Consider the following 836417-nt stretch of genomic DNA (forward strand, 5'->3'; position numbering starts at 1 on the left):
TGCCAACAGACACTTGGGAGAAGTGTATGGTGTTTCCTGAAACATCTAAAAAACAAAGCAACAGAGCCTAGGGCACTGCCACTTATGGTCCTATAGCTTAGGGAAATTAAAATCAAAAAGACACAGCCACCCCAAAGTTTGGGACGCCTCTGTTTACAAGAACCTCGTTTACAGTACAAGTTCAACATTGCAGAAAGTGAAAAATGGATAAAGAAGTTGTGGTATTTACTTACAAAGCAATATCACTCAGCAATGAAATCTATGTCATCAGGCCCTTAGCATCACAATGAGTGGATTCAGGTATGATGATTCTACCTGAAATAAGTCACACAGAAAAAGAAACGTCATAAGATATCAGTAATACACGGAATGTAAACCTGGCTACACAGGAACTGAATTACAGAACAGAACAGGGTCTCAAATTTAGAAAACCAACTTATGCTTGCTTAAGGGTAAAGGTGAGTTGGAGTGCTGCATAAAACCAGAGATTGAAATGAGCACAGATAAAGTTCCTTAAGTCAAATATGGAATAGACAAGAGCTACTCCTTGCTCAACGAAATGGACTCAACACCGCATATTAAACGCCTAAGAATGTACCTGACTAGTAAGTATCGTAAAACCTATGGATTGCTATGTCTCCAAAAGAGAATCAAGCATGTGTACAGGGGCATAAACGCAGCAGTGATAGGATTGGAGAGGTTCGGTGAGCAAATGAAGACCCTTTGAAGTCATATTGCATGGTACCCATTACACGGGTCTCAACTCTCCAGGTTTAAGGTATTCTTCCTTCAGCTAAAACATGCATGTGGAACCCAAGTATGATCAACCATGTGAACGGGAGACGTGTTCAAATATGTCTCAGTTTTCCTCCCCTGGTACTCGGGTGCAACATTCCAGACGCTTTACTAACACTCTCCCCACTTGGAGAGTCAGCGCCTTTAACCTCCTGTTTGGCCCAGTTTGCAATTTCTGCGGAAGATGAACAGGAATAGCGAGAACCAATGAGAGGCTAGCTGGAGGTGTCTGGACGGGCAAATTTAACTCTCATTTCCCACCAGGAAGAGGAATTAACCAAAGGCTCAGCGTGCCGTACCAGAACCAGATTAGGGCCTGAAGCCATCCTGCGGTGTTGCGGCCAGCTCAAAAGAAAGCGAGTTGAAGAAAGGAGCTCAGGGGCACTGTAATTCACAAACCTGCAGAGTTATAAATGACAGCTATCGTCCAAAAATAGACTGAAGTAAGGCTGCCAAGAGGACTTGAAAGCGGGGCAGAATTGCAGGAAACCGATTTCAGGAGGTAGACTGGAATTGCATTGAAAGCATAGGAAAAGAGGCAGAACGTCCACAATGATGCACTTGGCCAAAAAGGGCGTATGCGTTTTTTCCTGAATATATTCAGGAAAAAACGCATACGCCCTTTTTGGCCAACCAAGCAAGCTTGCAAAGGAAATCTGCACTACAATGAAGTCTCACTTCCCCCCGGTCAAAAGGGCCATCTGAAAAAAGTGTAAAATCCAGAAAGACAAGACAGGCCATGGAGAACTGGGAGCCTTGTTATGCTGATGGGCGGGATGTAAATTGCCAACAACCACTCGGGAGAAGTGTATGGTGTTTCCTGAAACATCTAAAAAACAAAGCAACAGAACCTAGGGCACTTCCACTTATGGTCCTATAGCTTAGGGAAATTAAAATCAAAAAGACACAGCCACCCCAAAGTTTGGAACGGATCTGTTTACAATAACCTCGTTTACAGTACAAGTTCAACATCGCAGAAAGTGAAAAATGGATAAAGAAGTTGTGGTATTTACTTACAAAGCAATATCACTCAGCAATGAAATCTGTGTCATCAGGCCCTTAGCAGCACAATGAGTGGATTCAGGTACGATGATTCTAACTGAAATAAGTCACACAGAAAAAGAAACATCATAAGATATCACTAATACACGGAATGTAAACTTGGCTACACAGGAACTGAATTCCAAAACAGAACAGGGTCTCAAATTTAGAAAACCAACTTATGCTTGCTTAAGGGGAAAGGTGAGTTGGGGTGCTGCATAAAACCAGAGATTGAAATGAGCACAGATAAAGTTCCTTAAGCCAAATATGGAATAGACAAGAGCTACTCCTTGCTCAACGAAATGGACTCAACACCCCATATTAAACGCCTAAGAATGTACCTGACTAGTAAGTATCTTAAAACCTATGGATTGCTATGTCTCCAAAAGAGAATCAAGCGTGTGTACAGGGGCATAAACGCAGCAGTGATAGGATTGGAGAGGTTCGGTGATCAAATGAAGACCCTTTGAAGTCATATTGCATGGTACCCATTACACGGGTCTCAACTCTCCAGGTTTAAGGTATTCTTCCTTCAGCTAAAACATGCATGTGGAACCCAAGTATGATCAACCATGTGAACGGGAGACGTGTTCAAATATGTCTCAGTTTTCCTCCACTGGTACTCGGGTGCAACATTCCAGACGCTTTACTAACACTCTCCCCACTTGGAGAGTCAGCGCCTTTAACCTCCTGTTTGGCCCAGTTTGCAATTTCTGCGGAAGATGAACAGGAATAGCGAGAACCAATGAGAGGCTAGCTGGAGGTGTCTGGACGGGCAAATTTAACTCTCATTTCCCACCAGGAAGAGGAAATAACCAAAGGCTCAGCATGCCGTACTGGAACCAGATTAGGGCCTGAAGACATCCTGCGGTGTTGCGGCCAGGTCACAAGAAAGCGAGTTGAAGAAAGGAGCTCAGGGGCACTGTAATTCACAAACCTGCAGAGTTATAAATGACAGCTATCGTCCAAAAATAGACTGAAGTAAGGCTGCCAAGAGGACTTGAAAGCGGGGCAGAATTGCAGGAAACCGATTTCAGGAGGTAGACTGGAATTGCATTGAAAGCATAGGAAAAGAGGCAGAACGTCCACAATGATGCACTTGGCCAAAAAGGGCGTATGCGTTTTTTCCTGAATATATTCAGGAGAAAACGCATACGCCATTTTTGGCCACCCAAGCAAGCTTGCAAAGGAAATCTGCAGTACAATGAAGTCTCACTTCCCCCCGGTCAAAAGGGCCATCTGAAAAAAGTGTAAAATCCAGAAAGGCAGGACAGGCCATGGAGAACTGGGAGCCTTGTTATGCTGATGGGCGGGATGTAAATTGCCAACAGACACTTGGGAGAAGTGTATGGTGTTTCCTGAAACATCTAAAAAACAAAGCAACAGAGCCTAGGGCACTGCCACTTATGGTCCTATAGCTTAGGGAAATTAAAATCAAAAAGACACAGCCACCCCAAAGTTTGGGACGCCTCTGTTTACAAGAACCTCGTTTACAGTACAAGTTCAACATCGCAGAAAGTGAGAAATGGATAAAGAAGTTGTGGTATTTACTTACAAAGCAATATCACTCAGCAATGAAATCTATGTCATCAGGCCCTTAGCATCACAATGAGTGGATTCAGGTATGATGATTCTACCTGAAATAAGTCACACAGAAAAAGAAACGTCATAAGATATCAGTAATACACGGAATGTAAACCTGGCTACACAGGAACTGAATTACAGAACAGAACAGGGTCTCAAATTTAGAAAACCAACTTATGCTTGCTTAAGGGTAAAGGTGAGTTGGAGTGCTGCATAAAACCAGAGATTGAAATGAGCACAGATAAAGTTCCTTAAGTCAAATATGGAATAGACAAGAGCTACTCCTTGCTCAACGAAATGGACTCAACACCGCATATTAAACGCCTAAGAATGTACCTGACTAGTAAGTATCGTAAAACCTATGGATTGCTATGTCTCCAAAAGAGAATCAAGCATGTGTACAGGGGCATAAACGCAGCAGTGATAGGATTGGAGAGGTTCGGTGAGCAAATGAAGACCCTTTGAAGTCATATTGCATGGTACCCATTACACGGGTCTCCACTCTCCAGGTTTAAGGTATTCTTCCTTCAGCTAAAACATGCATGTGGAACCCAAGTATGATCAACCATGTGAACGGGAGACGTGTTCAAATATGTCTCAGTTTTCCTCCCCTGGTACTCGGGTGCAACATTCCAGACGCTTTACTAACACTCTCCCCACTTGGAGAGTCAGCGCCTTTAACCTCCTGTTTGGCCCAGTTTGCATATTCTGCGGAAGATGAACAGGAATAGCGAGAACCAATGAGAGGCTAGCTGGAGGTGTCTGGACGGGCAAATTTAACTCTCATTTCCCACCAGGAAGAGGAATTAACCAAAGGCTCAGCGTGCCGTACCGGAACCAGATTAGGGCCTGAAGCCATCCTGCGGTGTTGCGGCCAGCTCAAAAGAAAGCGAGTTGAAGAAAGGAGCTCAGGGGCACTGTAATTCACAAACCTGCAGAGTTATAAATGACAGCTATCGTCCAAAAATAGACTGAAGTAAGGCTGCCAAGAGGACTTGAAAGCGGGGCAGAATTGCAGGAAACCGATTTCAGGAGGTAGACTGGAATTGCATTGAAAGCATAGGAAAAGAGGCAGAACGTCCACAATGATGCACTTGGCCAAAAAGGGCGTATGCGTTTTTTCCTGAATATATTCAGGAAAAAACGCATACGCCCTTTTTGGCCAACCAAGCAAGCTTGCAAAGGAAATCTGCACTACAATGAAGTCTCACTTCCCCCCGGTCAAAAGGGCCATCTGAAAAAAGTGTAAAATCCAGAAAGACAAGACAGGCCATGGAGAACTGGGAGCCTTGTTATGCTGATGGGCGGGATGTAAATTGCCAACAACCACTCGGGAGAAGTGTATGGTGTTTCCTGAAACATCTAAAAAACAAAGCAACAGAGCCTAGGGCACTGCCACTTATGGTCTTATAGCTTAGGGAAATTAAAATCAAAAAGACACAGCCACCCCAAAGTTTGGGACGCCTCTGTTTACAAGAACCTCGTTTACAGTACAAGTTCAACATCGCAGAAAGTGAAAAATGGATAAAGAAGTTGTGGTATTTACTTACAAAGCAATATCACTCAGCAATGAAATCTATGTCATCAGGCCCTTAGCATCACAATGAGTGGATTCAGGTATGATGATTCTACCTGAAATAAGTCACACAGAAAAAGAAACATCATAAGATATCAGTAATACACGGAATGTAAACTTGGCTACACAGGAACTGAATTACAGAACAGAACAGGGTCTCAAATTTAGAAAACCAACTTATGCTTGCTTAAGGGTAAAGGTGAGTTGGGGTGCTGCATAAAACCAGAGATTGAAATGAGCACAGATAAAGTTCCTTAAACCAAATATGGAATAGACAAGAGCTACTCCTTGCTCAACGAAATGGACTCAACACCGCATATTAAACGCCTAAGAATGTACCTGACTAGTAAGTATCGTAAAACCTATGGATTGCTATGTCTCCAAAAGAGAATCAAGCATGTGTACAGGGGCATAAACGCAGCAGTGATAGGATTGGAGAGGTTCGGTGAGCAAATGAAGACCCTTTGAAGTCATATTGCATGGTACCCATTACACGGGTCTCAACTCTCCAGGTTTAAGGTATTCTTCCTTCAGCTAAAACATGCATGTGGAACCCAAGTATGATCAACCATGTGAACGGGAGACATGTTCAAATATGTCTCAGTTTTCCTCCCCTGGTACTCGGGTGCAACATTCCAGACGCTTTACTAACACTCTCCCCACTTGGAGAGTCAGCGCCTTTAACCTCCTGTTTGGCCCAGTTTGCAATTTCTGCGGAAGATGAACAGGAATAGCGAGAACCAATGAGAGACTAGCTGGAGGTGTCTGGACGGGCAAATTTAACTCTCATTTCCCACCAGGAAGAGGAATTAACCAAAGGCTCAGCGTGCCGTGCCGGAACCAGATTAGGGCCTGAAGCCATCCTGCGGTGTTGCGGCCAGGTCACAAGAAAGCGAGTTGAAGAAAGGAGCTCAGGGGCACTGTAATTCACAAACCTGCAGAGTTATAAATGACAGCTATCGTCCAAAAATAGACTGAAGTAAGGCTGCCAAGAGGACTTGAAAGCGGGGCAGAATTGCAGGAAACCGATTTCAGGAGGTAGACTGGAATTGCATTGAAAGCATAGGAAAAGAGGCAGAACGTCCACAATGATGCACTTGGCCAAAAAGGGCGTATGCGTTTTTTCCTGAATATATTCAGGAAAAAACGCATACGCCCTTTTTGGCCAACCAAGCAAGCTTGCAAAGGAAATCTGCACTACAATGAAGTCTCACTTCCCCCCGGTCAAAAGGGCCATCTGAAAAAAGTGTAAAATCCAGAAAGGGAGGACAGGCCATGGAGAACTGGGAGCCTTGTTATGCTGATGGGCGGGATGTAAATTGCCAACAGACACTCGGGAGAAGTGTATGGTGTTTCCTGAAACATCTAAAAAACAAAGCAACAGAGCCTAGGGCACTGCCACTTATGGTCCTATAGCTTAGGGAAATTAAAATCAAAAAGACACAGCCACCCCAAAGTTTGGGACGCCTCTGTTTACAAGAACCTCGTTTACAGTACAAGTTCAACATCGCAGAAAGTGAAAAATGGATAAAGAAGTTGTGGTATTTACTTACAAAGCAATATCACTCAGCAATGAAATCTATGTCATCAGGCCCTTAGCATCACAATGAGTGGATTCAGGTATGATGATTCTACCTGAAATAAGTCACACAGAAAAAGAAACATCATAAGATATCAGTAATACACGGAATGTAAACTTGGCTACACAGGAACTGAATTACAGAACAGAACAGGGTCTCGAATTTAGAAAACCAACTTATGCTTGCTTAAGGGTAAAGGTGAGTTGGGGTGCTGCATAAAACCAGAGATTGAAATGAGCACAGATAAAGTTCCTTAAACCAAATATGGAATAGACAAGAGCTACTCCTTGCTCAACGAAATGGACTCAACACCGCATATTAAACGCCTAAGAATGTACCTGACTAGTAAGTATCGTAAAACCTATGGATTGCTATGTCTCCAAAAGAGAATCAAGCATATGTACAGGGGCATAAACGCAGCAGTGATAGGATTGGAGAGGTTCGGTGAGCAAATGAAGACCCTTTGAAGTCATATTGCATGGTACCCATTACACGGGTCTCAACTCTCCAGGTTTAAGGTATTCTTCCTTCAGCTAACACATGCATGTGGAACCCAAGTATGATCAACCATGTGAACGGGAGACGTGTTCAAATATGTCTCAGTTTTCCTCCCCTGGTACTCGGGTGCAACATTCCAGACGTTTTACTAACACTCTCCCCACTTGGAGAGTCAGCGCCTTTAACCTCCTGTTTGGCCCAGTTTGCAATTTCTGCGGAAGATGAACAGGAATAGCGAGAACCAATGAGAGGCTAGCTGGAGGTGTCTGGACGGGCAAATTTAACTCTCATTTCCCACCAGGAAGAGGAAATAACCAAAGGCTCAGCGTGCCGTACCGGAACCAGATTAGGGCCTGAAGCCATCCTGCGGTGTTGCGGCCAGCTCAAAAGAAAGCGAGTTGAAGAAAGGAGCTCAGGGGCACTGTAATTCACAAACCTGCAGAGTTATAAATGACAGCTATCGTCCAAAAATAGACTGAAGTAAGGCTGCCAAGAGGACTTGAAAGCGGGGCAGAATTGCAGGAAACCGATTTCAGGAGGTAGACTGGAATTGCATTGAAAGCATAGGAAAAGAGGCAGAACGTCCACAATGATGCACTTGGCCAAAAAGGGCGTATGCGTTTTTTCCTGAATATATTCAGGAAAAAACGCATACGCCCTTTTTGGCCAACCAAGCAAGCTTGCAAAGGAAATCTGCACTACAATGAAGTCTCACTTCCCCCCGGTCAAAAGGGCCATCTGAAAAAAGTGTAAAATCCAGAAAGGCAGGACAGGCCATGGAGAACTGGGAGCCTTGTTATGCTGATGGGCGGGATGTAAATTGCCAACAACCACTCGGGAGAAGTGTATGGTGTTTCCTGAAACATCTAAAAAACAAAGCAACAGAGCCTAGGGCACTTCCACTTATGGTCCTATAGCTTAGGGAAATTAAAATCAAAAAGACACAGCCACCCCAAAGTTTGGAATGGCTCTGTTTACAAGAACCTCGTTTACAGTACAAGTTCAACATCGCAGAAAGTGAAAAATGGATAAAGAAGTTGTGGTATTTACTTACAAAGCAATATCACTCAGCAATGAAATCTGTGTCATCAGGCCCTTAACAGCACAATGAGTGGATTCAGGTATGATGATTCTAACTGAAATAAGTCACACAGAAAAAGAAACATCATAAGATATCAGTAATACACGGAATGTAAACTTGGCTACACAGGAACTGAATTACAGAACAGAACAGGGTCTCAAATTTAGAAAACCAACTTATTCTTGCTTAAGGGTAAAGGTGAGTTGGGGTGCTGCATAAAAACAGAGATTGAAATGAGCACAGATAAAGTTCCTTAAGCCAAATATGGAATAGACAAGAGCTACTCCTTGCTCAGTGAAATTGACTCAACACCGCATATTAAACGCCTAAGAATGTACCTGACTAGTAAGTATCTTAAAACCTATGGATTGCTATGTCTCCGAAAGAGAATCAAGCATGTGTACAGGGGCATAAACGCAGCAGTGATAGGATTGGAGAGGTTCGGTGAGCAAATGAAGACCCTTTGAAGTCATATTGCATGGTTCGCATTACACGGGTCTCAACTCTCCAGGTAAGGTATTCTTCCTTCAGCTAAAACATGCATGTGGAACCTAGAGTATGATCAACCATGTGATCGGGAGACGTGTTCAAATATGTCTCAGTTTTCCTCCCCTGGTACTCGGGTGCAACATTCCAGACGCTTTAATAACACTCTCCCGACTTGGAGAGTCAGTCCCTTTAACCTCCTGTTTGGCCCAGTTTGCAATTTCTGCGGAAGATGAACAGGAATAGCGAGAACCAATGAGAGACTAGCTGGAGGTGTCTGGACGGGCAAATTTAACTCTCATTTCCCACCAGGAAGAGGAATTAACCGAAGGCTCAGCATGCCGGGCCAGAACCAGATTAAGGCCTGAAGCCATCCTGCGGTGTTGCGGCCAGGTCACATGAAAGCGAGTTGAAGAAAGGAGCTCAGGGGCACTGTAATTCACAAACCTGCAGAGTTATAAATGAGAGCTATCGTCCAAAAATAGACTGAAGTAAGGCTGCGAAGAGGACTTGAAAGCGGGGCAGAATTGCAGGAAACCGATTTCAGGAGGTAGACTGGAATTGCATTGAAAGCATAGGAAAAGAGGCAGAACGTCCACAATGATGCACTTGGCCAAAAAGGGCGTATGCGTTTTTTCCTGAATATATTCAGGAAAAAACGCATACGCCCTTTTTGGCCAACCAAGCAAGCTTGCAAAGGAAATCTGCACTACAATGAAGTCTCACTTCCCCCCGGTCAAAAGGGCCATCTGAAAAAAGTGTAAAATCCAGAAAGACAAGACAGGCCATGGAGAACTGGGAGCCTTGTTATGCTGATGGGCGGGATGTAAATTGCCAACAACCACTCGGGAGAAGTGTATGGTGTTTCCTGAAACATGTAAAAAACAAAGCAACAGAACCTAGGGCACTTCCACTTATGGTCCTATAGCTTAGGGAAATTAAAATCAAAAAGACACAGCCACCCCAAAGTTTGGAACGGATCTGTTTACAAGAACCTCGTTTACAGTACAAGTTCAACATCGCAGAAAGTGAAAAATGGATAAAGAAGTTGTGTTATTTACTTACAAAGCAATATCACTCAGCAATGAAATCTGTGTCATCAGGCCCTTAGCAGCACAATGAGTGGATTCAGGTACGATGATTCTAACTGAAATAAGTCACACAGAAAAAGAAACATCATAAGATATCACTAATACACGGAATGTAAACTTGGCTACACAGGAACTGAATTCCAAAACAGAACAGGGTCTCAAATTTAGAAAACCAACTTATGCTTGCTTAAGGGTAAAGGTGAGTTGGGGTGCTGCATAAAACCAGAGATTGAAATGAGCACAGATAAAGTTCCTTAAGCCAAATATGGAATAGACAAGAGCTACTCCTTGCTCAACGAAATGGACTCAACACCCCATATTAAACGCCTAAGAATGTACCTGACTAGTAAGTATCTTAAAACCTATGGATTGCTATGTCTCCAAAAGAGAATCAAGCGTGTGTACAGGGGCATAAACGCAGCAGTGATAGGATTGGAGAGGTTCGGTGAGCAAATGAAGACCCTTTGAAGTCATATTGCATGGTACCCATTCCACGGGTCTCAACTCTCCAGGTTTAAGGTATTCTTCCTTCAGCTAAAACATGCATGTGGAACCTAGAGTATGATCAACCATGTGATCGGGAGACGTGTTCAAATATGTCTCAGTTTTCCTCCCCTGGTGCTCGGGGGCAACATTCCAGACGCTTAACTAACACTCTCCTGACTTGGAGAGTCAGTCCCTTTAACCTCCTGTTTGGCCCAGTTTGCAATTTCTGCGGAAGATGAACAGGAATAGCGAGAACCAATGAGAGACTAGCTGGAGGTGTCTGGACGGGCAAATTTAACTCTCATTTCCCACCAGGAAGAGGAATTAACCAAAGGCTCAGCATGCCGGGCCGGAACCAGATTAGGGCCTGAAGCCATCCTGCGGTGTTGCGGCCAGGTCACAAGAAAGCGTGTTGAAGAAAGGAGCTCAGGGGCACTGTAATTCACAAACCTGCAGAGTTATAAATGACAGCTATTGTCCAAAAATAGACTGAAGTAAGGCTGCCAAGAGGACTTGAAAGCGGGGCAGAATTGCAAGAAACCGATTTCAGGAGGTAGACTGGAATTGCATTGAAAGCGTAGGAAAAGAGGCAGAGCGTCCACAATGATACACTTGGCCAAAAAGGGCGTATGCGTTTTTTCCTGAATATATTCAGGAAAAAACGCATACGCCCTTTTTGGCCAACCAAGCAAGCTTGCAAAGGAAATCTGCACTACAATGAAGTCTCACTTCCCCCCGGTCTAAAGGGCCATCTGAAAAAAGTGTAAAATCCAGAAAGGCAGGACAGGCCATGGAGAACTGGGAGCCTTGTTATGCTGATGGGCGGGATGTAAATTGCCAACAGACACTCGGGAGAAGTGTATGGTGTTTCCTGAAACATCTAAAAAACAAAGCAACAGAGCCTAGGGCACTGCCACTTATGGTCCTATGGCTTAGGGAAATTAAAATCAAAAAGACACAGCCACCCCAAAGTTTGGAACGGCTCTGTTTACAAGAACCTCGTTTACAGTACAAGTTCAACATCCCAGAAAGTGAAAAATGGATAAAGAAGTTGTGGTATTTACTTACAAAGCAATATCACTCAGCAATGAAATCTGTGTCATCAGGCCCTTAGCATCACAATGAGTGGATTCAGGTATGATGTTTCTAACTGAAATAAGTCACACAGAAAAAGAAACATCATAAGATATTAGTAATACACGGAATGTAAACTTGGCTACACAGGAACTGAATTACAGAACAGAACAGGGTCTCAAATTTAGAAAACCAACTTATGCTTGCTTAAGGGTAAATGTGAGTTGGGGTGCTGCATAAAACCAGAGATTGAAATGAGCACAGATAAAGTTCCTTAAGTCAAATATGGAATAGACAAGAGCTACTCCTTGCTCAACGAAATGGACTCAACACCGCATATTAAACGCCTAAGAATGTACCTGACTAGTAAATATCGTAAAACCTATGGATTGCTATGTCTCCAAAAGAGAATCAAGCGTGTGTACAGGGACATAAACGCAGCAGTGATAGGATTGGAGAGGTTTGGTGAGCAAATGAAGACCCTTTGAAGTCATATTGCATGGTACCCATTACACGGGTCTCAACTCTCCAGGTTTAAGGTATTCTTCCTTCAGCTAAAACATGCATGTGGAACCCAAGTATGATCAACCATGTGAACGGGAGACGTGTTCAAATATGTCTCAGTTTTCCTCCCCTGGTACTCGGGTGCAACATTCCAGACGCTTTACTAACACTCTCCCCACTTGGAGAGTCAGCGCCTTTAACCTCCTGTTTGGCCCAGTTTGCAATTTCTGCGGAAGATGAACAGGAATAGCGAGAACCAATGAGAGGCTAGCTGGAGGTGTCTGGACGGGCAAATTTAACTCTCATTTCCCACCAGGAAGAGGAAATAACCAAAGGCTCAGCGTGCCGTACCGGAACCAGATTAGGGCCTGAAGCCATCCTGCGGTGTTGCGGCCAGCTCAAAAGAAAGCGAGTTGAAGAAAGGATCTCAGGGGCACTGTAATTCACAAACCTGCAGAGTTATAAATGACAGCTATCGTCCAAAAATAGACTGAAGTAAGGCTGCCAAGAGGACTTGAAAGCGGGGCAGAATTGCAGGAACCGATTTCAGGAGGTAGACTGGAATTGCATTGAAAGCATAGGAAAAGAGGCAGAACGTCCACAATGATGCACTTGGCCAAAAAGGGCGTATGCGTTTTTTCCTGAATATATTCAGGAAAAAACGCATACGCCCTTTTTGGCCAACCAAGCAAGCTTGCAAAGGAAATCTGCACTACAATGAAGTCTCACTTCCCCCCGGTCAAAAGGGCCATCTGAAAAAAGTGTAAAATCCAGAAAGGCAGGACAGGCCATGGAGAACTGGGAGCCTTGTTATGCTGATGGGCGGGATGTAAATTGCCAACAACCACTCGGGAGAAGTGTATGGTGTTTCCTGAAACATCTAAAAAACAAAGCAACAGAACCTAGGGCACTTCCACTTATGGTCCTATAGCTTAGGGAAATTAAAATCAAAAAGACACAGCCACCCCAAAGTTTGGAACGGCTCTGTTTACAAGAACCTCGTTTACAGTACAAGTTCAACATCGCAGAAAGTGAAAAATGGATAAAGAAATTGTGGTATTTACTTACGAAGTAATATCACTCAGCAATGAAATCTGTGTCATCAGGCCCTTAGCAGCACAATGAGTGGATTGAGGTATGATGATTCTAACTGAAGTAAGTCACACAGAAAAAGAAACATCATAAGATATCAGTAATACACGGAATGTAAACTTGGCTACACAGGAACTGAATTACAGAACAGAACAGGGTTTCAAATTTAGAAAACCAACTTATGCTTGCTTAAGGGGAAAGGTGAGTTGGGGTGCTGCATAAAAACAGAGATTGAAATGAGCACAGATAAAGTTCCTTAAGCCAAATATGGAATAGACAAGAACTACTCCTTGCTCAACGAAATGGACTCAACACCGCATATTAAACGCCTAAGAATGTACCTGACTAGTAAGTATCTTAAAACCTATGGATTGCTATGTCTCCGAAGGAGAATCAAGCATGTGTACAGGGGCATAAACGCAGCAGTGATAGGATTGGAGAGGTTCGGTGAGCAAATGAAGACCCTTTGAAGTCATATTGCATGGTACCCATTCCACGGGTTCCAACTACCCAGGTTTTAGGTATTCTTCCTTCAGCTAAAACATGCATGTGGAACCCAAGTATGATCAACCATGTGAACGGGAGACGTGTTCAAATATGTCTCAGTTTTCCTCCCCTGGTACTCGGGTGCAGCATTCCAGACGCTTTACTAACACTCTCCCCACTTGGAGAGTAAGCGCCTTTAACCTCCTGTTTGGCCCAGTTTGCAATTTCTGCGGAAGATGAACAGGAATAGCGAGAACCAATGAGAGGCTAGCTGGAGGTGTCTGGACGGGCAAATTTAACTCTCATTTCCCACCAGGAAGAGGAAATAACCAAAGGCTCAGCGTGCCGTGCCGGAACCAGATTAGGGCCTGAAGCCATCCTGCGGTGTTGCGGCCAGCTCAAAAGAAAGTGAGTTGAACAAAGGAGCTCAGGGGCACTGTAATTCACAAACCTGCAGAGTTATAAATGACAGCTATCGTCCAAAAATAGACTGAAGTAAGGCTGCCAAGAGGACTTGAAAGCGGGGCAGAATTGCAGGAAACCGATTTCAGGAGGTAGACTGGAATTGCATTGAAAGCATAGGAAAAGAGGCAGAACGTCCACAATGATGCACTTGGCCAAAAAGGGCGTATGCGTTTTTTCCTGAATATATTCAGGAAAAAACGCATACGCCCTTTTTGGCCAACCAAGCAAGCTTGCAAAGGAAATCTGCACTACAATGAAGTCTCACTTCCCCCCGGTCAAAAGGGCCATCTGAAAAAAGTGTAAAATCCAGAAAGGCAGGACAGGCCATGGAGAACTGGGAGCCTTGTTATGCTGATGGGCGGGATGTAAATTGCCAACAACCACTCGGGAGAAGTGTATGGTGTTTCCTGAAACATCTAAAAAACAAAGCAACAGAACCTAGGGCACTTCCACTTATGGTCCTATAGCTTAGGGAAATTAAAATCAAAAAGACACAGCCACCCCAAAGTTTGGAACGGCTCTGTTTACAAGAACCTCGTTTACAGTACAAGTTCAACATCGCAGAAAGTGAAAAATGGATAAAGAAGTTGTGGTATTTACTTACAAAGCAATATCACTCAGCAATGAAATCTGTGTCATCAGGCCCTTAGAAGCACAATGAGTGGATTCAGGTATGATGATTCTAACAGAAGTAAGTCACACAGAAAAAGAAACATCATAAGATATCAGTAATACACGGAATGTAAACTTGGCTACACAGGAACTGAATTACAGAACAGGACAGGTTCTCAAATTTAGAAAACCAACTTATGCTTGCTTAAGGGTAAAGGTGAGTTGGGGTGCTGCATAAAACCAGAGATTGAAATGAGCACAGATAAAGTTCCTTAAGTCAAATATGGAATAGACAAGAGCTACTCCTTGCTCAATGAAATGGACTCAACACCGCATATTAAATGCCTAAGAATGTACCTGACTAGTAAGTATCTTAAAAACCTATGGATTGCTATGTCTCCGAAAGAGAATCAAGCATGTGTACAGGGGCATAAACGCAGCAGTGATAGGATTGGAGAGGTTCGGTGAGCAAATGAAGACCCTTTGAAGTCATATTGCATGGTACCCATTACACGGGTCTTAACTCTCCAGGTTTAAGGTATTCTTCCTTCAACTAAAACATGCATGTGGAACCCAAGTATGATCAACCATGTGAACGGGAGACGTGTTCAAATATGTCTCAGTTTTCCTCCCCTGGTACTCGGGTGCAACATTCCAGACGCTTTACTAACACTCTCCCCACTTGGAGAGTCAGCGCCTTTAACCTCCTGTTTGGCCCAGTTTGCAATTTCTGCGGAAGATGAACAGGAATAGCGAGAACCAATGAGAGACTAGCTGAAGGTGTCTGGACGGGCAAATTTAACTCTCATTTCCCACCAGGAAAAGGAAATATCCAAAGGCTCAGCGTGCCGTGCCGGAACCAGATTAGGGCCTGAAGCCATCCTGCGGTGTTGCTGCCAGGTCACAAGAAAGCAAGTTGAAGAAAGGAGCTCAGGGGCACTGTAATGCACAAACCTGCAGAGTTATAAATGACAGCTATCCTCCAAAAATAGACTGAAGTAAGGCTGCCAAGAGGACTTGAAAGCAGGGCAGAATTGCAGGAAACCGATTTCAGGAGGTAGACTGGAATTGCATTGAAAGCATAGGAAAAGAGGCAGAACGTCCACAATGATGCACTTGGCCAAAAAGGGCGTATGCGTTTTTTCCTGAATATATTCAGGAAAAAACGCATACGCCCTTTTTGGCCAACCAAGCAAGCTTGCAAAGGAAATCTGCACTACAATGAAGTCTCACATCCCCCCGGTCAAAAGGGCCATCTGAAAAAAGTGTAAAATCCAGAAAGGCAGGACAGGCCATGGAGAACTGGGAGTCTTGTTATGCTGATGGGCGGGATGTAAAAACGCATACGCCCTTTTTGGTCAACCAAGCAAGCTTGCAAAGGAAATCTGCACTACAATGAAGTCTCACTTCCCCCAGGTCAAAAGGGCCATCTGAAAAAAGTATAAAATCCAGAAAGGCAGGACAGGCCATGGAGAACTGGGAGCCTTGTTATGCTGATGGGCGGGATGTAAATTGCCAACAGACACTCGGGAGAAGTGTATGGTGTTTCCTGAAACATCTAAAAAACAAAGCAACAGAGCCTAGGGCACTGCCACTTATGGTCCTATAGCTTAGGGAAATTAAAATCAAAAAGACACAGCCACCCCAAAGTTTGGGACGCCTCTGTTTACAAGAACCTCGTTTACAGTACAAGTTCAACATCGCAGAAAGTGAAAAATGGATAAATAAGTTGTGGTATTTACTTACAAAGCAATATCACTCAGCAATGAAATCTGGGTCATCAGGCCCTTAGCAGCACAATGAGTGGATTCAGGTATGATGATTCTAACTGAAATAAGTCACACAGAAAAAGAAACATCATAAGATATCAGTAATACACGGAATGTAAACTTGGCTACACAGGAACTGAATTACAGAACAGAACAGGGTCTCAAATTTAGAAAACCAACTTATGCTTGCTTAAGGGTAAAGGTGAGTTTGGGTGCTGCATAAAACCAGAGATTGAAATGAGCACAGATAAAGTTCCTTAAGTCAAATATGGAATAGACAAGAGCTACTCCTTGCTCAACGAAATGGACTCAACACCGCATATTAAACGCCTAAGAATGTACCTGACTAGTAAGTATCGTAAAACCTATGGATTGCTATGTCTCCGAAAGAGAATCAAGCATGTGTACAGGGGCATAAACGCAGCAGTGATAGGATTGGAGAGGTTCGGTGAGCAAATGAAGACCCTTTGAAGTCATATTGCATGGTACCCATTACACGGGTCTCAACTCTCCAGGTTTAAGGTATTCTTCCTTCAGCTAAAACATGCATGTGGAACCCAAGTATGATCAACCATGTGAACGGGAGACGTGTTCAAATATGTCTCAGTTTTCCTCCCCTGGTACTCGGGTGCAACATTCCAGACGCTTTACTAACACTCTCCCCACTTGGAGAGTCAGCGCCTTTAACCTCCTGTTTGGCCCAGTTTGCAATTTCTGCGGAAGATGAACAGGAATAGCGAGAACCAATGAGAGGCTAGCTGAAGGTGTCTGGACGGGCAAATTTAACTCTCATTTCCCACCAGGAAGAGGAATTAACCAAATGTTCAGCGTGCCGTGCCGGAACCAGATTAGGGCCTGAAGCCATCCTGCGGTGTTGCGGCCAGGTCACAAGAAAGCAAGTTGAAGAAAGGAGCTCAGGGGCACTGTAATTCACAAACCTGCAGAGTTATAAATGACAGCTATCGTCCAAAAATAGACTGAAGTAAGGCTGCCAAGAGGACTTGAAAGCGGGGCAGAATTGCAGGAAACCGATTTCAGGAGGTAGACTGGAATTGCATTGAAAGCATAGGAAAAGAGGCAGAACGTCCACAATGATGCACTTGGCCAAAAAGGGCGTATGCGTTTTTTCCTGAATATATTCAGGAAAAAACGCATACGCCCTTTTTGGCCAACCAAGCAAGCTTGCAAAGGAAATCTGCACTACAATGAAGTCTCACTTCCCCCCGGTCAAAAGGGCCATCTGAAAAAAGTGTAAAATCCAGAAAGGCAGGACAGGCCATGGAGAACTGGGAGCCTTGTTATGCTGATGGGCGGGATGTAAATTGCCAACAACCACTCGGGAGAAGTGTATGGTGTTTCCTGAAACATCTAAAAAACAAAGCAACAGAACCTAGGGCACTTCCACTTATGGTCCTATAGCTTAGGGAAATTAAAATCAAAAAGACACAGCCACACCAAAGTTTGGAACGGCTCTGTTTACAAGAACCTCGTTTACAGTACAAGTTCAACATCGCAGAAATTGAAAAATGGATAAAGAAGTTGTGGTATTTACTTACAAAGCAATATCACTCAGCAATGAAATCTGTGTCATCAGGCCCTTAGCAGCACAATGAGTGGATTCAGGTATGATGATTCTAACTGAAATAAGTCACACAGAAAAAGAAACATCATAAGATATCAGTAATACACGGAATGTAAACTTGGCTACACAGGAACTGAATTACAGAACAGAACAGGGTCTCAAATTTAGAAAACCAACTTATTCTTGCTTAAGGGTAAAGGTGAGTTGGGGTGCTGCATAAAACCAGAGATTGAAATGAGCACAGATAAAGTTCCTTAAGCCAAATATGGTATAGACAAGAGCTACTCCTTGCTCAACGAAATGGACTCAACACCCCATATTAAACGCCTAAGAATGTACCTGACTAGTAAGTATCTTAAAACCTATGGATTGCTATGTCTCCGAAAGAGAATCAAGCATGTGTACAGGGGCATAAACGCAGCAGTGATAGGATTGGAGAGGTTCGGTGAGCAAATGAAGACCCTTTGAAGTCATATTGCAAGGTACCCATTCCACGGGTTTCAACTACCCAGGTTTAAGGTATTCTTCCTTCAGCTAAAACATGCATGTGGAACCTAGAGTATGATCAACCATGTGATCGGGAGACGTGTTCAAATATGTCTCAGTTTTCCTCCCCTGGTACTCGGGTGCAACATTCCAGACGCTTTACTAACACTCTCCCCACTTGGAGAGTCAGTCCCTTTAACCTCCTGTTTGGCCCAGTTTGCAATTTCTGCGGAAGATGAACAGGAATAGCGAGAACCAATGAGAGGCTAGCTGGAGGTGTCTGGACGGGCAAATTTAACTCTCATTTGTCACCAGGAAGAGGAATTAACCAAAGGCTCAGTGTGCCGGGCCGGAACCAGATTAGGGCCTGAAGCCATCCTGCGGTGTTGCGGCCAGGTCACAAGAAAGCGAGTTGAAGAAAGGAGCTCAGGGGCACTGTAATTCACAAACCTGCAGAGTTATAAATGACAGCTATCATCCAAAAATAGACTGAAGTAAGGCTGCCAAGAGGACTTGAAAGCGGGGCAGAATTGCAGGAAACCGATTTCAGGAGGTAGACTGGAATTGCATTGAAAGCATAGGAAAAGAGGCAGAACGTCCACAATGATGCACTTGGCCAAAAAGGGCGTATGCGTTTTTTCCTGAATATATTCAGGAAAAAACGCATACGCCCTTTTTGGCCAACCAAGCAAGCTTGCAAAGGAAATCTGCACTACAATGAAGTCTCACTTCCCCCCGGTCAAAAGGGCCATCTGAAAAAAGTGTAAAATCCCGAAAGGCAGGACAGGCCATGGAGAACTGGGAGCCTTGTTATGCTGATGGGCGGGATGTAAATTGCCAACAGACACTCGGGAGAAGTGTATGGTGTTTCCTGAAACATCTAAAAAACAAAGCAACAGAGCCTAGGGCACTGCCACTTATGGTCCTATAGCTTAGGGAAATTAAAATCAAAAAGACACAGCCACCCCAAAGTTTGGGACGCCTCTGTTTACAAGAACCTCGTTTACAGTACAAGTTCAACATCGCAGAAAGTGAAAAATGGATAAAGAAGTTGTGGTATTTACTTACAAAGCAATATCACTCAGCAATGAAATCTGTGTCATCAGGCCCTTAGAAGCACAATGAGTGGATTCAGGTATGATGATTCTAACAGAAGTAAGTCACACAGAAAAAGAAACATCATAAGATATCAGTAATACACGGAATGTAAACTTGGCTACACAGGAACTGAATTACAGAACAGGACAGGGTCTCAAATTTAGAAAACCAACTTATGCTTGCTTAAGGGTAAAGGTGAGTTGGGGTGCTGCATAAAACCAGAGATTGAAATGAGCACAGATAAAGTTCCTTAAGTCAAATATGGAATAGACAAGAGCTACTCCTTGCTCAACGAAATGGACTCAACACCGCATATTAAATGCCTAAGAATGTACCTGACTAGTAAGTATCTTAAAAACCTATGGATTGCTATGTCTCCGAAAGAGAATCAAGCATGTGTACAGGGGCATAAACGCAGCAGTGATAGGATTGGAGAGGTTCGGTGAGCAAATGAAGACCCTTTGAAGTCATATTGCATGGTACCCATTACACGGGTCTTAACTCTCCAGGTTTAAGGTATTCTTCCTTCAACTAAAACATGCATGTGGAACCCAAGTATGATCAACCATGTGAACGGGAGACGTGTTCAAATATGTCTCAGTTTTCCTCCCCTGGTACTCGGGTGCAACATTCCAGACGCTTTACTAACACTCTCCCCACTTGGAGAGTCAGCGCCTTTAACCTCCTGTTTGGCCCAGTTTGCAATTTCTGCGGAAGATGAACAGGAATAGCGAGAACCAATGAGAGACTAGCTGAAGGTGTCTGGACGGGCAAATTTAACTCTCATTTCCCACCAGGAAAAGGAAATATCCAAAGGCTCAGCGTGCCGTGCCGGAACCAGATTAGGGCCTGAAGCCATCCTGCGGTGTTGCGGCCAGGTCACAAGAAAGCAAGTTGAAGAAAGGAGCTCAGGGGCACTGTAATGCACAAACCTGCAGAGTTATAAATGACAGCTATCCTCCAAAAATAGACTGAAGTAAGGCTGCCAAGAGGACTTGAAAGCAGGGCAGAATTGCAGGAAACCGATTTCAGGAGGTAGACTGGAATTGCACTGAAAGCATAGGAAAAGAGGCAGAACGTCCACAATGATGCACTTGGCCAAAAAGGGCGTATGCGTTTTTTCCTGAATATATTCAGGAAAAAACGCATACGCCCTTTTTGGCCAACCAAGCAAGCTTGCAAAGGAAATCTGCACTACAATGAAGTCTCACATCCCCCCGGTCAAAAGGGCCATCTGAAAAAAGTGTAAAATCCAGAAAGGCAGGACAGGCCATGGAGAACTGGGAGTCTTGTTATGCTGATGGGCGGGATGTAAAAACGCATACGCCCTTTTTGGTCAACCAAGCAAGCTTGCAAAGGAAATCTGCACTACAATGAAGTCTCACTTCCCCCAGGTCAAAAGGGCCATCTGAAAAAAGTATAAAATCCAGAAAGGCAGGACAGGCCATGGAGAACTGGGAGCCTTGTTATGCTGATGGGCGGGATGTAAATTGCCAACAACCACTCGGGAGAAGTGTATGGTGTTTCCTGAAACATCTAAAAAACAAAGCAACAGAGCCTAGGGCACTGCCACTTATGGTCCTATAGCTTAGGGAAATTAAAATCAAAAAGACACAGCCACCCCAAAGTTTGGGACGCCTCTGTTTACAAGAACCTCGTTTACAGTACAAGTTCAACATCGCAGAAAGTGAAAAATGGATAAAGAAGTTGTGGTATTTACTTACAAAGCAATATCACTCAGCAATGAAATCTGTGTCATCAGGCCCTTAGCAGCACAATGAGTGGATTCAGGTATGATGATTCTAACTGAAATAAGTCACACAGAAAAAGAAACATCATAAGATATCAGTAATACACGGAATGTAAACTTGGCTACACAGGAACTGAATTACAGAACAGAACAGGGTCTCAAATTTAGAAAACCAACTTATGCTTGCTTAAGGGTAAAGGTGAGTTTGGGTGCTGCATAAAACCAGAGATTGAAATGAGCACAGATAAAGTTCCTTAAGTCAAATATGGAATAGACAAGAGCTACTCCTTGCTCAACGAAATGGACTCAACACCGCATATTAAACGCCTAAGAATGTACCTGACTAGTAAGTATCGTAAAACCTATGGATTGCTATGTCTCCGAAAGAGAATCAAGCATGTGTACAGGGGCATAAACGCAGCAGTGATAGGATTGGAGAGGTTCGGTGAGCAAATGAAGACCCTTTGAAGTCATATTGCATGGTACCCATTACACGGGTCTCAACTCTCCAGGTTTAAGGTATTCTTCCTTCAGCTAAAACATGCATGTGGAACCCAAGTATGATCAACCATGTGAACGGGAGACGTGTTCAAATATGTCTCAGTTTTCCTCCCCTGGTACTCGGGTGCAACATTCCAGACGCTTTACTAACACTCTCCCCACTTGGAGAGTCAGCGCCTTTAACCTCCTGTTTGGCCCAGTTTGCAATTTCTGCGGAAGATGAACAGGAATAGCGAGAACCAATGAGAGGCTAGCTGAAGGTGTCTGGACGGGCAAATTTAACTCTCATTTCCCACCAGGAAGAGGAATTAACCAAATGTTCAGCGTGCCGTGCCGGAACCAGATTAGGGCCTGAAGCCATCCTGCGGTGTTGCGGCCAGGTCACAAGAAAGCAAGTTGAAGAAAGGAGCTCAGGGGCACTGTAATTCACAAACCTGCAGAGTTATAAATGACAGCTATCGTCCAAAAATAGACTGAAGTAAGGCTGCCAAGAGGACTTGAAAGCGGGGCAGAATTGCAGGAAACCGATTTCAGGAGGTAGACTGGAATTGCATTGAAAGCATAGGAAAAGAGGCAGAACGTCCACAATGATGCACTTGGCCAAAAAGGGCGTATGCGTTTTTTCCTGAATATATTCAGGAAAAAACGCATACGCCCTTTTTGGCCAACCAAGCAAGCTTGCAAAGGAAATCTGCACTACAATGAAGTCTCACTTCCCCCCGGTCAAAAGGGCCATCTGAAAAAAGTGTAAAATCCAGAAAGGCAGGACAGGCCATGGAGAACTGGGAGCCTTGTTATGCTGATGGGCGGGATGTAAATTGCCAACAACCACTCGGGAGAAGTGTATGGTGTTTCCTGAAACATCTAAAAAACAAAGCAACAGAACCTAGGGCACTTCCACTTATGGTCCTATAGCTTAGGGAAATTAAAATCAAAAAGACACAGCCACACCAAAGTTTGGAACGGCTCTGTTTACAAGAACCTCGTTTACAGTACAAGTTCAACATCGCAGAAATTGAAAAATGGATAAAGAAGTTGTGGTATTTACTTACAAAGCAATATCACTCAGCAATGAAATCTGTGTCATCAGGCCCTTAGCAGCACAATGAGTGGATTCAGGTATGATGATTCTAACTGAAATAAGTCACACAGAAAAAGAAACATCATAAGATATCAGTAATACACGGAATGTAAACTTGGCTACACAGGAACTGAATTACAGAACAGAACAGGGTCTCAAATTTAGAAAACCAACTTATTCTTGCTTAAGGGTAAAGGTGAGTTGGGGTGCTGCATAAAACCAGAGATTGAAATGAGCACAGATAAAGTTCCTTAAGCCAAATATGGTATAGACAAGAGCTACTCCTTGCTCAACGAAATGGACTCAACACCCCATATTAAACGCCTAAGAATGTACCTGACTAGTAAGTATCTTAAAACCTATGGATTGCTATGTCTCCGAAAGAGAATCAAGCATGTGTACAGGGGCATAAACGCAGCAGTGATAGGATTGGAGAGGTTCGGTGAGCAAATGAAGACCCTTTGAAGTCATATTGCAAGGTACCCATTCCACGGGTTTCAACTACCCAGGTTTAAGGTATTCTTCCTTCAGCTAAAACATGCATGTGGAACCTAGAGTATGATCAACCATGTGATCGGGAGACGTGTTCAAATATGTCTCAGTTTTCCTCCCCTGGTACTCGGGTGCAACATTCCAGACGCTTTACTAACACTCTCCCCACTTGGAGAGTCAGTCCCTTTAACCTCCTGTTTGGCCCAGTTTGCAATTTCTGCGGAAGATGAACAGGAATAGCGAGAACCAATGAGAGGCTAGCTGGAGGTGTCTGGACGGGCAAATTTAACTCTCATTTGCCACCAGGAAGAGGAATTAACCAAAGGCTCAGCGTGCCGGGCCGGAACCAGATTAGGGCCTGAAGCCATCCTGCGGTGTTGCGGCCAGGTCACAAGAAAGCGAGTTGAAGAAAGGAGCTCAGGGGCACTGTAATTCACAAACCTGCAGAGTTATAAATGACAGCTATCGTCCAAAAATAGACTGAAGTAAGGCTGCCAAGAGGACTTGAAAGCGGGGCAGAATTGCAGGAAACCGATTTCAGGAGGTAGACTGGAATTGCATTGAAAGCATAGGAAAAGAGGCAGAACGTCCACAATGATGCACTTGGCCAAAAAGGGCGTATGCGTTTTTTCCTGAATATATTCAGGAAAAAACGCATACGCCCTTTTTGGCCAACCAAGCAAGCTTGCAAAGGAAATCTGCACTACAATGAAGTCTCACTTCCCCCCGGTCAAAAGGGCCATCTGAAAAAAGTGTAAAATCCCGAAAGGCAGGACAGGCCATGGAGAACTGGGAGCCTTGTTATGCTGATGGGCGGGATGTAAATTGCCAACAGACACTCGGGAGAAGTGTATGGTGTTTCCTGAAACATCTAAAAAACAAAGCAACAGAGCCTAGGGCACTGCCACTTATGGTCCTATAGCTTAGGGAAATTAAAATCAAAAAGACACAGCCACCCCAAAGTTTGGGACGCCTCTGTTTACAAGAACCTCGTTTACAGTACAAGTTCAACATCGCAGAAAGTGAAAAATGGATAAAGAAGTTGTGGTATTTACTTACAAAGCAATATCACTCAACAATGAAATCTATGTCATCAGGCCCTTAGCATCACAATGAGTGGATTCAGGTATGATGATTCTAACTGAAATAAGTCACACAGAAAAAGAAACATCATAAGATATCAGTAATACACGGAATGTAAACTTGGCTACACAGGAACTGAATTACAGAACAGAACAGGGTCTCAAATTTAGAAAACCAACTTATGCTTGCTTAAGGGTAAAGGTGAGTTGGGGTGCTGCATAAAACCAGAGATTGAAATGAGCACACGTAAAGTTCCTTAAGTCAAATACGGAATAGACAAGAGCTACTCCTTGCTCAACGAAATGGACTCAACACCGCATATTAAACGCCTAAGAATGTACCTGACTAGTAAGTATCATAAAACCTATGGATTGCTATGTCTCCAAAAGAGAATCAAGCATGTGTACAGGGGCATAAACGCAGCAGTGATAGGATTGGAGAGGTTCGGTGAGCAAATGAAGACCCTTTGAAGTCATATTGCATGGTACCCATTACACGGGTCTTAACTCTCCAGGTTTAAGGTATTCTTCCTTCAGCTAAAACATGCATGTGGAACCCAAGTATGATCAACCATGTGAACGGGAGACGTGTTCAAATATGTCTCAGTTTTCCTCCCCTGGTACTCGGGTGCAACATTCCAGACGCTTTACTAACACTCTCCCCACTTGGAGAGTCAGCGCCTTTAACCTCCTGTTTGGCCCAGTTTGCAATTTCTGCGGAAGATGAACAGGAATAGCGAGAACCAATGAGAGGCTAGCTGAAGGTGTCTGGACGGGCAAATTTAACTCTCATTTCCCACCAGGAAGAGGAAATAACCAAAGGCTCAGCGTGCCGTGCCGGAACCAGATTAGGGCCTGAAGCCATCCTGCGGTGTTGCGGCCAGGTCACAAGAAAGCAAGTTGAAGAAAGGAGCTCAGGGGCACTGTAATTCACAAACCTGCAGAGTTATAAATGACAGCTATCGTCCAAAAATAGACTGAAGTAAGGCTGCCAAGAGGACTTGAAAGCGGGGCAGAATTGCAGGAAACCGATTTCAGGAGGTAGACTGGAATTGCATTGAAAGCATAGGAAAAGAGGCAGAACGTCCACAATGATGCACTTGGCCAAAAAGGGCGTATGCGTTTTTTCCTGAATATATTCAGGAAAAAACGCATACGCCCTTTTTGGCCAACCAAGCAAGCTTGCAAAGGAAATCTGCACTACAATGAAGTCTCACTTCCCCCCGGTCAAAAGGGCCATCTGAAAAAAGTGTAAAATCCAGAAAGGCAGGACAGGCCATGGAGAACTGGGAGCCTTGTTATGCTGATGGGCGGGATGTAAATTGCCAACAACCACTCGGGAGAAGTGTATGGTGTTTCCTGAAACATCTAAAAAACAAAGCAACAGAACCTAGGGCACTTCCACTTATGGTCCTATAGCTTAGGGAAATTAAAATCAAAAAGACACAGCCACCCCAAAATTTGGAACGGCTCTGTTTACAAGAACCTCGTTTACAGTACAAGTTCAACATCGCAGAAAGTGAAAAATGGATAAAGAAGTTGTGGTATTTACTTACAAAGCAATATCACTCAGCAATGAAATCTGTGTCATCAGGCCCTTAGCAGCACAATGAGTGGATTCAGGTATGATGATTCTAACTGAAATAAGTCACACAGAAAAAGAAACATCATAAGATATCAGTAATACACGGAATGGAAACTTGGCTACACAGGAACTGAATTACAGAACAGAACAGGGTCTCAAATTTAGAAAACCAACTTATTCTTGCTTAAGGGTAAAGGTGAGTTGGGGTGCTGCATAAAACCAGAGATTGAAATGAGCACAGATAAAGTTCCTTAAGCCAAATATGGAATAGACAAGAGCTACTCCTTGCTCAACGAAATGGACTCAACACCCCATATTAAACGCCTAAGAATGTACCTGACTAGTAAGTATCTTAAAACCTATGGATTGCTATGTCTCCGAAAGAGAATCAAGCATGTGTACAGGGGCATAAACGCAGCAGTGATAGGATTGGAGAGGTTCGGTGAGCAAATGAAGACCCTTTGAAGTCATATTGCATGGTACCCATTACACGGGTCTCAACTCTCCAGCTTTAAGGTATTCTTCCTTCAGCTAAAACATGCATGTGGAACCCAAGTATGATCAACCATGTGAACGGGAGACCTGTTCAAATATGTCTCAGTTTTCCCCCCCTGGTACTCGGGTGCAACATTCCAGACGCTTTACTAACACTCTCCCCACTTGGAGAGTCAGCGCCTTTAACCTCCTGTTTGGCCCAGTTTGCAATTTCTGCGGAAGATGAACAGGAATAGCGAGAACCAATGAGAGACTAGCTGGAGGTGTCTGGACGGGCAAATTTAACTCTCATTTCCCACCAGGAAGAGGAAATAACCAAAGGCTCAGCGTGCCGTGCCGGAACCAGATTAGGGCGTGAAGCCATCCTGCGGTGTTGCGGCCATGTCACAAGAAAGCAAATTGAAGAAAGTAGCTCAGGGGCACTGTAATTCACAAACCTGCAGAGTTATAAATGACAGCTATCGTCCAAAAATAGACTGAAGTAAGGCTGACAAGAGGACTTGAAAGCGGGGCAGAATTGCAGGAAACCGATTTCAGGAGGTAGACTGGAATTGCATTGAAAGCATAGGAAAAGAGGCAGAACGTCCACAATGATGCACTTGGCCAAAAAGGGCGTATGCGTTTTTTCCTGAATATATTCAGGAAAAAACGCATACGCCCTTTTTGGCCAACCAAGCAAGCTTGCAAAGGAAATCTGCACTACAATGAAGTCTCACTTCCCCCCGGTCAAAAGGGCCATCTGAAAAAAGTGTAAAATCCCGAAAGGCAGGACAGGCCATGGAGAACTGGGAGCCTTGTTATGCTGATGGGCGGGATGTAAATTGCCAACAGACACTCGGGAGAAGTGTATGGTGTTTCCTGAAACATCTAAAAAACAAAGCAACAGAGCCTAGGGCACTGCCACTTATGGTCCTATAGCTTAGGGAAATTAAAATCAAAAAGACACAGCCACACCAAAGTTTGGAACGGCTCTGTTTACAAGAACCTCGTTTACAGTACAAGTTCAACATCGCAGAAATTGAAAAATGGATAAAGAAGTTGTGGTATTTACTTACAAAGCAATATCACTCAGCAATGAAATCTGTGTCATCAGGCCCTTAGCAGCACAATGAGTGGATTCAGGTATGATGATTCTAACTGAAATAAGTCACACAGAAAAAGAAACATCATAAGATATCAGTAATACACGGAATGTAAACTTGGCTACACAGGAACTGAATTACAGAACAGAACAGGGTCTCAAATTTAGAAAACCAACTTATTCTTGCTTAAGGGTAAAGGTGAGTTGGGGTGCTGCATAAAACCAGAGATTGAAATGAGCACAGATAAAGTTCCTTAAGCCAAATATGGTATAGACAAGAGCTACTCCTTGCTCAACGAAATGGACTCAACACCCCATATTAAACGCCTAAGAATGTACCTGACTAGTAAGTATCTTAAAACCTATGGATTGCTATGTCTCCGAAAGAGAATCAAGCATGTGTACAGGGGCATAAACGCAGCAGTGATAGGATTGGAGAGGTTCGGTGAGCAAATGAAGACCCTTTGAAGTCATATTGCAAGGTACCCATTCCACGGGTTTCAACTACCCAGGTTTAAGGTATTCTTCCTTCAGCTAAAACATGCATGTGGAACCTAGAGTATGATCAACCATGTGATCGGGAGACGTGTTCAAATATGTCTCAGTTTTCCTCCCCTGGTACTCGGGTGCAACATTCCAGACGCTTTACTAACACTCTCCCCACTTGGAGAGTCAGTCCCTTTAACCTCCTGTTTGGCCCAGTTTGCAATTTCTGCGGAAGATGAACAGGAATAGCGAGAACCAATGAGAGGCTAGCTGGAGGTGTCTGGACGGGCAAATTTAACTCTCATTTGTCACCAGGAAGAGGAATTAACCAAAGGCTCAGTGTGCCGGGCCGGAACCAGATTAGGGCCTGAAGCCATCCTGCGGTGTTGCGGCCAGGTCACAAGAAAGCGAGTTGAAGAAAGGAGCTCAGGGGCACTGTAATTCACAAACCTGCAGAGTTATAAATGACAGCTATCATCCAAAAATAGACTGAAGTAAGGCTGCCAAGAGGACTTGAAAGCGGGGCAGAATTGCAGGAAACCGATTTCAGGAGGTAGACTGGAATTGCATTGAAAGCATAGGAAAAGAGGCAGAACGTCCACAATGATGCACTTGGCCAAAAAGGGCGTATGCGTTTTTTCCTGAATATATTCAGGAAAAAACGCATACGCCCTTTTTGGCCAACCAAGCAAGCTTGCAAAGGAAATCTGCACTACAATGAAGTCTCACTTCCCCCCGGTCAAAAGGGCCATCTGAAAAAAGTGTAAAATCCCGAAAGGCAGGACAGGCCATGGACAACTGGGAGCCTTGTTATGCTGATGGGCGGGATGTAAATTGCCAACAGACACTCGGGAGAAGTGTATGGTGTTTCCTGAAACATCTAAAAAACAAAGCAACAGAGCCTAGGGCACTGCCACTTATGGTCCTATAGCTTAGGGAAATTAAAATCAAAAAGACACAGCCACCCCAAAGTTTGGGACGCCTCTGTTTACAAGAACCTCGTTTACAGTACAAGTTCAACATCGCAGAAAGTGAAAAATGGATAAAGAAGTTGTGGTATTTACTTACAAAGCAATATCACTCAGCAATGAAATCTGTGTCATCAGGCCCTTAGAAGCACAATGAGTGGATTCAGGTATGATGATTCTAACAGAAGTAAGTCACACAGAAAAAGAAACATCATAAGATATCAGTAATACACGGAATGTAAACTTGGCTACACAGGAACTGAATTACAGAACAGGACAGGGTCTCAAATTTAGAAAACCAACTTATGCTTGCTTAAGGGTAAAGGTGAGTTGGGGTGCTGCATAAAACCAGAGATTGAAATGAGCACAGATAAAGTTCCTTAAGTCAAATATGGAATAGACAAGAGCTACTCCTTGCTCAACGAAATGGACTCAACACCGCATATTAAATGCCTAAGAATGTACCTGACTAGTAAGTATCTTAAAAACCTATGGATTGCTATGTCTCCGAAAGAGAATCAAGCATGTGTACAGGGGCATAAACGCAGCAGTGATAGGATTGGAGAGGTTCGGTGAGCAAATGAAGACCCTTTGAAGTCATATTGCATGGTACCCATTACACGGGTCTTAACTCTCCAGGTTTAAGGTATTCTTCCTTCAACTAAAACATGCATGTGGAACCCAAGTATGATCAACCATGTGAACGGGAGACGTGTTCAAATATGTCTCAGTTTTCCTCCCCTGGTACTCGGGTGCAACATTCCAGACGCTTTACTAACACTCTCCCCACTTGGAGAGTCAGCGCCTTTAACCTCCTGTTTGGCCCAGTTTGCAATTTCTGCGGAAGATGAACAGGAATAGCGAGAACCAATGAGAGACTAGCTGAAGGTGTCTGGACGGGCAAATTTAACTCTCATTTCCCACCAGGAAAAGGAAATATCCAAAGGCTCAGCGTGCCGTGCCGGAACCAGATTAGGGCCTGAAGCCATCCTGCGGTGTTGCGGCCAGGTCACAAGAAAGCAAGTTGAAGAAAGGAGCTCAGGGGCACTGTAATGCACAAACCTGCAGAGTTATAAATGACAGCTATCCTCCAAAAATAGACTGAAGTAAGGCTGCCAAGAGGACTTGAAAGCAGGGCAGAATTGCAGGAAACCGATTTCAGGAGGTAGACTGGAATTGCACTGAAAGCATAGGAAAAGAGGCAGAACGTCCACAATGATGCACTTGGCCAAAAAGGGCGTATGCGTTTTTTCCTGAATATATTCAGGAAAAAACGCATACGCCCTTTTTGGCCAACCAAGCAAGCTTGCAAAGGAAATCTGCACTACAATGAAGTCTCACATCCCCCCGGTCAAAAGGGCCATCTGAAAAAAGTATAAAATCCAGAAAGGCAGGACAGGCCATGGAGAACTGGGAGCCTTGTTATGCTGATGGGCGGGATGTAAATTGCCAACAACCACTCGGGAGAAGTGTATGGTGTTTCCTGAAACATCTAAAAAACAAAGCAACAGAGCCTAGGGCACTGCCACTTATGGTCCTATAGCTTAGGGAAATTAAAATCAAAAAGACACAGCCACCCCAAAGTTTGGGACGCCTCTGTTTACAAGAACCTCGTTTACAGTACAAGTTCAACATCGCAGAAAGTGAAAAATGGATAAAGAAGTTGTGGTATTTACTTACAAAGCAATATCACTCAGCAATGAAATCTGTGTCATCAGGCCCTTAGCAGCACAATGAGTGGATTCAGGTATGATGATTCTAACTGAAATAAGTCACACAGAAAAAGAAACATCATAAGATATCAGTAATACACGGAATGTAAACTTGGCTACACAGGAACTGAATTACAGAACAGAACAGGGTCTCAAATTTAGAAAACCAACTTATGCTTGCTTAAGGGTAAAGGTGAGTTGGGGTGCTGCATAAAACCAGAGATTGAAATGAGCACAGATAAAGTTCCTTAAGTCAAATATGGAATAGACAAGAGCTACTCCTTGCTCAACGAAATGGACTCAACACCGCATATTAAACGCCTAAGAATGTACCTGACTAGTAAGTATCGTAAAACCTATGGATTGCTATGTCTCCGAAAGAGAATCAAGCATGTGTACAGGGGCATAAACGCAGCAGTGATAGGATTGGAGAGGTTCGGTGAGCAAATGAAGACCCTTTGAAGTCATATTGCATGGTACCCATTACACGGGTCTCAACTCTCCAGGTTTAAGGTATTCTTCCTTCAGCTAAAACATGCATGTGGAACCCAAGTATGATCAACCATGTGAACGGGAGACGTGTTCAAATATGTCTCAGTTTTCCTCCCCTGGTACTCGGGTGCAACATTCCAGACGCTTTACTAACACTCTCCCCACTTGGAGAGTCAGCGCCTTTAACCTCCTGTTTGGCCCAGTTTGCAATTTCTGCGGAAGATGAACAGGAATAGCGAGAACCAATGAGAGGCTAGCTGAAGGTGTCTGGACGGGCAAATTTAACTCTCATTTCCCACCAGGAAGAGGAATTAACCAAATGTTCAGCGTGCCGTGCCGGAACCAGATTAGGGCCTGAAGCCATCCTGCGGTGTTGCGGCCAGGTCACAAGAAAGCAAGTTGAAGAAAGGAGCTCAGGGGCACTGTAATTCACAAACCTGCAGAGTTATAAATGACAGCTATCGTCCAAAAATAGACTGAAGTAAGGCTGCCAAGAGGACTTGAAAGCGGGGCAGAATTGCAGGAAACCGATTTCAGGAGGTAGACTGGAATTGCATTGAAAGCATAGGAAAAGAGGCAGAACGTCCACAATGATGCACTTGGCCAAAAAGGGCGTATGCGTTTTTTCCTGAATATATTCAGGAAAAAACGCATACGCCCTTTTTGGCCAACCAAGCAAGCTTGCAAAGGAAATCTGCACTACAATGAAGTCTCACTTCCCCCCGGTCAAAAGGGCCATCTGAAAAAAGTGTAAAATCCAGAAAGGCAGGACAGGCCATGGAGAACTGGGAGCCTTGTTATGCTGATGGGCGGGATGTAAATTGCCAACAACCACTCGGGAGAAGTGTATGGTGTTTCCTGAAACATCTAAAAAACAAAGCAACAGAACCTAGGGCACTTCCACTTATGGTCCTATAGCTTAGGGAAATTAAAATCAAAAAGACACAGCCACACCAAAGTTTGGAACGGCTCTGTTTACAAGAACCTCGTTTACAGTACAAGTTCAACATCGCAGAAATTGAAAAATGGATAAAGAAGTTGTGGTATTTACTTACAAAGCAATATCACTCAGCAATGAAATCTGTGTCATCAGGCCCTTAGCAGCACAATGAGTGGATTCAGGTATGATGATTCTAACTGAAATAAGTCACACAGAAAAAGAAACATCATAAGATATCAGTAATACACGGAATGTAAACTTGGCTACACAGGAACTGAATTACAGAACAGAACAGGGTCTCAAATTTAGAAAACCAACTTATTCTTGCTTAAGGGTAAAGGTGAGTTGGGGTGCTGCATAAAACCAGAGATTGAAATGAGCACAGATAAAGTTCCTTAAGCCAAATATGGTATAGACAAGAGCTACTCCTTGCTCAACGAAATGGACTCAACACCCCATATTAAACGCCTAAGAATGTACCTGACTAGTAAGTATCTTAAAACCTATGGATTGCTATGTCTCCGAAAGAGAATCAAGCATGTGTACAGGGGCATAAACGCAGCAGTGATAGGATTGGAGAGGTTCGGTGAGCAAATGAAGACCCTTTGAAGTCATATTGCAAGGTACCCATTCCACGGGTTTCAACTACCCAGGTTTAAGGTATTCTTCCTTCAGCTAAAACATGCATGTGGAACCTAGAGTATGATCAACCATGTGATCGGGAGACGTGTTCAAATATGTCTCAGTTTTCCTCCCCTGGTACTCGGGTGCAACATTCCAGACGCTTTACTAACACTCTCCCCACTTGGAGAGTCAGTCCCTTTAACCTCCTGTTTGGCCCAGTTTGCAATTTCTGCGGAAGATGAACAGGAATAGCGAGAACCAATGAGAGGCTAGCTGGAGGTGTCTGGACGGGCAAATTTAACTCTCATTTGCCACCAGGAAGAGGAATTAACCAAAGGCTCAGCGTGCCGGGCCGGAACCAGATTAGGGCCTGAAGCCATCCTGCGGTGTTGCGGCCAGGTCACAAGAAAGCGAGTTGAAGAAAGGAGCTCAGGGGCACTGTAATTCACAAACCTGCAGAGTTATAAATGACAGCTATCGTCCAAAAATAGACTGAAGTAAGGCTGCCAAGAGGACTTGAAAGCGGGGCAGAATTGCAGGAAACCGATTTCAGGAGGTAGACTGGAATTGCATTGAAAGCATAGGAAAAGAGGCAGAACGTCCACAATGATGCACTTGGCCAAAAAGGGCGTATGCGTTTTTTCCTGAATATATTCAGGAAAAAACGCATACGCCCTTTTTGGCCAACCAAGCAAGCTTGCAAAGGAAATCTGCACTACAATGAAGTCTCACTTCCCCCCGGTCAAAAGGGCCATCTGAAAAAAGTGTAAAATCCCGAAAGGCAGGACAGGCCATGGAGAACTGGGAGCCTTGTTATGCTGATGGGCGGGATGTAAATTGCCAACAGACACTCGGGAGAAGTGTATGGTGTTTCCTGAAACATCTAAAAAACAAAGCAACAGAGCCTAGGGCACTGCCACTTATGGTCCTATAGCTTAGGGAAATTAAAATCAAAAAGACACAGCCACCCCAAAGTTTGGGACGCCTCTGTTTACAAGAACCTCGTTTACAGTACAAGTTCAACATCGCAGAAAGTGAAAAATGGATAAAGAAGTTGTGGTATTTACTTACAAAGCAATATCACTCAACAATGAAATCTATGTCATCAGGCCCTTAGCATCACAATGAGTGGATTCAGGTATGATGATTCTAACTGAAATAAGTCACACAGAAAAAGAAACATCATAAGATATCAGTAATACACGGAATGTAAACTTGGCTACACAGGAACTGAATTACAGAACAGAACAGGGTCTCAAATTTAGAAAACCAACTTATGCTTGCTTAAGGGTAAAGGTGAGTTGGGGTGCTGCATAAAACCAGAGATTGAAATGAGCACACGTAAAGTTCCTTAAGTCAAATACGGAATAGACAAGAGCTACTCCTTGCTCAACGAAATGGACTCAACACCGCATATTAAACGCCTAAGAATGTACCTGACTAGTAAGTATCATAAAACCTATGGATTGCTATGTCTCCAAAAGAGAATCAAGCATGTGTACAGGGGCATAAACGCAGCAGTGATAGGATTGGAGAGGTTCGGTGAGCAAATGAAGACCCTTTGAAGTCATATTGCATGGTACCCATTACACGGGTCTTAACTCTCCAGGTTTAAGGTATTCTTCCTTCAGCTAAAACATGCATGTGGAACCCAAGTATGATCAACCATGTGAACGGGAGACGTGTTCAAATATGTCTCAGTTTTCCTCCCCTGGTACTCGGGTGCAACATTCCAGACGCTTTACTAACACTCTCCCCACTTGGAGAGTCAGCGCCTTTAACCTCCTGTTTGGCCCAGTTTGCAATTTCTGCGGAAGATGAACAGGAATAGCGAGAACCAATGAGAGGCTAGCTGAAGGTGTCTGGACGGGCAAATTTAACTCTCATTTCCCACCAGGAAGAGGAAATAACCAAAGGCTCAGCGTGCCGTGCCGGAACCAGATTAGGGCCTGAAGCCATCCTGCGGTGTTGCGGCCAGGTCACAAGAAAGCAAGTTGAAGAAAGGAGCTCAGGGGCACTGTAATTCACAAACCTGCAGAGTTATAAATGACAGCTATCGTCCAAAAATAGACTGAAGTAAGGCTGCCAAGAGGACTTGAAAGCGGGGCAGAATTGCAGGAAACCGATTTCAGGAGGTAGACTGGAATTGCATTGAAAGCATAGGAAAAGAGGCAGAACGTCCACAATGATGCACTTGGCCAAAAAGGGCGTATGCGTTTTTTCCTGAATATATTCAGGAAAAAACGCATACGCCCTTTTTGGCCAACCAAGCAAGCTTGCAAAGGAAATCTGCACTACAATGAAGTCTCACTTCCCCCCGGTCAAAAGGGCCATCTGAAAAAAGTGTAAAATCCAGAAAGGCAGGACAGGCCATGGAGAACTGGGAGCCTTGTTATGCTGATGGGCGGGATGTAAATTGCCAACAACCACTCGGGAGAAGTGTATGGTGTTTCCTGAAACATCTAAAAAACAAAGCAACAGAACCTAGGGCACTTCCACTTATGGTCCTATAGCTTAGGGAAATTAAAATCAAAAAGACACAGCCACCCCAAAATTTGGAACGGCTCTGTTTACAAGAACCTCGTTTACAGTACAAGTTCAACATCGCAGAAAGTGAAAAATGGATAAAGAAGTTGTGGTATTTACTTACAAAGCAATATCACTCAGCAATGAAATCTGTGTCATCAGGCCCTTAGCAGCACAATGAGTGGATTCAGGTATGATGATTCTAACTGAAATAAGTCACACAGAAAAAGAAACATCATAAGATATCAGTAATACACGGAATGGAAACTTGGCTACACAGGAACTGAATTACAGAACAGAACAGGGTCTCAAATTTAGAAAACCAACTTATTCTTGCTTAAGGGTAAAGGTGAGTTGGGGTGCTGCATAAAACCAGAGATTGAAATGAGCACAGATAAAGTTCCTTAAGCCAAATATGGAATAGACAAGAGCTACTCCTTGCTCAACGAAATGGACTCAACACCCCATATTAAACGCCTAAGAATGTACCTGACTAGTAAGTATCTTAAAACCTATGGATTGCTATGTCTCCGAAAGAGAATCAAGCATGTGTACAGGGGCATAAACGCAGCAGTGATAGGATTGGAGAGGTTCGGTGAGCAAATGAAGACCCTTTGAAGTCATATTGCATGGTACCCATTACACGGGTCTCAACTCTCCAGCTTTAAGGTATTCTTCCTTCAGCTAAAACATGCATGTGGAACCCAAGTATGATCAACCATGTGAACGGGAGACCTGTTCAAATATGTCTCAGTTTTCCCCCCCTGGTACTCGGGTGCAACATTCCAGACGCTTTACTAACACTCTCCCCACTTGGAGAGTCAGCGCCTTTAACCTCCTGTTTGGCCCAGTTTGCAATTTCTGCGGAAGATGAACAGGAATAGCGAGAACCAATGAGAGACTAGCTGGAGGTGTCTGGACGGGCAAATTTAACTCTCATTTCCCACCAGGAAGAGGAAATAACCAAAGGCTCAGCGTGCCGTGCCGGAACCAGATTAGGGCGTGAAGCCATCCTGCGGTGTTGCGGCCAGGTCACAAGAAAGCAAATTGAAGAAAGTAGCTCAGGGGCACTGTAATTCACAAACCTGCAGAGTTATAAATGACAGCTATCGTCCAAAAATAGACTGAAGTAAGGCTGACAAGAGGACTTGAAAGCGGGGCAGAATTGCAGGAAACCGATTTCAGGAGGTAGACTGGAATTGCATTGAAAGCATAGGAAAAGAGGCAGAACGTCCACAATGATGCACTTGGCCAAAAAGGGCGTATGCGTTTTTTCCTGAATATATTCAGGAAAAAACGCATACGCCCTTTTTGGCCAACCAAGCAAGCTTGCAAAGGAAATCTGCACTACAATGAAGTCTCACTTCCCCCCGGTCAAAAGGGCCATCTGAAAAAAGTGTAAAATCCAGAAAGGCAGGACAGGCCATGGACAACTGGGAGCCTTGTTATGCTGATGGGCGGGATGTAAATTGCCAACAGACACTTGGGAGAAGTGTATGGTGTTTCCTGAAACATCTAAAAAACAAAGCAACAGAGCCTAGGGCACTTCCACTTATGGTCCTATAGCTTAGGGAAATTAAAATCAAAAAGACACAGCCACCCCAAAGTTTGGGACGCCTCTGTTTACAAGAACCTCATTTACAGTACAAGTTCAACATCGCAGAAAGTGAAAAATGGATAAAGAAGTTGTGGTATTCACTTACAAAGCAATATCACTCAGCAATGAAATCTATGTCATCAGGCCCTTAGCAGCACAATGAGTGGATTCAGGTATGATGATTCTAACTGAAATAAGTCACACAGAAAAAGAAACATCATAAGATATCAGTAATACACGGAATGGAAACTTGGCTACACAGGAACTGAATTACAGAACAGAACAGGGTCTCAAATTTAGAAAAACAACTTATGCTTGCTTAAGGGTAAAGGTGAGTTGGGGTGCTGCATAAAACCAGAGATTGAAATGAGCACAGATGAAGTTCCTTAAGCCAAATATGGAATAGACTAGAGCTACTCCTTGCTCAACGAAATGGACTCAACACCGCATATTAAACGCCTAAGAATGTACCTGACTTGTAAGTATCTTAAAACCTATGGATTGCTATGTCTCCGAAAGAGAATCAAGCATGTGTACAGGGGCATAAACGCAGCAGTGATAGGATTGGAGAGGTGCGGTGAGCAAATGAAGACCCTTTGAAGTCATATTGCATGGTACCCATTACACGGGTTCCAACTACCCAGGTTTAAGGTATTCTTCCTTCAGCTAAAACATGCATGTGGAACCTAGAGTATGATCAACCATGTGATCGGGAGACATGTTCAAATATGTCTCAGTTTTCCTCCCCTGGTCCTCGGGTGCAACATTCCAGACGCTTTACTAACACTCTCCCCACTTGGAGAGTCAGTCCCTTTAACCTCCTGTTTGGCCCAGTTTGCAATTTCTGCGGAACATGAACAGGAATAGCGAGAAACAATGAGAGGCTAGCTGGAGGTGTCTGGACGGGCAAATTTAACTCTCATTTGCCACCAGGAAGAGGAATTAACCAAAGGCTCAGCGTGCCGTGCCGGAACCAGATTAGGGCCTGAAGCCATCCTGCGGTGTTGCGGCCAGGTCACAAGAAAGCGAGTTGAAGAAAGGAGCTCAGGGGCACTGTAATTCACAAACCTGCAGAGTTATAAATGACAGCTATCGTCCAAAAATAGACTGAAGTAAGGCTGCCAAGAGGACTTGAAAGCGGAGCAGAATTGCAGGAATCCGATTTCAGGAGGTAGACTGGAATTGCATTGAAAGCATAGGAAAAGAGGTAGAACGTCCACAATGATGCACTTGGCCAAAAAGGGCGTATGCGTTTTTTCCTGAATATATTCAGGAAAAAACGCATACGCCCTTTTTGGCCAACCAAGCAAGCTTGCAAAGGAAATCTGCACTACAATGAAGTCTCACTTCCCCCTGGTCAAAAGGGCCATCTGATAAAAGTGTAAAATCCAGAAAGGCAGGACAGGCCATGGAGAACTGGGAGCCTTGTTATGCTGATGGGCGGGATGTAAATTGCCAACAGACACTCGGGAGAAGTGTATGGTGTTTCCTGAAACATCTAAAAAACAAAGCAACAGAGCCTAGGGCAATGCCACTTATGGTCCTATAGATTAGGGAAATTAAAATCAAAAAGACACAGCCACCCCAATGTTTGGAACGGCTCTGTTTACAAGAACCTCGTTTACAGTACAAGTTCAACATCGCAGAAAGTGAAAAATGGATAAAGAATTTGTGGTATTTACTTACAAAGCAATATCACTCAGCAATGAAATCTATGTCATCAGGCCCTTAGCATCACAATGAGTAGATTCAGGTATGATGATTCTAACTGAAATAAGTCACACAGAAAAAGAAACATCATAAGATATCAGTAATACACGGAATGGAAACTTGGCTACACAGGAACTGAATTACAGAACAGAACAGGGTCTCAAATTTAGAAACCCAACTTATGCTTGCTTAAGGGGAAAGGTGAGTTGGGGTGCTGCATAAAACCAGAGATTGAAATGAGCACAGATAAAGTTCCTTAAGTCAAATATGGAATAGACAAGAGCTACTCCTTGCTCAACGAAATGGACTCAACACCGCATATTAAACGCCTAAGAATGTACCTGACTAGTAAGTATCGTAAAACCTATGGATTGCTATGTCTCCGAAAGAGAATCAAGCATGTGTACAGGGGCATAAACGCAGCAGTGATAGGATTGGAGAGGTTCGGTGAGCAAATGAAGACCCTTTGAAGTCATATTGCATGGTACCCATTCCACGGGTCTCAACTCTCCAGGTTTAAGGTATTCTTCCTTCAGCTAAAACATGCATGTGGAACCTAGAGTATGATCAACCATGTGATCGGGAGACATGTTCAAATATGTCTCAGTTTTCCTCCCCTGGTCCTCGGGTGCAACATTCCAGACGCTTTACTAACACTCTCCCCACTTGGAGAGTCAGTCCCTTTAACCTCCTGTTTGGCCCAGTTTGCAATTTCTGCGGAACATGAACAGGAATAGCGAGAAACAATGAGAGGCTAGCTGGAGGTGTCTGGACGGGCAAATTTAACTCTCATTTGCCACCAGGAAGAGGAATTAACCAAAGGCTCAGCGTGCCGTGCCGGAACCAGATTAGGGCCTGAAGCCATCCTGCGGTGTTGCGGCCAGGTCACAAGAAAGCGAGTTGAAGAAAGGAGCTCAGGGGCACTGTAATTCACAAACCTGCAGAGTTATAAATGACAGCTATCGTCCAAAAATAGACTGAAGTAAGGCTGCCAAGAGGACTTGAAAGCGGGGCAGAATTGCAGGAAACCGATTTCAGGAGGTAGACTGGAATTGCATTGAAAGCATAGGAAAAGAGGCAGAACGTCCACAATGATGCACTTGGCCAAAAAGGGCGTATGCGTTTTTTCCTGAATATATTCAGGAAAAAACGCATACGCCCTTTTTGGCCAACCAAGCAAGCTTGCAAAGGAAATCTGCACTACAATGAAGTCTCACTTCCCCCCCGGTCAAAAGGGCCATCTGAAAAAAGTGTAAAATCCAGAAAGGCAGGACAGGCCATGGAGAACTGGGAGCCTTGTTATGCTGATGGGCGGGATGTAAATTGCCAACAACCACTCGGGAGAAGTGTATGGTGTTTCCTGAAACATCTAAAAAACAAAGCAACAGAACCTAGGGCACTTCCACTTATGGTCCTATAGCTTAGGGAAATTAAAATCAAAAAGACACAGCCACACCAAAGTTTGGAACGGCTCTGTTTACAAGAACCTCGTTTACAGTACAAGTTCAACATCGCAGAAAGTGAAAAATGGATAAAGAAGTTGTGGTATTTACTTACAAAGCAATATCACTCAGCAATGAAATCTGTGTCATCAGGCCCTTAGCAGTACAATGAGTGGATTCAGGTATGATGATTCTAACTGAAATAAGTCACACAGAAAAAGAAACATCATAAGATATCAGTAATACACGGAATGGAAACTTGGCTACACAGGAACTGAATTACAGAACAGAACAGGGTCTCAAATTTAGAAAACCAACTTATTCTTGCTTAAGGGTAAAGGTGAGTTGGGGTGCTGCATAAAACCAGAGATTGAAATGAGCACAGATAAAGTTCCTTAAGCCAAATATGGTATAGACAAGAGCTACTCCTTGCTCAACGAAATGGACTCAACACCCCATATTAAACGCCTAAGAATGTACCTGACTAGTAAGTATCTTAAAACCTATGGATTGCTATGTCTCCAAAAGAGAATCAAGCATGTGTACAGGGGCATAAACGCAGCAGTGATAGGATTGGAGAGGTTCGGTGAGCAAATGAAGACCCTTTGAAGTCATATTGCATGGTACCCATTCCACGGGTTTCAACTACCCAGGTTTAAGGTATTCTTCCTTCAGCTAAAACATGCATGTGGAACCTAGAGTATGATCAACCATGTGATCGGGAGATGTGTTCAAATATGTCTCAGTTTTCCTCCCCTGGTACTCGGGTGCAACATTCCAGACGCTTTACTAACACTCTCCCCACTTGCAGAGTCAGTCCCTTTAACCTCCTGTTTGGCCCAGTTTGCAATTTCTGCGGAAGATGAACAGGAATAGCGAGAACCAATGAGAGGCTAGCTGGAGGTGTCTGGACGGGCAAATTTAACTCTCATTTCCCACCAGGAAGAGGAATTAACCAAAGGCTCAGCGTGCCGTGCCGGAACCAGATTAGGGCGTGAAGCCATCCTGCGGTGTTGCGGCCAGGTCACAAGAAAGCGAGTTGAAGAAAGGAGCTCAGGGGCACTGTAATTCACAAACCTGCAGAGTTATAAATGACCGCTATCGTCCAAAAATAGACTGAAGTAAGGCTGCCAAGAGGACTTGAAAGCGGGGCAGAATTGCAGGAAACCGATTTCAGGAGGTAGACTGGAATTGCATTGAAAGCATAGGAAAAGAGGCAGAACGTCCACAATGATGCACTTGGCCAAAAAGGGCGTATGCGTTTTTTCCTGAATATATTCAGGAAAAAACGCATACGCCCTTTTTGGCCAACCAAGCAAGCTTGCAAAGGAAATCTGCACTACAATGAAGTCTCACTTCCCCCCGGTCAAAAGGGCCATCTGAAAAAAGTGTAAAATCCAGAAAGGCAGGACAGGCCATGGAGAACTGGGAGCCTTGTTATGCTGATGGGCGGGATGTAAATTGCCAACAACCACTCGGGAGAAGTGTATGGTGTTTCCTGAAACATCTAAAAAACAAAGCAACAGAACCTAGGGCACTGCCACTTATGGTCCTATAGCTTAGGGAAATTAAAATCAAAAAGACACAGCCACCCCAAAGTTTGGAACGGCTCTGTTTACAAGAACCTCGTTTACAGTACAAGTTCAACATCGCAGAAAGTGAAAAATGGATAAAGAAGTTGTGGTATTTACTTACAAAGCAATATCACTCAGCAATGAAATCTGTGTCATCAGGCCCTTAGCAGCACAATGAGTGGATTCAGGTATGATGATTCTAACTGAAATAAGTCACACAGAAAAAGAAACATCATAGGATATCAGTAATACACGGAATGGAAACTTGGCTACACAGGAACTGAATTACAGAACAGAACAGGGTCTCAAATTTAGAAAACCAACTTATTCTTGCTTAAGGGTAAAGGTGAGTTGGGGTGCTGCATAAAACCAGAGATTGAAATGAGCACAGATAAAGTTCCTTAAGCCAAATATGGAATAGACAAGAGCTTCTCCTTGCTCAATGAAATGGACTCAACACCGCATATTAAACGCCTAAGAATGTACCTGACTTGTAAGTATCTTAAAACCTATGGATTGCTATGTCTCCGAAAGAGAATCAAGCATGTGTACAGGGGCATAAACGCAGCAGTGATAGGATTGGAGAGGTTCGGTGAGCAAATGAAGACCCTTTGAAGTCATATTGCATGGTACCCATTCCACGGGTTTCAACTACCCAGGTTTAAGGTATTCTTCCTTCAGCTAAAACATGCATGTGGAACCCAAGTATGATCAACCATGTGAACGGGAGACGTGTTCAAATATGTCTCAGTTTTCCTCCCCTGGTACTCGGGTGCAACATTCCAGACGCTTTACTAACACTCTCCCCACTTGGAGAGTCAGTCCCTTTAACCTCCTGTTTGGCCCAGTTTGCAATTTCTGCGGAAGATGAACAGGAATAGCGAGAACCAATGAGAGGCTAGCTGGAGGTGTCTGGACGGGCAAATTTAACTCTCATTTCCCACCAGGAAGAGGAATTAACCAAAGGCTCAGCATGCCGGGCCGGAACCAGATTAGGGCCTGAAGCCATCCTGCGGTGTTGCGGCCAGGTCACAAGAAAGCGAGTTGAAGAAAGGAGCTCAGGGGCACTGTAATTCACAAACCTGCAGAGTTATAAATGACAGCTATCGTCCAAAAATAGACTGAAGTAAGGCTGCCAAGAGGACTTGAAAGCGGGGCAGAATTGCAGGAAACCGATTTCAGGAGGTAGACTGGAATTGCATTGAAAGCATAGGAAAAGAGGCAGAACGTCCACAATGATGCACTTGGCCAAAAAGGGCGTATGCGTTTTTTCCTGAATATATTCAGGAAAAAACGCATACGCCCTTTTTGGCCAACCAAGCAAGCTTGCAAAGGAAATCTGCACTACAATGAAGTCTCACTTCCCCCGGTCAAAAGGGCCATCTGAAAAAAGTGTAAAATCCAGAAAGGCAGGACAGGCCATGGAGAACTGGGAGCCTTGTTATGCTGATGGGTGGGATGTAAATTGCCAACAACCACTCGGGAGAAGTGTATGGTGTTTCCTGAAACATCTAAAAAACAAAGCAACAGAGCCTAGGGCACTGCCACTTATGGTCCTATAGCTTAGGGAAATTAAAATCAAAAAGACACAGCCACCCCAAAGTTTGGGACGCCTCTGTTTACAAGAACCTCGTTTACAGTACAAGTTCAACATCGCAGAAAGTGAAAAATGGATAAAGAAGTTGTGGTATTTACTTACAAAGCAATATCACTCAGCAATGAAATCTATGTCATCAGGCCCTTAGCAGCACAATGAGTGGATTCAGGTATGATGATTCTAACTGAAATAAGTCACACAGAAAAAGAAACATCATAAGATATCAGTAATACACGGAATGTAAACTTGGCTACACAGGAACTGAATTACAGAACAGAACAGGGTCTCAAATTTAGAAAACCAACTTATGCTTGCTTAAGGGTAAAGGTGAGTTGAGGGGCTGCATAAAACCAGAGATTGAAATGAGCACAGATAAAGTTCCTTAAGTCAAATATGGAATAGACAAGAGCTACTCCTTGCTCAACGAAATGGACTCAACACCGCATATTAAACGCCTAAGAATGTACCTGACTAGTAAGTATCTTAAAACCTATGGGTTGCTATGACTCCGAAAGAGAATCAAGCATGTGTACAGGGGCATAAACGCAGCAGTGATAGGATTGGAGAGGTTCGGTGAGCAAATGAAGACCCTTTGAAGTCATATTGCATGGTACCCATTACACGGGTCTCAACTCTCCAGGTTTAAGGTATTCTTCCTTCAGCTAAAACATGCATGTGGAACCCAAGTATGATCAACCATGTGAACGGGAGACGTGTTCAAATATGTCTCAGTTTTCCTCCCCTGGTACTCGGGTGCAACATTCCAGACGCTTTACTAACACAATCCCCACTTGGAGAGTCAGCGCCTTTAACCTCCTGTTTGGCCCAGTTTGCAATTTCTGCGGAAGATGAACAGGAATAGCGAGAACCAATGAGAGACTAGCTGGAGGTGTCTGGACGGGCAAATTTAACTCATTTCCCACCAGGAAGAGGAATTAACCAAAGGCTCAGCATGCCGGGCCGGAACCAGATTAGGGCCTGAAGCCATCCTGCGGTGTTGCGGCCAGGTCACAAGAAAGCGAGTTGAAGAAAGGAGCTCAGGGGCACTGTAATTCACAAACCTGCAGAGTTATAAATGACAGCTATCGTCCAAAAATAGACTGAAGTAAGGCTGCCAAGAGGACTTGAAAGCGGGGCAGAATTGCAGGAAACCGATTTCAGGAGGTAGACTGGAATTGCATTGAAAGCATAGGAAAAGAGGCAGAACGTCCACAATGATGCACTTGGCCAAAAAGGGCGTATGCGTTTTTTCCTGAATATATTCAGGAAAAAACGCATACGCCCTTTTTGGCCAACCAAGCAAGCTTGCAAAGGAAATCTGCACTACAATGAAGTCTCACTTCCCCCCGGTCAAAAGGGCCATCTGAAAAAAGTGTAAAATCCAGAAAGGCAACAGGCCATTGAGAACTGGGAACCTTGTTATGCTGATGGGCGGGATGTAAATTGCCAACAGACACTTGGGAGAAGTGTATGGTGTTTCCTGAAACATCTAAAAAACAAAGCAACAGAGCCTAGGGCACTGCCACTTATGGTCCTATAGCTTAGGGAAATTAAAATCAAAAAGACACAGCCACCCCAAAGTTTGGAACGGCTCTGTTTACAAGAACCTCGTTTACAGTACAAGTTCAACATCGCAGAAAGTGAAAAATGGATAAAGAAGTTGTGGTATTTACTTACAAAGCAATATCACTCAGCAATGAAATCTATGTCATCAGGCCCTTAGCATCACAATGAGTGGATTCAGGTATGATGATTCTAACTGAAATAAGTCACACAGAAAAAGAAACATCATAAGATATCAGTAATACACGGAATGTAAACTTGGCTACACAGGAACTGAATTACAGAACAGAACAGGGTCTCAAATTTAGAAAACCAACTTATGCTTGCTTAAGGGTAAAGGTGAGTTGGGGTGCTACATAAAACCAGAGATTGAAATGAGCACAGATAAAGTTCCTTAAGTCAAATATGAAATAGACAAGAGCTACTCCTTGCTCAACGAAATGGACTCAACACCGCATATTAAACGCCTAAGAATGTACCTGACTAGTAAGTATCGTAAAACCTATGGATTGCTATGTCTCCAAAAGAGAATCAAGCATGTGTACAGGGGCATAAACGCAGCAGTGATAGGATTGGAGAGGTTCGGTGAGCAAATGAAGACCCTTTGAAGTCATATTGCATGGTACCCATTACACGGGTCTCAACTCTCCAGGTTTAAGGTATTCTTCCTTCAGCTAAAACATGCATGTGGAACCCAAGTATGATCAACCATGTGAACGGGAGACGTGTTCAAATATGTCTCAGTTTTCCTCCCCTGGTACTCGGGTGCAACATTCCAGACGCTTTACTAACACTCTCCCCACTTGGAGAGTCAGCGCCTTTAACCTCCTGTTTGGCCCAGTTTGCAATTTCTGCGGAAGATGAACAGGAATAGCGAGAACCAATGAGAGGCTAGCTGGAGGTGTCTAGACGGGCAAATTTAACTCTCATTTCCCACCAGGAAGAGGAATTAACCAAAGGCTCAGCATGCCGGGCCGGAACCAGATTAGGGCCTGAAGCCATCCTGCGGTGTTGCGGCCAGGTCACAAGAAAGCGAGTTGAAGAAAGGAGCTCAGGGGCACTGTAATTCACAAACCTGCAGAGTTATAAATGACAGCTATCGTCCAAAAATAGACTGAAGTAAGGCTGCCAAGAGGACTTGAAAGCGGGGCAGAATTGCAGGAAACCGATTTCAGGAGGTAGACTGGAATTGCATTGAAAGCATAGGAAAAGAGGCAGAACGTCCACAATGATGCACTTGGCCAGAAAGGGCGTATGCATTTTTTCCTGAATATATTCAGGAAAAAACGCATACGCCCTTTTTGGCCAACCAAGCAAGCTTGCAAAGGAAATCTGCACTACAATGAAGTCTCACTTCCCCCCGGTCAAAAGGGCCATCTGAAAAAAGTGTAAAATCCAGAAAGGCAACAGGCCATTGAGAACTGGGAACCTTGTTATGCTGATGGGCGGGATGTAAATTGCCAACAGACACTTGGGAGAAGTGTATGGTGTTTCCTGAAACATCTAAAAAACAAAGCAACAGAGCCTAGGGCACTTCCAATTATGGTCCTATAGCTTAGGGAAATTAAAATCAAAAAGACACAGCCACCCCAAAGTTTGGAACGGCTCTGTTTACAAGAACCTCGTTTACAGTACAAGTTCAACATCGCAGAAAGTGAAAAATGGATAAAGAAGTTGTGGTATTCACTTACAAAGCAATATCACTCAGCAATGAAATCTATGTCAACAGGCCCTTAGCAGCACAATGAGTGGATTCAGGTATGATGATTCTAACTGAAATAAGTCACACAGAAAAAGAAACATCATAAGATATCAGTAATACACGGAATGGAAACTTGGCTACACAGGAACTGAATTACAGAACAGAACAGGGTCTCAAATTTAGAAAAACAACTTATGCTTGCTTAAGGGTAAAGGTGAGTTGGGGTGCTGCATAAAACCAGAGATTGGAATGAGCACAGATAAAGTTCCTTAAGTCAAATATGGAATAGACAAGAGCTACTCCTTGCTCAACGAAATGGACTCAACACCGCATATTACACGCCTAAGAATGTACCTGACTTGTAAGTATCTTAAAACCTATGGATTGCTATGTCTCCAAAAGAGAATCAACCATGTGTACAGGGGCATAAACGCAGCAGTGATAGGATTGGAGAGGTTCGGTGAGCAAATGAAGACCCTTTGAAGTCATATTGCATGGTACCCATTCCACGGGTTTCAACTACCCAGGTTTAAGGTATTCTTCCTTCAGCTAAAACATGCATGTGGAACCCAAATATGATCAACCATGTGAACGGGAGACGTGTTCAAATATGTCTCAGTTTTCCTCCCCTGGTACTCGGGTGCAACATTCCAGACGCTTTACTAACACTCTCCCCACTTGGAGAGTCAGCGCCTTTAACCTCCTGTTTGGCCCAGTTTGCAATTTCTGCGGAAGATGAACAGGAATAGCGAGAACCAATGAGAGGCTAGCTGGAGGTGTCTAGACGGGCAAATTTAACTCTCATTTCCCACCAGGAAGAGGAATTAACCAAAGGCTCAGCATGCCGGGCCGGAACCAGATTAGGGCCTGAAGCCATCCTGCGGTGTTGCGGCCAGGTCACAAGAAAGCGAGTTGAAGAAAGGAGCTCAGGGGCACTGTAATTCACAAACCTGCAGAGTTATAAATGACAGCTATCGTCCAAAAATAGACTGAAGTAAGGCTGCCAAGAGGACTTGAAAGCGGGGCAGAATTGCAGGAATCCGATTTCAGGAGGTAGACTGGAATTGCATTGAAAGCATAGGAAAAGAGGCAGAACGTCCACAATGATGCACTTGGCCAAAAAGGGCGTATGCGTTTTTTCCTGAATATATTCAGGAAAAAACGCATACGCCCTTTTTGGCCAACCAAGCAAGCTTGCAAAGGAAATCTGCACTACAATGAAGTCTCACTTCCCCCCGGTCAAAAGGGCCATCTGAAAAAAGTGTAAAATCCAGAAAGGCAACAGGCCATTGAGAACTGGGAACCTTGTTATGCTGATGGGCGGGATGTAAATTGCCAACAGACACTTGGGAGAAGTGTATGGTGTTTCCTGAAACATCTAAAAAACAAAGCAACAGAGCCTAGGGCACTTCCACTTATGGTCCTATAGCTTAGGGAAATTAAAATCAAAAAGACACAGCCACCCCAAAGTTTGGAACGGCTCTGTTTACAAGAACCTCGTTTACAGTACAAGTTCAACATCGCAGAAAGTGAAAAATGGATAAAGAAGTTGTGGTATTCACTTACAAAGCAATATCACTCAGCAATGAAATCTATGTCAACAGGCCCTTAGCAGCACAATGAGTGGATGCAGGTATGATGATTCTAACTGAAATAAGTCACACAGAAAAAGAAACATCATAAGATATCAGTAATACACGGAATGGAAACTTGGCTACACAGGAACTGAATTACAGAACAGAACAGGGTCTCAAATTTAGAAAAACAACTTATGCTTGCTTAAGGGTAAAGGTGAGTTGGGGTGCTGCATAAAACCAGAGATTGGAATGAGCACAGATAAAGTTCCTTAAGTCAAATATGGAATAGACAAGAGCTACTCCTTGCTCAACGAAATGGACTCAACACCGCATATTACACGCCTAAGAATGTACCTGACTTGTAAGTATCTTAAAACCTATGGATTGCTATGTCTCCAAAAGAGAATCAAGCATGTGTACAGGGGCATAAACGCAGCAGTGATAGGATTGGAGAGGTTCGGTGAGCAAATGAAGACCCTTTGAAGTCATATTGCATGGTACCCATTCCACGGGTTTCAACTACCCAGGTTTAAGGTATTCTTCCTTCAGCTAAAACATGCATGTGGAACCTAGAGTATGATCAACCATGTGATCGGGAGACGTGTTCAAATATGTCTCAGTTTTCCTCCCCTGGTACTCGGGTGCAACATTCCAGACGCTTTACTAACACTCTCCCCACTTGGAGAGTCAGTCCCTTTAACCTCCTGTGTGGCCCAGTTTGCAATTTCTGCGGAAGATGAACAGGAATAGTGAGAACCAATGAGAGGCTAGCTGGAGGTGTCTGGACGGGCAAATTTAACTCTCATTTCCCACCAGGAAGAGGAATTAACCAAAGGCTCAGCATGCCGGGCCGGAACCAGATTAGGGCCTGAAGCCATCCTGCGGTGTTGCGGCCAGGTCACAAGAAAGCGAGTTGAAGAAAGGAGCTCAGGGGCACTGTAATTCACAAACCTGCAGAGTTATAAATGACAGCTATCGTCCAAAAATAGACTGAAGTAAGGCTGCCAAGAGGACTTGAAAGCGGGGCAGAATTGCAGGAAACCGATTTCAGGAGGTAGACTGGAATTGCATTGAAAGCATAGGAAAAGAGGCAGAACGTCCACAATGATGCACTTGGCCAAAAAGGGCGTATGCGTTTTTTCCTGAATATATTCAGGAAAAAACGCATACGCCCTTTTTGGCCAACCAAGCAAGCTTGCAAAGGAAATCTGCACTACAATGAAGTCTCACTTCCCCCCAGTCAAAAGGGCCATCTGAAAAAAGTGTAAAATCCAGAAAGGTAGGACAGGCCATGGAGAACTGGGAGCCTTGTTATGCTGATGGGCGGGATGTAAATTGCCAACAGACACTCGGGAGAAGTGTATGGTGTTTCCTGAAACATCTAAAAAACAAAGCAACAGAGCCTAGGGCACTGCCACTTATGGTCCTATAGCTTAGGGAAATTAAATTCAAAAAGACACAGCCACCCCAAAGTTTGGGACGCCTCTGTTTACAAGAACCTCGTTTACAGTACAAGTTCAACATCGCAGAAAGTGAAAAATGGATAAAGAAGTTGTGGTATTTACTTACAAAGCAATATCACTCAGCAATGAAATCTATGTCATCAGGCCCTTAGCATCACAATGAGTGGATTCAGGTATGATGATTCTAACTGAAATAAGTCACACAGAAAAAGAAACATCATAAGATATCAGTAATACACGGAATGTAAACTTGGCTACACAGGAACTGAATTACAGAACAGAACAGGGTCTCAAATTTAGAAAACCAACTTATGCTTGCTTAAGGGTAAAGGTGAGTTGGGGTGCTGCATAAAACCAGAGATTGAAATGAGCACAGATAAAGTTCCTTAAGTCAAATATGGAATAGACAAGAGCTACTCCTTGCTCAACGAAATGGACTCAACACCGCATATTAAACGCCTAAGAATGTACCTGACTAGTAAGTATCGTAAAACCTATGGATTGCTATGTCTCCAAAAGAGAACCAAGCATGTGTACAGGGGCATAAACGCAGCAGTGATAGGATTGGAGAGGTTCGGTGAGCAAATGAAGACCCTTTGAAGTCATATTGCATGGTACCCATTCCACGGGTCTCAACTCTCCAGGTTTAAGGTATTCTTCCTTCAGCTAAAACATGCATGTGGAACCCAAGTATGATCAACCATGTGAACGGGAGACGTGTTCAAATATGTCTCAGTTTTCCTCCCCTGGTACTCGGGTGCAACATTCCAGACGCTTTACTAACACTCTCCCCACTTGGAGAGTCAGCGCCTTTAACCTCCTGTTTGGCCCAGTTTGCAATTTCTGCGGAAGATGAACAGGAATAGCGAGAACCAATGAGAGGCTAGCTGGAGGTGTCTGGACGGGCAAATTATTCCTGAATATATTCAGGAAAAAACGCATACGCCCTTTTTGGCCAACCAAGCAAGCTTGCAAAGGAAATCTGCACTACAATGAAGTCTCACTTCCCCCCGGTCAAAAGGGCCATCTGAAAAAAGTGTAAAATCCGGAAAGGCAGGACAGGCCATGGAGAACTGGGAGCCTTGTTATGCTGATGGGTGGGATGTAAATTGCCAACAGACACTCGGGAGAAGTGTATGGTGTTTCCTGAAACATCTAAAAAACAAAGCAACAGAGCCTAGGGCACTGCCGCTTATGGTCCTATAGCTTAGGGAAATTAAAATCAAAAAGACACAGCCACCCCAAAGTTTGGGACGCCTCTGTTTACAAGAACCTCGTTTACAGTACAAGTTCAACATCGCAGAAAGTGAAAAATGGATAAAGAAGTTGTGGTATTTACTTACAAAGCAATATCACTCAGCAATGAAATCTATGTCATCAGGCCCTTAGCATCACAATGAGTGGATTCAGGTATGATGATTCTAACTGAAATAAGTCACACAGAAAAAGAAACATCATAAGATATCAGTAATACACGGAATGGAAACTTGGCTACACAGGAACTGAATTACAGAACAGAACAGGGTCTCAAATTTAGAAAACCAACTTATGCTTGCTTAAGGGTAAAGGTGAGTTGGGGTGCTGCATAAAACCAGAGATTGAAATGAGCACAGATAAAGTTCCTTAAGTCAAATATGGAATAGACAAGAGCTACTCCTTGCTCAACGAAATGGACTCAACACCGCATATTAAACGCCTAAGAATGTACCTGACTAGTAAGTATTGTAAAACCTATGGATTGCTATGTTCCAAAAGAGAATCAAGCATGTGTACAGGGGCATAAACGCAGCAGTGATAGGATTGGAGAGGTTCGGTGAGCAAATGAAGACCCTTTGAAGTCATATTGCATGGTACCCATTCCACGGGTCTCAACTCTCCAGGTTTAAGGTATTCTTCCTTCAGCTAAAACATGCATGTGGAACCCAAGAATGATCAACCATGTGAAAGGGAGACGTGTTGAAATATGTCTCAGTTTTCCTCCCCTGATACTCGGGTGCAACATTCCAGACGCTTTACTAACACTCTCCCCACTTGGAGAGTCAGCGCCTTTAACCTCCTGTTTGGCCCAGTTTGCAATTTCTGCGGAAGATGAACAGGAATAGCGAGAACCAATGAGAGGCTAGCTGGAGGTGTCTGGACGGGCAAATTTAACTCTCATTTCCCACCAGGAAGAGGAAATAACCAAAGGCTCAGCGTGCCGTGCCGGAACCAGATTAGGGCCTGAAGCCATCCTGCGGTGTTGCGGCCAGCTCAAAAGAAAGCGAGTTGAAGAAAGGAGCTCAGGGGCACTGTAATTCACAAACCTGCAGAGTTATAAATGACAGCTATCGTCCAAAAATAGACTGAAGTAAGGCTGCCAAGAGGACTTGAAAGCGGGGCAGAATTGCAGGAAACCGATTTCAGGAGGTAGACTGGAATTGCATTGAAAGCATAGGAAAAGAGGCAGAACGTCCACAATGATGCACTTGGCCAAAAAGGGCGTATGCGTTTTTTCCTGAATATATTCAGGAAAAAACGCATACGCCCTTTTTGGCCAACCAAGCAAGCTTGCAAAGGAAATCTGCACTACAATGAAGTCTCACTTCCCCCCGGTCAAAAGGGCCATCTGAAAAAAGTGTAAAATCCAGAAAGGCAGGACAGGCCATGGAGAACTGGGAGCCTTGTTATGCTGATGGGCGGGATGTAAATTGCCAACAACCACTCGGGAGAAGTGTATGGTGTTTCCTGAAACATCTAAAAAACAAAGCAACAGAGCCTAGGGCACTGCCACTTATGGTCCTATAGCTTAGGGAAATTAAAATCAAAAAGACACAGCCACCCCAAAGTTTGGGACGCCTCTGTTTACAAGAACCTCGTTTACAGTACAAGTTCAACATCGCAGAAAGTGAAAAATGGATAAAGAAGTTGTGGTATTTACTTACAAAGCAATATCACTCAGCAATGAAATCTATGTCATCAGGCCCTTAGCATCACAATGAGTGGATTCAGGTATGATGATTCTAACTGAAATAAGTCACACAGAAAAAGAAACATCATAAGATATCAGTAATACACGGAATGTAAACTTGGCTACACAGGAACTGAATTACAGAACAGAACAGGGTCTCAAATTTAGAAAACCAACTTATGCTTGCTTAAGGGTAAAGGTGAGTTGGGGTGCTGCATAAAACCAGAGATTGAAATGAGCACAGATAAAGTTCCTTAAGTCAAATATGGAATAGACAAGAGCTACTCCTTGCTCAACGAAATGGACTCAACACCGCATATTAAACGCCTAAGAATGTACCTGACTAGTAAGTATCGTAAAACCTATGGATTGCTATGTCTCCAAAAGAGAACCAAGCATGTGTACAGGGGCATAAACGCAGCAGTGATAGGATTGGAGAGGTTCGGTGAGCAAATGAAGACCCTTTGAAGTCATATTGCATGGTACCCATTCCACGGGTCTCAACTCTCCAGGTTTAAGGTATTCTTCCTTCAGCTAAAACATGCATGTGGAACCCAAGTATGATCAACCATGTGAACGGGAGACGTGTTCAAATATGTCTCAGTTTTCCTCCCCTGGTACTCGGGTGCAACATTCCAGACGCTTTACTAACACTCTCCCCACTTGGAGAGTCAGCGCCTTTAACCTCCTGTTTGGCCCAGTTTGCAATTTCTGCGGAAGATGAACAGGAATAGCGAGAACCAATGAGAGGCTAGCTGGAGGTGTCTGGACGGGCAAATTATTCCTGAATATATTCAGGAAAAAACGCATACGCCCTTTTTGGCAAACCAAGCAAGCTTGCAAAGGAAATCTGCACTACAATGAAGTCTCACTTCCCCCCGGTCAAAAGGGCCATCTGAAAAAAGTGTAAAATCCGGAAAGGCAGGACAGGCCATGGAGAACTGGGAGCCTTGTTATGCTGATAGGCGGGATGTAAATTGCCAACAGACACTCGGGAGAAGTGTATGGTGTTTCCTGAAACATCTAAAAAACAAAGCAACAGAGCCTAGGGCACTGCCGCTTATGGTCCTATAGCTTAGGGAAATTAAAATCAAAAAGACACAGCCACCCCAAAGTTTGGGACGCCTCTGTTTACAAGAACCTCGTTTACAGTACAAGTTCAACATCGCAGAAAGTGAAAAATGGATAAAGAAGTTGTGGTATTTACTTACAAAGCAATATCACTCAGCAATGAAATCTATGTCATCAGGCCCTTAGCATCACAATGAGTGGATTCAGGTATGATGATTCTAACTGAAATAAGTCACACAGAAAAAGAAACATCATAAGATATCAGTAATACACGGAATGGAAACTTGGCTACACAGGAACTGAATTACAGAACAGAACAGGGTCTCAAATTTAGAAAACCAACTTATGCTTGCTTAAGGGTAAAGGTGAGTTGGGGTGCTGCATAAAACCAGAGATTGAAATGAGCACAGATAAAGTTCCTTAAGTCAAATATGGAATAGACAAGAGCTACTCCTTGCTCAACGAAATGGACTCAACACCGCATATTAAACGCCTAAGAACGTACCTGACTAGTAAGTATTGTAAAACCTATGGATTGCTATGTTCCAAAAGAGAATCAAGCATGTGTACAGGGGCATAAACGCAGCAGTGATAGGATTGGAGAGGTTCGGTGAGCAAATGAAGACCCTTTGAAGTCATATTGCATGGTACCCATTCCACGGGTCTCAACTCTCCAGGTTTAAGGTATTCTTCCTTCAGCTAAAACATGCATGTGGAACCCAAGAATGATCAACCATGTGAAAGGGAGACGTGTTCAAATATGTCTCAGTTTTCCTCCTCTGATACTCGGGTGCAACATTCCAGACGCTTTACTAACACTCTCCCCACTTGGAGAGTCAGCGCCTTTAACCTCCTGTTTGGCCCAGTTTGCAATTTCTGCGGAAGATGAACAGGAATAGCGAGAACCAATGAGAGGCTAGCTGGAGGTGTCTGGACGGGCAAATTTAACTCTCATTTCCCACCAGGAAGAGGAAATAACCAAAGGCTCAGCGTGCCGTGCCGGAACCAGATTAGGGCCTGAAGCCATCCTGCGGTGTTGCGGCCAGCTCAAAAGAAAGCGAGTTGAAGAAAGGAGCTCAGGGGCACTGTAATTCACAAACCTGCAGAGTTATAAATGACAGCTATCGTCCAAAAATAGACTGAAGTAAGGCTGCCAAGAGGACTTGAAAGCGGGGCAGAATTGCAGGAAACCGATTTCAGGAGGTAGACTGGAATTGCATTGAAAGCATAGGAAAAGAGGCAGAACGTCCACAATGATGCACTTGGCCAAAAAGGGCGTATGCGTTTTTTCCTGAATATATTCAGGAAAAAACGCATACGCCCTTTTTGGCCAACCAAGCAAGCTTGCAAAGGAAATCTGCACTACAATGAAGTCTCACTTCCCCCCGGTCAAAAGGGCCATCTGAAAAAAGTGTAAAATCCAGAAAGGCAGGACAGGCCATGGAGAACTGGGAGCCTTGTTATGCTGATGGGCGGGATGTAAATTGCCAACAACCACTCGGGAGAAGTGTATGGTGTTTCCTGAAACATCTAAAAAACAAAGCAACAGAACCTAGGGCACTTCCACTTATGGTCCTATAGCTTAGGGAAATTAAAATCAAAAAGACACAGCCACCCCAAAGTTTGGAACGGCTCTGTTTACAAGAACCTCGTTTACAGTACAAGTTCAACATCGCAGAAAGTGAAAAATGGATAAAGAAGTTGTGGTATTTACTTACAAAGCAATATCACTCAGCAATGAAATCTGTGTCATCAGGCCCTTAGCAGCACAATGAGTGGATTCAGGTATGATGATTCTAACTGAAGTAAGTCACACAGAAAAAGAAACATCATAAGATATCAGTAATACACGGAATGTAAACTTGGCTACACAGGAACTGAATTACCGAACAGAAAAGGGTCTCAAATTTAGAAAACCAACTTATGCTTGCTTAAGGGTAAAGGTGAGTTGGGGTGCTGCATAAAACCAGAGATTGAAATGAGCACAGATAAAGTTCCTTAAGTCAAATATGGAATAGACAAGAGCTACTCCTTGCTCAACGAAATGGACTCAACACCGCATATTAAACGCCTAAGAATGTACCTGACTAGTAAGTATCGTAAAACCTATGGATTGCTATGTCTCCGAAAGAGAATCAAGCATGTGTACAGGGGCATAAACGAAGCAGTGATAGGATTGGAGAGGTTTGGTGAGCAAGTGTAGACCCTTTGATGTCATATTGCATGGTACCCATTACACGGGTCTCAACTCTCCAGGTTTAAGGTATTCTTCCTTCAGCTAAAACATGCATGTGGAACCCAAGTATGATGAACCATGTGAACGGGAGAGGTGTTCAAATATGTCTCAGTTTTCCTCCCCTGGTACTCGGGTGCAACATTACAGATGCTTTACTAACACTCTCCCCACTTGGAGAGTCAGCGCCTTTAACCTCCTGTTTGGCCCAGTTTGCAATTTCTGCGGAAGATGAACAGGAATAGCGAGAACCAATGAGAGGCTAGCTGGAGGTGTCTGGACGGGCAAATTTAACTCTCATTTCCCACCAGGAAGAGGAAATAACCAAAGGCTCAGCGTGCCGTGCCGGAACCAGATTAGGGCCTGAAGCCATCCTGCGGTGTTGCGGCCATGTCACAAGAAAGCGAGTTGAAGAAAGGAGCTCAGGGGCACTGTAATTCACAAACCTGCAGAGTTATAAATGACAGCTATCGTCCAAAAATAGACTGAAGTAAGGCTGCCAAGAGGACTTGAAAGCGGGGCAGAATTGCAGGAAACCGATTTCAGGAGGTAGACTGGAATTGCATTGAAAGCATAGGAAAAGAGGCAGAACGTCCACAATGATGCACTTGGCCAAAAAGGGCATATGCATTTTTTCCTGAATATATTCAGGAAAAAACGCATACGCCCTTTTTGGCCAACCAAGCAAGCTTGCAAAGGAAATCTGCACTACAATGAAGTCTCACTTCCCCCCGGTCAAAAGGGCCATCTGAAAAAAGTGTAAAATCCAGAAAGGCAACAGGCCATTGAGAACTGGGAACCTTGTTATGCTGATGGGCGGGATGTAAATTGCCAACAGACACTTGGGAGAAGTGTATGGTGTTTCCTGAAACATCTAAAAAACAAAGCAACAGAGCCTAGGGCACTTCCAATTATGGTCCTATAGCTTAGGGAAATTAAAATCAAAAAGACACAGCCACCCCAAAGTTTGGAACGGCTCTGTTTACAAGAACCTCGTTTACAGTACAAGTTCAACATCGCAGAAAGTGAAAAATGGATAAAGAAGTTGTGGTATTCACTTACAAAGCAATATCACTCAGCAATGAAATCTATGTCAACAGGCCCTTAGCAGCACAATGAGTGGATTCAGGTATGATGATTCTAACTGAAATAAGTCACACAGAAAAAGAAACATCATAAGATATCAGTAATACACGGAATGGAAACTTGGCTACACAGGAATTGAATTACAGAACAGAACAGGGTCTCAAATTTAGAAAAACAACTTATGCTTGCTTAAGGGTAAAGGTGAGTTGGGGTGCTGCATAAAACCAGAGATTGGAATGAGCACAGATAAAGTTCCTTAAGTCAAATATGGAATAGACAAGAGCTACTCCTTGCTCAACGAAATGGACTCAACACCGCATATTACACGCCTAAGAATGTACCTGACTTGTAAGTATCTTAAAACCTATGGATTGCTATGTCTCCAAAAGAGAATCAACCATGTGTACAGGGGCATAAACGCAGCAGTGATAGGATTGGAGAGGTTCGGTGAGCAAATGAAGACCCTTTGAAGTCATATTGCATGGTACCCATTCCACGGGTTTCAACTACCCAGGTTTAAGGTATTCTTCCTTCAGCTAAAACATGCATGTGGAACCCAAATATGATCAACCATGTGAACGGGAGACGTGTTCAAATATGTCTCAGTTTTCCTCCCCTGGTACTCGGGTGCAACATTCCAGACGCTTTACTAACACTCTCCCCACTTGGAGAGTCAGCGCCTTTAACCTCCTGTTTGGCCCAGTTTGCAATTTCTGCGGAAGATGAACAGGAATAGCGAGAACCAATGAGAGGCTAGCTGGAGGTGTCTAGACGGGCAAATTTAACTCTCATTTCCCACCAGGAAGAGGAATTAACCAAAGGCTCAGCATGCCGGGCCGGAACCAGATTAGGGCCTGAAGCCATCCTGCGGTGTTGCGGCCAGGTCACAAGAAAGCGAGTTGAAGAAAGGAGCTCAGGGGCACTGTAATTCACAAACCTGCAGAGTTATAAATGACAGCTATCGTCCAAAAATAGACTGAAGTAAGGCTGCCAAGAGGACTTGAAAGCGGGGCAGAATTGCAGGAATCCGATTTCAGGAGGTAGACTGGAATTGCATTGAAAGCATAGGAAAAGAGGCAGAACGTCCACAATGATGCACTTGGCCAAAAAGGGCGTATGCGTTTTTTCCTGAATATATTCAGGAAAAAACGCATACGCCCTTTTTGGCCAACCAAGCAAGCTTGCAAAGGAAATCTGCACTACAATGAAGTCTCACTTCCCCCCGGTCAAAAGGGCCATCTGAAAAAAGTGTAAAATCCAGAAAGGCAACAGGCCATTGAGAACTGGGAACCTTGTTATGCTGATGGGCGGGATGTAAATTGCCAACAGACACTCGGGAGAAGTGTATGGTGTTTCCTGAAACATCTAAAAAACAAAGCAACAGAGCCTAGGGCACTGCCACTTATGGTCCTATAGCTTAGGGAAATTAAAATCAAAAAGACACAGCCACCCCAAAGTTTGGGACGCCTCTGTTTACAAGAACCTCGTTTACAGTACAAGTTCAACATCGCAGAAAGTGAAAAATGGATAAAGAAGTTGTGGTATTTACTTACAAAGCAATATCACTCAGCAATGAAATCTATGTCATCAGGCCCTTAGCATCACAATGAGTGGATTCAGGTATGATGATTCTAACTGAAATAAGTCACACAGAAAAAGAAACATCATAAGATATCAGTAATACACGGAATGTAAACTTGGCTACACAGGAACTGAATTACAGAACAGAACAGGGTCTCAAATTTAGAAACCAACTTATGCTTGCTTAAGGGTAAAGGTGAGTTGGGGTGCTGCATAAAACCAGAGATTGAAATGAGCACAGATAAAGTTCCTTAAGTCAAATATGGAATAGACAAGAGCTACTCCTTGCTCAACGAAATGGACTCAACACCGCATATTAAACGCCTAAGAATGTACCTGACTAGTAAGTATCGTAAAACCTATGGATTGCTATGTCTCCAAAAGAGAACCAAGCATGTGTACAGGGGCATAAACGCAGCAGTGATAGGATTGGAGAGGTTCGGTGAGCAAATGAAGACCCTTTGAAGTCATATTGCATGGTACCCATTCCACGGGTCTCAACTCTCCAGGTTTAAGGTATTCTTCCTTCAGCTAAAACATGCATGTGGAACCCAAGTATGATCAACCATGTGAACGGGAGACGTGTTCAAATATGTCTCAGTTTTCCTCCCCTGGTACTCGGGTGCAACATTCCAGACGCTTTACTAACACTCTCCCCACTTGGAGAGTCAGCGCCTTTAACCTCCTGTTTGGCCCAGTTTGCAATTTCTGCGGAAGATGAACAGGAATAGCGAGAACCAATGAGAGGCTAGCTGGAGGTGTCTGGACGGGCAAATTATTCCTGAATATATTCAGGAAAAAACGCATACGCCCTTTTTGGCAAACCAAGCAAGCTTGCAAAGGAAATCTGCACTACAATGAAGTCTCACTTCCCCCCGTTCAAAAGGGCCATCTGAAAAAAGTGTAAAATCCGGAAAGGCAGGACAGGCCATGGAGAACTGGGAGCCTTGTTATGCTGATGGGCGGGATGTAAATTGCCAACAGACACTCGGGAGAAGTGTATGGTGTTTCCTGAAACATCTAAAAAACAAAGCAACAGAGCCTAGGGCACTGCCGCTTATGGTCCTATAGCTTAGGGAAATTAAAATCAAAAAGACACAGCCACCCCAAAGTTTGGGACGCCTCTGTTTACAAGAACCTCGTTTACAGTACAAGTTCAACATCGCAGAAAGTGAAAAATGGATAAAGAAGTTGTGGTATTTACTTACAAAGCAATATCACTCAGCAATGAAATCTATGTCATCAGGCCCTTAGCATCACAATGAGTGGATTCAGGTATGATGATTCTAACTGAAATAAGTCACACAGAAAAAGAAACATCATAAGATATCAGTAATACACGGAATGGAAACTTGGCTACACAGGAACTGAATTACAGAACAGAACAGGGTCTCAAATTTAGAAAACCAACTTATGCTTGCTTAAGGGTAAAGGTGAGTTGGGGTGCTGCATAAAACCAGAGATTGAAATGAGCACAGATAAAGTTCCTTAAGTCAAATATGGAATAGACAAGAGCTACTCCTTGCTCAACGAAATGGACTCAACACCGCATATTAAACGCCTAAGAATGTACCTGACTAGTAAGTATTGTAAAACCTATGGATTGCTATGTTCCAAAAGAGAATCAAGCATGTGTACAGGGGCATAAACGCAGCAGTGATAGGATTGGAGAGGTTCGGTGAGCAAATGAAGACCCTTTGAAGTCATATTGCATGGTACCCATTCCACGGGTCTCAACTCTCCAGGTTTAAGGTATTCTTCCTTCAGCTAAAACATGCATGTGGAACCCAAGAATGATCAACCATGTGAAAGGGAGACGTGTTCAAATATGTCTCAGTTTTCCTCCCCTGATACTCGGGTGCAACATTCCAGACGCTTTACTAACACTCTCCCCACTTGGAGAGTCAGCGCCTTTAACCTCCTGTTTGGCCCAGTTTGCAATTTCTGCGGAAGATGAACAGGAATAGCGAGAACCAATGAGAGGCTAGCTGGAGGTGTCTGGACGGGCAAATTTAACTCTCATTTCCCACCAGGAAGAGGAAATAACCAAAGGCTCAGCGTGCCGTGCCGGAACCAGATTAGGGCCTGAAGCCATCCTGCGGTGTTGCGGCCAGCTCAAAAGAAAGCGAGTTGAAGAAAGGAGCTCAGGGGCACTGTAATTCACAAACCTGCAGAGTTATAAATGACAGCTATCGTCCAAAAATAGACTGAAGTAAGGCTGCCAAGAGGACTTGAAAGCGGGGCAGAATTGCAGGAAACCGATTTCAGGAGGTAGACTGGAATTGCATTGAAAGCATAGGAAAAGAGGCAGAACGTCCACAATGATGCACTTGGCCAAAAAGGGCGTATGCGTTTTTTCCTGAATATATTCAGGAAAAAACGCATACGCCCTTTTTGGCCAACCAAGCAAGCTTGCAAAGGAAATCTGCACTACAATGAAGTCTCACTTCCCCCCGGTCAAAAGGGCCATCTGAAAAAAGTGTAAAATCCAGAAAGGCAGGACAGGCCATGGAGAACTGGGAGCCTTGTTATGCTGATGGGCGGGATGTAAATTGCCAACAACCACTCGGGAGAAGTGTATGGTGTTTCCTGAAACATCTAAAAAACAAAGCAACAGAACCTAGGGCACTTCCACTTATGGTCCTATAGCTTAGGGAAATTAAAATCAAAAAGACACAGCCACCCCAAAGTTTGGAACGGCTCTGTTTACAAGAACCTCGTTTACAGTACAAGTTCAACATCGCAGAAAGTGAAAAATGGATAAAGAAGTTGTGGTATTTACTTACAAAGCAATATCACTCAGCAATGAAATCTGTGTCATCAGGCCCTTAGCAGCACAATGAGTGGATTCAGGTATGATGATTCTAACTGAAGTAAGTCACACAGAAAAAGAAACATCATAAGATATCAGTAATACACGGAATGTAAACTTGGCTACACAGGAACTGAATTACCGAACAGAAAAGGGTCTCAAATTTAGAAAACCAACTTATGCTTGCTTAAGGGTAAAGGTGAGTTGGGGTGCTGCATAAAACCAGAGATTGAAATGAGCACAGATAAAGTTCCTTAAGTCAAATATGGAATAGACAAGAGCTACTCCTTGCTCAACGAAATGGACTCAACACCGCATATTAAACGCCTAAGAATGTACCTGACTAGTAAGTATCGTAAAACCTATGGATTGCTATGTCTCCGAAAGAGAATCAAGCATGTGTACAGGGGCATAAACGAAGCAGTGATAGGATTGGAGAGGTTTGGTGAGCAAGTGTAGACCCTTTGATGTCATATTGCATGGTACCCATTACACGGGTCTCAACTCTCCAGGTTTAAGGTATTCTTCCTTCAGCTAAAACATGCATGTGGAACCCAAGTATGATGAACCATGTGAACGGGAGAGGTGTTCAAATATGTCTCAGTTTTCCTCCCCTGGTACTCGGGTGCAACATTACAGATGCTTTACTAACACTCTCCCCACTTGGAGAGTCAGCGCCTTTAACCTCCTGTTTGGCCCAGTTTGCAATTTCTGCGGAAGATGAACAGGAATAGCGAGAACCAATGAGAGGCTAGCTGGAGGTGTCTGGACGGGCAAATTTAACTCTCATTTCCCACCAGGAAGAGGAAATAACCAAAGGCTCAGCGTGCCGTGCCGGAACCAGATTAGGGCCTGAAGCCATCCTGCGGTGTTGCGGCCATGTCACAAGAAAGCGAGTTGAAGAAAGGAGCTCAGGGGCACTGTAATTCACAAACCTGCAGAGTTATAAATGACAGCTATCGTCCAAAAATAGACTGAAGTAAGGCTGCCAAGAGGACTTGAAAGCGGGGCAGAATTGCAGGAAACCGATTTCAGGAGGTAGACTGGAATTGCATTGAAAGCATAGGAAAAGAGGCAGAACGTCCACAATGATGCACTTGGCCAAAAAGGGCGTATGCATTTTTTCCTGAATATATTCAGGAAAAAACGCATACGCCCTTTTTGGCCAACCAAGCAAGCTTGCAAAGGAAATCTGCACTACAATGAAGTCTCACTTCCCCCCGGTCAAAAGGGCCATCTGAAAAAAGTGTAAAATCCAGAAAGGCAACAGGCCATTGAGAACTGGGAACCTTGTTATGCTGATGGGCGGGATGTAAATTGCCAACAGACACTTGGGAGAAGTGTATGGTGTTTCCTGAAACATCTAAAAAACAAAGCAACAGAGCCTAGGGCACTTCCAATTATGGTCCTATAGCTTAGGGAAATTAAAATCAAAAAGACACAGCCACCCCAAAGTTTGGAACGGCTCTGTTTACAAGAACCTCGTTTACAGTACAAGTTCAACATCGCAGAAAGTGAAAAATGGATAAAGAAGTTGTGGTATTCACTTACAAAGCAATATCACTCAGCAATGAAATCTATGTCAACAGGCCCTTAGCAGCACAATGAGTGGATTCAGGTATGATGATTCTAACTGAAATAAGTCACACAGAAAAAGAAACATCATAAGATATCAGTAATACACGGAATGGAAACTTGGCTACACAGGAATTGAATTACAGAACAGAACAGGGTCTCAAATTTAGAAAAACAACTTATGCTTGCTTAAGGGTAAAGGTGAGTTGGGGTGCTGCATAAAACCAGAGATTGGAATGAGCACAGATAAAGTTCCTTAAGTCAAATATGGAATAGACAAGAGCTACTCCTTGCTCAACGAAATGGACTCAACACCGCATATTACACGCCTAAGAATGTACCTGACTTTTAAGTATCTTAAAACCTATGGATTGCTATGTCTCCAAAAGAGAATCAACCATGTGTACAGGGGCATAAACGCAGCAGTGATAGGATTGGAGAGGTTCGGTGAGCAAATGAAGACCCTTTGAAGTCATATTGCATGGTACCCATTCCACGGGTTTCAACTACCCAGGTTTAAGGTATTCTTCCTTCAGCTAATACATGCATGTGGAACCCAAATATGATCAACCATGTGAACGGGAGACGTGTTCAAATATGTCTCAGTTTTCCTCCCCTGGTACTCGGGTGCAACATTCCAGACGCTTTACTAACACTCTCCCCACTTGGAGAGTCAGCGCCTTTAACCTCCTGTTTGGCCCAGTTTGCAATTTCTGCGGAAGATGAACAGGAATAGCGAGAACCAATGAGAGGCTAGCTGGAGGTGTCTAGACGGGCAAATTTAACTCTCATTTCCCACCAGGAAGAGGAATTAACCAAAGGCTCAGCATGCCGGGCCGGAACCAGATTAGGGCCTGAAGCCATCCTGCGGTGTTGCGGCCAGGTCACAAGAAAGCGAGTTGAAGAAAGGAGCTCAGGGGCACTGTAATTCACAAACCTGCAGAGTTATAAATGACAGCTATCGTCCAAAAATAGACTGAAGTAAGGCTGCCAAGAGGACTTGAAAGCGGGGCAGAATTGCAGGAATCCGATTTCAGGAGGTAGACTGGAATTGCATTGAAAGCATAGGAAAAGAGGCAGAACGTCCACAATGATGCACTTGGCCAAAAAGGGCGTATGCGTTTTTTCCTGAATATATTCAGGAAAAAACGCATACGCCCTTTTTGGCCAACCAAGCAAGCTTGCAAAGGAAATCTGCACTACAATGAAGTCTCACTTCCCCCCGGTCAAAAGGGCCATCTGAAAAAAGTGTAAAATCCAGAAAGGCAACAGGCCATTGAGAACTGGGAACCTTGTTATGCTGATGGGCGGGATGTAAATTGCCAACAGACACTTGGGAGAAGTGTATGGTGTTTCCTGAAACATCTAAAAAACAAAGCAACAGAGCCTAGGGCACTTCCACTTATGGTCCTATAGCTTAGGGAAATTAAAATCAAAAAGACACAGCCACCCCAAAGTTTGGAACGGCTCTGTTTACAAGAACCTCGTTTACAGTACAAGTTCAACATCGCAGAAAGTGAAAAATGGATAAAGAAGTTGTGGTATTCACTTACAAAGCAATATCACTCAGCAATGAAATCTATGTCAACAGGCCCTTAGCAGCACAATGAGTGGATGCAGGTATGATGATTCTAACTGAAATAAGTCACACAGAAAAAGAAACATCATAAGATATCAGTAATACACGGAATGGAAACTTGGCTACACAGGAACTGAATTACAGAACAGAACAGGGTCTCAAATTTAGAAAAACAACTTATGCTTGCTTAAGGGTAAAGGTGAGTTGGGGTGCTGCATAAAACCAGAGATTGGAATGAGCACAGATAAAGTTCCTTAAGTCAAATATGGAATAGACAAGAGCTACTCCTTGCTCAACGAAATGGACTCAACACCGCATATTACACGCCTAAGAATGTACCTGACTTGTAAGTATCTTAAAACCTATGGATTGCTATGTCTCCAAAAGAGAATCAAGCATGTGTACAGGGGCATAAACGCAGCAGTGATAGGATTGGAGAGGTTCGGTGAGCAAATGAAGACCCTTTGAAGTCATATTGCATGGTACCCATTCCACGGGTTTCAACTACCCAGGTTTAAGGTATTCTTCCTTCAGCTAAAACATGCATGTGGAACCTAGAGTATGATCAACCATGTGATCGGGAGACGTGTTCAAATATGTCTCAGTTTTCCTCCCCTGGTACTCGGGTGCAACATTCCAGACGCTTTACTAACACTCTCCCCACTTGGAGAGTCAGTCCCTTTAACCTCCTGTTTGGCCCAGTTTGCAATTTCTGCGGAAGATGAACAGGAATAGTGAGAACCAATGAGAGGCTAGCTGGAGGTGTCTGGACGGGCAAATTTAACTCTCATTTCCCACCAGGAAGAGGAATTAACCAAAGGCTCAGCATGCCGGGCCGGAACCAGATTAGGGCCTGAAGCCATCCTGCGGTGTTGCGGCCAGGTCACAAGAAAGCGAGTTGAAGAAAGGAGCTCAGGGGCACTGTAATTCACAAACCTGCAGAGTTATAAATGACAGCTATCGTCCAAAAATAGACTGAAGTAAGGCTGCCAAGAGGACTTGAAAGCGGGGCAGAATTGCAGGAAACCGATTTCAGGAGGTAGACTGGAATTGCATTGAAAGCATAGGAAAAGAGGCAGAACGTCCACAATGATGCACTTGGCCAAAAAGGGCGTATGCGTTTTTTCCTGAATATATTCAGGAAAAAACGCATACGCCCTTTTTGGCCAACCAAGCAAGCTTGCAAAGGAAATCTGCACTACAATGAAGTCTCACTTCCCCCCAGTCAAAAGGGCCATCTGAAAAAAGTGTAAAATCCAGAAAGGTAGGACAGGCCATGGAGAACTGGGAGCCTTGTTATGCTGATGGGCGGGATGTAAATTGCCAACAGACACTCGGGAGAAGTGTATGGTGTTTCCTGAAACATCTAAAAAACAAAGCAACAGAGCCTAGGGCACTGCCACTTATGGTCCTATAGCTTAGGGAAATTAAAATCAAAAAGACACAGCCACCCCAAAGTTTGGGACGCCTCTGTTTACAAGAACCTCGTTTACAGTACAAGTTCAACATCGCAGAAAGTGAAAAATGGATAAAGAAGTTGTGGTATTTACTTACAAAGCAATATCACTCAGCAATGAAATCTATGTCATCAGGCCCTTAGCATCACAATGAGTGGATTCAGGTATGATGATTCTAACTGAAATAAGTCACACAGAAAAAGAAACATCATAAGATATCAGTAATACACGGAATGTAAACTTGGCTACACAGGAACTGAATTACAGAACAGAACAGGGTCTCAAATTTAGAAAACCAACTTATGCTTGCTTAAGGGTAAAGGTGAGTTGGGGTGCTGCATAAAACCAGAGATTGAAATGAGCACAGATAAAGTTCCTTAAGTCAAATATGGAATAGACAAGAGCTACTCCTTGCTCAACGAAATGGACTCAACACCGCATATTAAACGCCTAAGAATGTACCTGACTAGTAAGTATCGTAAAACCTATGGATTGCTATGTCTCCAAAAGAGAACCAAGCATGTGTACAGGGGCATAAACGCAGCAGTGATAGGATTGGAGAGGTTCGGTGAGCAAATGAAGACCCTTTGAAGTCATATTGCATGGTACCCATTCCACGGGTCTCAACTCTCCAGGTTTAAGGTATTCTTCCTTCAGCTAAAACATGCATGTGGAACCCAAGTATGATCAACCATGTGAACGGGAGACGTGTTCAAATATGTCTCAGTTTTCCTCCCCTGGTACTCGGGTGCAACATTCCAGACGCTTTACTAACACTCTCCCCACTTGGAGAGTCAGCGCCTTTAACCTCCTGTTTGGCCCAGTTTGCAATTTCTGCGGAAGATGAACAGGAATAGCGAGAACCAATGAGAGGCTAGCTGGAGGTGTCTGGACGGGCAAATTATTCCTGAATATATTCAGGAAAAAACGCATACGCCCTTTTTGGCCAACCAAGCAAGCTTGCAAAGGAAATCTGCACTACAATGAAGTCTCACTTCCCCCCGGTCAAAAGGGCCATCTGAAAAAAGTGTAAAATCCGGAAAGGCAGGACAGGCCATGGAGAACTGGGAGCCTTGTTATGCTGATGGGCGGGATGTAAATTGCCAACAGACACTCGGGAGAAGTGTATGGTGTTTCCTGAAACATCTAAAAAACAAAGCAACAGAGCCTAGGGCACTGCCGCTTATGGTCCTATAGCTTAGGGAAATTAAAATCAAAAAGACACAGCCACCCCAAAGTTTGGGACGCCTCTGTTTACAAGAACCTCGTTTACAGTACAAGTTCAACATCGCAGAAAGTGAAAAATGGATAAAGAAGTTGTGGTATTTACTTACAAAGCAATATCACTCAGCAATGAAATCTATGTCATCAGGCCCTTAGCATCACAATGAGTGGATTCAGGTATGATGATTCTAACTGAAATAAGTCACACAGAAAAAGAAACATCATAAGATATCAGTAATACACGGAATGGAAACTTGGCTACACAGGAACTGAATTACAGAACAGAACAGGGTCTCAAATTTAGAAAACCAACTTATGCTTGCTTAAGGGTAAAGGTGAGTTGGGGTGCTGCATAAAACCAGAGATTGAAATGAGCACAGATAAAGTTCCTTAAGTCAAATATGGAATAGACAAGAGCTACTCCTTGCTCAACGAAATGGACTCAACACCGCATATTAAACGCCTAAGAATGTACCTGACTAGTAAGTATCGTAAAACCTATGGATTGCTATGTCTCCGAAAGAGAATCAAGCATGTGTACAGGGGCATAAACGCAGCAGTGATAGGATTGCAGAGGTGCGGTGAGCAAATGAAGACCCTTTGAAGTCATATTGCATGGTACCCATTACACGGGTTTCAACTACCCAGGTTTAAGGTATTCTTCCTTCAGCTAAAACATGCATGTGGAACCTAGAGTATGATCAACCATGTGATCGGGAGACGTGTTCAAATATGTCTCAGTTTTCCTCCCCTGGTACTCGGGTGCAACATTCCAGACGCTTTACTAACACTCTCCCCACTTGGAGAGTCAGTCCCTTTAACCTCCTGTTTGGCCCAGTTTGCAATTTCTGCGGAAGATGAACAGGAATAGCGAGAACCAATGAGAGGCTAGCTGGAGGTGTCTGGACGGGCAAATTTAACTCTCATTTCCCACCAGGAAGAGGAATTAACCAAAGGCTCAGCATGCCGGGCCGGAACCAGATTAGGGCCTGAAGCCATCCTGCGGTGTTGCGGCCAGGTCACAAGAAAGCGAGTTGAAGAAAGGAGCTCAGGGGCACTGTAATTCACAAACCTGCAGAGTTATAAATGACAGCTATCGTCCAAAAATAGACTGAAGTAAGGCTGCCAAGAGGACTTGAAAGCGGGGCAGAATTGCAGGAAACCGATTTCAGGAGGTAGACTGGAATTGCATTGAAAGCATAGGAAAAGAGGCAGAACGTCCACAATGATGCACTTGGCCAAAAAGGGCGTATGCGTTTTTTCCTGAATATATTCAGGAAAAAACGCATACGCCCTTTTTGGCCAACCAAGCAAGCTTGCAAAGGAAATCTGCACTACAATGAAGTCTCACTTCCCCCCGGCCAAAAGGGCCATCTGAAAAAAGTGTAAAATCCAGAAAGGCAACAGGCCATTGAGAACTGGGAGCCTTGTTATGCTGATGGGCGGGATGTAAATTGCCAACAGACACTTGGGAGAAGTGTATGGTGTTTCCTGAAACATCTAAAAAACAAAGCAACAGAGCCTAGGGCACTTCCACATATGGTCCTATAGCTTAGGGAAATTAAAATCAAAAAGACACAGCCACCCCAAAGTTTGGAACGGCTCTGTTTACAAGAACCTCGTTTACAGTACAAGTTCAACATCGCAGAAAGTGAAAAATGGATAAAGAAGTTGTGGTATTTACTTACAAAGCAATATCACTCAGCAATGAAATCTGTGTCATCAGGCCCTTAGCAGCACAATGAGTGGATTCAGGTATGATGATTCTAACTGAAATAAGTCACACAGAAAAAGAAACATCATAAGATATCAGTAATACACGGAATGTAAACTTGGCTACACAGGAACTGAATTACAGAACAGAACAGGGTCTCAAATTTAGAAAACCAACTTATTCTTGCTTAAGGGTAAAGGTGAGTTGGTGTGCTGCATAAAACCAGAGATTGAAATGAGCACAGATAAAGTTCCTTAAGCCAAATATGGAATAGACAAGAGCTACTCCTTGCTCAACGAAATGGACTCAACACCGCATATTAAACGCCTAAGAATGTACCTGACTAGTAAGTATCTTAAAACCTATGGATTGCTATGTCTCCGAAAGAGAATCAAGCATGTGTACAGGGGCATAAATGCAGCAGTGATAGGATTGGAGAGGTTCGGTGAGCAAATGAAGACCCTTTGAAGTCATATTGCATGGTACCCATTCCACGGGTTTCAACTACCCAGGTTTAAGGTATTCTTCCTTCAGCTAAAACATGCATGTGGAACCTAGAGTATGATCAACCATGTGATCGGGAGACGTGTTCAAATATGTCTCAGTTTTCCTCCCCTGGTACTCGGGTGCAACATTCCAGACGCTTTACTAACACTCTCCCCACTTGGAGAGTCAGTCCCTTTAACCTCCTGTTTGGCCCAGTTTGCAATTTCTGCGGAAGATGAACAGGAATAGCGAGAACCAATGAGAGGCTAGCTGGAGGTGTCTGGACGGGCAAATTTAACTCTCATTTCCCACCAGGAAGAGGAAATAACCAAAGGCTCAGCGTGCCTTGCCGGAACCAGATTAGGGCCTGAAGCCATCCTGCGGTGTTGCGGCCAGGTCACAAGAAAGCGAGTTGAAGAAAGGAGCTCAGGGGCACTGTAATTCACAAACCTGCAGAGTTATAAATGACAGCTATCGTCCAAAAATAGACTGAAGTAAGGCTGCCAAGAGGACTTGAAAGCGGGGCAGAATTGCAGGAAACCGATTTCAGGAGGTAGACTGGAATTGCATTGAAAGCATAGGAAAAGAGGCAGAACGTCCACAATGATGCACTTGGCCAAAAAGGGCGTATGCGTTTTTTCCTGAATATATTCAGGAAAAAACGCATACGCCCTTTTTGGCCAACCAAGCAAGCTTGCAAAGGAAATCTGCACTACAATGAAGTCTCACTTCCCCCCGGTCAAAAGGGCCATCTGAAAAAAGTGTAAAATCCAGAAAGGCAGGACAGGCCATGGAGAACTGGGAGCCTTGTTATGCTGATGGGCGGGATGTAAATTGCCAACAACCACTCGGGAGAAGTGTATGGTGTTTCCTGAAACATGTAAAAAACAAAGCAACAGAACCTAGGGCACTTCCACTTATGGTCCTATAGCTTAGGGAAATTAAAATCAAAAAGACACAGCCACCCCAAAGTTTGGAACGGCTCTGTTTACAAGAACCTCGTTTACAGTACAAGTTCAACATCGCAGAAATTGAAAAATGGATAAAGAAGTTGTGGTATTTACTTACAAAGCAATATCACTCAGCAATGAAATCTGTGTCATCAGGCCCTTAGCAGCACAATGAGTGGATTCAGGTATGATGATTCTAACTGAAGTAAGTCACACAGAAAAAGAAACATCATAAGATATCAGTAATACACGGAATGTAAACTTGGCTACACAGGAACTGAATTACAGAACAGAAAAGGGTCTCAAATTTAGAAAACCAACTTATTCTTGCTTAAGGGTAAAGGTGAGTTGGTGTGCTGCATAAAACCAGAGATTGAAATGAGCACAGATAAAGTTCCTTAAGCCAAATATGGAATAGACAAGAGCTACTCCTTGCTCAACGAAATGGACTCAACACCCCATATTAAACGCCTAAGAATGTACCTGACTAGTAAGTATCTTAAAACCTATGGATTGCTATGTCTCCGAAAGAGAATCAAGCATGTGTACAGGGGCATAAACGAAGCAGTGATAGGATTGGAGAGGTGCGGTGAGCAAATGAAGACCCTTTGAAGTCATATTGCATGGTACCCATTCCACGGGTTTCAACTACCCAGGTTTAAGGTATTCTTCCTTCAGCTAAAACATGCATGTGGAACCTAGAGTATGATCAACCATGTGATCGGGAGACGTGTTTAAATATGTCTCAGTTTTCCTCCCCTGGTACTCGGGTGCAACATTCCAGACGCTTTACTAACACTCTCCCCACTTGGAGAGTCAGTCCCTTTAACCTCCTGTTTGGCCCAATTTGCAATTTCTGCGGAAGATGAACAGGAATAGCGAGAACCAATGAGAGACTAGCTGGAGGTGTCTGGACGGGCAAATTTAACTCTCATTTCCCACCAGGAAGAGGAATTAACCAAAGGCTCAGCATGCCGGGCCGGAACCAGATTAGGGCCTGAAGCCATCCTGCGGTGTTGCGGCCAGGTCACAAGAAAGCGAGTTGAAGAAAGGAGCTCAGGGGCACTGTAATTCACAAACCTGCAGAGTTATAAATGACAGCTATCGTCCAAAAATAGACTGAAGTAAGGCTGCCAAGAGGACTTGAAAGCGGGGCAGAATTGCAGGACACCGATTTCAAGAGGTAGACTGGAATTGCATTGAAAGCATAGGAAAAGAGGCAGAACGTCCACAATGATGCACTTGGCCAAAAAGGGCGTATGCGTTTTTTCCTGAATATATTCAGGAAAAAACGCATACGCCCTTTTTGGCCAACCAAGCAAGCTTGCAAAGGAAATCTGCACTACAATGAAGTCTCACTTCCCCCCGGTCAAAAGGGCCATCTGAAAAAAGTGTAAAATCCAGAAAGGCAGGACAGGCCATGGAGAACTGGGAGCCTTGTTATGCTGATGGGCGGGATGTAAATTGCCAACAACCACTCGGGAGAAGTGTATGGTGTTTTCTGAAACATGTAAAAAACAAAGCAACAGAACCTAGGGCACTTCCACTTATGGTCCTATAGCTTAGGGAAATTAAAATCAAAAAGACACAGCCACCCCAAAGTTTGGAACGGCTCTGTTTACAAGAACCTCGTTTACAGTACAAGTTCAACATCGCAGAAAGTGAAAAATGGATAAAGAAGTTGTGGTATTTACTTACAAAGCAATATCACTCAGCAATGAAATCTGTGTCATCAGGCCCTTAGCAGCACAATGAGTGGATTCAGGTATGATGATTCTAACTGAAATAAGTCACACAGAAAAAGAAACATCATAAGATATCAGTAATACACGGAATGTAAACTTGGCTACACAGGAACTGAATTACAGAACTGAACAGGGTCTCAAATTTAGAAAAACAACTTATGCTTGCTAAAGGGTAAAGGTGAGTTGGGGTGCTGCATAAAACCAGAGATTGAAATGAGCACAGATAAAGTTCCTTAAGCCAAATATGGAATAGACAAGAGCTACTCCTTGCTCAACGAAATGGACTCAACACCGCATATTAAACGCCTAAGAATGTACCTGACTAGTAAGTATCTTAAAACCTATGGATTGCTATGTCTCCGAAAGAGAATCAAGCATGTGTACAGGGGCATAAATGCAGCAGTGATAGGATTGGAGAGGTTCGGTGAGCAAATGAAGACCCTTTGAAGTCATATTGCATGGTACCCATTCCACGGGTTTCAACTACCCAGGTTTAAGGTATTCTTCCTTCAGCTAAAACATGCATGTGGAACCCAAGTATGATGAACCATGTGAACGGGAGAGGTGTTCAAATATGTCTCAGTTTTCCTCCCCTGGTACTCGGGTGCAACATTACAGATGCTTTACTAACACTCTCCCCACTTGGAGAGTCAGCGCCTTTAACCTCCTGTTTGGCCCAGTTTGCAATTTCTGCGGAAGATGAACAGGAATAGCGAGAACCAATGAGAGGCTAGCTGGAGGTGTCTGGACGGGCAAATTTAACTCTCATTTCCCACCAGGAAGAGGAAATAACCAAAGGCTCAGCATGCCGTACCGGAACCAGATTAGGGCCTGAAGCCATCCTGCTGTGTTGCGGCCAGCTCAAAAGAAAGCGAGTTGAAGAAAGGAGCTCAGGGGCACTGTAATTCACAAACCTGCAGAGTTATAAATGACAGCTATCGTCCAAAAATAGACTGAAGTAAGGCTGCCAAGAGGACTTGAAAGCGGGGCAGAATTGCAGGAAACCGATTTCAGGAGGTAGACTGGAATTGCATTGAAAGCATAGGAAAAGAGGCAGAACGTCCACAATGATGCACTTGGCCAAAAAGGGCGTATGCGTTTTTTCCTGAATATATTCAGGAAAAAACGCATACGCCCTTTTTGGCCAACCAAGCAAGCTTGCAAAGGAAATCTGCACTACAATGAAGTCTCACTTCCCCCCGGTCAAAAGGGCCATCTGAAAAATGTGTAAAATCCAGAAAGGCAGGACAGGCCATGGAGAACTGGGAGCCTTGTTATGCTGATGGGCGGGATGTAAATTGCCAACAACCACTCGGGAGACTTGTATGGTGTTTCCTGAAACATCTAAAAAACAAAGCAACAGAGCCTAGGGCACTTCCACTTATGGTCCTATAGCTTAGAGAAATTAAAATCAAAAAGACACAGCCACCCCAAAGTTTGGAACGGCTCTGTTTACAAGAACCTCGTTTACAGTACAAGTTCAACATCGCAGAAAGTGAAAAATGGATAAATAAGTTGTGGTATTTACTTACAAAGCAATATCACTCAGCAATGAAATCTGTGTCATCAGGCCCTTAGCAGCACAATGAGTGGATTCAGGTATGATGATTCTAACTGAAATAAGTCACACAGAAAAAGAAACATCATAAGATATCAGTAATACACGGAATGGAAACTTGGCTACACAGGAACTGAATTACAGAACAGAACAGGGTCTCAAATTTAGAAAAACAACTTATGCTTGCTTAAGAGTAACGGTGAGTTGGGGTGCTGCATAAAACCAGAGATTGAAATGAGCACAGATAAAGTTCCTTAAGCCAAATATGGAATAGACAAGAGCTACTCCTTGCTCAACGAAATGGACTCAACACCGCATATTAAACACCTAAGAATGTACCTGACTTGTAAGTATCTTAAAACCTATGGATTGCTATGTCTCCGAAAGAGAATCAAGCATGTGTACAGGGGCATAAACGCAGCAGTGATAGGATTGGAGAGGTGCGGTGAGCAAATGAAGACCCTTTGAAGTCATATTGCATGGTACCCATTACACGGGTTTCAACTACCCAGGTTTAAGGTATTCTTCCTTCAGCTAAAACATGCATGTGGAACCTAGAGTATGATCAACCATGTGATCGGGAGACGTGTTCAAATATGTCTCAGTTTTCCTCCCCTGGTACTCGGGTGCAACATTCCAGACGCTTTACTAACACTCTCCCCACTTGGAGAGTCAGTCCCTTTAACCTCCTGTTTGGCCCAGTTTGCAATTTCTGCGGAAGATGAACAGGAATAGCGAGAACCAATGAGAGGCTAGCTGGAGGTGTCTGAACGGGCAAATTTAACTCTCATTTCCCACCAGGAAGAGGAATTAACCAAAGGCTCAGCATGCCGGGCCGGAACCAGATTAGGGCCTGAAGCCATCCTGCGGTGTTGCGGCCAGGTCACAAGAAAGCGAGTTGAAGAAAGGAGCTCAGGGGCACTGTAATTCACAAACCTGCAGAGTTATAAATGACAGCTATCGTCCAAAAATAGACTGAAGTAAGGCTGCCAAGAGGACTTGAAAGCGGGGCAGAATTGCAGGAAACCGATTTCAGGAGGTAGACTGGAATTGCATTGAAAGCATAGGAAAAGAGGCAGAACGTCCACAATGATGCACTTGGCCAAAAAGGGCGTACGCGTTTTTTCCTGAATATATTCAGGAAAAAACGCATACGCGCTTTTTGGCCAACCAAGCAAGCTTGCAAAGGAAATCTGCACTACAATGAAGGCTCACTTCCCCCCGGTCAAAAGGGCCATCTGAAAAAAGTGTAAAATCCAGAAAGGCAACAGGCCATTGAGAACTGGGAGCCTTGTTATGCTGATGGGCGGGATGTAAATTGCCAACAGACACATGGGAGAAGTGTATGGTGTTTCCTGAAACATCTAAAAAACAAAGCAACAGAGCCTAGGGCACTGCCACTTATGGTCCTATAGCTTAGGGAAATTAAAATCAAAAAGACACAGCCACCCCAAAGTTTGGAACGGCTCTGTTTACAAGAACCTCGTTTACAGTACAAGTTCAACATCGCAGAAAGTGAAAAATGGATAAAGAAGTTGTGGTATTTACTTACAAAGCAATATCACTCAGCAATGAAATCTGTGTCATCAGGCCCTTAGCAGCACAATGAGTGGATTCAGGTATGATGATTCTAACTGAAGTAAGTCACACAGAAAAAGAAACATCATAAGATATCAGTAATACACAGAATGTAAACTTGGCTACACAGGAACTGAATTACAGAACAGAACAGGGTCTCAAATTTAGAAAACCAACTTATTCTTGCGTAAGGGTAAAGGTGAGTTGGGGTGCTGCATAAAACCAGAGATTGAAATGACCACAGATAAAGTTCCTTAAGCCAAATATGGAATAGACAAGAGCTACTCCTTGCTCAACGAAATGGACTCAACACCCCATATTAAACGCCTAAGAATGTACCTGACTAGTAAGTATCTTAAAACCTATGGATTGCTATGTCTCCGAAAGAGAATCAAGCATGTGTACAGGGGCATAAACGCAGCAGTGATAGGATTGGAGAGGTTCGGTGAGCAAATGAAGACCCTTTGAAGTCATATTGCATGGTACCCATTACACGGGTTTCAACTACCCAGGTTTAAGGTATTCTTCCTTCAGCTAAAACATGCATGTGGAACCTAGAGTATGATCAACCATGTGATCGGGAGACGTGTTTAAATATGTCTCAGTTTTCCTCCCCTGGTACTCGGGTGCAACATTCCAGACGCTTTACTAACACTCTCCGCACTTGGAGAGTCAGTCCCTTTAACCTCCTGTTTGGCCCAGTTTGCAATTTCTGCGGAAGATGAACAGGAATAGCGAGAACCAATGAGAGGCTAGCTGGAGGTGTCTGGACGGGCAAATTTAACTCTCATTTCCCACCAGGAAGAGGAATTAACCAAAGGCTCAGCGTGCCGTGCCGGAACCAGATTAGGGCCTGAAGCCATCCTGCGGTGTTGCGGCCAGGTCACAAGAAAGCAAGTTGAAGAAAGGAGCTCAGGGGCACTGTAATGCACAAACCTGCAGAGTTATAAATGACAGCTATCGTCCAAAAATAGACTGAAGTAAGACTGCCAAGAGGACTTGAAAGAGGGGCAGAATTGCAGGAAACCGATTTCAGGAGGTAGACTGGAATTGCATTGAAAGCATAGGAAAAGAGGCAGAACGTCCACAATGATGCACTTGGCCAAAAAGGGCGTATGCGTTTTCTCCTGAATATATTCAGGAAAAAACGCATACGCCCTTTTTGGCCAACCAAGCAAGCTTGCAAAGGAAATCTGCACTACAATGAAGTCTCACTTCCCCCCGGCCAAAAGGGCCATCTGAAAAAAGTGTAAAATCCAGAAAGGCAACAGGCCATTGAGAACTGGGAGCCTTGTTATGCTGATGGGCGGGATGTAAATTGCCAACAGACACTCGGGAGAAGTGTATGGTGTTTCCTGAAACATCTTAAAAACAAAGCAACAGAGCCTAGGGCACTGCCACTTATGGTCCTATAGCTTAGGGAAATTAAAATCAAAAAGACACAGCCACCCCAAAGTTTGGAAAGGCTCTGTTTACAAGAACCTCGTTTACAGTACAAGTTCAACATCGCAGAAAGTGAAAAATGGATAAAGAAGTTGTGGTATTTACTTACAAAGCAATATCACTCAGCAATGAAATCTGTGTCATCAGGCCCGTAGCAGCACAATGAGTGGATTCAGGTATGATGATTCTAACTGAAATAAGTCACACAGAAAAAGAAACATCATAAGATATCAGTAATACACGGAATGGAAACTTGGCTACACAGGAACTGAATTACAGAACAGAACAGGGTCTCAAATTTAGAAAACCAACTTATGCTTGCTTAAGGGTAAAGGTGAGTTGGGGTGCTGCATAAAACCAGAGATTGAAATGAGCACAGATAAAGTTCCTTAAGCCAAATATGGAATAGACAAGAGCTACTCCTTGCTCAACGAAATGGACTCAACACCCCATATTAAACGCCTAAGAATGTACCTGACTAGTAAGTATCTTAAAACCTATGGATTGCTATGTCTCCGAAAGAGAATCAAGCATGTGTACAGGGGCATAAACGCAGCAGTGATAGGATTGGAGAGGTTCGGTGAGCAAATGAAGACCCTTTGAAGTCATATTGCATGGTACCCATTACACGGGTTTCAACTACCCAGGTTTAAGGTATTCTTCCTTCAGCTAAAACATGCATGTGGAACCTAGAGTATGATCAACCATGTGATCGGGAGACGTGTTTAAATATGTCTCAGTTTTCCTCCCCTGGTACTCGGGTGCAACATTCCAGACGCTTTACTAACACTCTCCCCACTTGGAGAGTCAGTCCCTTTAACCTCCTGTTTGGCCCAGTTTGCAATTTCTGCGGAAGATGAACAGGTATAGCGAGAACCAATGAGAGACTAGCTGGGGGTGTCTGGACGGGCAAATTTAACTCTCATTTCCCACCAGGAAGAGGAATTAACCAAAGGCTCAGCATGCCGGGCCGGAACCAGATTAGGGCCTGAAGCCATCCTGCGGTGTTGCGGCCAGGTCACAAGAAAGCGAGTTGAAGAAAGGAGCTCAGGGGCACTGTAATTCACAAACCTGCAGAGTTATAAATGACAGCTATCGTCCAAAAATAGACTGAAGTAAGGCTGCCAAGAGGACTTGAAAGCGGGGCAGAATTGCAGGACACCGATTTCAAGAGGTAGACTGGAATTGCATTGAAAGCATAGGAAAAGAGGCAGAACGTCCACAATGATGCACTTGGCCAAAAAGGGCGTATGCGTTTTTTCCTGAATATATTCAGGAAAAAACGCATACGCACTTTTTGGCCAACCAAGCAAGCTTGCAAAGGGAATCTGCACTACAATGAAGTCTCACTTCCCCCCGGTCAAAAGGGCCATCTGAAAAAAGTGTAAAATCCAGAAAGGCAGGACAGGCCATGGAGAACTGGGAGCCTTGTTATGCTGATGGGCGGGATGTAAATTGCCAACAGACACTCCGGAGGAGTGTATGGTGTTTCCTGAAACATCTAAAAAACAAAGCAACAGAGCCTAGGGCACTGCCACTTATGGTCCTATAGCTTAGGGAAATTAAAATCAAAAAGACACAGCCACCCCAAAGTTTGGAACGGCTCTGTTTACAAGAACCTCGTTTACAGTACAAGTTCAACATCGCAGAAAGTGAAAAATGGATAAAGAAGTTGTGGTATTTACTTACAAAGCAATATCACTCAGCAATGAAATCTGTGTCATCAGGCCCTTAGCAGCACAATGAGTGGATTCAGGTATGATGATTCTAACTGAAATAAGTCACACAGAAAAAGAAACATCATAAGATATCAGTAATACACGGAATGTAAACTTGGCTACACAGGAACTGAATTACAGAACAGAACAGGGTCTCAAATTTAGAAAACCAACTTATTCTTGCTTAAGGGTAAAGGTGAGTTGGGGTGCTGCATAAAACCAGAGATTGAAATGAGCACAGATAAAGTTCCTTAAGCCAAATATGGAATAGACAAGAGCTACTCCTTGCTCAACGAAATGGACTCAACACCCCATATTAAACGCCTAAGTATGTACCTGACTAGTAAGTATCTTAAAACCTATGGATTGCTATGTCTCCGAAAGAGAATAAAGCATGTATACAGGGGCATAAATGCAGCAGTGATAGGATTGGAGAGGTTCGGTGAGCAAATGAAGACCCTTTGAAGTCATATTGCATGGTACCCATTCCACGGGTTTCAACTACCCAGGTTTAAGGTATTCTTCCTTCAGCTAAAACATGCATGTGGAACCTAGAGTATGATCAACCATGTGATCGGGAGATGTGTTCAAATATGTCTCAGTTTTCCTCCCCTGGTACTCGGGTGCAACATTCCAGACGCTTTACGAACACTCTCCCCACTTGGAGAGTCAGTCCCTTTAACCTCCTGTTTGGCCCAGTTTGCAATTTCTGCGGAAGATGAACAGGAATAGCGAGAACCAATGAGAGGCTAGCTGGAGGTGTCTGGACGGGCAAATTTAACTCTCATTTCCCACCAGGAAGAGGAATTAACCAAAGGCTCAGCGTGCCGTGCCGGAACCAGATTAGGGCCTGAAGCCATCCTGCGGTGTTGCGGCCAGGTCACAAGAAAGCAAGTTGAAGAAAGGAGCTCAGGGGCACTGTAATGCACAAACCTGCAGAGTTATAAATGACAGCTATCGTCCAAAAATAGACTGAAGTAAGACTGCCAAGAGGACTTGAAAGCGGGGCAGAATTGCAGGAAACCGATTTCAGGAGGTAGACTGGAATTGCATTGAAAGCATAGGAAAAGAGGCAGAACGTCCACAATGATGCACTTGGCCAAAAAGGGCGTATGCGTTTTTTCCTGAATATATTCAGGAAAAAACGCATACGCCCTTTTTGGCCAACCAAGCAAGCTTGCAAAGGAAATCTGCACTACAATGAAGTCTCACTTCCCCCCGGCCAAAAGGGCCATCTGAAAAAAGTGTAAAATCCAGAAAGGCAACAGGCCATTGAGAACTGGGAGCCTTGTTATGCTGATGGGCGGGATGTAAATTGCCAACAGACACTCGGGAGAAGTGTATGGTGTTTCCTGAAACATCTAAAAAACAAAGCAACAGAGCCTAGGGCACTTCCACTTATGGTCCTATAGCTTAGGGAAATTAAAATAAAAAAGACACAGCCACCCCAAAGTTTGGAAAGGCTCTGTTTACAAGAACCTCGTTTACAGTACAAGTTCAACATCGCAGAAAGTGAAAAATGGATAAAGAAGTTGTGGTATTTACTTACAAAGCAATATCACTCAGCAATGAAATCTGTGTCATCAGGCCCGTAGCAGCACAATGAGTGGATTCAGGTATGATGATTCTAACTGAAATAAGTCACACAGAAAAAGAAACATCATAAGATATCAGTAATACACGGAATGGAAACTTGGCTACACAGGAACTGAATTACAGAACAGAACAGGGTCTCAAATTTAGAAAACCAACTTATGCTTGCTTAAGGGTAAAGGTGAGTTGGGGTGCTGCATAAAACCAGAGATTGAAATGAGCACAGATAAAGTTCCTTAAGTCAAATATGGAATAGACAAGAGCTACTCCTTGCTCAACGAAATGGACTCAACACCCCATATTAAACGCCTAAGAATGTACCTGACTAGTAAGTATCTTAAAACCTATGGATTGCTATGTCTCCGAAAGAGAATCAAGCATGTGTACAGGGGCATAAACGCAGCAGTGATAGGATTGGAGAGGTGCGGTGAGCAAATGAAGACCCTTTGAAGTCATATTGCATGGTACCCATTCCACGGGTTTCAACTACCCAGGTTTAAGGTATTCTTCCTTCAGCTAAAACATGCATGTGGAACCTAGAGTATGATCAACCATGTGATCGGGAGACGTGTTCAAATATGTCTCAGTTTTCCTCCCCTGGTACTCGGGTGCAACATTCCAGACGCTTTACTAACACTCTCCCCACTTGGAGAGTCAGTCCCTTTAACCTCCTGTTTGGCCCAGTTTGCAATTTCTGTGGAAGATGAACAGGAATAGCGAGAACCAATGAGAGGCTAGCTGGAGGTGTCTGGACGGGCAAATTTAACTCTCATTTCCCACCAGGAAGAGGAATTAACCAAAGGCTCAGCATGCCGGGCCGGAACCAGATTAGGGCCTGAAGCCATCCTGCGGTGTTGCGGCCAGGTCACAAGAAAGCGAGTTGAAGAAAGGAGCTCAGGGGCACTGTAATTCACAAACCTGCAGAGTTATAAATGACAGCTATCGTCCAAAAATAGACTGAAGTAAGGCTGCCAAGAGGACTTGAAAGCGGGGCAGAATTGCAGGAAACCGATTTCAGGAGGTAGACTGGAATTGCATTGAAAGCATAGGAAAAGAGGCAGAACGTCCACAATGATGCACTTGGCCAAAAAGGGCATATGCGTTTTTTCCTGAATATATTCAGGAAAAAACGCATACGCCCTTTTTGGCCAACCAAGCAAGCTTGCAAAGGAAATCTGCACTACAATGAAGTCTCACTTCCCCCCGGCCAAAAGGGCCATCTGAAAAAAGTGTAAAATCCAGAAAGGCAACAGGCCATTGAGAACTGGGAGCCTTGTTATGCTGATGGGCGGGATGTAAATTGCCAACAGACACTTGGGAGAAGTGTATGGTGTTTCCTGAAACATCTAAAAAACAAAGCAACAGAGCCTAGGGCACTGCCACTTATGGTCCTATAGCTTAGGGAAATTAAAATCAAAAAGACACAGCCACCCCAAAGTTTGGAACGGCTCTGTTTACAAGAACCTCGTTTACAGTACAAGTTCAACATCGCAGAAAGTGAAAAATGGATAAAGAAGTTGTGGTATTTACTTACAAAGCAATATCACTCAGCAATGAAATCTGTGTCATTAGGCCCGTAGCAGCACAATGAGTGGATTCAGGTATGATGATTCTAACTGAAGTAAGTCACACAGAAAAAGAAACATCATAAGATATCAGTAATACACGGAATGTAAACTTGGCTACACAGGAACTGAATTACAGAACAGAACAGGGACTCAAATTTAGAAAACCAACTTATGCTTGCTTAAGGGTAAAGGTGAGTTTGGGTGCTGCATAAGACCAGAGATTGAAATGAGCACAGATAAAGTTCCTTAAGTCAAATATGGAATAGACAAGAGCTACTCCTTGCTCAACGAAATGGACTCAACACCGCATATTAAACGCCTAAGAATGTACCTGACTACTAAGTATCTTAAAACCTATGGATTGCTATGTCTCCGAAAGAGAATCAAGCATGTGTACAGGGGCATAAACGCAGCAGTGATAGGATTGGAGAGGTTCGGTGAGCAAATGAAGACCCTTTGAAGTCATATTGCATGGTACCCATTCCACGGGTTTCAACTACCCAGGTTTAAGGTATTCTTCCTTCAGCTAAAACATGCATGTGGAACCTAGAGTATGATCAACCATGTGATCGGGAGACGTGTTCAAATATGTCAGTTTTCGTACCCTGGTACTCGGGTGCAACATTCCAGACGCTTTACTAACACTCTCCCGACTTGGAGAGTCAGTCCCTTTAACCTCCTGTTTGGCCCAGTTTGCAATTTCTGCGGAAGATGAACAGGAATAGCGAGAACCAATGAGAGGCTAGCTGGAGGTGTCTGGACGGGCAAATTTAACTCTCATTTCCCACCAGGAAGAGGAAATAACCAAAGGCTCAGCGTGCCGTACCGGAACCAGATTAGGGCCTGAAGCCATCCTGCGGTGTTGCGGCCAGCTCAAAAGAAAGCGAGTTGAAGAAAGGAGCTCAGGGGCACTGTAATTCACAAACCTGCAGAGTTATAAATGACAGCTATCGTCCAAAAATAGACTGAAGTAAGGCTGCCAAGAGGACTTGAAAGCGGGGCAGAATTGCAGGAAACCGATTTCAGGAGGTAGACTGGAATTGCACTGAAAGCATAGGAAAAGAGGCAGAACGTCCACAATGATGCACTTGGCCAAAAAGGGCGTATGCGTTTTTTCCTGAATATATTCAGGAAAAAACGCATACGCCCTTTTTGGCCAACCAAGCAAGCTTGCAAAGGAAATCTGCACTACAATGAAGTCTCACTTCCCCCCGGTCAAAAGGGCCATCTGAAAAAAGTGTAAAATCCAGAAAGGCAGGACAGGCCATGCAGAACTGGGAGCCTTGTTATACTGATGGGCGGAATGTAAATTGCCAACAGACACTCGGGAGAAGTGTATGGTGTTTCCTGAAACATCTAAAAAACAAAGCAACAGAACCTAGGGCACTTCCACTTATGGTCCTATAGCTTAGGGAAATTAAAATCAAAAAGACACAGCCACCCCAAAGTTTGGAACGGCTCTGTTTACAAGAACCTCGTTTACAGTACAAGTTCAACATCGCAGAAAGTGAAAAATGGATAAAGAAGTTGTGGTATTTACTTACAAAGCAATATCACTCAGCAATGAAATCTGTGTCATCAGGCCCTTAGCAGCACAATGAGTGGATTCAGGTATGATGATTCTAACTGAAGTAAGTCACACAGAAAAAGAAACATCATAAGATATCAGTAATACACGGAATGGAAACTTGGCTACACAGGAACTGAATTACAGAACAGAACAGGGTCTCAAATTTAGAAAAACAACTTATGCTTGCTTAAGGGGAAAGGTGAGTTGGGGTGCTGCATAAAACCAGAGATTGAAATGAGCACAGATAAAGTTCCTTAAGTCAAATATGGAATAGACAAGAGCTACTCCTTGCTCAACGAAATGGACTCAACATCGCATATTAAACGCCTAAGAATGTACCTGACTAGTAAGTATCTTAAAACCTATGGATTGCTATGTCTCCGAAAGAGAATCAAGCATGTGTACAGGGGCATAAACGCAGCAGTGATAGGATTGGAGAGGTTCGGTGAGCAAATGAAGACCCTTTGAAGTCATATTGCATGGTACCCATTACACGGGTCTTAACTCTCCAGGTTTAAGGTATTCTTCCTTCAGCTAAAACATGCATGTGGAACCCAAGTATGATCAACCATGTGAACGGGAGACGTGTTCAAATATGTCTCAGTTTTCCTCCCCTGGTACTCGGGTGCAACATTCCAGATGCTTTAATAACACTCTCCCCACTTGGAGAGTCAGCGCCTTTAACCTCCTGTTTGGCCCAGTTTGCAATATCTGCGGAAGATGAACAGGAATAGCGAGAACCAATGAGAGGCTAGCTGGAGGTGTCTGGACGGGCAAATTTAACTCTCATTTCCCACCAGGAAGAGGAAATAACCAAAGGCTCAGCGTGCCGTGCCGGAACCAGATTAGGGCCTGAAGCCATCCTGCGGTGTTGCGGCCAGGTCACAAGAAAGCAAGTTGAAGAAAGGAGCTCAGGGGCACTGTAATGCACAAACCTGCAGAGTTATAAATGACAGCTATCGTCCAAAAATAGACTGAAGTAAGGCTGCCAAGAGGACTTGAAAGCGGGGCAGAATTGCAGGAAACCGATTTCAGGAGGTAGACTGGAATTGCATTGAAAGCATAGGAAAAGAGGCAGAACGTCCACAATGATGCACTTGGCCAAAAAGGGCGTATGCGTTTTTTCCTGAATATATTCAGGAAAAAACGCATACGCCCTTTTTGGCAAACCAAGCAAGCTTGCAAAGGAAATCTGCACTACAATGAAGTCTCACTTCCCCCCGGTCAAAAGGGCCATCTGAAAAAAGTGTAAAATCCAGAAAGACAAGACAGGCCATGGAGAACTGGGAGCCTTGTTATGCTGATGGGCGGGATGTAAACTGCCAACAACCACTCGGGAGAAGTATATGGTGTTTCCTGAAACATCTAAAAAACAAAGCAACAGAACCTAGGGCACTTCCACTTATGGTCCTATAGCTTAGGGAAATTAAAATCAAAAAGACACAGCCACCCCAAAGTTTGGAACGGATCTGTTTACAAGAACCTCGTTTACAGTACAAGTTCAACATCGCAGAAAGTGAAAAATGGATAAAGAAGTTGTGGTATTTACTTACAAAGCAATATCACTCAGCAATGAAATCTGTGTCATCAGGCCCTTAGCAGCACAATGAGTGGATTCAGGTACGATGATTCTAACTGAAATAAGTCACACAGAAAAAGAAACATCATAAGATATCAGTAATACACGGAATGTAAACTTGGCTACACAGGAACTGAATTACAGAACAGAACAGGGTCTCAAATTTAGAAAACCAACTTATGCTTGCTTAAGGGTAAAGGTGAGTTGGGGTGCTGCATAAAACCAGAGATTGAAATGAGCACAGATAAAGTTCCTTAAGCCAAATATGGAATAGACAAGAGCTACTCCTTGCTCAACGAAATGGACTCAACACCCCATATTAAACGCCTAAGAATGTACCTGACTAGTAAGTATCTTAAAACCTATGGATTGCTATGTCTCCAAAAGAGAATCAAGCGTGTGTACAGGGGCATAAACGAAGCAGTGATAGGATTGGAGAGGTTTGGTGAGCAAATGAAGACCCTTTGAAATCATATTGCATGGTACCCATTACACGGGTCTCAACTCTCCAGGTTTAAGGTATTCTTCCTTCAGCTAAAACATGCATGTGGAACCCAAGTATGATCAACCATGTGAACGGGAGACGTGTTCAAATATGTCTCAGTTTTCCTCCCCTGGTACTCGGGTGCAACATTCCAGACGCTTTACTAACACTCTCCCCACTTGGAGAGTCAGCGCCTTTAACCTCCTGTTTGGCCCAGTTTGCAATTTCTGCGGAAGATGAACAGGAATAGCGAGAACCAATGAGAGGCTAGCTGGAGGTGTCTGGACGGGCAAATTTAACTCTCATTTCCCACCAGGAAGAGGAAATAACCAAAGGCTCAGCGTGCCGTACCGGAACCAGATTAGGGCCTGAAGCCATCCTGCGGTGTTGCGGCCAGCTCAAAAGAAAGCGAGTTGAAGAAAGGAGCTCAGGGGCACTGTAATTCACAAACCTGCAGAGTTATAAATGACAGCTATCGTCCAAAAATAGACTGAAGTAAGGCTGCCAAGAGGACTTGAAAGCGGGGCAGAATTGCAGGAAACCGATTTCAGGAGGTAGACTGGAATTGCATTGAAAGCATAGGAAAAGAGGCAGAACGTCCACAATGATGCACTTGGCCAAAAAGGGCGTATGCGTTTTTTCCTGAATATATTCAGGAAAAAACGCATACACACTTTTTGGCCAACCAAGCAAGCTTGCAAAGGGAATCTGCACTACAATGAAGTCTCACTTCCCCCCGGTCAAAAGGGCCATCTGAAAAAAGTGTAAAATCCAGAAAGGCAGGACAGGCCATGGAGAACTGGGAGCCTTGTTATGCTGATGGGCGGGATGTAAATTGCCAACAGACACTCGGGAGAAGTGTATGGTGTTTCCTGAAACATCTAAAAAACAAAGCAACAGAGCCTAGGGCACTGCCACTTATGGTCCTATAGCTTAGGGAAATTAAAATCAAAAAGACACAGCCACCCCAAAGTTTGGAACGGCTCTGTTTACAAGAACCTCGTTTACAGTACAAGTTCAACATCGCAGAAAGTGAAAAATGGATAAAGAAGTTGTGGTATTTACTTACAAAGCAATATCACTCAGCAATGAAATCTGTGTCATTAGGCCCGTAGCAGCACAATGAGTGGATTCAGGTATGATGATTCTAACTGAAGTAAGTCACACAGAAAAAGAAACATCATAAGATATCAGTAATACACGGAATGTAAACTTGGCTACACAGGAACTGAATTACAGAACAGAACAGGGACTCAAATTTAGAAAACCAACTTATGCTTGCTTAAGGGTAAAGGTGAGTTTGGGTGCTGCATAAGACCAGAGATTGAAATGAGCACAGATAAAGTTCCTTAAGTCAAATATGGAATAGACAAGAGCTACTCCTTGCTCAACGAAATGGACTCAACACCGCATATTAAACGCCTAAGAATGTACCTGACTACTAAGTATCTTAAAACCTATGGATTGCTATGTCTCCGAAAGAGAATCAAGCATGTGTACAGGGGCATAAACGCAGCAGTGATAGGATTGGAGAGGTTCGGTGAGCAAATGAAGACCCTTTGAAGTCATATTGCATGGTACCCATTCCACGGGTTTCAACTACCCAGGTTTAAGGTATTCTTCCTTCAGCTAAAACATGCATGTGGAACCTAGAGTATGATCAACCATGTGATCGGGAGACGTGTTCAAATATGTCAGTTTTCGTACCCTGGTACTCGGGTGCAACATTCCAGACGCTTTACTAACACTCTCCCGACTTGGAGAGTCAGTCCCTTTAACCTCCTGTTTGGCCCAGTTTGCAATTTCTGCGGAAGATGAACAGGAATAGCGAGAACCAATGAGAGGCTAGCTGGAGGTGTCTGGACGGGCAAATTTAACTCTCATTTCCCACCAGGAAGAGGAAATAACCAAAGGCTCAGCGTGCCGTACCGGAACCAGATTAGGGCCTGAAGCCATCCTGCGGTGTTGCGGCCAGCTCAAAAGAAAGCGAGTTGAAGAAAGGAGCTCAGGGGCACTGTAATTCACAAACCTGCAGAGTTATAAATGACAGCTATCGTCCAAAAATAGACTGAAGTAAGGCTGCCAAGAGGACTTGAAAGCGGGGCAGAATTGCAGGAAACCGATTTCAGGAGGTAGACTGGAATTGCACTGAAAGCATAGGAAAAGAGGCAGAACGTCCACAATGATGCACTTGGCCAAAAAGGGCGTATGCGTTTTTTCCTGAATATATTCAGGAAAAAACGCATACGCCCTTTTTGGCCAACCAAGCAAGCTTGCAAAGGAAATCTGCACTACAATGAAGTCTCACTTCCCCCCGGTCAAAAGGGCCATCTGAAAAAAGTGTAAAATCCAGAAAGGCAGGACAGGCCATGCAGAACTGGGAGCCTTGTTATACTGATGGGCGGAATGTAAATTGCCAACAGACACTCGGGAGAAGTGTATGGTGTTTCCTGAAACATCTAAAAAACAAAGCAACAGAACCTAGGGCACTTCCACTTATGGTCCTATAGCTTAGGGAAATTAAAATCAAAAAGACACAGCCACCCCAAAGTTTGGAACGGCTCTGTTTACAAGAACCTCGTTTACAGTACAAGTTCAACATCGCAGAAAGTGAAAAATGGATAAAGAAGTTGTGGTATTTACTTACAAAGCAATATCACTCAGCAATGAAATCTGTGTCATCAGGCCCTTAGCAGCACAATGAGTGGATTCAGGTATGATGATTCTAACTGAAGTAAGTCACACAGAAAAAGAAACATCATAAGATATCAGTAATACACGGAATGGAAACTTGGCTACACAGGAACTGAATTACAGAACAGAACAGGGTCTCAAATTTAGAAAAACAACTTATGCTTGCTTAAGGGGAAAGGTGAGTTGGGGTGCTGCATAAAACCAGAGATTGAAATGAGCACAGATAAAGTTCCTTAAGTCAAATATGGAATAGACAAGAGCTACTCCTTGCTCAACGAAATGGACTCAACATCGCATATTAAACGCCTAAGAATGTACCTGACTAGTAAGTATCTTAAAACCTATGGATTGCTATGTCTCCGAAAGAGAATCAAGCATGTGTACAGGGGCATAAACGCAGCAGTGATAGGATTGGAGAGGTTCGGTGAGCAAATGAAGACCCTTTGAAGTCATATTGCATGGTACCCATTACACGGGTCTTAACTCTCCAGGTTTAAGGTATTCTTCCTTCAGCTAAAACATGCATGTGGAACCCAAGTATGATCAACCATGTGAACGGGAGACGTGTTCAAATATGTCTCAGTTTTCCTCCCCTGGTACTCGGGTGCAACATTCCAGATGCTTTAATAACACTCTCCCCACTTGGAGAGTCAGCGCCTTTAACCTCCTGTTTGGCCCAGTTTGCAATATCTGCGGAAGATGAACAGGAATAGCGAGAACCAATGAGAGGCTAGCTGGAGGTGTCTGGACGGGCAAATTTAACTCTCATTTCCCACCAGGAAGAGGAAATAACCAAAGGCTCAGCGTGCCGTGCCGGAACCAGATTAGGGCCTGAAGCCATCCTGCGGTGTTGCGGCCAGGTCACAAGAAAGCAAGTTGAAGAAAGGAGCTCAGGGGCACTGTAATGCACAAACCTGCAGAGTTATAAATGACAGCTATCGTCCAAAAATAGACTGAAGTAAGGCTGCCAAGAGGACTTGAAAGCGGGGCAGAATTGCAGGAAACCGATTTCAGGAGGTAGACTGGAATTGCATTGAAAGCATAGGAAAAGAGGCAGAACGTCCACAATGATGCACTTGGCCAAAAAGGGCGTATGCGTTTTTTCCTGAATATATTCAGGAAAAAACGCATACGCCCTTTTTGGCAAACCAAGCAAGCTTGCAAAGGAAATCTGCACTACAATGAAGTCTCACTTCCCCCCGGTCAAAAGGGCCATCTGAAAAAAGTGTAAAATCCAGAAAGACAAGACAGGCCATGGAGAACTGGGAGCCTTGTTATGCTGATGGGCGGGATGTAAACTGCCAACAACCACTCGGGAGAAGTATATGGTGTTTCCTGAAACATCTAAAAAACAAAGCAACAGAACCTAGGGCACTTCCACTTATGGTCCTATAGCTTAGGGAAATTAAAATCAAAAAGACACAGCCACCCCAAAGTTTGGAACGGATCTGTTTACAAGAACCTCGTTTACAGTACAAGTTCAACATCGCAGAAAGTGAAAAATGGATAAAGAAGTTGTGGTATTTACTTACAAAGCAATATCACTCAGCAATGAAATCTGTGTCATCAGGCCCTTAGCAGCACAATGAGTGGATTCAGGTACGATGATTCTAACTGAAATAAGTCACACAGAAAAAGAAACATCATAAGATATCAGTAATACACGGAATGTAAACTTGGCTACACAGGAACTGAATTACAGAACAGAACAGGGTCTCAAATTTAGAAAACCAACTTATGCTTGCTTAAGGGTAAAGGTGAGTTGGGGTGCTGCATAAAACCAGAGATTGAAATGAGCACAGATAAAGTTCCTTAAGCCAAATATGGAATAGACAAGAGCTACTCCTTGCTCAACGAAATGGACTCAACACCCCATATTAAACGCCTAAGAATGTACCTGACTAGTAAGTATCTTAAAACCTATGGATTGCTATGTCTCCAAAAGAGAATCAAGCGTGTGTACAGGGGCATAAACGAAGCAGTGATAGGATTGGAGAGGTTTGGTGAGCAAATGAAGACCCTTTGAAGTCATATTGCATGGTACCCATTACACGGGTCTCAACTCTCCAGGTTTAAGGTATTCTTCCTTCAGCTAAAACATGCATGTGGAACCCAAGTATGATCAACCATGTGAACGGGAGACGTGTTCAAATATGTCTCAGTTTTCCTCCCCTGGTACTCGGGTGCAACATTCCAGACGCTTTACTAACACTCTCCCCACTTGGAGAGTCAGCGCCTTTAACCTCCTGTTTGGCCCAGTTTGCAATTTCTGCGGAAGATGAACAGGAATAGCGAGAACCAATGAGAGGCTAGCTGGAGGTGTCTGGACGGGCAAATTTAACTCTCATTTCCCACCAGGAAGAGGAAATAACCAAAGGCTCAGCGTGCCGTACCGGAACCAGATTAGGGCCTGAAGCCATCCTGCGGTGTTGCGGCCAGCTCAAAAGAAAGCGAGTTGAAGAAAGGAGCTCAGGGGCACTGTAATTCACAAACCTGCAGAGTTATAAATGACAGCTATCGTCCAAAAATAGACTGAAGTAAGGCTGCCAAGAGGACTTGAAAGCGGGGCAGAATTGCAGGAAACCGATTTCAGGAGGTAGACTGGAATTGCATTGAAAGCATAGGAAAAGAGGCAGAACGTCCACAATGATGCACTTGGCCAAAAAGGGCGTATGCGTTTTTTCCTGAATATATTCAGGAAAAAACGCATACACACTTTTTGGCCAACCAAGCAAGCTTGCAAAGGGAATCTGCACTACAATGAAGTCTCACTTCCCCCCGGTCAAAAGGGCCATCTGAAAAAAGTGTAAAATCCAGAAAGGCAGGACAGGCCATGGAGAACTGGGAGCCTTGTTATGCTGATGGGCGGGATGTAAATTGCCAACAGACACTCGGGAGAAGTGTATGGTGTTTCCTGAAACATCTAAAAAACAAAGCAACAGAGCCTAGGGCACTGCCACTTATGGTCCTATAGCTTAGGGAAATTAAAATCAAAAAGACACAGCCACCCCAAAGTTTGGGACGCCTCTGTTTACAAGAACCTCGTTTACAGTACAAGTTCAACATCGCAGAAAGTGAAAAATGGATAAAGAAGTTGTGGTATTTACTTACAAAGCAATATCACTCAGCAATGAAATCTATGTCATCAGGCCCTTAGCATCACAATGAGTGGATTCAGGTATGATGATTCTACCTGAAATAAGTCACACAGAAAAAGAAACATCATAAGATATCAGTAATACACGGAATGTAAACTTGGCTACACAGGAACTGAATTACAGAACAGAACAGGGTCTCAAATTTAGAAAACCAACTTATGCTTGCTTAAGGGTAAAGGTGAGTTGGGGTGCTGCATAAAACCAGAGATTGAAATGAGCACAGATAAAGTTCCTTAAGTCAAATATGGAATAGACAAGAGCTACTCCTTGCTCAACGAAATGGACTCAACACCCCATATTAAACGCCTAAGAATGTACCTGACTAGTAAGTATCTTAAAACCTATGGATTGCTATGTCTCCAAAAGAGAATCAAGCGTGTGTACAGGGGCATAAACGCAGCAGTGATAGGATTGGAGAGGTTCGGTGAGCAAATGAAGACCCTTTGAAGTCATATTGCATGGTACCCATTACACGGGTCTCAACTCTCCAGGTTTAAGGTATTCTTCCTTCAGCTAAAACATGCATGTGGAACCCAAGTATGATCAACCATGTGAACGGGAGACGTGTTCAAATATGTCTCAGTTTTCCTCCCCTGGTACTCGGGTGCAACATTCCAGACGCTTTACTAACACTCTCCCCACTTGGACAGTCAGCGCCTTTAACCTCCTGTTTGGCCCAGTTTGCAATTTCTGCGGAAGATGAACAGGAATAGCGAGAACCAATGAGAGGCTAGCTGGAGGTGTCTGGACGGGCAAATTTAACTCTCATTTCCCACCAGGAAGAGGAAATAACCAAAGGCTCAGCGTGCCGTACCAGAACCAGATTAGGGCCTGAAGCCATCTTGCAGTGTTGCGGCCAGCTCAAAAGAAAGCGAGTTGAAGAAAGGAGCTCAGGGGCACTGTAATTCACAAACCTGCAGAGTTATAAATGACAGCTATCGTCCAAAAATAGACTGAAGTAAGGCTGCCAAGAGGACTTGAAAGCGGGGCAGAATTGCAGGAAACCGATTTCAGGAGGTAGACTGGAATTGCATTGAAAGCATAGGAAAAGAGGCAGAACGTCCACAATGATGCACTTGGCCAAAAAGGGCGTATGCGTTTTTTCCTGAATATATTCAGGAAAAAACGCATACGCCCTTTTTGGCCAACCAAGCAAGCTTGCAAAGGAAATCTGCACTACAATGAAGTCTCACTTCCCCCCGGTCAAAAGGGCCATCTGAAAAAAGTGTAAAATCCAGAAAGACAAGACAGGCCATGGAGAACTGGGAGCCTTGTTATGCTGATGGGCGGGATGTAAATTGCCAACAACCACTCGGGAAAAGTGTATGGTGTTTCCTGAAACATCTAAAAAACAAAGCAACAGAACCTAGGGCACTTCCACTTATGGTCCTATAGCTTAGGGAAATTAAAATCAAAAAGACACAGCCACCCCAAAGTTTGGAACGGATCTGTTTACAAGAACCTCGTTTACAGTACAAGTTCAACATCGCAGAAAGTGAAAAATGGATAAAGAAGTTGTGGTATTTACTTACAAAGCAATATCACTCAGCAATGAAATCTGTGTCATCAGGCCCTTAGCAGCACAATGAGTGGATTCAGGTACGATGATTCTAACTGAAATAAGTCACACAGAAAAAGAAACATCATAAGATATCACTAATACACGGAATGTAAACTTGGCTACACAGGAACTGAATTCCAAAACAGAACAGGGTCTCAAATTTAGAAAACCAACTTATGCTTGCTTAAGGGTAAAGGTGAGTTGGGGTGCTGCATAAAACGAGAGATTGAAATGAGCACAGATAAAGTTCCTTAAGCCAAATATGGAATAGACAAGAGCTACTCCTTGCTCAACGAAATGGACTCAACACCCCATATTAAACGCCTAAGAATGTACCTGACTAGTAAGTATCTTAAAACCTATGGATTGCTATGTCTCCAAAAGAGAATCAAGCGTGTGTACAGGGGCATAAACGCAGCAGTGATAGGATTGGAGAGGTTCGGTGAGCAAATGAAGACCCTTTGAAGTCATATTGTATGGTACGCATTACACGGGTCTCAACTCTCCAGGTTTAAGGTATTCTTCCTTCAGCTAAAACATGCATGTGGAACCCAAGTATGATCAACCATGTGAACGGGAGACGTGTTCAAATATGTCTCAGTTTTCCTCCCCTGGTACTCGGGTGCAACATTCCAGACGCTTTACTAACACTCTCCCCACTTGGAGAGTCAGCGCCTTTAACCTCCTGTTTGGCCCAGTTTGCAATTTCTGCGGAAGATGAACAGGAATAGCGAGAACCAATGAGAGACTAGCTGGAGGTGTCTGGACGGGCAAATTTAACTCTCATTTCCCACCAGGAAGAGGAATTAACCAAAGGCTCAGCGTGCCGTGCCGGAACCAGATTAGGGCCTGAAGCCATCCTGCGGTGTTGCGGCCAGGTCACAAGAAAGCGAGTTGAAGAAAGGAGCTCAGGGGCACTGTAATTCACAAACCTGCAGAGTTATAAATGACAGCTATCGTCCAAAAATAGACTGAAGTAAGGCTGCCAAGAGGACTTGAAAGCGGGGCAGAATTGCAGGAAACCGATTTCAGGAGGTAGACTGGAATTGCATTGAAAGCATAGGAAAAGAGGCAGAACGTCCACAATGATGCACTTGGCCAAAAAGGGCGTATGCGTTTTGTCCTGAATATATTCAGGAAAAAACGCATACGCCCTTTTTGGCCAACCAAGCAAGCTTGCAAAGGAAATCTGCACTACAATGAAGTCTCACTTCCCCCCGGTCAAAAGGGCCATCTGAAAAAAGTGTAAAATCCAGAAAGGGAGGACAGGTCATGGAGAACTGGGAGCCTTGTTATGCTGATGGGCGGGATGTAAATTGCCAACAGACACTCGGGAGAAGTGTATGGTGTTTCCTGAAACATCTAAAAAACAAAGCAACAGAGCCTAGGGCACTGCCACTTATGGTCCTATAGCTTAGGGAAATTAAAATCAAAAAGACACAGCCACCCCAAAGTTTGGGACGCCTCTGTTTACAAGAACCTCGTTTACAGTACAAGTTCAACATCGCAGAAAGTGAAAAATGGATAAAGAAGTTGTGGTATTTACTTACAAAGCAATATCACTCAGCAATGAAATCTATGTCATCAGGCCCTTAGCATCACAATGAGTGGATTCAGGTATGATGATTCTACCTGAAATAAGTGACACAGAAAAAGAAACATCATAAGATATCAGTAATACACGGAATGTAAACTTGGCTACACAGGAACTGAATTACAGAACAGAACAGGGTCTCAAATTTAGAAAACCAACTTATGCTTGCTTAAGGGTAAAGGTGAGTTGGGGTGCTGCATAAAACCAGAGATTGAAATGAGCACAGATAAAGTTCCTTAAGTCAAATATGGAATAGACAAGAGCTACTCCTTGCTCAACGAAATGGACTCAACACCGCATATTAAACGCCTAAGAATGTACCTGACTAGTAAGTATCGTAAAACCTATGGATTGCTATGTCTCCAAAAGAGAATCAAGCATGTGTACAGGGGCATAAACGCAGCAGTGATAGGATTGGAGAGGTTCGGTGAGCAAATGAAGACCCTTTGAAGTCATATTGCATGGTACCCATTCCACGGTTTCAACTACCCAGGTTTTAGGTATTCTTCCTTCAGCTAAAACATGCATGTGGAACCTAGAGTATGATCAACCATGTGAACGGGAGACGTGTTCAAATATGTCTCAGTTTTCCTCCCCTGGTACTCGGGTGCAACATTCCAGATGCTTTACTAACACTCTCCCCACTTGGAGAGTCAGCGCCTTTAACCTCCTGTTTGGCCCAGTTTGCAATTTCTGCGGAAGATGAACAGGAATAGCGAGAACCAATGAGAGGCTAGCTGGAGGTGTCTGGACGGGCAGATTTAACTCTCATTTCCCACCAGGAAGAGGAAATAACCAAAGGCTCAGCGTGCCGTACCGGAACCAGATTAGGGCCTGAAGCCATCCTGCGGTGTTGCGGCCAGCTCAAAAGAAAGCGAGTTGAAGAAAGGAGCTCAGGGGCACTTTAATTCACAAACCTGCAGAGTTATAAATGACAGCTATCGTCCAAAAATAGACTGAAGTAAGGCTGCCAAGAGGACTTGAAAGCGGGGCAGAATTGCAGGAAACCGATTTCAGGAGGTAGACTGGAATTGCATTGAAAGCATAGGAAAAGAGGCAGAATGTCCACAATGATGCACTTGGCCAAAAAGGGCGTATGCGTTTTTTCCTGAATATATTCAGGAAAAAACGCATACGCCCTTTTTGGCCAACCAAGCAAGCTTGCAAAGGAAATCTGCACTACAATGAAGTCTCACTTCCCCCAGGTCAAAAGGGCCATCTGAAAAAAGTGTAAAATCCAGAAAGGCAGGACAGGCCATGGAGAACTCGGAGTCTTGTTATGCTGATGGGCGGGATGTAAAAACGCATACGCCCTTTTTGGCCAACCAAGCAAGCTTGCAAAGGAAATCTGCACTACAATGAAGTCTCACTTCCCCCAGGTCAAAAGGGCCATCTGAAAAAAGTGTAAAATCCAGAAAGGCAGGACAGGCCATGGAGAACTGGGAGCCTTGTTATGCTGATGGGCGGGATGTAAATTGCCAACAACCACTCGGGAGAAGTGTATGGTGTTTCCTGAAACATCTAAAAAACAAAGCAACAGAACCTAGGGCACTTCCACTTATGGTCCTATAGCTTAGGGAAATTAAAATCAAAAAGACACAGCCACCCCAAAGTTTGGAACGGCTCTGTTTACAAGAACCTCGTTTACAGTACAAGTTCAACATCGCAGAAAGTGAAAAATGGATAAAGAAGTTGTGGTATTTACTTACAAAGCAATATCACTCAGCAATGAAATCTGTGTCATCAGGCCCTTAGCAGCACAATGAGTGGATTCAGGTATGATGATTCTAACTGAAATAAGTCACACAGAAAAAGAAACATCATAAGATATCAGTAATACACGGAATGTAAACTTGGCTACACAGGAACTGAATTACAGAACAGAACAGGGTCTCAAATTTAGAAAACCAACTTATGCTTGCTTAAGGGGAAAGGTGAGTTGGGGTGCTGCATAAAACCAGAGATTGAAATGAGCACAGATAAAGTTCATTAGGCCAAATATGGAATAGACAAGAGCTACTCCTTGCTCAACGAAATGGACTCAACACCGCATATTAAACGCCTAAGAATGTACCTGACTAGTAAGTATCTTAAAACCTATAGATTGCTATGTCTCCGAAAGAGAATCAAGCATGTGTACAGGGGCATAAACGCAGCAGTGATAGGATTCGAGAGGTTCGGTGAGCAAATGAAGACCCTTTGAAGTCATATTGCATGGTACCCATTCCACGGGTTTCAACTACCCAGGTTTTAGGTATTCATCCTTCAGCTAAAACATGCATGTGGAACCCAGAGTATGATCAACCATGTGATCGGGAGACGTGTTCAAATATGTCTCAGTTTTCCTCCCCTGGTACTCGGGTGCAACATTCCAGACGCTTTACTAACACTCTCCCCACTTGGAGAGTCAGCGCCTTTAACCTCCTGTTTGGCACAGTTTGCAATTTCTGCGGAAGATGAACAGGAATAGTGAGAACCAATGAGAGGCTAGCTGGAGGTGTCTGGACGGGCAAATTTAACTCTCATTTCCCACCATGAGGAGGAAATAACCAAAGGCTCAGCGTGCCGTGCCAGAACCAGATTAGGGCCTGAAGCCATCCTGCGGTGTTGCGGCCAGGTCACAAGAAAGCGAGTTGAAGAAAGGAGCTCAGGGGCACTGTAATTCACAAAGCTGCAGAGTTATAAATGACAGCTATCGTCCAAAAATAGACTGAAGTAAGGCTGCCAAGAGGACTTGAAAGCGGGGCAGAATTGCAGGAAACCGATTTCAGGAGGTAGACTGGAATTGCATTGAAAGCATAGGAAAAGAGGCAGAACGTCCACAATGATGCACTTGGCCAAAAAGGGCGTATGCATTTTTTCCTGAATATATTCAGGAAAAAACGCATACGCCCTTTTTGGCCAACCAAGCAAGCTTGCAAAGGAAATCTGCACTACAATGAAGTCTCACTTCCCCCCGGTCAAAAGGGCCATCTGAAAAAAGTGTAAAATCCAGAAAGGCAGGACAGGCCATGGAGAACTGGGAGCCTTGTTATGCTGATGGGCGGGATGTAAATTGCCAACAGACACTAGGGAGAAGTGTATGGTGTTTCCTGAAACATCTAAAAAACAAAGCAACAGAGCCTAGGGCACTGCCACTTATGGTCCTATAGCTTAGGGAAATTAAAATAAAAAAGACACAGCCACCCCAAAGTTTGGGACGTCTCTGTTTACAAGAACCTCGTTTACAGTACAAGTTCAACATCCCAGAAAGTGAAAAATGGATAAAGAAGTTGTGGTATTTACTTACAAAGCAATATCACTGAGCAATGAAATCTATGTCATCAGGCCCTTAGCATCACAATGAGTGGATTCAGGTATGATGATTCTAACTGAAATAAGTCACACAGAAAAAGAAACATCATAAGATATCAGTAATACACGGAATGTAAACTTGGCTACACAGGAACTGAATTACAGAACAGAACAGGGTCTCAAATTTAGAAAACCAACTTATGCTTGCTTAAGGGTAAAGGTGAGTTGGGGTGCTGCATAAAACCAGAGATTGAAATGAGCACAGATAAAGTTCCTTAAGTCAAATATGGAATAGACAAGAGCTACTCCTTGCTCAACGAAATGGACTCAACACCGCATATTAAACGCCTAAGAATGTACCTGACTAGTAAGTATCGTAAAACCTATGGATTGCTATGTCTCCAAAAGAGAATCAAGCATGTGTACAGGGGCATAAACGCAGCAGTGATAGGATTGGAGAGGTTCGGTGAGCAAATGAAGACCCTTTGAAGTCATATTGCATGGTACCCATTCCACGGTTTCAACTACCCAGGTTTTAGGTATTCTTCCTTCAGCTAAAACATGCATGTGGAACCTAGAGTATGATCAACCATGTGAACGGGAGACGTGTTCAAATATGTCTCAGTTTTCCTCCCCTGGTACTCGGGTGCAACATTCCAGATGCTTTACTAACACTCTCCCCACTTGGAGAGTCAGCGCCTTTAACCTCCTGTTTGGCCCAGTTTGCAATTTCTGCGGAAGATGAACAGGAATAGCGAGAACCAATGAGAGGCTAGCTGGAGGTGTCTGGACGGGCAGATTTAACTCTCATTTCCCACCAGGAAGAGGAAATAACCAAAGGCTCAGCGTGCCGTACCGGAACCAGATTAGGGCCTGAAGCCATCCTGCGGTGTTGCGGCCAGCTCAAAAGAAAGCGAGTTGAAGAAAGGAGCTCAGGGGCACTTTAATTCACAAACCTGCAGAGTTATAAATGACAGCTATCGTCCAAAAATAGACTGAAGTAAGGCTGCCAAGAGGACTTGAAAGCGGGGCAGAATTGCAGGAAACCGATTTCAGGAGGTAGACTGGAATTGCATTGAAAGCATAGGAAAAGAGGCAGAATGTCCACAATGATGCACTTGGCCAAAAAGGGCGTATGCGTTTTTTCCTGAATATATTCAGGAAAAAACGCATACGCCCTTTTTGGCCAACCAAGCAAGCTTGCAAAGGAAATCTGCACTACAATGAAGTCTCACTTCCCCCAGGTCAAAAGGGCCATCTGAAAAAAGTGTAAAATCCAGAAAGGCAGGACAGGCCATGGAGAACTCGGAGTCTTGTTATGCTGATGGGCGGGATGTAAAAACGCATACGCCCTTTTTGGCCAACCAAGCAAGCTTGCAAAGGAAATCTGCACTACAATGAAGTCTCACTTCCCCCAGGTCAAAAGGGCCATCTGAAAAAAGTGTAAAATCCAGAAAGGCAGGACAGGCCATGGAGAACTGGGAGCCTTGTTATGCTGATGGGCGGGATGTAAATTGCCAACAACCACTCGGGAGAAGTGTATGGTGTTTCCTGAAACATCTAAAAAACAAAGCAACAGAACCTAGGGCACTTCCACTTATGGTCCTATAGCTTAGGGAAATTAAAATCAAAAAGACACAGCCACCCCAAAGTTTGGAACGGCTCTGTTTACAAGAACCTCGTTTACAGTACAAGTTCAACATCGCAGAAAGTGAAAAATGGATAAAGAAGTTGTGGTATTTACTTACAAAGCAATATCACTCAGCAATGAAATCTGTGTCATCAGGCCCTTAGCAGCACAATGAGTGGATTCAGGTATGATGATTCTAACTGAAATAAGTCACACAGAAAAAGAAACATCATAAGATATCAGTAATACACGGAATGTAAACTTGGCTACACAGGAACTGAATTACAGAACAGAACAGGGTCTCAAATTTAGAAAACCAACTTATGCTTGCTTAAGGGGAAAGGTGAGTTGGGGTGCTGCATAAAACCAGAGATTGAAATGAGCACAGATAAAGTTCATTAGGCCAAATATGGAATAGACAAGAGCTACTCCTTGCTCAACGAAATGGACTCAACACCGCATATTAAACGCCTAAGAATGTACCTGACTAGTAAGTATCTTAAAACCTATAGATTGCTATGTCTCCGAAAGAGAATCAAGCATGTGTACAGGGGCATAAACGCAGCAGTGATAGGATTCGAGAGGTTCGGTGAGCAAATGAAGACCCTTTGAAGTCATATTGCATGGTACCCATTCCACGGGTTTCAACTACCCAGGTTTTAGGTATTCATCCTTCAGCTAAAACATGCATGTGGAACCCAGAGTATGATCAACCATGTGATCGGGAGACGTGTTCAAATATGTCTCAGTTTTCCTCCCCTGGTACTCGGGTGCAACATTCCAGACGCTTTACTAACACTCTCCCCACTTGGAGAGTCAGCGCCTTTAACCTCCTGTTTGGCACAGTTTGCAATTTCTGCGGAAGATGAACAGGAATAGTGAGAACCAATGAGAGGCTAGCTGGAGGTGTCTGGACGGGCAAATTTAACTCTCATTTCCCACCATGAGGAGGAAATAACCAAAGGCTCAGCGTGCCGTGCCAGAACCAGATTAGGGCCTGAAGCCATCCTGCGGTGTTGCGGCCAGGTCACAAGAAAGCGAGTTGAAGAAAGGAGCTCAGGGGCACTGTAATTCACAAAGCTGCAGAGTTATAAATGACAGCTATCGTCCAAAAATAGACTGAAGTAAGGCTGCCAAGAGGACTTGAAAGCGGGGCAGAATTGCAGGAAACCGATTTCAGGAGGTAGACTGGAATTGCATTGAAAGCATAGGAAAAGAGGCAGAACGTCCACAATGATGCACTTGGCCAAAAAGGGCGTATGCGTTTTTTCCTGAATATATTCAGGAAAAAACGCATACGCCCTTTTTGGCCAACCAAGCAAGCTTGCAAAGGAAATCTGCACTACAATGAAGTCTCACTTCCCCCCGGTCAAAAGGGCCATCTGAAAAAAGTGTAAAATCCAGAAAGGCAGGACAGGCCATGGAGAACTGGGAGCCTTGTTATGCTGATGGGCGGGATGTAAATTGCCAACAGACACTAGGGAGAAGTGTATGGTGTTTCCTGAAACATCTAAAAAACAAAGCAACAGAGCCTAGGGCACTGCCACTTATGGTCCTATAGCTTAGGGAAATTAAAATAAAAAAGACACAGCCACCCCAAAGTTTGGGACGTCTCTGTTTACAAGAACCTCGTTTACAGTACAAGTTCAACATCCCAGAAAGTGAAAAATGGATAAAGAAGTTGTGGTATTTACTTACAAAGCAATATCACTGAGCAATGAAATCTATGTCATCAGGCCCTTAGCATCACAATGAGTGGATTCAGGTATGATGATTCTAACTGAAATAAGTCACACAGAAAAAGAAACATCATAAGATATCAGTAATACACGGAATGTAAACTTGGCTACACAGGAACTGAATTACAGAACAGAACAGGGTCTCAAATTTAGAAAACCAACTTATGCTTGCTTAAGGGTAAAGGTGAGTTGGGGTGCTGCATAAAACCAGAGATTGAAATGAGCACAGATAAAGTTCCTTAAGTCAAATATGGAATAGACAAGAGCTACTCCTTGCTCAACGAAATGGACTCAACACCGCATATTAAACGCCTAAGAATGTACCTGACTAGTAAGTATCGTAAAACCTATGGATTTCTATGTCTCCAAAAGAGAATCAAGCATGTGTACAGGGGCATAAACGCAGCAGTGATAGGATTGGAGAGGTTCGGTGAGCAAATGAAGACCCTTTGAAGTCATATTGCATGGTACCCATTACACGGGTCTGAACTCTCCAGGTTTAAGGTATTCTTTCTTCAGCTAAAACATGCATGTGGAACCCAAGTATGATCAACCATGTGAACGGGAGACGTGTTCAAATATGTCTCAGTTTTCCTCCCATGGTACTCGGGTGCAACATTCCAGACGCTTTACTAACACTCTCCCCACTTGGAGAGTCAGTGCCTTTAACCTCCTGTTTGGCCCAGTTTGCAATTTCTGCGGAAGATGAACAGGAATAGCGAGAACCAATGAGAGGCTAGCTGGAGGTGTCTGGACGGGCAAATTTAACTCTCATTTCCCACCAGGAAGAGGAAATAAACAAAGGCTCAGCGTGCCGTACCGGAACCAGATTAGGGCCTGAAGCCATCCTGCGGTGTTGCGGCCAGCTCAAAAGAAAGCGAGTTGAAGAAAGGAGCTCGGGGGCACTGTAATTCACAAACCTGCAGAGTTATAAATGACAGCTATCGTCCAAAAATAAACTGAAGTAAGGCTGCCAAGAGGACTTGAAAGCGGGGCAGAATTGCAGGAAACCGATTTCAGGAGGTAGACTGGAATTGCATTGAAAGCATAGGAAAAGAGGCAGAACGTCCACAATGATGCACTTGGCCAAAAAGGGAGTATGCGTTTTTTCCTGAATATATTCAGGAAAAAACGCATACGCCCTTTTTGGCCAACCAAGCAAGCTTGCAAAGGAAATCTGCACTACAATGAAGTCTCACTTCCCCCCGGTCAAAAGGGCCATCTGAAAAAAGTGTAAAATCCAGAAAGGCAGGACAGGCCATGGAGAACTGGGAGCCTTGTTATGCTGATGGGCGGGATGTAAATTGCCAACAACCACTCGGGAGAAGTGTATGGTGTTTCCTGAAACATCTAAAAAACAAAGCAACAGAACCTAGGGCACTTCCACTTATGGTCCTATAGCTTAGGGAAATTAAAATCAAAAAGACACAGCCACCCCAAAGTTTGGGACGTCTCTGTTTACAAGAACCTCGTCTACAGTACAAGTTCAACATCGCAGAAAGTGAAAAATGGATAAAAAAGTTGTGGTATTTACTTACAAAGCAATATCACTCAGCAATGAAATCTGTGTCATCAGGCCCTTAGCAGCACAATGTGTGGATTCAGGTATGATGATTCTAACTGAAATAAGTCACACAGAAAAAGAAACATCATAAGATATCAGTAATACATGGAATGTAAACTTGGCTACACAGGAACTGAATTACAGAACAGAACAGGGTCTCAAATTTAGAAAACCAACTTATGCTTGCTTAAGGGTAAAGGTGAGTTGGGGTGCTGTATAAAACCAGAGATTGAAATGAGCACAGATAAAGTTCCTTAAGTCAAATATGGAATAGACAAGAGCTACTCCTTGCTCAACGAAATGGACTCAACACCGCATATTAAACGCCTAAGAATGTACCTGACTAGTAAGTATCTTAAAACCTATGGATTGCTGTGTCTCCGAAAGAGAATGAAGCATGTGTACAGGGGCATAAACGCAGCAGTGATAGGATTGGAGAGGTTCGGTGAGCAAATGAAGACCCTATGAAGTCATATTGCATGGTACCCATTACACGGGTCTCAACTCTCCAGGTTTAAGGTATTCTTCCTTCAGCTAAAACATGCATGTGGAACCCAAGTATGATCAACCATGTGAACGGGAGACGTGTTCAAATATGTCTCAGTTTTCCTCCCCTGGTACTCGGGTGCAACATTCCAGACGCTTTACTAACACTCTCCCCACTTGGAGAGTCAGCGCCTTTAACCTCCTGTTTGGTCCAGTTTGCAATTTCTGCGGAAGATGAACAGGAATAGCGAGAACCAATGAGAGACTAGCTGGAGGTGTCTGGACGGGCAAATTTAACTCTCATTTCCCACCAGGAAGAGGAAATAACCAAAGGCTCAGCGTGCCGTGCCGGAACCAGATTAGGGCGTGAAGCCATCCTGCGGTGTTGCGGCCAGGTCACAAGAAAGCAAGTTGAAGAAAGGAGTTCAGGGGCACTGTAATTCACAAACCTGCAGAGTTATAAATGACAGCTATCGTCCAAAAATAGACTGAAGTAAGGCTGCCAAGAGGACTTGAAAGCGGGGCAGAATTGCAGGAAACCGATTTCAGGAGGTAGACTGGAATTGCATTGAAAGCATAGGAAAAGAGGCAGAACGTCCACAATGATGCACTTGGCCAAAAAGGGCGTATGCGTTTTTTCCTGAATATATTCAGGAAAAAACGCATACGCCCTTTTTGGCCAACCAAGCAAGCTTGCAAAGGAAATCTGCACTACAATGAAGTCTCACTTCCCCCCGGTCAAAAGGGCCATCTGAAAAAAGTGTAAAATCCAGAAAGGCAGGACAGGCCATGGAGAACTGGGAGCCTTGTTATGCTGATGGGCGGGATGTAAATTGCCAACAACCACTCGGGAGAAGTGTATGGTGTTTCCTGAAACATCTAAAAAACAAAGCAACAGAACCTAGGGCACTTCCACTTATGGTCCTATAGCTTAGGGAAATTAAAATAAAAAAGACACAGCCACACCAAAGTTTGGAACGGCTCTGTTTACAAGAACCTCGTTTACAGTACAAGTTCAACATCGCAGAAAGTGAAAAATGGATAAAGAAGTTGTGGTATTTACTTACAAAGCAATATCACTCAGCAATGAAATCTGTGTCATCAGGCCCTTAGCAGCACAATGAGTGGATTCAGGTATGATGATTCTAACTGAAATAAGTCACACAGAAAAAGAAACATCATAGGATATCAGTAATACACGGAATGGAAACTTGGCTACACAGGAACTGAATTACAGAACAGAACAGGGTCTCAAATTTAGAAAACCAACTTATTCTTGCTTAAGGGTAAAGGTGAGTTGGGGTGCTGCATAAAACCAGAGATTGAAATGAGCACAGATAAAGTTCCTTAAGCCAAATATGGAATAGACAAGAGCTACTCCTTGCTCAACGAAATGGACTCAACACCCCATATTAAACGCCTAAGAATGTACCTGACTAGTAAGTATCTTAAAACCTATGGATTGCTATGTCTCCGAAAGAGAATCAAGCATGTGTACAGGGGCATAAACGCAGCAGTGATAGGATTGGAGAGGTTCGGTGAGCAAATGAAGACCCTTTGAAGTCATATTGCATGGTACCCATTCCACGGGTTTCAACTACCCAGGTTTAAGGTATTCTTCCTTCAGCTAAAACATGCATGTGGAACCTAGAGTATGATCAACCATGTGATCGGGAGACGTGTTCAAATATGTCTCAGTTTTCCTCCCCTGGTACTCGGGTGCAACATTCCAGACGCTTTACTAACATTCTCCCCACTTGGAGAGTCAGTCCCTTTAACCTCCTGTTTGGCCCAGTTTGCAATTTCTGCGGAAGATGAACAGGAATAGCGAGAACCAATGAGAGGCTAGCTGGAGGTGTCTGGACGGGCAAATTTAACTCTCATTTCCCACCAGGAAGAGGAATTAACCAAAGGCTCAGCGTGCCGGGCTGGAACCAGATTAGGGCCTGAAGCCATCCTGCGGTGTTGCGGCCAGGTCACAAGAAATCGAGTTGAAGAAAGGAGCTCAGGGGCACTGTAATTCACAAACCTGCAGAGTTATAAATGACAGCTATCGTCCAAAAATAGACTGAAGTAAGGCTGCCAAGAGGACTTGAAAGCGGGGCAGAATTGCAGGAAACCAATTTCAGAAGGTAGACTGGAATTGCATTGAAAGCATAGGAAAAGAGGCAGAACGTCCACAATGATGCACTTGGCCAAAAAGGGCGTATGCGTTTTTTCCTGAATATATTCAAGAAAAAACGCATACGCCCTTTTTGGCCAACCAAGCAAGCTTGCAAAGGAAATCTGCACTACAATGAAGTCTCACTTCCCCCCCGGTCAAAAGGGCCATCTGAAAAAAGTGTAAAATCCAGAAAGGCAACAGGCCATTGAGAACTGGGAGCCTTGTTATGCTGATGGGCGGGATGTAAATTGCCAACAGACACTAGGGAGAAGTGTATGGTGTTTCCTATAACATCTAAAAAACAAAGCAACAGAACCTAGGGCACTTCCACTTATGGTCCTATAGCTTAGGGAAATTAAAATAAAAAAGACACAGCCACACCAAAGTTTGGAACGGCTCTGTTTACAAGAACCTCTTTACAGTACAAGTTCAACATCGCAGAAAGTGAAAAATGGATAAAGAAGTTGTGGTATTTACTTACAAAGCAATATCACTCAGCAATGAAATCTATGTCATCAGGCCCTTAGCAGCACAATGAGTGGATTCAGGTATGATGATTCTAACTGAAATAAGTCACACAGAAAAAGAAACATCATAAGATATCAGTAATACACGGAATGGAAACTTGGCTACACAGGAACTGAATTACAGAACAGAACAGGTTCTCAAATTTAGAAAACCAACTTATGCTTGCTTAAGGGGAAAGGTGAGTTGGGGTGCTGCATAAAACCAGAGATTGAAATGAGCACAGATAAAGTTCCTTAAGTCAAATATGGAATAGACAAGAGCTACTCCTTGCTCAACGAAATGGACTCAACACCGCATATTAAACGCCTAAGAATGTACCTGACTAGTAAGTATCGTAAAACCTATGGATTGCTATGTCTCCGAAAGAGAATCACGCATGTGTACAGGGGCATAAACGCAGCAGTGATAGGATTGGAGAGGTTCGGTGAGCAAATGAAGACCCTTTGAAGTCATATTGCATGGTACCCATTACACGGGTCTCAACTCTCCAGGTTTAAGGTATTCTTCCTTCAGCTAAAACATGCATGTGGAACCCAAGTATGATCAACCATGTGAACGGGAGACGTGTTCAAATATGTCTCAGTTTTCCTCCCCTGGTACTCGGGTGCAACATTCCAGACGCTTTACTAACACTCTCCCCACTTGGAGAGTCAGCGCCTTTAACCTCCTGTTTGGCCCAGTTTGCAATTTCTGTGGAAGATGAACAGGAATAGCGAGAACCAATGAGAGGCTAGCTGAAGGTGTCTGGACGGGCAAATTTAACTCTCATTTCCCACCAGGAAGAGGAAATAACCAAAGGCTCAGCGTGCCGTGACGGAACCAGATTAGGGCCTGAAGCCATTATGAGGTGTTGCGGCCAGGTCACAAGAAAGCAAGTTGAAGAAAGGAGCTCAGGGGCACTGTAATGCACAAACCTGCAGAGTTATAAATGACAGCTATCGTCCAAAAATAGACTGAAGTAAGGCTGCCAAGAGGACTTGAAAGCGGGGCAGAATTGCAGGAAACCAATTTCAGAAGGTAGACTGGAATTGCATTGAAAGCATAGGAAAAGAGGCAGAACGTCCACAATGATGCACTTGGCCAAAAAGGGCGTATGCGTTTTTTCCTGAATATATTCAGGAAAAAACGCATACGCCCTTTTTGGCCAACCAAGCAAGCTTGCAAAGGAAATCTGCACTACAATGAAGTCTCACTTCCCCCCCGGTCAAATGGGCCATCTGAAAAAAGTGTAAAATCCAGAAAGGCAACAGGCCATTGAGAACTGGGAGCCTTGTTATGCTGATGGGCGGGATGTAAATTGCCAACAGACACTTGGGAGAAGTGTATGGTGTTTCCTGAAACATCTAAAAAACAAAGCAACAGAGCCTAGGGCACTTCCACTTATGGTCCTATAGCTTAGGGAAATTAAAATCAAAAAGACACAGCCACCCCAAAGTTTGGGACGCCTCTGTTTACAAGAACCTCGTTTACAGTACAAGTTCAACATCGCAGAAAGTGAAAAATGGATAAAGAAGTTGTGGTATTCACTTACAAAGCAATATCACTCAGCAATGAAATCTATGTCATCAGGCCCTTAGCAGCACAATGAGTGGATTCAGGTATGATGATTCTAACGGAAATAAGTCACACAGAAAAAGAAACATCATAAGATATCAGTAATACACGGAATGGAAACTTGGCTACACAGGAACTGAATTACAGAACAGAACAGGGTCTCAAATTTAGAAAACCAACTTATGCTTGCTTAAGGGGAAAGGTGAGTTGGGGTGCTGCATAAAACCAGAGATTGAAATGAGCACAGATAAAGTTCCTTAAGCCAAATATGGAATAGACAAGAGCTACTCCTTGCTCAACGAAATGGACTCAACACCCCATATTAAACGCCTAAGAATGTACCTGACTAGTAAGTATCTTAAAACCTATGGATTGCTATGTCTCCGAAAGAGAATCAAGCATGTGTACAGGGGCATAAACGCAGCAGTGATAGGATTGGAGAGGTTCGGTGAGCAAATGAAGACCCTTTGAAGTCATATTGCATGGTACCCATTCCACGGATTTCAACTACCCAGGTTTAAGGTATTCTTCCTTCAGCTAAAACATGCATGTGGAACCTAGAGTATGATCAACCATGTGATCGGGAGACGTGTTCAAATATGTCTCAGTTTTCCTCCCCTGGTACTCGGGTGCAACATTCCAGACGCTTTACTAACACTCTCCCCACTTGGAGAGTCAGTCCCTTTAACCTCCTGTTTGGCCCAGTTTGCAATTTCTGCGGAAGATGAACAGGAATAGCGAGAACCAATGAGAGGCTAGCTGGAGGTGTCTGGACGGGCAAATTTAACTCTCATTTCCCACCAGGAAGAGGAATTAACCAAAGGCTCAGCGTGCCGGGCTGGAACCAGATTAGGGCCTGAAGCCATCCTGCGGTGTTGCGGCCAGGTCACAAGAAATCGAGTTGAAGAAAGGAGCTCAGGGGCACTGTAATTCACAAACCTGCAGAGTTATAAATGACAGCTATCGTCCAAAAATAGACTGAAGTAAGGCTGCCAAGAGGACTTGAAAGCGGGGCAGAATTGCAGGACACCGATTTCAAGAGGTAGACTGGAATTGCATTGAAAGCATAGGAAAAGAGGCAGAACGTCCACAATGATGCACTTGGCCAAAAAGGGCGTATGCGTTTTTTCCTGAATATATTCAGGAAAAAACGCATACGCCCTTTTTGGCCAACCAAGCAAGCTTGCAAAGGAAATCTGCACTACAATGAAGTCTCACTTCCCCCCCGGTCAAAAGGGCCATCTGAAAAAAGTGTAAAATCCAGAAAGGCAACAGGCCATTGAGAACTGGGAGCCTTGTTATGCTGATGGGCGGGATGTAAATTGCCAACAGACACTTGGGAGAAGTGTATGGTGTTTCCTGAAACATCTAAAAAACAAAGCAACAGAACCTAGGGCACTTCCACTTATGGTCCTATAGCTTAGGGAAATTAAAATAAAAAAGACACAGCCACCCCAAAGTTTGGAACGGCTCTGTTTACAAGAACCTCGTTTACAGTACAAGTTCAACATCGCAGAAAGTGAAAAATGGATAAAGAAGTTGTGGTATTTACTTACAAAGCAATATCACTCAGCAATGAAATCTGTGTCATCAGGCCCTTAACAGCACAATGAGTGGATTCAGGTATGATGATTCTAACTGAAGTAAGTCACACAGAAAAAGAAACATCATAAGATATCAGTAATACACGGAATGTAAACTTGGCTACACAGGAACTGAATTACAGAACAGAACAGGGTCTCAAATTTAGAAAACCAACTTATGCTTGCTTAAGGGTAAAGGTGAGTTGGGGTGCTGCATAAAACCAGAGACTGAAATGAGCACAGATAAAGTTCCTTAAGTCAAATATGGAATAGACAAGAGCTACTCCTTGCTCAACGAAATGGACTCAACACCACATATTAAACGCCTAAGAATGTACCTGACTAGTAAGTATCTTAAAACCTATGGATTGCTATGTCTCCGAAGGAGAATCAAGCATGTGTACAGGGGCATAACCGCAGCAGTGATAGGATTGGAGAGGTTCGGTGAGCAAATGAAGACCCTTTGAAGTCATATTGCATGGTACCCATTACACGGGTCTTAACTCTCCAGGTTTAAGGTATTCTTCCTTCAGCTAAAACATGCATGTGGAACCCAAGTATGATCAACCATGTGAACGGGAGACGTGTTCAAATATGTCTCAGTTTTCCTCCCCTGGTACTCGGGTGCAACATTCCAGACGCTTTACTAACACTCTCCCCACTTGGAGAGTCAGTCCCTTTAACCTCCTGTTTGGCCCAGTTTGCAATTTCTGCGGAAGATGAACAGGAATAGCGAGAACCAATGAGAGGCTAGCTGGAGGTGTCTGGACGGGCAAATTTAACTCTCATTTCCCACCAGGAAGAGGAATTAACCAAAGGCTCAGCGTGCCGGGCTGGAACCAGATTAGGGCCTGAAGCCATCCTGCGGTGTTGCGGCCAGGTCACAAGAAATCGAGTTGAAGAAAGGAGCTCAGGGGCACTGTAATTCACAAACCTGCAGAGTTATAAATGACAGCTATCGTCCAAAAATAGACTGAAGTAAGGCTGCCAAGAGGACTTGAATGCGGGGCAGAATTGCAGGAAACCAATTTCAGAAGGTAGACTGGAATTGCATTGAAAGCATAGGAAAAGAGGCAGAACGTCCACAATGATGCACTTGGCCAAAAAGGGCGTATGCGTTTTTTCCTGAATATATTCAGGAAAAAATGCATACGCCCTTTTTGGCCAACCAAGCAAGCTTGCAAAGGAAATCTGCACTACAATGAAGTCTCACTTACCCCCCGGTCAAAAGGGCCATCTGAAAAAAGTGTAAAATCCAGAAAGGCAACAGGCCATTGAGAACTGGGAGCCTTGTTATGCTGATGGGCGGGATGTAAATTGCCAACAGACACTTGGGAGAAGTGTATGGTGTTTCCTGAAACATCTAAAAAACAAAGCAACAGAGCCTAGGGCACTTCCACTTATGGTCCTATAGCTTAGGGAAATTAAAATCAAAAAGACACAGCCACCCCAAAGTTTGGGACGCCTCTGTTTACAAGAACCTCGTTTACAGTACAAGTTCAACATCGCAGAAAGTGAAAAATGGATAAAGAAGTTGTGGTATTCACTTACAAAGCAATATCACTCAGCAATGAAATCTATGTCATCAGGCCCTTAGCAGCACAATGAGTGGATTCAGGTATGATGATTCTAACTGAAATAAGTCACACAGAAAAAGAAACATCATAAGATATCAGTAATACACGGAATGGAAACTTGGCTACACAGGAACTGAATTACAGAACAGAACAGGGTCTCAAATTTAGAAAAACAACTTATGCTTGCTTAAGGGTAAAGGTGAGTTGGGGTGCTGCATAAAACCAGAGATTGAAATGAGCACAGATAAAGTTCCTTAAGCCAAATATGGAATAGACAAGAGCTACTCCTTGCTCAACGAAATGGACTCAACACCGCATATTAAACGCCTAAGAATGTACCTGACTTGTAAGTATCTTAAAACCTATGGATTGCTATGGCTCCGAAAGAGAATCAAGCATGTGTACAGGGGCATAAACGCAGCAGTGATAGGATTGGAGAGGTTCGGTGAGCAAATGAAGACCCTTTGAAGTCATATTGCATGGTACCCATTCCACGGGTTTCAACTACCCAGGTTTAAGGTATTCTTCCTTCAGCTAAAACATGCATGTGGAACCTAGAGTATGATCAACCATGTGATCGGGAGACATGTTCAAATATGTCTCAGTTTTCCTCCCCTGGTACTCGGGTGCAACATTCCAGACGCTTTACTAACACTCTCCCCACTTGGAGAGTCAGTCCCTTTAACCTCCTGTTTGGCCCAGTTTGCAATTTCTGCGGAAGATGAACAGGAATAGCGAGAAATAATGAGAGGCTAGCTGGAGGTGTCTGGACGGGCAAATTTAACTCTCATTTCCCACCAGGAAGAGGAAATAACCAAAGGCTCAGCGTGCCGTGCCGGAACCAGATTACGGCCTGAAGCCATCCTGCGGTGTTGCGGCCAGGTCACAAGAAAGCGAGTTGAAGAAAGGAGCTCAGGGGCACTGTAATTCACAAACCTGCAGAGTTATAAATGACAGCTATCGTCCAAAAATAGACTGAAGTAAGGCTGCCAAGAGGACTTGAAAGCAGGGCAGAATTGCAGGAAACCAATTTCAGGAGGTAGACTGGAATTGCATTGAAAGCATAGGAAAAGAGGCAGAACGTCCACAATGATGCACTTGGCCAAAAAGGGCGTATGCGTTTTTTCCTGAATATATTCAGGAAAAAACGCACACGCCCTTTTTGGCCAACCAAGCAAGCTTGCAAAGGAAATCTGCACTACAATGAAGTCTCACTTCCCCCCGGTCAAAAGGGCCATATGAAAAAAGTGTAAAATCCAGAAAGGGAGGACAGGCCATGGAGAACTGGGAGCCTTGTTATGCTGATGGGCGGGATGTAAATTGCCAACAACCACTCGGGAGAAGTGTATGGTGTTTCCTGAAACATCTAAAAAACAAAGCAACAGAACCTAGGGCACTTCCACTTATGGTCCTATAGCTTAGGGAAATTAAAATAAAAAAGACACAGCCACCCCAAAGTTTGGAACGGCTCTGTTTACAAGAACCTCGTTTACAGTACAAGTTCAACATCGCAGAAAGTGAAAAATGGATAAAGAAGTTGTGGTATTTACTTACAAAGCAATATCACTCAGCAATGAAATCTGTGTCATCAGGCCCTTAACAGCACAATGAGTGGATTCAGGTATGATGATTCTAACTGAAGTAAGTCACACAGAAAAAGAAACATCATAAGATATCAGTAATACACGGAATGTAAACTTGGCTACACAGGAACTGAATTACAGAACAGAACAGGGTCTCAAATTTAGAAAACCAACTTATGCTTGCTTAAGGGTAAAGGTGAGTTGGGGTGCTGCATAAAACCAGAGACTGAAATGAGCACAGATAAAGTTCCTTAAGTCAAATATGGAATAGACAAGAGCTACTCCTTGCTCAACGAAATGGACTCAACACCACATATTAAACGCCTAAGAATGTACCTGACTAGTAAGTATCTTAAAACCTATGGATTGCTATGTCTCCGAAGGAGAATCAAGCATGTGTACAGGGGCATAACCGCAGCAGTGATAGGATTGGAGAGGTTCGGTGAGCAAATGAAGACCCTTTGAAGTCATATTGCATGGTACCCATTCCACGTGTTTCAACTACCCAGGTTTAAGGTATTCTTCCTTCAGCTAAAACATGCATGTGGAACCTACAGTATGATCAACCATGTGATCGGGAGACGTGTTCAAATATGTCTCAGTTTTCCTCCCCTGGTACTCGGGTGCAACATTCCAGACGCTTTACTAAGACTCTCCCGACTTGGAGAGTCAGTGCCTTTAACCTCCTGTTTGGCCCAGTTTGCAATTTCTGCGGAAGATGAACAGGAATAACGAGAACCAATGAGAGGCTAGCTGGAGGTGTCTGGACGGGCAAATTTAACTCTCATTTCCCACCAGGAAGAGGAATTAACCAAAGGCTCAGCATGCCGGGCCGGAACCAGATTAGGGCCTGAAGCCATCCTGCGGTGTTGCGGCCAGGTCACAAGAAAGCGAGTTGAAGAAAGGAGCTCAGGAGCACTGTAATTCACAAACCTGCAGAGTTATAAATGACAGCTATCGTCCAAAAATAGACTGAAGTAAGGCTGTCAAGAGGACTTGAAAGCGGGGCAGAATTGCAGGAAACCGATTTCAGGAGGTAGACTGGAATTGCATTGAAAGCATAGGAAAAGAGGCAGAACGTCCACAATGATGCACTTGGCCAGGAAGGGAGTATGCGTTTTTTCCTGAATATATTCAGGAAAAAACGCATACGCCCTTTCTGGCCAACCAAGCAAGCTTGCAAAGGAAATCTGCACTACAATGAAGTCTCACTTCCCCCCGGTCAAAAGGGCCATCTGAAAAAAGTGTAAAATCCAGAAAGGCAACAGGCCATTGAGAACTGGGAGCCTTTTTATGCTGATGGGCGGGATGTAAATTGCCAACAGACACTTGGGAGAAGTGTATGGTGTTTCCTGAAACATCTAAAAAACAAAGCAACAGAGCCTAGGGCACTTCCACTTATGGTCCTATAGCTTAGGGAAATTAAAATCAAAAAGACACAGCCACCCCAAAGTTTGGGACGCCTCTGTTTACAAGAACCTCGTTTACAGTACAAGTTCAACATCGCAGAAAGTGAAAAATGGATAAAGAAGTTGTGGTATTTACTTACAAAGCAATATCACTCAGCAATGAAATCTATGTCATCAGGCCGTTAGCATCACAATGAGTGGATTCAGGTATGATGATTCTAACTGAAATAAGTCACACAGAAAAAGAAACATCATAAGATATCAGTAATACACGGAATGTAAACTTGGCTACACAGGAACTGAATTACAGAACAGAACAGGGTCTCAAATTTAGAAAACCAACTTATGCTTGCTTAAGGGTAAAGGTGAGTTAGGGTGCTGCATAAAACCAGAGATTGAAATGAGCACAGATAAAGTTCCTTAAGTCAAATATGGAATAGACAAGAGCTACTCCTTGCTCAACGAAATGGACTCAACACCGCATATTAAACGCCTAAGAATGTACCTGACTAGTAAGTATCGTAAAACCTATGGATTGCTATGTCTCCGAAAGAGAATCAAGCATGTGTACAGGGGCATAAACGCAGCAGTGATAGGATTGGAGAGGTGCGGTGAGCAAATGAAGACCCTTTGAAGTCATATTGCATGGTACCCATTACACGGGTCTCAACTCTCCAGGTTTAAGGTATTCTTCCTTCAGCTAAAACATGCATGTGGAACCCAAGTATGATCAACCATGTGAACGGGAGATGTGTTCAAATATGTGTCAGTTTTCCTCCCCTGGTACTCGGGTGCAACATTCCAGACGCTTTACTAACACTCTCCCCACTTGGAGAGTCAGCGCCTTTAACCTCCTGTTTGGCCCAGTTTGCAATTTCTGCGGAAGATGAACAGGAATAGCGAGAACCAATGAGAGGCTAGCTGGAGGTGTCTGGACGGGCAAATTTAACTCTCATTTCCCACCAGGAAGAGGAAATAACCAAAGGCTGAGCGTACCGTACCGGAACCAGATTAGGGCCTGAAGCCATCCTGCGGTGTTGCGGCCAGGTCACAAGAAAGCGAGTTGAAGAAAGGAGCTCAGGGGCACTGTAATTCACAAACCTGCAGAGTTATAAATGACAGCTATCGTCCAAAAATAGACTGAAGTAAGGCTGCCAAGAGGACTTGAAAGCGGGGCAGAATTGCAGGAAACCGATTTCAGGAGGTAGACTGGAATTGCATTGAAAGCATAGGAAAAGAGGCAGAACGTCCACAATGATGCACTTGGCCAAAAAGGGCGTATGCGTTTTTTCCTGAATATATTCAGGAAAAAACGCATACGCCCTTTTTGGCCAACCAAGCAAGCTTGCAAAGGAAATCTGCACTACAATGAAGTCTCACTTCCCCCCGGTCAAAAGGGCCATCTGAAAAAAGTGTAAAATCCAGAAAGGCAGGACAGGCCATGGAGAACTGGGAGCCTTGTTATGCTGATGGGCGGGATGTAAATTGCCAACAGACACTCGGGAGAAGTGTATGGTGTTTCCTGAAACATCTAAAAAACAAAGCAACAGAACCTAGGGCACTTCCACTTATGGTCCTATAGCTTAGGGAAATTAAAATAAAAAAGACACAGCCACCCCAAAGTTTGGAACGGCTCTGTTTACAAGAACCTCGTTTACAGTACAAGTTCAACATCGCAGAAAGTGAAAAATGGATAAAGAAGTTGTGGTATTTACTTACAAAGCAATATCACTCAGCAATGAAATCTGTGTCATCAGGCCCTTAGCAGCACAATGAGTGGATTCAGGTATGATGATTCTAACTGAAGTAAGTCACACAGAAAAAGAAACATCATAAGATATCAGTAATACACGGAATGTAAACTTGGCTACACAGGAACTGAATTACAGAACAGAACAGGGTCTCAAATTTAGAAAACCAACATATGCTTGCTTAAGGGTAAAGGTGAGTTGGGGTGCTGCATAAAACCAGAGATTGAAATGAGCACAGATAAAGTTCCTTAAGTCAAATATGGAATAGACAAGAGCTACTCCTTGCTCAACGAAATGGACTCAACACCGCATATTAAACGCCTAAGAATGTACCTGACTAGTAAGTATCTTAAAACCTATGGATTGCTATGTCTCCGAAAGAGAATCAAGCATGTGTACAGGGGCATAAACGCAGCAGTGATAGGATTGGAGAGGTTCGGTGAGAAAATGAAGACCCTTTGAAGTCATATTGCATGGTACCCATTACACGGGTCTTAACTCTCCAGGTTTAAGGTATTCTTCCTTCAGCTAAAACATGCATGTGGAACCCAAGTATGATCAACCATGTGAACGGGAGACGTGTTCAAATATGTCTCAGTTTTCCTCCCCTGGTACTCGGGTGCAACATTCCAGATGCTTTACTAACACTCTCCCCACTTGGAGAGTCAGCGCCTTTAACCTCCTGTTTGGCCCAGTTTGCAATTTCTGCGGAAGATGAACAGGAATAGCGAGAACCAATGAGAGACTAGCTGGAGGTGTCTGGACGGGCAAATTTAACTCTCATTTCCCACCAGGAAGAGGAAATAACCAAAGGCTCAGCGTGCCGTGCCGGAACCAGATTGGGGCCTGAAGCCATCCTGCGGTGTTGCGGCCAGGTCACAAGAAAGCGAGTTGAAGAAAGGAGCTCAGGGGCACTGTAATTCACAAACCTGCAGAGTTATAAATGACAGCTATCGTCCAAAAATAGACTGAAGTAAGGCTGCCAAGAGGACTTGAAAGCGGGGCAGAATTGCAGGAAACCGATTTCAGGAGGTAGACTGGAATTGCATTGAAAGCATAGGAAAAGAGGCAGAACGTCCACAATGATGCACTTGGCCAAAAAGGGCATATGCGTTTTTTCCTGAATATATTCAGGAAAAAACGCATACGCCCTTTATGGCCAACCAAGCAAGCTTGCAAAGGAAATCTGCACTACAATGAAGTCTCACTTCCCCCCGGTCAAAAGGGCCATCTGAAAAAAGTGTAAAATCCAGAAAGGCAGGACAGGCCATGGAGAACTGGCAGCCTTGTTATGCTGATGGGCGGGATGTAAATTGCCAACAGACACTAGGGAGAAGTGTATGGTGTTTCCTATAACATCTAAAAAACAAAGCAACAGAACCTAGGGCACTTCCACTTATGGTCCTATAGCTTAGGGAAATTAAAATCAAAAAGACACAGCCACCCCAAAGTTTGGAACGGCTCTGTTTACAAGAACCTCTTTACAGTACAAGTTCAACATCGCAGAAAGTGAAAAATGGATAAAGAAGTTGTGGTATTTACTTACAAAGCAATATCACTCAGCAATGAAATCTGTGTCATCAGGCCCTTAGCAGCACAATGAGTGGATTCAGGTATGATGATTCTAACTGAAATAAGTCACACAGAAAAAGAAACATCATAAGATATCAGTAATACACGGAATGGAAACTTGGCTACACAGGAACTGAATTACAGAACAGAACAGGTTCTCAAATTTAGAAAACCAACTTATGCTTGCTTAAGGGGAAAGGTGAGTTGGGGTGCTGCATAAAACCAGAGATTGAAATGAGCACAGATAAAGTTCCTTAAGTCAAATATGGAATAGACAAGAGCTACTCCTTGCTCAACGAAATGGACTCAACACCGCATATTAAACGCCTAAGAATGTACCTGACTAGTAAGTATCGTAAAACCTATGGATTGCTATGTCTCCGAAAGAGAATCACGCATGTGTACAGGGGCATAAACGCAGCAGTGATAGGATTGGAGAGGTTCGGTGAGCAAATGAAGACCCTTTGAAGTCATATTGCATGGTACCCATTACACGGGTCTCAACTCTCCAGGTTTAAGGTATTCTTCCTTCAGCTAAAACATGCATGTGGAACCCAAGTATGATCAACCATGTGAACGGGAGACGTGTTCAAATATGTCTCAGTTTTCCTCCCCTGGTACTCGGGTGCAACATTCCAGACGCTTTACTAACACTCTCCCCACTTGGAGAGTCAGCGCCTTTAACCTCCTGTTTGGCCCAGTTTGCAATTTCTGTGGAAGATGAACAGGAATAGCGAGAACCAATGAGAGGCTAGCTGGAGGTGTCTGGACGGGCAAATTTAACTCTCATTTCCCACCAGGAAGAGGAAATAACCAAAGGCTGAGCGTACCGTACCGGAACCAGATTAGGGCCTGAAGCCATCCTGTGGTGTTGCGGCCAGGTCACAAGAAAGCGAGTTGAAGAAAGGAGCTCAGGGGCACTGTAATTCACAAACCTGCAGAGTTATAAATGACAGCTATCGTCCAAAAATAGACTGAAGTAAGGCTGCCAAGAGGACTTGAAAGCGGGGCAGAATTGCAGGAAACCGATTTCAGGAGGTAGACTGGAATTGCATTGAAAGCATAGGAAAAGAGGCAGAACGTCCACAATGATGCACTTGGCCAAAAAGGGCGTATGCGTTTTTTCCTGAATATATTCAGGAAAAAACGCATACGCCCTTTTTGGCCAACCAAGCAAGCTTGCAAAGGAAATCTGCACTACAATGAAGTCTCACTTCCCCCCGGTCAAAAGGGCCATCTGAAAAAAGTGTAAAATCCAGAAAGGCAGGACAGGCCATGGAGAACTGGGAGCCTTGTTATGCTGATGGGCGGGATGTAAATTGCCAACAGACACTCGGGAGAAGTGTATGGTGTTTCCTGAAACATCTAAAAAACAAAGCAACAGAACCTAGGGCACTTCCACTTATGGTCCTATAGCTTAGGGAAATTAAAATAAAAAAGACACAGCCACCCCAAAGTTTGGAACGGCTCTGTTTACAAGAACCTCGTTTACAGTACAAGTTCAACATCGCAGAAAGTGAAAAATGGATAAAGAAGTTGTGGTATTTACTTACAAAGCAATATCACTCAGCAATGAAATCTGTGTCATCAGGCCCTTAGCAGCACAATGAGTGGATTCAGGTATGATGATTCTAACTGAAGTAAGTCACACAGAAAAAGAAACATCATAAGATATCAGTAATACACGGAATGTAAACTTGGCTACACAGGAACTGAATTACAGAACAGAACAGGGTCTCAAATTTAGAAAACCAACATATGCTTGCTTAAGGGTAAAGGTGAGTTGGGGTGCTGCATAAAACCAGAGATTGAAATGAGCACAGATAAAGTTCCTTAAGTCAAATATGGAATAGACAAGAGCTACTCCTTGCTCAACGAAATGGACTCAACACCGCATATTAAACGCCTAAGAATGTACCTGACTAGTAAGTATCTTAAAACCTATGGATTGCTATGTCTCCGAAAGAGAATCAAGCATGTGTACAGGGGCATAAACGCAGCAGTGATAGGATTGGAGAGGTTCGGTGAGAAAATGAAGACCCTTTGAAGTCATATTGCATGGTACCCATTACACGGGTCTTAACTCTCCAGGTTTAAGGTATTCTTCCTTCAGCTAAAACATGCATGTGGAACCCAAGTATGATCAACCATGTGAACGGGAGACGTGTTCAAATATGTCTCAGTTTTCCTCCCCTGGTACTCGGGTGCAACATTCCAGATGCTTTACTAACACTCTCCCCACTTGGAGAGTCAGCGCCTTTAACCTCCTGTTTGGCCCAGTTTGCAATTTCTGCGGAAGATGAACAGGAATAGCGAGAACCAATGAGAGACTAGCTGGAGGTGTCTGGACGGGCAAATTTAACTCTCATTTCCCACCAGGAAGAGGAAATAACCAAAGGCTCAGCGTGCCGTGCCGGAACCAGATTGGGGCCTGAAGCCATCCTGCGGTGTTGCGGCCAGGTCACAAGAAAGCGAGTTGAAGAAAGGAGCTCAGGGGCACTGTAATTCACAAACCTGCAGAGTTATAAATGACAGCTATCGTCCAAAAATAGACTGAAGTAAGGCTGCCAAGAGGACTTGAAAGCGGGGCAGAATTGCAGGAAACCGATTTCAGGAGGTAGACTGGAATTGCATTGAAAGCATAGGAAAAGAGGCAGAACGTCCACAATGATGCACTTGGCCAAAAAGGGCATATGCGTTTTTTCCTGAATATATTCAGGAAAAAACGCATACGCCCTTTATGGCCAACCAAGCAAGCTTGCAAAGGAAATCTGCACTACAATGAAGTCTCACTTCCCCCCGGTCAAAAGGGCCATCTGAAAAAAGTGTAAAATCCAGAAAGGCAGGACAGGCCATGGAGAACTGGCAGCCTTGTTATGCTGATGGGCGGGATGTAAATTGCCAACAGACACTAGGGAGAAGTGTATGGTGTTTCCTATAACATCTAAAAAACAAAGCAACAGAACCTAGGGCACTTCCACTTATGGTCCTATAGCTTAGGGAAATTAAAATCAAAAAGACACAGCCACCCCAAAGTTTGGAACGGCTCTGTTTACAAGAACCTCTTTACAGTACAAGTTCAACATCGCAGAAAGTGAAAAATGGATAAAGAAGTTGTGGTATTTACTTACAAAGCAATATCACTCAGCAATGAAATCTGTGTCATCAGGCCCTTAGCAGCACAATGAGTGGATTCAGGTATGATGATTCTAACTGAAATAAGTCACACAGAAAAAGAAACATCATAAGATATCAGTAATACACGGAATGGAAACTTGGCTACACAGGAACTGAATTACAGAACAGAACAGGTTCTCAAATTTAGAAAACCAACTTATGCTTGCTTAAGGGGAAAGGTGAGTTGGGGTGCTGCATAAAACCAGAGATTGAAATGAGCACAGATAAAGTTCCTTAAGTCAAATATGGAATAGACAAGAGCTACTCCTTGCTCAACGAAATGGACTCAACACCGCATATTAAACGCCTAAGAATGTACCTGACTAGTAAGTATCGTAAAACCTATGGATTGCTATGTCTCCGAAAGAGAATCACGCATGTGTACAGGGGCATAAACGCAGCAGTGATAGGATTGGAGAGGTTCGGTGAGCAAATGAAGACCCTTTGAAGTCATATTGCATGGTACCCATTACACGGGTCTCAACTCTCCAGGTTTAAGGTATTCTTCCTTCAGCTAAAACATGCATGTGGAACCCAAGTATGATCAACCATGTGAACGGGAGACGTGTTCAAATATGTCTCAGTTTTCCTCCCCTGGTACTCGGGTGCAACATTCCAGACGCTTTACTAACACTCTCCCCACTTGGAGAGTCAGCGCCTTTAACCTCCTGTTTGGCCCAGTTTGCAATTTCTGTGGAAGATGAACAGGAATAGCGAGAACCAATGAGAGGCTAGCTGGAGGTGTCTGGACGGGCAAATTTAACTCTCATTTCCCACCAGGAAGAGGAAATAACCAAAGGCTGAGCGTACCGTACCGGAACCAGATTAGGGCCTGAAGCCATCCTGTGGTGTTGCGGCCAGGTCACAAGAAAGCGAGTTGAAGAAAGGAGCTCAGGGGCACTGTAATTCACAAACCTGCAGAGTTATAAATGACAGCTATCGTCCAAAAATAGACTGAAGTAAGGCTGCCAAGAGGACTTGAAAGCGGGGCAGAATTGCAGGAAACCGATTTCAGGAGGTAGACTGGAATTGCATTGAAAGCATAGGAAAAGAGGCAGAACGTCCACAATGATGCACTTGGCCAAAAAGGGCGTATGCGTTTTTTCCTGAATATATTCAGGAAAAAACGCATACGCCCTTTTTGGCCAACCAAGCAAGCTTGCAAAGGAAATCTGCACTACAATGAAGTCTCACTTCCCCCCGGTCAAAAGGGCCATCTGAAAAAAGTGTAAAATCCAGAAAGGCAGGACAGGCCATGGAGAACTGGGAGCCTTGTTATGCTGATGGGCGGGATGTAAATTGCCAACAGACACTCGGGAGAAGTGTATGGTGTTTCCTGAAACATCTAAAAAACAAAGCAACAGAACCTAGGGCACTTCCACTTATGGTCCTATAGCTTAGGGAAATTAAAATAAAAAAGACACAGCCACCCCAAAGTTTGGAACGGCTCTGTTTACAAGAACCTCGTTTACAGTACAAGTTCAACATCGCAGAAAGTGAAAAATGGATAAAGAAGTTGTGGTATTTACTTACAAAGCAATATCACTCAGCAATGAAATCTGTGTCATCAGGCCCTTAGCAGCACAATGAGTGGATTCAGGTATGATGATTCTAACTGAAGTAAGTCACACAGAAAAAGAAACATCATAAGATATCAGTAATACACGGAATGTAAACTTGGCTACACAGGAACTGAATTACAGAACAGAACAGGGTCTCAAATTTAGAAAACCAACATATGCTTGCTTAAGGGTAAAGGTGAGTTGGGGTGCTGCATAAAACCAGAGATTGAAATGAGCACAGATAAAGTTCCTTAAGTCAAATATGGAATAGACAAGAGCTACTCCTTGCTCAACGAAATGGACTCAACACCGCATATTAAACGCCTAAGAATGTACCTGACTAGTAAGTATCTTAAAACCTATGGATTGCTATGTCTCCGAAAGAGAATCAAGCATGTGTACAGGGGCATAAACGCAGCAGTGATAGGATTGGAGAGGTTCGGTGAGAAAATGAAGACCCTTTGAAGTCATATTGCATGGTACCCATTACACGGGTCTTAACTCTCCAGGTTTAAGGTATTCTTCCTTCAGCTAAAACATGCATGTGGAACCCAAGTATGATCAACCATGTGAACGGGAGACGTGTTCAAATATGTCTCAGTTTTCCTCCCCTGGTACTCGGGTGCAACATTCCAGATGCTTTACTAACACTCTCCCCACTTGGAGAGTCAGCGCCTTTAACCTCCTGTTTGGCCCAGTTTGCAATTTCTGCGGAAGATGAACAGGAATAGCGAGAACCAATGAGAGACTAGCTGGAGGTGTCTGGACGGGCAAATTTAACTCTCATTTCCCACCAGGAAGAGGAAATAACCAAAGGCTCAGCGTGCCGTGCCGGAACCAGATTGGGGCCTGAAGCCATCCTGCGGTGTTGCGGCCAGGTCACAAGAAAGCGAGTTGAAGAAAGGAGCTCAGGGGCACTGTAATTCACAAACCTGCAGAGTTATAAATGACAGCTATCGTCCAAAAATAGACTGAAGTAAGGCTGCCAAGAGGACTTGAAAGCGGGGCAGAATTGCAGGAAACCGATTTCAGGAGGTAGACTGGAATTGCATTGAAAGCATAGGAAAAGAGGCAGAACGTCCACAATGATGCACTTGGCCAAAAAGGGCGTATGCGTTTTTTCCTGAATATATTCAGGAAAAAACGCATACGCCCTTTTTGGCCAACCAAGCAAGCTTGCAAAGGAAATCTGCACTACAATGAAGTCTCACTTCCCCCCGGTCAAAAGGGCCATCTGAAAAAAGTGTAAAATCCAGAAAGGCAGGACAGGCCATGGAGAACTGGCAGCCTTGTTATGCTGATGGGCGGGATGTAAATTGCCAACAGACACTCGGGAGAAGTGTATGGTGTTTCCTGAAACATCTAAAAAACAAAGCAACAGAACCTAGGGCACTTCCACTTATGGTCCTATAGCTTAGGGAAATTAAAATAAAAAAGACACAGCCACCCCAAAGTTTGGAACGGCTCTGTTTACAAGAACCTCGTTTACAGTACAAGTTCAACATCGCAGAAAGTGAAAAATGGATAAAGAAGTTGTGGTATTTACTTACAAAGCAATATCACTCAGCAATGAAATCTGTGTCATCAGGCCCTTAGCAGCACAATGAGTGGATTCAGGTATGATGATTCTAACTGAAGTAAGTCACACAGAAAAAGAAACATCATAAGATATCAGTAATACACGGAATGTAAACTTGGCTACACAGGAACTGAATTACAGAACAGAACAGGGTCTCAAATTTAGAAAACCAACATATGCTTGCTTAAGGGTAAAGGTGAGTTGGGGTGCTGCATAAAACCAGAGATTGAAATGAGCACAGATAAAGTTCCTTAAGTCAAATATGGAATAGACAAGAGCTACTCCTTGCTCAACGAAATGGACTCAACACCGCATATTAAACGCCTAAGAATGTACCTGACTAGTAAGTATCTTAAAACCTATGGATTGCTATGTCTCCGAAAGAGAATCAAGCATGTGTACAGGGGCATAAACGCAGCAGTGATAGGATTGGAGAGGTTCGGTGAGAAAATGAAGACCCTTTGAAGTCATATTGCATGGTACCCATTACACGGGTCTTAACTCTCCAGGTTTAAGGTATTCTTCCTTCAGCTAAAACATGCATGTGGAACCCAAGTATGATCAACCATGTGAACGGGAGACGTGTTCAAATATGTCTCAGTTTTCCTCCCCTGGTACTCGGGTGCAACATTCCAGATGCTTTACTAACACTCTCCCCACTTGGAGAGTCAGCGCCTTTAACCTCCTGTTTGGCCCAGTTTGCAATTTCTGCGGAAGATGAACAGGAATAGCGAGAACCAATGAGAGACTAGCTGGAGGTGTCTGGACGGGCAAATTTAACTCTCATTTCCCACCAGGAAGAGGAAATAACCAAAGGCTCAGCGTGCCGTGCCGGAACCAGATTGGGGCCTGAAGCCATCCTGCGGTGTTGCGGCCAGGTCACAAGAAAGCGAGTTGAAGAAAGGAGCTCAGGGGCACTGTAATTCACAAACCTGCAGAGTTATAAATGACAGCTATCGTCCAAAAATAGACTGAAGTAAGGCTGCCAAGAGGACTTGAAAGCGGGGCAGAATTGCAGGAAACCGATTTCAGGAGGTAGACTGGAATTGCATTGAAAGCATAGGAAAAGAGGCAGAACGTCCACAATGATGCACTTGGCCAAAAAGGGCGTATGCGTTTTTTCCTGAATATATTCAGGAAAAAACGCATACGCCCTTTATGGCCAACCAAGCAAGCTTGCAAAGGAAATCTGCACTACAATGAAGTCTCACTTCCCCCCGGTCAAAAGGGCCATCTGAAAAAAGTGTAAAATCCAGAAAGGCAGGACAGGCCATGGAGAACTGGCAGCCTTGTTATGCTGATGGGCGGGATGTAAATTGCCAACAGACACTAGGGAGAAGTGTATGGTGTTTCCTATAACATCTAAAAAACAAAGCAACAGAACCTAGGGCACTTCCACTTATGGTCCTATAGCTTAGGGAAATTAAAATCAAAAAGACACAGCCACCCCAAAGTTTGGAACGGCTCTGTTTACAAGAACCTCTTTACAGTACAAGTTCAACATCGCAGAAAGTGAAAAATGGATAAAGAAGTTGTGGTATTTACTTACAAAGCAATATCACTCAGCAATGAAATCTGTGTCATCAGGCCCTTAGCAGCACAATGAGTGGATTCAGGTATGATGATTCTAACTGAAATAAGTCACACAGAAAAAGAAACATCATAAGATATCAGTAATACACGGAATGGAAACTTGGCTACACAGGAACTGAATTACAGAACAGAACAGGTTCTCAAATTTAGAAAACCAACTTATGCTTGCTTAAGGGGAAAGGTGAGTTGGGGTGCTGCATAAAACCAGAGATTGAAATGAGCTCACATAAAGTTCCTTAAGTCAAATACGGAATAGACAAGAGCTACTCCTTGCTCAAAGAAATGGACTCAACACCGCATATTAAACGCCTAAGAATGTACCTGACTAGTAAGTATCGTAAAACCTATGGATTGCTATGTCTACAAAAGAGAATCCAGCATGTGTACAGGGGCATAAACGCAGCAGTGATAGGATTGGAGAGGTTCGGTGAGCAAATGAAGACCCTTTGAAGTCATATTGCATGGTACCCATTACACGGGTCTTAACTCTCCAGGTTTAAGGTATTCTTCCTTCAGCTAAAACATGCATGTGGAACCCAAGTATGATCAACCATGTGAACGGGAGACGTGTTCAAATATGTCTCAGTTTTCCTCCCCTGGTACTCGGGTGCAACATTCCAGACGCTTTACTAACACTCTCCCCACTTGGAGAGTCAGCGCCTTTAACCTCCTGTTTGGCCCAGTTTGCAATTTCTGCGGAAGATGAACAGGAATAGCGAGAACCAATGAGAGGCTAGCTGAAGGTGTCTGGACGGGCAAATTTAACTCTCATTTCCCACCAGGAAGAGGAAATAACCAAAGGCTCAGCATGCCGTGCCGGAACCAGATTAGGGCCTGAAGCCATCCTGCGGTGTTGCGGCCAGGTCACAAGAAAGCAAGTTGAAGAAAGGAGCTCAGGGGCACTGTAATTCACAAACCTGCAGAGTTATAAATGACAGCTATCGTCCAAAAATAGACTGAAGTAAGGCTGCCAAGAGGACTTGAAAGCGGGGCAGAATTGCAGGAAACCGATTTCAGGAGGTAGACTGGAATTGCATTGAAAGCATAGGAAAAGAGGCAGAACGTCCACAATGATGCACTTGGCCAAAAAGGGCGTATGCGTTTTTTCCTGAATATATTCAGGAAAAAACGCATACGCCCTTTTTGGCCAACCAAGCAAGCTTGCAAAGGAAATCTGCACTACAATGAAGTCTCACTTCCCCCCGGTCAAAAGGGCCATCTGAAAAAAGTGTAAAATCCAGAAAGTTAGGACAGGCCATGGAGAACTGGGAGCCTTGTTATGCTGATGGGCGGGATGTAAATTGCCAACAACCACTCGGGAGAAGTGTATGGTGTTTCCTGAAACATCTAAAAAACAAAGCAACAGAACCTAGGGCACTTCCACTTATGGTCCTATAGCTTAGGGAAATTAAAATCAAAAAGACACAGCCACCCCAAAGTTTGGAACGGCTCTGTTTACAAGAACCTCGTTTACAGTACAAGTTCAACATCGCAGAAAGTGAAAAATGGATAAAGAAGTTGTGGTATTTACTTACAAAGCAATATCACTCAGCAATGAAATCTGTGTCATCAGGCCCTTAGCAGCACAATGAGTGGATTCAGGTATGATGATTCTAACTGAAATAAGTCACACAGAAAAAGAAACATCATAAGATATCAGTAATACACGGAATGTAAACTTGGCTACACAGGAACTGAATTACAGAACAGAGCAGGGTCTCAAATTTAGAAAACCAACTTATTCTTGCTTAAGGGTAAAGGTGAGTTGGGGTGCTGCATAAAACCAGAGATTGAAATGAGCACAGATAAAGTTCCTTAAGCCAAATATGGAATAGACAAGAGCTACTCCTTGCTCAACGAAATGGACTCAACACCCCATATTAAACGCCTAAGAATGTACCTGACTAATAAGTATCTTAAAACCTATGGATTGCTATGTCTCCGAAAGAGAATCAAGCATGTGTACAGGGGCATAAACGCAGCAGTGATAGGATTGGAGAGGTTCGGTGAGCAAATGAAGACCCTTTGAAGTCATATTGCATGGTACCCATTCCACGGGTTTCAACTACCCAGGTTTAAGGTATTCTTCCTTCAGCTAAAACATGCATGTGGAACCTAGAGTATGATCAACCATGTGATCGGGAGACGTGTTCAAATATGTCTCAGTTTTCCTCCCATGGTACTCGGGTGCAACATTCCAGACGCTTTACTAACACTCTCCCCACTTGGAGAGTCAGTCCCTTTAACCTCCTGTTTGGCCCAGTTTGCAATTTCTGCGGAAGATGAACAGGAATAGCGAGAACCAATGAGAGGCTAGCTGGAGGTGTCTGGACGGGCAAATTTAACTCTCATTTCCCACCAGGAAGAGGAAATAAACAAAGGCTCAGCGTGCCGTACCGGAACCAGATTAGGGCCTGAAGCCATCCTGCGGTGTTGCGGCCAGCTCAAAAGAAAGCGAGTTGAAGAAAGGAGCTCAGGGGCACTGTAATTCACAAACCTGCAGAGTTATAAATGACAGCTATCGTCCAAAAATAAACTGAAGTAAGGCTGCCAAGAGGACTTGAAAGCGGGGCAGAATTGCAGGAAACCGATTTCAGGAGGTAGACTGGAATTGCATTGAAAGCATAGGAAAAGAGGCAGAACGTCCACAATGATGCACTTGGCCAAAAAGGGCGTATGCGTTTTTTCCTGAATATATTCAGGAAAAAACGCATACGCCCTTTTTGGCCAACCAAGCAAGCTTGCAAAGGAAATCTGCACTACAATGAAGTCTCACTTCCCCCCGGTCAAAAGGGCCATCTGAAAAAAGTGTAAAATCCAGAAAGGCAGGACAGGCCATGGAGAACTGGAAGCCTTGTTATGCTGATGGGCGGGATGTAAATTGCCAACAACCACTCGGGAGAAGTGTATGGTGTTTCCTGAAACATCTAAAAAACAAAGCAACAGAACCTAGGGCACTTCCACTTATGGTCCTATAGCTTAGGGAAATTAAAATCAAAAAGACACAGCCACCCCAAAGTTTGGAACGGCTCTGTTTACAAGAACCTCGTCTACAGTACAAGTTCAACATCGCAGAAAGTGAAAAATGGATAAAGAAGTTGTGGTATTTACTTACAAAGCAATATCACTCAGCAATGAAATCTGTGTCATCAGGCCCTTAGCAGCACAATGAGTGGATTCAGGTATGATGATTCTAACTGAAGTAATTCACACAGAAAAAGAAACATCATAAGATATCAGTAATACATGGAATGTAAACTTGGCTACACAGGAACTGAATTACAGAACAGAACAGGGTCTCAAATTTAGAAAACCAACTTATGCTTGCTTAAGGGTAAAGGTGAGTTGGGGTGCTGTATAAAACCAGAGATTGAAATGAGCACAGATAAAGTTCCTTAAGTCAAATATGGAATAGACAAGAGCTACTCCTTGCTCAACGAAATGGACTCAACACCGCATATTAAACGCCTAAGAATGTACCTGACTAGTAAGTATCTTAAAACCTATGGGTTGCTATGACTCCGAAAGAGAATCAAGCATGTGTACAGGGGCATAAACGCAGCAGTGATAGGATTGGAGAGGTTCGGTGAGCAAATGAAGACCCTTTGAAGTCATATTGCATGGTACCCATTACACGGGTCTCAACTCTCCAGGTTTAAGGTATTCTTCCTTCAGCTAAAACATGCATGTGGAACCCAAGTATGATCAACCATGTGAACGGGAGACGTGTTCAAATATGTCTCAGTTTTCCTCCCCTGGTACTCGGGTGCAACATTCCAGACGCTTTACTAACACAATCCCCACTTGGAGAGTCAGCGCCTTTAACCTCCTGTTTGGCCCAGTTTGCAATTTCTGCGGAAGATGAACAGGAATAGCGAGAACCAATGAGAGACTAGCTGGAGGTGTCTGGACGGGCAAATTTAAGTCTCATTTCCCACCAAGAAGAGGAAATAACAAAAGGCTCAGCGTGCCGTGCCGGAACCAGATTAGGGCCTGAAGCCATCCTGCGGTGTTGCGGCCAGGTCACAAGAAAGCAAGTTGAAGAAAGGAGCTCAGGGGCACTGTAATTCACAAACCTGCAGAGTTATAAATGACAGCTATCGTCCAAAAATAGACTGAAGTAAGGCTGCCAAGAGGACTTGAAAGCGGGGCAGAATTGCAGGAAACCGATTTCAGGAGGTAGACTGGAATTGCATTGAAAGCATAGGAAAAGAGGCAGAACGTCCACAATGATGCACTTGGCCAAAAAGGGCGTATGCGTTTTTTCCTGAATATATTCAGGAAAAAACGCATACGCCCTTTTTGGCCAACCAAGCAAGCTTGCAAAGGAAATCTGCACTACAATGAAGTCTCACTTCCCCCCGGTCAAAAGGGCCATCTGAAAAAAGTGTAAAATCCAGAAAGGCAGGACAGGCCATGGAGAACTGGGAGCCTTGTTATGCTGATGGGCGGGATGTAAATTGCCAACAACCACTCGGGAGAAGTGTATGGTGTTTCCTGAAACATCTAAAAAACAAAGCAACAGAACCTAGGGCACTTCCACTTATGGTCCTATAGCTTAGGGAAATTAAAATCAAAAAGACACAGCCACACCAAAGTTTGGAACGGCTCTGTTTACAAGAACCTCGTTTACAGTACAAGTTCAACATCGCAGAAAGTGAAAAATGGATAAAGAAGTTGTGGTATTTACTTACAAAGCAATATCACTCAGCAATGAAATCTGTGTCATCAGGCCCTTAGCAGCACAATGAGTGGATTCAGGTATGATGATTCTAACTGAAATAAGTCACACAGAAAAAGAAACATCATAAGATATCAGTAATACACGGAATGGAAACTTGGCTACACAGGAACTGAATTACAGAACAGAACAGGGTCTCAAATTTAGAAAACCAACTTATTCTTGCTTAAGGGTAAAGGTGAGTTGGGGTGCTGCATAAAACCAGAGATTGAAATGAGCACAGATAAAGTTCCTTAAGCCAAATATGGTATAGACAAGAGCTACTCCTTGCTCAACGAAATGGACTCAACACCCCATATTAAACGCCTAAGAATGTACCTGACTAGTAAGTATCTTAAAACCTATGGATTGCTATGTCTCCGAAAGAGAATCAAGCATGTGTACAGGGGCATAAACGCAGCAGTGATAGGATTGGAGAGGTTCGGTGAGCAAATGAAGACCCTTTGAAGTCATATTGCATGGTACCCATTCCACGGGTTTCAACTACCCAGGTTTAAGGTATTCTTCCTTCAGCTAAAACATGCATGTGGAACCCAAGTATGATCAACCATGTGATCGGGAGACGTGTTCAAATATGTCTCAGTTTTCCTCCCCTGGTACTCGGGTGCAACATTCCAGATGCTTTACTAACACTCTCCCCACTTGGAGAGTCAGTCCCTTTAACCTCCTGTTTGGCCCAGTTTGCAATTTCTGCGGAAGATGAACAGGAATAGCGAGAACCAATGAGAGGCTAGCTGGAGGTGTCTGGACGGGCAAATTTAACTCTCATTTCCCACCAGGAAGAGGAATTAACCAAAGGCTCAGCGTGCCGGGCCGGAACCAGATTAGGGCCTGAAGCCATCCTGCGGTGTTGCGGCCAGCTCAAAAGAAAGCGAGTTGAAGAAAGGAGCTCAGGGGCACTGTAATTCACAAACCTGCAGAGTTATAAATGACAGCTATCGTCCAAAAATAGACTGAAGTAAGGCTGCCAAGAGGACTTGAAAGCGGGGCAGAATTGCAGGAAACCGATTTCAGGAGGTAGACTGGAATTGCATTGAAAGCATAGGAAAAGAGGCAGAACGTCCACAATGATGCACTTGGCCAAAAAGGGCGTATGCGTTTTTTCCTGAATATATTCAGGAAAAAACGCATACGCCCTTTTTGGCCAACCAAGCAAGCTTGCAAAGGAAATCTGCACTACAATGAAGTCTCACTTTCCCCCGGTCAAAAGGGCCATCTGAAAAAAGTGTAAAATCCAGAAAGGCAGGACAGGCCATGGAGAACTGGGAGCCTTGTTATGCTGATGGGCGGGATGTAAATTGCCAACAACCACTCGGGAGAAGTGTATGGTGTTTCCTGAAACATCTAAAAAACAAAGCAACAGAACCTAGGGCACTTCCACTTATGGTCCTATAGCTTAGGGAAATTAAAATCAAAAAGACACAGCCACCCCAAAGTTTGGAACGGCTCTGTTTACAAGAACCTCGTCTACAGTACAAGTTCAACATCGCAGAAAGTGAAAAATGGATAAAGAAGTTGTGGTATTTACTTACAAAGCAATATCACTCAGCAATGAAATCTGTGTCATCAGGCCCTTAGCAGCACAATGAGTGGATTCAGGTATGATGATTCTAACTGAAGTAATTCACACAGAAAAAGAAACATCATAAGATATCAGTAATACATGGAATGTAAACTTGGCTACACAGGAACTGAATTACAGAACAGAACAGGGTCTCAAATTTAGAAAACCAACTTATGCTTGCTTAAGGGTAAAGGTGAGTTGGGGTGCTGTATAAAACCAGAGATTGAAATGAGCACAGATAAAGTTCCTTAAGTCAAATATGGAATAGACAAGAGCTACTCCTTGCTCAACGAAATGGACTCAACACCGCATATTAAACGCCTAAGAATGTACCTGACTAGTAAGTATCTTAAAACCTATGGATTGCTATGTCTCCGAAAGAGAATCAAGCATGTGTACAGGGGCATAAACGCAGCAGTGATAGGATTGGAGAGGTTCGGTGAGCAAATGAAGACCCTTTGAAGTCATATTGCATGGTACCCATTCCACGGGTCTCAACTCTCCAGGTTTAAGGTATTCTTCCTTCAGCTAAAACATGCATGTGGAACCCAAGTATGATCAACCATGTGAACGGGAGACGTGTTCAAATATGTCTCAGTTTTCCTCCCCTGGTACTCGGGTGCAACATTCCAGACGCTTTACTAACACTCTCCCCACTTGGAGAGTCAGCGCCTTTAACCTCCTGTTTGGCCCAGTTTGCAATTTCTGCGGAAGATGAACAGGAATAGCGAGAACCAATGAGAGCCTAGCTGGAGTTGTCTGGACGGGCAAATTTAACTCTCATTTCCCACCAGGAAGAGGAAATAACCAAAGGCTCAGCGTGCCGTACCGGAACCAGATTAGGGCCTGAAGCCATCCTGCAGTGTTGCGTCCAGCTCAAAAGAAAGCGAGTTGAAGAAAGGAGCTCAGGGGCACTGTAATTCACAAACCTGCAGAGTTATAAATGACAGCTATCGTCCAAAAATAGACTGAAGTAAGGCTGCCAAGAGGACTTGAAAGCGGGGCAGAATTGCAGGAAACCGATTTCAGGAGGTAGACTGGAATTGCATTGAAAGCATAGGAAAAGAGGCAGAACGTCCACAATGATGCACTTGGCCAAAAAGGGCGTATGCGTTTTTTCCTGAATATATTCAGGAAAAAACGCATACGCCCTTTTTGGCCAACCAAGCAAGCTTGCAAAGGAAATCTGCACTACAATGAAGTCTCACTTCCCCCCGGTCAAAAGGGCCATCTGAAAAAAGGGTAAAATCCAGAAAGGCAACAGGCCATGGAGAACTCGGAGTCTTGTTATGCTGATGGGCGGGATGTAAATTGCCAACAGACACTTGGGAGAAGTGTATGGTGTTTCCTGAAACATCTAAAAAACAAAGCAACAGAGCCTAGGGCACTTCCACTTATGGTCCTATAGCTTAGGGAAATTAAAATCAAAAAGACACAGTCACCCCAAAGTTTGGAACGGCTCTGTTTACAAGAACCTCGTTTACAGTACAAGTTCAACATCGCAGAAAGTGAAAAATGGATAAAGAAGTTGTGGTATTTACTTACAAAGCAATATCACTCAGCAATGAAATCCATGTCATCAGGCCCTTAGCTGTACAATGAGTGGCTTCAGGTATGATGATTCTAACTGAAATAAGTCACACAGAAAAAGAAACATCATAAGATATCAGTAATACACGGAATGGAAACTTGGCTACACAGGAACTGAATTACAGAACAGAACAGGGTCTCAAATTTAGAAAAACAACTTATGCTTGCTTAAGGGTAAAGGTGAGTTGGGGTGCTGCATAAAACCAGAGATTGAAATGAGCACAGATAAAGTTCCTTAAGCCAAATATGGAATAGACAAGAGCTACTCCTTGCTCAACGAAATGGACTCAACACCGCATATTAAACGCCTAAGAATGTACCTGAATTGTAAGTATCTTAAAACCTATGGATTGCTATGTCTCCGAAAGAGAATCAAGCATGTGTACAGGGGCATAAACGCAGCAGTGATAGGATTGGAGAGGTTCGCTGAGCAAATGAAGACCCTTTGAAGTCATGTTGCATGGTACCCATTCCACGGGTTTCAACTACCCAGGTTTAAGGTATTCTTCCTTCAGCTAAAACATGCATGTGGAACCTAGAGTATGATCAACCATGTGATCGGGAGACGTGTTCAAATATGTCTCAGTTTTCCTCCCCTGGTACTCGGGTGCAACATTCCACACGCTTTACTAACACTCTCCCCACTTGGAGAGTCAGTCCCTTTAACCTCCTGTTTGGCCCAGTTTGCAATTTCTGCGGAAGATGAACAGGAATAGCGAGAACCAATGAGAGGCTAGCTGGAGGTGTCTGGACGGGCAAATTTAACTCTCATTTCCCACCAGGAAGAGGAATTAACCAAAGGCTCAGCATGCCGGGCCGGAACCAGATTAGGGCCTGAAGCCATCCTGCGGTGTTGCGGCCAGGTCACAAGAAAGCGAGTTGAAGAAAGGAGCTCAGGGGCACTGTAATTCACAAACCTGCAGAGTTATAAATGACAGCTATCATCCAAAAATAGACTGAAGTAAGGCTGCCAAGAGGACTTGAAAGCGGGGCAGAATTGCAGGAAACCGATTTCAGGAGGTAGACTGGAATTGCATTGAAAGCATAGGAAAAGAGGCAGAACGTCCACAATGATGCACTTGGCCAAAAAGGGCGTATGCGTTTTTTCCTGAATATATTCAGGAAAAAACGCATACGCCCTTTTTGGCCAACCAAGCAAGCTTGCAAAGGAAATCTGCACTACAATGAAGTCTCACTTCCCCGCGGTCAAAAGGGCCATCTGAAAAAAGTGTAAAATCCAGAAAGGCAGGACAGGCCATGGAGAACTGGGAGCCTTGTTATGCTGATGGGCGGGATGTAAATTGCCAACAGACACTCGGGAGAAGTGTATGGTGTTTCCTGAAACATCTAAAAAACAAAGCAACAGAGCCTAGGGCACTGCCACTTATGGTCCTATAGCTTAGGGAAATTAAAATCAAAAAGACACAGCCACCCCAATGTTTGGGACGCCTCTGTTTACAAGAACCTCGTTTACAGTACAAGTTCAACATCGCAGAAAGTGAAAAATGGATAAAGAAGTTGTGGTATTTACTTACAAAGCAATATCACTCAGCAATGAAATCTATGTCATCAGGCCCTTAGCATCACAATGAGTGGATTCAGGTATGTTGATTCTAACTGAAATAAGTCACACAGAAAAAGAAACATCATAAGATATCAGTAATACACGGAATGTAAACTTGGCTACACAGGAACTGAATTACAGAACAGAACAGGGTATCAAATTTAGAAAACCAACTTATGCTTGCTTAAGGGTAAAGGTGAGTTGAGGTGCTGCATAAAACCAGAGATTGAAATGAGCACAGATAAAGTTCCTTAAGTCAAATATGGAATAGACAAGAGCTACTCCTTGCTCAACGAAATGGACTCAACACCGCATATTAAACGCCTAAGAATGTACCTGACTAGTAAGTATCGTAAAACCTATGGATTGCTATGTCTCCAAAAGAGAATCAAGCATGTGTACAGGGGCATAAACGCAGCAGTGATAGGATTGGAGAGGTTCGGTGAGCAAATGAAGACCCTTTGAAGTCATATTGCATGGTACCCATTACACGGGTCTCAACTCTCCAGGTTTAAGGTATTCTTCCTTCAGCTAAAACATGCATGTGGAACCTAGAGTATGATCAACCATGTGAACGGGAGACGTGTTCAAATATGTCTCAGTTTTCCTCCCCTGGTACTCGGGTGCAACATTCCAGACGCTTTACTAACACTCTCCCCACTTGGAGAGTCAGCGCCTTTAACCTCCTGTTTGGCCCAGTTTGCAATTTCTGCGGAAGATGAACAGGAATAGCGAGAACCAATGAGAGGCTAGCTGGAGGTGTCTGGACGGGCAAATTTAACTCTCATTTCCCACCAGGAAAAGGAAATAATGAAAGGCTCATCATGCCGTGCCGGAACCAGATTAGGGCCTGAAGCCATCCTGCAGTGTTGCGGCCAGGTCACAAGAAAGCGAGTTGAAGAAAGGAGCTCAGGGGCACTGTAATTCACAAACCTGCAGAGTTATAAATGACAGCTATCGTCCAAAAATAGACTGAAGTAAGGCTGCCAAGAGGACTTGAAAGCGGGGCAGAATTGCAGGAAACCGATTTCAGGAGGTAGACTGGAATTGCATTGAAAGCATAGGAAAAGAGGCAGAACGTCCACAATGATGCACTTGGCCAAAAAGGGCGTATGCGTCAGGAAAAAACGCATACGCCCTTTTTGGCCAACCAAGCAAGCTTGCAAAGGAAATCTGCACTACAATGAAGTCTCACTTCCCCCCGGTCAAAAGGGCCATCTGAAAAAAGTGTAAAATCCAGAAAGGCAGGACAGACCATGGAGAACTGGGAGCCTTGTTATGCTGATGGGCGGGATGTAAATTGCCAACAACCACTCGGGAGAAGTGTATGGTGTTTCCTGAAACATCTAAAAAACAAAGCAACAGAACCTAGGGCACTTCCACTTATGGTCCTATAGCTTAGGGAAATTAAAATCAAAAAGACACAGCCACCCCAAAGTTTGGAACGGCTCTGTTTACAAGAACCTCGTTTACAGTACAAGTTCAACATCGCAGAAAGTGAAAAATGGATAAAGAAGTTGTGGTATTTACTTACAAAGCAATATCACTCAGCAATGAAATCTGTGTCATCAGGCCCTTAGCAGCACAATAAGTGGATTCAGGTATGATGATTCTAACTGAAATAAGTCACACAGAAAAAGAAACATCATAAGATATCAGTAATACACGGAATGTAAACTTGGCTACACAGGAACTGAATTACAGAACAGAACAGGGTCTCAAATTTAGAAAACCAACTTATTCTTGCTTAAGGGTAAAGGTGAGTTGGGGTGCTGCATAAAACCAGAGATTGAAATGAGCACAGATAAAGTTCCTTAAGCCAAATATGGAATAGACAAGAGCTACTCCTTGCTCAATGAAATGGACTCAACACCGCATATTAAACGCCTAAGAATGTACCTGACTTTAAGTATCTTAAAACCTATGGATTGCTATGTCTCCGAAAGAGAATCAAGCATGTGTACAGGGGCATAAACGCAGCAGTGATAGGATTGGAGAGGTTCGGTGAGCAAATGAAGACCCTTTGAAATCATATTGCATGGTACCCATTCCACGGGTTTCAACTACCCAGGTTTAAGTTATTCTTCCTTCAGCTAAAACATGCATGTGGAACCTAGAGTATGATCAACCATGTGATCGGGAGACGTGTTCAAATATGTCCGTTTTCCTCCCCTGGTACTCGGGTGCAACATTCCAGACGCTTTACTAACACTCTCCCCACTTCGAGAGTCAGTCTCTTTAACCTCCTGTTTGGCCCAGTTTGCAATTTCTGCGGAAGATGAACAGGAATAGCGAGAACCAATGAGAGGCTAGCTGGAGGTGTCTGGACGGGCAAATTTAACTCTCATTTCCCACCAGGAAGAGGAATTAACCAAAGGCTCAGCATGCCGGGCCGGAACCAGATTAGGGCCTGAAGCCATCCTGCGGTGTTGCGGACAGGTCACAAGAAAGCGCGTTGAAGAAAGGAGCTCACGGGCACTGTAATTCACAAACCTGCAGAGTTATAAATGACAGCTATCGTCCAAAAATAGACTGAAGTAAGGCTGCCAAGAGGACTTGAAAGCGGGGCAGAATTGCAGGAAACCGATTTCAGGAGGTAGACTGGAATTGCATTGAAAGCATAGGAAAAGAGGCAGAACGTCCACAATGATGCACTTGGCCAAAAAGGGCGTATGCGTTTTTTCCTGAATATATTCAGGAAAAAACGCATACGCCCTTTTTGGCCAACCAAGCAAGCTTGCAAAGGAAATCTGCACTACAATGAAGTCTCACTTCCCCCCGGTCAAAAGGGCCATCTGAAAAAAGTGTAAAATCCAGAAAGGCAACAGGCCATGGAGAACTGGGAACCTTGTTATGCTGATGGAGGGGCTGTAAATTGCCAACAGACACTTGGGAGAAGTGTATGGTGTTTCCTGAAACATCTAAAAAACAAAGCAACAGAGCCTAGGGCACTTCCACTTATGGTCCTATAGCTTAGGGAAATTAAAATCAAAAAGACACAGCCACCCCAAAGTTTGGAACGGCTCTGTTTACAAGAACCTCGTTTGAAGTACAAGTTCAACATCGCAGAAAGTGAAAAATGGATAAAGAAGTTGTGGTATTTACTTACAAAGCAATATCACTCAGCAATGAAATCTATGTCATCAGGCCCTTTGCATCACAATGAGTGGATTCAGGTATGATGATTCTAACTGAAATAAGTCACACAGAAAAAGAAACATCATAAGATATCAGTAATACACGGAATGGAAACTTGGCTACACAGGAACTGAATTACAGAACAGAACAGGGTCTCAAATTTAGAAAACCAACTTATGCTTGCTTAAGGGTAAAGGTGAGTTGGGGTGCTACATAAAACCAGATATTGAAATGAGCACAGATAAAGTTCCTTAAGTCAAATATGAAATAGACAAGAGCTACTCCTTGCTCAACGAAATGGACTCAACACCGCATATTAAACGCCTAAGAATGTACCTGACTAGTAAGTATCGTAAAACCTATGGATTGCTATGTCTCCAAAAGAGAATCAAGCATGTGTACAGGGGCATAAACGCAGCAGTGATAGGATTGGAGAGGTTCGGTGAGCAAATGAAGACCCTTTGAAGTCATATTGCATGGTACCCATTACACGGGTCTCAACTCTCCAGGTTTAAGGTATTCTTCCTTCAGCTAAAACATGCATGTGGAACCCAAGTATGATCAACCATGTGAACGGGAGACGTGTTCAAATATGTCTCAGTTTTCCTCCCCTGGTACTCGGGTGCAACATTCCAGACGCTTTACTAACACTCTCCCCACTTGGAGAGTCAGCGCCTTTAACCTCCTGTTTGGCCCAGTTTGCAATTTCTGCGGAAGATGAACAGGAATAGCGAGAACCAATGAGAGGCTAGCTGGAGGTGTCTAGACGGGCAAATTTAACTCTCATTTCCCACCAGGAAGAGGAATTAACCAAAGGCTCAGCATGCCGGGCCGGAACCAGATTAGGGCCTGAAGCCATCCTGCGGTGTTGCGGCCAGGTCACAAGAAAGCGAGTTGAAGAAAGGAGCTCAGGGGCACTGTAATTCACAAACCTGCAGAGTTATAAATGACAGCTATCGTCCAAAAATAGACTGAAGTAAGGCTGCCAAGAGGACTTGAAAGCGGGGCAGAATTGCAGGAAACCGATTTCAGGAGGTAGACTGGAATTGCATTGAAAGCATAGGAAAAGAGGCAGAACGTCCACAATGATGCACTTGGCCAAAAAGGGCGTATGCGTCAGGAAAAAACGCATACGCCCTTTTTGGCCAACCAAGCAAGCTTGCAAAGGAAATCTGCACTACAATGAAGTCTCACTTCCCCCCGGTCAAAAGGGCCATCTGAAAAAAGTGTAAAATCCAGAAAGGCAGGACAGACCATGGAGAACTGGGAGCCTTGTTATGCTGATGGGCGGGATGTAAATTGCCAACAACCACTCGGGAGAAGTGTATGGTGTTTCCTGAAACATCTAAAAAACAAAGCAACAGAACCTAGGGCACTTCCACTTATGGTCCTATAGCTTAGGGAAATTAAAATCAAAAAGACACAGCCACCCCAAAGTTTGGAACGGCTCTGTTTACAAGAACCTCGTTTACAGTACAAGTTCAACATCGCAGAAAGTGAAAAATGGATAAAGAAGTTGTGGTATTTACTTACAAAGCAATATCACTCAGCAATGAAATCTGTGTCATCAGGCCCTTAGCAGCACAATAAGTGGATTCAGGTATGATGATTCTAACTGAAATAAGTCACACAGAAAAAGAAACATCATAAGATATCAGTAATACACGGAATGGAAACTTGGCTACACAGGAACTGAATTACAGAACAGAACAGGGTCTCAAATTTAGAAAACCAACTTATTCTTGCTTAAGGGTAAAGGTGAGTTGGGGTGCTGCATAAAACCAGAGATTGAAATGAGCACAGATAAAGTTCCTTAAGCCAAATATGGAATAGACAAGAGCTACTCCTTGCTCAATGAAATGGACTCAACACCGCATATTAAACGCCTAAGAATGTACCTGACTTGTAAGTATCTTAAAACCTATGGATTGCTATGTCTCCAAAAGAGAATCAAGCATGTGTACAGGGGCATAAACGCAGCAGTGATAGGATTGGAGAGGTTCGGTGAGCAAATGAAGACCCTTTGAAATCATATTGCATGGTACCCATTCCACGGGTTTCAACTACCCAGGTTTAAGTTATTCTTCCTTCAGCTAAAACATGCATGTGGAACCTAGAGTATGATCAACCATGTGATCGGGAGACGTGTTCAAATATGTCCGTTTTCCTCCCCTGGTACTCGGGTGCAACATTCCAGACGCTTTACTAACACTCTCCCCACTTGGCGAGTCAGTCTCTTTAACCTCCTGTTTGGCCCAGTTTGCAATTTCTGCGGAAGATGAACAGGAATAGCGAGAACCAATGAGAGGCTAGCTGGGGGTGTCTGGACGGGCAAATTTAACTCTCATTTCCCACCAGGAAGAGGAATTAACCAAAGGCTCAGCATGCCGGGCCGGAACCAGATTAGGGCCTGAAGCCATCCTGCGGTGTTGCGGACAGGTCACAAGAAAGCGAGTTGAAGAAAGGAGCTCAGGGGCACTGTAATTCACAAACCTGCAGAGTTATAAATGACAGCTATCGTCTAAAAATAGACTGAAGTAAGGCTGCCAAGAGGACTTGAAAGCGGGGCAGAATTGCAGGAAACCGATTTCAAGAGGTAGACTGCAATTGCATTGAAAGCATAGGAAAAGAGGCAGAACGTCCACAATGATGCACTTGGCCAAAAAGGGCGTATGCGTTTTTTCCTGAATATATTCAGGAAAAAACGCATACGCCCTTTTTGGCCAACCAAGCAAGCTTGCAAAGGAAATCTGCACTACAATGAAGTCTCACTTCCCCCGGTCAAAAGGGCCATCTGGAAAAAGTGTAAAATCCAGAAAGGCAGGACAGGCCATGGAGAACTGGGAGCCTTGTTATGCTGATGGGCGGGATTTAAATTGCCAACAGACACTTGGGAGAAGTGTATGGTGTTTCCTGAAACATCTAAAAAACAAAGCAACAGAGCCTAGGGCACTGCCACTTATGGTCCTATAGCTTAGGGAAATTAAAATCAAAAAGACACAGCCACCCCAAAGTTTGGGACGCCTCTGTTTACAAGAACCTCGTTTGAAGTACAAGTTCAACATCGCAGAAAGTGAAAAATGGATAAAGAAGTTGTGGTATTTACTTACAAAGCAATATCACTCAGCAATGAAATCTATGTCATCAGGCCCTTAGCATCACAATGAGTGGATTCAGGTATGATGATTCTAACTGAAATAAGTCACACAGAAAAAAAACATCATAAGATATCAGTAATACACGGAATGTAAACTTGGCTACACAGGAACTGAATTACAGAACAGAACAGGGTCTCAAATTTAGAAAACCAACTTATGCTTGCTTAAGTGTAAAGGTGAGTTGGGGTGCTGCATAAAACCAGAGATTGAAATGAGCACAGATAAAGTTCCTTAAGTCAAATATGGAATAGACAAGAGCTACTCCTTGCTCAACGAAATGGACTCAACACCGCATATTAAACGCCTAAGAATGTACCTGACTAGTAAGTATCGTAAAACCTATGGATTGCTATGTCTCCAAAAGAGAATCAAGCATGTGTACAGGGGCATAAACGCAGCAGTGATAGGATTGGAGAGGTTCGGTGAGCAAATGAAGACCCTTTGAAGTCATATTGCATGGTACCCATTACACGGGTCTCAACTCTCCAGGTTTAAGGTATTCTTCCTTCAGCTAAAACATGCATGTGGAACCCAAGTATGATCAACCATGTGAACGGGAGACGTGTTCAAATATGTCTCAGTTTTCCTCCCCTGGTACTCGGGTGCAACATTCCAGACGCTTTACTAACACTCTCCCCACTTGGAGAGTCAGCGCCTTTAACCTCCTGTTTGGCCCAGTTTGCAATTTCTGCGGAAGATGAACAGGAATAGCGAGAACCAATGAGAGACTAGCTGAAGGTGTCTGGACGGGCAAATTTAACTCTCATTTCCCACCAGGAAGAGGAAATAACCAAAGGCTCAGCGTGCCGTGCCGGAACCAGATTAGGGCGTGAAGCCATCCTGCGGTGTTGCGACCAGGTCACAAGAAAGCAAGTTGAAGAAAGGAGCTCGGGGGCACTGTAATTCACAAACCTGCAGAGTTATAAATGACAGCTATCGTCCAAAAATAGACTGAAGTAAGGCTGCCAAGAGGACTTGAAAGCGGGGCAGAATTGCAGGAAACCGATTTCAGGAGGTAGACTGGAATTGCATTGAAAGCATAGGAAAAGAGGCAGAACGTCCACAATGATGCACTTGGCCAAAAAGGGCGTATGCGTTTTTTCCTGAATATATTCAGGAAAAAACGCATACGCCCTTTTTGGCCAACCAAGCAAGCTTGCAAAGGAAATCTGCACTACAATGAAGTCTCACTTCCCCCCGGTCAAAAGGGCCATCTGAAAAAAGTGTAAAATCCAGAAAGGCAACAGGCCATTGAGAACTGGGAGCCTTGTTATGCTGATGGGCGGGATGTAAATTGCCAACAGACACTTGGGAGAAGTGTATGGTGTTTCCTGAAACATCTAAAAAACAAAGCAACAGAGCCTAGGGCACTTCCACTTATGGTCCTATAGCTTAGGGAAATTAAAATCAAAAAGACACAGCCACCCCAAAGTCTGGGACGCCTCTGTTTACAAGAACCTCGTTTACAGTACAAGTTCAACATCGCAGAAAGTGAAAAATGGATAAAGAAGTTGTGGTATTCACTTACAAAGCAATATCACTCAGCAATGAAATCTATGTCATCAGGCCCTTAGCAGCACAATGAGTGGATTCAGGTATGATGATTCTAACTGAAATAAGTCACACAGAAAAAGAAACATCATAAGATATCAGTAATACACGGAATGGAAACTTGGCTACACAGGAACTGAATTACAGAACAGAACAGGGTCTCAAATTTAGAAAAACAACTTATGCTTGCTTAAGGGTAAAGGTGAGTTGGGGTGCTGCATAAAACCAGAGATTGAAATGAGCACAGATAAAGTTCCTTAAGCCAAATATGGAATAGACAAGAGCTACTCCTTGCTCAACGAAATGGACTCAACACCGCATATTAAACGCCTAAGAATGTACCTGACTTGTAAGTATCTTAAAACCTATGGATTGCTATGTCTCCGAAAGAGAATCAAGCATGTGTACAGGGGTATAAACACAGCAGTGATAGGATTGGAGAGGTTCGGTGAGCAAATGAAGACCCTTTGAAGTCATATTGCATGGTACCCATTCCACGGGTTTCAACTACCCAGGTTTAAGGTATTCTTCCTTCAGCTAAAACATGCATGTGGAACCTAGAGTATGATCAACCATGTGATCGGGAGACATGTTCAAATATGTCTCAGTTTTCCTCCCCTGGTACTCGGGTGCAACATTCCAGACGCTTTACTAACACTCTCCCGACTTGGAGAGTCATTCCCTTTAACCTCCTGTTTGGCCCAGTTTGCAATTTCTGCGGAACATGAACAGGAATAGCGAGAACAAATGAGAGGCTAGCTGGAGGTGTCTGGACGGGCAAATTTAACTCTCATTTGCCACCAGGAAGAGGAATTAACCAAAGGCTCAGCGTGCCGTGCCGGAACCAGAGTAGGGCCTGAAGCCATCCTGCGGTGTTGCGGCCAGGTCACAAGAAAGCGAGTTGAAGAAAGGAGCTCAGGGGCACTGTAATTCACAAACCTGCAGAGTTATAAATGACAGCTATCGTCCAAAAATAGACTGAAGTAAGGCTGCCAAGAGGACTTGAAAGCAGGGCGAAATGCAGGAATCCGATTTCAGGAGGTAGACTGGAATTGCATTGAAAGCATAGGAAAAGAGGCAGAACGTCCACAATGATGCACTTGGCCAAAAAGGGCGTATGCGTTTTTTCCTGAATATATTCAGGAAAAAACGCATACGCCCTTTTTGGCCAACCAAGCAAGCTTGCAAAGGAAATCTGCACTACAATGAAGTCTCACTTCCCCCGGTCAAAAAGGCCATCTGGAAAAAGTGTAAAATCCAGAAAGGCAGGACAGGCCATGGAGAACTGGGAGCCTTGTTATGCTGATGGGCGGGATGTAAATTGCCAACAGACACTTGGGAGAAGTGTATGGTGTTTCCTGAAACATCTAAAAAACAAAGCAACAGAGCCTAGGGCACTGCCACTTATGGTCCTATAGCTTAGGGAAATTAAAATCAAAAAGACACAGCCACCCCAAAGTTTGGAACGGCTCTGTTTACAAGAACCTCGTTTACAGTACAAGTTCAACATCGCAGAAAGTGAAAAATGGATAAAGAAGTTGTGGTATTTACTTACAAAGCAATATCACTCAGCAATGAAATCTGTGTCATCAGGCCCTTAGCAGCACAATGAGTGGATTCAGGTATGATGATTCTAACTGAAGTAATTCACACAGAAAAAGAAACATCATAAGATATCAGTAATACACGGAATGGAAACTTGGCTACACAGGAACTGAATTACAGAACAGAACAGGGTCTCAAATTTAGAAAACCAACTTATTCTTGCTTAAGGGTAAAGGTGAGTTGGGGTGCTGCATAAAACCAGAGATTGAAATGAGCACAGATAAAGTTCCTTAAGCCAAATATGGAATAGACAAGAGCTACTCCTTGCTCAACGAAATGGACTGAACACCCCATATTAAACGCCTAAGAATGTACCTGACTAGTAAGTATCTTAAAACCTATGGATTGCTATGTCTCCGAAAGAGAATCAAGCATGTGTACAGGGGCATAAACGCAGCAGTGATAGGATTGGAGAGGTGCGGTGAGCAAATGAAGACCCTTTGAAGTCATATTGCATGGTACCCATTCCACGGGTTTCAACTACCCAGGTTTAAGGTATTCTTCCTTCAGCTAAAACATGAATGTGGAACCTAGAGTATGATCAACCATGTGATCGGGAGACGTGTTCAAATGTGTCTCAGTTTTCCTCCCCTGGTACTCGGGTGCAACATTCCAGACGCTTTACTAACACTCTCCCCACTTGGAGAGTCAGTCCCTTTAACCTCCTGTTTGGCCCAGTTTGCAATTTCTGCGGAAGATGAACAGGAATAGCGAGAACCAATGAGAGGCTAGCTGGAGGTGTCTGGACGGGCGAATTTAACTCTCATTTCCCACCAGGAAGAGGAAATAAACAAAGGCTCAACGTGCCGTACCGGAACCAGATTAGGGCCTGAAGCCATCCTGCGGTGTTGCGGCCAGCTCAAAAGAAAGCGAGTTGAAGAAAGGAGCTCAGGGGCACTGTAATTCACAAACCTGCAGAGTTATAAATGACAGCTATCATCCAAAAATAAACTGAAGTAAGGCTGCCAAGAGGACTTGAAAGCGGGGCAGAATTGCAGGAAACCGATTTCAGGAGGTAGACTGGAATTGCATTGAAAGCATAGGAAAAGAGGCAGAACGTCCACAATGATGCACTTGGCCAAAAAGGGCGTATGCGTTTTTTCCTGAATATATTCAGGAAAAAACGCATACGCCCTTTTTGGCCAACCAAGCAAGCTTGCAAAGGAAATCTGCACTACAATGAAGTCTCACTTCCCCCCGGTCAAAAGGGCCATCTGAAAAAAGTGTAAAATCCAGAAAGGCAGGACAGGCCATGGAGAACTGGGAGCCTTGTTATGCTGATGGGCGGGATGTAAATTGCCAACAACCACTCGGGAGAAGTGTATGGTGTTTCCTGAAACATCTAAAAAACAAAGCAACAGAACCTAGGGCACTTCCACTTATGGTCCTATAGCTTAGGGAAATTAAAATCAAAAAGACACAGCCACCCCAAAGTTTGGAACGGCTCTGTTTACAAGAACCTCGTTTACAGTACAAGTTCAACATCGCAGAAAGTGAAAAATGGATAAAGAAGTTGTGGTATTTACTTACAAAGCAATATCACTCAGCAATGAAATCTGTGTCATCAGGCCCTTAGCAGCACAATGAGTGGATTCAGGTATGATGATTCTAACTGAAGTAATTCACACAGAAAAAGAAACATCATAAGTTATCAGTAATACACGGAATGGAAACTTGGCTACACAGGAACTGAATTACAGAACAGAACAGGGTCTCAAATTTAGAAAACCAACTTATGCTTGCTTAAGGGTAAAGGTGAGTTGGGGTGCTGTATAAAACCAGAGATTGAAATGAGCACAGATAAAGTTCCTTAAGTCAAATATGGAATAGACAAGAGCTACTCCTTGCTCAACGAAATGGACTCAACACCGCATATTAAACGCCTAAGAATGTACCTGACTAGTAAGTATCTTAAAACCTATGGATTGCTATGTCTCCAAAAGAGAATCAAGCATGTGTACAGGGGCATAAACGCAGCAGTGATAGGATTGGAGAGGTTCGGTGAGCAAATGAAGACCCTTTGAAGTCATATTGCATGGTACCCATTACACGGGTCTCAACTCTCCAGGTTTAAGGTATTCTTCCTTCAGCTAAAACATGCATGTGGAACCCAAGTATGATCAACCATGTGAACGGGAGACGTGTTCAAATATGTCTCAGTTTTCCTCCCCTGGTACTCGGGTGCAACATTCCAGACGCTTTACTAACACTCTCCCCACTTGGAGAGTCAGCGCCTTTAACCTCCTGTTTGGCCCAGTTTGCAATTTCTGCGGAAGATGAACAGGAATAGCGAGAACCAATGAGAGACTAGCTGAAGGTGTCTGGACGGGCAAATTTAACTCTCATTTCCCACCAGGAAGAGGAAATAACCAAAGGCTCAGCGTGCCGTGCCGGAACCAGATTAGGGCGTGAAGCCATCCTGCGGTGTTGCGACCAGGTCACAAGAAAGCAAGTTGAAGAAAGGAGCTCGGGGGCACTGTAATTCACAAACCTGCAGAGTTATAAATGACAGCTATCGTCCAAAAATAGACTGAAGTAAGGCTGCCAAGAGGACTTGAAAGCGGGGCAGAATTGCAGGAAACCGATTTCAGGAGGTAGACTGGAATTGCATTGAAAGCATAGGAAAAGAGGCAGAACGTCCACAATGATGCACTTGGCCAAAAAGGGCGTATGCGTTTTTTCCTGAATATATTCAGGAAAAAACGCATACGCCCTTTTTGGCCAACCAAGCAAGCTTGCAAAGGAAATCTGCACTACAATGAAGTCTCACTTCCCCCCGGTCAAAAGGGCCATCTGAAAAAAGTGTAAAATCCAGAAAGGCAACAGGCCATTGAGAACTGGGAGCCTTGTTATGCTGATGGGCGGGATGTAAATTGCCAACAGACACTTGGGAGAAGTGTATGGTGTTTCCTGAAACATCTAAAAAACAAAGCAACAGAGCCTAGGGCACTTCCACTTATGGTCCTATAGCTTAGGGAAATTAAAATCAAAAAGACACAGCCACCCCAAAGTCTGGGACGCCTCTGTTTACAAGAACCTCGTTTACAGTACAAGTTCAACATCGCAGAAAGTGAAAAATGGATAAAGAAGTTGTGGTATTCACTTACAAAGCAATATCACTCAGCAATGAAATCTATGTCATCAGGCCCTTAGCAGCACAATGAGTGGATTCAGGTATGATGATTCTAACTGAAATAAGTCACACAGAAAAAGAAACATCATAAGATATCAGTAATACACGGAATGGAAACTTGGCTACACAGGAACTGAATTACAGAACAGAACAGGGTCTCAAATTTAGAAAAACAACTTATGCTTGCTTAAGGGTAAAGGTGAGTTGGGGTGCTGCATAAAACCAGAGATTGAAATGAGCACAGATAAAGTTCCTTAAGCCAAATATGGAATAGACAAGAGCTACTCCTTGCTCAACGAAATGGACTCAACACCGCATATTAAACGCCTAAGAATGTACCTGACTTGTAAGTATCTTAAAACCTATGGATTGCTATGTCTCCGAAAGAGAATCAAGCATGTGTACAGGGGTATAAACACAGCAGTGATAGGATTGGAGAGGTTCGGTGAGCAAATGAAGACCCTTTGAAGTCATATTGCATGGTACCCATTCCACGGGTTTCAACTACCCAGGTTTAAGGTATTCTTCCTTCAGCTAAAACATGCATGTGGAACCTAGAGTATGATCAACCATGTGATCGGGAGACATGTTCAAATATGTCTCAGTTTTCCTCCCCTGGTACTCGGGTGCAACATTCCAGACGCTTTACTAACACTCTCCCGACTTGGAGAGTCATTCCCTTTAACCTCCTGTTTGGCCCAGTTTGCAATTTCTGCGGAACATGAACAGGAATAGCGAGAACAAATGAGAGGCTAGCTGGAGGTGTCTGGACGGGCAAATTTAACTCTCATTTGCCACCAGGAAGAGGAATTAACCAAAGGCTCAGCGTGCCGTGCCGGAACCAGAGTAGGGCCTGAAGCCATCCTGCGGTGTTGCGGCCAGGTCACAAGAAAGCGAGTTGAAGAAAGGAGCTCAGGGGCACTGTAATTCACAAACCTGCAGAGTTATAAATGACAGCTATCGTCCAAAAATAGACTGAAGTAAGGCTGCCAAGAGGACTTGAAAGCAGGGCGAAATGCAGGAATCCGATTTCAGGAGGTAGACTGGAATTGCATTGAAAGCATAGGAAAAGAGGCAGAACGTCCACAATGATGCACTTGGCCAAAAAGGGCGTATGCGTTTTTTCCTGAATATATTCAGGAAAAAACGCATACGCCCTTTTTGGCCAACCAAGCAAGCTTGCAAAGGAAATCTGCACTACAATGAAGTCTCACTTCCCCGCGGTCAAAAGGGTCATCTGAAAAAAGTGTAAAATCCAGAAAGGCAACAGGCCATTGAGAACTGTGAACCTTGTTATGCTGATGGGCGGGATGTAAATTGCCAACAGACACTCGGGAGAAGTGTATGGTGTTTCCTGAAACATCTAAAAAACAAAGCAACAGAGCCTAGGGCACTTCCACTTATGGTCCTATAGCTTAGGGAAATTAAAATCAAAAAGACACAGCCACCCCAAAGTTTGGAATGGCTCTGTTTACAAGAACCTCGTTTACAGTACAAGTTCAACATCGCAGAAAGTGAAAAATGGATAAAGAAGTTGTGGTATTCACTTACAAAGCAATATCACTCAGCAATGAAATCTATGTCAACAGGCCCTTAGCAGCACAATGAGTGGATTCAGGTATGATGATTCTAACTGAAATAAGTCACACAGAAAAAGAAACATCATAAGATATCAGTAATACACGGAATGGAAACTTGGCTACACAGGAACTGAATTACAGAACAGAACAGGGTCTCAAATTTAGAAAAACAACTTATGCTTGCTTAAGGGTAAAGGTGAGTTGGGGTGCTGCATAAAACCAGAGATTGGAATGAGCACAGATAAAGTTCCTTAAGCCAAATATGGAATAGACAAGAGCTACTCCTTGCTCAACGAAATGGACTCAACACCGCATATTAAACGCCTAAGAATGTACCTGACTTGTAAGTATCTTAAAACCTATGGATTGCTATGTCTCCAAAAGAGAATCAAGCATGTGTACAGGGGCATAAACGCAGCAGTGATAGGATTGGAGAGGTTCGGTGAGCAAATGAAGACCCTTTGAAGTCATATTGCATGGTACCCATTCCACGGGTTTCAACTACCCAGGTTTAAGGTATTCTTCCTTCAGCTAAAACATGCATGTGGAACCTAGAGTATGATCAACCATGTGATCGGGAGACGTGTTCAAATATGTCTCAGTTTTCCTCCCCTGGTACTCGGGTGCAACATTCCAGACGCTTTACTAACACTCTCCCCACTTGGAGAGTCAGTCCCTTTAACCTCCTGTTTGGCCCAGTTTGCAATTTCTGCGGAAGATGAACAGGAATAGTGAGAACCAATGAGAGGCTAGCTGGAGGTGTCTGGACGGGCAAATTTAACTCTCATTTCCCACCAGGAAGAGGAATTAACCAAAGGCTCAGCATGCCGGGCCGGAACCAGATTAGGGCCTGAAGCCATCCTGCGGTGTTGCGGCCAGGTCACAAGAAAGCGAGTTGAAGAAAGGAGCTCAGGGGCACTGTAATTCACAAACCTGCAGAGTTATAAATGACAGCTATCGTCCAAAAATAGACTGAAGTAAGGCTGCCAAGAGGACTTGAAAGCGGGGCAGAATTGCAGGAAACCGATTTCAGGAGGTAGACTGGAATTGCATTGAAAGCATAGGAAAAGAGGCAGAACGTCCACAATGATGCACTTGGCCAAAAAGGGCGTATGCGTTTTTTCCTGAATATATTCAGGAAAAAACGCATACGCCCTTTTTGGCCAACCAAGCAAGCTTGCAAAGGAAATCTGCACTACAATGAAGTCTCACTTCCCCCGGTCAAAAAGGCCATCTGGAAAAAGTGTAAAATCCAGAAAGGCAGGACAGGCCATGGAGAACTGGGAGCCTTGTTATGCTGATGGGCGGGATGTAAATTGCCAACAGACACTTGGGAGAAGTGTATGGTGTTTCCTGAAACATCTAAAAAACAAAGCAACAGAGCCTAGGGCACTGCCACTTATGGTCCTATAGCTTAGGGAAATTAAAATCAAAAAGACACAGCCACCCCAAAGTTTGGAACGGCTCTGTTTACAAGAACCTCGTTTACAGTACAAGTTCAACATCGCAGAAAGTGAAAAATGGATAAAGAAGTTGTGGTATTTACTTACAAAGCAATATCACTCAGCAATGAAATCTGTGTCATCAGGCCCTTAGCAGCACAATGAGTGGATTCAGGTATGATGATTCTAACTGAAGTAATTCACACAGAAAAAGAAACATCATAAGATATCAGTAATACACGGAATGGAAACTTGGCTACACAGGAACTGAATTACAGAACAGAACAGGGTCTCAAATTTAGAAAACCAACTTATTCTTGCTTAAGGGTAAAGGTGAGTTGGGGTGCTGCATAAAACCAGAGATTGAAATGAGCACAGATAAAGTTCCTTAAGCCAAATATGGAATAGACAAGAGCTACTCCTTGCTCAACGAAATGGACTGAACACCCCATATTAAACGCCTAAGAATGTACCTGACTAGTAAGTATCTTAAAACCTATGGATTGCTATGTCTCCGAAAGAGAATCAAGCATGTGTACAGGGGCATAAACGCAGCAGTGATAGGATTGGAGAGGTTCGGTGAGCAAATGAAGACCCTTTGAAGTCATATTGCATGGTACCCATTCCACGGGTTTCAACTACCCAGGTTTAAGGTATTCTTCCTTCAGCTAAAACATGAATGTGGAACCTAGAGTATGATCAACCATGTGATCGGGAGACGTGTTCAAATGTGTCTCAGTTTTCCTCCCCTGGTACTCGGGTGCAACATTCCAGACGCTTTACTAACACTCTCCCCACTTGGAGAGTCAGTCCCTTTAACCTCCTGTTTGGCCCAGTTTGCAATTTCTGCGGAAGATGAACAGGAATAGCGAGAACCAATGAGAGGCTAGCTGGAGGTGTCTGGACGGGCGAATTTAACTCTCATTTCCCACCAGGAAGAGGAAATAAACAAAGGCTCAACGTGCCGTACCGGAACCAGATTAGGGCCTGAAGCCATCCTGCGGTGTTGCGGCCAGCTCAAAAGAAAGCGAGTTGAAGAAAGGAGCTCAGGGGCACTGTAATTCACAAACCTGCAGAGTTATAAATGACAGCTATCATCCAAAAATAAACTGAAGTAAGGCTGCCAAGAGGACTTGAAAGCGGGGCAGAATTGCAGGAAACCGATTTCAGGAGGTAGACTGGAATTGCATTGAAAGCATAGGAAAAGAGGCAGAACGTCCACAATGATGCACTTGGCCAAAAAGGGCGTATGCGTTTTTTCCTGAATATATTCAGGAAAAAACGCATACGCCCTTTTTGGCCAACCAAGCAAGCTTGCAAAGGAAATCTGCACTACAATGAAGTCTCACTTCCCCCCGGTCAAAAGGGCCATCTGAAAAAAGTGTAAAATCCAGAAAGGCAGGACAGGCCATGGAGAACTGGGAGCCTTGTTATGCTGATGGGCGGGATGTAAATTGCCAACAACCACTCGGGAGAAGTGTATGGTGTTTCCTGAAACATCTAAAAAACAAAGCAACAGAACCTAGGGCACTTCCACTTATGGTCCTATAGCTTAGGGAAATTAAAATCAAAAAGACACAGCCACCCCAAAGTTTGGAACGGCTCTGTTTACAAGAACCTCGTTTACAGTACAAGTTCAACATCGCAGAAAGTGAAAAATGGATAAAGAAGTTGTGGTATTTACTTACAAAGCAATATCACTCAGCAATGAAATCTGTGTCATCAGGCCCTTAGCAGCACAATGAGTGGATTCAGGTATGATGATTCTAACTGAAGTAATTCACACAGAAAAAGAAACATCATAAGTTATCAGTAATACACGGAATGGAAACTTGGCTACACAGGAACTGAATTACAGAACAGAACAGGGTCTCAAATTTAGAAAACCAACTTATGCTTGCTTAAGGGTAAAGGTGAGTTGGGGTGCTGTATAAAACCAGAGATTGAAATGAGCACAGATAAAGTTCCTTAAGTCAAATATGGAATAGACAAGAGCTACTCCTTGCTCAACGAAATGGACTCAACACCGCATATTAAACGCCTAAGAATGTACCTGACTAGTAAGTATCTTAAAACCTATGGATTGCTATGTCTCCAAAAGAGAATCAAGCATGTGTACAGGGGCATAAACGCAGCAGTGATAGGATTGGAGAGGTTCGGTGAGCAAATGAAGACCCTTTGAAGTCATATTGCATGGTACCCATTACACGGGTCTCAACTCTCCAGGTTTAAGGTATTCTTCCTTCAGCTAAAACATGCATGTGGAACCCAAGTATGATCAACCATGTGAACGGGAGACGTGTTCAAATATGTCTCAGTTTTCCTCCCCTGGTACTCGGGTGCAACATTCCAGACGCTTTACTAACACTCTCCCCACTTGGAGAGTCAGCGCCTTTAACCTCCTGTTTGGCCCAGTTTGCAATTTCTGCGGAAGATGAACAGGAATAGCGAGAACCAATGAGAGACTAGCTGAAGGTGTCTGGACGGGCAAATTTAACTCTCATTTCCCACCAGGAAGAGGAAATAACCAAAGGCTCAGCGTGCCGTGCCGGAACCAGATTAGGGCGTGAAGCCATCCTGCGGTGTTGCGACCAGGTCACAAGAAAGCAAGTTGAAGAAAGGAGCTCGGGGGCACTGTAATTCACAAACCTGCAGAGTTATAAATGACAGCTATCGTCCAAAAATAGACTGAAGTAAGGCTGCCAAGAGGACTTGAAAGCGGGGCAGAATTGCAGGAAACCGATTTCAGGAGGTAGACTGGAATTGCATTGAAAGCATAGGAAAAGAGGCAGAACGTCCACAATGATGCACTTGGCCAAAAAGGGCGTATGCGTTTTTTCCTGAATATATTCAGGAAAAAACGCATACGCCCTTTTTGGCCAACCAAGCAAGCTTGCAAAGGAAATCTGCACTACAATGAAGTCTCACTTCCCCCCGGTCAAAAGGGCCATCTGAAAAAAGTGTAAAATCCAGAAAGGCAACAGGCCATTGAGAACTGGGAGCCTTGTTATGCTGATGGGCGGGATGTAAATTGCCAACAGACACTTGGGAGAAGTGTATGGTGTTTCCTGAAACATCTAAAAAACAAAGCAACAGAGCCTAGGGCACTTCCACTTATGGTCCTATAGCTTAGGGAAATTAAAATCAAAAAGACACAGCCACCCCAAAGTCTGGGACGCCTCTGTTTACAAGAACCTCGTTTACAGTACAAGTTCAACATCGCAGAAAGTGAAAAATGGATAAAGAAGTTGTGGTATTCACTTACAAAGCAATATCACTCAGCAATGAAATCTATGTCATCAGGCCCTTAGCAGCACAATGAGTGGATTCAGGTATGATGATTCTAACTGAAATAAGTCACACAGAAAAAGAAACATCATAAGATATCAGTAATACACGGAATGGAAACTTGGCTACACAGGAACTGAATTACAGAACAGAACAGGGTCTCAAATTTAGAAAAACAACTTATGCTTGCTTAAGGGTAAAGGTGAGTTGGGGTGCTGCATAAAACCAGAGATTGAAATGAGCACAGATAAAGTTCCTTAAGCCAAATATGGAATAGACAAGAGCTACTCCTTGCTCAACGAAATGGACTCAACACCGCATATTAAACGCCTAAGAATGTACCTGACTTGTAAGTATCTTAAAACCTATGGATTGCTATGTCTCCGAAAGAGAATCAAGCATGTGTACAGGGGTATAAACACAGCAGTGATAGGATTGGAGAGGTTCGGTGAGCAAATGAAGACCCTTTGAAGTCATATTGCATGGTACCCATTCCACGGGTTTCAACTACCCAGGTTTAAGGTATTCTTCCTTCAGCTAAAACATGCATGTGGAACCTAGAGTATGATCAACCATGTGATCGGGAGACATGTTCAAATATGTCTCAGTTTTCCTCCCCTGGTACTCGGGTGCAACATTCCAGACGCTTTACTAACACTCTCCCGACTTGGAGAGTCATTCCCTTTAACCTCCTGTTTGGCCCAGTTTGCAATTTCTGCGGAACATGAACAGGAATAGCGAGAACAAATGAGAGGCTAGCTGGAGGTGTCTGGACGGGCAAATTTAACTCTCATTTGCCACCAGGAAGAGGAATTAACCAAAGGCTCAGCGTGCCGTGCCGGAACCAGAGTAGGGCCTGAAGCCATCCTGCGGTGTTGCGGCCAGGTCACAAGAAAGCGAGTTGAAGAAAGGAGCTCAGGGGCACTGTAATTCACAAACCTGCAGAGTTATAAATGACAGCTATCGTCCAAAAATAGACTGAAGTAAGGCTGCCAAGAGGACTTGAAAGCAGGGCGAAATGCAGGAATCCGATTTCAGGAGGTAGACTGGAATTGCATTGAAAGCATAGGAAAAGAGGCAGAACGTCCACAATGATGCACTTGGCCAAAAAGGGCGTATGCGTTTTTTCCTGAATATATTCAGGAAAAAACGCATACGCCCTTTTTGGCCAACCAAGCAAGCTTGCAAAGGAAATCTGCACTACAATGAAGTCTCACTTCCCCGCGGTCAAAAGGGTCATCTGAAAAAAGTGTAAAATCCAGAAAGGCAACAGGCCATTGAGAACTGTGAACCTTGTTATGCTGATGGGCGGGATGTAAATTGCCAACAGACACTCGGGAGAAGTGTATGGTGTTTCCTGAAACATCTAAAAAACAAAGCAACAGAGCCTAGGGCACTTCCACTTATGGTCCTATAGCTTAGGGAAATTAAAATCAAAAAGACACAGCCACCCCAAAGTTTGGAATGGCTCTGTTTACAAGAACCTCGTTTACAGTACAAGTTCAACATCGCAGAAAGTGAAAAATGGATAAAGAAGTTGTGGTATTCACTTACAAAGCAATATCACTCAGCAATGAAATCTATGTCAACAGGCCCTTAGCAGCACAATGAGTGGATTCAGGTATGATGATTCTAACTGAAATAAGTCACACAGAAAAAGAAACATCATAAGATATCAGTAATACACGGAATGGAAACTTGGCTACACAGGAACTGAATTACAGAACAGAACAGGGTCTCAAATTTAGAAAAACAACTTATGCTTGCTTAAGGGTAAAGGTGAGTTGGGGTGCTGCATAAAACCAGAGATTGGAATGAGCACAGATAAAGTTCCTTAAGCCAAATATGGAATAGACAAGAGCTACTCCTTGCTCAACGAAATGGACTCAACACCGCATATTAAACGCCTAAGAATGTACCTGACTTGTAAGTATCTTAAAACCTATGGATTGCTATGTCTCCAAAAGAGAATCAAGCATGTGTACAGGGGCATAAACGCAGCAGTGATAGGATTGGAGAGGTTCGGTGAGCAAATGAAGACCCTTTGAAGTCATATTGCATGGTACCCATTCCACGGGTTTCAACTACCCAGGTTTAAGGTATTCTTCCTTCAGCTAAAACATGCATGTGGAACCTAGAGTATGATCAACCATGTGATCGGGAGACGTGTTCAAATATGTCTCAGTTTTCCTCCCCTGGTACTCGGGTGCAACATTCCAGACGCTTTACTAACACTCTCCCCACTTGGAGAGTCAGTCCCTTTAACCTCCTGTTTGGCCCAGTTTGCAATTTCTGCGGAAGATGAACAGGAATAGTGAGAACCAATGAGAGGCTAGCTGGAGGTGTCTGGACGGGCAAATTTAACTCTCATTTCCCACCAGGAAGAGGAATTAACCAAAGGCTCAGCATGCCGGGCCGGAACCAGATTAGGGCCTGAAGCCATCCTGCGGTGTTGCGGCCAGGTCACAAGAAAGCGAGTTGAAGAAAGGAGCTCAGGGGCACTGTAATTCACAAACCTGCAGAGTTATAAATGACAGCTATCGTCCAAAAATAGACTGAAGTAAGGCTGCCAAGAGGACTTGAAAGCGGGGCAGAATTGCAGGAAACCGATTTCAGGAGGTAGACTGGAATTGCATTGAAAGCATAGGAAAAGAGGCAGAACGTCCACAATGATGCACTTGGCCAAAAAGGGCGTATGCGTTTTTTCCTGAATATATTCAGGAAAAAACGCATACGCCCTTTTTGGCCAACCAAGCAAGCTTGCAAAGGAAATCTGCACTACAATGAAGTCTCACTTCCCCCGGTCAAAAAGGCCATCTGGAAAAAGTGTAAAATCCAGAAAGGCAGGACAGGCCATGGAGAACTGGGAGCCTTGTTATGCTGATGGGCGGGATGTAAATTGCCAACAGACACTTGGGAGAAGTGTATGGTGTTTCCTGAAACATCTAAAAAACAAAGCAACAGAGCCTAGGGCACTGCCACTTATGGTCCTATAGCTTAGGGAAATTAAAATCAAAAAGACACAGCCACCCCAAAGTTTGGAACGGCTCTGTTTACAAGAACCTCGTTTACAGTACAAGTTCAACATCGCAGAAAGTGAAAAATGGATAAAGAAGTTGTGGTATTTACTTACAAAGCAATATCACTCAGCAATGAAATCTGTGTCATCAGGCCCTTAGCAGCACAATGAGTGGATTCAGGTATGATGATTCTAACTGAAGTAATTCACACAGAAAAAGAAACATCATAAGATATCAGTAATACACGGAATGGAAACTTGGCTACACAGGAACTGAATTACAGAACAGAACAGGGTCTCAAATTTAGAAAACCAACTTATTCTTGCTTAAGGGTAAAGGTGAGTTGGGGTGCTGCATAAAACCAGAGATTGAAATGAGCACAGATAAAGTTCCTTAAGCCAAATATGGAATAGACAAGAGCTACTCCTTGCTCAACGAAATGGACTGAACACCCCATATTAAACGCCTAAGAATGTACCTGACTAGTAAGTATCTTAAAACCTATGGATTGCTATGTCTCCGAAAGAGAATCAAGCATGTGTACAGGGGCATAAACGCAGCAGTGATAGGATTGGAGAGGTTCGGTGAGCAAATGAAGACCCTTTGAAGTCATATTGCATGGTACCCATTCCACGGGTTTCAACTACCCAGGTTTAAGGTATTCTTCCTTCAGCTAAAACATGCATGTGGAACCTAGAGTATGATCAACCATGTGATCGGGAGACGTGTTCAAATATGTCTCAGTTTTCCTCCCCTGGTACTCGGGTGCAACATTCCAGACGCTTTACTAACACTCTCCCCACTTGGAGAGTCAGTCCCTTTAACCTCCTGTTTGGCCCAGTTTGCAATTTCTGCAGAAGATGAACAGGAATAGCGAGAACCAATGAGAGGCTAGCTGGAGGTGTCTGGACGGGCGAATTTAACTCTCATTTCCCACCAGGAAGAGGAAATAAACAAAGGCTCAGCGTGCCGTACCGGAACCAGATTAGGGCCTGAAGCCATCCTGCGGTGTTGCGGCCAGCTCAAAAGAAAGCGAGTTGAAGAAAGGAGCTCAGGGGCACTGTAATTCACAAACCTGCAGAGTTATAAATGACAGCTATCGTCCAAAAATAAACTGAAGTAAGGCTGCCAAGAGGACTTGAAAGCGGGGCAGAATTGCAGGAAACCGATTTCAGGAGGTAGACTGGAATTGCATTGAAAGCATAGGAAAAGAGGCAGAACGTCCACAATGATGCACTTGGCCAAAAAGGGCGTATGCGTTTTTTCCTGAATATATTCAGGAAAAAACGCATACGCCCTTTTTGGCCAACCAAGCAAGCTTGCAAAGGAAATCTGCACTACAATGAAGTCTCACTTCCCCCCGGTCAAAAGGGCCATCTGAAAAAAGTGTAAAATCCAGAAAGGCAGGACAGGCCATGGAGAACTGGGAGCCTTGTTATGCTGATGGGCGGGATGTAAATTGCCAACAACCACTCGGGAGAAGTGTATGGTGTTTCCTGAAACATCTAAAAAACAAAGCAACAGAACCTAGGGCACTTCCACTTATGGTCCTATAGCTTAGGGAAATTAAAATCAAAAAGACACAGCCACCCCAAAGTTTGGAACGGCTCTGTTTACAAGAACCTCGTCTACAGTACAAGTTCAACATCGCAGAAAGTGAAAAATGGATAAAGAAGTTGTGGTATTTACTTACAAAGCAATATCACTCAGCAAAGAAATCTGTGTCATCAGGCCCTTAGCAGCACAATGAGTGGATTCAGGTATGATGATTCTAACTGAAGTAATTCACACAGAAAAAGAAACATCATAAGATATCAGTAATACATGGAATGTAAACTTGGCTACACAGGAACTGAATTACAGAACAGAACAGGGTCTCAAATTTAGAAAACCAACTTATGCTTGCTTAAGGGTAAAGGTGAGTTGGGGTGCTGTATAAAACCAGAGATTGAAATGAGCACAGATAAAGTTCCTTAAGTCAAATATGGAATAGACAAGAGCTACTCCTTGCTCAGCGAAATGGACTCAACACCGCATATTAAACGCCTAAGAATGTACCTGACTAGTAAGTATCTTAAAACCTATGGATTGCTATGTCTCCGAAAGAGAATCAAGCATGTGTACAGGGGCATAAACGCAGCAGTGATAGGATTGGAGAGGTTCGGTGAGCAAATGAAGACCCTTTGAAGTCATATTGCATGGTACCCATTACACGGGTCTCAACTCTCCAGGTTTAAGGTATTCTTCCTTCAGCTAAAACATGCATGTGGAACCCAAGTATGATCAACCATGTGAACGGGAGACGTGTTCAAATATGTCTCAGTTTTCCTCCCCTGGTACTCGGGTGCAACATTCCAGACGCTTTACTAACACTCTCCCCACTTGGAGAGTCAGCGCCTTTAACCTCCTGTTTGGCCCAGTTTGCAATTTCTGCGGAAGATGAACAGGAATAGCGAGAACCAATGAGAGACTAGCTGAAGGTGTCTGGACGGGCAAATTTAACTCTCATTTCCCACCAGGAAGAGGAATTAACCAAAGGCTCAGCGTGCCGGGCCGGAACCAGATTAGGGCCTGAAGCCATCCTGCGGTGTTGCGGCCAGGTCACAAGAAATCGAGTTGAAGAAAGGAGCTCAGGGGCACTGTAATTCACAAACCTGCAGAGTTATAAATGACAGCTATCGTCCAAAAATAGACTGAAGTAAGGCTGCCAAGAGGACTTGAAAGCGGGGCAGAATTGCAGGAAACCAATTTCAGAAGGTAGACTGGAATTGCATTGAAAGCATAGGAAAAGAGGCAGAACGTCCACAATGATGCACTTGGCCAAAAAGGGCGTATGCGTTTTTTCCTGAATATATTCAGGAAAAAACGCATACGCCCTTTTTGGCCAACCAAGCAAGCTTGCAAAGGAAATCTGCACTACAATGAAGTCTCACTTCCCCCCGGTCAAAAGGGCCATCTGAAAAAAGTGTAAAATCCAGAAAGGCAACAGGCCATTGAGAACTGGGAGCCTTGTTATGCTGATGGGCGGGATGTAAATTGCCAACAGACACTTGGGAGAAGTGTATGGTGTTTCCTGAAACATCTAAAAAACAAAGCAACAGAGCCTAGGGCACTTCCACTTATGGTCCTATAGCTTAGGGAAATTAAAATCAAAAAGACACAGCCACCCCAAAGTCTGGGACACCTCTGTTTACAAGAACCTCGTTTACAGTACAAGTTCAACATCGCAGAAAGTGAAAAATGGATAAAGAAGTTGTGGTATTCACTTACAAAGCAATATCACTCAGCAATGAAATCTATGTCATCAGGCCCTTAGCAGCACAATGAGTGGATTCAGGTATGATGATTCTAACTGAAATAAGTCACACAGAAAAAGAAACATCATAAGATATCAGTAATACACGGAATGGAAACTTGGCTACACAGGAACTGAATTACAGAACAGAACAGGGTCTCAAATTTAGAAAAACAACTTATGCTTGCTTAAGGGTAAAGGTGAGTTGGGGTGCTGCATAAAACCAGAGATTGAAATGAGCACAGATAAAGTTCCTTAAGCCAAATATGGAATAGACAAGAGCTACTCCTTGCTCAACGAAATGGACTCAACACCGCATATTAAACGCCTAAGAATGTACCTGACTTGTAAGTATCTTAAAACCTATGGATTGCTATGTCTCCGAAAGAGAATCAAGCATGTGTACAGGGGCATAAACGCAGCAGTGATAGGATTGGAGAGGTTCGGTGAGCAAATGAAGACCCTTTGAAGTCATATTGCATGGTACCCATTACACGGGTCTCAACTCTCCAGGTTTAAGGTATTCTTCCTTCAGCTAAAACATGCATGTGGAACCCAAGTATGATCAACCATGTGAACGGGAGACGTGTTCAAATATGTCTCAGTTTTCCTCCCCTGGTACTCGGGTGCAACATTCCAGACGCTTTACTAACACTCTCCCCACTTGGAGAGTCAGCGCCTTTAACCTCCTGTTTGGCCCAGTTTGCAATTTCTGCGGAAGATGAACAGGAATAGCGAGAACCAATGAGAGGCTAGCTGAAGGTGTCTGGACGGGCAAATTTAACTCTCATTTCCCACCAGGAAGAGGAAATAACCAAAGGCTCAGCGTGCCGTGCCGGAACCAGATTAGGGCCTGAAGCCATTCTGCGGTGTTGCGGCCAGGTCACAAGAAAGCAAGTTGAAGAAAGGAGCTCAGGGGCACTGTAATTCACAAACCTGCAGAGTTATAAATGACAGCTATCGTCCAAAAATAGACTGAAGTAAGGCTGCCAAGAGGACTTGAAAGCGGGGCAGAATTGCAGGAAACCGATTTCAGGAGGTAGACTGGAATTGCATTGAAAGCATAGGAAAAGAGGCAGAACGTCCACAATGATGCACTTGGCCAAAAAGGGCGTATGCGTTTTTTCCTGAATATATTCAGGAAAAAACGCATACGCCCTTTTTGGCCAACCAAGCAAGCTTGCAAAGGAAATCTGCACTACAATGAAGTCTCACTTCCCCCCGGTCAAAAGGGCCATCTGAAAAAAGTGTAAAATCCAGAAAGGCAGGACAGGCCATGGAGAACTGGGAGCCTTGTTATGCTGATGGGCGGGATGTAAATTGCCAACAACCACTCGGGAGAAGTGTATGGTGTTTCCTGAAACATCTAAAAAACAAAGCAACAGAACCTAGGGCACTTCCACTTATGGTCCTATAGCTTAGGGAAATTAAAATCAAAAAGACACAGCCACCCCAAAGTTTGGAACGGCTCTGTTTACAAGAACCTCGTTTACAGTACAAGTTCAACATCGCAGAAAGTGAAAAATGGATAAAGAAGTTGTGGTATTTACTTACAAAGCAATATCACTCAGCAATGAAATCTGTGTCATCAGGCCCTTAGCAGCACAATGAGTGGATTCAGGTATGATGATTCTAACTGAAATAAGTCACACAGAAAAAGAAACATCATAAGATATCAGTAATACACGGAATGGAAACTTGGCTACACAGGAACTGAATTACAGAACAGAACAGGGTCTCAAATTTAGAAAACCAACTTATTCTTGCTTAAGGGTAAAGGTGAGTTGGGGTGCTGCATAAAACCAGAGATTGAAATGAGCACAGATAAAGTTCCTTAAGTCAAATATGGAATAGACAAGAGCTACTCCTTGCTCAACGAAATGGACTCAACACCCCATATTAAACGCCTAAGAATGTACCTGACTAGTAAGTATCTTAAAACCTATGGATTGCTATGTCTCCGAAAGAGAATCAAGCATGTGTACAGGTGCATAAACGCAGCAGTGATAGGATTGGAGAGGTTCGGTGAGCAAATGAAGACCCTTTGAAGTCATATTGCATGGTACCCATTCCACGGGTTTCAACTACCCAGGTTTAAGGTATTCTTCCTTCAGCTAAAACATGCATGTGGAACCTAGAGTATGATCAACCATGTGATCGGGAGACGTGTTCAAATATGTCTCAGTTTTCCTCCCCTGGTACTCGGGTGCAACATTCCAGACGCTTTACTAACACTCTCCCCACTTGGAGAGTCAGTCCCTTTAACCTCCTGTTTGGCCCAGTTTGCAATTTCTGCGGAAGATGAACAGGAATAGCGAGAACCAATGAGAGGCTAGCTGGAGGTGTCTGGACGGGCAAATTTAACTCTCATTTCCCACCAGGAAGAGGAATTAACCAAAGGCTCAGCGTGCCGGGTCGGAACCAGATTAGGGCCTGAAGCCATCCTGCGGTGTTGCGGCCAGGTCACAAGAAAGCGAGTTGAAGAAAGGAGCTCAGGGGCACTGTAATTCACAAACCTGCAGAGTTATAAATGACAGCTATCGTCCAAAAATAGACTGAAGTAAGGCTGCCAAGAGGACTTGAAAGCGGGGCAGAATTGCAGGAAACCGATTTCAGGAGGTAGACTGGAATTGCATTGAAAGCATAGGAAAAGAGGCAGAACGTCCACAATGATGCACTTGGCCAAAAAGGGCGTATGCGTTTTTTCCTGAATATATTCAGGAAAAAACGCATACGCCCTTTTTGGCCAACCAAGCAAGCTTGCAAAGGAAATCTGCACTACAATGAAGTCTCACTTCCCCCGGTCAAAAAGGCCATCTGGAAAAAGTGTAAAATCCAGAAAGGCAGGACAGGCCATGGAGAACTGGGAGCCTTGTTATGCTGATGGGCGGGATGTAAATTGCCAACAGACACTTGGGAGAAGTGTATGGTGTTTCCTGAAACATCTAAAAAACAAAGCAACAGAGCCTAGGGCACTGCCACTTATGGTCCTATAGCTTAGGGAAATTAAAATCAAAAAGACACAGCCACCCCAAAGTTTGGAACGGCTCTGTTTACAAGAACCTCGTTTACAGTACAAGTTCAACATCGCAGAAAGTGAAAAATGGATAAAGAAGTTGTGGTATTTACTTACAAAGCAATATCACTCAGCAATGAAATCTGTGTCATCAGGCCCTTAGCAGCACAATGAGTGGATTCAGGTATGATGATTCTAACTGAAGTAATTCACACAGAAAAAGAAACATCATAAGATATCAGTAATACACGGAATGGAAACTTGGCTACACAGGAACTGAATTACAGAACAGAACAGGGTCTCAAATTTAGAAAACCAACTTATTCTTGCTTAAGGGTAAAGGTGAGTTGGGGTGCTGCATAAAACCAGAGATTGAAATGAGCACAGATAAAGTTCCTTAAGCCAAATATGGAATAGACAAGAGCTACTCCTTGCTCAACGAAATGGACTGAACACCCCATATTAAACGCCTAAGAATGTACCTGACTAGTAAGTATCTTAAAACCTATGGATTGCTATGTCTCCGAAAGAGAATCAAGCATGTGTACAGGGGCATAAACGCAGCAGTGATAGGATTGGAGAGGTTCGGTGAGCAAATGAAGACCCTTTGAAGTCATATTGCATGGTACCCATTCCACGGGTTTCAACTACCCAGGTTTAAGGTATTCTTCCTTCAGCTAAAACATGCATGTGGAACCTAGAGTATGATCAACCATGTGATCGGGAGACGTGTTCAAATATGTCTCAGTTTTCCTCCCCTGGTACTCGGGTGCAACATTCCAGACGCTTTACTAACACTCTCCCCACTTGGAGAGTCAGTCCCTTTAACCTCCTGTTTGGCCCAGTTTGCAATTTCTGCGGAAGATGAACAGGAATAGCGAGAACCAATGAGAGGCTAGCTGGAGGTGTCTGGACGGGCGAATTTAACTCTCATTTCCCACCAGGAAGAGGAAATAAACAAAGGCTCAGCATGCCGTACCGGAACCAGATTAGGGCCTGAAGCCATCCTGCGGTGTTGCGGCCAGCTCAAAAGAAAGCGAGTTGAAGAAAGGAGCTCAGGGGCACTGTAATTCACAAACCTGCAGAGTTATAAATGACAGCTATCGTCCAAAAATAAACTGAAGTAAGGCTGCCAAGAGGACTTGAAAGCGGGGCAGAATTGCAGGAAACCGATTTCAGGAGGTAGACTGGAATTGCATTGAAAGCATAGGAAAAGAGGCAGAACGTCCACAATGATGCACTTGGCCAAAAAGGGCGTATGCGTTTTTTCCTGAATATATTCAGGAAAAAACGCATACGCCCTTTTTGGCCAACCAAGCAAGCTTGCAAAGGAAATCTGCACTACAATGAAGTCTCACTTCCCCCCGGTCAAAAGGGCCATCTGAAAAAAGTGTAAAATCCAGAAAGGCAGGACAGGCCATGGAGAACTGGGAGCCTTGTTATGCTGATGGGCGGGATGTAAATTGCCAACAACCACTCGGGAGAAGTGTATGGTGTTTCCTGAAACATCTAAAAAACAAAGCAACAGAACCTAGGGCACTTCCACTTATGGTCCTATAGCTTAGGGAAATTAAAATCAAAAAGACACAGCCACCCCAAAGTTTGGAACGGCTCTGTTTACAAGAACCTCGTCTACAGTACAAGTTCAACATCGCAGAAAGTGAAAAATGGATAAAGAAGTTGTGGTATTTACTTACAAAGCAATATCACTCAGCAAAGAAATCTGTGTCATCAGGCCCTTAGCAGCACAATGAGTGGATTCAGGTATGATGATTCTAACTGAAGTAATTCACACAGAAAAAGAAACATCATAAGATATCAGTAATACATGGAATGTAAACTTGGCTACACAGGAACTGAATTACAGAACAGAACAGGGTCTCAAATTTAGAAAACCAACTTATGCTTGCTTAAGGGTAAAGGTGAGTTGGGGTGCTGTATAAAACCAGAGATTGAAATGAGCACAGATAAAGTTCCTTAAGTCAAATATGGAATAGACAAGAGCTACTCCTTGCTCAACGAAATGGACTCAACACCGCATATTAAACGCCTAAGAATGTACCTGACTAGTAAGTATCTTAAAACCTATGGATTGCTATGTCTCCGAAAGAGAATCAAGCATGTGTACAGGGGCATAAACGCAGCAGTGATAGGATTGGAGAGGTTCGGTGAGCAAATGAAGACCCTTTGAAGTCATATTGCATGGTACCCATTACACGGGTCTCAACTCTCCAGGTTTAAGGTATTCTTCCTTCAGCTAAAACATGCATGTGGAACCCAAGTATGATCAACCATGTGAACGGGAGACGTGTTCAAATATGTCTCAGTTTTCCTCCCCTGGTACTCGGGTGCAACATTCCAGACGCTTTACTAACACTCTCCCCACTTGGAGAGTCAGCGCCTTTAACCTCCTGTTTGGCCCAGTTTGCAATTTCTGCGGAAGATGAACAGGAATAGCGAGAACCAATGAGAGACTAGCTGAAGGTGTCTGGACGGGCAAATTTAACTCTCATTTCCCACCAGGAAGAGGAATTAACCAAAGGCTCAGCGTGCCGGGCCGGAACCAGATTAGGGCCTGAAGCCATCCTGCGGTGTTGCGGCCAGGTCACAAGAAATCGAGTTGAAGAAAGGAGCTCAGGGGCACTGTAATTCACAAACCTGCAGAGTTATAAATGACAGCTATCGTCCAAAAATAGACTGAAGTAAGGCTGCCAAGAGGACTTGAAAGCGGGGCAGAATTGCAGGAAACCAATTTCAGAAGGTAGACTGGAATTGCATTGAAAGCATAGGAAAAGAGGCAGAACGTCCACAATGATGCACTTGGCCAAAAAGGGCGTATGCGTTTTTTCCTGAATATATTCAGGAAAAAACGCATACGCCCTTTTTGGCCAACCAAGCAAGCTTGCAAAGGAAATCTGCACTACAATGAAGTCTCACTTCCCCCCGGTCAAAAGGGCCATCTGAAAAAAGTGTAAAATCCAGAAAGGCAACAGGCCATTGAGAACTGGGAGCCTTGTTATGCTGATGGGCGGGATGTAAATTGCCAACAGACACTTGGGAGAAGTGTATGGTGTTTCCTGAAACATCTAAAAAACAAAGCAACAGAGCCTAGGGCACTTCCACTTATGGTCCTATAGCTTAGGGAAATTAAAATCAAAAAGACACAGCCACCCCAAAGTCTGGGACACCTCTGTTTACAAGAACCTCGTTTACAGTACAAGTTCAACATCGCAGAAAGTGAAAAATGGATAAAGAAGTTGTGGTATTCACTTACAAAGCAATATCACTCAGCAATGAAATCTATGTCATCAGGCCCTTAGCAGCACAATGAGTGGATTCAGGTATGATGATTCTAACTGAAATAAGTCACACAGAAAAAGAAACATCATAAGATATCAGTAATACACGGAATGGAAACTTGGCTACACAGGAACTGAATTACAGAACAGAACAGGGTCTCAAATTTAGAAAAACAACTTATGCTTGCTTAAGGGTAAAGGTGAGTTGGGGTGCTGCATAAAACCAGAGATTGAAATGAGCACAGATAAAGTTCCTTAAGCCAAATATGGAATAGACAAGAGCTACTCCTTGCTCAACGAAATGGACTCAACACCGCATATTAAACGCCTAAGAATGTACCTGACTTGTAAGTATCTTAAAACCTATGGATTGCTATGTCTCCGAAAGAGAATCAAGCATGTGTACAGGGGCATAAACGCAGCAGTGATAGGATTGGAGAGGTTCGGTGAGCAAATGAAGACCCTTTGAAGTCATATTGCATGGTACCCATTACACGGGTCTCAACTCTCCAGGTTTAAGGTATTCTTCCTTCAGCTAAAACATGCATGTGGAACCCAAGTATGATCAACCATGTGAACGGGAGACGTGTTCAAATATGTCTCAGTTTTCCTCCCCTGGTACTCGGGTGCAACATTCCAGACGCTTTACTAACACTCTCCCCACTTGGAGAGTCAGCGCCTTTAACCTCCTGTTTGGCCCAGTTTGCAATTTCTGCGGAAGATGAACAGGAATAGCGAGAACCAATGAGAGGCTAGCTGAAGGTGTCTGGACGGGCAAATTTAACTCTCATTTCCCACCAGGAAGAGGAAATAACCAAAGGCTCAGCGTGCCGTGCCGGAACCAGATTAGGGCCTGAAGCCATTCTGCGGTGTTGCGGCCAGGTCACAAGAAAGCAAGTTGAAGAAAGGAGCTCAGGGGCACTGTAATTCACAAACCTGCAGAGTTATAAATGACAGCTATCGTCCAAAAATAGACTGAAGTAAGGCTGCCAAGAGGACTTGAAAGCGGGGCAGAATTGCAGGAAACCGATTTCAGGAGGTAGACTGGAATTGCATTGAAAGCATAGGAAAAGAGGCAGAACGTCCACAATGATGCACTTGGCCAAAAAGGGCGTATGCGTTTTTTCCTGAATATATTCAGGAAAAAACGCATACGCCCTTTTTGGCCAACCAAGCAAGCTTGCAAAGGAAATCTGCACTACAATGAAGTCTCACTTCCCCCCGGTCAAAAGGGCCATCTGAAAAAAGTGTAAAATCCAGAAAGGCAGGACAGGCCATGGAGAACTGGGAGCCTTGTTATGCTGATGGGCGGGATGTAAATTGCCAACAACCACTCGGGAGAAGTGTATGGTGTTTCCTGAAACATCTAAAAAACAAAGCAACAGAACCTAGGGCACTTCCACTTATGGTCCTATAGCTTAGGGAAATTAAAATCAAAAAGACACAGCCACCCCAAAGTTTGGAACGGCTCTGTTTACAAGAACCTCGTTTACAGTACAAGTTCAACATCGCAGAAAGTGAAAAATGGATAAAGAAGTTGTGGTATTTACTTACAAAGCAATATCACTCAGCAATGAAATCTGTGTCATCAGGCCCTTAGCAGCACAATGAGTGGATTCAGGTATGATGATTCTAACTGAAATAAGTCACACAGAAAAAGAAACATCATAAGATATCAGTAATACACGGAATGGAAACTTGGCTACACAGGAACTGAATTACAGAACAGAACAGGGTCTCAAATTTAGAAAACCAACTTATTCTTGCTTAAGGGTAAAGGTGAGTTGGGGTGCTGCATAAAACCAGAGATTGAAATGAGCACAGATAAAGTTCCTTAAGTCAAATATGGAATAGACAAGAGCTACTCCTTGCTCAACGAAATGGACTCAACACCCCATATTAAACGCCTAAGAATGTACCTGACTAGTAAGTATCTTAAAACCTATGGATTGCTATGTCTCCGAAAGAGAATCAAGCATGTGTACAGGTGCATAAACGCAGCAGTGATAGGATTGGAGAGGTTCGGTGAGCAAATGAAGACCCTTTGAAGTCATATTGCATGGTACCCATTCCACGGGTTTCAACTACCCAGGTTTAAGGTATTCTTCCTTCAGCTAAAACATGCATGTGGAACCTAGAGTATGATCAACCATGTGATCGGGAGACGTGTTCAAATATGTCTCAGTTTTCCTCCCCTGGTACTCGGGTGCAACATTCCAGACGCTTTACTAACACTCTCCCCACTTGGAGAGTCAGTCCCTTTAACCTCCTGTTTGGCCCAGTTTGCAATTTCTGCGGAAGATGAACAGGAATAGCGAGAACCAATGAGAGGCTAGCTGGAGGTGTCTGGACGGGCAAATTTAACTCTCATTTCCCACCAGGAAGAGGAATTAACCAAAGGCTCAGCGTGCCGGGTCGGAACCAGATTAGGGCCTGAAGCCATCCTGCGGTGTTGCGGCCAGGTCACAAGAAAGCGAGTTGAAGAAAGGAGCTCAGGGGCACTGTAATTCACAAACCTGCAGAGTTATAAATGACAGCTATCGTCCAAAAATAGACTGAAGTAAGGCTGCCAAGAGGACTTGAAAGCGGGGCAGAATTGCAGGAAACCGATTTCAGGAGGTAGACTGGAATTGCATTGAAAGCATAGGAAAAGAGGCAGAACGTCCACAATGATGCACTTGGCCAAAAAGGGCGTATGCGTTTTTTCCTGAATATATTCAGGAAAAAACGCATACGCCCTTTTTGGCCAACCAAGCAAGCTTGCAAAGGAAATCTGCACTACAATGAAGTCTCACTTCCCCCCGGTCAAAAGGGCCATCTGGAAAAAGTGTAAAATCCAGAAAGGCAGGACAGGCCATGGAGAACTGGGAGCCTTGTTATGCTGATGGGCGGCATGTAAATTGCCAACAGACACTTGGGAGAAGTGTATGGTGTTTCCTGAAACATCTAAAAAACAAAGCAACAGAGCCTAGGGCACTGCCACTTATGGTCCTATAGCTTAGGGAAATTAAAATCAAAAAGACACAGCCACCCCAAAGTTTGGAACGGCTCTGTTTACAAGAACCTCGTCTACAGTACAAGTTCAACATCGCAGAAAGTGAAAAATGGATAAAGAAGTTGTGGTATTTAGTTACAAAGCAATATCACTCAGCAAAGAAATCTGTGTCATCAGGCCCTTAGCAGCACAATGAGTGGATTCAGGTATGATGATTCTAACTGAAGTAATTCACACAGAAAAAGAAACATCATAAGATATCAGTAATACATGGAATGTAAACTTGGCTACACAGGAACTGAATTACAGAACAGAACAGGGTCTCAAATTTAGAAAACCAACTTATGCTTGCTTAAGGGTAAAGGTGAGTTGGGGTGCTGTATAAAACCAGAGATTGAAATGAGCACAGATAAAGTTCCTTAAGCCAAATATGGAATAGACAAGAGCTACTCCTTGCTCAACGAAATGGACTCAACACCGCATATTAAACGCCTAAGAATGTACCTGACTAGTAAGTATCTTAAAACCTATGGATTGCTATGTCTCCGAAAGAGAATCAAGCATGTGTACAGGGGCATAAACGCAGCAGTGATAGGATTGGAGAGGTTCGGTGAGCAAATGAAGACCCTTTGAAGTCATATTGCATGGTACCCATTCCACGGGTCTCAACTCTCCAGGTTTAAGGTATTCTTCCTTCAGCTAAAACATGCATGTGGAACCCAAGTATGATCAACCATGTGATCGGGAGACGTGTTCAAATATGTCTCAGTTTTCCCCCCCTGGTACTCGGGTGCAACATTCCAGACGCTTTACTAACACTCTCCCCACTTGGAGAGTCAGCGCCTTTAACCTCCTGTTTGGCCCAGTTTGCAATTTCTGCGGAAGATGAACAGGAATAGCGAGAACCAATGAGAGACTAGCTGGAGGTGTCTGGACGGGCAAATTTAACTCTCATTTCCCACCAGGAAGAGGAATTAACCAAAGGCTCAGCGTGCCGTGCCGGAACCAGATTAGGGCCTGAAGCCATCCTGCGGTGTTGCGGCCAGGTCACAAGAAAGCAAGTTGAAGAAAGGAGCTCAGGGGCACTGTAATTCACAAACCTGCAGAGTTATAAATGACAGCTATCGTCCAAAAATAGACTGAAGTAAGGCTGCCAAGAGGACTTGAAAGCGGGGCAGAATTGCAGGAAACCGATTTCAGGAGGTAGACTGGAATTGCATTGAAAGCATAGGAAAAGAGGCAGAACGTCCACAATGATGCACTTGGCCAAAAAGGGCATATGCGTTTTTTCCTGAATATATTCAGGAAAAAACGCATACGCCCTTTTTGGCCAACCAAGCAAGCTTGCAAAGGAAATCTGCACTACAATGAAGTCTCACTTCCCCCCGGTCAAAAGGGCCATCTGAAAAAAGTGTAAAATCCAGAAAGGCAGGACAGGCCATGGAGAACTGGGAGCCTTGTTATGCTGATGGGCGGGATGTAAATTGCCAACAACCACTCGGGAGAAGTGTATGGTGTTTCCTGAAACATCTAAAAAACAAAGCAACAGAACCTAGGGCACTTCCACTTATGGTCCTATAGCTTAGGGAAATTAAAATCAAAAAGACACAGCCACCCCAAAGTTTGGAACGGCTCTGTTTACAAGAACCTCGTCTACAGTACAAGTTCAACATCGCAGAAAGTGAAAAATGGATAAAGAAGTTGTGGTATTTACTTACAAAGCAATATCACTCAGCAATGAAATCTGTGTCATCAGGCCCTTAGCAGCACAATGAGTGGATTCAGGTATGATGATTCTAACTGAAGTAATTCACACAGAAAAAGAAACATCATAAGATATCAGTAATACATGGAATGTAAACTTGGCTACACAGGAACTGAATTACAGAACAGAACAGGGTCTCAAATTTAGAAAACCAACTTATGCTTGCTTAAGGGTAAAGGTGAGTTGGGGTGCTGTATAAAACCAGAGATTGAAATGAGCACAGATAAAGTTCCTTAAGCCAAATATGGAATAGACAAGAGCTACTCCTTGCTCAACGAAATGGACTCAACACCGCATATTAAACGCCTAAGAATGTACCTGACTAGTAAGTATCTTAAAACCTATGGATTGCTATGTCTCCGAAAGAGAATCAAGCATGTGTACAGGGGCATAAACGCAGCAGTGATAGGATTGGAGAGGTTCGGTGAGCAAATGAAGACCCTTTGAAGTCATATTGCATGGTACCCATTCCACGGGTCTCAACTCTCCAGGTTTAAGGTATTCTTCCTTCAGCTAAAACATGCATGTGGAACCCAAGTATGATCAACCATGTGATCGGGAGACGTGTTCAAATATGTCTCAGTTTTCCCCCCCTGGTACTCGGGTGCAACATTCCAGACGCTTTACTAACACTCTCCCCACTTGGAGAGTCAGCGCCTTTAACCTCCTGTTTGGCCCAGTTTGCAATTTCTGCGGAAGATGAACAGGAATAGCGAGAACCAATGAGAGACTAGCTGGAGGTGTCTGGACGGGCAAATTTAACTCTCATTTCCCACCAGGAAGAGGAATTAACCAAAGGCTCAGCGTGCCGTGCCGGAACCAGATTAGGGCCTGAAGCCATCCTGCGGTGTTGCGGCCAGGTCACAAGAAAGCAAGTTGAAGAAAGGAGCTCAGGGGCACTGTAATTCACAAACCTGCAGAGTTATAAATGACAGCTATCGTCCAAAAATAGACTGAAGTAAGGCTGCCAAGAGGACTTGAAAGCGGGGCAGAATTGCAGGAAACCGATTTCAGGAGGTAGACTGGAATTGCATTGAAAGCATAGGAAAAGAGGCAGAACGTCCACAATGATGCACTTGGCCAAAAAGGGCATATGCGTTTTTTCCTGAATATATTCAGGAAAAAACGCATACGCCCTTTTTGGCCAACCAAGCAAGCTTGCAAAGGAAATCTGCACTACAATGAAGTCTCACTTCCCCCCGGTCAAAAGGGCCATCTGAAAAAAGTGTAAAATCCAGAAAGGCAGGACAGGCCATGGAGAACTGGGAGCCTTGTTATGCTGATGGGCGGGATGTAAATTGCCAACAACCACTCGGGAGAAGTGTATGGTGTTTCCTGAAACATCTAAAAAACAAAGCAACAGAACCTAGGGCACTTCCACTTATGGTCCTATAGCTTAGGGAAATTAAAATCAAAAAGACACAGCCACCCCAAAGTTTGGAACGGCTCTGTTTACAAGAACCTCGTTTACAGTACAAGTTCAACATCGCAGAAAGTGAAAAATGGATAAAGAAGTTGTGGTATTTACTTACAAAGCAATATCACTCAGCAATGAAATCTGTGTCATCAGGCCCTTAGCAGCACAATGAGTGGATTCAGGTATGATGATTCTAACTGAAATAAGTCACACAGAAAAAGAAACATCATAGGATATCAGTAATACACGGAATGGAAACTTGGCTACACAGGAACTGAATTACAGAACAGAACAGGGTCTCAAATTTAGAAAACCAACTTATTCTTGCTTAAGGGTAAAGGTGAGTTGGGGTGCTGCATAAAACCAGAGATTGAAATGAGCACAGATAAAGTTCCTTAAGTCAAATATGGAATAGACAAGAGCTACTCCTTGCTCAACGAAATGGACTCAACACCCCATATTAAACGCCTAAGAATGTACCTGACTAGTAAGTATCTTAAAACCTATGGATTGCTATGTCTCCGAAAGAGAATCAAGCATGTGTACAGGGGCATAAACGCAGCAGTGATAGGATTGGAGAGGTTCGGTGAGCAAATGAAGACCCTTTCAAGTCATATTGCATGGTACCCATTCCACGGGTTTCAACTACCCAGGTTTAAGGTATTCTTCCTTCAGCTAAAACATGCATGTGGAACCTAGAGTATGATCAACCATGTGATCGGGAGACGTGTTCAAATATGTCTCAGTTTTCCTCCCCTGGTACTCGGGTGCAACATTCCAGACGCTTTACTAACACTCTCCCCACTTGGAGAGTCAGTCCCTTTAACCTCCTGTTTGGCCCAGTTTGCAATTTCTGCGGAAGATGAACAGGAATAGCGAGAACCAATGAGAGGCTAGCTGGAGGTGTCTGGACGGGCAAATTTAACTCTCATTTCCCACCAGGAAGAGGAATTAACGAAAGGCTCAGAGTGCGGGGCCAGAACCAGATTAGGGCCTGAAGCCATCCTGCGTTGTTGCGGCCAGGTCACAAGAAATCGAGTTGAAGAAAGGAGCTCAGGGGCACTGTAATTCACAAACCTGCAGAGTTATAAATGACAGCTATCGTCCAAAAATAGACTGAAGTAAGGCTGCCAAGAGGACTTGAAAGCGGGGCAGAATTGCAGGAAACCAATTTCAGAAGGTAGACTGGAATTGCATTGAAAGCATAGGAAAAGAGGCAGAACGTCCACAATGATGCACTTGGCCAAAAAGGGCATATGCGTTTTTTCCTGAATATATTCAGGAAAAAACGCATATGCCCTTTTTGGCCAACCAAGCAAGCTTGCAAAGGAAATCTGCACTACAATGAAGTCTCACTTCCCCGCGGTCAAAAGGGCCATCTGAAAAAAGTGTAAAATCCAGAAAGGCAGGACAGGCCATGGAGAACTGGGAGCCTTGTTATGCTGATGGGCGGGATGTAAATTGCCAACAGACACTCGGGAGAAGTGTATGGTGTTTCCTGAAACATCTAAAAAACAAAGCAACAGAGCCTAGGGCACTGCCACTTATGGTCCTATAGCTTAGGGAAATTAAAATCAAAAAGACACAGCCACCCCAAAGTTTGGGACGCCTCTGTTTACAAGAACCTCGTTTACAGTACAAGTTCAACATCGCAGAAAGTGAAAAATGGATAAAGAAGTTGTGGTATTTACTTACAAAGCAATATCACTCAGCAATGAAATCTATGTCATCAGGCCCTTAGCATCACAATGAGTGGATTCAGGTATGATGACTCTAACTGAAATAAGTCACACAGAAAAAGAAACATCATAAGATATCAGTAATACACGGAATGTAAACTTGGCTACACAGGAACTGAATTACAGAACAGAACAGGGTCTCAAATTTAGAAAACCAACTTATGCTTGCTTAAGGGTAAAGGTGAGTTGAGGTGCTGCATAAAACCAGAGATTGAAATGAGCACAGATAAAGTTCCTTAAGTCAAATATGGAATAGACAAGAGCTACTCCTTGCTCAACGAAATGGACTCAACACCGCATATTAAACGCCTAAGAATGTACCTGACTAGTAAGTATCGTAAAACCTATGGATTGCTATGTCTCCAAAAGAGAATCAACATGTGTACAGGGGCATAAACGCAGCAGTGATAGGATTGGAGAGGTTCGGTGAGCAAATGAAGACCCTTTGAAGTCATATTGCATGGTACCCATTCCTCGGGTCTCAACTCTCCAGGTTTAAGGTATTCTTCCTTCAGCTAAAACATGCATGTGGAACCCAAGTATGATCAACCATGTGAACGGGAGACGTGTTCAAATATGTCTCAGTTTTCCTCCCCTGGTACTCGGGTGCAACATTCCAGACGCTTTACTAACACTCTCCCCACTTGGAGAGTCAGCGCCTTTAACCTCCTGTTTGGCCCAGTTTGCAATTTCTGCGGAAGATGAACAGGAATAGCGAGAACCAATGAGAGGCTAGCTGGAGGTGTCTGGACGGGCAAATTTAACTCTCATTTCCCACCAGGAAGAGGAAATAACCAAAGGCTCAGCGTGCCGTACCGGAACCAGATTAGGGCCTGAAGCCATCCTGCGGTGTTGCGGCCAGCTCAAAAGAAAGAGAGTTGAAGAAAGGAGCTCAGGGGCACTGTAATTCACAAACCTGCAGAGTTATAAATGACAGCTATCGTCCGAAAATAGACTGAAGTAAGGCTGCCAAGAGGACTTGAAAGCGGGGCAGAATTGCAGGAAACCGATTTCAGGAGGTAGACTGGAATTGCATTGAAAGCATAGGAAAAGAGGCAGAACGTCCACAATGATGCACTTGGCCAAAAAGGGCGTATGCGTCAGGAAAAAACGCATACGCCCTTTTTGGCCAACCAAGCAAGCTTGCAAAGGAAATCTGCACTACATTGAAGTCTCACTTCCCCCCGGTCAAAAGGGCCATCTGAAAAAAGTGTAAAATCCAGAAAGGCAGGACAGGCCATGGAGAACTGGGAGCCTTGTTATGCTGATGGGCGGGATGTAAATTGCCAACAACCACTCGGGAGAAGTGTATGGTGTTTCCTGAAACATCTAAAAAACAAAGCAACAGAACCTAGGGCACTTCCACTTATGGTCCTATAGCTTAGGGAAATTAAAATCAAAAAGACACAGCCACCCCAAAGTTTGGAACGGCTCTGTTTACAAGAACCTCGTCTACAGTACAAGTTCAACATCGCAGAAAGTGAAAAATGGATAAAGAAGTTGTGGTATTTACTTACAAAGCAATATCACTCAGCAATGAAATCTGTGTCATCAGGCCCTTAGCAGCACAATGAGTGGATTCAGGTATGATGATTCTAACTGAAGTAATTCACACAGAAAAAGAAACATCATAAGATATCAGTAATACATGGAATGTAAACTTGGCTACACAGGAACTGAATTACAGAACAGAACAGGGTCTCAAATTTAGAAAACCAACTTATGCTTGCTTAAGGGTAAAGGTGAGTTGGGGTGCTGCATAAAACCAGAGATTGAAATGAGCACAGATAAAGTTCCTTAAGCCAAATATGGAATAGACAAGAGCTACTCCTTGCTCAACGAAATGGACTCAACACCGCATATTAAACGCCTAAGAATGTACCTGACTAGTAAGTATCTTAAAACCTATGGATTGCTATGTCTCCGAAAGAGAATCAAGCATGTGTACAGGGGCATAAACGCAGCAGTGATAGGATTGGAGAGGTTCGGTGAGCAAATGAAGACCCTTTGAAGTCATATTGCATGGTACCCATTCCACGGGTCTCAACTCTCCAGGTTTAAGGTATTCTTCCTTCAGCTAAAACATGCATGTGGAACCCAAGTATGATCAACCATGTGATCGGGTGACGTGTTCAAATATGTCTCAGTTTTCCCCCCCTGGTACTCGGGTGCAACATTCCAGACGCTTTACAAACACTCTCCCCACTTGGAGAGTCAGCGCCTTTAACCTCCTGTTTGGCCCAGTTTGCAATTTCTGCGGAAGATGAACAGGAATAGCGAGAACCAATGAGAGGCTAGCTGAAGGTGTCTGGACGGGCAAATTTAACTCTCATTTCCCACCAGGAAGAGGAAATAACCAAAGGCTCAGCGTGCCGGGTCGGAACCAGATTAGGGCCTGAAGCCATCCTGCGGTGTTGCGGCCAGGTCACAAGAAAGCGAGTTGAAGAAAGGAGCTCAGGGGCACTGTAATTCACAAACCTGCAGAGTTATAAATGACAGCTATCGTCCAAAAATAGACTGAAGTAAGGCTGCCAAGAGGACTTGAAAGCGGGGCAGAATTGCAGGAAACCGATTTCAGGAGGTAGACTGGAATTGCATTGAAAGCATAGGAAAAGAGGCAGAACGTCCACAATGATGCACTTGGCCAAAAAGGGCGTATGCGTTTTTTCCTGAATATATTCAGGAAAAAACGCATACGCCCTTTTTGGCCAACCAAGCAAGCTTGCAAAGGAAATCTGCACTACAATGAAGTCTCACTTCCCCCCGGTCAAAAGGGCCATCTGGAAAAAGTGTAAAATCCAGAAAGGCAGGACAGGCCATGGAGAACTGGGAGCCTTGTTATGCTGATGGGCGGCATGTAAATTGCCAACAGACACTTGGGAGAAGTGTATGGTGTTTCCTGAAACATCTAAAAAACAAAGCAACAGAGCCTAGGGCACTGCCACTTATGGTCCTATAGCTTAGGGAAATTAAAATCAAAAAGACACAGCCACCCCAAAGTTTGGAACGGCTCTGTTTACAAGAACCTCGTCTACAGTACAAGTTCAACATCGCAGAAAGTGAAAAATGGATAAAGAAGTTGTGGTATTTACTTACAAAGCAATATCACTCAGCAATGAAATCTGTGTCATCAGGCCCTTAGCAGCACAATGAGTGGATTCAGGTATGATGATTCTAACTGAAGTAATTCACACAGAAAAAGAAACATCATAAGATATCAGTAATACATGGAATGTAAACTTGGCTACACAGGAACTGAATTACAGAACAGAACAGGGTCTCAAATTTAGAAAACCAACTTATGCTTGCTTAAGGGTAAAGGTGAGTTGGGGTGCTGCATAAAACCAGAGATTGAAATGAGCACAGATAAAGTTCCTTAAGCCAAATATGGAATAGACAAGAGCTACTCCTTGCTCAACGAAATGGACTCAACACCGCATATTAAACGCCTAAGAATGTACCTGACTAGTAAGTATCTTAAAACCTATGGATTGCTATGTCTCCGAAAGAGAATCAAGCATGTGTACAGGGGCATAAACGCAGCAGTGATAGGATTGGAGAGGTTCGGTGAGCAAATGAAGACCCTTTGAAGTCATATTGCATGGTACCCATTCCACGGGTCTCAACTCTCCAGGTTTAAGGTATTCTTCCTTCAGCTAAAACATGCATGTGGAACCCAAGTATGATCAACCATGTGATCGGGAGACGTGTTCAAATATGTCTCAGTTTTCCCCCCCTGGTACTCGGGTGCAACATTCCAGACGCTTTACTAACACTCTCCCCACTTGGAGAGTCAGCGCCTTTAACCTCCTGTTTGGCCCAGTTTGCAATTTCTGCGGAAGATGAACTGGAATAGCGAGAACCAATGAGAGGCTAGCTGAAGGTGTCTGGACGGGCAAATTTAACTCTCATTTCCCACCAGGAAGAGGAAATAACCAAAGGCTCAGCGTGCCGTGCCGGAACCAGATTAGGGCCTGAAGCCATCCTGCGGTGTTGCGGCCAGGTCACAAGAAAGCAAGTTGAAGAAAGGAGCTCAGGGGCACTGTAATTCACAAACCTGCAGAGTTATAAATGACAGCTATCGTCCAAAAATAGACTGAAGTAAGGCTGCCAAGAGGACTTGAAAGCGGGGCAGAATTGCAGGAAACCGATTTCAGGAGGTAGACTGGAATTGCATTGAAAGCATAGGAAAAGAGGCAGAACGTCCACAATGATGCACTTGGCCAAAAAGGGCGTATGCGTTTTTTCCTGAATATATTCAGGAAAAAACGCATACGCCCTTTTTGGCCAACCAAGCAAGCTTGCAAAGGAAATCTGCACTACAATGAAGTCTCACTTCCCCCCGGTCAAAAGGGCCATCTGAAAAAAGTGTAAAATCCAGAAAGGCAGGACAGGCCATGGAGAACTGGGAGCCTTGTTATGCTGATGGGCGGGATGTAAATTGCCAACAACCACTCGGGAGAAGTGTATGGTGTTTCCTGAAACATCTAAAAAACAAAGCAACAGAACCTAGGGCACTTCCACTTATGGTCCTATAGCTTAGGGAAATTAAAATCAAAAAGACACAGCCACCCCAAAGTTTGGAACGGCTCTGTTTACAAGAACCTCGTCTACAGTACAAGTTCAACATCGCAGAAAGTGAAAAATGGATAAAGAAGTTGTGGTATTTACTTACAAAGCAATATCACTCAGCAATGAAATCTGTGTCATCAGGCCCTTAGCAGCACAATGAGTGGATTCAGGTATGATGATTCTAACTGAAGTAATTCACACAGAAAAAGAAACATCATAAGATATCAGTAATACATGGAATGTAAACTTGGCTACACAGGAACTGAATTACAGAACAGAACAGGGTCTCAAATTTAGAAAACCAACTTATGCTTGCTTAAGGGTAAAGGTGAGTTGGGGTGCTGTATAAAACCAGAGATTGAAATGAGCACAGATAAAGTTCCTTAAGCCAAATATGGAATAGACAAGAGCTACTCCTTGCTCAACGAAATGGACTCAACACCGCATATTAAACGCCTAAGAATGTACCTGACTAGTAAGTATCTTAAAACCTATGGATTGCTATGTCTCCGAAAGAGAATCAAGCATGTGTACAGGGGTATAAACGCAGCAGTGATAGGATTGGAGAGGTTCGGTGAGCAAATGAAGACCCTTTGAAGTCATATTGCATGGTACCCATTCCACGGGTCTCAACTCTCCAGGTTTAAGGTATTCTTCCTTCAGCTAAAACATGCATGTGGAACCCAAGTATGATCAACCATGTGATCGGGAGACGTGTTCAAATATGTCTCAGTTTTCCCCCCCTGGTACTCGGGTGCAACATTCCAGACGCTTTACTAACACTCTCCCCACTTGGAGAGTCAGCGCCTTTAACCTCCTGTTTGGCCCAGTTTGCAATTTCTGCGGAAGATGAACAGGAATAGCGAGAACCAATGAGAGACTAGCTGGAGGTGTCTGGACGGGCAAATTTAACTCTCATTTCCCACCAGGAAGAGGAATTAACCAAAGGCTCAGCGTGCCGTGCCGGAACCAGATTAGGGCCTGAAGCCATCCTGCGGTGTTGCGGCCAGGTCACAAGAAAGCAAGTTGAAGAAAGGAGCTCAGGGGCACTGTAATTCACAAACCTGCAGAGTTATAAATGACAGCTATCGTCCGAAAATAGACTGAAGTAAGGCTGCCAAGAGGACTTGAAAGCGGGGCAGAATTGCAGGAAACCGATTTCAGGAGGTAGACTGGAATTGCATTGAAAGCATAGGAAAAGAGGCAGAACGTCCACAATGATGCACTTGGCCAAAAAGGGCGTATGCGTCAGGAAAAAACGCATACGCCCTTTTTGGCCAACCAAGCAAGCTTGCAAAGTAAATCTGCACTACATTGAAGTCTCACTTCCCCCCGGTCAAAAGGGCCATCTGAAAAAAGTGTAAAATCCAGAAAGGCAGGACAGGCCATGGAGAACTGGGAGCCTTGTTATGCTGATGGGCGGGATGTAAATTGCCAACAACCACTCGGGAGAAGTGTATGGTGTTTCCTGAAACATCTAAAAAACAAAGCAACAGAACCTAGGGCACTTCCACTTATGGTCCTATAGCTTAGGGAAATTAAAATCAAAAAGACACAGCCACCCCAAAGTTTGGAACGGCTCTGTTTACAAGAACCTCGTCTACAGTACAAGTTCAACATCGCAGAAAGTGAAAAATGGATAAAGAAGTTGTGGTATTTACTTACAAAGCAATATCACTCAGCAATGAAATCTGTGTCATCAGGCCCTTAGCAGCACAATGAGTGGATTCAGGTATGATGATTCTAACTGAAGTAATTCACACAGAAAAAGAAACATCATAAGATATCAGTAATACATGGAATGTAAACTTGGCTACACAGGAACTGAATTACAGAACAGAACAGGGTCTCAAATTTAGAAAACCAACTTATGCTTGCTTAAGGGTAAAGGTGAGTTGGGGTGCTGCATAAAACCAGAGATTGAAATGAGCACAGATAAAGTTCCTTAAGCCAAATATGGAATAGACAAGAGCTACTCCTTGCTCAACGAAATGGACTCAACACCGCATATTAAACGCCTAAGAATGTACCTGACTAGTAAGTATCTTAAAACCTATGGATTGCTATGTCTCCGAAAGAGAATCAAGCATGTGTACAGGGGCATAAACGCAGCAGTGATAGGATTGGAGAGGTTCGGTGAGCAAATGAAGACCCTTTGAAGTCATATTGCATGGTACCCATTCCACGGGTCTCAACTCTCCAGGTTTAAGGTATTCTTCCTTCAGCTAAAACATGCATGTGGAACCCAAGTATGATCAACCATGTGATCGGGTGACGTGTTCAAATATGTCTCAGTTTTCCCCCCCTGGTACTCGGGTGCAACATTCCAGACGCTTTACAAACACTCTCCCCACTTGGAGAGTCAGCGCCTTTAACCTCCTGTTTGGCCCAGTTTGCAATTTCTGCGGAAGATGAACAGGAATAGCGAGAACCAATGAGAGGCTAGCTGAAGGTGTCTGGACGGGCAAATTTAACTCTCATTTCCCACCAGGAAGAGGAAATAACCAAAGGCTCAGCGTGCCGGGTCGGAACCAGATTAGGGCCTGAAGCCATCCTGCGGTGTTGCGGCCAGGTCACAAGAAAGCGAGTTGAAGAAAGGAGCTCAGGGGCACTGTAATTCACAAACCTGCAGAGTTATAAATGACAGCTATCGTCCAAAAATAGACTGAAGTAAGGCTGCCAAGAGGACTTGAAAGCGGGGCAGAATTGCAGGAAACCGATTTCAGGAGGTAGACTGGAATTGCATTGAAAGCATAGGAAAAGAGGCAGAACGTCCACAATGATGCACTTGGCCAAAAAGGGCGTATGCGTTTTTTCCTGAATATATTCAGGAAAAAACGCATACGCCCTTTTTGGCCAACCAAGCAAGCTTGCAAAGGAAATCTGCACTACAATGAAGTCTCACTTCCCCCCGGTCAAAAGGGCCATCTGGAAAAAGTGTAAAATCCAGAAAGGCAGGACAGGCCATGGAGAACTGGGAGCCTTGTTATGCTGATGGGCGGCATGTAAATTGCCAACAGACACTTGGGAGAAGTGTATGGTGTTTCCTGAAACATCTAAAAAACAAAGCAACAGAGCCTAGGGCACTGCCACTTATGGTCCTATAGCTTAGGGAAATTAAAATCAAAAAGACACAGCCACCCCAAAGTTTGGAACGGCTCTGTTTACAAGAACCTCGTCTACAGTACAAGTTCAACATCGCAGAAAGTGAAAAATGGATAAAGAAGTTGTGGTATTTACTTACAAAGCAATATCACTCAGCAATGAAATCTGTGTCATCAGGCCCTTAGCAGCACAATGAGTGGATTCAGGTATGATGATTCTAACTGAAGTAATTCACACAGAAAAAGAAACATCATAAGATATCAGTAATACATGGAATGTAAACTTGGCTACACAGGAACTGAATTACAGAACAGAACAGGGTCTCAAATTTAGAAAACCAACTTATGCTTGCTTAAGGGTAAAGGTGAGTTGGGGTGCTGCATAAAACCAGAGATTGAAATGAGCACAGATAAAGTTCCTTAAGCCAAATATGGAATAGACAAGAGCTACTCCTTGCTCAACGAAATGGACTCAACACCGCATATTAAACGCCTAAGAATGTACCTGACTAGTAAGTATCTTAAAACCTATGGATTGCTATGTCTCCGAAAGAGAATCAAGCATGTGTACAGGGGCATAAACGCAGCAGTGATAGGATTGGAGAGGTTCGGTGAGCAAATGAAGACCCTTTGAAGTCATATTGCATGGTACCCATTCCACGGGTCTCAACTCTCCAGGTTTAAGGTATTCTTCCTTCAGCTAAAACATGCATGTGGAACCCAAGTATGATCAACCATGTGATCGGGAGACGTGTTCAAATATGTCTCAGTTTTCCCCCCCTGGTACTCGGGTGCAACATTCCAGACGCTTTACTAACACTCTCCCCACTTGGAGAGTCAGCGCCTTTAACCTCCTGTTTGGCCCAGTTTGCAATTTCTGCGCAAGATGAACTGGAATAGCGAGAACCAATGAGAGGCTAGCTGAAGGTGTCTGGACGGGCAAATTTAACTCTCATTTCCCACCAGGAAGAGGAAATAACCAAAGGCTCAGCGTGCCGTGCCGGAACCAGATTAGGGCCTGAAGCCATCCTGCGGTGTTGCGGCCAGGTCACAAGAAAGCAAGTTGAAGAAAGGAGCTCAGGGGCACTGTAATTCACAAACCTGCAGAGTTATAAATGACAGCTATCGTCCAAAAATAGACTGAAGTAAGGCTGCCAAGAGGACTTGAAAGCGGGGCAGAATTGCAGGAAACCGATTTCAGGAGGTAGACTGGAATTGCATTGAAAGCATAGGAAAAGAGGCAGAACGTCCACAATGATGCACTTGGCCAAAAAGGGCGTATGCGTTTTTTCCTGAATATATTCAGGAAAAAACGCATACGCCCTTTTTGGCCAACCAAGCAAGCTTGCAAAGGAAATCTGCACTACAATGAAGTCTCACTTCCCCCCGGTCAAAAGGGCCATCTGAAAAAAGTGTAAAATCCAGAAAGGCAGGACAGGCCATGGAGAACTGGGAGCCTTGTTATGCTGATGGGCGGGATGTAAATTGCCAACAACCACTCGGGAGAAGTGTATGGTGTTTCCTGAAACATCTAAAAAACAAAGCAACAGAACCTAGGGCACTTCCACTTATGGTCCTATAGCTTAGGGAAATTAAAATCAAAAAGACACAGCCACCCCAAAGTTTGGAACGGCTCTGTTTACAAGAACCTCGTCTACAGTACAAGTTCAACATCGCAGAAAGTGAAAAATGGATAAAGAAGTTGTGGTATTTACTTACAAAGCAATATCACTCAGCAATGAAATCTGTGTCATCAGGCCCTTAGCAGCACAATGAGTGGATTCAGGTATGATGATTCTAACTGAAGTAATTCACACAGAAAAAGAAACATCATAAGATATCAGTAATACATGGAATGTAAACTTGGCTACACAGGAACTGAATTACAGAACAGAACAGGGTCTCAAATTTAGAAAACCAACTTATGCTTGCTTAAGGGTAAAGGTGAGTTGGGGTGCTGTATAAAACCAGAGATTGAAATGAGCACAGATAAAGTTCCTTAAGCCAAATATGGAATAGACAAGAGCTACTCCTTGCTCAACGAAATGGACTCAACACCGCATATTAAACGCCTAAGAATGTACCTGACTAGTAAGTATCTTAAAACCTATGGATTGCTATGTCTCCGAAAGAGAATCAAGCATGTGTACAGGGGTATAAACGCAGCAGTGATAGGATTGGAGAGGTTCGGTGAGCAAATGAAGACCCTTTGAAGTCATATTGCATGGTACCCATTCCACGGGTCTCAACTCTCCAGGTTTAAGGTATTCTTCCTTCAGCTAAAACATGCATGTGGAACCCAAGTATGATCAACCATGTGATCGGGAGACGTGTTCAAATATGTCTCAGTTTTCCCCCCCTGGTACTCGGGTGCAACATTCCAGACGCTTTACTAACACTCTCCCCACTTGGAGAGTCAGCGCCTTTAACCTCCTGTTTGGCCCAGTTTGCAATTTCTGCGGAAGATGAACAGGAATAGCGAGAACCAATGAGAGACTAGCTGGAGGTGTCTGGACGGGCAAATTTAACTCTCATTTCCCACCAGGAAGAGGAATTAACCAAAGGCTCAGCGTGCCGTGCCGGAACCAGATTAGGGCCTGAAGCCATCCTGCGGTGTTGCGGCCAGGTCACAAGAAAGCAAGTTGAAGAAAGGAGCTCAGGGGCACTGTAATTCACAAACCTGCAGAGTTATAAATGACAGCTATCGTCCAAAAATAGACTGAAGTAAGGCTGCCAAGAGGACTTGAAAGCGGGGCAGAATTGCAGGAAACCGATTTCAGGAGGTAGACTGGAATTGCATTGAAAGCATAGGAAAAGAGGCAGAACGTCCACAATGATGCACTTGGCCAAAAAGGGCATATGCGTTTTTTCCTGAATATATTCAGGAAAAAACGCATACGCCCTTTTTGGCCAACCAAGCAAGCTTGCAAAGGAAATCTGCACTACAATGAAGTCTCACTTCCCCCCGGTCAAAAGGGCCATCTGAAAAAAGTGTAAAATCCAGAAAGGCAGGACAGGCCATGGAGAACTGGGAGCCTTGTTATGCTGATGGGCGGGATGTAAATTGCCAACAACCACTCGGGAGAAGTGTATGGTGTTTCCTGAAACATCTAAAAAACAAAGCAACAGAACCTAGGGCACTTCCACTTATGGTCCTATAGCTTAGGGAAATTAAAATCAAAAAGACACAGCCACCCCAAAGTTTGGAACGGCTCTGTTTACAAGAACCTCGTTTACAGTACAAGTTCAACATCGCAGAAAGTGAAAAATGGATAAAGAAGTTGTGGTATTTACTTACAAAGCAATATCACTCAGCAATGAAATCTGTGTCATCAGGCCCTTAGCAGCACAATGAGTGGATTCAGGTATGATGATTCTAACTGAAATAAGTCACACAGAAAAAGAAACATCATAGGATATCAGTAATACACGGAATGGAAACTTGGCTACACAGGAACTGAATTACAGAACAGAACAGGGTCTCAAATTTAGAAAACCAACTTATTCTTGCTTAAGGGTAAAGGTGAGTTGGGGTGCTGCATAAAACCAGAGATTGAAATGAGCACAGATAAAGTTCCTTAAGTCAAATATGGAATAGACAAGAGCTACTCCTTGCTCAACGAAATGGACTCAACACCCCATATTAAACGCCTAAGAATGTACCTGACTAGTAAGTATCTTAAAACCTATGGATTGCTATGTCTCCGAAAGAGAATCAAGCATGTGTACAGGGGCATAAACGCAGCAGTGATAGGATTGGAGAGGTTCGGTGAGCAAATGAAGACCCTTTCAAGTCATATTGCATGGTACCCATTCCACGGGTTTCAACTACCCAGGTTTAAGGTATTCTTCCTTCAGCTAAAACATGCATGTGGAACCTAGAGTATGATCAACCATGTGATCGGGAGACGTGTTCAAATATGTCTCAGTTTTCCTCCCCTGGTACTCGGGTGCAACATTCCAGACGCTTTACTAACACTCTCCCCACTTGGAGAGTCAGTCCCTTTAACCTCCTGTTTGGCCCAGTTTGCAATTTCTGCGGAAGATGAACAGGAATAGCGAGAACCAATGAGAGGCTAGCTGGAGGTGTCTGGACGGGCAAATTTAACTCTCATTTCCCACCAGGAAGAGGAATTAACGAAAGGCTCAGAGTGCCGGGCCGGAACCAGATTAGGGCCTGAAGCCATCCTGCGGTGTTGCGGCCAGGTCACAAGAAATCGAGTTGAAGAAAGGAGCTCAGGGGCACTGTAATTCACAAACCTGCAGAGTTATAAATGACAGCTATCGTCCAAAAATAGACTGAAGTAAGGCTGCCAAGAGGACTTGAAAGCGGGGCAGAATTGCAGGAAACCGATTTCAGAAGGTAGACTGGAATTGCATTGAAAGCATAGGAAAAGAGGCAGAACGTCCACAATGATGCACTTGGCCAAAAAGGGCATATGCGTTTTTTCCTGAATATATTCAGGAAAAAACGCATATGCCCTTTTTGGCCAACCAAGCAAGCTTGCAAAGGAAATCTGCACTACAATGAAGTCTCACTTCCCCGCGGTCAAAAGGGCCATCTGAAAAAAGTGTAAAATCCAGAAAGGCAGGACAGGCCATGGAGAACTGGGAGCCTTGTTATGCTGATGGGCGGGATGTAAATTGCCAACAGACACTCGGGAGAAGTGTATGGTGTTTCCTGAAACATCTAAAAAACAAAGCAACAGAGCCTAGGGCACTGCCACTTATGGTCCTATAGCTTAGGGAAATTAAAATCAAAAAGACACAGCCACCCCAAAGTTTGGGACGCCTCTGTTTACAAGAACCTCGTTTACAGTACAAGTTCAACATCGCAGAAAGTGAAAAATGGATAAAGAAGTTGTGGTATTTACTTACAAAGCAATATCACTCAGCAATGAAATCTATGTCATCAGGCCCTTAGCATCACAATGAGTGGATTCAGGTATGATGACTCTGACTGAAATAAGTCACACAGAAAAAGAAACATCATAAGATATCAGTAATACACGGAATGTAAACTTGGCTACACAGGAACTGAATTACAGAACAGAACAGGGTCTCAAATTTAGAAAACCAACTTATGCTTGCTTAAGGGTAAAGGTGAGTTGAGGTGCTGCATAAAACCAGAGATTGAAATGAGCACAGATAAAGTTCCTTAAGTCAGATATGGAATAGACAAGAGCTACTCCTTGCTCAACGAAATGGACTCAACACCGCATATTAAACGCCTAAGAATGTACCTGACTAGTAAGTATCGTAAAACCTATGGATTGCTATGTCTCCAAAAGAGAATCAACATGTGTACAGGGGCATAAACGCAGCAGTGATAGGATTGGAGAGGTTCGGTGAGCAAATGAAGACCCTTTGAAGTCATATTGCATGGTACCCATTCCTCGGGTCTCAACTCTCCAGGTTTAAGGTATTCTTCCTTCAGCTAAAACATGCATGTGGAACCCAAGTATGATCAACCATGTGAACGGGAGACGTGTTCAAATATGTCTCAGTTTTCCTCCCCTGGTACTCGGGTGCAACATTCCAGACGCTTTACTAACACTCTCCCCACTTGGAGAGTCAGCGCCTTTAACCTCCTGTTTGGCCCAGTTTGCAATTTCTGCGGAAGATGAACAGGAATAGCGAGAACCAATGAGAGGCTAGCTGGAGGTGTCTGGACGGGCAAATTTAACTCTCATTTCCCACCAGGAAGAGGAAATAACCAAAGGCTCAGCGTGCCGTACCGGAACCAGATTAGGGCCTGAAGCCATCCTGCGGTGTTGCGGCCAGCTCAAAAGAAAGCGAGTTGAAGAAAGGAGCTCAGGGGCACTGTAATTCACAAACCTGCAGAGTTATAAATGACAGCTATCGTCCAAAAATAGACTGAAGTAAGGCTGCCAAGAGGACTTGAAAGCGGGGCAGAATTGCAGGAAACCGATTTCAGAAGGTAGACTGGAATTGCATTGAAAGCATAGGAAAAGAGGTAGAACGTCCACAATGATGCACTTGGCCAAAAAGGGCATATGCGTCAGGAAAAAACGCATACGCCCTTTTTGGCCAACCAAGCAAGCTTGCAAAGGAAATCTGCACTACAATGAAGTCTCACTTCCCCCCGGTCAAAAGGGCCATCTGAAAAAAGTGTAAAATCCAGAAAGGCAGGACAGACCATGGAGAAATGGGAGCCTTGTTATGCTGATGGGCGGGATGTAAATTGCCAACAACCACTCGGGAGAAGTGTATGGTGTTTCCTGAAACATCTAAAAAACAAAGCAACAGAACCTAGGGCACTTCCACTTATGGTCCTATAGCTTAGGGAAATTAAAATCAAAAAGACACAGCCACCCCAAAGTTTGGAACGGCTCTGTTTACAAGAACCTCGTTTACAGTACAAGTTCAACATCGCAGAAAGTGAAAAATGGATAAAGAAGTTGTGGTATTTACTTACAAAGCAATATCACTCAGCAATGAAATCTGTGTCATCAGGCCCTTAGCAGCACAATAAGTGGATTCAGGTATGATGATTCTAACTGAAATAAGTCACACAGAAAAAGAAACATCATAAGATATCAGTAATACACGGAATGGAAACTTGGCTACACAGGAACTGAATTACAGAACAGAACAGGGTCTCAAATTTAGAAAACCAACTTATTCTTGCTTAAGGGTAAAGGTGAGTTGGGGTGCTGCATAAAACCAGAGATTGAAATGAGCACAGATAAAGTTCCTTAAGCCAAATATGGAATAGACAAGAGCTACTCCTTGCTCAATGAAATGGACTCAACACCGCATATTAAACGCCTAAGAATGTACCTGATTTGTAAGTATCTTAAAACCTATGGATTGCTATGTCTCCGAAAGAGAATCAAGCATGTGTACAGGGGCATAAACGCAGCAGTGATAGGATTGGAGAGGTTCGGTGAGCAAATGAAGACCCTTTGAAATCATATTGCATGGTACCCATTCCACGGGTTTCAACTACCCAGGTTTAAGTTATTCTTCCTTCAGCTAAAACATGCATGTGGAACCTAGAGTATGATCAACCATGTGATCGGGAGACGTGTTCAAATATGTCCGTTTTCCTCCCCTGGTACTCGGGTGCAACATTCCAGACGCTTTACTAACACTCTCCCCACTTGGAGAGTCAGTCTCTTTAACCTCCTGTTTGGCCCAGTTTGCAATTTCTGCGGAAGATGAACAGGAATAGCGAGAACCAATGAGAGGCTAGCTGGAGGTGTCTGGACGGGCAAATTTAACTCTCATTTCCCACCAGGAAGAGGAATTAACCAAAGGCTCAGCATGCCGGGCCGGAACCAGATTAGGGCCTGAAGCCATCCTGCGGTGTTGCGGCCAGGTCACAAGAAAGCGAGTTGAAGAAAGGAGCTCAGGGGCACTGTAATTCACAAACCTGCAGAGTTATAAATGACAGCTATCGTCCAAAAATAGACTGAAGTAAGGCTGCCAAGAGGACTTGAAAGCGGGGCAGAATTGCAGGAAACCGATTTCAGGAGGTAGACTGCAATTGCATTGAAAGCATAGGAAAAGAGGCAGAACGTCCACAATGATGCACTTGACCAAAAAGGGCGTATGCGTTTTTTCCTGAATATATTCAGGAAAAAACGCATACGCCCTTTTTGGCCAACCAAGCAAGCTTGCAAAGGAAATCTGCACTACAATGAAGTCTCACTTCCCCCCGGTCAAAAGGGCCATCTGAAAAAAGTGTAAAATCCAGAAAGGCAGGACAGGCCATGGAGAACTGGGAGCCTTGTTATGCTGATGGGCGGGATGTAAATTGCCAACAGACACTCGGGAGAAGTGTATGGTGTTTCCTGAAACATCTGAAAAACAAAGCAACAGAGCCTAGGGCACTGCCACTTATGGTCCTATAGCTTAGGGAAATTAAAATCAAAAAGACACAGCCACCCCAAAGTTTGGAACGGCTCTGTTTACAAGAACCTCGTTTACAGTACAAGTTCAACATCACAGAAAGTGAAAAATGGATAAAGAAGTTGTGGTATTCACTTACAAAGCAATATCACTCAGCAATGAAATCTATGTCATCAGGCCCTTTGCATCACAATGAGTGGATTCAGGTATGATGATTCTAACTGAAATAAGTCACACAGAAAAAGAAACATCATAAGATATCAGTAATACACGGAATGTAAACTTGGCTACACAGGAACTGAATTACAGAACAGAACAGGGTCTCAAATTTAGAAAACCAACTTATGCTTGCTTAAGGGGAAAGGTGAGTTGGGGTGCTGCATAAAACCAGAGATTGAAATGAGCACAGATAAAGTTCCTTAAGTCAAATATGAAATAGACAAGAGCTATTCCTTGCTCAACGAAATGGGCTGAACACCGCATATTAAACGCCTAAGAATGTACCTGACTAGTAAGTATCGTAAAACCTATGGATTGCTATGTCTCCAAAAGAGAATCAAGCATGTGTACAGGGGCATAAACACAGCAGTGATAGGATTGGAGAGGTTCGGTGAGCAAATGAAGACCCTTTGAAGTCATATTGCATGGTACCCATTACACGGGTCTCAACTCTCCAGGTTTAAGGTATTCTTCCTTCAGCTAAAACATGCATGTGGAACCCAAGTATGATCAACCATGTGAACGGGAGACGTGTTCAAATATGTCTCAGTTTTCCTCCCCTGGTACTCGGGTGCAACATTCCAGACGCTTTACTAACACTCTCCCCACTTGGAGAGTCAGCGCCTTTAACCTCCTGTTTGGCCCAGTTTGCAATTTCTGCGGAAGATGAACAGGAATAGCGAGAACCAATGAGAGGCTAGCTGGAGGTGTCTGGACTGGCAAATTTAACTCTCATTTCCCACCAGGAAGAGGAATTAACCAAAGGCTCAGCATGCCGGGCCGGAACCAGATTAGGGCCTGAAGCCATCCTGCGGTGTTGCGGCCAGGTCACAAGAAAGCGAGTTGAAGAAAGGAGCTCAGGGGCACTGTAATTCACAAACCTGCAGAGTTATAAATGACAGCTATCGTCCAAAAATAGACTGAAGTAAGGCTGCCAAGAGGACTTGAAAGCGGGGCAGAATTGCAGGAAACCGATTTCAGGAGGTAGACTGGAATTGCATTGAAAGCATAGGAAAAGAGGCAGAACGTCCACAATGATGCACTTGGCCAAAAAGGGCGTATGCGTTTTTTCCTGAATATATTCAGGAAAAAACGCATACGCCCTTTTTGGCCAACCAAGCAAGCTTGCAAAGGAAATCTGCACTACAATGAAGTCTCACTTCCCCCCGGTCAAAAGGGCCATCTGAAAAAAGTGTAAAATCCAGAAAGGCAACAGGCCATTGAGAACTGGGAACCTTGTTATGCTGATGGGCGGGATGTAAATTGCCAACAGACACTTGGGAGAAGTGTATGGTGTTTCCTGAAACATCTAAAAAACAAAGCAACAGAGCCTAGGGCACTTCCACTTATGGTCCTATAGCTTAGGGAAATTAAAATCAAAAAGACACAGCCACACCAAAGTTTGGAACGGCTCTGTTTACAAGAACCTCGTTTACAGTACAAGTTCAACATCACAGGAAGTGAAAAATGGATAAAGAAGTTGTGGTATTCACTTACAAAACAATATCACTCAGCAATGAAATCTATGTCAACAGGCCCTTAGCAGCACAATGAGTGGATTCAGGTATGATGATTCTAACTGAAATAAGTCACACAGAAAAAGAAACATCATAAGATATCAGTAATACACGGAATGTAAACTTGGCTACACAGGAACTGAATTACAGAACAGAACAGGGTCTCAAATTTAGAAAAACAACTTATGCTTGCTTTAGGGTAAAGGTGAGTTGGGGTGCTGCATAAAACCAGAGATTGGAATGAGCACAGATAAAGTTCCTTAAGCCAAATATGGAATAGACAAGAGCTACTCCTTGCTCAACGAAATGGACTCAACACCGCATATTAAACGCCTAAGAATGTACCTGACTTGTAAGTATCTTAAAACCTATGGATTGCTATGTCTCCAAAAGAGAATCAAGCATGTGTACAGGGGCATAAACGCAGCAGTGATAGGATTGGAGAGGTTCGGTGAGCAAATGAAGACCCTTTGAAGTCATATTGCATGGTACCCATTCCACGGGTTTCTACTACCCAGGTTTAAGGTATTCTTCCTTCAGCTAAAACATGCATGTGGAACCTAGAGTATGATCAACCATGTGATCGGGAGACGTGTTCAAATATGTCTCAGTTTTCCTCCCCTGGTACTCGGGTGCAACATTCCAGACGCTTTACTAACACTCTCCCCACTTGGAGAGTCAGTCCCTTTAACCTCCTGTTTGGCCCAGTTTGCAATTTCTGCGGAAGATGAACAGGAATAGCGAGAACCAATGAGAGGCTAGCTGGAGGTGTCTGGACGGGCAAATTTAACTCTCATTTCTCACCAGGAAGAGGAATTAACCAAAGGCTCAGCATGCCGGGCCCGAACCAGATTAGGGCCTGAAGCCATCCTGCGGTGCTGCGGCCAGGTCACAAGAAAGCGAGTTGAAGAAAGGAGCTCAGGGGCACTGTAATTCACAAACCTGCAGAGTTATAAATGACAGCTATCGTCCAAAAATAGACTGAAGTAAGGCTGCCAAGAGGACTTGAAAGCGGGGCAGAATTGCAGGAAACCGATTTCAGGAGGTAGACTGCAATTGCATTGAAAGCATAGGAAAAGAGGCAGAACGTCCACAATGATGCACTTGGCCAAAAAGGGCGTATGCGTTTTTTCCTGAATATATTCAGGAAAAAACGCATACGCCCTTTTTGGCCAACCAAGCAAGCTTGCAAAGGAAATCTGCACTACAATGAAGTCTCACTTCCCCTGGTCAAAAGGGCCATCTGGAAAAAGTGTAAAATCCACAAAGGCAGGACAGGCCATGGAGAACTGGGAGCCTTGTTATGCTGATGGGCGGGATGTAAATTGCCAACAGACACTTGGGAGAAGTGTATGGTGTTTCCTGAAACATCTAAAAAACAAAGCAACAGAGCCTAGGGCACTGCCACTTATGGTCCTATAGCTTAGGGAAATTAAAATCAAAAAGACACAGCCACCCCAAAGTTTGGGACGCCTCTGTTTACAAGAACCTCGTTTACAGTACAAGTTCAACATCGCAGAAAGTGAAAAATGGATAAAGAAGTTGTGGTATTTACTTACAAAGCAATATCACTCAGCAATGAAATCTATGTCATCAGGCCCTTAGCATCACAATGAGTGGATTCAGGTATGATGATTCTAACTGAAATAAGTCACACAGAAAAAAAACATCATAAGATATCAGTAATACACGGAATGTAAACTTGGCTACACAGGAACTGAATTACAGAACAGAACAGGGTCTCAAATTTAGAAAACCAACTTATGCTTGCTTAAGGGTAAAGGTGAGTTGAGGTGCTGCATAAAACCAGAGATTGAAATGAGCACAGATAAAGTTCCTTAAGTCAAATATGGAATAGACAAGAGCTACTCCTTGCTCAACGAAATGGACTCAACACCGCATATTAAACGCCTAAGAATGTACCTGACTAGTAAGTATCGTAAAACCTATGGATTGCTATGTCTCCAAAAGAGAATCAAGCATGTGTACAGGGGCATAAACGCAGCAGTGATAGGATTGGAGAGGTTCGGTGAGCAAATGAAGACCCTTTGAAGTCATATTGCATGGTACCCATTACACGGGTCTCAACTCTCCAGGTTTAAGGTATTCTTCCTTCAGCTAAAACATGCATGTGGAACCCAAGTATGATCAACCATGTGAACGGGAGACGTGTTCAAATATGTCTCAGTTTTCCTCCCCTGGTACTCGGGTGCAACATTCCAGACGCTTTACTAACACTCTCCCCACTTGGAGAGTCAGCGCCTTTAACCTCCTGTTTGGCCCAGTTTGCAATTTCTGCGGAAGATGAACAGGAATAGCGAGAACCAATGAGAGGCTAGCTGGAGGTGTCTGGACGGGCAAATTATTCCTGAATATATTCAGGAAAAAACGCATACGCCCTTTTTGGCCAACCAAGCAAGCTTGCAAAGGAAATCTGCACTACAATGAAGTCTCACTTCCCCCCGGTCAAAAGGGCCATCTGAAAAAAGTGTAAAATCCAGAAAGGCAGGACAGGCCATGGAGAACTGGGAACCTTGTTATGCTGATGGGCGGGATGTAAATTGCCAACAGACACTTGGGAGAAGTGTATGGTGTTTCCTGAAACATCTAAAAAACACAGCAACAGAGCCTAGGGCACTTCCACTTATGGTCCTATAGCTTAGGGAAATTAAAATCAAAAAGACACAGCCACCCCAAACTTTCGAACGGCTCTGTTTACAAGAACCTCGTTTACAGTACAAGTTCAACATCGCAGAAAGTGAAAAATGGATAAAGAAGTTGTGGTATTTACTTACAAAGCAATATCACTCAGCAATGAAATCTGTGTCATCAGGCCCTTAGCAGCACAATGAGTGGATTCAGGTATGATGATTCTAACTGAAATAAGTCACACAGAAAAAGAAACATCATAAGATATCAGTAATACACGGAATGTAAACTTGGCTACACAGGAACTGAATTACAGAACAGAACAGGGTCTCAAATTTAGAAAACCAACTTATGCTTGCTTAAGGGTAAAGGTGAGTTGGGGTGCTGCATAAAACCAGAGATTGAAATGAGCACAGATAAAGTTCCTTAAGTCAAATATGGAATAGACAAGAGCTACTCCTTGCTCAACGAAATGGACTCAACACCGCATATTAAACGCCTAAGAATGTACCTGACTAGTAAGTATCGTAAAACCTATGGATTGCTATGTCTCCAAAAGAGAATCAAGCATGTGTACAGGGGCATAAACGCAGCAGTGATAGGATTGGAGAGGTTCGGTGAGCAAATGAAGACCCTTTGAAGTCATATTGCATGGTACCCATTACACGGGTCTCAACTCTCCAGGTTTAAGGTATTCTTCCTTCAGCTAAAACATGCATGTGGAACCCAAGTATGATCAACCATGTGAACGGGAGACGTGTTCAAATATGTCTCAGTTTTCCTCCCCTGGTACTCGGGTGCAACATTCCAGACGCTTCACTAACACTCTCCCCACTTGGAGAGTCAGCGCCTTTAACCTCCTGTTTGGCCCAGTTTGCAATTTCTGCGGAAGATGAACAGGAATAGCGAGAACCAATGAGAGGCTAGCTGGAGGTGTCTGGACGGGCAAATTATTCCTGAATATATTCAGGAAAAAACGCATACGCCCTTTTTGGCCAACCAAGCAAGCTTGCAAAGGAAATCTGCACTACAATGAAGTCTCACTTCCCCCGGTCAAAAGGGCCATCTGAAAAAAGTGTAAAATCCGGAAAGGCAGGACAGGCCATGGAGAACTGGGAGCCTTGTTATGCTGATGGGCGGGATGTAAATTGCCAACAGACACTCGGGAGAAGTGTATGGTGTTTCCTGAAACATCTAAAAAACAAAGCAACAGAGCCTAGGGCACTGCCGCTTATGGTCCTATAGCTTAGGGAAATTAAAATCAAAAAGACACAGCCACCCCAAAGTTTGGGACGCCTCTGTTTACAAGAACCTCGTTTACAGTACAAGTTCAACATCGCAGAAAGTGAAAAATGGATAAAGAAGTTGTGGTATTTACTTACAAAGCAATATCACTCAGCAATGAAATCTATGTCATCAGGCCCTTAGCATCACAATGAGTGGATTCAGGTATGATGATTCTAACTGAAATAAGTCACACAGAAAAAGAAACATCATAAGATATCAGTAATACACGGAATGGAAACTTGGCTACACAGGAACTGAATTACAGAACAGAATAGTGTCTCAAATTTAGAAAACCAACTTATGCTTGCTTAAGGGTAAAGGTGAGTTGGGGTGCTGCATAAAACCAGAGATTGAAATGAGCACAGATAAAGTTCCTTAAGTCAAATATGGAATAGACAAGAGCTACTCCTTGCTCAACGAAATGGACTCAACACCGCATATTAAACGCCTAAGAATGTACCTGACTAGTAAGTATTGTAAAACCTATGGATTGCTATGTCTCCAAAAGAGAATCAAGCATGTGTACAGGGGCATAAACGCAGCAGTGATAGGATTGGAGAGGTTCGGTGAGCAAATGAAGACCCTTTGAAGTCATATTGCATGGTACCCATTCATCGGGTCTCAACTCTCCAGGTTTAAGGTATTCTTCCTTCAGGTAAAACATGCATGTGGAACCCAAGAATGATCAACCATGTGAACGGGAGACGTGTTCAAATATGTCTCAGTTTTCCTCCCCTGATACTCGGGTGCAACATTCCAGACGCTTTACTAACACTCTCCCCACTTGGAGAGTCAGCGCCTTTAACCTCCTGTTTGGCCCAGTTTGCAATTTCTGCGGAAGATGAACAGGAATAGCGAGAACCAATGAGAGGCTAGCTGCAGGTGTCTGGACGGGCAAATTTAACTCTCATTTCCCACCAGGAAGAGGAAATAACCAAAGGCTCAGCGTGCCGTACCGGAACCAGATTAGGGCCTGAAGCCATCCTGCGGTGTGGCGGCCAGCTCAAAAGAAAGCGAGTTGAAGAAAGGAGCTCAGGGGCACTGTAATTCACAAACCTGCAGAGTTATAAATGACAGCTATCGTCCAAAAATAGACGGAAGTAAGGCTGCCAAGAGGACTTGAAAGCGGGGCAGAATTGCAGGAAACCGATTTCAGGAGGTAGACTGGAATTGCATTGAAAGCATAGGAAAAGAGGCAGAACGTCCACAATGATGCACTTGGCCAAAAAGGGCGTATGCGTTTTTTCCTGAATATATTCAGGAAAAAACGCATACGCCCTTTTTGGCCAACCAAGCAAGATTGCAAAGGAAATCTGCACTACAATGAAGTCTCACTTCCCCCCGGTCAAAAGGGCCATCTGAAAAAAGTGTAAAATCCAGAAAGGCAGGACAGGCCATGGAGAACTGGGAGCCTTGTTATGCTGATGAGCGGGATGTAAATTGCCAACAACCACTCGGGAGAAGTGTACGGTGTTTCCTGAAACATCTAAAAAACAAAGCAACAGAACCTAGGGCACTTCCACTTATGGTCCTATAGCTTAGGGAAATTAAAATCAAAAAGACACAGCCACCCCAAAGTTTGGAACGGCTCTGTTTACAAGAACCTCGTTTACAGTACAAGTTCAACATCGCAGAAAGTGAAAAATGGATAAAGAACTTGTGGTATTTACTTACAAAGCAATATCACTCAGCAATGAAATCTGTGTCATCAGGCCCTTAGCAGCACAATGAGTGGATTCAGGTATGATGATTCTAACTGAAATAAGTCACACAGAAAAAGAAACATCATAAGATATCAGTAATACAGGGAATGGAAACTTGGCTACACAGGAACTGAATTACAGAACAGAACAGGGTCTCAAATTTAGAAAACCAACTTATGCTTGCTTAAGGGTAAAGGTGAGTTGGGGTGCTGCATAAAACCAGAGATTGAAATGAGCACAGATAAAGTTCCTTAAGCCAAATATGGAATAGACAAGAGCTACTCCTTGCTCAACGAAATGGACTCAACACCCCATATTAAACGCCTAAGAATGTACCTGACTAGTAAGTATCTTAAAACCTATGGATTGCTATGTCTCCGAAAGAGAATCAAGCATGTGTACAGGGGCATAAACGCAGCAGTGATAGGATTGGAGAGGTGCGGTGAGCAAATGAAGACCCTTTGAAGTCATATTGCATGGTACCCATTCCACGGGTTTCAACTACCCACGTTTTAGGTATTCTTCCTTCAGCTAAAACATGCATGTGGAACCCAAGTATGATCAACCATGTGATCGGGAGACGTGTTCAAATATGTCTCAGTTTTCCTCCCCTGGTACTCGGGTGCAACATTCCAGACGCTTTACTAACACTCTCCCCACTTGGAGAGTCAGCGCCTTTAACCTCCTGTTTGGCACAGTTTGCAATTTCTGCGGAAGATGAACAGGAATAGCGAGAACCAATGAGAGGCTAGCTGGAGGTGTCTGGACGGGCAAATTTAACTCTCATTTCCCACCAGGAAGAGGAAATAACCAAAGGCTCAGCGTGCCGTACCGGAACCAGATTAGGGCCTGAAGCCATCCTGTGGTGTTGCGGCCAGGTCACAAGAAAGCGAGTTGAAGAAAGGAGCTCAGGGGCACTGTAATTCACAAACCTGCAGAGTTATAAATGACAGCTATCGTCCAAAAATATACTGAAGTAAGGCTGCCAAGAGGACTTCAAAGCGGGGCAGAATTGCAGGAAACCGATTTCAGGAGGTAGACTGGAATTGCAATGAAAGCATAGGAAAAGAGGCAGAACGTCCACAATGATGCACTTGGCCAAAAAGGGCCTATGCGTTTTTTCCTGAATATATTCAGGAAAAAACGCATACGCCCTTTTTGGCCAACCAAGCAAGCTTGCAAAGGAAATCTGCACTACAATGAAGTCTCACTTCCCCCCGGTCAAAAGGGCCATCTGAAAAAAGTGTAAAATCCAGAAAGGCAGGACAGGCCATGGAGAACTGGGAGCCTTGTTATGATGATGGGCGGGATGTAAATTGCCAACAGACACTCGGGAGAAGTGTATGGTGTTTCCTGAAACATCTAAAAAACAAAGCAACAGAGCCTAGGGCACTGCCACTTATGGTCCTATAGCTTAGGGAAATTAAAATCAAAAAGACACAGCCACCCCAAAGTTTGGGACGCCTCTGTTTACAAGAACCTCGTTTACAGTACAAGTTCAACATCGCAGAAAGTGAAAAATGGATAAAGAAGTTGTGGTATTTACTTACAAAGCAATACCACTCAGCAATGAAATCTGTGTCATCAGGCCCTTAGCAGCACAATGAGTGGATTCAGGTATGATGATTCTAACTGAAGTAAGTCACACAGAAAAAGAAACATCATAAGATATCAGTAATACACGGAATGGAAACTTGGCTACACAGGAACTGAATTACAGAACAGAAAAGGGTCTCAAATTTAGAAAACCAACTTATGCTTGCTTAAGGGTAAAGGTGAGTTGGGGTGCTGCATAAAACCAGAGATTGAAATGAGCACAGATAAAGTTCCTTAAGTCAAATATGGAATAGACAAGAGCTACTCCTTGCTCAACTAAATGGACTCAACACCGCATATTAAACGCCTAAGAATGTACCTGACTTGTAAGTATCTTAAAATCTATGGATTGCTATGTCTCCGAAAGAGAATCAAGCATGTGTACAGGGGCATAAACGCAGCAGTGATAGGATTGGAGAGGTTCGGTGAGCAAATGAAGACCTTTGAAGTCATATTGCATGGTACCCATTACACGGGTTTCAACTACCCAGGTTTAAGGTATTCTTCCTTCAGCTAAAACATGCATGTGGAACCCAAGTATGATCAACCATGTGAACGGGAGACGTGTTCAAATATGTCTCAGTTTTCCTCCCCTGGTACTCGGGTGCAACATTCCAGACGCTTTACTAACACTCTCCCCACTTGGAGAGTCAGCGCCTTTAACCTCCTGTTTGGCCCAGTTTGCAATTTCTGCGGAAGATGAACAGGAATAGCGAGAACCAATGAGAGACTAGCTGGAGGTGTCTGGACGGGCAAATTTAACTCTCATTTCCCACCAGGAAAAGGAAATAACCAAAGGCTCAGCGTGCCGTGCCGGAACCAGATTAGGGCCTGAAGCCATCCTGCGGTGTTGCGGCCAGGTCACAAGAAAGCAAGTTGAATAAAGGAGCTCAGGGGCACTGTAATTCACAAACCTGCAGAGTTATAAATGACAGCTATCGTCCAAAATAGACTGAAGTAAGGCTGCCAAGAGGACTTGAAAGCGGGGCAGAATTGCAGGAAACCGATTTCAGGAGGTAGACTGGAATTGCATTGAAAGCATAGGAAAAGAGGCAGAACGTCCACAATGATGCACTTGGCCAAAAAGGGCGTATGCGTTTTTTCCTGAATATATTCAGGAAAAAACGCATACGCCCTTTTTGGCCAACCAAGCAAGCTTGCAAAGGAAATCTGCACTACAATGAAGTCTCACTTCCCCTGGTCAAAAGGGCCATCTGGAAAAAGTGTAAAATCCAGAAAGGCAGGACAGGCCATGGAGAACTGGGAGCCTTGTTATGCTGATGGGCGGGATGTAAATTGCCAACAGACACTTGGGAGAAGTGTATGGTGTTTCCTGAAACATCTAAAAAACACAGCAACAGAGCCTAGGGCACTTCCACTTATGGTCCTATAGCTTAGGGAAATTAAAATCAAAAAGACACAGCCACCCCAAACTTTCGAACGGCTCTGTTTACAAGAACCTCGTTTACAGTACAAGTTCAACATCGCAGAAAGTGAAAAATGGATAAAGAAGTTGTGGTATTTACTTACAAAGCAATATCACTCAGCAATGAAATCTGTGTCATCAGGCCCTTAGCAGCACAATGAGTGGATTCAGGTATGATGATTCTAACTGAAATAAGTCACACAGAAAAAGAAACATCATAAGATATCAGTAATACACGGAATGTAAACTTGGCTACACAGGAACTGAATTACAGAACAGAACAGGGTCTCAAATTTAGAAAACCAACTTATGCTTGCTTAAGGGTAAAGGTGAGTTGGGGTGCTGCATAAAACCAGAGATTGAAATGAGCACAGATAAAGTTCCTTAAGTCAAATATGGAATAGACAAGAGCTACTCCTTGCTCAACGAAATGGACTCAACACCGCATATTAAACGCCTAAGAATGTACCTGACTAGTAAGTATCGTAAAACCTATGGATTGCTATGTCTCCAAAAGAGAATCAAGCATGTGTACAGGGGCATAAACGCAGCAGTGATAGGATTGGAGAGGTTCGGTGAGCAAATGAAGACCCTTTGAAGTCATATTGCATGGTACCCATTACACGGGTCTCAACTCTCCAGGTTTAAGGTATTCTTCCTTCAGCTAAAACATGCATGTGGAACCCAAGTATGATCAACCATGTGAACGGGAGACGTGTTCAAATATGTCTCAGTTTTCCTCCCCTGGTACTCGGGTGCAACATTCCAGACGCTTCACTAACACTCTCCCCACTTGGAGAGTCAGCGCCTTTAACCTCCTGTTTGGCCCAGTTTGCAATTTCTGCGGAAGATGAACAGGAATAGCGAGAACCAATGAGAGGCTAGCTGGAGGTGTCTGGACGGGCAAATTATTCCTGAATATATTCAGGAAAAAACGCATACGCCCTTTTTGGCCAACCAAGCAAGCTTGCAAAGGAAATCTGCACTACAATGAAGTCTCACTTCCCCCCGGTCAAAAGGGCCATCTGAAAAAAGTGTAAAATCCGGAAAGGCAGGACAGGCCATGGAGAACTGGGAGCCTTGTTATGCTGATGGGCGGGATGTAAATTGCCAACAGACACTCGGGAGAAGTGTATGGTGTTTCCTGAAACATCTAAAAAACAAAGCAACAGAGCCTAGGGCACTGCCGCTTATGGTCCTATAGCTTAGGGAAATTAAAATCAAAAAGACACAGCCACCCCAAAGTTTGGGACGCCTCTGTTTACAAGAACCTCGTTTACAGTACAAGTTCAACATCGCAGAAAGTGAAAAATGGATAAAGAAGTTGTGGTATTTACTTACAAAGCAATATCACTCAGCAATGAAATCTATGTCATCAGGCCCTTAGCATCACAATGAGTGGATTCAGGTATGATGATTCTAACTGAAATAAGTCACACAGAAAAAGAAACATCATAAGATATCAGTAATACACGGAATGGAAACTTGGCTACACAGGAACTGAATTACAGAACAGAATAGTGTCTCAAATTTAGAAAACCAACTTATGCTTGCTTAAGGGTAAAGGTGAGTTGGGGTGCTGCATAAAACCAGAGATTGAAATGAGCACAGATAAAGTTCCTTAAGTCAAATATGGAATAGACAAGAGCTACTCCTTGCTCAACGAAATGGACTCAACACCGCATATTAAACGCCTAAGAATGTACCTGACTAGTAAGTATTGTAAAACCTATGGATTGCTATGTCTCCAAAAGAGAATCAAGCATGTGTACAGGGGCATAAACGCAGCAGTGATAGGATTGGAGAGGTTCGGTGAGCAAATGAAGACCCTTTGAAGTCATATTGCATGGTACCCATTCATCGGGTCTCAACTCTCCAGGTTTAAGGTATTCTTCCTTCAGGTAAAACATGCATGTGGAACCCAAGAATGATCAACCATGTGAACGGGAGACGTGTTCAAATATGTCTCAGTTTTCCTCCCCTGATACTCGGGTGCAACATTCCAGACGCTTTACTAACACTCTCCCCACTTGGAGAGTCAGCGCCTTTAACCTCCTGTTTGGCCCAGTTTGCAATTTCTGCGGAAGATGAACAGGAATAGCGAGAACCAATGAGAGGCTAGCTGCAGGTGTCTGGACGGGCAAATTTAACTCTCATTTCCCACCAGGAAGAGGAAATAACCAAAGGCTCAGCGTGCCGTACCGGAACCAGATTAGGGCCTGAAGCCATCCTGCGGTGTGGCGGCCAGCTCAAAAGAAAGCGAGTTGAAGAAAGGAGCTCAGGGGCACTGTAATTCACAAACCTGCAGAGTTATAAATGACAGCTATCGTCCAAAAATAGACGGAAGTAAGGCTGCCAAGAGGACTTGAAAGCGGGGCAGAATTGCAGGAAACCGATTTCAGGAGGTAGACTGGAATTGCATTGAAAGCATAGGAAAAGAGGCAGAACGTCCACAATGATGCACTTGGCCAAAAAGGGCGTATGCGTTTTTTCCTGAATATATTCAGGAAAAAACGCATACGCCCTTTTTGGCCAACCAAGCAAGATTGCAAAGGAAATCTGCACTACAATGAAGTCTCACTTCCCCCCGGTCAAAAGGGCCATCTGAAAAAAGTGTAAAATCCAGAAAGGCAGGACAGGCCATGGAGAACTGGGAGCCTTGTTATGCTGATGAGCGGGATGTAAATTGCCAACAACCACTCGGGAGAAGTGTACGGTGTTTCCTGAAACATCTAAAAAACAAAGCAACAGAACCTAGGGCACTTCCACTTATGGTCCTATAGCTTAGGGAAATTAAAATCAAAAAGACACAGCCACCCCAAAGTTTGGAACGGCTCTGTTTACAAGAACCTCGTTTACAGTACAAGTTCAACATCGCAGAAAGTGAAAAATGGATAAAGAACTTGTGGTATTTACTTACAAAGCAATATCACTCAGCAATGAAATCTGTGTCATCAGGCCCTTAGCAGCACAATGAGTGGATTCAGGTATGATGATTCTAACTGAAATAAGTCACACAGAAAAAGAAACATCATAAGATATCAGTAATACAGGGAATGGAAACTTGGCTACACAGGAACTGAATTACAGAACAGAACAGGGTCTCAAATTTAGAAAACCAACTTATGCTTGCTTAAGGGTAAAGGTGAGTTGGGGTGCTGCATAAAACCAGAGATTGAAATGAGCACAGATAAAGTTCCTTAAGCCAAATATGGAATAGACAAGAGCTACTCCTTGCTCAACGAAATGGACTCAACACCCCATATTAAACGCCTAAGAATGTACCTGACTAGTAAGTATCTTAAAACCTATGGATTGCTATGTCTCCGAAAGAGAATCAAGCATGTGTACAGGGGCATAAACGCAGCAGTGATAGGATTGGAGAGGTGCGGTGAGCAAATGAAGACCCTTTGAAGTCATATTGCATGGTACCCATTCCACGGGTTTCAACTACCCACGTTTTAGGTATTCTTCCTTCAGCTAAAACATGCATGTGGAACCCAAGTATGATCAACCATGTGATCGGGAGACGTGTTCAAATATGTCTCAGTTTTCCTCCCCTGGTACTCGGGTGCAACATTCCAGACGCTTTACTAACACTCTCCCCACTTGGAGAGTCAGCGCCTTTAACCTCCTGTTTGGCACAGTTTGCAATTTCTGCGGAAGATGAACAGGAATAGCGAGAACCAATGAGAGGCTAGCTGGAGGTGTCTGGACGGGCAAATTTAACTCTCATTTCCCACCAGGAAGAGGAAATAACCAAAGGCTCAGCGTGCCGTACCGGAACCAGATTAGGGCCTGAAGCCATCCTGTGGTGTTGCGGCCAGGTCACAAGAAAGCGAGTTGAAGAAAGGAGCTCAGGGGCACTGTAATTCACAAACCTGCAGAGTTATAAATGACAGCTATCGTCCAAAAATATACTGAAGTAAGGCTGCCAAGAGGACTTCAAAGCGGGGCAGAATTGCAGGAAACCGATTTCAGGAGGTAGACTGGAATTGCAATGAAAGCATAGGAAAAGAGGCAGAACGTCCACAATGATGCACTTGGCCAAAAAGGGCCTATGCGTTTTTTCCTGAATATATTCAGGAAAAAACGCATACGCCCTTTTTGGCCAACCAAGCAAGCTTGCAAAGGAAATCTGCACTACAATGAAGTCTCACTTCCCCCCGGTCAAAAGGGCCATCTGAAAAAAGTGTAAAATCCAGAAAGGCAGGACAGGCCATGGAGAACTGGGAGCCTTGTTATGATGATGGGCGGGATGTAAATTGCCAACAGACACTCGGGAGAAGTGTATGGTGTTTCCTGAAACATCTAAAAAACAAAGCAACAGAGCCTAGGGCACTGCCACTTATGGTCCTATAGCTTAGGGAAATTAAAATCAAAAAGACACAGCCACCCCAAAGTTTGGGACGCCTCTGTTTACAAGAACCTCGTTTACAGTACAAGTTCAACATCGCAGAAAGTGAAAAATGGATAAAGAAGTTGTGGTATTTACTTACAAAGCAATACAACTCAGCAATGAAATCTATGTCATCAGGCCCTTAGCAGCACAATGAGTGGATTCAGGTATGATGATTCTAACTGAAGTAAGTCACACAGAAAAAGAAACATCATAAGATATCAGTAATACACGGAATGGAAACTTGGCTACACAGGAACTGAATTACAGAACAGAAAAGGGTCTCAAATTTAGAAAACCAACTTATGCTTGCTTAAGGGTAAAGGTGAGTTGGGGTGCTGCATAAAACCAGAGATTGAAATGAGCACAGATAAAGTTCCTTAAGTCAAATATGGAATAGACAAGAGCTACTCCTTGCTCAACTAAATGGACTCAACACCGCATATTAAACGCCTAAGAATGTACCTGACTTGTAAGTATCTTAAAATCTATGGATTGCTATGTCTCCGAAAGAGAATCAAGCATGTGTACAGGGGCATAAACGCAGCAGTGATAGGATTGGAGAGGTTCGGTGAGCAAATGAAGACCTTTGAAGTCATATTGCATGGTACCCATTACACGGGTTTCAACTACCCAGGTTTAAGGTATTCTTCCTTCAGCTAAAACATGCATGTGGAACCCAAGTATGATCAACCATGTGAACGGGAGACGTGTTCAAATATGTCTCAGTTTTCCTCCCCTGGTACTCGGGTGCAACATTCCAGACGCTTTACTAACACTCTCCCCACTTGGAGAGTCAGCGCCTTTAACCTCCTGTTTGGCCCAGTTTGCAATTTCTGCGGAAGATGAACAGGAATAGCGAGAACCAATGAGAGACTAGCTGGAGGTGTCTGGACGGGCAAATTTAACTCTCATTTCCCACCAGGAAAAGGAAATAACCAAAGGCTCAGCGTGCCGTGCCGGAACCAGATTAGGGCCTGAAGCCATCCTGCGGTGTTGCGGCCAGGTCACAAGAAAGCAAGTTGAATAAAGGAGCTCAGGGGCACTGTAATTCACAAACCTGCAGAGTTATAAATGACAGCTATCGTCCAAAATAGACTGAAGTAAGGCTGCCAAGAGGACTTGAAAGCGGGGCAGAATTGCAGGAAACCGATTTCAGGAGGTAGACTGGAATTGCATTGAAAGCATAGGAAAAGAGGCAGAATGTCCACAATGATGCACTTGGCCAAAAAGGGCGTATGCGTTTTTTCCTGAATATATTCAGGAAAAAACGCATACGCCCTTTTTGGCCAACCAAGCAAGCTTGCAAAGGAAATCTGCACTACAATGAAGTCTCACTTCCCCCCGGTCAAAAGGGCCATCTGAAAAAAGTGTAAAATCCAGAAAGGCAGGACAGGCCATGGAGAACTGGGAGCCTTGTTATGCTGATGGGCGGGATGTAAATTGCCAACAACCACTCGGGAGAAGTGTATGGTGTTTCCTGAAACATCTAAAAAACAAAGCAACAGAACCTAGGGCACTTCCACTTATGGTCCTATAGCTTAGGGAAATTAAAATCAAAAAGACACAGCCACCCCAAAGTTTGGAACGGCTCTGTTTACAAGAACCTCGTTTACAGTACAAGTTCAACATCGCAGAAAGTGAAAAATGGATAAAGAAGTTGTGGTATTTACTTACAAAGCAATATCACTCAGCAATGAAATCTGTGTCATCAGGCCCTTAGCAGCACAATGAGTGGATTCAGGTATGATGATTCTAACTGAAGTAAGTCACACAGAAAAAGAAACATCATAAGATATCAGTAATACACGGAATGTAAACTTGGCTACACAGGAACTGAATTACAGAACAGAACAGGGTCTCAAATTTAGAAAACCAACTTATTCTTGCTTAAGGGTAAAGGTGAGGTGGGGTGCTGCATAAAACCAGAGATTGAAATGAGCACAGATAAAGTTCCTTAAGTCAAATATGGAATAGACAAGAGCTACTCCTTGCTCAACGAAATGGACTCAACACCGCATATTAAACGCCTAAGAATGTACCTGACTAGTAAGTATCTTAAAACCTATGGATTGCTATGTCTCCGAAAGAGAATCAAGCATGTGTACAGGGGCATAAACGCAGCAGTGATAGGATTGGAGAGGTTCGGTGAGCAAATGAAGACCCTTTGAAGTCATATTGCATGGTACCCATTACACGGGTCTCAACTCTCCAGGTTTAAGGTATTCTTCCTTCAGCTAAAACATGCATGTGGAACCCAAGTATGATCAACCATGTGAATGGGAGACGTGTTCAAATAAGTCTCAGTTTTCCTCCCCTGGTACTCGGGTGCAACATTGAAGACGCTTTACTAACACTCTCCCCACTTGGAGAGTCAGCGCCTTTAACCTCCTGTTTGGCCCAGTTTGCAATTTCTGCGGAAGATGAACAGGAATAGCGAGAACCAATGAGAGACTAGCTGGAGGTGTCTGGACGGGAAAATTTAACTCTCATTTCCCACCAGGAAAAGGAAATAACCAAAGGCTCAGCGTGCCGTGCCGGAACCAGATTAGGGCCTGAAGCCATCCTGCGGTGTTGCGGCCAGGTCACAAGAAAGCAAGTTGAAGAAAGGAGCTCAGGGGCACTGTAATTCACAAATCTGCAGAGTTATAAATGACAGCTATCATCCAAAATAGACTGAAGTGAGGCTGTCAAGAGGACTTGAAAGCGGGGCAGAATTGCAGGAAACCGATTTCAGGAGGTAGACTGGAATTGCATTGAAAGCATAGGAAAAGAGGCAGAACGTCCACAATGATGCACTTGGCCAAAAAGGGCGTATGCGTTTTTTCCTGAATATATTCAGGAAAAAACGCATACGCCCTTTTTGGCCAACCAAGCAAGCTTGCAAAGGAAATCTGCACTACAATGAAGTCTCACATCCCCCCGGTCAAAAGGGCCATCTGAAAAAAGTGTAAAATCCAGAAAGGCAGGACAGGCCATGGAGAACTGGGAGCCTTGTTATGCTGATGGGCGGGATGTAAATTGCCAACAACCACTCGGGAGAAGTGTATGGTGTTTCCTGAAACATCTAAAAAACAAAGCAACAGAACCTAGGGCACTTCCACTTATGGTCCTATAGCTTAGGGAAATTAAAATCAAAAAGACACAGCCACCCCAAAGTTTGGAACGGCTCTGTTTACGAGAACCTCGTTTACAGTACAAGTTCAACATCGCAGAAAGTGAAAAATGGATAAAGAAGTTGTGGTATTTACTTACAAAGCAATATCACTCAGCAATGAAATCTGTGTCATCAGGCCCGTAGCAGCACAATGAGTGGATTCAGGTATGATGATTCTAACTGAAATAAGTCACACAGAAAAAGAAACATCATAAGATATCAGTAATACACGGAATGTAAACTTGGCTACACAGGAACTGAATTACAGAACAGAACAGGGTCTCAAATTTAGAAAACCAACTTATTCTTGCTTAAGGGTAAAGGTGAGTTGGGGTGCTGCATAAAACCAGAGATTGAAATGAGCACAGATAAAGTTCCTTAAGCCAAATATGGAATAGACAAGAGCTACTCCTTGCTCAACGAAATGGACTCAACACCCCATATTAAACGCCTAAGAATGTTCCTGACTAGTAAGTATCTTAAAACCTATGGATTGCTATGTCTCCGAAAGAGAATCAAGCATGTGTACAGGGGCATAAACGCAGCAGTGATAGGATTGGAGAGGTTCGGTGAGCAAATGAAGACCCTTTGAAGTCATATTGCATGGTACCCATTCCACGGGTTTCAACTACCCAGGTTTAAGGTATTCTTCCTTCAGCTAAAACATGCATGTGGAACCTAGAGTATGATCAACCATGTGATCGGGAGACGTGTTCAAATATGTCTCAGTTTTCCTCCCCTAGTACTCCGGTGCAACATTCCAGACGCTTTACTAACACTCTCCCGACTTGGAGAGTCAGTCCCTTTAACCTCCTGTTTGGCCCAGTTTGCAATTTCTGCGGAAGATGAACAGGAATAGCGAGAACCAATGAGAGACTAGCTGGAGGTGTCTGGACGGGCAAATTTAACTCTCATTTCCCACCAGGAAGAGGCATTAACCAAAGGCTCAGCGTGCCGTGCCGGAACCAGATTAGGGCCTGAAGCCATCCTGCGGTGTTGCGGCCAGGTCACAAGAAAGCGAGTTGAAGAAAGGAGCTCAGGGGCACTGTAATTCACAAACCTGCAGAGTTATAAATGACAGCTATCGTCCAAAAATAGACTGAAGTAAGGCTGCCAAGAGGACTTGAAAGCGGGGCAGAATTGCAGGAAACCGATTTCAGGAGGTAGACTGGAATTGCATTGAAAGCATAGGAAAAGAGGCAGAACGTCCACAATGATGCACTTGGCCAAAAAGGGCGTATGCGTTTTTTCCTGAATATATTCAGGAAAAAACGCATACGCCCTTTTTGGCCAACCAAGCAAGCTTGCAAAGGAAATCTGCACTACAATGAAGTCTCACTTCCCCCCGGGCAAAAGGGCCATCTGAAAAAAGTGTAAAATCCAGAAAGGCAACAGGCCATTGAGAACTGGGAGCCTTGTTATGCTGATGGGCGGGATGTAAATTGCCAACAGACACTTGGGAGAAGTGTATGGTGTTTCCTGAAACATCTAAAAAACAAAGCAACAGAGCCTAGGGCACTTCCACTTATGGTCCTATAGCTTAGGGAAATTAAAATCAAAAAGACACAGCCACCCCAAAATTTGGAACGGCTCTGTTTACAAGAACCTCGTTTACAGTACAAGTTCAACATCGCAGAAAGTGAAAAATGGATAAAGAACTTGTGGTACTTACGTACAATGCAGTATCACTCAGCAATGAAATCTATGTCATCAGGCCCGTAGCAGCATAATGAGTAGATTCAGGTACGATGATTCTAACTGAAATAAGTCACACAGAAAAAGAAACATCATAAGATATCAGTAATACACGGAATGTAAACTTGGCTACACAGGAACTGAATTCCAAAACAGAACAGGTTCTCAAATTTAGAAAACCAACTTATGCTTGCTTAAGGGGAAAGGTGAGTTGGGTTGCTGCATAAAACCAGAGATTGAAATGAGCACAGATAAAGTTCCTTAAGCCAAATATGGTATAGACAAGAGCTACTCCTTGCTCAACGAAATGGACTCAACACCGCATATTAAACGCCTAAGAATGTACCTGACTAGTAAGTATCTTAAAACCTATGGATTGCTATGTCTCCGAAAGAGAATCAAGCATGTGTACAGGGGCATAAACGCAGCAGTGATAGGATTGGAGAGGTTCGGTGAGCAAATGAAGACCCTTTGAAGTCATATTGCATGGTACCCATTCCACGGGTTTCAACTACCCAGGTTTTAGGTATTCTTCCTTCAGCTAAAACATGCATGTGGAACCCAGAGTATGATCAACCATGTGATCGGGAGACGTGTTCAAATATGTCTCAGTTTTCCTCCCCTGGTACTCGGGTGTAACATTCCAGACGCTTTACTAACACTCTCCCCACTTGGAGAGTCAGCGCCTTTAACCTCCTGTTTGGCACAGTTTGCAATTTCTGCGGAAGATGAACAGGAATAGCGAGAACCAATGAGAGGCTAGCTGGAGGTGTCTGGACGGGCAAATTTAACTCTCATTTCCCACCAGGAAGAGGAAATAACCAAAGGCTCAGCGTGCCGTACCGGAACCAGATTAGGGCCTGAAGCCATCATGCCGTGTTGCGGCCAGCTCAAAAGAAAGCGAGTTGAAGAAAGGAGCTCAGGGGCACTGTAATTCACAAACCTGCAGAGTTATAAATGACAGCTATCGTCCAAAAATAGACTGAAGTAAGGCTGCCAAGAGGACTTGAAAGCGGGGCAGAATTGCAGGAAACCGATTTCAGGAGGTAGACTGGAATTGCATTGAAAGCATAGGAAAAGAGGCAGAACGTCCACAATGATGCACTTGGCCAAAAAGGGCGTATGCGTTTTTTCCTGAATATATTCAGGAAAAAACGCATACGCCCTTTTTGGCCAACCAAGCAAGCTTGCAAAGGAAATCTGCACTACAATGAAGTCTCACTTCCCCCCGGTCAAAAGGGCCATCTGAAAAAAGTGTAAAATCCAGAAAGGCAGGACAGGCCATGGAGAACTGGGAGCCTTGTTATGCTGATGGGCGGGATGTAAATTGCCAACAACCACTCGGGAGAAGTGTATGGTGTTTCCTGAAACATCTAAAAAACAAAGCAACAGAACCTAGGGCACTTCCACTTATGGTCCTATAGCTTAGGGAAATTAAAATCAAAAAGACACAGCCACCCCAAAGTTTGGAACGGCTCTGTTTACAAGAACCTCGTTTAAAGTACAAGTTCAACATCGCAGAAAGTGAAAAATGGATAAAGAAGATGTGGTATTTACTTACAAAGCAATATCACTCAGCAATGAAATCTGTGTCATCAGGCACTTAGCAGCACAATGAGTGGATTCAGGTAGGATGATTGTAACTGAAGTAAGTCACACAGAAAAAGAAACATCATAAGATATCAGTAATACACGGAATGTAAACTTGGCTACACAGGAACTGAATTACAGAACAGAACAGGGTCTCAAATTTAGAAAACCAACTTATGCTTGCTTAAGGCTAAAGGTGAGGTGGGGTGCTGCATAAAACCAGAGATTGAAATGAGCACAGATAAAGTTCCTTAAGTCAAATATGGAATAGACAAGAGCTACTCCTTGCTCAACGAAATGGACTCAACACCGCATATTAAACGCCTAAGAATGTACCTGACTAGTAAGTATCGTAAAACCTATGGATTGCTATGTCTCCAAAAGAGAATCAAGCATGTGTACAGGGGCATAAACGCAGCAGTGATAGGATTGGAGAGGTTCGGTGAGCAAATGAAGACCCTTTGAAGTCATATTGCATGGTACCCATTCCACGGGTCTCAACTCTCCAGGTTTAAGGTATTCTTCCTTCAGCTAAAACATGCATGTGGAACCCAAGTATGATCAACCATGTGAACGGGAGACGTGTTCAAATATGTCTCAGTTTTCCTCCCCTGGTACTCGGGTGCAACATTCCAGACGCTTTACTAACACTCTCCCCACTTGGAGAGTCAGTGCCTTTAACCTCCTGTTTGGCCCAGTTTGCAATTTCTGCGGAAGATGAACAGGAATAGCGAGAACCAATGAGAGGCTAGCTGGAGGTGTCTGGACGGGCAAATTTAACTCTCATTTCCCACCAGGAAGAGGAAATAACCAAAGGCTCAGCGTGCCGTACCGGAACCAGATTAGGGCCTGAAGCCATCCTGCGGTGTTGCGGCCAGGTCACAAGAAAGCGAGTTGAAGAAAGGAGCTCAGGGGCACTGTAATTCACAAACCTGCAGAGTTATAAATGACAGCTATCGTCCAAAAATAGACTGAAGTAAGGCTGCCAAGAGGACTTGAAAGCGGGGCAGAATTGCAGGAAACCGATTTCAGGAGGTAGACTGGAATTGCATTGAAAGCATAGGAAAAGAGGCAGAACGTCCACAATGATGCACTTGGCCAAAAAGGGCGTATGCGTTTTTTCCTGAATATATTCAGGAAAAAACGCATACGCCCTTTTTGGCCAACCAAGCAAGCTTGCAAAGGAAATCTGCACTACAATGAAGTCTCACTTCCCCCCGGTCAAAAGGGCCATCTGAAAAAAGTGTAAAATCCAGAAAGGCAGGACAGGCCATGGAGAACTGGGAGCCTTGTTATGCTGATGGGCGGGATGTAAATTGCCAACAACTACTCGGGAGAAGTGTATGGTGTTTCCTGAAACATCTAAAAAACAAAGCAACAGAACCTAGGGCACTTCCACTTATGGTCCTATAGCTTAGGGAAATTAAAATCAAAAAGACACAGCCACCCCAAAGTTTGGAACGGCTCTGTTTACAAGAACCTCGTTTACAGTACAAGTTCAACATCGCAGAAAGTGAAAAATGGATAAAGAAGTTGTGGTATTTACTTACAAAGCAATATCACTCAGCAATGAAATCTGTGTCATCAGGCCCTTAGCAGCACAATGAGTGGATTCAGGTATGATGATTCTAACTGAAATAAGTCACACAGAAAAAGAAACATCATAAGATATCAGTAATACACGGAATGGAAACTTGGCTACACAGGAACTGAATTACAGAACAGAACAGGGTTTCAAATTTAGAAAAACAACTTATTCTTGCTTAAGGGTAAAGGTGAGGTGGGGTGCTGCATAAAACCAGAGATTGAAATGAGCACAGATAAAGTTCCTTAAGCCAAATATGGAATAGACAAGAGCTACTCCTTGCTCAACGAAATGGACTCAACACCGCATATTAAACGCCTAAGAATGTACCTGACTAGTAAGTATCTTAAAACCTATGGATTGCTATGTCTCCGAAAGAGAATCAAGCATGTGTACAGGGGCATAAACGCAGCAGTGATAGGATTGGAGAGGTTCGGTGAGCAAATGAAGACCCTTTGAAGTCATATTGCATGGTACCCATTACACGGGTCTTAACTCTCCAGGTTTAAGGTATTCTTCCTTCAGCTAAAACATGCATGTGGAACCCAAGTATGATCAACCATGTGAACGGGAGACGTGTTCAAATATGTCTCAGTTTTCCTCCCCTAGTACTCGGGTGCAACATTCCAGACGCTTTACTAACACTCTCCCCACTTGGAGAGTCAGTCCCTTTAACCTCCTGTTTGGCCCAGTTTGCAATTTCTGCGGAAGATGAACAGGAATAGCGAGAACCAATGAGAGGCTAGCTGGAGGTGTCTGGACGGGCAAATTTAACTCTCATTTCCCACCAGGAAGAGGAATTAACCAAAGGCTCAGCATGCCGGGCCGGAACCAGATTAGGGCCTGAAGCCATCCTGCGGTGTTGCGGCCAGGTCACAAGAAAGCGAGTTGAAGAAAGGAGCTCAGGGGCACTGTAATTCACAAACCTGCAGAGTTATAAATGACAGCTATCGTCCAAAAATAGACTGAAGTAAGGCTGCCAAGAGGACTTGAAAGCGGGGCAGAATTGCAGGAAACCGATTTCAGGAGGTAGACTGGAATTGCATTGAAAGCATAGGAAAAGAGGCAGAACGTCCACAATGATGCACTTGGCCAAAAAGGGCGTATGCGTTTTTTCCTGAATATATTCAGGAAAAAACGCATACGCCCTTTTTGGCCAACCAAGCAAGCTTGCAAAGGAAATCTGCACTACAATGAAGTCTCACTTCCCCCCGGTCAAAAGGGCCATCTGAAAAAAGTGTAAAATCCAGAAAGGCAGGACAGGCCATGGAGAACTGGGAGCCTTGTTATGCTGATGGGCGGGATGTAAATTGCCAACAACTACTCGGGAGAAGTGTATGGTGTTTCCTGAAACATCTAAAAAACAAAGCAACAGAACCTAGGGCACTTCCACTTATGGTCCTATAGCTTAGGGAAATTAAAATCAAAAAGACACAGCCACCCCAAAGTTTGGAACGGCTCTGTTTACAAGAACCTCGTTTACAGTACAAGTTCAACATCGCAGAAAGTGAAAAATGGATAAAGAAGTTGTGGTATTTACTTACAAAGCAATATCACTCAGCAATGAAATCTGTGTCATCAGGCCCTTAGCAGCACAATGAGTGGATTCAGGTATGATGATTCTAACTGAAATAAGTCACACAGAAAAAGAAACATCATAAGATATCAGTAATACACGGAATGGAAACTTGGCTACACAGGAACTGAATTACAGAACAGAACAGGGTTTCAAATTTAGAAAAACAACTTATTCTTGCTTAAGGGTAAAGGTGAGGTGGGGTGCTGCATAAAACCAGAGATTGAAATGAGCACAGATAAAGTTCCTTAAGCCAAATATGGAATAGACAAGAGCTACTCCTTGCTCAACGAAATGGACTCAACACCGCATATTAAACGCCTAAGAATGTACCTGACTAGTAAGTATCTTAAAACCTATGGATTGCTATGTCTCCAAAAGAGAATCAAGCATGTGTACAGGGGCATAAACGCAGCAGTGATAGGATTGGAGAGGTTCGGTGAGCAAATGAAGACCCTTTGAAGTCATATTGCATGGTACCCATTACACGGGTCTTAACTCTCCAGGTTTAAGGTATTCTTCCTTCAGCTAAATCATGCATGTGGAACCCAAGTATGATCAACCATGTGAACGGGAGACGTGTTCAAATATGTCTCAGTTTTCCTCCCCTAGTACTCGGGTGCAACATTCCAGACGCTTTACTAACACTCTCCCCACTTGGAGAGTCAGTCCCTTTAACCTCCTGTTTGGCCCAGTTTGCAATTTCTGCGGAAGATGAACAGGAATAGCGAGAACCAATGAGAGGCTAGCTGGAGGTGTCTGGACGGGCAAATTTAACTCTCATTTCCCACCAGGAAGAGGAATTAACCAAAGGCTCAGCATGCCGGGCCGGAACCAGATTAGGGCCTGAAGCCATCCTGCGGTGTTGCGGCCAGGTCACAAGAAAGCGAGTTGAACAAAGGAGCTCAGGGGCACTGTAATTCACAAACCTGCAGAGTTATAAATGACAGCTATCGTCCAAAAATAGACTGAAGTAAGGCTGCCAAGAGGACTTGAAAGCGGGGCAGAATTGCAGGAAACAGATTTCAGGAGGTAGACTGGAATTGCATTGAAAGCATAGGAAAAGAGGCAGAACGTCCACAATGATGCACTTGGCCAAAAAGGGCGTATGCGTTTTATCCTGAATATATTCAGGAAAAAACGCATACGCCCTTTTTGGCCAACCAAGCAAGCTTGCAAAGGAAATCTGCACTACAATGAAGTCTCACTTCCCCCCGGTCAAAAGGGCCACCTGAAAAAAGTGTAAAATCCAGAAAGGCAACAGGCCATGGAGAACTGGGAGCCTTGTTATGCTGATGGGCGGGATGTAAATTGCCAACAGACACTTGGGAGAAGTGTATGGTGTTTCCTGAAACATCTAAAAAACAAAGCAACAGAGCCTAGGGCACTGCCACTTATGGTCCTATAGCTTAGGGAAATTAAATTCAAAAAGACACAGCCACCCCAAAGTTTGGAACGGCTCTGTTTACAAGAACCTCGTTTACAGTACAAGTTCAACATCGCAGAAAGTGAAAAATGGATAAAGAAGTTGTGGTATTCACTTACAAAGCAATATCACTCAGCAATGAAATCTATGTCATCAGGCCCTTAGCAGCACAATGAGTGGATTCAGGTATGATGATTCTAACTGAAATAAGTCACACAGAAAAAGAAACATCATAAGATATCAGTAATACACGGAATGTAAACTTGGCTACACAGGAACTGAATTACAGAACAGAACAGGGTCTCAAATTTAGAAAAACAACTTATGCTTGCTTAAGGGTAAAGGTGAGTTGGGGTGCTGCATAAAACCAGAGATTGAAATGAGCACAGATAAAGTTCCTTAAGCCAAATATGGAATAGACCAGAGCTACTCCTTGCTCAACGAAATGGACTCAACACCGCATATTAAACGCCTAAGAATGTACCTGACTAGTAAGTATCTTAAAACCTATGGATTGCTATGTCTCCGAAAGAGAATCAAGCATGTGTACAGGGGCATAAACGCAGCAGTGATAGGATTGGAGAGGTTCGGTGAGCAAATGAAGACCCTTTGAAGTCATATTGCATGGTACCCATTCCACGGGTTTCAACTACCCAGGTTTTAGGTATTCTTCCTTCAGCTAAAACATGCATGTGGAACCCAAGTATGATCAACCATGTGAACGGGAGACGTGTTCAAATATGTCTCAGTTTTTCTCCCCTGGTACTCGGGTGCAACATTCCAGACGCTTTACTAACACTCTCCCCACTTGGAGAGTCAGCGCCTTTAACCTCCTGTTTGGCCCAGTTTGCAATTTCTGCGGAAGATGAACAGGAATAGCGAGAACCAATGAGAGGCTAGCTGAAGGTGTCTGGACGGGCAAATTTAACTCTCATTTCCCGCCAGGAAAAGGAAATAACCAAAGGTTCAGCGTGCCGTGCCGGAACCAGATTAGGGCCTGAAGCCATCCTGTGGTGTTGCGGCCAGGTCACAAGAAAGCAAGTTGAAGAAAGGAGCTCAGGGGCACTGTAATGCACAAACCTGCAGAGTTATAAATGACAGCTATCGTCCAAAAATAGACTGAAGTAAGGCTGCCAAGAGGACTTGAAAGCGGGGCAGAATTGCAGGAAACCGATTTCAGGAGGTAGACTGGAATTGCATTGAAAGCATAGGAAAAGAGGCAGAACGTCCACAATGATGCACTTGGCCAAAAAGGGCGTATGCGTTTTTTCCTGAATATATTCAGGAAAAAACGCATACGCCCTTTTTGGCCAACCAAGCAAGCTTGCAAAGGAAATCTGCACTACAATGAAGTCTCACTTCCCCCCGGTCAAAAGGGCCATCTGAAAAAAGTGTAAAATCCAGAAAGGCAGGACAGGCCATGGAGAACTGGGAGCCTTGTTATGCTGATGGGCGGGATGTAAATTGCCAACAACCACTCGGGAGAAGTGTATGGTGTTTCCTGAAACATCTAAAAAACAAAGCAACAGAACCTAGGGCACTTCCACTTATGGTCCTATAGCTTAGGGAAATTAAAATCAAAAAGACACAGCCACCCCAAAGTTTGGAACGGCTCCGTTTACAAGAACCTCGTTTACAGTACAAGTTCAACATCGCAGAAAGTGAAAAATGGATAAAGAAGTTGTGGTATTTACTTACAAAGCAATATCACTCAGCAATGAAATCTGTGTCATCAGGCCCTTAGCAGCACAATGAGTGGATTCAGGTATGATGATTCTAACTGAAGTAAGTCACACAGAAAAAGAAACATCATAAGATATCAGTAATACACGGAATGTAAACTTGGCTACACAGGAACTGAATTACAGAACAGAACAGGGTCTCAAATTTAGAAAACCAACTTATGCTTGCTTAAGGGGAAAGGTGAGTTGGGGTGCTGCATAAAACCAGAGATTGAAATGAGCACAGATAAAGTTCCTTAAGTCAAATATGGAATAGACAAGAGCTACTCCTTGCTCAACGAAATGGACTCAACACCGCATATTAAACGCCTAAGAATGTACCTGACTAGTAAGTATCTTAAAACCTATGGATTGCTATGTCTCCAAAAGAGAATCAAGCATGTGTACAGGGGCATAAACGCAGCAGTGATAGGATTGGAGAGGTTCGGTGAGCAAATGAAGACCCTTTGAAGTCATATTGCATGGTACCCATTACACGGGTCTTAACTCTCCAGATTTAAGGTATTCTTCCTTCAGCTAAAACATGCATGTGGAACCCAAGTATGATCAACCATGTGAACGGGAGACGTGTTCAAATATGTCTCAGTTTTCCTCCCATGGTACTCGGGTGCAACATTCCAGACGCTTTACTAACACTCTCCCCACTTGGAGAGTCAGCGCCTTTAACCTCCTGTTTGGCCCAGTTTGCAATTTCTGCGGAAGATGAACAGGAATAGCGAGAACCAATGAGAGACTAGCTGGAGGTGTCTGGACGGGCAAATTTAACTCTCATTTCCCACCAGGAAAAGGAAATAACCAAAGGTTCAGCGTGCCGTGCCGGAACCAGATTAGGGCCTGAAGCCATCCTGTGGTGTTGCGGCCAGGTCACAAGAAAGCAAGTTGAAGAAAGGAGCTCAGGGGCACTGTAATGCACAAACCTGCAGAGTTATAAATGACAGCTATCGTCCAAAAATAGACTGAAGTAAGGCTGCCAAGAGGACTTGAAAGCGGGGCAGAATTGCAGGAAACCGATTTCAGGAGGTAGACTGGAATTGCATTGAAAGCATAGGAAAAGAGGCAGAACGTCCACAATGATGCACTTGGCCAAAAAGGGCGTATGCGTTTTTTCCTGAATATATTCAGGAAAAAACGCATACGCCCTTTTTGGCCAACCAAGCAAGCTTGCAAAGGAAATCTGCACTACAATGAAGTCTCACTTCCCCCCGGTCAAAAGGGCCATCTGAAAAAAGTGTAAAATCCAGAAAGGCAGGACAGGCCATCGAGAACTGGGAGCCTTGTTATGCTGATGGGCGGGATGTAAATTGCCAACAACCACTCGGGAGAAGTGTATGGTGTTTCCTGAAACATCTAAAAAACAAAGCAACAGAACCTAGGGCACTTCCACTTATGGTCCTATAGCTTAGGGAAATTAAATTCAAAAAGACACAGCCACCCCAAAGTTTGGAACGGCTCCGTTTACAAGAACCTCGTTTACAGTACAAGTTCAACATCGCAGAAAGTGAAAAATGGATAAAGAAGTTGTGGTATTTACTTACAAAGCAATATCACTCAGCAATGAAATCTGTGTCATCAGGCCCTTAGCAGCACAATGAGTGGATTCAGGTATGATGATTCTAACTGAAGTAAGTCACACAGAAAAAGAAACATCATAAGATATCAGTAATACACGGAATGTAAACTTGGCTACACAGGAACTGAATTACAGAACAGAACAGGGTCTCAAATTTAGAAAACCAACTTATGCTTGCTTAAGGGGAAAGGTGAGTTGGGGTGCTGCATAAAACCAGAGATTGAAATGAGCACAGATAAAGTTCCTTAAGTCAAATATGGAATAGACAAGAGCTACTCCTTGCTCAACGAAATGGACTCAACACCGCATATTAAACGCCTAAGAATGTACCTGACTAGTAAGTATCTTAAAACCTATGGATTGCTATGTCTCCAAAAGAGAATCAAGCATGTGTACAGGGGCATAAACGAAGCAGTGATAGGATTGGAGAGGTTCGGTGAGCAAATGAAGACCCTTTGAAGTCATATTGCATGGTACCCATTACACGGGTCTCAACTCTCCAGGTTTAAGGTATTCTTCCTTCAGCTAAAACATGCATGTGGAACCCAAGTATGATCAACCATGTGAACGGGAGACGTGTTCAAATATGTCTCAGTTTTCCTCCCCTGGTACTCGGGTGCAACATTCCAGACGCTTTACTAACACTCTCCCGACTTGGAGAGTCAGTCCCTTTAACCTCCTGTTTGGCCCAGTTTGCAATTTCTGCGGAAGATGAACAGGAATACCGAGAACCAATGAGAGACTAGCTGGAGGAGTCTGGACGGGCAAATTTAACTCTCATTTCCCACCAGGAAGAGGAATTAACCAAAGGCTCAGCATGCCGTGCCGGAACCAGATTAGGGCCTGAAGCCATCCTGCGGTGTTGCGGCCAGCTCAAAAGAAAGCGAGTTGAAGAAAGGAGCTCAGGGGCACTGTAATTCACAAACCTGCAGAGTTATAAATGACAGCTATCGTCCAAAAATAGACTGAAGTAAGGCTGCCAAGAGGACTTGAAAGCGGGGCAGAATTGCAGGAAACCGATTTCAGGAGGTAGACTGGAATTGCATTGAAAGCATAGGAAAAGAGGCAGAACGTCCACAATGATGCACTTGGCCAAAAAGAGCGTATGCGTTTTTTCCTGAATATATTCAGGAAAAACAGCATACGCCCTTTTTGGCCAACCAAGCAAGCTTGCAAAGGAAATCTGCACTACAATGAAGTCTCACTTCCCCCCGGTCAAAAGGGCCATCTGAAAAAAGTGTAAAATCCAGAAAGGCAGGACAGGCCATGGAGAACTGGGAGCCTTGTTATGCTGATGGGCAGGATGTAAATTGCCAACAGACACTCGGGAGAAGTGTATGGTGTTTCCTGAAACATCTAAAAAACAAAGCAACAGAGCCTAGGGCACTGCCACTTATGGTCCTATAGCTTAGGGAAATTAAAATCAAAAAGACACAGCCACCCCAAAGTTTGGGACGCCTCTGTTTACAAGAACCTCGTTTACAGTACAAGTTCAACATCGCAGAAAGTGAAAAATGGATAAAGAAGTTGTGGTATTTACTTACAAAGCAATATCACTCAGCAATGAAATCTATGTCATCAGGCCCTTAGCATCACAATGAGTGGATTCAGGTATGATGATTCTAACTGAAATAAGTCACACAGAAAAAGAAACATCATAAGATATCAGTAATACACGGAATGTAAACTTGGCTACACAGGAACAGAATTACAGAACAGAACAGGGTCTCAAATTTAGAAAACCAACTTATGCTTGCTTAAGGGTAAAGGTGAGTTGGGGTGCTGCATAAAACCAGAGACTGAAATGAGCACAGATAAAGTTCCTTAAGTCAAATATGGAATAGACAAGAGCTACTCCTTGCTCAACGAAATGGACTCAACACCGCATATTAAACGCCTAAGAATGTACCTGACTAGTAAGTATCGGAAAACCTATGGATTGCTATGTCTCCGAAAGAGAATCAAGCATGTGTACAGGGGCATAAACGCAGCAGTGATAGGATTGGAGAGGTTCGGTGAGCAAATGAAGACCCTTTGAAGTCATATTGCATGGTACCCATTACACGGGTCTTAACTCTCCAGGTTTAAGGTATTCTTCCTTCAGCTAAAACATGCATGTGGAACCCAAGTATGATCAACCATGTGAACGGGAGACGTGTTCAAATATGTCTCAGTTTTCCTCCCCTGGTACTCGGGTGCAACATTCCAGACGCTTTACTAACACTCTCCCGACTTGGAGAGTCAGCGCCTTTAACCTCCTGTTTGGCCCAGTTTGCAATTTCTGCGGAAGATGAACAGGAATAGCGAGAACCAATGAGAGACTAGCTGGAGGTGTCTGGACGGGCAAATTTAACTCTCATTTCCCACCAGGAAGAGGAAATAACCAAAGGCTCAGCGTGCCGTGCCGGAACCAGATTAGGGCCTGAAGCCATCCTGCGGTGTTGCGGCCAGGTCACAAGAAAGCGAGTTGAACAAAGGAGCTCAGGGGCACTGTAATTCACAAACCTGCAGAGTTATAAATGACAGCTATCGTCCAAAAATAGACTGAAGTAAGGCTGCCAAGAGGACTTGAAAGCGGGGCAGAATTGCAGGAAACCGATTTCAGGAGGTAGACTGGAATTGCACTGAAAGCATAGGAAAAGAGGCAGAACGTCCACAATGATGCACTTGGCCAAAAAGGGAGTATGCGTTTTTTCCTGAATATATTCAGGAAAAAACGCGTACGCCCTTTTTGGCCAACCAAGCAAGCTTGCAAAGGAAATCTGCACTACAATGAAGTCTCACTTCCCCCCGGTCAAAAGGGCCATCTGAAAAAAGTGTAAAATCCAGAAAGGCAGGACAGGCCATGGAGAACTGGGAGCCTTGTTATGCTGATGGGCGGGATGTAAATTGCCAACAACCACTCGGGAGAAGTATATGGTGTTTCCTGAAACATCTAAAAAACAAAGCAACAGAACCTAGGGCACTTCCACTTATGGTCCTATAGCTTAGGGAAATTAAAATCAAAAAGACACAGCCACCCCAAAGTTTGGAACGCCTCTGTTTACAAGAACCTCGTTTACAGTACAAGTTCAACATCGCAGAAAGTGAAAAATGGATAAAGAAGTTGTGGTATTTACTTACAGAGCAATATCACTCAGCAATGAAATCTATGTCATCAGGCCCTTAGCAGCACAATGAGTGGATTCAGGTATGATGATTCTAACTGAAATAAGTCACACAGAAAAAGAAACATCATAAGTTATCACTAATACACGGAATGTAAACTTGGCTACACAGGAACTGAATTCCAAAACAGAACAGGGTCTCAAATTTAGAAAACCAACTTATGCTTGCTTAAGTGTAAAGGTGAGTTGGGGTGCTGCATAAAACCAGAGATTGAAATGAGCACAGATAAAGTTCCTTAAGTCAAATATGGAATAGACAAGAGCTACTCCTTGCTCAACGAAATGGACTCAACACCGCATATTAAACGCCTAAGAATGTACCTGACTAGTAAGTATCTTAAAACCTATGGATTGCTATGTCTCCGAAAGAGAATCAAGCATGTGTACAGGGGCATAAATGCAGCAGTGATAGGATTGGAGAGGTTCGGTGAGCAAATGAAGACCCTTTGAAGTCATATTGCATGGTACCCATTCCACGGGTTTCAACTACCCAGGTTTAAGGTATTCTTCCTTCAGCTAAAACATGCATGTGGAACCCAAGTATGATCAACCATGTGAACGGGAGACGTGTTCAAATATGTCTCAGTTTTCCTCCCCTGGTACTCGGGTGCAACATTCCAGACGCTTTACTAACACTCTCCCGACTTGGAGAGTCAGTCCCTTTAACCTCCTGTTTGGCCCAGTTTGCAATTTCTGCGGAAGATGAACAGGAATACCGAGAACCAATGAGAGACTAGCTGGAGGAGTCTGGACGGGCAAATTTAACTCTCATTTCCCACCAGGAAGAGGAATTAACCAAAGGCTCAGCATGCCGTGCCGGAACCAGATTAGGGCCTGAAGCCATCCTGCGGTGTTGCGGCCAGCTCAAAAGAAAGCGAGTTGAAGAAAGGAGCTCAGGGGCACTGTAATTCACAAACCTGCAGAGTTATAAATGACAGCTATCGTCCAAAAATAGACTGAAGTAAGGCTGCCAAGAGGACTTGAAAGCGGGGCAGAATTGCAGGAAACCGATTTCAGGAGGTAGACTGGAATTGCATTGAAAGCATAGGAAAAGAGGCAGAACGTCCACAATGATGCACTTGGCCAAAAAGAGCGTATGCATTTTTTCCTGAATATATTCAGGAAAAACAGCATACGCCCTTTTTGGCCAACCAAGCAAGCTTGCAAAGGAAATCTGCACTACAATGAAGTCTCACTTCCCCCCGGTCAAAAGGGCCATCTGAAAAAAGTGTAAAATCCAGAAAGGCAGGACAGGCCATGGAGAACTGGGAGCCTTGTTATGCTGATGGGCAGGATGTAAATTGCCAACAGACACTCGGGAGAAGTGTATGGTGTTTCCTGAAACATCTAAAAAACAAAGCAACAGAGCCTAGGGCACTGCCACTTATGGTCCTATAGCTTAGGGAAATTAAAATCAAAAAGACACAGCCACCCCAAAGTTTGGGACGCCTCTGTTTACAAGAACCTCGTTTACAGTACAAGTTCAACATCGCAGAAAGTGAAAAATGGATAAAGAAGTTGTGGTATTTACTTACAAAGCAATATCACTCAGCAATGAAATCTATGTCATCAGGCCCTTAGCATCACAATGAGTGGATTCAGGTATGATGATTCTAACTGAAATAAGTCACACAGAAAAAGAAACATCATAAGATATCAGTAATACACGGAATGTAAACTTGGCTACACAGGAACAGAATTACAGAACAGAACAGGGTCTCAAATTTAGAAAACCAACTTATGCTTGCTTAAGGGTAAAGGTGAGTTGGGGTGCTGCATAAAACCAGAGACTGAAATGAGCACAGATAAAGTTCCTTAAGTCAAATATGGAATAGACAAGAGCTACTCCTTGCTCAACGAAATGGACTCAACACCGCATATTAAACGCCTAAGAATGTACCTGACTAGTAAGTATCGGAAAACCTATGGATTGCTATGTCTCCAAAAGAGAATCAAGCATGTGTACAGGGGCATAAACGCAGCAGTGATAGGATTGGAGAGGTTCGGTGAGCAAATGAAGACTCTTTGAAGTCATATTGCATGGTACCCATTACACGGGTCTTAACTCTCCAGGTTTAAGGTATTCTTCCTTCAGCTAAAACATGCATGTGGAACCCAAGTATGATCAACCATGTGAACGGGAGACGTGTTCAAATATGTCTCAGTTTTCCTCCCCTGGTACTCGGGTGCAACATTCCAGACGCTTTACTAACACTCTCCCGACTTGGAGAGTCAGCGCCTTTAACCTCCTGTTTGGCCCAGTTTGCAATTTCTGCGGAAGATGAACAGGAATAGCGAGAACCAATGAGAGACTAGCTGGAGGTGTCTGGACGGGCAAATTTAACTCTCATTTCCCACCAGGAAGAGGAAATAACCAAAGGCTCAGCGTGCCGTGCCGGAACCAGATTAGGGCCTGAAGCCATCCTGCGGTGTTGCGGCCAGGTCACAAGAAAGCGAGTTGAACAAAGGAGCTCAGGGGCACTGTAATTCACAAACCTGCAGAGTTATAAATGACAGCTATCGTCCAAAAATAGACTGAAGTAAGGCTGCCAAGAGGACTTGAAAGCGGGGCAGAATTGCAGGAAACCGATTTTAGGAGGTAGAGTGGAATTGCACTGAAAGCATAGGAAAAGAGGCAGAACGTCCACAATGATGCACTTGGCCAAAAAGGGAGTATGCGTTTTTTCCTGAATATATTCAGGAAAAAACGCGTACGCCCTTTTTGGCCAACCAAGCAAGCTTGCAAAGGAAATCTGCACTACAATGAAGTCTCACTTCCCCCCGGTCAAAAGGGCCATCTGAAAAAAGTGTAAAATCCAGAAAGGCAGGACAGGCCATGGAGAACTGGGAGCCTTGTTATGCTGATGGGCGGGATGTAAATTGCCAACAACCACTCGGGAGAAGTATATGGTGTTTCCTGAAACATCTAAAAAACAAAGCAACAGAACCTAGGGCACTTCCACTTATGGTCCTATAGCTTAGGGAAATTAAAATCAAAAAGACACAGCCACCCCAAAGTTTGGAACGCCTCTGTTTACAAGAACCTCGTTTACAGTACAAGTTCAACATCGCAGAAAGTGAAAAATGGATAAAGAAGTTGTGGTATTTACTTACAGAGCAATATCACTCAGCAATGAAATCTATGTCATCAGGCCCTTAGCAGCACAATGAGTGGATTCAGGTATGATGATTCTACCTGAAATAAGTCACACAGAAAAAGAAACATCATAAGATATCACTAATACACGGAATGTAAACTTGGCTACACAGGAACTGAATTCCAAAACAGAACAGGGTCTCAAATTTAGAAAACCAACTTATGCTTGCTTAAGTGTAAAGGTGAGTTGGGGTGCTGCATAAAACCAGAGATTGAAATGAGCACAGATAAAGTTCCTTAAGTCAAATATGGAATAGACAAGAGCTACTCCTTGCTCAACGAAATGGACTCAACACCGCATATTAAACGCCTAAGAATGTACCTGACTAGTAAGTATCTTAAAACCTATGGATTGCTATGTCTCCGAAAGAGAATCAAGCATGTGTACAGGGGCATAAATGCAGCAGTGATAGGATTGGAGAGGTTCGGTGAGCAAATGAAGACCCTTTGAAGTCATATTGCATGGTACCCATTCCACGGGTTTCAACTACCCAGGTTTAAGGTATTCTTCCTTCAGCTAAAACATGCATGTGGAACCTAGAGTATGATCAACCATGTGATCGGGAGACGTGTTCAAATATGTCTCAGTTTTCCTCCCCTGGTACTCGGGTGCAACATTCCAGACGCTTTACTAACACTCTCCCCACTTGGAGAGTCAGTCCCTTTAACCTCCTGTTTGGCCCAGTTTGCAATTTCTGTGGAAGATGAACAGGAATAGCGAGAACCAATGAGAGGCTAGCTGGAGGTGTCTGGACGGGCAAATTTAACTCTCATTTCCCACCAGGAAGAGGAATTAACCAAAGGCTCAGCGTGCCGTGCCGGAACCAGATTAGGGCCTGAAGCCATCCTGCGGTGTTGCGGCCAGCTCAAAAGAAAGCGAGTTGAAGAAAGGAGCTCAGGGGCACTGTAATTCACAAACCTGCAGAGTTATAAATGACAGCTATCGTCCAAAAATAGACTGAAGTAAGGCTGCCAAGAGGACTTGAAAGCGGGGCAGAATTGCAGGAAACCAATTTCAGGAGGTAGACTGGAATTGCATTGAAAGCATAGGAAAAGAGGCAGAACGTCCACAATGATGCACTTGGCCAAAAAGGGCATATGCGTTTTTTCCTGAATATATTCAGGAAAAAACTCATACGCCCTTTTTGGCCAACCAAGCAAGCTTGCAAAGGAAATCTGCACTACAATGAAGTCTCACTTCCCCCCGGTCAAAAGGGCCATCTGAAAAAAGTGTAAAATCCAGAAAGGCAGGACAGGCCATGGAGAACTGGGAGCCTTGTTATGCTGATGGGCGGGATGTAAATTGCCAACAGACACTCCGGAGAAGTGTATGGTGTTTCCTGAAACATCTAAAAAACAAAGCAACAGAGCCTAGGGCACTGCCACTTATGGTCCTATAGCTTAGGGAAATTAAAATCAAAAAGACACAGCCACCCCAAAGTTTGGAACGGCTCTGTTTACAAGAACCTCGTTTACAGTACAAGTTCAACATCGCAGAAAGTGAAAAATGGATAAAGAAGTTGTGGTATTTACTTACAAAGCAATATCACTCAGCAATGAAATCTGTGTCATCAGGCCCGTAGCAGCACAATGAGTGGATTCAGGTATGATGATTCTAACTGAAATAAGTCACACAGAAAAGAAACATCATAAGATATCAGTAATACACGGAATGTAAACTTGGCTACACAGGAACTGAATTACAGAACAGAACAGGGTCTCAAATTTAGAAAACCAACTTATGCTTGCTTAAGGGGAAAGGTGAGTTGGGGTGCTGCATAAAAGCAGAGATTGAAATGAGCACAGATAAAGTTCCTTAAGCCAAATATGGAATAGACAAGAGCTACTCCTTGCTCAACGAAATGGACTCAACACCCCATATTAAACGCCTAAGAATGTACCTGACTAGTAAGTATCTTAAAACCTATGGATTGCTATGTTTCCAAAAGAGAATCAAGCGTGTGTACAGGGGCATAAACGCAGCAGTGATAGGATTGGAGAGGTTCGGTGAGCAAATGAAGACCCTTTGAAGTCATATTGCATGGTACCCATTACACGGGTCTGAACTCTCCAGGTTTAAGGTATTCTTCCTTCAGCTAAAACATGCATGTGGAACCCAAGTATGATCAACCATGTGAACGGGAGACGTGTTCAAATATGTCTCAGTTTTCCTCCCCTGGTACTCGGGTGCAACATTCCAGACGCTTTACTAACACTCTCCCCACTTGGAGAGTCAGCGCCTTTAACCTCCTGTTTGGCCCAGTTTGCAATTTCTGCGGAAGATGAACAGGAATAGCGAGAACCAATGAGAGACTAGCTGGAGGTGTCTGGACGGGCAAATTTAACTCTCATTTCCCATCAGGAAGAGGAAATAACCAAAGGCTCAGCGTGCCGTACCGGAACCAGATTAGGGCCTGAAGCCATCCTGCGGTGTTGCGGCCAGCTCAAAAGAAAGCGAGTTGAAGAAAGGAGCTCAGGGGCACTGTAATTCACAAACCTGCAGAGTTATAAATGACAGCTATCGTCCAAAAATAGACTGAAGTAAGGCTGCCAAGAGGACTTGAAAGCGGGGCAGAATTGCAGGAAACCGATTTCAGGAGGTAGACTGGAATTGCATTGAAAGCATAGGAAAAGAGGCAGAACGTCCACAATGATGCACTTGGCCAAAAAGGGCGTATGCGTTTTTTCCTGAATATATTCAGGAAAAAACGCATACGCCCTTTTTGGCCAACCAAGCAAGCTTGCAAAGGAAATCTGCACTACAATGAAGTCTCACTTCCCCCCGGTCAAAAGGGCCATCTGAAAAAAGTGTAAAATCCAGAAAGGCAACAGGCCATTGAGAACTGGGAGCCTTGTTATGCTGATGGGCGGGATGTAAATTGCCAACAGACACTTGGGAGAAGTGTATGGTGTTTCCTGAAACATCTAAAAAACAAAGCAACAGAGCCTAGGGCATTGCCACTTATGGTCCTATAGCTTAGGGAAATTAAAATCAAAAAGACACAGCCACCCCAAACTTTCGAACGGCTCTGTTTACAAGAACCTCGTTTACAGTACAAGTTCAACATCGCAGAAAGTGAAAAATGGATAAAGAAGTTGTGGTATTTACTTACAAAGCAATATCACTCAGCAATGAAATCTGTGTCATCAGGCCCGTAGCAGCACAATGAGTGGATTCAGGTATGATGATTCTAACTGAAATAAGTCACACAGAAAAGAAACATCATAAGATATCAGTAATACACGGAATGTAAACTTGGCTACACAGGAACTGAATTACAGAACAGAACAGGGTCTCAAATTTAGAAAACCAACTTATGCTTGCTTAAGGGTAAAGGAGAGTTGCGGTGCTGCATAAAACCAGAGATTGAAATGAGCACAGATAAAGTTCCTTAAGTCAAATATGGAATAGACAAGAGCTACTCCTTGCTCAAAGAAATGTACTCAACACCGCATATTAAACGCCTAAGAATGTACCTGACTAGTAAGTATCGGAAAACCTATGGATTGCTATGTCTCCAAAAGAGAATCAAGCATGTGTACAGGGGCATAAACGCAGCAGTGATAGGATTGGAGAGGTTCGGTGAGCAAATGAAGACCCTTTGAAGTCATATTGCATGGTACGCATTACAAGGGTCTCAACTCTCCAGGTTTAAGGTATTCTTCCTTCAGCTAAAACATGCATGTGGAACCTAGAGTATGATCAACCATGTGATCGGGAGACGTGTTCAAATATGTCTCAGTTTTCCTCCCCTGGTACTCGGGTGCAACATTCCAGACGCTTTACTAACCCTCTCCCGACTTGGAGAGTCAGTCCCTTTAACCTCCTGTTTGGCCCAGTTTGCAATTTCTGCGGAAGATGAACAGGAATAGCGAGAACCAATGAGAGACTAGCTGGAGGTGTCTGGACGGGCAAATTTAACTCTCATTTCTCACCAGGAAGAGGAATTAACCAAAGGCTCAGCGTGCCGTGCCAGAACCAGATTATGGCCTGAAGCCATCCTGCGGTGTTGCGGCCAGGTCACAAGAAAGCAAGTTGAAGAAAGGAGCTCAGGGGCACTGTAATTCACAAACCTGCAGACTTATAAATGACAGCTATCGTCCAAAAATAGACTGAAGTAAGGCTGCCAAGAGGACTTGAAAGCGGGGCAGAATTGCAGGAAACCGATTTCAGGATGTAGACTGGAATTGCATTGAAAGCATAGGAAAAGAGGCAGAACGTCCACAATGATGCACTTGGCCAAAAAGGGCGTATGCGTTTTTTCCTGAATATATTCAGGAAAAAACGCATACGCCCTTTTTGGCCAACCAAGCAAGCTTGCAAAGGAAATCTGCACTACAATGAAGTCTCACTTCCCCCCGGTCAAAAGGGCCATCTGAAAAAAGTGTAAAATCCAGAAAGACAAGACAGGCCATGGAGAACTGGGAGCCTTGTTATGCTGATGGGCGGGATGTAAATTGCCAACAACCACTCGGGAGAAGTGTATGGTGTTTCCGGAAACATCTAAAAAACAAAGCAACAGAGCCTAGGGCACTTCCACTTATGGTCCTATAGCTTAGGGAAATTAAAATCAAAAAGACACAGCCACCCCAAAGTTTGGAACGGCTCTGTTTACAAGAACCTCGTTTACAGTACAAGTTCAACATCGCAGAAAGTGAAAAATGGATAAAGAAGTTGTGGTATTCACTTACAAAGCAATATCACTCAGCAATGAAATCTATGTCATCAGGCCCTTAGCAGCACAATGAGTGGATTCAGGTATAATGATTCTAACTGAAATAAGTCACACAGAAAAAGAAACATCATAAGATATCAGTAATACACGGAATGTAAACTTGGCTACACAGGAACTGAATTACAGAACAGAACAGGGTCTCAAATTTAGAAAACCAACTTATGCTTGCTTAAGGGTAAAGGTGAGTTGGGGTGCTGCATAAAACCAGAGATTGAAATGAGCACAGATAAAGTTCCTTAAGCCAAATATGGAATAGACAAGAGCTACTCCTTGCTCAACGAAATGGACTCAACACCGCATATTAAACGCCTAAGAATGTACCTGACTAGTAAGTATCTTAAAACCTATGGATTGCTATGTCTCCAAAAGAGAATCAAGCATGTGTACAGGGGCATAAACGCAGCAGTGATAGGATTGGAGAGGTTCGGTGAGCAAATGAAGACCCTTTGAAGTCATATTGCATGGTACCCATTCCACGGGTTTCAACTACCCAGGTTTAAGGTATTCTTCCTTCAGCTAAAACATGCATGTGCAACCTAGAGTATGATCAACCATGTGATCGGGAGACGTGTTCAAATATGTCTCAGTTTTCCTCCCCTGGTACTCGGGTGCAACATTCCAGACGCTTTACTAACACTCTCCCCACTTGGAGAGTCAGTCCCTTTAACCTCCTGTTTGGCCCAGTTTGCAATTTCTGCGGAAGATGAACAGGAATAGGGAGAACCAATGAGAGACTAGCTGGAGGTGTCTGGACGGGCAAATTTAACTCTCATTTCCCACCAGGAAGAGGAATTAACCAAAGGCTCAGCATGCCGGGCCGGAACCAGATTAGGGCCTGAAGCCATCCTGCGGTGTTGCGGCCAGGTCACAAGAAAGCGAGTTGAAGAAAGGAGCTCAGGGGCACTGTAATTCACAAACCTGCAGAGTTATAAATGACAGCTATCGTCCAAAAATAGACTGAAGTAAGGCTGCCAAGAGGACTTGAAAGCGGGGCAGAATTGCAGGAAACCGATTTCAGGAGGTAGACTGGAATTGCATTGAAAGCATAGGAAAAGAGGCAGAACGTCCACAATGATGCACTTGGCCAAAAAGGGCGTATGCGTTTTTTCCTGAATATATTCAGGAAAAAACGCATACGCCCTTTTTGGCCAACCAAGCAAGCTTGCAAAGGAAATCTGCACTACAATGAAGTCTCACTTCCCCCCGGTCAAAAGGGCCATCTGAAAAAAGTGTAAAATCCAGAAAGGCAGGACAGGCCATGGAGAACTGGGAGCCTTGTTATGCTGATGGGCGGGATGTAAATTGCCAACAACCACTCGGGAGAAGTGTATGGTGTTTCCTGAAACATCTAAAAAACAAAGCAACAGAACCTAGGGCACTTCCACTTATGGTCCTATAGCTTAGGGAAATTAAAATCAAAAAGACACAGCCACCCCAAAGTTTGGAACGGCTCCGTTTACAAGAACCTCGTTTACAGTACAAGTTCAACATCGCAGAAAGTGAAAAATGGAGAAAGAAGTTGTGGTATTTACTTACAAAGCAATATCACTCAGCAATGAAATCTGTGTCATCAGGCCCTTAGCAGCACAATGAGTGGATTCAGGTATGATGATTCTAACTGAAATAAGTCACACAGAAAAAGAAACATCATAAGATATCAGTAATACACGGAATGTAAACTTGGCTACACAGGAACTGAAATACAGAACAGAACAGGGTCTCAAATTTAGAAAACCAACTTATGCTTGCTTAAGGGGAAAGGTGAGTTGGGGTGCTGCATAAAACCAGAGATTGAAATGAGCACAGATAAAGTTCCTTTAGCCAAATATGGAATAGACAAGAGCTACTCCTTGCTCAACGAAATGGACTCAACACCGCATATTAAACGCCTAAGAATGTACCTGACTAGTAAGTATCTTAAAACCTATGGATTGCTATGTCTCCAAAAGAGAATCAAGCATGTGTACAGGGGCATAAACGCAGCAGTGATAGGATTGGAGAGGTTCGGTGAGCAAATGAAGACCCTTTGAAGTCATATTGCATGGTACCCATTACACGGGTCTCAACTCTCCAGGTTTAAGGTATTCTTCCTTCAGCTAAAACATGCATGTGGAACCCAGAGTATGATCAACCATGTGAACGGGAGACGTGTTCAAATATGTCTCAGTTTTCCTCCCCTGGTACTCGGGTGCAACATTCCAGACGCTTTACTAACACTCTCCCCACTTGGAGAGTCAGTCGCTTTAACCTCCTGTTTGGCCCAGTTTGCAATTTCTGCGGAAGATGAACAGGAATAGCGAGAACCAATGAGAGGCTAGCTGGAGGTGTCTGGACAGGCAAATTTAACTCTCATTTCCCACCAGGAAGAGGAATTAACCAAAGGCTCAGCATGCCGGGCCGGAACAAGATTAGGGCCTGAAGCCATCCAGCGGTGTTGCGGCCAGGTCACAAGAAAGCGAGTTGAAGAAAGGAGCTCAGGGGCACTGTAATTCACAAACCTGCAGAGTTATAAATGGCAGCTATCGTCCAAAAATAGACTGAAGTAAGGCTGCCAAGAGGACTTGAAAGCGGGGCAGAATTGCAGGAAACCGATTTCAGGAGGTAGACTGGAATTGCATTGAAAGCATAGGAAAAGAGGCAGAACGTCCACAATGATGCACTTGGCCAAAAAGGGCCTATGCGTTTTTTCCTGAATATATTCAGGAAAAAACGCATACGCCCTTTTTGGCCAACCAAGCAAGCTTGCAAAGGAAATCTGCACTACAATGAAGTCTCACTTCCCCCCGGTCAAAAGGGCCATCTGAAAAAAGTGTAAAATCCAGAAAGGCAGGACAGGCCATGGAGAACTGGGAGCCTTGTTATGCTGATGGGCAGGATGTAAATTGCCAACAACCACTCGGGAGAAGTGTATGGTGTTTCCTGAAACATCTAAAAAACAAAGCAACAGAACCTAGGGCACTTCCACTTATGGTCCTATAGCTTAGGGAAATTAAAATCAAAAAGACACAGCCACCCCAAAGTTTGGAACGGCTCTGTTTACAAGAACCTCGTTTACAGTACAAGTTCAACATCGCAGAAAGTGAAAAATGGATAAAGAAGTTGTGGTATTTACTTACAAAGCAATATCACTCAGCAATGAAATCTGTGTCATCAGGCCCTTAGCAGCACAATGAGTGGATTCAGGTATGATGATTCTAACTGAAATAAGTCACACAGAAAAAGAAACATCATAAGATATCAGTAATACACGGAATGTAAACTTGGCTACACAGGAACTGAATTACAGAACAGAACAGGGTCTCAAATTTAGAAAACCAACTTATGCTTGCTTAAGGGTAAAGGTGAGTTGGGGTGCTGCATAAAACCAGAGATTGAAATGAGCACAGATAAAGTTCCTTAAGCCAAATATGGAATAGACAAGAGCTACTCCTTGCTCAACGAAATGGACTCAACACCGCATATTAAACGCCTAAGAATGTACCTGACTAGTAAGTATCTTAAAACCTATGGATTGCTATGTCTCCGAAAGAGAATCAAGCATGTGTACAGGGGCATAAACGCAGCAGTGATAGGATTGGAGAGGTTCGGTGAGCAAATGAAGACCCTTTGAAGTCATATTGCATGGTACCCATTCCACGGGTTTCAACTACCCAGGTTTAAGGTATTCTTCCTTCAGCTAAAACATGCATGTGGAACCTAGAGTATGATCAACCATGTGATCGGGAGACGTGTTCAAATATGTCTCAGTTTTCCTCCCCTGGTACTCGGGTGCAACATTCCAGACGCTTTACTAACACTCTCCCCACTTGGAGAGTCAGTCCCTTTAACCTCCTGTTTGGCCCAGTTTGCAATTTCTGCGGAAGATGAACAGGAATAGCGAGAACCAATGAGAGACTAGCTAGAGGTGTCTGGACAGGCAAATTTAACTCTCATTTCCCACCAGGAAGAGGAATTAACCAAAGGCTCAGCGTGCCGTACCGGAACCAGATTAGGGCCTGAAGCCATCCTGCGGTGTTGCGGCCAGCTCACAAGAAAGCGAGTTGAAGAAAGGAGCTCAGGGGCACTGTAATTCACAAACCTGCAGAGTTATAAATGACAGCTATCGACCAAAAATAGACTGAAGTAAGGCTGCCAAGAGGACTTGAAAGCAGGGCAGAATTGCAGGAAACCGATTTCAGGAGGTAGACTGGAATTGCATTGAAAGCATAGGAAAAGAGGCAGAACGTCCACAATGATGCACTTGGCCAAAAAGGGCGTATGCGTTTTTTCCTGAATATATTCAGGAAAAAACGCATACGCCCTTTTTGGCCAACCAAGCAAGCTTGCAAAGGAAATCTGCACTACAATGAAGTTTCACTTCCCCCCGGTCAAAAGGGCCATCTGAAAAAAGTGTAAAATCCAGAAAGGCAGGACAGGCCATGGAGAACTGGGAGCCTTGTTATGCTGATGGGCGGGATGTAAATTGCCAACAACCACTCGGGAGAAGTGTATGGTGTTTCCTGAAACATCTAAAAAACAAAGCAACAGAACCTAGGGCACTTCCACTTATGGTCCTATAGCTTAGGGAAATTAAAATCAAAAAGACACAGCCACCCCAAAGTTTGGAACGGCTCTGTTTACAAGAACCTCGTTTCCAGTACAAGTTCAACATCGCAGAAAGTGAAAAATGGATAAAGAAGTTGTGGTATTTACTTACAAAGCAATATCACTCAACAATGAAATCTGTGTCATCAGGCCCTTAGCAGCACAATGAGTGGATTCAGGTATGATGATTCTAACTGAAATAAGTCACACAGAAAAAGAAACATCATAAGATATCAGTAATACACGGAATGTAAACTTGGCTACACAGGAACTGAATTACAGAACAGAACAGGGTCTCAAATTTAGAAAACCATCTTATGCTTGCTTAAGGGTAAAGGTGAGTTGGGGTGCTGTATAAAACCAGAGATTGAAATGAGCACAGATAAAGTTCCTTAAGCCAAATATGGAATAGACAAGAGCTACTCCTTGCTCAACGAAATGGACTCAACACCCCATATTAAACGCCTAAGAATGTACCTGACTAGTAAGTATCTTAAAACCTATGGATTGCTATGTCTCCGAAAGAGAATCAAGCATGTGTACAGGGGCATAAATGCAGCAGTGATAGGATTGGAGAGGTTCGGTGAGCAAATGAAGACTCTTTGAAGTCATATTGCATGGTACCCATTCCACGGGTTTCAACTACCGAGGTTTAAGGTATTCTTCCTTCAGCTAAAACATGCATGTGGAACCTAGAGTATGATCAACCATGTGATCGGGAGATGTGTTCAAATATGTCTCAGTTTTCCTCCCCTGGTACTCGGGTGCAACATTCCAGACGCTTTACTAACACTCTCCCCACTTGGAGAGTCAGTCCCTTTAACCTCCTGTTTGGCCCAGTTTGCAATTTCTGCGGAAGATGAACAGGAATAGCGAGAACCAATGAGAGGCTAGCTGGAGGTGTCTGGACGGGCAAATTTATCTCTCATTTCCCACCAGGAAGAGGAATTAACCAAAGGCTCAGCATGCCGGGCCGGAACCAGATTAGGGCCTGAAGCCATCCTGCGGTGTTGCGGCCAGGTCACAAGAAAGCGATTTGAAGAAAGGAGCTCAGGGGCACTGTAATTCACAAACCTGCAGAGTTATAAATGACAACTATCGTCCAAAAATAAACTGAAGTAAGGCTGCCAAGAGGACTTGAAAGCGGGGCAGAATTGCAGGAAACCGATTTCAGGAGGTAGACTGGAATTGCATTGAAAGCATAGGAAAAGAGGCAGAACGTCCACAATGATGCACTTGGCCAAAAAGGGCGTATGCGTTTTTTCCTGAATATATTCAGGAAAAAACGCATACGCCCTTTTTGGCCAACCAAGCAAGCTTGCAAAGGAAATCTGCACTACAATGAAGTCTCACTTCCCCCTGGTCAAAAGGGCCATCTGAAAAAAGTGTAAAATCCAGAAAGGCAGGACAGGCCATGGAGAACTGGGAGCCTTGTTATGCTGATGGGCGGGATGTAAATTGCCAACAACCACTCGGGAGAAGTGTATGGTGTTTCCTGAAACATCTAAAAAACAAAGCAACAGAGCCTAGGGCACTGCCACTTATGGTCCTATAGCTTAGGGAAATTAAAATCAAAAAGACACAGCCACCCCAAAGTTTGGGACGGCTCTGTTTACAAGAACCTCGTTTACAGTACAAGTTCAACATCGCAGAAAGTGAAAAATGGAGAAAGAAGTTGTGGTATTTACTTACAAAGCAATATCACTCAGCAATGAAATCTGTGTCATCAGGCACTTAGCAGCACAATGAGTGGATTCAGGTATGATGATTCTAACTGAAATAAGTCACACAGAAAAAGAAACATCATAAGATATCAGTAATACACGGAATGTAAACTTGGCTACACAGGAACTGAATTACAGAACAGAACAGGGTCTCAAATTTAGAAAACCAACTTATGCTTGCTTAAGGGTAAAGGTGAGTTGGGGTGCTGCATAAAACCAGAGATTGAAATGAGCACAGATAAAGTTCCTTAAGCCAAATATGGAATAGACAAGAGCTACTCCTTGCTCAACGAAATGGACTCAACACCGCATATTAAACGCCTAAGAATGTACCTGACTAGTAAGTATCTTAAAACCTATGGATTGCTATGTCTCCGAAAGAGAATCAAGCATGTGTACAGGGGCATAAACGCAGCAGTGATAGGATTGGAGAGGTTCGGTGAGCAAATGAAGACCCTTTGAAGTCATATTGCATGGTACCCATTACACGGGTCTCAACTCTCCAGGTTTAAGGTATTCTTCCTTCAGCTAAAACATGCATGTGGAACCCAGAGTATGATCAACCATGTGAACGGGAGACGTGTTCAAATATGTCTCAGTTTTCCTCCCCTGGTACTCGGGTGCAACATTCCAGACGCTTTACTAACACTCTCCCCACTTGGAGAGTCAGTCGCTTTAACCTCCTGTTTGGCCCAGTTTGCAATTTCTGCGGAAGATGAACAGGAATAGCGAGAACCAATGAGAGGCTAGCTGGAGGTGTCTGGACAGGCAAATTTAACTCTCATTTCCCACCAGGAAGAGGAATTAACCAAAGGCTCAGCATGCCGGGCCGGAACAAGATTAGGGCCTGAAGCCATCCAGCGGTGTTGCGGCCAGGTCACAAGAAAGCGAGTTGAAGAAAGGAGCTCAGGGGCACTGTAATTCACAAACCTGCAGAGTTATAAATGGCAGCTATCGTCCAAAAATAGACTGAAGTAAGGCTGCCAAGAGGACTTGAAAGCGGGGCAGAATTGCAGGAAACCGATTTCAGGAGGTAGACTGGAATTGCATTGAAAGCATAGGAAAAGAGGCAGAACGTCCACAATGATGCACTTGGCCAAAAAGGGCCTATGCGTTTTTTCCTGAATATATTCAGGAAAAAACGCATACGCCCTTTTTGGCCAACCAAGCAAGCTTGCAAAGGAAATCTGCACTACAATGAAGTCTCACTTCCCCCCGGTCAAAAGGGCCATCTGAAAAAAGTGTAAAATCCAGAAAGGCAGGACAGGCCATGGAGAACTGGGAGCCTTGTTATGCTGATGGGCAGGATGTAAATTGCCAACAACCACTCGGGAGAAGTGTATGGTGTTTCCTGAAACATCTAAAAAACAAAGCAACAGAACCTAGGGCACTTCCACTTATGGTCCTATAGCTTAGGGAAATTAAAATCAAAAAGACACAGCCACCCCAAAGTTTGGAACGGCTCTGTTTACAAGAACCTCGTTTACAGTACAAGTTCAACATCGCAGAAAGTGAAAAATGGATAAAGAAGTTGTGGTATTTACTTACAAAGCAATATCACTCAGCAATGAAATCTGTGTCATCAGGCCCTTAGCAGCACAATGAGTGGATTCAGGTATGATGATTCTAACTGAAATAAGTCACACAGAAAAAGAAACATCATAAGATATCAGTAATACACGGAATGTAAACTTGGCTACACAGGAACTGAATTACAGAACAGAACAGGGTCTCAAATTTAGAAAACCAACTTATGCTTGCTTAAGGGTAAAGGTGAGTTGGGGTGCTGCATAAAACCAGAGATTGAAATGAGCACAGATAAAGTTCCTTAAGCCAAATATGGAATAGACAAGAGCTACTCCTTGCTCAACGAAATGGACTCAACACCGCATATTAAACGCCTAAGAATGTACCTGACTAGTAAGTATCTTAAAACCTATGGATTGCTATGTCTCCGAAAGAGAATCAAGCATGTGTACAGGGGCATAAACGCAGCAGTGATAGGATTGGAGAGGTTCGGTGAGCAAATGAAGACCCTTTGAAGTCATATTGCATGGTACCCATTCCACGGGTTTCAACTACCCAGGTTTAAGGTATTCTTCCTTCAGCTAAAACATGCATGTGGAACCTAGAGTATGATCAACCATGTGATCGGGAGACGTGTTCAAATATGTCTCAGTTTTCCTCCCCTGGTACTCGGGTGCAACATTCCAGACGCTTTACTAACACTCTCCCCACTTGGAGAGTCAGTCCCTTTAACCTCCTGTTTGGCCCAGTTTGCAATTTCTGCGGAAGATGAACAGGAATAGCGAGAACCAATGAGAGACTAGCTAGAGGTGTCTGGACAGGCAAATTTAACTCTCATTTCCCACCAGGAAGAGGAATTAACCAAAGGCTCAGCGTGCCGTACCGGAACCAGATTAGGGCCTGAAGCCATCCTGCGGTGTTGCGGCCAGCTCACAAGAAAGCGAGTTGAAGAAAGGAGCTCAGGGGCACTGTAATTCACAAACCTGCAGAGTTATAAATGACAGCTATCGACCAAAAATAGACTGAAGTAAGGCTGCCAAGAGGACTTGAAAGCAGGGCAGAATTGCAGGAAACCGATTTCAGGAGGTAGACTGGAATTGCATTGAAAGCATAGGAAAAGAGGCAGAACGTCCACAATGATGCACTTGGCCAAAAAGGGCGTATGCGTTTTTTCCTGAATATATTCAGGAAAAAACGCATACGCCCTTTTTGGCCAACCAAGCAAGCTTGCAAAGGAAATCTGCACTACAATGAAGTTTCACTTCCCCCCGGTCAAAAGGGCCATCTGAAAAAAGTGTAAAATCCAGAAAGGCAGGACAGGCCATGGAGAACTGGGAGCCTTGTTATGCTGATGGGCGGGATGTAAATTGCCAACAACCACTCGGGAGAAGTGTATGGTGTTTCCTGAAACATCTAAAAAACAAAGCAACAGAACCTAGGGCACTTCCACTTATGGTCCTATAGCTTAGGGAAATTAAAATCAAAAAGACACAGCCACCCCAAAGTTTGGAACGGCTCTGTTTACAAGAACCTCGTTTCCAGTACAAGTTCAACATCGCAGAAAGTGAAAAATGGATAAAGAAGTTGTGGTATTTACTTACAAAGCAATATCACTCAACAATGAAATCTGTGTCATCAGGCCCTTAGCAGCACAATGAGTGGATTCAGGTATGATGATTCTAACTGAAATAAGTCACACAGAAAAAGAAACATCATAAGATATCAGTAATACACGGAATGTAAACTTGGCTACACAGGAACTGAATTACAGAACAGAACAGGGTCTCAAATTTAGAAAACCATCTTATGCTTGCTTAAGGGTAAAGGTGAGTTGGGGTGCTGTATAAAACCAGAGATTGAAATGAGCACAGATAAAGTTCCTTAAGCCAAATATGGAATAGACAAGAGCTACTCCTTGCTCAACGAAATGGACTCAACACCCCATATTAAACGCCTAAGAATGTACCTGACTAGTAAGTATCTTAAAACCTATGGATTGCTATGTCTCCGAAAGAGAATCAAGCATGTGTACAGGGGCATAAATGCAGCAGTGATAGGATTGGAGAGGTTCGGTGAGCAAATGAAGACTCTTTGAAGTCATATTGCATGGTACCCATTCCACGGGTTTCAACTACCGAGGTTTAAGGTATTCTTCCTTCAGCTAAAACATGCATGTGGAACCTAGAGTATGATCAACCATGTGATCGGGAGATGTGTTCAAATATGTCTCAGTTTTCCTCCCCTGGTACTCGGGTGCAACATTCCAGACGCTTTACTAACACTCTCCCCACTTGGAGAGTCAGTCCCTTTAACCTCCTGTTTGGCCCAGTTTGCAATTTCTGCGGAAGATGAACAGGAATAGCGAGAACCAATGAGAGGCTAGCTGGAGGTGTCTGGACGGGCAAATTTATCTCTCATTTCCCACCAGGAAGAGGAATTAACCAAAGGCTCAGCATGCCGGGCCGGAACCAGATTAGGGCCTGAAGCCATCCTGCGGTGTTGCGGCCAGGTCACAAGAAAGCGATTTGAAGAAAGGAGCTCAGGGGCACTGTAATTCACAAACCTGCAGAGTTATAAATGACAACTATCGTCCAAAAATAGACTGAAGTAAGGCTGCCAAGAGGACTTGAAAGCGGGGCAGAATTGCAGGAAACCGATTTCAGGAGGTAGACTGGAATTGCATTGAAAGCATAGGAAAAGAGGCAGAACGTCCACAATGATGCACTTGGCCAAAAAGGGCGTATGCGTTTTTTCCTGAATATATTCAGGAAAAAACGCATACGCCCTTTTTGGCCAACCAAGCAAGCTTGCAAAGGAAATCTGCACTACAATGAAGTCTCACTTCCCCCTGGTCAAAAGGGCCATCTGAAAAAAGTGTAAAATCCAGAAAGGCAGGACAGGCCATGGAGAACTGGGAGCCTTGTTATGCTGATGGGCGGGATGTAAATTGCCAACAACCACTCGGGAGAAGTGTATGGTGTTTCCTGAAACATCTAAAAAACAAAGCAACAGAGCCTAGGGCACTGCCACTTATGGTCCTATAGCTTAGGGAAATTAAAATCAAAAAGACACAGCCACCCCAAAGTTTGGGACGGCTCTGTTTACAAGAACCTCGTTTACAGTACAAGTTCAACATCGCAGAAAGTGAAAAATGGAGAAAGAAGTTGTGGTATTTACTTACAAAGCAATATCACTCAGCAATGAAATCTGTGTCATCAGGCACTTAGCAGCACAATGAGTGGATTCAGGTATGATGATTCTAACTGAAATAAGTCACACAGAAAAAGAAACATCATAAGATATCAGTAATACACGGAATGTAAACTTGGCTACACAGGAACTGAATTACAGAACAGAACAGGGTCTCAAATTTAGAAAACCAACTTATGCTTGCTTAAGGGTAAAGGTGAGTTGGGGTGCTGCATAAAACCAGAGATTGAAATGAGCACAGATAAAGTTCCTTAAGCCAAATATGGAATAGACAAGAGCTACTCCTTGCTCAACGAAATGGACTCAACACCGCATATTAAACGCCTAAGAATGTACCTGACTAGTAAGTATCTTAAAACCTATGGATTGCTATGTCTCCGAAAGAGAATCAAGCATGTGTACAGGGGCATAAACGCAGCAGTGATAGGATTGGAGAGGTTCGGTGAGCAAATGAAGACCCTTTGAAGTCATATTGCATGGTACCCATTCCACGGGTTTCAACTACCCAGGTTTAAGGTATTCTTCCTTCAGCTAAAACATGCATGTGGAACCTAGAGTATGATCAACCATGTGATCGGGAGACGTGTTCAAATATGTCTCAGTTTTCCTCCCCTGGTACTCGGGTGCAACATTCCAGACGCTTTACTAACACTCTCCCCACTTGGAGAGTCAGTCCCTTTAACCTCCTGTTTGGCCCAGTTTGCAATTTCTGCGGAAGATGAACAGGAATAGCGAGAACCAATGAGAGACTAGCTAGAGGTGTCTGGACAGGCAAATTTAACTCTCATTTCCCACCAGGAAGAGGAATTAACCAAAGGCTCAGCGTGCCGTACCGGAACCAGATTAGGGCCTGAAGCCATCCTGCGGTGTTGCGGCCAGCTCACAAGAAAGCGAGTTGAAGAAAGGAGCTCAGGGGCACTGTAATTCACAAACCTGCAGAGTTATAAATGACAGCTATCGACCAAAAATAGACTGAAGTAAGGCTGCCAAGAGGACTTGAAAGCGGGGCAGAATTGCAGGAAACCGATTTCAGGAGGTAGACTGGAATTGCATTGAAAGCATAGGAAAAGAGGCAGAACGTCCACAATGATGCACTTGGCCAAAAAGGGCGTATGCGTTTTTTCCTGAATATATTCAGGAAAAAACGCATACGCCCTTTTTGGCCAACCAAGCAAGCTTGCAAAGGAAATCTGCACTACAATGAAGTCTCACTTCCCCCCGGTCAAAAGGGCCATCTGAAAAAAGTGTAAAATCCAGAAAGGCAGGACAGGCCATGGAGAACTGGGAGCCTTGTTATGCTGATGGGCGGGATGTAAATTGCCAACAACCACTCGGGAGAAGTGTATGGTGTTTCCTGAAACATCTAAAAAACAAAGCAACAGAACCTAGGGCACTTCCACTTATGGTCCTATAGCTTAGGGAAATTAAAATCAAAAAGACACAGCCACCCCAAAGTTTGGAACGGCTCTGTTTACAAGAACCTCGTTTACAGTACAAGTTCAACATCGCAGAAAGTGAAAAATGGATAAAGAAGTTGTGGTATTTACTTACAAAGCAATATCACTCAGCAATGAAATCTGTGTCATCAGGCCCTTAGCAGCACAATGAGTGGATTCAGGTATGATGATTCTAACTGAAATAAGTCACACAGAAAAAGAAACATCATAAGATATCAGTAATACACGGAATGTAAACTTGGCTACACAGGAACTGAATTACAGAACAGAACAGGGTCTCAAATTTAGAAAACCAACTTATGCTTGCTTAAGGGTAAAGGTGAGTTGGGGTGCTGCATAAAACCAGAGATTGAAATGAGCACAGATAAAGTTCCTTAAGCCAAATATGGAATAGACAAGAGCTACTCCTTGCTCAACGAAATGGACTCAACACCCCATATTAAACGCCTAAGAATGTACCTGACTAGTAAGTATCTTAAAACCTATGGATTGCTATGTCTCTGAAAGAGAATCAAGCATGTGTACAGGGGCATAAATGCAGCAGTGATAGGATTGGAGAGGTTCGGTGAGCAAATGAAGACTCTTTGAAGTCATATTGCATGGTACCCATTCCACGGGTTTCAACTACCGAGGTTTAAGGTATTCTTCCTTCAGCTAAAACATGCATGTGGAACCTAGAGTATGATCAACCATGTGATCGGGAGATGTGTTCAAATATGTCTCAGTTTTCCTCCCCTGGTACTCGGGTGCAACATTCCAGACGCTTTACTAACACTCTCCCCACTTGGAGAGTCAGTCCCTTTAACCTCCTGTTTGGCCCAGTTTGCAATTTCTGCGGAAGATGAACAGGAATAGCGAGAACCAATGAGAGGCTAGCTGGAGGTGTCTGGACGGGCAAATTTAACTCTCATTTCCCACCAGGAAGAGGAATTAACCAAAGGCTCAGCATGCCGGGCCGGAACCAGATTAGGGCCTGAAGCCATCCTGCGGTGTTGCGGCCAGGTCACAAGAAAGCGAGTTGAAGAAAGGAGTTCAGGGGCACTGTAATTCACAAACCTGCAGAGTTATAAATGACAGCTATCGTCCAAAAATAGACTGAAGTAAGGCTGCCAAGAGGACTTGAAAGCGGGGCAGAATTGCAGGAAACCGATTTCAGGAGGTAGACTGGAAATGCATTGAAAGCATAGGAAAAGAGGCAGAACGTCCACAATGATGCACTTGGCCAAAAAGGGCGTATGCGTTTTTTCCTGAATATATTCAGGAAAAAACGCATACGCCCTTTTTGGCCAACCAAGCAAGCTTGCAAAGGAAATCTGCACTACAATGAAGTCTCACTTCCCCCTGGTCAAAAGGGCCATCTGAAAAAAGTGTAAAATCCAGAAAGGCAGGACAGGCCATGGAGAACTGGGAGCCTTGTTATGCTGATGGGCGGGATGTAAATTGCCAACAGACACTGGGGAGAAATGTATGGTGTTTCCTGAAACATCTAAAAAACAAAGCAACAGAGCCTAGGGCACTGCCACTTATGGTCCTATAGCTTAGGGAAATTAAAATCAAAAAGACACAGCCACCCCAAAGTTTGGGACGGCTCTGTTTACAAGAACATCGTTTACAGTACAAGTTCAACATCGCAGAAAGTGAAAAATGGATAAAGAAGTTGTGGTATTTACTTACAAAGCAATATCACTCAGCAATGAAATCTATGTCATCAGGCTCTTAGCAACACAATGAGTGGATTCAGGTATGATGATTCTAACTGAAGTAAGTCACACAGAAAAAGAAACATCATAAGATATAAGTAATACACGGAATGTAAACTTGGCTACACAGGAACTGAATTACAGAACAGAACAGGGTCTCAAATTTAGAAAACCAACTTATGCTTGCTTAAGGGTAAAGGTGAGTTGGGGTGCTGCATAAAACCAGAGATTGAAATGAGCACAGTTAAAGTTCCTTAAGTCAAATATGGAATAGACAAGAGCTACTCCTTGCTCAACGAAATGGACTCAACACCGCATATTAAACGCCTAAGAATGTACCTGACTAGTAAGTATCTTAAAACCTATGGATTGCTATGTCTCCGAAAGAGAATCAAGCATGTGTACAGGGGCATAAACGCAGCAGTGATAGGATTGGAGAGGTTCGGTGAGCAAATGAAGACCCTTTGAAGTCATATTGCATGGTACCCATTACACGGGTCTTAACTCTCCAGGTTTAAGGTATTCTTCCTTCAGCTAAAACATGCATGTGGAACCCAAGTATGATCAACCATGTGAACGGGAGACGTGTTCAAATATGTCTCAGTTTTCCTCCCCTGGTACTCGGGTGCAACATTCCAGACGCTTTACTAACACTCTCCCCACTTGGAGAGTCAGCGCCTTTAACCTCCTGTTTGGCCCAGTTTGCAATTTCTGCGGAAGATGAACAGGAATAGCGAGAACCAATGAGAGGCTAGCTGGAGGTGTCTGGATGGGCAAATTTAACTCTCATTTCCCACCAGGAAGAGGAAATAACCAAAGGTTCAGCGTGCCGTACCGGAACCAGATTAGGGCCTGAAGCCATCCTGCGGTGTTGCGGCCAGCTCACAAGAAAGCAAGTTGAAGAAAGGAGCTCAGGGGCACTGTAATTCACAAACCTGCAGAGTTATAAATGACAGCTATCGTCCAAAAATATACTGAAGTAAGGCTGCCAAGAGGACTTGAAAGCGGGGCAGAATTGCAGGAAACCGATTTCAGGAGGTAGACTGGAATTGTATGGAAAGCATAGGAAAAGAGGCAGAACGTCCACAATGATGCACTTGGCCAAAAAGGGCGTATGCATTTTTTCCTGAATATATTCAGGAAAAAACGCATACGCGCTTTTTGGCCAACCAAGCAAGCTTGCAAAGGAAATCTGCACTACAATGAAGTCTCACTTCCCCCTGGTCAAAAGGGCCATCTGAAAAAAGTGTAAAATCCAGAAAGGCAGGACAGGCCATGGAGAACTGGGAGCCTTGTTATGCTGATGGGCGGGATGTAAATTGCCAACAACCACTCGGGAGAAGTGTATGGTGTTTCCTGAAACATCTAAAAAACAAAGCAACAGAGCCTAGGGCACTTCCACTTATGGTCCTATAGCTTAGGGAATTTAAAATCAAAAAGACACAGCCACCCCAAAGTTTGGAAAGGCTCCGTTTACAAGAACCTCGTTTACAGTACAAGTTCAACATCGCAGAAAGTGAAAAATGGAGAAAGAAGTTGTGGTATTTACTTACAAAGCAATATCACTCAGCAATGAAATCTGTGTCATCAGGCCCTTAGCAGCACAATGAGTGGATTCAGGTATGATGATTCTAACTGAAATAAGTCACACAGAAAAAGAAACATCATAAGATATCAGTAATACACGGAATGTAAACTTGGCTACACAGGAACTGAATTACAGAACAGAACAGGGTCTCTAATTTAGAAAACCAACTTATGCTTGCTTAAGGGTTAAGGTGAGTTGGGGTGCTGCATAAAACCAGAGATTGAAATGAGCACAGATAAAGTTCCTTAAGTCAAATATGGAATAGACAAGAGCTACTCCTTGCTCAACGAAATGGACTCAACACCGCATATTAAACGCCTAAGAATGTACCTGACTAGTAAGTATCTTAAAACCTATGGATTGCTATGTCTCCGAAAGAGAATCAAGCATGTGTACAGGGGCATAAACGCAGCAGTGATAGGATTGGAGAGGTTCGGTGAGCAAATGAAGACACTTTGAAGTCATATTGCATGGTACCCATTACACGGGTCTTAACTCTCCAGGTTTAAGGTATTCTTCCTTCAGCTAAAACATGCATGTGGAACCCAAGTATGATCAACCATGTGAACGGGAGACGTGTTCAAATATGTCTCAGTTTTCCTCCCCTGGTACTCGGGTGCAACATTCCAGACGCTTTACTAACACTCTCCCCACTTGGAGAGTCAGCGCCTTTAACCTCCTGTTTGGCCCAGTTTGCAATTTCTGCGGAAGATGAACAGGAATAGCGAGAACCAATGAGAGGCTAGCTGGAGGTGTCTGGACGGGCAAATTTAACTCTCATTTCCCACCAGGAAGAGGAAATAACCAAAGGCTCAGCGTGCCGTACCGGAACCAGATTAGGGCCTGAAGACATCCTGCGGTGTTGCGGTCAGCTCACATGAAAGCAAGTTGAAGAAAGGAGCTCAGGGGCACTGTAATTCACAAACCTGCAGAGTTATAAATGACAGCTATCGTCCAAAAATATACTGAAGTAAGGCTGCCAAGAGGACTGGAAAGCGGGGCAGAATTGCAGGAAACCGATTTCAGGAGGTAGACTGGAATTGTATGGAAAGCATAGGAAAAGAGGCAGAACGTCCACAATGATGCACTTGGCCAAAAAGGGCGTATGCGTTTTTTCCTGAATATATTCAGGAAAAAACGCATACGCCCTTTTTGGCCAACCAAGCAAGCTTGCAAAGGAAATCTGCACTACAATGAAGTCTCACTTCCCACTGGTCAAAAGGGCCATCTGAAAAAAGTGTAAAATCCAGAAAGGCAGGACAGGCCATGGAGAACTGGGAGCCTTGTTATGCTGATGGGCGGGATGTAAATTGCCAACAACCACTCGGGAGAAGTGTATGGTGTTTCCTGAAACATCTAAAAAACAAAGCAACAGAACCTAGGGCACTTCCACTTATGGTCATATAGCTTAGGGAAATTAAAATCAAAAACACACAGCCACCCCAAAGTTTGGAACGGCTCTGTTTACAAGAACCTAGTTTACAGTACAAGTTCAACATTGCAGAAAGTGAAAAATGGATAAAGAAGTTGTGGTATTTACTTACAAAGCAATATCACTCAGCAATGAAATCTATGTCATCAGGCTCTTAGCAGCACAATGAGTGGATTCAGGTATGATGATTCTAACTGAAGTAAGTCACACAGAAAAAGAAACATCATAAGATATCAGTAATACACGGAATGTAAACTTGGCTACACAGGAACTGAATTACAGAACAGAACAGGGTCTCAAATTTAGAAAACCAACTTATGCTTGCTTAAGGGGAAAGGTGAGTTGGGGTGCTGCATAAAACCAGAGATTGAAATGAGCACAGATAAAGTTCCTTAAGTCAAATATGGAATAGACAAGAGCTACTCCTTGCTCAACGAAATGGACTCAACACCGCATATTAAACGCCTAAGAATGTACCTGACTAGTAAGTATCTTAAAACCTATGGATTGCTATGTCTCCGAAAGAGAATCAAGCATGTGTACAGGGGCATAAACGCAGCAGTGATAGGATTGGAGAGGTTCGGTGAGCAAATGAAGACCCTTTGAAGTCATATTGCATGGTACCCATTACACGGGTCTTAACTCTCCAGGTTTAAGGTATTCTTCCTTCAGCTAAAACATGCATGTGGAACCCAAGTATGATCAACCATGTGAACGGGAGACGTGTTCAAATATGTCTCAGTTTTCCTCCCCTGGTACTCGGGTGCAACATTCCAGACGCTTTACTAACAGTCTCCCCACTTGGAGAGTCAGCGCCTTTAACATCCTGTTTGGCCCAGTTTGCAATTTCTGCGGAAGATGAACAGGAATAGCGAGAACCAATGAGAGACTAGCTGGAGGTGTCTGGACGGGCAAATTTAACTCTCATTTCCCACCAGGAAGAGGAATTAACCAAAGGCTCAGCGTGCCGTGCCGGAACCAGATTAGCGCCTGAAGCCATCCTGCGGTGTTGCGGCCAGGTCACAAGAAAGCAAGTTGAAGAAATGAGCTCAGGGGCACTGTAATTCACAAACCTGCAGAGTTATAAATGACAGCTATCATCCAAAAATAGACTGAAGTAAGGCTGGCAAGAGGACTTCAAAGCGGGGCAGAATTGCAGGAAACCGATTTCAGGAGGTAGACTGGAATTGCATTGAAAGCATAGGAAAAGAGGCAGAACGTCCACAATGATGCACTTGGCCAAAAAGGGCGTATGCGTTTTTTCCTGAATATATTCAGGAAAAAACGCATACGCCCTTTTTGGCCAACCAAGCAAACTTGCAAAGGAAATCTGCACTACAATGAAGTCTCACTTCCCTCTGCTCAAAAGGGCCATCTGAAAAAAGTGTAAAATCCAGAAAGGCAGGACAGGCCATGGAGAACTGAGAGCCTTGTTATGCTGATGGGCGGGATGTAAATTGCCAACAGACACTTGGGAGAAGTGTATGGTGTTTCCTGAAACATCTAAAAAACAAAGCAACAGAGCCTAGGGCACTTCCACTTATGGTCCTATAGCTTAGGGAAATTAAAATCAAAAAGACACAGCCAGCCCAAAATTTGGAACGGCTCTGTTTACAACAACCTCGTTTACAGTACAAGTTCAACATCGCAGAAAGTGAAAAATGGAGAAAGAAGTTGTGGTATTTACTTACAAAGCAATATCACTCAGCAATGAAATCTGTGTCATCAGGCCCTTAGCAGCACAATGAGTGGATTCAGGTATGATGATTCTAACTGAAATAAGTCACACAGAAAAAGAAACATCATAAGATATCACTAATACACGGAATGTAAACTTGGCTACACAGGAACTGAATTACAGAACAGAACAGGGTCTCTAATTTAGAAAACCAACTTATGCTTGCTTAAGGGTAAAGGTGAGTTGGGGTGCTGCATAAAACCAGAGATTGAAATGAGCACAGATAAAGTTCCTTAAGTCAAATATGGAATAGACAAGAGCTACTCATTGCTCAACGAAATGGACTCAACACCGCATATTAAACGCCTAAGAATGTACCTGACTAGTAAGTATCTTAAAACCTATGGATTGCTATGTATCCGAAAGAGAATCAAGCATGTGTACAGGGGCATAAACGCAGCAGTGATAGGATTGGAGAGGTTCGGTGAGCAAATGAAGACACTTTGAAGTCATATTGCATGGTACCCATTACACGGGTCTTAACTCTCCAGGTTTAAGGTATTCTTCCTTCAGCTAAAACATGCATGTGGAACCCAAGTATGATCAACCATGTGAACGGGAGACGTGTTCAAATATGTCTCAGTTTTCCTCCCCTGGTACTCGGGTGCAACATTCCAGACGCTTTACTAACACTCTCCCCACTTGGAGAGTCAGCGCCTTTAACCTCCTGTTTGGCCCAGTTTGCAATTTCTGCGGAAGATGAACAGGAATAGTGAGAACCAATGAGAGGCTAGCTGGAGGTGTCTGGACGGGCAAATTTAACTCTCATTTCCCACCAGGAAGAGGAAATAACCAAAGGCTCAGCGTGCCGTACCGGAACCAGATTAGGGCCTGAAGCCATCCTGCGGTGTTGCGGCCAGCTCACAAGAAAGCAAGTTGAAGAAAGGAGCTCAGGGGCACTGTAATTCACAAACCTGCAGAGTTATAAATGACAGCTATCGTCCAAAAATATACTGAAGTAAGGCTGCCAAGAGGACTTGAAAGCGGGGCAGAATTGCAGGAAACCGATTTCAGGAGGTAGACTGGAATTGTATGGAAAGCATAGGAAAAGAGGCAGAACGTCCACAATGATGCACTTGGCCAAAAAGGGCGTATGCATTTTTTCCTGAATATATTCAGGAAAAAACGCATACGCCCTTTTTGGCCAACCAAGCAAGCTTGCAAAGGAAATCTGCACTACAATGAAGTCTCACTTCCCCCTGGTCAAAAGGGCCATCTGAAAAAAGTGTAAAATCCAGAAAGGCAGGACAGGCCATGGAGAACTGGGAGCCTTGTTATGCTGATGGGCGGGATGTAAATTGCCAACAACCACTCGGGAGAAGTGTATGGTGTTTCCTGAAACATCTAAAAAACAAAGCAACAGAGCCTAGGGCACTTCCACTTATGGTCCTATAGCTTAGGGAATTTAAAATCAAAAAGACACAGCCACCCCAAAGTTTCGAAAGGCTCTGTTTACAAGAACCTCGTTTACAGTACAAGTTCAACATCGCAGAAAGTGAAAAATGGAGAAAGAAGTTGTGGTATTTACTTACAAAGCAATATCACTCAGCAATGAAATCTGTGTCATCAGGCCCTTAGCAGCACAATGAGTGGATTCAGGTATGATGATTCTAACTGAAATAAGTCACACAGAAAAAGAAACATCATAAGATATCAGTAATACACGGAATGTAAACTTGGCTACACAGGAACTGAATTACAGAACAGAACAGGGTCTCAAATTTAGAAAACCAACTTATTCTTGCTTAAGGGTAAAGGTGAGTTGGGGTGCTGCATAAAACCAGAGATTGAAATGAGCACAGATAAAGTTCCTTAAGCCAAATATGGAATAGACAAGAGCTACTCCTTGCTCAACGAAATGGACTCAACACCCCATATTAAACGCCTAAGAATGTACCTGACTAGTAAGTATCTTAAAACCTATGGATTGCTATGTCGCCGAAACAGAATCAAGCATGTGTACAGGGGCATAAATGCAGCAGTGATAGGATTGGAGAGGTTCGGTGAGCAAATGAAGACCCTTTGAAGTCATATTGCATGGTACCCATTCCACGGGTTTCAACTACCCAGGTTTAAGGTATTCTTCCTTCAGCTAAAACATGCATGTGGAACCTAGAGTATGATCAACCATGTGATCGGGAGATGTGTTCAAATATGTCTCAGTTTTCCTCCCCTGGTACTCGGGTACAACATTCCAGACGCTTTACTAACACTCTCCCCACTTGGAGAGTCAGTCCCTTTAACCTCCTGTTTGGCCCAGTTTGCAATTTCTGCGGAAGATGAACAGGAATAGCGAGAACCAATGAGAGGCTAGCTGGAGGTGTCTGGACGGGCAAATTTAACTCTCATTTTCCACCAGGAAGAGGAATTAACCAAAGGCTCAGCATGCCGGGCCGGAACAAGATTAGGGCCTGAAGCCATCCTGCGGTGTTGCGGCCAGGTCACAAGAAAGCGAGTTGAAGAAAGGAGCTCAGGGGCACTGTAATTCACAAACCTGCAGAGTTATAAATGACAGCTATCGTCCAAAAATAGACTGAAGTAAGGCTGCCAAGAGGACTTGAAAGCGGGGCAGAATTGCAGGAAACCGATTTCAGGAGGTAGACTGGAATTGCATTGAAAGCATAGGAAAAGAGGCAGAACGTCCACAATGATGCACTTGGCCAAAAAGGGCGTATGCGTTTTTTCCTGAATATATTCAGGAAAAAACGCATACGCCCTTTTTGGCCAACCAAGCAAGCTTGCAAAGGAAATCTGCACTACAATGAAGTCTCACTTCCCCCCGGTCAAAAGGGCCATCTGAAAAAAGTGTAAAATCCAGAAAGGCAGGACAGGCCATGGAGAACTGGGAGCCTTGTTATGCTGATGGGCGGGATGTAAATTGCCAACAGACACTCGGGAGAAGTGTATGGTGTTTCCTGAAACATCTAAAAAACAAAGCAACAGAGCCTAGGGCACTGCCACTTATGGTCCTATAGCTTAGGGAAATTAAAATCAAAAAGACACAGCCACCCCAAAGTTTGGGACGGCTCTGTTTACAAGAACCTCGTTTACAGTACAAGTTCAACATCGCAGAAAGTGAAAAATGGAGAAAGAAGTTGTGGTATTTACTTACAAAGCAATATCACTCAGCAATGAAATCTGTGTCATCAGGCCCTTAGCAGCACAATGAGTGGATTCAGGTATGATGATTCTAACTGAAGTAAGTCACACAGAAAAAGAAACATCATAAGATATCAGTAATACACGGAATGTAAACTTGGCTACACAGGAACTGAATTACAGAACAGAACAGGGTCTCAAATTTAGAAAACCAACTTATGCTTGCTTAAGGGTAAAGGTGAGTTGGGGTGCTGCATAAAACCAGAGATTGAAATGAGCACAGATAAAATTCCTTAAGTCAAATATGGAATAGACAAGAGCTACTCCTTGCTCAATGAAATGGACTCAACACCCCATATTAAACGCCTAAGAATGTACCTGACTAGTAAGTATCTTAAAACCTATGGATTGCTATGTCTCCGAAAGAGAATCAAGCATGTGTACAGGGGCATAAACGCAGCAGTGATAGGATTGGAGAGGTTCGGTGAGCAAATGAAGACCCTTTGAAGTCATATTGCATGGTACCCATTCCACGGGTTTCAACTACCCAGGTTTAAGGTATTCTTCCTTCAGCTAAAACATGCATGTGGAACCCAGAGTATGATCAACCATGTGATCGGGAGACGTGTTCAAATATGTCTCAGTTTTCCTCCCCTGGTACTCGGGTGCAACATTCCAGACGCTTTACTAACACTCTCCCCACTTGGAGAGTCAGTCCCTTTAACCTCCTGTTTGGCCCAGTTTGCAATTTCTGCGGAAGATGAACAGGAATAGCAAGAACCAATGAGAGGCTAGCTGGAGGTGTCTGGACGGGCAAATTTAACTCTCATTTCCCACCAGGAAGAGGAAATAACCAAAGGCTCAGCGTGCCGTACCGGAACCAGATTAGGGCCTGAAGCCATCCTGCGGTGTTGCGGCCACCTCAAAAGAAACCGAGTTGAAGAAAGGAGCTCAGGGGCACTATAATTCACAAACCTGCAGAGTTATAAATGACAGCTATCGTCCAAAAATATACTGAAGTAAGGCTGCCAAGAGGACTTGAAAGCGGGGCAGAATTGCAGGAAACCGATTTCAGGAGGTAGACTGGAATTGCATTGAAAGCATAGGAAAAGAGGCAGAACGTCCACAATGATGCACTTGGCCAAAAAGGGCGTATGCGTTTTTTCCTGAATATATTCAGGAAAAAACGCATACGCCCTTTTTGGCCAACCAAGCAAGCTTGCAAAGGAAATCTGCACTACAATGAAGTCTCACTTCCCCCCGGTCAAAAGGGCCATCTGAAAAAAGTGTAAAATCCAGAAAGGCAGGACAGGCCATGGAGAACTGGGAGCCTTGTTATGCTGATGGGCGGGATGTAAATTGCCAACAACCACTCGGGAGAAGTGTATGGTGTTTCCTGAAACATCTAAAAAACAAAGCAACAGAACCTAGGGCACTTCCACTTATGGTCCTATAGCTTAGGGAAATTAAAATCAAAAAGACACAGCCACCCCAAAGTTTGGAACGGCTCTGTTTACAAGAACCTCGTTTACAGTACAAGTTCAACATCGCAGAAAGTGAAAAATGGATAAAGAAGTTGTGGTATTTACTTACAAAGCAATATCACTCAGCAATGAAATCTGTGTCATCAGGCCCTTAGCAGCACAATGAGTGGATTCAGGTATGATGATTCTAACTGAAATAAGTCACACAGAAAAAGAAACATCATAAGATATCAGTAATACACGGAATGTAAACTTGGCTACACAGGAACTGAATTACAGAACAGAACAGGGTCTCAAATTTAGAAAACCAACTTATTCTTGCTTAAGGGTAAAGGTGAGTTGGGGTGCTGCATAAAACCAGAGATTGAAATGAGCACAGATAAAGTTCCTTAAGCCAAATATGGAATAGACAAGAGCTACTCCTTGCTCAACGAAATGGACTCAACACCCCATATTAAACGCCTAAGAATGTACCTGACTAGTAAGTATCTTAAAACCTATGGATTGCTATGTCACCGAAAGAGAATCAAGCATGTGTACAGGGGCATAAATGCAGCAGTGATAGGATTGGAGAGGTTTGGTGAGCAAATGAAGACCCTTTGAAGTCATATTGCATGGTACCCATTCCACGGGTTTCAACTACCCAGGTTTAAGGTATTCTTCCTTCAGCTAAAACATGCATGTGGAACCTAGAGTATGATCAACCATGTGATCGGGAGATGTGTTCAAATATGTCTCAGTTTTCCTCCCCTGGTACTCGGGTACAACATTCCAGACGCTTTACTAACACTCTCCCCACTTGGAGAGTCAGTCCCTTTAACCTCCTGTTTGGCCCAGTTTGCAATTTCTGCGGAAGATGAACAGGAATAGCGAGAACCAATGAGAGGCTAGCTGGAGGTGTCTGGACGGGCAAATTTAACTCTCATTTTCCACCAGGAAGAGGAATTAACCAAAGGCTCAGCATGCCGGGCCGGAACCAGATTAGGGCCTGAAGCCATCCTGCGGTGTTGAGGCCAGGTCACAAGAAAGCGAGTTGAAGAAAGGAGCTCAGGGGCACTGTAATTCACAAACCTGCAGAGTTATAAATGACAGCTATCGTCCAAAAATAGACTGAAGTAAGGCTGCCAAGAGGACTTGAAAGCGGGGCAGAATTGCAGGAAACCGATTTCAGGAGGTAGACTGGAATTGCATTGAAAGCATAGGAAAAGAGGCAGAACGTCCACAATGATGCACTTGGCCAAAAAGGGCGTATGCGTTTTTTCCTGAATATATTCAGGAAAAAACGCATACGCCCTTTTTGGCCAACCAAGCAAGCTTGCAAAGGAAATCTGCACTACAATGAAGTCTCACTTCCCCCCGGTCAAAAGGGCCATCTGAAAAAAGTGTAAAATCCAGAAAGGCAGGACAGGCCATGGAGAACTGGGAGCCTTGTTATGCTGATGGGCGGGATGTAAATTGCCAACAGACACTCGGGAGAAGTGTATGGTGTTTCCTGAAACATCTAAAAAACAAAGCAACAGAGCCTAGGGCACTGCCACTTATGGTCCTATAGCTTAGGGAAATTAAAATCAAAAAGACACAGCCACCCCAAAGTTTGGGACGGCTCTGTTTACAAGAACCTCGTTTACAGTACAAGTTCAACATCGCAGAAAGTGAAAAATGGAGAAAGAAGTTGTGGTATTTACTTACAAAGCAATATCACTCAGCAATGAAATCTGTGTCATCAGGCACTTAGCAGCACAATGAGTGGATTCAGGTATGATGATTCTAACTGAAGTAAGTCACACAGAAAAAGAAACATCATAAGATATCAGTAATACACGGAATGTAAACTTGGCTACACAGGAAATGAATTACAGTACAGAACAGGGTCTCAAATTTAGAAAACCAACTTATGCTTGCTTAAGGGTAAAGGTGAGTTGGGGTGCTGCATAAAACCAGAGATTGAAATGAGCACAGATAAAGTTCCTTAAGTCAAATATGGAATAGACAAGAGCTACTCCTTGCTCAACGAAATGGACTCAACACCGCATATTAAACGCCTAAGAATGTACCTGACTAGTAAGTATCTTAAAACCTATGGATTGCTATGTCTCCGAAAGAGAATCAAGCATGTGTACAGGGGCATAAACGCAGCAGTGATAGGATTGGAGAGGTTCGGTGAGCAAATGAAGACCCTTTGAAGTCATATTGCATGGTACCCATTTCACGGGTCTTAACTCTCCAGGTTTAAGGTATTCTTCCTTCAGCTAAAACATGCATGTGGAACCCAAGTATGATCAACCATGTGAACGGGAGACGTGTTCAAATATGTCTCAGTTTTCCTCCCCTGGTACTCGGGTGCAACATTCCAGACGCTTTACTAACACTCTCCCCACTTGGAGAGTCAGCGCCTTTAACCTCCTGTTTGGCCCAGTTTGCAATTTCTGCGGAAGATGAACAGGAATAGCGAGAACCAATGAGAGACTAGCTGGAGGTGTCTGGACGGGCAAATTTAACTCTCATTTCCCACCAGGAAGAGGAAATAACCAAAGGCTCAGCGTGCCGTGCCGGAACCAGATTAGGGCCTGAAGCCATCCTGCGGTGTTGCGGCCAGCTCACAAGAAAGCAAGTTGAAGAAAGGAGCTCAGGGGCACTGTAATTCACAAACCTGCAGAGTTATAAATGACAGCTATCGTCCAAAAATACACTGAAGTAAGGCTGCCAAGAGGACTTGAAAGCGGGGCAGAATTGCAGGAAACCGATTTCAGGAGGTAGACTGGAATTGTATGGAAAGCATAGGAAAAGAGGCAGAACGTCCACAATGATGCACTTGGCCAAAAAGGGCGTATGCATTTTTTCCTGAATATATTCAGGAAAAAACGCATACGCCCTTTTTGGCCAACCAAGCAAGCTTGCAAAGGAAATCTGCACTACAATGAAGTCTCACTTCCCCCTGGTCAAAAGGGCCATCTGAAAAAAGTGTAAAATCCAGAAAGGCAGGACAGGCCATGGAGAACTGGGAGCCTTGTTATGCTGATGGGCGGGATGTAAATTGCCAACAACCACTCGGGAGAAGTGTATGGTGTTTCCTGAAACATCTAAAAAACAAAGCAACAGAGCCTAGGGCACTTCCACTTATGGTCCTATAGCTTAGGGAATTTAAAATCAAAAAGACACAGCCACCCCAAAGTTTCGAAAGGCTCTGTTTACAAGAACCTCGTTTACAGTACAAGTTCAACATCGCAGAAAGTGAAAAATGGAGAAAGAAGTTGTGGTATTTACTTACAAAGCAATATCACTCAGCAATGAAATCTGTGTCATCAGGCACTTAGCAGCACAATGAGTGGATTCAGGTATGATGATTCTAACTGAAATAAGTCACACAGAAAAAGAAACATCATAAGATATCAGTAATACACGGAATGTAAACTTGGCTACACAGGAACTGAATTACAGAACAGAACAGGGTCTCAAATTTAGAAAACCAACTTATGCTTGCTTAAGGGTAAAGGTGAGTTGGGGTGCTGCATAAAACCAGAGATTGAAATGAGCACAGATAAAGTTCCTTAAGCCAAATATGGAATAGACAAGAGCTACTCCTTGCTCAATGAAATGGACTCAACACCCCATATTAAACGCCTAAGAATGTACCTGACTAGTAAGTATCTTAAAACCTATGGATTGCTATGTCTCCGAAAGAGAATCAAGCATGTGTACAGGGGCATAAACGCAGCAGTGATAGGATTGGAGAGGTTCGGTGAGCAAATGAAGACCCTTTGAAGTCATATTGCATGGTACCCATTCCACGGGTTTCAACTACCCAGGTTTAAGGTATTCTTCCTTCAGCTAAAACATGCATGTGGAACCCAGAGTATGATCAACCATGTGATCGGGAGACGTGTTCAAATATGTCTCAGTTTTCCTCCCCTGGTACTCGGGTGCAACATTCCAGACGCTTTACTAACACTCTCCCCACTTGGAGAGTCAGTCCCTTTAACCTCCTGTTTGGCCCAGTTTGCAATTTCTGCGGAAGATGAACAGGAATAGCGAGAACCAATGAGAGGCTAGCTGGAGGTGTCTGGACGGGCAAATTTAACTCTCATTTCCCACCAGGAAGAGGAAATAACCAAAGGCTCAGCGTGCCGTAACGGAACCAGATTAGGGCCTGAAGCCATCCTGCGGTGTTGCGGCCACCTCAAAAGAAACCGAGTTGAAGAAAGGAGCTCAGGGGCACTATAATTCACAAACCTGCAGAGTTATAAATGACAGCTATCGTCCAAAAATATACTGAAGTAAGGCTGCCAAGAGGACTTGAAAGCGGGGCAGAATTGCAGGAAACCGATTTCAGGAGGTAGACTGGAATTGCATTGAAAGCATAGGAAAAGAGGCAGAACGTCCACAATGATGCACTTGGCCAAAAAGGGCGTATGCGTTTTTTCCTGAATATATTCAGGAAAAAACGCATACGCCCTTTTTGGCCAACCAAGCAAGCTTGCAAAGGAAATCTGCACTACAATGAAGTCTCACTTCACCCCGGTCAAAAGGGCCATCTGAAAAAAGTGTAAAATCCAGAAAGGCAGGACAGGCCATGGAGAACTGGGAGCCTTGTTATGCTGATGGGCGGGATGTAAATTGCCAACAACCACTCGGGAGAAGTGTATGGTGTTTCCTGAAACATCTAAAAAACAAAGCAACAGAACCTAGGGCACTTCCACTTATGGTCCTATAGCTTAGGGAAATTAAAATCAAAAAGACACAGCCACCCCAAAGTTTGGAACGGCTCTGTTTACAAGAACCTCGTTTACAGTACAAGTTCAACATCGCAGAAAGTGAAAAATGGATAAAGAAGTTGTGGTATTTACTTACAAAGCAATATCACTCAGCAATGAAATCTGTGTCATCAGGCCCTTAGCAGCACAATGAGTGGATTCAGGTATGATGATTCTAACTGAAATAAGTCACACAGAAAAAGAAACATCATAAGATATCAGTAATACACGGAATGTAAACTTGGCTACACAGGAACTGAATTACAGAACAGAACAGGGTCTCAAATTTAGAAAACCAACTTATTCTTGCTTAAGGGTAAAGGTGAGTTGGGGTGCTGCATAAAACCAGAGATTGAAATGAGCACAGATAAAGTTCCTTAAGCCAAATATGGAATAGACAAGAGCTACTCCTTGCTCAACGAAATGGACTCAACACCCCATATTAAACGCCTAAGAATGTACCTGACTAGTAAGTATCTTAAAACCTATGGATTGCTATGTCACCGAAAGAGAATCAAGCATGTGTACAGGGGCATAAATGCAGCAGTGATAGGATTGGAGAGGTTTGGTGAGCAAATGAAGACCCTTTGAAGTCATATTGCATGGTACCCATTCCACGGGTTTCAACTACCCAGGTTTAAGGTATTCTTCCTTCAGCTAAAACATGCATGTGGAACCTAGAGTATGATCAACCATGTGATCGGGAGATGTGTTCAAATATGTCTCAGTTTTCCTCCCCTGGTACTCGGGTACAACATTCCAGACGCTTTACTAACACTCTCCCCACTTGGAGAGTCAGTCCCTTTAACCTCCTGTTTGGCCCAGTTTGCAATTTCTGCGGAAGATGAACAGGAATAGCGAGAACCAATGAGAGGCTAGCTGGAGGTGTCTGGACGGGCAAATTTAACTCTCATTTTCCACCAGGAAGAGGAATTAACCAAAGGCTCAGCATGCCGGGCCGGAACCAGATTAGGGCCTGAAGCCATCCTGCGGTGTTGCGGCCAGGTCACAAGAAAGCGAGTTGAAGAAAGGAGCTCAGGGGCACTGTAATTCACAAACCTGCAGAGTTATAAATGACAGCTATCGTCCAAAAATAGACTGAAGTAAGGCTGCCAAGAGGACTTGAAAGCGGGGCAGAATTGCAGGAAACCGATTTCAGGAGGTAGACTGGAATTGCATTGAAAGCATAGGAAAAGAGGCAGAACGTCCACAATGATGCACTTGGCCAAAAAGGGCATATGCGTTTTTTCCTGAATATATTCAGGAAAAAACGCATACGCCCTTTTTGGCCAACCAAGCAAGCTTGCAAAGGAAATCTGCACTACAATGAAGTCTCACTTCCCCCCGGTCAAAAGGGCCATCTGAAAAAAGTGTAAAATCCAGAAAGGCAGGACAGGCCATGGAGAACTGGGAGCCTTGTTATGCTGATGGGCGGGATGTAAATTGCCAACAGACACTCGGGAGAAGTGTATGGTGTTTCCTGAAACATCTAAAAAACAAAGCAACAGAGCCTAGGGCACTGCCACTTATGGTCCTATAGCTTAGGGAAATTAAAATCAAAAAGACACAGCCACCCCAAAGTTTGGGACGGCTCTGTTTACAAGAACCTCGTTTACAGTACAAGTTCAACATCGCAGAAAGTGAAAAATGGAGAAAGAAGTTGTGGTATTTACTTACAAAGCAATATCACTCAGCAATGAAATCTGTGTCATCAGGCCCTTAGCAGCACAATGAGTGGATTCAGGTATGATGATTCTAACTGAAGTAAGTCACACAGAAAAAGAAACATCATAAGATATCAGTAATACACGGAATGTAAACTTGGCTACACAGGAACTGAATTACAGAACAGAACAGGGTCTCAAATTTAGAAAACCAACTTATGCTTGCTTAAGGGTAAAGGTGAGTTGGGGTGCTGCATAAAACCAGAGATTGAAATGAGCACAGATAAAATTCCTTAAGTCAAATATGGAATAGACAAGAGCTACTCCTTGCTCAATGAAATGGACTCAACACCCCATATTAAACGCCTAAGAATGTACCTGACTAGTAAGTATCTTAAAACCTATGGATTGCTATGTCTCCGAAAGAGAATCAAGCATGTGTACAGGGGCATAAACGCAGCAGTGATAGGATTGGAGAGGTTCGGTGAGCAAATGAAGACCCTTTGAAGTCATATTGCATGGTACCCATTCCACGGGTTTCAACTACCCAGGTTTAAGGTATTCTTCCTTCAGCTAAAACATGCATGTGGAACCCAGAGTATGATCAATCATGTGATCGGGAGACGTGTTCAAATATGTCTCAGTTTTCCTCCCCTGGTACTCGGGTGCAACATTCCAGACGCTTTACTAACACTCTCCCCACTTGGAGAGTCAGTCCCTTTAACCTCCTGTTTGGCCCAGTTTGCAATTTCTGCGGAAGATGAACAGGAATAGCAAGAACCAATGAGAGGCTAGCTGGAGGTGTCTGGACGGGCAAATTTAACTCTCATTTCCCACCAGGAAGAGGAAATAACCAAAGGCTCAGCGTGCCGTACCGGAACCAGATTAGGGCCTGAAGCCATCCTGCGGTGTTGCGGCCACCTCAAAAGAAACCGTGTTGAAGAAAGGAGCTCAGGGGCACTATAATTCACAAACCTGCAGAGTTATAAATGACAGCTATCGTCCAAAAATATACTGAAGTAAGGCTGCCAAGAGGACTTGAAAGCGGGGCAGAATTGCAGGAAACCGATTTCAGGAGGTAGACTGGAATTGCATTGAAAGCATAGGAAAAGAGGCAGAACGTCCACAATGATGCACTTGGCCGAAAAGGGCGTATGCGTTTTTTCCTGAATATATTCAGGAAAAAACGCATACGCCCTTTTTGGCCAACCAAGCAAGCTTGCAAAGGAAATCTGCACTACAATGAAGTCTCACTTCCCCCCGGTCAAAAGGGCCATCTGAAAAAAGTGTAAAATCCAGAAAGGCAGGACAGGCCATGGAGAACTGGGAGCCTTGTTATGCTGATGGGCGGGATGTAAATTGCCAACAACCACTCGGGAGAAGTGTATGGTGTTTCCTGAAACATCTAAAAAACAAAGCAACAGAACCTAGGGCACTTCCACTTATGGTCCTATAGCTTAGGGAAATTAAAATCTAAAAGACACAGCCACCCCAAAGTTTGGAACGGCTCTGTTTACAAGAACCTCGTTTACAGTACAAGTTCAACATCGCAGAAAGTGAAAAATGGATAAAGAAGTTGTGGTATTTACTTACAAAGCAATATCACTCAGCAATGAAATCTGTGTCATCAGGCCCTTAGCAGCACAATGAGTGGATTCAGGTATGATGATTCTAACTGAAATAAGTCACACAGAAAAAGAAACATCATAAGATATCAGTAATACACGGAATGTAAACTTGGCTACACAGGAACTGAATTACAGAACAGAACAGGGTCTCAAATTTAGAAAACCAACTTATTCTTGCTTAAGGGTAAAGGTGAGTTGGGGTGCTGCATAAAACCAGAGATTGAAATGAGCACAGATAAAGTTCCTTAAGCCAAATATGGAATAGACAAGAGCTACTCCTTGCTCAACGAAATGGACTCAACACCCCATATTAAACGCCTAAGAATGTACCTGACTAGTAAGTATCTTAAAACCTATGGATTGCTATGTCTCCGAAAGAGAATCAAGCATGTGTACAGGGGCATAAATGCAGCAGTGATAGGATTGGAGAGGTTCGGTGAGCAAATGAAGACCCTTTGAAGTCATATTGCATGGTACCATTCCACGGGTTTCAACTACCCAGGTTTAAGGTATTCTTCCTTCAGCTAAAACATGCATGTGGAACCTAGAGTATGATCAACCATGTGATCGGGAGATGTGTTCAAATATGTCTCAGTTTTCCTCCCCTGGTACTCGGGTACAACATTCCAGACGCTTTACTAACACTCTCCCCACTTGGAGAGTCAGTGCCTTTAACCTCCTGTTTGGCCCAGTTTGCAATTTCTGCGGAAGATGAACAGGAATAGCGAGAACCAATGAGAGGCTAGCTGGAGGTGTCTGGACGGGCAAATTTAACTCTCATTTTCCACCAGGAAGAGGAATTAACCAAAGGCTCAGCATGCCGGGCCGGAACCAGATTAGGGCCTGAAGCCATCCTGCGGTGTTGAGGCCAGGTCACAAGAAAGCGAGTTGAAGAAAGGAGCTCAGGGGCACTGTAATTCACAAACCTGCAGAGTTATAAATGACAGCTATCGTCCAAAAATAGACTGAAGTAAGGCTGCCAAGAGGACTTGAAAGCGGGGCAGAATTGCAGGAAACCGATTTCAGGAGGTAGACTGGAATTGCATTGAAAGCATAGGAAAAGAGGCAGAACGTCCACAATGATGCACTTGGCCAAAAAGGGCGTATGCGTTTTTTCCTGAATATATTCAGGAAAAAACGCATACGCCCTTTTTGGCCAACCAAGCAAGCTTGCAAAGGAAATCTGCACTACAATGAAGTCTCACTTCCCCCCGGTCAAAAGGGCCATCTGAAAAAAGTGTAAAATCCAGAAAGGCAGGACAGGCCATGGAGAACTGGGAGCCTTGTTATGCTGATGGGCGGGATGTAAATTGCCAACAGACACTCGGGAGAAGTGTATGGTGTTTCCTGAAACATCTAAAAAACAAAGCAACAGAGCCTAGGGCACTGCCACTTATGGTCCTATAGCTTAGGGAAATTAAAATCAAAAAGACACAGCCACCCCAAAGTTTGGGACGGCTCTGTTTACAAGAACCTCGTTTACAGTACAAGTTCAACATCGCAGAAAGTGAAAAATGGATAAAGAAGTTGTGGTATTTACTTACAAAGCAATATCACTCAGCAATGAAATCTGTGTCATCAGGCACTTAGCAGCACAATGAGTGGATTCAGGTATGATGATTCTAACTGAAGTAAGTCACACAGAAAAAGAAACATCATAAGATATCAGTAATACACGGAATGTAAACTTGGCTACACAGGAAATGAATTACAGTACAGAACAGGGTCTCAAATTTAGAAAACCAACTTATGCTTGCTTAAGGGTAAAGGTGAGTTGGGGTGCTGCATAAAACCAGAGATTGAAATGAGCACAGATAAAGTTCCTTAAGTCAAATATGGAATAGACAAGAGCTACTCCTTGCTCAACGAAATGGACTCAACACCGCATATTAAACGCCTAAGAATGTACCTGACTAGTAAGTATCTTAAAACCTATGGATTGCTATGTCTCCGAAAGAGAATCAAGCATGTGTACAGGGGCATAAACGCAGCAGTGATAGGATTGGAGAGGTTCGGTGAGCAAATGAAGACCCTTTGAAGTCATATTGCATGGTACCCATTTCACGGGTCTTAACTCTCCAGGTTTAAGGTATTCTTCCTTCAGCTAAAACATGCATGTGGAACCCAAGTATGATCAACCATGTGAACGGGAGACGTGTTCAAATATGTCTCAGTTTTCCTCCCCTGGTACTCGGGTGCAACATTCCAGACGCTTTACTAACACTCTCCCCACTTGGAGAGTCAGCGCCTTTAACCTCCTGTTTGGCCCAGTTTGCAATTTCTGCGGAAGATGAACAGGAATAGCGAGAACCAATGAGAGACTAGCTGGAGGTGTCTGGACGGGCAAATTTAACTCTCATTTCCCACCAGGAAGAGGAAATAACCAAAGGCTCAGCGTGCCGTGCCGGAACCAGATTAGGGCCTGAAGCCATCCTGCGGTGTTGCGGCCAGGTCACAAGAAAGCAAGTTGAAGAAAGGACCTCAGGGGCACTGTAATTCACAAACCTGCAGAGTTATAAATGACAGCTATCGTCCAAAAATAGACTGAAGTAAGGCTGCCAAGAGGACTTGAAAGCGGGGCAGAATTGCAGGAAACCGATTTCAGGAGGTAGACTGGAATTGCACTGAAAGCATAGGAAAAGAGGCAGAACGTCCACAATGATGCACTTGGCCAAAAAGGGCGTATGCGTTTTTTCCTGAATATATTCAGGAAAAAACGCATACGCCCTTTTTGGCCAACCAAGCAAGCTTGCAAAGGAAATCTGCACTACAATGAAGTTTCACTTCCCCCCGGTCAAAAGGGCCATCTGAAAAAAGTGTAAAATCCAGAAAGGCAGGACAGGCCATGGAGAACTGGGAGCCTTGTTATGCTGATGGGCGGGATGTAAATTGCCAACAACCACTCGGGAGAAGTGTATGGTGTTTCCTGAAACATCTAAAAAACAAAGCAACAGAGCCTAGGGCACTTCCACTTATGGTCCTATAGCTTAGGGAAATTAAAATCAAAAAGACACAGCCACCCCAAAGTTTGGGACGCCTCCGTTTACAAGAACCTCGTTTACCGTACAAGTTCAATATCACAGAAAGTGAAAAATGGATAAAGAACTTGTGGTACTTACGTACAATGCAGTATCACTCAGCAATGAAATCTATGTCATGAGGCCCGTAGCAGCATAATGAGTGGATTCAGGTACGATGATTCTAACGGAAATAAGTCACACAGAAAAAGAAACATCATAAGATATCAGTAATACACGGAATGTAAACTTGGCTACACAGGAACTGCATTCCAAAACAGAAGAGGGTCTCAAATTTAGAAAACCAACTTATGCTTGCTTAAGGGGAAAGGTGAGTTGGGGTGCTGCATAAAACCAGAGATTGAAATGAGCACAGATAAAGTTCCTTTAGCCAAATATGGAATAGACAAGAGCTACTCCTTGCTCAACGAAATGGACTCAACACCGCATATTAAACGCCTAAGAATGTACCTGACTAGTAAGTATCTTAAAACCTATGGATTGCTATGTCTCCAAAAGAGAATCAAGCATGTGTACAGGGGCATAAACGCAGCAGTGATAGGATTGGAGAGGTTCGGTGAGCAAATGAAGACCCTTTGAAGTCATATTGCATGGTACCCATTCCACGGGTTTCAACTACCCAGGTTTTAGGTATTCTTCCTTCAGCTAAAATATGCATGTGGAACCCAAGTATGATCAACCATGTGATCGGGAGACGTGTTCAAATATGTCTCAGTTTTCATACCCTGGTACTCGGGTGCAACATTCCAGACGCTTTACTAACACTCTCCCGACTTGGAGAGTCAGTCCCTTTAACCTCCTGTTTGGCCCAGTTTGCAATTTCTGCGGAAGATGAACAGGAATAGCGAGAACCAATGAGAGGCTAGCTGGAGGTGTCTGGACGGGCAAATTTAACTCTCATTTCCCACCAGGAAGAGGAAATAACCAAAGGCTCAGCGTGCCGTACCGGAACCAGATTAGGGCCTGAAGCCATCATGCGGTGTTGCGGCCAGCTCAAAAGAAAGCGAGTTGAAGAAAGGAGCTCAGGGGCACTGTAATTCACAAACCTGCAGAGTTATAAATGACAGCTATCGTCCAAAAATAGACTGAAGTAAGGCTGCCAAGAGGACTTGAAAGCGGGGCAGAATTGCAGGAAACCGATTTCAGGAGGTAGACTGGAATTGCATTGAAAGCATAGGAAAAGAGGCAGAACGTCCACAATGATGCACTTGGCCAAAAAGGGCCTATGCGTTTTTTCCTGAATATATTCAGGAAAAAACGCATAGGCCCTTTTTGGCCAACCAAGCAAGCTTGCAAAGGAAATCTGCACTACAATGAAGTCTCACTTCCCCCCGGTCAAAAGGGCCATCTGAAAAAAGTGTAAAATCCAGAAAGGCAGGACAGGCCATGGAGAACTGGGAGCCTTGTTATGCTGATGGGCGGGATGTAAATTGCCAACAACCACTCGGGAGAAGTGTATGGTGTTTCCTGAAACATCTAAAAAACAAAGCAACAGAACCTAGGGCACTTCCACTTATGGTCCTATAGCTTAGGGAAATTAAAATCAAAAAGACACAGCCACCCCAAAGTTTGGAACGGCTCTGTTTACAAGAACCTCGTTTACAGTACAAGTTCAACATCGCAGAAAGTGAAAAATGGATAAAGAAGTTGTGGTATTTACTTACAAAGCAATATCACTCAGCAATGAAATCTGTGTCATCAGGCCCTTAGCAGCACAATGAGTGGATTCAGGTATGATGATTCTAACTGAAATAAGTCACACAGGAAAAGAAACATCATAAGATATCAGTAATACACGGAATGTAAACTTGGCTACACAGGAACTGAATTACAGAACAGAACAGGGTCTCAAATTTAGAAAACCAACTTATTCTTGCTTAAGGGTAAAGGTGAGTTGGGGTGCTGCATAAAACCAGAGATTGAAATGAGCACAGATAAAGTTCCTTTAGCCAAATATGGAATAGACAAGAGCTACTCCTTGCTCAACGAAATGGACTCAACACCGCATATTAAACGCCTAAGAATGTACCTGAGTAGTAAGTATCTTAAAACCTATGGATTGCTATGTCTCCGAAAGAGAATCAAGCATGTGTACAGGGGCATAAACGCAGCAGTGATAAGACTGGAGAGGTTCGGTGAGCAAATGAAGACCCTTTGAAGTCATATTGCATGGTACCCATTCCACGGGTTTCAACTACCCAGGTTTAAGGTATTCTTCCTTCAGCTAAAACATGCATGTGGAACCTAGAGTATGATCAACCATGTGATCGGGAGACGTGTTCAAATATGTCTCAGTTTTCCTCCCCTGGTACTCGGGTGCAACATTCCAGACGCTTTACTAACACTCTCCCCACTTGGAGAGTCAGTCCCTTTAACCTCCTGTTGGCCCAGTTTGCAATTTCTGCGGAAGATGAACAGGAATAGCAAGAACCAATGAGAGGCTAGCTGGAGGTGTCTGGACGGGCAAATTTAACTCTCATTTCCCACCAGGAAGAGGAATTAACCAAAGGCTCAGCATGCCGGGCTGGAACCAGATTAGGGCCTGAAGCCATCCTGCGGTGTTGCGGCCAGGTCACAAGAAAGCGAGTTGAAGACAGGAGCTCTGGGGCACTGTAATTCACAAACCTGCAGAGTTATAAATGACAGCTATCGTCCAAAAATAGACTGAAGTAAGGCTGCCAAGAGGACTTGAAAGCGGGGCAGAATTGCAGGAAACCGATTTCAGGAGGTAGACTGGAATTGCACTGAAAGCATAGGAAAAGAGGCAGAACGTCCACAATGATGCACTTGGCCAAAAAGGGCGTATGCGTTTTTTCCTGAATATATTCAGGAAAAAACGCATACGCCCTTTTTGGCCAACCAAGCAAGCTTGCAAAGGAAATCTGCACTACAATGAAGTTTCACTTCCCCCCGGTCAAAAGGGCCATCTGAAAAAAGTGTAAAATCCAGAAAGGCAGGACAGGCCATGCAGAACTGGGAGCCTTGTTATGCTGATGGGCGGGATGTAAATTGCCAACAACCACTCGGGAGAAGTGTATGGTGTTTCCTGAAACATCTAAAAAACAAAGCAACAGAGCCTAGGGCACTTCCACTTATGGTCCTATAGCTTAGGGAAATTAAAATCAAAAAGACACAGCCACCCCAAAGTTTGGGACGCCTCCGTTTACAAGAACCTCGTTTACCGTACAAGTTCAATATCACAGAAAGTGAAAAATGGATAAAGAACTTGTGGTACTTACGTACAATGCAGTATCACTCAGCAATGAAATCTATGTCATCAGGCCCATAGCAGCATAATGAGTGGATTCAGGTACGATGATTCTAACTGAAATAAGTCACACAGAAAAAGAAACATCATAAGATATCAGTAATACACGGAATGTAAACTTGGCTACACAGGAACTGCATTCCAAAACAGAAGAGGGTCTCAAATTTAGAAAACCAACTTATGCTTGCTTAAGGGTAAAGGTGAGTTGGGGTGCTGCATAAAACCAGAGATTGAAATGAGCACAGATAAAGTTCCTTAAGTCAAATATGGAATAGACAAGAGCTACTCCTTGCTCAATGAAATGGACTCAACACCCCATATTAAACGCCTAAGAATGTACCTGACTAGTAAGTATCTTAAAACCTATGGATTGCTATGTCTCCAAAAGAGAATCAAGCATGTGTACAGGGGCATAAACGCAGCAGTGATAGGATTGGAGAGGTTCGGTGAGCAAATGAAGACCCTTTGAAGTCATATTGCATGGTACCCATTCCACGGGTTTCAACTACCCAGGTTTTAGGTATTCTTCCTTCAGCTAAAATATGCATGTGGAACCCAGAGTATGATCAACCATGTGATTGGGAGACGTGTTCAAATATGTCTCAGTTTTCCTCCCCTGGTACTCGGGTGCAACATTCCAGACGCTTTACTAACACTCTCCCGACTTGGAGAGTCAGTCCCTTTAACCTCCTGTTTGGCCCAGTTTGCAATTTCTGCGGAAGATGAACAGGAATAGCGAGAACCAATGAGAGGCTAGCTGGAGGTGTCTGGACGGGCAAATTTAACTCTCATTTCCCACCAGGAAGAGGAAATAACCAAAGGCTCAGCGTGCCGTACCGGAACCAGATTAGGGCCTGAAGCCATCATGCGGTGTTGCGGCCAGCTCAAAAGAAAGCGAGTTGAAGAAAGGAGCTCAGGGGCACTGTAATTCACAAACCTGCAGAGTTATAAATGACAGCTATCGTCCAAAAATAGACTGAAGTAAGGCTGCCAAGAGGACTTGAAAGCGGGGCAGAATTGCAGGAAACCGATTTCAGGAGGTAGACTGGAATTGCATTGAAAGCATAGGAAAAGAGGCAGAACGTCCACAATGATGCACTTGGCCAAAAAGGGCCTATGCGTTTTTTCCTGAATATATTCAGGAAAAAACGCATACGCCCTTTTTGGCCAACCAAGCAAGCTTGCAAAGGAAATCTGCACTACAATGAAGTCTCACTTCCCCCCGGTCAAAAGGGCCATCTGAAAAAAGTGTAAAATCCAGAAAGGCAGGACAGGCCATGGAGAACTGGGAGCCTTGTTATGCTGATGGGCGGGATGTAAATTGCCAACAACCACTCGGGAGAAGTGTATGGTGTTTCCTGAAACATCTAAAAAACAAAGCAACAGAACCTAGGGCACTTTCACTTATGGTCCTATAGCTTAGGGAAATTAAAATCAAAAAGACACAGCCACCCCAAAGTTTGGAACGGCTCTGTTTACAAGAACCTCGTTTACAGTACAAGTTCAACATCACAGAAAGTGAAAAATGGATAAAGAAGTTGTGGTATTTACTTACAAAGCAATATCACTCAGCAATGAAATCTGTGTCATCAGGCCCTTAGCAGCACAATGAGTGGATTCAGGTATGATGATTCTAACTGAAATAAGTCACACAGGAAAAGAAACATCATAAGATATCAGTAATACACGGAATGTAAACTTGGTTACACAGGAACTGAATTACAGAACAGAACAGGGTCTCAAATTTAGAAAACCAACTTATTCTTGCTTAAGGGTAAAGGTGAGTTGGGGTGCTGCATAAAACCAGAGATTGAAATGAGCACAGATAAAGTTCCTTTAGCCAAATATGGAATAGACAAGAGCTACTCCTTGCTCAACGAAATGGACTCAACACCGCATATTAAACGCCTAAGAATGTACCTGAGTAGTAAGTATCTTAAAACCTATGGATTGCTATGTCTCCGAAAGAGAATCAAGCATGTGTACAGGGGCATAAACGCAGCAGTGATAAGACTGGAGAGGTTCGGTGAGCAAATGAAGACCCTTTGAAGTCATATTGCATGGTACCCATTCCACGGGTTTCAACTACCCAGGTTTAAGGTATTCTTCCTTCAGCTAAAACATGCATGTGGAACCTAGAGTATGATCAACCATGTGATCGGGAGACGTGTTCAAATATGTCTCAGTTTTCCTCCCCTGGTACTCGGGTGCAACATTCCAGACGCTTTACTAACACTCTCCCCACTTGGAGAGTCAGTCCCTTTAACCTCCTGTTGGCCCAGTTTGCAATTTCTGCGGAAGATGAACAGGAATAGCAAGAACCAATGAGAGGCTAGCTGGAGGTGTCTGGACGGGCAAATTTAACTCTCATTTCCCACCAGGAAGAGGAATTAACCAAAGGCTCAGCATGCCGGGCTGGAACCAGATTAGGGCCTGAAGCCATCCTGCGGTGTTGCGGCCAGGTCACAAGAAAGCGAGTTGAAGACAGGAGCTCTGGGGCACTGTAATTCACAAACCTGCAGAGTTATAAATGACAGCTATCGTCCAAAAATAGACTGAAGTAAGGCTGCCAAGAGGACTTGAAAGCGGGGCAGAATTGCAGGAAACCGATTTCAGGAGGTAGACTGGAATTGCATTGAAAGCATAGGAAAAGAGGCAGAACGTCCACAATGATGCACTTGGCCAAAAAGGGCGTATGCGTTTTTTCCTGAATATATTCAGGAAAAAACGCATACGCCCTTTTTGGCCAACCAAGCAAGCTTGCAAAGGAAATCTGCACTACAATGAAGTTTCACTTCCCCCCGGTCAAAAGGGCCATCTGAAAAAAGTGTAAAATCCAGAAAGGCAGGACAGGCCATGGAGAACTGGGAGCCTTGTTATGCTGATGGGCGGGATGTAAATTGCCAACAACCACTCGGGAGAAGTGTATGGTGTTTCCTGAAACATCTAAAAAACAAAGCAACAGAGCCTAGGGCACTTCCACTTATGGTCCTATAGCTTAGGGAAATTAAAATCAAAAAGACACAGCCACCCCAAAGTTTGGGACGCCTCCGTTTACAAGAACCTCGTTTACCATACAAGTTCAATATCACAGAAAGTGAAAAATGGATAAAGAACTTGTGGTACTTACGTACAATGCAGTATCACTCAGCAATGAAATCTATGTCATGAGGCCCGTAGCAGCATAATGAGTGGATTCAGGTACGATGATTCTAACTGAAATAAGTCACACAGAAAAAGAAACATCATAAGATATCAGTAATACACGGAATGTAAACTTGGCTACACAGGAACTGCATTCCAAAACAGAAGAGGGTCTCAAATATAGAAAACCAACTTATGCTTGCTTAAGGGGAAAGGTGAGTTGGGGTGCTGCATAAAACCAGAGATTGAAATGAGCACAGATAAAGTTCCTTTAGCCAAATATGGAATAGACAAGAGCTACTCCTTGCTCAACGAAATGGACTCAACACCGCATATTAAACGCCTAAGAATGTACCTGACTAGTAAGTATCTTAAAACCTATGGATTGCTATGTCTCCAAAAGAGAATCAAGCATGTGTACAGGGGCATAAACGCAGCAGTGATAGGATTGGAGAGGTTCGGTGAGCAAATGAAGACCCTTTGAAGTCATATTGCATGGTACCCATTACACGGGTCTCAACTCTCCAGGTTTAAGGTATTCTTCCTTCAGCTAAAACATGCATGTGGAACCCAGAGTATGATCAACCATGTGATCGGGAGACGTGTTCAAATATGTCTCAGTTTTCCTCCCCTGGTACTCGGGTGCAACATTCCAGACGCTTTACTAACACTCTCCCGACTTGGAGAGTCAGTCCCTTTAACCTCCTGTTTGGCCCAGTTTGCAATTTCTGCGGAAGATGAACAGGAATAGCGAGAACCAATGAGAGGCTAGCTGGAGGTGTCTGGACGGGCAAATTTAACTCTCATTTCCCACCAGGAAGAGGAAATAACCAAAGGCTCAGCGTGCCGTACCGGAACCAGATTAGGGCCTGAAGCCATCATGCGGTGTTGCGGCCAGCTCAAAAGAAAGCGAGTTGAAGAAAGGAGCTCAGGGGCACTGTAATTCACAAACCTGCAGAGTTATAAATGACAGCTATCGTCCAAAAATAGACTGAAGTAAGGCTGCCAAGAGGACTTGAAAGCGGGGCAGAATTGCAGGAAACCGATTTCAGGAGGTAGACTGGAATTGCATTGAAAGCATAGGAAAAGAGGCAGAACGTCCACAATGATGCACTTGGCCAAAAAGGGCCTATGCGTTTTTTCCTGAATATATTCAGGAAAAAACGCATACGCCCTTTTTGGCCAACCAAGCAAGCTTGCAAAGGAAATCTGCACTACAATGAAGTCTCACTTCCCCCCGGTCAAAAGGGCCATCTGAAAAAAGTGTAAAATCCAGAAAGGCAGGACAGGCCATGGAGAACTGGGAGCCTTGTTATGCTGATGGGCGGGATGTAAATTGCCAACAACCACTCGGGAGAAGTGTATGGTGTTTCCTGAAACATCTAAAAAACAAAGCAACAGAACCTAGGGCACTTCCACTTATGGTCCTATAGCTTAGGGAAATTAAAATCAAAAAGACACAGCCACCCCAAAGTTTGGAACGGCTCTGTTTACAAGAACCTCGTTTACAGTACAAGTTCAACATCGCAGAAAGTGAAAAATGGATAAAGAAGTTGTGGTATTTACTTACAAAGCAATATCACTCAGCAATGAAATCTGTGTCATCAGGCCCTTAGCAGCACAATGAGTGGATTCAGGTATGATGATTCTAACTGAAATAAGTCACACAGGAAAAGAAACATCATAAGATATCAGTAATACACGGAATGTAAACTTGGCTACACAGGAACTGAATTACAGAACAGAACAGGGTCTCAAATTTAGAAAACCAACTTATTCTTGCTTAAGGGTAAAGGTGAGTTGGGGTGCTGCATAAAACCAGAGATTGAAATGAGCACAGATAAAGTTCCTTTAGCCAAATATGGAATAGACAAGAGCTACTCCTTGCTCAACGAAATGGACTCAACACCGCATATTAAACGCCTAAGAATGTACCTGAGTAGTAAGTATCTTAAAACCTATGGATTGCTATGTCTCCGAAAGAGAATCAAGCATGTGTACAGGGGCATAAACGCAGCAGTGATAAGACTGGAGAGGTTCGGTGAGCAAATGAAGACCCTTTGAAGTCATATTGCATGGTACCCATTCCACGGGTTTCAACTACCCAGGTTTAAGGTATTCTTCCTTCAGCTAAAACATGCATGTGGAACCTAGAGTATGATCAACCATGTGATCGGGAGACGTGTTCAAATATGTCTCAGTTTTCCTCCCCTGGTACTTGGGTGCAACATTCCAGACGCTTTACTAACACTCTCCCCACTTGGAGAGTCAGTCCCTTTAACCTCCTGTTGGCCCAGTTTGCAATTTCTGCGGAAGATGGACAGGAATAGCAAGAACCAATGAGAGGCTAGCTGGAGGTGTCTGGACGGGCAAATTTAACTCTCATTTCCCACCAGGAAGAGGAATTAACCAAAGGCTCAGCATGCCGGGCTGGAACCAGATTAGGGCCTGAAGCCATCCTGCGGTGTTGCGGCCAGGTCACAAGAAAGCGAGTTGAAGACAGGAGCTCTGGGGCACTGTAATTCACAAACCTGCAGAGTTATAAATGACAGCTATCGTCCAAAAATAGACTGAAGTAAGGCTGCCAAGAGGACTTGAAAGCGGGGCAGAATTGCAGGAAACCGATTTCAGGAGGTAGACTGGAATTGCACTGAAAGCATAGGAAAAGAGGCAGAACGTCCACAATGATGCACTTGGCCAAAAAGGGCGTATGCGTTTTTTCCTGAATATATTCAGGAAAAAACGCATACGCCCTTTTTGGCCAACCAAGCAAGCTTGCAAAGGAAATTTGCACTACAATGAAGTTTCACTTCCCCCCGGTCAAAAGGGCCATCTGAAAAAAGTGTAAAATCCAGAAAGGCAGGACAGGCCATGGAGAACTGGGAGCCTTGTTATGCTGATGGGCGGGATGTAAATTGCCAACAACCACTCGGGAGAAGTGTATGGTGTTTCCTGAAACATCTAAAAAACAAAGCAACAGAGCCTAGGGCACTTCCACTTATGGTCCTATAGCTTAGGGAAATTAAAATCAAAAAGACACAGCCACCCCAAAGTTTGGGACGCCTCCGTTTACAAGAACCTCGTTTACCGAACAAGTTCAATATCACAGAAAGTGAAAAATGGATAAAGAACTTGTGGTACTTACGTACAATGCAGTATCACTCAGCAATGAAATCTATGTCATCAGACCCATAGCAGCATAATGAGTGGATTCAGGTACGATGATTCTAACTGAAATAAGTCACACAGAAAAAGAAACATCATAAGATATCCCTAATACACGGAATGTAAACTTGGCTGCACAGGAACTGCATTCCAAAACAGAAGAGGGTCTCAAATTTAGAAAACCAACTTATGCTTGCTTAAGGGGAAAGGTGAGTTGGGGTGCTGCATAAAACCAGAGATTGAAATGAGCACAGATAAAGTTCCTTAAGCCAAATATGGAATAGACAAGAGCTACTCCTTGCTCAATGAAATGGACTCAACACCGCATATTAAACGCCTAAGAATGTACCTGACTAGTAAGTATCTTAAAACCTATGGATTGCTATGTCTCCAAAAGAGAATCAAGCATGTGTACAGGGGCATAAACGCAGCAGTGATAGGATTGGAGAGGTTCGGTAAGCAAATGAAGACCCTTTGAAGTCATATTGCATGGTACCCATTCCACGGGTTTCAACTACCCAGGTTTTAGGTATTCTTCCTTCAGCTAAAATATGCATGTGGAACCCAGAGTATGATCAACCATGTGATCGGGAGACGTGTTCAAATATGTCTCAGTTTTCCTCCCCTGGTACTCGGGTGCAACATTCCAGACGCTTTACTAACACTCTCCCGACTTGGAGAGTCAGTCCCTTTAACCTCCTGTTTGGCACAGTTTGCAATTTCTGCGGAAGATGAACAGCAATAGCGAGAACCAATGAGAGGCTAGCTGGAGGTGTCTGGACGGGCAAATTTAACTCTCATTTCCCACCAGGAAGAGGAAATAACCAAAGGCTCAGCGTGCCGTACCGGAACCAGATTAGGGCCTGAAGCCATCATGCGGTGTTGCGGCCAGCTCAAAAGAAAGCGAGTTGAAGAAAGGAGCTCAGGGGCACTGTAATTCACAAACCTGCAGAGTTATAAATGACAGCTATCGTCCAAAAATAGACTGAAGTAAGGCTGCCAAGAGGACTTGAAAGCGGGGCAGAATTGCAGGAAACCGATTTCAGGAGGTAGACTGGAATTGCATTGAAAGCATAGGAAAAGAGGCAGAACGTCCACAATGATGCACTTGGCCAAAAAGGGCCTATGCGTTTTTTCCTGAATATATTCAGGAAAAAACGCATACGCCCTTTTTGGCCAACCAAGCAAGCTTGCAAAGGAAATCTGCACTACAATGAAGTCTCACTTCCCCCCGGTCAAAAGGGCCATCTGAAAAAAGTGTAAAATCCAGAAAGGCAGGACAGGCCATGGAGAACTGGGAGCCTTGTTATGCTGATGGGCGGGATGTAAATTGCCAACAACCACTCGGGAGAAGTGTATGGTGTTTCCTGAAACATCTAAAAAACAAAGCAACAGAACCTAGGGCACTTCCACTTATGGTCCTATAGCTTAGGGAAATTAAAATCAAAAAGACACAGCCACCCCAAAGTTTGGAACGGCTCTGTTTACAAGAACCTCGTTTACAGTACAAGTTCAACATCGCAGAAAGTGAAAAATGGATAAAGAAGTTGTGGTATTTACTTACAAAGCAATATCACTCAGCAATGAAATCTGTATCATCAGGCCCTTAGCAGCACAATGAGTGGATTCAGGTATGATGATTCTAACTGAAATAAGTCACACAGAAAAAGAAACATCATAAGATATCAGTAATACATGGAATGTAAACTTGGCTACACAGGAACTGAATTACAGAACAGAACAGGGTCTCAAATTTAGAAAACCAACTTATGCTTGCTTAAGGGGAAAGGTGAGTTGGGGTGCTGCATAAAACGAGAGATTGAAATGAGCACAGATAAAGTTCCTTAAGTCAAATATGGAATAGACAAGAGCTACTCCTTGCTCAACGAAATGGACTCAACACCGCATATTAAACGCCTAAGAATGTACCTAAGTAGTAAGTATCTTAAAACCTATGGATTGCTATGTCTCCGAAAGAGAATCAAGCATGTGTACAGGGGCATAAACACAGCAGTGATAAGACTGGAGAGGTTCGGTGAGCAAATGAAGACCCTTTGAAGTCATATTGCATGGTACCCATTCCACGGGTTTCAACTACCCAGGTTTAAGGTATTCTTCCTTCAGCTAAAACATGCATGTGGAACCTAGAGTATGATCAACCATGTGATCGGGAGACGTGTTCAAATATGTCTCAGTTTTCCTCCCCTGGTACTCGGGTGCAACATTCCAGACGCTTTACTAACACTCTCCCCACTTGGAGAGTCAGTCCCTTTAACCTCCTGTTGGCCCAGTTTGCAATTTCTGCGGAAGATGAACAGGAATAGCAAGAACCAATGAGAGGCTAGCTGGAGGTGTCTGGACGGGCAAATTTAACTCTCATTTCCCACCAGGAAGAGGAATTAACCAAAGGCTCAGCATGCCGGGCTGGAACCAGATTAGGGCCTGAAGCCATCCTGCGGTGTTGCGGCCAGGTCACAAGAAAGCGAGTTGAAGACAGGAGCTCTGGGGCACTGTAATTCACAAACCTGCAGAGTTATAAATGACAGCTATCGTCCAAAAATAGACTGAAGTAAGGCTGCCAAGAGGACTTGAAAGCGGGGCAGAATTGCAGGAAACCGATTTCAGGAGGTAGACTGGAATTGCATTGAAAGCATAGGAAAAGAGGCAGAACGTCCACAATGATGCACTTGGCCAAAAAGGGCGTATGCGTTTTTTCCTGAATATATTCAGGAAAAAACGCATACGCCCTTTTTGGCCAACCAAGCAAGCTTGCAAAGGAAATCTGCACTACAATGAAGTCTCACTTCCCCCCGGTCAAAAGGGCCATCTGAAAAAAGTGTAAAATCCAGAAAGGCAGGACAGGCCATGGAGAACTGGGAGCCTTGTTATGCTGATGGGCGGGATGTAAATTGCCAACAACCACTCGGGAGAAGTGTATGGTGTTTCCTGAAACATCTAAAAAACAAAGCAACAGAGCCTAGGGCACTTCCACTTATGGTCCTATAGCTTAGGGAAATTAAAATCAAAAAGACACAGCCACCCCAAAGTTTGGGATGCCTCCGTTTACAAGAACCTCGTTTACCGTACAAGTTCAATATCACAGAAAGTGAAAAATGGATAAAGAACTTGTGGTACTTACGTACAATGCAGTATCACTCAGCAATGAAATCTATGTCATCAGGCCCGTAGCAGCATAATGAGTGGATTCAGGTACGATGATTCTAACTGAAATACGTCACACAGAAAAAGAAACATCATAAGATATCACTAATACACGGAATGTAAACTTGGCTACACAGGAACTGCATTCCAAAACAGAACAGGGTCTCAAATTTAGAAAACCAACTTATGCTTGCTTAAGGGGAAAGGTGAGTTGGGTTGCTGCATAAAACCAGAGATTGAAATGAGCACAGATAAAGTTCCTTAAGCCAAATATTAAATAGACAAGAGCTACTCCTTGCTCAACGAAATGGACTCAACACCGCATATTAAATGCCTAAGAATGTACCTGACTAGTAAGTATCTTAAAACCTATGGATTGCTATGTCTCCGAAAGAGAATCAAGCATGTGTACAGGGGCATAAACGCAGCAGTGATAGGATTGGAGAGGTTCGGTGAGCAAATGAAGACCCTTTGAAGTCATATTGCATGGTACCCATTCCACGGGTTTCAACTACCCAGGTTTTAGGTATACTTCCTTCAGCTAAAATATGCATGTGGAACCCAGAGTATGATCAACCATGTGATCGGGAGACGTGTTCAAATATGTCTCAGTTTTCCTCCCCTGGTACTCGGGTGCAACATTCCAGACGCTTTACTAACACTCTCCCCACTTGAAGAGCCAGCGCCTTTAACCTCCTGTTTGGCACAGTTTGCAATTTCTGCGGAAGATGAACAGGAATAGCGAGAACCAATGAGAGGCTAGCTGGAGGTGTCTGGACGGGCAAATTTAACTCTCATTTCCCACCAGGAAGAGGAAATAACCAAAGGCTCAGCGTGCCGTACCGGAACCAGATTAGGGCCTGAAGCCATCCTGCGGTGTTGCGGCCAGCTCAAAAGAAAGCGAGTTGAAGAAAGGAGCTCAGGGGCACTGTAATTCACAAACCTGCAGAGTTATAAATGACAGCTATCATCCAAAAATAGACTGAAGTAAGGCTGCAAAGAGGACTTGAAAGCGGGACAGAATTGCAGGAAACCGATTTCAGGAGGTAGACTGGAATTGCATTGAAAGCATAGGAAAAGAGGCAGGACGTCCACAATGATGCACTTGGCCAAAAAGGGCATATGCGTTTTTTCCTGAATATATTCAGGAAAAAACGCATACGCCCTTTTTGGCCAACCAAGCAAGCTTGCAAAGGAAATCTGCACTACAATGAAGTCTCACTTCCCCCCGGTCAAAAGGGCCATCTGAAAAAAGTGTAAAATCCAGAAAGGCAGGACAGGCCATGGAGAACTGGGAGCCTTGTTATGCTGATGGGCGGGATGTAAATTGCCAACAACCACTCGGGAGAAGTGTATGGTGTTTCCTGAAACATCTAAAAAACAAAGCAACAGAACCTAGGGCACTTCCACTTATGGTCCTATAGCTTAGGGAAATTAAAATCAAAAAGACACAGCCACCCCAAAGTTTGGAACGGCTCTGTTTACAAGAACCTCGTTTACAGTACAAGTTCAACATCGCAGAAAGTGAAAAATGGATAAAGAAGTTGTGGTATTTACTTACAAAGCAATATCACTCAGCAATGAAATCTGTGTCATCAGGCCCTTAGCAGCACAATGAGTGGATTCAGGTATGATGATTCTAACTGAAATAAGTCACACAGAAAAAGAAACATCATAAGATATCAGTAATACACGGAATGTAAACTTGGCTACACAGGAACTGAATTACAGAACAGAACAGGGTCTCAAATTTAGAAAACCAACTTACTCTTGCTTAAGGGTAAAGGTGAGTTGGGGTGCTGCATTAAACCAGAGATTGAAATGAGCACAGATAAAGTTCCTTAAGCCAAATACGGAATAGACAAGAGCTACTCCTTGCTCAACGAAATGGACTCAACACCCCATATTAAACGCCTAAGATTGTACCTGACTAGTAAGTATCTTAAAACCTATGGATTGCTATGTCTCCGAAAGAGAATCAAGCATGTGTACAGGGGCATAAACGCAGCAGTGATAGGATTGGAGAGGTTTGGTGAGCAAATGAAGACCCTTTGAAGTCATATTGCATGGTACCCATTCCACGGGTTTCAACTACCCAGGTTTAAGGTATTCTTCCTTCAGCTAAAACATGCATGTGGAACCTAGAGTATGATCAACCATGTGATCGGGAGACGTGTTCAAATATGTCTCAGTTTTCGTACCCTGGTACTCGGGTGCAACATTCCAGACGCTTTACTAACACTCTCCCGACTTGGAGAGTCAGTCCCTTTAACCTCCTGTTTGGCCCAGTTTGCAATTTCTGCGGAAGATGAACAGGAATAGCGAGAACCAATGGAGACTAGCTGGAGGTGTCTGGACGGGCAAATTTAACTCTCATTTCCCACCAGGAAGAGGAATTAACCAAAGGCTCAGCATGCCGGGCCAGAACCAGATTAGGGCCTGAAGCAATCCTGCGGTTTTGCGGCCAGGTCACAAGAATGCGAGTTGAAGAAAGGAGCTCAGGGGCACTATAATTCACAAACCTGCAGAGTTATAAATGACAGCTATCGTCCAAAAATAGACTGAAGTAAGGCTGCCAAGAGGACTTGAAAGCGGGGCAGAATTGCAGGAAACCGATTTCAGGAGGTAGACTGGAATTGCATTGAAAGCATAGGAAAAGAGGCAGAACGTCCACAATGATGCACTTGGCCAAAAAGGGCGAATGCGTTTTTTCCTGAATATATTCAGGAAAAAACGCATACGCCCTTTTTGGCCAACCAAGCAAGCTTGCAAAGGAAATCTGCACTACAATGAAGTCTCACTTCCCCCCGGTCAAAAGGGCCATCTGAATAAAGTGTAAAATCCAGAAAGGCAGGACAGGCCATGGAGAACTGGGAGCCTTGTTATGCTGATGGGCGGGATGTAAATTGCCAACAGACACTCGGGAGAAGTGTATGGTGTTTCCTGAAACATCTAAAAAACAAAGCAACAGAGCCTAGGGCACTGCCACTTATGGTCCTATAGCTTAGGGAAATTAAAATCAAAAAGACACAGCCACCCCAAAGTTTGGGACGCCTCTGTTTACAAGAACCTCGTTTACAGTACAAGTTCAACATCGCAGAAAGTGAAAAATGGATAAAGAAGTTGTGGTATTTACTTACAAAGCAATATCACTCAGCAATGAAATCTATGTCATCAGGCCCTTAGCATCACAATGAGTGGATTCAGGTATGATGATTCTAACTGAAATAAGTCACACAGAAAAAGAAACATCATAAGATATCAGTAATACACGGAATGTAAACTTGGCTACACAGGAACTGAATTACAGAACAGAACAGGGTCTCAAATTTAGAAAACCAACTTATGCTTGCTTAAGGGTAAAGGTGAGTTGGGGTGCTGCATAAAACCAGAGATTGAAATGAGCACAGATAAAGTTCCTTAAGTCAAATATGGAATAGACAAGAGCTACTCCTTGCTCAACGAAATGGACTCAACACCGCATATTAAACGCCTAAGAATGTACCTGACTAGTAAGTATCTTAAAACCTATGGATTGCTATGTCTCCGAAAGAGAATCAAGCATGTGTACAGGGGCATAAACGCAGCAGTGATAGGATTGGAGAGGTTCGGTGAGCAAATGAAGACCCTTTGAAGTCATATTGCATGGTACCCATTCCACGGGTCTCAACTCTCCAGGTTTAAGGTATTCTTCCTTCAGCTAAAACATGCATGTGGAACCCAAGTATGATCAACCATGTGAACGGGAGACGTGTTCAAATATGTCTCAGTTTTCCTCCCCTGGTACTCGGGTGCAACATTCCAGACGCTTTACTAACACTCTCCCCACTTGGAGAGTCAGTCCCTTTAACCTCCTGTTTGGCCCAGTTTGCAATTTCTGCGGAAGATGAACAGGAATAGCGAGAACCAATGAGAGGCTAGCTGGAGGTGTCTGGACGGGCAAATTTAACTCTCATTTCCCACCAGGAAAAGGAAATAACCAAAGGCTCAGCGTGCCGTGCCGGAACCATATTAGGGCCTGAAGCCATCCTGCGGTGTTGCGGCCAGGTCACAAGAAAGCAAGTTGAAGAAAGGAGCTCAGGGGCACTGTAATTCACAAACCTGCAGAGTTATAAATGACAGCTATCGTCCAAAAATAGACTGAAGTAAGGCTGCCAAGAGGACTTGAAAGCGGGGCAGAATTGCAGGAAACCGATTTCAGGAGGTAGACTGGAATTGCATTGAAAGCATAGGAAAAGAGGCAGAACGTCCACAATGATGCACTTGGCCAAAAAGGGCGTATGCGTTTTTTCCTGAATATATTCAGGAAAAAACGCATACGCCCTTTTTGGCCAACCAGCAAGCTTGCAAAGGAAATCTGCACTACAATGAAGTCTCACTTCCCCCCGGTCAAAAGGGCCATCTGAAAAAAGTGTAAAATCCAGAAAGGCAGGACAGGCCATGCAGAACTGGGAGCCTTGTTATGCTGATGGGCGGGATGTAAATTGCCAACAGACACTTGGGAGAAGTGTATGGTGTTTCCTGAAACATCTAAAAAACAAAGCAACAGAGCCTAGGGCACTTCCACTTATGGTCCTATAGCTTAGGAAAATTAAAATCAAAAAGACACAGCCACCCCAAAGTTTGGAACAGCTCTGTTTACAAGAACCTCGTTTACAGTACAACTTCAACATCACAGAAAGTGAAAAATGGATAAAGAACTTGTGGTACTTACGTACAATGCAGTATCACTCAGCAATGAAATCTATGTCATCAGGCCCGTAGCAGCATAATGAGTAGATTCAGGTACGATGATTCTAACTGAAATAAGTCACACAGAAAAAGAAACATCATAAGATATCACTAATACACGGAATGTAAACTTGGCTACACAGGAACTGAATTCCAAAACAGAAAAGGTTCTCAAATTTAGAAAACCAACTTATGCTTGCTTAAGGGGAAAGGTGAGTTGGGTTGCTGCATAAAACCACAGATTGAAATGAGCACAGATAAAGTTCCTTAAGCCAAATATGGAATAGACAAGAGCTACTCCTTGCTCAACGAAATGGACTCAACACCGCATATTAAACGCCTAAGGATGTACCTGACTAGTAAGTATCTTAAAACCTATGGATTGCTATGTCTCCGAAAGAGAATCAAGCATGTGTACAGGGGCATAAACACAGCAGTGATAGGATTGGAGAGGTTCGGTGAGCAAATGAAGACCCTTTGAAGTCATATTGCATGGTACCCATTCCACGGGTTTCAACTACCCAGGTTTTAGGTATTCTTCCTTCAGCTAAAACATGCATGTGGAACCCAGAGTATGATCAACCATGTGATCGGGAGACGTGTTCAAATATGTCTCAGTTTTCCTCCCCTGGTACTCGGGTGCAACATTCCAGACGCTTTACTAACACTCTCCCCACTTGGAGAGTCAGCGCCTTTAACCTCCTGTTTGGCCCAGTTTGCAATTTCTGCGGAAGATGAACAGGAAGAGCGAGAACCAATGAGAGGCTAGCTGGAGGTGTCTGGACGGGCAAATTTAACTCTCATTTCCCACCAGGAAGAGGAAATAACCAAAGGCTCAGCGTGCCGTACCGGAACCAGATTAGGGCCTGAAGCCATCCTGCGGTGTTGCGGCCAGCTCAAAATAAAGCGAGTTGAAGAAAGGAGCTCAGGGGCACTGTAATTCACAAACCTGCAGAGTTATAAATGACAGCTATTGTCCAAAAATATACTGAAGTAAGGCTGCCAAGAGGACTTGAAAGCGGGGCAGAATTGCAGGAAACCGATTTCAGGAGGTAGACTGGAATTACATTGAAAGCATAGGAAAAGAGGCAGAACGTCCACAATGATGCACTTGGCCAAAAAGGGCGTATGCGTTTTTTCCTGAATATATTCAGGAAAAAACGCATACGTCCTTTTTGGCCAACCAAGCAAGCTTGCAAAGGAAATCTGCACTACAATGAAGTCTCACTTCCCCCCGGTCAAAAGGGCCATCTCAAAAAAGTGTAAAATCCAGAAAGGCAGGACAGGCCATGGAGAACTGGGAGCCTTGTTATGCTGATGGGCGGGATGTAAATTGCCAACAACCACTCGGGAGAAGTGTATGGTGTTTCCTGAAACATCTAAAAAACAAAGCAACAGAACCTAGGGCACTTCCACTTATGGTCCTATAGCTTAGGGAAATTAAAATCAAAAAGACACAGCCACCCCAAAGTTTGGAATGGCTCTGTTTACAAGAACCTCGTTTACAGTACAAGTTCAACATCGCAGAAAGTGAAAAATGGATAAAGAAGTTGTGGTATTTACTTACAAAGCAATATCACTCAGCAATGAAATCTGTGTCATCAGGCCCTTAGCAGCACAATGAGTGGATTCAGGTATGATGATTCTAACTGAAGTAAGTCACACAGAAAAAGAAACATCATAAGATATCAGTAATACACGGAATGTAAACTTGGCTACACAGGAACTGAATTACAGAACAGAACAGGGACTCAAATTTAGAAAACCAACTTATGCTTGCTTAAGGGGAAAGGTGAGTTGGGGTGCTGCATAAAACCAGAGATTGAAATGAGCACAGATAAAGTTCCTTAAGCCAAATACGGAATAGACAAGAGCTACTCCTTGCTCAACGAAATGGACTCAACACCCCATATTAAACGCCTTAGAATGTACCTGACTAGTAAGTATCTTAAAACCTATGGATTGCTATGTCTCCGAAAGAGAATCAAGCATGTGTACAGGGGCATAAACGCAGCAGTGATAGGATTGGAGAGGTTCGGTGAGCAAATGAAGACCCTTTGAAGTCATATTGCATGGTTCCCATTCCACGGGTTTCAACTACCCAGGTTTAAGGTATTCTTCCTTCAGCTAAAACATGCATGTGGAACCCAAGTATGATCAACCATGTGATCGGGAGACGTGTTCAAATATGTCTCAGTTTTCGTACCCTGGTACTCAGGTGCAACATTCCAGACGCTTTACTAACACTCTCCCCACTTAGAGAGTCAGCGCCTTTAACCTCCTGTTTGGCCCAGTTTGCAATTTCTGCGGAAGATGAACAGGAATAGCAAGAACCAATGAGAGACTAGCTGGAGGTGTCTGGACGGGCAAATTTAACTCTCATTTCCCACCAGGAAAAGGAAATAACCAAAGGCTCAGCGTGCCGTGCCGGAACCATATTAGGGCCTGAAGCCATCCTGCGGTGTTGCGGCCAGGTCACAAGAAAGCAAGTTGAAGAAAGGAGCTCAGGGGCACTGTAATTCACAAACCTGCAGAGTTATAAATGACAGCTATCGTCCAAAAATAGACTGAAGTAAGGCTGCCAAGAGGACTTGAAAGCGGGGCAGAATTGCAGGAAACCGATTTCAGGAGGTAGACTGGAATTGCATTGAAAGCATAGGAAAAGAGGCAGAACGTCCACAATGATGCACTTGGCCAAAAAGGGCGTATGCGTTTTTTCCTGAATATATTCAGGAAAAAACGCATACGCCCTTTTTGGCCAACCAAGCAAGCTTGCAAAGGAAATCTGCACTACAATGAAGTCTCACTTCCCCCCGGTCAAAAGGGCCATCTGAAAAAAGTGTAAAATCCAGAAAGGCAGGACAGGCCATGCAGAACTGGGAGCCTTGTTATGCTGATGGGCGGGATGTAAATTGCCAACAGACACTTGGGAGAAGTGTATGGTGTTTCCTGAAACATCTAAAAAACAAAGCAACAGAGCCTAGGGCACTTCCACTTATGGTCCTATAGCTTAGGAAAATTAAAATCAAAAAGACACAGCCACCCCAAAGTTTGGAACAGCTCTGTTTACAAGAACCTCGTTTACAGTACAACTTCAACATCACAGAAAGTGAAAAATGGATAAAGAACTTGTGGTACTTACGTACAATGCAGTATCACTCAGCAATGAAATCTATGTCATCAGGCCCGTAGCAGCATAATGAGTAGATTCAGGTACGATGATTCTAACTGAAATAAGTCACACAGAAAAAGAAACATCATAAGATATCACTAATACACGGAATGTAAACTTGGCTACACAGGAACTGAATTCCAAAACAGAAAAGGTTCTCAAATTTAGAAAACCAACTTATGCTTGCTTAAGGGGAAAGGTGAGTTGGGTTGCTGCATAAAACCACAGATTGAAATGAGCACAGATAAAGTTCCTTAAGCCAAATATGGAATAGACAAGAGCTACTCCTTGCTCAACGAAATGGACTCAACACCGCATATTAAACGCCTAAGGATGTACCTGACTAGTAAGTATCTTAAAACCTATGGATTGCTATGTCTCCGAAAGAGAATCAAGCATGTGTACAGGGGCATAAACACAGCAGTGATAGGATTGGAGAGGTTCGGTGAGCAAATGAAGACCCTTTGAAGTCATATTGCATGGTACCCATTCCACGGGTTTCAACTACCCAGGTTTTAGGTATTCTTCCTTCAGCTAAAACATGCATGTGGAACCCAGAGTATGATCAACCATGTGATCGGGAGACGTGTTCAAATATGTCTCAGTTTTCCTCCCCTGGTACTCGGGTGCAACATTCCAGACGCTTTACTAACACTCTCCCCACTTGGAGAGTCAGCGCCTTTAACCTCCTGTTTGGCCCAGTTTGCAATTTCTGCGGAAGATGAACAGGAAGAGCGAGAACCAATGAGAGGCTAGCTGGAGGTGTCTGGACGGGCAAATTTAACTCTCATTTCCCACCAGGAAGAGGAAATAACCAAAGGCTCAGCGTGCCGTACCGGAAACAGATTAGGGCCTGAAGCCATCCTGCGGTGTTGCGGCCAGCTCAAAAGAAAGCGAGTTGAAGAAAGGAGCTCAGGGGCACTGTAATTCACAAACCTGCAGAGTTATAAATGACAGCTATCGTCCAAAAATAAACTGAAGTAAGGCTGCCAAGAGGACTTGAAAGCGGGGCAGAATTGCAGGAAACCGATTTCAGGAGGTAGACTGGAATTGCATTGAAAGCATAGGAAAAGAGGCAGAACGTCCACAATGATGCACTTGGCCAAAAAGGGCGTATGCGTTTTTTCCTGAATATATTCAGGAAAAAACGCATACGCCCTTTTTGGCCAACCAAGCAAGCTTGCAAAGGAAATCTGCACTACAATGAAGTCTCACTTCCCCCCGGTCAAAAGGGCCATCTGAAAAAAGTGTAAAATCCAGAAAGGCAGGACAGGCCATGGAGAACTGGGAGCCTTGTTATGCTGATGGGCGGGATGTAAATTGCCAACAACCACTCGGGAGAAGTGTATGGTGTTTCCTGAAACATCTAAAAAACAAAACAACAGAGCCTAGGGCACTGCCACTTATGGTCCTATAGCTTAGGGAAATTAAAATCAAAAAGACACAGCCACCCCAAAGTTTGGAACGGCTCTGTTTACAAGAACCTCGTTTACAGTACAAGTTCAACATCGCAGAAAGTGAAAAATGGATAAAGAACTTGTGGTATTTACTTACAAAGCAATATCACTCAGCAATGAAATCTATGTCATCAGGCCCTTAGCATCACAATGCGTGGATTCAGGTATGATGATTCTAACTGAAATAAGTCACACAGAAAAAGAAACATCATAAGATATCAGTAATACACGGAATGTAAACTTGGCTACACAGGAACTGAATTACAGAACAGAACAGGGTCTCAAATTTAGAAAACCAACTTATGTTTGCTTAAGGGGAAAGGTGAGTTGGGGTGCTGCATAAAACCAGAGATTGAAATGAGCACAGATAAAGTTCCTTAAGTCAAATATGGAATAGACAAGAGCTACTCCTTGCTCAACGAAATGGACTCAACACCGCATATTAAACGCCTAAGAATGTACCTGACTAGTAAGTATCTTAAAACCTATGGATTGCTATGTCTCCGAAAGAGAATCAAGCAAGTGTACAGGGGCATAAACGCAGCAGTGATAGGATTGGAGAGGTTCGGTGAGCAAATGAAGACCCTTTGAAGTCATATTGCATGGTACCCATTACACAGGTCTCAACTCTCCAGGTTTAAGGTATTCTTCTTTCAGCTAAAACATGCATGTGGAACGCAAGTATGATCAACCATGTGAATGGGAGACGTGTTCAAATATGTCTCAGTTTTCCTCCCCTGGTACTCGGGTGCAACATTCCAGACGCTTTACTAACACTGTCCCCACTTGGAGAGTCAGTCCCTTTAACCTCCTGTTTGGCCCAGTTTCCAATTTCTGCGGAAGATGAACAGGAATAGCGAGAACCAATGAGAGGCTAGCTGGAGGTGTCTGGACGGGCAAATTTAACTCTCATTTCCCACCAGGAAGAGGAATTAACCAAAGGCTCAGCATGCCGGGCCGGAACCAGATTAGGGCCTGAAGCCATCCTGCGGTGTTGCGGCCAGGTCACAAGAAAGCGAGTTGAAGAAAGGAGCTCAGGGGCACTGTAATTCACAAACCTGCAGAGTTATAAATGACAGCTATCGTCCAAAAATAGACTGAAGTAAGGCTGCCAAGAGGACTTGAAAGCGGGGCAGAATTGCAGGAAACCGATTTCAGGAGGTAGACTGGAATTGCATTGAAAGCATAGGAAAAGAGGCAGAACCTCCACAATGATGCACTTGGCCAAAAAGGGCTTATGCGTTTTTTCCTGAATATATTCAGGAAAAAACGCATAAGCCCTTTTTGGCCAACCAAGCAAGCTTGCAAAGGAAATCTGCACTACAATGAAGTCTCACTTCCCCCCGGTCAAAAGGGCCATCTGAAAAAAGTGTAAAATCCAGAAATGCAGGACAGGCCATGGAGAACTGGGAGCCTTGTTATGCTGATGGGCGGGATGTAAATTGCCAACAGACACTCCGGAGAAGTGTATGGTGTTTCCTGAAACATCTAAAAAACAAAGCAACAGAGCCTAGGGCACTGCCACTTATGGTCCTATAGCTTAGGGAAATTAAAATCAAAAAGACACAGCCACCCCAAAGTTTGGGACGCCTCTGTTTACAAGAACCTCCTTTACAGTACAAGTTCAACATCGCAGAAAGTGAAAAAAGGATAAAGAAGTTGTGGTATTTACTTACAAAGCAATATCACTCCGCAATGAAATCTATGTCATCAGGCCCTTAGCATCACAATGAGTGGATTCAGGTATGATGATTCTAACTGAAATAAGTCACACAGAAAAAGAAACATCATAAGATATCAGTAATACACGGAATGTAAACTTGGCTACACAGAAACTGAATTACAGAACAGAACAGGGTCTCAAATTTAGAAAACCAACTTATGCTTGCTTAAGGGTAAAGGTGAGTTGGGGTGCTGCATAAAACCAGAGATTGAAATGAGCACAGATAAAGTTCCTTAAGTCAAATATGGAATAGACAAGAGCTACTCCTTGCTCAACGAAATGGACTCAACACCGCATATTAAACGCCTAAGAATGTACCTGACTAGTAAGTATCTTAAAACCTATGGATTGCTATGTCTCCGAAAGAGAATCAAGCATGTGTACAGGGGCATAAACGCAGCAGTGATAGGATTGGAGAGGTTCGGTGAGCAAATGAAGACCCTTTGAAGTCATATTGCATGGTACCCATTCCACGGGTTTCAACTACCCAGGTTTAAGGTATTCTTCCTTCAGCTAAAACATGCATGTGCAACCTAGAGTATGATCAACCATGTGATCGGGAGACGTGTTCAAATATGTCTCAGTTTTCCTCCCCTGGTACTCGGGTGCAACATTCCAGACGCTTTACTAACACTCTCCCCACTTGGAGAGTCAGCGCCTTTAACCTCCTGTTTGGCCCAGTTTGCAATTTCTGCGGAAGATGAACAGGAAGAGCGAGAACCAATGAGAGGCTAGCTGGAGGTGTCTGGACGGGCAAATTTAACTCTCATTTCCCACCAGGAAGAGGAAATAACCAAAGGCTCAGCGTGCCGTACCGGAACCAGATTAGGGCCTGAAGCCATCCTGCGGTGTTGCGGCCAGCTCAAAAGAAAGCGAGTTGAAGAAAGGAGCTCAGGGGCACTGTAATTCACAAACCTGCAGAGTTATAAATGACAGCTATCGTCCAAAAATAAACTGAAGTAAGGCTGCCAAGAGGACTTGAAAGCGGGGCAGAATTGCAGGAAACCGATTTCAGGAGGTAGACTGGAATTGCATTGAAAGCATAGGAAAAGAGGCAGAACGTCCACAATGATGCACTTGGCCAAAAAGGGCGTATGCGTTTTTTCCTGAATATATTCAGGAAAAAACGCATACGCCCTTTTTGGCCAACCAAGCAAGCTTGCAAAGGAAATCTGCACTACAATGAAGTCTCACTTCCCCCCGGTCAAAAGGGCCATCTGAAAAAAGTGTAAAATCCAGAAAGGCAGGACAGGCCATGGAGAACTGGGAGCCTTGTTATGCTGATGGGCGGGATGTAAATTGCCAACAACCACTCGGGAGAAGTGTATGGTGTTTCCTGAAACATCTAAAAAACAAAACAACAGAGCCTAGGGCACTGCCACTTATGGTCCTATAGCTTAGGGAAATTAAAATCAAAAAGACACAGCCACCCCAAAGTTTGGAACGGCTCTGTTTACAAGAACCTCGTTTACAGTACAAGTTCAACATCGCAGAAAGTGAAAAATGGATAAAGAACTTGTGGTATTTACTTACAAAGCAATATCACTCAGCAATGAAATCTATGTCATCAGGCCCTTAGCATCACAATGCGTGGATTCAGGTATGATGATTCTAACTGAAATAAGTCACACAGAAAAAGAAACATCATAAGATATCAGTAATACACGGAATGTAAACTTGGCTACACAGGAACTGAATTACAGAACAGAACAGGGTCTCAAATTTAGAAAACCAACTTATGTTTGCTTAAGGGGAAAGGTGAGTTGGGGTGCTGCATAAAACCAGAGATTGAAATGAGCACAGATAAAGTTCCTTAAGTCAAATATGGAATAGACAAGAGCTACTCCTTGCTCAACGAAATGGACTCAACACCGCATATTAAACGCCTAAGAATGTACCTGACTAGTAAGTATCTTAAAACCTATGGATTGCTATGTCTCCGAAAGAGAATCAAGCAAGTGTACAGGGGCATAAACGCAGCAGTGATAGGATTGGAGAGGTTCGGTGAGCAAATGAAGAACCTTTGAAGTCATATTGCATGGTACCCATTACACAGGTCTCAACTCTCCAGGTTTAAGGTATTCTTCTTTCAGCTAAAACATGCATGTGGAACGCAAGTATGATCAACCATGTGAATGGGAGACGTGTTCAAATATGTCTCAGTTTTCCTCCCCTGGTACTCGGGTGCAACATTCCAGACGCTTTACTAAAACTCTACCCACTTGGAGAGTCAGCGCCTTTAACCCCCTGTTTGGCCCAGTTTGCAATTTCTGCGGAAGATGTACAGGAATAGCGAGAACCAATGAGAGGCTAGCTGGAGGTGTCTGGACGGGCAAATTTAACTCTCATTTCCCACCAGGAAGAGGTAATAACCAAAGGCTCAGCATGCCGTACCGGAACCAGATTAGGGCCTGAAGCCATCCTGCAGTGTTGCGGCCAGCTCAAAAGAAAGCGAGTTGAAGAAAGGAGCTCAGGGGCACTGTAATTCACAAACCTGCAGAGTTATAAATGACAGCTATCGTCCAAAAATAGACTGAAGTAAGGCTGCCAAGAGGACTTGAAAGCGGGGCAGAATTGCAGGAAACCAATTTCAGGAGGTTGACTGGAATTGCATTGAAAGCATAGGAAAAGAGGCAGAACGTCCACAATGATGCACTTGGCCAAAAAGGGCGTATGCGTTTTTTCCTGAATATATTCAGGAAAAAACGCATACGCCCTTTTTGGCCAACCAAGCAAGCTTGCAAAGGAAATGTGCACTACAATGAAGTCTCACTTCCCCCCGGTCAAAAGGGCCATCTGAAAAAAGTGTAAAATCCAGAAAGGCAGGACAGGCCATGGAGAACTGGGAGCCTTGTTATGCTGATGGGCGGGATGTAAATTGCCAACAATCACTCCGGAGAAGTGTATGGTGTTTCCTGAAACATCTAAAAAACAAAGCAACAGAACCTAGGGCACTTCCACTTATGGTCCTATAGCTTAGGGAAATTAAAATCAAAAAGACACAGCCACCCCAAAGTTTGGAACGCCTCTGTTTACAAGAACCTCGTTTACAGTACAAGTTCAACATCGCAGAAAGTGAAAAATGGATAAAGAAGTTGTGGTATTTACTTACAAAGCAATATCACTCAGCAATGAAATCTGTGTCATCAGGCCCTTAGCAGCACAATGAGTGGATTCAGGTATGATGATTCTAACTGAAGTAAGTCACACAGAAAAAGAAACATCATAAGATATCAGTAATACACGGAATGTAAACTTGGCTACACAGGAACTGAATTACAGAACAGAACAGGGTCTCAAATTTAGAAAACCAACTTATGCTTGCTTAAGGGGAAAGGTGAGTTGGGGTGCTGCATAAAACCAGAGATTGAAATGAGCACAGATAAAGTTCCTTAAGTCAAATATGGAATAGACAAGAGCTACTCCTTGCTCAACGAAATGGACTCAACACCGCATATTAAACGCCTAAGAATGTACCTGACTAGTAAGTATCTTAAAACCTATGGATTGCTATGTCTCCGAAAGAGAATCAAGCATGTGTACAGGGGCATAAACGCAGCAGTGATAGGATTGGAGAGGTTCGGTGAGCAAATGAAGACCCTTTGAAGTCATATTGCATGGTACCCATTACACGGGTCTTAACTCTCCAGGTTTAAGGTATTCTTCCTTCAGCTAAAACATGCATGTGGAACCCAAGTATGGTCAACCATGTGAACGGGAGACGTGTTCAAATATGTCTCAGTTTTCCTCCCCTGGTACTCGGGTGCAACATTCCAGACGCTTTACTAACACTGTCCCCACTTGGAGAGTCAGTCCCTTTAACCTCCTGTTTGGCCCAGTTTCCAATTTCTGCGGAAGATGAACAGGAATAGCGAGAACCAATGAGAGGCTAGCTGGAGGTGTCTGGACGGGCAAATTTAACTCTCATTTCCCACCAGGAAGAGGAATTAACCAAAGGCTCAGCATGCCGGGCCCGAACCAGATTAGGGCCTGAAGCCATCCTGCGGTGTTGCGGCCAGGTCACAAGAAAGCGAGTTGAAGAAAGGAGCTCAGGGGCACTGTAATTCACAAACCTGCAGAGTTATAAATGACAGCTATCGTCCAAAAATAGACTGAAGTAAGGCTGCCAAGAGGACTTGAAAGCGGGGCAGAATTGCAGGAAACCGATTTCAGGAGGTAGACTGGAATTGCATTGAAAGCATAGGAAAAGAGGCAGAACCTCCACAATGATGCACTTGGCCAAAAAGGGCTTATGCGTTTTTTCCTGAATATATTCAGGAAAAAACGCATACGCCCTTTTTGGCCAACCAAGCAAGCTTGCAAAGGAAATCTGCACTACAATGAAGTCTCACTTCCCCCCGGTCAAAAGGGCCATGTGAAAAAAGTGTAAAATCCAGAAAGGCAGGACAGGCCATGGAGAACTGGGAGCCTTGTTATGCTGATGGGCGGGATGTAAATTGCCAACAGACACTCCGGAGAAGTGTATGGTGTTTCCTGAAACATCTAAAAAACAAAGCAACAGAGCCTAGGGCACTGCCACTTATGGTCCTATAGCTTAGGGAAATTAAAATCAAAAAGACACAGCCACCCCAAAGTTTGGGACGCCTCTGTTTACAAGAACCTCCTTTACAGTACAAGTTCAACATCGCAGAAAGTGAAAAAAGGATAAAGAAGTTGTGGTATTTACTTACAAAGCAATATCACTCCGCAATGAAATCTATGTCATCAGGCCCTTAGCATCACAATGAGTGGATTCAGGTATGATGATTCTAACTGAAATAAGTCACACAGAAAAAGAAACATCATAAGATATCAGTAATACACGGAATGTAAACTTGGCTACACAGAAACTGAATTACAGAACAGAACAGGGTCTCAAATTTAGAAAACCAACTTATGCTTGCTTAAGGGTAAAGGTGAGTTGGGGTGCTGCATAAAACCAGAGATTGAAATGAGCACAGATAAAGTTCCTTAAGTCAAATATGGAATAGACAAGAGCTACTCCTTGCTCAAAGAAATGGACTCAACACCGCATATTAAACGCCTAAGAATGTACCTGACTAGTAAGTATCTTAAAACCTATGGATTGCTATGTCTCCGAAAGAGAATCAAGCATGTGTACAGGGGCATAAACGCAGCAGTGATAGGATTGGAGAGGTTCGGTGAGCAAATGAAGACCCTTTGAAGTCATATTGCATGGTACCCATTACACGGGTCTCAACTCTCCAGGTTTAAGGTATTCTTCCTTCAGCTAAAACATGCATGTGGAACCCAGAGTATGATCAACCATGTGAACGGGAGATGTGTTCAAATATGTCTCAGTTTTCCTCCCCTGTACTCGGGTGCAACATTCCAGACGCTTTACTAACACTCTCCCCACTTGGAGAGTCAGCGCCTTTAACCTCCTGTTTGGCCCAGTTTGCAATTTCTGCGGAAGATGAACAGGAATCGCGAGAACCAATGAGAGGCTAGCTGGAGGTGTCTGAACGGGCAAATTTAACTCTCATTTCCCACCAGGAAGAGGAATTAACCAAAGGCTCAGCATGCCGGGCCGGAACCAGATTAGGGCCTGAAGCCATCCTGCGGTGTTGCGGCCAGGTCACAAGAAAGCGAGTTGAAGAAAGGAGCTCAGGGGCACTGTAATTCACAAACCTGCAGAGTTATAAATGACAGCTATCGTCCAAAAATAGACTGAAGTAAGGCTGCCAAGAGGACTTGAAAGCGGGGCAGAATTGCAGGAAATCGATTTCAGGAGGTAGACTGGAATTACATTGAAAGCATAGGAAAAGAGGCAGAACGTCCACAATGATGCACTTGGCCAAAAAGGGCGTATGCGTTTTTTCCTGAATATATTCAGGAAAAAACGCATACGCCCTTTTTGGCCAACCAAGCAAGCTTGCAAAGGAAATCTGCACTACAATGAAGTCTCACTTCCCCCCGGTCAAAAGGGCCATCTGAAAAAAGTGTAAAATCCAGAAAGGCAGGACAGGCCATGGAGAACTGGGAGCCTTGTTATGCTGATGGGCGGGATGTAAATTGCCAACAACCACTCGGGAGAAGTGTATGGTGTTTCCTGAAAAATCTAAAAAACAAAGCAACAGAGCCTAGGGCACTTCCACTTATGGTCCTATAGCTTAGGGAAATTAAAATCAAAAAGACACAGCCACCCCAAAGTTTGGAATGGCTCTGTTTACAAGAACCTCGTTTACAGTACAAGTTCAACATCGCAGAAAGTGAAAAATGGATAAAGAAGTTGTGGTATTTACTTACAAAGCAATATCACTCAGCAATGAAATCTGTGTCATCAGGCCCTTAGCAGCACAATGAGTGGATTCAGGTATGATGATTCTAACTGAAATAAGTCACACAGAAAAAGAAACATCATAAGATATCAGTAATACACGGAATGTAAACTTGGCTACACAGGAACTGAATTACAGAACAGAACAGGGTCTCAAATTTAGAAAACCAACTTATTCTTGCTTAAGGGGAAAGGTGAGTTGGGGTGCTGCATAAAACCAGAGATTGAAATGAGCACAGATAAAGTTCCTTAAGCCAAATATGGAATAGACAAGAGCTACTCCTTGCTCAACGAAATGGACTCAACACCCCATATTAAACGCCTAAGAATGTACCTGACTAGTAAGTATCTTAAAACCTATGGATTGCTATGTCTCCGAAAGAGAATCAAGCATGTGTACAGGGGCATAAACGCAGCAGTGATAGGATTGGAGAGGTTCGGTGAGCAAATGAAGACCCTTTGAAGTCATATTGCATGGTACCCATTCCACGGGTTTCAACTACCCAGGTTTAAGGTATTCTTCCTTCAGCTAAAACATGCATGTGGAACCTACAGTATGATCAACCATGTGATCAGGAGATGTGTTCAAATATGTCTCAGTTTTCCTCCCCTGGTACTCGGGTGCAACATTCCAGACGCTTTACTAACACTCTCCCCACTTGGATCGTCAGTCCCTTTAACCTCCTGTTTGGCCCAGTTTGCAATTTCTGCGGAAGATGAACAGGAATAGCGAGAACCAATGAGAGGCTAGCTGGAGGTGTCTGGACGGGCAAATTTAACTCTCATTTCCCACCAGGAAGAGGAATTAACCAAAGGCTCAGCATGCCGGGCCGGAACCAGATTAGGGCCTGAAGCCATCCAGCGGTGTTGCGGCCAGGTCACAAGAAAGCGAGTTGAAGAAAGGAGCTCAGGGACACTGTAATTCACAAACCTGCAGAGTTATAAATGACAGCTATCGTCCAAAAATAGACTGAAGTAAGGCTGCCAAGAGGACTTGAAAGCGGGGCAGAATTGCAGGAAACCGATTTCAGGAGGTAGACTGGAATTGCATTGAAAGCATAGGAAAAGAGGCAGAACGTCCACAATGATGCACTTGGCCAAAAAGGGCGTATGCGTTTTTTCCTGAATATATTCAGGAAAAAACGCATACGCCCTTTTTGGCCAACCAAGCAAGCTTGCAAAGGAAATCTGCACTACAATGAAGTCTCACTTCCCCCCGGTCAAAAGGGCCATCTGAAAAAAGTGTAAAATCCAGAAAGGCAGGACAGGCCATGGAGAACTGGGAGCCTTGTTATGCTGATGGGCGGGATGTAAATTGCCAACAGACACTCGGGAGAAGTGTATGGTGTTTCCTGAAACATCTAAAAAACAAAGCAACAGAGCCTAGGGCACTGCCACTTATGGTCCTATAGCTTAGGGAAATTAAAATCAAAAAGACACAGCCACCCCAAAGTTTGGGACGCCTCTGTTTACAAGAACCTCCTTTACAGTACAAGTTCAACATCGCAGAAAGTGAAAAAAGGATAAAGAAGTTGTGGTATTTACTTACAAAGCAATATCACTCCGCAATGAAATCTATGTCATCAGGCCGTTAGCATCACAATGAGTGGATTCAGGTATGATGATTCTAACTGAAATAAGTCACACAGAAAAAGAAACATCATAAGATATCAGTAATACACGGAATGTAAACTTGGCTACACAGAAACTGAATTACAGAACAGAACAGGGTCTCAAATTTAGAAAACCAACTTATGCTTGCTTAAGGGTAAAGGTGAGTTGGGGTGCTGCATAAAACCAGAGATTGAAATGAGCACAGATAAAGTTCCTTAAGTCAAATATGGAATAGACAAGAGCTACTCCTTGCTCAACGAAATGGACTCAACACCGCATATTAAACGCCTAAGAATGTACCTGACTAGTAAGTATCTTAAAACCTATGGATTGCTATGTCTCCGAAAGAGAATCAAGCATGTGTACAGGGGCATAAACGCAGCAGTGATAGGATTGGAGAGGTTCGGTGAGCAAATGAAGACCCTTTGAAGTCATATTGCATGGTACCCATTCCACGGGTCTCAACTCTCCAGGTTTAAGGTATTCTTCCTTCAGCTAAAACATGCATGTGGAACCCAGAGTATGATCAACCATGTGAATGGGAGATGTGTTCAAATATGTCTCAGTTTTCCTCCCCTGGTACTCGGGTGCAACATTCTAGACGCTTTACTAACACTCTCCCCACTTGGAGAGTCAGCGCCTTTAACCTCCTGTTTGGCCCAGTTTGCAATTTCTGCGGAAGATGAACAGGAATAGCGAGAACCAATGAGAGGCTAGCTGGAGGTGTCTGAACGGGCAAATTTAACTCTCATTTCCCACCAGGAAGAGGAATTAACCAAAGGCTCAGCATGCCGGGCCGGAACCAGATTAGGGCCTGAAGCCATCCTGCGGTGTTGCGGCCAGTTCACAAGAAAGCGAGTTGAAGAAAGGAGCTCAGGGGCACTGTAATTCACAAACCTGCAGAGTTATAAATGACAGCTATCGTCCAAAAATAGACTGAAGTAAGGCTGCCAAGAGGACTTGAAAGCGGGGCAGAATTGCAGGAAACCGATTTCAGGAGGTAGACTGGAATTGCATTGAAAGCATAGGAAAAGAGGCAGAACGTCCACAATGATGCACTTGGCCAAAAAGGGCGTATGCGTTTTTTCCTGAATATATTCAGGAAAAAACGCATACGCCCTTTTCGGCCAACCAAGCAAGCTTGCAAAGGAAATCTGCACTACAATGAAGTCTCACTTCCCCCCGGTCAAAAGGGCCATCTGAAAAAAGTGTAAAATCCAGAAAGGCAGGACAGGCCATGGAGAACTGGGAGCCTTGTTATGCTGATGAGCGGGATGTAAATTGCCAACAACCACTCGGGAGAAGTGTATGGTGTTTCCTGAAACATCTAAAAAACAAAGCAACAGAGCCTAGGGCACTTCCACTTATGGTCCTATAGCTTAGGGAAATTAAAATCAAAAAGACACAGCCACCCCAATGTTTCGAACGGCTCTGTTTACAAGAACCTCGTTTACAGTACAAGTTCAACATCGCAGAAAGTGAAAAATGGATAAAGAAGTTGTGGTATTTACTTACAAAGCAATATCACTCAGCAATGAAATCTGTGTCATCAGGCCCTTAGCAGCACAATGAGTGGATTCAGGTATGATGATTCTAACTGAAATAAGTCACACAGAAAAAGAAACATCATAAGATATCAGTAATACACGGAATGTAAACTTGGCTACACAGGAACTGAATTACAGAACAGAACAGGGTCTCAAATTTAGAAAACCAACTTATGCTTGCTTAAGGGGAAAGGTGAGTTGGGGTGCTGCATAAAACCAGAGATTGAAATGAGCACAGATAAAGTTCCTTAAGCCAAATATGTAATAGACAAGAGCTACTCATTGCTCAACGAAATGGACTCAACACCCCATATTAAACGCCTAAGAATGTACCTGACTAGTAAGTATCTTAAAACCTATGGATTGCTATGTCTCCGAAAGAGAATCAAGCATGTGTACAGGGGCATAAACGCAGCAGTGATAGGATTGGAGAGGTTCGGTGAGCAAATGAAGACCCTTTGAAGTCATATTGCATGGTACCCATTACACGGGTCTCAACTCTCCAGGTTTAAGGTATTCTTCCTTCAGCTAAAACATGCATGTGGAACCCAAGTATGATCAACCATGTGAACGGGAGACGTGTTCAAATATGTCTCAGTTTTCCTCCCCTGGTACTCGGGTGCAACATTCCAGACGCTTTACTAACACTCTCCCCACTTGGAGAGTAAGCGCCTTTAACATCCTGTTTGGCCCAGTTTGCAATTTCTGCGGAAGATGAACAGGAATAGCGAGAACCAATGAGAGGCTAGCTGGAGGTGTCTGAACGGGCAAATTTAACTCTCATTTCCCACCAGGAAGAGGAATTAACCAAAGGCTCAGCATGCCGTGCCGGAACCAGATTAGGGCCTGAAGCCATCCTGCGGTGTTGCGGCCAGGTCACAAGAAAGCGAGTTGAAGAAAGGAGCTCGGGGCACTGTAATTCACAAACCTGCAGAGTTATAAATGACAGCTATCGTCCAAAAATATACTGAAGTAAGGCTGCCAAGAGGACTTGAAAGCGGGGCAGAATTGCAGGAAACCAATTTCAGGAGGTAGACTGGAATTGCATTGAAAGCATAGGAAAAGAGGCAGAACGTCCACAATGATGCACTTGGCCAAAAAGGGCGTATGCGTTTTTTCCTGAATATATTCAGGAAAAAACGCATACGCACTTTTTGGCCAACCAAGCAAGCTTGCAAAGGAAATCTGCACTACAATGAAGTCTCACTTCCCCCCGGTCAAAAGGGCCATCTGAAAAAAGTGTATAATACAGAAAGGCAACAGGCCATTGAGAACTGGGAGCCTTGTTATGCCAATGGGCGGGAATTAAATTGCCAACAGACACTCGGGAGAAGTGTATGGTGTTTCCTGAAACATCTAAAAAACAAAGCAACAGAGCCTAGGGCACTGCCACTTATGGTCCTATAGCTTAGGGAAATTAAAATCAAAAAGACACAGCCACCCCAAAGTTTGGAACGGCTCTGTTTACAAGAACCTCGTTTACAGTACAAGTTCAACATCGCAGAAAGTGAAAAATGGATAAAGAACTTGTGGTACTTACGTACAATGCAGTATCACTCAGCAATGAAATCTATGTCATCAGGCCCGTAGCAGCATAATGAGTAGATTCAGGTACGATGATTCTAACTGAAATAAGTCACACAGAAAAAGAAACATCATAAGATATCACTAATACACGGAATGTAAACTTGGCTACACAGGAACTGAATTCCAAAACAGAACAGGTTCTCAAATTTAGAAAACCAACTTATGCTTGCTTAAGGGGAAAGGTGAGTTGGGTTGCTGCATAAAACCACAGATTGAAATGAGCACAGATAAAGTTCCTTAAGCCAAATATGGAATAGACAAGAGCTACTCCTTGCTCAACGAAATGGACTCAACACCGCATATTAAACGCCTAAGAATGTACCTGACTAGTAAGTATCTTAAAACCTATGGATTGCTATGTCTCCGAAAGAGAATCAAGCATGTGTACAGGGGCATAAACGCAGCAGTGATAGGATTGGAGAGGTTCGGTGAGCAAATGAAGACCCTTTGAAGTCATATTGCATGGTACCCATTCCACGGGTTTCAACTACGCAGGTTTTAGGTATTCTTCCTTCAGCTAAAACATGCATGTGGAACCCAGAGTATGATCAACCATGTGACCGGGAGACGTGTTCAAATATGTCTCAGTTTTCCTCCCCTGGTACTCGGGTGCAACATTCCAGACGCTTTACTAACACTCTCCCCACTTGGAGAGTCAGCGCCTTTAACCTCCTGTTTGGTCCAGTTTGCAATTTCTGCGGAAGATGAACAGGAATAGCGAGAACCAATGAGAGGCTAGCTGGAGGTGTCTGGACGGGCAAATTTAACTCTCATTTTCCAACAGGAAGAGGAAATAACCAAAGGCTCAGCGTGCCGTACCGGAACCAGATTAGGGCCTGAATCCATCCTGCGGTGTTGCGGCCAGCTCAAAAGAAAGCGAGTTGAAGAAAGGAGCTCAGGGGCACTGTAATTCACAAACCTGCAGAGTTATAAATGACAGCTATCGTCCAAAAATATACTGAAGTAAGGCTGCCAAGAGGACTTGAAAGCGGGGCAGAATTGCAGGAAACCGATTTCAGGAGGTAGACTGGAATTGCATTGAAAGCATAGGAAAAGAGGCAGAACGTCCACAATGATGCACTTGGCCAAAAAGGGCGTATGAGTTTTTTCCTGAATATATTCAGGAAAAAACGCATACGCCCTTTTTGGCCAACCAAGCAAGCTTGCAAAGGAAATCTGCACTACAATGAAGTCTCACTTCCCCCCGGTCAAAAGGGCCATCTGAAAAAAGTGTAAAATCCAGAAAGGCAGGACAGGCCATGGAGAACTGGGAGCCTTGTTATGCTGATGGGCGGGATGTAAATTGCCAACAACCACTCGGGAGAAGTGTATGGTGTTTCCTGAAACATCTAAAAAACAAAGCAACAGAACCTAGGGCACTTCCACTTATGGTCCTATAGCTTAGGGAAATTAAAATCAAAAAGACACAGCCACCCCAAAGTTTCGAACGGCTCTGTTTACAAGAACCTCGTTTACAGTACAAGTTCAACATCGCAGAAAGTGAAAAATGGATAAAGAAGTTGTGGTATTTACTTACAAAGCAATATCACTCAGCAATGAAATCTGTGTCATCAGGCCCTTAGCAGCACAATGAGTGGATTCAGGTATGATGATTCTAACTGAAATAAGTCACTCAGAAAAAGAAACATCATAAGCTATCAGTAATACACGGAATGTAAACTTGGCTACACAGGAACTGAATTACAGAACAGAACAGGGTCTCAAATTTAGAAAACCAACTTATGCTTGCTTAAGGGGAAAGGTGAGTTGGGGTGCTGCATAAAACCAGAGATTGAAATGAGCACAGATAAAGTTCCTTAAGCCAAATATGGAATAGACAAGAGCTACTCCTTGCTCAACGAAATGGACTCAACACCCCATATTAAACGCCTAAGAATGTACCTGACTAGTAAGTATCTTAAAACCTATGGATTGCTATGTCTCCGAAAGAGAATCAAGCATGTGTACAGGGGCATAAACGCAGCAGTGATAGGATTGGAGAGGTTCGGTGAGCAAATGAAGACCCTTTGAAGTCATATTGCATGGTACCCATTACACGGGTCTTAACTCTCCTGGTTAAGGTATTCTTCCTTCAGCTAAAACATGCATGTGGAACCCAAGTATGATCAACCATGTGAACGGGAGACGTGTTCAAATATGTCTCAGTTTTCCTCCCCTGGTACTCGGGTGCAACATTCCAGACGCTTTACTAACACTCACCCCACTTGGAGAGTCAGCGCCTTTAACCTCCTGTTTGGCCCAGTTTGCAATTTCTGCGGAAGATGAACAGGATTAGCGAGAACCAATGAGAGACTAGCTGGAGGTGTCTGGACGGGCAAATTTAACTCTCATTTCCCACCAGGAAGAGGAAATAACCAAAGGCTCAGCGTGCCGTGCCGGAACCAGATTAGGGCCTGAAGCCATCCTGCGGTGTTGCGGCCAGGTCACAAGAAAGCGAGTTGAAGAAAGGAGCTCAGGGGCACTGTAATTCACAAACCTGCAGAGTTATAAATGACAGCTATCGTCCAAAAATAGACTGAAGTAAGGCTGCCAAGAGGACTTGAAAGCGGGGCAGAATTGCAGGAAACCGATTTCAGGAGGTAGACTGGAATTGCATTTCAAGCATAGGAAAAGAGGCAGAACGTCCACAATGATGCACTTGGCCAAAAAGGGCGTATACGTTTTTTCCTGAATATATTCAGGAAAAAACGCATACGCCCTTTTTGGCCAACCAAGCAAGCTTGCAAAGGAAATCTGCACTACAATGAAGTCTCACTTCCCCCCGGTCAAAAGGGCCATCTGAAAAAAGTGTAAAATCCAGAAAGGCAGGACAGGCCATGGAGAACTGGGAGCCTTGTTATGCTGATGGGCGGGATGTAAATTGCCAACAACCACTCGGGAGAAGTGTATGGTGTTTCCTGAAACATCTAAAAAACAAAGCAACAGAACCTAGGGCACTTCCACTTATGGTCCTATAGCTTAGGGAAATTAAAATCAAAAAGACACAGCCACCCCAAAGTTTGGAACGGCTCTGTTTACAAGAACCTCGTTTACAGTACAAGTTCAACATTGCAGAAAGTGAAAAATGGAGAAAGAAGTTGTGGTATTTACTTACAAAGCAATATCACTCAGCAATGAAATCTGTGTCATCAGGCTCTTAGCAGCACAATGAGTGGATTCAGGTATGATGATTCTAACTGAAATAAGTTACACAGAAAAAGAAACATCATAAGATATCAGTAATACACGGAATGTAAACTTGGCTACACAGGAACTGAATTACAGAACAGAACAGGGTCTCAAATTTAGAAAACCAACTTATGCTTGCTTAAGGGGAAAGGTGAGTTGGGGTTCTGCATAAAACCAGAGATTGAAATGAGCACAGATAAAGTTCCTTAAGCCAAATATGGAATAGACAAGAGCTACTCCTTGCTCAACGAAATGGACTCAACACCGCATATTAAACGCCTAAGAATGTACCTGACTAGTAAGTATCTTAAAACCTATGGATTGCTATGTCTCCAAAAGAGAATCAAGCATGTGTACAGGGGCATAAACGCAGCAGTGATAGGATTGGAGAGGTTCGGTGAGCAAATGAAGACCCTTTGAAGTCATATTGCATGGTATCCATTCCACGGGTTTCAACTACCCAGGTTTAAGGTATTCTTCCTTCAGCTAAAACATGCATGTGGAACCTAGAGTATGATCAACCATGTGATCGGGAGACGTGTTCAAATATGTCTCAGTTTTCGTACCTGGTACTCGGGTGCAACATTCCAGACGCTTTACTAACACTCTCCCGACTTGGAGAGTCAGTCCCTTTAACCTCCTGTTTGGCCCAGTTTGCAATTTCTGCGGAAGATGAACAGGAATAGCGAGAACCAATGAGAGGCTAGCTGGAGGTGTCTGGACGGGCAAATTTAACTCTCATTTCCCACCAGGAAGAGGAATTAACCAAAGGCTCAGCGTGCCGTGCCGGAACCAGACTAGGGTCTGAAGCCATCCTGCGGTGTTGAGGCCAGGTCACAAGAAAGCGAGTTGAAGAAAGGAGCTCAGGGGCACTGTAATTCACAAACCTGCAGAGTTATAAATGACAGCTATCGTCCAAAAATAGACTGAAGTAAGGCTGCCAAGAGGACTTGAAAGCGGGACAGAATTGCAGGAAACCGATTTCAGGAGGTAGACTGGAATTGCATTGAAAGCATAGGAAAAGAGGCAGAACGTCCACAATGATGCACTTGGCCAAAAAGGGCGTATGTGTTTTTTCCTGAATATATTCAGGAAAAAACGCATACGCCCTTTTTGGCCAACCAAGCAAGCTTGCAAAGGAAATCTGCACTACAATGAAGTCTCACTTCCCCCCGGTCAAAAGGGCCATCTGAAAAATGTGTAAAATCCAGAAAGGCAGGACAGGCCATGGAGAACTGGGAGCCTTGTTATGCTGATGGGCGGGATGTAAATTGCCAACAGACACTCGGGAGAAGTGTATGGTGTTTCCTGAAACATCTAAAAAACAAAGCAACAGAGCCTAGGGCACTTCCACTTATGGTCCTATAGCTTAGGGAAATTAAAATAAAAAAGACACAGCCACCCCAAAGTTTTTGACACCTCCGTTTACAAGAACCTCGTTTACCGTACATGTTCAATATCACAGAAAGTGAAAAATGGATAAAGAACTTGTATTACTTACGTACAATGCAGTATCACTCAGCAATGAAATCTATGTCATCAGGCCCGTAGCAGCATAATGAGTGGATTCAGGTACGATGATTCTAACTGAAATAAGTCACACAGAAAAAGAAACATCATAAGATATCACTAATACACGGAATGTAAACTTGGCTACACAGGAACTGAATTACAGAACAGAACAGGGTCTCAAGTTTAGAAAACCAACTTATGCCTGCTTAAGGGGGAAGGTGAGTTGGGGTGCTGCATAAAAGCAGAGTTTGAAATTAGCACAGATACCGTTCCATAAGCCAAATATGTAATAGACAAGAGCTACCCCTTGCTCAACGAAATGGATTCAACAATGAGGTATCACCTCACACCTGGTAGAATAGGCATCATTGAAAATCTACAAACAAGAAATGCTCGAAAGGGTGTGGAGAAAAGGAACCCTCTTCCACTATTGTTGGGAATATAAATTGATACAGTCATTATGGAGAACAATATGGAATTTCTTAAGAAACTAACAATAGAATTACCATATGATACAGCAATCCCAGTACTGGACATGTACCCAGACAAAACCATAAATCAAAAAGAGTCATTCACCGCAATGTTCATTGCATCACTATTTACAATATCGAGGTAATGGAAGCAACCTAAATGCCCACAGACAGACGAATGCATAAAGCTGTGGTACATATATAAAATGGAATATTACTCAGCCATGAAAAGGAATGAAATTGGGTCATTTGTAGAGACGTCGATGGATCTAGAGACTGTCATACAGAGTGAAGTAAGTCAGAAAGAGAAAAACAAATCTTGTATATTCATGCATATATGTGGAACCTAGAAAAACTGTACAGATTAACCATTTTGCAAGGCATAAATAGAGCAACAGATGTAGACAACAAACGTATGGACAACAAGGGGGGAAAGCTGTTGGGGGGGTGGTGGTGGGAGGAGTTGAGAGACTGGGATTGGCATGTATACATTTATATGTATAAAATAGATAACCAATAAGAACCTGCTGTATAAAAATATAAAATAAAATTCAAAATTAAAAAGAAGTAAAATTTAAAAAATAAAACAGAAAAAACAATTATTCCCTGCACATACATGTATTTATATGAATAAATTATTTCCATGCTTATATCTGTAAATACAAAAAAGAGGAATAAAATCTACCTTGAACCAAAAACGAAAAAGAGAAAAAAAACACAGAACCCACCAGTTACACAGAGGAAAACCGTATCAGGGCACTTGCTCCAGTTGTAAACAATTCTGAAGTTGGTCAGTGGTGGGGAATCGTCTCCCATTCAGCCAGCAGCCCCCACGCAACAAGCGTCCTCATTGCAAAGCTGGGGCACCGTGCCGAGGCATCTGTGAGTAAACGTGAGCTGAGCCCCAGGCCAGTTGCTGCTGAACTATTCCCACCCGTCCCAGGTAAAACACCTGAATATATACAAGGACTTGAAAGCCTAGAGGAAGGGCCATAGAGCCACACGAGTGACAGCATGCCGGCCGACTTGGTGCCTGCAGGCCAGCCAGGATGGTCCTGGCCCTGGGTGCTCTTCTGGAAGATTTCCATTTCCCTGCCTGAGATACCCGTCCTGTCCCTGCCCCCACTGCTTTTTTCCTTCCTCACCTCTGCCCAGGGAGAAATTCCAGCAGCAGGTATGGGTGACACATCCTCTTCTTTAGCAGGTGGCAGCCTGGCAACTGCTGCAGAAAGTCCAGCAGAGCCCCACTCACACTGGGCCACCCACAAAGCCGTGGCCTCTCACTCCCTCCCACCAGCCCAGCCCCGAGACTGCTGACAGGGCAGAGAAAATGGCGTCAGGCATGGCTGCAGGGGCTCTTGCTGCCTGGAGTGGTATTTATATTGATCTCAACCCAGGCACACCTGGGGAGGGCTGGCCGGCACGGTAAGGCTGCCCAGGTCAGCCAATCATCACCCCTCAGGGGCTCACAGTTGCAGAAAATGGAACTTGCTGAACCGGCCAGGTCCAAGGAACAGGTGTGGGCTCCTGAGAGTCAGGATAGACAAGGGGCTGCAGCTTTGGCTTGTTTTCTAATCATTTTATCTGGCCCATGAGTGGGAGACAACTTCAAGAAAACCCTCTCCTAATGAGAGGAACCCAGGAGTCAGGGAGAGGAGGGGTGGGTGGTGGTTGGAGACAGAGGCCTGGTGCCCCGGGTGCAGTGGAAGTCTCTGGAAGACCAGGTGGAGGGAGGCCTCACGGAGTGATGCCCAGGGTCACAGACCTGTCGCAGCTGCTGTTTGTTAGTTCAAGTCCTGCTCTGAGGTGCTCTGTGTCAGCTCTGAGCGACAGGTGAGCTGGGGGTGCTCTGCAATGAGGGCTATGTGCACGGTTCCTGTGTGCCCAGCCCTGCCACGGTACCCGCAAGGGTAGCTCTGTATCCTGGGAGGGGCCTGACCACGAGAGCCCCGTGGGCTGGGGTGGGGGTGGGGTACCTGCCCAGGTGAGCTCCATATTCTGGGATTGGTCTGACCACGAGAGCCCCATGGGCTGCTGGGGACCTGGTAAAGGATGTCAGGACAGTCAGTGAAGCCACCGAGGATATACCTCCAGTTGCTCCTAATTCCTACACCCTGCTGGTCATTCTACCAACCACCAGGACATGGTATTCTGTATTAGTCTTCAATGATGCCTTCTTTTGTATTCCATTAGTCCCAGAGTCACAAGAAATTTTGGCTTGTGAGTGGCAGGACTCAACATACAACTAAAACAATACTTCCGGGCCGTCTGGCCCCAAGGGTGCAAAAATTCCCACACCATCTTTGGGGAAAGCTTAGCTAAAGACCTAAAAGTTCTACCTCTGGAAAAGGAAACCCTCCTTCAATATGCAGACGACATTCTGATCACCAGCCCTACTAAGGAGGCCTCTGAACTACCAAGCCAATAAAGGATAGAAGTTGTCCAAGAAAAAGCTCAAATATCACAGACTGCGGTGACCTGCCTGGGCTTCATTCTCACAGAAGGTCAGAGAAGCCCATCCCAGGAAAGGGAAGAAACCATTTTCAGCCTTACCCCTTTCTAAAACTAGAAGACAGCTTAGGGGTTCCTGGGGAGGCCAGGGTTTGCTGCTTCTGGATCCCTAGCTACAGTCTACTAGCTGGGCCTCTATATGAAACACTGAAAGGAAAAGATGATGATCCTTTTGAATAGAATCCAGAAGTGGCCTTTCAAGAATGGAAAGAGCAGTCAATTCAGACCCTTGCCCTGGAACTCCCTAATTTAGCTAAACCCTTTGACCTTTACATTCCCGGTGAAAGGTGAATCGCCATTGGAGAATTAGTGCAAAAACTGGGACCACTTGAAATGGAACAATGCAAGAATGCCATCCAGGTAGGATAAACTACGGTCACTAAGGGGCTTGGCCCACTGCCACATCTGGCCAAGATACTGGCGGTATCTAAAAACCTGGAAATCAGCAGCCCAAAAGGCCACCTCCCTCCTAAGGGAAAAGGACCCCACGTGGTGATCCTAACCACCAACCATGCCCTGAAGTTGCAGGGTTCGCTCCGTGGGCACACCGACCTCGAGTGAGGAGGCCCTCCAACTCCAACATCCAGAGAGATAACCGGGGGCAACAGGGCACCATGACGACTCGTGTGAACATCACTTGACCTGGAGTTTCTCTCATAAAACAACAAGAGTGTGTCCCAAAAGAGTAGACTACTGCTTGCAGGACTTACTGCACCCAGAGGGGAGCTAATAATCTTGGCGGGGGAACAGTATACCACACTGTCACCATAGAAAAGCCGACAGACACCGTGATGATGGTGGCCAATAAGACCGGCTGGACTCCTGTTTACTTCAAAAGGCTGTTGACTCAGTAGCCATCATGGTCCTTGGTCACCACTGACCCTGGACTGTCTGGGAGTTGAGCGGGCAGGGCTCTGACACCTGGTGCTGTTTGTACGTTAATTCAGGGGCCTAACTGAAGAAAGCGCAGACTACTGGTCAGAGCATCTAGGCTGGCAGAGACAGTCAGCCTAAGGTGGCCGAACAAATGTGGGGCGGGGTGAAACCGGCCCCCACAGCGTCTCTGCACATCTCTTTCCTGGACCCTTAAAGGTCATTAGAATCTATAACACTTCCAATGCTGGTGCTCAGGTGGACGAGCAGGGAGGCAGGTGTCCTGGGGACAATCAACGTCACCGGGAGGCTGCTGGGGAGAAGCTCTGACCCTCGCCCCAGGGTATGAGGGCTCCCAACTCAGCACTCAGCAGTTACAGAAGAAGGGTCTGCACCCTCAGCACTCCAAGAATGAGGAACGGGACAAAAGGCAGAGGAGGGGTTTGTCCCCAGCAAAGCCCATTAAAAATCCCTGGGAGATAAAAATAGAATCTGGGCAATAAAGTCAAGTCTAACCTTTTTTATCCTTTGTGCTTTGTCTAATTTCACGTGCTCCTAGGGTCCCGCATGCAGAGGTTCCACACCCGGCACTTCAGACCAGATTTCCTAGTGCAGAATGGCTGGGTCGACACCTCAGCTCCTGGGGCCCAGTGCAGACTCCACGATATAGAGGCTGAGCTACAGCCAACCCGGCCCTCGAGAGCTCCGCCGCCTCCCTCCCTCCCACTGACTCTGACAGGATCTCTACACAGCAGCCCAGCCCACAGCCCACGGGGTAGTGCATGCTCTCACCTCTCCATTCTCTGATCAAAATATAAAGTTTCCTTTGCTTGTGAACCAAACTCAGTCTCGATCTGTTGGCCCCAATGACACTGGGCAGGGGGACACTTGTTGGGGTCCACTCTGGAGGATCAGTAACAGAAATTGAGACTATTGTAACCTCAATGAACAGATGTGTGAGCCAAACTGTAGTTAACATAGAACAGTGTATAAGGCTCGGGTAAAATAAGATGTTTTTAACACTTCCATTTGATATTTCCATCACTTTTTATAAGCAAGTTCAGTGAAAAGGTTTGTCTTATTTGTCAGGTCAATATTAGAGAAACGAAGTGATTTCTTTCCAAGGATGTACAGCTAATAATCTTGGTTAAACCTTCAATCTTGTTTTAAATGCTTTTCCATTGAAAATGATACCTCTCTTTCAGCTCCCCCATTTCTGAGAAGTATAAAATCTTATAATTTATTATTACCAAAGGGGAAAGGTGGGAGGAGGGATAAATTAACAGTTTGGAATGAACACATACACACTGCTATGTATAAAATAGATCATCAACAAGGAACTACTGTATAGCACAGGGAACTACACTCAACATTTTGCAATAACCTATAAGGGGAAATAATCTGAAAAAGAATAGATATTTTTATTGACATCATCTATCAATGACAGTTAAAGTGTAGCCTAAGGGAAGCTGGTGGTGAGTGCTTCTGACCCTGAAGACTTCAATCATCTAAAGTTTGGACTCTGCCTACTTCCCAAGGCCCTTAATGAACATATGTGTAGCCGTAGCTTAAAAAATTCCCCAGTTTGGGTTTCGGGGAGACACTGATTTTGAAAAAGCCCTGGTGTTCTCCTTACATGAATGGGACTCTTCCTACTGCTAAAACATGTCTGTCACACCCAGAGGATGGTATACCGTCTGATCGGGAAGAGTTTGGAAAAGGCATCTCATCTCCTCATCTCCTGGTGCTCGGGTTCACCCCTCCAGCGTCTTTACTAACAGTCTCCCCACTTGGAGATGTCAGCACTGTCAACATCCTGTTGCGTACAGTTTGGAATTTGTCCAGAGGATGAATGAGGAAGGATGAGGAACAATGAGAGACAAGTCCTAGGTGTTCAGACAAGCACATGTCACTCTAATTTCCAATCAGGAAGACGAATTGACCAAAGGCTAGGGTTGCCCATGGAAACAGTATAGGGCTTGAGGAAATCCCGCTGCTTTGTGGCCAGTTCCCATAAACACGAGTTGAACAATGGAACTCAGGGGCAGTAAAATTCACAAAATTGCAGAGTTGAAAATATCCATCACTGAAAAATGTCTTGAGGAAAGTCAGAGAAAAGGACTTGTAAGCAAGGGAGAATGGCAGGAAAGGGATTTGAGGAGGTAGAAAGGACTCGCCATTAAGCACAAGAAAAGGAGCTGAACATTGCCAACATTGCAGTTGGCCAAAAAGGGTGTATGCGTTCTTTTCTGTATATATTCAAGAAAAGGGCATACACTTTTTTAGCCAACCAAACAGGTGGGCACTGGAAGTCAATACTACAAAAGATATCACTTCGCATCAGTCAGAAGAGCCATCCTCATAAAGCGTAAACAACAGAAATGCAGGACAGGGCAACGAGAAGAGGGAGCCCTGTGAGACTTATAGTGGAAATGTATATTGCCAACGGCCATTCTGGAGAAGTGTATTGTGTTTACTAAAGCATCTAAAAAATGAGCTACAGAGCATAGGGCACTTGCACTCATGGGCGTATATCTTGGGAAAAACAAAAATCGAGAGGACACAGGCACCCCAATGTTTACCCCCTCTCTGTTTAAAAGATCCTCGACTAGGATATAACTTAAATGTCTCTGGAGGGAAAAAATGGATAGAGATGTGGTACTTAGGTAGAGTGGAATATTATTCAGCCTGGAAATCAATGAAATATGGCCAGTTGTAACAACTCCGGAGGAGTTACGTATGATCATTCTAAGTGACAGAATTCAAAAAGAAAAAGACACATATCATAAGATATCACTTAAAGGTGGAATCCAAAATGGCTACACATGAAATAAATTACAAAACAAAAACATAGTCAAATATGTAGAAAACACGCATAAGGCTGCTAAACGGGAAAGGTGGGGAGGGGTGAGGCATCATCCAGGAGGTTGAAATTAGCAAAGATACCATTCCAAATACCAAACTGATAATCAACAAGGCCTACACGGTAGCTAAAAGAACTGCACTCAGCACACTCAAGTCACCGGAAAAGAATATATACGACTGGTAAGAATCTGAAAAAGAATTTATTGATGTCTCTCTGTACGTGAATCAAGTGGATGTACAGCAGCAAGAAACAGAGCTTTGAAAATCAGCTGTAACCAATATAGTAATAAATTGAAAAAAATAAACGACAGAGAGACAGAGAAAACCTCTTACAACTTTTCCTCAGGGACGGTGATGCAACATGGATTGAACACATCTAGACCCACAGCAGGATGAGACATAAGGCTGGAAACTGTTTGCGCTAAGAGAAATGTGAGGTTGGGTGAGGAAATGCACACCCTTTAAAGTAATACTACCTGGTACCCATTCAATGGGTCCCAAATCTGCAGGTTCAAGGGATCTTCCTACAGCTAAAACATGCATGGAAATCCCAGAGGACTGTACACCATGTGATCGGGAGATGTGTCTAAAATGCACCTCATTTATCCTCTCCTGGTGCTCCTGTTCACCATTCCAGCCACGCTACTTAGAATCTCCCCACTTGGAGAATCAGCACATTTAAACTTCTGTTTCACACATTTTGCAAATTGTGAGGAGGATGAACGGGAAGAGGGGGAACCAATGAGAGAAGAGTTGTAGGGGTTTGGACGGGCACATATCACTCTAATTTCCCATTAAGAATAAGAATTAAAGAAAGGCTCAGCCTGCCTCGCCGGAGCCAAAATAGGGCCTGAAGCAATCCTGCGGGTTTGAGGCCAGCTCACAAAAGAGCAACTTAAAAAATGGAGCTCAGGGTCACTGCAATTCAAACCTGCAGAGTTATAAATGAAAACTAACGTCCAAAAATATGTTGAGGTAAGGCAAAGAAGAGGATCTGAATGCAAGACAGAATTGCAAGAAACAGATTTCAAGAGATAGATTGGACTCGTCTTTAACGCACATGAAAAGCGGCAGAATTTCGACAATGATGCAGTTGGCCCAAAAGGGCGTATGCGTTTTTTCCTGATTATATCCAGGAAAAAACGCATACGCACTTTATGGGCAACGAAGCAAGCAAGCAATGCAAATGTGCACAACAAAGAAGTCTCACTTCCCACCGGTCAAAAGGGCCATCCTAAAAAATTGTAAAAACCAGAAATGCAGGACAGGCCATGGAGAACAGGGAGCCTTTATACGCTGATGGGCAGTGTGTGAACTGCCGAGAGCCACTCTGGAGAAGTGTATGGTGGTTCCTAAATCATCTAAAAAACAGAGCTACAGAGCATAGGACACTTCCAATCATGGGAGTATATCTAGGGAAGTCTAAAAATCAACAAGACACAAGCACACCACAGTTTAGGGCTACTCTGTTTACAAGAACCTCAACTTCAGTACACCTTAAATATCCCAGGAAAGAGAACAATGGATAAAGAAGATGTGGTACTTATGTACAATGGAATATCTCTTCACCATGAAATCAATGTAATAAGGCTAGTAGAAGGATAAAGAGTGGATTTAGGTCCGATAATACTACTTGAAATAAGTCAAACAGAAAAAGAAACATATCATAAGATATCACTTATAGAGGGAGGGTAAATATGGCTGCACAAGAAATGAATTACAGAACAGAACAGTGTCTCACATTTAGAAAACACACTTATGTCAGCTTAAGGGGAAAGGAGAGGTGGGGTGATGCATAAAACCAGAGTTTGAAATTAGCACAGATACCGTTCAATAAACCAAATAGGTATTAGACAAGATCTACACCTTGCTCAATGAACAGGCCTCAACACACCCTATACACCGCAGAGAAATATATCTGAGGAATAAGAATCTTAAAACCCATGTATTGATATATCTCCATAAGGGAATCAAGTGTGTGCAGAGCGGCACAAACACAGCAGTGAAAAGGAGCTAAACCCCATTATAGAAATAAATTTTAAAAACAAAACGCTGAAACAATGAAAGAGAGAAAAATTCTTACAAAATTCGCTCAGGGGCTGTGATGCAACCTGGATTGACCACATATAAACCCACAGCTGGATAAGACATAAGGCTGGACACTTGGGGCTGACAGGATTGGTGAGCTTTGGTGAGTAACTGCCGAAAGTTTAATGCAATACTTCATGCTACTCAGTCCAAGGGTCCCAACACTCCAGGTTGAAGGGAATCTTCCTACAGCTAAACCATGCTTGGGAAACCCAGCGACTGGTATACCATATGATCGGGAAAGGTTTCTAAAACGCACCTCATTTTTCCTCTCCTGGGGCTCCGGATCGACATTCCAGCCGCTTTACTAACAACATCCCCACATGGAGTCAATGCCTTTAAGTTCTGGTATCGCACAGTCTGCAGTTAGTGCAGAGGATGAATGGGAATAGGGGGAACCAGTGAGAAACTAGCTGTAGCGGTTTCAATGGGCACATGTCACTCTAATATCACATCAGTAAGAAGAATTAACCAAAGGCACAGCAAGGTGCCCCAGAAGAAAAATAGGGCTTCAAGGAATCCTGTGGTTATGGGGCAAGACCACAAAAATAAGAGCTAAAAAATGGAGCTAAGGGCCACTGCAATTCAAAAACCTGCAGAGTTATAAAGGCCAACTATTTTTAAAAAATATATTGAGGTAAGGCTATGAAGAGGCATTGAAAGCAAGGCAGAATTGCAGGAAACCGATTTCAGGAGGTAGACTGGAATTGCATTGAAAGCATATGAAGAGAGTCAGAAACTCGACAATGATGCACTTGGCCAAAAAGGGCGTATGTGTTTTTTCCTGAATATATTCAGGAAAAAACGCATACGCCCTTTTTGGCCAACCAAGCAAGCTTGCAAAGGAAATCTGCACTACAATGAAGTCTCACTTCCACCTGGTCAAAAGGGCCATCTGAAAAAAGTGTAAAATCCATAAAGGAACGACAGGCCATGGAGAACTGGGAGCCTTGTTATGCTGATGGGCGGGATGTAAATTGCCAACAGCCACTCTGGAGAAGTGTATGGTGTTTCCTGAAACATCTAAAAAACAAAGCAACAGAGCCTAGGGCACTTCCACTTATGGTCCTATAGCTTAGGGAAATTAATATCAAAAAGACACAGCAACCCCAAAATTTGGGACGGCTCTTTTTACAGGAATCTCTTCTACGGCACAAGTTAAATATCCCAGAGAGCAAATAATGGATAAAGAAGTTGCGGTACTTCTGTACAACAGAATACCACTCAGCAATGAAATCTATGTCACCAGGCCCGTACCAGCATAATGAGTGGATTGAGGCACGATGATTCTAAGTGAAATAAGACACAGAAAAAGAAACATCATAAGGTATCACTAATACACGGAATGTGAACTTGGCTACACATGAACTGAATTACAAAACAGAACAGGGTCTCAAGTTTAGAAAACCAACTTATGCCTGCTTAAGGGGGAAGGTGAGTTGGGGTGCTGCATAAAAGCAGAGTTTGAAATTAGCACAGATACCGTTCCATAAGCCAAATATGTAATAGACAAGAGCTACCCCTTGCTCAACGAAATGGATTCAACAATGAGGTATCACCTCACACCTGGTAGAATAGGCATCATTGAAAATCTACAAACAAAAAATGCTGGAAAGGGTGTGGAGAAAAGGAACCCTCTTCCACTATTGTTGGGAATATAAATTGATACAGTCATTATGGAGAACAATATGGAATTTCTTAAGAAACTAACAATAGAATTACCATATGATACAGCAATCCCAGTACTGGACATGTACCCAGACAAAACCATAAATCAAAAAGAGTCATTCACCGCAATGTTCATTGCATCACTATTTACAATATCGAGGTAATGGAAGCAACCTAAATGCCCACAGACAGACGAATGCATAAAGCTGTGGTACATATATAAAATGGAATATTACTCAGCCATGAAAAGGAATGAAATTGGGTCATTTGTAGAGACGTCGATGGATCTAGAGACTGTCATACAGAGTGAAGTAAGTCAGAAAGAGAAAAACAAATCTTGTATATTCATGCATATATGTGGAACCTAGAAAAACTGTACAGATTAACCATTTTGCAAGGCATAAATAGAGCAACAGATGTAGACAACAAACGTATGGACAACAAGGGGGGAAAGCTGTTGGGGGGGTGGTGGTGGGAGGAGTTGAGAGACTGGGATTGGCATGTATACATTTATATGTATAAAATAGATAACCAATAAGAACCTGCTGTATAAAAATATAAAATAAAATTCAAAATTAAAAAGAAGTAAAATTTAAAAAATAAAACAGAAAAAACAATTATTCCCTGCACATACATGTATTTATATGAATAAATTATTTCCATGCTTATATCTGTAAATACAAAAAAGAGGAATAAAATCTACCTTGAACCAAAAACGAAAAAGAGAAAAAAAACACAGAACCCACCAGTTACACAGAGGAAAACCGTATCAGGTCACTTGCTCCAGTTGTAAACAATTCTGAAGTTGGTCAGTGGTGGGGAATCGTCTCCCATTCAGCCAGCAGCCCCCACGCAACAAGCGTCCTCATTGCAAAGCTGGGGCACCGTGCCGAGGCATCTGTGAGTAAACGTGAGCTGAGCCCCAGGCCAGTTGCTGCTGAACTATTCCCACCCGTCCCAGGTAAAACACCTGAATATATACAAGGACTTGAAAGCCTAGAGGAAGGGCCATAGAGCCACACGAGTGACAGCATGCCGGCCGACTTGGTGCCTGCAGGCCAGCCAGGATGGTCCTGGCCCTGGGTGTTCTTCTGGAAGATTTCCATTTCCCTGCCTGAGATACCCGTCCTGTCCCTGCCCCCACTGCTTTTTTCCTTCCTCACCTCTGCCCAGGGAGAAATTCCAGCAGCAGGTATGGGTGACACATCCTCTTCTTTAGCAGGTGGCAGCCTGGCAACTGCTGCAGAAAGTCCAGCAGAGCCCCACTCACACTGGGCCACCCACAAAGCCGTGGCCTCTCACTCCCTCCCACCAGCCCAGCCCCGAGACTGCTGACAGGGCAGAGAAAATGGCGTCAGGCATGGCTGCAGGGGCTCTTGCTGCCTGGAGTGGTATTTATATTGATCTCAACCCAGGCACACCTGGGGAGGGCTGGCCGGCACGGTAAGGCTGCCCAGGTCAGCCAATCATCACCCCTCAGGGGCTCACAGTTGCAGAAAATGGAACTTGCTGAACCGGCCAGGTCCAAGGAACAGGTGTGGGCTCCTGAGAGTCAGGATAGACAAGGGGCTGCAGCTTTGGCTTGTTTTCTAATCATTTTATCTGGCCCATGAGTGGGAGACAACTTCAAGAAAACCCTCTCCTAATGAGAGGAACCCAGGAGTCAGGGAGAGGAGGGGTGGGTGGTGGTTGGAGACAGAGGCCTGGTGCCCCGGGTGCAGTGGAAGTCTCTGGAAGACCAGGTGGAGGGAGGCCTCACGGAGTGATGCCCAGGGTCACAGACCTGTCGCAGCTGCTGTTTGTTAGTTCAAGTCCTGCTCTGAGGTGCTCTGTGTCAGCTCTGAGCGACAGGTGAGCTGGGGGTGCTCTGCAATGAGGGCTATGTGCACGGTTCCTGTGTGCCCAGCCCTGCCACGGTACCCGCAAGGGTAGCTCTGTATCCTGGGAGGGGCCTGACCACGAGAGCCCCGTGGGCTGGGGTGGGGGTGGGGTACCTGCCCAGGTGAGCTCCATATTCTGGGATTGGTCTGACCACGAGAGCCCCATGGGCTGCTGGGGACCTGGTAAAGGATGTCAGGACAGTCAGTGAAGCCACCGAGGATATACCTCCAGTTGTTCCTAATTCCTACACCCTGCTGGTCATTCTACCAACCACCAGGACATGGTATTCTGTATTAGTCTTCAATGATGCCTTCTTTTGTATTCCATTAGTCCCAGAGTCACAAGAAATTTTGGCTTGTGAGTGGCAGGACTCAACATACAACTAAAACAATACTTCCGGGCCGTCTGGCCCCAAGGGTGCAAAAATTCCCACACCATCTTTGGGGAAAGCTTAGCTAAAGACCTAAAAGTTCTACCTCTGGAAAAGGAAACCCTCCTTCAATATGCAGACGACATTCTGATCACCAGCCCTACTAAGGAGGCCTCTGAACTACCAAGCCAATAAAGGATAGAAGTTGTCCAAGAAAAAGCTCAAATATCACAGACTGCGGTGACCTGCCTGGGCTTCATTCTCACAGAAGGTCAGAGAAGCCCATCCCAGGAAAGGGAAGAAACCATTTTCAGCCTTACCCCTTTCTAAAACTAGAAGACAGCTTAGGGGTTCCTGGGGAGGCCAGGGTTTGCTGCTTCTGGATCCCTAGCTACAGTCTACTAGCTGGGCCTCTATATGAAACACTGAAAGGAAAAGATGATGATCCTTTTGAATAGAATCCAGAAGTGGCCTTTCAAGAATGGAAAGAGCAGTCAATTCAGACCCTTGCCCTGGAACTCCCTAATTTAGCTAAACCCTTTGACCTTTACATTCCCGGTGAAAGGTGAATCGCCATTGGAGAATTAGTGCAAAAACTGGGACCACTTGAAATGGAACAATGCAAGAATGCCATCCAGGTAGGATAAACTACGGTCACTAAGGGGCTTGGCCCACTGCCACATCTGGCCAAGATACTGGCGGTATCTAAAAACCTGGAAATCAGCAGCCCAAAAGGCCACCTCCCTCCTAAGGGAAAAGGACCCCACGTGGTGATCCTAACCACCAACCATGCCCTGAAGTTGCAGGGTTCGCTCCGTGGGCACACCGACCTCGAGTGAGGAGGCCCTCCAACTCCAACATCCAGAGAGATAACCGGGGGCAACAGGGCACCATGACGACTCGTGTGAACATCACTTGACCTGGAGTTTCTCTCATAAAACAACAAGAGTGTGTCCCAAAAGAGTAGACTACTGCTTGCAGGACTTACTGCACCCAGAGGGGAGCTAATAATCTTGGCGGGGGAACAGTATACCACACTGTCACCATAGAAAAGCCGACAGACACCGTGATGATGGTGGCCAATAAGACCGGCTGGACTCCTGTTTACTTCAAAAGGCTGTTGACTCAGTAGCCATCATGGTCCTTGGTCACCACTGACCCTGGACTGTCTGGGAGTTGAGCGGGCAGGGCTCTGACACCTGGTGCTGTTTGTACGTTAATTCAGGGGCCTAACTGAAGAAAGCGCAGACTACTGGTCAGAGCATCTAGGCTGGCAGAGACAGTCAGCCTAAGGTGGCCGAACAAATGTGGGGCGGGGTGAAACCGGCCCCCACAGCGTCTCTGCACATCTCTTTCCTGGACCCTTAAAGGTCATTAGAATCTATAACACTTCCAATGCTGGTGCTCAGGTGGACGAGCAGGGAGGCAGGTGTCCTGGGGACAATCAACGTCACCGGGAGGCTGCTGGGGAGAAGCTCTGACCCTCGCCCCAGGGTATGAGGGCTCCCAACTCAGCACTCAGCAGTTACAGAAGAAGGGTCTGCACCCTCAGCACTCCAAGAATGAGGAACGGGACAAAAGGCAGAGGAGGGGTTTGTCCCCAGCAAAGCCCATTAAAAATCCCTGGGAGATAAAAATAGAATCTGGGCAATAAAGTCAAGTCTAACCTTTTTTATCCTTTGTGCTTTGTCTAATTTCACGTGCTCCTAGGGTCCCGCATGCAGAGGTTCCACACCCGGCACTTCAGACCAGATTTCCTAGTGCAGAATGGCTGGGTCGACACCTCAGCTCCTGGGGCCCAGTGCAGACTCCACGATATAGAGGCTGAGCTACAGCCAACCCGGCCCTCGAGAGCTCCGCCGCCTCCCTCCCTCCCACTGACTCTGACAGGATCTCTACACAGCAGCCCAGCCCACAGCCCACGGGGTAGTGCATGCTCTCACCTCTCCATTCTCTGATCAAAATATAAAGTTTCCTTTGCTTGTGAACCAAACTCAGTCTCGATCTGTTGGCCCCAATGACACTGGGCAGGGGGACACTTGTTGGGGTCCACTCTGGAGGATCAGTAACAGAAATTGAGACTATTGTAACCTCAATGAACAGATGTGTGAGCCAAACTGTAGTTAACATAGAACAGTGTATAAGGCTCGGGTAAAATAAGATGTTTTTAACACTTCCATTTGATATTTCCATCACTTTTTATAAGCAAGTTCAGTGAAAAGGTTTGTCTTATTTGTCAGGTCAATATTAGAGAAACGAAGTGATTTCTTTCCAAGGATGTACAGCTAATAATCTTGGTTAAACCTTCAATCTTGTTTTAAATGCTTTTCCATTGAAAATGATACCTCTCTTTCAGCTCCCCCATTTCTGAGAAGTATAAAATCTTATAATTTATTATTACCAAAGGGGAAAGGTGGGAGGAGGGATAAATTAACAGTTTGGAATGAACACATACACACTGCTATGTATAAAATAGATCATCAACAAGGAACTACTGTATAGCACAGGGAACTACACTCAACATTTTGCAATAACCTATAAGGGGAAATAATCTGAAAAAGAATAGATATTTTTATTGACATCATCTATCAATGACAGTTAAAGTGTAGCCTAAGGGAAGCTGGTGGTGAGTGCTTCTGACCCTGAAGACTTCAATCATCTAAAGTTTGGACTCTGCCTACTTCCCAAGGCCCTTAATGAACATATGTGTAGCCGTAGCTTAAAAAATTCCCCAGTTTGGGTTTCGGGGAGACACTGATTTTGAAAAAGCCCTGGTGTTCTCCTTACATGAATGGGACTCTTCCTACTGCTAAAACATGTCTGTCACACCCAGAGGATGGTATACCGTCTGATCGGGAAGAGTTTGGAAAAGGCATCTCATCTCCTCATCTCCTGGTGCTCGGGTTCACCCCTCCAGCGTCTTTACTAACAGTCTCCCCACTTGGAGATGTCAGCACTGTCAACATCCTGTTGCGTACAGTTTGGAATTTGTCCAGAGGATGAATGAGGAAGGATGAGGAACAATGAGAGACAAGTCCTAGGTGTTCAGACAAGCACATGTCACTCTAATTTCCAATCAGGAAGACGAATTGACCAAAGGCTAGGGTTGCCCATGGAAACAGTATAGGGCTTGAGGAAATCCCGCTGCTTTGTGGCCAGTTCCCATAAACACGAGTTGAACAATGGAACTCAGGGGCAGTAAAATTCACAAAATTGCAGAGTTGAAAATATCCATCACTGAAAAATGTCTTGAGGAAAGTCAGAGAAAAGGACTTGTAAGCAAGGGAGAATGGCAGGAAAGGGATTTGAGGAGGTAGAAAGGACTCGCCATTAAGCACAAGAAAAGGAGCTGAACATTGCCAACATTGCAGTTGGCCAAAAAGGGTGTATGCGTTCTTTTCTGTATATATTCAAGAAAAGGGCATACACTTTTTTAGCCAACCAAACAGGTGGGCACTGGAAGTCAATACTACAAAAGATATCACTTCGCATCAGTCAGAAGAGCCATCCTCATAAAGCGTAAACAACAGAAATGCAGGACAGGGCAACGAGAAGAGGGAGCCCTGTGAGACTTATAGTGGAAATGTATATTGCCAACGGCCATTCTGGAGAAGTGTATTGTGTTTACTAAAGCATCTAAAAAATGAGCTACAGAGCATAGGGCACTTGCACTCATGGGCGTATATCTTGGGAAAAACAAAAATCGAGAGGACACAGGCACCCCAATGTTTACCCCCTCTCTGTTTAAAAGATCCTCGACTAGGATATAACTTAAATGTCTCTGGAGGGAAAAAATGGATAGAGATGTGGTACTTAGGTAGAGTGGAATATTATTCAGCCTGGAAATCAATGAAATATGGCCAGTTGTAACAACTCCGGAGGAGTTACGTATGATCATTCTAAGTGACAGAATTCAAAAAGAAAAAGACACATATCATAAGATATCACTTAAAGGTGGAATCCAAAATGGCTACACATGAAATAAATTACAAAACAAAAACATAGTCAAATATGTAGAAAACACGCATAAGGCTGCTAAACGGGAAAGGTGGGGAGGGGTGAGGCATCATCCAGGAGGTTGAAATTAGCAAAGATACCATTCCAAATACCAAACTGATAATCAACAAGGCCTACACGGTAGCTAAAAGAACTGCACTCAGCACACTCAAGTCACCGGAAAAGAATATATACGACTGGTAAGAATCTGAAAAAGAATTTATTGATGTCTCTCTGTACGTGAATCAAGTGGATGTACAGCAGCAAGAAACAGAGCTTTGAAAATCAGCTGTAACCAATATAGTAATAAATTGAAAAAAATAAACGACAGAGAGACAGAGAAAACCTCTTACAACTTTTCCTCAGGGACGGTGATGCAACATGGATTGAACACATCTAGACCCACAGCAGGATGAGACATAAGGCTGGAAACTGTTTGCGCTAAGAGAAATGTGAGGTTGGGTGAGGAAATGCACACCCTTTAAAGTAATACTACCTGGTACCCATTCAATGGGTCCCAAATCTGCAGGTTCAAGGGATCTTCCTACAGCTAAAACATGCATGGAAATCCCAGAGGACTGTACACCATGTGATCGGGAGATGTGTCTAAAATGCACCTCATTTATCCTCTCCTGGTGCTCCTGTTCACCATTCCAGCCACGCTACTTAGAATCTCCCCACTTGGAGAATCAGCACATTTAAACTTCTGTTTCACACATTTTGCAAATTGTGAGGAGGATGAACGGGAAGAGGGGGAACCAATGAGAGAAGAGTTGTAGGGGTTTGGACGGGCACATATCACTCTAATTTCCCATTAAGAATAAGAATTAAAGAAAGGCTCAGCCTGCCTCGCCGGAGCCAAAATAGGGCCTGAAGCAATCCTGCGGGTTTGAGGCCAGCTCACAAAAGAGCAACTTAAAAAATGGAGCTCAGGGTCACTGCAATTCAAACCTGCAGAGTTATAAATGAAAACTAACGTCCAAAAATATGTTGAGGTAAGGCAAAGAAGAGGATCTGAATGCAAGACAGAATTGCAAGAAACAGATTTCAAGAGATAGATTGGACTCGTCTTTAACGCACATGAAAAGCGGCAGAATTTCGACAATGATGCAGTTGGCCCAAAAGGGCGTATGCGTTTTTTCCTGATTATATCCAGGAAAAAACGCATACGCACTTTATGGGCAACGAAGCAAGCAAGCAATGCAAATGTGCACAACAAAGAAGTCTCACTTCCCACCGGTCAAAAGGGCCATCCTAAAAAATTGTAAAAACCAGAAATGCAGGACAGGCCATGGAGAACAGGGAGCCTTTATACGCTGATGGGCAGTGTGTGAACTGCCGAGAGCCACTCTGGAGAAGTGTATGGTGGTTCCTAAATCATCTAAAAAACAGAGCTACAGAGCATAGGACTCTTCCAATCATGGGAGTATATCTAGGGAAGTCTAAAAATCAACAAGACACAAGCACACCACAGTTTAGGGCTACTCTGTTTACAAGAACCTCAACTTCAGTACACCTTAAATATCCCAGGAAAGAGAACAATGGATAAAGAAGATGTGGTACTTATGTACAATGGAATATCTCTTCACCATGAAATCAATGTAATAAGGCTAGTAGAAGGATAAAGAGTGGATTTAGGTCCGATAATACTACTTGAAATAAGTCAAACAGAAAAAGAAACATATCATAAGATATCACTTATAGAGGGAGGGTAAATATGGCTGCACAAGAAATGAATTACAGAACAGAACAGTGTCTCACATTTAGAAAACACACTTATGTCAGCTTAAGGGGAAAGGAGAGGTGGGGTGATGCATAAAACCAGAGTTTGAAATTAGCACAGATACCGTTCAATAAACCAAATAGGTATTAGACAAGATCTACACCTTGCTCAATGAACTGGCCTCAACACACCCTATACACCGCAGAGAAATATATCTGAGGAATAAGAATCTTAAAACCCATGTATTGATATATCTCCATAAGGGAATCAAGTGTGTGCAGAGCAGCAGAAACACAGCAGTGAAAAGGAGCTAAACCCCATTATAGAAATAAATTTTAAAAACAAAACGCTGAAACAATGAAAGAGAGAAAAATTCTTACAAAATTCGCTCAGGGGCTGTGATGCAACCTGGATTGACCACATATAAACCCACAGCTGGATAAGACATAAGGCTGGACACTTGGGGCTGACAGGATTGGTGAGCTTTGGTGAGCAACTGCCGAAAGTTTAATGCAATACTTCATGCTACTCAGTCCAAGGGTCCCAACACTCCAGGTTGAAGGGAATCTTCCTACAGCTAAACCATGCTTGGGAAACCCAGCGACTGGTATACCATATGATCGGGAAAGGTTTCTAAAACGCACCTCATTTTTCCTCTCCTGGGGCTCCGGATCGACATTCCAGCCGCTTTACTAACAACATCCCCACATGGAGTCAATGCCTTTAAGTTCTGGTATCGCACAGTCTGCAGTTAGTGCAGAGGATGAATGGGAATAGGGGGAACCAGTGAGAAACTAGCTGTAGCGGTTTCAATGGGCACATGTCACTCTAATATCACATCAGTAAGAAGAATTAACCAAAGGCACAGCAAGGTGCCCCAGAAGAAAAATAGGGCTTCAAGGAATCCTGTGGTTACGGGGCAAGACCACAAAAATAAGAGCTAAAAAATGGAGCTAAGGGCCACTGCAATTCAAAAACCTGCAGAGTTACAAAGGCCAACTATTTTTAAAAAATATATTTAGGTAAGGCTATGAAGAGGCACTGAAAGCAAGGCAGAACTGCAGGAAACCGATTTCAGGAGGTAGACTGGAATTGCATTGAAAACATATGAGAGAGTCAGAAACTCGACAATGATGCACTTGGCCAAAAAGGGCGTATGCGTTTTTTCCTGAATATATTCAGGAAAAAACGCATACGCACTTTTTGGCCAACCAAGCAAGCTTGCAAAGGAAATCTGCACTACAATGAAGTCTCACTTCCACCTGGTCAAAAGGGCCATCTGAAAAAAGTGTAAAATCCAGAAAGGCACGACAGACCATGGAGAACTGGGAGCCTTCTTATGCTGATGGGCGGGATGTAAATTGCCAACAGACACTCTGGAGAAGTGTATGGTGTTTCCTGAAACATCTAAAAAACAAAGCAACAGAGCCTAGGGCACTTCCACTTATGGTCCTATAGCTTAGGGAAATTAAAATCAAAAAGACACAGCCACCCCAATGTTTGGGACGGCTCTGTTTACAAGAACCTCGTTTACCGTACAAGTTCAATATCACAGAAAGTGAAAAATGGATAAAGAACTTGTGGTACTTACGTACAATGCAATATCACTAAGCAATGAAATCTATGTCATCAGGCCCGTAGCAGCATAATGAGTGGATTCAGGTATGATGATTCGAACTGAAATAAGTCACACAGAAAAGAAACATCATAAGGTGTCACTAATGCACAGAATGTGAACTTGGCTACACATGAACTGAATTACAAAACAGAACAGTGTCTCAAGTTTAGAAAACCAACTTATGATTGCTTAACGGGGAAGGTGAGTTGGGGTGCTGCATAAAACCAGAGATTGAAATGAGCACAGATAAAGTTCCTTAAGCCAAATATGGAATAGACAAGAGCTACTCCTTGCTCAACGAAATGGACTCAACACCCCATATTAAACGCCTAAGAATGTACCTGACTAGTAAGTATCTTAAAACCTATGGATTGCTATGTCTCCAAAAGAAAATCAAGCGTGTGTACAGAGGCATAAACGCAGCAGTGATAGGATTGGAGAGGTTCGGTGAGCAAATGAAGACCCTTTGAAGTCATATTGCATGGTACCCATTACACGGGTCTCAACTCTCCAGGTTTAAGGTATTCATCCTTCAGCTAAAACATGCATGTGGAACCCAGAGTATGATCAACCATGTGAACGGGAGACGTGTTCAAATATGTCTCAGTTTTCCCCCCCTGGTACTCGGGTGCAACATTCCAGACGCTTTACTAACACACTCCCGTCTTGCAGAGTCAGTCCCTTTAACCTCCTGTTTGGCCCAGTTTGCAATTTCAGCGGAAGATGTACAGGAATAGGGAGAACCAATGAGAGGCTAGCTGGAGGTGTCTGGACGGGCAAATTTAACTCTCATTTCCCACCAGGAAGAGGAATTAACCAAAGGCTCAGCATGCCGGGCCGGAACCAGATTAGGGCCTGAAGCCATCCTGCGGTGTTGCGGCCAGCTCAAAAGAAAGCGAGTTGAAGAAAGGAGCTCAGGGGCACTGTAATTCACAAACCTGCAGAGTTATAAATGACAGCTATCGTCCAAAAATAGACTGAAGTAAGGCTGCCAAGAGGACTTGAAAGCGGGGCAGAATTGCAGGAAACCGATTTCAGGAGGTAGACTGGAATTGCATTGAAAGCATAGGAAAAGAGGCAGAACGTCCACAATGATGCACTTGGCCAAAAAGGGCGTATGCGTTTTTTCCTGAATATATTCAGGAAAAAACGCATACGCCCTTTTTGGCCAACCAAGCAAGCTTGCAAAGGAAATCTGCACTACAATGAAGTCTCACTTCCCCCCGGTCAAAAGGGCCATCTGAAAAAAGTGTAAAATCCAGAAAGGCAGGACAGGCCATGGAGAACTGGGAGCCTTGTTATGCTGATCGGCGGGATGAAAGTTGCCAACAGACACTCGGGAGAAGTGTATGGTGTTTCCTGAAACATCTAAAAAACAAAGCAACAGAACCTAGGGCACTTCCACTTATGGTCCTATAGCTTAGGGAAATTAAAATCAAAAAGACACAGCCACCCCAAAGTTTGGAACGGCTCTGTTTACAAGAACCTCGTTTACAGTACAAGTTCAACATCGCAGAAAGTGAAAAATGGATAAAGAAGTTGTGGTATTTACTTACAAAGCAATATCACTCAGCAATGAAATCTGTGTCATCAGGCCCTTAGCATCACAATGAGTGGATTCAGGTATGATGATTCTAACTGAAATAAGTCACACAGAAAAAGAAACATCATAAGATATCAGTAATACACGGAATGTAAACTTGGCTACACAGGAACTGAATTACAGAACAGAACAGGGTCTCAAATTTAGAAAACCAACTTATGCTTGCTTAAGGGGAAAGGTGAGTTGGGGTGCTGCATAAAACCAGAGATTGAAATGAGCACAGATAAAGTTCCTTAAGCCAAATATGGAATAGACAAGAGCTACTCCTTGCTCAACGAAATGGACTCAACACCCCATATTAAACGCCTAAGAATATACCTGACTAGTAAGTATCTTAAAACCTATGGATTGCTATGTCTCCGAAAGAGAATCAAGCATGTGTACAGGGGCATAAACGCAGCAGTGATAGGATTGGAGAGGTTCATGAGCAAATGAAGACCCTTTGAAGTCATATTGCATGGTACCCTTTCCACGGGTCTTAACTCTCCAGGTTTAAGGTATTCTTCCTTCAGCTAAAACATGCATGTGGAACCCAGAGTATGATCAACCATGTGAACGGGAGACGTGTTCAAATATGTCTCAGTTTTCCCCCCCTGGTACTCTGGTGCAACATTCCAGACGCTTTACTAACACACTCCCGTCTTGGAGAGTCAGTCCCTTTAACCTCCTGTTTGGCCCAGTTTGCAATTTCTGCGGAAGATGAACAGGAATAGCGAGAACCAATGAGAGGCTAGCTGGAGGTGTCTGGACGGGCAAATTTAACTCTCATTTACCACCAGGAAGAGGAATTAACCAAAGGCTCAGCGTGCCGTGCCGGAACCAGATTAGGGCCTGAAGCCATCCTGCGGTGTTGCGGCCAGGTCACAAGAAAGCGAGTTGAAGAAAGGAGCTCAGGGGCACTGTAATTCACAAACCTGCAGAGTTATAAATGACAGCTATCGTCTAAAAATATACTGAAGTAAGGCAGCCAAGAGGACTTGAAAGCGGGGCAGAATTGCAGGAAACCGATTTCAGAAGGTACACTGGAATTGCATTTCAAGCATAGGAAAAGAGGCAGAACGTCCACAATGATGCACTTGGCCAAAAAGGGCGTATGCGTTTTTTCCTGAATATATTCAGGAAAAAACGCATACACCCTTTTTGGCCAACCAAGCAAGCTTGCAAAGGAAATCTGCACTACAATGAAGTCTCACTTCCCCCCGGTCAAAAGGGCCATCTGAAAAAAGTGTAAAATCCAGAAAGGCAGGACAGGCCATGGAGAACTGGGAGCCTTGTTATGCTGATGGGCGGGATGTAAATTGCCAACAACCACTCGGGAGAAGTGTATGGTGTTTCCTGAAACATCTAAAAAACAAAGCAACAGAACCTAGGGCACTTCCACTTATGGTCCTATAGCTTAGGGAAATTAAAATCAAAAAGACACAGCCACCCCAAAGTTTGGAACGGCTCTGTTTACAAGAACCTCGTATACAGTACAAGTTCAACATCGCAGAAAGTGAAAAATGGATAAAGAAGTTGTGGTATTTACTTACAAAGCAATATCACTCAGCAATGGAAACTGTGTCATCAGGCCCTTAGCAGCACAATGAGTGGATTCAGGTATGATGATTCTAACTGAAATAAGGCACACAGAAAAGGAAACATCATAAGATATCAGTAATACACGGAATGTAAACTTGGCTACACAGGAACTGAATTACAGAACAGAACAGGGTCTCAAATTTAGAAAACCAACTTATGCTTGCTTAAGGGGAAAGGTGAGTTGGGGTGCTGCATAAAACCAGAGATTGAAATGAGCACAGATAAAGTTCCTTAAGCCAAATATGGAATAGACAAGAGCTACTCCTTGCTCAACGAAATGGACTCAACACCGCATATTAAACGCCTAAGAATGTACCTGACTAGTAAGTATCTTAAAACCGATGGATTGCTATGTCTCTGAAAGAGAATCAAGCATGTGTACAGGGGCATAAATGCAGCAGTGATAGGATTGGAGAGGTTCGGTGAGCAAATGAAGACCCTTTGAAGTCATATTGCATGGTACCCATTCCACGGGTTTCAACTACCCAGGTTTTAGGTATTCTTCCTTCAGCTAAAACATGCATGTGGAACCCAGAGTATGATCAACCATGTGATCGGGAGACGTGTTCAAATATGTCTCAGTTTTCGTACCCTGGTACTCGGGTGCAACATTCCAGACGCTTTACTAACACTCTCCCGACTTGGAGAGTCAGTCCCTTTAACCTCCTGTTTGGCCCAGTTTGCACTTTCTGCGGAAGATGAACAGGAATAGCGAGAACCAATGCGAAACTAGCTGGAGGTGTCTGGACGGGCAAATTTAACTCTCATTTCCCACCAGGAAGAGGAATTAACCAAAGGCTCAGTGTGCCGTGCCTGAACCAAATTAGGGCCTGAAGCCATCCTGCGGTGTTGCGGCCAGGTCACAAGAAAGCGAGTTGAAGAAAGGAGCTCAGGGGTACTGTAATTCACAAACCTGCAGAGTTATAAATGACAGCTATCGTCCAAAAATAGACTGAAGTAAGGCTGCCAAGAGGACTTGAAAGCGGGGCAGAATTGCAGGAAACCGATTTCAGGAGGTAGACTGAAATTGCATTGAAAGCATAGGAAAAGAGGCAGAACGTCCACAATGATGCACTTGGCCAAAAAGGGCGTATGCGTGTTTTCCTGAATATATTCAGGAAAACACGCATGCGCCCTTTTTGGCCAACCAAGCAAGCTTGCAAAGGAAATCCGCACTACAATGAAGTCTCACTTCCCCCCCCGGTCAAAAGGGCCATCTGAAAAAAGTGTAAAATCCAGAAAGGCAGGACAGGCCATGGAGAACTGGGAGCCTTGTTATGCTGATGGGCGGGATGTAAATTGCCAACAGACACTCGGGAGAAGTGTATGGTGTTTCCTGAAACATCTAAAAAACAAAGCAACAGAGCCTAGGGCACTTCCACTTATGGTCCTATAGCTTAGGGAAATTAAAATCAAAAAGACACAGCCACCCCAAAGTTTGGGACGACTCTGTTTACAAGAACCTCGTTTACAGTACAAGTTCAACATCGCAGAAAGTGAAAAATGGATAAAGAAGTTGTGGTATTTACTTACAAAGCAATATCACTCAGCAATGAAATCTATGTCATCAGGCCCTTAGCATCACAATGAGTGGATTCAGGTATGATGATTCTAACTGAAATAAGTCACACAGAAAAAGAAACATCATAAGATATCAGTAATACACGGAATGTAAACTTGGCTACACAGGAACTGAATTACAGAGCAGAACAGGGTCTCAAATTTAGAAAACCAACTTATGCTTGCTTAAGGGGAAAGGTGAGTTGGGGTGCTGCATAAAACCAGAGATTGAAATGAGCACAGATAAAGTTCCTTAAGTCAAATATGGAATAGACAAGAGCTACTCCTTGCTCAACGAAATGGACTCAACACCGCATATTAAACGCCTAAGAATGTACCTGACTTGTAAGTATCGTAAAACCTATGGATTGCTATGTCTCCAAAAGAGAATCAAGCATGTGTACAGGGGCATAAACGCAGCAGTGATAGGATTGGAGAGGTTCGGTGAGCAAATGAAGACCCTTTGAAGTGATATTGCATGGTACCCTTTACACGGGTCTCAACTCCCCAGGTTTAAGGTATTCTTCCTTCAGCTAAAACATGCATGTGGAACCCAAGTATGATCAACCATGTGAACGGGAGACGTGTTCAAATATGTCTCAGTTTTCCTCCCCTGGTACTCGGGTGCAACATTCCAGACGCTTTACTAACACTCTCCCCACTTGGAGAGTCAGCGCCTTTAACCTCCTGTTTGGCCCAGTATGCAATTTCTGCGGAAGATGAACAGGAATAGCGAGAACCAATGAGAGACTAGCTGGAGGTGTCTGGACGGGCAAATTTAACTCTCGTTTCCCACCAGGAAGAGGAAATAACCAAAGGCTCAGTGTGTCGTGCCGGAACCAGAATAGGGCGTGAAGCCATCCTGTGGTGTTGCGGCCAGCTCAAAAGAAAGCGAGTTGAAGAAAGGAGCTCAGGGACACTGTAATTCACAAACCTGCAGAGTTATAAATGACAGCTATAGTCCAAAAATAGACTGAAGTAAGGCTGCCAAGAGGACTTGAAAGCGGGGCAGAATTGCAGGAAACTGATTTCAGGAGGTAGACTGGAATTGCATTGAAAGCATAGGAAAAGAGGCAGAACGTCCACAATGATGCACTTGGCCAAAAAGGGCGTATGCGTTTTTTCCTGAATATATTCAGGAAAAAACGCATACGCACTTTTCGGCCAACCAAGCAAGCTTGCAAAGGAAATGTGCACTACAATGAAGTCTCACTTCCCCCCGGTCAAAAGGGCCATCTGAAAAAAGTGTAAAATCCAGAAAGGCAGGACAGGCCATGGAGAACTGGGAGCCTTGTTATGCTGAAGGGCAGGATGTAAATTGCCAACAACCACTCGGGAGAAGTGTATGGTGTTTCCTGAAACATCTAAAAAACAAAGCAGCACAGCCTAGGGCACTTCCACTTATGGTCCTATAGCTTAGGGAAATTAAAATCAAAAAGACACAGCCACCCCAAAGTTTGGGATGCCTCTGTTTACAAGAACCTCGTTTACAGTACAAGTTCAACATCGCAGAAAGTGAAAAATGGATAAAGAAGTTGTGGTATTTACTTACAAAGCAATATCACTCAGCAATGAAATCTGTGTCATCAGGCTCTTAGCAGCACAATGAGTGGATTCAGGTATGATGATTCTAACTGAAATAAGTCACACAGAAAAAGAAACATCATAAGATATCAGTAATACACGGAATGTAAACTTGGCTACACAGGAACTGAATTACAGAACAGAACAGGGTCTCAAATTTAGAAAACCAACTTATGCTTGCTTAAGGGGAAAGGTGAGTTGGGTTGCTGCATAAAACCAGAGATTGAAATGAGCACAGATAAAGTTCCTTAAGCCAAATATGGAATAGACAAGAGCTACTCCTTGCTCAACGAAATGCACTCAAAACCCCATATTAAACGCCTAAGAATGTACCTGACTAGTAAGTATCTTAAAACCTATGGATTGCTATGTCTCCAAAAGAGAATCAAGCGTGTGTACAGGGGCATAAACGCAGCAGTGATAGGATTGGAGAGGTTCGGTGAGCAAATGAAGACCCTTTGAAGTGATATTGCATGGTACCCTTTACACGGGTCTCAACTCCCCAGGTTTAAGGTATTCTTCCTTCAGCTAAAACATGCATGTGGAACCCAAGTATGATCAACCATGTGAACGGGAGACGTGTTCAAATATGTCTCAGTTTTCCTCCCCTGGTACTCGGGTGCAACATTCCAGACGCTTTACTAACACTCTCCCCACTTGGAGAGTCAGCGCCTTTAACCTCCTGTTTGGCCCAGTATGCAATTTCTGCGGAAGATGAACAGGAATAGCGAGAACCAATGAGAGACTAGCTGGAGGTGTCTGGACGGGCAAATTTAACTCTCGTTTCCCACCAGGAAGAGGAAATAACCAAAGGCTCAGTGTGTCGTGCCGGAACCAGAATAGGGCGTGAAGCCATCCTGTGGTGTTGCGGCCAGCTCAAAAGAAAGCGAGTTGAAGAAAGGAGCTCAGGGACACTGTAATTCACAAACCTGCAGAGTTATAAATGACAGCTATAGTCCAAAAATAGACTGAAGTAAGGCTGCCAAGAGGACTTGAAAGCGGGGCAGAATTGCAGGAAACTGATTTCAGGAGGTAGACTGGAATTGCATTGAAAGCATAGGAAAAGAGGCAGAACGTCCACAATGATGCACTTGGCCAAAAAGGGCGTATGCGTTTTTTCCTGAATATATTCAGGAAAAAACGCATACGCACTTTTCGGCCAACCAAGCAAGCTTGCAAAGGAAATGTGCACTACAATGAAGTCTCACTTCCCCCCGGTCAAAAGGGCCATCTGAAAAAAGTGTAAAATCCAGAAAGGCAGGACAGGCCATGGAGAACTGGGAGCCTTGTTATGCTGAAGGGCAGGATGTAAATTGCCAACAACCACTCGGGAGAAGTGTATGGTGTTTCCTGAAACATCTAAAAAACAAAGCAGCACAGCCTAGGGCACTTCCACTTATGGTCCTATAGCTTAGGGAAATTAAAATCAAAAAGACACAGCCACCCCAAAGTTTGGGATGCCTCTGTTTACAAGAACCTCGTTTACAGTACAAGTTCAACATCGCAGAAAGTGAAAAATGGATAAAGAAGTTGTGGTATTTACTTACAAAGCAATATCACTCAGCAATGAAATCTGTGTCATCAGGCTCTTAGCAGCACAATGAGTGGATTCAGGTATGATGATTCTAACTGAAATAAGTCACACAGAAAAAGAAACATCATAAGATATCAGTAATACACGGAATGTAAACTTGGCTACACAGGAACTGAATTACAGAACAGAACAGGGTCTCAAATTTAGAAAACCAACTTATGCTTGCTTAAGGGGAAAGGTGAGTTGGGTTGCTGCATAAAACCAGAGATTGAAATGAGCACAGATAAAGTTCCTTAAGCCAAATATGGAATAGACAAGAGCTACTCCTTGCTCAACGAAATGCACTCAAAACCCCATATTAAACGCCTAAGAATGTACCTGACTAGTAAGTATCTTAAAACCTATGGATTGCTATGTCTCCAAAAGAGAATCAAGCGTGTGTACAGGGGCATAAACGCAGCAGTGATAGGATTGGAGAGGTTCGGTGAGCAAATGAAGACCCTTTGAAGTGATATTGCATGGTACCCTTTACACGGGTCTCAACTCCCCAGGTTTAAGGTATTCTTCCTTCAGCTAAAACATGCATGTGGAACCCAAGTATGATCAACCATGTGAACGGGAGACGTGTTCAAATATGTCTCAGTTTTCCTCCCCTGGTACTCGGGTGCAACATTCCAGACGCTTTACTAACACTCTCCCCACTTGGAGAGTCAGCGCCTTTAACCTCCTGTTTGGCCCAGTATGCAATTTCTGCGGAAGATGAACAGGAATAGCGAGAACCAATGAGAGACTAGCTGGAGGTGTCTGGACGGGCAAATTTAACTCTCGTTTCCCACCAGGAAGAGGAAATAACCAAAGGCTCAGTGTGTCGTGCCGGAACCAGAATAGGGCGTGAAGCCATCCTGTGGTGTTGCGGCCAGCTCAAAAGAAAGCGAGTTGAAGAAAGGAGCTCAGGGGCACTGTAATTCACAAACCTGCAGAGTTATAAATGACAGCTATCGTCCAAAAATAGACTGAAGTAAGGCTGCCAAGAGGACTTGAAAGCGGGGCAGAATTGCAGGAAACTGATTTCAGGAGGTAGACTGGAATTGCATTGAAAGCATAGGAAAAGAGGCAGAACGTCCACAATGATGCACTTGGCCAAAAAGGGCGTATGCGTTTTTTCCTGAATATATTCAGGAAAAAACGCATACGCACTTTTCGGCCAACCAAGCAAGCTTGCAAAGGAAATGTGCACTACAATGAAGTCTCACTTCCCCCCGGTCAAAAGGGCCATCTGAAAAAAGTGTAAAATCCAGAAAGGCAGGACAGGCCATGGAGAACTGGGAGCCTTGTTATGCTGAAGGGCAGGATGTAAATTGCCAACAACCACTCGGGAGAAGTGTATGGTGTTTCCTGAAACATCTAAAAAACAAAGCAGCACAGCCTAGGGCACTTCCACTTATGGTCCTATAGCTTAGGGAAATTAAAATCAAAAAGACACAGCCACCCCAAAGTTTGGGATGCCTCTGTTTACAAGAACCTCGTTTACAGTACAAGTTCAACATCGCAGAAAGTGAAAAATGGATAAAGAAGTTGTGGTATTTACTTACAAAGCAATATCACTCAGCAATGAAATCTGTGTCATCAGGCTCTTAGCAGCACAATGAGTGGATTCAGGTATGATGATTCTAACTGAAATAAGTCACACAGAAAAAGAAACATCATAAGATATCAGTAATACACGGAATGTAAACTTGGCTACACAGGAACTGAATTACAGAACAGAACAGGGTCTCAAATTTAGAAAACCAACTTATGCTTGCTTAAGGGGAAAGGTGAGTTGGGTTGCTGCATAAAACCAGAGATTGAAATGAGCACAGATAAAGTTCCTTAAGCCAAATATGGAATAGACAAGAGCTACTCCTTGCTCAACGAAATGCACTCAAAACCCCATATTAAACGCCTAAGAATGTACCTGACTAGTAAGTATCTTAAAACCTATGGATTGCTATGTCTCCAAAAGAGAATCAAGCGTGTGTACAGGGGCATAAACGCAGCAGTGATAGGATTGGAGAGGTTCGGTGAGCAAATGAAGACCCTTTGAAGTCATATTGCATGGTACCCATTCCACGGGTCTCAACTCTCCAGGTTTAAGGTATTCTTCCTTCAGCTAAAACATGCATGTGGAACCTAGAGTATGATTAACCATGTGATCGGGAGACGTGTTCAAATATGTCTCAGTTTTCGTACCCTGGTACTCGGGTGCAACATTCCAGACGCTTTACTAACACTCTCCCGACTTGGAGAGTCAGTCCCTTTAACCTCCTGCTTGGCCCAGTTTGCAATTTCTGCGGAAGATGAACAGGAATAGCGAGAACCAATGAGAGACTAGCTGGAGGTGTCTGGACGGGCAAATTTAACTCTCATTTCCCACCAGGAAGAGGAATTAACCAAAGGCTCAGCGTGCCGTGCCGGAACCAGATTAGGGCCTGAAGCCATCCTGCGGTGTTGCGGCCAGGTCACAAGAAAGCGAGTTGAAGAAAGGAGCTCAGGGGCACTGTAATTCACAAACCTGCAGAGTTATAAATGACAGCTATCGTCCAAAAATATACTGAAGTAAGGCTGCCAAGAGGACTTGAAAGCGGGGCAGAATTGCAGGAAACTGATTTCAGAAGGTACACTGGAATTGCATTTCAAGCATAGGAAAAGAGGCAGAACGTCCACAATGATGCACTTGGCCAAAAAGGGCGTATGCGTTTTTTCCTGAATATATTCAGGAAAAAACGCATACGCCCTTTTTGGCCAACCAAGAAAGCTTGCAAAGGAAATCTGCACTACAATGAAGTCTCACTTCCCCCGGTCAAAAGGGCCATCTGAAAAAAGTGTAAAATCCAGAAAGGCAGGACAGGCCATGGAGAACTGGGAGCCTTGTTATGCTGATGGGCGGGATGTAAATTGCCAACAACCACTCGGGAGAAGTGTATGGTGTTTCCCGAAACATCTAAAAAACAAAGCAACAGAACCTAGGGCACTTCCACTTATGGTCCTATAGCTTAGGGAATTTAAAATCAAAAAGACACAGCCACCCCAAAGTTTGGAACGGCTCTGTTTACAAGAACCTCGTTTACAGTACAAGTTCAACATCGCAGAAAGTGAAAAATGGATAAAGAAGTTGTGGTATTTACTTACAAAGCAATATCACTCAGCAATGAAATCTGTGTCATCAGGCCCTTAGCAGCACAATGAGTGGATTCAGGTACGATGAATCTAACTGAAATAAGTCACACAGAAAAAGAAACATCATAAGATATCAGTAATACACGGAATGGAAACTTGTCTACACAGGAACTGAATTACAGAACAGAACAGGGTCTCAAATTTAGAAAACCAACTTATGCTTGCTTAAGGGGAAAGGTGAGTTGGGGTGCTGCATAAAACCAGAGATTGAAATGAGCACAGATAAAGTTCCTTAAGTCAAATATGGAATAGACAAGAGCTACTCCTTGCTCAACGAAATGGACTCAACACCGCATATTAAAAGCCTAAGAATGTACCTGACTAGTAAGTATCTTAAAACCTATGGATTGCTATGTCTCCAAAAGAGAATCAAGCATGTGTACAGGGGCATAAACGCAGCAGTGATAGGATTGGAGAGGTTCGGTGAGCAAATGAAGAACCTTTGAAGTCATATTGCATGGTACCCATTCCACGGGTTTCAACTACCCAGGTTTAAGGTATTCTGCCTTCAGCTAAAACATGCATGTGGAACCTAGAGTATGATAAACCATGTGATCGGGAGACGTGTTCAAATATGTCTCAGTTTTCGTACCCTGGTACTCGGGTGCAACATTCCAGACGCTTTACTAACACTCTCCCGACTTGGAGAGTCAGTCCCTTTAACCTCCTGTTTGGCCCAGTTTGCAATTTCTGCGGAAGATGAACAGGAATAGCGAGAACCAATGAGAGGCTAGCTGGAGGTGTCTGGACGGGCAAATTTAACTCTCATTTCCCACCAGGAAGAGGAATTAACCAAAGGCTCAGCGTGCCGGGCCGGAACCAGATTAGGGCCTGAAGCCATCCTGCAGTGTTGCGGCCAGGTCACAAGAAAGCGAGTTGAAGAAAGGAGCTCAGGGGCACTGTAATTCACAAACCTGCAGAGTTATAAATGACAGCTATCGTCCAAAAATAGACTGAAGTAAGGCTGCCAAGAGGACTTGAAAGCGGGGCAGAATTGCAGGAAACCGATTTCAGGAGGTAGACTAGAATTGCATTGAAAGCATAGGAAAAGAGGCAGAACGTCCACAATGATGCACTTGGCCAAAAAGTGTGTATGCGTTTTTTCCTGAATATATTCAGGAAAAAACGCATATGCCCTTTTTGGCCAACCAAGCAAGCTTGCAAAGGAAATCTGCACTACAATGAAGTCTCACTTCCCCCCGGTCAAAAGGGCCATCTGAAAAAAGTGTAAAATCCAGAAAGGCAGGACAGGCCATGGAGAACTGGGAGCCTTGTTATGCTGATGGGCGGGATGTAAATTGCCAACAACCACTCGGGAGAAGTGTATGGTGTTTCCCGAAACATCTAAAAAACAAAGCAACAGAACCTAGGGCACTTCCACTTATGGTCCTATAGCTTAGGGAATTTAAAATCAAAAAGACACAGCCACCCCAAAGTTTGGAACGGCTCTGTTTACAAGAACCTCGTTTACAGTACAAGTTCAACATCGCAGAAAGTGAAAAATGGATAAAGAAGTTGTGGTATTTACTTACAAAGCAATATCACTCAGCAATGAAATCTGTGTCATCAGGCCCTTAGCAGCACAATGAGTGGATTCAGGTACGATGAATCTAACTGAAATAAGTCACACAGAAAAAGAAACATCATAAGATATCAGTAATACACGGAATGGAAACTTGTCTACACAGGAACTGAATTACAGAACAGAACAGGGTCTCAAATTTAGAAAACCAACTTATGCTTGCTTAAGGGGAAAGGTGAGTTGGGGTGCTGCATAAAACCAGAGATTGAAATGAGCACAGATAAAGTTCCTTAAGTCAAATATGGAATAGACAAGAGCTACTCCTTGCTCAACGAAATGGACTCAACACCGCATATTAAAAGCCTAAGAATGTACCTGACTAGTAAGTATCTTAAAACCTATGAATTGCTATGTCTCCAAAAGAGAATCAAGCATGTGTACAGGGGCATAAACGCAGCAGTGATAGGATTGGAGAGGTTCGGTGAGCAAATGAAGAACCTTTGAAGTCATATTGCATGGTACCCATTCCACGGGTTTCAACTACCCAGGTTTAAGGTATTCTGCCTTCAGCTAAAACATGCATGTGGAACCTAGAGTATGATAAACCATGTGATCGGGAGACGTGTTCAAATATGTCTCAGTTTTCGTACCCTGGTACTCGGGTGCAACATTCCAGACGCTTTACTAACACTCTCCCGACTTGGAGAGTCAGTCCCTTTAACCTCCTGTTTGGCCCAGTTTGCAATTTCTGCGGAAGATGAACAGGAATAGCGAGAACCAATGAGAGGCTAGCTGGAGGTGTCTGGACGGGCAAATTTAACTCTCATTTCCCACCAGGAAGAGGAATTAACCAAAGGCTCAGCGTGCCGGGCCGGAACCAGATTAGGGCCTGAAGCCATCCTGCAGTGTTGCGGCCAGGTCACAAGAAAGCGAGTTGAAGAAAGGAGCTCAGGGGCACTGTAATTCACAAACCTGCAGAGTTATAAATGACAGCTATCGTCCAAAAATAGACTGAAGTAAGGCTGCCAAGAGGACTTGAAAGCGGGGCAGAATTGCAGGAAACCGATTTCAGGAGGTAGACTAGAATTGCATTGAAAGTATAGGAAAAGAGGCAGAACGTCCACAATGATGCACTTGGCCAAAAAGTGTGTATGCGTTTTTTCCTGAATATATTCAGGAAAAAACGCATATGCCCTTTTTGGCCAACCAAGCAAGCTTGCAAAGGAAATCTGCACTACAATGAAGTCTCACTTCCCCCCGGTCAAAAGGGCCATCTGAAAAAAGTGTAAAATCCAGAAAGGCAGGACAGGCCATGGAGAACTGGGAGCCTTGTTATGCTGATGGGCGGGATGTAAATTGCCACAGACAGTCGGGAGAAGTGTATGGTGTTTCCTGAAACATCTAAAAAACAAAGCAACAGAGCCTAGGGCACTTCCACTTATGGTCCTATAGCTTAGGGAATTTAAAATCAAAAAGACACAGCCACCCCAAAGTTTCGAAAGGCTCTGTTTACAAGAACCTCGATTACAGTACAAGTTCAACATCACAGAAAGTGAAAAATGGATAAAAAAGTTGTGGTATTTACTAACAAAGCAATATCACTCAGCAATGAAATCTGTGTCATCAGGCCCCTAGCAGCACAATGAGTGGATTCAGGTATGATGATTCTAACTGAAATAAGTCACACAGAAAAAGAAACATCATAAGATATCAGTAATACATGGAATGTAAACTTGGCTACACAGGAACTGAATTACAGAACAGAACAGGGTTTCAAATTTAGAAAAACAACTTATGCTTGCTTAAGGGTAAAGGTGAGTTGGGGTGCTGCATAAAACCAGAGATTGAAATGAGCACAGATAAAGTTCCTTAAGCCAAATATGGAATAGACAAGAGCTACTCCTTGCTCAACGAAATGGACTCAACACCGCATATTAAACGCCTAAGAATGTACCTGACTAGTAAGTATCTTAAAACCGATGGATTGCTATGTCTCTGAAAGAGAATCAAGCATGTGTACAGGGGCATAAACGCAGCAGTGATAGGATTGGAGAGGTTCAGTGAGCAAATGAAGACCCTTTGAATTCATATTGCATGGTACCCATTCCACGGGTTTCAACTACCCAGGTTTTAGGTATTCTTCCTTCAGCTAAAACATGCATGTGGAACCCAGAGTATGATCAACCATGTGATCGGGAGACGTGTTCAAATATGTCTCAGTTTTCGTACACTGGTACTCGGGTGCAACATTCCAGACGCTTTACTAACACTCTCCCGACTTGGAGCGTCAGTCCCTTTAACCTCCTGTTTGGCCCAGTTTGCAATTTCTGCGGAAGATGAACAGGAATAGCGAGAACCAATGCGAAACTAGCTGGAGGTGTCTGGACGGGCAAATTTAACTCTCATTTCCCACCAGGAAGAGGAATTAACCAAAGGCTCAGCGTGCCATGCCTGAACCAAATTAGGGCCTGAAGCCATCCTGCTGTGCTGCGGCCAGGTCACAAGAAAGCGAGTTGAAGAAAGGAGCTCAGGGGTACTGTAATTCACAAACCTGCAGAGTTATAAATGACAGCTATCGTCCAAAAATAGACTGAAGTAAGGCTGCCAAGAGGACTTGAAAGCGGGGCAGAATTGCAGGAAACCGATTTCAGGAGGTAGACTGAAATTGCATTGAAAGCATAGGAAAAGAGGCAGAACGTCCACAATGATGCACTTGGCCAAAAAGGGCGTATGCGTTTTTTCCTGAATATATTCAGGAAAACACGCATGTGCCCTTTTTGCCCAACCAAGCAAGCTTGCAAAGGAAATCTGCACTACAATGAAGTGTCACTTCCCCCCCGGTCAAAAGGGCCATCTGAAAAAAGTGTAAAATCCAGAAAGGCAGGACAGGCCATGGAGAACTGGGAGCCTTGTTATGCTGATGGGCGGGATGTAAATTGCCAACAGACACTCGGGAGAAGTGTATGGTGTTTCCTGAAACATCTAAAAAACAAAGCAACAGAGCCTAGGGCACTTCCACTTATGGTCCTATAGCTTAGGGAAATTAAAATCAAAAAGACACAGCCACCCCAAAGTTTGGGACGACTCTGTTTACAAGAACCTCGTTTACAGTACAAGTTCAACATCGCAGAAAGTGAAAAATGGATAAAGAAGTTGTGGTATTTACTTACAAAGCAATATCACTCAGCAATGAAATCTATGTCATCAGGCCCTTAGCATCACAATGAGTGGATTCAGGTATGATGATTCTAACTGAAATAAGTCACACAGAAAAAGAAACATCATAAGATATCAGTAATACACGGAATGTAAACTTGGCTACACAGGAACTGAATTACAGAGCAGAACAGGGTCTCAAATTTAGAAAACCAACTTATGCTTGCTTAAGGGTAAAGGTGAGTTGGGGTGCTGCATAAAACCAGAGATTGAAATGAGCACAGATAAAGTTCCTTAAGTCAAATATGGAATAGACAAGATCTACTCCTTGCTCAACGAAATGGACTCAACACCGCATATTAAACGCCTAAGCATGTACCTGACTAGTAAGTATCGTAAAACCTATGGATTGCTATGTCTCCAAAAGAGAATCAAGCATGTGTACAGGGGCATAAACGCAGCAGTGATAGGATTGGAGAGGTTCGGTGAGCAAATGAAGACCCTTTGAAGTGATATTGCATGGTACCCTTTACACGGGTCTCAACTCCCCAGGTTTAAGGTATTCTTCCTTCAGCTAAAACATGCATGTGGAACCCAAGTATGATCAACCATGTGAACGGGAGACGTGTTCAAATATGTCTCAGTTTTCCTCCCCTGGTACTCGGGTGCAACATTCCAGACGCTTTACTAACACTCTCCCCACTTGGAGAGTCAGCGCCTTTAACCTCCTGTTTGGCCCAGTTTGCAATTTCTGCGGAAGATGAACAGGAATAGCGAGAACCAATGAGAGACTAGCTGGAGGTGTCTGGACGGGCAAATTTAACTCTCGTTTCCCACCAGGAAGAGGAAATAACCAAAGGCTCAGTGTGTCGTGCCGGAACCAGAATAGGGCCTGAAGCCATCCTGTGGTTTTGCGGCCAGCTCAAAAGAAAGCGAGTTGAAGAAAGGAGCTCAGGGGCACTGTAATTCACAAACCTGCAGAGTTATAAATGACAGCTATCGTCCAAAAATAGACTGAAGTAAGGCTGCCAAGAGGACTTGAAAGCGGGGCAGAATTGCAGGAAACTGATTTCAGGAGGTAGACTGGAATTGCATTGAAAGCATAGGAAAAGAGGCAGAACGTCCACAATGATGCACTTGGCCAAAAAGGGCGTATGCGTTTTTTCCTGAATATATTCAGGAAAAAACGCATACGCCCTTTTCGGCCAACCAAGCATGCTTGCAAAGGAAATGTGCACTACAATGAAGTCTCACTTCCCCCCGGTCAAAAGGGCCATCTGAAAAAAGTGTAAAATCCAGAAAGGCAGGACAGGCCATGGAGAACTGGGAGCCTTGTTATGCTGAAGGGCGGGATGTAAATTGCCAACAACCACTCGGGAGAAGTGTATGGTGTTTCCTGAAACATCTAAAAAACAAAGCAACACAGCCTAGGGCACTTCCACTTATGGTCCTATAGCTTAGGGAAATTAAAATCAAAAAGACACAGCCACCCCAAAGTTTGGGACGCCTCTGTTTACAAGAACCTCGTTTACAGTACAAGTTCAACATCGCAGAAAGTGAAAAATGGATAAAGAAGTTGTGGTATTTACTTACAAAGCAATATCACTCAGCAATGAAATCTGTGTCATCAGGCTCTTAGCAGCACAATGAGTGGATTCAGGTATGATGATTCTAACTGAAATAAGTCACACAGAAAAAGAAACATCATAAGATATCGGTAATACACGGAATGTAAACTTGGCTACACAGGAACTGAATTACAGAACAGAACAGGGTCTCAAATTTAGAAAACCAACTTATGCTTGCTTAAGGGGAAAGGTGAGTTGGGTTGCTGCATAAAACCAGAGATTGAAATGAGCACAGATAAAGTTCCTTAAGCCAAATATGGAATAGACAAGAGCTACTCCTTGCTCAACGAAATGGACTCAAAACCCCATATTAAACGCCTAAGAATGTACCTGACTAGTAAGTATCTTAAAACCTATGGATTGCTATGTCTCCAAAAGAGAATCAAGCGTGTGTACAGGGGCATAAACGCAGCAGTGATAGGATTGGAGAGGTTCGGTGAGCAAATGAAGACCCTTTGAAGTCATATTGCATGGTACCCATTCCACGGGTCTCAACTCTCCAGGTTTAAGGTATTCTTCCTTCAGCTAAAACATGCATGTGGAACCTAGAGTATGATTAACCATGTGATCGGGAGACGTGTTCAAATATGTCTCAGTTTTCGTACCCTGGTTCTCGGGTGCAACATTCCAGACGCTTTACTAACACTCTCCCGACTTGGAGAGTCAGTCCCTTTAACCTCCTGTTTGGCCCAGTTTGCAATTTCTGCGGAAGATGAACAGGAATAGCGAGAACCAATGAGAGACTAGCTGGAGGTGTCTGGACGGGCAAATTTAACTCTCATTTCCCACCAGGAAGAGGAAATAACCAAAGGCTCAGCGTGCCGTGCCGGAACCAGATTAGGGCCTGAAGCCATCCTGCGGTGTTGCGGCCAGGTCAGAAGAAAGCGAGATGAAGAAAGGAGCTCAGGGGCACTGTAATTCACAAACCTGCAGAGTTATAAATGACAGCTATCGTCCAAAAATATACTGAAGTAAGGCTGCCAAGAGGACTTGAAAGCGGGGCAGAATTGCAGGAAACCGATTTCAGAAGGTACACTGGAATTGCATTTCAAGCATAGGAAAAGAGGCAGAACGTCCACAATGATGCACTTGGCCAAAAAGGGCGTATGCGTTTTTTCCTGAATATATTCAGGAAAAAACGCATACGCCCTTTTTGGCCAACCAAGCAAGCTTGCAAAGGAAATCTGCACTACAATGAAGTCTCACTTCCCCCCGGTCAAAAGGGCCATCTGAAAAAAGTGTAAAATCCAGAAAGGCAGGACAGGCCATGGAGAACTGGGAGCCTTGTTATGCTGACGGGCGGGATGTAAATTGCCAACAACCACTCGGGAGAAGTGTATGGTGTTTCCCGAAACATCTAAAAAACAAAGCAACAGAACCTAGGGCACTTCCACTTATGGTCCAATAGCTTAGGGAAATTAAAATCAAAAAGACACAGCCACCCCAAAGTTTGGAACGGCTCTGTTTACAAGAACCTCGTTTACAGTACAAGTTCAACATCGCAGAAAGTGAAAAATGGATAAAGAAGTTGTGGTATTTACTTACAAAGCAATATCACTCAGCAATGAAATCTGTGTCATCAGGCCCTTAGCAGCACAATGAGTGGATTCAGGTACGATGAATCTAACTGAAATAAGTCACACAGAAAAAGAAACATCATAAGATATCAGTAATACACGGAATGGAAACTTGGCTACACAGGAACTGAATTACAGAACAGAACAGGGTCTCAAATTTAGAAAACCAACTTATGCTTGCTTAAGGGTAAAGGTGAGTTGGGGTGCTGCATAAAACCAGAGATTGAAATGAGCACAGACAAAGTTCCTTAAGCCAAATATGGAATAGACAAGAGCTACTCCTTGCTCAACGAAATGGACTCAACACCCCATATTAAAAGCCTAAGAATGTACCTGACTAGTAAGTATCTTAAAACCTATGGATTGCTATGTCTCCAAAAGAGAATCAAGCATGTGTACAGGGGCATAAACGCAGCAGTGATAGGATTGGAGAGGTTCGGTGAGCAAATGAAGACCCTTTGAAGTCATATTGCATGGTACCCATTCCACGGGTTTCAACTACCCAGGTTTAAGGTATTCTGCCTTCAGCTAAAACATGCATGTGGAACCTAGAGTATGATAAACCATGTGATCGGGAGACGTGTTCAAATATGTCTCAGTTTTCGTACCCTGGTACTCGGGTGCAACATTCCAGACGCTTTACTAACACTCTCCCGACTTGGAGAGTCAGTCCCTTTAACCTCCTGTTGGCCCAGTTTGCAATTTCTGCGGAAGATGAACAGGAATAGCGAGAACCAATGAGAGGCTAGCTGGAGGTGTCTGGACGGGCAAATTTAACTCTCATTTCCCACCAGGAAGAGGAATTAACCAAACGCTCAGCGTGCCGGGCCGGAACCAGATTAGGGCCTGAAGCCATCCTGCAGTGTTGCGGCCAGGTCACAAGAAAGCGAGTTGAAGAAAGGAGCTCAGGGACACTGTAATTCACAAACCTGCAGAGTTATAAATGACAGCTATCGTCCAAAAATAGACTGAAGTAAGGCTGCCAAGAGGACTTGAAAGCGGGGCAGAATTGCAGGAAACCGATTTCAGGAGGTAGACTGGAATTGCATTGAAAGCATAGGAAAAGAGGCAGAACGTCCACAATGATGCACTTGGCCAAAAAGGGTGTATGCGTTTTTTCCTGAATATATTCAGGAAAAAACGCATACGCCCTTTTTGGCCAACCAAGCAAGCTTGCAAAGGAAATCTGCACTACAATGAACTCTCACTTCCCCCCGGTCAAAAGGGCCATCTGAAAAAAGTGTAAAATCCAGAAAGGCAGGACAGGCCATGGAGAACTGGGAGCCTTGTTATGCTGATGGGCGGGATGTAAATTGCCACAGACACTCGGGAGAAGTGTATGGTGTTTCCTGAAACATCGAAAAAAAAAAGCAACAGAGCCTAGGGCACTTCTTCTTATGGTCCTATAGCTTAGGGAAATTAAAATCAAAAAGACACAGCCACCCCAAAGTTTGGGACGCCTCTGTTTACAAGAACCTCGTTTACCGTACAAGTTCAACATCGCAGAAAGTGAAAAATGGATAAAGAAGTTGTGGTATTTACTTACAAAGCAATATCACTCAGCAATGAAATCTATGTCATCAGGCCCTTAGCAGCACAATGAGTTTATTCAGGTATGATGATTCTAACTGAAATAAGTCACACAGAAAAAGAAACATCATAAGATATCAGTAATACACGGAATGTAAACTTGGCTACACAGGAACTGAATTACAGAACAGAACAGGGTCTCAAATTTAGAAAACCAACTTATGCTTGCTTAAGGGGAAAGGTGAGTTGGGGTGCTGCATAAAACCAGAGATTGAAATGAGCACAGATAAAGTTCCTTAAGCCAAATATGGAATAGACAAGAGCTACTCCTTGCTCAACGAAATGGACTCAACACCGCATATTAAACGCCTAAGAATGTACCTGACTAGTAAGTATCTTAAAACCTATGGATTGCTATGTCCCCAAAAGAGAATCAAGCATGTGTACAGGGGCATAAACGCAGCAGTGATAGGATTGGAGAGGTTCGGTGAGCAAATGAAGACCCTTTGAAGTCATATTGCATGGTACCCATTCCACGGGTTTCAACTACCCAGGTTTAAGGTATTCTGCCTTCAGCTAAAACATGCATGTGGAACCTAGAGTATGATCAACCATGTGATCGGGAGACGTGTTCAAATATGTCACAGTTTTCGTACCCTGGTACTCGGGTGCAACATTCCAGACGCTTTACTAACACTCTCCCAACTTGGATAGTCAGTCCCTTTAACCTCCTGTTTGGCCCAGTTTGCAATTTCTGCGGAAGATGAACAGGAATAGCGAGAACCAATGAGAGACTACCTGGAGGTGTCTGAACGGGCAAATTTAACTCTCATTTCCCACCAGGAAGAGGAATTAACCAAAGGCTCAGCGTGCCGTGCCGGAACCAGATTAGGGCCTGAAGACATCCTGCGGTGTTGCGGCCAGGTCAAAAGAAAGCGAGTTGAAGAAAGGAGCTCAGGGTCACTGTAATTCACAAACCTGCAGAGTTATAAATGACAGCTATCTTCCAAAAATAGACTGAAGTAAGGCTGCCAAGAGGACTTGAAAGCGGGGCAGAATTGCAGGAAACCGATTTCAGGAGGTAGACTGGAATTGCATTGAAAGCATAGGAAAAGAGGCAGAACGTCCACAATGATGCACTTGGCCAAAAAGGGCGTATGCGTTTTTTCCTGAATATATTCAGGAAAAAACGCATACGCCCTTTTTGGCCAACCAAGCAAGCTTGCAAAGGAAATCTGCACTACAATGAAGTCTCACTTCCCCCCGGTCAAAAGGGCCATCTGAAAAAAGTGTAAAATCCAGAAAGGCAGGACAGGCCATGGAGAACTGGGAGCCTTGTTATGCTGACGGGCGGGATGTAAATTGCCAACAACCACTCGGGAGAAGTGTATGGTGTTTCCTGAAACATCTAAAAAACAAAGCAACAGAACCTAGGGCACTTCCACTTATGGTCCTATAGCTTAGGGAAATTAAAATCAAAAAGACACAGCCACCCCAAAGTTTGGAACGGCTCTGTTTACAAGAACCTCGTTTACAGTACAAGTTCAACATCGCAGAAAGTGAAAAATGGATAAAGAAGTTGTGGTATTTACTTACAAAGCAATATCACTCAGCAATGGAAACTGTGTCATCAGGCCCTTAGCAGCACAATGAGTGGATTCAGGTATGATGATTCTAACTGAAATAAGGCACACAGAAAAGGAAACATCATAAGATATCAGTAATACACGGAATGTAAACTTGGCTACACAGGAACTGAATTACAGAACAGAACAGGGTCTCAAATTTAGAAAACCAACTTATGCTTGCTTAAGGGGAAAGGTGAGTTGGGGTGCTGCATAAAACCAGAGATTGAAATGAGCACAGATAAAGTTCCTTAAGCCAAATATGGAATAGACAAGAGCTACTCCTTGCTCAACGAAATGGACTCAACACCGCATATTAAACGCCTAAGAATGTACCTGACTAGTAAGTATCTTAAAACCTATGGATTGCTATGTCCCCAAAAGAGAATCAAGCATGTGTACAGGGGCATAAACGCAGCAGTGATAGGATTGGAGAGGTTCGGTGAGCAAATGAAGACCCTTTGAAGTCATATTGCATGGTACCCATTCCACGGGTTTCAACTACCCAGGTTTTAGGTATTCTTCCTTCAGCTAAAACATGCATGTGGAACCCAGAGTATGATCAACCATGTGATCGGGAGACGTGTTCAAATATGTCTCAGTTTTCGTACCCTGGTACTCGGGTGCAACATTCCAGACGCTTTACTAACACTCTCCCGACTTGGAGAGTCAGTCCCTTTAACCTCCTGTTTGGCCCAGTTTGCAATTTCTGCGGAAGATGAACAGGAATAGCGAGAACCAATGCGAAACAAGCTGGAGGTGTCTGGACGGGCAAATTTAACTCTCATTTCCCACCAGGAAGAGGAATTAACCAAAGGCTCAGCGTGCCGTGCCGGAACCAGATTAGGGCCTGAAGACATCCTGCGGTGTTGCGGCCAGCTCACAAGAAAGCGAGTTGAAGAAAGGAGCTCAGGGGCACTGTAATTCACAAACCTGCAGAGTTATAAATGACAGCTATCGTCCAAAAATAGACTGAAGTAAGGCTGCCAAGAGGACTTGAAAGAGGGGCAGAATTGCAGGAAACCGATTTCAGGAGGTAGACTGGAATTGCATTGAAAGCATAGGAAAAGAGGCAGAACGTCCACAATGATGCACTTGGCCAAAAAGTGCGTATGTGTTTTTTCCTGAATATATTCAGGAAAAAACGCATACGCCCTTTTTGGCCAACCAAGCAAGCTTGCAAAGGAAATCTGCACTACAATGAAGTCTCACTTCCCCCCGGTCAAAAGGGCCATCTGAAAAAAGTGTAAAATCCAGAAAGGCAGGACAGGCCATGGAGAACTGGGAGCCTTGTTATGCTGACGGGCGCGATGTCAATTGCCAACAACCACTCGGGAGAAGTGTATGGTGTTTCCTGAAACATCTAAAAAACAAAGCAACAGAACCTAGGGCACTTCCACTTATAGTCCTATAGCTTAGGGAAATTAAAATCAAAAAGACACAGCCACCCCAAAGTTTGGAACGGCTCTGTTTACAAGAACCTCGTTTACAGTACAAGTTCAACATCGCAGAAAGTGAAAAATGGATAAAGAAGTTGTGGTATTTACTTACAAAGCAATATCACTCAGCAATGGAAACTGTGTCATCAGGCCCTTAGCAGCACAATGAGTGGATTCAGGTATGATGATTCTAACTGAAATAAGGCACACAGAAAAGGAAACATCATAAAATATCAGTAATACACGGAATGTAAACTTGGCTACACAGGAACTGAATTACAGAACAGAACAGGGTCTCAAATTTAGAAAACCAACTTATGCTTGCTTAAGGGGAAAGGTGAGTTGGGGTGCTGCATAAAACCAGAGATTGAAATGACACAGATAAAGCTCGTTAAGCCAAATATGGAATAGACAAGAGCTACTCCTTGCTCAACGAAATGGACTCAACACCGCATATTAAACGCCTAAGAATGTACCTGACTAGTAAGTATCTTAAAACCGATGGATTGCTATGTCTCTGAAAGAGAATCAAGCATGTGTACAGGGGCATAAACGCAGCAGTGATAGGATTGGAGAGGTTCAGTGAGCAAATGAAGACCCTTTGAATTCATATTGCATGGTACCCATTCCACGGGTTTCAACTACCCAGGTTTTAGGTATTCTGCCTTCAGCTATAACATGCATGTGGAACCTAGAGTATGATCAACCATGTGATCGGGAGACGTGTTCAAATATGTCACAGTTTTCGTACCCTGGTACTCGGGTGCAACATTCCAGACGCTTTACTAACACTCTCCCAACTTGGAGAGTCAGTCCCTTTAACCTCCTGTTTGGCCCAGTTTGCAATTTCTGCGGAAGATGAACAGGAATAGCGAGAACCAATGAGAGACTACCTGGAGGTGTCTGAACGGGCAAATTTAACTCTCATTTCCCACCAGGAAGAGGAATTAACCAAAGGCTCAGCTTGCCGGGCCGGAACCAGATTAGGGCCTGAAGCCATCCTGCGGTGTTGCGGCCAGGTCACAAGAAAGCGAGTTGAAGAAAGGAGCTCAGCGTCACTGTAATTCACAAACCTGCAGAGTTATAAATGACAGCTATCTTCCAAAAATAGACTGAAGTAAGGCTGCCAAGAGGACTTGAAAGCGGGGCAGAATTGCAGGAAACCGATTTCAGGAGGTAGACTGGAATTGCATTGAAAGCATAGGAAAAGAGGCAGAACGTCCACAATGATGCACTTGGCCAAAAAGGGCGTATGCGTTTTTTCCTGAATATATTCAGGAAAAAACGCATACGCCCTTTTTGGCCAACCAAGCAAGCTTGCAAAGGAAATCTGCACTACAATGAAGTCTCACTTCCCCCTGGTCAAAAGGGCCATCTGAAAAAAGTGTAAAATCCAGAAAGGCAGGACAGGCCATGGAGAACTGGGAGCCTTGTTATGCTGATGGGCGGGATGTAAATTGCCAACAGACACTAGGGAGAAGTGTATGGTGTTTCCTGAAACATCTAAAAAACAAAGCAACAGAGCCTAGGGCACTTCCACTTATGGTCCTATAGCTTAGGGAAATTAAAATCTAAAAGACACAGCCACCCCAAAGTTTGGGACACCTCTGTTTACAAGAACCTCGTTTACCGTACAAGTTCAATATCACAGAAAGTGAAAAATGGATAAAGAACTTGTGGTACTTACGTACAATGCAGTATCACTCAGCAATGAAATCTATGTCATCAGGCCCGTAGCAGCATAATGAGTGGATTCAGGTACGATAATTCTAACTGAAATAAGTCACACAGAAAAAGAAACATCATAAGATATCACTAATACACGGAATGTAAACTTGGTTACAAAGGAACTGAATTCCAAAACAGAACAGGATCTCAAATTTAGAAAACCAACTTATGCTTGCTTAAGGGTAAAGGTGAGTTGGGGTGCTGCATAAAACCAGAGATTGAAATGAGCACAGATAAAGTTCCTTAAGCCAAATATGGAATAGACAAGAGCTACTCCTTGCTCAACGAAGTGGACTCAACACTCCATATTAAACGCCTAAGAATGTACCTGAGTAGTAAGTATCTTAAAACCTATGGATTGCTATGTCTCCAAAAGAGAATCAAACTTGTGTACAGGGGCATAAACGCAGCAGTGATAGGATTGGAGAGGTTCAGTGAGCAAATGAAAACCCTTTGAAGTCATATTGCATGGTACCCTTTACACGGGTCTCAACTCCCCAGGTTTAAGGTATTCTGCCTTCAGCTAAAACATGCATGTGGAACCTAGAGTATGATCAACCATGTGATCGGGAGACGTGTTCAAATATGTCACAGTTTTCGTACCCTGGTACTCGGGTGCAACATTCCAGACGCTTTACTAACACTCTCCCAACTTGGAGAGTCAGTCCCTTTAACCTCCTGTTTGGCCCAGTTTGCAATTTCTTGGGAAGATGAACAGGAATAGCGAGAACCAATGAGAGACTAGCTGGAGGTGTCTGGACGGGCAAATTTAACTCTCATTTCCAACCAGGAAGAGGAATTAACCAAAGGCTCAGCATGCCGGGCCGGAACCAGATTAGGGCCTAATGCCATACTGTGGTGTTGCGGCCAGCTCAAAAGAAAGCGAGTTGAAGAAAGGAGCTCAGGGGCACTGTAATTCACAAACCTGCAGAGTTATAAATGACAGCTATCGTCCAAAAATAGACTGAAGTAAGGCTGCCAAGAGGACTTGAAAGCGGGGCAGAATTGCAGGAAACCGATTTCAGGAGGTAGACTGGAATTGCATTGAAAGCATAGGAAAAGAGGCAGAGCGTCCACAATGATGCACTTGGCCAAAAAGGGCGTATGCGTTTTTTCCTGAATATATTCAGGAAAAAACGCATACGCCCTTTTTGGCCAACCAAGCAAGCTTGCAAAGGAAATCTGCAGTACAATGAAGTCTCACTTCCCCCCGGTCAAAGGGGCCATCTGAACAATGTGTAAAATCCAGAAAAGCAGGACACACCATGGAGAACTGGGAGCCTTGTTATGCTGATGGGCGGGATGTAAATTGCCAACAGACACTCGGGAGAAGTGTATGGTGTTTCCTGAAACATCTAAAAAACAAAGCAACAGAGCCTAGGGCACTTCCACTTATGGTCCTATAGCTTAGGGAAATTAAAATCAAAAAGACACAGCCACCCCAAAGTTTGGGATGCCTCTGATTACAAGAACCTCGTTTACAGTACAAGTTCAACATCGCAGAAAGTGAAAAATGGATAAAGAAGTTGTGGTATTTCCTTACAAAGCAATATCACTCAGCAATGAAATCTATGTCATCAGGCCCTTAGCAGCACAATGAGTGGATTCAGGTATGATGATTCTAACTGAAATAAGTCACACAGAAAAAGAAACATCATAAGATATCAGTAATACATGGAATGTAAACTTGGCTACACAGGAACTGAATTACAGAACAGAACAGGGTCTCAAATTTAGAAAACCAACTTATGCTTGCTTAAGGGGAAAGGTGAGTTGGGGTGCTGCATAAAACCAGAGATTGAAATGAGCACAGATAAAGTTCCTTAAGCCAAATATGGAAGAGACAAGAGCTACTCCTTGCTCAACGAAATGGACTCAACACCGCATATTAAACGCCTAAGAATGTACCTGACTAGTAAGTATCTTAAAACCTATGGATTGCTATGTCTCCGAAAGAGAATCAAGCATGTGTACAGGGGCATAAACGCAGCAGGGATAGGATTGGAGAGGTTCGGTGAGCAAATGAAGACCCTTTGAAGTCATATTGCATGGTACCCATTACACGGGTCTCAACTCTCCAGGTTTAAGGTATTCTTCCTTCAGCTAAAACATGCATGTGGAACCCAAGTATGATCAACCATGTGAACGGGAGACGTGTTCAAATATGTCTCAGTTTTCCTCCCCTGGTACTCGGGTGCAACATTCCAGACGCTTTACTAACACTCTCCCCACTTGGAGAGTCAGCGCCTTTAACCTCCTGTTTGGCCCAGTTTGCAATTTCTGCGGAAGATGAACAGGAATAGCGAGAACCAATGAGAGGTTAGCTGGAGGTGTCTGGACGGGCAAATTTAACTCTCATTTCCCACCAGGAAGAGGAAATAACCAAAGGCTCAGCGTGCCGTACCGGAACCAGATTAGGGCCTGAAGCCATCCTGCGGTGTTGCGGCCAGGTCACAAGAAAGCGAGTTGAAGAAAGGAGCTCAGGGGCACTGTAATTCACAAACCTGCAGAGTTATAAATGACAGCTATCGTCCAAAAATAGACTGAAGTAAGGCTGCCAAGAGGACTTGAAAGCGGGGCAGAATTGCAGGAAACCGATTTCAGGAGGTAGACTGGAATTGCATTGAAAGCATAGGAAAAGAGGCAGCACGTCCACAATGATGCACTTGGCCAAAAAGGGCGTATGCGTTTTTTCCTGAATATATTCAGGAAAAAACGCATACGCCCTTTTTGGCCAACCAAGCAAGCTTGCAAAGGAAATCTGCACTACAATGAAGTCTCACTTCCCCCCGGTCAAAAGGGCCATCTGAAAAAAGTGTAAAATCCAGAAAGGCAGGACAGGCCATGGAGAACTGGGAGCCTTGTTATGCTGATGGGCGGGATGTAAATTGCCAACAGACACTCGGGAGAAGTGTATGGTGTTTCCTGAAACATCTAAAAAACAAAGCAACAGAGCCTAGGGCACTGCCACTTATGGTCCTATACCTTAGGGAAATTAAAATCAAAAAGACACAGCCACCCCAAAGTTTGGGACGCCTCCGTTTACAAAAACCTCATTTACCGTACAAGTTCAATATCACAGAAAGTGAAAAATGGATAAAGAACTTGTGGTACTTACGTACAATGCAGTATCACTCAGCAATGAAATCTATGTCATCAGGCCCGTAGCAGCATAATGAGTGGATTCAGGTACGATGATTCTAACTGAAATAAGTCACACAGAAAAAGAAACATCATAAGATATCAGTAATACACGGAATGTAAACTTGGCTACACAGGAACTGCATTCCAAAACAGAACAGGGTCTCAAATTTAGAAAACCAACTTATGCCTGTTTAAGGGGAAAGGTGAGTTGGGGTGCTGCATAAAACCAGAGATTGAAATGAGCACAGATAAAGTTCCTTAAGCCAACTATGGAATAGACAAGAGCTACTCCTTGCTCAACGAAATGGACTCAACACCACATATTAAACGCCTAAGAATGTACCTGACTAGTAAGTATCTTAAAACCTATGGATTGCTATGTCTCCGAAAGAGAATCAAGCTTGTGTACAGGGGCATAAACGCAGCAGTGATAGGATTGGAGAGGTTCGGTGAGCAAATGAAGACCCTTTGAAGTCATATTGCATGGTACCCATTCCACGGGTTTTAAATACCCAGGTTTAAGGTATTCTTCCTTCAGCTAAAACATGCATGTGGAACCTAGAGTATGATCAACCATGTGATCGGGAGACGTGTTCAATTATGTCTCAGTTTTCGTACCCTGGTACTCGCGTGCAACATTCCAGACGCTTTACTAACACTCTCCCGACTTGGAGAGTCAGTCCCTTTAACCTCCTGTTTCGCCCAGTTTGCAATTTCTGCGGAAGATGAACAGGAATAGCGAGAACCAATGAGAGACTAGCTGGAGGTGTCTGGACGGGCAAATTTAACTCTCATTTCCCACCAGGAAGAGGAATTAATCAAAGGCTCAGCGTGCCGTGCCGGAACCAGATTAGGGCTTGAAGCCATCCTGCGGTGTTTCTGGCAGCTCACAAGAAAGCGAGTTGAAGAAAGGAGCTCAGGGGCACTGTAATTCACAAACCTGCAGAGTTATAAATGACAGCTCTCGTCCAAAAATATACTGAAGTAAGGCTGCCAAGAGGACTTGAAAGCAGGGCAGAATTGCAGGAAACCGATTTCAGGAGGTAGACTGGAATTGCATTGAAAGCATAGGAAAAGAGGCAGAACGTCCACAATGATGCACTTGGCCAAAAAGCGCGTATGCGTTTTTTCCTGAATATATTCAGGAAAAAACGCATACGCCCTTTTTGGCCAACCAAGCAAGCTTGCAACGGAAATCTGCACTACAATGAAGTCTCACTTCCCCCCGGTCAAAAGGGCCATCTGAAAAAAGTGTAAAATCCAGAAAGGCAGGACAGGCCATGGAGAACTGGGAGCCTTGTTATGCTGATGGGCGGGATGTAAATTGCCAACAACCACTCGGGAGAAGTGTATGGTGTTTCCTGAAACATCTAAAAAACAAAGCAACAGAACCTAGGGCACTTCCACTTATGGTCCTATAGCTTAGGGAAATTAAAATCAAAAAGACACAGCCACCCCAAAGTTTGGGACGGCTCTGTTTACAAGAACCTCGTTTACAGTACAAGTTCAACATCGCAGAAAGTGAAAAATGGATAAAGAAGTTGTGGTATTTACTTACAAAGCAATATCACTCAGCAATGAAATCTGTGTCATCAGGCCCTTAGCAGCACAATGAGTGGATTCAGGTATGATGATTCTAACTGAAATAAGTCACACAGAAAAAGAAACATCATAAGATATCAGTAATACACGGAATGTAAACTTGGCTACACAGGAAATGAATTACAGAACAGAACAGGGTCTCAAATTTAGAAAACCAACTTATTCTTGCTTAAGGGTAAAGGTGAGTTGGGGTGCTGCATAAAACCAGAGATTGAAATGAGCACAGATAAAGTTCCTTAAGCCAAATATGGAATAGACAAGAGCTACTCCTTGCTCAACGAAATGGACTCAACACCCCATATTAAACGCCTAAGAATGTACCTGACTAGTAAGTATCTTAAAACCTATGGATTGCTATGTCTCCGAAAGAGAATCAAGCATGTGTACAGGGGCATAAACGCAGCAGTAATAGGATTGGAGAGGTTCGGTGAGCAAGTGAAGACCCTTTGAAGTCATATTGCATGGTACCCATTACACGGGTCTTAACTCTCCTGGTTAAGGTATTCTTCCTTCAGCTAAAACATGCATGTGGAACCCAAGTATGATCAACCATGTGAAAGGGAGACGTGTTCAAATATGTCTCAGTTTTCCTCCCCTGGTACTCGGGTGCAACATTCCAGACGCTTTACTAACACTCACCCCACTTGGAGAGTCAGCGCCTTTAACCTCCTGTTTGGCCCAGTTTGCAATTTCTGCGGAAGATGAACAGGATTAGCGAGAACCAATGAGAGACTAGCTGGAGGTGTCTGGACGGGCAAATTTAACTCTCATTTCCCACCAGGAAGAGGAAATAACCAAAGGCTCAGCGTGCCGTGCCGGAACCAGATTAGGGCCTGAAGCCATCCTGTGGTGTTGCGGCCAGGTCACAAGAAAGCGAGTTGAAGAAAGGAGCTCAGGGGCACTGTAATTCACAAACCTGCAGAGTTATAAATGACAGCTATCGTCCAAAAATAGACTGAAGTAAGGCTGCCAAGAGGACTTGAAAGCGGGGCAGAATTGCAGGAAACCGATTTCAGGAGGTAGACTGGAATTGCATTGAAAGCATAGGAAAAGAGGCAGAACGTCCACAATGATGCACTTGGCCAAAAAGGGCGTATACGTTTTTTCCTGAATATATTCAGGAAAAAACGCATACGCCCTTTTTGGCCAACCAAGCAAGCTTGCAAAGGAAATCTGCACTACAATGAAGTCTCACTTCCCCCCGGTCAAAAGGGCCATCTGAAAAAAGTGTAAAATCCAGAAAGGCAGGACAGGCCATGGAGAACTGGGAGCCTTGTTATGCTGATGGGCGGGATGTAAATTGCCAACAACCACTCGGGAGAAGTGTATGGTGTTTCCTGAAACATCTAAAAAACAAAGCAACAGAGCCTAGGGCACTTCCACTTATGGTCCTATAGCTTAGGGAAATTAAAATCAAAAAGACACAGCCACCCCAAAGTTTGGGACGCCTCCGTTTACAAGAACCTCGTTTACCGTACAAGTTAAATATCACAGAAAGTGAGAAATGGATAAAGAACTTGGGGTACTTACGTACAATGCAGTATCACTCAGCAATGAAATCTATGTCATCAGGCCCATAGCAGCATAATGAGTGGATTCAGGTACGATGATTCTAACTGAAATAAGTCACACAGAAAAAGAAACATCATAAGATATCACTAATACACGGAATGTAAACTTGGCTACACAGGAACTGCATTCCAAAACAGAACAGGGTCTCAAATTTAGAAAACCAACTTATGCTTGCTTAAGGGGAAAGGTGAGTTGGGGTGCTGCATAAAACCAGAGATTGAAATGAGCACAGATAAAGTTCCTTAAGCCAAATATGGAATAGACAAGAGCTACTCCTTGCTCAACGAAATGCACTCAACACCGCATATTAAACGCCTAAGAATGTACCTGACTAGTAAGTATCTTAAAACCTATGGATTGCTATGTCTCCGAAAGAGAATCAAGCATGTGTACAGGGGCATAAACGCAGCAGTGATAGGATTGGAGAGGTTCGGTGAGCAAATGAAGACCCTTTGAAGTCATATTGCATGGTACCCATTCCACGGGTTTCACCTACCCAGGTTTTAGGTATTCTTCCTTCAGCTAAAATATGCATGTGGAACCCAGAGTATGATCAACCATGTGATCGGGAGACGTGTTCAAATATGTCTCAGTTTTCCTCCCCTGGTACTCGGGTGCAACATTCCAGACGCTTTACTAACACTCTCCTCACTTGGAGAGTCAGCGCCTTTAACCTCCTGTTTGGCACAGTTTGCAATTTCTGCGGAAGATGAACAGGAATAGCGAGAACCAATGAGAGGCTAGTTGGAGGTGTCTGGACGGGCAAATTTAACTCTCATTTCCCAACAGGAAGAGGAAATAACCAAAGGCTCAGCGTGCCGTACCGGAACCAGATTAGGGCCTGAAGCCATCCTGCGGTGTTGCGGCAGCTCAAAAGAAAGCGAGTTGAAGAAAGGAGCTCAGGGGCACTGTAATTCACAAACCTGCAGAGTTATAAATGACAGCTATCGTCCAAAAATATACTGAAGTAAGGCTGCCAAGAGGACTTGAAAGCGGGGCAGAATTGCAAGAAACCGATTTCAGGAGGTAGACTGGAATTGCATTGAAAGCATAGGAAAAGAGGCAGAACGTCCACAATGATGCACTTGGCCAAAAAGGGCGTATGCGTTTTTTCCTGAATATATTCAGGAAAAAACGCATAGGCCCTTTTTGGCCAACCAAGCAAGCTTGCAAAGGAAATCTGCACTACAATGAAGTCTCACTTCCCCCCGGTCAAAAGGGCCATCTGAAAAAAGTGTAAAATCCAGAAAGGCAGGACAGGCCATGGAGAACTGGGAGCCTTGTTATGCTGATGGGCGGGATGTAAATTGCCAACAACCACTCGGGAGAAGTGTATGGTGTTTCCTGAAACATCTAAAAAACAAAGCAACAGAACCTAGGGCACTTCCACTTATGGTCCTATAGCTTAGGGAAATTAAAATCAAAAAGACACAGCCACCCCAAAGTTTCGAACGGCTCTGTTTACAAGAACCTCGTTTACAGTACAAGTTCAACATCGCAGAAAGTGAAAAATGGAGAAAGAAGTTGTGGTATTTACTTACAAAGCAATATCACTCAGCAATGAAATCTGTGTCATCAGGCCCTTAGCAGCAAAATGAGTGGATTCAGGTATGATGATTCTAACTGAAATAAGTTACACAGAAAAAGAAACATCATAAGATATCAGTAATACACGGAATGTAAACTTGGCTACACAGGAACTGAATTACAGAACAGAACAGGGTCTCAAATTTAGAAAACCAACTTATGCTTGCTTAAGGGTAAAGGTGAGTTGGGGTGCTGCATAAAACCAGAGATTGAAATGAGCACAGATAAAGTTCCTTAAGCCAAATATGGAATAGACAAGAGCTACTCCTTGCTCAACGAAATGCACTCAACACCGCATATTAAAGGCCTAAGAATGTACCTGACTAGTAAGTATCTTAAAACCTATGGATTGCTATGTCTCCGAAAGAGAATCAAGCATGTGTACAGGGGCATAAACGCAGCAGTGATAGGATTGGAGAGGTTCGGTGAGCAAATGAAGACCCTTTGAAGTCATATTGCATGGTACCCATTACACGGGTCTTAACTCTCCTGGTTAAGGTATTCTTCCTTCAGCTAAAACATGCATGTGGAACCCAAGTATGATCAACCATGTGAACGGGAGACGTGTTCAAATATGTCTCAGTTTTCCTCCCCTGGTACTCGGGTGCAACATTCCAGACGCTTTACTAACACTCACCCCACTTGGAGAGTCAGCGCCTTTAACCTCCTGTTTGGCCCAGTTTGCAATTTCTGCGGAAGATGAACAGGAATAGCGAGAACCAATGAGAGGCTAGCTGCAGGTGTCTGGACGGGCAAATTTAACTCTCATTTCCCACCAGGAAGAGGAAATAACCAAAGGCTCAGCGTGCCGTGCCGGAACCAGATTAGGGCCTGAAGCCATCCTGTGGTGTTGCGGCCAGGTCACAAGAAAGCGAGTTGAAGAAAGGAGCTCAGGGGCACTGTAATTCACAAACCTGCAGAGTTATAAATGACAGCTATCGTCCAAAAATAGACTGAAGTAAGGCTGCCAAGAGGACTTGAAAGCGGGGCAGAATTGCAGGAAACCGATTTCAGGAGGTAGACTGGAATTGCATTGAAAGCATAGGAAAAGAGGCAGAACGTCCACAATGATGCACTTGGCCAAAAAGGGCGTATGCGTTTTTTCCTGAATATATTCAGGAAAAAACGCATACGCCCTTTTTGGCCAACCAAGCAAGCTTGCAAAGGAAATCTGCACTACAATGAAGTCTCACTTCCCCCCGGTCAAAAGGGCCATCTGAAAAAAGTGTAAAATCCAGAAAGGCAGGACAGGCCATGGAGAACTGGGAGCCTTGTTATGCTGATGGGCGGGATGTAAATTGCCAACAACCACTCGGGAGAAGTGTATGGTGTTTCCTGAAACATCTAAAAAACAAAGCAACAGAGCCTAGGGCACTTCCACTTATGGTCCTATAGCTTAGGGAAATTAAAATCAAAAAGACACAGCCACCCCAAAGTTTGGGACGCCTCCGTTTACAAGAACCTCGTTTACCGTACAAGTTAAATATCACAGAAAGTGAGAAATGGATAAAGAACTTGGGGTACTTACGTACAATGCAGTATCACTCAGCAATGAAATCTATGTCATCAGGCCCGTAGCAGCATAATGAGTGGATTCAGGTACGATGATTCTAACTGAAATAAGTCACACAGAAAAAGAAACATCATAAGATATCACTAATACACGGAATGTAAACTTGGCTACACAGGAACTGCATTCCAAAACAGAACAGGGTCTCAAATTTAGAAAACCAACTTATGCTTGCTTAAGGGGAAAGGTGAGTTGGGGTGCTGCATAAAACCAGAGATTGAAATGAGCACAGATAAAGTTCCTTAAGCCAAATATGGAATAGACAAGAGCTACTCCTTGCTCAACGAAATGCACTCAACACCGCATATTAAACGCCTAAGAATGTACCTGACTAGTAAGTATCTTAAAACCTATGGATTGCTATGTCTCCGAAAGAGAATCAAGCATGTGTACAGGGGCATAAACGCAGCAGTGATAGGATTGGAGAGGTTCGGTGAGCAAATGAAGACCCTTTGAAGTCATATTGCATGGTACCCATTCCACGGGTTTCAACTACCCAGGTTTTAGGTATTCTTCCTTCAGCTAAAATATGCATGTGGAACCCAGAGTATGATCAACCATGTGATCGGGAGACGTGTTCAAATATGTCTCAGTTTTCCTCCCCTGGTACTCGGGTGCAACATTCCAGACGCTTTACTAACACTCTCCTCACTTGGAGAGTCAGCGCCTTTAACCTCCTGTTTGGCACAGTTTGCAATTTCTGCGGAAGATGAACAGGAATAGCGAGAACCAATGAGAGGCTAGTTGGAGGTGTCTGGACGGGCAAATTTAACTCTCATTTCCCAACAGGAAGAGGAAATAACCAAAGGCTCAGCGTGCCGTACCGGAACCAGATTAGGGCCTGAAGCCATCCTGCGGTGTTGCGGCAGCTCAAAAGAAAGCGAGTTGAAGAAAGGAGCTCAGGGGCACTGTAATTCACAAACCTGCAGAGTTATAAATGACAGCTATCGTCCAAAAATATACTGAAGTAAGGCTGCCAAGAGGACTTGAAAGCGGGGCAGAATTGCAAGAAACCGATTTCAGGAGGTAGACTGGAATTGCATTGAAAGCATAGGAAAAGAGGCAGAACGTCCACAATGATGCACTTGGCCAAAAAGGGCGTATGCGTTTTTTCCTGAATATATTCAGGAAAAAACGCATAGGCCCTTTTTGGCCAACCAAGCAAGCTTGCAAAGGAAATCTGCACTACAATGAAGTCTCACTTCCCCCCGGTCAAAAGGGCCATCTGAAAAAAGTGTAAAATCCAGAAAGGCAGGACAGGCCATGGAGAACTGGGAGCCTTGTTATGCTGATGGGCGGGATGTAAATTGCCAACAACCACTCGGGAGAAGTGTATGGTGTTTCCTGAAACATCTAAAAAACAAAGCAACAGAACCTAGGGCACTTCCACTTATGGTCCTATAGCTTAGGGAAATTAAAATCAAAAAGACACAGCCACCCCAAAGTTTCGAACGGCTCTGTTTACAAGAACCTCGTTTACAGTACAAGTTCAACATCGCAGAAAGTGAAAAATGGAGAAAGAAGTTGTGGTATTTACTTACAAAGCAATATCACTCAGCAATGAAATCTGTGTCATCAGGCCCTTAGCAGCAAAATGAGTGGATTCAGGTATGATGATTCTAACTGAAATAAGTTACACAGAAAAAGAAACATCATAAGATATCAGTAATACACGGAATGTAAACTTGGCTACACAGGAACTGAATTACAGAACAGAACAGGGTCTCAAATTTAGAAAACCAACTTATGCTTGCTTAAGGGTAAAGGTGAGTTGGGGTGCTGCATAAAACCAGAGATTGAAATGAGCACAGATAAAGTTCCTTAAGCCAAATATGGAATAGACAAGAGCTACTCCTTGCTCAACGAAATGCACTCAACACCGCATATTAAAGGCCTAAGAATGTACCTGACTAGTAAGTATCTTAAAACCTATGGATTGCTATGTCTCCGAAAGAGAATCAAGCATGTGTACAGGGGCATAAACGCAGCAGTGATAGGATTGGAGAGGTTCGGTGAGCAAATGAAGACCCTTTGAAGTCATATTGCATGGTACCCATTACACGGGTCTTAACTCTCCTGGTTAAGGTATTCTTCCTTCAGCTAAAACATGCATGTGGAACCCAAGTATGATCAACCATGTGAACGGGAGACGTGTTCAAATATGTCTCAGTTTTCCTCCCCTGGTACTCGGGTGCAACATTCCAGACGCTTTACTAACACTCACCCCACTTGGAGAGTCAGCGCCTTTAACCTCCTGTTTGGCCCAGTTTGTAATTTCTGCGGAAGATGAACAGGAATAGCGAGAACCAATGAGAGGCTAGCTGCAGGTGTCTGGACGGGCAAATTTAACTCTCATTTCCCACCAGGAAGAGGAAATAACCAAAGGCTCAGCGTGCCGTGCCGGAACCAGATTAGGGCCTGAAGCCATCCTGTGGTGTTGCGGCCAGGTCACAAGAAAGCGAGTTGAAGAAAGGAGCTCAGGGGCACTGTAATTCACAAACCTGCAGAGTTATAAATGACAGCTATCGTCCAAAAATAGACTGAAGTAAGGCTGCCAAGAGGACTTGAAAGCGGGGCAGAATTGCAGGAAACCGATTTCAGGAGGTAGACTGGAATTGCATTGAAAGCATAGGAAAAGAGGCAGAACGTCCACAATGATGCACTTGGCCAAAAAGGGCGTATACGTTTTTTCCTGAATATATTCAGGAAAAAACGCATACGCCCTTTTTGGCCAACCAAGCAAGCTTGCAAAGGAAATCTGCACTACAATGAAGTCTCACTTCCCCCCGGTCAAAAGGGCCATCTGAAAAAAGTGTAAAATCCAGAAAGGCAGGACAGGCCATGGAGAACTGGGAGCCTTGTTATGCTGATGGGCAGGATGTAAATTGCCAACAACCACTCGGGAGAAGTGTATGGTGTTTCCTGAAACATCTAAAAAACAAAGCAACAGAGCCTAGGGCACTTCCACTTATGGTCCTATAGCTTAGGGAAATTAAAATCAAAAAGACACAGCCACCCCAAAGTTTGGGACGCCTCCGTTTACAAGAACCTCGTTTACCGTACAAGTTAAATATCACAGAAAGTGAGAAATGGATAAAGAACTTGGGGTACTTACGTACAATGCAGTATCACTCAGCAATGAAATCTATGTCATCAGGCCCGTAGCAGCATAATGAGTGGATTCAGGTACGATGATTCTAACTGAAATAAGTCACACAGAAAAAGAAACATCATAAGATATCACTAATACACGGAATGTAAACTTGGCTACACAGGAACTGCATTCCAAAACAGAACAGGGTCTCAAATTTAGAAAACCAACTTATGCTTGCTTAAGGGGAAAGGTGAGTTGGGGTGCTGCATAAAACCAGAGATTGAAATGAGCACAGATAAAGTTCCTTAAGCCAAATATGGAATAGACAAGAGCTACTGCTTACTCAACGAAATGCACTCAACACCGCATATTAAATGCCTAAGAATGTACCTGACTAGTAAGTATCTTAAAACCTATGGATTGCTATGTCTCCGAAAGAGAATCAAGCATGTGTACAGGGGCATAAACGCAGCAGTGATAGGATTGGAGAGGTTCGGTGAGCAAATGAAGACCCTTTGAAGTCATATTGCATGGTACCCATTCCACGGGTTTCAACTACCCAGGTTTTAGGTATTCTTCCTTCAGCTAAAATATGCATGTGGAACCCAGAGTATGATCAACCATGTGATCGGGAGACGTGTTCAAATATGTCTCAGTTTTCCTCCCCTGGTACTCGGGTGCAACATTCCAGACGCTTTACTAACACTCTCCCCACTTGGAGAGTCAGCGCCTTTAACCTCCTGTTTGGCACAGTTTGCAATTTCTGCGGAAGATGAACAGGAATAGCGAGAACCAATGAGAGGCTAGTTGGAGGTTTCTGGACGGGCAAATTTAACTCTCATTTCCCAACAGGAAGAGGAAATAACCAAAGGCTCAGCGTGCCGTACCGGAACCAGATTAGGGCCTGAAGCCATCCTGCGGTGTTGCAGCCAGCTCAAAAGAAAGCGAGTTGAAGAAAGGAGCTCAGGGGCACTGTAATTCACAAACCTGCAGAGTTATAAATGACAGCTATCGTCCAAAAATAGACTGAAGTAAGGCTGCCAAGAGGACTTGAAAGCGGGGCAGAATTGCAGGAAACCGATTTCAGGAGGTAGACTGGAATTGCATTGAAAGCATAGGAAAAGAGGCAGAACGTCCACAATGATGCACTTGGCCAAAAAGGGCGTATGCGTTTTTTCCTGAATATATTCAGGAAAAAACGCATAGGCCCTTTTTGGCCAACCAAGCAAGCTTGCAAAGGAAATCTGCACTACAATGAAGTCTCACTTCCCCCCGGTCAAAAGGGCCATCTGAAAAAAGTGTAAAATCCAGAAAGGCAGGACAGGCCATGGAGAACTGGGAGCCTTGTTATGCTGATGGGCGGGATGTAAATTGCCAACAACCACTCGGGAGAAGTGTATGGTGTTTCCTGAAACATCTAAAAAACAAAGCAACAGAACCTAGGGCACTTCCACTTATGGTCCTATAGCTTAGGGAAATTAAAATCAAAAAGACACAGCCACCCCAAAGTTTCGAACGGCTCTGTTTACAAGAACCTCGTTTACAGTACAAGTTCAACATTGCAGAAAGTGAAAAATGGAGAAAGAAGTTGTGGTATTTACTTACAAATCAATATCACTCAGCAATGAAATCTGTGTCATCAGGCCCTTAGCAGCACAATGAGTGGATTCAGGTATGATGATTCTAACTGAAATAAGTTACACAGAAAAAGAAACATCATAAGATATCAGTAATACACGGAATGTAAACTTGGCTACACAGGAACTGAATTACAGAACAGAACAGGGTCTCAAATTTAGAAAACCAACTTATGCTTGCTTAAGGGTAAAGGTGAGTTGGGGTGCTGCATAAAACCAGAGAATGAAATGAGCACAGATAAAGTTCCTTAAGCCAAATATGGAATAGACAAGAGCTACTCCTTGCTCAACGAAATGGACTCAACACCGCATATTAAACGCCTAAGAATGTACCTGACTAGTAAGTATCTTAAAACCTATGGATTGCTATGTCTCCAAAAGAGAATCAAACTTGTGTACAGGGGCATAAACGCAGCAGTGATAGGATTGGAGAGGTTCGGTGAGCAAATGAAGACCCTTTGAAGTCATATTGCATGGTACCCATTCCACGGGTTTCAACTACCCAGGTTTAAGGTATTCTTCCTTCAGCTAAAACATGCATGTGGAACCTAGAGTATGATCAACCATGTGATCGGGAGACGTGTTCAAATATGTCTCAGTTTTCCTCCCCTGGTACTCGGGTGCAACATTCCAGACGCTTTACTAACACTCTCCCGACTTAGAGAGTCAGTCCCTTTAACCTCCTGTTTGGCCCAGTTTGCAATTTCTGCGGAAGATGAACAGGAATAGCGAGAACCAATGAGAGACTAGCTGGAGGTGTCTGGACGGGCAAATTTAACTCTCATTTCCCACCAGGAAGAGGAATTAACCAAAGGCTCAGCGTGCCGTGCCTGAACCAAATTAGGGCCTGAAGCCATCCTGCGGTGTTTCGGCCAGCTCACAAGAAAGCGAGTTGAAGAAAGGAGCTCAGGGGCACTGTAATTCACAAACCTGCAGAGTTATAAATGACAGCTATTGTCCAAAAATATACTGAAGTAAGGCTGCCAAGAGGACTTGAAAGCAGGGCAGAATTGCAGGAAACCGATTTCAGGAGGTAGACTGGAATTGCATTGAAAGCATAGGAAAAGAGGCAGAACGTCCACAATGATACACTTGGCCAAAAAGGGCGTATGCGTTTTTTCCTGAATATATTCAGGAAAAAACGCATACGCCCTTTTTGGCCAACCAAGCAAGCTTGCAAAGGAAATCTGCACTACAATGAAGTCTCACTTCCCCCTGGTCAAAAGGGCCATCTGAAAAAAGTGTAAAATCCAGAAAGGCAGGACAGGCCATGGAGAACTGGGAGCCTTGTTATGCTGATGGGCGGGATGTAAATTGCCAACAACCACTCGGGAGAAGTGTATGGTGTTTCCTGAAACATCTAAAAAACAAAGCAACAGAACCTAGGGCACTTCCACTTATGGTCCTATAGCTTAGGGAAATTAAAATCAAAAAGACACAGCCACCCCAAAGTTTCGAACGGCTCTGTTTACAAGAACCTCGTTTCCAGTACAAGTTCAACATCACAGAAAGTGAAAAATGGAGAAAGAAGTTGTGGTATTTACTTACAAAGCAATATCACTCAGCAATGAAATCTGTGTCATCAGGCCCTTAGCAGCACAATGAGTGGATTCAGGTATGATGATTCTAACTGAAATAAGTCACACAGAAAAAGAAACATCATAAGATATCAGTAATACACGGAATGTAAACTTGGCTACACAGGAACTGAATTACAGAACAGAACAGGGTCTCAAATTTAGAAAACCAACTTATGCTTGCTTAAGGGGAAAGGTGAGTTGGGGTGCTGCATAAAACCAGAGATTGAAATGAGTACAGATAAAGTTCCTTAAGCCAAATATGGAATAGACAAGAGCTACTCCTTGCTCAACGAAATGGACTCAACACCGCATATTAAACTCCTAAGAATGTACCTGACTAGTAAGTATCTTAAAACCTAGGGATTGCTATGTCTCCGAAAGAGAATCAAGCATGTGTACAGGGGCATAAACGCAGCAGTGATAGGATTGGAGAGGTTCGGTGAGCAAATGAAGACCCTTTGAAGTCATATTGCATGGTACCCTTTACACGGGTCTTAACTCTCCAGGTTTAAGGTATTCTTCCTTCAGCTAAAACATGCATGTGGAACCCAAGTATGATCAACCATGTGAACGGGAGACGTGTTCAAATATGTCTCAGTTTTCCTCCCCTGGTACTCGGGTGCAACATTCCAGACGCTTTACTAACACTCTCCCCACTTGGAGAGTCAGTCCCTTTAACCTCCTGTTTGGCCCAGTTTGCAATTTCTGCGGAAGATGAACAGGAATAGCGAGAACCAATGAGAGGCTAGCTGGAGGTGTCTGGACGGGCAAATTTAACTCTCATTTCCCACCAGGAAGAGGAATTAACCAAAGGCTCAGCGTGCCGTGCCGGAACCAGACTAGGGCCTGAAGCCATCCTGCGGTGTTGCGGCCAGGTCACAAGAAAGCGAGTTGAAGAAAGGAGCTCAGGGGCACTGTAATTCACAAACGTGCAGAGTTATAAATGACAGCTATCGTCCAAAAATAGACTGAAGTAAGGCTGCCAAGAGGACTTGAAAGCGGGGCAGAATTGCAGGAAACCGATTTCAGGAGGTAGACTGGAATTGCATTGAAAGCATAGGAAAAGAGGCAGAACGTCCACAATGATGCACTTGGCCAAAAAGGGCGTATGTGTTTTTTCCTGAATATATTCAGGAAAAAATGCATACGCCCTTTTTGGCCAACCAAGCAAGCTTGCAAAGGAAATCTGCACTACAATGAAGTCTCACTTCCCCCCGGTCAAAAGGGCCATCTGAAAAAAGTGTAAAATCCAGAAAGGCAGGACAGGCCATGGAGAACTGGGAGCCTTGTTATGTTGATGGGCGGGATGTAAATTGCCAACAGACACTCGGGAGAAGTGTATGGTGTTTCCTGAAACATCTAAAAAACAAAGCAACAGAGCGTAGGGCACTTCCACTTATGGTCCTATAGCTTAGGGAAATTAAAATAAAAAAGACACAGCCACCCCAAAGTTTTTGACACCTCCGTTTACAAGAACCTCGTTTACCGTACATGTTCAATATCACAGAAAGTGAAAAATGGATAAAGAACTTGTGTTACTTACGTACAATGCAGTATCACTCAGCAATGAAATCTATGTCATCAGGCCCGTAGCAGCATAATGAGTGGATTCAGGTACGATGATTCTAACTGAAATAAGTCACACAGAAAAAGAAACATCATAAGATATCACTAATACACGGAATGTAAACTTGGCTACACAGGAACTGAATTACAGAACAGAACAGGGTCTCAAGTTTAGAAAACCAACTTATGCCTGCTTAAGGGGGAAGGTGAGTTGGGGTGCTGCATAAAAGCAGAGTTTGAAATTAGCACAGATACCGTTCCATAAGCCAAATATGTAATAGACAAGAGCTACCCCTTGCTCAACAAAATGGATTCAACAATGAGGTATCACCTCACACCTGGTAGAATAGGCATCATTGAAAATCTACAAACAAAAAATGCTGGAAAGGGTGTGGAGAAAAGGAACCCTCTTCCACTATTGTTGGGAATATAAATTGATACAGTCATTATGGAGAACAATATGGAATTTCTTAAGAAACTAACAATAGAATTACCATATGATACAGCAATCCCAGTACTGGACATATACCCAGACAAAACCATAAATCAAAAAGAGTCATTCACCGCAATGTTCATTGCATCACTATTTACAATATCGAGGTAATGGAAGCAACCTAAATGCCCACAGACAGACGAATGCATAAAGCTGTGGTACATATATAAAATGGAATATTACTCAGCCATGAAAAGGAATGAAATTGGGTCATTTGTAGAGACGTCGATGGATCTAGAGACTGTCATACAGAGTGAAGTAAGTCAGAAAGAGAAAAACAAATCTTGTATATTCATGCATATATGTGGAACCTAGAAAAACTGTACAGATTAACCATTTTGCAAGGCATAAATAGAGCAACAGATGTAGACAACAAACGTATGGACAACAAGGGGGGAAAGCTGTTGGGGGGGTGGTGGTGGGAGGAGTTGAGAGACTGGGATTGGCATGTATACATTTATATGTATAAAATAGATAACCAATAAGAACCTGCTGTATAAAAATATAAAATAAAATTCAAAATTAAAAAGAAGTAAAATTTAAAAAATAAAACAGAAAAAACAATTATTCCCTGCACATACATGTATTTATATGAATAAATTATTTCCATGCTTATATCTGTAAATACAAAAAAGAGGAATAAAATCTACCTTGAACCAAAAACGAAAAAGAGAAAAAAAACACAGAACCCACCAGTTACACAGAGGAAAACCGTATCAGGGCACTTGCTCCAGTTGTAAACAATTCTGAAGTTGGTCAGTGGTGGGGAATCGTCTCCCATTCAGCCAGCAGCTCCCACGCAACAAGCGTCCTCATTGCAAAGCTGGGGCACCGTGCCGAGGCATCTGTGAGTAAACGTGAGCTGAGCCCCAGGCCAGTTGCTGCTGAACTATTCCCACCCGTCCCAGGTAAAACACCTGAATATATACAAGGACTTGAAAGCCTAGAGGAAGGGCCATAGAGCCACACGAGTGACAGCATGCCGGCCGACTTGGTGCCTGCAGGCCAGCCAGGATGGTCCTGGCCCTGGGTGCTCTTCTGGAAGATTTCCATTTCCCTGCCTGAGATACCCGTCCTGTCCCTGCCCCCACTGCTTTTTTCCTTCCTCACCTCTGCCCAGGGAGAAATTCCAGCAGCAGGTATGGGTGACACATCCTCTTCTTTAGCAGGTGGCAGCCTGGCAACTGCTGCAGAAAGTCCAGCAGAGCCCCACTCACACTGGGCCACCCACAAAGCCGTGGCCTCTCACTCCCTCCCACCAGCCCAGCCCCGAGACTGCTGACAGGGCAGAGAAAATGGCGTCAGGCATGGCTGCAGGGGCTCTTGCTGCCTGGAGTGGTATTTATATTGATCTCAACCCAGGCACACCTGGGGAGGGCTGGCCGGCACGGTAAGGCTGCCCAGGTCAGCCAATCATCACCCCTCAGGGGCTCACAGTTGCAGAAAATGGAACTTGCTGAACCGGCCAGGTCCAAGGAACAGGTGTGGGCTCCTGAGAGTCAGGATAGACAAGGGGCTGCAGCTTTGGCTTGTTTTCTAATCATTTTATCTGGCCCATGAGTGGGAGACAACTTCAAGAAAACCCTCTCCTAATGAGAGAAACCCAGGAGTCAGGGAGAGGAGGGGTGGGTGGTGGTTGGAGACAGAGGCCTGGTGCCCCGGGTGCAGTGGAAGTCTCTGGAAGACCAGGTGGAGGGAGGCCTCACGGAGTGATGCCCAGGGTCACAGACCTGTCGCAGCTGCTGTTTGTTAGTTCAAGTCCTGCTCTGAGGTGCTCTGTGTCAGCTCTGAGCGACAGGTGAGCTGGGGGTGCTCTGCAATGAGGGCTATGTGCACGGTTCCTGTGTGCCCAGCCCTGCCACGGTACCCGCAAGGGTAGCTCTGTATCTTGGGAGGGGCCTGACCACGAGAGCCCCGTGGGCTGGGGTGGGGGTGGGGTACCTGCCCAGGTGAGCTCCATATTCTGGGATTGGTCTGACCACGAGAGCCCCATGGGCTGCTGGGGACCTGGTAAAGGATGTCAGGACAGTCAGTGAAGCCACCGAGGATATACCTCCAGCTGCTCCTAATTCCTACACCCTGCTGGTCATTCTACCAACCACCAGGACATGGTATTCTGTATTAGTCTTCAATGATGCCTTCTTTTGTATTCCATTAGTCCCAGAGTCACAAGAAATTTTGGCTTGTGAGTGACAGGACTCAACATACAACTAAAACAATACTTCCGGGCCGTCTGGCCCCAAGGGTGCAAAAATTCCCACACCATCTTTGGGGAAAGCTTAGCTAAAGACCTAAAAGTTCTACCTCTGGAAAAGGAAACCCTCCTTCAATATGCAGACGACATTCTGATCACCAGCCCTACTAAGGAGGCCTCTGAACTACCAAGCCAATAAAGGATAGAAGTTGTCCAAGAAAAAGCTCAAATATCACAGACTGCGGTGACCTGCCTGGGCTTCATTCTCACAGAAGGTCAGAGAAGCCCATCCCAGGAAAGGGAAGAAACCATTTTCAGCCTTACCCCTTTCTAAAACTAGAAGACAGCTTAGGGGTTCCTGGGGAGGCCAGGGTTTGCTGCTTCTGGATCCCTAGCTACAGTCTACTAGCTGGGCCTCTATATGAAACACTGAAAGGAAAAGATGATGATCCTTTTGAATAGAATCCAGAAGTGGCCTTTCAAGAATGGAAAGAGCAGTCAATTCAGACCCTTGCCCTGGAACTCCCTAATTTAGCTAAACCCTTTGACCTTTACATTCCCGGTGAAAGGTGAATCGCCATTGGAGAATTAGTGCAAAAACTGGGACCACTTGAAATGGAACAATGCAAGAATGCCATCCAGGTAGGATAAACTACGGTCACTAAGGGGCTTGGCCCACTGCCACATCTGGCCAAGATACTGGCGGTATCTAAAAACCTGGAAATCAGCAGCCCAAAAGGCCACCTCCCTCCTAAGGGAAAAGGACCCCACGTGGTGATCCTAACCACCAACCATGCCCTGAAGTTGCAGGGTTCGCTCCGTGGGCACACCGACCTCGAGTGAGGAGGCCCTCCAACTCCAACATCCAGAGAGATAACCGGGGGCAACAGGGCACCATGACGACTCGTGTGAACATCACTTGACCTGGAGTTTCTCTCATAAAACAACAAGAGTGTGTCCCAAAAGAGTAGACTACTGCTTGCAGGACTTACTGCACCCAGAGGGGAGCTAATAATCTTGGCGGGGGAACAGTATACCACACTGTCACCATAGAAAAGCCGACAGACACCGTGATGATGGTGGCCAATAAGACCGGCTGGACTCCTGTTTACTTCAAAAGGCTGTTGACTCAGTAGCCATCATGGTCCTTGGTCACCACTGACCCTGGACTGTCTGGGAGTTGAGCGGGCAGGGCTCTGACACCTGGTGCTGTTTGTACGTTAATTCAGGGGCCTAACTGAAGAAAGCGCAGACTACTGGTCAGAGCATCTAGGCTGGCAGAGACAGTCAGCCTAAGGTGGCCGAACAAATGTGGGGCGGGGTGAAACCGGCCCCCACAGCGTCTCTGCACATCTCTTTCCTGGACCCTTAAAGGTCATTAGAATCTATAACACTTCCAATGCTGGTGCTCAGGTGGACGAGCAGGGAGGCAGGTGTCCTGGGGACAATCAACGTCACCGGGAGGCTGCTGGGGAGAAGCTCTGACCCTCGCCCCAGGGTATGAGGGCTCCCAACTCAGCACTCAGCAGTTACAGAAGAAGGGTCTGCACCCTCAGCACTCCAAGAATGAGGAACGGGACAAAAGGCAGAGGAGGGGTTTGTCCCCAGCAAAGCCCATTAAAAATCCCTGGGAGATAAAAATAGAATCTGGGCAATAAAGTCAAGTCTAACCTTTTTTATCCTTTGTGTTTTGTCTAATTTCACGTGCTCCTAGGGTCCCACATGCAGAGGTTCCACACCCGGCACTTCAGACCAGATTTCCTAGTGCAGAATGGCTGGGTCGACACCTCAGCTCCTGGGGCCCAGTGCAGACTCCACGATATAGAGGCTGAGCTACAGCCAACCCGGCCCTCGAGAGCTCCGCCGCCTCCCTCCCTCCCACTGACTCTGACAGGATCTCTACACAGCAGCCCAGCCCACAGCCCACGGGGTAGTGCATGCTCTCACCTCTCCATTCTCTGATCAAAATATAAAGTTTCCTTTGCTTGTGAACCAAACTCAGTCTCGATCTGTTGGCCCCAATGACACTGGGCAGGGGGACACTTGTTGGGGTCCACTCTGGAGGATCAGTAACAGAAATTGAGACTATTGTAACCTCAATGAACAGATGTGTGAGCCAAACTGTAGTTAACATAGAACAGTGTATAAGGCTCGGGTAAAATAAGATGTTTTTAACACTTCCATTTGATATTTCCATCACTTTTTATAAGCAAGTTCAGTGAAAAGGTTTGTCTTATTTGTCAGGTCAATATTAGAGAAACGAAGTGATTTCTTTCCAAGGATGTACAGCTAATAATCTTGGTTAAACCTTCAATCTTGTTTTAAATGCTTTTCCATTGAAAATGATACCTCTCTTTCAGCTCCCCCATTTCTGAGAAGTATAAAATCTTATAATTTATTATTACCAAAGGGGAAAGGTGGGAGGAGGGATAAATTAACAGTTTGGAATGAACACATACACACTGCTATGTATAAAATAGATCATCAACAAGGAACTACTGTATAGCACAGGGAACTACACTCAACATTTTGCAATAACCTATAAGGGGAAATAATCTGAAAAAGAATAGATATTTTTATTGACATCATCTATCAATGACAGTTAAAGTGTAGCCTAAGGGAAGCTGGTGGTGAGTGCTTCTGACCCTGAAGACTTCAATCATCTAAAGTTTGGACTCTGCCTACTTCCCAAGGCCCTTAATGAACATATGTGTAGCCGTAGCTTAAAAAATTCCCCAGTTTGGGTTTCGGGGAGACACTGATTTTGAAAAAGCCCTGGTGTTCTCCTTACATGAATGGGACTCTTCCTACTGCTATAACATGTCTGTCACACCCAGAGGATGGTATACCGTCTGATCGGGAAGAGTTTGGAAAAGGCATCTCATCTCCTCATCTCCTGGTGCTCGGGTTCACCCCTCCAGCGTCTTTACTAACAGTCTCCCCACTTGGAGATGTCAGCACTGTCAACATCCTGTTGCGTACAGTTTGGAATTTGTCCAGAGGATGAAGCGGAAGGATGAGGAACAATGAGAGACAAGTCCTAGGTGTTCAGACAGGCACATGTCACTCTAATTTCCAATCAGGAAGACGAATTGACCAAAGGCTAGGGTTGCCCATGGAAACAGTATAGGGCTTGAGGAAATCCCGCTGCTTTGTGGCCAGTTCCCATAAACACGAGTTGAACAATGGAACTCAGGGGCAGTAAAATTCACAAAATTGCAGAGTTGAAAATATCCATCACTGAAAAATGTCTTGAGGAAAGTCAGAGAAAAGGACTTGTAAGCAAGGGAGAATGGCAGGAAAGGGATTTGAGGAGGTAGAAAGGACTCGCCATTAAGCACAAGAAAAGGAGCTGAACATTGCCAACATTGCAGTTGGCCAAAAAGGGTGTATGCGTTCTTTTCTGTATATATTCAAGAAAAGGGCATACACTTTTTTAGCCAACCAAACAGGTGGGCACTGGAAGTCAATACTACAAAAGATATCACTTCGCATCAGTCAGAAGAGCCATCCTCATAAAGCGTAAACAACAGAAATGCAGGACAGGGCAACGAGAAGAGGGAGCCCTGTGAGACTTATAGTGGAAATGTATATTGCCAACGGCCATTCTGGAGAAGTGTATTGTGTTTACTAAAGCATCTAAAAAATGAGCTACAGAGCATAGGGCACTTGCACTCATGGGCGTATATCTTGGGAAAAACAAAAATCGAGAGGACACAGGCACCCCAATGTTTACCCCCTCTCTGTTTAAAAGATCCTCGACTAGGATATAACTTAAATGTCTCTGGAGGGAAAAAATGGATAGAGATGTGGTACTTAGGTAGAGTGGAATATTATTCAGCCTGGAAATCAATGAAATATGGCCAGTTGTAACAACTCCGGAGGAGTTACGTATGATCATTCTAAGTGACAGAATTCAAAAAGAAAAAGACACATATCATAAGATATCACTTAAAGGTGGAATCCAAAATGGCTACACATGAAATAAATTACAAAACAAAAACATAGTCAAATATGTAGAAAACACGCATAAGGCTGCTAAACGGGAAAGGTGGGGAGGGGTGAGGCATCATCCAGGAGGTTGAAATTAGCAAAGATACCATTCCAAATACCAAACTGATAATCAACAAGGCCTACACGGTAGCTAAAAGAACTGCACTCAGCACACTCAAGTCACCGGAAAAGAATATATACGACTGGTAAGAATCTGAAAAAGAATTTATTGATGTCTCTCTGTACGCGAATCAAGTGGATGTACAGCAGCAAGAAACAGAGCTTTGAAAATCAGCTGTAACCAATATAGTAATAAATTGAAAAAAATAAACGACAGAGAGACAGAGAAAACCTCTTACAACTTTTCCTCAGGGACGGTGATGCAACATGGATTGAACACATCTAGACCCACAGCAGGATGAGACATAAGGCTGGAAACTGTTTGCGCTAAGAGAAATGTGAGGGTGGGTGAGGAAATGCACACCCTTTAAAGTAATACTACCTGGTACCCATTCAATGGGTCCCAAATCTGCAGGTTCAAGGGATCTTCCTACAGCTAAAACATGCATGGAAATCCCAGAGGACTGTACACCATGTGATCGGGAGATGTGTCTAAAATGCACCTCATTTATCCTCTCCTGGTGCTCCTGTTCACCATTCCAGCCACGCTACTTAGAATCTCCCCACTTGGAGAATCAGCACATTTAAACTTCTGTTTCACACATTTTGCAAATTGTGAGGAGGATGAACGGGAAGAGGGGGAACCAATGAGAGAAGAGTTGTAGGGGTTTGGACGGGCACATATCACTCTAATTTCCCATTAAGAATAAGAATTAAAGAAAGGCTCAGCCTGCCTCGCCGGAGCCAAAATAGGGCCTGAAGCAATCCTGCGGGTTTGAGGCCAGCTCACAAAAGAGCAACTTAAAAAATGGAGCTCAGGGTCACTGCAATTCACAAACCTGCAGAGTTATAAATGAAAACTAACGTCCAAAAATATGTTGAGGTAAGGCAAAGAAGAGGATCTGAATGCAAGACAGAATTGCAAGAAACAGATTTCAAGAGATAGATTGGACTCGTCTTTAACGCACATGAAAAGCGGCAGAATTTCGACAATGATGCAGTTGGCCCAAAAGGGCGTATGCGTTTTTTCCTGATTATATCCAGGAAAAAACGCATACGCACTTTATGGGCAAGGAACCAAGCAAGCAATGCAAATGTGCACAACAAAGAAGTCTCACTTCCCACCGGTCAAAAGGGCCATCCTAAAAAATTGTAAAAACCAGAAATGCAGGACAGGCCATGGAGAACAGGGAGACTTTATACGCTGATGGGCAGTGTGTGAACTGCCGAGAGCCACTCTGGAGAAGTGTATGGTGGTTCCTAAATCATCTAAAAAACAGAGCTACAGAGCATAGGACACTTCCAATCATGGGAGTATATCTAGGGAAGTCTAAAAATCAACAAGACACAAGCACACCACAGTTTAGGGCTACTCTGTTTACAAGAACCTCAACTTCAGTACACCTTAAATATCCCAGGAAAGAGAACAATGGATAAAGAAGATGTGGTACTTATGTACAATGGAATATCTCTTCACCATGAAATCAATGTAATAAGGCTAGTAGAAGGATAAAGAGTGGATTTAGGTCCGATAATACTACTTGAAATAAGTCAAACAGAAAAAGAAACATATCATAAGATATCACTTATAGAGGGAGGGTAAATATGGCTGCACAAGAAATGAATTACAGAACAGAACAGTGTCTCACATTTAGAAAACACACTTATGTCAGCTTAAGGGGAAAGGAGAGGTGGGGTGATGCATAAAACCAGAGTTTGAAATTAGCACAGATACCGTTCAATAAACCAAATAGGTATTAGACAAGATCTACACCTTGCTCAATGAACAGGCCTCAACACACCCTATACACCGCAGAGAAATATATCTGAGGAATAAGAATCTTAAAACCCATGTATTGATATATCTCCATAAGGGAATCAAGTGTGTGCAGAGCGGCACAAACACAGCAGTGAAAAGGAGCTAAACCCCATTATAGAAATAAATTTTAAAAACAAAACGCTGAAACAATGAAAGAGAGAAAAATTCTTACAAAATTCGCTCAGGGGCTGTGATGCAACCTGGATTGACCACATATAAACCCACAGCTGGATAAGACATAAGGCTGGACACTTGGGGCTGACAGGATTGGTGAGCTTTGGTGAGTAACTGCCGAAAGTTTAATGCAATACTTCATGCTACTCAGTCCAAGGGTCCCAACACTCCAGGTTGAAGGGAATCTTCCTACAGCTAAACCATGCTTGGGAAACCCAGCGACTGGTATACCATATGATCGGGAAAGGTTTCTAAAACGCACCTCATTTTTCCTCTCCTGGGGCTCCGGATCGACATTCCAGCCGCTTTACTAACAACATCCCCACATGGAGTCAATGCCTTTAAGTTCTGGTATCGCACAGTCTGCAGTTAGTGCAGAGGATGAATGGGAATAGGGGGAACCAGTGAGAAACTAGCTGTAGCGGTTTCAATGGGCACATGTCACTCTAATATCACATCAGTAAGAAGAATTAACCAAAGGCACAGCAAGGTGCCCCAGAAGAAAAATAGGGCTTCAAGGAATCCTGTGGTTACGGGGCAAGACCACAAAAATAAGAGCTAAAAAATGGAGCTAAGGGCCACTGCAATTCAAAATCCTGCAGAGTTATAAAGGCCAACTATTTTTAAAAAATATATTTAGGTAAGGCTATGAAGAGGCATTGAAAGCAAGGCAGAACTGCAGGAAACCGATTTCAGGAGGTAGACTGGAATTGCATTGAAAACATATGAGAGAGTCAGAAACTCGACAATGATGCACTTGGCCAAAAAGGGCGTATGTATTTTTTCCTGAATATATTCAGGAAAAAACGCATATGCCGTTTTTGGCCAACCAAGCAAGCTTGCAAAGGAAATCTGCACTACAATGAAGTCTCACTTCCACCTGGTCAAAAGGGCCATCTGAAAAAAGTGTAAAATCCATAAAGGAACGACAGGCCATGGAGAACTGGGAGCCTTGTTATGCTGATGGGCGGGATGTAAATTGCCAACAGCCACTCTGGAGAAGTGTATGGTGTTTCCTGAAACATCTAAAAAACAAAGCAACAGAGCCTAGGGCACTTCCACTTATGGTCCCATAGCTTAGGGAAATTAATATCAAAAAGACACAGCAACCCCAAAATTTGGGACGGCTCTTTTTACAGGAATCTCTTCTACGGCACAAGTTAAATATCCCAGAGAGCAAATAATGGATAAAGAAGTTGCGGTACTTCTGTACAACAGAATACCACTCAGCAATGAAATCTATGTCACCAGGCCCGTACCAGCATAATGAGTGGATTGAGGCACGATGATTCTAAGTGAAATAAGACACAGAAAAAGAAACATCATAAGGTATCACTAATACACGGAATGTGAACTTGGCTACACAGGAACTGAATTACAGAACAGAACAGGGTCTCAAGTTTAGAAAACCAACTTATGCTTGCTTAAGGGGAAAGGTGAGTTGGGGTGCTGCATAAAACCAGAGATTGAAATGAGCACAGATAAAGTTCCTTAAGCCAAATATGGAATAGACAAGAGCTACTCCTTGCTCAACGAAATGGACTCAACACCGCATATTAAACTCCTAAGAATGTACCTGACTAGTAAGTATCTTAAAACCTATGGATTGCTATGTCTCCAAAAGAGAATCAAGCGTGTGTACAAGGGTCATGAACGCAGCAGTGACAGGATTGGAGAGATTCGGTGAGCAAATGAAGACCCTTTGAAGTCATATTGCATGGTACCCATTCCACGGGTCTCAACTCTCCAGGTTTAAGGTATTCTTTCTTCAGCTAAAACATGCATGTGGAACCCAGAGTATGATCAACCCTGTGATCGGGAGAGGTGTTCAAATATGTCTCAGTTTTCGTCCCCTGGTACTTCGGTGCAACATTCCAGATGCTTTACTAACACTCTCCCCACTTGGAGAGTCAGTCCCTTTAACCTCCTGTTTGTCCCAGTTTGCAATTTCTGCGGAAGATTTACAGGAATAGGGAGAACCAATGAGAGACCAGCGGGAGGTGTCTGGACGGGCAAATTTAACTCTAATTTCCCACCAGGATGAGGAATTAACCAAAGGCTCAGCGTGCCGTGCCGGAACCAGATTAGGGCCTGAAGCCATCCTACGGTGTTGCGGCCACGTCATAAGAAAGCGAGTTGAAGAAAGGAGCTCAGGGGCACTGTAATTCACAAACCTGCAGAGTTATAAATGACAGCTATCGTCCAAAAATAGACTGAAGTAAGGCTGCCAAGAGGACTTGAAAGCGGGGCAGAATTGCAGGAAACCGATTTCAGGAGGTAGACTGGAATTGCATTGAAAGCATAGGAAAAGAGGCAGAACGTCCACAATGATGCACTTGGCCAAAAAGGGCGTATGCGTTTTTTCCTGAATATATTCAGGAAAAAACGCATACGCCCTTTTTGGCCAACCAAGCAAGCTTGCAAAGGAAATCTGCACTACAATGAAGTCTCACTTCCCCCCGGTCAAAAGGGCCATCTGAAAAAAGTGTAAAATCCAGAAAGGCAGGACAGGCCATGGAGAACTGGGAGCCTTGTTATGCTGATGGGCGGGATGTAAATTGCCAACAGACACTCGGGAGAAGTGTATGGTGTTTCCTGAAACATCTAAAAAACAAAGCAACAGAGCTTAGTTCACTTCCACTTATGGTCCTATAGCTTAGGGAAATTAAAATCAAAAAGACACAGCCACCCCAAAGTTTGGGACGCCTCTGTTTACAAGAACCTCGTTTACCGTACAAATTCAATATCACAGAAAGTGAAAAATGGATAAAGAACTTGTGGTACTTACGTACAATGCAGTATCACTCAGCAATGAAATCTATGTCATCAGGCCCGTAGCAGCACAATGAGTGGATTCAGGTACGATGATTCTAACTGAAATAAGTCACACAGAAAAAGAAACATCATAAGATATCACTAATACACGGAATGTAAACTTGGCTACACAGGAACTGAATTCCAAAACAGAACAGGGTCTCAAATAATGAAAACCAACTTATGCTTGCTTAAGGGGAAAGGTGAGTTGGGGTGCTGCATAAAACCAGAGATTGAAATGAGCACAGATAAAGTTCCTTAAGCCAAATATGGAACAGACAAGAGCTACTCCTTGGTCAACGAAATGGACTCAACACCGCATATTAAACGCCTAAGAATGTACCTGACTACTAAGTATCTTAAAACCTATGGATTGCTATGTCTCCGAAAGAGAATCAAGCATGTGTACAGGGGCATAAACGCAGCAGTGATAGGATTGGAGAGGTTCGGTGAGCAAATGAAGACCCTTTGAAGTCATATTGCATGGTTCCCATTCCACGGGTTTCAACTACCCAGGTTTAAGGTATTCTTCCTTCACCGAAAACATGCATGTGGAACGTAGAGTATGATCAACCATGTGATTGGGAGAGTGTTCAAATATGTCTCAGTTTTCGTACCCTGGTACTCGGGTGCAACATTCCAGACGCTTTACTAACACTCTCCCGACTTGGAGAGTCAGTGCCTTTAACCTCCTGTTTGGCCCAGTTTGCAATTTCTGCGGAAGATGAACAGGAATAGCGAGAACCAATGAGAGACTAGCTGGAGGTGTCTGGACGGGCAAATTTACCTCTCATTTCCCACCAGGAAGAGGAATTAACCAAAGGCTCAGCATGCCGTGCTGGAACCAGATTAGGGCCTGAAGCCATCCTGCGGTCTTGCGGCCAGCTCACAAGAAAGCGAGTTGAAGAAAGGAGCTCAGGGGCACTGTAATTCACAAACCTGCAGTTATAAATGATAGCTATCGTCCAAAAATAGACTGAAGTAAGGCTGCCAAGAGGACTTGAAAGCGGGGCAGAATTGCAGCAAACCGATTTCAGGAGGTAGACTGGAATTGCATTGAAAGCATAGGAAAAGAGGCAGAACGTCCACAATGATGCACTTGGCCAAAAAGGGCGTACGCGTTTTTTCCTGAATATATTCAGGAAAAAACGCGTACGCCCTTTTTGGCCAACCAAGCAAGCTTACAAAGGAAATCTGCACTACAATGAAGTCTCAATTCCCCCCGGTCAAAAGGGCCATCTGAAAAAAGTGTAAAATCCAGAAAGGCAGGACAGGCCATGGAGAACTGGGAGCCTTGTTATGCTGATGGCGGGATGTAAATTGCCAACAGACACTCGGGAAAAGTGTATGGTCTTTCCTGAAACATCTAAGAAACAAAGCAACAGAGCCTAGGGCACTTCCACTTATGGTCCTATAGCTTAGGGAAATTAAAATCAAAAAGACACAGCCACCCCAAAGTTTGGGACGCCTCTGTTTACAAGAACCTCATTTACAGTACAAGTTCAATATCGCAGAAAGTGAAAAATGGATAAAGAACTTGTGGTATTTACTTACAAAGCAATATCACTCAGCAATGAAATCTATGTCATCAGGCCCTTAGCAGCACAATGAGTGGATTCAGGTATGATGATTCTAACTGAAATAAGTCACACAGAAAAAGAAACATCATAAGATATCAGTAATACACGGAATGTAAACTTGGCTACACAGGAACTGAATTACAGAACAAAACAGGGTCTCAAATTTAGAAAACCAACTTATGCTTGCTTAAGGGTAAAGGTGAGTAGGGGTGCTGCATAAAACCAGAGATTGAAATGAGCACAGATAAAGTTCCTTAAGCCAAATATGGAATAGACAAGAGCTACTCCTTGCTCAACGAAATGGACTCAACACCGCATATTAAACTCCTAAGAATGTACCTGACTAGTAAGTATCTTAAAACCTATGGATTGCTATGTCTCCAAAAGAGAATCAAGCGTGTGTACAAGGGTCATGAACGCAGCAGTGACAGGATTGGAGAGATTCGGTGAGCAAATGAAGACCCTTTGAAGTCATATTGCATGGTACCCATTCCACGGGTCTCAACTCTCCAGGTTTAAGGTATTCTTTCTTCAGCTAAAACATGCATGTGGAACCCAGAGTATGATCAACCCTGTGATCGGGAGAGGTGTTCAAATATGTCTCAGTTTTCGTCCCCTGGTACTTCGGTGCAACATTCCAGACACTTTACTAACACTCTCCCCACTTGGAGAGTCAGTCCCTTTAACCTCCTGTTTGTCCCAGTTTGCAATTTCTGCGGAAGATTTACAGGAATAGGGAGAACCAATGAGAGACCAGCGGGAGGTGTCTGGACGGGCAAATTTAACTCTAATTTCCCACCAGGATGAGGAATTAACCAAAGGCTCAGCGTGCCGTGCCGGAACCAGATTAGGGCCTGAAGCCATCCTACGGTGTTGCGGCCACGTCATAAGAAAGCGAGTTGAAGAAAGGAGCTCAGGGGCACTGTAATTCACAAACCTGCAGAGTTATAAATGACAGCTATCGTCCAAAAATAGACTGAAGTAAGGCTGCCAAGAGGACTTGAAAGCGGGGCAGAATTGCAGGAAACCGATTTCAGGAGGTAGACTGGAATTGCATTGAAAGCATAGGAAAAGAGGCAGAACGTCCACAATGATGCACTTGGCCAAAAAGGGCGTATGCGTTTTTTCCTGAATATATTCAGGAAAAAACGCATACGCCCTTTTTGGCCAACCAAGCAAGCTTGCAAAGGAAATCTGCACTACAATGAAGTCTCACTTCCCCCCGGTCAAAAGGGCCATCTGAAAAAAGTGTAAAATCCAGAAAGGCAGGACAGGCCATGGAGAACTGGGAGCCTTGTTATGCTGATGGGCGGGATGTAAATTGCCAACAGACACTCGGGAGAAGTGTATGGTGTTTCCTGAAACATCTAAAAAACAAAGCAACAGAGCTTAGTTCACTTCCACTTATGGTCCTATAGCTTAGGGAAATTAAAATCAAAAAGACACAGCCACCCCAAAGTTTGGGACGCCTCTGTTTACAAGAACCTCGTTTACCGTACAAATTCAATATCACAGAAAGTGAAAAATGGATAAAGAACTTGTGGTACTTACGTACAATGCAGTATCACTCAGCAATGAAATCTATGTCATCAGGCCCGTAGCAGCACAATGAGTGGATTCAGGTACGATGATTCTAACTGAAATAAGTCACACAGAAAAAGAAACATCATAAGATATCACTAATACACGGAATGTAAACTTGGCTACACAGGAACTGAATTCCAAAACAGAACAGGGTCTCAAATAATGAAAACCAACTTATGCTTGCTTAAGGGGAAAGGTGAGTTGGGGTGCTGCATAAAACCAGAGATTGAAATGAGCACAGATAAAGTTCCTTAAGCCAAATATGGAACAGACAAGAGCTACTCCTTGGTCAACGAAATGGACTCAACACCGCATATTAAACGCCTAAGAATGTACCTGACTACTAAGTATCTTAAAACCTATGGATTGCTATGTCTCCGAAAGAGAATCAAGCATGTGTACAGGGGCATAAACGCAGCAGTGATAGGATTGGAGAGGTTCGGTGAGCAAATGAAGACCCTTTGAAGTCATATTGCATGGTTCCCATTCCACGGGTTTCAACTACCCAGGTTTAAGGTATTCTTCCTTCACCGAAAACATGCATGTGGAACGTAGAGTATGATCAACCATGTGATTGGGAGAGTGTTCAAATATGTCTCAGTTTTCGTACCCTGGTACTCGGGTGCAACATTCCAGACGCTTTACTAACACTCTCCCGACTTGGAGAGTCAGTGCCTTTAACCTCCTGTTTGGCCCAGTTTGCAATTTCTGCGGAAGATGAACAGGAATAGCGAGAACCAATGAGAGACTAGCTGGAGGTGTCTGGACGGGCAAATTTACCTCTCATTTCCCACCAGGAAGAGGAATTAACCAAAGGCTCAGCATGCCGTGCTGGAACCAGATTAGGGCCTGAAGCCATCCTGCGGTCTTGCGGCCAGCTCACAAGAAAGCGAGTTGAAGAAAGGAGCTCAGGGGCACTGTAATTCACAAACCTGCAGTTATAAATGATAGCTATCGTCCAAAAATAGACTGAAGTAAGGCTGCCAAGAGGACTTGAAAGCGGGGCAGAATTGCAGCAAACCGATTTCAGGAGGTAGACTGGAATTGCATTGAAAGCATAGGAAAAGAGGCAGAACGTCCACAATGATGCACTTGGCCAAAAAGGGCGTATGCGTTTTTTCCTGAATATATTCAGGAAAAAACGCATACGCCCTTTTTGGCCAACCAAGCAAGCTTGCAAAGGAAATCTGCACTACAATGAAGTCTCACTTCCCCCCGGTCAAAAGGGCCATCTGAAAAAAGTGTAAAATCCAGAAAGGCAGGACAGGCCATGGAGAACTGGGAGCCTTGTTATGCTGATGGGCGGGATGTAAATTGCCAACAACCACTCGGGAGAAGTGTATGGTGTTTCCTGAAACATCTAAAAAACAAAGCAACAGAGCCTAGGGCACTTCCACTTATGGTCCTATAGCTTAGGGAAATTAATATCAAAAAGACACAGCAACCCCAAAATTTGGGACGGCTCTTTTTACAGGAATCTCTTCTACGGCACAAGTTAAATATCCCAGAGAGCAAATAATGGATAAAGAAGTTGCGGTACTTCTGTACAACAGAATACCACTCAGCAATGAAATCTATGTCACCAGGCCCGTACCAGCATAATGAGTGGATTGAGGCACGATGATTCTAAGTGAAATAAGTCACACAGAAAAAGAAACATCATAAGGTATCACTAATACACGGAATGTGAACTTGGCTACACATGAACTGAATTACAAAACAGAACAGGGTCTCAAGTTTAGAAAACCAACTTATGCCTGCTTAAGGGGGAAGGTGAGTTGGGGTGCTGCATAAAAGCAGAGTTTGAAATTAGCACAGATACCGTTCCATAAGCCAAATATGTAATAGACAAGAGCTACCCCTTGCTCAACAAAATGGATTCAACAATGAGGTATCACCTCACACCTGGTAGAATAGGCATCATTGAAAATCTACAAACAAAAAATGCTGGAAAGGGTGTGGAGAAAAGGAACCCTCTTCCACTATTGTTGGGAATATAAATTGATACAGTCATTATGGAGAACAATATGGAATTTCTTAAGAAACTAACAATAGAATTACCATATGATACAGCAATCCCAGTACTGGACATATACCCAGACAAAACCATAAATCAAAAAGAGTCATTCACCGCAATGTTCATTGCATCACTATTTACAATATCGAGGTAATGGAAGCAACCTAAATGCCCACAGACAGACGAATGCATAAAGCTGTGGTACATATATAAAATGGAATATTACTCAGCCATGAAAAGGAATGAAATTGGGTCATTTGTAGAGACGTCGATGGATCTAGAGACTGTCATACAGAGTGAAGTAAGTCAGAAAGAGAAAAACAAATCTTGTATATTCATGCATATATGTGGAACCTAGAAAAACTGTACAGATTAACCATTTTGCAAGGCATAAATAGAGCAACAGATGTAGACAACAAACGTATGGACAACAAGGGGGGAAAGCTGTTGGGGGGGTGGTGGTGGGAGGAGTTGAGAGACTGGGATTGGCATGTATACATTTATATGTATAAAATAGATAACCAATAAGAACCTGCTGTATAAAAATATAAAATAAAATTCAAAATTAAAAAGAAGTAAAATTTAAAAAATAAAACAGAAAAAACAATTATTCCCTGCACATACATGTATTTATATGAATAAATTATTTCCATGCTTATATCTGTAAATACAAAAAAGAGGAATAAAATCTACCTTGAACCAAAAACGAAAAAGAGAAAAAAAACACAGAACCCACCAGTTACACAGAGGAAAACCGTATCAGGGCACTTGCTCCAGTTGTAAACAATTCTGAAGTTGGTCAGTGGTGGGGAATCGTCTCCCATTCAGCCAGCAGCTCCCACGCAACAAGCGTCCTCATTGCAAAGCTGGGGCACCGTGCCGAGGCATCTGTGAGTAAACGTGAGCTGAGCCCCAGGCCAGTTGCTGCTGAACTATTCCCACCCGTCCCAGGTAAAACACCTGAATATATACAAGGACTTGAAAGCCTAGAGGAAGGGCCATAGAGCCACACGAGTGACAGCATGCCGGCCGACTTGGTGCCTGCAGGCCAGCCAGGATGGTCCTGGCCCTGGGTGCTCTTCTGGAAGATTTCCATTTCCCTGCCTGAGATACCCGTCCTGTCCCTGCCCCCACTGCTTTTTTCCTTCCTCACCTCTGCCCAGGGAGAAATTCCAGCAGCAGGTATGGGTGACACATCCTCTTCTTTAGCAGGTGGCAGCCTGGCAACTGCTGCAGAAAGTCCAGCAGAGCCCCACTCACACTGGGCCACCCACAAAGCCGTGGCCTCTCACTCCCTCCCACCAGCCCAGCCCCGAGACTGCTGACAGGGCAGAGAAAATGGCGTCAGGCATGGCTGCAGGGGCTCTTGCTGCCTGGAGTGGTATTTATATTGATCTCAACCCAGGCACACCTGGGGAGGGCTGGCCGGCACGGTAAGGCTGCCCAGGTCAGCCAATCATCACCCCTCAGGGGCTCACAGTTGCAGAAAATGGAACTTGCTGAACCGGCCAGGTCCAAGGAACAGGTGTGGGCTCCTGAGAGTCAGGATAGACAAGGGGCTGCAGCTTTGGCTTGTTTTCTAATCATTTTATCTGGCCCATGAGTGGGAGACAACTTCAAGAAAACCCTCTCCTAATGAGAGAAACCCAGGAGTCAGGGAGAGGAGGGGTGGGTGGTGGTTGGAGACAGAGGCCTGGTGCCCCGGGTGCAGTGGAAGTCTCTGGAAGACCAGGTGGAGGGAGGCCTCACGGAGTGATGCCCAGGGTCACAGACCTGTCGCAGCTGCTGTTTGTTAGTTCAAGTCCTGCTCTGAGGTGCTCTGTGTCAGCTCTGAGCGACAGGTGAGCTGGGGGTGCTCTGCAATGAGGGCTATGTGCACGGTTCCTGTGTGCCCAGCCCTGCCACGGTACCCGCAAGGGTAGCTCTGTATCTTGGGAGGGGCCTGACCACGAGAGCCCCGTGGGCTGGGGTGGGGGTGGGGTACCTGCCCAGGTGAGCTCCATATTCTGGGATTGGTCTGACCACGAGAGCCCCATGGGCTGCTGGGGACCTGGTAAAGGATGTCAGGACAGTCAGTGAAGCCACCGAGGATATACCTCCAGCTGCTCCTAATTCCTACACCCTGCTGGTCATTCTACCAACCACCAGGACATGGTATTCTGTATTAGTCTTCAATGATGCCTTCTTTTGTATTCCATTAGTCCCAGAGTCACAAGAAATTTTGGCTTGTGAGTGACAGGACTCAACATACAACTAAAACAATACTTCCGGGCCGTCTGGCCCCAAGGGTGCAAAAATTCCCACACCATCTTTGGGGAAAGCTTAGCTAAAGACCTAAAAGTTCTACCTCTGGAAAAGGAAACCCTCCTTCAATATGCAGACGACATTCTGATCACCAGCCCTACTAAGGAGGCCTCTGAACTACCAAGCCAATAAAGGATAGAAGTTGTCCAAGAAAAAGCTCAAATATCACAGACTGCGGTGACCTGCCTGGGCTTCATTCTCACAGAAGGTCAGAGAAGCCCATCCCAGGAAAGGGAAGAAACCATTTTCAGCCTTACCCCTTTCTAAAACTAGAAGACAGCTTAGGGGTTCCTGGGGAGGCCAGGGTTTGCTGCTTCTGGATCCCTAGCTACAGTCTACTAGCTGGGCCTCTATATGAAACACTGAAAGGAAAAGATGATGATCCTTTTGAATAGAATCCAGAAGTGGCCTTTCAAGAATGGAAAGAGCAGTCAATTCAGACCCTTGCCCTGGAACTCCCTAATTTAGCTAAACCCTTTGACCTTTACATTCCCGGTGAAAGGTGAATCGCCATTGGAGAATTAGTGCAAAAACTGGGACCACTTGAAATGGAACAATGCAAGAATGCCATCCAGGTAGGATAAACTACGGTCACTAAGGGGCTTGGCCCACTGCCACATCTGGCCAAGATACTGGCGGTATCTAAAAACCTGGAAATCAGCAGCCCAAAAGGCCACCTCCCTCCTAAGGGAAAAGGACCCCACGTGGTGATCCTAACCACCAACCATGCCCTGAAGTTGCAGGGTTCGCTCCGTGGGCACACCGACCTCGAGTGAGGAGGCCCTCCAACTCCAACATCCAGAGAGATAACCGGGGGCAACAGGGCACCATGACGACTCGTGTGAACATCACTTGACCTGGAGTTTCTCTCATAAAACAACAAGAGTGTGTCCCAAAAGAGTAGACTACTGCTTGCAGGACTTACTGCACCCAGAGGGGAGCTAATAATCTTGGCGGGGGAACAGTATACCACACTGTCACCATAGAAAAGCCGACAGACACCGTGATGATGGTGGCCAATAAGACCGGCTGGACTCCTGTTTACTTCAAAAGGCTGTTGACTCAGTAGCCATCATGGTCCTTGGTCACCACTGACCCTGGACTGTCTGGGAGTTGAGCGGGCAGGGCTCTGACACCTGGTGCTGTTTGTACGTTAATTCAGGGGCCTAACTGAAGAAAGCGCAGACTACTGGTCAGAGCATCTAGGCTGGCAGAGACAGTCAGCCTAAGGTGGCCGAACAAATGTGGGGCGGGGTGAAACCGGCCCCCACAGCGTCTCTGCACATCTCTTTCCTGGACCCTTAAAGGTCATTAGAATCTATAACACTTCCAATGCTGGTGCTCAGGTGGACGAGCAGGGAGGCAGGTGTCCTGGGGACAATCAACGTCACCGGGAGGCTGCTGGGGAGAAGCTCTGACCCTCGCCCCAGGGTATGAGGGCTCCCAACTCAGCACTCAGCAGTTACAGAAGAAGGGTCTGCACCCTCAGCACTCCAAGAATGAGGAACGGGACAAAAGGCAGAGGAGGGGTTTGTCCCCAGCAAAGCCCATTAAAAATCCCTGGGAGATAAAAATAGAATCTGGGCAATAAAGTCAAGTCTAACCTTTTTTATCCTTTGTGTTTTGTCTAATTTCACGTGCTCCTAGGGTCCCACATGCAGAGGTTCCACACCCGGCACTTCAGACCAGATTTCCTAGTGCAGAATGGCTGGGTCGACACCTCAGCTCCTGGGGCCCAGTGCAGACTCCACGATATAGAGGCTGAGCTACAGCCAACCCGGCCCTCGAGAGCTCCGCCGCCTCCCTCCCTCCCACTGACTCTGACAGGATCTCTACACAGCAGCCCAGCCCACAGCCCACGGGGTAGTGCATGCTCTCACCTCTCCATTCTCTGATCAAAATATAAAGTTTCCTTTGCTTGTGAACCAAACTCAGTCTCGATCTGTTGGCCCCAATGACACTGGGCAGGGGGACACTTGTTGGGGTCCACTCTGGAGGATCAGTAACAGAAATTGAGACTATTGTAACCTCAATGAACAGATGTGTGAGCCAAACTGTAGTTAACATAGAACAGTGTATAAGGCTCGGGTAAAATAAGATGTTTTTAACACTTCCATTTGATATTTCCATCACTTTTTATAAGCAAGTTCAGTGAAAAGGTTTGTCTTATTTGTCAGGTCAATATTAGAGAAACGAAGTGATTTCTTTCCAAGGATGTACAGCTAATAATCTTGGTTAAACCTTCAATCTTGTTTTAAATGCTTTTCCATTGAAAATGATACCTCTCTTTCAGCTCCCCCATTTCTGAGAAGTATAAAATCTTATAATTTATTATTACCAAAGGGGAAAGGTGGGAGGAGGGATAAATTAACAGTTTGGAATGAACACATACACACTGCTATGTATAAAATAGATCATCAACAAGGAACTACTGTATAGCACAGGGAACTACACTCAACATTTTGCAATAACCTATAAGGGGAAATAATCTGAAAAAGAATAGATATTTTTATTGACATCATCTATCAATGACAGTTAAAGTGTAGCCTAAGGGAAGCTGGTGGTGAGTGCTTCTGACCCTGAAGACTTCAATCATCTAAAGTTTGGACTCTGCCTACTTCCCAAGGCCCTTAATGAACATATGTGTAGCCGTAGCTTAAAAACTTCCCCAGTTTGGGTTTCGGGGAGACACTGATTTTGAAAAAGCCCTGGTGTTCTCCTTACATGAATGGGACTCTTCCTACTGCTAAAACATGTCTGTCACACCCAGAGGATGGTATACCGTCTGATCGGGAAGAGTTTGGAAAAGGCATCTCATCTCCTCATCTCCTGGTGCTCGGGTTCACCCCTCCAGCGTCTTTACTAACAGTCTCCCCACTTGGAGATGTCAGCACTGTCAACATCCTGTTGCGTAGAGTTTGGAATTTGTCCAGAGGATGAAGCGGAAGGATGAGGAACAATGAGAGACAAGTCCTAGGTGTTCAGACAGGCACATGTCACTCTAATTTCCAATCAGGAAGACGAATTGACCAAAGGCTAGGGTTGCCCATGGAAACAGTATAGGGCTTGAGAAAATCCCGCTGCTTTGTGGCCAGTTCCCATAAACACAAGTTGAACAATGGAACTCAGGGGCAGTAAAATTCACAAAACTGCAGAGTTGAAAATATCCATCACTGAAAAGTGTCTTGAGGAAAGTCAGAGAAAAGGACTTGTAAGCAAGGGAGAATGGCAGGAAAGGGATTTGAGGAGGTAGAAAGGACTCGCCATTAAGCACAAGAAAAGGAGCTGAACATTGCCAACACTGCAGTTGGCCAAAAAGGGTGTATGTGTTTTTTTCTGTATATATTCAAGAAAAGGGCATACACTTTTTTAGCCAACCAAACAGGTGGGCACTGGAAGTCAATACTACAAAAGATATCACTTCGCATCAGTCAGAAGAGCCATCCTCATAAAGCGTAAACAACAGAAATGCAGGACAGGGCAACGAGAAGAGGGAGCCCTGTGAGACTTATAGTGGAAATGTATAATGCCAACGGCCATTCTGGAGAAGTGTATTGTGTTTACTAAAGCATCTAAAAAAATGAGCTACAGAGCATAGGGCACTTGCACTCATGGGCGTATATCTTGGGAAACAAAAATCGAGAGGACACAGGCACCCCAATGTTTACCCCCTCTCTGTTTAAAAGATCCTCGACTAGGATATAACTTAAATGTCTCTGGAGGGAAAAAATGGATAGAGATGTGGTACTTAGGTAGAGTGGAATATTATTCAGCCTGGAAATCAATGAAATATGGCCAGTTGTAACAACTCTGGAGGAGTTACGTATGATCATTCTAAGTGACAGAATTCAAAAAGAAAAAGACACATATCATAAGATATCACTTAAAGGTGGAATCCAAAATGGCTACACATGAAATAAATTACAAAACAAAAACATAGTCAAATATGTAGAAAACACGCATAAGGCTGCTAAACGGGAAAGGTGGGGAGGGGTGAGGCATCATCCAGGAGGTTGAAATTAGCAAAGATACCATTCCAAATACCAAACTGATAATCAACAAGGCCTACACGGTAGCTAAAAGAACTGCACTCAGCACACTTAAGTCACCGGAAAAGAATATATACGACTGGTAAGAATCTGAAAAAGAATTTATTGATGACTCTCTGTACGTGAATCAAGTGGATGTACAGCAGCAAGAAACAGAGCTTTGAAAATCAGCTGTAACCAATATAGTAATAAATTGAAAAAAATAAACGACAGAGAGACAGAGAAAACCTCTTACAACTTTTCCTCAGGGACGGTGATGCAACATGGATTGAACACATCTAGACCCACAGCAGGATGAGACATAAGGCTGGAAACTGTTTGCACTAAGAGAAGTGTGAGGTTGGGTGAGGAAATGCACACCCTTTAAAGTAATACTACCTGGTACCCATTCAATGGGTCCCAAATCTGCAGGTTCAAGGGATCTTCCTACAGCTAAAACATGCATGGAAAACCCAGAGGACTGTACACCATGTGATCGGGAGATGTGTCTAAAATGCACCTCATTTATCCTCTCCTGGTGCTCCTGTTCACCATTCCAGCCACGTTACTTAGAATCTCCCCACTTGGAGAATCAGCACATTTAAACTTCTGTTTCACACATTTTGCAAATTGTGAGGAGGATGAACGGGAAGAGGGGGAACCAATGAGAGAATAGTTGTAGGGGTTTGGACGAGCACATATCACTCTAATTTCCCATTAAGAATAAGAATTAAAGAAAGGCTCAGCCTGCCTCGCCGGAGCCAAAATAGGGCCTGAAGCAATCCTGCGGGTTTGAGGCCAGCTCACAAAAGAGCAACTTAAAAAATGGAGCTCAGGGTCACTGCAATTCACAAACCTGCAGAGTTATAAATGACAGCTATCGTCCAAAAATAGACTGAAGTAAGGCTGCCAAGAGGACTTGAAAGCCGGGCAGAATTGCAGGAAACCGATTTCAGGAGGTAGACTGGAATTGCATTGAAAGCATAGGAAAAGAGGCAGAACGTCTACAATGATGCAGTTGGCCAAAAAGGGCGTATGCGTTTTTTCCTGAATATATTCAGGAAAAAACGCATACGCCCTTTTTGGCCAACCAAGCAAGCTTGCAAAGGAAATCTGCACTACAATGAAGTCTCACTTCCCCCCTGTCAAAAGGGCCATCTGAAAAAAGTGTAAAATCCAGAAAGGCAGGACAGGCCATGGAGAACTGGGAGCCTTGTTATGCTGATGGGCGGGATGTAAATTGCCAACAGACACTCGGGAGAAGTGTATGGTGTTTCCTGAAACATCTAAAAAACAAAGCAACAGAGCCTAGGGCACTTCCACTTATGGTCCTATAGCTTAGGGAAATTAAAATCAAAAAGACACAGCCAGCCCAAAGTTTGGGACGCCTCTGTTTACAAGAACCTCGTTTACCGTACAAGTTCAATATCACAGAAAGTGATAAATGGATAAAGAAGTTGTGGAACTCACGTACAATGCAGTATCACTCAGCAATGAAATCTATGTCATCAGGCCTGTAGAAGCATAATGAGTGGAGTTAGGTACGATGATTCAAACTGAAATAAGTCACACAGAAAAAGAAACATCATAAGATATCACTAACACACAGAATGTAAACTTGGCCACACAGGAACTGAATTACAGAACAGAACAGGGTCTCAAATTTAGAAAACCAACTTATGCTTGCTTAAGGGTAAAGGTGAGTTGGGGTGCTGCATAAAACCAGAGATTGAAATGAGCACAGATAAAGTCCCTTAAGCCAAATATGGAATAGAAAAGAGCTACTCCTTGCTCAACGAAATGGACTCAACACCCCATATTAAACGCCTAAGAATGTACCTGACTAGTAAGTATCTTAAAACCTATGGATTGCTATGTCTCCAAAAGATAATCAAGCGTGTGTACAGGGGCATAAACGCAGCAGTGATAGGATTGGAGAGGTTCGGTGAGCAAATGAAGACCCTTTGAAGTCATATTGCATGGTACCCATTCCACGGGTCTCAACTCTCCAGGTATAAGGTATTCTTCCTTCAGCTAAAACATGCATGTGGAACCCAGAATATGATCAACTGTGTGAACGGGCGACGTGTTCAAATATGTCTCAGTTTTCCTCCGCTGGTACTCGGGTGCAACATTCCAGACGCTTTACTAACACTCTCCCCACTTGGAGAGTCAGCGCCTTTAACCTCCTGTTTGGCCCAGTTTGCAATTTCTGCGGAAGATGAACAGGAATAGGGAGAACCAATGAGAGACTAGCTGGAGGTGTCTGGACGGGCAAATTTAACTCTCATTTCCCACCAGGAAGAGGAAATAACCAAAGGCTCAGCGTGCCGTGCCGGAACCAGATTAGGGCCTGAAGCCATCCTGCGGTGTTGCGGCCAGCTCACAAGAAAGCGAGTTGAAGAAAGGAGCTCAGGGGCACTGTAATGCACAAACCTGCAGAGTTATAAATGACAGCTATCGTCCAAAAATAGACTGAAGTAAGGCTGCCAAGAGGACTTGAAAGCGGGGCAGAATTGCAGGAAACCGATTTCAGGAGGTAGACTGGAATTGCATTGAAAGCATAGGAAAAGAGGCAGAACGTCCACAATGATGCACTTGGCCAAAAAGGGCGTATGCGTTTTTTCCTGAATATATTCAGGAAAAAACGCATACGCCCTTTTTGGCCAACCAAGCAAGCTTGCAAAGGAAATCTGCACTACAATGAAGTCTCACTTCCCCCCGGTCAAAAGGGCCATCTGAAAAAAGTGTAAAATCCAGAAAGGCAGGACAGGCCATGGAGAACTGGGAGCCTTGTTATGCTGATGGGCGGGATGTAAATTGCCAACAGACACTCGGGAGAAGTGTATGCCGTTTCCTAAAACATCTAAAAAACAAAGCAACAGAGCCTAGGGCACTTCCACTTATGGTCCTATAGCTTAGGGAAATTAAAATCCAAATGACACAGCCACCCCAAAGTTTGGGACACCTCTGTTTACAAGAATATCGTTTACCGTACAAGTTCAATATCACAGAAAGTGAAAAATGGATAAAGAACTTGTGGTACTTACGTACAATGCAGTATCACTCAGCAATGAAATTTATGTCATCAGGCCCGTAGCAGCATAATGAGTGGATTCAGGTACGATGATTCTAACTGAAATAAGTCACACAGAAATAGAAACATCATAAGATATCACTAATACACGGAATGTAAACTTGGCTACACAGGAACTGAATTCCAAAACAGAACAGGGTCTCAAATTTAGAAAACCAACTTATGCTTGCTTAAGGGGAAAGTGAGTTGGGGTGCTGCATAAAACCAGAGATTGAAATGAGCACACATAATGTTCCTTAAGCCAAATATGGAATAGACAAGAGCTACTCCTTCCTCAACGAAATGGACTCAACACTGCATATTAAACGCCTAAGATTGTACCTGACTAGTAAGTATCTTAAAACCTATGGATTGCTATGTCTCCGAAAGAGAATCAAGCATGTGTACAGGGGCATAAATGCAGCAGTGATAGGATTGGAGAGGTTCGGTGAGCAAATGAAGACCCTTTGAATTCATATTGCATGGTACCCATTCCACGGGTCTCAACTACCCAGGTATAAGGTATTCTTCCTTCAGCTAAAACATGCATGTGGAACCCAGAGTATGATCAACCATGTGATCGGGAGACGTGTTCAAATATGTCTCAGTTTTCGTACACTGGTACTCGGGAGCAACATTCCAGACGCTTTACTAACACTCTCCCGACTTGGAGAGTCAGTCCATTTAACCTCCTGTTTGGCCCAGTTTGCAATTTCAGCTGAAGATGAACAGGAATAGCGAGAACCAATGAGAGACTAGCTGGAGGTGTCTGGACGGGCAAATTTAACTCTCATTTCCCACCAGGAAGAGGAATTAACCAAAGGTTCAGCGTGCCATGCCGCAACCAGATTAGGGCCTGAAGCCATCCTGCGGTGTTGCGGCCAGCTCACAAGAAAGCGAGTTGAAGAAAGGAGCTCAGGGGCACTGTAATTCACAAACCTGCAGAGATATAAATGACAGTTATCGTCCAAAAATATACTGAAGTAAGGCTGCCAAGAGGACTGGAAAGCGGGGCAGAATTGCAGGAAACCGATTTCAGGAGGTAGACTGGAATTGCATTGAAAGCATAGGAAAAGAGGCAGAACGTCCACAATGATGCACTTGGCCAAAAAGGGCGTATGCGTTTTTTCCTGGAAAAAACGCATACGTCCTTTTTGGCCAACCAAGCAAACTTGCAAAGGAAATCTGCACTACAATGAAGTCTCACATCCCCCCGGTCAAATGGGCCATCTGAAAAAAGTGTAAAATCCAGAAAGGCAGGACAGGCCATGGAGAACTGGGAGCCTTGTTATGCTGATGGGCGGGATGTAAATTGCCAAGAGACACTCGGGAGAAGTGTATGGTGTTTCCTGAAACATCTAAAAAACAAAGCAACAGAGCCTAGGGCACTTCCACTTATTGTCCTATAGCTTAGGGAAATTAAAATCAAAAAGACACAGCCACCCCAAAGTTTGGGACGCCTCTGTTTACAAGAACCTCATTTACCGTACAAGTTCAGTATGACAGAAAGTGAAAAATGGATAAAGAAATTGTGGTACTTACGTACAATGCAGTATCACTCAGCAATGAAATCTATGTCATCAGGCCCGTAGCAGCATAATGAGTGGATTCAGGTACGATGATTCTAACTGAAATAAGTCACACAGAAAAAGAAACATCATAAGATATCACTAATACACGGAATATAAACTTGGCTACACAGGAACTGAATTCCAAAAGAGAACAGGGTCTCAAATTTAGAAAACCAACTTATGCTTGCTTAAGGGGAAAGGTGAGTTGGGGTGCTGCATAAAACCAGAGATTGAAATGAGCACAGATAAAGTTCCTTAAGCCAAATATGGAATAGACAAGAGCTACTCCTTGCTCAACGAAATGGACTCATCACCCCATATTAAACGCCTAAGAATGTACCTGACTAGTAAGTATCTTAAAACCTATGGATTGCTATGTCTCCAAAAGAGAATCAAGCGTGTGTACAGGGGCATAAACACAGCAGTGATAGAATTGGAGAGGATCGGTGAGCAAATGAAGACCCTTTGAAGTCATATTGCATGGTACCCATTCCACGGGTTTCAACTACCCAGGTTTAAGGTATTCTTCCTTCATCTAAAACATGCATGTGGAACCCAGAGTATGATCAACCGTGTGTACGGGAGACGTGTTCAAATATGTCTCAGTTTTTCTCCCCTGGTACTCGGGTGCAACATTCCAGACGCTTTACTAACACTCTCCCAACTTGGAGAGTCAGCGCCTTTAACCTCCTGTTTGGCCCAGTTTGCAATTTCTGCGGAAGATGAACAGGAATAGCGAGAACCAATGAGAGACTAGCTGGAGGTGTCTGGACGGGCAAATTTAACTCTCATTTCCAACCAGGAACAGGAATTAACCAAAGGCTCAGCGTGCCGTGCCGGAACCAGATTAGGGCCTGAAGCCATCCTGCGGTGTTGCGGCCAGCTCACAAGAAAGCGAGTTGAAGAAAGGAGATCAGGGGCACTGTAATGCACAAACCTGCAGAGTTATAAATGACAGCTATCGTCCAAAAATATACTGAAGTAAGGCTGCCAAGAGGACTTGAAAGCGGGGCAGAATTGCAGGAAACCAATTTCAGGAGGTAGACTGGAATTGCATTGAAAGCATAGGAAAAGAGGCAGAACGTCCACAATGATGCACTTGGCCAAAAAGGGCGTATGCGTTTTTTCCTGAATATATTCAGGAAAAAACGCATACGCCCTTTTTGGCCAACCAAGCAAGCTTGCAAAGGAAATCTGCACTACAATGAAGTCTCACTTCCCCCCGGTAAAAAGGGCCATCTGAAAAAGTCTAAAATCCAGAAAGGCAGGACAGGCCATGGAGAACTGGGAGCCTTGTTATGCTGATGGGCGGGATGTAAATTGCCAACAGACACTCAGGAGAAGTGTATGGTGTTTCCTGAAACATCTAAAAAACAAAGCAACAAAGCGTAGGGCACTTCCACTTACGGTCCTATAGCTTAGGGAAATTAAAATCAAAAAGACACAGCCACACCAAAGTTTGGGACGCCTCTGTTTACAAGAACCTCGTTTACAGTACAAGTTCAACATCGCAGAAAGTGAAAAATGGATAAAGAAGTTGTGGTATTTACTTACAAAGCAATATCACTCAGCAATGAAATCTATGTCATCAGGCCCTTAGCAGCACAATGAGTGGATTCAGGTATGATGATTCTAACTGAAATAAGTCACACAGAAAAAGAAACATCATAAGATATCAGTAATACATGGAATGTAAACTTGGCTACACAGGAACTGAATTACAGAACAGAACACGTTCTCAAATTTAGAAAACCAACTTATGCTTGCTTAAGGGGAAAGGTGAGTTGGGGTGCTGCATAAAACCAGAGATTGAAATGAGCACAGATAAAGTTCCTTAAGCCAAATATGGAATAGACAAGAGCTACTCCTTGCTCAACGAAATGGACTCAACACCGCATATTAAACGCCTAAGAATGTACCTGACTAGTAAGTATCTTAAAACCTAGGGATTGCTATGTCTCCGAAAGAGAATCAAGCATGTGTACAGAGGCATAAACGCAGCAGTGATAGGATTGGAGAGTTTCGGTGAGCAAATGAAGACCCTTTGAAGTCATGTTGCATGGTACCCATTCCACGGGTTTCAACTACCCAGGTTTAAGGTATTCTTCCTTCAGCTAAAACATGCATGTGGAACCTAGAGTATGATCAACATGTGATCGGGAGACGTGTTCAAATATGTCTCAGTTTTCTTACCCTGGTACTCGGGTGCAACATTCCAGACGCTTTACTAACACTCTCCCCACTTGGAGAGTCAGTCCCTTTAACCTCCTGTTTGGCCCAGTTTGCAATTTCTGCGGAAGATGAACAGGAATACCGAGAACCAATGAGAGACTAGCTGGAGGTGTCTGGACGGGCAAATTTAACTCTCATTTCCCACCAGGAAGAGGAATTAACCAAAGGATCAGCGTGCCATGCCGGAACCAGATTAGGGCCTGAAGCCATCCTGGGGTGTTGCGGCCAGGTCACAAGAAAGCGAGTTGAAGAAAGGAGCTCAGGGGCACTGTAATTCACAAACTTGCAGAGTTATAAATGACAGCTATCGTCCAAAAATATACTAAAGTAAGGCTGCCAAGAGGACTTGAAAGCAGGGCAGAATTGCAGGAAACTGATTTCAGGAGGTAGACTGGAATTGCATTGAAAGCATAGGAAAAGAGGCAGAACGTCCACAATGATGCACTTGACCAAAAAGGGCGTATGCGTTTTTTCCTGAATATATTCAGGAAAAAACGCATACGCCCTTTTTGGTCAACCAAGCAAGCTTGCAAAGGAAATCTGCACTACAATGAAGTCTCACTTCCCCCCGGTAAAAAGGGCCATCTGAAAAAAGTGTAAAATCCAGAAAGGCAGGACAGGCCATGGAGAACTGGGAGCCTTGTTATGCTGATGGGCGGGATGTAATTTGCCAACAGACACTCGGGAGAAGTGTATGGTGTTTCCTGAAACATCTAAAAAACAAAGCAACAGAGCCTAGGGCACTTCCACTTACGGTCCTATAGCTTAGGGAAATTAAAATCAAAAAGACACAGCCACCCCAAAGTTTGGGACGCCTCTGTTTACAAGAACCTCTTTTACCGTACAAGTTCAATATCACAGAAAGTGAAAAATGGATAAAGAACTTGTGGTACTTACGTACAATGCAGTATCACTCAGCAATGAAATCTGTGTCATCAGGCCCTTAGCAGCACAATGAGTGGATTCAGGTATGATGATTCTAATTGAAATAAGTCACACAGAAAAAGAAACATCATAAGATATCAGTAATACACGGAATGTAAACTTGGCTACACAGGAACTGAATTACAGAACAGAACAGGGTCTCAAATTTAGAAAACCAACTTATGCTTGCTTAAGAGGAAAGGTGAGTTGGGGTGCTGCATAAAACCAGAGATTGAAATGAGCACAGATAAAGTTCCTTAAGCCAAATATGGAATAGACAAGAGCTACTCCTTGCTCAACAAAATGGACACAACACCCCATATTAAACGCCTAAGAATGTACCTGATTAGTAAGTATCTTAAAACCTATGGACTGCTATGTCTCCGAAAGAGAATCAAACATGAGTACAGGGGCATAAACGCAGCAGTGATAGGATTGGAGAGGTTCGGTGAGCAAATGAAGACCCTTTGAAGTCATATTGCATGGTACCCATTACACGGGTCTCAACTCTCCAGGTTTAAGGTATTCTTCCTTCAGCTACAACATGCATGTGGAACCCAGAGTATGATCAAACATGTGATCGGGAGACGTGTTCAAATATGTCTAGTTTTCGTACCCTGGTACTCGGGTGCAACATTCCAGACGCTTTACTAACACTCTCCCGACTTGGAGAGTCAGTCCCTTTAACCTCCTGTTTGGCCCAGTTTGCAATTTCTGCGGAAGATGAACAGGAATAGCGAGAACCAATGAGAGACTAGCTGGAGGTGTCTGGACGGGCAAATTTAACTCTCATTTCCCACCAGGAAGAGGAATTAACCAAAGGCTCAGCGTGCCGTGCCGGAACCAGATTAGGGCCTGAAGCCATCCTGCGGTGTTGCGGCCAGGTCACAAGAAAGCGAGTTGAAGAAAGGAGCTCAGGGGCACTGTAATTCACAAACCTGCAGAGTTATAAATGACAGCTATCGTCCAAAAATACACTTAAGTAAGGCTGCCAAGAGGACTTGAAAGCGGGGCAGAATTGCAGGAAACCGATTTCAGGAGGTAGACTGGAATTGCATTGAAAGCATAGGAAAAGAGGCAGAACGTCCACAATGATGCACTTGGCCAAAAAGGGCGTATGCGTTTTTTCCTGAATATATTCAGGAAAAAACCATACGCCCTTTTTGGCCAACCAAGCAAGCTTGCAAAGGAAATCTGCACTACAATGAAGTCTCACTTCCCCCCGGTCAAAAGGGCCATCTGAAAAAAGTGTAAAATCCAGAAAGGCAGGACAGGCCATGAACTGGGAGCCTTGTTATGCTGATGGGCGGGATATAAATTGCCAACAGACACTCGGGAGAAGTGTATGGTGTTTCCTGAAACATCTAAAAAACAAAGCAACAGAGCCTAGGGCACTTCCACTTATGGTCCTATAGCTTAGGGAAATTAAAATCAAAAAGACACAGCCACCCCAAAGTTTGGGACGCCTCTGTTTACAAGAACCTCGTTTACCGTACAAGTTCAATATCACAGAAAGTGAAAAATGGATAAAGAACTTGTGGTACTTACGTACAATGCAGTATCACTCAGCCATGAAATCTATGTCATCAGGCCCGTAGCCACATAATGAGTGGATTCAGGTACGATGATTCTAACTGAAATAAGTCACACAGAAAAAGAAACATCCTAAGATATCACTAATACATGGAATGTAAACTTGGCTACAGAGGAACTGAATTCCAAAACAGAACAGGGTCTCAAATTTAGAAAACCAACTTATGCTTGCTTAAGGGGAAAGGTGAGTTGGGGTGCTGCATAAAACCAGAGATTGAAATGAGCACAGATAAAGTTCCTTAAGCCAAATATGGAATAGACAAGAGCTAGTCCTTGCTCAACGAAATGGACTCAACACCCCATATTAAACGCCTAAGAATGTACCTGACTAGTAAGTATCTTAAAACCTATGGATTGCTATGTCTCCAAAAGAGAATCAAGCGTGTGTATAGGGGCATAAACGCAGCAGTGATAGGATTGGAGAGGTTCGGTGTGCAAATGAAGACCCTTTGAAGTCATATTGCGTGGTACCTATTACACGGGTCTCAACTCTCCAGGTTTAAGGTATTCTTCCTTCAGCTAAAACATGCATGTGGAACCCAGAGTATGATCAACCATGTGAACAGGAGACGTGTTCAAATATGTCTCAGTTTTCGTACCCTGGTACTCGGGTGCAACATTCCACACGCTTTACTAACACTCTCCCGACTTGGAGAGTCAGTCCCTTTAACCTCCTCTTTGGCCCAGTTTGCAATTTCTGCGGAAGATGAACAGGAATAGCGAGAACCAATGAGAGACTAGCTGGAGGTGTCTGGACGGGCAAATTTAACTCTCATTTCCCACCAGGAAGACGAATTAACCAAAGGCTCAGCGTGCCGTGTCGGAACCAGATTAGTGCCTAAAGCCATCCTGCGGTGTTGCGGCTAGCTCACAAGAAAGCGAGTTGAAGAAAGGAGCTCAGGGGCACTGTAATTCACAAAATTGCAGAGTTATAAATGACAGCTATCGTCCAAAAATATACTGAAGTAAGGCTGCCAAGAGGAGTTGAAAGCGGGGCAGAATTGCAGGAAACCGATATCAGGAGGTAGACTGGAATTGCAGTGAAAGCATAGGAAAAGAGGCAGAACGTCCACAATGATGCACTTGGCCAAAAAGCGCGTATGCGTTTTTTCCTGAATATATTCAGGAAAAAACGCATACGCCCTTTTTGGCCAACCAAGCAAGCTTGCAAAGGAAATCTGCACTACAATGAAGTCTCACTTCCCCCCGGTCAAAAGGGCTATTTGAAAAAAGTGTAAAATCCAGAAAGGCAGGACAGGCCATGGAGAACTGGGAGCCTTGTTATGCTGATGGCCGGGATGTAAATTGCCAGCAGACACTTGGGAGAAGTGTATGGTGTTTCCTGAAACATCTAAAAAACAAAGCAACAGAGCTTAGGGCACATCCACTTATGGTCCTATAGCTTAGGGAAATTAAAATCAAAAAGACACAGCCACCCCAAAGTTTGGGACACCTCTGTTTACAAGAACCTCGCTTACAGTACAAGTTCAACATCACAGAAAATGAAAAATGGATAAAGAAGTTGTGGTATTTACTTACAAAGCAATATCACTCAGCAATGAAATCTATGTCATCAGGCCCTTAGCAGCACAATGAGTGGATTCAGGTATGATGATTCAAACTGAAATAAGTCACACAGAAAAAGAAACATCATAAGATATCAGTAATACACGGAATGTAAACTTTGCTACACAGGAACTGAATTACAGAACAGAACAGGGTCTCAAATTGAGAAAACCAACTTATGCTTGCTTAAGGGGAAAGGTGAGTTGGGGTGCTGCATAAAACCAGAGATTGAAATGAGCACAGATAAAGTTCCTTAAGCCAAATATGGAACAGACAAGAGCTACTCCTTGCTCAACGAAATGGACTCAATACCCCATATTAAACGCCTAAGAATGTACCTGACTAGTAAGTATCTTAAAACCTATGGATTGCTATGTCTCCAAAAGAGAATCAAGCGTGTGTACAGGGGCATAAATGCAGCAGTGATAGGATTGGAGAGGTTCGGTGAGCAAATGAAGACGCTTTGAAGTCATATTGCATGGTACCCTTTACATGGGTCTTAACTCTCCAGGTTTAAGGTATTCTTCCTTCAGCTAAAACATGCATGTGGAACCCAAGTATGATCAACCATGTGAACGGGAGACGTGTTCAAATATGTTTCAGTTTTCCTCCCCTGGTACTCGGGTGCAACATTCCAGACGCTTTACTAACACTCTCCCCACTTTGAGAGTCATCGCCTTTAACCTCCTGTTTGGCCCAGTTTGCAATTTCTGCGGAAGATGAACAGGAATAGCGAGAACCAATGAGAGACTAGCTGGAGGTGTCTGGACGGGCAAATTTAACTCTCATTTCCCACCAGGAAGAGGAAATAACCAAAGGCTCAGCGTGCCGTGCCGGAACCAGATTAGGGCCTGAAGCCATCCTGCGGTGTTTCGGCCAGGTCACAAGAAAGCAAGTTGAAGAAAGGAGCTCAGGGGCACTGTAATTCACAAACCTGCAGAGTTATAAATGACAGCTATCGTCCAAAAATACACTGAAGTGAGGCTGCCAAGAGGACTTGAAAGCGGGGCAGAATTGCAGGAAACCGATTTCAGGAGGTAGACTGGAATTGCATTGAAAGCATAGGAAAAGAGGCAGAACGTCCACAATGATGCACTTGGCCAAAAAGGGCGTATGCGTTTTTTCCTGAATATATTCAGGAAAAAACGCATACGCCCTTTTTGGCCAACCAAGCAAGCTTGCAAAGGAAATCTGCACTACAATGAAGTCTCACTTCCCCCCGGTCAAAAGGGCCATCTGAAAAAAGTGTAAAATCCAGAAAGGCAACAGGCCATTGAGAACTGGGAGCCTTGTTATGCTGATGGGCGGGATGTAAATTGCCAACAGACACTTGGGAGAAGTGTATGGTGTTTCCTGAAACATCTAAAAAACAAAGCAACAGAGCCTAGGGCACTTCCACTTATGGTCCTATAGCTTAGGGAAATTAAAATCAAAAAGACACAGCCACCCCAAAGTTTGGGACGCCTCTGTTGACAAGAACCTCGTTTATAGTACAAGTTCAATATCGCAGAAAGTGAAAAATGGATAAAGAAGTTGTGGTATTTACTTACAAAGCAATATCACTCAGCAATGAAATCTATGTCATCAGGCCCTTAGCAGCACAATGAGTGGATTCAGGTATGATGATTCTAACTGAAATAAGTCACACAGAAAAAGAAACATCATAAGATATCAGTAATACACGGAATGTAAACTTGGCTACACAGGAACTGAATTACAGAACAGAACAGGGTCTCAAATTTAGAAAACCAACTTATGCTTGCTTAAGGGGAAAGGTGAGTTGGGGAGCTGCATAAAACCAGAGATTGAAATGAGCACAGATAATGTTCCTTAAGCCAAATATGGAAGAGACAAGAGCTACTCCTTGCTCAACGAAATGGACTCAACACCGCATATTAAACGCCTAAGAATGTACCTGACTAGTAAGTATCTTAAAACCTATGGATTTCTATGTCTCCGAAAGAGAATCAAGCATGTGTACAGGGGCATAAACGCAGCAGGGATAGGATTGGAGAGGTTCGGTGAGCAAATGAAGACCCTTTGAAGTCATATTGCATGGTACCCATTCCACGGGTTTCAACTACCCAGGTTTAAGGTATTCTTCCTTCAGCTAAAACATGCGTGTGGAACCTAGAGTATGATCAACATGTGATCGGGAGACGTGTTCAAATATGTCTCAGTTTTCGTACCCTGGTACTCGGGTGCAACATTCCAGACGCTTTACTAACACTCTCCCGACTTGGAGAGTCAGTCCCTTTAACCTCCTGTTTGGCCCAGTTTGCAATTTCTGCGGAAGATGAACAGCAATAGCGAGAACCAATGAGAGACTAGCTGGAGGTGTCTGGACGGGCAAATTTAACTCTCATTTCCCACCAGGAAGAGGAATTAACCAAAGGCTCAGCGTGCCATGCCGGAACCAGATTAGGGCCTGAAGCCATCCTGGGGTGTTGCGGCCAGGTCACAAGAAAGCGAGTTGAAGAAAGGAGATCAGGGGCACTGTAATTCACAAACTTGCAGAGTTATAAATGACAGCTATCGTCCAAAAATATACTGAAGTAAGGCTGCCAAGAGGACTTGAAAGCGGGACAGAATTGCAGGAAACCGATTTCAGGAGGTAGACTGGAATTGCATTGAAAGCATAGGAAAAGAGGCAGAAAGTCCACAATGATGCACTTGGCCAAAAAGGGCGTATGCGTTTTTTCCTGAATATATTCAGGAAAAAACGCATACGCCCTTTTTGGCCAACCAAGCAAGCTTGCAAAGGAAATCTGCACTACAATGAAGTCTCACTTCCCCCCGGTCAAAAGGGCCATCTGAAAAAAGTGTAAAATCCAGAAAGGCAGGACAGGCCCTGGAGAACTGGGAGCCTTGTTATGCTGATGGGCGGGATGTAAATTGCCAACAGACACTGGGGAGAAGTGTATGGTGTTTCCTGAAACATCTAAAAAACAAAGAAACAGAGCCTAGGGCACTTCCACTTATGGTCCTATAGCTTAGGGAAATTAAAATCAAAAAGACACAGCCACCCCAAAGTTTGGGATGCCTCTGTTTACAAGAACCTCGTTTACAGTACAAGTTCAACATCGCAGAAAGTGAAAAATAGATAAAGAAGTTGTGGTATTTCCTTACAAAGCAATATCACTCAGCAATGAAATCTATGTCATCAGGCCCTTAGCAGCACAATGAGTGGATTCAGGTATGATGATTCTAACTGAAATAAGTCACACAGAAAAAGAAACATCATAAGATATCAGTAATACATGGAATGTAAACTTGGCTACACAGGAACTGAATTACAGAACAGAACAGGGTCTCAAATTTAGAAAACCAACTTATGCTTGCTTAAGGGGAAAGGTGAGTTGGGGTGCTGCATAAAACCAGAGATTGAAATGAGCACAGATAAAGTTCCTTAAGCCAAATATGGAAGAGACAAGAGCTACTCCTTGCTCAACGAAATGGACTCAACACCGCATATTAAACGCCTAAGAATGTACCTGACTAGTAAGTATCTTAAAACCTATGGACTGCTATGTCTCCGAAAGAGAATCAAACATGAGTACAGGGGCATAAACGCAGCAGTGATAGGATTGGAGAGGTTCGGTGAGCAAATGAAGACCCTTTGAAGTCATATTGCATGGTACCCATTACACGGGTCTCAACTCTCCAGGTTTAAGGTATTCTTCCTTCAGCTACAACATGCATGTGGAACCCAGAGTATGATCAAACATGTGATCGGGAGACGTGTTCAAATATGTCTAGTTTTCGTACCCTGGTACTCGGGTGCAACATTCCAGACGCTTTACTAACACTCTCCCGACTTGGAGAGTCAGTCCCTTTAACCTCCTGTTTGGCCCAGTTTGCAATTTCTGCGGAAGATGAACAGGAATAGCGAGAACCAATGAGAGACTAGCTGGAGGTGTCTGGACGGGCAAATTTAACTCTCATTTCCCACCAGGAAGAGGAATTAACCAAAGGCTCAGCGTGCCGTGCCGGAACCAGATTAGGGCCTGAAGCCATCCTGCGGTGTTGCGGCCAGGTCACAAGAAAGCGAGTTGAAGAAAGGAGCTCAGGGGCACTGTAATTCACAAACCTGCAGAGTTATAAATGACAGCTATCGTCCAAAAATACACTTAAGTAAGGCTGCCAAGAGGACTTGAAAGCGGGGCAGAATTGCAGGAAACCGATTTCAGGAGGTAGACTGGAATTGCATTGAAAGCATAGGAAAAGAGGCAGAACGTCCACAATGATGCACTTGGCCAAAAAGGGCGTATGCGTTTTTTCCTGAATATATTCAGGAAAAAACCATACGCCCTTTTTGGCCAACCAAGCAAGCTTGCAAAGGAAATCTGCACTACAATGAAGTCTCACTTCCCCCCGGTCAAAAGGGCCATCTGAAAAAAGTGTAAAATCCAGAAAGGCAGGACAGGCCATGAACTGGGAGCCTTGTTATGCTGATGGGCGGGATATAAATTGCCAACAGACACTCGGGAGAAGTGTATGGTGTTTCCTGAAACATCTAAAAAACAAAGCAACAGAGCCTAGGGCACTTCCACTTATGGTCCTATAGCTTAGGGAAATTAAAATCAAAAAGACACAGCCACCCCAAAGTTTGGGACGCCTCTGTTTACAAGAACCTCGTTTACCGTACAAGTTCAATATCACAGAAAGTGAAAAATGGATAAAGAACTTGTGGTACTTACGTACAATGCAGTATCACTCAGCCATGAAATCTATGTCATCAGGCCCGTAGCCACATAATGAGTGGATTCAGGTACGATGATTCTAACTGAAATAAGTCACACAGAAAAAGAAACATCCTAAGATATCACTAATACATGGAATGTAAACTTGGCTACAGAGGAACTGAATTCCAAAACAGAACAGGGTCTCAAATTTAGAAAACCAACTTATGCTTGCTTAAGGGGAAAGGTGAGTTGGGGTGCTGCATAAAACCAGAGATTGAAATGAGCACAGATAAAGTTCCTTAAGCCAAATATGGAATAGACAAGAGCTAGTCCTTGCTCAACGAAATGGACTCAACACCCCATATTAAACGCCTAAGAATGTACCTGACTAGTAAGTATCTTAAAACCTATGGATTGCTATGTCTCCAAAAGAGAATCAAGCGTGTGTATAGGGGCATAAACGCAGCAGTGATAGGATTGGAGAGGTTCGGTGTGCAAATGAAGACCCTTTGAAGTCATATTGCGTGGTACCTATTACACGGGTCTCAACTCTCCAGGTTTAAGGTATTCTTCCTTCAGCTAAAACATGCATGTGGAACCCAGAGTATGATCAACCATGTGAACAGGAGACGTGTTCAAATATGTCTCAGTTTTCGTACCCTGGTACTCGGGTGCAACATTCCACACGCTTTACTAACACTCTCCCGACTTGGAGAGTCAGTCCCTTTAACCTCCTCTTTGGCCCAGTTTGCAATTTCTGCGGAAGATGAACAGGAATAGCGAGAACCAATGAGAGACTAGCTGGAGGTGTCTGGACGGGCAAATTTAACTCTCATTTCCCACCAGGAAGACGAATTAACCAAAGGCTCAGCGTGCCGTGTCGGAACCAGATTAGTGCCTAAAGCCATCCTGCGGTGTTGCGGCTAGCTCACAAGAAAGCGAGTTGAAGAAAGGAGCTCAGGGGCACTGTAATTCACAAAATTGCAGAGTTATAAATGACAGCTATCGTCCAAAAATATACTGAAGTAAGGCTGCCAAGAGGAGTTGAAAGCGGGGCAGAATTGCAGGAAACCGATATCAGGAGGTAGACTGGAATTGCAGTGAAAGCATAGGAAAAGAGGCAGAACGTCCACAATGATGCACTTGGCCAAAAAGCGCGTATGCGTTTTTTCCTGAATATATTCAGGAAAAAACGCATACGCCCTTTTTGGCCAACCAAGCAAGCTTGCAAAGGAAATCTGCACTACAATGAAGTCTCACTTCCCCCCGGTCAAAAGGGCTATTTGAAAAAAGTGTAAAATCCAGAAAGGCAGGACAGGCCATGGAGAACTGGGAGCCTTGTTATGCTGATGGCCGGGATGTAAATTGCCAGCAGACACTTGGGAGAAGTGTATGGTGTTTCCTGAAACATCTAAAAAACAAAGCAACAGAGCTTAGGGCACATCCACTTATGGTCCTATAGCTTAGGGAAATTAAAATCAAAAAGACACAGCCACCCCAAAGTTTGGGACACCTCTGTTTACAAGAACCTCGCTTACAGTACAAGTTCAACATCACAGAAAATGAAAAATGGATAAAGAAGTTGTGGTATTTACTTACAAAGCAATATCACTCAGCAATGAAATCTATGTCATCAGGCCCTTAGCAGCACAATGAGTGGATTCAGGTATGATGATTCAAACTGAAATAAGTCACACAGAAAAAGAAACATCATAAGATATCAGTAATACACGGAATGTAAACTTTGCTACACAGGAACTGAATTACAGAACAGAACAGGGTCTCAAATTGAGAAAACCAACTTATGCTTGCTTAAGGGGAAAGGTGAGTTGGGGTGCTGCATAAAACCAGAGATTGAAATGAGCACAGATAAAGTTCCTTAAGCCAAATATGGAACAGACAAGAGCTACTCCTTGCTCAACGAAATGGACTCAATACCCCATATTAAACGCCTAAGAATGTACCTGACTAGTAAGTATCTTAAAACCTATGGATTGCTATGTCTCCAAAAGAGAATCAAGCGTGTGTACAGGGGCATAAATGCAGCAGTGATAGGATTGGAGAGGTTCGGTGAGCAAATGAAGACGCTTTGAAGTCATATTGCATGGTACCCTTTACATGGGTCTTAACTCTCCAGGTTTAAGGTATTCTTCCTTCAGCTAAAACATGCATGTGGAACCCAAGTATGATCAACCATGTGAACGGGAGACGTGTTCAAATATGTTTCAGTTTTCCTCCCCTGGTACTCGGGTGCAACATTCCAGACGCTTTACTAACACTCTCCCCACTTTGAGAGTCATCGCCTTTAACCTCCTGTTTGGCCCAGTTTGCAATTTCTGCGGAAGATGAACAGGAATAGCGAGAACCAATGAGAGACTAGCTGGAGGTGTCTGGACGGGCAAATTTAACTCTCATTTCCCACCAGGAAGAGGAAATAACCAAAGGCTCAGCGTGCCGTGCCGGAACCAGATTAGGGCCTGAAGCCATCCTGCGGTGTTTCGGCCAGGTCACAAGAAAGCAAGTTGAAGAAAGGAGCTCAGGGGCACTGTAATTCACAAACCTGCAGAGTTATAAATGACAGCTATCGTCCAAAAATACACTGAAGTGAGGCTGCCAAGAGGACTTGAAAGCGGGGCAGAATTGCAGGAAACCGATTTCAGGAGGTAGACTGGAATTGCATTGAAAGCATAGGAAAAGAGGCAGAACGTCCACAATGATGCACTTGGCCAAAAAGGGCGTATGCGTTTTTTCCTGAATATATTCAGGAAAAAACGCATACGCCCTTTTTGGCCAACCAAGCAAGCTTGCAAAGGAAATCTGCACTACAATGAAGTCTCACTTCCCCCCGGTCAAAAGGGCCATCTGAAAAAAGTGTAAAATCCAGAAAGGCAACAGGCCATTGAGAACTGGGAGCCTTGTTATGCTGATGGGCGGGATGTAAATTGCCAACAGACACTTGGGAGAAGTGTATGGTGTTTCCTGAAACATCTAAAAAACAAAGCAACAGAGCCTAGGGCACTTCCACTTATGGTCCTATAGCTTAGGGAAATTAAAATCAAAAAGACACAGCCACCCCAAAGTTTGGGACGCCTCTGTTGACAAGAACCTCGTTTATAGTACAAGTTCAATATCGCAGAAAGTGAAAAATGGATAAAGAAGTTGTGGTATTTACTTACAAAGCAATATCACTCAGCAATGAAATCTATGTCATCAGGCCCTTAGCAGCACAATGAGTGGATTCAGGTATGATGATTCTAACTGAAATAAGTCACACAGAAAAAGAAACATCATAAGATATCAGTAATACACGGAATGTAAACTTGGCTACACAGGAACTGAATTACAGAACAGAACAGGGTCTCAAATTTAGAAAACCAACTTATGCTTGCTTAAGGGGAAAGGTGAGTTGGGGTGCTGCATAAAACCAGAGATCGAAATGAGCACAGATAAAGTTCCTTAAGCCAAATATGGAATAGACAAGAGCTACTCCTTGCTCAACGAAATGGACTCAACACCGCATATTAAACGCCTAAGAATGTACCTGACTAGTAAGTATCTTAAAACCTATGGATTGCTATGTCTCCGAAAGAGAATGAAGCATGTGTACAGGGGCATAAACACAGCAGTGAAAGGATTGGAGAGGTTCGGTGAGCAAAAGAAGACCCTTTGATGTCATATTACATGGTACCCATTCCACGGGTTTTAACTACCCAGGTTTAAGGTATTCTTCCTTCAGCTAAAACTTGCATGTGGAACCTAGAGTATGATCAACCATGTGATCGGGAGACGTGTTCAAATATTTCTCAGTTTTCGTATCCTGGTACTCGGGTGCAACATTCCACACGCTTTACCAACACTCTCCCGACTTGGAGAGTCAGTCCCTTAAATCTCCTGTTTGGCCCAGTTTGCAATTTCTGTGGAAGATGAACAGGAATAGTGAGAACCAATGAGAGACTAGCTGGAGGTGTCCTGACGGGCAAATTTAACATTCACATCCCACCAGGAAGAGGAATTAACCAAAGGCTCAGCGTGCCGTGCCGGAACTAGATTAGGGCCTGAAGCCATCCTGCGGTGTTGCGGCCAGGTCACAAGAAAGCGAGTTGAAGAAAGGAGCTCAGGGGCACTGTAATTCACAAACATGCAGAGTTATAAATGCCAGCTATCGTCCAAAAATATACTGAAGTAAGGCTGCCAAGAGGACTTGAAAGCGGGGCAGAATTGCAGGAAACTGATTTCAGGAGGTAGACTGGAATTGCATTGAAAGCATAGGAAAAGAGGCAGAACGTCCACAATGATGCACTTGGCCAAAAAGGGCGTATGCGTTTTTTCCTGAATATATTCAGGAAAAAACGCATACGCCCTTTTTGGCCAACCAAGCAAGCTTGCAAAGAAGTCTGCAGTACAATGAAGTCTCACTTCCCCCCTGTCAAAAGGGCCATCTGAAAAAAGTGTAAAATCCAGAAAGGCAGGACAGGCCCTGGAGAACTGGGAGCCTTGTTATGCTGATGGGCGGGATGTAAATTGCCAACAGACACTCGGGAGAAGTGTATCGTGTTTCCTGAAACATCTAAAAAACAAAGCAACAGAGCCTAGGGCATTTCCACTTATGGTCCTATAGCTTAGGGAAATTAAAATCAAAAAGACACAGCCACCCCAAAATTTGGGACGCCTCTGTTTACAAGAACCTCGTTTACCGTACAAGATCAATATTACAGAAAGTGAAAAATGGATAAAGAACATGTGGTACTTACGTACAATGCAGTATCACTCAGCAATGAAATCTATGTCATCAGGCCCGTAGCAGCACAATGAGTGGATTCAGGTATGATGATTCTAACTGAAATAAGTCACACAGAAAAAGAAACATCATAAGATATCAGTAATACACGGAATGTAAACTTGGCTACACAGGAACTGAATTACAGAACAGAACAGGGTCTCAAATTTAGAAAACCAACTTATGCTTGCTTAAGGGGAAAGGTGAGTTGGGGTGCTGCATAAAACCAGAGATTGAAATGAGCACAGATAAAGTTCCTTAAGCCAAATATGGAATAGACAAGAGCTACTCCTTGCTCAACGAAATGGACTCAACACCGCATATTAAACGCCTAAGAATGTACCTGACTAGTAAGTATCTTAAAACCTATGGATTTCTATGTCTCCGAAAGAGAATCAAGCATGTGTACAGGGGCATAAACGCAGCAGTGATAGGATTGGAGAGGTTCGGTGAGCAAATGAAGACCCTTTGAAGTCATATTGCATGGTACCCATTCCAAGGGTTTCAACTACCCAGGTTTAAGGTATTCTTCCTTCAGCTAAAACATGCATGTGGAACCTAGAGTATGATCAACCATGTGATCGGGAGACGTGTTCAAATATGTCTCAGTTTTCCTCCCCTGGTACTCGGGTGCAACATTCCAGACGCTTTACTAACACTCACCCCACTTGGAGAGTCAGCGCCTTTAACCTCCTGTTTGGCCCAGTTTGCAATTTCTGCGGAAGATGAACAGGATTAGCGAGAACCAATGAGAGACTAGCTGGAGGTGTCTGGACGGGCAAATTTAACTCTCATTTCCCACCAGGAAGAGGAAATAACCAAAGGCTCAGCGTGCCATGCCGGAACCAGATTAGGGCCTGAAGCCATCCTGCGGTGTTGCGGCCAGGTCACAAGAAAGCGAGTTGAAGAAAGGAGCTCAGGGGCACTGTAATTCACAAACCTGCAGAGTTATAAATGACAGCTATCGTCCAAAAATAGACTGAAGTAAGGCTGCCAAGAGGACTTGAAAGCGGGGCAGAATTGCAGGAAACCGATTTCAGGAGGTAGACTGGAATTGCATTGAAAGCATAGGAAAAGAGGCAGAACGTCCACAATGATGCACTTGGCCAAAAAGGGCGTATACGTCTTTTCCTGAATATATTCAGGAAAAGACGCATACGCCCTTTTTGGCCAACCAAGCAAGCTTGCAAAGGAAATCTGCACTACAATGAAGTCTCACTTCCCCCCGGTCAAAAGGGCCATCTGAAAAAAGTGTAAAATCCAGAAAGGCAGGACAGGCCATGGAGAACTGGGAGCCTTGTTATGCTGATGGGCGGGATGTAAATTGCCAACAACCACTCGGGAGAAGTGTATGGTGTTTCCTGAAACATCTAAAAAACAAAGCAACAGAACCTAGGGCACTTCCACTTATGGTCCTATAGCTTAGGGAAATTAAAATCAAAAAGACACAGCCACCCCAAAGTTTGGGACGCCTCTGTTTACAAGAACCTCGTTTACCGTACAAGTTCAATATCACAGAAAGTGAAAAATGGATAAAGAACTTGTGGTACTTACGTACAATGCAGTATCACTCAGCAATGAAATCTATGTCATCAGGCCCTTAGCAGCACAATGAGTGGATTCAGGTATGATGATTCTAATTGAAATAAGTCACACAGAAAAAGAAACATCATAAGATATCAGTAATACACGGAATGTAAACTTGGCTACACAGGAACTGAATTACAGAACAGAACAGGGTCTCAAATTTAGAAAACCAACTTATGCTTGCTTAAGGGGAAAGGTGAGTTGGGGTGCTGCATAAAACCAGAGATTGAAATGAGCACAGATAAAGTTCCTTAAGCCAAATATGGAATAGACAAGAGCTACTCCTTGCTCAACGAAATGGACACAACACCCCATATTAAACGCCTAAGAATGTACCTGATTAGTAAGTATCTTAAAACCTATGGATTGCTATGTGTCCGAAAGAGAATCAAGCGTGTGTACACGGGCATAAACGCAGCAGTGATAGGATTGGAGAGGTTCGGTGAGCAAATGAAGACCCTTTGAAGTCATGTTGCATGGTACCCATTCCACGGGTTTCAACTACCCAGGTTTAAGGTATTCTTCCTTCAGCTAAAACATGCATGTGGAACCTAGAGTATGATCAACCATGTGAACGGGAGACGTGTTCAAATATGTCTCAGTTTTCCTCCCGTGGTACTCGGGTGCAACATTCCAGACGCTTTACTAACACTCTCCCCACTTGGAGAGTCAGCGCCTTTAACCTCCTGTTTGGCCCAGTTTGCAATTTCTGCGGAAGATGAACAGGAATAGCGAGAACCAATGAGAGACTGCCTGGAGGTGTCTGGACGGGCAAATTTAACTCTCATTTCCCACCAGGAAGAGGAATTAACCAAAGGCTCAGCGTGCCGTGCCGGAACCAGATTTGGGCCTGAAACCATCCTGCGGTGTTGCGGCCAGCTCACAAGAAAGCGAGTTGAAGAAAGGAGCTCAGGGGCACTGTAATTCACAAACCTGCAGAGTTATAAATGACAGCTATCGTCCAAAAATAGACTGAAGTAAGGCTGCCAAGAGGACTTGAAAGCGGGGCAGAATTGCAGGAAACCGATTTCAGGAGGTAGACTGGAATTGCATTGAAAGCATAGGAAATGAGGCAGAACGTCCACAATGATGCACTTGGCCAAAAAGGGCGTATGCGTTTTTTCCTGAATATATTCAGGAAAAAACGCATACGCCCTTTTTGGCCAACCAAGCAAGCTTGCAAAGGAAATCTGCACTACAATGAAGTCTCACTTCCCCCCGGTCAAAAGGGCCATCTAAAAAAAGTGTAAAATCCAGAAAGGCAGGACAGGCCATGGAGAACTGGGAGCCTTGTTATGCTGATGGGCGGGATGTAAATTGCCAACAGGCACTCGGGAGAAGTGTATGCCGTTTCCTAAAACATCTAAAAAACAAAGCAACAGAGCCTAGGGCACTTCCACTTATGGTCCTATAGCTTAGGGAAATTAAAATCAAAAAGACACAGCCACCCCAAAGTTTCGGACACCTCTGTTTACAAGAATATCGTTTACCGTACAAGTTCAATATCACAGAAAGTGAAAAATGGATAAAGAACTTGTGGTACTTACGTACAATGCAGTATCACTCAGCAATGAAATTTATGTCATCAGGCCCGTAGCAGCATAATGAGTGGATTCAGGTACGATGATTCTAACTGAAATAAGTCACACAGAAATAGAAACATCATAAGATATCACTAATACACGGAATGTAAACTTGGCTACACAGGAACTGCATTCCAAAACAGAACAGGGTCTCAAATTTAGAAAACCAACTTATGCTTGCTTAAGGGGAAAGGTGAGTTGGGGTGCTGCATAAAACCAGAGATTGGAATGAGCACACATAATGTTCCTTAAGCCAAATATGGAATAGACAAGAGCTACTCCTTCCTCAACGAAATGGACTCAACACTGCATATTAAACGCCTAAGATTGTACCTGACTAGTAAGTATCTTAAAACCTATGGATTGCTATGTCTCCGAAAGAGAATCAAGCATGTGTACAGGGGCATAAATGCAGCAGTGATAGGATTGGAGAGGTTCAGTGAGCAAATGAAGACCCTTTGAATTCATATTGCATGGTACCCATTCCACGGGTCTCAACTCTCCAGGTTTAAGGTATTCTTCCTTCAGCTAAAACATGCATGTGGAACCCAGAGTATGATCAACCATGTGATCGGGAGACGTGTTCAAATATGTCTCAGTTTTCGTACACTGGTACTCGGGAGCAACATTCCAGACGCTTTACTAACACTCTCCCGACTTGGAGAGTCAGTCCATTTAACCTCCTGTTTGGCCCAGTTTGCAATTTCAGCTGAAGATGAACAGGAATAGCGAGAACCAATGAGAGACTAGCTGGAGGTGTCTGGACGGGCAAATTTAACTCTCATTTCCCACCAGGAAGAGGAATTAACCAAAGGTTCAGCGTGCCATGCCGGAACCAGATTAGGGCCTGAAGCAATCCTGCAGTGTTGCGGCCAGCTGACAAGAAAGCGAGTTGAAGAAAGGAGCTCAGGGGCACTGTAATTCACAAACCTGCAGAGTTATAAATGACAGTTATCGTCCAAAAATATACTGAAGTAAGGCTGCCAAGAGGACTTGAAAGCGGGGCAGAATTGCAGGAAACCGATTTCAGGAGGTAGACTGGAATTGCATTGAAAGCATAGGAAAAGAGGCAGAACGTCCACAATGATGCACTTGGCCAAAAAGGGCGTATGCGTTTTTTCCTGGAAAAAATGCATACGTCCTTTTTGGCCAACCAAGCAAACTTGCAAAGGAAATCTGCACTACAATGAAGTCTCACATCCCCCCGGTCAAAAGGGCCATCTGAAAAAAGTGTAAAATCCAGAAAGGCAGGACAGGCCATGGAGAACTGGGAGCCTTGTTATGCTGATGGGCGGGATGTAAATTGCCAAGAGACACTCGGGAGAAGTGTATGGTGTTTCCTGAAACATCTAAAAAACAAAGCAACAGAGCCTAGGGCACTTCCACTTATTGTCCTATAGCTTAGGGAAATTAAAATCAAAAAGGCACAGCCACCCCAAAGTTTGGGACGCCTCTGTTTACAAGAACCTCATTTACCGTACAAGTTCAGTATGACAGAAAGTGAAAAATGGATAAAGAAATTGTGGTACTTACGTACAATGCAGTATCACTCAGCAATGAAATCTATGTCATCAGGCCCGTAGCAGCATAATGAGTGGATTCAGGTACGATGATTCTAACTGAAATAAGTCACACAGAAAAAGAAACATCATAAGATATCACTAATACACGGAATGTAAACTTGGCTACACAGGAACTGAATTCCAAAACAGAACAGGGTCTCAAATTTAGAAAACCAACTTATGCTTGCTTAAGGGGAAAGGTGAGTTGGGGTGCTGCATAAAACCAGAGATTGAAATGAGCACAGATAAAGTTCCTTAAGCCAAATATGGAATAGACAAGAGCTACTCCTTGCTCAACGAAATGGACTCATCACCCCATATTAAACGCCTAAGAATGTACCTGACTAGTAAGTATCTTAAAACCTATGGATTGCTATGTCTCCAAAAGAGAATCAAGCGTGTGTACAGGGGCATAAACACAGCAGTGATAGGATTGGAGAGGATCGGTGAGCAAATGAAGACCCTTTGAAGTCATATTGCATGGTACCCATTCCACGGGTTTCAACTACCCAGGTTTAAGGTATTATTCCTTCATCTAAAACATGCATGTGGAACCCAGAGTATGATCAACCGTGTGTACGGGAGACGTGTTCAAATATATCTCAGTTTTTCTCCCCTGGTACTCGGGTGCAACATTCCAGACACTTTACTAACACTCTCCCAACTTGGAGAGTCAGCGCCTTTAACCGCCTGTTTGGCCCAGTTTGCAATTTCTGCGGAAGATGAACAGGAATAGCGAGAACCAATGAGAGACTAGCTCGAGGTGTCTGGACGGGCAAATTTAACTCTCATTTCCCACCAGGAACAGGAATTAACCAAAGGCTCAGCGTGCCGTGCCGGAACCAGATTAGGGCCTGAAGCCATCCTGCGGTGTTGCGGCCAGCTCACAAGAAAGCGAGTTGAAGAAAGGAGATCAGGGGCACTGTAATGCACAAACCTGCAGAGTTATAAATGACAGCTATCGTCCAAAAATATACTGAAGTAAGCCTGCCAAGAGGACTTGAAATCGGGGCAGAATTGCAGGAAACCGATTTCAGGAGGTAGACTGGAATTGCATTGAAAGCATAGGAAAAGAGGCAGAACGTCCACAATGATGCACTTGGCCAAAAAGGGCGTATGCGTTTTTTCCTGAATATATTCAGGAAAAAACGCATACGCACTTTTTGGCCAACCAAGCAAGCTTGCAAACGAAATCTGCACTACAATGAAGTCTCACTTCCCCCCGGTAAAAAGGGCCATCTGAAAAAGTGTAAAATCCAGAAAGGCAGGACAGGCCATGGAGAACTGGGAGCCTTGTTATGCTGATGGGCGGGATGTAAATTGCCAACAGACACTCAGGAGAAGTGTATGGTGTTTCCTGAAACATCTAAAAAACAAAGCAACAAAGCCTAGGGCACTTCCACTTACGGTCCTATAGCTTAGGGAAATTAAAATCAAAAAGACACAGCCACACCAAAGTTTGGGACGCCTCTGTTTACAAGAACCTCGTTTACAGTACAAGTTCAACATTGCAGAAAGTGAAAAATGGATAAAGAAGTTGTGGTATTTATTTACAAAGCAATATCACTCAGCAATGAAATCTATGTCATCAGGCCCTTAGCAGCACAATGAGTGGATACAGGTATGATGATTCTAACTGAAATAAGTCACACAGAAAAAGAAACATCATAAGATATCAGTAATACATGGAATGTAAACTTGGCTACACAGGAACTGAATTACAGAACAGAACACGGTCTCAAATTTAGAAAACCAACTTATGCTTGCTTAAGGGGAAAGGTGAGTTGGGGTGCTGCATAAAACCAGAGATTGAAATGAGCACAGATAAAGTTCCTTAAGCCAAATATGGAATAGACAAGAGCTACTCCTTGCTCAACGAAATGGACTCAACACCGCATATTAAACGCCTAAGAATGTACCTGACTAGTAAGTATCTTAAAACCTAGGGATTGCTATGTGTCCGAAAGAGAATCAAGCGTGTGTACACGGGCATAAACGCAGCAGTGATAGGATTGGAGAGGTTCGGTGAGCAAATGAAGACCCTTTGAAGTCATGTTGCATGGTACCCATTCCACGGGTTTCAACTACCCAGGTTTAAGGTATTCTTCCTTCAGCTAAAACATGCATGTGGAACCTAGAGTATGATCAACCGTGTGAATGGGAGACGTGTTCAAATATGTCTCAGTTTTCGTACCCTGGAACTCGGGTGCAACATTCCAGACGCTTTACTAACACTCTCCCGACTTGGAGAGTCAGTCCCTTTAACCTCCTGTTTGGCGCAGTTTGCAATTTCTGCGGAAGATGAACAGGAATAGCGAGAACCAATGAGAGACTAGCTGGAGGTGTCTGGACGGGCAAATTTAACTCTCATTTCCCACCAGGAAGAGGAATTAACCAAAGGCTCAGCGTGCCGTGCCGGAACCAGCTTAGGGCCTGAAGCCATCCTGGGATGTTGCGGCCAGGTCACAAGAAAGCGAGTTGAAGAAAGGAGCTCAGGGGCACTGTAATTCACAAACTTGCAGAGTTATAAATGACAGCTATCGTCCAAAAATATACTAAAGTAAGGCTGCCAAGAGGACTTGAAAGCAGGGCAGAATTGCAGGAAACTGATTTCAGGAGGTAGACTGGAATTGCATTGAAAGCATAGGAAAAGAGGCAGAACGTCCACAATGATGCACTTGACCAAAAAGGGCGTATGCGTTTTTTCCTGAATATATTCAGGAAAAAACGCATACGCCCTTTTTGGTCAACCAAGCAAGCTTGCAAAGGAAATCTGCACTACAATGAAGTCTCACTTCCCCCCGGTAAAAAGGGCCATCTGAAAAAAGTGTAAAATCCAGAAAGGCAGGACAGGCCATGGAGAACTGGGAGCCTTGTTATGCTGATGGGCGGGATGTAATTTGCCAACAGACACTCGGGAGAAGTGTATGGTGTTTCCTGAAACATCTAAAAAACAAAGCAAAAGAGCCTAGGGCACTTCCACTTACGGTCCTATAGCTTAGGGAAATTAAAATCAAAAAGACACAGCCACCCCAAAGTTTGGGACGCCTCTGTTTACAAGAACCTCTTTTACCGTACAAGTTCAATATCACAGAAAGTGAAAAATGGATAAAGAACTTGTGGTACTTACGTACAATGCAGTATCACTCAGCAATGAAATCTATGTCATCAGGCCCTTAGCAGCACAATGAGTGGATTCAGGTATGATGATTCTAATTGAAATAAGTCACACAGAAAAAGAAACATCATAAGATATCAGTAATACACGGAATGTAAACTTGGCTACACAGGAACTGAATTACAGAACAGAACACGGTCTCAAATTTAGAAAACCAACTTATGCTTGCTTAAGGGGAAAGGTGAGTTGGGGTGCTGCATAAAACCAGAGATTGAAATGAGCACAGATAAAGTTCCTTAAGCCAAATATGGAATAGAAAAGAGCTACTCCTTGCTCAACGAAATGGACACAACACCCCATATTAAACGCCTAAGAATGTACCTGATTAGTAAGTATCTTAAAACCTATGGATTGCTATGTGTCCGAAAGAGAATCAAGCGTGTGTACACGGGCATAAACGCAGCAGTGATAGGATTGGAGAGGTTCGGTGAGCAAATGAAGACCCTTTGAAGTCATGTTGCATGGTACCCATTCCACGGGTTTCAACTACCCAGGTTTAAGGTATTCTTCCTTCAGCTAAAACATGCATGTGGAACCTAGAGTATGATCAACCGTGTGAATGGGAGACGTGTTCAAATATGTCTCAGATTTCATACCCTGGAACTCGGGTGCAACATTCCAGACGCTTTACTAACACTCTCCCGACTTGGAGAGTCAGTCCCTTTAACCTCCTGTTTGGCCCAGTTTGCAATTTCTGCGGAAGATGAACAGGAATAGCGAGAACCAATGAGAGACTAGCTGGAGGTGTCTGGACGGGCAAATTTAACTCTCATTTCCCACCAGGAAGAGGAAATAACCAAAGCCTCAGCGTGCCATGCCGGAACCAGATTAGGGCCTGAAGCCATCCTGGGGTGTTGCGGCCAGGTCACAAGAAAGCGAGTTGAAGAAAGGAGCACAGGGGCACTGTAATGCACAAACCTGCAGAGTTATAAATGACAGCTATCGTCCAAAAATATAGTGAACTAAGGCTGCCAAGAGGACGTGAAAGCGGGGCAGAATTGCAGGAAACCGATTTCAGGAGGTAGACTGGAATTGCATTGAAAGCATAGGAAAAGAGGCAGAACGTCCACAATGATGCACTTGGCCAAAAATGGCGTATGCGTTTTTTCCTGAATATATTCAGGAAAAAACGCATACGCACTTTTTGGCCAACCAAGCAAGCTTGCAAAGGAAATCTGCACTACAATGAAGTCTCACTTCCCCCCTGTCAAAAGGGCCATCTGAAAAAAGTGTAAAATCCAGAAAGGCAGGAGAGGCCATGGAGAACTGGGAGCCTTGTTATGCTGATGGGCGGGATGTAAATTGCGAACAGCCACTCGGGAGAAGTGTATGGTGTTTCCTGAAACATCTAAAAAACAAAGCAACAGAGCCTAGGGCACTTCCACTTATGGTCCTATAGCTTAGGGAAATTAAAATCAAAAAGACACAGCCACCCCAAAGTTTGGGATGCCTCTGTTTACAAGAACCTCGTTTACAGTACAAGTTCAACATCGCAGAAAGTGAAAAATGGATAAAGAAGTTGTGGTATTTACTTACAAAGCAATATCACTCAGCAATGAAATCTATGTCATCAGGCCCTTAGCAGCACAATGAGAGGATTGAGGTATGATGATTCTAACTGAAATAAGTCACACAGAAAAAGAAACATCATAAGATATCAGTAATACATGGAATGTAAACTTGGCTACACAGGAACTGAATTACAGAACAGAACACGGTCTCAAACTTAGAAAACCAACTTATGCTTGCTTAAGGGGAAAGGTGAGTTGGGGAGCTGCATAAAACCAGAGATTGAAATGAGCACAGATAATGTTCCTTAAGCCAAATATGGAAGAGACAAGGGCTACTCCTTGCTCAACGAAATGGACTCAACACCGCATATTAAACGTCTAAGAATGTACCTGACTAGTAAGTATCTTAAAACCTATGAATTGCTATGTCTCCAAAAGAGAATCAAGCATGTGTACAGGGGCATAAACGCAGCAGTGATAGGATTGGAGAGGTTCGGTGAGCAAATGAAGACCCTTTGAAGTCATATTGCATGGTACCCATTCCACGGGTTTCAACTACCCAGGTTTAAGGTATTCTTCCTTCAGCTAAAACATGCATGTGGAACCCAGAGTATGATCAACATGTGATCGGGAGACGTGTTCAAATATGTCTCAGTTTTCGTACCCTTGTACTCGGATGCAACATTCCAGACGCTTTACTAACACTCTCCCGACTTGGAGAGTCAGTCCCTTTAACCTCCTGTTTGGCCCAGTTTGCAATTTCTGCGGAAGATGAACAGGAATAGCGAGAACCAATGAGAGACTAGCTGGAGGTGTCTGGACGGGCAAATTTAACTCTCATTTCCCACCAGGAAGAGGAAATAACCAAAGCCTCAGCGTGCCATGCCGGAACCAGATTAGGGCCTGAAGCCATCCTGGGGTGTTGTGGCCAGGTCACAAGAAAGCGAGTTGAAGAAAGGAGCACAGGGGCACTGTAATGCACAAACCTGCAGAGTTATAAATGACAGCTATCTTCCAAAAATATAGTGAACTAAGGCTGCCAAGAGGACTTGAAAGCGGGACAGAATTGCAGGAAACTGATTTCAGGAGGTAGACTGGAATTGCATTGAAAGCATAGGAAAAGAGGCAGAACGTCCACAATGATGCACTTGGCCAAAAAGGGCGTATGCGTTTTTTCCTGAATATATTCAGGAAAAAACGCATACGCCCTTTTTGGCCAACCAAGCAAGCTTGCAAAGGAAATCTGCACTACAATGAAGTCTCACTTCCCCCCGGTCAAAAGGGCCATCTGAAAAAAGTGTAAAATCCAGAAAGGCAGGACAGGCCATGGAGAACTGGGAGCCTTGTTATGCTGATGGGCGGGATGTAAATTGCCAACAGACACTTGGGAGAAGTGTATGGTGTTTCCTGAAACATCTAAAAAACAAAGCAACAGAGCCTAGGGCACTTCCACTTATGGTCCTATAGCTTAGGGAAATTAAAATCAAAAAGACACAGCCACCCCAAAGTTTGGGATGCCTCTGTTTACAAGAACCTCGTTTACAGTACAAGTTCAACATCGCAGAAAGTGAAAAATGGATAAAGAAGTTGTAGTATTTACTTACAAAGCAATATCACTCAGCAATGAAATCTATGTCATCAGGCCCGTAGCAGCACAATGAGTGGATTCAGGTATGATGATTCTAACTGAAATAAGTCACACAGAAAAAGAAACATCATAAGATATCAGTAATACATGGAATGTAAACTTGGCTACACAGGAACTGAATTACAGAACAGAACAGGGTCTCAAATTTAGAAAACCAACTTATGCTTGCTTAAGGGGAAAGGTGAGTTGGGGTGCTGCATAAAACCAGAGATTGAAATGAGCACAGATAAAGTTCCTTAAGCCAAATATGGAAGAGACAAGAGCTACTCCTTGCTCAACGAAATGGACTCAACACCGCATATTAAACGCCTAAGAATGTACCTGACTAGTAAGTATCTTAAAACCTATGGATTGCTATGTCTCCGAAAGAGAATCAAGCATGTGTACAGGGGCATAAACGCAGCAGGGATAGGATTGGAGAGGTTCGGTGAGCAAATGAAGACCCTTTGAAGTCATATTGCATGGTACCCATTCCACGGGTTTCAACTACCCAGGTTTAAGGTATTCTTCCTTCAGCTAAAACATGCGTGTGGAACCTAGAGTATGATCAACATGTGATCGGGAGACGTGTTCAAATATGTCTCAGTTTTCGTACCCTGGTACTCGGGTGCAACATTCCAGACGCTTTACTAACACTCTCCCGACTTGGAGAGTCAGTCCCTTTAACCTCCTGTTTGGCCCAGTTTGCAATTTCTGCGGAAGATGAACAGCAATAGCGAGAACCAATGAGAGACTAGCTGGAGGTGTCTGGACGGGCAAATTTAACTCTCATTTCCCAACAGGAAGAGGAATTAACCAAAGGCTCAGTGTGCCGTGCCGGAACCAGATTAGGGCCTGAAGCAATCCTGGGGTGTTGCGGCCAGGTCACAAGAAAGCGAGTTGAAGAAAGGAGCTCAGGGGCACTGTAATTCACAAACTTGCAGAGTTATAAATGACAGCTATCGTCCAAAAATAAACTGAAGTAAGGCTGCCAAGAGGACTTGAAAGCGGGACAGAATTGCAGGAAACCGATTTCAGGAGGTAGACTGGAATTGCATTGAAAGCATAGGAAAAGAGGCAGAACGTCCACAATGATGCACTTGGCCAAAAAGGGCGTATGCATTTTTTCCTGAATATATTCAGGAAAAAACGCATACGCCCTTTTTGGCCAACCAAGCAAGCTTGCAAAGGAAATCTGCACTACAATGAAGTCTCACTTCCCCCCGGTCAAAAGGGCCATCTGAAAAAAGTGTAAAATCCAGAAAGGCAGGACAGGCCATGGAGAACTGGGAGCCTTGTTATGCTGATGGGCGGGATGTAAATTGCCAACAGACACTTGGGAGAAGTGTATGGTGTTTCCTGAAACATCTAAAAAACAAAGCAACAGAGCCTAGGGCACTTCCACTTATGGTCCTATAGCTTAGGGAAATTAAAATCAAAAAGACACAGCCACCCCAAAGTTTGGGATGCCTCTGTTTACAAGAACCTCGTTTACAGTACAAGTTCAACATTGCAGAAAGTGAAAAATGGATAAAGAAGTTGTGGTATTTCCTTACAAAGCAATATCACTCAGCAATGAAATCTATGTCATCAGGCCCTTAGCAGCACAATGAGTGGATTCAGGTATGATGATTCTAACTGAAATAAGTCACACAGAAAAAGAAACATCATAAGATATCAGTAATACATGGAATGTAAACTTGGCTACACAGGAACTGAATTACAGAACAGAACAGGGTCTCAAATTTAGAAAACCAACTTATGCTTGCTTAAGGGGAAAGGTGAGTTGGGGTGCTGCATAAAACCAGAGATTGAAATGAGCACAGATAAAGTTCCTTAAGCCAAATATGGAAGAGACAAGAGCTACTCCTTGCTCAACGAAATGGACTCAACACCGCATATTAAACGCCTAAGAATGTACCTGACTAGTAAGTATCTTAAAACCTATGGACTGCTATGTCTCCGAAAGAGAATCAAGCATGAGTACAGGGGCATAAACGCAGCAGTGATAGGATTGGAGAGGTTCGGTGAGCAAATGAAGACCCTTTGAAGTCATATTGCATGGTACCCATTCCACGGGTCTCAACTACCCAGGTTTAAGGTATTCTTCCTTCAGCTAAAACATGCATGTAGCGCCCAGAGTATGATCAACCGTGTGAACGGGACGTGTTCAAATATATCTCAGTTTTCGTACCCTGGTACTCGGGTGCAACATTCCAGACCCTTTACTAACACTCTCCCCACTTGGAGAGTCAGCGCCTTTAACCTCCTGTTTGGCGCAGTTTGCAATTTCTGCGGAAGATGAACAGGAATAGCGAGAACCAATGAGAGACTAGCTGGAGGTGTCTGGACGGGCAAATTTAACTCTCATTTCCCACCAGGAAGAGGAATTAACCAAAGGCTCAGCGTGCCGTGCCGGAACCAGATTAGGGCCTGAAGCCATCCTGCGGTGTTGCGGCCAGGTCACAAGAAAGCGAGTTGAAGAAAGGAGCTCAGGGGCACTGTAATTCACAAACCTGCAGAGTTATAAATTACAGCTATCGTCCAAAAATATATTGAAGTAAGGCTGCCAAGAGGACTTGAAAGCGGGACAGAATTGCAGGAAACCGATTTCAGGAGGTAGACTGGAATTGCATTGAAAGCATAGGAAAAGAGGCAGAGCGTCCACAATGATGCACTTGGCCAAAAAGGGCGTATGCGTTTTTTCCTGAATATATTCAGGAAAAAACGCATACGCCCTTTTTAGCCAACCAAGCAAGCTTGCAAAGGAAATCTGCACTACAATGAAGTCTCACTTCCCCCTGGTCAAAAGGGCCATCTGAAAAAAGTGTAAAATCCAGAAAGGCAGGACAGGCCATGGAGAACTGGGAGCCTTGTTATGCTGATGGGCGGGATGTAAATTGCCAACAGACACTGGAGAGAAGTGTATGGTGTTTCCTGAAACATCTAAAAAACAAAGCAACAGAGCCTAGGGCACTTCCACTTATGGTCCTATAGCTTAGGGAAATTAAAATCCAAATGACACAGCCAACCCAAAGTTTGGGATGCCTCTGTTTACAAGGACCTCGTTTACAGTACAAGTTCAACATTGCAGAAAGTGAAAAATGGATAAAGAAGTTGTGGTATTTACTTACAAAGCAATATCACTCAGCAATGAAATCTATGTCATCAGGCCCGAAGCAGCATAATGAGTGGACTCAGGTACGATGATTCTAACTGAAATAAGTCACACAGAAAAAGAAACATCAAAAGTTATCACTAATACACGGAATGTAAACTTGGCTACACAGGAACTGAATTCCAAAACAGAACAGGGTCTCAAATTTAGAAAACCAACTTATGCTTGCTTAAGGGGAAAGGTGAGTTGGGGTGCTGCATAAAACCAGAGATTGAAATGAGCACAGATAAAGTTCCTTAAGCCAAATATGGAATAGACAAGAGCTACTCCTTGCTCAACGAAATGGACTCAACACCCCATATTAAACGCCTAAGAATGTACCTGAATAGTAAGTATCTTAAAACCTATGGATTGCTATGTCTCCAAAAGAGAATCAAGCGTGTGTACAGGGGCATAAACGCAGCAGTGATAGGATTGCAGAGGTTCGGTGAGCAAATGAAGACCCTTTGAAGTCATATTGCATGGTTCCCATTACACGGGTCTCAACTCTCCAGGTTTAAGGTATTATTCCTTCAGCTAAAACATGCATGTGGAGCCCAGAATATGATCAACCGTGTGAACGGGAGACGTGTTCAAATATGTCTCAGTTTTCCTCCCCTGGTACTGGGGTGCAACATTCCAGACGCTTTACTCACACTCTCCCCACTTGGAGAGTCAGCGCCTTTAACCTCCTGTTTGGCCCAGTTTGCAATTTCTGCGGAAGATGAACAGGAATAGCTAGAACCAATGAGAGATTGCCTGGAGGTGTCTGGACGGGCAAATTTAACTCTCATTTCCCACCAGGAAGAGGAATTAACCAAAGGCTCAGCGTGCCGTGCCGGAACCAGATTTGGGCCTGAAACCATCCTGCGGTGTTGCGGCCAGCTCACAAGAAAGCGAGTTGAAGAAAGGAGCTCAGGGGCACTGTAATTCACAAACCTGCAGAGTTATAAATGACAGCTATCGTCCAAAAATATACTGAAGTAAGGCTGCCAAGAGGACTTGAAAGCGGGGCAGAATTGCAGGAAACCAATTTCAGGAGGTAGACTGGAATTGCATTGAAAGCATAGGAAATGAGGCAGAACGTCCACAATGATGCACTTGGCCAAAAAGGGCGTATGCGTTTTTTCCTGAATATATTCAGGAAAAAACGCATACGCCCTTTTTGGCCAACCAAGCAAGCTTGCAAAGGAAATCTGCACTACAATGAAGTCTCACTTCCCCCCGGTCAAAAGGGCCATCTAAAAAAAGTGTAAAATCCAGAAAGGCAGGACAGGCCATGGAGAACTGGGAGCCTTGTTATGCTGATGGGCGGGATGTAAATTGACAACAGACACTCGGAGAAGTGTATGCTGTTTCCTAAAACATCTAAAAAACAAAGCAACAGAGCCTAGGGCACTTCCACTTATGGTCCTATAGCTTAGGGAAATTAAAATCAAAAAGACACAGCCACCCCAAAGTTTGGGACACCTCTGTTTACAAGAATATCGTTTACCGTACAAGTTCAATATCACAGAAAGTGAAAAATGGATAAAGAACTTGTGGTACTTACGTACAATGCAGTAGCACTCAGCAATGAAATTTATGTCATCAGGCCCGTAGCAGCATAATGAGTGGATTCAGGTACGATGATTCTAACTGAAATAAGTCACACAGAAAAAGAAACATCATAAGATATCAGTAATACATGGAATGTAAACTTGGCTACACAGGAACTGAATTACAGAACAGAACACGGTCTCAAATTTAGAAAACCAACTTATGCTTGCTTAAGGGGAAAGGTGAGTTGGGGTGCTGCATAAAACCAGAGATTGAAATGAGCACAGATAAAGTTCCTTAAGCCAAATATGGAATAGACAAGAGCTACTCCTTGCTCAACGAAATGGACTCAACACCGCATATTAAACGCCTAAGAATGTACCTGACTAGTAAGTATCTTAAAACCTATGGATTGCTATGTCTCCGAAAGAGAATCAAGCATGTGTACAGGGGCATAAACGCAGCAGTGATAGGATTGGAGAGGTTCGGTGAGCAAATGAAGACCCTTTGAAGTCATGTTGCATGGTACCCATTCCACGGGTTTCAACTACCCAGGTTTAAGGTATTCTTCCTTCAGCTAAAACATGCATGTGGAACCTAGAGTATGATCAACCGTGTGAATGGGAGACGTGTTCAAATATGTCTCAGTTTTCGTACCCTGGAACTCGGGTGCAACATTCCAGACGCTTTACTAACACTCTCCCGACTTGGAGAGTCAGTCCCTTTAACCTCCTGTTTGGCCCAGTTTGCAATTTCTGCGGAAGATGAACAGGAATAGCGAGAACCAATGAGAGACTAGCTGGAGGTGTCTGGACGGGCAAATTTAACTCTCATTTCCCACCAGGAAGAGGAAATAACCAAAGCCTCAGCGTGCCATGCCGGAACCAGATTAGGGCCTGAAGCCATCCTGGGGTGTTGCGGCCAGGTCACAAGAAAGCGAGTTGAAGAAAGGAGCACAGGGGCACTGTAATGCACAAACCTGCAGAGTTATAAATGACAGCTATCGTCCAAAAATATAGTGAACTAAGGCTGCCAAGAGGACTTGAAAGCGGGGCAGAATTGCAGGAAACCGATTTCAGGAGGTAGACTGGAATTGCATTGAAAGCATAGGAAAAGAGGCAGAACGTCCACAATGATGCACTTGGCCAAAAATGGCGTATGCGTTTTTTCCTGAATATATTCAGGAAAAAACGCATACGCACTTTTTGGCCAACCAAGCAAGCTTGCAAAGGAAATCTGCACTACAATGAAGTCTCACTTCCCCCCGGTCAAAAGGGCCATCTGAAAAAAGTGTAAAATCCAGAAAGGCAGGACAGGCCATGGAGAACTGGGAGCCTTGTTATGCTGATGGGCGGGATGTAAATTGCCAACAGCCCCTCGGGAGAAGTGTATGGTGTTTCCTGAAACATCTAAAAAACAAAGCAACAGAGCCTAGGGCACTTCCACTTATGGTCCTATAGCTTAGGGAAATTAAAATCAAAAAGACACAGCCACCCCAAAGTTTGGGATGCCTCTGTTTACAAGAACCTCATTTACAGTACAAGTTCAACATCGCAGAAAGTGAAAAATGGATAAAGAAGTTGTGGTATTTACTTACAAAGCAATATCACTCAGCAATGAAATCTATGTCATCAGGCCCTTAGCAGCACAATGAGAGGACTGAGGTATGATGATTCTAACTGAAATAAGTCACACAGAAAAAGAAACATCATAAGATATCAGTAATACATGGAATGTAAACTTGGCTACACAGGAACTGAATTACAGAACAGAACACGGTCTCAAATTTAGAAAACCAACTTATGCTTGCTTAAGGGGAAAGGTGAGTTGGGGAGCTGCATAAAACCAGAGATTGAAATGAGCACAGATAATGTTCCTTAAGCCAAATATGGAAGAGACAAGAGCTACTCCTTGCTCAACGAAATAGACTCAACACCGCATATTAAACGTCTAAGAATGTACCTGACTAGTAAGTATCTTAAAACCTATGAATTGCTATGTCTCCAAAAGAGAATCAAGCATGTGTACAGGGGCATAAACGCAGCAGTGATAGGATTGGAGAGGTTCGGTGAGCAAATGAAGACCCTTTGAAGTCATATTGCATGGTACCCATTCCACGGGTTTCAACTACCCAGGTTTAAGGTATTCTTCCTTCAGCTAAAACATGCATGTGGAACCTAGAGTATGATCAACATGTGATCGGGAGACGTGTTCAAATATGTCTCAGTTTTCGTACCCTTGTACTCGGATGCAACATTCCAGACGCTTTACTAACACTCTCCCGACTTGGAGAGTCAGTCCCTTTAACCTCCTGTTTGGCCCAGTTTGCAATTTCTGCGGAAGATGAACAGGAATAGCGAGAACCAATGAGAGACTAGCTGGAGGTGTCTGGACGGGCAAATTTAACTCTCATTTCCCACCAGGAAGAGGAAATAACCAAAGCCTCAGCGTGCCATGCCGGAACCAGATTAGGGCCTGAAGCCATCCTAGGGTGTTGCGGCCAGGTCACAAGAAAGCGAGTTGAAGAAAGGAGCACAGGGGCACTGTAATGCACAAACCTGCAGAGTTATAAATGACAGCTATCGTCCAAAAATATAGTGAACTAAGGCTGCCAAGAGGACTTGAAAGCGGGGCAGAATTGCAGGAAACTGATTTCAGGAGGTAGACTGGAATTGCATTGAAAGCATAGGAAAAGAGGCAGAACGTCCACAATGATGCACTTGGCCAAAAAGGGCGTATGCGTTTTTTCCTGAATATATTCAGGAAAAAACGCATACGCACTTTTTGGCCAACCAAGCAAGCTTGCAAAGGAAATCTGCACTACAATGAAGTCTCACTTCCCCCCGGTCAAAAGGGCCATCTGAAAAAAGTGTAAAATCCAGAAAGGCAGGACAGGCCATGGAGAACTGGGAGCCTTGTTATGCTGATGTGCGGGATGTAAATTGCCAACAGACACTTGGGAGAAGTGTATGGTGTTTCCTGAAACATCTAAAAAACAAAGCAACAGAGCCTAGGGCACTTCCACTTATGGTCCTATAGCTTAGGGAAATTAAAATCAAAAAGACACAGCCACCCCAAAGTTTGGGATGCCTCTGTTTACAAGAACCTCGTTTACAGTACAAGTTCAACATCGCAGAAAGTGAAAAATGGATAAAGAAGTTGTGGTATTTACTTACAAAGCAATATCACTCAGCAATGAAATCTATGTCATCAGGCCCTTAGCAGCACAATGAGTGGATTCAGGTATGATGATTCTAACTGAAATAAGTCACACAGAAAAAGAAACATCATAAGATATCAGTAATACATGGAATGTAAACTTGGCTACACAGGAACTGAATTACAGAACAGAACAGGGTCTCAAATTTAGAAAACCAACTTATGCTTGCTTAAGGGTAAAGGTGAGTTGGGGTGCTGCATAAAACCAGAGATTGAAATGAGCACAGATAAAGTTCCTTAAGCCAAATATGGAAGAGACAAGAGCTACTCCTTGCTCAACGAAATAGACTCAACACCGCATATTAAACGCCTAAGAATGTACCTGACTAGTAAGTATCTTAAAACCTATGGACTGCTATGTCTCTGAAAGAGAATCAAGCATGAGTACAGGGGCATAAACGCAGCAGTGATAGGATTGGAGAGGTTCGGTGAGCAAATGAAGACCCTTTGAAGTCATATTGCATGGTACCCATTCCACGGGTCTCAACTACCCAGGTTTAAGGTATTCTTCCTTCAGCTAAAACATGCATGTAGCGCCCAGAGTATGATCAACCATGTGAACGGGACGTGTTCAAATATATCTCAGTTTTCGTACCCTGGTACTCGGGTGCAACATTCCAGACCCTTTACTAACACTCTCCCCACTTGGAGAGTCAGCGCCTTTAACCTCCTGTTTGGCGCAGTTTGCAATTTCTGCGGAAGATGAACAGGAATAGCGAGAACCAATGAGAGACTAGCTGGAGGTGTCTGGACGGGCAAATTTAACTCTCATTTCCCACCAGGAAGAGGAATTAACCAAAGGCTCAGTGTGCCGTGCCGGAACCAGATTAGGGCCTGAAGCCATCCTGTGGTGTTGCGGCCAGCTCACAAGAAAGCGAGTTGAAGAAAGGAGCTCAGGGGCACTGTAATTCACAAACCTGCAGAGTTATAAATTACAGCTATCGTCCAAAAATATATTGAAGTAAGGCTGCCAAGAGGACTTGAAAGCGGGACAGAATTGCAGGAAACTGATTTCAGGAGGTAGACTGGAATTGCATTGAAAGCATAGGAAAAGAGGCAGAGCGTCCACAATGATGCACTTGGCCAAAAAGTGCGTATGCGTTTTTTCCTGAATATATTCAGGAAAAAACGCATACGCCCTTTTTGGCCAACCAAGCAAGCTTGCAAAGGAAATCTGCACTACAATGAAGTCTCACTTCCCCCCGGTAAAAAGGGCCATCTGAAAAAAGTGTAAAATCCAGAAAGGCAGGACAGGCCATGGAAAACTGGGAGCCTTGTTATGCTGATGGGCGGGATGTAATTTGCCAACAGACACTCGGGAGAAGTGTATGGTGTTTCCTGAAACATCTAAAAAACAAAGCAACAGAGCCTAGGGCACTTCCACTTACGGTCCTATAGCTTAGGGAAATTAAAATCAAAAAGACACAGCCACCCCAAAGTTTGGGACGCCTCTGTTTACAAGAACCTCTTTTACCGTACAAGTTCAATATCACAGAAAGTGAATAATGGATAAAGAACTTGTGGTACTTACGTACAATGCAGTATCACTCAGCAATGAAATCTATGTCATCAGGCACTTAGCAGCACAATGAGTGGATTCAGGTATGATGATTCTAATTGAAATAAGTCACACAGAAAAAGAAACATCATAAGATATCAGTAATACACGGAATGTAAACTTGGCTACACAGGAACTGAATTACAGAACAGAACAGGGTCTCAAATTTAGAAAACCAACTTATGCTTGCTTAAGGGGAAAGGTGAGTTGGGGTGCTGCATAAAACCAGAGATTGAAATGAGCACAGATAAAGTTCCTTAAGCCAAATATGGAATAGACAAGAGCTACTCCTTGCTCAACGAAATGGACACAACACCCCATATTAAACGCCTAAGAATGTACCTGATTAGTAAGTATCTTAAAACCTATGGATTGCTATGTGTCCGAAAGAGAATCAAGCGTGTGTACACGGGCATAAACGCAGCAGTGATAGGATTGGAGAGGTTCGGTGAGCAAATGAAGACCCTTTGAAGTCATGTTGCATGGTACCCATTCCACGGGTTTCAACTACCCAGGTTTAAGGTATTCTTCCTTCAGCTAAAACATGCATGTGGAACCTAGAGTATGATCAACCGTGTGATCGGGAGACGTGTTCAAATATGTCTCATTTTTCGTACCCTGGTACTCGGGTGCAACATTCCAGACGCTTTACTAACACTCTCCCGACTTGGAGAGTCAGTCCCTTTAACCTCCTGTTTCGCCCAGTTTGCAATTTCTGCGGAAGATGAACAGGAATACCGAGAACCAATGAGAGACTAGCTGGAGGTGTCTGGACGGGCAAATTTAACTCTCATTTCCCACCAGGAAGAGGAAATAACAAAAGCCTCAGCGTGCCATGCCGGAACCAGATTAGGGCCTGAAGCCATCCTGGGGTGTTGCGGCCAGGTCACAAGAAAGCGAGTTGAAGAAAGGAGCACAGGGGCACTGTAATGCACAAACCTGCAGAGTTATAAATGACAGCTATCGTCCAAAAATATAGTGAACTAAGGCTGCCAAGAGGACTTGAAAGCGGGGCAGAATTGCAGGAAACTGATTTCAGGAGGTAGACTGGAATTGCATTGAAAGCATAGGAAAAGAGGCAGAACGTCCACAATGATGCACTTGGCCAAAAAGGGCGTATGCGTTTTTTCCTGAATATATTCAGGAAAAAACGCATACGCACTTTTTGGCCAACCAAGCAAGCTTGCAAAGGAAATCTGCACTACAATGAAGTCTCACTTCCCCCCGGTAAAAAGGGCCATCTGAAAAAAGTGTAAAATCCAGAAAGGCAGGACAGGCCATGGAAAACTGGGAGCCTTGTTATGCTGATGGGCGGGATGTAATTTGCCAACAGACACTCGGGAGAAGTGTATGGTGTTTCCTGAAACATCTAAAAAACAAAGCAACAGAGCCTAGGGCACTTCCACTTACGGTCCTATAGCTTAGGGAAATTAAAATCAAAAAGACACAGCCACCCCAAAGTTTGGGACGCCTCTGTTTACAAGAACCTCTTTTACCGTACAAGTTCAATATCACAGAAAGTGAAAAATGGATAAAGAACTTGTGGTACTTACGTACAATGCAGTATCACTCAGCAATGAAATCTATGTCATCAGGCACTTAGCAGCACAATGAGTGGATTCAGGTATGATGATTCTAATTGAAATAAGTCACACAGAAAAAGAAACATCATAAGATATCAGTAATACACGGAATGTAAACTTGGCTACACAGGAACTGAATTACAGAACAGAACAGGGTCTCAAATTTAGAAAACCAACTTATGCTTGCTTAAGGGGAAAGGTGAGTTGGGGTGCTGCATAAAACCAGAGATTGAAATGAGCACAGATAAAGTTCCTTAAGCCAAATATGGAATAGACAAGAGCTACTCCTTGCTCAACGAAATGGACACAACACCCCATATTAAACGCCTAAGAATGTACCTGATTAGTAAGTATCTTAAAACCTATGGATTGCTATGTGTCCGAAAGAGAATCAAGCGTGTGTACACGGGCATAAACGCAGCAGTGATAGGATTGGAGAGGTTCGGTGAGCAAATGAAGACCCTTTGAAGTCATGTTGCATGGTACCCATTCCACGGGTTTCAACTACCCAGGTTTAAGGTATTCTTCCTTCAGCTAAAACATGCATGTGGAACCTAGAGTATGATCAACCGTGTGATCGGGAGACGTGTTCAAATATGTCTCATTTTTCGTACACTGGTACTCGGGTGCAACATTCCAGACGCTTTACTAACACTCTCCCGACTTGGAGAGTCAGTCCCTTTAACCTCCTGTTTCGCCCAGTTTGCAATTTCTGCGGAAGATGAACAGGAATACCGAGAACCAATGAGAGACTAGCTGGAGGTGTCTGGACGGGCAAATTTAACTCTCATTTCCCACCAGGAAGAGGAAATAACAAAAGCCTCAGCGTGCCATGCCGGAACCAGATTAGGGCCTGAAGCCATCCTGGGGTGTTGCGGCCAGGTCACAAGAAAGCGAGTTGAAGAAAGGAGCACAGGGGCACTGTAATGCACAAACCTGCAGAGTTATAAATGACAGCTATCGTCCAAAAATATAGTGAACTAAGGCTGCCAAGAGGACTTGAAAGCGGGGCAGAATTGCAGGAAACTGATTTCAGGAGGTAGACTGGAATTGCATTGAAAGCATAGGAAAAGAGGCAGAACGTCCACAATGATGCACTTGGCCAAAAAGGGCGTATGCGTTTTTTCCTGAATATATTCAGGAAAAAACGCATACGCCCTTTTTGGCCAACCAAGCAAGCTTGCAAAGGAAATCTGCACTACAATGAAGTCTCACTTCCCCCCGGTAAAAAGGGCCATCTGAAAAAAGTGTAAAATCCAGAAAGGCAGGACAGGCCATGGAGAACTGGGAGCCTTGTTATGCTGATGGGCGGGATGTAATTTGCCAACAGACACTCGGGAGAAGTGTATGGTGTTTCCTGAAACATCTAAAAAACAAAGCAACAGAGCCTAGGGCACTTCCACTTACGGTCCTATAGCTTAGGGAAATTAAAATCAAAAAGACACAGCCACCCCAAAGTTTGGGACGCCTCTGTTTACAAGAACCTCTTTTACCGTACAAGTTCAATATCACAGAAAGTGAAAAATGGATAAAGGACTTGTGGTACTTACGTACAATGCAGTATCACTCAGCAATGAAATCTATGTCATCAGGCCCTTAGCAGCACAATGAGTGGATTCAGGTATGATGATTCTAACTGAAATAAGTCACACAGAAAAAGAAACATCATAAGATATCAGTAATACATGGAATGTAAACTTGGCTACACAGGAACTGAATTACAGAACAGAACACGGTCTCAAATTTAGAAAACCAACTTATGCTTGCTTAAGGGGAAAGGTGAGTTGGGGAGCTGCATAAAACCAGAGATTGAAATGAGCACAGATAATGTTCCTTAAGCCAAATATGGAAGAGACAAGAGCTACTCCTTGCTCAACGAAATGGACTCAACACCGCATATTAAACGCCTAAGAATGTACCTGACTAGTAAGTATCTTAAAACCTATGGATTGCTATGTCTCCGAAAGAGAATCAAGCATGTGTACAGGGGCATAAACGCAGCAGGGATAGGATTGGAGAGGTTCGGTGAGCAAATGAAGACCCTTTGAAGTCATATTGCATGGTACCCATTCCACGGGTTTCAACTACCCAGGTTTAAGGTATTCTTCCTTCAGCTAAAACATGCGTGTGGAACCTAGAGTATGATCAACATGTGATCGGGAGACGTGTTCAAATATGTCTCAGTTTTCGTACCCTGGTACTCGGGTGCAACATTCCAGACGCTTTACTAACACTCTCCCGACTTGGAGAGTCAGTCCCTTTAACCTCCTGTTTGGCCCAGTTTGCAATTTCTGCGGAAGATGAACAGGAATAGCGTTAACCAATGAGAGACTAGCTGGAGGTGTCTGGACGGGCAAATTTAACTCTCATTTCCCACCAGGAAGAGGAATTAACCAAAGGCTCAGCGTGCCATGCCGGAACCAGATTAGGGCCTGAAGCCATCCTGGGGTGTTGCGGCCAGGTCACAAGAAAGCGAGTTGAAGAAAGGAGCTCAGGGGCACTGTAATTCACAAACTTGCAGAGTTATAAATGACAGCTATCGTCCAAAAATATACTGAAGTAAGGCTGCCAAGAGGACTTGAAAGCGGGACAGAATTGCAGGAAACCGATTTCAGGAGGTAGACTGGAATTGCATTGAAAGCATAGGAAAAGAGGCAGAACGTCCACAATGATGCACTTGGCCAAAAAGGGCATATGCGTTTTTTCCTGAATATATTCAGGAAAAAACGCATACGCCCTTTTTGGCCAACCAAGCAAGCTTGCAAAGGAAATCTGCACTACAATGAAGACTCACTTCCCCCCGGTCAAAAGGGCCATCTGAAAAAAGTGTAAAATCCAGAAAGGCAGGACAGGCCATGGAGAACTGGGAGCCTTGTTATGCTGATGGGCGGGATGTAAATTGCCAACAGACACTTGGGAGAAGTGTATGGTGTTTCCTGAAACATCTAAAAAACAAAGCAACAGAGCCTAGGGCACTTCCACTTATGGTCCTATAGCTTAGGGAAATTAAAATCAAAAAGACACAGCCACCCCAAAGTTTGGGATGCCTCTGTTTACAAGAACCTCGTTTACAGTACAAGTTCAACATCGCAGAAAGTGAAAAATAGATAAAGAAGTTGTGGTATTTCCTTACAAAGCAATATCACTCAGCAATGAAATCTATGTCATCAGGCCCTTAGCAGCACAATGAGTGGATTCAGGTATGATGATTCTAACTGAAATAAGTCACACAGAAAAAGAAACATCATAAGATATCACTAATACACGGAATGTAAACTTTGCTACACAGGAACTGAATTACAGAACAGAACAGGGTCTCAAATTTAGAAAACCAACTTATGCTTGCTTAAGGGGAAAGGTGAGTTGGGGTGCTGCATAAAACCAGAGATTGAAATGAGCACAGATAAATTTCCTTAAGCCAAATATGGAATAGACAAGAGCTACTCCTTGCTCAACGAAATGGACTCAATACCCCATATTAAACGCCTAAGAATGTACCTGACTAGTAAATATCTTAAAACCTATGGATTGCTATGTCTCCAAAAGAGAATCAAGCATGTGTACAGGGACACTAATGCAGCAGTGATAGGATTGGAGAGGTTCGGTGGGCAAATGAAGACCCTTTGAAGTCATATTGCATGGTACCCATTCCACGGGCTTCAACTACCCACGTTTAAGGTATTCTTCCTTCAACTAAAACATGCATGTGGAACCTAGAGTATGATCAACCCTGTGATCGGGAGACGTGTTCAAATATGTCTCAGTTTTCGTACCCTGGTACTCGGGTGCAACATTCCAGACGCTTTACTAACACTCTCCCGACTTGGAGAGTCAGTCCCTTTAACCTCCTGTTTGGCCCAGTTTGCAATTTCTGCGGAAGATGAACAGGAATAGCGAGAACCAATGAGAGACTAGCTGGAGGTGTCTGGACGGGCAAATTTAACTCTCATTTCCCACCAGGAAGAGGAATTAACCAAAGGCTCAGTGTGCCGTTCCGGAACCAGATTAGGACCTGAAGCCATCCTGCAGTGTTGCGGCCAGCTCAAAAGAAAGCGAGTTGAAGAAAGGAGCTCAGGGGCACTGTAATTCACAAACATGCAGAGTTATAAATGACAGCTATCGTCCAAAAATAGACTGAAGTAAGGCTGCCAAGAGGACTTGAAAGCGGGGCAGAATTGCAGGAAACCGATTTCAGGAGGTAGACTGGAATTGCATTGAAAGCATAGGAAAAGAGGCAGAACGTCCACAATGATGCACTTTGCCAAAAAGGTCGTATGCGTTTTTTCCTGAATATATTCAGGAAAAAACGCATACGCCATTTTTGGCCAACCAAGCAAGCTTGCAAAGGAAATCTGCACTACAATGAAGTCTCACTTCCCCCCGGTCAAAAGGTTTATCTGAAAAAAGTGTAAAATCCAGAAAGGCAGGACAGGCCATGGAGAACTGGAAGCCTTGTTATGCTGATGGGCGGGATGTAAATTGCCAACAGACACTCGGGAGAAGTGTATCGTGTTTCCTGAAACATCTAAAAAACAAAGCAACAGAACCTAGGCCACTTCCACTTATGGTCCTATAGCTTAGGGAAATTAAAATCAAAAAGACACAGCCATCCTAATGTTTGGGACGCCTCTGTTTACAAGAACCTCGTTTACAGTACAAGTTCAACATCGCAGAAAGTGAAAAATGGATAAAGAAGTTGTGGTATTTACTTACAAAGCAATATCACTCAGCAATGAAATCTATGTCATCAGGCCCTTAGCAGCACAATGAGTGGATTCAGGTATGATGATTCTAACTGAAATAAGTCACACAGAAAAAGAAACATCATAAGATATCAGTAATACACGGAATGTAAACTTGGCTACACAGGAACTGAATTACAGAACAGAACAGGGTCTCAAATTTAGAAAACCAACTTATGCTTGCTTAAGGGTAAAGGTGAGTTGGGGTGCTGCATAAAACGAGAGATTGAAATGAGCACAGATAAAGTTCCTTAAGCCAAATATGGAATAGACAAGAGCTACTCCTTGCTCAACGAAATGGACTCAACACCGCATATTAAACGCCTAAGAATGTACCTGACTAGTAAGTATCTTAAAACCTATGGATTTCTATGTCTCCGAAAGAGAATCAAGCATGTGTACAGGGGCATAAACGCAGCAGTGATAGGATTGGAGAGGTTCGGTGAGCAAATGAAGACCCTTTGAAGTCATATTGCATGGTACACATTCCACGGGTTTCAACTACCCAGGTTTAAGGTATTCTTCCTTCAGCTAAAACATGCATGTGGAACCTAGAGTATGATCAACCTTGTGATCGGGAGACGTGTTCAAATATGTCTCAGTTTTCGTACCCTGGTACTCGGGTGCAACATTCCAGACGCTTTACTAACACTCTCCCGACTTGGAGAGTCAGTCCCTTTAACCTCCTGTTTGGCCCAGTTTGCAATTTCTGCGGAAGATGAACAGGAATAGCGAGAACCAATGAGAGACTAGCTGGAGGTGTCTGGACGGGCAAATTTAACTCTCATTTCCCACCAGGAAGAGGAATTAAACAAAGGCTCAGCGTGCCGTGCCAGAACCAGATTAGGGCCTGAAGCCATCCTGCGGTGTTGCGGCCAGCTCAAAAGAAAGCGAGTGGAAGAAAGGAGCTCAGGGGCACTGTAATTCACAAACCTGCAGAGTTATAAATGACAGTTATCGTCCAAAAATAGACTGAAGTAAGGCTGCCAAGAGGACTTGAAAGCGGGGCAGAATTGCAGGAAACCGATTTCAGGAGGTAGACTGGAATTGCATTGAAAGCATAGGAAAAGAGGCAGAACGTCCACAATGATGCACTTGGCCAAAAAGGGCGTATGCGTTTTTTCCTGGAAAAAATGCATACGTCCTTTTTGGCCAACCAAGCAAACTTGCAAAGGAAATCTGCACTACAATGAAGTCTCACATCCCCCCGGTCAAAAGGGCCATCTGAAAAAAGTGTAAAATCCAGAAAGGCAGGACAGGCCATGGAGAACTGGGAGCCTTGTTATGCTGATGGGCGGGATGTAAATTGCCAAGAGACACTCGGGAGAAGTGTATGGTGTTTCCTGAAACATCTAAAAAACAAAGCAACAGAGCCTAGGGCACTTCCACTTATTGTCCTATAGCTTAGGGAAATTAAAATCAAAAAGGCACAGCCACCCCAAAGTTTGGGACGCCTCTGTTTACAAGAACCTCATTTACCGTACAAGTTCAGTATGACAGAAAGTGAAAAATGGATAAAGAAATTGTGGTACTTACGTACAATGCAGTATCACTCAGCAATGAAATCTATGTCATCAGGCCCGTAGCAGCATAATGAGTGGATTCAGGTACGATGATTCTAACTGAAATAAGTCACACAGAAAAAGAAACATCATAAGATATCACTAATACACGGAATGTAAACTTGGCTACACAGGAACTGAATTCCAAAACAGAACAGGGTCTCAAATTTAGAAAACCAACTTATGCTTGCTTAAGGGGAAAGGTGAGTTGGGGTGCTGCATAAAACCAGAGATTGAAATGAGCACAGATAAAGTTCCTTAAGCCAAATATGGAATAGACAAGAGCTACTCCTTGCTCAACGAAATGGACTCATCACCCCATATTAAACGCCTAAGAATGTACCTGACTAGTAAGTATCTTAAAACCTATGGATTGCTATGTCTCCAAAAGAGAATCAAGCGTGTGTACAGGGGCATAAACACAGCAGTGATAGGATTGGAGAGGATCGGTGAGCAAATGAAGACCCTTTGAAGTCATATTGCATGGTACCCATTCCACGGGTTTCAACTACCCAGGTTTAAGGTATTATTCCTTCATCTAAAACATGCATGTGGAACCCAGAGTATGATCAACCGTGTGTACGGGAGACGTGTTCAAATATATCTCAGTTTTTCTCCCCTGGTACTCGGGTGCAACATTCCAGACACTTTACTAACACTCTCCCAACTTGGAGAGTCAGCGCCTTTAACCGCCTGTTTGGCCCAGTTTGCAATTTCTGCGGAAGATGAACAGGAATAGCGAGAACCAATGAGAGACTAGCTCGAGGTGTCTGGACGGGCAAATTTAACTCTCATTTCCCACCAGGAACAGGAATTAACCAAAGGCTCAGCGTGCCGTGCCGGAACCAGATTAGGGCCTGAAGCCATCCTGCGGTGTTGCGGCCAGCTCACAAGAAAGCGAGTTGAAGAAAGGAGATCAGGGGCACTGTAATGCACAAACCTGCAGAGTTATAAATGACAGCTATCGTCCAAAAATATACTGAAGTAAGCCTGCCAAGAGGACTTGAAATCGGGGCAGAATTGCAGGAAACCGATTTCAGGAGGTAGACTGGAATTGCATTGAAAGCATAGGAAAAGAGGCAGAACGTCCACAATGATGCACTTGGCCAAAAAGGGCGTATGCGTTTTTTCCTGAATATATTCAGGAAAAAACGCATACGCACTTTTTGGCCAACCAAGCAAGCTTGCAAACGAAATCTGCACTACAATGAAGTCTCACTTCCCCCCGGTCAAAAGGGCCATCTGAAAAAGTGTAAAATCCAGAAAGGCAGGACAGGCCATGGAGAACTGGGAGCCTTGTTATGCTGATGGGCGGGATGTAAATTGCCAACAGACACTCAGGAGAAGTGTATGGTGTTTCCTGAAACATCTAAAAAACAAAGCAACAAAGCCTAGGGCACTTCCACTTACGGTCCTATAGCTTAGGGAAATTAAAATCAAAAAGACACAGCCACACCAAAGTTTGGGACGCCTCTGTTTACAAGAACCTCGTTTACAGTACAAGTTCAACATTGCAGAAAGTGAAAAATGGATAAAGAAGTTGTGGTATTTATTTACAAAGCAATATCACTCAGCAATGAAATCTATGTCATCAGGCCCTTAGCAGCACAATGAGTGGATACAGGTATGATGATTCTAACTGAAATAAGTCACACAGAAAAAGAAACATCATAAGATATCAGTAATACATGGAATGTAAACTTGGCTACACAGGAACTGAATTACAGAACAGAACACGGTCTCAAATTTAGAAAACCAACTTATGCTTGCTTAAGGGGAAAGGTGAGTTGGGGTGCTGCATAAAACCAGAGATTGAAATGAGCACAGATAAAGTTCCTTAAGCCAAATATGGAATAGACAAGAGCTACTCCTTGCTCAACGAAATGGACTCAACACCGCATATTAAACGCCTAAGAATGTACCTGACTAGTAAGTATCTTAAAACCTAGGGATTGCTATGTGTCCGAAAGAGAATCAAGCGTGTGTACACGGGCATAAACGCAGCAGTGATAGGATTGGAGAGGTTCGGTGAGCAAATGAAGACCCTTTGAAGTCATGTTGCATGGTACCCATTCCACGGGTTTCAACTACCCAGGTTTAAGGTATTCTTCCTTCAGCTAAAACATGCATGTGGAACCTAGAGTATGATCAACCGTGTGAATGGGAGACGTGTTCAAATATGTCTCAGTTTTCGTACCCTGGAACTCGGGTGCAACATTCCAGACGCTTTACTAACACTCTCCCGACTTGGAGAGTCAGTCCCTTTAACCTCCTGTTTGGCGCAGTTTGCAATTTCTGCGGAAGATGAACAGGAATAGCGAGAACCAATGAGAGACTAGCTGGAGGTGTCTGGACGGGCAAATTTAACTCTCATTTCCCACCAGGAAGAGGAATTAACCAAAGGCTCAGCGTGCCGTGCCGGAACCAGCTTAGGGCCTGAAGCCATCCTGGGATGTTGCGGCCAGGTCACAAGAAAGCGAGTTGAAGAAAGGAGCTCAGGGGCACTGTAATTCACAAACTTGCAGAGTTATAAATGACAGCTATCGTCCAAAAATATACTAAAGTAAGGCTGCCAAGAGGACTTGAAAGCAGGGCAGAATTGCAGGAAACTGATTTCAGGAGGTAGACTGGAATTGCATTGAAAGCATAGGAAAAGAGGCAGAACGTCCACAATGATGCACTTGACCAAAAAGGGCGTATGCGTTTTTTCCTGAATATATTCAGGAAAAAACGCATACGCCCTTTTTGGTCAACCAAGCAAGCTTGCAAAGGAAATCTGCACTACAATGAAGTCTCACTTCCCCCCGGTAAAAAGGGCCATCTGAAAAAAGTGTAAAATCCAGAAAGGCAGGACAGGCCATGGAGAACTGGGAGCCTTGTTATGCTGATGGGCGGGATGTAATTTGCCAACAGACACTCGGGAGAAGTGTATGGTGTTTCCTGAAACATCTAAAAAACAAAGCAAAAGAGCCTAGGGCACTTCCACTTACGGTCCTATAGCTTAGGGAAATTAAAATCAAAAAGACACAGCCACCCCAAAGTTTGGGACGCCTCTGTTTACAAGAACCTCTTTTACCGTACAAGTTCAATATCACAGAAAGTGAAAAATGGATAAAGAACTTGTGGTACTTACGTACAATGCAGTATCACTCAGCAATGAAATCTATGTCATCAGGCCCTTAGCAGCACAATGAGTGGATTCAGGTATGATGATTCTAATTGAAATAAGTCACACAGAAAAAGAAACATCATAAGATATCAGTAATACACGGAATGTAAACTTGGCTACACAGGAACTGAATTACAGAACAGAACACGGTCTCAAATTTAGAAAACCAACTTATGCTTGCTTAAGGGGAAAGGTGAGTTGGGGTGCTGCATAAAACCAGAGATTGAAATGAGCACAGATAAAGTTCCTTAAGCCAAATATGGAATAGAAAAGAGCTACTCCTTGCTCAACGAAATGGACACAACACCCCATATTAAACGCCTAAGAATGTACCTGATTTGTAAGTATCTTAAAACCTATGGATTGCTATGTGTCCGAAAGAGAATCAAGCGTGTGTACACGGGCATAAACGCAGCAGTGATAGGATTGGAGAGGTTCGGTGAGCAAATGAAGACCCTTTGAAGTCATGTTGCATGGTACCCATTCCACGGGTTTCAACTACCCAGGTTTAAGGTATTCTTCCTTCAGCTAAAACATGCATGTGGAACCTAGAGTATGATCAACCGTGTGAATGGGAGACGTGTTCAAATATGTCTCAGTTTTCATACCCTGGAACTCGGGTGCAACATTCCAGACGCTTTACTAACACTCTCCCGACTTGGAGAGTCAGTCCCTTTAACCTCCTGTTTGGCCCAGTTTGCAATTTCTGCGGAAGATGAACAGGAATAGCGAGAACCAATGAGAGACTAGCTGGAGGTGTCTGGACGGGCAAATTTAACTCTCATTTCCCACCAGGAAGAGGAAATAACCAAAGCCTCAGCGTGCCATGCCGGAACCAGATTAGGGCCTGAAGCCATCCTGGGGTGTTGCGGCCAGGTCACAAGAAAGCGAGTTGAAGAAAGGAGCACAGGGGCACTGTAATGCACAAACCTGCAGAGTTATAAATGACAGCTATCGTCCAAAAATATAGTGAACTAAGGCTGCCAAGAGGACGTGAAAGCGGGGCAGAATTGCAGGAAACCGATTTCAGGAGGTAGACTGGAATTGCATTGAAAGCATAGGAAAAGAGGCAGAACGTCCACAATGATGCACTTGGCCAAAAATGGCGTATGCGTTTTTTCCTGAATATATTCAGGAAAAAACGCATACGCACTTTTTGGCCAACCAAGCAAGCTTGCAAAGGAAATCTGCACTACAATGAAGTCTCACTTCCCCCCTGTCAAAAGGGCCATCTGAAAAAAGTGTAAAATCCAGAAAGGCAGGACAGGCCATGGAGAACTGGGAGCCTTGTTATGCTGATGGGCGGGATGTAAATTGCGAACAGCCACTCGGGAGAAGTGTATGGTGTTTCCTGAAACATCTAAAAAACAAAGCAACAGAGCCTAGGGCACTTCCACTTATGGTCCTATAGCTTAGGGAAATTAAAATCAAAAAGACACAGCCACCCCAAAGTTTGGGATGCCTCTGTTTACAAGAACCTCGTTTACAGTACAAGTTCAACATCGCAGAAAGTGAAAAATGGATAAAGAAGTTGTGGTATTTCCTTACAAAGCAATATCACTCAGCAATGAAATCTATGTCATCAGGCCCTTAGCAGCACAATGAGAGGATTGAGGTATGATGATTCTAACTGAAATAAGTCACACAGAAATAGAAACATCATAAGATATCAGTAATATATGGAATGTAAACTTGGCTACACAGGAACTGAATTACAGAACAGAACACGGTCTCAAACTTAGAAAACCAACTTATGCTTGCTTAAGGGGAAAGGTGAGTTGGGGAGCTGCATAAAACCAGAGATTGAAATGAGCACAGATAATGTTCCTTAAGCCAAATATGGAAGAGACAAGGGCTACTCCTTGCTCAACGAAATGGACTCAACACCGCATATTAAACGTCTAAGAATGTACCTGACTAGTAAGTATCTTAAAACCTATGAATTGCTATGTCTCCAAAAGAGAATCAAGCATGTGTACAGGGGCATAAACGCAGCAGTGATAGGATTGGAGAGGTTCGGTGAGCAAATGAAGACCCTTTGAAGTCATATTGCATGGTACCCATTCCACGGGTTTCAACTACCCAGGTTTAAGGTATTCTTCCTTCAGCTAAAACATGCGTGTGGAACCTAGAGTATGATCAACATGTGATCGGGAGACGTGTTCAAATATGTCTCAGTTTTCGTACCCTGGTACTCGGGTGCAACATTCCAGACGCTTTACTAACACTCTCCCGACTTGGAGAGTCAGTCCCTTTAACCTCCTGTTTGGCCCAGTTTGCAATTTCTGCGGAAGATGAACAGCAATAGCGAGAACCAATGAGAGACTAGCTGGAGGTGTCTGGACGGGCAAATTTAACTCTCATTTCCCAACAGGAAGAGGAATTAACCAAAGGCTCAGTGTGCCGTGCCGGAACCAGATTAGGGCCTGAAGCAATCCTGGGGTGTTGCGGCCAGGTCACAAGAAAGCGAGTTGAAGAAAGGAGCTCAGGGGCACTGTAATTCACAAACTTGCAGAGTTATAAATGACAGCTATCGTCCAAAAATAAACTGAAGTAAGGCTGCCAAGAGGACTTGAAAGCGGGACAGAATTGCAGGAAACCGATTTCAGGAGGTAGACTGGAATTGCATTGAAAGCATAGGAAAAGAGGCAGAACGTCCACAATGATGCACTTGGCCAAAAAGGGCGTATGCGTTTTTTCCTGAATATATTCAGGAAAAAACGCATACGCCCTTTTTGGCCAACCAAGCAAGCTTGCAAAGGAAATCTGCACTACAATGAAGTCTCACTTCCCCCCGGTCAAAAGGGCCATCTGAAAAAAGTGTAAAATCCAGAAAGGCAGGACAGGCCATGGAGAACTGGGAGCCTTGTTATGCTGATGGGCGGGATGTAAATTGCCAACAGACACTTGGGAGAAGTGTATGGTGTTTCCTGAAACATCTAAAAAACAAAGCAACAGAGCCTAGGGCACTTCCACTTATGGTCCTATAGCTTAGGGAAATTAAAATCAAAAAGACACAGCCACCCCAAAGTTTGGGATGCCTCTGTTTACAAGAACCTCGTTTACAGTACAAGTTCAACATTGCAGAAAGTGAAAAATGGATAAAGAAGTTGTGGTATTTCCTTACAAAGCAATATCACTCAGCAATGAAATCTATGTCATCAGGCCCTTAGCAGCACAATGAGTGGATTCAGGTATGATGATTCTAACTGAAATAAGTCACACAGAAAAAGAAACATCATAAGATATCAGTAATACATGGAATGTAAACTTGGCTACACAGGAACTGAATTACAGAACAGAACAGGGTCTCAAATTTAGAAAACCAACTTATGCTTGCTTAAGGGGAAAGGTGAGTTGGGGTGCTGCATAAAACCAGAGATTGAAATGAGCACAGATAAAGTTCCTTAAGCCAAATATGGAAGAGACAAGAGCTACTCCTTGCTCAACGAAATGGACTCAACACCGCATATTAAACGCCTAAGAATGTACCTGACTAGTAAGTATCTTAAAACCTATGGACTGCTATGTCTCCGAAAGAGAATCAAGCATGAGTACAGGGGCATAAACGCAGCAGTGATAGGATTGGAGAGGTTCGGTGAGCAAATGAAGACCCTTTGAAGTCATATTGCATGGTACCCATTCCACGGGTCTCAACTACCCAGGTTTAAGGTATTCTTCCTTCAGCTAAAACATGCATGTAGCGCCCAGAGTATGATCAACCGTGTGAACGGGACGTGTTCAAATATATCTCAGTTTTCGTACCCTGGTACTCGGGTGCAACATTCCAGACCCTTTACTAACACTCTCCCCACTTGGAGAGTCAGCGCCTTTAACCTCCTGTTTGGCGCAGTTTGCAATTTCTGCGGAAGATGAACAGGAATAGCGAGAACCAATGAGAGACTAGCTGGAGGTGTCTGGACGGGCAAATTTAACTCTCATTTCCCACCAGGAAGAGGAATTAACCAAAGGCTCAGCGTGCCGTGCCGGAACCAGATTAGGGCCTGAAGCCATCCTGCGGTGTTGCGGCCAGGTCACAAGAAAGCGAGTTGAAGAAAGGAGCTCAGGGGCACTGTAATTCACAAACCTGCAGAGTTATAAATTACAGCTATCGTCCAAAAATATATTGAAGTAAGGCTGCCAAGAGGACTTGAAAGCGGGACAGAATTGCAGGAAACCGATTTCAGGAGGTAGACTGGAATTGCATTGAAAGCATAGGAAAAGAGGCAGAGCGTCCACAATGATGCACTTGGCCAAAAAGGGCGTATGCATTTTTTCCTGAATATATTCAGGAAAAAACGCATACGCCCTTTTTAGCCAACCAAGCAAGCTTGCAAAGGAAATCTGCACTACAATGAAGTCTCACTTCCCCCTGGTCAAAAGGGCCATCTGAAAAAAGTGTAAAATCCAGAAAGGCAGGACAGGCAATGGAGAACTGGGAGCCTTGTTATGCTGATGGGCGGGATGTAAATTGCCAACAGACACTGGAGAGAAGTGTATGGTGTTTCCTGAAACATCTAAAAAACAAAGCAACAGAGCCTAGGGCACTTCCACTTATGGTCCTATAGCTTAGGGAAATTAAAATCCAAATGACACAGCCAACCCAAAGTTTGGGATGCCTCTGTTTACAAGAACCTCGTTTACAGTACAAGTTCAACATTGCAGAAAGTGAAAAATGGATAAAGAAGTTGTGGTATTTACTTACAAAGCAATATCACTCAGCAATGAAATCTATGTCATCAGGCCCGAAGCAGCATAATGAGTGGACTCAGGTACGATGATTCTAACTGAAATAAGTCACACAGAAAAAGAAACATCAAAAGTTATCACTAATACACGGAATGTAAACTTGGCTACACAGGAACTGAATTCCAAAACAGAACAGGGTCTCAAATTTAGAAAACCAACTTATGCTTGCTTAAGGGGAAAGGTGAGTTGGGGTGCTGCATAAAACCAGAGATTGAAATGAGCACAGATAAAGTTCCTTAAGCCAAATATGGAATAGACAAGAGCTACTCCTTGCTCAACGAAATGGACTCAACACCCCATATTAAACGCCTAAGAATGTACCTGAATAGTAAGTATCTTAAAACCTATGGATTGCTATGTCTCCAAAAGAGAATCAAGCGTGTGTACAGGGGCATAAACGCAGCAGTGATAGGATTGCAGAGGTTCGGTGAGCAAATGAAGACCCTTTGAAGTCATATTGCATGGTTCCCATTACACGGGTCTCAACTCTCCAGGTTTAAGGTATTCTTCCTTCAGCTAAAACATGCATGTGGAGCCCAGAATATGATCAACCGTGTGAACGGGAGACGTGTTCAAATATGTCTCAGTTTTCCTCCCCTGGTACTGGGGTGCAACATTCCAGACGCTTTACTCACACTCTCCCCACTTGGAGAGTCAGCGCCTTTAACCTCCTGTTTGGCCCAGTTTGCAATTTCTGCGGAAGATGAACAGGAATAGCTAGAACCAATGAGAGATTGCCTGGAGGTGTCTGGACGGGCAAATTTAACTCTCATTTCCCACCAGGAAGAGGAATTAACCAAAGGCTCAGCGTGCCGTGCCGGAACCAGATTTGGGCCTGAAACCATCCTGCGGTGTTGCGGCCAGCTCACAAGAAAGCGAGTTGAAGAAAGGAGCTCAGGGGCACTGTAATTCACAAACCTGCAGAGTTATAAATGACAGCTATCGTCCAAAAATATACTGAAGTAAGGCTGCCAAGAGGACTTGAAAGCGGGGCAGAATTGCAGGAAACCAATTTCAGGAGGTAGACTGGAATTGCATTGAAAGCATAGGAAATGAGGCAGAACGTCCACAATGATGCACTTGGCCAAAAAGGGCGTATGCGTTTTTTCCTGAATATATTCAGGAAAAAACGCATACGCCCTTTTTGGCCAACCAAGCAAGCTTGCAAAAGAAATCTGCACTACAAAGAAGTCTCACTTCCCCCCGGTCAAAAGGGCCATCTAAAAAAAGTGTAAAATCCAGAAAGGCAGGACAGGCCATGGAGAACTGGGAGCCTTGTTATGCTGATGGGCGGGATGTAAATTGACAACAGACACTCGGAGAAGTGTATGCTGTTTCCTAAAACATCTAAAAAACAAAGCAACAGAGCCTAGGGCACTTCCACTTATGGTCCTATAGCTTAGGGAAATTAAAATCAAAAAGACACAGCCACCCCAAAGTTTGGGACACCTCTGTTTACAAGAATATCGTTTACCGTACAAGTTCAATATCACAGAAAGTGAAAAATGGATAAAGAACTTGTGGTACTTACGTACAATGCAGTAGCACTCAGCAATGAAATTTATGTCATCAGGCCCGTAGCAGCATAATGAGTGGATTCAGGTACGATGATTCTAACTGAAATAAGTCACACAGAAAAAGAAACATCATAAGATATCAGTAATACATGGAATGTAAACTTGGCTACACAGGAACTGAATTACAGAACAGAACACGGTCTCAAATTTAGAAAACCAACTTATGCTTGCTTAAGGGGAAAGGTGAGTTGGGGTGCTGCATAAAACCAGAGATTGAAATGAGCACAGATAAAGTTCCTTAAGCCAAATATGGAATAGACAAGAGCTACTCCTTGCTCAACGAAATGGACTCAACACCGCATATTAAACGCCTAAGAATGTACCTGACTAGTAAGTATCTTAAAACCTATGGATTGCTATGTCTCCGAAAGAGAATCAAGCATGTGTACAGGGGCATAAACGCAGCAGTGATAGGATTGGAGAGGTTCGGTGAGCAAATGAAGACCCTTTGAAGTCATGTTGCATGGTACCCATTCCACGGGTTTCAACTACCCAGGTTTAAGGTATTCTTCCTTCAGCTAAAACATGCATGTGGAACCTAGAGTATGATCAACCGTGTGAATGGGAGACGTGTTCAAATATGTCTCAGTTTTCGTACCCTGGAACTCGGGTGCAACATTCCAGACGCTTTACTAACACTCTCCCGACTTGGAGAGTCAGTCCCTTTAACCTCCTGTTTGGCCCAGTTTGCAATTTCTGCGGAAGATGAACAGGAATAGCGAGAACCAATGAGAGACTAGCTGGAGGTGTCTGGACGGGCAAATTTAACTCTCATTTCCCACCAGGAAGAGGAAATAACCAAAGCCTCAGCGTGCCATGCCGGAACCAGATTAGGGCCTGAAGCCATCCTGGGGTGTTGCGGCCAGGTCACAAGAAAGCGAGTTGAAGAAAGGAGCACAGGGGCACTGTAATGCACAAACCTGCAGAGTTATAAATGACAGCTATCGTCCAAAAATATAGTGAACTAAGGCTGCCAAGAGGACTTGAAAGCGGGGCAGAATTGCAGGAAACCGATTTCAGGAGGTAGACTGGAATTGCATTGAAAGCATAGGAAAAGAGGCAGAACGTCCACAATGATGCACTTGGCCAAAAATGGCGTATGCGTTTTTTCCTGAATATATTCAGGAAAAAACGCATACGCACTTTTTGGCCAACCAAGCAAGCTTGCAAAGGAAATCTGCACTACAATGAAGTCTCACTTCCCCCCGGTCAAAAGGGCCATCTGAAAAAAGTGTAAAATCCAGAAAGGCAGGACAGGCCATGGAGATCTGGGAGCCTTGTTATGCTGATGGGCGGGATGTAAATTGCCAACAGCCCCTCGGGAGAAGTGTATGGTGTTTCCTGAAACATCTAAAAAACAAAGCAACAGAGCCTAGGGCACTTCCACTTATGGTCCTATAGCTTAGGGAAATTAAAATCAAAAAGACACAGCCACCCCAAAGTTTGGGATGCCTCTGTTTACAAGAACCTCGTTTACAGTACAAGTTCAACATCGCAGAAAGTGAAAAATGGATAAAGAAGTTGTGGTATTTACTTACAAAGCAATATCACTCAGCAATGAAATCTATGTCATCAGGCCCTTAGCAGCACAATGAGAGGACTGAGGTATGATGATTCTAACTGAAATAAGTCACACAGAAAAAGAAACATCATAAGATATCAGTAATACATGGAATGTAAACTTGGCTACACAGGAACTGAATTACAGAACAGAACACGGTCTCAAATTTAGAAAACCAACTTATGCTTGCTTAAGGGGAAAGGTGAGTTGGGGAGCTGCATAAAACCAGAGATTGAAATGAGCACAGATAATGTTCCTTAAGCCAAATATGGAAGAGACAAGAGCTACTCCTTGCTCAACGAAATAGACTCAACACCGCATATTAAACGTCTAAGAATGTACCTGACTAGTAAGTATCTTAAAACCTATGAATTGCTATGTCTCCAAAAGAGAATCAAGCATGTGTACAGGGGCATAAACGCAGCAGTGATAGGATTGGAGAGGTTCGGTGAGCAAATGAAGACCCTTTGAAGTCATATTGCATGGTACCCATTCCACGGGTTTCAACTACCCAGGTTTAAGGTATTCTTCCTTCAGCTAAAACATGCATGTGGAACCTAGAGTATGATCAACATGTGATCGGGAGACGTGTTCAAATATGTCTCAGTTTTCGTACCCTTGTACTCGGATGCAACATTCCAGACGCTTTACTAACACTCTCCCGACTTGGAGAGTCAGTCCCTTTAACCTCCTGTTTGGCCCAGTTTGCAATTTCTGCGGAAGATGAACAGGAATAGCGAGAACCAATGAGAGACTAGCTGGAGGTGTCTGGACGGGCAAATTTAACTCTCATTTCCCACCAGGAAGAGGAAATAACCAAAGCCTCAGCGTGCCATGCCGGAACCAGATTAGGGCCTGAAGCCATCCTAGGGTGTTGCGGCCAGGTCACAAGAAAGCGAGTTGAAGAAAGGAGCACAGGGGCACTGTAATGCACAAACCTGCAGAGTTATAAATGACAGCTATCGTCCAAAAATATAGTGAACTAAGGCTGCCAAGAGGACTTGAAAGCGGGGCAGAATTGCAGGAAACTGATTTCAGGAGGTAGACTGGAATTGCATTGAAAGCATAGGAAAAGAGGCAGAACGTCCACAATGATGCACTTGGCCAAAAAGGGCGTATGCGTTTTTTCCTGAATATATTCAGGAAAAAACGCATACGCCCTTTTTGGCCAACCAAGCAAGCTTGCAAAGGAAATCTGCACTACAATGAAGTCTCACTTCCCCCCGGTCAAAAGGGCCATCTGAAAAAAGTGTAAAATCCAGAAAGGCAGGACAGGCCATGGAGAACTGGGAGCCTTGTTATGCTGATGGGCGGGATGTAAATTGCCAACAGACACTTGGGAGAAGTGTATGGTGTTTCCTGAAACATCTAAAAAACAAAGCAACAGAGCCTAGGGCACTTCCACTTATGGTCCTATAGCTTAGGGAAATTAAAATCAAAAAGACACAGCCACCCCAAAGTTTGGGATGCCTCTGTTTACAAGAACCTCGTTTACAGTACAAGTTCAACATCGCAGAAAGTGAAAAATGGATAAAGAAGTTGTGGTATTTACTTACAAAGCAATATCACTCAGCAATGAAATCTATGTCATCAAGCCCTTAGCAGCACAATGAGTGGATTCAGGTATGATGATTCTAACTGAAATAAGTCACACAGAAAAAGAAACATCATAAGATATCAGTAATACATGGAATGTAAACTTGGCTACACAGGAACTGAATTACAGAACAGAACAGGGTCTCAAATTTAGAAAACCAACTTATGCTTGCTTAAGGGTAAAGGTGAGTTGGGGTGCTGCATAAAACCAGAGATTGAAATGAGCACAGATAAAGTTCCTTAAGCCAAATATGGAAGAGACAAGAGCTACTCCTTGCTCAACGAAATAGACTCAACACCGCATATTAAACGCCTAAGAATGTACCTGACTAGTAAGTATCTTAAAACCTATGGACTGCTATGTCTCTGAAAGAGAATCAAGCATGAGTACAGGGGCATAAACGCAGCAGTGATAGGATTGGAGAGGTTCGGTGAGCAAATGAAGACCCTTTGAAGTCATATTGCATGGTACCCATTCCACGGGTCTCAACTACCCAGGTTTAAGGTATTCTTCCTTCAGCTAAAACATGCATGTAGCGCCCAGAGTATGATCAACCATGTGAACGGGACGTGTTCAAATATATCTCAGTTTTCGTACCCTGGTACTCGGGTGCAACATTCCAGACCCTTTACTAACACTCTCCCCACTTGGAGAGTCAGCGCCTTTAACCTCCTGTTTGGCGCAGTTTGCAATTTCTGCGGAAGATGAACAGGAATAGCGAGAACCAATGAGAGACTAGCTGGAGGTGTCTGGACGGGCAAATTTAACTCTCATTTCCCACCAGGAAGAGGAATTAACCAAAGGCTCAGCGTGCCGTGCCGGAACCAGATTAGGGCCTGAAGCCATCCTGTGGTGTTGCGGCCAGCTCACAAGAAAGCGAGTTGAAGAAAGGAGCTCAGGGGCACTGTAATTCACAAACCTGCAGAGTTATAAATTACAGCTATCGTCCAAAAATATATTGAAGTAAGGCTGCCAAGAGGACTTGAAAGCGGGACAGAATTGCAGGAAACTGATTTCAGGAGGTAGACTGGAATTGCATTGAAAGCATAGGAAAAGAGGCAGAGCGTCCACAATGATGCACTTGGCCAAAAAGTGCGTATGAGTTTTTTCCTGAATATATTCAGGAAAAAACGCATACGCCCTTTTTGGCCAACCAAGCAAGCTTGCAAAGGAAATCTGCACTACAATGAAGTCTCACTTCCCCCCGGTAAAAAGGGCCATCTGAAAAAAGTGTAAAATCCAGAAAGGCAGGACAGGCCATGGAAAACTGGGAGCCTTGTTATGCTGATGGGCGGGATGTAATTTGCCAACAGACACTCGGGAGAAGTGTATGGTGTTTCCTGAAACATCTAAAAAACAAAGCAACAGAGCCTAGGGCACTTCCACTTACGGTCCTATAGCTTAGGGAAATTAAAATCAAAAAGACACAGCCACCCCAAAGTTTGGGACGCCTCTGTTTACAAGAACCTCTTTTACCGTACAAGTTCAATATCACAGAAAGTGAAAAATGGATAAAGAACTTGTGGTACTTACGTACAATGCAGTATCACTCAGCAATGAAATCTATGTCATCAGGCACTTAGCAGCACAATGAGTGGATTCAGGTATGATGATTCTAATTGAAATAAGTCACACAGAAAAAGAAACATCATAAGATATCAGTAATACACGGAATGTAAACTTGGCTACACAGGAACTGAATTACAGAACAGAACAGGGTCTCAAATTTAGAAAACCAACTTATGCTTGCTTAAGGGGAAAGGTGAGTTGGGGTGCTGCATAAAACCAGAGATTGAAATGAGCACAGATAAAGTTCCTTAAGCCAAATATGGAATAGACAAGAGCTACTCCTTGCTCAACGAAATGGACACAACACCCCATATTAAACGCCTAAGAATGTACCTGATTAGTAAGTATCTTAAAACCTATGGATTGCTATGTGTCCGAAAGAGAATCAAGCGTGTGTACACGGGCATAAACGCAGCAGTGATAGGATTGGAGAGGTTCGGTGAGCAAATGAAGACCCTTTGAAGTCATGTTGCATGGTACCCATTCCACGGGTTTCAACTACCCAGGTTTAAGGTATTCTTCCTTCAGCTAAAACATGCATGTGGAACCTAGAGTATGATCAACCGTGTGATCGGGAGACGTGTTCAAATATGTCTCATTTTTCGTACCCTGGTACTCGGGTGCAACATTCCAGACGCTTTACTAACACTCTCCCGACTTGGAGAGTCAGTCCCTTTAACCTCCTGTTTCGCCCAGTTTGCAATTTCTGCGGAAGATGAACAGGAATACCGAGAACCAATGAGAGACTAGCTGGAGGTGTCTGGACGGGCAAATTTAACTCTCATTTCCCACCAGGAAGAGGAAATAACAAAAGCCTCAGCGTGCCATGCCGGAACCAGATTAGGGCCTGAAGCCATCCTGGGGTGTTGCGGCCAGGTCACAAGAAAGCGAGTTGAAGAAAGGAGCACAGGGGCACTGTAATGCACAAACCTGCAGAGTTATAAATGACAGCTATCGTCCAAAAATATAGTGAACTAAGGCTGCCAAGAGGACTTGAAAGCGGGGCAGAATTGCAGGAAACTGATTTCAGGAGGTAGACTGGAATTGCATTGAAAGCATAGGAAAAGAGGCAGAACGTCCACAATGATGCACTTGGCCAAAAAGGGCGTATGCGTTTTTTCCTGAATATATTCAGGAAAAAACGCATACGCCCTTTTTGGCCAACCAAGCAAGCTTGCAAAGGAAATCTGCACTACAATGAAGTCTCACTTCCCCCCGGTAAAAAGGGCCATCTGAAAAAAGTGTAAAATCCAGAAAGGCAGGACAGGCCATGGAGAACTGGGAGCCTTGTTATGCTGATGGGCGGGATGTAATTTGCCAACAGACACTCGGGAGAAGTGTATGGTGTTTCCTGAAACATCTAAAAAACAAAGCAACAGAGCCTAGGGCACTTCCACTTACGGTCCTATAGCTTAGGGAAATTAAAATCAAAAAGACACAGCCACCCCAAAGTTTGGGACGCCTCTGTTTACAAGAACCTCTTTTACCGTACAAGTTCAATATCACAGAAAGTGAAAAATGGATAAAGGACTTGTGGTACTTACGTACAATGCAGTATCACTCAGCAATGAAATCTATGTCATCAGGCCCTTAGCAGCACAATGAGTGGATTCAGGTATGATGATTCTAACTGAAATAAGTCACACAGAAAAAGAAACATCATAAGATATCAGTAATACATGGAATGTAAACTTGGCTACACAGGAACTGAATTACAGAACAGAACACGGTCTCAAATTTAGAAAACCAACTTATGCTTGCTTAAGGGGAAAGGTGAGTTGGGGAGCTGCATAAAACCAGAGATTGAAATGAGCACAGATAATGTTCCTTAAGCCAAATATGGAAGAGACAAGAGCTACTCCTTGCTCAACGAAATGGACTCAACACCGCATATTAAACGCCTAAGAATGTACCTGACTAGTAAGTATCTTAAAACCTATGGATTGCTATGTCTCCGAAAGAGAATCAAGCATGTGTACAGGGGCATAAACGCAGCAGGGATAGGATTGGAGAGGTTCGGTGAGCAAATGAAGACCCTTTGAAGTCATATTGCATGGTACCCATTCCACGGGTTTCAACTACCCAGGTTTAAGGTATTCTTCCTTCAGCTAAAACATGCGTGTGGAACCTAGAGTATGATCAACATGTGATCGGGAGACGTGTTCAAATATGTCTCAGTTTTCGTACCCTGGTACTCGGGTGCAACATTCCAGACGCTTTACTAACACTCTCCCGACTTGGAGAGTCAGTCCCTTTAACCTCCTGTTTGGCCCAGTTTGCAATTTCTGCGGAAGATGAACAGGAATAGCGTTAACCAATGAGAGACTAGCTGGAGGTGTCTGGACGGGCAAATTTAACTCTCATTTCCCACCAGGAAGAGGAATTAACCAAAGGCTCAGCGTGCCATGCCGGAACCAGATTAGGGCCTGAAGCCATCCTGGGGTGTTGCGGCCAGGTCACAAGAAAGCGAGTTGAAGAAAGGAGCTCAGGGGCACTGTAATTCACAAACTTGCAGAGTTATAAATGACAGCTATCGTCCAAAAATATACTGAAGTAAGGCTGCCAAGAGGACTTGAAAGCGGGACAGAATTGCAGGAAACCGATTTCAGGAGGTAGACTGGAATTGCATTGAAAGCATAGGAAAAGAGGCAGAACGTCCACAATGATGCACTTGGCCAAAAAGGGCATATGCGTTTTTTCCTGAATATATTCAGGAAAAAACGCATACGCCCTTTTTGGCCAACCAAGCAAGCTTGCAAAGGAAATCTGCACTACAATGAAGACTCACTTCCCCCCGGTCAAAAGGGCCATCTGAAAAAAGTGTAAAATCCAGAAAGGCAGGACAGGCCATCGAGAACTGGGAGCCTTGTTATGCTGATGGGCGGGATGTAAATTGCCAACAGACACTTGGGAGAAGTGTATGGTGTTTCCTGAAACATCTAAAAAACAAAGCAACAGAGCCTAGGGCACTTCCACTTATGGTCCTATAGCTTAGGGAAATTAAAATCAAAAAGACACAGCCACCCCAAAGTTTGGGATGCCTCTGTTTACAAGAACCTCGTTTACAGTACAAGTTCAACATCGCAGAAAGTGAAAAATAGATAAAGAAGTTGTGGTATTTCCTTACAAAGCAATATCACTCAGCAATGAAATCTATGTCATCAGGCCCTTAGCAGCACAATGAGTGGATTCAGGTATGATGATTCTAACTGAAATAAGTCACACAGAAAAAGAAACATCATAAGATATCACTAATACACGGAATGTAAACTTTGCTACACAGGAACTGAATTACAGAACAGAACAGGGTCTCAAATTTAGAAAACCAACTTATGCTTGCTTAAGGGGAAAGGTGAGTTGGGGTGCTGCATAAAACCAGAGATTGAAATGAGCACAGATAAATTTCCTTAAGCCAAATATGGAATAGACAAGAGCTACTCCTTGCTCAACGAAATGGACTCAATACCCCATATTAAACGCCTAAGAATGTACCTGACTAGTAAGTATCTTAAAACCTATGGATTGCTATGTCTCCAAAAGAGAATCAAGCGTGTGTACAGGGACACTAATGCAGCAGTGATAGGATTGGAGAGGTTCGGTGGGCAAATGAAGACCCTTTGAAGTCATATTGCATGGTACCCATTCCACGGGCTTCAACTACCCACGTTTAAGGTATTCTTCCTTCAACTAAAACATGCATGTGGAACCTAGAGTATGATCAACCCTGTGATCGGGAGACGTGTTCAAATATGTCTCAGTTTTCGTACCCTGGTACTCGGGTGCAACATTCCAGACCCTTTACTAACACTCTCCCCACTTGGAGAGTCAGCGCCTTTAACCTCCTGTTTGGCGCAGTTTGCAATTTCTGCGGAAGATGAACAGGAATAGCGAGAACCAATGAGAGACTAGCTGGAGGTGTCTGGACGGGCAAATTTAACTCTCATTTCCCACCAGGAAGAGGAATTAACCAAAGGCTCAGCGTGCCGTGCCGGAACCAGATTAGGGCCTGAAGCCATCCTGCGGTGTTGCGGCCAGCTCACAAGAAAGCGAGTTGAAGAAAGGAGCTCAGGGGCACTGTAATTCACAAACCTGCAGAGTTATAAATTACAGCTATCGTCCAAAAATATATTGAAGTAAGGCTGCCAAGAGGACTTGAAAGCGGGACAGAATTGCAGGAAACCGATTTCAGGAGGTAGACTGGAATTGCATTGAAAGCATAGGAAAAGAGGCAGAGCGTCCACAATGATGCACTTGGCCAAAAAGGGCGTATGCGTTTTTTCCTGAATATATTCAGGAAAAAACGCATATGCCCTTTTTAGCCAACCAAGCAAGCTTGCAAAGGAAATCTGCACTACAATGAAGTCTCACTTCCCCCTGGTCAAAAGGGCCATCTGAAAAAAGTGTAAAATCCAGAAAGGCAGGACAGGCCATGGAGAACTGGGAGCCTTGTTATGCTGATGGGCGGGATGTAAATTGCCAACAGACACTGGAGAGAAGTGTATGGTGTTTCCTGAAACATCTAAAAAACAAAGCAACAGAGCCTAGGGCACTTCCACTTATGGTCCTATAGCTTAGGGAAATTAAAATCCAAATGACACAGCCACCCCAAAGTTTGGGACGCCTCTGTTTACAAGAACCTCGTTTACAGTACAAGTTCAACATTGCAGAAAGTGAAAAATGGATAAAAAGTTGTGGTATTTACTTACAAAGCAATATCACTCAGCAATGAAATCTATGTCATCAGGCCCGAAGCAGCATAATGAGTGGACTCAGGTACGATGATTCTAACTGAAATAAGTCACACAGAAAAAGAAATATCATAAGATATCACTAATACACGGAATGTAAACTTGGTTACACAGGAACTGAATTCCAAAACAGAACAGGGTCTCAAATTTAGAAAACCAACTTATGCTTGCTTAAGGGGAAAGGTGAGTTGGGGTGCTGCATAAAACCAGAGATTGAAATGAGCACAGATAAAGTTCCTTAAGCCAAATATGGAAGAGACAAGAGCTACTCCTTGCTCAACGAAATGGACTCAACACCGCATATTAAACGCCTAAGAATGTACCTGACTAGTAAGTATCTTAAAACCTAGGGATTGCTATGTCTCCGAAAGAGAATCAAGCATGTGTACAGGGGCATAAACGCAGCAGTGATAGGATTGGAGAGGTTCGGTGAGCAAATGAAGACCCTTTGAAGTCATATTGCATGGTACCCATTACACGGGTCTCAAGTCTCCAGGTTTAAGGTATTCTTCCTTCAGCTACAACATGCATGTGGAACCCAGAGTATGATCAACCATGTGATCGGGAGACGTGTTCAAATATGTCTCAGTTTTCGTACCCTGGTACTCGGGTGCAACATTCCAGACGCTTTACTAACACTCTCCCGACTTGGAGAGTCAGTCCCTTTAACCTCCTGTTTGGCCCAGTTTGCAATTTCTGCGGAAGATGAACAGGAATAGCGAGAACCAATGAGAGACTAGCTGGAGGTGTCTGGACGGGCAAATTTAACTCTCATTTCCCACCAGGAAGAGGAATTAACCAAAGGCTCAGCGTGCCGTGCCGGAACCAGATTAGGGCCTGAAGCCATCCTGGGGTGTTGCGGCCAGGTCACAAGAAAGCGAGTTGAAGAAAGGAGCTCAGGGGCACTGTAATTCACAAACCTGCAGAGTTATAAATGACAGCTATCGTCCAAAAATAGACTGAAGTAAGGCTGCCAAGAGGACTTGAAAGCGGGGCAGAATTGCAGGAAACCGATTTCAGGAGGTAGACTGGAATTGCATTGAAAGCATAGGAAAAGAGGCAGAACGTCCACAATGATGCACTTGGCCAAAAAGGGCATATGCGTTTTTTCCTGAATATATTCAGGAAAAAACGCATACGCCCTTTTTGGCCAACCAAGCAAGCTTGCAAAGGAAATCTGCACTACAATGAAGTCTCACTTCCCCCCGGTCAAAAGGGCCATCTGAAAAAAGTGTAAAATCCAGAAAGGCAGGACAGGCCATGAACTGGGAGCCTTGTTATGCTGATGGGCGGGATATAAATTGCCAACAGACACTCGGGAGAAGTGTATGGTGTTTCCTGAAACATCTAAAAAACAAAGCAACAGAGCCTAGGGCACTTCCACTTATGGTCCTATAGCTTAGGGAAATTAAAATCAAAAAGACACAGCCACCCCAAAGTTTGGGACGCCTCTGTTTACAAGAACCTCGTTTACCGTACAAGTTCAATATCACAGAAAGTGAAAAATGGATAAAGAACTTGTGGTACTTACGTACAATGCAGTATCACTCAGCCATGAAATCTATGTCATCAGGCCCGTAGCCACATAATGAGTGGATTCAGGTACGATGATTCTAACTGAAATAAGTCACACAGAAAAAGAAACATCCTAAGATATCACTAATACACGGAATGTAAACTTGGCTACAGAGGAACTGAATTCCAAAACAGAACAGGGTCTCAAATTTAGAAAACCAGCTTATGCTTGCTTAAGGGGAAAGGTGAGTTGGGGTGCTGCATAAAACCAGAGATTGAAATGAGCACAGATAAAGTTCCTTAAGCCAAATATGGAATAGACAAGAGCTAGTCCTTGCTCAACGAAATGGACTCAACACCCCATATTAAACGCCTAAGAATGTACCTGACTAGTAAGTATCTTAAAACCTATGGATTGCTATGTCTCCAAAAGAGAATCAAGCGTGTGTATAGGGGCATAAACGCAGCAGTGATAGGATTGGAGAGGTTCGGTGTGCAAATGAAGACCCTTTGAAGTCATATTGCGTGGTACCTATTACACGGGTCTCAACTCTCCAGGTTTAAGGTATTCTTCCTTCAGCTAAAACATGCATGTGGAACCCAGAGTATGATCAACCATGTGAACAGGAGACGTGTTCAAATATGTCTCAGTTTTCGTACCCTGGTACTCGGGTGCAACATTCCAGACGCTTTACTAACACTCTCCCGACTTGGAGAGTCAGTGCCTTTAACCTCCTGTTTGGCCCAGTTTGCAATTTCTGCGGAAGATGAACAGGAATAGCGAGAACCAATGAGAGACTAGCTGGAGGTGTCTGGACGGGCAAATTTAACTCTCATTTCCCACCAGGAAGACGAATTAACCAAAGGCTCAGCGTGCCGTGTCGGAACCAGATAAGTGCCTAAAGCCATCCTGCGGTGTTGCGGCTAGCTCACAAGAAAGCGAGTTGAAGAAAGGAGCTCAGGGGCACTGTAATTCACAAACTTGCAGAGTTATAAATGACAGCTATCGTCCAAAAATATATTGAAGTAAGGCTGCCAAGAGGAGTTGAAAGCGGGGCAGAATTGCAGGAAACCGATATCAGGAGGTAGACTGGAATTGCAGTGAAAGCATAGGAAAAGAGGCAGAACGTCCACAATGATGCACTTGGCCAAAAAGGGCGTATGCGTTTTTTCCTGAATATATTCAGGAAAAAACGCATACGCCCTTTTTGGCCAACCAAGCAAGCTTGCAAAGGAAATCTGCACTACAATGAAGTCTCACTTCCCCCCGGTCAAAAGGGCTATTTGAAAAAAGTGTAAAATCCAGAAAGGCAGGACAGGCCATGGAGAACTGGGAGCCTTGTTATGCTGATGGCCGGGATGTAAATTGCCAGCAGACACTTGGGAGAAGTGTATGGTGTTTCCTGAAACATCTAAAAAACAAAGCAACAGAGCTTAGGGCACATCCACTTATGGTCCTATAGCTTAGGGAAATTAAAATCAAAAAGACACAGCCACCCCAAAGTTTGGGACACATCTGTTTACAAGAACCTCGCTTACAGTACAAGTTCAACATCACAGAAAATGAAAAATGGATAAAGAAGTTGTGGTATTTACTTACAAAGCAATATCACTCAGCAATGAAATCTATGTCATCAGGCCCTTAGCAGCACAATGAGTGGATTCAGGTATGATGATTCAAACTGAAATAAGTCACACAGAAAAAGAAACATCATAAGATATCAGTAATACACGGAATGTAAACTTTGCTACACAGGAACTGAATTACAGAACAGAACAGGGTCTCAAATTTAGAAAACCAACTTATGCTTGCTTAAGGGGAAAGGTGAGTTGGGGTGCTGCATAAAACCAGAGATTGAAATGAGCACAGATAAAGTTCCTTAAGCCAAATATGGAATAGACAAGAGCTACTCCTTGCTCAACGAAATGGACTCAATACCCCATATTAAACGCCTAAGAATGTACCTGACTAGTAAGTATCTTAAAACCTATGGATTGCTATGTCTCCAAAAGAGAATCAAGCGTGTGTACAGGGACACTAATGCAGCAGTGATAGGATTGGAGAGGTTCGGTGGGCAAATGAAGACCCTTTGAAGTCATATTGCATGGTACCCATTCCACGGGCTTCAACTACCCACGTTTAAGGTATTCTTCCTTCAACTAAAACATGCATGTGGAACCTAGAGTATGATCAACCCTGTGATCGGGAGACGTGTTCAAATATGTCTCAGTTTTCGTACCCTGGTACTCGGGTGCAACATTCCAGACCCTTTACTAACACTCTCCCTACTTGGAGAGTCAGCGCCTTTAACCTCCTGTTTGGCGCAGTTTGCAATTTCTGCGGAAGATGAACAGGAATAGCGAGAACCAATGAGAGACTAGCTGGAGGTGTCTGGACGGGCAAATTTAACTCTCATTTCCCACCAGGAAGAGGAATTAACCAAAGGCTCAGCGTGCCGTGCCGGAACCAGATTAGGGCCTGAAGCCATCCTGCGGTGTTGCGGCCAGCTCACAAGAAAGCGAGTTGAAGAAAGGAGCTCAGGGGCACTGTAATTCACAAACCTGCAGAGTTATAAATTACAGCTATCGTCCAAAAATATATTGAAGTAAGGCTGCCAAGAGGACTTGAAAGCGGGACAGAATTGCAGGAAACCGATTTCAGGAGGTAGACTGGAATTGCATTGAAAGCATAGGAAAAGAGGCAGAGCGTCCACAATGATGCACTTGGCCAAAAAGGGCGTATGCGTTTTTTCCTGAATATATTCAGGAAAAAACGCATATGCCCTTTTTAGCCAACCAAGCAAGCTTGCAAAGGAAATCTGCACTACAATGAAGTCTCACTTCCCCCTGGTCAAAAGGGCCATCTGAAAAAAGTGTAAAATCCAGAAAGGCAGGACAGGCCATGGAGAACTGGGAGCCTTGTTATGCTGATGGGCGGGATGTAAATTGCCAACAGACACTGGAGAGAAGTGTATGGTGTTTCCTGAAACATCTAAAAAACAAAGCAACAGAGCCTAGGGCACTTCCACTTATGGTCCTATAGCTTAGGGAAATTAAAATCCAAATGACACAGCCACCCCAAAGTTTGGGACGCCTCTGTTTACAAGAACCTCGTTTACAGTACAAGTTCAACATTGCAGAAAGTGAAAAATGGATAAAAAGTTGTGGTATTTACTTACAAAGCAATATCACTCAGCAATGAAATCTATGTCATCAGGCCCGAAGCAGCATAATGAGTGGACTCAGGTACGATGATTCTAACTGAAATAAGTCACACAGAAAAAGAAATATCATAAGATATCACTAATACACGGAATGTAAACTTGGTTACACAGGAACTGAATTCCAAAACAGAACAGGGTCTCAAATTTAGAAAACCAACTTATGCTTGCTTAAGGGGAAAGGTGAGTTGGGGTGCTGCATAAAACCAGAGATTGAAATGAGCACAGATAAAGTTCCTTAAGCCAAATATGGAAGAGACAAGAGCTACTCCTTGCTCAACGAAATGGACTCAACACCGCATATTAAACGCCTAAGAATGTACCTGACTAGTAAGTATCTTAAAACCTAGGGATTGCTATGTCTCCGAAAGAGAATCAAGCATGTGTACAGGGGCATAAACGCAGCAGTGATAGGATTGGAGAGGTTCGGTGAGCAAATGAAGACCCTTTGAAGTCATATTGCATGGTACCCATTACACGGGTCTCAAGTCTCCAGGTTTAAGGTATTCTTCCTTCAGCTACAACATGCATGTGGAACCCAGAGTATGATCAACCATGTGATCGGGAGACGTGTTCAAATATGTCTCAGTTTTCGTACCCTGGTACTCGGGTGCAACATTCCAGACGCTTTACTAACACTCTCCCGACTTGGAGAGTCAGTCCCTTTAACCTCCTGTTTGGCCCAGTTTGCAATTTCTGCGGAAGATGAACAGGAATAGCGAGAACCAATGAGAGACTAGCTGGAGGTGTCTGGACGGGCAAATTTAACTCTCATTTCCCACCAGGAAGAGGAATTAACCAAAGGCTCAGCGTGCCGTGCCGGAACCAGATTAGGGCCTGAAGCCATCCTGGGGTGTTGCGGCCAGGTCACAAGAAAGCGAGTTGAAGAAAGGAGCTCAGGGGCACTGTAATTCACAAACCTGCAGAGTTATAAATGACAGCTATCGTCCAAAAATACACTTAAGTAAGGCTGCCAAGAGGACTTGAAAGCGGGGCAGAATTGCAGGAAACCGATTTCAGGAGGTAGACTGGAATTGCATTGAAAGCATAGGAAAAGAGGCAGAACGTCCACAATGATGCACTTGGCCAAAAAGGGCGTATGCGTTTTTTCCTGAATATATTCAGGAAAAAACCATACGCCCTTTTTGGCCAACCAAGCAAGCTTGCAAAGGAAATCTGCACTACAATGAAGTCTCACTTCCCCCCGGTCAAAAGGGCCATCTGAAAAAAGTGTAAAATCCAGAAAGGCAGGACAGGCCATGGAGAACTGGGAGCCTTGTTATGCTGATGGACGGGATGTAAATTGCCAACAGACACTCGGGAGAAGTGTATGGTGTTTCCTGAAACATCTAAAAAACAAAGCAACAGAGCCTAGGGCACTTCCACTTATGGTCCTATAGCTTAGGGAAATTAATATCAAAAAGACACAGCCACCCAAAGTTTGGGACGCCTTTGTTTACAAGAACCTCATTTACCGTACAAGTTCAATATCACAGAAAGTGAAAAATGGATAAAGAAGTTGTGGTATTTACTTACAAAGCAATATCACTCAGCAATGAAATCTATGTCATCAGGCCCTTAGCAGCACAATGAGTGGATTCAGGTATGATGATTCAAACTGAAATAAGTCACACAGAAAAAGAAACATCATAAGATATCAGTAATACACGGAATGTAAACTTTGCTACACAGGAACTGAATTACAGAACAGAACAGGGTCTCAAATTTAGAAAACCAACTTATGCTTGCTTAAGGGGAAAGGTGAGTTGGGGTGCTGCATAAAACCAGAGATTGAAATGAGCACAGATAAAGTTCCTTAAGCCAAATATGGAATAGACAAGAGCTACTCCTTGCTCAACGAAATGGACACAATACCCCATATTAAACGCCTAAGAAAGTACCTGACTAGTAAGTATCTTAAAACCTATGGATTGCTATGTCTCCAAAAGAGAATCAAGCGTGTGTACAGGGACACTAACGCAGCAGTGATAGGATTGGAGAGGTTCGGTGGGCAAATGAAGACCCTTTGAAGTCATATTGCATGGTACCCATTACACGGGTTTCAACTCTCCAGGTTTAGGGTATTCTTCCTTCAGCTAAAACATGCATGTGGAACCCAAGTATGATCAACCATGTGAACGGGAGACGTGTTCAAATATGTCTCAGTTTTCCTCCCCTGGAACTCGGGTGCAACATTCCAGACGCTTTACTAAAACTCTCCCGACTTGGAGAGTCAGTCCCTTTAACCTCCTGTTTGGCCCAGTTTGCAATTTCTGTGGAAGATGAACAGGAATAGCGAGAACCAATGAGAGACTAGCTGGAGGTGTCTGGATGGGCAAATTTAACTCTCATTTCCCACCAGGAAGAGGAATTAACCAAAGGCTCAGCGTGCCGTGCCACAACCAGATTAGGGCCTGAAGACATCCTGCGGTGTTGCGGCCAGGTCACAAGAAAGCGAGTTGAAGAAAGGAGCTCAGGGGCACTGTAATTCACAAACCTGCAGAGTTATAAATGACAGCTATCATCCAAAAATATACTGAAGTAAGGCTGCCAAGAGGACTTGAAAGCTGGGCAGAATTGCAGGAAACCGATTTCAGGAGGTACACTGGAATTGCATTGAAAGCATAGGAAAAGAGGCAGAACGTCCACAATGATGCACTTGGCCAAAAAGGGCGTATGCGTATTTTCCTGAATATATTCAGGAAAAAACGCATACGCCCTTTTTGGCCAACCAAGCAAACTTGCAAAGGAAATCTGCACTACAATGAAGTCTCACTTCCCCCCGGTCAAAAGGGCCATCTGAAAAAAGTGTAAAATCCAGAAAGGCAGGACAGGCCATGGAGAACTGGGAGCCTTGTTATGCTGATGGGCGGGATGTAAATTGCCAAACAGACACTCAGGAGAAGTGTATGGTGTTTCCTGAAACATCTAAGAAACAAAGCAACAGAGCCTGGGGCACTTCCACTTATGGTCCTATAGCTTAGGGAAATTAAAATCAAAAAGACACAGCCACCCCAAAGTTTGGGACGCCTCCGTTTACAAGAACCTCGTTTACCGTACAAGTTCAATATCACAGAAAGTGAAAAATGGATAAAGAACTTGTGGTACTTACGTACAATGCAGTATCACTCAGCAATGAAATCTATGTCATCAGGCCCGTAGCAGCATAATGAGTGGATTCAGGTACGATGATTCTAACTGAAATAAGTCACACAGAAAAAGAAACATCATAAGATATCACTAATACACGGAATGTAAACTTGGCTACACAGGAACTGCATTCCAAAACAGAACAGGGTCTCAAATTTAGAAAACCAACTTATGCTTGCTTAAGGGGAAAGGTGAGTTGGGGTGCTGCATAAAACCAGAGATTGAAATGAGCACAGATAAAGTTCCTTAAGCCAAATATGGAATAGACAAGAGCTACTCCTTGCTCAACGAAATGGACTCAAAACCCCATATTAAACGCCTAAGAATGTACCTGACTAGTAAGTATCTTAAAACCTATGGATTGCTATGTCTCCAAAAGAGAATCAAGCGTGTGTACAGGGGCATAAACGCAGCAGTGATAGGATTGGAGAGGTTCGGTGAGCAAATGAAGACCCTTTGAAGTCATATTGCATGGTACCCATTACACGGGTTTCAAATACACAGGTTTAAGGTATTCTTCCTTCAGCTAAAACATGCATGTGGAACCCAAGTATGATCAACCATGTGAACGGGAGACGTGTTCAAATATGTCTCAGTTTTCCTCCCCTGGTACTCGGGTGCAACATTCCAGATGCTTTACTAACACTCTCCCGACTTGGAGAGTCAGTCCCTTTAACCTCCTGTTTGGCCCAGTTTGCAATTTCTGTGGAAGATGAACAGGAATAGCGAGAACCAATGCGAGACTAGCTGGAGGTGTCTGGACGGGCAAATTTAACTCTCATTTCCCACCAGGAAGAGGAAATAACCAAAGGCTCAGCATGCCGTGCCGGAACCAGATTAGGGCCTGAAGCCCTCCTGCGGTGTTGCGGCCAGGTCACAAGAAAGCGAGTTGCAGAAAGGAGCTCAGGGGCACTGTAATTCACAAACCTGCAGAGTTATAAATGACAGCTATCGTCCAAAAATAGACTGAAGTAAGGCTGCCAAGAGGACTTGAAAGCGGGGCAGAATTGCAGGAACCCGATTTCAGGAGGTAGACTGGAATTGCATTGAAAGCATAGGAAAAGAGGCAGAATGTCCACAATGATGCACTTGGCCAAAAAGGGCGTATGCGTTTTTTCCTGAATATATTCAGGAAAAAACGCATACGCCCTTTTTGGCCAACCAAGCAAGCTTGCAAAGGAAATCTGCACTACAATGAAGTCTCACTTCCCCCCGGTCAAAAGGGCCATCTGAAAAAAGTGTAAAATCCAGAATGGCAGGACAGGCCATGGAGAACTGGGAGCCTTGTTATGCTGATGGGCGGGATGTAAATTGCCAACAACCACTCGGGAGAAGTGTATGGTGTTTCCTGAAACATCTAAAAAACAAAGCAACAGAGCCTAGGGCACTTCCACTTATGGTCCTATAGCTTAGGGAAATTAAAATCAAAAAGACACAGCCACCCCAATGTTTGGGACGCCTCCGTTTACAAGAACCTCGTTTACCGTACAAGTTCAATATCACAGAAAGTGAAAAATGGATAAAGAACTTGTGGTACTTACGTACAATGCAGTATCACTCAGCAATGAAATCTATGTCATCAGGCCCGTAGCAGCATAATGAGTGGATTCAGGTACGATGATTCTAACTGAAATAAGTCACACAGAAAAAGAAACATCATAAGATATCACTAATACACGGAATGTAAACTTGGCTACACAGGAACTGCATTCCAAAACAGAACAGGGTCTCAAATTTAGAAAACCAACTTATGCTTGCTTAAGGGGAAAGGTGAGTTGGGGTGCTGCATAAAACCAGAGATTGAAATGAGCACAGATAAAGTTCCTTAAGCCAAATATGGAATAGACAAGAGCTACTCCTTGCTCAACGAAATGGACTCAACACCCCATATTAAACGCCTAAGAATGTACCTGACTAGTAAGTATCTTAAAACCTATGGATTGCTATGTCTCCAAAAGAGAATCAAGCGTGTGTACAGGGGCATAAACGCAGCAGTGATAGGATTGGAGAGGTTCGGTGAGCAAATGAAGACCCTTTGAAGTCTTATTGCATGGTACCCATTACACGGGTCTTAACTACCCAGGTTTAAGGTATTCTTCCTTCAGCTAAAACATGCATGTGGAACCCAGAGTATGATCAACCATGTGAACGGGAGACGTGTTCAAATATGTCTCAGTTTTCCTCCCCTGGTACTCGGGTGCAACATTCCAGACGCTTTACTAACACTCTCCCCACTTGGAGAGTCAGTCCCTTTAACCTCCTGTTTGGCCCAGTTTGCAATTTCTGCGGAAGATGAACAGGAATAGCGAGAACCAATGAGAGGCTAGCTGGAGGTGTCTGGACGGGCAAATTTAACTCTCATTTCCCACCAGGAAGAGGAATTAACCAAAGGCTCAGCATGCCGGGCCGGAAACAGATTAGGGCCTGAAGCCATCCTGCGGTGTTGCGGCCAGCTCAAAAGAAAGCGAGTTGAAGAAAGGAGCTCAGGGGCACTGTAATTCACAAACCTGCAGAGTTATAAATGACAGCTATCGTCCAAAAATAGACTGAAGTAAGGCTGCGAAGAGGACTTGAAAGCGGAGCAGAATTGCAGGAACCCGATTTCAGGAGGTAGACTGGAATTGCATTGAAAGCATAGGAAAAGAGGCAGAACGTCCACAATGATGCACTTGGCCAAAAAGGGCGTATGCGTTTTTTCCTGAATATATTCAGGAAAAAACGCATACGCCCTTTTTGGCCAACCAAGCAAGCTTGCAAAGGAAATCTGCACTACAATGAAGTCTCACTTCCCCCCGGTCAAAAGGGCCATCTGAATAAAGTGTAAAATCCAGAAAGGCAGGACAGGCCATGGAGAACTGGGAGCCTTGTTATGCTGATGGGCGGTATGTAAATTGCCAACAGCCACTCGGGTGAAGTGTATGGTGTTTCCTGAAACATCTAAAAAACAAAGCAACAGAACCTAGGGCACTTCCACTTATGGTCCTATAGCTTAGGGAAATTAAAATCAAAAAGACACAGCCACCCCAAAGTTTGCGACGCCTCTGTTTACAAGAACCTCGTTTACCGTACAAGTTCAATATCACAGAAAGTGAAAAATGGATAAAGAACTTGCGGTACTTACGTACAATGCAGTATCACTCAGCAATGAAATCTATGTCATCAGGCCCGTAGCAGCATAATGAGTGGATTCAGGTACGATGATTCTAACTGAAATAAGTCACACAGAAAAAGAAACATCAAAAGTTATCACTAATACACGGAATGTAAACTTGGCTACACAGGAACTGAATTCCAAAACAGAACAGGGTCTCAAATTTAGAAAACCAACTTATGCTTGCTTAAGGGGAAAGGTGAGTTGGGGTGCTGCATAAAACCAGAGATTGAAATGAGCACAGATAAAGTTCCTTAAGCCAAATATGGAATAGACAAGAGCTACTCCTTCCTCAACAAAATGGACTCAACACTGCATATTAAACGCCTAAGATTGTACCTGACTAGTAAGTATCTTAAAACCTATGGATTGCTATGTCTCCGAAAGAGAATCAAGCATGTGTACAGGGGCATAAATGCAGCAGTGATAGGATTGGAGAGGTTCGGTGAGCAAATGAAGACCCTTTCAATTCATATTGCATGGTACCCATTCCACGGGTCTCAACTCTCCAGGTTTAAGGTATTCTTCCTTCAGCTAAAACATGCATGTGGAACCCAGAGTATGATCAACGATGTGATCGGGAGACGTGTTCAAATATGTCTCAGTTTTCCTCCCCTGGTACTCGGGTGCAACATTCCAGACGCTTTACTAACACTCTCCCCACTTGGAGAGTCAGCGCCTTTAACCTCCTGTTTGGCCCAGTTTGCAATTTCAGCTGAAGATGAACAGGAATAGCGAGAACCAATGAGAGACTAGCTGGAGGTGTCTGGACGGGCAAATTTAACTCTCATTTCCCACCAGGAATAGGAATTAACCAAAGGTTCAGCGTGCAATGCCAGAACCAGATTAGGGCCTGAAGCCATCCTGCAGTGTTGCGGCCAGCTCACAAGAAAGCGAATTGAAGAAAGGAGCTCAGGGGCACTGTAATTCACAAACCTACAGAATTATAAATGACAGTTATCGTCCAACAATATACTGAAGTAAGGCTGCCAAGAGGACTTGAAAGCGGGGCAGAATTGCAGGAAACCGATTTCAGGAGGTAGACTGGAATTGCATTGAAAGCATAGGAAATGAGGCAGAACGTCCACAATGATGCACTTGGCCAAAAAGGGCGTATCCGTTTTTTCCTGAATATATTCAGGAAAAAACGGATACGCCCTTTTTGGCCAACCAAGCAAGCTTGCAAAGGAAATCTGCACTACAATGAAGTCTAACTTCCCCCCGGTCAAAAGGGCTATTTGAAAAAAGTGTAAAATCCAGAAAGGCAGGACAGGCCATGGAGAACTGGGAGCCTTGTTATGCTGATGGGCGGGATGTAAATTGCCAACAGACACTCGGGAGAAGTGTATGCTGTTTCCTAAAACATCTAAAAAACAAAGCAACAGAGCCTAGGGCACTTCCACTTATGGTCCTATAGATTAGGGAAATTAAAATCAAAGAGACACAGCCACCCCAAAGTTTGGGACACCTCTGTTTACAAGAACATGGTTTACCGTACAAGTTCAATATCACAGAAAGTGAAAAATGGATAAAGAACTTGTGGTACTTACGTACAATGCAGTATCACTCAGCAATGAAATCTATGTCATCAGACCCGTAGCAGCAAAATGAGTGGATTCAGGTACGATGATTCTAACTGAAATAAGTCACACAGAAATAGAAACATCATAAGATATCACTAATACACGGAATGTAAACTTGGCTACACAGGAACTGAATTCCAAAACAGAACAGGGTCTCAAATTTGAAAACCAACTTATGCTTGCTTAAGGGGAAAGGTGAGTTGGGGTGCTGCATAAAACCAGAGATTGAAATGAGCACAGATAATGTTCCTTAAGCCAAATATGGAATAGACAAGAGCTACTCCTTCCTCAACGAAATGGACTCAACACTGCATATTAAACGCCTAAGATTGTACCTGACTTGTAAGTATCTTAAAACCTATGGATTGCTATGTCTCCAAGAGAATCAAGCATGTGTACAGGGGCATAAATGCAGCAGTGATAGGATTGGAGAGGTTCGGTGAGCAAATGAAGACCCTTTGAATTCATATTGCATGGTACCCATTCCACGGGTCTCAACTCTCCAGGTTTAAGGTATTCTTCCTTCAGCTACAACATGCATGTGGAACCCAGAGTATGATCAACCATGTGATCGGGAAACGTGTTCAAATATGTCTCAGTTTTCGTACACTGGTACTCTGGTGCAACATTCCAGACGCTTTACTAACACTCTCCCGACTTGGAGAGTCAGTCCATTTAACCTCCTGTTTGGCCCAGTTTGCAATTTCAGCTGAAGATGAACAGGAATAGCGAGAACCAATGAGAGACTAGCTGGAGGTGTCTGGACGGGAAAATTTAACTCTCATTTCCCACCAGGAAGACGAATTAACCAAAGGTTCAGCGTGCCATGCCGGAACCAGATTAGGGCCTGAAGCCATCCTGCAGTGTTGCGGCCAGCTCACAAGAAAGCGAGTTGAAGAAAGGAGCTCAGGGGCACTGTAATTCACAAACCTGCAGAGTTATAAATGACAGCTATCGTCCAAAAATACACTTAAGTAAGGCTGCCAAGAGGACTTGAAAGCGGGGCAGAATTGCAGGAAACCGATTTCAGGAGGTAGACTGGAATTGCATTGAAAGCATAGGAAAAGAGGCAGAACGTCCACAATGATGCACTTGGCCAAAAAGGGCGTATGCGTTTTTTCCTGGAAAAAACGCATACGTCCTTTTTGGCCAACCAAGCAGACTTGCAAAGGAAATCTGCACTACAATGAAGTCTCACATCCCCAGGGTCAAAAGGGCCATCTGAAAAAAGTGTAAAATCCAGAAAGGCAGGACAGGCCATGGAGAACTGGGAGCCTTGTTATGCTGATGGGCGGGATGTAAATTGCCAACAGACACTCGGGAGAAGTGTATGGTGTTTCCTGAAACATCTAAAAAACAAAGCAACAGAGCCTAGGGCACTGCCACTTATGGTCCTATAGCTTAGGAAAATTAAAATCAAAAAGACACAGCCACCCCAAAGTTTGGGACGGCTCTGTTTACAAGAACCTCATTTACCGTACAAGTTCAGTATGACAGAAAGTGAAAAATGGATAAAGAAATTGTGGTACTTACGTACAATGCAGTATCACTCAGCAATGAAATCTATGTCATCAGGCCCGTAGCAGCATAATGAGTGGATTCAGGTACGATGATTCTAACTGAAATAAGTCACACAGAAAAAGAAACATCATAAGATATCACTAATACACGGAATGTAAACTTGGCTACACAGGAACTGAATTCCAAAACAGAACAGGGTCTCAAATTTAGAAAACCAACTTATGCTTGCTTAAGGGGAAAGGTGAGTTGGGGTGCTGCATAAAACCAGAGATTGAAATGAGCACAGATAAAGTTCCTTAAGCCAAATATGGAATAGACAAGAGCTACTCCTTGCTCAACGAAATGGACTCAACACCCCATATTAAACGCCTAAGAATGTACCTGACTAGTAAGTATCTTAAAACCTATGGATTGCTATGTCTCCAAAAGAGAATCAAGCGTGTGTACAGGGGCATAAACACAGCAGTGATAGGATTGGAGAGGATTGGTGAGCAAATGAAGACCCTTTGAAATCATATTGCATGGTACCCATTCCAAGGGTTTCAACTACACAGGTTTAAGGTATTCTTCCTTCATCTAAAACATGCATGTGGAACCCAGAGTATGATCAACCATGTGATCGGGAGACGTGTTCAAATATGTCTCAGTTGTTCTCCCCTGGTACTCGGGTGCAACATTCCAGATGCTTTACTAACACTCTCCCAACTTGGAGAGTCAGCGCCTTTAACCTCCTGTTTGGCCCAGTTTGCAATTTCTGCGGAAGATGAACAGGAATAGCGAGAACCAATGAGAGACTAGCTCGAGGTGTCTGGACGGGCAAATTTAACTCTCATTTCCCACCAGGAACAGGAATTAACCAAAGGCTCAGCGTGCCGTGCTGGAACCAGATTAGGGCCTGAAGCCATCCTGCGGTGTTGCGGCCAGCTCACAAGAAAGTGAGTTGAAGAAAGGAGATCAGGGCCACTGTAATGCACAAACCTGCAGAGTTATAAATGACAGCTATCGTCCAAAAATATACTGAAGTAAGGCTGCCAAGAGGACTTGAAAGCGGGGCAGAATTGCAGGAAACCGATTTCAGGAGGTAGACTGGAATTGCATTGAAAGCATAGGAAAAGAGGCAGAACGTCCACAATGATGCACTTAGCCAAAAAGGGCGTATGCGTTTTTTCCTGAATATATTCAGTAAAAACGCATACGCACATTTTGGCCAACCAAGCAAGCTTGCAAAGGAAATCTGCACTACAATGAAGTCTCAATTCCCCCCAGTCAAAAGGGCCATCTGAAAAAAGTGTAAAATCCAGAAAGGCAGGACAGGCCATGGAGAACTGGGAGCCTTGTTATGCTGATGGGCGGGATGAAAATTGCCAACAGACACTCGGGAGAAGTGTATGGTGTTTCGTGAAACATCTAAAAAACAAAGCAACAGAGCCTAGGACACTTCCACTTATGGTCCTATAGATTAGGGAAATTAAAATCAAAAAGACACAGCCACCCCAAAGTTTGGAACGGCTCTGTTTACAACAACCTCTTTTACAGTAGAAGTTCAACATCGCAGAGAGTGAAAAATGGATAAAGAAGTTGTGGTATTTACTTACAAAGCAATATCACTCAGCAATGAAATCTATGTCATCAGGCCCTTAGCAGCACAATGAGTGGATTCAGGTATGATGATTCTAACTGAAATAAGTCACACAGAAAAAGAAACATCATAAGATATCAGTAATACATGGAATGTAAACTTGGCTACACAGGAACTGAATTACAGAACAGAACAGGGTCTCAAATTTAGAAAACCAACTTATGCTTGCTTAAGGGGAAAGGTGAGTTGGGGTGCTGCATAAAACCAGAGATTGAAATGAGCACAGATAAAGTTCCTTAAGCCAAATATGGAAGAGACAAGAGCTACTCCTTGCTCAACGAAATGGACTCAACACCGCATATTAAACGTCTAAGAATGTACCTGACTAGTAAGTATCTTAAAACCTATGGATTGCTATGTCTCCGAAAGAGAATCAAGCATGTGTACAGGGGCATAAACGCAGCAGGGATAGGATTGGAGAGGTTCGGTGAGCAAATGAAGACCCTTTGAAGTCATATTGCATGGTACCCATTCCACGGGTTTCAACTACCCAGGTTTAAGGTATTCTTCCTTCAGCTAAAACATGCGTGTGGAACCTAGAGTATGATCAACATGTGATCGGGAGACGTGTTCAAATATGTCTCAGTTTTCGTACCCTGGTACTCGGGTGCAACATTCCAGACGCTTTACTAACACTCTCCCGACTTGGAGAGTCAGTCCCTTTAACCTCTTGTTTGGCCCAGTTTGCAATTTCTGCGGAAGATGAACAGCAATAGCGAGAACCAATGAGAGACTAGCTGGAGGTGTCTGGACGGGCAAATTTAACTCTCATTTCCCACCAGGAAGAGGAATTAACCAAAGGCTCAACGTGCCGTGCCGGAACCAGATTAGGGCCTGAAGCCATCCTGGGGAGTTGCGGCCAGGTCACAAGAAAGCGAGTTGAAGAAAGGAGCTCAGGGGCACTGTAATTCACAAACCTGCAGAGTTATAAATGACAGCTATCGTCCAAAAATATACTGAAGTAAGGCTGCCAAGAGGACTTGAAAGCGGGGCAGAATTGCAGGAAACCGATTTCAGGAGGTAGACTGGAATTGCATTGAAAGGATAGGAAAACAGGCAGAACGTCCACAATGATGCACTTGGCCAAAAAGGGCGTATGCGTTTTTTCCTGAATATATTCAGGAAAAAACGCATACGCGCTTTTTGGCCAACCAAGCAAACTTGCAAAGGAAATCTGCACTACAATGAAGTCTCACTTCCCCCCGGTCAAAAGGGCCATCTGAAAAAATTGTAAAATCTAGAAAGGCAGGACAGGCCATGGAGAACTGGGAGCCTTGTTATGCTGATGGGCGGGATGTAAATAGCCAACAGACACTCGGGAGAAGTGTATGGTGTTTCCTGAAACATCTAAAAAACAAAGCAACAGAGCCAAGGGCACTTCCACTTATGGTCCTATAGCTTAGGGAAATTAAAATCAAAAAGACACAGCCACCCCAAAGTTTGGGACGCCTCTGTTTACAAGAACCTCGTTTACAGTACAAGTTCAATATCGCAGAAAGTGAAAAATGCATAAAGAAGTTGTGGTATTTACTTACAAAGCAATATCACTCAGCAATGAAATCTATGACATCAGGCCCTTAGCAGCACAATGAGTGCTTTCAGGTATGATGATTCTAACTGAAATAAGTCACACAGAAAAAGAAACATCATAAGATATCAGTAATACATGGAATGTAAACTTGGCTACACAGGAACTGAATTACAGAACAGAACAGGGTCTCAAATTTAGAAAACCAACTTATGCTTGCTTAAGGGGAAAGGTGAGTTGGGGTGCTGCATAAAACCAGAGATTGAAATGAGCACAGATAAAGTTCCTTAAGCCAAATATGGAATAGACAAGAGCTACTCCTTGCTCAACGAAATGGACTCAACACCCCATATTAAACGCCTAAGAATGTACCTGACTAGTAAGTATCTTAAAACCTATGGATTGCTATGTCTCCGAACGAGAATCAAGCGTTTGTACAGGGGCATAAACGCAGCAGTGATAGGATTGGAGAGGTTCAGTGGGCAAATGAAGACCCTTTGAAGTCATACTGCATGGTACCCATTCCACGGGTTTCAACTACCCAGGTTTAAGGTATTCTTCCTTCAGCTAAAACATGCATGTGGAACCCAGAGTATGATCAACCGTGTGATCGGGAGACGTGTTCAAATATGTCTCAGTTTTCGTACCCTGGTACTTCGGTGCAACATTCCAGACGCTTTATTAACACTCTCCTCACTTGGAGAGTCAGTGCCTTTAACCTCCTGTTTGGCCCAGTTTGCAATTTCTGTGGAAGATGAACAGGAATAGCGAGAACCAATGAGAGGCTAGCTGGAGGTGTCTGGACGGGCAAATTTAACTCTCATTTCCCACCAGGAAGAGGAAATAACCAAAGGCTCAGCGTGCCGTACCGGAACCAGATTAGGGGCTGAAGCCATCCTGCGGTGTTGCGGCCAGCTCAAAAGAAAGCGAGTTGAAGAAAGGAGCTCAGGGGCACTGTGATTCACAAACCTGCAGAGTTATAAATGACAGCTATCATCCAAAAATATACTGAAGTAAGGCTGCCAAGAGGACTTGAAAGCGGGGCAGAATTGCAGGAAACCGATTTCAGGAGGCAGACTGGAATTGCATTGAAAGCATAGGAAAAGAGGCAGCACGTCCACAATGATGCACTTAGCCAAAAAGGGTGTATGCGTTTTTTCCTGAATATATTCAGGAAAAAACGCATACGCCCTTTTTGGCCAACCAAGCAAGCTTGCAAAGGAAATCTGCACTACAATGAAGTCTCACTTCCCCCCGGTCAAAAGGGCCATCTGAAAAAAGTGTAAAATCCAGAAAGGCAGGACAGGCCATGGAGAACTGGGAGCCTTGTTATGCTGATGGGCGGGATGTAAATTGTCAACAGACACTCCGGAGAAGTGTATGGTGTTTCCTGAAACATCTAAAAAACAAAGCAACAGAGCCTAGTGCACTTCCACTTATGGTCCTATAGCTTAGGGAAATTAAAATCAAAAAGACACAGCCACCCCAAAGTTTGGGACGCCTCTGTTTACAAGAACCTCGTTTACCGTCCAAATTCAATATCACAGAAAGTGAAAAATGGATAAAGAACTTGTGGTACTTACGTACAATGCAGTATCACTCAGCAATGCAATCTATGTCATCAGGCCCGTAACAGCACAATGAGTGGATTCAGGTACGATGATTCTAACTGAAATAAGTCACACAGAAAAAGAAACATCATAAGATATCACTAATACATGGAATGTAACCTTGGCTACACAGGAACTGAATTCCAAAACAGAACAGGGTCTCAAATTTAGAAAACCAACTTATGCTTGCTTAAGGGGAAAGGTGAGTTGGGGTGCTGCATAAAACCAGAGATTGAAATGAGCACAGATAAAGTTCCTTAAGCCAAATATGGAATAGACAAGAGCTACTCCTTGCTCAACGAAATGGACTCAACACCGCATATTAAACTCCTAAGAATGTACCTGACTAGTAAGTATCTTAAAACCTATGGATTGCTATGTCTCCAAAAGAGAATCAAGCGTGTGTACAAGGGTCATGAACGCAGCAGTGACAGGATTGGAGAGATTCGGTGAGCAAATGAAGACCCTTTGAAGTCATATTGCATGGTACCCATTCCACGGGTCTCAACTCTCCAGGTTTAAGGTATTCTTTCTTCAGCTAAAACATGCATGTGGAACCCAGAGTATGATCAACCCTGTGATCGGGAGAGGTGTTCAAATATGTCTCAGTTTTCGTCCCCTGGTACTTCGGTGCAACATTCCAGACGCTTTACTAACACTCTCCCCACTTGGAGAGTCAGTCCCTTTAACCTCCTGTTTGTCCCAGTTTGCAATTTCTGCGGAAGATTTACAGGAATAGGGAGAACCAATGAGAGACCAGCGGGAGGTGTCTGGACGGGCAAATTTAACTCTAATTTCCCACCAGGATGAGGAATTAACCAAAGGCTCAGCGTGCCGTGCCGGAACCAGATTAGGGCCTGAAGCCATCCTACGGTGTTGCGGCCACGTCATAAGAAAGCGAGTTGAAGAAAGGAGCTCAGGGGCACTGTAATTCACAAACCTGCAGAGTTATAAATGACAGCTATCGTCCAAAAATAGACTGAAGTAAGGCTGCCAAGAGGACTTGAAAGCGGGGCAGAATTGCAGGAAACCGATTTCAGGAGGTAGACTGGAATTGCATTGAAAGCATAGGAAAAGAGGCAGAACGTCCACAATGATGCACTTGGCCAAAAAGGGCGTATGCGTTTTTTCCTGAATATATTCAGGAAAAAACGCATATGCCCTTTTTGGCCAACCAAGCAAGCTTGCAAAGGAAATCTGCACTACAATGAAGTCTCACTTCCCCCCGGTCAAAAGGGCCATCTGAAAAAAGTGTAAAATCCAGAAAGGCAGGACAGGCCATGGAGAACTGGGAGCCTTGTTATGCTGATGGGCGGGATGTAAATTGCCAACAGACACTCGGGAGAAGTGTATGGTGTTTCCTGAAACATCTAAAAAACAAAGCAACAGAGCTTAGTTCACTTCCACTTATGGTCCTATAGCTTAGGGAAATTAAAATCAAAAAGACACAGCCACCCCAAAGTTTGGGACGCCTCTGTTTACAAGAACCTCGTTTACCGTACAAATTCAATATCACAGAAAGTGAAAAATGGATAAAGAACTTGTGGTACTTACGTACAATGCAGTATCACTCAGCAATGAAATCTATGTCATCAGCCCCGTAGCAGCACAATGAGTGGATTCAGGTACGATGATTCTAACTGAAATAAGTCACACAGAAAAAGAAACATCATAAGATATCACTAATACACGGAATGTAAACTTGGCTACACAGGAACTGAATTCCAAAACAGAACAGGGTCTCAAATAATGAAAACCAACTTATGCTTGCTTAAGGGGAAAGGTGAGTTGGGGTGCTGCATAAAACCAGAGATTGAAATGAGCACAGATAAAGTTCCTTAAGCCAAATATGGAACAGACAAGAGCTACTCCTTGGTCAACGAAATGGACTCAACACCGCATATTAAACGCCTAAGAATGTACCTGACTACTAAGTATCTTAAAACCTATGGATTGCTATGTCTCCGAAAGAGAATCAAGCATGTGTACAGGGGCATAAACGCAGCAGTGATAGGATTGGAGAGGTTCGGTGAGCAAATGAAGACCCTTTGAAGTCATATTGCATGGTTCCCATTCCACGGGTTTCAACTACCCAGGTTTAAGGTATTCTTCCTTCACCGAAAACATGCATGTGGAACGTAGAGTATGATCAACCATGTGATTGGGAGAGTGTTCAAATATGTCTCAGTTTTCGTACCCTGGTACTCGGGTGCAACATTCCAGACGCTTTACTAACACTCTCCCGACTTGGAGAGTCAGCGCCTTTAACCTCCTGTTTGGCCCAGTTTGCAATTTCTGCGGAAGATGAACAGGAATAGCGAGAACCAATGAGAGACTAGCTGGAGGTGTCTGGACGGGCAAATTTACCTCTCATTTCCCACCAGGAAGAGGAATTAACCAAAGGCTCAGCATGCCGTGCTGGAACCAGATTAGGGCCTGAAGCCATCCTGCGGTCTTGCGGCCAGCTCACAAGAAAGCGAGTTGAAGAAAGGAGCTCAGGGGCACTGTAATTCACAAACCTGCAGAGTTATAAATGACAGCTATCGTCCAAAAATAGACTGAAGTAAGGCTGCCAAGAGGACTTGAAAGCGGGGCAGAATTGCAGGAATCCGATTTCAGGAGGTAGACTGGAATTGCATTGAAAGCATAGGAAAAGAGGCAGAACGTCCACAATGATGCACTTGGCCAAAAAGTGCGTATGCGTTTTTTCCTGAATATATTCAGGAAAAAACGCATACGCACTTTTTGGCCAACCAAGCAAGCTTGCAAAGGAAATCTGCACTACAATGAAGTCTCACTTCCCCCCGGTCAAAAGGGCCATCTGTAAAAAGTGTAAAATCCAGAAAGGCAGGACAGGCCATGGAGAACTGGGAGCCTTGTTATGCTGATGGGCGGGATGTAAATTGCCAACAACCACTCGGGAGAAGTGTATGGTGTCTCCTGAAACATCTAAAAAACAAAGCAACAGAACCTAGGGCACTTCCACTTATGGTCCTATAGCTTAGGGAAATTAAAATCAAAAAGACAGAGCCACCCCAAAGTTTGGAACGGCTCTGTTTACAAGAACCTCGTTTACAGTACAAGTTCAACATCTCAGAAAGTGAAAAATGGATAAAGAAGTTGTGGTATTTACTTACAAAGCAATATCACTCAGCAATGAAATCTGTGTCATCAGGCCCTTAGCAGCACAATGAGTGGATTCAGGTATGATGATTCTAACTGAAATAAGTCACAAAGAAATAGAAACATCATAAGATATCAGTAATACACGGAATGTAAACTTGGCTACACAGGAACTGAATTACAGAACAGAACAGGGTCTCAAATTTAGAAAACCAACTTATTCTTGCTTAAGGGTAAAGGTGAGTTGGGGTGCTGCATAAAACCAGAGATTGAAATGAGCACAGATAAAGTTCCTTAAGCCAAATATGGAATAGACAAGAGCTACTCCTTGCTCAACGAAATGGACTCAACACCCCATATTAAACGCCTAAGAATGTACCTCGCTAGTAAGTATCTTAAAACCTATGGATTGCTATGTCTCCGAAAGAGAATCAAGCATGTGTACAGGGGCATAAACGCAGCAGTGATAGGATTGGAGAGGTTCGGTGAGCAAATGAAGACCCTTTGAAGTCATATTGCATGGTACCCATTCCACGGGTTTCAACTACCCAGGTTTAAGGTATTCTTCCTTCAGCTAAAACATGCATGTGGAACCTAGAGTATGATCAACCATGTGATCGGGAGACGTGTTCAAATATGTCTCAGTTTTCGTACCCTGGTACTCGGGTGCAACATTCCAGACGCTTTACTAACACTCTCCCGACTTGGAGAGTCAGTCCCTTTAACCTCCTGTTTGGCCCAGTTTGCAATTTCTGCGGAAGATGAACAGGAATAGCGAGAACCAATGAGAGACTAGCTGGAGGTGTCTGGACGGGCAAATTTAACTCTCATTTCCCACCAGGAAGAGGAATTAACCAAAGGCTCAGCGTGCGGTGCCGGAACCAGATTAGGGCCTGAAGACATCCTGCGGTGTTGCGGCCAGTCACAAGAAAGCGAGTTGAAGAAAGGAGCTCAGGGGCACTGTAATTCACAAACCTGCAGAGTTATAAATGACAGCTATCGTCCAAAAATAGACTGAAGTAAGGCTGCCAAGAGGACTTGAAAGCGGGGCAGAATTGCAGGAAACCGATTTCAGGAGGTAGACTGGAATTGCATTGAAAGCATAGGAAAAGAGGCAGAACGTCCACAATGATGCACTTGGCCAAAAAGGGCGTATGCGTTTTTTCCTGAATATATTCAGGAAAAAACGCATACGCCCTTTTTGGCCAACCAAGCAAACTTGCAAAGGAAATCTGCACTACAATGAAGTCTCACTTCCCCCCGGTCAAAAGGGCCATCTGAAAAAAGTGTAAAATCCAGAAAGGCAGGACAGGCCATGGAGAACTGGGAGCCTTGTTATGCTGATGGGCGGGATGTAAATTGCCAACAGACACTCAGGAGAAGTGTATGGTGTTTCCTGAAACATCTAAAAAACAAAGCAACAGAGCCTAGGGCACTGCAACTTATGGTCCTATAGCTTAGGGAAATTAAAATCAAAAAGACACAGCCACCCCAAAGTTTGGGACGCCTCCGTTTACAAGAACCTCGTTTACCGTACAAGTGCAATATCACAGAAAGTGAAAAATGGATAAAGAACTTGTGGTACTTACGTACAATGCAGTATCACTCAGCAATGAAATCTATGTCATCAGGCCCGTAGCAGCATGATGAGTGGATTCAGGTACGATGATTCTAACTGAAATAAGTCACACAGAAAAAGAAACATCATAAGATATCACTAACACACGGAATGTAAACTTGGCTACACAGGAACTGAATTCCAAAACAGAACAGGGTCTCAAATTTAGAAAACCAACTTATGCTTGCTTAAGGGGAAAGGTGAGTTGGGGTGCTGCATAAAACCAGAGATTGAAATGAGCACAGATAAAGTTCCTTAAGCCAAATATGGAATAGACAAGAGCTACTCCTTGCTCAACGAAATGGACTCAACACCCCATATTGAACGCCTAAGAATGTACCTGACTAGTAAGTATCTTAAAACCTATGGATTGCTATGTCTCCGAAAGAGAATCAAGCATGTATACAGGGGCATAAACGAAACAGTGATAGGATTGGAGAGGTTCGGTGAGCAAATGAAGACCCTTTGAATTCATATTGCATGGTACCCATTCCACGGGTTTCAAGTACCCAGGTTTAAGGTATTCTTCCTTCAGCTAAAACATGCATGTGGAACCTAGAGTATGATCAACCATGTGATCGGGAGACGTGTTCAAATATGTCTCAGTTTTCGTACCCTGGTACTCGGGTGCAACATTCCAGACGCTTTACTAACACTCTCCCCACTTGGAGAGTCAGTCCCTTTAACCTCCTGTTTGGCCCAGTTTGCAATTTCTGCGGAAGATGAACAGGAATAGCGAGAACCAATGAGAGACTAGCTGGAGGTGTCTGGACGGGCAAATTTAACTCTCATTTCCCACCAGGAAGAGGAATTAACCAAAGGCTCAGCGTGCCGTGCCGGAACCAGATTAGGGCCTGAAGCCATCCGGCGGTGTTGCGGCCAGCTCACAAGAAAGCGAGTTGAAGAAAGGAGCTCAGGGGCACTGTAATTCACAAACCTGCAGAGTTATAAATGACAGCTATCGTCCAAAAATAGACTGAAGTAAGGCTGCCAAGAGGACTTGAAAGCGGGGCAGAATTGCAGGAAACCGATTTCAGGAGGTAGACTGGAATTGCATTGAAAGCATAGGAAAAGAGGCAGAACGTCCACAATGATGCACTTGGCCAGAAAGGGCATATGCGTTTTTTCCTGAATATATTCAGGAAAAAACGCATACGCCCTTTTTGGCCAACCAAGCAAGCTTGCAAAGGAAATCTGCACTACAATGAAGTCTCACTTCCCCCCGGTCAAAAGGGCCATCTGAAAAAAGTGTAAAATCCAGAAAGGCAGGACAGGCCATGTAGAACTGGGAGCCTTGTTATGCTGATGGGTGGGATGTAAATTGCCAACAACCACTCGGGATACGTGTATGGTGTTTCCTGAAACATCTAAAAAACAAAGCAACAGAACCTAGGGCACTTCCACTTATGGTCCTATAGCTTAGGGAAATTAAAATCAAAAAGACACAGCCACCCCAAAGTTTGGAACGGCTCTGTTTACAAGAACCTCGTTTACAGTACAAGTTCAACATCGCAGAAAGGGAAAAATGGATAAAGAAGTTGTGGTATTTACTTACAAAGCAATATCACTCAGCAATGAAATCTGTGTCATCAGGCCCTTAGCAGCACAATGAGTGGATTCAGGTATGATGATTCTAACTGAAATAAGTCACACAGAAAAAGAAACATCATAAGATATCAGTAATACATGGAATGTAAACTTGGCTACACAGGAACTGAATTACAGAACAGAACAGGGTCTCAAATTTAGAAAACCAACTTATGCTTGCTTAAGGGGAAAGGTGAGTTGGGGTGCTGCATAAAACCAGAGATTGAAATGAGCACAGATAAAGTTCCTTAAGCCAAATATGGAATAGACAAGAGCTACTCCTTGCTCAACGAAATGGACTCAACACCGCATATTAAACACCAGGAATGTACCTGACTAGTAAGTATCTTAAAACCTATGGATTGCTATGTCTCCGAAAGAGAATCAAGCATGTGTACAGGGGCATAAACGCAGCAGTGATAGGATTGGAGAGGTTCGGTGAGCAAATGAAGACCCTTTGAAGTCATATTGCATGGTACCCATTCCACGGGTTTCAACTACCCAGGTTTAAGGTATTCTTCCTTCAGCTAAAACATGCATGTGGAACCTAGAGTATGATCAACCATGTGATCGGGAGACGTGTTCAAATATGTCTCAGTTTTCGTACCCTGGTACTCGGGTGCAACATTCCAGATGCTTTACTAACACTCTCCCGACTTGGATAGTCAGTCCCTTTAACCTCCTGTTTGGCCCAGTTTGCAATTTCTGCGGAAGATGAACAGGAATAGCGAGAACCAATGAGAGACTAGCTGGAGGTGTCTGGACGGGCAAATTTAACTCTCATTTCCCACCAGGAAGAGGAATTAACCAAAGGCTCAGCGTGCCGTGCCAGAAACAGATTAGGGCCTGAAGACATCCTGCGGTGTTGCGGCCAGGTCACAAGAAAGCGAGTTGAAGAAAGGAGCTCAGGGGCACTGTAATTCACAAACCTGCAGAGTTATAAATGACAGCTATCGTCCAAAAATACACTGAAGTAAGGCTGCCAAGAGGACTTGAAAGCGGGGCAGAATTGCAGGAAACCGATATCAGGAGGTAGACTGGAATTGCATTGAAAGCATAGGAAAAGAGGCAGAACGTCCACAATGATGCACTTGGCCAAAAAGGGCGTATGCGTTTTTTCCTGAATATATTCAGGAAAAAACGCATACGCCCTTTTTGGCCAACCAAGCAAACTTGCAAAGGAAATCTGCACTACAATGAAGTCTCACTTCCCCCCGGTCAAAAGGGCCATCTGAAAAAAGTGTAAAATCCAGAAAGGCAGGACAGGCCATGGAGAACTGGGAGCCTTGTTATGCTGATGGGCGGGATGTAAATTGCCAACAGACACTCAGGAGAAGTGTATGGTGTTTCCTGAAACATCTAAAAAACAAAGCAACAGAGCCTAGGGCACTTCCACTTATGGTCCTATAGCTTAGGGAAATTAAAAGCAAAAAGACACAGCCACCCCAAAGTTTGGGACGCCTCTGTTTACAAGAATCTCGTTTACCGTACAAGTTCAATATCACAGAAAGTGAAAAATGGATAAAGAACTTGTGGTACTTACGTACAATGCAGTATCACTCAGCAATTAATTCTATGTCATCAGGCCCGTAGCAGCATAATGAGTAGATTCAGGTACGATGATTCTAACTGAAATAAGTCACACAGAAAAAGAAACATCATAAGATATCAGTAATACACGGAATGTAAACTTGGCTACACAGGAACTGAATTCCAAAACAGAACAGGTTCTCAAATTTAGAAAACCAACTTATGCTTGCTTAAGGGGAAAGGTGAGTTGGGTTGCTGCATAAAACCAGAGATTGAAATGAGCACAGATAAAGTTCCTTAAGCCAAATATGGAATAGACAAGAGCTACTCCTTGCTCAACGAAATGGACTCAACACCGCATATTAAACGCCTAAGAATGTACCTGACTAGTAAGTATCTTAAAACCTATGGATTGCTATGTCTCCGAAAGAGAATCAAGCATGTGTACAGGGGCATAAACGCAGCAGTGATAGGAGTGGAGAGGTTCGGTGAGCAAATGAAGACCCTTTGAAGTCATATTGCATGGTACCCATTCCACGGGTTTCAACTACCCAGGTTTTAGGTATTCTTCCTTCAGCTAAAACATGCATGTGGAACCCAGAGTATGATCAACCATGTGATCGGGAGACGTGTTCAAATATGTCTCAGTTTTCCTCCCCTGGTACTCGGGTGCAACATTCCAGACGCTTTACTTACACTCTCCCCACTTGGAGAGTCAGCGCCTTTAACCTCCTGTTTGGCACAGTTTGCAATTTCTGCGGAAGATGAACAGGAATAGCGAGAACCAATGAGAGGCTAGCTGGAGGTGTCTGGACGGGCAAATTTAACTCTCATTTCCCACCAGGAAGAGGAATTAACCAAAGGCTCAGCATGCCGTGCCGGAATCAGATTAGGGCCTGAAGACATCCTGCGGTGTTGCGGCCAGCTCAAAAGAAAGCGAGTTGAAGAAAGGAGCTCAGGGGCACTGTAATTCACAAACCTGAAGAGTTATAAATGACAGCTATCGTCCAAAAATAGACTGAAGTAAGGCTGCCAAGAGGACTTGAAAGCGGGGCAGAATTGCAGGAAACCGATTTCAGGAGGTAGACTGGAATTGCATTGAAAGCATAGGAAAAGAGGCAGAACGTCCACAATGATGCACTTGGCCAAAAAGGGCGTATGCGTTTTTTCCTGAATATATTCAGGAAAAAACGCATACGCCCTTTTTGGCCAACCAAGCAAGCTTGCAAAGGAAATCTGCACTACAATGAAGTCTCACTTCCCCCCGGTCAAAAGAGCCATCTGAAAAAAGTGTAAAATCCAGAAAGGCAGGACAGGCCATGGAGAACTGGGAGCCTTGTTATGCTGATGGGCGGGATGTAAATTGCCAACAGACACTCGGGAGAAGTGTATGGTGTTTCCTGAAACATCTAAAAAACAAAGCAACAGAGCCTAGGGCACTGCCACTTATGGTCCTATAGCTTAGGGAAATTAAAATCAAAAAGACACAGCCACCCCAAAGTTTGGGACGCCTCTGTTTACAAGAACCTCGTTTACAGTACAAGTTCAACATCGCAGAAAGTGAAAAATGGATAAAGAAGATGTGGTATTTACTTACAAAGCAATATCACTCAGCAATGAAATCTATGTCATCAGGCCCTTAGCAGCACAATGAGTGGATTCAGGTATGATGATTCTAACTGAAATAAGTCACACAGAAAAAGAAACATCATAAGATATCAGTAATACACGGAATGTAAACTTGGCTACACAGGAACTGAATTACAGAACAGAACAGGGTCTCAAATTTAGAAAACCAACTTATGCTTGCTTAAGGGGAAAGGTGATTTGGGGTGCTGCATAAAACCAGAGATTGAAATGAGCACAGATAAAGTTCCTTAAGCCAAATATGGAATAGACAAGAGCTACTCCTTGCTCAACGAAATGGACTCAACACCGCATATTAAACGCCTAAGAATGTACCTGAGTAGTAAGTATCTTAAAACCTATGGATTGCTATGTCTCCGAAAGAGAATCAAGCATGTGTACAGGGGCATAAACGCAGCAGTGATAGGATTGGAGAGGTTCGTGAGCAAATGAAGACCCTTTGAAGTCATATTGCATGGTACCCATTCCACGGGTTTCAACTACCCAGGTTTAAGGTATTCTTCCTTCAGCTAAAACATGCATGTGGAACCTAGAGTATGATCAACCATGTGATCGGGAGACGTGTTCAAATATGTCTCAGTTTTCGTACCATGGTACTCGGGTGCAACATTCCAGACGCTTTACTAACACTCTCCCCACTTGGAGAGTCAGTCCCTTTAACCTCCTGTTTGGCCCGGTTTGCAATTTCTGTGGAAGATGAACAGGAAGCGAGAAGCAATGAGAGACTAGCTGGAGGTGTCTGGATGGGCAAATTTAACTCTCATTTCCCACCAGGAAGAGGAATTAACCAAAGGCTCAGCATGCCGTGCCGGAATCAGATTAGGGCCTGAAGACATCCTGCGGTGTTGCGGCCAGCTCAAAAGAAAGCGAGTTGAAGAAAGGAGCTCAGGGGCACTGTAATTCACAAACCTGCAGAGTTATAAATGACAGCTATCGTCCAAAAATAGACTGAAGTAAGGCTGCCAAGAGGACTTGAAAGCGGGGCAGAATTGCAGGAAACCGATTTCAGGAGGTAGACTGGAATTGCATTGAAAGCATAGGAAAAGAGGCAGAACGTCCACAATGATGCACTTGGCCAAAAAGGGCGTATGCGTTTTTTCCTGAATATATTCAGGAAAAAACGCATACGCCCTTTTTGGCCAACCAAGCAAGCTTGCAAAGGAAATCTGCACTACAATGAAGTCTCACTTCCCCCCGGTCAAAAGAGCCATCTGAAAAAAGTGTAAAATCCAGAAAGGCAGGACAGGCCATGGAGAACTGGGAGCCTTGTTATGCTGATGGGCGGGATGTAAATTGCCAACAGACACTCGGGAGAAGTGTATGGTGTTTCCTGAAACATCTAAAAAACAAAGCAACAGAGCCTAGGGCACTGCCACTTATGGTCCTATAGCTTAGGGAAATTAAAATCAAAAAGACACAGCCACCCCAAAGTTTGGGACGCCTCTGTTTACAAGAACCTCGTTTACAGTACAAGTTCAACATCGCAGAAAGTGAAAAATGGATAAAGAAGATGTGGTATTTACTTACAAAGCAATATCACTCAGCAATGAAATCTATGTCATCAGGCCCTTAGCAGCACAATGAGTGGATTCAGGTATGATGATTCTAACTGAAATAAGTCACACAGAAAAAGAAACATCATAAGATATCAGTAATACACGGAATGTAAACTTGGCTACACAGGAACTGAATTACAGAACAGAACAGGGTCTCAAATTTAGAAAACCAACTTATGCTTGCTTAAGGGGAAAGGTGATTTGGGGTGCTGCATAAAACCAGAGATTGAAATGAGCACAGATAAAGTTCCTTAAGCCAAATATGGAATAGACAAGAGCTACTCCTTGCTCAACGAAATGGACTCAACACCGCATATTAAACGCCTAAGAATGTACCTGAGTAGTAAGTATCTTAAAACCTATGGATTGCTATGTCTCCGAAAGAGAATCAAGCATGTGTACAGGGGCATAAACGCAGCAGTGATAGGATTGGAGAGGTTCGTGAGCAAATGAAGACCCTTTGAAGTCATATTGCATGGTACCCATTCCACGGGTTTCAACTACCCAGGTTTAAGGTATTCTTCCTTCAGCTAAAACATGCATGTGGAACCTAGAGTATGATCAACCATGTGATCGGGAGACGTGTTCAAATATGTCTCAGTTTTCGTACCATGGTACTCGGGTGCAACATTCCAGACGCTTTACTAACACTCTCCCCACTTGGAGAGTCAGTCCCTTTAACCTCCTGTTTGGCCCGGTTTGCAATTTCTGTGGAAGATGAACAGGAAGCGAGAAGCAATGAGAGACTAGCTGGAGGTGTCTGGATGGGCAAATTTAACTCTCATTTCCCACCAGGAAGAGGAATTAACCAAAGGCTCAGCGTGCCGTGCCAGAAACAGATTAGGGCCTGAAGACATCCTGCGGTGTTGCGGCCAGGTCAGAAGAAAGCGAGTTGAAGAAAGGAGCTCAGGGGCACTGTAATTCACAAACCTGCAGAGTTATAAATGACAGCTATCGTCCAAAAATAGACTGAAGTAAGGCTGCCAAGAGGACTTGAAAGCGGGGCAGAATTACAGGAAACCGATTTCAGGAGGTAGACTGGAATTGCATTGAAAGCATAGAAAAAGAGGCAGAACGTCCACAATGATGCACTTGGCCAAAAAGGGCGTATGCGTTTTTTCCTGAATATATTCAGGAAAAAACGCATACGCCCTTTTTGGCCAACCAAGCAAACTTGCAAAGGAAATCTGCACTACAATGAAGTCTCACTTCCCCCCGGTCAAAAGGGCCATCTGAAAAAAGTGTAAAATCCAGAAAGGCAGGACAGGCCATGGAGAACTGGGAGCCTTGTTATGCTGATGGGCGGGATGTAAATTGCCAACAGACACTCAGGAGAAGTGTATGGTGTTTCCTGAAACATCTAAAAAACAAAGCAACAGAGCCTAGGGCACTTCCACTTATGGTCCTATAGCTTAGGGAAATTAAAATCAAAAAGACACAGCCACCCCAAAGTTTGGGACGCCTCTGTTTACAAGAACCTCGTTTACCGTACAAGTTCAATATCACAGAAAGTGAAAATGGATAAAGAACTTGTGGTACTTACGTACAATGCAGTATCACTCAGCAATGAAATCTATGTCATCAGGACCGTAGCAGCATAATGAGTGGATTCAGGTACGATGATTCTAACTGAAATAAGTCACACAGAAAAAGAAACATCATAAGATATCACTAATACACGGAATGTAAACTTGGCTACACAGGAACTGCATTCCAAAACAGAACAGGGTCTCAAATTTAGAAAACCAACTTATGCTTGCTTAAGGAGAAAGGTGAGTTGGGGTGCTGCATAAAACCAGAGATTGAAATGAGCACAGATAAAGTTCCTTAAGCCAAATATGGAATAGACAAGAGCTACTCCTTGCTCAACGAAATGGACTCAACACCCCATATTAAACGCCTAAGAATGTACCTGACTAGTAAGTATCTTAAAACCTATGGATTGCTATGTCTCCAAAAGAGAATCAAGCGTGTGTACAGGGGCATAAACGCAGCAGTGATAGGATTGCAGAGGTTCGGTGAGCAAATGAAGACTCTTTGAAGACATATTGCATGGTACCCATTCCACGGGTCTCAACTGTCCAGGTTTAAGGTATTCTTCCTTCAGCTAAAACACGCATGTGGAACCCAGAGTATGATCAACCGTGTGAACGGGAGACGTGTTCAAATATGTCTCAGTTTTCCTCCCCTGGTACTCGGGTGAAACATTCCAGACGCTTTACTAACACTCTCCCCATTTGGAGAGTCAGCGCCTTTAACCTCCTGTTTGGCCCAGTTTGCAATTTCTGCAGAAGATGAACAGGAATAGGGAGAACCAATGAGAGACTAGCTGGAGGTGTCTGGACGGGCAAATTTAACTCTCATTTCCCACCAGGAAGAGGAAATAACCAAAGGCTCAGCGTGCCGTGCCGGAACCAGATTAGGGCCTGAAGCCATGCTGCGGTGTTGCGGCCAGGTCACAAGAAGGCGAGTTGAAGAAAGGAGCTCAGGGGCACTGTAATTCACAAACCTGCAGAGTTATAAATGACAGCTATCGTCCAAAAATAGACTGAAGTAAGGCTGCCAAGAGGACTTGAAAGCGGGGCAGAATTGCAGGAAACCGATTTCAGGAGGTAGACTGGAATTGCATTGAAAGCATAGGAAAAGAGGCAGAACGTCCACAATGATGCACTTGGCCAAAAAGGGCGTATGCATTTTTTCCTGAATATATTCAGGAAAAAACGCATACGCCCTTTTTGGCCAACCAAGCAAGCTTGCAAAGGAAATCTGCACTACAATGAAGTCTCACTTCCCCCCGGTCAAAAGGGCCATCTGAAAAAAGTGTAAAATCCAGAAAGGCAGGACAGGCCATGGAGAACTGGGAGCCTTGTTATGCTGATGGGCGGGATGTAAATTGCCAACAGACACTCAGGAGAAGTGTATGGTGTTTCCTGAAACATCTAAAAAACAAAGCAACAGAGCGTAGGGCACTTCCACTTATGGTCCTATAGCTTAGGGAAATTAAAATCAAAAAGACACAGCCACCCCAAAGTTTGGAACGGCTCTGTTTACAAGAACCTCATTTACAGTACAAGTTCAACATCGCAGAAAGTGAAAAATGGGTAAAGAAGTTGTGGTATTTACTTACAAAGCAATATCACTCAGCAATGAAATCTGTGTCATCAGGCCCTTAGCAGCACAATGAGTGGATTCAGGTATGATGATTCTAACTGAAATAAGTCACACAGAAAAAGAAACATCATAAGATATCAGTAATACACGGAATGGAAACTTGGCTACACAGGAACTGAATTACAGAACAGAACAGGGTCTCAAATTTAGAAAACCAACATATGCTTGCTTAAGGGTAAAGGTGAGTTGGGGTGCTGCATAAAACCAGAGATTGAAATGAGCACAGATAAAGTTCCTTAAGCCAAATATGGAATAGACAAGAGCTACTCCTTGCTCAACGAAATGGACTCAACACCGCATATTAAACGCCTAAGAATGTACCTGACTAGTAAGTATCTTAAAACCTATGGATTGCTATGTCTCCGAAAGAGAATCAAGCATGTGTACAGGGGCATAAACGCAGCAGTGATAGGATTGGAGAGGTTCGTGAGCAAATGAAGACCCTTTGAAGTCATATTGCATGGTACCCATTCCACGGGTTTCAACTACCCAGGTTTAAGGTATTCTTCCTTCAGCTAAAACATGCATGTGGAACCTAGAGTTTGATCAACCATGTGATCGGGAGACGTGTTCAAATATGTCTCAGTTTTCGTACCCTGGTACTCGGGTGCAACATTCCAGACGCTTTACTAACACTCTCCCCACTTGGAGAGTCAGCGCCTTTAACCTCCTGTTTGGCCCAGTTTGCAATTTCTGTGGAAGATGAACAGGAATAGCGAGAACCAATGAGAGACTAGCTAGAGGTGTCTGGATAGGCAAATTTAACTCTCATTTCCCACCAGGAAGAGGAAATAACCAAAGGCTCAGCGTGCCGTGCTGGAACCAGATTAGGGCCTGAAGCCATCCTGCGGTGTTGCGGCCAGGTCACAAGAAAGCGAGTTGAAGAAAGGAGCTCAGGGGCACTGTAATTCACAAACCTGCAGAGTTATAAATGACAGCTATCGTCCAAAAATATACTGAAGTAAGGCTGCCAAGAGGACTTGAAAGCGGGGCAGAATTGCAGGAAACCGATTTCAGGAGGTAGACTGGAATTGCATTGAAAGCATAGGAAAAGAGGCAGAACGTCCACAATGATGCACTTGGCCAAAAAGGGCGTATGCGTTTTTTCCTGAATATATTCAGGAAAAAACGCATACGCCCTTTTTGGCCAACCAAGCAAGCTTGCAAAGGAAATCTGCACTACAATGAAGTCTCACTTCCCCCCGGTCAAAAGGGCCATCTGAAAAAAGTGTAAAATCCAGAAAGGCAGGACAGGCCATGGAGAACTGGGAGCCTTGTTATGCTGATGGGTGGGATATAAATTGCCAACAACAACTCGGGAGAAGTGTATGGTGTTTCCTGAAACATCTAAAAAACAAAGCAACAGAGCCTAGGGCACTGCCACTTATGGTCCTATAGCTTAGGGAAATTAAAATCAAAAAGACACAGCCACCCCAATGTTTGGGACGCCTCTGTTTACAAGAACCTCGTTTACAGTACAAGTTCAACATCGCAGAAAGTGAAAAATGGATAAAGAATTTGTGGTATTTACTTACAAAGCAATATCACTCAGCAATGAAATCTATGTCATCAGGCCCTTAGCAGCACAATGAGTGGATTCAGGTATGATGATTCTAACTGAAATAAGTCACACAGGAAAAGAAACATCATAAGATATCAGTAATACACGGAATGTAAACTTGGCTACACAGGAACTGAATTACAGAACAGAACAGGGTCTCAAATTTAGAAAACCAACTTATGCTTGCTTAAGGGTAAAGGTGAGTTGGGGTGCTGCATAAAACCAGAGATTGAAATGAGCACAGATAAAGTTCCTTAAGTCAAATATGCAATAGACAAGAGCTACTCCTTGCTCAACGAAATGGACTCAACACCGCATATTAAACGCCTAAGAATGTACCTGACTAGTAAGTATCTTAAAACCTATGGATTGCTATGTCTCCGAAAGAGAATCAAGCATGTGTACAGGGGCATAAACGCAGCAGTGATAGGATTGGAGATGTTCGGTGAGCAAATGAAGACCCTTTGAAGTCATATTGCATGGTACCCATTCCACGGGTTTCAACTACCCAGGTTTAAGGTATTCTTCCTTCAGCTAAAACATGCATGTGTAACCTAGAGTATGATCAACCATGTGATCGGGAGACGTGTTCAAATATGTCTCAGTTTTCGTACCCTGGTACTCGGGTGCAACATTCCAGACGCTTTACTAACACTCTCCTGACTTGGAGAGTCAGTCCCTTTAACCTCCTGTTTGGCCCAGTTTGCAATTTCTGCGGAAGATGAACAGGAATAGCGAGAACCAATGAGAAACTAGCTGGAGGTGTCTGGACGGGCAAATTTAACTCTCATTTCCCACCAGGAAGAGGAATTAACCAAAGGCTCAGCGTGCCGTGCCGGAACCAGATTAGGGCCTGAAGCCATCCTGCGTTGTTGCGGCCAGCTCACAAGAAAGCGAGTTGAAGAAAGGAGCTCAGGGGCACTGTAATTCACAAACCTGCAGAGTTATAAATGACAGCTATCGTCCAAAAATAGACTGAAGTAAGGCTGCCAAGAGGACTTGAAAGCGGGGCAGAATTACAGGAAACCGATTTCAGGAGGTAGACTGGAATTGCATTGAAAGCATAGAAAAAGAGGCAGAACGTCCACAATGATGCACTTGGCCAAAAAGGGCGTATGCGTTTTTTCCTGAATATATTCAGGAAAAAACGCATACGCCCTTTTTGGCCAACCAAGCAAGCTTGCAAAGGAAATCTGCACTACAATGAAGTCTCACTTCCCCCCAGTTAAAAGGGCCATCTGAAAAAAGTGTAAAATCCAGAAAGGCAGGACAGGCCATGGAGAACTGGGAGCCTTGTTATGCTGATGGGCGGGATGTAAATTGCCAACAGAAACTCGGGAGAAGTGTATGGTGTTTCCTGAAACATCTAAAAAACAAAGCAACAGAGCCTAGGGCACTTCCACTTATGGTCCTATAGCTTAGGGAAATTAAAATCAAAAAGACACAGCCACCCCAAAGTTTGGGACGCCTCTGTTTACAAGAACCTCGTTTACAGTACAAGTTCAACATCGCAGAAAGTGAAAAATGGATAAAGAAGTTGTGGTATTTACTTACAAAGCAATATCACTCAGCAATGAAATCTATGTCATCAGGCCCTTAGCAGCACAATGAGTGGATTCAGGTATGATGATTCTAACTGAAATAAGTCACACAGAAAAAGAAACATCATAAGATATCAGTAATACATGGAATGGAAACTTGGCTACACAGGAACTGAATTACAGAACAGAACAGGGTCTCAAATTTAGAAAACCAACTTATGCTTGCTTAAGGGGAAAGGTGAGTTGGGGTGCTGCATAAAACCAGAGATTGAAATGAGCACAGATAAAGTTCCTTAAACCAAATATAGAATAGACAAGAGCTACTCCTTGCTCAACGAAATGGACTCAACACCGCATATTAAATGCCTAAGAATGTACCTGACTAGTAAGTATCTTAAAACCTATGGATTGCTATGTCTCCGAAAGAGAATCAAGCATGTGTACAGGGGCATAAACGCAGCAGTGATAGGATTGGAGAGGTTCGGTGAGCAAATGAAGACCCTTTGAAGTCATATTGCATGGTACCCATTACACGGGTCTCAAACCTCCAGGTTTAAGGTATTCTTCCTTCAGCTAAAACATGCATGTGGAACCCAAGTATGATCAACCATGTGAACGGGAGACGTGTTCAAATATGTCTCAGTTTTCCTCCCCTGGTACTCGGGTGCAACATTCCAGACGCTTTACTAACACTCTCCCCACTTGGAGAGTCAGCGCCTTTAACCTCCTGTTTGGCCCAGTTTGCAATTTCTGCAGAAGATGAACAGGCATAGCGAGAACCAATGAGAGGCTAGCTGGAGGTGGCTGGACGGGCAAATTTAACTCTCATTTCCCAACAGGAAGAGGAAATAACCAAAGGCTCAGCGTGCCATGCCGGAACCAGATTAGGGCCTGAAGCCATCCTGCGGTGTTGCGGCCAGGTCACAAGAAAGCGAGTTGAAGAAACGAGCTCAGGGGCACTGTAATTCACAAACCTGCAGAGTTATAAATGACAGCTATCGTCCAAAAATAGACTGAAGTAAGGCTGCCAAGAGGACTTGAAAGCGGGGCAGAATTGCAGGAAACCGATTTCAGGAGGTAGACTGGAATTGCATTGAAAGCATAGGAAAAGAGGCAGAACGTCCACAATGATGCACTTGGCCAAAAAGGGCGTATGCGTTTTTTCCTGAATATATTCAGGAAAAAACGCATATGCCCTGTTTGGCCAACCAAGCAAGCTTGCAAAGAAATCTGCACTACAATGAAGTCTCACTTCCCCCTGGTCAAAAGGGCCATCTGAAAAAAGTGTAAAATCCAGAAAGGCAGGACAGGCCATGGAGAACTGGGAGCCTTGTTATGCTGAAGGGCGGGATGTAAATTGCCAACAGAAACTCGGGAGAAGTGTATGGTGTTTCCTGAAACATCTAAAAAACAAAGCAACAGAGCCTAGGGCACTTCCACTTATGGTCCTATAGCATAGGGAATTTAAAATCAAAAAGACACAGCCACCCCAAAGTTTGGAACGGCTCTGTTTACAAGAACCTCGTTTACAGTACAAGTTCAACATCGCAGAAAGTGAAAAATGGATAAAAAAGTTGTGGTATTTACTTACAAAGCAATATCACTCAGCAATGAAATCTGTGTCATCAGACACTTAGTAGCACAATGAGTGGATTCAGGTATGATGATTCTATGTGAAATAAGTCACACAGAAAAAGAAACATCATAAGATATCAGTAATACACGGAATGTAAACTTGGCTACACAGGAACTGAATTACAGAACAGAACAGGGTCTCAAATTTAGAAAACCAACTTATGCTTGCTTAAGGGTAAAGGTGAGTTGGGGTGCTGCATAAAACCAGAGATTGAAATGAGCACAGATAAAGTTCCTTAAGCCAAATATGGAATAGACAAGAGCTACTCCTTGCTCAAAGAAATGAACTCAACACCGCATATTAAATGCCTAAGAATGTAACTGACTAGTAAGTATCTTAAAACCTAGGGATTGCTATGTCTCCGAAAGAGAATCAAGCATGTGTACAGGGGCATAAACGCAGCAGTGATAGGATTGGAGAGGTTCGGTGAGCAAATGAAGACCCTTTGAAGTCATATTGCATGGTACCCATTCCACGGGTTTCAACTACCCAGGTTTAAGGTATTCTTCCTTCAGCTAAAACATGCATGTGGAACCTAGAGTATGATCAACCAAGTGATCGGGAGATGTGTTCAAATATGTCTCAGTTTTCCTCCCCTGGTACTCGGGTGCAACATTCCAGACGCTTTACTAACACTCTCCCGACTTGGAGAGTCAGTCCCTTTAACCTCCTGTTTGGCCCAGTTTGCAATTTCTGTGGAAGATGAACAGGAATAGCGAGAACCAATGAGAGGCTAGCTGCAGGTGTCTGGACGGGCAAATTTAACTCTCATTTCCCACCAGGAAGAGGAATTAACCAAAGGCTCAGCATGCCGGGCCGGAACCAGATTAGGGCCTGAAGCCATCCTGCGGTGTTGTGGCCAGGTCACAAGAAAGCGAGTTGAAGAAAGGAGCTCAGGGGCACTGTAATTCACAAACCTGCAGAGTTATAAATGACAGCTATCGTCCAAAAACAGACTGAAGTAAGGCTGCCAAGAGGACTTGAAAGCGGGGCAGAATTGCAGGAAACCGATTTCAGGAGGTAGACTGGAATTGCATTGAAAGCATAGGAAAAGAGGCAGAACGTCCACAATGATGCACTTGGCCAAAAAGGGCGTATGCGTTTTTTCCTGAATATATTCAGGAAAAAACGCATACGCCCTTTTTGGCCAACCAAGCAAGCTTGCAAAGGAAATCTGTACTACAATGAAGTCTCACTTCCCCCCGGTCAAAAGGGCCATCTGAAAAATGTGTAAAATCCAGAAAGGCAGGACAGGTCATGGAGAACTGGGAGCCTTGTTATGCTGAAGGGCGGGATGTAAATTGCCAACAACCACTCGGGAGAAGTGTATGGTGTTTCTTGAAACATCTAAAAAACAAAGCAACAGAGCCTAGGGCACTTCCACTTATGGTCCTATAGCTTAGGGAAATTAAAATCAAAAAGACACAGCCACCCCAAAGTTTGGAACGGCTCTGTTTACAAGAACCTCGTTTACAGTACAAGTTCAAGATCGCAGAAAGTGAAAAACGGATAAAAAAGTTGTGGTATTTACTTACAAAGCAATATCACTCAGCAATGAAATCTGTGTCATCAGACCCTTAGTAGCACAATGAGTGGATTCAGGTATGATGATTCTATGTGAAATAAGTCACACAGAAAAAGAAACATCATAAGATATCAGTAATACACGGAATGTAAACTTGGCTACACAGGAACTGAATTACAGAACAGAACAGGGTCTCAAATTTAGAAAACCAACTTATGCTTGCTTAAGGGTAAAGGTGAGTTGGGGTGCTGCATAAAACCAGAGATTGAAATGAGCACAGATAAAGTTCCTTAAGCCAAATATGGAATAGACAAGAGCTACTCCTTGCTCAACGAAATGGACTCAACACCCCATATTAAACGCCTAAGAATGTACCTGACTAGTAAGTATCTTAAAACCTATGGATTGCTATGTCTCCGAAAGAGAATCAAGCATGTGTACAGGGGCATAAACGCAGCAGTGATAGGATTGGAGAGGTTCGTGAGGAAATAAAGACCCTTTGAAGTCATATTGCATGGTACCCATTCCACGGGTTTCAACTACCCAGGTTTAAGGTATTCTTCCTTCAGCTAAAACATGCATGTGGAACCTAGAGTATGATCAACCATGTGATCGGGAGACGTGTTCAAATATGTCTCAGTTTTCGTACCCTTGTACTCGGGTGCAACATTCCAGACGCTTTACTAACACTCTCCCCACTTGGAGAGTCAGTCCCTTTAACCTCCTGTTTGGCCCAGTTTGCAATTTCTGTGGAAGATGAACAGGAATAGCGAGAACCAATGAGAGACTAGCTGGAGGTGTCTGGATGGGCAAATTTAACTCTCATTTCCCACCAGGAAGAGGAATTAACCAAAGGCTCAGCGTGCCGTGCCAGAACCAGATTAGGGCCTGAAGCCATCCTGCGGTGTTGCGGCCAGGTCACAAGAAAGCGAGTTGAAGAAAGGAGCTCAGGGGCACTGTAATTCACAAAACTGCAGAGTTATAAATGACAGCTATCGTCCAAAAATATACTGAAGTAAGGCTGCCAAGAGGACTTGAAAGCGGGGCAGAATTGCAGGAAACCGATTTCAGGAGGTAGACTGGAATTGCATTGAAAGCATAGGAAAAAGGCAGAACGTCCACAATGATGCACTTGGCCAAAAAGGGCGTATGCGTTTTTTCCTGAATATATTCAGGAAAAAACGCATACGCCCTTTTTGGCCAACCAAGCAAACTTGCAAAGGAAATCTGCACTACAATGAAGTCTCACTTCCCCCCGGTCAAAAGGGCCATCTGAAAAAAGTGTAAAATCCAGAAAGGCAGGACAGGCCATGGAGAACTGGGAGCCTTGTTATGCTGATGGGCGGGATGTAAATTGCCAACAGACACTCAGGAGAAGTGTATGGTGTTTCCTGAAACATCTAAAAAACAAAGCAACAGAGCCTAGGGCACTTCCACTTATGGTCCTATAGCTTAGGGAAATTAAAAGCAAAAAGACACAGCCACCCCAAAGTTTGGGACGCCTCTGTTTACAAGAACCTCGTTTACCGTGCAAGTTCAATATCACAGAAAGTGAAAAATGGATAAAGAACTTGTGGTACTTACGTACAATGCAGTATCACTCAGCAATGAAATCTATGTCATCAGGCCAGTATAGCATAATGAGTAGATTCAGGTACGATGATTCTAACTGAAATAAGTCACACAGAAAAAGAAACATCATAAGATATCACTAATACACGGAATGTAAACTTGGCTACACTGGAACTGAATTCCAAAACAGAACAGGTTCTCAAATTTAGAAAACCAACTTATGCTTGCTTAAGGGTAAAGGTGAGTTGGGTTGCTGCATAAAACCAGAGATTGAAATGAGCACAGATAAAGTTCCTTAAGCCAAATATGGAATAGACAAGAGCTACTCCTTGCTCAACGAAATGGACTCAACACCGCATATTAAACGCCTAAGAATGTACCTGACTAGTAAGTATCTTAAAACCTATGGATTGCTATGTCTCTGAAAGAGAATCAAGCATGTGTACAGGGGCATAAACGCAGCAGTGATAGGATTGGAGAGGTTCGGTGAGCAAATGAAGACCCTTTGAAGTCATATTGCATGGTACCCATTCCACGGGTTTCAACTACCCAGGTTTTAGGTATTCTTCCTTCAGCTAAAACATGCATGTGGTACCCAGAGTATGATCAACCATGTGATCGGGAGACGTGTTCAAATATGTCTCAGTTTTCCTCCCCTGGGACTCGGGTGCAACATTCCAGACGCTTTACTAACACTCTCCCCACTTGGAGAGTCAGCGCCTTTAACCTCCTGTTTGGCACAGTTTACAATTTCTGCGGAAGATGAACAGGAATAGCCAGAACCAATGAGAGGCTAGCTGGAGGTGTCTGGACGGGCAAATTTAACTCTCATTTCCCACCAGGAAGAGGAAATAACCAACGGCTCAGTGTGCCGTACCGCAACCAGATTAGGGCCTGAAGCCATCCTGCGGTGTTGCGGCCAGCTCAAAAGAAAGCGAGTTGAAGAAAGGAGCTCAGGGACACTGTAATTCACAAACCTGCAGAGTTATGAATGACAGCTATCGTCCAAAAATAGACTGAAGTAAGGCTGCCAAGAGGACTTGAAAGCGGGGCAGAATTGCAGGAAACCGATTTCAGGAGGTAGACTGGAATTGCATTGAAAGCATAGGAAAAGAGGCAGAACGTCCACAATGATGCACTTGGCCAAAAAGGGCGTATGCGTTTTTTCCTGAATATATTCAGGAAAAAACGCATACGCCCTTTTTGGCCAACCAAGCAAGCTTGCAAAGGAAATCTGCACTACAATGAAGTCTCACTTCCCCCCGGTCAAAAGGGCCATCTGAAAAAAGTGTAAAATCCAGAAAGGCAGGACAGGCCATGGAGAACTGGCAGCCTTGTTATGCTGATGGGCGGGATGTAAATTACCAACAGACACTCAGGAGAAGTGTATGGTGTTTCCTGAAACATCTAAAAAACAAAGCAACAGAGCCTAGGGCACTTCCACTTATGGTCCTATAGCTTAGGGAAATTAAAATCAAAAAGACACAGCCACCCCAAAGTTTGGGACGCCTCTGTTTACAAGAACCTCGTTTACAGTACAAGTTCAACATCGCAGAAAGTGAAAAATGGATAAAGAAGTTGTGGTATTCACTTACAAAGCAATATCACTCAGCAATGAAATCTATGTCATCAGGCCCTTAGCAGCACAATGAGTGGATTCAGGTATGATGATTCTAACTGAAATAAGTCACACAGAAAAAGAAACATCATAAGATATCAGTAATACACGGAATGGAAACTTGGCTACACAGGAACTGAATTACAGAACAGAACAGGGTCTCAAATTCAGAAAACCAACTTATGCTTGCTTAAGGGTAAAGGTGAGTTGGGGTGCTGCATAAAACCAGAGATTGAAATGAGCACAGATAAAGTTCCTTAAGCCAAATATGGAATAGACAAGAGCTACTCCTTGCTCAACGAAATGGACTCAACACCGCATATTAAACGCCTAAGAATGTACCTGACTAGTAAGTATCTTAAAACCTATGGATTGCTATGTCTCCGAAAGAGAATCAAGCATGTGTACAGGGGCATAAACGCAGCAGTGATAGGATTGGAGAGGTTCGGTGAGCAAATGAAGACCCTTTGAAGTCATATTGCATGGTACCCATTCCACGGGTTTCACCTACCCAGGTTTAAGGTATTCTTCCTTCAGCTAAAACATGCATGTGGAACGCAGAGTATGATCAACCATGTGATCGGGAGACGTGTTCAAATATGTCTCAGTTTTCCTCCCCTGGTACTCGGGTGCAACATTCCAGGCGCTTTACTAACACTCTCCCCACTTGGAGAGTCAGCGCCTTTAACCTCCTGTTTGGCCCAGTTTGCAATTTCTGCGGAAGATGAACAGGAATAGCGAGAACCAATGAGAGGCTAGCTGGAGGTGTCTGGACGGGCAAATTTAACTCTCATTTCCCACCAGGAAGAGGAATTAACCAAAGGCTCAGCATGCCGTGCCGGAACCAGATTAGGGCCTGAAGCCATCCTGCGGTGTTGCGGCCAGATCAAAAGAAAGCGAGTTGAAGAAAGGAGCTCAGGGGCACTGTAATTCACAAACCTGCAGAGTTATAAATGACAGCTATCGTCCAAAAATAGACTGAAGTAAGGCTGCCAAGAGGACTTGAAAGCGGGGCAGAATTGCAGGAAACCGATTTCAGGAGGTAGACTGGAATTGCATTGAAAGCATAGGAAAAGAGGCAGAACGTCCACAATGATGCACTTGGCCAAAAAGGGCGTATGCGTTTTTTCCTGAATATATTCAGGAAAAAACGCATACGCCCTTTTTGGCCAACCAAGCAAGCTTGCAAAGGAAATCTGCACTACAATGAAGTCTCACTTCCCCCCGGTCAAAAGGGCCATCTGAAAAAAGTGTAAAATCCAGAAAGGCAGGACAGGCCATGGAGAACTGGGAGCCTTGTTATGCTGATGGGCGGGATGTAAATTGCCAACAACCACTCGGGAGAAGTGTATGGTGTTTCCTGAAACATCTAAAAAACAAAGCAACAGAGCCTAGGGCACTGCCACTTATGGTCCTATAGCTTAGGGAAATTAAAATCAAAAAAACACAGCCACCCCAAAGTTTGGGACGCCTCTGTTTACAAGAACCTCGTTTACAGTACAAGTTCAACATCGCAGAAAGTGAAAAATGGGTAAAGAAGTTGTGGTATTTACTTACAAAGCAATATCACTCAGCAATGAAATCTATGTCATCAGGCCCTTAGCAGCACAATGAGTGGATTCAGGTATGATGATTCTAACTGAAATAAGTCACACAGAAAAAGAAACATCATAAGATATCAGTAATACACGGAATGGAAACTTGGCTAAACAGGAACTGAATTACAGAACAGAACAGGGTCTCAAATTTAGAAAACCAACTTATGCTTGCTTAAGGGGAAAGGTGAGTTGGGGTGCTGCATAAAACCAGAGATTGAAATGAGCACAGATAAAGTTCCTTAAGCCAAATATGGAATAGACAAGAGCTACTCCTTGCTCAACGAAATGGACTCAACACCGCATATTAAACGCCTAAGAATGTACCTGACTAGTAAGTATCTTAAAACCTATGGATTGCTATGTCTCCGAAAGAGAATCAAGCATGTGTACAGGGGCATAAACGCAGCAGTGATAGGATTGGAGAGGTTCGTGAGCAAATGAAGACCCTTTGAAGTCATATTGCATGGTACCCATTCCACGGGTTTCAACTACCCAGGTTTAAGGTATTCTTCCTTCAGCTAAAACATGCATGTGGAACCTAGAGTATGATCAACCATGTGATCGGGAGACGTGTTCAAATATGTCTCAGTTTTCGTACCGTGGTACGCGGGTGCAACATTCCAGACGCTTTACTAACACTCTCCCCACTTGGAGAGTCAGTCCCTTTAACCTCCTCTTTGGCCCAGTTTGCAATTTCTGTGGAAGATGAACAGGAATAGCGAGAACCAATGAGAGACTAGCTGGAGGTGTCTGGATGGGCAAATTTAACTCTCATTTCCAACCAGGAAGAGGAATTAACCAAAGTCTCAGCGTGCCATGCCAGAACCAGATTAGGGCCTGAAGACATCCTGCGTTGTTGCGGCCAGGTCACAAGAAAGCGAGTTGAAGAAAGGAGCTCAGGGGCACTGTAATTCACAAACCTGCAGAGTTATAAATGACAGCTATCGTCCAAAAATAAACTGAAGTAAGGCTGCCAAGAGGACTTGAAAGCGGGGCAGAATTGCAGGAAACCGATTTCAGGAGGTAGACTGGAATTGCATTGAAAGCATAGGAAAAGAGGCAGAACGTCCACAATGATGCACTTGGCCAAAAAGGGCGTATGCGTTTTTTCCTGAATATATTCAGGAAAAAACGCATACGCCCTTTTTGGCCAACCAAGCAAACTTGCAAAGGAAATCTGCACTACAATGAAGTCCCACTTCCCCCCGGTCAAAAGGGCCATCTGAAAAAAGTGTAAAATCCAGAAAGGCAGGACAGGCCATGGAGAACTGGGAGCCTTGTTATGCTGATGGGCGGGATGTAAATTGCCAACAACCACTCGGGAGAAGTGTATGGTGTTTCCTGAAACATCTAAAAAACAAAGCAACAGAGCCTAGGGCACTGCCACTTATGGTCCTATAGCTTAGGGAAATTAAAATAAAAAAGACACAGCCACCCCAAAATTTGGGACGCCTCTGTTTACAAGAACCTCGTTTACCGTACAAGTTCAATATCACAGAAAGTGAAAAATGGATAAAGAAGTTGTGGTATTTACGTACAATGCAGTATCACTCAGCAATGAAATCTATGTCATCAGGCCCGTAGCAGCATAATGAGTAGATTCAGGTACGATGATTCTAACTGAAATAAGTCACACAGAAAAAGAAACATCATAAGATATCACTAATACACGGAATGTAAACTTGGCTACACAGGAACTGAATTCCAAAACAGAACAGGGTCTCAAATTTAGAAAACCAACTTATGCTTGCTTAAGGGGAAAGGTGAGTTGGGTTGCTGCATAAAACCAGAGATTGAAATGAGCACAGATAAAGTTCCTTTAGCCAAATATGGAATACACAAGATCTACTCCTTGCTCAACGAAATGGACTCAACACCGCATATTAAACGCCTAAGAATGTACCTGACTAGTAAGTATCTTAAAACCTATGGATTGCTATGTCTCCGAAAGAGAATCAAGCATGTGTACAGGGGCATAAACGCAGCAGTGATAGGATTGGAGAGGTTCGGTGAGCAAATGAAGACCCTTTGAAGTCATATTGCATGGTACCCATTCCACGGGTTTCAACTACCCAGGTTTTAGGTATTCTTCCTTCAGCTAAAACATGCATGTGGAACCCAGAGTATGATCAACCATGTGATCGGGAGATGTGTTCAAATATGTCTCAGTTTTCGTACCCTGGTACTCGGGTGCAACATTCCAGACGCTTTACTAACACTCTCCCCACTTGGAGAGTCAGCGCCTTTAACCTCCTGTTTGGCCCAGTTTGCAATTTCTGCGGAAGATGAACAGGAATAGCGAGAACCAATGAGAGGCTAGCTGGAGGTGTCTGGACGGGCAAATTTAACTCTCATTTCCCAACAGGAAGAGGAAATAACCAAAGGCTCAGTGTGCCGTACCGGAACCAGATTAGGGCCTGAAGCCATCCTGCGGTGTTGCGGCCAGCTCAAAAGAAAGCGAGTTGAAGAAAGGAGCTCAGGGGCACTGTAATTCACAAACCTGCAGAGTTATAAATGACAGCTATCGTCCAAAAATAGACTGAAGTAAGGCTGCCAAGAGGACTTGAAAGCGGGGCAGAATTGCAGGAAACCGATTTCAGGAGGTAGACAGGAATTGCATTGAAAGCATAGGAAAAGAGGCAGAACGTCCACAATGATGCACTTGGCCAAAAAGGGCGTATGCGTTTTTTCCTGAATATATTCAGGAAAAAATGCATACGCCCTTTTTGGCCAACCAAGCAAGCTTGCAAAGGAAATCTGCACTACAATGAAGTCTCACTTCCCCCCGGTCAAAAGGGCCATCTGAAAAAAGGGTAAAATCCAGAAAGGCAGGTCAGGCCATGGAGAACTGGGAGCCTTGTTATGCTGATGGGCGGGATGTAAATTGCCAACAGACACTAGGGAGAAGTGTATGGTGTTTCCTGAAACATCTAAAAAACAAAGCAACAGAACCTAGGGCACTTCCACTTATGGTCCTATAGCTTAGGGAAATTAAAATCAAAAAGACACAGCCACCCCAAAGTTTGGAACGGCTCTGTTTACAAGAACCTCGTTTACAGTACAAGTTCAACATCGCAGAAAGTGAAAAATGGATAAAGAAGTTGTGGTATTTACTTACAAAGCAATATCACTCAGCAATGAAATCTGTGTCATCAGGCCCTTAGCAGCACAATGAGTGGATTCAGGTATGATGATTCTAACTGAAATAAGTCACACAGAAAAAGAAACATCATAAGATATCAGTAATACACGGAATGGAAACTTGGCTACACAGGAACTGAATTACAGAACAGAACAGGGTCTCAAATTTAGAAAACCAACTTATGCTTGCTTAAGGGGAAAGGTGAGTTGGGGTGCTGCATAAAACCAGAGATTGAAATGAGCACAGATAAAGTTCCTTAAGCCAAATATGGAATAGACAAGAGCTACTCCTTGCTCAACGAAATGGACTCAACACCACATATTAAACGCCTAAGAATGTACCTGACTAGTAAGTATCTTAAAACCTATGGATTGCTATGTCTCCGAAAGAGAATCAAGCTTGTGTACAGGGGCATAAACGCAGCAGTGATAGGATTGGAGAGGTTCGGTGAGCAAATGAAGACCCTTTGAAGTCATATTGCATGGTACCCATTACACGGGTCTTAACTCTCCAGGTTTAAGGTATTCTTCATTCAGCTAAAACATGCATGTGGAACCCAAGTATGATCAACCATGTGAACGGGAGACGTGTTCAAATAAGTCTCAGTTTTCCTCCCCTGGTACTCGGGTGCAACATTCCAGACGCTTTACTAACACTCTCCCCACTTGGAGAGTCAACGCCTTTAACCTCCTGTTTGGCCCAGTTTGCAATTTCTGCGAAAGATGAACAGGAATAGCGAGAACCAATGAGAGACTAGCTGGAGGTGTCTGGACGGGCAAATTTAACTCTCATTTCCCACCAGGAAGAGGAAATAACCAAAGGCTCAGCGTGCCGTGCCGGAACCAGATTAAGGCCTGAAGCCATCCTGCGGTGTTGCAGCCAGGTCACAAGAAAGCGAGTTGAAGAAAGGAGCTCAGGGGCACTGTAATTCACAAACCTGCAGAGTTATAAATGACAGATATCGTCCAAAAATAGACTGAAGTAAGGCTGCCAAGAGGACTTGAAAGCGGGGCAGAATTGCAGGAAACCGATTTCAGGAGGTAGACTGGAATTGCATTGAAAGCATAGGAAAAGAAGCAGAACGTCCACAATGATGCACTTGGCCAAAAAGGGCGTATGCGTTTTTTCCTGAATATATTCAGGAAAAAACGCATACGCCGTTTTTGGCCAACCAAGCAAACTTGCAAAGGAAATCTGCACTACAATGAAGTCTCACTTCCCCCTGGTCAAAAGGGCCATCTGAAAAAAGTGTAAAATCCAGAAAGGCAGGACAGGCCATGGAGAACTGGGAGCCTTGTTATGCTGATGGGCGGGATGTAAATTGCCAACAGACACTCGGGAGAAGTGTATGGTGTTTCCTGAAACATCTAAAAAACAAAGCAACAGAGCCTAGGGCACTTCCACTTATGGTCCTATAGCTTAGGGAATTTAAAATAAAAAAGACACAGCCACCCCAAAGTTTGGGACGCCTCTGTTTACAAGAACCTCGTTTACCGTACAAGTTCAATATCACAGAAAGTGAAAAATGGATAAAGAACTTGTGGTACTTACGTACAATGCAGTATCACTCAGCAATGAAATCTATGTCATCAGGCCCGTAGTAGCATCATGAGTGGATTCAGGTACGATGATTCTAACTGAAATAAGTCACACAGAAAAAGAAACATCATAAGATATCAGTAATACACGGAATGTAAACTTGGCTACACAGGAACTGAATTACAGAACAGAACAGGGTCTCAAATTTAGAAAACCAACTTATGCTTGCTTAAGGGTAAAGGTGAGTTGGGGTGCTGCATAAAACCAGAGATTGAAATGAGCACAGATAAAGTTCCTTAAGCCAAATATGGAATAGACAAGAGCTACTCCTTGCTCAACGAAATGGACTCAACACCCCATATTAAACGCCTAAGAATGTACCTGACTAGTAAGTATCTTAAAACCTATGGATTGCTATGTCTCCGAAAGAGAATCAAGCATGTGTACAGGGGCATAAACACAGCAGTGATAGGATTGGAGAGGTTTGGTGAGCAAATGAAGACCCTTTGAAGTCATATTGCATGGTACCCATTCCACGGGTTTCAAATACCCAGGTTTAAGGTATTCTTCCTTCAGCTAAAACATGCATGTGGAACCTAGAGTATGATCAACCATGTGATCGGGAGACGTGTTCAAATATGTCTCAGTTTTCGTACCCTGGTACTCGGGTGCAACATTCCAGACGCTTTACTAACACTCTCCCGACTTGGAGAGTCAGTCCCTTTAACCTCCTGTTTGGCCCAGTTTGCAATTTCTGCGGAAGATGAACAGGAATAGCGAGAACCAATGAGAGACTAGCTGGAGGTGTCTGGACGGGCAAATTTAACTCTCATTTCCCACCAGGAAGAGGAATTAACCAAAGGCTCAGCGTGCCGTGCCGGAACCAGATTAGGGCCTGAAGCCATCCTGCGGTGTTGCGGCCAGCTCACAAGAAAGCGAGTTGAAGAAAGGAGCTCAGGGGCACTGTAATTCACAAACCTGCAGAGTTATAAATGACAGCTATCGTCCAAAAATAGACTGAAGTAAGGCTGCCAAGAGGACTTGAAAGCGGGGCAGAATTGCAGGAAACCGATTTCAGGAGGTAGACTGGAATTGCATTGAAAGCATAGGAAAAGAGGCAGAACGTCCACAATGATGCACTTGGCCAAAAAGGGCGTATGCGTTTTTTCCTGAATATATTCAGGAAAAAACGCATACGCCCTTTTTGGCCAACCAAGCAAGCTTGCAAAGGAAATCTGCACTACAATGAAGTCTCACTTCCCCCCGGTCAAAAGGGCCATCTGAAAAAAGTGTAAAATCCAGAAAGGCAGGACAGGCCATGGAGAACTGGGAGCCTTGCTATGCTGATGGGCGGGATGTAAATTGCGAACAGACACTCGGGAGAAGTGTATGGTGTTTCCTGAAACATCTAAAAAACAAAGCAACAGAACATAGGGCACTTCCACTTATGGTCCTATAGCTTAGGGAAATTAAAATCAAAAAGACACAGCCACCCCAAAGTTTGGAACGGCTCTGTTTACAAGAACCTCGTTTACAGTACAAGTGCAACATCGCAGAAAGTGAAAAATGGATAAAGAACTTGTGGTACTTACGTACAATGCAGTATCACTCAGCAATGAAATCTATGTCATCAGGCCCGTAGAAGCATAATGAGTGGATTCAGGTACGATGATTCTAACTGAAATAAGTCACACAGAAAAAGAAACATCATAAGATATCACTAATACACGGAATGTAAACTTGGCTACACAGGAACTGAATTACAGAACAGAACAGGGTCTCAAATTTAGAAAACCAACTTATGCTTGCTTAAGGGTAAAGGTGAGTTGGGGTGCTGCATAAAACCAGAGATTGAAATGAGCACAGATAAAGTTCCTTAAGCCAAATATGGAATAGACAAGAGCTACTCCTTGCTCAACGAAATGGACTCAACACCGCATATTAAACGCCTAAGAATGTACCTGACTAGTAAGTATCTTAAAACCTATGGATTGCTATGTCTCCGAAAGAGAATCAAGCATGTGTACAGGGGCATAAATGCAGCAGTGATAGGATTGGAGAGGTTCGGTGAGCAAATGAAGACCCTTTGAAGTCATATTGCATGGTACCCATTCCACGGTTTTCAACTACCCAGGTTTAAGGTATTCTTCCTTCAGCTAAAACATGCATGTGGAACCCAGAGTATGATCAACCATGTAAACGGGAGACGTGTTCAAATATGTCTCAGTTTTCCTCCCCTGGTACTCGGGTGCAACATTCCAGACCCTTAACTAACACTCTCCCCACTTGGAAAGTCAGTCCCTTTAACCTCCTGTTTGGCCCAGTTTGCAATTTCTGCGGAAGATGAACAGGAATAGCAAGAACCAATGAGAGGCTAGCTGGAGGTGTCTGGACGGGCAAATTTAACTCTCATTTCCCACCAGGAAGAGGAATTAACCAAAGGCTCAGCATGCCGGGCTGGAAACAGATTAGGGCCTGAAGCCATTCTGCGGTGTTGCGGCCAGCTCAAAAGAAAGCTAGTTGAAGAAAGGAGCTCAGGGGCACTGTAATTCACAAACCTGCAGAGTTATAAATGACAGCTATCGTCCAAAAATAGACTGAAGTAAGGCTGCGAAGAGGACTTGAAAGCGGAGCAGAATTGCAGGAAACCGATTTCAGGAGGTAGACTGGAATTGCATTGAAAGCATAGGAAAAGAGGCAGAACGTCCACAATGATGCACTTGGCCAAAAAGGGCGTATGCGTTTTTTCCTGAATATATTCAGGAAAAAACGCATACGCCCTTTTTGGCCAACCAAGCAAGCTTGCAAAGGAAATCTGCACTACAATGAAGTCTCACTTCCCCCCGGTCAAAAGGGCCATCTGAAAAAAGTGTAAAATCCAGAAAGGCAGGACAGGCCATGGAGAACTGGGAGCCTTGTTATGCTGATGGGCGGGATGTAAATTGCCAACAACCACTCGGGAGAAGTGTATGGTGTTTCCTGAAACATCTAAAAAACAAAGCAACAGAGCCTAGGGCACTACCACTTATGGTCCTATAGCTTAGGGAAATTAAAATCAAAAAGACACAGCCACCCCAAAGTTTGGGACGCCTCTGTTTACAAGAACCTCGTTTACAGTACAAGTTCAACATCGCAGAAATTGAAAAATGGATAAAGAAGTTGTGGTATTTACTTACAAAGCAATATCACTCAGCAATGAAATCTGTGTCATCAGGCCCTTAGCAGCACAATGAGTGGATTCAGGTATGATGATTCTAACTGAAATAAGTCACACAGAAAAAGAAACATCATAAGATATCAGTAATACACGGAATGGAAACTTGGCTACACAGGAACTGAATTACAGAACAGAACAGGGTCTCAAATTTAGAAAACCAACTTATGCTTGCTTAAGGGGAAAGGTGAGTTGGGGTGCTGCATAAAACCAGAGATTGAAATGAGCACAGATAAAGTTCCTTAAGCCAAATATGGAATAGACAAGAGCTACTCCTTGCTCAACGAAATGGACTCAACACTGCATATTAAACGCCTAAGAATGTACCTGACTAGTAAGTATCTTAAAACCTATGGATTGCTATGTCTCCGAAAGAGAATCAAGCATGTGTACAGGGGCATAAACGCAGCAGTGATAGGATTGGAGAGGTTCGGTGAGCAAATGAAGACCCTTTGAAGTCATATTGCATGGTACCCATTCCACGGGTTTCAACTACCCAGGTTTTAGGTATTCTTCCTCAGCTAAAACATGCATGTGGAACCCAAGTATGATCAACCATGTGAATGGGACACGTGTTCAAATATGTCTCAGTTTTCCTCCCCTGGTACTCGGGTGCAACATTCCAGACGCTTTACTAACACTCTCCCCACTTGGAAAGTCAGCGCCTTTAACCTCCTGTTTGGCCCAGTTTGCAATTTCTGCGGAAGATGAACAGGAATAGCGAGAACCAATGAGAGGCTAGCTGGAGGTGTCTGGACGGGCAAATTTAACTCTCATTTCCCACCAGGAAGAGGAAATAACCAAAGGCTCAGTGTGCCGTGCCGGACCAGATTAGGGCCTGAAGCCATCCTGCAGTGTTGCGGCCAGCTCAAAAGAAAGCGAGTTGAAGAAAGGAGCTCAGGGGCACTGTAATTCACAAACCTGCAGAGTTATAAATGACAGCTATCGTCCAAAAATAGACTGAAGTAAGGCTGCCAAGAGGACTTGAAAGCGGGGCAGAATTGCAGGAAACCGATTTCAGGAGGTAGACTGGAATTGCATTGAAAGCATAGGAAAAGAGGCAGAACGTCCACAATGATGCACTTGGCCAAAAAGGGCGTATGCGTTTTTTCCTGAATATATTCAGGAAAAAACGCATACGCCCTTTTTGGCCAACCAAGCAAGCTTGCAAAGGAAATCTGCACTACAATGAAGTCTCACTTCCCCACAGTCAAAAGGGCCATCTGAAAAAAGTGTAAAATCCAGAAAGGCAGGACAGGCCATGGAGAACTGGGAGCCTTGTTATGCTGAAGGGCGGGATATAAATTGCCAACAAACACTCGGGAGAAGTGTATGGTGTTTCCTGAAACATCTAAAAAACAAAGCAACAGAGCCTAGGGCACTTCCACTTATGGTCCTATAGCTTAGGGAATTTAAAATCAAAAAGACACAGCCACCCCAAAGTTTCGAACGGCTCTGTTTACAAGAACCTCGTTTACAGTACAAGTTCAACATCGCAGAAATTGAAAAATGGATAAAGAAGTTGTGGTATTTACTTACAAAGCAATATCACTCAGCAATGAAATCTGTGTCATCAGGCCCGTAGCAGCATAATGAGTGGATTCAGGTACGATGATTCTAACTGAAATAAGTCACACAGAAAAAGAAACATCATAAGATATCAGTAATACACGGAATGGAAACTTGGCTACACAGGAACTGAATTACAGAACAGAACAGGGTCTCAAATTTAGAAAACCAACTTATGCTTGCTTAAGGGGAAAGGTGAGTTGGGGTGCTGCATAAAACCAGAGATTGAAATGAGCACAGATAAAGTTCCTTAAGCCAAATATGGAATAGACAAGAGCTACTCCTTGCTCAACGAAATGGACTCAAAACCCCATATTAAATGCCTAAGAATGTACCTGACTAGTAAGTATCTTAAAACCTATGGATTGCTTTGCCTCCAAAAGAGAATAAAGCATGTGTACAGGGGCATAAACGCAGCAGTGATAGGATTGGAGAGGTTCGGTGAGCAAATGAAGACCCTTTGAAGTCATATTGCATGGTACCCATTACACGGGTCTCAACTCTCGAGGTTTAAGGTATTCTTCCTTCAGCTAAAACATGCATGTGGAACCCAGAGTATGATCAACCATGTGAACGGGAGACGTGTTCAAATATGTCTCAGTTTTCCTCCCCTGGTACTCGGGTGCAACATTCCAGACGCTTTACTAACACTCTCCCGACTTGGAGAGTCAGTCCCTTTAACCTCCTGTTTGGCCCAGTTTGCAATTTCTGCGGAAGATGAACAGGAATAGCGAGAACCAATGAGAGGCTAGCTGGAGGTGTCTGGACGGGCAAATTTAACTCTCATTTCCCACCAGGAAGAGGAATTAACCAAAGGCTCAGCATGCCGGGCCGGAACCAGATTAGGGCCTGAAGCCATCCTGCGGTGTTGCGGCCAGGTCACAAGAAAGCGAGTTGAAGAAAGGAGCTCAGGGGCACTGCAATTGACAAACCAGCAGAGTTATGAATGACAGCTATCGTCCAAAAATAGACTAAAGTAAGGCTGCCAAGAGGACTTGAAAGCGGGGCAGAATTGCAGGAAACCGATTTCAGGAGGTAGACAGGAATTGCATTTCAAGCATAGGAAAAGAGGCAGAACGTCCACAGTGATGCACTTGTCCAAAAAGGGCATATGCGTTTTTTCCTGAATATATTCAGGAAAAAACGCATACGCCCTTTTTGGCCAACCAAGCAAGCTTGCAAAGGAAATCTGCACTACAATGAAGTCTCTCTTCCCCCCGGTCAAAAGGGCCATCTGATAAAAGTGTAAAATCCAGAAAGGCAGGAGAGGCCATGGAGAACTGGGAGCCTTGTTATGCTGATGGGCGGGATTTAAATTGCCAACAGCCACTCCGGAGAAGTGTATGGTGTTTCCTGAAACATCTAAAAAACAAAGCAACAGAGCCTAGTGCACTTCCACTTATGGTCCTATAGCTTAGGGAAATTAAAATCAAAAAGACACAGCCACCCTAAAGTTTGGGAAGCCTCTGTTTACAAGAACCTCGTTTACCGTACAAGTTCAATATCACAGAAAGTGAAAAATGGATAAAGAAGTTGTGGTACTCATGTACAAAGCAATATCACTCAGCAATGAAATCTATGTCACCAGGCCCGTAGCAGCATAATGAGTGGATTCGGGTATGGTGATTCTAACTGAAATAAGTCTAACAGAAAAAGAAACATCAAAAAATATCACTAATACATGGAATTTAAACTTGGCTACAGAGGAACTGAATTACAAAACAGAACAGGGTCTCAAATTTAGGAAACCAACTTATGCTTGCTTAAGGGGAAAGGTGAGTTGGGGTGCTGCATAAAACCAGAGACTGAAATGAGCACAGATAAAGTTCATTAAGCCAAATATGGAATAGACAGGCGCTACTCCTTGCTCAACGAAATGGACTCCACACCCCATATTAAACGCCTAAGTATATACCAGACTAGTAAGTATCTTCAAACCTATGGAATGCTATGTCTCCAAAAGAGAATCAAGCATGTGTACAGGGGCATAAACGCAGCAGTGATAGGATTGGAGAGATTCGGTGAGCAAATGAAGACCCTTTGAAGTCATATTGCATGGTACCCATTCCACGGGTTTCAACTACCCGGGTTTAAGGTATTCTTCCTTCAGCTAAAACATGCATGTGGAACCCAGAGTATGATCAACCGTGTGATCGGGAGACGTATTCAAATATGTCTCAGTTTTCATACCCTGGTACTCGGGTGCAACATTCCAGACGCTTTACTAACACTCTCCCGAATTGGACAGTCAGTGCCTTTAACCTCCTGTTTGGCCCAGTTTGCAATTTCTGCGGAAGATGAACAGGAATAGGGAGAACCAATGAGAGACTAGCTGGAGGTGTCTGGACGGGCAAATTTAACTCTCATTTCCCACTAGGAAGAGGAATTAACCAAAGTCTCAGCGTGCCGTGGCGGAAACAGATTAGGGCCTGAAGCCATCCTGCGGTGTTGCGGCCAGCTCACAAGAAAGTGAGTTGAAGAAAGGAGCTCAGGGGCTCTGTAATTCACAAACCTGCAGAGTTATAAATGACAGCTATCGTCCAAAAATATACTGAAGTAAGGCTGCCAAGAGGACTTGAAAGCGGGGCAGAATTGCAGGATATCGATTTCAGGAGGTAGACTGGAATTGCATTGAAAGCGTAGGAAAAGAGGCAGAAAGTCCACAATGATGCACTTTGCCAAAAGGGCATATGCGTTTTTTCCTGAATATATTCACGAAAAAACGCATACGCCCTTTTTGGCCAACCAAGCAAGCTTGCAAAGGAAATCTGCACTACAATGAAGTCTCACTTCCCCCCGGTCAAAAGGGCCATCTGAAAAAAGTGTAAAATCCAGAAAGGCAGGACAGGCCATGGAGAACTGGGAGCCTTGTTATGCTGAAGGGTGGGATGTAAATTGCCAACAACCACTCGGGAGAAGTGTATGGTGTTTCCTGAAACATCTAAAAAACAAAGCAACAGAGCCTAGGGCACTGCCACTTATGGTCCTATAGCTTAGGGAAATTAAAATCAAAAAGACACAGCCACCCCAAAGTTTGGAACGGCTCTGTTTACAAGAACCTCGTTTACAGTACAAGTTCAACATCGCAGAAAGTGAAAAATGGATAAAGAACTTGTGGTATTTACTTACAAAGCAATATCACTCAGCAATGAAATCTGTGTCATCAGGCCCTTAGTAGCACAATGAGTGGATTCAGGTATGATGATTCTAACTGAAATAAGTCACACAGAAAAAGAAACATCATAAGATATCAGTAATACACGGAATGTAAACTTGGCTACACAGGAACTGAATTACAGAACAGAACAGGGTCTCAAATTTAGAAAACCAACTTATGCTTGCTTAAGGGGAAAGGTGAGTTGGGGTGCTGCATAAAACCAGAGATTGAAATGAGCACAGATAAAGTTCCTTAAGCCAAATATGGAATAGACAAGAGCTACTCCTTGCTCAACGAAATGGACTCAACACCGCATATTAAACGCCTAAGAATGTACCTGACTAGTAAGTATCTTAAAACCTATGGATTGCTATGTCTCCGAAAGAGAATCAAGCATGTGTACAGGGGCATAAACGCAGCAGTGATAGGATTGGAGAGGTTCGTGAGCAAATGAAGTCCCTTTGAAGTCATATTGCATGGTACCCATTCCACGGGTTTCAACTACCCAGGTTTAAGGTATTCTTCCTTCATCTAAAACATGCATGTGGAACCTAGAGTATGATCAACCATGTGATCGGGAGACGTGTTCAAATATGTCTCAGTTTTCGTACCCTGGTACTCGGGTGCAACATTCCAGACGCTTTACTAACACTCTCCCGACTTGGAGAGTCAGCCCCTTTAACCTCCTGTTTGGCCCAGTTTGCAATTTCTGTGGAAGATGAACAGGAATAGCGAGAACCAATGAGAGACTAGCTGGAGGTGTCTGGTTGGGCAAATTTAACTCTCATTTCCCACCAGGAAGAGGAAATAACCAGAGGCTCAGCGTGCCATGCCGGAACAAGATTAGGGCCTGAAGCTATCCTGCGGTGTTGCGGCCAGGTCACAAGAAAGCGAGTTGAAGAAACGAGCTCAGGGGCACTGTAATTCACAAACCTGCAGAGTTATAAATGACAGCTATCGTACAAAAATAGACTGAAGTAAGGCTGCCAAGAGGACTTGAAATCGGGGCAGAATTGCAGGAAACCGATTTCAGGAGGTAGACTGGAATTGCATTGAAAGCATAGGAAAAGAGGCAGAACGTCCACAATGATGCACTTGGCCAAAAAGGGCGTATGCGTTTTTTCCTGAATATATTCAGGAAAAAACGCATACGCCCTTTTTGGCCAACCAAGCAAGCTTGCAAAGGAAATCTCCACTACAATGAAGTCTCACTTTCCCCCGGTCAAAAGGGCCATCTGAAAAAGTGTAAAATCCAGAACGGCAGGACAGGCCATGGAGAACTGGGAGCCTTGTTATGCTGATGGGCGGGATGTAAATTGCCAACAACCACTGGGGAGAAGTGTATGGTGTTTCCTGAAACATCTAAAAAACAAAGCAACAGAGCCTAGGGCACTGCCACTTATGGTCCTATAGCTTAGGGAAATTAAAATCAAAAAGACACAGCCACCCCAAAGTTTGGGACGCCTCTGTTTACAAGAACCTCGTTTACAGTACAAGTTCAACATCGCAGAAATTGAAAAATGGATAAAGAAGTTGTGGTATTTACTTACAAAGCAATATCACTCAGCAATGAAATCTGTGTCATCAGGCCCTTAGCAGCACAATGAGTGGATTCAGGTATGATGATTCTAACTGAAATAAGTCACACAGAAAAAGAAACATCATAAGATATCAGTAATACACGGAATGTAAACTTGGCTACACAGGAACTGAATTACAGAACAGAACAGGGTCTCAAATTTAGAAAACCAACTTATGCTTGCTTAAGGGGAAAGGTGAGTTGGGGTGCTGCATAAAACTAGAGATTGAAATGAGCACAGATAAAGTTCCTTAAGCCAAATATGGAATAGACAAGAGCTACTCCTTGCTCAACGAAATGGACTCAACACCCCATATTAAACGCCTAAGAATGTACCTGACTAGTAAGTATCTTAAAACCTATGGATTGTTATGTCTCTGAAAGAGAATCAAGCATGTGTACAGGGGCATAAACGCAGCAGTGATAGGATTGGAGAGGTTCGGTGAGCAAATGAAGACCCTTTGAAGTCATATTGCATGGTACCCATTCCACGGGTTTCAACTACCCAGGTTTTAGGTATTCTTCCTTCAGCTAAAACATGCATGTGGAACCCAAGTACGATCAACCATGTGAATGGGAGACGTGTTCAAATATGTCTCAGTTTTCCTCCCCTGGTACGCGGGTGCAACATTCCAGACGCTTTACTAACACTCTCCCGACTTGGAGAGTCAGTCCCTTTAACCTCCTGTTTGGCCCAGTTTGCAATTTCTGCGGAAGATGAACAGGAATAGCGAGAACCAATGAGAGGCTAGCTGGAGGTGTCTGGACGGGCAAATTTAACTCTCATTTCCCACCAGGAAGAGGAATTAACCAAAGGCTCAGCATGCCGGGCCGGAACCAGATTAGGGCCTGAAGCCATCCTGCGGTGTTGCGGCCAGGTCACAAGAAAGCGAGTTGAAGAAAGGAGCTCAGGGGCACTGCAATTGACAAACCAGCAGAGTTATAAATGACAGCTATCGTCCAAAAATAGACTGAAGTAAGGCTGCCAAGAGGACTTGAAAGCGGGGCAGAATTGCAGGAAACCGATTTCAGGAGGTAGACTGGAATTGCATTGAAAGCATAGGAAAAGAGGCAGAACGTCCACAATGATGCACTTGGCCAAAAAGGGCGTATGCTTTTTTTCCTGAATATATTCAGGAAAAAACGCATACGCCCTTTTTGGCCAACCAAGCAAGCTTGCAAAGGAAATCTGCACAACAATGAAGTCTCACTTCCCCCCGGTCAAAAGGGACATCTGAAAAAAGTGTAAAATCCAGAAAGGCAACAGGCCATTGAGAACTGGGAGCCTTGTAATGCTGATGGGCGGGATGCAAATTGCCAACAGACACTTGGGAGAAGTGTATGGTGTTTCCTGAAACATCTAAAAAACAAAGCAACAGAGCCTAGGGCACTTCCACTTACGGACCTATAGCTTAGGGAAATTAAAATCAAAAAGACACAGCCACCCCAAAGTTTCGGACGCCTCTGTTTACAAGAACCTCGTTTACAGTACAAGTTCAACATCGCAGAAAGTGAAAAATGGATAAAGAAGTTGTGGTATTCACTTACAAAGCAATATCACTCAACAATGAAATCTATGTCATCAGGCCCTTAGCAGCACAATGAGTGGATTCAGGTATGATGATTCTAACTGAAATAAGTCACACAGAAAAAAGAAACATCATAAGATATCAGTAATACACGGAATGGAAACTTGGCTACACAGGAACTGAATTACAGAACAGAACTGGGTCTCAAATTTAGAAAACCAACTTATGCTTGCTTAAGGGTAAAGGTGAGTTGGGGTGCTGCATAAAACCAGAGATTGAAATGAGCACAGATAAAGTTCCTTAAGCCAAATATGGAATAGACAAGTGCTACTCCTTGCTCAACGAAATGGACTCAACACCGCATATTAAACGCCTAAGAATGTACCTGACTAGTAAGTATCTTAAAACCTATGGATTGCTATGTCTCCGAAGGAGAATCAAGCATCTGTACAGGGGCATAAACGCAGCAGTGATAGGATTGGAGAGGTTCGGTGAGCAAATGAAGGCCCTTTGAAGTCATATTGCATGGTACCCATTACACGGGTTTCAACTACCCAGGTTTTAGGTATTCTTCCTTCAGCTAAAACATGCATGTGGAACCTAGAGTATGATCAACCATGTGATCGGGAGACGTGTTCAAATATGTCTCAGTTTTCCTCCCCTGGTACTCGGGTGCAACATTCCAGACGCTTTACTAACACTCTCCCCACTTGGAGAGTCAGCGCCTTTAACCTCCTGTTTGGCACAGTTTGCAATTTCTGCGGAAGATGAACAGGAATAGCGAGAACAAATGAGAGGCTAGCTGGAGGTGTCTGGACGGGCAAATTTAACTCTCATTTCCCACCAGGAAGAGGAAATAACCAAAGGCTCAGCGTGCCATGCCGGAACCAGATTAGGGCCTGAAGCCATCCTGCGGTGTTGCGGCCAGCTCAAAAGAAAGCGAGTTGAAGAAAGGAGCTCAGGGGCACTGTAATTCACAAACCTGCAGAGTTATAAATGACAGCTATCGTCCAAAAATATACTGAAGTAAGGCTGCCAAGAGGACTTGAAAGCGGAGCAGAATTGCAGGAACCCGATTTCAGGAGGTAGACTGGAATTGCATTGAAAGCATAGGAAAAGAGGCAGAACGTCCACAGTGATGCACTTGGCCAAAAAGGGCGTATGCGTTTTTTCCTGAATATATTCAGGAAAAAACGCATACGCCCTTTTTGGCCAACCAAGCAAGCTTGCAAAGGAAATCTGCACTACAATGAAGTCTCACTTCCCCCCGGTCAAAAGGGCCATCTGAAAAAAGTGTAAAATCCAGAAAGGCAGGACAGGCCATGGAGAACTGGGAGCCTTGTTATGCTGATGGGCGGGATGTAAATTGCCAACAGACACTCGGGAGAAGTGTATGGTGTTTCCTGAAACATCTAAAAAACAAAGCAACAGAGCCTAGGGCACTTCCACTTATGGTCCTATAGCTTAGGGAAATTAAAATCAAAAAGACACAGCCACCCCAAAGTTTGGGACGCCTCTGTTTACAAGAACCTCGTTTACCATACAAGTTCAATATCACAGAAAGTGAAAAATGGATAAAGAAGTTGTGGTATTTACTTACAAAGCAATATCACTCAGCAATGAAATCTGTGTCATCAGGCCCTTAGCAGCACAATGAGTGGATTCAGGTATGATGATTCTAACTGAAATAAGTCACACAGAAAAAGAAACATCATAAGATATCAGTAATACACGGAATGGAAACTTGGCTACACAGGAACTGAATTACAGAGCAGAACAGGGTCTCAAATTTAGAAAACCAACTTATGCTTGCTTAAGGGTAAAGGTGAGTTGGGGTGCTGCATAAAACCAGAGATTGAAATGAGCACAGATAAAGTTCCTTAAGCCAAATATGGAATAGACAAGAGCTACTCCTTGCTCAACGAAATGGACTCAAAACCCCATATTAAACGCCTAAGAATGTACCTGACTAGTAAGTATCTTAAAACCTATGGATTGCTATGTCTCCAAAAGAGAATCAAGCGTGTGTACAGGGGCATAAAGGCAGCAGTGATAGGATTGGAGAGGTTCGGTGAGCAAATGAAGACCCTTTGAAGTCATATTGTATGGTACCCATTACACGGGTCTCAACTCTCCAGGTTTAAGGTATTCTTCCTTCAGCTAAAACATGCATGTGCAATCCAGAGTATGATCAACCATGTGAACGGGAGACGTGTTCAAATATGTCTCAGTTTTCCTCCCCTGGTACTCGGGTGCAACATTCCAGACGCTTTACTAACACTCTCCCGACTTGGAGAGTCAGTCCCTTTAACCTCCTGTTTGGCCCAGTTTGCAATTTCTGCGGAAGATGAACAGGAATAGCGAGAACCAATGAGAGGCTAGCTGGAGGTGTCTGGACGGGCAAATTTAACTCTCATTTCCCACCAGGAAGAGGAATTAACCAAAGGCTCAGCGTGCCGTGCCGGAACCAGATTAGGGCCTGAAGCCATCCTGCGGTGTTGCGGCCAGGTCACAAGAAAGCGAGTTGAAGAAAGGAGCTCAGGGGCACTGTAATTCACAAACCTGCAGAGTTATAAATGACAGCTTTCGTCCAAAAATACACTGAAGTGAGGCTGCCAAGAGGACTTGAAAGCGGGGCAGAATTGCAGGAAACCGATTTCAGGAGGTAGACTGGAATTGCATTGAAAGCATAGGAAAAGAGGCAGAACGTCCACAATTATGCACTTGGCCAAAAAGGGCGTATGCGTTTCTTCCTGAATATATTCAGGAAAAAACGCATACGCCCTTTTTGGCCAACCAAGCAAGCTTGCAAAGGAAATCTGCACTACAATGAAGTCTCACTTCCCCCCAGTCAAAAGGGCCATCTGAAAAAAGTGTAAAATCCAGAAAGGCAGGACAGGCCATGGAGAACTGGGAGCCTTGTTATGCTGAAGGGCGGGATGTAAATTGCCAACACACACTCGGGAGAAGTGTATGGTGTTTCCTGAAACATCTAAAAAACAAAGCAACAGAGCCTAGGGCACTTCCACTTATGGTCCTATAGCTTAGGGAAATTAAAATCAAAAAGACACAGCCACCCCAAAGTTTCGAACGGCTCTGTTTACAAGAACCTCGTTTACAGTACAAGTTCAACATCGCAGAAATTGAAAAATGGATAAAGAAGTTGTGGTATTTACTTACAAAGCAATATCACTCAGCAATGAAATCTGTGTCATCAGGCCCGTAGCAGCATAATGAGTGGATTCAGGTACGATGATTCTAACTGAAATAAGTCACACAGAAAAAGAAACATCATAAGATATCAGTAATACACGGAATGGAAACTTGGCTACACAGGAACTGAATTACAGAGCAGAACAGGGTCTCAAATTTAGAAAACCAACTTATGCTTGCTTAAGGGGAAAGGTGAGATGGGGTGCTGCATAAAACCAGAGATTGAAATGAGCACAGATAAAGTTCCTTAAGCCAAATATGGAATAGACAAGAGCTACTCCTTGCTCAACGAAATGGACTCAAAACCCCATATTAAATGCCTAAGAATGTACCTGACTAGTAAGTATCTTAAAACCTATGGATTGCTATGCCTCCAAAAGAGAATAAAGCATGTGTACAGGGGCATAAACGCAGCAGTGATAGGATTGGAGAGGTTCGGTGAGCAAATGAAGACCCTTTGAAGTCATATTGCATGGTACCCATTACACGGGTCTCAACTCTCCAGGTTTAAGGTATTCTTCCTTCAGCTAAAACATGCATGTGGAACCCAGAGTATGATCAACCATGTGAACGGGAGACGTGTTCAAATATGTCTCAGTTTTCCTCCCCTGGTACTCGGGTGCAACATTCTAGACGCTTTACTAACACTCTCCCGACTTGGAGAGTCAGTCCCTTTAACCTCCTGTTTGGCCCAGTATGCAATTTCTGCGGAAGATGAACAGGAATAGCGAGAACCAATGAGAGGCTAGCTGGAGGTGTCTGGACGGGCAAATTTAACTCTCATTTCCCACCAGGAAGAGGAATTAACCAAAGGCTCAGCATGCCGGGCCGGAACCAGATTAGGGCCTGAAGCCATCCTGCGGTGTTGCGGCCAGGTCACAAGAAAGCGAGTTGAAGAAAGGAGCTCAGGGGGACTGCAATTGACAAACCAGCAGAGTTATAAATGACAGCTATCGTCCAAAAATAGACTGAAGTAAGGCTGCCAAGAGGACTTGAAAGCGGGGCAGAATTGCAGGAAACCGATTTCAGGAGGTAGACTGGAATTGCATTGAAAGCATAGGAAAAGAGGCAGAACGTCCACAATGATGCACTTGGCCAAAAAGGGCGTATCCTTTATTTCCTGAATATATTCAGGAAAAAACGCATACGCCCTTTTTGGCCAACCAAGCAAGCTTGCAAAGGAAATCTGCACAACAATGAAGTCTCACTTCCCCCCGGTCAAAAGGGCCATCTGAAAAAAGTGTAAAATCCAGAAAGGCAACAGGCCATTGAGAACTGGGAGCCTTGTAATGCTGATGGGCGGGATGCAAATTGCCAACAGACACTTGGGAGAAGTGTATGGTGTTTCCTGAAACATCTAAAAAACAAAGCAACAGAGCCTAGGGCACTTCCACTTACGGACCTATAGCTTAGGGAAATTAAAATCAAAAAGACACAGCCACCCCAAAGTTTGGGACGCCTCTGTTTACAAGAACCTCGTTTACAGTACAAGTTCAACATCGCAGAAAGTGAAAAATGGATAAAGAAGTTGTGGTATTCACTTACAAAGCAATATCACTCAACAATGAAATCTATGTCATCAGGCCCTTAGCAGCACAATGAGTGGATTCAGGTATGATGATTCTAACTGAAATAAGTCACACAGAAAAAAGAAACATCATAAGATATCAGTAATACACGGAATGGAAACTTGGCTACACAGGAACTGAATTACAGAACAGAACTGGGTCTCAAATTTAGAAAACCAACTTATGCTTGCTTAAGGGTAAAGGTGAGTTGGGGTGCTGCATAAAACCAGAGATTGAAATGAGCACAGATAAAGTTCCTTAAGCCAAATATGGAATAGACAAGTGCTACTCCTTGCTCAACGAAATGGACTCAACACCGCATATTAAACGCCTAAGAATGTACCTGACTAGTAAGTATCTTAAAACCTATGGATTGCTATGTCTCCGAAGGAGAATCTAGCATCTGTACAGGGGCATAAACGCAGCAGTGATAGGATTGGAGAGGTTCGCTGAGCAAATGAAGGCCCTTTGAAGTCATATTGCATGGTACCCATTACACGGGTTTCAACTACCCAGGTTTTAGGTATTCTTCCTTCAGCTAAAACATGCATGTGGAACCTAGAGTATGATCAACCATGTGATCGGGAGACGTGTTCAAATATGTCTCAGTTTTCCTCCCCTGGTACTCGGGTGCAACATTCCAGACGCTTTACTAACACTCTCCCCACTTGGAGAGTCAGCGCCTTTAACCTCCTGTTTGGCACAGTTTGCAATTTCTGCGGAAGATGAACAGGAATAGCGAGAACAAATGAGAGGCTAGCTGGAGGTGTCTGGACGGGCAAATTTAACTCTCATTTCCCACCAGGAAGAGGAAATAACCAAAGGCTCAGCGTGCCATGCCGGAACCAGATTAGGGCCTGAAGCCATCCTGCGGTGTTGCGGCCAGCTCAAAAGAAAGCGAGTTGAAGAAAGGAGCTCAGGGGCACTGTAATTCACAAACCTGCAGAGTTATAAATGACAGCTATCGTCCAAAAATATACTGAAGTAAGGCTGCCAAGAGGACTTGAAAGCGGAGCAGAATTGCAGGAACCCGATTTCAGGAGGTAGACTGGAATTGCATTGAAAGCATAGGAAAAGAGGCAGAACGTCCACAATGATGCACTTGGCCAAAAAGGGCGTATGCGTTTTTTCCTGAATATATTCAGGAAAAAACGCATACGCCCTTTTTGGCCAACCAAGCAAGCTTGCAAAGGAAATCTGCACTACAATGAAGTCTCACTTCCCCCCGGTCAAAAGGGCCATCTGAAAAAAGTGTAAAATCCAGAAAGACAAGACAGGCCATGGAGAACTGGGAGCCTTGTTATGCTGATGGGCGGGATGTAAATTGCCAACAACCACTCGGGAGAAGTGTATGGTGTTTCCTGAAACATCTAAAAAACAAAGCAACAGAGCCTAGGGCACTTCCACTTATGGTCCTATAGCTTAGGGAAATTAAAATCAAAAAGACACAGCCACCCCAAAGTTTGGAACGGCTCTGTTTACAAGAACCTCGTTTACAGTACAAGTTCAACATCGCAGAAAGTGAAAAATGGATAAAGAAGTTGAGGTATTTATTTACAAAGCAATATCACTCAGCAATGAAATCTGTGTCATCAGGCCCTTAGCAGCACAATGAGTGGATTCAGGTATGATGATTCTAACTGAAATAAGTCACACAGAAAAAGAAACATCATAAGATATCAGTAATACACGGAATGGAAACTTGGCTACACAGGAACTGAATTATAGAGCAGAACAGGGTCTCAAATTTAGAAAACCAACGTATGCTTGCTTAAGGGTAAAGGTGAGTTGGGGTGCTGCATAAAACCAGAGATTGAAATGAGCACAGATAAAGTTCCTTAAGCCAAATATGGAATAGACAAGAGCTACTCCTTGCTCAACGAAATGGACTCAACACCCCATATTAAACGCCTAAGAATGTACCTGACTAGTAAGTATCTTAAAACCTATGGATTGCTATGTCTCCGAAAGAGAATCAAGCATGTGTACAGGGGCATAAACGCAGCAGTGATAGGATTGGAGAGGTTCGGTGAGCAAATGAAGACCCTTTGAAGTCATATTGCATGGTACCCATTCCACGGGTTTCAACTACCCAGGTTTTAGGTATTCTTCCTCAGCTAAAACATGCATGTGGAACCCAAGTATGATCAACCATGTGAATGGGAGACGTGTTCAAATATGTCTCAGTTTTCCTCCCCTGGTACTCGGGTGCAACATTACAGACGCTTTACTAACACTCTCCCCACTTGGAAAGTCAGCGCCTTTAACCTCCTGTTTGGCCCAGTTTGCAATTTCTGAGGAAGATGAACAGGAATAGCGAGAACCAATGAGAGGCTAGCTGGAGGTGTCTGGACGGGCAAATTTAACTCTCATTTCCCACCAGGAAGAGGAAATAACCAAAGGCTCAGTGTGCCGTGCCGGACCAGATTAGGGCCTGAAGCCATCCTGCAGTGTTGCGGCCAGCTCAAAAGAAAGCGAGTTGAAGAAAGGAGCTCAGGGGCACTGTAATTCACAAACCTGCAGAGTTATAAATGACAGCTATCGTCCAAAAATAGACTGAAGTAAGGCTGCCAAGAGGACTTGAAAGCGGGGCAGAATTGCAGGAAACCGATTTCAGGAGGTAGACGGGAATTGCATTGAAAGCATAGGAAAAGAGGCAGAACGTCCACAATGATGCACTTGGCCAAAAAGGGCGTATGCGTTTTTTCCTGAATATATTCAGGAAAAAACGCATACGCCCTTTTTGGCCAACCAAGCAAGCTTGCAAAGGAAATCTGCACTACAATGAAGTCTCACTTCCCCCCGGTCAAAAGGGCCATCTGAAAAAAGTGTAAAATCCAGAAAGGCAGGACAGGCCATGGAGAACTGGGAGCCTTGTTATGCTGAAGGGCGGGATGTAAATTGTCAACAGACACTCGGGAGAAGTGTATGGTGTTTCCTGAAACATCTAAAAAACAAAGCAACAGAGCCTAGGGCACTTCCACTTATGGTCCTATAGCTTAGGGAATTTAAAATCAAAAAGACACAGCCACCCCAAAGTTTCGAACGGCTCTGTTTACAAGAACCTCGTTTACAGTACAAGTTCAACATCGCAGAAATTGAAAAATGGATAAAGAAGTTGTGGTATTTACTTACAAAGCAATATCACTCAGCAATGAAATCTATGTCATCAGGCCCGTAGCAGCATAATGAGTGGATTCAGGTACGATGATTCTAACTGAAATAAGTCACACAGAAAAAGAAACATCATAAGATATCAGTAATACACGGAATGGAAACTTGGCTACACAGGAACTGAATTACAGAACAGAACAGGGTCTCAAATTTAGAAAACCAACTTATGCTTGCTTAAGGGGAAAGGTGAGATGGGGAGCTGCATAAAACCAGAGATTGAAATGAGCACAGATAAAGTTCCTTAAGCCAAATATGGAATAGACAAGAGCTACTCCTTGCTCAACGAAATGGACTCAACACCCCATATTAAACGCCTAAGAATGTACCTGACTAGTAAGTATCTTAAAACCTAGGGATTGCTATGCCTCCAAAAGAGAATAAAGCATGTGTACAGGGGCATAAACGCAGCAGTGATAGGATTGGAGAGGTTCGGTGAGCAAATGAAGACCCTTTGAAGTCATATTGCATGGTACCCATTACACGGGTTTCAACTACCCAGGTTTTAGGTATTCTTCCTTCAGCTAAAACATGCATGTGGAACCCAGAGTATGATCAACCATGTGAACGGGAGACGTGTTCAAATATGTCTCAGTTTTCCTCCCCTGGTACTCGGGTGCAACATTCCAGACGCTTTACTAACACTCTCCCGTCTTGGAGAGTCAGTCCCTTTAAACTCCTGTTGGGCCCAGTATGCAATTTCTGCGGAAGATGAACAGGAATAGCAAGAACCAATGCGAAACTAGCTGGAGGTGTCTGGACGGGCAAATTTAACTCTCATTTCCCACCAGGAAGAGGAATTAACCAAAGGCTCAGCATGCCGGGCCGGAACAGATTAGGGCCTGAAGCCATCCTGCGGTGTTGCGGCCAGGTCACAAGAAAGCGAGTTGAAGAAAGGAGCTCAGGGGCACTGCAATTGACAAACCAGCAGAGTTATGAATGACAGCTATTGTCCAAAAATAGACTGAAGTAAGGCTGCCAAGAGGACTTGAAAGCGGGGCAGAATTGCAGGAAACCGATTTCAGGAGGTAGACAGGAATTGCATTTCAAGCATAGGAAAAGAGGCAGAACGTCCACAGTGATGCACTTGGCCAAAAAGGGCATATGCGTTTTTTCCTGAATATATTCAGGAAAAAACGCATACGCACTTTTTGGCCAACCAAGCAAGCTTGCAAAGGAAATCTGCACAACAATGAAGTCTCACTTCCCTCCGGTCAAAAGGGCCATCTGAAAAAAGTGTAAAATCCAGAAAGGCAACAGGCCATTGAGAACTGGGAGCCTTGTAATGCTGATGGGCGGGATGCAAATTGCCAACAGACACTTGGGAGAAGTGTATGGTGTTTCCTGAAACATCTAAAAAACAAAGCAACAGAGCCTAGGGCACTTCCACTTACGGACCTATAGCTTAGGGAAATTAAAATCAAAAAGACACAGCCACCCCAAAGTTTGGGACGCCTCTGTTTACAAGAACCTCGTTTACAGTACAAGTTCAACATCGCAGAAAGTGAAAAATGGATAAAGAAGTTGTGGTATTCACTTACAAAGCAATATCACTCAACAATGAAATCTATGTCATCAGGCCCTTAGCAGCACAATGAGTGGATTCAGGTATGATGATTCTAACTGAAATAAGTCACACAGAAAAAAGAAACATCATAAGATATCAGTAATACACGGAATGGAAACTTGGTTACACAGGAACTGAATTACAGAACAGAACTGGGTCTCAAATTTAGAAAACCAACTTATGCTTGCTTAAGGGTAAAGGTGAGTTGGGGTGCTGCATAAAACCAGAGATTGAAATGAGCACAGATAAAGTTCCTTAAGCCAAATATGGAATAGACAAGTGCTACTCCTTGCTCAACGAAATGGACTCAACACCGCATATTAAACGCCTAAGAATGTACCTGACTAGTAAGTATCTTAAAACCTATGGATTGCTATGTCTCCGAAGGAGAATCAAGCATCTGTACAGGGGCATAAACGCAGCAGTGATAGGATTGGAGAGGTTCGGTGAGCAAATGAAGGCCCTTTGAAGTCATATTGCATGGTACCCATTCCACGGGTTTCAACTACCCAGGTTTTAGGTATTCTTCCTTCAGCTAAAACATGCATGTGGAACCTAGAGTATGATCAACCATGTGATCGGGAGACGTGTTCAAATATGTCTCAGTTTTCCTCCCCTGGTACTCGGGTGCAACATTCCAGACGCTTTACTAACACTCTCCCCACTTGGAGAGTCAGCGCCTTTAACCTCCTGTTTGGCACAGTTTGCAATTTCTGCGGAAGATGAACAGGAATAGCGAGAACAAATGAGAGGCTAGCTGGAGGTGTCTGGACGGGCAAATTTAACTCTCATTTCCCACCAGGAAGAGGAAATAACCAAAGGCTCAGCGTGCCATGCCGGAACCAGATTAGGGCCTGAAGCCATCCTGCGGTGTTGCGGCCAGCTCAAAAGAAAGCGAGTTGAAGAAAGGAGCTCAGGGGCACTGTAATTCACAAACCTGCAGAGTTATAAATGACAGCTATCGTCCAAAAATATACTGAAGTAAGGCTGCCAAGAGGACTTGAAAGCGGAGCAGAATTGCAGGAACCCGATTTCAGGAGGTAGACTGGAATTGCATTGAAAGCATAGGAAAAGAGGCAGAACGTCCACAATGATGCACTTGGCCAAAAAGGGCGTATGCGTTTTTTCCTGAATATATTCAGGAAAAAACGCATACGCCCTTTTTGGCCAACCAAGCAAGCTTGCAAAGGAAATCTGCACTACAATGAAGTCTCACTTCCCCCCGGTCAAAAGGGCCATCTGAAAAAAGTGTAAAATCCAGAAAGACAAGACAGGCCATGGAGAACTGGGAGCCTTGTTATGCTGATGGGCGGGATGTAAATTGCCAACAACCACTCGGGAGAAGTGTATGGTGTTTCCTGAAACATCTAAAAAACAAAGCAACAGAGCCTAGGGCACTTCCACTTATGGTCCTATAGCTTAGGGAAATTAAAATCAAAAAGACACAGCCACCCCAAAGTTTGGAACGGCTCTGTTTACAAGAACCTCGTTTACAGTACAAGTTCAACATCGCAGAAAGTGAAAAATGGATAAAGAAGTTGTGGTATTTATTTACAAAGCAATATCACTCAGCAATGAAATCTGTGTCATCAGGCCCTTAGCAGCACAATGAGTGGATTCAGGTATGATGATTCTAACTGAAATAAGTCACACAGAAAAAGAAACATCATAAGATATCAGTAATACACGGAATGGAAACTTGGCTACACAGGAACTGAATTACAGAGCAGAACAGGGTCTCAAATTTAGAAAACCAACGTATGCTTGCTTAAGGGTAAAGGTGAGTTGGGGTGCTGCATAAAACCAGAGATTGAAATGAGCACAGATAAAGTTCCTTAAGCCAAATATGGAATAGACAAGAGCTACTCCTTGCTCAACGAAATGGACTCAACACCCCATATTAAACGCCTAAGAATGTACCTGACTAGTAAGTATCTTAAAACCTATGGATTGCTATGTCTCCGAAAGAGAATCAAGCATGTGTACAGGGGCATAAACGCAGCAGTGATAGGATTGGAGAGGTTCGGTGAGCAAATGAAGACCCTTTGAAGTCATATTGCATGGTACCCATTCCACGGGTTTCAACTACCCAGGTTTTAGGTATTCTTCCTCAGCTAAAACATGCATGTGGAACCCAAGTATGATCAACCATGTGAATGGGAGACGTGTTCAAATATGTCTCAGTTTTCCTCCCCTGGTACTCGGGTGCAACATTCCAGACGCTTTACTAACACTCTCCCCACTTGGAAAGTCAGCGCCTTTAACCTCCTGTTTGGCCCAGTTTGCAATTTCTGCGGAAGATGAACAGGAATAGCGAGAACCAATGAGAGGCTAGCTGGAGGTGTCTGGACGGGCAAATTTAACTCTCATTTCCCACCAGGAAGAGGAAATAACCAAAGGCTCAGTGTGCCGTGCCGGACCAGATTAGGGCCTGAAGCCATCCTGCAGTGTTGCGGCCAGCTCAAAAGAAAGCGAGTTGAAGAAAGGAGCTCAGGGACACTGTAATTCACAAACCTGCAGAGTTATAAATGACAGCTATCGTCCAAAAATAGACTGAAGTAAGGCTGCCAAGAGGACTTGAAAGCGGGGCAGAATTGCAGGAAACCGATTTCAGGAGGTAGACTGGAATTGCATTGAAAGCATAGGAAAAGAGGCAGAACGTCCACAATGATGCACTTGGCCAAAAAGGGCGTATGCGTTTTTTCCTGAATATATTCAGGAAAAAACGCATACGCCCTTTTTGGCCAACCAAGCAAGCTTGCAAAGGAAATCTGCACTACAATGAAGTCTCACTTCCCCCCGGTCAAAAGGGCCATCTGAAAAAAGTGTAAAATCCAGAAAGGCAGGACAGGCCATGGAGAACTGGGAGCCTTGTTATGCTGAAGGGCGGGATGTAAATTGTCAATAGACACTCGGGAGAAGTGTATGGTGTTTCCTGAAACATCTAAAAAACAAAGCAACAGAGCCTAGGGCACTTCCACTTATGGTCCTATAGCTTAGGGAATTTAAAATCAAAAAGACACAGCCACCCCAAAGTTTCGAACGGCTCTGTTTACAAGAACCTCATTTACAGTACAAGTTCAACATCGCAGAAAGTGAAAAATGGATAAAGAACTTGTGGTATTTACTTACAAAGCAATATCACTCAGCAATGAAATCTATGTCATCAGGCCCGTAGCAGCATAATGAGTGGATTCAGGTACGATGATTCTAACTGAAATAAGTCACACAGAAAAAGAAACATCATAAGATATCAGTAATACACGGAATGGAAACTTGGCTACACAGGAACTGAATTACAGAACAGAACAGGGTCTCAAATTTAGAAAACCAACTTATGCTTGCTTAAGGGGAAAGGTGAGATGGGGTGCTGCATAAAACCAGAGATTGAAATGAGCACAGATAAAGTTCCTTAAGCCAAATATGGAATAGACAAGAGCTACTCCTTGCTCAACGAAATGGACTCAAAACCCCATATTAAATGCCTAAGAATGTACCTGACTAGTAAGTATCTTAAAACCTAGGGATTGCTATGCCTCCAAAAGAGAATAAAGCATGTGTACAGGGGCATAAACGCAGCAGTGATAGGATTGGAGAGGTTCGGTGAGCAAATGAAGACCCTTTGAAGTCATATTGCATGGTACCCATTACACGGGTTTCAACTACCCAGGTTTAGGTATTCTTCCTTCAGCTAAAACATGCATGTGGAACCCAGAGTATGATCAACCATGTGAACGGGAGACGTGTTCAAATATGTCTCAGTTTTCCTCCCCTGGTACTCGGGTGCAACATTCCAGACGCTTTACTAACACTCTCCCGACTTGGAGAGTCAGTCCCTTTAAACTCCTGTTTGGCCCAGTTTGCAATTTCTGCGGAAGATGAACAGGAATAGCAAGAACCAATGAGAGGCTAGCTGGAGGTGTCTGGACGGGCAAATTTAACTCTCATTTCCCACCAGGAAGAGGAATTAACCAAAGGCTCAGCATGCCGGGCCGGAACAGATTAGGGCCTGAAGCCATCCTGCGGTGTTGCGGCCAGGTCACAAGAAAGCGAGTTGAAGAAAGGAGCTCAGGGGCACTGCAATTGACAAACCAGCAGAGTTATGAATGACAGCTATCGTCCAAAAATAGACTGAAGTAAGGCTGCCAAGAGGACTTGAAAGCGGGGCAGAATTGCAGGAAACCGATTTCAGGAGGTAGACAGGAATTGCATTTCAAGCATAGGAAAAGAGGCAGAACGTCCACAGTGATGCACTTGGCCAAAAAGGGCGTATGCGTTTTTTCCTGAATATATTCAGGAAAAAACGCATACGCCCTTTTTGGCCAACCAAGCAAGCTTGCAAAGGAAATCTGCACTACAATGAAGTCTCTCTTCCCCCCGGTCAAAAGGGCCATCTGATAAAAGTGTAAAATCCAGAAAGGCAGGACAGGCCATGGAGAACTGGGAGCCTTGTTATGCTGATGGGCGGGATGTAAATTGCCAACAGCCACTCCGGAGAAGTGTATGGTGTTTCCTGAAACATCTAAAAAACAAAGCAACAGAGCCTAGTGCACTTCCACTTATGGTCCTATAGCTTAGGGAAATTAAAATCAAAAAGACACAGCCACCCCAAAGTTTGGGAAGCCTCTGTTTACAAGAACCTCGTTTACCGTACAAGTTCAATATCACAGAAAGTGAAAAATGGATAAAGAAGTTGTGGTACTCATGTACAAAGCAATATCACTCAGCAATGAAATCTATGTCACCAGGCCCGTAGCAGCATAATGAGTGGATTCGGGTATGGTGATTCTAACTGAAATAAGTCTAACAGAAAAAGAAACATCAAAAAATATCACTAATACATGGAATTTAAACTTGGCTACAGAGGAACTGAATTACAAAACAGAACAGGGTCTCAAATTTAGGAAACCAACTTATGCTTGCTTAAGTGGAAAGGTGAGTTGGGGTGCTGCATAAAACCAGAGACTGAAATAAGCACAGATAAAGTTCCTTAAGCCAAATATGGAATAGACAAGAGCTACTCCTTGCTCAAAGAAATGGACTCAACACCGCATATTAAACGCCTAAGAATGTACCTGACTAGTAAGTATCTTAAAATCTAGGGATTGCTATGTCTCCGAAAGAGAATCAAGCATGTGTACAGGGGCAAAAACGCAGCAGTGATAGGATTGGAGAGGTTCGGTGAGCAAATGAAGACCCTTTGAAGTCATATTGCATGGTTCCCATTCCACGGGTTTCAACTACCCAGGTTTTAGGTATTCTTCCTTCAGCTAAAACATGCATGTGGAACCCAGAGTATGATCAACCATGTGAATGGGAGACGTGTTCAAATATGTCTCAGTTTTCCTCCCCTGGTACTCGGGTGCAACATTCCAGACGCTTTACTAACACTCTCCCCACTTGGAGAGTCAGCGCCTTTAACCTCCTGTTTGGCCCAGTTTGCAATTTCTGCGGAAGATGAACAGGAATAGCGAGAACCAATGAGAGACTAGCTGGAGGTGTCTGGACGGGCAAATTTAACTCTCATTTCCCACCAGGAAGAGGAAATAACCAGAGGCTCAGCGTGCCATGCCGGAACCAGATTAGGGCCTGAAGCCATCCTGCGGTGTTGCGGCCAGGTCACAAGAAAGCAAGTTGAAGAAAGGAGCTCAGGGGCACTGTAATTCACAAACCTGCAGAGTTATAAATGACAGCTATCGTCCAAAAATAGACTGAAGTAAGGCTGCCAAGAGGACTTGAAAGCGGGGCAGAATTGCAGGAAACCGATTTCAGGAGGTAGACTGGAATTGCATTGAAAGCATAGGATAAGAGGCAGAACGTCCACAATGATGCACTTGGCCAAAAAGGGCGTATGCGTTTTTTCCTGAATATATTCAGGAAAAAACGCATACGCCCTTTTTGGCCAACCAAGCAAGCTTGCAAAGGAAATCTGCACTACAATGAAGTCTCACTTCCTCCCGGTCAAAAGGGCCATCTGAAAAAAGTGTAAAATCCAGAAAGGCAGGACAGGCCATGGAGAACTGGGAGCCTTGTTATGCTGATGGGCGGGATGTAAATTGCCAACAGACACTCGGGAGAAGTGTATGGTGTTTCCTGAAACATCTAAAAAACAAAGCAACAGAGCCTAGGGCACTGCCACTTATGGTCCTATAGCTTAGGGAAATTAAAATCAAAAAGACACAGCCACCCCAAAGTTTGGGACGCCTCTGTTTACAAGAACCTCGTTTACCGTACAAGTTCAATATCACAGAAAGTGAAAAATGGATAAAGAACTTGTGGTACTTACGTACAATGCAGTATCACTCAGCAATGAAATCTATGTCATCAGGCCCGTAGCAGCATAATGAGTAGATTCAGGTACGATGATTCTAACTGAAATAAGTCACACAGAAAAAGAAACATCATAAGATATCAGTAATACACGGAATGGAAACTTGGCTACACAGGAACTGAATTACAGAACAGAACAGGGTCTCAAATTTAGAAAACTAACTTATGCTTGCTTAAGGGTAAAGGTGAGTTGGGGTGCTGCATAAAACCAGAGATTGAAATGAGCACAGATAAAGTTCCTTAAGCCAAATATGGAATAGACAAGAGCTACTCCTTGCTCAACGAAATGGACTCAACACCGCATATTAAACGCCTAAGAATGTACCTGACTAGTAAGTATCTTAAAACCTATGGATTGCTATGTCTCCGAAAGAGAATCAAGCATGTGTACAGGGGCATAAACGCAGCAGTGATAGGATTGGAGAGGTTCGTGAGCAAATGAAGACCCTTTGAAGTCATATTGCATGGTACCCATTCCACGGATTTCAACTACCCAGGTTTAAGGTATTCTTCCTTCATCTAAAACATGCATGTGGAACCTAGAGTATGATCAACCATGTGATCGGGAGACGTGTTCAAATATGTCTCAGTTTTCGTACCCTGGTACTCGGGTGCAACATTCCAGACGCTTTACTAACACTCTCCCGACTTGGAGAGTCAGTCCCTTTAACCTCCTGTTTGGCCCAGTTTGCAATTTCTGTGGAAGATGAACAGGAATAGCGAGAACCAATGAAAGAATAGCTGGAGGTGTCTGGTTGGGCAAATTTAACTCTCATTTCCCACCAGGAAGAGGAAATAACCAAAGGCTCAGCGTGCCGTGCCGGAACCAGATTAGGGCCTGAAGCTATCCTGCGGTGTTGCGGCCAGGTCACAAGAAAGCGAGTTGAAGAAAGGAGCTCAGGGGCACTGTAATTCACAAACCTGCAGAGTTATAAATGAGAGCTATCGTACAAAAATAGACTGAAGTAAGGCTGCCAAGAGGACTTGAAATCGGGGCAGAATTGCAGGAAACCGATTTCAGGAGGTAGACTGGAATTGCATTGAAAGCATAGGAAAAGAGGCAGAACGTCCACAATGATGCACTTGGCCAAAAAGGGCGTATGCGTTTTTTCCTGAATATATTCAGGAAAAAACGCATACGCCCTTTTTGGCCAACCAAGCAAGCTTGCAAAGGAAATCTGCACTACAATGAAGTCTCACTTCCCCCCGGTCAAAAGGGCCATCTGAAAAAAGTGTAAAATCCAGAAAGGCAGGACAGGCCATGGAGAACTGGGAGCCTTGTTATGCTGATGGGCGGGATGTAAATTGCTAAGAACCACTTGGGAGAAGTGTATGGTGTTTCCTGAAACAACTAAAAAACAAAGCAACAGAACCTAGGGCACTTCCACTTATGGTCCTATAGCTTAGGGAAATTAAAATGAAAAAGACACAGCCACCCCAAAGTTTGGAACGGCTCTGTTTACAAGAACCTCGTTTACAGTACAAGTTCAACATCGCAGAAAGTGAAAAATAGATAAAAAAGTTGTGGTATTTACTTACAAAGCAATATCACTCAGCAATGAAATCTGTGTCATCAGGCCCTTAGCAGCACAATGAGTGGATTCAGGTATGATGATTCTAACTGAAATAAGTCACACAGAAAAAGAAACATCATAAGATATCACTAATACACGGAATGTAAACTTGGCTACACAGGAACTGAATTCCAAAACAGAACAGGGTCTCAAATTTAGAAAACCAACTTATGCTTGCTTAAGGGGAAAGGTGAGTTGGGGTGCTGCATAAAACCAGAGATTGAAATGAGCACAGATAAAGTTCCTTAAGCCAAATATGGAATAGACAAGAGCTACTCCTTGCTCAACGAAATGGACTCAAAACCCCATATTAAACGCCTAAGAATGTACCTGACTAGTAAGTATCTTAAAACCTATGGATTGCTATGTCTCCAAAAGAGAATCAAGCATGTGTACAGGGGCATAAACGCAGCAGTGATAGGATTGGAGAGGTAAGGTGAGCAAATGAAGACCCTTTGAAGTCATATTGTATGGTACCCATTACACGGGTCTCAACTCTCCAGGTTTAAGGTATTCTTCCTTCAGCTAAAACATGCATGTGGAACCCAGAGTATGATCAACCATGTGAACGGGAGACGTGTTCAAATATGTCTCAGTTTTCCTCCCCTGGTACTCGGGTGCAACATTCCAGACGCTTTACTAACACTCTCCCGACTTGGAGAGTCAGTCCCTTTAACCTCCTGTTTGGCCCAGTTTGCAATTTCTGCGGAAGATGAACAGGAATAGCGAGAACCAATGAGAGGCTAGCTGGAGGTGTCTGGACGGGCAAATTTAACTCTCATTTCCCACCAGGAAGAGGAATTAACCAAAGGCTCAGCATGCCGGGCCGGAACCAGATTAGGGCCTGAAGCCATCCTGCGGTGTTGCGGCCAGGTCACAAGAAAGCGAGTTGAAGAAAGGAGCTCAGGGGCACTGTAATTCACAAACCTGCAGAGTTATAAATGACAGCTTTCGTCCAAAAATATACTGAAGTAAGGCTGCCAAGAGGACTTGAAATCGGGGCAGAATTGCAGGAAACCGATTTCAGGAGGTAGACTGGAATTGCATTGAAAGCATAGGAAAAGAGGCAGAACGTCCACAATGATGCACTTGGACAAAAAGGGCGTATGCGTTTTTTCCTGAATATATTCAGGAAAAAACGCATACGCCCTTTTTGGCCAACCAAGCAAGCTTGCAAAGGAAATCTGCACTACAATGAAGTCTCACTTCCTCCCGGTTAAAAGGGCCATCTGAAAAAAGTGTAAAATCCAGAAAGACAGGACAGGCCATGGAGAACTGGGAGCCTTGTTATGCTGATGGGCGGGATGTAAATTGCCAACAGACACTCGGGAGAAGTGTATGGTGTTTCCTGAAACATCTAAAAAACAAAGCAACAGAGCCTAGGGCACTTCCACTTATGGTCCTATAGCTTAGGGAAATTAAAATCAAAAAGACACAGCCACCCCAAAGTTTGGGAAGCCTCTGTTTACAAGAACCTCGTTTACCGTACAAGTTCAATATCACAGAAAGTGAAAAATGGATAAAGAACTTGTGGTACTTACGTACAATGCAGTATCACTCAGCAATGAAATCTATGTCATCAGGCCCGTAGCAGCATAATGAGTAGATTCAGGTACGATGATTCTAACTGAAATAAGTCACACAGAAAAAGAAACATCATAAGATATCAGTAATACACGGAATGTAAACTTGGCTACACAGGAAATGAATTACAGAACAGAACAGGGTCTCAAATTTAGAAAACCAACTTATGCTTGCTTAAGGGGAAAGGTGAGTTGGGGTGCTGCATAAAACCAGAGATTGAAATGAGCACAGATAAAGTTCCTTAAGCCAAATATGGAATAGACAAGAGCTACTCCTTGCTCAACGAAATGGACTCAACACCGCATATTAAACGCCTAAGAATGTACCTGACTAGTAAGTATCTTAAAACCTATGGATTGCTATGTCTCCGAAAGAGAATCAAGCATGTGTACAGGGGCATAAACGCAGCAGTGATAGGATTGGAGAGGTTCGGTGAGCAAATGAAGACCCTTTGAAGTCATATTGCATGGTACCCATTCCACGGGTTTCAACTACCCAGGTTTTAGGTATTCTTCCTTCAGCTAAAACATGCATGTGGAACCCACAGTATGATCAACCATGTGATCGGGAGACGTGTTCAAATATGTCTCAGTTTTCCTCCCCTGGTACTCGGGTGCAACATTCCAGACGCTTTACTAACACTCTCCCCACTTGGAGAGTCAGCGCCTTTAACCTCCTGTTTGGCCCAGTTTGCAATTTCTGCGGAAGATGAACAGGAATAGCGAGAACCAATGAGAGGCTAGCTGGAGGTGTCTGGACGGGCAAATTTAACTCTCATTTCCCACCAGGAAGAGGAAATAACCAAAGGCTCAGTGTGCCGTACCGGAACCAGATTAGGGCCTGAAGCCATCCTGCGGTGTTGCGGCCAGGTCACAAGAAAGCGAGTTGAAGAAAGGAGCTCAGGGGCACTGTAATTCACAAACCTGCAGAGTTATAAATGACAGCTATCGTCCAAAAATAGACTGAAGTTAGGCTGCCAAGAGGACTTGAAAGCGGGGCAGAATTGCAGGAAACCGATTTCAGGAGGTAGACTGGAATTGCATTGAAAGCATAGGAAAAGAGGCAGAACGTCCACAATGATGCACTTGGCCAAAAAGGGCGTATGCGTTTTTTCCTGAATATATTCAGGAAAAAACGCATACGCCCTTTTTGGCCAACCAAGCAAGCTTGCAAAGGAAATCTGCACTACAATGAAGTCTCACTTCCCCCCGGTCAAAAGGGCCATCTGAAAAAAGTGTAAAATCCAGAAAGGCAGGACAGGCCATGGAGAACTGGGAGCCTTGTTATGCTGATGGGCGGGATGTAAATTGCCAACAACCACTCAGGAGAAGTGTATGGTGTTTCCTGAAACATCTAAAAAACAAAGCAACAGAGCCTAGGGCACTTCGACTTATGGTCCTATAGCTTAGGGAAATTAAAATCAAAAAGACACAGCCACCCCAAAGTTTGGAAGGGCTCCGTTTACAAGAACCTCGTTTACAGTACAAGTTCAACATCGCAGATAGTGAAAAATGGATAAAAAAGTTGTGGTATTTACTTACAAAGCAATATCACTCAGCAATGAAATCTGTGTCATCAGGCCCTTAGCAGCACAATGAGTGGATTCAGGTATGATGATTCTAACTGAAATAAGTCACACAGAAAAAGAAACATCATAAGATATCAGTAATACACGGAATGGAAACTTGGCTACACAGGAACTGAATTACAGAACAGAACAGGGTCTCAAATTTAGAAAACCAACTTATGCTTGCTTAAGGGGAAAGGTGAGTTGGGGTGCTGCATAAAACCAGAGATTGAAATGAGCACAGATAAAGTTCCTTAAGCCAAATATGGAATAGACAAGAGCTACTCCTTGCTCAACGAAATGGACTCAAGACCCCATATTAAACGCCTAAGAATGTACCTGACTAGTAAGTTTCTTCAAACCTATGGATTGCTATGTCTCCGAAAGAGAATCAAGCATGTGTACAGGGGCATAAACGCAGCAGTGATAGGATTGGAGAGGTGCGGTGAGCAAATGAAGTCCCTTTGAAGTCATATTGCATGGTACCCATTCCACGGGTTTCAACTACCCAGGTTTAAGGTATTCTTCCTTCAGCTAAAACATGCATGTGGAACCTAGAGTATGATCAACCATGTGATTGGGAGACGTGTTGAAATATGTCTCAGTTTTCGTACCCTGGTACTCGGGTGCAACATTCCAGACGCTTTACTAACACTCTCCCCACTTGGAGAGTCAGTCCCTTTAACCTCCTGTTTGGCCTAGTTTGCAATTTCTGTGGAAGATGAACAGGAATAGCGAGAACCAATGAGAGACTAGCTGGAGGTGTCTGGACGGGCAAATTTAACTCTCATTTCCCACCAGGAAGAGGAATTAACGAAAGGCTCAGCGTGCCGTGCCGGAACCAGATTAGGGCCTGAAGCCATCCTGCGGTGTTGCGGCCAGGTCACAAGAAAGCGAGTTGAAGAAAGGAGCTCAGGTGCACTGTAATTCACAAACCTGCAGAGTTATAAATGACAGCTATCGTCCAAAAATACACTGAAGTAAGGCTGCCAAGAGGACTTGAAAGCGGGGCAGAATTGCAGGAAACCGATTTCAGGAGGTAGACTGGAATTGCATTGAAAGCATAGGAAAAGAGGCAGAATGTCCACAGTGATGCACTTGGCCAAAAAGGGCGTATGCGTTTTTTCCTGAATATATTCAGGAAAAAATGCATACGCCCTTTTTGGCTAACCAAGCAAGCTTGCAAAGAAAATCTGCACTACAATGAAGTCTCACTTCCCCCCGGTCAAAAGGGCCATCTGAAAAAAGTGTAAAATCCAGAAAGGCAGGACAGGCCATGGAGAACTGGGAGCCTTGTTATGCTGATGGGCGGGATGTAAATTGCCAACAACCACTCGGGAGAAGTGTATGGTGTTTCCTGAAACATCTAAAAAACAAAGCAACAGAGCCTAGGGCACTGCCACTTATGGTCCTATAGCTTAGGGAAATTAAAATCAAAAAGACACAGCCACCCCAAAGTTTGGGACGCCTCTGTTTACAAGAACTTCGTTTACAGTACAAGTTCAACATCGCAGAAAGTGAAAAATGGATAAAGAAGTTGTGGTATTTACTTACAAAGCAATATCACTCAGCAATGAAATCTATGTCATCAGGCCCTTAGCAGCACAATGAGTGGATTCAGGTATGATGATTCTAACTGAAATAAGTCACACAGAAAAAGAAACATCATAAGATATCAGTAATACACGGAATGTAAACTTGGCTACACAGGAACTGAATTACAGAACAGAACAGGGTCTCAAATTTAGAAAACCAACTTATGCTTGCTTAAGGGGAAAGGTGAGTTGGGGTGCTGCATAAAACCAGAGATTGAAATGAGCACAGATAAAGTTCCTTAAGCCAAATATGGAATAGACAAGAGCTACTCCTTGCCAACGAAATGGACTCAACACCGCATATTAAACGCCTAAGAATGTACCTGACTAGTAAGTATCTTAAAACCTATGGATTGCTATGTCTCCGAAAGAGAATCAAGCATGTGTACAGGGGCATAAACGCAGCAGTGATAGGATTGGAGAGGTTCGTGAGCAAATGAAGACCCTTTGAAGTCATATTGCATGGTACCCATTCCACGGGTTTCAACTACCCAGGTTTAAGGTATTCTTCCTTCAGCTAAAACATGCCTGTGGAACCTAGAGTATGATCAACCATGTGATCGGGAGACGTGTTCAAATATGTCTCAGTTTTCGTACCCTGGTACTCGGGTGCAACATTCCAGACGCTTTACTAACACTCTCCCCACTTGGAGAGTCAGTCCCTTTAACCTCCTGTTTGGCCTAGTTTGCAATTTCTGTGGAAGATGAACAGGAATAGCGAGAACCAATGAGAGACTAGCTGGAGGTGTCTGGATTGGCAAATTTAACTGTCATTTCCCACCAGGAAGAGGAATTAACCAAAGGCTCAGCGTGCCGTGCCGGAACCAGATTAGGGCCTGAAGACATCCTGCGGTGTTGCGGCCAGGTCACAAGAAATCGAGTTGAAGAAAGGAGCTCAGGGGCACTGTAATTCACAAACCTGCAGAGTTATAAATGACAGCTATCGTCCAAAAATACACTGAAGTAAGGCTGCCAAGAGGACTTGAAAGCGGGGCAGAATTGCAGGAAACCGATTTCAGGAGGTAGACTGGAATTGCATTGAAAGCATAGGAAAAGAGGCAGAACGTCCACAATGATGCACTTGGCCAAAAAGGGTGTATGCGTTTTTTCCTGAATATATTCAGGAAAAAACGCATACGCCCTTTTTGGCCAACCAAGCAAGCTTGCAAAGGAAATCTGCACTACAATGAAGTCTCACTTCCCCCCGGTCAAAAGGGCCATCTGAAAAAAGTGTAAAATCCAGAAAGGCAGGACAGGCCATGGAGAACTGGGAGCCTTGTTATGCTGATGGGCGGGATGTAAATTGCCAACAACCACTCGCGAGAAGTGTATGGTGTTTCCTGAAACATCTAAAAAACAAAGCAACAGAGCCTAGTGCACTTCCACTTATGGTCCTATAGCTTAGGGAAATTAAAATCAAAAAGACACAGCCACCCCAAAGTTTGGAACGGCTCTGTTTACAAGAACCTCGTTTACAGTACAAGTTCAACATCGCAGAAATTGAAAAATGGATAAAGAAGTTGTGGTATTTACTTACAAAGCAATATCACTCAGCAATGAAATCTGTGTCATCAGGCCCTTAGCAGCACAATGAGTGGATTCAGGTATGATGATTCTAACTGAAATAAGTCACACAGAAAAAGAAACATCATAAGATATCAGTAATACACGGAATGTAAACTTGGCTACACAGGAGCTGCATTCCAAAACAGAACAGGGTCTCAAATTTAGAAAACCAACTTATGCTTGCTTAAGGGGAAAGGTGAGTTGGGGTGCTGCATAAAACCAGAGATTGAAATGAGCACAGATAAAGTTCCTTAAGCCAAATATGGAATAGACAAGAGCTACTCCTTGCTCAACGAAATGGACTCAAAACCCCATATTAAACGCCTAAGAATGTACCTGACTAGTAAGTATCTTAAAACCTATGGATTGCTATGTCTCCAAAAGAGAATCAAACGTGTGTACAGGGGCATAAAGGCAGCAGTGATAGGATTGGAGAGGTTCGGTGAGCAAATGAAGACCCTTTGAAGTCATATTGTATGGTACCCATTACACGGGTCTCAACTCTCCAGGTTTAAGGTATTCTTCCTTCAGCTAAAACATGCATGTGGAATCCAGAGTATGATCAACCATGTGAACGGGAGACGTGTTCAAATATGTCTCAGTTTTCCTCCCCTGGTACTCGGGTGCAACATTCCAGACGCTTTACTAACACTCTCCCGACTTGGAGAGTCAGTCCCTTTAACCTCCTGTTTGGCCCAGTTTGCAATTTCTGCGGAAGATGAACAGGAATAGCGAGAACCAATGAGAGGCTAGCTGGAGGTGTCTGGACGGGCAAATTTAACTCTCATTTCCCACCAGGAAGAGGAATTAACCAAAGGCTCAGCATGCCGGGCCGGAACCAGATTAGGGCCTGAAGCCATCCTGCGGTGTTGCGACCAGGTCACAAGAAAGCGAGTTGAAGAAAGGAGCTCAGGGGCACTGTAATTCACAAACCTGCAGAGTTATAAATGACAGCTATCGTCCAAAAATATACTGAAGTAAGGCTGCCAAGAGGACTTGAAATCGGGGCAGAATTGCAGGAAACCGATTTCAGGAAGTAGACTGGAATTACATTGAAAGCATAGGAAAAGAGGCAGAACGTACACAATGATGCACTTGGCCAAAAAGGGCGTATGCGTTTTTTCCTGAATATATTCAGGAAAAAACGCATACGCCCTTTTTGGCCAACCAAGCAAGCTTGCAAAGGAAATCTGCACTACAATGAAGTCTCACTTCCCCCCGGTCAAAAGGGCCATCTGAAAAAAGTGTAAAATCCAGAAAGGCAGGACAGGCCATGGAGAACTGGGAGCCTTGTTATGCTGATGGGCGGGATGTAAATTGCCAACAACCACTCGGGATACGTGTATGGTGTTTCCTGAAACATCTAAAAAACAAAGCAACAGAACCTAGGGCACTTCCACTTATGGTCCTATAGCTTAGGGAAATTAAAATCAAAAAGACACAGCCACCCCAAAGTTTGGAACGGCTCTGTTTACAAGAACCTCGTTTACAATACAAGTTCAACATCGCAGAAAGTGAAAAATGGATAAAGAAGTTGTGGTATTTACTTACAAAGCAATATCACTCAGCAATGAAATCTGTGTCACAAGGCCCTTAGCAGCACAATGAGTGGATTCAGGTATGATGATTCTAACTGAAATAAGTCACACAGAAAAAGAAACATCATAAGATATCAGTAATACACGGAATGTAAACTTGGCTACACAGGAACTGAATTACAGAAGAGAACAGGGTCTCAAATTTAGAAAACCAACTTATGCTTGCTTAAGGGTAAAGGTGAGTTGGGGTGCTGCATAAAACCAGAGATTGAAATGAGCACAGATAAAGTTCCTTAAGTTAAATATGGAATAGACAAGAGCTACTCCTTGCTCAACGAAATGGACTCAACACCGCATATTAAACGCCTAAGAATGTACCTGACTAGTAAGTATCTTAAAACCTATGGATTGCTGTCTCCGAAGGAAATCAAGCATGTGTACAGGGGCATAAACGCAGCAGTGATAGGATTGGAGAGGTTCGGTGAGCAAATGAAGGCCCTTTGAAGTCATATTGCATGGTACCTATTACACGGGTTTCAACTACCCAGGTTTTAGGTATTCTTCCTTCAGCTAAAACATGCATGTGGAACCTAGAGTATGATCAACCATGTGATCGGGAGACGTGTTCAAATATGTCTCAGTTTTCCTCCCCTGGTACTCGGGTGCAACATTCCAGACGCTTTACTAACACTCTCCCCACTTGGAGAGTCAGCGCCTTTAACCTCCTGTTTGGCCCAGTTTGCAATTTCTGCGGAAGATGAACAGGAATAGCGAGAACAAATGAGAGGCTAGCTGGAGGTGTCTGGACGGGCAAATTTAACTCTCATTTCCCACCAGGAAGAGGAAATAACCAAAGGCTCAGCGTGCCGTACCGAAACCAGATTAGGGCCTGAAGCCATCCTGCGGTGTTGCGGCCAGCTCAAAAGAAAGCGAGTTGAAGAAAGGAGCTCAGGGGCACTGTAATTCACAAACCTGCAGAGTTGTAAATGACAGCTATCGTCCAAAAATAGACTGAAGTAAGGCTGCCTAGAGGACTTGAAAGCGGAGCAGAATTGCAGGAAACCGATTTCAGGAGGTAGACTGGAAATGCATTGAAAGCATAGGAAAAGAGGCAGAACGTCCAAAATGATGCACTTGGCCAAAAAGGGCGTATGCGTTTTTTCCTGAAAATATTCAGGAAAAAACGCATACGCCCTTTTTGGCCAACCAAGCAAGCTTGCAAAGGAAATCTGCACTACAATGAAGTCTCACTTCCCCCTGGTCAAAAGGGCCATCTGAAAAAAGTGTAAAATCCAAAAAGGCAGGACAGGCCATGGAGAACTGGGAGCCTTGTTATGCTGATGGGCGGGATGTAAATTGCCAACAACCACTCGGGAAAAGTGTATGGTGTTTCCTGAAACATCTAAAAAACAAAGCAACAGAACCTAGGGCACTTCCACTTATGGTCCTATAGCTTAGGGAAATTAAAATCAAAAAGACACAGCCACCCCAAAGTTTGGAACGGCTCTGTTTACAAGAACCTCGTTTACAGTACAAGTTCAACATCGAAGAAAGTGAAAAATGGATAAAGAAGTTGTGGTATTTACTTACAAAGCAATATCACTCAGCAATGAAATCTGTGTCATCAGGCCCTTAGCAGCACAATGAGTGGATTCAGGTATGATGATTCTAACTGAAATAAGTCACACAGAAAAAGAAACATCATAAGATATCAGTAATACACGGAATGTAAACTTGGCTACACAGGAACTGAATTACAGAACAGAACAGGGTCTCAAATTTAGAAAACCAACTTATGCTTGCTTAAGGGGAAAGGTGAGTTGGGGTGCTGCATAAAACCAGAGACTGAAATGAGCACAGATAAAGTTCCTTAAGCCAAATATGGAATAGACAAGAGCTACTCCTTGCTCAACGAAATGGACTCAACACCGCATATTAAACGCCTAAGTATGTACCTGACTAGTAAGTATCTTAAAACCTATGGATTGCTATGTCTACGAAAGAGAATCAAGCATGTGTACAGGGGCATAAACGCAGCAGTGATAGGATTGGAGAGGTTCGGTGAGCAAATGAAGACCCTTTGAAGTCATATTGCATGGTACCCATTCCACGGGTTTCAACTACCCAGGTTTTAGGTATTCTTCCTCAGCTAAAACATGCATGTGGAACCCAAGTATGATCAACCATGTGAATGGGAGACGTGTTCAAATATGTCTCAGTTTTCCTCCCCTGGTACTCGGGTGCAACATTCCAGACGCTTTACTAACACTCTCCCCACTTGGAAAGTCAGCGCCTTTAACCTCCTGTTTGGCCCAGTTTGCAATTTCTGCGGAAGATGAACAGGAATAGCGAGAACCAATGAGAGGCTAGCTGGAGGTGTCTGGTTGGGCAAATTTAACTCTCATTTCCCACCAGGAAGAGGAAATAACCAAAGGCTCAGCGTGCCGTGCCGGAACCAGATTAGGGCCTGAAGCCATCCTGCGGTGTTGCGACCAGGTCACAAGAAAGCGAGTTGAAGAAAGGAGCTCAGGGGCACAGTAATTCACAAACCTGCAGAGTTATAAATGACAGCTATCGTCCAAAAATAGACTGAAGTAAGGCTGCCAAGAGGACTTGAAAGCGGGGCAGAATTGCAGGAAACCGATTTCAGGAGGTAGACTGGAATTGCATTGAAAGCATAGGAAAAGAGGCAGAACGTCCACAATGATGCACTTGGCCAAAAAGGGCGTATGCGTTTTTTCCTGAATATATTCAGGAAAAAACGCATACGCCCTTTTGGGCCAACCAAGCAAGCTTGCAAAGGAAATCTGCACTACAATGAAGTCTCACTTCCCCCCGGTCAAATGGGCCATCTGAAAAAAGTGTAAAATCCAGAAAGGCAGGACAGGCCATGGAGAACTGGGAGCCTTGTTATGCTGATGGGCGGGATGTAAATTGCCAACAGACACTCGGGAGAAGTGTATGGTGTTTCCTGAAACATCTAAAAAACAAAGCAACAGAGCCTAGGGCACTGCCACTTATGGTCCTATAGCTTAGGGAAATTAAAATCAAAAAGACACAGCCACCCCAAAGTTTGGGATGCCTCTGTTTACAAGAACCTCGTTTACAGTACAAGTTCAACATTGCAGAAAGTGAAAAATGGATAAAGAAGTTGTGGTATTTACTTACAAAGCAATATCACTCAGCAATGAAATCTATGTCATCAGGCCCTTAGCATCACAATGAGTGGATTCAGGTATGATGATTCTAACTGAAATAAGTCACACAGAAAAAGAAACATCATAAGGTATCACTAATACACGGAATGTGAACTTGGCTACACATGAACTGAATTACAAAACAGAACAGGGTCTCAAGTTTAGAAAACCAACTTATGCCTGCTTAAGGGGGAAGGTGAGTTGGGGTGCTGCATAAAAGCAGAGTTTGAAATTAGCACAGATACCGTTCCATAAGCCAAATATGTAATAGACAAGAGCTACCCCTTGCTCAACGAAATGGATTCAACAATGAGGTATCACCTCACACCTGGTAGAATAGGCATCATTGAAAATCTACAAACAAAAAATGCTGGAAAGGGTGTGGAGAAAAGGAACCCTCTTCCACTATTGTTGGGAATATAAATTGATACAGTCATTATGGAGAACAATATGGAATTTCTTAAGAAACTAACAATAGAATTACCATATGATACAGCAATCCCAGTACTGGACATATACCCAGACAAAACCATAAATCAAAAAGAGTCATTCACCGCAATGTTCATTGCATCACTATTTACAATATCGAGGTAATGGAAGCAACCTAAATGCCCACAGACAGACGAATGCATAAAGCTGTGGTACATATATAAAATGGAATATTACTCAGCCATGAAAAGGAATGAAATTGGGTCATTTGTAGAGACGTCGATGGATCTAGAGACTGTCATACAGAGTGAAGTAAGTCAGAAAGAGAAAAACAAATCTTGTATATTCATGCATATATGTGGAACCTAGAAAAACTGTACAGATTAACCATTTTGCAAGGCATAAATAGAGCAACAGATGTAGACAACAAACGTATGGACAACAAGGGGGGAAAGCTGTTGGGGGGGTGGTGGTGGGAGGAGTTGAGAGACTGGGATTGGCATGTATACATTTATATGTATAAAATAGATAACCAATAAGAACCTGCTGTATAAAAATATAAAATAAAATTCAAAATTAAAAAGAAGTAAAATTTAAAAAATAAAACAGAAAAAACAATTATTCCCTGCACATACATGTATTTATATGAATAAATTATTTCCATGCTTATATCTGTAAATACAAAAAAGAGGAATAAAATCTACCTTGAACCAAAAACGAAAAAGAGAAAAAAAACACAGAACCCACCAGTTACACAGAGGAAAACCGTATCAGGGCACTTGCTCCAGTTGTAAACAATTCTGAAGTTGGTCAGTGGTGGGGAATCGTCTCCCATTCAGCCAGCAGCCCCCACGCAACAAGCGTCCTCATTGCAAAGCTGGGGCACCGTGCCGAGGCATCTGTGAGTAAACGTGAGCTGAGCCCCAGGCCAGTTGCTGCTGAACTATTCCCACCCGTCCCAGGTAAAACACCTGAATATATACAAGGACTTGAAAGCCTAGAGGAAGGGCCATAGAGCCACACGAGTGACAGCATGCCGGCCGACTTGGTGCCTGCAGGCCAGCCAGGATGGTCCTGGCCCTGGGTGCTCTTCTGGAAGATTTCCATTTCCCTGCCTGAGATACCCGTCCTGTCCCTGCCCCCACTGCTTTTTTCCTTCCTCACCTCTGCCCAGGGAGAAATTCCAGCAGCAGGTATGGGTGACACATCCTCTTCTTTAGCAGGTGGCAGCCTGGCAACTGCTGCAGAAAGTCCAGCAGAGCCCCACTCACACTGGGCCACCCACAAAGCCGTGGCCTCTCACTCCCTCCCACCAGCCCAGCCCCGAGACTGCTGACAGGGCAGAGAAAATGGCGTCAGGCACGGCTGCAGGGGCTCTTGCTGCCTGGAGTGGTATTTATATTGATCTCAACCCAGGCACACCTGGGGAGGGCTGGCCGGCACGGTAAGGCTGCCCAGGTCAGCCAATCATCACCCCTCAGGGGCTCACAGTTGCAGAAAATGGAACTTGCTGAACCGGCCAGGTCCAAGGAACAGGTGTGGGCTCCTGAGAGTCAGGATAGACAAGGGGCTGCAGCTTTGGCTTGTTTTCTAATCATTTTATCTGGCCCATGAGTGGGAGACAACTTCAAGAAAACCCTCTCCTAATGAGAGGAACCCAGGAGTCAGGCAGAGGAGGGGTGGGTGGTGGTTGGAGACAGAGGCCTGGTGCCCCGGGTGCAGTGGAAGTCTCTGGAAGACCAGGTGGAGGGAGGCCTCACAGAGTGATGCCCAGGGTCACAGACCTGTCGCAGCTGCTGTTTGTTAGTTCAAGTCCTGCTCTGAGGTGCTCTGTGTCAGCTCTGAGCGACAGGTGAGCTGGGGGTGCTCTGCAATGAGGGCTATGTGCACGGTTCCTGTGTGCCCAGCCCTGCCACGGTACCTGCAAGGGTAGCTCTGTATCCTGGGAGGGGCCTGACCACGAGAGCCCCGTGGGCTGGGGTGGGGGTGGGGTACCTGCCCAGGTGAGCTCCATATTCTGGGATTGGTCTGACCACGAGAGCCCCATGGGCTGCTGGGGACCTGGTAAAGGATGTCAGGACAGTCAGTGAAGCCACCGAGGATATACCTCCAGTTGCTCCTAATTCCTACACCCTGCTGGTCATTCTACCAACCACCAGGACATGGTATTCTGTATTAGTCTTCAATGATGCCTTCTTTTGTATTCCATTAGTCCCAGAGTCACAAGAAATTTTGGCTTGTGAGTGGCAGGACTCAACATACAACTAAAACAATACTTCCGGGCCGTCTGGCCCCAAGGGTGCAAAAATTCCCACACCATCTTTGGGGAAAGCTTAGCTAAAGACCTAAAAGTTCTACCTCTGGAAAAGGAAACCCTCCTTCAATATGCAGACGACATTCTGATCACCAGCCCTACTAAGGAGGCCTCTGAACTACCAAGCCAATAAAGGATAGAAGTTGTCCAAGAAAAAGCTCAAATATCACAGACTGCGGTGACCTGCCTGGGCTTCATTCTCACAGAAGGTCAGAGAAGCCCATCCCAGGAAAGGGAAGAAACCATTTTCAGCCTTACCCCTTTCTAAAACTAGAAGACAGCTTAGGGGTTCCTGGGGAGGCCAGGGTTTGCTGCTTCTGGATCCCTAACTACAGTCTACTAGCTGGGCCTCTATATGAAACACTGAAAGGAAAAGATGATGATCCTTTTGAATAGAATCCAGAAGTGGCCTTTCAAGAATGGAAAGAGCAGTCAATTCAGACCCTTGCCCTGGAACTCCCTAATTTAGCTAAACCCTTTGACCTTTACATTCCCGGTGAAAGGTGAATCGCCATTGGAGAATTAGTGCAAAAACTGGGACCACTTGAAATGGAACAATGCAAGAATGCCATCCAGGTAGGATAAACTACGGTCACTAAGGGGCTTGGCCCACTGCCACATCTGGCCAAGATACTGGCGGTATCTAAAAACCTGGAAATCAGCAGCCCAAAAGGCCACCTCCCTCCTAAGGGAAAAGGACCCCACGTGGTGATCCTAACCACCAACCATGCCCTGAAGTTGCAGGGTTCGCTCCGTGGGCACACCGACCTCGAGTGAGGAGGCCCTCCAACTCCAACATCCAGAGAGATAACCGGGGGCAACAGGGCACCATGACGACTCGTGTGAACATCACTTGACCTGGAGTTTCTCTCATAAAACAACAAGAGTGTGTCCCAAAAGAGTAGACTACTGCTTGCAGGACTTACTGCACCCAGAGGGGAGCTAATAATCTTGGCGGGGGAACAGTATACCACACTGTCACCATAGAAAAGCCTACAGACACCGTGATGATGGTGGCCAATAAGACCGGCTGGACTCCTGTTTACTTCAAAAGGCTGTTGACTCAGTAGCCATCATGGTCCTTGGTCACCACTGACCCTGGACTGTCTGGGAGTTGAGCGGGCAGGGCTCTGACACCTGGTGCTGTTTGTACGTTAATTCAGGGGCCTAATTGAAGAAAGCGCAGACTACTGGTCAGAGCATCTAGGCTGGCAGAGACAGTCAGCCTAAGGTGGCCGAACAAATGTGGGGCGGGGTGAAACCGGCCCCCACAGCGTCTCTGCACATCTCTTTCCTGGACCCTTAAAGGTCATTAGAATCTATAACACTTCCAATGCTGGTGCTCAGGTGGACGAGCAGGGAGGCAGGGGTCCTGGGGACAATCAACGTCACCGGGAGGCTGCTGGGGAGAAGCTCTGACCCTCGCCCCAGGGTATGAGGGCTCCCAACTCAGCACTCAGCAGTTACAGAAGAAGGGTCTGCACCCTCAGCACTCCAAGAATGAGGAACGGGACAAAAGGCAGAGGAGGGGTTTGTCCCCAGCAAAGCCCATTAAAAATCCCTGGGAGATAAAAATAGAATCTGGGCAATAAAGTCAAGTCTAACCTTTTTTATCCTTTGTGCTTTGTCTAATTTCACGTGCTCCTAGGGTCCCGCATGCAGAGGTTCCACACCCGGCACTTCAGACCAGATTTCCTAGTGCAGAATGGCTGGGTCGACACCTCAGCTCCTGGGGCCCAGTGCAGACTCCACGATATAGAGGCTGAGCTACAGCCAACCCGGCCCTCGAGAGCTCCGCCGCCTCCCTCCCTCCCACTGACTCTGACAGGATCTCTACACAGCAGCCCAGCCCACAGCCCACGGGGTAGTGCATGCTCTCACCTCTCCATTCTCTGATCAAAATATAAAGTTTCCTTTGCTTGTGAACCAAACTCAGTCTCGATCTGTTGGCCCCAATGACACTGGGCAGGGGGACACTTGTTGGGGTCCACTCTGGAGGATCAGTAACAGAAATTGAGACTATTGTAACCTCAATGAACAGATGTGTGAGCCAAACTGTAGTTAACATAGAACAGTGTATAAGGCTCGGGTAAAATAAGATGTTTTTAACACTTCCATTTGATATTTCCATCACTTTTTATAAGCAAGTTCAGTGAAAAGGTTTGTCTTATTTGTCAGGTCAATATTAGAGAAACGAAGTGATTTCTTTCCAAGGATGTACAGCTAATAATCTTGGTTAAACCTTCAATCTTGTTTTAAATGCTTTTCCATTGAAAATGATACCTCTCTTTCAGCTCCCCCATTTCTGAGAAGTATAAAATCTTATAATTTATTATTACCAAAGGGGAAAGGTGGGAGGAGGGATAAATTAACAGTTTGGAATTAACACATACACACTGCTATGTATAAAATAGATCATCAACAAGGAACTACTGTATAGCACAGGGAACTACACTCAACATTTTGCAATAACCTATAAGGGGAAATAATCTGAAAAAGAATAGATATTTTTATTGACATCATCTATCAATGACAGTTAAAGTGTAGCCTAAGGGAAGCTGGTGGTGAGTGCTTCTGACCCTGAAGACTTCAATCATCTAAAGTTTGGACTCTGCCTACTTCCCAAGGCCCTTAATGAACATATGTGTAGCCGTAGCTTAAAAACTTCCCCAGTTTGGGTTTCGGGGAGACACTGATTTTGAAAAAGCCCTGGTGTTCTCCTTACATGAATGGGACTCTTCCTACTGCTAAAACATGTCTGTCACACCCAGAGGATGGTATACCGTCTGATCGGGAAGAGTTTGGAAAGAGTTTGGAAAGAGTTCTGACCGGGAAAGAGTTCGGGTTCACCCCTCCAGCGTCTTTACTAACAGTCTCCCCACTTGGAGATGTCAGCACTGTCAACATCCTGTTGCGTACAGTTTGGAATTTGTCCAGAGGATGAAGCGGAAGGATGAGGAACAATGAGAGACAAGTCCTAGGTGTTCAGACAGGCACATGTCACTCTAATTTCCAATCAGGAAGACGAATTGACCAAAGGCTAGGGTTGCCCATGGAAACAGTATAGGGCTTGAGGAAATCCCGCTGCTTTGTGGCCAGTTCCCATAAACACGAGTTGAACAATGGAACTCAGGGGCAGTAAAATTCACAAAACTGCAGAGTTGAAAATATCCATCACTGAAAAATGTCTTGAGGAAAGTCAGAGAAAAGGACTTGTAAGCAAGGGAGAATGGCAGGAAAGGGATTTGAGGAGGTAGAAAGGACTCGCCATTAAGCACAAGAAAAGGAGCTGAACATTGCCAACATTGCCAACATTGCAGTTGGCCAAAAAGGGTGTATGCGTTCTTTTCTGTATATATTCAAGAAAAGGGCATACACTTTTTTAGCCAACCAAACAGGTGGGCACTGGAAGTCAATACTACAAAAGATATCACTTCGCATCAGTCAGAAGAGCCATCCTCATAAAGCGTAAACAACAGAAATGCAGGACAGGGCAACGAGAAGAGGGAGCCCTGTGAGACTTATAGTGGAAATGTATATTGCCAACGGCCATTCTGGAGAAGTGTATTGTGTTTACTAAAGCATCTAAAAAATGAGCTACAGAGCATAGGGCACTTGCACTCATGGGCGTATATCTTGGGAAAAACAAAAATCGAGAGGACACAGGCACCCCAATGTTTACCCCCTCTCTGTTTAAAAGATCCTCGACTAGGATATAACTTAAATGTCTCTGGAGGGAAAAAATGGATAGAGATGTGGTACTTAGGTAGAGTGGAATATTATTCAGCCTGGAAATCAATGAAATATGGCCAGTTGTAACAACTCCGGAGGAGTTACGTATGATCATTCTAAGTGACAGAATTCAAAAAGAAAAAGACACATATCATAAGATATCACTTAAAGGTGGAATCCAAAATGGCTACACATGAAATAAATTACAAAACAAAAACATAGTCAAATATGTAGAAAACACGCATAAGGCTGCTAAACGGGAAAGGTGGGGAGGGGTGAGGCATCATCCAGGAGGTTGAAATTAGCAAAGATACCATTCCAAATACCAAACTGATAATCAACAAGGCCTACACGGTAGCTAAAAGAACTGCACTCAGCACACTCAAGTCACCGGAAAAGAATATATACGACTGGTAAGAATCTGAAAAAGAATTTATTGATGTCTCTCTGTACGCGAATCAAGTGGATGTACAGCAGCAAGAAACAGAGCTTTGAAAATCAGCTGTAACCAATATAGTAATAAATTGAAAACAATAAACGACAGAGAGACAGAGAAAACCTCTTACAACTTTTCCTCAGGGACGGTGATGCAACATGGATTGAACACATCTAGACCCACAGCAGGATGAGACATAAGGCTGGAAACTGTTTGCGCTAAGAGAAATGTGAGGTTGGGTGAGGAAATGCACACCCTTTAAAGTAATACTACCTGGTACCCATTCAATGGGTCCCAAATCTGCAGGTTCAAGGGATCTTCCTACAGCTAAAACATGCATGGAAAACCCAGAGGACTGTACACCATGTGATCGGGAGATGTGTCTAAAATGCACCTCATTTATCCTCTCCTGGTGCTCCTGTTCACCATTCCAGCCACGCTACTTAGAATCTCCCCACTTGGAGAATCAGCACATTTAAACTTCTGTTTCACACATTTTGCAAATTGTGAGGAGGATGAACGGGAAGAGGGGGAACCAATGAGAGAAGAGTTGTAGGGGTTTGGACGGGCACATATCACTCTAATTTCCCATTAAGAATAAGAATTAAAGAAAGGCTCAGCCTGCCTCGCCGGAGCCAAAATAGGGCCTGAAGCAATCCTGCGGGTTTGAGGCCAGCTCACAAAAGAGCAACTTAAAAAATGGAGCTCAGGGTCACTGCAATTCACAAACCTGCAGAGTTATAAATGAAAACTAACGTCCAAAAATATGTTGAGGTAAGGCAAAGAAGAGGATCTGAATGCAAGACAGAATTGCAAGAAACAGATTTCAAGAGATAGATTGGACTCGTCTTTAACGCACATGAAAAGCGGCAGAATTTCGACAATGATGCAGTTGGCCCAAAAGGGCATATGCGTTTTTTCCTGATTATATCCAGGAAAAAACGCATACGCACTTTATGGGCAACGAAGCAAGCAAGCAATGCAAATGTGCACAACAAAGAAGTCTCACTTCCCACCGGTCAAAAGGGCCATCCTAAAAAATTGTAAAAACCAGAAATGCAGGACAGGCCATGGAGAACAGGGAGCCTTTATACGCTGATGGGCAGTGTGTGAACTGCCGAGAGCCACTCTGGAGAAGTGTATGGTGGTTCCTAAATCATCTAAAAAACAGAGCTACAGAGCATAGGACACTTCCAATCATGGGAGTATATCTAGGGAAGTCTAAAAATCAACAAGACACAAGCACACCACAGTTTAGGGCTACTCTGTTTACAAGAACCTCAACTTCAGTACACCTTAAATATCCCAGGAAAGAGAACAATGGATAAAGAAGATGTGGTACTTATGTACAATGGAATATCTCTTCACCATGAAATCAATGTAATGAGGCTAGTAGAAGGATAAAGAGTGGATTTAGGTCCGATAATACTACTTGAAATAAGTCAAACAGAAAAAGAAACATATCATAAGATATCACTTATAGAGGGAGGGTAAATATGGCTGCACAAGAAATGAATTACAGAACAGAACAGTGTCTCACATTTAGAAAACACACTTATGTCAGCTTAAGGGGAAAGGAGAGGTGGGGTGATGCATAAAACCAGAGTTTGAAATTAGCACAGATACCGTTCAATAAACCAAATAGGTATTAGACAAGATCTACACCTTGCTCAATGAACAGGCCTCAACACACCTTATACACCGCAGAGAAATATATCTGAGGAATAAGAATCTTAAAACCCATGTATTGATATATCTCCATAAGGGAATCGAGTGTGTGCAGAGCGGCACAAACACAGCAGTGAAAAGGAGCTAAACCCCATTATAGAAATAAATTTTAAAAACAAAACGCTGAAACAATGAAAGAGAGAAAAATTCTTACAAAATTCGCTCAGGGGCTGTGATGCAACCTGGATTGACCACATATAAACCCACAGCTGGATAAGACATAAGGCTGGACACTTGGGGCTGACAGGATTGGTGAGCTTTGGTGAGCAACTGCCGAAAGTTTAATGCAATACTTCATGCTACTCAGTCCAAGGGTCCCAACACTCCAGGTTGAAGGGAATCTTCCTACAGCTAAACCATGCTTGGGAAACCCAGCGACTGGTATACCATATGATCGGGAAAGGTTTCTAAAACGCACCTCATTTTTCCCCTCCTGGGGCTCCGGATCGACATTCCAGCCGCTTTACTAACAACATCCCCACATGGAGTCAATGCCTTTAAGTTCTGGTATCGCACAGTCTGCAGTTAGTGCAGAGGATGAATGGGAATAGGGGGAACCAGTGAGGAACTAGCTGTAGCGGTTTCAATGGGCACATGTCACTCTAATATCACATCAGTAAGAAGAATTAACCAAAGGCACAGCAAGGTGCCCCAGAAGAAAAATAGGGCTTCAAGGAATCCTGTGGTTATGGGGCAAGACCACAAAAATAAGAGCTAAAAAATGGAGCTAAGGGCCACTGCAATTCAAAAACCTGCAGAGTTATAAAGGCCAACTATTTTTAAAAAATATATTGAGGTAAGGCTATGAAGAGGCATTGAAAGCAAGGCAGAATTGCAGGAAACCGATTTCAGGAGGTAGACTGGAATTGCATTGAAAGCATATGAAGAGAGTCAGAAACTCGACAATGATGCACTTGGCCAAAAAGGGCGTATGCGTTTTTTCCTGAATATATTCAGGAAAAAACGCATACGCACTTTTTGGCCAACCAAGCAAGCTTGCAAAGGAAATCTGCACTACAATGAAGTCTCACTTCCACCCGGTCAAATGGGCCATCTGAAAAAAGTGTAAAATCCATAAAGGCACGACAGGCCATGGAGAACTGGGAGCCTTCTTATGCTGATGGGCGGGATGTAAATTGCCAACAGACACTTGGGAGAAGTGTATGGTGTTTCCTGAAACATCTAAAAAACAAAGCAACAGAGCCTAGGGCACTTCCACTTATGGTCCTATAGCTTAGGGAAATTAATATCAAAAAGACACAGCAACCCCAAAATTTGGGACGGCTCTTTTTACAGGAATCTCTTCTACGGCACAAGTTAAATATCCCAGAGAGCAAATAATGGATAAAGAAGTTGCGGTACTTCTGTACAACAGAATACCACTCAGCAATGAAATCTATGTCACCAGGCCCGTACCAGCATAATGAGTGGATTGAGGCACGATGATTCTAAGTGAAATAAGTCACACAGAAAAAGAAACATCATAAGGTATCACTAATACACGGAATGTGAACTTGGCTACACATGAACTGAATTACAAAACAGAACAGGGTCTCAAGTTTAGAAAACCAACTTATGCCTGCTTAAGGGGGAAGGTGAGTTGGGGTGCTGCATAAAAGCAGAGTTTGAAATTAGCACAGATACCGTTCCATAAGCCAAATATGTAATAGACAAGAGCTACCCCTTGCTCAACAAAATGGATTCAACAATGAGGTATCACCTCACACCTGGTAGAATAGGCATCATTGAAAATCTACAAACAAAAAATGCTGGAAAGGGTGTGGAGAAAAGGAACCCTCTTCCACTATTGTTGGGAATATAAATTGATACAGTCATTATGGAGAACAATATGGAATTTCTTAAGAAACTAACAATAGAATTACCATATGATACAGCAATCCCAGTACTGGACATATACCCAGACAAAACCATAAATCAAAAAGAGTCATTCACCGCAATGTTCATTGCATCACTATTTACAATATCGAGGTAATGGAAGCAACCTAAATGCCCACAGACAGACGAATGCATAAAGCTGTGGTACATATATAAAATGGAATATTACTAAGCCATGAAAAGGAATGAAATTGGGTCATTTGTAGAGACGTCGATGGATCTAGAGACTGTCATACAGAGTGAAGTAAGTCAGAAAGAGAAAAACAAATCTTGTATATTCATGCATATATGTGGAACCTAGAAAAACTGTACAGATTAACCATTTTGCAAGGCATAAATAGAGCAACAGATGTAGACAACAAACGTATGGACAACAAGGGGGGAAAGCTGTTGGGGGGGTGGTGGTGGGAGGAGTTGAGAGACTGGGATTGGCATGTATACATTTATATGTATAAAATAGATAACCAATAAGAACCTGCTGTATAAAAATATAAAATAAAATTCAAAATTAAAAAGAAGTAAAATTTAAAAAATAAAACAGAAAAAACAATTATTCCCTGCACATACATGTATTTATATGAATAAATTATTTCCATGCTTATATCTGTAAATACAAAAAAGAGGAATAAAATCTACCTTGAACCAAAAACGAAAAAGAGAAAAAAAACACAGAACCCACCAGTTACACAGAGGAAAACCGTATCAGGGCACTTGCTCCAGTTGTAAACAATTCTGAAGTTGGTCAGTGGTGGGGAATCGTCTCCCATTCAGCCAGCAGCCCCCACGCAACAAGCGTCCTCATTGCAAAGCTGGGGCACCGTGCCGAGGCATCTGTGAGTAAACGTGAGCTGAGCCCCAGGCCAGTTGCTGCTGAACTATTCCCACCCGTCCCAGGTAAAACACCTGAATATATACAAGGACTTGAAAGCCTAGAGGAAGGGCCATAGAGCCACACGAGTGACAGCATGCCGGCCGACTTGGTGCCTGCAGGCCAGCCAGGATGGTCCTGGCCCTGGGTGCTCTTCTGGAAGATTTCCATTTCCCTGCCTGAGATACCCGTCCTGTCCCTGCCCCCACTGCTTTTTTCCTTCCTCACCTCTGCCCAGGGAGAAATTCCAGCAGCAGGTATGGGTGACACATCCTCTTCTTTAGCAGGTGGCAGCCTGGCAACTGCTGCAGAAAGTCCAGCAGAGCCCCACTCACACTGGGCCACCCACAAAGCCGTGGCCTCTCACTCCCTCCCACCAGCCCAGCCCCGAGACTGCTGACAGGGCAGAGAAAATGGCGTCAGGCACGGCTGCAGGGGCTCTTGCTGCCTGGAGTGGTATTTATATTGATCTCAACCCAGGCACACCTGGGGAGGGCTGGCCGGCACGGTAAGGCTGCCCAGGTCAGCCAATCATCACCCCTCAGGGGCTCACAGTTGCAGAAAATGGAACTTGCTGAACCGGCCAGGTCCAAGGAACAGGTGTGGGCTCCTGAGAGTCAGGATAGACAAGGGGCTGCAGCTTTGGCTTGTTTTCTAATCATTTTATCTGGCCCATGAGTGGGAGACAACTTCAAGAAAACCCTCTCCTAATGAGAGGAACCCAGGAGTCAGGCAGAGGAGGGGTGGGTGGTGGTTGGAGACAGAGGCCTGGTGCCCCGGGTGCAGTGGAAGTCTCTGGAAGACCAGGTGGAGGGAGGCCTCACGGAGTGATGCCCAGGGTCACAGACCTGTCGCAGCTGCTGTTTGTTAGTTCAAGTCCTGCTCTGAGGTGCTCTGTGTCAGCTCTGAGCGACAGGTGAGCTGGGGGTGCTCTGCAATGAGGGCTATGTGCACGGTTCCTGTGTGCCCAGCCCTGCCACGGTACCTGCAAGGGTAGCTCTGTATCCTGGGAGGGGCCTGACCACGAGAGCCCCGTGGGCTGGGGTGGGGGTGGGGTACCTGCCCAGGTGAGCTCCATATTCTGGGATTGGTCTGACCACGAGAGCCCCATGGGCTGCTGGGGACCTGGTAAAGGATGTCAGGACAGTCAGTGAAGCCACCGAGGATATACCTCCAGTTGCTCCTAATTCCTACACCCTGCTGGTCATTCTACCAACCACCAGGACATGGTATTCTGTATTAGTCTTCAATGATGCCTTCTTTTGTATTCCATTAGTCCCAGAGTCACAAGAAATTTTGGCTTGTGAGTGGCAGGACTCAACATACAACTAAAACAATACTTCCGGGCCGTCTGGCCCCAAGGGTGCAAAAATTCCCACACCATCTTTGGGGAAAGCTTAGCTAAAGACCTAAAAGTTCTACCTCTGGAAAAGGAAACCCTCCTTCAATATGCAGACGACATTCTGATCACCAGCCCTACTAAGGAGGCCTCTGAACTACCAAGCCAATAAAGGATAGAAGTTGTCCAAGAAAAAGCTCAAATATCACAGACTGCGGTGACCTGCCTGGGCTTCATTCTCACAGAAGGTCAGAGAAGCCCATCCCAGGAAAGGGAAGAAACCATTTTCAGCCTTACCCCTTTCTAAAACTAGAAGACAGCTTAGGGGTTCCTGGGGAGGCCAGGGTTTGCTGCTTCTGGATCCCTAACTACAGTCTACTAGCTGGGCCTCTATATGAAACACTGAAAGGAAAAGATGATGATCCTTTTGAATAGAATCCAGAAGTGGCCTTTCAAGAATGGAAAGAGCAGTCAATTCAGACCCTTGCCCTGGAACTCCCTAATTTAGCTAAACCCTTTGACCTTTACATTCCCGGTGAAAGGTGAATCGCCATTGGAGAATTAGTGCAAAAACTGGGACCACTTGAAATGGAACAATGCAAGAATGCCATCCAGGTAGGATAAACTACGGTCACTAAGGGGCTTGGCCCACTGCCACATCTGGCCAAGATACTGGCGGTATCTAAAAACCTGGAAATCAGCAGCCCAAAAGGCCACCTCCCTCCTAAGGGAAAAGGACCCCACGTGGTGATCCTAACCACCAACCATGCCCTGAAGTTGCAGGGTTCGCTCCGTGGGCACACCGACCTCGAGTGAGGAGGCCCTCCAACTCCAACATCCAGAGAGATAACCGGGGGCAACAGGGCACCATGACGACTCGTGTGAACATCACTTGACCTGGAGTTTCTCTCATAAAACAACAAGAGTGTGTCCCAAAAGAGTAGACTACTGCTTGCAGGACTTACTGCACCCAGAGGGGAGCTAATAATCTTGGCGGGGGAACAGTATACCACACTGTCACCATAGAAAAGCCTACAGACACCGTGATGATGGTGGCCAATAAGACCGGCTGGACTCCTGTTTACTTCAAAAGGCTGTTGACTCAGTAGCCATCATGGTCCTTGGTCACCACTGACCCTGGACTGTCTGGGAGTTGAGCGGGCAGGGCTCTGACACCTGGTGCTGTTTGTACGTTAATTCAGGGGCCTAATTGAAGAAAGCGCAGACTACTGGTCAGAGCATCTAGGCTGGCAGAGACGGTCAGCCTAAGGTGGCCGAACAAATGTGGGGCAGGGTGAAACCGGCCCCCACAGCGTCTCTGCACATCTCTTTCCTGGACCCTTAAAGGTCATTAGAATCTATAACACTTCCAATGCTGGTGCTCAGGTGGACGAGCAGGGAGGCAGGGGTCCTGGGGACAATCAACGTCACCGGGAGGCTGCTGGGGAGAAGCTCTGACCCTCGCCCCAGTGTATGAGGGCTCCCAACTCAGCACTCAGCAGTTACAGAAGAAGGGTCTGCACCCTCAGCACTCCAAGAATGAGGAACGGGACAAAAGGCAGAGGAGGGGTTTGTCCCCAGCAAAGCCCATTAAAAATCCCTGGGAGATAAAAATAGAATCTGGGCAATAAAGTCAAGTCTAACCTTTTTTATCCTTTGTGCTTTGTCTAATTTCACGTGCTCCTAGGGTCCCGCATGCAGAGGTTCCACACCCGGCACTTCAGACCAGATTTCCTAGTGCAGAATGGCTGGGTCGACACCTCAGCTCCTGGGGCCCAGTGCAGACTCCACGATATAGAGGCTGAGCTACAGCCAACCCGGCCCTCGAGAGCTCCGCCGCCTCCCTCCCTCCCACTGACTCTGACAGGATCTCTACACAGCAGCCCAGCCCACAGCCCACGGGGTAGTGCATGCTCTCACCTCTCCATTCTCTGATCAAAATATAAAGTTTCCTTTGCTTGTGAACCAAACTCAGTCTCGATCTGTTGGCCCCAATGACACTGGGCAGGGGGACACTTGTTGGGGTCCACTCTGGAGGATCAGTAACAGAAATTGAGACTATTGTAACCTCAATGAACAGATGTGTGAGCCAAACTGTAGTTAACATAGAACAGTGTATAAGGCTCGGGTAAAATAAGATGTTTTTAACACTTCCATTTGATATTTCCATCACTTTTTATAAGCAAGTTCAGTGAAAAGGTTTGTCTTATTTGTCAGGTCAATATTAGAGAAACGAAGTGATTTCTTTCCAAGGATGTACAGCTAATAATCTTGGTTAAACCTTCAATCTTGTTTTAAATGCTTTTCCATTGAAAATGATACCTCTCTTTCAGCTCCCCCATTTCTGAGAAGTATAAAATCTTATAATTTATTATTACCAAAGGGGAAAGGTGGGAGGAGGGATAAATTAACAGTTTGGAATGAACACATACACACTGCTATGTATAAAATAGATCATCAACAAGGAACTACTGTATAGCACAGGGAACTACACTCAACATTTTGCAATAACCTATAAGGGGAAATAATCTGAAAAAGAATAGATATTTTTATTGACATCATCTATCAATGACAGTTAAAGTGTAGCCTAAGGGAAGCTGGTGGTGAGTGCTTCTGACCCTGAAGACTTCAATCATCTAAAGTTTGGACTCTGCCTACTTCCCAAGGCCCTTAATGAACATATGTGTAGCCGTAGCTTAAAAACTTCCCCAGTTTGGGTTTCGGGGAGACACTGATTTTGAAAAAGCCCTGGTGTTCTCCTTACATGAATGGGACTCTTCCTACTGCTAAAACATGTCTGTCACACCCAGAGGATGGTATACCGTCTGATCGGGAAGAGTTTGGAAAGAGTTTGGAAAGAGTTCTGACCGGGAAAGAGTTCGGGTTCACCCCTCCAGCGTCTTTACTAACAGTCTCCCCACTTGGAGATGTCAGCACTGTCAACATCCTGTTGCGTACAGTTTGGAATTTGTCCAGAGGATGAAGCGGAAGGATGAGGAACAATGAGAGACAAGTCCTAGGTGTTCAGACAGGCACATGTCACTCTAATTTCCAATCAGGAAGACGAATTGACCAAAGGCTAGGGTTGCCCATGGAAACAGTATAGGGCTTGAGGAAATCCCGCTGCTTTGTGGCCAGTTCCCATAAACACGAGTTGAACAATGGAACTCAGGGGCAGTAAAATTCACAAAACTGCAGAGTTGAAAATATCCATCACTGAAAAATGTCTTGAGGAAAGTCAGAGAAAAGGACTTGTAAGCAAGGGAGAATGGCAGGAAAGGGATTTGAGGAGGTAGAAAGGACTCGCCATTAAGCACAAGAAAAGGAGCTGAACATTGCCAACATTGCCAACATTGCAGTTGGCCAAAAAGGGTGTATGCGTTCTTTTCTGTATATATTCAAGAAAAGGGCATACACTTTTTTAGCCAACCAAACAGGTGGGCACTGGAAGTCAATACTACAAAAGATATCACTTCGCATCAGTCAGAAGAGCCATCCTCATAAAGCGTAAACAACAGAAATGCAGGACAGGGCAACGAGAAGAGGGAGCCCTGTGAGACTTATAGTGGAAATGTATATTGCCAACGGCCATTCTGGAGAAGTGTATTGTGTTTACTAAAGCATCTAAAAAATGAGCTACAGAGCATAGGGCACTTGCACTCATGGGCGTATATCTTGGGAAAAACAAAAATCGAGAGGACACAGGCACCCCAATGTTTACCCCCTCTCTGTTTAAAAGATCCTCGACTAGGATATAACTTAAATGTCTCTGGAGGGAAAAAATGGATAGAGATGTGGTACTTAGGTAGAGTGGAATATTATTCAGCCTGGAAATCAATGAAATATGGCCAGTTGTAACAACTCCGGAGGAGTTACGTATGATCATTCTAAGTGACAGAATTCAAAAAGAAAAAGACACATATCATAAGATATCACTTAAAGGTGGAATCCAAAATGGCTACACATGAAATAAATTACAAAACAAAAACATAGTCAAATATGTAGAAAACACGCATAAGGCTGCTAAACGGGAAAGGTGGGGAGGGGTGAGGCATCATCCAGGAGGTTGAAATTAGCAAAGATACCATTCCAAATACCAAACTGATAATCAACAAGGCCTACACGGTAGCTAAAAGAACTGCACTCAGCACACTCAAGTCACCGGAAAAGAATATATACGACTGGTAAGAATCTGAAAAAGAATTTATTGATGTCTCTCTGTACGCGAATCAAGTGGATGTACAGCAGCAAGAAACAGAGCTTTGAAAATCAGCTGTAACCAATATAGTAATAAATTGAAAAAAATAAACGACAGAGAGACAGAGAAAACCTCTTACAACTTTTCCTCAGGGACGGTGATGCAACATGGATTGAAAACATCTAGACCCACAGCAGGATGAGACATAAGGCTGGAAACTGTTTGCGCTAAGAGAAATGTGAGGTTGGGTGAGGAAATGCACACCCTTTAAAGTAATACTACCTGGTACCCATTCAATGGGTCCCAAATCTGCAGGTTCAAGGGATCTTCCTACAGCTAAAACATGCATGGAAAACCCAGAGGACTGTACACCATGTGATCGGGAGATGTGTCTAAAATGCACCTCATTTATCCTCTCCTGGTGCTCCTGTTCACCATTCCAGCCACGCTACTTAGAATCTCCCCACTTGGAGAATCAGCACATTTAAACTTCTGTTTCACACATTTTGCAAATTGTGAGGAGGATGAACGGGAAGAGGGGGAACCAATGAGAGAAGAGTTGTAGGGGTTTGGACGGGCACATATCACTCTAATTTCCCATTAAGAATAAGAATTAAAGAAAGGCTCAGCCTGCCTCGCCGGAGCCAAAATAGGGCCTGAAGCAATCCTGCGGGTTTGAGGCCAGCTCACAAAAGAGCAACTTAAAAAATGGAGCTCAGGGTCACTGCAATTCACAAACCTGCAGAGTTATAAATGAAAACTAACGTCCAAAAATATGTTGAGGTAAGGCAAAGAAGAGGATCTGAATGCAAGACAGAATTGCAAGAAACAGATTTCAAGAGATAGATTGGACTCATCTTTAACGCACATGAAAAGCGGCAGAATTTCGACAATGATGCAGTTGGCCCAAAAGGGCATATGCGTTTTTTCCTGATTATATCCAGGAAAAAACGCATACGCACTTTATGGGCAACGAAGCAAGCAAGCAATGCAAATGTGCACAACAAAGAAGTCTCACTTCCCACCGGTCAAAAGGGCCATCCTAAAAAATTGTAAAAACCAGAAATGCAGGACAGGCCATGGAGAACAGGGAGCCTTTATACGCTGATGGGCAGTGTGTGAACTGCCGAGAGCCACTCTGGAGAAGTGTATGGTGGTTCCTAAATCATCTAAAAAACAGAGCTACAGAGCATAGGACACTTCCAATCATGGGAGTATATCTAGGGAAGTCTAAAAATCAACAAGACACAAGCACACCACAGTTTAGGGCTACTCTGTTTACAAGAACCTCAACTTCAGTACACCTTAAATATCCCAGGAAAGAGAACAATGGATAAAGAAGATGTGGTACTTATGTACAATGGAATATCTCTTCACCATGAAATCAATGTAATGAGGCTAGTAGAAGGATAAAGAGTGGATTTAGGTCCGATAATACTACTTGAAATAAGTCAAACAGAAAAAGAAACATATCATAAGATATCACTTATAGAGGGAGGGTAAATATGGCTGCACAAGAAATGAATTACAGAACAGAACAGTGTCTCACATTTAGAAAACACACTTATGTCAGCTTAAGGGGAAAGGAGAGGTGGGGTGATGCATAAAACCAGAGTTTGAAATTAGCACAGATACCGTTCAATAAACCAAATAGGTATTAGACAAGATCTACACCTTGCTCAATGAACAGGCCTCAACACACCTTATACACCGCAGAGAAATATATCTGAGGAATAAGAATCTTAAAACCCATGTATTGATATATCTCCATAAGGGAATCGAGTGTGTGCAGAGCGGCACAAACACAGCAGTGAAAAGGAGCTAAACCCCATTATAGAAATAAATTTTAAAAACAAAACGCTGAAACAATGAAAGAGAGAAAAATTCTTACAAAATTCGCTCAGGGGCTGTGATGCAACCTGGATTGACCACATATAAACCCACAGCTGGATAAGACATAAGGCTGGACACTTGGGGCTGACAGGATTGGTGAGCTTTGGTGAGCAACTGCCGAAAGTTTAATGCAATACTTCATGCTACTCAGTCCAAGGGTCCCAACACTCCAGGTTGAAGGGAATCTTCCTACAGCTAAACCATGCTTGGGAAACCCAGCGACTGGTATACCATATGATCGGGAAAGGTTTCTAAAACGCACCTCATTTTTCCCCTCCTGGGGCTCCGGATCGACATTCCAGCCGCTTTACTAACAACATCCCCACATGGAGTCAATGCCTTTAAGTTCTGGTATCGCACAGTCTGCAGTTAGTGCAGAGGATGAATGGGAATAGGGGGAACCAGTGAGGAACTAGCTGTAGCGGTTTCAATGGGCACATGTCACTCTAATATCACATCAGTAAGAAGAATTAACCAAAGGCACAGCAAGGTGCCCCAGAAGAAAAATAGGGCTTCAAGGAATCCTGTGGTTATGGGGCAAGACCACAAAAATAAGAGCTAAAAAATGGAGCTAAGGGCCACTGCAATTCAAAAACCTGCAGAGTTATAAAGGCCAACTATTTTTAAAAAATATATTGAGGTAAGGCTATGAAGAGGCATTGAAAGCAAGGCAGAATTGCAGGAAACCGATTTCAGGAGGTAGACTGGAATTGCATTGAAAGCATATGAAGAGAGTCAGAAACTCGACAATGATGCACTTGGCCAAAAAGGGCGTATGCGTTTTTTCCTGAATATATTCAGGAAAAAACGCATACGCACTTTTTGGCCAACCAAGCAAGCTTGCAAAGGAAATCTGCACTACAATGAAGTCTCACTTCCACCCGGTCAAAAGGGCCATCTGAAAAAAGTGTAAAATCCATAAAGGCACGACAGGCCATGGAGAACTGGGAGCCTTCTTATGCTGATGGGCGGGATGTAAATTGCCAACAGACACTTGGGAGAAGTGTATGGTGTTTCCTGAAACATCTAAAAAACAAAGCAACAGAGCCTAGGGCACTTCCACTTATGGTCCTATAGCTTAGGGAAATTAATATCAAAAAGACACAGCAACCCCAAAATTTGGGACGGCTCTTTTTACAGGAATCTCTTCTACGGCACAAGTTAAATATCCCAGAGAGCAAATAATGGATAAAGAAGTTGCGGTACTTCTGTACAACAGAATACCACTCAGCAATGAAATCTATGTCACCAGGCCCGTACCAGCATAATGAGTGGATTGAGGCATGATGATTCTAAGTGAAATAAGTCACACAGAAAAAGAAACATCATAAGGTATCACTAATACACGGAATGTGAACTTGGCTACACATGAACTGAATTACAAAACAGAACAGGGTCTCAAGTTTAGAAAACCAACTTATGCCTGCTTAAGGGGGAAGGTGAGTTGGGGTGCTGCATAAAAGCAGAGTTTGAAATTAGCACAGATACCGTTCCATAAGCCAAATATGTAATAGACAAGAGCTACCCCTTGCTCAACGAAATGGATTCAACAATGAGGTATCACCTCACACCTGGTAGAATAGGCATCATTGAAAATCTACAAACAAAAAATGCTGGAAAGGGTGTGGAGAAAAGGAACCCTCTTCCACTATTGTTGGGAATATAAATTGATACAGTCATTATGGAGAACAATATGGAATTTCTTAAGAAACTAACAATAGAATTACCATATGATACAGCAATCCCAGTACTGGACATATACCCAGACAAAACCATAAATCAAAAAGAGTCATTCACCGCAATGTTCATTGCATCACTATTTACAATATCGAGGTAATGGAAGCAACCTAAATGCCCACAGACAGACGAATGCATAAAGCTGTGGTACATATATAAAATGGAATATTACTAAGCCATGAAAAGGAATGAAATTGGGTCATTTGTAGAGACGTCGATGGATCTAGAGACTGTCATACAGAGTGAAGTAAGTCAGAAAGAGAAAAACAAATCTTGTATATTCATGCATATATGTGGAACCTAGAAAAACTGTACAGATTAACCATTTTGCAAGGCATAAATAGAGCAACAGATGTAGACAACAAACGTATGGACAACAAGGGGGGAAAGCTGTTGGGGGGGTGGTGGTGGGAGGAGTTGAGAGACTGGGATTGGCATGTATACATTTATATGTATAAAATAGATAACCAATAAGAACCTGCTGTATAAAAATATAAAATAAAATTCAAAATTAAAAAGAAGTAAAATTTAAAAAATAAAACAGAAAAAACAATTATTCCCTGCACATACATGTATTTATATGAATAAATTATTTCCATGCTTATATCTGTAAATACAAAAAAGAGGAATAAAATCTACCTTGAACCAAAAACGAAAAAGAGAAAAAAAACACAGAACCCACCAGTTACACAGAGGAAAACCGTATCAGGGCACTTGCTCCAGTTGTAAACAATTCTGAAGTTGGTCAGTGGTGGGGAATCGTCTCCCATTCAGCCAGCAGCCCCCACGCAACAAGCGTCCTCATTGCAAAGCTGGGGCACCGTGCCGAGGCATCTGTGAGTAAACGTGAGCTGAGCCCCAGGCCAGTTGCTGCTGAACTATTCCCACCCGTCCCAGGTAAAACACCTGAATATATACAAGGACTTGAAAGCCTAGAGGAAGGGCCATAGAGCCACACGAGTGACAGCATGCCGGCCGACTTGGTGCCTGCAGGCCAGCCAGGATGGTCCTGGCCCTGGGTGCTCTTCTGGAAGATTTCCATTTCCCTGCCTGAGATACCCGTCCTGTCCCTGCCCCCACTGCTTTTTTCCTTCCTCACCTCTGCCCAGGGAGAAATTCCAGCAGCAGGTATGGGTGACACATCCTCTTCTTTAGCAGGTGGCAGCCTGGCAACTGCTGCAGAAAGTCCAGCAGAGCCCCACTCACACTGGGCCACCCACAAAGCCGTGGCCTCTCACTCCCTCCCACCAGCCCAGCCCCGAGACTGCTGACAGGGCAGAGAAAATGGCGTCAGGCACGGCTGCAGGGGCTCTTGCTGCCTGGAGTGGTATTTATATTGATCTCAACCCAGGCACACCTGGGGAGGGCTGGCCGGCACGGTAAGGCTGCCCAGGTCAGCCAATCATCACCCCTCAGGGGCTCACAGTTGCAGAAAATGGAACTTGCTGAACCGGCCAGGTCCAAGGAACAGGTGTGGGCTCCTGAGAGTCAGGATAGACAAGGGGCTGCAGCTTTGGCTTGTTTTCTAATCATTTTATCTGGCACATGAGTGGGAGACAACTTCAAGAAAACCCTCTCCTAATGAGAGGAACCCAGGAGTCAGGCAGAGGAGGGGTGGGTGGTGGTTGGAGACAGAGGCCTGGTGCCCCGGGTGCAGTGGAAGTCTCTGGAAGACCAGGTGGAGGGAGGCCTCACGGAGTGATGCCCAGGGTCACAGACCTGTCGCAGCTGCTGTTTGTTAGTTCAAGTCCTGCTCTGAGGTGCTCTGTGTCAGCTCTGAGCGACAGGTGAGCTGGGGGTGCTCTGCAATGAGGGCTATGTGCACGGTTCCTGTGTGCCCAGCCCTGCCACGGTACCTGCAAGGGTAGCTCTGTATCCTGGGAGGGGCCTGACCACGAGAGCCCCGAGGGCTGGGGTGGGGGTGGGGTACCTGCCCAGGTGAGCTCCATATTCTGGGATTGGTCTGACCACGAGAGCCCCATGGGCTGCTGGGGACCTGGTAAAGGATGTCAGGACAGTCAGTGAAGCCACCGAGGATATACCTCCAGTTGCTCCTAATTCCTACACCCTGCTGGTCATTCTACCAACCACCAGGACATGGTATTCTGTATTAGTCTTCAATGATGCCTTCTTTTGTATTCCATTAGTCCCAGAGTCACAAGAAATTTTGGCTTGTGAGTGGCAGGACTCAACATACAACTAAAACAATACTTCCGGGCCGTCTGGCCCCAAGGGTGCAAAAATTCCCACACCATCTTTGGGGAAAGCTTAGCTAAAGACCTAAAAGTTCTACCTCTGGAAAAGGAAACCCTCCTTCAATATGCAGACGACATTCTGATCACCAGCCCTACTAAGGAGGCCTCTGAACTACCAAGCCAATAAAGGATAGAAGTTGTCCAAGAAAAAGCTCAAATATCACAGACTGCGGTGACCTGCCTGGGCTTCATTCTCACAGAAGGTCAGAGAAGCCCATCCCAGGAAAGGGAAGAAACCATTTTCAGCCTTACCCCTTTCTAAAACTAGAAGACAGCTTAGGGGTTCCTGGGGAGGCCAGGGTTTGCTGCTTCTGGATCCCTAACTACAGTCTACTAGCTGGGCCTCTATATGAAACACTGAAAGGAAAAGATGATGCTCCTTTTGAATAGAATCCAGAAGTGGCCTTTCAAGAATGGAAAGAGCAGTCAATTCAGACCCTTGCCCTGGAACTCCCTAATTTAGCTAAACCCTTTGACCTTTACATTCCCGGTGAAAGGTGAATCGCCATTGGAGAATTAGTGCAAAAACTGGGACCACTTGAAATGGAACAATGCAAGAATGCCATCCAGGTAGGATAAACTACGGTCACTAAGGGGCTTGGCCCACTGCCACATCTGGCCAAGATACTGGCGGTATCTAAAAACCTGGAAATCAGCAGCCCAAAAGGCCACCTCCCTCCTAAGGGAAAAGGACCCCACGTGGTGATCCTAACCACCAACCATGCCCTGAAGTTGCAGGGTTCGCTCCGTGGGCACACCGACCTCGAGTGAGGAGGCCCTCCAACTCCAACATCCAGAGAGATAACCGGGGGCAACAGGGCACCATGACGACTCGTGTGAACATCACTTGACCTGGAGTTTCTCTCATAAAACAACAAGAGTGTGTCCCAAAAGAGTAGACTACTGCTTGCAGGACTTACTGCACCCAGAGGGGAGCTAATAATCTTGGCGGGGGAACAGTATACCACACTGTCACCATAGAAAAGCCTACAGACACCGTGATGATGGTGGCCAATAAGACCGGCTGGACTCCTGTTTACTTCAAAAGGCTGTTGACTCAGTAGCCATCATGGTCCTTGGTCACCACTGACCCTGGACTGTCTGGGAGTTGAGCGGGCAGGGCTCTGACACCTGGTGCTGTTTGTACGTTAATTCAGGGGCCTAATTGAAGAAAGCGCAGACTACTGGTCAGAGCATCTAGGCTGGCAGAGACGGTCAGCCTAAGGTGGCCGAACAAATGTGGGGCGGGGTGAAACCGGCCCCCACAGCGTCTCTGCACATCTCTTTCCTGGACCCTTAAAGGTCATTAGAATCTATAACACTTCCAATGCTGGTGCTCAGGTGGACGAGCAGGGAGGCAGGGGTCCTGGGGACAATCAACGTCACCGGGAGGCTGCTGGGGAGAAGCTCTGACCCTCGCCCCAGGGTATGAGGGCTCCCAACTCAGCACTCAGCAGTTACAGAAGAAGGGTCTGCACCCTCAGCACTCCAAGAATGAGGAACGGGACAAAAGGCAGAGGAGGGGTTTGTCCCCAGCAAAGCCCATTAAAAATCCCTGGGAGATAAAAATAGAATCTGGGCAATAAAGTCAAGTCTAACCTTTTTTATCCTTTGTGCTTTGTCTAATTTCACGTGCTCCTAGGGTCCCGCATGCAGAGGTTCCACACCCGGCACTTCAGACCAGATTTCCTAGTGCAGAATGGCTGGGTCGACACCTCAGCTCCTGGGGCCCAGTGCAGACTCCACGATATAGAGGCTGAGCTACAGCCAACCCGGCCCTCGAGAGCTCCGCCGCCTCCCTCCCTCCCACTGACTCTGACAGGATCTCTACACAGCAGCCCAGCCCACAGCCCACGGGGTAGTGCATGCTCTCACCTCTCCATTCTCTGATCAAAATATAAAGTTTCCTTTGCTTGTGAACCAAACTCAGTCTCGATCTGTTGGCCCCAATGACACTGGGCAGGGGGACACTTGTTGGGGTCCACTCTGGAGGATCAGTAACAGAAATTGAGACTATTGTAACCTCAATGAACAGATGTGTGAGCCAAACTGTAGTTAACATAGAACAGTGTATAAGGCTCGGGTAAAATAAGATGTTTTTAACACTTCCATTTGATATTTCCATCACTTTTTATAAGCAAGTTCAGTGAAAAGGTTTGTCTTATTTGTCAGGTCAATATTAGAGAAACGAAGTGATTTCTTTCCAAGGATGTACAGCTAATAATCTTGGTTAAACCTTCAATCTTGTTTTAAATGCTTTTCCATTGAAAATGATACCTCTCTTTCAGCTCCCCCATTTCTGAGAAGTATAAAATCTTATAATTTATTATTACCAAAGGGGAAAGGTGGGAGGAGGGATAAATTAACAGTTTGGAATGAACACATACACACTGCTATGTATAAAATAGATCATCAACAAGGAACTACTGTATAGCACAGGGAACTACACTCAACATTTTGCAATAACCTATAAGGGGAAATAATCTGAAAAAGAATAGATATTTTTATTGACATCATCTATCAATGACAGTTAAAGTGTAGCCTAAGGGAAGCTGGTGGTGAGTGCTTCTGACCCTGAAGACTTCAATCATCTAAAGTTTGGACTCTGCCTACTTCCCAAGGCCCTTAATGAACATATGTGTAGCCGTAGCTTAAAAACTTCCCCAGTTTGGGTTTCGGGGAGACACTGATTTTGAAAAAGCCCTGGTGTTCTCCTTACATGAATGGGACTCTTCCTACTGCTAAAACATGTCTGTCACACCCAGAGGATGGTATACCGTCTGATCGGGAAGAGTTTGGAAAAGGCATCTCATCTCCTCATCTCCTGGTGCTCGGGTTCACCCCTCCAGCGTCTTTACTAACAGTCTCCCCACTTGGAGATGTCAGCACTGTCAACATCCTGTTGCGTACAGTTTGGAATTTGTCCAGAGGATGAAGCGGAAGGATGAGGAACAATGAGAGACAAGTCCTAGGTGTTCAGACAGGCACATGTCACTCTAATTTCCAATCAGGAAGACGAATTGACCAAAGGCTAGGGTTGCCCATGGAAACAGTATAGGGCTTGAGGAAATCCCGCTGCTTTGTGGCCAGTTCCCATAAACACGAGTTGAACAATGGAACTCAGGGGCAGTAAAATTCACAAAACTGCAGAGTTGAAAATATCCATCACTGAAAAATGTCTTGAGGAAAGTCAGAGAAAAGGACTTGTAAGCAAGGGAGAATGGCAGGAAAGGGATTTGAGGAGGTAGAAAGGACTCGCCATTAAGCACAAGAAAAGGAGCTGAACATTGCCAACATTGCAGTTGGCCAAAAAGGGTGTATGCGTTCTTTTCTGTATATATTCAAGAAAAGGGCATACACTTTTTTAGCCAACCAAACAGGTGGGCACTGGAAGTCAATACTACAAAAGATATCACTTCGCATCAGTCAGAAGAGCCATCCTCATAAAGCGTAAACAACAGAAATGCAGGACAGGGCAACGAGAAGAGGGAGCCCTGTGAGACTTATAGTGGAAATGTATATTGCCAACGGCCATTCTGGAGAAGTGTATTGTGTTTACTAAAGCATCTAAAAAATGAGCTACAGAGCATAGGGCACTTGCACTCATGGGCGTATATCTTGGGAAAAACAAAAATCGAGAGGACACAGGCACCCCAATGTTTACCCCCTCTCTGTTTAAAAGATCCTCGACTAGGATATAACTTAAATGTCTCTGGAGGGAAAAAATGGATAGAGATGTGGTACTTAGGTAGAGTGGAATATTATTCAGCCTGGAAATCAATGAAATATGGCCAGTTGTAACGACTCCGGAGGAGTTACGTATGATCATTCTAAGTGACAGAATTCAAAAAGAAAAAGACACATATCATAAGATATCACTTAAAGGTGGAATCCAAAATGGCTACACATGAAATAAATTACAAAACAAAAACATAGTCAAATATGTAGAAAACACGCATAAGGCTGCTAAACGGGAAAGGTGGGGAGGGGTGAGGCATCATCCAGGAGGTTGAAATTAGCAAAGATACCATTCCAAATACCAAACTGATAATCAACAAGGCCTACACGGTAGCTAAAAGAACTGCACTCAGCACACTTAAGTCACCGGAAAAGAATATATACGACTGGTAAGAATCTGAAAAAGAATTTATTGATGTCTCTCTGTACGCGAATCAAGTGGATGTACAGCAGCAAGAAACAGAGCTTTGAAAATCAGCTGTAACCAATATAGTAATAAATTGAAAAAAATAAACGACAGAGAGACAGAGAAAACCTCTTACAACTTTTCCTCAGGGACGGTGATGCAACATGGATTGAACACATCTAGACCCACAGCAGGATGAGACATAAGGCTGGAAACTGTTTGCGCTAAGAGAAATGTGAGGTTGGGTGAGGAAATGCACACCCTTTAAAGTAATACTACCTGGTACCCATTCAATGGGTCCCAAATCTGCAGGTTCAAGGGATCTTCCTACAGCTAAAACATGCATGGAAAACCCAGAGGACTGTACACCATGTGATCGGGAGATGTGTCTAAAATGCACCTCATTTATCCTCTCCTGGTGCTCCTGTTCACCATTCCAGCCACGCTACTTAGAATCTCCCCACTTGGAGAATCAGCACATTTAAACTTCTGTTTCACACATTTTGCAAATTGTGAGGAGGATGAACGGGAAGAGGGGGAACCAATGAGAGAAGAGTTGTAGGGGTTTGGACGGGCACATATCACTCTAATTTCCCATTAAGAATAAGAATTAAAGAAAGGCTCAGCCTGCCTCGCCGGAGCCAAAATAGGGCCTGAAGCAATCCTGCGGGTTTGAGGCCAGCTCACAAAAGAGCAACTTAAAAAATGGAGCTCAGGGTCACTGCAATTCACAAACCTGCAGAGTTATAAATGAAAACTAACGTCCAAAAATATGTTGAGGTAAGGCAAAGAAGAGGATCTGAATGCAAGACAGAATTGCAAGAAACAGATTTCAAGAGATAGATTGGACTTGTCTTTAACGCACATGAAAAGCGGCAGAATTTCGACAATGATGCAGTTGGCCCAAAAGGGCGTATGCGTTTTTTCCTGATTATATCCAGGAAAAAACGCATACGCACTTTATGGGCAACGAAGCAAGCAAGCAATGCAAATGTGCACAACAAAGAAGTCTCACTTCCCACCGGTCAAAAGGGCCATCCTAAAAAATTGTAAAAACCAGAAATGCAGGACAGGCCATGGAGAACAGGGAGCCTTTATACGCTGATGGGCAGTGTGTGAACTGCCGAGAGCCACTCTGGAGAAGTGTATGGTGGTTCCTAAATCATCTAAAAAACAGAGCTACAGAGCATAGGACACTTCCAATCATGGGAGTATATCTAGGGAAGTCTAAAAATCAACAAGACACAAGCACACCACAGTTTAGGGCTACTCTGTTTACAAGAACCTCAACTTCAGTACACCTTAAATATCCCAGGAAAGAGAACAATGGATAAAGAAGATGTAGTACTTATGTACAATGGAATATCTCTTCACCATGAAATCAATGTAATAAGGCTAGTAGAAGGATAAAGAGTGGATTTAGGTCCGATAATACTACTTGAAATAAGTCAAACAGAAAAAGAAACATATCATAAGATATCACTTATAGAGGGAGGGTAAATATGGCTGCACAAGAAATGAATTACAGAACAGAACAGTGTCTCACATTTAGAAAACACACTTATGTCAGCTTAAGGGGAAAGGAGAGGTGGGGTGATGCATAAAACCAGAGTTTGAAATTAGCACTGATACCGTTCAATAAACCAAATAGGTATTAGACAAGATCTACACCTTGCTCAATGAACAGGCCTCAACAAACCCTATACACCGCAGAGAAATATATCTGAGGAATAAGAATCTTAAAACCCATGTATTGATATATCTCCATAAGGGAATCAAGTGTGTGCAGAGCGGCACAAACACAGCAGTGAAAAGGAGCTAAACCCCATTATAGAAATAAATTTTAAAAACAAAACGCTGAAACAATGAAAGAGAGAAAAATTCTTACAAAATTCGCTCAGGGGCTGTGATGCAACCTGGATTGACCACATATAAACCCACAGCTGGATAAGACATAAGGCTGGACACTTGGGGCTGACAGGATTGGTGAGCTTTGGTGAGCAACTGCCGAAAGTTTAATGCAATACTTCATGCTACTCAGTCCAAGGGTCCCAACACTCCAGGTTGAAGGGAATCTTCCTACAGCTAAACCATGCTTGGGAAACCCAGCGACTGGTATACCATATGATCGGGAAAGGTTTCTAAAACGCACCTCATTTTTCCTCTCCTGGGGCTCCGGATCGACATTCCAGCCGCTTTACTAACAACATCCCCACATGGAGTCAATGCCTTTAAGTTCTGGTATCGCACAGTCTGCAGTTAGTGCAGAGGATGAATGGGAATAGGGGGAACCAGTGAGAAACTAGCTGTAGCGGTTTCAATGGGCACATGTCACTCTAATATCACATCAGTAAGAAGAATTAACCAAAGGCACAGCAGGTGCCCCAGAAGAAAAATAGGGCTTCAAGGAATCCTGTGGTTATGGGGCAATACCACAAAAATAAGAGCTAAAAAATGGAGCTAAGGGCCACTGCAATTCAAAAACCTGCAGAGTTATAAAGGCCAACTATTTTTAAAAAATATATTGAGGTAAGGCTATGAAGAGGCATTGAAGCAAGGCAGAATTGCAGGAAACCGATTTCAGGAGGTAGACTGGAATTGCACTGAAAGCATATGAAGAGAGTCAGAAACTCGACAATGATACACTTGGCCAAAAAGGGCGTATGTGTTTTTTCCTGAATATATTCAGGAAAAAACGCATACGCACTTTTTGGCCAACCAAGCAAGCTTGCAAAGGAAATCTGCACTACAATGAAGTCTCATTTCCACCTGGTCAAAAGGGCCATCTGAAAAAAGTGTAAAATCCATAAAGGCACGACAGGCCATGGAGAACTGGGAGCCTTCTTATGCTGATGGGCGGGATGTAAATTGACAACAGCCACTCTGGAGAAGTGTATGGTGTTTCCTGAAACATCTAAAAAACAAAGCAACAGAACCTAGGGCACTTCCACTTATGGTCCTATAGCTTAGGGAAATTAAAATCAAAAAGACACAGCCACCCCAAAGTTTGGGACGGCTCTGTTTACAAGAACCTCGTTTACAGTACAAGTTCAATATCGCAGAAAGTGAAAAATGGACAAAGAACTTGTGGTACTTACGTAAAATGCAATATCACTCAGCAATGAAATGTATGTCATCAGGCCCGTAACAGCATAATGAGTGGATTCAGGTATGATGATTCGAACTGAAATAAGTCACACAGAAAAGAAACATCATAAGGTATCACTAATACACAGAATGTGAACTTGGCTACACATGAACTGAATTACAAAACAGAACAGTGTCTCAAGTTTAGAAAACCAACTTATGCTTGCTTAAGGGGGAAGGTGAGTTGGGGTGCTGCATAAAACCAGAGATTGAAATGAGCACAGATAAAGTTCCTTAAGCCAAATATGGAATAGACAAGAGCTACTCCTTGCTCAACGAAATGGACTCAACACCCCATATTAAACGCCTAAGAATGTACCTGACTAGTAAGTATCTTAAAACCTATGGATTGCTATGTCTCCAAAAGAGAATCAAGCGTGTGTACAGGGGCATAAACGCAGCAGTGATAGGATTGGAGAGGTTCGGTGAGCAAATGAAGACCCTTTGAAGTCATATTGCATGGTACCCATTACACGGGTCTCAACTCTCCAGGTTTAAGGTATTCTTCCTTCAGCTAAAACATGCATGTGGAACCCAGAGTATGATCAACCGTGTGAACGGGAGACGTGTTCAAATATGTCTCAGTTTTCCTCCCCTGGTACTCGGGTGCAACATTCCAGACGCTTTACTAACACTCTCCCCACTTGGAGAGTCAGCACCTTTAACCTCCTGTTTGGCCCCGTTTGCAATTTCTGCGGAAGATGAACAGGAATAGGGAGAACCAATGAGAGACTAGCTGGAGGTGTCTGGACGGGCAAATTTAACTCTCATTTCCCACCAGAAAGAGGAAATAACCAAAGGCTCAGCATGCCGTGCCGGAACCAGATTAGGGCCTGAAGCCATCCTGCGGTGTTGCGGCCAGGTCACAAGAAAACGAGTTGAAGAAAGGAGCTCAGGGGCACTGTAATTCACAAACCTGCAGAGTTATAAATGACAGCTATCGTCCAAAAATAGACTGAAGTAAGGCTGCCAAGAGGACTTGAAAGCGGGGCAGAATTGCAGGAAACCGATTTCAGGAGGTAGACTGGAATTGCATTGAAAGCATAGGAAAAGAGGCAGAACGTCCACAATGATGCACTTGGCCAAAAAGGGCGTATGCGTTTTTTCCTGAATATATTCAGGAAAAAACGCATAAGCCCTTTTTGGCCAACCAAGCAAGCTTGCAAACGAAATCTGCACTACAATGAAATCTCACTTCCCCCCGGTCAAAAGGGCCATCTGAATAAAGTGTAAAATCCAGAAAGGCAGGACAGGCCATGGAGAACTGGGAGCCTTGTTATGCTGATGGGCGGGATGTAAATTGCCAACAACCACTCGGGAGAAGTGTATGGTGTTTCCTGAAACATCTAAAAAACAAAGCAACAGAACCTAGGGCACTTCCACTTATGGTCCTGTAGCTTAGGGAAATTAAAATCAAAAAGACAGCCACCCCAAAGTTTGGAACGGCTCTGTTTACAAGAACCTCGTTTACAGTACAAGTTCAACATCGCAGAAAGTGAAAAATGGATAAAGAAGTTGTGGTATTTACTTACAAAGCAATATCACTCAGTAATGAAATCTGTGTCATCAGGCCCTTAGCAGCACAATGAGTGGATTCAGGTATGATGATTCTAACTGAAATAAGTCACACAGAAAAAGAAACATCATAAGATATCAGTAATACACGGAATGTAAACTTGGCTACACAGGAACTGAATTACAGAACAGAACAGGGACTCAAATTTAGAAAACCAACTTATGCTTGCTTAAGGGTAAAGGTGAGTTGGGGTGCTGCATAAAACCAGAGATTGAAATGAGCACAGATATAGTTCCTTAAGTCAAATATGGAATAGACAAGAGCTACTCCTTGCTCAACGAAATGGACTCAACACCGCATATTAAACGCCTAAGAATGTACCTGACTAGTAAGTATCTTAAAACCTATGGATTGCTATGTCTCCGAAAGAGAATCAAGCATGTGTACAGGGGCATAAACGCAGCAGTGATAGGATTGGAGAGGTTCGGTGAGCAAATGAAGACCCTTTGAAGTCATATTGCATGGTACCCATTCCACGGGTTTCAACTACCCAGGTTTAAGGTATTCTTCCTTCAGCTAAAACATGCATGTGGAACCAAGAGTATGATCATCCGTGTGAACGGGAGACGTGTTCAAATATGTCTCAGTTTTCGTACCCTGGTACTCGAGTGCAACATTCCAGACGCTTTACTAACACTCTCCCGACGTGGAGAGTCAGCGCCTTTAACCTCCTGTTTGGCCCAGTTTTCAATTTCTGCGGAAGATGAACAGGAATAGCGAGAACCAATGAGAGACTAGCTGGAGGTGTCTGGACGGGCAAATTTAACTCTCATTTCCCACCAGGAAGAGGAAATAACCAAAGGCTCAGCGTGCCGTGCCGGAACCAGATAAGGACCTGAAGCCATCCTGCGGTGTTGCGGCCAGCTCACAAGAAAGCGAGTTGAAGAAAGGAGCTCAGGGGCACTGTAATTCACAAACCTGCAGAGTTATAAATGACAGCTATCGTCCAAAAATAGACTGAAGTAAGGCTGCCAAGAGGACTTGAAAGCAGGGCAGAATTGCAGGAAACCGATTTCAGGAGGTAGACTGGAATTGCATTGAAAGCATAGGAAAAGAGGCAGAACGTCCACAATGATGCACTTGGCCAAAAAGGGCATATGCGTTTTTTCCTGAATATATTCAGGAAAAAACGCATACGCCCTTTTTGGCCAACCAAGCAAACTTGCAAAGGAAATCTGCACTACAATGAAGTCTCACTTCCCCCCGGTCAAAAGGGCCATCTGAATAAAGTGTAAAATCCAGAAAGGCAGGACAGGCCATGGAGAACTGGGAGCCTTGTTATGCTGATGGGCGGGATGTAAATTGCCAACAACCACTCGGGAGAAGTGTATGGTGTTTCCTGAAACATCTAAAAAACAAAGCAACAGAGCCTAGGGCACTTCCACTTATGGTCCTATAGCTTAGGGAATTTAAAATCAAAAAGACACAGCCACCCCAAAGTTTGGGATGGCTCTGTTTACAAGAACCTCGTTTACAGTACAAGTTCAACATCGCAGAAAGTGAAAAATGGATAAAGAAGTTTTGGTATTTACTTACAAAGCAATATCACTCAGCAATGAAATCTGTGTCATCAGGCCCTTAGCAGCACAATGAGTGGATTCAGGTATGATGATTCTAACTGAAATAAGTCACACAGAAAAAGAAACATCATAAGATATCAGTAATACACGGAATGTAAACTTGGCTACACAGGAACTGAATTACAGAACAGAACAGGGTCTCAAATTTAGAAAACCAACTTATGCTTGCTTAAGGGTAAAGGTGAGTTGGGGTGCTGCATAAAACCAGAGATTTAAATGAGCACAGATAAAGTTCCTTAAGTCAAATATGGAATAGACAAGAGCTACTCCTTGCTCAACGAAATGGACTCAACACCGCATATTAAACGCCTAAGAATGTACCTGACTAGTAAGTATCTTAAAACCTATGGATTGCTATGTCTCCGAAAGAGAATCAAGCATGTGTACAGGGGCATAAACGCAGCAGTGATAGGATTGGAGAGGTTCGGTGAGCAAATGAAGACCCTTTGAAGTCATATTGCATGGTACCCATTACACGGGTCTTAACTCTCCAGGTTTAAGGTATTCTTCCTTCAGCTAAAACATGCATGTGGAACCCAAGTATGATCAACCATGTGAACGGGAGACATGTTCAAATATGTCTCAGTTTTCCTCCCCTGGTACTCGGGTGCAACATTCCAGACGCTTTACTAACACTCTCCCCACTTGGAGAGTCAGCGCCTTTAACCTCCTGTTTGGCCCAGTTTGCAATTTCTGCGGAAGATGAACAGGAATAGCGAGAACCAATGAGAGACTAGCTGGAGGTGTCTGGACGGGCAAATTTAACTCTAATTTCCCACCAGGAAGAGGAAATAACCAAAGGCTCAGAGTGCCATGCCGGAACCAGATTAGGGCCTGAAGCCATCCTGCGGTGTTGCGGCCAGGTCACAAGAAAGCAAGTTGAAGAAAGGAGCTCAGGGGCACTGTAATTCACAAACCTGCAGAGTTATAAATGACAGCTATCATCCAAAAATAGACTGAAGTAAGGCTGCCAAGAGGACTTGAAAGCGGGGCAGAATTGCAGGAAACCGATTTCAGGAGGTAGACTGGAATTGCATTGAAAGCATAGGAAAAGAGGCAGAACGTCCACAATGATGCACTTGGCCAAAAAGGGCGTATGCGTTTTTTCCTGAATATATTCAGGAAAAAACGCATACGCACTTTTTGGCCAACCAAGCAAACTTGCAAAGGAAATCTGCACTACAATGAAGTCTCACTTCCCTCTGGTCAAAAGGGCCATCTGAAAAAAGTGTAAAATCCAGAAAGGCAGGACAGGCCATGGAGAACTGGGAGCCTTGTTATGCTGATGGGCGGCATGTAAATTGCCAACAGACACTCGGGAGAAGTGTATGGTGTTTCCTGAAACATCTAAAAAACAAAGCAACAGAGCCTAGGGCACTTCCACTTATGGTCCTATAGCTTAGGGAAATTAAAATCAAAAAGACACAGCCACCCCAAAATTTGGAACGGCTCTGTTTACAACAACCTCGTTTACAGTACAAGTTCAACATCGCAGAAAGTGAAAAATGGATAAAGAAGTTGTGGTATTTACTTACAAAGCAATATCACTCAGCAATGAAATCTGTGTCATCAGGCCCTTAGCAGCACAATGAGTGGATTCAGGTATGATGATTCTAACTGAAATAAGTCACACAGAAAAAGAAACATCATAAGATATCAGTAATACACGGAATGTAAACTTGGCTACACAGGAACTGAATTACAGAACAGAACAGGGTCTCAAATTTAGAAAACCAACTTATGCTTGCTTAAGGGTAAAGGTGAGTTGGGGTGCTGCATAAAACCAGAGATTTAAATGAGCACAGATAAAGTTCCTTAAGTCAAATATGGAATAGACAAGAGCTACTCCTTGCTCAACGAAATGGACTCAACACCGCATATTAAACGCCTAAGAATGTACCTGACTAGTAAGTATCTTAAAACCTATGGATTGCTATGTCTCCGAAAGAGAATCAAGCATGTGTACAGGGGCATAAACGCAGCAGTGATAGGATTGGAGAGGTTCGGTGAGCAAATGAAGACCCTTTGAAGTCATATTGCATGGTACCCATTACACGGGTCTTAACTCTCCAGGTTTAAGGTATTCTTCCTTCAGCTAAAACATGCATGTGGAACCCAAGTATGATCAACCATGTGAACGGGAGACATGTTCAAATATGTCTCAGTTTTCCTCCCCTGGTACTCGGGTGCAACATTCCAGACGCTTTACTAACACTCTCCCCACTTGGAGAGTCAGCGCCTTTAACCTCCTGTTTGGCCCAGTTTGCAATTTCTGCGGAAGATGAACAGGAATAGCGAGAACCAATGAGAGACTAGCTGGAGGTGTCTGGACGGGCAAATTTAACTCTAATTTCCCACCAGGAAGAGGAAATAACCAAAGGCTCAGAGTGCCATGCCGGAACCAGATTAGGGCCTGAAGCCATCCTGCGGTGTTGCGGCCAGGTCACAAGAAAGCAAGTTGAAGAAAGGAGCTCAGGGGCACTGTAATTCACAAACCTGCAGAGTTATAAATGACAGCTATCATCCAAAAATAGACTGAAGTAAGGCTGCCAAGAGGACTTGAAAGCGGGGCAGAATTGCAGGAAACCGATTTCAGGAGGTAGACTGGAATTGCATTGAAAGCATAGGAAAAGAGGCAGAACGTCCACAATGATGCACTTGGCCAAAAAGGGCGTATGCGTTTTTTCCTGAATATATTCAGGAAAAAACGCATACGCACTTTTTGGCCAACCAAGCAAACTTGCAAAGGAAATCTGCACTACAATGAAGTCTCACTTCCCTCTGGTCAAAAGGGCCATCTGAAAAAAGTGTAAAATCCAGAAAGGCAGGACAGGCCATGGAGAACTGGGAGCCTTGTTATGCTGATGGGCGGCATGTAAATTGCCAACAGACACTCGGGAGAAGTGTATGGTGTTTCCTGAAACATCTAAAAAACAAAGCAACAGAGCCTAGGGCACTTCCACTTATGGTCCTATAGCTTAGGGAAATTAAAATCAAAAAGACACAGCCACCCCAAAATTTGGAACGGCTCTGTTTACAACAACCTCGTTTACAGTACAAGTTCAACATCGCAGAAAGTGAAAAATGGATAAAGAAGTTGTGGTATTTACTTACAAAGCAATATCACTCAGCAATGAAATCTGTGTCATCAGGCCCTTAGCAGCACAATGAGTGGATTCAGGTATGATGATTCTAACTGAAATAAGTCACACAGAAAAAGAAACATCATAAGATATCAGTAATACACGGAATGTAAACTTGGCTACACAGGAACTGAATTACAGAACAGAACAGGGTCTCAAATTTAGAAAACCAACTTATGCTTGCTTAAGGGTAAAGGTGAGTTGGGGTGCTGCATAAAACCAGAGATTGAAATGAGCACAGATAAAGTTCCTTAAGTCAAATATGGAATAGACAAGAGCTACTCCTTGCTCAACGAAATGGACTCAACACCGCATATTAAACGCCTAAGAATGTACCTGACTAGTAAGTATCTTAAAACCTATGGATTGCTATGTCTCCGAAAGAGAATCAAGCATGTGTACAGGGGCATAAACGCAGCAGTGATAGGATTGGAGAGGTTCGGTGAGCAAATGAAGACCCTTTGAAGTCATATTGCATGGTACCCATTACACGGGTCTTAACTCTCCAGGTTTAAGGTATTCTTCCTTCAGCTAAAACATGCATGTGGAACCCAAGTATGATCAACCATGTGAACGGGAGACATGTTCAAATATGTCTCAGTTTTCCTCCCCTGGTACTCGGGTGCAACATTCCAGACGCTTTACTAACACTCTCCCCACTTGGAGAGTCAGCGCCTTTAACCTCCTGTTTGGCCCAGTTTGCAATTTCTGCGGAAGATGAACAGGAATAGCGAGAACCAATGAGAGACTAGCTGGAGGTGTCTGGACGGGCAAATTTAACTCTAATTTCCCACCAGGAAGAGGAAATAACCAAAGGCTCAGAGTGCCATGCCGGAACCAGATTAGGGCCTGAAGCCATCCTGCGGTGTTGCGGCCAGGTCACAAGAAAGCAAGTTGAAGAAAGGAGCTCAGGGGCACTGTAATTCACAAACCTGCAGAGTTATAAATGACAGCTATCATCCAAAAATAGACTGAAGTAAGGCTGCCAAGAGGACTTGAAAGCGGGGCAGAATTGCAGGAAACCGATTTCAGGAGGTAGACTGGAATTGCATTGAAAGCATAGGAAAAGAGGCAGAACGTCCACAATGATGCACTTGGCCAAAAAGGGCGTATGCGTTTTTTCCTGAATATATTCAGGAAAAAACGCATACGCACTTTTTGGCCAACCAAGCAAACTTGCAAAGGAAATCTGCACTACAATGAAGTCTCACTTCCCTCTGGTCAAAAGGGCCATCTGAAAAAAGTGTAAAATCCAGAAAGGCAGGACAGGCCATGGAGAACTGGGAGCCTTGTTATGCTGATGGGCGGCATGTAAATTGCCAACAGACACTCGGGAGAAGTGTATGGTGTTTCCTGAAACATCTAAAAAACAAAGCAACAGAGCCTAGGGCACTGACACTTATGGTCCTATAGCTTAGGGAAATTAAAATCAAAAAGACACAGCCACCCCAAAATTTGGAACGGCTCTGTTTACAACAACCTCGTTTACAGTACAAGTTCAACATCGCAGAAAGTGAAAAATGGATAAAGAAGTTGTGGTATTTACTTACAAAGCAATATCACTCAGCAATGAAATCTGTGTCATCAGGCCCTTAGCAGCACAATGAGTGGATTCAGGTATGATGATTCTAACTGAAGTAAGTCACACAGAAAAAGAAACATCATAAGATATCAGTAATACACGGAATGTAAACTTGGCTACACAGGAACTGAATTACAGAACAGAACAGGGTCTCAAATTTAGAAAACCAACTTATGCTTGCTTAAGGGTAAAGGTGAGTTGGGGTGCTGCATAAAACCAGAGATTGAAATGAGCACAGATAAAGTTCCTTAAGCCAAATATGGAATAGACAAGAGCTACTCCTTGCTCAACGAAATGGACTCAACACCCCATATTAAACGCCTAAGAATGTACCTGACTAGTAAGTATCTTAAAACCTATGGATTGCTATGTCTCCAAAAGAGAATCAAGCGTGTGTACAGGGGCATAAACGCAGCAGTGATAGGATTGGAGAGGTTCGGTGAGCAAATGAAGACCCTTTGAAGTCATATTGCATGGTACCCATTACACGGGTCTCAACTCTCCAGGTTTAAGATATTCTTCCTTCAGCTAAAACATGCATGTGGAACCCAGAGTATGATCAACCGTGTGAACGGGAGACGTGTTCAAATATGTCTCAGTTTTCCTCCCCTGGTACTCGGGTGCAACATTCCAGACGCTTTACTAACACTCTCCCCACTTGGAGAGTCAGCACCTTTAACCTCCTGTTTGGCCCCGTTTGCAATTTCTGCGGAAGATGAACAGGAATAGGGAGAACCAATGAGAGACTAGCTGGAGGTGTCTGGACGGGCAAATTTAACTCTCATTTCCCACCAGAAAGAGGAAATAACCAAAGGCTCAGCATGCCGTGCCGGAACCAGATTAGGGCCTGAAGCCATACAGCGGTGTTGCAGCCAGCTCACAAGAAAACGAGTTGAAGAAAGGAGCTCAGGGGCACTGTAACTCACAAACCTGCAGAGTTATAAATGACAGCTATCGTCCAAAAAAAGACTGAAGTAAGGCTGCCAAGAGGACTTGAAAGCGGGGCAGAATTGCAGGAAACCGATTTCAGGAGGTAGACTGGAATTGCATTGAAAGCATAGGAAAAGAGGCAGAACGTCCACAATGATGCACTTGGCCAAAAAGGGCGTATGCGTTTTTTCCTGAATATATTCAGGAAAAAACGCATACGCCCTTTTTGGCCAACCAAGCAAGCTTGCAAAGGAAATCTGCACTACAATGAAGTCTCACTTCCCCCCGGTCAAAAGGGCCATCTGAAAAAAGTGTAAAATCCAGAAAGGCAGGACAGGCCATGGAGAACTGGGAGCCTTGTTATGCTGATGGGCGGGATGTAAATTGCCAACAGACACTCGGGAGAAGTGTATGGTGTTTCCTGAAACATCGAAAAAACAAAGCAACAGAGCCTAGGGCACTTCCACTTATGGTCCTATAGCTTAGGGAAATTAAAATCAAAAAGACACAGCCACCCCAAAGTTTGGGACGCCTCTGTTTACAAGAACCTCGTTTACAGTACAAGTTCAACATCGCAGAAAGTGAAAAATGGATAAAGAAGTTGTGGTATTTACTTACAAAGCAATATCACTCAGCAATGAAATCTATGTCATCAGGCCCTTAGCAGCACAATGAGTGGATTCAGGTATGATGATTCTAACTGAAATAAGTCACACAGAAAAAGAAACATCATAAGATATCAGTAATACACGGAATGTAAACTTGGCTACACAGGAACTGAATTACAGAACAGAACAGGGTCTCAAATTTAGAAAACCAACTTCTGCTTGCTTAAGGGGAAAGGTGAGTTGGGGTGCTGCATAAAACCAGAGATTGAAATGAGCACAGATAAAGTTCCTTAAGCCAAATATGGAATAGACAAGAGCTACTCCTTGCTCAACGAAACGGACCCAACACCGCATATTAAACGCCTAAGAATGTACCTGACTTGTAAGTATCTTAAAACCTATGGATTGCTATGTCTCCGAAAGAGAATCAAGCATGTGTACAGGGGCATAAACGCAGCAGTGATAGGACTGGAGAGGTTCGTGAGCAAATGAAGACCCTTTGAAGTCATATTGCATGGTACCCATTCCACGGGTCTCAACTACCCAGGTTTAAGGTATTCTTCCTTCAGCTAAAACATGCATGTGGGACCTAGAGTATGATCAACCATGTGATCGGGAGACGTGTTCAAATATGTCTCAGTTTTCCTCCCCTGGTACTCGGGTGCAACATTCCAGACGCTTACTAACACTCTCCCCACTTGGAGAGTCAGTCCCTTTAACCTCCTGTTTGGCCCAGTTTGCAATTTCTGCGGAAGATGAACAGGAACAGCGAGAATCAATGAGAGACTAGCTGGAGGTGTCTGGACGGGCAAATTTAACTCTCATTTCCCACCAGGAAGAGGAATTAACCAAAGGCTCAGCGTGCCGTGCCAGAACCAGATTAGGGCCTGAAGCCATCCTGCGGTGTTGTGGCCAGGTCACAAGAAAGCGAGTTGAAGAAAGGAGCTCAGGGGCACTGTAATTCACAAACCTGCAGAGTTATAAATGACAGCTATCGTCCAAAAATAGACTGAAGTAAGGCTGCCAAGAGGACTTGAAAGCGGGGCAGAATTGCAGGAAACCGATTTCAGGAGGTAGACTGGAATTGCATTGAAAGCATAGGAAAAGAGGCAGAACGTCCACAATGATGCACTTGGCCAAAAAGGGCGTATGCGTTTTTTCCTGAATATATTCAGGAAAAAACGCATACGCCCTTTTTGGCCAACCAAGCAAGCTTGCAAACGAAATCTGCACTACAATGAAATCTCACTTCCCCCCGGTCAAAAGGGCCATCTGAATAAAGTGTAAAATCCAGAAAGGCAGGACAGGCCATGGAGAACTGGGAGCCTTGTTATGCTGATGGGCGGGATGTAAATTGCCAACAACCACTCGGGAGAAGTGTATGGTGTTTCCTGAAACATCTAAAAAACAAAGCAAGAGAACCTAGGGCACTTCCACTTATGGTCCTATAGCTTAGGGAAATTAAAATCAAAAAGACACAGCCACCCCAAAGTTTGGAACGGCTCTGTTTACAAGAACCTCGTTTACAGTACAAGTTCAACATCGCAGAAAGTGAAAAATGGATAAAGAAGTTGTGGTATTTACTTACAAAGCAATATCACTCAGTAATGAAATCTGTGTCATCAGGCCCTTAGCAGCACAATGAGTGGATTCAGGTATGATGATTCTAACTGAAATAAGTCACACAGAAAAAGAAACATCATAAGATATCAGTAATACACGGAATGTAAACTTGGCTACACAGGAACTGAATTACAGAACAGAACAGGGACTCAAATTTAGAAAACCAACTTATGCTTGCTTAAGGGGAAAGGTGAGTTGGGGTGCTGCATAAAACCAGAGATTGAAATGAGCACAGATATAGTTCCTTAAGTCAAATATGGAATAGACAAGAGCTACTCCTTGCTCAACGAAATGGACTCAACACCGCATATTAAACGCCTAAGAATGTACCTGACTAGAAAGTATCTTAAAACCTATGGATTGCTATGTCTCCGAAAGAGAATCAAGCATGTGTACAGGGGCATAAACGCAGCAGTGATAGGATTGGAGAGGTTCGGTGAGCAAATGAAGACCCTTTGAAGTCATATTGCATGGTACCCATTCCACGGGTTTCAACTACCCAGGTTTAAGGTATTCTTCCTTCAGCTAAAACATGCATGTGGAACCAAGAGTATGATCATCCGTGTGAACGGGAGACGTGTTCAAATATGTCTCAGTTTTCGTACCCTGGTACTCGGGTGCAACATTCCAGATGCTTTACTAACACTCTCCCGACTTGGAGAGTCAGCGCCTTTAACCTCCTGTTTGGCCCAGTTTGCAATTTCTGCGGAAGATGAACAGGAATAGCGAGAACCAATGAGAGACTAGCTGGAGGTGTCTGGACGGGCAAATTTAAGTCTCATTTCCCACCAGGAAGAGGAAATAACCAAAGGCTCAGCGTGCCGTGCCGGAACCAGATAAGGGCCTGAAGCCATCCTGCGGTGTTGCGGCCAGCTCACAAGAAAGTGAGTTGAAGAAAGGAGCTCAGGGGCACTGTAATTCACAAACCTGCAGAGTTATAAATGACAGCTATCGTCCAAAAATAGACTGAAGTAAGGCTGCCAAGAGGACTTGAAAGCAGGGCAGAATTGCAGGAAACCGATTTCAGGAGGTAGACTGGAATTGTATGGAAAGCATAGGAAAAGAGGCAGAACGTCCACAATGATGCACTTGGCCAAAAAGGGCGTATGCGTTTTTTCCATTCAGGAAAAAACGCATACGCCCTTTTTGGCCAACCAAGCAAACTTGCAAAGGAAATCTGCACTACAATGAAGTCTCACTTCCCCCCGGTCAAAAGGGCCATCTGAAAAAAGTGTAAACTCCAGAAAGGCAGGACAGGCCAAGGAGAACTGGGAGCCTTGTTATGCTGATGGGCGGGATGTAAATTGCCAACAACCACTCGGGAGAAGTGTATGGTGTTTCCTGAAACATCTAAAAAACAAAGCAACAGAGCCTAGGGCACTTCCACTTATGGTCCTATAGTTTAGGGCATTTAAAATCAAAAAGACACAGCCACCCCAAAGTTTGGGACGGCTCTGTTTACAAGAACCTCGTTTACAGTACAAGTTCAACATCGCAGAAAGTGAAAAATGGATAAAGAAGTTGTGGTATTTACTTACAAAGCAATATCACTCAGCAATGAAATCTGTGTCATCAGGCCCTTAGCACTACAATGAGTGGATTCAGGTATGATGATTCTAACTGAAATAAGTCACACAGAAAAAGAAACATCATAAGATATCAGTAATACACGGAATGTAAACTTGGCTACACAGGAACTGAATTACAGAACAGAACAGGGTCTCAAATTTAGAAAACCAACTTATGCTTGCTTAAGGGTAAAGGTGAGTTGGGGTGCTGCATAAAACCAGAGATTGAAATGAGCACAGATAAAGTTCCTTAAGTCAAATATGGAATAGACAAGAGCTACTCCTTGCTCAACGAAATGGACTCAACACCGCATATTAAACGCCTAAGAATGTACCTGACTAGTAAGTATCTTAAAACCTATGGATTGCTATGTCTCCGAAAGAGAATCAAGCATGTGTACAGGGGCATAAGCGCAGCAGTGATAGGATTGGAGAGGTTCGGTGAGCAAATGAAGACACTTTGAAGTCATATTGCTTGGTACCCATTACACGGGTCTTAACTCTCCAGGTTTAAGGTATTCTTCCTTCAGCTAAAACATGCATGTGGAACCCAAGTATGATCAACCATGTGAACGGGAGACGTGTTCAAATATGTCTCAGTTTTCCTCCCCTGGTACTCGGGTGCAACATTCCAGACGCTTACTAACACTCTCCCCACTTGGAGAGTCAGTCCCTTTAACCTCCTGTTTGGCCCAGTTTGCAATTTCTGCGGAAGATGAACAGGAACAGCGAGAATCAATGAGAGACTAGCTGGAGGTGTCTGGACGGGCAAATTTAACTCTCATTTCCCACCAGGAAGAGGAATTAACCAAAGGCTCAGCGTGCCGTGCCAGAACCAGATTAGGGCCTGAAGCCATCCTGCGGTGTTGTGGCCAGGTCACAAGAAAGCGAGTTGAAGAAAGGAGCTCAGGGGCACTGTAATTCACAAACCTGCAGAGTTATAAATGACAGCTATCGTCCAAAAATAGACTGAAGTAAGGCTGCCAAGAGGACTTGAAAGCGGGGCAGAATTGCAGGAAACCGATTTCAGGAGGTAGACTGGAATTGCATTGAAAGCATAGGAAAAGAGGCAGAACGTCCACAATGATGCACTTGGCCAAAAAGGGCGTATGCGTTTTTTCCTGAATATATTCAGGAAAAAACGCATACGCCCTTTTTGGCCAACCAAGCAAGCTTGCAAACGAAATCTGCACTACAATGAAATCTCACTTCCCCCCGGTCAAAAGGGCCATCTGAATAAAGTGTAAAATCCAGAAAGGCAGGACAGGCCATGGAGAACTGGGAGCCTTGTTATGCTGATGGGCGGGATGTAAATTGCCAACAACCACTCGGGAGAAGTGTATGGTGTTTCCTGAAACATCTAAAAAACAAAGCAAGAGAACCTAGGGCACTTCCACTTATGGTCCTATAGCTTAGGGAAATTAAAATCAAAAAGACACAGCCACCCCAAAGTTTGGAACGGCTCTGTTTACAAGAACCTCGTTTACACTACAAGTTCAACATTGCAGAAAGTGAAAAATGGATAAAGAAGTTGTGGTATTTACTTACAAAGCAATATCACTCAGTAATGAAATCTGTGTCATCAGGCCCTTAGCAGCACAATGAGTGGATTCAGGTATGATGATTCTAACTGAAATAAGTCACACAGAAAAAGAAACATCATAAGATATCAGTAATACACGGAATGTAAACTTGGCTACACAGGAACTGAATTACAGAACAGAACAGGGACTCAAATTTAGAAAACCAACTTATGCTTGCTTAAGGGTAAAGGTGAGTTGGGGTGCTGCATAAAACCAGAGATTGAAATGAGCACAGATATAGTTCCTTAAGTCAAATATGGAATAGACAAGAGCTACTCCTTGCTCAACGAAATGGACTCAACACCGCATATTAAACGTCTAAGAATGTACCTGACTAGTAAGTATCTTAAAACCTATGGATTGCTATGTCTCCGAAAGAGAATCAAGCATGTGTACAGGGGCATAAACGCAGCAGTGATAGGATTGGAGAGGTTCGGTGAGCAAATGAAGACCCTTTGAAGTCATATTGCATGGTACCCATTCCACGGGTTTCAACTACCCAGGTTTAAGGTATTCTTCCTTCAGCTAAAACATGCATGTGGAACCAAGAGTATGATCATCCGTGTGAACGGGAGACGTGTTCAAATATGTCTCAGTTTTCGTACCCTGGTACTCGGGTGCAACATTCCAGACGCTTTACTAACACTCTCCCGACTTGGAGAGTCAGCGCCTTTAACCTCCTGTTTGGCCCAGTTTGCAATTTCTGCGGAAGATGAACAGGAATAGCGAGAACCAATGAGAGACTAGCTGGAGGTGTCTGGACGGGCAAATTTAAGTCTCATTTCCCACCAGGAAGAGGAAATAACCAAAGGCTCAGCGTGCCGTGCCGGAACCAGATAAGGGCCTGAAGCCATCCTGCGGTGTTGCGGCCAGCTCACAAGAAAGTGAGTTGAAGAAAGGAGCTCAGGGGCACTGTAATTCACAAACCTGCAGAGTTATAAATGACAGCTATCGTCCAAAAATAGACTGAAGTAAGGCTGCCAAGAGGACTTGAAAGCAGGGCAGAATTGCAGGAAACCGATTTCAGGAGGTAGACTGGAATTGTATGGAAAGCATAGGAAAAGAGGCAGAACGTCCACAATGATGCACTTGACCAAAAAGGGCGTATGCGTTTTTTCCTGAATATATTCAGGAAAAAACGCATACGCCCTTTTTGGCCAACCAAGCAAACTTGCAAAGGAAATCTGCACTACAATGAAGTCTCACTTCCCCCCGGTCAAAAGGGCCATCTGAAAAAAGTGTAAACTCCAGAAAGGCAGGACAGGCCAAGGAGAACTGGGAGCCTTGTTATGCTGATGGGCGGGATGTAAATTGCCAACAACCACTCGGGAGAAGTGTATGGTGTTTCCTGAAACATCTAAAAAACAAAGCAACAGAGCCTAGGGCACTTCCACTTATGGTCCTATAGCTTAGGGCATTTAAAATCAAAAAGACACAGCCACCCCAAAGTTTGGGACGGCTCTGTTTACAAGAACCTCGTTTACAGTACAAGTTCAACATCGCAGAAAGTGAAAAATGGATAAAGAAGTTGTGGTATTTACTTACAAAGCAATATCACTCAGCAATGAAATCTGTGTCATCAGGCCCTTAGCACTACAATGAGTGGATTCAGGTATGATGATTCTAACTGAAATAAGTCACACAGAAAAAGAAACATCATAAGATATCAGTAATACACGGAATGTAAACTTGGCTACACAGGAACTGAATTACAGAACAGAACAGGGTCTCAAATTTAGAAAACCAACTTATGCTTGCTTAAGGGTAAAGGTGAGTTGGGGTGCTGCATAAAACCAGAGATTGAAATGAGCACAGATAAAGTTCCTTAAGTCAAATATGGAATAGACAAGAACTACTCCTTGCTCAACGAAATGGACTCAACACCGCATATTAAACGCCTAAGAATGTACCTGACTAGTAAGTATCTTAAAACCTATGGATTGCTATGTCTCCGAAAGAGAATCAAGCATGTGTCCAGGGGCATAAGCGCAGCAGTGATAGGATTGGAGAGGTTCGGTGAGCAAATGAAGACCCTTTGAAGTCATATTGCATGGTACCCATTACACGGGTCTTAACTCTCCAGGTTTAAGGTATTCTTCCTTCAGCTAAAACATGCATGTGGAACCCAAGTATGATCAACCATGTGAACGGGAGACGTGTTCAAATATGTCTCAGTTTTCCTCCCCTGGTACTCGGGTGCAACATTCCAGACGCTTTACTAACACTCTCCCCACTTGGAGAGTCAGCGCCTTTAACCTCCTGTTTGGCCCAGTTTGCAATTTCTGCAGAAGATGAACAGGAATAGCGAGAACCAATGAGAGGCTAGCTGGAGGTGTCTGGACGGGCAAATTTAACTCTCATTTCCCACCAGGAAGAGGAAATAACCAAAGGCTCAGTGTGCCGTGCCGGAACCAGATTAGGGCCTGAAGCCATCCTGCGGTGTTGCGGCCAGCTCACAAGAAAGCAAGTTGAAGAAAGGAGCTCAGGGGCACTGTAATTCACAAACCTGCAGAGTTATAAATGACAGCTATCGTCCAAAAATATACTGAAGTAAGGCTGCCAAGAGGACTTGAAAGCGGGGCAGAATTGCAGGAAACCGATTTCAGGAGGTAGACTGGAATTGTATGGAAAGCATAGGAAAAGAGGCAGAACGTCCACAATGATGCACTTGGCCAAAAAGGGCGTATGCGTTTTTTCCTGAATATATTCAGGAAAAAACGCATACGCCCTTTTTGGCCAACCAAGCAAGCTTGCAAAGGAAATCTGCACTACAATGAAGTCTCACTACCCCCCGGTCAAAAGGGCCATCTGAAAAAAGTGTAAAATCCAGAAAGGCAGGACAGGCCATGGAGAACTGGGAGCCTTGTTATGCTGATGGGCGGGATGTAAATTGCCAACAACCACTCGGGAGAAGTGTATGGTGTTTCCTGAAACATCTAAAAAACAAAGCAACAGAGCCTAGGGCACTTCCACTTATGGTCCTATAGCTTAGGGCATTTAAAATCAAAAAGACACAGCCACCCCAAAGTTTGGGACGGCTCTGTTTACAAGAACCTCGTTTACAGTACAAGTTCAACATCGCAGAAAGTGAAAAATGGATAAAGAAGTTGTGGTATTTACTTACAAAGCAATATCACTCAGCAATGAAATCTGTGTCATCAGGCCCTTAGCACTACAATGAGTGGATTCAGGTATGATGATTCTAACTGAAATAAGTCACACAGAAAAAGAAACATCATAAGATATCAGTAATACACGGAATGTAAACTTGGCTACACAGGAACTGAATTACAGAACAGAACAGGGTCTCAAATTTAGAAAACCAACTTATGCTTGCTTAAGGGTAAAGGTGAGTTGGGGTGCTGCATAAAACCAGAGATTGAAATGAGCACAGATAAAGTTCCTTAAGTCAAATATGGAATAGACAAGAACTACTCCTTGCTCAACGAAATGGACTCAACACCGCATATTAAACGCCTAAGAATGTACCTGACTAGTAAGTATCTTAAAACCTATGGATTGCTATGTCTCCGAAAGAGAATCAAGCATGTGTACAGGGGCATAAGCGCAGCAGTGATAGGATTGGAGAGGTTCGGTGAGCAAATGAAGACCCTTTGAAGTCATATTGCATGGTACCCATTACACGGGTCTTAACTCTCCAGGTTTAAGGTATTCTTCCTTCAGCTAAAACATGCATGTGGAACCCAAGTATGATCAACCATGTGAACGGGAGACGTGTTCAAATATGTCTCAGTTTTCCTCCCCTGGTACTCGGGTGCAACATTCCAGACGCTTTACTAACACTCTCCCCACTTGGAGAGTCAGCGCCTTTAACCTCCTGTTTGGCCCAGTTTGCAATTTCTGCAGAAGATGAACAGGAATAGCGAGAACCAATGAGAGGCTAGCTGGAGGTGTCTGGACGGGCAAATTTAACTCTCATTTCCCACCAGGAAGAGGAAATAACCAAAGGCTCAGTGTGCCGTGCCGGAACCAGATTAGGGCCTGAAGCCATCCTGCGGTGTTGCGGCCAGCTCACAAGAAAGCAAGTTGAAGAAAGGAGCTCAGGGGCACTGTAATTCACAAACCTGCAGAGTTATAAATGACAGCTATCGTCCAAAAATAGACTGAAGTAAGGCTGCCAAGAGGACTTGAAAGCGGGGCAGAATTGCAGGAAACCGATTTCAGGAGGTAGACTGGAATTGTATGGAAAGCATAGGAAAAGAGGCAGAACGTCCACAATGATGCACTTGGCCAAAAAGGGCGTATGCGTTTTTTCCTGAATATATTCAGGAAAAAACGCATACGCCCTTTTTGGCCAACCAAGCAAGCTTGCAAAGGAAATCTGCACTACAATGAAGTCTCACTACCCCCCGGTCAAAAGGGCCATCTGAAAAAAGTGTAAAATCCAGAAAGGCAGGACAGGCCATGGAGAACTGGGAGCCTTGTTATGCTGATGGGCGGGATGTAAATTGCCAACAACCACTCGGGAGAAGTGTATGGTGTTTCCTGAAACATCTAAATAACAAAGCAACAGAACCTAGGGCACTGCCACTTATGGTCATATAGTTTAGGGAAATTAAAATCAAAAAGACACAGCCACCCCAAAGTTTGGAACGGCTCTGTTTACAAGAACCTCGTTTACAGTACAAGTTCAACATCGCAGAAAGTGAAAAATGGATAAAGAAGTTGTGGTATTTACTTACAAAGCAATATCACTCAGCAATGAAATCTGTGTCATCAGGCCCTTAGCAGCACAATGAGTGGATTCAGGTATGATGATTCTAACTGAAATAAGTCACACAGAAAAAGAAACATCATAAGATATCAGTAATACACGGAATGTAAACTTGGCTACACAGGAACTGAATTACAGAACAGAACAGGGTCTCAAATTTAGAAAACCAACTTATGCTTGCTTAAGGGTAAAGGTGAGTTGGGGTGCTGCATAAAACCAGAGATTGAAATGAGCACAGATAAAGTTCCTTAAGCCAAATATGGAATAGAAAAGAGCTACTCCTTGGTCAATGAAATGGACTCAACACCCCATATTAAACGCCTAAGAATGTACCTGACTAGTAAGTATCTTAAAACCTATGGATTGCTATGTCTCCAAAAGAGAATCAAGCGTGTGTACAGGGGCATAAACGCAGCAGTGATAGGATTGGAGAGGTTCGGTGAGCAAATGAAGACCCTTTGAAGTCATATTGCATGGTACCCATTACACGGGTCTCAACTCTCCAGGTTTAAGATATTCTTCCTTCAGCTAAAACATGCATGTGGAACCCAGAGTATGATCAACCGTGTGAACGGGAGACATGTTCAAATATGTCTCAGTTTTCCTCCCCTGGTACTCGGGTGCAACATTCCAGACGCTTTACTAACACTCTCCCCACTTGGAGAGTCAGCACCTTTAACCTCCTGTTTGGCCCCGTTTGCAATTTCTGCGGAAGATGAACAGGAATAGGGAGAACCAATGAGAGACTAGCTGGAGGTGTCTGGACGGGCAAATTTAACTCTCATTTCCCACCAGAAAGAGGAAATAACCAAAGGCTCAGCATGCCGTGCCGGAACCAGATTAGGGCCTGAAGCCATACAGCGGTGTTGCAGCCAGCTCACAAGAAAACGAGTTGAAGAAAGGAGCTCAGGGGCACTGTAACTCACAAACCTGCAGAGTTATAAATGACAGCTATCGTCCAAAAAAAGACTGAAGTAAGGCTGCCAAGAGGACTTGAAAGCGGGGCAGAATTGCAGGAAACCGATTTCAGGAGGTAGACTGGAATTGCATTGAAAGCATAGGAAAAGAGGCAGAACGTCCACAATGATGCACTTGGCCAAAAAGGGCGTATGCGTTTTTTCCTGAATATATTCAGGAAAAAACGCATACGCCCTTTTTGGCCAACCAAGCAAGCTTGCAAAGGAAATCTGCACTACAATGAAGTCTCACTTCCCCCCGGTCAAAAGGGCGATCTGAAAAAAGTGTAAAATCCAGAAAGGCAGGACAGGCCATGGAGAACTGGGAGCCTTGTTATGCTGATGGGCGGGATGTAAATTGCCAACAGACACTCGGGAGAAGTGTATGGTGTTTCCTGAAACATCTAAAAAACAAAGCAACAGAGCCTAGGGCACTTCCACTTATGGTCCTATAGCTTAGGGAAATTAATATCAAAAAGACACAGCCACCCCAAAGTTTGGGACGCCTCTGTTTACAAGAACCTCGTTTACAGTACAAGTTCAACATCGCAGAAAGTGAAAAATGGATAAAGAAGTTGTGGTATTTACTTACAAATCAATATCACTCAGCAATGAAATCTATGTCATCAGGCCCTTAGCAGCACAATGAGTGGATTCAGGTATGATGATTCTAACTGAAATAAGTCACACAGAAAAAGAAACATCATAAGATATCAGTAATACACGGAATGTAAACTTGGCTACACAGGAACTGAATTACAGAACAGAACAGGGTCTCAAATTTAGAAAACCAACTTATGCTTGCTTAAGGGGAAAGGTGAGTTGGGGTGCTGCATAAAACCAGAGACTGAAATGAGCACAGATAAAGTTCCTTAAGCCAAATATGGAATAGACAAGAGCTACTCCTTGCTCAACGAAACGGACCCAACACCGCATATTAAACGCCTAAGAATGTACCTGACTTGTAAGTATCTTAAAACCTATGGATTGCTATGTCTCCGAAAGAGAATCAAGCATGTGTACAGGGGCATAAACGCAGCAGTGATAGGACTGGAGAGGTTCGTGAGCAAATGAAGACCCTTTGAAGTCATATTGCATGGTACCCATTCCACGGGTCTCAACTACCCAGGTTTAAGGTATTCTTCCTTCAGCTAAAACATGCATGTGGAACCTAGAGTATGATCAACCATGTGATCGGGAGACGTGTTCAAATATGTCTCAGTTTTCCTCCCCTGGTACTCGGGTGCAACATTCCAGACGCTTACTAACACTCTCCCCACTTGGAGAGTCAGTCCCTTTAACCTCCTGTTTGGCCCAGTTTGCAATTTCTGCGGAAGATGAACAGGAACAGCGAGAATCAATGAGAGACTAGCTGGAGGTGTCTGGACGGGCAAATTTAACTCTCATTTCCCACCAGAAAGAGGAAATAACCAAAGGCTCAGCATGCCGTGCCGGAACCAGATTAGGGCCTGAAGCCATACAGCGGTGTTGCAGCCAGCTCACAAGAAAACGAGTTGAAGAAAGGAGCTCAGGGGCACTGTAACTCACAAACCTGCAGAGTTATAAATGACAGCTATCGTCCAAAAAAAGACTGAAGTAAGGCTGCCAAGAGGACTTGAAAGCGGGGCAGAATTGCAGGAAACCGATTTCAGGAGGTAGACTGGAATTGCATTGAAAGCATAGGAAAAGAGGCAGAACGTCCACAATGATGCACTTGGCCAAAAAGGGCGTATGCGTTTTTTCCTGAATATATTCAGGAAAAAACGCATACGCCCTTTTTGGCCAACCAAGCAAGCTTGCAAAGGAAATCTGCACTACAATGAAGTCTCACTTCCCCCCGGTCAAAAGGGCGATCTGAAAAAAGTGTAAAATCCAGAAAGGCAGGACAGGCCATGGAGAACTGGGAGCCTTGTTATGCTGATGGGCGGGATGTAAATTGCCAACAGACACTCGGGAGAAGTGTATGGTGTTTCCTGAAACATCTAAAAAACAAAGCAACAGAGCCTAGGGCACTTCCACTTATGGTCCTATAGCTTAGGGAAATTAAAATCAAAAAGACACAGCCACCCCAAAGTTTGGGACGCCTCTGTTTACAAGAACCTCGTTTACAGTACAAGTTCAACATCGCAGAAAGTGAAAAATGGATAAAGAAGTTGTGGTATTTACTTACAAAGCAATATCACTCAGCAATGAAATCTATGTCATCAGGCCCTTAGCAGCACAATGAGTGGATTCAGGTATGATGATTCTAACTGAAATAAGTCACACAGAAAAAGAAACATCATAAGATATCAGTAATACACGGAATGTAAACTTGGCTACACAGGAACTGAATTACAGAACAGAACAGGGTCTCAAATTTAGAAAACCAACTTCTGCTTGCTTAAGGGGAAAGGTGAGTTGGGGTGCTGCATAAAACCAGAGATTGAAATGAGCACAGATAAAGTTCCTTAAGCCAAATATGGAATAGACAAGAGCTACTCCTTGCTCAACGAAACGGACCCAACACCGCATATTAAACGCCTAAGAATGTACCTGACTTGTAAGTATCTTAAAACCTATGGATTGCTATGTCTCCGAAAGAGAATCAAGCATGTGTACAGGGGCATAAACGCAGCAGTGATAGGACTGGAGAGGTTCGTGAGCAAATGAAGACCCTTTGAAGTCATATTGCATGGTACCCATTCCACGGGTCTCAACTACCCAGGTTTAAGGTATTCTTCCTTCAGCTAAAACATGCATGTGGAACCTAGAGTATGATCAACCATGTGATCGGGAGACGTGTTCAAATATGTCTCAGTTTTCCTCCCCTGGTACTCGGGTGCAACATTCCAGACGCTTACTAACACTCTCCCCACTTGGAGAGTCAGTCCCTTTAACCTCCTGTTTGGCCCAGTTTGCAATTTCTGCGGAAGATGAACAGGAATAGCGAGAACCAATGAGAGGCTAGCTGGAGGTGTCTGGACGGGCAAATTTAAGTCTCATTTCCCACCAGGAAGAGGAAATAACCAAAGGCTCAGCGTGCCGTGCCGGAACCAGATAAGGGCCTGAAGCCATCCTGCGGTGTTGCGGCCAGCTCACAAGAAAGTGAGTTGAAGAAAGGAGCTCTGGGGCACTGTAATTCACAAACCTGCAGAGTTATAAATGACAGCTATCGTCCAAAAATAGACTGAAGTAAGCCTGCCAAGAGGACTTGAAAGCAGGGCAGAATTGCAGGAAACCGATTTCAGGAGGTAGACTGGAATTGTATGGAAAGCATAGGAAAAGAGGCAGAACGTCCACAATGATGCACTTGGCCAAAAAGGGCGTATGCGTTTTTTCCTGAATATATTCAGGAAAAAACGCATACGCCCTTTTTGGCCAACCAAGCAAACTTGCAAAGGAAATCTGCACTACAATGAAGTCTCACTTCCCCCCGGTCAAAAGGGCCATCTGAAAAAAGTGTAAACTCCAGAAAGGCAGGACAGGCCAAGGAGAACTGGGAGCCTTGTTATGCTGATGGGCGGGATGTAAATTGCCAACAACCACTCGGGAGAAGTGTATGGTGTTTCCTGAAACATCTAAAAAACAAAGCAACAGAGCCTAGGGCACTTCCACTTATGGTCCTATAGCTTAGGGCATTTAAAATCAAAAAGACACAGCCACCCCAAAGTTTGGGACGGCTCTGTTTACAAGAACCTCGTTTACAGTACAAGTTCAACATCGCAGAAAGTGAAAAATGGATAAAGAAGTTGTGGTATTTACTTACAAAGCAATATCACTCAGCAATGAAATCTGTGTCATCAGGCCCTTAGCACTACAATGAGTGGATTCAGGTATGATGATTCTAACTGAAATAAGTCACACAGAAAAAGAAACATCATAAGATATCAGTAATACACGGAATGTAAACTTGGCTACACAGGAACTGAATTACAGAACAGAACAGGGTCTCAAATTTAGAAAACCAACTTATGCTTGCTTAAGGGTAAAGGTGAGTTGGGGTGCTGCATAAAACCAGAGATTGAAATGAGCACAGATAAAGTTCCTTAAGTCAAATATGGAATAGACAAGAGCTACTCCTTGCTCAACGAAATGGACTCAACACCGCATATTAAACGCCTAAGAATGTACCTGACTAGTAAGTATCTTAAAACCTATGGATTGCTATGTCTCCGAAAGAGAATCAAGCATGTGTACAGGGGCATAAGCGCAGCAGTGATAGGATTGGAGAGGTTCGGTGAGCAAATGAAGACCCTTTGAAGTCATATTGCATGGTACCCATTACACGGGTCTTAACTCTCCAGGTTTAAGGTATTCTTCCTTCAGCTAAAACATGCATGTGGAACCCAAGTATGATCAACCATGTGAACGGGAGACGTGTTCAAATATGTCTCAGTTTTCCTCCCCTGGTACTCGGGTGCAACATTCCAGACGCTTTACTAACACTCTCCCCACTTGGAGAGTCAGCGCCTTTAACCTCCTGTTTGGCCCAGTTTGCAATTTCTGCAGAAGATGAACAGGAATAGCGAGAACCAATGAGAGGCTAGCTGGAGGTGTCTGGACGGGCAAATTTAACTCTCATTTCCCACCAGGAAGAGGAAATAACCAAAGGCTCAGCGTGCCGTGCCGGAACCAGATTAGGGCCTGAAGCCATCCTGCGGTGTTGCGGCCAGCTCACAAGAAAGCAAGTTGAAGAAAGGAGCTCAGGGGCACTGTAATTCACAAACCTGCAGAGTTATAAATGACAGCTATCGTCCAAAAATATACTGAAGTAAGGCTGCCAAGAGGACTTGAAAGCGGGGCAGAATTGCAGGAAACCGATTTCAGGAGGTAGACTGGAATTGTATGGAAAGCATAGGAAAAGAGGCAGAACGTCCACAATGATGCACTTGGCCAAAAAGGGCGTATGCGTTTTTTCCTGAATATATTCAGGAAAAAACGCATACGCCCTTTTTGGCCAACCAAGCAAGCTTGCAAAGGAAATCTGCACTACAATGAAGTCTCACTTCCCCCCGGTCAAAAGGGCCATCTGAAAAAAGTGTAAAATCCAGAAAGGCAGGACAGGCCATGGAGAACTGGGAGCCTTGTTATGCTGATGGGCGGGATGTAAATTGCCAACAACCACTCGGGATAAGTGTATGGTGTTTCCTGAAACATCTAAATAACAAAGCAACAGAACCTAGGGCACTTCCACTTATGGTCATATAGCTTAGGGAAATTAAAATCAAAAAGACACAGCCACCCCAAAGTTTGGGACGCCTCTGTTTACAAGAACCTCGTTTACAGTACAAGTTCAACATCGCAGAAAGTGAAAAATGGATAAAGAAGTTGTGGTATTTACTTACAAAGCAATATCACTCAGCAATGAAATCTATGTCATCAGGCCCTTAGCAGCACAATGAGTGGATTCAGGTATGATGATTCTAACTGAAATAAGTCACACAGAAAAAGAAACATCATAAGATATCAGTAATACACGGAATGTAAACTTGGCTACACAGGAACTGAATTACAGAACAGAACAGGGTCTCAAATTTAGAAAACCAACTTCTGCTTGCTTAAGGGGAAAGGTGAGTTGGGGTGCTGCATAAAACCAGAGATTGAAATGAGCACAGATAAAGTTCCTTAAGCCAAATATGGAATAGACAAGAGCTACTCCTTGCTCAACGAAACGGACCCAACACCGCATATTAAACGCCTAAGAATGTACCTGACTTGTAAGTATCTTAAAACCTATGGATTGCTATGTCTCCGAAAGAGAATCAAGCATGTGTACAGGGGCATAAACGCAGCAGTGATAGGACTGGAGAGGTTCGTGAGCAAATGAAGACCCTTTGAAGTCATATTGCATGGTACCCATTCCACGGGTCTCAACTACCCAGGTTTAAGGTATTCTTCCTTCAGCTAAAACATGCATGTGGAACCTAGAGTATGATCAACCATGTGATCGGGAGACGTGTTCAAATATGTCTCAGTTTTCCTCCCCTGGTACTCGGGTGCAACATTCCAGACGCTTACTAACACTCTCCCCACTTGGAGAGTCAGTCCCTTTAACCTCCTGTTTGGCCCAGTTTGCAATTTCTGCGGAAGATGAACAGGAACAGCGAGAATCAATGAGAGACTAGCTGGAGGTGTCTGGACGGGCAAATTTAACTCTCATTTCCCACCAGGAAGAGGAATTAACCAAAGGCTCAGCGTGCCGTGCCAGAACCAGATTAGGGCCTGAAGCCATCCTGCGGTGTTGTGGCCAGGTCACAAGAAAGCGAGTTGAAGAAAGGAGCTCAGGGGCACTGTAATTCACAAACCTGCAGAGTTATAAATGACAGCTATCGTCCAAAAATAGACTGAAGTAAGGCTGCCAAGAGGACTTGAAAGCGGGGCAGAATTGCAGGAAACCGATTTCAGGAGGTAGACTGGAATTGCATTGAAAGCATAGGAAAAGAGGCAGAACGTCCACAATGATGCACTTGGTCAAAAAGGGCGTATGCGTTTTTTCCTGAATATATTTAGGAAAAAACGCATACGCACTTTTTGGCCAACCAAGCAAGCTTGCAAACGAAATCTGCACTACAATGAAATCTCACTTCCCCCCGGTCAAAAGGGCCATCTGAATAAAGTGTAAAATCCAGAAAGGCAGGACAGGCCATGGAGAACTGGGAGCCTTGTTATGCTGATGGGCGGGATGTAAATTGCCAACAACCACTCGGGAGAAGTGTATGGTGTTTCCTGAAACATCTAAAAAACAAAGCAAGAGAAGCTAGGGCACTTCCACTTATGGTCCTATAGCTTAGGGAAATTAAAATCAAAAAGACACAGCCACCCCAAAGTTTGGAACGGCTCTGTTTACAAGAACCTCGTTTACACTACAAGTTCAACATTGCAGAAAGTGAAAAATGGATAAAGAAGTTGTGGTATTTACTTACAAAGCAATATCACTCAGTAATGAAATCTGTGTCATCAGGCCCTTAGCAGCACAATGAGTGGATTCAGGTATGATGATTCTAACTGAAATAAGTCACACAGAAAAAGAAACATCATAAGATATCAGTAATACACGGAATGTAAACTTGGCTACACAGGAACTGAATTACAGAACAGAACAGGGACTCAAATTTAGAAAACCAACTTATGCTTGCTTAAGGGTAAAGGTGAGTTGGGGTGCTGCATAAAACCAGAGATTGAAATGAGCACAGATATAGTTCCTTAAGTCAAATATGGAATAGACAAGAGCTACTCCTTGCTCAACGAAATGGACTCAACACCGCATATTAAACGCCTAAGAATGTACCTGACTAGTAAGTATCTTAAAACCTATGGATTGCTATGTCTCCGAAAGAGAATCAAGCATGTGTACAGGGGCATAAACGCAGCAGTGATAGGATTGGAGAGGTTCGGTGAGCAAATGAAGACCCTTTGAAGTCATATTGCATGGTACCCATTCCACGGGTTTCAACTACCCAGGTTTAAGGTATTCTTCCTTCAGCTAAAACATGCATGTGGAACCAAGAGTATGATCATCCGTGTGAACGGGAGACGTGTTCAAATATGTCTCAGTTTTCGTACCCTGGTACTCGGGTGCAACATTCCAGACGCTTTACTAACACTCTCCCGACTTGGAGAGTCAGCGCCTTTAACCTCCTGTTTGGCCCAGTTTGCAATTTCTGCGGAAGATGAACAGGAATAGCGAGAACCAATGAGAGACTAGCTGGAGGTGTCTGGACGGGCAAATTTAAGTCTCATTTCCCACCAGGAAGAGGAAATAACCAAAGGCTCAGCGTGCCGTGCCGGAACCAGATAAGGGCCTGAAGCCATCCTGCGGTGTTGCGGCCAGCTCACAAGAAAGTGAGTTGAAGAAAGGAGCTCAGGGGCACTGTAATTCACAAACCTGCAGAGTTATAAATGACAGCTATCGTCCAAAAATAGACTGAAGTAAGGCTGCCAAGAGGACTTGAAAGCGGGGCAGAATTGCAGGAAACCGATTTCAGGAGGTAGACTGGAATTGTATGGAAAGCACAGGAAAAGAGGCAGAACGTCCACAATGATGCACTTGGCCAAAAAGGGCGTATGCATTTTTTCCTGAATATATTCAGGAAAAAACGCATACGCCCTTTTTGGCCAACCAAGCAAACTTGCAAAGGAAATCTGCACTACAATGAAGTCTCACTTCCCCCCGGTCAAAAGGGCCATCTGAAAAAAGTGTAAACTCCAGAAAGGCAGGACAGGCCAAGGAGAACTGGGAGCCTTGTTATGCTGATGGGCGGGATGTAAATTGCCAACAACCACTCGGGAGAAGTGTATGGTGTTTCCTGAAACATCTAAAAAACAAAGCAACAGAGCCTAGGGCACTTCCACTTATGGTCCTATAGCTTAGGGCATTTAAAATCAAAAAGACACAGCCACCCCAAAGTTTGGGATGGCTCTGTTTACAAGAACCTCGTTTACAGTACAAGTTCAACATCGCAGAAAGTGAAAAATGGATAAAGAAGTTGTGGTATTTACTTACAAAGCAATATCACTCAGCAATGAAATCTGTGTCATCAGGCCCTTAGCACTACAATGAGTGGATTCAGGTATGATGATTCTAACTGAAATAAGTCACACAGAAAAAGAAACATCATAAGATATCAGTAATACACGGAATGTAAACTTGGCTACACAGGAACTGAATTACAGAACAGAACAGGGTCTCAAATTTAGAAAACCAACTTATGCTTGCTTAAGGGTAAAGGTGAGTTGGGGTGCTGCATAAAACCAGAGATTGAAATGAGCACAGATAAAGTTCCTTAAGTCAAATATGGAATAGACAAGAGCTACTCCTTGCTCAACGAAATGGACTCAACACCGCATATTAAACGCCTAAGAATGTACCTGACTAGTAAGTATCTTAAAACCTATGGATTGCTATGTCTCCGAAAGAGAATCAAGCATGTGTACAGGGGCATAAGCGCAGCAGTGATAGGATTGGAGAGGTTCGGTGAGCAAATGAAGACCCTTTGAAGTCATATTGCATGGTACCCATTACACGGGTCTTAACTCTCCAGGTTTAAGGTATTCTTACTTCAGCTAAAACATGCATGTGGAACCCAAGTATGATCAACCATGTGAACGGGAGACGTGTTCAAATATGTCTCAGTTTTCCTCCCCTGGTACTCGGGTGCAACATTCCAGACGCTTTACTAACACTCTCCCCACTTGGAGAGTCAGCGCCTTTAACCTCCTGTTTGGCCCAGTTTGCAATTTCTGCAGAAGATGAACAGGAATAGCGAGAACCAATGAGAGGCTAGCTGGAGGTGTCTGGACGGGCAAATTTAACTCTCATTTCCCACCAGGAAGAGGAAATAACCAAAGGCTCAGTGTGCCGTGCCGGAACCAGATTAGGGCCTGAAGCCATCCTGCGGTGTTGCGGCCAGCTCACAAGAAAGCAAGTTGAAGAAAGGAGCTCAGGGGCACTGTAATTCACAAACCTGCAGAGTTATAAATGACAGCTATCGTCCAAAAATATACTGAAGTAAGGCTGCCAAGAGGACTTGAAAGCGGGGCAGAATTGCAGGAAACCGATTTCAGGAGGTAGACTGGAATTGTATGGAAAGCATAGGGAAAGAGGCAGAACGTCCACAATGATGCACTTGGCCAAAAAGGGCGTATGCGTTTTTTCCTGAATATATTCAGGAAAAAACGCATACGCCCTTTTTGGCCAACCAAGCAAGCTTGCAAAGGAAATCTGCACTACAATGAAGTCTCACTTCCCCCCCGGTCAAAAGGGCCATCTGAAAAAAGTGTAAAATCCAGAAAGGCAGGACAGGCCATGGAGAACTGGGAGCCTTGTTATGCTGATGGGCGGGATGTAAATTGCCAACAACCACTCGGGATAAGTGTATGGTGTTTCCTGAAACATCTAAATAACAAAGCAACAGAACCTAGGGCACTGCCACTTATGGTCATATAGCTTAGGGAAATTAAAATCAAAAAGACACAGCCACCCCAAAGTTTGGAACGGCTCTGTTTACAAGAACCTCGTTTACAGTACAAGTTCAACATCGCAGAAAGTGAGAAATGGATAAAGAAGTTGTGGTATTTACTTACAAAGCAATATCACTCAGCAATGAAATCTGTGTCATCAGGCCCTTAGCAGCACAATGAGTGGATTCAGGTATGATGATTCTAACTGAAATAAGTCACACAGAAAAAGAAACATCATAAGATATCAGTAATACACGGAATGTAAACTTGGCTACACAGGAACTGAATTACAGAACAGAACAGGGTCTCAAATTTAGAAAACCAACTTATGCTTGCTTAAGGGTAAAGGTGAGTTGGGGTGCTGCATAAAACCAGAGATTGAAATGAGCACAGATAAAGTTCCTTAAGCCAAATATGGAATAGAAAAGAGCTACTCCTTGGTCAATGAAATGGACTCAACACCCCATATTAAACGCCTAAGAATGTACCTGACTAGTAAGTATCTTAAAACCTATGGATTGCTATGTCTCCGAAAGAGAATCAAGCATGTGTACAGGGGCATAAACGCAGCAGTGATAGGATTGGAGAGGTTCGGTGAGCAAATGAAGACCCTTTGAAGTCATATTGCATGGTACCCATTCCACGGGTCTCAACTCTCCAGGTTTAAGGTATTCTTCCTTCAGCTAAAATATGCATGTGGAACCCAGAGTATTATCAACCATGTGATCGGGAGACGTGTTCAAATATGTCTCAGTTTTCCTCCCCTGGTACTCGGGTGCAACATTCCAGACGCTTTACTAACACTCTCCCCACTTGGAGAGTCAGTCCCTTTAACCTCCTGTTTGGCCCAGTTTGCAATTTCTGCGGAAGATGAACAGGAATAGCGAGAACCAATGAGAGGCTAGCTGGAGGTGTCTGGACGGGAAAATTTAACTCTCATTTCCCAACAGGAAGAGGAAATAACCAAAGGCTCAGCGTGCCGTACCGGAACCAGATTAGGGCCTGAAGCCATCCTGCGGTGTTGCGGCCAGCTCACAAGAAAGCGAGTTGAAGAAAGGAGCTCAGGGGCACTGTAATTCACAAACCTGCAGAGTTATAAATGACAGCTATCGTCCAAAAATAGACTGAAGTAAGGCTGCCAAGAGGACTTGAAAGCGGGGCAGAATTGCAGGAAACCGATTTCAGGGGTAGATTGGAATTGTATGGAAAGCATAGGAAAAGAGGCAGAACGTCCACAATGATGCACTTGGCCAAAAAGGGCGTATGCGTTTTTTCCTGAATATATTCAGGAAAAAACGCATACGCCCTTTTTGGCCAACCAAGCAAGCTTGCAAAGGAAATCTGCACTACAATGAAGTCTCACTTCCCCCCGGTCAAAAGGGCCATCTGAAAAAAGTGTAAAATCCAGAAAGGCAGGACAGGCCATGGAGAACTGGGAGCCTTGTTATGCTGATGGGCGGGATGTAAATTGCCAACAACCACTCGGGAGAAGTGTATGGTGTTTCCTGAAACATCTAAAAAACAAAGCAACAGAACCTAGGGCACTTCCACTTATGGTCCTATAGCTTAGGGAAATTAAAATCAAAAAGACACAGCCACCCCAAAGTTTGGAACGGCTCTGTTTACAAGAACCTCGTTTACAGTACAAGTTCAACATCGCAGAAAGTGAAAAATGGAGAAAGAAGTTGTGGTATTTACTTACAAAGCAATATCACTCAGCAATGAAATCTGTGTCATCAGGCCCTTAGCAGCACAATGAGTGGATTCAGGTATGATGATTCTAACTGAAATAAGTCACACAGAAAAAGAAACATCATAAGATATCAGTAATACACGGAATGTAAACTTGGCTACACAGGAACTGAATTACAGAACAGAACAGGGTCTCAAATTTAGAAAACCAACTTATGCTTGCTTCAGGGGAAAGGTGAGTTGGGGTGCTGCATAAAACCAGAGATTGAAATGAGCACAGATAAAGTTCCTTAAGCCAAATATGGAATAGACAAGAGCTACTCCTTGCTCAACGAAATGGACTCAACACCGCATATTAAACGCCTAAGAATGTACCTGACTAGTAAGTATCTTAAAACCTATGGATTGCTATGTCTCCGAAAGAGAATCAAGCATGTGTACAGGGGCATAAACGCAGCAGTGATAGGATTGGAGAGGTTCGGTGAGCAAATGAAGACCCTTTGAAGTCATATTGCATGGTACCCATTCCACGGGTCTCAACTCTCCAGGTTTAAGGTATTCTTCCTTCAGCTAAAATATGCATGTGGAACCCAGAGTATGATCAACCATGTGATCGGGAGACGTGTTCAAATATGTCTCAGTTTTCCTCCCCTGGTACTCGGGTGCAACATTCCAGACGCTTTACTAACACTCTCCCCACTTGGAGAGTCAGTCCCTTTAACCTCCTGTTTGGCCCAGTTTGCAATTTCTGCGGAAGATGAACAGGAATAGCGAGAACCAATGAGAGGCTAGCTGGAGGTGTCTGGACGGGCAAATTTAACTCTCATTTCCCACCAGGAAGAGGAATTAAACAAAGGCTCAGCGTGCCGTGCCGGAACCAGATTAGGGCCTGAAGCCATCCTGCGGTGTTGCGGCCAGCTCACAAGAAAGCGAGTTGAAGAAAGGAGCTCAGGGGCACTGTAATTCACAAACCTGCAGAGTTATAAATGACAGCTATCGTCCAAAAATAGACTGAAGTAAGGCTGCCAAGAGGACTTGAAAGCGGGGCAGAATTGCAGGAAACCGATTTCAGGGGTAGATTGGAATTGTATGGAAAGCATAGGAAAAGAGGCAGAACGTCCACAATGATGCACTTGGCCAAAAAGGGCGTATGCGTTTTTTCCTGAATATATTCAGGAATATATTCAGGAAAAAACGCATACGCCCTTTTTGGCCAACCAAGCAAGCTTGCAAAGGAAATCTGCACTACAATGAAGTCTCACTTCCCCCCGGTCAAAAGGGCCATCTGAAAAAAGTGTAAAATCCAGAAAGGCAGGACAGGCCATGGAGAACTGGGAGCCTTGTTATGCTGATGGGCGGGATGTAAATTGCCAACAACCACTCGGGAGAAGTGTATGGTGTTTCCTGAAACATCTAAAAAACAAAGCAACAGAACCTAGGGCACTTCCACTTATGGTCCTATAGCTTAGGGAAATTAAAATCAAAAAGACACAGCCACCCCAAAGTTTGGAACGGCTCTGTTTACAAGAACCTCGTTTACAGTACAAGTTCAACATCGCAGAAAGTGAAAAATGGATAAAGAAGTTGTGGTATTTACTTACAAAGCAATATCACTCAGCAATGAAATCTGTGTCATCAGGCCCTTAGCAGCACAATGAGTGGATTCAGGTATGATGATTCTAACTGAAATAAGTCACACAGAAAAAGAAACATCATAAGATATCAGTAATACACGGAATGTAAACTTGGCTACACAGGAACTGAATTACAGAACAGAACAGGGTCTCAAATTTAGAAAACCAACTTATTCTTGCTTAAGGGTAAAGGTGAGTTGGGGTGCTGCATAAAACCAGAGATTGAAATGAGCACAGATAAAGTTCCTTAAGCCAAATATGGAATAGACAAGAGCTACTCCTTGCTCAGCGAAATGGACTCAACACCCCATATTAAACGCCTAAGAATGTACCTGACTAGTAAGTATCTTAAAACCTATGGATTGCTATGTCTCCGAAAGAGAATCAAGCATGTGTACAGGGGCATAAATGCAGCAGTGATAGGATTGGAGAGGTTCGGTGAGCAAATGAAGACCCTTTGAAGTCATATTGCATGGTACCCATTCCACGGGTTTCAACTACCCAGGTTTAAGGTATTCTTCCTTCAGCTAAAACATGCATGTGGAACCTAGAGTATGATCAACCATGTGATCGGGAGATGTGTTCAAATATGTCTCAGTTTTCCTCCCCTGGTACTCGGGTGCAACATTCCAGATGCTTTACTAACACTCTCCCCACTTGGAGAGTCAGTCCCTTTAACCTCCTGTTTGGCCCAGTTTGCAATTTCTGCGGAAGATGAACAGGAATAGCGAGAACCAATGAGAGGCTAGCTGGAGGTGTCTGGACGGGCAAATTTAACTCTCATTTCCCACCAGGAAGAGGAATTAACCAAAGGCTCAGCATGCCGTGCCGGAACCAGATTAGGGCCTGAAGCCATCCTGCGGTGTTGCGGCCAGGTCACAAGAAAGCGAGTTGAAGAAAGGAGCTCAGGGGCACTGTAATTCACAAACCTGCAGAGTTATAAATGACAGCTATCGTCCAAAAATAGACTGAAGTAAGGCTGCCAAGAGGACTTGAAAGCGGGGCAGAATTGCAGGAAACCGATTTCAGGAGGTAGACTGGAATTGCATTGAAAGCATAGGAAAAGAGGCAGAACGTCCACAATGATGCACTTGGCCAAAAAGGGCGTATGCGTTTTTTCCTGAATATATTCAGGAAAAAACGCATACGCCCTTTTTGGCCAACCAAGCAAGCTTGCAAAGGAAATCTGCACTACAATGAAGTCTCACTTCCCCCCGGTCAAAAGGGCCATCTGAAAAAAGTGTAAAATCCAGAAAGGCAGGACAGGCCATGGAGAACTGGGAGCCTTGTTATGCTGATGGGCGGGATGTAAATTGCCAACAGACACTCGGGAGAAGTGTATGGTGTTTCCTGAAACATCTAAAAAACAAAGCAACAGAGCCTAGGGCACTGACACTTATGGTCCTATAGCTTAGGGAAATTAAAATCAAAAAGACACAGCCACCCCAAAGTTTGGGACGGCTCTGTTTCCAAGAACCTCGTTTACAGTACAAGTTCAACATCGCAGAAAGTGAAAAATGGATAAAGAAGTTGTGGTATTTACTTACAAAGCAATATCACTCAGCAATGAAATCTGTGTCATCAGGCCCTTAGCAGCACAATGAGTGGATTCAGGTATGATGATTCTAACTGAAGTAAGTCACACAGAAAAAGAAACATCATAAGATATCAGTAATACACGGAATGTAAACTTGGCTACACAGGAACTGAATTACAGAACAGAACAGGGTCTCAAATTTAGAAAACCAACTTATGCTTGCTTAAGGGTAAAGGTGAGTTGGGGTGCTGCATAAAACCAGAGATTGAAATGAGCACAGATAAAGTTCCTTAAGCCAAATATGGAATAGACAAGAGCTACTCCTTGCTCAACGAAATGGACTCAACACCGCATATTAAACGCCTAAGAATGTACCTGACTAGTAAGTATCTTAAAACCTATGGATTGCTATGTCTCCGAAAGAGAATCAAGCATGTGTACAGGGGCATAAACGCAGCAGTGATAGGATTGGAGAGGTTCGGTGAGCAAATGAAGACCCTTTGAAGTCATATTGCATGGTACCCATTACACGGGTCTTAACTCTCCAGGTTTAAGGTATTCTTCCTTCAGCTAAAACATGCATGTGGAACCCAAGTATGATCAACCATGTGAACGGGAGACGTGTTCAAATATGTCTCAGTTTTCCTCCCCTGGTACTCGGGTGCAACATTCCAGACACTTTACTAACACTCTCCCCACTTGGAGAGTCAGCGCCTTTAACCTCCTGTTTGGCCCAGTTTGCAATTTCTGTGGAAGATGAACAGGAATAGCGAGAACCAATGAGAGACTAGCTGGAGGTGTCTGGACGGGCAAATTTAACTCTCATTTCTCACCAGGAAGAGGAAATAACCAAAGGCTCAGCGTGCCGTGCCGGAACCAGATTAGGGCCTGAAGCCATCCTGCGGTGTTGCGGCCAGGTCACAAGAAAGCAAGTTGAAGAAAGGAGCTCAGGGGCACTGTAATTCACAAACCTGCAGAGTTATAAATGACAGCTATCATCCAAAAATAGACTGAAGTAAGGCTGCCAAGAGGACTTGAAAGCGGGGCAGAATTGCAGGAAACCGATTTCAGGAGGTAGACTGGAATTGCATTGAAAGCATAGGAAAAGAGGCAGAACGTCCACAATGATGCACTTGGCCAAAAAGGGCGTATGCGTTTTTTCCTGAATATATTCAGGAAAAAACGCATACGCCCTTTTTGGCCAACCAAGCAAACGTGCAAAGGAAATCTGCACTACAATGAAGTCTCACTTCCCTCTGGTCAAAAGGGCCATCTGAAAAAAGTGTAAAATCCAGAAAGGCAGGACAGGCCATGGAGAACTGGGAGCCTTGTTATGCTGATGGGCGGGATGTAAATTGCCAACAGACACTCGGGAGAAGTGTATGGTGTTTCCTGAAACATCTAAAAACAAAGCAACAGAGCCTAGGGCACTTCCACTTATGGTCCTATAGCTTAGGGAATTTAAAATCAAAAAGACACAGCCACCCCAAAATTTGGAACGGCTCTGTTTACAACAACCTCGTTTACAGTACAAGTTCAACATCGCAGAAAGTGAAAAATGGATAAAGAAGTTGTGGTATTTACTTACAAAGCAATATCACTCAGCAATGAAATCTGTGTCATCAGGCCCTTAGCAGCACAATGAGTGGATTCAGGTATGATGATTCTAACTGAAGTAAGTCACACAGAAAAAGAAACATCATAGGATATCAGTAATACACGGAATGTAAACTTGGCTACACAGGAACTGAATTACAGAACAGAACAGGGTCTAAAATTTAGAAAACCAACTTATGCTTGCTTAAGGGTAAAGGTGAGTTGGGGTGCTGCATAAAACCAGAGATTGAAATGAGCACAGATAAAGTTCCTTAAGCCAAATATGGAATAGACAAGAGCTACTCCTTGCTCAACGAAATGGACTCAACACCGCATATTAAACGCCTAAGAATGTACCTGACTAGTAAGTATCTTAAAACCTATGGATTGCTATGTCTCTGAAAGAGAATCAAGCATGTGTACAGGGGCATAAATGCAGCAGTGATAGGATTGGAGAGGTTCGGTGAGCAAATGAAGACCCTTTGAAGTCATATTGCATGGTACCCATTCCACGGGTTTCAACTACCCAGGTTTTAGGTATTCTTCCTTCAGCTAAAACATGCATGTGGAACCCAGAGTATGATCAACCATGTGATCGGGAGACGTGTTCAAATATGTCTCAGTTTTCGTACCCTGGTACTCGGGTGCAACATTCCAGACGCTTTACTAACACTCTCCCGACTTGGAGAGTCAGTCCCTTTAACCTCCTGTTTGGCCCAGTTTGCAATTTCTGCGGAAGATGATCAGGAATAGCGAGAACCAATGAGAGACTAGCTGGAGGTGTCTGAACGGGCAAATTTAACTCTCATTTCCCAGCAGGAAGAGGAATTAACCAAAGGCTCAGTGTGCCGTGCTGGAACCAGATTAGGGCCTGAAGCCATCCTGCGGTGTTGCGGCCAGCTCACAAGAAAGCGAGTTGAAGAAAGGAGCTCAGGGGCACTGTAATTCACAAACCTGCAGAGTTATAAATGACAGCTATCGTCCAAAAATAGACTGAAGTAAGGCTGCCAAGAGGACTTGAAAGCGGGGCAGCATTGCAGGAAACCGATTTCAGGAGGTAGACTGGAATTGCATTGAAAGCATAGGAAAAGAGGCAGAACGTCCACAATGATGCACTTGGCCAAAAAGGGCGTATGCGTTTTTTCCTGAATATATTCAGGAAAAACGCATACGCCCTTTTTGGCCAACCAAGCAAGCTTGCAAAGGAAATCTGCACTACAATGAAGTCTCACTTCCCCCCGGTCAAAAGGGCCATCTGAAAAAAGTGTAAACTCCAGAAAGGCAGGACAGGCCATGGAGAACTGGGAGCCTTGTTATGCTGATGGGCGGGATGTAAATTGCCAACAACCACTCGGGAGAAGTGTATGGTGTTTCCTGAAACATCGAAAAAACAAAGCAACAGAGCCTTGGGCACTTCCACTTATGGTCCTATAGCTTAGGGAAATTAAAATCAAAAAGACACAGCCACCCCAAAGTTTGGAAAGGCTCTGTTTACAAGAACCTCGTTTACAGTACAAGTTCAACATCGCAGAAAGTGAAAAATGGAGAAAGAAGTTGTGGTATTTACTTACAAAGCAATATCACTCAGCAATGAAATCTGTGTCATCAGGCCCTTAGCAGCACAATGAGTGGATTCAGGTATGATGATTCTAACTGAAATAAGTCACACAGAAAAAGAAACATCATAAGATATCAGTAATACACGGAATGTAAACTTGGCTACACAGGAACTGAATTACAGAACAGAACAGGGTCTCAAATTTAGAAAACCAACTTATGCTTGCTTAAGGGTAAAGGTGAGTTGGGGTGCTGCATAAAACCAGAGATTGAAATGAGCACAGATAAAGTTCCTTAAGTCAAATATGGAATAGACAAGAGCTACTCCTTGCTCAACGAAATGGACTCAACACCGCATATTAAACGCCTAAGAATGTACCTGACTAGTAAGTATCTTAAAACCTATGGATTGCTATGTCTCCGAAAGAGAATCAAGCATGTGTACAGGGGCATAAACGCAGCAGTGATAGGATTGGAGAGGTTCGGTGAGCAAATGAAGACACTTTGAAGTCATATTGCATGGTACCCATTACACGGGTCTTAACTCTCCAGGTTTAAGGTATTCTTCCTTCAGCTAAAACATGCATGTGGAACCCAAGTATGATCAACCATGTGAACGGGAGACGTGTTCAAATATGTCTCAGTTTTCGTACCCTGGTACTCGGGTGCAACATTCCAGACGCTTTACTAACACTCTCCCCACTTGGAGAGTCAGCGTCTTTAACCTCCTGTTTGGCCCAGTTTGCAATTTCTGCAGAAGATGAACAGGAATAGCGAGAAACAATGAGAGGCTAGCTGGAGGTGTCTGGACAGGCAAATTTAACTCTCATTTCCCATAGGAAGAGGAAATAACCAAAGGCTCAGCGTGCCGTACCGGAACCAGATTAGGGCCTGAAGCCATCCTGCGGTGTTGCGGCCAGCTCACAAGAAAGCGAGTTGAAGAAAGGAGCTCAGGGGCACTGTAATTCACAAACCTGCAGAGTTATAAATGACAGCTATCGTCCAAAAATAGACTGAAGTAAGGCTGCCAAGAGGACTTGAAAGCGGGGCAGAATTGCAGGAAACCGATTTCAGGAGGTAGACTGGAATTGTATGGAAAGCATAGGAAAAGAGGCAGAACGTCCACAATGATGCACTTGGCCAAAAAGGGCGTATGCGTTTTTTCCTGAATATATTCAGGAAAAAAGGCATACGCCCTTTTTGGCCAACCAAGCAAGCTTGCAAAGGAAATCTGCACTACAATGAAGTCTCACTTCCCCCCGGTCAAAAGGGCCATCTGAAAAAAGTGTAAAATCCAGAAAGGCAGGACAGGCCATGGAGAACTGGGAGCCTTGTTATGCTGATGGGCGGGATGTAAATTGCCAACAACCACTCGGGAGAAGTGTATGGTGTTTCCTGAAACATCTAAAAAACAAAGCAACAGAACCTAGGGCACTTCCACTTATGGTCATATAGCTTAGGGAAATTAAAATCAAAAAGACACAGCCACCCCAAAGTTTGGAACGGCTCTGTTTACAAGAACCTCGTTTACAGTACAAGTTCAACATCGCAGAAAGTGAAAAATGGAGAAAGAAGTTGTGGTATTTACTTACAAAGCAATATCACTCAGCAATGAAATCTGTGTCATCAGGCCCTTAGCAGCACAATGAGTGGATTCAGGTATGATGATTCTAACTGAAATAAGTCACACAGAAAAAGAAACATCATAAGATATCAGTAATACACGGAATGTAAACTTGGCTACACAGGAACTGAATTACAGAACAGAACAGGGTCTCAAATTTAGAAAACCAACTTATTCTTGCTTAAGGGTAAAGGTGAGTTGGGGTGCTGCATAAAACCAGAGATTGAAATGAGCACAGATAAAGTTCCTTTAGCCAAATATGGAATAGACAAGAGCTACTCCTTGCTCAACGAAATGGACTCAACACCGCATATTAAACGCCTAAGAATGTACCTGACTAGTAAGTATCTTAAAACCTATGGATTGCTATGTCTCCGAAAGAGAATCAAGCATGTGTACAGGGGCATAAACGCAGCAGTGATAAGATTGGAGAGGTTCGGTGAGCAAATGAAGACCCTTTGAAGTCATATTGCATGGTACCCATTCCACGGGTTTCAACTACCCAGGTTTAAGGTATTCTTCCTTCAGCTAAAACATGCATGTGGAACCTAGAGTATGATCAACCATGTGATCGGGAGACGTGTTCAAATATGTCTCAGTTTTCCTCCCCTGGTACTCGGGTGCAACATTCCAGACGCTTTACTATCACTCTCGCCACTTGGAGAGTCAGTCCCTTTAACCTCCTGTTGGCCCAGTTTGCAATTTCTGCGGAAGATGAACAGGAATAGCAAGAACCAATGAGAGGCTAGCTGGAGGTGTCTGGACGGGCAAATTTAACTCTCATTTCCCACCAGGAAGAGGAATTAACCAAAGGCTCAGCATGCCGGGCCGGAACCAGATTAGGGCCTGAAGCCATCCTGCGGTGTGCGGCCAGGTCAATAGAAAGCGAGTTGAAGACAGGAGCTCAGGGGCACTGTAATTCACAAACCTGCAGAGTTATAAATGACAGCTATCGTCCAAAAATAGACTGAAGTAAGGCTGCCAAGAGGACTTGAAAGCGGGGCAGAATTGCAGGAAACCGATTTCAGGAGGTAGACTGGAATTGCATTGAAAGCATAGGAAAAGAGGCAGAACGTCCACAATGATGCACTTGGCCAAAAAGGGCGTATGCGTTTTTTCCTGAATATATTCAGGAAAAAACGCATACGCCCTTTTTGGCCAACCAAGCAAGCTTGCAAAGGAAATCTGCACTACAATGAAGTCTCACTTCCCCCCGGTCAAATGGGCCTTCTGAATAAAGTGTAAAATCCAGAAAGGCAGGACAGGCCATGGAGAACTGGGAGCCTTGTTATGCTGATGGGCGGGATGTAAATTGCCAACAGACACTCGGGAGAAGTGTATGGTGTTTCCTGAAACATCTAAAAAACAAAGCAACAGAGCCTAGGGCACTGCCACTTATGGTCCTATAGCTTAGGGAAATTAAAATCAAAAAGACACAGCCACCCCAAAGTTTGGGACGCCTCTGTTTACAAGAACCTCGTTTACAGTACAAGTTCAACATCGCAGAAAGTGAAAAATGGATAAAGAAGTTGTGGTATTTACTTACAAAGCAATATCACTCAGCAATGAAATCTATGTCATCAGGCCCTTAGCATCACAATGAGTGGATTCAGGTATGATGATTCTAACTGAAATAAGTCACACAGAAAAAGAAACATCATAAGATATCATTAATACACGGAATGTAAACTTGGCTACACAGGAACTGAATTACAGAACAGAACAGGGTCTCAAATTTAGAAAACCAACGTATGCTTGCTTAAGGGTAAAGGTGAGTTGGGGTGCTGCATAAAACCAGAGATTGAAATGAGCACAGATAAAGTTCCTTAAGTCAAATATGGAATAGACAAGAGCTACTCCTTGCTCAACGAAATGGACTCAACACCGCATATTAAACGCCTAAGAATGTACCTGACTAGTAAGTATCTTAAAACCTATGGATTGCTATGTCTCTGAAAGAGAATCAAGCATGTGTACAGGGGCATAAACGCAGCAGTGATAGGATTGGAGAGGTTCGGTGAGCAAATGAAGACCCTTTGAAGTCATATTGCATGGTACCCATTCCACGGGTCTCAACTCTCCAGGTTTAAGGTATTCTTCCTTCAGCTAAAACATGCATGTGGAACCCAAGTATGATCAACCATGTGAACGGGAGACGTGTTCAAATATGTCTCAGTTTTCCTCCCCTGGTACTCGGGTGCAACATTCCAGACGCTTTACTAACACTCTCCCCACTTGGAGAGTCAGCGTCTTTAACCTCCTGTTTGGCCCAGTTTGCAATTTCTGCAGAAGATGAACAGGAATAGCGAGAAACAATGAGAGGCTAGCTGGAGGAGTCTGGACGGGCAAATTTAACTCTCATTTCCCACCAGGAAGAGGAAATAACCAAAGGCTCAGCGTGCCGTACCGGAACCAGATTAGGGCCTGAAGCCATCCTGCGGTGTTGCGGCCAGCTCACAAGAAAGCGAGTTGAAGACAGGAGCTCAGGGGCACTGTAATTCACAAACCTGCAGACTTATAAATGACAGCTATCGTCCAAAAATAGACTGAAGTAAGGCTGCCAAGAGGACTTGAAAGCGGGGCAGAATTGCAGGAAACCGATTTCAGGAGGTAGACTGGAATTGCATTGAAAGCATAGGAAAAGAGGCAGAACGTCCACAATGATGCACTTGGCCAAAAAGGGCGTATGCGTTTTTTCCTGAATATATTCAGGAAAAAACGCATACGCACTTTTTGGCCAACCAAGCAAGCTTGCAAAGGAAATCTGCACTACAATGAAGTCTCACTTCCCCCCGGTCAAATGGGCCTTCTGAATAAAGTGTAAAATCCAGAAAGGCAGGACAGGCCATGGAGAACTGGGAGCCTTGTTATGCTGATGGGCGGGATGTAAATTGCCAACAGACACTCGGGAGAAGTGTATGGTGTTTCCTGAAACATCTAAAAAACAAAGCAACAGAGCCTAGGGCACTGCCACTTATGGTCCTATAGCTTAGGGAAATTAAAATCAAAAAGACACAGCCACCCCAAAGTTTGGGACGCCTCTGTTTACAAGAACCTCGTTTACAGTACAAGTTCAACATCGCAGAAAGTGAAAAATGGATAAAGAAGTTGTGGTATTTACTTACAAAGCAATATCACTCAGCAATGAAATCTATGTCATCAGGCCCTTAGCATCACAATGAGTGGATTCAGGTATGATGATTCTAACTGAAATAAGTCACACAGAAAAAGAAACATCATAAGATATCATTAATACACGGAATGTAAACTTGGCTACACAGGAACTGAATTACAGAACAGAACAGGGTCTCAAATTTAGAAAACCAACGTATGCTTGCTTAAGGGTAAAGGTGAGTTGGGGTGCTGCATAAAACCAGAGATTGAAATGAGCACAGATAAAGTTCCTTAAGTCAAATATGGAATAGACAAGAGCTACTCCTTGCTCAACGAAATGGACTCAACACCGCATATTAAACGCCTAAGAATGTACCTGACTAGTAAGTATCTTAAAACCTATGGATTGCTATGTCTCTGGAAGAGAATCAAGCATGTGTACAGGGGCATAAACGCAGCAGTGATAGGATTGGAGAGGTTCGGTGAGCAAATGAAGACCCTTTGAAGTCATATTGCATGGTACCCATTACACCTGTCTCAACTCTCCAGGTTTAAGGTATTCTTCCTTCAGCTAAAACATGCATGTGGAACCCAAGTATGATCAACCATGTGAACGGGAGACGTGTTCAAATATGTCTCAGTTTTCCTCCCCTGGTACTCGGGTGCAACATTCCAGACGCTTTACTAACACTCTCCCCACTTGGAGAGTCAGCGCCTTTAACCTCCTGTTTGGCCCAGTTTGCAATTTCTGCGGAAGATGAACAGGAATAGCGAGAACCAATGAGAGGCTAGCTGGAGGTGTCTGGACGGGCAAATTTAACTCTCAATTCCCACCAGGAAGAGGAAATAACCAAAGGCTCAGCGTGCCGTACCGGAACCAGATTAGGGCCTGAAGCCATCCTGCGGTGTTGCGGCCAGCTCAAAAGAAAGTGAGTTGAAGAAAGGAGCTCAGGGGCACTGTAATTCACAAACCTGCAGAGTTATAAATGACAGCTATCGTCCAAAAATAGACTGAAGTAAGGCTGCCAAGAGGACTTGAAAGCGGGGCAGAATTGCAGGAAACCGATTTCAGGAGGTAGACTGGAATTACATTGAAAGCATAGGAAAAGAGGCAGAACGTCCACAATGATGCACTTGGCCAAAAAGGGCGTATGCGTTTTTTCCTGAATATATTCAGGAAAAAACGCATACGTCCTTTTTGGCCAACCAAGCAAGCTTGCAAAGGAAATCTGCACTACAATGAAGTCTCACTTCCCCCCAGTCAAAAGGGCCATCTGAAAAAAGTGTAAAATCCAGAAAGGCAGGACAGGCCATGGAGAACTGGGAGCCTTGTTATGCTGATGGGCGGGATGTAAATTGCCAACAACCACTCGGGAGAAGTGTATGGTGTTTCCTGAAACATCTAAAAAACAAAGCAACAGAACCTAGGGCACTTCCACTTATGGTCCTATAGCTTAGGGAAATTAAAATCAAAAAGACACAGCCACCCCAAAGTTTGGAACGGCTCTGTTTACAAGAACCTCGTTTACAGTACAAGTTCAACATCGCAGAAAGTGAAAAATGGATAAAGAAGTTGTGGTATTTACTTACAAAGCAATATCACTCAGCAATGAAATCTGTGTCATCAGGCCCTTAGCAGCACAATGAGTGGATTCAGGTATGATGATTCTAACTGAAATAAGTCACACAGAAAAAGAAACATCATAAGATATCAGTAATACACGGAATGTAAACTTGGCTACACAGGAACTGAATTACAGAACAGAACAGGGTCTCAAATTTAGAAAACCAACTTATTCTTGCTTAAGGGTAAAGGTGAGTTGGGGTGCTGCATAAAACCAGAGATTGAAATGAGCACAGATAAAGTTCCTTAAGCCAAATATGGAATAGACAAGAGCTACTCCTTGCTCAACGAAATGGACTCAACACCCCATATTAAACGCCTAAGAATGTACCTGACTAGTAAGTATCTTAAAACCTATGGATTGCTATGTCTCCGAAAGAGAATCAAGCATGTGTACAGGGGCATAAATGCAGCAGTGATAGGATTGGAGAGGTTCGGTGAGCAAATGAAGACCCTTTGAAGTCATATTGCATGGTACCCATTCCACGGGTTTCAACTACCCAGGTTTAAGGTATTCTTCCTTCAGCTAAAACATGCATGTGGAACCTAGAGTATGATCAACCATGTGATCGGGAGATGTGTTCAAATATGTCTCAGTTTTCCTCCCCTGGTACTCGGGTGCAACATTCCAGACGCTTTACTAACACTCTCCCCACTTGGAGAGTCAGTCCCTTTAACCTCCTGTTTGGCCCAGTTTGCAATTTCTGTGGAAGATGAACAGGAATAGCGAGAACCAATGAGAGGCTAGCTGGAGGTGTCTGGACGGGCAAATTTAACTCTCATTTCCTACCAGGAAGAGGAATTAACCAAAGGCTCAGCATGCCGGGCCGGAACCAGATAAGGGCCTGAATCCGTCCTGCGGTGTTGCGGCCAGGTCACAAGAAAGCGAGTTGAAGAAAGGAGCTCAGGGGCACTGTAATTCACAAACCTGCAGAGTTATAAATGACAGCTATCGTCCAAAAATAGACTGAAGTAAGGCTGCCAAGAGGACTTGAAAGCGGGGCAGAATTGCAGGAAACCGATTTCAGGAGGTAGACTGGAATTGCGTTGAAAGCATAGGAAAAGAGGCAGAACGTCCACAATGATGCACTTGGCCAAAAAGGGCGTATGCGTTTTTTCCTGAATATATTCAGGAAAAAACGCATACGCCCTTTTTGGCCAACCAAGCAAGCTTGCAAAGGAAATCTGCACTACAATGAAGTCTCACTTCCCCCTGGTCAAAAGGGCCATCTGAAAAAAGTGTAAAATCCAGAAAGGCAGGACAGGCCATGGAGAACTGGGAGCCTTGTTATGCTGATGGGCGGGATGTAAATTGCCAACAGACACTCGGGAGAAGTGTATGGTGTTTCCTGAAACATCTAAAAAACAAAGCAACAGAGCCTAGGGCACTTCCACTTATGGTCCTATAGCTTAGGGAAATTAAAATCAAAAAGACACAGCCACCCCAAAGTTTGGGACGGCTCTGTTTACAAGAACCTCGTTTACAGTACAAGTTCAACATCGCAGAAAGTGAAAAATGGATAAAGAAGTTGTGGTATTTACTTACAAAGCAATATCACTCAGCAATGAAATCTGTGTCATCAGGCACTTAGCAGCACAGTGAGTGGATTCAGGTATGATGATTCTAACTGAAGTAAGTCACACAGAAAAAGAAACATCATAAGATATCAGTAATACACGGAATGTAAACTTGGCTACACAGGAACTGAATTACAGAACAGAACAGGGTCTCAAATTTAGAAAACCAACATATGCTTGCTTAAGGGTAAAGGTGAGTTGGGGTGCTGCATAAAACCAGAGATTGAAATGAGCACAGATAAATTTCCTTAAGTCAAATATGGAATAGACAAGAGCTACTCCTTGCTCAACGAAATGGACTCAACACCGCATATTAAACGCCTAAGAATGTACCTGACTAGTAAGTATCTTAAACCCTATGGATTGCTATGTCTCCGAAAGAGAATCAAGCATGTGTACAGGGGCATAAACGCAGCAGTGATAGGATTGGAGAGGTTCGGTGAGCAAATGAAGACCCTTTGAAGTCATATTGCATGGTACCCATTCCACGGGTCTCAACTCTCCAGGTTTAAGGTATTCTTCCTTCAGCTAAAACATGCATGTGGAACCCAAGTATGATCAACCATGTGAACGGGAGACGTGTTCAAATATGTCTCAGTTTTCCTCCCCTGGTACTCGGGTGCAACATTCCAGACGCTTTACTAACACTCTCCCAACTTGGAGAGTCAGCGCCTTTAACCTCCTGTTTGGCCCAGTTTGCAATTTCTGCGGAAGATGAACAGGAATAGCGAGAACCAATGAGAGGCTAGCTGGAGGTGTCTGGACGGGCAAATTTAACTCTCAATTCCCACCAGGAAGAGGAAATAACCAAAGGCTCAGTGTGCCGTGCCGGAACCAGATTAGGGCCTGAAGCCATCCTGCGGTGTTGCGGCCAGCTCAAAAGAAAGCGAGTTAAAGAAAGGAGCTCAGGGGCACTGTAATTCACAAACCTGCAGAGTTATAAATGACAGCTATCGTCCAAAAATAGACTGAAGTAAGGCTGCCAAGAGGACTTGAAAGCGGGGCAGAATTGCAGGAAACCGATTTCAGGAGGTAGACTGGAATTGCATTGAAACCATAGGAAAAGAGGCAGAACGTCCACAATGATGCACTTGGCCAAAAAGGGCGTATGCGTTTTTTCCTGAATATATTCAGGAAAAAAGGCATACGCCCTTTTTGGCCAACCAAGCAAGCTTGCAAAGGAAATCTGCACTACAATGAAGTCTCACTTCCCCCCGGTCAAAAGGGCCATCTGAAAAAAGTGTAAAATCCAGAAAGGCAGGACAGGCCATGGAGAACTGGGAGCCTTGTTATGCTGATGGGCGGGATGTAAATTGCCAACAACCACTCGGGAGAAGTGTATGGTGTTTCCGGAAACATCTAAAAAACAAAGCAACAGAACATAGGGCACTTCCACTTATGGTCCTATAGCTTAGGGAAATTAAATTCAAAAAGACACAGCCACCCCAAAGTTTGGAACGGCTCTGTTTACAAGAACCTCGTTTACAGTACAAGTTCAACATCGCAGAAAGTGAAAAATGGAGAAAGAAGTTGTGGTATTTACTTACAAAGCAATATCACTCAGCAATGAAATCTGTGTCATCAGGCCCTTAGCAGAACAATGAGTGGATTCAGGTATGATGATTCTAACCGAAGTAAGTCACACAGAAAAAGAAACATCATAAGATATCAGTAATACACGGAATGTAAACTTGGCTACACAGGAACTGAATTACAGAACAGAACAGGGACTCAAATTTAGAAAACCAACTTATGCTTGCTTAAGGGTAAAGGTGAGTTTGGGTGCTGCATAAAACCAGAGATTGAAATGAGCACAGATAAAGTTCCTTAAGCCAAATATGGAATAGACAAGAGCTCCTCCTTGCTCAACGAAATGGACTCAACAACGCATATTAAACGCCTAAGAATGTACCTGACTTGTAAGTATCTTAAAACCTATGGATTGCTATGTCTCCAAAAGAGAATCAAGCATGTGTACAGGGGCATAAACGCAGCAGTGATAGTATTGGAGAGGTTGGGTGAGCAAATGAAGACCCTTTGAACTCATATTGCATGTTACCCATTCCACGGGTTTCAACTACCTAGGTTTAAGGTATTCTTCCTTCATCTAAAACATGCATGTGGAACCTAGAGTATGATCAACCATGTGATCGGGAGACGTGTTCAAATATGTCTCAGTTTTCGTACCCTGGTACTCGGGTGCAACATTCCAGACGCTTTACTAACACTCTCCCGACTTGGAGAGTCAGTCCCTTTAACCTCCTGTTTGGCCCAGTTTGCAATTTCTGCGGAAGATGAACAGGAATAGCGAGAACCAATGGAGACTAGCTGGAGGTGTCTGGACGGGCAAATTTAACTCTCATTTCCTACCAGGAAGAGGAAATAACCAAAGGCTCAGCGTGCTATGCCAGAATCAGATTAGGGCCTGAAGCCATCCTGCGGTGTTGCGGCCAGGTCACAAGAAAGCGAGTTGAAGAAAGGAGCTCAGGGGCACTGTAATTCACAAACCTGCAGAGTTATAAATGACAGCTATCGTCCAAAAATAGACTGAAGTAAGGCTGCCAAGAGGACTTGAAAGCGGGGCAGAATTGCAGGAAACCGATTTCAGGAGGTAGACTGGAATTGCATTGAAAGCATAGGAAAAGAGGCAGAACGTCCACAATGATGCACTTGGCCAAAAAGGGCGTATGCGTTTTTTCCTGAATATATTCATGAAAAAACGCATACGCCCTTTTTGGCCAACCAAGCAAGCTTGCAAAGGAAATCTGCACTACAATGAAGTCTCACTTCCCCCCAGTCAAAAGGGCCATCTGAAAAAAGTGTAAAATCCAGAAAGGCAGGACAGGCCATGGAGAACTGGGAGCCTTGTTATGCTGATGGGCGGGATGTAAATTGCCAACAGACACTCGGGAGAAGTGTATGGTGTTTCCTGAAACATCTAAAAAACAAAGCAACAGAGCCTAGGGCACTGCCATTTATGGTCCTATAGCTTAGGGAAATTAAAATCAAAAAGACACAGCCACCCCAAAGTTTGGGACGCCTCTGTTTACAAGAACCTCGTTTACAGTACAAGTTCAACATCGCAGAAAGTGAAAAATGGATAAAGAAGTTGTGGTATTTACTTACAAAGCAATATCACTCAGCAATGAAATCTATGTCATCAGGCCCTCAGCATCACAATGAGTGGATGCAGGTATGATGATTCTAACTGAAATAAGTCACACAGAAAATGAAACATCATAAGATATCAGTAATACACGGAATGTAAACTTGGCTACACAGGAACTGAATTACAGAACAGAACAGGGTCTCAAATTTAGAAAACCAACTTATGCTTGCTTAAGGGTAAAGGTGAGTTGGGGTGCTGCATAAAACCAGAGATTGAAATGAGCACAGATAAAGTTCCTTAAGTCAAATATGGAATAGACAAGAGCTACTCCTTGCTCAACGAAATGGACTCAACACCGCATATTAAACGCCTAAGAATGTACCTGACTAGTAAGTATCTTAAAACCTATGGATTGCTATGTCTCCGAAAGAGAATCAAGCATGTGTACAGGGGCATAAACGCAGCAGTGATAGGATTGGAGAGGTTCGGTGAGCAAATGAAGACCCTTTGAAGTCATATTGCATGGTACCCATTCCACGGGTCTCAACTCTCCAGGTTTAAGGTATTCTTCCTTCAGCTAAAACATGCATGTGGAACCCAAGTATGATCAACCATGTGAACGGGAGACGTGTTCAAATATGTCTCAGTTTTCCTCCCCTGGTACTCGGGTGCAACATTCCAGACGCTTTACTAACACTCTCCCCACTTGGAGAGTCAGCGCCTTTAACCTCCTGTTTGGCCCAGTTTGCAATTTCTGCGGAAGATGAACAGGAATAGCGAGAACCAATGAGAGGCTAGCTGGAGGTGTCTGGACAGGAAAATTTAACTCTCATTTCCCACCAGGAAGAGGAAATAACCAAAGGCTCAGCGTGCCGTGCCGGAACCAGATTAGGGCCTGAAGCCATCCTGCGGTGTTGCGGCCAGGTCACAAGAAAGCGAGTTGAAGAAAGGAGCTCAGGGGCACTGTAATTCACAAACCTGCAGAGTTATAAATGACAGCTATCGTCCAAAAATAGACTGAAGTAAGGCTGCCAAGAGGACTTGAAAGCGGGGCAGAATTGCAGGAAACCGATTTCAGGAGGTAGACTGGAATTGCATTGAAAGCATAGGAAAAGAGGCAGAACGTCCACAATGATGCACTTGGCCAAAAAGGGCGTATGCGTTTTTTCCTGAATATATTCAGGAAAAAACGCATACGCCCTTTTTGGCCAACCAAGCAAGCTTGCAAAGGAAATCTGCACTACAATGAAGTCTCACTTCCCCCCGGTCAAAAGGGCCATCTGAAAAAAGTGTAAAATCCAGAAAGGCAGGACAGGCCATGGAGAACTGGGAGCCTTGTTATGCTGATGGGTGGGATGTAAATTGCCAACAACCACTCGGGAGAAGTGTATGGTGTTTCCTGAAACATCTAAAAAACAAAGCAACAGAACCTAGGGCACTTCCACTTATGGTCCTATAGTTTAGGGAAATTAAAATCAAAAAGACACAGCCACCCCAAAGTTTGGAACGGCTCTGTTTACAAGAACCTCGTTTACAGTACAAGTTCAACATCGCAGAAAGTGAAAAATGGATAAAGAAGTTGTGGTATTTACTTACAAAGCAATATCACTCAGCAATGAAATCTATGTCATCAGGCCCTTAGCAGCACAATGAGTGGATTCAGGTATGATGATTCTAACTGAAATAAGTCACACAGAAAAAGAAACATCATAAGATATCAGTAATACACGGAATGTAAACTTGGCTACACAGGAATTGAATTACAGAACAGAACAGGGTCTCAAATTTAGAAAACCAACTTATTCTTGCTTAAGGGTAAAGGTGAGTTGGGGTGCTGCATAAAACCAGAGATTGAAATGAGCACAGATAAAGTTCCTTTAGCCAAATATGGAATAGACAAGAGCTACTCCTTGCTCAACGAAATGGACTCAACACCGCATATTAAACGCCTAAGAATGTACCTGACTAGTAAGTATCTTAAAACCTATGGATTGCTATGTCTCCGAAAGAGAATCAAGCATGTGTACAGGGGCATAAACGCAGCAGTGATAAGATTGGAGAGGTTCGGTGAGCAAATGAAGACCCTTTGAAGTCATATTGCATGGTACCCATTCCACGGGTTTCAACTACCCAGGTTTAAGGTATTCTTCCTTCAGCTAAAACATGCATGTGGAACCTAGAGTATGATCAACCATGTGATCGGGAGACGTGTTCAAATATGTCTCAGTTTTCCTCCCCTGGTACTCGGGTGCAACATTCCAGACGCTTTACTAACACTCTCCCCACTTGGAGAGTCAGTCCCTTTAACCTCCTGTTGGCCCAGTTTGCAATTTCTGCGGAAGATGAACAGGAATAGCGAGAACCAATGAGAGGCTAGCTGGAGGTGTCTGGACGGGCAAATTTAACTCTCATTTCCCACCAGGAAGAGGAATTAACCAAAGGCTCAGCATGCCGGGCCGGAACCAGATTAGGGCCTGAAGCCATCCTGCGGTGTTGCGGCCAGGTCACAAGAAAGCAAGTTGAAGAAAGGAGCTCAGGGGCACTGTAATTCACAAACCTGCAGAGTTATAAATGACAGCTATCGTCCAAAAATAGACTGAAGTAAGGCTGCCAAGAGGACTTGAAAGCGGGGCAGAATTGCAGGAAACCGATTTCAGGAGGTAGACTGGAATTGCATTGAAACCATAGGAAAAGAGGCAGAACGTCCACAATGATGCACTTGGCCAAAAAGGGCGTATGCGTTTTTTCCTGAATATATTCAGGAAAAAACGCATACGCCCTTTTTGGCCAACCAAGCAAGCTTGCAAAGGAAATCTGCACTACAATGAAGTCTCACTTCCCCCCGGTCAAAAGGGCCATCTGAATAAAGTGTAAAATCCAGAAAGGCAGGACAGGCCATGGAGAACTGGGAGCCTTGTTATGCTGATGGGCGGGATGTAAATTGCCAACAGACACTCGGGAGAAGTGTATGGTGTTTCCTGAAACATCTAAAAAACAAAGCAACAGAGCCTAGGGCACTTCCACTTATGGTCCTATAGCTTAGGGAAATTAAAATCAAAAAGACACAGCCACCCCAAAGTTTGGAACGGCTCTGTTTACAAGAACCTCGTTTACAGTACAAGTTCAACATCGCAGAAAGTGAAAAATGGAGAAAGAAGTTGTGGTATTTACTTACAAAGCAATATCACTCAGCAATGAAATCTGTGTCATCAGGCCCTTAGCAGCACAATGAGTGGATTCAGGTATGATGATTCTAACTGAAATAAGTCACACAGAAAAAGAAACATCATAAGATATCAGTAATACACGGAATGTAAACTTGGCTACACAGGAATTGAATTACAGAACAGAACAGGGTCTCAAATTTAGAAAACCAACTTATTCTTGCTTAAGGGTAAAGGTGAGTTGGGGTGCTGCATAAAACCAGAGATTGAAATGAGCACAGATAAAGTTCCTTAAGCCAAATATGGAATAGACAAGAGCTACTCCTTGCTCAACGAAATGGACTCAACACCCCATATTAAACGCCTAAGAATGTACCTGACTAGTAAGTATCTTAAAACCTATGGATTGCTATGTCTCCGAAAGAGAATCAAGCATGTGTACAGGGGCATAAATGCAGCAGTGATAGGATTGGAGAGGTTCGGTGAGCAAATGAAGACCCTTTGAAGTCATATTGCATGGTACCCATTCCACGGGTTTCAACTATCCAGGTTTAAGGTATTCTTCCTTCAGCTAAAACATGCATGTGGAACCTAGAGTATGATCAACCATGTGATCGGGAGATGTGTTCAAATATGTCTCAGTTTTCCTCCCCTGGTACTCGGGTGCAACATTCCAGACGCTTTACTAACACTCTCCCCACTTGGAGAGTCAGTCCCTTTAACCTCCTGTTTGGCCCAGTTTGCAATTTCTGCGGAAGATGAACAGGAATAGCGAGAACCAATGAGAGGCTAGCTGGAGGTGTCTGGACGGGCAAATTTAACTCTCATTTCCCACCAGGAAGAGGAATTAACCAAAGGCTCAGCGTGCGGTGCCAGAACCAGATTAGGGCCTGAAGCCATCCTGCGGTGTTGCGGCCAGGTCACAAGAAAGCGAGTTGAAGAAAGGAGCTCAGGGGCACTGTATTTCACAAACCTGCAGAGTTATAAATGACAGCTATCGTCCAAAAATAGACTGAAGTAAGGCTGCCAAGAGGACTTGAAAGCGGGGCAGCATTGCAGGAAACCGATTTCAGGAGGTAGACTGGAATTGCATTGAAAGCATAGGAAAAGAGGCAGAACGTCCACAATGATGCACTTGGCCAAAAAGGGCGTATGCGTTTTTTCCTGAATATATTCAGGAAAAAACGCATACGCCCTTTTTGGCCAACCAAGCAAGCTTGCAAAGGAAATCTGCACTACAATGAAGTCTCACTTCCCCCCGGTCAAAAGGGCCATCTGAAAAAAGTGTAAAATCCAGAAAGGCAGGACAGGCCATGTAGAACTGGGAGCCTTGTTATGCTGATGGGCGGGATGTAAATTGCCAACAGACACTCGGGAGAAGTGTATGGTGTTTCCTGAAACATCTAAAAAACAAAGCAACAGAGCCTAGGGCACTGCCACTTATGGTCCTATAGCTTAGGGAAATTAAAATCAAAAAGACACAGCCACCCCAAAGTTTGGGACGCCTCTGTTTACAAGAACCTCGTTTACAGTACAAGTTCAACATCGCAGAAAGTGAAAAATGGATAAAGAAGTTGTGGTATTTACTTACAAAGCAATATCACTCAGCAATGAAATCTGTGTCATCAGGCACTTAGCAGCACAATGAGTGGATTCAGGTATGATGATTCTAACTGAAGTAAGTCACACAGAAAAAGAAACATCATAAGATATCAGTAATACACGGAATGTAAACTTGGCTACACAGGAACTGAATTACAGAACAGAACAGGGTCTCAAATTTAGAAAACCAACTTATGCTTGCTTAAGGGTAAAGGTGAGTTGGGGTGCTGCATAAAACCAGAGATTGAAATGAGCACAGATAAAGTTCCTTAAGTCAAATATGGAATAGACAAGAGCTACTCCTTGCTCAACGAAATGGACTCAACACCGCATATTAAACGCCTAAGAATGTACCTGACTAGTAAGTATCTTAAAACCTATGGATTGCTATGTCTCCGAAAGAGAATCAAGCATGTGTACAGGGGCATAAACGCAGCAGTGATAGGATTGGAGAGGTTCGGTGAGCAAATGAAGACCCTTTGAAGTCATATTGCATGGTACCCATTACACGGGTCTCAACTCTCCAGGTTTAAGGTATTCTTCCTTCAGCTAAAACATGCATGTGGAACCCAAGTATGATCAACCATGTGAACGGGAGACGTGTTCAAATATGTCTCAGTTTTCCTCCCCTGGTACTCGGGTGCAACATTCCAGACGCTTTACTAACACTCTCCCCACTTGGAGAGTCAGCGCCTTTAACCTCCTGTTTGGCCCAGTTTGCAATTTCTGCGGAAGATGAACAGGAATAGCGAGAACCAATGAGAGGCTAGCTGGAGGTGTCTGGACGGGCAAATTTAACTCTCAATTCCCACCAGGAAGAGGAAATAACCAAAGGCTCAGCGTGCCGTACCGGAACCAGATTAGGGCCTGAAGCCATCCTGCGGTGTTGCGGCCAGCTCAAAAGAAAGCGAGTTGAAGAAAGGAGCTCAGGGGCACTGTAATTCACAAACCTGCAGAGTTATAAATGACAGCTATCGTCCAAAAATAGACTGAAGTAAGGCTGCCAAGAGGACTTGAAAGCGGGGCAGAATTGCAGGAAACCGATTTCAGGAGGTAGACTGGAATTGCATTGAAAGCATAGGAAAAGAGGCAGAACGTCCACAATGATGCACTTGGCCAAAAAGGGCGTATGCGTTTTTTCCTGAATATATTCAGGAAAAAAGGCATACGCCCTTTTTGGCCAACCAAGCAAACTTGCAAAGGAAATCTGCACTACAATGAAGTCTCACTTCCCCCCGGTCAAAAGGGCCATCTGAAAAAAGTGTAAAATCCAGAAAGGCAGGACAGGCCATGGAGAACTGGGAGCCTTGTTATGCTGATGGGCGGGATGTAAATTGCCAACAACCACTCGGGAGAAGTGTATGGTGTTTCCTGAAACATCTAAAAAACAAAGCAACAGAACCTAGGGCACTTCCACTTATGGTCCTATAGCTTAGGGAAATTAAAATCAAAAAGACACAGCCACCCCAAAGTTTGGAACGGCTCTGTTTACAAGAACCTCGTTTACAGTACAAGTTCAACATCGCAGAAAGTGAAAAATGGAGAAAGAAGTTGTGGTATTTACTTACAAAGGAATATCACTCAGCAATGAAATCTGTGTCATCAGGCCCTTAGCAGCACAATGAGTGGATTCAGGTATGATGATTCTAACTGAAGTAAGTCACACAGAAAAAGAAACATCATAAGATATCAGTAATACACGGAATATAAACTTGGCTACACAGGAACTGAATTACAGAACAGAACAGGGACTCAAATTTAGAAAACCAACTTATGCTTGCTTTAGGGTAAAGGTGAGTTGGGGTGCTGCATAAAACCAGAGATTGAAATGAGCACAGATAAAGTTCCTTAAGTCAAATATGGAATAGACAAGAGCTACTCCTTGCTCAACGAAATGGACTCAACACCGCATATTAAACGCCTAAGAATGTACCTGACTAGTAAGTATCTTAAAACCTATGGATTGCTATGTCTCCGAAAGAGAATCAAGCATGTGTACAGGGGCATAAACGCAGCAGTGATAGGATTGGAGAGGTTCGGTGAGCAAATGAAGACCCTTTGAAGTCATATTGCATGGTACCCATTCCACGGGTTTCAACTACCGAGGTTTTAGGTATTCTTCCTTCAGCTAAAATATGCATGTGGAACCCAGAGTATGATCAACCATGTGATCGGGAGACGTGTTCAAATATGTCTCAGTTTTCGTACCCTGGTACTCGGGTGCAACATTCCAGACGCTTTACTAACACTCTCCCGACTTGGAGAGTCAGTCCCTTTAACCTCCTGTTTGGCCCAGTTTGCAATTTCTGCGGAAGATGATCAGGAATAGCGAGAACCAATGAGAGACTAGCTGGAGGTGTCTGGACGGGCAAATTTAACTCTCATTTCCCACCAGGAAGAGGAATTAACCAAAGGCTCAGTGTGCCGTGCTGGAACCAGATTAGGGCCTGAAGCCATCCTGCGGTGTTGTGGCCAGCTCACAAGAAAGCGAGTTGAAGAAAGGAGCTCAGGGGCACTGTAATTCACAAACCTGCAGAGTTATAAATGACAGCTATCGTCCAAAAATAGACTGAAGTAAGGCTGCCAAGAGGACTTGAAAGCGGGGCAGCATTGCAGGAAACCGATTTCAGGAGGTAGACTGGAATTGCATTGAAAGCATAGGAAAAGAGGCAGAACGTCCACAATGATGCACTTGGCCAAAAAGGGCGTATGCGTTTTTTCCTGAATATATTCAGGAAAAACGCATACGCCCTTTTTGGCCAACCAAGCAAGCTTGCAAAGGAAATCTGCACTACAATGAAGTCTCACTTCCCCCCGGTCAAAAGGGCCATCTGAAAAAAGTGTAAACTCCAGAAAGGCAGGACAGGCCATGGAGAACTGGGAGCCTTGTTATGCTGATGGGCGGGATGTAAATTGCCAACAGACACTCGGGAGAAGTGTATGGTGTTTCCTGAAACATCTAAAAAACAAAGCAACAGAGCCTAGGGCACTGCCACTTATGGTCCTATAGCTTAGGGAAATTAAAATCAAAAAGACACAGCCACCCCAAAGTTTGGGACGCCTCTGTTTACAAGAACCTCGTTTACAGTACAAGTTCAACATTGCAGAAAGTGAAAAATGGATAAAGAAGTTGTGGTATTTACTTACAAAGCAATATCACTCAGCAATGAAATCTATGTCATCAGGCCCTTAGCATCACAATGAGTGGATGCAGGTATGATGATTCTAACTGAAATAAGTCACACAGAAAATGAAACATTATAAGATATCAGTAATACACGGAATGTAAACTTGGCTACACAGGAACTGAATTACAGAACAGAACAGGGTCTCAAATTTAGAAAACCAACTTATGCTTGCTTAAGGGGAAAGGTGAGTTGGGGTGCTGCATAAAACCAGAGATTGAAATGAGCACAGATATAGTTCCTTAAGTCAAATATGGAATAGACAAGAGCTACTCCTTGCTCAACGAAATGGACTCAACACCGCATATTAAACGCCTAAGAATGTACCTGACTAGTAAGTATCTTAAAACCTATGGATTGCTATGTCTCCGAAAGAGAATCAAGCATGTGTACAGGGGCATAAACGCAGCAGTGATAGGATTGGAGAGGTTCGGTGAGCAAATGAAGACCCTTTGAAGTCATATTGCATGGTACCCATTCCACGGGTCTCAACTCTCCAGGTTTAAGGTATTCTTCCTTCAGCTAAAACATGCATGTGGAACCCAAGTATGATCAACCATGTGAACGGGAGACGTGTTCAAATATGTCTCAGTTTTCCTCCCCTGGTACTCGGGTGCAACATTCCAGACGCTTTACTAACACTCTCCCCACTTGGAGAGTCAGCGCCTTTAACCTCCTGTTTGGCCCAGTTTGCAATTTCTGCGGAAGATGAACAGGAATAGCGAGAACCAATGAGAGGCTAGCTGGAGGTGTCTGGACGGGCAAATTTAACTCTCATTTCCCACCAGGAAGAGGAAATAACCAAAGGCTCAGCGTGCCGTACCGGAACCAGATTAGGGCCTGAAGCCATCCTGCGGTGTTGCGGCCAGCTCAAAAGAAAGCGAGTTGAAGAAAGGAGCTCAGGGGCACTGTAATTCACAAACCTGCAGAGTTATAAATGACAGCTATCGTCCAAAAATAGACTGAAGTAAGGCTGCCAAGAGGACTTGAAAGCGGGGCAGAATTGCAGGAAACCGATTTCAGGAGGTAGACTGGAATTGCATTGAAAGCATAGGAAAAGAGGCAGAACGTCCACAATGATGCACTTGGCCAAAAAGGGCGTATGCGTTTTTTCCTGAATATATTCAGGAAAAAACGCATACGCCCTTTTTGGCCAACCAAGCAAGCTTGCAAAGGAAATCTGCACTACAATGAAGTCTCACTTCCCCCCGGTCAAAAGGGCCATCTGAAAAAAGTGTAAAATCCAGAAAGGCAGGACAGGCCATGGAGAACTGGGAGCCTTGTTATGCTGATGGGCGGGATGTAAATTGCCAACAACCACTCGGGAGAAGTGTATGGTGTTTCCTGAAACATCTAAAAAACAAAGCAACAGAACCTAGGGCACTTCCACTTATGGTCCTATAGCTTAGGGAAATTAAAATCAAAAAGACACAGCCACCCCAAAGTTTGGAACGGCTCTGTTTACAAGAACCTCGTTTACAGTACAAGTTCAACATCGCAGAAAGTGAAAAATGGAGAAAGAAGTTGTGGTATTTACTTACAAAGCAATATCACTCAGCAATGAAATCTGTGTCATCAGGCCCTTAGCAGCACAATGAGTGGATTCAGGTATGATGATTCTAACTGAAGTAAGTCACACAGAAAAAGAAACATCATAAGATATCAGTAATACACGGAATGTAAACTTGGCTACACAGGAACTGAATTACAGAATAGAACAGGGACTCAAATTTAGAAAAACAACTTATGCTTGCTTAAGGGTAAAGGTGAGTTGGGGTGCTGCATAAAACCAGAGATTGAAATGAGCACAGATAAAGTTCCTTAAGCCAAATATGGAATAGACAAGAGCTACTCCTTGCTCAACGAAATGGACTGAACACTGCATATTAAACGCCTAAGAATGTACCTGACTTGTAAGTATCTTAAAACCTATGGATTGCTATGTCTCCGAAAGAGAATCAAGCATGTGTACAGGGGCATAAACGCAGCAGTGATAGGATTGGAGACGTTCGGTGAGCAAATGAAGACCCTTTGAAGTCATATTGCATGGTACCCATTCCACGGGTTTCAACTACCTAGGTTTAAGGTATTCTTCCTTCATCTAAAACATGCATGTGGAACCTAGAGTATGATCAACCATGTGATCGGGAGACGTTTTCAAATATGTCTCAGTTTTCGTACCCTGGTACTCGGGTGCAACATTCCAGACGCTTTACTAACACTCTCCCGACTTGGAGAGTCAGTCCCTTTAACCTCCTGTTTGGCCCAGTTTGCAATTTCTGCGGAAGATGAACAGGAATAGCGAGAACCAATGGAGACTAGCTGGAGGTGTCTGGACGGGCAAATTTAACTCTCATTTCCTACCAGGAAGAGGAATTAACCAAAGGCTCAGCGTGCCATGCCAGAATCAGATTAGGGCCTGAAGCCATCCTGCGGTGTTGCGGCCAGGTCACAAGAAAGCGAGTTGAAGAAAGGAGCTCAGGGGCACTGTAATTCACAAACCTGCAGAGTTATAAATGACAGCTATCGTCCAAAAATAGACTGAAGTAAGGCTGCCAAGAGGACTTGAAAGCGGGGCAGAATTGCAGGAAACCGATTTCAGGAGGTAGACTGGAATTGCATTGAAAGCATAGGAAAAGAGGCAGAACGTCCACAATGATGCACTTGGCCAAAAAGGGCGTATGCGTTTTTTCCTGAATATATTCAGGAAAAAACGCATACGCCCTTTTTGGCCAACCAAGCAAGCTTGCAAAGGAAATCTGCACTACAATGAAGTCTCACTTCCCCCCAGTCAAAAGGGCCATCTGAAAAAAGTGTAAAATCCAGAAAGGCAGGACAGGCCATGGAGAACTGGGAGCCTTGTTATGCTGATGGGCGGGATGTAAATTGCCAACAACCACTCGGGAGAAGTGTATGGTGTTTCCTGAAACATCTAAAAAACAAAGCAACAGAGCCTAGGGCACTGCCACTTATGGTCCTATAGCTTAGGGAAATTAAAATCAAAAAGACACAGCCACCCCAAAGTTTGGGACGCCTCTGTTTAAAAGAACCTCGTTTACAGTACAAGTTCAACATCGCAGAAAGTGAAAAATGGATAAAGAAGTTGTGGTATTTACTTACAAAGCAATATCACTCAGCAATGAAATCTATGTCATCAGGCCCTTAGCATCACAATGAGTGGATGCAGGTATGATGATTCTAACTGAAATAAGTCACACAGAAAATGAAACATCATAAGATATCAGTAATACACGGAATGTAAACTTGGCTACACAGGAACTGAATTACAGAACAGAACAGGATCTCAAATTTAGAAAACCAACGTATGCTTGCTTAAGGGTAAAGGTGAGTTGGGGTGCTGCATAAAACCAGAGATTGAAATGAGCACAGATAAAGTTCCTTAAGTCAAATATGGAATAGACAAGAGCTACTCCTTGCTCAACGAAATGGACTCAACACCGCATATTAAACGCCTAAGAATGTACCTGACTAGTAAGTATCTTAAAACCTATGGATTGCTATGTCTCCGAAAGAGAATCAAGCATGTGTACAGGGGCATAAACGCAGCAGTGATAGGATTGGAGAGGTTCGGTGAGCAAATGAAGACCCTTTGAAGTCATATTGCATGGTACCCATTCCACGGGTCTCAACTCTCCAGGTTTAAGGTATTCTTCCTTCAGCTAAAACATGCATGTGGAACCCAAGTATGATCAACCATGTGAACGGGAGACGTGTTCAAATATGTCTCAGTTTTCCTCCCCTGGTACTCGGGTGCAACATTCCAGACGCTTTACTAACACACTCCCCACTTGGAGAGTCAGCGCCTTTAACCTCCTGTTTGGCCCAGTTTGCAATTTCTGCGGAAGATGAACAGGAATAGCGAGAACCAATGAGAGGCTAGCTGGAGGTGTCTGGACGGGCAAATTTAACTCTCATTTCCCACCAGGAAGAGGAAATAACCAAAGGCTCAGCGTGCCGTACCGGAACCAGATTAGGGCCTGAAGCCAACCTGCGGTGTTGCGGCCAGCTCAAAAGAAAGCGAGTTGAAGAAAGGAGCTCAGGGGCACTGTAATTCACAAACCTGCAGAGTTATAAATGACAGCTATCGTCCAAAAATAGACTGAAGTAAGGCTGCCAAGAGGACTTGAATGCGGGGCAGAATTGCAGGAAACCGATTTCAGGAGGTAGACTGGAATTGCATTGAAAGCATAGGAAAAGAGGCAGAACGTCCACAATGATGCACTTGGCCAAAAAGGGCGTATGCGTTTTTTCCTGAATATATTCAGGAAAAAACGCATACGCCCTTTTTGGCCAACCAAGCAAGCTTGCAAAGGAAATCTGCACTACAATGAAGTCTCACTTCCCCCCGGTCAAAAGGGCCATCTGAAAAAAGTGTAAAATCCAGAAAGGCAGGACAGGCCATGGAGAACTGGGAGCCTTGTTATGCTGATGGGCGGGATGTAAATTGCCAACAACCACTCGGGAGAAGTGTATGGTGTTTCCTGAAACATCTAAAAAACAAAGCAACAGAACCTAGGGCACTTCCACTTATGGTCCTATAGCTTAGGGAAATTAAAATCAAAAAGACACAGCCACCCCAAAGTTTGGAACAGCTCTGTTTACAAGAACCTCGTTTACAGTACAAGTTCAACATCGCAGAAAGTGAAAAATGGATAAAGAAGTTGTGGTATTTACTTACAAAGCAATATCACTCAGCAATGAAATCTATGTCATCAGGCCCTTAGCATCACAATGAGTGGATTCAGGTATGATGATTCTAACTGAAGTAAGTCACACAGAAAAAGAAACATCATAAGATATCAGTAATACACGGAATGTAAACTTGGCTACACAGGAACTGAATTACAGAACAGAACAGGGTCTCAAATTTAGAAAACCAACTTATGCTTGCTTAAGGGTAAAGGTGAGTTGGGGTGCTGCATAAAACCAGAGATTGAAATGAGCACAGATAAAGTTCCTTAAGTCAAATATGGAATAGACAAGAGCTACTCCTTGCTCAACGAAATGGACTCAACACCGCATATTAAACGCCTAATGTACCTGACTAGTAAGTATCGTAAAACCTATGGATTGCTATGTCTCCGAAAGAGAATCAAGCATGTGTACAGGGGCATAAACGCAGCAGTGATAGGATTGGAGAGGTTCGGTGAGCAAATGAAGACCCTTTGAAGTCATATTGCATGGTACCCATTCCACGGGTCTCAACTCTCCAGGTTTAAGGTATTCTTCCTTCAGCTAAAACATGCATGTGGAACCCAAGTATGATCAACCATGTGAACGGGAGACGTGTTCAAATATGTCTCAGTTTTCCTCCCCTGGTACTCGGGTGCAACATTCCAGACGCTTTACTAACACTCTCCCCACTTGGAGAGTCAGCGCCTTTAACCTCCTGTTTGGCCCAGTTTGCAATTTCTGCGGAAGATGAACAGGAATAGCGAGAACCAATGAGAGGCTAGCTGGAGGTGTCTGGACGGGCAAATTTAACTCTCATTTCCCACCAGGAAGAGGAAATAACCAAAGGCTCAGCGTGCCGTACCGGAACCAGATTAGGGCCTGAAGCCATCCTGCGGTGTTGCGGCCAGCTCAAAAGAAAGCGAGTTGAAGAAAGGAGCTCAGGGGCACTGTAATTCACAAACCTGCAGAGTTATAAATGACAGCTATCGTCCAAAAATAGACTGAAGTAAGGCTGCCAAGAGGACTTGAAAGCGGGGCAGAATTGCAGGAAACCGATTTCAGGAGGTAGACTGGAATTGCATTGAAAGCATAGGAAAAGAGGCAGAACGTCCACAATGATGCACTTGGCCAAAAAGGGCGTATGCGTTTTTTCCTGAATATATTCAGGAAAAAACGCATACGCCCTTTTTGGCCAACCAAGCAAGCTTGCAAAGGAAATCTGCACTACAATGAAGTCTCACTTTCCCCCGGTCAAATGGGCCATCTGAAAAAAGTGTAAAATCCAGAAAGGCAGGACAGGCCATGGAGAACTGGGAGCATTGTTATGCTGATGGGCGGGATGTAAATTGCCAACAACCACTCGGGAGAAGTGTATGGTGTTTCCTGAAACATCTAAAAAACAAAGCAACAGAACCTAGGGCACTTCCACTTATGGTCCTATAGCTTAGGGAAATTAAAATCAAAAAGACACAGCCACCCCAAAGTTTGGAACGGCTCTGTTTACAAGAACCTCGTTTACAGTACAAGTTCAACATCGCAGAAAGTGAAAAATGGATAAAGAAGTTGTGGTATTTACTTACAAAGCAATATCACTCAGCAATGAAATCTGTGTCATCAGGCCCTTAGCATCACAATGAGTGGATTCAGGTATGATGATTCTAACTGAAGTAAGTCACACCGAAAACGAAACATCATAAGATATCAGTAATACACGGAATGTAAACTTGGCTACACAGGAAATGAATTACAGAACAGAACAGGGTCTCAAATTTAGAAAACCAACTTATGCTTGCTTAAGGGTAAAGGTGAGTTGGGGTGCTGCATAAAACCAGAGATTGAAATGAGCACAGATAAAGTTCCTTAAGTCAAATATGGAATAGACAAGAGCTACTCCTTGCTCAACGAAATGGACTCAACATCGCATATTAAACGCCTAAGAATGTACCTGACTAGTAAGTATCTTAAAACCTATGGATTGCTATGTCTCCGAAAGAGAATCAAGCATGTGTACAGGGGCATAAACGCAGCAGTGATAGGATTGGAGAGGTTCGGTGAGCAAATGAAGACACTTTGAAGTCATATTGCATGGTACCCATTCCACGGGTTTCAACTACCGAGGTTTTAGGTATTCTTCCTTCAGCTAAAATATGCATGTGGAACCCAGAGTATGATCAACCATGTGATCGGGAGACGTGTTCAAATATGTCTCAGTTTTCCTCCCCTGGTACTCGGGTGCAACATTCCAGACGCTTTACTAACACTCTCCCCACTTGGAGAGTCAGTCCCTTTAACCTCCTGTTTGGCCCAGTTTGCAATTTCTGCGGAAGATGAACAGGAATAGCGAGAACCAATGAGAGGCTAGCTGGAGGTGTCTGGACGGGCAAATTTAACTCTCATTTCCCACCAGGAAGAGGAAATAACCAAAGGCTCAGCGTGCCGTACCGGAACCAGATTAGGGCCTGAAGCCATCCTGCGGTGTTGCGGCCAGCTCAAAAGAAAGCGAGTTGAAGAAAGGAGCTCAGGGGCACTATAATTCACAAACCTGCAGAGTTATAAATGACAGCTATCATCCAAAAATAGACTGAAGTAAGGCTGCCAAGAGGACTTGAAAGCGGGGCAGAATTGCAGGAAACCGATTTCAGGAGGTAGACTGGAATTGCATTGAAAGCATAGGAAAAGAGGCAGAACGTCCACAATGATGCACTTGGCCAAAAAGGGCGTATGCGTTTTTTCCTGAATATATTCAGGAAAAAACGCATAGGCCCTTTTTGGCCAACCAAGCAAGCTTGCCAAGGTAATCTGCACTACAATGAAGTCTCACTTCCCCCCGGTCAAAAGGGCCATCTGTAAAAAGTGTAAAATCCAGAAAGGCAGGACAGGCCATGGAGAACTGGGAGCCTTGTTATGCTGATGGGCGGGATGTAAATTGCCAACAGACACTCGGGAGAAGTGTATGGTGTTTCCTGAAACATCTAAAAAACAAAGCAACAGAACCTAGGGCACTTCCACTTATGGTCATATAGCTTAGGGAAATTAAAATAAAAAAGACACAGCCACCCCAAAGTTTGGGACGCCTCTGTTTACAAGAACCTCGTTTACAGTACAAGTTCAACATCGCAGAAAGTGAAAAATGGATAAAGAAGTTGTGGTATTTACTTACAAAGCAATATCACTCAGCAATGAAATCTGTGTCATCAGGCCCTTAGCAGCACAATGAGTGGATTCAGGTATGATGATTCTAACTGAAATAAGTCACACAGAAAAAGAAACATCATAAGATATCAGTAATACACGGAATGTAAACTTGGCTACACAGGAACTGAATTACAGAACAGAACAGGGTCTCAAATTTAGAAAACCAACTTATGCTTGCTTAAGGGTAAAGGTGAGTTGGGGTGCTGCATAAAACCAGAGATTGAAATGAGCACAGATAAAGTTCCTTAAGCCAAATATGGAATAGACAAGAGCTACTCCTTGCTCAACGAAATGGACTCAACACCCCATATTAAACGCCTAAGAATGTACCTGACTAGTAAGTATCTTAAAACCTATGGATTGCTATGTCTCCGAAAGAGAATCAAGCATGTGTACAGGGGCATAAACGCAGCAGTGATAGGATTGGAGAGGTTCGGTGAGCAAATGAAGACCCTTTGAAGTCATATTGCATGGTACCCATTCCACGGGTCTCAACTCTCCAGGTTTAAGGTATTCTTCCTTCAGCTAAAACATGCATGTGGAACCCAAGTATGATCAACCATGTGAACGGGAGACGTGTTCAAATATGTCTCAGTTTTCCTCCCCTGGTACTCGGGTGCAACATTCCAGACGCTTTACTAACACTCTCCCCACTTGGAGAGTCAGCGCCTTTAACCTCCTGTTTGGCCCAGTTTGCAATTTCTGCGGAAGATGAACAGGAATAGCGAGAACCAATGAGAGGCTAGCTGGAGGTGTCTGGACGGGCAAATTTAACTCTCATTTCCCACCAGGAAGAGGAAATAACCAAAGGCTCAGCGTGCCGTACCGGAACCAGATTAGGGCCTGAAGCCATCCTGCGGTGTTGCGGCCAGCTCAAAAGAAAGCGAGTTGAAGAAAGGAGCTCAGGGGCACTGTAATTCACAAACCTGCAGAGTTATAAATGACAGCTATCGTCCAAAAATAGACTGAAGTAAGGCTGCCAAGAGGACTTGAATGCGGGGCAGAATTGCAGGAAACCGATTTCAGGAGGTAGACTGGAATTGCATTGAAAGCATAGGAAAAGAGGCAGAACGTCCACAATGATGCACTTGGCCAAAAAGGGCGTATGCGTTTTTTCCTGAATATATTCAGGAAAAAACGCATACGCCCTTTTTGGCCAACCAAGCAAGCTTGCAAAGGAAATCTGCACTACAATGAAGTCTCAATTCCCCCCGGTCAAAAGGGCCATCTGAAAAAAGTGTAAAATCCAGAAAGGCAGGACAGGCCATGGAGAACTGGGAGCCTTGTTATGCTGATGGGCGGGATGTAAATTGCCAACAACCACTCGGGAGAAGTGTATGGTGTTTCCTGAAACATCTAAAAAACAAAGCAACAGAACCTAGGGCACTTCCACTTATGGTCCTATAGCTTAGGGAAATTAAAATCAAAAAGACACAGCCACCCCAAAGTTTGGAACGGCTCTGTTTACAAGAACCTCGTTTACAGTACAAGTTCAACATCGCAGAAAGTGAAAAATGGAGAAAGAAGTTGTGGTATTTACTTACAAAGCAATATCACTCAGCAATGAAATCTGTGTCATCAGGCCCTTAGCAGCACAATGAGTGGATTCAGGTATGATGATTCTAACTGAAGTAAGTCACACAGAAAAAGAAACATCATAAGATATCAGTAATACACGGAATGTAAACTTGGCTACACAGGAACTGAATTACAGAACAGAACAGGGACTCAAATTTAGAAAACCAACTTATGCTTGCTTAAGGGTAAAGGTGAGTTGGGGTGCTGCATAAAACCAGAGATTGAAATGAGCACAGATAAAGTTCCTTAAGCCAAATATGGAATAGACAAGAGCTACTCCTTGCTCAACGAAATGGACTCAACACTGCATATTAAACGCCTAAGAATGTACCTGACTTGTAAGTATCTTAAAACCTATGGATTGCTATGTCTCCAAAAGAGAATCAAGCATGTGTACAGGGGCATAAACGCAGCAGTGATAGGATTGTAGAGGTTCGTGAGCAAATGAAGACCCTTTGAAGTCATATTGCATGGTACCCATTCCACGGGTTTCAACTACCCAGGTTTAAGGTATTCTTCCTTCAGCTAAAACATGCATGTGGAACCTAGAGTATGATCAACCATGTGATCGGGAGACGTGTTCAAATATGTCTCAGTTTTCGTACCCTGGTACTCGGGTGCAACATTCCAGACGCTTTACTAACACTCTCCCCACTTGGAGAGTCAGCGCCTTTAACCTCCTGTTTGGCCCAGTTTGCAATTTCTGCGGAAGATGAACAGGAATAGCGAGAACCAATGAGAGGCTAGCTGGAGGTGTCTGGACGGGCAAATTTAACTCTCATTTCCCAACAGGAAGAGGAAATAACCAAAGGCTCAGTGTGCCGTACCGGAACCAGATTAGGGCCTGAAGCCATCCTGCGGTGTTGCGGCCAGCTCAAAAGAAAGCGAGTTGAAGAAAGGAGCTCAGGGGCACTGTAATTCACAAACCTGCAGAGTTATAAATGACAGCTATCGTCCAAAAATAGACTGAAGTAAGGCTGCCAAGAGGACTTGAAAGCGGGGCAGAATTGCAGGAAACCGATTTCAGGAGGTAGACTGGAATTGCATTGAAAGCATAGGAAAAGAGGCAGAACGTCCACAATGATGCACTTGGCCAAAAAGGGCGTATGCGTTTTTTCCTGAATATATTCAGGAAAAAACGCATACGCCCTTTTTGGCCAACCAAGCAAGCTTGCAAAGGAAATCTGCACTACAATGAACTCTCACTTCCCCCCGGTCAAAAGGGCCATCTGAAAAAAGTGTAAAATCCAGAAAGGCAGGACAGGCCATGGAGAACTGGGAGCCTTGTTATGCTGATGGGCGGGATGTAAATTGCCAACAACCACTCGGGAGAAGTGTATGGTGTTTCCTGAAACATCTATAAAACAAAGCAACAGAGCCTAGGGCACTTCCACTTATGGTCCTATAGCTTAGGGAAATTAAAATCAAAAAGACACAGCCACCCCAAAGTTTGGGACACCTCCGTTTACAAGAACCTCGTTTACAGTACAAGTTCAATAACACAAAAAGTGAAAAATGGATAAAGAACTTGTGGTACTTACGTACAATGCAGTATCACTCAGCAATGAAATCTATGTCATCAGGCCCGTAGCAGCATAATGAGTGGATTCAGGTACGATGATTCTAACTGAAATAAGTCACACAGAAAAAGAAACATCATAAGATATCACTAATACATGGAATGTAAACTTGGCTACACAGGAACTGCATTCCAAAACAGAACAGGGTCTCAAATTTAGAAAACCAACTTATGCTTGCTTAAGGGTAAAGGTGAGTTGGGGTGCTGCATAAAACCAGAGATTGAACTGAGCACAGATAAAGTTCCTTAAGCCAAATATGGCATAGACAAGAGCTACTCCTTGCTCAACGAAGTGGACTCAACACCGCATATTAAACGCCTAAGAATGTACCTGACTTGTAAGTATCTTAAAACCTATGGATTGCTATGTCTCCAAAAGAGAATCAAGCATGTGTACAGGGGCATAAACGCAGCAGTGATAGGATTGGAGAGGTTGGGTGAGCAAATGAAGACCCCTTGAAGTCATATTGCATGGTACCCATTCCACAGGTTTCAACTACCCAGGTTTAAGGTATTCTTCCTTCAGCTAAAACATGCATGTGGAACCTAGAGTATGATCAACCATGTGATCGGGAGACGTGTTCAAATATGTCTCAGTTTTCCTCCCCTGGTACTCGGGTGCAACATTCCAGACGCTTTACTAACACTCTCCCGACTTGGAGAGTCAGTCCCTTTAACCTCCTGTTTGGCCCAGTTTGCAATTTCTGCGGAAGATGAACAGGAATAGCGAGAACCAATGGAGACTAGCTGGAGGTGTCTGGACGGGCAAATTTAACTCTCATTTCCCACCAGGAAGAGGAATTAACCAAAGGCTCAGCGTGCCATGCCAGAATCAGATTAGGGCCTGAAGCCATCCTGCGGTGTTGCGGCCAGCTCAAAAGAAAGCGAGTTGAAGAAAGGAGCTCAGGGGCACTGTAATTCACAAACCTGCAGAGTTATAAATGACAGCTATCGTCCAAAAATAGACTGAAGTAAGGCTGCCAAGAGGACTTGAAAGCGGGGCAGAATTGCAGGAAACCGATTTCAGGAGGTAGACTGGAATTGCATTGAAAGCATAGGAAAAGAGGCAGAACGTCCACAATGATGCACTTGGCCAAAAAGGGCGTATGCGTTTTTTCCTGAATATATTCAGGAAAAAACGCATACGCCCTTTTTGGCCAACCAAGCAAGCTTGCAAAGGAAATCTGCACTACAATGAAGTCTCACTTCCCCCCAGTCAAAAGGGCCATCTGAATAAAAGTGTAAAATCCAGAAAGGCAGGACAGGCCATGGAGAACTGGGAGCCTTGTTATGCTGATGGGCGGGATGTAAATTGCCAACAGACACTCGGGAGAAGTGTATGGTGTTTCCTGAAACATCTAAAAAACAAAGCAACAGAGCCTAGGGCACTGCCACTTATGGTCCTATAGCTTAGGGAAATTAAAATCAAAAAGACACAGCCACCCCAAAGTTTGGGACGCCTCTGTTTACAAGAACCTCGTTTACAGTACAAGTTCAACATCGCAGAAAGTGAAAAATAGATAAAGAAGTTGTGGTATTTACTTACAAAGCAATATCACTCAGCAATGAAATCTATGTCATTAGGCCCTTAGCATCACAATGAGTGGATTCAGGTATGATGATTCTAACTGAAATAAGTCACACAGAAAAAGAAACATCATAAGATATCAGTAATACACGGAATGTAAACTTGGCTACACAGGAACTGAATTACAGAACAGAACAGGGTCTCAAATTTAGAAAACCAACTTATGCTTGCTTAAGGGTAAAGGTGAGTTGGGGTGCTGCATAAAACCAGAGATTGAAATGAGCACAGATAAAGTTCCTTAAGCCAAATATGGAATAGACAAGAGCTACTCCTTGCTCAACGAAATGGACTCAACACCCCATATTAAACGCCTAAGAATGTACCTGACTAGTAAATATCTTAAAACCTATGGATTGCTATGTCTCCGAAAGAGAATCAAGCATGTGTACAGGGGCATAAACGCAGCAGTGATAGGATTGGAGAGGTTCGGTGAGCAAATGAAGACCCTTTGAAGTCATATTGCATGGTACCCATTCCACAGGTCTCAACTCTCCAGGTTTAAGGTATTCTTCCTTCAGCTAAAACATGCATGTGGAACCCAAGTATGATCAACCATGTGAACGGGAGACGTGTTCAAATATGTCTCAGTTTTCCTCCCCTGGTACTCGGGTGCAACATTCCAGACGCTTTACTAACACTCTCCCCAGTTGGAGAGTCAGCGCCTTTAACCTCCTGTTTGGCCCAGTTTGCAATTTCTGTGGAAGATGAACAGGAATAGCGAGAACCAATGAGAGGCTAGCTGGAGGTGTCTGGACGGGCAAATTTAACTCTCATTTCCCACCAGGAAGAGGAAATAACCAAAGGCTCAGCGTGCCGTACCGGAACCAGATTAGGGCCTGAAGCCATCCTGCGGTGTTGCGGCCAGGTCACAAGAAAGCGAGTTGAAGAAAGGAGCTCAGGGGCACTGTAATTCACAAACCTGCAGAGTTATAAATGACAGCTATCGTCCAAAAATAGACTGAAGTAAGGCTGCCAAGAGGACTTGAAAGCGGGGCAGAATTGCAGGAAACCGATTTCAGGAGGTAGACTGGAATTGCATTGAAAGCATAGGAAAAGAGGCAGAACGTCCACAATGATGCACTTGGCCAAAAAGGGCGTATGCGTTTTTTCCTGAATATATTCAGGAAAAAACGCATATGCCCTTTTTGGCCAACCAAGCAAACTTGCAAAGGAAATCTGCACTACAATGAAGTCTCACTTCCCCCCGGTCAAAAGGGCCATCTGAAAAAAGTGTAAAATCCAGAAAGGCAGGACAGGCCATGGAGAACTGGGAGCCTTGTTATGCTGATGGGCGGGATGTAAATTGCCAACAACCACTCGGGAGAAGTGTATGGTGTTTCCTGAAACATCTAAAAAACAAAGCAACAGAACCTAGGGCACTTCCACTTATGGTCCTATAGCTTAGGGAAATTAAAATCAAAAAGACACAGCCACCCCAAAGTTTGGGACGCCTCTGTTTACAAGAACCTCGTTTACAGTACAAGTTCAACATCGCAGAAAGTGAAAAATGGATAAAGAAGTTGTGGTATTTACTTACAAAGCAATATCACTCAGCAATGAAATCTGTGTCATCAGGCCCTTAGCAGCACAATGAGTGGATTCAGGTATGATGATTCTAACTGAAATAAGTCACACAGAAAAAGAAACATCATAAGATATCAGTAATACACGGAATGTAAACTTGGCTACACAGGAACTGAATTACAGAACAGAACAGGGTCTCAAATTTAGAAAACCAACTTATGCTTGCTTAAGGGTAAAGGTGAGTTGGGGTGCTGCATAAAACCAGAGATTGAAATGAGCACAGATAAAGTTCCTTAAGCCAAATATGGAATAGACAAGAGCTACTCCTTGCTCAACGAAATGGACTCAACACCCCATATTAAACGCCTAAGAATGTACCTGACTAGTAAGTATCTTAAAACCTATGGATTGCTATGTCTCCGAAAGAGAATCAAGCATGTGTACAGGGGCATAAACGCAGCAGTGATAGGATTGGAGAGGTTCGGTGAGCAAATGAAGACCCTTTGAAGTCATATTGCATGGTACCCATTCCACGGGTCTCAACTCTCCAGGTTTAAGGTATTCTTCCTTCAGCTAAAACATGCATGTGGAACCCAAGTATGATCAACCATGTGAACGGGAGACGTGTTCAAATATGTCTCAGTTTTCCTCCCCTGGTACTCGGGTGCAACATTCCAGACGCTTTACTAACACTCTCCCCACTTGGAGAGTCAGCGCCTTTAACCTCCTGTTTGGCCCAGTTTGCAATTTCTGCGGAAGATGAACAGGAATAGCGAGAACCAATGAGAGGCTAGCTGGAGGTGTCTGGACGGGCAAATTTAACTCTCATTTCCCACCAGGAAGAGGAAATAACCAAAGGCTCAGCGTGCCGTACCGGAACCAGATTAGGGCCTGAAGCCATCCTGCGGTGTTGCGGCCAGCTCAAAAGAAAGCGAGTTGAAGAAAGGAGCTCAGGGGCACTGTAATTCACAAACCTGCAGAGTTATAAATGACAGCTATCGTCCAAAAATAGACTGAAGTAAGGCTGCCAAGAGGACTTGAAAGCGGGGCAGAATTGCAGGAAACCGATTTCAGGAGGTAGACTGGAATTGCATTGAAAGCATAGGAAAAGAGGCAGAACGTCCACAATGATGCACTTGGCCAAAAAGGGCCTATGCGTTTTTTCCTGAATATATTCAGGAAAAAACGCATAGGTCCTTTTTGGCCAACCAAGCAAGCTTGCAAAGGAAATCTGCACTACAATGAAGTCTCACTTCCCCCCGGTCAAAAGGGCCATCTGAAAAAAGTGTAAAATCCAGAAAGGCAGGACAGGCCATGGAGAACTGGGAGCCTTGTTATGCTGATGGGCGGGATGTAAATTGCCAACAACCACTCGGGAGAAGTGTATGGTGTTTCCTGAAACATCTAAAAAACAAAGCAACAGAACCTAGGGCACTTCCACTTATGGTCCTATAGCTTAGGGAAATTAAAATCAAAAAGACACAGCCACCCCAAAGTTTGGGACGCCTCTGTTTACAAGAACCTCGTTTACAGTACAAGTTCAACATCGCAGAAAGTGAAAAATGGATAAAGAAGTTGTGGTATTTACTTACAAAGCAATATCACTCAGCAATGAAATCTGTGTCATCAGGCCCTTAGCAGCACAATGAGTGGATTCAGGTATGATGATTCTAACTGAAATAAGTCACACAGAAAAAGAAACATCATAAGATATCAGTAATACACGGAATGTAAACTTGGCTACACAGGAACTGAATTACAGAACAGAACAGGGTCTCAAATTTAGAAAACCAACTTATGCTTGCTTAAGGGTAAAGGTGAGTTGGGGTGCTGCATAAAACCAGAGATTGAAATGAGCACAGATAAAGTTCCTTAAGCCAAATATGGAATAGACAAGAGCTACTCCTTGCTCAACGAAATGGACTCAACACCCCATATTAAACGCCTAAGAATGTACCTGACTAGTAAGTATCTTAAAACCTATGGATTGCTATGTCTCCGAAAGAGAATCAAGCATGTGTACAGGGGCATAAACGCAGCAGTGATAGGATTGGAGAGGTTCGGTGAGCAAATGAAGACCCTTTGAAGTCATATTGCATGGTACCCATTCCACGGGTCTCAACTCTCCAGGTTTAAGGTATTCTTCCTTCAGCTAAAACATGCATGTGGAACCCAAGTATGATCAACCATGTGAACGGGAGACGTGTTCAAATATGTCTCAGTTTTCCTCCCCTGGTACTCGGGTGCAACATTCCAGACGCTTTACTAACACTCTCCCCACTTGGAGAGTCAGCGCCTTTAACCTCCTGTTTGGCCCAGTTTGCAATTTCTGCGGAAGATGAACAGGAATAGCGAGAACCAATGAGAGGCTAGCTGGAGGTGTCTGGACGGGCAAATTTAACTCTCATTTCCCACCAGGAAGAGGAAATAACCAAAGGCTCAGCGTGCCGTACCGGAACCAGATTAGGGCCTGAAGCCATCCTGCGGTGTTGCGGCCAGCTCAAAAGAAAGCGAGTTGAAGAAAGGAGCTCAGGGGCACTGTAATTCACAAACCTGCAGAGTTATAAATGACAGCTATCGTCCAAAAATAGACTGAAGTAAGGCTGCCAAGAGGACTTGAAAGCGGGGCAGAATTGCAGGAAACCGATTTCAGGAGGTAGACTGGAATTGCATTGAAAGCATAGGAAAAGAGGCAGAACGTCCACAATGATGCACTTGGCCAAAAAGGGCGTATGCGTTTTTTCCTGAATATATTCAGGAAAAAACGCATAGGCCCTTTTTGGCCAACCAAGCAAGCTTGCAAAGGAAATCTGCACTACAATGAAGTCTCACTTCCCCCCGGTCAAAAGGGCCATCTGAAAAAAGTGTAAAATCCAGAAAGGCAGGACAGGCCATGGAGAACTGGGAGCCTTGTTATGCTGATGGGCGGGATGTAAATTGCCAACAACCACTCGGGAGAAGTGTATGGTGTTTCCTGAAACATCTAAAAAACAAAGCAACAGAACCTAGGGCACTTCCACTTATGGTCCTATAGCTTAGGGAAATTAAAATCAAAAAGACACAGCCACCCCAAAGTTTGGAACGGCTCTGTTTACAAGAACCTCGTTTACAGTACAAGTTCAACATCGCAGAAAGTGAAAAATGGATAAAGAAGTTGTGGTATTTACTTACAAAGCAATATCACTCAGCAATGAAATCTGTGTCATCAGGCCCTTAGCAGCACAATGAGCGGATTCAGGTATGATGATTCTAACTGAAGTAAGTCACACAGAAAAAGAAACATCATAAGATATCAGTAATACACGGAATGTAAACTTGGCTACACAGGAACTGAATTACAGAACAGAACAGGGTCTCAAATTTAGAAAACCAACTTATGCTTGCTTAAGGGTAAAGGTGAGTTGGGGTGCTGCATAAAACCAGAGATTGAAATGAGCACAGATAAAGTTCCTTAAGTCAAATATGGAATAGACAAGAGCTACTCCTTGCTCAACGAAATGGACTCAACACCGCATATTAAACGCTTAAGAATGTACCTGACTAGTAAGTATTGTAAAACCTATGGATTGCTATGTCTCCAAAAGAGAATCAAGCATGTGTACAGGGGCATAAACGCAGCAGTGATAGGATTGGAGAGGTTCGGTGAGCAAATGAAGACCCTTTGAAGTCATATTGCATGGTACCCATTACACGGGTCTCAACTCTCCAGGTTTAAGGTATTCTTCCTTCAGCTAAAACATGCATGTGGAACCCAAGTATGATCAACCATGTGAACGGGAGACGTGTTCAAATATGTCTCAGTTTTCCTCCCCTGGTACTCGGGTGCAACATTCCAGACGCTTTACTAACACTCTCCCCACTTGGAGAGTCAGCGCCTTTAACCTCCTGTTTGGCCCAGTTTGCAATTTCTGCGGAAGATGAACAGGAATAGCGAGAACCAATGAGAGGCTAGCTGGAGGTGTCTGGACGGGCAAATTTAACTCTCATTTCCCACCAGGAAGAAGAAATAACCAAAGGCTCAGCGTGCCGTACCGGAACCAGATTAGGGCCTGAAGCCATCCTGCGGTGTTGCGGCCAGCTCAAAAGAAAGCGAGTTGAAGAAAGGAGCTCAGGGGCACTGTAATTCACAAACCTGCAGAGTTATAAATGACAGCTATCGTCCAAAAATAGACTGAAGTAAGGCTGCCAAGAGGACTTGAAAGCGGGGCAGAATTGCAGGAAACCGATTTCAGGAGGTAGACTGGAATTGCATTGAAAGCATAGGAAAAGAGGCAGAACGTCCACAATGATGCACTTGGCCAAAAAGGGCATATGCGTTTTTTCCTGAATATATTCAGGAAAAAAGGCATACGCCCTTTTTGGCCAACCAAGCAAGCTTGCAAAGGAAATCTGCACTACAATGAAGTCTCACTTCCCCCCGGTCAAAAGGGCCATCTGAAAAAAGTGTAAAATCCAGAAAGGCAACAGGCCATTGAGAACTGGGAGCCTTGTTATGCTGATGGGCGGGATGTAAATTGCCAACAGACACTCGGGAGAAGTGTATGGTGTTTCCTGAAACATCTAAAAAACAAAGCAACAGAGCCTAGGGCACTTCCACTTATGGTCCTATAGCTTAGGGAAATTAAAATCAAAAAGACACAGCCACCCCAAAGTTTGGAACGGCTCTCTTTACAAGAACCCCGTTTACAGTACAAGTTCAACATCGCAGAAAGTGAAAAATGGATAAAGAACTTGTGGTACTTACGTACAATGCAGTATCACTCAGCAATGAAATCTGTGTCATCAGGCCCTTAGCAGCATAATGAGTAGATTCAGGTACGATGATTCTAACTGAAATAAGTCACACAGAAAAAGAAACATCATAAGATATCAGTAATACACGGAATGTAAACTTGGCTACACAGGAACTGAATTCCAAAACAGAACAGGTTCTCAAATTTAGAAAACCAACTTATTCTTGCTTAAGGGGAAAGGTGAGTTGGGTTGCTGCATAAAACCAGAGATTGAAATGAGTACAGATAAAGTTCCTTAAGCCAAATATGGAATAGACAAGAGCTCCTCCTTGCTCAACGAAATGGACTCAACACCGCATATTAAACGCCTAAGAATGTACCTGACTAGTAAGTATCTTAAAACCTATGGATTGCTATGTCTCCGAAAGAGAATCAAGCATGTGTACAGGGGCATAAACGCAGCAGTGATAGGATTGGAGAGGTTCGGTGAGCAAATGAAGACCCTTTGAAGTCATATTGCATGGTACCCATTCCACGGGTTTCAACTACCCAGATTTTAGGTATTCTTCCTTCAGCTAAAACATGCATGTGGAACCCAGAGTATGATCAACCATGTGATCGGGAGACGTGTTCAAATATGTCTCAGTTTTCCTCCCCTGGTACTCGGGTGCAACATTCCAGACGCTTTACTAACACTCTCCCCACTTGGAGAGTCAGTCCCTTTAACCTCCTGTTTGGCCCAGTTTGCAATTTCTGCGGAAGATGAACAGGAATAGCGAGAACCAATGAGAGGCTAGCTGGAGGTGTCTGGACGGGCAAATTTAACTCTCATTTCCCACCAGGAAGAGGAATTAACCAAAGGCTCAGCATGCCGGGCCGGAACCAGATTAGGGCCTGAAGCCATCCTGCGGTGTTGCGGCCAGGTCACAAGAAAGCGAGTTGAAGAAAGGAGCTCAGGGGCACTGTAATTCACAAACCTGCAGAGTTATAAATGACAGCTATCGTCCAAAAATAGACTGAAGTAAGGCTGCCAAGAGGACTTGAAAGCGGGGCAGAATTGCAGGAAACCGATTTCAGGAGGTAGACTGGAATTGCATTGAAAGCATAGGAAAAGAGGCAGAACGTCCACAATGATGCACTTGGCCAAAAAGGGCGTATGCGTTTTTTCCTGAATATATTCAGGAAAAAACGCATACGCCCTTTTTGGCCAACCAAGCAAGCTTGCAAAGGAAATCTGCACTACAATGAAGTCTCACTTCCCCCCGGTCAAAAGGGCCATCTGAAAAAAGTGTAAAATCCAGAAAGGCAGGACAGGCCATGGACAACTGGGAGCCTTGTTATGCTGATGGGCGGGATGTAAATTGCCAACAACCACTCGGTAGAAGTGTATGGTGTTTCCTGAAACATCTATAAAACAAAGCAACAGAGCCTAGGGCACTTCCACTTATGGTCCTATAGCTTAGGGAAATTAAAATCAAAAAGACACAGCCACCCCAAAGTTTGGGACGCCTCCGTTTACAAGAACCTCGTTTACAGTACAAGTTCAATATCACAAAAAGTGAAAAATGGATAAAGAACTTGTGGTACTTACGTACAATGCAGTATCACTCAGCAATGAAATCTATGTCATCAGGCCCGTAGCAGCATAATGAGTGGATTCAGGTACGATGATTCTAACTGAAATAAGTCACACAGAAAAAGAAACATCATAAGATATCACTAATACACGGAATGTAAACTTGGCTACACAGGAACTGCATTCCAAAACAGAACAGGGTCTCAAATTTAGAAAACCAACTTATGCTTGCTTAAGGGTAAAGGTGAGTTGGGGTGCTGCATAAAACCAGAGATTGAAATGAGCACAGATAAAGTTCCTTAAGCCAAATATGGAATAGACAAGAGCTACTCCTTGCTCAACGAAATGGACTCAACACCGCATATTAAACGCCTAAGAATGTACCTGACTTGTAAGTATCTTAAAACCTATGGATTGCTATGTCTCCGAAAGAGAATCAAGCATGTGTACAGGGGCATAAACGCAGCAGTGATAGGATTGGAGAGGTTGGGTGAGCAAATGAAGTCCCCTTGAAGTCATATTGCATGGTACCCATTCCACGGGTTTCAACTACCCAGGTTTAAGGTATTCTTCCTTCAGCTAAAACATGCATGTGGAACCTAGAGTATGATCAACCATGTGATCGGGAGACGTGTTCAAATATGTCTCAGTTTTCGTACCCTGGTACTCGGGTGCAACATTCCAGACGCTTTACTAACACTCTCCCCACTTGGAGAGTCAGTCCCTTTAACCTCCTGTTTGGCCCAGTTTGCAATTTCTGCGGAAGATGAACAGGAATAGCGAGAACCAATGGAGACTAGCTGGAGGTGTCTGGACGGGCAAATTTAACTCTCATTTCCCACCAGGAAGAGGAATTAACCAAAGGCTCAGCGTGCCATGCCAGAATCAGATTAGGGCCTGAAGCCATCCTGCGGTGTTGCGGCCAGCTCAAAAGAAAGCGAGTTGAAGAAAGGAGCTCAGGGGCACTGTAATTCACAAACCTGCAGAGTTATAAATGACAGCTATCGTCCAAAAATAGACTGAAGTAAGGCTGCCAAGAGGACTTGAAAGCGGGGCAGAATTGCAGGAAACCGATTTCAGGAGGTAGACTGGAATTGCATTGAAAGCATAGGAAAAGAGGCAGAACGTCCACAATGATGCACTTGGCCAAAAAGGGCGTATGCGTTTTTTCCTGAATATATTCAGGAAAAAACGCATACGCCCTTTTTGGCCAACCAAGCAAGCTTGCAAAGGAAATCTGCACTACAATGAAGTCTCACTTCCCCCCGGTCAAAAGGGCCATCTGAAAAAAGTGTAAAATCCAGAAAGGCAGGACAGGCCATGGAGAACTGGGAGCCTTGTTATGCTGATGGGCGGGATGTAAATTGCCAACAGACACTCTGGAGAAGTGTATGGTGCTACCTGAAACATCTAAAAAACAAAGCAACAGAGCCTAGGGCACTGCCACTTATGGTCCTATAGCTTAGGGAAATTAAAATCAAAAAGACACAGCCACCCCAAAGTTTGGGACGCCTCTGTTTACAAGAACCTCGTTTACAGTACAAGTTCAACATCGCAGAAAGTGAAAAATGGATAAAGAAGTTGTGGTATTTACTTACAAAGCAATATCACTCAGCAATGAAATCTGTGTCATCAGGCCCTTAGCATCACAATGAGTGGATTCAGGTATGATGATTCTAACTGAAATAAGTCACACAGAAAAAGAAACATCATAAGATATCAGTAATACACGGAATGTAAACTTGGCTACACAGGAACTGAATTACAGAACAGAACAGGGTCTCAAATTTAGAAAACCAACTTATGCTTGCTTAAGGGTAAAGGTGAGTTGGGGTGCTGCATAAAACCAGAGATTGAAATGAGCACAGATAAAGTTCCTTAAGTCAAATATGGAATAGACAAGAGCTACTCCTTGCTCAACGAAATGGACTCAACACCGCATATTAAACGCTTAAGAATGTACCTGACTAGTAAGTATCGTAAAACCTATGGATTGCTATGTCTCCGAAAGAGAATCAAGCATGTGTACAGGGGCATAAACGCAGCAGTGATAGGATTGGAGAGGTTCGGTGAGCAAATGAAGACCCTTTGAAGTCATATTGCATGGTACCCATTCCACGGGTTTCAACTACCCAGGTTTAAGGTATTCTTCCTTCAGCTAAAACATGCATGTAGAACCTAGAGTATGATCAACCATGTGATCGGGAGACGTGTTCAAATATGTCTCAGTTTTCCTCCCCTGGTACTCGGGTGCAACATTCCAGACGCTTTACTAACACTCTCCCCACTTGGAGAGTCAGTCCCTTTAACCTCCTGTTTGGCCCAGTTTGCAATTTCTGCGGAAGATGAACAGGAATAGCGAGAACCAATGAGAGGCTAGCTGGAGGTGTCTGGACGGGCAAATTTAACTCTCACTTCCCACCAGGAAGAGGAATTAACCAAAGGCTCAGCATGCCGGGCCGGAACCAGATTAGGGCCTGAAGCCATCCTGCGGTGTTGCGGCCAGGTCACAAGAAAGGGAGTTGAAGAAAGGAGCTCAGGGGCACTGTAATTCACAAACCTGCAGAGTTATAAATGACAGCTATCGTCCAAAAATAGACTGAAGTAAGGCTGCCAAGAGGACTTGAAAGCGGGGCAGAATTGCAGGAATCCGATTTCAGGAGGTAGACTGGAATTGCATTGAAAGCATAGGAAAAGAGGCAGAACGTCCACAATGATGCACTTGGCCAAAAAGGGCGTATGCGTTTTTTCCTGAATATATTCAGGAAAAAACGCATACGCCCTTTTTGGCCAACCAAACAAGCTTGCAAAGGAAATCTGCACTACAATGAAGTCTCACTTCCCCCCGGTCAAAAGGGCCATCTGAAAAAAGTGTAAAATCCAGAAAGGCAGGACAGGCCATGGAGAACTGGGAGCCTTGTTATGCTGATGGGCGGGATGTAAATTGCCAACAGACACTCGGGAGAAGTGTATGGTGTTTCCTGAAACATCTAAAAAACAAAGCAACAGAGCCTAGGGCACTGCCACTTATGGTCCTATAGCTTAGGGAAATTAAAGTCAAAAAGACACAGCCACCCCAAGTTTGGGACGGCTCTGTTTACAAGAACCTCGTTTACAGTACAAGTTCAACATCGCAGAAAATGAAAAATGGATAAAGAAGTTGTGGTATCTACTTACAAAGCAATATCACTCAGCAATGAAATCTGTGTCATCAGGCCCTTAGCAGCACAATGAGTGGATTCAGGTATGATGATTCTAACTGAAGTAAGTCACACAGAAAAAGAAACATCATAAGATATCAGTAATACACGGAATGTAAACTTGGCTACACAGGAACTGAATTACAGAACAGAACAGGGTCTCAAATTTAGAAAACCAACTTATGCTTGCTTAAGGGTAAAGGTGAGTTGGGGTGCTGCATAAAACCAGAGATTGAAATGAGCACAGATAAAGTTCCTTAAGTCAAATATGGAATAGACAAGAGCTACTCCTTGCTCAACGAAATGGACTCAACACCGCATATTAAACGCCTAATGTACCTGACTAGTAAGTATCGTAAAACCTATGGATTGCTATGTCTCCAAAAGTGAATCAAGCATGTGTACAGGGGCATAAACGCAGCAGTGATAGGATTGGAGAGGTTCGGTGAGCAAATGAAGACCCTTTGAAGTCATATTGCATGGTACCCATTCCACGGGTCTCAACTCTCTAGGTTTAAGGTATTCTTCCTTCAGCTAAAACATGCACGTGGAACCCAAGTATGATCAACCATGTGAACGGGAGACGTGTTCAAATATGTCTCACTTTTCCTCCCCTGGTACTCGGGTGCAACATTCCAGACGCTTTACTAACACTCTCCCCACTTGGAGAGTCAGCGCCTTTAACCTCCTGTTTGGCCCAGTTTGCAATTTCTGCGGAAGATGAACAGGAATAGCGAGAACCAATGAGAGGCTAGCTGGAGGTGTCTGGACGGGCAAATTTAACTCTCATTTCCCACCAGGAAGAGGAAATAACCAAAGGCTCAGCGTGCCGTACCGGAACCAGATTAGGGCCTGAAGCCAACCTGCGGTGTTGCGGCCAGCTCAAAAGAAAGCGAGTTGAAGAAAGGAGCTCAGGGGCACTGTAATTCACAAACCTGCAGAGTTATAAATGACAGCTATCGTCCAAAAATAGACTGAAGTAAGGCTGCCAAGAGGACTTGAATGCGGGGCAGAATTGCAGGAAACCAATTTCAGGAGGTAGACTGGAATTGCATTGAAAGCATAGGAAAAGAGGCAGAACGTCCACAATGATGCACTTGGCCAAAAAGGGCGTATGCGTTTTTTCCTGAATATATTCAGGAAAAAACGCATACGCCCTTTTTGGCCAACCAAGCAAGCTTGCAAAGGAAATCTGCACTACAATGAAGTCTCACTTCCCCCCGGTCAAAAGGGCCATCTGAAAAAAGTGTAAAATCCAGAAAGGCAGGACAGGCCATGGAGAACTGGGAGCCTTGTTATGCTGATGGGTGGGATGTAAATTGCCAACAACCACTCGGGAGAAGTGTATGGTGTTTCCTGAAACATCTAAAAAACAAAGCAACAGAACCTAGGGCACTTCCATTTATGGTCCTATAGCTTAGGGAAATTAAAATCAAAAAGACACAGCCACCCCAAAGTTTGGAACGGCTCTGTTTACAAGAACCTCGTTTACAGTACAAGTTCAACATCGCAGAAAGTGAAAAATGGATAAAGAAGTTGTGGTATTTACTTACAAAGCAATATCACTCAGCAATGAAATCTATGTCATCAGGCCCTTAGCATCACAATGAGTGGATTCAGGTATGATGATTCTAACTGAAGTAAGTCACACAGAAAAAGAAACATCATAAGATATCAGTAATACACGGAATGTAAACTTGGCTACACAGGAACTGAATTACAGAACAAAACAGGGTCTCAAATTTAGAAAACCAACTTATGCTTGCTTAAGGGTAAAGGTGAGTTGGGGTGCTGCATAAAACCAGAGATTGAAATGAGCACAGATAAAGTTCCTTAAGTCAAATATGGAATAGACAAGAGCTACTCCTTGCTCAACGAAATGGACTCAACACCGCATATTAAACGCCTAATGTACCTGACTAGTAAGTATCGTAAAACCTATGGATTGCTATGTCTCCGAAAGAGAATCAAGCATGTGTACAGGGGCATGAACGCAGCAGTGATAGGATTGGAGAGGTTCGGTGAGCAAATGAAGACCCTTTGAAGTCATATTGCATGGTACCCATTCCACGGGTCTCAACTCTCCAGGTTTAAGGTATTCTTCCTTCAGCTAAAACATGCATGTGGAACCCAAGTATGATCAACCATGTGAACGGGAGACGTGTTCAAATATGTCTCAGTTTTCCTCCCCTGGTACTCGGGTGCAACATTCCAGACGCTTTACTAACACTCTCCCCACTTGGAGAGTCAGCGCCTTTAACCTCCTGTTTGGCCCAGTTTGCAATTTCTGCGGAAGATGAACAGGAATAGCGAGAACCAATGAGAGGCTAGCTGGAGGTGTCTGGACGGGCAAATTTAACTCTCATTTCCCACCAGGAAGAGGAAATAACCAAAGGCTCAGCGTGCCGTACCGGAACCAGATTAGGGCCTGAAGCCATCCTGCGGTGTTGCGGCCAGCTCAAAAGAAAGCGAGTTGAAGAAAGGAGCTCAGGGGCACTGTAATTCACAAACCTGCAGAGTTATAAATGACAGCTATCGTCCAAAAATAGACTGAAGTAAGGCTGCCAAGAGGACTTGAAAGCGGGGCAGAATTGCAGGAAACCGATTTCAGGAGGTAGACTGGAATTGCATTGAAAGCATAGGAAAAGAGGCAGAACGTCCACAATGATGCACTTGGCCAAAAAGGGCGTATGCGTTTTTTCCTGAATATATTCAGGAAAAAACGCATACGCCCTTTTTGGCCAACCAAGCAAGCTTGCAAAGGAAATCTGCACTACAATGAAGTCTCACTTTCCCCCGGTCAAAAGGGCCATCTGAAAAAAGTGTAAAATCCAGAAAGGCAGGACAGGCCATGGAGAACTGGGAGCCTTGTTATGCTGATGGGCGGGATGTAAATTGCCAACAACCACTCGGGAGAAGTGTATGGTGTTTCCTGAAACATCTGAAAAACAAAGCAACAGAACCTAGGGCACTTCCACTTATGGTCCTATAGCTTAGGGAAATTAAAATCAAAAAGACACAGCCACCTCAAAGTTTGGAACGGCTCTGTTTACAAGAACCTCGTTTACAGTACAAGTTCAACATCGCAGAAAGTGAAAAATGGATAAAGAAGTTGTGGTATTTACTTACAAAGCAATATCACTCAGCAATGAAATCTGTGTCATCAGGCCCTTAGCAGCACAATGAGTGGATTCAGGTATGATGATTCTAACTGAAGTAAGTCACACAGAAAAAGAAACATCATAAGATATCAGTAATACACGGAATGTAAACTTGGCTACACAGGAACTGAATTACAGAACAGAACAGTGTCTCAAATTTAGAAAACCAACTTATGCTTGCTTAAGGGTAAAGGTGAGTTGGGGTGCTGCATAAAACCAGAGATTGAAATGAGCACAGATAAATTTCCTTAACTCAAATATGGAATAGACAAGAGCTACTCCTTGCTCAACGAAATGGACTCAACATCGCATATTAAACGCCTAAGAATGTACCTGACTAGTAAGTATCTTAAAACCTATGGATTGCTATGTCTCCGAAAGAGAATCAAGCATGTGTACAGGGGCATAAACGCAGCAGTGATAGGATTGGAGAGGTTCGGTGAGCAAATGAAGACCCTTTGAAGTCATATTGCATGGTACCCATTCCACGGGTTTCAACTACCGAGGTTTTAGGTATTCTTCCTTCAGCTAAAATATGCATGTGGAACCCAGAGTATGATCAACCATGTGATCGGGAGACGTGTTCAAATATGTCTCAGTTTTCCTCCCCTGGTACTCGGGTGCAACATTCCAGACGCTTTACTAACACTCTCCCCACTTGGAGAGTCAGTCCCTTTAACCTCCTGTTTGGCCCAGTTTGCAATTTCTGCGGAAGATGAACAGGAATAGCGAGAACCAATGAGAGGCTAGCTGGAGGTGTCTGGACGGGCAAATTTAACTCTCATTTCCCACCAGGAAGAGGAAATAACCAAAGGCTCAGCGTGCCGTACCGGAACCAGATTAGGGCCTGAAGCCATCCTGCGGTGTTGCGGCCAGCTCAAAAGAAAGCGAGTTGAAGAAAGGAGCTCAGGGGCACTATAATTCACAAACCTGCAGAGTTATAAATGACAGCTATCGTCCAAAAATAGACTGAAGTAAGGCTGCCAAGAGGACTTGAAAGCGGGGCAGAATTGCAGGAAACCGATTTCAGGAGGTAGACTGGAATTGCATTGAAAGCATAGGAAAAGAGGCAGAACGTCCACAATGATGCACTTGGCCAAAAAGGGCGTATGCGTTTTTTCCTGAATATATTCAGGAAAAAACGCATAGGCCCTTTTTGGCCAACCAAGCAAGCTTGCCAATGTAATCTGCACTACAATGAAGTCTCACTTCCCCCCGGTCAAAAGGGCCATCTGAAAAAAGTGTAAAATCCAGAAAGGCAGGACAGGCCATGGAGAACTGGGAGCCTTGTTATGCTGATGGGCGGGATGTAAATTGCCAACAACCACTCGGGAGAAGTGTATGGTGTTTCCTGAAACATCTAAAAAACAAAGCAACAGAACCTAGGGCACTTCCACTTATGGTCCTATAGCTTAGGGAAATTAAAATCAAAAAGACACAGCCACCCCAAAGTTTGGAACGGCTCTGTTTACAAGAACCTCGTTTACAGTACAAGTTCAACATCGCAGAAAGTGAAAAATGGATAAAGAAGTTGTGGTATTTACTTACAAAGCAATATCACTCAGCAATGAAATCTGTGTCATCAGGCCCTTAGCAGCACAATGAGTGGATTCAGGTATGATGATTCTAACTGAAGTAAGTCACACAGAAAAAGAAACATCATAAGATATCAGTAATACACGGAATGGAAACTTGGCTACACAGGAACTGAATTACAGAACAGAACAGGGTCTCAAATTTAGAAAACCAACTTATGCTTGCTTAAGGGTAAAGGTGAGTTGGGGTGCTGCATAAAACCAGAGATTGAAATGAGCACAGATAAATTTCCTTAAGTCAAATATGGAATAGACAAGAGCTACTCCTTGCTCAACGAAATGGACTCAACATCGCATATTAAACGCCTAAGAATGTACCTGACTAGTAAGTATCTTAAAACCTATGGATTGCTATGTCTCCGAAAGAGAATCAAGCATGTGTACAGGGGCATAAACGCAGCAGTGATAGGATTGGAGAGGTTCGGTGAGCAAATGAAGACCCTTTGAAGTCATATTGCATGGTACCCATTCCACGGGTTTCAACTACCGAGGTTTTAGGTATTCTTCCTTCAGCTAAAATATGCATGTGGAACCCAGAGTATGATCAACCATGTGATCGGGAGACGTGTTCAAATATGTCTCAGTTTTCGTACCCTGGTACTCGGGTGCAACATTCCAGACGCTTTACTAACACTCTCCCCACGTGGAGAGTCAGTCCCTTTAACCTCCTGTTTGGCCCCGTTTGCAATTTCTGCGGAAGATGAACAGGAATAGCGAGAACCAATGAGAGGCTAGCTGGAGGTGTCTGGACGGGCAAATTTAACTCTCATTTCCCACCAGGAAGAGGAAATAACCAAAGGCTCAGCGTGCCGTACCGGAACCAGATTAGGGCCTGAAGCCATCCTGCGGTGTTGCGGCCAGCTCAAAAGAAAGCGAGTTGAAGAAAGGAGCTCAGGGGCACTATAATTCACAAACCTGCAGAGTTATAAATGACAGCTATCGTCCAAAAATAGACTGAAGTAAGGCTGCCAAGAGGACTTGAAAGCGGGGCAGAATTGCAGGAAACCGATTTCAGGAGGTAGACTGGAATTGCATTGAAAGCATAGGAAAAGAGGCAGAACGTCCACAATGATGCACTTGGCCAAAAAGGGCGTATGCGTTTTTTCCTGAATATATTCAGGAAAAAACGCATAGGCCCTTTTTGGCCAACCAAGCAAGCTTGCCAATGTAATCTGCACTACAATGAAGTCTCACTTCCCCCCGGTCAAAAGGGCCATCTGAAAAAAGTGTAAAATCCAGAAAGGCAGGACAGGCCATGGAGAACTGGGAGCCTTGTTATGCTGATGGGCGGGATGCAAATTGCCAACAACCACTCGGGAGAAGTGTATGGTGTTTCCTGAAACATCTAAAAAACAAAGCAACAGAACCTAGGGCACTTCCACTTATGGTCCTATAGCTTAGGGAAATTAAAATCAAAAAGACACAGCCACCCCAAAGTTTGGAACGGCTCTGTTTACAAGAACCTCGTTTACAGTACAAGTTCAACATCGCAGAAAGTGAAAAATGGATAAAGAAGTTGTGGTATTTACTTACAAAGCAATATCACTCAGCAATGAAATCTGTGTCATCAGGCCCTTAGCAGCACAATGAGTGGATTCAGGTATGATGATTCTAACTGAAGTAAGTCACACAGAAAAAGAAACATCATAAGATATCAGTAATACACGGAATGTAAACTTGGCTACACAGGAACTGAATTACAGAACAGAACAGGGTCTCAAATTTAGAAAACCAACTTATGCTTGCTTAAGGGTAAAGGTGAGTTGGGGTGCTGCATAAAACCAGAGATTGAAATGAGCACAGATAAATTTCCTTAAGTCAAATATGGAATAGACAAGAGCTACTCCTTGCTCAACGAAATGGACTCAACATCGCATATTAAACGCCTAAGAATGTACCTGACTAGTAAGTATCTTAAAACCTATGGATTGCTATGTCTCCGAAAGAGAATCAAGCATGTGTACAGGGGCATAAACGCAGCAGTGATAGGATTGGAGAGGTTCGGTGAGCAAATGAAGACCCTTTGAAGTCATATTGCATGGTACCCATTCCACGGGTTTCAACTACCGAGGTTTTAGGTATTCTTCCTTCAGCTAAAATATGCATGTGGAACCCAGAGTATGATCAACCATGTGATCGGGAGACGTGTTCAAATATGTCTCAGTTTTCGTACCCTGGTACTCGGGTGCAACATTCCAGACGCTTTACTAACACTCTCCCCACGTGGAGAGTCAGTCCCTTTAACCTCCTGTTTGGCCCCGTTTGCAATTTCTGCGGAAGATGAACAGGAATAGCGAGAACCAATGAGAGGCTAGCTGGAGGTGTCTGGACGGGCAAATTTAACTCTCATTTCCCACCAGGAAGAGGAATTAACCAAAGGCTCAGCATGCAGTGCCGGAACCAGATTAGGGCCTGAAGCCATCCTGCGGTGTTGCGTGCAGGTCACAAGAAAGCGAGTTGAAGAAAGGAGCTCAGGGGCACTGTAATTCACAAACCTGCAGAGTTATAAATGACAGCTATCGTCCAAAAATAGACTGAAGTAAGGCTGCCAAGAGGACTTGAAAGCGGGGCAGAATTGCAGGAAACCGATTTCAGGAGGTAGACTGGAATTGCATTGAAAGCATAGGAAAAGAGGCAGAACGTCCACAATGATGCACTTGGCCAAAAAGGGCGTATGCGTTTTTTCCTGAATATATTCAGGAAAAAACGCATACGCCCTTTTTAGCCAACCAAGCAAGCTTGCAAAGAAATCTGCACTACAATGAAGTCTCACTTCCCCCCGGTCAAAAGGGCCATCTGAAAAAAGTATAAAATCCAGAAAGGCAGGACAGGCCATGGAGAACTGGGAGCCTTGTTATGCTGATGGGCGGGATGTAAATTGCCAACAGACACTCGGGAGAAGTGTATGGTGTTTCCTGAAACATCTAAAAAACAAAGCAACAGAGCCTAGGGCACTGCCACTTATGGTCCTATAGCTTAGGGAAATTAAAATCAAAAAGACACAGCCACCCCAAAGTTTGGGACGCCTCTGTTTACAAGAACCTCGTTTACAGTACAAGTTCAACATCGCAGAAAGTGAAAAATGGATAAAGAAGTTGTGGTATTTACTTACAAAGCAATATCACTCAGCAATGAAATCTGTGTCATCAGGCCCTTAGCAGCACAATGAGTGGATTCAGGTATGATGATTCTAACTGAAGTAAGTCACACAGAAATAGAAACATCATAAGATATCAGTAATACACGGAATGTAAACTTGGCTACACAGGAACTGAATTACAGAACAGAACAGGGTCTCAAATTTAGAAAACCAACTTATGCTTGCTTAAGGGTAAAGGTGAGTTGGGGTGCTGCATAAAACCAGAGATTGAAATGAGCACAGATAAAGTTACTTAAGCCAAATATGGAATAGACATGAGCTACTCCTTGCTCAACGAAATGGACTCAACACCGCACATTAAACGCCTAAGAATGTACCTGGCTAGTAATTATCTTAAAACCTATGGATTGCTATGTCTCCGAAAGAGAATCAAGCATGTGTACAGGGGCATGAACGCAGCAGTGATAGGATTGGAGAGGTTCGGTGAGCAAATGAAGACCCTTTGAAGTCATATTGCATGGTACCCATTACACGGGTCTCAACTCTCCAGGTTTAAGGTATTCTTCCTTCAGCTAAAACATGCATGTGGAACCCCGCGTATGATCAACCGTGTGAACGGGAGACGTGTTCAAATATGTCTCAGTTTTCCTCCCCTGGTACTCGGGTGCAACATTCCAGACCCTTTACTAACACTCTCCCGACTTGGAGAGTCAGCGCCTTTAACCTCCTGTTTGGCCCAGTTTGCAATTTCTGCGGAAGATGAACAGGAATAGGGAGAACCAATGAGAGGCTAGCTGGAGGTGTCTGGACGGGCAAATTTAACTCTCATTTCCCACCAGGAAGAGGAAATAACCAAAGGCTCAGCGTGCCGTGCCGGAACCAGATTAGGGCCTGAAGCCATCCTGCGGTGTTGCGGCCAGCTCAAAAGAAAGCGAGTTGAAGAAAGGAGCTCAGGGTCTCTGTAATTCACAAACCTGCATAGTTATAAATGACAGCTATCGTCCAAAAATATACTGAAGTAAGGCTGCCAAGAGGACTTGAAAGCGGGGCAGAATTGCAAGATACCGATTTCAGGAGGTAGACTGGAATTGCATTGAAAGCATAGGAAAAGAGGCAGAACGTCCACAATGATGCACTGTGCCAAAAGGGCGTATGCGTTTTTTCCTGAATATATTCAGGAAAAAACGCATACGCCCTTTTTGGCCAACCAAGCAAGCTTGCAAAGGAAATCTGCACTACAATGAAGTCTCACTTCCCCCTGGTCAAATGGGCCATCTGAAAAAAGTGTAAAACCCAGAAAGGCAGGACAGGCCATGGAGAACTGGGAGCCTTGTTATGCTGATGGGCGGGATGTAAATTGCCAACAGACACTCGGGAGATGTGTATGGTGTTTCCTGAAACATCTAAAAAACAAAGCAACAGAGCCTAGGGCACTTCCACTTATGGTCCTATAGCTTAGGGAAATTAATATCAAAAAGACACAGCAACCCCAAAATTTGGGATGGCTCTTTTTACAGAAATCTCTTCTACGGCACAAGTTAAATATCCCAGAGAGCAAATAATGGATAAAGAAGTTGCGGTACTTATGTACAACAGAATACCACTCAGCAATGAAATCTATGTCACCAGGCCCGTACCAGCATAATGAGTGCATTGAGGCACGATGATTCTAAGTGAAATAAGTCACACAGAAAAAGAAACATCATAATGTATCACTAATACACAGAATGTGAACTTGGCTACACATGAACTGAATTACAAAACAGAACAGGGTCTCAAGTTTAGAAAACCAACTTATGCCTGCTTAAGGGGGAAGGTGAGTTGGGGTGCTGCATAAAAGCAGAGTTTGAAATTAGCACAGATACCGTTCCATAAGCCAAATATGTAATAGACAAGAGCTACCCCTTGCTCAACGAAATGGATTCAACAATGAGGTATCACCTCACACCTGGTAGAATAGGCATCATTGAAAATCTACAAACAAAAAATGCTGGAAAGGGTGTGGAGAAAAGGAACCCTCTTCCACTATTGTTGGGAATATAAATTGATACAGTCATTATGGAGAACAATATGGAATTTCTTAAGAAACTAACAATAGAATTACCATATGATACAGCAATCCCAGTACTGGACATATACCCAGACAAAACCATAAATCAAAAAGAGTCATTCACCGCAATGTTCATTGCATCACTATTTACAATATCGAGGTAATGGAAGCAACCTAAATGCCCACAGACAGACGAATGCATAAAGCTGTGGTACATATATAAAATGGAATAATACTCAGCCATGAAAAGGAATGAAATTGGGTCATTTGTAGAGACGTCGATGGATCTAGAGACTGTCATACAGAGTGAAGTAAGTCAGAAAGAGAAAAACAAATCTTGTATATTCATGCATATATGTGGAACCTAGAAAAACTGTACAGATTAACCATTTTGCAAGGCATAAATAGAGCAACAGATGTAGACAACAAACGTATGGACAACAAGGGGGGAAAGCTGTTGGGGGGGTGGTGGTGGGAGGAGTTGAGAGACTGGGATTGGCATGTATACATTTATATGTATAAAATAGATAACCAATAAGAACCTGCTGTATAAAAATATAAAATAAAATTCAAAATTAAAAAGAAGTAAAATTTAAAAAATAAAACAGAAAAAACAATTATTCCCTGCACATACATGTATTTATATGAATAAATTATTTCCATGCTTATATCTGTAAATACAAAAAAGAGGAATAAAATCTACCTTGAACCAAAAACGAAAAAGAGAAAAAAAACACAGAACCCACCAGTTACACAGAGGAAAACCGTATCAGGGCACTTGCTCCAGTTGTAAACAATTCTGAAGTTGGTCAGTGGTGGGGAATCGTCTCCCATTCAGCCAGCAGCCCCCACGCAACAAGCGTCCTCATTGCAAAGCTGGGGCACCGTGCCGAGGCATCTGTGAGTAAACGTGAGCTGAGCCCCAGGCCAGTTGCTGCTGAACTATTCCCACCCGTCCCAGGTAAAACACCTGAATATATACAAGGACTTGAAAGCCTAGAGGAAGGGCCATAGAGCCACACGAGTGACAGCATGCCGGCCGACTTGGTGCCTGCAGGCCAGCCAGGATGGTCCTGGCCCTGGGTGCTCTTCTGGAAGATTTCCATTTCCCTGCCTGAGATACCCGTCCTGTCCCTGCCCCCACTGCTTTTTTCCTTCCTCACCTCTGCCCAGGGAGAAATTCCAGCAGCAGGTATGGGTGACACATCCTCTTCTTTAGCAGGTGGCAGCCTGGCAACTGCTGCAGAAAGTCCAGCAGAGCCCCACTCACACTGGGCCACCCACAAAGCCGTGGCCTCTCACTCCCTCCCACCAGCCCAGCCCCGAGACTGCTGACAGGGCAGAGAAAATGGCGTCAGGCACGGCTGCAGGGGCTCTTGCTGCCTGGAGTGGTATTTATATTGATCTCAACCCAGGCACACCTGGGGAGGGCTGGCCGGCACGGTAAGGCTGCCCAGGTCAGCCAATCATCACCCCTCAGGGGCTCACAGTTACAGAAAATGGAACTTGCTGAACCGGCCAGGTCCAAGGAACAGGTGTGGGCTCCTGAGAGTCAGGATAGACAAGGGGCTGCAGCTTTGGCTTGTTTTCTAATCATTTTATCTGGCCCATGAGTGGGAGACAACTTCAAGAAAACCCTCTCCTAATGAGAGGAACCCAGGAGTCAGGGAGAGGAGGGGTGGGTGGTGGTTGGAGACAGAGGCCTGGTGCCCCGGGTGCAGTGGAAGTCTCTGGAAGACCAGGTGGAGGGAGGCCTCACGGAGTGATGCCCAGGGTCACAGACCTGTCGCAGCTGCTGTTTGTTAGTTCAAGTCCTGCTCTGAGGTGCTCTGTGTCAGCTCTGAGCGACAGGTGAGCTGGGGGTGCTCTGCAATGAGGGCTATGTGCACGGTTCCTGTGTGCCCAGCCCTGCCACGGTACCTGCAAGGGTAGCTCTGTATCCTGGGAGGGGCCTGACCACGAGAGCCCCGTGGGCTGGGGTGGGGGTGGGGTACCTGCCCAGGTGAGCTCCATATTCTGGGATTGGTCTGACCACGAGAGCCCCATGGGCTGCTGGGGACCTGGTAAAGGATGTCAGGACAGTCAGTGAAGCCACCGAGGATATACTTCCAGTTGCTCCTAATTCCTACACCCTGCTGGTCATTCTACCAACCACCAGGACATGGTATTCTGTATTAGTCTTCAATGATGCCTTCTTTTGTATTCCATTAGTCCCAGAGTCACAAGAAATTTTGGCTTGTGAGTGGCAGGACTCAACATACAACTAAAACAATACTTCCGGGCCGTCTGGCCCCAAGGGTGCAAAAATTCCCACACCATCTTTGGGGAAAGCTAAAGACCTAAAAGTTCTACCTCTGGAAAAGGAAACCCTCCTTCAATATGCAGACGACATTCTGATCACCAGCCCTACTAAGGAGGCCTCTGAACTACCAAGCCAATAAAGGATAGAAGTTGTCCAAGAAAAAGCTCAAATATCACAGACTGCGGTGACCTGCCTGGGCTTCATTCTCACAGAAGGTCAGAGAAGCCCATCCCAGGAAAGGGAAGAAACCATTTTCAGCCTTACCCCTTTCTAAAACTAGAAGACAGCTTAGGGGTTCCTGGGGAGGCCAGGGTTTGCTGCTTCTGGATCCCTAGCTACAGTCTACTAGCTGGACCTCTATATGAAACACTGAAAGGAAAAGATGATGATCCTTTTGAATAGAATCCAGAAGTGGCCTTTCAAGAATGGAAAGAGCAGTCAATTCAGACCCTTGCCCTGGAACTCCCTAATTTAGCTAAACCCTTTGACCTTTACATTCCCGGTGAAAGGTGAATCGCCATTGGAGAATTAGTGCAAAAACTGGGACCACTTGAAATGGAACAATGCAAGAATGCCATCCAGGTAGGATAAACTACGGTCACTAAGGGGCTTGGCCCACTGCCACATCTGGCCAAGATACTGGCGGTATCTAAAAACCTGGAAATCAGCAGCCCAAAAGGCCACCTCCCTCCTAAGGGAAAAGGACCCCACGTGGTGATCCTAACCACCAACCATGCCCTGAAGTTGCAGGGTTCGCTCCGTGGGCACACCGACCTCGAGTGAGGAGGCCCTCCAACTCCAACATCCAGAGAGATAACCGGGGGCAACAGGGCACCATGACGACTCGTGTGAACATCACTTGACCTGGAGTTTCTCTCATAAAACAACAAGAGTGTGTCCCAAAAGAGTAGACTACTGCTTGCAGGACTTACTGCACCCAGAGGGGAGCTAATAATCTTGGCGGGGGAACAGTATACCACACTGTCACCATAGAAAAGCCTACAGACACCGTGATGATGGTGGCCAATAAGACCGGCTGGACTCCTGTTTACTTCAAAAGGCTGTTGACTCAGTAGCCATCATGGTCCTTGATCACCACTGACCCTGGACTGTCTGGGAGTTGAGCGGGCAGGGCTCTGACACCTGGTGCTGTTTGTACGTTAATTCAGGGGCCTAATTGAAGAAAGCGCAGACTACTGGTCAGAGCATCTAGGCTGGCAGAGACGGTCAGCCTAAGGTGGCCGAACAAATGTGGGGCGGGGTGAAACCGGCCCCCACAGCGTCTCTGCACATCTCTTTCCTGGACCCTTAAAGGTCATTAGAATCTATAACACTTCCAATGCTGGTGCTCAGGTGGACGAGCAGGGAGGCAGGGGTCCTGGGGACAATCAACGTCACCGGGAGGCTGCTGGGGAGAAGCTCTGACCCTCGCCCCAGGGTATGAGGGCTCCCAACTCAGCACTCAGCAGTTACAGAAGAAGGGTCTGCACCCTCAGCACTCCAAGAATGAGGAACGGGACAAAAGGCAGAGGAGGGGTTTGTCCCCAGCAAAGCCCATTAAAAATCCCTGGGAGATAAAAATAGAATCTGGGCAATAAAGTCAAGTCTAACCTTTTTTATCCTTTGTGCTTTGTCTAATTTCACGTGCTCCTAGGGTCCCGCATGCAGAGGTTCCACACCCGGCACTTCAGACCAGATTTCCTAGTGCAGAATGGCTGGGTCGACACCTCAGCTCCTGGGGCCCAGTGCAGACTCCACGATATAGAGCCTGAGCTACAGCCAACCCAGCCCTCGAGAGTTCCGCCGCCTCCCTCCCTCCCACTGACTCTGACAGGATCTCTACACAGCAGCCCAGCCCACAGCCCACGGGGTAGTGCATGCTCTCACCTTTCCATTCTCTGATCAAAATATAAAGTTTCCTTTGCTTGTGAACCAAACTCAGTCTCGATCTGTTGGCCCCAATGACACTGGGCAGGGGGACACTTGTTGGGGTCCACTCTGGAGGATCAGTAACAGAAATTGAGACTATTGTAACCTCAATGAACAGATGTGTGAGCCAAACTGTAGTTAACATAGAACAGTGTATAAGGCTCGGGTAAAATAAGATGTTTTTAACACTTCCATTTGATATTTCCATCACTTTTTATAAGCAAGTTCAGTGAAAAGGTTTGTCTTATTTGTCAGGTCAATATTAGAGAAACGAAGTGATTTCTTTCCAAGGATGTACAGCTAATAATCTTGGTTAAACCTTCAATCTTGTTTTAAATGCTTTTCCATTGAAAATGATACCTCTCTTTCAGCTCCCCCATTTCTGAGAAGTATAAAATCTTATAATTTATTATTACCAAAGGGGAAAGGTGGGAGGAGGGATAAATTAACAGTTTGGAATGAACACATACACACTGCTATGTATAAAATAGATCATCAACAAGGAACTACTGTATAGCACAGGGAACTACACTCAACATTTTGCAATAACCTATAAGGGGAAATAATCTGAAAAAGAATAGATATTTTTATTGACATCATCTATCAATGACAGTTAAAGTGTAGCCTAAGGGAAGCTGGTGGTGAGTGCTTCTGACCCTGAAGACTTCAATCATCTAAAGTTTGGACTCTGCCTACTTCCCAAGGCCCTTAATGAACATATGTGTAGCCGTAGCTTAAAAACTTCCCCAGTTTGGGTTTCGGGGAGACACTGATTTTGAAAAAGCCCTGGTGTTCTCCTTACATGAATGGGACTCTTCCTACTGCTAAAACATGTCTGTCACGCCCAGAGGATGGTATACCGTCTGATCGGGAAGAGTTTGGAAAAGGCATCTCATCTCCTCATCTCCTGGTGCTCGGGTTCACCCCTCCAGCGTCTTTACTAACAGTCTCCCCACTTGGAGATGTCAGCACTGTCAACATCCTGTTGCGTACAGTTTGGAATTTGTCCAGAGGATGAAGCGGAAGGATGAGGAACAATGAGAGACAAGTCCTAGGTGTTCAGACAGGCACATGTCACTCTAATTTCCAATCAGGAAGACGAATTGACCAAAGGCTAGGGTTGCCCATGGAAACAGTATAGGGCTTGAGGAAATCCCGCTGCTTTGTGGCCAGTTCCCATAAACACGAGTTGAACAATGGAACTCAGGGGCAGTAAAATTCACAAAACTGCAGAGTTGAAAATATCCATCACTGAAAAATGTCTTGAGGAAAGTCAGAGAAAAGGACTTGTAAGCAAGGGAGAATGGCAGGAAAGGGATTTGAGGAGGTAGAAAGGACTCGCCATTAAGCACAAGAAAAGGAGCTGAACATTGCCAACATTGCAGTTGGCCAAAAAGGGTGTATGCGTTCTTTTCTGTATATATTCAAGAAAAGGGCATACACTTTTTTAGCCAACCAAACAGGTGGGCACTGGAAGTCAATACTACAAAAGATATCACTTCGCATCAGTCAGAAGAGCCATCCTCATAAAGCGTAAACAACAGAAATGCAGGACAGGGCAACGAGAAGAGGGAGCCCTGTGAGACTTATAGTGGAAATGTATATTGCCAACGGCCATTCTGGAGAAGTGTATTGTGTTTACTAAAGCATCTAAAAAATGAGCTACAGAGCATAGGGCACTTGCACTCATGGGCGTATATCTTGGGAAAAACAAAAATCGAGAGGACACAGGCACCCCAATGTTTACCCCCTCTCTGTTTAAAAGATCCTCGACTAGGATATAACTTAAATGTCTCTGGAGGGAAAAAATGGATAGAGATGTGGTACTTAGGTAGAGTGGAATATTATTCAGCCTGGAAATCAATGAAATATGGCCAGTTGTAACAACTCCGGAGGAGTTACGTATGATCATTCTAAGTGACAGAATTCAAAAAGAAAAAGACACATATCATAAGATATCACTTAAAGGTGGAATCCAAAATGGCTACACATGAAATAAATTACAAAACAAAAACATAGTCAAATATGTAGAAAACACGCATAAGGCTGCTAAACGGGAAAGGTGGGGAGGGGTGAGGCATCATCCAGGAGGTTGAAATTAGCAAAGATACCATTCCAAATACCAAACTGATAATCAACAAGGCCTACACGGTAGCTAAAAGAACTGCACTCAGCACACTCAAGTCACCGGAAAAGAATATATACGACTGGTAAGAATCTGAAAAAGAATTTATTGATGTCTCTCTGTACGCGAATCAAGTGGATGTACAGCAGCAAGAAACAGAGCTTTGAAAATCAGCTGTAACCAATATAGTAATAAATTGAAAACAATAAACGACAGAGAGACAGAGAAAACCTCTTACAACTTTTCCTCAGGGACGGTGATGCAACATGGATTGAACACATCTAGACCCACAGCAGGATGAGACATAAGGCTGGAAACTGTTTGCGCTAAGAGAAATGTGAGGTTGGGTGAGGAAATGCACACCCTTTAAAGTAATACTACCTGGTACCCATTCAATGGGTCCCAAATCTGCAGGTTCAAGGGATCTTCCTACAGCTAAAACATGCATGGAAAACCCAGAGGACTGTACACCATGTGATCGGGAGATGTGTCTAAAATGCACCTCATTTATCCTCTCCTGGTGCTCCTGTTCACCATTCCAGCCACGCTACTTAGAATCTCCCCACTTGGAGAATCAGCACATTTAAACTTCTGTTTCACACATTTTGCAAATTGTGAGGAGGATGAACGGGAAGAGGGGGAACCAATGAGAGAAGAGTTGTAGGGGTTTGGACGGGCACATATCACTCTAATTTCCCATTAAGAATAAGAATTAAAGAAAGGCTCAGCCTGCCTCGCCGGAGCCAAAATAGGGCCTGAAGCAATCCTGCGGGTTTGAGGCCAGCTCACAAAAGAGCAACTTAAAAAATGGAGCTCAGGGTCACTGCAATTCACAAACCTGCAGAGTTATAAATGAAAACTAACGTCCAAAAATATGTTGAGGTAAGGCAAAGAAGAGGATCTGAATGCAAGACAGAATTGCAAGAAACAGATTTCAAGAGATAGATTGGACTCGTCTTTAACGCACATGAAAAGCGGCAGAATTTCGACAATGATGCAGTTGGCCCAAAAGGGCATATGCGTTTTTTCCTGATTATATCCAGGAAAAAACGCATACGCACTTTATGGGCAACGAAGCAAGCAAGCAATGCAAATGTGCACAACAAAGAAGTCTCACTTCCCACCGGTCAAAAGGGCCATCCTAAAAAATTGTAAAAACCAGAAATGCAGGACAGGCCATGGAGAACAGGGAGCCTTTATACGCTGATGGGCAGTGTGTGAACTGCCGAGAGCCACTCTGGAGAAGTGTATGGTGGTTCCTAAATCATCTAAAAAACAGAGCTACAGAGCATAGGACACTTCCAATCATGGGAGTATATCTAGGGAAGTCTAAAAATCAACAAGACACAAGCACACCACAGTTTAGGGCTACTCTGTTTACAAGAACCTCAACTTCAGTACACCTTAAATATCCCAGGAAAGAGAACAATGGATAAAGAAGATGTGGTACTTATGTACAATGGAATATCTCTTCACCATGAAATCAATGTAATGAGGCTAGTAGAAGGATAAAGAGTGGATTTAGGTCCGATAATACTACTTGAAATAAGTCAAACAGAAAAAGAAACATATCATAAGATATCACTTATAGAGGGAGGGTAAATATGGCTGCACAAGAAATGAATTACAGAACAGAACAGTGTCTCACATTTAGAAAACACACTTATGTCAGCTTAAGGGGAAAGGAGAGGTGGGGTGATGCATAAAACCAGAGTTTGAAATTAGCACAGATACCGTTCAATAAACCAAATAGGTATTAGACAAGATCTACACCTTGCTCAATGAACAGGCCTCAACACACCTTATACACCGCAGAGAAATATATCTGAGGAATAAGAATCTTAAAACCCATGTATTGATATATCTCCATAAGGGAATCGAGTGTGTGCAGAGCGGCACAAACACAGCAGTGAAAAGGAGCTAAACCCCATTATAGAAATAAATTTTAAAAACAAAACGCTGAAACAATGAAAGAGAGAAAAATTCTTACAAAATTCGCTCAGGGGCTGTGATGCAACCTGGATTGACCACATATAAACCCACAGCTGGATAAGACATAAGGCTGGACACTTGGGGCTGACAGGATTGGTGAGCTTTGGTGAGCAACTGCCGAAAGTTTAATGCAATACTTCATGCTACTCAGTCCAAGGGTCCCAACACTCCAGGTTGAAGGGAATCTTCCTACAGCTAAACCATGCTTGGGAAACCCAGCGACTGGTATACCATATGATCGGGAAAGGTTTCTAAAACGCACCTCATTTTTCCCCTCCTGGGGCTCCGGATCGACATTCCAGCCGCTTTACTAACAACATCCCCACATGGAGTCAATGCCTTTAAGTTCTGGTATCGCACAGTCTGCAGTTAGTGCAGAGGATGAATGGGAATAGGGGGAACCAGTGAGGAACTAGCTGTAGCGGTTTCAATGGGCACATGTCACTCTAATATCACATCAGTAAGAAGAATTAACCAAAGGCACAGCAAGGTGCCCCAGAAGAAAAATAGGGCTTCAAGGAATCCTGTGGTTATGGGGCAAGACCACAAAAATAAGAGCTAAAAAATGGAGCTAAGGGCCACTGCAATTCAAAAACCTGCAGAGTTATAAAGGCCAACTATTTTTAAAAAATATATTGAGGTAAGGCTATGAAGAGGCATTGAAAGCAAGGCAGAATTGCAGGAAACCGATTTCAGGAGGTAGACTGGAATTGCATTGAAAGCATATGAAGAGAGTCAGAAACTCGACAATGATGCACTTGGCCAAAAAGGGCGTATGCGTTTTTTCCTGAATATATTCAGGAAAAAACGCATACGCACTTTTTGGCCAACCAAGCAAGCTTGCAAAGGAAATCTGCACTACAATGAAGTCTCACTTCCACCCGGTCAAATGGGCCATCTGAAAAAAGTGTAAAATCCATAAAGGCACGACAGGCCATGGAGAACTGGGAGCCTTCTTATGCTGATGGGCGGGATGTAAATTGCCAACAGACACTTGGGAGAAGTGTATGGTGTTTCCTGAAACATCTAAAAAACAAAGCAACAGAGCCTAGGGCACTTCCACTTATGGTCCTATAGCTTAGGGAAATTAATATCAAAAAGACACAGCAACCCCAAAATTTGGGACGGCTCTTTTTACAGGAATCTCTTCTACGGCACAAGTTAAATATCCCAGAGAGCAAATAATGGATAAAGAAGTTGCGGTACTTCTGTACAACAGAATACCACTCAGCAATGAAATCTATGTCACCAGGCCCGTACCAGCATAATGAGTGGATTGAGGCACGATGATTCTAAGTGAAATAAGTCACACAGAAAAAGAAACATCATAAGGTATCACTAATACACGGAATGTGAACTTGGCTACACATGAACTGAATTACAAAACAGAACAGGGTCTCAAGTTTAGAAAACCAACTTATGCCTGCTTAAGGGGGAAGGTGAGTTGGGGTGCTGCATAAAAGCAGAGTTTGAAATTAGCACAGATACCGTTCCATAAGCCAAATATGTAATAGACAAGAGCTACCCCTTGCTCAACAAAATGGATTCAACAATGAGGTATCACCTCACACCTGGTAGAATAGGCATCATTGAAAATCTACAAACAAAAAATGCTGGAAAGGGTGTGGAGAAAAGGAACCCTCTTCCACTATTGTTGGGAATATAAATTGATACAGTCATTATGGAGAACAATATGGAATTTCTTAAGAAACTAACAATAGAATTACCATATGATACAGCAATCCCAGTACTGGACATATACCCAGACAAAACCATAAATCAAAAAGAGTCATTCACCGCAATGTTCATTGCATCACTATTTACAATATCGAGGTAATGGAAGCAACCTAAATGCCCACAGACAGACGAATGCATAAAGCTGTGGTACATATATAAAATGGAATATTACTAAGCCATGAAAAGGAATGAAATTGGGTCATTTGTAGAGACGTCGATGGATCTAGAGACTGTCATACAGAGTGAAGTAAGTCAGAAAGAGAAAAACAAATCTTGTATATTCATGCATATATGTGGAACCTAGAAAAACTGTACAGATTAACCATTTTGCAAGGCATAAATAGAGCAACAGATGTAGACAACAAACGTATGGACAACAAGGGGGGAAAGCTGTTGGGGGGGTGGTGGTGGGAGGAGTTGAGAGACTGGGATTGGCATGTATACATTTATATGTATAAAATAGATAACCAATAAGAACCTGCTGTATAAAAATATAAAATAAAATTCAAAATTAAAAAGAAGTAAAATTTAAAAAATAAAACAGAAAAAACAATTATTCCCTGCACATACATGTATTTATATGAATAAATTATTTCCATGCTTATATCTGTAAATACAAAAAAGAGGAATAAAATCTACCTTGAACCAAAAACGAAAAAGAGAAAAAAAACACAGAACCCACCAGTTACACAGAGGAAAACCGTATCAGGGCACTTGCTCCAGTTGTAAACAATTCTGAAGTTGGTCAGTGGTGGGGAATCGTCTCCCATTCAGCCAGCAGCCCCCACGCAACAAGCGTCCTCATTGCAAAGCTGGGGCACCGTGCCGAGGCATCTGTGAGTAAACGTGAGCTGAGCCCCAGGCCAGTTGCTGCTGAACTATTCCCACCCGTCCCAGGTAAAACACCTGAATATATACAAGGACTTGAAAGCCTAGAGGAAGGGCCATAGAGCCACACGAGTGACAGCATGCCGGCCGACTTGGTGCCTGCAGGCCAGCCAGGATGGTCCTGGCCCTGGGTGCTCTTCTGGAAGATTTCCATTTCCCTGCCTGAGATACCCGTCCTGTCCCTGCCCCCACTGCTTTTTTCCTTCCTCACCTCTGCCCAGGGAGAAATTCCAGCAGCAGGTATGGGTGACACATCCTCTTCTTTAGCAGGTGGCAGCCTGGCAACTGCTGCAGAAAGTCCAGCAGAGCCCCACTCACACTGGGCCACCCACAAAGCCGTGGCCTCTCACTCCCTCCCACCAGCCCAGCCCCGAGACTGCTGACAGGGCAGAGAAAATGGCGTCAGGCACGGCTGCAGGGGCTCTTGCTGCCTGGAGTGGTATTTATATTGATCTCAACCCAGGCACACCTGGGGAGGGCTGGCCGGCACGGTAAGGCTGCCCAGGTCAGCCAATCATCACCCCTCAGGGGCTCACAGTTGCAGAAAATGGAACTTGCTGAACCGGCCAGGTCCAAGGAACAGGTGTGGGCTCCTGAGAGTCAGGATAGACAAGGGGCTGCAGCTTTGGCTTGTTTTCTAATCATTTTATCTGGCCCATGAGTGGGAGACAACTTCAAGAAAACCCTCTCCTAATGAGAGGAACCCAGGAGTCAGGCAGAGGAGGGGTGGGTGGTGGTTGGAGACAGAGGCCTGGTGCCCCGGGTGCAGTGGAAGTCTCTGGAAGACCAGGTGGAGGGAGGCCTCACGGAGTGATGCCCAGGGTCACAGACCTGTCGCAGCTGCTGTTTGTTAGTTCAAGTCCTGCTCTGAGGTGCTCTGTGTCAGCTCTGAGCGACAGGTGAGCTGGGGGTGCTCTGCAATGAGGGCTATGTGCACGGTTCCTGTGTGCCCAGCCCTGCCACGGTACCTGCAAGGGTAGCTCTGTATCCTGGGAGGGGCCTGACCACGAGAGCCCCGTGGGCTGGGGTGGGGGTGGGGTACCTGCCCAGGTGAGCTCCATATTCTGGGATTGGTCTGACCACGAGAGCCCCATGGGCTGCTGGGGACCTGGTAAAGGATGTCAGGACAGTCAGTGAAGCCACCGAGGATATACTTCCAGTTGCTCCTAATTCCTACACCCTGCTGGTCATTCTACCAACCACCAGGACATGGTATTCTGTATTAGTCTTCAATGATGCCTTCTTTTGTATTCCATTAGTCCCAGAGTCACAAGAAATTTTGGCTTGTGAGTGGCAGGACTCAACATACAACTAAAACAATACTTCCGGGCCGTCTGGCCCCAAGGGTGCAAAAATTCCCACACCATCTTTGGGGAAAGCTAAAGACCTAAAAGTTCTACCTCTGGAAAAGGAAACCCTCCTTCAATATGCAGACGACATTCTGATCACCAGCCCTACTAAGGAGGCCTCTGAACTACCAAGCCAATAAAGGATAGAAGTTGTCCAAGAAAAAGCTCAAATATCACAGACTGCGGTGACCTGCCTGGGCTTCATTCTCACAGAAGGTCAGAGAAGCCCATCCCAGGAAAGGGAAGAAACCATTTTCAGCCTTACCCCTTTCTAAAACTAGAAGACAGCTTAGGGGTTCCTGGGGAGGCCAGGGTTTGCTGCTTCTGGATCCCTAGCTACAGTCTACTAGCTGGACCTCTATATGAAACACTGAAAGGAAAAGATGATGATCCTTTTGAATAGAATCCAGAAGTGGCCTTTCAAGAATGGAAAGAGCAGTCAATTCAGACCCTTGCCCTGGAACTCCCTAATTTAGCTAAACCCTTTGACCTTTACATTCCCGGTGAAAGGTGAATCGCCATTGGAGAATTAGTGCAAAAACTGGGACCACTTGAAATGGAACAATGCAAGAATGCCATCCAGGTAGGATAAACTACGGTCACTAAGGGGCTTGGCCCACTGCCACATCTGGCCAAGATACTGGCGGTATCTAAAAACCTGGAAATCAGCAGCCCAAAAGGCCACCTCCCTCCTAAGGGAAAAGGACCCCACGTGGTGATCCTAACCACCAACCATGCCCTGAAGTTGCAGGGTTCGCTCCGTGGGCACACCGACCTCGAGTGAGGAGGCCCTCCAACTCCAACATCCAGAGAGATAACCGGGGGCAACAGGGCACCATGACGACTCGTGTGAACATCACTTGACCTGGAGTTTCTCTCATAAAACAACAAGAGTGTGTCCCAAAAGAGTAGACTACTGCTTGCAGGACTTACTGCACCCAGAGGGGAGCTAATAATCTTGGCGGGGGAACAGTATACCACACTGTCACCATAGAAAAGCCTACAGACACCGTGATGATGGTGGCCAATAAGACCGGCTGGACTCCTGTTTACTTCAAAAGGCTGTTGACTCAGTAGCCATCATGGTCCTTGATCACCACTGACCCTGGACTGTCTGGGAGTTGAGCGGGCAGGGCTCTGACACCTGGTGCTGTTTGTACGTTAATTCAGGGGCCTAATTGAAGAAAGCGCAGACTACTGGTCAGAGCATCTAGGCTGGCAGAGACGGTCAGCCTAAGGTGGCCGAACAAATGTGGGGCGGGGTGAAACCGGCCCCCACAGCGTCTCTGCACATCTCTTTCCTGGACCCTTAAAGGTCATTAGAATCTATAACACTTCCAATGCTGGTGCTCAGGTGGACGAGCAGGGAGGCAGGGGTCCTGGGGACAATCAACGTCACCGGGAGGCTGCTGGGGAGAAGCTCTGACCCTCGCCCCAGGGTATGAGGGCTCCCAACTCAGCACTCAGCAGTTACAGAAGAAGGGTCTGCACCCTCAGCACTCCAAGAATGAGGAACGGGACAAAAGGCAGAGGAGGGGTTTGTCCCCAGCAAAGCCCATTAAAAATCCCTGGGAGATAAAAATAGAATCTGGGCAATAAAGTCAAGTCTAACCTTTTTTATCCTTTGTGCTTTGTCTAATTTCACGTGCTCCTAGGGTCCCGCATGCAGAGGTTCCACACCCGGCACTTCAGACCAGATTTCCTAGTGCAGAATGGCTGGGTCGACACCTCAGCTCCTGGGGCCCAGTGCAGACTCCACGATATAGAGCCTGAGCTACAGCCAACCCAGCCCTCGAGAGTTCCGCCGCCTCCCTCCCTCCCACTGACTCTGACAGGATCTCTACACAGCAGCCCAGCCCACAGCCCACGGGGTAGTGCATGCTCTCACCTTTCCATTCTCTGATCAAAATATAAAGTTTCCTTTGCTTGTGAACCAAACTCAGTCTCGATCTGTTGGCCCCAATGACACTGGGCAGGGGGACACTTGTTGGGGTCCACTCTGGAGGATCAGTAACAGAAATTGAGACTATTGTAACCTCAATGAACAGATGTGTGAGCCAAACTGTAGTTAACATAGAACAGTGTATAAGGCTCGGGTAAAATAAGATGTTTTTAACACTTCCATTTGATATTTCCATCACTTTTTATAAGCAAGTTCAGTGAAAAGGTTTGTCTTATTTGTCAGGTCAATATTAGAGAAACGAAGTGATTTCTTTCCAAGGATGTACAGCTAATAATCTTGGTTAAACCTTCAATCTTGTTTTAAATGCTTTTCCATTGAAAATGATACCTCTCTTTCAGCTCCCCCATTTCTGAGAAGTATAAAATCTTATAATTTATTATTACCAAAGGGGAAAGGTGGGAGGAGGGATAAATTAACAGTTTGGAATGAACACATACACACTGCTATGTATAAAATAGATCATCAACAAGGAACTACTGTATAGCACAGGGAACTACACTCAACATTTTGCAATAACCTATAAGGGGAAATAATCTGAAAAAGAATAGATATTTTTATTGACATCATCTATCAATGACAGTTAAAGTGTAGCCTAAGGGAAGCTGGTGGTGAGTGCTTCTGACCCTGAAGACTTCAATCATCTAAAGTTTGGACTCTGCCTACTTCCCAAGGCCCTTAATGAACATATGTGTAGCCGTAGCTTAAAAACTTCCCCAGTTTGGGTTTCGGGGAGACACTGATTTTGAAAAAGCCCTGGTGTTCTCCTTACATGAATGGGACTCTTCCTACTGCTAAAACATGTCTGTCACGCCCAGAGGATGGTATACCGTCTGATCGGGAAGAGTTTGGAAAAGGCATCTCATCTCCTCATCTCCTGGTGCTCGGGTTCACCCCTCCAGCGTCTTTACTAACAGTCTCCCCACTTGGAGATGTCAGCACTGTCAACATCCTGTTGCGTACAGTTTGGAATTTGTCCAGAGGATGAAGCGGAAGGATGAGGAACAATGAGAGACAAGTCCTAGGTGTTCAGACAGGCACATGTCACTCTAATTTCCAATCAGGAAGACGAATTGACCAAAGGCTAGGGTTGCCCATGGAAACAGTATAGGGCTTGAGGAAATCCCGCTGCTTTGTGGCCAGTTCCCATAAACACGAGTTGAACAATGGAACTCAGGGGCAGTAAAATTCACAAAACTGCAGAGTTGAAAATATCCATCACTGAAAAATGTCTTGAGGAAAGTCAGAGAAAAGGACTTGTAAGCAAGGGAGAATGGCAGGAAAGGGATTTGAGGAGGTAGAAAGGACTCGCCATTAAGCACAAGAAAAGGAGCTGAACATTGCCAACATTGCAGTTGGCCAAAAAGGGTGTATGCGTTCTTTTCTGTATATATTCAAGAAAAGGGCATACACTTTTTTAGCCAACCAAACAGGTGGGCACTGGAAGTCAATACTACAAAAGATATCACTTCGCATCAGTCAGAAGAGCCATCCTCATAAAGCGTAAACAACAGAAATGCAGGACAGGGCAACGAGAAGAGGGAGCCCTGTGAGACTTATAGTGGAAATGTATATTGCCAACGGCCATTCTGGAGAAGTGTATTGTGTTTACTAAAGCATCTAAAAAATGAGCTACAGAGCATAGGGCACTTGCACTCATGGGCGTATATCTTGGGAAAAACAAAAATCGAGAGGACACAGGCACCCCAATGTTTACCCCCTCTCTGTTTAAAAGATCCTCGACTAGGATATAACTTAAATGTCTCTGGAGGGAAAAAATGGATAGAGATGTGGTACTTAGGTAGAGTGGAATATTATTCAGCCTGGAAATCAATGAAATATGGCCAGTTGTAACAACTCCGGAGGAGTTACGTATGATCATTCTAAGTGACAGAATTCAAAAAGAAAAAGACACATATCATAAGATATCACTTAAAGGTGGAATCCAAAATGGCTACACATGAAATAAATTACAAAACAAAAACATAGTCAAATATGTAGAAAACACGCATAAGGCTGCTAAACGGGAAAGGTGGGGAGGGGTGAGGCATCATCCAGGAGGTTGAAATTAGCAAAGATACCATTCCAAATACCAAACTGATAATCAACAAGGCCTACACGGTAGCTAAAAGAACTGCACTCAGCACACTCAAGTCACCGGAAAAGAATATATACGACTGGTAAGAATCTGAAAAAGAATTTATTGATGTCTCTCTGTACGCGAATCAAGTGGATGTACAGCAGCAAGAAACAGAGCTTTGAAAATCAGCTGTAACCAATATAGTAATAAATTGAAAACAATAAACGACAGAGAGACAGAGAAAACCTCTTACAACTTTTCCTCAGGGACGGTGATGCAACATGGATTGAACACATCTAGACCCACAGCAGGATGAGACATAAGGCTGGAAACTGTTTGCGCTAAGAGAAATGTGAGGTTGGGTGAGGAAATGCACACCCTTTAAAGTAATACTACCTGGTACCCATTCAATGGGTCCCAAATCTGCAGGTTCAAGGGATCTTCCTACAGCTAAAACATGCATGGAAAACCCAGAGGACTGTACACCATGTGATCGGGAGATGTGTCTAAAATGCACCTCATTTATCCTCTCCTGGTGCTCCTGTTCACCATTCCAGCCACGCTACTTAGAATCTCCCCACTTGGAGAATCAGCACATTTAAACTTCTGTTTCACACATTTTGCAAATTGTGAGGAGGATGAACGGGAAGAGGGGGAACCAATGAGAGAAGAGTTGTAGGGGTTTGGACGGGCACATATCACTCTAATTTCCCATTAAGAATAAGAATTAAAGAAAGGCTCAGCCTGCCTCGCCGGAGCCAAAATAGGGCCTGAAGCAATCCTGCGGGTTTGAGGCCAGCTCACAAAAGAGCAACTTAAAAAATGGAGCTCAGGGTCACTGCAATTCACAAACCTGCAGAGTTATAAATGAAAACTAACGTCCAAAAATATGTTGAGGTAAGGCAAAGAAGAGGATCTGAATGCAAGACAGAATTGCAAGAAACAGATTTCAAGAGATAGATTGGACTCGTCTTTAACGCACATGAAAAGCGGCAGAATTTCGACAATGATGCAGTTGGCCCAAAAGGGCATATGCGTTTTTTCCTGATTATATCCAGGAAAAAACGCATACGCACTTTATGGGCAACGAAGCAAGCAAGCAATGCAAATGTGCACAACAAAGAAGTCTCACTTCCCACCGGTCAAAAGGGCCATCCTAAAAAATTGTAAAAACCAGAAATGCAGGACAGGCCATGGAGAACAGGGAGCCTTTATACGCTGATGGGCAGTGTGTGAACTGCCGAGAGCCACTCTGGAGAAGTGTATGGTGGTTCCTAAATCATCTAAAAAACAGAGCTACAGAGCATAGGACACTTCCAATCATGGGAGTATATCTAGGGAAGTCTAAAAATCAACAAGACACAAGCACACCACAGTTTAGGGCTACTCTGTTTACAAGAACCTCAACTTCAGTACACCTTAAATATCCCAGGAAAGAGAACAATGGATAAAGAAGATGTGGTACTTATGTACAATGGAATATCTCTTCACCATGAAATCAATGTAATGAGGCTAGTAGAAGGATAAAGAGTGGATTTAGGTCCGATAATACTACTTGAAATAAGTCAAACAGAAAAAGAAACATATCATAAGATATCACTTATAGAGGGAGGGTAAATATGGCTGCACAAGAAATGAATTACAGAACAGAACAGTGTCTCACATTTAGAAAACACACTTATGTCAGCTTAAGGGGAAAGGAGAGGTGGGGTGATGCATAAAACCAGAGTTTGAAATTAGCACAGATACCGTTCAATAAACCAAATAGGTATTAGACAAGATCTACACCTTGCTCAATGAACAGGCCTCAACACACCTTATACACCGCAGAGAAATATATCTGAGGAATAAGAATCTTAAAACCCATGTATTGATATATCTCCATAAGGGAATCGAGTGTGTGCAGAGCGGCACAAACACAGCAGTGAAAAGGAGCTAAACCCCATTATAGAAATAAATTTTAAAAACAAAACGCTGAAACAATGAAAGAGAGAAAAATTCTTACAAAATTCGCTCAGGGGCTGTGATGCAACCTGGATTGACCACATATAAACCCACAGCTGGATAAGACATAAGGCTGGACACTTGGGGCTGACAGGATTGGTGAGCTTTGGTGAGCAACTGCCGAAAGTTTAATGCAATACTTCATGCTACTCAGTCCAAGGGTCCCAACACTCCAGGTTGAAGGGAATCTTCCTACAGCTAAACCATGCTTGGGAAACCCAGCGACTGGTATACCATATGATCGGGAAAGGTTTCTAAAACGCACCTCATTTTTCCCCTCCTGGGGCTCCGGATCGACATTCCAGCCGCTTTACTAACAACATCCCCACATGGAGTCAATGCCTTTAAGTTCTGGTATCGCACAGTCTGCAGTTAGTGCAGAGGATGAATGGGAATAGGGGGAACCAGTGAGGAACTAGCTGTAGCGGTTTCAATGGGCACATGTCACTCTAATATCACATCAGTAAGAAGAATTAACCAAAGGCACAGCAAGGTGCCCCAGAAGAAAAATAGGGCTTCAAGGAATCCTGTGGTTATGGGGCAAGACCACAAAAATAAGAGCTAAAAAATGGAGCTAAGGGCCACTGCAATTCAAAAACCTGCAGAGTTATAAAGGCCAACTATTTTTAAAAAATATATTGAGGTAAGGCTATGAAGAGGCATTGAAAGCAAGGCAGAATTGCAGGAAACCGATTTCAGGAGGTAGACTGGAATTGCATTGAAAGCATATGAAGAGAGTCAGAAACTCGACAATGATGCACTTGGCCAAAAAGGGCGTATGCGTTTTTTCCTGAATATATTCAGGAAAAAACGCATACGCACTTTTTGGCCAACCAAGCAAGCTTGCAAAGGAAATCTGCACTACAATGAAGTCTCACTTCCACCCGGTCAAATGGGCCATCTGAAAAAAGTGTAAAATCCATAAAGGCACGACAGGCCATGGAGAACTGGGAGCCTTCTTATGCTGATGGGCGGGATGTAAATTGCCAACAGACACTTGGGAGAAGTGTATGGTGTTTCCTGAAACATCTAAAAAACAAAGCAACAGAGCCTAGGGCACTTCCACTTATGGTCCTATAGCTTAGGGAAATTAATATCAAAAAGACACAGCAACCCCAAAATTTGGGACGGCTCTTTTTACAGGAATCTCTTCTACGGCACAAGTTAAATATCCCAGAGAGCAAATAATGGATAAAGAAGTTGCGGTACTTCTGTACAACAGAATACCACTCAGCAATGAAATCTATGTCACCAGGCCCGTACCAGCATAATGAGTGGATTGAGGCACGATGATTCTAAGTGAAATAAGTCACACAGAAAAAGAAACATCATAAGGTATCACTAATACACGGAATGTGAACTTGGCTACACATGAACTGAATTACAAAACAGAACAGGGTCTCAAGTTTAGAAAACCAACTTATGCCTGCTTAAGGGGGAAGGTGAGTTGGGGTGCTGCATAAAAGCAGAGTTTGAAATTAGCACAGATACCGTTCCATAAGCCAAATATGTAATAGACAAGAGCTACCCCTTGCTCAACAAAATGGATTCAACAATGAGGTATCACCTCACACCTGGTAGAATAGGCATCATTGAAAATCTACAAACAAAAAATGCTGGAAAGGGTGTGGAGAAAAGGAACCCTCTTCCACTATTGTTGGGAATATAAATTGATACAGTCATTATGGAGAACAATATGGAATTTCTTAAGAAACTAACAATAGAATTACCATATGATACAGCAATCCCAGTACTGGACATATACCCAGACAAAACCATAAATCAAAAAGAGTCATTCACCGCAATGTTCATTGCATCACTATTTACAATATCGAGGTAATGGAAGCAACCTAAATGCCCACAGACAGACGAATGCATAAAGCTGTGGTACATATATAAAATGGAATATTACTAAGCCATGAAAAGGAATGAAATTGGGTCATTTGTAGAGACGTCGATGGATCTAGAGACTGTCATACAGAGTGAAGTAAGTCAGAAAGAGAAAAACAAATCTTGTATATTCATGCATATATGTGGAACCTAGAAAAACTGTACAGATTAACCATTTTGCAAGGCATAAATAGAGCAACAGATGTAGACAACAAACGTATGGACAACAAGGGGGGAAAGCTGTTGGGGGGGTGGTGGTGGGAGGAGTTGAGAGACTGGGATTGGCATGTATACATTTATATGTATAAAATAGATAACCAATAAGAACCTGCTGTATAAAAATATAAAATAAAATTCAAAATTAAAAAGAAGTAAAATTTAAAAAATAAAACAGAAAAAACAATTATTCCCTGCACATACATGTATTTATATGAATAAATTATTTCCATGCTTATATCTGTAAATACAAAAAAGAGGAATAAAATCTACCTTGAACCAAAAACGAAAAAGAGAAAAAAAACACAGAACCCACCAGTTACACAGAGGAAAACCGTATCAGGGCACTTGCTCCAGTTGTAAACAATTCTGAAGTTGGTCAGTGGTGGGGAATCGTCTCCCATTCAGCCAGCAGCCCCCACGCAACAAGCGTCCTCATTGCAAAGCTGGGGCACCGTGCCGAGGCATCTGTGAGTAAACGTGAGCTGAGCCCCAGGCCAGTTGCTGCTGAACTATTCCCACCCGTCCCAGGTAAAACACCTGAATATATACAAGGACTTGAAAGCCTAGAGGAAGGGCCATAGAGCCACACGAGTGACAGCATGCCGGCCGACTTGGTGCCTGCAGGCCAGCCAGGATGGTCCTGGCCCTGGGTGCTCTTCTGGAAGATTTCCATTTCCCTGCCTGAGATACCCGTCCTGTCCCTGCCCCCACTGCTTTTTTCCTTCCTCACCTCTGCCCAGGGAGAAATTCCAGCAGCAGGTATGGGTGACACATCCTCTTCTTTAGCAGGTGGCAGCCTGGCAACTGCTGCAGAAAGTCCAGCAGAGCCCCACTCACACTGGGCCACCCACAAAGCCGTGGCCTCTCACTCCCTCCCACCAGCCCAGCCCCGAGACTGCTGACAGGGCAGAGAAAATGGCGTCAGGCACGGCTGCAGGGGCTCTTGCTGCCTGGAGTGGTATTTATATTGATCTCAACCCAGGCACACCTGGGGAGGGCTGGCCGGCACGGTAAGGCTGCCCAGGTCAGCCAATCATCACCCCTCAGGGGCTCACAGTTGCAGAAAATGGAACTTGCTGAACCGGCCAGGTCCAAGGAACAGGTGTGGGCTCCTGAGAGTCAGGATAGACAAGGGGCTGCAGCTTTGGCTTGTTTTCTAATCATTTTATCTGGCCCATGAGTGGGAGACAACTTCAAGAAAACCCTCTCCTAATGAGAGGAACCCAGGAGTCAGGCAGAGGAGGGGTGGGTGGTGGTTGGAGACAGAGGCCTGGTGCCCCGGGTGCAGTGGAAGTCTCTGGAAGACCAGGTGGAGGGAGGCCTCACGGAGTGATGCCCAGGGTCACAGACCTGTCGCAGCTGCTGTTTGTTAGTTCAAGTCCTGCTCTGAGGTGCTCTGTGTCAGCTCTGAGCGACAGGTGAGCTGGGGGTGCTCTGCAATGAGGGCTATGTGCACGGTTCCTGTGTGCCCAGCCCTGCCACGGTACCTGCAAGGGTAGCTCTGTATCCTGGGAGGGGCCTGACCACGAGAGCCCCGTGGGCTGGGGTGGGGGTGGGGTACCTGCCCAGGTGAGCTCCATATTCTGGGATTGGTCTGACCACGAGAGCCCCATGGGCTGCTGGGGACCTGGTAAAGGATGTCAGGACAGTCAGTGAAGCCACCGAGGATATACCTCCAGTTGCTCCTAATTCCTACACCCTGCTGGTCATTCTACCAACCACCAGGACATGGTATTCTGTATTAGTCTTCAATGATGCCTTCTTTTGTATTCCATTAGTCCCAGAGTCACAAGAAATTTTGGCTTGTGAGTGGCAGGACTCAACATACAACTAAAACAATACTTCCGGGCCGTCTGGCCCCAAGGGTGCAAAAATTCCCACACCATCTTTGGGGAAAGCTTAGCTAAAGACCTAAAAGTTCTACCTCTGGAAAAGGAAACCCTCCTTCAATATGCAGACGACATTCTGATCACCAGCCCTACTAAGGAGGCCTCTGAACTACCAAGCCAATAAAGGATAGAAGTTGTCCAAGAAAAAGCTCAAATATCACAGACTGCGGTGACCTGCCTGGGCTTCATTCTCACAGAAGGTCAGAGAAGCCCATCCCAGGAAAGGGAAGAAACCATTTTCAGCCTTACCCCTTTCTAAAACTAGAAGACAGCTTAGGGGTTCCTGGGGAGGCCAGGGTTTGCTGCTTCTGGATCCCTAACTACAGTCTACTAGCTGGGCCTCTATATGAAACACTGAAAGGAAAAGATGATGATCCTTTTGAATAGAATCCAGAAGTGGCCTTTCAAGAATGGAAAGAGCAGTCAATTCAGACCCTTGCCCTGGAACTCCCTAATTTAGCTAAACCCTTTGACCTTTACATTCCCGGTGAAAGGTGAATCGCCATTGGAGAATTAGTGCAAAAACTGGGACCACTTGAAATGGAACAATGCAAGAATGCCATCCAGGTAGGATAAACTACGGTCACTAAGGGGCTTGGCCCACTGCCACATCTGGCCAAGATACTGGCGGTATCTAAAAACCTGGAAATCAGCAGCCCAAAAGGCCACCTCCCTCCTAAGGGAAAAGGACCCCACGTGGTGATCCTAACCACCAACCATGCCCTGAAGTTGCAGGGTTCGCTCCGTGGGCACACCGACCTCGAGTGAGGAGGCCCTCCAACTCCAACATCCAGAGAGATAACCGGGGGCAACAGGGCACCATGACGACTCGTGTGAACATCACTTGACCTGGAGTTTCTCTCATAAAACAACAAGAGTGTGTCCCAAAAGAGTAGACTACTGCTTGCAGGACTTACTGCACCCAGAGGGGAGCTAATAATCTTGGCGGGGGAACAGTATACCACACTGTCACCATAGAAAAGCCTACAGACACCGTGATGATGGTGGCCAATAAGACCGGCTGGACTCCTGTTTACTTCAAAAGGCTGTTGACTCAGTAGCCATCATGGTCCTTGGTCACCACTGACCCTGGACTGTCTGGGAGTTGAGCGGGCAGGGCTCTGACACCTGGTGCTGTTTGTACGTTAATTCAGGGGCCTAATTGAAGAAAGCGCAGACTACTGGTCAGAGCATCTAGGCTGGCAGAGACGGTCAGCCTAAGGTGGCCGAACAAATGTGGGGCAGGGTGAAACCGGCCCCCACAGCGTCTCTGCACATCTCTTTCCTGGACCCTTAAAGGTCATTAGAATCTATAACACTTCCAATGCTGGTGCTCAGGTGGACGAGCAGGGAGGCAGGGGTCCTGGGGACAATCAACGTCACCGGGAGGCTGCTGGGGAGAAGCTCTGACCCTCGCCCCAGTGTATGAGGGCTCCCAACTCAGCACTCAGCAGTTACAGAAGAAGGGTCTGCACCCTCAGCACTCCAAGAATGAGGAACGGGACAAAAGGCAGAGGAGGGGTTTGTCCCCAGCAAAGCCCATTAAAAATCCCTGGGAGATAAAAATAGAATCTGGGCAATAAAGTCAAGTCTAACCTTTTTTATCCTTTGTGCTTTGTCTAATTTCACGTGCTCCTAGGGTCCCGCATGCAGAGGTTCCACACCCGGCACTTCAGACCAGATTTCCTAGTGCAGAATGGCTGGGTCGACACCTCAGCTCCTGGGGCCCAGTGCAGACTCCACGATATAGAGGCTGAGCTACAGCCAACCCGGCCCTCGAGAGCTCCGCCGCCTCCCTCCCTCCCACTGACTCTGACAGGATCTCTACACAGCAGCCCAGCCCACAGCCCACGGGGTAGTGCATGCTCTCACCTCTCCATTCTCTGATCAAAATATAAAGTTTCCTTTGCTTGTGAACCAAACTCAGTCTCGATCTGTTGGCCCCAATGACACTGGGCAGGGGGACACTTGTTGGGGTCCACTCTGGAGGATCAGTAACAGAAATTGAGACTATTGTAACCTCAATGAACAGATGTGTGAGCCAAACTGTAGTTAACATAGAACAGTGTATAAGGCTCGGGTAAAATAAGATGTTTTTAACACTTCCATTTGATATTTCCATCACTTTTTATAAGCAAGTTCAGTGAAAAGGTTTGTCTTATTTGTCAGGTCAATATTAGAGAAACGAAGTGATTTCTTTCCAAGGATGTACAGCTAATAATCTTGGTTAAACCTTCAATCTTGTTTTAAATGCTTTTCCATTGAAAATGATACCTCTCTTTCAGCTCCCCCATTTCTGAGAAGTATAAAATCTTATAATTTATTATTACCAAAGGGGAAAGGTGGGAGGAGGGATAAATTAACAGTTTGGAATGAACACATACACACTGCTATGTATAAAATAGATCATCAACAAGGAACTACTGTATAGCACAGGGAACTACACTCAACATTTTGCAATAACCTATAAGGGGAAATAATCTGAAAAAGAATAGATATTTTTATTGACATCATCTATCAATGACAGTTAAAGTGTAGCCTAAGGGAAGCTGGTGGTGAGTGCTTCTGACCCTGAAGACTTCAATCATCTAAAGTTTGGACTCTGCCTACTTCCCAAGGCCCTTAATGAACATATGTGTAGCCGTAGCTTAAAAACTTCCCCAGTTTGGGTTTCGGGGAGACACTGATTTTGAAAAAGCCCTGGTGTTCTCCTTACATGAATGGGACTCTTCCTACTGCTAAAACATGTCTGTCACACCCAGAGGATGGTATACCGTCTGATCGGGAAGAGTTTGGAAAGAGTTTGGAAAGAGTTCTGACCGGGAAAGAGTTCGGGTTCACCCCTCCAGCGTCTTTACTAACAGTCTCCCCACTTGGAGATGTCAGCACTGTCAACATCCTGTTGCGTACAGTTTGGAATTTGTCCAGAGGATGAAGCGGAAGGATGAGGAACAATGAGAGACAAGTCCTAGGTGTTCAGACAGGCACATGTCACTCTAATTTCCAATCAGGAAGACGAATTGACCAAAGGCTAGGGTTGCCCATGGAAACAGTATAGGGCTTGAGGAAATCCCGCTGCTTTGTGGCCAGTTCCCATAAACACGAGTTGAACAATGGAACTCAGGGGCAGTAAAATTCACAAAACTGCAGAGTTGAAAATATCCATCACTGAAAAATGTCTTGAGGAAAGTCAGAGAAAAGGACTTGTAAGCAAGGGAGAATGGCAGGAAAGGGATTTGAGGAGGTAGAAAGGACTCGCCATTAAGCACAAGAAAAGGAGCTGAACATTGCCAACATTGCCAACATTGCAGTTGGCCAAAAAGGGTGTATGCGTTCTTTTCTGTATATATTCAAGAAAAGGGCATACACTTTTTTAGCCAACCAAACAGGTGGGCACTGGAAGTCAATACTACAAAAGATATCACTTCGCATCAGTCAGAAGAGCCATCCTCATAAAGCGTAAACAACAGAAATGCAGGACAGGGCAACGAGAAGAGGGAGCCCTGTGAGACTTATAGTGGAAATGTATATTGCCAACGGCCATTCTGGAGAAGTGTATTGTGTTTACTAAAGCATCTAAAAAATGAGCTACAGAGCATAGGGCACTTGCACTCATGGGCGTATATCTTGGGAAAAACAAAAATCGAGAGGACACAGGCACCCCAATGTTTACCCCCTCTCTGTTTAAAAGATCCTCGACTAGGATATAACTTAAATGTCTCTGGAGGGAAAAAATGGATAGAGATGTGGTACTTAGGTAGAGTGGAATATTATTCAGCCTGGAAATCAATGAAATATGGCCAGTTGTAACAACTCCGGAGGAGTTACGTATGATCATTCTAAGTGACAGAATTCAAAAAGAAAAAGACACATATCATAAGATATCACTTAAAGGTGGAATCCAAAATGGCTACACATGAAATAAATTACAAAACAAAAACATAGTCAAATATGTAGAAAACACGCATAAGGCTGCTAAACGGGAAAGGTGGGGAGGGGTGAGGCATCATCCAGGAGGTTGAAATTAGCAAAGATACCATTCCAAATACCAAACTGATAATCAACAAGGCCTACACGGTAGCTAAAAGAACTGCACTCAGCACACTCAAGTCACCGGAAAAGAATATATACGACTGGTAAGAATCTGAAAAAGAATTTATTGATGTCTCTCTGTACGCGAATCAAGTGGATGTACAGCAGCAAGAAACAGAGCTTTGAAAATCAGCTGTAACCAATATAGTAATAAATTGAAAAAAATAAACGACAGAGAGACAGAGAAAACCTCTTACAACTTTTCCTCAGGGACGGTGATGCAACATGGATTGAACACATCTAGACCCACAGCAGGATGAGACATAAGGCTGGAAACTGTTTGCGCTAAGAGAAATGTGAGGTTGGGTGAGGAAATGCACACCCTTTAAAGTAATACTACCTGGTACCCATTCAATGGGTCCCAAATCTGCAGGTTCAAGGGATCTTCCTACAGCTAAAACATGCATGGAAAACCCAGAGGACTGTACACCATGTGATCGGGAGATGTGTCTAAAATGCACCTCATTTATCCTCTCCTGGTGCTCCTGTTCACCATTCCAGCCACACTACTTAGAATCTCCCCACTTGGAGAATCAGCACATTTAAACTTCTGTTTCACACATTTTGCAAATTGTGAGGAGGATGAACGGGAAGAGGGGGAACCAATGAGAGAAGAGTTGTAGGGGTTTGGACGGGCACATATCACTCTAATTTCCCATTAAGAATAAGAATTAAAGAAAGGCTCAGCCTGCCTCGCCGGAGCCAAAATAGGGCCTGAAGCAATCCTGCGGGTTTGAGGCCAGCTCACAAAAGAGCAACTTAAAAAATGGAGCTCAGGGTCACTGCAATTCACAAACCTGCAGAGTTATAAATGAAAACTAACGTCCAAAAATATGTTGAGGTAAGGCAAAGAAGAGGATCTGAATGCAAGACAGAATTGCAAGAAACAGATTTCAAGAGATAGATTGGACTCGTCTTTAACGCACATGAAAAGCGGCAGAATTTCGACAATGATGCAGTTGGCCCAAAAGGGCGTATGCGTTTTTTCCTGATTATATCCAGGAAAAAACGCATACGCACTTTATGGGCAACGAAGCAAGCAAGCAATGCAAATGTGCACAACAAAGAAATCTCACTTCCCACCGGTCAAAAGGGCCATCCTAAAAAATTGTAAAAACCAGAAATGCAGGACAGGCCATGGAGAACAGGGAGCCTTTATACGCTGATGGGCAGTGTGTGAACTGCCAAGAGCCACTCTGGAGAAGTGTATGGTGGTTCCTAAATCATCTAAAAAACAGAGCTACAGAGCATAGGACACTTCCAATCATGGGAGTATATCTAGGGAAGTCTAAAAATCAACAAGACACAAGCACACCACAGTTTAGGGCTACTCTGTTTACAAGAACCTCAACTTCAGTACACCTTAAATATCCCAGGAAAGAGAACAATGGATAAAGAAGATGTGGTACTTATGTACAATGGAATATCTCTTCACCATGAAATCAATGTAATAAGGCTAGTAGAAGGATAAAGAGTGGATTTAGGTCCGATAATACTACTTGAAATAAGTCAAACAGAAAAAGAAACATATCATAAGATATCACTTATAGAGGGAGGGTAAATATGGCTGCACAAGAAATGAATTACAGAACAGAACAGTGTCTCACATTTAGAAAACACACTTATGTCAGCTTAAGGGGAAAGGAGAGGTGGGGTGATGCATAAAACCAGAGTTTGAAATTAGCACAGATACCGTTCAATAAACCAAATAGGTATTAGACAAGATCTACACCTTGCTCAATGAACAGGCCTCAACACACCCTATACACCGCAGAGAAATATATCTGAGGAATAAGAATCTTAAAACCCATGTATTGATATATCTCCATAAGGGAATCAAGTGTGTGCAGAGCGGCACAAACACAGCAGTGAAAAGGAGCTAAACCCCATTATAGAAATAAATTTTAAAAACAAAACGCTGAAACAATGAAAGAGAGAAAAATTCTTACAAAATTCGCTCAGGGGCTGTGATGCAACCTGGATTGACCACATATAAACCCACAGCTGGATAAGACATAAGGCTGGACACTTGGGGCTGACAGGATTGGTGAGCTTTGGTGAGCAACTGCCGAAAGTTTAATGCAATACTTCATGCTACTCAGTCCAAGGGTCCCAACACTCCAGGTTGAAGGGAATCTTCCTACAGCTAAACCATGCTTGGGAAACCCAGCGACTGGTATACCATATGATCGGGAAAGGTTTCTAAAACGCACCTCATTTTTCCTCTCCTGGGGCTCCGGATCGACATTCCAGCCACTTTACTAAAAACATCCCCACATGGAGTCAATGCCTTTAAGTTCTGGTATCGCACAGTCTGCAGTTAGTGCAGAGGATGAATGGGAATAGGCGGAACCAGTGAGAAACTAGCTGTAGCGGTTTCAATGGGCACATGTCACTCTAATATCACATCAGTAACAAGAATTAACCAAAGGCACAGCAGGTGCCCCAGAAGAAAAATAGGGCTTCAAGGAATCCTGTGGTTATGGGGCAATACCACAAAAATAAGAGCTAAAAAATGGAGCTAAGGGCCACTGCAATTCAAAAACCTGCAGAGTTATAAAGGCCAACTATTTTTAAAAAATATATTGAGGTAAGGCTATGAAGAGGCATTGAAAGCAAGGCAGAATTGCAGGAAACCGATTTCAGGAGGTAGACTGAATTGCATTGAAAGCATATGAAGAGAGTCAGAAACTCGACAATGATGCACTTGGCCAAAAAGGGCGTATGCGTTTTTTCCTGAATATATTCAGAAAAAAACGCATACGCACTTTTTGGCCAACCAAGCAAGCTTGCAAAGGAAATCTGCACTACAATGAAGTCTCATTTCCACCTGGTCAAAAGGGCCATCTGAAAAAAGTGTAAAATCCATAAAGGCACGACAGGCCATGGAGAACTGGGAGCCTTCTTATGCTGATGGGCGGGATGTAAATTGCCAACAGCCATTCTGGAGAAGTGTATGCTGTTTCCTGAAACATCTAAAAAACAAAGCAACAGAACCTAGGGCACTTCCACTTATGGTCCTATAGCTTAGGGAAATTAAAATCAAAAAGACACAGGCACCCCAAAGTTTGGGACGGCTCTGTTTACAAGAACCTCGTTTACAGTACAAGTTCAATATCGCAGAAAGTGAAAAATGGATAAAGAACTTGTGGTACTTACGTACAATGCAATATCACTCAGCAATGAAATCTATGTCATCAGGCCCGTAGCAGCATAATGAGTGGATTCAGGTATGATGATTCGAACTGAAATAAGTCACACAGAAAAGAAACATCATAAGGTATCACTAATACACAGAATGTGAACTTGGCTACACATGAACTGAATTACAAAACAGAACAGGGTCTCAAGTTTAGAAAACCAACTTATGCTTGCTTAAGGGGGAAGGTGAGTTGGGGTGCTGCATAAAACCAGAGATTGAAATGAGCACAGATAAAGTTCCTTAAGTCAAATATGGAATAGACAAGAGCTACTCCTTGCTCAACGAAATGGACTCAACACCCCATATTAAACACCTAAGAATGTACCTGACTAGTAAGTATCTTAAAACCTATCGATTGCTATGTCTCCAAAAGAGAATCAAGCGTGTGTACAGGGGCATAAACGCAGCAGTGATAGGATTGGAGAGGTTCGGTGAGCAAATGAAGACCCTTTGAAGTCATATTGCATGGTACCCATTCCACGGGTCTCAACTCTCCAGGTTTAAGGTATTCTTCCTTCAGCTAAAACATGCATGTGGAACCCAGAGTATGATCAACCGTGTGAACGGGAGACATGTTCAAATATGTCTCAGTTTTCCTCCCCTGGTACTCGGGTGCAACATTCCAGACGCTTTACTAACACTCTCCGCACTTGGAGAGTCAGCACCTTTAACCTCCTGTTTGGCCCCGTTTGCAATTTCTGCGGAAGATGAACAGGAATAGGGAGAACCAATGAGAGACTAGCTGGAGGTGTCTGGACGGGCAAATTTAACTCTCATTTCCCACCAGAAAGAGGAAATAACCAAAGGCTCAGCATGCCGTGCCGGAACACGATTAGGGCCTGAAGCCATCCAGCGGTGTTGCAGCCAGCTCACAAGAAAACGAGTTGAAGAAAGGAGATCAGGGGCACTGTAACTCACAAACCTGCAGAGTTATAAATGACAGCTATCGTCCAAAAATAGACTGAAGTAAGGCTGCCAAGAGGACTTGAAAGCGGGGCAGAATTGCAGGAAACCGATTTCAGGAGGTAGACTGGAATTGCATTGAAAGCATAGGAAAAGAGGCAGAACGTCCACAATGATGCACTTGGCCAAAAAGGGCGTATGCGTTTTTTCCTGAATATATTCAGGAAAAAACGCATACGCCCTTTTTGGCCAACCAAGCAAGCTTGCAAAGGAAATCTGCACTACAATGAAGTCTCACTTCCCCCCCGGTCAAAAGGGCCATCTGAAAAAAGTGTAAAATCCAGAAAGGCAGGACAGGCCATGGAGAACTGGGAGCCTTGTTATGCTGATGGGCGGGATGTAAATTGCCAACAGACACTCGGGAGAAGTGTATGGTGTTTCCTGAAACATCTAAAAAACAAAGCAACAGAGCCTAGGGCACTTCCACTTATGGTCCTATAGCTTAGGGAAATTAAAATCAAAAAGACACAGCCACCCCAAAGTTTGGGACGCCTCCGTTTACCAGAACCTCATTTACCGTACAAGTTCAATATCACAGAAAGTGAAAAATGGATAAAGAACTTGTGGTACTTACGTACAATGCAGTATCACTCAGCAATGAAATCTATGTCATCAGGCCCGTAGCAGCATAATGAGTGGATTCAGGTACGATGATTCTAACTGAAATAAGTCACACAGAAAAAGAAACATCATAAGATATCAGTAATACACGGAATGTAAACTTGGCTACACAGGAACTGCATTCCAAAACAGAAAAGGGTCTCAAATTTAGAAAACCAACTTATGCTTGCTTAAGGGGAAAGGTGAGTTGGGGTGCTGCATAAAACCAGAGATTGAAATGAGCACAGATAAAGTTCCTTAAGCCAAATATGGAATAGACAAGAGCTACTCCTTGCTCAACGAAATGGACTCAACACCCCATATTAAACGCCAAAGAATGTACCTGACTAGTAAGTATCTTAAAACCTATGGATTGCTATGTCTCCGAAAGAGAATCAAGCATGTGTACAGGGGCATAAACGCAGCAGTGATAGGATTGGAGAGGTTCGGTGAGCAAATGAAGACCCTTTGAAGTCATATTGCATGGTACCCATTCCACGGGTTTCAACTACCCAGGTTTAAGGTATTCTTCCTTCAGCTAAAACATGCACGTGGAACCAAGAGTATGAACATCCGTGTGAACGGGAGACGTGTTCAAATATGTCTCAGTTTTCGTACCCTGGTACTCGGGTGCAACATTCCAGACGCTTTACTAACACTCTCCCGACTTGGAGAGTCAGCGCCTTTAACCTCCTGTTTGGCCCAGTTTGCAATTTCTGCGGAAGATGAACAGGAATAGCGAGAACCAATGAGAGACTAGCTGGAGGTGTCTGGACGGGCAAATTTAACTCTCATTTCCCACCAGGAAGAGGAAATAACCAAAGGCTCAGCGTGCCGTGCCGGAACCAGATTAGGGCCTGAAGCCATCCTGCGGTCTTGCGGCCAGCTCACAAGAAAGCGAGTTGAAGAAAGGAGCTCAGGGGCACTGTAATTCACAAACCTGCAGAGTTATAAATGACAGCTATCGTCCAAAAATAGACTGAAGTAAGCCTGCCAAGAGGACTTGAAAGCGGGGCAGAATTGCAGGAAACCGATTTCAGGAGGTAGACTGGAATTGCATTGAAAGCATAGGAAAAGAGGCAGAACGTCCACAATGATGCACTTGGCCAAAAAGGGCGTATGCATTTTTTCCTGAATATATTCAGAAAAAAACGCATACGCCCATTTTGGCCAACCAAGCAAACTTGCAAAGGAAATCTGCACTACAATGAAGTCTCACTTCCCTCTGGTCAAAAGGGCCATCTGAAAAAAGTGTAAAATCCAGAAAGGCAGGACAGGCCATGGAGAACTGGGAGCCTTGTTATGCTGATCGGCGGGATGTAAATTGCCAACAGACACTCGGGAGAAGTGTATGGTGTTTCCTGAAACATCTAAAAAACAAAGCAACAGAGCCTAGGGCACTGCAACTTATGGTCCTATAGCTTAAGGAAATTAAAATCAAAAAGACACAGCCACCCCAAAGTTTGGGACGCCTCTGTTTACAAGAACCTCGTTTACAGTACAAGTTCAACATCGCAGAAAGTGAAAAATGGATAAAGAAGTTGTGGTATTTACTTACAAAGCAATATCACTCAGCAATGAAATCTGTGTCATCAGGCCCTTAGCAGCACAATGAGTGGATTCAGGTATGATGTTTCTAACTGAAGTAAGTCACACAGAAAAAGAAACATCATAAGATATCAGTAATACACGGAATGTAAACTTGGCTACACAGGAACTGAATTACAGAACAGAACAGGGTCTCAAATTTAGAAAACCAACTTATGCTTGCTTAAGGGTAAAGGTGAGTTGGGGTGCTGCATAAAACCAGAGATTGAAATGAGCACAGATAAAGTTCCTTAAGCCAAATATGGAATAGACAAGAGCTACTCCTTGCTCAACGAAATGGACTCAACACCGCATATTAAACGCCTAAGAATGTACCTGACTAGTAAGTATCTTAAAACCTATGGATTGCTCTGTCTCCAAAAGAGAATCAAGCATGTGTACAGGGGCATAAACGCAGCAGTGATAGGATTGGAGAGGTTCGGTGAGCAAATGAAGACCCTTTGAAGTCATATTGCATGGTACCCATTCCACGGGTTTCAACTACCCAGGTTTTAGGTATTCTTCCTTCAGCTAAAACATGCATGTGGAACCCAGAGTATGATCAACCATGTGATCGGGAGACGTGTTCAACTATGTCTCAGTTTTCGTACCCTGGTACTCGTGTGCAACATTCCAGATGCTTTACTAACACTCTCCCCACTTGGAGAGTCAGTCCCTTTAACCTCCTGTTTGGCCCAGTTTGCAATTTCTGCGGAAGATGAACAGGAATAGCGAGAACCAATGAGAGACTAGCTGGAGGTTTCTGGACGGGCAAATTTAACTCTCATTTCCCACCAGGAAGAGGAATTAACGAAAGGCTCAGCGTGCCGTGCCGGAACCAGATTAGGGCCTGAAGCCATGCTGCGGTGTTGCGGCCAGCTCACAAGAAAGCGAGTTGAAGAAAGGAGCTCAGGGGCACTGTAATTCACAAACCTGCAGAGTTATAAATGACAGCTATCGTCCAAAAATAGACTGAAGTAAGGCTGCCAAGAGGACTTGAAAGCGGGGCAGAATTGCAGGAAACTGATTTCAGGAGGTAGACTGGAATTGCATTGAAAGCATAGGAAAAGAGGCAGAACGTCCACAATGATGCACTTGGCCAAAAAGGGTGTATGCGTTTTTTCCTGAATATATTCAGGAAAAAACACATACGCCCTTTTTGGCCAACCAAGCAAGCTTGCAAAGGAAATCTGCACTACAATGAAGTCTCACTTCCCCCCGGTCAAAAGGGCCATCTGAAAAAAGTGTAAAATCCAGAAAGGCAGGACAGGCCATGGAGAACTGGGAGCCTTGTTATGCTGATCGGCGGGATGTAAATTGCCAACAACCACTCCGGAGAAGTGTATGGTGTTTCCTGAAACATCTAAAAAACAAAGCAACAGAACCTATGGCACTTCCACTTATGGTTCTATAGCTTAGGGAAATTAAAATCAAAAAGACACAGCCACCCCAAAGTTTGGAACAGCTCTGTTTACAGGAACCTCGTTTACAGTACAAGTTCAACATCGCAGAAAGTGAAAAATGGATAAAGAACTTGTGGTATTTACTTACAAAGCAATATCACTCAGCAATGAAATCTGTGTCATCAGGCCCTTAGCAGCACAATGAGTGGATTCAGGTATGATGATTCTAACTGAAATAAGTCACACAGAAAAAGAAACATCATAAGATATCAGTAATACACGGAATGTAAACTTGGCTACACAGGAACTGAATTACAGAACAGAACAGGGTCTCAAATTTAGAAAACCAACTTATTCTTGCTTAAGAGTAAAGGTGAGTTGGGGTGCTGCATAAAACCAGAGATTGAAATGAGCACAGATAAAGTTCCTTAAGCCAAATATGGAATAGACAAGAGCTAGTCCTTGCTCAACGAAATGGACTCAACACCCCATATTAAACGCCAAAGAATGTACCTGACTAGTAAGTATCTTAAAACCTATGGATTGCTATGTCTCCGAAAGAGAATCAAGCATGTGTACAGGGGCATAAACGCAGCAGTTATAGGACTGGAGAGGTTCGTGAGCAAATGAAGACCCTTTGAAGTCATATTGCATGGTACCCATTCCACGGGTTTCAACTACCCAGGTTTAAGGTATTCTTCCTTCAGCTACAACATGCATGTGGAACCTAGAGTATGATCAACCATGTGATCGGGAGACGTGTTCAAATATGTCTCAGTTTTCGTACCCTGGTACTCGGGTGCAACATTCCAGACGCTTACTAACACTCTCCCCACTTGGAGAGTCAATCCCTTTAACCTCCTGTTTGACCCAGTTTGCAATTTCTGCGGAAGATGAACAGGAATAGCGAGAATCAATGAGAGACTACCTGGAGGTGTCTGGATGGGCAAATTTAACTCTCATTTCCCACCAGGAAGAGGAATTAAACAAAGGCTCAGCGTGCCGTGCCAGAACCAGATTAGGGCCTGAAGACATCCTGCGGTGTTGCGGCCAGGTCACAAGAAAGCGAGTTGAAGAAAGGAGCTCAGGGGCACTGTAATTCACAAACCTGCAGACTTATAAATGACAGCTATCGTCCAAAAATAGACTGAAGTAAGGCTGCCAAGAGGACTTGAAAGCCGGGCAGAATTGCAGGAAACCGATTTCAGGAGGTAGACTGGAATTGCATTGAAAGCATAGGAAAAGAGGCAGAACGTCCACAATGATGCACTTGGCCAAAAAGGGCGTATGCGTTTTTTCCTGAATATATTCAGGAAAAAACGCATACGCCCTTTTTGGCCAACCAAGCAAGCTTGCAAAGGAAATCTGCACTACAATGAAGTCTCACTTCCCCCCCGGTCAAAAGGGCCATCTGAAAAAAGTGTAAAATCCAGAAAGGCAGGACAGGCCATGGAGAACTGGGAGCCTTGTTATGCTGATGGGCGGGATGTAAATTGCCAACAGACACTCGGGAGAAGTGTATGGTGTTTCCTGAAACATCTAAAAAACAAAGCAACAGAGCCTAGGGCACTTCCACTTATGGTCCTATAGCTTAGGGAAATTAAAATCAAAAAGACACAGCCACCCCAAAGTTTAAGACGGCTCTCTTTACAAGAACCTCGTTTACAGTACAAGTTCAACATCGCAGAAAATGAAAAATGGATAAAGAAGCTGTGGTATTTACTTACAAAGCAATAACACTCAGCAATGAAATCTATGTCATCAGGCCCTTAGCATCACAATGAGTGGATTCAGGTATGATGATTCTAACTGAAATAAGTCACACAGAAAAAGAAACATCATAAGATATCACTAATACACGGAATGTAAACTTGGCTACACAGGAACTGAATTACAGAACAGAACAGGGTCTCAAATTTAGAAAACCAACTTATGCTTGCTTAAGGGTAAAGGTGAGTTGGGGTGCTGCATAAAACCAGAGATTGAAATGAGCACAGATAAAGTTCCTTAAGCCAAATATGGAATAGACAAGAGCTACTCCTTGCTCAACGAAATGGACTCAACACCGCATATTAAACGCCTAAGAATGTACCTGACTAGTAAGTATCTTAAAACCTATGGATTGCTATGTCTCCGAAAGAGAATCAAGCATGTGTACAGGGGCATAAATGCAGCAGTGATAGGATTGGAGAGGTTCGGTGAGCAAATGAAGACCCTTTGAAGTCATATTGCATGGTACCCATTCCACGGGTTTCAACTACCCAGGTTTAAGGTATTCTTCCTTCAGCTAAAACATGCACGTGGAACCAAGAGTATGATCATCCGTGTGAACGGGAGACGTGTTCAAATATGTCTCAGTTTTCGTACCCTGGTACTCGGGTGCAACATTCCAGACGCTTTACTAACACTCTCCCGACTTGGAGAGTCAGCGCCTTTAACCTCCTGTTTGGCCCAGTTGGCAATTTCTGCGGAAGATGAACAGGAATAGGGAGAACCAATGAGAGACTAGCTGGAGGTGTCTGGACGGGCAAATTTAACTCTCATTTCCCACCAGGAAGAGGAAATAACCAAAGGCTCAGCGTGCCGTGCCGGAACCAGATTAGGGCCTGAAGCCATCCTGTGGTGTTGCGGCCAGCTCACAAGAAAGCGAGTTGAAGAAAGGAGCTCAGGGGCACTGTAATTCACAAACCTGCAGAGTTATAAATGACAGCTATCGTCCAAAAATAGACTGAAGTAAGGCTGCCAAGAGGACTTGAAAGCGGGGCAGAATTGCAGGAAACCGATTTCAGGAGGTAGACTGGAATTGCATTGAAAGCATAGGAAAAGAGGCAGAACGTCCACAATGATGCACTTGGCCAAAAAGGGTGTATGCATTTTTTCCTGAATATATTCAGAAAAAAACGCATACGCCCATTTTGGCCAACCAAGCAAACTTGCAAAGGAAATCTGCACTACAATGAAGTCTCACTTCCCTCTGGTCAAAAGGGCCATCTGAAAAAAGTGTAAAATCCAGAAAGGCAGGACAGGCCATGGAGAACTGGGAGCCTTGTTATGCTGATGGGCGGGATGTAAATTGCCAACAGACACTCGGGAGAAGTGTATGGTGTTTCCTGAAACATCTAAAAAACAAAGCAACAGAGCCTAGGGCACTGCAACTTATGGTCCTGTAGCTTAGGGAAATTAAAATCAAAAAGACACAGCCACCCCAAAGTTTGGGACGCCTCTGTTTACAAGAACCTCGTTTACAGTACAAGTTCAACATCGCAGAAAGTGAAAAATGGATAAAGAAGTTGTGGTATTTACTTACAAAGCAATATCACTCAGCAATGAAATCTGTGTCATCAGGCCCTTAGCAGCACAATGAGTGCATTCAGGTATGATGATTCTAACTGAAGTAAGTCACACAGAAAAAGAAACATCATAAGATATCAGTAATACACGGAATGTAAACTTGGCTACACAGGAACTGAATTACAGAACAGAACAGGGTCTCAAATTTAGAAAACCAACTTATGCTTGCTTAAGGGTAAAGGTGAGTTGGGGTGCTGCATAAAACCAGAGATTGAAATGAGCACAGATAAAGTTCCTTAAGCCAAATATGGAATAGACAAGAGCTACTCCTTGCTCAACGAAATGGACTCAACACCGCATATTAAACGCCTAAGAATGTACCTGACTAGTAAGTATCTTAAAACCTATGGATTGCTCTGTCTCCAAAAGAGAATCAAGCATGTGTACAGGGGCATAAACGCAGCAGTGATAGGATTGGAGAGGTTCGGTGAGCAAATGAAGACCCTTTGAAGTCATATTGCATGGTACCCATTCCACGGGTTTCAACTACCCAGGTTTTAGGTATTCTTCCTACAGCTAAAACATGCATGTGGAACCCAGAGTATGATCAACCATGTGATCGAGAGACGTGTTCAAATATGTCTCAGTTTTCGTACCCTGGTACTGGGGTGCAACATTCCAGACGCTTTACTAACACTCTCCCCACTTGGAGAGTCAGTCCCTTTAACCTCCTGTTTGGCCCAGTTTGCAATTTCTGCGGAAGATGAACAGGAATAGCGAGAACCAATGAGAGACTAGCTGGAGGTTTCTGGACGGGCAAATTTAACTCTCATTTCCCACCAGGAAGAGGAATTAACCAAAGGCTCAGCGTGCCGTGCCGGAACCAGATTAGGGCCTGAAGCCATCCTGCGGTGTTGCGGCCAGCTCACAAGAAAGCGAGTTGAAGAAAGGAGCTCAGGGGCACTGTAATTCACAAACCTGCAGAGTTATAAATGACAGCTATCGTCCAAAAATAGACTGAAGTAAGGCTGCCAAGAGGACTTGAAAGCGGGGCAGAATTGCAGGAAACCGATTTCAGGAGGTACACTGGAATTGCATTGAAAGCATAGGAAAAGAGGCAGAACGTCCACAATGATGCACTTGGCCAAAAAGGGCGTATGCGTTTTTTCCTGAATATATTCAGGAAAAAACGCATACGCCCTTTTTGGCCAACCAAGCAAGCTTGCAAAGGAAATCTGCACTACAATGAAGTCTCACTTCCCCCCGGTCAAAAGGGCCATCTGAAAAAAGTGTAAAATCCAGAAAGGCAGGACAGGCCATGGAGAACTGGGAGCCTAGTTATGCTGATGGGCGGGATGTAAATTGACAACAACCACTCCCGAGAAGTGTATGGTGTTTCCTGAAACATCTAAAAAACAAAGCAACAGAACCTAGGGCACTTCCACTTATGGTTCTATAGCTTAGGGAAATTAAAATCAAAAAGACACAGCCACCCCAAAGTTTGGAACAGCTCTGTTTACAGGAACCTCGTTTACAGTACAAGTTCAACATCGCAGAAAGTGAAAACTGGATAAAGAACTTGTGGTATTTACTTACAAAGCAATATCACTCAGCAATGAAATCTGTGTCATCAGGCCCTTAGCAGCACAATGAGTGGATTCAGGTATGATGATTCTAACTGAAATAAGTCACACAGAAAAAGAAACATCATAAGATATCAGTAATACACGGAATGTAAACTTGGCTACACAGGAACTGAATTACAGAACAGAACAGGGTCTCAAATTTAGAAAACCAACTTATGCTTGCTTAAGGGTAAAGGTGAGTTGGGGTGCTGCATAAAACCAGAGATTGAAATGAGCACAGATAAAGTTCCTTAAGCCAAATATGGAATAGACAAGAGCTACTCCTTGCTCAACGAAATGGACTCAACACCGCATATTAAACGCCTAAGAATGTACCTGACTAGTAAGTATCTTAAAACCTATGGATTGCTATGTCTCCAAAAGAGAATCAAGCATGTGTACAGGGGCATAAACGCAGCAGTGATAGGATTGGAGAGGTTCGGTGAGCAAATGAAGACCCTTTGAAGTCATATTGCATGGTACCCATTCCACGGGTTTCAACTACCCAGGTTTTAGGTATTCTTCCTTCAGCTAAAACATGCATGTGGAACCCAGAGTATGATCAACCATGTGATCAGGAGACGTGTTCAAATATGTCTCAGTTTTCCTCCCCTGGTACTCGGGTGCAACATTCCAGACGCTTTACTAACACTCTCCCCTCTTGGAGAGTCAGCGCCTTTAACCTCCTGTTTGGCCCAGTTTGCAATTTCTGCGGAAGATGAACAGGAATAGCGAGAACCAATGAGAGGCTAGCTGGAGGTGTCTGGAAGGGCAAATTTAACTCTCATTTCCCAACAGGAAGAGGAAATAACCAAAGGCTCAGCGTGCCGTACCGGAACCAGATTAGGGCCTGAAGCCATCCTGCGGTGTTGCGGCCAGCTCACAAGAAAGCGAGTTGAAGAAAGGAGCTCAGGGGCACTGTAATTCACAAACCTGCAGAGTTATAAATGACAGCTATCGTCCAAAAATAGACTGACGTAAGGCTGCCAAGAGGACTTGAAAGCGGGGCAGAATTGCAGGAAACCGATTTCAGGAGGTAGACTGGAATTGCATTGAAAGCATAGGAAAAGAGGCAGAACGTCCACAATGATGCACTTGGCCAAAAAGGGCATATGCGTTTTTTCCTGAATATAATCAGGAAAAAACGCATACGCCCTTTTTGGCCAACCAAGGAAGCTTGCAAAGGAAATCTGCACTACAATGAAGTCTCACTTCCCCCCGGTCAAAAGGGCCATCTGAAAAAAGTGTAAAATCCAGAAAGGCAACAGGCCATTGAGAACTGGGAGCCTTGTTATGCTGATGGGCGGGATGTAAATTGCCAACAACCACTCGGGAGAAGTGTATGGTGTTTCCTGAAACATCTAAAAAACAAAGCAACAGAGCCTAGGGCACTTCCACTTATGGTCCTATAGCTTAGGGAAATTAAAATAAAAAAGACACAGCCACCCCAAAGTTTGGAACGGCTCTGTTTACAAGAACCTCGTTTACAGTACAAGTTCAACATCGCAGAAAGTGAAAAATGGATAAAGAAGTTGTGGTATTTACTTACAAAGCAATATCACTCAGCAATGAAATCTGTGTCATCAGGCCCTTAGCAGCACAGTGAGTGGATTCAGGTATGATGATTCTAACTGAAATAAGTCACACAGAAAAAGAAATATCATAAGATATCAGTAATACACGGAATGTAAACTTGGCTACACAGGAACTGAATTACAGAACAGAACAGGGTCTCAAATTTAGAAAACCAACTTATTCTTGCTTAAGGGTAAAGGTGAGTTGGGGTGCTGCATAAAACCAGAGATTGAAATGAGCACAGATAAAGTTCTTTAAGCCAAATATGGAATAGACAAGAGCTACTCCTTGCTCAACGAAATGGACTCAACACCCCATATTTAACGCCTAAGAATGTACCTGACTAGTAAGTATCTTAAAACCTATGGATTGCTATGTCTCCGAAAGAGAATCAAGCATGTGTACAGGGGCATAAACGCAGCAGTGATAGGATTGGAGACGTTCAGTGAGCAAATGAAGACCCTTTGAAGTCATATTGCATGGTACCCATTCCACGGGTTTCAACTACCCAGGTTTAAGGTATTCTTCCTTCAGCTAAAACATGCATGTGGAACCTAGAGTATGATCAACCATGTGATCGGGAGACGTGTTCAAATATGTCTCAGTTTTCCTCCCCTGGTACTCGGGTGCAACATTCCAGACGCTTTACTAACACTCTCCCCACTTGGAGAGTCAGTCCCTTTAACTTCCTGTTTGGCCCAGTTTGCAATTTCTGCGGAAGATGAACAGGAATAGCGAGAACCAATGAGAGGCTAGCTGGAGGTGTCTGGACGGGCAAATTTAACTCTCATTTCCCACCAGGAAGAGGAATTATCCAAAGGCTCAGCATGCCGGGCCGGAACCAGATTAGGGCCTGAAGCCATCCTGCGGTGTTGCGGCCAGGTCACAAGAAAGCGAGTTGAAGAAAGGAGTTCAGGGGCACTGTAATTCACAAACCTGCAGAGTTATAAATGACAGCTATCGTCCAAAAATAGACTGAAGTAAGGCTGCCAAGAGGACTTGAAAGCGGGGCAGAATTGCAGTAAACCAATTTCAGGAGGTAGACTGGAATTGCATTGAAAGCATAGGAAAAGAGGCAGAACGTCCACAATGATGCACTTGGCCAAAAAGGGCGTATACGGTTTTTCCTGAATATATTCAGGAAAAAACGCATACGCCCTTTTTGGCCAACCAAGCAAGCTTGCAAAGGAAATCTGCACTACAATGAAGTCTCACTTCCCCCCGGTCAAAAGGGCCATCTGAAAAAAGTGTAAAATCCAGAAAGGCAGGACAGGCCATGGAGAACTGGGAGCCTTGTTATGCTGATGGGCGGGATATAAATTGCCAACAGACACTCGTGAGAAGTGTATGGTGTTTCCTGAAACATCTAAAAAACAAAGCAACAGAGCCTAGGGCACTTCCACTTATGGTCCTATAGCTTAGGGAAATTAAAATCAAAAAGACACAGCCACCCCAAAGTTTGGAACGGCTCTGTTTACAAGAACCTCGTTTACAGTACAAGTTCAACATCGCAGAAAGTGAAAAATGGATAAAGAAGTTGTGGTATTTACTTACAAAGCAATATCACTCAGCAATGAAATCTATGTCATCAGGCCCTTAGCATCACAATGAGTGGATTCAGGTATGATGATTCTAACTGAAATAAGTCACACAGAAAAAGAAACATCATAAGATATCAGTAATACACGGAATGTAAACTTGGCTACACAGGAACTGAATTACAGAACAGAACAGGGTCTCAAATTTAGAAAACCAACTTATGCTTGCTTAAGGGTAAAGGTGAGTTGGGGTGCTGCATAAAACCAGAGATTGAAATGAGCACAGATAAAGTTCCTTAAGTCAAATATGGAATAGACAAGAGCTACTCCTTGCTCAACGAAATGGACTCAACACCGCATATTAAACGCCTAAGAATGTACCTGACTAGTAAGTATCTTAAAACCTATGGATTGCTATGTCTCCAAAAGAGAATCAAGCATGTGTACAGGGGCATAAACGCAGCAGTGATAGGATTGGAGAGGTTCGGTGAGCAAATGAAGACCCTTTGAAGTCATATTGCATGGTACCCATTCCACGGGTCTCAACTCTCCAGGTTTAAGGTATTCTTCCTTCAGCTAAAACATGCATGTGGAACCCAAGTATGATCAACCATGTGAACGGGAGACGCGTTCAAATATGTCTCAGTTTTCCTCCCCTGGTACTCGGGTGCAACATTCCAGACGCTTTACTAACACTCTCCCCACTTGGAGAGTCAGCGCCTTTAACCTCCTGTTTGGCCCAGTTTGCAATTTCTGCGGAAGATGAACAGGAATAGCGAGAACCAATGAGAGGCTAGCTGGAGGTGTCTGGACGGGCAAATTTAACTCTCATTTCCCACCAGGAAGAGGAATTAACCAAAGGCTCAGCATGCCGGGCCGGAACCAGATTAGGGCCTGAAGCCATCCTGCGGTGTTGCGGCCAGGTCACAAGAAAGCGAGTTGAAGAAAGGAGCTCAGGGGCACTGTAATTCACAAACCTGCAGAGTTATAAATGACAGCTATCGTCCAAAAATAGACTGAAGTAAGGCTGCCAAGAGGACTTGAAAGCGGGGCAGAATTGCAGGAAACCGATTTCAAGAGGTAGACTGGAATTGCATTGAAAGCATAGGAAAAGAGGCAGAACGTCCACAATGATGCACTTGGCCAAAAAGGGCGTATGCGTTTTTTCCTGAATATATTCAGGAAAAAACGCATACGCCCTTTTTGGCCAACCAAGCAAGCTTGCAAAGGAAATCTGCACTACAATGAAGTCTCACTTCCCCCCGGTCAAAAGGGCCATCTGAAAAAAGTGTAAAATCCAGAAAGGCAGGACAGGCCATGGAGAACTGGGAGCCTTGTTATGCTGATGGGCGGGATATAAATTGCCAACAGACACTCGCGAGAAGTGTATGGTGTTTCCTGAAACATCTAAAAAACAAAGCAACAGAGCCTAGGGCACTTCCACTTATGGTCCTATAGCTTAGGGAAATTAAAATCAAAAAGACACAGCCACCCCAAAGTTTGGAACGGCTCTGTTTACAAGAACCTCGTTTACAGTACAAGTTCAACATCGCAGAAAGTGAAAAATGGATAAAGAAGTTGTGGTATTTACTTACAAAGCAATATCACTCAGCAATGAAATCTATGTCATCAGGCCCTTAGCATCACAATGAGTGGATTCAGGTATGATGATTCTAACTGAAATAAGTCACACAGAAAAAGAAACATCATAAGATATCAGTAATACACGGAATGTAAACTTGGCTACACAGGAACTGAATTACAGAACAGAACAGGGTCTCAAATTTAGAAAACCAACTTATGCTTGCTTAAGGGAAAAGGTGAGTTGGGGTGCTGCATAAAACCAGAGATTGAAATGAGCACAGATAAAGTTCCTTAAGTCAAATATGGAATAGACAAGAGCTACTCCTTGCTCAACGAAATGGACTCAACACCGCATATTAAACGCCTAAGAATGTACCTGACTAGTAAGTTTCGTAAAACCTATGGATTGCTATGTCTGCAAAAGAGAATCAAGCATGTGTACAGGGGCATAAACGCAGCAGTGATAGGATTGGAGAGGTTCGGTGAGCAAATGAAGACCCTTTGAAATCATATTGCATGGTACCCATTACACGGGTCTCAACTCTCCAGGTTTAAGGTATTCTTCCTTCAGCTAAAACATGCATGTGGAACCCAAGTATGATCAACCATGTGAATGGGAGACGTGTTCAAATATGTCTCAGTTTTCCTCCCCTGGTACTCGGGTGCAACATTCCAGACGCTTTACTAACACTCTCCCCACTTGGAGAGTCATCGCCTTTAACCTCCTGTTTGGCCCAGTTTGCAATTTCTGCGGAAGATGAACAGGAATAGCGAGAACCAATGAGAGCCTAGCTGGAGGTGTCTGGACGGGCAAATTTAACTCTCATTTCCCACCAGGAAGAGGAAATAACCAAAGGCTCAGCGTGCCGTACCGGAGCCACATTAGGGCCTGAAGCCATCCTGCGGTGTTGCGGCCAGCTCAAAAGAAAGCGAGTTGAAGAAAGGAGCTCAGGGGCACTGTAATTCACAAACCTGCAGAGTTATAAATGACAGCTATCGTCCAAAAACAGACTGAAGTAAGGCTGCCAAGAGGACTTGAAAGCGGCGCAGAATTGCAGGAAACCGATTTCAGGAGGTAGACTGGAATTGCATTGAAAGCATAGATAAAGAGGCAGAACGTCCACAATGATGCACTTGGCCAAAAAGGGCGTATGCGTTTTTTCCTGAATATATTCAGGAAAAAACGCATACGCCCTTTTTGGCCAACCAAGCAAGCTTGCAAAGGAAATCTGCACTACAATGAAGTCTCACTTCCCCCCGGTCAAAAGGGCCATCTGAAAAAAGTGTAAAATCCAGAAAGGCAGGACAGGCCATGGAGAACTGGGAGCCTTGTTATGCTGATGGGCGGGATGTAAATTGCCAACAACCACTCGGGAGAAGTGTATGGTGTTTCCTGAAACATCTAAAAAACAAAGCAACAGAACCTAGGGCACTTCCACTTATGGTCCTATAGCTTAGGGAAATTAAAATCAAAAAGACACAGCCACCCCAAAGTTTGGAACGGCTCTGTTTACAAGAACCTCGTTTACAGTACAAGTTCAACATCGCAGAAAGTGAAAAATGGATAAAGAAGTTGTGGTATTTACTTACAAAGCAATATCACTCAGCAATGAAATCTGTGTCATCAGGCCCTTAGCAGCACAGTGAGTGGATTCAGGTATGATGATTCTAACTGAAATAAGTCACACAGAAAAAGAAATATCATAAGATATCAGTAATACACGGAATGTAAACTTGGCTACACAGGAACTGAATTACAGAACAGAACAGGGTCTCAAATTTAGAAAACCAACTTATTCTTGCTTAAGGGTAAAGGTGAGTTGGGGTGCTGCATAAAACCAGAGATTGAAATGAGCACAGATAAAGTTCTTTAAGCCAAATATGGAATAGACAAGAGCTACTCCTTGCTCAACGAAATGGACTCAACACCCCATATTTAACGCCTAAGAATGTACCTGACTAGTAAGTATCTTAAAACCTATGGATTGCTATGTCTCCGAAAGAGAATCAAGCATGTGTACAGGGGCATAAACGCAGCAGTGATAGGATTGGAGACGTTCAGTGAGCAAATGAAGACCCTTTGAAGTCATATTGCATGGTTCCCATTCCACGGGTTTCAACTACCCAGGTTTAAGGTATTCTTCCTTCAGCTAAAACATGCATGTGGAACCTAGAGTATGATCAACCATGTGATCGGGAGACGTGTTCAAATATGTCTCAGTTTTCCTCCCCTGGTACTCGGGTGCAACATTCCAGACGCTTTACTAACACTCTCCCCACTTGGAGAGTCAGTCCCTTTAACTTCCTGTTTGGCCCAGTTTGCAATTTCTGCGGAAGATGAACAGGAATAGCGAGAACCAATGAGAGGCTAGCTGGAGGTGTCTGGACGGGCAAATTTAACTCTCATTTCCCACCAGGAACAGGAATTATCCAAAGGCTCAGCATGCCGGGCCGGAATCAGATTAGGGCCTGAAGCCATCCTGCGGTGTTGCGGCCAGGTCACAAGAAAGCGAGTTGAAGAAAGGAGTTCAGGGGCACTGTAATTCACAAACCTGCAGAGTTATAAATGACAGCTATCGTCCAAAAATAGACTGAAGTAAGGCTGCCAAGAGGACTTGAAAGCGGGGCAGAATTGCAGTAAACCAATTTCAGGAGGTAGACTGGAATTGCATTGAAAGCATAGGAAAAGAGGCAGAACGTCCACAATGATGCACTTGGCCAAAAAGGGCGTATACGGTTTTTCCTGAATATATTCAGGAAAAAACGCATACGCCCTTTTTGGCCAACCAAGCAAGCTTGCAAAGGAAATCTGCACTACAATGAAGTCTCACTTCCCCCCGGTCAAAAGGGCCATCTGAAAAAAGTGTAAAATCCAGAAAGGCAGGACAGGCCATGGAGAACTGGGAGCCTTGTTATGCTGATGGGCGGGATATAAATTGCCAACAGACACTCGTGAGAAGTGTATGGTGTTTCCTGAAACATCTAAAAAACAAAGCAACAGAGCCTAGGGCACTTCCACTTATGGTCCTATAGCTTAGGGAAATTAAAATCAAAAAGACACAGCCACCCCAAAGTTTGGAACGGCTCTGTTTACAAGAACCTCGTTTACAGTACAAGTTCAACATCGCAGAAAGTGAAAAATGGATAAAGAAGTTGTGGTATTTACTTACAAAGCAATATCACTCAGCAATGAAATCTATGTCATCAGGCCCTTAGCATCACAATGAGTGGATTCAGGTATGATGATTCTAACTGAAATAAGTCACACAGAAAAAGAAACATCATAAGATATCAGTAATACACGGAATGTAAACTTGGCTACACAGGAACTGAATTACAGAACAGAACAGGGTCTCAAATTTAGAAAACCAACTTATGCTTGCTTAAGGGTAAAGGTGAGTTGGGGTGCTGCATAAAACCAGAGATTGAAATGAGCACAGATAAAGTTCCTTAAGTCAAATATGGAATAGACAAGAGCTACTCCTTGCTCAACGAAATGGACTCAACACCGCATATTAAACGCCTAAGAATGTACCTGACTAGTAAGTATCTTAAAACCTATGGATTGCTATGTCTCCAAAAGAGAATCAAGCATGTGTACAGGGGCATAAACGCAGCAGTGATAGGATTGGAGAGGTTCGGTGAGCAAATGAAGACCCTTTGAAGTCATATTGCATGGTACCCATTCCACGGGTCTCAACTCTCCAGGTTTAAGGTATTCTTCCTTCAGCTAAAACATGCATGTGGAACCCAAGTATGATCAACCATGTGAACGGGAGACGTGTTCAAATATGTCTCAGTTTTCCTCCCCTGGTACTCGGGTGCAACATTCCAGACGCTTTACTAACACTCTCCCCACTTGGAGAGTCAGCGCCTTTAACCTCCTGTTTGGCCCAGTTTGCAATTTCTGCGGAAGATGAACAGGAATAGCGAGAACCAATGAGAGGCTAGCTGGAGGTGTCTGGACGGGCAAATTTAACTCTCATTTCCCACCAGGAAGAGGAATTAACCAAAGGCTCAGCATGCCGGGCCGGAACCAGATTAGAGCCTGAAGCCATCCTGCGGTGTTGCGGCCAGCTCACAAGAAAGCGAGTTGAAGAAAGGAGCTCAGGGGCACTGTAATTCACAAACCTGCAGAGTTATAAATGACAGCTATCGTCCAAAAATAGACTGAAGTAAGGCTGCCAAGAGGACTTGAAAGCGGGGCAGAATTGCAGGAAACCGATTTCAAGAGGTAGACTGGAATTGCATTGAAAGCATAGGAAAAGAGGCAGAACGTCCACAATGATGCACTTGGCCAAAAAGGGCATATACGGTTTTTCCTGAATATATTCAGGAAAAAACGCATACGCCCTTTTTGGCCAACCAAGCAAGCTTGCAAAGGAAATCTGCACTACAATGAAGTCTCACTTCCCCCCGGTCAAAAGGGCCATCTGAAAAAAGTGTAAAATCCAGAAAGGCAGGACAGGCCATGGAGAACTGGGAGCCTTGTTATGCTGATGGGCGGGATATAAATTGCCAACAGACACTCGGGAGAAGTGTATGGTGTTTCCTGAAACATCTAAAAAACAAAGCAACAGAGCCTAGGGCACTTCCACTTATGGTCCTATAGCTTAGGGAAATTAAAATCAAAAAGACACAGCCACCCCAAAGTTTGGAACGGCTCTGTTTACAAGAACCTCGTTTACAGTACAAGTTCAACATCGCAGAAAGTGAAAAATGGATAAAGAAGTTGTGGTATTTACTTACAAAGCAATATCACTCAGCAATGAAATCTATGTCATCAGGCCCTTAGCATCACAATGAGTGGATTCAGGTATGATGATTCTAACTGAAATAAGTCACACAGAAAAAGAAACATCATAAGATATCAGTAATACACGGAATGTAAACTTGGCTACACAGGAACTGAATTACAGAACAGAACAGGGTCTCAAATTTAGAAAACCAACTTATGCTTGCTTAAGGGTAAAGGTGAGTTGGGGTGCTGCATAAAACCAGAGATTGAAATGAGCACAGATAAAGTTCCTTAAGTCAAATATGGAATAGACAAGAGCTACTCCTTGCTCAACGAAATGGACTCAACACCGCATATTAAACGCCTAAGAATGTACCTGACTAGTAAGTATCTTAAAACCTATGGATTGCTATGTCTCCAAAAGAGAATCAAGCATGTGTACAGGGGCATAAACGCAGCAGTGATAGGATTGGAGAGGTTCGGTGAGCAAATGAAGACCCTTTGAAGTCATATTGCATGGTACCCATTCCACGGGTCTCAACTCTCCAGGTTTAAGGTATTCTTCCTTCAGCTAAAACATGCATGTGGAACCCAAGTATGATCAACCATGTGAACGGGAGACGCGTTCAAATATGTCTCAGTTTTCCTCCCCTGGTACTCGGGTGCAACATTCCAGACGCTTTACTAACACTCTCCCCACTTGGAGAGTCAGCGCCTTTAACCTCCTGTTTGGCCCAGTTTGCAATTTCTGCGGAAGATGAACAGGAATAGCGAGAACCAATGAGAGGCTAGCTGGAGGTGTCTGGACGGGCAAATTTAACTCTCATTTCCCACCAGGAAGAGGAATTAACCAAAGGCTCAGCATGCCGGGCCGGAACCAGATTAGGGCCTGAAGCCATCCTGCGGTGTTGCGGCCAGGTCACAAGAAAGCGAGTTGAAGAAAGGAGCTCAGGGGCACTGTAATTCACAAACCTGCAGAGTTATAAATGACAGCTATCGTCCAAAAATAGACTGAAGTAAGGCTGCCAAGAGGACTTGAAAGCGGGGCAGAATTGCAGGAAACCGATTTCAAGAGGTAGACTGGAATTGCATTGAAAGCATAGGAAAAGAGGCAGAACGTCCACAATGATGCACTTGGCCAAAAAGGGCGTATACGGTTTTTCCTGAATATATTCAGGAAAAAACGCATACGCCCTTTTTGGCCAACCAAGCAAGCTTGCAAAGGAAATCTGCACTACAATGAAGTCTCACTTCCCCCCGGTCAAAAGGGCCATCTGAAAAAAGTGTAAAATCCAGAAAGGCAAGACAGGCCATGGAGAACTGGGAGCCTTGTTATGCTGATGGGCGGGATATAAATTGCCAACAGACACTCGGGAGAAGTGTATGGTGTTTCCTGAAACATCTAAAAAACAAAGCAACAGAGCCTAGGGCACTTCCACTTATGGTCCTATAGCTTAGGGAAATTAAAATCAAAAAGACACAGCCACCCCAAAGTTTGGAACGGCTCTGTTTACAAGAACCTCGTTTACAGTACAAGTTCAACATCGCAGAAAGTGAAAAATGGATAAAGAAGTTGTGGTATTTACTTACAAAGCAATATCACTCAGCAATGAAATCTATGTCATCAGGCCCTTAGCATCACAATGAGTGGATTCAGGTATGATGATTCTAACTGAAATAAGTCACACAGAAAAAGAAACATCATAAGATATCAGTAATACACGGAATGTAAACTTGGCTACACAGGAACTGAATTACAGAACAGAACAGGGTCTCAAATTTAGAAAACCAACTTATGCTTGCTTAAGGGAAAAGGTGAGTTGGGGTGCTGCATAAAACCAGAGATTGAAATGAGCACAGATAAAGTTCCTTAAGTCAAATATGGAATAGACAAGAGCTACTCCTTGCTCAACGAAATGGACTCAACACCGCATATTAAACGCCTAAGAATGTACCTGACTAGTAAGTTTCGTAAAACCTATGGATTGCTATGTCTCCAAAAGAGAATCAAGCATGTGTACAGGGGCATAAACGCAGCAGTGATAGGATTGGAGAGGTTCGGTGAGCAAATGAAGACCCTTTGAAGTCATATTGCATGGTACCCATTACACGGGTCTCAACTCTCCAGGTTTAAGGTATTCTTCCTTCAGCTAAAACATGCATGTGGAACCCAAGTATGATCAACCATGTGAATGGGAGACGTGTTCAAATATGTCTCAGTTTTCCTCCCCTGGTACTCGGGTGCAACATTCCAGACGCTTTACTAACACTCTCCCCACTTGGAGAGTCATCGCCTTTAACCTCCTGTTTGGCCCAGTTTGCAATTTCTGCGGAAGATGAACAGGAATAGCGAGAACCAATGAGAGCCTAGCTGGAGGTGTCTGGACGGGCAAATTTAACTCTCATTTCCCACCAGGAAGAGGAAATAACCAAAGGCTCAGCGTGCCGTACCGGAGCCACATTAGGGCCTGAAGCCATCCTGCGGTGTTGCGGCCAGCTCAAAAGAAAGCGAGTTGAAGAAAGGAGCTCAGGGGCACTGTAATTCACAAACCTGCAGAGTTATAAATGACAGCTATCGTCCAAAAACAGACTGAAGTAAGGCTGCCAAGAGGACTTGAAAGCGGCGCAGAATTGCAGGAAACCGATTTCAGGAGGTAGACTGGAATTGCATTGAAAGCATAGATAAAGAGGCAGAACGTCCACAATGATGCACTTGGCCAAAAAGGGCGTATGCGTTTTTTCCTGAATATATTCAGGAAAAAACGCATACGCCCTTTTTGGCCAACCAAGCAAGCTTGCAAAGGAAATCTGCACTACAATGAAGTCTCACTTCCCCCCGGTCAAAAGGGCCATCTGAAAAAAGTGTAAAATCCAGAAAGGCAGGACAGGCCATGGAGAACTGGGAGCCTTGTTATGCTGATGGGCGGGATGTAAATTGCCAACAACCACTCGGGAGAAGTGTATGGTGTTTCCTGAAACATCTAAAAAACAAAGCAACAGAACCTAGGGCACTTCCACTTATGGTCCTATAGCTTAGGGAAATTAAAATCAAAAAGACACAGCCACCCCAAAGTTTGGAACGGCTCTGTTTACAAGAACCTCGTTTACAGTACAAGTTCAACATCGCAGAAAGTGAAAAATGGATAAAGAAGTTGTGGTATTTACTTATAAAGCAATATCACTCAGCAATGAAATCTGTGTCATCAGGCCCTTAGCAGCACAATGAGTGGATTCAGGTATGATGATTCTAACTGAAATAAGTCACACAGAAAAAGAAACATCATAAGATATCAGTAATACACGGAATGTAAACTTGGCTACACAGGAACTGAATTACAGAACAGAACAGGGTCTCAAATTTAGAAAACCAACTTATGCTTGCTTAAGGGTAAAGGTGAGTTGGGGTGCTGCATAAAACCAGAGATTGAAATGAGCACAGATAAAGTTCCTTAAGCCAAATATGGAATAGACAAGAGCTACTCCTTGCTCAACGAAATGGACTCAACACCGCATATTAAACGCCTAAGAATGTACCTGACTAGTAAGTATCTTAAAACCTATAGATTGCTATGTCTCCGAAAGAGAATCAAGCATGTGTACAGGGGCATAAACGCAGCAGTGATAGGATTGGAGAGGTTCAGTGAGCAAATGAAGACCCTTTAAAATCATATTGCATGGTACCCATTCCACGGGTTTCAACTACCCAGGTTTAAGGTATTCTTCCTTCAGCTAAAACATGCATGTGGAACCCAGAGTATGATCAACCATGTGATCGGGAGACGTGTTCAAATATGTCTCAGTTTTCCTCCCCTGGTATTCGGGTGCAACATTCCAGACGCTTTACTAACACTCTCCCCACTTGGAGAGTCAGCGCCTTTAACCTCCTGTTTGGCCCAGTTTGCAATTTCTGTGGAAGATGAACAGGAATAGCGAGAACCAATGAGAGGCTAGCTGGAGGTGTCTGGACGGGCAAATTTAACTCTCATTTCCCACCAGGAGGAGGAAATAAACAAAGGCTCAGCGTGCCGTGCCAGAACCAGATTAGGGCCTGAAGCCATCCTTCGGTGTTGCGGCCAGATCACAAGAAAGCGAGTTGAAGAAAGGAGCTCAGGGGCACTGTAATTCACAAACCTGCAGAGTTATAAATGACAGCTATCGTCCAAAAATAGACTGAAGTAAGGCTGCCAAGAGGACTTGAAAGCGGGGCAGAATTGCAGGAAACCGATTTCAGGAGGTAGACTGGAATTGCATTGAAAGCATAGGAAAAGAGGCAGAACGTCCACAATGATGCACTTGGCCAAAAAGGGCGTATGCGTTTTTTCCTGAATATATTCAGGAAAAAACGCATACGCCCTTTTTGGCCAACCAAGCAAGCTTGCAAAGGAAATCTGCACTACAATGAAGTCTCACTTCCCCCCGGTCAAAACGGCCATCTGAAAAAAGTGTAAAATCCAGAAAGGCAGGACAGGCCATGGACAACTGGGAGCCTTGTTATGCTGATGGGCGGGATGTAAATTGCCAACAGACACTTGGGAGAAGTGTATGGTGTTTCCTGAAACATCTAAAAAACAAAGCAACAGAGCCTAGGGCACTGCCACTTATGGTCCTATAGCTTAGGGAAATTAAAATCAAAAAGACACAGCCACCCCAAAGTTTGGGACGCCTCTGTTTACAACAACCTCGTTTACAGTACAAGTTCAACATCGCAGAAAGTGAAAAATGGATAAAGAAGTTGTGGTATTTACTTACAAAGCAATATCACTCAGCAATGAAATCTATGTCATCAGGCCCTTAGCATCACAATGAGTGGATTCAGGTATGATGATTCTAACTGAAATAAGTCACACAGAAAAAGAAACATCATAAGATATCAGTAATACACGGAATGTAAACTTGGCTACACAGGAACTGAATTACAGAACAGAACAGGGTCTCAAATTTAGAAAACCAACTTATGCTTGCTTAAGGGTAAAGGTGAGTTGGGGTGCTGCATAAAACCAGAGATTGAAATGAGCACAGATAAAGTTCCTTAAGTCAAATATGGAATAGACAAGAGCTACTCCTTGCTCAACGAAATGGACTCAACACCGCATATTAAACGCCTAAGAATGTACCTGACTAGTAAGTATCTTAAAACCTATGGATTGCTATGTCTCCAAAAGAGAATCAAGCATGTGTACAGGGGCATAAACGCAGCAGTGATAGGATTGGAGAGGTTCGGTGAGCAAATGAAGACCCTTTGAAGTCATATTGCATGGTACCCATTCCACGGGTCTCAACTCTCCAGGTTTAAGGTATTCTTCCTTCAGCTAAAACATGCATGTGGAACCCAAGTATGATCAACCATGTGAACGGGAGACGCGTTCAAATATGTCTCAGTTTTCCTCCCCTGGTACTCGGGTGCAACATTCCAGACGCTTTACTAACACTCTCCCCACTTGGAGAGTCAGCGCCTTTAACCTCCTGTTTGGCCCAGTTTGCAATTTCTGCGGAAGATGAACAGGAATAGCGAGAACCAATGAGAGGCTAGCTGGAGGTGTCTGGACGGGCAAATTTAACTCTCATTTCCCACCAGGAAGAGGAATTAACCAAAGGCTCAGCATGCCGGGCCGGAACCAGATTAGGGCCTGAAGCCATCCTGCGGTGTTGCGGCCAGGTCACAAGAAAGCGAGTTGAAGAAAGGAGCTCAGGGGCACTGTAATTCACAAACCTGCAGAGTTATAAATGACAGCTATCGTCCAAAAATAGACTGAAGTAAGGCTGCCAAGAGGACTTGAAAGCGGGGCAGAATTGCAGGAAACCGATTTCAAGAGGTAGACTGGAATTGCATTGAAAGCATAGGAAAAGAGGCAGAACGTCCACAATGATGCACTTGGCCAAAAAGGGCGTATACGGTTTTTCCTGAATATATTCAGGAAAAAACGCATACGCCCTTTTTGGCCAACCAAGCAAGCTTGCAAAGGAAATCTGCACTACAATGAAGTCTCACTTCCCCCCGGTCAAAAGGGCCATCTGAAAAAAGTGTAAAATCCAGAAAGGCAAGACAGGCCATGGAGAACTGGGAGCCTTGTTATGCTGATGGGCGGGATATAAATTGCCAACAGACACTCGGGAGAAGTGTATGGTGTTTCCTGAAACATCTAAAAAACAAAGCAACAGAGCCTAGGGCACTTCCACTTATGGTCCTATAGCTTAGGGAAATTAAAATCAAAAAGACACAGCCACCCCAAAGTTTGGAACGGCTCTGTTTACAAGAACCTCGTTTACAGTACAAGTTCAACATCGCAGAAAGTGAAAAATGGATAAAGAAGTTGTGGTATTTACTTACAAAGCAATATCACTCAGCAATGAAATCTATGTCATCAGGCCCTTAGCATCACAATGAGTGGATTCAGGTATGATGATTCTAACTGAAATAAGTCACACAGAAAAAGAAACATCATAAGATATCAGTAATACACGGAATGTAAACTTGGCTACACAGGAACTGAATTACAGAACAGAACAGGGTCTCAAATTTAGAAAACCAACTTATGCTTGCTTAAGGGAAAAGGTGAGTTGGGGTGCTGCATAAAACCAGAGATTGAAATGAGCACAGATAAAGTTCCTTAAGTCAAATATGGAATAGACAAGAGCTACTCCTTGCTCAACGAAATGGACTCAACACCGCATATTAAACGCCTAAGAATGTACCTGACTAGTAAGTTTCGTAAAACCTATGGATTGCTATGTCTCCAAAAGAGAATCAAGCATGTGTACAGGGGCATAAACGCAGCAGTGATAGGATTGGAGAGGTTCGGTGAGCAAATGAAGACCCTTTGAAGTCATATTGCATGGTACCCATTACACGGGTCTCAACTCTCCAGGTTTAAGGTATTCTTCCTTCAGCTAAAACATGCATGTGGAACCCAAGTATGATCAACCATGTGAATGGGAGACGTGTTCAAATATGTCTCAGTTTTCCTCCCCTGGTACTCGGGTGCAACATTCCAGACGCTTTACTAACACTCTCCCCACTTGGAGAGTCATCGCCTTTAACCTCCTGTTTGGCCCAGTTTGCAATTTCTGCGGAAGATGAACAGGAATAGCGAGAACCAATGAGAGCCTAGCTGGAGGTGTCTGGACGGGCAAATTTAACTCTCATTTCCCACCAGGAAGAGGAAATAACCAAAGGCTCAGCGTGCCGTACCGGAGCCACATTAGGGCCTGAAGCCATCCTGCGGTGTTGCGGCCAGCTCAAAAGAAAGCGAGTTGAAGAAAGGAGCTCAGGGGCACTGTAATTCACAAACCTGCAGAGTTATAAATGACAGCTATCGTCCAAAAACAGACTGAAGTAAGGCTGCCAAGAGGACTTGAAAGCGGCGCAGAATTGCAGGAAACCGATTTCAGGAGGTAGACTGGAATTGCATTGAAAGCATAGATAAAGAGGCAGAACGTCCACAATGATGCACTTGGCCAAAAAGGGCGTATGCGTTTTTTCCTGAATATATTCAGGAAAAAACGCATACGCCCTTTTTGGCCAACCAAGCAAGCTTGCAAAGGAAATCTGCACTACAATGAAGTCTCACTTCCCCCCGGTCAAAAGGGCCATCTGAAAAAAGTGTAAAATCCAGAAAGGCAGGACAGGCCATGGAGAACTGGGAGCCTTGTTATGCTGATGGGCGGGATGTAAATTGCCAACAACCACTCGGGAGAAGTGTATGGTGTTTCCTGAAACATCTAAAAAACAAAGCAACAGAACCTAGGGCACTTCCACTTATGGTCCTATAGCTTAGGGAAATTAAAATCAAAAAGACACAGCCACCCCAAAGTTTGGAACGGCTCTGTTTACAAGAACCTCGTTTACAGTACAAGTTCAACATCGCAGAAAGTGAAAAATGGATAAAGAAGTTGTGGTATTTACTTATAAAGCAATATCACTCAGCAATGAAATCTGTGTCATCAGGCCCTTAGCAGCACAATGAGTGGATTCAGGTATGATGATTCTAACTGAAATAAGTCACACAGAAAAAGAAACATCATAAGATATCAGTAATACACGGAATGTAAACTTGGCTACACAGGAACTGAATTACAGAACAGAACAGGGTCTCAAATTTAGAAAACCAACTTATGCTTGCTTAAGGGTAAAGGTGAGTTGGGGTGCTGCATAAAACCAGAGATTGAAATGAGCACAGATAAAGTTCCTTAAGCCAAATATGGAATAGACAAGAGCTACTCCTTGCTCAACGAAATGGACTCAACACCGCATATTAAACGCCTAAGAATGTACCTGACTAGTAAGTATCTTAAAACCTATAGATTGCTATGTCTCCGAAAGAGAATCAAGCATGTGTACAGGGGCATAAACGCAGCAGTGATAGGATTGGAGAGGTTCAGTGAGCAAATGAAGACCCTTTAAAATCATATTGCATGGTACCCATTCCACGGGTTTCAACTACCCAGGTTTAAGGTATTCTTCCTTCAGCTAAAACATGCATGTGGAACCCAGAGTATGATCAACCATGTGATCGGGAGACGTGTTCAAATATGTCTCAGTTTTCCTCCCCTGGTATTCGGGTGCAACATTCCAGACGCTTTACTAACACTCTCCCCACTTGGAGAGTCAGCGCCTTTAACCTCCTGTTTGGCCCAGTTTGCAATTTCTGTGGAAGATGAACAGGAATAGCGAGAACCAATGAGAGGCTAGCTGGAGGTGTCTGGACGGGCAAATTTAACTCTCATTTCCCACCAGGAGGAGGAAATAAACAAAGGCTCAGCGTGCCGTGCCAGAACCAGATTAGGGCCTGAAGCCATCCTGCGGTGTTGCGGCCAGATCACAAGAAAGCGAGTTGAAGAAAGGAGCTCAGGGGCACTGTAATTCACAAACCTGCAGAGTTATAAATGACAGCTATCGTCCAAAAATAGACTGAAGTAAGGCTGCCAAGAGGACTTGAAAGCGGGGCAGAATTGCAGGAAACCGATTTCAGGAGGTAGACTGGAATTGCATTGAAAGCATAGGAAAAGAGGCAGAACGTCCACAATGATGCACTTGGCCAAAAAGGGCGTATGCGTTTTTTCCTGAATATATTCAGGAAAAAACGCATACGCCCTTTTTGGCCAACCAAGCAAGCTTGCAAAGGAAATCTGCACTACAATGAAGTCTCACTTCCCCCCGGTCAAAACGGCCATCTGAAAAAAGTGTAAAATCCAGAAAGGCAGGACAGGCCATGGACAACTGGGAGCCTTGTTATGCTGATGGGCGGGATGTAAATTGCCAACAGACACTCGGGAGAAGTGTATGGTGTTTCCTGAAACATCTAAAAAACAAAGCAACAGAGCCTAGGGCACTGCCACTTATGGTCCTATAGCTTAGGGAAATTAAAATCAAAAAGACACAGCCACCCCAAAGTTTGGGACGCCTCTGTTTACAACAACCTCGTTTACAGTACAAGTTCAACATCGCAGAAAGTGAAAAATGGATAAAGAAGTTGTGGTATTTACTTACAAAGCAATATCACTCAGCAATGAAATCTATGTCATCAGGCCCTTAGCAGAACAATGAGTGGATTCAGGTATGATGATTCTAACTGAAATAAGTCACACAGAAAAAGAAACATCATAAGATATCAGTAATACACGGAATGTAAACTTGGCTACACAGGAACTGAATTACAGAACAGAACAGGGTCTCAAATTTAGAAAACCAACTTATGCTTGCTTAAGGGGAAAGGTGAGGTGGGGTGCTGCATAAAACCAGAGATTGAAATGAGCACAGATAAAGTTCCTTAAGTCAAATATGGAATAGACAAGAGCTACTCCTTGCTCAACGAAATGGACTCAACACCGCATATTAAACGCCTAAGAATGTACCTGACTCGTAAGTATCGTAAAACCTATGGATTGCTATATCTCCAAAAGAGAATCAAGCATGTGTACAGGGGCATAAACGCAGCAGTGATAGGATTGGAGAGGTTCGGTGAGCAAATGAAGACCCTTTGAAGTCATATTGCATGGTACCCATTACACGGGTTTCAACTAACCAGGTTTAAGGTATTCTTCCTTCAGCTAAAACATGCATGTGGAACCCAAGTATGATCAACCATGTGAACGGGAGACGTGTTCAAATATGTCTCAGTTTTCCTCCCCTGGTACTCGGGTGCAACATTCCAGACGCTTTACTAACAGTCTCCCCACTTGGAGAGTCAGCGCCTTTAACCTCCTGTTTGGCCCAGTTTGCAATTTCTGCGGAAGATGAACAGGAATAGCGAGAACCAATGAGAGGCTAGCTGGAGGTGTCTGGACGGGCAAATTTAACTCTCATTTCCCACCAGGAAGAGGAAATAACCAAAGGCTCAGCGTGCCGTACCGGAACCAGATTAGGACCTGAAGCCATCCTGCGGTGTTGCGGCCAGCTCAAAAGAAAGCGAGTTGAAGAAAGGAGTTCAGGGGCACTGTAATTCACAAACCTGCAGAGTTATAAATGACAGCTATCGTCCAAAAATATACTGAAGTAAGGCTGCCAAGAGGACTTGAAAGCGGGGCAGAATTGCAGGAAACCGATGTCAGGAGGTAGACTGGAATTGCATTGAAAGCATAGGAAAAGAGGCAGAACGTCCACAATGATGCACTTGGCCAAAAAGGGCGTATGCGTTTTTTCCCGAATATATTCAGGAAAAAACGCATATGCCCTTTTTGGCCAACCAAGCAAGCTTGCAAAGGAAATCTGCACTACAATGAAGTCTCACTTCCCCCCGGTCAAAAGGGCCATCTGAAAAAAGTGTAAAATCCAGAAAGGCAGGACAGGCCATGGAGAACTGGGAGCCTTGTTATGCTGATGGGCGGGATGTAAATTGCCAACAGACACTCGGGAGAAGTGTTTGGTGTTTCCTGAAACATCTAAAAAACAAAGCAACAGAGCCTAGGGCACTGCCACTTATGGTCCTATAGCTTAGGGAAATTAAAATCAAAAAGACACAGCCACCCCAAAGTTTGGGACGCCTCTGTTTACAACAACCTCGTTTACAGTACAAGTTCAACATCGCAGAAAGTGAGAAATGGATAAAGAAGTTGTGGTATTTACTTACAAAGCAATATCACTCAGCAATGAAATCTATGTCATCAGGCCCTTAGCATCACAATGAGTGGATTCAGGTATGATGATTCTAACTGAAATAAGTCACACAGAAAAAGAAACATCATAAGATATCAGTAATACATGGAATGTAAACTTGGCTACACAGGAACTGAATTACAGAACAGAACAGGGTCTCAAATTTAGAAAACCAACTTATGCTTGCTTAAGGGGAAAGGTGAGTTGGGGTGCTGCATAAAACCAGAGATTGAAATGAGCACAGATAAATTTCCTTAAGTCAAATATGGAATAGACAAGAGCTACTCCTTGCTCAACGAAATGGACTCAACACCGCATATTAAACGCCTAAGAATGTACCTGACTAGTAAGTATCGTAAAACCTATGGATTGCTATGTCTCCAAAAGAGAATCAAGCATGTGTACAGGGGCATAAACGCAGCAGTGCTAGGATTGGAGAGGTTCGGTGAGCAAATGAAGACCCTTTGAAGTCATATTGCATGGTACCCATTCCACAGGTTTCAACTACCCAGGTTTAAGGTATTCTACCTTCAGCTAAAACATGCATGTGGAACCTAGAGTATGATCAACCATGTGATCGGGAGACGTGTTCAAATATGTCTCAGTTTTCCTCCCCTGGTACTCGGGTGCAACATTCCAGACGCTTTACTAACACTCTCCCCACTTGGAGAGTCAGCGCCTTTAACCTCCTGTTTGGCCCACTTTGCAATTTCAGCGGAAGATGAACAGGAATAGCGAGAACCAATGAGAGACTAGCTGGAGGTGTCTGGACGGGCAAATTTAAGTCTCATTTCCCACCAGGAAGAGGAAATAACCAAAGGCTCAGCGTGCCGTACCGGAACCAGATTAGGGCCTGAAGCCATCCTGCGGTGTTGCGGCCAGGTCACAAGAAAGCGAGTTGAAGAAAGGAGCTCAGGGGCACTGTAATTCACAAACCTGCAGAGTTATAAATGACAGCTATCGTCCAAAAATATACTGAAGTAAGGCTGCCAAGAGGACTTGAAAGCGGGGCAGAATTGCAGGAAACCGATTGCAGGAGGTAGACTGGAATTGCATTGAAAGCATAGGAAAAGAGGCAGAACGTCCACAATGATGCACTTGGCCAAAAAGGGCGTATGCGTTTTTTCCTGAATATATTCAGGAAAAAACGCATACGCCCTTTTTGGCCAACCAAGCAAGCTTGCAAAGGAAATCTGCACTACAATGAAGTCTCACTTCCCCCCAGTCAAAAGGGCCATCTGAAAAAAGTGTAAAATCCAGAAAGGCAGGACAGGCCATGGAGAACTGGGAGCCTTGTTATGCTGATGGGCGGGATGTAAATTGCCAACAACCACTCGGGAGAAGTGTATGGTGTTTCCTGAAACATCTAAAAAACAAAGCAACAGAACCTAGGGCACTTCCACTTATGGTCCTATAGCTTAGGGAAATTAAAATCAAAAAGACACAGCCACCCCAAAGTTTGGAACGGCTCTGTTTACAAGAACCTCGTTTACAGTACAAGTTCAACATCGCAGAAAGTGAAAAATGGATAAAGAAGTTGTGGTATTTACTTACAAAGCAATATCACTCAGCAATGAAATCTGTGTCATCAGGCCCTTAGCAGCACAATGAGTGGATTCAGGTATGATGATTCTAACTGAAATAAGTCACACAGAAAAAGAAACATCATAAGATATCAGTAATACACGGAATGTAAACTTGGCTACACAGGAACTGAATTACAGAACAGAACAGGGTCTCAAATTTAGAAAACCAACTTATGCTTGCTTAAGGGTAAAGGTGAGTTGGGGTGCTGCATAAAACCAGAGATTGAAATGAGCACAGATAAAGTTCCTTAAGTCAAATATGGAATAGACAAGAGCTACTCCTTGCTCAACGAAATGGACTCAACACCGCATATTAAACGCCTAAGAATGTACCTGACTAGTAAGTATCGTAAAACCTATGGATTGTTATGTCTCCAAAAGAGAATCAAGCATGTGTACAGAGGCATAAACGCAGCAGTGATAGGATTGGAGAGGTTCGGTGAGCAAATGAAGACCCTTTGAAGTCATGTTGCATGGTACCCATTACACGGGTCTCAACTCTCCAGGTTTAAGGTATTCTTCCTTCAGCTAAAACATGCATGTGGAACCCAAGTATGATCAACCATGTGAATGGGAGACGTGTTCAAATATGTCTCAGTTTTCCTCCCCGGGTACTCGGGTGCAACATTCCAGACGCTTTACTAACACTCTCCCCACTTGGAGAGTCAGCGCCTTTAACCTCCTGTTTGGCCCAGTTTGCAATTTCTGCGGAAGATGAACAGGAATAGCGAGAACCAATGAGAGGCTAGCTGGAGGTGTCTGGACGGGCAAATTTAACTCTCATTTCCCACCAGGAAGAGGAAATAACCAAAGGTTCAGCGTGCCGTACCGGAGCCAGATTAGGGCCTGAAGCCATCCTGCGGTGTTGCGGCCAGCTCAAAAGAAAGCGAGTTGAAGAAAGGAGCTCAGGGGCACTGTAATTCACAAACCTGCAGAGTTATAAATGACAGCTATCGTCCAAAAATAGACTGAAGTAAGGCTGCCAAGAGGACTTGAAAGCGGGGCAGAATTGCAGAAAACCGATTGCAGGAGGTAGACTGGAATTGCATTGAAAGCATAGGAAAAGAGGCAGAACGTCCACAATGATGCACTTGGCCAAAAAGGGCGTATGCGTTTTTTCCTGAATATATTCAGGAAAAAACGCATACGCCCTTTTTGTCCAACCAAGCAAGCTTGCAAAGGAAATGTGCACTACAATGAAGTCTCACTTCCCCCAGGTCAAAAGGGCCATCTGAAAAAAGTGTAAAATCCAGAAAGACAGGACAGGCCATGGAGAACTGGGAGCCTTGTTATGCTGATGGGCGGGATGTAAATTGCCAACAACCACTCGGGAGAAGTGTATGGTGTTTCCTGAAACATCTAAAAAACAAAGCAACAGAACCTAGGGCACTTCCACTTATGGTTCTATAGCTTAGGGAAATTAAAATAAAAAAGACACAGCCACCCCAAAGTTTGGAACGGCTCTGTTTACAAGAACCTCGTTTACAGTACAAGTTCAACATCGCAGAAAGTGAAAAATGGATAAAGAAGTTGTGGTATTTACTTACAAAGCAATATCACTCAGCAATGAAATCTGTGTCATCAGGCCCTTAGCAGCACAATGAGTGGATTCAGGTATGATGATTCTAACTGAAATAAGTCACACAGAAAAAGAAACATCATAAGATATCAGTAATACACGGAATGTAAACTTGGCTACACAGGAACTGAATTACAGAACAGAACAGGGTCTCAAATTTAGAAAACCAACTTATGCTTGCTTAAGGGTAAAGGTGAGTTGGGGTGCTGCATAAAACCAGAGATTGAAATGAGCACAGATAAAGTTCCTTAAGCCAAATATGGAATAGACAAGAGCTACTCCTTGCTCAACGAAATGGACTCAACACCGCATATTAAACACCTAAGAATGTACCTGACTAGTAAGTATCTTAAAACCTATAGATTGCTATGTCTCCGAAAGAGAATCAAGCATGTGTACAGGGGCATAAACGCAGCAGTGATAGGATTGGAGAGGTTCGGTGAGCAAATGAAGATCCTTTGAAATCATATTGCATGGTACCCATTCCACGGGTTTCAACTACCCAGGTTTTAGGTATTCTTCCTTCAGCTAAAACATGCATGTGGAACCCAGAGTATGATCAACCATGTGATCGGGAGACCTGTTCAAATATGTCTCAGTTTTCCTCCCCTGGTACTCGGGTGCAACATTCCAGACGCTTTACTAACACTCTCCCCACTTGGAGAGTCAGCGCCTTTAACCTCCTGTTTGGCCCAGTTTGCAATTTCTGCGGAAGATGAACAGGAATAGCGAGAACCAATGAGAGGCTAGCTGGAGGTGTCTGGACGGGCAAATTTAAGTCTCATTTCCCAACAGGAAGAGGAAATAACCAAAGGCTCAGCGTGCCGTACCGGAACCAGATTAGGGCCTGAAGCCATCCTGCGGTGTTGCGGCCAGCTCAAAAGAAAGCGAGTTGAAGAAAGGAGCTCAGGGGCACTGTAATTCACAAACCTGCAGAGTTATAAATGACAGCTATCGTCCAAAAATAGACTGAAGTAAGGCTGCCAAGAGGACTTGAAAGCGGGGCAGAATTGCAGGAAACCGATTTCAGGAGGTAGACTGGAATTGCATTGAAAGCATAGGAAAAGAGGCAGAACGTCCACAATGATGCACTTGGCCAAAAAGGGCGTATGCGTTTTTTCCTGAATATATTCAGGAAAAAACGCATACGCCCTTTTTGGCCAACCAAGCAAGCTTGCAAAGGAAATCTGCACTACAATGAAGTCTCACTTCCCCCCGGTCAAAAGGGCCATCTGAAAAAAGTGTAAAATCCAGAAAGGCAGGACAGTCCATGGAGAACTGGGAGCCTTGTTATGCTGATGGGCGGGATGTAAATTGCCAACAACCACTCGGGAGAAGTGTATGGTGTTTCCTGAAACATCTAAAAAACAAAGCAACAGAACCTAGGGCACTTCCACTTATGGTCCTATAGCTTAGGGAAATTAAAATCAAAAAGACACAGCCACCCCAAAGTTTGGAACGGCTCTGTTTACAAGAAACTCGTTTACAGTACAAGTTCAACATCGCAGAAAGTGAAAAATGAATAAAGAACTTGTGGTACTTACGTACAATGCAGTATCACTCAGCAATGAAATCTATGTCATCAGGCCCGTAGCAGCATAATGAGTAGATTCAGGTACGATGATTCTAACTGAAATAAGTCACACAGAAAAAGAAACATCATAAGATATCACTAATACACGGAATGTAAACTTGGCTACACAGGAACTGAATTCCAAAACAGAACAGGTTCTCAAATTTAGAAAACCAACTTATGCTTGCTTAAGGGGAAAGGTGAGTTGGGTTGCTGCATAAAACCAGAGATTGAAATGAGCACAGATAAAGTTCCTTAAGCCAAATATGGAATAGACAAGAGCTACTCCTTGCTCAACGAAATGGACTCAACACCGCATATTAAACACCTAAGAATGTACCTGACTAGTAAGTATCTTAAAACCTATGGATTGCTATGTCTCCGAAAGAGAATCAAGCATGTGTACAGGGGCATAAACGCAGCAGTGATAGGATTGGAGAGGTTCGGTGAGCAAATGAAGACCCTTTGAAGTCATATTGCATGGTACCCATTCCACGGGTTTCAACTACCCAGGTTTTAGGTATTCTTCCTTCAGCTAAAACATGCATGTGGAACCCAGAGTATGATCAACCATGTGATCGGGAGACGTGTTCAAATATGTCTCAGTTTTCCTCCCCTGGTACTCGGGTGCAACATTCCAGACGCTTTACTAACACTCTCCCCACTTGGAGAGTCAGCGCCTTTAACCTCCTGTTTGGCACAGTTTGCAATTTCTGCGGAAGATGAACAGGAATAGCGAGAACCAATGAGAGGCTAGCTGGAGGTGTCTGGACGGGCAAATTTAACTCTCATTTCCCAACAGGAAGAGGAAATAACCAAAGGCTCAGCGTGCCGTACCGGAACCAGATTAGGGCCTGAAGCCATCCTGCGGTGTTGCGGCCAGCTCAAAAGAAAGCGAGTTGAAGAAAGGAGCTCAGGGGCACTGTAATTCACAAACCTGCAGAGTTATAAATGACAGCTATCGTCCAAAAATAGACTGAAGTAAGGCTGCCAAGAGGACTTGAAAGCGGGGCAGAATTGCAGGAAACCGATTTCAGGAGGTACACTGGAATTGCATTGAAAGCATAGGAAAAGAGGCAGAACGTCCACAATGATGCACTTGGCCAAAAAGGGCGTATGCGTTTTTTCCTGAATATATTCAGGAAAAAACGCATACGCCCTTTTTGGCCAACCAAGCAAGCTTGCAAAGGAAATCTGCACTACAATGAAGTCTCACTTCCCCCCGGTCAAAAGGGCCATCTGAAAAAAGTGTAAAATCCAGAAAGGCAGGACAGGCCATGGAGAACTGGGAGCCTTGTTATGCTGATGGGCGGGATGTAAATTGCCAACAACCACTCGGGAGAAGTGTATGGTGTTTCCTGAAACATCTAAAAAACAAAGCAACAGAACCTAGGGCACTTCCACTTATGGTCCTATAGCTTAGGGAAATTAAAATCAAAAAGACACAGCCACCCCAAAGTTTGGAACGGCTCTGTTTACAAGAACCTCGTTTACAGTACAAGTTCAACATCGCAGAAAGTGAAAAATGGATAAAGAAGTTGTGGTATTTACTTACAAAGCAATATCACTCAGCAATGAAATCTGTGTCATCAGGCCCTTAGCAGCACAATGAGTGGATTCAGGTATGATGATTCTAACTGAAATAAGTCACACAGAAAAAGAAACATCATAAGATATCAGTAATACACGGAATGTAAACTTGGCTACACAGGAACTGAATTACAGAACAGAACAGGGTCTCAAATTTAGAAAACCAACTTATGCTTGCTTAAGGGTAAAGGTGAGTTGGGGTGCTGCATAAAACCAGAGATTGAAATGAGCACAGATAAAGTTCCTTAAGCCAAATATGGAATAGACAAGAGCTACTCCTTGCTCAACGAAATGGACTCAACACCGCATATTAAACGCCTAAGAATGTACCTGACTAGTAAGTATCTTAAAACCTATAGATTGCTATGTCTCCGAAAGAGAATCAAGCATGTGTACAGGGGCATAAACGCAGCAGTGATAGGATTGGAGAGGTTCAGTGAGCAAATGAAGACCCTTTAAAATCATATTGCATGGTACCCATTCCACGGGTTTCAACTACCCAGGTTTAAGGTATTCTTCCTTCAGCTAAAACATGCATGTGGAACCCAGAGTATGATCAACCATGTGATCGGGAGACGTGTTCAAATATGTCTCAGTTTTCCTCCCCTGGTATTCGGGTGCAACATTCCAGACGCTTTACTAACACTCTCCCCACTTGGAGAGTCAGCGCCTTTAACCTCCTGTTTGGCCCAGTTTGCAATTTCTGTGGAAGATGAACAGGAATAGCGAGAACCAATGAGAGGCTAGCTGGAGGTGTCTGGACGGGCAAATTTAACTCTCATTTCCCACCAGGAGGAGGAAATAAACAAAGGCTCAGCGTGCCGTGCCAGAACCAGATTAGGGCCTGAAGCCATCCTTCGGTGTTGCGGCCAGATCACAAGAAAGCGAGTTGAAGAAAGGAGCTCAGGGGCACTGTAATTCACAAACCTGCAGAGTTATAAATGACAGCTATCGTCCAAAAATAGACTGAAGTAAGGCTGCCAAGAGGACTTGAAAGCGGGGCAGAATTGCAGGAAACCGATTTCAGGAGGTAGACTGGAATTGCATTGAAAGCATAGGAAAAGAGGCAGAACGTCCACAATGATGCACTTGGCCAAAAAGGGCGTATGCGTTTTTTCCTGAATATATTCAGGAAAAAACGCATACGCCCTTTTTGGCCAACCAAGCAAGCTTGCAAAGGAAATCTGCACTACAATGAAGTCTCACTTCCCCCCGGTCAAAACGGCCATCTGAAAAAAGTGTAAAATCCAGAAAGGCAGGACAGGCCATGGACAACTGGGAGCCTTGTTATGCTGATGGGCGGGATGTAAATTGCCAACAGACACTTGGGAGAAGTGTATGGTGTTTCCTGAAACATCTAAAAAACAAAGCAACAGAGCCTAGGGCACTGCCACTTATGGTCCTATAGCTTAGGGAAATTAAAATCAAAAAGACACAGCCACCCCAAAGTTTGGGACGCCTCTGTTTACAACAACCTCGTTTACAGTACAAGTTCAACATCGCAGAAAGTGAAAAATGGATAAAGAAGTTGTGGTATTTACTTACAAAGCAATATCACTCAGCAATGAAATCTATGTCATCAGGCCCTTAGCATCACAATGAGTGGATTCAGGTATGATGATTCTAACTGAAATAAGTCACACAGAAAAAGAAACATCATAAGATATCAGTAATACACGGAATGTAAACTTGGCTACACAGGAACTGAATTACAGAACAGAACAGGGTCTCAAATTTAGAAAACCAACTTATGCTTGCTTAAGGGTAAAGGTGAGTTGGGGTGCTGCATAAAACCAGAGATTGAAATGAGCACAGATAAAGTTCCTTAAGTCAAATATGGAATAGACAAGAGCTACTCCTTGCTCAACGAAATGGACTCAACACCGCATATTAAACGCCTAAGAATGTACCTGACTAGTAAGTATCTTAAAACCTATGGATTGCTATGTCTCCAAAAGAGAATCAAGCATGTGTACAGGGGCATAAACGCAGCAGTGATAGGATTGGAGAGGTTCGGTGAGCAAATGAAGACCCTTTGAAGTCATATTGCATGGTACCCATTCCACGGGTCTCAACTCTCCAGGTTTAAGGTATTCTTCCTTCAGCTAAAACATGCATGTGGAACCCAAGTATGATCAACCATGTGAACGGGAGACGCGTTCAAATATGTCTCAGTTTTCCTCCCCTGGTACTCGGGTGCAACATTCCAGACGCTTTACTAACACTCTCCCCACTTGGAGAGTCAGCGCCTTTAACCTCCTGTTTGGCCCAGTTTGCAATTTCTGCGGAAGATGAACAGGAATAGCGAGAACCAATGAGAGGCTAGCTGGAGGTGTCTGGACGGGCAAATTTAACTCTCATTTCCCACCAGGAAGAGGAATTAACCAAAGGCTCAGCATGCCGGGCCGGAACCAGATTAGGGCCTGAAGCCATCCTGCGGTGTTGCGGCCAGGTCACAAGAAAGCGAGTTGAAGAAAGGAGCTCAGGGGCACTGTAATTCACAAACCTGCAGAGTTATAAATGACAGCTATCGTCCAAAAATAGACTGAAGTAAGGCTGCCAAGAGGACTTGAAAGCGGGGCAGAATTGCAGGAAACCGATTTCAAGAGGTAGACTGGAATTGCATTGAAAGCATAGGAAAAGAGGCAGAACGTCCACAATGATGCACTTGGCCAAAAAGGGCGTATACGGTTTTTCCTGAATATATTCAGGAAAAAACGCATACGCCCTTTTTGGCCAACCAAGCAAGCTTGCAAAGGAAATCTGCACTACAATGAAGTCTCACTTCCCCCCGGTCAAAAGGGCCATCTGAAAAAAGTGTAAAATCCAGAAAGGCAAGACAGGCCATGGAGAACTGGGAGCCTTGTTATGCTGATGGGCGGGATATAAATTGCCAACAGACACTCGGGAGAAGTGTATGGTGTTTCCTGAAACATCTAAAAAACAAAGCAACAGAGCCTAGGGCACTTCCACTTATGGTCCTATAGCTTAGGGAAATTAAAATCAAAAAGACACAGCCACCCCAAAGTTTGGAACGGCTCTGTTTACAAGAACCTCGTTTACAGTACAAGTTCAACATCGCAGAAAGTGAAAAATGGATAAAGAAGTTGTGGTATTTACTTACAAAGCAATATCACTCAGCAATGAAATCTATGTCATCAGGCCCTTAGCATCACAATGAGTGGATTCAGGTATGATGATTCTAACTGAAATAAGTCACACAGAAAAAGAAACATCATAAGATATCAGTAATACACGGAATGTAAACTTGGCTACACAGGAACTGAATTACAGAACAGAACAGGGTCTCAAATTTAGAAAACCAACTTATGCTTGCTTAAGGGAAAAGGTGAGTTGGGGTGCTGCATAAAACCAGAGATTGAAATGAGCACAGATAAAGTTCCTTAAGTCAAATATGGAATAGACAAGAGCTACTCCTTGCTCAACGAAATGGACTCAACACCGCATATTAAACGCCTAAGAATGTACCTGACTAGTAAGTTTCGTAAAACCTATGGATTGCTATGTCTCCAAAAGAGAATCAAGCATGTGTACAGGGGCATAAACGCAGCAGTGATAGGATTGGAGAGGTTCGGTGAGCAAATGAAGACCCTTTGAAGTCATATTGCATGGTACCCATTACACGGGTCTCAACTCTCCAGGTTTAAGGTATTCTTCCTTCAGCTAAAACATGCATGTGGAACCCAAGTATGATCAACCATGTGAATGGGAGACGTGTTCAAATATGTCTCAGTTTTCCTCCCCTGGTACTCGGGTGCAACATTCCAGACGCTTTACTAACACTCTCCCCACTTGGAGAGTCATCGCCTTTAACCTCCTGTTTGGCCCAGTTTGCAATTTCTGCGGAAGATGAACAGGAATAGCGAGAACCAATGAGAGCCTAGCTGGAGGTGTCTGGACGGGCAAATTTAACTCTCATTTCCCACCAGGAAGAGGAAATAACCAAAGGCTCAGCGTGCCGTACCGGAGCCACATTAGGGCCTGAAGCCATCCTGCGGTGTTGCGGCCAGCTCAAAAGAAAGCGAGTTGAAGAAAGGAGCTCAGGGGCACTGTAATTCACAAACCTGCAGAGTTATAAATGACAGCTATCGTCCAAAAACAGACTGAAGTAAGGCTGCCAAGAGGACTTGAAAGCGGCGCAGAATTGCAGGAAACCGATTTCAGGAGGTAGACTGGAATTGCATTGAAAGCATAGATAAAGAGGCAGAACGTCCACAATGATGCACTTGGCCAAAAAGGGCGTATGCGTTTTTTCCTGAATATATTCAGGAAAAAACGCATACGCCCTTTTTGGCCAACCAAGCAAGCTTGCAAAGGAAATCTGCACTACAATGAAGTCTCACTTCCCCCCGGTCAAAAGGGCCATCTGAAAAAAGTGTAAAATCCAGAAAGGCAGGACAGGCCATGGAGAACTGGGAGCCTTGTTATGCTGATGGGCGGGATGTAAATTGCCAACAACCACTCGGGAGAAGTGTATGGTGTTTCCTGAAACATCTAAAAAACAAAGCAACAGAACCTAGGGCACTTCCACTTATGGTCCTATAGCTTAGGGAAATTAAAATCAAAAAGACACAGCCACCCCAAAGTTTGGAACGGCTCTGTTTACAAGAACCTCGTTTACAGTACAAGTTCAACATCGCAGAAAGTGAAAAATGGATAAAGAAGTTGTGGTATTTACTTATAAAGCAATATCACTCAGCAATGAAATCTGTGTCATCAGGCCCTTAGCAGCACAATGAGTGGATTCAGGTATGATGATTCTAACTGAAATAAGTCACACAGAAAAAGAAACATCATAAGATATCAGTAATACACGGAATGTAAACTTGGCTACACAGGAACTGAATTACAGAACAGAACAGGGTCTCAAATTTAGAAAACCAACTTATGCTTGCTTAAGGGTAAAGGTGAGTTGGGGTGCTGCATAAAACCAGAGATTGAAATGAGCACAGATAAAGTTCCTTAAGCCAAATATGGAATAGACAAGAGCTACTCCTTGCTCAACGAAATGGACTCAACACCGCATATTAAACGCCTAAGAATGTACCTGACTAGTAAGTATCTTAAAACCTATAGATTGCTATGTCTCCGAAAGAGAATCAAGCATGTGTACAGGGGCATAAACGCAGCAGTGATAGGATTGGAGAGGTTCAGTGAGCAAATGAAGACCCTTTAAAATCATATTGCATGGTACCCATTCCACGGGTTTCAACTACCCAGGTTTAAGGTATTCTTCCTTCAGCTAAAACATGCATGTGGAACCCAGAGTATGATCAACCATGTGATCGGGAGACGTGTTCAAATATGTCTCAGTTTTCCTCCCCTGGTATTCGGGTGCAACATTCCAGACGCTTTACTAACACTCTCCCCACTTGGAGAGTCAGCGCCTTTAACCTCCTGTTTGGCCCAGTTTGCAATTTCTGTGGAAGATGAACAGGAATAGCGAGAACCAATGAGAGGCTAGCTGGAGGTGTCTGGACGGGCAAATTTAACTCTCATTTCCCACCAGGAGGAGGAAATAAACAAAGGCTCAGCGTGCCGTGCCAGAACCAGATTAGGGCCTGAAGCCATCCTGCGGTGTTGCGGCCAGATCACAAGAAAGCGAGTTGAAGAAAGGAGCTCAGGGGCACTGTAATTCACAAACCTGCAGAGTTATAAATGACAGCTATCGTCCAAAAATAGACTGAAGTAAGGCTGCCAAGAGGACTTGAAAGCGGGGCAGAATTGCAGGAAACCGATTTCAGGAGGTAGACTGGAATTGCATTGAAAGCATAGGAAAAGAGGCAGAACGTCCACAATGATGCACTTGGCCAAAAAGGGCGTATGCGTTTTTTCCTGAATATATTCAGGAAAAAACGCATACGCCCTTTTTGGCCAACCAAGCAAGCTTGCAAAGGAAATCTGCACTACAATGAAGTCTCACTTCCCCCCGGTCAAAACGGCCATCTGAAAAAAGTGTAAAATCCAGAAAGGCAGGACAGGCCATGGACAACTGGGAGCCTTGTTATGCTGATGGGCGGGATGTAAATTGCCAACAGACACTCGGGAGAAGTGTATGGTGTTTCCTGAAACATCTAAAAAACAAAGCAACAGAGCCTAGGGCACTGCCACTTATGGTCCTATAGCTTAGGGAAATTAAAATCAAAAAGACACAGCCACCCCAAAGTTTGGGACGCCTCTGTTTACAACAACCTCGTTTACAGTACAAGTTCAACATCGCAGAAAGTGAAAAATGGATAAAGAAGTTGTGGTATTTACTTACAAAGCAATATCACTCAGCAATGAAATCTATGTCATCAGGCCCTTAGCAGAACAATGAGTGGATTCAGGTATGATGATTCTAACTGAAATAAGTCACACAGAAAAAGAAACATCATAAGATATCAGTAATACACGGAATGTAAACTTGGCTACACAGGAACTGAATTACAGAACAGAACAGGGTCTCAAATTTAGAAAACCAACTTATGCTTGCTTAAGGGGAAAGGTGAGGTGGGGTGCTGCATAAAACCAGAGATTGAAATGAGCACAGATAAAGTTCCTTAAGTCAAATATGGAATAGACAAGAGCTACTCCTTGCTCAACGAAATGGACTCAACACCGCATATTAAACGCCTAAGAATGTACCTGACTCGTAAGTATCGTAAAACCTATGGATTGCTATATCTCCAAAAGAGAATCAAGCATGTGTACAGGGGCATAAACGCAGCAGTGATAGGATTGGAGAGGTTCGGTGAGCAAATGAAGACCCTTTGAAGTCATATTGCATGGTACCCATTACACGGGTTTCAACTAACCAGGTTTAAGGTATTCTTCCTTCAGCTAAAACATGCATGTGGAACCCAAGTATGATCAACCATGTGAACGGGAGACGTGTTCAAATATGTCTCAGTTTTCCTCCCCTGGTACTCGGGTGCAACATTCCAGACGCTTTACTAACAGTCTCCCCACTTGGAGAGTCAGCGCCTTTAACCTCCTGTTTGGCCCAGTTTGCAATTTCTGCGGAAGATGAACAGGAATAGCGAGAACCAATGAGAGGCTAGCTGGAGGTGTCTGGACGGGCAAATTTAACTCTCATTTCCCACCAGGAAGAGGAAATAACCAAAGGCTCAGCGTGCCGTACCGGAACCAGATTAGGACCTGAAGCCATCCTGCGGTGTTGCGGCCAGCTCAAAAGAAAGCGAGTTGAAGAAAGGAGTTCAGGGGCACTGTAATTCACAAACCTGCAGAGTTATAAATGACAGCTATCGTCCAAAAATATACTGAAGTAAGGCTGCCAAGAGGACTTGAAAGCGGGGCAGAATTGCAGGAAACCGATGTCAGGAGGTAGACTGGAATTGCATTGAAAGCATAGGAAAAGAGGCAGAACGTCCACAATGATGCACTTGGCCAAAAAGGGCGTATGCGTTTTTTCCCGAATATATTCAGGAAAAAACGCATATGCCCTTTTTGGCCAACCAAGCAAGCTTGCAAAGGAAATCTGCACTACAATGAAGTCTCACTTCCCCCCGGTCAAAAGGGCCATCTGAAAAAAGTGTAAAATCCAGAAAGGCAGGACAGGCCATGGAGAACTGGGAGCCTTGTTATGCTGATGGGCGGGATGTAAATTGCCAACAGACACTCGGGAGAAGTGTTTGGTGTTTCCTGAAACATCTAAAAAACAAAGCAACAGAGCCTAGGGCACTGCCACTTATGGTCCTATAGCTTAGGGAAATTAAAATCAAAAAGACACAGCCACCCCAAAGTTTGGGACGCCTCTGTTTACAACAACCTCGTTTACAGTACAAGTTCAACATCGCAGAAAGTGAGAAATGGATAAAGAAGTTGTGGTATTTACTTACAAAGCAATATCACTCAGCAATGAAATCTATGTCATCAGGCCCTTAGCATCACAATGAGTGGATTCAGGTATGATGATTCTAACTGAAATAAGTCACACAGAAAAAGAAACATCATAAGATATCAGTAATACATGGAATGTAAACTTGGCTACACAGGAACTGAATTACAGAACAGAACAGGGTCTCAAATTTAGAAAACCAACTTATGCTTGCTTAAGGGGAAAGGTGAGTTGGGGTGCTGCATAAAACCAGAGATTGAAATGAGCACAGATAAATTTCCTTAAGTCAAATATGGAATAGACAAGAGCTACTCCTTGCTCAACGAAATGGACTCAACACCGCATATTAAACGCCTAAGAATGTACCTGACTAGTAAGTATCGTAAAACCTATGGATTGCTATGTCTCCAAAAGAGAATCAAGCATGTGTACAGGGGCATAAACGCAGCAGTGCTAGGATTGGAGAGGTTCGGTGAGCAAATGAAGACCCTTTGAAGTCATATTGCATGGTACCCATTCCACAGGTTTCAACTACCCAGGTTTAAGGTATTCTACCTTCAGCTAAAACATGCATGTGGAACCTAGAGTATGATCAACCATGTGATCGGGAGACGTGTTCAAATATGTCTCAGTTTTCCTCCCCTGGTACTCGGGTGCAACATTCCAGACGCTTTACTAACACTCTCCCCACTTGGAGAGTCAGCGCCTTTAACCTCCTGTTTGGCCCACTTTGCAATTTCAGCGGAAGATGAACAGGAATAGCGAGAACCAATGAGAGACTAGCTGGAGGTGTCTGGACGGGCAAATTTAAGTCTCATTTCCCACCAGGAAGAGGAAATAACCAAAGGCTCAGCGTGCCGTACCGGAACCAGATTAGGGCCTGAAGCCATCCTGCGGTGTTGCGGCCAGGTCACAAGAAAGCGAGTTGAAGAAAGGAGCTCAGGGGCACTGTAATTCACAAACCTGCAGAGTTATAAATGACAGCTATCGTCCAAAAATATACTGAAGTAAGGCTGCCAAGAGGACTTGAAAGCGGGGCAGAATTGCAGGAAACCGATTGCAGGAGGTAGACTGGAATTGCATTGAAAGCATAGGAAAAGAGGCAGAACGTCCACAATGATGCACTTGGCCAAAAAGGGCGTATGCGTTTTTTCCTGAATATATTCAGGAAAAAACGCATACGCCCTTTTTGGCCAACCAAGCAAGCTTGCAAAGGAAATCTGCACTACAATGAAGTCTCACTTCCCCCCAGTCAAAAGGGCCATCTGAAAAAAGTGTAAAATCCAGAAAGGCAGGACAGGCCATGGAGAACTGGGAGCCTTGTTATGCTGATGGGCGGGATGTAAATTGCCAACAACCACTCGGGAGAAGTGTATGGTGTTTCCTGAAACATCTAAAAAACAAAGCAACAGAACCTAGGGCACTTCCACTTATGGTCCTATAGCTTAGGGAAATTAAAATCAAAAAGACACAGCCACCCCAAAGTTTGGAACGGCTCTGTTTACAAGAACCTCGTTTACAGTACAAGTTCAACATCGCAGAAAGTGAAAAATGGATAAAGAAGTTGTGGTATTTACTTACAAAGCAATATCACTCAGCAATGAAATCTGTGTCATCAGGCCCTTAGCAGCACAATGAGTGGATTCAGGTATGATGATTCTAACTGAAATAAGTCACACAGAAAAAGAAACATCATAAGATATCAGTAATACACGGAATGTAAACTTGGCTACACAGGAACTGAATTACAGAACAGAACAGGGTCTCAAATTTAGAAAACCAACTTATGCTTGCTTAAGGGTAAAGGTGAGTTGGGGTGCTGCATAAAACCAGAGATTGAAATGAGCACAGATAAAGTTCCTTAAGTCAAATATGGAATAGACAAGAGCTACTCCTTGCTCAACGAAATGGACTCAACACCGCATATTAAACGCCTAAGAATGTACCTGACTAGTAAGTATCGTAAAACCTATGGATTGTTATGTCTCCAAAAGAGAATCAAGCATGTGTACAGAGGCATAAACGCAGCAGTGATAGGATTGGAGAGGTTCGGTGAGCAAATGAAGACCCTTTGAAGTCATGTTGCATGGTACCCATTACACGGGTCTCAACTCTCCAGGTTTAAGGTATTCTTCCTTCAGCTAAAACATGCATGTGGAACCCAAGTATGATCAACCATGTGAATGGGAGACGTGTTCAAATATGTCTCAGTTTTCCTCCCCGGGTACTCGGGTGCAACATTCCAGACGCTTTACTAACACTCTCCCCACTTGGAGAGTCAGCGCCTTTAACCTCCTGTTTGGCCCAGTTTGCAATTTCTGCGGAAGATGAACAGGAATAGCGAGAACCAATGAGAGGCTAGCTGGAGGTGTCTGGACGGGCAAATTTAACTCTCATTTCCCACCAGGAAGAGGAAATAACCAAAGGTTCAGCGTGCCGTACCGGAGCCAGATTAGGGCCTGAAGCCATCCTGCGGTGTTGCGGCCAGCTCAAAAGAAAGCGAGTTGAAGAAAGGAGCTCAGGGGCACTGTAATTCACAAACCTGCAGAGTTATAAATGACAGCTATCGTCCAAAAATAGACTGAAGTAAGGCTGCCAAGAGGACTTGAAAGCGGGGCAGAATTGCAGAAAACCGATTGCAGGAGGTAGACTGGAATTGCATTGAAAGCATAGGAAAAGAGGCAGAACGTCCACAATGATGCACTTGGCCAAAAAGGGCGTATGCGTTTTTTCCTGAATATATTCAGGAAAAAACGCATACGCCCTTTTTGTCCAACCAAGCAAGCTTGCAAAGGAAATCTGCACTACAATGAAGTCTCACTTCCCCCAGGTCAAAAGGGCCATCTGAAAAAAGTGTAAAATCCAGAAAGACAGGACAGGCCATGGAGAACTGGGAGCCTTGTTATGCTGATGGGCGGGATGTAAATTGCCAACAACCACTCGGGAGAAGTGTATGGTGTTTCCTGAAACATCTAAAAAACAAAGCAACAGAACCTAGGGCACTTCCACTTATGGTTCTATAGCTTAGGGAAATTAAAATAAAAAAGACACAGCCACCCCAAAGTTTGGAACGGCTCTGTTTACAAGAACCTCGTTTACAGTACAAGTTCAACATCGCAGAAAGTGAAAAATGGATAAAGAAGTTGTGGTATTTACTTACAAAGCAATATCACTCAGCAATGAAATCTGTGTCATCAGGCCCTTAGCAGCACAATGAGTGGATTCAGGTATGATGATTCTAACTGAAATAAGTCACACAGAAAAAGAAACATCATAAGATATCAGTAATACACGGAATGTAAACTTGGCTACACAGGAACTGAATTACAGAACAGAACAGGGTCTCAAATTTAGAAAACCAACTTATGCTTGCTTAAGGGGAAAGGTGAGTTGGGGTGCTGCATAAAACCAGAGATTGAAATGAGCACAGATAAAGTTCCTTAAGCCAAATATGGAATAGACAAGAGCTACTCCTTGCTCAACGAAATGGACTCAACACCGCATATTAAACACCTAAGAATGTACCTGACTAGTAAGTATCTTAAAACCTATAGATTGCTATGTCTCCGAAAGAGAATCAAGCATGTGTACAGGGGCATAAACGCAGCAGTGATAGGATTGGAGAGGTTCGGTGAGCAAATGAAGATCCTTTGAAATCATATTGCATGGTACCCATTCCACGGGTTTCAACTACCCAGGTTTTAGGTATTCTTCCTTCAGCTAAAACATGCATGTGGAACCCAGAGTATGATCAACCATGTGATCGGGAGACCTGTTCAAATATGTCTCAGTTTTCCTCCCCTGGTACTCGGGTGCAACATTCCAGACGCTTTACTAACACTCTCCCCACTTGGAGAGTCAGCGCCTTTAACCTCCTGTTTGGCCCAGTTTGCAATTTCTGCGGAAGATGAACAGGAATAGCGAGAACCAATGAGAGGCAAGCTGGAGGTGTCTGGACGGGCAAATTTAAGTCTCATTTCCCAACAGGAAGAGGAAATAACCAAAGGCTCAGCGTGCCGTACCGGAACCAGATTAGGGCCTGAAGCCATCCTGCGGTGTTGCGGCCAGCTCAAAAGAAAGCGAGTTGAAGAAAGGAGCTCAGGGGCACTGTAATTCACAAACCTGCAGAGTTATAAATGACAGCTATCGTCCAAAAATAGACTGAAGTAAGGCTGCCAAGAGGACTTGAAAGCGGGGCAGAATTGCAGGAAACCGATTTCAGGAGGTAGACTGGAATTGCATTGAAAGCATAGGAAAAGAGGCAGAACGTCCACAATGATGCACTTGGCCAAAAAGGGCGTATGCGTTTTTTCCTGAATATATTCAGGAAAAAACGCATACGCCCTTTTTGGCCAACCAAGCAAGCTTGCAAAGGAAATCTGCACTACAATGAAGTCTCACTTCCCCCCGGTCAAAAGGGCCATCTGAAAAAAGTGTAAAATCCAGAAAGGCAGGACAGTCCATGGAGAACTGGGAGCCTTGTTATGCTGATGGGCGGGATGTAAATTGCCAACAACCACTCGGGAGAAGTGTATGGTGTTTCCTGAAACATCTAAAAAACAAAGCAACAGAACCTAGGGCACTTCCACTTATGGTCCTATAGCTTAGGGAAATTAAAATCAAAAAGACACAGCCACCCCAAAGTTTGGAACGGCTCTGTTTACAAGAAACTCGTTTACAGTACAAGTTCAACATCGCAGAAAGTGAAAAATGAATAAAGAACTTGTGGTACTTACGTACAATGCAGTATCACTCAGCAATGAAATCTATGTCATCAGGCCCGTAGCAGCATAATGAGTAGATTCAGGTACGATGATTCTAACTGAAATAAGTCACACAGAAAAAGAAACATCATAAGATATCACTAATACACGGAATGTAAACTTGGCTACACAGGAACTGAATTCCAAAACAGAACAGGTTCTCAAATTTAGAAAACCAACTTATGCTTGCTTAAGGGGAAAGGTGAGTTGGGTTGCTGCATAAAACCAGAGATTGAAATGAGCACAGATAAAGTTCCTTAAGCCAAATATGGAATAGACAAGAGCTACTCCTTGCTCAACGAAATGGACTCAACACCGCATATTAAACGCCTAAGAATGTACCTGACTAGTAAGTATCTTAAAACCTATGGATTGCTATGTCTCCGAAAGAGAATCAAGCATGTGTACAGGGGCATAAACGCAGCAGTGATAGGATTGGAGAGGTTCGGTGAGCAAATGAAGACCCTTTGAAGTCATATTGCATGGTACCCATTCCACGGGTTTCAACTACCCAGGTTTTAGGTATTCTTCCTTCAGCTAAAACATGCATGTGGAACCCAGAGTATGATCAACCATGTGATCGGGAGACGTGTTCAAATATGTCTCAGTTTTCCTCCCCTGGTACTCGGGTGCAACATTCCAGACGCTTTACTAACACTCTCCCCACTTGGAGAGTCAGCGCCTTTAACCTCCTGTTTGGCACAGTTTGCAATTTCTGCGGAAGATGAACAGGAATAGCGAGAACCAATGAGAGGCTAGCTGGAGGTGTCTGGACGGGCAAATTTAACTCTCATTTCCCAACAGGAAGAGGAAATAACCAAAGGCTCAGCGTGCCGTACCGGAACCAGATTAGGGCCTGAAGCCATCCTGCGGTGTTGCGGCCAGCTCAAAAGAAAGCGAGTTGAAGAAAGGAGCTCAGGGGCACTGTAATTCACAAACCTGCAGAGTTATAAATGACAGCTATCGTCCAAAAATAGACTGAAGTAAGGCTGCCAAGAGGACTTGAAAGCGGGGCAGAATTGCAGGAAACCGATTTCAGGAGGTACACTGGAATTGCATTGAAAGCATAGGAAAAGAGGCAGAACGTCCACAATGATGCACTTGGCCAAAAAGGGCGTATGCGTTTTTTCCTGAATATATTCAGGAAAAAACGCATACGCCCTTTTTGGCCAACCAAGCAAGCTTGCAAAGGAAATCTGCACTACAATGAAGTCTCACTTCCCCCCGGTCAAAAGGGCCATCTGAAAAAAGTGTAAAATCCAGAAAGGCAGGACAGGCCATGGAGAACTGGGAGCCTTGTTATGCTGATGGGCGGGATGTAAATTGCCAACAACCACTCGGGAGAAGTGTATGGTGTTTCCTGAAACATCTAAAAAACAAAGCAACAGAACCTAGGGCACTTCCACTTATGGTCCTATAGCTTAGGGAAATTAAAATCAAAAAGACACAGCCACCCCAAAGTTTGGAACGGCTCTGTTTACAAGAACCTCGTTTACAGTACAAGTTCAACATCGCAGAAAGTGAAAAATGGATAAAGAAGTTGTGGTATTTACTTACAAAGCAATATCACTCAGCAATGAAATCTGTGTCATCAGGCCCTTAGCAGCACAATGAGTGGATTCAGGTATGATGATTCTAACTGAAATAAGTCACACAGAAAAAGAAACATCATAAGATATCAGTAATACACGGAATGTAAACTTGGCTACACAGGAACTGAATTCCAAAACAGAACAGGGTCTCAAATTTAGAAAACCAACTTATGCTTGCTTAAGGGGAAACGTGAGTTGGGGTGCTGCATAAAACCAGAGATTGAAATGAGCACAGATAAAGTTCCTTAAGCCAAATATGGAATAGACAAGAGCTACTCCTTGCTCAACGAAATGGACTCAACACTGCATATTAAATGCCAAAGAATGTACCTGACTAGTAAGTATCTTAAAACCTATAGATTGCTATGTCTCCGAAAGAGAATCAAGCATGTGTACAGGGGCATAAACACAGCAGTGATAGGATTGGAGAGGTTCGGTGAGCAAATGAAGACCCTTTGAAGTCATATTGCATGGTACCCATTCCACGGGTTTCAACTACCCAGGTTTTAGGTATTCTTCCTTCAGCTAAAACATGCATGTGGAACCCAGAGTATGATCAACCATGTGATCGGGAGACGTGTTCAAATATGTCTCAGTTTTCCTCCCCTGGTACTCGGGTGCAACATTCCAGACGCTTTACTAACACTCTCCCCACTTGGAGAGTCAGCGCCTTTAACCTCCTGTTTGGCCCAGTTTGCAATTTCTGTGGAAGATGAACAGGAATAGCGAGAACCAATGAGAGGCTAGCTGGAGGTGTCTGGACGGGCAAATTTAACTCTCATTTCCCACCAGGAGGAGGAAATAACCAAAGGCTCAGCGTGCCGTGCCAGAACCAGATTAGGGCCTGAAGCCATCCTGCGGTGTTGCGGCCAGGTCACAAGAAAGCGAGTTGAAGAAAGGAGCTCAGGGGCACTGTAATTCACAAACCTGCAGAGTTATAAATGACAGCTATCGTCCAAAAATAGACTGAAGTAAGGCTGCCAAGAGGACTTGAAAGCGGGGCAGAATTGCAGGAAACCGATTTCAGGAGGTAGACTGGAATTGCATTGAAAGCATAGGAAAAGAGGCAGAACGTCCACAATGATGCACTTGGCCAAAAAGGGCGTATGCGTTTTTTCCTGAATATATTCAGGAAAAAACGCATACGCCCTTTTTGGCCAACCAAGCAAGCTTGCAAAGGAAATCTGCACTACAATGAAGTCTCACTTCCCCCCAGTCAAAAGGGCCATCTGAAAAAAGTGTAAAATCCAGAAAGGCAACAGGTCATTGAGAACTGGGAGCCTTGTTATGCTGATGGGTGGGATGTAAATTGCCAACAGACACTTGGGAGAAGTGTATGATGTTTCCTGAAACATCTAAAACACAAAGCAACAGAGCCTAGGGCTCTGCCACTTATGGTCCTATAGCTTAGGGAAATTAAAATCAAAAAGACACAGCCACCCCAAAGTTTGGGACGCCTCTGTTTACAACAACCTCGTTTACAGTACAAGTTCAACATCGCAGAAAGTGAAAAATGGATAAAGAAGTTGTGGTATTTACTTAGAAAACAATATCACTCAGCAATGAAATCTATGTCATCAGGCCCATAGCAGCACAATGAGTGGATTCAGGTATGATGATTCTAACTGAAATAAGTCACACAGAAAAAGAAACATCATAAGATATCAGTAATACACGGAATGTAAACTTGGCTACACAGGAACTGAATTACAGAACAGAACAGGGTCTCAAATTTAGAAAACCAACTTATGCTTGCTTAAGGGGAAAGGTGAGTTGGGGTGCTGCATAAAACCAGAGATTGAAATGAGCACAGATAAAGTTCCTTAAGTCAAATATGAAATAGACAAGAGCTACTCCTTGCTCAACGAAATGGACTCAACACCGCATATTAAACGCCTAAGAATGTACCTGACTAGTAAGTATCATAAAACCTATGGATTCCTATGTCTCCGAAAGAGAATCAAGCATGTGTACAGGGGCATAAACGCAGCAGTGATAGGATTGGAGAGGTTCGGTGAGCAAATGAAGACCCTTTGAAGTCATATTGCATGGTACCCATTTCACGGGTCTCAACTCTCCAGGTTTAAGGTATTCTTCCTTCAGCTAAAACATGCATGTGGAACCCAAGTATGATCAACCATGTGAACGGGAGACGTGTTCAAATATGTCTCAGTTTTCCTCCCCTGGTACTCGGGTGCAACATTCCAGACGCTTTACTAACACTCTCCCCACTTGGAGAGTCAGCGCCTTTAACCTCCTGTTTGGCCCAGTTTGCAATTTCTGCGGAAGATGAACAGGAATAGCGAGAACCAATGAGAGGCTAGCTGGAGGTGTCTGGACGGGCAAATTTAACACTCATTTCCCACCAGGAAGAGGAAATAACCAAAGGCTCAGCGTGCCGTACCAGAACCAGATTAGGGCCTGAAGCCATCCTGCGGTGTTGCGGCCAGCTCAAAAGAAAGCGAGTTGAAGAAAGGAGCTCAGGGGCACTGTAATTCACAAACCTGCAGAGTTATAAATGACAGCTATCATCCAAAAATAGACTGAAGTAAGGCTGCCAAGAGGACTTGAAAGCGGGGCAGAATTGCAGGAAACCGATTTCAGGAGGTAGACTGGAATTGCATTGAAAGCATAGGAAAAGAGGCAGAACGTCCACAATGATGCACTTGGCCAAAAAGGGCGTATGCGTTTTTTCCTGAATATATTCAGGAAAAAACGCATACGCCCTTTTTGGCCAACCAAGCAAGCTTGCAAAGGAAATCTGCACTACAATGAAGTCTCACTTCCCCCCGGTCAAAAGGGCCATCTGAAAAAAGTGTAAAATCCAGAAAGGCAGGACAGGCCATGGAGAACTGGGAACCTTGTTATGCTGATGGGCGGGATGTAAATTGCCAACAACCACTCGGGAGAAGTGTATGGTGTTTCCTGAAACATCTAAAAAACAAAGCAACAGAGCCTAGGGCACTTCCACTTATGGTCCTATAGCTTAGGGAAATTAAAATCAAAAAGACACAGCCACCCCAAAGTTTGGAACGGCTCTGTTTACAAGAACCTCGTTTACAGTACAAGTTCAACATCGCAGAAAGTGAAAAATGGATAAAGAACTTGTGGTACTTACGTACAATGCAGTATCACTCAGCAATGAAATCTATGTCATCAGGCCCGTGGCAGCATAATGAGTAGATTCAGGTACGATGATTCTAACTGAAATAAGTCACACAGAAAAAGAAACATCATAAGATATCACTAATACACGGAATGTAAACTTGGCTACAGAGGAACTGAATTACAGAACAGAACAGGGTCTCAAATTTAGAAAACCAACTTATGCTTGCTTAAGGGTAAAGGTGAGTTGGGGTGCTGCATAAAACCAGAGATTGAAATGAGCACAGATAAAGTTCCTTAAGCCAAATATGGAATAGACAAGAGCTACTCCTTGCTCAACGAAATGGACTCAACACCGCATATTAAACGCCTAAGAATGTACCTGACTAGTAAGTATCTTAAAACCTATGGATTGCTATGTCTCCGAAAGAGAATCAAGCATGTGTACAGGGGCATAAACGCAGCAGTGATAGGATTGGAGAGGTTCGGTGAGCAAATGAAGACCCTTTGAAGTCTTATTGCATGGTACCCATTCCACGGGTTTCAACTACCCAGGTTTTAGGTATTCTTCCTTCAGCTAAAACATGCATGTGGAACCCAGAGTATGATCAACCATGCGATGAGGAGATGTGTTCAAATATGTCTCAGTTTTCCTCCCCTGGTACTCGGGTGCAACATTCCAGACGCTTTACTAACACTCTCCCCACTTGGAGAGTCAGCGCCTTTAACCTCCTGTTTGGCCCAGTTTGCAATTTCTGCGGAAGATGAACAGGAATAGCGAGAACCAATGAGAGGCTAGCTGGAGGTGTCTGGACGGGCAAATTTAACTCTCATTTCCCAACAGGAAGAGGAAATAACCAAAGGCTCAGCGTGCCGTACCGGAACCAGATTAGGGCCTGAAGCCATCCTGCGGTGTTGCGGCCAGGTCACAAGAAAGCGAGTTGAAGAAAGGAGCTCAGGGGCACTGTAATTCACAAACCTGCAGAGTTATAAATGACAGCTATCGTCCAAAAATAGACTGAAGTAAGGCTGCCAAGAGGACTTGAAAGCGGGGCAGAATTGCAGGAAACCGATTTCAGGAGGTAGACTGGAATTGCATTGAAAGCATAGGAAAAGAGGCAGAACGTCCACAATGATGCACTTGGCCAAAAAGGGCGTATGCGTTTTTTCCTGAATATATTCAGGAAAAAACGCATACGCCCTTTTTGGCCAACCAAGCAAGCTTGCAAAGGAAATCTGCACTACAATGAAGTCTCACTTCCCCCCGGTCAAAAGGGCCATCTGAAAAAAGTGTAAAATCCAGAAAGGCAGGACAGGCCATGGAGAACTGGGAGCCTTGTTATGCTGATGGGCGGGATGTAAATTGCCAACAACCACTCGGGAGAAGTGTATGGTGTTTCCTGAAACATCTAAAAAACAAAGCAACAGAGCCTAGGGCACTTCCACTTATGGTCCTATAGCTTAGGGAAATTAAAATCAAAAAGACACAGCCACCCCAAAGTTTGGAACGGCTCTGTTTACAAGAACCTCGTTTACAGTACAAGTTCAACATCGCAGAAAGTGAAAAATGGATAAAGAAGTTGTGGTATTTACTTACAAAGCAATATCACTCAGCAATGAAATCTGTGTCATCAGGCCCTTAGCAGCACAATGAGTGGATTCAGGTATGATGATTCTAACTGAAATAAGTCACACAGAAAAAGAAACATCATAAGATATCAGTAATACACGGAATGTAAACTTGGCTACACAGGAACTGAATTACAGAACAGAACAGGGTCTCAAATTTAGAAAACCAACTTATGCTTGCTTAAGGGTAAAGGTGAGTTGGGGTGCTGCATAAAACCAGAGATTGAAATGAGCACAGATAAAGTTCCTTAAGTCAAATATGGAATAGACAAGAGCTACTCCTTGCTCAACGAAATGGACTCAACACCGCATATTAAACGCCTAAGAATGTACCTGACTAGTAAGTATCGTAAAACCTATGGATTGTTATGTCTCCAAAAGAGAATCAAGCATGTGTACAGAGGCATAAACGCAGCAGTGATAGGATTGGAGAGGTTCAGTGAGCAAATGAAGACCCTTTGAAGTCATGTTGCATGGTACCCATTACACGGGTCTCAACTCTCCAGGTTTAAGGTATTCTTCCTTCAGCTAAAACATGCATGTGGAACCCAAGTATGATCAACCATGTGAATGGGAGGCGTGTTCAAATATGTCTCAGTTTTCCTCCCCTGGTACTCGGGTGCAACATTCCAGACGCTTTACTAACACTCTCCCCACTTGGAGAGTCAGCGCCTTTAACCTCCTGTTTGGCCCAGTTTGCAATTTCTGCGGAAGATGAACAGGAATAGCGAGAACCAATGAGAGGCTAGCTGGAGGTGTCTGGACGGGCAAATTTAACTCTCATTTCCCACCAGGAAGAGGAAATAACCAAAGGTTCAGCGTGCCGTACCGGAGCCAGATTAGGGCCTGAAGCCATCCTGCGGTGTTGCGGCCAGCTCAAAAGAAAGCGAGTTGAAGAAAGGAGCTCAGGGGCACTGTAATTCACAAACCTGCAGAGTTATAAATGACAGCTATCGTCCAAAAATAGACTGAAGTAAGGCTGCCAAGAGGACTTGAAAGCGGGGCAGAATTGCAGGAAACCGATTTCAGGAGGTAGACTGGAATTGCATTGAAAGCATAGGAAAAGAGGCAGAACGTCCACAATGATGCACTTGGCCAAAAAGGGCGTATGCGTTTTTTCCTGAATATATTCAGGAAAAAACGCATACGCCCTTTTTGGCCAACCAAGCAAGCTTGCAAAGGAAATCTGCACTACAATGAAGTCTCACTTCCCCCAGGTCAAAAGGGCCATCTGAAAAAAGTGTAAAATCCAGAAAGGCAGGACAGGCCATGGAGAACTGGGAGCCTTGTTATGCTGATGGGCGGGACGTAAATTGCCAACAACCACTCGGGAGAAGTGTATGGTGTTTCCTGAAACATCTAAAAAACAAAGCAACAGAACCTAGGGCACTTCCACTTATGGTTCTATAGCTTAGGGAAATTAAAATCAAAAAGACACAGCCACCCCAAAGTTTGGAACGGCTCTGTTTACAAGAACCTCGTTTACAGTACAAGTTCAACATCGCAGAAAATGAAAAATGGATAAAGAAGTTGTGGTATTTACTTACAAAGCAATATCACTCAGCAATGAAATCTGTGTCATCAGGCCCTTAGCAGCACAATGAGTGGATTCAGGTATGATGATTCTAACTGAAATAAGTCACACAGAAAAAGAAACATCATAAGATATCAGTAATACACGGAATGTAAACTTGGCTACACAGGAACTGAATTACAGAACAGAACAGGGTCTCAAATTTAGAAAACCAACTTATGCTTGCTTAAGGGTAAAGGTGAGTTGGGGTGCTGCATAAAACCAGAGATTGAAATGAGCACAGATAAAGTTCCTTAAGCCAAATATGGAATAGACAAGAGCTACTCCTTGCTCAACGAAATGGACTCAACACCGCATATTAAACACCTAAGAATGTACCTGACTAGTAAGTATCTTAAAACCTATAGATTGCTATGTCTCCGAAAGAGAATCAAGCATGTGTACAGGGGCATAAACGCAGCAGTGATAGGATTGGAGAGGTTCGGTGAGCAAACGAAGATCCTTTGAAGTCATATTGCATGGTACCCATTCCACGGGTTTCAACTACCCAGGTTTTAGGTATTCTTCCTTCAGCTAAAACATGCATGTGGAACCCAGAGTATGATCAACCATGTGATCGGGAGACGTGTTCAAATATGTCTCAGTTTTCCTCCCCTGGTACTCGGGTGCAACATTCCAGACGCTTTACTAACACTCTCCCCACTTGGAGAGTCAGCGCCTTTAACCTCCTGTTTCGCCCAGTTTGCAATTTCTGCGGAAGATGAACAGGAATAGCGAGAACCAATGAGAGGCTAGCTGGAGGTGTCTGGACGGGCAAATTTAAGTCACATTTCCCAACAGGAAGAGGAAATAACCAAAGGCTCAGCGTGCCGTACCGGAACCAGATTAGGGCCTGAAGCCATCCTGCGGTGTTGCGGCCAGCTCAAAAGAAAGCGAGTTGAAGAAAGGAGCTCAGGGGCACTGTAATTCACAAACCTGCAGAGTTATAAATGACAGCTATCGTCCAAAAATAGACTGAAGTAAGGCTGCCAAGAGGACTTGAAAGCGGGGCAGAATTGCAGGAAACCGATTTCAGGAGGTAGACTGGAATTGCATTGAAAGCATAGGAAAAGAGGCAGAACGTCCACAATGATGCACTTGGCCAAAAAGGGCGTATGCGTTTTTTCCTGAATATATTCAGGAAAAAACGCATACGCCCTTTTTGGCCAACCAAGCAAGCTTGCAAAGGAAATCTGCACTACAATGAAGTCTCACTTCCCCCCGGTCAAAAGGGCCATCTGAAAAAAGTGTAAAATCCAGAAAGGCAGGACAGTCCATGGAGAACTGGGAGCCTTGTTATGCTGATGGGCGGGATGTATATTGCCAACAACCACTCGGGAGAAGTGTATGGTGTTTCCTGAAACATCTAAAAAACAAAGCAACAGAACCTAGGGCACTTCCACTTATGGTCCTATAGCTTAGGGAAATTAAAATCAAAAAGACACAGCCACCCCAAAGTTTGGAACGGCTCTGTTTACAAGAAACTCGTTTACAGTACAAGTTCAACATCGCAGAAAGTGAAAAATGGATAAAGAAGTTGTGGTATTTACTTACAAAGCAATATCACTCAGCAATGAAATCTGTGTCATCAGGCCCTTAGCAGCACAATGAGTGGATTCAGGTATGATGATTCTAACTGAAATAAGTCACACAGAAAAAGAAACATCATAAGATATCAGTAATACACGGAATGTAAACTTGGCTACACAGGAACTGAATTACAGAACAGAACAGGGTCTCAAATTTAGAAAACCAACTTATGCTTGCTTAAGGGGAAACGTGAGTTGGGGTGCTGCATAAAACCAGAGATTGAAATGAGCACAGATAAAGTTCCTTAATCCAAATATGGAATAGACAAGAGCTACTCCTTGCTCAACGAAATGGACTCAACACTGCATATTAAATGCCTAAGAATGTACCTGACTAGTAAGTATCTTAAAACCTATAGATTGCTATGTCTCCGAAAGAGAATCAAGCATGTGTACAGGGGCATAAACGCAGCAGTGATAGGATTGGAGAGGTTCGGTGAGCAAATGAAGACCCTTTGAAGTCATATTGCATGGTACCCATTCCACGGGTTTCAACTACCCAGGTTTTAGGTATTCTTCCTTCAGATAAAACATGCATGTGGAACCCAGAGTATGATCAACCATGTGATCGGGAGACGTGTTCAAATATGTCTCAGTTTTCCTCCCCTGGTACTCGGGTGCAACATTCCAGACGCTTTACTAACACTCTCCCCACTTGGAGAGTCAGCGCCTTTAACCTCCTGTTTGGCCCAGTTTGCAATTTCTGCGGAAGATGAACAGGAATAGCGAGAACCAATGAGAGGCTAGCTGGAGGTGTCTGGACGGGCAAATTTAACTCTCATTTCCCACCAGGAGGAGGAAAAAACCAAAGGCTCAGCGTGCCGTGCCAGAACCAGATTAGGGCCTGAAGCCATCCTGCGGTGTTGCGGCCAGGTCACAAGAAAGCGAGTTGAAGAAAGGAGCTCAGGGGCACTGTAATTCACAAACCTGCAGAGTTATAAATGACAGCTATCGTCCAAAAATAGACTGAAGTAAGGCTGCCAAGAGGACTTGAAAGCGGGGCAGAATTGCAGGAAACCGATTTCAGGAGGTAGACTGGAATTGCATTGAAAGCATAGGAAAAGAGGCAGAACGTCCACAATGATGCACTTGGCCAAAAAGGGCGTATGCGTTTTTTCCTGAATATATTCAGGAAAAAACGCATACGCCCTTTTTGGCCAACCAAGCAAGCTTGCAAAGGAAATCTGCACTACAGTGAAGTCTCACTTCCCCCCGGTCAAAAGGGCCATCTGAAAAAAGTGTAAAATCCAGAAAGGCAGGACAGGCCATGGAGAACTGGGAGCCTTGTTATGCTGATGGGCGGGATGTAAATTGCCAACAACCACTCCGGACAAGTGTATGGTGTTTCCTGAAACATCTAAAAAACAAAGCAACAGAACCTAGGGCACTTCCACTTATGGTCCTATAGCTTAGGGAAATTAAAATCAAAAAGACACAGCCACCCCAATGTTTGGAACGGCTCTGTTTACAAGAAACTCGTTTACAGTACAAGTTCAACATCACAGAAAGTGAAAAATGGATAAAGAAGTTGTGGTATTTACTTACAAAGCAATATCACTCAGCAATGAAATCTGTGTCATCAGGCCCTTAGCAGCACAATGAGTGGATTCAGGTATGATGATTCTAACTGAAATAAGTCACACAGAAAAAGAAACATCATAAGATATCAGTAATACACGGAATGTAAACTTGGCTACACAGGAACTGAATTACAGAACAGAACAGGGTCTCAAATTTAGAAAACCAACTTATGCTTGCTTAAGGGGAAACGTGAGTTGGGGTGCTGCATAAAACCAGAGATTGAAATGAGCACAGATAAAGTTCCTTAAGCCAAATATGGAATAGACAAGAGCTACTCCTTGCTCAACGAAATGGACTCAACACCCCATATTAAACGCCTAAGAATGTACCTGACTAGTAAGTATCTTAAAACCTATAGATTGCTATGTCTCCGAAAGAGAATCAAGCATGTGTACAGGGGCATAAACACAGCAGTGATAGGATTGGAGAGGTTCGGTGAGCAAATGAAGACCCTTTGAAGTCATATTGCATGGTACCCATTCCACGGGTTTCAACTACCCAGGTTTTAGGTATTCTTCCTTCAGCTAAAACATGCATGTGGAACCCAGAGTATGATCAACCATGTGATCGGGAGACGTGTTCAAATATGTCTCAGTTTTCCTCCCCTGGTACTCGGGTGCAACATTCCAGACGCTTTACTAACACTCTCCCCACTTGGAGAGTCAGCGCCTTTAACCTCCTGTTTGGCCCAGTTTGCAATTTCTGTGGAAGATGAACAGGAATAGCGAGAACCAATGAGAGGCTAGCTGGAGGTGTCTGGACGGGCAAATTTAACTCTCATTTCCCACCAGGAGGAGGAAATAACCAAAGGCTCAGCGTGCCGTGCCAGAACCAGATTAGGGCCTGAAGCCATCCTGCGGTGTTGCGGCCAGGTCACAAGAAAGCGAGTTGAAGAAAGGAGCTCAGGGGCACTGTAATTCACAAACCTGCAGAGTTATAAATGACAGCTATCGTCCAAAAATAGACTGAAGTAAGGCTGCCAAGAGGACTTGAAAGCGGGGCAGAATTGCAGGAAACCGATTTCAGGAGGTAGACTGAAATTGCATTGAAAGCATAGGAAAAGAGGCAGAACGTCCACAATGATGCACTTGGCCAAAAAGGGCGTATGCGTTTTTTCCTGAATATATTCAGGAAAAAACGCATACGCCCTTTTTGGCCAACCAAGCAAGCTTGCAAAGGAAATCTGCACTACAATGAAGTCTCACTTCCCCCCGGTCAAAAGGGCCATCTGAAAAAAGTGTAAAATCCAGAAAGGCAGGACAGGCCATGGAGAACTGGGAGCCTTGTTATGCTGATGGGCGGGATGTAAATTGCCAACAGACACTGGGGAGAAGTGTATGGTGTTTCCTGAAACATCTAAAAAACAAAGCAACAGAGCCTAGGGCACTTCCACTTATGGTCCTATAGCTTAGGGAAATTAAAATCAAAAAGACACAGCCACCCCAAAATTTGGAACGGCTCTGTTTACAAGAACCTCGTTTACAGTACAAGTTCAACATCGCAGAAAGTGAAAAATGAATAAAGAACTTGTGGTACTTACGTACAATGCAGTATCACTCAGCAATGAAATCTATGTCATCAGGCCCGTAGCAGCATAATGAGTAGATTCAGGTACGATGATTCTAACTGAAATAAGTCACACAGAAAAAGAAACATCATAAGATATCACTAATACACGGAATGTAAACTTGGCTACACAGGAACTGAATTCCAAAACAGAACAGGTTCTCAAATTTAGAAAACCAACTTATGCTTGCTTAAGGGGAAAGGTGAGTTGGGTTGCTGCATAAAACCAGAGATTGAAATGAGCACAGATAAAGTTCCTTAAGCCAAATATGGAATAGACAAGAGCTACTCCTTGCTCAACGAAATGGACTCAACACCGCATATTAAACGCCTAAGAATGTACCTGACTAGTAAGTATCTTAAAACCTATGGATTGCTATGTCTCCGAAAGAGAATCAAGCATGTGTACAGGGGCATAAACGCAGCAGTGATAGGATTGGAGAGGTTCGGTGAGCAAATGAAGACCTTTTGAAGTCATATTGCATGGTACCCATTCCACGGGTTTCAACTACCCAGGTTTTAGGTATTCTTCCTTCAGCTAAAACATGCATGTGGAACCCAGAGTATGATCAACCATGTGATCGGGAGACGTGTTCAAATATGTCTCAGTTTTCCTCCCCTGGTACTCGGGTGCAACATTCCAGACGCTTTACTAACACTCTCCCCACTTGGAGAGTCAGCGCCTTTAACCTCCTGTTTGGCCCAGTTTGCAATTTCTGCGGAAGATGAACAGGAATAGCGAGAACCAATGAGAGGCTAGCTGGAGGTGTCTGGACGGGCAAATTTAACTCTCATTTCCCAACAGGAAGAGGAAATAACCAAAGGCTCAGCGTGCCGTACCGGAACCAGATTAGGGCCTGAAGCCATCCTGCGGTGTTGCGGCCAGCTCAAAAGAAACCGAGTTGAAGAAAGGAGTGCAAGGGCACTGTAATTCACAAGCCTGCAGAGTTATAAATGACAGCTATCGTCCAAAAATAGACTGAAGTAAGGCTGCCAAGAGGACTTGAAAGCGGGGCAGAATTGCAGGAAACCGATTTCAGGAGGTAGACTGGAATTGCATTGAAAGCATAGGAAAAGAGGCAGAACGTCCACAATGATGCACTTGGCCAAAAAGGGCGTATGCGTTTTTTCCTGAATATATTCAGGAAAAAACGCATACGCCCTTTTTGGCCAACCAAGCAAGCTTGCAAAGGAAATCTGCACTACAATGAAGTCTCACTTCCCCCCGGTCAAAAGGGCCATCTGAAAAAAGTGTAAAATCCAGAAAGGCAGGACAGTCCATGGAGAACTGGGAGCCTTGTTATGCTGATGGGCGGGATGTAAATTGCCAACAGACACTCGGGAGAAGTGTATGGTGTTTCCTGAAACATCTAAAAAACAAAGCAACAGAGCCTAGGGCACTGCCACTTGTGGTCCTATAGCTTAGGGAAATCAAAATCAAAAAGACACAGCCACCCCAAAGTTTGGGACGCCTCTGTTTACAAGAACCTCGTTTACAGTACAAGTTCAACATCGCAGAAAGTGAAAAATGGATAAAGAAGTTGTGGTATTTACTTACAAAGCAATATCACTCAGCAATGAAATCTGTGTCATCAGGCCCTTAGCAGCACAATGAGTGGATTCAGGTACGATGATTCTAACTGAAATAAGTCACACAGAAAAAGAAACATCATAAGATATCACTAATACACGGAATGTAAACTTGGCTACACAGGAACTGAATTCCAAAACAGAACAGGGTCTCAAATTTAGAAAACCAACTTATGCTTGCTTAAGGGGAAAGGTGAGTTGTGGTGCTGCATAAAACCAGAGATTGAAATGAGCACAGATAAAGTTCCTTAAGCCAAATATGGAATAGACAAGAGCTACTCCTTGCTCAACGAAATGGACTCAACACCCCATATTAAACGCCTAAGAATGTACCTGACTAGTAAGTATCTTAAAACCTATGGACTGCTATGTCTCCAAAAGAGAATCAAGCGTGTGTACAGGGGCATAAACGCAGCAGTGATAGGATTGGAGAGGTTCGGTGAGCAAATGAAGACCCTTTGAAGACATATTGCATGGTACCCATTCCACGGGTCTCAACTCTCCAGGTTTAAGGTATTCTTCCTTCAGCTAAAACATGCATGTGGAACCCAGAGTATGATCAACCGTGTGAACGGGAGACGTGTTCAAATATGTCTCAGGTTTCCTCCCCTGGTACTCGGGTGCAACATTCCAGACGCTTTACTAACACTCTCCCCACTTGGAGAGTCAGCGCCTTTAACCTCCTGTTTGGCCCAGTTTGCAATTTCTGCTGAAGATGAACAGGAATAGCGAGAACCAATGAGAGACTAGCTGGAGGTGTCTGGACGGGCAAATTTAACTCTCATTTCCCACCAGGAAGAGGAATTAACCAAAGGCTCAGCGTGCCGTGCCGGAACCAGATTAGGGCCTGAAGCCATCCTGCGGTGTTGCGGCCAGCTCACAAGAAAGCGAGTTGAAGAAAGGAGCTCAGGGGCACTGTAATTCACAAGCCTGCAGAGTTATAAATGACAGCTATCGTTCAAAAATAGACTGAAGTAAGGCTGCCAAGAGGACTTGAAAGCGGGGCAGAATTGCAGGAAACCGATTTCAGGAGGTAGACTGGAATTGCATTGAAAGCATAGGAAAAGAGGCAGAACGTCCACAATGATGCACTTGGCCAAAAAGGGCGTATGCGTTTTTTCCTGAATATATTCAGGAAAAAACGCATACGCCCTTTTTGGCCAACCAAGCAAGCTTGCAAAGGAAATCTGCACTACAATGAAGTCTCACTTCCCCCCGGTCAAAAGGGCCATCTGAAAAAAGTGTAAAATCCAGAAAGGCAGGACAGGCCATGGAGAACTGGGAGCCTTGTTATGCTGATGGGCGGGATGTAAATTGCCAACAGACACTCGGGAGAAGTGTATGGTGTTTCCTGAAACATCTAAAAAACAAAGCAACAGAGCCTAGGGCACTTCCACTTATGGTCCTATAGCTTAGGGAAATTAAAATCAAAAAGACACAGCCACCCCAAAGTTTGGGACGCCTCTGTTTACAACAACCTCGTTTACCGTACAAGATCAATATCACAGAAAGTGAAAAATGGATAAAGAACTTGTGGTACTTACGTACAATGCAGTATCACTCAGCAATGAAATCTATGTCATCAGGCCCGTAGCAGCATAATGAGTGGATTCAGGTACGATGATTCTAACTGAAATAAGTCACACAGAAAAAGAAACATCATAAGATATCAGTAATACACGGAATGTAAACTTGGCTACACAGGAACTGAATTCCAAAACAGAACAGGGTCTCAAATTTAGAAAACCAACTTATGCTTGCTTAAGGGGAAAGGTGAGTTGTGGTGCTGCATAAAACCAGAGATTGAAATGAGCACAGATAAAGTTTCTTAAGCCAAATATGGAATAGACAAGAGCTACTCCTTGCTCAACGAAATGGACTCAACAGCCCATATTAAACGCCTAAGAATGTACCTGACTAGTAAGTATCTTAAAACATATGGATTGCTATGTCTCCAAAAGAGAATCAAGCGTGTGTACAGGGGCATAAATGCAGCAGTGATAGGATTGGTGAGGTTCGGTGAGCAAATGAAGACCCTTTGAAGACATATTGCATGGTACCCATTCCACGGGTCTCAACTCTCCAGGTTTAAGGTATTCTTCCTTCAGTGAAAACATGCATGTGGAACCCAGAGTATGATCAACCGTGTGAACGGGAGACGTGTTCAAATATGTCTCAGTTTTCCTCCCCTGGTACTCGGGTGCAACATTCCAGACGCTTTACTAACACTCTCCCCACTTGGAGAGTCAGCGCCTTTAACCTCCTGTTTGGCCCAGTTTGCAATTTCTGCGGAAGATGAACAGGAATAGCGAGAACCAATGAGAGACTAGCTGGAGGTGTCTGGACGGGCAAATTTAACTCTCATTTCCCACCAGGAAGAGGAATTAACCAAAGGCTCAGCGTGCCGTGCCGGAACCAGATTAGGGCCTGAAGCCATCCTGCGGTGTTGCGGCCAGTTCACAAGAAAGCGAGTTGAAGAAAGGAGCTCAGGGGCACTGTAATTCACAAGCCTGCAGAGTTATAAATGACAGCTATCGTCCAAATATAGACTGAAGTAAGGCTGCCAAGAGGACTTGAAAGCGGGGCAGAATTGCAGGAAACCGATTTCAGGAGGTAGACTGAAATTGCATTGAAAGCATAAGAAAAGAGGCAGAACGTCCACAATGATGCACTTGGCCAAAAAGGGCGTATGCGTTTTTACCTGAATATATTCAGGAAAAAACGCATATGCCCTTTTTGGCCAACCAAGCAAGCTTGCAAAGGAAATCTGCACTACAATGAAGTCTCACTTCCCCCAGGTCAAAAGGGCCATCTGAAAAAAGTGTAAAATCCAGAAAGGCAGGACAGGCCATGGAGAACTGGGAGCATTGTTATGCTGATGGGCGGGATGTAAATTGCCAACAGACACTCGGGAGAAGTGTATGGTGTTTCCTGAAACATCTAAAAAACAAAGCAACAGAGCCTAGGGCACTGCCACTTGTGGTCCTATAGCTTAGGGAAATCAAAATCAAAAAGACACAGCCACCCCAAAGTTTGGGACGCCTCTGTTTACAAGAACCTCGTTTACAGTACAAGTTCAACATCGCAGAAAGTGAAAAATGGATAAAGAAGTTGTGGTATTTACTTACAAAGCAATATCACTCAGCAATGAAATCTATGTCATCAGGCCCTTAGCATCACAATGAGTGGATTCAGGTATGATGATTCTAACTGAAATAAGTCACACAGAAAAAGAAACATCATAAGATATCAGTAATATACGGAATGTAAACTTGGCTACACAGGAACTGAATTACAGAACAGAACAGGGTCTCAAATTTAGAAAACCAACTTATGCTTGCTTAAGGGTAAAGGTGAGTTGGGGTGCTGCATAAAACCAGAGATTGAAATGAGCACAGATAAAGTTCCTTAAGCCAAATATGGAATAGACAAGAGCTACTCCTTGCTCAACGAAATGGACTCAACACCGCATATTAAACGCCTAAGAATGTACCTGACTAGTAAGTATCTTAAAACCTATGGATTGCTATGTCTCCGAAAGAGAATCAAGCATGTGTACAGGGGCATAAACGCAGCAGTGATAGGATTGGAGAGGTTCGGTGAGCAAATGAAGACCCTTTGAAGTCATATTGCATGGTACCCATTACACGGGTCTCAACTCTCCAGGTTTAAGGTATTCTTCCTTCAGCTAAAACATGCATGTGGAACCCAAGTATGATCAACCATGTGAACGGCAGACGTGTTCAAATATGTCTCAGTTTTCCTCCCCTGGTACTCGGGTGCAACATTCCAGACGCTTTACTAACACTCTCCCCACTTGGAGAGTTAGCGCCTTTAACCTCCTGTTTGGCAAAGTTTGCAATTTCTGCGGAAGATGAACAGGAATAGCGAGAACCAATGAGAGGCTAGCTGGAGGTGTCTGGACGGGCAAATTTAACTCTCATTTCCCACCAGGAAGAGGAATTAACCAAAGGCTCAGCATGCCGGGCTGGAACCAGATTAGGGCCTGAAGCCAGCCTGCGGTGTTGCGGCCAGGTCACAAGAAAGCGAGTTGAAGAAAGGAGCTCAGGGGCACTGTAATTCACAAACCTGCAGAGTTATAAATGACAGCTATCCTCCAAAAATACACTGAAGTAAGGCTGCCAAGAGGACTTGAAAGCGGGGCAGAATTGCAGGAAACCGATTTCAGGAGGTAGACTGGAATTGCATTGAAAGCATAGGAAAAGAGGCAGAACGTCCACAATGATGCACTTGGCCAAAAAGGGCGTATGCGTTTTTTCCTGAATATATTCAGGAAAAAACGCATACGCCCTTTTTGGCCAACCAAGCAAGCTTGCAAAGGAAATCTGCACTACAATGAAGTCTCACTTCCCCCCGGTCAAAAGGGCCATCTGAAAAAAGTGTAAAATCCAGAAAGGCAGGACAGGCCATGGAGAACTGGGAGCCTTGTTATGCTGATGGGCGGGATGTAAATTGCCAACAGACACTCGGGAGAAGTGTATGGTGTTTCCTGAAACATCTAAAAAACAAAGCAACAGAGCCTAGGGCACTTCCACTTATGGTCCTATAGCTTAGGGAAATTAAAATCAAAAAGACACAGCCACCCCAAAGTTTGGGACGCCTCTGTTTACAAGACCTCGTTTACCGTACAAGTTCAATATCACAGAAAGTGAAAAATGGATAAAGAACTTGTGGTACTTACGTACAATGCAGTATCACTCAGCAATGAAATCTATGTCATCAGGCCCGTAGCAGCATAATGAGTGGATTCAGGTACGATGATTCTAACTGAAATAAGTCACACAGAAAAAGAAACATCATAAGATATCAGTAATACACGGAATGTAAACTTGGCTACACAGGAACTGAATTACAGAACAGAACAGTGTCTCAAATTTACAAAAACATCTTATGCTTGCTTAAGGGTAAAGGTGAGTTGGGGTGCTGCATAAAACCAGAGATTGAAATGAGCACAGATAAAGTTCCTTAAGCCAAATATGGAATAGACAAGAGCTACTCCTTGCTCAACGATATGGACTCAACACCGCGTATTAAACGCCTAAGAATGTACCTGACTTGTAAGTATCTTAAAACCTATGGATTGTTATGTCTCCGAAAGAGAATCAAGCATGTGTACAGGGGCATAAACGCAGCAGTGATAGGATTGGAGAGGTTCGGTGAGCAAATGAAGACCCTTTGAAGTCATATTACATGGTACCCATTCCACGGGTTTCAACTACCCAGGTTTAAGGTATTCTTCCTTCAGCTAAAACATGCATGTGGAACCTAGAGTATGATCAACCATGTGATCGGGAGACGTGTTCAAATATGTCTCAGTTTTCCTCCCCTGGTACTCGGGTGCAACATTCCAGACGCTTTACTAACACTCTCCCCACTTGGAGAGTCAGCGCCTTTAACCTCCTGTTTGGCACAGTTTGCAATTTCTGCGGAAGATGAACAGGAATAGCGAGAACCAATGAGAGGCTAGCTGGAGGTGTCTGGACGGGCAAATTTAACTCTCATTTCCCAACAGGAAGAGGAAATAACCAAAGGCTCAGCGTGCCGTACCGGAACCAGATTAGGGCCTGAAGCCATCCTGCGGTGTTGCGGCCAGCTCAAAAGAAATCGAGTTGAAGAAAGGAGCTCAGGGGCACTGTAATTCACAAACCTGCAGAGTTATAAATGACAGCTATCGTCCAAAAATAGACTGAAGTAAGGCTGCCAAGAGGACTTGAAAGCGGGGCAGAATTGCAGGAAACCGATTTCAGGAGGTAGACTGGAATTGCATTGAAAGCATAGGAAAAGAGGCAGAACGTCCACAATGATGCACTTGGCCAAAAAGGGCGTATGCGTTTTTTCCTGAATATATTCAGGAAAAAACGCATACGCCCTTTTTGGCCAACCAAGCAAGCTTGCAAAGGAAATCTGCACTACAATGAAGTCTCACTTCCCCCCGGTCAAAAGGGCCATCTGAAAAAAGTGTAAAATCCAGAAAGGCAGGACAGTCCATGGAGAACTGGGAGCCTTGTTATGCTGATGGGCGGGATGTAAATTGCCAACAACCACTCCGGACAAGTGTATGGTGTTTCCTGAAACATCTAAAAAACAAAGCAACAGAACCTAGGGCACTTCCACTTATGGTCCTATAGCTTAGGGAAATTAAAATCAAAAAGACACAGCCACCCCAATGTTTGGAACGGCTCTGTTTACAAGAAACTCGTTTACAGTACAAGTTCAACATCACAGAAAGTGAAAAATGGATAAAGAAGTTGTGGTATTTACTTACAAAGCAATATCACTCAGCAATGAAATCTGTGTCATCAAGCCCTTAGCAGCACAATGAGTGGATTCAGGTATGATGATTCTAACTGAAATAAGTCACACAGAAAAAGAAACATCATAAGATATCAGTAATACACGGAATGTAAACTTGGCTACACAGGAACTGAATTACAGAACAGAACAGGGTCTCAAATTTAGAAAACCAACTTATGCTTGCTTAAGGGGAAACGTGAGTTGGGGTGCTGCACAAAACCAGAGATTGAAATGAGCACAGATAAAGTTCCTTAAGCCAAATATGGAATAGACAAGAGCTACTCCTTGCTCAACGAAATGGACTCAACACCCCATATTAAACGCCTAAGAATGTACCTGACTAGTAAGTATCTTAAAACCTATAGATTGCTATGTCTCCGAAAGAGAATCAAGCATGTGTACAGGGGCATAAACACAGCAGTGATAGGATTGGAGAGGTTCGGTGAGCAAATGAAGACCCTTTGAAGTCATATTGCATGGTACCCATTCCACGGGTTTCAACTACCCAGGTTTTAGGTATTCTTCCTTCAGCTAAAACATGCATGTGGAACCCAGAGTATGATCAACCATGTGATCGGGAGACGTGTTCAAATATGTCTCACTTTTCCTCCCCTGGTACTCGGGTGCAACATTCCAGACGCTTTACTAACACTCTCCCCACTTGGAGAGTCAGCGCCTTTAACCTCCTGTTTGGCCCAGTTTGCAATTTCTGTGGAAGATGAACAGGAATAGCGAGAACCAATGAGAGGCTAGCTGGAGGTGTCTGGACGGGCAAATTTAACTCTCATTTCCCACCAGGAGGAGGAAATAACCAAAGGCTCAGCGTGCCGTGCCAGAACCAGATTAGGGCCTGAAGCCATCCTGCGGTGTTGCGGCCAGGTCACAAGAAAGCGAGTTGAAGAAAGGAGCTCAGGGGCACTGTAATTCACAAACCTGCAGAGTTATAAATGACAGCTATCGTCCAAAAATAGACTGAAGTAAGGCTGCCAAGAGGACTTGAAAGCGGGGCAGAATTGCAGGAAACCGATTTCAGGAGGTAGACTGAAATTGCATTGAAAGCATAGGAAAAGAGGCAGAACGTCCACAATGATGCACTTGGCCAAAAAGGGCGTATGCGTTTTTTCCTGAATATATTCAGGAAAAAACGCATACGCCCTTTTTGGCCAACCAAGCAAGCTTGCAAAGGAAATCTGCACTACAATGAAGTCTCACTTCCCCCCGGTCAAAAGGGCCATCTGAAAAAAGTGTAAAATCCAGAAAGGCAGGACAGGCCATGGAGAACTGGGAGCCTTGTTATGCTGATGGGCGGGATGTAAATTGCCAACAGACACTGGGGAGAAGTGTATGGTGTTTCCTGAAACATCTAAAAAACAAAGCAACAGAGCCTAGGGCACTTCCACTTATGGTCCTATAGCTTAGGGAAATTAAAATCAAAAAGACACAGCCACCCCAAAATTTGGAACGGCTCTGTTTACAAGAACCTCGTTTACAGTACAAGTTCAACATCGCAGAAAGTGAAAAATGAATAAAGAACTTGTGGTACTTACGTGCAATGCAGTATCACTCAGCAATGAAATCTATGTCATCAGGCCCGTAGCAGCATAATGAGTAGATTCAGGTACGATGATTCTAACTGAAATAAGTCACACAGAAAAAGAAACATCATAAGATATCACTAATACACGGAATGTAAACTTGGCTACACAGGAACTGAATTCCAAAACAGAACAGGTTCTCAAATTTAGAAAACCAACTTATGCTTGCTTAAGGGGAAAGGTGAGTTGGGTTGCTGCATAAAACCAGAGATTGAAATGAGCACAGATAAAGTTCCTTAAGCCAAATATGGAATAGACAAGAGCTACTCCTTGCTCAACGAAATGGACTCAACACCGCATATTAAACGCCTAAGAATGTACCTGACTAGTAAGTATCTTAAAACCTATGGATTGCTATGTCTCCGAAAGAGAATCAAGCATGTGTACAGGGGCATAAACGCAGCAGTGATAGGATTGGAGAGGTTCGGTGAGCAAATGAAGACCTTTTGAAGTCATATTGCATGGTACCCATTCCACGGGTTTCAACTACCCAGGTTTTAGGTATTCTTCCTTCAGCTAAAACATGCATGTGGAACCCAGAGTATGATCAACCATGTGATCGGGAGACGTGTTCAAATATGTCTCAGTTTTCCTCCCCTGGTACTCGGGTGCAACATTCCAGACGCTTTACTAACACTCTCCCCACTTGGAGAGTCAGCGCCTTTAACCTCCTGTTTGGCCCAGTTTGCAATTTCTGCGGAAGATGAACAGGAATAGCGAGAACCAATGAGAGGCTAGCTGGAGGTGTCTGGACGGGCAAATTTAACTCTCATTTCCCAACAGGAAGAGGAAATAACCAAAGGCTCAGCGTGCCGTACCGGAACCAGATTAGGGCCTGAAGCCATCCTGCGGTGTTGCGGCCAGCTCAAAAGAAACCGAGTTGAAGAAAGGAGTGCAAGGGCACTGTAATTCACAAGCCTGCAGAGTTATAAATGACAGCTATCGTCCAAAAATAGACTGAAGTAAGGCTGCCAAGAGGACTTGAAAGCGGGGCAGAATTGCAGGAAACCGATTTCAGGAGGTAGACTGGAATTGCATTGAAAGCATAGGAAAAGAGGCAGAACGTCCACAATGATGCACTTGGCCAAAAAGGGCGTATGCGTTTTTTCCTGAATATATTCAGGAAAAAACGCATACGCCCTTTTTGGCCAACCAAGCAAGCTTGCAAAGGAAATCTGCACTACAATGAAGTCTCACTTCCCCCCGGTCAAAAGGGCCATCTGAAAAAAGTGTAAAATCCAGAAAGGCAAGACAGTCCATGGAGAACTGGGAGCCTTGTTATGCTGATGGGCGGGATGTAAATTGCCAACAGACACTCGGGAGAAGTGTATGGTGTTTCCTGAAACATCTAAAAAACAAAGCAACAGAGCCTAGGGCACTGCCACTTGTGGTCCTATAGCTTAGGGAAATCAAAATCAAAAAGACACAGCCACCCCAAAGTTTGGGACGCCTCTGTTTACAAGAACCTCGTTTACAGTACAAGTTCAACATCGCAGAAAGTGAAAAATGGATAAAGAAGTTGTGGTATTTACTTACAAAGCAATATCACTCAGCAATGAAATCTGTGTCATCAGGCCCTTAGCAGCACAATGAGTGGATTCAGGTACGATGATTCTAACTGAAATAAGTCACACAGAAAAAGAAACATCATAAGATATCACTAATACACGGAATGTAAACTTGGCTACACAGGAACTGAATTCCAAAACAGAACAGGGTCTCAAATTTAGAAAACCAACTTATGCTTGCTTAAGGGGAAAGGTGAGTTGTGGTGCTGCATAAAACCAGAGATTGAAATGAGCACAGATAAAGTTCCTTAAGCCAAATATGGAATAGACAAGAGCTACTCCTTGCTCAACGAAATGGACTCAACACCCCATATTAAACGCCTAAGAATGTACCTGACTAGTAAGTATCTTAAAACCTATGGACTGCTATGTCTCCAAAAGAGAATCAAGCGTGTGTACAGGGGCATAAACGCAGCAGTGATAGGATTGGAGAGGTTCGGTGAGCAAATGAAGACCCTTTGAAGACATATTGCATGGTACCCATTCCACGGGTCTCAACTCTCCAGGTTTAAGGTATTCTTCCTTCAGCTAAAACATGCATGTGGAACCCAGAGTATGATCAACCGTGTGAACGGGAGACGTGTTCAAATATGTCTCAGGTTTCCTCCCCTGGTACTCGGGTGCAACATTCCAGACGCTTTACTAACACTCTCCCCACTTGGAGAGTCAGCGCCTTTAACCTCCTGTTTGGCCCAGTTTGCAATTTCTGCTGAAGATGAACAGGAATAGCGAGAACCAATGAGAGACTAGCTGGAGGTGTCTGGACGGGCAAATTTAACTCTCATTTCCCACCAGGAAGAGGAATTAACCAAAGGCTCAGCGTGCCGTGCCGGAACCAGATTAGGGCCTGAAGCCATCCTGCGGTGTTGCGGCCAGCTCACAAGAAAGCGAGTTGAAGAAAGGAGCTCAGGGGCACTGTAATTCACAAGCCTGCAGAGTTATAAATGACAGCTATCGTTCAAAAATAGACTGAAGTAAGGCTGCCAAGAGGACTTGAAAGCGGGGCAGAATTGCAGGAAACCGATTTCAGGAGGTAGACTGGAATTGCATTGAAAGCATAGGAAAAGAGGCAGAACGTCCACAATGATGCACTTGGCCAAAAAGGGCGTATGCGTTTTTTCCTGAATATATTCAGGAAAAAACGCATACGCCCTTTTTGGCCAACCAAGCAAGCTTGCAAAGGAAATCTGCACTACAATGAAGTCTCACTTCCCCCCGGTCAAAAGGGCCATCTGAAAAAAGTGTAAAATCCAGAAAGGCAGGACAGGCCATGGAGAACTGGGAGCCTTGTTATGCTGATTGGCGGGATGTAAATCGCCAACAGACACTCGGGAGAAGTGTATGGTGTTTCCTGAAACATCTAAAAAACAAAGCAACAGAGCCTAGGGCACTTCCACTTATGGTCCTATAGCTTAGGGAAATTAAAATCAAAAAGACACAGCCACCCCAAAGTTTGGGACGCCTCTGTTTACAACAACCTCGTTTACCGTACAAGATCAATATCACAGAAAGTGAAAAATGGATAAAGAACTTGTGGTACTTACGTACAATGCAGTATCACTCAGCAATGAAATCTATGTCATCAGGCCCGTAGCAGCATAATGAGTGGATTCAGGTACGATGATTCTAACTGAAATAAGTCACACAGAAAAAGAAACATCATAAGATATCAGTAATACACGGAATGTAAACTTGGCTACACAGGAACTGAATTCCAAAACAGAACAGGGTCTCAAATTTAGAAAACCAACTTATGCTTGCTTAAGGGGAAAGGTGAGTTGTGGTGCTGCATAAAACCAGAGATTGAAATGAGCACAGATAAAGTTTCTTAAGCCAAATATGGAATAGACAAGAGCTACTCCTTGCTCAACGAAATGGACTCAACACCCCATATTAAACGCCTAAGAATGTACCTGACTAGTAAGTATCTTAAAACCTATGGATTGCTATGTCTCCAAAAGAGAATCAAGCGTGTGTACAGGGGCATAAATGCAGCAGTGATAGGATTGGAGAGGTTCGGTGAGCAAATGAAGACCCTTTGAAGACATATTGCATGGTACCCATTCCACGGGTCTCAACTCTCCAGGTTTAAGGTATTCTTCCTTCAGCTAAAACATGCATGTGGAACCCAGAGTATGATCAACCGTGTGAACGGGAGACGTGTTCAAATATGTCTCAGTTTTCCTCCCCTGGTACTCGGGTGCAACATTCCAGACGCTTTACTAACACTCTCCCCACTTGGAGAGTCAGCGCCTTTAACCTCCTGTTTGGCCCAGTTTGCAATTTCTGCGGAAGATGAACAGGAATAGCGAGAACCAATGAGAGACTACCTGGAGGTGTCTGGACGGGCAAATTTAACTCTCATTTCCCACCAGGAAGAGGAATTAACCAAAGGCTCAGCGTGCCGTGCCGGAACCAGATTAGGGCCTGAAGCCATCCTGCGGTGTTGCGGCCAGCTCACAAGAAAGCGAGTTGAAGAAAGGAGCTCAGGGGCACTGTAATTCACAAGCCTGCAGAGTTATAAATGACAGCTATCGTTCAAAAATAGACTGAAGTAAGGCTGCCAAGAGGACTTGAAAGCGGGGCAGAATTGCAGGAAACCGATTTCAGGAGGTAGACTGGAATTGCATTGAAAGCATAGGAAGAGAGGCAGAACGTCCACAATGATGCACTTGGCCAAAAAGGGCGTATGCGTTTTTTCCTGAATATATTCAGGAAAAAACGCATACGCCCTTTTTGGCCAACCAAGCAAGCTTGCAAAGGAAATCTGCACTACAATGAAGTCTCACTTCCCCCCGGTCAAAAGGGCCATCTGAAAAAAGTGTAAAATCCAGAAAGGCAGGACAGGCCATGGAGAACTGGGAGCCTTGTTATGCTGATGGGCGGGATGTAAATTGCCAACAGACACTCGGGAGAAGTGTATGGTGTTTCCTGAAACATCTAAAAAACAAAGCAACAGAGCCTAGGGCACTTCCACTTATGGTCCTATAGCTTAGGGAAATTAAAATCAAAAAGACACAGCCACCCCAAAGTTTGGGACGCCTCTGTTTACAACAACCTCGTTTACCGTACAAGATCAATATCACAGAAAGTGAAAAATGGATAAAGAACTTGTGGTACTTACGTACAATGCAGTATCACTCAGCAATGAAATCTATGTCATCAGGCCCGTAGCAGCATAATGAGTGGATTCAGGTACGATGATTCTAACTGAAATAAGTCACACAGAAAAAGAAACATCATAAGATATCAGTAATACACGGAATGTAAACTTGGCTACACAGGAACTGAATTCCAAAACAGAACAGGGTCTCAAATTTAGAAAACCAACTTATGCTTGCTTAAGGGGAAAGGTGAGTTGTGGTGCTGCATAAAACCAGAGATTGAAATGAGCACAGATAAAGTTTCTTAAGCCAAATATGGAATAGACAAGAGCTACTCCTTGCTCAACGAAATGGACTCAACAGCCCATATTAAACGCCTAAGAATGTACCTGACTAGTAAGTATCTTAAAACCTATGGATTGCTATGTCTCCAAAAGAGAATCAAGCGTGTGTACAGGGGCATAAATGCAGCAGTGATAGGATTGGTGAGGTTCGGTGAGCAAATGAAGACCCTTTGAAGACATATTGCATGGTACCCATTCCACGGGTCTCAACTCTCCAGGTTTAAGGTATTCTTCCTTCAGTTAAAACATGCATGTGGAACCCAGAGTATGATCAACCGTGTGAACGGGAGACGTGTTCAAATATGTCTCAGTTTTCCTCCCCTGGTACTCGGGTGCAACATTCCAGACGCTTTACTAACACTCTCCCCACTTGGAGAGTCAGCGCCTTTAACCTCCTGTTTGGCCCAGTTTGCAATTTCTGCGGAAGATGAACAGGAATAGCGAGAACCAATGAGAGACTAGCTGGAGGTGTCTGGACGGGCAAATTTAACTCTCATTTCCCACCAGGAAGAGGAATTAACCAAAGGCTCAGCGTGCCGTGCCGGAACCAGATTAGGGCCTGAAGCCATCCTGCGGTGTTGCGGCCAGTTCACAAGAAAGCGAGTTGAAGAAAGGAGCTCAAGGGCACTGTAATTCACAAGCCTGCAGAGTTATAAATGACAGCTATCGTCCAAAAATAGACTGAAGTAAGGCTGCCAAGAGGACTTGAAAGCGGGGCAGAATTGCAGGAAACCGATTTCAGGAGGTAGACTGGAATTGCATTGAAAGCATAGGAAAAGAGGCAGAACGTCCACAATGATGCACTTGGCCAAAAAGGGCGTATGCGTTTTTTCCTGAATATATTCAGGAAAAAACGCATACGCCCTTTTTGGCCAACCAAGCAAGCTTGCAAAGGAAATCTGCACTACAATGAAGTCTCACTTCCCCCCGGTCAAAAGGGCCATCTGAAAAAAGTGTAAAATCCAGAAAGGCAGGACAGGCCATGGAGAACTGGGAGCCTTGTTATGCTGATGGGCGGGATGTAAATTGCCAACAGACACTCGGGAGAAGTGTATGGTGTTTCCTGAAACATCTAAAAAACAAAGCAACAGAGCCTAGGGCACTTCCACTTATGGTCCTATAGCTTAGGGAAATTAAAATCAAAAAGACACAGCCACCCCAAAGTTTGGGACGCCTCTGTTTACAAGACCTCGTTTACCGTACAAGTTCAATATCACAGAAAGTGAAAAATGGATAAAGAACTTGTGGTACTTACGTACAATGCAGTATCACTCAGCAATGAAATCTATGTCATCAGGCCCGTAGCAGCATAATGAGTGGATTCAGGTACGATGATTCTAACTGAAATAAGTCACACAGAAAAAGAAACATCATAAGATATCAGTAATACACGGAATGTAAACTTGGCTACACAGGAACTGAATTACAGAACAGAACAGTGTCTCAAATTTACAAAAACATCTTATGCTTGCTTAAGGGTAAAGGTGAGTTGGGGTGCTGCATAAAACCAGAGATTGAAATGAGCACAGATAAAGTTCCTTAAGCCAAATATGGAATAGACAAGAGCTACTCCTTGCTCAACGATATGGACTCAACACCGCGTATTAAACGCCTAAGAATGTACCTGACTTGTAAGTATCTTAAAACCTATGGATTGTTATGTCTCCGAAAGAGAATCAAGCATGTGTACAGGGGCATAAACGCAGCAGTGATAGGATTGGAGAGGTTCGGTGAGCAAATGAAGACCCTTTGAAGTCATATTACATGGTACCCATTCCACGGGTTTCAACTACCCAGGTTTAAGGTATTCTTCCTTCAGCTAAAACATGCATGTGGAACCTAGAGTATGATCAACCATGTGATTGGGAGACATGTTCAAATATGTCTCAGTTTTCCTCCCCTGGTACTCGGGTGCAACATTCCAGACGCTTTACTAACACTCTCCCCACTTGGAGAGTCAGTCCCTTTAACCTCCTGTTTGGCCCAGTTTGCAATTTCTGCGGAAGATGAACAGGAATAGCGAGAACCAATGAGAGGCTAGCTGGAGGTGTCTGGACGGGCAAATTTAACTCTCATTTCCCACCAGGAAGAGGAATTAACCAAAGGCTCAGCGTGCCGGGCCGGAACCAGATTAGGGCCTGAAGCCATCCTGCGATGTTGCGGCCAGCTCAAAAGAAAGCGAGTTGAAGAAAGGAGCTCAGGGGCACTGTAATTCACAAACCTGCAGAGTTATAAATGACAGCTATTGTCCAAAAATAGACTGAAGTAAGGCTACCAAGAGGACTTGAAAGCGGGGCAGAATTGCAGGAAACCGATTTCAGGAGGTAGACTGGAGTTGCATTGAAAGCATAGGAAAAGAGGCAGAACGTCCACAATGATGCACTTGGCCAAAAAGGGCGTATGCGTTTTTTCCTGAATATATTCAGGAAAAAACGCATACGCCCTTTTTGGCCAACCAAGCAAGCTTGCAAAGGAAATCTGCACTACAATGAAGTCTCACTTCCCCCCAGTCAAAAGGGCCATCTGAAAAAAGTGTAAAATCCAGAAAGGCAGGACAGGCCATGGAGAACTGGGAGCCTTGTTATGCTGATGGGCGGGATGTAAATTGCCAACAACCACTCGGGAGAAGTGTATGGTGTTTCCTGAAACATCTAAAAAACAAAGCAACAGAACCTAGGGCACTTCCACTTATGGTCCTATAGCTTAGGGAAATTAAAATCAAAAAGACACAGCCACCCCAAAGTTTGGAACGGCTCTGTTTACAAGAACCTCGTTTACAGTACAAGTTCAACATCGCAGAAAGTGAAAAATGGATAAAGAAGTTGTGGTATTCACTTACAAAACAATAACACTCAGCAATGAAATCTATGTCATCAGGCCCTTAGCAACACAATGAGTGGATTCAGGTATGATGATTCTAACTGAAATAAGTCACACAGAAAAAGAAACATCATAAGATATCAGTAATACACGGAATGGAAACTTGGCTACACAGGAACTGAATTACAGAACAGAAAAGGGTCTCACATTTAGAAAAACAACTTATGTTGCTTAAGGGTAAAGGTGAGTTGGGGTGCTGCATAAAACCAGAGATTGAAATGAGCACAGATAAAGTTCCTTAAGCCAAATATGGAATAGACAAGAGCTACTCCTTGCTCAGCGAAATGGACTCAACACCGCATATTAAACGCCTAAGAATGTACCTGACTTGTAAGTATCTTAAAACCTATGGATTGCTATGTCTCTGAAAGAGAATCAAGCATGTGTACAGGGGCATAAACGCAGCAGTGATAGGATTGGAGAGGTTCGGTGAGCAAATGAAGACCCTTTGAAGTCATATTGCATGGTACCCATTCCACGGGTTTCAACTACCCAAGTTTAAGGTATTCTTCCTTCAGCTAAAACATGCGTGTGGAACCCAAGTATGATCAACCATGTGAACGGGAGACGTGTTCAAATATGTCTCAGTTTTCCTCCCCTGGTACTCGGGTGCAACATTCCAGACGCTTTACTAACACTCTCCCGACTTGGAGAGTCAGTCCCTTTAACCTCCTGTTTGGCACAGTTTGCAATTTCTGCGGATGATGAACAGGAATAGCGAGAACCAATGAGAGGCTAGCTGGAGGTGTCTGGACGGGCAAATTTAACTCTCATTTCCCACCAGGAAGAGGAATTAACCAAAGGCTCAGCATGCCGGGCCGGAACCAGATTAGGGCCTGAAGCCATCCTGCGGTGTTGCGGCCAGGTCACAAGAAAGCGAGTTGAAGAAAGGAGCTCAGGGGCACTGTAATTCACAAACCTGCAGAGTTATAAATGACAGCAATCGTCCAAAAATAGACTGAAGTAAGGCTGCCAAGAGGACTTGAAAGCGGGGCAGAATTGCAGGAAACCGATTTCAGGAGGTAGACTGGAATTGCATTGAAAGCATAGGAAAAGAGGCAGAACGTCCACAATGATGCACTTGGCCAAAAAGGGCGTATGCGTTTTTTCCTGAATATATTCAGGAAAAAACGCATACGCCCTTTTTGGCCAACCAAGCAAGCTTGCAAAGGAAATCTGCACTACAATGAAGTCTCACTTCCCCCCGGTCAAAAGGGCCATCTGAAAAAAGTGTAAAATCCAGAAAGGCAGGACAGGCCATGGAGAACTGGGAGCCTTGTTATGCTGAAGGGCGGGATGTAAATTGCCAAAAACCACTTGGGAGAAGTGTATGGTGTTTCCTGAAACATCTAAAAAACAAAGCAACAGAGCCTAGGGCACTTCCACTTATGGTCCTATAGCTTAGGGAATTTAAAATCAAAAAGACACAGCCACCCCAAAGTTTGGAACGGCTCTGTTTACAAGAACCTCGTTTACAGTACAAGTTCAACATCACAGAAAGTGAAAAATGGATAAAAAAGTTGTGGTATTTACTTACAAAGCAATATCACTCAGCAATGAAATCTGTGTCATCAGGCCCTTAGCAGCACAATGAGTGGATTCAGGTATGATGATTCTAACTGAAATAAGTCACACAGAAAAAGAAACATCATAAGATATCAGTAGGGCGGAGGTCGGGGCTGCGTAGTGGGAGGCGGACTGGCGAGGGGCGCCGGAAGAGCTGCAGGTGCGGCCCAGCGTCCGATTCCTCGGGCCCGCCGAGCCAGGAGGTACTGAGCCGCCGCCGCCGCCGCCGCCGCCCTCGGCCCGGCCTGCAGCGGGGTATGGGGGCGGTGCGGCCCCTCGGCCCCCTCCCCCTCTCTCCCTCCTCTCCACCCCTCCCCTTCCCGTGGTCCCGGGCTCCCGGACCCTCCCCCAGGGCCGCATTCTCCTCTCCCCGTCTTCCTGTCCTCTTCCGCTGTCCTCTCGTTCCCCACCCCCAAGCATAAACACCCCTCCGCGTCCCAGGCGTCTCCCGTCGCCCCTCCCCCCTCCCCGGGGGTCCACCCTCCAGCGTTCCGGGGGTTCCCGAGGTCTCTCCAGTGGCAGCTTTCTGTAAGCGTGGTCCCGAAGATGGGAGGCGCGGTGAGTGCTGGTGAAGACAACGACGAGCTGATAGACCATCTGAAGGCGGCGCAGTACATCCGCTCCGAGCTGGTGGAGCAGGCCTTCCGAGCTGTTGACCGCGCCGACTATTACCTCGAGGAGTTTAAGGAGAACGCGTACAAGGACCTGGCGTGGAAGCACGGGAACATCCACCTCTCTGCTCCGTGCATCTATTCGGAGGAGATGGAGGCCCTGGACCTGCAGCCTGGCCTTTCCTTCCTGAACCTGGGCAGTGGCACCGGCTACCTCAGCTCCATGGTGGGGCTCATCCTCGGTCCTTTTGGTGTGAACCACGGGGTGGAACTCCATTCAGATGTGACAGAGTATGCGAAGCAGAAGCTGGACTTTTTCATCAGGACGAGTGACAGCTTCGACAAGTTTGACTTCTGCGAGCCCTCCTTCGTCACCGGCAATTGCCTGGAGATCTCTCCAGGCTGCTCTCAGTATGACCGGGTGTACTGCGGGGCAGGCGTGCAGAAGCAGCACGAGGGGTACATGAAGAGCCTCCTCAAAGTCGGGGGCGTCCTGGTCATGCCGCTGGAAGAGAAGTTGACTAAGATAACTCGGACGGGTCCTTCCGCCTGGGAAACCAAAAAGATTCTGGCTGTGTCTTTTGCTCCACTCGTCCAGCCCTGCCAGTCGGAGTCAGGAGAATCACGACTTGTCCACACCCCTGGCGGTTCGCAGCCTCCAGGACCTGGCGCGCATTGCCATCCGGGGCACCATTAAGAAGGTCATCCACCAGGAAGCTGTGAACAAAAACGGGAACGGACTGAAGAACACTCCCAGGTTTAAACGGAGGAGAGTTCGCCGCCGCCGAATGGAAACGATTGTCTTTTTGGACAAAGAGGTGTTTGCCAGTCGGCTCTCCAACCCCTCTGATGACACCAGCTGCAGAGACCTGGAAGACGAGCGGCAAGAAGAAGAGGTGACAACCCCGCCGGACACCAAGCCCGAGCCCCCGGTGAACTTCCTGCGTGAGAAGGTCCTGAGCCTCCCTCTGCCAGATCCCCTGAAGTACTACCTGCTTTATTACAGAGAAAAGTAAGTCTGTGGTCCAGGGGAGGAGGCCAAGCCTTCCTGGAGGGCTGCCCGCAGCAGGTGCACTGGAGGAGGAAGGGGCTCCCGCTCTGCATCTCGTCTTCTCGTCTGTCCTTGACTGTCCTGTAGAGTTTTCATCCAGTCATCTGATTTCTGTAAACATAGTCTGACAAACATAAGGTGCAAGGGGGAATGTCTCAAAAGGGCGAGAGTCTCCTGGAGGAGGGGTTGACTTCACACTCTCAGGAAATGCTGAGGTCTACACGTGGAGGTGGCCTGGAGACCGTTTCTTACACAAGGTACACGTGTCTGCATCAGAAAGGAAAACTGAAGTTGAAATTAATCTGTGTTTCTTATAAAAGGTGAGACAAAAAGCACAAGTTGCTAAGTGTATGAAATCTTTTCTGAGTGGGACACGCCTATGTGCAAGTTTGAATTTTACGGAATCAACCTCTTAATTACTGGCACCGAGTAATTAAAGATTTATTAAAAGATTAATTTAAAAGATTTAACTAAATGTTTTAGTTATTTGGAACGTGGATACTTGATTGAAAAGCCCTCTCTTATTTTAAGTAAATTAATTACATCTTACGTGAGTTGTCAATTGTAATTTTAAAAAACAAAAATTGTGATGGGGAGAGGAATGAACGTATCAGATTGCCAGGTGTCTTTGTGGAATTGCAAAAGAATTCCAAGGCATTTTTTTCTGACACCTTTTGTTACCTTTAAAGTAACCAACATTGAGTAATCCCGTCAAAGAAAGTCCTGAAGAATGAAACAAGTGTTGTGTGTAAGTAATGAGCTGCATTACTTTTGCCCCAGAGACAGAGAGTACTGTTGACTCAACTTTAAATACAGTCAACGGTGTCTAAGGCTCAGTCCTCAGAGCAGGTGGGAAGTACTGGCTGCAGGAAATGGATTGGGGACGGTGTAGACGGCCTGTGGGTTGGTGTTTTGTTTTTTTTTTCAGTTGGCTATTGTTCTGTAATCACATAACAGTACTGATTCATAGATTTTATCTTTTATAATTCTGGAGAAAAATATTTGTTAGTTTTGTAATTTTTCCTAAGAACAAACGCGTGTTTGGTACATTGCATTAGAACAGTTTCACTCAAGTTTGACTTGTGGAATCCATCTTCTCCAGCGCTGTGTGTTGAGAGCTTCCTGTCTTATTAAGTCGTGGGTCTAGAAGAAGAGGCCGTCCTTTTAGTTAGGTGGCAGGATGTTTACAAGTGACACTGCTTCTTCCAAAACATTGGTTCTTTTCAGACTTTTCAGTTTTAACCAAAGTTAAACCCCAAATCAGAGTCATCCAGATTTTATGATTCATTTGATCTCTCAGCCTCTCAGGAGTTGCTGGATTTCAGTGTCTTTGTGGTTTTACCAGCTTTGCGGAGTTCTGGTTATTTTGTTTTGCCATTTATGCTTTTTTAAAGTAACTGAGTCATTTTATCACAGAACACTGCGTGCACACATAGCTGGGAAAGCGGGTGTATTGCCCTAAATGGGTACCGTTAAGCTGTTGTAAAGAAGGGTTTCTTCATAGTCGTGTTTACCTGCCTTTAACTGAACGTCAAGCCTCATTGTCTCAGAGAGAAAAGCATGAGTCACGTTTACTTGCTAAGACTTCGGTTTGCAGATCTTGTTGACGTCATTCTAATTGATTTGTAGAGACCTCTGCAACACGTGGACGTTTTTGGACATGATATCTGAAATATTTTATATTAGGTGGCTTGACTAAATGTTTTTCTGTAATTGTATATGGATTTCCTTTTTTTTCAACCACATTTGCCTTTATGCTAGATTGTAGAAAGTCTTTGCGAGGCATAAGACATGTTTTCCCCTATGTATGTTAAACCTTTCCTAACATTTTGTATTTACATGTTGGTTTGTGACTTTTAAACCAGAATTTGGTTACAAGATATATATATATAGATATTGAATATAATATATGTGAAATAATTTGGTATTGATCTATCTAATAAACATAAAGGAGAATCATCAGTGAGTTTCCCTGTGTGTCAGCACCTTTCTCCGGAGTCAGTATGAGACACTACTTTCTGTTTTCAGACAGATGACTTATATATATAGTCTGTGTTGTCTGCAAGCTCTGTATTGTAAACCACATTCTAGACAATGGCTGACTTTTGTGTTTCGATTAGTCTGTATTTTTATATGTGACTTTCGTCTTGCAAGTAGTGCAGCCATAGACATGTGCAAAACAAGCAACAAATGTATAATATTAAGCACATAAGACAGAAGCCAGCTGCGTATTTAAAAGTATTTTTGCCCATCTGGAACTTTCAGGGGATTAAGGCGAGAAATATGAAACAAAGGTTTTGATGAACTGATACACAAGCGATACCAATAAAGGTAGTTACGGCAAAAAAAAAAAAAAGATATCAGTAATACACGGAATGTAAACTTGGCTACACAGGAACTGAATTACAGAACAGAACAGGGTCTCAAATTTAGAAAACCAACTTATGCTTGCTTAAGGGTAAAGGTGAGTTGGGGTGCTGCATAAAACCAGATTGAAATGAGCACAGATAAAGTTCCTTAAGCCAAATATGGAATAGACAAGAGCTACTCCTTGCTCAATGAAATGGACTCAACACCCCATATTAAACGCCTAAGAATGTACCTGACTAGTAAGTATCTTAAAACCTATGGATTGCTATGTCTCCGAAAGAGAATCAAGCATGTGTACAGGGGCATAAACGCAGCAGTGATAGGATTGGAGAGGTGCGGTGAGCAAATGAAGACCCTTTGAAGTCATATTGCATGGTACCCATTCCACGGGTTTCAACTACCCAGGTTTAAGGTATTCTTCCTTCAGCTAAAACATGCATGTGGAACCTAGAGTATGATCAACCATGTGATCGGGAGACGTGTTCAAATATGTCTCAGTTTTCGTACCCTGGTACTCGGGTGCAACATTCCAGACGCTTTACTAACACTCTCCCGACTTGGAGAGTCAGTCCCTTTAACCTCCTGTTTGGCCCAGTTTGCAATTTCTGCGGAAGATGAACAGGAATAGCGAGAACCAATGAGAGACTAGCTGGAGGTGTCTGGACGGGCAAATTTAACTCTCATTTCCCACCAGGAAGAGGAATTAACCAAAGGCTCAGCGTGCCGTGCCGGAACCAGATTAGGGCCTGAAGCCATCCTGCGGTGTTTCGGCCAGCTCACAAGAAAGCGAGTTGAAGAAAGGAGCTCAGGGGCACTGTAATTCACAAACCTGCAGAGTTATAAATGACAGCTATCGTCCAAAAATAGACTGAAGTAAGGCTGCCAAGAGGACTTGAAAGCGGGGCAGAATTGCAGGAAACCGATTTCAGGAGGTAGACTGGAATTGCATTGAAAGCATAGGAAAAGAGGCAGAACGTCCACAATGATGCACTTGGCCAAAAAGGGCGTATGCGTTTTTTCCTGAATATATTCAGGAAAAAACGCATACGCCATTTTTGGCCAACCAAGCAAGCTTGCAAAGGAAATCTGCACTACAATGAAGTCTCACTTCCCCCCGGTCAAAAGGGCCATCTGAAAAAAGTGTAAAATCCAGAAAGGCAGGACAGGCCATGGAGAACTGGGAGCCTTGTTATGCTGAAGGGCGGGATGTAAATTGCCAACAACCACTCGGGAGAAGTGTATGGTGTTTCCTGAAACATCTAAAAAACAAAGCAACAGAGCCTAGGGCAGTTCCACTTATGGTCCTATAGCTTAGGGAATTTAAAATCAAAAAGACACAGCCACCCCAAAGTTTGGAACAGCTCTGTTTACAAGAACCTCGTTTACAGTACAAGTTCAACATCGCAGAAAGTGAAAAATGGATAAAAAAGTTGTGGTATTTACTTACAAAGCAATATCACTCAGCAATGAAATCTGTGTCATCAGGCCCTTAGCAGCACAATGAGTGGATTCAGGTATGATGATTCTAACTGAAATAAGTCACACAGAAAAAGAAACATCATAAGATATCAGTAATACACGGAATGTAAACTTGGCTACACAGGAACTGAATTACAGAACAGAACAGGGTCTCAAATTTAGAAAACCAACTTATGCTTGCTTAAGGGTAAAGGTGAGTTGGGGTGCTGCATAAAACCAGAGTTTGAAATGAGCACACATAAAGTTCCTTAAGCCAAATATGGAATAGACAAGAGCTACTCCTTGCTCAACGAAATGGACTCAACACCCCATATTAAACGCCTAAGAATGTTCCTGACTAGTAAGTATCTTAAAACCTATGGATTGCTATGTCTCCGAAAGAGAATCAAGCATGTGTACAGGGGCATAAACGCAGCAGTGATAGGATTGGAGAGGTTCGTGAGCAAATGAAGACCCTTTGAAGTCATATTGCATGGTACCCATTCCACGGGTTTCAACTACCCAGGTTTAAGGTATTCTTCCTTCAGCTAAAACATGCATGTGGAACCTAGAGTATGATCAACCATGTGATCGGGAGACGTGTTCAAATATGTCTCAGTTTTCGTACGCTGGTACTCGGGTGCAACATTCCAGACGCTTTACTAACACTCTCCCCAGTTGGAGAGTCAGTCCCTTTAACCTCCTGTTTGGCCCAGTTTGCAATTTCTGTGGAAGATGAACAGGAATAGCGAGAACCAATGAGAGACTAGGTGGAGGTGTCTGGATGGGCAAATTTAAGTCTCATTTCCCACCAGGAAGAGGAATTAACCAAAGGCTCAGCGTGCCATGCCAGAACCAGATTAGGGCCTGAAGACATCCTGCGGTGTTGCGGCCAGCTCACAAGAAAGCGAGTTGAAGAAAGGAGCTCAGGGGCACTGTAATTCACAAACCTGCAGAGTTATAAATGACAGCTATCGTCCAAAAATAGACTGAAGTAAGGCTGCCAAGAGGACTTGAAAGCGGGGCAGAATTGCAGGAAACCGATTTCAGGAGGTAGACTGGAATTGCATTGAAAACATAGGAAAAGAGGCAGAACGTCCACAATGATGCACTTGGCCAAAGAGGGTGTATGCGTTTTTTCCTGAATATATTCAGGAAAAAACGCATACGCCCTTTTTGGCCAACCAAGCAAGCTTGCAAAGGAAATCTGCACTACAATGAAGTCTCACTTCCCCCCGGTCAAAAGGGCCATCTGAAAAAAGTGTAAAATCCAGAAAGGCAGGACAGGCCATGGAGAACTGGGAGCCTTGTTATGCTGAAGGGCGGGATGTAAATTGCCAACAACCACTCGGGAGAAGTGTATGGTGTTTCCTGAAATATCTAAAAAACAAAGCAACAGAGCCTAGGGCAGTTCCACTTATGGTCCTATAGCTTAGGGAATTTAAAATCAAAAAGACACAGCCACCCCAAAGTTTGGAACGGCTCTGTTTACAAGAACCTCGTTTACAGTACAAGTTCAACATCGCAGAAAGTGAAAAATGGATAAAAAAGTTGTGGTATTTACTTACAAAGCAATATTACTCAGCAATGAAATCTGTGTCATCAGGCCCTTAGCAGCACAATGAGTGGATTCAGGTATGATGATTCTAACTGAAATAAGTCACACAGAAAAAGAAACATCATAAGATATCAGTAATACACGGAATGGAAACTTGGCTACACAGGAACTGAATTACAGAACAGAACAGGGTCTCAAATTTAGAAAACCAACTTATGCTTGCTTAAGGGTAAAGGTGAGTTGGGGTGCTGCATAAAACCAGAGATTGAAATGAGCACAGATAAAGTTCCTTAAGCCAAATATAGAATAGACAAGAGCTACTCCTTGCTCAACGAAATGGACTCAACACCGCATATTAAACGCCTAAGAATGTACCTGACTAGTAAGTATCTTAAAACCTATGGATTGCTATGTCTCCGAAAGAGAATCAAGCGTGTGTACAGGGGCATAAACGCAGCAGTGATAGGATTGGAGAGGTTCGGTGAGCACATGAAGACCCTTTGAAGTCATATTGCATGGTACCCATTCCACGGGTCTCAACTCTCCAGGTTTAAGGTATTCTTCCTTCAGCTAAAACATGCATGTGGAACCCAAGTATGATCAACCATGTGAACGGGAGACGTGTTCAAATATGTCTCAGTTTTCCTCCCCTGGTACTCGGGTGCAACATTCCAGACACTTTACTAACACTCTCCCCACTTGGAGAGTCAGCGCCTTTAACCTCCTGTTTGGCCCAGTTTGCAATTTCTGCAGAAGATGAACAGGCATAGCGAGAACCAATGAGAGGCTAGCTGGAGGTGTCTGGACGGGCAAATTTAACTCTCATTTCCCACCAGGAAGAGGAAATAACCAAAGGCTCAGCGTGCCGTGCCGGAACCAGATTAGGGCCTGAAGCCATCCTGCGGTGTTGCGGCCAGCTCAAAAGAAAGCGAGGTGAAGAAAGGAGCTCAGGGGCACTGTAATTCACAAACCTGCAGAGTTATAAATGACAGCTATCGTCCAAAAATAGACTGAAGTAAGGCTGCCAAGAGGACTTGAAAGCGGGGCAGAATTGCAGGAAACCGATTTCAGGAGGTAGACTGGAATTGCATTGAAAGCATAGGAAAAGAGGCAGAACGTCCACAATGATGCACTTGGCCAAAAAGGGCGTATGCGTTTTTTCCTGAATATATTCAGGAAAAAACGCATACGCCCTTTTTGGCCAACCAAGCAAGCTTGCAAAGGAAATCTGCACTACAATGAAGTCTCACTTCCCCCCGGTCAAAAGGGCCATCTGAAAAAAGTGTAAAATCCAGAAAGGCAGGACAGGCCATGGAGAACTGGGAGCCTTGTTATGCTGAAGGGCGGGATGTAAATTGCCAACAACCACTCGGGAGAAGTGTATGGTGTTTCCTGAAACATCTAAAAAACAAAGCAACAGAGCCTAGGGCAGTTCCACTTATGGTCCTATAGCTTAGGGAATTTAAAATCAAAAAGACACAGCCACCCCAAAGTTTGGAACGGCTCTGTTTACAAGAACCTCGTTTACAGTACAAGTTCAACATCGCAGAAAGTGAAAAATGGATAAAAAAGTTGTGGTATTTACTTACAAAGCAATATCACTCAGCAATGAAATCTGTGTCATCAGGCCCTTAGCAGCACAATGAGTGGATTCAGGTATGATGATTCTAACTGAAATAAGTCACACAGAAAAAGAAACATCATAAGATATCAGTAATACACGGAATGTAAACTTGGCTACACAGGAACTGAATTACAGAACAGAACAGGGTCTCAAATTTAGAAAACCAACTTATGCTTGCTTAAGGGTAAAGGTGAGTTGGGGTGCTGCATAAAACCAGAGATTGAAATGAGCACACATAAAGTTCCTTAAGCCAAATATGGAATAGACAAGAGCTACTCCTTGCTCAACGAAATGGACTCAACACCCCATATTAAACGCCTAAGAATGTTCCTGACTAGTAAGTATCTTAAAACCTATGGATTGCTATGTCTCCGAAAGAGAATCAAGCATGTGTACAGGGGCATAAACGCAGCAGTGATAGGATTGGAGAGGTTCGTGAGCAAATGAAGACCCTTTGAAGTCATATTGCATGGTACCCATTCCACGGGTTTCAACTACCCAGGTTTAAGGTATTCTTCCTTCAGCTAAAACATGCATGTGGAACCTAGAGTATGATCAACCATGTGATCGGGAGACGTGTTCAAATATGTCTCAGTTTTCGTACGCTGGTACTCGGGTGCAACATTCCAGACGCTTTACTAACACTCTCCCCACTTGGAGAGTCAGTCCCTTTAACCTCCTGTTTGGCACAGTTTGCAATTTCTGTGGAAGATGAACAGGAATAGCGAGAACCAATGAGAGACTAGCTGGAGGTGTCTGGATGGGCAAATTTAAGTCTCATTTCCCACCAGGAAGAGGAATTAACCAAAGGCTCAGCGTGCCATGCCAGAACCAGATTAGGGCCTGAAGACATCCTGCGGTGTTGCGGCCAGCTCACAAGAAAGCGAGTTGAAGAAAGGAGCTCAGGGGCACTGTAATTCACAAACCTGCAGAGTTATAAATGACAGCTATCGTCCAAAAATAGACTGAAGTAAGGCTGCCAAGAGGACTTGAAAGCGGGGCAGAATTGCAGGAAACCGATTTCAGGAGGTAGACTGGAATTGCATTGAAAACATAGGAAAAGAGGCAGAACGTCCACAATGATGCACTTGGCCAAAGAGGGCGTATGCGTTTTTTCCTGAATATATTCAGGAAAAAACGCATACGCCCTTTTTGGCCAACCAAGCAAGCTTGCAAAGGAAATCTGCACTACAATGAAGTCTCACTTCCCCCCGGTCAAAAGGGCCATCTGAAAAAAGTGTAAAATCCAGAAAGGCAGGACAGGCCATGGAGAACTGGGAGCCTTGTTATGCTGAAGGGCGGGATGTAAATTGCCAACAACCACTCGGGAGAAGTGTATGGTGTTTCCTGAAATATCTAAAAAACAAAGCAACAGAGCCTAGGGCAGTTCCACTTATGGTCCTATAGCTTAGGGAATTTAAAATCAAAAAGACACAGCCACCCCAAAGTTTGGAACGGCTCTGTTTACAAGAACCTCGTTTACAGTACAAGTTCAACATCGCAGAAAGTGAAAAATGGATAAAAAAGTTGTGGTATTTACTTACAAAGCAATATTACTCAGCAATGAAATCTGTGTCATCAGGCCCTTAGCAGCACAATGAGTGGATTCAGGTATGATGATTCTAACTGAAATAAGTCACACAGAAAAAGAAACATCATAAGATATCAGTAATACACGGAATGGAAACTTGGCTACACAGGAACTGAATTACAGAACAGAACAGGGTCTCAAATTTAGAAAACCAACTTATGCTTGCTTAAGGGTAAAGGTGAGTTGGGGTGCTGCATAAAACCAGAGATTGAAATGAGCACAGATAAAGTTCCTTAAGCCAAATATAGAATAGACAAGAGCTACTCCTTGCTCAACGAAATGGACTCAACACCGCATATTAAACGCCTAAGAATGTACCTGACTAGTAAGTATCTTAAAACCTATGGATTGCTATGTCTCCGAAAGAGAATCAAGCGTGTGTACAGGGGCATAAACGCAGCAGTGATAGGATTGGAGAGGTTCGGTGAGCACATGAAGACCCTTTGAAGTCATATTGCATGGTACCCATTCCACGGGTCTCAACTCTCCAGGTTTAAGGTATTCTTCCTTCAGCTAAAACATGCATGTGGAACCCAAGTATGATCAACCATGTGAACGGGAGACGTGTTCAAATATGTCTCAGTTTTCCTCCCCTGGTACTCGGGTGCAACATTCCAGACGCTTTACTAACACTCTCCCCACTTGGAGAGTCAGCGCCTTTAACCTCCTGTTTGGCCCAGTTTGCAATTTCTGCAGAAGATGAACAGGCATAGCGAGAACCAATGAGAGGCTAGCTGGAGGTGTCTGGACGGGCAAATTTAACTCTCATTTCCCACCAGGAAGAGGAAATAACCAAAGGCTCAGCGTGCCGTGCCGGAACCAGATTAGGGCCTGAAGCCATCCTGCGGTGTTGCGGCCAGCTCAAAAGAAAGCGAGGTGAAGAAAGGAGCTCAGGGGCACTGTAATTCACAAACCTGCAGAGTTATAAATGACAGCTATCGTCCAAAAATAGACTGAAGTAAGGCTGCCAAGAGGACTTGAAAGCGGGGCAGAATTGCAGGAAACCGATTTCAGGAGGTAGACTGGAATTGCATTGAAAGCATAGGAAAAGAGGCAGAACGTCCACAATGATGCACTTGGCCAAAAAGGGCGTATGCGTTTTTTCCTGAATATATTCAGGAAAAAACGCATACGCCCTTTTTGGCCAACCAAGCAAGCTTGCAAAGGAAATCTGCACTACAATGAAGTCTCACTTCCCCCCGGTCAAAAGGGCCATCTGAAAAAAGTGTAAAATCCAGAAAGGCAGGACAGGCCATGGAGAACTGGGAGCCTTGTTATGCTGATGGGCGGGATGTAAATTGCCAACAACCACTCGGGAGAAGTGTATGGTGTTTCCTGAAATATCTAAAAAACAAAGCAACAGAGCCTAGGGCACTTCCACTTATGGTCCTATAGCTTAGGGAATTTAAAATCAAAAAGACACAGCCACCCCAAAGTTTGGAACGGCTCTGTTTACAAGAACCTCGTTTACAGTACAAGTTCAACATCGCAGAAAGTGAAAAATGGATAAAGAAGTTGTGGTATTTACTTACAAAGCAATATCACTCAGCAATGAAATCTGTGTCATCAGGCCCTTAGCAGCACAATGAGTGGATTCAGGTATGATGATTCTAACTGAAATAAGTCACACAGAAAAAGAAACATCATAAGATATCAGTAATACACGGAATGTAAACTTGGCTACACAGGAACTGAATTACAGAACAGAACAGGGTCTCAAATTTAGAAAACCAACTTATTCTTGCTTAAGGGTAAAGGTGAGTTGGGGTGCTGCATAAAACCAGAGATTGAAATGAGCACAGATAAAGTTCCTTAAGCCAAATACGGAATACACAACAGCTACTCCTTGCTCAACGAAATGGACTCAACACCCCATATTAAAGGCCTAATAATGTACCGGACTAGTAAGTATCTTAAAACCTATGGATTGCTATGTCTCCGAAAGAGAATCAAGCATGTGTACAGGGGCATAAACACAGCAGTGATAGGATTGGAGAGGTTCGGTGAGCAAATGAAGACCCTTTGAAGTCATATTGCATGGTACCCATTCCACGGGTTTCAACTACCCAGGTTTAAGGTATTCTTCCTTCAGCTAAAACATGCATGTGGAACTTAGAGTATGATCAACCATGTGATCGGGAGACGTGTTCAAATATGTCTCACTTTTCCTCCCCTGGTACTCGGGTGCAACATTCCAGACGCTTTACTAACACTCTCCCCAGTTGGAGAGTCAGTCCCTTTAACCTCCTGTTTGGCCCAGTTTGCAATTTCTGTGGAAGATGAACAGGAATAGCGAGAACCAATGAGAGGCTAGCTGGAGGTGTCTGGACGGGCAAATTTAACTCTCATTTCCCACCAGGAAGAGGAATTAACCACAGGCTCAGCGTGCCGTGCCAGAACCAGATTAGGGCCTGAAGACATCCTGCGGTGTTGCGGCCAGGTCACAAGAAAGCGAGTTGAAGAAAGGAGCTCAGGGGCACTGTAATTCACAAACCTGCAGAGTTATAAATGACAGCTATCGTCCAAAAATAGACTGAAGTAAGGCTGCCAAGAGGACTTGAAAGCGGGGCAGAATTGCAGGAAACCGATTTCAGGAGGTAGACTGGAATTGCATTGAAAGCATAGGAAAAGAGGCAGAACGTCCACAATGATGCACTTGGCCAAAAAGGGCGTATGCGTTTTTTCCTGAATATATTCAGGAAAAAACGCATACGCCCTTTTTGGCCAACCAAGCAAGCTTGCAAAGGAAATCTGCACTACAATGAAGTCTCACTTCCCCCCGGTCAAAAGGGCCATCTGAAAAAAGTGTAAAATCCAGAAAGGCAACAGACCATGGAGAATTGGGAGCCTTGTTATGCTGATGGGCGGGATGTAAATTGCCAACAGACACTTGGGAGAAGTGTATGGTGTTTCCTGAAACATCTAAAAAACAAAGCAACAGAGCCTAGGGCACTGCCACTTATGGTCCTATAGCTTAGGGAAATTAAAATCAAAAAGACACAGCCACCCCAAAGTTTGGGACGCCTCTGTTTACAAGACCCTCGTTTACAGTACAAGTTCAACATCGCAGAAAGTGAAAAATGGATAAAGAAGTTGTGGTATTTACTTACAAAGCAATATCACTCAGCAATGAAATCTATGTCATCAGGCCCTTAGCAGCACAATGAGTGGATTCAGGTATGATGATTCTAACTGAAATAAGTCACACAGAAAAAGAAACATCATAAGATATCAGTAATACACGGAATGTAAACTTGGCTACACAGGAACTGAATTACAGAACAGAACAGGGTCTCAAATTTAGAAAACCAACTTATGCTTGCTTAAGGGTAAAGGTGAGTTGGGGTGCTGCATAAAACCAGAGATTGAAATGAGTACAGATAAAGTTCCTTAAGCCAAATATGGAATAGACAAGAGCTACTCCTTGCTCAACGAAATGGACTCAACACCGCATATTAAACGCCTAAGAATGTACCTGACTTGTAAGTATCTTAAAACCTATGGATTGCTATGTCTCCAAAAGAGAATCAAGCATGTGTACAAAGACATAAACGCAGCAGTGATAGGATTGGAGAGGTTCGTGAGCAAATGAAGACCCTTTGAAGTCATATTGCATGGTACCCATTCCACGGGTTTCAACTATCCAGGTTTAAGGTATTCTTCCTTCAGCTAAAACATGCATGTGGAACCTAGAGTATGATCAACCATGTGATCGGGAGACGTGTTCAAATATGTCTCAGTTTTCCTCCCCTGGTACTCGGGTGCAACATTCCAGACGCTTTACTAACACTCTCCCCAGTTGGAGAGTCAGTCCCTTTAACCTCCTGTTTGGCCCAGTTTGCAATTTCTGTGGAAGATGAACAGGAATAGCGAGAACCAATGAGAGGCTAGCTGGAGGTGTCTGGACGGGCAAATTTAACTCTCATTTCCCACCAGGAAGAGGAATTAACCAAAGGCTCAGCGTGCCGTGCCGGAACCAGATTAGGGCCTGAAGCCATCCTGCGGTGTTGCGGCCAGCTCAAAAGAAAGCGAGTTGAAGAAAGGAGCTCAGGGGCACTGTAATTCACAAACCTGCAGAGTTATAAATGACAGCTATCGTCCAAAAATAGACTGAAGTAAGGCTGCCAAGAGGACTTGAAAGCGGGGCAGAATTGCAGGAAACCGATTTCAGGAGGTAGACTGGAATTGCATTGAAAGCATAGGAAAAGAGGCAGAACGTCCACAATGATGCACTTGGCCAAAAAGGGCGTATGCGTTTTTTCCTGAATATATTCAGGAAAAAACGCATACGCCCTTTTTGGCCAACCAAGCAAGCTTGCAAAGGAAATCTGCACTACAATGAAGTCTCACTTCCCCCCGGTCAAAAGGGCCATCTGAAAAAAGTGTAAAATCCAGAAAGGCAGGACAGGCCATGGAGAACTGGGAGCCTTGTTATGCTGATGGGCGGGATGTAAATTGCCAACAGACACTCGGGAGAAGTGTATGGTGTTTCCTGAAACATCTAAAAAACAAAGCAACAGAGCCTAGGGCGCTGCCACTTATGGTCCTATAGCTTAGGGAAATTAAAATCAAAAAGACACAGCCACCCCAAAGTTTGGGACGCCTCTGTTTACAAGAACCTCGTTTACAGTACAAGTTCAACATCGCAGAAAGTGAAAAATGGATAAAGAAGTTGTGGTATTTACTTACAAAGCAATATCACTCAGCAATGAAATCTATGTCATCAGGCCCTTGGCAGCACAATGAGTGGATTCAGGTATGATGATTCTAACTGAAATAAGTCACACAGAAAAAGAAACATCATAAGATATCAGTAATACACGGAATGTAAACTTGGCTACACAGGAACTGAATTACAGAACAGAACAGGGTCTCAAATTTAGAAAACCAACTTATGCTTGCTTAAGGGGAAAGGTGAGTTGGGGTGCTGCATAAAACCAGAGATTGAAATGAGCACAGATAAAGTTCCTTAAGCCAAATATGGAATAGACAAGAGCTACTCCTTGCTCAACGAAATGGACTCAACACCGCATATTAAACGCCTAAGAATGTACCTGACTAGTAAGTATCTTAAAACCTATGGATTGCTATGTCTCCGAAAGAGAATCAAGCATGTGTACAGGGGCATAAACGCAGCAGTGATAGGATTGGAGAGGTTCGTGAGCAAATGAAGACCCTTTGAAGTCATATTGCATGGTACCCATTCCACGGGTTTCAACTACCCAGGTTTAAGGTATTCTTCCTTTAGCTAAAACATGCATATGGAACCTACAGTATGATCAACCATGTGATCGGGAGACGTGTTCAAATATGTCTCAGTTTTCGTACCCTGGTACTCGGGTGCAACATTCCAGACGCTTTACTAACACTCTCCCCACTTGGCGAGTCAGTCCCTTTAACCTCTTGTTTGGCCCAGTTTGCAATTTCTGTGGAAGATGAACAGGAATAGCGAGAACCAATGAGAGACTAGCTGGAGGTGTCTGGATGGGCAAATTTAACTCTCATTTCCCACCAGGAAGAGGAATTAACCAAAGGCTCAGCGTGCCATGCCAGAACCAGATTAGGGCCTGAAGACATCCTGCGGTGTTGCGGCCAGGTCACAAGAAAGCGAGTTGAAGAAAGGAGCTCAGGGGCACTGTAATTCACAAACCTGCAGAGTTATAAATGACAGCTATCGTCCAAAAATAGACTGAAGTAAGGCTGCCAAGAGGACTTGAAAGCGGGTTAGAATTGCAGGAAACCGATTTCAGGAGGTAGACTGGAATTGCATTGAAAGCATAGGAAAAGAGGCAGAACGTCCACAATGATGCACTTGGCCAAAAAGGGCGTATGCGTTTTTTCCTGAATATATTCAGGAAAAAACGCATACGCCCTTTTTGGCCAACCAAGCAAACTTGCAAAGGAAATCTGCACTACAATGAAGTCTCACTTCCCCCCGGTCAAAAGGGCCATCTGAAAAAAGTGTAAAATCCAGAAAGGCAGTACAGGCCATGGAGAACTGGGAGCCTTGTTATGCTGATGGGCGGGATGTAAATTGCCAACAGACACTGGGGAGAAGTGTATGGTGTTTCCTGAAACATCTAAAAAACAAAGCAACAGAGCCTAGGGCACTTCCACTTATGGTCCTATAGCTTAGGGAAATTAAAAGCAAAAAGACACAGCCACCCCAAAGTTTGGGACGCCTCTGTTTACAAGAACCTCGTTTACCGTACAAGTTCAATATCACAGAAAGTGAAAAATGGATAAAGAACTTGTGGTACTTACGTACAATGCAGTATCACTCAGCAATGAAATCTATGTCATCAGGCCCGTAGCAGCATAATGAGTAGATTCAGGTACGATGATTCTAACTGAAATAAGTCACACAGAAAAAGAAACATCATAAGATATCACTAATACACGGAATGTAAACTTGGCTACACAGGAACTGAATTCCAAAACAGAACAGGTTCTCAAATTTAGAAAACCAACTTATGCTTGCTTAAGGGGAAAGGTGAGTTGGGTTGCTGCATAAAACCAGAGACTGAAATGAGCACAGATAAAGTTCCTTAAGCCAAATATGGAATAGACAAGAGCTACTCCTTGCTCAACGAAATGGACTCAACACCGCATATTAAACGCCTAAGAATGTACCTGACTAGTAAGTATCTTAAAACCTATGGATTGCTATGTCTCCGAAAGAGAATCAAGCATGTGTACAGGGGCATAAACGCAGCAGTGATAGGATTGGAGAGGTTCGGTGAGCAAATGAAGACCCTTTGAAATCTTATTGCATGGTACCCATTCCACGGGTTTCAACTACCCAGGTTTTAGGTATTCTTCCTTCAGCTAAAACATGCATGTGGAACCCAGAGTATGATCAACCATGTGATTGGGAGACGTGTTCAAATATGTCTCAGTTTTCCTCCCCTGGTACTCGGGTGCAACATTCCAGACGCTTTACTAACACTCTCCCCAGTTGGAGAGTCAGCGCCTTTAACCTCCTGTTTGGCACAGTTTGCAATTTCTGCGGAAGATGAACAGGAATAGCGAGAACCAATGAGAGGCTAGCTGGAGGTGTCTGGACGGGCAAATTTAACTCTCATTTCCCACCAGGAAGAGGAAATAACCAAAGGCTCAGCGTGCCATGCCGGAACCAGATTAGGGCCTGAAGCCATGCTGCGGTGTTGCGGCCAGGTCACAAGAAAGCGAGTTGAAGAAAGGAGCTCAGGGGCACTGTAATTCACAAACCTGCAGAGTTATAAATGACAGCTATCGTCCAAAAATAGACTGAAGTAAGGCTGCCAAGAGGACTTGAAAGCCAAGAGGCAGAATTGCAGGAAACCGATTTCAGGAGGTAGACTGGAATTGCATTGAAAGCATAGGAAAAGAGGCAGAACGTCCACAATGATGCACTTGGCCAAAAAGGGCGTATGCGTTTTTTCCTGAATATATTCAGGAAAAAACGCATACGCCCTTTTTGGCCAACCAAGCAAGCTTGCAAAGGAAATCTGCACTACAATGAAGTCTCACTTCCCCCCGGTCAAAAGGGCCATCTGAAAAAAGTGTAAAATCCAGAAAGGCAGGACAGGCCATGGAGAACTGGGAGCCTTGTTATGCTGATGGGCGGGATGTAAATTGCCAACAACCACTCGGGAGAAGTGTATGGTGTTTCCTGAAACATCTAAAAAACAAAGCAACAGAGCCTAGGGCACTTCCACTTATGGTCCTATAGCTTAGGGAAATTAAAATCAAAAATACACAGCCACCCCAAAGTTTGGAACGGCTCTGTTTACAAGAACCTCGTTTACAGTACAAGTTCAACATCGCAGAAAGTGAAAAATGGGTAAAGAAGTTCTGGTATTTACTTACAAAGCAATATCACTCAGCAATGAAATCTGTGTCATCAGGCCCTTAGCAGCACAATGAGTGGATTCAGGTATGATGATTCTAACTGAAATAAGTCACACAGAAAAAGAAGCATCATAAGATATCAGTAATACACGGAATGTAAACTTGGCTACACAGGAACTGAATTACAGAACAGAACAGTGTCTCAAATTTAGAAAACCAACTTATGCTTGCTTAAGGGTAAAGGTGAGTTGGGGTGCTGCATAAAACCAGAGATTGAAATGAGCACAGATAAAGTTCCTTAAGCCAAATATGGAATAGACAAGAGCGACTCCTTGCTCAACGAAATGGACTCAACACCGCATATTAAACGCCTAAGAATGTACCTGACTAGTAAGTATCTTAAAACCTATGGATTGCTATGTCTCCGAAAGAGAATCAAGCATGTGTACAGGGGCATAAACGCAGCAGTGATAGGATTGGAGAGGTTCGTGAGCAAATGAAGACCCTTTGAAGTCATATTGCATGGTACCCATTCCACGGGTTTCAACTATCCAGGTTTAAGGTATTCTTCCTTCAGCTAAAACATGCATGTGGAACCTAGAGTATGATCAACCATGTGATCGGGAGACGTGTTCAAATATGTCTCAGTTTTCGTACCCTGGTACTCGGGTGCAACATTCCAGACACTTTACTAAAACTCTCCCCAGTTGGAGAGTCAGTCCCTTTAACCTCCTGTTTGGCCCAGTTTGCAATTTCTGTGGAAGATGAACAGGAATAGCGAGAACCAATGAGAGGCTAGCTGGAGGTGTCTGGACGGGCAAATTTAACTCTCATTTCCCACCAGGAAGAGGAATTAACCACAGGCTCAGCGTGCCGTGCCAGAACCAGATTAGGGCCTGAAGACATCCTGCGGTGTTGCGGCCAGGTCACAAGAAAGCGAGTTGAAGAAAGGAGCTCAGGGGCACTGTAATTCAGAAACCTGCAGAGTTATAAATGACAGCTATCGTCCAAAAATAGACTGAAGTAAGGCTGCCAAGAGGACTTGAAAGCGGGGCAGAATTGCAGGAAACCGATTTCAGGAGGTAAACTGGAATTGCATTGAAAGCATAGGAAAAGAGGCAGAACGTCCACAATGATGCACTTGGCCAAAGAGGGCGTATGCGTTTTTTCCTGAATATATTCAGGAAAAAACGCATACGCCCTTTTTGGCCAACCAAGCAAACTTGCAAAGGAAATCTGCACTACAATGAAGTCTCACTTCCCCCCGGTCAAAAGGGCCATCTGAAAAAAGTGTAAAATCCAGAAAGGCAGGACAGGCCATGGAGAACTGGGAGCCTTGCTATGCTGATGGGCGGGATGTAAATTGCCAACAGACACTCGGGAGAAGTGTATGGTGTTTCCTGAAACATCTAAAAAACAAAGCAACAGAGCCTAGGGCACTTCCACTTATGGTCCTATAGCTTAGGGAAATTAAAATCAAAAAGACACAGCCACCCCAAAGTTTGGGACGCCTCTGTTTAAAAGAACCTCGTTTACCGTACAAGTTCAATATCACAGAAAGTGAAAAATGGATAAAGAACTTGTGGTACTTACGTACAATGCAGTATCACTCAGCAATGAAATCTATGTCATCAGGCCAGTAGCAGCATCATGAGTGGATTCAGGTACGTTGATTCTAACTGAAATAAGTCACACAGAAAAAGAAACATCATAAGATATCACTAATACAAAGGAATGTAAACTTGGCTACACAGGAACTGAATTACAGAACAGAACAGGTTCTCAAATTTAGAAAACCAACTTATGCTTGCTTAAGGGGAAAGGTGAGTTGGGGTGCTGCATAAAACCAGAGATTGAAATGAGCACAGATAAAGTTCCTTAAGCCAAATATGGAATAGACAAGAGCTACTCCTTGCTCAACGAAATGGACTCAACACTGCATATTAAACGCCTAAGAATGTACCTGACTAGTAAGTATCTTAAAACCTATGGATTGCTATGTCTCCGAAAGAGAATCAAGCATGTGTACAGGGGCATAAACGCAGCAGTGATAGGATTGGAGATGTTCGTTGAGCAAATGAAGACCCTTTGAAGTCATATTGCATGGTACCCATTCCACGGGTTTCAACTACCCAGGTTTTAGGTATTCTTCCTTCAGCTAAAACATGCATGTGGAACCCAGAGTATGATCAACCATGTGATCGGGAGACGTGTTCAAATATGTCTCATTTTTCGTACCCTGGTACTCGGGTGCAACATTCCAGACGCTTTACTAACACTCTCCCGACTTGGAGAGTCAGTCCCTTTAACCTCCTGTTTGGCCCAGTTTGCAATTTCTGTGGAAGATGAACAGGAATAGCGAGAACCAATGAGAGACTAGCTGGAGGTGTCTGGATGGGCAAATTTAACTCTCATTTCCCACCAGGAAGAGGAATTAACCAAAGGCTCAGCGTGCCGTGCCGGAACCAGATTAGGGCCTGAAGCCATCCTGCGGTGTTGCGGCCAGCTCAAAAGAAAGCGAGTTGAAGAAAGGAGCTCAGGGGCACTGTAATTCACAAAACTGCAGAGTTATAAATGACAGCTATCGTCCAAAAATAGACTGAAGTAAGGCTGCCAAGAGGACTTGAAAGCGGGGCAGAATTGCAGGAAACCGATTTCAGGAGGTAGACTGGAATTGCATTGAAAGCATAGGAAAAGAGGCAGAACGTCCACAATGATGCACTTGGCCAAAAAGGGCATATGCGTTTTTTCCTGAATATATTCAGGAAAAAATGCATACGCACTTTTTGGCCAACCAAGCAAGCTTGCAAAGGAAATCTGCACTACAATGAAGTCTCACTTCCCCCCGGTCAAAAGGGCCATCTGAAAAAAGTGTAAAATCCAGAAAGGCAGGACAGGCCATGGAGAACTGGGAGCCTTGTTATGCTGATGGGCGAGATGTAAATTGCCAACAGACACTCGGGAGAAGTGTATGGTGTTTCCTGAAACATCTAAAAAACAAAGCAACAGAGCCTAGGGCACTGCCACTTATGGTCCTATAGCTTAGGGAAATTAAAAGCAAAAAGACACAGCCACCCCAAAGTTTGGAACGGCTCTGTTTACAAGAACCTCGTTTACCGTACAAGTTCAATATCACAGAAAGTGAAAAATGGATAAAGAACTTGTGGTACATACGTACAATGCAGTATCACTCAGCAATGAAATCTATGTCATCAGGCCCGTAGCAGCATAATGAGTAGATTCAGGTACGATGATTCTAACTGAAATAAGTCACACAGAAAAAGAAACATCATAAGATATCACTAATACACGGAATGTAAACTTGGCTACACAGGAACTGAATTCCAAAACAGAACAGGTTCTCAAATTTAGAAAACCAACTTATGCTTGCTTAAGGGGAAAGGTGAGTTGGGTTGCTGCATAAAACCAGAGATTGAAATGAGCACAGATAAAGTTCCTTAAGTCAATTATGGAATAGACAAGAGCTACTCCTTGCTCAACGAAATGGACTCAACACCGCATATTAAACGCCTAAGAATGTACCTGACTAGTAAGTATCTTAAAACCTATGGATTGCTATGTCTCCGAAAGAGAATCAAGCATGTGTACAGGGGCATAAACGCAGCAGTGATAGGATTGGAGAGGTTCGGTGAGCAAATGAAGACCCTTTGAAGTCTTATTGCATGGTACCCATTCCACGGGTTTCAACTACCCAGGTTTTAGGTATTCTTCCTTCAGCTAAAACATGCATGTGGAACCCAGAGTATGATCAACCATGTGATTGGGAGACGTGTTCAAATATGTCTCAGTTTTCCTCCCCTGGTACTCGGGTGCAACATTCCAGACGCTTTACTAACACTCTCCCCACTTGGAGAGTCAGCGCCTTTAACCTCCTGTTTGGCACAGTTTGCAATTTCTGCGGAAGATGAACAGGAATAGCGAGAACCAATGAGAGGCTAGCTGGAGGTGTCTGGACGGGCAAATTTAACTCTCATTTCCCACCAGGAAGAGGAAATAACCAAAGGCTCAGCGTGCCGTGCCGGAACCAGATTAGGGCCTGAAGCCATGCTGCGGTGTTGCGGCCAGGTCACAAGAAAGCGAGTTGAAGAAAGGAGCTCAGGGGCACTGTAATTCACAAACCTGCAGAGTTATAAATGACAGCTATCGTCCAAAAATAGACTGAAGTAAGGCTGCCAAGAGGACTTGAAAGCGGGGCAGAATTGCAGGAAACCGATTTCAGGAGGTAGACTGGAATTGCATTGAAAGCATAGGAAAAGAGGCAGAACGTCCACAATGATGCACTTGGCCAAAAAGGGCGTATGCGTTTTTTCCTGAATATATTCAGGAAAAAACGCATACGCCCTTTTTGGCCAACCAAGTAAACTTGCAAAGGAAATCTGCACTACAATGAAGTCTCACTTCCCCCCGGTCAAAAGGGCCATCTGAAAAAAGTGTAAAATCCAGAAAGGCAGGACAGGCCATGGAGAACTGGGAGCCTTGTTATGCTGATGGGCGTGATGTAAATTGCCAACAGACACTGGGGAGAAGTGTATGGTGTTTCCTGAAACATCTAAAAAACAAAGCAACAGAGCCTAGGGCACTTCCACTTATGGTCCTATAGCTTAGGGAAATTAAAAGCAAAAAGACACAGCCACCCCAAAGTTTGGGACGCCTCTGTTTACAAGAACCTCGTTTACCGTAAAAGTTCAATATCACAGAAAGTGAAAAATGGATAAAGAACTTGTGGTACTTACGTACAATGCAGTATCACTCAGCAATGAAATCTATGTCATCAGGCCCGTAGCAGCATAATGAGTAGATTCAGGTACGATGATTCTAACTGAAATAAGTCACACAGAAAAAGAAACATCATAAGATATCACTAATACACGGAATGTAAACTTGGCTACACAGGAACTGAATTCCAAAACAGAACAGGTTCTCAAATTTAGAAAACCAACTTATGCTTGCTTAAGGGGAAAGGTGAGTTGGGTTGCTGCATAAAACCAGAGATTGAAATGAGCACAGATAAAGTTCCTTAAGCCAAATATGGAATAGACAAGAGCTACTCCTTGCTCAACGAAATGGACTCAACACCGCATATTAAACGCCTAAGAATGTACCTGACTAGTAAGTATCTTAAAACCTATGGATTGCTATGTCTCCGAAAGAGAATCAAGCATGTGTACAGGGGCATAAACGCAGCAGTGATAGGATTGGAGAGGTTCGGTGAGCAAATGAAGACCCTTTGAAGTCTTATTGCATGGTACCCATTCCACGGGTTTCAACTACCCAGGTTTTAGGTATTCTTCCTTCAGCTAAAACATGCATGTGGAACCCAGAGTATGATCAACCATGTGATTGGGAGACGTGTTCAAATATGTCTCAGTTTTCCTCCCCTGGTACTCGGGTGCAACATTCCAGACGCTTTACTAACACTCTCCCCACTTGGAGAGTCAGCGCCTTTAACCTCCTGTTTGGCACAGTTTGCAATTTCTGCGGAAGATGAACAGGAATAGCGAGAACCAATGAGAGGCTAGCTGGAGGTGTCTGGACGGGCAAATTTAACTCTCATTTCCCACCAGGAAGAGGAAATAACCAAAGGCTCAGCGTGCCGTGCCGGAACCAGATTAGGGCCTGAAGCCATGCTGCGGTGTTGCGGCCAGGTCACAAGAAAGCGAGTTGAAGAAAGGAGCTCAGGGGCACTGTAATTCACAAACCTGCAGAGTTATAAATGACAGCTATCGTCCAAAAATAGACTGAAGTAAGGCTGCCAAGAGGACTTGAAAGCGGGGCAGAATTGCAGGAAACCGATTTCAGGAGGTAGACTGGAATTGCATTGAAAGCATAGGAAAAGAGGCAGAACGTCCACAATGATGCACTTGGCCAAAAAGGGCGTATGCGTTTTTTCCTGAATATATTCAGGAAAAAACGCATACGCCCTTTTTGGCCAACCAAGCAAACTTGCAAAGGAAATCTGCACTACAATGAAGTCTCACTTCCCCCCGGTCAAAAGGGCCATCTGAAAAAAGTGTAAAATCCAGAAAGGCAGGACAGGCCATGGAGAACTGGGAGCCTTGTTATGCTGATGGGCGTGATGTAAATTGCCAACAGACACTGGGGAGAAGTGTATGGTGTTTCCTGAAACATCTAAAAAACAAAGCAACAGAGCCTAGGGCACTTCCACTTATGGTCCTATAGCTTAGGGAAATTAAAAGCAAAAAGACACAGCCACCCCAAAGTTTGGGACGCCTCTGTTTACAAGAACCTCGTTTACCGTAAAAGTTCAATATCACAGAAAGTGAAAAATGGATAAAGAACTTGTGGTACTTACGTACAATGCAGTATCACTCAGCAATGAAATCTATGTCATCAGGCCCGTAGCAGCATAATGAGTAGATTCAGGTACGATGATTCTAACTGAAATAAGTCACACAGAAAAAGAAACATCATAAGATATCACTAATACACGGAATGTAAACTTGGCTACACAGGAACTGAATTCCAAAACAGAACAGGTTCTCAAATTTAGAAAACCAACTTATGCTTGCTTAAGGGGAAAGGTGAGTTGGGTTGCTGCATAAAACCAGAGATTGAAATGAGCACAGATAAAGTTCCTTAAGCCAAATATGGAATAGACAAGAGCTACTCCTTGCTCAACGAAATGGACTCAACACCGCATATTAAACGCCTAAGAATGTACCTGACTAGTAAGTATCTTAAAACCTATGGATTGCTATGTCTCCGAAAGAGAATCAAGCATGTGTACAGGGGCATAAACGCAGCAGTGATAGGATTGGAGAGGTTCGGTGAGCAAATGAAGACCCTTTGAAGTCTTATTGCATGGTACCCATTCCACGGGTTTCAACTACCCAGGTTTTAGGTATTCTTCCTTCAGCTAAAACATGCATGTGGAACCCAGAGTATGATCAACCATGTGATTGGGAGACGTGTTCAAATATGTCTCAGTTTTCCTCCCCTGGTACTCGGGTGCAACATTCCAGACGCTTTACTAACACTCTCCCCACTTGGAGAGTCAGTCCCTTTAACCTCCTGTTTGGCCCAGTTTGCAATTTCTGCGGAAGATGAACAGGAATAGCGAGAACCAATGAGAGGCTAGCTGGAGGTGTCTGGACGGGCAAATTTAACTCTCATTTCCCACCAGGAAGAGGAAATAACCAAAGGCTCAGCGTGCCGTGCCGGAACCAGATTAGGGCCTGAAGCCATGCTGCGGTGTTGCGGCCAGGTCACAAGAAAGCGAGTTGAAGAAAGGACCTCAGGGGCACTGTAATTCACAAACCTGCAGAGTTATAAATGACAGCTATCGTCCAAAAATAGACTGAAGTAAGGCTGCCAAGAGGACTTGAAAGCGGGGCAGAATTGCAGGAAACCGATTTCAGGAGGTAGACTGGAATTGCATTGAAAGCATAGGAAAAGAGGCAGAACGTCCACAATGATGCACTTGGCCAAAAAGGGCGTATGCGTTTTTTCCTGAATATATTCAGGAAAAAACGCATACGCCCTTTTTGGCCAACCAAGCAAACTTGCAAAGGAAATCTGCACTACAATGAAGTCTCACTTCCCCCCGGTCAAAAGGGCCATCTGAAAAAAGTGTAAAATCCAGAAAGGCAGGACAGGCCAAGGAGAACTGGGAGCCTTGTTATGCTGATGGGCGGGATGTAAATTGCCAACAGACACTGGGGAGAAGTGTATGGTGTTTCCTGAAACATCTAAAAAACAAAGCAACAGAGCCTAGGGCACTTCCACTTATGGTCCTATAGCTTAGGGAAATTAAAAGCAAAAAGACACAGCCACCCCAAAGTTTGGGACGCCTCTGTTTACAAGAACCTCGTTTACCGTAAAAGTTCAATATCACAGAAAGTGAAAAATGGATAAAGAACTTGTGGTACTTACGTACAATGCAGTATCACTCAGCAATGAAATCTATGTCATCAGGCCAGTAGCAGCATAATGAGTAGATTCAGGTACGATGATTCTAACTGAAATAAGTCACACAGAAAAAGAAACATCATAAGATATCACTAATACACGGAATGTAAACTTGGCTACACAGGAACTGAATTCCAAAACAGAACAGGTTCTCAAATTTAGAAAACCAACTTATGCTTGCTTAAGGGGAAAGGTGAGTTGGGTTGCTGCATAAAACCAGAGATTGAAATGAGCACAGATAAAGTTCCTTAAGCCAAATATGGAATAGACAAGAGCTACTCCTTGCTCAACGAAATGGACTCAACACCGTATATTAAACGCCTAAGAATGTACCTGACTAGTAAGTATCTTAAAACCTATGGATTGCTATGTCTCCGAAAGAGAATCAAGCATGTGTACAGGGGCATAAACGCAGCAGTGATAGGATTGGAGAGGTTCGGTGAGCAAATGAAGACCCTTTGAAGTCTTATTGCATGGTACCCATTCCACGGGTTTCAACTACCCAGGTTTTAGGTATTCTTCCTTCAGCTAAAACATGCATGTGGAACCCAGAGTATGATCAACCATGTGATTGGGAGACGTGTTCAAATATGTCTCAGTTTTCCTCCCCTGGTACTCGGGTGCAACATTCCAGACGCTTTACTAACACTCTCCCCACTTGGAGAGTCAGCGCCTTTAACCTCCTGTTTGGCACAGTTTGCAATTTCTGCGGAAGATGAACAGGAATAGCGAGAACCAATGAGAGGCTAGCTGGAGGTGTCTGGACGGGCAAATTTAACTCTCATTTCCCACCAGGAAGAGGAAATAACCAAAGGCTCAGCGTGCCGTGCCGGAACCAGATTAGGGCCTGAAGCCATGGTGCGGTGTTGCGGCCAGGTCACAAGAAAGCGAGTTGAAGAAAGGAGCTCAGGGGCACTGTAATTCACAAACCTGCAGAGTTATAAATGACAGCTATCGTCCAAAAATAGACTGAAGTAAGGCTGCCAAGAGGACTTGAAAGCGGGGCAGAATTGCAGGAAACCGATTTCAGGAGGTAGACTGGAATTGCATTGAAAGCATAGGAAAAGAGGCAGAACGTCCACAATGATGCACTTGGCCAAAAAGGGCGTATGCGTTTTTTCCTGAATATATTCAGGAAAAAACGCATACGCCCTTTTTGACCAACCAAGCAAGCTTGAAAAGGAAATCTGCACTACAATGAAGTCTCAAATCCCCACGGTCAAAAGGGCCATCTGAAAAAAGTGTAAAATCCAGAAAGGCAGGACAGGCCATGGAGAACTGGGAGCCTTGTTATGCTGATGGGCGGGATGTAAATTGCCAACAACCACTCGGGAGAAGTGTATGGTGTTTCCTGAAACATCTAAAAAACAAAGCAACAGAACCTAGGGCACTTCCACTTATGGTCCTATAGCTTAGGGAAATTAAAATCAAAAAGACACAGCCACCCCAAAGTTTGGAACGGCTCTGTTTACAAGAACCTCGTTTACAGTACAAGTTCAACATCGCAGAAAGTGAAAAATGGGTAAAGAAGTTGTGGTATTTACTTACAAAGCAATATCACTCAGCAATGAAATCTGTGTCATCAGGCCCTTAGCAGCACAATGAGTGGATTCAGGTATGATGATTCTAACTGAAGTAAGTCACACAGAAAAAGAAGCATCATAAGATATCACTAATACACGGAATGTAAACTTGGCTACACAGGAACTGAATTACAGAACAGAACAGGGTCTCAAATTTAGAAAACCAACTTATGCTTGCTTAAGGGTAAAGGTGAGTTGGGGTGCTGCATAAAACCAGAGATTGAAATGAGCACAGATAAAGTTCCTTAAGCCAAATATGGAATAGACAAGAGCTACTCCTTGCTCAACGAAATGGACTCAACACCCCATATTAAACGCCTAAGAATGTACCTGACTAGTAAGTATCTTAAAACCTATGGATTGCTATGTCTCCGAAAGAGAATCAAGCATGTGTACAGGGGCATAAACGCAGCAGTGATAGGATTGGAGAGGTTCGGTGAGCAAATGAAGACCCTTTGAAGTCATATTGCATGGTACCCATTCCACGGGTTTCAACTACCCAGGTTTAAGGTATTCTTCCTTCAGCTAAAACATGCATGTGGAACCTAGAGTATGATCAACCATGTGATCGGGAGACGTGTTCAAATATGTCTCAGTTTTCCTCCCCTGGTACTCGGGTGCAACATTCCAGACGCTTTACTAACACTCTCCCCACTTGGAGAGTCAGTCCCTTTAACCTCCTGTTTGGCCCAGTTTGCAATTTCTGCGGAAGATGAACAGGAATAGCGAGAACCAATGAGAGGCTAGCTGGAGGTGTCTGGACGGGCAAATTTAACTCTCATTTCCCACCAGGAAGAGGAATTAACCAAAGGCTCAGCGTGCCGGGCCGGAACCAGATTAGGGCCTGAAGCCATCCTGCGGTGTTGCGGCCAGGTCACAAGAAAGCGAGTTGAAGAAAGGAGCTCAGGGGCACTGTAATTCACAAACCTGCAGAGTTATAAATCACAGCTATCATCCAAAAATAGACTGAAGTAAGGCTGCCAAGAGGACTTGAAAGCGGGGCAGAATTGCAGGAAACCGATTTCAGGAGGTAGACTGGAATTGCATTGAAAGCATAGGAAAAGAGGCAGAACGTCCACAATGATGCACTTGGCCAAAAAGGGCGTATGCGTTTTTTCCTGAATATATTCAGGAAAAAACGCATACGCCCTTTTTGGCCAACCAAGCAAGCTTGCAAAGGAAATCTGCACTACAATGAAGTCTCACTTCCCCCCGGTCAAACGGGCCATCTGAAAAAAGTGTAAAATCCAGAAAGGCAGGACAGGCCATGGAGAACTGGGAGCCTTGTTATGCTGATGGGCGGGATGTAAATTGCCAACAACCACTCGGGAGAAGTGTATGGTGTTTCCTGAAACATCTAAAAAACAAAGCAACAGAACCTAGGGCACTTCCACTTATGGTCCTATAGCTTAGGGAAATTAAAATCAAAAAGACACAGCCACCCCAAAGTTTGGAACGGCTCTGTTTACAAGAACCTCGTTTACAGTACAAGTTCAACATCGCAGAAAGTGAAAAATGGATAAAGAAGTTGTGGTATTTACTTACAAAGCAATATCACTCAGCAATGAAATCTGTGTCATCAGGCCCTTAGCAGCACAATGAGTGGATTCAGGTATGATGATTCTAACTGAAATAAGTCACACAGAAAAAGAAACATCATAAGATATCAGTAATACACGGAATGTAAACTTGGCTACACAGGAACTGAATTACAGAACAGAACAGGGTCTCAAATTTAGAAAACCAACTTATGCTTCCTTAAGGGTAAAGGTGAGTTGGAGTGCTGCATAAAACCAGAGATTGAAATGAGCACAGATAAAGTTCCTTAAGCCAAATATGGAATAGACAAGAGCTACTCCTTGCTCAACGAAATGGACTCAACACCCCATATTAAACGCCTAAGAATGTACCTGACTAGTAAGTATCTTAAAACCTATGGATTGCTATGTCTCCAAAAGAGAATCAAGCATGTGTACAGGGGCATAAACGCAGCAGTGATAGGATTGGAGAGGTTCGGTGAGCAAATGAAGACCCTCTGAAGTCATATTGCATGGTACCCATTGCACGGGTTTCAACTACCCAGGTTTAAGGTATTCTTCCTTCAGCTAAAACATGCATGTGGAACCTAGAGTATGATCAACCATGTGATCGGGAGACGTGTTCAAATATGTCTCAGTTTTCCTCCCCTGGTACTCGGGTGCAACATTCCAGATGCTTTACTAACACTCTCCCGACTTGGAGAGTCAGTCCCTTTAACCTCCTGTTTGGCACAGTTTGCAATTTCTGCGGAAGATGAACAGGAATAGCGAGAACCAATGAGAGACTAGCTGGAGGTGTCTGGACGGGCAAATTTAACTCTCATTTCCCACCAGGAAGAGGCATTAACCAAAGGCTCAGCGTGCCGTGCCAGAACCAGATTAGGCCCTGAAGCCATCCTGCGGTGTTGCGGCCAGGTCACAAGAAAGCGAGTTGAAGAAAGGAGCTCAGGGGCACTGTAATTCACAAACCTGCAGAGTTATAAATGACAGCTATCGTCCAAAAATAGACTGAAGTAAGGCTGCCAAGAGGACTTGAAAGCGGGGCAGAATTGCAGGAAACCGATTTCAGGAGGTAGACTGGAATTGCATTGAAAGCATAGGAAAAGAGGCAGAACGTCCACAATGATGCACTTGGCCAAAAAGGGCGTATGCGTTTTTTCCTGAATATATTCAGGAAAAAACGCATACGCCCTTTTTGGCCAACCAAGCAAGCTTGCAAAGGAAATCTGCACTACAATGAAGTCTCACTTCCCCCCGGTCAAAAGGGCCATCTGAAAAAAGTGTAAAATCCAGAAAGGCAACAGACCATGGAGAACTGGGAGCCTTGTTATGCTGATGGGCGGGATGTAAATTGCCAACAGACACTTGGGAGAAGTGTATGGTGTTTCCTGAAACATCTAAAAAACAAAGCAACAGAGCCTAGGGCACTTCCACTTATGGTCCTATAGCTTAGGGAAATTAAAATCAAAAAGACACAGCCACCCCAAAGTTTGGAACGGCTCTGTTTACAAGAACCTCGTTTACAGTACAAGTTCAACATCGCAGAAAGTGAAAAATGGATAAAGAACTTGTGGTACTTACGTACAATGCAGTATCACTCAGCAATGAAATCTATGTCATCAGACCCGTAGCAGCATAATGAGTAGATTCAGGTACGATGATTCTAACTGAAATAAGTCACACAGAAAAAGAAACATCATAAGATATCACTAATACACGGAATGTAAACTTGGCTACACAGGAACTGAATTACAGAACAGAACAGGGTCTCAAATTTAGAAAACCAACTTATGCTTGCTTAAGGGTAAAGGTGAGTTGGGGTGCTGCATAAAACCAGAGATTGAAATGAGCACAGATAAAGTTCCTTAAGCCAAATATGGAATAGACAAGAGCTACTCCTTGCTCAACGAAATGGACTCAACACCCCATATTAAACGCCTAAGAATGTACCTGACTAGTAAGTATCTTAAAACCTATGGATTGCTATGTCTCCGAAAGAGAATCAAGCATGTGTACAGGGGCATAAACGCAGCAGTGATAGGATTGGAGAGGTTCGGTGAGCAAATGAAGACCCTTTGAAGTCATATTGCATGGTACCCATTCCACGGGTTTCAACTACCCAGGTTTAAGGTATTCTTCCTTCAGCTAAAACATGCATGTGGAACCTAGAGTATGATCAACCATGTGATCGGGAGACGTGTTCAAATATGTCTCAGTTTTCCTCCCCTGGTACTCGGGTGCAACATTCCAGACGCTTTACTAACACTCTCCCCACTTGGAGAGTCAGTCCCTTTAACCTCCTGTTTGGCCCAGTTTGCAATTTCTGCGGAAGATGAACAGGAATAGCGAGAACCAATGAGAGGCTAGCTGGAGGTGTCTGGACGGGCAAATTTAACTCTCATTTCCCACCAGGAAGAGGAATTAACCAAAGGCTCAGCGTGCCGGGCCGGAACCAGATTAGGGCCTGAAGCCATCCTGCGGTGTTGCGGCCAGCTCACAAGAAAGCGAGTTGAAGAAAGGAGCTCAGGGGCACTGTAATTCACAAACCTGCAGAGTTATAAATGACAGCTATCGTCCAAAAATAGACTGAAGTAAGGCTGCCAAGAGGACTTGAAAGCGGGGCAGAATTGCAGGAAACCGATTTCAGGAGGTAGACTGGAATTGCATTGAAAGCATAGGAAAAGAGGCAGAACGTCCACAATGATGCACTTGGCCAAAAAGGGCGTATGCGTTTTTTCCTGAATATATTCAGGAAAAAACGCATACGCCCTTTTTGGCCAACCAAGCAAGCTTGCAAAGGAAATCTGCACTACAATGAAGTCTCACTTCCCCCCGGTCAAAAGGGCCATCTGAAAAAAGTGTAAAATCCAGAAAGGCAGGACAGGCCATGGAGAACTGGGAGCCTTGTTATGCTGATGGGCGGGATGTAAATTGCCAACAACCACTCGGGAGAAGTGTATGGTGTTTCCTGAAACATCTAAAAAACAAAGCAACAGAGCCTAGGGCACTTCCACTTATGGTCCTATAGCTTAGGGAAATTAAAATCAAAAAGACACAGCCACCCCAAAGTTTGGAACGGCTCTCTTTACAAGAACCTCGTTTACAGTACAAGTTCAACATCGCAGAAAGTGAAAAATGGATAAAGAAGTTGTGGTATTTACTTACAAAGCAATATCACTCAGCAATGAAATCTGTGTCATCAGGCCCTTAGCAGCACAATGAGTGGATTCAGGTATGATGATTCTAACTGAAATAAGTCACACAGAAAAAGAAACATCATAAGATATCAGTAATACACGGAATGTAAACTTGGCTACACAGGAACTGAATTACAGAACAGAACAGGGTCTCAAATTTAGAAAACCAACTTATGCTTCCTTAAGGGTAAAGGTGAGTTGGAGTGCTGCATAAAACCAGAGATTGAAATGAGCACAGATAAAGTTCCTTAAGCCAAATATGGAATAGACAAGAGCTACTCCTTGCTCAACGAAATGGACTCAACACCCCATATTAAACGCCTAAGAATGTACCTGACTAGTAAGTATCTTAAAACCTATGGATTGCTATGTCTCCGAAAGAGAATCAAGCATGTGTACAGGGGCATAAACGCAGCAGTGATAGGATTGGAGAGGTTCGGTGAGCAAATGAAGACCCTTTGAAGTCATATTGCATGGTACCCATTCCACGGGTTTCAACTACCCAGGTTTAAGGTATTCTTCCTTCAGCTAAAACATGCATGTGGAACCTAGAGTATGATCAACCATGTGATCGGGAGACGTGTTCAAATATGTCTCAGTTTTCCTCCCCTGGTACTCGGGTGCAACATTCCAGACGCTTTACTAACACTCTCCCCACTTGGAGAGTCAGTCCCTTTAACCTCCTGTTTGGCCCAGTTTGCAATTTCTGCGGAAGATGAACAGGAATAGCGAGAACCAATGAGAGGCTAGCTGGAGGTGTCTGGACGGGCAAATTTAACTCTCATTTCCCACCAGGAAGAGGAATTAACCAAAGGCTCAGCGTGCCGGGCCGGAACCAGATTAGGGCCTGAAGCCATCCTGCGGTGTTGCGGCCAGCTCACAAGAAAGCGAGTTGAAGAAAGGAGCTCAGGGGCACTGTAATTCACAAACCTGCAGAGTTATAAATGACAGCTATCGTCCAAAAATAGACTGAAGTAAGGCTGCCAAGAGGACTTGAAAGCGGGGCAGAATTGCAGGAAACCGATTTCAGGAGGTAGACTGGAATTGCATTGAAAGCATAGGAAAAGAGGCAGAACGTCCACAATGATGCACTTGGCCAAAAAGGGCGTATGCGTTTTTTCCTGAATATATTCAGGAAAAAACGCATACGCCCTTTTTGGCCAACCAAGCAAGCTTGCAAAGGAAATCTGCACTACAATGAAGTCTCACTTCCCCCCGGTCAAAAGGGCCATCTGAAAAAAGTGTAAAATCCAGAAAGGCAGGACAGGCCATGGAGAACTGGGAGCCTTGTTATGCTGATGGGCGGGATGTAAATTGCCAACAACCACTCGGGAGAAGTGTATGGTGTTTCCTGAAACATCTAAAAAACAAAGCAACAGAACCTAGGGCACTTCCACTTATGGTCCTATAGCTTAGGGAAATTAAAATCAAAAAGACACAGCCACCCCAAAGTTTGGAACGGCTCTGTTTACAAGAACCTCGTTTACAGTACAAGTTCAACATCGCAGAAAGTGAAAAATGGATAAAGAAGTTGTGGTATTTACTTACAAAGCAATATCACTCAGCAATGAAATCTGTGTCATCAGGCCCTTAGCAGCACAATGAGTGGATTCAGGTATGATGATTCTAACTGAAGTAAGTCACACAGAAAAAGAAACATCATAAGATATCAGTAATACACGGAATGTAAACTTGGCTACACAGGAACTGAATTACAGAACAGAACAGGGACTCAAATTTAGAAAACCAACTTATGCTTGCTTAAGGGTAAAGGTGAGTTGGGGTGCTGCATAAAACCAGAGATTGAAATGAGCACAGATAAAGTTCCTTAAGCCAAATATGGAATAGACAAGAGCTACTCCTTGCTCAACGAAATGGACTCAACACCCCATATTAAACGCCTAAGAATGTTCCTGACTAGTAAGTATCTTAAAACCTATGGATTGCTATGTCTCCAAAAGAGAATCAAGCATGTGTACAGGGGCATAAACGCAGCAGTGATAGGACTGGAGAGGTTCGGTGAGCAAATGAAGACCCTTTGAAGTCATATTGCATGGTACCCATTCCACGGGTTTCAACTACCCAGGTTTAAGGTATTCTTCCTTCAGCTAAAACATGCATGTGGAACCTAGAGTATGATCAACCATGTGATCGGGAGACGTGTTCAAATATGTCTCAGTTTTCGTACCCTGGTACTTGGGTGCAACATTCCAGACGCTTTACTAACACTATCCCGACTTGGAGAGTCAGTCCCTTTAACCTCCTGTTTGGCCCAGTTTGCAATTTCTGCGGAAGATGAACAGGAATAGCGAGAGCCAATGAGAGGCTAGCTGGAGGTGTCTGGACAGGCAAATTTAACTCTCATTTCCCACCAGGAAGAGGAATTAACCAAAGGCTCAGCGTGCCGTGCCGGAACCAGATTAGGGCCTGAAGCCATCCTGCGGTGCTGCGGCCAGCTCAAAAGAAAGCGAGTTGAAGAAAGGAGCTCAGGGGCACTGTAATTCACAAACCTGCAGTGTCATAAATGGCAGCTATCGTCCAAAAATAGACTGAAGTAAGGCTGCCAAGAGGACTTGAAAGCGGGGCAGAATTGCAGGAAACCGATTTCAGGAGGTAGACTGGAATTGCATTGAAAGCATAGGAAAAGAGGCAGAACGTCCACAATGATGCACTTGGCCAAAAAGGGCGTATGCGTTTTTTCCTGAATATATTCAGGAAAAAACGCATACGCCCTTTTTGGCCAACCAAGCAAGCTTGCAAAGGAAATCTGCACTACAATGAAGTCTCACTTCCCCCCGGTCAAAAGGGCCATCTGAAAAAAGTGTAAAATCCAGAAAGGCAGGACAGGCCATGGAGAACTGGGAGCCTTGTTATGCTGATGGGCGGGATGTAAATTGCCAACAACCACTCGGGAGAAGTGTATGGTGTTTCCTGAAACATCTAAAAAACAAAGCAACAGAACCTAGGGCACTTCCACTAATGGTCCTATAGCTTAGGGAAATTAAAATCAAAAAGACACAGCCACCCCAAAGTTTGGAACGGCTCTGTTTACAAGAACCTCGTTTACAGTACAAGTTCAACATCGCAGAAAGTGAAAAATGGATAAAGAAGTTGTGGTATTTACTTACAAAGCAATATCACTCAGCAATGAAATCTGTGTCATCAGGCCCTTAGCAGCACAATGAGTGGATTCAGTTATGATGATTCTAACTGAAGTAAGTCACACAGAAAAAGAAACATCATAAGATATCAGTAATACACGGAATGTAAACTTGGCTACACAGGAACTGAATTACAGAACAGAACAGGGACTCAAATTTAGAAAACCAACTTATGCTTGCTTAAGGGTAAAGGTGAGTTGGGGTGCTGCATAAAACCAGAGATTGAAATGAGCACAGATAAAGTTCCTTAAGCCAAATATGGAATAGACAAGAGCTACTCCTTGCTCAACGAAATGGACTCAACACCCCATATTAAACGCCTAAGAATGTACCTGACTAGTAAGTATCTTAAAACCTATGGATTGCTATGTCTCCAAAAGAGAATCAAGCGTGTGTACAGGGGCATAAACGCAGCAGTGATAGGATTGGAGAGGTTCGGTGAGCAAATGAAGACCCTTTGAAGTCATATTGCATGGTACCCATTCCACGGGTCTCAACTCTCCAGGTTTAAGGTATTCTTCCTTCAGCTAAAACATGCATGTGGAACCCAAGTATGATCAACCATGTGAACGGGAGACGTGTTCAAATATGTCTCAGTTTTCGTACCCTGGTACTCAGGTGCAACATTCCAGACGCTTTACTAACACTCTCCCGACTTGGAGAGTCAGTCCCTTTAACCTCCTGTTTGGCCCAGTTTGCAATTTCTGCGGAAGATGAACAGGAATAGCGAGAACCAATGAGAGACTAGCTGGAGGTGTCTGGACGGGCAAATTTAACTCTCATTTCCCACCAGGAAGAGGAAATAACCAAAGGCTCAGCGTGCCGTGCCGGAACCAGATTAGGGCCTGAAGCCATCCTGCGGTGTTGCGGCCAGGTCACAAGAAAGCGAGTTGAAGAAAGGAGCTCAGGGGCACTGTAATTCACAAACCTGCAGAGTTATAAATGACAGCTATCGTCCAAAAATAGACTGAAGTAAGGCTGCCAAGAGGACTTGAAAGCGGGGCAGAATTGCAGGAAACCGATTTCAGGAGGTAGACTGGAATTGCATTGAAAGCATAGGAAAAGAGGCAGAGCGTCCACAATGATGCACTTGGCCAAAAAGGGCGTATGCGTTTTTTCCTGAATATATTCAGGAAAAAACGCATACGCCCTTTTTGGCCAACCAAGCAAGCTTGCAAAGGAAATCTGCACTACAATGAAGTCTCACTTCCCCCCGGTCAAAAGGGCCATCTGAAAAAAGTGTAAAATCCAGAAAGGCAGGACAGGCCATGGAGAACTGGGAGCCTTGTTATGCTGATGGGCGGGATGTAAATTGCCAACAGACACTCGGGAGAAGTGTATGGTGTTTCCTGAAACATCTAAAAAACAAAGCAACAGAGCCTAGGGCACTGCCAATTATGGTCCTATAGCTTAGGGAAATTAAAATCAAAAAGACACAGCCACCCCAAAGTTTGGGACGCCTCTGTTTACAAGAACCTCGTTTACAGTACAAGTTCAACATCGCAGAAAGTGAAAAATGGATAAAGAAGTTGTGGTATTCACTTACAAAGCAATATCACTCAGCAATGAAATCTGTGTCATCAGGCCCTTAGCATCGCAATGAGTGGATTCAGGTATGATGATTCTAACTGAAATAAGTCACACAGAAAAAGAAACATCATAAGATATCACTAATACACGGAATTTAAACTTGCCTACACAGGAACTGAATTACAGAACAGAACAGGGTCTCAAATTTAGAAAACCAACTTATGCTTGCTTAAGGGTAAAGGTGAGTTGGGGTGCTGCATAAAACCAGAGATTGAAATGAGCACAGATAAAGTTCCTTAAGCCAAATATGGAATAGACAAGAGCTACTCCTTGCTCAACGAAATGGACTCAACACCCCATATTAAACGCCTAAGAATGTTCCTGACTAGTAAGTATCTTAAAACCTATGGATTGCTATGTCTCCAAAAGAGAATCAAGCATGTGTACAGGGGCATAAACGCAGCAGTGATAGGATTGGAGAGGTTCGGTGAGCAAATGAAGACCCTTTGAAGTCATATTGCATGGTACCCATTCCACGGGTTTCAACTACCCAGGTTTAAGGTATTCTTCCTTCAGCTAAAACATGCATGTGGAACCTAGAGTATGATCAACCATGTGATCGGGAGACGTGTTCAAATATGTCTCAGTTTTCGTACCCTGGTACTTGGGTGCAACATTCCAGACGCTTTACTAACACTCTCCCGACTTGGAGAGTCAGTCCCTTTAACCTCCTGTTTGGCCCAGTTTGCAATTTCTGCGGAAGATGAACAGGAATAGCGAGAACCAATGAGAGGCTAGCTGGAGGTGTCTGGACAGGCAAATTTAACTCTCATTTCCCACCAGGAAGAGGAATTAACCAAAGGCTCAGCGTGCCGTGCCGGAACCAGATTAGGTCCTGAAGCCATCCTGCGGTGTTGCGGCCAGGTCACAAGAAAGCGAGTTGAAGAAAGGAGCTCAGGGGCACTGTAATTCACAAACCTGCAGAGTTATAAATGACAGCTATCGTCCAAAAATAGACTGAAGTAAGGCTGCCAAGAGGACTTGAAAGCGGGGCAGAATTGCAGGAAACCGATTTCAGGAGGTAGACTGGAATTGCATTGAAAGCATAGGAAAAGAGGCAGAACGTCCACAATGATGCACTTGGCCAAAAAGGGCGTATGCGTTTTTTCCTGAATATATTCAGGAAAAAACGCATACGCCCTTTTTGGCCAACCAAGCAAGCTTGCAAAGGAAATCTGCACTACAATGAAGTCTCACTTCCCCCCGGTCAAAAGGGCCATCTGAAAAAAGTGTAAAATCCAGAAAGGCAGGACAGGCCATGCAGAACTGGGAGCCTTGTTATGCTGATGGGCGGGATGTAAATTGCCAACAGACACTCGGGAGAAGTGTATGGTGTTTCCTGAAACATCTAAAAAACAAAGCAACAGAGCCTAGGGCACTGCCAATTATGGTCCTATAGCTTAGGGAAATTAAAATCAAAAAGACACAGCCACCCCAAAGTTTGGGACGCCTCTGTTTACAAGAACCTCGTTTACAGTACAAGTTCAACATCGCAGAAAGTGAAAAATGGATAAAGAAGTTGTGGTATTCACTTACAAAGCAATATCACTCAGCAATGAAATCTGTGTCATCAGGCCCTTAGCATCGCAATGAGTGGATTCAGGTATGATGATTCTAACTGAAATAAGTCACACAGAAAAAGAAACATCATAAGATATCAGTAATACACGGAATGTAAACTTGCCTACACAGGAACTGAATTAGAGAACAGAACAGGGTCTCAAATTTAGAAAACCAACTTATGCTTGCTTAAGGGTAAAGGTGAGTTGGGGTGCTGCATAAAACCAGAGATTGAAATGAGCACAGATAAAGTTCCTTAAGCCAAATATGGAATAGACAAGAGCTACTCCTTGCTCAATGAAATGGACTCAACACCCCATATTAAACGCCTAAGAATGTTCCTGACTAGTAAGTATCTTAAAACCTATGGATTGCTATGTCTCCAAAAGAGAATCAAGCATGTGTACAGGGGCATAAACGCAGCAGTGATAGGATTGGAGAGGTTCGGTGAGCAAATGAAGACCCTTTGAAGTCATATTGCATGGTACCCATTCCACGGGTTTCAACTACCCAGGTTTAAGGTATTCTTCCTTCAGCTAAAACATGCATGTGGAACCTAGAGTATGATCAACCATGTGATCGGGAGACGTGTTCAAATATGTCTCAGTTTTCGTACCCTGGAACTTGGGTGCAACATTCCAGACGCTTTACTAACACTCTCCCGACTTGGAGAGTCAGTCCCTTTAACCTCCTGTTTGGCCCAGTTTGCAATTTCTGTGGAAGATGAACAGGAATAGCGAGAACCAATGAGAGGCTAGCTGGAGGTGTCTGGACAGGCAAATTTAACTCTCATTTCCCACCAGGAAGAGGAATTAACCAAAGGCTCAGCGTGCCGTGCCGGAACCAGATTAGGTCCTGAAGCCATCCTGCGGTGTTGCGGCCAGGTCACAAGAAAGCGAGTTGAAGAAAGGAGCTCAGGGGCACTGTAATTCACAAACCTGCAGAGTTATAAATGACAGCTATCGTCCAAAAATAGACTGAAGTAAGGCTGCCAAGAGGACTTGAAAGCGGGGCAGAATTGCAGGAAACCGATTTCAGGAGGTAGACTGGAATTGCATTGAAAGCATAGGAAAAGAGGCAGAACGTCCACAATGATGCACTTGGCCAAAAAGGGCGTATGCGTTTTTTCCTGAATATATTCAGGAAAAAACGCATACGCCCTTTTTGGCCAACCAAGCAAGCTTGCAAAGGAAATCTGCACTACAATGAAGTCTCACTTCCCCCCGGTCAAAAGGGCCATCTGAAAAAAGTGTAAAATCCAGAAAGGCAGGACAGGCCATGGAGAACTGGGAGCCTTGTTATGCTGATGGGCGGGATGTAAATTGCCAACAACCACTCGGGAGAAGTGTATGGTGTTTCCTGAAACATCTAAAAAACAAAGCAACAGAGCCTAGGGCACTGCCACTTATGGTCCTATAGCTTAGGGAAATTAAAATCAAAAAGACACAGCCACCCCAAAGTTTGGAACGGCTCTGTTTACAAGAACCTCGTTTACAGTACAAGTTCAACATCGCAGAAAGTGAAAAATGGATAAAGAACTTGTGGTACTTACGTACAATGCAGTATCACTCAGCAATGAAATCCATGTCATCAGGCCCGTAGCAGCATAATGAGTAGATTCAGGTACGATGATTCTAACTGAAATAAGTCACACAGAAAAAGAAACATCATAAGATATCAGTAATACACGGAATGTAAACTTGGCTACACAGGAACTGAATTCCAAAACAGAACAGGGTCTCAAATTTAGAAAACCAACTTATGCTTGCTTAAGGGGAAAGGTGAGTTGGGTTGCTGCATAAAACCAGAGATTGAAATGAGCACAGATAAAGTTCCTTAAGCCAAATATGGAATAGACAAGAGCTACTCCTTGCTCAACGAAATGGACTCAACACCGCATATTAAACGCCTAAGAATGTACCTGACTAGTAAGTATCTTAAAACCTATGGATTGCTATGTCTCCAAAAGAGAATCAAGCATGTGTACAGGGGCATAAACGCAGCAGTGATAGGATTGGAGAGGTTCGGTGAGCAAATGAAGACCCTTTGAAGTCTTATTGCATGGTACCCATTCCACGGGTTTCAACTACCCAGGTTTTAGGTATTCTTCCTTCAGCTAAAACATGCATGTGGAACCCAAGTATGATCAACCATGTGAACGGGAGACGTGTTCAAATATGTCTCAGTTTTCCTCCCCTGGTACTCGGGTGCAACATTCCAGACGCTTTACTAACACTCTCCCCACTTGGAGAGTCAGCGCCTTTAACCTCCTGTTTGGCCCAGTTTGCAATTTCTGCGGAAGATGAACAGGAATAGCGAGAACCAATGAGAGGCTAGCTGGAGGTGTCTGGACGGGCAAATTTAACTCTCATTTCCCACCAGGAAGAGGAAATAACCAAAGGCTCAGCGTGCCGTACCGGAACCAGATTAGGGCCTGAAGCCATCCTGCGGTGTTGCGGCCAGCTCAAAAGAAAGCGAGTTGAAGAAAGGAGCTCAGGGGCACTGTAATTCACAAACCTGCAGAGTTATAAATGACAGCTATCGTCCAAAAATAGACTGAAGTAAGGCTGCCAAGAGGACTTGAAAGCGGGGCAGAATTGCAGGAAACCGATTTCAGGAGGTAGACTGGAATTGCATTGAAAGCATAGGAAAAGAGGCAGAACGTCCACAATGATGCACTTGGCCAAAAAGGGCGTATGCGTTTTTTCCTGAATATATTCAGGAAAAAACGCATACGCCCTTTTTGGCCAACCAAGCAAGCTTGCAAAGGAAATCTGCACTACAATGAAGTCTCACTTCCCCCCGGTCAAAAGGGCCATCTGAAAAAAGTGTAAAATCCAGAAAGGCAGGACAGGCCATGGAGAACTGGGAGCCTTGTTATGCTGATGGGCGGGATGTAAATTGCCAACAACCACTCGGGAGAAGTGTATGGTGTTTCCTGAAACATCTAAAAAACAAAGCAACAGAACCTAGGGCACTTCCACTTATGGTCCTATAGCTTAGGGAAATTAAAATCAAAAAGAAACAGCCACCCCAAAGTTTGGGACGCCTCTGTTTACAAGAACCTCGTTTACAGTACAAGTTCAACATCGCAGAAAGTGAAAAATGGATAAAGAAGTTGTGGTATTTACTTACAAAGCAATATCACTCAGCAATGAAATCTGTGTCATCAGGCCCTTAGCAGCACAATGAGTGGATTCAGGTATGATGATTCTAACTGAAGTAAGTCACACAGAAAAAGAAACATCATAAGATATCAGTAATACACGGAATGTAAACTTGGCTACACAGGAACTGAATTACAGAACAGAACAGGGTCTCAAATTTAGAAAACCAACTTATGCTTGCTTAAGGGTAAAGGTGAGTTGGGGTGCTGCATAAAACCAGAGATTGAAATGAGCACAGATAAAGTTCCTTAAGCCAAATATGGAATAGACAAGAGCTACTCCTTGCTCAAAGAAATGGACTCAACACCCCATATTAAACGCCTAAGAATGTTCCTGACTAGTAAGTATCTTAAAACCTATGGATTGCTATGTCTCCAAAAGAGAATCAAGCATGTGTACAGGGGCATAAACGCAGCAGTGATAGGATTGGAGAGGTTCGGTGAGCAAATGAAGACCCTTTGAAGTCATATTGCATGGTACCCATTCCACGGGTTTCAACTACCCAGGTTTAAGGTATTCTTCCTTCAGCTAAAACATGCATGTGGAACCTAGAGTATGATCAACCATGTGATCGGGAGACGTGTTCAAATATGTCTCAGTTTTCGTACCCTGGTACTTGGGTGCAACATTCCAGATGCTTTACTAACACTCTCCCGACTTGGAGAGTCAGTCCCTTTAACCTCCTGTTTGGCCCAGTTTGCAATTTCTGCGGAAGATGAACAGGAATAGCGAGAACCAATGAGAGGCTAGCTGGAGGTGTCTGGACGGGCAAATTTAACTCTCATTTCCCACCAGGAAGAGGAAATAACCAAAGGCTCAGCGTGCCGTGCCGGAACCAGATTAGGGCCTGAAGCCATCCTGCGGTGTTGCGGCCAGGTCACAAGAAAGCGAGTTGAAGAAAGGAGCTCAGGGGCACTGTAATTCACAAACCTGCAGAGTTATAAATGACAGCTATCGTCCAAAAATATACTGAAGTAAGGCTGCCAAGAGGACTTGAAAGCGGGGCAGAATTGCAGGAAACCGATTTCAGGAGGTAGACTGGAATTGCATTGAAAGCATAGGAAAAGAGGCAGAACGTCCACAATGATGCACTTGGCCAAAAAGGGCGTATGCGTTTTTTCCTGAATATATTCAGGAAAAAACGCATACGCCCTTTTTGGCCAACCAAGCAAGCTTGCAAAGGAAATCTGCACTACAATGAAGTCTCACTTCCCCCCCGGTCAAAAGGGCCATCTGAAAAAAGTGTAAAATCCAGAAAGGCAGGACAGGCCATGGAGAACTGGGAGCCTTGTTATGCTGATGGGCGGGATGTAAACTGCCAACAACCACTCAGGAGAAGTGTATGGTGTTTCCTGAAACATCTAAAAAACAAAGCAACAGAACCTAGGGCACTTCCACTTATGGTCCTATAGCTTAGGGAAATTAAAATAAAAAAGACACAGCCACCCCAAAGTTTGGAACGGCTCTGTTTACAAGAACCTCGTTTACAGTACAAGTTCAACATCGCAGAAAGTGAAAAATGGATAAAGAAGTTGTGGTATTTACTTACAAAGCAATATCACTCAGCAATGAAATCTGTGTCATCAGGCCCTTAGCAGCACAATGAGTGGATTCAGGTATGATGATTCTAACTGAAGTAAGTCACACAGAAAAAGAAACATCATAAGATATCAGTAATACACGGAATGTAATCTTGGCTACATAGGAACTGAATTACAGAACAGAACAGGGTCTCAAATTTAGAAAACCAACTTATGCTTGCTTAAGGGGAAAGGTGAGTTGGGGTGCTGCATAAAACCAGAGATTGAAATGAGCACAGATAAAGTTCCTTAAGTCAAATATGGAATAGACAAGAGCTACTCCTTGCTCAACGAAATGGACTCAACACCGCATATTAAACGCCTAAGAATGTACCTGACTAGTAAGTATCTTAAAAACCTATGGATTGCTATGTCTCCGAAAGAGAATCAAGCATGTGTACAGGGGCATAAACGCAGCAGTGATAGGATTGGAGAGGTTCGGTGAGCAAATGAAGACCCTTTGAAGTCATATTGCATGGTACCCATTACACGGGTCTTAACTCTCCAGGTTTAAGGTATTCTTCCTTCAGCTAAAACATGCATGTGGAACCCAAGTATGATCAACCATGTGAACGGGAGACGTGTTCAAATATGTCTCAGTTTTCCTCCCCTGGTACTCGGGTGCAACATTCCAGACGCTTTACTAACACTCTCCCCACTTGGAGAGTCAGCGCCTTTAACCTCCTGTTTGGCCCTGTTTGCAATTTCTGTGGAAGATGAACAGGAATAGCGAGAACCAATGAGAGGCTAGCTGGAGGTGTCTGGACGGGCAAATTTAACTCTCATTTCCCACCAGGAAGAGGAAATAACCAAAGGCTCAGCGTGCCGTGCCGGAACCAGATTAGGGCCTGAAGCCATCCTGCGGTGTTGCGGCCAGGTCACAAGAAAGCGAGTTGAAGAAAGGAGCTCAGGGGCACTGTAATTCACAAACCTGCAGAGTTATAAATGACAGCTATCGTCCAAAAATAGACTGAAGTAAGGCTGCCAAGAGGACTTGAAAGCGGGGCAGAATTGCAGGAAACCGATTTCAGGAGGTAGACTGGAATTGCATTGAAAGCATAGGAAAAGAGGCAGAACGTCCACAATGATGCACTTGGCCAAAAAGGGCGTATGCGTTTTTTCCTGAATATATTCAGGAAAAAACGCATACGCCCTTTATGGCCAACCAAGCAAGCTTGCAAAGGAAATCTGCACTACAATGAAGTCTCACTTCCCCCCGGTCAAAAGGGCCATCTGAAAAAAGTGTAAAATCCAGAAAGGCAGGACAGGCCATGGAGAACTGGGAGCCTTGTTATGCTGATGGGCGGGATGTAAATTGCCAACAACCACTTGGGAGAAGTGTATGGTGTTTCCTGAAACATCTAAAAAACAAAGCTACAGAGCCTAGGGCAATGCCACTTATGGTCCTATAGCTTAGGGAAATTAAAATCAAAAAGACACAGCCACCCCAAAGTTTGGAACGGCTCTGTTTACAAGAACCTTGTTTACAGTACAAGTTCAACATCGCAGAAAGTGAAAAATGGATAAAGAACTTGTGGTACTTACGTACAATGCAGTATCACTCAGCAATGAAATCTATGTCATCAGGCCCGTAGCAGCATAATGAGTAGATTCAGGTACGATGATTCTAACTGAAATAAGTCACACAGAAAAAGAAACATCATAAGATATCAGTAATACACGGAATGTAAACTTGGCTACACAGGAACTGAATTACAGAACAGAACAGGGTCTCAAATTTAGAAAACCAACTTATGCTTGCTTAAGGGGAAAGGTGAGTTGGGGTGCTGCATAAAACCAGAGATTGAAATGAGCACAGATAAAGTTCCTTATGTCAAATATGGAATAGACAAGAGCTACTCCTTGCTCAACGAAATGGACTCAACACCGCATATTAAACGCCTAAGAATGTACCTGACTAGTAAGTATCTTAAAAACCTATGGATTGCTATGTCTCCGAAAGAGAATCAAGCATGTGTACAGGGGCATAAACGCAGCAGTGATAGGATTGGAGAGGTTCGGTGAGCAAATGAAGACCCTTTGAAGTCATATTGCATGGTACCCATTACACGGGTCTTAACTCTCCAGGTTTAAGGTATTCTTCCTTCAGCTAAAACATGCATGTGGAACCCAACTATGATCAACCATGTGAACGGGAGACATGTTCAAATATGTCTCAGTTTTCCTCCCCTGGTACTCGGGTGCAACATTCCAGACGCTTTACTAACACTCTCCCCACTTGGAGAGTCAGCGCCTTTAACCTCCTGTTTGGCCCAGTTTGCAATTTCTGCGGAAGATGAACAGGAATAGCGAGAACCAATGAGAGGCTAGCTGGAGGTGTCTGCACGGGCAAATTTAACTCTCATTTCCCACCAGGAAGAAGAAATAACCAAAGGCTCAGCGTGCCGTGCCGGAACCAGATTAGGGCCTGAAGCCATCCTGCGGTGTTGCGGCCAGGTCACAAGAAAGCGAGTTGAAGAAAGGAGCTCAGGGGCACTGTAATTCACAAACCTGCAGAGTTATAAATGACAGCTATCGTCCAAAAATAGACTGAAGTAAGGCTGCCAAGAGGACTTGAAAGCGGGGCAGAATTGCAGGAAACCGATTTCAGGAGGTAGACTGGAATTGCATTGAAAGCATAGGAAAAGAGGCAGAACGTCCACAATGATGCACTTGGCCAAAAAGGGCGTATGCGTTTTTTCCTGAATATATTCAGGAAAAAACGCATACGCCCTTTTTGGCCAACCAAGCAAGCTTGCAAAGGAAATCTGCACTACAATGAAGTCTCACTTCCCCCCGGTCAAAAGGGCCATCTGAAAAAAGTGTAAAATCCAGAAAGGCAGGACAGGCCATGGAGAACTGGGAGCCTTGTTATGCTGATGGGCGGGATGTAAATTGCCAACAACCACTAGGGAGAAGTGTATGGTGTTTACAGAAACATCTAAAAAACAAAGCAACAGAGCCTAGGGCACTGCCACTTATGGTCCTATAGCTTAGGGAAATTAAAATCAAAAAGACACAGCCACCCCAAAGTTTGGAACGGCTCTGTTTACAAGAACCTTGTTTACAGTACAAGTTCAACATCGCAGAAAGTGAAAAATGGATAAAGAACTTGTGGTACTTACGTACAATGCAGTATCACTCAGCAATGAAATCTATGTCATCAGGCCCGTAGCAGCATAATGAGTAGATTCAGGTACGATGATTCTAACTGAAATAAGTCACACAGAAAAAGAAACATCATAAGATATCAGTAATACACGGAATGTAAACTTGGCTACACAGGAACTGAATTACAGAACAGAACAGGGTCTCAAATTTAGAAAACCAACTTATGCTTGCTTAAGGGGAAAGGTGAGTTGGGGTGCTGCATAAAACCAGAGATTGAAATGAGCACAGATAAAGTTCCTTAAGCCAAATATGGAATAGACAAGAGCTACTCCTTGCTCAACGAAATGGACTCAACACCGCATATTAAACGCCTAAGAATGTACCTGACTAGTAAGTATCTTAAAAACCTATGGATTGCTATGTCTCCGAAAGAGAATCAAGCATGTGTACAGGGGCATAAACGCAGCAGTGATAGGATTGGAGAGGTTCGGTGAGCAAATGAAGACCCTTTGAAGTCATATTGCATGGTACCCATTCCACGGGTTTCAACTACCCAGGTTTTAGGTATTCTTCCTTCAGCTAAAACATGCATGTGGAACCCAGAGTATGATCAACCATGTGAACGGGAGACGTGTTCAAATATGTCTCAGTTTTCCTCCCCTGGTACTCGGGTGCAACATTCCAGACGCTTTACTAACACTCTCCCGACTTGGAGAGTCAGTCCCTTTAACCTCCTGTTTGGCCCAGTTTGCAATTTCTGCGGAAGATGAACAGGAATAGCGAGAACCAATGAGAGACTAGCTGGAGGTGTCTGGACGGGCAAATTTAACTATCATTTCCCACCAGGAAGAGGAATTAACCAAAGGCTCAGCGTGCCGTGCCGGAACCAGATTAGGGCCTGAAGCCACCCTGTGGTGTTGCGGCCAGGTCACAAGAAAGCGAGTTGAAGAAAGGAGCTCAGGGGCACTGTAATTCACAAACCTGCAGAGTTATAAATGACAGCTATCGTCCAAAAATAGACTGAAGTAAGGCTGCCAAGAGGACTTGAAAGCGGGGCAGAATTGCAGGAAACCGATTTCAGGAGGTAGACTGGAATTGCATTGAAAGCATAGGAAAAGAGGCAGAACGTCCACAATGATGCACTTGGCCAAAAAGGGCGTATGCGTTTTTTCCTGAATATATTCAGGAAAAAACGCATACGCCCTTTTTGGCCAACCAAGCAAGCTTGCAAAGGAAATCTGCACTACAATGAAGTCTCACTTTCCCCCGGTCAAAAGGGCCATCTGAAAAAAGTGTAAAATCCAGAAAGGCAGGACAGGCCATGGAGAACTGGGAGCCTTGTTATGCTGATGGGCGGGATGTAAATTGCCAACAACCACTCAGGAGAAGTGTATGGTGTTTCCTGAAACATCTAAAAAACAAAGCAACAGAGCCTAGGGCACTGCCACTTATGGTCCTATAGCTTAGGGAAATTAAAATCAAAAAGACACAGCCACCCCAAAGTTTGGAACGGCTCTGTTTACAAGAACCTCGTTTACAGTACAAGTTCAACATCGCAGAAAGTGAAAAATGGATAAAGAAGTTGTGGTATTTACTTACAAAGCAATATCACTCAGCAATGAAATCTGTGTCATCAGGCCCTTAGCAGCACAATGAGTGGATTCAGGTATGATGATTCTAACTGAAATAAGTCACACAGAAAAGAAACATCATAAGATATCAGTAATACACGGAATGTAAACTTGGCTACACAGGAACTGAATTACAGAACAGAACAGGGTCTCAAATTTAGAAAACCAACTTATGCTTGCTTAAGGGTAAAGGTGAGTTGGGGTGCTGCATAAAACCAGAGATTGAAATGAGCACAGATAAAGTTCCTTAAGCCAAATATGGAATAGACAAGAGCTACTCCTTGCTCAACGAAATGGACTCAACACCCCATATTAAATGCCTAAGAATGTACCTGACTAGTAAGTATCTTAAAACCTATGGATTGCTATGTCTCCAAAAGAGAATCAAGCGTGTGTACAGGGGAATAAACGCAGCAGTGATAGGATTGGAGAGGTTCGGTGAGCAAATGAAGACCCTTTGAAGTCATATTGCATGGTACCCATTACACGGGTCTCAACTCTCCAGGTTTAAGGTATTCTTCCTTCAGCTAAAACATGCATGTGGAACCTAGAGTATGATCAACCATGTGATCGGGAGACGTGTTCAAATATGTCTCAGTTTTCATACCCTGGTACTCGGGTGCAACATTCCAGACGCTTTACTAACACTCTCCCGACTTGGAGAGTCAGTCCCTTTAACCTCCTGTTTGGCCCAGTTTGCAATTTCTGCGGAAGATGAACAGGAATAGCGAGAACCAATGAGAGACTAGCTGGAGGTGTCTGGACGGGCAAATTTCACTCTCATTTCCCACCAGGAAGAGGAAATAACCAAAGGCTCAGCGTGCCGTGCCGGAACCAGATTAGGGCCTGAAACCATCCTGCGGTGTTGCGGCCAGGTCACAAGAAAGCGAGTTGAAGAAAGGAGCTCAGGGGCACTGTAATTCACAAACCTGCAGAGTTATAAATGACAGCTATCGTCCAAAAATAGACTGAAGTAAGGCTGCCAAGAGGACTTGAAAGCGGGGCAGAATTGCAGGAAACCGATTTCAGGAGGTAGACTGGAATTGCATTGAAAGCATAGGAAAAGAGGCAGAACGTCCACAATGATGCACTTGGCCAAAAAGGGCGTATGCGTTTTTTCCTGAATATATTCAGGAAAAAACGCATACGCCCTTTTTGGCCAACCAAGCAAGCTTGCAAAGGAAATCTGCACTACAATGAAGTCTCACTTCCCCCCGGTCAAAAGGGCCATCTGAAAAAAGTGTAAAATCCAGAAAGGCAGGACAGGCCATGGAGAACTGGGAGCCTTGTTATGCTGATGGGCGGCATGTAAATTGCCAACAGACACTCGGGAGAAGTGTATGGTGTTTCCTGAAACATCTAAAAAACAAAGCAACAGAGCCTAGGGCACTGCCACTTATGGTCCTATAGCTTAGGGAAATTAAAATCAAAAAGACACAGCCACCCCAAAGTTTGGAACGGCTCTGTTTACAAGAACCTCGTTTACAGTACAAGTTCAACATCGCAGAAAGTGAAAAATGGATAAAGAAGTTGTGGTATTTACTTACAAAGCAATATCACTCAGCAATGAAATCTGTGTCATCAGGCCCTTAGCAGCACAATGAGTGGATTCAGGTATGATGATTCTAACTGAAATAAGTCACACAGAAAAGAAACATCATAAGATATCAGTAATACACGGAATGTAAACTTGGCTACACAGGAACTGAATTACAGAACAGAACAGGGTCTCAAATTTAGAAAACCAACTTATGCTTGCTTAAGGGTAAAGGTGAGTTGGGGTGCTGCATAAAACCAGAGATTGAAATGAGCACAGATAAAGTTCCTTAAGCCAAATATGGAATAGACAAGAGCTACTCCTTGCTCAACGAAATGGACTCAACACCCCATATTAAATGCCTAAGAATGTACCTGACTAGTAAGTATCTTAAAACCTATGGATTGCTATGTCTCCAAAAGAGAATCAAGCGTGTGTACAGGGGAATAAACGCAGCAGTGATAGGATTGGAGAGGTTCGGTGAGCAAATGAAGACCCTTTGAAGTCATATTGCATGGTACCCATTACACGGGTCTCAACTCTCCAGGTTTAAGGTATTCTTCCTTCAGCTAAAACATGCATGTGGAACCTAGAGTATGATCAACCATGTGATCGGGAGACGTGTTCAAATATGTCTCAGTTTTCATACCCTGGTACTCGGGTGCAACATTCCAGACGCTTTACTAACACTCTCCCGACTTGGAGAGTCAGTCCCTTTAACCTCCTGTTTGGCCCAGTTTGCAATTTCTGCGGAAGATGAACAGGAATAGCGAGAACCAATGAGAGACTAGCTGGAGGTGTCTGGACGGGCAAATTTCACTCTCATTTCCCACCAGGAAGAGGAAATAACCAAAGGCTCAGCGTGCCGTGCCGGAACCAGATTAGGGCCTGAAACCATCCTGCGGTGTTGCGGCCAGGTCACAAGAAAGCGAGTTGAAGAAAGGAGCTCAGGGGCACTGTAATTCACAAACCTGCAGAGTTATAAATGACAGCTATCGTCCAAAAATAGACTGAAGTAAGGCTGCCAAGAGGACTTGAAAGCGGGGCAGAATTGCAGGAAACCGATTTCAGGAGGTAGACTGGAATTGCATTGAAAGCATAGGAAAAGAGGCAGAACGTCCACAATGATGCACTTGGCCAAAAAGGGCGTATGCGTTTTTTCCTGAATATATTCAGGAAAAAACGCATACGCCCTTTTTGGCCAACCAAGCAAGCTTGCAAAGGAAATCTGCACTACAATGAAGTCTCACTTCCCCCCGGTCAAAAGGGCCATCTGAAAAAAGTGTAAAATCCAGAAAGGCAGGACAGGCCATGGAGAACTGGGAGCCTTGTTATGCTGATGGGCGGCATGTAAATTGCCAACAGACACTCGGGAGAAGTGTATGGTGTTTCCTGAAACATCTAAAAAACAAAGCAACAGAGCCTAGGGCACTGCCACTTATGGTCCTATAGCTTAGGGAAATTAAAATCAAAAAGACACAGCCACCCCAAAGTTTGGGACGCCTCTGTTTACAAGAACCTCGTTTACAGTACAAGTTCAACATCGCAGAAAGTGAAAAATGGATAAAGAAGTTGTGGTATTTACTTACAAAGCAATATCACTCAGCAATGAAATCTGTGTCATCAGGCCCTTAGCAGCACAATGAGTGGATTCAGGTATGATGATTCTAACTGAAATAAGTCACACAGAAAAGAAACATCATAAGATATCAGTAATACACGGAATGTAAACTTGGCTACACAGGAACTGAATTACAGAACAGAACAGGGTCTCAAATTTAGAAAACCAACTTATGCTTGCTTAAGGGTAAAGGTGAGTTGGGGTGCTGCATAAAACCAGAGATTGAAATGAGCACAGATAAAGTTCCTTAAGCCAAATATGGAATAGACAAGAGCTACTCCTTGCTCAACGAAATGGACTCAACACCCCATATTAAATGCCTAAGAATGTACCTGACTAGTAAGTATCTTAAAACCTATGGATTGCTATGTCTCCAAAAGAGAATCAAGCGTGTGTACAGGGGAATAAACGCAGCAGTGATAGGATTGGAGAGGTTCGGTGAGCAAATGAAGACCCTTTGAAGTCATATTGCATGGTACCCATTACACGGGTCTCAACTCTCCAGGTTTAAGGTATTCTTCCTTCAGCTAAAACATGCATGTGGAACCTAGAGTATGATCAACCATGTGATCGGGAGACGTGTTCAAATATGTCTCAGTTTTCATACCCTGGTACTCGGGTGCAACATTCCAGACGCTTTACTAACACTCTCCCGACTTGGAGAGTCAGTCCCTTTAACCTCCTGTTTGGCCCAGTTTGCAATTTCTGCGGAAGATGAACAGGAATAGCGAGAACCAATGAGAGACTAGCTGGAGGTGTCTGGACGGGCAAATTTCACTCTCATTTCCCACCAGGAAGAGGAAATAACCAAAGGCTCAGCGTGCCGTGCCGGAACCAGATTAGGGCCTGAAACCATCCTGCGGTGTTGCGGCCAGGTCACAAGAAAGCGAGTTGAAGAAAGGAGCTCAGGGGCACTGTAATTCACAAACCTGCAGAGTTATAAATGACAGCTATCGTCCAAAAATAGACTGAAGTAAGGCTGCCAAGAGGACTTGAAAGCGGGGCAGAATTGCAGGAAACCGATTTCAGGAGGTAGACTGGAATTGCATTGAAAGCATAGGAAAAGAGGCAGAACGTCCACAATGATGCACTTGGCCAAAAAGGGCGTATGCGTTTTTTCCTGAATATATTCAGGAAAAAACGCATACGCCCTTTTTGGCCAACCAAGCAAGCTTGCAAAGGAAATCTGCACTACAATGAAGTCTCACTTCCCCCCGGTCAAAAGGGCCATCTGAAAAAAGTGTAAAATCCAGAAAGGCAGGACAGGCCATGGAGAACTGGGAGCCTTGTTATGCTGATGGGCGGCATGTAAATTGCCAACAGACACTCGGGAGAAGTGTATGGTGTTTCCTGAAACATCTAAAAAACAAAGCAACAGAGCCTAGGGCACTGCCACTTATGGTCCTATAGCTTAGGGAAATTAAAATCAAAAAGACACAGCCACCCCAAAGTTTGGAACGGCTCTGTTTACAAGAACCTCGTTTACAGTACAAGTTCAACATCGCAGAAAGTGAAAAATGGATAAAGAAGTTGTGGTATTTACTTACAAAGCAATATCACTCAGCAATGAAATCTGTGTCATCAGGCCCTTAGCAGCACAATGAGTGGATTCAGGTATGATGATTCTAACTGAAATAAGTCACACAGAAAAGAAACATCATAAGATATCAGTAATACACGGAATGTAAACTTGGCTACACAGGAACTGAATTACAGAACAGAACAGGGTCTCAAATTTAGAAAACCAACTTATGCTTGCTTAAGGGTAAAGGTGAGTTGGGGTGCTGCATAAAACCAGAGATTGAAATGAGCACAGATAAAGTTCCTTAAGCCAAATATGGAATAGACAAGAGCTACTCCTTGCTCAACGAAATGGACTCAACACCCCATATTAAATGCCTAAGAATGTACCTGACTAGTAAGTATCTTAAAACCTATGGATTGCTATGTCTCCAAAAGAGAATCAAGCGTGTGTACAGGGGAATAAACGCAGCAGTGATAGGATTGGAGAGGTTCGGTGAGCAAATGAAGACCCTTTGAAGTCATATTGCATGGTACCCATTACACGGGTCTCAACTCTCCAGGTTTAAGGTATTCTTCCTTCAGCTAAAACATGCATGTGGAACCTAGAGTATGATCAACCATGTGATCGGGAGACGTGTTCAAATATGTCTCAGTTTTCATACCCTGGTACTCGGGTGCAACATTCCAGACGCTTTACTAACACTCTCCCGACTTGGAGAGTCAGTCCCTTTAACCTCCTGTTTGGCCCAGTTTGCAATTTCTGCGGAAGATGAACAGGAATAGCGAGAACCAATGAGAGACTAGCTGGAGGTGTCTGGACGGGCAAATTTCACTCTCATTTCCCACCAGGAAGAGGAAATAACCAAAGGCTCAGCGTGCCGTGCCGGAACCAGATTAGGGCCTGAAACCATCCTGCGGTGTTGCGGCCAGGTCACAAGAAAGCGAGTTGAAGAAAGGAGCTCAGGGGCACTGTAATTCACAAACCTGCAGAGTTATAAATGACAGCTATCGTCCAAAAATAGACTGAAGTAAGGCTGCCAAGAGGACTTGAAAGCGGGGCAGAATTGCAGGAAACCGATTTCAGGAGGTAGACTGGAATTGCATTGAAAGCATAGGAAAAGAGGCAGAACGTCCACAATGATGCACTTGGCCAAAAAGGGCGTATGCGTTTTTTCCTGAATATATTCAGGAAAAAACGCATACGCCCTTTTTGGCCAACCAAGCAAGCTTGCAAAGGAAATCTGCACTACAATGAAGTCTCACTTCCCCCCGGTCAAAAGGGCCATCTGAAAAAAGTGTAAAATCCAGAAAGGCAGGACAGGCCATGGAGAACTGGGAGCCTTGTTATGCTGATGGGCGGCATGTAAATTGCCAACAGACACTCGGGAGAAGTGTATGGTGTTTCCTGAAACATCTAAAAAACAAAGCAACAGAGCCTAGGGCACTGCCACTTATGGTCCTATAGCTTAGGGAAATTAAAATCAAAAAGACACAGCCACCCCAAAGTTTGGGACGCCTCTGTTTACAAGAACCTCGTTTACAGTACAAGTTCAACATCGCAGAAAGTGAAAAATGGATAAAGAAGTTGTGGTATTTACTTACAAAGCAATATCACTCAGCAATGAAATCTGTGTCATCAGGCCCTTAGCAGCACAATGAGTGGATTCAGGTATGATGATTCTAACTGAAGTAAGTCACACAGAAAAAGAAACATCATAAGATATCAGTAGTACACGGAATGTAAACTTGGCTACACAGGAACTGAATTACAGAACAGAACAGGGACTCAAATTTAGAAAACCAACTTATGCTTGCTTAAGGGTAAAGGTGAGTTGGGGTGCTGCATAAAACCAGAGATTGAAATGAGCACAGATAAAGTTCCTTAAGTCAAATATGGAATAGACAAGAACTACTCCTTGCTCAACGAAATGGACTCAACACCGCATATTAAACGCCTAAGAATGTACCTGACTAGTAAGTATCTTAAAACCTATGGATTGCTATGTCTCCGAAACAGAATCATGCATGTGAACAGGGGCATAAATGCAGCAGTGATAGGATTGGAGAGGTTCGGTGAGCAAATGAAGACCCTTTGAAGTCATATTGCATGGTACCCATTCCACGGGTTTCAACTACCCAGGTTTAAGGTATTCTTCCTTCAGCTTAAACATGCATGTGGAACCTAGAGTATGATCAACCATGTGATTGGGAGACGTGTTCAAATATGTCTCAGTTTTCGTACCCTGGTACTCGGGTGCAACATTCCAGACGCTTTACTAACACTCTCCCGACTTGGAGAGTCAGTCCCTTTAACCTCCTGTTTGGCCCAGTTTGCAATTTCTGCGGAAGATGAACAGGAATAGCGAGAACCAATGAGAGACTAGCTGGAGGTGTCTGGACGGGCAAATTTCACTCTCATTTCCCACCAGGAAGAGGAAATAACCAAAGGCTCAGCGTGCCGTGCCGGAACCAGATTAGGGCCTGAAGCCATCCTGCGGTGTTGCGGCCAGGTCACAAGAAAGCGAGTTGAAGAAAGGAGCTCAGGGGCACTGTAATTCACAAACCTGCAGAGTTATAAATGACAGCTATCGTCCAAAAATAGACTGAAGTAAGGCTGCCAAGAGGACTTGAAAGCGGGGCAGAATTGCAGGAAACCGATTTCAGGAGGTAGACTGGAATTGCATTGAAAGCATAGGAAAAGAGGCAGAACGTCCACAATGATGCACTTGGCCAAAAAGGGCGTATGCGTTTTTTCCTGAATATATTCAGGAAAAAACGCATACGCCCTTTTTGGCCAACCAAGCAAGCTTGCAAAGGAAATCTGCACTACAATGAAGTCTCACTTCCCCCCGGTCAAAAGGGCCATCTGAAAAAAGTGTAAAATCCAGAAAGGCAGGACAGGCCATGGAGAACTGGGAGCCTTGTTATGCTGATGGGCGGCATGTAAATTGCCAACAGACACTCGGGAGAAGTGTATGGTGTTTCCTGAAACATCTAAAAAACAAAGCAACAGAGCCTAGGGCACTGCCACTTATGGTCCTATAGCTTAGGGAAATTAAAATCAAAAAGACACAGCCACCCCAAAGTTTGGGACGCCTCTGTTTACAAGAACCTCGTTTACAGTACAAGTTCAACATCGCAGAAAGTGAAAAATGGATAAAGAAGTTGTGGTATTTACTTACAAAGCAATATCACTCAGCAATGAATTCTATGTCATCAGGCCCTTAGCAGAACAATGAGTGGATTCAGGTATGATGATTCTAAATGAAATAAGTCACACAGAAAAAGAAACATCATAAGATATCAGTAATACACGGAATGTAAACTTGGCTACACAGGAACTGAATTACAGAACAGAACAGGGTCTCAAATTTAGAAAACCAACTTATGCTTGCTTAAGGGGAAAGGTGAGTTGGGGTGCTGCATAAAACCAGAGATTGAAATGAGCACAGATAAAGTTCCTTAAGCCAAATATGGAATAGACAAGAGCTACTCCTTGCTCAACGAAATGGACTCAAAACTCCATATTAAACCCCTAAGAATGTACCTGACTAGTAAGTATCTTAAAACCTATGGATTGCTATGTCTCCAAAAGAGAATCAAGCGTGTGTACAGGGGAATAAACGCAGCAGTGATAGGATTGGAGAGGTTCGGTGAGCAAATGAAGACCCTTTGAAGTCATATTGCATGGTACCCATTACACGGGTCTCAACTCTCCAGGTTTAAGGTATTCTTCCTTCAGCTAAAACATGCATGTGGAACCCAGAGTATGATCAACCATGTGATCGGGAGACGTGTTCAAATATGTCTCAGTTTTCCTCCCCTGGTACTCGGGTGCAACATTCCAGATGCTTTACTAACACTCTCCCGACTTGGAGAGTCAGTCCCTTTAACCTCCTGTTTGGCCCAGTTTGCAATTTCTGCGGAAGATGAACAGGAATAGCGAGAACCAATGAGAGGCTAGCTGGAGGTGTCTGGACGGGCAAATTTAACTCTCATTTCCCACCAGGAAGAGGAATTAACCAAAGGCTCAGCATGCCGGGCCGGAACCAGATTAGGGCCTGAAGCCATCCTGCGGTGTTACGGCCAGCTCAAAAGAAAGCGAGTTGAAGAAAGGAGCTCAGGGGCACTGTAATTCACAAACCTGCAGAGTTATAAATGACAGCTATCGTCCAAAAATAGACTGAAGTAAGGCTGCCAAGAGGACTTGAAAGCGGGGCAGAATTGCAGGAAACCGATTTCAGGAGGTAGACTGGAATTGCATTGAAAGCATAGGAAAAGAGGCAGAACGTCCACAATGATGCACTTGGCCAAAAAGGGCGTATGCGTTTTTTCCTGAATATATTCAGGAAAAAACGCATACGCCCTTTTTGGCCAACCAAGCAAGCTTGCAAAGGAAATCTGCACTACAATGAAGTCTCACTTCCCCCCGGTCAAAAGGGCCATCTGAAAAAAGTGTAAAATCCAGAAAGGCAGGACAGGCCATGGAGAACTGGGAGCCTTGTTATGCTGATGGGTGGGATGTAAATTGCCAACAACCACTCAGGAGAAGTGTATGGTGTTTCCTGAAACATCTAAAAAACAAAGCCACAGAGCCTAGGGCACTGCCACTTATGGTCCTATAGCTTAGGGAAATTAAAATCAAAAAGACACAGCCACCCCAAAGTTTGGAATGGCTCTGTTTACAAGAACCTCGTTTACAGTACAAGTTCAACATCGCAGAAAGTGAAAAATGGATAAAGAACTTGTGGTACTTACGTACAATGCAGTATCACTCAGCAATGAAATCTATGTCATCAGGCCCGTGGCAGCATAATGAGTAGATTCAGGTACGATGATTCTAACTGAAATAAGTCACACAGAAAAAGAAACATCATAAGATATCCCTAATACACGGAATGTAAACTTGGCTACACAGGAACTGAATTCCAAAACAGAACAGGGTCTCAAATTTAGAAAACCAATTTATGCTTGCTTAAGGGTAAAGGTGAGTTGGGTTGCTGCATAAAACCAGAGATTGAAATGAGCACAGATAAAGTTCCTTAAGCCAAATATGGAATAGACAAGAGCTACTCCTTGCTCAACGAAATGGACTCAAAACTCCATATTAAACCCCTAAGAATGTACCTGACTAGTAAGTATCTTAAAACCTATGGATTGCTATGTCTCCAAAAGAGAATCAAGCGTGTGTACAGGGGCATAAACGCAGCAGTGATAGGATTGGAGAGGTTCGGTGAGCAAATGAAGACCCTTTGAAGTCATATTGCATGGTACCCATTACACGGGTCTCAACTCTCCAGGTTTAAGGTATTCTTCCTTCAGCTAAAACATGCATGTGGAACCCAATTATGATCAACCATGTGAACGGGAGACGTGTTCAAATATGTCTCAGTTTTCCTCCCCTGGTACTCGGGTGCAACATTCCAGACGCTTTACTAACACTCTCCCCACTTGGAGAGTCAGCGCCTTTAACCTCCTGTTTGGCCCAGTTTGCAATTTCTGCGGAAGATGAACAGGAATAGCGAGAACCAATGAGAGACTAGCTGGAGGTGTCTGGACGGGCAAATTTAACTCTCATTTCCCACCAGGAAGAGGAATTAACCAAAGGCTCAGCATGCCGGGCCGGAACCAGATTAGGGCCTGAAGCCATCCTGCGGTGTTGCGGCCAGGTCACAAGAAAGCGAGTTGAAGAAAGGAGCTCAGGGGCACTGTAATTCACAAACCTGCAGAGTTATAAATGACAGCTATCGTCCAAAAATAGACTGAAGTAAGGCTGCCAAGAGGACTTGAAAGCGGGGCAGAATTGCAGGAAACCGATGTCAGGAGGTAGACTGGAATTGCATTGAAAGCATAGGAAAAGAGGCAGAACGTCCACAATGATGCACTTGGCCAAAAAGGGCGTATGCGTTTTTTCCTGAATATATTCAGGAAAAAACGCATACGCCCTTTTTGGCCAACCAAGCAAGCTTGCAAAGGAAATCTGCACTACAATGAAGTCTCACTTCCCCCCGGTCAAAAGGGCCATCTGAAAAAAGTGTAAAATCCAGAAAGGCAGGACAGGCCATGGAGAACTGGGAGCCTTGTTATGCTGATGGGTGGGATGTAAATTGCCAACAACCACTCGGGAGAAGTGTATGGTGTTTCCTGAAACATCTGAAAAACAAAGCAACAGAACCTAGGGCACTTCCACTTATGGTCCTATAGCTTAGGGAAATTAGAATCAAAAAGACACAGCCACCCCAAAGTTTGGAACGGCTCTGTTTACAAGAACCTCGTTTACAGTACAAGTTCAACATCGCAGAAAGTGAAAAATGGATAAAGAAGTTGTAGTATTCACTTACAAAGCAATATCACTCAGCAATGAAATCTGTGTCATCAGGCCCTTAGCAGCACAATGAGTGGATTCAGGTATGATGATTCTAACTGAAGTAAGTCACACAGAAAAAGAAACATCATAAGATATCAGTAATACACGGAATGTAAACTTGGCTACACAGGAACTGAATTACAGAACAGAACAGGGTCTCAAATTTAGAAAACCAACTTATGCTTGCTTAAGGGTAAAGGTGAGTTGGGGTGCTGCATAAAACCAGAGATTGAAATGAGCACAGATAAAGTTCCTTAAGTCAAATATGGAATAGACAAGAGCTACTCCTTGCTCAACGAAATGGACTCAACACCGCATATTAAACGCCTAAGAATGTACCTGACTTGTAAGTATCTTAAAACCTATGGATTGCTATGTCTCCGAAAGAGAATCAAGCATGTGTACAGGGGCATAAACGCAGCAGTGATAGGATTGGAGAGGTTCGGTGAGCAAATGAAGACCCTTTGAAGTCATATTGCATGGTACCGTTTCCACGGGTTTCAACTACCCAGGTTTAAGGTATTCTTCCTTCAGCTAAAACATGCATGTGGAACCCAAGTATGATCAACCATGTGAACGGGAGACGTGTTCAAATATGTCTCAGTTTTCCTCCCCTGGTACTCGGGTGCAACATTCCAGACGCTTTACTAACACTCTCCCCACTTGGAGAGTCAGCGCCTTTAACCTCCTGTTTGGCCCAGTTTGCAATTTCTGCAGAAGATGAACAGGAATAGCGAGAACCAATGAGAGACTAGCTGGAGGTGTCAGGACGGGCAAATTTAACTCTCATTTCCCACCAGGAAAAGGAAATAACCAAAGGCTCAGCGTGCCGTGCCGGAACCAGATTAGGGCCTGAAGCCATCCTGCGGTGTTGCGGCCAGGTCACAAGAAAGCAAGTTGAAGAAAGGAGCTCAGGGGCACTGTAATGCACAAACCTGCAGAGTTATAAATGACAGCTATCGTCCAAAAATAGACTGAAGTAAGGCTGCCAAGAGGACTTGAAAGCGGGGCAGAATTGCAGGAAACCGATTTCAGGAGGTAGACTGGAATTGCATTGAAAGCATAGGAAAAGAGGCAGAACGTCCACAATGATGCACTTGGCCAAAAAGGGCGTATGCGTTTTTTCCTGAATATATTCAGGAAAAAACGCATACGCCCTTTTTGGCCAACCAAGCAAGCTTGCAAAGGAAATCTGCACTACAATGAAGTCTCACTTCCCCCCGGTCAAAAGGGCCATCTGAAAAAAGTGTAAAATCCAGAAAGGCAGGAC

General features: G+C 44.0%; 4 long non-coding RNA genes and 1 pseudogene across 5 annotated transcripts; 2 read left to right on the top strand and 3 right to left on the bottom strand.

The window, feature by feature from the left end:
• Positions 1 to 38481: 38481 nt before the first annotated feature.
• Positions 38482 to 228394, bottom strand: LOC307181474. Its single transcript, XR_013826869.1, has 3 exons — positions 228319 to 228394; positions 203680 to 203761; positions 38482 to 38566 (listed from the first exon to the last, which is right to left on the bottom strand). It is a non-coding gene; the product is annotated as an uncharacterized lncRNA (long non-coding RNA).
• On the top strand, positions 92398 to 484664 carry LOC307181475. Its single transcript, XR_013826870.1, has 3 exons — positions 92398 to 92428; positions 263757 to 263780; positions 484464 to 484664. It is a non-coding gene; the product is annotated as an uncharacterized lncRNA (long non-coding RNA).
• Positions 256651 to 345532, bottom strand: LOC307181472. Its single transcript, XR_013826867.1, has 3 exons — positions 345330 to 345532; positions 337432 to 337513; positions 256651 to 256753 (listed from the first exon to the last, which is right to left on the bottom strand). It is a non-coding gene; the product is annotated as an uncharacterized lncRNA (long non-coding RNA).
• Positions 359529 to 816247, bottom strand: LOC307181473. Its single transcript, XR_013826868.1, has 3 exons — positions 816162 to 816247; positions 450442 to 450523; positions 359529 to 359623 (listed from the first exon to the last, which is right to left on the bottom strand). It is a non-coding gene; the product is annotated as an uncharacterized lncRNA (long non-coding RNA).
• LOC307181476 (protein-L-isoaspartate O-methyltransferase domain-containing protein 2-like) lies at positions 776153 to 777629 on the top strand (annotated as a pseudogene). Its single transcript has one exon. The product of its transcript is annotated as a protein-L-isoaspartate O-methyltransferase domain-containing protein 2-like (transcript).
• Positions 816248 to 836417: the final 20170 nt, after the last annotated feature.

Source organism: Stenella coeruleoalba, assembly GCF_951394435.1.
Source record: "Stenella coeruleoalba genome assembly, contig: scaffold_28, whole genome shotgun sequence".
Taxonomy (NCBI): domain Eukaryota; kingdom Metazoa; phylum Chordata; class Mammalia; order Artiodactyla; family Delphinidae; genus Stenella; species Stenella coeruleoalba.